Source organism: Dendrobates tinctorius, unplaced genomic scaffold (genome assembly GCF_039654945.1).
Source record: "Dendrobates tinctorius isolate UK_male_01 unplaced genomic scaffold, ASM3965494v1 ptg000056l, whole genome shotgun sequence".
NCBI lineage: Eukaryota > Metazoa > Chordata > Amphibia > Anura > Dendrobatidae > Dendrobates > Dendrobates tinctorius.
The window spans coordinates 10,690,392-11,843,824 of NW_027361724.1; the positions used below are offsets into that span (position 1 = coordinate 10,690,392).

The 1,153,433-nt window shown below is 43.7% G+C and overlaps 3 protein-coding genes across 4 annotated transcripts; 1 reads left to right on the top strand and 2 right to left on the bottom strand.

Moving 5' to 3' along the window:
• Positions 1–383,362: 383,362 nt before the first annotated feature.
• ITGA4 (integrin subunit alpha 4) lies at positions 383,363–622,275 on the top strand. Its single transcript, XM_073577489.1, has 28 exons — positions 383,363–383,680; positions 383,919–384,040; positions 420,798–420,904; positions 437,060–437,186; positions 439,971–440,038; positions 440,517–440,646; positions 444,206–444,291; positions 449,808–449,870; positions 453,947–454,084; positions 496,378–496,486; positions 516,542–516,636; positions 519,089–519,179; positions 525,669–525,714; positions 525,964–526,118; positions 534,653–534,807; positions 537,925–538,077; positions 561,228–561,304; positions 585,801–585,951; positions 592,304–592,399; positions 599,416–599,492; positions 599,819–599,908; positions 604,411–604,498; positions 604,620–604,727; positions 604,859–604,978; positions 607,763–607,882; positions 608,398–608,493; positions 609,759–609,878; positions 616,727–622,275. The coding sequence occupies exons 1-28, from the start codon at positions 383,484–383,486 to the stop codon at positions 616,823–616,825; spliced, it is 3,084 nt and encodes a 1,027-aa protein (XP_073433590.1). The 5' UTR covers positions 383,363–383,483; the 3' UTR covers positions 616,826–622,275.
• CERKL (CERK like autophagy regulator) lies at positions 621,987–907,612 on the bottom strand. Of its 2 annotated transcripts, XM_073577490.1 has the most exons (13): positions 907,049–907,611; positions 775,828–776,067; positions 733,629–733,760; positions 703,289–703,352; positions 682,688–682,830; positions 662,786–662,860; positions 658,314–658,491; positions 656,307–656,369; positions 652,855–652,886; positions 652,523–652,631; positions 624,563–624,659; positions 623,985–624,169; positions 621,987–622,390 (listed from the first exon to the last, which is right to left on the bottom strand). In XM_073577490.1, exons 1-13 carry the CDS (start codon positions 907,419–907,421, stop codon positions 622,309–622,311), a joined length of 1,773 nt encoding a protein of 590 aa, XP_073433591.1. In that variant the 5' UTR covers positions 907,422–907,611; the 3' UTR covers positions 621,987–622,308. The 2 variants fall into 2 exon arrangements, with proteins under 2 accessions (XP_073433591.1, XP_073433592.1); XM_073577491.1 differs by lacking the exon at positions 775,828–776,067 and having other exon boundaries at positions 907,049–907,612.
• Positions 907,613–1,085,585: 177,973 nt separating this feature from the next.
• NEUROD1 (neuronal differentiation 1) lies at positions 1,085,586–1,091,458 on the bottom strand. Its single transcript, XM_073577492.1, has 2 exons — positions 1,091,260–1,091,458; positions 1,085,586–1,087,976 (listed from the first exon to the last, which is right to left on the bottom strand). Exon 2 carries the CDS (start codon positions 1,087,966–1,087,968, stop codon positions 1,086,892–1,086,894), a length of 1,077 nt encoding a protein of 358 aa, XP_073433593.1. The 5' UTR covers positions 1,087,969–1,087,976; positions 1,091,260–1,091,458; the 3' UTR covers positions 1,085,586–1,086,891.
• Positions 1,091,459–1,153,433: the final 61,975 nt, after the last annotated feature.

The window sequence follows — 1,153,433 nt, forward strand, 5'->3', positions numbered from 1 at the left end:
ACACCATGGATTTCAATTCATGAAATACAAATTATTTTGAACCTTTTACAACAAACCGATGTATCAATCTGCACAGCTATTCCTTGTCTTTACCGTGCTGTCCGCAGATCGGACATATATGTAGAACATGACTGGTTCCCTTTAAAGCCTATTCATAAATGGGGTGAGCCTTGTGTAAGTGGGGTGAACCTTAAGAAGCTTTTAAACGGGACGAGAATAATTGAATAAATGTTCACAAGAACACCCTTTCTCGATCAATGCCCGTGTAAACATGATCATGGTCATCTACATAGGCAGATCTGCTGAGCTCAATAATTGACTGCAGCGGTCTCATGCACCAGATAGTCATGTCACCACTGCAGCTTGTCAACAAACATCAAAGCAGAAGCAGAGAGGAGTTGCTGGAGCATGGAAACGTCTGAGTTGATGATTTTCAACTGATGGAAACTATATTACAGGAAAACTCCTTTAACTAGAGAAGAAGTTGGAAAATGTAACTGCAGATTCCACAGAGCATTTTATAGGCTTTGGAAATAAGACTATAATACTATATTACACATATTAATTAATGACAATCAATATAGAGAGCGTGGGTTTTCTTTAATGATAATAATAATAATAATCTTTATTTATATAGCGCCAACATATTCCGCAGCGCTTTACAGTTTAACAGTTTCAAAACACAAGTCATAAGTAACAACTTCAACAATACAATAATTAAAGCAAAATAAGATGACCGTGCTCGTGAGATCTTACAGTACAATCTACAATGAGGTGGGGGAGATACAAAGTACAGGTGTGTATTTACAATGATGCATTTACAATGATGGTCCAGTCATCTTGAGTGAGGGATGGATGTAGATAGTGAATGGGTTACTCATGCACACTTACACATTGAATGATTTTAATTAGTGAACGTGATAGGCCGCTCTGAACAAATATGTTTTGAGGGAGCGCCTGAAACTAGGCAAATTGTGGATAGTCCTAATTTCTTGGGGTAGAGCATTCCAGAGGATTGGCACAGCGCGGGAGAAGTCTTGGAGTCGGGAGTGGGAGATACGGATTAGTGCAGAGGTTAGTCGAAAGTCGTTTGCAGAGCGCAGCGGTCAGTTAGGCCAATAGACAGTAATGAGGGAGGAGATGTAGGGGGGTGCTGCACTGTGGAGAGCTTTGTGGGTGAGAACAAGTACTTTGAATTGGATCCTATAATGAATGGGCAGCCAGTGTAAGGACTGGCGAAGAGCGGACGCGTCCGAGTACCGATTAGCCAGATAGATGACCCTGGCTGCTGCATTAAGAATGGATTGGTGAGGGGATAGTCGATTAACGGGGAGGCCAATTAATAGAGTGTTGCAGTAATCCAGGCGAGAGTGGATCAATGCTACAGTGAGGGTTTTTGTTGTTTCCATGGTAAGAAAAGGGCGGATTCTAGAGATGTTCTTTAGGTGTAAGCGGCAAGAGCGGGCAAGAGATTGTATATGGGATGTGAAGGAGAGATTGGTGTCAAATATAACACCCAGACAGCGCGCCTGCTGCTGGGGTGTTATTATAGTGCCACCCACGGAGAGGGAAATGTCAGATTTAAGGAGGTTAGTAGATGGCGGGAGCAGAAGTTCAGTTTTGGAGAGGTTGAGTTTCAGATAGACAGCGGACATGATGTTGGAGACTGTGGACAGACAGTCACTGGCGTTCTGTACTACAGCGGGGGTAAGGTCGGGGAATGACATGTATAGTTGTATGTCATCAGCATAAAGATGGTACTGAAAGCCAAATCTGCAGATGGTCTGTCCAATTGGGGCTGTCCAATTTGTGCAAACAAAAAGGCACAAATTAAACACTTTTTAGAATCGAGGAATATCAGTTTGGCTTTTGCCCGACGAAGGCTATAGGCAACTATATAAAATGTCTTCATATCATTGGGCTCATTGTGACTTTCTATTCAGCGTTACCTTGCAAAAATATTTATATCATGTGGTATAAGATATATGGCATATGTTGGAGCTTTTTCTCATATACAGGTGTGCTCAAAAGTTTACATACTCTGGAAGAATTTTTGCTTTCTTGGCCTTTTTTCAAAGAATATGAATGATAACACCAAAACGTTTTCTCCACTCATGGTTAGCGGTTGGGTGAAGCCATTTATTGTGAAACTACTGTGTTTTCTCTTTTTAAATCATAATGACAACCCCAAACACCCAAATAACCCTGATCAAAAGTTCACATACCCTGGTGATTTTGGCCTGATAACATGCACAGAAGTTGGCACAAATGGGTTTGAATGGCTACTAAAGGTGACATCCTCACCTGTGACCTGTTTGCATGTACTCAGTATGTGTGCATAAAAGCTAAGTGAGTTTCTGGGATCCAAACAGACTCTTGCATCTTTCATCCAGCCACTGACATTTCTGGAATGTAAGTCATGGGGAAAGCACAAGAAATGTCAATGGATCTACAGGAAAAGGTAGTTGAACTGTATAAAACAGGAAATGGATACAAAAAGATATCCAAGGAATTGATAATGCCAGTCAGCAACATTCAAAAAATGATTAACAAATGAAAAATCAGGGGCTCTGGAAAAACAAAACCACGGTCTGGTACACCACCAAAAATGTTGTCCACAACTGCCAGGAAAATTGTTCGGGATGCAAAGAAAAACCCACAAATAATATCAGCTGGAATACAGGACTAGCAATGTGGCTGTTTCAAGATGCACAATAAGGAGGCACTTGAAGAAAAATGGGCTGCATGATCGAGTTGCCAGAAGAAAGCCATTACTGCCCAAATGCCACAAAGTAGCTCGCCTATAATATGCAAAACAGCACTGAGGCAAGCCTCAAAACTTTTGAAACAAGGCCATTTGGAGTGATGAGACCAAAATTGAACTTTTTGGCCACAACCATAAACGTTACATTTGGAGAGAGAGGTCAACAAGGCCTATGATGAAAGGAACACCATTCCTACTGTAAAGCATGGAGGTGGCCATCTCAGTCTCCTGACCTCAATATCATTGAGCCACTATGGGGAGATCTCAAGCACATAATTCATGCTAGACAGCCCAGGAATTTACAGGATCTGGAGGTTTTTTGCCAAGAAGAGTGGGTAGCTTTACCATCTGAGAAAATAAAGAACCTCATCCACAACTACCGCAAAAAACTTCAAGCTGTCAATGATGTTAGAGGGGGTAATACATGGTATTAAGAAATGGGGTATGTGAACTTTTGATCAGGATCATTTGGATGTTTTGGGTTGTCATTATGATATAAAAAGAAATAACACAGTAGTTTGACAATAAATGGCTTCACCCAACCACTAACCATGAATGGAGAAAAAGTTTTGGTGTTATCACTCGTGTTCTCTGAAAGAAGAACTGTATATCTCCCAACATATAACTCTGAAGACTATTAATTATTCTGTATTTATTGCAAAATAGAGTTATGAATCTATTTTTCACAAAGTAAACACTGAAGGCATTTTGGCCACTAGATGGTGGTAGCGACACACTGTCGGCAAATGTTTGTACAACCCATCAGCCTCCCTGCGTCTGATCTCTGTGCGCTCTCTTGGCATCCATCCTTAATTACAATGATCAGTTGTTACTTATGTTCAGCAAGTTCTCTCATCATTTTTCTTTTTAACGTTTTGTGACAACCTCTTTAAAAGGTTAGTAAAGAAGTTTAGTTATTTGTTTCTGGACTTGTTAAGAGTTTATGCAAATTATGCCACAGTAATAATAATAATTTTTATTTCTGTAGCGGCAACATATTCCTTCCACATCACTTCATAATTCTTGTACAACTTGTACAAACTTGTACAAATAAGATAAGACATGCTACCAGGAGAGAGGGCCCTGCTTGCAAGCTTCAATCTATGACAAAATAGGGAGACACAAAGGGTAAAAATAAAGTGCTTGGTCTGTAAGGTCCAGCCATCAATATAGTAAATATATTAAGTAAATAAAATAAATAAGGACACTCAAATAATTATTTGAGAACCAGTCAGCAGCAAGTACAGATACAAAGTGCTATTGCGTGCATTGAGGAGAGAATAGGAAATAGATAGATTAGTAAAGTGAGGTGATAGGCCAGTCTAAAGAAATTTGTTTTTAAGGCACATTTAAAAGTATGGATACTGGGAATTAACTGGATTGTTTTCCAGGGTAGTGCATTCCATTAAACTGGGGCAGCACAAAGGAAGTCCTGGAGACAGGTGAGAGAGGTTCGGATTATTGAGGATATTAGTCTTATGCCATTAGCAGAACGGGTAAGGACATAGACAGAGATGAAGGTGGAGATGCAGGGTGGTGCAAAACCGTGGAATGCTTTGTGGGTGAGAATGGTAAGTTTATATTGGACTCTGCAGCAGATGGGTAACCAGTGCAATGACTGGCACAGGGTAGAGGCATCAGTACAGCGATTGGACAGAAATATGATTCTGGCTGTTGCATTTAGGACAGATTGGACAGGGAAGAGTTTAGTAAGAGGGAGACCAATTAGACAAAAACTGCAGTAGTCCAGATGAGAATGAGAGCAACAATAAGAGATTTTGCAGAGTCAATGGTAAGAAAATATAAAATTCTATAAATGTCTTACAGGTGCAGATAACATGAGCGGGCAACTGATCAAATATAGGGAATAAAGGAAAGCTGTGAACCAAATATATCCCACAGTCAGTGTGAGTGCTGCTTGGGAGTTATGCTTGAACTACACAAAGAGATGGTAATTTCAGATATAGGTAGCTTAGTAAAATGGAGAAACCCAAAGAGTTACTGTATGTTGATGACAGATTCAGTTTTAGATAGAGGGAGGACATGGACAGCAGATAGACAATCACTGGTATTTTGTTGTAATGTGGGGGCGATGTGAGGAGATGAGGTGTATAATTGGAGATGTACTGAAAACCGAATCTGCTGATGGTTTGTCAAATAGGGGCAATGTAGAGAAGAAGAGGGGATCTGGGACTTAGCCTTGAGGAACCCCAACAGTAAGGGGGAAAGTAGAGGATGAAGAGCCAGCAATTTATACACTGAATGAGCAGTCGAATAGGTAGGAGAACCAAGAGAGAATGGTGTTCTTGATACCGATAGAGTGTAGCATAGTGAGGAGGAGCTGGTGATCCACAGTGTCAAATGTTGCAGAGAGACCCAGGGGAATCAGCAGGGAGCAGAGACCATTAGATTTTGCTCTTACTAGACTTCAGTAAGGGCAGTTTCTGAAGAGTGTAAAATGGAAACTGTATTGTAAAGGGTAAAGAAAAGCGTTATCTGAGAGATAGTGGATCAACTAAGAGTAGACCAAGCGTTGCAGGAATTTATAAATGAAGGGGAGAGTAGAGACACCACTAGAGTAAGTAGCGCAGTTCTGGCTGAGGGATGTTTTATCGAGAGGTGAAGGCTCGAGTTATATATTTTAAACATAAATATGTAAAGGATGAATTCTTTGGCCAAAAAAGAATTTCTCCACAAACTCTCTGCACACCGGGAGCACCGCTGGAGAAAACGTTTGCAGTGTGTGCCAGGGTTGCTGATGTTTGTGTCAAGCTGTTCTGTGTGTAGAGGTTGCAGCTTCATCTAGGCCACTTTTGACAGACTCCTTTTAAAGAAGATGTGTCATCAGGTCAAAAGTGGCAGTTTTTTCTTTTATCTTATTCCTCATACTCCGCTGAGAATTCCATTTCTTTTTTAGTAATCCGCTATATGGTTCCCCAAATGTGGGCATTTAAGTTTTTCACAAAGATGGTGTGGCTCCGGTATGAAAGGGAGGGTGTCCTTAAGCTGATTTGCATTACCACCATTTGATAAACCACACCGCCTTGAACATACAAATTTGAAACCTTGTAAAAAGGCCCAAATCTCCTGAACTGTATGGCAGATTTATAAAAATGAAAAATTCAGGGGAGTAGCGAGAATAATATGAGAGCACAAGCTTGAATGTCCAAGGCCCTTTTAAGCTCAATTCATACTCTCTAATGTTCTGTGTTCTGTTCTTAGGATTGGGATATTTAATTACCTTACACAATACATTTCATTTATTCAATTAGCTTTCATTGTATTCAAGATATGATTGTTGTAATTCATTGCACATAATTTTTTTTAATGCTTGTGATGATAAAATAAAGTCAACAAGTTTCAATTATCTTTCAGCTACTAGAACATCGTAGTAAAGAATGTAAAAACGATAAAATAATTAAAAACGACGGTCACTTATTATCTCAGTGCTGTTCCATGTGCTGCAGGTTTTCATCTCAGATATGGATCCTTTTATCTATGGTTCTGCTAGATTTTTATTATTTCAACCAAAAAGGTGAATTTTTGTAGGATCTGTGTAGTGCTTAAATTCACCTGTTGTAGTGCTGAAGGGAGAGTAACCCCTTACTGCTGTGCTACCCTCCAGATAGTGGCATTGCATCGGGCAGGATAAGTGTTTTGTGCCCCTCATACCAGTTCCCTGTTATCACACCTTATCTCACAAGTACATATGTTATATTTTAATAAACTATTGATTTACTTATAGTTTGCCCTTGGCCCTTTGTTTTTTTTTCTGCTTCTTGTTGAAGTCCAAGCAAACAATTTAAAAATTGAAAAAGTATATCTCGATATATTGTCTTACTTTTTCTTAGACCTAAAGCTTATTAAGGTTTTTTTGTTAAGAAAAAGGCTAAAACACATGAAATTTATTATAATGTTAGTGTTTTTTTTGTGATATATTTTTTTAGAGGGGGCAGTTTTTACAAAATTTTTTTTTGTTAGGAAGTTATAAGGGTTAAAAGTTGACCAGCGATTTCTCATTTTTACAACACCATTTTATTTTTAGGACCACATCACATTTGAAGCCACTTTGAGGGGTCTATATGATAGAAAATACCCAAAAGTGATACCATTCTAAAAACTGCACCCCTTAAGGTGCTCAAAACCACATTCAAGAAGTTTATCAACCCTTTAGGTGCATCACAGGAATTTTTTTGAATATTTAAAAAAAAATGAACATCTAACTTTTTTTCACAAAAAAAATACTTCAGGTTCAATTTTTTTTATTTTACCAAGGGTAACAGGAGAAACTGGACTGCAAAAGTTATTGTGCAATTTGTCTTGAGTACGCTGATACCTGATATGTGGGGGGGACGACTGTTTCGGCGCATGGCAGAGCTCAGAATGGAAGGAGCGCCGTTTGACTTTTTCAATGCAAAATTGGCTGGAATTCAGATCGGACGCCATGTCACGTTTGTAGAGTCCCTAATGTACCTAAACAGTGCAAACCCCCTACAAGTGACCCCATTTTGGAAACTAGGCCCCCCAAGGAACTTATCTAGATATGTGGTGAGAACTTTTAACCCACAAGGGCTTTACAGAAGTTTATAATATCATATTTTTTCCACAAAAATGATCTTTTTCACCCCAATTTTTATTTTCCCAAGGGTAACAGGACCCTAAAAGTTATTGTGCAATTTGTCCTGAGTACGCTGATACCCCACATGTGGGGGTAAACCACTATTTGGGCGCATGGCAGAGCTCGGAAGGGAAGCAGCGCCATTTGACGTTTTTGGCTGGAATTGAGATCGGACATCATGTCGCGATTGGAAAACCCCTGATGTACCAAAACAGTGGAAACCCCCCACAAATGACCCCATTTTGGAAACTAGACCCCCTAAGGAACTTATCTAGATGTGTGGTGAGAACTTTGAACTCCCAAGTGCTTCACAGAAGTTTATAACGCCCAGGCGTGAAAACAAAAAAATATTTTTTTTCCACAAAAATGATATTTTTGCCCCCAAATATTTATTTTCCTAAGGGAAACAGGAGAAATAGGACCCCAAAAGTTGTTTTGCAAATTGTCCTGAGTAGGCTGATACCCCATATGAGGGGGTAAAACACTGTTTGGGTGCATGGCAGAGCTTGGAAGGGAAGGAGCACCATTTGACTTTTTCAACGCAGAATTGGCTGGAATTGAGATCAGACGCCATGTTGCGTTTGGAGAGCACCTGATGTGCGCAAATAGTGGAAACCCCCAATTCTAACCCTAACCCTAGCCCTAACCCTAACCCTAGCCCTAACCCTAGCCCTAACCCAAATGGGAAAATGGAAATAAATACATTTTTTAATTTTATTATTTTTCCCTAACTAAGGGGGTGATAACGGGGGGTTTGATTTACTATTTATGGCGGTTTTTATGTTTGGCGGCTGTCGCACGCTAAAAGACGCTTTTTATTGTAAAAATAGTTTTTGCATCACCACATATTGAGAGCTATAATTTTTCCATATTTGACCCACCGAGTCATGCGAGGTCTTATTTTTTGTGGGACGAGTTGGCACTTTTATTGGTATCATGTTCAGGCATGTGACTTTTTTTATCGCTTTTTATTTCGTTTTTTGGGACGCAGAATTTACAAAAACCAGCGTTTCATGAATTTCTTTTGGGTGGTGCGTTTACGCCGTTGCGGGTGCGGTAAAATTTATAAGGCTGTTTTATTCTTCGGGTCAGTACGGTTACAGCGATACCTCATTTAGGTCATTTTTTTATGTTTTGGCGCTTTTATGCAATGAAAACAATTTTATATAAAAAATAATTATTTTTGCATCACTTTATTCTGCGAGCTATAACTTTTTTATTTTTTTGCTGATGATGCTGTATGGTGGCTCGTTTTTTGCGGGACAAGATGACGTTTTCAGCGGTACCATGGAAATTTATATGCGTCTTTTCGATCGTGCGTTATTGCACTTTTTGTTCGGCGGTATGATAATAAATCATTATTTTTTGCTTCGTTTTTTATTTTTATTTTTTAAGGGGTTCGCTTAAGGGGTTAACTATTGGGACAGTTTTATAGGGCGGGTCGTTACGGACGCGGCTATACCAAATATGTGTACTTTTATTGTGTCTTTTTTTTATTTCCAAAAAATGAATTTATTGGGGAATATTTTTTTTTTTTTAAATTTATTTAGCGATTTTTTTTAAAATTATCTTTACACTTTTTTTTTTTTTACTTTATTACAATGTCCCAGGGGGGACATCACTGTCCTGTGACAGATCGCTGATCTGTCACATCACAGATCACTGTGACAGATCAGCGATCTGTCACAGGCACTGCACAGGCTTCCTCATGCCTGCGCTTTGCAGGCACTGAGGAAGCCAGCTTCCTGCAGGCCCCCGGAGGTCCCCGTCGCCATATTGGATCCGGGGACCTGCAGGAAAGGTGTCCCCCACAGCAGCGCTGCACATTGCGCTGCCGTGGGGGGCTCAGGGAAGCACGGAGGGAGCCCCCTCCCTGCCGATGCTTCCCTTTAACCCCCGGTACACCGCGATCGTGTTTGATCGCGGTGTGCAAGGGGTTAACGTGTCGGGGTGGTCCGTGACCGCCCCTGACACATTGTGCCGGGTGTCAGCTATGATAATTAGCTGACACTCGGCCGCGATCAGCGGCGCTCACCGCGTGGGCGCCGCTGATCGCGGTGACGTAATATTCCGTCCATGGTAATTAGGTCCAGGGTCACATGGACGGAATATTACGTCAATTGTAGGTAAGGGGTTAACAAAATTAGAAGTACAATGCATGGTCTCTGACTATGCAGAGTGTAAAAGTCAAAACAAGTTTAGCATCAGCTGCTGCGCTCTGCATTGGCAGCAATTGAGATGACAAAGCAAACTTCACTATACTAAGAGCATTGTCATCTTGTTTGCTGCCTATCCAGAGCACAGTCATCATGACAAACTCTGCTTAGAAATTGGCTGCAGTGACCAAGATGACAAAGCAGCTACTTGTCCAATCCAGTTTGCTGACTGCAGAGTGGGCACTCATTGTGTCAGTGTTCTACTCCAAGAAGAAACGGTGCTTACCAGCAGCATCTCATCTATATTGGAGGGCCTCCTGGACAATTTGACAGTAGAGTTGAAATAGGCCTAAAATTTTACACCCCCATAAAATTTGCACCTGGAGCAACCACCCGTATGGCTCTCCCCAATCTATGCCAATCCCTCCAGACCAGACCTGATTAGTTGGTGAAGCCAGCTGCAAGATTGTTACCAAATATTGCTTAGGGATGTTTTTAACAAAAATATATTGTCTAATATGTATAAACTCCTCAAATGTCCTTGCCAAAATGTGACATCATTTTTAAAGGATTTAGATTTTTGCTGCCTTTCCTACTAGGCTAATTATTTATGAGGTTGTGGAGAGTTAATTGTCCTATTTTTGTAGGTAATTAAAAAGTAATTTATAGGAAAGGAAGGTGTTAAAGGGAATCTGTCATTTGTTTTGAGACCCTCTAAACAGCTATCAAGGTTTAAATAGATTTATAAAGATGTCCCTTTAGAATTTGTCTATTTTATTCTGTTTATCCTTATATATAATGTGATAAACTTAGAGTTTGTATGTTCTCTCCGTGTTTGTGTGGGTTTCCTCCCACACCCCAAAGACATACTTGTTGTGAGTTCATTTTTCCCTTCACCATTGAGGTCTGATGAACTCCCTCTTCTGGTGAAGGAAGGTAGTGAGGCTGATTACCAAACACCTGGTCTGGTGGATGATGACTGGGTAACAGGAACTTCTGACTGGATATAAGGCAGCCGACGCCCTTCTGAGTCGCTGGTGATTTCTCTGCTGGATTCTTGGAGACCAGGCTGATTCCTGCTTCCCAAAGATAAGTTTTTGCTCTGCTATTGAACTTATTAGTTTTGTTTACCTTGTTTTTTGGAGTTCAGCCATCCCCGGTCGGGGGTGTGCTGAGTTCCATTTTTCTCTCTGATCAGTTTGTCTCTTTGCTCTGTCTTCAGAATTTACCTGAGTGCTGATATAGTCATTTTGAAGTCCTAGCGACTTCAGGGCCTGTTTTTCCTATCAGTCGGTTGGGACATTTTTTGGTAGGGTTTTTTACGGATTGCAGACAGCAGCTTTTCTATACTGTCCTTTTTAGTTAGCTTGGGCCCCATCGTTTGCTCAGCCTATCTTTCTATCTGTGTTAGTGTTTTCATCTTGTTTCACCATCATTATATGTTGGGGGCTGCCTTTTGCTTTGGGGTCTGCTCTGGGGAAGTTTAGATTTCCCCTTTCTTTCTTTAGGCCTATTTAGTTCTCCGGCTGTGATCGAGGGGTCTAGGGCATCGTAGGAACCCCCCACGGCTACTGTTAGTTGTTGTGGATAGGATCAGGGGTCTGCATTCCGATAGCTACCAACCTCTCCTGTTTTCTGGACTTAGCTTGTATTTTTGTTTTTTCCTTCTTCGGTGACTCATTCATAACACATACTGATAGGGAATCTAGATTGTGAGCCCCACTTGGGACAGGGATGGTAATGTCCGTAAAGCACTGTGGAATTAATGGTGCTGTATAAATGAGTAAAATAAATGTTGTATTCAATATATGCTAATTACTGTTGAAGAGTCATTGGGGCATTGCTGTTTGCCCCAAGATTCATGCAGTCTGGTTTTCATACCCTCAAGCTCATTATTTATTGACATCCTGCAAACAGCTCTATGTCACTTCCAACCTCTAATTCTTGGAGACTCATTTCTGCCTTACATTCTCCAGGGGTACACAGTGCATCAAGGTTCACTCTCTCCAGCTTTATTTATGTATTGTGCTTGCACTGTGCACAGATCTGTATTCTGACTGATTTCATTACTTCACTATGCAAGCCTGGGCTATACACTTTGCCTCACTAGGCATGTTGAAGAAGCATTGAAGACTTAGAGAAGGCTAGTAGTGTGATAGCATGGCAAGAAGAATATCAATCAAGTCTGGAAGGGGGGATTAATGTCTGGACTAAGGGACCCTTGTGGGAAATATTACTACCCCAATGACTCTTCAACAGTCATTAGTATGCAACACTCAACAGTACAAGTTAGTTTTATACATAGTACTGAAACAGACAATTTATATATCGGTATTTTATAATTCCATTGTATTCTAGGGATGTCACAACATTTTTTCTTTTATTATCCATAGCATAGGCTGGAAAACAATAGCAGGCAAGTAAACATTGCCTCTGAATCATCAAAGTGATTATACCAGAATTCTGGAATAAATTGCTTTGAAAAGATTCAAAATGTGTGCAACATGGAGTTGTGCAAAAAACTTGCGACTTTGGGGGGTTTACCCCTCTTTCACCCAGCGCCACCAAAATGAATAGGAAGGGGCAGAATAGGGGCGTGATGCCTCAGCTCGTCTAATTCTTGACTAGTTGTCACATTCTTTCCACAAGAAATCTTACTCCTGTCCCTGACTGGATTAAGATTTGTTGCTAGGTGCATTAACAAATCAGAAACATCTTACTCCAGCCAGCTCCCTCATCACAACCTGCGTGAACAACACCGGTTTTGATAAATTGGAGCCATTGGCTATTGATGGTGTTGCCTCTTGGTTAGTAGACTTGTGGGAATGCAGTTTGAACGAAAAAACCTCTACCAAAACGGAACTTTTAGTTTTTTAATGATTGAAAAACTGAAAAGGGATATCTGGGAATTTGTAAAAAAAAAAGAAATGCCTAAGCACTAACAGGTAGGTGGTTGCTACCTACCTGCAGCACCATTCTTTGCCGACACACAGCAGACACAGACCGCTCCTGCCAGCAGCTTCTTTTCCTCTCTGCTCTGTATACCGGGGGGGGGGGGACTGCCAACATCATACTGACTGACATCCGGTTCCTCGACGCCCTACTGAGCTGTAAATCAGCATGACGTTGGCAGTCGCGTCACGTCGACAGAGCAGAGCAGAAAAGGAACCTCTCTGTCAGCGTGATGTCCACAGAAGCAGCTGAATCACTGGCAGGGGCTTTCTGTGACTGCTCTGGGTCGGCAAAGAGTGACAAAGGTGGCAATGTGATAGTGTGGCCAAATCGAATGTATGAAAAACAAGTTAATTCAAAGAAACAATAATTGTAAGAATTCGTAATACAAAGAGTGCACATATAATCCCGTCTATATGTGCTGTTTTAAGGGGACAAATCTACGTGAATATAGAGCGCGATTGTAAAGTATAGGAGCATGCGCAGTTTTGATTGTGCGGACACCTCGGCCATCATGTTGTCTGGCTTCATTCCCGGGCATGCGCAATCGGCCGATTATGTTAACTGCTGACCGGAAATAGCCGAGGCCATCTTTGGGGAAATAGCCGCGGGGACATGAATCCCGGGATGCACATGTGAGTAATATTGAGCGACACCTGTGGGACTAATCTCTTATTCAGTTTCCTGTGATTTGAACGCCTGATTGGGTGGGTGTTACTGATTTGAGTTTTCATCTGGGGCTATATAAGGTCGGCCTCTCTGACCCTCGGTGCCATCTCATCTTGATATCTGCTATGATGGACACCTTATACATCTGCTATGCCTCCTGATGAACCGCTGGTGCGGGGAAGCGCGTTGGGGTGACTCCACGAATGATAAGTGGCTACTATCTTATCTTATGCATCTTTCTTATGTGCCTCACTGTTAGGACATATTTGTTTATTATGTGGACCTTGATATCATGATGTGGTAATGTTTTTGCATAATTGTCTGGGATTTCTGCATTAGCTCTAGGGCATTTTTACTATTCATCTCTGTACTATCGGTCATTGTTTTCACGTGATATCAGGGACCAACAGGGCAGCAAGGGACAGTCCTCGCTGAGTGGGGGTGCCAAAAAATCGGGATCCTTAGGGTGCCAACCTCCACGGATAGGAAGGTATCAGATTAGTATATTCTAGGGCCTTGCAGCATCCCAGCATAGGTCTTTGTATTGTGGCATTAGCCATTTTTTTCACTGGGAATTGGTGGTTTTATATGAAAAACAAGCTAACAAATTGTTGAGTGACTCAAAGTGTTACAAACAATGTCAAATTTGATCCCCAAATTCCACTATGATCTATTGGACAGCCTTTAGAGAGCTTATGAACAAGATATTATCCCCCAAAAATTGGTGGATATGCTAAAGGACTTACACCCACGCATGGCCACCTTTTATCTGATTCCAAAGGTTCACATGAACTTCCTAGATCCAACTGGCAGACCAATAGTGTCAAGTAATGAAGATCTGTGTGAAAGCAATTATGACATTGTTGATCACTTTTTAAAACCCTTGGTAGTGGAATTACCTTCTAATCTCAAATATATGACCACTGCACTTGGTCGATTAGACCATGTTCATTTTAGTGATGACATGGTAATGCTGATGGCTGACATTGAGGCTCTTTATACATTTATAAAACATGGTGATGGCCTTAAAATGGACACATGGTTACTGCATTCCAGCAATATTGGAAAATCGATGGTTGAACTAATCATCATTTTCTTGGAATTCATCTTGACACACAAAGATTTCACATTCAATCTGAAAATATATCTTTAAATGCAGGGGACAGCCATGGGGGCTTCTTGTGCCCCGTATTATGCCAATCTATTCCTTGGTGCATGGGAAAGGGAGATTTTTCAAACCAATATCATTCCAAGTTCTGGGAAAATCCATAATTGGACATGTTACATCAACGACATTTGGTTCATATGGGAGGGATCTGTTGATGAATTACAAACTATGATGAGGACACTAAATTGCAACAATTTGAAGATCAAGCTTACCTTCAAATATGGGAGAAGAGTTGAATTTCTTGATTTGAACATTACTTCAGAATTTGATGGTCATTTATCAACAACTGTTTTCAGAAAAACAACACGTTAGTCATGCTCTAAAGCAGTGTGACTGCCAAAGTGAATGACTCGCTACCTGGAGGAAATGAACTTTATTACTCTTGGCATGCTCTGGGTTTCCATCTTCAATCATAGAGGTGTGTCTTCAGTCATTGCTCCATATGTTGTGCGCAGTGGCGCAGTGACTGTAACCAAGCTCCTGCACGGACTTACAGCCAGCTCAGCAGTTCATCAGTGCTGAACCTGCTGTCAGTCAGTGTTGGGGTGTGGTTACAGCTACTGCTCCGTGAGTGGTGACTGAAGATGAGCCTCTATGACTGAAAGCCAGAAGAAATAAAGTTAATTTCCCCCTTGTAGCCAAACTTTCAGTTCTCTGAGCAAGTGGGTGAAGACTAGCTATTATGTTGTTTCCCATTCACTGCACTCCCAGAACTTAGGGCTAAACTGCACCTTTGTCTCTTAATAGCACATTTCAGAACACAGCAGCAGCAGGGAGAATATCATACAGTACTACTGAGCAGTGTAACTAGGAATCCAGCTCTGGAATGACATAAAACACTTACTATAAAGTTGTAGGTTAATCTTTCTCTTACTCTTCTTCTTCCCTATCCTTAGTCTCCAGTAGGTATCTGTGATCTATTCCCTTAGTGAACTGGCATGTTATCATGTCCAGTTTGTCAGAGTGGATGATGAGATCAGAAGGCAGACGGGGAGAAGCAGTGGGTCATAAGTAAAATATTTCTCGTATTAAATGAGCCTTGACCATCTGGGCTACATGGCATGATTAATGATGAATGGCAGACTAACATAATCCCAATACAGATTCCATTTTAAGATCTGTTCAGCATCACTAATCTAATATAATCAAACATGTAATAATAACTATAATACAAATAAAATAGAAGCTCAGCATTGTTCCCAAGGCATAAAGAGAACCATATGTGTTCCTGCGCAGTGTTAATTCTTTAATAAAACCTGAGCTGGTAAACACATCTTTGAAAAATGGTTAAGTGCTGTGTAATGCTAGAATACCATCTGCCCTTTATGTTTTTTGTTCTCTGACTTTCTTGCAATTGTATCATTTTGATAGTGCAGACCTTATAATTATGTAATGCTAATGTAGTGGATGAAATGGCGAAGCACAAAAGAAAATGATGCCAAGTGCAATATTTTAACATCTGTGGCACAATTCTCTTAATGATAAATGAAGCTCTCTCTTTCATGAGACAGTAAATGAAAGTACCAATTAGCTATTGTTTAAAGAAAACAAAGTGCAAACACACACACATATATATATATATATATACAGCTCTGCTCATCGTTATCACCCGTGAAGTTTAAGTACATAATGTGAAATATATCCTGAAAAAAATGAATCAAGTGAAACAGTTTTTCTGTACAGAGCACTCGTGTTAAATACAAAAGAGCGAATGATAAACAATAATTTTAATACAAAAAACAATGAGAGGGAAAAATAGCAAAACCTGCTGTGACACTGGTATTTGCACCCTTTACATTAAATTAGTATGGAAACACATTTTGACTCGCCTGTGGTAAATCACAAATGGGAATCACCTGGGATTAATTGTTGGTGCCCATGTGACATGAATTAGCTAATGAATGATGACTTCAGTGTTTTAAAAAGCTACACGATAGGCCCGGTTCCTTTGTCACAATGGTGAAGACAAAGGAGCTGTCTGAAGACATCAGAACTGTTACTATTAGCAAACACAAGACTTCCAAATGGTATAAGGCCATCTTCAAAGACCTTGGTTTCCCAGTTCCAACAGTGTGCAATGTTATTAAGAAGTTTGCCAAGCATGTAACTGTCAAGAACCTCCCTGGATCTGGCGCAAAGATGAAAATTGTCAAGAGATGTCTTTGAAGATTAGTGCGAATAGTGGAAAAAACTTCATTTCAAATATCCAAAGACCTGAAGGCCAACTCGGAACAGTCTGGGGTCATGGTTTCAGCAAGTACCATACGCTGCACCCTAAACCAAGCAGAGCTTTATGGGCGAAGGCCAAGGAAGAAACCATTGTTGACAAATAGACATAAAAAGGAATGACTGATCTTTGCCAAACAGTATCTTGACAAACCACAATCCTTCTGGTAAAAAAGTTCTGTGGACAGATGAAACAAAATAGATCTTTTTGGCAAGGCAAATCAACAGTTTGTTTACAGACTGTGCAATGAAGCTTATAAAAAAGGAACACCCTTCCAACAGTTAAGCATCGTGCAGAATCCATAATGCTGTGGCGTTGCTTTACTGTGTCTGGTACTGGAGGCCTTGACCGTATCACAGGAATCATGAAATCAGAGAATTATCAAGATTTTAGGGTGAAATTTCCTACCCAGTGAAAACTTTATTTGAGTCAAAGATCGTGGGTCCTCCAGCAAGTTAAATACCCAAAGCACACATCCAAAAGTACACAGGAATGGTTAAAAAGAAAAAATGGACTATTTTAAAATGTCCAGCAATGAGTCCTGACCTCAATCCCATTGAAAATCTTTGGGGGGAGCTAAAATCTGCAACCCTGCAATCATTCAAGAGCCTGAAGAAACTGTTGGAGAAAATACCATCTGAGAAGTGCAAGAAGCTATAGATGGCTACAAGAAACATTTGGAGGCGGTCATCAATGCCAAAGGGTGCGCAACCAAGTATTAATTAGGGGTGCCTTTATTGATGCACATGCTGATTATTTGGTTTCTTTTTTGAAATTGCAACATGTAAGTTGAAAAACAATTTTTTATTGTTGCATTACTTTGGACCACTAATTAAAAAATCCTGAGGATATAATTTTGATACATTTCCATTTATTTATGAAGATATTGTAAAGTCCATGAAAAATATGAAGGGGTGCCAATAACGATGAGCAGGATTATGTACACTGTTTATGTACAGTTATGGGAAAAATTGGTAGCACCCTTGAAATTGTTCCAGAAAATGTAGTATTTCTCCCAGAAAATTATTGCAATTGCACATGTTTTTTTTCCTTTGTGTGTATTGGAACAATACAAAGAAAACATAAAAAACTGCAAATTTGAAATAATTTCACATAAAAAAATCATGGATGCCTTCAATTTTTTTAACAGACAAGAAAGTGGCGAATCTTTATGAATTGTCCTGGAATTTCTGGATGGTTGGCAATGTGTCAGGCTGCAGTACCACTCATGATCAGGCCACATCGCCACACTTTATTTCTTGCAGGCAACATTTCGACTTTACAAAAGACCACAGTCTCTGTTACTGTCTTACGCCATGCACCCTCTTCATGAGTTGTGCCAGACACAGCTATTCACGTACTCAGGTACATAAGATCACTTTTGGGTGTAGTAACACTGAATCTATGTTTAGGTCAAAGCGTGTCACACTGGGTGAGGGGGAAGTAACTGCACAACAATGGGGAGAGGGAGGGGGAGGACTAAACACTAGGAAAGGGGGAGTGGAGATCCATAGGTAGATCTAAAATCATCCTGTCTGCCCTAACCATCCCTGTATAGGTTCTGCACCTATCACAGAGCAGGAACCTAATCCCTGCCTGATCCAGGCGATGGGCATTACAGTGGGTGGGGGTGGGGTGAGCACTAGTCAGCCCCCACTACAACCCAAGACAAAGAGAGTGGACGAATGAGGGAATACACTTAGCGTGAAAAGACCACTGAGATGTCACGCCAGCAATCCTCCTAGAGTCCTCTGAGAAGACATTAACTGACTGCTAGTGGGTCGCCCTCCCAGGGCTGTGGGGTACTCGGTACCGGGCCTGATGAGCTTCAATAGGAGATGTCACAGCAGCTGTGACCCGGCCCGAGGCCCTGGGCGCCCATTGTAAAAGGGGGGTTGTTTCAGTGTGCTTGTGGTCATGAAAGTTTATAAGTGATTCGTGATGCCACCTGTGGTGTTCGGCAATGAAGATGTAAGCTGACGCTGCAGACAGACCCTCTGGGACAGATGGTGTGGTGCAGCAGTGATGGTATAGCCCTCCACAGGCAGGGCTGTAGTCCCAGGGCAGAGTAGGTGAGGTGACGCGTAGATGGTGTAGTGTCAGGTACAAGGGATGTAGTAGTGCTGGGCAGGTTGGCGCAGGAATAAGTGGAGGACACCAGGGCATGTAGTTACAAAGCTTTACTCACAGTCTGTTGTACAAACAGGTGCCTGCCTCCATGCCGTGTCCTCCGGGTCAGGGACTCAGTCAACCTCCAAGCCAGATTGGTGATTGGTGGGATACCACACCTCAGGAGGAGGTGCAGTACCTCTGTGGCGAATGAGCCTCAGGGGCGCCACACTAGTACTTCCAACAAGACAGAGGCAAATTTGAACTAACACGCACACCATGCTGCAGTAACTGAATATATATAAACCTTCAGCAAAGGTGTGTAATTAGCAGCAGAAGGGGGAGGTAACTGTTGGGTCCTAGAGAGAGAAGGATATCTCTCCATAACAGAGATGCAAAAATCAAGAATGTGCTTGAGCTAATCGCTATGACATTCTGCAGCGGGATCCAGGATGACTGTCTGTCACACCTGACACACTTGTGACAAAGTGTTTCTTCAAATGCTTAAATTTTCTCACAGGTAAAGTTTAGGGAGCAGTCAGTAACCAATCACTTTTCTAGAGCCACCTCCATATCAAACCAAGCCTGCATACCCATCATGGACAAAATAAGTCTAAGTGCCTGGATGTCATTTGTAAAACACCCCAGAAAGAAATGTCACAACATATTTAACATTTGTAGGGCAATTGCTGGCAGGCATTTCATAGGGTGCCTGGAAACATATTGAGACAGTGCCCCCATTATTTTTAAGGGACCAACACTTATAACCAGTGATGATACCTGAAGCAGTATAAGCACAACTATAATACAGATCAGACATAGATCTTCTGAAAAAAATGGGTGCTGCTTATTTTCCTTGGTCACCACTTCCAGGAATATGGCATAGTAAATGTAAAAAAATGTAAAGTTAAAAAATGATATGAGACATGAATGTTTACACCCAAATAAATGTCACTTTCTATACTTTTATAAAGACCAAAAAGCACCAAACATTTAACTTAAATGTCCACACAACATCTTCCATTTTTCTAATAACTGCAAACATTCAGATGTAGGAAGTTATTCAGTTACTAGCAAAGAATGCATTCCGAAATCACAGTTGTGAACTTTCAGTCTATCCTTGTCTCATATTCCACAAGCCAGCCCTGTATACAGAGGGTGCATCTAACTGAATGTATATTGCATTTCAGAGAAATTATTTCACCTAAATACACAAAATAGACTGTGGTTACACAATTTCTTTTCTGTCTGATTGTATATTGTCTGCCAGATACCTAGTTTCATTCTATTACCTTGTCCATGAAAATTGATAACAGCCGCAGAAGGGTTATTTCGTATTGACTTCCATTATAGTAGTCAAGGGTCAAGTGGCAGTTTTGCAGATTTTCTGCCTTGTTTAAAACTAATGAGATTGCTATGTTCTGTCCTAAACTATTTTTTACACATCGCTATAAGGTAATACATGTAGCAATTTTTACAATTAGAGGTCTTTGGAAGCTAAATCCATTGATACTTTTATATCTTCCTTATGCCCCCACATTCCCAGGAAATTGTCTGTGTAACCCATATGTAAATAAGGTGTTAAGTGCTCTGGATATGGCCGAGCACTTAAAGAGCCATTGCCTCGTGAGTTTGTTTATCCAATTAACACCAACATTTTTTAATTTATTAACTGCTCACTGTCTGATTCCTTTTCTTGATGTGACATAGGGAGTCATCTATCAATCAAGCTAAAGAGGTTGGTGCTGGGTGGGGTAACAACCTTTGGAAAAGATATAAAAGGTATCCATGGAGTTAGCTTTCAAAGACCTGAATGTCACTGTATGCAGTTTGTGTAAAAGGTTTTTTTTTTATCTTACTGATAGTTTTCCTTTACATAGGGAACTTTGTGAGTTTTAAGCTTTCTGATATGGAAAGGAAACAGTACATGGCTCTGCCCCTTGCAATTCATTACTGACCTTTAAGAGTCAACTTGTTAGTGATGAATAGTGTTGAGCGATACCGTCCGATACTTAAAAGTATCGGATCGGAATGGATCGGCCGATCTAAAAAAAATATCGGGTATCGCCGATTCCGATACCGGAAGTCCCATTCAAGTCTATGGGACTTCCGGTATCGGAATAAGAAAAACCCTATTTTTGCCTTGTACAGCCTCTCTGGGGTCTGTACGGGCCTTTCGGGGGGCTGTGCCGGCCTGCCGGGGGTCTGTGCGGACTGCCGGGGGTCTGTACCGGCCTGCCGGGGGGCTGTGCCGGCCTGCCGGGGGTCTGTGCCGGCCTGCCGGGGGTCTGTGCCGACTGCCCGGGGGTCTGTGCAGGCTCCGGGGGTCTGTGCCGACTGCCCGGGGGTCTGTGCGGCCTGCCAGGGGTCTGTACCGGCCTGCCGGGGGGCTGTGCCGGCCTGCCGGTGGTCTGTGCAGGCTCCGGGGGTCTGTGCAGGCATCGTCCGATGGGACTACAAGTCCCATCGGGCGATGCCTGCTACCATGACAGTGATTGACACATTAGTCAATAATGGGACAGTAGTAGTCCCATCATCCGGCTAATGTGTTGAATGTAAAAAAGAAAAAAAAATACATGCTACATACATGCTACATACATGCAACATGCATACTACATATATACTACATGTAACATACATACTACATATATACTACATGCAACATACATGCTACATACTACATGCATACTACATACATGCTACATACATGCTACATACATACTACATGCTACATACATGCAACATACATACTACATACATAATACATATATACTACATGCATGCAACATACATACAACATATACACTACATGCATGCAACATGCATACTACATATATACTACATATATACTACATGCTACATACATGCAACATACATGCTACATACTTGCTACATACATACTACATACATGCTACATACATACTACATACAACATATATACTACATGCATGCTACATACATGCAACATACATACTGCATACATGATACATACTACATGCATACTACATACATGCTACATACATACTACATACATACTACATACATACAACATATATACTACATGCATGCAACATACATACAACATATATACTACATGCATGCAACATGCATACTACATATATACTATATATACTACATGTAACATACATACTACATATATACTGCATGCTACATACATGCAACATACATACTACATACTTGCTACATACATACTACATACATGCTACATACTACATGCATACTACATACATACTACATACATACTACATACTACATGCATGCAACATACATACTACATATATACCACATGCATACAACATGCATACTACATATATACTGCATATATACTACATGCATGCAACATACATATATACTACATACAATACATACATATAGACATACAGTACATATAACATAGAGTACATACTCACCATCACTTGTCACTTTGATCCCCGAAGCCATTGTCGCCTGAGGAATAAATATCAAAATAAAAAAACACCAATATACTTACCCCGATCCGCAGAAGTCCACGAGGGTCCCACGTCGATCTTGCGTGGAGAACAGCAGCATCAGCTGATGCTACCATTCTCTACCAGCTCCAGGAATACAATGACGGAAGGTAGGTATCCTTCCGCACTGTATTCCTTCACCACTGTAAAAAAAAAGTCCCTAGTCTCACTTTATGCCATTGCTGCGTGGGAATTTCTTACAGTGGTGGAGGAATACAGTGCGGAAGGATACCTACCTTCCGTCATTGTATTCCTGGAGCTGGTAGAGAACGGTACCATCAGCTGATGCTGCTGTTCTCCATGCAAGATCGACGTGGGACCCTCGTGGACTTCTGTGGATCGGGGTAAGTATATTGGTGTTTTTTTATTTTGATATTTATTCCTCAGGCGACAATGGCTTCGGGGATCAAAGTGACAAGTGACGGTGAGTATGTACTCTATGTTATATGTACTGTATGTCTATATGTATGTATTGTATGTAGTATATATGTATGTTGCATGCATGTAGTATATATGCAGTATATATGTAGTATGCATGTTGCATGCATGTGGTATATATGTAGTATGTATGTTGCATGCATGTAGTATATATGTTGTATGTATGTAGTATGTATGTAGCATGTATGTAGTATGCATGTAGTATGTAGCATGTATGTAGTATGTTGCATGTATGTTGCATGTAGTGTGTATGTTGCATGTATGTAGCATGTAGTATATATGTAGTATGTATGTTACATGTAGTATATATAGTATATATGTAGTATGCATGTTGCATGCATGTAGTATATATGTTGTATGTATGTTGCATGCATGTAGTATATATGTTGTATGTATGTAGTATGTATGTAGCATGTGTGTAGTATGTATGTAGCAAGTATGTAGTATGTATGTTGCATGTATGTAGCATGTAGTATATATGTAGTATGTATGTTACATGTAGTATATATGTAGTATATACAGTATGTAGTATGCATGTTGCATGCATGTAGTATATATGTTGTATGTATGTTGCATGCATGTAGTATATATGTATTATGTATGTAGTATGTATGTAGTATGTATGTAGCATGTAGTATGTATGTAGCATGTATGTAGTATGTAGCATGTATGTAGTATGTAGCATGTATGTAGTATGCATGTAGTATGTAGCATGTATGTATGTATGTTGCATGTAGTATATATGTCGTATGTATGTTACATGTAGTATATATGTATTATGCATGTTGTATGTATGTAGCATGTATGTAGCATGTAAATTTTTTTTTTTTTTTTTTACATTCAACACATTAGCCGGATGATGGGACTACTACTGTCCCATCATTGGTTATTGTGTCAATCACTGTCATGTTAGCAGGCATCGCCCGATGGGACTTGTAGTCCCATCGGACGATGCCTGCACAGACACCCGGAGCCTGCACAGACCACCGGCAGGCCGGCACAGCCCCCCGGCAGGCCGGCACAGACCCCCGGGCAGTCGGCACAGACCCCCAGAGCCTGCACAGACCCCCGGACAGTCAGCACAGACCACCGGCAGGCCGGCACAGCCCCCCGGCAGGCCGGTACAGACCCCTGGACAGTCGGCACAGACCCCCGGAGCCTGCACAGACCACTGGCAGGCCGGCACAGCCCCCCGGCAGGCCGGTACAGACCCCCGGACAGTCTGCACAGACCCCCCGAAGGCCCGAACTGACGGCGCATCATGATGCGCACAGACAGCGCATCATGATGACGTCATTTCGGCAGCCAATCAGAGCCACAAAAGTGGCTCATTGCATTTTGGACTTCCGATTCCGGTATCCGATACGAAAAAAGTATCGGTACTCGGTATCGGAATTCCGATACGGCAAATATCGGCCGATACCCGATACTTGCGGTATCGGAAAGCTCAACACTAGTGATGAATGGAGGTGCTATGGACTGATCTGGATTGGAGTAGTGGTCTTGCAACCATAAAGGGCAGCGCCGGCAGGTAGCGTAGACAGGGATAGCTAGAGGTCAGTACACAGGAGCAGCAGTATAGTTGAAGGATCAGTGGGTTGCATAGTCAGGAATAGCCTGAGGTCGGTACACAGGAACAGCAATATAGCTAAAGGATCAACCCACTGCATAGTCAGGAATAGCCAGGGGTTGGTACACAGTAGCAGCAGTATAATCTTGGATGAAGCAGCAGGTGAAAGGAAAGCTTGACCAAGGCTAGGAACTCAATAATCTCACAAGGAAGAAAATGTAATGTCAAGTTTAAGTAGGGTGTTCAATCAGGAGATTACAGGGTGGAGCCTAACAGGAACTCAGGGTGGAGACAACACAGGTACTAGTATCTGGGTTATCAAGGATCTGTCCAGAGAGTTGAATAGCTCAGAGGGAAGAGCTGTTGCCTGGTGCACAGGAGCTGCTGGGTTTGAGTTCTGACAAGATACTACACTCAATTACTTGAGGGCCTACGTTTTTTGATCAGAAAGCTTTGATCAAGGTGCTAATTTCAGATGTAATTCTCTTTATTGTTCGGGGGTTAATAATTTTAGATATAGTTTGTGTCTGTATAGATTAAAATATTCAAGTTCAACTACGTTGTTAGTTTATTTCTCCATTGTATTTTTAATTTTCAATACCAGCTTTTACTGATATACCGGCTTCTGAACCTGCAAGTTGAGAGCTCAGTGGACATTTAATATATAGTAGATCTTTTTTCTTCTCACACATTGTAATGTGAGTCTCATTCAAGCTCCCATTATTACAGTACAATGGTTGCATACACTGTGATTTATGGAAAAATTACAGCTCAGCGGTCTTTGTTAGGATGTATAAAATTTGTGTAATTAATATTAGACTGCACTCTCCACTCATGTCTCCATGGTGCCCAGGAGGAGGTTGACAAGAAGCAAGGTAGGAATTCATGAGTATATTCTACGATTAAGGGCTACGGACAGAAATGTGTCAGGATGTGGGACAATTTTTAGCCTGTCTGAACAACCAAAAAATCTGTTAATGGAATAAAATAAAAGTTATTTTTACTTATATCCAGCTTTTGGATCCTTTTTCTTTTCTGATCAACCGATGGTTAACGGACTTGGATCCCTGCTGTACCATTTTAAAGCAACCAATTATACATTACACGATGAGGCTTTTTCCATTATTTTGTCTTTCTTTCATAGGAATACATGCTTGCTGTAACATCTAAACTAGCTTCTGCTTTGGCCAATAGATGGTCCCACACCGTTAATGTAATTGACATCATCAGTCATGTTTTATTACTGGGACTTTAGGTGCCACGGGATAAGGGAACTATGGGATTAATTGTCTGGATATGACGGCTCTTTTCTTAGAGCCCTAAGGGTTGGCATGGGGGAGTGGGGTTAGAACAGTTAATAATTTAAGAAAGAATAGAGGTACAGAGAGATACATAAAGTGCATGTATACTAATGCCAGAAGCCTCGCCAACAAAATGGAGGAATTAGAATTAATTTTGTTTAAACATAATCATGACATGGTGGGGATATCTGAGACATGGCTGGACGAGAGCCGTGACTGAGCTGTTAATTTACAGGGCTATAGTCTGCTCAGAAATGACCGTATAAATAAGTGTGTGTGTCTATATGTAAAATCATCCTTAAAACCTATCCTGTATGATAATATATATGAATCTAATGAAAATGTAGAGTCCCTGTGGGTGGAGATAAGGGGAGGGGGAAAAATAATAAATTAATGATAGGGGTTTGTTATAAGTCTCCAAAAATAATGGAAGCAATGATGAATATCCTCATAAAGCAAATAGATGAAGCAGCGACTCAAGGAGAAGTCATTATTATGGGGGACTTCAACTTCACTGAAATACATTGGGGAACTGAAACCTGCAGTTCCAGCAAAGGTAATAGGTTTTGACAACTATGAGAGACAATTACCTTTCACAACTGGTTCAGGACCCAACAAGAGGGGGGGCACTGCTAGACCTAATATTAACCAACAGGCCAGACCGCATATCAAATGTAAGGGTTGGGGGTCACTTGGGTAATAGTGATCACAAAATAATAAGTTTTCATGTATCCTTTAATAAGATGTATAGTAGAGGGGTTACAAGGACACTAAGCTTCAGGAAGGCAAATTTCCACCGGATGAGAGATGATCTTGGTGCAATTAACTGGGACAATATCCTGAGACATAAAAATACACAAAGAAAATGGGAGACGTGTATTAGCATCCTGAATAGGACCTGTGCACAATATATACCGTATGGGAATAAACATGCTAGAAATAGGAGGAAACCACTATGGTTAAATAGAGCTGTAAGCGGCGCAGTAAGTGACAAAAAGAAAGCATTTAGTGAATTAAAGCAAGTAGGTAGTGATGAGGCATTAAATAAATACAGAAGATTAACCCCTTACCTACAATGGACGTAATATTCCGTCCATGTGACCCTGGACCTAATTACCATGGACGGAATATTACGTCCCAGCGATCAGCGGCGCCCACGTGGTGAGCGCCGCTGATCGCGGCCGGGTGTCAGCTGATTATCACAGCTGACACCCGGCACAATGTGTCAGGGGCGGTAACGGACCGCCCCCGACACGTTAACCCCTTGTACACCGCGATCAAACACGATCGCGGTGTACCGGGGGTTAAAGGGAAGCATCGGCAGGGAGGGGGCTCCCTCCGTGCTTCCCTGAGCCCCCCACGGCAGCGCAATGTGCAGCGCTGCTGCGGGGGGCTCTTTCCCTACAGGCCCCCGGATCCAAGATGGCGACGGGGGCCTTCGGGGGCCTGTAGGGAGCTGACTTCCTCACTGCCTGCAAAGCGCAGGCATAAGGAAGTCTGCAGAACTGCCTGTGACAGATTGCTGATCTGTCACAGTGATCTGTGATGTGACAGATCAGCGATCTGTCACAGGACAGTGATGTCCCACCTGGGACAAGGTAATAAAGTAAAAAAAAAAAAAAGTGTTAAAAATAATAAAAAAAAAAAAAAATATTCCCCAATAAATCCATTTTTTCAAAATAAAAACAAAACAAAACAATAAAAGTACACATATTTGGTATCGCCGCGTCCGTAGCGACCCGCCCTATAAAACTGTCCCATTAGTTAACCCCTTTAGCGAACCCCTTAAAAAATAAAAATAAAAAACGAAGCAAAAAATAATGATTTATTATCATACCACCTAACAAAAAGTGTAAACGTCATCTTGTCCCGCAAAAAACGAGCCATGATACAGCATCATCCGCAAAAAATAAAAAAGTTATAGCTCGCAGAATAAAGCGATGCAAAAATAATTATTTTTTATATAAAATTGTTTTCATTGCAAAAAAACGACAAAACATAAAAAAACGACCTAAATGAGGTATCGCTGTAACCGTACTGACCCGAAGAATAAAACCGCTTTATCAATTTTACCGCACGCGGAACGGTGTAAACGCACCCCCCCAAAAGATATTCATGAAACGCTGGTTTTTGTTCATTCTGCATCCCAAAAATCGGAATAAAAAGCGATCAAAAAATGTCACGTGCCCGAAAATGGTACCAATGAAAACGTCAACTCATCCCGCAAAAAATAAGACCTCACATGACTCGGTGGGTCAAAATACGGAAAAATTATAGCTCACAATATGTGGTGATGCAAAAACTATTTTTACAATAAAAAGCGTCTTTTAGCGTGCGACAGCCGCCAAACATAAAAACCGCCATAAATAGTAAATCAAACCCCCCGTTATCACCCCCTTAGTTAGGGAAAAATAATAAAACTAAAAGAAAATGTATTTATTTCCATTTTCCCATTAGGGTTAGGGCTAGGGTTAGGGTTAGGGTTAGGGTTAGGGCTAGGGTTAGGGCTAGGGCTAGGGCTAGGGCTAGGGTTAGGGCTAGGGTTAGGGCTAGGGTTAGGGCTAGGGTTAGGGCTCAGATTAGGGTTAGGGGTGTGTTGGGGTTAGGGTTGGAGTTATAATTGGGGGGTTTCCACTGTTTGGGCACATCAGGGGCTCTCCAAAGGCAACATGGCGTCTGATCTCAATTCCAGCCAATTCTGCGTTGAAAAAGTCAAATGGTGCTCCTTCCCTTCCAAGCTCTGCCATGCGCCCAAACAGTGTTTTACCCCCACATAGGGGGTATCAGCCTACTCAGGACAAATTACAAAACAACTTTTGGGGTCCAATTTCTCCTGTTACCCTTAGGAAAATAAAAAATTGGGGGCAAAAATATCATTTTTGCGGAAAAAAATGATTTTTTTATTTTTACGCCCAGGCGTTATAAACTTCTGTGAAGCACTTGGGGGTTCAAAGTGCTCACCACACATCTAGATAAGTTCCGTGGGGGGTCTAGTTTCCAAAATGGGGTCACTTGTGGGGAGTTTCAATAGTTTAGGTACATCAGGGGCTCTCCAAACGCACATGACACCCACAGACCAATCCATCAAAGTCTGCATTCCAAAACGTCACTACTTCCCTTCCGATCCCCGACGTGTGCCCATACAGTAGTTTTCTCCCACATATGGGGTATCAGTGTACTCAGGACAAATTGGACAACAACTTTTGGGGTCCATTTTCTCCTGTTACCCTTGGGAAAATAAAAAAAATGGGGACTAAAATGTGATGTTTGTTGAAAAAATACGATATTTTTATTTTCACGCCCGGTCGTTATAAACTTCTGTGAAGCACTGGGGGGTTCAAAGTGCTCACCACACATCTAGATAAGTTCATTAGGGGGTCTAGTTTCCAAAATGGGGTCACTTGTGGGGGGTTTCCACTGTTTAGGTACATCAGGGGCTCTCCAAAAGCAACATGACACCTGCAGACCATGCCATCAAAGTCTGCATTCCAAAACGTCACTACTTCCCTTCCGATCCCCGACGTGTGCCCATACAGTAGTTTTCTCCCACATATGGGGTATCAGTGTACTCAGGACAAATTGGACAACAACTTTTGGGGTCCATTTTCTCCTGTTACCCTTGGGAAAATAAAAAAATTGGAGACTAATTGATCATGTTTGTCGAAAAAATACGTTTTTTTTATTTTCATTCCTGGGCATTATAAACTTCTGTGAAGCCTTTGGGGGTTCAAAGTGCTCACCACACATCTAGATAAGTTCCTCAGGGGGTCTAGTTTCCAAAATGGGGTCATTTGTTGGGGGTTTCCACTGTTTAGGTACATTAGGGGCTCTCCAAAGGCAACATGACACCCACAGACCATTCCATCAAAGTCTGCATTCCAAAACGTCACTACTTCCCTTCTGAGCCCCGACGTGTCCCCATACAGTAGTTTTCTCCCACATATGGGGTGTCAGCGTACTCAGGACAAATTGGACAACAACTTTTGGGGTCCTATTTCTCCTGTTACCCTTGGGAAAATAAAAAAATGGGGACTAAAAGATGATGTTTGTGGAAAAAATACGATTTTTTTTATTTTCACGCCCGGGCGTTATAAACTTCTGTGAAGCACTGGGGGGTTCAAAGTGCTCACCACAACTCTAGATAAGTTCCTTAGGGGGTCTAGTTTCCAAAATGGTGTCATTTGTGGGGGGTTTCTACTGTTTTGGTACATCAGGGGCTTTCCAAACGCGACATGGTGTCCGATCTCAATTCCAGCCAAAAACGTTAAATGGTGCTGCTTCCCTTCCGAGCTCTGCCATGCGCCCAAATAGTGGTTTACCCCCACATGTGGGGTATCAGCGTACTCAGGATAAATTGCACAATGTCTTTTAGGGTCCTGTTACTCTTGGAAAAATAAGAATTGAGGGTGAAAAGATCATTTTTGTGGAAAAAAATATTTTTTAATTGTACGGCTGTATGTTATAAACTTCTGTGAAGCCCTTGGGGGTTCAAAGTTCTCACCACACATCTAGATAAGTTCGTTGGGGGGTCTAGATTCCAAAATGGTGTCATTTGTGGGGGGTTTCCACTGTTTTGGTACATCAGGGGTTTTCCAATCGCGACATGGTGTCCGATCTCAATTCTAGCCAAAAACGTCAAATGGCGCTGCTTCCCTTCCGAGCTCTGCTATGTGCCCAAATAGTCATTTACACCCACATGTGGGGTATCAGCGTACTCAGGACAAATTGCACAATAACTTTTAGGGTCCTCTTACCCTTGGAAAAATAAAAATTGGGGGTGAAAAGATCATTTTTGTGGAAAAAATATGATTTTTTAATTGTACCGCTGTACGTTATAAACTTCTGTGAAGCCCTTGTGGGTTCAAAGTTCTCACCACATATCTAGATAAGTTCCTTGGGGGGTCTAGTTTCCAAAATTGGGTCACTTGGGGGGGTTTCCACTGTTTAGGTACATCAGGGGCTCTCCAAACGCGACATGGCGTCCGATCTGAATTCCAGCCAATTTTGCATTGAAAAAGTCAAACGGCGTTCCTTCCCTATTGAGCTCTGCCATGCACCGAAACAGTGGTTCCCCCCCACATTTCAGGTATCAGCGTACTCAGGACAAATTGCACAATAATTTTTGCAGTCCAATTTCTTCTGTTACCCTTGGTAAAATAAAGAAAATTGAACCTGAAGTATTTTTTTTGTGAAAAAAAGTTAAATGTTCATTTTTTTTTTAAATATTCAAAAAATTCCTGTGACGCACCTAAAGGGTTAATAAACTTCTTGAATGTGGTTTTAAGCACCTTAAGGGGTGCAGTTTTTAGAATGGTGTCACTTTTGGATATTTTCTATCATATAGATCCCTCAAAGTGGCTTCAAATGTGATGTGGTCCCTAAAAATAAAATAGTGTTGCAAAAATGAGAAATCGCTGGTCAATTTTTAACCCTTATAACTTCCTAACAAAAAAAAATTTTGGTTCCAAAATTGTGCTGATGTAAAGTAAACATGTGGGAAATGTTATTTATTAAGTTTTTTGTGTGCCGTATCGCTGTGATTTAAGGGAATAAAAATTCAAAGTTGGAAATTGCAAAATTTTTAAAATTTTCGCCAAATTTCCGTTTTTTTCACAAATAAACGCAAGTTATTTGAATGCAATTTTACCACTAACATGAAGTACAATATGTCATGAGAAAACAATGTCAGAATCACAGGGATCCATGGAAGCATTTCAGAGTTATGACCTCATAAAGGGACAGTGGTCAGAATTGTAAAAATTGGCCCGGGAGTTAACGTGCAAACCACCCTTGGTAGTGAAGGGGTTAAATAAATCCTGTAAAAAGCAAATCAAGACAGCAAAGATTGAGAAAGAGAGACTCATTGCCAGAGAAAGTAAAAATAATCCCAAAATATTCTTTAACTACATAAAAAGTAAGAAACTAAAAAATGATAGTGTTGGTCCTCTTAAAAATAGTCTGGGTGAAATGGTGGATGAGGATGAGGAAAAAGCCAATACGCTAAATTACTTTTTTTCAACAGTATTTACACAGGAAAATCCCATGATGGATAACATGATCAGTGATCCATTAAATGTCACCTGCGTAACCCAGCAGGAAGTACGGCGGCGTCTAAAAATCACTAAAATTGGCAAATCCCCGGGCCCGGATGGGATACACCCCCGAGTACTGCAGGAATTAAGTACAGTCATAGATAGACCATTATTTTTAATCTTTAAGATACCATAATAACAGGGTCTGTACCACAGGACTGGCGTATAGCAAATGTGGGGCCAATATTCAAAAAGGGGACAAAAACTGATCTTGGAAATTATAGGCCAGTGAGCTTAACCCCAACTGTGGGTAAAATCCTGGAGGTTTTTCTAAGAGAGACTATACTGGAGTATCTGAAGAAGAATAACCTCATGACCCAATATCAACATGGGTTTATAAGGGATCATTCCTGTCAGACTAATCTGATAAGCTTTTATGAAGAGGTAAGTTCCGGACTGGACCAAGAAAATGCAGTGGACATGGTGTACATGGACTTTTCAAAAGCTTTTGATACAGTGCCACACAAAAGGTTGATATATAAAATGAGAACAATGGGGAAGGGGAAAATATGTGTAAGTGGGTTAAGAGCTGGCTCAGGGATAGGAAACAAAGGGTGGTAATTAATGGAGCACACTCGGACTGGTTCACGGTTAGCAGTGGGGTACCACAAGGATCAGCATTGGGCCCGCTTCTTTTTAACCCCTTCATGACCCAACCTATTTTGACCTTAATGACCTGGCCATTTTTTGCAATTCTGACCAATGTCCCTTTATGAGGTAATAACTCACGAACGCTTCAACGCATCCTAGCAATTCCGAGATTGTTTTTTCGTGACATATTGGGCTTCATGATAGTGGTATATTTAGGTCGATAATTTTTGCGTTTATTTGTGAAAAAAATGGAAATTTGGCGAAAATTTTGAAAATTTTGCAATTTTCAAATTTTGAATTTTTATTCTGTTAAACCAGAGAGTTATGTGACACAAAATAGTTAATAAATAACATTTCCCACATGTCTACTTTACATCAGCACAATTTTGGAAACAACATTTTTTTTCGTTAGGAAGTTATAAGGGTTAAAAGTTGACCAGCAATTTCTCATTTTTACAACAAAATTTACAAAACCATTTTTTTTAGGGACCACCTCACATTTTAAGTCACTTTGAGGGGTCTATATGGCAGAAAATACCCAAAAGTGTCACCATTCTAAAAACTGCACCCCTCAAGCTACTCAAAACTACATTCAAGAAGATTATTAACCCTTCAGGTGCTTCACAGGAACTAAAGCAACATGGAATGAAAAAATGGACATTTTAATTTTTCCAACCAAAATTTTATTTTAGCATCAGTTTTTTCATTTTCACATGGGTAACAGGATAAAATGTATCCTAAAATTTGTTGGGCAATTTCTCCTGAGTACACTGATACCTCATATGTGGTCATAAACCACTGTTTGGGCGCACGGCAGGGCTCAGAAGGCAAGGAGCGCCATTTTACTTTTTGAATGTAAAATATGCTTGAATGTTTAGCGGTTGCCATGTCTTGTTTTAAGAGTACCTGTGTGCCTAAACATTGGAGCTCCCCCACAAGTGAGCCCATTTTGGAAACTAGACCCTCCAAGGAACTTATCTAGATGCATAGTATGCACTTTGAACCCCCAGGTGCTTCACAAATTGATCTGTAAAAAAAAAAGTACTTTTTTTTTTTTCACAAAAATTTTATTTGGCCTCAGTTTTTTCATTTTCACATGGGCAACAGGATAAAATGGATCCTAAAATTTGTTGGGCAATTTCTCCTGAGTACATCAATATCTCATATGTGGTCATAAACCACTGTTTGGGCGCACCGCAAGGCCCGGAAGGGAAGGAGCGCCATGTGACTTTTTGATTGGAAAATTAGCTCCAATCGTTAGCGGACACCATGTCGCATTTGGAGAGCCCCTGTGTGCCTAAACATTGGAGCTCCCCCACAAGTGACCCCATTTTGGAAACTAGACCCCCGAAGGAACTTATCTAGATGTGTGGTGAGCACTTTGAACCCCCAAGTGCTTCACAGAAGTTTATAACGCAGAGCAGTGAAAATAAAAAAATAATTTTTTTTCCTCAAAAATGATTTTTTAGCCCGCTATTTTTTATTTTCCCAAGGGTAACAGGATAAATTGGACCCCAAAAGTTGTTGTCCAGTTTGTCCTGAGTACACTGGTACCCCATATGTGGGGGAAAACCACTGTTTGAGAGCACGGCATGACTCAGAAGGGAAGGAGCGTCATTTGACTTTTTGAATGGAAAATTAGCTCCAATCGTTAGCGGACACCATGTTGTGTTTGCAGAGCCCCTGTGTGCGTAAACTTTGGAGCTCCCCCACAAATGACCCCATTTTGGAAACTAGACCCCCTAAGGAACTTATCTAGATGCATAGTGAGCACTTTGAACCCCCAGGTGCTACACAGAAGTTTATAACGCAGAGCCGTTAAAATAAAAATATTTTTTTTCCCTCAAAAAATAAATTTTTAGCCTGCTATTTTTTATTTTCACAAAGGTAACAGGATAAATTGGACCCCAAAAGTTGTTGTCCAGCTTGTCCTGAGTACGCTGGTACCACATATGTGGGGGGGACCACTGTTTGGGCACACGTTGGGGCTCAGAAGGGAAGTAGTGACGTTTTGAAATGCCGACTTGATGGAATGGTCTGTGGGCGTCATGTTATGTTTGCAGAGCCCCTGATGTACCTAAACAGTGGAAACCCCCCACAAATGACCCCATTTTGGAAACTAGATCACCCAAGAAACTAATATAGATGTGTGGTGAGCACTTTGAACCCCCAAGTGCTTCACAGAAGTTTATAACGCAGAGCCGTGAAAATAAAAAAATATTTTTTTTTCCCTCAAAAAATTATTTTTAGTCCACTATTTTTTATTTTCACAAGGGTAACAGGATAAATTGGACCCCAAAAGTTGTTGTCCAGTTTGTCCTGAGTACGCTGGTACCCCATATATGGGGGGGGACCACTGTTTGGGCACACGTTGGGGCTCGGAAGGGAAGTAGTGACGCTTTGAAATGCCGACTTGATGGAATGGTCTGTGGGCGTCATGTTACGTTTGCAGAGCCCCTGATGTACCTAAACAGTGGTAACCCCCCACAAGTGACCCCATTTTGGAAACTAGACCCCCCAAGGAACTTATCTAGATGTGTGGTGAGCACGTTGAACCCCCAAGTGCTTCACAGAAGTTTATAACGCAGAGCTGTGAAAATAAAAAAATATTTTTTTTCCTCAAAAAGTGATTTTTAGCCCACTATTTTTTATTTTCACAAGGGTAACAGGATAAATTGGACCCCAAAAGTTGTTGTCCAGTTTGTCCTGAGTACGCTGGTACCCCATATATGGGGGGACCACTGTTCGGGGACACGTTGGGGCTCGGAATGGAAGTAGTGACGTTTTGAAATGCCGACTTGATGGAATGGTCTGTGGGCGTCATGTTACGTTTGCAGAGCCCCTGATGTACCTAAACAGTGGAAACCCCCCACAAGTGACACCATTTTGGAAACTAGACCCCCCAAGGAACTTATCTAGATGTGTGGTGAGCACGTTGAACCCCCAAGTGCTTCACAGAAGTTTATAACGCAGAACCGTGAAAATAAAAAATCTTTTTTTTCCACAAAAATAATTATTTTAGCCCCCATTTTTTTATTTTCCCAAGGGTAACAGGAGAAATTAGACCCCCAAAGTTGTTGTGCAATTTTTCCTGAGTACCCTGATACCCCATAAGTGGGGGTACACCACTGTTTGGGCACACGTCGGGGCTCGAAATGGAGGGAGCACCGTTTGACTTTTTGAACGCAAAATTGGCTGGAATAAATGGTGGCTCCATGTCGCGTTTGGAGAGCCCCTGATGTGCCTAAACAGTGGAAACCCCTCAGTTCTATCTCCAACCCTAACGCCAACACACCCCTAACCCTAATCCCAACCCTAATCATAACCCTAACCACAACCCTAATCCCAACACAGCCCTAACGAAATCCCAACTCTAACCCTAACCACAAGCCTAACCGTAATCCCAACCCCAACCCTAATCCCAATTCCAACCCTAACCCTAAATTCAACCCTAACCCTAAATTCAATCCTAACCCTTAGTCCAACCCTAACCCTTAGTCCAACCCTAACCCTTAGTCCAACCCTAACCCCTAGTCCAACCCTAACCCCTAGTCCAACCCTAACCCCTAGTCCAACCCTAACCCTTAGTCCAACCCTAACCCTAGCCCTAACCCTAGCCCTGGACCTAACCCTAATGGAAGAAAAAAAAAAAAAAAAATGTATTATTTGTCCCTACCTATGGGGGTGATAAGGGGGGCGGTGATTTACTTTTTATTTATTTTGATCACTATGAAAGTTTATCATAGTGATCAAAATAAATGAATGAATCTGCAGCATTGCAGATTCGATTCGGCGCACTGCGCATGCGCCCGCCATCTTGCAAGATGGCGGCGCCCATGACGCTGGACGGCAGGACACCGGGACGGATAGCGGGATATCGGAGGCACAAAGGAGGGTGAGGGGGTGATCGGAGGGTGAGAGGGGATGATCGGAGGGCTGGGAGGGCAGAGGGAAGGCGGGGGGGCAGATCATGACGGCGGCTGCCGATCGGTGCCGTCAGAAGGTGGCGGCAGCCGATCGGTGCCGTCAGTCGGTGTGGGGGGGGTCGGGTCTCGGTGTCCAGCCATGGCCGATGCTATTTCAGCATTGGCCATGGCTGGATTGTAATATTTCACCAATTTTCATTGGTGAAATATTACAATCGCTCTGATTGGCAGTTTCACTTTTAACAGCCAATCAGAGCGATCGTAGGCACGTGGGGGCTAAGCCACACCCCCAGGTGTTAACTCTGAAGGGTCCTTTGTGTGCGGGTCGGGTGACCTTTCAGTGACCCCGGTCACCCGACCCGCAGGGGGGCTATTTATAGCATGACGCCTACGTAGGCGTCATAGGTCGTTTGGGCACTGCTTTTCATGACGCCTACGTAGGCGTCATAGGTCGTGAAGGGGTTAACATATTAATTAATTACCTTGTAGGGGCATACGGAGTAGAATTTCAATATTTGCAGATGACACTAAACTCTTCAGGGTAATTAATAAAGAGGAGGACAATTTTATATTACAGGAGGATTTATGTAAATTTGAAGCTTGGGCTGATAAATGGAAACTGAGCTTTAATGGGGATAAATGTAAGGTCATGCAATTGGGTAGAACAAACAAGATGTATAATTATGTGCTTAATTATAAAACACTTGGCAGAACTGTCATTGAAAAAGACCTGGGTGTATGAGTGGACGACAAACGCACATTTAGTGGCCAGTGTCAGGAAGCTGCTGCAAAGGCAAATAAAATAATGGGATGCATTAAAAGAGGCATAGATGCTCATGAGGAGAACATAATTTTACCTCTATATAAGTCACTAGTGTGACCACACTTGGAAAACTGTGTACAGGTCTCCTGTGTATAAGAAAGACATAGCTGAACTGGAGCGAGTGCAGAGAAGAGCGACCAAGGTTATTAGGGAACTGGGAGGTCTGCAATACCAAGACAGGTTATTACACTTTTGGTTATTTAGTTTGGAAAATCGAAGGCTTAGGGGTGATCTTATTGCAATGTATAAATATATGCAGGGACAATACAAAGACCTTTCTAATTATCTTTTTACTCTTAGACCGGTGACGGGGACAAGGGGGCATCCTCTATGTCTGGAGGAAAGAAGATTTAAGCATACTCACAGGTGTGGATTCTTTACTGTAAGAGCAGTGAGACTATGGAACTCTCTGCCATATGATGTTGTAATGAGTGACTCCCTACTAAAATTTAAGAAGGGACTGGATGCCTTTCTTGAAAAGTATAATATTACAGGGTATATACACTAGTTTCCTTAATATTGCGTTGATCCAGGGAGCTAGTCTGATTGCCGTATGTGGAGTCGGGAAGGATTTTTTTTCCCCAATGTGAAGCTTATTGTTTGCCACATGGGTTTTGTTTTGCCTTCCTCTGGATCAACATGTAAGGGCAAGTTAGGATAGGATATGGGTTGAACTAGATGGACTTAAAGTCTTCCTTCACCCTTAATAACTATGATACTATGTTACTATGTAAATCATAAAGACAACTCAAAATATCCAAATGACCCTGATCAAAAGTTTACATACCACATTTCTTAATACCGGGTATTGCCCCCTCTAACATTAATGACAGCTTGAAGTCTTTTGTGGTAGTTGTGGATGAGGTTCTTTATTTTCTCAGATGGTAAAGCTGACCACTCTTCTTGGCAAAAAGCCTCCAGTTCCTGCAAATTCCTGGGCTGTCTAGCATGAACTGCTTGAGATCTCCCCAGAGTGGCTCAATGATATTAAGGTAAGGAAACTCAGATGGCCACTCCAGAACCTTCACTTTGTTCTGCTGTAGGCAATGACAGGTCAACTTGCCTTGTGTTTTGGATCGTTGTCATGTTGGAATGTCCAAGTACGTCCCATGCGCAGATTCCAGGTTGATGATTGCAAATTTACCTCCAGTATTTGCTGATAACGTGCTGCACTCATCTTTTCTTCAACTTTTACCAAGTTTCCTGTGCCTTTGTAGCTCACACATATCCCCAAAACATCAGCAATCCACCTCCGTGCTTTACAGTAGAAAAGGTGTTCCTTTCATCAGATTTCTTGTTGGTCTCTCTCCAAATGTAACGTTTTTGGCTGTGGCCAAAAAGTTCACTTTTGGTCTCATCACTCCAAATTACCTTGTTCCAGAAGTTTAAAGGCTTGTCTCTGTGCTGTTTTGGTATTGTATGTGAGGTACCTTGTGGTACTTATGCAGTAATGGCTTTCTTCTGGTGACTCGACAATGCAGCCCATTTTTCTCCAAATGCCTTCTTATTGTGCATTTTGAAACAGCCACACCGATAGTTTTAAGAGAGTCCAGTATTTCTGCTGATGTTATTTGTGGGTTTTTCTTTGCATCCCGAAAAATTTTCCTGGCAGTTGTGGACAAAATATTTGTTGGTCTACCTGACCGTTGTTTTGTTTTTACAGAGCCCCTGATTTTCCATTTGTTAATCACAGTTTGAACGCTGCTGACTGGCATTATCAATTCCTTGGATATCTTTTTGTATCCCTTTCCTGTTTTATACAGTTCAACCACCTTTTCCCATACATCCATTGACAATTCTTTTGCTTTCCCCATGACTCACAACCCAGAAATGTCAGTGGCTGGATGAAAGATGCAAGAGTCTGTCTGGATCCCAGAAAATCACTCAGCTTTTATGCACACACACTGATTACAAGCAAACAGGTCACAGGCAAGGATGTTACCTTTAGTAATCATTCAAACCCATTTGTGTCAACTTTTGTGCATGTTATCAAGCCACAATCACCAGGGTATGTGAACTTTTGATCATGGTCATTTGGATGTTTTGAGTTGTCATTATGATTTAAAAAGAGAAAACACAGTAGTTTGACAATAAATGGCTTCACCCAACCACTAACCATGAGTGGAGAAAAAGTTTTGGTGTTGTAATTCATAGTCTCTGAAAAAAGGTCAAGAAACCAAAAATTCTGCCAGGGTTTGTAAACTTTTGAGCACAACTGTATGACACTAGAGACCTATAATTTTTAAAAGAGTTAGTTAGATTTTTATTAATGCAGGATAAACTGAGCAATAGATTAAAGGGTTGTGTTGGACTTAGAAGGAAAGTATCATCAGAAAATATCACATGGTTTAAAACAGGCTTTTATGTTAAATTATTTTTTTTTCATAAATATTTGACAATGATTTTTTCACAAACTGTATTAAAAAAATCTAAAAATCTTGCAATTTTCACACTGGGGGCTCTTTTAGGTTCAAATTTTCTGTTTCAGGAAACAATACATGTACATACCCACAATAGTAGCAAGGGGACCAACATAAGCTGTGACCTTGTCTATTGTGAATGGTGGAACTTGTGTTATTAACTGTGTATAGAGCTATTACCTGTCATTATAATGCTGCCTCTGATGATAGAGAACCTTGGTGGAAACTCTTCCTGCAAGGACAGTAAGTATGAGTTTAAAAAAATCCCCAGTGGCCAGTGTGAAATTGGCAAGATTACTAGTTTTGTTTATAATACATATAAAAATAATAAAAAATGCAGATATTAATTTTTATTAAAATATACGCAATACCAAAACCTGTTTTAGCAATAGGTCATTTTCTGATGATAACTTACTTGTAAAAATTGACTTATCCATGGGGGTCCAACATACAACACACCCACTCATCAATTAAAATCTGCTTCATCATCGGCCGGATAAAAGCGATGTAAGGACCAGATAAATCCTGTCTCTTTGTGGCGACTGCCAACTACTGCTATTTGCTTTCCTTTCAATTGATTGGAAGATACAGGGATCATCCATTAAGGAATACTGATATTTAAATAATTTGTAGCAAGCAAATTGTGTAATAACGAAACATAGCAATATGTCTTCTTCAGACATTTAAACACATAGCTTTCCAGAAAAGCACAAAATAGTAACTTCTTTCTCAGGTTCAAACTTAATAACACCTTTGTTTAACACAAGGACTCATCTAACAAATTATCTGCAAGGCTTTCATAAGAGGTGAAAATTGGAATCAATAAAAAGACTTGTTTAAAGTGCAAATGAGCTAAACTGCAATGTAACCTTTTTAAAAAATGATACTATTAACATAGACTTTAATTAAACAAGAAAAATCAACAAGGTTTATCGGAAGTGTGAAGACCTCCTTGTTCCGGAATCTTGGGAACGTGACAAACACCTGAAAGGGTTAGGATCCACAAAGCGCTCTTCCGACTGGAATTCAATAATGACAAGTGGAAGAAGAACAAGCAGATCTTACCCATTAAACAAAGCTCAGAACATTTCCATTTCAAGAAGAATACTTGATGCAGTCATCCTAGGCCATGCACTGTTTCATATTTTCCGTCATTTTTGCATTCAGACTTTGGCTTGTTATTGTAACTATAGACGTAAAGTCTCTTTTGAAGTTGATTTATTTCAGTAAACAATGGGATATTTGGCTGTTCATTCTGGCACTTGCATAGCTTGCTATGTTATTGTAAGTTGTACATAAGGCTTGTAAAGGACAATACTGAAGCATTATGGAGGAGATGAGATGGAAACATAGAGCAAAACCTTAAAGGTGTATTCCCATCTTGGACATTTATGGCATAGCTACCTTTTAACAGGACATAGAAATTATTATTTATTTATTATGCTTTGCTTATATAGCGCCTTCTTAATCCACAGCACTTTAGCATCACTGTCCCCAATGTTGCTCCCAATCTAGATTCCCTATCAGTATGTCTTTGGAATGTGGGAGGAAACCAGAGAACCCGGAGGAAACCCACGCAAACACAGGGAAACATACAAACTCCTTGCAGATGTTGTCCCTTGGTTGGATTTGAACCCAGGACCCCATACCACAAAGTCCATACGACATGCCACCAACATCTAACAAATATGGGTCCCTCCTTTGAAGCAAATATATATCTTTAGAACGAGGGTACTACAACACCTGATGAAGCGGCTGTTTTTACTTTGAGAGGTGGTTGCAGAGATGCAGCTTTTTGAATTTATCCTTAGTTTCTTAATTATTAAGAATGACAAAAAGGAAGTTTAACCTTTAGCCTAACATGTTCATCTAGAGAAAAGCAAAACCTAATGAGTCAGATGTAAATTGCCCAACATTAGCCAATGAATTCCTTCCTGACTCCAGAAATGACAATCAGATTAGTTCCTGGATCAGTGTCCCGTCAAAGAAATCTAGTACTCATAATAATTAGTGAGGTGCGAGTATACTCGTTGCTTGGGTTTTCCGGAGCATGCTCGGGTGACCTCCGAGTATTTTGACGTGCTTGGAGATTTAGTTTGTCTACCCAGCTTGCTGTACAGTAAAGAATCACATTCTGTGATGGTGATACTTCTATACAAATTAAGAAAACAGTCAAGAATACTCTCTTGTAGGTGTGCTATAAATGCAAATAAAACATATAAATGCCCCTTTAATGGGCATTAGGAACAGGGTAACTCTTCTCCATGCTTGTATGCCTTCAAAATATATGCTCAAAATATTGTTTGCCCATCAAACTAAATAGGGTGTTTGGGGAGAGAATAAAGGGAGTACCTATTTTCCAGAAACAGTGCAACTCTTGAATGTGCATTGTCATTTGGACATATAATAGATACATAGGCAATTGGTCACTAATAGCAGATTGTACTTCACAATGCTCGTATACCAGTTAGCACAAGTAACTATGAAAACTTAACCCAATAAATAAACACACACACACATACATACAAACACACACACATGTTTTTCTTATATGTAAATGAGCTGTTAAGAAGTAAGGGTCGCTCACTGATCTGCATGAGAACCTGTCTCTAGGGATTAATATTAGTAAAAGGGGGAGTTACCAGTGTGAGACATATAACTAACACAAAACAGGAAAACTGAATTTTGTCTCCTTACAAGCACATTTGCTGCAGCTCTCACAGCTCTGCTGTTTTGCAACACTGTCTGCCTGTGAGATGGAAACTGAAACTGAGAGGAATCTGCAGATGTGTCAGTTATAACTGCACACAGCTCTGCAGTGTGATCAGGAGAGCAGAGAGCGGCCATCACACATCACACTGGCAATGACCCCTTTTATATAAATAAGCTGGGAAGGCAGATTCACAGGCAGATCATAGATCTTCACAGTTTATTTACATATAAGGAAAATCTAGCAGCGACTCTCATAGAGAACACACGAGCGCTAATAAGCGAAAGTGCTCCTGCGGATGAGTTAGGGTACCGTTACACCTAGGGATGCACCAGCGATCCCGACCAGCAATATGACGCGGTCAGGATCGCTGGTGCATCGCTAGGTGGTCGCTAGTGAGCTGCCACACAGGCAGATCTCACCAGCGACATCGCTGGGGATGGGGGTCGCTACTTACCTGTCAGACTCGGCGATCCTGCATCCTCCCGACCGGCTCCACGCGTCGCTCGTCGGCGCCACAGGAAGCGCCGCAGGAAGTGACCGACGAGGAATGGTCCAGGAGCTTCTCACGCGACCAGCGATAACCAGCGGGGGAGCCGGTCGGAGGTAAGTATCACATGCAGCGATATCGCTAGCAATATCGCTGCAACGTCACAAAATCGGTGACTTTACAGCGATATTGCTAGCGATATCGCAGTGTGTGACGGGGGCTTTAGGCAAGACACCTGCTGGATAAATGATCCGACTATCCATTGTTATGCTGACAGCTATCTAAAGTATATAAGGGGATTTAAGCGTTACAGAAACCATTTGCTATATGAGTGAGGGACTACAAATAGCATTAATACAAGCAGATCTTGCATAAAGTGCTAAATATAAAACTAAATTCCCTTAATGCTTCAGTGAAAACCCGATTTTATGTGATTAAAAAATGCCTGAAGCAATCACAAAATTCAACATTAAGTCAATTAATTCATTAAAAATATTTTGCTTTCACCAAGAAATCTCAGATTCTGCAGTTGATGAAAAACTTACCAGAGAAACAAACAAATACCTAGAAAAATTGTGTTACGTGTGTTTCTGGAAAAATGACATGAATATTCATATAGAATCAGTGATATGCCAGTCCACTATGAATGGAAGAAAGCCATTGTTCTGAACTAGGCCAATTTTAGGTCTATCTTTCATATTTCCATAATTAACTGAATTATACAGGCTCCAAACAAATGCAGACTATCCAGTTTGTATTTCCTGATATAAAAATATGAATTTAGAGTTGAACTATTTTATGAAAATAAAAAGCACCACTTTTATACTGTTTTCATATACACCATGTCCGCCTTAATTAAAAGTGATTCATTAAGTAATTGATTTAATTAAAACTAGATTAGAACTAATTATTTCCTTTGACTAAGTCTAATTAATTAATTACTTTAATTAAATCAAAGGATGGGAACATTTGCCAAGATCCTTTTAAACATACTGTATAGTTCATGATCCAGGCGAAAAATTTCAGGCAATTGTTGTCCAGTCTGTGATAGATATTAAAGAAGCTGTCAACTTTAGCGATTTGTTACAAACGGCTACCGAAAAAGCTGATCACATAGTGGCTCACAGGGCATTTCAGCATGGGGACACTATGAGAGGAGAAACGGGATTGATCATTAATGACCTACCCTTAGGATGAGTGCCGGCTTCAGAGTAGCACACTGCGCATGATTGAAAGGGAAGAAGACTTCCGATAATGCGCAGTGCACCTCTCTGAAGCTGGCGAGCGTACACCCGGCTACAGTGGATCAGTGCAGTGAGGGATAGAAGCCACGTGCATGCGCGAGGTATGTAAAACGCTTGAGATGATGCCGGCGCTTGTAAGTCATGTTATCCCTCCAACAAGGGAGTGGGCCGACTAGTCTGAGGACACCAGCGCCCCATCGACTAGTCAAAAACCTCATTTATGTCAAAGACTGACATCACCTCCTTACTGACGAAAATCCAACAATGTCTGTCTGCTATTTCATCTTTCTTTTCTGCTCGCTTTCTAAAACTGAACATGGACAAAACAGAATTCATCATCTTTCCCCCATCTCACGACTCTACCAATCCCCCAGACCTATCCATCAATATCAATGGCTGCTCACTTTCCCCAGTCCCGCATGCAAGTTTTTTGTTTTCTACATAACTAAGCCTATGGGCAAGAGATACAGTCATGGCCAAAAGTATTGACACCCCTGCAATTCTGTCAGATAATACTCAGTTTCTTCCTGAAAATGATTGCAAACACAAATTCTTTGGTATTATTATCTTCATTTAATTTGTCTTAAATGAAAAAACACAAAAAGAATTGTCCTAAAGCCAAATTGGATATAATTCCACACCAAACATAAAAAAGAGGGTGGACAAAAGTATTGGCACTGTTTGAAAAATCATGTGATGCTTCTCTAATTTATGTAATTAACAGCACCTGTAACTTACCTTTGGCACCTAACAGGTGTTGGCAATAACTAAATCACACTTGCAGCCAGTTAACATGGATTAAAGTTGAATCAACCTCTGTCCTGTGTCCTTGTGTGTACCACATTGAGCAAGGAGAAAAGAAAGAAGACCAAAGAACTGTCTGAGGACTTGAGAAACCAAATTGTGAGGAAGCATGAGCAATCTCAAGGCTACAAGTCCATCTCCAAAGACCTGAATGTTCCTGTGTTTACCGTGCGCAGTGTCATCAAGAAGTTTAAAGCCCATGGCACTGTGGCTAACCTCCCTAGATGTGGCCGGAAAATAAAAATTGACAAGAGATTTCAACGCAAGATTGTGCGGATGTTGGATAAAGAACCTCCACTAACATCCAAACAAGTTCAAGCTGCCCTGCAGTCCGAGGGTACAACGGTGTCAACCCGTACAATCCGTCGGCGTCTGAATGAAAAGGGACTGTATGGTAGGAGACCCAGGAAGACTCCACTTCTTACCCCGAGACATAAAAAAGCCAGGCTGGAGTTTGCCAAAACTTACCTGAAAAAGCCTAAAACATTTTGGAAGAATGTTCTCTGGTCAGATGAGACAAAAGTAGAGCTTTTAGGGCAAAAGCATCAACATAGAGTTTACAGGAGAAAAAAGAGGCATTCAAAGAAAAGTACACGGTCCCTACAGTCAAACATGGCGGAGGTTCCCTGATGTTTTGGGGTTGCTTTGCTGCCTCTGGCACTGGACTGCTTGACCGTGTGCATGGCATTATGAAGTCTGAAGACTACCAACAAATTTTGCAGCATAATGTAGGGTCCAGTGTGAGAAAGCTGGGTCTCCCTCAGAGGTCATGGGTCTTCCAGCAGGACAATGACCCAAAACACACTTCAAAAAGCACTAGAAAATGGTTTGAGAGAAAGCACTGGAGACATCTAAGGTGGCCAGCAATGAGTCCAGACCTGAATTCCATAGAACACCTGTGGAGAGATCTAAAAATGGCAGTTTGGAGAAGGCACCCTTCAAATATCAGGGACCTGGAGTAGTTTGCCAAAGAAGAATGGTCTAAAATTCCAGCAGAGCATTGTAAGAAACTCATTGATGGTTACCGGAAGCGGTTGGTCGCAGTTATTTTGGCTAAAGGTTGTGCAACCAAGTATTAGGCTGAGGGTGCCAATACTTTTGTCCCGCCCATTTTTGGAGTTTTGTGCGAAATGATCAATGTTTTGCTTTTTGCTTCATTCTCTTTTGTGTTTTTGCATTTAAGACAAATTAAATGAAGATAATAATACCAAAGAATTTGTGTTTGCAATCATTTTCAGGAAGAAACTGAATATTATCTGACAGAATTGCAGTGGTGTCAATACTTTTGGCCATGACTGTAGTTGAAAGGGGACAACCACAATAACAATAACATTTGTAGTATTACTGAACCACAGCAGTATGAAATGTCAGTTAGCAATAGCAAGCACTTCTGCAGCATATCAATCACCTAATGGAAGACAGAGTTGAGGTTCATTCAGCCGTCCATTCAAATTGGTCTGAGATTGAACAGCAATGCATGGACTGGCCATGGGTCTCTCAATCTGAGCATGACAGCTTAAATATATAAAGCTGTCACATTCAGGTAGGGAGAGCTGTGTCCAGTCTGTGCATTAAATGTCCATGCTTGGACCGATTGGCATGGAGGTTTGAATGAGCTCTTAGGATGAGAATGGAGCTGGAGGCAGTGGAAGAACTCTGTCCCACCCAGAGCCCTTGCAGACTTGTTTGCATTCAACTTCTAGAATGGATACCACTGCAGCAGAGCATTGCTTTTGTTTATTAATGGTATTGGTTAACAAGTGTTCACATTGGCATGCCTGACTAGGCATGTCACTCTTCACAAAAAGATACATTACCCCTTGGATTCCATTCAGAAGCCTCTCACCTAGCCAAACCACATCTCATACTTTTCACTGATGGGGGCAACACCCTAAAACTCTGTGTCTGCAAATTGAGATTCTGGCCTGGCTTTTATCCTAAGTCTTGGGGCATGGCTCGTTAAAGGTCAATATTAACTTTTAGGATTCCTACTTCCAATAGGTGACACTAAAGTTCTAGTCTTCGTCTTTTCTAAAGAGGCAATTTGTATATTTAATTTCTCAGAAGTGCATTGCAAGGCTTAAGTGTCTTCTCACATTGGCATGCAAGGCATGTCATTCTGCAAAAGGAGAAACGTTACTCCTTGAATCCCTGTCAGAAACCCAGAAGTTTGCTCCAGCACACTATGTGTTGAGAGGGGTTAATCGGCCATTTTAAGGTCTGGGCTTTTGTGGACAACCATAGAGTGGGTAGGAGGTTGCTCACCTTATCTCCACCCTAGGTTGTGGCATGGGGTTTAAATAGTCGGCCTCCTGAGGCATTCAGTGTTCAGTGTGTCTGGAGAGGCTAACTCCAGAGAAGTGTTTGTTTTTGTGCTAACCTGAACGTGTGTTTTTCTAACCCTGAGTGGGCGGACCCCTGCTACTGCAAGGCCTGTGCTTTGTGTTACCAGTTTGCTTTGTTTTCCTGTTTTTGCCCAAAGGACAGGGTTTATTTTTAACTTCACTGTGGTTTATGCTGAAATATATAATAAACCAGGGAAGATCTTAAAGAGAAAGTGTTCCAGTGTCTACCTCCGCATACAGCTGAGTGAGCTGTTCTAACACAGTTCTTAATTTTTAAAGGGGATATGGAAAACACCTCTATTGAAGTTCATCATGCCTGGATTTTGTTCTTCCCAACATCAATGTCACAAGACTTCCATACAATAAACAGAGACGCAACCTGTTTTGTTGCATCAAGGTTTAACCTAACTTTCTCTCTTGAGTAAACACATTTTTACAGTGAAAACACTCAACAGGTCAGCACTGGACTAAAGTCACCTTCCCATACACTTTAGGTAGACCCAGCAGCATTTTAAATGCAAAAAGTTGGTGTTACTAAATTAGTACCCCACCAACGGCATATATCTCAAGCTCCATAAATGAGTATGTAAGTAGGAGAACAATTGGAGTATTGAATGACATAAGTAAAAATATATAAATTTTATCAGAACTCTATCACTTCATAGACAATACAATGACCAGACACTAAATACAAGACAAGTACCCAAAACAGTGGGAGAAATGTGCAACAATATTCACAGTAAATACAGCCCATTGATGAACTGTGATAAACACCAAGGCTAAGTAAAAGGTAAAGAGGTAAACTTAAATAAAGTCAAGTGGCATATACACATAATTGCCCCAAAACAAAGTAGGCAAATAAAAAGACCACTTACCAAATAATTGCACAACCCCCACAGTCAGCTGATAAAAGTCCCGAAGCGCGTTTCGGGTCCACACGGGTCGCTTATTCCCTTGAGAAAGCGATCCATGTGGATGCGAAACACGTTTCGGGACTTTTATCATCCGGCTGTGGGGGCTGTACAATTATTTGGTAAGCGGTCATTTTATTTGCCTACTTTGTTTTGGGACAAATATGTGTATATGCCACTTGGCTTTACTTAAGCTTGCCATTTTACCTTTTACTTAGCCCTGGTGTTTATCACAGTTCATCTTTGGGCTGCATTTACTGTGAATATTGTTGCACATTTCTCCTACTGTTTTGGGTACTTGTCTTGTATTTAGTGTCAGGTCATTGTATTGTCTATGAAGTGATGATGTTCTAATACAATTTATATATTTTTACTTATGTCATTCAATAATCCAATTGTTCTCCTACTTACATTAGGTAGCTGTCCGCTGAATGATGGTTTGTCCGGCCACTATCTCTCCTGACTCCTCCACCCTGAGCACTCCAGTATTCTCTATGAGCAAGTTGCTGCCACACTCCTTTGGAGGCAAATAATCTCAGGGAGAGTCTGGAGAGCTTCATACTGTTGAGCCTCATAGACTGTTGGCCAGTTGGAGACTGTTGGAGAGCCTCATAGACTGTGTTGGCGAATCATGAAGAGATTGGTTGATATTGGCCACTGGCCAAGTGTTGTTCACAGCAGCCAAACAGTACTGTCATCAAGCAATCGGTGATTGATGTATTGTGGTAAATAATACTTATTATAGAAGGATAAAATATCTTTGACGCAAAATATTTTTGAAGGTAAAATCTTGTGTCCATAGAAAATATCACTCATCTTCCTTCGCTCTAGATGATGACAGTATGTTAAAGGGAATCTGTCACCCATTTTTTGTGATATGATGTAAAGATATCATTCAATTTAGTGTCACATAAGCATTATAGCTGTACTTTTGATACCCCCTGACTCCCCACCTTTGATGCATAAATACCGTTTTTAGCTCTCCTGCGGTGTATGTAAATCTCCTCAGTTCAGTGGGCGGGGCTTGTTCTCCTTCTCCCCCCTCCTGTCTTGCTCTACATATTTCTTTCTTGTTATTCCTACGTTCACGTAGAGCAGCTGCGCGTGCGCACTGAAATGGCCTATCGCGCGTGTGCATTATGCTTTGCCCAACTGTGGGCAAAGCATAAAATCAGTATTGCGCATACGCCATTACGTTCTATGGCCCGGAAGTATCGCAACTCTACGGGATCTGTGATATTCACAGATCACAATACGTACAGCAAGCCGGGGGGGAGGAAGGCAAATAAGCTCCGCCCATCGGATCGAACCGAGGAGTTTTTAATACATCATAGGAGAGCTAAAAACAGTATTTATGCATCAAAGGTGGGAAGTCAGAGGGTATCAAAAATACGGCTATAATGCTTATGTTACACTAAATTGAATGATATCTTTACATCATATCACAAAAAATGGGTGACAGATTCCCTTTAATGCTCAGCTAAAACAATTACTAATTGTTAAAATTACATGAATGGCTATAACGATTGAATGTGTTAATTTTCAACATCTTAAATCCAATGTATATGGAGTATGGACATTTTAACTCTCTCTTCAGGGGATATGTAGTCTTACAAGGCATAAAATACATTTTCCTGCTGGGTCTTTCTAACATGATTTTGTCTGCCGTTATTTGGGTTATCAGCAGGCTGGGTTATGAGTTAACAAAAAACATGACCAACTCTCATTAAAACTGTTAATGAAAAGTGTTTGCGTTTGTGTTTCATTTATAGAGTTTATATATATACGGTATAGAAATGTTTAGTATCTTTATCAATTCACTGCATTACCTGTCTTTTACAATACCAAAACTATCTCTACTCATATCTGCTCCATCTATGTCTTCTTCAGTCACTAGAAATGCTATAGCCAGTTTCTCTGAACAGTACAGATGTCAGGGATTAGTCTGGCTGAGATTCGACATTTTGCTCAACCAGGATAAAGGGTGTGTACTATCCAGCAAGTCAAAAAGTGTAAAGGGGGCTTTACACATAGCAATATCGCTAAAGCGTCACCAATTTTGTGACGCAGCAGCGATATCCCTAGCAATATCGCTACATGTGATACTTATCTCCGACCGGCTCCCCCGCTGGCTATCGCTGATCGCGCGAGATCGTCCACGTCCATTTCTCATCGGCTTCCTGCTGGCGCAGACGAGTGGAAGACTGCGGTCATCGCTTCGTTTGAAAGGTAAGTACGACCGCCGAGCATCGCTGCATCGCTGGTGAGATCTGCCTGAGTGGCAGCTCACTAGTGACCATTTAGCGATGCACCAGTGATCCTGACCGGGTCGTATCGTGGTTGGGATTGCTGGTGCATCGCTAAATGTAAAGGGGCCTTAACCCTCTCCCTATTGCGACCACTGGGACAGTACCACACCATATTTAAACTCCCAACTTTCTGATGTAGTTGCCAGATGCTGGGCCTGGAATCACCCTGGAAACTGATGTTTTATGTTCTGAATATTGACATAGACTTTGCTTGTACCCTATTAAAATATAAGAGTATGACATTTTTGAGGAGGTTTAAATTTTTTTTTGTACAATTTTGTCATATGCTTAACCAGAAAGTGCTGACCTGTATATCAAACCTATTAGCATTTACCAGGACCATGTGAAAGTTAGGCTGGAGGTACAATTGTAGTGGAAAACTGCAATTTATGTGACAATACAACCCAACAGATAGTCAGGGTATGTGGGACAATGGACAATGGTACCCCATATTAGCCACATAAGTAGAAAATTCAGAATGGTTGCCATCAAAGCCCAGACCAGATTCACACTAAATATTGTAATTTGCAATATCTGACAACTGGAGGATTTGTGTGACTCCTGAAGGTAACTGTGGAATATGTAAAAAAACACTCATCAACTCTGTATGTTATACCTGAACACTACCAAGAAAACAATTTCATACGTACGGCATAACCAACAGCCATTTTTGTAAGTCCTCAATATATTTGTAAGTACTTTCAGAGGTGGATCAGAACGTTAAGTTTTTATTGTCTTTATAGCTTCCCCTTTTCCGTCTTTTCATTCAATTTATTAGAACAAATCCTTGATGTACTTTCTTTGACTTTGGGAATCTTTCTGCTATAAACTATTTTTTTAAACTGAAGGACTGAAACAAAAAGAAACTGCTTGGAAAGAATGAAAATAGACAGATTGGACAAGTGCAGAGAGTACCTTTGGCAACAGGCACCCTCTTGTCATCCTCGTATCCAGAGCAGCACCTGCGCCTGCCAATTTACTTGCCAATGCTCCTACTGACTGTTTCTACTCACGCAGTTGTATCATTCTATCTACTTACAGATTGCATTAATACATTAATACATCACCACAATTTACAAATCCCTTAAGCAAGACATATAAAGAATTAGTTTTTCTGGCGGCTCCATAGAGTATATTCAGGATATCACTATAAACAAAAATTAGTCACAAATTTACCTCTTGCACTAAGATTTCCACAGTCCCGTCTATACTAACTGGGCTGGATTTATGTCTTGTTTTCTCTACTGATATCAACCCCAGGGCCAGTGTCTAGTAAATGAAGACAGTCAGGGGGCAGTAGAGCCATTCTTGAGGATCTGAAAGGAGATAGTAGAAACATTTGGTAATTTTGGTGATAGGTGGTTTAGTTGGAGACATCAACTATGGAAGACTTTTGTAAAGCTGGATTTGCACAGGCTGATTACCATAAACAAGCGACCAATCAAAAAACTAGGAAAATGCTGCATTTCATACCTTTTCATTTAGCCCCTTCATGACCAAGCCTATTTTGACCTTAATGACCAGGCCGTGTTTTGCAATTCTGATCAGTGTCCCTTTATGAGGTAATAACTCTGGAACGCTTCAACGGATCCTAGAGATTCTGAGAATGTTTTTGCGTGACATATTGGGCTTCGTGTTAGTGGTAAATTTAGGTAGATAGTTTTTGTGTTTATTTGTGAAAAATGAGAAATTTGGTGAAAATCTCACAATTTTCAAATTTTGAATTTTTATTCTGTTAAACCAGAGAGCTATGTGATACAAAATAGTTACTAAATAACATTTCCCACATGTCTACTTTACATCAGCACAATTTTGGAGACAATTTTTTATTGTTAGGAAGTCATAAGGGTTAAAATTTGACCAGTGATTTCTCATTTTTACAACAAAATTTACAAAACCTTTTTTTAGGGACCACCTCACATTTGAATTCACTTTAAGGGGTCTATATGGCAGAAAATACCCAAAAGTGACACCATTCTAAAAACTGCACCCCTCAAGCTACTCAAAACTACATTCAAGAAGATTAATAACCCTTCAGGTGCTTCACAGGAACTAAAGCAACGTGGAAGGAAAAAATGGACATTTTAATTTTTCCCCCCAAAATTTTCTTTTAGCATCAATTATTTCATTTTCACATGGGCAACAGGACAAATTGGATCCTAAAATTTGTTGGGCAATTTCTCCTGAGTACACCGATACCTCATATGTGGTCATAAACCACTGTTTGGGTGCACGGCAGGGCTCAGAAGGGAAGGAGCGCCATTTGACTTTTTGAATGAAAAATACGCTGGAATATTTAGCGGTTGCCAAGTCGCGTTTGGAGAGCCCTTGTGTGCCTAAACATTGGAGCTCCCCCACAAGTGACCCCATTTTGGAAACTAGACCCCCAAGGAACTTATCTAGATGCATAGTGAGCACTTTGAACCCCAAGGTGCTTCACAAATTGATCCGTAAAAAAAAAATTACTTTTTTTTTAAAAAAAAATTCTTTTTGCCCCAGTTTTTTCATTTTAACATCGGCAACAGGATAAAATGAATCATAAAATTTTTTGGACAATTTCTCCTGAGTTCAGCAATACCTCATATGTGGTCATAAACCACTGTTTGGGTGCATGGCAGGGCCTGGAAGGGAAGGAGAGCCATTTGACTTTTTGAATGGAAAATGAGCTCCAATCGTTAGTGGACACCATGTTGAGTTTGGAGAGCCCCTCTGTGCCTAAACAGTGAAAACCCCCCACAAGTGACAACATTTTGGAAACTAGACCCCTTAAGGAACTTTTCTAGATGTGTAATGAGCACTTTGAACCACAAAGTGCTTCACAGAAGTCTATAATGCAGAGCGGTGAAAATAAATCATTTTTTTTCCTCAAAAAAATCATTTTTAGCCCACAATTTTTTCTTCACAAGGGTAACAGGATAAATTGGACCTCAAAGGTTGTTGTTCAGTTTGTCCTGAGTACGCGGGTACCCCATATGTGGAGGGGGAAAACTGTTTGGGCACATGTCGGGGCTGGGAAGGGAAGTAGTGACGTTTTGAAATGCCGACTTGATGGAATGGTCTGCGGGCATCATGTTACGTTTGCAGAGCCCCTGATGTGTCTAAACTGTGGAAGCCCCCCACAAGTGACCCCATTTTGGAACCTAGACCCCATAAGGAACATACCTAGATGTGTGGTGAGCACTTTGAACTCCCAAGTACTTCACAGAAGTTTATAACGCAGAGGCGTGAAAATAAAAAAATCATTTTTTTTCCACAAAGATAATTATTTAGCCCCCAATTTTTTATTTTCCCAAGGGTAACAGGAGAAATTAGACCCCCAAAGTTGTTGTGCAATTATTCTTGAGTATGCTGATACTCCATATGTTGGGGTAAACCACTGTTTGGGCACACGTCTGGGCTTGGAAGGGAGGAAGCACCGTTTGACTTTTTGAATGCAAAATTGGCTGGAATCAATGGTGGCACCATGTCGCGTTTGGAGACCCCCTGATGTGCCTAAACAGTGAAAACCCCTCAATTCTAACTCCAACCCTAACCCCAACATACCCCTAGCCACAACCCTAACCCCAACACATCCCTAACCCTAATCCGATCCCTAACCATAACCCTAACTCCAACACATCCCTAACCCTAATCCCAACCCTAACCATACCCCTAACCACAAGCCTGACCCTAATCCCAACACACCCTTAACCCTAATCTTAACCCTAATTCCTACCCTACCCCTAATTCCAACCCTAAATCTAACCCTAACCCTAATTCTAACCGTAACCCTAATTCTAACCCTAACCCTAATTCCAACCCTAACCCTAATTCCACCCTAACCCTAATTCCAACCCTAACCCTTTTTTTCTAACCCTAACTCTAACCCTAATGGAAAAATAAAAATAAAAATATTTTCTTTATTTTAATATTTGTGTCTACCTATGGGGGTGTTAAGGGGGCAGTGATTTACTATTTTTTTTATTTATTTTGATCACTGTGAGAGTTTATCACAGTGATCAAAATGTATGAATGGAAACTGCTGTTTGGAAGATTCGACGGACGCACTGCGCATGCGCCCGCCATTTTGGAAGATGGTGGTGCCCATGCAGGAGGGAGGAGGGACACCTGGAGCGACACAGGGAGTCAGGAGGTACCGAGGGGGGAGAGACGGTGATCGGAAGGTGGGGGGAGCGGAGGGCAGGGGAGGGGGGCACATCGCCCCAGTTAGACATTGGGGGGGTCGAATCGGTGTCTCCAGCGATGTCCGATGCTACTGCAGCATCGGCCATGGCTGGATTGTAATATTTCATCAAATATCATTGATGAAATATTACTATCGCTCTGATTGGCTGTTTCACTTTTAACAGCCAATCAGAGCGATCGCAGCCACAGGGGGCAAAGACACCCCCCTGGGGTGAAGTACAAAGCCCCCTGTACCTGCGGGTCGGGTGACCTTTCATTGACCCCTGTCACCCGACCCGCAGGGGGGCTTTCAAGTCATGACACAGCATAAGTGTCATTGGTCAGATTGGCACTGACTTTCATGACACATACGCTGTGTCACTGGTCGGGAAGGCGTTAAGAGATGATCACGGTGGTCTTTTTGTAATATGTGAAATGGCACTTGTGAAAAGTAGCCTCGATTCTATGATCTTTGAGATTACTGAGTGGTTGTGCTAGTAAGTAGTGATCCAGTGTAGCCTGGCCCTGGGATATTTGGTTTGATGAAACTAAATAGGGCCTGTTAGACAAATACTATTTAGGGGTAGTTTTTGGCTAGAATGCGATAGTAGAGTTCGGCATGATAGTAGAATTGGGCATGATCCTGTGGTGTGCATGATCCCTTGTTGTTGAGCACCTTCTTCAGGGTACTAAAAAAAAGCCACAGCTTCCTATGTAGCATGAAAAGGCAACTACAAGTGCAACTTATTTATGTAGAAATCAGCATGCTAAATTAGTAGGGCCCTGGGGCCTAGAGTCCTGACATGTGTAGAAGCAAATCTCCCTGCATGCTCATTGTGAGGCCGACTAGGTCAGATAATTGAGTCTCAACGCTTGATAAAAAGGACTAAGAAAAAGCAAAGAAAAATTGTACCTCTTCAGATGTATAATCCCTGTAATTTTAGTGCTGCTTTAAGGGTAACCTTTAAGACTAGAAACGGGTACATCATTAGTATAGTTATAACGCTAATATCTGCTGGAAATGTTAATGGCACTTCTTGAGCTATAAACAAACACTATAAACTCGAACCATAAGTGCAAAGGATTGACTTGAGAAGAGATCCATAATAAAATGATTTTTTATTAAATCACAAATGATTAAAACAAATACAGTAACCAATAATAAGCAGAAATGTCACATAGGGGACGCTGATATGTGTCAAAAATTATTATACAAGGATAAGATGGATGTAATTACAAAATATCTAAAAAGTACTGTGACATCATATATTTCTCTTTATCCTTAGAATACACAAGGTTAAAGGTGAGTGACACAAGCAGAAATGTAGAAAACAGTATGTAATATGTTGGCCTATGGGTGATCCAGGAAAGACCTCCAGGTAATCCTCGAAAAGAAATAAAAAGTAAATAGATCTGGCAAGGGATGATGAATAATAGATATTAGATATTATTTATTGATTCAAAAAATATTTGTGTGGATAATTCCTTTACATTATGTTATGAAAATGTGCAGACCAGTGGAATAAATTTGAATCAATATACATCCCCTCAGTTTTTGGAGATATCTATTCACGAAAAGGGACCATCCAGGCTGTAAGTAAGAAGTTATAAGGATATAATGGTAAGGTGCTATGTGCAATATTACCTTATGACAGGGTTTCAGTAGTATTTCAGATAGGCGTAGTTACCTCAGTATCTCCTCACCCTGACGCGCATTTCGCCGCCAGCATAAGATTTCCATAAGATAATTTACAGGAACTATCCACACAAAATTCATTTGAATCAATATATAATATATATTATTCATTATCCCTTGCCAAATCTCTTTTCTTTTTACTTCTTTTTGAGGATTACCTGGAGGTCTTTCCTTGATCACCCATAGGCCAACATATTACATTCTATTTGGTACATTTCTGTTTGTGTCAATCACCTTTAACCTGGTGTATTCTAAGGATAAAGAGAAATATATGATGTCCCAGCACTATTTAGATATTTTGTAATTACATCCATCTTATCCTTTTATAATAATTTTTGCCACTTATCAGTGTCCCCTATATGACATTTCTGCTTCTTTTTTTGTTTGTTTTAATCATTTGTGATTTAATAAAAAATAATTTTATTATGGATTTCTTCTCAACTCGATCTTTTGTACTTGTTGTTTGAGTTTATAGTGTTTGTTTATATCAATAGTATAAACTGTGCAGATGCACATGGGCCCAAGCTGTAAGGGGCCCCATACCCACCTCTAAAGCAGGTGTAATTGTGCATTATGATGAGCTATTAGACTGCAAAGTGTCCATATATTGTTCTTGTACAGGAGCAGTCTTCTGTCTGTGTCTGAGTAAAAAAAATAGTGAAAAAGGCCATTGTATTTTAAATGGTCTCTATCTGATCCTGTTCTGATTGGGTTTGTCTTGACAGTCTACTACTTAAGGCCCCTTTACATTTAGCGATGCACCAGCGATCCCGACCACAATATGACCCAGTCAGGATTGCTGGTGCATCGCTAAATGGTCGCTAGTGAGCTGCCAAACAGGCAGATCTCACAGCGAAGTAGCGACGCAGCAGCGGTTGTTACTTACCTTTCAGACGCGGCGATCCTGACGTCCTCCCGCCCGCGTCCACACGTCGCTCGTCAGCTCCAGCAGGAAGCGCCTGATGAGAAATAGAGCTGCATGATATCGCGCCATCAGCAGCAGACAGCGGGGGAGCCAGTCGGAGGTAAGTATCACACATAGCGATATCACTAGCAATATCGCCGCTGCGTCACAAAATCGGTGATGCTTTAGCGATATTGCTAGCGATATCGCTATGTGTAAAATGAGGATGAATGAACTCATGGAGATCAACATCCAACACTGCGGAGACACCATCACATGTTTCTCAACGCAGTGATTCTAGAGCAATGCCCCCATCCCTTTTGGGAAATATGCAAAAACATGCAAAACACAAGCCGCGGAGACACCATCACGTTTCTCAATGCAAGCAATGGCTAGCCAGGTCTTATCGCTATGTGTAAAACCCCCTTTAGAATCTTAGCATTTGACACTTTGCATGCATAACCTCAGTGATCAGTACAGTTCCCTGGAGGTTCTTTACATAGCAATAATGATGATGCCTCTGCTCTTACTGGTCTAGTCCATATAATAAAGCTGACATATAATGATGTGGCCTCCTGATGAAACCAAAAGGAAGTGGTGAAACACGCGTCGAGGCTTAAGGGAGCTCCACCTGTCCCCTGCTCTGCGATCACACCGCACCATGTCAGAAGGTAACTAACTTCAGATTTACTTATTGCCATTCTGTGTCCTCATATAGACTAGACTCTTGTCATCATATAGTTTTAATCAGACATGACTAATTGATTGGACACGGACTTTCATTCCTACTTGATTTCAACTCCTGTTAATATTATCAGTAGGTTACTGATGCAATGTTGCCAAACAGTCAGCAAATGTAAACAAGATTAGAAAAAGCAAGGAGTAAAGGGGTCATGCCACTATAAGTCCACCGTGCCGTCAGGTGTAGCAGCCCCAACGCGCGTTTCACATGGGCTTCCTCAGGGGATGACTGTTTGACCATATATTTGCATCGTTCAGCAGAACTATTGTGTAGGATTGTTTATATAAGAAAGTGCACTGGCTACCTTATGCAATAGATACATCGCTGTAACTTATGGTATTTATGGCTGGGAGATATACTAATATAAGTGGGTGTCTTTTCACCAGGTCCGTATAGAGAGTTCCGCTGCCTCATTTTGTACTGTCCATAATTCTTCTACAACTTTTATCTTTGTCTATATGATGGATTTTTTACTTTATAATATTGAAAAATAATAAAAATTATACTTTTATATTATTTATTGTGGTATTATTGCTCCTTTTTCTTGGTGTTTTGAACTGCAGTGTGAGCAGCCTCTTCTTACCTCAGCACCCCTGGTATCTCCAATACTAGATCAGATAGACAGGGTGGACAGCAGTGTGAGCAGCCTCTTCTTACCTCAGCATTCCTGATATCTCCAGCTTTAGATCATAATGACAGGATGGAATGGACAACAGTTCAAGTGGCCTACTCTTAAGGCCCCGTTTCGCTAAGCGAGATCGTTAATGAGATCGCTGAAACGTCACAGATTTTGTGACGCAGCAGCGACCTCGCCAGCGATCTCGCTACGTGTGACACATAGCGGCGACTGGCCCCCTGCTGCGATATCGCTGATTGTGCTCAAATGTCCTAGACAGTTTTTTGATTGTTGGTGTCCCACTGGCCAGCATGCATTGCTGTGTTTGACACCATAAAAACGACGAGCGACCTCGTTGGAGACGCAGAACTCACGCTTATCGAGGTCTGAGTCGTCAGAATAGCTGCTGTGTGACCGCCGAAGTCATTATACGGATCGCAGCATCATTGCTGCATCGTTGAGATCTGCCTGTTTGACAGCTTTCTAGCGACCATATAGGGACTCACCAGCGATCCTTACCAGGTCGTATCATTGTCGGGATCGCTGATTCGTCGCTATGTGTAACGGTACCCTTACTTCATTACCCCTTATATCTTTATTATCAGATCAGAATATTTGCTGTGAGAAGCACATCTTTCTAGATATAAAGGGAGCAGGGCTGAATGTTCTTATTGCACAGTCTCAGAAGCACCTGTTCTATTAATATACTATTCCTAGAGAACACCTTTAATGATTTTGGTAACTTGCAGTGCAGGAAAATGTCATGGCGAGAGTATTTGCAGAATCTCAACATACTGTACTTCCCCTTTCATTGTTTAATCTCTCTAGCTTATTGGCAAATGTGAAGATATCAGCCGGCTGTCATCCATTTCCTCACCACAGTTTATCACAATGCTTTAAACTATTAATTCCTATTTTTGCTATCTACATTTTAATCTCATTTTCATCATCAATATTCCCCATGCCACACTTGCAGAATATTCACAATACTTTGATAATGTTCAATTTAAAACAAATCTTGGGTGCCACCTTAAAGAAGTACTCTCATAAATAATTTTATTTTCATTATTATTTTTATTGGCTAACCCCTGAGATCCTTTTTGTGACTTATTTTCTGACTTTCCAACTCACTCTGGGTTCTATGTGTGAGACAGAAGTCGTTTTTACAATGTACGCCTATGAAGCTTCGTTCTGAAACTCCCTTAACTTAATGTGTAAGGACTCATGAACACGACCGTTATAATTGGCCAAGTGCTATCTGTTGTTTTGACGAACACTCGTCCCCATCTTATTCAATGAGGCAATGCACATAATCAACGTTTTCATCTGACCGATCTGGTACGAGAAAAATATTCACCATGCCCAACTTGCCTGCGATAAAATAATCAGATAGCACTTGGTCACTCATGCCTATGGGTCCATGGAAAACATTGGACCACACTCCGATGTCATCGGAGTGTGGTCTGATTTTCACAAACACACTGCATGTAGAAGGTGCAGAAACATTTTTTTCTCCACATTTGAGAAAATCGGATCACATGCTGATCACACTTCGATCAAACTCTGATCAGAGTTTGATCAGAGTTGGATTTGCATCACTGACCCGATTCGCTTAGAAGACAAAAACTACGATGGGGTGTACCTAACCTAAAAGCAACTTCCGGCTCACAAATATACACCAGTGTGAGTCAGCGAGTTGGAATAGAAGTCATGTGACAGAAGAGAACCAGAGCGGCCACCGAAGATGGATCTCACTGAACATATTAATGCAACTACACTACATATACATTTACTGGTTTAGCCAATAAATAGTTTAAAATGAGTACTTCTTTAATTCATTGCTCATCCAAGCACTGCACTAGTTCCAAGGCACCATTCCAGAGATCTCAGTGCAGGTTGTCCCTGCACTCACGTAACATTTTTATGCCACGTGATTGCTGCAGTGTATTAGTGAGTGCTGATTGACTGCAGTGGTCACTCTTCCCTTGGATGAAACTTGAACATCCAATGGAAGTGTGAGTGAAACTACCCATAAACTGTGGCTGATTGGCTGCAGCACTCACACGGCATAAAAGTGTCATGTGGCTGCTAAAAGACCCCCCCATCGTCAATGTTTTTGCCATGTTGTAAGCTTTTTTAATTTTACACACAGGGGACTACAGCATTTAAGATGGATTGTCCAAGTAGTTCAGTGCCTAGCCTCTCCTCTTTACTCTTAGCAATGGCTACAGGGTCTCCTGGTTGGTTGGAACAGCCATCACTCATAGCAGAGGGAAGAGGCTAGGGAGCGTTCCTCACAGAGAGCTTTCAGTACTGCACATGAAACAGCCTGGACACATGTGAAGGTGGCACCTAAGGCATTAAAGCATAATTTTATGGAGTTGATTACTAGGTTGGGAATTGTGACATGGATATCTGCTGAGGAAAAAGGGCATCTGCCAGTGTGTAAGTGAGCCTTGGCGTGAGATGCCTCATTGAAGCCATTTTCAATGCAGAGCTGAAGTATTGCATGAAGAACATGATCGAAACATATCTATATTTTTTAATTTTATTTTTTTGGTCCTAGCCTTTGAAAGCCTTGCACCGAGCGATGAACTTCCTGTGCTGCTCCTTTCACATTTCTTCAGTGTTCATCACGCGACCTGAATAGATTTTGATCCCTATTGAATAAATGAATGATGTCAAGCAGAGATCTTAAAAACTGACACAGGAAAAACTGTAAGCAATTGGCACAATGTTCGTACAATGGAAAATGCTGCCTACGCATAAAACTGAGACACAAGTTCCTATTTATAATTTCTCGTTTTAGCACTCTTTACACTTCAGGTTTAATTTTGTTGCAAGGTTTAAACTAAGAAAAAAGGATTACCGTATTCCATTTTTGGTGCTCATCTGATGTGCAATTCTGAAGTTCCTTCAAACTAATGTTATGTAGATTCTTAAAGCAAGAATACATGATCTACTAAAGTAAACATATTTTTCTAATTTAACAAAGTGTCAGACAGTGGGACGTCTGACCAGAACACTCCTTGTTCTTGCAGCGATTCTTGTGATCGGTGCTTCACAGTTTCCTTTTTCCCACCACCTGTTCCAACATATGGAGGACATATTCCTTAGGAAAACAACTAAAGGTCTCCGAGACATTGAAGGCAAACAGTCCTCTTTTGAGCCTATTATTAGCATTAAGCATCAGTTGTAGAACAATGGCAATTTGTAGCAATTCCTGCTGACATGAGGTTATTCGGAATATGGATGACCGAAAAATGCTCCATTGGTTTACAGATGATTGCACAACCAGAGATGTTTGTACTGAAGTTCTTCTGTCATTTGGCCCATTGAGGGGTGCTTTTAATAAAAACACATACTTTTATAAAACTAATCAACAATCACATGAAAAGTTAATTACTGTAATACTGGGAAGCTCAGGTAGAATAACTAAGAAATATTAAAGTTTTCATGAGTCCGAGCATTTGAAAAGCACCGTTAAAATATCTGTATTTTTTTACCTTGTTTTTTTACCTTGTGCTGTCTGTGAGCACAACGAAAAGCACAACTGTTAATAGTTTATGTCTTTCCGGGGTAAGTTAGGGTTTTGGAGTACTTTCGATTTGGCGCAAATTGATTTGCCCCAAATTACATATTTTTACAAAATTTGGCGAAGCTGGCAAATTTGGACTTGCTCATGTCTAGTTGAGAGACTTCCTTGCCAAATATTTAGCATCACTGAGATGAGTCAAGTAAGAATCACAAACAAAGAGAGCGTGGGATGTGATGATATCATATAAAAGGGGTCTTCTGTTTCTCATCTGTGTTTCACTATGCTTGTGCAACATGGCACAGCATGGTAGCCGAGGGCAAGGTACTCATCTCAGCAACTTACATTAAAGTGGGAATTCTCGCTGTTGTGTGGTCTTTGTCCATGGGGGCACTACGCCATGGTAAGCCGCATGTTACCCATGACTTTGGTTGGCCAGGACCAGATATTAACAGCAACTTGGTGGGAACTATTTTACAGTAGATAATGGGTGCAATACTCCATGAATGTTTCCTTTAACACACTGAGTATCTTTAACATCTTCGCATACATTCTCCCTGTCCTTTTCAGAATGACTCAGTACTCTCTCACTCTATGTCTTCACCACTACCCAGCAGAGTACTACAGGAATGATATTCCTATTCTCAAGCCACGGTTCCTCATCCTCTCTTTCTCGTAAAGTAACAAGTTTGTCAATATGGACGGTACTTAGCTTCTCTACTTGCTGACGCCTTGGAACTCCCTTCCCTGGAACTCTCTTTTTCTCATGGTTTCTGTTCCATCTAGGCTCGTTACCTTCAATCCCTTCTCTCTCTCTTGCTACTTAGGATCATGCTATCCTCTGACTGGGTCTCCAATCACGTTAGGAACACCCACGTCACATGGCTCTGCAGACTCATCAGACCTTAGGTCTACTTGTATGGCACGTTGCGAAAACCAAAATTTGTGTCAGTCTCAAAACTTTGGCCATTACTATATATTCAGTATATGCAATTACGATATTATAATGCAGAATATAATATATAATTGAGCCTGCAAGGAGTAGAGTTTCTTATTGCATTACTTCTTGGCAGATGAAATTAAGAATGAAGCAAAGAGCAGCCGACAGCACAGCGGAAAAGTAGATGCAGGTTCAAAGGTTCATGGACCCAAATGAACAATAGTCCAAATAAGGAAAAGGAACAGCATCCGGTCCAGGTGAAAAATCGCATGAAAGATTTATTCTGCCAGTATAAAATACAACGCTTTTAGGCCATATTGTGGCCTAAAAGGAAGTTTTGACAAGGTCAATGGTCTTCGTCTGAAGTGATTGACTCTGTCACCTGTAGATGGCACTGTTACTATTGTATCTACAGTAATATCAACTCCTAACAGATTTTTCTTTCTAAAGAAGAAAACATGATATCATTATACATATAGATTTTACTTTTCTTCATACTTTAAAGTAAAGCTGGCCATAGTTCTTTTTTAATGTTTTTTTTCCAGATTCACATTATTTTTCCCAAAGTACAATAAATGCATACTTGTCACTATACAGACTAAGCTCAACATTAAGGTTTTTTCTTGTACCTGTATTTTTCATCACTTTATGCCTCTCTGTGCATCCACTATCACATAGCTGAATGGATGGTGCTATTCTAATCTGCTAAAACTACATTTCTCAGAATTTGCTTCTCCTCAGTGCTGCAGATCCCTCCCTCTCTTGTGTGATCCTCACTAGCCGCACCTCTGCAAATTATTATCACGTGGCTCAAAGTGTAAAACTCAACTTATGATTCTATGCACTTTGTGCTCCTGTACAGTCTCCTGCCTGTCTAATCTCATCTTGCGCCATCTACATCAGTAAAGCATCATTGTTGTTTTACAGCATTGTTAGCTGATTTATAGCAGAGCTCAACTGTCCTGCACACCACGATGGAGCATATAATAACTATGCAGTGCAGTGTTGAGCTATATTTGTTGCCTGCTGCTGACAGATCAGTGATTTGTAACTGCTGATGTTGCTCTTTTGATGCATAAGGCAGAGGATTATTTTTCGCTAACTACATTAGTAGAGCCGCTTGTGAGGTTTAGCATCATTAGCTGGTTATAGCAGAGCTCAACTCCTTGCACTGTTCCAGAAAAACAGTGCAGAATTCTGTTTATTGCCTGATTCTGACAGATCAGTGATGTGAAAATGCTGCTCTGTTGATGCATATGATAAAAAATTATCCTCTGTCACAGGCATCAATAGAGGGGCATTTGATTTTCACACCACTGGTCTCATAGGCAACAATCACAACTTTCAGAGCCGCCTCCTACAGTATATATTTTCTCTCAGATCCATGTATTATTATGGTGGTGCTGGGACTTTGGACGCTAACCAGGTCCCTAGAACTAGGATTGCCCTATTTTGTCCCTTAACGCCAGATTACTCCTGAAAATGGAGACACTGGGTTCTATATTTACCCTAATCTGTCCTCTCCCCAACATAGGGTAGTCGGAAGCTGAAGTGCATAAGAACACACTAACCAGACAATCAAGGGTTGATGGACAGGGATAAATAAAAATATCAACTATACAAAAGCACTCATTAAACAGCAGAGTGGGACACAGGGGAGTTAAAGGAAAGGAGAAACCAAATAGGAGAGGATGAGGATGTGCACACAGACAAAACTCCAAGCAATAATCTATAGAACAATCTCCAAACACTAACTCCAACCATGAACTACACCTCCAACTCCAGAACCAGGCAGTAAGAACTAACACTGGCCATCCTTAAGTGACAGAGGCTAGCATATATAGCAGAGGGGAGTGGTCAACACTGAATAGCTTGGACAATCCAAGCAGGAAAGCTCCAGGTGCTTGACCTGAACAGATTAACACTTGCACTGCAAGCAAGGAAAAACCTGTACTGTTTAATATAGAGATGAAGTGCTGCTAATTAGTGCAGGAGTTCATGAAATCAAACACCGTGGTCTTCTGGCCCCTCTCCGTTGCTGTATCCTCGTGAAATATATATAGCCCAGCTTGCAGTTCATTGTTCCTCTTATTAGCCCCCTTGCACACCACTGCCTTTTTGTATGAGCCCTCCTTTGTGATGAAGGAGACCCTGCTCTTTCTTATCTATAAACAAACTATTAAATGACCACCAAGCACTAAAGATTTACCAAGCAGAGGTCATTCAGTGCCACTGGTCTGTCTGTGTAAACTGACCCTAAGTAAAGTTCAATTATTTTTTTTTACTACTAAGGGAACTTTTAGAAAAAACTTTTCTGAAAGGGACAACTCCTTTAAATGTTGCCAAGCAGCCACAACTATTATACTGAATAGATTGCTATTATAATACATGCGTTTACATGTTTTACAATTGTTATCGCACAGGCAAACCCACCAAATTGTATTTCAAGGGTTCGGACTAAGACTATGGATTTTAATGAATTACAGTCAAAATATTTTGTTTTCCTGCGGATACATCGGAAATGACATTGATGACGCAGCATGATGTTTTGCATAACGTTTCCAATGCTCAGACGTAAATTCACCGACAATGAGAATTGTTTTTAAAGTCACAGTGCAAAGTGATCTAAAAATATCTGTGTTTAATCCTCTGGACATTTCTTTTCCTTTTTTTTTGAACAATGAACTGCAAATAAGACAATTTACTGGGGATGATGACTGCATTAAATGTTGCATGAGAGACTCTGCTGAACAGGATGGCCAACTGTGATCTGTAACCCATGGAGGGAGATGACTCCTAACAGGATGTGTAATGAGATCTCTCTCTGATCTCTAGTTAATTGTCAGTCTGGCGGAGTGAGTGCAGGAATTTCTGAAAATTAGCTCTTCTTCTGTTAATATGCGGCTTTTTATTGATGATCCTCTGTAAAGTAATGAAACAATAAATGTTTTGTTAAACTTTTTCTTATTCCCAAGAAAACGGTTTCCATCATTAGTTTCTTTTTCTATAGGTATCGATGGCATGAGGAGCGGAAATGCAAACACAATGGAAATCTGGAAATAAACATTTTGCTTTACTGTCTATTAATAGGATTACTTCCTTGTCATCTCTATACTAACAGCATTCCGCACTGGGAAAATGGTCATTGACATGTGACAGTAGGTATATCTTTCTATACATGCTGTGCTGTTGCCTCAATTGTTTTTTTTTTTGCATATGAGTATCAGTGTGCTGGATTAAATTTTCGGCCATTTTTGGTCCATGTGTCTGTTTTTACCATGAGCGACATACATTTTTCTAATATTTAAAAATTAAAAGAAATTCAAGTTTCTCCTATCTACTAAAGATAATATGTCACCAGGTTTTACCACCTAATCTAAGAGAAGCGTAATGTAGATACAGAGATCCTGATTTCAGCGATGTGTCACTTACTGGGCTGCTTACTGTAGTTTTGATAAATATCACTGTTTTATAAATAGGTGAGTAGAGGATTAGTAAACTTGCTGCCATGTTGTCCTCCATAGTCATGATTTCTGTATAACCCCATCCCCACTACTGATTGGCAGCTTTCTGGCTATGCACCGTGTACACAGAAGGGTGCCAATCAGTGGTGTGGGCGGAGTTATGCAGAGCTCAGCATTCAGCGCTGCTAGTACTGCAGCAGATAAGGCTACTTTCACACTAGCGCTGTGTGACGTACGTTGCAATGCGTCGTTTTGGAGAAAAAACGCATCCTGCAAAGTTGCCTGCAGGATGCGTTTTTTCTCCATAGACTTGCATTAGCGACGCATTGCGACGTATGGCCACACGTCGCATCCGTCTTGCGACGGATGCGTCGTGTTTTGGCGGCCGCAACGCACAAAAAGGTTACATGTAACTTTTTTTGGTGCGTCGTGTCCGCCATTTTCGACAGTGCATGTGCGGCCGAAACTCCGCCCCCTCCTCCCCGGACATTGCAATGGGGCAGCGGATGCGTCGAAAAACTGCATCCCCCGCCCCCGTTGTGCAAATCTTTCACAACGTGCGTCGGTACGTCGGCCTGACGCATAGCGACGGGCCCGTACCGATGCTAGTGTGAAAGTAGCCTAAAACAGAGATTTTCTAAAAACTGCAGCAAGCAGCCCAGTAGGTGACACATCGCTAGAATCAGGGTCTCTGCCTTTTTATTATGCTGCTTTCAGATGGGGTAGCAAACATCTGGAGGAAGATTCCCTTTAAGGCCTCTTTCACATGTCCGTTTATTTCTGGTACAGGAAAAAATGGTACCAGAGAAATCCATGTCCGTGTGTGTGTGCGATTACTACATGTGGCACACATGTGGCAACCGTGTGCCACCCATGTGCCGCATCAGAACCACACGGACAGCCATGGGGAAGAAGCGCTACAGTAAGCGCTGTGCCCCGGCGGCAGGTGCTGAAGCCGTCTCTAATCATTCTCCCCTACTCTGCCGGGAATCAGAGGAGAATGATGAGAGTTATATTAAAGTCCGAACGACAGCAGATGGGGGCTGAGGAATACCCCGATCATCCGCACCTATTGTCACTGTTATTAGCGGCAGCAGCAGGTGTCAGATGATGGGGGCAAGAGTCCCAAAAAACCCCACCTGCTGTCATTCGGACTTTAATATAATGCTCATCATTCTCCTCTGGTTGCCGACAGAGCAGGGGAGGATGATGAGAGCCGGCTTCAGCACCTGCCGCTTACTGTATCGCTTCTTCCCCAGCGGCCATCCATGTCACATGGAGGACATCAATGTGGGTTCTCCGTGTGCTGGATGTTTTGCCGTCCATGGTGATGGCAAAAAACGGATATGTCAGCGTGTTTTGCCCACGGACACAAGGTCCGTGGAAACACAATGACGTGCACAGACCCATTCATTTGAATGAGTCTACATGAGTACGTGTCTCCAGTACATGTCAAAGCTGTCACCACACGTACCAGAGACACGGACGTGTGAAAGAGGCCTAAACAATGCACTAGTCTGACACACAGACAGCATCTAAAGGGCCTGTCACACTAACCTATATCACTAGCAATATCGCTATAACATCACTGGTTTTTGTGACGCAGTAGCGATATTGCTATCGATATCGCTGTGTCTGATACGTACCACCGACCGCTCCTCCGCTGGTTATCGCTGATCGTGCGAGAACGTCCTGGACTGTTTCTCGTCGTCAGCTTCCTGCGGCGCTTCCTGTGGAGAGACGAGTGTGGAGCCGGGCGGGAGGACGCAGGATCGCCTCGTCTGACAGGTAAGTAGCGACCCCCGACCCCAGCGATGTCGCTGGTGAGATCTGCCTGTGTGGCAGCTCACTAGCGACCACTTAGCGATGCACCAGCGATCCTGACCGCGTCATATCGCTGGTCGGGATCGCTAGTACATCGCTAAGTGTGACAGTACCTTAAGTGTTATCCACATTTGACCAACCCTTTCACCTGAAAGGATGAGGTTAATCCGAAAATCAGATCAAACAGACAAGCCTTTTGTTTTAATAAAGATATTTAGTCTGCAAAAATTAGACATGTAAACATGCGCATAGAATGAAATGGATACGTCTTATACTGTATATGTGAAAAATATAGCTAGAGCGTGCTAGTGAACACAGACTTCTGAATGAGGCTTTATTTACATTTAATGCTGTTCTCTTGCTTTCTCATGAACATAATGCAGTAGTGAAATTGTACTATTACTGCTGTATTATGATGATGCACCACCTACAACTGGGGCATGCGGTAATATAGTCATGGGCATTACGTCTTTTACTGACTACTGTTAATGTGAATGTACATTTATAGGGGTATTCCCAGCTTCAAGATTGTATCCCAATATGTAGTAGGTGTAATAATAACAATATTAGCAAATACCGCCAATTAGAAACATAGTATAGTTCTTCTGATTCACTATGTCGCTTACCCCATGCACAGGCATTGCAGTAACTTAGTTATCCATAGTTAGAACCACTAGCAACTAACTAACTGCCACTCTATGAGTGGTCGAAACCATGAATACCTAAGCTACTGCAATGCCCTGCACATGGGGTAAGTGACACAGCAAATCAGAAGAACTGTACTACAATTGTAATTGGAGGTATTTGATAATAATATTACTATTGCACCTTCCATATATTGGGATAGGATCTTTGAGATTGGAATACCCATTTATGCCTGACATACATTACGCAGCTACAGTGGGGAAAAAAAGTATTTAGTCAGTCAGCAATAGTGCAAGTTCTACCACTTAAAAAGATGAGAGGCGTCTGTAATTTACATCATAGGTAGACCTCAACTATGGGAGACAAATTGAGAAAAAAAAATCCAGAAAATCACATTGTCTGTTTTTTTTTCATTTTATTTGCATATTATGGTGGAAAATAAGTATTTGGTCAGAAACAAGCAATCAAGATTTCTGGCTCTCACAGACCTGTAACTTCTTCTTTAAGAGTCTCCTCTTTCCTCCACTCATTACCTGTAGTAATGGCACCTGTTTAAACTTGTTATCAGTATAAAAAGACACCTGTGCACACCCTCAAACAGTCTGACTCCAAACTCCACTATGGTGAAGACCAAAGAGCTGTCAAAGGACACCAGAAACAAAATTGTAGCCCTGCACCAGGCTGGGAAGACTGAATCTGCAATAGCCAACCAGCTTGGAGTGAAGAAATCAACTGTGGGAGCAATAATTAGAAAATGGAAGACATACAAGACCACTGAATCTCCCTCGATCTGGTGCTCCACGCAAAATCCCACCCCGTGGGGTCAGAATGATCACAAGAACGGTGAGCAAAAATCCCAGAACCACGCGGGGGGACCTAGTGAATGAACTGCAGAGAGCTGGGACCAATGTAACAAGGCCTACCATAAGTAACACACTACGCCACCATGGACTCAGATCCTGCAGTGCCAGATGTGTCCCACTGCTTAAGCCTGTACATGTCCGGGCCCGTCTGAAGTTTGCTAGAGAGCATTTGGATGATCCAGAGGAGTTTTGGGAGAATGTCCTATGGTCTGATGAAACCAAACTGGAACTGTTTTTTAGAAACACAACTTGTCGTGTTTGGAGGAAAAAGAATACTGAGTTGCATCCATCAAACACCATACCTACTGTAAAGCATGGTGGTGGAAACATCATGCTTTGGGGCTGTTTCTCTGCAAAGGGGCCAGGACAACTGATCCGGGTACATGAAAGAATGAATGGGGCCATGTATCGTGAGATTTTGAGTGCAAACCTCCTTCCATCAGCAAGGGCATTGATGATGAAACGTGGCTGGGTCTTTCAACATGACAATGATCCAAAGCACACCGCCAGGGCAACGAAGGAGTGGCTTCGTAAGAAGCATTTCAAGGTCCTGGAGTGGCCTAGCCAGTCTCCAGATCTCAACCCTATAGAAAACCTTTGGAGGGAGTTGAAAGTCCATGTTGCCAAGCGAAAAGCCAAAAACATCACTGCTCTAGAGGAGATCTGCATGGAGGAATGGGCCAACATACCAACAACAGTGTGTGGCAACCTTGTGAAGACTTACAGAAAACGTTTGACCTCTGTCATTGCCAACAAAGGATATATCACAAAGTATTGAGATGACATTTTGTTTCTGACCAAATACTTATTTTCCATCATAATATGCAAATAAAATGAAAAAAAAACAGACAATGTGATTTTCTGGATTTTTTTTTCTCAGTTTGTCTCCCATAGTTGAGGTCTACCTATGATGTAAATTACAGATGCCTCTCATCTTTTTAAGTGGTGGAACTTGCACTATTGCTGACTGACTAAATACTTTTTTTCCCCACTGTATATGGAAAGATTTTGATCAACTAACCGTACAGATGTGCAGATTGCTCTACCAAGCTCACATTCCTGTATTTTGTTGGTTTGTAATCAGAAGCATTTCCTGCTTAATCTTATTAGGCCACATGCACACATGGAGTATTTGGTGAGTTTTTTACACCGGTATTTGTAAGCCAAAACCTGAAGTGGAACAGTCAGAGGAAAAGCACAATAGAAACATTTGCACCACTTCTGCATTTATCACCCACTCATGGTTTTGGCTTACAAATACTGATGTAAAAAGCTGACCAAATACTGAATGTGTGCATGAGCCCTTATACAATATTACAGGGGAGAAAAATGGTATTTATCAGTATCCTGACAGCGCCGGCGTATAGCCTCTGCTGAGCAGGGACTCACCCACACTGTAGGGACCCCTGGGGACAAGAACAGCCAGAAAGTACACATGCACAGGACCTGAAAGCTGAAGTTTAGCAAGCTGGCACAGGACCTACGGTCATGTGACTGCAAGGGGGCAGGGCTTAGCGTCCTGCTTTCAGAGAAAGTAGAAAACTCAGAGTCGGGCAAAACGGAGGTCATACACAGTACGGGCAACGAGGTACAGGAGGGGTAAACAGAGGGGAGGTCAGACGAAGCCAAAGGTCATACACATGAGGGCAGTGCGATACCAAAGGGACGAGAAGAGAGCAGTCGAGTCACAAGCAGAGAGTCATACACGAGAGGTAGCGCAGTACAAGAGGGTCAGGCAGAACTCGTAACAGGGACAGAATCAGATCACAACCGAACAAGCAAGCAAGATATCAGACACAAGGCACGCGTATACAAGAGGTCACTTAACTCAGCCGAGGGCAGGAGTATAACTGACACCGGACCTAGGTCCAGTGAACATTAAATAGCCGCCCTCTGCCAGAGAGAGGCGGAACAATTAACCCCCAGTCTGACCAGGATGGGCCAAAGCGAAACCCAGTCCTGGATCATGACAGTATTCATATGGTCCCCTATGGAGATGGATAATGAAAGTCTATATGGCTTCTGATGAGGTATGCCACAATTTATATTGCTGCAATGGTGCAAAAAGTGCTTAAAACATCTCCTTAAAAATATAGCACAACAGACAGTGGTATAGAAAACTCGGTAGGATAACATTGCTGCCATTTAAGTAGCAATTGACATTATATTGCAGTCTTTATGGCCTTGAAATGAACCCAATGAGCTTTAGCAATCATGCCTAAATCAACTTGTAAATTGCCAGACATGCCGCAAAATAATTTCTGCAGAACCAGATACTATATGTGATTATTATTTCTGTAGGAAGTCCCCATGAGATCATGTTATCATTCAGCTTTGACATTAATCATGTTACTTACCCTGTCTCTGAATTAAGTTCTGCACAGACTTTAGCATTTTCAGAAGGCATTAGCTCAGTGGATTGCTGTCTCTTGGGTTGTGCAATCTCAAGAACATAAAAAAAGCATTCAGTCTAAAGTACAGGCTTATGGTTAAAACTAAACTCAAACAGCTTTATTTTATTCACATGCCGAGAAGCAATTCACATTTCAAAATACAAAGAATATCCCAGGCCATCCGGCCACTAAATACACATTACAGCCTGTTCGTAGGTAATCCACCACGACAGTGCATGTATCCAGGACTCTCCACCAGTGTCCACTGAAAGTACCGTAAATGTTGGACACCAATGTGTAAATGCCTCACTTGCCAAGATTGTGTTTCTGTTTTTTTATGTGTGATGTTCCGTTACCATGTTTTGATGCACAGGATGAGGAATGTTTAAAGATAATGGAGTGGTCTGATACCTAAGATGTCCTTTACATGTATCTAGTTTTACACCCTAAGTAATTTTGTAATTTGCTTTATTATGAAATGCAATAAAGCAAGCTGTCATCAGGAGGCTGGGGCTGCACTCGCTTCTCCACAGTGTCTATCAAACTGCCTGGAACAGTACATCATCAGGGGCTGGCACTACGGTCTCTTACTACAGTTTCTTTCACTGCCGTCCTCTGAAGATGTCCTGATTCCATGGCACTGATAGAAGTGGCAGAAGTAGCCAACACCCCGGCATTCTGCTCCTGTCTCTGCAATCCCTAACCTTTTATTGTGAAAAGTAACGTCATCGGGGGGGGTGGTGATGAAAGCAGTGTGAGTGACACCAGCCTTGTTCCACAAATGTCGTCATTGCCCTCAAGTAAATTTGTGGAGCATCTGTGCTGACAGGCAGAAGTCTTATCACCCCCAAACAGCAAGTGTGACCAGAGACATAGTCTAACTGAAGTCTTCAATGTGTCCAACATTTATGAGTCAATTTACCGTGATGTATTCTAACCACAAAGCATTTGTACTAAGGTCTATAAACTCTAAGCTAATTATGACAGATTGTAATCATTAAGGAAATTGTAAAGGCGGGACGGGGGAAGTGGAAACTTCCAGCACCGTGGAAGGATTGGTGCCCGAAGTTCCCCTTCCGCACTTTCCCTCCTTTACTATTTTGTTGATTGCTCAAGGATTCCAGGCACCGACCATTTTGAAATTATTACATTGCTTACAGTGCAGTGGTATCCTGAATTTTTCCACATTTATTTTTGTAATCATTAATCTTTATGACATTTTTGGAGTAAAGTTACCATTGGTGTGCCCCAGAATGAAATCTACTTGTGTTACTGCACCATTGTCATGTAGGAGCCGAGTAAGAAAGTCCAAAGGCCTAAAATCTGCCCCCTTTCCATTAACCATAATTTTTTGGATATAGGTTTTATATACTACTTACGCTCACAGTTAAGGGGGTTCCTTTGGAGTGAGCATTTTTTCATTAGAAATGGGATAAAAAAGGGGCAATACTCACTTAACCAAATCATCTGCAGTTCCAAGTGCCCTGTCAGTCTCTACTTCTGGCTGCAGTGATGATGTCCCATCCCTGGGCCAAGTGACTGCTGCAGTCAACCACTGCAGCAATTGGTGATTATTACTGATGAGCGAGTATACTCATTACTCAAGATTTCCCAAGCATGCTCGGATGATCTCCGAGTATTTTGGCGTGCTCGGAGATTTAGTTTCTGTCGCCGTAGCTGCATGATTTGCGGCTGCTAGACAGCCTGAATACATGTGGGGATTTCCTAAAACACAGGCAATCCCCACATGTATTCAGGCTGTCTAGCACCTGCAAATCATGCAGCTACGGCGACAGAAACTCGGGAAATCTCGAGTAACGAGTATGCTCGCTCATCACTAGTGATTATTGCTCCTTTTTTCAATCCATTTGCTCCTTAAAAAAACCCTTCCCAGATGTTTCTCACTTAATAAATGTAATTTCCTTGACTCTGGACTTAATTTATGTTGCTTTTTTGAGGTTTAAACCGAGCACATGTCTCCACTGCCTGCTCCCGTGTTGCTCTGTGAATAGTCATCGTGGCATCTTATACAGGAAACACTTGAAATTGGGATTTATCTCTTGGTGGGAACAATTCAGTAAAGAGAAGCTTTTCAGTTCCCAATATGTTCCATATGTCTAATATATTCAGTTCAGCATCACATACACCACAGATGTTTTTCACATTATTCATTATTTGCTGAGATGAGAAAACATTGTTCTTCTATTTCATTATCATTAAGGTTTACACATTGTCATAGATAAGATATAACACAATACATGAAGAATAAGTAAGTACTCGGAGGATCAGAGTTTTGCTGACATTTGTAAATATTCACTTTTCCTAAAGAACCATAGGGGTGTTCTTGTTCCTTACTTGAGTGCATTTTGTATTCTCATCCCTCTTTAAAGGGGTTGTCCGGTCTGTAAAAAGTCTGTCTATATGACTGTAGACATCCTTACAGCGCACCTCATGATGTCAGGATTCTTTGGCGTAGTTGGTGAGAGTGGGTGATCATGTAATCACAAGTAAGTGTTTTGCATACTTTCGGGCACATTCCTACTAGACATGCTTGGCTTCACTTAATTCACTTATATTGAATAAGGCTGACCATGTTTAGTCAGCATGTGACCACATGTATGCAAATCGCATGCTAGCAGTCACCTCCTGCAAACCGGCAATACCAAAGTATTCTGACAGTGTACATTACACACACTGTAAAGATTCAGAAGTCCTGACAAACCCTTTAAGGCACCATCATTGGTGATCTTTCCTTATCTACTAAACAACACTACATAACAATACTATTAAACACTTTGGTAAATTATTAGCGGTAAATATATAATTTATAGTAATTGCCATATAAAACACCTATACTTTATACTGAGGCTGGTCATCCTGAGTGTGGTTTCTGAAACCTATAAAGATAAGGAAAAACATAGTTTTTAATACTGAATATCAAATATGAAAATTCACAGTGTTCATGCGAGACATGGGAGGGCCAAGTTCACAAGCGGAAAGTTGCCATTTGAAAGGGCTCTTGATAATCTGGCTAATAAAAAGTGATTGTAAGCAAGTAAACCACATCAATGGTATTTTAATTAGACAATTTCTTTAAAGAATTTGAAACCAACATAAACAACTGAAAAAAAAACCTTTACACAATAAATTGATTTGATGTTTTTAAAAGTTAAAAAGCACAATGGAGCTATCATGCCTCAGGATTTGAACCCTTGGTTCTATGTTTCATGGTCGATGTCTCTTTCCACTGATCCACAAGAAATATACCTTTTCTTTGGGTGTTTTAGTTCGGTTATCTTTGTTTCTGACAGTTTTGGGTAACAAGTGTTTGTTGTTTACTCTGTTTGTCTGCCCTATCACCTTCTGGGTGCAGCTTTAAATACTGCCCCCTACAGGTGTTTCCAGCTAGTGATAGACTTTGTTGGATTCATTTACTTTGCTGTAGTTTGTGTTGAATGTAGTTGTTTTGTGTGGGATTCCTTTGCTCCTTAGGGAACTGCTACTTTAGTTATCCTATGAGCTGCTAAAGACATTCAAGATCAGCCGCCTTTGAGTGAGGGTGCCATTGTGTTATCTTAGGGTTCTAGCCTCTGCTGTCAAACAGAGACAGACCAGGGGCAAAGAAGGGCTTTTCCTAGTCTGAACAGGGACCTGTCAGATTCAGGTGTTTGTCTCCCTGGTTTCCTGGTTTGTACCTTACCCGTATGAATGCGCCTTGGCAGACATAACAGGAGTCATCTGCTATGAACATTTTCAATTATTGAAAGGTTAGAGTAAGAATATAGATGTAGTATTCATGCACCATTATGATTTAGGCTCTGCCATCATTTATGGCAGACATTGTGCGCAGGCGCAAGCCGGCGATTTTGCCCGGCTATGTGGGTGATGCAGAAGTTGTCATCCACCTCAATTACAGCAGGAGGACGTCTATCAGCAGCAGAGAGGAGTGATAGACAATCCGGAAGAAGTGGCGGAGACAGCAGAAATCACGCCTATAGGACCGGACTGACAAGATTAACATATAGTGCGGGAGTACTTCAAAAGGTTTTTTGGGGAGTATACAGGGGGAGTCAGGGGGTTATATAACCATTAATGGACTGCAGCACATGCAGTTGTTAAGGTCATAGTTTTAGTTGCCAGAGGACAAAACTGATGACACGTTCCCTTTAATCAAACATGAGAATAATTGTTGCAAATGTTGTGGTTTGGATTGAACCATGCATGATCAGCGAATGGATGTGTAATACAATTAATCTGTGGAAAGGGTGCACTGACAGAAGTTGAGTAATGCATCCGTGGTAGTTGAAATTTTTAGTTGCGCCGACTCCACATTACTGTCCGGTAGCTTTCCAGAATGCAGGTATATTACAAAGTAATTAGATTTCAGGTATCATTGCGTTTGAGTTCATTTACGGGAAAAAAAAAAACTCTAGTCAATGGTAATTTCCTATCTTAAGTTTTCAATGGTAGCAAATATTGCTGAACCATTTTCTTAGAAAAACAAAACTACCAGTAACCACCGTATTTATGTATTTATCAAGGATGCGTAAACCAGCTCCAAACCATTTAAATGACTTGAAATGCACAAGAGATGCAAATTAATTTTCTCTTGTTTTTCTTTTTATGCACATGATAAATACCCCCTAAAAACACAACAGCTGTATTTTTTGGAGACATCACTAAAAACTAACTACAGCGTGTTCTTCATGATGATTGTAATGGTAATTTAAGACACGGGTCATTAAGAACAGAAAGTTCTCAGTAGACAGTACTTAATATTTTTCTGCTTGCTTTGTTGTTTTTTCTACAAAGAAAAAAAGACTTTGTTAGAATAAGACTTTTTTTAATTTTAAAGTAAGTTGACTTTAAATTAAATATTGTGCTTTCAATTATTAGCTTTTCCAATCAGTAGTGCAAATAATGATGCTTTAGTCAATTAGACCATTAGGTCAATAGAGATGGTGGTCAATGTACTGCTGAGATGCTTATTCTTTTTCTCTCTGCTTTATACAGTTTCCATGTATAGGAAGGTCAAGTTTACCAAAATGTCATTATTTGTACTATATATATTTGAAAAACTGATTAAAAATTCAATTTGTTCACATATCAAAATTAAGTTTGTCAATGATAACTAACAGGGGAAACATATTCAAAACTATTATCCAAGAGGTAATGTTTCTCCTTGTGAAGAGCTGTGACAGTGTTAGGTAGGTGACAGGGGCGTCACACTGCCCCTGGTACTGGGACCCTAACTATCTCTGTCCCGCAGGTACTCTTGAAAGTAAAGCGGCCCGACTCTTCGACCTCACTATGCTCCTGTTAATCCCTGGTATGTCCCGTCTCCACCCCATTGAGCCTGGGTTTCACAGCTTTAACGAGACAGAGAGAAGCCAGAAGACCACAACATCTGATTTATCCTACTCCTGCACTGTTTAGAAGCACTTCACCTTCATTTTAAACAGTGCAGGTTTCTTTTAGCAGTGCAGGGGTTAATCTGGTTGGTTGAGAGCTCTTGGAAGATTTTCTGCATTAAGACTCTCAGCTGTTCACTGTCAGCCACTCCCCTCTCCTTTGTATTCTGGGCCCTGGCAAGCCCTCATTGCCAGAGCTAGTTTCATGTTGCATTATTAGGGTGGTTTGTTGCTTGAGAAGGCGTTTGGTGCATTTATCTGAGACTGTTGGTAGGTTTTGGTTTTCCTTCCTTCTCCTACTTTGGTTTTACTCCATCCTCCACTCCCCAGTGTTTACCTCTGTTGTTCGTGTGAGTATATTTGTATGAGCTATATTTTCCTTTATCCCTGTTTGTATTACCTTGTGAGTCTTTGTTGGTGTATTACGGTACAATACTACTTCCCTCTTCCCTGGTTGGGGGAAGTCTACTGACTTATGGCGGATTCAGAAGGAAAGGCAAAGTACATGGACCCGTCGTCTTCCCCATCAGAAGTAATCTGGGGATCAGGGAAAGCAAGGGTGCCCCTACCGATAGGGACAGGCGTGACACACTCATGATGAATGCAAAGCCTGGCGTTCTTAAATGTCTCCTCACCTTGGCATGCCAGGTTTGGCTTGTCACTCTCCACAAGGAGAAAGGTTACACCTTGGATACAGTTAGACACCTTTCATCCAAGCCAAACTAGATCTCACACTTTGAACTGACAAGGGGCAGTACCCTGAAACACAGTGTCTGCAAATTGAGATTCTGGTTTGGTTTTTAGTCATGTGATAAGGCTCATTGGAGGGTCGATTGTTATGAATGAGTCATCGGAGGAGGAGAAAACAAAAATACAAGCTAAGTCCAGAAAACCAGAGAGGTTGGTAGCTATCGGATTGCAGACCCCTGATCCTATACACCACAACTAACAGTAGCCGTGGGGGGTTCCTACGGTGCCCTAGACCCCTCGTCACAGCTGGAGAACTACATAAGCCTAAAGAAGGAAAGGGGAAATCTAAACTGCCCCAGAGCAGACCCCAAAGCAATAGACAGCCCCCAACATGTATTGTCAGTGAAAAACAGATGAAAACGCAAACACAGACAGAAAGACAGGCTGAGCAAATGATGGGGCCCAACTAACTAGATAGGACAGGACAGAAAAGATGCTGGCTGCAATCCGCAAAAAACCCTACCAAAAATGTCCCAACCGTCTGATAGGGAAAAAAGGCCCTGAAGTCGCTAGACTTCAAAATCACTATATCAGCACTCAGGTATATCTGAAAACAGAGCAAAGAGATCAACTGATCAGAGACAAAAATGGAATTCAGACAGTCCCAACCAGGACTGGCTGAATACAAACACTAAGGAAACCAGACAAAATCTCATGGAATAATAGCAGGGCAAAAACTTAGCTTTTAGTAGACAGGAACTAAGCTGGATGCAAGAGCTCAGAGCAGAAAGGATCACCAGCAGCCCTGCAGGGCGTCGGCTGCCTTATATCCACTCAGAAATTCCAGATGTCCAATCACACTCCGCCTGTTCAGATGACAGGTTCTTCCCATCCCAATCAATTTCACTATCTCTCTTCACCAGCAGAGGGAGTTCATCAGACATCAAAAGTGAAGGGGAGAATGAACTCACAACAGTACCTCCCCCTTGAGGAGGGGTCACCGAACCCTCATCCACGCCACCAGGGCGATCAGGATGGGCCCGATGAAAAGCACGAACCAATTTTTCGGCATGAATATCGGATGCAGGGACCCAAGAATTATCCTCCTGGCCATAACCCTTCCATTTAACCAAATACTGGAGTCTCCGTCTAGCCAGACGATAATCCAGTATCTTCTCAATCTCATATTCCACATTACCTTCAACCAATACAGGGTCAGGAGGTGCCACCACAAGAACTACTGGCTCAACAAACCTCTTTAACAGAGACTTATGAAACACGTTATGGATCTTGAATGTAGCAGGAAGAGCCAATCGAAAAGAGACCGGATTAAGAATCTCCAAAATCTTGTAAGGTCCAATAAATCTAGGTTTAAACTTTGGAGAAGCCACCTTCATAGAGATATTCTTTCATGACAACCAAACCATATCACCCACCTTAAACCAGGGACCAATGGTCCTATGCCGGTTGGAAAACCGCTGGGCCTTTTCCTGGGAGAGAGACAACTTATCCACCACTTGGTCCCAAATCTGGTGCATTCTCTCCACCACAGTGTCAACACCTGGGCAGGCTGAAGACTCCACCTGCCCTGAAGAGAATCGAGGATGAAACCCAAAGTTACAAAAAAAAGGTGACATCAAAGTGGCAGAACTAGCTCTATTATTTAAAGCAAATTCGGCCAAGGGCAAAAATGAAACCCAATCATCCTGATCAGCAGAAATAAAACATCTCAAATACGACTCCAAAGTCTGGTTTGTTCTCTCTGTCTGCCCATTGGTCTGAGGGTGAAACGCAGAGGAGAAGGACAACTGAATTCCCAGCTTGGAACAGAAAGTCCTCCAAAATCTAGAAACAAACTGAACTCCTCTGTCAGATACAATGTTCTCAGGAATCCCGTGCAAGCGAACCACCTGTTGCAAAAACAAGGGCACCAACTCTGAGGAAGATGGCAACTTAGGGAGTGGTACAAGATGGACCATCTTAGCGAATCTATCACAAATCACCCAAATAACAGTCATTCTCTGAGAGACAGGCATATCAGAGATAAAATCCATTGAAATATGGGTCCATGGCCTCCTGGGCACCGGCAAAGGCATCAACAGCCCACTAGAGCGAGAACAAGGTTTAGACCGGGAGCAAGTCCCACAGGACTGCACAAAATTCCTGACATCACGAGACAAGGCGAGCCACCAAAAAGACCGACTCACCAAATCTCTAGTACCAAAAATACCTGGATGACCAGCCAATGCGGAGCAATGAACCTCAGACATCACTCTCTTCCTCCACTGGTCAGGAACATACAATTTTCCAATGGGAAAACGCTCAGGTATGTCCTCCTGAAACTCTTCTAGAACACGTCTCAAATCGGGCGAGATGGCAGAAAGAACTACCCCCTCACCTAAGATGGTAGCAGGCTTGGTCACAATAGGAGAATCCGCAAAGAAACTCCTAGAGAGGGCGTCTGCCTTGACATTCTTAGTGCCCGGAAGAAAAGAGACCACAAAATCAAAACGTGTGAAAAACAAGGCCCACCTAGCCTGTCTAGGATTCAAGCGTTTGGCCGACTCCAGGTAAATCAAATTCTTGTGGTCAGTAAGGACCACGACTTGATGTTTAGCTCCCTCCAACCAATGTCTCCACTCCTCAAATGCCCATTTCATGGCTAACAGTTCCCGATTCCCCACATCATAGTTACGTTCAGATGGAGAGAACTTTCGGGAAAAGAAAGCACAGGGATTCATTTTAGATGTTACAGGATCTTTTTGGGACAAAACAGCTCCTGCACAAATCTCAGAAGCGTCCACCTCTACCTGAATCGGGAGTGAGACATCAGGTTGCCGCAAAACCGGAGCAGAAGTGAACCTTCGCTTCAGCTCCTGAAATGAAGAAACAGCCTCCGGAGACCAATTCAGCACATCAGCCCCCTTCTTAGTCAAACCAGTCAATGGTTTGGCAATACCAGAAAAATTAGCTATAAATTTACGATAAAAATTAGCAAAACCCAAAAACTTCTGGAGGGCCTTCAAAGAAGTGGGCTGAACCCAATCATAAATGGCCTGTACCTTGGCTGGGTCCATTTCAATAGTTGACGGAGACAAAATAAATCCCAAAAATGAAATCCTCTGTACACCAAAAAGGCATTTCGATCCCTTGACATATAGGGAATTCTCTCTCAAAATCCGGAACACAGTCCGAACATGTTCCACATGAGAGTCCCAATCCTTGGAAAAGATCAAAATATCATCCAGATAGATGGTCAAAAATTTATCCACAAAGACTTGGAAAATATCATTCATGAAGCACTGGAAGACAGCAGGGGCATTAGTGAGCCCAAAAGGCATCACCAGGTACTCAAGATGTCCCTCCGGAGTATTAAACGCCGTCTTCCATTCATCCCCATGCTTAATGCGAATAAGATTATACGCCCCCCTGAGGTCAAGCTTGGTAAACCAGCAAGCACCTTTAACTCTGGAGAATAGATCAGATTTCAGGGGTAACGGATACTGATATTTAACAGTAATTTTTTTGAGGGAATGATAGTCAATACAAGGCCTTAATGAACCATCTTTCTTGGCCACAAAAAAACCCCCAGCACCTAAGGGTGAAGAGTATGGTCTAATATGACCCTTCTCCAACGACTCCTTAATATAGGATCGCATAGCCTCGTGCTCGGGTACAGATAAATTGAAAAGTCGACCCTTGGGAAATTTACACCAAGGGCTCAGCTCAATTGCACAGTCATAACTCCTATGAGGAGGCAAAGACGCAGGCTCATTCTCACTAAATACATCATAAAAATCAGCCAAATAGTCAGGAACATCATGCGACTGGGGAGAGGTGGAGAAAATAGGAGCGTCACTAAGAGCACACCGACAACCCCAACTCACCACAGACACAGATTTCCAATCCAAAACTGGATTATGGATTTGCAACCAGGGAAACCCCAGAACGATGGTATCATGCAAATTATGCAACACCAAAAATCTGTAATTTTTTTGATGGTCTGGGGCGACCCACATTACCACCTGGGTCCAAAACTGAGGTTTATTCTTCGCCAAAGGAGTAGCATCAATACGCCTCAAAGGGATAGGCATCCGCAGAGGTGTCATCGGAAACCCACAACCTTTAGCAAAATCCAAGTCCATCAGGTTCAGAGCTGCTCCCGAATCCACAAAAGCCTTAGCGGAGAATGTGGACAGGCAGCAGATCAGAGTAATTGCCAGAAGAAACATAGGTTGAACACCACCCACAGCAAATGTGTGTGCAAAACGTTTCTCTCGTTTAGGGCACACAGAAATAATATGAGAGGCATCTCCACAGAAAAAACACAGCTTATTACGCCTTCTGAACTCCTGACGTTGCGCCCTAAACAAAACTCTATCACATTGCATAGGTTCAGACATTTGTTCAACAGGTGGCAACACCTCTCGTGCAGTTTTGCGTTCACGCAAACGCCGATCAACCTGAATGGCTAATGACATAGAATCGTCAAGACCAGAGGGAACAGGAAATCCCACCATAGTATCTTTTACGGTTTCTGACAAACCCTTCCGAGAGCTGCCAAGGCACCATCATTCCAGGTAGTAAGGACCGCCCACTTTCGGAATTTTTGACAGTACAACTCTGCAGAATCCTGACCCTGGCTCAATGCCAACAGGGCCTTTTCAGCCTGAGCAATAGCATTAGGTTCATCATACAACAACCCCAAGGCCTGAAAAAATGCGTTCACATCAGTCAGAATAGGATCATCAGGTTTCAAAGAAAACGCCCAATCCTGGGGATCGCCGCGCAGCAAAGAGATGACAATTTTAACCTGCTGCGCGGAGCTCCCCGATGAGTTAGGCTTCAAGGCAAAAAACAATTTATAATTATTCTTAAAATTCATAAATTTAAACCGATCCCCAGAAAACACATCAGGAGTAGGGATCTTTGGTTCAGCAGCATGTGAATGAGCAAGATAGGTGGAAATTCCCCGCACTTCAGCAGTAAGCTGCTCCACATGATCAGACAATTGCTTAATCTCCATTGAGAAAAAATTCCCCCTACTGCCTCAGAGAAATAGAGGAAAAAATATACACAGAAAAAAAAAAAAATACTGATACTTTTTTCTTTTTTTCTTTTTTACAATTCTTTCCTGCTATTGAGCACCCTAGAATCTGCAGTATGGCTGGTGATTCTGTTATGAATGAGTCACCGGAGGAGGAGAAAACAAAAATACAAGCTAAGTCCAGAAAACCGGAGAGGTTGGTAGCTATCGGATTGCAGACCCCTGATCCTATACACCACAACTAACAGTAGCTGTGGGGGGTTCCTACGGTGCCCTAGACCCCTCGTCACAGCTGGAGAACTACATAAGCCTAAAGAACATACAAGAAAAAAACACACGAAAAAAGATCCCATACAACAATTTTTACAAATTACAAAAATAATTTTATTGAAGTATAACAGGAATGTAGGAAAAGGTGGTAAAAAAGTCAATTCTGACCATAATTAACATATGAGTGAAAAAACCCAAGGGTACACCATAGGTAATGGACAGGGGATATAATTCATAGTATCAAACCCTTAATACAAATATAATTATTTGTTATCCCAAGATAATATATAATAGCCAGTCCAAGTATGCATGCTAAAAGACTATTATAACACACACAAATGGCGGAACCTGCCACCAATGAAAGTAAATAACATAGTCACACTAAATGAATTCATTGCTTGATATTACCTCTTAGACTGGTCAAAAGTATAAGTCCGCCTAGGAGTACCCAACCCGACGTACGTTTCGGCTATGTAGCCTTCATCAAGGGGTGAAGAAGAATAGGAAACAGGAAGTATTTAAGATATATGGCCACCAACAAGATTATAAAAATTATGCACATGATCAGGACCAAACCAGGTCATGTGACATATTAAATAGTGTCCCTCCTACAATATGGCGTCCGTCACCATGGAGAATTCAAACAGCAACCCCACATAGTTATGTTAAAATCAAAAGAAAAAAGGAAAAAATGAAAAAATGTGCTCCCTCATTGAATTGTAACACACTGCCCACCGCCATCTCACATACCATTGCCAACATAATCAGCCCAGATCAATTAACTATGGTAACCCACATATAGCAAAAAGGCCTTAAAGTGCTATATATACCAGAATGTATCGCATTAACTATATGTCAGGAGTGTAGTGGCAAATCACCAGTGACGTCACCGTCATATAATAATCTTATCCGGCGCCGCCACATAATGTGGGTCACTAGACGCCCCCATCCAGATGTCATAGGCGGTGCGCCGAGAGTATAAGAACGCGGCATGTCTCCCCTCTCTGACGTGCGCGTCGCCACGGCAACCCAGACACGGGGCGGCGTCGGCGTCACCTGGCCGGTGACATCACAGTCATGTGATCAATCACCAGGCAACAGATAGACGCCAAAAGCAGCCGCGGGTGAGGGGAGCAGCGGCGCACGCGCGTACCGGGTGAACATAAGCCATTCTAAAAAAGCCCCCATCCAGATGTCATAGGCGATGCGCCGGGGGTATAAGAACGCGTCATGTCTCCCCTCTCTGACGCGCGTCGCCACGGCAACCCAGACATGGGGCGGCGTCGGCGTCACGTGACCGGTGACGTCACAATCATGTGATCAATCACCAGGCAACAATAGACGCCGAAGACCGCCGTAGGTGAGGGGAGCAGCGGCGCACGCGTGTACCGGGTGGACATAAGCCATTCTAAATGATTGCCTGCAATAGAGAGAGGCGATGAGCAGGTTGAAAGACAAAATATTAGAGGGGCACATATATATAAAAATCTCACAAAGCAAACGACAAATAAATGAAAAATGAGCACAATAACCATCCAGGGTGAAACAAAGTTGCTGGAATGCAACATAGCAATAGTACAGCCAATGAAACACATAGAGAAAAAACATATATAAAATACGTTAGCAGAGACCTAAAGATGATAATAATATGCTCTATAATAGACACTGGTAACGATTATCAGAAGAGACAGCAAAATAATAAACAAGCCTAACAGAGGAATACATATTTAGCAACAAGAAATGTAATAGTCATCACATCTTATAATAGTACAACACATAGTACACATAATCCGTGGAACATCCACAATTGTAGGGGATATGTAGAACAGATATGATGTATATTCCATCTTCGTCCTCTTGAAAGGTTAAATTATTCATAGCTGAATTTTCATACATCCAAGGTCGTGCTGACGGAGGAACCAAAACCATCAGTGGACAACACACTAAAATAAAATAAAAAACATTAAAACCAACCACATAGGCTAAGAATGATCAGAAGATGTTTAAGGGCCATAGAAAAATCCTTATAGGAATGGAGCAAAGCTGATGGCTTCATTTAATCCTTTTGGTTGTACAGTGTCTAGGGACCAAATCCAACGGGTTTCACATTGTGAGAGTTTCCTAGTCAGATTGCCACCACGAATACCAGGTTTAATAATATCAATACCTCTCACTCGAAGTAATGAACTATCGCAATTGTGTTTTAATTTAAAGTGCCTTGGCAAAGTTCTGAGTGTGGTCAGGTCCTCATGGTCAGCTGCTGTCTGTATCCCCAACACATGTTCACGAACCCGAGTTTTTAATTGTCGGGTCGTCATTCCAATATATATTAGGTTACATGGACATACAGCAAAGTACACCACATAACGTGACGTACAGGTAATGTAATTACTAATGCTATATCTCCTAGTCCCCGATGAATTAAATAATTCATTACTGCGATCAATATTGGGGCATGCGACACAGTGGCCGCAGGGAGCACAACCACACCCAGGACGGCCAGCATCAAGAAAAGTTGTCTTCGGTTCAGATTGATAATGGCTATGAACCAAATGATCGCGAAGGTTTTTTGATCTTCTAATCGAGATACTGGGCACTGGGGTGAGAATCTGACTAAGGACCGGGTCCGTCTGAAGAATCGGCCATGCCCGTTTAAGACAGTCTTTCATACGGGAGAATTGTGCATGATAGTTGGTGATAAATCTTATCTTATTATCGGGTTTCCTCTCCTTATTCTTAAATAGGAGAGACTGGCGAGTAGACTATTTAGCCCTGTTAAGAGCTCTTTTAATTGATCGCCCACTATATCCTCTCTCCCGGAATCTGTCTGAGAGTTCTTTAGCCTGGACCTCAAAATCACGTTCGGTGGAGCAAATCCTGCGAAGACGCAGGAACTGCCCCACTGGAATAGCATTTATCATTGATCATGTACAGCGGTGGATCTTTTTGTCCAGGTAGTAACAAGAGATTTTTTGGATATTCCAAAAGGGTTGGGCAGAGACAATCTCAGCCAGGAGGAGCGTAGGAGGTTGGATGTCCTTAAGGGACTTCCTGGCATTGTTTTAAAGCCAGCAGATAAAGGGGGAAATGTTGTCATATGGCCTAAATCCCTCTATGAACAGGAAGCTTTTAGGCAACTTAACAACAAGACATGTTACAAACGTTTGACTTATAACCCCCTCTTATCGTATATGACACAATTGACAAAAATTCTGAACTTGGCTGTGCAGAATGATGTCATTACAAAGGATTTAGCCTTGGCCCTTCAGGTACAGGAACCAACCATCTCTACGTTTTACCTGTTACCGAAGGTACATAAGAACCTTCAGGCCCCTCCAGGACGTCCAATCATCTCAGGATCTGGCAACTTTTTGGAAAAAGTGAATTGTTGGATAGAGTCCAAATTACATCCTTTAGTTGAGAATCTACCCTCATTCATCTTGGATACAGGGGAGTTCTTAAAACAGGTTGATGGCCTCCATATTGGCCAGGACATGATGCTGGTGACAGGTGATGTTGAATCCCTGTACACCAGCATCAGGCATGCAGATGGTTTGGCGGCCGCTAGATACTTCCTTAGGATGTCAAATTTACCAGGAGAGATCATTTTGCTCATTCTTGAGCTTCTTGAGTTTTCCCTGACACACAATTTTTTCACCTTTATGGGGTCCTTCTACCTGCAGCTCCAGGGTACCGCTATGGGGGCATCTTTTGCCCCTTCATATGCCAACCTGTTCCTGGGGCTGTGGGAGTGGGACCTCACCCTGTCAGATCAATGTCTGTCGATGGACCGCATCCCATTTTGGGTGCAGTACATCGACGACATTTTCATAATCTGGCAGGGGAGTATTTCACAGTTGTGTAAATTTATGTCAGGTGTCAACTCTAATGATAAGAACATCCACATTACATATAGCTATGATGCGAATAAAATTAGCTTTTTGGATGTCACCATATGGAGGGATGGTGATGGTAGCCTTCAAACCAGCATTTTTAGGAAAGAAACATCTTCCAATATGCTTCTGCATGCCACATCGGCTCATCCTAAATCAATGATAAATGCTATTCCAGTGGGGCAGTTCCTGCGTCTTCGCAGGATTTGCTCCACCGAACGTAATTTTGAGGTCCAGGCTAAAGAACTCTCAGACAGATTCCGGGAGAGAGGATATACCGGGCGATCAATTAAAAGAGCTCTTAACAGGGCTAAATGGTCTACTCGCCAGTCTCTCCTATTTAAGAATAAGGAGAGGAAACCCGATAATAAGATAAGATTTATCACCAACTATCATGCACAATTCTCCCGTATGAAAGACTGTCTTAAACGGGCATGGCCGATTCTTCAGACGGACCCGGTCCTTAGTCAGATTCTCACCCCAGTGCCCAGTATCTCGATTAGAAGATCAAAAAACCTTCGCGATCATTTGGTTCATAGCCATTATCAATCTGAACCGAAGACAACTTTTCTTGATGCTGGCCGTCCTGGGTGTGGTTGTGCTCCCTGCGGCCACTGTGTCGCATGCCCCAATATTGATCGCAGTAATGAATTTTTTAATTCATCGGGGACTAGGAGATATAGCATTAGGAATTACATTACCTGTACGTCACGTTATGTGGTGTACTTTGCTGTATGTCCATGTAACCTAATATATATTGGAATGACGACCCGACAATTAAAAACTCGGGTTCGTGAACATGTGTTGGGGATACAGACAGCAGCTGACCATGAGGACCTGACCACACTCAGAACTTTGCCAAGGCACTTTAAATTAAAACACAATTGCGATAGTTCATTACTTCGAGTGAGAGGTATTGATGTTATTAAACCTGGTATTCGTGGTGGCAATCTGACTAGGAAACTCTCACAATGTGAAACCCGTTGGATTTGGTCACTAGACACTGTACAACCAAAAGGATTAAATGAAGCCATCAGCTTTGCTCCATTCCTATAAGGATTTTTCTATGGCCCTTAAACATCTTCTGATCATTCTTAGCCTATGTGGTTGGTTTTAATGTTTTTTATTTTATTTTAGTGTGTTGTCCACTGATGGTTTTGGTTCCTCCGTCAGCACGACCTTGGATGTATGAAAATTCAGCTATGAATAATTTAACCTTTCAAGAGGACGAAGATGGAATATACATCATATCTGTTCTACATATCCCCTACAATTGTGGATGTTCCACGGATTATGTGTACTATGTGTTGTACTATTATAAGATGTGATGACTATTACATTTCTTGTTGCTAAATATGTATTCCTCTGTTAGGCTTGTTTATTATTTTGCTGTCTCTTCTGATAATCGTTACCAGTGTCTATTATAGAGCATATTATTATCATCTTTAGGTCTCTGCTAACGTATTTTATATATGTTTTTTCTCTATGTGTTTCATTGGCTGTACTATTGCTATGTTGCATTCCAGCAACTTTGTTTCACCCTGGATGGTTATTGTGCTCATTTTTCATTTATTTGTCATTTGCTTTGTGAGATTTTTATATATATGTGCCCCTCTAATATTTTGTCTTTCAACCTGCTCATCGCCTCTCTCTATTGCAGGCAATCATTTAGAATGGCTTACGTCCACCCGGTACGCGCGTGCGCCGCTGCTCCCCTCACCTACGGCGGTCTTCGGCGTCTATTGTTGCCTGGTGATTGATCACATGATTGTGACGTCACCGGTCACGTGACGCCGACGCCGCCCCATGTCTGGGTTGCCGTGGTGACGCGCGTCAGAGAGGGGAGACATGACGCGTTCTTATACCCCCGGCGCATTGCCTATGACATCTGGATGGGGGCTTTTTTAGAATGGCTTATGTTCACCCGGTACGCGCGTGCGCCGCTGCTCCCCTCACCCGCGGCTGCTTTTGGCGTCTATCTGTTGCCTGGTGATTGATCACATGACTGTGATGTCACCGGCCAGGTGACGCCGACGCCGCCCCGTGTCTGGGTTGCCGTGGCGACGCGCGCGTCAGAGAGGGGAGACATGACGCGTTCTTATACTCTCGGCGCACCGCCTATGACATCTGGATGGGGGCGTCTAGTGACCCACATTATGTGGCGGCGCCGGATAAGATTATTATATGACGGTGACGTCACTGGTGATTTGCCACTACACTCCTGACATATAGTTAATGCGATACATTCTGGTATATATAGCACTTTAAGGCCTTTTTGCTATATGTGGGTTACCATAGTTAATTGATCTGGGCTGATTATGTTGGCAATGGTATGTGAGATGGCGGTGGGCAGTGTGTTACAATTCAATGAGGGAGCACATTTTTTCATTTTTTCCTTTTTTCTTTTGATTTTAACATAACTATGTGGGGTTGCTGTTTGAATTCTCCATGGTGACGGACGCCATATTGTAGGAGGGACACTATTTAATATGTCACATGACCTGGTTTGGTCCTGATCATGTGCATAATTTTTATAATCTTATTGGTGGCCATATATCTTAAATACTTCCTGTTTCCTATTCTTCTTCACCCCTTGATGAAGGCTACATAGCCGAAACGTACGTCGGGTTGGGTACTCCTAGGCGGACTTATACTTTTGACCAGTCTAAGAGGTAATATCAAGCAATGAATTCATTTAGTGTGACTATGTTATTTACTTTCATTGGTGGCAGGTTCCGCCATTTGTGTGTGTTATAATAGTCTTTTAGCATGCATACTTGGACTGGCTATTATATATTATCTTGGGATAACAAATAATTATATTTGTATTAAGGGTTTGATACTATGAATTATATCCCCTGTCCATTACCTATGGTGTACCCTTGGGTTTTTTCACTCATATGTTAATTATGGTCAGAATTGACTTTTTTACCACCTTTTCCTACATTCCTGTTATACTTCAATAAAATTATTTTTGTAATTTGTAAAAATTGTTGTATGGGATCTTTTTTCGTGTGTTTTTTTCTTGTATGCTATTTGTAATTGTGATTGTCCCATGATGTCCACAATAATACCCATTTATGCAATAATATATTCATATACTCTTATTGAATTATGTTAATGGGGTGTTTTCTTATGAAACTATTATGGGATAAGCCTAAAGAAGGAAAGGGGAAATCTAAACTGCCCCAGAGCAGACCCCAAAGCAATAGACAGCCCCCAACATGTATTGTCAGTGAAAAACAGATGAAAACACAAACAAAGACAGAAAGACAGGCTGAGCAAACGATGGGGCCCAACTATCTAGATAGGACAAGACAGAAAAGATGCTGGCTGCAATCCGCAAAAAACCCTACCAAAAATGTCCCAACCGTCTAAATCACTATATCAGCACTCAGGTATATTCTGAAAACAGAGCAAAGAGATCAACTGATCAGAGACAAAAATGGAATTCAGACAGTCCCAACCAGGACTGGCTGAATACAAACACTAAGGAAACCAGACAAAATCTCATGGAATAATAGCAGGGCAAAAACTTAGCTTTTAGTAGACAGGAACTAAGCTGGATGCAAGAGCTCAGAGCAGAAAGGATCACCAGCAGCCCTGCAGGGCGTCGGCTGCCTTATATCCACTCAGAAATTCCAGATGTCCAATCACACTCTGCCTGTTCAGATGACAGGTTCTTCCCATCCCAATCAATTTCACTACCTCTCTTCACCAGCAGAGGGAGTTCATCAGACATCAAACGTGAAGGGGAGAATGAACTCACAACAGTCGATATTGACTTTTAGGATAGCTACTTCCAATAGGTGGCACTAGAGTTCTAGTCCTCTTCCGCTCTCTACAGACATATCAAAACTATTTTAAAAGAGTTGTTCCAACCAGATCATCCTTTATCAGCATACATAGCAACTGTTCAACCAGAAACTCTTGCTTAAAAATACTGAAACAACCATATCAGAGTTTAAAATTTCTTCCCTTCTGTCTTTATTTTTTTTTCAAGTTTTCATATTTGATTTTTTTATTTTTTCATTTTTCTAATTTCTTAATTTATTCTATTTATTTTTTGGATACCTTACATATTCGAGAATATACTTACCTCTCAGTTTATTCTACAGATATACCATTCCTACTACCCATCACATTCTGACGAGTGATGAGTGAACGTGCTGGGATAAGGCGCTATCCGAACATGCTCGGGTGCTAGCAAAGTGTTTGCTTGCTCGAATAATATGTTAGCATTAGAGTTGAGCATTCCGATACTGCAAGTATCGGGTATCGGCCGATATTCACTGTATCGGAATTCCGATACTGAGTTCCGATACTTTTAGCATATCGAATACCGGAATCGGAAGTTCCCATAATGCTATGAGCCAGTTTGATTTGATTCAGCCAATGACAATGCTCAGAAGTGTGGGCACATCCTGTTAGGCATGTAGGCATGTTAACTAATGGCATGGCTGTGATTGGCTGCTGAAATGATGTCATGATGCACTATAAAAGCCGCCGCCGCCATTTTGTGTTCACTCTGCTGTTAATTCAGTTAGGGACAGGCTGCTGTTCAAGACTGTGAGGGACAGTTAGAGATAGCGATTTTCACAATCATAGTGTGCTTTACCCAGGCTACATAATCCACCACTGTAGCTTTCTTTTGCCTTGCAGCAGTGTTGACAGCTGTCTGCAAGGTCTGTGTGAGTGCAGCTCATGCTGAGTAGTGTGTCCTGCAGCCACATCTGGTAGTAGGCCGCTCAGCGTGTGTCACTGCCTCATACATATTTTTCTTTTTTTGCTGCTCATTTTTCATTCTCCTATTAATGTGCATCCATCCGTATCCATATACGTTGGTTGCAAACACTATAGGAGTAGACAGCGGAGCCTCTCTGCAGCCTTTTAGTGCTAGTGCCCAGTTTGCTGCACTGTTCACGGCTGTCTGAGAGGTCTCTGTGTGTGAGTGCAGCTCATGCTGAGTAATGTGCCCTGCAGCTATGTCTGGTTGTAGGCCGCTCAGCGTGCGTCACTGCCTCACGCATATTTTTCTTTTATTGCAGCTCATTTTTCATTCTCCTATTAATGTGCATCCATCCGTAACCATATACGCTGGTTGCAAACACTATAGGACTAGACAGCGGAGCCTCTCTGCAGCCTTTCAGTGCTAGTGACCAGTTTGCTGCACTGTTCACGGCTGTCTGAGAGGTCTCTGTGTGTGAGTGCAGCTCACGCTGTAGTGTGTCCTACAGCTATGTCTGGTTGTAGGCCGCTCAGCGTGCGTCACTGCCTCACACATATTTTTCTTTTATAGCAGCTCATTTTTCATTCTCCTATTAGTGTGCATCCATCCGTATCCAGCCGTATCTATCTACATTGGTTGGTTGCAAACACTATATAGGAGTAGATAGAGGAGCCTTTTTTCTGGCTTGTGCCCTTCAGCTGCAGCCAGATTAGTATTACCCTATTTTTTGGAGCCTCATCTTTTGCATTGTAGGTTACCTTCCTGCATTGTAATAGCTCCAAAAAGTTTGTGATACTATCGCTTTCAAATCTTTGGTCACATCCTTTTTGTTTTTTTGAAAAAACAAAGCAAAATAAAGTTCACCAAACACTCCATTTGACAGCGTAGGCCACATTAGCTCATATTAAAGTGTAGTCCACACACACACTTCATAAAATTATTGTTTCTTATACCTGTTACCAGCTGTTCAGGAATAAGAAGACTAAGCCCCCCTTTGTACTTTTCTGCCTATCTTTATCAGTCTACCAAGATGAAGAAGACAGGGAGTAAGACACGTTGGCGTGGGCGTGGAGTTTCAGCAGGGAGAGGAAGTGGGGATTCTGCAGGGAGAAGATGTGGGGATTCTGCAGGGAGAGGACGTGGGGATTCTGTGCCTGCTGCGGGCACCAGTGAGTCAGCATCCCCCAGTTTTAGCAGGCAACAGTCCTTTATGCGCAGCTTTGTAGGACCTCGCCGTACCCCACTGCTGCGGGAGGAACAAACTGAAGCCGTTGTCGGATGGATGGCAGCTAACGCATCGACTTCAATGACTTCCACGTCCTCTCAGGGCCAGAGCACTGAAGAGCAACCATCTGTCTCTTCACCACCTGCCAAAGTGCCCAGGCAGTCAGAGAGCCCTGGACAGGAGCCATCACAGTCTCTACTTCTGTTCTCTGAATCTGTTGGCTTGGAAAGAGGGGGCCAGCCAAGCAGCATTCAAGAATGTGAAGAAGAGGGAGTATGCAGTGATGTGCAACTTCTTTGTCCCTCTGAATCTGAAGAGGCAGGTGGGCCAGTGCTTATGGTCAGCACACCTCAGTAGGCATCAGATGATGACGAGACTCAGGTGCCACTTTCTGGGGCGTACGGTGCTGGCGAGACAACCCAGGAGAAGCAGGTGTTTGTAGAGGGGAGTGTAGATGATGAGGTCCTTGACCCATCATGGCGTGAGGAACAGGAAGTTGGTGGGAGCAGCTCTGAGGAAGAGATTACCCGAATGGCCAAAACAGGAGGGAGAGGGAGGGGGCAGACTTGGTTGCCTGTAGCCTCCACTTTGGCACCCGTTAGGAGCATTCCTCTTTCAAAAGCCAAAACGGGCGCTCCCAAGACTTGCAGTGCGTGGTCCTTTTTTGACACAGTTGCAGATGACATTTGGTTTGTCAAATGCAAGCTGTGTCATCAGAAAGTCAAAGGAGGGAAAAATGTCAGCAACCTCAATACCACAAATATGTGGAAACATGTGCGGACCAAGCATGAGCTGGAGTTACACAGACACACGGAAGACTTAGGCCAACGTACAACACCACCTACCACCTCTTCAGCTCGTGTTGGGGCCTCTTCCTACAGCTCACACACAGCTGGTTCGGCTTCCTCACAGGATCGCCAAGGAAGAACCTCTGGCACTGTTGTCCGGAGACCCAGTGACATTCCACCCACAGCACCACGTTCCCAGTCCTCCTCACACTCCCAGGCCACTCTAGCCATCGGTAGCACAGGAATGGGATAAAAGGTGGCCATACTCGGCAAACCATCCCCGAGCACAGGCTCGGAATGTTGGCATTGCCAAACTACTGGCCCTTGAAATGCTCTCATTCAGGCTGGTGGAGACTGACACCTTTCGGAACTTCATGGCATTGGCAGTCCCACAATACACAGTGCCCAGCCGTTTTTATTTCAGCAGGCAAGCCGTCCCTGCCCTGCAAAAGCATGTGGAGGGAAAAATAAAACATGCGCTACTAAACACCGTCAGTAGCAAGGTCCACCTGACCACCGATGCGTGGACCAGTAACCATGGACAGGGACGATACCTTTCCCTCACTGCTCATTGGGTCAATGTTGTGGAGCCGGGTTCAGATCTGGAGAGTGGCGCTGTACGTGTTCTGCCAACTCCACGGATTGCAGGAATCCAGTCTGTACACATTGACTCCTCCTCCTACTCAAGTTCCTCAGAAACAGCGCTGCAGGAGCCTGTTACGACCGATATGAGCACAGCCATGGCCAAACGTCAACAGGCCGTACTGAAATTAATTTCTTTGGGGAATCGAAGCCACACAGTGCAGGAGCTCTGGAATGCCATCAAGCAGGAGAGCGACGTGTGGTTTCTGCCAGTGAATCTTCAGCCAGGCTTGGTAGTGTGTGACAATGGCCGAAATCTGGTGGCAGCTCTGGGCCTAGGCAACCTCACTCACATCCCATGTCTGGCACATGTGCTGAACTTGGCCGTGCACAGCTTTCTGAGGGACTATCCGGATCTTGATGCACTGCTGCACAAGGTCCGCATAGAATGCACTCACTTGCGGCGTTCCAGCACGGCAAGATCGCACCATGCTGCTCTGCAGCGCCGATTACGCCTTCCGGAACATCGCATCATATGTGACCTACCCACCAGGTGGAATTCAACGTTACATATGTTGGAGCGGTTGTGTGAGCAGCAGGCAGCAGTAATGGAGTACCAGCTGCATCAGGCGCAAACAAGTCGCACTGTGCATCGGTCACACTTCAGCACCACTGAGTGGGCCTGTATGAAGGACATCTGCCTCGTTTGGTGTGCCTTCGATGATTCCACACGGATGGCGAGTGCAGATGATGCACTAGTCAGCATGACTGTCTCCCTTATCTGCCTGCTTCAAAAAACCCTGCAAGCACTGAGGGAGGAGGTTTTGGAAGAGGTGGAGGATGAGGAGTCACAAATGCCATCTGCTTCTGGACAGTCTGCGCTACGTGGTTCCTCACAAAGGCCTAGGCAGGGGACACTTTGTGAGGAGGATGAGGAGGAGTCAATGGAGGAGGAAGACATCTCTCCAGAGGAGGGAGGTACTCAATGCTCTAGTCAGTATGTACAGCGAGGGTGGGGTGATGCAGAGTAGGCAGAGATGACGACCCAAGCAGGGGACAGCGTTTCTTCGGCAGTTGGGAGTCTGCAGCACATGGTTGATTTCATGCTGCAGTGCCTGAGAAACGACCGCCGCATCGCCCACATTCTCAACACAGCTGATTATTGGGTGTACACCCTCCTAGATCCTCACTACTGGGACAACTTACAAAACCTCATACCACAGTTGAACCGGGAGCGTAAAATGCGGGAGTACCAAGACACACTGGTGCAGTTCATCATGTTCTCCATTCCACCGGACAGCAGTGCTGCTAGTGCTTTACAAAGCAGCTCTGTGCGTCGAGGCAGTGGAGGAAGCTCTGCACAAAGAGGGAGCAGAGGCAGCGCCTCAGCAGAAGGCAAGACCAGTATGGCCCAAATGTGGCAAAGTTTTGTGTGTCCGCCACAAATGTCTACACCATCACAGACGGCTCCAGTCAGCAGGAGGCAACATTTCCGTCAGATCGTGACAGACTACATGGCTTGCCCTGTCAGTGTACTCCCAGTCGGCTCTTCCCCCTTCAAGTTTTGGGTCTGTAAGCTGGATACATGGCCAAAGCTTAGCCAGTATGCATTGGAGGTGCTGGCTTGCCCAGCTGCCAGTGTATTATCGGAACGCATCATTAGTGCCACAGGTGGTGTACTAACAGACCGTCGCACGCGACTATCCTCCGATAACGTTGACCGGCTTACTTTTCTGAAAATGAACCAGGCCTGTATCTCGCCAGAATTTGCCAGTCCTCTTCCAGAATAAATAATTGGTTGGCAACAGTATCCAGGTCTCCTGTTGTGTTCATGTTTCTACCACCTGAACTGTAATCCCTGGGCTTCAACACAGCCAGTTGTCGTTCAGAAGTGCAGTCTGCACAGAGAAAAACACTAGCTCCTGTGTTCGTGGGGTTCAGTAACGCCAGCTGCTCCCCTGCTGTGTGGACGGCAAAGTCTCCTGCTCCCTCCACAATCAAACTACTACTGATTTTTAACCGTGCTCCACTTAGGCCTCTGGCTCCACTGTCATTAGTATTTCCCCTGGCCTACAACCCCACCAGTTGCTGCTCTGAAGTGGCATCTGCACAATCCACACTTGTTCCTGTGTTACTGGGGCTCAGTAACGTCAGCTGCTCCCCTGCTGTGTGGACGGCAATATCTCCTGCTGCCTCCACATTCAAGCTAGATCATATTTTCAACTTGCTCCAAGTAGACCTCAGCCTGCTGCATGATTGATCCTGGGCTTCAACACAGCCAGTTGTCGCTCGGAAGTGCCGTCCGCACAGAGAAAAACACTAGCTCCTGTGTTATTGGGGTTCAGTAATGTCAGCTGCTCCCCTGCAGTGTGGACGTCAATATCTCCTGCTGCTTCCACATTCAAGCTAGATCATATTTTCAACTTGCTCCAAGTAGGCCTCAGCCTGCTGCATGATTGATCCTTGGCTTCAACACAGCTAGTTGTCGCTTGGAAGTGCTGTCCACACAGAGAAAAACACTAGCTCCTGTGTTAGTGGGGTTCAGTAACGCCGGCTGCTCCCCTGCTGTGTGGACGGCAATATCTCCTGCTGCCTCCACATTCAAACTACATCACCTATAAAACTTGCTGCAATTAGGCCTCAGCCTGCTCCATGACTTGATCATGGGCTTCAACACAGCCAGTTGTTGCTTGGAAGTGCCGTCTGCACAGAGAGAAACACATGCTCCAGTGTTAGTGGGGTTCAGTAATGCCAGCTGCTCCCCTGCTGTGTGGACGGCAAAGTCTCCTGCTCCCTCCACATTGACACAACATCTGATTTTCTACTTGTTTCAAGTAGGCCTCAGCCTGCTGCATGATTGATCCTGGGCTTCAACACAGCCAGTTGTTGTGAGTTCATTTTCCCCTTCATTACTGAGGCCCGAGGAACTCCCTCTTCTGGTAAAGAAAGGTAGTGAGCCTGATTGTCAAACACCTGAGGCTGATGATTGTGACTGGCTGAGTGGAGTTACGGACTGGATATAATGCTGCCGACGCCCTGCGGGTGATTTCTCTGTGGGATCCTTGGAGACCAGTCTGAATTCCTGCTCCTCCAAAGCTAAGTTTGCTGCTCGGCCTTTTGCTTTTGTGCTTTGACTTTGTTTTTGCTTTGTTTTTCTGGATTTCTGCCATTCCCTGCTGGGGTGTGCTGAATTCATTTTGCTCTGTCTTCTGAAAATACCTGAGTGCTGATTCAGTTTTTGAAGCCTAGCTGCTTCAGGGCCTTTTTCATATCAGCTGGTTGGCTTATGTCTTTGATAGGGTTTTGGCAGATTGCAGACAGCAGCCTTCCTTTCCTTTCCTATCTAGGTAGTTTTGGGGCCCCGTCTTTGCTCAGTCTATCTTTCTGTCTGTGTTAGTATTTTCATCTTGCTTCACCGTCATTATATGTTGGGGGCTGCCTATTGCTTTGGGGTCTGCTCTGGGGCAGTTTAGATTTCCCCTTTCTTTCTTTAGGCCTATGTATTTCTCCGGCTGTGATCGAGGGGTCTAGGGCATCGTAGGAAGCCCCCACGGCTACTGCTAGTTGTGTTGATAAGTTCAGGGGTCTGCAATCTGATAGTTGCCAACTTCTCTGGTTTCCTGGACTTAGCTTGTATTTCTGCTTTTGCCTCCTACGGTGACTCATTCATAACAGAATCACCCGCCATACCACAGTTCTAGGGTACTCAATAGCAGGAAAGAATTGTGTAAAAAAAAAAAAAAAAAAAGTGTGTATATTTTTTCCTCTATATCTCTGAGGCCGTAGGGGGAATTTTTTTTTTTTTCTCTCAATGGAGATAAAGCAATTGTCTGATCGTGTGGAGCAGCTCGCTGCGGAAGTGCGGGGAATTTCCGCCTACCTTGCTCATTCACATGATGCTGAACCAAAGATTCCTACACCTGATGTATTTTTTGGGGATCGGTCTAAATTTTTGAATTTCAAAAATAATTGTAAATTATTTTTTGCCTTGAAGCCTAACTTGTCAGGGAGCTCCGCGCAGCAGGTTAAAATTGTCATCTCTTTACTGCGTGGCGATCCCCAGGATTGGGCGTTTTCTTTGAAACCAGATGATCCTATTCTGACTAATGTGAACGCATTCTTTCAAGCTTTGGGGTTGTTGTATGACGAACCTAATGCCATTGATCAGGCTGAAAAGACCCTGCTGGCATTGAGCCAGGGTCGTGATTCTGCAGAATTGTACTGTCAAAAATTCCGAAAGTGGGCAGTACTTACTACCTGGAATGATAATGTCTTGGCTGCTCTCTTTCGGAAGGGGTTGTCAGAAGCCGTAAAAGATACTATGGTGGGATTTCCTGTTCCCTCTGGTCTTGACGATTCTATGTCATTAGCCATTCAGGTTGATCAGCGTTTGCGCGAACGCAAAGCTGCACGAGAGGTGTTGCCACCTGTTGAACAAATGTCTGAACCTATGCAATGTGATAGAGTTTTTTCCAGAGAGCAGCGTCAGGAGTTCAGAAGGCGTAATAAGTTGTGTTTTTTCTGTGGAGATGCCTCGCATATTATTTCTGTCTGTCCCAAACGAGAGAAACGCTTTGCACACACGTTTTCTGTTGGGGGTGTTCAACCTAAGTTTCTTCTGGCTATTACTCTGATCTGCTCCCTGTCCACATTTTCCGCCAAGGCGTTTGTGGATTCGGGAGCAGCCCTAAACCTAATGGACTTGGATTTTGCTAAACGTTGTGGATTTCCGATGACACCTCTGCAGACGCCTATCCCTTTGAGGGGAATTGATGCTACTCCTTTGGCTAAAAATAAACCCCAGTTTTGGACCCAGGTGGTAATGCGGGTCACCCCAGACCATCAAGAAAATTGCAGATTTCTGGTGTTGCATAATCTGCATGATACTGTTGTTCTGGGGTTTCCCTGGTTACAGATTCATAATCCAGTTTTGGATTGGAAATCTGTGTCTGTGGTGAGTTGGGGTTGTCGGTGTGCCTTTAGTGAGGCTCCGGTGTTTTCCACCTCTCCTCAGTCGCATGATGTTCCTGATTATTTGGCGGACTTTTATGATGTATTTAGTGAGAATAAGTCTGCGTCTCTGCCTCATCATAGGAGTTATGACTGTGCAATTGAACTGAGCCCGGGGTGTAAATTTCCCAAGGGTCGGCTCTTCAATTTATCTGTACCCGAGCACGAGGCTATGCGATCCTATATTAAGGAGGCGTTGGAGAAGGGTCATATTAGACCATCCTCGTCACCCTTGGGTGCCGGTTTTTTTTTGTAGCCAAAAAGGATGGATCATTAAGACCTTGTATTGATTATCGTGCCCTCAACAAAATTACTGTTAAATATCAGTATCCGTTACCCCTGATTTCTGATCTATTCTCCAGAGTTAAAGGTGCTTGCTGGTTTACCAAGCTTGACCTCAGGGGGGCGTATAATCTTATTTGCATTAAGCATGGGGATGAATGGAAGACGGCGTTTATTACTCCGGAGGGACATTTTGAGTACCTGGTGATGCCTTTTGGGCTCACTAATGCCCCTTCTGTCTTCCAGTGCTTCATGAACGATATTTTCCGAGATTTTGTCGATAAATTTTTGATTATCTATCTGGATGATATTTTGATCTTCTCCAAGGATTGGGATTCTCATGTGGAACATATTTGGACTGTGTTCCGGATCTTGAGGGAGAATTCCCTGTATGTCAAGGGATCTAAATGCCTTTTTGGAGTACAGAGGATTTCTTTTTTGGGATTTATTTTGTCCCCGTCAACTATTGAAATGGACCCGGCCAAGGTACAGGCCATTCACGATTGGGTTCAGCCCACTTCTTTGAAGGCCCTCCAGAAGTTTTTGGGTTTTGCTAATTTTTATCGGAAATTTATAGCAAAATTTTCTAGTATTGCCAAGCCATTGACTGATTTGACTAAAAAGGGTGCTGATGTGTTAAATTGGTCTCCGGAGGCTGTTTCTTCCTTTCAGGAGTTGAAGCGAAGATTCACCTCCGCCCCGGTTTTGCGGCAACCTGATGTCTCACTTCCATTCCAGGTAGAGGTGGATGCTTCTGAGATTGGTGCAGGAGCTGTTTTGTCCCAAAAGGATCCTGTAACATCTAAAATGAATCCCTGTGCTTTCTTTTCCCGAAAGTTCTCTCCATCTGAACGTAACTATGATGTGGGGAATAGGGAACTGTTGGCCATGAAATGGGCATTTGAGGAGTGGAGACATTGGTTGGAGGGAGCTAAGCATCAAGTCGTGGTCCTCACTAACCACAAGAATTTGATTTACCTAGAGTCGGCTAAGCGCTTGAACCCTAGACAGGCTAGGTGGGCCTTGTTTTTTACACGTTTTGATTTTGTGGTTTCTTTTCTTCCTGGAACAAAGAATGTCAAGGCAGACGCCCTCTCTAGGAGCTTCCTTGCTGATTCTCCTGTGGTGACCAAGCCTGCTACCATCTTAGGCGAAGGGGTAGTTCTTTCTGCCATCTCGCCCGATTTGAGACGTGCTCTGGAAGAGTTCCAGGAGGACAAACCTGAGCGTTGTCCCAGTGGAAAGTTGTATGTTCCTGACCAGTGGAAGAAGAGAGTGATGTCTGAAGTTCATTGCTCTGCTTTGGCTGGTCATCCAGGTATTTTTGGTACTAGAGATCTGGTGAGTCGATTTTTTTGGTGGCCCTGCTTGTCTCGTGATGTCAGGAATTTTGTGCAGTCCTGTGGGACGTGCTCCCGGTCTAAATCGTGTTCTCGCTCTAGTGGGTTGTTGATGCCTTTGCCTGTCCCCAAGAGGCCATGGACCCATATTTCAATGGATTTTATCTCTGATATGCCTGTCTCTCAGAGGATGACTGTTATTTGGGTGATTTGTGATAGGTTCTCTAACATGGTTCATCTTGTACCACTCCCTAAGTTGCCGTCTTCCTCTGAGTTGGTGCCCCTGTTTTTACAACAGGTGGTTCGTTTGCACGGGATTCCTGAGAACATTGTATCTGACAGAGGAGTGCAGTTTGTGTCTAGATTTTGGAGAACTTTCTGTTCCAGGCTGGGAATTCAGTTGTCCTTCTCCTCTGCTTTTCACCCTCAGACCAATGGGCAGACAGAGAGAACAAACCAGACTTTGGAGTCATATTTGAGATGTTTTATTTCTGCTGATCAGGATGATTGGGTTTCATTTTTGCCCTTGGCCGAATTTGCTTTGAATAATAGAGCTAGTTCTGCCACTTTGATGTCACCTTTTTTTTGTAACTTTGGATTTCATCCTCGATTTTCTTCAGGGCAGGTGGAGCCCTCTGCCTGCCCAGGTGTTGACACTGTGGTGGAGAGAATGCACCAGATCTGGGACCAAGTGGTGGATAAGTTATCTCTCTCCCAGGAGAAGGCCCAGCGGTTTTCCAACCGACATAGGACCATTGGTCCCCAGTTTAAGGTTGGTGATATGGTATGGTTATCATCAAAAAATATTGCTATGAAGGTGGCTTCTCCTAAGTTTAAGCCTAGATTTATTGGACCTTACAAGATTGTGGAGATTATTAATCCGGTCTCCTTTTGTTTGGCTCTTCCTGTCACATTTAAAATCCATAATGTGTTCCATAAATCTTTGTTGAAGAGGTTTGTTGAACCTGTTGTTCCGGGGGTGGCACCTCCAGACCCTGAATTGGTTGAAGGTAACATGGAGTATGAGGTAGAGAAAGTACTGGATTCCCGTCTGGCTAGACGGAGACTCCAGTATTTGGTTAAGTGGAAGGGTTATGGTCAGGAGGATAATTCCTGGGTCTCCGCCTCTGATATTCATGCCAAACGATTGGTGCGTGCCTTTCATCGGGCTCACCCTGATCGCCCTGGTGGCATAGTTGAGGGTTCGGTGACCCCTCCTCAAGGGGGAGGTACTGTTGTGAGTTCATTTTCCCCTTCATTACTGAGGCCCGAGGAACTCCCTCTTCTGGTAAAGAAAGGTAGTGAGCCTGATTGTCAAACACCTAGGGCATCGTAGGAACCCCCCACGGCTACTGCTAGTTGTGTTGATAGGTTCAGGGGTCTGCAATCTGATAGTTGCCAACTTGGTTTTCTGGACTTAGCTTGTATTTCTGCTTTTGCCTCCTACAGTGACTCATTCATAACAGCCAGTTGTCGCTCAGAAGTGCCGTCTGCACAGAGAAAAACACTAGCTCCTGTGCTAGTGGGGTTCAGTAATGCCAGCTGCTCCCCTGCTGTGTGGATGGCAATATCTCCTGCTGCCTCCACATTCAAACTACATCACCTATAAAACTTGCTGCAATTAGGCCTCAGCCTGCTCCATGACTGATCCTGGGCTTCAACACAGCCAGTTGTTGCTTGGAAGTGCCATTTGCACAGAGAGAAATGCATGCTCCAGTGTTAGTGGGGTTCAGTAATGCCAGCTGCTCCCATGCTGTGTGGACAGCAATATCTCCTGCTGCCTCCACATTCAAACTACATCACCTATAAAACTTGCTGCAATTAGGCCTCAGCCTGCTCCATGACTGATCCTGGGTTTCAACACAGCCAGTTGTTGCTTGCAAGTGCAGTCTGCACAGAGAGAAACACATGCTCCAGTGTTAGTGGGGTTGAGTAATGCCAGCTGCTCCCCTGCTGTTTAGATGGCAATATCTCCTGCTGCCTCCACATTCACACTACTACTGATTTTAAACATGCTCCAACTATGCCTCTGGCTCCACTCTGTCTCTAGTATTTCCCCTGGCCTCCAACCCCGCCAGTTGCTGATCAGAAGTGGCGTCTGCACAATCCACATTTGTTCCTGTGTTACTGGGGTTCAATAACGTCAGCTGAACCCCAGATGTGTGTCTGGCAATGTCTCCTGCTCTGTCCACATTCCCACTACCAGTCCGAGTTCCAGTAACGTCTGCTGGTTCTTGGTTGTGCTTTGTAGCACAGATACCTCCTGCTTAGAAACCGTGTTCCAGCACGTCAGCTGGTCCACGGTTGTGCCATTGGCTCTTGTTCCTTCTGCTGCCCCTCTGGGTTCCAGCACCGTCAGCTGGTCCTCGCTAGTTCCATTGGCTCTTGCAGCTTCTGCTACCCATCCAGGTTCCAGCACAGTCAGCTGGTTCTCGGCAGTGTCTTTGGCACGGGTACTCCCTCCTGTCCAGCCTGGTTCCAGCACGCCTGCTGTTTCTGGGGAGTGTCAACGTCACTTTGCCACCAATACGTTGTCCTGTCGTGTTGCGGTTGGGTTAGCCGAGTCTATGGTGCCTGCAGTTTAGGTGCTTCCTATGTGGGCTGCGGGTTCTGGTAATAAAGGCTGGTTCCGTAGTGCCAATATAATAATAATAATAATAAATTTTATTTTTATAGCGCCGACATATTCCGCAGAACTTTACATTTCAGAGGGGATTTGTACAGACAATAGACATTACAGCATAACAATAATCACATACAGTAGATTATAACAAATACCAAGAGGAAAGAGGGCCCTGCTCGCAAGCTTACAGTCTATGAGGAAAGAGGTAGGCACGAAAGGTGGGTGGTAACAGTTGCCCTGATTGTATGGACCAGCCATAATGTTAAGTGTGTGACAGTACAGACACAGAGGGCTAATGGATGCATAAAGCATGTGGGAGAATGATGCGGGGAACCTGGTTATGGTAAAACTTTTGGCTCTGCCACACAGGGATAGATTAGGTTAATGTGTTGAGGCGGTAGGCCAGTCTGAATAAATGCGTTTTCAGGTCACACTTAAAATTGTGGGGATTGGGGACTAATCGTATTGACCTGGGAAGTGCATTCCAAAGAATTGGCGCGGCACGTGTAAAGTCTTGGAGACGGGAGTGGGAGGTTCTGACTATTGAGGATGCTAACCTCAGGTCATCAGCAGAACGGAGGGCGCGGGTAGGGTGGTATACTGAAACAAGGGAGGAGATGTAGGGTGGTGCTGAGCCATGGAGGGCTTTGTGAGTGAGGGTAATAAGTTTATACTGAATTCTGGAGTGGATGGGTAGCCAGTGTAATGACTGGCACAAGGTAGAGGCATCGGTGTAACGATTGGTGAGGAATATGATCCTGGCTGCAGCATTCAAGACAGATTGGAGAGGGGAGAGTTTGGTAAGAGGGAGACCGATTAGAAGAGAGTTACAATAGTCGAGACGAGAATGAATAAGAGAAACAGTAAGAGTTTTTGCAGAGTCAAAGGTAAGAAAAGGTCGAATTCTAGAAATGTTTTTGAGGTGCAGATGACAAGAGCGAGCCAGTGATCGAATGTGGGGGGCAAAGGAAAGCTCGGAATCAAGTATGACCCCAAGACAGCGGGCCTGTTGCTGGGGAGTAATAGTGGAACCACACACAGAAATGGCAATGTCGGGTATAGGTACATTAGTAGAGGGAGGAAACACCAGGAGTTCAGTCTTTGACAGGTTCAGTTTCAGATATAGTGAGGACATGATATTAGACACAGCGTTTAGACAATCGCCGGTGTTTTCTAGAAAGGCTGGCGTGATGTCAGGAGAAGAAGCATATAATTGGGTGTCATCAGCATAGAGATGGTACTGGAAACCAAATCTACTGATTGTTTGACCAATAGGGGCAGTGTACAAGGAGAAGAGGAGGGGGCCTAGAACTGATCCTTGGGGGACCCCAACAGTAAGGGGAAGATGAGAGGAGGAGGAACCGGCAAAAGATACAGTAAAGGAGCGGTCGGAGAGATAGGAGGAGAACCAGGAGAGAACGGTATCCTTGAGGCCAATGGAACGGAGCATAGTGAGGAGGAGCTGATGATCCACAGTGTCGAATGCTGCAGAGAGATCCAAGAGAATTAGCATGGAGTAGTGACCATTTGATTTAGCTGTTAGCAGATCATTAGAGACTTTAGTGAGGGCAGTTTCAGTGGAGTGTAAAGAGCGGAAACCGGATTGGAGAGGGTCGAGAAGAGAGTTTTCTGAGAGATAGCGGATAAGACGGGAGTGGACCAGGCGTTCCAGGAGTTTAGAGATGAAGGGAAGATTAGAGACAGGTCTATAGTTAGCGGCACAGTTTTGGTCGAGGGATGGTTTTTTAAGTAGTGGATGTATGATGGCATGCTTAAATGAGGAGGGAAAAATACCAGAAGAGAGAGAGAGGTTAAATATTTTAGTTAGGTGAGGGGTGACAGCAGGGGAAAGGGACTGGAGGAGCTGTGGAGGAAATGGGTCACTGGTGCAAGTAGTTGGGCGAGAAGATGCAAGGAGCCTGCTTACTTCTTCTTCTGTGACTGGTTCAAAATCAGAGAGTGAGTTAGATGCAGTGGGGGAGGGAGGACAGTGCATGGTATGAGGTGATTGGGAGATAATTTCCTGTCGGATCTGGTCAATTTTTTCTTTGAAGTAATTGGCCAGATCGTCAGCTCGGAGCTCCGGGGTTGGGGCCTGTACTCTTGGATTGAGTAGAGAATGAAAAGTGTCAAAGAGACATTTCGGGTTATTGGACAGTGAGGTGATGAGGGTGTTGAAATAGGTTTGTTTGGAGAGATGAAGGGCAGTGTTGTATGTCCTAAGCATAAACTTAAAATGGATGAAATCTTCGGGTAGATTGGATTTTCTCCACAGACGTTCGGCGCACCTGGAGCACCGCTGCAGGAAACGTGTTTGCACCGTGTGCCAGGGTTGTCGCAATAGGATTGTGTGCCAATAGGACAAGCACCCCCTGTAGGACTGTGGGTTTCGGTAACTGCGGCCTGCTCGCGGCCTTGCAACTTTGTTTATCATGGGTACCTTCTGCTACCCATCCAGGTTCCAGCACCATCAGCTGGTTCTCGGCAGTGCCTTTGGCTGAGGTGCCTCCTTCTCGGTATCCGAGTTCCAGCAATGTCTGCTGGTCCTTGGTAGTGCTTTCTAGCACAGGTAACTCCTGCTTAGTAACCATTTTCCAGCACCATCAGCTGGTCCACGGTTGTGCCATTGGCTCTTGTTCCTTCTGCTGCCCCTCCGGGTTCCAGCACCATCAGCTGGTCCTCGCTAGTTCCATTTGCTCTTGCAGCTTCTGCTACCCATCCGGGTGTCAGCACCATCAGCTGGTTCCAGGCAGAGCCTTTGGACTAGGTGCCTCCTTCTCGGTATCCAAGTTCCAGCAACGTCTGCTGGTCCTTGGTAGTGCTTTCTAGCACAGGTACCTCCTGCTTAGTAACCGTGTTCCAGCACCATCAGCTGGTCCACAGTTGTGCCATTGGCTCTTGTTCCTTCTACTGCCCCTCCGGGTTCCAGCAACATCAGCTGGTCCTCGCTAGTTCCATTTGCTCTTGCAGCTTCTGCTACACCTCCGGGTTCCAGCACCGTCAGCTGGTTCCAGGCAGAGCCTTTGGCCTAGATGCCTCCTTCTCGGTATCCGAGTTCCAGCAACGTCTGCTGGTCCTTGGTAGTGCTTTCTAGCACAGGTACCTCCTGCTTAGTAACCATGTTCCAGCACCGTCAGCTGGTCCACAGTTGTGCCATTGGCTCTTGTTCCTTATGCTGCCCCTCTAGGTTCCAGCACCGTCAGCTGGTCCTAGCTAGTTCCATTCGCTCTTTTTCCTTCTGCTAACCATTCAGGTTCCAGTACCGTCAGCTGGTTCTCAGCAGTTCCTCAGCCTTCTTGTACCTTCTGCTACTTGTCCAAGTTCGAGCTTGTGGAAATGGTTTTTTGGTTCTCACTCTGGATCTCCCTGACGACGACCCTGAAGATGATGACCCTGAAGACCACACCGAAGAAGATCAAAAAGATGACCGTGAAGAAGATGACCAAGAGGACAAAGAATATGAAGACAACCACCAAGATGCAGAACAACAAGAGACAGAAGACCAAGAAGCAGAAACACCAAAAGCAGAAGAACATTAAGCATAAGACTAAAAAGCAGAGCAAATGATATTATCTAAATTATAAGCAGAAGAAGACTAAGTAGTGTGTGGGGGTAAGTCCGTTCCTCCTTGTGGTGGAAGAAGAAGAATAGGAAGAAGATGAACAAGTAGAATATGAAGAAGAATAATAGTTGAATAAGAAGAATATGAAGAATGTAAAAAAAAAGAATAGGAAGAAGGTGAAGAAGAAGAAGATGAATAAGGTGAAGAAGAAGTTGATGAAAAAGATGCTGCTGCTGAGGATTATGAAGGAGAAAGTGTGGGAGAAGTAAAAAAGAAGGTGAAGAGCATGGAAGTAGTGAAACATACATATCTGACAAAATATAAAAGAGGTTAACATAGTCAATATCTTTGTAACTCCGAACGTCTTTAAAATAAAAAAATAATTCCTGCTATTCCATTTGATTGGGCTAAACCTCTATGACTTTAATGTCTCCTACACCTCCTACAATACATTCTACATTATTATTAGTTGTTTTTCTTCATGTAGAATTAACCTACAAGGAAAGAAAGGGTTTTTTTTTAATTCCGATATTTCTGTCCCATTGACTTGAATGGGACTTCCGGGATCGGAATCGGCGATACCCGATACTTTTTGGATATCGGCCGATCCAATACAATCCGATATTTTTCAAAATCGGGTGGTATCGCTCAACACTAGTTAGCATTCCTGTGGCTGCATGTTTTGCGGCTGGTAGACAGCTGCAAAATATGCAGGGATTGCTTATCAAGCAGGTAATCCCTGCCTGTGGTGCAGCTGGGTTTTACCATGAGACATACAGCCGCGGGGACTCGAACATATTTTTCAAGCATGCCGAAGACACTCAGTTAGCACACGTGCATGTTCCGATAGCGCCTTATCCCTTGCATGTTCACTCATCACTAATTCTGACCTTTCTGAGTGTCATCAGTCGATAGCTAATATTCATCCACCTATTTAGATACTCTCCGAAACTGCTATACACAATATGTTGTCATTCTACCTACGTAATGTTTGCTTCATATCATTAACATGTCTATAGTTATGATCACTGGCTATTATAAGGATTTTCCCTGATCATATCTTTGTATATATGGAAATAATTTGTATATCATGTTTTTGACAATATGTACACTGTTTTAACACAGATATACCTTGATAAAGGCCACCAGGGCCGAAACATACATAATCTGTACACATTGGTTGGGTATAAATTAAAATATCTCCTTATGCTAGAGCAACTCTTCATTTTATTATTTTGGTGCGAAGTACCTCTTTGAATATTATTGAAATTTTGATCAATATATAGAAAAGTATGGTGGACTTTTCATGCTCCCTCTATTATTGATTTTGTGTCATATAGCACCACCCAACTGCACATGGAGTCACCCGATCTATCAATATAAAAAAGAATTAACCCAATCAATAAATGACGTAATGAGAAAAAAAATTAAAATGCTAGAATTACGTTTTTTTGGTCGCCGCTACACTGCAATAAAATGCAATAACGGGCGATCAAAGGATCGTATCTACACCAAAATAATATCAATAAAAATGTCAGCTCGGTGTGCAAAAAGTAAGTTCTCACCGAGCCCCAAATCATGAAAAATGGAGAGGCTACCGGTCTCGGAAAATGGCGCCATTGTTTCTTTTTTTTTTTACCAGATTTTGGATTTTTTTCACCACTTAAATGAAAAAGAAGCTAGATATGTTTGGCGTCTATGAACTCGTAATGACCTGGAGAATCATAATGGCAGGTCAGTTTTAGCATTTATTGAACATGGTAAAAAAAAAAAAAAAAAGCAGCAACTGTGGAATTGCACTTTTTTGCAATTTCACCGCACTTGGAAATTTTTTCCCATTTTGCAGTATACAATATAGAAAAACAATGAAGTTGTTCAAAAGTACAACTTGTCCCATAAGAAATAAGCCCTCATATGACCATTTTGACCGAAAAAAAAAAAAGTGATGGCTCTGGGAAGACGGGGAGCAAAAAACAAAAACAAAAATACCTCCGGTCATGAAGGGGTTAAAAGACGAAAACGGAGCTGAAAAACACTCAATAAAAGTACAAGTAAAAAAAATCAATGAAAACACTCAAGTAACCTAATTTATCTAATTGGTACAGAAATGCTGCAGAAAATCTGCAACATCAAAAACGCACCAAATACTGATCATGAGAGCGTAGCCTAAAGAAGCTTCAGCAAGGACCTGCTTCTCTGCCTGTGTCAGCGGCTCCCCATAATTAGAATTGAGCGAATATGTTCGGAATCGGTCGCCAAATCTGAATTCGCCATATTCGTTCCATGTTGGTGCCCTATTCATGCCGAATTTATGTTTGATGATCAGTTCTGGACATATTCGTTCATTTCTACTCCCATTGATTCCAATGACGTTCGGCTGTGTTCGGCTGTGTTCGGCTAACATTGCAAAAACAATGTACACCGCCGATCGTAATTGGAACCGAATTTTGAAAAATTTGCTAAACTACCAATAATCCTGCTTCCTCCTCTGCATTCTCTCTCCGTAGAGTTCAATACGCTGCATAGCCTGACACCTCACTGTGCTGGCGGTCCATCTTATGTTTGAGCAAAATAGATTTAAACTGTCTTTTTCAGCTTTTTTCAAGGTAAATGATGAGTTCAAAAGGCAGTGAAAAAGAAGACGTGGCTCAAAGGTGGAGAAAGCAGTATATTTCTCTGGCAATATACATTGCAAAGTTTTTTATATTCGCATTTACTGCTGATTTATGTAAAGTTGTTAAAGGGTCAGTTTTAATTAGACCTACTTGCAATTCAATAAATGAACAAATAAAACCATATTTCTAGTAAAAGATTGGGTGCACTTTTAGTCGCAACTTAGCCAAGCCCGGCTTGCCAAACTGAATGGGAAAAAGAGCGATAACTGACTACTGACTACGTACATGAATTATTCATCCTGCTGATTTTTCACAAGAGCTGTTTTAATGAATAGACCATTTCAAGTTTCAGGAAAAAATATATTATTAGTCATGCATATGGAATTTATAAAGTAGTAACAGCTGTCTTGCTATCATCTTTAGGGTTTGAGAAGAAATATGTAGAGGCATAGGAGTAAGGATGCTTTCACATAGCGTTTGTGGGTCCTGTCAGGCATACATCCGAACACCCTGCAAAATGAGGTCCAGAAGTATGCTCCAGCAGGGCCATAGACTGTAATAATGGCGGCTGAGCGAATGTGCCCTCTGACGTGCGCCATTTTCGGGAGTGTGCGTCAATAGGAGGCGGACACATAGACATAGTACACTGCATCAAATTGTGACAGCACTCATTGCACTTGCTGCATTGATTCCCCAATATTCCTTTTGCTAGTTGGCGATCTTGTGGCTGCATATATGTGCTCTGTATATTTGCGGTCACATGCCGATTAGACTCATCTGGCTTCTTTTAAAGCGAATCTGTCACCTATTTTTTCGACTATCAGCTGCCGCCACCGCCATCAGGGACTTATCTACAGCATTCTGTAATGCTGTAGATAACCCCCGATGTAACCTGAATGATAGGAAAAACAAGTTATATTATACTCACCCAGGGGCAGTCTGGGTCTGGTTTTGGTCCAATGGGTGTCGCGGTCCGGTCCAGCGCCTCCCATCTTCTAACGATGACGTCCTCTTCCCATCATGGCTCCTGTGCAGGCGCACTGCTCTGCCTTGTTGAGGACAGAGCAGAGTAATGCAGTGGGCAGGCGTCGGGAAAGGTCAGAGAGGTCCGGCGCCTGCGCACTGCAGGACTCTGCTCTGTCCTCAACAGGGCAGAGCAGTGCGCCTGCTAAGGAGCCACGTTGGGAAGCAAAAAAGAGAATGTCATCGTTAGAAGATGGGAGGCACCCATCGGACCCGGACTGGACCCGGACAGCACCCCCGTTATTCATCCTTGTTATTGTGTTTCTTATTAGCAGTGCGCCCATCCATTTATTATTGCCATTAGTCCCTTCAAGCACCTTTTTGGGTGCTTTTCTATTGGGTAGCATGCAGCTCATTATAGTGTATTTGTAATATTATTTCTGACTTTGATTTTGATTTTTGCTTGGTTCTGCTAGTGTGACTTGGTCATGGACTGGGACAGTTGGGAAGCGCCCTGGTGAGCCTCTGCCTCAGAAGCTTTTTTGGAGGCCTCGGAATCACGTCCTGAATCAGATTTTACTCGCTTGACTACCAATTTAATTGCAGCACAGAAACATGGCATTAGACTTTTATGGAATATTCGCTGCTTGGAAGAGTACCTCAAACTTAATTTGGTTCCCAGAGGGCTCAGAATTTCTATTTTTCCGGCATGGGAACCTTCTCCCACCTTTCACACTACATGGGAACATGGTTTGCTTCGTTGTTCTCAAATTTTGATTAATTTGCTCATCACACATGACAGAGAGCTCTTAGTTACGGTTAAATCTGATATTAAGGGTTTGGAAGCTAAACTTAATAATTTTGATGAGATATCACAGATTCAACCTTTTAGAGTTAAATTAAAGGACATGCTTGATTAATTTGATAAGGAAATCATGAACAAGAAAAGATCTAAATTTTTGAGGGACCAATTGGACTTTGACCAACAAATAGGTTTTCAGCTGGACACATCAAGGAAACAGATGAAGGGGTCCCACTAACAAACGTGGTCCTACGGGGACTACTAAAGAGACATCGGCAACTGAAGGACTCACTTCAAGTGATTTTTTATCCTCGGCAGAAAGCGAATCAGATCCAGGACCAGGCGAGGGCGTAGGAGGCACAGGACTTTTCACTCGGATTACCAGGAACAAGGGCCACACAACCCCACGTCACAACGAACGGAGGCAGTATCGGAAGTAATGCCATCATTGCCCTTGGGTACTTGTGAATATAATATGCCCAGTGCATCTGATACTCTGCAAATTATCAATCTATCGCAATATTCTTTGTCACCTATTGAAATTTCTGTCCTGAGTAAGGGTCTAACTTTTTCGCCAGTCCAACAGATGAATAAATTTACTTTAATAAAGGACTTGCTTTTGTTCTGCAGGAAAATTATCCTTCAGGTCCTCCATAACAAGCCGCAGATGTCTTCTTTTCTTGACAATACTGATCAAAGGGTTTTCCAGGATTTTATGGCTCTCTTACGTGAGGGTGAAACTGACACAGGTAGGCCTAGGTTTCCACATAGAAATAGGTCCTGTGTCTCCCCACCTTTTTCCATTTTTCCCGCTGTGAGAAATTTTTTTGAAATGGTTAGGAAGGATATTGTAGCATTGTCACCGACTAGTCCTGTTATGCCGAATTTAACTCCATCTGAAAAACGTGTCCTATTCAATTTAAAATCCAACAGCGAGTTTATTATTCGGGAAGCTGACAAGGGGGATAACAAAGTTCTATGGCCCCACATCTTATATCAGGAAGAGGCACACAGGCAATTAGACAATCATAAATTCTACCGCAAGCTCCCTTCTGACCCCACTGGGGTATACTCCATAAAATTGAGGTCCTTAGTTGATAAGGCTTTCGAATTGGGCATCATTATTTCAGGGGAACATTACTTAATTTGGGTAGAACATCCGATTATATCAACTTTTTATATGCTGCCCAAAGTTCATTAGGACCTGCATAAACCACCAGGCAGGCCTATCGTTTCTAGTATTGGCAGCCTTTGTGAAAAGGCATGCATATACATTGGCTTTTTGTTGCAGCCTCTGGTACTTAAATTGCCTTCTTACATCAGAGATTCATCACATTTTATTACATCTTGGTGTTACCTTATCACCTGATGAGATCATGGCCACGTGTGATGTCAAATCTTTGTATTCGAACATCAACCATGATGATGATATGCAGGCGTTGCTCTTCTTTCTAGACCCACAACAGATTTCGGATAGGATATATTAATCTTTCCTCCTGGATTTATTAGATTTTGCCCTAAAGCATAATATCTTTTTGTTCGACAGGACGTTCTTCCTTCAGACTTCTGGTGTGGCAATGGGTGCACGATGTGCCCTGGCTTCTGCAAACTTGTTTTTAGGATGGTGGGAGGTGACAATAGTCTACACCTCAAGATGGTTTCAGGATAAGGCCTGTTTCACACATCCGTTTTTTGGCGTCCGCCAAAGTGTGAAAAACGGATTCGTTTCCATTTTCCCACAAACGGATGCTACCGGATCCGTTTTTTGGACGGATCTGCTTTAGCCACTAATGCAAGTCTCTGGTTAGAAAAACGGATCCGCCCAAAAAAATGGCGTATCCGTTTTTTTTGCGAAACGGCGGATTTTGATGGACGTCTAAAAACGGATGTGTGATCCACCTCTAAGGTACGACATTGGTCGAGATTCATTGACGATATCTTCTTCATCTGGTCTGGCTCCCCTGAGGAATGTTTGTCATTTTTGAATTTTCTAAATGACAACTCCTTTAATATCCATCTGACTCACACCATCTCATCTCTTTCAGTGAACTTTCTGGATCTTAGTATCAGCTGTCAAGATGGTGTGTTGTCTACTTGTCTTTATCGCAAACCAACTGCCACTAATAGCTTGCTTGAATATGGAAGTTTCCATCCATTACACACCAAGAAGGGTGTCCCGTTTGGGCAATTCATGAGGGTCAGGAGGAACTGCACAAATGATTCAGATTTTCGGAGGGAGGCACGTGACCTCACTGAGAGATTTAAGAAGAGGAACTATCCTAACAAATGCATATCTCGGGCGTACCAGAGGGCTAATTTGCAGTCACAAGCTTCATTATTACCTCCAACTAAGAGACCCACAGACATTAATGTTCGTTTCATCACAAGTTTCAATACTCATTGGGCACAGGTAAGAAGGATCTTACAGAAACATTGGATTATTTTGACAACGGACCTGCAGACATCTCAGGTTGTGAGTAAACAGCCACTGATCACTGCCAAATGAGCACCCAATTTAAAAGATTTTCTTACCACCAGTCATTATACTAGACCCACCTACAGATTAAATAGGGGTATTGTCTTGAAGGGCTCTTTCCCCTATGGAGATTGCAGTATCTGTCCTTTTATGCATCCCATTCGGGATGTTTTTTGCAATCCCATTGATCAGGTGCGGCATAAGTTAAAAGCATACATTAATTGCAAAATGGCTAATGTCATCTATGCCATTGTGTGCCCTTGCACACAGATTTACGTGGGTCAGACTTCACAAGAATTGCATCGCAGAATACAAAGGCATTTTTCTACCATCAATACAGCTTCGGTGGATGTCCGGAAAGGTAAGACTTTTACCTCGGTGGATTCCCACTGTTTATCCCATCATGGGGGTAGCTATCGTAACACTATCATTCTGGGACTAGAACATATAAAAACATCTGGTAGGGGTGGGTCCTTGGATAAAAAATTACTACAAGCAGAGTCACGATGGATTTTCTTGTTACATTCCATGGCGCCTTCTGACATTAACGAGTATCTTTTATTCACAGGTTTCCTTGGGCGATTCCCCATATGGATACCATCTTTAATTTTCTTGATGGATATGTTCCTCACTTGACCAATGGATTTGAACGGCCTTTATACTCTCATCGAATTGCCCGATCGCCATATGACCGGACTTGGTGATGCATCACCTGGAAGACTTTCGGACTATTTTTATGGAGATATTTTATATCTATATATCTATTTGCCTTGTGTGAAGAGGACTACAGTTCGCTCTATCTATTCCTATTTATATCCTAATAAAACTTTTTCTTTAAGTTATGTACAGGTTGATTAGGAATATATGTCTACATGGGGTTCTTTTTCTTGTGTTTCAGATACCTGTCTTGTTTGTTCTTCAATTCTAGAACCTTTGGCCATTACATGTCCATTAGCACAATATATATATGGGGACTTTTTATTGGCTTGGGGGCGGGGCCTACCCATGCTTTCAATAACATAATGAGATTGGTCATGGCTTATCTATTCCTATGCTATTTTGCTTTAACTTTGTAAGTGATATTTTGCACTCCCACAATATTTCTTCGTTTATATCGGGACCATATATATTTTTGGTCCAGTGGTATGCATTTTACCCATTTTTTGAGATCCTTAAGTATTGGGAGCACTTTCCAATGCAGAATGGTGTTTACCAGCATCTCATCTATTTTACTATTTTTATTTTTTTCTTTTGTCATAATGAATTAATTTGTTATTGTTTTTTTTCATTTTTCATTTATTTTTATTATTTCATTTGTTTTATTTATACTTTACTGTACTGTCCATTGCATTACATACTATATTTTTTCTTTTTTCCTTTTCTTATTTTAGTTTCGTTATTATTTGTTTTGTTATTTACATATCTCCAATTTATCATCTATATATACTTTTGGTTTGTAAATTACAGTATTACCTTGTTTCATTCATGTAGGCTTATTGTCATATGCATATATTACCCACATGCTCCAACCTTTCCCTGGCTGCTTCACCATTTAATACATATTCTGGCTTTATCTTGTTTATCCTAATCCTTATATTGCATGCCTTCATGACTTCTATTTAGTTTCCACCCCTTATTGCTTTTCTCCAGGCTCCCGGGAGCCGCGCATGCTCTCCACATGTCATTCCTCCTGGTCCCGTGTGTCGCGCTGGTTTCATTTACCAGCCGGTGCGCACTGGACATCTTTGGGCAGAGACGTCTGCCACGCTCTCTCGGCCTCCTGCGTCACTTCCGGTTTCGACCTTGAATGCTACCATACAGGTGGCAGCGCTAAGTACTGAGGATACAGGTATTTAAAGCCACTAAAAGCAACATTATGCACACTTCCCCTGACCTGATCTGGTTTCCTCTTTAGCCCTTGGGCTGCTGGGCATTACTGGTATGTACTGGCTGTGTGCACATTTCCTGTGGCTCTGTGGCATTTCATTCGCCACAACTGTGGTCTGATTTATCAGCAAACTGTTTTGTGCTTTATTCCATTCTAAATACCCCTATGGGGGGGTTTGGGGCACATCTTTGCATAATTGGTGTATGCACTATTGGTAATGAGTCACTTTGATGTTTAGCCCTGATCCTTTTGGGCTATTTTTGACATCATTTATTTGTGTGGGTAGACATGGCAATTTTTGCCAAATTGGATATCTTGATTATTTTCTACTGAGGGCCATATATATACATAGCTTTTACAGCTGGCTATTTTAATGTGATCAAATTGTGGTTGGACGTCATTCAGCATATTATAGCTCTATGATTTATATATTGAATTTGTTTTCACATTGCCGCCAACTTACATGTATGCCATCTATGTTTGTATTTTTCCATGGTGAGGTTTATCTATTTGTACAGATGAAGGGTTAACAGTGGGTTGGATTTTCACTGTTTTTACTTGTTTTTATCATTGTTGTCAATAAAGCTTTTTCCTGCATATTAATTTTGGTTGGTGCGCTTTTCCATAGTGGTCCTTCTTTTTCTTCTTTTTTGGCTAATAACAGACAGTGTGCGCTGTGCACACTGTGATGATTTGCTGTCTGCAGTCACAAAGAGTGACTGTTAACTTTACCAAACCTTGACAACCCCTGTAAGTAAAAAGTTAACATCCTACAACATTTTCTTTTGTTATTACCCTTGCTTTGTCACATTTAAAATTCTTGTATATTTTTCAGGCATGTCGATTTTTGGGAAATTGTTTACCAAAACTAATTTCAAAAGGTTTTAGAAGGCTAAAATTAAGTACTAACTGAATAAAGTACAAAACTAAAATTCGTAATCAGTCATGATTCATTTTTAGAATGAAGATTAATCGTTGTTTTATTTTTTATTTCATAAAAAACTTTGAAACTTTGTATTATATCTTATCAGAGAAATCTGCTTCTTTCTTCTCTTTGACTGATCTTTAATTTTCAAAATTCTCAATTCACTGGTAAAATCTATATTTAGTGAAGAAAGATTATTACATTAAAGAGAGTGGAGATGACAGTTGGTGCTTATAAGGTTTCATGTAAACGGGAGAGGGGAGGAAATGTTCTGCTTCTAGCTCCTCCTTCCTCCTTGGTCTCCCCTCTAGTAGAATTTTATGAGCGCCAACTGCCATCTCCTCTCTCAGTAATGTAGCAACCAGTTTTCACTGAATACAGATTTTAATTGAGAACTGAGAATTTTGAAATTGACTGATCAGTAGAGATGAGTGACTTTGCCTTTTTTCGGGTCGAGTCGGGTTTCATGAAACCCGACTTTCGCAAAAGTCGGGTCGGTCGCAATCAGACGATTATCGTGAAAAGTCGAAGGCCGACTGAAACACGAAACCCAATGCAAGTCAATGGGGAAGAAAAGTTGGCAGTGAGTGGAGGACAGGAAACACACCAACAGTGCCCATTTCAATGCCAAAAACATCAATTCTTATTACTTAAGCTTGTCAACCTTAATTTACTTTATAATAATAGTTAGGCATTGAAAACTGGGGGTTATTTGGCTAAAGTTGTGGGGGGGGAGGGGGCTGGCTCCAGATTTTCGTGGGCCCAGGACCAAAGAGTGTCAATGGGCTCCTTTAACACATGCCACAATTCATGATCCTCTGATACGGGAGAGAAATAGCGGATAGTACAATGAAAAATACTTCACTTCTTACATCTCATGATATCCATTTTAAATTCACCAATAGCTCCAAAAGCGGACAGTATATTACTCCATACAGTATTATGGCCACCGCATAGTGCGCTATACAGAGTAATGAGGCCCATATATTTTTCCATATGGAATCATTAGTCCCATATAATGTTCGATACAGTATATGATGAGCTCCACATAATGCTACAGTATATGTTGGTCCCCATGGATGAAGCTCCACTGTCTTATGGGCCCAAATAATGCTCCATATATAATGGGGCCCATTTCTAATGCTCCAATGTATAATGGGCCCTGTAAATGCTGCTCCAGTGTCTGATGTCCACATTTGGAATGCTCCAGTGTATGGTGGGCCCCATATATAATTCTCCAGAGTATAGTGCTCCCCAATAATTGCTCCCAACCTTTAAAACAATTAAATAAGTCTCCTCGCTGGGGAATCCCTGTACTAGTCTGGACTCCTCATCGTCCCCATCTTCCATCTCTCTGCACTTGGACTGTTTAGGCAGAGGGCGTACAGACGTGATGTCATCGCGCTCTCTGACCAGAATGTCACTGTCATTAAGCGCGGAAGACGTCACGGCGGTGGAGCAGGGAGAGGTAAGTATTTCAACTTTGCAAGTGCTGTGATCCTGAGCAAGCAGGGGGGGCCCACTCGTTGGCGATGGCACTAGCACAAGGCCCCTCATAGTACAGCGGTGTGTCTGACAGCAGGTGGATGGCCCTCCCACCGGCAGAGACACTTTTGCGTACTATGAGGGGCCCTGTGCCAGTGCTGTGTTCCCATGAGTATGCCCCCCCCACCTGCTCAAGGAACCTGCACTTTCATCTGCACCTTCCTCTTTGTCACCGTGTAAAGTGGTATAGTATGCAAGAAGGGGAACCTGAGTTTCATCAGGGTCAGATTCTGGCTGTGTAGAGTGCGAGGGGAATGTAGTGGTCTGGGTCAATGTACCAGCAGAATCATCTAGCAGTGGCTGGGTATGAGTGCACTTGTGGCACCCCCAGGAGTACGGTCGCCACAGTGGCATTACCTTCCTCTTAGGGAGTGTGATATCATGCTTGGGAGCAACAAAGGATCTCTCTAGCAGTTAAACCAACACACAGCACAGTTCCCACTCCAGGCCAGCAGGGAGAGCTCTGAACCTGACTGCTGAGGAGCTGCTCTCTGTGGTCGGGAGGAGGGAAGTTAGAGCAGTCTGTGAAGGGAAGGGGAAGTGTGTGGAAGTGAGAAAGGGAGCTGGAGGATGAGCAGAGTTAAGGCTCACTCCTAGCTGGAACGCATGGTCCAGATTCTGGTCTCCGAGTCTGTAGGGACACTGACGTTTCTGCAGCAGAAACCGGAGGAAGTCGCAGCTATAAATGCTCTGTTCCCAACTAAGGCTCAGAGGCCCCAGCAGCGACTTGTGTGAGCCAGAAGGAAAAGGCTACGGCTGCCTGCCATAAGAGAAAGTTTCAAAAGAGAGTCAACAGGGGGAACTTCAGTGAACTCAGTACTGCGAGTACCTCAGATAAGCGCTAGAACGGAGGCCACACTACCTATCTGCAGAGAGAGAATTCCTAATTTGCTTCCAGGCTGACCAACTCCTCCATCTGTACTCTGGGTCCCGGACAGCACTTACCAAGTACAGGTAAAGGAACTGCACGACTGTGTCTGTCATCTTTCTCCTGCGCCTGGCACATGGCTCTGCTACATCCTGCACTGAACACCATCTACCAACTCTTTCATCTGCCCTGTGACTACGGCCCTACCTGTGCAGGGCTTCTACATCTTAGCTGCGCCACAACATCTGTCCCAGAGAAGTGACACTGCAGCGCTGGTCAATCTGATCAGAAACCACAGGTGGCGTCACGCATCATTCATCTATAAACGTTATTCACCCCTTTGCATGGACGCCCAGGGCAACGGACCAGGTCCCCACCACTGTGACACATCCCTCTGAGACACCGGCCCGGTACCAATTAACCCCACTGCCCCGGCTGGCCACTCACACTCCATGTCAGATTCATCTTTGACTGGGGAATTCACGATTTGACTTGATAACCCAGGCAAGGTATGTGAGAAAGAGCTACATGGACTAATGTGAAGTGTGACCTGCTGCATCATTCACTTTTGGTGGGGGTGAAGGACACAAGGAAAGGGGTTCTTCCTGACCAGGAGCCAGCACTTGACGAATCAGTGCTTGCATTTTTTGAAACTTCAGAAGAGGAGGGCAAATTAGCTGGAGTCTGTTTCGGCAATGTAAGCCAAAACCAGTTCCTGATACTCCGGCTTTAAAAGCGGTTAACCTACTCCCAGAAAAGGTAGCCTTCCAGGCGTTCCGGAGCCAGACCATGACGCAGGCTCAACACCTCCTGCCTTAGCTGCTATTGTGCTTTTGCCACTACCAGCAGATGCACCACCATCAGTACCAGCTGGCCCCCCCACACCCACTTCCACGGCCTCTTCCACCATACTTCCAAATTTTGGAGAAAATGTACCCAAAATAACATCAGATATATGGTACTGTATCAGAAGCGTACAGCTCTATACAGTCAAAGGATAATTGCCAATCTCCCTATATATTTCATGAGTCACACAGAGACGCTCACAGGCTCACTATGGATTAGACAAGAATATAAAAAGTAGAAAAAGGGTACAGTATCATCAGATAGCAGGTATATATAGTATAGTTTAAACATTCTAAATCTCCGTATATATTTCAGGAGGCAGACACAGACGCTCTCAGGCTCAGTATGGATTACAACACAATATAAAAAGCCATAAAACGGTAATGGATCTGAAGCGTACAGCTGTACACAGTGTAGGGGTCATTGTCAATCTCAGTATTTATTTCCACAGTCAGAAACAGACTTTCACTTGTTCAGTTTGGATTAGACCAGAATATAAAAAAGCAGTAAATGGGTAATGTATCACAAGCGTAGAGCTGTATACAGTGTTGGGGTAATTTTTAAATCTACATATAAATTGCAGGAGTAACCCACAGACTCTCACACGCTCAGGATGGATCACACCACAATATAAAAAGAAGATCCGCAAGAAAAAAAATCACACATGTGGGCCAATGTTCCAGGTGTCAATGATACACTTAGAGTGGTGGGTGGAGGAGGACTTCCTGGCAGAAAGGGTACAATATCACCAGATACCAGGTTTATATAGCATAGCTTAAACATTAAAAATGTACGTCTATATATCAGGAGTAGTGTTGAGCCACCCCACTAGTGTTCGAATTCAGTTCGGTTCGTCGAACAGGAGGCAAGTTCATTGAATGTTCGTCAAACACCGTCGAACCCCATTGAAAACAATGGAAGGCAAACACAAACACATACAAACACATAGAAAACAATTACAAAACACCTTAAAAGGTGTCCCAAAGCAGACAAAATGCTCAGAAGACACAAATAACATATGGAAAAAGGCAACTACATATAGAAAAGAGGTGGAGGAGTAAAAGGAGGAGGAGGAGACACAGATATAGGCATGTCATGCCCTTATAAGGTCAAGAAAGGCTGGAATAAAAATCTAAAATAAAAAAAAATCTAAAATTCTAAAATCGAAGACAATCATATACTGTCGGACTTCCCACCATAAATTATGCCAACTGCCAATCGGGCGGCGTTATTCCCACGACCCTCCGAACAGCGTCCATGAAGGCAAAGTGTTTGGTTTCCGGGGGCAGTATGGTTGCAAAGCTGAACCTTAAAGGAATATCCAGAAGGGCACCACCAGGAGTGGAGTCTGCGGCTTAACCGGACTCCACACGGGTAACCTCAACCATGCCAGCCACGGAAAAGATGGACAGATTGCAAGCTTTGTCGATTCTGTGGGTGGTGGTGCATGGCCGTTTTTAGTTGTGCTAGCGATTTGTCAGCTTAATTCCGTTAACGAATGAGACTCCGGCATGCCCCTGCGGTCTGCCTCCAGCTTGCTAGAGGGACATGCGAGGCTCTGGCACACGAGATCGAGCAATAACAGGTCTGTCATGCCCTTACATGTCAGGGGCTGCATGCGTGCTACACTGAAAGGACCAGCATGTGTCTCTTACAGGTGCGGATAACCCGCTGAACCCCGTTAGTGATGGGGATCTGGGATTCCAATTCTTCTCCGTGAACGAGGATTTCCCAGTAAGTGCAGGTCAACCGGAATCCCGGAATTAGGCCTAACAGGCATTCCAGAAAGAATGTGAAAAAATTAAGTGTCCAAACCATAGGTGCTGTAGCTTGCTTAACAGTTGGGCTCCTCTGCTGAGTAGCACGCAGTGCTTACATAAACAGGCGGCATAGCTAGGTTCACGGGTGGGCTCCTCTGCTGAGCAGTAAACACAGGTACTAGGCCCAAAGTATTCACTGGGCTAAATGGAGTTAAAAAATGGTTCTTACATAAACAGGCGGCACAGCTTGGTTCATGGGTGGGCTCCTCTGCTGAGTAGCAGACAGGGTTACTAGGCCCAAAGTATTAACTGGGCTAAAAGCAGTCAAAAAACGGTTCTTTCATAAACAGGCGGCATAGCTAGGTTCACGGGTGTGCTCCTCTGCTGAGTAGCAGACACAGTTACTAGGCCCAAAGTATTAACTGGGCTAAATGCAGTCAAAAACTGGTTCTTTCATAAACAGGCGGCATAGCTAGGTTCAAGGGTGGGCTCCTCTGCTGAGTAGCAGACAGTGCTACAAGGCCCAAAAAGATTTTCTGGACAAGATGCGGTAAAAAAATTATTAGAAACACACACGTGTAGCTCCTTGACAGGTGTACTACACCACTGGCTACCAGACACCGCTACTATGCCATGAAACTGTCTATTAACATTGAAAACCATTATTAATGTGAAAATAAAGTTACGCTTTTGGTGAACGAACCGTTCTCGAACGGAACCTCGAACAGCCGAATTTTAAGCAAAGTGTTTGAGTTCAACGAACAGAACGAACACCGCCCAAAACAGCTCAAATTTGAACTTGGCGAACAGGTCAACTCGAGCACCGCTCATCTCTAATCAGGAGACTCAGACGGTCTCAGGCCCAGTATGGATTCGACAAGATTGTAGAAGTTGAGAAAGGGTACTGTATCACCGGATAACAGGTATATATAGCATAGTTTACGCATTAAAAATCTATGTCTATATATCAGGAGGCAGACTCGAACAGTCTCAGGCCCAGTATGGATTTGACATGATTGAAGAAAGTTGAGAAAGGGTACAGTATCACCAGATAACAGGTATATATAGCATAGTTTACGCATTAAAAATCTGTCTATATATAATGAGGCAGACTCAGATGGTCTCAGGCCCAGTATGGAGTCGACAAGATTGTAGAAAGTTGACAAAGGGTACAGTATCACTGAATACCAGCTATTTATAACATAGTTTAAACATTAAAAATCTCCGTGTATATTTCTGGAGTCCAACAAAGACACTCAAAGCCTCAGTATGGATTAGACAAGAATCTTAAAAGTAGAAAAAGGGTAATGTATTCGAAGCGTACACCAGTATACACTGTTGGGGTATTTTTCAATCTTCATATATATTTCAGTCTCAGTAAGACAGTCCAGACTCTCCGCAAGAGGAAACGAGATGGAAACAAGTACAGATGGAAAGTCGAGTGATTGCAGAAATTTTGGAATTACTAATCATGGGAAAAACTCCCGGGAGAATTCTCAGAGGCGATGCTGACCCTCAATTACTTTGTCTGTGGAGACAGCGAAAACAGTTCTTGTGAAGAAAGGTTTGCTGTATCGCAGTACCGTGGATTCCATCACCGTTACTCATCTCCATCAAATTGTGATCACAGGGAGAGATGTAGACAAGGTCCTCACTGCCTATCATGATCTGTCAGGCAACTTTGGAGTGCAAAAGACAGAAGCCACAGGCCGTAGGCGATTCTATTGGACTGGCATGAGAGGACACATTTAAAAATGTGAGCAGGAATGTCACACATCTGTGAGTAGGAAAACCGTGAAAGCTGATGATAAACCACCACTGCATCTCATTGTGAGTCGATGTCCATAATAAATGGAAGCCATTGATCATCTGAAGATAGAGCCCAGCATAACAGGGCATAGCTACGTCTAAACCATCATCTATCAGATCACCAAATTTGTATTGGCAGTCCCAGTGAAGGATTTAACAGCCCAGACTACACAGCGGTGGAGCAGGGAGAGGTAAGTATTGCAAGTGCTGGGGCCCTGAGCAAGCAGGGAGGGCCCACTCGTGGGCGGCGGTACTGGCACAGGACCCCTCATAGTATGCCGGTGTGTCTGACGGCAGGTGTGCACCCCCACCATCAGAAACACTTGATTGTACTATGAGGGAGCCTGTGCCAGTGCCGTCGCCAAAGAGTGGGCCCACCCTCCTGTCCAGGGCAACGGCACTCGCACGGGTGCGTGTGCCAGGTGGTGACCCCGGCCCAGTTAGGGAGGTTGAAAAAATGGCATATGTTGATGTTGGACATTCAGCAGCTGCAAATGGAGGAATTGGAGAAGTCCGAGGAAGAGGAGGACAAAAGCAAGCCAGTTTTCTGGCAACCTACGTGTCAGCAGGGGAAGGTGGGACAAAATCCTTTGAAACCCATGCATGGTTCATTTTAATGAAGGTTAGATCTTCAACATTTTGAATCAACAGACGGGTCCTTTTTTCTGTCAGGATTGATCCAGCAGCACTGAAGACTCTTTCGGATAGCACACTAGCAGCAGGGCAAGCGAGCTTCTGTAAGGCATATTGTGCCAATTCAGGCCAGGTGTCCAGTTTACAGGCCCAATAGTCAAAGGGGAATGACCTGTGAGAGACAACATTGATATGGGAGAAGAAGTAGTTTGTAACCATAGTTGACAACTGCTATCTCCTGTCACTTTCAATCGATGCAGTATTAGCAGTCGTGTGAGTGGTACTTGAAAAATCAGTCCACAACATGGTCATGAAACCCCTGTGTCCAATGCCACTTCGGCTGTGTGCACCCCGAACACCTGTTCCATGTTGCCCCCTACTGCTCGTGGGAGAACTATCACCGCCGCTGTGTGCTGGGAATGCCTCAAACAAATGGTTTACCAGAGTTGCTTGTTTGTTAGCCAATATTAGCTCTAGGTTCTCCTGTGGTCTGATGTTTTGGAATTTGCCTTTATAGCATGGATCCAGAATGCTGGCCAACCAGTAGTCGTCATCGTTCATCATTTTGGCAATTCAGGGGTCCCTTTTTAGGATCTGCAAGGCATAATCACACATGTGGGCCAATGTTCCAGGTGTCAGTGATGCACTGCGAGTGCTGGGTAGAGGAGCACTTTCTGGCAAATCAACATCCCTCCAGTCACGCACAAACCCTGTACCTGACCTTGCCACGCCAACATTTTCTCTTGCCCCATGAGAAGCATCCTCCTCCCCTAAATAATCATCCCCATCCTCCTCCTCCTCTTCTTCCTACACCTTGTCCAGGAGAGTTCCCTGAACAGACAATGGCTGACTGTCATCAAGGCTTCCCTCCTCTTCTTCCTCCTCGGCTGCAGACGCCTGCTCCTTAATGTGCGTCAAAGTTTGCATGAGCAGACGCATAAGTGGTATGCTCATGCTTATGATGGCGTCGTCTGTGCTTACCAGCCGTGTGCATTCCTCAAAACACGTAAGGACTTTACAAAGGTCTTTCAGCTTCGACCACTGCACACCAGACAACTCCATGTCTGCCCTCAAACTGCCTGCCCGTGTATCCTCCCACAAATGAATTACAGCCTGCCTCTGTTCGCACAGCCTCTGAATCATGTGCAGGGTGGAGTTCCACCTTGTTGCAACGTCGATAATTAGGCGGTACTTGGGAAGGTGGAGCAATCGCTGCAGCTTCTGCATACGACTGGAGTGTACGGGCGACCGGCAGATGTGCGAGCACAGTCTTCGCACCTTATGGAGCAGGGCTGTTAATTCCGGATAATTATTGAGGAAGCACTGCACCACCAGGTTCAAAGTGTGAGCCAGGCAAGGTATGTGTCTGAGTTTTGAAAGGGCTATGGCTGCCACAAAATTCCGGCCGTTATCACTAACTACCTTGCCTGCCTCAAGATGTAGACTGCCCAGCCATGACTCAGTTTGTTGCTGCAAGTAGTCGGCCAGTACCTCTGTGGTGTGTCTGTTGTCGCCAAAACACATCATCTTCAACACAGCATGCTGACGCTTACCACTAGCTGTTCTATAGTGGGACACCTCATGTGCAACACTGGCAGCTGCAGATGGAGTGCTCCTGCAACTGCGCTCTGTGGACGAGCTTTCGCTTCTGGAGGAGGAGGAGGAGGGTCGAACGCCTACAGCCAACTGTTTCCTATACCGTGGGCTAGGCAGCACTGTCCCACCACCGCTGTCCCCTGTGGACCCTGCATCCACCACATTAACCCAGTGCGCAGTGATGGACACGTAACGGCCCTGGCCATGCCTACTGGACCATGCATCTGTTGTGAGGTGCACCTTTCCACTCACTGATTGCTTGAGTGCATGGACAATGCGGTCTTTCACATGCAGGGGGAGGGCTGGGATGGCTTTTCAAGAAAAGAAGTGCTGACTGGGTAGGTCATAGCGTGGTACTGCGTAGGCCATGAGCTCGTGGAAAGCTTCGCGATTAGTTTGGCAATGTGGGCGTTCAAACACTGTGTACGCGGATGAGAGGATGAGTACTTTCTTGCCCTGCTGAGAGTGTCTGGTAGGGTGAGCTGGACTTGAGAGCTGCATATGGTGGAACTAGCGGTGGACATGGCGGACTGAGAGAGGGTTGGTGATGTTGATGGTGTTGGTAGTCTTGCTGATGGCCTAGATTCAGTCTTTTGTAGCAATAACATTGTAATTCCCTGACTGCTTTGGCCTTGCGACAACACCTCAACATTTGCTGCTGGTGGTGTGCTAACCTGTGGGCTTACAGTGGGGGAAGCGATGCAGCATTGCTGACTACCTTCATTCGGAGCAGGTGCACATGTGGTACTTGAGGTTTGGTAGTCCATCCACACTTGCAAGTGCATGGTGGTTAAATGCCTAAGCATGCTACTGGTATTCAAATTTCTCAGATTTTTCCCTCAGCTAAAGGTCTTTGCGCACTTCTTACAGATAACCTTTGCCTGATCATTAGGATTTTGTTCAAAAAAGTGCCACACTGCACTCTTCCTACTATTGAATACATTTTGAGGCCTTGCACGCTGTGCTAATTTGACCATCTGGCCAAGCTGTCCTGGTACTATTTTGGTTTTTGTAAACCATTTTTGGACTGCTACAGGCCAGCCAGATAACAGCTGTTGCGATGTCGATGCCTGCTGCGGATCCTCCTCCGCCTCTTCTGAGCTATTGGCAGCTGCACCCTCTTCCCCCAATGAATGCCAATCTGAGTCACAACTGGGTCATCCATCACCTCCTCTTCAATTTCATGTGCACCTTCCTCTGTGTCACCGTGTAAGGTGGTATAGCATACGGGAAGGGGCACCTGAGTTTCATCAGGGTCAGATTCTGGCTCAGTACACTGCGAGGACAATGTAGTGCTCTGAGTGAATGTACCAACAGAAAAATCTAGCAGTGGCTGTGCATCAGTGCACTCCATATCCGATTCATCTTGGACTGGGGAATTCACGATTTGACTTGATAACCCAGGCATGGTATGTGAAAAGAGCTCCATGGAGTAATCTGTAGTGTGGACTGCCGCATCCTTCACTTTTGGTAGGGGTGAAGGACACAAGGAAAGGTGTTGTTCCTGACCAGGAGCCTCCACTGACGACTCAGTGCTTTTATTTTTTGAAACTTCAGAAGAGGAGGCGATAGAGCTGCAGGCTGTGTCAGCAATGTAAGCCAAAACTTTTTCCGGAAGCTCCGGCTTTAAAAGCGGTTTACCTACTCCCAGAAAAGGGAGCCTTCAAGGCCTTGTGGAGCCAGACGATGACGCAGGCTCAGCACCTCCTGCCTTAGGTGCTATTGTGCTTTTGCCACTACCAGCAGATGCACCACCACCCCCACCACCATCAGTATCAGCTGGCAACCCCCGCCCACTTCCATGGCCTCTTCCACCATACTTTCTCATTTTTGGAAAAATGTATATAAAATACCACCAGCTATATGGTACTGTAAAACAAGGTACAAGGTGTATATAGTATTGGGAAGAATTGGAAGCTCCCAAGAGATTTTAGAAGGCTGAACTATTATCTCAGGTCCACTATAGATTACACCTCAATTTAACAGGCTGAAATTGGCTGGTGTATGACCAGGTACAAGGTTTGTATATAGTATTGGGGATAATTGGAAGCTCCCTAGAGATTTTAGGAAGCTGAACTATTATCTCAGGCCCACTATAGATTACACCTCAATTTAACAGGCTGAAATAGGCAGGTGTATGACCAGGCACAAGGTGTGTATATAGTATTGGGGAGAATTGGAAGCTCCCTAGAGATTTTAGGAGGCTGAACTATTATATCAGGCCCACTATACATTACACCTCAATTTCACAGACTGAAATAGGCAGGTGTATGACCAGGCACAAGGTGTGTACATAGTATTGGAGAGAATTGGAAGCTCCCTAGAGATTTTAGGAGGCTGAACTATTATCTCAGACCCACTATAGATTAATTAGGAGGCTGAACTATTATCTCAGACCCACTATAGATTACACCTCAATTTAACAGGCTGAAATAGGCAGGTGTATGACCAGGCACAAGGTGTATTTAGTATTGGGGAGAATTGGAGGCTCCCTAGAGATTTTAGGAGGCTGAACTATTATCTCAGGCCGACTATAGATTACACCTCATTTTAACAGGCTGAAATAGGCTGGTGTATGACCAGGCACAAGGTGTATTTAGTATTGGGGAGAATTGGAAGCTCCCTAGAGATTTTAAGGAGGCCGAACTATTATTTCAGGCCCACTATAGATTACACCTCAATTTAACAGGCTGAAATAGGCAGGTGTATGCCCAGGTACAAGGTGTGTATATAGTATTGGGGAGAATTGGACGCTCCCTAGAGATTTTAAGGAGGCTGAACTATTATCTCAGGCCCACTATAGATTACACCTCAATTTCACAGGCTGAAATTGGCTGGTGTATGACAAGGTACAAGGTGTATATATTATTGTGGAGAATTGGAATCTCCCTAGAGATTTTAGGAGGCTGACAATGATGCTCTCAGTCCAAGTATGGCAGCAGGCAGCCTAATAAGCAGGACTGCTGCACACAAAAGTGCAAAAATGAACACTTGGTAACTGTGCAGAAAAGTGGAAGAAAAGTATTTTTGCTTTTAAAAAAGCAGTTTGCACAGCAGTGTGCAAACAGCAATGCAGCTATCAGGGAGCCTTATAAGGCAGCCTAATAACCAACAGAGCTGATGCACAAAAATATATCCTCCTCTGTCACTGCACACAAACTGTTGTGTTATACAGTGGAAATCGCTACCAGCAGAAGAAGTTTTTTTTGTTCTTCCCTGCCTAACGCTCTCCCTTATTCAGAATCAGCAGCTGCAACCTCTCCCTAATGCTAAGATCGGCAGAAGAAAGTTGGCGGTCGGCGTGCTCGCCCTTTAATAGCCCCTGTGACGCCACACAAAGCCAGCCAATCACTTTCATGCCCTTCTCAAAGATGGTGGTGACCAATGCCCATATCATCGCGTTGCCCACAGTGTGCGTCCTCCATCATTGGCTAAAAAAGGGCGCTGGAAGCATCATTTGAAACGCGACTTTGGCGCTCTGGTCGCCGACCTCGTGGCCGACCTCAGGCTATGGTCGGGTTTCGTTTCATGAAACCCGACTTCAGCGAAAGTCGGCGACTTATGATTATGACCGACCCGTTTCGCTCAACTCTACTGATCAGTCCTGGAGGAGAAAGAAGCAGATTTCTCTGATAAGATATATTACAAAGTTGCTTATTTGTATGTGTACTATTAATTTTTTAAAATTAAAATTAAAATGATGGTTACTAAATTACTAAATATTAGAATAGCTCATATCCCTTAAATGCTTGTGAAAATAATTTTTAGTCTATAATTTGGCATATGCAAATGAGTAAGGACTAGTCCAGCAAGCTGGCATTTCCCCCAGACTAATCCTGTCTCGGATCCTTAAATCATGCCTTCCATTCATCGTACAAAAATCATGAGCATATGTGACATCTTCTCAGCTGGCTGATCTACCATGTCAATAACATCATGATTGGAAGATCTGGGATAGGACTAGGGAAAGCAATGCCCTGCCAGACTAGTCAGACTCATTTGCATATGCTGCAAAATAAAAATTATTTTTTAAAACATGAAAATGTTATTGAGGCACATAAAAGGCTATTTTTATTGGAATTCCGCATTTGGCATATACTGATACAGTGGTGGTTTCTGATGGTTAGGGGACCTGTCAGGTTTCAGATACAAGCAAAAGAATAATAATTTTTAAAGTGGTGTTCCAAGCTTGGGGCTCAAGTCTACAGTTACTCTATGTAACTTGAGACTTGGGAATCCTCACAGCGCATACTAAGGGCGCTGTCAGGATTCTCCAGTGCTGGTGATGGTAGCGGGTGGGTCCATGACTGCAAGTATGTGATTTGCATACAAGTGGTTACATGCAAACTAGACGTGCACAGCCTCACTCAATACAAGTGAATTGAGCAAGGCCAGACATGTCTAGTGGAATGTGGCCAGAAGTATGAAAATTGCATACTAGTGGTCACGCACTTGCCAGTTACCACTGCTGGTACTTAAGAATCCTGACAACCAGCGCACTGTGCGCTGTGAGGATTCACAAGTCTGCAGTCACATAAAGTGATTGCAGACTTGAGCCAAAATCCTGGACAACCCCTTCAACATAATATACTATTATATATACACTGTATATATACTGCTCAAAAAAAAAAAACGGAACACATCCTTGTACATTATGTTGTTTAAGTGTTCCCTTTATTTTTTTGAGCAGTATATATATATATATATATATATATATATATCCAACAATGTAGACCAGCTCACTCCTGTGAACCACCTGGGACCTCAGCTGACCTGGTTAACTCCATTGTGCCCGGATCTGGATGTAGGAGTCCATCCATACAAATGTGAACAACGACAGAGCAAAGTCCAGCAATAACGTGAGCAATCCAGGATGCTGTTAAAAAATTATTTTCTCTTTCTTTTTATTCATAAATCCATTAAAATACAATGGTCCAAGCAGTTCAAAAAGGAATAACGCAGGAAAGTAGTGCAGATTGTCCTATCCACACTACTTTCCTGCGTTATTGCTGTTTTGAACTGCTTGGACCATTGTATTTTAATGGATTTATCAATAAAAAGAAAGAGAAAATAATTTTTTAACAGCATCCTGGATTGCTCACGTTATTGCTGGACTTTGCTCTGTCGTTGTTCATATATATATATATATATATATATATATATATATATAAAAAACTAATTATTTAATTACTAGCTTGGTCTGTGTGAAATTTTCGCACATTGGTCGTCGGGGACGCAGGCAATTTCAGAAAAGGCAAGCTGGTCAAATGTAAATGTATTTCATGAGCTGATGAGCACAGACAGGTATTTATATATGTAGATTGGTAATCCCAAAAAATTGTTTTCTTAAGTAGAGGCTAGGGATGAGCGAGCATACTCGTGAGGATTCGGTACTCGGCGAGTAATGCGGTACTCGCGGTACTCGAATCCTCGCAAGTATTTCACTACTCGCCTCGCAATATTCGCAACACTCCGCACAGTCCCTACACAGTCCCGCACAGCACAGTCCCCGCACAGTCCCCGCACAGCTCAGCACAGCCCACCACAGTCCCACACAGCCCAGCACAGTCCCACACAGTACCTGCAAAGCCCTGCACAGTCCCGCACAGCACGGCACAGTCCCCGCACAGCCCAGCACGGCCCTCCACAGTCCCACACAGTCCCGCACAGTACCTCCAAAGCCCTGCACGGTCCTGCAGAGCACGGCACAGTCTTCGCACAGGCCAGCACAGTCCCGTGCAGCCTGGCACAGTCCCCGCACAGGCCAGCACAGTCCCGCACAGCCTGGCACAGTCCCCGCACAGGCCAGCACAGTCCCGCATAGCCTGGCACAGTCCCCGCACAGGCCAGCACAGTCCCGCATAGCCTGGCACAGTCTTCGCACAGTCCCCACCCAGTCCATCACAGTCCCCGCCAATTAACCGCATTTCCCAGAGACTTACATTGGACTCGGTACTCGTTACGAGTACCCGAGTATTAGGAGGTACTCGTAACGAGTACAGTGAGTCCGAATACTACAGTACTCGCTCATCCCTAGTAGAGGCCAAAAAATGTCTTCCGGTTGAGGTGCCACCTGCAGGTCATTGTGTCTTTCTGCAGGTTTATGAAAATGAATGTTTAAACTGTATTTAGTGATAAAATTGTAAATGTGTGTTTTGTTTGGCTGTTTTCTTGCAGAAGGAAGCAAGTTTAAGTCCTTTCAAACGGTGTATCATGTGTGGGTGGGGCGAAGTGATCAGTGAAAAAGCAGTGCATGTATACAAATGTGTTGGTAGTGTGCTTTGGAGTACTGTGGTGCCACCTGCAGATCATTTTTCCTTACTGCAGGTTTATGACAATTAGTGTTTAAACTGTATTTTGTGATCAAATCGTGGATGTGTGGTTTGTTTGGCTATTTTCTTGCTGAAGGGAGCAAGTTTACCTTTCAAATGGTGTATCATTTGTGTGTGTGGGTGCAGTATGAACGGGGATACAAAGGAATCACTGAAAAACAGTGCTTAGAAATAATAGAATAGATTTGGCACTTTGATTCAAAGAAACAATGTAAATACATACTTTACAGTGAGAATACAAAATACTACCAAGAGTGTGGCAGCAGGCACAAACATGAACTTTTTGTAAAGCCTGAGAACTTCCTGTGTGAATATTCCGTATGGAATCAATCAGCCATGAATGAACACTGTGGTATGTGAATCTCAATTCACTGATATCCTGAAATATTACAACAGCCTTTATTAATTTTTTATATGACTAATCTCATTACATGGAGGAAAAAATATCTAAAAATAAAGCAGTGACACTTAACACTACAATAGGTTATTATTATATATAAAAAAGGATTTAGCTTTGGGAATGTGAAAATGAGAACTGATCCTATTATGCTCAAAGGGAATTATGCATGTAACCTTTCCATTATGTGGCACTATTTAAGGCCCTGTGCTATTTTATGAGTTGACTTCATGCTTTGGCGGGTAAGGGCAAGCTTCCTATTAATCTTTGTTCAGAATCTCCATGTTTTCAGCAATTATAAATTATATTCTGATAGAACAGTCGTTTTACACATTATGCATTGACATTATTCTAAAATATATTCCACAGTGGCAGACAGAATTATGGCCAATTGTATTTTGCCAATTTTTTGGAGGGTTAGCTTTTCATCTTTAAGGTAAATGCCGCATTACCAAGTAGTGAGAAAAATATTGAGATATTTCATACAGTATTGTCACTGAAACAATTGTTCTACATCTTAGGCGTTAAGTCTTAAGGGGTTAAACACTGTATTTTTAAAGTGTACCTGTCATTTCTCACAAAACCTTTAGAGAAGCATGGTCTTCCATCCCTTACACCCTACAACAAGTTCAAAATGCTTTTCATGCACATCCTAGTCAAGTTTCTGTCCCTATTCTCATGCTTTGTAACTTGTTATTTACTCGTTTTGAGCAGCTTGTTCTTCTTCACTAGCATTCTGCCAGCACTCTAGTAGCTGGAACTTTCTTTTGTAGCATTAGAGTGGAGTAACAAATTTCATAGGACACAGATCCTCCCCAAACCATCACTGATTGTGGATACTTCATACTAGACCTTGGAAATCAAGGTCCCAGAGTCTGGAGGAAGAGTGGAGTAGCATATAATCCAAGATGCTTGAGGTCTAGTGTGAAGTTTCCACAATCAGTGATGGTTTTGGGCGCCATGTCATCTGCTGGTATAGGTCCACTGTGTTTTATCAAGACCAAAGTCAGCGCAGCCATCTACCAGGACATTTTAGAGCACTTCATGCTCCCTCTACTGACAAGCATTTTGGAGATGGAAATTTCATTTTCCAGCAGGACTTGGCACCTGTCCACACTGCCAAAAGTACCAATACCTGGTTTACAAACAACAGTATCACTGTGCTTGATTGGCCAGCAAACTCGCCTGACCTTAACCCCATAGAGAATCTATAGGGTATTGTCAAGAGGAAGCTGAGAGACACCAGACCAAACAATGCAGACGAGCTGAAGGCCGCTATCAAAGCAACCTGGGCTTCCATAACACCTCAGCAGTGCCACAGGCTGATTGCCTCCATGCCACGCCGCATTGATGCAGTAATTGATGCCAAAGGAGCCCCGACCAAGTATTGAGTGCATTTACTGAACATACATTTCAGTAGGCCAACATTTAGGATTTTAAAATCATTTTCCAACCTGGTGTTGTAAAGTATTCTAATTTACTGAGATAATGACTTTTGGGTTTTCATTGGCTGTAAGCCATAATCATCAACATTAACAGAAATAAACACGTGAAATAGATCACTCTGTGTGTAATGACTCAATATATGAGTTTCACTTTTTGTATTGAAGAACTGAAATAAATTCACTTTTTGATGATAATTTTGCGAGCTGCACCTGTATGTTGCTTCATTTTTGTGGTGCAGAAGTATGTCCAATCTATGAAATATAAAATCTGTACTTGAAAATGTATAACCCAGAGGCATTCAACTGGACTTATTGTAAAAAGGTGTATTGCAGGATAAATGCTTTTATACAAAAACATAGAGTTAAATGAAAGGTGCAGTATTAGGTTAGTCAAAACTAAGCCGGAAGAGACTCTTCACCATCACAGACTATGGGTACATCTGATGTGCATAGTATGCCAGAAGCATTTCACACTATATATGCTGAATGCAGAGATCATATATGTGAGTCCTATAATTGTGCAATCATGAAGCTTCTTTTTTTATTATTTGCTATAGTAAAATAGCTACGGTAATTCTAGACAGCCGGATCATTTTCTCTTTTCCACTTCCTTTTTTCTTGTCTTTTTTTGCAATTAAGCTTCTGTTAGTAAATTACATTCTCCTAATATATATTACTCACCATAATGTTTTGCCACAATGTAATTTGCACTATAAACAAAGCATTTATTTTCTGGCCTCTCTATACATTCCTTTCATTAGGCAGGCAATAAGCTGGGTTGTAACATTTCATTATTTATATAAGGAATGCCTTTGTTTCCAGTTCATAGCGTTATGAAACAGCTCCAACAACGCTCGCAAGCTTGAATTATGTTTGGCTTTTTTTCAATAATTTAGTTTGCAAGGTTTCCGTACCATTACGAAATAACCATTCAACAGTGTAATTTTATATTATTTGTTATTACCCAGATTAAACAACATATGATACAGAGTGCTTTAAATGGTGCAAGTTACAAAGAGCAAAATGATATTTGTACTTAAAGGCGTTGTCTCATTTTATAAAATTGGCAAAAATGCAAAGTTCTTGAAAAGGATTCAACTTTGTAATTTCTCTCTTATTAACAACCTTCTTCATTCTCAAGAACAGAGGGATTTTTAATTCTGCAGTTTACATCTCGTTTCCAATGTACAAGAAACAAGGAGCGAGCACTTGAATACTGTTTAGTATCTACAGATGCTTCTCACAAAATTAGAATATCATCAAAGAGTTCATTTATTTCAGTTCTTCATAAAAAAAAGTGAAACTCATATATTATATAGAGTCATTACAAACAGAGTGATCTATATCAAGTGTTTATTTCTGTTGATATTGATGATTATGGCTTACAGCCAATGAAAATCCAAAAGTCATTATCTCAGTAAATTATAAAAATTAAAAAAACACCTGCAAAGGCTTCCTAAGCGTTTAAAAAGGTCCCTTAGTCTGTTTCAGTGGGCTCCACAATCATGGGGAAGACTGCTGACTTGACAGATGTCCAGAAGAAAGTCATTGACATACTCCACAAAGAGGGTGAACCACGAAAGGTCATTGCTAAAGAAGCTGGCTGTTCACAGAGTGCTGTATCCAAGCATATTAATGGAAAGTTGAGTAGAAGGAAAAAGTGTGGTAGAAAAAGGTGCACAAGCAAACGGGATAACCGCAAACATGAAAGCATTGTTAAGAAAAGGGCAATCAAAAATTTGGGGAGATTCACAAGGAGTGGACTGCTGCTGGTGTCATTACTTCAAGAACCACCACACACAGACATATAAAGGACATGGGTTACAAGTGTCTCATTCCTTGTGTCAAGCCACTCATGACAAATAAACAATGCCAGAAGTGTCTTACCTGGGCCAAGGAGAAAAAGAATTGGACTATTGCTCAGTGATCCAAGGTGTTGCTTTCAGATGAAAATAAATTTTGCATTTCATTTGGAAATCAAGGTCCCAGAGTCTGGAGGAAGAGTGGAGGCGCACACAATCCAAGCTGCTTGAGGTCTAGTGTAAAGTTTCCACAATCAGTGATGGTTTGGGGAGCCATGTCTTCTGCTGGTTTAGTTCCAATGTGCTTTATCAAGACCAAAGTCAGTGCAGCCATCTAGCAGGAAATTTTAGAGCACTTCATGCTTCCCTCTGCCGATAAGCTTTTTGGAGATGGAAATTTGATTCTACAGCAGGATTTGGCACCTGTTCACACTGCCAAAAGTACCAATTCCTGGTTTAAAAACAACAGTATCACTGTGCTTGATTGGCCAGCAAACTCACCTAAACTTAACCCGATACAGAATCTATAGGGTATTGTCAAGAAGAAGATGAGAGACACCAGACCCAACAATGCAGACGAGCTGAAGGCTGCTAACAAAGCAACCTGGGCTTCCATAACACCTCAGCAGTGCCACAGGCTGATTGCCTCCATGCCATACCGCTTTGATGCAGTAATTGATGCAAAAGTAGCCCTGACCAAGTATTGAGTGCATTTACTAAACATACATTTCAGTAAGCCAACATTTCGGCTTTTAACCCCTTCCTTACCAATGAAGGAATAGTACGTCATCGTTAAGGATCCTTGCTTTGAGGTGGGCTAAGGTGGTGAGCCCACCTCAAAGCCACGACACGTCAGCTGTTATGAACAGCTGACATGTGCCTGCAATAGGCGCGAGCAGAATCACCATCCACCTGCGTCTATTATCTAGTTAAATCCCGCTGTCAAAGCTAACAGCAGGCATTTAAATAGCACTTCCGACCGCCGGGCCGGAAATGAGCTCATCGCCGACCCCCTTCAAGTGATCGGGGGTCGGCGTCACATTGCCTGGACAACCACAGGTCTCATAGAGACCTCTATGTTTGTTCCAGGCAGATGGCTTTGAGAGCCGCCAGTAAATCTGCTACATATGGGCGGTCTGCTCATCGCCCATATGTAGCAGAGCCGATCGGGTTGTGCATGCTTCTAGCCTCCTAAGGAGGCTATTGAAGCATGCCAAAAAGTAAAAAAATGTTTAAAAATAAAAAAAACATTAAAGTTCAAATCACCCCCCTTTCGCCCCAATCAAAATAAAACAATAAAAAAATCCCACATACACATATTAGGTATCGCCGTGTTCAGAATCGCTTGATCTATCAATAAAAAAAGCATTAACCCGATCGCTAAACAGCGTAGCGAGAAAAAAATTAAAAACGCCAGAATTACGTTTTTTTGGTCTCCGCGACATTGCATTAAAATGCAATAACGTGTGATCAAAAGAACGTACTTTCACAAATGTGGTATCATTGATAACGTCAGCCCAGCATGCAAAAAATAAGCCCTCACCCGACCCCAGATCACGAAAAGTGGAGACGCTACGGGTCTCAGAAAATTGCACATTTTTTTTTAGAAAATTTGGAATTTTTTTCACCTTTTAGATAAAAGAGAACCAAGACATGTTTGGTGTCTATGAACCCGTAATGACCTGGAGAATCATAATGGAAGGTTAGATTTAGCATCTAGTGAACCTAGCAAAAAAGCCAAGCAAAAACGTGGGATTGCACTTTTTTTTGCAATTTCACCGCACTTGGAATTTCTTTCCCGTTTTCGAGCACACGACATGGTAAAACCAATGGTGTCGTTTAAAAGTACAACTCGTTCCACAAAAAGTAAGCCCTCACATGGCCATATTGATGGAAAAATAAAAAAGTTATGGCTCTGGAAAGAAGAGGAGCGAGAAACAAAAATGAAAAATCGAAAAAAGCTCCGGGGGTGAAGAGGTTAAAGTAATTTTTAAAGCTGGTGGTATGAAGTATTCTAATTTACTGAAATAATGACTTTTGAGTTTTCATTGGCTTTAAGCCATAATCATCAACATTAACAGAAACAAACACTTGAAATAGATCATTCTGTTTCTAATAACTCAATGTAATATGAGTTTCACTTTTTGCATCGAAAAACTGAAATAAATTAACTTTAATGTTCTATTGTGAAATTTGATAAATTAAGAATGACCTAATCTGTATTATTTCAGGAACAGAAACACCATCAGCACATGCATAGATAACTATAACCACCATTGGTACGTGAATGTAGCACCAGAAGCAGAACCATCATCAGTACATCAAAACATGCATGCATCACCAAATCATCATTAGTATATGGATACAGTGCAGAATCATCATCAGCACATGAATGCATTACCAGAACCAGCATCAGTACAAGAATATAGCACAAGAACCATCATAATTTCATGAATACATCACCATAGCCACCAAGGACATGAATCAATCACCATAACTACCATCAACACATGATACAGCACCAGAACCATCATCAGTACAGGACTACATCACCAGTACTGATGTACTGTCATTAATTGTAATGTCAGTTCAGCCACCACATATACAATTGTGTTGGTTGAACCTGCAACTCCTAATGTGTCCTTAACAATGGAAAGGATATGATGAAAGTTTTTATTACCAGCCGTCATCAGACTGCAAACCATACAGGAAACATATTACTGTTTAGACACGTTTAAAGACTAAGTTAGCTATTGTGAGATATTTTATATGATTTAGACCTTTTAATTCTGATCATTTTGGTGGGAGTACAGTTCCTGATACCCTCACTGATCACTCAAAATACCCCTTAGAAGTGTGCAGCTCAGGAGACAAGAGTAGTGATGGGCGAACCCGAACAGTAAAGTTTGGGGTCTGTAAGCAACACCTACTGTTTGGGCACAGACTCCAAACACAGACTTCTTCAGAAAGTCTGTGTTACTGTTCAGGTTCGGCACCCCGAACATCGGGTTTCTCCCACACTGTCAGATGACAGCTTGAGCCAGAAGCTGTGACCGGCAAAGAAAAGTTTACCGCCTGTCACAGAGGCATCATCTGATGAGTGTACTATTCCTATCAGCCTATGCCTGCTGTCGCTGATAATAGCAAGAGCAGGCGCAGCTGGTATGAATTTTCATCAGCCGATGTCTGCGCTATAAATACAGTATATACTCGAGTATAAACCGACCTGAGTATAAGCCGAGGCCCCTAATTTTGTCACAAAAAACTGGGAAAACTTATTGACTCGAGTATAAGCCTAGGGTGGGACATGCATCAGCTACTGGTAAATTTCAAAAATAAAAATAGATACCAATAAAAGTAAAATTAATTGAGACATCAATAGGTTAAATGTTTTTGAATATCCATATTGAATCAGGAGCCCCATATAATGCTCCATACAGTTCATGATTGCCCCATAAGATGCTCTGTACAAAATATGCCCCATGTAATGCTCCATAAAGTTCATGATGGGCCCCATAAGATGCTCCTTACAAATATATGCCACATGTAATGCTACGCAAAGGTTAATGATGACCCCATAAGATGCTCCATATTAAAATATGCCCCATATAATTCTGCACAAAGGTTAATGATGGCCCCATAAGATGCTCCATATTAAAATATGCCCTATGCCCTAAAATATGCTGCTGTGATTTAAAAAAATTACATACTCACCTCTCATCGCTGGGGGCCAGGTGCTGGTGTCGCCGCTGGCTCAGGCCCCCAGCACTTGCGATATTCACCTGTCCCCATTCCACCGCCACATGCCGCTGTGTCTTCTGGGTCTCTGCAGTGACTGTTCAGGCAGAGGGTGCACACTAAACACATCATTGCACCCTCTGACCTGAACGTCACAGCCAGAAGACCTGGAAGACACAGCCTGGCGGTGGAACGGGGACAGGTGAATATTGCATGGCTCACCCCCCATCCTACTCACCCTCCTCGCGCTGCTACATCTCAGTCTGGGATGGGCGCCGGCATCTCTCTTCCTGTCTTCCTTCCAGTGCTGAGCGGTCACGTGGTACTGCTCATTAAAGTAATGAATAAGCGCTCCACACCTATGGGAGTGGAGACGCATGCGTATTCATTACTTTAATGAGCGGTACTCCGTGATCGCTCAGCACTGGGAGGAAGACAGGAAGAGAGATGCTGGTGCCCGGACTGAGATGAAAGGAGGGACTGATATGCAGGGATGATGCTAGGAGGGTGAGTATAATGTCTTCTGCTCCCCCACCCCACCCGCTGGCAATGACTCATGTATAAGCCGAGAGGGAAGTTTTCAGCACAAAAAAAGTGCTGACAATCTCAGCTTACACACGAGTATATACGGTAAGTAAATTTAAAAAAAAATTAAGTGTAGTCTGTTCTATTTTTGATAACCAGAACGGAAAAACTGACAGCTGCAAGCTGCAACCCTCAGCTGTCAAGTTTATCATGGCTGGTTATCAAGAATAGAAGTGTCCCCACACCATTTTTTAAAAATATTTAAATAAAAAAATAAAAAAAAATGGTTTGGGTCCCCCTTCATTTTTTACAACCAGCAAAAGATAAATCAGACAGCTGGGGGCTTGTAGTCTCAGGCTGGTAAAGGGCTATGGATATTGCCCCCCAAGCCTTAAAATAGCAGCCTGCAGCCACTATTAGATTCGCCAATTCTAGCACTTTGCCTGGCTCTTCTCACTTGCCTTGTGGCGATGGCAAGTGGTGTAATATTTGTGGGGTTAATGTCACCTTTGTATTGTCAGGTGACATCAAGCCCACAGGTTAGTAATGGAGAAGCGTCTATAAGATGCCTGTCCATTACTAACCCCATAGTCATATTGTAAAGAAAAATCAGCCAGAATAAAGTTCTTTATTTGAAATAAAAATCCACACCCTGTTTTACAAATAAATAAAAAACAAAACAAAGTTATACTCACCTTAAGCCCATTTTATTAAAGCCTTTGTCCTCTGTAAAAAAAACAGAAAATAATAAACAACAAAGAAATTTAAAACATTGCAATAAAAACAAGGGGCGCATACCCAGAATAAATGGACAAATATTGCTGTGATGCTATATAAATATAAATGGGATATTTTAAATTTTTCATTTAGTTGCATAATAACTGCACTCTAAGGCTGGAGTCACATACAAGGTAGAAAAACACGGACCGTATTTTACGTCCGTAATACGCATAAATGGTCCCTAAATAGTGCTCTGTATGTCTTCTGTTGTCAGGGTGTGGCCGCGTATTTTTCTCATGTAAGCATCCGTATGTAATCCGTATGGCATCCGTATAGCGTTTTTTTCTCACAACCTTGCAAAATGGACATTTAACGGTTTTGAGGCCTGCACATAATTTAAATCATCAGCACCAACCCTATTTATTGCCTCAACAACAGGTGGCAGCCTCCAATGTGCCCATTTTGGTGCTGTACTTGTGTTGGTGTCTTGCTGGTTGTTAGCAAACATGTCTGACACACTTCAGTTCACCCCAACTGACCATTTCTCTTCAACTGGGTCTTGTCCAGGCGCTTTGGCCAGCCATACCCAGAGATTGTGGATCCGAGGAGGAGACGCATGTGGGTCCATCCACTTTTGAGGCAACGACTCACAAGAGGTCATTTTCAGCCCCTCTATTCTTATCTGCGGGATCATCCGGAAAAATTTTACAAATACTGTCGCATGAGCCTTGCAACATTTGATCTACTATTGTAGACAGTGCGCCCTGGGATCCTGGGATAACCTTTCAGGACACGAGGATGCGCTGCAGAGGAGCGACTTCTACTCACATTACAGTATGTACTACACAACCACATTCTCTATGTTCATGATGTGTTGCCCAAAGTATGTTTTTTATTTTGTCCTAAGTTTAATGCCCTCATCTTATTCCAGATATATATAAACTTACAGACCAGAATGTTATGTGTAATATGTACTGAATATCACGTAGTCATTGTGCGACCAAATATATGTGTGTTAGTAGATATGAATCACTAACAAGTTTGGTATGTATGTACCTGGTGTTTTGTTAATTTGTGCATTCTAAAATGTTCCATTTCTGTTGTTCTTCAGCTTCCTGTCCACTGGCCTGTCTTATGCCTCCCTCCACCATGAGTTTCTCATTGGAAGATCTACCATTTCTGGCATAGTCAGGTCGACATGTAGTCAAATATGGTCAAGACTACATCAACTCATCATGCCCCAGCCCAGGATGGAAGACTGGTTGAGGATAGCAAGGGACTTTGAGGAGGAATGCCAGTTTCCTAATTGTATTGGGGCCCTTTATGGCAAACATATGCGGGTGCGTAAGCTGCCGAACTCTGGCTCACAATTCTTCAATTATAAACAATACTTTTCGGTTGAATTGTTGGCTCTGGCTGACCCTCAATACAAGTTTATAATTGTTGACATTGGGGCCTATGGAAGGACGGGAGACTCTAGAGTCTTCAATACTTCCATTATGGATTGGCAGCTACGCACCAGCCAGTTGGATCTACCATCACCACGCCAGCTACCAGGATACACGCAAGAATCAGTCCCTTATGTCCTTGTGGCAGATGAGGCGTTTCAGTTAACGCGCAATGTCATAAGGCCATATCCCTGGCGCAACCTGGACCACCGGCGCTGAATTTGTAACTTGTTCCTATCACATGCTCGGCGACTGGTGGAGTGTTCCTTTGGCATTCATTGGGCCAAATGGTGGGTCCTGTAGTCTGCCATTCAGCTGAGTGAACAAAATGTAAATGAAGTAATTAAAGCATGTGGCGTTCGCCATAACTTCACCAGGATACATGATTGTTCCTCCTCTGCTGGTGTTGTGCGTGGGTCAGACAATGTACGTAGCGCGAGACCACCTACTGTATCAACCCTCAACGTAGACCGCTCTCTCGGCTCAAAGTGCGTGATATTTTCACAAATTACTTTATGTCACCTGAGGGGGAAACTTCTTGGCAAGAACATGCTGTGTCTATGTTGTAAATTTTTCTTTTTGGCCTTTGGGAAACTATATATATTACAACTAGAGTTGAGCGATACCGTCCGATACTTCAAAGTATCAGATTGGAATGGATCGGCCGATCTTAAAAAAAAGTATCGGTATCGCCGATTCCGATACCGGAAGTCCCATTCAAGTCTATGGGACTTCCGGTATCGGAATAAGAAAAACCCTGTTTTTGCCTTGTACAGCCTCTCTGGGGTCTGTACGGGCCTTTCGGGGGGCTGTGTCGGCCTGCCGGGGGGTCTGTGCAGGCTCCGGTGGTCTGTGCCGGCCTGCCGGGGGGCTGTGCCGGCCTGCCGGTGGTCTGTGCAGGCTCCGGTGGGCTGTGCCGGCCTGCCGGGGGGCTGTGCCGGCCTGCCGGTGGTCTGTGCAGGCTCCGGGGGGCTGTGCCGGCCTGCCGGTGGCCTGTGCAGGCTCCGGGGGGCTGTGCCGGCCTGCCGGGGGGCTGTGCCGGCCTGCCGGAGGGCTGTGCAGGCTTCGGGGGTCTGTGCAGGCATCGTCCGATGGGACTACAAGTCCCATCGGGCGATGCCTGCTACCATGACAGTGATTGACACATTAGCCAATGATGGGACAGTAGTAGTCCCATCATCCGGCTAATGTGTTGAATGTAAAAAAAAAAAAAAAAATTACATGCTACATACATACTACATACATACTACATATATACTACATGCTACATACATACAACATGCATACTACATATATACTACATGCAACATGCATACTACATACATGCTACATTCATAATACATACTACATACATGCTACATTCATACTACATATATACTACATGCAACATACATACAACATATATACTTCATGCATGCAACATGCATACTACATATATACTACATGTAACATACATACTACATATATACTACATGCATACTACATACATGCTACATTCTACATGCATGCTACATACATACTACATGCATGCTACATACATACTACATACATACTACATGCATGCTACATACATACTACATGCATGCTACATACATACTACATGCTACATACATACTACATATATACTACATGCATGCTACATACATACTACATGCTACATACATACTACATGCATGCTACATACATACTACATGCTACATATATACTACATACATACTACCTGCATGCTACATACATACTACATGCATGCTACATACATACTACATGCATGCTACATACATACTACATATATACTACATGCATGCTACATACATACTACATACATACTACATATATACTACATACATACTACATGCATGCTACATACATACTACATGCATGCTACATACATACTACATGATACATACATACTACATACATACTACATGCATGCTACATACAATACATTCATACAATACATACATATAACATAGAGTAACATACTTACCAATACTTGTCACATTGTTCCCCGAAGCCATTGTCTTTTACGGAATAAATATTAACATAACAAACCACAAAAATACTCACCCATGATCTGAAGCAGTCCACGAGTGTGTCCCACGACGATCTTGGGTAGAGAACTGCAGCATCAGCTGATGCTGCCGTTCTCTACGGGCTGCAGGAATCCAATGACGGAAGGTAGGTATCCTTCCGCACTGTATCTCACTTTATGCCATTGCTGTGTGGGAATTTCCCACGCAGCAATGGCATAAAGTGAGACTAGGGACTTTTTTTTTTTAAGTGGCGGAGGAATACAGTGCGGAAGGATACCTACCTTCCGTCATTGGATTCCTGCAGCCCGTAGAGAACGGCAGCATCAGCTGATGCTGCAGTTCTCTACCCAAGATCGTCATGGGACACACTCGTGGACTGCTTCGGATCATGGGTGAGTATTTTTGTGGTTTGTTATGTTAATATTTATTCCGCAAAAGACAATGGCTTCGGGGAACAATGTGACAAGTATTGGTAAGTATGTTACTCTATGTTATATGTACTGTATGTCTATGTATGTATTGTATGTAGCATGCATGTAGTATGTATGTGGTATGTATGTAGCATGTAGTATGTATGTAGCATGCATGTAGTATGTATGTAGTATATATGTGGTATGTATGTAGCATGTAGTATGTATGTAGCATGCATGTAGTATGTATGTAGTAAATATGTATGTAGCATGTAGCATGTATGTAGCATGCATGTAGTATATATGTGGTATGTATGTAGCATGTAGTATGTATGTAGTATGTATGTGGTATGTATGTAGCATGTAGCATGCATGTAGTATGTATGTAGTATATATGTGGTATGTATGTAGCATGTAGTATGTATGTAGTATGTATGTAGTATGTATGTAGCATGCAGTATGTATGTAGCATGCATGTAGTATATATGTAGTATGTATGTAGCATGTAGTATGTATGTATGTAGCATGCATGTAGTATATATGTAGTATGTATGTAGCATGTAGTATGTATGTAGCATGCATGTAGTATATACTGTATGTAGTATGTATGTAGCATGTAGTATGTATGTAGCATGCATGTAGTATATATGTGGTATGTATGTAGCATGCATGTAGTATGTATGTAGTATGTATGTAGTATATATATATATATATATTTTTTTTAACATTTAACACATTAGCCAGATGATGGGACTACTACTGTCCCATCATTGGCTAATGTGTCAATCACTGTCATGGTAGCAGGCATCGCCTGATGGGACTTGTAGTCCCATCGGACGATGCTTGCACAGACCCCCGGACATCAGCACAGCCCCCCGGCAGGCCGGTACAGACCCCCACAGGGTGCACAGACCACCGGCAGGCCGGCACAGCCCCCCGGCAGGCCGGTACAGACCCCGGGCAGTCCACACAGCCCCCCGGCAGGCCGGCACAGCCCCCCGGCAGGCCGGCAGAGACCCCCGGAAGGCCCGAAATGACGGTGCATCATGATGCGCACACACCGCGCATCATGATGACGTCATTTCGGCTGTCAATCAACTTTGAACTTCCGATTCCGATGCCGACTTCCTATATTGAAAAAATATCGGAAGTCGGTATCGGAATTCCGATACAGCAAGTATCGGCCGATACCCGATACTTGCGGTATCGGAATGCTCAACACTAATTACAACCCCTTATGTCTTTTCTCTGTTTCTAAATCAATGTGTAAGCATATGGCAGCATGTTGTGATGTAAGTGCATCATTGATAAAGACAACAACAATTGAAAGTTAAAACTTTTTAAGTATTCTTTTTTAAAGGCCTTGTGAAGCCATATGTTATTTAGCAAAATGGCCATAATTGGCCTTAGAACCCCAAAAAATTGTTAAAATGCTACAATACAGCATTAACCACAAAAAACACACAAACTTATAAATTGTAATATGTAGGGGGGAGAAGGCGGCAGCCCAGCCTGTGTTGCCTGATGGTTAGTTTGGCCAACTTAGCCCTCGGCCTGTGTGGGGGCATACTCTTGCCCATGATGGAGGTAGTGGGCCGGATCATGGGCTTGAGGTGGATACTGGGCACTATGATATTGGAGACGACTCTCCTGTTGGGGCTGGTAGGGCTGTGAGTCTAAACCACCAAAATGGCCATTTCGTCCCCAACCAGATTGGGACCAGCCTGCAACATTGGTTGGGAACAAGTGGCCATATTGGTGTGCTGGGTTATACCCTGACATTTGGGAATGATTTTGCCATTGTTGGGTAGGGGGGGAAGGGTGTGAGGTGTAGGCCCACGTGTAGGAGGATCCTCAGACCCTGATTGAGCAAGCACTTGGGGGTATGGGTTAAGACGCATGAGATTCCTGGGTGACAGCTGCCACCTCTCCAGAAACTCAAACACCTCATAAGGGGTATTGGGGGGTGTGCTTGCATCAATTAGGATCTGAATGGATCCTTGCACACGTAGCCGCACCTCATGGGGAAGGGAACGAAGATAATGGGCAAGGCTGCGTGAGTACTCCTCCTCCCCATCATCAGTGGCAACTCTGGTAAGAAAATTTTGGTCCCTTTTATCCACATTGGTCCTGGTGTCAGTGGCAGGGATATGGAGCCTTCGTCTACATCACCTGAATGGCACAGCAGGCTGGGGGGAGCCCTCTAGCCGAACAGTTGGGCTGCTGCTGTTGCCCTGTTCATCCTGGATGTCAGGTGGTGATGCAGCTGACGGTCCTTGTAGTGGCTCTTTTCCTGGTGATGGTGTTTCAGGTGGCGGGCCAGGTTCTAGGGCAGGATCAGGTCGAGCAGGAGAAGTCACTTGGGCCTGGCTCCTTGGAAGGTCACAAGATGTGCCAGACACCTCAACCCCTCCACCTACAGGATCGATGATGGCCTCTGAATCAGACCCTGTCTCCCTTTGAGTGATGTTAGACTGAGTTCTGTGATTAAGTATAAAATGTAGAAAAAGGAAATTTTTGATCGGGCCCTATAAAGCATTTGTGTCATGTGGTGTTTTTGGTATACTTGCGGTCTGAGATCCATAATTGGAGCGAGGAACGAGAGGCAGTCAAAATAAACATATTTCCGCTTTGTGTGGGCCGCAGAACCACTTCTTGCCCGCTGCTGGCGCTCACGGCAATACTGGTCACGGATGCTGCGCCAGCATCTCATCACATCTTCGACTGCAATGTGACATAAAAGAATGAAAAATTACAATTTGCCTAAAACAAGTTTTTGAACTAGTATCAAAGTCATGTGGCCTACTAGGGTGTGAGTTCTACCCAGGGTGGCATATAACATTGGTGCAACCAGGCCAGATGCACAGGGTCACAGTAGCTCATGTGGCAATTAGCAACTCTTTAAACTGTTTTTGTTAGGCATTATGAGGAGCTTGGGGACAGGGTAACATTCTCTCAGGGTCAAACAGTGGGTCCAAAAATATTTTACAAGCCACAAGAGCCCAATATCAGAAGCACAGGATGTGGGGGGCCTACTTGTAAAATAATTTTTTGATGGCAGGTAATTTGACATACATAATTTATGTTCACATTCTTATGTGCTGCTGCTCCTCACGTGGCCGATCACCATAATCAGGGAACATTTTGCGACATAAGCGCCTCCATGCAGCCTCCTTTCTTGCCCGATCGGCATAATGTGCATCCCGTTGGTCCCATAATGCCGGGTGATCCTGCACAAGAACAATTAGCAGCTCCACATTCAGATTCTGGTAGGGTGCCATGATGCTGTACTCCGTGGAGGTGTACCTCCTGGATGTCTGGAGCGCGTTTTGAGCTAATTTGCATGTCTAAGCTTCCTGATGATGGATTGGCCCATTTCCTGTCACCAGGAGAAATCTGGCGTATTTCTCGCAAGTCACACTGGTGGTCCATGTGTAATGCTTTTTTTTGCGCACCCATAGACTTGCATTGGCGCACTACGGTCGTAATATACTGACAATTGCAGCATGCTGCGATTGGCACGGACCGTAGAAAATACGTGAGAAAAATACGGCTGATGGGAGCTACCCCATAGAGAATCATTGGACCGTGTGCAACGCTTTTTTTAACGCCTCTCACTCGTCTGTATTCCTCTCTAGTGTGACGCCGGCCTAATAGTCGCCCAGTGATTCTGCCCACATAGGTATTGTTTGAAGAAAGACAAAACCTCACTTTTCTTTTCAAAATTTTCAGGTTTATTAACCTTTTTCATTGACCGACAATGCTGTAGTTGTTAAATAATAAAAATAATCAAAAATACAAATTGCATAATAATTGTGCACACACTATATGACTAGTCATTCTAGTTGCGTGGACCTCGACTGCCGACTCAAAGTATGTATAGCATTTTAAAGTGAAACATTCATAACTGCAATAAAAGAGCCGGTGTCGGATTGATACTGCGTGTCATTCTGGGAACTTGAATCAGCTGACAGGTTACCATTTAGTAAGTTATGTGCAGTGTAGTTAGGTTTTAATGATTTTAGAATTGTTTATGAGCAAAGGAGTTTGTATGTTCTTGCCGTGTTTGTGTGGGTTTCCTCCGGGTTTCTCCAGTTTCCAGCCACACTTTAATGACATACTGATAGGAAATTTAGATTCTGAGCCCCAATAGTGACAGTGATGATATAAAGTGCTGCGGATATTAATGGTGCTATATAAGTTAAATAAGAAATAAATCCTGGATAATGAACATGACATAATTGTAACAGTTTTGAAACTTTAGCTTGGTTTTCTCAGTGTCGCTAAGTCTTGCCGAAGTTTGCTGAAACTCAGATCTAAATTGAGATTAAAGTAAATCATCTCATTCGGATGGAATGTGAACTATCCAACGCTGGATTTAGGAAGAGTAAGTCATTCTTTGTATGACACATAAATCTCTGTTGGACAATGCTGTTCTGTTCTAAAGAGAGGTTTTTTTTTTGCTAATTTAAGGACGCATTGCAGAAATTACATGAAATTAGTTTACATCCATCTATTCATAGAAACTGCACACGACCATGAAGATTTGTGCTCAGAAAGAAATTTGTTATACATGTCAAATTAAATTAGATGAGCCTGTAAATCATAAGAGCAAAAAAGGATTCTCAGAAATGACAATAATTTAACAGTCAGTGATCTTAAATATGCATTTATTTCTGAATATTATGCATTGGGGGTAACATTTTCAAGTGTATATTTGGGAACACAGTAATGGTTTTCTGTAATAAAAATAAAGCACCTTGTCAGTATATTGGGGAAAATAACTAGAGATGAGCGGATCGATCTGCAGCGTAGAATCAAGTCAGAGCTGAATTTCCGAACATTTGCGGTTTCACGCAATTTTGAAAACTTGCCCAGCAACATTTCCCACACTGCTGAAGCTTCAGTGAGTGGGCTCATGTCTTTTTGCCTCTCCAAGCTGGCTTCCCCATAATGTCCAGTTGCTATGACATCTACCACTTCATCATACCTTGTACAGTGTTGGTCGGTACCTGGGGCATCACAGATCAGCAGCTCCTGGTTCCCAGTGGAGCACAGTTTGTATTGCAGAGTTGTTTTCTATCTTCAGAGTCACTGAGTAAATCTCTCTCCTGTAGAGTGTAAGCTATTATGGTCAGCAGGGCTGTCTTTCTTTCCTGTAGAGTCTAAGCTCTTAAGCTTTTATTATCAGCAGGGGACTCTCTTTCACTCTATTGTAGAGTGTCAGATCTTATTGTCAGCAGGGTCCCCTCTCTCTGCCAGAGACTGTAAGCCCTTATGACCATCAGGGTCTTCTCTCTTCTGTAGAGTGTAAACTCTAATGGTCAGCAGGGCTCTGTCTATGCTGGTCTCCTGTAGAGTGCAAGCTCTTAGAGTCAGCATGGTTCTCTCTCCAGTAGAGTGTAACCTCTTATGGTCGGCATGGTCCTCTCTGCTGCAGGGTATAAGCTCTTATGGTCAGTGGGCTCTTCTCCCTTTCTTCTCCCCCATGTGTATCTTCTGAGCAATTGTAAGTAAGAAGACCGGGCTGCGGGTACCTGCGTTATGCCGGGTCCGGAACTGTTGAGGCTGTGTCCAGTGTTGCCGAGGGGAAAGAATAGGGGACCGGACAGGTCCCATGACCCGGGGAGAAGGGGCATGGCTTAGCCGGGCAGTGAGCAGGAAGCGCGGGAAAGAGCTCAGAATTTCCCGCCGGCAATGAGAGCAGAGGCGGGAGTGCAGCGTGCTCCACAGCAAGTGAGTCAGCATGGAGCCATGCCCCAGCAGAACTTGCATGAAAGTTCCGGTGAGACAGTGCGTGCAGGGCGCCATGCGCCCGGCTAAGCAGAGTGCTCTGATCGCATGGAGGAGCGAGGGCCAGGTGCAGGACCCTGAGGTACGTTCCCCATTTTTGATAGAAGCACAACAGCACCCATATTGAACAGAGACTCCTGTAGTGATCCCCACTTCGGCTGCACAGATTTATGGATTGGGGCTCAGTGGGCAAAACCGGTGACCGCCCGTTGCTGCCAGAAGCTGGACGGTGATTTTGTTTGAGATCCATCTGAGGACCCCAGGCTGGCCGTTGCCGGTACTCAAACTCCCATCAGACTGTATGTGGATGAGGTTCAGAGGGGACTATGATAAGTGCCGTTTGAATATTAGACCGTTGTGTTAACTCTTTAACTCCGTTGATTCTTGCTTAGTCTTTATTAACTTCCTGCAAGGAGATCATTTTCATCCTTTTGTTAAAAATTAAATAATACTGTTATACAGCATTGTTCTGCAATCCCTGCGTTATTGCATTTCCGAACCCGCAAACACAATTACAAGCTTTCTAGTATTCAATCAAAAGTATTTGCTGCAACTCAAATTGTAGGAGATAATTCAGCAAAGTTGGGAATTCTGTCAAAATTCCTCCACTCAGTGCAGTGAGTGGCAGCTCAACCATCCAATCTGGGGCAATGGCATGCTTAGCTGTCAGTGGTGTGATAGACAGCTCAGCAGTCCAATCTGAGGTTGGAGTGTTCTGAACTGAAAGTGTTGTGAATGACAATCCAGTTGCCCAATTTGGGATGGGGCCTTCTGGGTTTCCTACAGGTGTCTCCAGTTCTGAGTGATTCTCTAGCTATTTAGCTGTCTGTATGTCTCTGATTACTGCCATTTGTAGCTAAGTTTAGTGGTGCATGTTTGCCATGATCTGTCTCTGATCTATTGCTGCCTGACCTTGGACCTTGCCTTTAACCATTTATTTGCCTAGCCTCTTTGACTTGGTTAGTTACCTTCCTGGAATTCTGATCTGGGACTGTGACCTGACTGTCCGTTTGCCTTACCTATTGGTTTATGACAAGCCCTCTTGGTATCTGACCCCAGACTTCTTAACTACCCAGTATCATGGCTTGTCCATGAGTAGTGTCTGGAGTCACAAATTTGAATTTCTCATTTCTAGAAATAAATATTTTATGCTTGTGATAGATATACTTAAACACACAAATTACAATTTTATATTGATTTAATACTGACAGCTATTTATTAATTTAACTTTTTACCTATTGTTTTTAAACATTTTTCTTTATCTAAATTTCTCTGACCCATATATTACATATATAGTATTACATTGTAAAACCCATCAGGGTTAAAGTAAGTCTGAAGTACTCCTCGATAAAGCACATATTTACCATCTAGATATATGTGTTCTAACAGTGGGGCAGACACATTTATTATCACATTTATTACCCATGGATCTCTTGTCATAGATCATTAGAACTCAGGCTCTTGTAATATTCAGTGTATTTCTAATGTGGACATACATTTTCATTCCTATAAAATATATTGCCGTCTGCTTGACCTTTAAAGAATGAAGGAGGTGACTTTTAGAATAGCAATATAAGTTTATATAGAATTGGTGCATCTGAAACTAATATTTAACTTAAACATTATATGACTCTTTTATCAAGAAAGCGGCAACGTTTATTTTTGCACTTGTTGCCAGCAGGGAAATAATTACATTCCTTACAACTTACATTTAAACATCACATGTAAATGTTAGGCCGGTTTCACATTTGCGCTTTATAGCGCTGCGACGGCCTGCGCACGGCCGCTGCTAAGCCCCGCCCCCTGTCGGCTCCCTGCCCGCCCCATCCGGTCATCGCTGCCTACTAGCGCACATGGGCACTTGCGATCTGCGCACCCTATCTTTAGCATAGGGTGCGCAGATCGTGCGCTGGCCGTGCGCTAGCAGGATTTTGCCGTGCGCTGCGCACTTTTGAAGGTGCACCCGTGTGCGCCGAACGCAGCATGTTGCATTTCAGCGCGCACGGCGCACCTTCAAAAGTGCGCAGCGCACGGCAAAATCCTGCTAGAGCACGGCCAGCGCACGATCTGCCCACCCTATGTTAAAGATAGGGTGCGCAGATCGCAAGCGCCCTTGTGCGCTAGTAGGCGGCGATGACTTGATGGGGCGGGCAGGGATCCGGCGGGGTTTAGCGGCGGCCATGTGCAGGCCGTCGCAGCGCTATAAAGCGCAAATGTGAAACCGGCCTTAGAAAAGTATTTAAATAGCATTCCAAATGGAGTAAGAGAATAACTGCATGGCTGCAAAAGTGCCACCCAGCAAACCTCTATGCAGATATAGGCAGCAAAATCATCTGCCTGATAAGGTCGTAGAAGAAGCCACATGGATAGATGACATGGACATCATCATCTTCAAAGATCTTGACATGGCGCTGCCACAAGCCCATGTCAATATTGCTTATCCAAGGGCAAGATGGGACCTTACCCACAGCTTAGGGCATTGTAGAAATTTGGTTAGAACTGACTAACCCCTTTAGCCCATTAACCTCTTTCTGCCATCGGACGGAATAGTACGTCCAATCACAGCACCCTCGCTTTGATGTGGGCTCCCGCGGTGAGCTCACATCAAAGCCGGGACATGTCAGCTGTTTTGAATTTTTTTCACCACTTAGATAAAAAAGAACCTAGACATGTTTGGTGTCTATGACCTGGAGAATCATAATGGCAGGTCAGTTTTAACATTTAGTGAACCTAGCAAAAAATCCAAACAAAAAACAAGTGTGGGATTGCACTTTTTTTACAATTTCACTGCATTTGGAATTTTTTCCACATTTTCTGTTAAACGACATGGTAAAACCAGTGGTCTTGTTCAAAAGTACAACTCGTCCCACAAAAAATAAGCCCTCATATGGTCATATTGACGGAAAAATAAAAAAGCTATGGCTCTGGGAAGAAGGGGAGCGAAAAACGAAAACGCAAAACCGAAAAAAGCTCTGGTCATTAAGGGGTTAAGGCAGCAGTCAAATTTTCATTTCCGCATTTTCATATTTCTCCCCTTTTTCAAATAGCCATAACTTTTTTATTTTTTTTGCCAACAGAGATATGTGAGGGCTTGTTTTTTGGTGGTTGCAAAAAAATCCAAGTGCAGTGGAATGGTAAAAAAAAGATGCAATTCTGCCATTATTTTGGGGGTTTTATTTTTATGGAGTTAATTGTGAAGTAAATATGACCTGACAATGTAATTATCCAAGTCAGTACAGTTATGGTGGTATTAAACATGTGTTTTTAGTTGTTTTTTTTTTACTATTTTAGTGGCTTAAAAAAATTTTGAACAGTTTAAAAAAAATGGTTTGTGTGATCATTTTTTGAGAACCCATAACTTTTTTTATTTTGCAATGAATGGAGCTGTGTGAGGACTTGTTATTTTATGTGGCTAGCTGGTGTTTTTATTTGTACCATTTTGGAATACATGCTATATTTTCATTGTTTCTTATTGCATTTTTTTATTATGCTAGCGGAAAAAACAATTCTGCTTCTTTGATTTCTTTCCGTTTTATAGCATTTACCATTCAGTTTTATTGTTTTTTATTTTGATAGGGCAGACTTTTATGGATGCAGCAATATCATATAAGTATGTATTTTTTTGCATTTCTTCATTTGTAACTGGAGAAGATGGGAGTGATGCAAATTTTTTTGGTTTTCTTTTATAAACTTTTCTACTTCTCACATTATATTTTAATCTTTTTTATACAGTTGATCCTGTGATTGATTGCTTGTTCTACATACCGCAATTTTATTGCTACTGATGAAATCAGATTCCGGCTATGTAATATAGCCGGCCTCTGCCTGGTGTGGAGCCTACTCCAAACACTCTGACATGCTCATTGACCCAATAGTAAGTCACGGAGCAAGAAAAAGTAAAGGTGCACATAACCTACAAATTACAGTACTGTAACAGTTAGAATTTAATCACAATAACAGTTATAACAGTTATATCATGATGTAGCTGTAACGTGTAATACACTTTTTTAAAAATATTCATGAGGTTTCTTAAAGCTTCCCCCATCATTGGACGTCCCTCCAGTGAATATAGAAAAGCGATTCTGTGATCCCTGTTCCAGTCTATAATGAGAAGTAAATTGAGCCATGGTGTCAAATTCAAAGCCCAGAAAGGTTGGACTTCAATTTAAAAGTGAATCTGTCAGCAGGTTTTTACTGTCTCATCTGAGAGCAGCATGATGTAGGAAAAGAGAAGCTAAATCCAATGATGTATCACTTAGATTAATGGGTGCAGCCATTCTGACACAATCAGAGCCTTAAGATTTAGAATCTGTATATAGAAAGCTGAGTCTATGTATGTGTGCATGTATCAAGCCATGCCCACTCCACATAGCCCCGCTCAATGGCATGTGGAGAGCGGGGTTGTAAAGGGAAAGTGCGGTACGCAGGTGGAGAGCGGAGCTGTGAGGGAGAGAGCGGGACATGGATGAAGAGTGGGTTACGGAGGGATAGAGAAGGACAGCACATGGTGAGTGGAGCTGTGGAGGGAGAGAGCGGGGCTGTGGAGGAAGAGTGGGACACAGTTGGAGAGTGGGGTTGCGGAGGGATAGAATGGGATGGCGCATAGAGAGGGGGACTGCAGAGGGAGAGAGCGGGACGGCGGGTGGAGTGAGGGGCTGCGGAAGGAGAGAGCGTGATGATGGGTGAAGAGCGGGGCTGTTAAAGGAGAGAGCGGGACATGGGTGGAGAGCTGGGCTGCTGAGGGAAAGAGCGAGATGGCCACTGGAGATAGGGGCTGTGGAGGGAGAGAGCAGAATGGCGAGTGGAGAGCGGGGCTGCGGAGGGAGAGAGCGGGATGGCCACTGGAGACAGGGGCTGCTGAGGGAGAGAGCGGGGCTGTTGATGGAGAATGCAGGATTGCGATTGGAGAGTGGGACAACGGAAGGAGAGAGCACGACGGTGGATGGAGAGCTGGGCTGCAGAGGGAGACAGCGGGGCTGTGGAGCGAAAGCAAGGCTGCTGAGGGAGAGAGTGGGATGGCTAGTGGAGACAGGGGCTGTGGAGGGAGAGAGGCAGGACAGTAGATGGAGAGTGGGGATGCTGAGGGAGAATGCGGGACTGTGGGTGGAGAGCTGCGCTTCGGAGAGAGAGAGAGCTGGACGGCGAGTGGAGAACGGGGCTGCAGAAGGAGACAGCGAGAAGGCAGTTAGTTATTATGTCCGGGCAACGCCGGGCTCTTCAGCTAGTGAATAAATGAAAGAGAAACTGGAGAGACAAGAAGCACAAAATAGGGTCTTATCTGGTAACAAAAAAGCATAAAAGGATATGAAATGCGCTCACCTAATGATGTTGTGATAGTCACAACTCCTATAGAAAACATGTGAAAGCTGCTGCAGGATTTCCAATAGGGTCTCATAAAATTGAATAAGGAATGTGGCGAAACAAAATCCGCACTACCAAATATCCAAAGTACGATTATAGACAAAGATGAGGTATCGATGCGGTTTATTTTGTCAATGCATTTCAAGGTTTTCAAAACTCTTTATCAGGACAAAACTACAATCATTGATTATTTAAATGCATTAGATTTAGAATGAAGCAGAGCTAAAAAGTTGCACCCACTCCCACCAGGCTCTCCATGTACAAAGTCCATAGATAGCGAGCTGCTTATCACAGGTGAAAGGGGCGTTGCTGGACTAGTGTAGTCTGACAATGTAAAGCTGTAGAGTTGGGTTAGACAGCTGCTCACCATATCTTCACCCCTGGATGGGGTTCATTTTGTAAAATGAGACCTGTTTGTCTCACACACGGTTGTATATATGGAGGTGTGCAGATCTACTGGATTGAATGTTTTTTGCTAAAGGACTAAGAAGCTGGACTTTAAGCTAGACTGGCTAACCAGCACTATTATATGAACTTTTTGCTTTATGTATTACTTTATGCTGGATGAGGGCTGTATTTGAGTTTCATGTGATGTGGTTTATGAGAACTGAAATAAACCAGCTGGACTATAAATAGAAACGGGTAATGTTATACCTCAGATTGCTTCCAAGTGAGTATTATTGTTACATTTGGTGTTAGAAGTGCTGGCAGCATTCCCAGGGAACACGTGTCACTGCTACAGAAGTGCTGCATGTCATAGGTGAAGGCAGCTATAAGCCAGGGAGCAACGTCAGACAATATGGAGGACCTGATTAAACACCTGGTGCAAGCCCAACATCAAAACCTACAGCAACAACAGCTGGCACAACAGGAGACAAGTAGTGCCTACTACATTATGCCGACCTCGAGCTTCTGGAGACATGCACCCTTAAATTAGGTTGGCTGTCATAAAAACAGAAATGCCAAACTTGTAGAAGATAAATGTGGTTTAGGAATACTGTGAGGCTCAGAAGGGAAGGGGGATTTGGATTTGGGAGTGCAGAATTTACTGGATTTCTTCTGAGATGCGAAGAGCCAAAGCACTTTTCCAGAGCTTTTGTACTACCAGTAACGTGGAAGCAGCAAAAGTAACACCTGGCACAGCAGGAGTTAAATTAGCTGTTTATGCAACCTCTCCAGTAGCAACACCAGCAACAGACCCAACAGCAGTAGCAACATCAGCAACAAGTCCAGCACCGACAACAGCAGCAACATATTGAATTACTCACAGAAGCAATTTGTGGCATGGCAACAGCTCAAACTCCAGGGTCAGCTGTTGATTTTTCTATCAGGAAGGCAGTGAGAAGATCCTTGCAAAAAATGATCATAGGAAACAACATAGAGGCCTTTTTAACAGTTCTTGAGTTGCCCAGGGAGATTAAAGGGGGTGGCAGAGGTCATGCTGAGGGTCTCATTGGGGGATGGTATTTGCTGGAGATGTTAAGGCCCAGGTCATATAGCTGCCTATTGTCCCCTGACCTCTGAGCAAATGGAATGTAACATGGGATGCCGGTGTACATTCCATACATATCCAGCTTGTAGTGTTCACTGTCTACCTGGCGAGGAGCCCCAAGCTTGTCCTGTAAAAGTGAATGTTCTGCAAATGACTGGAGTACTAGACTCAGGATGTTTGGTGTCCCTCATGAGGGCAACTTTCCATCTCCAATTGATGCCTGGAAATAAGGTGGGTCTCCATTGTAGTCTTATGCTAAAGAATATCAGGTGGCGAGACGGGTCATTGAGATGGCCCAAGGTACTGAGTCCCATGAGGTCGGAGTTGCCCAGGATTTATTGCACCTGATAATCATAGGCTGGGGCTTTGTGCTGTTTTAGGACTTGTGGAGGAGAAGCAGAGAACTCGATTGTTCGGGTAAGAGACAGTTGGCTCTAAAAAAGTCTCACCAACCCCAGAGCCCTACTGGTTTCCCTTCTAAGTAATGGTGGGATATAAGGTCTGCCCAACATAGTTACCTAGCTCTAAAAGAAGTGCTCAATAAGATTACTGTTATAAACTGCATAGCATGGGAGCTGGGGGATGACACCTGGTTTCCCTATTTCATGTTGACTGGGGACTTATTATACCGGGTTACTAAGGTGAGGGAGAAGAAAGTGGAACAGTTGTTGGTACCAAGACCCTATAGAGGTAGGGTGTTGAACATGGCACATTCACATGTCTTGGGTGGCCATCTGGGGATTGACAAAACTGGAGAACAGGTCATGCAGAGATTCTATTGGCAGCATGCCACCAGGGATTCCTAATTTATTGCAAGTCCTGTTCCACCTGACAGTTAACCTTTTTCTCCTCTCATTTCTGAAATCCCCTTGTGCTGCTAGGAAGGGACAATAAAGATATCTCAATAGCCCAGACACTGTCAAAGGCCCCAAAAAAAGCAATGTCACTGCAGCAGAACCAAGACCTGTTCTCAGATTTGCCATGGTGGCCACACTCCTAACCAACCTCGTTAAGGGGACAAAATCAATCATGGCCAAATGGATGTCGGAGGCATAGACAGCCTTTCAAGTACTGAAAATAGCTCTGTGTCCTGACTGCTCCCAACTTTAAAAAGAAATTTATTTGTGCTCCAAAAAAAGTGAATACAAATTTGGAATTGATTTAAAGAGGTTGTCCACTACTCATACAATCCCTTCTCAATCAGCAGGTTTTCTCTCCCTTAAAATAACAACACTTATACTCACCTTGGTGGTGGTGCAGCTTCAGTCGTATTGGCATTTGCTCTCTTGGGGTTCACATGACATTATGTCACATGATCCCTGCGCCCAATGAGCACTTACATCACTCTCCCCGCATGCAAACATACCAAACATCATGAAAAAATGAGCGGCCCATATTGGGTGCAGGGATCATGTGACATAAGAATGTTATGTGAGCCCCGAGAGAACGAGTGCCGATACCACTGGAATGATACCAGAACAATTTTATGATAAAAAATTGTGTCATTTAAATCTAGAAGTCACTCTGGAAAAAAGCAAGTCTTCATGTGTCAGCAGAGAAATAAAGTTATGGCTCTTGGGAGAAGAGGAGGAAAAAACAAAAGGACAAAAATTGAAAATTGCTTGGTCCTGAAGTTGTTAATAAGAGAAAATGTGAACTTTAATGTAGACAATAGAGGACTTTATGTGTAGTTGACAAGCTTTCACCAACGCCAGTTACTTACAATTGTGTGAAAAAATGTTTGCCCCTTTCCTCATTTCCTCATTTCCTATTCTTTTGCACGTTTGTCAAACTTAAATGTTTCAGATCACCACCCCAAACAAATTTAAATATTAGACAAAGATAACGCAAGTAAGCACAAAATGCAGTTTTCAAATGAAGGTCTTAATTATTAAGGGAAAAAGAAATCCAAACCTACAGGACCCTGTGTGAAAAAGTAGTTGACTCCCCCCTTAAAACATAACATAACTGTGGTTTATCACAATTTGGAAAGCTGAGTTCAAATTTCTTAACCACACCCATTTGCAATTACTGCCACACTTGTTCTCAATCACTTAAATAGGACCTGCTTTATGAAGTGAAGTAGACCAAAAGACCATAAAGGCTAGACATCATGTTGAAATTCAGAGAAATTCTGGAACAAAGGAGAAACAAAGTAATTGAGGTCTATCAGTCTGGAAAAGGTTATAAAGCCATTTATATAAAGCTTTGGGACTCCAGCAAATCACAGTGAGAGTCATTATCCACAAATGACAAAGACATGGAACAGTGAGCAGAGCACAGGGATGACTCATCCAAGAGGTCACAAAAGACCCCCAAAACAACATCCAAAGAACTGCAGGCCTTATTTGCCTCGGTTAAGGTCAGTGTTCATGACACCACCATAAAAAAGAGACTGGACAAAAATGGTCTGCATGGCAAAGATCCAAGACGAAAACCACTGCTAAGCCATAAGAACATAAGGGCTCATCTCAGTTTTGTCAGAAACAACTGTCACTGGGTTGCCGCAATAGTGTGGAACCAGAAGACTGCAGCGTCTGATTGGTCCTACTGCAGCATTGAAAAGAAGCACTTCTCCGCCATATTAAATGTGTTTATTTCTTCTGGCAGAACAGGGGTTAATCGGCCATATTGGAAATCCCTGTGCTCAGCTGTGCTCAGTTAGCCACTCTTTTTACCTTTATAATTTGGGCTCCATTACTAATCCTCTTCAGAGCTAGCTTTATTGCTGCATGGGCAACAGAGGGAAAGGAGTTGGTATACGAAGGAGGGTTGGAGGCGTTATTAGTGACTGTCACTTGGTTTATACATGTGGTAATTCCTTATTCTTCTCTATTTTGTTTTTATCCCCTTCCTGCACACCCTGGTGGATTCCTCTATTATATGTGAGTGAATATTTTGTAAGTCTGGAGTTTTCTATTAACCCTTGTTTGTGTTGCCCTGTTTGTCGAGTTGGTATACTGTGGTGGACAGAAAAGTAGTGCCCCTTCTTCCCTGGGTAGGGGAAAGGAACAGATGGAGGGCTAACTTAGGAGATAAGGCAAGGTTGGAGGCCCTGACATCTGCACCATCTGAAGTATCTGGGAGCAGGGCAAGCTAGGGTGCCCCTTAGTGGTAGGAACAGGAAAGGAGCCCCTGGTCCCGGGTCACCCGACAGCTGTGTCATGACAACACCTTGATGATCCCCAAGACTTTTGGGAGAATACTCTGTGGACTGACAAAATGAAAGTGGAATTTTTAGGGAAGGTGTATGTCCCATACAACAGTAAAATATAGTGTTGGTAGTGTGATGGTCTGGGGCTGTTTCACTGCCTATTCGATCAGGCGGGCTGCCCAGTGCAGGACAGCGGCTAAGACATCATATCTCCATCATGGGAATCATTAATAGGCTGTTAGCCTGGATGCTGTGCATCACCTGCTTGTGAACAGCGCAGCATACAAGCCTCTATTGTGTATTGATACACCAAGCAACCACCCCCTCCATGGATTGGTAGGCTGAGAATGGTTGTCTCATCTGTATTTTTGCATCTGTGTTACCGTCATCTTAACTACATGGGTCCACTGCATCCTGTGCATTTGTTTGGAGAAAGGGGCAGGTAAACATTGTTGACTTTTTTCTGCAGTTTTTGAATTTTTGGAGGATTTTTAAGTCCTTTTTTTGTGGTTTTGCTGTTTAGTGGTAAAACAGTGTGGCAATACTTTATTGAGCCACATAACAGGCAAACAACACATAGAACAGTCCCAGGAAAATACCCAAGGTAGTTCAAATTACAGTCTCACCCTTCCTCTGGCTCGCAGGGATAAGAGCAACTGTGACTTCAGAGCTTCTAGGGACAATAACCCCAACTGTGGCACACACAAAGAGGAGGTAACGACAAGCTTAGGAAGATGACTGTCTATTGAGGTACAAGGCCAGTTAAACTGGAGGGTCACAACCTGGTTCCTCCGAACATCTCCATGGAGCCAGGTGACCAGTGTGTCCCATTCCTGGCTTTCCCAAATGTATTCATGGGGCTCAGGTGACCGGTGGGTTAAAATCTTGACTACCCCAAATGTATGCATGGTTCAGCAATGGTCAGTTGAACAGATCTGTATTCTTCCAACCGGGGTCGTGGTCCCCTAAGCTGGCATTCTGTAGAATGACAAATTTGTGTCCATGGTGATGGAGTCATGATGTCTTGTCTGCTGTCCTGTAGAGAGTCACTGGTTCTTTGAATGTCTGCATGTATCTTTGTATCTAGAGGTATATCTGTATATGGAGTTATCTATCTTTTTATGGCTAACAAATGTCATTCAAGCCAGCATTCCCAGGTAATTGGGAGGGATGGTGATGAGTAGGGATGATCGAATAGCTTTGAATAAGTGCTTATCCTAATAGCTATAGCACTTCCTGAATAGCTGCATCCTTAACCTGGATACCTGGAGTGCTCTCGATAATCAGCTGTTCTGCACAGCTGCAACAAACAGGCTATCCATGCATGTGCTGTGATAGTGAAAAAGCTGCAACATATGCAGCTACGGCATCGAACAGCTGATTATCGAGAGATTTCCAGGTATTCAGGTTACCAATGCAGCTATTTGGGAAGTGCTATTGCTATTCGGATAAGCACTTATCCAATGCTAACTGATCATCCCTAGTGATGAGACCAATTTGCATTGTTTTGATTTATTTGCATAGTTTTCCTCCTCTTGTTTGGAAGTCAACAAAATAGCTGGCCTGCACAATGTGTAATCAGCATATAAGCAAACATCATTAATCAATGACCCTGCATGACTGTTTTACAAAGATAAAAAAAACACAAAAATTGAGCTTGGTTTGAGTTGGTATACATGCAGCACATAAACGCATATTCATATCGGCCATAAAACATACAAAACCTACAAGAAACAAAATGAGCAAAAACCCTGCTGTAACTAAATAAGTAAAAAGCAAAAGTGCTTCTAAATTACACAGAGTTCTTAGTAATACTGTTTTTGATAAAAAATAGCATAAAAGCCATCCCACCGCCGACAAGGTGACTCTGATCTGGGTGATCCTACACTGTCTAATATTAAAAATCTAACCATGTGTCAAAGTAGACCTCAGTGTGTGAATAAGGGCAGACAAAAGAACTGGGTCCCAAACAGTAGACACTGGTAGGGGGAATGTAAGGCTGCGGTAGCACCGTATGCAGTGAAGAGGCAGTGACTCACAGAGTTCAAACACAAAAGTCCCTTTAACGTGTTTCTTTACAGCATTAAAGTCCAATTTACACAAGTGCATATAACTTCAGTGCATATAATTAGTATCCATTTCACCATTTGCAGAATATATATTATACGGCATACTTCCTTTTACAGACACTAAACACGCCAGTCTTCCTCTGACTAGTTCCCATGCGCCGTATTCAAGACTCTATTCACACAGCATTACATGTTGCAGGCACTACACACGCTAGTCCTCCTCTGACTAGTTCCCGTGGGTGTCTTGCACCGCTGCATCACAGTCTCTTTACTTACACAGCCGTGCATAGTCCATGATGTCCTCCGGATCACAGCACCATATCAACCTGTTTTGCAATCGTTACACACGCCAGTACTCTTTCGGGCACAGGACATCCACCTCCAGCTAACCTCCGGGCACAGGACTGTCCACATCCGAGACCAGTCACCGTGGACAACTTGCATCTCTGTGTACACTGCAGGTTGCCAGGCCTCACTCTGGCACTGACACACCCGAAACTGACTAAGCACCAACTCACTCAGAACTCACTAACCCTTTCCTGCAGGACTTTTATCACAGAAGCCTGTGGCTTTCAGCCACATGGAAAACCTGGGTCCGGAATGGAACAGACTGCATAAACTACTATCATACTGCAATCTGTTTCATACACAACATCCAGAGCAGGTTTTTCCTACCTCTGTCTTGGACACTAACATGTCCAAGACTAACACTTTTATTATCAGTCTGCATTGCAGCCACAGCTATGCCCATGACTGCCATGCACATCTATGGACATCAGAGGCCTCCATGCACATCCTGGGGAGACTGCACAGCAACTTCTACCTGTGACATCTGTCATTGCTTCACCATTGCAATCCCAGCTATGCCTCTGACCGCAATGCATCCTCAGAGCCTCATGTCCAAGACTAATACTTTTATTATCAGTCTGCATTGCAGTCATAGCTATGCCTGTGACTGTCATGCACATCTATGGACTTCATAGGTCTCTGTGCATATCCTGGGGAGAACACACAGCACCCCCTAACTGTAACAGGGGTCACAGCCTCACAGGAAGCTTTTAAATGTAACTTCCAGCTCAGGAAAGGGAGGTCACACCCTGGCTTGCTCAGAATGCAAAAATGCAATGAAGAAACACAAAACTTGAGCTTGGTTTGAGTCGCTATACATGCAGCACATAAACGCATGTTTACATCGGCCATAAAACATACAAAACCTGCAAGAAACAAAATGAGCAAAAATCCTGCTATATATACATAAGTAAAAAGCAAAAGTGCATCTAAATAACAAAGAATTCTTAGTAACAGTGTTTTTGATCAAAAAAAGCATAAAAGCCATCCCTCTGACTCTGATCGGGACGGTCCTACACTGTCTAATATTAAAAACCTTACCTTGTGTAAAAGTTCACCTTAGCTGATATTAGATGCAAACATTAACTATTCAAAAACATCATTTTAAATTACAAAAGACTACATTTCAGACTCTTGACCAACTGAAGAAAAAAAAGCATAAATTAAAAAGTCAACATATATATAACAGTCTATACCTACTGGTTTACTGAAAATAGATGTCAGGTTAATTAAGATAAAATGCTGTGTTGTCACAGCATTGTAAAAGACTCAATGCCAGTTATCACAAATGCTTGATTGCAGTTGTTGCTTCTAAGAATTTCCCAACCAGTTATTAGGTTTAGGGGGCAATCACTTTTTCACACAGGACCCTGTAGGTTTGGATTTCTTTTTACCTTGCATTTTGTGTTTACTTGTGTTATCTTTGTCTAATATATATGTTTGTTTGGTGATCTGAAACATTTAAAGTGAACCTTTCACCAGGTTTGGCTGATAAGTGAACCTTTCAGGGCTGATACACAGCATTCTATAATGCTGTACATCTGCCCCCAACCTGACCTGAAAGAGAAGAAAAATAACTTTTATTATACTCACCTGCAGGGCAGTCCGGTCTGAAGGGTGTCGCTCTTCTTGATCCAGTGCCTCCCATCTTCTTACAATCACTGTCCTCCTGCTTGGTTCATATGGATGACGCGTCCCTTTGTCATCCACACAGTCTCCTTGGCACAGCGCTCCTGAGCAGGTGCACTTCTTTGCCCTCTCAAGGGCTCTTTGACCTTTCTTGGCACCTGCTCACTGCAGTACTTTGTTCTGCCCTAAACAGGCAGAGAAGTACACCTTTGCAGGAACGCGGTGCTGAGGAGATGCGTCATCCACATGAAGCAAGCAGGAGGGCGGCATCGCAAGAAGATGGGAGGCGCCGGACCAAGAAGAGCGACACCCCTCGGACCGGACCAAATCGCAGGTGAGTATAATGAAAGTTATTTTTATTCTCTTACAAGTCGGGTTGTGAGCAGATATACAGCATTATAGAATGCTGTATATAAGCCCTGAAAGGTGATGGCTGTATCTCTTATTGGCCAAACCTGGTGACATGTTCCCTTTAAGTGAATCGAACATGCAAAAGAATAGGAAATCAAGAAGGGGAAATGCTTTTTCACACAACAGGATATATAATAGAAATAAACAAGTACTGTATACTATATCAAATGTGTCATAAATGATAGGTAAATGGAGCCATAAACATAACGTAATAAACTTACAGATGTCTTTTCTGGCAAATATTATTTTAAAAAATCACAGTTACAATCAAAATCTTTACATTTTCATGGACAAAATCATAGCAACTAAAAAAACATCCTTTGTTTCCTAGGCTTACTTCACCCAAAGACCTAGAAAACAATGCAGAATAGAAACATTACGAAATTGTAGAGTTTTACTGAAGACAACTTTATCTGTAATGAGATTTGGAAGTCTCTTATGTTGGACCCACAAACTTTCTACATCATGTTTCAACAACAGTCCAAAAAGAACCCAAGTACTTAATGTTAGAATTCAAAAGGTAAAATGATGTCAGGGGTGTGAGAGACATAAGGGATAGAGGGAATTATACCTTGGAAGAGGAACTGGTCACCATTAATAATGGATAGTTATAGAGATTTGTATTTGGCAGAGCTAGGCTATTATTATAGAAGAAATGTCCGGAGCGTTGCAGGAAATGAAGTAATTGTAAATTCTGGTTTATCCATACTAAATGACATAAAATGAACTGAGTATCCAAACTGCTCACTCAATAGCAATTATACATAGTAATACATAATATTAATAAGTATTAATATTGCATTTTATTTAATCGGAATATACAATTTTTCCCTGCACACAATAATCGGAAGCTTATAGCACTCAATCGAAGCTGTATAAATCAATATGTGGGAAGCTCCACCTATCGTAACCCGGAGACTACTGGTATTATGACTTAACATCTATTTAGTTTTGGTGTTTTGGACACATCATTAAAATAGTTCATGTCACCAGAAAGAGTACATCTATGTTACCAGAAAGAGCACATCCATTACGCTCCTGATTTGTATTAACGGCAAGAATCCGGATACACGACAATCTGGCTTTCTGTTTCTCTTTCTGCATCTTGCTAGGGTTAAATAGGAGCTTAGGGACATCCGTCGGACGAGCGGGGTCACCGCTTCTCGTTTTCTTAGGGTGCCAACCTCCACAAATAGGTCAGCTGCCAGATAGAATTACAGCAAGGGACAGTGCACCTATATCAACACATCGTGCATTTTCAGATGAAAATATGTACAGCACAACTATAGGAATCACTTCTAGCTAGCATACATCCTGTTATAATTCTCAAGGTTATTGTACCTTGGCTAATTTGCCTTTTGTGAGGAGTTGTGCAATTTTTGTGAAGAGTATCTGGAGACATGTTCTTCATAGATTTTTAATAGAAATAAAGCAGGCAGACAGCCGTGAGTCACACATCTTGGATCTGTGAGCAACATGTGGCTCCGAAACCACAAATTTGAGACCCATGTATTAAGTGAAACACAGCAGAACGCACCAATTTAGGTAAGATGGGGGATGATCTAATGTATCTGGAGGCCACTCGAATCTGTCTGATAGCAAATGTTGGATTTTAACATTGCCAATCATTTGCTTTCATGATAGATAAACTACTGCCACTGAAAGTTGGCAGACACATTCCCCCCCCGTATGAAGTTAATATATAGGATTATGAGGGTATCAGGATTAACAGTTATGGAATGTTTAAAGGGCACATTTAGCTCACGAGAAACACAAGATACAACCAAAATCTGAGACAGAACTCTGATGTTTGTTATATAGAACAACTTTGCAGACGTCATTACATATCTTTGAATGCAATTTGCCACCAAAAAAGCAATAGAAATGGTAAAAAAGTTAGGAGTATATTTAGCTCTTGAGACTTCTGTCTAATTTTCTGGCAAATAGGTGATACTGAAAAATAAATAACTGCACTTAATAGAATTCTGTGTAATTTAAACTGTAGTTAGAAAATGATGAAGGCAGCACACTAATAGTAGACTATCCAAGTGCAGTTTATTGGCCCATGTGAGATATTTCGGCCCCAAATGTGGACCTTTCTTCTCAAGCTTGAACAAGGTCCACATTTGGGATTGAAATTTCGCACATGGGCCAATAAACTGCACTTGGATAGTCTACTATTGGTGTGCTGCCTTCATCATTTTCTAACTATATTCAAAGTTTGGTACATGCCTGGAAGGCTTTTTGCATCCTTTTGCTATTTTTTGTGCTACTTTTTGCTTTTTCTTCTTAATTTATACTGTAGGAATTTGTGTGGCCAAGTTTCATTCTACTTTTCTTTCTTTTAGATTCCCTAATTTATTTTGAGGGCTCGTCAAGGATTTTGAATTATGCTAGTCCTCTTACAACATAATGTGGCTTACTGTCAAGGTATGAGTAGGACATTATGGTTGGGTTGAATGTTGTTGGCAGGGTATGCTCCTTATAGAAGGGAGTTAGAAATCTCAGAAGTAAATTATTACAGATATTGGTTTATATCTACTTACCCAAGTCTTCCCTAACACAAACCTACAGCCTTGGAAGGATACCACTCAATGAAAGACCAACAATGAACCATTACCTGAATTCTTTATATGTAATGTACAGAGCTATGATGCATAGACTTATGTTCTGCAAAAAATGTCAGCTGGAACAAAAAACTTAGTTAGAAAAAAAATCTGTGGCTCAGTTTTAACATTTATAAAGGTCAAGAACCAAGTAGTTACAACCTTGAAGGAACTAATGTATCCATGTTACTGAAAGGACACTGTATAAAATAGAAAGTAAGTACATTGGACTAGGTTTATTGTGCTTGTTGCCATTTTGTCATTGTTTTAAGGGCCTATTCACATATCAGTATTTTGCATCAGTGTTTGTATGCCAAAACCAGGAGTAGAATTTACAGAGAAAAATCATAATTGAAAGATTGACACCTGTTCTGTGTTTTGGAGACACTCCTGGTTTTGGCATACAAATGCCGATGAAATACTGATCAAAATTACTGTGGTGTGAATAAAGTCTAAGGGTTCGCTCATATAGAGCATATATCGGATATGTGCAATGCAAGGAAAAATAAAAGGTATTGTACTCCGTATTATTATGTTACTAGTATTATTATTAGTGATGAGCGAGTGTGCTCGTTACTTGAGATTTCCGAGCATGCTCGGGTGTTTTCTGAGTATCTTGGGCGTGCTCATAGATTATGTTTGTATCTCCGCAGCTGCATGATTCGTGGCTGCTAGATAGCCTGGATACATGTGGGGATTTCCTAACAAACAGGCAATCCCTGCATGTGTTCAGGCTGTCTAGCACCTGCAAATCATTCAGCTGTGGAGACACAAACATAATCTACGAGCACACCCAAGATACTCGGAGAACACCCGAGCATGCTCAGAAATCTCGAGTAACGAGCACACTTGCTCATCACTAATTATTATATTAATTATTATTATTTTTATAATTATATAATAATAACTATATATAAATTATATGATAATTAGTATTATAATTATTAGTAATATTATTAGTATGCTATTCAATGAGAAAGTACTGATCTGAGTATATTTTTCTCAGCTTTATTCGGCTTGAGAAAAAAAATGGATGCCATATGGATCATCAGTATGGTATCGGATTTTTACAGATACATTTCAGTTCTGTAGCATAAGAATGTGTAAATGGTTCTGTAAATGATCAATAGCTGCTGAGTAAGAAAATTGATTTCTTAAAAACTCCACGCAGACAGCACATGGATGATAAATGAAAAACATTTTTTTATCACTCTCTTGGATGAGAATAAGACAGATTTTTTTATATGCTAGTGTGGGTGAACCCTAAGGCCACGTTCACACGTTCAGTATTTGGACAGTATTTTACTTGAGTATTTCTAAGCAAAAATCTGTAGTGGAACAATCAGAGGAAAAGTATAATAGAGACACGTCACCACTTCTGGATTTATCACCCACTCCTGGTTTTGGCTTACAAATACTGGGGTAAAATACTGACCAAATACTGAACAGGTGAACGTGACCTAAGGCTGTATACATATTAAATTTTAGGCTAAATTCCCACAATGCGCTTTTGGTGAGTTTTTGATGTTGCTTGAAAAAATGCAAGTAATCCGTCTTATTAATAGGTGCAGAAATGCTGCAGAAAATCTTCAACATCAAAAACTCACCAAAAAGTTCATCATGAGAATGTATCATACCTTGGCCATACTTTCTGTTTTGGGTGGGATCAGCCTACCATGTTGTATATATGGGGACCTCACAATATATACCCAGACAGACAATGTTAGGAGACATAAGGATTGGTCATGTTGATTTTAAATGCCTAATCCTTTCATTTTTTTATACAGATAACAAGCTGCTTTTTTACGGCGTACATTGTGTCGTAAAAGTGATTTTACAATATGATTCTCCTCATCAGTACTATTACATTGATACCAAACATGTCCAATGTCACCATGGTTGTAACGCCATTTTCCAAGATAAGAAACGTTTTCAGTTTTTGATCGGTTGCCGTGTGAGGGCTTATTTTTGCGAGGCGACACAATGTTTTTACTAACAGCATTTTGGGATAGATATGACAATTTGATCGCTTGGTATAGCAGTTGGCGTCATTGCAGCGACATAAAACCCGCCCACAGTTTTGGCATTTAATTTATTTTCGGTGTTTACCAATAGAGTTCATTCTTTTTATGTTTTGATAGATCAGACTTTTCTGAATTTGATGATGCGACATATGCATATTTTTTATATGTTTATTGTCTATATTTTTAATGGGAGAAAAGAGGGATGATGTGAACATTTATTTTGTTATTATTTAAAACATTTTTTACTTTCATTGTATTTTTTAGTCCCCTTAGGGGACTATACCCTACGAATGTCTGATCGCTTGTGCTATATACAGCAATGCCATGCCTCAGTGTTGCTGAACATTGTAAAAATCACAGTCTCTTGAAGCCCCGTCACTGGCTGGAAATCAAAGGAGCTCTGTAAAAGACAAGCACGGAGATCTTAAAAGGGAACCTGTCACCAGGTTTGTCCCATATGAGATAAGAACAACAACGTCTAGCCCTCACATACAGCATTTTAATATCATGTATGTATGCTCCCAATCCAGTCTGCAACAAAAGGAAAATACCTTTTTCTATAATGACCTACGGGATGGTTCGGTGGCTCCCTTCTTGTTGAAATGCCATCCTGCTTGTGTGGTTCATGTAGATGACACATCTTACATCATCCAGATAGTGTCCTAGCATCGTGCTCCTGCGCAGTATCACTTCTCTGCCCTCTCAAGGGCAGAACAAAGTGCTGCAGTGCACATGTGCCGGGAAGGGTCAAAGACACCCAGCAATGAGCACTGGTCAGGGTGTAAGGAGGAAGACCGGGCCGCAGGTGTCTGTTCTGTGCTGGGTCAAAAACTGTTGGGGCTGTCTCCTGTGTTGTCCGGGGGAAAGCATAAGGGACTGGACAAACCATTGCACCCAGAAGTAGGGGGTGTAGCTAAGTTGTAGGAGAGACAGCACATGCGTAAGCAGTCATTCTTGGTGGGAACAGGCAGTGCACAGCAGGGAGAGAAGAGTGTTCCATCCTTGGAGTACCACTACCGCACAGGCCCACGTCCGTGTACCTAAGCTGTCACTAGCAGGGACAGGAGAGAGAGACGTGTAGTGTGTCCGATGGTGACTAGGAAACAAGGTGACATATGCTACGAGGCCGTGAGTACAGCGCACATGATACCTAAGAGAGACCGGGTGCGGGACAGATGTTTGTGCCCTGACTTGCCAATATACATTTGCCGGGCTATGTGGGACCCGGGTAGTGCTGTGGCCTGCCCAATCTCGGGCACATCGATTAATGGACAAGGGGATCAGTGGAAGGTACCGGAGACTGACCACTGCCGCCAGAAGATGGAACATCGTTGCCTACAGGACCTCATCAGACAAGCATTGTGTCAGCCATTCTTGGTGCCATCATCCATTCAGCAACACCCACAGCCTGAGAAACGAATGACAGGATAAGTTAACTTAAACGAATTGCCGTTATTGAAACCATTCTTCTTCAACACTGCATATGCTTTGTCTTTGAACTGTGCATTCTACCATTTAACTGTTTATTTCCCAATTTAACTGTTTACCTCCCTGTATGGAGTATCCCCCTGTTAAAGTAAAGTTGTTAACGCTTTCTCTGCCTTCTGTCTGTCACTGCATCCCAAAACATGCTCTCAAGGGCAGAGAAGTGTGCCTGTGCAGGAGCGCAATGCTGGGAACACTATGTGGACGACATAGATTGGACGTGTCATCCACAAGAAGCACAGAAGGAGAACGGTGAAGAAGGGAGGCTGTTATGATTGAGTCACCATAGGAGGCAAAAACAGAAATGCTAGCTAAGTCCAGAAAACCAGAGAAGTTGGCAGCTACCGGATTGCAGACCCCTGAACCTATCAACACAACTAGCAGTAGCCGTGGGGGGTTCCTACGATGCCCTAGACCCCTCGATCACAGCCGGAGAATTAAATAGGCCTAAAGAAAGAAAGGGGAAATCTAAACTGCCCCAGAGCAGACCCCAAAGCAATAGGCAGCCCCCAACATATAATGACGGTGAAGCAAGATGAAAATACTAACACAGACAGAAAGATAGACTGAGCAAAGAGGGGCCCAAGCTAACTAGATAGAAAAGGACAGGAAGGCTACTGTCTGCAATCCGTAAAAAACCCTATGAAAATAAGAGCCAACAGACTGACAGTGAAAAAGGCCCTGAAGACGCTAGGCTTCAAAAAAGCTATGTCAGTACTCAGGAATATACTGAAGACAGAGCTACAGGCAAAAGGAGATTCAGCTCACCCCAGCAGGGAATGGCAGAATACAGAAAAGCAAGGAAAACAAAAAACAAAACAAAAAGCTAACAGCCAAAACAGAAAACTTAGCTTTAGGGGAGCAGGAATCAGTCTTGTGTCCTAGAAGTCCACAGAGAAATCACCCGCAGGGCAGAAGGGCGTCGGCAGCCTTATATCCAGTCCGTGACTCCACTCAGCCAGTCATCCTCATTAGACTCAGGTGCCTGATAATCAGGCTCATTACCTTCCTTTACCAGAATAGGGAGTTCACCAGACCCCAGTGACGAAGGGGAAAATGAACTCACAACAGGAGGCACTGGAATGAGACCAGTGATGTTCATCAGACCAGACCGCCCCGTAGGTGATGTGGCATGACAACTGGTCATGTGGTTGATGGGCGGTAGGTATCACAGAGGTGAGTGGCCCAGTGATGGAAACCTGGTGTGTTTTGCTCAGCAAATCTACTGCTGAGGGTTTTTGCTATACATTGGGAGGCTTCCAGGTGACTTGAAGAGATGGGAGGGTCTAGGCACATACATACCCACCTAAGGGGGCGTGTCTGAATACCCAAGATGAAGCCTTTTTGTGTTTGAGGACCTGCGGTGATGTCACAATCACCTGACTAGCCATGTGTTTGGTACCTTTGTGTGGTTGGAGCTATGTAATGGAGGTGTGTTTGGCACATGTGAGCGAGTGATGGCTAGTCTGAGCCAGAGGAAGGAGGCCTGTGAGATACCTCTGGAGTGGATGGTCTCCCCTCTCCAATCCGTCTTGAATGCTGCAGCGAGAATCATATTCCTCACCAATCGTTACACCAATGCCTCTACCTTGTGCCAGTCATTACAGTAGCTACCTATCCACTCCAGAATTCAGTATAAACTTATTACCCTCACCCACAAAGCCCTCCATGGCTCAGCACCACCCTACATCTCCTCCCTTGTTTCAGTATACCACCCTACCCGCGCCCTCCGTTCTGCTGATGACCTGAGGTTAGCATCCTCAATAATCAGAACCTCCCACTCCCGTCTACAAGACATTACACGTGCTGCGCCAATTCTTTGGAATGCACTTCCCAGGTCAATACGATTAGTCCCCAATCCCCACAATTTTAAGTGTGCCCTGAAAACGCATTTATTCAGACTGGCCTATCGCCTCAACACATTAACCTAATCTATCCCTGTGTGGCGCAGCCAAAAGTTTTACCATAACCAGGTTCCCAGCATCATGTTCCCACATGCTTTATGCATCCATTAGCCCTCTGTGTCTGTACAGTTACACACTTAACATTATGGCTGGTCCATACAATCAGGGCAATTGTTACCACCCACCTTTCGTGTCTACCTCTTTCCTCATAGACTGTAAGCTTGCGAGCAGGGCCCTCATTCCTCTTGATATTTGTTATAATCTATGTGATTATTGTTATGCTGTAATGTCTATTGTCTGTACAAATCCCCTCCGAAATGTAAAGTGCTGCGGAATATGTCGGCGCTATAGAAATAAAATTTATTATTATTATTCATACTGTTCGGGGTCAGTGAGAGAGGTTTATGGGATATCTCTGAGGATAAGAGGCATCGGTGGAACCTGTGTGGCCAACACCAACAGGTAACGGACAGGAATCCGTGGTATGCTGACCGGGGTCAGAAAGAGGCTGTGTTGATGCTATGTTTGTGGGATACCTCTGAGGATAAGAGGCATCTGGGGACCTGTGTGGCCGACCCCAACAGGTAACGGAAAGGAATCTGTGTTATGCTGACCGGGGTCAGAAAGAGACTGTGTTTTTCCTATAGAGTTAATTGTCTTCATGGACATTGTACGGGAGGCTGCATGTTACTAAGTTTCTGAGGAGCAGTTTATGCTGTTTTTATAATAAACCAAATGGACTTTTTAAACCCTGAGTGTCCCAGCATATGCCTCAGCAACCAGCAAAGCGAGTAATCCCCATCCACAGATAGTGTGGGACGTTACAGTGAGTATAATAAAAGGTCTTTTTCTTTTGCTGCAGGCTGGATTTGAGGCATATATACAGCATATTAGAATGCTGTATGTCACGGCTGAAGGGTAGTGGTCTTATCTCCTGTAGGACAAATCTGGTGACTTGTTCCCTTAAATAGACCCTCGGCTGTCATAGCAACCCATTGGATATCACATCACGGGACCACCGATTGGCACATAGCTGCTGGCACATTGAAAATGCCACTGGCACAGGTTTTTTATTTTATTTTTAATTTCACCTCTCCTTTCTGGAGTTATTAGCAATCAAAGTTTTTGGGTAGGTAAGGGGCCGACCAAGTATCGGTGAGTATAAGAATTTATTATTTTTTAACCCCTTTTCCATCTCTACAAAGAATGCTGGCTGGCTGTTAAGTTCGTGATAAATTTGATTAGTCAGAAATCGTTTCACTCATCTCTTAAAGCAGTTTTTTATGCAAAAATAAATTACCAGTAAATACAAGAAAATAAAAATATATATTTTGTAAGGCTGACAACAATCTGTTTCACAATAAATGTCCTTTTTTCATGCTATGCTAAACTCTGCAAATGATGGTGGCGATGCAATATTGCTTGTTTTACGCCATGTTAATTTTTAGGTCCTTTGTATTAGGATATAGGCTTTAGACACAGCTAACTTTATGAACAGCATTCAATGAGCTCTGCCTAGTGGTGATTCCAGTTGCCAAAATATCTCATTTAGCACTCTCTTTGCAAGGTATTACAAGCTCTTTATTGGAAAACTAAGCTCGAACCTTCCCAAAACACGTCAAGAAATCAACCGGAAAAAAATTTTTGGACATATTTTAGATAAAAAAAAAAACAAAAAAACAATACAGATCATGTAAAACAAGTGTCTTTTTTTCTTAACTATATGAATAAAACACAGAGGTATACCACAGTAAAAACAGATTGAGTCTACACACTGTGCTATATTTCTAAATTTGTAATTAATTTTGATTTTTACATGTATATGTGTCAGAAGCAGAAACACTGTATATTAATCTAATTTTATTTTAACAACAGATTGGGGACATCAATGTCGTTAAATTTAACGTCAAAGCAAATTGCCCACAATGTGCTTCAAATTATTCACATGAGCATTTAGTTTTAAAACGTAATAAGGTATCTTATTAAATGTGAAGTTTATTATCATGCAAATACCATCCACTATGCACATTTGTTAATTGCAGCTCATTTGCATAATTAATGAACTCTCAAATGAATTATGTCTCTGCAGATTTGTGCATCATTGTTGAATAAATCATAAAATGCACATCAAATTTAAAGAGTCTTTTGGAATTAGGCAAAATTCTTTGTGGACTGACAGCAACAAAGTTAAAAAAAAAGCACGCACGCTTTGTATTTTACCTACAATCTTATGGGAAAAGGATCACATATTAAAATGTAACTTTTATTCTGTGTTTTTAAAAAATGTTATGTGCACCAATTAATAAAAAGATTAACCCACCAATACATTATGTAATTAACATACACTTTTAAGTTACTTTTTTGCTTTGTGTGCTGCTGAAGCTAATCTTTTATGATAAGTACAGCCTTTGGACAGGATCAGCCTCCTTCCCCCTCTGGCAACTGACAAAATAGTTATTACATTTGCTAAACATAGAGATCCAAAGAGGCCAAAGGTGGCTTTTTCTGTGTTGCCTAAATATGTTCACCTTTTGTAGCTCCTATGAGCTACAACTTTACTAGGATTTATGCATTGGGCAACACAGGTAGCCTGCCTGGCTATGTGCTCCAATCAAAGTCAATGCAATTTTATTTAAATCTGCTCTGGACATTTTCCCAGTGCCATTTACTTTGGTAAATCTCCATCATTACCATTTGGACTGGGTCACACTTGTGAGTGCAATGCGAGAAACTCGCAAGAGTCTCTCGCCTCAATACCCGGCACTCGGGAACTGAGTGTGTGGCTGCATGTCTTTCTATGCAGTTGAGCGCTCCAGTCCGAACCGCCGGTGGCAGTGCCAGGTATTGATATGAGAGACTCGTGCAAGTTTCTTCTTCAAGTGTGACTCTGGCCTTTTGTTTGACCATTGTCCTATTACTTCCCTGACTCTTCATCACTCTGTGTCTTAACTATTGGTCATCGTCTACCCAGTAATTCTACTTTTTTAGGATTCTGTGCTGTTCTGCCTATTGTTGCCCATACCTGGAATTCTAAATCTGATTTTGCCCTTTTGATTTAGGCCTTTTCTGACTATGAAATTTTTCACTCTCTGTGCTTTGAAAACCTGGATTATTCACCATTTTCATCTTTTTAAATCACTTTTCTTTTTGTCTTGTAGTACAAGCTACTGGTTTTAGCACCAAATTCTTCAAAATGGTGCTGGTGATTCATTAATTTGTCAAAAAATGGTCTTTTTTTTCCTGCCTTGAACTGCTTTTGTGACTTTTTGAGCAAAATGGTGGAAAAATCACGCCAAAATGTTGGCATACTCAAAAACATCACCGTGGAGACTGGAGTGGAGTTGAGCTAAATTTTGCGAATTTTCAAAAGTCACAATTGATAAATGAGGCTAAAATATCTGGAGTCGCTAAACTCCAACCACACAGCAGAAAAGAAAAAAAAAAGAGAGCAGATATTAATTGACTTAAAATAGGGCGCAATAGAATAGTGAGTTGGGTGCAAACTAAAAAAAAGGCACAAAGCACACAAACTAGACAAAAAACAGGCGCCAAAAGTAGAGATGAGCGAATTTGTTCGGATTCGGCTCCAAATACGATCGGACTCGAATATTGTTTTTGCAAGATTCGTCGAACACAGCCAACTGTCATTAGAGTCAATGGGAGTAGAAATTACCGAATATGTTCGGAACCGATCATAAGACATACATTCGGCACGAGTATTGTTTGACTATGGCTTAAATATGTCAAAATGAGATTCGGGGCCAAAATCCTAACAAATTCGCTCATCTCTAGCCAAAAGCAATAATGAATCGGAGCCCAAATGTGATTTTTTTTGTCATGGTTTGTGGCTCTCACAAGCAGCACCATTGCCCAGCTCCCTGTGTGAGCTTTTACTATTGAAAAAGAACCTTTCATCATGTTTTCACCCCATAAAGTAGGGTTGGTGCATTAGGTTAGACAATGGGATCTATGAAGCTGTCAGATATGCTACATAAACCCTCCCTCTTCCATCCATCATACAGGTGCACAAATGTGCCAGTAATAAGCTCATCTCAAATTGACCTGCTATATATTGCTTTACAGTTTAGACTGGAGCCACAAAATCTAAGAACATAAAATGCAGATTTATTAGAAATGAGCAATTTAATTCTCAGTACCCAGGTCAAGAAGTCATGTCAGTAGTCCGCGGCCGTCATTGGGGAGTCCTGTGAACTGCTTCATACCTGCCAGAATCTCTGGTGCCTTTTCCAGTTTATAGGCTCAGTGCGAAACGATGGTTGTGGGGTGACGTAGGCATAACATCATATGAGGTTTAAAGGGAATCTGTCAGCAGGTTTTGCTATGTAATCTAAGAGCAGCATAATATGGGGCATGAGCGCATTATTCCAATGATGTATCACTTGGTGCAATTTTGATAAAGTCACCATACACCTTTATTCCAGCAATGTATCACTTAGTTTACTGGGTGGAGTAGGTGTGATAGTCAGTTTTCTATGCTTTAGATCTAGCGGTGGTTGGAATGCTGAGCGCTGTATAACACCGCCCACATCACCGATTGGCAGATTCCTATGTACATTGTCAGCAAGCTGCCAATCAGTGGGGGGGTGGCAATACACAGAATAACTGGACTGCCTTGCACGTGAGACCTGATCAGCTGTGATAATGATAATATCCTGCTGATAAAGCACTAATTGTATTGAAACTACAGCACACAGCCTAATAATTAGTACATCCTTGGAACCAGGCTCACTAATCTTATTTTATGCTGCTGTCAGATTAAATAGCAAAAACCTTGTAGTAGCTTACCTTTAACCCCTTGCTGACATCGGGCACTATAATACGTCAGTGTCGAGACCCTCCCTTTGATGTGAGCTCCGGTGGTGAGCCCACATCTTTTCCGGCACATATCAGCTGTTTTGAACAACTGACATGTGCAGCTAACAGCCACGGGAGGGATCGAGATCCACCCCTGGCTGTTAACCCATTATATGCCTCTGTCAAACTCTGATATTTAACAAGCGCGCTGGAAATCCCGCCTATCGGCGACCATGTCACTTGGCCGCAGGTCGCCGATGGTTTGGCATGACAACCAAAGGTTTCCAGCAGACCTCTATGGCTGTCTCTGCTGGATTGCTATGAGCCAAAATATTTTTTAAAATATTAAAAAAATTAAAAAATATAAAAGTTCAAATCACCTCCCTTTTGCCCCATTCAAAATAAAACAATATTAAAAAAAAAATCAAACATACATATATTTGGTATTGCCACATTCAGAATCGCCCAATCAATATAAAAAAAAGAATTAACCTGATAGCTAAACGGGAAAAAACTCAAAATGTCAGAATTACTTTTTTTTTTGTCTCCGCAACATTGCATTAAAATGCAGTAATGGGAGATCAAAAGATCATATATGGGCACCAAAATGGTATAATTAAAAACGTCACCACGGATTGCAAAAATAAACCCTCACCCAACCTGAGATCACGAAAAATGGAGATGCTACGGGTCCCAGAGTCTGGGGGAAGAGTGGAGAGGCCACAATCCAAGCTGCTTGAGGTCTAGTGTGAAGTTTCCACAATCAGTGATGGTTTGGGGAGCCATGTCCTCTGCTGGTGTAGGTCCACTGTGTTTTATCAAGACCAAAGTCAGTGCAGCCGTCTACGAGGAAATTTTAAAGCACTTCATGCTCCCTCTGCTGACAAGCATTTTGGAAATGGAAATCTCATTCTCCAGCAGGATTTGGCACTAGAGTTGAGCGACTTTGGTCGGATCGGGTTTCATGAAACAAAATTTGTTTCAGATGAAACTGGTCCGACTAGGGCAACAAAAGTCGGAGTTTCGTCCGAAACCCGACCCCAATGTAAGTCAATGGGGAATAAAAGTTGGCATTGAGTGGATGAATGTCATCCGCTCAATGCCGACTTTTATTCCCCATTGACTTGCATTGGGGTCGGGTTTTGGACGAATCTCCAACTTTTTTTGCCCTAGTCGGACCAGTTTCATCTGAAACCCGATCTGCCCAAAGTCGCTCAACTCTACTTGGCACCTGTCCACACTGCCAAAAGTACCAATACCTGGTTTATAATCAACAGTATCACTGATGCTTGATTGGTCAACAAACTCACCTGACCTTAACCCCATAGAGAATATATGGGGTATTCTCAAGAGGAAGATGAGAGACACCAGACCCAGCAATGCAGATGAGCTGAAGGCTGCTATCAAAGCAACCTGGGCTTCCATAACACCTCAGCAGTGCCACAGACTGATCGCTTCCATGCCACGCCGCACTGATGCAGTAATTGATGCAAAAGGAGCTAGACCAAGTATTGAGTGCATTTACTCAACACACATTTCAGTAGGCCAACATTTTGGATTTTAAACTCATTTTCTAGCTGGTGTTATAAAGTATTCTAATTTACTGAGATAATGACTTTTGGGTTTTCATTGGCTGTAAGCCATAATCATCAACATTAACAGAAATAAACACGTGAAATAGATCACTCTGTGTGTAATGACTCTATATAATATTTCAGTTTCACTTTTTGTATTGAAGAACTGAAATAAATGAACTTTTTGATGATATTCTAATTTTGTGAGAAGCACCTGTAGATCAGGATTGCTCCAGAGGCAGCTCTGCTCCAAACTCTACGTCCAATTTCTAGCACAATACCTAAAAGCTGTGCGGCATTTTCTTTTTAAATGTCAGGATGCGTTTGCCTAGTGAACATCACATCAAGCCTGCAGTGAAGCCAGGATGAATGTAATCTGGCGCTCGTGAGCTATTGTGCAGCTGACACCATATCCTGCAATAAAATATTAATTGTCAAACTTTCACAGATGCCACCGACTGTTGACCAGAGATCTGGGGTTATCGCTTGTCGCTCCATAATGAGCTTGGCTAACCGATACAGATATTATTTTTTCCACCTGTGAAATAATTTATTCCGGCAGTGTTTTCTACTTACTATGTAATTTATGCATGCGATTTGCCAACACTTGACAACTTTTGAAAATTAACATACAGCACACCTGCAAAAGGTAACAGTTTGAGGAGTGTGAATGTCTTTTTTTTCCTTTCCCTGCTACATCCTAATAAACCACAAAATGTATTTTCCCTTACACGAACAGAAAAAATTAGAAATCATTTATCATGTCGAGAGAGACCACTCCATGTAGCTGCACAAGGAGGAAACATATAAAGCTTTTAAAAGGCTTTCATATCAAGATTCCTTGGAGACTCACGGCAATCAGCTACATCGAGAGTTCAAAGCGGCTGTGCTAGAAGCAATAGGATACATCTCTACGAAGAAGAATAGCCCAAATATCTTCCACTTTTTAAAGGGAATCTATTACCAGACTTTTGCTACACTATATAAGAGCAGCATAATGTAGGGGCACAAACCCCAATTCCAGTAATGTGTCAATTACTGGGCTGCTTTCTGCAGGTTCAATAAAATCACAGCTGTATCTGCTGCAGATCTACCAGTTCTCTGAAAGGTGAGCTCTGTATAACTCCACCCACACCACTGACTGGCAGCTTTCTGTGTGCACTCTGCATAGGCAGAAATTTTCCAATGAGTAGTGGGGGTGGGGTTATGCAGCGCTCAAGAATATGGAAGACTGTATGGCACCAGGTTTACTAGTCCTCTAATGATAATATCCTGCTGATAAAATACTGATATTAGCAAAACTACAGCAAGTAGCCCAGTAAGTAATACATCACTGGAATCAGGATATCTGCCCCTACTACTACTACTCAAATTAGGTAGCAAAAACTTGGTGGCAGATTTCATTTAATTCATTGGAACAGATCTTCGGGCAGCAGAACATATATTGATAGATAATTTGAGACTTCCATAACTTGGAGTTAAAAAAATATCATGGAATTGTTCAGGTGCCGAAATTAAAACGCGAACAAATGTTAAATATGCACCATCAAATGCATTTTTTTTACTTAAGCTGGTTTCACATTAGCGCTTTTTAAGCGCACGCACGGCCGGGGGTAGCTCCGCCCCCAAGCCGGCTCTCTGCCCGGCGTGCCCGCCCCTTGCTTGTAGCGCCGCCTCCTAGCGCACAGCGGCGCCTGCGATCGGCGCATCCTATCTTTAGCATAGGGTGCGCAGATCGTGCGCAGGCCGTGCGCTAGTTGCGCTTTGACCTGTGCTGCGCACTTTTGACGGTGCGCTGTGCGCGCCAAAATCAAACTTTTCGGATTTTGGCGCGCACGGCGCACCGTCAAAAGTGCTAAAGATAGGATGCGCCGATCGCAGGCGCCGCTGTGCGCTAGGAGGCGGCGCTACAAGCAAGGGGCAGGCACGCTGGGCAGAGAGCCGGCTCAGGGGCGGAGCTACCCCCGGCCGTGCGTGCGCTTAAAAAGCGCTAATGTGAAACCAGCCTTAAATGCATGTATTTTGAGTTAAAAATTACTTTTGCAGATATTCATTAAAATCTTTCATCAATTAGCTTCTATAGCCTCTGTGTTTCACTGTCTATCACTAGCTGTAGAAAGAGCTAACTGAGGATGTATCAGTGATATTTATATATATATATATACACATACTTATATAGTTACATAGTTGGTAAGGTTGAAAAAAGACAAGGGTCTATCAAGTTCAACCAAGGATAGGTAAGTATAAGGCCAGGCTCACACATGCGAGAAACTCGGATGAGTCTCGCATGTTAATACTCGGCACTGCCGCCGGCACTCAGGAACAGAGCGTGCGGCTGCATAGCAATACATAGAGCCGCACGCTCCTGTACGAGTGCTGGCAGCAGTGCCGGGTATTAACATGCGAGACTCGTCTGAGTTTCCCCGCCTAAAGGGAAAAGGTAAGGATCTGTAATGAGCAGATCACTTTTCTTTCAGTGACGTTTAGGCTACGTTCACACGTAGCGGAACTCTTGCGGAAATTACCGCTAGAATTCCGAATTCCACGGGAAAATCGCATTTTAAATTCCCGCCTTTTTCCCGCGGAAAAACTAGCATTTTGCAAGCATTATTAGCTTGCAGAATTGCTAGCGTTTTCCAAGCGATCTGTAGCATCGCTTGGAGAACTGATTGACAGGTTGGTCACACTCGTCAAACATAGTGTTTGACGAGTGTGACCAACTTTTTACTATTGAGGCTGCCTATGCGGCATCAGTAGTAAAAGATAGGATGTAAAAAATAGTAAAAAAATATATATATATTGTTATTCTTACCTTCCGGCGTACCTTCCCGCCTCTCTCCACGCTCCCGGTCCCAGTAATCCTTTGCAAGAATTACCGCGATGACGTCCGTTCTCGCGGGATCGCGACGTCTCACGGTCATTCGCGATGACGTCGTGCGAATGACGTGAGACTTCGTGATCCCGCGAGAACGGACGTCATCGCTCGCAAAGGATTACTGTGACCGGGATTGTGGAGAGAGGCGGGAAGGCTGTGCGGGACGTCGGAAGGTGAGAATAACAATATTTTTTATTTTAAATTCTATTTTTTACAGGGATATGGTACCCAAAGCCGGGAGGACAGTCTCCTCTCCTCCGGACCGTGGGTACCATCCGCAAATGTTGTGCTTACTTTTCACATGGTGTGCACAGCCACATGCGGAAAGTAAGCAGAACAATGCATTCCTATGGGTGCGGGATCGCTGCGATTCCGCTAAATTAATGAGCATGCTGCGGTTTTTACCGTGAAGCGATTCCGCTGCGGTAAAAACCGCAGCATTAGCAAAGCATTGCGGAATTCCATAGGAATGCATGGGATGCTTATTCACGTTTTCGCGGCAAAATCGCACGGTTAAAACCGCCGCGAAAACGCGAAAAAAAGCCACGTGTGAACATAGCCTTAGTGCAAGCATAACAATTCCCCGTGAAACTGCATGCACAGAAAGATCCTGATGAGGAAAACTGTGACTGACGGGATGTGCAAATCAATACGACCACTGTAAGTTGAAAATGTTGTAACATGAGACCATAACTCTATAGAAAACTGCACAAACCTCAGATATCTATATATCAAACTCATATACAGTCAGGGCTGAAAGTGTTAGCACCCTTGAAATTGCTCTAGAAAATCAAGTATTTCTCCCAGAAAATTATTGCAATTACACATGTTTAGTTACACATATATATATAATTTTGCCACAATGGGCTTATAAATAAACAATTAATTTTTTTGTACACTCTTTCGGTGTGCTGACTCCATTTTTTCTTTTCTTCATCTTTATCGTAACCCTCCCGCTGACTCAGTAGCGCTTGAAATACAGGAAGTAATTTCTTAAACAACGTCCAGGTACTGTAGGTTTTTTCAAACTTCACAAACTGTGCAGTATATAAATCATATGGGCATGAGGAAAACAAAAATGGGTCAAGGAACAATGGCACATATGTTTTGATCCAGCTCAACCAGTCGGCATAAGATCCAGCACAAAAGACTCGAGCTGGAGACTTAGCACAGTCACTTAAAGAGACAACCTTTTTATTTTCGTACCATGCCCTGGAGTGAGGATCTATGAGCAGCCAGTCCCACATATCTCTCTGCTGCTCAGAAACCCAACCCTTGACACACCCTATTTACTCTCTCAGCACTGTACCTGAAGATGGTAGGATTATTAATAGGGGAAAAGGGCATTCGTGACGCCACCTGTGGTATTCGGCCATGCAGGTGTTAAGCCGACGCTGCTCTGCAGAACCTCTGGGACAGTGTTAGGGCAGTGGGGATGGTAAAGCTCTCCACAGGTAGAGCTGTGTCCCAGGGCAGTTGAGCCGGTGACGGGGATGGTGGATGCGGTGTACGACAGGCAAGATGTAAATGACGCAAAGGACACAGGTGCAATTTCTGGGTTTTTACTCACAAGTTTCGTGTACACGTTGGTTCACTTAGTGCTGTGCCCTCCGAGGGAGGGGTCCAGCAAACTCCCAGGCTGATTGGGTACACCTTTCAGGACTCCTCCTTGTGTCTTCTCTCAAGGCCGTGTCTCTGCGCTGAATTCTCCTTACTTTCCCTGCCCTGCGCCTTCACAAGTAGTGCCCCCAGCTGGTAGCCACGGATCTCCTCAGGCGATGTGGGTCAGGCCCTGAGGTCCATTACTCATACCGCTGCCTTTTGGAGGGTGCTTGTGGCTGTGGCACTTAAAGTTACCTCAGCCTCCGGCTTATAAAGCTGAGTCCTATAATCCTCCACTAGATTCAGGGTCCGGCTGACTCGCTCTGGCCTGGTCCTTCCCTTCCAGGATGTGGGCCCCACGGGTGGCCAGGCGTACTACCCGTGCCCCTAGGACCCCTTCTTCCCAGTCCAGGAGCGTGGTTAAGATGTTGCTCTCTTTATCACCCACAGTCCTCTACAGCAATCCTGCTCTCTCGCTGGTCCTGTCACCGACTGACTAGTTTCTGGAAGGATCTCTTTACCTCAGAACTAGCTCCACCCACCAACTGTCACCTTTCTCTCTCTGATTGGATGCCCACAATCACTCCACTACCTAAGCTCCTCCCACTCTACCTACCTTCCACACTAACTCCCCAACACCCTTTCCTAGCCAGTCTGGGATGAGTCCATCCTCCCAAAGGGTACACACAGATGCCCTGACTAAACTAGTGTGTGTTTGGTGCAAGTGATAGGAGTCCTGGGTGGCGATCCCTCCTTTCCTGAGGGTGGGATACCACACCTCTGGATGAGGTGCAGTACCTCTGTGGTGACCGGACCCTCAGGGGCGCCACATGTGCACACGGGGAGGCCTCATAACCCCCCTGAAACAGCACTACTAAATAAACACTAAAAATAATGAACATACGCATCGATATTTAACCACTGTTGCCAGGGGAGGGTTCTTCTGGGGGGAAAGACCTTCACACTGGACAGCAGGGGGCGCAGGGAGTATAAAGAGGACTGAGCACGGGAACAGGGTAGACTTGGCAGGAAAGTGACAGGAGAAGGCTGACTCCCTCTCCGCTGCTCTGACTGCTCGCCACATGCCATCAATTCCCCGGTGTACTTACTCCAAAGTTGACTGTGTCACGACTGAGTTGACTCCTGACTCTGCCTCGTTGAACAGCTTTTCCCCACCTGCAGTTTCAGATAAGCTGACCTGCTCAATTCCTAGAGACTACTCCAGAGAACCGCCTGCTGCCGTGGTCTGTGAGCATGCCCATGGTTCTTGTTTGGCACTATACCTGAGGAATCTACAAAAAGGACTGTTTCCACATTAGAGCGCACCCAAGCCAAGCAGGACAGGATCCATCCACACAATTTTAAGCGTGCCCTGAAAACACATTTATTCAGACTGGCCTACCGCCTCAACACATTAACCTAATCTATCCAACCACAGCCAAAAGTTTTACCATAACCAGATTTCCCGCATCATGTTCCCACATGCTTTATGCATCCATTAGCCCTCTGTGTCTGTACTGTCACACACCTAACATTATGGCTGGTCCATACAATCAGGGCAACTGTTACCACCCACCTTTCGTGTCTCCCTCTTTCCTCATAGACTGTAAGCTTGCGAGCAGGGCCCTCTTTCCTCTTGGTATTTGTTATAATCTACTGCATGTGATTATTGTTATGCTGTAATGTCTATTGTCTGTACAAATCCCCTCTGAAATGTAAAGTGCTGCAGAATATGTCGGCGCTATAGAAATAAAATTTATTATTATTATTATTATTATTATGAGCACAGTCGAGAGACAGTGCTTCTCGTACCTCCGTAACAGAGCTAGAGACTTTGTCCACGATTTGCGACACCATCTGGAGATTTTCCAACCTTTCTTCTGCAAGATTTGCAAGCGATAAGTTACCTTATTTTTGTAAATCTTTCTCTTGTGCATTGTGTTTGTGTGCAATTCCTGTTCTTGCTGTTTCTAGTCTTGCCTCCCTGCATGGAGTATTCCTTGTTTAATTACCTGTTCAATAAATCCTGCTAACCCCTTCTCTGCCTCCGGCTCTTCACTGCATCCAACAAACCTCTCTTCTTTACAATAACATAGTGGCAGTCAAAGAAGTTGGAAAATGTGCTCAGGAAATGACAAGAAAAGATGCTTTAGGATAAAGGACATGTCTTGATACATCTTCCTCCCGAAAAACTTGGGGAGCCACACACCTAAAAGACATTGTGTGCACATGCTTGGAAAGTCCAGTACAGAACTTTTGGGCCCATAATGATGCTTCTCCAGAATATTCTTTAACCTCACATTAGGTTCCTGTATAAACATACAGTGAGTGCAGATATTGGTGCGACCATCAGTGAACGTTAGTGATAACAACATTGTGATACATTTATTTCAGTGCCATGCCTAAGGTGACTTTAGGTGATCCTAGGTGGATTTCTTCCAGATTATAAGTTTTACTTTTCTTTTTTTTAGTCCTGGATACACATTAGAGTCTGCGAATCATTTCTATTAGAAAAGACAAAGGAATTTTTGTAGGATACTGAAGAAAACAATTCATGTTTACCAGCGCATGCAACATATTAGCAGCTCTGAGAATGCCAATGCAGGATACAGCGTGTGTTAATAGGCCAGGACATCTGGTAACCAGCTTTTTTTCTGATTCATTAGCTGACTGCTTCTATGACCAGAGGGGGTGATAAGGGAAGCTGAAAGGCATTTGCTCAGAGAAAAATGGAGCCTTGATTGATGCTTCATTTCCTTGACCCAACAGATCTGCGCCACATTGTACATGCCATCATTTATTATTGTGTGTGGGGCTGAAATTGTACATTGTTGCTTAGAGATGAAACATTGCACACGAAAAAAAAAATCAAAGGCACAATTATAAAATAAACAAAAATGTAACAAAAATAACGAACATGGTGACAAATGAGATATAAATGTTTTGCATGTCCGTAGCCCCTGGTAATATTAGCTTTGGCTTTGTGTTAATAAAATGAAAAAAATAAAAATAAAATATATGAATGAAAAACTAATAAAGTAAAATAGACAACTTCTCAACAATATACAGATAGCACCCAAGCGCCTATTCTACTGAACCACTTCTCCAAAAGTTTAGTTCAGGATGAGTTTTTCAATTGTTATTTATTTTGTTTGTTATAGGCAGTATACAAATCCTCCGAAACAACAAAGTGTTACATTCATTAATTCCCTAAGTTACTACAAGCTCCTTGTTTCAATATCACAGACTACAACAGATAAGAATATAATAACTCTTCTCCATCGTAAACTCCAGGGATATAAGGTATTAATTACAGTTTACGTAAACCATCGGAGTAATGATTGTTAATCTATTCTAGAATATTAGGTAAATTACATATAATTAGTAATTGACTCTATGTAAAAACATGATATAGCACATGTAAAAAGTTGATTAGGAGACTATAATAGGTGGGAATTTGATACTTACCACTATGGTCATCAATAAAAGGAATCCGCCAGCAGGTTTTTTGTATGTCACATGAGAGCGGCACGATGTAGTGGCAGAGACCCTGATTCCAGCGATAAGTCACTTACTAGGCTGTGTTTTTTTTTGTTTCAATAAAATCAGTGTCTCATTAGCAGAATATTACACTAGCTGCCGGAGTTAGAAACTCTCCAGAAATTCTAAGGTAGTCTGTGTAAAAATTGGACACTTTTTTGCCCTGTCTGGAAAAAAAAATAAGGTTTCTGTGATTTATTTTGAAGCTAAAGAGACTTATGCAGATTTTTTTGTAGTTTTTTTTCTGCAATTATCATCATTGTACAGTTTACAGTGAATGCAGCTGATGTCTTCATAACAGAAATATGAGAAGCAGGCACGGATGACTTATAATCTTAAAGATGTATTATGGTTTTCCAATGTGTGCAAAAAAAGTATTGTCTGTCCGTGATTTTTTCATAAGTAGTCCAGAAAAAAAATAAAAAAGTCAGGTTGGCAACCCTTACATCCACTACTTAAAAAACCATCCCTCGACCAAAACTGTGCCGCTAACTATAGACCTGTCTCTAATCTTCCCTTCATCTCTAAACTCCTGGAATGCCTGGTCCACTCCCGTCTGATCCGCTATCTCTCAGAAAACTCTGTTCTCGACCCTCTCCAATCCGGTTTCTGCTCTTTACACTCCACTGAAACTGCCCTCACTAAAGTCTCTAATGATCTGCTAACAGCTAAATCAAATGGTCATTACTCCATGCTAATTCTCTTGGATCTCTCTGCAGCATTCGACACTGTGGATCATCAGCTCCTCCTCACTATGCTCCATTCCATTGGCCTCAAGGACACCGTTCTCTCCTGGTTCTCCTCCTATCTCTCCGACCGCTCCTTTACTGTTTCTTTTGCCGGTTCCTCCTCCTCTCACCTTCCCCTTACTGTTGGGGTTCCTCAAGGATCGGTTCTAGGCCCCCTCCTCTTCTCCTTGTACACTGCCCCTATTGGTCAAACAATCAGTAGATTTGGTTTCCAGTACCATCTCTATGCTGATGACACCCAATTATACGCTTCTTCTCCTGACATCACGCCAGCCTTTCTAGAAAACACTGGCGATTGTCTAAACGCTGTGTCTAATATCATGTCCTCACTATATCTGAAACTGAACCTGTCAAAGACTGAACTCCTTGTGTTTCCTCCCGCTACTAATGTACCTACACCCGACATTGCCATTTCCGTCTGTGGTTCCACTATTACTCCCCAGCAACATGCCCGCTGTCTTGGGGTCATACTTGATTCCGAGCTTTCCTTTGCCCCCCACATTCGATCACTGGCTCGCTCTTGTCATCTGCACCTCAAAAACATTTCTAGAATTCGACCTTTTCTTACTTTTGACTCTGCAAAAACTCTTACTGTTTCTCTTATTCATTCTCGTCTCGACTATTGTAACTCTCTTCTAATCGGTCTCCCTCTTACAAAACTCTCCCCTCTCCAATCTGTCTTGAATGCTGCAGCCAGGATCATATTCCTCACCAATCGTTACACCGATGCCTCTACCTTGTGCCAGTCATTACACTGGCTACCCATCCACTCCAGAATTCAGTATAAACTTATTACCCTCACCCACAAAGCCCTCCATGGCTCAGCACCACCCTACATCTCCTCCCTTGTTTCAGTATACCACCCTACCCGCGCCCTCCGTTCTGCTGATGACCTGAGGTTAGTATCCTCAATAGTCAGAACCTCCCACTCCCGTCTCCAAGACTTTACACGTGCCGCGCCAATTCTTTGGAATGCACTTCCCAGGTCAATACGATTAGTCCCCAATCCCCACAATTTTAAGCGTGCCCTGAAAACGCATTTATTCAGACTGGCCTATCGCCTCAACACATTAACCTAACCTATCCCTGTGTGGCAGAGCCAAAAGTTTTACCATAACCAGGTTCCCAGCATCATGTTCCCACATGCTTTATGCATCCATTAGCCCTCTGTGTCTGTACTGTTACACACTTAACATTATGGCTGGTCCATACAATCAGGGCAACTGTTACCACCCACCTTTCGTGTCTACCTCTTTCCTCATAGACTGTAAGCTTGCGAGCAGGGCCCTCACTCCTCTTGGTATTTGTTATAATCTACTGTATGTGATTATTGTTATGCTGTAATGTCTATTGTCTGTACAAATCCCCTCTGAAATGTAAAGTGCTGCGGAATATGTCGGGGCTATAAAAATAAAATTTATTATTATTATTATTATTAACCCTTCTAGCTCCCTCCTTGTCCAACCCCACACCCAAAACTGATTAGCTGCTTTCTGTCAATATACAATGTACACAGAAAGCTGCCAATCAGTGGTGTGGGCGGGGTTATACAGGGCTCAGCATTATGAGCTCTGCTAGATCTGCAGCAGAAAAAACTGTGACTCTATCACACTTTCTCCACCAAGTAAACTAAGTGATTCATTGATTGAATAAGGGTTTATGTCCCTACATCATTGTACTATCAGATTAGGTAGCAAAAATCTACTGACAGATTCCCTTTAAAAGATAATACTTGTCTTAACCCCTTCCTGACATCCGACTTACTATCCCGTCCATGGGACCCGGGCCCCTATGCCCATGGACGGGATAGTAGATTATCACAGCTGACACCCGGCACAATGTGTCAGGAGCGGTCACGGACCGCCCCCGACACGTTAACCCCTTGCACACCGCGATCAAACATGATCGCGGTGAACCGGGAGTTAAAGGGAAGCATCAGCAGGGAGGGGGCTCCCTCCGTGCTTCCCTGAGCCCCCCACGGCAGCGCAATGTGCAGCGCTGCTGCGGGGGGCTCCTTTCCTCCAGGGGGCCTTCGGGGGCCTGGAGGAAGCTGGCTTCCTCAGTGCCTGCAAAGCGAAGGCAAGAGGAAGCCTTGTGCACTGCCTGTGACAGATTGCTGATCTGTCACAGTGATCTGTGATGTGACAGATCAGCGATCTGTCACAGGACAGTGATGTCCCACCTGGGACTATATAATAAAGTAAAAAAAAATTAAAAAAAAGTGTAAAAATAATTTTTAAAAAATCGCCAAATAAATTAGTAAAAAAAAAAAAAAATATTCCCCAATAAATTCATTTTTTGAAAATAAAAAAAAAACAAAACAATAAAAGTACACATATTAGGTATCGCCGCGTCCATAACGACCCGCCCTATAAAACTGTCCCATTAGTTAACCCCTTTAGCAAACCCCTTAAAAAATAAAAATAAAAAACGAAGCAAAAAATAATGATTTATTATCATACCACCAAATAAAAAGTGTAATAACGCGCGATCAAAAAGACGCATATAAATATACATGGTACCACTGAAAACGTCATCTTGTCCCGCAAAAAACGAGCCACCACACAGCATCATCAGCAAAAAAATAAAAAAGTTATAGCTCGCAGAATAAAGCAATGCAAAAATAATTATTTTTTATATAAAATACTTTTCATTGCATAAAACCGACAAAACATAAAAAAACGACCTAAACGAGGTATCGCTGTAACCGTACTGACCCGAAGAATAAAACCGTCTTATCAATTTTACCGCACGCGGAACGGTGTAAACGCACCCCCCAAAAGAAATTCATGAAACGCTGGTTTTTGTTCATTCTGCGTCCCAAAAATCGGAATAAAAAGCGATCAAAAATGTCACGTGCCCGAAAATGGTACCAATAAAAACGTCAACTCGTCCCGCAAAAAATAAGACCTCACATGACTCGGTGGGTCAAAATACGGAAAAATTATAGCTCTCAATATGTGGTGATGCAAAAACTATTTTTACAATAAAAAGCGTCTTTTAGCGTGCGACAGCTGCAAAAATAAAAACCGCCATAAATAGTAAATCAAACCCCCCGTTATCACCCCCTTAGTTAGGGAAAAATAATAAAATTAAAAAAATGTATTTATTTCCATTTTTCCATTAGGGTTAGGGTTAGGGTTAGGGTTAGGGCTAGGGTTAGGGTTAGGGTTAGGGCTAGGGTTAGGGCTTGGGTTAGGGCTAGGGTTAGGGCTGAGGTTAGGGTTAGGGGTGTGTTGGGGTTCGGGTTGGAGTTAGAATTGGGGGTTTCCACTGTTTGGGCACATCAGGGGCTCTCCAAATGCAACATTGCGTCTGATCTCAATTCCAGCCAATTCTGAGTTGAAAAAGTCATATGGTGCTCCTTCCCTTCCAAGCTCTGCCATGCGCCCAAACAGTGTTTTACCCCCACATGTAGGGTATCAGCCTACTCAGGACAAATTGTAAAACAATTTTTGGGGTCCAATTTCTCCTGTTACCCTTAGGAAAATAAAAAATTGGGGGCAAAAATATCATTTTTGTGGAAAAAAATGATTTTTTTATTTTCACGTCCGAGCGTTATAAACTTCTGTGAAGCACTTGGGGGTTCAAAGTGCTCACCACACATCTAGATAAGTTCCGTGGGGGGTCTAGTGTCCAAAATGGGGTCACTTGTGGGGAGTTTCAATAGTTTAGGTACATCAGGGGCTCTCCAAACGCACATGACTCCCGCAGACCATTCCATCAATGTCTGCATTCCAAAACGTCACTACTTCCCTTCCGAGCCCTGACGTGTGTCCATACAGTAGTTTTCTCCCACATATGGGGTGTCAGCTTACTCAGGACAAATTGGACAACAACTTTTGGGGTTCAATTTCTCCTGTTACCCTTGGGAAAATAAAAAAATTGGGGAATAATTGATCATGTTTGTGGAAAAAATACGACTTTTTTATTTTCATGCCCTGGCATCATAAACTTCTGTGAAGCCCTTGGGGGTTCAAAGTGCTCACCTCACATCTAGATAAGTTCCTTAGGGGGTCTAGTTTTCAAAATGGGGTCATTTGTGGGGGGTTTCCACTGTTTAGGTACATTAGGGGCTCTCCAAAGGCAACATGACACCCGCAGACCATTCCATCAATGTCTGCATTCCAAAACGTCACTACTTCCCTTCCGATCCCCGACGTGTGCCCATACAGTAGTTTTCTCCCACATATGGGGTATCAGCATACTCAGGACAAATTGGACAACAACTTTTGGGGTCCAATTTCTCCTGTTACCCTTGGGAAAATAAAAAAATGGTGACTAAAAGATCATGTTTGTGGAAAAAATACGAATTTTTTATTTTCACGCCCGGGCGTTATAAACTTCTGTGAAGCACTGGGGGGTTCAAAGTGCTCACCACACATCTAGATAAGTTCCTTGGGGGGGTCTAGTTTCCAAAATGGTGTCATTTGTGGGGGGTTTCTACTGTTTAGGTACATCAGGGGTTTTCCAATCGCGACATGGTGTCCGATCTCAATTCCAGCCAAAAACGTCAAATGGCGCTGCTTCTCTTCCGAGCTCTGCCATGTGCCCAAATAGTGGTTTACCCCCACATGTGTGGTATCAGCGTACTCAGGACAAATTGCACAAGAACTTTTAGGGTGCTGTTACCCTTGGAAAAATAAAAATTGAGGGTGAAAAGATCATTTTTGTGGAAAAAATATGATTTTTTAATTGTACGGCTTTATGTTATAAACTTCTGTGAAGCCCTTGGGGGTTCAAAGTTCTCACCACACATCTAGATAAGTTCCTTAGGGGGTCTAGTTTCCAAAATGGTGTCATTTGTGGGGGGTTTCCACTGTTTTGGTACATCAGGGGTTTTCCAATCGCGACATGATGTCCGATCTCAATTCCAGCCAAAAACATCAAATGGCGCTGCTTCCCTTCCGAGCTCTGCCATGCGCCCAAATAGTGGTTTACCCCCACATGTGGGGTATCAGCATACTCAGGACAAATTGCACAATAATTTTTAGGGTCCTGTTACCCTTGGGAAAATAAAAATTGGGGTGAAAAGATCATTTTTGTGGAAAAAATATGATTTTTTAATTGTACCGCTGTACGTTATAAACTTCTGTAGAGCCCTTGTGGGTTCAAAGTTCTCACCACATATCTAGATAAGTTCCTTGGGGGGTCTAGTTTCCAAAATGGGGTCACTTGTAGGGGGTTTCCACTGTTTAGGTACATCAGGGACTCTCCAAACGTGACATGGCGTCCGATCTTGTAGCAACCTTGCTGGCGTCACTGCATGGCCTCCCATCCCCCGCACACCATCTTACTTTCTGCTTCAAGCCATGCTGTGAAATCTGTCTGTTGCCAGCCCTGAGCTCCATGTGCTATGCCTCTTGTTTTCCTGCTTGCTCTCCATGTTTCCTGACTGTGTGTATAGGGGGGCGGCGCCTGAACTCTCTGGTTCTTATGCAGTCTGGGTGCACATGGGTAATCTGTCCCTGACCAATCACCTGGAGCCCTTGACTATTTAGTTTCGCCACTCCCACTGAAACATTGCCTGTGCAATGTCTAAACTCAGTTAGCTCCTTGCTGCTGAACTAGCCAGGCCCTGTTCTGTGTATCTCCTTCTCTGTAGGAATACTCTGTCTCGCTTTGTACCTTGTCCGCCTGCCAGGAGGCAGAATATCCTGGCCCTTGAGTCTTGTTCCCTGTACCTTGTCCATACTCTGTCTGCCTGCCAGGAGGCAGAATATCCTGGTCCTTGTGTCTTTGTCCCTGTGTCTCTGTCTGAACTCAGTCTTACCTCTGTCTGTCAGTCTCCTTGTTTGTGGTTCCTTCCTTGTGTCCTCCCTGTCTGTGCATCTGCACTCTCGCAGCTTTATCTGTGTTCCGCACTACTGCGGCTCTGCCTGCTCCGCACTCCTGCGGCTCTGCCTGTTCCGCACTCCTGCGGCTCTGCCTGTTCCGCACTCCTGCGGCTCTGCCTGTTCCGCACTCCTGCGGCTCTGCCTGTTCCGCACTCCTGCGGCTCTGCCTGCTCCGCACTCCTGCGGCTCTGCCTGCTCCGCACTCCTGCAGCTCTGCCTGCTCCGCACTCCTGCGGACCTGCCTGCTCCGCACTCCTGCGGATCTGCCTACCTGCATCTCCTGTGTGAACAGGTCCAAACCTGTTCTCTCATATACCACTCCTTCCTGCCTATATCCATACCTGCATCTCCTGTGTGAACAGGTCCAAACCTGTTCTCTCATATACCACTCCTTCCTGCCTATATCCATACCTGCATCTCCTGTGTGAACAGGTCCAAACCTGTTCTCTCATATACCACACCTTCCTGCCTATATCCATACCTGCATCTCCTGTGTGAACAGGTCCAAACCTGTTCTCTCATATACCACACCTTCCTGCCTATATCCATACCTGCATCTCCTGTGTGAACAGGTCCAAACCTGTTCTCTCATATACCACTCCTGCTTGCCCTGTGTCTCCAAGCCGTGTCCGCTTGCCCAGTGTCTCCAAGCCGTGTCCAGTGTCTCCAAGCCGTGCCCGCTTGCCCAGTGTCTCCAAGCCGTGTCCGCTTGCCCAGTGTCTCCAAGCCGTGTCCAGTGTCTCCAAGCCGTGCCCACTTGCCCAGTGTCTCCAAGCCGTGCCTCCAAGCCGTGCCTGCCTGCCAGTGTACCAAGCCGTGCCTGCTTGCCCAGTGTCTCAGCCTGCTTGTCACTCGCACCTGTCCAGGTGTCCTGTTCCCGAGTGGGATCAGCAGCCACAGCCAGACACCACCCTGGAGTGGCACCCGGCAGCTACCTGCCGCACAAGCCTGACCTCACCATCAGAGGGTCCAGTGAAGACCAAGGTAGCTGTCGCAGTCACGCCCCTTCCAGGGTAGTCTGGTCTGTGGCACAGTAGGGCCACAACCCCCGGCTCCCCCCATTCAGCCAAGGCGCGAGCGTGACAGTTTGCACAGGCCATGGTCCCCGCTGAGTCCCATGTCCTTCCGCTCGCAGAGCGTCATGAACTCTCTCCCTGCCAGTGTGAGCCACCGGAAGAGTTTGTTCCGCCTTGTGTGGTTCCAATTGTGGAGACTTCTGAACCACTCATAGTCTCCAAGGCCATCTATGAGCAGCTTCTGGCCTACGAAGAGCACGACCCAGCAGATCCGCCTAGGTTCTATGGGGACCCCAAAGAGTGCCAAGGGTTCCTGAAAAAGTGCCTGCACTACATCCTGCAGAATGCAGTTTGTTTCCCCTCTGACCGGGTCAAGGTGGCATATATCATGTCCTACCTAGCTGGTGATGCCTTGATATGGATCTGTCCCCTTTGGGAAGCAGGGGATCCTGTCGTCTTGAGCCTGGGGGCCTTCCTGGTGGCCTTCCGTAAAGTGTTTGACATGCCTCGTCCAGCTGTTCTTGAAAAGTCTTCCCCTCCAAGCTTCCAGAGACAAGAGGAACCTGTGGATGAATCGTCTCAACCACCTATGACAGTCCAGCCATCACCTGTTCCTCAGTTTGCCGATGCGGCCTCCCGTGCAAGATCCAAGAGGTCTAAAAAGAAGAAGCGGGCCAAGTTGCAGCCGGAATCTGGCCTCTGTCCTGTGAAGCCTGTACTCCAGAATCCTGGGCCAGTAGAAGAGGCTGTCCCTGGCGAGAGTACTCCCTTTCCATTAAACTCTTTAACTGTTTCTCTGCCTTCAGGGAGCTTTGGTGTATTTAAGTCGCCAGTCTTACAGAGTCAGTGTGTGGTCTCTGTCATACAGCTCCCGAAGCCGGCGTGGGCGTTGTCTCGAGGTGGCCGAGCCCTATTGGAGATCAGTCTAGTCCTGCAAGGACAACTACAGCTCCAGGTCGGAGCTTTGTATACGAAGAAGTTTGTCTTCCATTTGCTGTCTGGTATGCCCATGGGTCATTCTGAACCAGAGATCCTGATGCCCATTTATGTTTGGAGACCCAGCAAGGCACCACACTTGAAACAACCAAGTGACAAGAGGTGTCTGGTTCCCTTGTGTCGCATTCAGTCAGCAAAGTCGTCTTCTTTGCCTGGTTTGCTAGTCGCCGAGTCAAGGTGTCAGGATGCCTCTGAAGAGGGGGAGGCAGTCTCAGTCTCCTCACACGTCCCCAGCGACTATACCAGTGTCCTGCTCCCAAGAGCACCCCTGCCTCTTGATTGTCTTCCCCAGGATAAAGGGCTGAAGATGGATCCTGAGTGTATGCCTTCAGCTCCCCTGTGGCCCAGGGGTGAAGGTCCCAAGACAGAGCTTTACCCATTATCTAACCAGGAGGATGTGGTCCAGTTTTTTCAGGGTAACAGGCTGAAGTAGCTCCCTGTATGTATGCCTCCAGCTTCCATTTGGCAGGTGTGTGAAGATGTTGGAGCAGTGACCTACCTATCTCCATTTCTCACCAACCGGGAGGAGGAGGTCCAATTTTTCTGGCACATCGGGCGGAAGTCGGACTCGGTGATGGTGTCTTCTGTTTCTAGCTGGCCGGCTGATGTAGGGGTCAAGTCTGAAGCTTCCAGGTCCCTGCCTTCTGCCAATCAGGAGGAAGAAGTCTTTGTACCCTCTGTGTTGGAAACTGACTCCCTTGGGCACCAAGAAACCGGGCAATCTGGGATTCCTGATGGCACACATACTCCACCCTACCTAAAGGATGTCGTGTCAACCTGGACTGTGTGTGGTCCCATACTCCTTCTTCAGGCCATTCTGGCAGGCTTAAGGAAGAGGGGCCATAAAGGGGGGGTACTGTAACAACCTTGCTGGCGTCACTGCATGGCCTCCCATCCCCCGCACACCAACTTACTTTCTGCTTCAAGCCATGCTGTGAAATCTGTCTGTTGCCAGCCCTGAGCTCCATGTGCTATGCCTCTTGTTTTCCTGCTTGCTCTCCATGTTTCCTGACTGTGTGTATAGGGGGGCGGCGCCTGAACTCTCTGGTTCTTATGCAGTCTGGGTGCACATGGGTAATCTGTCCCTGACCAATCACCTGGAGCCCTTGACTATTTAGTTTCGCCACTCCCACTGAAACATTGCCTGTGCAATGTCTAAACTCAGTTAGCTCCTTGCTGCTGAACTAGCCAGGCCCTGTTCTGTGTATCTCCTTCTCTGTAGGAATACTCTGTCTCGCTTTGTACCTTGTCCGCCTGCCAGGAGGCAGAATATCCTGGCCCTTGAGTCTTGTTCCCTGTACCTTGTCCGTACTCTGTCTGCCTGCCAGGAGGCAGAATATCCTGGTCCTTGTGTCTTTGTCCCTGTGTCTCTGTCTGAACTCAGTCTTACCTCTGTCTGTCAGTCTCCTTGTTTGTGGTTCCTTCCTTGCTGTGTTTTTCCTTGTGTCCTCCCTGTCTGTGCATCTGCACTCTCGCAGCTTTATCTGTGTTCCGCACTCCTGCGGCTCTGCCTGTTCCACACTCCCGCGGCTCTGCCTGTTCCGCACTCCTGCGGCTCTGCCTGCTCGGCACTCCTGCGGCTCTGCCTGCTCGGCACTCCTGCGGCTCTGCCTGCTCCGCATTCCTGCGGCTCTGCCTGCTCCGCACTCCTGTGGATCTGCCTACCTGCATCTCCTGTGTGAACAGGTCCAAACCTGTTCTCTCATATACCACTCCTTCCTGCCTATATCCATACCTGCATCTCCTGTGTGAACAGGTCCAAACCTGTTCTCTCATATACCACACCTTCCTGCCTATATCCATACCTGCATCTCCTGTGTGAACAGGTCCAAACCTGTTCTCTCATATACCACACCTTCCTGCCTATATCCATACCTGCATCTCCTGTGTGAACAGGTCCAAACCTGTTCTCTCATATACCACTCCTGCTTGCCCTGTGTCTCCAAGCCGTGTCCGCTTGCCCAGTGTCTCCAAGCCGTGTCCAGTGTCTCCAAGCCGTGCCCGCTTGCCCAGTGTCTCCAAGCCGTGTCCGCTTGCCCATTGTCTCCAAGCCGTGTCCAGTGTCTCCAAGCCGTGCCCACTTGCCCAGTGTCTCCAAGCCGTGCCTCCAAGCCGTGCCTGCCTGCCAGTTTACCAAGCCGTGCCTACTTGCCCAGTGTCTCAGCCTGCTTGTCACTCGCACCTGTCCAGGTGTCCTGTTCCCGAGTGGGATCAGCAGCCACAGCCAGACACCACCCTGGAGTGGCACCCGGCAGCTACCTGCCACACAAGCCTGACCTCACCATCAGAGGCTCCAGTGAAGACGAAGGTAGCTGTCGCAGTCACGCCCCTTCCAGGGTAGTCTGGTCTGTGGCACAGTGGGGCCACAACCCCCGGCTCGCGCCATTCAGCCAAGGCGCGAGCGTGACAGATCTGAATTCCAGCCAATTTTGCATTGAAAAAGTCAAACGGCGCTCCTTCCATTCTGAGCTCTGCCATGCGCCGAAACAGTCGTTCCCCCCCACAAATCAGGTATCAGCGTACTCAGGACAAATTGCACAATAACTTTTGCAGTCCAATTTCTCCTGTTACCCTTGGTAAAATAAAAAAATTGAGCCTGAAGTATTTTTTTTGTGAAAAAAAGTTAGATGTTCATTTTTTTTAAATATTCAAAAAAATTCCTGTGACGCACCTAAAGGGTTAATAAACTTCTTGAATGTGGTTTTGAGCACCTTAAGGGGTTCAGTTTTTAGAATGGTGTCACTTTTGGGTATTTTCTATCATATAGACCCATCAAAGTGGCTTCAAATGTGATGTGGTCCTAAAAATAAAATGGTGTTGTAAAAATTAGAAATCGCTGGTCAACTTTTAACCCTTATAACTTCCTAACAAAAAAAAATTTTGGTTCCAAAATTGTGCTGATGTAAACATGTGGGAAATGTTAGTTATCAAGTTTTTTGTGTGCGGTATCTCTGTGATTTAAGGGCATAAAAATTCAAAGTTGGAAAATTGCGAAATTTTCAAAATTTTTGCCAAATTTCTGTTTTTTTCACAAATAAACGCAAGTTATTTTAATGAAATTTTACCACTAATATGAAGTACAATATGTCACGAGAAAACAATGTCAGAATCACCAGGATCCATAGAAGCGTTCCAGAGTTATGACCTCATAAAGGTACAGTGGTCAGAATTGTAAAAATTGGCCCGGTCATGAACGTGCAAACCACCCTTGGGGGTGAAGGGGTTAATGGATGGGTATCATGCGAAAATACTTGCAAAAGCAATCACTTTTGCTTTTCACTGCTTATTAAAAAATACAGCTAATTTTGGGATATTCACAATTTTTCTTGCGATTAATGCACGTTACCAAGGAAGCTGACCACCACTGCTGTCTAGCTTGTTAGCACTGCACTGAAGCTTGCCGGGATTAGGCGTTGACTGTGCGCTCCAGCGATCCCGGCCAGCTTCAAAATAGTCCTTACAAATGCAATGGAAAAGAGCTTAGAAGAATTGGATGTATGGCCACCACTGCTAGACTGCAGTGGTGATCGGTCTCCTAGGTAATAAGATGTAAACAAAAGAATAGTGTTAATAGCTCAAGAATGGCTGAAAATTTGAATAAATAGAAAATTGGAAAAGTGCTCGTTTTTATAATTAATATTTTACTATAGGAACCAATGAAGATGGGAATACCCTTTAAAATTTGGAATGGCATTAAAATACCTGCTCAGTTCTGTCTTCATTTGGTTTTAGAGAAATATGATTGAAGGGGTTGTCCAGGCTTATGACAGATCATTTAGGATCTGACATCCGATTCCTCACCTGTTAGGTGTTCTCGGCACCAGTGGCGGTCAGGTCTAAACAATGAATGAAGACAGAACAACCCATCGCCATTCACAGTATAAATCTAAAAACTAGGAAAAATGGTTTTAAGAGGGAATAAAAGGTTCTTATTAAAATGAATCTATAAATGAATAAATACATAGACAGGGGAAGGTCTGACTTGTTGAAATAAAATGCCTTTATTTGAAGTATTTGGCAAGAAGAGGCAGTATAAAAAGGTGCACCACACAAAAAGACATAAAAGCAACAGTACAGCACAAAAAATAGGATAAGATGTAACGGGGACCACACAATGTTATTAAATTAATAAAAGAACTAAGGTGCTTAAATATAATAATTCATAAATAAAGGTTATTACCTTAGATCCAAATAAAACACCCTATGCATGCCAAAGTAAATGCCAAAATAATGGTGTCATGATTTACCGATAAAAATGCTAATATGTAAATGCTAAAATAGAGTATATGATGCATATAGCCTAGTGAGCCATGAAACAAAAGGAGATATTATATATATACAGTATATATATATGTGTGTGTGTATCCAAAAAAATGAAGATATATATTTTAATAAATAATGTGACCCAATATATATAAATATTTTACCAATAAATAATCCATATCACAAAATCTCACAACAATGAATATGGCTGCCAGTTATGAACACCAGGATATCCATCAGAATATACAGCATGGAGAGGGTTACCTTAATATATGTGATAGTGGTCCCAGGACAAGTGCGGATCACGCCCCGACGCGCGTTTCGGAAGATCCTTTGTCAGGGCTGTAGAATGTAGAGGCCGCTGCAGAGAGCTGATGCTCATCTTATTAATTCAAGTGGTCATTGCCGAGAATTGCCAGTAGACAGTGAACAGGGCTATTCTATTCTGGCTACATTCACTTTTACATCAGACCGGAGCTGGACCTGAAAACAACTGGTTTGTGGGAGTGCTGGGTGTTAGACCCCCATCCATTTGGTATTGATGACCTATGCTACAGATTTATCATCAATATCATAAGCTTGGACAAGCCCTTTAAAAACTGACGGAGGGATTGAGCATGTCATCATGACCTAGCAGAGAGTATCTTTAACACTCACAGTCATAGTTATTAATTTACATGTTGAAAATTATTACATTTAAAATAATAAACACCGGCGTGCCCCTTTAGTTCAAATTTTATGGATTACATTGTGTAAAAGACATGTTGTAGTATCTATAATATAACCGGCTAAGCGTCACTCTGTCCGAAGCCTTTATAGACTGCGCAAGTGCGACGCGCCTGCGTAGTCTGACTCCAGACAGAATGAGGCAGCCAGCGGTGAGGAGTGTGTATGGCGCCGGAGATGGCGGTACGCATACACACTGCATACCGCTATGTCTGGCGCCATACTTACATACTTACCTGACCGGGAGGAGCGTTGCCGCGGCGCTTCTCTTTGGCCGAAGACCGGGCCAGGAGAGCGACCAGAATCGCGCATGCGCATAACGCGATCCGGCACCATTTTACTGAAGACACATTTGCAGTGTCTTCAGCAATATGGTGCCGAACAGCGCTATGGGCATTCGCATACTCCAGCGCCAGACTCCTCCCCCGGCCTCCAGCAGAACGTGACAGGCAGCGCTAGAGCACAGGGAAGAAGGGTGAGTATAAATGGTTTTTTTTGGTATGTGTGTAATTTAAACCTGTTCTCTCATATACCACTCCTTCCTGCCTATATCCATACCTGCATCTCCTGTGTGAACAGGTCCAAACCTGTTCTCTCATATACCACACCTTCCTGCCTATATCCATACCTGCATCTCCTGTGTGAACAGGTCCAAACCTGTTCTCTCATATACCACACCTTCCTGCCTATATCCATACCTGCATCTCCTGTGTGAACAGGTCCAAACCTGTTCTCTCATATACCACTCCTGCTTGCCCTGTGTCTCCAAGCCGTGTCCGCTTGCCCAGTGTCTCCAAGCCGTGTCCAGTGTCTCCAAGCCGTGCCCGCTTGCCCAGTGTCTCCATGCCGTGTCCGCTTGCCCAGTGTCTCCAAGCCGTGTCCAGTGTCTCCAAGCCGTGCCCACTTGCCCAGTGTCTCCAAGCCGTGCCTCCAAGCCGTGCCTGCCTGCCAGTGTACCAAGCCGTGCCTGCTTGCCCAGTGTCTCAGCCTGCTTGTCACTCGCACCTGTCCAGGTGTCCTGTTCCCGAGTGGGATCAGCAGCCACAGCCAGACACCACCCTGGAGTGGCACCCGGCAGCTACCTGCCGCACAAGCCTGACCTCACCATCAGAGGGTCCAGTGAAGACCAAGGTAGCTGTCGCAGTCACGCCCCTTCCAGGGTAGTCTGGTCTGTGGCACAGTAGGGCCACAACCCCCGGCTCCCCCCATTCAGCCAAGGCGCGAGCGTGACAGTTTGCACAGGCCATGGTCCCCGCTGAGTCCCATGTCCTTCCGCTCGCAGAGCGTCATGAACTCTCTCCCTGCCAGTGTGAGCCACCGGAAGAGTTTGTTCCGCCTTGTGTGGTTCCAATTGTGGAGACTTCTGAACCACTCATAGTCTCCAAGGCCATCTATGAGCAGCTTCTGGCCTACGAAGAGCACGACCCAGCAGATCCGCCTAGGTTCTATGGGGACCCCAAAGAGTGCCAAGGGTTCCTGAAAAAGTGCCTGCACTACATCCTGCAGAATGCAGTTTGTTTCCCCTCTGACCGGGTCAAGGTGGCATATATCATGTCCTACCTAGCTGGTGATGCCTTGATATGGATCTGTCCCCTTTGGGAAGCAGGGGATCCTGTCGTCTTGAGCCTGGGGGCCTTCCTGGTGGCCTTCCGTAAAGTGTTTGACATGCCTCGTCCAGCTGTTCTTGAAAAGTCTTCCCCTCCAAGCTTCCAGAGACAAGAGGAACCTGTGGATGAATCGTCTCAACCACCTATGACAGTCCAGCCATCACCTGTTCCTCAGTTTGCCGATGCGGCCTCCCGTGCAAGATCCAAGAGGTCTAAAAAGAAGAAGCGGGCCAAGTTGCAGCCGGAATCTGGCCTCTGTCCTGTGAAGCCTGTACTCCAGAATCCTGGGCCAGTAGAAGAGGCTGTCCCTGGCGAGAGTACTCCCTTTCCATTAAACTCTTTAACTGTTTCTCTGCCTTCAGGGAGCTTTGGTGTATTTAAGTCGCCAGTCTTACAGAGTCAGTGTGTGGTCTCTGTCATACAGCTCCCGAAGCCGGCGTGGGCGTTGTCTCGAGGTGGCCGAGCCCTATTGGAGATCAGTCTAGTCCTGCAAGGACAACTACAGCTCCAGGTCGGAGCTTTGTATACGAAGAAGTTTGTCTTCCATTTGCTGTCTGGTATGCCCATGGGTCATTCTGAACCAGAGATCCTGATGCCCATTTATGTTTGGAGACCCAGCAAGGCACCACACTTGAAACAACCAAGTGACAAGAGGTGTCTGGTTCCCTTGTGTCGCATTCAGTCAGCAAAGTCGTCTTCTTTGCCTGGTTTGCTAGTCGCCGAGTCAAGGTGTCAGGATGCCTCTGAAGAGGGGGAGGCAGTCTCAGTCTCCTCACACGTCCCCAGCGACTATACCAGTGTCCTGCTCCCAAGAGCACCCCTGCCTCTTGATTGTCTTCCCCAGGATAAAGGGCTGAAGATGGATCCTGAGTGTATGCCTTCAGCTCCCCTGTGGCCCAGGGGTGAAGGTCCCAAGACAGAGCTTTACCCATTATCTAACCAGGAGGATGTGGTCCAGTTTTTTCAGGGTAACAGGCTGAAGTAGCTCCCTGTATGTATGCCTCCAGCTTCCATTTGGCAGGTGTGTGAAGATGTTGGAGCAGTGACCTACCTATCTCCATTTCTCACCAACCGGGAGGAGGAGGTCCAATTTTTCTGGCACATCGGGCGGAAGTCGGACTCGGTGATGGTGTCTTCTGTTTCTAGCTGGCCGGCTGATGTAGGGGTCAAGTCTGAAGCTTCCAGGTCCCTGCCTTCTGCCAATCAGGAGGAAGAAGTCTTTGTACCCTCTGTGTTGGAAACTGACTCCCTTGGGCACCAAGAAACCGGGCAATCTGGGATTCCTGATGGCACACATACTCCACCCTACCTAAAGGATGTCGTGTCAACCTGGACTGTGTGTGGTCCCATACTCCTTCTTCAGGCCATTCTGGCAGGCTTAAGGAAGAGGGGCCATAAAGGGGGGGTACTGTAACAACCTTGCTGGCGTCACTGCATGGCCTCCCATCCCCCGCACACCAACTTACTTTCTGCTTCAAGCCATGCTGTGAAATCTGTCTGTTGCCAGCCCTGAGCTCCATGTGCTATGCCTCTTGTTTTCCTGCTTGCTCTCCATGTTTCCTGACTGTGTGTATAGGGGGGCGGCGCCTGAACTCTCTGGTTCTTATGCAGTCTGGGTGCACATGGGTAATCTGTCCCTGACCAATCACCTGGAGCCCTTGACTATTTAGTTTCGCCACTCCCACTGAAACATTGCCTGTGCAATGTCTAAACTCAGTTAGCTCCTTGCTGCTGAACTAGCCAGGCCCTGTTCTGTGTATCTCCTTCTCTGTAGGAATACTCTGTCTCGCTTTGTACCTTGTCCGCCTGCCAGGAGGCAGAATATCCTGGCCCTTGAGTCTTGTTCCCTGTACCTTGTCCGTACTCTGTCTGCCTGCCAGGAGGCAGAATATCCTGGTCCTTGTGTCTTTGTCCCTGTGTCTCTGTCTGAACTCAGTCTTACCTCTGTCTGTCAGTCTCCTTGTTTGTGGTTCCTTCCTTGCTGTGTTTTTCCTTGTGTCCTCCCTGTCTGTGCATCTGCACTCTCGCAGCTTTATCTGTGTTCCGCACTCCTGCGGCTCTGCCTGTTCCACACTCCCGCGGCTCTGCCTGTTCCGCACTCCTGCGGCTCTGCCTGCTCGGCACTCCTGCGGCTCTGCCTGCTCGGCACTCCTGCGGCTCTGCCTGCTCCGCATTCCTGCGGCTCTGCCTGCTCCGCACTCCTGCGGATCTGCCTACCTGCATCTCCTGTGTGAACAGGTCCAAACCTGTTCTCTCATATACCACTCCTTCCTGCCTATATCCATACCTGCATCTCCTGTGTGAACAGGTCCAAACCTGTTCTCTCATATACCACACCTTCCTGCCTATATCCATACCTGCATCTCCTGTGTGAACAGGTCCAAACCTGTTCTCTCATATACCACACCTTCCTGCCTATATCCATACCTGCATCTCCTGTGTGAACAGGTCCAAACCTGTTCTCTCATATACCACTCCTGCTTGCCCTGTGTCTCCAAGCCGTGTCCGCTTGCCCAGTGTCTCCAAGCCGTGTCCAGTGTCTCCAAGCCGTGCCCGCTTGCCCAGTGTCTCCAAGCCGTGTCCGCTTGCCCATTGTCTCCAAGCCGTGTCCAGTGTCTCCAAGCCGTGCCCACTTGCCCAGTGTCTCCAAGCCGTGCCTCCAAGCCGTGCCTGCCTGCCAGTTTACCAAGCCGTGCCTACTTGCCCAGTGTCTCAGCCTGCTTGTCACTCGCACCTGTCCAGGTGTCCTGTTCCCGAGTGGGATCAGCAGCCACAGCCAGACACCACCCTGGAGTGGCACCCGGCAGCTACCTGCCACACAAGCCTGACCTCACCATCAGAGGCTCCAGTGAAGACGAAGGTAGCTGTCGCAGTCACGCCCCTTCCAGGGTAGTCTGGTCTGTGGCACAGTGGGGCCACAACCCCCGGCTCGCGCCATTCAGCCAAGGCGCGAGCGTGACAGATCTGAATTCCAGCCAATTTTGCATTGAAAAAGTCAAACGGCGCTCCTTCCATTCTGAGCTCTGCCATGCGCCGAAACAGTCGTTCCCCCCCACAAATCAGGTATCAGCGTACTCAGGACAAATTGCACAATAACTTTTGCAGTCCAATTTCTCCTGTTACCCTTGGTAAAATAAAAAAATTGAGCCTGAAGTATTTTTTTTGTGAAAAAAAGTTAGATGTTCATTTTTTTTAAATATTCAAAAAAATTCCTGTGACGCACCTAAAGGGTTAATAAACTTCTTGAATGTGGTTTTGAGCACCTTAAGGGGTGCAGTTTTTAGAATGGTGTCACTTTTGGGTATTTTCTATCATATAGACCCATCAAAGTGGCTTCAAATGTGATGTGGTCCTAAAAATAAAATGGTGTTGTAAAAATTAGAAATCGCTGGTCAACTTTTAACCCTTATAACTTCCTAACAAAAAAAAATTTTGGTTCCAAAATTGTGCTGATGTAAACATGTGGGAAATGTTAGTTATCAAGTTTTTTGTGTGCGGTATCTCTGTGATTTAAGGGCATAAAAATTCAAAGTTGGAAAATTGCAAAATTTTCAAAATTTTTGCCAAATTTCTGTTTTTTTCACAAATAAACGCAAGTTATTTTAATGAAATTTTACCACTAATATGAAGTACAATATGTCACGAGAAAACAATGTCAGAATCACCAGAATCCATAGAAGCGTTCCAGAGTTATGACCTCATAAAGGTACAGTGGTCAGAATTGTAAAAATTGGCCCGGTCATGAACGTGCAAACCACCCTTGGGGGTGAAGGGGTTAATGGATGGGTATCATGCGAAAATACTTGCAAAAGCAATCACTTTTGCTTTTCACTGCTTATTAAAAAATACAGCTAATTTTGGGATATTCACAATTTTTCTTGCGATTAATGCACGTTACCAAGGAAGCTGACCACCACTGCTGTCTAGCTTGTTAGCACTGCACTGAAGCTTGCCGGGATTAGGCGTTGACTGTGCGCTCCAGCGATCCCGGCCAGCTTCAAAATAGTCCTTACAAATGCAATGGAAAAGAGCTTAGAAGAATTGGATGTATGGCCACCACTGCTAGACTGCAGTGGTGATCGGTCTCCTAGGTAATAAGATGTAAACAAAAGAATAGTGTTAATAGCTCAAGAATGGCTGAAAATTTTAATAAATAGAAAATTGGAAAAGTGCTCGTTTTTATAATTAATATTTTACTATAGGAACCAATGAAGATGGGAATACCCTTTAAAATTTGGAATGGCATTAAAATACCTGCTCAGTTCTGTCTTCATTTGGTTTTAGAGAAATATGATTGAAGGGGTTGTCCAGGCTTATGACAGATCATTTAGGATCTGACATCCGATTCCTCACCTGTTAGGTGTTCTCGGCACCAGTGGCGGTCAGGTCTAAACAATGAATGAAGACAGAACAACCCATCGCCATTCACAGTATAAATCTAAAAACTAGGAAAAATGGTTTTAAGAGGGAATAAAAGGTTCTTATTAAAATGAATCTATAAATGAATAAATACATAGACAGGGGAAGGTCTGACTTGTTGAAATAAAATGCCTTTATTTGAAGTATTTGGCAAGAAGAGGCAGTATAAAAAGGTGCACCACACAAAAAGACATAAAAGCAACAGTACAGCACAAAAAATAGGATAAGATGTAACGGGGACCACACAATGTTATTAAATTAATAAAAGAACTAAGGTGCTTAAATATAATAATTCATAAATAAAGGTTATTACCTTAGATCCAAATAAAACACCCTATGCATGCCAAAGTAAATGCCAAAATAATGGTGTCATGATTTACCGATAAAAATGCTAATATGTAAATGCTAAAATAGAGTATATGATGCATATAGCCTAGTGAGCCATGAAACAAAAGGAGATATTATATATATACAGTATATATATATGTGTGTGTGTATCCAAAAAAATGAAGATATATATTTTAATAAATAATGTGACCCAATATATATAAATATTTTACCAATAAATAATCCATATCACAAAATCTCACAACAATGAATATGGCTGCCAGTTATGAACACCAGGATATCCATCAGAATATACAGCATGGAGAGGGTTACCTTAATATATGTGATAGTGGTCCCAGGACAAGTGCGGATCACGCCCCGACGCGCGTTTCGGAAGATCCTTTGTCAGGGCTGTAGAATGTAGAGGCCGCTGCAGAGAGCTGATGCTCATCTTATTAATTCAAGTGGTCATTGCCGAGAATTGCCAGTAGACAGTGAACAGGGCTATTCTATTCTGGCTACATTCACTTTTACATCAGACCGGAGCTGGACCTGAAAACAACTGGTTTGTGGGAGTGCTGGGTGTTAGACCCCCATCCATTTGGTATTGATGACCTATGCTACAGATTTATCATCAATATCAAAAGCTTGGACAAGCCCTTTAAAAACTGACGGAGGGATTGAGCATGTCATCATGACCTAGCAGAGAGTATCTTTAACACTCACAGTCATAGTTATTAATTTACATGTTGAAAATTATTACATTTAAAATAATAAACACCGGCGTGCCCCTTTAGTTCAAATTTTATGGATTACATTGTGTAAAAGACATGTTGTAGTATCTATAATATAACCGGCTAAGCGTCACTCTGTCTGAAGCCTTTATAGACTGCGCAAGTGCGACGCGCCTGCGTAGTCTGACTCCAGACAGAATGAGGCAGCCAGCGGTGAGGAGTGTGTATGGCGCCGGAGATGGCGGTACGCATACACACTGCATACCGCTATGTCTGGCGCCATACTTACATACTTACCTGACCGGGAGGAGCGTTGCCGCGGCGCTTCTCTTTGGCCGAAGACCGGGCCAGGAGAGCGACCAGAATCGCGCATGCGCATAACGCGATCCGGCACCATTTTACTGAAGACACATTTGCAGTGTCTTCAGCAATATGGTGCCGAACAGCGCTATGGGCATTCGCATACTCCAGCGCCAGACTCCTCCCCCGGCCTCCAGCAGAACGTGACAGGCAGCGCTAGAGCACAGGGAAGAAGGGTGAGTATAAATGGTTTTTTTTGGTATGTGTGTAATTTAATAGGGGTGAGGGGGACCATGCATACCAGGAAAGGGGGACAGGGGCCCATGCATACCAGGAAAGGGGGGACAGGGGACCATGCATACCACTAAAGGGGGGTGAGGGGACCATGCATAAAAGGAAAGGGGAGTGAGGGGACCACGCATACCACGAAAGGGGAGAGAGGGGACCACGCATACTAGGATAGGGGGTGAGAGGACCACGCATACCAGGAAAGGGGAGTGAGGGGACCATGCATACCACGAAAGGGGGGTGAGGGGACCATGCATACCAAGAAAGGAGGGTGAGGGGACCATGCATACCACGAAAGGGGAGTGAGGGGACCACGCATACCACGAAAGGGGGGTGAGGGGACCACACATACCACGAAAGGAGGGTGAGGGGACCACACATACCACAAAAGGAGAGTGAGGGGACCACGCATACCACGAAATGGGGTGAGGTGACCACGCATACCACAAAAGGAGGGTGAAAGGACCACGCATGCCACGAAAGGAGGGTGAGGGGACCATGTATATCACGAAAGGGGGGTGAGGGGACCATGCATACCACGAAAGGGGAGTGAGGGGACCACGCATACCATGAAAGGGGGGTGAGGGGACCATGTATACCACAAAAGGGGGGTGAGGGGACCATGCATACCACGAAAGGGGAGTGAGGGGACCATGCATACCACGAAAGGGGAGTGAGGGGACCACGCATACCACGAAAGGGGGGTGAGGGGACCACACATACCACGAAAAGGAGGGTGAGGGGACCACACATACCACGAAAGGAGGGTGAGGTGACCATGTATACCACAAAAGGGGGGGTGAGGGGACCATGCATACCAGGATAGGGGGGTGAGGGGACCACGTTTACCAGGATAGGGGGTGAGGGGATGATGCATACCACGAAAGGAGGGTGAGAGGACCACGCATACCACGAAAGGAGGGTGAGGGGACCACACATACCACGAAAGGGGGGTGAGGGGACCACATGTACCACAAAAGGGAGTGAGGGGACCACGCATACCAGGATAGGGGGTGAGGGGACCATGCATACCATGAAAGGGGAGTGAGGGGACCACGCATACCACAAAAGGGGGGTGAGGGGACCACACATACCACGAAAGGAGGGTGAGGGGACCACACATACCACAAAAGGGGGGTGAGGGGACCACATGTACCACAAAAGGGGAGTGAGGGGACCACGCATACCAGGATAGGGGGTGAGGGGACCATGCATACCAGGAAAGGGGGGTGAGGGGACCAAACATACCAGGATAGGGGGGTGAGAGGACCACGCATACCATGAAAGGGGGGTGAGGGGACCACGCATACCATGAAAAGGGGTGAGGGGACCACGCATACCACGACATGGGGTGAGGGGACCACGCATACCAGGATAGGGGGGTGAAGGGACCAAGCATACCAAGAAAGGGGGGTGAGGGGACCAAGCATACCAGGATAGGGGGGGTGAGAGGACCATGCATACACGAAAGGGGGGGTGAGGGGACCACGCATACCATGAAAGGGAGTGAGGGGACCACACATACCACGACAGGGGGTGAGGGTACCATGCATACCTCAAAAGGAGGGTGAGGGGACCATGCATACCACGAAAGGGGAGTGAGGGGACCATGCATACCACGAAAGGGGAGTGAGGGGACCACGCATACCACGAAAGGGGGGTGAGGGGACCACACATACCACGAAAAGGAGGGTGAGGGGACCACACATACCACGAAAGGAGGGTGAGGTGACCATGTATACCACGAAAGGGGGGGTGAGGGGACCATGCATACTAGGATAGGGGGGTGAGGGGACCACGCATACCATGAAAGGGGAGTGAGGGGACCATGTTTACCAGGATAGGGGGTGAGGGGATGATGCATACCACGAAAGGAGGGTGAGGGGACCACACATACCACGAAAGGGGGGTGAGGGGACCACATGTACCACAAAAGGGGAGTGAGGGGACCACGCATACCAGGATAGGGGGTGAGGGGACCATGCATACCATGAAAGGGGAGTGAGGGGACCACGCATACCACAAAAGGGGGGTGAGGGGACCACACATACCACGAAAGGAGGGTGAGGGGACCACACATACCACGAAAGGGGGGTGAGGGGACCACATGTACCACAAAAGGGGAGTGAGGGGACCACGCATACCAGGATAGGGGGTGAGGGGACCATGCATACCAGGAAAGGGGGGTGAGGGGACCAAACATACCAGGATAGGGGGGTGAGAGGACCACGCATACCATGAAAGGGGGGTGAGGGGACCACGCATACCATGAAAAGGGGTGAGGGGACCACGCATACCACGACATGGGGGTGAGGGGACCACGCATACCAGGATAGGGGGGTGAAGGGACCATGCATACCAGGATAGGGGGGTGAGGGGACCAAGCATACCAAGAAAGGGGGGTGAGGGGACCAAGCATACCAGGATAGGGGGGGTGAGAGGACCATGCATACACGAAAGGGGGGGTGAGGGGACCACGCATACCATGAAAGGGAGTGAGGGGACCACACATACCACGACAGGGGGTGAGGGTACCATGCATACCTCAAAAGGAGGGTGAGGGGACCATGCATAACAGGAAAGTAGGGTGATGGGACCATGCATACCAGGATAGGGGGGTGAGGGGACCACGTATACCACAAAAGGGAGTGAGGGGACCACGCATACTAGGATAGGGGGGTGAGGGGACCACGTATACCACAAAAGGGGAGTGAGGGGACCACGCATACCAGGATAGGGGGGTGAGGGGACCACGCATACCACGAAAGGGGAGTGAGGGGACCACGCATACCAGGATAGGGGGTGAGGGGACCATGCATACCATGAAAGGAGGGTGAGAGGACCATGCATACCAGGAAAGGGGGTGAGGGGACCATGCATACCAGGAAAGGGGGGTCAGGGGACCATGCATACCACGAAAGGGGGGGTGAGGGGACCATTCATACCATGAAAGGGGGGTGAGGGAACCATACATACCACGAAAAGGGGGGGTGAGGGGACCATGCATACCAGGATTGGGGGGTGAGAGGACCATGCATACCAGGATTGGGGGGTGAGGGGTAGCATGCATACCAGGATTGGGGTGTGAGGGGACCATGCATACCAAGATAGGGGGGGTGAGGGGACCATGCATACCAGGATAGGAATGAGGGGGTACCATGCATACCACGATAGGCATGAGGGGGCCATATATACCATTATAGGGATGAGGGAGACCATATATACCAGAATAGAGATGAGGGGTGTCATGCATCACAGGATAAGAGGGGGGCAGCACATACCAGGATGGGAGACCATATACCAATAAAAATGCTCGCCACCCGGGCATTGAACGGGTTCAGAGCTAGTTTTGTTATGAAGAAAGAATAACAGCGCTGGTCACATCTTGTCATTGAATAAGAGACTCACCAGAAAACAGAAGCGTCTGTGATGGTGTCATTATAAGGACATGTCTTTTCTAAGCTTCTCTTTGTACTTTAAGGTCCTTTTCCTGACCTTAGCTGACAGATGACACATGTCACAATTAAATTTAAAAAATGCTTTTGCAGTCTTCAGAAGAAAAGAAAGAGTCTGGTTAGACTGACATCCTGACAGCGCAATAAGGTGACCTCTGACATAACCAAGAAGATCTCTGAGATACATCAAGGAGCCACTCATTGCCTTTAAAGCAAAGGATGCCATCAATAATAGCAGATATTTGCTATGTTTTAAAAGGTATAGATATAACATTTTGTTTCAAGAATTGTATATATATTACTATTTTGTGCTACAAAAATATGGAATCATATATTTCAAATTAATATTCTAATACTAACATTTTATAGACACGTATAGATCAAATGAAAGGAAAGTGCATATAGAGACCAGCTGAGTATGGAGTCTTTCAGGCAATGCTCCATTGGAGAAAGAGATCTAAGGGGTAATATTTCTCCTTGTGGAAAGTGACATGTCTGGCATGCCAGAGTAAAGAGGTTTAACCCCCTTCCCCCCAAGCCTGTTTTCACCTTCCTGACCAGGTCAAACTTTACAATTCTGACCAGTGTCAATTTATGTGGCAATAACTCTGGAACGCTTCAATGGATCCCACTGATTCTAAGAATGTTTTCTCCTGACATATGGCACTTCATGACTGCGGTAAAATTGCTTCAATATGACTTGCGTTTATTTGTGAACAAAAAATGGAAGCTTGGCAAAAATTTAGAAAATTTTGCAATTTTCAAACCACTAATTCCTATGTTCTTAAATCAAAGAAATAAGTTGCACAAAATAGTTAATAAATAACATTTCCCACATGTCTGCTTCACATCAACACCATTTTTAAAACACATTTTTTTATGTTAGAAGGGTTAAAACAGCGAATTCTCGTTTTTCCAACAAAATTTACAAAACCATTTTTTTAGGGACCATCTCACATTTGAAGTGACTTTATGTCAGAAAATACACAAAAATGACCCTATTTTAAAAACTGCACCCATCAAGGTGCTGAAAACCCACATTCAAGAAGTTTAACCCTTCAGGTGCTTCACATTAATTTTTGCAATGTGGAAGGAAAAAATGAACATTTAACTTTTTTTTCACAAAAATTTTACTTTAGACCCAATTTTTTTATTTTCACAATGGTAACAGGAGAAAATAGACCACATAATTTGTTGTGAAATTTCCCATGAGCAAGCTGATACCCCATATGTGGGAGAAAACTACTGTTTGGACGCACAGCAGGGCTCAGAATGAAAGGAGCACCATTTCACTTTTTTAACTCAAAATTGGCTGAAATGGAGAGCAAACGCAATGTTGCATTTGGAGAGCCCCTGATGTGCTTAAACAGTGTAAACCCCCCACAAGTGGCCCCATTTTAGAAACTAAAATCCTCACTGAATGTATCTAAATGTGTGGTGAGCACCTTGAACCCTCAGGTGCTTCACAATTGAGCTGTGAAAATAAAAAAATCTACTTTTTCAAACAAAAATGTTCTTTTAGCCAGAATTTTTTTAATTTTTTCACAAGGGTAACAGGAGAAAATGAAACACAAAATTTGTTGCGTTATCACTCCTGAGTACGCAAATACCCCATATGTGTAGGAAAACTTCTATTTGGGCGCTTGGCTCAAAAAGGAAGAAGTGACATTTTGGAACTCAGACTTTCATGGAATGGTCTGCGGGTGTCATGTCACATTTGGAGAGCCCCTGATGTGCCTAAACAGTGAAAACCCCCACAAGTGACCCCATTTTGGAAACTAGACCCATCAAGGAATTTATCTAGATTTGTGGTGAGCACCTTGAACCTCTCAGGTGCTTCACAGAATTTTACAAAGTTGATCTGTAAAAATGAAAAGAAAAAATAATAATTCCCACAAAAATGTTGTTTTCACCCCATTTTTTAAAGTTTTCTCAAGAATAGCAGAAGATAATGGATTCCAATTTTGTGGTGAAAACTACTTTTGAGGCACAGTGAAAAGCTCAAAAGGGAAGAAGCGCCATATTGAAGTCCAGATTTTGATGGAATGGTTTGAGGGTGCCATGTCACATTTGCAGAGCCACTGAGGTGCCAGAAAAGCAGAACCCCCCATATGTGACCTCATTTTACAAATTACACCCCCAATAAATTCATCTAAATGTGCAGTGATTATATTGACACCATATGTGCCTCAAAGAATTTTATTCCTTTGGTCGATTAAGAAAGAATAATTACATTTTTGCCACTAAAATGCTGTTTTAGCCCCAAGTTTTTAATTTTTACAGGGACTAATAGAAAAAAATGGACTTCTCAGTTTGTTGTAAATTGTCAAACGTTTAATGTGGATAAGACCCTATTGCGCTTTTGCATTTCTTTGCAGTTGAACGTAGTAACAGTTGATCAGTGGGTGTGTCATACCTTCACTAACGTGATATTAATGACATCCAAAGGATAGGTAATCAATTTTACATACCCAGATAACCCCTTTTAGCTCCAATTAGTGGTGGATAAAAGCTATTATGTTACCATTTATCACTATGTCTATGCAGTGAGTGCATTTAAATAGAACTTAATCCAAAATCATTATTTTTCTTATTAAATATAGGAAAAAAATGTTAATATAAAACAATATTAGTAAATGTATTTTATTATATTTAGCAGAAGGTAAAGAAGTCCTTGTATTTCTTACTTTAAGTCTTGCCTCTATTACCATTTTCCTTTATCTTAAATCCATATGATTTAAAAATTATCCATAACCAATTAAAAGGTTATTCCCAATATCACAAGATCGCAATGTTGTCCTATAATAATTTACACCTATATATTTTTTTTATTTCTGCCAACTTAACTAATTTTAAATCTGACCAATTTTCCACATATCACACCCTTAAAAGGGAACCTGTCACCCGCCCCAGGCATTTTTAAGTAAAAGAGCCACCTTGTGCAGCACTAATGCTGCATTCTGTCAAGGTGGTTCTTTTACTTAGCGTCCCTTCCACCGCAGAAATAATCATTTTTAAAGTTGTTAAAAAATACCTGAATTTTGACAGGGGAGCAGGGCTTTCTCCCTCTGACAGACGCCTCGCATCCATCAGTCATTTCTTCAGTATTTGGCGCCGCCTCCTCAGTGTTCTTTTGAAATGCTGGCGTCAGCGCTGTACTATAGTTTTGTGGGCATGCGCAGTTAGTGCTGCCCGATGTGCCCATGCTTCTCAGATCACATTCCGGCCTTCATATCGCGCGACCAGAGATCCCGCCCCGCAGTCGCTTATGATATATTCACACTGCAGGGCTGGGAATCTTGGGCATGTGCAGTAGTTCTCTGTGGCTCTCATGCCCAAGATTCTCAGCCCCGCAGTGTCAATAAATCATAAGCGACAGCGGGGCGGGATCACTGGCCACGCGATATGAAGGCCGGGATTGATCTGAGAACATGGACACGTCAGGCAGCACTAACTGCGCATGCCCACGAAACTATACTACAGCGCAGGCGCCAGCATTTCAAAAGAAAACTGAGGAGGCGGCGCCAAATACTGAAGAAAGAAATGACTGATGGATGTGAGGCATCTGTCAGAGGGGGAAAGACCTGCCCCCCTGTCAAATTTCAGGTATTTTTGAACAATTTTAAAAACGATTATTTCTGTGGTGGAAGGGACGCTAAGTAAAAGAGCCACCTTTACAGAATGCAGCATTAGTGCTGCACAAGGTGGCTCTTTTACTTAAAAACGCCTGGGGGGGTGACAGGTTCCCTTTAAGGATGACCCTGCTGACTATAATTACCCTTCAGCTGCCATTGAAGCTGTCCTGGAGTGGTTCCAACTCATGGTCAATCACGCGCAGTGCAGACGTTCACAGCTGCATTCTACCAGCATTGTTGTGATCTGAAACGTGTCTTGAATGTATTTTCTGTTGTGAGGGATGATGACATAGAACGGGGCATAGGTCTCCTTCAGTACATTGCAGAACTCATACCAATAAACAGCAATGCCTCTGTGCTGGTAACTAAGAACAGCGGTGTACGCCAGTGTCAAGCTGTATATAGAGGGCTGAGAGTTGAAATATACTGCAGAATGGGGCTGTATACAGGGGACTGAAAGCAGAACCATAGTGTAAGATTGGGTTCTGCATAGAGGGGCAAATATAGTTTGATATAGAACAGGTTGGGGCTGAGATGAGTGACAAACTGTAAGAGGGGGCTTTACACAGGGGCTGAGATTGGTTAAGCTGTTTGTTTCCTGCTGCTTAGATAACAATAGGATCACCCAATCAGCTATGATAATCTGGTTGCACAGAAGGGCAGATAGAGATAAAAAAAAAGAGACACAAAGGTACATGGAAAAATCATTATGTTGGGCTTAGTCTGAACATTTATAATAAATATTCACTTATTGTGTTTTGTTCAAAATAATGCAATTCTTGGAACAGTCTTTTAATGAAGATTCCAAGCTTGCATTAAACATGGTTACTTTCTAATTTTAATATTTACTAAAAAAATATGTAAAACATTGAAATATACAAAGTGATAGGAATTATAATATTATAAGCATAACTAAAATTCTGCAAAATAAAGATCATGATGACAGATTGTAAACTGCACCTCGGGATTTGTATGAAATAAAATGAAGTGCATCCAATAAGATTTTACTATGTGTGATAGTCATGTTGCATGCTGGCACACTTCATGTCTTTTGGCACAGCTGTTGGAAGTGAATATATGCTTCGGCATCCGTGTGAAATGCAAAAATGAATTGTATTCCTCAGGAGAGTCTTGCATATGTCAAATATATTGTCCCATTAAACCAATTCATTTATCAACACGCTGAATGCCAATTAAACCATACAGGATGGTGCAAGTGTATGGTGAGCGGATGGTGCCAACCTTCATTACAGCTGAGACTTTCTGCTTCACTTCAGCTTCCGCACAACATAAAAGACATATCAAAGTCAAATAAATTACCATCGATATAATAACCTTAAAGAATAGAAAATATTGTAATACAAGCTAGCTGGGTAACTGACAATATACAGAATTGCTATTAATTTTGCATAATTCCAATGTAGATATCACAAACCAGATTTGTTCCAGTCTGTGGCAAATGTATGTACAGTGTGCAAATCAAATCAACCTGATTTAATCAGAATAATCAGCAGACTCGCCAATAGTTTGAAATTTGACTTTTACTGCCTGATTATTGTACCTCTTTCCGACACAGGAACCATCTTTAATTATTTAGAATTATTTTTTTATGCAATATTTTATACTATCTGAAGAAATATTTCAAAATGTACACAAGAATAAATAGTTTGAGATCAGTGCTTCCATGTATCTTATCCGTCATTGAATTGAGTCCGGCAACAGCACTTGGAGGAGTTTTGAGAGAAAGGATTCAAGTTCAACCAGTGTTACAGATTTGGGTATATCCCATATAAGAGATCTTCCTCCTAGACCTGTTTTCAAGTTTGGAAACTTTACATTAAAACTACTGCCACTGTCTATGTAAATTGATGCCACCCCTTCACTGCCTTCAAATAGTTGAGCCTCAATGACTTCTTACATACTGTGCTTAAAAGAAAAATAATGAATTTTTATTTACCACTCAGGCACTAGGACTAAGGCCAAGAGAACTTTGTTAGGCACCTTTCATGTAAACTGATTGGCACCCCAAGACTGATTCGCATTGTGCTGATAGGCAAACAGAAGGAACCTCCTCCAGATGTCAAAAACTTTAAGTTGCACAATTACTAATATAGATTGTGGATAAATTTGCTGTCATGGCGAACATAAAACAAATTACCTAACTATTAAAGGAGTTGACCAGCCTTAGGCTACAAATCTGCAGTTTCTCTATGTCATGGCTGTATAAAGGCTGGATCACAAGTGCTGCCACCATTCTGCTCTCATAAGTGAGGGACTGATTCTGACTGCTCACTCTTCAAAATGCTGCCTTGCATGCCCTGCAACCCATATGAGTGGGGGCACTGTGCTAAAAGCCGCTGTGTGTACTCTCCAACCCATATCTGTGGGAGTACAGTGCTAAAAGACGCTGTGTGTACTTTAATCCCATACCTGTTGGAGTTATTATCATTATTATGTTTTGCTTGTATAGCTCTATTATATTCTGCAGAGCCTTACATAAATTATCCTGTGCTTAAAGCCGCTGTGTTTACGCTGTGGGAGTACTATGCCTTTTAACTGCTGTGTATACTCTGCACCTCAAATAGCGTATGATGTACCAGCCAAAAAATTCATCAAATGTAGCAAGCCAGTCGAAACTATATCCAAAATTAAAACTAATATACTTTATTCAAAACTAGGTTAAAAAGAAACCATTGGTTCCTAGTAAAAGTGCATGTGGAACAAAAACCAGACAGACAAAAGTTTGTACATAAATAAGTTTCTATGCGATTTCTACAGACACCAAAAAGGGGGGCTTACTCAAATTGACAGTACTTGGAGATATACCTTACAATTATCTCCTACACAGGACTGTCTGAAAAAGCCATTGGTAGCTATAAAAGCATTCACCTCATTGCTGATTCATTAGAGACATTCTCCTTTTTAAATGCTTAGCATAGTCTATGTTATAAAGAAAAATTAATTTCTCAAGGACAACAATTAGGGTCCACCCTGCAGTGACTTCATATACACATTCACAGGTCCCATAGACAATATAGCAGCATATTAATAAATAGAGTAGGCAGCATACAAAGCAAACTGGTGTTCAAATATTGATATATGAGTCATGTATCTCATTTCCCAATATGGGAACATACCATCATTATTCATTCATCACCCCCTCATTCAAGTTTGCATAAAAGAAAATGGCATATATCAAGAAAGGATCTCACCCATTTAAACAACAGCACTGGGTCCCTCCATTCATACACTGCTTCCTTCTCCTGACGCATTTCATTATGTTAAAGTTCATGAGGGGAGTTTTCAGGTGTCAGTTCGTGTCATCATGCGCCAAAATACCCTCAAGGAGGCTGCTCACCTGCCCATCTTTATACCGCGCGTCACCGTCAGTGCTTCCTGTAATCACAGGAGGCCTGGATTAGCAGCGCTGGCAACATCTGGCCCGTGAACCGTACTAGAATGCAGAAACAAACACTGTGCATGCGCGTTCACTCTGTTCTGTCTTCAACATCCGGCCTGTGAACCGTCATCGCAGTTTGCAAATCATTCTGCGCATGCGCGTTAGCATAGATTGATAGGGAGAATTAACCCACAACCATCTAGTCATCTTCTATGCCGTTCCAGGCCCTGTAGACTACAACAGACAGCACTATCTCCTTTCTCCATTATAGAAGCACCCTGTTTAACCCTTTTAACAGGTCACATCAAGCTGTGTACAGATGTTACTGCGGTTTTTCTAAATATTGTATGGAATCTGAGATAAAGAGGAATTCCTACCAAGAACTATCAACGTGAAGAAAAAGAATCACTTCAAATAAGGGGACAAATATAGGAAAGGGATTAAAAATTGTTAGGAAAGAACTCCCCAAAACGGTATACACACCACGTAATTATATTGCAGCCTCCAGAGTAGTCCTGATACCCTTAAACCCCTATACAGGGATTTGGTTTTATACAGGATCCAGTAGATAGCCACCACTTAAAAAGGGGGGGAGTTTGTCCAAACAAACATAGATTGATGGGGGGTTCTTTTTCCTATAAACACTATAAAAATTATAGAACTTAAAGAAAAGGGGGAAATGATATTTGGTCATTTAAACCTGTGGGGTGAATGGTTTTCAATCAAAAAATCCACTTACATTCTCTTTGTAGGATAAGCTTATCCCAATTCCCCCCTCTGATAGGGGGAGGAATCTTATCAATCCCCATGAAACTCTTTTTTTTTGTAATCCCCCTGATGTACGGAATTAATATGATTCGTTATTGCTGTATCTCTACGATTCACTGTATCTCTCAAATGTTCACAGATCCGCCTTCTGAACTCCCTCTTTGTCTTCCCTATGTACTCAAGACCACAATCACATGTCGCCTTATACACTATCCCTGCAGTACTTCAGTTTACCTGTGGGAGTTATTATCATTATTATGTTTTGCTTATATAGAATCTTATCAATCCCCATGAAACTCTTTTTTTTTTTAATCGCCCTGATGTACGGAATTAATATGATTCGTTATTGCTGTATCTCTACGATTCACTGTATCTCTCAAATGTTCACAGATCCGCCTTCTGAACTCCCTCTTTGTCTTCCCTATGTACTCAAGACCACAATCACATGTCACCTTATACACTATCCCTGCAGTACTTCACTTTACCTGTGGGAGTTATTATCATTATTATATTTTGCTTATATAGCTCTATTATATTCTGCAGAGCCTTACATAAATGATCCTGTACTAAAGGCCACTGTGTGTACTCTGTGGGAGCACTATGCCTTTAAACTGCTGTGTATGCTCTGCACCCCCTGCCTGTGGGAGTACTGTGTCTTTAAGCCTCTGTGTGTATGCTGCATCCCCCGCCTGTGGGAGTACTGTTCCTTTAAGCTGCTGTGTGTACCCTGCACCACCACCTGTGGGAGTACTATTCCTTTAAGCCACTTTGTGTACTCTGCACCCTCCGCCTGTGGGTGTACTGTTCCTTTAAGCCACTGTGTGTACTCAGCAACCCTGCCTGTGAGAGTACTGTGCCTTTACGCCGCTGTGTGTACTCTCCTCCCGTGCCTGTGGAAACACTGTGCCAAAAAGCTGCTGTGTGTACTCTGCAGCCTCCGCCTTTGGGAGTACTGTACTTTTAAGCCACTGTGTATTTTCTAGTAATCTGGGAAATAAATAATTGGCATTAGCCATCTCATTTCCATTTATATGGAAAATAAATATTTTTTTAGGACCACAGTGTGTTTTCTAGAAAGAGTTGAAAATAAATTATTGACATCAGCCATTTTATTGCCATTTCTAGGCCAAATAGATATTTTTCCTAAACTGGTCTGTGTTTCTAGTGGTGTGGGAAATAAATAATTGGCATCAGCAATCTTGTGGCCATTTATAGGCCAAAGAATAAAGTTTTCAGGATTGCTGTGTGCTTCTTAGTATTCTAGGAAACAAATAATTGGTATCAGCCTTCTTGTTGCCATTTTTAGGCCAAATATGAACATTTAAATTTTATTAATGATAACTATTAAAAACACACAAGGTAAAAAAAAAACACATGTTATATAAAGCAGTAATACCATAGGGGATGCTGGGCAAAAAAAGGAGCAGTAATTAAAGTATAGTATGTAGAAGTAGAGTTTTTAGAAGGATATCATGGGGACCCAAATAACCAATAAAAACTGAATAATGAAAATATATATTTTTCTATACAGTAGTGTGATAACTCACTTCCTTGCAAAATCTCAGTGCCAACAATGGGCACTTCCGGAAGAAGCTGGTGGTGAAACGTGCATCGGGGTGAGGGGATGCCTGGGCATTCATCACTTGACAGTATCTTTCAGGTAATGATTACTGCTATCTAATATCTCACATGTTTGACTGAAAAAGGATTTAGTTTCGCAGCCATTGCTGCATTTATCTACAAAATAATAAGTCAACATATAGTGAAGATGACCTGTTGCTTTTATTACTTTTACCTGGCCCACCTCTATAGTGATAATTTGGGCACTGAAAATTGTTTATAATGAAGGGAATAACTGTATTATTGCTAATTGTTGGGATATATTACATATTGTTTACATCCCCTTATTGTTGCCCACTGTTGGCATTGAGAATTGTGTTAGAAAGTTACTAGATAAATCACTATTCATATAAAAAAAAGCTGCCATCATTTTCACTAGCGATTAAAAAGACTAATGCAGATATAGTGAAAACTCGGTAGAAAAATGCTGTCAAAACTGCAGTGTTTATCCGCAGACAGAAAAAGCTGTGTGTGCCCTAGCCCTAAGGTTGGGGTCACACTGCGTTATGGCAGTCCGCGGGATAACACGATGTAACGCAGACCGTTAACGCTGCCATACCCTCCCATTATCGGGCGCATCGCTAATGCATGCCATAATCGGCATGCGCTAGCGATGTGCCATCATTCTGTGATGGAGCCTCGGACGTGGGCTGCAGCATCCGAGGCTCCGTCCCCGCTAGCGCAGATGAAGCATCTCCATTAATGGCATAGCATAACTCGATCGCGTTATGCTATAGCATTAATGCAGTCCATCAACATTATGCGTTGAACGGACTGCTTTAACGTAGTGTGACCCTAGCCTAATACTCACTTTATAGTAACACAGTTATATCTCAAGTGTACTGTAAATCTTTAATTTTATTTCCCATCTTCCTTAATAATAACTGTATTTTTCTCACACAGCAATGGCTGCTACTGTTGCAATCCTTGGATGTTTCATATAAATCCATCAATCAATGCAGGCATGAAAATTTGTGACAGTTGTAGAAAGCAACTTGCAAAAGAGAAAAACACTCTGCAGGCAGAAAATTTTGAAGAACCTGTAACTTCCAACACAGAGGATTTTATAAATCCTGATTTAACAATAGAGTATTTGAATAAATCACTTTCTAACATCGAAGAATTGCCCATTACAAAAAAAATCCATTATCCAGGTTATTGCCAAAAAAATTAGAAAAAGTCACAAAAAATCGACCCTTGAGCTGGTAGGTGAAACAGTAGAGCGTGAAGGAAAAAATGACACTGATTCAGAGATCATTGCAGCTTAAAGATAAATTTAAATCCACCCATAGCAGAAGTGGACAGTTCATGATTCTGACTACACTACCGAAGAGGTGGACATGAATAGAAATGGCTAGAAAAGTCAAATCTCTAGCTGAACAAAAAGGTTTCATGTCTTGTCCTGATCCTAAGCCAGGCAAAACATTAGATGAAGCTATAGTGGGTAAAGTGAAAGATTTTTACAATAGTGATGAATAAGCAGAATTATGCTTGGCAATAAAGATTGTTTGTCTATGAAAGTGAACGGTAAGAAAACTCATGTCCAGTAGAGGCTGGTTCTTACCAATTTGAAAGAAACCTATGAACTTTTTAAAGAAAAAAATTCCACTTCTGCCAAAATAAGATTTTCAAAATTTGCTGAACTGCGACCGAATAATTGTGTCCTGGCTGGTGGTAGTGGTACACACTCTATGCGTATGTACAACACACCAGTACACTAAGCACATGATTGAAGGGGGTAAGCTTAAAGATATTCAGATTGGCGAGTCCAACCTTGGCGATTACAAAGTATGTCTGTCTCAAATATTGTGTCCAGAAAAGAGTTGGAGTTGTTACCTCAATATTTGCAAAAAATGTCCTTCAGTAGTAGGCTCTCAAAGAAAAAATATTAAATTATTTTGAAGAGGCTATGTTAGATAATATAACTTATAAACAGTGGATATCTGTTGACAGATGTACTTTTGACACTGTTTGTAAAAGTGCAGAACATTTTATAGAATGTTTTTGTGAACAGCTGCTAGTCCTTAAGATACACTCATTTATAGCTCGCCAACAGTCTGACTACTACAATCACCTCAAAGAAAGCATCAAACAACATGAGGCAGTAATAAGCTTAGACTTCTCAGAGAACTATTCCTTTGTTGTTCAGGATGAAGCACAGTCATTTCACTGGAGCAATGAACAAGCAACTGTGCACCCTTTTGCGATCTATTACAATGAGAATGTAGAAATAAAGTACAAAAGTATAGTTATGATATCTGAGTGTTTACTTCATGATTCAATAGCTGTTCATTTGTTCCAAAAAAAATTGATTTCAGTGATAAAAACGGACATCCTACCAAGTTTGAGCAAGGTCTACTACTTCTCAGATGGCTCTTCTGCACAGTATAAAATCAGGAAAAACTTAAATAAATGTATGCCATCACAAGAAATATTTGGAGAGGGAGCTGAATGGCACTTCTTTGTCACTGCTCATGGCAAAGGTGTATGTGATGGTTTAAGAGGCACCGTGAAACACCTTGCAGCTCGAGCTAGCCTCTAGAGGCCATATTCAGACCAAATCTTAACACCGATGCAACTTTTTAAATGGAGGGAGAAAAATATTCTTAACATCCAGTTCATGTATTGTACAAACCAGGAATACGAAGAGGAGGAGAGTTTGTTAAAACATCGGTTACAGGAAACAGAAATATAAACAAGGATTTTTTCATTCAGCAAAGACAGTAAAGTTCATGAAGTGGTATAAGGCGGCACAAGATTGGCAATGGATGACATAACTGGTTATTGTGACCTGTGAATATGATTGGCGCTGGTGGCTGGCTACTGTACTCTCCAAAGATTGTGAAAATGAAGAAGTAGAAGTGACTTTTTTGCATCCTTCTGGTCCAGCACCATCCTTTGTGTATCCAAGAAAACCAGACTTTTTAAAAGTTGATATTAACTCAGGTGGAGCCGAAAACCTTGACAGGCCGTACATACTCTTTGACACAAATGGAAATGGCCATTGCTAGTAAGCGCTTATGGAGAAGATTACATTTCACCCACTAGAAGGGACAAATTGATGATAACAGGCCAGTTTAAAACGCACTATTAAATGTTTGATTAGTTCATATTTTATTGAATGAGGATTTAACTACTGAACTATTCTTCTTAAACACTTCATAAATGATATGTTTAGTGATATAACAGAAAAAAAATGTTACATGTATAAATAGGTAGTAAAAGATTGGTTCTTTTAATCTTGTTTTTTTAGGATGAGACTGTATTTAGAAAATCACACTTAAGGATATGATCACCTTTTTTCTTTTGGTTTGTTCAATGCATTCAAGTTGAAAATGCTGAGCAAGTTGTGTGATGATTAAGATGTATTTATTTTGGCACTTACGGTGTTTGTTTTTTGTGTTTCTTTGTTGTTGCATATAAATGTTGAATTCAATAAGTTGTAATTTGAAAAGAAAAAGGAAAAAACTCACAAACATAAAATCAGATGATTAAAAGCTTAAAAAAATAATAATTTGATAGGTCCCAAGTTGAATCCCTGTACAAATATAAACAAGAACACAAGTAACACGCATGCATTTTTTCACAGTTTTAAAACATACGTTTTTTTCACAATTGCGCATCAAAATTTTGAAAAAAATTTCTCCAATACAAAATAGAAAGAAACATAGTCTTGTGACATCATATGAAAGCCTGTACCGTTATGAGAAAAATGATGCCTCCTTCACCTCTTTATCTTAATTCTAGCCCGAGATATGATAAAAAATGTAAAGCCATACCAAGCCAAAATTCACGCTTTTTTAAAACTTTAAAAGTCTGTAAAAAATTAACTGATGAAGAAAAAAATTCAAAACTTTTAATTTGTAATTAACTAAAGTTGTACTTCATAAAAAAAATAAAAAAAATCTAAAGACGTCAGGTAAAAAAAAAATCATATTTGGATCACTTGATATGGAATGACCCATTTCTGCATATATATATATATATATATATATATACACATCATATCGTATATAATTTTTCAGGGTCATTGTGTTTCTTAGTATTTTAGGAAACAAATAATTGTCAACAGCTCAACAGCCATCTTGTTGCCATTAATAGGCCAAATAAATATTATTTCAGAACAGATGTGTGTTTTTTAGTCTGGGAAATAAATAGTTGGAATTAACCATCTCATTTTTATTTATAGACCAAATAAATATTTTTTCTGTACCGCTATGTGTTTTTTTATAGTCACAAAAATAACTAATTGGCATCAGTCATCTCATTGAGATTTATAGGCTAAAGAAAATTTTTTTTCTAAACCAGTGTGTGTTATTTAGTAGTCTGGGTAATAAATAATTGACATCAGCCACATTGTTGCCATTTGTAGGCCAAAGAAATAATTTTTCTATTCCGCTATCTTGTCTTGTAGTGTGGCAAAGAAATAATTGGCTTCAGTCATCTCGTTGCCATTTATAGGTCAAATAAATAATTTTTCTAAACTGATGTGTTTTTTAGTAGTCTGGGAAATAAATAATTGATATCAGCCCTCCTGATGCCATTTTTAATCCAAATAAATAATTTTTTGGAATGGCGGTATGTTATGTAGTAGTTTTGCGAATAAATAAATCTACTTTTCTGCCATCTCTTTGCAATTAGTGTTTAGAAAAAACACTTCCAAAAATGAGGAGAGTATCAAATAAGGGACATGGAGTGGTCGTGGTGGTGCTATTATAGCTGCTGATGGTGATAGTGATGTAACTGATACAGGGAGAGAAGGTACCTGCTACGTGCCCAAATGCAACACCTTCCTTTGCTGCACGCAGGTGGCAGGACGTTATGCATCCTTTCATAGGCCTGAATACCACTGCACGAATGGTGAGGCCACAAAATATTGAAAAAGTGTTAGATTGGATGGCTGAGAGTGACTCCAGTTCCTTTGCATCATCTTCCACCTGGTCTACTTCAGAAAGTGCACAATTGATGACGTGGGGATGATAATGTCCTAGGCACCACATGGAGTGGAGGCCATTCTAGTGACATGTGTAGTTCATAAGTAAGACTAGGTGGCCACTCTGCCACAGCAGCACAGAAAAGAGGGGGCAAGGTGCAAAGGCACAGTGGATGGCCACTAGCAAGTATATCAGCTGCTACTTCCCACCATGCCACTGAAGACAGCACACCAAAGTCAGCTCAAAAGAGCTTCCTGGTGTGGCATTTCTTCATGGCACACTCTGCCATCTGACTCCGAAGCAGAGCATTCATATTCTGAACCTAAGCACCACCTGGTGAGGTATCTGAATTCCAAGCACAAAGTGCAGTGGAGTACACACCTTTAAAAGCATGACAGATCTGTGCCTCCTTTTTCTCCCTCATCTCCTCTCGGCCTCTTCCTCCCACTCATGATGAACAGGGCCACCTGCCTTCCCACAAAGAGAGGATGTAACAGTATCACCATCACCACCAGTTTCAGCAAGCATCTCCACACCATCTTAAGGAAGTGTTCAGCTTTCCATCCCCCAAACCCTTAAGAGAAAGAGGAGATACCCTCTATAGCCACCCATGAGCCATGGTCCTGAATGACAGCTGTCATGGTTAATGTGATGGTTTCTCAGGGTTAATTTTGCTGGCCTCCCTTTGGATCTGGGAGGGGTATTTATTCTCACTCCAGACTAGGATTCCCTGTCAGCTATACTGTTATTTTGGCTGTGTGTCTGACCCCTGGTGTGTTTGTATACTGCATTGCTTGTTTGACTCCCGTGTATGACCCGGTCTGTCCCCTCACGCTGTTCTCTGTCTCATGTTTTGGTATTATTGTCTTCTCCGGTTCTCACCTCCTGGCTTGGCTATCGTTCCTCCGTTACCGTTTGCCCGTATTGTACCGTCTATTGCCCATTCTGGTTTTCTGATCTATTGCTACGTCCTGACTATCCACTCTGTCTAACCCTTTGGTACTGTCCTGCTATCTCATGCTTTTACCCTGGCTTGTTCTGGTTTACGTCCCTGTCTATGCCCCTTGGCAACTTATCCTGTAGTTACCTTTCTAGGAGTTTCCCTGCAGCTCCTAGCTCTGTGGAGCTTAGGTCATGCCCCCAGCAGTCACGTGCTTCAGGTCTTGATAGTCTGAAGCACGCATCGTCACCGCTGCTGCCCTGCTCCGCAGGTATCTTTGAGCACTGTTTTTGTATTCAGGACATGCGCACTGGCTCAGTGAGCAAGTGCAGTGCAGTGTTCCTGACATTATAGCTGACCATTTCAGTTTTTTTTCCTCTGAAGGAAAAAAAAAAGTGTGTTATCCTCATGGATCCCATACAAGCTTTGGCTGATCAGATCAAGCACTTGACCCAAATGTTCCATAAACTCAATGTGGAACAGCGCAAGATGGCTCATACCTAGCAACAGTTGGTGGATACTGTTCAGGGGACTGTCGATGCAGGGGCTCATAGTTCTGGGGGTAGAGATGTGTCATTTGCATCCCCCGAATCTCCGGTCAAATTGCCAGACCCTTTCTTAGGGGATAAAAAGGAGTTCAGGTCTTTCAGAGAAGGATGCAAGCTTTTTTTTCTCTAAGGCCCCGCTCCTCCGGGGACGAGTTCCAGAGGGTGGGGGTCATTATTTCCCTACTTCGGGGGGGCGCCGCAAGCATGAGCTTTCTCTCTGTCTTCCTCTGCTCCTGAACGGATGTCAGTGAACTTGTTCTTTGAGACTCTGGGGAACATCTATGATGAGCCTGATAGAGTGCGTATGGCAGAGAATATGGTGATGAGTGTGACACAGGGGAGGCACTCTGCTGAAGGTTCTTCTCAGAGTTTAGACGTTGGACTTCCGAAGTATCCTGGAACGATGACGCCCTGAGGGGGATGTTCCGCAGGGGCCTGTCTGACCGTCTGCAGGACACTCTGGCATTACATCCTCCTCCTGATACCCTGGAGGAAGCCATGATGCAGGCGGTCCGTATGGACCGGAGACTCCGTGCTAGAGGAATGATACAACAAGAGTCTCCCTTGTACCCCAAATTGTGTGACACTGCACCTGTATCTGAGCCAATGGAGCTTGGGTCAGTCTCGGTTAAGGAGAAAGAGAGAAGGCACCGTAGAGACAACCTACTATGCTTTTACTGTGGAGCCTCTGGACATTGGAAAAGGAATTGCCCCTCCTGCCCTTCTTCAGAGAAACCATCAGAGAAACGACTGAGTCTGGGCAACAATCGAGGAGGTTGTCCAGACTCCCAGGTACATTTTTTTTCACGTACAAAGATGGTGCTCCAGGTTGAATTGGAACTTGCTAGCAGTCCTGTTGTGACCACCGCCTTTGTTGACTGTGGTTCCTCCATTAATCTGATTGATGCCCAAGTTGTGACTTTTAATAAGATAGGGACAGTCAGGTTAAAAGACCCTTTTAAAAATTGTGGCTGTGGATTCATCCTCTCTTACCCAGGATGGAATTTGCTTTATGTCTGAAATTTTTTCTATGAAAGTGGGTTCCACTCATGTGGAAAAGTTAAGTTGTTTCATTATGAATAATCTGCCTGCAGGACTGGTATTGGGGATGCCCTGGCTGCAACGCCACAATCCTCTCATTGATTGGGTGAAGGGGGAGATCATCCGATGGGAATGTGATGATAATGGTTTGTGTGGTGACCCGGTTCCTTTGGTCAATCCGATAAAATCTGTATCTGTGTTGTCTGTTGGTCTGGAAGGTATTCCGGAGTACCTGAGAGACTTTGAAGATGTGTTTTCCGAAAGAAAGGCTGAGGTGCTCCCATCACATAGACCATATGATTGTGCTATCGATTTAATACCTGGAGCCAAATTACCCAAGGCTCGTTTGTTTAATTTGTCTGGGCCTGAGCGCCAAGCTATGAAAGAGTACATTAAAGAGAGCCTTCGCAAGGGGCATATTCGGCCCTCGGTCTCACCCGTGGCAGCGGGGTGTTTCTTTGTAAAGAAAAAAGATGGTGGGTTGCGATCGTGCCTCGACTTTCGGGAACTGAACAAAATTACTGCTAATAATAATAAATTTTATTTCTATAGTGCCGACATATTCCACAGCGCTTTACATTTCAGATGGGACTTGTACAGACAATAGACATTACAGCATAACAATAATCACATAGATTATAACAAATACCAAGAGGAATGAGGGACCTGCTCGCAAGCTTACAATCTATGAGGAAAGAGGTAGACAAGAAAGGTGGGTGGTAACGGCTGCCCTGATTGTATGGACCAGCCATAATGTTAAGTGTGTAACAGTACAGACACAGAGGGCTAATAGATGCATAAAGCATGTGGGAACATGATGCGGGGAACCTGGTTATGGTAAAACTTTTGGCTGTGCCACACAGGGATAGATTAGGTTAATGTGTTGAGGCGATTGGCCAGTCTGAATAAATGCGTTTGCACGCTTAAAAGTGTGGGGATTGGGGACTAATCGTATTGACCTGGGAAGTGCATTCCAAAGAATTGGCACATTACATGTAAAGTCTTGGAGATGGGAGTGGGAGGTTCTGATTATTGAGGATGCTAACCTCAGGTCATCAGCAGAAAGGAGGGCGCGGGTAGGGTGGTATACTGAAGCAAGGGAGGAGATGTAGGGTGGTGCTGAGCCATGGAGGGCTTTGTGGGTGAGGGTAATAAGTTTATACTGAATTCTGGAGTGGATGGGTAGCCAGTGTAATGACTGGCACAAGGTAGAGGCATTGGTGTAACGATTGGAGAGGAATATGATCCTGGCTGCAGCATTCAAGACAGATTGGAGAGGGGAGAGTTTGGTAAGAGGGAGACCGATAAAAAGAGAGTTACAATAGTCGAGACGAGAATGAATAAGAGAAACAGTAAGAGTTTTTGCAGAGTCAAAAGTAAGAAAAGGTTGAATTCTAGAAATGTTTTTGAGGTGCAGATGACAAGAGCGAGCCAGTTATCGCATGTGGGGGCAAAGGAAAGCTCAGAGTCAAGTATGACTCCAAGACAGCGGGCATGTTGCTGGGGAGTAATAGTGGAACCACACACAGAAATGGCAATGTCGGGCGGGTATAGGTACATTTGTAGAGGGAGGAAGCACAAGGAATTCAGTCTTTGACAGGTTCAGTTTCAGATATAGTGAGGACATGATGTTAGACACAGTGTTTAGTCAATCGCTGGTGTTTTCTAGAAAGGCTGGTGTGATGTCAGGAGAAGAAGCGTATAATTGGGTGTCGTCAGCATAGAGATGGTACTGGAAACCAAATCTACTGATTGTTTGACCAATAGCGGCAGTGTACAAAGAGAAGAGGAGGGGGCCTAGAACCGATCCTTGAGGAACCCCAACAGTTAGGGGAAGGTGAGAGGAGGAGGAACCGGCAAAAGATACAGTAAAGGAGCGGTCAGAGAGATAGGAGGAGAACCAGGAGAGAACGGTGTCCTTGAGGCCAATGGAACGGAGCATAGTGAGGAGGAGCTGATGATCCACAGTGTCGAATGCTGCAGAGAGATCCAAGAGAATTAGCATGGAGTAATGACCATTTGATTTAGCTGTTAGTAGATCATTAGAGACTTTAGTGAGGGCAGTTTCAGTAGAGTGTAAAGAGCAGAAACCGGATTGGAGAGGGTTGAGAAGAAAGTTATCAAAGAGATAGCGGATAAGACGGGAGTGGACCAGGCATTCCAGGAGTTTAGAGATGAAGGGAAGATTAGAGACAGGTCTATAGTTAGCGGCACAGTTTTGGTCGAGAGATGGTTTTTTAAGTAGTGGATGTATGATGGCATGCTTAAATGAGGAGGAAAAGATACCAGAAGAGAGAGAGAGGTTAAATATTTTAGTTAGGCGATGGGTGACAGCAGGGGAAAGGGCCTGGAGGAGATGTGACGGAAATGGGTCACTGGTGCAAGTGGTTGGGTGAGAAGATGCAAGGAGCCTGCTTACTTCTTCTTCTGTGACTGGTTCAAAATCAGAGAGTGAGCTAGATGCAGTGGGGGAGGGAGGACAGTGCATGGTATGAGGTGATTGGGAGATAATTTCCTGTCGAATGTGGTCAATTTTTTCTTTGAAGTAATTGGCCAGATCGTCAGCTCGGAGCTCCGTGGTTGGGGCCTGCACTCTTGGGTTGAGTAGAGAATGAAAAGTGTCAAAGAGACGTTTCGGGTTATTGGACAGTGAGGTGATGAGGGTGTTGAAATAGGTTTGTTTGGAGAGGTGAAGGGCAGTGTTGTATGTTCTAAGCATAAACTTATAATGGATGAAAATCTTCTTGTAGATTGGATTTTCTCCACAGACGTTCGGCGCACCTGGAGCACTGCTGCAGGAAACATGTTTGCAGGGTGTGCCAGGGTTGTCGCCGTCTGTGTTGTGGTGTTCTATTTATAGGGGATGCAAATTCATCCAGGGCACTTTGAAGTGTTTAATTGTAATGCTTCAATGTGGAATCAGGACATGAGAGGGAGGAGATAGGGGCCAATGAAGACTGCAAGTTCTTCATAAGTTTCTGGGTGTTAGTATGTCTCTATAAATATGGACAGTGGGGGTGACCTGCGCAGCCTGGCAGTTCTTGATAGAGAATGAAAGAAGATTGTGGTCAGAGAGCGGGAGAGGGGAGTTTGCAAAATCATCCACTGTACAAAACTGAGAGAAGACCAAGTCGAGGGAGTTTCCGTCTTCATGAGTTGGAAAATTAGTAAGCTGCGAAAGGCTAAACGAGGAGGTTAGAGATAAAAGGTGATTAGCAGATGGGGAGAGGGGAAGAGCAATGGGGATGTTGAAATCTCCCATGATGAGGGTAGGGATGTCACAGGAGAGAAAATGTGGAAGCCAAGTGGCAAAATGATCCAGAAACTGATGGGAGGGGCCGGGAGGACGATACACCACCGCCACTTGCATGGAGAAGGGGGTGTAGAGTCTGATGGCATGGACCTCAAAAGAAGGGAAGACTAGTGAGGGTAGTTGAGGGATAACCTGAAAGGTACATTTTGGTGATAGGAGCAGACCAACGCCTCCACCTGCTCTTTTGTCTGATCTTGGGGTATGAGAGAAGTGTAGTCCCCAGTATGAAAGAGCAGCAGCAGCGGTAGTAGTGCTGGATCCAGGTTTCAGTAAGAGCCAGGAGGTTAAGAGAATTAGAAAGGAAAAAGTCATGAGTGAAGGAGAGTTTGTTACACACTGAGCGAGAATTCCAAAGTGCACAATTAAGAGAGACAGATGGCATGCAGGGAATATTAATAAGATTAGAGGGGTTTCTGAGTGTAGCAGTTGGGGGGGTTTGACTTTCTATAACATGGGGGACCAGGGTTGGGAGCAATGTCTCCTGTAACTAGGAGAAGGAGGATAGAAAGAGTGAGCAGATGGTTAAGTGATTTGTGAGAGCGTCTCTTATGTTGAATGGTGGGACTGACTGGATCTGTGCAATATAACTTAACTGTTAAGAACACGTATCCTCTCCCGTTGATTCTTGATCTATGCAACCAACTCATGGGGGCCAAATGGTTTTCTAAGCTCGATCTATGAGGGGTTTATAACCTTATAAGGATCCGGGAGGGGGACGAAAGAGAAAAAACAGCGTTCCTGACAACTGAGTGGCTGTTTGAAAACCTGGTTATGCCCTTCGGCCTCACTAATGCTCCTACTGTTTTTCAGAATTTCATTAATGTGTTTTTTTCTGACCTGATTGGGCGTTATGTAGTCATTTACCTGGATGACATCTTGATATACTCTGAGGACAGTCAGTCACACTTACACCATCTACGTACGGTTCTTAAGAGACTCCGGGAGAACCATTTGTATGCTAAGCTGGAGAAGTGCTCATTTTTTATGCCAGAACTACCTTTTCTGGGTGTAATTGTATCCGGGGAGGGATTCCGCATGGATCCAGGGAAGGTTCATTAAAGGGTTCTCGCGGGTGGTGAAACCCTTGACGGACCTCACTCTTAAAGGGGCAGATGTAAAAAATTTGTCCGGGGCAGCAAAAGATTCTTTCCTTACATTAAAGAAGTGTTTTACCACAGCCCCTGTGTTGGTACAACCCGATTCGTCAAGACCTTTTATCGTCGAGGTCGATGCTTCGGAGGTGGGGGTGGAGGCAGTATTGTCACAGGGCCCCTCTACCCTGACTAACCTCAAACCCTGTGCTTTTTTCTCTAAGAATTTCTCTTCGGCCGAGAGAAATTATAATGTTGGTAACAGGGAATTGTTAGCGGTTAAATTGGCCTTTGAAGAATGGAGGCATTTTTTGGAGGGGGCCGCTCATCCCATTACGGTCATCCCTGATCATAAAAACCTGGCCTATATCTAGTCTGCTAAGAAATTGACCCCCAGACAGGCTCGGGGGGCACTTTTTTTCTCGATTTCATTTTACCATCACGTTCTGACCAGGGTCTAAAAATGTAAAGGCGGGTGCCTTATCCAGAAGTTTTGATTCTGTGTCCCCTCCAGAACCTCCTTCCTTCATTCTTCAACCGGGAGTGGTTGTAGCCGAAATCTCCTCTGAGTTACATAGAGAGATTCTGGAAGCACAAGCACAAGCTCCCAGGAATAAACCCCCAGGTAAATTGTTTGTACCCGAACAATTCCGTCTCACACTCCTTCAAGAATTTCATGATTCTGCGCTAAGTGCACAGCCTGGTATTGCAGCTACCCAGGGGCAGTAGCTAGGGGTTTTTGGTGGCCCTCTATGCGTACTGATATAAAAAGGTTTGAAAATACTTGTGGGGTGTGCGCTCGCTCTAAAAGCTCTCAGGTCCGCCCGGCCAGGGAATTGGTGCCTTTGCCAATTCCGGATAAACCACGGACACACCTGTACATGTACTTTATCACCAATCTTCCATCTTCCTAGGGCAACTCAGTGGTATGGGTAGTGGATGATAGATTTTCTAAGCAAGCCCACTTTGTGCCATTACCTGCGTTACCATCTGCTGAAACCTTGGCCCGCTTGTTTATACAGCACTTTGTTTGGTTGCATGGAGTGCCTGTGAACGTGGTGTCGGACAGGGGTGTGCAATTTGTGGACAGGTTTTGGAGAGCGTTTCGTATGAAGTTGGGGGTCACGTTGTCATTCTCTTCTGCCTATCACCCGGAATCCAATGGACAGACTGAACGCACCAACCAGTCATTGGAGCAGATTCTAAGGTGCCTGGCTTTCTCCTGACAGGAAGACTGGTGTGAGGTATTACCCATGGCAGAATTTGCATTTAACTGTCGTATTAATGAGTCTACCGGAAAGTCTCCCTTTCAGGTCAATTATGGGTTTGTTCCGCAGTTTAGGGAATTTTCCCGTATGGATTCGGATTGCCATGGTGCCGAGGGGATGGTACAACAGTTAAAAACCCTCTGGAGGGAGGTGCAGGGGAACATCTCTAAAGCCCAGAAGAGGTACAAACATTTGCAGACAGGAGGAGGGGGTTGGGTCCTGAGTTAACTGTGGGGGAAAAAGTCTGGTTGTCCACCCATAACATCAAACTTAAGATACCCTCTATGAAGTTGGGCCCCAAATTTATTGGTCCATACAAGATTGTAGATGTGATCAACCCGGTGGCATACAGATTACAATTTCCCACCTCCTTCAAAATATCTAACGTCTTCCACAGGTCCCTATTAAAGCCTGTGGGGACAGTTAGAGAAGATCCCTCATCCGTGGCTCCACCAGTATTGGTAGAGGGTCAACTGGAGTATGAGGTAGGGTGCATCATTGATTCACGGTGGGTGCGCCGGAGACTTCAGTACCTTATTCATTGGAAGGGATATTCCGTTAAGGATCGGTCATGGGTTCCGGCCAGTTCGGTGCACGCTGATCGACTGGTGTGGGCTTTTCATGCCAGATACCCTGAGAAACCTGGGGGTCCAGTGGCCCCCCATTAAGAGGGGGGTGCTGTCATGGTTAGTACCTGGTTAATGTCCTGGTTTCTCAGGGTTAATTTTGCTGGCCTCCCTTTGGATCTGGGAGGGGTATTTATATTCACTCCAGACTAGGATTCCCTGTCAGCTATACTGTTATTCTGGCTGTGTGTCTGACCCCTGGTGTGTTTGTATACTGCATTGCTTGTTTGACTCCCATGTATGACCCAGTCTGTCCCCTCACGCTGTTCTCTGTCTCACGTTTTGGTATTATTGTCTTCTCCGGTTCTGACCTCCTGGCTTGGCTATCGTTACTCCGTTACCGTTTGCCCGTATTGTACCGTCTATTGCCCTTTCTGGTTTTCTGATCTACTGCTACGTCCTGACTATCCGCTCTGTCTAACCCTTTGGTACTGTCCTGCTATCTCGTGCTTTGACCCCGGCTTGATCTGGTTTACGTCCCTGTCTATGCCCCTTGGTAACTTGTCCCGTAGTTACCTTTCTAGGAGTTTCCCTGCAGCTCCTAGCTTAGGTCACGCCCCCCAGCAGTCACGTGCTTCAGGTCATGATAGTCTGAAGCACGCATCGTCACTGCTGCTGCCCTGCTCCACAGGTATCTTTGAGTACTGTTTTTGTACTCAGGACACGTGCACTGGCTCAGTGAGAAAGTGCAGTGTGGTGTTCCTGACAACAGCATTTCCAATTTACTGGTCTTTGAAATGCTGCCATTCTGGCTGGTAGAGATGGACAAATTTAAAAAACTGATGGTGGTGGCTGTCCAGCACTACACTACTTTTCTAGGCGGGCCATCACTGCCCTGCACAAACATGCTGCAGATCAAATCAGGTGTGCACCGAACAACACAATCAGTGGTAAGGTACACATAACCACTGATACGTGGACCAATAAGCACAGCCAAGGAAGTTACATCTCCCTAAATGCCCACTGGGTAAATGTAGTGGTGGCTGGGACAGGCTTTGAAGCCCATTTCCTACCACCACTGATGATTTTTGGACATTTTTCTGTTCAGATTGCCAAACAGCAGACAGATGAATCATTGGTGACGGTGAATCTCTTGCCCGGCCTGGTTGTGTGAAAAAACGGGCATAATTGAATCCAAGAACAAGAAAAAGATCACGCCCATAATCAAGGAGCACCTCAAACATGTATAAAAAACATGACACTTTATTAAACAGCTATAATACAACAGCAAAAAAACACATGATATTAAAAACATTTAAAAAAGAGAAATCCTGTTCAAAATCATGCCCTATAATAAAGGCACATCAATGTTGCATGAATTTATAACTAAAACAGTTACAAATAATTGCTGTGTTTCCTTCCCTGAGGAAGCCACAATCTGTGGCGATACGAGTGGGAATTTATCCCCCACCTCTCTCTCTCTCCTCCTTGCCAGGGCCCTGGCTCGCATCTTTGGCTCCACATGTAACTGATGTGTGAACTTTTTTTGCCTTGGGAATAGGTTTGATTATCTATCTCTTGTATTGCAGTTTGCCAGTCTTATTATTTCCTGGCGGTTGTTTAAAAAGTCTGGATTGAGTGTGGCTATTATTGCCTTCTCTCTGGCATACCTTTTCTCCTTGATATTTGGATGCTTGCTTTATTGGACCCATATGGCACTAGTTATAGGCTTCAGCTACATGCACTTTAAAATTATTGTGTATATTATCTAGTTCTTCTAGGGTATTTTTTTGGTATCCATTCTAAGTCCCTTGCTGGGACTTTTATATATTTAATCTACTTTTCATATCTGGGTCTGTATGACAGCAATTATTTGTAACTGTATTAGTTATAAATTCATGCAACATTGATGTGACATAGCAGCTGTTTTTTGATCTCTCGCAGAATTGTCTAATTAGTATCCCAGTGGTGAGTGTTTGACCACCTGTAGCGGTTCCTATATATATACACATATATATCTTTTGTGCTGTTCAGGGGAGATTTTCAGGTGTGGGGTTATCATTGCCTTTATTATAGGGCATGATTTTGAACAGGATTTCTCTTTTTTAAATGTTTTTAATATCATGTGTTTTTTTGCTGTTGTATTATAGCTGTTTAATAAAGAGTCATGCTTTTTATACATGTTTGAGGTGCTCCTTGATTATGGGCGTGATCTTTTTCTTGTTCTTGGATTCCATGTTCTTTACATGACCTTAGTGAGCCCTCCTGTCTTTTTGGAATATATTAAGTGGTGCCTTCCATCCCTTTTGTTTTTAAATAACTGGCAAAATCTCAAAGCAGCTCTGGGATTAGCTGGTTTGTGGCACATCTCTTGCCTGGTGCATGTGCTGAGCTTGGTGGTGCAAAACTTTCTGAAAAACTACCCACATATTGTTAGAACTGCTGCCTTCCCTCTCACCGACTGATATGTGACACACCAACAAGGTGAATCTCCACCTTGCATATACTTGAGAGACTGTGTAAGCAGCAGCAAGCAATAGTGCATTTTCAGCATGCATGGCTGAGTCACTCTGCAGAACAACAACAATTCTACAATGAGTGGGCCTCCATGCGGGACGTGTGTGCCGTATTATGCTGCTTCGAATATTTCACCATTATGGCCAGTGCTCATAACACAATCATCAGCATTACTATATCACTTATATGCCTACTGGAAAAAACAACTCAGGCCATGATGGATGAGGTGGTGGCACTGAAGGAAGAGAAGCAAGGGGAGCAGGGTCAATTCACATTGTTTTTAGGCCTGTCGTCCACACATAGCTAGGAGGGTGGGTTACTGTCCTATTAGTGACCAGCTACCCAACTGTATAGCCAGGGGACAGTTTGGGAAGATGATGATGATGAAGAGAAGGAGGTGCAACTGTGTACAGAGAGGGGTGGCACTCAGATCAGCTCACGGGCATCAGTGGAGCGTGGCTGAGGGGACACAGAGTGCCCAGACAATACACTTCCCACCGAGAACATCTTGTCGTTGCCTCTGGCCAGTTTGGTACCCATCAGCCAACATATGCTGCACTTTCTGCACAACGACTAACAGTTGCCCATATTGTTACCAGTGTGGATTACTGAGTGGCCACCCTGCTGGATCCCCACTACAATGACAACGTACCATCATTACTTATATCACTGGTGCGGGAGTGCCAAATGCATGAATGCAAGCAGACATTGGTAGAGAAGCTACTGATGGCTTTCCCAGTTGACAGCGGGGGCTCAGTGGAAAAACAAGTCAGAGGTGGAAAAGGAAATTGCCAATTATCCGAGTATGAAATTTTTTATCAGCTTCTTTGGGGAAAATGTGAAAACATGTTCTGTGGATGAAAGTTTTAACATGTTTTCTGGGGAAGTATAGAAACATGCGCTGTGGGTGAAATGTGTCATTAGCTTCTGTGGGGGGTACTGTGCCCAAAAGCCTCTGTTTACTCTGCAGCCATGTCTGTACGAGTAGTGTGCCTAAAAAATAATTTTACTCTACCTTTGTGGTTGGGCCTAATGCTCATTAAAGGATTTAACTACTTATTCAAATTACAGAGCCTCTAAATTGTCATGGATGGCTATTCTGTCTGGCTACATCAACTGCTGTGAGAAGTGGTTCATTTGCTTGAATGCTGCCTCACTTGGATATGGTATCAGGCTGCCTCTCTGGATTAGAAGCCTGATTCTCCATTACCCATGTGTACTCTGCAACCCTGCCTGTGGGTGTATTGTGGCAAAAGCCACTGTGTGTACTCTGCAACCCTTCAATGTGGGAGTAATGTGCCCCAGTGTCTGGGTGTGAAATTTTTAATCAGCTTCTGCTCCTGTCGAAGGCGGGGTGGGCATGCACTTCTCTGGGATCCCTGCTGTTCCATGTATAGGTTTGCCTGCACGTGGCTATTATACTTTTGCCTGCATATGACTATATATGTTTCCATACTACTGCTATTTAGCATTTGCCTCCTATGCAGGGATGCAATTGTTATGTTGCCATGTATCATGACATTACTGTTTGTGACTGAGATATATATATATAGACTAGCTGAAGAGCCCGGCATTGCCCAGGTATAGTACCTAACTGTGAGTCCCGCTATCTTCCTTAACATTCCCGCTCTCCACCCGCCATCCCGTTCTATCCCTCCGCAGCCGCACTCTACATCCATGTGCCGGTGTCCCTCCACAGCCCCGCCCTCTTCTTCCACAGCCCTGGTCTCTTTGTCCACAGCCCTGCTCTCCTGCTCTCTCCCTCCACAGCCCCATTCTCTTCCTTCACAGCCCTGCTCTCCACGTCCACAGCCCCATTCTCTTCCTTCACAGCCCTGCTCTCCCGCTCTCTCCCGCTACAGCAGGGGTCTCAAACTCGGCAGAGTAAATGGGCCGCACATAAAATTTTTTAGCTGGGGGCCCCATTCCTTTCAAACTTAATACACCCCTCGCACACCTTGTACACACGTGGCTCTGTTCCGTACACCTCGTACACACAGGGCTCCGCTCCGTACACCTCATACACACAGGGCTCCGCTCCGTATACGTCGATCACACAGGGCTCCACTCCATACACCTCATACACACAGGGCTCCATACACCTCGTACACTCACGGCTCCGCTCCATACACCTTGTACACACAGGGCTCTGCTCCTTACAACTCGTACACATAGGGCTCTGCTTTGTTCACCTTGTAGACACAGGGCTCTGCTCCGTACACCTCATACACACAAGGCTCCGCTCCATACACCTCGTACACACAGGGCTCCCCTCCGTACACCTCAAAAACACAGGGCTCTGCTCCGTACACCTTGTACACACAGGGCTCCGCACACCTCATATACACAGGGCTCCGTACACCTCATACACACATGGCTCCACTCCATACACCTCGTATACACAGGGCTCCGCTCCGTAACCTCATACACACAGGGCTCCATACATCTCGTACACACGGTTCCGCTCCATACACCTTGTACACACAGTGCTCCGCTCCTTACACCTCATACACACAGGGCTCCGCTCCATACACCTTGTGCACACAGGGCTCTGCTCCATACACCTCGTACACACAGGGCTCCGCTTCATACACCTTGAACACACAGGGCTATGCTCCATCCACCCTGTAAACCCCTCCTGACCCCACGCATAAACTTACCTTCATCCAGTACCATGACAACCAGCACACAGACAGCAGCATCCGTCCTGCACACACTGAGGCCCCTGTCATGTGACCCCTGACTCCTCCCCCTCCTGTAACCTCATCACAGGTCCTGTGCAGTGTGTGCACGCAGAACAGCCAATGACATCGCTGCTTCTGAATACGTGCCTTCCCCCTGCCTCAGGGAGTGAGACATGTGGTGCACAGTGGGCCACAGATGCCTGCCTCAGGGGCTGCATGCGGCCTGTGGGCCATGTGTTTGAGACCCCTGCTCTACAGCCCCGCTGTCTTCCTTCCTCCTCAGCCCCGCTCTCCATGCACCACACGCGGTGATGCCGGGACCAAGAGAGCGAGGTGCGCAGATTGTTCGTTTGGCCTAAGTGGGTGGAGCTAGAGCAGAGCTGCAGCACATGTGATTGGGCGGTCTGCTGGGGCGTGGCTTAGCGAGGGCGGCCTGAGTGGGCGGAGTGTGCCAGAGTGGGCGGAGCTAGAGTGGAGCTGCAGCTCGTGTGATTGGGCGGCCTTTGGGGGGCGTGGCCTAGCGCTGTAGTAGGCCGCAGTAGAAGCCGGGGACTAAATTTAGGTCGGGAAGCTGCAGGGGAGGGGGGATAGCGCAGTTGGCAATGGGGAGGTCCGACTGAGCCGGGACAGGGCTGGGAGGGTGCTGGCACTATTCGGCCCCTGTCCTGAAGACTGTCTTCCTCACAGCCCCGCTGTCCACGCACTGTCCTGCTGTATCCGTCCTCAGCCCTGCTCTCCAACCGCGTCCCACTCTGCTGCTTCGTGATTGGTTGGTGTCCCGCTCTGCTGCTTCGGAATTGGTTGGTGATACACACACACACTTTCAGATTTATATATAGAGATTATAATAATCATCAGTTTGGTCATGCTATACATTTGTAAAGGCTCATTCACACGTCAGTATTTGGTCAATGTTTTGCATCAGTGTTTGTATGCCAAAGCCAGGAATGGAACTTACCGAGAAAAAATATAATTGAAAGACTCATGTTCTTTGCTTTGTAGATACTCCTGGTTTTGGCATACAAATACTGATCAAATACTGATCAAAAATACTGCGCCGGTTCATACTCAGAGCGGTGACTGAACTGGCGCTGACCGCGCCTCTATGACTGAATACTGAATGCTGGCAGGGAGAATAAAGATTCTTTTCTCTCCGCTGCATTCAGCTGCGTGCAGGAGCCGGACAGCATCATAACGCTGCTAACCTGCAGATTAACCACATATCTGCAAGTTAACAGTGTTATTTCTCGTGACATGTTCCCTTTAATTAAACAAAATATAAGTATTACCTTATTAATGACTGGCTGATATTTCCATTCTTGCATGTTTGTTTATTTTCCCTCCCATTCTTCCAAGATCCATAACTTTTTTTTTACTGTCCCATTAACATAGCTGTTCATGGGCTTGTATTTGCAGGTGGAGTAGTAGATGTGAATGACACCATTCATGGTACTAAAAAATGTACTGAAAAAATGGGAAAAAATTTAAATTGTAATGAAATCGTAAAAATAAATCTACATTCTGCCATTGTTTTTTGGATTTTGTTTTTTTTTTTGAGTGTTCATTGTGTGGTACAAATGAATCGCCAAATTAATTCTCCAGGTCAGTATGAGTAACCAAACTGTAAAGTTTTTTTAATTATTATTTAAGTGGAGAAAAATGTGCTGAAATTTGTAGATCCCCCCGTCCAAGTTTCTAATAATGGCATATCTTAATTTTTCTGTTGATGGCTCTGTATAAGAGATCGTTTAAGCTGACTCTTTTGCTGGTACTACTTTGGGGTACATATGACACTTTGGTCGCTGCTTATATAATTTTTGAGGGATTTGTGGCTAATGAAAAAATTCAGTTTTGCCGTTTTGATTTTTATTTTTCACTTTAGGTGTATGGGTAAATTAATTTAATATTTTTATAATTTGTTATTTTTAATGTCTTTATTTTTAAAGGAGGGGGGGGCTTGTCCCTAGTCATTTGAACCACTCATGTGGTGTCTCCATCATATTCATCACACATTTGTCTAATCACACACAAAAAATTTGCATTAGTATATATAGAGCTATCACTTTGCTGAACATCTAACAGTAACAGAAAACATAACATAATATAATAAAGCACGTGACATGGCATACAAAAGCTTTTATAAGGCAAATCAATTTCATTTACATATTAATAATATAACTTAGGTAACTAGGAGCTATCTCCATCCAAACAGTATAAACAGTATCCTTTAGCGACCAAAAGCATAAAAAAGACCTATGCGGTACATAATAGTGGGATTCAGACAGCATCAGTACTTTTTTTTATTAGGGTGGCAGGTTTATATTTTAGCACTATTGCTAGGGATGAGAAAATTTGTCTTTCGTATTTTCCAAAGTCCTAATCTAATTATGCTGAAACTATCAAGTTTTCAAAAAGTCGACAAAAACTTTCCTTCTTATTACAAATCACAAGCAATGCGATTCTAAGGCTCGAAACCCCCAAATTTTGAGCTGCTGCATGATAATGTATGCTTTGTAGACCTTTTTTGTATTCATTAGAAAAATCTGAAACTGCATACTGAAGAATTATTTGTGCTAACTGAATTGCCTGGAGTTGTTCTAAGGGCTAATTATGCCATAGCCAGACACAGATGTCAAGACTTAGGAAATTAGACCACAACATCTGGCTACTTGGCAAGATACACACCCAGTTGCACTATCAGCAGTGGATCTGCCTCCAGGTTTCTTACATGGTCAAATTATTGTCATTCTTCCTGGTTGCAAATTAGCTTTTCATGCAAGATCCTTACAGTTTTCTAATTCATAACAAAGTTTTACTCCAATAAAGACAACCACATCTGTAATTATTTTCAGTAGAGTTGAGTGAATCGATTCGATGTGAATCAACTTTGACTTGAATTTTATGAGATCTGCAGGTCCCAGCGAATATGAACAATTGCGATTCGATGAAAAATTTACGACTCAATCAAAGCGAATTTCTAGCAAAATGCCAAGCACATGGTACAGAAAATTGCATCAGCCACAGATCTCAGGCATGACCACTAGGGCTTCTTCATAATATCTTGCAACTATCACATGACATGGTATAACGCAGTCAATCAGAAAGAACTATCTTAGCCTGTATAAAAGTTTAGGCTGGGAATGCAGCAACCATTTTAGGCTGACTTAAAATGAGAAGACTTCAGAGCCCACAGTTCCGCAATCAAGATAGGAAGAGAAAGCCCTAAAACACTGGACAAATACTTCAGACAGTAATGTTTTATACAAGTGCAGCAATGAAGAAGATGAGAGTAGTAGTCAGTGAATAATGTAGATATTCAATTGATAGGGGGAAAAAAGTAGGAGAGGTACCAGCAGCAGTGCAAGACTCGGTGTAATTGATCAGTGATACAACATGACATCTGTCTTGCTACATTTAATTTTTAATTGCAGGTTTTTTTTCCATCCTTAATACACTAATGATGTCATGCTTGCTTGTCACAAATGACTGTGTTATGCTCACAGGGCGTGAGGATGTATAGTGGACTCACTAGACCACTGATGGTGCAGTGGTAGATGTATACCCGATACACAAGAGACAGGAGAATGAGCTTCCAAAAAACAAATATTTTTATTTAAAGGAAGCTTAACAAAAGGGAGAGATGCCTGAGGGGAGAACCCTCTGGACTATGACACTGAACAACGTAGTGGAGCACTGGGCAAGGTATACCCCTATACAGGGATTCTCTCGTTGCAACACCAGGTAGCCTAAATGCCGCAATATCTAGACCAGAAGGATGAACCGTACAGACCATATAAGCAAAACAGTGGATTACTGGCTCAGTATGTGGAGAGAATCCCGGAAGCTCTGTACAATCCTGGAAAGGCTGATCCAGCCGTTAGCAATATCTGGATAGTTCCGTGAGGAGAAGCTTGGTTAGCCTGGAGTGGAAAACAGAGTGTCCAGAAGGATCCAGGATAAGGAACTGACAGCAGAGGATTCTGAGGAGACAGAGGAATTAGTATCGTGCAAGCAACAGACTTCAGTTTGCAGAGCACTGCAGAGTGTGGCCTGAGTAGGAAGCCACGATCCTAAAGAATGAACACATTGCCCAGGCACTTCCCTTAAGGGGAGGATGCTTTTTATGCACAGAGCATCACAGTACAAACAGCCCTAATAGAGAACAGGTGCCCTGCTGCTTTAAGTATGTGCAGGAAGCAAGGCGTGCCTCCTAAAAGCATTTCCAGGAAACCTGCCAAGAGGATGCAGATTTCTAGCAGAGAAAGGAGCCACTGATCGTCTGGTAAGGTGAGCAGTACTAGTGGAGCTGCGAGATAAGCACCGGTCTCCCTGCACAGTGGAGACTGGACCAGCGGCGATGGGCATGACAGACTGTACTGAGCCTTTTGCTTTACTTGTGCAATCCGTTATGACGAGGTAGGAAATATATTGTTTTTTTATTCTAAATATAAATTAGCCAGAATGCAAACATTTAACTACAACTGTGTAAATTACTAAGTGTGCATACCACAAACAACTTTTTTGCACCTGTTTTATTAGTCTAATATTACATTTATACATCCAACACCAATATTGTTGCCTATTGCAGTTGCTGCCCAAAATCTCTTATCACATAATTTTTGAGAAGCAAGTTCAATTTTGCCTATATTTACTGTATATATGTATATGTTATTGAATACCTGTCTGTTTTACTAGTCAAATTTGACAAACATATATCCAACACCACATCTTAAATTGGTCTGTGCACCTACCTACCCGTAGCATTTCTCACAACAATTTTTTTGTGTAAAGGGTTGAAAATTGTTGAAGATTAATGAAGCTTAATAATAGTGTTAAAGAAAAGGTATGTTAAAAGAAAAAGTGGCAATGAACAGTGTAGTGTAAAAGAAAATAAATACCACTGGTAAGAATGTGGGAGCTGCTAACAGAAACACTTCCACCACTAATACTGGCATTAGCTGACCAGGCAGTAGTACTACCAAACACAGTTCACAATTGTTCTATTTGTCTCCATCAAGTGAATTAGTGGGAAGGAAGCAGAGGGCGTTTTGGTACATATGCACTTCACACTTAGTCACTGATGTTATCTCTGACAGTGACACCATCAGTTTGAATCCGTGTTCTGCAAAGAACAGTCTGTCTGATCATAAATGTCTTAGAATATAGATTAGCAAATCATCCGAGATTTAAATTTGTCCAATCATACATATCTTCAGGGAAATTCAATTTGCAGCCAAGTTACTCTCTGTAAATTTAATGCTGCTCATTATGCTCTAGTCTCTCTCCAAAGAATAATAGACCCCAGAGAAAAATAAATATAGGTTACAAAAAGAAAAACATATCAATAATCCCTGTCTTGTCATCCCAGTAGCCCACTATTTGGTCCTTTTAACCCCTTTGTTTCCCCTTCCTTGATCACTTGGACTCTCTTCAGCCCCTTCACTCCAGGCCATGAGGCCAAGTATGATCAGGCCTCAGACATCACTGCATGCATTGCAATTATTCAGGCAGTGCTCATCACTACATTGTGTGCTACACATGCTAGAAGACACCAAAAAGAATCTGCATGATGAGGTAAGGGGAAAAGAATAGGCGCGGCTCACAGGAAAATGGGCTAATAGGACAGCGGGAGAGGAAAGCAATGAACGTGCTTGGATAATGTCTTATGCGAGTATGCTCAGGTATTATTCGAGTATCTTGCAATGTTCATATATTATGTTCACGTCCCTGTGGCTGCATGATTTGCTGCAGTTAAGGGGCCTTTACACATAGCGATATCGCTAGCGATATTGCTAAAGTGTCACCGATTTTGTGATGCAGTAGCTCATTACCTCCGACCGGCTCCCCCCGCTGTCTGTCGCTGATCGCGTGAGTTTGTGCAGCTCCATTTCTCGTCGGGCGCTTCCTGCTGGCGCCGACGAGCGATGCGTGGACGCGGGCGGGAGGATGTCAGGATCGCTGTGTCCGAAAGGTAAGTATCGACCGCTGCTGCATCGCTATATCGCTGTGAGATCTGCCTGTGTGGCAGCTCACTAGCGACCATTTAGCGATGCACCAGTGATCCTGACCGGGTCGTATCGTGGTCGGGATCGCTGGTGCATCACTAAATGTAAAGGGGCCTTTAGACAGCCTCAACACTTGTGGGGATTCCATAACAAACAGGCAATCTCTGCATGTGTTAAGGATGTTTAACAGCCGCAAATCATGCAGTCACAGAGGTGCAAACATAATATGCAAGCACTGCAAGATACTCAGATAACACCCGAGCATGTTCGGATAAGACGTTATCCCTAATCACTAATGGTGAGGTTAAATTGACATTATTTATCCTGTATTTATGTTAAAAAGCTTGAAAAGGTTAGGATACATTCCTAGGAAACCTGAGATTGTTACACACATCCTTTCAAGTTAGTTGGACTCTTTGCATTATTGCAATTCATAGGGAATTGATAAGATGCAAATTGAATTTTGGGGAAAAATGTCTCTACTCTGGTGAATTCCAATTTCAAAAGATTCAATCATCTTTTTACCCAAGATGAAAAACTATATTTTGCATTTTTTACGGAAGCCAGACACAAATCTGTTTTAACCACCAATTTAAATAATTCACTGAACAAAAGGAAATTACCATTTTCCTTTCTTTCCACAGTCTTTTTTTTCTACTTTTTTAAGATCCTTACATTTTCTATTTTCTATCTGAGATTTTTTGCTAGACAACCAATCGTTTTTGAGCCAGTTTTTTACCTTCCTAACCAGCCTAAATTTATGTGGTAATATATCCCAGTGCTGATGGGATTTCTTTTGATGACAATTACAATTTATATGTTGTGGAAAATTTAGATATGAATTGCATTTATTTATGAAAATATTGTAAATTTGCCAAAAAATTTGAAAAAAATTCACAATTTTCAACTTTGACTTTTTTGTCCTTAAACTAGAGAGCCACATTAAATAGTTCATAAATAATATTTACCATATGTCTACTTTAAGCAGCATAACATTTGAAATGTAGCAAAATGTTGACATTTGTTCAATTAATTTTACAAGATCCAATTTTTCAGGCATCACCACGTTTGAAGTGACTTTGGAGGACTTATATATAAAAAATCCCATTTTTAAAACTACATCCTTCAAGGTATTCAAAACTTTGTTCAAGAAGTTTGTTAAACCTTTAGGTGTTGCACGAGAATTAAAGTGCAGTAGAATGAAAAACAATTAAAATATTTTTTTCCTCAAAAATTTTTAATTTAGCTTCAAGCTTTTATTTTTAACAAACGTAGCTGAAAATGGAGCCCAAAATTTGTTAGGCAATTTCTTCTGAGTATGCTAATTTCACATATGTGGTCAGATACTACTGACTGGGCATACAGACATAGCATTATTTGATTTTGACATGCGATTTTGGTTGGCATAGACTACGGACTGTATATTATAGTTTGATGAGCCCCGGAAGAGCAAACACGGCACAAGTGACCCCATTTTCAAAACTATATCCTTCAGAAAATTTATAAAGGTGTGTTGTGAGTTGTTTGAACCCACTGGTGCTTCACAGAAGTGCATAACTTTGAGCAAGAAAAATTCAAAAAGGGTTTTTTCACTAGTAGGTTACTTTAGCCATAGAATTTCCATTTTCACAATGGTAACAGGAGAAAATGGACTCCACAATTTTAATTTCTACTTGGTACACTAATTATGAATATGTGGTCTGAAGCTACTGTTTAGGCACATGGCATGGGATGGAAATTAAGGTGTGCTATTTAAATTTTGAAGTGACAGAAGAACGAAAACCTTGACCTTGACAAGAGATATAATTTTGTAAACTATACCACTCAAGCAATTAATCAAGGGGTGAAGTGAGCAATTTAGACCTAACAATGACTCACAGAATTTCATAACATTTGGCAGTAAAAATGAAAAATATCATCTTTTCCACAAAAATATTGCGATTGCCAAAATTACTTATTTTCACAAGGGTAATGAGAGAATTAATATAATTTCTCTTGAGTACGCCAACACCTTATGTGTGGTCTGAAACCACTATCTGAGCACACTGCAAAGCTTAGAAGGGAATGAGTATCATTTTGGAGTTCAAATTTTGCTGGAATGAATTGGAAATGCCAAATTATATTAGCAGTAGCCCAGACTTGCCAAATCAAATGTACTTGCCCCATAAGTAAACCCACTGAAAAAAATACACCTCCTAGTGATTTCACATAGGGGTACAATGGACATGTTGACACTACAGGTTTTTCCCTGAATTGTATACTGATTGACAATTAACATCAATACAATTACATTTTTACCACTGAAATGTTGATTTAGTCTCAGATGTTTTATTTTTACCAAGGGTAGTGGTGAAAGTGGAACCCATAATCTGTTAAACAATTGCTCCTGAATGCAGACAGAAACTGTTGGTTGGACACATGGGAGGCCTCAGAAGAAAGGAGCCCTGTTTGATTTTTGGCGTATAGAGATTTTCTGGAATAGTTTGTGGGCACCATATGTACAGCCCCTGAAGTGCCAGAGCATCAGAAACCCCCCACAAGTGATCCCACTTTTCATTAATTACAATCCTCTGGGAAGTAATTTATGAACATAGTGGCTATTTTGATTTCACAGGTTTGTTTGAGAAATAAGCACATAGTTGGTGTCGCAGAGTGAAAATTGCAAATATGCCAGTTTATTGGCCAATACATTGTGCCCGGTTTGTGCTTCTGGACACACACACCCCACAAATTGTTAAGTTAGCTCTCCCCACTTTTATAAAAAATTCCATACATGTGGTCACTGGTCACCAATGGAGTTTTAGACACATTGCTAGGCTCAGAAGGAATTGTGGGACATTTGAATTTAGGAGCGCAGATTTCACAGATGTTTTTAGTAGGGGGAGTCATGTCACTTTTCCAGGGCATTTGAGCTACCAGTAAAGTAATTGTTACTATTTTGGGGTTCATAAGATACCTGAAAAGATGATACTCCCCTGGGAAAGAGGCAAGATGGAGTCTATAGTTACTCCGCCTGCCTCATAACAGTGAATGATTCTGTTGAGGTTTCTGTCTGAATCCTATATTTTGGAGATTTTGACAGATACCCCAATGTAAATGCTCATCATAGAAGTGGAATGTGAGCCTAGCGTTAAATATTTGGGAGCCAAAATGAAATGAACAAATAAACAACAGTTCAAGAATTGCTTTATTTTTTTTACACCATTCACTATGCAGGAAAAGTGATAAGACAACTTTATTTTTCTGTGTGTCACTGATGTCAGGTGTGACAGACAGTCATCCTGGATCCGGCTGTAGAACTTCTTTGCATTTAGCTCAAGCACCTTCTTGATTTCTGCATCTCTGTTATGGAGCAATATCCCTCTCCCTCTAGGACCCAACAGTTACCTCCACCTTCTACTGTTAATCACACACCTGTGATAAAGGTTTAAATACATTGAATTGCTGCAGCATGGCGCTGGTGTTAGCTCATACTTGCCTCAGTCTTGTTGGAAGTTCTAGCAGTCGGTTAGTGTCTTCCGTGAGGACCATTGGAGAATTGCTGGCATGACATCTCGGTGTTGTTCTCAAGCTAAGTATTTCCCCCATCCATGCACTCTCTACCTACTGTATGTAGGGCCTGTTGCTAGGGTTGGGCAGGAATTAGGTTCCTGCTCAGCGATGGGTACGGAACCTATATAGGGATGTTTAGGGCAGACAGGGTGATTTTAGATCTGCCTAAGGGTCTCCACTCCCCTGTTCCCTCATGTATGGGCTCCCCGTTCTCTTTTTTACTTTTTGTGCCTTTACTTATCCTTCACCCAGCGTGACACTAGGTCAGTATGATTTCCCTGGTACTAGACTTAGATAGGTTTTCTATGTTTTGCTATTTTTACACACTAAAAAGCACTGCTTTACAAAAAATAATTTTTAGCATCGTCATAACTTTTTAAATTTTTCATCCTATATAGCTGTATTACTTTTTTTTTCGTGGAGTGAGTGCTTTCTATTCTGATTTTTGGGAGGCAGAATGAGCAAAAAATAGTAATTCAAGAACTGTTTTCACTTGAAAATGTTTTGCCTTTCAAAATACTGAGAAAATACCAATAGGAAAAGTGATTCCTGAAGAATCTTCTGCTTGAAAAATTGATGTTTTTGATTGCCAGAAAAAGATGCAGTATGAACAACTTTTAAGAAACAATAATTATATATTTAGCTATAATACAGCCAGAAATTGAACTCCGTACAACTCAAGCTAATTTCCAAGTTAATGATGGTAAATTTGTGGGTTGGCATAGAATCCCAACTTTATGACTAAACCATTCCCAGTGAATGATGTGTAAAATTGCAAATTTTAGCACTGCTACAGAATACACCATCAAAATTCACAATTATTTTTGTGAATACAGACTTTTATACAGTATGTACAATACATACAGACTTTTATAATTTCCCTCATAGTGTTAAAAAGTGAACATTCACTTTAATTGTTTATATGAAATAATATTGCAAAAATGTGATGGTGGACTGAATAGACGTTATGGCTTTTTTCCCATAGTTTGAAGTGAGCATTCTATGAAGGTTAATCATTTTTCACATGGGTTGCATTAATGCTGGCATACGATAGCACGGCACTGAACTGCAGGCTGATGATCTGCACATGTCTGATACACTCTAGATCTGCTTAGCTAAGACATCCTTTATGTAGATCCTAAATCACCTCTTCTATGGACCCCGGCTTTTGTGCGTTGTCATCCAGTTCCTGTGGGCAGTCGAATTATGTTTTACAATAAACATCTGTAAAGGATTTCCCTGTTCATTGTCAGAGGTAATAATCCCGGAGATGACAGAGAAGGCAGATAGTCTTACACAATTACTGTGTGAAGTAATACAATTACTAACCATATATGTTGGTCCCCGAGGACCAAATTATCACAAATTCCTATGACTTCAGCATTATAGTATGGCTTTTCTCACCTCCCACACGTGCATACATCTCAGCATAAAGGAAGGACAAGATAAGACAGAGTCAATATTTAAATACCGTATGTCCATCACTAATTTCCAGAGGTAGGACACCCCTACCAAAGTGATATTTCATCTTTACTCTGCTTTTAAGAAAATGATAATGATACCAAAATATATTTTACGTATTACTTATCAAACTTTATCAGAGCAATACATTCATTTTATATAGTATAATCCCAAAGCAACTGCACACCCTACTCTGTTCTAAAAAATGACTACTTACAGGTCAGGTGTCTGTCATGGAGAAAAAGAGAGAACGAGAGTGAGGGAAGACAGACAAAGTAATAGTAGTAATAAATAAGACAAATATCAGGGGCGCTAAGCACCATTGCACCAGAATCCTGAGCAGCAAATAATGAGACAAAACCATCTAATTTGTCCAATACATGCAAAAATGGAATAAGATAATTGTATTATTTGCACTGAATTGGTGTCCGGAGGAAAAGATTCTATAGTAAAACCTACACAGCAGTGGGGTTTGTTTAAATACACACACAGCAATACCTGCAGCTGTTATAAAATAGCAGTGATTATAGTTAAAAGCCAAGTAGCTACTATAGCCGATCATAGGGAGATCTAAAAGTGCCTTAATCTCAGCATAGCAGTAGGCAGTAGAAAGTTCTTTGCTGTAAAAGTCCAATAAAGAGACGCTGATGTATACTGTAACCCAGATGAGGATATGGATTTTCAGTTGCTTCAAACAAGAAGTGATGTCTTGGGTATTGGACGCTGTCCCGGCCGGTGACAGACGTCCCGTTTGCCGCATGCCAACCGCTACTATGAAGCGGTAAAGACACCGCGTGTAAGCTGTAGCCGGCAAAGTGAAGCAGAGGACCTGCAGGACCTTGCGTGACGTCACGGTCACGTGAGGAGTCACGTGTCTGGCTAAGGAGCGCTGAAAGGACCACACTATTGTCTTACGTGTTTGGGAATATGCGGATTCCTTCGTCAGAGCTTGAGAGGCGCTTATATACCCGCAATCACTTAGTATCTATATTCAGAAATTTAAAGCAAAAAGTTCAATCTCACTATTTAGGCCATTAGGAATCAATGTATTCATTTCGAATATCCATCTACTTTCTTCTCTTGACATCTGATGAATAAAGTTTCCTTTTCTCCAAATTTTTTTAACCACTTTTATACCGATAACTTTAATATCTTTAATAGAACCTCTATGATGTGTGAGAAAGTGATTTGAAAGGGGATGACCTGTAAATTTATTACCAATATTTCGCAGATGTTCTCCTATCCGTATATTCATTGGACGTATAGTACGACCTATGTACAGTTTTCAACAAGGGCATGTAATTCCGTAAATAACCCCTTTGGTGTCGCAGGTCACAATGTCCTTGATTTTTATCTCCACAGATTTATTGGTAATGACCGATTGCTTTTTAATATCTAATTTTTTACAAAGTCCACATTTTCTACATGGAAAAAAGCCTGAGGGTAATTTTTGCAAGTGAAATGTGTCTATCTTTAAAGGCTTAGAAATGGAAGGGGCTATAATGTTACCCGAATTGTTAGCCCTCCTAAAAATAAACCTAGGGTATAATGGTAATAATTCCCCAATGACTTTATCGTTCCTAAGAATGTTCCAATGTTTATTGACAATTTTTTTGAGAATTTTAGTGTTCGCATTATACTGCGTAATAATAGGAATTTCTTCCATGATGGAATAATCGCTTTTTTTCTTGTGTTGTTCAAGTAATTGTTCTCTTGGCATCTTCCCCACTAATTCCTTTGTTTTCTGCAGAGTCAAAATCATAACCTTTATGGCAAAACATCTTCATCATGGTCTCTGCCTCCCTCTGGTTTAGAGCAATTTTGATGAGGTCTAATGAGCTGGCTTTTAGGAACGTTTAGCAGCCAGCTAGGGAGGTGACAGCTATCCAATGAAATAAAATTTTTCGAATCCATAGGCTTGTGATATAGTTGGGTTTCAATAATATTGTTTTCTATAAAAAAATTTAAATCCAAAAAATTAATTTCTTTGGAACTGGTGGTGACAGAGAAATTTAAAAAATAACATTTTTTATTTAATACATTAAAATACAATTTAATACATTAAAAAATTCATTTAATAAAGCAGGACCACCAGATCAAATAAAAATAATGTCATCCATAAAACGATGCCACAACACCAGGTTCGCCCATAGTGTATCGTCAGGGTAGATGGTTTCCTGTTCCCATTTCCCCACATACAGATTGGCATAACTAGGGGCGAACCTGGTGCCCATGGCTGTTCCCCACTGCTGGGAGTAGTGATGCACTGCGTAATGAAAATAATTATGGGTTAAAATAAAATTTATACAGTCCAAAATATAGTCGATTTGGTCACTTGGTAGTGTACCATCCTTAGACAAAAAATATTTTACTGCTTTGCAGCCTTTTTCATGTTGAATGACGGTATACAATGAGGTAATATCGAGTGTACCCATAATATAGTGATCGCGCCATTCTATATTTTTTAAAATTCTTAAAATATGGGTGCTGTCTTTGAGATAAGCCAGGAGTTTAGGGACTAGTTTTTGTAAATGGCAGTCTACAAATTTGGATAGGTTGGATTTAAGGCCACCTATCGCTGATATAATAGGTCTCCCGGGTGGATTGACTGGATCTTTGTGCACTTTAGGCAAATAATAAAAATAAGGGACTCTTGGATGTGGTGTATTAATAAAGTCCATTTCTTGTTTATTTAAAAAACCTTTTTCAAAACCTCTCCTTATCAAATCTTGCATCTCGACTGAGTATTCATTGGAGGGATCATGATTTAATAACTCATAGGTCTGTATGTCAGCCAAAATACAGAGTGCTTCTCTTTCATAGTCTGACGTGTTTAATATGACTATGCCACCTCCTTTATCTGCCGGTCTGATCGTAATTTCTCGGTTCTCCTGAAGTTGTTTGATGGCTTTTTGTTCATTATTTGAGAGATTTTGTTTAAATTTATTACATCTTTTATCTGATATCTTTCTAATGTCATATATGACATTATTTTGAAAGGCTTCAAATGCTTCTGAGTATTCCTGAATTGGATTAAAATTCGATTTCTTCTTTAGGCAATTGTGTTTACATGGATCAAAAATATTTGTAGAGCCATCAGAACTATTGTTAGTGATTTTCTTTTTCATGTAATGTTTTTTTATTGCTAACCTCCTCATGAACATTTTGATATCTAAAAATGCCTGGAATTTATCAAATTTCGCACTAGGGGCATATTTTAGGCCTTTGCTTAATAGACATAGTTCATTTTCTTGTAGGGGATGATGACTAAGATGAAATATTTTTTGCTCTGAAATAATTAATTGATCTTTTTGTTGCTGTGGTTGTTGTTTATTCTTTTTTTGGTAAATTGCCCGCCCCTACAGCCCCTTTGGCGTTTATTTTTTTTCTTTTGGCCTACCAGAAAAAAAGGGAGATGACTCTGTTTGGTTTTAAGTTGTTGTTTTCTCTGCTCCCTTGGGCGAGTTGCAGTAGTTTTGTTCACTGCCGATAGTTGATGAGCATAATTATTCCCAGATGTAGAAGGGATATTCTCTATATTTTCTAAAGCTAAAAATCTATTGTGAGTATCAATAGAAGGTAGTGGAGTAGATATAGCTGGTAACTCTTCAACCTGTGTGACTATGTCATTACCATTATTAGCAGCTTCATTAATCGTAGGATTTTCTATATCAGAAGTGATATGAATGGAAAACCTTTCACTGGAGGTGAGTAAAGAAGTATCTTCTCCTTGTATTTCGTCCAAGGTCAACAATGGACCATATGATTTTGGAGAGTGATGATCTTCATAACGATATGGGGTGTCACATTTTGTGGTTTGATAGTTCTCATGATCTGATAGTGTAGAGGCTAAAGTTTTATTCTCATTAGCAGGAATAAGATCCCTACCAAATTTTTTACGTTTCTTTTCCATAATCTCCTTTTCCTTGATCCGTATTCTCTTTTGAATACTGGCAGAGAGATGTATAATTTCAGGATGAAATTCATAAGGTTTTATTTCTTCAAATAAATGTCTGAATATAGATACTAAGTGATTGCGGGTATATAAGCGCCTCTCAAGCTCTATGGACCATCTCTGACGAAGGAATCCGCGTATTCCAAAATGCGTAAGGCAATAGTGTGGTCTTTTCAGCGCTCCTTAGTCAGTCACGTGACTCCTCACGTGACCGTGACGTCACGCAAGGTCCTGCAGGTCCTCTGCTTCACCTTGCCGGCTACAGCTTACACGCGGTGTCCTTACCGCTTCATAGTAGCAACTGGTACGTGGCAAGCGGGACGTCTGTCACCGGCCGGGACAGCGTCCAATACCCAAGACATCACTTCTTGTTTGAAGCAACTGAAAATCCATATCCTCATCTGGGTTACGGTATACATCGGCGTCTCTTCATTGGACTTTTCAGCAAAGAACTTTCTACTGCCTACTGGTATGCTGAGATTAAGGTACTTTTAGATCTCCCTATGATCTGGCTATAGTAGCTACATGGCTTTTAACTATAATCACTGTTATTTTATAACAGCTGCAGGTATTGCTGTGTGTGTATTTAAACAAACTCCACTGCTGTGTAGGTTTTACTATAGAATTTTTTCCTCCGGACACCAATTCAGCGCAAATAATACAATTATCTTATTCCTTTTTTAATAGTAGTAATAGTTTTTTACAGTTTCTGCCTTCTCATTTTGTATACTCAGCTTCTGAACGAATGCCATGTATCTGTAATGCAGGTGTCTTGATGCAACAAACAGAGGTCACAAGGCAGGAAACAGTCATGGATTGATATATTTCTATCTATATACAGAACCACTTTAAACGATTAGTGTTAGTCTTTCACTCGTTAACGCTAATGCTCTTTTTCACAAAAGGTGATGCACCCAGTTATGACAATCACCACTTAAGTTCTCTCTGAAGCTCTGGCCCTTGGTGTGTGTCATCGGGTTTTCCCGCTAGGCCGCAACTCTCTTTCTGACGTAGTCTATCAAAGCCTTGAGCCTTTCATGCATCAACCAGCACCCTCCCAACCTGACACCCTAATCCTTCTGTTTCTAATCACTGTCGCAGTCTCCTCATGGCTCTTCTCGATTTGACTGTTGGCAGAAGTCTCTTATGCTCTAGGCTTCGGCTCTTGACAGGCGACATCAGGCCTTGGATGCTTCAACAGTGCAGGGTGCAGAATGTGGCTCTGACCAGCATAGGCAATACTTGAAGATCTCCTGAGGGAAATCTGGACCCTGCCACTTGGATGTCACAGACTTCTCGCTGAGGCCTGTTACACTGCTCTCAGCTGTGTCCCTGGAGCACATCTGATACTCTCTCTTCCTTGGCACCAAATCTCATCATGGTTTGGCAGGCAGGGCTTTTATATCAGGGAAGTCCTCCACGTGGGTCACCCGATCCAGTCCAGCAGATGAGGCCACTCCCCCCTGAAAATCTTCCAGCACAATTTTGTTGCTCTTGATTTCGTCAGGCAAGCAGATGGGAGTCTCTCCTCATTAATGGTGCATCCTGCGAGAGTTCTGAAGGGATATCACAGCTTCTTATTACATATACAACAAGTGAAGCAACAGTTCCATTGTCTATGTTGAAATTTTGCCAACTATCATTTTTTGGGACTTTTGGGAAAAAAAGAGGTGGAGTTATCAAAGAACCACCAAAGAGTGGGTATCCAGGTTGGATCAAGGGTGTCCTGGGGTGGCTCTGGTGTTCCTGGGAGGGGCATTGGTTGGAATGTGATTATCGACTGTTTCCTATATGTGTAATTTTTCCCTATAAGGACAGGTGCAGATGACTGTATATTCTCTCATTCGAGAAAGTCATGTTGATTATGCAAATCACACTCTGGTCAAACTCTGATCAGAATTTAATCAGAGTATGGTCATAATGTGGAGAAGATGAGAAAAAAATTTCTCCATCTTCTCCATTCTGTCAGTTCTTGAAAATCAATGAGTCCGTGGAAAACATCGGACTGCACTGAAATGACATCCGAGTGCAGTCAGATATTTTCCATGGACTCTTTGACTTGTATGGCAGGCATGCTGCAGTTTTTTCATCAAACTGTGTCCAAGGAAAAAATTGTATGTGCCCCATAGACGAGTATTGGTCCGACTGTGATCCAATGTTTTATCGGATCACACTCGGACCGAAAATACATTCATGTAGACTCTTTTCTTTGATTTCTTTTTTATGTGCTTCTGATCCCTTCCCTAGGCTTTTACAGAGATCATCATCCCAAAAAGTTAAATAGAAAAATAAAATAAACTACAGCATACATTTTAACCATATAGAAATATGCACAACATATTTACAGTATCTAATACTTTCAATATTTGCTAGGAAACTCCAATAAGAAAAGTCAATCTACATTCAAGAAATTATTATTATTATAAAGCACCATTGGTTCCATGGTGCTGTACATGAGAAGGGGTTATATACAAATTACAGATATCACTTACAGTAAACAAACTAACAATCACAGACTGATATAGAGGGGAGAGGACCCTGCCCTTTTGGGCTTACATGCTACAGGATGGTGGGGAAGGAGACAATAGGTTGGGGGGTTGCAGCAGCTCCAGTGATGGTGAGGCAGTAGCTCCAGTAGTGGTGAGGAGGCAGCAGGGATCATTGCAGGCTGTAGGCTTTCCTGAAGAGGTGGGTTTTCAGGTTCTGTCTGAAGGATCCGAGTGTGGTTGATAGTCGGACGTGTTGAGGCAGGGAATTCCAGAGGATGGGGGCTATTCGGGAGAAGTCTTGGAGCAGTTGGATGAGGAGCAAATAAGTGTGTGTTAGGCGTCGGGTTCCTGCAACTGCACAGCAGGAATCCAGAGCCTTGCATTCAGCAGTCTCCCATTCTCCAACGACCAATCAGGAGCCTGCACAGCAATCCCGGCGTTCAAGAGGCCCTGCTCAGAACAGCTCTGTGGGTCTGGCTGTTGCTGCCACCTCTGGGCCAGCAATAGCAGTGCAGGCTGCTCAGCAGCAAGCTACTTCAGAGGCTAAGTCCTCAACTCGCGCTACTGGGCATGCTCACGAGACGATCTCCAATGGAGTCACATGCTCAGGTACTTCTCGTGATCTGATTGGTCCATCTCCGGGATCTGGAAGCTTACAGAAGGTCCCGGCTATAAAAGGTTTGCATGGCCGCTCAGCCATGCGCTAGTATAGACTCTACTTGCTACATGTGTGAATGATGACGGATGCATGAAAATGAGAATGACTCATTAAGACTCCCCCCTCTCTGATATTACGTGTGTGGATAGGGACTTAGTCATAGAGTTAGCGCTAGTCAGTGGCATGCTACAGGCCACAGTGCATATCATCACCTAACTAGTGTCCGACAGTGCACCCCTCCTGGGTACTGTCGCATAGCGGCTGTGTCAGTTGCCACGCTGCAGTCTGCAGCACCTGTGGGCGTCCGCGGTAGCGACGCCGCACGCACGATAGGTCTAGACAGACTCTGTCCCTCTGCCTTGGGCCCAGCTCCTGTGACCATATACCGTACGTGCATTTCTCTGAGACCTGTGAATCCAACAGGCTCAGTACTTATGTTTATGTCTAAGGCATCTCTGTGAAGTATGCCCAGTGCACACAGGGTTATGCTCAACCCGTGTGCGATATACCGCCATATTGTGCGTCTGCCAGCTGGAGGGCAGGTTGGTGGCTATCGAGAGCTCCACCTCAGCTGTGAATGCTACAGTGGCTGCTGCCCAGGCAGTCGCAGAGGCTGTCTCACGTGTGCCCACACCCACGCCTGTGCCGACATTGTCCCGCCTCCCGTTGCCAGTTAAATTTTCTGGTGACAGTGCCTCCTGCAGGGGTTTCGTGAGCCAGTGCTCTATCCAGCTGGAGCTACTGGCTGCATGATTTCCTACAGAGCGGGCTAAGGTGGGGTTTATCGTCTCCCTCTTGTCGGACAGGGCGTTAGAATGGGCCACGCCGCTGTGGGAGCGTGGTGACCGCGCGGTTCTGAGCGCTGCTCAGTTTTTAACCTCTCTAAAACAGGTCTTTTTGGGACCACGGGTCACTCACGACACCTCTCTCCAGGTATTAGCTTTAACACAGGGCTCTCTCTCGGTCAGCCATTACGCCGTCCGTTTTCGGACCCTGGCTTCCGAGTTGGAGTGGCCTAATAAGGCACTCGTCCCTGTGTTCTGGAGGGGTTTGGCGGAGCATGTCAAAGATGCTTTAGCTACCAGGGAGGTTCCTGTAACTCTGGAGCAGCTGATTGCTATCTCCACCTGCATTCATCTCCGTTATACTGAGCGCGGGTTGGAGTGAGCTCAATCCAGACAGAAGGCTAGGTTGGCTCCAACCTTCTCTGTACCTCTTGTACCCATGGAGGTGTCTCGCACCAGTCCAAAATCGAGTCCGGCGTGAAGCTTCGCAGGCTGTTACCAGCGTCGACAGTTTGGTCACCCGGCTAACCGTTTTTCCGAGCGCTGCGGACACCTAGCACGTACCATGGTAGTAGGTGGGGGTCTACCTGATATGAAACCATTTCCCCCCAAACCAGTATTCCAAGGGACGCTAGATAGCGGTGCTTCCATCTGGGAGGTAGAGGTCACGGTGAATTCCGGGGCAAAAGGAAATTTCATGTCCTCGTCCTTCGCCCAAAAGCACGCTATTTCGCTGGTACTACTGCCCCATCCCATGACTATCAGACTGGTCAATGGTGCACCTTTACCATATCAGGTTACCCACCAGACAGCACCTCTTGGTCTCTCAATCGCACCATCTCACCACGAGACCTTGTCCCTGTTCATTTTACCAGATGGCATCGACCAGGTGCTTCTCGGAGTTCCGTGGCTCTGTTGCCATTCCCCTCATATAGATTGGTCTTCGGGGAGTATACTGGGTTGGAGCAAGGACTGTGAGGGAAGGTGCATGAGGAGCAGTGTTCAAGTAGCCTCCACGGAAGTGCCCGCGGATCTTTCCGTACTTCCTAGACACTACCAGCAGTACGCGGACGTCTTCTCCAAAAAAATCTGCGGAGACGCTTCCGCCGTACCATCCTTACGATTGTCCGATAGACCTATTGCCAGGCGCGGAACCTCCTAGAGGCCACGTGTATCCTCTGTCTCTCCCGGAGACAGAGGCTATGTCAGAATATATTCGGGAGAACCTGGCAAGAGGGTTTATCAGAAAATCGGTGTCGCCGGCTGGTGCAGGGTTCTTCTTTGTGCAGAAGAAGAGTGGAGAGTTGAGCCCCTGCATTGACTACAGAGGTCTCAACGCCATTACAGTGAAAAACAAATACCCTCTCCCTTTGAACTCTGAGTTTTTCGACAGGTTGCGAGGGGCCCAGATCTTTACGAAATTGGATCTACGGGGAGCGTACAGCCTGATCCGCATACGCGAAGGAGACGAGTGGAAGACAGCCTTTAATACCAGGGATGGCCACTATGAGTATCTGGTCATGCCCTTCGGCCTCTGTAATACGCCTGCTGTCTTCCAGGACTTTGTAAATGATGTCTTTCGCAATATGCTCTCTACCTCGGTGGTGGTTTATCTGGATGACATCCTCATCTTTTCTCCAGATTTTACCTCCCACCGGAGAGACGTCTGTAAGATCTTCGACCGTTTGCAGGCGAATTCTCTCTTCGCCAAGCTGGAGAAGTGCCAGTTTAAGCAGGAGACCTTACCGTTCCTTTCCTGGGCTATATCATCTCGGCCCAGGGGTTGGCTATGGATCCTGCCAAATTGCAAGCGGTAATGGACTGGCAGGAGCCCCATTCTCTGAAAGCAGTATAGCGCTTTTTGGGGTTCATTAACTATTACCGCCAATTCACTCCTCACTTCTACACACTGGTAGCTCCTTTGGTTTGCTCTCACCAAGAAAGGAGCCAATCCTAAGGTTTGGTCTGAGCAGGTCTCCATGGCCTTTTTGTCTCTGAAAACCCATGTTGCTGGCGCTCCCATCCTCCACGTCCTGATGTGGATAAACCCTTTATCCTAGAGGTAGATTCCTCGTCCGTCAGTGCAGAAGCAGTCCTTTTCCAGAAGGATGCTCAAGGTCGGAAGCATTCCTGATTTTTCTTCTCAAAGACCTTCTCACCGGAGGAAAGAAACTACTCCATCGGGGACAGGGAGTTGCTGGCCATGAAATTGGCGTTTTCCGAGTGAATGCATCTCCTAGAGGGAGCCCGGTTTCCCTTCCAGGTGTACACTGATCATAAAAACCTGGTCTATTTACAAATGGCCCAGCGCTTGAACTCTCGTCAAGCTAGGTGGTCACTCTTTCTCCCACTTCTGCTTCACCTTGCACTATCTGTCTGGAGAGAAGAACGTCCGTGCAGATGCTCTCTCTAGCTCGGTGGTCTCAGCGGAGGAAGAGGAGTCTGAGCCTCGGCTAATTGTCCCCACTGAGAGCCTGAGGACCGTGGCCCCGGTTGCTCTTGAGGCAGTACCGCCGGGCAAGACCTTTGTCCCTCCTCGCCTGTGACCAGAGGTCCTCGCGTGGGCACACGCGTCCAGGGTGGGTGGTCACTTTGGCAATAAGCATACCACAGAACTCCTGTCAAGGTAATATTGGTGGCCGCACATGGTTCGGGACACTAAAGAGTACATTCAGGCATGTGTCTCTTGTGCTCAGAACAGGTCATCTAGACAGAGGCTGGCTGGGTTACTGTATCCCTTGCCGGTGGCAGACAGACCCTGGGAGATGGTCGGCATGGATTTTGTGGTCGGCCTGCCCAAATCTTGTGTCAGCACGGTCATTTGGGTGGTCACCGATCATTTCTCTAAAATGGTGCATCTGGTGCCTCTCGCGCGGCTGCCTTCCACTCGTGGTCTCGCCGCACTGTTCATAAAGCACGCATTTCGTTTGCACGGTATGCCAGACAAAATAGTCAGTGACCGAGGTCCTCAGTTTACGTCTCGATTTTGGAGGGAGCTCTGCAGTGTACTCAGTATCGAGCTCAATTTGTCCTCCGCATATCATCCCGAGACGAACGGGTTGATTGAGAAAGCCAATCAAACCCTGGTTACGTACCTGCAACATTTTGTCTCTGCCAGGCAGGATGACTGGGCATCCTTACTACTGTGGGCTGAATTTGCCCTAAATAACGCAGTGGCTGATTCCACTCGTCAGACACCGTTCCTTCTTAATTACAGCCAGCATCGGCGCGTCCCCGTCCCGATGCCAGTGTCTTCCACTGATTCCAGGCTGGCAGACTGGGCTGTGGAGGCTTGCGACATGTGGGAACGCACCCAGGATGCCATTCAAGCCTCTAAAGAGAGAATGAGAGCGTCCGCTGACACACATCGGCGCCCCACTCCAACTTTTGCCCCTGGCAATTTGGTGTGGCTCTCTGCCTGAAATATCAGGCTGCGGGCTGAGTCCTCCAAGTTTGCTGCGCGATACATTGGTCCTTTCAAAGTCCTCGAGCGGATCAGCTCAGTGGTCTACCGCCTGGCTCTTCCACCACACTTGGCCATCTCTGATGTCTTCCACATGTCCCTTCTCAAGCCTGTTCACATGGCCCAGTTTTCCAAGTCATCTGCCGGTTCATCAGACTTGTATTCAGACGAGTTTGAGGTCAACGCCATTGTGGGATGCAGGATTGTGCGTGGCAAAAAATTTATTTGGTGGACTGGAAGGGTCATGGTCCAGAGGCCCGGACCTGGGAACCAGTGGAGAACATCCTCGCCCTGCTCCTGATTGCGGCATTTGAGCGTAGCGAGGCTTGGAAGGGAGGGGGCCCTAGGAGGGGGGGTAATGATAGGCGTCGGGTTCCTGCAACTGCACAGCAGGAATCCAGAGCCTTGCATTCAGCGGTCTCCCATTCTCCACCGACCGCTCAGGAGCTTGCACAGCAATCCCAGCATTCCAGCGGCCCTGCTCAGACCAGCTCTGTGGGTCTGGCTGTTGCTGCCACCTCTGGGCCAGCAATAGCAGTGCAGGCTGCTCAGCAGCAAGCTACTTCAGAGGCTAAGTCCTCAACTCCCGCTACTGGGCATGCTCACGAGACGATCTCCCATTGGAGATCGGGAGTCATATGCTCAGGTCCTTCTCATGATCTGATTGGTCCATCTCAGGGATCTTGAAGCTTCCACAAGGTCCCGGCTATAAAAGGTTTGCATGGCCGCTCGGCCATGCGCTAGTATAGACTCTCCTTGCTACATGTGTGAATGATGACGGATGCATGAACCTGACTCATTAAGACTCCCCTCCCTCTGATATTAGGTGTGTGGATAGGGACTTAGTCATAGAGTCAGCGCCTGTAAGTGGCACGCTACAGGCTACAGTGCATATCATCACCTAACTAGCGTCCGACAGTGCGCCTCTCGTGGGTACTGTCACATAGCGGCTGTGTCAGTAGCCGAGCTGCAGTCTGCAGAACCTGTGGACATCTGCGGTAGTGACACCGCATGCACGGTAGGTCTAGATGGACTCTGTCCCTCTACCTTGGGCCCAGCTCCTGTGACCATATACCGTGCGTGCATTTCTCTGAGACCTGTGAGTCCAACAGGCTCAGTACTTATGTTTATGTCTAAGGCATCTCTGTGAAGCTAACAGAGTACTCCCAGTGCACACCGGGTGACGTTCAACCCATGTGTGATATACCGCCATATTGTGCGTCTGCCATTATATAGCAGCAGTTTAACACCTCTGCACAGTGGACCCCGGGCGGCGAACGCACTTTCTATTTTTTTATATTTAGTGCGTTCCGCCATCCCTAACAGTGTGGAGGAAAGAAGGAGGTCTTGGGAGGACCTGAGATTATGTGAGGAAAGGTATCGGGAGATTAATTCAGAGATGTATGGAAGAGACAAGTTGTAGATGGCCTTGTAGGTCAGTATTAGTAATTTGAATTGGATACGCTGAGGGAATGGGAGCCAGTGAAGAGATTTGCAGAGGGGAGAAGCGGAGGAGTAGCGAGGAGAGAGATTAATTAGTCGGGCGGCAGAGTTGAGGATGGACAGGAGAGGTGCAAGGGTGTTAGCAGGGAGGCCACAGAAAAGGATGTTGGAATAGTCTAGGCGGGAGATGATGAGGGCATGCACAAGCAATTTAGTAGGTTGAGGGTTGAGGAAGGGATGGATTCTGGAAATATTTTTGAGCTGGAGGCGACAGGAGGTGGAGAGAGCTTGGATGTGCGGTTTGAAGGACAGGACAGAGTCAAGGGTTACTCCGAGGCAGCGGACCTCTGGTACGGGGGAAAGCATGATGTTGTCAATTGTTATAGAAAGATCGGGTAAGGAAGATCTGTGAGATGGGGGAAAGATGATTAGTTCAGATTTGTCCATATTAACTTTGAGGAAGTGAGAGGAGAAGAAGGAGGATATGGCTGATAGACACTCTGGGATTCTGGAGAGCTGAGAGGTGATGTCTGGGCAAGAGAGGTAGATCTGAGTATCATCGGCATAAAGGTGATACTGGAATCCGTGGAACTTTGAGTTGCCCCAGGCCAAGTGTGTAGATTGAGAAGAGTAGGGGTCCTAGAACAGAGCCTTGGGGGACTCCAAATAGAAAACAAAGTCGCATGAACTCCCAGAAAAAGCATCTCTACAACGCAACTATGAAAATGTGCTATGCATCAATGTATTTTATAATGTAACTGCGCTTTGAAAAGCCTTTTATTTATCATGTGATAACTAGAATGAAGGGGCAGAAGGGTTCAGCTGAGTGCTGTTCTTCTCCAAGCTTGAACGTGGATTTAATCATGCTCACATTTTCAATTTACATTGTGTAAGTAGCCCCAGACTGACAGTCACATGTATTCCCCCCAATTGATTCCTTGAATGTTTTTTTTTAATTCTATGCTTTTAAATATTTATAAAAAGCACCAATTATTTTAAATGCTTTCTCAGCATTTCACAAGAATTTTTATTGTTTATGTGTTTTTAAGACCACCTAAAGACAACGTTTAACTGAAATTTTTTTATATTATTGTTTGGCTTCTCCAATTGCTGCTGCACTAATTCTGAAAAAGTTTTTGCTTTTCTTCTGTGCCCCTCCATTCCACACTCATGCCCTCTGGTAATAAATATTGAAATTTCCCTTTCGACCAATTGGGCAAATACACAGAACTTTTCTGCGATTGTTTGCATTTTATTCTCTGACACTGGCCAATCACAACACGGCCGCACCCATAGAGTCATTCTGTAACACCCAGTTGACCTAAAGGAAAATTTGCTTCTTTTTTACCTAAAGGAATTACTGTAGAATGGAAGGGCGCAGTAGAAAACAAAAAAAGTTTAAGAATCACTGAAGGAGCACAAATTGGAGGACATTTTCAGTTTAAATGAGAAAATCCAGTGAAAGGTCCTCTATATACAGTTTGTTATTATATATACTTTGCTGGCATTTTTTTAAAATATGTAATTCAGAAGCCATTCAGAAAATGCCAGAAAAAAAGCTACATACCTAGAGCATGTTGCATTATGAAATAGTAATAGTAATGCCTGCTCAGGTCTTAAGCTAATTGCTTAATTATTCAATTAGGACAATTTGTACTAGATCCTAGCAGATACTTCATATACAGTATATGCAGATCTGGATAGGGACAGCAAGTGTGCAATATATCTTTTATGCAATATTTTAAAGTGCATCTACAGTTATAAATGGCTGTTGGACAGAGCAGGAGACAGGTAAGCTGCACCAGATATTCAAAAAACATACTTCTTGATCAGTTATACTGCATTATGTATTGGTCATATCACCTGCTTCATATATGTTTTAATTTCTGCTCTCTCACCCTCCTACACATTTTGTGCACTCTCTCCACATCACCCCCTACCTTCTCCCCTCTACCATGTGTAACTCTGTGGCTCTATAGACATTTATCACCAACTCCAAATCATCCACTACCGCTATACAGCACTAAAAATGTTCATACAAATCATTGCACCATCTTCTCTTTCTCCTTCTCCTGGTCAATGGTGACATTTTCCCCAACCTTGGGCCTCTCTCTCTCCACTAGTATACATATCGCTCCCCTGTTCTTAAAAGCGCAGTGCGTGCACTTGACAAAATTCCCCCAGCTGTCAACTGGGATAGCTTTGAGACATCTTATATAAAAGGCACCATCCCCAATTGGGAGGTGCCTGAGCAACCACTATAGTTTAGTGTTAGTGGTGTGCAACTCTATGTTGTCAGGTCCCCCATCCTTAGTCTGTTTGATTTGCTTCTATATCCCATATCCTGTGTTTAGTGATTTAGTAATAAAGCTCTGGCAAAAATTACGAGACCACCAAATCAAAACCCTCTCATGGCCAGCCCAATCTCTAGACCAGAACCCCATTGAAAACCTCTGGAATGTAATCAAGAGGATGATGGATAGCCACAAGCCATCAAACAAAGAAGAACTGCTTAAATTTTTGCTCCAGGAGCAGTGTGAAAGACTGGTGGAAAGTGTGCCAAGACGCATGAAAGCTGGAATTAAAAATCATGGTTATTCCACAAAATATTGATTTCTGAACTCTTCCTGAGTTAAAACATTAGTATTGTTTTTAAATTATTATGAACTTGTTTTCTTTGCATTACTTGAGGTCTGAAAGCACTGCTTTTTTTTATTTAATTTTGACCATTTCTCATTTTTAGAAAAAAATACAAAATTTATTGCTTGGAAATTCGGAGACATGTTGTCAATAGTTTATAGAATAAAAGAACAATTTACATTTTACTAAAAAATATACCTATAAAGAGAAAAATAAGACAAACTAAAAATTTTGCAGTGGTCTCTCAATTTTTGCCAGAGCTGTAGTTAGTCCTTATTCCTGTGACTGCTTTGGTGGTGTCTGTGCCCTGAAACCGTTTTGTCTGTACCTGAACTGTTTCCTTAAACCAGCATGTCTACCCTGCCCCTGTGACCGTCCTGTCGGCACAGGCTGAACCTGTTCCTGTGGCAATTCTGTCCACTAGCCGGAGACTGCACAGTCTAAACCAGTCCCTGTAGCCATCCTGTTGGCATAGTCTGAACCTGTCCCAAGCGGCCATCCTGCCTGCACAATGTGATCTTGTCCCAGTGGATGTCCTGCCCTGTCCAGGAGTAAACAAATTAGACCCTTGAAGTCAGATGCTACTGCCGGACTTTGCCTTGGAGTAGCACCTGGCAGTTACCTGCCGTATAATTCTGACCTCACCACTAGGGTCTCCAGTGAACACTAAGGTAGCTGCTTAGTCACACCCACCAGGGTAGCTCCGGTCCGTGGCACAGTGGGTCCACAAACCATATGTGCCACCTGCGTGTGTAACAAAATAACCCTCAACTGAGACTGCACTGCTAACTATAGACCTGTCTCTAATCTTCCCTTCTTCTCTAAATTCCTGGAACACTTGGTCCACTCTTGTCTAATCCACTATCTCTCAGATCACTCTCTTCTTGACCCTGTACTTTCTGGTTTCCACTCTTTTTACTCCACTGAAACTGCCCTTACTAAAGTATCTAATGATCTATTAAAAGCTGCATCCAAAGATTGCTGCTCCCTGCTGATTCTCCTGGATCTCTCTGCAGCATTCGGCACTGTGGATCACCAGCTCCTCCTTACTATGAACCGCTCAATCAGCCTCAAGAACACTGTTCTTTCCTGGTTCTCCTACTACCTCTCTGTCTGCTCCTTCACTATATCTTTTTTAGGCTCTTATTCCTCTCCTCGCCCCCTTACTATTGGGAATCCTCAAGGCCTAGTCCTAGGCCTCCTCCTCTTTTTTCTGTTTACAGCCTCTATTGAACAAACAGTAAATTTAGGTTCCAGTATCATCTCTATGCTGATGATACCCAATTTTACACTTCTTTTCCTGACATCATCCCCACCCTAATGCAAAATACCAAGGTTTCTTTGTCCGTTCTCTCTAACATCATGTCCTCCCTTTATATGAAGCTGAATCTCTCCAAAACTGAACTTCTTATGTTTCCCCCCTTTACTAACCTAACTATACCTGACATTGAAATTATCTTGGAGGGTTCAACCATAACACCCATGCAGCACGCCCATTGCCTTGGGGTTATATTTTTCACAGTACTTTCCTTTATTCCCTATATCCAATTGCTCATTCTCTCATGTTATCTGCATCTTAAAAACATCTCCAGAATCCGTCCCTTTCTCACCTTTGTAACTGCTAAAACTTTTACTGTAGCCATTATTCATTCCTGTCTGGACTACTGCAACTCTCTATTGATCTGTCTCCCTCTAACCAAAATTTCTCCTTTCCAATATGTCCTGAATGTGGCATCCACGGTCGTATTTCTATCCAGCCGCTTCACCGATGCCTCCACCCTGAGCCAGTCATTGCACTGGTTGCCCATTCACTAGAGAATACAATATAAATTCATATCTCTCACCCACGTGCCCTCCGTTCTGAACCTGACCTAAGACTAACATCCTCCATAATCCGAACCTAGCACATTCGTCTCCAAGGTTTCTCCCGTGCTGCACTAGTTCTCTGAAATTCACTATCCCAGATTATCCGACTGATACCTAGCACCCACGTTTATAAGCATGTTTTAAAAACACATCTCTTTAAACAAGCCTATCACCTCAACTCATTAACCTAACTATCCTGTTCCCTCCTTCTAAATATTATTCAGAATCTGCAAAGCTAAAACATGGTGATTGAGAGAGTTAAATATGCAAATTGCCTCTTCAGAGAGAAAGAGGACTTGAACTCTTTAGTGCCACCTGTTGGAAGTAGCGATCCTACAAGTCACAATCGACCCTTTTAGCGAGTCTTGCAATACGACTTAGGATTAAAGCCAAATCAGATTCTCAATTTGGAGACACAGTGTTTTGGGCTATTGGTGACTAAAGGTACTGTCACACTTAGCGATGCACCAGCGATCCCGACAACGATATGACCCGGTCAGGATCGCTGGTGCATCGCTAAGTGGTCGCTAGTGAGCTGCCAGACAGGCAGATCTGACCAGTGACATAGCAGCGGTCGGCGGTCGCTACTTACCTGTCAGACGAGGCGATGAAGACGTCCTCCCGCCCGCGTCCACGCGTCGCTCGTCACCACAGCAGGAAGCCCATGCCATTCTCGCACGATCAGCGATAACCAGCGGGGGAGCCAGTCGGAGGTAAGTATCACACATAGCGATATCGCTAGCAATATCGCTGCTACGTCACAAAACCAGTCACGTTATAGCGATATTGCTAGCTATATCGCTTAGTGTGATGGGCCCTTAAAACCCTTACCTTGACAAGCCACTGAGAGAGTTAAAGAAACAAGTGATAAGTTTCAGACAACAGAGAACTTATTTAAATAAAGATATTATGGTATATTATTAAATATTAGAACAATACTTGGTGTATAAGCAAACGATGTATAGTACTAATTGTAAATGGGAATAAACAAGATATGCAGGAAACAGACACACAGACAAGAAAAAATGCACAGATACAATAGAGGAGGCAAACCACACATGCTGCTTCATTAACCTACATCCGGAGCTGAAAGTTTCTGGGCTCGACCCTTAATAAACTGTGAGATGATTTTTGTTGTAATTGCAGCACAGGTTTTCCATAATTTGAACCACAAAAATTGTGTGACTTTTTTTGAACAAACAAAAATATTTGATTGATGCAATATTGTAAATCACGCTTGTACAAAATCTTGCAAGAAAGAACATTTTTGAGTCACTTGTAAATTATTTCTAAAACAAACTTTAAATATCAAGTTTAAAACCACACACTGTTCGAAACGCGCCTCGTTATTATGATTGACACACACTGCTCTCCTTAATTTAACTTTTCACTCTTCGCAAAAATGCCTTAAATTTTATTGTACTGCAATTAAAGATTTAACTTTTTGATTGGATCTTGTTCGGAGCTGGATTTTTCTACTTGTATTCCTGAAAACTTTAAATACACCTACTCCGGCTCTCACTCCATCTTATATGCAATCAGTAGTAATATCTCTACAGCGCACATGTTATTTATTGTACATATGGCACAAAAATGTTCCTTCAAGTAACCTTCAAAGAGACACTATTCTGGTTTAAAAATTAGAAAATGCTTCTAGTCATGCCCACTTCATTGTGGAAACAATGCGGACATTGGCAGGTGTTTTATTTTTGGATACCGAAATCCGTTGCAACTGTTGATGATGTAATGCTCCGTGGAAGTCATATGTTGACTGAACAACCTGGCTTAAAGGGGACCTGTCACTCAATTCATTCTACCCAAACCATGAGCAGTATGAATCAGAGACTGGTTTCCTAATTGCAGCCAAAGTGTTTCAGAGAAATCATAGTTTGAAGAGCCAGCATAAGGGTAGACATGACTTGTCTGACACTGCATTTGACTGGCTTCTCCCTTCACCACTCTAGTTAATTCACATGACTTGATGATATCTCTTTTTCAGGTTTTGGCTCTCCAAACTATGGCATTTCAGAGAAAAATATACCTGGCTACAATCATGCAACCAGGCTCCAATTCATGCTTCTTGTGGTCTGGGCAGAATAAGTACAGTGACAAGATCACTTTAAAGTCTATTATCCAGATCTACCTACACGTATTTTGTAGTCTACAAGAGATCAACAAAGTTTTGTCCACCACTATGTTAAGTTTAGAAGGTTGGGAGTAAAATTTTCCCCAAAAATTTGATTCATGGCCAATAAACTTGCATGACTCTAAACACTGAAAAGCTATTAATTGCCCAAAAATTACATGCGGGTATAGGAGAGAGTAACCTTGTAGACCATAGGAACTTACACTCTACAGGAGAAAGAGTGAGGATCCCGCTGACCACAATAGCTTACACTCTTCAGGAGAGAATGAGAGAGGACCCTGTTGACCATAAGAGCTTACAATACTCCATAAGAAAGAGAGACTTAGGCGCAGTCAGACGGCTGTATAACACGGACAAGATTCGCACTGCATTGTTCAGAATAGCAGGCAACTCTTCTGATTCTATCATGCCAATTGTATAAAAATACAAGCTGTTGTGCTCAGATTAGGAGAGACACCGGCCACTCCAAGCATTGCGATGCGATCGTTGTCCGGGTTATACAGCCGTCTGACTGCGCTCTTGCTCTGTGACTCTGGAGATAGATAGTGACTCTGCCGTACAAGCTTTGCTCCTCTGGGAACCCGCTGATCTGTGTTGACCCAACTACAGACCACCACTGTGCAAGTTATGATAATCTGGCCACACAAAATGATGTTAGCCCACACTCTGATATATCCACAGAGGAGGAAATGGTGCCAGGCAAGTTTCTTTTTTGCAAACCCCAAACTGAATCTCACAATGTTAGAATTTGCATGAAATTGGAGATTTCAAGAAATTCAACTTGAATGCAGCCCTCTGCAGATCAAGCTGTTCAACTTTCACTTGAAGCATATCTCATAATTTTTTGATCTACTCTTCTTCTCATTTTTACTTTTTGTCTTCATGTGTCTCTGAGGTTCCATATATATACAGTAGATTAAATCAATCTGTTAGTGCTAATGTTCATTTTCTGGTTTCCACATCAATGTTGGATTTAAAAGCTGCATTCATATCTATTGTACTGTAAATTGCTGCAGATTTTCCATGCGGAATCTGCAGTAAAATGTCACACTATTTCTGTCATGTCTGAACATGGAATAAAGGTCACCCTCAAACCTAGTGCATATGCACATAACTGCACATTTAGAGGCATAGTCATGGCCAGTTGAAAGGTCACACCCTCTCACTTTTAAATTTATCTATGCCTCTTTTACCCTTTTCACCAGCAGTAAAAAATGTTCAGATTTTCAGATATTCTAAAGAAAAGATTTAATAGTTGATCAATAGATAAGCTAACACTTCTAGTAAAGTTGGCAAGAATTGTCATCCCCTGAAACATTCATTTATGACTGAGCTTTTATATGTGAGTCATGTTTTGAAGGATGATGAGCTGCAACATACAGTATATTTCTACATGCCTCTTTAAACTCTGAATGGTATATATATTTTTTTAAAGTGGAATTTCCTTTCAGGGAACACAGAACAAACAGGGAACAATATCCCCAGGCCCAGATTTTGCTATTCTCTTCCCTTTTTCTTTGGAGGAGAGACTGGTGACATGATTATCTGATTTTTTTCCTTTAAGAAGCCCTCCCATCAAAGTTTTTATCTTCTTATTACCGTATATTGCAATCATCATATTATATAGCACTGTGTACTTACAATTGCTCATTTTGCCTTTCTATCCAGCTAATTCTTCTCTTTTCTCTGCTCTATGTAGAAAGTGGAAGTCTCTCTTCCCTGCATTTATCATTGTCCTCTACAACTCCTTATCCAGCTGCTCCATTCTTTCCCCTGCCAGGGACTTTTGCAGTGACTCATGACTTGTGCAGAGAAAATTGAGCTCCTATTTGGAGATGGCGAACCTGAACAGTAAAGTTTGGCGTCCGTACCAAACACCTACTGTTTGGGCACGGTCACTGAACACGGACTTCACCAAGAAGTCCATGTTATTGTTCAGGTTCGACTGCCCAAACATCGGGTGTTTGTCGCCCGGTCATAATACATGGAAGCGCGGCAAACACCACTTCTGATCGGCAGTGAAATCATCCCCGCCGGTCAGAGAGACGCGGTTCCCACACTGTCAAAAGACAGCATGAGCACTCAGCTGTGATCGGAGGTATAAAGTTTACCTTCGGTCACTGGTGTCAGCTGATGGGACTACTGATCCCATCATCCGACACCTGCTGCCACTAATTACAATGAGAGCAGGAGCGGCGGATGGGAGTATTCATCAGCTGCCCCTGCACTGTAAATAAATAATAAAAAAAAGGCGTGGGTTCCCCTGTATTTTTGTCGTCCAGCCAGGCAAAACTCACAGTTGTTGGCTGCAACTCTCAGATGTCATCTTCAGCAAGGCTAGTTATCAAGAATAGAGGGGTCACCACGCTTTTAAATTATTTAAATAAACATTTTTTTAAAAAACTGCATGGGGTCCCCCCATTTTTGAAAACCAGCCTTGCTAAAGCTCACAGCTGGTAAGTGACCATGAATATTAGGCCCCCAGCCTAAAAATAGCAGCCTGCAGCTGCCCTGAATAGGCACATCTATTAGATGTGCCAATTCTGGCACTTTGTCTGGCTCTTCATACTTGCCCTGTAGTGGTGGCAAATGGAGTGATAGTTGGGGGATTGATGTCACCTTTCTATTGTCAGGTGACATCAAGCCCTGAGGTTAGTAATGGAAAGGCATCAATAACACACCTATCCATTACTAATCCTATAGTAACATTGTAAGAAAACACAGATGCTCAGAAAAAAAAGTCCTTTAATTGAAAGAATGACACAGATTCCTTTAATAATCTTAATTAAACCATACTTATGGCCTCGCCTAATTCCACTGAAGCCCTCGATCTCCTGTAATAAAATTAAATAAAAAAACAACAGTATACCATACCTGTCCGTCGTTCTGTCCCACACCAAAAACTCTCACGCTGCTAGTGGGAATCTCACTGAGGTCACTACAGTTAAGTCAGACTGGGTATGGAGTCTCAGTGACCGGACATAACCTTGATGACATCAGCGCTAGTCACTGATGCTGCGCTCGCAGCCACTCAGTCACCAGTGGTTCTCAACCTGGACAGTTGCATCTTAGCACCGTCCTGATTGAAAACCATTTCTCGCCCAGACATGGATTATGGCATGGGACAGAATGATGGACAGGTATATTATATTACTTTTTTTATTTTAGTTTTATTACAGGAGATCGAGGGCTTTGGTGGAGTTAGGCGAGGTCATAAGTATGGTTTAATTAAGATTATTAAAGGAGTCTGTTTCATTCTTTCAATTAAAGGACTTTTCTGGGTGTCTGTGTTTTCTTACAATGTGACTATGGGATTAGTAATGGATAGATGTCTTATTGACTCCTTTCCATTACTAACCTCAGGTCTTGAGGTCACCTGACAATACAAAGGTGACATAAATCCCTGCAACTATCACCCCACTTGCCACTACTAGAGGGCAAGAGGGAAGAGCTGGGAAAAAAGTTCCAGAATTGGCGCATCTAATAGATGTGCCTTTTGTGAGCAGCTGTGGGCTGCTATTTTTAGGCTGGGGGCCAATATCCATGGCCCCTTACCAGCCTGAGAATACCAGCCCCCAGCTGTGAGCTTTAGCAAGGCTGTTTGTCAAAATTGAGGGACCTCATGCCATTTTTTTAAATTATTTATTTGAATAATTAAGAAAAAGTGGTGAGCCATTTATTCTTAATAACTAGCCTTGCTTAAACTGAAAGCTGAGGGTTGCAGCCCCCAAATATGAGTTTTGCTTGGCTGGTTAGCAAAAATACAGGGGAACCCACACCGGATTTTTTTAATTATTTATTTAGATAGGATCAGTAGTCCCATCAGCTGACACCAGTGACCGGAGGTAAACTTTATACCTCCGATCACAGCTGAGCGCTCATGCTGTCTTTTTACAGCGTGAGAACTGCTGCTCTCTAACCGGAGGGGATGATTTCACCGCCGATCAGAAGTGTTGTTTGCCCCGCTGTCATGCACATGACAGCATGGCAAACACTGGATGTTTGGGCCCCCCATTCAAGTGAAAGGGGTCTGGGTTCGGGTTCAGGTCTGGGTACTGTTCTGGTACCTGAACCCAAACTTTTTTAAACTGTTTGGCCGAACCCGACAGACCCAAACATCCTGGGGTCTGCCCATCTCAACTCCTATTTCTACACAGAGCTTAGAAGGATTCAGCTAGTCAGTTTCAATCACGTGATGTCATAGACGAAATGGAAAAGAGAAGAATTAATTAGGTAGAAAGGCAAAATGAGCAATAGTAAGTACACAGTGCTATATAATATGATGACTGCAACATATTAAGAGGATAACAATTTTGATGGGATGGTTTCTTTAACTTGTTTGCGAAGCACTTCATTTTCCTTTTTTTAGTAGCAGTATGAATTGACCATATTATACTAGCTATTGGCCCTGTTCTACGCAAAGGTGGCAAGCATTTTTGTTGGTACATTTTTACAGCACCTTCAATAATATAACACCAGAGATCGCCGTATGCGCACGTACTACAATGTCAACATAGCAGAGAAAACAAAAAGCAAAAAACACAAATATCCTGAACTAAAAGTAAAAAATATACTGCAAATAATGCATAAAGGTAATAATAATAATAATAATAATAATAATAATAAGGGTATTTAGTAAACATAATTTTGATCAAAATAATGTACAAGCCATCCCGCCATGTCACGGCAACCCTTGTGGGACAGTCCCTACTCTAGTATTTAAAACCTTTTCACTTGCCAAGTGGCATGAATGTGAATAAGGGTCGAGCGGCTGAACCACTTCTAACAGCTTAGGCCAGACTGGATGGCTTTCCCAGCTCAGAAAGAGGGCGGTCACACCCATATATGCACTGAATGCACAATGAAATGAATAAAAAACAAATCTGAACTGAGAAAAGTAAGTTAATGTGTATGCACAATGTAAGCGCATATTAACACATGACCATTAACCAGAGAAAACAAAAAGCAAAAAACACAAATATCCTGAACTAAAAGTAAAAAATATACTGCAAATAATGCATAAAGGTAATAATAATAATAATAATAATAATAATAATAATAATAATAATAATAAGGGTATTTAGTAAACATAATTTTGATCAAAATAATGTACAAGCCATCCCGCCACGTCACGGCAACCCTTGTGGGACAGTCCCTACTCTAGTATTTAAAACCTTTTCACTTGCCAAGTGGCATGAATGTGAATAAGGGTCGAGCGGCTGAACCACTTGTAACAGCTTTAAATACTAGAGTAGGGACTGTCCCACAAGGGTTGCCGTGACGTGGCGGGATGGCTTGTACATTATTTTGATCAAAATTATGTTTACTAAATACCCTTATTATTATTATTACCTTTTTTGCATTATTTGCAGTATATTTTTTACTTTTAGTTCAGGATATTTGTGTTTTTTGCTTTTTGTTTTCTCTGGTTAATGGTCATGTGTTAATATGCGCTTACATTGTGCATACACATTAACTTACTTTTCTCAGTTCAGATTTGTTTTTTATTCATTTCATTGTGCATTCAGTGCATATATGGGTGTGACCGCCCTCTTTCTGAGCTGGGAAAGCCATCCAGTCTGGCCTAAGCTGTTACAAGTGGTTCAGCTGCTCGACCCTTATTCACATTCATGCCACTTGGCAAGTGAAAAGGTTTTAAATACTAGAGTAGGGACTGTCCCACAAGGGTTGCCGTGACGTGGCGGGATGGCTTGTACATTATTTTGATCAAAATTATGTTTACTAAATACCCTTATTATTATTATTATTATTATTATTACCTTTATGCATTATTTGCAGTATATTTTTTACTTTTAGTTCAGGATATTTGTGTTTTTTGCTTTTTGTTTTCTCTGGTTAATGGTCATGTGTTAATATGTGCTTACATTGTGCATACACATTAACTTACTTTTCTCAGTTCAGATTTGTTTTTTATTAATGTCAACATAGCAGTGGGCATGCACCGGCAGTCGTCATTATGACTAAGCAATGCGCAGGCATTGAACAATGTTGACCTCTTTTAATTAAGGAAAGCCCTAGTAGCAAAAAAACTAGGGCAAACAGCCTTTTGAACTCTTGTCCTGATCTCTGGAGAAACTTTCTTGTGAAGCCATTAGTAAAAAGTATATTTTCTTCGCCATTTTAACTCTCTGTGTTTCATGTTCGGGCATTGCCATCCAAAATCTTATCATCTTTTGGACATATAAAAGAGCTACATGTGGAAATGTCTTTGGAGTCCTAAACTGGTCCCATCACATAATTTGTTAGAAAACAAGACACACAGGACCCGGAAAGCTTTATTTCCAGCTTTATTCAATTTCCCGACTTGCTTCCTTGGCTTGAAAATTTCAGCTCCTAGAACTGCTGACACTATCAGTAGATGCTGTGCTGTGGTGTTAGTTAATTATTTCCTTTCTCAATAATTTTTAACAGATGGTTCACAATCAGGCTTAGATTGTTGTAAAGGACGGGACTTAAAAAGAGGAAGCATGGAACAATGGAGCTGAAGGATGGCTTTGTATGTTTCATTCATATTCCTAGGTTTATATACCCTGATTACACAGTGTTACTTATAGAATGTTTACATACACTCTACCCCTCTTAATCAAAACTCACAATATAGTTCATGTGCCACAGTTAAATAGAAGCCAAATAAGCTAAGGCTGGTGTATCATATTATCACTATTGCGGCAATTATTGTCCCAGGGTCACCATTAATGCAGTACAGGAAGTATTGCCCTTAGAGCCTCAGCCAAACAAGAGGTCTGTTATATGTAATAACCACAACTAACCCCCACAACTAGACATGAGTAGGTCTGACAAAATCTAAGTTCTCCAAATTGGCTGGATTTTCCCAGGAATTCAATTTGCATTATTCTTTGCAAGTTCAATGTTCCTTATTATGCTGTAGGATCTCTCCAGACCCTAGGGTATAATAAGTGTAAGATGAAAAAAAAGGAAATGACACTATCATACTCACCACTGACCTTTCCTGCCACTCCACTGCTCCCTTCCCACTGTTTGGTTCTCCACACCTTTTTCTTGCCTCATCTCCAGCCTCGTAATCACTGTAGGTGAAGACCTACGGCCATGAGCAGGCCTCAGGCATGTCCAGGCATGTGCAGTAACCCTATGGGACCCGGCCCAGAGTGACCACAGGGCTGGAGATGCAGAGAACTGTACAGTGGACAGGGAACAGTGGAGTTGGTTGGAGAAGGGATAAGTAGCAGAGGCAGTATGTTTTTTTTTTACTTTTAAAAAAATCTCATACTCAACGCTCACTTGTCTAGCTGACCCCACTGTTCCAAGCCAACTGTCCAGTCCTCCATCATGCTGCATCTTTAGTCCAGTGTTCACTCTATGTGGAGACTTCTAGACATTTCCAGGTCCAGAGTTCAATGCAGATGGCACAGGACCTCGCAGGGCCTGATCGTGACCGGAAGTCCCTGCCTAGAGTGAACGTCAAATTGGTTCTTCAGGCTACAAGCCTCAGAAAGCACTGCCTGCTCACAGCTGGAAGTTCCAACAAAGACCAAATATGGTTGGGGGATCAGAAAGTTGAGCGGTAAGATGATTATGTTTTTGTTTTTTGTTTTTAAGTTTTGCTAGCACTCTACTTTTTAACAGACCCTCATTTTGCTGAATTTGAATGGAGTGAACTACAAAAACAATCTGTGTTCCCCAAATTTATTCATGTCAAATTGAATTCTACTCAAATTTTACAAAAACCTGCCTCACATCTCCTCTACCCACAACCCTAGTCATCTTCACCCTTTCAGGTGTAGAAATGATTTAATTTTTACAAAACTGAAAACTGTGAAGTTATTTAAGAGGCAAACACAGTAGTGATTGGAAACACAACTTTCTTACCCTTGCACACCTTTTTTCTAGAGGGAATTGTCTGGCCAGTTTGGTAGTCTCTGCAAGGAGAAACAATAACTCTAAAACTCTAAATTAAACTAAAGTAACACCTGTGAAGCACTATGTCTTCTTGTATGAATGTGCAATAAATATCATCTTCAAAAAGCTACTACAATGAACAAATGAATAGAATATCCTCATTTGACCTAGGAGGATCTCTCTATAACCCTGTCGGGATGAAATCTATTCCTTTGCTTAGCACATATGGAAATCATATGGGTATCACAAAATCCAAACATTCAAAAAGTAGATAAAAAGCGATGTGTATACCATAGAACTCAATAGAAGTTGTGTAGCAGGGGATAAATAATCAGCAATGTAAAATCTAACATCTATAAGTGGGGAAAATAAGTATTTGATACATTGACAATTTTGCAAGTTTTCCCACCTTCAAAGAATTGCGAGGTCTGCAATTTTTATCGTAGGTACACTTCAACTGTGAGAGACAGAATCTAAAAATAAATAAAGCAGAAAATCACATTTTATGATTTTTAAATAATTAAACTTCATTTTATTGCGTGAAAATAATTCTGGCTCTCACAGACCTGTTAGTTTTTCATTAAGAAGCCCTCCTACTCTGCACTCATTAGCCGTATTTATTGCACCTGTTTGAACTCATTACCTGCATAAAAGACAACTGTCCACACACTCAATCACACATAAACCTCTCCACCATGACCAAGACAAAAGAGCTGTCTAAGGACACCAGGGACAACATTGTAGACCTGTACAAGGCTAGGATAGGCTAAAGGACAATAGGTAAGCAGCTTGGTAAGAAGAACGCAACAATTGTTGGCACAATTTTTAGAAAATGGAAGAAACACAAGATGACTGTAAATCTTCCTCGATCTAGGGCTCCATGCAAGATCTCGCTTTGTGGCTAAGGATGAATCTGAGAAATATCAGGAAACAGCCCAGAACTACATGGGAGGATCTGGTCAATGACCTGAAGAGAGCTGGGACCACACAGTCTCAAACATTACTGGTAACACATTTCGCCATCATGAATTAAAATCCTGCAGGGCAAGAAAGGTCATGTCAGCACATGTCCAGGCCTATTTGCTGTTTGCCAATGACCATCTGGAAAATCCAGAGAAGGCATAGAAAAAGGTCATATGGTCTGATGAGACCATAATAGAACTTTTTTAAATCAACTCCACTCGCTGTGCTTGGAGGAAGAAGAAGATGATTACAACCCCAAGAACAATGTCTCAACCGTGAAGCATTGTGGGGGAAACATCATACATTGGGGATGCTTTTCTGCAAAAAGGAAAGGGCAATTGCACCGTATTGAAGGGAGGATGAATGGGGTCATGTATCCCGCTGTTTTGGCTGACTATCTTCTTCCCTCGGTAACAGCATTGAACATGGGTCGTGGCTGGGCCTTCTAGCATGATAATGACCAGAAACACACAGCCAGGTCAACTAAGGAGTGGCTCTGTAAGATACATTATAAGGTCCTGGAGAGGCCTAGACAGTCTCCAGACATGAACCCAATAGAAAATCTTTGGAGGGAGATGAAACTCAACGTTGACCAGACCAGACCTGATAGTAGGTGTGGGAAGATTTCAGGAAATTAGTTCGTAGATAAATATTGGAGATAAATTATGGACCGCCTTACAGGTCAATATTAGCATCTTGTACTGGATGAGTTGGGCAATTGGAACCCAGTGAAGGGATTTGTAGAAGGGAGAAGCAAAGGAGTAGTAAGGAGAGAGGTAGATTAGTCGGGCACCAAGGTTAAAGTGTCTTAATTGTTACAGACCACATGTTGCTTTTCCCATCTTTCCAAAAATCAACATTATTCCTTTTCTACTGATATCATCTTTCTTTATTATTTTGAAACCTTAGTTACAAAGTCCTGGCTATGGATAAATGCTTGAAAACGTTTTTAATTTTTCTATGTTCCAATGAAAGATGATGGATGATTACTACTATGGATATGTGCTTATCGCTCCTCTAGCAGGAATTAGTCCTATACTTGTAAGTAAGCGGTAAATTATATGACAGACCTAAAATAAAGACATTATGTACACTAACTGGACAGTGAATGACAGTTACTCCACATTTTCCCACGCCAGAAATACCAGCTTGTATAAGGTTTGTTTCACATTATTTTGCTAGACTTTGTTTTCCCACAGAAAAAGTGTGACTTTGACCTTTATAAGTGTTGATAGCACAACATCTTCCCATTTATATGACAAGTGACATACTATAGTTTATTTTACAAGCAAAATATTTAATATAGGAATACCGAACTGATCTCTGCTGGCAGCTGCTATAACTACTGGATCTACTGGTTCTCATAAACATTGTATGGTATTTACTAATGTTTTTCTGTTGCTTTGTCTATATTTTTTTCCTATAAACTTGCTGTCCTTTAGGAATCCTTTACAATCAGCACATTGTAGCATTATGCGTCGAGTGTTCTTTTGTCACTTGTGTAGGGATGTGGACTGTGGACTGTCTTACCCTGTTCCTACCCCAGAAGGCAACATCCCCACTGTGTGAATAGTGTCATACGATTTTATATATAATATAAATATAATTATAAGTATAAATATGAAAAAAAGATTGATGGCACTCACCGTCTCTATAATTCAATACTTTATTGAGACATCTTAAAATTGCAGAGGCAGGAGAGATTTTTCTGTGGATATTCTATCAGGACAATGGCCATTTCACGCAAGTGTGCGCTTCTACGGGTCCCTGGGTAAGTGGGAAGTGATGAGGCTCTTATACAAACAAATGCATAGAGACGCCGCAACAGAAAAAACTATCCTGCCTCTGCATTATTAAGATGTCTCAATAAAGGATTGAATTTTAAAGACGCTGAGTGCCATCAATCTTTTTTCATATTTATACATTATAAGCAACTTGGACCCTTCTTGGATGTGCACCCCGTCTTTGAGTGAGGTGTCTATTGAAGCCGTATAATTGTGACCCTTTACACGGTGGTGTAAGTTGGGGCTGTGCCGCATTCTTTCTCTTTGATTGTTTAAATATAATTATATATCACAAAAATGGCCACACACTGGACCTTATCTTCACCCACCTCTGTTCTCTTACTAATCTCACTTACTCACCCCTCCCCCTGTCTGACCACAACCTACAGACATTCTCTTCCCTCTTCTCTCCTAGTCCACAACCCCAACTCCACAAACTCACTCGCCCTTGCAGAAATGTCAAACACCTCAATTTACACTCACTCTCTGAGTCCCTTCTCCCTCTTACAGACCTTCCTTACATGACACAGATGCTGCTGCCACTTTATATAACACCACAATAACAGTCAATCAACAGGCAACCCTGGCTGATCAGCCTGACCAAAGAACTGAGACAGGTTTACAGGATTGCTGAGCGGAGATTGAAGAGATCTCATTCTGCTGAGCACTTTTTCGCATACAAGCAGTCCCTCACCAGCTTCAAGTCCATGCTCACTGCCACAAAACAAACTTCTCATCTCTCATATCCCTGTCTTCCAACCCTAAACAGCTTTTCAACACTTTCAATTCTCTACTCCATCCCCCAGCACCTCCTCCCTCTCCTCTCATTTCTGCTGAAGACTATGCCTCTTTCTTTAAGCAGAAGATCAATAACATCAGAGAAAGCTTTGACCCCCAGCCTTCAATGCCCCTCCTCTTAACTACTCAGGCCTGTTCTTCAAAAGCCAGCTTCTCAACCATGACAGAAGGTCAGCTCTTCACCCTTCTGTCAAGATCACATCTCACTACTTGCACGCTTGACCCGCTCCCATCCCACCTCATCCCTAACCTTGCCACAGTATTCATCCCAACCCTAGCACATCTCTTCAACCTTTCACTTACAAATGGTGTCTTCCCCTCTTCCTTCAAACATGTCTCAGTTACACCCATCCTCAAAAAGCCCTCCCTTGACCCATCCTCTATGTCTAGCTATCACCCAATATCACTTCTCCCTTATGCCTCAAATCTACTGGAACAGCATGCCCACCTTGAACTGTCCTCCCACCTCTCCTCCTGCTCCTTCTTTGACCGGTTACAATCTGGCTTCTAACTGCATCATTCAACTGAAACCTCCCTAACTAAAGTCACCAATGAGCTACTAACCGCCAAAAACAAGCGACACTACTCCGTCCTCCTCCTCCTGGACCTGTCTTCTGCTTTTGACATGGTAGACCATTCCCTCTTGTTACAGATTCACTCATCTCTTGACATCACAGATTTGGTTCTATCCTGAATCTCATCATATCTGACAGACCGGACATTCAGTGTCTCTCTCTCCCTCACAACCTCGCCACCTTGCCCCCTGTCTGTTGTTCTTCCCCAAGTCTCAGTTCAAGGAAACGCATTCAGTTTCTCTGCAACCTTCCCTCCGGTTTTCCGGTTGGGTTTTGTACTATGTGTTTTGTACAAGAAAATAATTTTATGGAAATCTAAATAAACGTCTTGGATTTTATCTTTCTGAGCTGGACTGTTTTCTTCAATCTCCATTCACCGCCTAACAGAACTGTGGTCCGTGCTTGAAAGCAATTTGAGTAAAAAGGGTGAGCTGAACATATTTTTTCTTTTTATATTTCAGTTCAAGGACCCCTACTCTTCTCCATCTACACATTCAGCCTGGGACAGCTCATAGAATCACATGGTTTGTAGTATCATCTCTACACCGATGTCACTCAGATCTACCTATCTGGACTCGACATTACCTCCTTACTGTTGTTCTTTTAAAATACTATTACTATTATATACAGTACTTACATCTAATTCTCAGATACCGTTGTATCCTTTTTAAGAATACGGCACAAACTTACTGAAATATGTCACTAGCACAGCTCTATAAATATGTCTCAACATATACAATGAGGTCATTTCTTTACATATTCATGAAGAACAGCTATATCGGAACTTAAAGGCAATTCAAACACCTAATTAAAGCTCTTCCTCATTGACTTTGATCCTGTAATTATCACTGAATCCTTTGATCATTAATTATTTACTACTGTTTGTAAACATTCCCTTTAATTATTCACAGTAATTCACATACCTCTTGTTGCAAAGCAAAATGTTTGCAGCCTTGCAGACAAACTCTAATATTCCAAATTATTCTTTCACTAAGATTTAAGATTTTATTTAAAATAATACTGTTTTATAGCCAGTGTCGGATTGAGGGCCCACTAGTAAAATTGATGCTCGGACCCCACTCTACAGCAACATTTAAATACTACCTGATCGTTGTTCGCAAATTTCCAGCCAACATATTCTCAGTTTATTTTACAGGAAAGATGGCTTCATTGTGCAAATAGCCTCATCTAATAATAATGATCTTTTATTTATATAGCGCCAACATATTCCGCAGCACTTTACAGTTTGCACACATTATCATCGCTGTCTACGATTGGGCTCACAATCTACATTCCCTATCAGTATCAGTTCCCTACATTCCCTATCTTTGGAATGTGGGAGGAAACCCACGCAAACACGGGGAGAACATAAAAACTCCTTGCAGATGTTGTCCTTGGTGGGATTTGAACCCAGAACTCCAGCGCTGCAAGGCTGCAGTGCTAACCACTGAGCTTCACTGATGTATGTGGAGAATGTAGTGGGGTTAAAATGATCAATTTGACTCCCTTCCACTTGATAATAGGTGGCATTTTTGATGATATACAGCATATCACAAAAGTGAGTACACCCCTCTAATTTTTGTAAATATTTTATTATATCTTTTCAGGCGACAACACTACATTGTGTCAAATCTTCAAAGTAGTCAGTGTACAGCTTGTATAACTGTAAATTTGGTGCGTTTTAAATAGCTCAATACAAAGCCATTTATGTCTAAAAAGCTGGCAACAAAAGTGAGTACACCCCAAAGGGAAAATGGCCAAATTGTCCCCAATTAGCCATTTTCCCTCTTCAGTGTCATGTAACTCATTAGTGTTACAAGGTCTCAGGTGTGAATGGGGAGCAGGTGTGTAAAATTTGGTGTTATCGATCTCAATCTCACACTCTCTCATACTGGTCACTGGAAGGTTCCTCATGACAAACAATAGACTGAAAAAAATAATGCTCTCCATAAAGATGGCTGAGGCTATAAGAAGATTGCCAACACCCTGACACTGATTTGCAGCACGGTGGTCAAGACCATACACAGTTTTTACAATACAGATTCCACTCATAACTGTCCTCACCACGGTCGAACAAAGAAGTTGGGTGCACGTGCTCAGCATCATATCTAGTGGTTGTTTTTTCATAAAAGACTTATGAGTGCTGCCAGCATTTCTGCAGAGTTTAAAGGGGTGAGGACACACTGATCTGTATGGCTGTCGTCCCAGAAGGAAGCCACTCCTAAAGATGATGCACAAGGAAACCTGCAAACACTTTGCTTCAGGCAAGCCGACTAAGGACATGGATTACTGGAACCATGTCCTTTGGTCTGATGAGACCAAGACAAACTTATTTGGTTCAGATGGTGCCAAACATGTGTAGCAGCAATTAGATGACGAGTACAATCACAAGTGTGTCTTGCCTACAGTCAAGTGTGGTGCTAGAAGTGTCATAGTTTGGGGCTGCATGAGTACTGCTGGCTGTGGGGAGCTCCAGTTCATTGAGGGTACCATGAATGCCAACAAGCACTGTGACATACTGAAGCAGAGCATGATCCTCTCCCTTTGGAAACATGGCCGTAAGTCAGTATTCCAACATGATAACGACCCCAAACACACCTCCGAAATGACCACTGCCATGCTAAAGAAACTGTGGGTAAAGATGCTGGGCTGCACAAGAATGTCTCCAGACCTAAACCCTTTTGAGCATCTGTGGGGCATCCTCAAACTGAAACTGGAGGCGGTCAAGGTCTCCAACATCCACCATCTACATGATGCTGGAAGAGGATTCCAACAAAAACCTGTGAAGCTCTAGTGACCTGTATGTCCAATAGAGTTAAGGCAATGTTTGAAAATAATGGTGGTGTACTCACATTTGTTGCCAGCAATTTAGACAATAATGGCTGTGTTCAGATATATAGAGCTGGGTTCCCCAACTCCAGTCCTCAAGGCCCACCAACAGATCATGTTTTCAAGATTTCCTTTGTATTGCACAGGTGAAGCAATTATCACTTGAGCAATACTAAAAAAATCCTGAAAACATGATCTGTTGGTGGGCCTTGAGGACTGGAGTTGGCGAACCCTGATATAGAGGACACCAAATTTATACTGTTATACAAATTGTACAGTACACTGACTGCTTTGCATTTTATCAAAGTGTCAGATCTTCAGTGTTGCCCCATGAAAAGATATAAAACATTTTTTCAACAATCTGAAGGGGTGTACTCACTTTTGTGATATACTGTATGTTCATGCGAGCCTGAATATAATGCACTAAGTGTTCTGTGCCAAACAGTGCTCACGTATTGGATTGTTCCTTTGGGGGCCCTTTCCTAAACAGAGGCCCACCAGGGAATTCAGATATTCCTGCATGGGGCAGTCAGAACCTGTGTAAAGCTCCATACAACCTCTACATTATACAACATAAATACTTCTATGGGTCCCCAGTCTATCTTTGTATGCAGAGGTGTGACTTGAAATTCCTTGGTCTCGAAACAAGCTCTGAAACAGTGATCTTCCCCAACCATGTTTAGTTTTGCATACTACTGTGATATGTGGTAAAGGAGCTTCTGGACTCCTTTCGTTACCAGGGCATGACTGCTGATGAGCAATTAAGCTGCAATATCAATTTAGAAAATTTGCTCAAATTTTACCAGCAAATTCAATTGCATCAAATTCATGCAATGCTAATCATATGTGCCATACTGTGCACTGATGTTTCTCCAGACCGAGAGCATAATAAACAGGTTGGAGAAAATAAATATTACCTACCTCACTTTGGCCCTCACCTGTCCTGTTGTGCAGACACGCTCTTGTTCCCTCTTCAGTCTCAAGTTATCTTCCGACATCTCTGGCACCTTTACCACTGACTAGGCCTCCCATAGAACTTCAAGATGCCATGAGCCCTAGTAAGTGCTGGAGGTGCAGTAGATGCCTGAAGACAGAGTCAGACTAAAGCCAGGACCAGAGTGGGGCTGAGCTGCAGATCAAGGAAAGGGCCAGAGGTGATATGGGCATTATTTTAAGAAAAGAAAACCTTCACGGCAGTATAGAATACAAGAGTCACATACCCGTTTTGCTGGATTCGTGAAAAACATGTTGTAAAAAAATTCAGATTATATCAAATTAAATTTTTTTGAAAAATTGGAAGTGAATTTGATTCACCTTGAAGTAATTCACTCATTTTTAAGTATGACCCTTTATATTTGCATCCCGCTCTCGTATTTCACATAGAGGTATATGCAGGTTTGCACCCTCAAATTCCATATGATTCCAACAGAACAAATGTTAAACTACGAGTCGTATTATGGGGTCTTCAACCCCAAAACCATTACTATGGGAGATAGGCAGTAGCGTGGCATGGATTTATAGCACAAGGGGCAATGCAAGTATTTTGTATCCCGCTAACCTCAGTACCAACCCAGGTCCTGGTTAATGTTAGAAAAGTGTGTAAGACCGTGAAATCAGCTCTGAGCAATGAATGAAGACGGTATTGAATAATGTGCACAGCAAATGATGCCAAGCTGCCATCATTCATTATCTGCTCATCTTCTGTCATCTTGGTTGCTGCTTATGCAGATGCAGAGTGCAGCAGTTGAGATAAATTTGTCGTCGACTGCTGTACTCTGCATGTGAAGCGACCAAGTTGACATTACACTGATGTTTGTCATTTTGATTGCTGCTTATGCAGAGCACAGCAGCCAATTCAAAATTCCTATCACCTGCTGCACTCTGCATAAGCAGCTCTGGGCAAGCACTCACTGTGGACTTCAAAGAAGTGGTGCTTGCAGATGACAATCATTTGTCATTGAGGACAGTGCCGTTGGTGGATAGGGAGCAATGTAGTGCCCTCATAGACTTTGGCACCGTGGGCAACCACGCTAATGCCCTCTCATACACAGTACATCACCGGATTTATAGTTTTCTTCTCAATATGATGCCACATTGGAGCAGCTTACAGCAGTGCACTAAAGTTCTGATTCATCATTTGCATCATTTTCTTTTTTCTCTTGTTGTAGTGCTTGCCATTTTTGGCGATAAATTTATCAAAATGGCACATGAAATTGGCAAAAAGTCAACAATGCTCTTTTTTCCTGTCTTGAACTGTTTTTGCAACTTTTGGGGCCAAACAATGCATTTTGGCGTCAAAAGTCGCAAAAATTGTGCGTACTAAAGAATAGACCAAGGGAAGACTGGAGTGAAGTTGCAGCAAATTTTGAGATTTTTCAAAAAGTCCCAATTGATGAATCAGAAGAAAAGAATGACGACTCCACGCACAAAGCAGATAAAAAATGTAAAAAAACAGGCAAACCCAAAGGCATATCTATAGACTTAAAATATTAGAATAATGAATCGGCGGCAAATAAAAAATGCTCAAAACACACAAAACTAGACAAAAAACAAGCAATAATTAATGTCTTGATACAGCATCCACCTACATGGGATTAAACCAGTTTGATACAAAAAGTATATTCACACAGAGCAGATTATGTTGGCCACATTTTTGCAATAATTTTAAGAAATTGAATGATGCTTACAGAAATCTACGTGCATACTGCCTGCAGCATAATTGTAGAAATTGTTGCCATAAATCTGTCCTGTGTGAATATGCTCTTTACATAAATGTTTTTTTCTATACTCAGTGTTATTAATGGAATATATATATATTTCGTGTATTTTAGAAACCCCTATAGACGCTAGACTGATGTCGATCGAACCCTCCAATATTGATGAATATGGCTGACTGTCCAATGTATATAAGAGCTCCGGACAATGATTTTAGAGGAGCTAAGGACCGGCATGTGCATATTAGGAATGATAACCTTTTTTTTCTCCCTGAGATAATCCATTGTCAGAGGTGTCTGGCAGGGACTTTCTCATAGAAAACTTAGCCAAACAAGCAGTCTTGCATATGGGAGAGCTGGCCGAGATGACTGCTGGCTGAATCATCTGCCGATTCGCCGTTATGCCAATAGCCATACAATTTATATGGCAAGCTTTAGAAATATTTTTAATAATAATAATAATCTTTATATAGCGCTAACATATTCCACAGCGCTTTACAATTTGCGCACATTATCATCACTGTCCCAAATGGGGCTCACAATCTAAATTCCCTATCAGTATGTCTTTGGAATGTGGGAGGTAACCGGAGGAAACCCACACAAACACGGGAAGAACAATCAAACTCCTCACAGATGTTGTCCTCGGTGGGATTCGACCCCAGCGCTGCAAGGCTGCAGCACTAACCACTGAGCCACCGTGCTGCATTCTTTGTATTGTTCCAGATTTATAAAATGATATTATGGGCCTAATAAGTTCGTTCAAAATATGGGATGCGATTTGCAGGATCAGTTTCTTGATTAGTTGAGCATTTCATTTCCATTTTGCCATACTTACTTTATGATTACTGTTTACATTGTAAAGTTGCCTAAAGACATTTGTCAAAACTAATGAAAACACAAAGTAGAGCAGTTTCCCTTCGCAACTAATCGAGTTCTGAAATGGTTCACAACGTTTTCATATTTCAGTGGAATAACCTAACTCTCCTTGGCTCCAATTTAAAATCTGTGTTACATTAAATATTAGTTTCCTCTTACGAGCTAAAGGGACCTTTTGATCTCCCCAGGAACCAAGGTCAACATGTAAGTGTTTTCTTGCCACCTCCCGTAGTTACAGCATTGATGGAGGATGTTTCTAGATGTAAGTTGTCAAAAAGTAATCAACTTTCACAAACTATTACCATATAAATCAAAATGGCTGATACATATAACATGTTTTGAAAATAATTTTATTGTTTGTACTTCACTGGCTTAAAAATTACATATGGACACCATATATGATCAGCGTCGCAGTCTTATAGGGAATCTGTCAGTAGGTTCAGCCCTCCTAAGTCATCTAAATGGGCATGTAGGTCATATGAAGGTGAAGAAAATGAGACCTTGATATTTGTCATCTGATGTCTTGTCACAGAGAAATCCACGTTTTTCTTATATGTTAATAAGCTTTTAAGATCTATGGGCCAGACATAGATCTCCTTCTAAGAGTCTGCCTCCAGAGCTTATTTTAAATCAAAGAGGGTATTACCAGTGCGAGACATGTAGATCAGGAGAGAAGACTGTAAGCTATTACATGTCTCAGACTGGTAACTCTCCCTTTCATTTAAAATAATACCTGGGGGCAAATTCTCTGGGAGATCTAGGTCCCACCCATAGGTCTTAACAGCTCATTTATATATTAAGAAAAATGTGTATTTCTCTGGAATAAGACATTGATTTGCAAATAAAAAAGAAGCACTCCCATTAAACCTTTAACCCTCTCAATATATTTCAGTTATCACTGCAAACTCCCTGGAAGCACAGCTCCATCCCTTCTTCAACTCCTGACCCTTGCTCCACTCCCCCCCCCACAGTGAGGTAGAATTGTAGTTCTGATGATGACTCACAGGGAAGAGACACTTCCTGTTTCTAAACAGAGCTTAGCAGGATTCAGCTAGTCTGTTTTTAATCATGTGATGTCATTGACTTATTGGAAAAGAGAGGAATTAACTGGGTAGAAAGGCAAAATGAGCAATTGTAAGTACACAGTGCTATATAATGTGATGATTGTGGCATATTACTAGAATGAAAACTTTAAAAGGAGTGTTTTTTAAGGTAACATTTTATTCAATTTTCTATGACCTGCATGCCAGTATAGACGGCTTAGGAGGGTAATTTATCCTACTAATATTAATGTTAGCATCTGTAAAATGATACATTATTTAGGACCACCCTTATTACATTGTTATCGTTACCTTGTAGAACTGAGTCAGTGTTCCAATCTCAGAAAACTAGTTTTGCTTTTATGTTTTCTCTCTGGATTCTCTTGTATTTTACAGTACAAAAATCACACCGACTGGCTTTCTATGGAATTGGTTTCTTTGTGTGTAAACAAGATATGGAAATTATTGACATCCTCTGTAAAATATTTTGGTTCTAAATTAGGAACATGACATAAAATAGTAAAAAAAAAAAAAAAAAAGGAATAAAATATCCGACTGTGCGAGTGATTGGTTCCATATGGTGAAATTCCCGTTTAATTATTTTCCACCAGGGTGACAAATATTTGTAAATATCAAGAAAGCTTCAAAGCTTTGGCCCAAAATGTGTAAATTATTGAGATTACGGAACAAGACGTCTCTTTTGAAGCTCTATAAACTTTTTTTCTTTTGTGAGTTGATTGATGTCTACTTTCTTCCACATTTGTACCTGTGCATTTGGAAAGCATTGGGTGACACAAAGGAGGCTGTAAAGCGAGCACGTAAACATAGATCAGCTGTAAAAATAGTTTCAGCGTGTGCCTAACTTCCTGAGCGGGACGTCTGTTTGTGATTACAATACAAATCAACGCAGCGGTTGCATTCCAGGTCGCAAACTACAAAGACCAGTCATTTTATTCTCAAGGTGACTCCTTATTGCCGCGACAAGCACATGTTTACGTGACGCCATTAAAGAACTACCCATTTTTAAAACGAATTTATTCGGCGTATGAAAAAAAAAAGCTAAAATGTGTCGCACTCTAGTAAAGTTTCTTAGCTGGCTTTGCCTAGAGGATCACAGCTGTGGGAGCTATTGAGAACCTTCGGGGAACGCAACATATTGGCATCTGCCATTGCTTCTTCCCTCTCTTTTCTGGTGGAAGAAGTAGGTCTCTCGTTTTGCTGTTAGCATTTTCGACTAGCAATTAATTAGAAAGACGTATTATAAAGCGCATATGCCAGAGAGTTTTGAGATTTCTGGTGCAAAACACATTACTGGCAAAGCAGCATAGATTTACTGCCATGAAGGAATTATACATGCATTTTAAATTGGGAAATTATAAAAGTGTAAGATGCCACTAATTAACAAATGTTGTGCCAAGTCAGATCACTGCATGGTTCAGGATATTGCTCACTGCACTTAGGATTTAGAAAACCATTTGTCCTTTTCACACTGTCTATGTACACGTCGCCTCTCCATTCATGCGTTCATTACGTGGGCAGAGAAATTCTATTAGAAGCTTTATATATGTATAAGCCAATTATGTAGGACAACACTTTCTCTAAGTATTCTGCTCCTGGTTTTTATATTTATTATTTTCTATTGCAGGCACCTTAGCTAAAATAGTTCATATTATGTGCAAGAAAAGGATGGTGATTTCTAACATACATGTAGCTGATGACATGATAAGGAATGAGGGTTTATTTATCAATGGGAGCAAAATATTTAGAGATGAACAGATCAGGCAAAATTCAAATTTATCTGCGTGGATTTTCCAGAGAAAATTTGAAGAGTTGAACTTTCCTTATTATGCTCTGGGGTCTAAACATAAGACTAGTGATGGGCGAGTAGTATTGTTCCTCTGGTCTCCCCTAGCATGCTCGGGTGATCTCCGAGTATTTTGGCGTGCTCGGAGATTTAGTTTTCGTCGTCTCAGCTGCAGGATTTGTGACTTGTAGACAGGCTGAATACATGTGGGAATTCCCTAACAAACAGGCATTCCACACATGTATTCAAGCTGTCTAGCAGTCGCAAATCATGCAGCTGAGAGGACGAAAACTAAATCTCCGAGCATGCAAAAATACTCGGAGACCACCCGAGAATGCTCGGGAGAACCCGACCAACGAGTATACTCGCTCATCACTACAAGATGTAAAAATTTTTAAAAAATCTTATACTCACCTCTCTGCTGCTCCTCTCCTCACCATCACCCATTCGTTCCTAGCCGCATCTTTTGAGCGCCGCTGCTCCAGCTGAAATATAACGACATCACAACGTGTGTCGTGGACTTGTGCAGAATTAGGCCTACTCATAGCAGGAAGTTCTGGTTTATTGTTAGAGGCCCAGAGATTTCAGTGCAAGACGCAGCATTGAGAAGTTTCATCGAGGACTGGACAGGGTGATAGTGAGGCACGGAAGGGGCAGGTAGGTGTGCAGTAAGGTAAGTAAAAGTATGTTTTTATATTTTTTATTATTTTGATTGGCACTTATAGTTTAGAAAAATGATGGACAGCTTCTGCAATCTTGCTGAATCCGAGCAGAAGCATTTTAGCAATCTGCATTTTGGGGAATGTGGATTTTTTAACATTCAAATAGAGTTAAATACCATTTAAATATATTCACTTATCTCTAAAAAATAATAAATATCAACCTATGGAAATTTGTCTTGTTGGAATACTATAAAAACTGGACCCTGCTTGCATTATACAATTTTGTATTTCATAAGTTAAGGCCAGTTTTACATTGCATTAACACAGCCTGTTCAACACATAGCGTTGACGAACTGCGTTAAAGCTATAGCATAACGCAATATGCGCAATGTGGCGCCCCCAGGAGTATGGTCGCCACAGTGGCATTGCCTTCTTCCTAGGGAGTGTGATGTCATGCTTGGAAGCAATAGAGGATTTCTCTGGCAGTTAACCACAGGACATTGACGCTTGGACTAATCGTCATCAGGACTATTTTTGAGCTTTGGTTTTTGTATTTTTCATTTTTTTTGGAAATCTTGTTATATTTATAATTGTTTATATGTTTGCATGTTTTTCTTCAGTCCGGGAGTACTGAATTGTACTAGGGGGAATGTGGCGCCCCCAGGAGTATGGTCACCACAGTGGCATTGCCTTCCTCCTAAGGAGTGTTATGTCATGCTTGGAAGCAATACAGGGTTTCTCTGGCAGTTAACTACAGCACACAACACAGCTCCCACTCCAGGCCAGCAGATGGAGCTCTGAACCCAAAACTGGGGGAAGAGCTGCTCTCTGGGGGCCAGGAAGGGGAAATGAGGAGTTCGTGTGAGGAGGGCAACGTGTGTGGACGTGGAGGAGAAGAGCTGGGAGATTGAGCAGAGAGTTCAAGCTCATTCCCAGCTATAGCGCATGATCTGGAGCCCGGTCTCCAAGGCTGTACGGACACTGATGGTCCTGCAACAGAAACCGGAGGAATAGGAAGCTGTAAATGCTCTATTCCCACATAAGACTCGGAGGCACAACAGCGACGTGTGAGCCAGAAGAAGAAGGCTACAGCTGTCTGCCATACGAGGGAATTCTAAAGAGAATAAGCAAGTGGAACTTCAGTGTAACACAGTACTGCAAGTACCTAAAACTAAGCGCTAGGAAGGAGACTATACAACCCATCTGCCTAGAGAGATTCCTAAGTTGGATTTTAGTAGAGATTCCTAAGATTCCTAAGGAGCTAGCCAGCTCCTGTGCCATCTGTAATCTGGACCCTGGACTGCATTTGCCAAGCAAAGTAAAGGTAAAGAAACTGCACCCTGTTGTGTCCTTGCCTTCTGCCTGCAAACTCTCCAGCACTGCTACATCTCTGTGCCAAACACTACACCCTCTTCCTCAACATCTACCCTCTTCATCTACTCTGCCATGGGACTACAGCCCTGCCTGTGGAGGGCTACACCATCATTGCTGCACCCCACCATCTGTCCCAGAGGATCTGTCTGCAGCGTTGGCTTAACATCCTCAATGCCGAACACCACAGGTGGCGTCACGAATCATTCACTCATAAACTTTATTCCATCACTTAATCCTTTTTACATGGGCTCCCTGGGCCACAGACTGGGTCACCGCTGCTGTGACATTCCCCTCTGAGAGACCGGCCCGGTACCGAGTACCCCACAGCCCTAGGAGGGCGACCCATTTTGGCTTCACGAACAGGATTAACAGTGCCCGGTGTCCCCGGGTCCTGTGTGCCAGAGACTGTGCTGTGTGCTACCGACTGTCGGCGCCATCGCCACCATTACCCTGCTGCTTGGCGTGCGCGGGAAGCAAAAGGGGTGGGCCGTCGTGGGCGGAGCCAGCCAGAGAGCACGAAAAGTGAAGTGCTGCGTGGGAAGAGGCCAGCGCGCGAGAAGTGAGAAGCCGAGGCCTGCAGTCCCGGTGTCCCCTGATCGTCCAGCCGGTGGAGCGGTAACCGGTAAGCCAGCGCAACCCAGGGCCTGGCAAACATTAACTAGGGGGGCGAGAATGTCTGAAGCAAGAGCAGACGCAGCGGTGGATGCCACTGCAAACCCCACAGTGCCACAAGCTGCAGGGCCCAGCGCAGCTGTGGCTCCCATAGCGCCGCTGCATCCAGGAACCATCGCTGCCTCCACAGCACCGCAAGAATCAGCACCCACTGCAGCGGTCCCCATAATGCCGCTGTCCATGCCCTATATACCGGGAGCAGCCTGGTTACCGAAGTACTCAGGGGAGTCGCATACCCTGAGTGAATTTAAAGAGAGACTGTGCAGTTTGTTTGAGGTGTATCCTCTATCTGAAAACCAAAAGGTGAACATCCTTATTGGGCAGCTAACTGGTGCAGCGCAAAGGGAAGTAAAAGCCTGGCAGGACACTGATAAAGAGACTGTTAAAAAAATCCTGGCTAAGCTAAAAAGCACCTTTGACACCCACACTGCAGCTGAAATAAAAATGAGATTCTTTGGGTGTAAGCAGAGAGCACAGGACAGTATACGGGACTATGCTCTTAACCTGCAGGAGGTGCTGTGAGCCATCAAGCAGATTGATCCAGACAGTGTGAAAGATGGAGACAGACTGTTAAAGGAGCAATTTATTGAGGGCCTTCTATCCAGTACCCACAGTGCACAGCTGCGCATCAATGCCATACAAAACCCTGACCTAGACTTTGCAGACTTCAAGGACAGGGATATCCGGGTGCTGCATGAACCAAATGTCAGCCATCCAGCACCCCCTAGGCGCCCAGCGATCATATACCATCAAGAAGCAGCATCTTTCCCTCTCAGCCCTGTGGAGGCTGATGCACAGACTCTGGACAAAGACCCATCTGCCGAACTGTGTCTTCAGGTCTAGGAGCTGACCAAAAATATGGCTGCACTTGCCAAAACTGTGCAGTCCCTGCAGGTGTCATCAAAGGAGAAGATCCAGCTGGCCTCCAGCCCAGAGGATGTCCCATGGCTACGGAAGAAGAGGATCCCGCCACGCCGAGGGAGAGAAAACGATCACTATGATCTGGACGGACGTCCCATCTGTCGTCACTGCCACAAGGCAGGCCACATTGCAAGGTTCTGTTATTTAAACGAGCAACCCCTGGGGCAGAGGGCCAACCCGCAGGAGTAGGACCACAAGGCCCAAAGAACTGGCGAGCCAAGTATGTTGGAGGGCGACCGGTTCTCCCAGTGGTGATTGACAGCATCCCCATGAATGCTTTGCTGGACATTTGCTCTCAGGTGACAACTATGCCATATATCCTTTACAAGCGGTATTGGGCTGACTCTGAACTTACTCGCGGCCCAAGTGATGAACTGACAGTAGTTGCCAGCAATGGTCAGTCTTTGCCGCAAGTAGGATGTAAAGAGGTTACCATTAAAGTGGGGCGAGTAGAGTTAAAATCTCAAGGTCTGATAGTTGTAGACATTGATCGACGAGAATGTAACCCAATGATGACCTTAGGTACTAATGTGATTGAAAATTGTCTTGCCGAGGTTATTGTTTTGTTGCAACAGGTGGCTGAGACTGCTGGTTCCAGTGAACAACGAGTCCTGCAAAAGGAGATCAAGGCCCTGATGCAAAGACAGCAGGTAGAACTGTTTGGCGGAGAAATTGGCAGTGTCAGAGTGAGTGATCCTTTCCCCATTGCATACCCCCCAGATGGGAAATGTTAATTTGGTGTCAGGCAGCCATAGGCCTCAGAGGAAAGGATTACCAATCATTGGTAGAGCCAGTGTACTCTGATAGCCGGCCCACTGTCCTGACAGCCAGAGGGGTAGTTGATGACCGCAAAGGGAGAGTACCAGTACGCCTCTTGAATTGTGGAGAGGAGGAGGCCACAATACCTCGGTATGCCACAGTTGCTAAGCTGCTTACTGTCAGTAACAATGCAATACAGGCAGCAGAGCCCTTGGGTCTCTTCCGACCAGGTGGGGGACAATGGCTCTGTAAAGCAGCTGGAGGAGTGGTGTCAGCAGCTGCAGGTGGGAACTGACTCCACCCCTTCATACCAAAAGAATGGGGTTTACCGGGTGACTCAGGAGTATGAGCGGGTATTCAGTAAACATCCTCTAGACTTTGGGAAGGCAAAAGGGGTTCAACACCATATCCCCACTGGAGATCATCCACCCATTAAAGAAAGGTACCAGCCTATACCCCCAACACAATACCAATGTGCCAAAAGTATGCTGCGGGAAATGAAGGAGGCTGGGGTGACCAGAGACAGTTGTAGCCCCTGGGCAGCCCCAATAGTCTTTGTGAAAAAGAAAGATGGTACCATGAGAATGTGTGTTGATTACAGAAAAATTAACAGCATTACACATAAGGATGCCTACCCATTACCCAGAATTAAAGAGTCATTAGCTGCATTTAAAACTGCTAACTATTTTTCCACCTTAGATCTCACTAGTGGGTATTGGCAGGTTCCCGTGGCAGAGGCAGACAAGGAGAAAACAGCGTTTACTACACCAATGGGTCCCTGCGAGTTCAACTGCATACCATTCGGGCTCTGCACCGCCCCAGGGACATTTCAACGGCTAATGGAGTGCTGTCTTGGACACAAGAACTTCGAGACAGTCCTGTTGTACCTTGATGATGTCATTGTTTTCTCCAAGACTTATGAAGACCATCTGAAGCACCTGGCTGAGGTGTTTGAAACCTTGTCCAACTTTGGTCTGAAAGTGAAGCCATCCAAATGCCACCTCCTGAAGCCCAAGGTACAGTACCTCGGTCATGTAGTGAGTGCAGAAGGTGTGGCACCGGATCCTGACAAAGTCACTGTCATCCGGGACTGGCAGAAGCCCAGCAATCTCCACGAGGTACGTCAATTCCTCGGGTTGGTTGGCAACTACCGAAGGTTCATCAAAGGCTTCACTGGGATAGCCACACCTATGCAAAATCTTCTGGTGGGCCAGCCCAAGAAAGCTAGGGAGAAGAGTCCTACATTTGAATGGAATGAGGACCTGGAGAGGTCCTTCACTTGACTGAAGATGGCTGTCACAGGAGATGAAGTTCTGGCCTACCCAGATTATGACCAACCATTTGTGTTGTATACTGATGCCAGCAACGTTGGACAGGGAGCAGTACTGTCACAGGTACAGAATGGCAAACAAAGAGTGATCTCCTATGCCAGCAGGAAGCTTCGTCCCACTGAAAGGAACCCTGACAACTACAGTTCCTTCAAACTGGAGTTCCTCGCCATAGTCTTGGCTGTGATTGATCCATTCAAGCATTACCTAGCTTCAGCCAAGTTTACTATCTTCACGGACAACAACCCGTTGACTCACTTGGAAACTGCCAAACTAGGTGCACTGGAGCAGCGATGGATGGCCCGGCTGTCTAACTATGAATTTACCATCAAGTACCGAGCGGGGCACAAGAATGCTAATGCTGATGCACTGTCCAGAATGCCCAATCTGCCAGATGCAGGAGAAGACCCTGAGGCACTTGAAGAAATAGAGTTACCTGCCTTCCAGCGGCCAAATGCGGCCCAACGTGCTCAAGGAGTGAGAAACAGACGGTCTATCATGAAAGAGGCCACCCTAAATACATTGCCTCATCATGACTGGACAGAAACGCAGGATAGCGACCCCGCAGTCCGCCTGGTAAAGGAGCTGCTGTCACAAGCTGACTCACGCCCAGATCCCGATGCTCCTGAAGAAACCCAGCAGTTGTGGAAGGAAAGAGGCCAGCTGTTCATCTATGAGGGAAAGCTGTGTTGAAGGAGTATCAATGCCCGCACTCATGAGCTGGTCTGGCAGGTGATAGTCCCAAAGAGGGAGGCATCAATGGTCTTGGAAGCATACCACAATGGAGCTGGACACTTCAGATGGAAGAAGTAGGAGGCCTTGCTCCGGGAGAGATTCTACTGGGCTGGTATGAGGAAAGCCATTGAAAATTGGTGCCGGGAGTGTGGACAGTGCAACCGGTGCAGAAAGGACCGTAACAGCCAGCGAGCTCCTTTGCAGCCAATAATAGCCAAACAACCACTTGAGTTGGTAGCCCTGGACCATGTGAAGCTGATTCCTAGCCGTTCAGGCTGCATTTATGCTCTTACCATCGTTGACCACTACTCGAGATTCCTGGTAGTCGTGCCTGTCAAGGATCAAACAGCCAGGACAGCAGCCAGAGCATTCCAACAGCACTTTTGTCGACCACACGGATATCCCGAGCAAGTGCTTACAGATCAAGGTCCAGCCTTTGAGGCAGAAGTGTTCGAGGAATTCTGTAACATGTACAGTTGCAAGAAGATCAGGACAACACCGAACCATCCACAGACCAATGGCATGTGTGAAAAGATGAATCAGGTGGTGATCGATCTACTGAAGACCTTGCCTTTGGAAGAGAGGAATCTGTGGCCAGAGAAGTTGCCAGATCTGGTCTACCTCTACAATCACATTCCTGTGAATTCCACCAACTGCACTCCAGCCTACCTAATGAGAGCGAGGCCTGGCAAGCTGCTTATTGATTTGGATATGGGAGTCCTGACACCTGAGGTAACATCACCAGATGCTGACTGGGATACAGAACGGCAGCAGCAATACCGAACAGTACAAGAGTGTGTAGAAAAGAGTCTAGCTCAGGCAAGACAAAAACAGGAAAAGAACTACAATCAACATGCACCTGCAGTTCCCTTGTCACCAGGAGAACAAGTCCTAGAGAGGAAAAGAAGGATGCATAAATTGGATGACCAATGGGAAGCTGAACCCTACACCGTCTTACCATCAAACTTTGACAACACCAAGGTGTGCCTTAGCAGAAAGGATGGAGGAGGAACCTCATCAGCAGTATCGAGGGATCATCTGAAATTGTGCCCTGGCCAACTAAAGGACAGAATGGAAGAGCAAAACAACCTTCAGCCCATAGAGGAAGAAGAAAAGGTCAGTACTGTACTGGGAGAGTTCCCTGCAAATTGGACTAGAGCGAATCAAGCCATAGTGGTGCCAGTTTTGATCTTTCCCCAACTGGTAGTGCAAGAAGAAGTGACTCAAGACTACCCTGAAAACCAGCAAGTGCAAGCAGCGGATGCTACACCAGCAGTGGAACAAGAGAATTCTCACCCTGCCAGTGGTGAATCTATCATGCCCACAGTGAGTAGAAGTGGTCCTAGGAAATCTAGCATTCCTGTGCTACGCAGAACCAACAGTAATGTAGCCAGTACAATTCACACTACACCAGTAGTTAACACAAGGCATCCAGTAAGGTCCCCAACAACACCAGTGCTACATAGGTCTGTCCGTAGTACCCAAGGTATTCCACCCTTAAGGTTCCGCATATAGATAAGTTTTGTAATTGTTAATCTGTAAATATGCAACGTTTCAAGTTTTGTACCTACAGAGACTCTGTAAGACTTTTTGGATATTTTATTTTGTTTCAATGGACAGCTGGACCACAGGACTATGTGTGGTCAAAACTATATTGTAAATAGTTCACCAACTTGCTCAGGAATTGGACCATGGACATTGACGCTTGGACTAATCGTCATCACGACTATTTTTGAGCTTTGGTTTTTGTATTTTTCATTTTTTTTGGAAATCTTGTTATATTTATAATTGTTTATATGTTTGCATGTTTTTCTTCAGTCTGGGAGTACTGAATTGTACTAGGGGGGAATGTAGCGCCCCCAGGAGTATGGTCACCACAGTGGCATTGCCTTCCTCTCCCACTCCAGGCCAGCAGAGGGAGCTCTGAACCCAAAACTGGGGGAAGAGCTGCTCTCTGGGGGCAAGGAAGGGGAAATGAGGAGTTCGTGTGAGGAGGACAACGTGTGTGGACGTGGAGGAGAACAGCTGGGAGATTGAGCAGAGAGTTCAGGCTCATTCCCAGCTATAGCGCATGATCTGGAGCCCTGTCTCCAAGGCTGTACGGACACTGATGGTCCTGCAACAGAAACCAGAAGAATAGGAAGCTGAAAATGCTCTATTCCCACATAAGACTCGGAGGCACAACAGCGACGTGTGAGCCAGAAGAAGAAGGCTACAGCTGTCTGCCATACGAGGGAGTTCTAAAGAGAATAAGCAAGTGGAACTTCAGTGGAACACAGTACTGCAAGTACCTAAAATTACGCGCTAGGAAGGAGACTACACAACCCATCTGCCTAGAGAGATTCCTAAATTGCTTCCAGGCTAGCCAGCTCCTGTGCCATCTGTAATCTGGACCCTGGACTGCATTTGCTAAGCAAAGTAAAGGTTAAGAAACTGCACCCTGTTGTGTCCTTGCCTTCTGCCTGCAAACCCTCCAGCACTGCTACATCTCTGTGCCAAACACTACACCCTCTTCCTCAACACCTACCCTCTTCATCTACTCTGCCCTGGAACTACAGCCCTGCCTGTGGAGGGCTACACCATCATTGCTGCACCCCACCATCTGTCCCAGAGGATCTGTCTGCAGCGTCGGCTTAACATCCTCATTGCCGAACACCACAGGTGGCGTCACGAATCATTCACTCATAAACTTTATTCCATCACTTATTCCCTTTTACATGGGTGCCCAGGGCCACGGACCGGGTCACCGCTGCTGTGACATTCCCCTCTGAGAGACCAGCCCGGTACAGAGTACCCCACAGCCCTGGGAGGGCGACCCACTATGCTATACCGCTAGCGCTGATGATTCATCACGCTAGGGGTGACGGAGCCTCAGACGCTGCATCCTGCGTCCGAGGCTCCGTCAGTGAATGACGGCATGCATCGCGATGCGCCACACAATGGGGGTCAATGGCAGCGCTAACGGACTGCGTTACACCGCGTTATACCGCAGTGTAACACAGTCCGTTAAACGGACTGCCATAAAGCAGTGTGACCCCAGCCTAAGTCACAATTCTTCCATGAACTTTTGGTGGCTAACTTGATCTGATCCATGATATTGTGCTGAGAACTAAATCTGGTATATTAAACAACTGTACGATTAACATTTGTTTGGCTGACAGTTGTCTCTCTCAATTCCCCAAGTATAAGAACATTTTGCTTTTTCCTTTGTTCCATATGAAAGAGTCTCTGCTAGGATCACCTGACAGAAACTTCTCTCCCCCTAAAGCCCCCGTCACACATAGCGATCTCGCTAGCGAGATCGCTGCTGAGTCACAAGTTTTGTGATGCAATAGCGATCTCACCAGCGAGATTGCTGTGTGTGACACTGACCAGCGACCGGCCCCCCTGCCCGTTATCGCTGATCATCCTGGAATGGCCAGGACATTTTTTTGATCACTGGTCTCCCGCTGGCCAGCACGGATCGCTGTGTGTGACAGGTGGGAGACCAGTGATCAGCGCGCTGGTAACTAAGGTAAGCGTCAGGTTTCTAAGCGGCGCACAGCGCTTAGAAACCTGATGTGTACCTTAGTTACCAGTGCGCTGGTGTAGGGAGCTGGTAAGCAAGGTACACATCGGGTTTCTAAGTGTCGTGCGCTGCTTAGAAACCCGATGTGTACCTGCACCAGCGCGCTGGTAACTAACGTACACAGTGGGTAACTAAGCGACGTGCGGCGCTTGTTACCCTTCTGTCGCTGGTGCTGATCGCTGGTGAAGCTGCCTGTTTGGCAGCTCACCAGCGATCATGTAGCGACACACCAGCGATCCTGACAAGGTCATATCGTTGTCGGGATCGCTGGTGCGTCGGTATGTGTGAGGGGCTCTAACAAAAGGAACAGACAATTGAATTCCCTTCCCAAGATTCCTATTTCTCCCAACACAAATTATTGGAACTCAGTAGGAAGGCTCCCATACACATTAGATGGTTGTCCCATCTTGGCAAAAAAGTCAATGGATTGCTGCCTTAGTGACAGAAAATAGACTATGTGACATGCGCTTACTCTTGTTCCTCGTTCCCTGTCCCAAATAATTATTCCTTTGTCATCTTTACTTTCCTTTAAATTTATGGATATTAGTATCTCTTTTCCCTTCTAATGTCCCACCTCTATAGGTTTATACTGTACCTTCCTATGTCTTTAATTTCATTCTGTGGTATATTTGTTTGGATACTATATTATCAATATTCTTATCGATGTGTTCTCCTCAGCATGATTGCTTCTAGAGTAGAATAACATCATAATTCAATACGATACAAAAGTACCACATGGACATGTAGCGAGTAATGCTTGATAGTAAGGAGCCATAGTGTCTCAAGTGTTCGAATCCAGCCTCTGACTGTGCTTAGTGCTGATCTCTAATGCCAGATCAACTGAAATTACCTATAATAAATCATTCTCTCAACATCTAAATAGCAACTTAAGTAGAAATATGTCCCCATAAAACCACAAACACTCCTTCGGGATGAAACAATTGTCAGAAAAATCCAATGCAGCCGATTCATCTTTCAGTTCCTAGACACCCTATATCCCACTAAAATTGTATTGTTGAATTTAGTATCAGCAATATTTTTAGGTGTTGCTATAAATGTGTTATATGCAAATTAAGTCTCCAGAGAAAAAGAGGACTTAAACTCTAGAGCCACCTATTGGATGTAGCAATTGTCACGTTCCATTTTTGGATCTGTGTCAGATCTGGATTCTCACATTAAACCTTTTTTCCTTTCAGGCCATCGGGGGTTAATATCAGTTTTTTACCCCGGTGGCAGCTAGGGTAATTGCTAGGTGAGTTTGCTGATGCAGGTGGTGACCACCACCACCTTCCTTTAAAATGTCACCTGATGCATCAGCTGACTGTTGGTTATACAGGTCCTTTTGGAAACCAACCGTGCTGAAGACAGGATCTTTCTGGTGCAGTGGTGCTTCAGTTGAATACTGTGAACTGGTGCCTTACTCTGCTGTGCGATGCGTTGCAGCAAAGAAAACTAAGTGTTGTTTGTCTTACCTCATTTTCTATTTCTTCCCTTGGTGTTGTATTAGTGCAGCGGTGATACCAGTGTCCGCACTTGCCAAATCCCTGCTGAGGGATAGGTGCAGGGCAAGTGAGGGCTAAGGTATCCTGCTCGGCGACGGTTTGAAAGAAGCCTTATAGGGACGTCAGGATAGACCAGGGCACAGCTTCAGGAGAGTGCAGGAGGTGTCCATTTCACCGTTTCCTATCGCAGGGCCCACCGTTGTAATTGTGTCCCCGATGTTCCCCTGTTTGTTTACCATTTAGTGACCGACGGTTTGTTGGGTCATGTCACACAGGGCCAGTCACTTCCTGACAGCAATTTTAAAAGTCAACTGTGAACCTTTTACGACTCTTGCCACATGACTTAGATTAAGTAGCCAAATCACACACTCAATGTGCAGACGTGCTTTGGGGTATTTGACCCTCATTAGTGCAAAGCAGGAATTCTGATTTGGCTATGAGAGGCTTCTAAGTGTATAAATGTGTTATCAGCCTTGAGGATTCCAAGAGGTTGATATGAGAAAGGGTCAAAAGTGCAGCAGTAACCAAAAGTTGACAAAAAAAAGACATATCAGACCTAGGGCTACGTGGTGGCTGGGCCTCACATATTCACTATAGTAATAAAGAAACTTACAACTTGAAAGTTTCCTAAACGCTACCATTTTTACAAGACATATTTGGCTTTTCTCATATAGAGTTGCCATGTTGCCTAAAGCCAAGTTTGTCAGTGTTATGTCCCACTCTCAAGAGCGTATAATGTTTTATCAGATAGCACTTGGCCCAGTGTTATACTATCAGGCAGTGCACATCAGCGATCATTTTCTCATTACAATTCGGCATGAGAAAACAATCGCAGCATGATGAGAATGGGAACGAGACTCGGCCGTACAAGTCTATGGTTGCATGTGAAAATCCTGACTGCACTTGGATGTCATCTCCGACTTTCTCTGTCTCTTCCGCACCTGGGTTGCAAATCTCTCATACAAAAAAATCGGAGCACAGAGCACTGACATTCAGCTCACGCTTGCAGCAGAGCTGGAGTCGAGGGTCATTCGCATCTCGCATCCAATGCTCTTGCATTGGATGCTCTAAGCTTGTGTGATTCCAGCCTAAATTTATGCTTCTTCTTACCAGACATTCACGTTATCTACAGTGCTTTTTACACAGGGCAATAATTTGCTGAATGATCATTTGTAAAAATGTTGTTGTGAGCTCATCTGTTCATTCACCTTTTGTGTCCGAGGATCTCCCTCTTCTGGTGAAGGAAGGTAGTCAGGCTGATTTGGATGAAAGAAACCAAACACCTGATCAGGTGGACTGTGACTGGGTAACAGGAACTTCAGACTTGATATAAGGCAGCCAACGCCCTTCTGAGTGGCTGGTGATTTCTCTGCTGGATTCTTGGAGACCAGTCTGATTCCTGCTTCCCAAAGATAAGTTTTTGCTCTGCTATTGAACTTATTAGTTTTGGTTTTGTTTACCTTGTTTTTTGAGTTCAGCCATTCCCGGCCGGGGGTGTGCTGGATTCTTATTCATTGTTCAGTGTTCTCTTTTGCTCTGCTTTCAGAATATTCTGAGTGCTGATATAGGGTTTGAAGTCTAGTGACTTCAGGGTCCTTTTTACTTATCAGTTGTGTTGGTAATATTTTTAGCAGGGTTTTCTCGGATTGCAGACAGCAGCATTTCTGTCCTGTCCTTTTTAGTTAGCTTGGGCCCCATCGTTTGCTCAACCTATCTTTCTATCTGTGTTAGTGTTTTCATCTTGTTTCACCGTCATTATATGTTGGGGGCTGCCTGTTGATTAGGGGTCTGCAATCCGCTAGTTTCCAACCTCTCTGATTTTCTGGGCTGAGTTTGTGTTTTGTTTTTTTCTCCTCGGTGACTCAATCATAACAAATATTTTTTCATTATCATTGCTACTATATGTGTCAATATGGCAGTGATGACCCAACTAGAAAAACAGTTTATGTGCTGCCAACACTATAAGGAGAGACGTTACCCCTTAGACCCCAGTCACATGCCTCCCATACAGTCAAATCAGATCTCATGCTTTGCACTGAGGAGGGACAATACCCCAAAACACAGTGTCGGCAAATTGACATACTGATTTGGCTTTTATGCCAAGTCATGTGGCAAGACTCATTAAAGGGTTGATATTGATTTTTCAGATTACTACTTCCAATATTAGGCAATTTGCATATTTAATCTCCCAGATGAGCATTGCACTGCACATGTCTGGCATGTCACTTTCCATAAAGAGACAAGTTACTCCTTATACCCCAGTCTGAGACGTCTCATACACCAAATCAGATCTCATGCTTTGTTCTGAGAAGGGGCAACATCCCAAAACACGTGTCTGCAAATTGAGATTCTGGTTTGGCTTTTATCCTAAATCATGAGGCAAGGATCGTTAGAGTTGACATTGACATTTAGGATTTTACTTCCATTATGTGGCACTAAAACTCATCTTCTTCCTCTTATAAAGAGACAAATCGTGTAGCCAATAATATGTAACCGTATTATATCAACCGATCTATAAGGGCACTCACTGAAACAAGCCACAATCAACTTGATAAGTTCATTTAGTGCTTCTTATGCCCAGAAATCTGCCCATGTTAAAGGACCATTAACCTAAAGGGAACTGTTGTGAACTCATTTTCTTGTCTGCCTCTGGTTTTCTGGTGAGGGAACTGTTTGTGCTGACAGAGGAGTCGTGAGTTCTCTTTCTGGGCTCCCTCTGGTGGTGGCAGGAGGTAATGAATCTGATCTAATTAACAGACACCTGCCACCTGATAATGAGGATGACGATTGGACATCAGAAGTCTCAGACTGGATTTGAGACAGACCACTCCCTATTCCAATGCTGGTGATTTTTTCCTGCCTCCTGAGGTCTTGGTTTCCAGCTCAGTTCCTGTCTTCTCAAGCTAAGTTTTCTCTGCTAATGTTCACATTTGATTTGGTTTTGTCTATTCAGTTTTTGTGTGGTCAGCCAGCCCTGGCTGGGGCTGTGCTGAATTTCCACTCTTATGTTACTGTATGTGCCAGTTTGCTTTTTGTCCCTTATTAGACTGGCCTCTTTTTGCTCTGTTCTCAGAATATGCCAGAGTGCTGATATAGTGGGTGAAGTCAAGTGACTTCAGGGTTTTTTTTTGCTATTAGAAGTGTTGGACATTTTTTGCAGGGTTTTTTGGCATGATTGCAGACAGTATCTTTCCTTTCCTGTCCTTTCTAGTTAGTGTGGGCCCCATCATTTGCTCAGCCTATTTTCCTACCTGTGTTTGTGCTTTCATCTTGTTTCACCGTCAATACATGTGTGGGGGCTGTCTATTCCTTTGGGGTCTGCTCTGGGGCAGTTTAGATTTCCCCTTTTCTTGCTTTAGGCTTATTTAGTCCTTCGGCTGTGATGAGGCATCTAGAATCATCGTAGGTACGCTCCACGACTGCTGTTAGTTGTGTGGTTAGGATCAGGGGTCTGCAATCCACGTAGTTACCAACCTCTCTGGTTTTCTGTGACTTAGCTTGGTTTTGTTTTCCTCCTCAGTGACCCAATCATAACAGGAACCTCTTGGCAAGTTTTTAGCTATGGAAATAATGGTATCGCTGCATAGGTGCTTATTATCCCCCAATAAAAAGGATACCTTTTTCATAGAGATCCCATTGGCCAGCCATGAATAATCTAGTGTACCTGTCATATGGAGATTAGGCTGGAAGTGCACTGGGGTATGTAATTGCATGTGGACTGCTTCTTCCAAGTACATCGACATGCCACCAGTGCAGTTCCAGCCTGATTTTTATATGGCTAGTACACTAGATTTCTCATCACTGGAACATTGGATTTCTACAATAAAAGAATCATATTTATTGAGGGAGAAGTGTCTACACAGCCATACCCCTACTTCCAAATGTAAGAACATGCTGTCGGAGTCTCTGTAACAGTGATCAGTACTGTACATGTACAACACATACATAGAGAAGACTGATAAGCTTCCTATTAATCCAATTGGGCTTCTTCTGGTGGACTTATGTCAACTATAAGCCTACTATCCAGAATATATATCCTTTCTTCACTAATTAATTAACAGCAATTATTGGTAGAACCATTTTAATGAAGAACACGACAAACATTGCTTTGTGTCAATAGCGAGGTGGCATTGACAGGGAAACAGATTGACTGCTGGTAAAGACATCTCAGGACAATGACCCATTATGTATCGTTATCCCATAGTGTAGGGGAACCTCATAAAGGAGGATGTAAAGACAATGTATAAGAGAGCACAGGGAGGCAGATAAGGAAAAGGCAGGATAAAGAGATCTACAGTTTATAAGTGGCATGTTCATTACAGTCCGGTGATAAAGACAAAGTTGTGTCTGTTCACTTAGAATAATGATAGATAGGAGCCACCATCAGTGTAACATCTGTGTAATGGGCTGCATGGATGGTATTTATATACATTGTACCAGTGAATTTAATTTTCTTTAATTTGTAAGCAATATAAATGATTGCTGTCTCAGTCTACATTTATTATCATATAGAAAGATGATATGCAAATGGCAATATTATAACACAGCCTATCTCGCGGGGCACAATCTTTTATTTTTGAAAAAATGCAAAAATAAAAAGAAAGCTCAGCTCACCCATATAGCGAAGATCAATGAAGGGAAAACTTGCAGTGCCACAATAATTGGACATAGAAAATATTCCAGTATGTAAATCTTCATAAAATCACTCTTTATTGTAGAAAAAAACTAAAAAAGTCACAAGTCCAAAGCCAAATGTTACAAGCAAATGTGTCAGCTTTTATCAATTGGCTACGAACTTGTGACTTTTTAAATTTTTCTACAATTAAGAATGATTTTATGAAGATTTGCATGCTGGAATATTTCCAGTCTTTTCTTTTCACCAAGTCTCCCCTAAAATTAGCTGAGGAATGAATCCTTTATATCCCATTCCCAATCAAGGAAGGAAAAGTTGGTCTTTGTCAAACATATACTTTTCTTAAAAATTCACAGTTTTGCCTAAAAGTATGATAAATAAAAACTTCTCAGTTTCCCAAGGATGACGTAACAACTCTCTCTGTAAAATTAAAGAAAGTTTATTGTAGTTACAAGAGCTCTGATCATTGACAGAACAGGACTGCCTCCATTATGTTGGGGACAGATTCTTACAGTAAAAATTGAAGAGGTTGTACAAGTTGGAGGGACATTGGGAGATTATACATAGTTATTCTCAACAAATGATTATACAAGATTTTGGTTACATCCTACTATACTATGATAATTAGAAAATGCTTTGTGTTGATCTACAGTCCAAGGATCTACCTGAAGCCACAATGACCCTTAGGTTATAATAACCACGATAATCAGCTTCTGTAAATGTTGTATCTTTACTTAGTAATGAATCATTAATGTTCCCAAAAATCATACTATGGAATAGGTTGTGTTCTATACTGAACTTCTTCTAAGCTATTACTAGGGGAAAGGGGTATTAAAGGGATATGTAGAAGGGGATTTATTATATAGTAATTAATTTCTAATCATTTTTCTCTCTCTGATAATTTATATTATCAGTTACACCTTCACATCAAAGTAGTAGTATTGACGGCCATCTCTAGGCAGCGGGTAAGGAGGAGGCATCAGTGGATTAATAATGTCCCAGTCTTCTGTGGCTGGGAGGATATGTATACAGTTGTGCTCAAAAGTTTATATACCCTGGCAGAATTTTTGCTTTCTTGGCCTTTTTTTCAGAGAATATAAATGATAACAACAAAACTTTTTCTCCACTCATGGTTATTGGTTGGGCGAAGCCATTTATTGTCAAATTACTGTTTTTTCTCTTTTGAAATCATAATGACAACCCAAAACATCCAAATGACTCTGATCAAAAGTTTACATACCCTGGTGATTTTGGCCTGATAACATGCACAAAAGTTGACAAAAAAGTTGACACAAATGGGTTTGAATGGCTACTAAAGGTAACATCCTCACCTGTGACCTTTGACAAATGCCAGGAATATTGTTCAGAATACAAAGAAAAACCCACAAATAACATCAGCTGAAATACTGGACTCTCTGAAAACTAGCGGTGTGGCTGCTACAAGATGCACAATAAGGAGGCACTTGAAGAAAAATGGACTGCATGGTCGAGTCGCCAGAAGAAAGCCAAATGACCCTGATCAAAAGTTCACATACCCTATTTCTTAATACTGTGTATTGCCCCCTCTAATATCAATGACAGCGTGAAGTCTTTTGTGGTAGCTGTGGATGAGATTCTTTATTTTCTCAGATGGTAAAGCTGTCCACTCTTCTTGACAAAAAGCCTCCAGTTCCTGTAAATTCCTGGGCTGTCTAGCATGAACTGCTCAGTTGAGATCTCCCCAGAGTGGCTCAATGATATCAAGGTCAGGAGACTGAGATGGCCACCCCAGAACCTTCACTTTGTTCTGCTGTAGCCAATGACAGGTCGACTTGGCCTTGTGTTTTGGATCATTGTCATGTTGAAACGTCCAAGTACATCCCATGTGCAGCTTCCAGGGTGATGATTGCAAATTTGCCTCCAGTATTTGCTGATAACATGCTGCATTCATCTTTCCTTCTATTTTGACCAAGTCTCCTGCACCTTTGTAGCTCATACATCTTTGGTGCCCCTGAGGGTCCAGTCGCCACAGAGGTACTGCACCTCATTCCAGAGGTGTGGTATCCCACTCTAAGATAAGGGGGAGCACTACCCAGGATTCTAACACTCGCACGCAGCACACATTGGTTCAGTCAGGGCATCTGGGTTTACCCTTAGGGAGGATGGTCTCATCCCAGGCTGTCTAGGAAAGGGTGTTGGGGAATGAGTGGGGAAGGTAGAAAAATGGGAGGAGCTTATGGGAGTGACAGTTGGTGGGAGGAGTTAGTGCTGAGTTAAGAAGATTGTTCTGGAAAGAGTCAGTCAGAGGGGAGTGAGAGAAGGAGTGAGGGCTGACAGAGTCTGAGGAGAATTAGAGAGAACATAAGGAGAAGTGCAGTAGGAAGAGCTGGAGAGAGTTGTGAGGGGAGCCTGAAGGAAGCTCCCGGGAGGACAGAAGGTGTCCTTGGGGCACAGGAAGTGCGTAGGCCACCCGTGGGACCCGTATCCAGAAGTGGTCGCATTGGGGAACTGGGCCCTAAGACTAGTGGAGGACTACAAGACTCAGCTAGCAAGCTGGAGGCTGGGATAGCTGTACATACCTCAGCCACAACCAGATTCATTCACCAAAAAGGCAGCTATATAGGAGCAAGGGGACTCAGAGGACATCACCCGACAAGTTCCTCAGCTGCTGGCTTGGGACACTGTGAAGGTGCTGGGCAGGAGAGCAGAAACCAGTGCAGTGAGATGGCCAGGAGGGAAGCACACAGAAAGGAGTCCTGGAAAGGTGTATCCCAATCTATCTGGGAGTTTGCTGGACCCCTCACCTGGAGGACACGGCACTAAGTGACCATCTGTGCATAAGTGAACTGTGAGTAAAGCATTGGGAAATGCACCCTGTAGTGTCATCTGAGTTATTTACGTTTTACCTGTCCTGCACAGCACTCACCACAACAGCTACTATCATCACTTTTAACATCCTAACTGCCCTGGGACACAGCTCTACCCGTGTAGAGCTTAACCATCTTTGCTGCCCTAACACCATCCCAGAGGATCTGCAATGCAGCGTCAGCTACCCTTGCTGAAAACCACGGGTGGCATGACAAACTATTTCCTCTACAAACTACCCTATCATCATCATCATTTATTAATTTTATTGGACGCCCAGGGCCATGGACCGGGTCACTGCTGCCGTGACATTCCCCTTTAAGAACCGTCTGGCCTGGTACCGAGTACCCCAAGGCCCTGAGAGGCGCTCCACATCCCCAAAACATCAGCGATCCACCTCCGTGCTTTACAGTAAGAATGGTGTTCCTTTCATCATAGGCCTTGTTGACCTCTCTCTAAGTGTAACATTTATGGTTGTAGCCAAAATGTTCAAATTATGTACCTTGTTCCAGAAGTTTTGAGGCTTGTCTCTGTGCTGTTTTGCTTATTGTAGGCAAAATACTTTGTGTCTTTCTTCTGGCGACTCGACCATGCAGCCCATTTTTCTTCAAGTGCCTTCTTATTGTGCATTTTGAAACAGTCACACCGTTAGTTTTCAGAGAGTAATAAACACAATGTCCACAAACATATCAATAGTCAATAGGAAACCTTAAATAAGGAAAAGCACTATTTCCATCATGTTCATAAAAAATGGGTGTGTTATAATTATGGACCTGAAACTATGGATACAGAGTACCCATACACACCACTAGAGGAAGTATACAAATGAATAAAACATAATTTATATTATTAATATTAAAAGTACAATACATCAAATATCAAATACATCAATGAAAAGATATAAAACATCTATGAGGATATAGTCAAAGAAAGGATAGTACTCAAATACACTGAGTGGTAAGGTGGAACGGTAACAGGCTATGTGGTAGCTATAAAATATTACATGCCAAAGTGGAGAAACAAAGGTGTCAGGCTGATAATAAAGTGCATATAGTATAGATCATAGTGGTCACACAATACCAGCCATAGAAACAAACATAGGAAAATAGAATTTATAGCTAACCCATAATATTGGTTAGTAGAGTTGAGCGAAACGGGTCGAAAAAATTCAAAAGTCGCCGACTTTTGGCAAAGTCGGGTTTCATGAAACGAAACCCGACCCTAGGATGAGGTCGGCCACGAGGTCGGCGACTTACGCGCCAAAGTCGCGTTTCAAAAGTTTGTTTTGCGCTCTTTTTCAGCCAATCAGGATCCACGGACACTGTGGGCAACGTGATGACATAGGCACGGGTCACCACCATCTTTCAGAAGGGCATGCAAGTGATTGGCTAGCTTTGGTGGGCGTCACAGGGGGTATAAAAGGGCGTGCACGCCGACCGCCATCTTACTTCTGCCGATCTTAGTATAGGGAGAGGTTGCTGCTGATTCTGTAGGGAGAGCGTTAGGCAGGGAAGAAGACAAAAAAACTGCTTCTGCTGCTAGCGATTTGGCCTGCACAACACACCAGTCACTGTGTGTGCAGTGCAAGGGGAGGCTATATAGTGGTGTATCAGTGGTGTTGGTTGTTGGGCTGCCTTCTAAGGCTTCCTGACATTCCTGCATTGCTGTTTACCCACTGCTCCGCAAACTGCTTTTTTAAAAGCAATCCAATCTCCCTTATCCTCTAGTCACTTTTGTCACAGCTGTGCCATCGAGCCTGTCACATAGCGCTCAGATATCAGTGGGCCTCACACAATCCAAAAGTGTCCAGTGTCCAAAAGTGTGTGCAGAGATTCAAAATCTCCCTTATCCTCTAGTCACTTTTGTCACAGCTGTGCCATCGAGCCTGTCACATAGCGCTCAGATATCAGTGGGCCTCACACAATCCAAAAGTGTCCAGTGTCCAAAAGTGTGTGCAGAGATTCAAAATCTCCCTTATCCTCTAGTCACTTTTGTCACAGCTGTGCCATCGAGCCTGTCACATAGCGCTCAGATATCAGTGGGCCTCACACAATCCAAAAGTGTCCAGTGTCCAAAAGTGTGTGCAGAGATTCAAAATCTCCCTTATCCTCTAGTCACTTTTGTCACAGCTGTGCCAACGAGCCTGTCACATAGCGCTCAGATATTCATTGGGCCTCACACAATCCAAAAGTGTCCAGTGTCCAAAAGTGTGTGCAGAGATTCAAAATCTCCCTTATCCTCTAGTCACTTTTGTCACAGCTGTGCCATCGAGCCTGTCACATAGCGCTCAGATATCAGTGGGCCTCACACAATCCAAAAGTGTCCACTGTCCACAAGTGTGTGCAGAAATTCAAAATCTCCCTTATCCTCTAGTCACTTTTGTCACAGCTGTGCCATCGAGCCTGTCACATAGCGCTCAGATATCAGTGGGCCTCACACAATCCAAAAGTGTCCAGTGTCCAAAAGTGTGTGCAGAGATTCAAAATCTCCCTTATCCTCTAGTCACTTTTGTCACAGCTGTGCCATCGAGCCTGTCACATAGCGCTCAGATATCAGTGGGCCTCACACAATCCAAAAGTGTCCAGTGTCCACAAGTGTCTGCAGAAATTCAAAATCTCCCCTGTCCTATAGACACCTTGTACCTTGTTTTACATTACTATATAGTTTGTCTACATTTCTACCAAAAATGAGGAAGGCTGGTGGAAGAGGCCGTGGAATTGGGCGGGGGTTGGCAGCTGGTAATGATGGTGTTGGTGGTGGATCTGATGGTAGTGGCAAGAGCAAAATAGGACCGAATGCAGGAGGTGCTGACCCTGCATCATCGTCTGGCTACATAAGGCCTCGAACGCTTAGTTTTCTAGGAGTTGGCAAACCGCTTTTAAAGCCAGAGCATCAGGAAAAAGTTTTGTCTTACATTGCTGACTCAGCCTCCAGCTCTATCGCCTCCTCTTCTTCAGTTGTAAAAAGTAAAAGCACTGAGTCGTCATTGGAGGCTCATGTTCATGAACCACACCTTTCCTTGTGTCCTTCACCCCAACCAAGATTGAAGGATGACGCAGGCCATACTACTGATTACTTCATGGAGCTGTTTTCACATACCATGCCTGGATTATCAAGTGAAATGGTGAATTACCCAGGCCAAGATGAATCTGACATGGAGTGCACTGATGCACAGCCGCTGATGGATGATTCTGCTGGTACATTCACTCAGAGCACTACATTGTCCTCGCAGTGTACAGAGCCAGATTCTGACCCTGATGAGACTCAGGTGCCCCTTCCCGCACACTATACCACCATACACGGTGACACAGAGGAAGGTGCACATGACATAGAATAGGAGGTAATGGATGACCCAGTTGTTGACCCAGATTGGCATCCATTGGGGGAAGAGGGTGCTGCTTCCAATAGCTCAGATGAGGAGCATCCACAGCAGACATTGACATCGCAACAGCTGTTATCTGGCAGGCCCGGAGCACTCCAAAGACAGGTTCCAAACATCAAAAGAGTTGCTGGACAGCTTGTCCAGAGGGTCAAAAGATCACAGCGTGCTAGGCCGCAAAATGTCTGCCAAAGTAGGAAGAGTGCAGTGTGGCACTTTTTTGACCAAAATCCTCATGATCAGGCCAAGGTTATCTGTAAGAAGTGCGCAAAGACCTTTAGCCGAGGGAAAAATCTGAAAAATTTGAATACCAGTTGCATGCTTAGACATTTAACCAGCATGCACTTGCAAGCGTGGACACAACACCAAACCTCAAGTGCCACATGTGCAACTGATCACAACGAAGGTAGTCAGCAACGCTACATTGTTTCCCCCACTGTAAGCCCACCGGTTAGCACAGCAGCAAATGTTGAGGTGTCGTTGCAAGACCACAGCAGTCAGGGAATCCCACTGTTATATCAACGAAAGACTGATTCTAGGCCATCAGAAAGAACACCAACTCCATCACCATCATCAACCCTCTCTCAGTCCGCCCTGTCCACCGCTACTTCCACCATATGCAGCTCTCAAGTCCAGCTCACCCTCCCAGACACTATGAGTAGGTCAAGAAAGTACTCAGTCTCTCATCCGCGTACACTGGGTTTGAACGCCCAAATTGCCAAACTAATCTCGTTTGAGATGATGCCCTTTCGGTTGGTGGAAAGCACAGCTTTCCGCGAACTCATGGCCTATGCAGTACCACGCTATGACCTACCCAGTCGCCACTTCTTCTCTCACAAAGCTATCCCAGCCCTCCACCATCATGTGAAAGACCGCATTGTCCATGCACTCAAGCAGTCAGTGAGCGGAAAGGTGCACCTCACAACTGATGCATGGTCCAGTCGGCATGGCCAGGGCCGTTACGTGTCCATCACTGCGCACTGGGTTAAAGTGGTGGATGCAGGGTCCACAGGGGACAGCGGTGGTGGGACAGTGCTGCCTAGCCCACGGTATAGGAAACAGTTGGCTGTAGGCGTTCGACCCTCCTCCTCCTCCTCCAGAAGTGAAAGCTCGTCCACAGAGCGCAGTCGTACGAGCACTCCATCTGCAGCTGCCACTGTTGCACACGATGTGTCCCCCTATCGAGCAGCTAGTGGAAAGCGTCAGCAGGCTGTGTTGCAGATGATGTGTTTGGGCGACAGACACACCGCTGAGGTGCTGGCCGAGTACTTGAAGCGACAAACTGAGTCATGGCTGGGCAGTGTACATCTTGAGGCAGGCAAGGTAGTTAGTGATAACGGCCGTAATTTTGTGGCAGCCATAGCCCTTTCAAAACTCAGCCACATACCTTGCTTGGCTCACACCTTGAACCTGGTGGTGCAGTGCCTCCTCAAAAATTATCCGGAGTTAACAGCCCTGCTCCAGAAGGTGCGAAGACTGTGCGCGCACATCCGCCGGTCGCCTGTACACTCCGTTCATATGCAGAAGCTGCAGCGATTGCTCCACCTTCCCAACCACCGCCTCATTATCGACATTGCAACAAGGTGGAACTCCACCCTGCACATGGTGGAGCGGCTGTGCGAGCAGAGGCAGGCCATAATGCATTTGTGGGAGGATACACGGCCAGGCACTTTGAGAGCAGACATGGAGTTGACAGGTGTGCAGTGGTCGAAGCTGAAAGACCTTTGTAAAGTCCTTCAGTGTTTTGAGGAATGCACACGGCTGGTAAGCGCAGACGACGCCATCCTAAGCATGAGCATCCCACTTATGCGTCTGCTCATGCAAACTTTGACGCACCTTAAGGAGCAGGCGTCTGCAGCCAATGTTGATGAGGAGGAAGAGGAGGAGGGAATCCTTGATGACATTCAGCCATTGTCTGCTCAGGGACCTCTCCTGGACGAGGTGGAGGAAGAAGAGGAGGAGGAGGATGATGATGGGGATGATTACTTAGGGGAGGAGGATGCATCTCGTGGGGCAAGTGAAAATGTTGGCGTGGCAAGGTCTGGTACAGGGTTTGTGCGTGACTGGAGGGATGTGGATTTGCCAGAAAGTGCTCCTCCACCTAGCACTCGCAGTGCATCATTGACACTGGGAACATTGGCCCACATGTCAGATTATGCCTCGCGGATCCTAAAAAGGGACCCCCGCATTGCCAAAATGATGAACGATGACGACTACTGGTTGGCCAGCATCCTGGATCCACGCTATAAAGGCAAATTACAAAACATCATGCCACAGGAGAACCTTGACCTAATATTGGCTAATAAACAAGCAACTCTGGTAAATCGGTTGCTTGAGGCATTCCCAGCACACAGCAGCGGTGATGGTTCTCACACGAGCCGTACGGGCCGGGGGCAGCTTGGCAGAGGTGTTCGTGGTGCACACAGCAGAAGTGGCGTTGGAGACAGGGGTTTCATGACAATGTTGTGGACTGATTTTTCAAATACCGCTCACACAACTGGTAATACTGCATCGATGGAAAATGACAGGAGACAGCAGTTGTCAACTATGGTTACAAACTACTTTTCCTCCCATATCGATGTTCTCCCACACAGGTCATTCCCCTTTGACTATTGGGCCGCTAAACTGGACACCTGGCCTGAATTGGCCCAATATGCCTTACAGGAGCTCGCTTGCCCAGCTGCAAGTGTGCTATCGGAAAGAGTCTTCAGTGCAGCTGGATCAATCCTGACAGAAAAAAGGACCCGTCTGTCAACCCAAAATGTGGATGATCTAACCTTCATTAAATTGAACCACGCATGGGTTTCCAAGGATTTTGTCCCACCTTCCCCTGATGACACATAGGGTGACAGAAAAATGGCTTGCTTTGGTCCACCTTTTCCTGGTACTTCACCTATTTCGCCTTTTGCATCAGCTGAATGTCCAACATCAACATATGCCACTTTCTAAAACTCCCTAACTGTGCTGCCTCCCCCCATGGCCGGGGTCACCACCTACCGCACGACACCGTGCGAGTGCCATTGCCCTGGACAGGTGGGTAGGCCGACTCTTGGGCGTGGGCACTGGCACAGTGTCCCTCATAGTGCAATCAAGTGTCTCTGACGGTGGTGGTGCACACCCGCCATCAGACACACCGCTGTACAATGAGGGGCCCAGTGCCAGTACCGACGCCCACGAGTGGGCCCCCCTTGCTTGGGCAGGGCCCCAGCATTTGCAATCTTTACCTCTCCCTGCTCCTCCGCTGTGTAATCTGGGCCGTCAAATCCATACTGTGCCTGACACCGTCTGAGCCTGCCTCCTGCTGTATAGACATATATTTTGAATGTGTACGCTATCCATACATGTTATCCAGGGATACGGTACCCTTTCTAACCTTTGTGCAATCACGTACAATCCATACTGGGCCTAACACCGTCTGAGCCTGCCTCATGCTGTATAGACATATATTTTGAATGTGTACGCTATCCATACATGTTATCCAGGGATACGGTACCCTTTCTAACCTTTGTGCAATCACGTGCAATCCATACTGGGCCTAACACCGTCTGAGCCTGCCTCCTGAGACATATATTTTGAATGTGTACGCTATCCATACATGTTATCCGGGGATACGGTACCCTTTCTAACCTTTGTGCAATCACGTGCAATCCATACTGGGCCTAACACCGTCTGAGCCTGTCTCATGCTGTATAGACATATATTTTGAAGGTGTACGCTATCCATACATGTTATCCAGGGATACGGTACCCTTTCTAACCTTTGTGCAATCACGTGCAATCCATACTGGGCCTAACACCGTCTGAGCCTGCCTCATGCTGTATAGACATATACTTTGAATGTGTACGCTATCCATACATGTTATCCAGGGATACGGTACCCTTTCTAACCTTTGTGCAATCACATGCAATCCATACTGGGCCTAACACCGTCTGAGCCTGCCTCATGCTGTATAGACATATATTTTGAATGTGTACGCTATCCATACATGTTATCCAGGGATACGGTACCCTTTCTAACCTTTGTGCAATCACGTGCAATCCATACTGGGCCTAACACCGTCTGAGCCTGCCTCATGCTGTATAGACATATATTTTGAATGTGTACGCTATCCATACATGTTATCCAGGGATACGGTACCCTTTCTAACCTTTGTGCAATCACGTGCAATCCATACTGGGCCTAACACCGTCTGAGCCTGCCTCCTGAGACATATATTTTGAATGTGTACGCTATCCATACATGTTATCTGGGGATACGGTACCCTTTCTCACCTTTGTGCAATCACGTGTAATCCATACTGGGCGTGAGAACGGCTGGCGAGCTGTTAAGCAAGCTACAGCACCTGTCCAGACAAGTACAGGGATTCCCTAGCGAGGAGACTTATTTGATTGTTTTCAATGTTGGGACAGCAATTTTTGGGGAGCACTATACTCTGGAGAATGATAGATGGGGCCCACCATACACTGGAACATAACAAAGGTGGACATCAGACACTGGAGCAGCATTTACAGGGCCCATTATACACTAGAGCATTAGAAATGGGGCCCATTATGTTTGGAGCATTATTTGGGCCCATAAGACAGTGGAGCTTCATCCATGGGGACCAACATATACTGTAGCATTATGTGGAGCTCATCATATACTGTTTCAAACATTATATGGGACCAATGATTCTGTATGGAGAAATAGATGGGCCTCGTCATGAGATGTAAAAAGTGAGGTATTTTTCATTGTACTATACCGCTATTTCTCTGCCGTATCGGAGCATGATGAGTTGTGGTATGTGTTAAAGGGGCGCTCTTTCGCCCAGGGCACATGAAAACCTGCAGCCAGCCCTCCCCCCCCACAACTTTAGCCAAATAACCCCCATTTTTCAGTGCGTAACTTGTATTATGAAGTTAATTAAGGTTGACAAGCTTAAGAAAGAAGAATTGATGCTTTTGGCATTCAAAGGGGCACTGTAGGTGTGTTTCCTGTCCTCCTCTCACTGCCGACTTTTATTCACCATTGACTTACATTGGGTTTCGTGTTTCGGGACGACCCCGACTTTTCCCTATAATCGGACGATCTTGCTCGAACCGACTTTTGGAAAAGTCGGGTTTCACGAAACGAAACGCGACCCTAAAAAAACAAAAGTCGCTCAACTCTATTGGTTAGAATACCCGTCCATGGTACCACATGTAGGAATCATTAAATCGTGAGTTTTTAATAATGTCTACACTATATCTGGTACAGAGGAGCCAGAATACATCTGCTTGTGAACTCCTAATTATACAGTAAGGGAATCTTGATCATGAAATTTGGGGTAGGGGGAGAAGTATAGACGTGTGACATATTTTGTTCATCCAAATTCTTCTCGTACTATCTTTAGCAGTCGACAGCCTTTCGGCTTTTATTAGGTCATTATAACTGAGAAATATTTCCATGGTTTTATGCATTATTTTATTCTTTTATGTGAAAAATATTCTCAATATCCCGAGATGTTAAATAGCTCCTGGATTTAAAGGAAGAAAGTCATGAATGCAATCAATGTCCTTTTGACTGTGTCATTGTAACTTGCACATGTGTTTATGTATCCTGTCCAGCTATTTGACCTTTGTTTCCATTATTTAAATAGGTCATGGGAAGCGCTTCACTAGAAAAGACCCGGATGGCTAGGATCTTACTCAGCATCACGTATTATGCAATAATCATTACATTATTCTGCGCGGTATGTGTAATATGCTGGGATAATACATACACGGCTCCATGGTTTTATTTTACTATTTGAACTTTATACCACTTCATACACTTTATGTATATAGTATGTTGCATCACTGCACAGAAACAAGCAGAGAATGTATTATTTCTGGTGCACCATGCGTGCAGTGCCCTAGTATCCCTAGTGCAGCCTCCACCTCAGCCATCAACACTGTGTACCCATTTATGAATTTGGAGCAGGATAAAACAATGCCCAGCTGGATCTGGTGTTTTCTGTTTCTCCTTTGTAAGTAAGATATGAAAAAGGTGGAGAAAAGTTTCAATAAATGTGGAATTGGCTTGAACTCCATAGTTTACTATTTATTTGCACCAGAAATAAAAATCTACTCCTATTCTCACAGTACAACAGTCTCAGAACCCATTGCTAATTTTGACTTTGGGTCCATAATAATGGTAGAACATATTTATTTCTTTAATAATACATTACAATGTTATACATGATAATATGGAGACAATTAAAGGGAATCTGTCAGCAGGATTTTGCTACCTCATCTGAGAGCAGTATAATGTAGGCAAGGAGGAGCTGTATCCAACCATGTATCACTTAGATTACAGGGTGCAGCCGTTCTGACACAATCAGAGCTTTTAGATTTAGAATGAAGCACAGCTCAGAAAGCAAACCCTGCCCACACCACAGCTAACCCCGCCCATACCAGGCTCTCTGTATATGAAGTCCATAGACAGTGATGTGCTTATCACAGGAGGGGGCATTGCCATATGAGTCAAACAATGTTTATCTCTTAGTGATAAATCCTTTACAGTTAGTAAACAGCAGCACTCACTTTGACAAGAGACACATCCCTGAATTCTGTGTTTTAGCCACTATCTCCTGATGTCTTCAGATTACATAGCAGAAGCCTGCTGACAGATTCCTTTTAATGCTAGGTCATCATATTTGGTGCTGGCACAGATCACCAAATGGGCGTGTGCTGGATATGTGGAGGTGGCAGCAGGTGAGTGTGCCTGATTTTATTTGCTTCACCCTATACATGTTCACAGTATTCTTTTTATTAATGGAACTGCACAAAACTTTTACCTGTAAGGCTGTCCAGGCTGAAGGTTTAAGTCTGCAATCACTCTAAGGCTGCAGATTTGTTAAACCTCAAAGCGCAGTGTGACCACTGTCAGGATTCTCTGGAGTCGGGAGAGCCCATGATCACAAGTTTGCAATTTGCATACAAGCAGTCACATGCCGAATAGATGTGAACTGAGTGAGGCGGGACCCGTCTAGTTGGAATGTGGCTGTAAGTTTTCAAATCTCATAATTGTGATCACGTGACCACTTTTTACCGGCACCGGAGAATTCTGACAGTGATCAGTGTGTTCGCTGGGAGAATTCACAAGTCTGCAGTCACACAGAGTGACTGTAGATGTGAGCCCCAACCCTGAACAACCCCTTTAAATCTCAAAACTCTTAGTTGCAACTTCAATAAAAAAGATATTTAGAATTTTCTTTTGTTTTCTCCTAATTTATGTCATGCAAATCTGTTGGTTTTTTTGACTGATATATAGTCCTAGAGTCCTAGACTAATTCAAACAGTATTTGATGATGGAGTTGTGTCTATCAACCTGATAACTGCTAAAGTAATGTCACTCTTCTACAGTATTTCTCATTTTCTTTGAATTTCATATCAACCCTGATTATTGCACAATCGACATGTAAAAACTATTTTCAATTATGAGAGAACGATGGACAGCTCTGGCCACATGCAAGTCAATCGTCTCTCATTTTGAGTATTAGAAAGCTGCTTAGTTTGCGAGGAAGGCTACCCCAAAGGGGGATGGATGGCTCTAGGAGGAGACTATCATTGAGCCTGTAATACTTATATATTAATAAGTGCCAAAAAATTATGTCACTAACGTTTTTGTTAAAAATAATTTGAGAACTCCTTAAAAGCCCCAATTAGTGAAGACCAAAAAATGAAAAAAAGAACACCTGGTAGTATTAGCTAATCAAAATCAGCACCAGGTAATGGTAAGATCTTGGACCAATGAACCTGGACTATTGGCTAAATGTCATTGCCTAGATGTACAGCCAATACTTCAGTCAGTGCTTATGATATTTAGAAATGTAAAGCCTCATTCCAGGGTTCTTTTTATTTCAGTGAAGTGGTGCTACTAACACAAGATCTCTGCACCTAATATATTCACCACCGTGCCGTCTTCAACTCTTCCAGGCGCCCTTCCAGTCCCATGTCGCCATCTGGTGACCGAATCTTCTGACCGGCTGGAAGTCAGAAGGAAGGTCTTAATTCAAGTCTATGAGAGTCAGAATGAGGCAGTCATAGACTTACCTTGATAAGTGACCTCCAGCTCATCCAGCAAACATTGAAGCGGTCCAGCAGGTCACAACTGCTGGAGACCGACTGGAGCGGCGCTGACAAAAGATGAAGACAGCAATAGGTTAGTATAAGACTAGGGACAGGGAACTTAGATTAGTATCAAAAAAGTAAAACAAAAACGCATACACTTTACAACAATAAAAAACACTTGAGTGGTGCTTTAACTACCAATCTTAACGTCACATAGTACTTTAAGGTAATGTTTCCTACTACTATGGCATATATGCAAGCAAGCATAGTTCTTTTTGCTATAACAGAGAAATGACTTAAGCAAATCTATGCATTGAGAAGATGGAAAAAAATGCATAAAGGAAAAGAGCTTGCATTTTTCAGAAATCCAGACTTTACCCAAAACATCTTTAATTCAATCCACAATTATAATCCCCTGGGAAGATTACATCATGTTAGGAATCGGCAGAAGCGTGACGATAGCTCCTTTGCATCTCATACTCTGCTGGAGCCGACTGAACAGAGCGGATCCATAGTGAAAGCATTCTGCGCGTAGCTGTCATCAGCATTACTTTTTGTTACTTGTTTATTGCAATGTTGCTTTATATAACTGTTCTTCATAAATATATAGAAAAACAATTAAAAAAAAATATTGAAACCATGCACACTATTTCACGCAATTCCAGTCTTTAACCGGCTTGCTTGTCTGATCAAATTAAATCCAGTAGAAGCCATACTTAGCTGAAAAAAAAGACTTAAAAATGTGTCTGCATTCCAAAAGGCCCTCTCTAGGCAGTTTAGAGTCTTCCATGCAAAGTCCCATTTACTTCATTAGAGTACTCCAAGCAATAAAATGTAGCAGTTTTTTTCTATTTCTGGTTTTCTAGTGTCTCTTTATTTTCAGAACGAGTGGGCAACGCTTGTGTATGGGCTCCATTTGGTGTTTCAGCTCATCCACATTCACACATCACTGTATTGTTATTCTAAAGCCTCAGTCATTGCTAGAAAGCAGACAAGAAGAATATTATCAGCAAGACTGCGAGTATTCAACATCACCAGTAGAGATGAGCAGATCTTTTGCTGGCTGTGACACATTTTCCCAAATCATTTGATTTGTGTTGAATACATTTGAGCAATGTCAGAACTACAAAGCTAGAGATTGCTCGGAAAATACACTTGATGGAGAGGAGAGAGAGAGAGAGAGGACCCTGATGACCATAAGAGCTTATATTCTGTAGGGGAGAGAGCGAGAACCCCGCTGACCATAAGAGCTTACATACTACAGGAGAGGGAGAGAGAACCCCACTGAGCATAAGAGTTAACACACTACAGGAGAGGGAGAGAGAACCCCGCTGAGCATAAGAGTTAACATACTACAGGAGAGGAAGAGAGAACCCCACTGAGCATAAGAGCTTACACATTACAGGAGAGGGAGAGAGAACCCAGCTGAGCATAAGAGCTTACACGCTACAAGAGAGGGAGAGAGAACCCCGCTGAGCATAAGAGTTAACACACTACAGGAGAGGGAGAGAGAACCCCGCTGAGCATAAGAGCTACACACTACAGGAGAGGGAGAGAGAACCCAGCTGAGCATAAGAGCTTACACGCTACAAGAGAGGGAGAGAGAACCCCGCTGACCATAAGAGCTTACACTCTACAGGAGAGGGAGAGAGAACCCCGCTGACCATAAGAGCTACACACTGCAGGAGAGAGATAGAGACCCGCTGACCATAAGAGCTACACACTACAAGAGAGGGAGAGAGAACCCAGCTGAGCATAAGAGCTTACACACTACAGGAGAGGGAGAGAGAACCCAGCTGAGCATAAGAGCTTACACGCTACAAGAGAGGGAGAGAGAACCCCGCTGACCATAAGAGCTTACACTCTACAGGAGAGGGAGAGAGAACCCCGCTGACCATAAGAGCTACACACTGCAGGAGAGAGATAGAGACCCGCTGACCATAAGAGCTTACACACTACAAGAGAGGGAGAGAGAACCCTGCTGACCATAAGAGCTTACCATCAATAGGAGAGAGAGAACCCCGCTGATCATAAGAACTTACACCCTACAGGATAGAGGAGAACCCCGCTGATCATAATAGCTTAGACACTACAGGAGCGAGAGAGAGAGAACCACGCTGACCATAAGAGCTTACCCTTTATAAGAGAGAGAGAACCACGCTGACCATAAGAGCTAAACACTGCAGAAGAGGGGAGAGACCTCTGCTGACCATAAGAGCTTACCCAATACAAGAGAGGGAGAGAGGACCCTACTGATCATAAGAGCTTACACTCTGTAGGAGAGAGATAGAGAAGTCCTCACTCATCATAACAGCTTAGACACTACAGGAGAGGTAGAGAGGATTTCGCTGACCATAAGAGCTTATACTCTACAGAAAGGAGATAGAGGACCATGCTGAACATAAAAGCTTACACTCTACGGGAGAAGAAAGAAGATCCAGCTGACCATAAGAGTTTAAACTCTACAGACGAGAGCTAGAGAGGACTCCGCTGGTGATAAATGCTTACACACTACAGGAGAAAGGAGAAGATTCTGCTGACCATAAGAGCCACACTCTACAGACAAGAGAAGGAGAGGACCTTGCTGATCATAAGAGCTTACACTCTACAGGAGAAATAGAGAGCGAGAGACCCATGTTGACTGTAAGAGCTTACACTAACAGCAAATATGCCTTATTGATGGTGGGTGTCTGGTTGTTTTATCAGTGTTTTCATCTCTGCTGCCCAGTTATCATGGGACCCTGATGCATCCTGTAGCATATTAATTAGTAAAATTGACTATAACATACCCTTTGATCAAGATAACAATCCTGGAGTTGAATATTCAGTCCCCATAAGAACATACAGTAAAAACTAAAATAATAATCTCTATTGTCTTTGTATATTTGCACTGATATTTCATTTACACTATAAATACAATAGTTAGTCAGTAATTTGCTGTACTGGTCACATGGCCTGGCAAAACATTTTTCAAAGACGCTATCATACTTTAACCTGTTAAACTCCTTTAAAGGGATCCTGTCACCAGGTTTTTCCCATATAATCTATAGCCACCACCTTTCAATGTGATAGCATTCTATAATGTTGTATATGTGAGCAGGTTGCGGGATGCAGTGACAGACAGAGGCAGAGCAAGGGTTAACAATTTTAACAGTTTTAATTAAACAGGAGATTTACTCCTCTCAGGGAGATAAATGGTTAATCATGGGAATAAGCAGTTCAGGTGTAAATAATATGCAAAGATAATGAACAAGGTAATGGCAGTTCTTTTGTACACTTATCGTGTCAGAAGTTTCTCGGATGGTAGATGCTCCTTGAAAGTCAGTAGCACCGACAACAGCTGGCAAGGTGCTTGTCCAAGAAGGTCCTGCTGGTAACGGTGGTCTGTCTTCTGGCGGCAGTGGTCGGTGTCTGGTACCTTTCACTGGGCCCTTAGTCCATATACTGATGTGGTCGGAGGAGCGTGGGTCACGGCACTGTCTGAGCCCGACGTGGCCCTGCAGATATACCATGGTGAATTGGGGCGCAGATGGCAGTCCTGCCCCCGATCTCTCTCTGGCAGCACGCATGCAGTACTCTCTAGCCTGGAATGTTCAACACCTCGCTCTGTGGTGACCAATGGGCACACTGCATGTCTCTCCTCACAGTCTCTGTCAGCGGTGGCCATGGCGGTGTTGGGTGCCAGCCTGCGCTGTACAGATGCTCTTGGGCCAGAGCACTCACTGTTCCTTGCTGCGCACTGTCTGTTCCCGCCAAGTCACACTCTAGGAAACCGGGTCTGTCTGATGCAGTCCGTCACAGCGCTGGCGGGTCGGGTGTGTAGCGCGCTGCCAGCCCTGATGCTTGCATGCGGGATCTCTCTGCCTTTCGCACTTTCTACCTCAGCTTCCAGCCAGGTTCTTGTCACTAAACACGCCCCCAGCTTCTGAGTCAGAGCACCGGTCTGGTCCTTTTTGCCTTTCCCCAGGAAGCAAGAGATGCAGCCTCAAGATATGTCACACAAAATACTAAATAAGTAACATTTCCCACATTTTTACTTTACATCAGCACAATTTTGTAACCAAAATTTTTTTTGTTAGGATGTTGTAACTTATAAGGGTTAAAAGTTGACCAGCGATTTCTCATTTTTACAACACCATTTTTTTTAGGGACCACATCACATTTGAAGCTACTTTGAGGGGTCTATATGATAGAAAATACTGAAAAGTGACACCATTCTAAAAACTGCACCCCTCAAGGTGCTCAAAACCACATTCAAGAAGTTTATTAACCTTTTAGGTGCTTCACAGGAATTTTTGGAATGTTTAAAAAAATTGAATATTTAACTTTTTTTTCACAAAAATGTACTTCAAATCCAATTTTTTTTATTTTACCAAGGGTAACAGGAAAATTTGGACCCCAAAATTTGTTGTGCAATTTGTCCTGAGTATGCTCATCCCCAATATGTGGGGGGGGGCACCACTGTTTGAGCGCATGGCAGAGCTTGGAAGGGAAGGAGCACCGTTTGACTTTTTCAAACTAAAATTGGCTGGAATTGAGATCGGATGCCATGTCGCATTTGGCAAGCCACTAATGTGCCTAAACAGTGGAAACCCCCCACAAGTGCACCATTTTGGAAACTAGACCCCCTAAGGAACTTATTTAAATATGTGGTGAGCACTTTAAACCCCCAAGTGCTTCACAGAAGTTTATAACGTAGAGCCGTAAGAAAAAAAAATATTTTTTTTCACAAAAATGATCTTTTTGCCCTCAATTTTTTATTTTCACAAGGGTAACAGGAGAAATTGGACCCCAAAAGTTGTTGTCCAATTTGTCCCAAGTACACCGATACCCTATATGTGGGGGTAAATCACTGTTTGGGTGCACAGCAGAGCTCGGAAGGGAAGAGCACCGTTTGACTTTTCAACGCAGAATTGGCTGGAATTGAGATCGGAAGCCATGTCGCGTTTGGAGAGCCCCTGATGTGCCTAAACAGTGGAAACCCCCCAATTCTAACTCCAACCCTAACTCCAACACACCCTAACCCTAATCCCAGCCCTAACCATAACCCTAACCACAAACTCCAAGACTTTTCACGTGCTGCACCAATTATTTGGAATGCACTACCCAGGTTGATACGATTAATCCCCAATCCCCACAGTTTTAAGCGTGCCCTAAAAACGCATTTGTTCAGACTGGCCTACCACCTCAACTCATTAACCTAATTATCCCTGTGTGGCTCATTCAAAAATATTTTTTACCATATTCAGGTTCTTTGCATCATGTTCTCACATGCTTTATGCATTTAATTGCCCTCTGTGTCTGTACTGTTATGTACTTAGGCTGTTAACTGGTTCATGTAGCATTACAGAAACACCTGATTCGTACACTATGTCTGGTCCGAACAATGAAAGCAATTGTTACCATCTACCTTTCGTGTCTCCCCTTTTTCCTTATAGATTGTAAGCTTGCGAGCAGGGTCCTCATTCCTCTTGGTATCTGTTTTGATCTGTGTTTATTGTTATGCTGTAATGTCTATTGTTTGTCCAAGTCCCCTCTATAATGTAAAGCATTGCAGAATATGTTGGCGCTATAGAAATAAAATTATTATTATTATTATTATTAATAAACCTAACTCTAACACAATCCTAACCCTAATCCTAACCCTAACCTTAATCCCAAGCATAATCCTAATCCAAACCCTAACCCAATTTTTAAACACAACCCTAACTTTAACTTTAGCCCCAACCCAAACCCTAACTTTAGCCCCAACCCTAACCCTAACTGTAGCCCCAACACTAACCATAACCCTAACTTTAGCCCTAACCCTAACTTTAGCCCCAACCCTAACTTTAGCTCCCACCCTAACACTAACTTTAGCCCCAACCCTAACCCTAACCCTAGCCCTAACGCTAAGCCTAATGGGAAAATGGAAATAAATACATTTTTTTATTTTATTATTTTTTTCCTTAACTAAGGGGGTGATAAAGGGGATTTAGTTTACTATTTATAGTGGGTTTTTAATGTTTGGCAGCTGTCACATGCTAAAAGATGCTTTTTATTGCAAAAAATAGTTTTTGCATACCACATTTTGAGAGCTTTAATTTTTCCACGCTTTGGCCCAGAGAGTCATGTGAGGTCTTGTTTTTTGTGGGATGGGTTTACGTTTTTATTGTTACCAGTTTCGGGCACATGACATTTTTTGATCACTTTTTATTACAATTTTTGGGAGGCAGAATGAACAAAACCAGCAATTCATGAATTTCTTTTGGGTGGGGCATTTATACTGTTCTGCGTGTGGTAAAATTGATAAAGCAGTTTTATTCATTGGGTTAGTATGATTACAGCGATACCTCATTTATATCTTTTTTTATGTTTTGGCGCTTTTATACAATAAAAACTATTTTAGATAAAAAATAATTATTTTTGCAGTGCTTTATTCTGAGAGCTATAAGGTGCTATAGCATTTTGCCACATCTTGGTCTAGTGCCTTTGATCATCTAACCATCCCCTGGTGTGCTGGCCCCAGCTGCCAAATTATACCCAACCATCTCCCACAATCCCTCTCTCCTGACCCTGTAGTGTGGCCTATATATGTAGTAGTTGCTAAGGGGAAGCACGCAGTGTGGGGTACAGCACACAAGCATCCCATAAGCAAAGCATCACAGAAGATAAGCATCCAGCAAAACGGCAGTTATACATGGCAGTTAGTCAGGGCAGGAGTCAGGTAACCCACACTTTGCCTTCCCCTTTAACCATGTGCTTTATTTTTATCCTCCTGTGTTCCCTTGCCATCCACATTCATCACCCTATCCCCCCTCCATCACGACTCATACACATCAGCCCCTCTATACTTCCCTCTCCCATGTACAGCTCCCACACACTCCTCACCTTCCTGAGAAACCTCAGCCCATCTTGCCCAAACACATCGCAGAAAAAAACTACTTACAATTCCAACAACTATTGGCTCTTTATCTTCCTTCTCCTACTGATTTCAGGGGACATCTCCCCCAACCCTGGTCCACCATCCCCCAACCTCGACCCCTACCCTACCTCATATCGAAACCACAATAATCTGATTAACATTACTTGCACTCCCTCATCTCAATCTTTTAATTGTGCCCTCTGGAATCCACGGTCTGCTTGTAACAAGCTTCCTTTCCTACACAACTACTTTCTGAACAACTCTCTTAATCTGTTGGCCCTCACTGAAACCTGGATTCAGGATTCTGACACTGTCTCTCCTGCTGCCATTTCCTACGGTGGCTTACAATTTTCTCACTCCCCGAGACCCACAAACAGACCTGGTGGTGGAGTTGGCATACTCCTGTCCCCACAATGCACTTTCCAGGTCATCCCCCCAGTCCCATCACTCTTATTCCCTTCTTTTGAGGTCCACACCATCAGGCTCTTCCGTCCCCTCTCCCTCAGGGTAGCGGTCATATACCGGCCCCCAGGCTCACCCACCCTCTTCCTTGACCACTTTTCAGCCTGGCTGCCACACTTCATGTCCTCAGAACTACCAACCCTCATCCTGGGAGACTTCAACATCCCCATTAACAGCCCTAATTCCACATCTGCATCCCAGCTTCTATCACTAACCACCTCTCTAGGCCTCTCACAGCTTTCAACCTCTGAGACACATAAGGACGGTAACACCCTTGATCTGGTCTTCTGCCGGCTCTGCTCAATCTCCCACCTAAACAACTCACCGCTTCCACTCTCTGACCACAACATTCTCTCCTTCACGCTCACAAATCCTCGCCCACCCCAGCTCATTCCTACCTACCACACAGTCAGAAATCTACAAGCTATTAACCCTCAGACACTTTCAGATTCCCTACACTCATCTCTGTCCCCAATCTCCTCTCTTTCCTGTCCTAATCTGGCTGTTCATCACTACAATGACACTCTTAGAAGCACCCTTGACCAAGTAGCTCCCCTCACCCTCAGAACCTCCAAACACAGAGTAAAAGAGCCCTGGCTCACATCGCAAACTCAACTTCTCCAGCGATGCTCCAGGAGTGCTGAATGCCTATGGAGAAAAACCCGCACACCAGAAGACTTCATCCACTTCAAATTTATGTTAAGAACCTATAACGCTGCCCTTCACCTTGCCAAACAGACCTACTTCACCACCCTGATCTCCTCACTAGCCAACAACCCCAAGAAACTTTTTGACACTTTTCACTCCCTCCTCAGGCCAAAAGCACAAGCCCCTATCACAGACATTTGTGCTGATGACCTGGCCTCCCACTTTACAGAAAAAATAGATAATATCCGTCAAGAAATCTGCTCCCAACCACCAAGTGCTGTGACTCCCATCCCTTCCTACATCTCCCCTGGCTCACTCTCCACATTTGATCCCATAACAGAAGAAGAAGTCTCCAGACTCCTCTCTTCTTCTCGTCCGACTACATGCACTACCGACCCCATTCCCTCACATCTCCTCCAGTCTCTCTCCAGTCGTCACAACCCACCTAACTACAATCTTTAATCTCTCCCTCTCCTCGGGCATTTTCCCATCCTCCTTCAAACACGCCATCGTTACTCCACTACTAAAGAAACCTGCTCTCGACCCATCCTGCACAAACAACTACAGACCAGTCTCCAATCTCCCCTTCATCTCTAAACTTTTGGAACGCCTAGTTTACTCCCGCCTTACCCGTTACCTCTCCATTCACTCCCTTCTAGACCCTTCACAGTCCGGCTTCCGCCCCCTACATTCGACTGAAACTGCACTCATCAAAGTGACCAATGACCTTCTGACAGCAAAACGTAACGGTGACCACTCTCTGCTCATTCTTCTTGTCCTATCTGCAGCTTTCGATACTGTTGACCACCATCTCCTACTCTCTAGGCTCCAGTCACTAGGCATTAAGGACACTGCACTCTCCTGGTTCTCTTCCTATCTCTCTGACCGCTCCTTCAGTGTTTTGTTCTCTGGCTCCATGTCATCTCCTCTTCCTCTTGCTGTCGGGGTACCTCAGGGCTCAGTCCTTGGCCCCCTTCTTTTCTCTCTCTACACGGCCCCAATTGGACAGACCATCAGCAGATTTGGCTTTCAGTACCATCTTTATGCTGATGACACACAACTATACACGTCTTCTCCCGACCTTACCCCCGCTGTACTACAGAACGCCAGTGACTGTCTGTCCGCAGTCTCCAATATCATGTCCGCTCTCTATCTGAAACTCAACCTCTCCAAAACTGAACTTCTTCTGCTCCCGCCGTCTACTAACCTCCCTAAATCTGACATTTCCTTCTCCGTGGGTGGTACCACAATAACACCCCGGCAGCAGGTGCGCTGTCTGGGTGTTATGTTTGACACCAATCTCTCCTTTACATCCCATATACAATCCCTTGCCCGCTCTTGCCGCTTACACATAAAGAACATCTCTAGAATCCGCCCTTTTCTCACTATGGAAACAACAAAAACCCTCACTGTTGCATTGATCCACTCTCGCCTGGATTACTGCAACGCTCTATTAATTGGCCTCCCCGTCACTCGACTATCCCCTCTCCAGTCCATACTCAATGCAGCAGCCAGGATCGTCCATCTGGGTAATCGGTACTCGGACGCGTCCGCTCTTCGCCAGTCCTTACATTGGCTGCCCATTCATTATAGGATCCAATTCAAAGTACTTGTTCTCACCCACAAAGCTCTCCACAGTGCGGCACCCCCTTACATCTCTTCTCTCATTTCTGTCTATCGGCCTAGCCGATCGCTGCGCTCTGCAAACGACTTTCGACTAACCTATGCACTAATCCGTACCTCCCACTCCCGACTCCAAGACTTCTCCCGTGCTGCTCCTATCCTCTGGAATGCTCTACCCCAAGAAATCAGGACTATCCACAATTTGCATAGTTTTAGGCGCTCCCTCAAAACACACCTGTTCAGAGCGGCCTATCACATTCACTAATCAAAGTCATTCTCTGTGTAAGTGTGCGTGCGTAGCCCATTCACTATCTCCATCCATCCTTCACTCCTGCAAGATGGCTGGACCTTCATTGTAAATACACCATTGTAAATACACACCTGTACTCTGTATCTCCCTCACCTCATTGTAGATTGTACGCTCTCACGAGCAGGGTCGTCTTATTTCGTCTTATTTTGCTTTAATTATTGTATTGTTAGCGTTGTTACTTATGACTTGTGTTTTGAAACTGTTAAACTGTAAAGCGCTGCGGAATATGTTGGCGCTATATAAATAAAGATTATTATTATTATTATTATTATTATTATAACTTTTTTATTTTTTGCTGATGACACTGTATGGAGGCTCATTTTTTGTGGGACAAGATGACGTTTTCAGCAGTACCACGTCTATTTATATCCATTTATTTTGTCTCCTGTTATTAAACTTTTTTTGGCGGTATGATGATAAAGCATTGTTTTTTTGCCTCGTTTTTTTTTTACAGTATTCACTGAAAGGGTTAACTAGTGGGACAGTTTTATAGGTCAGGTTGTTACGGACGTGGCGTTACTAAATATGTGTACTTTTATTGTTTTTTTTTATTTACATAAAGAAATGTATTTATTGGAAAAATATTTTTTTATTTATTTTTTCTTTATTTAGGAATTAAAAAAAAATTTTTTTTTACACATGTTAATTTTTTTTTTTTTTTACTTTTTTTTACTTTGTCCCAGGGTGGGACATCACTATATAGTGTCAGACTGCTGATCTGACACTTTTGTAGAGCACTGTGTCAGATCAGCGATCTGACAGGATGTGCAGGAGGCTTGCAAGCCACTTCTCTGCAGGACCCAGAAGGACCCTGCGGCCATCTTGGATCTGGAGTCCTGCAGGGAGGAGGTCCTCGGAACAGCGCAATCACATTGCGCTGTTCTGAGGGTCTCAGGGAAGCACGCAGGGAGCCCCTCCCTGCGCGATGCTTCCCTATGCCACTGGGATGCTGCTATCATGTTTGATCGCAGTGTGCTGGAAGTTAAAGTGCCGGGAGTAGTCCGGGACCATTTCTTGCACTTAGTGCCGGGTGTCAGCTGTGATAATCAGCTGATACCTGGCTCCGATCAGCCGCGCTCCCCCCGTGAGCGCGGTTGATCGCGTATGACGTACTATCCCGTCCATGGGCATTAAGACTCAGGGCACATGGACAGGATAGTATGTCATATGTCAGAAAGGGGTTAAAAAACATTCATTTGTACATGCATTTTTGATTTGAGGTTTTATTTGCATTTTTTTTCCCTTTAATTAGAATAGGTTAAAAACGCTGCAAAAACACTGAAAAAATTGACATGCTGCAGATGTGAAACTGCTTCAAATCTGTAAGGTAAAAATAAACAACGCGTGAAAGAGATTTCACAAATCCTCATCATTTTGCAGTGACAGTAAAATGTTTCATTTTTCTTAGCAAAAATACACAGAAAAGATGGGAAAAAATGTAACATCTGATATTATATGTTTTAAAAGAGACAGAAAAACTAATTGTATTAGGCCGGCGTCACACTAGAGAGGAATACGGACGAGTGAGAGGCATTAAAAACACGCATTGCACACGGACCGATGATTCTCTATGGGGTAGCTCCCATCAGCCGTATTTTTCGCGCAAATTTTATACGGTCCGTGCCAATCGCAGCATGCTGTGATTGTCAGCGTATTACAACCGTAGTACGCCAATGCAAGTCTATGGGTGCGCAAAAAAATGCATTACACACGGACCACCCGTGTGACTTGCGAGAAATACGCAAGACTTCTCCTGGTGACAGGAAATAGGCCAATCCATCATCAGGAAGCTTATACATGCAAATTAGCTCAAAAAGTGCTCCAGACATCCAGGAAGCACGCCTCCACGGAGTCCTGCAACGTCATGTCTGGCCACATTAATGTGGAGCTCCTAAATGTATTGGTCCAGGAAAGGCCCGAACTTTGGGACCAACGGGATGCCCAGTATTCTGACCGGCGCCACAAAGAGGCGGCATGGAAGCGCATCTGTGTGCACATGTTCCCAGGCTATGCCCAATGGCCACGTGAGGAGCAACAACACATTCGTAAGTAATTGTCATTTTTACCAATCAGCTTAAAGGCCATAAGTGAGCTTTTTTAAATGTAGCCCCTACAATCCTATACTGTGTATATAGGTATCCCTGTTTGCTAAAGAAACATTTATCTAAAAACCACCCCCTACTAGGCCACATGACTATGTGAAATGTTAGGAATATTGCTTGGCACAATTCCCAAAGGTTACAGTCCCTTTTAACTTCACATTGCAGTTGAGGATGTGATGAGATGCTGGCGCAGCATCCGCGACCAGTACCGGCGGGAAAGACAGCAGAGGACCAGGAGTGGGGCAGCAGCACCGAACAAGCTGAAATACATCTATTTTGACCACTTGGCATTTTTGGCACCCAGTATGGATCTCAGACCATAAGTACAGACATCACACCACATGACACATATGCTTTTTAGGGTCAGAGCTACATTTTGCTTTTTGTACATTTCCTAACAGAACTCAGTCCAACCTCACAGAGAGGGAGACAGGGTCGGATACTGAGCCCATTATAGACCCGGACAGGGGATGTGAAGAGGTGGCTGGCCCATCTTCTGACCAGAGCTTTTGCAACCCCCAAGCTCCACCAGCATCAGGACCAGCATCAGGTTCTGGACCTGGTCCTGACCCAACAGAGCCACCAGCAGCCAGCAACTTAGAAGACCCTGGCAACAGCAGCATCCCTACTGGCTGTGTTGAGGGGTCCCCCCAGCCTGCAGCCGTAGGCCGGCGTGGGAGACAGAGAAGGGACAACACTGCCTCTGCTACCCGGAGGCATGTAGACACAGGTGTCCTAAATTACCTGTCCAGGGCTGCCCAGGATGAGGGTGAAGAGGCATATTCCCGAAGCCTGGCCCGGTACCTCCGTCCCCTACCCCGTGAGGTGAGGCTACGTGTGCAAGGTTCCATTCAGATCCAAATTGATGCATGCACACACCCCAATGACCCATATGAGTTGTTTGAGTATCTTGAGAGGTGGCAGCTCTCAACCCGTAACCGTCTCCGCCATGTCCGACAACCAGCTGTGCATGCTCAATTAGGATCTGAGTGTCCGCCTGCACGTGTGCCTACACCTCCACCCATTCCCCCCAAAACCAACCTTGGCAATGTCGTAGCTGCTTTTGTTCTGACCAAGCGTCAGCTGTCCAGATCACCAGTGAGTCCGAATTGTGAGGTTTTTCGCCCTTTCTGTTGCAAGCGCTTGGAGACAAAGAGACTTCAACACACAAGCCGTGGTCAAATCACTTTATCTGACGTAATGAAATATAAGACATGTTTTTATACCATTTACAACAATATGTGACTCTATGGAGCTCATTTGGCCCCCACCATCACCTCAGGGTCGTACGTACCTTGTTTACAATATACCCAGAACACGTTGTTGAGAACAAATATGATAACAAGTATAGTTTCCTTAAAGACAGAGACTACTAGTCTACATAAGAATAATTCTAGCAATAATGAGGCAAAAGGCAATTGAAGTCTTAAAGTCATTTAAAGGGATATAAAAGCAAACCGTTAACTCTTCTATATCAGCAACAACATGGCCAAATGGCAGCCTATAACCAACCTGCCCAATATGGCCACTTGTACAGACCTGGTGTTGGAGGCTGGCCCCAACCTAGGTTTGGACGACATGGTCATATTGGGGGGTATGATGGACGTGGCTACAATCAGCCACAGGATTATAATCGACAGTATCCTTATGGTCTCTTTGGTGCGCAGCTGCAGGAACATGGCCACATATTCCCATAGGACCAAGATCATCCACCCCAACAGGGTGATGTTCAAGCTGGGCACCCCAACCCCCAACAAAGAGATGAAGGCCTCCCACCATCACCTCCGCCAAGCTACCAGCAGTTGTAAAATACATAATTGTTTTATTTTTTGCTTTTGTTAGTATTTATCATTTCTTGTTACCTATTTGTGTATCAAAAAATGCAAATGGTATATACAGAAAAGGCTAAATGGCCTGGGCAATATCTGCCATATGAAAACAATATGGTAAACCGTATTCTAAGCTATATTTTGCATTTATAAAACATTTGAAAATGCATCTTTGGCCTTCTTCATGAATTATTTTAGGCATTCGATTAAGTAAGTTAACTTTATCACATATAAACAGACAACACAAATCATAGAACACCCAAAAAAAAATTATATACACACACATAAGAACATCACAACATAGATACAGCCTGATCTTGCAAGGTAGTAGCACCATGAGGTGAAACAAAATACTGGGTGAACACATCACGTACTTTGAGTCCTGAGAGAGGATGCCGTAAAGGGAGCACATGTGGCCTAGGCCTATCCCCATTGTCCACCATACCTTCAGTCACATCAGATGAGGAGCAATCATGCAGTCTAGTGAAGTTATGGAGGACCACACAAGCTTTGATGACCTCATTGACGTTGGCTTCACTCAGCTGAATGGCAGACTGGAGGACATGCCATTTGGCACAAAGAATGCCGAAGGCGCACTCCACCGGTCTTCGGGCACGTAAAAGGTGCAAATTAAAAATCCTGCGCCGGTGGTCAAGGTTTCTGCGTGGGTATGGCCTCATGACATGCCTGGTCAATTGGAAGGCTTCATCCCCAACTAGGACATAAGGCACCACTTCTTGATTTGAGCCTGGCAGCTGACGTGGTGGTGCTAGGTCCAACAGGTTATTGCGCAGCCGCCGACCCATAATGGAAGAATTGAAGACTCGAGTCTCCAGTTCTTCCATAAGCCCCAATGTCTACAATTTTAAACCTGTAGTTACTGTCAACCAGAGCCAACAAAACTACAGAAAAATATTGTTTATAATTATAGAATTGGGACCCTGAGTTCGGCGGCTTACACACACGGATGTGCTTCCCATCCAGGGCTCCAATACAATTGGGGAATTGGCAGTGCAACTCAAATCCCCGACAATCCTCAACCAGTCTCCCATCTTGGGCTCTGGCATGACCAGATGATGAACTCTGGACCAGATTTCCGAACATGTAGCACGAACGATGCCGGATATTGTCGATCGCCCAATCCAAAACTGCAGATGGAGTGCTGCATAAGAAAGGCCAGTTGAGAGGAACCTACAATTAAACAAATGTAGAAAATATATACATTAAAATACATGCTCAAGGATGCACACATTACATATAGAACACCAGAACAGTGTGTAAGTACGAAGCTAGGCGAACAATACATATACACATGTCCCACGGCTATGTAATGTGGAATAACACATCAAAGTGTTCTAACTTTGAGAGCATATATGTCATGGTCACGCGCGGCTGGACACAGCGCCCCCAGCAGGGCAGATTTAGATGACACACGTGACCCTGGATACACTGCCTCCAGTTGGGCGAATTTAAATAATAACACGTGCAGCTGGATACGCTGCCTCCAACAGGCGAATTTAGGTAATACACGTAACACGTAAATCTGGAAACCCCGCCTCCAGTAAGGCGAATTTAAACAATAAGGGAAAACCTGGGTAACAATAACAATGGTGGCCCTGCGATAGGGAAACGGGGAAGTGGAGACCTCCTGCACTCCCCTGAGTCAGTGTCTCTACACTCCTAATGTTCCCTAGGCCGGTTCCGCACCGGGCGCCGCTCAGGATACCTTTAAACCCTAGCTCGCCCTCCACCTAAACCCTCACTAGTGAAGTGGACGGTGCAGAAACTAATCCCACCACTGCACTAAACACACATAAAGAAAAGAGACAAAACAGGGGAACACCACTTAGCTTTGCTCTGTTGCTTACGCTCCCAGCAATAGAGCCCACCACCTGCGTGCATCTTTTCCTCCGACCGGATCCAACACCATAGTGCAGCCTTGGAGCAAACAGATTCCACCACCTGAGTGCAGCTGTCCAGAAAACAGAGTCCAGCATAAGAGTCCAGCTTTCCGCCAAAGAGTCCAGCATTTTGAGTCCAGCTTTCCAGCAACCGAATACAGCATCCTGAGTGCAGCTCTACACCATAGCTGCCACTCCACCAAGCCATGCAAGAACTCCTTGCTGACACCATAGCTGCAACTCCACCAAACCATGCCAGCCCTCCTCGCAGACACCATAGCTGCCACTCCAGGACTCTCACTGAGCTGCCTGGGACTCTCTTTCAGCTCCATCCTTCTCACAGGCTTGCATTTAACTGAGGACTAATCACCAACAGTGATTGGCACACCTGACACTCTTTTATAGAGCAATCACACTTGTTACATAATCACGTGCACCAACTAAGGTAACCAGAGTGCAATGACCCTAATGGCCATCAGGGGGAAAACTACAACTGAAACCACCACAGTGCAATGACCCTAATGGCCACTGGGGGCAAAACCACCTTTGGCACACAGCCAAAGGAAAAAAAAAGTTACTTTGTGCATTTAATCTGTCAGATCCAACCTAAATCATGACAATATATTTAGTACCAATACCTAATGTTTCTTGGCCAAAAAGGGGTTACTGAGTAAGAGAATTATTTGAGAAAATAATCATCTACATACATTCTGTAGCTGAGAAATACATAGCATAATGGAAGGAGAAGGCGCTCCTCCGCAGAGATACATTTGCGCATCCGGGTGTCCTGGAAGGTGATCCCTGGGCGCACTGTCTCCAACAAAACATCAAAGGTAGAAACGGTCATCCGACAGTAGAGGAGAAACTTGTCAGGATGTGTCCTCAGAGCTGCATAAAGCCTGTGAAAATGGCCTTTATTGAGGTGTTGTCTTAAATGCAGATGCACCCACATTCATCTCCTCCTCCTCGGATCCACAATCACTGGGTATGGCTGGCCAAAGCGCCGGGACAAAACCCAGTTGAACAGAACACAGTCAGTTGGGGTGAACTGAAGTGTGTCAGACATGTTTGCTAACAACCACCAAGACACCAACACAAGCACAGCACCAAAATTGGCAGATTGGAGGCTGCCACCTGATGTTGAGGCAATAAATAGGGTTGGTGCTGATGATTTAAATTATGTGCAGGCCTCAAAACCGTTAAATGTCCATTTTGCAAGGTTGCGAGAAAAAAGCGCTATAGCGATGCCATACGGATTACATACGGATGCTTACATGAGAAAAATACGCGGCCACACCCTGACAACGGATGACATACGGAGCACTACTTAGGGACCATTTATGCGTATTACGGCCCGTATTTTTCTACATTGTGTGTGACTCCAGCCTTAAACTGAGAAAAACAATGCAAGACTGGATGCACTGCAGGTTTTGGTATTACTGAGGAATATGTGTAAAAATCAGACCTTTTTTTGAGCTCAGCTCTATGCCTTGTGTTTACACCTAACAGCAGCAATGTTTTTTCCTGTAAAAGCTGTAACTGTTGTTTCGTGGTCCCTTTTTCTTCTTCTTTCCATCAAAGGTCATTCTTTTCTCATAACTAGTTAGTTATTTTTTTCTCATTACTTTTACCAATGAGGCGTTTCTGTATTGATAGCTCATGATCATATTTTGATTTTCCAACACTGTTTTTCATGGTAAGAAAGAAGTGGTCACAATGGGCAAAACCTCACACTGGTGTTAACCATTCAATAGCCTAAGACAAGTGGAAGGCACTTTAAAGAGTCGATATTGAATTTCAAGATTATTACTCCCAATAGGTAGCACTAGGGTTTCTGTTCTTTTCCTCACAAAAGAGGCTTTTTGCATATTCCAATTCCCAGTAGAGGATAGCATTGCCTCTATGTTTCCCAATGCCATCTTGTCGCTCTCCACGGGGAGAAACTCTGTCCATTTGAACCCATGTCCGAGGCCCCTCACCCAGCCAAACCAGCTTTCCTGCTTTGCACTGATGAGGGGCAAAAAATCCTGAAACACGTATCTGAAAATGGTGAAATTGTCAATATTGACTTTTAGAATATTTATGTCCAAAAAATGACACTTGAGTCTCTAAATAGGCTATTTGCACATGGACAACTAGCTTCATACTATGAGGAATATTCATATTACAAAAGAGTTGTTTGGTTGGCAAGACATTTTGATTTTACTTATCGATTTTTTTGCTAGCTTAGTTGTGATTAGTGGGATCCCAGAAACAGCTTCCTATATCTGTGTTGGTGGATGAATCTTTATTTTTCTTATGCATAGCTCAAATTCAATGATACATTTTAATGGTATCTAAGGGTAAGGTTTCTCCTTGTGGGGAGTGACAAGCAAGGTCTGGCATGTCAGTATACTCCTCTGAGAAATTAAGTATGCAAATCACGTCTTCAGAGAGGAAGAGGACTTGAACTCTTGTGCCACCTATTGGAAGTAGCAATCTTAAAAGTCAATGTCGACCCTCTACAGAGCCTTGCAATAAGACTTAGGAGAATCTCAATTTGCAGACTGAAAATCTACAGCACATTTCAGAAGTAGCAAAGCTGATGACATTTTAAAAAGTAACTGCTGTTTTATCTTTTTTTTTAATAAATCAATAGTACATGTCAAAATAACAAACTATGTCATATATTTTAATAGAGAAATCTGCCACTTCTCCACCTGAACTGATCACTCATGCTCAAAATTCTCAATTCACAGGTAAAATCTGTCTTCAGTGACTATAGATTTTTCCATTACTGAGATAGAAGATGACAGTTGGTGCTCATAAGTTCTAAGAACTGCAGAGTGTGTCTGCCTCCAGCTCCTCCCCTTCCATAGAATTTTAAGAGCACAAACTGTCATCCCATACTTCAGTAATGTCAATATTTATTCATTGCACACAGATTTTACAGATATTACCCATGGACTGAGAGTGAAAGGTTAGTCCAGGAAGGGAAAGAAGCAGATTTCTCTGATAAGATATATTACAAAGTTGCTTATTTTCATGTGTACTATTGATTTATGAAATAAAAATTAAAACAATGGTTAGTCTTTAAAGAGAATATCTGGGACTTTAGAAAGAAAGGTATGTAGTTGCTACCAGAGGCAACTACCTGTCTGTTATACATGTTGACGGTCATTATTAACCGCTCCTGCCAGAGATTCAGCAACTTCTACAGAGCAGCAGTTTTTCTTCCTGTTGACAGAGCGGGACTACTGGTGTCATACTGATTGACAGGAGACTCCTGCTGTCTAATTGAGGGAAGCTGGCTGCAATCAGCATGACACCTTTAGTCCCGCCCTGTTAGCAGGAAGAGAAACTGATGCTCTGTTGACATGGAGTAAGCTGAATCTCCTATAGGAGTGGTTAAGGGCCAGCGCCGGATACAACGGGCAGATAGTTGCCTCTGTTAGCAACTACATGCCTTTTTTTTAAAGTGGCGGATATCCCCTTTAGCAAAAAAAATCATAGTGAATTTGACATGCTATACAGATTTTAAATTTGGGATTAAACCAACTGGCAATGGAAAAATCCACCGTAAATTCGCCCTCTGTGAATATACAATAGTTTTCCCAAAGAAAGATGGGGAATCAGAGCTCCATCCCCTATATAGGGTTATGGTGCAGTCTCTCTAGGTGAAAACCAGTGGGCACCTCAAATGTTATGGGTCCTTAAACCAATACATAATTGTCCAAAAACTTTTTCAGCATATGTTCCCATCAAAGGTAAAAAAAATACTTAAGATTCTGGCTTCAGGGGAGGAAAACCCATCCCACTTTTTGCCACTGAGATATGAGAAATTACATTTCTTTCATGAGCCATACTGTATAAATAGATATTGACAATGGCCTAACCATATTCTGATGGATGAAAAAAGTGGATGCAAAAACTTTTTTAGTAATATCTTTAGCCGGAAATTAGGTATCAGTTCTCCAGGAGCAGATCTTCTGTGCACTTACATTGATGTATCTCTGGGCTTTCATCTTTTTTAGACTGTACCTTTCCGAAAACAGGAAGTTCCTAAAAATACCCCTTCATGTTACAAAAGAAAATAAAGCACAACTGACTCCACACAAAAGATGTTAAAAGACAAAAAAACCCTTTTTTTAAAAAAAAAAAGCTAAGGAAATCATACTAGCTTTTCAATACCAGCTGGCAGCTGTTTCCATATGTCTGTCACTTCACTGAGCTATGTGAGTTGTTATAATATCATAATTCTTCTTCGCAGTGGCATCTAAGATATAAAAAAAATAATGGGTAAATTAAGTCATATGTTATTGTACAAGCAAGTATTAGACTGTGTTCACATCAGCGTTTGAAAATTCCATTTGTCTGTTCCATTTTATGTAATGTAAAGGGAAGCAGAATGGCTCCCTTGAGTGTAATAGGGTTTTTCTGGGTTCCATCATTTAACTTTTTCTAGGTCAGAAGAAAAAGTTCCCCCTAAGGCCGGTTTCACATTTGCGCTTCTGGGCGTAGCGACGGCCTGCGCACGGCCTCCGCTAAGCCCCGCCCCCTGTTGCGCCTCCGCCGGTAGCTCCGCCTACCGGCGCATGACACTGCATGCGTCCTGCGTCCCCTATCCTTATCACTGGGGACGCAGGCCGTGCGCAGTATGCGTTTGGCGGCGCATGCGTCCTTTTGACGGTGCGCCGAGCGAAACCAAATTGCAACAGGTTGCGTTTGGCGCTGGTCGGCGCACCATCAAAAGGACGCATGTGCTACCAAACGCATACTGCGCACAGCCTGCATCCCCAGTGATAAAGATAGGGGACGCAGGAAGCATGCAGCGCCATGCGCCGGTAGGCGGAGCTACCGGCAGAGGCGCTGCAGGGGGCGGGGCTTAGCGGCGGCCATGCACAGGCCGTCGCTGCGCCTGGAAACGCAAATGTGAAACCGGCCTTACGCTTTTTTTTCCTATTCTAAAAATTAAAATGTGAGAGAACCCCATGATAGTCAATGTAGACTTACTGCTTTCGCTTTCATCAGTTACACAATGGCTCCATTTTGGACAATAATTCCATTTGTTAGTACAATGTAAAAGATAAATTGAATTTCTTACTGAAGATGTGAACCCGGCCTAAGATATACAGTAGCAAATGTTGAATGGCATGAAAACCTTATTATTCAGATGGCAGCACATAAGTGAACTACCAATATGGTTTCAATGCTTTTAAGTAACATTTCTATATAAACACTAAACAAGAAGATTCAAATAAACTGCAGGTATCATCGGGGACAGACAAAGACAGAAGAGCGCCCCTGTGAAAGAACAATATATGGGCCCTTTGCAGTCCAATAGCTCATCATAACGCACAATTCCTTTTGTTTCGGAGACGTAGTGGGCCTTCTTACATCTTGGGCCCTTGTGCAGCTGCACAGGTTACACCATTAGTATGTCTGGCCCTTTAATCATCATGTAATCATATATTTTGCTTCTTTAATCAGTCCTCAATGCTTTAGCTCTCTTGTTTTTTTTATGCACCTTTCTAATTTAAGAATTAGATTTTGGATCTAGTTTGGAGGTTTTAGTTCTCAGTTTAGTCTGGTATAGCAGTCCTATTTATGCGCACAGTATAGCATGCTGTTTAAGTGAGCCATTTAGCAGCAATATTTATGTGTTCAATTCAATACTGTTAGGGAATATTGTGGAAAGCTTGGAAAGCTAGCAGCTATAAGACGGGCTTCCGCAAGCAGTATTTGCAGTAGCTACTCAGCTTAGCAGGGAATGTTTCAGTTTTCACACTTTTACCCCTGTATAGGAATCTGGTCTTTACTGTGAAGACTCCTGGTTTGCATCCATGGTCAGTTTCAGGTATTTGAGGCCCTTTGGTGATTGAGTCCCGGTGATCCCATCTTCACTTTTGAAATTTCCTTTTCTTTTTCGCCTTCCAAGAGCTATTATTTTATATTTTTGTTTGGAAGCAGGGCAACACTTTCCGTGGCCAATCCATCAAGCTATTTACATTAAGAGGTTGGTGATTTTACACCAGCTCCAATAAATTTTTGAAATGTGACCATGCTTAGCTGAAATTAGGAATGGCCTCACTAGGCATCAATAGATTCACAATAGCTTAGGCTACAAAGTAGCTTAAACCACAGATCTATAACTATAGTATATATTCTGAAACTGTCACACAAGAAGCTGAAAGATGCAACAAGATAATTAAAATTAAATTAATAATTTTTACATATTTTACTCCAGACTTTGGATTAAGACTGATATATATAGCTCCAGTCTGTCACACCAGTAACTCAGTGCCATCCTGCTCACTATGGTCACTGCCCTGCTTCTCTTCGTGGCAGGCCGTCTCGCTGAGTTACCTCTTGCACAACTCCCAGTACTGCTGAATATTCCTGCTGTCTCCACCTGGGTATAGGGAGGTGTGGTAAGTCTCTGCAGGAATTTAACCCTGCTGTGTCCTGCAGGGATTAGTTTCCCTGACCTATCCCCTGCAAGCAGGGGATATTTTAGGAACTCCTCCCTCCATTCTTTACCTGAGCTTTATTCCAAGTGCAGTTCATCTCCTAATATCCTGTCTAAGTGCATGTTTGCATTGGTTCTCCTGTTGCCTACCTGGCTTGCTTGTCCGTTCTGTCTGACCTCTACACTCCTGATCTCGGCTTTGTATTCTGAACCAAGAGTGGCATCTAGTTGCTAACCTACAGCCTAAGCCTATCCTCACTCTAAGAAGCTCTAGTGATGACCAGGTAGGCACTTTGTCCCTCCCCTCCAAGGTAGTCCCGGCCGGTGACGTAGTGGGTCCAAATCCACCGCCATCACAGTCTTAATAAAATTTGCCCTTAAAAGAGTTGTCCCCTTTCAGACAATGTTCTGCCCTGGCTTCAGCTGGTTATAAAACTATAAACTGCAGTGTACTCCCTTTCCCTGGATCCACCGGCTAGTCTTCACCACTGCTCCTAATGTCTGCCATTGATATTGCCCCGAAAGCATGGCAGTCAATCAGTGAGCTCAGCGGCTCTGAAGAAAGTGTTTCATCTACAGGGACTTAGCCATTGAGCTCACTGAATGGTGAATGGCTACTGTGCTGTTTACGTGACATCAGCATCCCATTCAATGCTAGGCCCTATAACCAGCAGCGGAGACTCATTGGTGAACCAAAGGATGGTTAGTACAGCAAGTTTTATTATTTTTTTCACAAACTGCAGCCGGGGCAGAAAATTCCCTGAAGGGGGACAACCCTTTAATCTTTTTCTGAGGTTACAGAAGTTAAACAACACCAGGAACCGAAACAGAAATACGTGCACGAAAGGAGCAAAGTGCTAATTTCTATCTCTTATAACATTTAGCCGATCATTATGCCTTTTAGCAGTCTTGTCCTATGATTTGTAAAATTATTGTGTCTGCAAACTTGGATTCCTCTTTATCTGAAAAAAAATCTATATTTTCCTATATTTATTTGCACCCTTAGCACTCTGTGACGTTATAAGCTGTAACTGTCTGAAATATCTCATATAGTTGCGGTAATACTTACTTTCACCAAGCAATAACATCTTAATGTTTCAGTTCTCTCTTCCCTTTATTCTATCACTGCGCAATATTGCTTCTGAACTAGTTCCATGTTTCTCACATCTACATCACTTCTCAAATTTTATCTTTACTTCCTAATTGGCTACGTTATTTACTGACTATTTATTATCTTTCATCGTTAGATCAAATTTATGCTAGCTTCAATGACTTTAAGCAGAAGTATACTGTAGCCCTGAATGGCTGGGACTTCTTAAAAAAACGTAGATGTTAAAGTCAACTGCTCTTACTGCACAATGCTTTCATCTAGGGTTATTGCGCCGAAATGAAGGCATCACGCCGATACGTATATTGTTACAGAAGGAGAGGCCTATTATGGGTATGTGTATGTAACCTGTTTCACTTTCACTTGGTTATACTTTATTTTAAAGCGGTTGTCCACTAATTTAACATTCATAACCTATCCTTAGGAAAGGTCATCAATGTCTGACTGTTCGGCGTTCGATGACTGGTAGCCCCGGCGATCAACTGTCATTGGTGTCAGCAGCAGCCAGTCAAACTGGAAAACTGAGCTGACAGTCACTGCACAGAAAGCTCAGCACTGAGGTGTGGAATTATTATAGTACCCCCTCTTCTAGGAGGAGGACCACCAGACCCCCAGGTATCCCAGGAAACTTCCTGACTTAGGCTGCTTTTACACTTGCCGTATTTTTGCGGCCCAATTTTGCTTCACAATAGATTTCTTTGGGGCCGCAAAATCGGCCTGCAAAAATTCCATGGTGTGCCGTGTGCTGTATGGCCGTGAGGGTCATTTTTGCGGCCATGATAAAAGATCGAGCTTGTTCGATCTTTTATATGGTGTATGGACACAACCTCCATTGTAAATCAATAGGGCAGCAAAAACAAACGGAAGTTTGTTTTTGCGGCGCGACGTCACTTCCAGTTTTGCTGAATGCCGCTTTTTTTCCAATACTATTTCCATAGTATTGGAAAAAAAATCAGCGATCCGCAAACATTTTTGCATCCCGTTATTGTGGTACACCACAAACAATGCGGCTATACAGCCTGCAAAAATGGGACGCAATAACAGACCGCAAAAAATGCGGTAAGTGTAAAACCAGCCTAATCGCACAAACTTCACATCTGAAGCTGGGACCAAGGATGTCACCTCAGGTCCATGTTTCCTCCAGTGGATGAAATGTTGGAGGGAATTTCGGACCCTACGAGAGTCCACAACTCTCTGCACCTCATATTTTAGACTGCCATTAACAGCTTCCAGAGAAGGCGGGGACAAGGGCGACACCACCGACTGGACAAATTCCTTCAACAGGGATTTCTGGAAGACATTAGTGCCAAACGCACTGTGTTGCATTTTTGTGCACTCGGCGCAGCTCCAAAAGGGCGGATGCGCCGGCAAAAGTGTGCCAGCGCAGCGCACAGCCAGCATACCCAACGCTAAATATAGGGTATGCTGATCGCATGCAATGTCATGCGATCAGAGGAGTAGCTGACCGGAGGGGGCATGGCAGAGGCAGAGCTTAGCGGCGGCCGTGCGCCGCACCCTGTAACGCTAGTGTGAAACTAGCATTAAAGGCAAACTCAACAATCTATGAAAACAAAGACCACAATGCATCTTAAAATTTCAAAATCCAAAGATTGATTTGTCCTCTCAGTCTGACCGTTGATTTCAGGGTGGTAGGCAGAGGATAATGACAAGTCATTCCCCAATTTACAACAAAAAGCTCTCCAGAATTATTGACAAATTTCACTCCCCTATCAGACACAATGCTAAGAGGAACCCATGTTACAATATAAGAAATAAACAACCTGGAGAATGTCTCTACATTTGGTAATCCTGGCAAAGGAACAAAATGAGCTTGTTTGCTGAGTCAATCAACTACCACCATACAAATAGTAGTTTTCCCACTATAGAGAGGCAAATCAGTGAGGCAATCCATAGCCAGATTCCTGGCTAATGGTGCGTTGTCAATGGCAAAGATTTGAATGAGTCTTTTTAAACTAACTATCCCTAATCCTAACTTTAGTACCAGTCCCGAAGCATTAAAGTTAGCAGCAGACCTGTACTCAATGAATGCCAATGTTGATAACACCTAGTCCTTGAAGGATAACACTGTATTCATCAGTACTTTATCAGAGATAGGAAAAGGTACCTAAGAGTGTGGGTGACCTCCTCGGCCGTCACCCAGACTCAGACATTCTCTCGCTGGTTTGCATGCCTGAGTACTAGTTGGGCAATTCTTGACAAAATTTCCAGTGAGACCACAGTAGAGACAGAGTTCAAGTTCTTGTCTATGTTTTCTCTCCACAACATGAAGACTGGCGACTCTAACCTCCAATAGCTCCATCTCTGGTAAATGGACCTGCTCCAAGGAAACATAACAGGTAGCCCACTGTTTACGACATCTCTCACAGATTCTGCGGTCCATTCAAACAGCCTGGGTCATGGCCTCCAACAAAGAACAAAGGGGCGTTATGAAGAACCAAAGCATCTTTAAGAGTCTCAGAAAGACCTTTGTGGAACTGTCACATGAGAGCTGCATTATTCCACAGAACTTCAGTGGTCCACTTCTGAAACTCAGTGCAGTAGTCCTCAGCAGTGCGGCTCCCCTGTGCCAGGTTCATGATTTTTGCCTTGGTCACCTGGATCCTGTCGGGTTCGTAATAGATCAGACCTAAAGCATCAATTCTGGAGCTTGTGGGGACAAGGAAAATGCCCAAGTCTGAGGAACCCCTTACAGTAGGGACATGATGATTCCCACCCGCAGGAACTCATCCCCTGAAGACTGAGGACACAAAATAAAAAATAATCTATAGCTTTACCTGAAAACACTAAACTGTGTTTTCTTTCATGAAAATATATCAGGGAGGGCCATTACAGGTTCGGGAGAAACCAACTGCACATCAGAGGGTACTGACGCCACAGCCACCCCCGGGAATCTTCAGCACACTAATCATTTGACCCTGCATCTAATATTGCGATGATTCCAGACTCTGAAATTCCTTAGCCACATCCGGCATCATGTGTGTCAAATTTGCCACCTCGTCACAGAGCATATGAACAGGCTTCATACTGGCGAAAAAGAAAAACTTATTGGTCAGCCATAATGTCACACTGCGTCAATTCTAAGTTGATGCTGAGTCAGGATAGTCGAGGAGTTCGAGGTCAATAGCCAGGAGGGTACATAAACAGATGAAAGAGACAAAGTCATAGTCAGGTAACCGTCTGAGGTCAAAATACCAGGAGGAGAGCTGATTAGAACGCAGGGGTTAAACAGACAGATGGTCAGTACAATGTCAGGCAACGATACATCAACAAGCAAAATAAAAAGCATAGAGTGAACCAATCAGACTTGGCTGAAGATAAAGCTGACACCTATCTGAGATTGCCAGCTCAGTTAAATAGCTGAATAATCAAAGGAACCTCAAGCATCTGATGAGAGTTTAGCACCTCCCAGTCTCAGATTGGATAGCCGAGTTGTCAATAAAAACACAGACAGCTCTGACGTCCCTGCACCAGACTAGACAACTGAGCTGTCAATCACTACACAAACAGCTCAGCACGCTCCTGCACCAGACTAGACAACTGAGCTGTCAATCACTGCACACACCGCTCAGCACTGAGAAGTGGAATCGTTACATCATTTTTTTAATAAAAATACAATAATCTTCGTCCAACTGTCAATAAGTTTTCATATTACCTCATTAAAAATATTTTGGGTTTAGCCACGAATGCACTACTGTTTTTACCTCTTCATCAGACATAACGCTACATCTTCGTAGCGCTTCTTTCAGGGGATGATTTGCAACATATTACACCATTACTCATCTATGCAACAAAATCAGTTCTTGTGCATGCTAATTGTTGTCAACATTTGTAGACATGGATGAGCATCTAGCTCCTTCTTCATAGCTGATACTTGTGCAATCTTCCTTGAAATTCTACAGTATGTCCAGTCATAAACATTTATTTGCAACAAAACACCTTCTCCAACCTTTGTACAATGTCTTCCACAAATATTGGCAACAGACCCACCCTCATACCACTAAAAAAATCATATGTAAATTGCTGATAAGACAGTGCTGCCAACAAAAGTTTAAACTTTTTTTTACCCATCCTTATACATTAAAAAGTGTACTGTTCACATTAATATAAGCAACCAAAATTGACCTTTACAGCTATTATGCGACCAAAAGTTCTTCCTCTTTTTCACTTTCAGTTCAGAGGATTCATTCAGACATCTCTTTTTTCACTTTTCCCATCGAAAAGCAACAAAAGTCTTAACATCCTGGTGTTGTGCTATATTTCATGACCTTTATGAAACATTTTTTAATCATTTTGTCATAGTGAATGATTCATTTTAATAAAATTGTAATTTTACATTTATAATTCTAGAATGTAAAATTTGACAGTTAAAAAGTCCTTAAAACTAATAATCTTAAATATCGAATTAACCTTATAATCTATTTTCTTTCTATTATACTTTACTAAAAAAAATTCCTATCATACCCTCATTACACTAACTTATTTGTTTGCTTTCTTAGAACTTCCTGTTTGATGATGCTTGGTTTGAGAAATCCCGGTGCATGCTGGGACACTCAAGCGTGACATCATCATTAGTGACGTCTGTTTCTGGGGATGGGCTACTCCCTTCTCTACTGAGAATGCATTGGTTGTCAATTCAACAGATGTTCAGTAGGATCTTTTCACTGTGCAATATTCTTTTTAATGCACAGTGACAGTGTGCTCAATCGCCGGCTATGATGAGAAGTGACAAGCCTGCAAGAGGGTGCACTGTCAGTGCACATTGAAAGGAGAGCACAAGAGAGCAGGAAAAGCAGAGACCATCACCACCTGCTAAACTGATGTCACTTGCAGGGGATGGGCTAGTCTCTGGTTTTCATCCGTTTCTAGATCCTACTGAGCTTAAGTTGGAATTGACAACCAACTCATGCTCAGAAGAGCAAGGACTAGCCCAGCCCCTGAAATTGACATCACTAATGGCATTTTGTTCCTGAATGGGGGCAGAGGCTGCAGCAGTGACTCCCTTTCAGTATCCCAGCATGCATTGGGGGTTTCTCAAACGAAGTGTCATCATACAAGAAGTAGGTAAAAAAAGTAAAAAAAAAGTTATATAGCGTAGCAAGGGAATGATAGGGTAATTTACTGTAAAGTATTTTAGAAAAGAGATTTGATTATGACATTAAATAGACATTTAGGAATAGTATAAATGTTAGTGTCAATCTCCCTTTTAGCACGACTACCTACTGGTCAACTGAGGTCATTAATTTTGCTTTTACAACTTTTATACACTTTTGTGGTTCCCTGTTTGATTATTGGGTGCTAGCATGTAACAAGAAGGTTGAGGTTGCACACCAGTTGAGACTAACTAAGGAAATGTAACACAATGCTGCCATAACTTGTGCCCAATGTGGAGAACACACAGTATGCCAAATTTATCATGTTTAGACATTTTTTGAACATGGAAAGTTTTGAAAAAGGTCAAAATAAGACTGTGGTTACTAGAAATGCCAAATTTATTAAAAGCACGCATCACAGTGGAAATGAGTAGTACATTTGCTGCAAATTTATTCAGGCTTGTGTCCTGATTTTAAAAATTTGGTATGATATGTATTATTTTTCCCACTTATTCATATATGCATCTTAAATGGAAAAATATTCCACAATCATTTTTGATAGTGCAAGTGAGAAAAAAACCACAAGTAACCTGAATTGATTACTGCAAGATTACAGCAAGAGCTGCCTTTAAGTATGGCTACCTTTTTAACCATGGTTCACAGATAATTTCATTGTCCCACGTTACTCAAAGCTGGAACTGAAAATTCATTGCCAACGGCTTTCATCTATCAAAGGAACAACTCCGCTAGATTGTTGCTGACAATATCACACTGTAGAGAATTTAATAGAGTTATGATAGGTCAGCAGAGTGCATGTATAATTCTTTTGAACTTCATTGCTTTGACGGTTATTATTAGAGACAAATGCTTCATCATAATCTATAAAGCAAAATCCTCCGGAGAGTCAATGTGTCAGTCTTCCTCACCTAAATCATTGTTAGCCAAATGGAAGAGCTCTGATGTAAAATTATATACTTCTCACAAAGGTAAAGTGCAATAAAATTTATAGCACCTCAGCGAAATAGTCATAAAAAGTATGTATGCAGGAAAAGCATTAACTCATGACACGTTGTCATTATATATCACATTTGTAGAAACTTAGGGTGTTGTGAGACTGCACAGAAATCAAGAAAACATTGATTGGTGTCATTAAACATATGATGGTGCTCTCAGATCAGAGGCAAAAATCAATGAAAACCAGATTAATATCTGCATATCATCTTTATTCAAGTTCTGAGTTTGAGGGGTGCTCTAATATGACATCAATCGAGTCTATGTGACTCCATATATCCCCAGTTTTTGCAATGAGAGCAAATTGACTATAATATCGTACTGACACTCAGCTCAAACTCTAATCAGGTTACTGTGACATGATTCTCTTTCATGCAGCTCTAAAATTGGTCACCCCCATCAAACAAATCAAACTCACACAATCAACAAGCAACTCTGGCATACCATCATGACTAAAGAACTAAGGTGGGATTCCAGGGTTGTTGAGCGGAGATGGAAAAGATCCCATTCAAACTAGCACTTCATCACATTCAAACAATCCATCAGTACTTTCAAGTCCACAGTCACAGCAAGAAAACAAAACTACTTCTCATCTCTCATATCCTCCCTGTCTCACATCTTTAATCAGCTAATAAGCACTTTAAATTCTCTCCTCCATCCCCCAGTGCTTTCACCCTCTCCTCTCATCTCAGCTGAAGACTTTGCCTCATTCTTCAAGCAGAACATTGATAACATCAAACAAAGCTTTGTCTGTCCTAAAGTCCCAATAGCACCTCCTCATAAATACTCAGCCCTCCTCCTCCAAAATCAGCTTCTCTGCTGTTACAGAAGATCAACTTTCCTCTCAACTATCTAGATCACATCTCGTTATCTGTGCATTTAACAATCCCTTCCCATCTCATCCCAAACCTCACCAAAGTCTTCATCTGAACCCTAATCCATCTCTTCAACCTGTCACTATCAACTGGCATTTTCCTCTCATGCTTCAAACATGTCTCAATCACACCCATTCTCAAAAAGTCCTCCCTTGACCCATCATCTCTGTCTAGTTATTGCTCCATATCACTTCTCCCCTATGTCTCAAAACTTCTGGAATAACACTTTCATTTTGAACTGTTCTCCCACCTCTTCTCCTGCTCCCTCTTTGACAGCTTACAATCTAGCTTCTGGCTCCATTATTCCACTGAAACTGCCCTGACTAAAGTCACCAATGACCTACTGCTAACTGCCAAATGCCAAGCAACACTACTCTGCCTCCTCTTCCTAGACCTGTCCTCTACCTGCCAGCAAATCCTCGGCTCAGATGAAAGATCAATCCTGATCAGTGGTAGCAATAGCAAAAAGGTATCCAGCCGTTTTTTGATAACAAATTATAAAAAAAATGTATTTGTAGAACTGAATAAAACAGAACATTTTCAGTACTGTAAAAAAAATACACTCATGGAGTAAGGAGTGAGGACTGAGCTTTAGTTCGAAACAAGTGGGAAAAGTTCTCACATTTATTTTTTTATAGTACTGGTAATGTTCTGTTTTATCAATTCTACAAATACATTTTTTGTCAATTTTTTTATCAACAAAATGGCTGGGTATCTGTACCTTTTTCACTTTCAATTTGTAGCAAATAAATTCAATGCAAGTTAAAATTCCTGGCCAAATGCACGTGAATCTGCCAAACTGAATTTCAGCAGATTTGCTCATCTCTAAAAAAAAAATCCATATAGAAATATAATGAAGAATATAAAAGAGTATGGTACAATAATGATTAATGATTAGTGGACATTGAGTACTTTCTGGTAGAGCATAAACTGTTGCTAAGGAAATGAAAACAAAGAGCAAGAAGTTAAAAACCTCATCCAATGCTGCGGTTTCTCTTCCTCTAGCCCTACTTTGCTATGAGGACTTGCAAAAGTAATTTGTCTTGCAGGAGGCAGAGGGGACATTTGCCCCAGACCTACTAACATGGAGAGGTCCACTAGCATATCAGTGAGCTGGAAAATCCTCTAAGCTTTGCTTCTTTCTTAGCAAGCGATGCATTCGCTTCCTTTCCATGGTGAACATAGAACTCAAAATTCACTATCCCGAAGGTGTCCATATCCAATAAAGTATATCTTCACATTGGAGAGAACTGTTCAGTTACTACCTAACACTGCATGAGCACAAAATACAGTGTAGGTAAGGCTGATTTCACATTAGCATTTTTTGTGCAGCGCATCGTGCGCATCGGTGCGCATGCATCATACGTACCTATGTTTAACATGGCGTACGCATAGTCTTGCGTTTGCATGCGTTCATCTGCGTTTTCGTGCACATGCGTTTTTTCGAGTTGTGCGTCTAGACGTGCCAGACGCAACCTGTTGCATTTTGGGGTCTATTCAAAGGTGTCAAAAAAACACATGCGTTCGCTTGTGCATGGAATGCATCATAACATCGCATTATAGTCTATGGGAAGGCAGACGTGCACATGGACAGGCGTATGCCTGCATCTGCATACGCATGCATTTTAAGTGTAAACATGGCTAGAAACTGGTTAAAACGCATGCGCATAAAAATGCAAATGCATGCAAAAACGCATGTGCGTTTTTGCATGCGTTTCTACTTGCACACGATGCGCTGCGCACAAAGACGCAAATGTGAAACTAGTCTTACAGGTATCGGCCATCACGGACTGCCTTTCCAGATATTTGAGGAGGTGGAACAGATGCAATAAACAGTGGGATTAAGCATTTGATAGACTGCTGATTTGGCAAGTTTTCTTCCCTGCAAAAAATGGAGAGGTCTGTAATTTTTATCATAGGTACATTTCACCTGTAAGAGACAGAGACTATAAAAACCCAGAAAATTACATTGAATGATTTTTACATCATTAATTTGCATTTTATTGCATGAAATAAGTATTTAATACAATAGAAAAACAGAACTTAATATTTGGTACAGAAATCTTGGTTTGCAAGTACAGAGGTCAGACATTTCCTGTAGTTCTTGACCAAGTTTGCACACATTGCTGCAGGGATTATAGCCCACTCCTCCATACAGATCTCAGAATCTTTCAGGTTTCGGGGCTGTCACTGGCAGCATTGAGTTTCAGCTCCCTCCAAAGATTTTCTATTGGGTTCGGGTCTAAAGACTGGCTAGGCCACTCCAGGACCTTGAAATGCTTCTGGAAACCTTCTTACAATGCTTAGGGAGACACTCCTTAGCTGCCCTGACTGTGTTTCAGGTCATTGTCATGCTGGAAGATCCAGCCATGACCCATCTTCAATGCTCTTACTGAGGGAACAAAATGTCACTATACATGACCCCATCCATCTTTCCTTCCATATGGTGCATATGTGATGCCCCTGAGGCTCAGTCGCCACAGAGGTACTGCACCTTCTCCTAAGGTGTAGTGCCCCACCATCCTGGTAAGTTGGGAGCTCCTTTCCACACTCCAACACCTGCATCCCACACACAGGATAGTTCAGCACTGATCACATTGCGGCTCATGCTTAGAGGGTAGCAGAGCACCTCTGGTGATTCCTTGCTTCGTAACACGAGATGTGCTGGGAGGTGGGTGGAGTTGAGATTCATATAAAAGAGTGGGATGGTTTAGAATTGGAGTTCAGTCCCTAAGAGGGGTCGGTCCCTTAGGGGGGCCATCTGCCAGAAGGACTGTCAGTCAGGAGAGCCTGAGGACGGGTCCGAGGAGAGAAGGAGTGCTGCAGCTGCCTCAGTGACCTGAGCCAGCTGGCATGGGAAAGAGAAGAGAAGGAGAACGTAGAACTGCAACCTAAGCTTCCATAAGAGAGAGAAGGAGCAGCGCGGAACGAAGGAGAAGGAGAACAGAGAGGAGGAGTGGGTTGGATAGGAACCCTGCATATAGGTTCTCAGTGCAAGGCCGGGGCCCGGTCCCCGAGGTGGTATGGACACTTATGGTTCTGCAGCAGACACCGGTGGAGTAGTTGGCTGTAAATGCACTACTCCCATCCAAGACTTGGGACACAACAGCAAACTGAAAGAGAGCCGGGATCCAGGAGCATCCCTGAGCAGGCTACAGGTGTCTGTCATACAAGTAGAGTTGTTAGGAACATCTGACAGGAGGAACTTCAGAGAACCATGGTACTGGAGCTCTTCACACTAAAAGGCGCAATAGAGGAGTCGTTCAGGAAAGGTACATGTTAGCGGAGGGTTGGAGAGGAGAGCCCTGACTTGCCCGGGAGGTTGATTGAGTCTCTACCCCGGAGGACACGGCACGGAGGCAGGCACCAGTGTGTACCACGAACTGGGAGTAAAGCTTTGAAACTGCAAGCTCTGGTGTCCTCCATTCTTCCGTCGCTAACACCTTCAGCACCGCTACATCTGGGTACTAGCATCCACACCATCCTGCACTTCTCCAGATCCATTGCACCTACACTGCCCTGGGACAACAGCTCCACCTGTGGGGAGCTGCACCATCTTTGCTGCACCACACCATCACTCCCAGCGGATCTGCATGCAGCATTGGCTTAACACCTCCCTTGCCGAATACCACAGGTGGCGTCACAAACTATTCACATAAACTACATCACAAACATCACCCGCCATTGATATTGGGCGCCCAGGGCCACGGACCGGGTCAACGCTGCTGTGACATTCTCCCCCTGACACCGGCCCGTTACCGAGAACCCCACAGCCCTGGGACGGGAGGGCGACCCACAGTCATCCTGTCTCTTTTGCAAAAAAGCACCCCAAAAGTACGATGTTTCCCCCACCATGCTTCACAGTTGGAACAGTGTTCTTGGGGTTGTACTCATCCTTCTTTTTCCTCCAAACACGGTGAGTAGAGTTGATGCTAAAAAGGTATATTTTGGCCTCACATGATCACATGACCTTCACCCATGCCTCCTCTGGATCATCTAGCTGGTCATTGGCAAACTTCAAATGGGCCTGAACATGTGCTGGCATTAGCAGGGGGCCTTGCGTGCCCTGCAGGATTTTAATCCATGACGGTGTAGTACGGTAATGTTTAAGTTTGTGGTCCCAGCTCTCTTTGGGTCATTGACCAGGTCCTTCCATGTAGTACTAGGTTGATACCAGACCTTTCGTAGAATCATTCTCACCCCACGAGGTGAGACCTAGCATGGTGCCTCAGACCGAGGAAGATTGACAGTCATCTTGTGTTTCTTCCATTTTCTAATAATTGTGCCAACAATTGCTGCATTCTCGCCAAGCTGCTTGCCTATTGTCCTGGTGCCAATCCCAGATTTGTACAGGTTTAGAACTTTGTCTGTGGTGTCCTTAAACAGCTCTTTGCTGTTGACAATGGTGGAGAGGTTGGAGTTTGACTGAGTGTGTGGAAAGGTGTCTTTTACACAGGTAACGAGTTTAACCAGATGCAATTAATACAGGTAATGAGTGCAGAGTAGATGGGCTTCTTAAAGAAAAACTAACAGATCTGTGAGAGCCAGAATTCTTGCTGGTTGGTAGGTGATTAAATACTTATTTCATGCAATTTAATTATTTAAAAATTATACAATGTTATTTTCTGGTTTTTATTTTAAGATTATGTCTGTCACTGTTGAAGTGTACCTATGATAAAAATTACAGCCCTCTCCATTCTTTGTAGGTGGGAAAGCTTGCAAAACAGGCAGTGCATCAAATACTTATTTTTCCCACTGTATAACGCTTCGCCCTTTAAAAATCGTTTAAATGGGTTTAAAATATATTCACCTGTAGATCCCCTGCCCCCACCCCATAACACTGCTGCCCGGGTCCCTCGCCAGTTTTCTCGTATCCCAATCTGCAGGTATGATGTGTGACTGACACAACCAAACATGTCACTGCTGCGGCCAGTGATTGGCTACCATGGAAATTAGGGACTCAGTATCAATATGGAAAAGCAGCCACAGACCACTAGGCATTTTTTCTTTTATTACAACAAGCTGTGCCCATGTTTTAATTAAAAAGCCCTTTATGGCTGTGGCTACACAACCTCATTGACCATTACACCATTATTATCCGGCCAAGGTTCGGTGATGCTGCATCACAAGCAACCTGTATAAGGTTGAGTTGTGACTCTCATGTTACTGAGACCATGATACACAAGTGGCCTGAAGTCTAGCAGATTTGGATTTCTTGAGGCTTAAGTATCACAGTCGCACCTATTTGTGTGTCACAACTTGATCACATGCGCTTTAATGATGTTGCCATCTATCATTGCCATATTGAAAACTTCAACCAAGCAATGACTGTCATAGCCATATTCGATGTCTAGACTTAGACTATAAGTGAGTATTTGACTTTTAGCAGCCACAGTTCATTTTTACTTTTACATTTTGAATTTGTAAAACATAAACCAACAATATAAATTGTGCATCACCATAATCAAACTGACCTGCAAAATAAACCACTATTATTAGGATGCCCCTCTGCAGATGTAAACAATGCATTGCCTGGGTTGGGGTCTTTACTTCTCCACTGGGCTAAACCCCTCCATATGCATCTTTATGGTGGTTTACTACAAAGGCTGACATAAACTTGATTCCGATATTTAGTTATTACCACAGGCCAATTGCACAAAGCAGACAATTCCCCAGAGTTCAAAGTCCAAGTTAGAAGAGAGAAAAAAAAATTGGAACATCTTGAACCAATAATTTGAAAAGTTTACTGAAATCAGCAAGTCCAGCTATTCCTGAGGAAGCAATTTGAAGAAACTGGGTAAAAAGCCCTGAACCATAAACCGTCCGTACAGCTTCCGACACAGCTGAACAGGCATCTCCACGAAGACAAACACAACATTGGACATGGTGGAGCCATGGTGTCCATCCTTTATTTTTGTAAAATCTGAGCAGTTATTTGGCCATGTTCTTCAGGTCCAGTGCACATTATTGTACTGCCTTAGAATGGCACAATTGATACATTGCTAGATAATTACATAGAAATACAATTATAATAGTGCTAAGAACAATATCTGCTATACTATTGCTCAATGCTAAAGAACCAATACTTTACACTTTCCATGATCTAGGAATGTTAACTTGGTCTTACATGAATCTGGTACAATACACATGTTGCAAGGACCAGATAAATGGCAAATGGTAGGTAAAGCAGACAGCTGCCTAGTGCCCCACTGGTGCCTGCGATAGCTGAAACATTGGTCCCTATTACAGTATGTGGTGTGGATTAGTGATGAATACAAATATGCTAATTGCTTGAAATTTGAATTCACCAACTCGCCGAATTTTCCCAGAATATGTGTTTTCCAGTGAATGAATTCACATGAATCTTAGGATTGTAAAGCTTGCTCAGAAAATACACATTGGGTAAAGGAGAGAGAGAACCCGGCTGACCATAAGAGCTTACACCCTACAGAAGAGAGAGAGAGAGGACCACACTGACCATAAGAGCTTACACTCTACAGAAGAGAGGACACCATTGACCATAAGAGCTTACACTCTACAGAAGAGAGAGGACCCCACTGACCATAAGAGCTTACAATCTACAGAAAAGAGAGGACCCCACTGATCATAAGAGCTTACACTCTGCAGAACAGAGAGCGAATACCACTGATCAGGGGAGTGAAGTAAAAGAACAGAATAATCCAGCTCACCGCACTGCCTTGCTGGTAGGATCCAAATCCTGCGCACGGATTTGACTAGGCAGTCAATCAATAGTAGAAAAAAGGGAAGAAAGTTCCAGCGCCAGGAATGGAAAATTAAAAATCCATTTTATTGTTCCAATGCATATTAAAATTCCAGCAGGTACAGCATATCAGTCGGATGACTGCAGAACAACGCGTTTCGACGCCTCAGGTCTTAATCATGTTCTGACCTGAGGCGTCGAAACGCGTTGTTCTGCAGTCATCCGACTGATATGCTGTACCTGCTGGAATTTTAATATGCATTGGCACAATAAAATGGATTTTTAATTTTCCATTCCTGGCGCTGTAACTTTCTTCCCTTTTTTCTACTGATCAGGAGAGCTTACACTCTACAGAGGAGTGAGAGAGGACTCCGCTGATCATAAGAGCTTACAATCTATAGAAGAACAGGAGAGGACTCCGCTGACCAAAGGAGCTTACACTCTATAGAAGAATGGGAGAGGACTCTGCTGACCATAAGAGCTTACACTCTACAGGAGAGAGAGGAACCTAGTGACCATAAGAGCTTACAGACTACAGGAGAGAGAGACTTATTCAGTGACTCTGGTGATGGAAGACTGCTCTGCTCCTCTGGGAACCGCTGATCTGTGATTGCCCAGGTACTGAACACCATTGTACAATGTATGATAATACGCTACATGTTATAAGTGCAGAGCATGCAAAGAGACATTAGACAGCTCCCTGATGCTTCAGCAGTGTGGAAAATGATTCCGGGCACATTCTTTTTATGAACCATGAATCAAGTTTCAAAGTGTTTCAATTTATGTGAATCAGCAAATGTCAGGAAATTTGACTCAAACTTGATGTTCTGTAGAGCGATTCACTCATCTCTAGTGATGAAGTAATAGGATTAACAGGAGACACATGAATAATTGCCCATTTGTCTGCCATCATGCTGAACTTAAGAAATAGAGGGTGTCGGTGTTTATTCTAAATAATTTTTTTGGACACTAAAGCCCCCAAAGCACCATATATTTAGAGATGGGTGGACAAATGGATGTTCGGGTCTGTCGGGTTCGGCCGAACAGTTACAAAAAGTTTGGGTTCGGGTCTGGGTACTGTTCTGGTATCCGAACCTGAACTTTTTGTAACTGTTCGGCCGAATGAGGGGCCCAAACATCCAGTGTTTGCCACACTCTTTGGTCTTTTACATGTTATAGAGTTTAGAGTCTGACTGATTAATTGAAGAAAATACCGTATGCACTACTTTGGAAGGTGCACAAGTAGGTCCCCACACCATAGATAAGTAAAAAAGAACTTGGCACTCAACTGCTAGAGAATTTTTTGTAGTTTAATGCAGCCAAAATAATAGACGTTTCGGCCTAATTCGACCTTCAGCTGTAGCTACAAATACAAAAGGTATATACATAAACTTTTTAGCAAAAAAAAAAATTTAAAGCAAAAAATAAAAAATCAGAATAGAGGATAAACCAAATAAAATATATACAATAGTGCAAGTCTAAAGGGTATCTAGAGAGAAGATCATATACTGGTATAAGGATTGGAAAATTGATGTGTGTTCAGTAAAGAACTACCAATATAAAGAACAATCAATATAATGCACTAAACATAAAACTTATAATCACTGACAGGAGGATAAGACATACCAGACTGCATGTAGAATGGTGATCTTGATTCAGAATAGAAGTGTAACACTGTTAACACAGTCTAGTATGGAAGAAATGGATAAAAGATACACAATGGTGATATAAGTGAAATAAAATACAAGTAGGTAGTATACTATGGTGCATACCACTTTAAGTGAGTTGTAACGGTGCACGCAGCTCTGAGCATAAAGCATGTGCTGATTTAATGCCTATAGGGGGTGTGAGGTAGCGCTGTCATTTACTTAGGGGATTCTCGCTTGCAGCGAACAAAAACCAGTTCCGGCACAGATTTTCCATCAAATCATACAGTCCTTGCGGTTTATTCACGCCTCATAAACCACAGCAGCAACAGAAAGTTAACTGAATAGCATTACCAGCATAGCGTCCATTATAATGCTTCACTCTTATTATCAATGTCCAGTACGCAGGCTCACTTAGCCTCACAATTATCTCACCCACGTCAGGGTTCCTCAAGCGGCTTCAGCATTCCGCACACGTTCGTTCCCTCCAGGGAACTCTCAGGCACACATCGCCATTGCTCCCAGCCACTTCACATGTGCTGTCTGGGAGGAAGCTCCATCTCTGCAGGACCTTCCACACTGGACCAACCAGGTCCCAGCATTCACCACATGTGACCTACCCTGGCCACATTATATGGTCTATAGCCACGCCCACCAGGTCACGTGACTATGACCTCATCACAGGTCCTTCACACACTTGCATAGTTTTTTAATACAGGCGTTTTCAGACACACCACTTGGTGGGTTTATAGGTAACTGGCCCGCCCAACTCCCAAGTTACCTGGAGACTTCTCCCTTATACCTTGAAATAACACAGCAGCAATATCATTGCTGATCAATACGCATAACTAAGTCTCCATCTCAAAGCCACCCACTTTGAGATACATAACCATCCTTCCGGATTCTGCCAGACATCCTTTCTCTTGGAACCTCCACACAGCGCCGCCTAGCGGACATAGTGGTTACTACACCACAGGGGAAAAAAACAAGTATGGTAGATCTACGGCATGGTCAAGGTCCAAAAAGGAAAGTTAAGTCCCAAGTAACTGCCCAAAGTAAATATATGCTCACCTATGGGGAAAGAAGTGTCAGCGTGCGGTCAGCAGTGATGTGGTATCCACCGTTCATCAGCTGTAGACCGGCATGTGAGAGCGCTGTATAAGGCAGGAAAGGGTGGAACAACCCCCTGACTAGGTCCAATCAGCGGTGAGCGGAAGTGACGTGTATAGTAATGCGCTCCAGATGCGTTCCAGCGGCCATCTTGGAGCGCATTATAGTATAGAGATGTGCTCATAGAATCCCCGAATGAGGCGTGAGTTTGACTTGCATTCCAGCGGCCATTTTTGAAGTGGAATACACTATTGGATTGTGATCAAGCAGTCCAGAGGAGAGCAAATGGGAATGGTAGATAGAAGATGCTAATAGTAGGGGGTCCTTAGAGGTAGAGAGTCAATGGACAGAGATCCAGAAGGAACATGCAGTCAATATAAACGACTCTGCAGGATGATATGAAATAATTAGTCAATTGCATGCACAGGCTCTTATATATCAAACGGTCACACATATAGAAGAGCAGAACATTATTGAAAAAAACCTACTGCATTGTAACATCAAATAGCGTATAAATGCAGGCAAGAGATACTGCTACAACACCTATGTCAAAGGAATACTAATAAATCATAATCACGATTTAGATGCCTTAGTGCCAGAATGCCAAGGGTATGTATATTATATGCTTTTTGTAATTTAAGAAGTTTAATGCGGTCACCCCCTCTTCTGGGTGGTGGAACCTGCTCAATCACCTGGAATCGAAGTTGGTAAATTTTGTGATTTTGGGTGATTAAATGATGGGGAATAGGTAGTAACAAATTCTTACATCTGATCATGGATTTATGCTTTGATATACGATCTTTCACCGGTTGCGTAGTTTCTCCTATGTACAACAAACCGCATGGGCACTTAATTAGATAAATGACGTAAGATGTATCAAACGTCAAGAAGTCTCTGATTTTGAATGTTTTACCCGAATGCGGGTGATGGATAGTATCTCCTTTGATGACATTGCTGCATTGATTGCTGTGGAGGCATGGAAAGGTACCTGATCTAAGTCTCTGAAGGAATTGTTGGGTAGATGGACCCGGGCTCTTATGCATATCTGCTTTAACCAGTTTATTAACTAGGTTGCCATACATGTCACTTCCGCTCATCGCTGGTTGGTCCTAGTCAGGGGGTTGTCCTGCCCCTTCTTGCCTTAAACACGCTCTCACACACTGGTCTACAGCTGACGAGCGGTGGATACTGCGTCACTGCTGACCGCATGCTGACACTTCTTTCCCCATAGGTGAGCACATATTTACTTTGGGCAGTTACTTGGGACTTAAACTTTCCTTTTTGGACCTTGACCAAGCTGCGGTTCTACCATACTTGTTTTTTCCCCCTATAGGCATTAAATCAGCACAGGCTTTATGCCCAGCGCTGTTTGCACCATTACAACTCACTTAAAGTGATATGCACCATATTATACTACCTATTTTATTTCACTTATATCACCATTGTGTAGATTTTAACCACAGTCTTATCCATTTCTCCCATAATAGACTGTTAGCAGTGTTGCACTTTTATTCTGAATCAAGATCACCATTCTATGTGCAGTCTGGTATGTCTCATCCTCCTGCCTATAGTCAGTGATTATAAGTTTTATGTTTAGTGCATTATATTGATTGTTCTTTTTATTGGTAGTTCTTTACTGAACACACATCTATTTTCCAATCCTTATACCAGTATATGACCTTCTCTCTAGATACCCTCTAGACTTGCACATAAACAATAGCGTCTATTATTTTGTCTGCATTAAACTACAAAAAATTCTCTAGAAGTTGAGTGCCAAGTTCTTTTTGACTGATTAATTGAGTCTGTGGACAGGAGTCTTTTATAAAGGTGACTATGTAAAGCAACTGTCTTTATTGCAGGTAGCGAGTTGATTAGGAGTGTCTAACCGGTCTGTAGGAGCCAGAATTCTTAATGGTTGGTAGGGGATCAAATACCCATTTCTCAATGCAAAATGCAAATAAATATATATAATTTATACAATGTGATTTTCTGGATTTTATTTTTTGATATTCTATCTCTCAATGTTAAAATTAACCTACCCTTAAAATTATAGACTGTTCATGTCTTTGTCAGTGGGCAAACCTACAAATTCAGCAAGAGATCAAATAATTATTTCCTTCACTGTGTATTGATCTTGAAGAGGGCTTGAGAGCTACACAGTTTCTTCTAGAAGCTAGTAATCTTGATCTGGATGTGCGGGGTCTTGTGTTGGAGTTATTGCAATTCATTCTGTGTCACAATTTTCTTACTTTTAAAGATCGTTTCTTTTTGCAGAAGCGTGGAACTGCAATGGGGGCGGCATGTGCTCCGGCTTATGCTAATCTCTTTTTGGAGTTCTGGGAGAGAACCATCTTCCCAGATGATGCACATGCCGCCTCCCAATGGCTGGTTCCACTTTATAGATGATATTCTTTTTATTTGGCAGGGCTCAGTTGAAGATTTACATTTATTTACGGGAGATTTGAATTGCAATGACTCCAATATTAGACTTTCGCATACGTATCACCATCAAGAAATTTCTTTCCTGGACATCAAATTACAGGTTCAAAGTGATGGTTCTATTCACACTGATGTCTTCAGGAAGGAGACCTCAGTAAATGCCCTACTTCATACATCATCAGCACATGTCAGGTCAACTATTAGAGCTATACCAACAGGGCAATTTCTTCATGTTAGAAGAATTTGTACAACCTCAAATGCTTTTGAAAAACAAGCACTGGACCTTAGGGGAAGATTTGTGGAACGTGGGTACAATAAGAGGAGCATTACTCCTCTCTCATGCCATCAATCCAATAGGATGATGAATAAGGGGGATACGCAGACTGCAACAAATTTATCTCGACATACAATCATCAGTGGGAAAACATGGGGTCTATCATATCGAAACACTGGCCAATACTGATGACAAATCCCATTCTTGCAAAGTGTTTACCTGAAAGACCTATGATGACAGCAAGAAGTCTAGAAACTTGCGTGAAATAATGGTTGATAGCCACTATGTTGCAAAACCTACTGATTATTTTGGGGCAGGGACATGTAGACAGGGTTTCTTCCTGTGTGGTGAATGTTTGGCCTGCAAGAATCTTATTAAGGCCACTACATTCACTACAAGTGATGGATCACGTGAATTTAAAATTAGGGATTACATTACATGTAGTTCCACTCATGTAGTGTACTATGCTCAATGTACGTGTTCTCTAATTTATGTCAGATTGACTACACGGGAACTTCGGGTGAGAACACGTGAACATGTAAGAGAAATTATGGCAGCACGTGATGTGGATGATGTTACCACCCTTAAGACCCTCCCTAGACATTTTCTGGAAAAGCATAAGTGTAACCCTGGGGAACTTAAGATATTTGGGATTGGGGGAGGAGATTATAAGCGCTCCCTGAACCAGAGGGGTAAATGTAAATGGATAGCAACCCTGGGGACAATGGTCCCAAATGGTTTGAATGAACAATTAAGCGTTGTCTCATACCTTTAAGCGATAATCTTTGGATTTGTTTTATTTTGTGTGCTTTGTCTTTGTTTTATTTTGTGTTTAACATTTTCTTTTTTAGGTTTTTTTTTATAGTTTTTATATGTTACTTAGTATGTACCCTGATGCTGATATCCTGATATGATGAATGGATATATATGGACATCATATGTCAGAATAAGATTCACTCAAGAACATAATGATGAGATTGGAATAACATCATCACCTTTGGATATGCAAAAACTTCTTTTTGCATATCCAAAGGTGATGATGTTAGTCCAATCTCATCATTATGTTCTTGAGTGAGTCTTATTCTGACATATGATGTCCATATATATCCATTCATCATATCAGGATATCAGCATCAGGGTACCTTCATATCAATTATTGTAATTTTTATCACTTCATTTGTGATTGGTGTTATTGTATTTTATATTTTGCACTGATTTATATAGAATTTTGAGTATATTTTGTACACTTTCACTTTATGGATTATTATATTGATGTTATATATATGATTAATATATTGTTTTCACTTCTGTTACACCAGTTTAGCACTGACACTATATTATATATTTACTTTGTACTTGTCACTTTTGATGCATATTCAGGAATCATCCTGTATGTATGTTGAATGAATCACTGACATTGCTGTTCATTATGCCGTTTCCTTGGGTAGATGCGCATGATCATGGCCTACTTAACTTGGAGCATCACTGCTGGCATCCTAGTGAGGCATGTCGGGTTGTTGTTGCCTGAGTAACAATATACTTCCCGATGTATCGCGGTGGAGGCCTGGGAGCGATGTAATTTCCAGCATGCACGTGATGAACGCATGCGCCGTAATGATATCCAGGAGCTCCTATGATGGTCAAAGTGCGCATGTCCACAGCTCGTGTGTTCTGGAGCATCGCTTCCAGCATCCTTAGAGTGTGGCATGTGGGTCACGGTTGTCATAGTGGCGGCTTGGTGTTCCTGTGCGCTACATTGGAGGCTGGGGAGCGACGTCATCTCCGGAGCAGGCGCCGTTTGTACATGCGCTGAATGTATTGACCTAATTATGGAACAGCTGTTTGGGTGCATATATAAAGTCAAGCACACAGACATTAGCACTGTCCCCTGAGGAAGGCCACGTGAAACACGCTTTGGGGCTGCTTGGTTTTTGGCACACTGGGACCTATATGGGTAAGAGCATTTTTGTAATGGCACTATGGCACTTTACTGATTAAGATTGACTTGTGATGTCCGTTGATAGGATTTTACTAGTGGTAACTTTAAGTTAATGAAATATATTTATTTGAAGGATTTTTTTCCTCATTATTAGTTACCATATGTATATCGGGACGTTTTAGTGCAATATTTATCTATTGATGCCCATCACGGGTTTAAGTTCCCAGTCCTTAAGCGATTTGTGTTTGCCATCTACCTTGTTCTATTTGTGTCTTATAGCTTTTGAACTTTTTTGTCCATCTAAAGAATTTTTTATAATATCATTATATAATTATCTGAATGAATAATAAAAAAAACTTCTTATGATATTTTAAACAGGTTTTTGAACTCTTTTCTTTCTTTGTGTATACTGTATGTGTGTATGATACACAGCAAATATATTATGTAATCATTTTGGCAGTGTATCTTGTAGTATGTTTTGTTCTGTATAGGCCTCATTACTGTAAATGTGGCACTATTTTTACTATACTTTGAAAAAGTTCTAAGATATTTCTTATGGGATAAAGAGTATTCTTTGAAATCTGACCATATTCAGTAAGTATCTCTTCACAATCACCTATGGTAATTTATGAGGCCTGTAGGTCATTGGTGACAGTTTTACTTTGAGGTTGATGAGGTCATATAAAACTTCATATGTGAAAAAATTGTAAGGGAAAAAATTATTTCTTTTTATAGGACATCCTGAAGTACAATGTGTCACCTCAGCCTTCCTTAGGTTACATACCAAGAACAGAGTGCCATGTCTGCCTTTATGAGGTTACATACTAAGGACAGAGTGCCATCTCGGCCTTCCTTAGTTAACATACAGAGGACAGTATGCCATATTGGCCTCTCTTAGTTAACCTACCAAGGACAGAGTGCCCTCTCGGCCTTCCTTAAGTTACATACCAAAACCAGAGTGCCATATCGGCCTTCCTTAGGTGACATACCAAGGACAGACTGTTATCTTAGCCATCCTTAGTTTACATACAGAGGACAATGTGCCATTTTGGCCTGTCTTAGTTAACATGCCAAGGACAGAGTGCCCTCTCGGACTTAAGTTATATGCCAAGAACAGAGTAGCATATCGGCCTTCATTAGGTGATATACCAAGGACAGAGTGCCATGTCGGCCTTTCTGAGGTTACATACCAAGGACAGAGTGACATGTCGGCCTTACTTACATTAAATACCGTGAGCAGAGTTCCATCTTTGCCTTCCTTATGCTACATACCAATGACAGAGTACCATCTCATCCTTTTTTACGTTACATGCCAAGGACAGAGTGACATCTTGGCCTTCCTTAGGTTACTTATTGAGGTCAGTGTGCCATCTTGGCCTTCCTTAGGTTACATAAAGAGGACAGAGAGCCATCTCAGCCTTCTTTAGGTTACATATTGAGGACAGAGTGCCAACTCAGCTTTCCATATATTACGTACTGAGGACAGAGTGCCATGTCAGCCTCCCTTACGTTATATACCGAGAACAGAGAGCCATCTTTGCCTTCCTTATGTTACATGCCAAGCAGAGAGGAGTGATCTGTGCTCATCTTGGTCAGATAATTAAGATTGAGTCAGATTTATATGATCAAGGCAGTGTAAACAAGATCATAAATAGCATTGGGGTAAAGCAGGGGTTAGTCGAAACATAACGAGTGAATGCTAGTAGCAGAGGTGAGAAAAGTCTGCGTGGAAAGCTAAGTAGATATAAAGCGTATCAGAGAGAGATTGTAAGCACTTCATATAGACAGTCAGTTGCCAAGGAAAGGTGAGTAGAAAAGTTGAAGTGTTAAGAATGTGGACATTGTATCTGGTGTTGTTTGTGAAACCCATGGATCTGGAGTCGGAATGGCAGAAGCAGAGGGGACTCCGGCAATTAACGTGAGTGTTCTGTGGCGCATGTTGCACATACAGCAGAAGGGACATTATTCTTCATTTGTGGGGCACCAGCGTGTGGGAACACTACAGCTACTTGCCACGACTATCACCGTGGCTGCCTTACAGGCTCATTACCAGAGCTCCAAACAAATAATGAATGACAGTATGCTCATAATCTACAAATCAAAAGAGCTATTTTAATTTTATTCAGTATATTAAAAGTGGTAACATCCTGATCCTGCAGCATCAGTGCAGAGTTCTATAACTTTCCAGTCCCAGATTTGAAACAATTAAAACAGCTTTTGCCCTATGTTGAATTATTACATAAATGATTCCAGATAATGAACCATAAATGGAACACTGGGAGATACTTTGTCTCCTTTGTCTCTGGTGAGCATTGCACATTATTTATTCTGCCAAGTGAAGTCTGATAAAGAAGATGGCTACTGGTTACGGCACATCTCGGGCAGGCATGCTCAAAATGTTACTTTATAACTGTATAACAATATTAATACTGCTATTTGTAAGCAACAATTTTTTTATTAAATGAAAGATGAGTCTTGGCTAACATGTCAATTGCTGTGCTTAGCATGCCTCTTCTTGCTATTTGCATAGCATGGTAATTCTGAGTCAAACAGTGTAGGCACACTGTGCTATCACTGTAGTGACCCACAGAAATCAAATTGGCTACTGCTTTATCTGTATCCTGGCATGCAATGGGTAAAGCACTTGAGTACTATATTGTAGGAGGATTATCTAAGCACTTGTTGGAGTAACAAATGAGTTTTCAGTTTCAGGCCTGCTAAATCTTACAGGTTAGTGATTGATTTCAGGAGAACAGAGAATTGTTGAAGGGTGTGATTTAGCTGTGTGGGCATCAAGAGTCTTTTATTTGTCATGAAGGATATACTGTAAAATAATTGGACACTCAAGCAAGTCCTGGAGATAATTGGAAATCAGTAGCCTGTGTATTTTTTCTGTTTTCACTGTCTTGAAGACTGAGAGAGAAGGTGGTCACGAGATTGCAATTATGTGATTTGTGTACATGAGATCATGTGCCGACTAGACCAGTTTGGCCTTGCTCAATTCATCTGAACTGAGTGATGAAGCGCCTGCCAGGGCCGTGGGGATACTCAGTGCCAGGCCGGTCCTTAAGGGGATGTGTCACGGCGGTAGAAACCCGGTCCGTGGCCCTGTGCGTCCAATGAAAATGAAGATAAAAGGGGAACAAAGTTTATATGATAGAATTCGTGACGCTACCTGTGGTACTCGGCAAGTGAGGTGTTAGCCGACGCTGCAGATTCAGTCCACTGGGGTAGTTGATGCAGCGAAGTCGGTACAGCTCTCCACAGCTAGAGCTAAACCACAGGGCAGTTATAGTGTGATACAATGGTGATGATGGTGGTTGTAGTGCAGGGCAAGTGAAGCAGTAATAAATTGTAGGGCGCAGCAGTGTACAGTCTTCACAGGTTTTACTCACAGTTCTGATGTTACAATCCCCAGTCGGGGTGCTGTGTCCTTAGGGTCCGTGGTCCAGTCAGCTCCGAGGTAAATTGGGGTTGTATACTGTATCAGAACCCCCTTTCAGATGTTCCTTTCCTGGCATTCTCACTACGTTGGCTACCACCTCTCCTGCCCTGCGTCTTCATGCACAGTGTCCCAAGCCAGCAGACTCATATCTTGTCAGGTGATGTTGGTCAGACCCCTGAATCCTATATGTCTGCCTTTTCAACAAATGTGTATGGATGTGGCTGTAGCACTTCCAATACCTACCGCCTCCGGGTTGCTAGATGAGTCCTTAGTTTCTCCACTAGCTTGGGCCGGTCCCCTAACTGCGACCTGGTCCCTCCACCTGACTACGGTCGGAGTGGATACGGGCCCCACAAATGGACTGCTCACTATCCGTGCCCCTAGGACCTCTTCTTCCTCTAGTTCTGGAGTTTCTGGAGTTTCTCCCTTTCTCTCTCTTCAGTCTGGAGACAAGTGGCACTCCACTTCAATCTCCTCATGCAACTCCTTCTTCACCGACTGTATGTCTCCTTCCTCTCCCTCCAACAGACTGCTCTTTGGACTCTCAGAACACAGCTTACCAAACTCTGACACCTCCCCTTCTAACTTTCTCCACCTACACCTACATTTGTGCTGATGACCTGGCCTCCCACTTTACAGAAAAAATAGATAATATCCGTCAAGAAATCTGCTCCCAACCACCAAGTGCTGTGACTCCCATCCCTTCCTACATCTCCCCTGGCTCACTCCACATTTGATCCCATAACAGAAGAAGAAGTCTCCAGACTCCTCTCTTCTTCTCGTCTGACTACATGCACTACCGACCCCATTCCCTCACATCTCCTCCAGTCTCTCTCTCCAGTCGTCACAACCCACCTAACTACAATCTTTAATCTCTCCCTCTCCTCGGGCATTTTCCCATCCTCCTTCAAACACGCCATCGTTACTCCACTACTAAAGAAACCTGCTCTCGACCCATCCTGCACAAACAACTACAGAACAGTCTCCAATCTCCCCTTCATCTCTAAACTTTTGGAACACCTAGTTTACTCCCGCCTTACCCGTTACCTCTCCATTCACTCCCTTCTAGACCCTTCACAGTCCGGCTTCCGCCCCCTACATTCGACTGAAACTGCACTCATCAAAGTGACCAATGACCTTCTGACAGCAAAACGTAACGGTGACCACTCTCTGCTCATTCTTCTTGACCTATCTGCAGCTTTTGATACTGTTGACCACCATCTCCTACTCTCTAGGCTCCAGTCACTAGGCATTAAGGACACTGCACTCTCCTGTTTCTCTTCCTATCTCTCTGACCGCTCCTTCAGTGTTTTGTTCTCTGGCTCCACGTCATCTCCTCTTCCTCTTGCTGTCGGGGTACCTCAGGGCTCAGTCCTTGGCCCCCTTCTTTTCTCTCTCTACCCGGCCCCAATTGGACAGACCATCAGCAGATTTGGCTTTCAGTACCATCTTTATGCTGATGACACACAACTATATACGTCTTCCCCCGACCTTACCCCCGCTGTACTACAGAACGCCAGTGACTGTCTGTCCGCAGTCTCCAATATCATGTCCGCTCTCTATCTGAAACTCAACCTCTCCAAAACTGAACTTCTTCTGCTCCCGCCGTCTACTAACCTCCCTAAATCTGACATTTCCTTCTCCGTGGGTGGTACCACAATAACACCCCGGCAGCAGGTGCGCTGTCTGGGTGTTATGTTTGACACCAATCTCTCCTTTACATCCCATATACAATCCCTTGCCCGCTCTTGCCGCTTACACATAAAGAACATCTCTAGAATCCGCCCTTTTCTCACTATGGAAACAACAAAAACCCTCACTGTTGCATTGATCCACTCTCGCCTGGATTACTGCAACACTCTATTAATTGGCCTCCCCGTCACTCGACTATCCCCTCTCCAGTCCATACTCAATGCAGCAGCCAGGATCGTCCATCTGGGTAATCGGTACTCGGACGCGTCCGCTCTTCGCCAGTCCTTACATTGGCTGCCCATTCATTATAGGATCCAATTCAAAGTACTTGTTCTCACCCACAAAGCTCTCCACAATGCGGCACCCCCTTACATCTCTTCTCTCATTTCTATCTATCGGCCTAGCCGATCGCTGCGCTCTGCAAACGACTTTCGACTAACCTCTGCACTAATCCGTACCTCCCACTCCCGACTCCAAGACTTCTCCCGTGCTGCTCCTATCCTCTGGAATGCTCTACCCCAAGAAATCAGGACTATCCACAATTTGCATAGTTTTAGGCGCTCCCTCAAAACACACCTGTTCAGAGCGGCCTATCACATTCACTAATCAAAGTCATTCTCTGTGTAAGTGTGCGTGCGTAGCCCATTCACTATCTCCATCCATCCTTCACTCCTGCAAGATGGCTGGACCTTCATTGTAAATACACCATTGTAAATACACACCTGTACTCTGTATCTCCCTCACCTCATTGTAGATTGTACGCTCTCACGAGCAGGGTCGTCTTATTTCGTCTTGTTTTGCTTTAATTATTGTATTGTTAGCGTTGTTACTTATGACTTGTGTTTTGAAACTGTTAAACTGTAAAGCGCTGCGGAATATGTTGGCGCTATATAAATAAAGATTATTATTATTATTATTATTACACCCTCTACACGGCTCTCCCCGTCAACTGAGAGATCTCATGTTGGATGCAAATGTGTGGTTTCTGGGTGATGTCCCCTCCTTACCTGAGAGCGGAGTACCACACCTCTGGGTGAGGTACAGTAACTTTGTGGCGACGGAACCCTCTGGGGCGCCACAAGTGACATGTGCACTTCTAGTAAGAATGTGTCTGGAAGTGGGCAAAGCGCATATTTAGGGTCACATGACATCCCACTCTCGACACTGGTGCTGGGGAGAATCCTGGCTGCATGTGATGAACATGCTTTGAGGATTTAATAATCTGCAGTCAAATAGAGTGACTACAGACTTTGACCCCAAACCTGGGCAATCCCTTTAAGCCATTTCCTTTCCAACTAAATACACGCACCCTTCAAATATATGCTTCTTTTACAATTAAAACACAAGTTGCCACGTGTTGATCTCCCTGCAGAAAACATAAAATATTTCAAGCTTTCAAAAACGAAAGAATTTCCATTAATTTCTATTAAAGCCAGCAATATTCCCAAACAAAACTGTGCAATATGTCATTCTAGATTTAGGATCATAAATTGGCATTGGCCCCGAATGGGAGAAATAGGCAAAAATGGGCAAAAAAAAAGAAATTGTGTATGGTAGACAATAGATTTAAACGTTGAATAACTATAAATCTTGACTTTCATTCAATCATTTCCCTTGGTCTTGGACAGTTCAGATCTAGGTTGTGAACTCTAGGAAGGATTTATCGATTTTCCATGTTTTCAGCATACACTGACTACTGCACTTACTAAGCATGGTGAATCAATATACTGTATACAGTACAAGCACACATTGCCCAAGTTTGTTTCTCGTTTCTATGATACTTCTATGACTAAATAAGTATAAAGGTCATTTGGGTTTTTACTTTATGGGTGTGTGCCATGATTAAATCATATATTACCCGATTTGGAAGAGCTCCTTCTCAGTTTGCATGAAGATGGCCTGTGTGAGACGCAGCTGCAGGCAGAATGTGCTCCCACCCAGGGAGTGGAACTGGATGTGTAATAGATCAATGTATCATGTGCTAAACATTATCACTGAATGGATTGCTTTATAATGATATTAGATTTGGGGAAAGAAATGCGTTATAACCATCCAGTAGTCGTACAATCTGACAATTTTCTGTTGTGTAACATATTATTGCACAAATGCAATATGTTTTTAAGACAGAACAGCACATGCAGGACTCCTGATCCAAGTTGGATTTCAGCTTTTCTTGGATTAAGTCCCAGTGAAGGCAGAGTCACTTCACATCAGTGCTGCCGCCGATATTCACATTATTGGAAATTGCAAACAAGGAAATCAGAGCATCCTCTTCCTGTTTATTTGAGGTCCAGTTCTTATGATGTGGTCAAAGTTATCATTCCTGTAGCACTTAGACATTGCTGAGAGTATATTTGGAAGTGGATAAAAGTTTAAGGAATGCTCCAACTTTACAAGACAGGTTTTCTAAAATCAAAAGGGTTCTCCTGGACTTTGAATACTTACACAGGCAGCACGGTACAAGCCACTGTGCCTAAGGGGAACCTGTCACGTAAAAAAAAATAAATGGTATTAAACTGCAGATATGGGGTGAATCTAGGTTAATAGTCTGCTGAGTGTTATGAATGAGTCACCGAGGAGGAAAAACAAAAACAAGCTAAGCCACAGAAAACCAGAGGGGTTGATAACTAAGCAGATTGCAGACCCCTGATCCTAATCACACTATTAGCAGTAGCCGTGGAATGTACCTACGGTGATCCTAGAGGCCTCGTCACAGCCGGAGAAATAAATAAACCTAAAGCAAGAAAAGGGGAAATCTAAACTGCCCCAGAGCAGACCCCAAAGCAATAGACAGCCCCCAAACATGTATTGTCGGTGAGACAAGATGAAAACACAAACACAGATAGAAAAATAGGCTGAGCAAATGATGGGGCCCACACTAACTAGAAAGGACAGGAAAGGAAAGATGCTGTCTGTAATCACGCACAAAACTCTGCGAAAAATGTCCAACACTTTCTGATAGCAAAAACCCTGAAGTCACTAGACTTCAATTCCCTATATCAGCACTCTGGTATATTCTGAAGACAGAGCAAAAAGAGACCAATCTGATCAGGGACAAAAAGCAAACTGGCATAAACAGAGAGATAAGAATGGAAATTCAGCACAGCCCCAGCAGGGGCTGGCTGACAACAAAAACTGAGAAAACCAGACCAAATCTCATGAGAAAAAATAGCAGAGCACACTTAGCTTGAGAAGGCAGGAACAGAACTGGAAACCAGAACCTCAGGGCAGGAAAATCACCAGCACAGAATTAGGGAGTTGGCTGTCTTAAATCCAATCAGAGACTCCTGATGTCCACTCACAGTCCTCCTCCTCAGGTGGCAGGTCTCTGCCATTTAGATCAGCTTCATTACCTACTGTTACCACTAGAGGGAGCCCGGATGGAGAACTCACAACTCCTCTGTCAACACATCCAGCTCCACCACCCTCACCAGAAGCCAGAGGTAAACCAGAAAATGAGTTCACAACAGTACCCCCCCTTGAGGAGGGGTCACCGAACCCTCATTCATGCCACTGGGCCGATCAGGATGGGCCCGGTGAAAAGCACGGACCAATCTGTCAGCATGAATGTCAGAGGCAGGGACCCAAGAAATGTCCTCCTGGCCATAACCATTCCACTTGACCAAATACTGGAGTCTCCGTCTAGCCAGACAAGAATCCAGTATTTTCTCCACCTCATATTCCACATTACCCTCAACCAACACAAGGTCAGGAGGTGCCACCATAGGAACCACTAGCTCAACAAACCTCTTCAACAGAGACTTATGAAACACGTTATGGATCTTAAATGTAACTGGAAGAGCCAATCGAAAAGAAACCGGGTTAAGAATCTCCAAAATCCTATAAGGTCCAATAAATCTTGGCTTGAACTTTAGAAACGCAACCTTCATAGAGATATTTTTTGATGACAACCAAACCATAACACCCACTTTAAACCGGGGACCAATGGTCCTATGCCGGTTGGAAAACCACTGGGCCTTTTCTTGAGAGAGGGACAACTTATCCACCACTTGGTCCCAAATCTGCTGCATTCTCTCTACCACAGTGTCAACACCTGGGCAGGCTGAAGATTCCACTTGCCCTGAAGAAAATCGAGGATGAAACCCAAAGTTACAGAAAAAGGGTGACATCAATGTGGCAGAACTAGCTCTATTATTTAGGGCGAATTCAGCCAAGGGCAAAAATGAGACCCAATCATCCTGATCAGTAGATATAAAACATCTCAAATAAGACTCTGAAGTCTGGTTTGTTCTCTCAGTCTGCCCATTGGTCTGTGGGTGAAACACAGAGGAGAAGGATAACTGAATTCCCAGCTTGGAACAAAAAGATTTCCAAAATCTGGAGACAAATTGGACTCCTCTGTCCGACACAATGTTCTCAGGAATCCCATGCAACCGAACCACCTGTTGTAAAAACAAGGGCACCAACTCTGAGGAAGATGGCAGCTTTGGGAGTGGTACAAGATGGACCATCTTAGAAAATCTATCACAAATCACCCAGATAACAGTCATTCTCTGAGAGACAGGAAGATCAGAAATAAAATCCATTGAGATATGGGTCCATGGCCTCTTGGACACCGGCAAGGGCATCAACAACCCACTAGAACGAGAACAGGGTTTAGACCGGGAACAAGTCCCCTAAGACTGCACAAAATTCCTGACATCACGAGATAAGGCGGGCCACCAAAAAGACCAACTCACCAAATCTCTGGTACCAAAAATACCTGGATAACCAGCCAATGCGCAGCAATGAACTTCAGACATCATTCTCTTCCTCCACTGGTCAGGAACATACAATTTACCCATAGGACAATGCTCAGGTTTGTCCTCCTGAAATTCTTCCAAGGCACATTTCAAATCGGGCTACATGGCAGAAAGAACTACCCCCTCACCTAGGATGGTAGTAGGTTTGGTCACAATAGGAGAATCAGCAAAGAAACTCCTAGAAAGGGCGTCTGCCTTAACATTCTTAGTGCCCGGAAGAAAGGAGACCACAAAATCAAAACGCGTGAAAAACAAGGCCCACCTAGCCTATCTAGGATTCAAGCGTTTGGCCGACTCCAGGTAAATCAAATTCTTGTGGTTAGTAAGGACCACAACTTGATGTCTAGCTCCCTCCAACCAATGTCTCCACTCCTCGAATGCCCACTTCATGGCCAACAATTCCCGATTCACCACATCATAGTTGCGCTCAGATTGGGAGAACTTTCAGGAAAAGAAGGCACAGGGATTAATTTTAGAAGTCAACGGATCTTTTTGGGACAAAACAGCTCCTGCACCAATCTCCGAAGCATCTACCTCTACCTGAAATGGAAGTGAGACATCAGGTTGCCGTAAAACTGGAGCTGAAGTAAATCTCTGCTTAAGCTCCTGAAATGCTGAGACAGCCTCAGGAGACCAATTCAGCACATCAGCGCCCTTCTTGGTCAGATCAGTCAGAGGTTTTGCAATACCAGAAAAATTTGCTATAAATTTACGATAAAAATTAGCAAAACCCAAAAACTTCTGGAGAGCCTTCAAAGAAGTGGGCTGAACCCAATCATAAATGGCCTGTACCTTAGCCGGGTCCATTTCAATAGTTGATGGAGACAAAATAAATCCCAAAAATGAAATCCTCTGTACACCAAAAAGGCATTTCGATCCCTGAACATACAGGGAATTCTCCCTCAAAATCCGGAACACACTCCGAACATGTTCCACATGAGAATCCCAATCACTGGAAAACATCACAATATCATCCAAATAGATGATCAAAAACTTATCCACAAAGTCCCGGAAAATATAATTCATGAAGGACTGGAAGACAGAAGGGGCATTAGTGAGCCCAAAAGGCATCACCAGGTACTCAAAATGTCCCTCCGGAGTATTAAACACCGTCTTCCATTCATCCCCATGCTTGATGCGAATAAGATTATACGCCCCCCTGAGGTCAAGCTTACCAGCAGGCACCTTTAACTCTGGAGAATAAATCAGAAATCAGGGGTAACGGATTCTGATATTTAACCGTAATCTTGTTAAGGGAACAATAGTCAATACAAGGCCTTAATGAACCATCTTTCTTCGCCATGAAAAAAAAAACAGCACCTAAGGGTGAAGAGGATGGTCTAATATGACCCTTCTCCAACGACTCCTTAATATAAGATCGCAAAACCTCGTGTTCAGGTACAGATAAGTTGAAAAGTCGACCCTTGGGAAATTTACACCCAGGCCTCAACTCAATTGCACAATCATAACTCCTATGAGGAGGCAGGGACGCAGACTTACTCTCACTAAATATATCATAAAAATCAGCCAAATAGTCAGGAACATCATGAGACTAGGGAGCGGTGGAGAAAACAGGAGTGTCACCAACAGCACACCGACAGCCCCAACTCACCACAAACACAGATTTCCAATCCAAAACTGGATTATGGATTTGCAACCAGGGAAAACCCAAAACAATAGTATCATGCAAATTATGCAGCACCAAAAATCTACAATTTTCTTGGTGGTCTGGGGCGACCCGCATTATCACCTGGGTCCAAAACTGAGGTTTATTCTCCGCCAAAGGAGTAGCATCAATACCCCTCAAAGGAATAGGCGTCCGCTGAGGTATCATGGGAAACCCACAACGTTTAGCAAAATCCAAATCCATCAGATTCAAAGCTGCTCCTGAATCCACAAAAGCCTTGGCGGAAAATGTGGATAAGGAGCAGATCAGAGTAATTGCAATCTGCATAGTTACCAACCTCTCTGGTTTTCTGTGACTTAGCTTGTTGTGCTTTTTTCTCCTCGGTGACCCATTCATAACAGAATCACCAGCCATACCGCAGATTCTAGGGTACTCAAAAGCAGGAAAAAGTTGTTAAAAAAGAAAAAAAAAAAAGTGTCAGAATTTTTTTTAAATATTTTTTCCTCTTTTTTTTTCTGGGCCCGAAGGAGGATTTTTTTTCCTAATGGAGATTAAGCAATTGTCTGATTGTGTGGAGCAACTTGCTGCTGAAGTGCAGGGAATTTCCACCTACCTCATTCAGTCACATGCTGCTGAACCTAAGGTCCCTACTCCTGATGTGTTTTCTGGGGATCGGTCTAAATTTCTGAATTTTAAGAATAATTGTAAATTATTTCTTGCCTTGAAGCCTAACTCATTGGGGAGCTCTGTGCAGCAGGTTAAAATTGTCATCTCCTTGCTGCGCGGCGATCCCCAGGATTGGGCTTTTTCTCTGACAACTGAAGATCCTATTCTGACTAATGTGGATGCATTTTTTCAGGCCTTGGGCTTGTTGTATGATGAACCTAATGCTATTGATCAAGCTGAGAAAGCCCTATTGGCATTGAACCAGGGTCAGGATTCTGCAGAGTTATACTGTCAAAAATTTCAAAAGTGGGCGGTCCTTACTACGTGGAATGATGGTGCCTTGGCAGCTCTCTTACGCAAGGGTTTATCAGAAACTGTAAAAGATATTTTGGTGGGATTTCCTGTTCCTTCTGGTCTGGATGATTCTATGTCATTAGCCATTCAAGTTGATCGGCGTTTACGTGAAGATGGAGAAGAAAAATTCTCCATCGTCTCCATTATGTCAGTCCGTGAAAATCGGACTGCACTCAGATAACATCCATGCGTAGTCTGATGGTTTCCACAAACTTTGTGCCTGAGTGCAAGGCGATATTCAGATCCAACTTGGGGATTCAGCGATTCGGACGTGTGCACAGCCCCATAGAATATCATTGTTCGATAGTTTTTCGGATCGTTCTCAGATTGAAAATATGGTCATGTGCACAATCCCTAAAGAAAAACCATTAATAATAAAGATTCTGAAAGCCTTTTAAGGTATTGGAAAATGCCAGTGAAATCAAGCATTTGCATTGCAAAACACTATATACTACATAAGGACTGAGCACAATTGGGAGCAAGCCTAACAAAGTTGGAGGCCATGCTGGATATCCATGCTTCTCATAAAGCAAAACTAGAATCTCCATTTGCATTCAGATATTTTGAGGCAAAAAAACTCTAAAACATCTCTAAGCAAATGAAGGTACTGGTCTGACTTTATATCCTAAGTCATGGGGCAAATAAGATTGCTACTTCCAAAGGAAGGCACTAAAGACCACATACTGGCAGTAGTAATACTGACATATTTTTATCATTGAAATTTGTGCTTCTGCCTGCTGACAGATTCCCTGAGTATAGATGGACTCAGTGTATACATCATACTAAGTTGCTATTGCCAACTTTTCCAAAATGTCTGGGAGAGTTTTAAAAAAGTCAGGATCTCCAGACTACAACAAATCTCAGGGATACTCCTTACCTTCTCACGCCTCCTTGTTACTGCATAGTAGCCTAGCGTCTAGTCTGAAGCCATATTTCTATGTATGGCAGTTCTGCAGCTCCCCAACAGGTTACCTTGATGTGCTCCCTCCTGTTTTTCACCTAGTTCCCAGGTAAGGCTAGGTACACATTTGCGTATGGAGGATCTGCGGCCGTCTGCGGACTTCGTCCGTGAAGCTCTGCCAACTTCCACACCTCCTCCGGTCAGCTCCGCCGACAGCCGCATACTTCTGAATGCGGCCGTCTTACACTATCTTTAACATTGGGTACGCAGGTCGTGCGAATGTATGCGGATGCTTCTGCATGCTTCGTTTTGACAATGCAGCGCCCGCATAAAATTCCAGCATGATGCATTTGATGCGGGTCGCCGCATCTGCATACATCCGCACGACCTGCGTACCCAATGTTAAAGATAGGGTAAGCAGGCCGCATGCAGAAGTATGCGGCTGTAGGCGGAGCTGACCCGAGGAGGTGCGGCCGTGGGTGGAGCTTCACAGAGGAAGTCTGCAGACGGCCGCAGTTCCTCCATACGCAAATGTGAAGCCAGCCTAAGGTTTACTCCTCACATCCAGAAGTGGAAGAGTGGCAAAGGTGGTGCATATACTGATAAGAGGAACCGGTACGATCTCACTTTTTCCTCCCGTCTTTCCACATCAGAGAATGCCGCATGTGCAAAGTAAATGAGGCAGCGGGTACAAAGCTCACTCCCTACAAATAAATATTCTGTATATACTGTGTGATGACTAGCACCTGACATCTTTCAAGGCAAGGGTTGATTTAAAATGGGGTCTGTATCTGAATATATAGTGTGATCTGTATTTTTTTTATAGAGGTCTGGTGGGTGGTCCAAATTTATGTTCATGTGCCAAATGGTGTCAAGTTCTATTTGTGATTTGAGTGATAGACACGTCCCTTAAAAAAAAATAGGCAAATGGAAAAAGTGTGCCCAGCGCACAGCTGTTTCTTTGCAATATCCTTTCTCAAACATATGTTATACCGAGATTTCGATAAGTTGCAAAATTTATCAACTTTTTGGCTTTTATGTCAGTTTTGCCCATCTTTGTCAAAATGTGTGATGGTGAAGAACAGGGCTGGACTGGGGGCATGACGCCGCATGCTATTTTTGTGGCGCGATGCATGAATGAGGGAGCAACTTTTCAGATGTTCCAATTCATTAATCAGGTGCATTTTACTCTAGGACATCCCCTCATTAAGACCGTCATTAAGAACGCCGTCTTGACGAATCGGTGCCATAGCGCTCAGTTATATGAGAAATCTTTGTAAAAAAATGTTGATCCTCTAACTAAATGAGCAATAATACACTCTTAAGGCCCCGTCACACATACAGATGCACCAGCGATCCCGACAATGATACGACCTTGTCAGGATCGCTGGTGCATCACTACATGATCGCTGGTGAGCTGCCAAACAGGCAGCTCTCACCAGCGATCAGCACCAGCGAGGACGCTGGTCTCTAAGGTAAATATCGGGTTACTAAGTGGCGCGCGTCACTTAGTTACCCGATGTGTACCTTAGAAATCTGCATGCTCGTGCCGGGAGCTGCCAGCACGCAGGTTTCTAAGGTACACATCGGGTAACTAAGTGATGTGCGCCGCTTAGTAACCCGATATTTACCTTAGAGACCAGCTCCCAGCGCCTGCTTAGAGCGCTGGGAGCCTCGCTGATCATTGGCTCCCGCTGCCACATGCAGCGATGCGCTCTGGCCAGCGGGAGACCAGCGATCAAAAAATGGCCCAGGCTGATCGAGCACGATCAGCAATACCCGGCGGGGGGGCGGTCGCTGATCCCCGTCACACACAGCGATCTCGCTGGCAAGATCGCTGTGGCGTCACAAAATCAGCGATCTCGCTAGCGAGATCGCTGTGTGTGATGGGGCCTTTATGCCATGTTCACTTTACAGTCCAAGTGCCCTCCGTGAAAAAAGACCGATATTACAAGGACAGCACTAGAACCAATGTTATTCAATTTGACTCTTCAGATGAGTGTTTTGCTTCCACGTATCAAATCCACACATGAGAAAAATGGCAGCATACACTAGTTTCTTCTTCAATATGTCGGATGAGACTCCCTTATTGTAGTCTTTGGGTGCGCTAAAAAAATCATATTCCATATGTATCAACCATATAATGTCTGATTTTTAGAGATACATTATAATTCTTTAACATAGGAACCTGTATTTGGTCTTGCAAATGTTAATAACTGCTGATGTATAAAACGGATGAAATATTGATTGAATACAAACCAACAGAAGGATCAAAAAGGACAATTTTTTTTTTTGAGGAAAATCGGATGTTTTTCTTCTACGCTCTTAGCCTCAGTGTCGTTAAGTAAGGAAGGCTAAGGATCTGCAGTAGTGAACTGGAAATAATGGGTTGTAGTCATCTATTATCCATGTCACAGACAAGCTGTAATTACTGGAGAAGACACACGTCCAAGAATGGTTTCTAATATGCAGTCTCTGTTCTGGAGCCGAAAACTTAAAGAGAGGAGGAGGAGGAGGAGGAAGCAGAACTGATGGGCGGTTACTTAAAAAAAGTTTTCTTCACTTGAAATACAACATGGGCAGCTGGATGCTGGATACAGACAGTTACCCTGCAATCACAAGGCTCCAGAACACACAAAGTATCATTCCATTGCTATGAAGACATCACTTTGGGGAAAGCAGCAAAAACTTCTAAAATGATCATGAAGAGAGGAGAAGGCAACAAACTTTGCAAACTGTCCAACATCTGGAGACTTACACTGATCTGTGCTCTCATTGCTATCCCTGCTGGAACTTACAATATAGATGAGGAGAACCCCTTGGTTTTTAAAGGACCAGATGGATCCCTCTTTGGTTATTCTGTGATTTTCCACAGCTATGGGGATGATAAGTGGTGAGTGTTAACGTGAATTTTTGCAAATGTTTGCCATCATGTAGCTTGTTGCAGCAACCTCTGCATTACATCATAGTAAAGAATGTGAATCTGGTTGCTATCTGCATAATCTGTGAGTAAACTGCATATTCTACTCTTTTTTAAAGGTCAAATATTTATGCCTTTGTGATAAATGTCAGGTTTATTTTGTGTTTTTTTATTTGATGTAATTATTTTTGCTTATTTATTTTTACTCCAGGATTATTGTTGGAGCTCCAAAATCCAATCTGACAACACGAGCAAATATCCGCAACCCTGGAACAATTTTCAAATGCAAAATTGGAGATAATGTTAATGGGCTATGTGAAATAATGGATGTGGGTGAGTGATGAGTGTCAAGGACGTCTGTCATTGATGTTACATGTTGCCATTTTTCTTTGTTTCCTGGTGAAGTATAGCAGTTTTTGTCATCTGATCAACATGTAATAAATGGTCTGGTTATAATTCAGTGCTTAAAGGGGTTGTCCACTACTTGGACAACCCCTTCTCAATCAGTTTTTTGCCCCCAATAAAATAACAACACTTATGTATGCTAAGATCCTGTGCCGGCGCCGCTCCAACACTGTCAACATTGTCTCTCCCAGAGTTCACATAACAGTGTTGCGTCAGGCAAGCCCTGCGGACAATCAGTGATTTCTTAATTCTCCCCGTCTTTAGACAAATCACTTACATCCAGAGGAAGTGAGCGCTGCTGCTCTTTTACCCCTTCCGAATGTATGCCCTATGTCCGAAGGCGGAGAGAGTGATGGTCTCACATGACGTAAAATGTTACGAGAGCTTCGAGAGAGACAGTGCCGAAACCACTGGAACGGCATATGACTTGTTATTTCACTGGGGGTCAGCATATCGATTAAGAAGGGGTTGTCCTAGTGGTGGATACTCTCTTTAATTCAAGTGAAATATAAGACCTTTTTCTGAATAGATATTCACTATCGCAGGAAAAAAACTATATTTTTGTCCCGACATGGTTTTACATTTTGGACACAGGAAAGATATATATCTTTGTACCGTGTTAGCCAGTAGATAGAGATATCAACCACTGAGGACTCTCAATTCTAAATAAATTTTGGACAATCACTTTTTAAGTTAGGGATGCACAAACTTTTTAGATCCTGAGGATCATATTGTCATATCAAAACAACTCCATGGGCTGCATTATTACCTTCTGAGACATTTACTGCATATTGAAAGTATTTGCTAATAGGTGTTGGGTCCATTTTTTGGGCTCCCACCTATCAGTACAGTAGAGGTACCCTTCTCACGGGTTTGCAGTCCAGAAGGAGGAGATCATGCATTTAGTTACTATAGTACATGGTGGGCCATTTATATGGATACACCTAAATATAATGGAAATGGTTGGTGATATCAACTTCCTGTTTGTGGCACATTAGTATATGGGAGGGGGAAAACTTTTCAAGATGGGTGGTGACTAGAGATGAGTGACTTTGCCTTTTTTCGGGTCGTCGAGTTTCATGAATCCCGACTTTCTCAAAAGTCGGGTCGAACGAAATCGGCCGATTATCGTGAAAAGTCGAAGGCCGACTGAAACACGAAACCCAATGCAAGTCAATGGGGAAGAAAAGTCGGCAGTGAGTGGAGGACAGGAAACACACCCACAGTGTCCATTTTAATGCCAAAAACATCAATTCTTATTACTTAAGCTTGTCAACCTTGATTTAGTTTAAAATAATAGTTAGGCATTGAAAACAGGGGGTTATTTGGCTAAAGTTGTGGGGGGGTAGGGCTGGCTCCAGATTTTCGTGGGCCCAGGGCCAAAGTGTGTCAATGGGCTCCTTTAACACATGCCACAATTCATGATCCTCTGATACGGCAGAGAAATAGAGGTAAAGTACAATGAAAAATACTTCACTTCTTACATCTCATGACTGATATCCATTTTAAATTCTCCAATAGCTCCAAAAACGGACAGTATATTACTCCATACAGTATTATGGCCACCGCATAGTGCGCTATTCAGAGTAATGAGGCCCATATATTTCTCCATACAGAATCATTGGTCCCATATAATGTTTGAAACAGTATATGATGAGCTCCACATAATGCTACAGTATATGTTGGTCCCCACTGTGTTATGGGCCTAAATAATGCTCCATATATAATGGGCCCCATTTCTAATGCTCCAGTGCATGATGGGCCCTGTAAATGGTGCTCCAGTGTCTGATGTCCACCTTTGGAATGCTCCAGTGTATGGTGGGACTCATATATCATTCTCAAGAGTATAGTGCTCCCCAAAAATAGCTGTCCCAACATTGAAAACAATTAAATAAGTGTCCTCCTAGGGAATCCTGTACTAGTCTGGACTCCTCGTCGTCCCCATCTTCCATCTCACTGCACTTGGACTGTTTAGGCAGAGGCCGTACAGACGAGCTGTCATCGCGCTCTCTGACCAGAATGTCACTGTCAGGAAACGCGGAAGACGTCAAGGCGGTGGAGCAGGGAGAGGGAAGTATTTCAACTTTGCAAGTGCTGTGATCCTGAGCAAGCAGGGGGGCCCACTCGTTGGCGACGGCACTGGCACAGGGCCCCTCATAGTACGCCGGTGTGTCTGATGGCGGGTGTGCACCCCCACCGTCAGAGACCCTTGATTCTACTATGAGGGACCTTGTGCCAATGCCGTTGCCAAACAGTGTGCCCACCCACCTGTCCAGGGCAACGGCACTCGCATGGGTGCGTGCGCCAGGTGGTAACCCCGGCCCTGTGGGGGGAGGCCCAGTTAGGGAGGTGGAAAAATTGGCATATGTTGATGTTGGACATTCAGCAGCTGCAAATGGAGTAATTGGAGAAGTCCGCAGAAGAGGAGGACAAAAGCAAGCCATTTTTCTGGCAACCTACGTGTCAGCAGGGGAGGGTGGGACAAAATCCTTTGAAACCCATGCATGGTTCATTTTAATGAAGGTTAGATCATCAACATTTTGGGTCGACAAACGGATCCTTTTTTCTGTCAGGATTGTTCCAGCAGCACTGAAGACTCGTTCAGGTAACACATTAGTAGTAGGGCAAGCGAACTCCTGTAAGGCATATTGTGCCAATTCAGGCCAGGTGTCAGGTTTACTGGCCCAATAGTCAAAGGGGAATGACCGGTGAGGGAGAACATTGATATGGGAGGAGTAGTAGTTTGTTACCATAGTTGACAACTGCTGTCTCCTGTCACATTCGATCAATGCAGTATTACCAGTCGTGTGAGCAGTACTTGAAAATTCAGTCCACAACATGGTCATGAAACCCCTGTGTCCAACGCCACTTCGGCTGTGTGCACCACGAACACCTCTTTCATGTTGGCCCCTACGGCTTGTTGGATAAACATCACCGCCGCTGTGTGCTGGGAATGCCTCAAACAAACGGTTTACCAGAGTTGCTTGTTTGTTAGCCAATATTAGCTCTAGGTTCTCCTGTGGCATGATGTTTTGGAATTTGCCTTTATAGCGTGGATCCAGGATGCTGGCCAACCAGTAGTCGTCACCGTTCATCATTTTGGCAATGCGGGGGTCCCTTTTTAGGATCTGCAAGGCATAATCAGACATGTGGGCCAATGTTCCAGGTGTCAATGATGCACTGCGAGTGCTGGGTGGAAGAGCACTTTCTGGCAAATCCACATCCCTCCAGTCACGCACAAACCCTGCACCTGACCTTGCCACGCCAACATTTTTCTTGCCCCCTGAGAAGCATCCTCCTCCCCAAAATAATCATCCCCATCATCCTCCTCCTCCTCCTCTTCCTCTTCTCATCCACCTCGTCCATGAGACTTCCCTGACCAGAAAATGGCTGACTGTCATCAAGGCTTCCCTCCTCCTCTTGATCCTCGGCTGCAGACGCCTGCTCCTTAATGTGCATCAAAGTTTGCATGAGCAGACGCATAAGTGAGATGCTCATGCTTATGATGGCGTCATCTGCGCTTACCAGCCGTGTGCATTCCTCAAAACACTGAAGGACTTTACAGAGGTCTTTCAGCTTCGACCACTGCACACCAGACAACTCCATGTCTGCCTGCAAACTGCCTGCCTGTGTATCCTCCCACAAATGAATTACGGCCTGCCTCTGTTCGCACAGCCTCTGAACCATATGCAGGGTGGAGTTCCACCTTGTTGCAACGTCGATAATTAGGCGGTGCTTGGGAAGGTAGAGCAATCGCTGCAGCTTCTGCATACGACTGGAGTGTACGGGCGACCGGCGGATGTGCGAGCTCAGTCTTCGCACCTTATGGAGCATGGGTGTTAACTCCGGATAATTATTGAGGATGCACTGCACCGCCAGGTTCAAGGTGTGAGCCAGGCAAGGTATGTGTCTGAGTTTTGAAAGGGCTGTGGCTGCCACAAAATTGTGGCCGTTATCACTAACTACCTTGCCTGCCTCAAGATGTAGACTGCCCAGCCATGACTCAGTTTGTCGCTGCAAGTAGTCGGCCAGTACCTCCGCAGTGTGTCTGCTGTCTCCCAAACACATCATCTTCAACACAGCCTGCTGACGCTTACCACTAGCTGTTCGATAGTGGGACACCTCGTGTGCAACACTGGCAGCTGTGGATGGAGTGGTCGTGCGACTGCACTCTGTTGACGAGCTTTCGCTTCTGGAGGAGGAGGGTCAAACGCCTACAGCCAACTGTTTCCTATACCGTGGGCTAGGCAGCACTGTCCCGCCGCTGCTGTTCCCTGTGGACCCTGCATCCACCACATTAACCCAGTGCGCAGTGATGGACACGTAACGGCCCTGGCCATGCCTACTGGACCATGAATCTGTTGTGAGGTGCACCTTTCCACTCACTGATTGCTTGAGTGTATGGACAATGCGGTCTTTCACATGCACGTGGAGAGCTGGGATGGCTTTTCGTGAAAAGAAGTGCCGACTGGGTAGGTCATTGCGTGGTACTGCATAGGCCATGAGCTCGCGGAAAGCTTTGCTTTCAACCAACCAGTAGGGCATCATCTCTAACGAGATTAGTTTGGCAATGTGGGCATTCAAAGCCAGTGTACGTGGATGAGAGGATGAGTACTTTCTTGTCCTACTCAGAGTCTCTGGTAGGGTGAGCTGGACTTGAGAGTTGCATATGGTGGAACTAGCGGTGGACATGGCGGACTGAGAGAGGGTTGGTGATAGTGATGGTGTTGGTTTTGTTGCTGATGGCCTAGATTCAGTATTTCGTAGCAATAACATTGTGATTCCATGACTGCTTTTCCCTTGCGACGACACCTCGACATTTGCTGCTGGTGGTGTGCTAACCGGTGGGCTTACAGTGGGGGAAGCGATGTAGCGTTGCTGACTACCTTCATTCGGAGCAGGTGCACATGTGGTACGTGAGCTTTGGTAGTCCGTCCACGCTTGCAAGTGCATGGTGGTTAAATGTCTAAGCATGCAACTGGTATTCAAATTTCTCAGATTTTTCCCTCGGCTAAAGGTCTTTGCGCACTTCTTACAGATAACCTTTGCCTGATCATTAGGATTTTGTTCAGAAAAGTGCCACACTGCACTCTTCCTACTAAGGAAGACATTTTGAGACCTTGCACACTGTGCTAATTTGACCGTCTGGCCAAGCTGTCCTGCAACTCTTTTGTTTTTTGTAACACGTTTTTGGACTGCTACGGTCCTGCCAGATAACAGCTGTTGCGATGTCGTTGCCTGCTGCAGATCCTCCTCCTCCTCTTCTGAGCTATTGGCAGCGGCACCCTCTTCCCCCAATGGATGCCAATCTGGGTCAACAACTGGGTCATCCATCACCTCCTCTTCAATTTCATGTGCCTCTGTGTCACCGTGTAAGGTGGTATAGTATGTGAGAACGGGCACCTGAGTTTCATCAGGGTCTGATTCTGCCTCAGTACACTGCGAGGACAATGTAGTGCTCTGAGTGAATGTACCAGCAGAAAAATCTAGCAGTGGCTGTGCATCAGTGCACTCCATGTCAGATTCATTTTGGACTGGGGAATTCACGATTTGACTTGATAACCCAGGCATGGTATGTGAAAAAAGCTCCATGGAGTAATCGGTAGTGTGGCCTGCCACATCCTTCACTTTTGGTAGAGGTGAAGGACACAAGGAAAGGTGTTGTTCCTGACCAGGAGCCTCCAATGACGACTCAGTGCTTTTATTTTTTGAAACTTCAGAAGAGGAGGCGAGAGAGCTGGAGGCTGTGTCAGCAATGTAAGCCAAAACTTGTTCCTGAAGCTCCGGCTTTAAAAGTGGTTTACCTACTCCCAGAAAAGAGAGCCTTCGAGGCGTTGTGGAGCCAGACGATGACGCAGGCTCAACACCTCCTGCCTTAGGTGCTATTGTGCTTTTGCCACTACCAACAGATGCAACACCACCACCACCATCGGGACCAGCTGGCAACCCCCGCCCACTTCCATGGCGTCATCCACCATACTTGCTCATTTTTGTGAAAATGTACCCAAAATACCACCAGCTATATGGTACTGTAAGACAAGTTAGAAGGTGTATCTACTATTGGTGAGAATTTGAATCTCAGTAGAGATTTGAGGACGCTGAACTATTGTCTCAGGCCCAGTAGAGATTACACCTCAATGTAACAGGCTGAAATTGGATGGTGTATGACACGGTGGAGGGTGTCTATAGGATTGGTGAGAATTTGAATCTCACTATAGATTTGAGGATGCAGAACTATTGTCTCTGGTCCAGGAGAGATTACACCTCAATGTAACAGACTGAAATTGGATGGTGTATGACAAGGTGTAGGGTGTCTATAGGATTGGTGAGATTTTGAATCTCACTATAGATTTGAGGATGCAGAACTATTGTCTCTGGCCCAGGAGAGATTACACCTCAATATAACAGGCTGAAATTGGATGGTGTATGACAAGGTGGAGGGTGTATATAGGATTGGTGAGAATTTGAATCTCACTATAGATTTGAGGACGCAGAACTATTGTCTATGGCCCAGGAGAGATTACACCTCAATGTAGCAGACTGAAATTGGATGGCGTATGACAAGGTGTAGGGTGTCTATAGGATTGGTGAGATTTTGAATCTCACTATAGATTTGAGGACACAGAACTATTGTCTCTGGCCCAGTAGAGATTACACCTCAATGTAACAGACTGAAATTGGATGGTGTATGACAAGGTGGAGGGTGTCTATAGGATTGGTGAGATTTTGGATCTCACTAGAGATTTGAGGACACTGACAATGATGCTCTCAGTCCAAGTATGGACTCAGGCAGCCTAATAAGCAGGACTGCTGCACACACAAAAGGGTGGAAAAATGAACGCTTGGTAACTGTGCAGAAAAGAGGAAGAAAAGTATTTTTGCTTTTAAAAAAGCAGTTTGCACAGCAGTGTGCTAACAGCAATGCAGCTATCAGGGAGCCTTATAAGGCAGCCTAATAACCAACAGAGCTGATGCACAAAAATAGAGCCTCCCCTGTCACTGCACACAAAGTTTTGTGTTGTAAGTGGAAATCGCTAACAGCAGAAGCAGTTTTTTGGTTCTTCTTCCCTGCCTAACGCTATCCCTACAGAATCAGCAGCAGCAGCTCTCCCTAGTCTAAGATCGGCATAAGTAAGATGGTAGTCAGCGTTCACGCCCTTTTATAGCCCCTGTGACGCCACACAAAGCCAGCCAATCACTTGCATGCCCTTCTCAAAGATGGTGGTGACCGATGCCTATCTCATCGCGTTGCCCACAGTGTGCGTCCTCCATCATTGGCTGAAAAAGGGCGCTGGAAGCATCTTTTGAAACATGACTTTGGCGCTCTCGTCGCTGACCTCGTGGCCGACCTCACGCTATGGTCGGGTTTTGTTTCATGAAACCCGACTTCAGCGAAAGTCGGCAACTTTTGAATATGACCTACCCGTTTCGCTCAACTCTAGTGGTGACCATGGTGGCCATTTTGAAGTTGGCCATTTTGGATCCAACTTTATAAATGGCCCACCCAGGTGTATCCATATAAATGACCCACCTTGTAGATGCCAGATGCTGAAACAGTGGAGTGTTTTCTTTCTCCTATAGGCTACAATGAATATGACAGGGGTCATGCATGGCCAATTCTTCACCTCATCTACTCCTTTCTGTGCTAAAGGAGTCAGTAGTCAGGACTCATTCTGCCAAATGTGGCTGGTGTATAAATGACCACACAGCACATCATTCATAATTATCCGTCCCTATAGTGCTATTCGTAATGTGGCATATGGCCCCAAGACCACTGGCTGTGCACTCGTGATTTAAGCTATCCCTTGTAAGATTAGTTGATCACGGAGATCCCCATAATCAGCTGGTTTAGCTAGGTTAATGGCTAAGCATAGCGTAATTACCATTCTATGTCAGTCATTGGGATGAATGGGAACCATTTCTTACCATCGTGGCTCTACAGAACGTAAAATCACACTTACCACAACTCAAAGGTCAATATATTGAGAATGGCAAATTGTATTTTATCCTTTTAATTTTTACCCTCGAAATTATCTGTGTAACAGAATTCGTGTTTATTTGTCCAGCTGACCATTGTAATGTTAAGTAATCACTGTACCATAACATATCATGAACTTATGATCTACGTTTTCTATGGATTCCATACTTCTCAGTAGCAGCCAGTGTGACAACCCATTACTCAAAGGCTAAAGTATCTAAATTTAGTTTTGATGATGCACATGCCAAAGTAATATGTCACTGTAGATAAACTACTCTGAGTTTATTTTGTATGCTGTTTAATTTTCCAAGGTTTTCGAATATGCTCTTTACATTTAGATTTACATTTAAAGGGGTTTTATGGGACTTTAACATTTGTGGACAATCTTTCAAAGATAGGTCATCAATTTCTGATTGGTGGATGTGTGACACCCGGCACCCCTGACGATCAGCTGTTCCCTGTATCGGTCAAAACTGCTCAGGAACAGAGCTGCACAGCTCCATCAACAAAATAGTGGCCGCGAGCAGGTATTGCACATCCAACACCTATTGATTTGAATAGGGAGTGAATGTGTAGTACTTGGTTGTGGCAACTAAACAGTGGACAGAGTTGTGATGTGTAGCTCCACAGCTGAGCAGTTCCGGCCACTGCTGACACCAGTAACAGCTGATCAGCGGGGGTGCCAGGTGTTACACTCCCACCGATCAGACATTGATGACCTATCCTAAGGATAGGCCATCAATGTCAAAGTCTTGGACAACCCCTTTAATAGACCAATATATTGCATGTCTTAAAGGAATGCTCCTTAAATTTGTAAGTAGGGATAAAAATAACATCTATGCTGTTTCTTGATGATCTTTGTAAGCGCAACTAGTGCTTGACACATAGTTCATACATGCAAGATGAGAAACACCAGATACCTCCTAACATGGTGGTAGACAGATACCGTGCAATGAGCATCATCTAGGAGCTGTTGTTACCCACTAGCTGTCCACAAAGAGCTGTGACGAGAATGGAATGTATATCAGTACTGTACTTTGGATGATTTTCCTTTTATTTTGCTTATTTTGTATCCCCAAATATAGCTGCCTTTGAAGCATATTATTCAATGTTACTATTAGGGAAGAGTAGTGTGCAGTATTTGCATCATATACTGTGTATCAAATCAATTAGTAGCTTGGCCAATCTACTTTTTAATGTTGCATCTAATTCTAGTATTGGGCAATAATGTAATAAATGCTATTTTTGTTATTACTCAAATCCCCAGAAATGGAATGTTACATTACTTTTCATTGCCATTATTATTTTTGTTATTAATTGACATGAATATAAGCTGCAGGCTCCATGGCGGCTCCATGGCTTGGAAAATGATAGAATTGTTCTTGCATTTTTATGTCATCTAGACAATTCTATGCATTATTTTATCTCACAATCAAATGAGACTCAAGGAAGCTCGTTGTAGTGCATGTGAACACCAAGAAGGATGTGTATGTTTTGGAAAGAGCGTGGGGGATGGGAATTTTATCACATCTGCTACATTACATGCCTTGGTGGGATGTTCTGTGCAGGAAACAGAGTTGATCTGAAAAACACAACTTCCTTAAAGTTCTAAAGAAGAGGTTGTTATCCTGTGGTTCCACAGCTGATAGCGAGCCTAACCCTAAATGCTTTGCTTGAGATTACCTCTAGAAAGGTCATTAGCAGAAGTGCTCACCAATGAGCAATGGGGTCATATATATATGTGTATACCTACAGCACACGTGCACATTTTGATAATGTCCGGTCTAAGGTGAGCAGCTTCTGTAGGAATGAATTCTCAGTGAGGAAACCTGAGAATGTAAAGTCATTGCACTGTAGTATACAGTATATATTACCAATTTTGCAGAACTGCAATACAGCAACTATTTAGCACCTAGATGGCCCGTAGTATATGTCAGTATAATTTGTATTTCATACACTATTCAAGAAGAAATAATCACGCCCTGTAAAGAAAGGAACAAACCTCCTTAGTCAAGTCCCATATAAAGACACCTTAAAATGGCACTTTGTGTTCTCATCACATCTCTGATAGGATTTAGGATTGTGCTATCTCCCGGGCTGTTCTGTGCTCATAACACCATCATTTGTACAAAATGTCTTAGCAAGCGTTAATGAACACAGAATAGATGATAATTATCCACAGGAGAGATGATAAATGCCCGATTATATGAACAGCATCCTGATTCCCCCATCATCATCCTCACTTTGTCAGGGCTGAGTTGAGGTTCATGGTCGTTCAAGACCAAGGCTTCATTGAGATTTATAGGACTGACGGAGATCTCTCGGTCATTTGCATAGACATTGAGTAGAGCTGCAATTTACCGACTTATTATTTTCTTTTTGTGACCTACATGAATGAATTATTGGATGAGAGAACAAATAACTAAATAATCCACCAATTAATGAAAGAGTAAACAAATAAGATTAACAACCAAATGCAAGATTTCAATTCACAGCAGTGTTGTTAGATGTGCCATTGCTAACGTTATATAGCCTTGTAAATGATAGTTTACCAAACAATTACTGCTTACAATGCAGAGCCAAATGTGACTTTTGAGAGCTTTTTTGGCCATGGCCCCATATAAGAAAAATGGAAAGAGTTTTGCAAAATGTAAGCATGTGAGCATGTACAAGTGTACGGATGACAGTAACTACAGAGGAGCCAATGTACCAGGAGGGAACAGTCACAGTCTATTGTCATATCTAGGTTGATGATATAGCTGTATATATTATTGATCTCTAAAATTGGCCATACACATTAGATGGCTGGCAAACGAAGGTTGCTTCAGACCATCGTTTGGCCCACAGCCGACTCTTCCATACACAGGAGGGCTCTCTCGGCCGAACGCTCCTGTGTTCTCTATAAGAAAGTGCAGGCTGACACGTCGCCCCATGGTACATCTCCAGAAGAATATTGCCATCAGGAGTCTGAAATCAGACATGCATGATCAACATCTCTCACAACCATGATTCGGCTGGCTCCCCAATACGCTATAGACCGTTGGTCGAATCTGTCATTAGTTGTCATTAGTCTAATATATATGGGGACCTTAAGGGTCGAGTAAGACTGGCCGACCAGGGCCATTAAGCGTCCACAGATCAGCTACATGCAAAATGATCATCAGGCATCTACCGGCCCGTCTACAGTGGCCTACCGTACTTTCGATGTGCACATAATGATTATTTACACACGATGATGTGCTGCCAAGAGCAGTTATTTTCAAGCTTGCTTAATAATCAACTCATCCCATAAACAGAATCAGAAATAAGCAAACTTTATATTGGTAATTAGAGTTGGTGCAAATTGATTCACAGGAACTGGTCCATTGCCCACTAAACTGTAGCACCTGTATGGAAGGCCTGAGATCTGCATCCTTTAGTGGCTTGCAAAAGTATTCACCCTCTTGGCATTTTTTCATGTTTTGATACCTCACGACCTGGAATGTCACTATTTTTTTTAGAGTTTGCATCAGTTCATGTAAAGAACATGCCTACAACTGTGAACTTTTGGTTTTCTTTTTATTATGAAGCAAACAACAATTAGGACAAAATAACTGAAAACTTCAGTGTTCATAACTATTCACCACCCTAAAGTCAGTACTTTGCAGAGCCTCCTTTTGTGGCAACTACAGCTGCAAGTCGCTTTCGATAAGTCTCTATGTGCTTTCCACATCTTGCCACTGGGATTTTTGCCCATTCCTTACGCAAAATTACTCCAGCTCATTCAATTTACATGGTTTGGTGAACAGCGATCTTCAAGCTTGACCACAGATTCTCAGTTGGATTAAGGTCTGGGCTTTTACTAGCCCCCTCAAAAAATATTTATACGTTCTCCTTAAACCACTCAAGTGCTGCTTTAGCAGTATGCTTTGGGTTGTTTTCTTGTTGGAAGGTGAACCTCTGTCCTAGTCTCAAATCACTGACAGACTGAAGCAGCTTTTGCTCAAGAATATCCCTGTATTTTGGACTGTAGATTTTCCCCATGACTAGGACCATTTTCCCTGTCCCTGCAGTCAAAAAACATCTCCTGAGCATGATGCTACCTCCACCACCATGTTTCACTATGCTAATGGTGTTTTTGGGGGTGATGAGCTGTGCTGGTTTGGTGCCAGGCATAGCTTTTACCTTGGAGGCCAAAAAGTTCAATTTTGGTCTCATCCAAAAAGTTCAATTTTGGTCTTATCCAAAAAGTTCAATTTTGGTCTCATCTGACCACAGCACATTCCTCCATACTTTTGAGGAGTCTGCCACATGTCTTTTAGCAAGCTGAAAACGAGACTTACAATTTTTGTGTGTAAGTAAAGGCTTTTTTTCTTCCCAGTCTTCCATAAAGGCCACCTCGATGTGGTAGTATAGACAGATATTCCAGTCTTTTCTTGGGAACTCTGCAGCTCCTTCAGGGTTACCTTTGGTCTGTGTATTGCCTCTCTGATTAGTGCCCTCCTTACCCGGGCTGAGAGTTTTGGTGGCGGCTCTCTCTTGGCAGGTTTGTTGTGGCACCATGTTCTTTCCCTTTGATGGATCATCAGAGATTGGGATTGTTTTTTATATCCCAACCCTGACATGTACTTCTGAAAAACTTTGTCCCTTACTTCTTCGGAGATCCCCTTAGTCTTCATGGTGTTGTTTGGTTAGTGGTGCCTTTTGCTTAATGGTGTGGCAGCATCTGTGGCCACCAGAAAATGTTTGTATATACTGACAGACCATGTGACACTTACATTGCACACAGGGGGATGTCCTGTCACTAAGCATGTGATTTATTAAGTAATTGCTTGCACTTGAAATTTTGATGGGATTCATATGCACATGACAATTTTTATTTATTTGATCCCTTAAATTTAATTTATGTCTATATTTTTCTCACTTCACAAACCAACACTATTTAGTGCTGATGAATTACACACAAATTGGGTTACAAGAATATTTAAACATAGGACATAATGTATCAAAATAGGTAAAAAGTCGAAGGGGGAATACTTTCACAAACCACTTTACATCTTGATTAGCCAAATTGGTACAATGTTATCATTGCTGTGAGATGCATATGTGATGTCACACCACGCCGGCTAACTAAAAGATTAGCCATGGATGCCGTCAGGTAGGGGGCTGTTGTCAAGGACCCCATCCAGTGTCCACAGATTACTGACATGGCTGATAGACTTGGTCATACGACTCAATTCACACCAACTCTAGTTCTGGTACGTTTGATAACCAAAGAAATTTCAGTTGGCAGATTAATTACAAAAATCTGAGCCCTAAATAAAACCTTACTGGTATTATATTTAATTTATTCCATTAGAATTCAAGTTCTGCTCCAAAATTAATAGTATAGTAGTCATGGCTAGTAATGAATGAAAAACATTATGGTAGTGTGAAAAGAGTCTTATAGATGTGGATTTAGAGATGTTCCCTGTTCTTGTCCCCTCAAATGAAGCCACTAAATGAGCATTAGATGCCTTCATCTGGGTTTGTCTTTAAGGTTCTTCCTACCAGTATAATTTACCATTACCACGAATAGTTCATTATAGTTTAATGAAAAGCAAATGGGAATTCTCTGTCATCATTATATGTCCTCAGGGACTACTTTTTTATTCTCCTGGTTTAAAGATAATTAATAATGACTAATCGCATGCATGGTAATGTAATGTCACTGCTGCAGTGTGCCGTCCTCTGAAAACGACAATGAAAATACTGAATTCATGTCTACTAGAGAAACTGTACAAAACCTCGTTATCAATGGATGATTGTTACAGACCTGTGAAATCAGAATAGGACTGGGGGACTAGCACCTCAATTTTGGAAAATAAGGCTCTGTTCACATCTGCATTGTGACTTCCATTCATAACAGAAGCTAGAACACTGTGCTGACTCCATTATACAACAGACCCTAATGGTACCTGACAGACCCTACTAAGTTAAAATAGGGTCTGTCATTGCTGCGGAGAGGTTTCTGTTTTTATTTCTGACAGCAAAAATGCTGTCTGTGCTGTTCTAGTCATCAAATTCATCCCCCATTTACATTGTGAACAGAGCTTTATTGTTCATGCACAAGGGTCTTCTGTTACAGTTCAGGGGTCCCCCCTATTTTTAATGGTGACCGGTCTGCAAACCCTGTCTTATGAGGAAAGGTTGCAGGATTTGGGAATGTTTAGTTTGCAAAAGAGAAGACTGAGAGGAGACTTAATAGCTGTCTACAAATATCTAAAGGGCTGTCACATTGTAGAAGGATCAACTTTATTCTCATTTGCACATTAAAGACTAGAAGCAATGGGATGAAGCTGAATGGGAGGAGACACAGATTAGATATTAGAAAAAACTTTTTGACAGTTAGAGTGATCAATGAATGGAACAAGCTGCCACGAGAAGTGATGAGTTCTCCTTTAATGGATGTCTTCAAACAGAGGCTGGACAGACATCTGACTGGGATGATTTAGCAAATCCTGCTTTGAGCAGGGGGGTTGGACAAGATGGCCCAGGAGGTCCCTTCCAACTCTGCGATTCTATGATTCTATGATAGCCAGCAAAGGCAAAGCAGACAGCTGTGGGCTGATATTAATAGGCCATGAATATTGTATGGCAGTAAGCACTCACGCTGCGAGAGGTGACGTCAGTAAGGTTACCGCAGTTCAACGGCTGTGAACTGCAATGAACTTAATGATGTCACCGCTTGTCACAGCAGCCAAGTTCTTGCGCTGTGCAGCATAAGCCCTGGCACTAGCTGGAGCTTCAGTCTATGGAGCTGCATTCTGTGAACGGGGCTTTATATTATTGACTGAACCAAGAAGCTAGAGATTGTTGTGGGACCTCTGTTTGGATTACGGCAGGCCCTATGTATTATTTATGGTAATAAATGGGTTAAGGAGGGAATTTGTCATGGACTGCTTTTTACAAAAAATAACTTTTGTGTGTGTGTTACTTTTGACTATGGGGCTAAAATGGAGGTATCTGATAGATTCCTGTCCATTACTAACAACTGGACTTGAAGTCAGTAGATATTACATAGCTGACATCAACTCCAATTCCATTACCCCAATTGCCACTGCACCAGGACAATCGAGAAGAGCCAAGGCTAAATCCAGAACCCCACATTATTTTAATTTTTTTATAATCCCCCTTTTTAATAACCAGTAAAAACTAAGTAGACAGCTGGGAGCTGATATTTATAAGCCGGTAAGCTTCATGGTGGTTGGGACATTCTTCAAAGAAGACTAATTCACAGCTGTCTGCTTTCCCTTAGCAGGTTATTAAAAATACATGAGCCACTTGTGTGGGTTGTACAGTCCGTCTCACGTTACCATGAGTTTGAAAGCACAACCAACATTCAAAAGTGACCAAAACATCAGCCAGAAAGCATTGATACTGAGATGTGGTCTGTGGTCCCCACCTACAGAACCACTCCTTTATTGAGGGTGTCTTGATAATTGCCAATAATTTCCATCTGTTGTCTATTCCATTTGCACAACAGCTTGTGAAATTGATTGTCAGTGTTGCTTTCTAAATGGACAGTTTGATTTCACAGAAGTTTGATTTACTTGGAGTTATATTCTGTTGTTTAAGTGTTCCCTTTATTTTTTTGAGCAGTGTAATATGTATGGTTATTAGAGTAGTAGCAGGGATTCATCACTATGGTTGTTTTATTTTTAGAGCCTGGTGCATGTTTTTTATCAATTATTTTAGCGGTGGAAAGTTGGAAACCCCTTTTAATGGCGTTAGTCTAAACTTTTTCATCAATAAAGTTGAAGCTAGAAGATCAAGAAGGCTAAAGATAAATCATATTAGACTTCCTGACTTTTTCATTGACACAACTCTACTTCACTGCTGACCTGGTACTATGTAGAGTTTGGACTTGAATTGGGCAGTTTATACGGTACATCTGTTTCGGAGACAATATTTTTTTCAAGGTATCATTGGTGGTCAAAATAATCCAATCATATGCATACAGTATGTGGTAGGAAAAGCTATATGTATAAGAAATTACAGAATTGTCATACATACTGTACATAACTGATATAGTCTGTGGTTATTCTTGTTGTATAATGAGCAGAATATAGGCACGGTTGGTTGTGGCCCCAATCTGCCATTGAGAAATGTTGTGATGTCACAAATCCAGGAAACCCATCTCCTCATCCCATGCAATGAATAGTGGTGGGTTCTTTAGTACAGGGAGTGGGATTTCATTATGGCTCTTCCATAATTGCTCCCATAATCAGTGTATAAGACAAATGATGAAAATTCAAAGATCCTCTTTTGATGGATGGGATGAATTTATAGTGGGCTACGCATCATGCTCTGTGTAGATGAACCACGTCTTTAGGAAACATCAAGATATTGCAGATAAACTGTGGTAGCCACAGCTCGCTGTCAGATCAAAATGAAGTGATCTAACAATATCCATTTCCTTTTTCCTATTTATCGCATTTATAGGAATTCCTATTTCCTGGACTCACAATAACATCCTATTACTTGACTTATACCCCCCTCTAGCATAAAAAAGACCGAATATCAGAATCCTCTCCAGTAGGATAAGAGTAAATCATTTTATCACTTGATATGATGACTTTTACAGTTTCTATGTGTTTTTCAGTTAGAATTTTGTCTCCCTTACAAAAGGTAGAATAGAAAAGTGGCATCATAGGGGTGTAGAGGTAGAAGTGACTCCTGAATTATAGATCCTGAGGGGACAATAAGGCTCATTCTGCTATATAAAACACCAGTGTTCACACATTCAGTATTTGGTCAGTATTTTACATCAGTATTTATAAGCCAAAACCAAGAGTGGAACACTCAGAGTAAAAGTCTAATAGAAACACGTCACCACTTCCGGATTTATCACCCACACCCTGGTTTTGGCTTACAAATACTGATGTAAAAAACACCAAATACTGTGTAGAAAGGAAGTCACTAGGCTACAACTATGGAACACATCCATGTGAATGTATTCTTTTGTAGTTTATTATATCCTATCATCTTCACCCTTGATCTTCAGTAACATACTCTCTTCTTAATGCCTCATTAAGACATACATTTTTTTTCTCTTATAAGAAAAAAATTGACTGACTTCCATAAGTTGGCTGGATCGGTATTTAATCAGTGCTTCATTTCTTACCATCAGTATTGCTCGTATTAAAAAAAGATCAATTCTTGAGTTTCTTTTTGCATAACGCTAATTCATACATTTGTGAAACATGGTCCGTGTATGGAAAATGACATACGGACAAGCCTCAGGTCTCCCAACACGAACCGAACAACCTCATATGCCTATGAGCAGTGGCGTAACTTTAAGCTTACGGGCCCCAATGCTAATGCTCCAACAGAACACCCAATAATTGCAAGTCTTTAATAGTAATGGTCGTTTCACATGGGCCAAAGGGACCCTTTACACCCCCTAGGCTCCAGAGCCTGGGTGCGATTGCATTCCCTGTACCTATTGTAGCTATACCTCTGCATATGAGGCTTCTGTGTACAGATTAGGAGACACAAAGCTAGTCTGTATGTCATCGTCCATATATCAACCATATTTATGAGGCTGTTAGGTACTGTTGGGAGATCCATGACGAGTCCGAATATCACTTTCTATTCATGGACCATGTTTCACGGATGTCTGAATTCGGTCTTAGACAGTGGAAACCAGACAGCACTAAGATGAAACTAGAATGCCGTCAGTGTGTTGTCCGAGCATTTCACAGACCCATGGATTTGTATTGGAAAGTTTGATTCGGGACACAGATCTAAAATTGCCATTCCCATCTTTTCAGACAATTAAGCGGAAAAACTACAGACTTATGAGCAGCCCCGCTAATTATAGTGGGCACATGACTGAACAGCACGGATAGAACATGTATGTGAAAAACTGACATCGGAATGAGGCCTTAATAACTGTGAAAATTAGCTTAGACTCCATTATTTTACCATTTTTAGATTTCAGGTATTTTCATTGGATAAACATGCAAAAAGAACAGAACAAATTATTGTTATATTTCCTAACGCAGGGGGTCAGATAATTGCTTTATGTACAGTAATCTTACAACATCTTAGGTAGGCATAATAGGCAAATAGAAAGGGGGGAAATAAAGAGGGAGAAGGAAAGGATAAGTAGTACCAAAGTCGTAAGTAATTTAAAGGATGAGTATCTGAAGGAAAGAGTTATACTTTACCAATTTTAAATAAGACTATAGAAATCTGATTGGATAAACAGACTTTTATATTTGTATTCTGCATTTTACTACGGTAATTGAATGTTGGAAGCTAGTGTCACGCCAGAGTATATTCTCTCATCCAAGAGAATCGGTTGATAATGCTAATCACACTGGGATCAGAGTTTGAAAAACCTAAGATAGAGACAAAATTAACATATACCCTGCAGTAAGTAAAAAACAATAGTGCATATGAATAACATAGGGTACTTGAGCGTGCAGTGATTTTTTTTCCCCGGACTGGCCCTCACTATTGCATGGTCTCATAGACTGACATTGGTCCGAGCTCCATCCGATGTTTCGTCACATTGCACTCAGACCGATAATACAGTCGTCTGCACGAGCACTTAGGGTTATTTTTTATTTTCTTTTTATTCATATGAGATAAGCATTTATTATAGTGTCACACATATGAAGCCAAGTTCACACGGCCACATTTTCGGTCCAAGTGCTGTAAGTAAAAGAACTGACCCTCCTTAAGCTTCAGGACCCAGATGTAACTTCAGCCACTATAGTTGTGCCCCTGCCTGCTGCACTGAAAGTAGTAAATTTGCTTTTTTATAAGACAATGAGTGTACTTTATTTTTACCACCCACCTTTCGTGTCTCCCTCTTTCCTCATAGACTGTAAGCTTGCGAGCAGGGCCCTCTTTCCTCTTGGTATGTGTTATAATCTACTGTATGTGATTATTGTTATGCTGTAATGTCTATTGTCTGTACAAATCCCCTCTGAAATGTAAAGTGCTGCGGAATATGTCGGCGCTATAAAAATAAAATTTATTATTATTATTATTATATTATTCTGCACTGGAAATGTCAGCAGCGTGTGGATGAGATTTCTCTTTTATTTGTCTGCTACTGAAATCTGGGATTTTATCTGCACAAATAATGTTATAAGGAACTGGTGATAGATGGAATATGAATATGAAGAATAGCTTGAAACATTGACTTCTATTATTGCTCATTTTTATGGGCGTAAGTAGCATAGTTACCAAGGGGGCAGAGTGTGTGGTTGCCCCGGGCCCTATGCTCAGAGAGTCCCACCCAGAGGTACCACCACCCTTAACTACATCGGCATGCTGTGCGGTAGTGCAATGAGACATGACCCCCCTGCACCACCGCTCTCCATTGGTGACACAGTGGTAGAGGTGCACGCTGAGGACTCTGAAGTTCTGTGTATACATGGGTGCTATGATATCAGCTCGTTGGTCTGCCTGAGCCTTGCCTATGGACTCATCAGGAATCAGGATTAGGTGAGTATATAGTGTATTTTATTTTTATAAAAAACTTGTGGTGTGATTGTGAGGCCATCATAAATAATGGGGGACCCTGAACCAGTGTGTGGGATCCTGAACCAGGGTGTGGGGGCCATTATACAACATGGAAGTCAATGTGGGGGCCATTATACAGTTTGGGTGTTTGTCAGGAACACCGCACTGCACTTGCTCACTGAGCCAGTGCGCATGTCCTGACTACAAACCTGTGCCCAAAGATACCTGTGGAGCGGGGCAGCAGTGGTGACGATGCATGCTCCAGGCACACAGGACCTGTGTCACTGAAGGTAGAAAGCAGTGCAGGACCTACGATCATGTGACTGCAGGGGGCGGGGCTTAGCATCCTGCTGCTGGAGATAAGTGCAGGATTCTACTACAGGGATCCTCAAATCAGACAAACGGGGATCATACACAGAGAGGGCAGCACGGTACCAGAAGGACAAGCAGAGAGTAGTCAGAACGTAAGCAATGAGTCATACACGGAGATAGCAGCAAATTACAAGAGGGGCAATCAGTGACTAGTCAGGACATAGGCAATGAGTCAGAAACCAGAGAAGCAGATAAACAGTACAGAATCAAGAGACAAACTCACAACAGGGGACAGAACCGGGTCAGAACCATATAAGCAAGCTAGAAGACAATCAGAAGGCACAGGCACACAGGGGTCACCACACTCAGCCAAAGGCAAAAGTATAACTGACAGGGATTGGAGTCTCCCAGGACTGTAAGAAGCCCTCCTTGAGCCAAAGAGAGGCTACAATAATTAACCCCCGGTGTGCAGGTCAAGCCTGCACTGAGCCCAAGACATTAACCCCTGACGTGCAGGTCAAAACCTGCACTGGGATCATGACAGTGTTAATACGGGGCAATTATACAGTTTGTAGGCGAATGTAAGGCCATTATATAGTTTGGGGCTAATGTGGGGGCCATTCTATAGTTTGGAGGCTAATGAAGGGCCATTATATAGTTTGGTGGCTAATGTTGGGTATATTATCTTGTTTGGGGCATACTGTTGGCCCAAACTATACTATGTATAGGGAAGCTTTAAGTTCATCAAACTGTGTATAGGTGAACTGTGGGCTATCATACTGTGTACAAGTAAGCTGTGGGGGCATTATATTGTGTATACAGGAGCTGTGGGCGCCTCATAATGTGTATATAGGGATGCTATGAGCCCATCATATTGTATATAGGGGAGCTGTGGGCTCATCATCATGTATATAAGAGGGCTGTGGGAACATCATATAGTGTATAGGGGAGCTGTGGCCCATCATACTGTGTAAAGGGGAGTTGTGGGGACATCATACTGTATATAAGGGAGCTGTGGGCCTATCATGCTATGTATGGGGGAGCTGTTGGCCCAATATGCTGTGTAAGGAGAGCTGTGGGCCCATCACACTGTGTATAGAGGGGCTGTACATGGGGGACATTATTAAATATTTAGTGGGCAGTTAAGAAGCATTATTGCTATAGGAGCAATCAGGGTATTGTGACTGTTAAAGGTGCACAGGGAGTATTAATACTTTGTAGTGGCAAAATCTGGACATTATTTACTAGGGCATTAATATTTTCTAGGGGGCAATGGCAATGTTATCATTTAGAAGACACAAAAGAAAAGTGTACGACTGCATCAGAACAAACATCATTTGTAAGTCACCATCTATATCTTTACTGTAATCATGTGCACACTCTGCAGGGCTGGTATCTACCACTATATGGGCGAGATTTTTCAGTGACAGCACGGTCATCTGCTGAGGTTTCCTCGTAGGTTTACACTGTAGTTGTAATCAGAGATACCTAGTTAGGGGCCCACGCACATATTTCATCACCCTCTCCGAGCTGAACCACTAGCACCAAGCGCCAAACCGTGGCTATGTGTGACTACTGAATAGTGCAGAGATTCAAGACTACAAGGCCCATGCTTACTTAATTAACCTCAATAATGAAGACTATTCTGAGAGGTTTTTTTTGCAATTATGTAGCATGTGTACAGGGGGATTTAGGATGATGGGTGTTTTGCTTATAGTAGAACAGATATAGAATACATTACAGAAAGCTTAAAGGGAATATGTCACATAGTTTTTGCTACCCTATCTGAGAGCAACATTATGTAAGTGTAGAGTTCCTGATTCCAGCGATGTGTCACTTACATTACAGGGTGCTGCAGTTTGGATTAAAACTATTTTCTCTGCTACAGATCTACCAGTTCTCTGAAATCTAAGCTCTGTATAAACCCTCCCACACCACTGATTAGCATATGTGTATACTGTGCATAGGCAGAAAACTGCCAATCAGAGAAGGGGGCATAGTTGGACTATCTGACAGCAGGCCAAGTAGTCATCTAGTGATACTCTCCTGCCGATAAAATAATGGATTTATAAAAACTAAAGCAAGCAGCCCAGTGGGTGACACATTGCTAGAATCAGGGTCTCTGCCTCTACATCACATTAGCTAACAATAGCCTGGCAACAGATTTCCTTTAAATCTAAGGAGAAACTATGTGCTGTAGATAGCAATGCTCCAAAGAGAAGTACGCAAGCAAACTTGTCATGTGTCTGTGACATGAAGGTCATCTGGTAGAGAATGTTTATTTGGCTTTGTCTGCTTGACCCCGATTTATACAATTGTAAAATGCTACTGTAGTTAAATGTCTGACTATTAGCAATGAAGGGAAGTTAAGCTATGCAAAGAGTAAGAAGACAATGTTATATTTATTGTCAAAAGTGAGCGTGACTCCTCTTCTCTGACTGGCACACATCCGGTAACCTTATAAAAAGGTAAAAGAGAAAAAAGAAAAAGCTTTTCATCCAGAAATTGCTAAGAGCAGCTGACTTTCATAGCTCTTTTAACCTTTCGTTTGTTACCCAAATACCAGTCATTGGCTTTCGTTACCACATCTTAGTGAGTTAAGGCTGAAATGAGATGGCACACAAGTATCAAGAATATTGATGTTAATCACATATGAACTTTTCAACTTGGCACATAATTCAGCTAAGCAAAAACTTAAAAAAAACCTATGATGATCCTAGACGCCTCGGCACAACCAGAGAGCTAAATAAGCCTAAAGCAAGAAAGGGGAAATCTAAACTGCCCCGGAGCAGACCCCAAAGGAATAGATAGCTCCCAAACATATATTGTCAGTGAGACAAGATGAAAACACAAATGCAGGAAAATAGACTGAGCAAACGATGGGGCCCACACTAACTAGACAGGACAGGAAAGGAAAGAAACTGTCTGCAATCACGCAAAAAACCCTGCAAAAAATGTCCAACACGTCTGATAGAAAAATACTAAAGTTGCACGACTTCGCCCACTATATCAGCACTCTGGTATATTCTGAAAGCAGAGCAAAAAGAGGCCAATCTAATAAGGGACAAAAACAAACTGGCACAAGCAGTAACATATGGATGGAGATTCAGCACAGCCCCAGTCGGAGCTGGCTGACCACACAAAAAAACTGAAACAGACAAAACCAGATCAAATGTGAACAATAGCAAAAGAACACTTAGCTGAGCATGCAGGGACTGAGCTGGAAACTAAGACCTCAGGAGGCAGGAAAAAATCACCAGCAATGATAGAGGGAGTCGGCTTAAATCCAGTCTGAAACCCCAGATCTCAATCGTCCTCCTCATTATCAGGTGGCAAGCCTCTGTTAATCAGATCAACTCCATTACCTCCAGTAACCACCAGAGGGAGCCCAGAAAGAGAACTCGCGACCCCTCTGCCAATATAACCAGCTCCACTACCTTCACTAGTAACCAGAGGTAGGCCAGAAAGCGAATTCACAACACACGCTGATATAGCTTACATACAAAGAATCTACCGTATGTTATCCTTATGGTCTGAACATGTTATAAATCCAGTATGATAAAATTATATATTCTGCTAAAATCTTAGAGGGTTTGTCTCCTTTTAGTTAACTTTTAGGAATGGGGTGCAGTTTTGTGTAAAATGGGAGGGTGAACACAAACTGTGTGGTATTCACCCTCCCATTGTCCATCAGTGAGTCTCTGACGATGCTCCCAGTTTCTGGCATTGGCTGCAGAGTTAATGTCACATCAACAGTGCCACAGCCAATTATTGAGGTCAGTGGCTCTAAGTGGGACATTCCGTCTATGATGGTACAGCCGGTGAGATCACTTATTGGCTGATGCACAGTCAAAGTGATGTCAGCGCTGCAGCCAAAGGATAAGCGGAGGAGACTCGCCAGTGGACCCGAGGAACATAACCAAAAGGGGAAAACCCCTTCAAGTCCAGAGATAATCTTATTTCTAGTAATTTTAAAAGTTCCCTTGTAGAAATGAGAACCTCCAAGTTTAATAATGAATAAGCATGTTTTCCTGAGTTGGCACATTAACATTTTGGAAACATATGTTCCTTAGATTTACATTTTCCATTAAAACAATGTAAACAGTATATTTAAGGAGTGTTCAAGATAATTGGCTGGGGTGTGCCTCCTGGTATGGCTGACAGTTCGGTAAAGTATGGTCCACTCTTTTTTAGGCTTTAGCCACAGCCCTTGGGTACATACACTAAGTTGGTAAATATGGTTACAGAATTAGTGTGGGGAGTGGATGAGAATGCTACATAGGTACGGCACCGGATCGGACTGAAAAATTGCATGCTATGTTTATGAATTGCCTACTCAAAACAAGTCATTGGAACACCATGAAAGTGCAGAGCTTTTTCATTGCGTTCATAGATATAGCACCAGATGAAGGCCTACAGCTAGGCTTGGACTGGCTCATAGGGTAACAGGTGAATCCCCTGGTGGGCCCCTGTGCAGAAGTTTTTCCCCGACCCTCCCTATATATATATATATATATATATTAACTTTTCTCTATTTTAACCTTTTGTGAGGCTACTAGGAAATCAGGTTTCATGCCATTAACTACAGGCTATGATCAGAACACAGGTGTCAGTCTGTATTCTGCTAATGCTAATTCCTAGTCAACAATTAGGAATTTTTAATTTCCATACATTATCTTGGTCTATTGTCAAAATATATAAATCAGATTTTTTTTAAAAAATGAGCCAGTCCTTTAATAGATTTATATTATAGCACTTTAGGAAACTATGCCTTAGAGAAGACGAATCTGTAAAAACCCTTCACTTTTCTAATGTGGTAGTTGGTAAAGTTTTACAAAGAAGTTATTGCTATATCTCTTGGCTTTGCAAGATGATGTCTTTCAAAATTGATGTTTGTCAGTTTTACTGGTATATCTGATCCTTTCATGGTGCCTGAGTAATTTCTGCAAAACTGCATTTCGTTGCTCTTGCCATGACCTCTCTAAATAAATGTAACGGTAATGATATAACACCAGACCATGTAATTTTAGATAATGAAACTCGCTTTGTAAAAGAGTTTCTAAATTATAACATTGTTCCTTTGTTTCGCTAGAGTTACATATAACAATACAGTGAACATGATATGCTTACATGTGCAGGGGGTTGTACGAAAGTTAAAGAGGTTGATAACTTACTGATTGTGGAGGTCCGACTGCTGGAACCCACATTGGTTAGCATACTGGAGAACTTTTATTTTATTTTAATAAAGGAACTGAAGGTAAACAAATCAAATTAACAGACAATGCAAACCTAGGAGGGATAGCTAACACTAGAGAAGACAGAGAAAGAATTCAGAAGGACCTAGATTAACTTGAACAATGGAGAGTGACTAATAGAATGGTATTTAACATGGAGAAATGCAATATTCTACATCTGGGCAAGAAAAACAAAAATTATATCTATAAAATGGGGGGAATAGAACTAAGCAACAGCACATGTGAAAAATTCTTGGATATTCTAATAGATCACAGTCTTCACAGACTGCACCTGAATCAACAGTGTGATGCAGCAGTAAAAAGGCAAACACAGTTCTAGGATGTATTAATCTGTGACATGCGCAGCACTAGTACAGCTCATGTAGCTTCTCTCCCTTTGATGTGGGCTCTGTCACTTTCCCGGCACATGTCAGCTGTTTTGAACAGCCGCGAGTGGAATCGCGATCCACCCGCGGCTATTAACCCATTAAATGCCACTGTCAAACTCTGACATCAGGCCAGAAATCCACCCATCGGTGACCCCCCGTTACATGATTGCGGGTCATTGATAGGTTGGCATGACAACCAGAGGTCTCCTGGAGACCTTTATGGTTGTCACTGCCAGCTTGCTGTGAGCACCGCCCAGTGGTCGGCGCTCACAGCAAGTGAGGGATTCTGCTACATACAGGTGATTTGATCATTGCCTATTTGTAGCAGAGCCAATCGGGTTATGGCAGCTTCTAGTTTCCCATAGAGACTATTGAATCATGCCGAAAGTTAAAAAAATGTTTTTAAACATATAAAAAAAATAAAAAAATATAAACGTTTAAATCACCCCCATTCAAAATAAAATAATAAAAATAACAAACATACACATATTTGGAATCGCCATGTTCAGAATGACCCAATCTATCAATGAAAAAAAAGATTAACCTGAACGCTAAACGGCGTAGTGAGAAAAAAGTCACTGGTGGCGAGGGCATTGCATTAAAATGCAATAATGGGCGATCAAGAAATCGTATCTGCATCAAAACAGTATGAATAAAAATGTCAGTTTAGATGCTACGAGTCTCAGAAAAGGACACAATTTTTTTTTTTACAAACTTTGGATTTTTTTCACACTTAAATAAAAAAGAACCTAGACATGTTTGGTGTCTATGAACTCATAATGACCTGTAGAATCATCATGCTAGGTCAGTTTTGGCATTTGGTGAACATGGTAAGAAAAATTTAAAAAAATAAAGCTGTGGAATTGCACTTTTTTGCAATTTTATCGCACTTGGATTTTTTTTTCCCATTTTTGAGTACACAATATGGTAAAACCAATGGTGTCATTCAAAAGTACAACTTGTCCTGCAAAAAACAAGCCCTCACTTGGCCATATTGACAGAAAAATACAAAAGTTATGGTTCTGGGAAGAAGGGGAGTGAAAAGCAGAAACGCAAAAACAAAAATGGGCTGCGGCACGAAGGGGTTAAAAGAAGCATAGAGTCTAAATAATGTGAAGTAATTATCCCCATCTACTCCTCCTTGATCAGGTCTCATCTGGAATACTGTGTCCAGTTCCTGGCACCACATTTTAAAAAAAGACATTGAAAAACTGGAGTAAGTTCAGAGAAGAGCTGACAGGATGGTGAGCGGACTGCAAAGTATGTCCTATTGGGAACGATTAAAGAATCTGGGCTTATTTAGCTTGCAAGAAAGAAGACTGAGAGAAGACTTGATAGCTGTCTGGAAATATCTGAAGGGCTGCCACAGTGTAGAGGGATCATCCTTATTCTTATTTGCACATGAAAACATTGGAAGCAATGGACTGAACCTGAAAGGGAGAAGATACAGATTAGAAATTAGAGAAAACTTTTTGACAGTGAGGATGATCAATGAGTGGAACAGGCTGGTACGAGAGGTGGTGAGTTCTCCTGCAATGGAAGTCTTCTAAGAGAGGCTGGACAGATATCTGTCTGAGATGGTTTAGTGAATCCTCCATTGAGCAGGGGGTTGGATACGATGACCCTGAAGGTCCCTTCCAACTCCAACATTCTATGATGTGGTGTTTCTATCCCATTTTAAAATGGATTATCCACTTGGATGAAAGGCCTCTGCTCCAGATGTGGAGGCGGTAGGTTATTGCATTTTTCCTGGAGAAATACAGAATTAGAGCATGCATAACTGTAGGGAAGTCTGAGCATTATTGCACCTTTTCATCATTGCCTTTGCTCCTGTTTTTTGTCTAGTTTTGTACCTTATTTTTGTTTGCACCCAATTCATCCTTCTAGCTGTGCCTTTTCTACATCTATTTTATATGTGCTCCAATGTTTTTTTTTTCTTTTGCTTTCTTCTTTGTGGGAGGAATTTAGTGATTGTAGATGCTTTCACCTGTAGGTTTTTCAAAAAGTTGCAAAATTTGCTGCAACTTCACTCTAGTTGCTACTTGGTGCATTTTCTCAGTACTGCAGCATTTTGCTCCGTTTTACAAAATATGTGATTTTTGGCACAAAAAAAAGTTGCTAAAATAGTAAAAATTATTTTTTTTTACTTTGTGCCAAATTCATGAATCGCGGAGAGGATCTGCAAGGAAGAATGGCAGAGGATCCCCAAATCCAGGTGTGAAACACTTGTTGCATCATTCCCAAGAAGACTCATGGCTGTTCTAGCTCAAAAGGGAGCTACTACTCAATACTGAGCAAAGGGTCTGAATACTTATGACCATGTGATATTTCAGTTTTTCATTTTTCCTATATTTGCAAAAATTTCTACATTTCTGTTTTTTAGTCAAGATGGAGAGCATTAATGTACATTAATGTAAATTAATGAGAAAAAATGAACTTTTTATATATATATATATATATATATATATATATATGTATATATATATACACAAAAGAACATAGTAAGCACTATATAACATTTTTGCATACAAAGGAAAGAATAAAACATAACCGTTGTGGACAGCTTGTAAAAAGCCTCGAGATGCAATAAATTACTTCCTGGAAGAATATTTCACATGGTAAATGTCTCTTTGGTAGCAAGATAAGATGACCCTTGCAAGTCACAGGTTTTTCCTGGTAAAGATGTTTCCTGGCTTGTCGCTTTCTCTTTGAAGAACTTTCAAAACATGCAACTGTCATTTGAAGATCATTTTTCACATCTACACTGAAATACTTCATGTTATAAAATGTAGCAACTAAGAAGAAAGGGTCGCTGCGCAGTAAAAAAAAATTCCATATTCCGCCTTAAACAGAATGAAATCTGGAACAGTAATGTAATGTCCACATTGGATTTTGGTGGGTGCCCTAAGGAGGACACATTGCTCATAATTCTCAATATATTGTGCATTAATAAGACATTATACACAATTATTTCAATATTCAATATATTCAATATAAAGATCATGTGCTGCAGCAGTGTGAGGCATTAGAGCAGTGAGGGCATCCATGGGTACTCGCTTATAAGTAGTATTCTTGACTTCCACTTCTTAAATTTGGATTTGTGCATGGTTACATTAACTTGTAGTGACATTTGATTTACATTCTTTATGTATGTGCTGTATATGTGTACTGTACTGCTTATATGCACAGTATGTGTATATATATATATATATATATATATACATTATATATATATGGTATATACATATATATATGTACGGTATATACACACAGGGTGGGCCATTTATATGGATACACCTAAATAAAATAGGAATGGTTGGTGATATCAACTTCCTGTTTGTGGCACATTAGTATGTGGGAGGTGGTGACCATGGTGGCCATTTTGAAGTCAGTCATTTTGGATCCAACCTTATTTTTCCAATGGAAAGAGGGTCATGTGATACATCAAACTTTTTGAGAATTTCACAAGAAAAACAATGGTGTGCTTGGTTTTAACGTAACTTTATTCTTTCATGAGTTATTTACAAGTTTATGACCACTTATAAAATGTGTTCAACGTGCTGCCCATTTTGTTGGATTGTCAATGCAACCCTCTTCTCCCACTCATGACACACTGATAGCAACACCGCAGAAGAAATGCTAGCACAGGCTATCAGTATCCGTTGTTTCAGATGCTGCACATCTCATATCTTAACAGCATAGTCAATTGCCTTCAGATGACCCCAAAGATAAAAGTCAAAGGGGGTCAGATCGGAAGACCTTAGTGCCATTCAACTAGCCCACGACGACCAATCCACTTTCCAGGAAACTGTTCATGTAGGAATGCTCGAACCTGGCACCCATAATGTGGTGGTGAACCATCTTGCTGGAATAACTCAGGGAATGTGCCATCTTCAGTGCATAAAGAGCACAATTTCCGGGAATGTGGATTTGTCATTGTGGGCCAGTTGAATGCAGACATGTGAATCCTTACAGTGCACGCTGTCAGGATTGTCCAATGCCGGTTCTGGGAGCGATTTGCATACTTCCAGAAACATTCAGACTAGACGTATATGACCTCACTCAATTCTCTTCTATTGAGCAAGACCGCATACGTCTAGTCGGCCCATGACTGCAGGTATGCAAATCACATAGTTGCGATCATGTGCTTACTCACTTCTAGCGCTAGCACCGGAGAATCCTTACAGCATGTACAGTGTGCTATGTGAGGGTTAAAAGTCTGCATTCACATGAAGTAACTTCAGAATTGAATTATAAGTCTTGAAAACCCCTTCTAAACTTTCTGCACTGGTCTCTGGGCCATCAACTGATTGCAGGTTGTCATCTAACTATAAGTGTTAGGGAATTACTATTCACGCTATTTTCTAATACTGGGCTGGACCAATCCCTGGAGTCAGGTAGCTAATACACCCAGAAGATTGCTGTTGGTGACCATACACATTAGATGGTTGTTGGATGAACAATTTTTTGGCTGACAGCTATCTCTCCTAATTTCCACATAACCAGGAGCGCTCACTTGGTCAACAAGCTCCTGTGCTCTCCATGAGAGAGATACCACTACAAACATCTGTTAGTGGCCTATCTCCCCTCAAATAACAGTATCAGACTTTGAGATTTCAACAATCGGATCCTTCTCTTCCCTGATATCGTCTATAAGGTGAGAATCTGAAAAAATCTGAGGCCTCCATACACATTAGGTGGGTGGAAGATCCAGACTATCTCCGAAGACTTATCTATTGTGCATGGGGACTTAACCATTGGGTTGTTAGCCTCTGATTTAACTTCTAACCTATGTTATAAACGACCTTAGATGAGAATTGAAGCTACTGAGATGTTCCATTTGGTTTAAACTTTTTCTGCAAAATATTTATACAGGGCTGGGAAATGAAAAATGTAAAGATAAAGAAACCATACCATGATGTTTTTAGTTTCACTGACGGCTTTTATCTTTACTGAGAATCTTCTTCAGTTGAGTATATAAGGAATAAGTGTAAACCAAGGCCACTAACCAAACCTCAAGCCACTATTTCAACGCTCTTGAAGTTGCCATGGTTGCAAGAAGTCATGTTTTGAAAAACTTTGCGCTGTCATTACCCTTGTGAAAACATCTCAAACATGAAGATTTACTATGTAAAGTGCGAAAAATCGAATTGTAATAGGAATTAGTAACTATTTCATGATCAGGAATGTAGTAGAAGGAGATGGATGGCTTTTCTGTGCTGCTGTCAATATCCCACAAAGGGTAACGGAAAATCAATGAAATAAAAACATTCTCTTATTCTGTGGTGAGGATCTAGGCGTTTCGAGGTACTCCAACCTTGTCCCCAGGAAATAACCACACTTCCTTCATCCTATATACTATATGACATGAGAAAGACTAGGATTGCTGTCTGAAATTTACTAGGTAATAGTTGGAACAATGTGCCCTCTCATGTTTTAATCATGTTATTTTTTACCTCCGCTGGTGGCGCCGGACATCTTTTACTTTTACCATAGGGACTCACATAATTATTATTATTATTCATTTTTATAGCGCCATTTATTCTATGGTGCTTTACATGTGAAAAGGGGCATACAAAGACAAGTACAATAAACATGAGCAATATACGGCACACACAAGTACAAAAAGAGAGAGGACCCTGCCCGCGAGGGCTCACAGTCTATAGGGGATGGGTGATGATACACTAGGAGTGGATAGAGCTGGTTGTGCGGTGGTTCAGTAGACTGAGCATCACTGCAGGTTGTAGGCTTTATGGAAGAGGTGGGTCTTCAGGTTCCTTTTGAAGGTTTCCGTGGTACGCAAAAGTCTGATGTGTTGGGGTAGAGAGCTCCAGAGTATGGGGGAAGGACGGGAGAAGTCTTGTATGTGGTTGCGGGAAGAAGAGATAAGAGAGGAGTAGAGAAGGAGATCTTGAGAGGATCAAAGGTTGCGTGTAGGTAAGTACCGGGAGACCATGTCACAGATATATGGAGGAGACAGGTTGTGGATGGCTTTGTATATGGCTTTGGCGTACATTGTCTCATGCGAGAGAATCAGGCCGATTGTACTGATACTTGGCTCAAACTGTCAGAGTTTGAGCCAAGTGTAATCTGAGTGGGATCCAGGTGTGGTAAAGATGGAGAACTTAATTTCTCCATCTTCTCCATTGTCCCTGTGAGCATACATCGGACTTCACTCAGATGACGTATGAGCACAGTCCAATGTTTCACAAACACCGATAGACCTGTAGGGGTGAGTGGCATCCGATTTGCGAAGTAATTCACAGCATGCTGCAATTGCATTTCCATGTGAAATGGCATGAGAAAAAAGTCGAAGATCTCCACTGCCCCATAGTATAACATTGGTCCAAGTGTTATCTGATAAAACATCAGAAATTTCTTACAATCTAGGCTTTGAAAAGTCTCATTTGTGAGGTTGCACATACAAAAATGACTTTTGGCATGTTCAAGCCATTGTTGCCCCAGCTCTGACAAAGTGGGCCGAGATGGGATGGGACAGGTCAGAACAGGGCAAGCGTGGCGACCCCCAATCATCAAACATATGACAAGAGGCGGTACGCCACAAATCTTACTACAGCAGGGACTGGGAAAAGATTTGTGGCTAGGTGCACATGGCGGCGCACGCCACTACACGCCAAATCTGATTCATTAAGAGGTATGTGCCTCTTAATGAATCAGGAGCATCTGCTCTAAAATGCCTCCTCATCAAGAGAGAATGACCGGGTTTGATGAACCATCCCCCTATTAAATTTATTAAAGCATCTAATGATCATGCGCAAAGATCATTGTGAAGGTTAGAGGAGCAGGGTCAGCAGTGATATCACTTGTTGTGATTGGTGTATAGATATTTTATGTGCGAATCCTGCCTCTGATGATAAGGAAGGAAACTGCTGCAAACTCTTCCTGAGAGGACAGGAAGTAAGTCTAAAAAAATCCCCAGTGGGCAATGTAAAAATTACAAGCATACTAATCTTTTTTTTAAATAAAGATTGTGATTTATAAGAAAAAAAACATTGTCAATTAAAAAAAGTAACAAAAAAACTAATTTAAACAGTAGGTTAATTTCTGATGACACATTCCTTTTAATTGTGACTACTTGTCAAAAAGCGAATTTCATATATAATAATAATTGTTAGTAATTAGTTATAGAGTTTTCTCTCCATCCCTTACTTTTAGTTCACTTTTAATCACTCCTAGATTAGTTGAGGTTTATGGGTCAAGAGGCTATAATGTTTTTGACGACTTAGAGATATGTGAAAACTGAAACCGAATGCGGCTTGTGCAGGAATAAATGGTTTTATTACACAGGGCATCATTTTTCCCTTTCTTTGCAATGAATACATTTATAGAGTGAGCTGAAAGTTTGTGGGATCCTATAAATGGAGGTTCTTCTTAACTGGAGCCAAATACGATTGTGGTTGCTTTTATGTCTGCTATTTTATAATTGCATTGAAGCATGTGGCTTAAATCACATTTTCAATAAATATGACTGCATGAGGTTGCAGAATTAAATTCTTCTGGGGTCGATTTTTCCCGCCTGGGCTGGAAACATGTGCCAAATAGCACAAGAGCACAAACCAACCATGCGGGAGAATAACATATCTTAAAATACAAGGATAGTATTTTACATGTGGCCGTAGATCATACATATATTTGCCTATTGCCCAATCCCTACACACTTCTGCATAGCTTATTATCGGCAGTGATCCACAAGAGTCCAAGTGGTTCCGTACAAATAAATTAAAAAGATCTCTATCCTCTCGATACCTGGATCACAATCATATTATGGTTGGAAATGTTAGTTATTAGGTATATATTAGGTTAGGACATCCATATGCATCATAATGCCATGCTGGATACTTTATAAGAGTAGGTGAAAGTAAAATTTAAACTGATTCCATTGGGTTCCACCATTGGCATATCTAGATTCCTATGGGCCCCAGTGCAAAATTTGGACCTGGGCCTCCTCCAGCACCTTTGTCAGATGCACAAGCACCTGTAATAATGTGTTCCATCCTGTCCCCGTCCCATTTTAATGTTCAATGTCTTGCCCCCCTATCTTGCATTTTTATACTCTGTCCTGATCCCCATCCTGAAATACTGTGCCCCATCCTGGCCCTTTTCTTTAATGACGTCACCCATCCAGTCCCTCATCCTATTATAATGCTCAATATCTCCCCCATCATGTAATAATGGGCCCCAGTGCAAAATTTGGACCGGAGTCTCCTCCAGCATGTTGGTCAGATGTACAAGCTCCTGTAATAATGTCTTCCATCCAGTCTCCCATCCTGTTATAATGTTCAATGTCTTGCCCCCCATTTTATATTAATATACATTGTACTGACCCCTATGCTATAATAATGTCTCCCATCCTGGCCCCATTCTTTAATTAAGTCACCCATCCTGACTTCCATCCTTCAATAATGTCCCTCACCTTGGCTCCTTTCCTTAACAATATTCCGCATGCTGGGCTTTTTCTTTAGTAAAGTTCCCTATTCTGGCCCCTTTTTTAATAATGGCCCCTATCCTGTAACAACATCCCCCATCCTGACCCCAATACTGTAATAACGTCCTCCATCCTGGTGCCCAGAGAAGAGACAAGCTCTGTCTCTAGTTCCTCTTCCCTCCTTCTCTTTCCCTTCTATATAGAATAGAATCTCATCAGTAGCAGCTACCATATAATATCTAGGTAATGGGAGTGAAAGATCAACTCTGTCAGAGAAAAAAGCAGATTGATACGATAAGATATATTACAAAGTGTCTTATTTTCATGTGTACTGCTGATTTGTGAGATAAAAATAATACTTACTCTTTAAAATTACAGTTGCTTAAATAAAGTCAAAGATGGGTTCAGGTTGTCACCTCTCGGAACATATATACTGTGTGTAGATATGCAGTTGGGAAAATAAGTATTTGATACACTGCCGATTTTGCAACTTTTCCCACCTACAAAGAACGGAGATGTCTGTAATTTTTTTCGTAGGTACACTTCACCTGTGAGAGACAGAATCTAAAAATATAATCCAGAAAATCAAATTGTATTGGGGCTTACAATCTAAATTCTCTAGCAGTATGTCTTTATGTCTTTGGAGTATGGGAGGATACTGTAGTACCTGGAGGAAACCCACGCAAACACGGGGAGAACATACAAACTATTTGCAGATGTTGTCCTTGGAGAGATTTGAACCCAGGACCCCAGCGCTGTTTGTTTATTTTTTGGATCAAAATGCCAAAAATGTTTGCAATTGGGTTTCATTAAAAAAATGTGCATTGTTAGCCCATGTGTTCCATTATTGCTGGCTGCAGGATGTTACGCTTTTGCACTCTAGCTGCAGAATGACTTAACTGAGAATCAGTCAGTCCTTTCCTAGGAGAATATCGATGTGTGCAGAATTATTTTACAGCTAAATGAAAAATGTGCATTTTCCCATCACAATTGTTTATTTTCATCTCTGAAAGTGAGAATAATAACCAAACAACCAAAAAAGCACAAAAAAATATTTCTAACATCTAAAAAAAAAATATTGATGGAAAATATAGCCCTCTCTTCTTTGCAAGAATGGCCATAAGCCATCCATCCATGGAGTCTTCAGTTTCTTAATCTGTTGATGATGAACTTTTTGGGCAGCACTAACCACAGCCCCTCAGACATTGATCAGAGAGGTGACTGTTTTCCTTCACTGTAAATCTCCCGCTTAAGAAGGACCCACAAGTTCTCAGTTGGGTTCAGGTCAGGTGAGGAAGGGGCCATGCCATTATTCTTTCATCTTTATGGCCTTTACTGACAGCCAAGCAGTGAAGACTTCCATGCTGCTATGAAGCATTGTCCTGGAAAAACAAATCATGATTTTCTTGAAAGAAGCAAACTTTTTCTTGTACCAATGCTTGAAGAAAGTGTCTTCTAAAAACTGGTAGTAGATTTGGGAGTGGATTTTGAATCGATCTTCAACCTTAAAAAGGTCCAACCAACTAATCTATGATAATAAATACCAGTCTATAGTAGTTCACCACCTCCACTTTGCTGGCATCTGAGTTGAAGTGTAGATTTGTGGCTGCTACTGATCCAGTCATGGACCCATCCATCTGGTCCGTCAACAGTCATTCTCATTTTATCAGTCCAAAAACATTTTAAAAATCTGTCTTCCAATATTTCTTGACCCAGTCTTGACATTTCTACTTCTGCTTCTTGTTCAGTGTTGGTCGGGTTTCAGCCTCCTGACCTGGGCCATGTCTTTGAGCACTGAACACCTTGTACTTCTGGGCTTCCAGGGAGGCTGCAGCTCTGGAATTTGAAAGCACTAGAGGATAATGGGCTCCTGGTTTCTTTATGTCTCAAATCTTTGGCAGTTAGTGTGCATCCTTTTTAATCAATACATTTTTTGCAATTATTTTGATTATTTGCGACAAAACTTTTGATGGTTAATGGTTCTTTGATCGCCCCATAATTTTAGCAATTTCATGAGTGCTGGATTCTTCTGTTAAACTTGTAACAATTTATAGCTTCAGCTACATGGGGGACATAGGAAAGAAAATGTTGAGCTTGGTTGGATGGAGTCTGAGAGCTCCAAGGTGAAATTTGATAGATGATTATGTAATCCTGTAGGTCACTAGAAGGTAGTGACTGGCCTGTCTACACATGACAACATGTGCTGGACCAGGTACAGATTGGGACTGAAATAAAGCCAAGGCATTTGAAGTCACACAGGCCCACGCTGTCCCTGTCCCCAATGACCAGATGGGAATATATTACTAATATTACTCTGGATGGAATAAAGAAAGATTTACTACAAGATCAATATTTTTATTGATACCCATGTCCTGCTGGGGTAAGTGATGGAGCCTGCGACTTTTTACTTCGTCACAACTCTTAGCAGAATGGGTATCTTGAGAACACTGATTCTGTTAACAGCGTAGCAGACAAGGCAGCCCACAACCAGACAGGCCCTTCTGGCATTTGCCAGAATTGCCAAATGGCCAGTCCGGTCCTGTTCTGGACCCATAATGCAGGGTTCAAAATGTATGAATGTCACTGATGTAGGATAATACAAATAACACAGCTAGAATACTGTTGATTAGACAGCATTATATGCCAAAAGTTATTTGCTTGACTGGTACTTTAAAGATGATATTAAGAATAATATTGGAAAGATGATAGAAAAACAATACATTTACCAGAGCAATCTCATATAGTTGTGTGAAACCCAAACAGGTAATAAACCAATGGCCACTTTAGTTATAATTCATATTTTTCCTCTTTATTTTTCTTTTAGGTGAACAAAATGGTAAAAAATGTGGAAAGACGTGTATAGTAGAACAGGATAACCAATGGATGGGGGTCAGCCTCTCAAGACAGCCAACTAAAGATGGAAAGCTCTTGGTTAGTGCAAGTGTTAATTGTGTTGGTAATATTTGAGGATGTTTTCCTCAACTACATGTTTTGCTTCTAACAATATATTTACACATTGCATTGATTTTGTAAAAATCATAGCATAAACTCAACAATACTAAAGCAAGTCAATAAATACTGGGAGGTTTCTGATTCCCAAGTGAAGACTTTTAAATCATAGCTATAATGATGGTGTCTGATCAATACAGTCCTCAAGATCCACTTCCTGAGCTCTACTCTCAGTGTTATTAACAATGCACATTGCAGTGCTAATGCTACAATGGACAGTGACTTGCAAAATTATTTACCCCCATTGACTTTTCAACTATTATATTACATTACATCCTGTGTTTAAATATTTTTGCAATCCAATTTGTGTGTGATGCATCAGAACTAAATAGTCTAGATTGGTGAAGTGAAGTGAGAAAGATATAGGCAAAAATTACATTTATGGGATCATATAACTAAAAATTGGAATGTGCATATGTATTCACCCCTTTTGCAATAAAGCCCATTAAAATTTCTGGTGCAAGCAATTATCTTAATAAGTCACATGCTTAGGCTACAGGAAAGATGTATATCTTTGTACCGTGTTAGCCAGTAGATAGAAAAATATTCAGGATTGAGAGTCCTCAGTGGTTGATACCTTTTAATGGCTAACTGAAAATATGGTAACACATTGCAAGCTTTCGAGACTACTCAGGTCTCTTCATCAGGCTAGACTAATACAAAATCTGAAGAGTCACATATTTATGCACAATACAGCACAGAAAAAATGCAATAGATGAGACAAGTGACATGAAGCAGAAATGATTATGGGAGAGGGAGAAACATAAATATTGGACCAGTTCATAGATAAAGAGTCCGGATGTTTTATTGTCCTCTGATTGGGGTCTCCTAATGTGTTCTGATGCCCCCACAGGGTCTTAGGAGCAAATTCCTTAATTGATGTAAAAAGACATAAATCCATGCGACACATTCATTCCAGCATTGAGAGTGTCAAAGGTCGTCATAAATTTATACTCACAGACTCTTCTCTCTCTCTGAGATGTGGTTACCTTTCAATACCAGTAATTTCATATCCATGGTGTTGTGGTCCATCATACAAAAATGTTTTGCCACAGGTAGATCCATTCTTTTTTCTCTTATTGTGTGACGATGAGCATTCATCCTTGTTCTAAGCTTTTTCCCTGTCTCCCCCACATACAGGCCCCCAGTTGGACATTTAGTACAAATAATTAAATGCTTAGACTAGGTTCACATTAGCGTTTCAGAGCACAACATATCATCTGCATGTGCAAAAGCATGCAAACGCATGTTTACGCAACGTTTTTTATCCGCATCATCTTACACATGATGCAAAAAACCGCTGCGTGTGCATGCGTTTGTATGCATTTATGCATGCGTTTGCGCTGTTTATGCTCATGCGTTCGATATTTCCAATGCTTTTCCAGTAGAGTTTCCTTGACACCAGACACCCAATGGGTGTGTCTCATGGGATTTCTATATATAGACACACTGCACTGATGAAATCCTCGTCTTTTGCGGGGAGAGCTTCATCCTTAATCTTGATTTGTCATTGAAATTGGCTGTTGCCTTTGCTGTGGCATGTGAAGAAGAAAGAAGAAGAGAAAGACGGAGAAGACGTTGTCATCGCTATTGGCAACACCCCATCATTGAAGTCCGAGAGAGCTGTGGAGCCTACCGCTCGTTGTACACAGAACTACGTGAAAACCCTGAGAAGTTTTTCGAGTACACGAGAATGTCAGAACAGAGCTTCCATGACTTGCTGCTACGTGTCCGAGGATCCATCACTAGGCAGGACACACAGCTACGTCGAGAAATTCCTGCTGAGGAACGTCTGTTGGTGACCCTGAGGTACGTAATCTTGAAAAAAGAAACATATGTCATTAATATGATTGTTCTAAATGCTATGTTCTGATTTTTTCCCCCATTTTCTGTTCGGCAGATTCCTGGCTACTGGAGAAACCTTATCATCTCTACATTTTCAATTCCGGATTGGAGTGTCCACGCTTTCTGGGATTGCTGGAGGCACTTGCCGTGCTTTATGTGATGTTCTGCATGAAGAATTCCTCCCCAACCTACAACTGAACTCTTGCTGGAAAGAGCTGCAAAATTCCAGGACATTTGTAATTTTCCAAACTGTTTGGGGGCTGTGGATGGCAAACACATTCAGATTATGAAATCTGCTGGAAGTAGATCGGAGTATTTCAATTACAAAAAATACTTTTTGACTGTTCTCATGGCGATTGCAGATGCTGACTGTCGATTTGTCGCCGTGGACGTTGGCTCATTTGGACTAGGAAATGATTCACAGACTTTCAAAAACTCTAACATGGGCCAACGTTTGTATGGGAATAATTTAAATTTTCCACAGCCACGAACTCTTCCGAACACTGAAGGACCGCCAATACCATTTGTTGTGGTTGGGATGAGGCATTTCAAATGTGTGCCAACCTCATAAAACCGTACTCAAGTCGGGACTTGAATTGCACCAAAAGGACTTACAACTACCTACTAACAAGGGCATGATGAACTGTGGAGTGTGCCTTTGGATTGCTGGTATCTAAATGGCGCATTTTGGGAACAGCCATCAATCTAAAAATTGAGACAATTGATGGGGTTGTGAAAGTGTGTGTTGTTCTGCACAATTATGTCCTGGTGAAAGAGCGACACCAATTAGAACTTGAGTAACCTGTTACTACCACATTGCAGGATTACCAAGGTCACCCTCTAAGGACTACAGTGGAAGTTGCCCAAATGAGGGATAAATTTGCTGCCTACTTTGTTTCGGATATTGGACGTGTGGCATGGCAAGAGGAAATAGTTTAAGCCGCTAATAAGTAAAATGTACCTGTAATGTTTGCTGACTTTAATACTAACACCTTGACTATAACTTTAATACTAAACACCTTGACTGTAACATCCGTAATACTTCACTCAACAATACACCCATGTTTAAATAAAGAGATAAAGAAAACACAGGGATTGTGAAAAAAAAAGAATTTTTATTAGCAAAAATAAATTAAACATTGCTTTTAAAATAAATAAATAAAAAATTTGAGGTTTACTTTCGGGTTCTGCCCGATGGTGTGATATTGTTGACCTGGGGGGTGTCAGGCTGTAATGATTGGCTACGAGTGGTTGGTGAAGGGGTTAAAGGTGAAGTGGCAGTTAAATGGAGGATTGGGTCAGATATATTGGCATTAGATGTAACATTGGGGGAAGGGGACACATTAGGAGTGGAATACAAATTGGAAGGGACTGACACATTGGAAGGGAGAGAACTAGGAGACTTGGAAATGGAGACAAATTGGGAGGACAGGAGACTTGGAAACAGAGACACATTGGGAGGTGAGGGTGGAGGTGGTTGGTAATGTTTCTTGCCAACTTTTCTTTTACTGGCCGCTTTGCTGGTTCTGCGAAGTTTTGTTTTCCCTGTTCCTGGGGTGCTGCACTCGGCTGCGTGGTGGAAGTTGAAGGCTGCATGGCTGCTGCACTTGACTGCATGGTGGAAGTTGAAGTCTGCATGGCTACTGCACTCAACTGCATGGTGTACGTTGAAGGCTGCATGGCTGCTGCACTCAGCTGCACTCCTAATGTCCAGTGGTGTTGGTGGTGAATAGGTCACTTGTGCTGTCATCGGTTGTTGAGCAGACGGATATCCAAGTCCTTGAGATGTTTGGAAAGGTGCTGGAGGATTCTGCCACTGCTGCTGTGCTGGCCCTTGTTGACCTGTAGGAAACAAAGTTTGTGCCTGCTGCTGATATCGGGACTGCTGCAATGCCTGTATCACGTTCAGCTGGAGATCAGGTAGTAGGTTTTCTGAAACGTACAGCTCTATTGATGAAAAAAGTCACGCTGATCTCTGAAGGTCTGCTGCCAGGCGGTCAAGGCATCAGTGGACTTCCTGGAAAAGTGTGTTCACCTGAGTGAACCCACTCTCCAGTCTTTCTAAAATTGCCTTCATCCTATCCCGGAAGATCGAGCCTAAGTGAAGAAACTCAGGCATGACTGGCCTCTCCCAGGCCCTCTGCCACTGATGAGAAGACCCAACAAAACCAGTAGCAGAGGGCTGGGAGAAGGGAAAACCAGATGGGCCAACTGCCTGTTTCCCAGCCTGTGAAGCCTGCCTGGTTGCTCCATCGCTGGTGGATAATTGGGATTGGGCCTGTTCATTGGCTGGTCGATGAGGGGCTGCTCCAACTGAGGACAATCCAGGTTGTGTTGTGCTGCTCCAGGTACTGTGTGGAAAATAAATGAAAAACACTAGTAAAAAAACTATATCTAATATATAAAGCTCAATGTGGGTGTGTATGTATGTGTGTGTGTGTGTGTGTGTGTGTATGTCCGGGATTGGCATCTGCACCGTCGCAGCTACAGCCACAAAATTTGGCACAGTCACACGTCTGGACCCCGAGAGCGTCATAGGCTATGTTGTGAGGCAAAATTTTAACCCTGTGCGTTCCAATTCACCAAACAATTTTGCCCCTATCTACATAATGGGGAAAAAGTGTGTGTATATCAAGCCCCGCCCCTCATTATGATGTCATAATGGTTGCCATGGTGATGATGATGTCATAATGGGTATATGGGCATGGGACTATGGGATGGCGGATATGTATGATGGGTATATGGGCACGGGACTATGGGATGGAGGACATGTATGATGGGTATATGGGCATGGGACTATGAGATGAAGGATGTGTGATGGGTATATGGGCACTCGACTATGGGATGGCGAATATGTATGATGGGTATATGGGCATGGGACTATGGGATGGAGGATATCTATGATGGGTATATGGGCATGGGACTATGGGATGGAGGATGTGTGATGGGTATATGGGCACTCGACTATGGGATGGAGGATATGTATGATGGGTATATGGGCACGGGCCTATGGGATGGTGGATATGTATGATGGGTATATGGGCACGAGACTATGGGATGAAGGATAATTATAATTATTCGGGTTCAAAGTGGTGCTGCTCTAACTCAGAAAATATAAATACCATCATCTACTTTCGTTTCTGAGGCCTGCGGTTGGTCAACGAACGTGAGTATCTTTTGTGTTGTCTTACTATTGTATAAACAACTAGCTGAAGAGCTTGGCGCTGCCCAGGCATAGTAACTAAGCCCGGGCAGTTAGTTACTTCAGCTAGTTGTTTATACAATAGTAAGACAACACAAAAGATACTCACGTTCGTTGACCAACCGCAGGCCTCAGAAACGAAAGTAGATGATGGCACCACTTTGAACCCGAATCTCCTCTCTCATGTCCTTATTGAAGCGATCGTTCACTGAACGCCAATGGACTTTTATTCTCTTCACTGTGAAGGGGTAAAAAAGGAAAACATTAATTGTAAAACAATGCACCTACATTACCAGGTTCACTGCCACATCAGACCACATTGCAATACTTACGAAAATCCTTTCTGGCATGTGGCGTGTCACGGCCCAAATCAGCCAGCAGCGATCTTGCCACTTCTTCCCAGAGTCGTCTAATCAATGCTGAGTCTGAATGATTGCGATCAGGGGGGTCCCACAATGCTGCTTGCTCTTGCACAGATTGAATGATTGGTCGTTATTAGAGTTGAGCGATACCGTCCGATACTTCAAAGTATCGTATCGGATGGTATCGGCCGATCTTTAAAAAAAGTATCGGTATCGCCGATTCCGATACCGGAAGTCCCATTCAAGTCTATGGGACTTCCGGTATCGGAATAAGAAAAACCCTTTCCTGCCCTTGTACAGCCTCTCTGGGGTCTGTATGGGCCTTTCGGGGGGCTGTGCCGGCCTGCCAGGGGGGCTGTGCAGGCTCCGGTGGTCTGTGCCGGCCTGCCGGGGGGCTGTGCCGGCCTGCCGGGGGGCTGTGCAGGCTCCGGGGGGCTGTGCCGGCCTGCCGGGGGGCTGTGCAGGCTCCGGGGGGCTGTGCCGGCCTGCCGGGGGGCTGTGCAGGCTCCGGGGGGCTGTGCCGGCCTGCCGGTGGTCTGTGCAGGCATCGTCCGATGGGACTACAAGTCCCATCGGGCGATGCCTGCTACCATGACAGTGATTGACACATTAGCCAATGATGGGACAGTAGTAGTCCCATCATCCGGCTAATGTGTTAAATGTAAAAAAAAAAAAAAAAAAAAATTACATGCTACATACATACAACATGCATACTACATACATGCTACATTCATACTACATACTACATACATGCTACATTCATACTACATAAATACTACATGCAACATACATACTACATATATACTACATGCATGCTACATACATACTGCATGCTACATACATACCACATATATACTACATACATACTACATGCATGCTACATGCTACATACATAACACATATATACTACATGCATGCTACATACATACTACATGCTACATACTACATATATACTACATGCATGCTACATACATACTACATGCTACATACTACATATATACTACATGCATGCTACATACATACTACATGCTACATACATACTACATATATACTACATGCATGCTACATACATACTACATGCATGCTACATACATACTACATGCATGCTACATACATACCACATACATACTACATATATACTACATGCATGCTACATACATACTGCATGCTACATACATACTACATGCTACATACATACCACATATATACTACATACATACTACATACAATACATTCATACAATACATACATAGACATACAGTACATATAACATAGAGTAACATACTTACCAATACTTGTCACATTGTTCCCCGAAGCCATTGTCTTTTCCGGAATAAATATTAACATAACAAACCACAAAAATACTCACCCACGATCCGAAGCAGTCCACGAGTGTGTCCCACGACGATCTTGGGTAGAGAACTGCAGCATCAGATGATGCTGCCGTTCTCTACTGGCTGCAGGAATCCAATGACGGAAGGTAGGTATCCTTCCGCACTGTATTCCTCCGCCACTTAAAAAAAAAAAAGTCCCTAGTCTCACTTTATGCCATTGCTGCGTGGGAAATTCCCACACAGCAATGGCATAAAGTGAGACTAGGGACTTTTTTTTTTTTTAAGTGGCGGAGGAATACAGTGCGGAAGGATACCTACCTTCCGTCATTGGATTCCTGCAGCCCGTAGAGAACGGCAGCAACAGCTGATGCTGCAGTTCTCTACCCAAGATCGTCGTGGGACACACTCGTGGACTGCTTCGGATCGTGGGTGAGTATTTTTGTGGTTTGTTATGTTAATATTTATTCCAGAAAAGACAATGGCTTCGGGGAACAATGTGACAAGTATTGGTAAGTATGTTACTCTATGTTATATGTACTGTATGTCTATGTATGTATTGTATGAATGTATTGTATGTAGTATGTATGTAGTATATATGTGGTATGTATGTAGCATGTAGTATGTATGTAGCATGTAGTATGTATGTAGTATGTATGTAGCATGTATGTAGTATGTATGTAGCATGTAGTATGTATGTAGCATGCATGTAGTATATATGTAGCATGTATGTAGTATGTATGTGGTATGTATGTAGCATGTAGTATGTATGTAGCATGCATGTAGTATATATGTAGTATGTATGTAGCATGCAGTATGTATGTAGTATGTATGTAGTATGTATGTGGCATGTAGTATGTATGTGGCATGTAGTATGTATGTAGCATGCATGTAGTATGTATGTAGCATGCATGTAGTATGTATGTAGTATGTATGTAGTATGTAGCATGTATGTAGTATGTATGTGGTATGTATGTAGCATGTAGTATATATGTAGTATGTATGTAGTATGTATGTGGTATGTATGTAGCATGCATGTAGCATGCATGTAGCATGTATGTAGCATGTATGTAGTATGTATGTAGCATGCATGTAGCATGTATGTAGTATATATGTAGTATGTATGTAGTATATATGTAGTATGTATGTAGCATGTAGTATGTATGTAGCATGCATGTAGTATGTATGTAGCATGTATGTATGTAGCATGCATGTAGTATGTATGTAGCATGTATGTAGCATGTATGTAGTATGTATGTAGTATGTATGTAGCATGTAGTATGTATGTAGTATATATGTAGTATGTATGTAGTATGTAGTATGTATGTAGCATGCATGTAGTATGTATGTAGTATGTATGTAGCATGCATGTAGTATGTATGTAGCATGTAGTATGTATGTAGTATATATGTAGTATGTATGTAGTATGTAGTATGTATGTAGCATGCATGTAGTATGTATGTAGTATTTTTTTTTTTTTTTTTTTAACATTTAACACATTAGCCGGATGATGGGACTACTACTGTCCCATCATTGGCTAATGTGTCAATCACTGTCATGGTAGCAGGCATCGCCCGATGGGACTTGTAGTCCCATCGGACGATGCTTGCACAGACCCCCGGACATCAGCACAGCCCCCCGGCAGGCCGGCACAGCCCCCCGGCAGGCCGGTACAGACCCCCACAGGGTGCACAGACCACCGGCAGGCCGGCACAGCCCCCCGGCAGGCCGGTACAGACCCCCACAGGGTGCACAGACCACCGGCAGGCCGGCACAGCCCCCCGGCAGGCCGGTACAGACCCCGGGCAGTCCACACAGCCCCCCGGCAGGCCGGCACAGCCCCCCGGCAGGCCGGCAGAGACCCCCGGAAGGCCCGAAATGACGGCGCATCATGATGCGCACACACCGCGCATCATGATGACGTCAGTCTGTCAATCAACTTTGAATTCCGATTCCGATGCCGAATTCCGATATTGAAAAAATATCGGAAGTCGGTATCGGAATTCCGATACAGCAAGTATCGGCCGATACCCGATACTTGCGGTATCGGAATGCTCAACACTAGTCGTTATCAATCTCTGGTTTGCCTTCCTCAAGTTGTGGAACCTATAGATCAAATAAAAAAAAAGAATTTGTAAGTAAAACTGATGTAAATACTTATGTTCCCCCAAAAATTGAGAAAAGTATTCAAGGTGTGATACCTTTGTTGGCTAACCAGAGAAATTATATTTGCAAGCAAGCTTTCAGGGCTCAAAAGGCCCCTACATCAGGCTTGATTACAAGTGAATTACTGAGAAGAGACAGCAACATTTAAATAGGAATTATAACAGGACATGAGGTGATGCTAGCTAGAGACAGGCCAAGGAAATCAAATTAAGGTTTTTGTTACACATGCAGATGAAGACCAAGTGTTCTGTTAGAGATCTGAAGACCTTCTTATGGAGGTGTGAACTGTGTCCATGTAATGAGTCATGAATCCAGGTGTCAAATTCAGTCCTATTGTTAGAGATTGAAACATATTTATAAATTTGAACTCCCAAATTTTTATTTCTCCGTCACTATTAAAATGACCTTTCAATATTAGGACTTTTAGATCTGCCAAGCTGTGTCCAGGTTTAGAGAAGTGTATTCCTACAGGTGTGTCCAGCTCATTTTTTATCGTATGTCTATGCAGATTCATCCTTGTTTGTAGTTTTTGCTTAGTTTCCCCGATGTATGTCCCTGCATTGCACCTTGTACACTGTATCATGTACTCTACATTGGAGGATGTAATTCACTTGTAAATAAGCCTGATGAATGGGCCTTCTGAGCCCTGAAAGCTTGCTTGCAAATATAATTTCTCTGGTTAGCCAATAAAGGTATCACACCTTGAATACTTTTTTCATTTTTTGGGGGGGACATAAGTATTTACATCTATTTTTCTGGCTAACACGGTACCACAATATTATTTTGTATTGTACATCGTAAGTAAAACTGAAAACAAATTCAATTACAGCTCTAATGAAAAGACTACTTACACCCCGTCTTTCCTCCTCAGAAACTTGAGGCTGACGACCCTGGGAATATTTATTTCCACTCGACTACTCCTGCTCTTCCACACTGGAAGGTACCTGTAAAGAAAATGCATGATTTACCACATGCATAGTATTGCCAGTCAATACATACCAATCAGTATATCAAATGTGATTACATAATCAGTGTCATGTCCACTCTGGGAAACTTCACCGGAGGACATGTTGGAATAGCAGGCAGCAGTCAAGTGAAACACTACAGAAAACAGAGAACAAAAAATAAACTTGTTAAGAGTCAAACAAAAAAAAAATGAAAACACAATTGACAACAATATTTACATTACAGGCAGTAGTCCAACAGTGCAACAGTGCAACAGTCAGGCAGCACAGAACATGGATAGCAGCACAGCAAGGGAACAGCAGCACAGCACCGGGACGGAGAAATCCTGGACAGGAGACCTGAAGGGCAAATACCACACCTTGAGGACAGAGAAATCCTGGACAGGAGAACTGAAGGGCCAATACCACACCACCAGGATGGAGAAATCCTGGACAGGAGTACTGGAGGGCCAATACCACACCACCGGGACTGAGAAATCCTGGACAGGAGAACTGAAGGCCCAATACCACACTATCGGGATGGAGAAATCCTGGACAGGAGAACTGAAGGACCAATACCACACCACCGGGACCGAGAAATCCCGGACAGGAGAAGCAAGCCACAACAGTAGTCTGGGACCGGAGCAGCAACCAGCCTACAAGGAACAGAAAATAAATTAGTACAGAGTACAGACTGCACAGACAGACAGACATGTTCAAAGCTTCTATACTTACATAGACAGTCTTGTGCTCACATCCAGAGTCTGGAGAGTAATGACCTTTCAGCGTCCACACTTCCTTTTATACAGCTGGCAATTAGCAGGTGGTGAAATAATTTCCTGGACCTGCTCATTATGAAGTATGCATGCATTTCTAATGCATGCTACGCATGTCCTTGCGAACCAATACGTTACATAGACAATAATGCGCTGCTTTGACGCACTCAGCCGCATGTGCATGACTGCGCATAATTGAAACCTCAAAAAATGCAACATGTTGCGTTCGCCGGACATCGCTGCACACCGCGAAACGATGCATGACGCCTCCACATGTGAACTGATGCAAATGTATGTCCCTGTGTAAACAATGTTAAATATAGGTAAACATAACGCATGCAGATCTATGCGGATCATATGCTGCGCACAATATGCTAATGTGAAACTAGCCTTAGTGAGAGGACGTCCACCTGTGTGCAATCTAAGTGTCACATGTCTGTCAGTATATACACTTTACCTTTTTTGAAAGGCCACAGAGGCTGCAACACCATTAAAAAGAGGCACCACTAACCAAACACCATGAAGACCAAGGAGATCTCCAAACAAGTTAGGGACAAATTGGTTGATAAGTACAAGTCAGGGTTATAAAAAAATATCCCAATATCTGATGATCCCCTGAAGCACCATCACATCCATTATCATCAAATGGAAAGAACATGGTACCACAATAAACCTGCCAAGAGAGAGAAGCTCACCAAAGCTCTCTGCCTGGGCAAATAGGGCATTAATCAGGGAGGCAGCACAGATACCAAAGTTAACCCAGAAGGAGCTGCAGAGTTCCCAAGCAGAGACTGGAGTATCTGTCCATACAACCACAATGAGCTGTACACTCCATCAAGGTGGCTTTTATGGAACAGTGGGCAGTTTTTTCCCTTAGTTACTGACGAAATTGTAAGGCTCATTTTAAGTTTGCCAAAAGACACATGGGAGACTCCCCAAATATAAGGTGGAAGATGATATGATGAAATGAATTCAAATTTCAAAAACTGACCGTCACATCCAAGCATAGTGTGAACAGGTGCTTAACCTAGAGTCACAAACTCACATACATTCAAGCAAAAAAAGAAGCACACTGTAGCGCCATAGCATGCAAATATGAAAAATGAATTGCATTACCGCTTTAGAAATATGAAAAACTGAGAAAGTTTAGCGCATAAAATGGCCAAGTTATGTGTACCTGGAAGCCACGTTAAGGCATTTCTCATTTTCCAGGTCCCTGTCTATGCCAATCCTCACTAAGACTGAAGTCTCCATCTGAATGGGAACCTATGAAAAATCCTCTGCTTAGACTGAAGTCTATATCTCTGTGGAGGGGAAGTGGCCCTGCTTTGATTAAAAACACCTGCGGCTAACAGGTGGAGTGCTCAGTCAGAAAGTAAATGAATACAAATTTCAAAAACTGACCATCACATCCAAGCATAGTGTGAACAGATGCTTAACCTAGAGTCACCAACTCATATACATTCAAGCAAAAAAGGAAGCACACTGTAGCGCCATAACATGCAAATATGAAAAATGAAAAATAAATTGCATTACTGCATTAGAAATATGAAAAATTGAGAAAGTTTAGCGCATAAAATGGCCAAGTTATGTGTACCTGGAAGCCACGTTAAGGCCTTTCTCATTTTACAGGTCCCTGTCTTTGCCAATCCTCACTAAGACTGAAGTCTCCATCTGAATGGGAACCTATGAAACTGACTGAGCACTCCACCTGTTAGTCGCAGGCGTTTTTAATCAAACCAGGGCCACTTCCCCTCCACAGAGATATAGACTTCAGTCTAAACAGAGGATTTTTCATAGGTTCCCATTCAGATGGAGACTTCAGTCTTAGTGAGGATTAGCATAGACAGGGACCTGGAAAATGAGAAATGCCTTAACGTGGCTTCCAGGCACACATAACTTGGCCATTTTATTCGCTAAACTTTCTCAATTTTTCATATTTCTAATGCAGTAATGCAATTCATTTTTTATTTTTCATATTTGCATGTTATGGCGCTACAGTGTGCTTCCTTTTTTGCTTGAATGTATATGAGTTGGTGACTCTAGGTTAAGCACCTGTTCACACTATGCTTGGATGTGACGGTCAGTTTTTGAAATTTGTATTCATTTACTTTATGACTGAGCACTCCACCTGTTAGTCACAGGCGTTTTTAATCAAAGCAGGGCCACATCCCCTCCACAGAGATATAGACTTCAGTCTAAACAGAGGATTTTTCATAGGTTCCCATTCAGATGGAGACTTAAGTCTTTAGTGAGGATTGGCATAGACAGGAACCTGGAAAACGAGAAATGCCTTAACGTGGCTTCCAGGAACACATAACTTGGCCATTTTATGCACTAAACTTTCTCAATTTTTCATATTTCTAATGCAGTAATACAATTCATTTTTCATTTTTCATATTTGCATGTTATGGCGCTACAGTGTGCTTCCTTTTTTGCTTGATATGATGAAATGAGACTAAAATTGAACTTTTTAGACACCAAGGTAAATGCTGTCTGGTGCCAAACCAACAGAGCTGATCATTCCAAGAACATCACAATAAACCATGGGGGTGGCAGAATCAATCTGTGGGGATGTTTATTGGCAGAGTACAGGGAATATGGTCCGAGTTCAGGAGAAAATGGATGGTGTGAAATACAGGAATATTCTTGAGCAAAACTTGTTTCAGTCTGTCAGTGATTCGAGACTAGGATGGAGATTCACCTTTCAACAAGACAATGACCCAAAGCATACTGCTAAAGAAACACTCGAGTGGTTTAAGGGGAAATGTGTAAATGTTTTGGAGTGGCCTAATCAAAGCCCAGAGCTTAATCCAATTGAGAATCTGTGGTCAGACTTGAAGATTGCTGTTTACCAGAGAAAACCATCTAACTTGAAGGAGCTGGAGCACTTTTGCCTTGAGGAATGGGCAGAAATCCCAAATCCCAGTGGCAAGATATGGAAAGCTTATAGAGACTTATCCAATGTGAAAACTTGTATAGCCTTGGTACCGATATGAATCTAGGTATCAAAATTACATAACTGATCTGCAGATATGTGGCAAAAAGGATCCTGCTTATTCTGACTCTTCAAGGCAGTATGAGTCTCTAAATCCTTAGCCATCAATCCTTTAGATAACTGTATGATTGTTGTACTCACATGCGATGCGTCCTCAGACAGTTCCAACTCAGCCACACTGACTTGTAATAAGAGTCCAGGAGAAACAGAGTTGATTTTCTCCAAAATCTTGTATTTAAGCAAAATGCAGCAGGTGGAAAAAGTAATCCAAACAGAGAAGTACAACATGTACATCCAAAAATGGCTACAGCGAACTGATAATGAGAAAGAAGGGAGGAGCCAAGGCTAACATCATCAGCTACAGGAGAAAAGAGGGGACAAACTTCATGGGTCACGGTTTCTGCCTAGCAACAGCAGAATGCAATGCATAACATAGAGTATACAGTACGTAACAAGTTGTTCCCATTCATGGGACACAACACTGCTTCACTTTGAAGGTGAAATGCATTTCTATGCAGTAAAGTTCTTGAACTTAATAGTGGTAGATGATGATCACTAGTTCATAATAGATGGCCAGGAGCACATGTTCAGCTCTCCTTTCGGCATACAATGCCTCCCAGCAAGGGAGGTTTAATGAGTTGCTCTGGTTCTTATCCCACTATTCAGAGATACAAATTGATAAAATTCTGTTTCAGTCAAGACATGAAGCAATCACATAAGAGAGAGTGTGTTGAAGATTAAAAATTAGAAATTAGAATTATAGCCGTAATTTACACCACGCTATCTGTATTAGTAAAAAAGTGCCAAGGGGGTGAATACTCTTGCAAGCCACTGTATGTGTAAAGATGGCAGACTGTGCTGTAGTGGTCCTACCCCTGAAAACACAAATCACGTTATTTGTATTTTGGAATGTGAATAATGTCATGCGTCTTTGTATATATTGTTTCATGTGACTTGTGAGGTAATGTGGCATATGATTTGTTCCTGTGTGATGTTAGTAATGTACAGCATTGGATGCATAGTGTATAGGATAAACAGTATAGGGATTGATAGTTGACTGTAGTTTAGGTAATGACATTAGGGTAAGATAGAGTTAATGTTTTGGAGTAACCCCCTAGTGGGATGGGCTTAGTGTTAGGGCAAGTGACTGCTTCCTATAGATAATTAGTTCGAGTTTAGAGTGTAACATGTGCAGTGCTGCCATTGGGGTGATCTAGAGGAGACTTAAGGACAGAGATAGCAAGATCCTCAAGAAGAAGGGACTGACTAAGCATAGTGGCCTTCCAGAGGAGGCACCCATGGAAAGGACGCCGAGTCAAAAATCCGTGAGTTCATGGGACTCGTGGGGGTCCCCAGTGGTAGATCTAGGGTGCCAATAGTGAAAGAAATATGACGCAGAGCTGTTGAGTGAGTATAGGGAGTCGCAGATCAGGACTGTGGCGACAAGCTATGTTGAGGCCACGTAGTATACAAAACAGTGTGTCTGCAAAGCCCTGTAGTAGAACTCCAGAGAAAGGATACGGTGTGAGGGGAAAATGCTTTATCATTTGTCATAACAATCATAGCACTTTGTTCTCGTTATGCTATCCCTTGTACACACATGGTCAAAATTGTTTCTGAATGATATGTGCAACTGTAGTCACAGGAACATCAAGATACCTGGAGATGGTCTTATAACTTTTACCTTTAACATGTTTGTCCATAATTTCCTTCCTGAGACAACTCTTTCCTTCACTTCCTCTGGTGCATGTTGAGTGTGACACACACCATGTCACCAAACAGCACAGTGAGTATCTGTAGCCTCTATACAGGCCACTCACTGATTCCAAGATTGTGGACACCTGTGATGTTAATTAGTGGTCACACCGCGATTTAACATGTCTCTTTTGTCACGTTATTTTCAGGGGTACCATCATTTCTGTCCAGGCCTATTTCATGAGTTTTATTTTTTTTAAATTCTGTGGAAGCATGGTTGAAAAGCAATGTCTGACTTTCATTTGTTCATTTTCATAGATTTTTTATTTATTATTACTTTTGTCAGATTCAAGTTATTTTTGTCACCATTGTGGGTTTTTCTGTCATTAAATGAGGGGTACCAACAATTTTGACCACATATGTATATAACCTTTGCCAAATCATCAGTTATTCAGCAAAGACTCTGTGCTGAACTGTGGAACCTATGGTCCTGGTCAACCCAAACCACTGGCTACAGATGGCCTGCACTGGCGTGATGACCACATAGCACAAGTCCACACACCCAACCAGGATCCATACTTTCATGTAGCGCACCGGGGTGTAAAAGGAGATGAGTACTTCGCCCGCAACTGCTGCCCCGCAACGCGCTGCATATGAACACTTTATCTACTTCTTCTGCACGAAACGGGAAGCTTTATTGTATGACTTAAACCCCACCACCCGCCTTTGAGTACCTTAAAAGTTTTTTTTTCTTTCAGGTTTGTGGCCATAGATGGAAGAATGTTAATTTTATTAGTGAACACAAGCAGCCACTCGGTGTATGCTACTCAATACCTGCCAATTTAAGCACAGACTTAAGCAGAAAAATATGTCCATGTTATAGAGGTAAATGCTACAGATGGAGTTATTATTTAAAAATGTTTTAATAATTATTCTGGCAAAATGCTGACGAGGAGACACACGGTTATTAGATAACAAGTGGTGCAAGTTGCAGATCCACCTTTACCTGTCTGGGGCCGTAAGATCTTATCAGCATTTTGCCTCCTTTATGATGTGTTGATTTCTAAACTTACATATTTTAAAGGAAACCTGTCAATAAAGTTTTCTCCATATTAAATTCACCACCTTTAAGTCATCTTTACTAGCACTCCATCAACCTGCTCGTAAGTGCCAAGCTCACCCACATATCAAAGAAAATAACTTTTATACTTGTGCCATGACATGCTAAAAGACATACTTTGGTCTGATGGGTGTAGCTGGTGTTTGATCGTAATCACACACAAAAGCTGACCTTTTAAGAGCCTTGATTCATGTGACTGACGTCCTCTACATCACCCGTAGCCTGTCATGCATGCAAAGCTCCTGTTCTCTACTGTGCAGGTGTGAGATTTGAGCAGACTCTTTGGATCATGTAAGAGACGTCAGCCACGTCAATCAAGGCGATTGCGGAGTTAGAGAGGCGCCGTGTACAGACCAGGGACACCCACTGGACTGGACTGCATTGAATGTTAATCGGGAGGAATGTAAAGGTATTTTCTTTGATATGGGTGGCAACTGGGCACTTATATACAGTGTCACACTGGGGTTCCAAGGGCCCACCAGAAACCTATTCCAGGGCCCCCTTTTCAACTACATGCAAATGTGACGTTATCCTCAATCACAGATTTACATAACTACGATCTGGATAGATTTTTAAATGAATATGATGCCGGCTTTGTCTGTACATAGCAATTCAAGTATTTTGTGCCAAGTACTGCTCATATAAGAGGGTGGTGAACCACTGACCGGAGGGGCCCACCAGAGGATTCTCCTGTTCTCCTGTGAGCCAGTCCAAGCTTGCTTATAAACAACTTACTGGAGTGCAAGTAAAGACAATTTGAAGGTGATGGATTTAGTTTTTATGCAGTAAACCTGATTACAGTTTCCCTTTAACATATATAATTAATTGCAATTTATGCTTTAACCCAAATACTGTAAGTTTTTGTGAACTAATAGGAAATACAACCTAGTCGTACATGATTATCTGTAAAGTTAGATCCAAAATTGGTCATTTTCTATATTAAAAATTTAGAGCCCTGAATTTAGATGACTGGAGAACCCATTGTCAACTTGGTAGATCAGTGCAACCCTTACCATCAAGATGGTATTTTGGAAAATGTTATGATCATTTTGATCATCATAGGGAAACATTTGTCATCCTACTATCGCTTGCACGTGTATCTCCTGTCCCTCTCTTGCCCAGTTAATTTCTTGCTCCCTATTCATCATCCAAATTTCCCACTTTCCCAGCAGCAATAACTCAGTGACTGGACAATTTTCCCCCAGCTCTGATACTTATTTATGGATGGAGCCCGATCTCTTTGTTTTTTTAACTCATTGTAGCTGAGATGTACACTATCCTTGTATTGATAATTTGAAGAAACTGGAATAACAAAAAGCGCAATAGGGCTTTACCTGAGTAACACTGGGGAGACCAAAGGCACTGGTACTCACCTGGTGTGGTTGTGCACCAACAACCACTAAAGGGCTGTAAGCTTCTTGAAAAACAGCTAAATGGAATCATATGGTTAATTATGCACTGACGGCATGGAAGGCTAAACAGAAAATTGTCCAGGAATGCGGATTAATAGTCAACGCGTTTCGAAGTTCTAAACGTCTTCATTCGTACAAAAACCACAGTGTAAGGTACAATGAATGGAATCCTTGTAGTTATGACTTAGTAAGATGTACATGAAAATGAAATCTCAATTCTGTACATGAACCCCATTCAACAGCAAAACTGGGCAAACTTGTAAGGTGCTCGAAATGCCAATGTATTGTTGTAGCTGAATGCTCAAGTTATTTCAGCAGAGGAAATAAATGGCTGCTAGATACCTCTGTAGTTGCTTATCACATAGAAAACAAAGGATCAGAAATATCTGTTGGGAAAAACTCCTGTAAATGAATACATACAGGTGTATGTAAAAGAAAAAAAAACATTATGACTTTTTTAAAGTGGTTGTCTACTACTCAAAAAAAAACAGTTCTCAATCACTATATTTTCCCTTACAAAACAACAGCACCTTATGCTCTTCTCTGGTGCTGGCAGTGTCGGCACTGGCTCTCCCGGGGCTTCCGTGACATTATGTCACATGATCTGGCAAGCAATCAGCGCTGGCTTCACTCTCCTCGACTTCAGATAAATCGGACATTTGGAGGAAGTTAAAGCTATGGTTGCTCTCTCAGATGTCAATTAGGTCCATATGAGAGGAGGGAGAGGCTAGTGCTGGTTTGCCACAGGGATAGCATGGCATAGTAATGTTATATAAGCCCCGGGAGAGCCAGGGCCAACACCGCTGGAAAAGTGCTGGCATCGGAGGTGAGTATAGATGCTATTTTACCCAGAGGTAATATAGAGATTGAGAAACGGTTGTCTTAGTAGTGGACAAACATTTTAAGTTGGAGAGAAACAGATCTATCTTGTTGGATTGATTGCAGCTATATTGAAACTCTGGGTTGTCAGGTAGTTGGTAATTTAAGTTATATTTTTAGACATTTTTCCTTTATTTTGTTTACACCTGTCATTTCTTTGGTTAGACTTCATATGTATATATTTCTTTGCTCATTTTTGCTGTGTGTAACAAATCAAGACTTAAACAAATAGGTCAGCATTATTTTTTTCTTTTGTAGATTTTTTTAAGAAGTTTGGTGAACAACATGGCTCATGTCAAGCTGGGATCTCTAGTGTATATTTAGACGTAAGCTGGACTTGTACCCTTTAAATATTATTTGCTTTCAAAAGACATATTTTCTCTAGTTTAGATTGTGTGGTTTTAGTTCTAAGAGTCATACAGAAATGTAAATGGATTTCTCTTTAATGACTTTACTGATATATCACTAGGATATGACATTGACTTACCGATATATAACTTGGATATGGCATTGACACCTGATAAGTAGAGTATTATTTGTTATGACCATGACAATAATTAATTGTAAGAACAAACTTGCACTGGTATTAGAAAAGCCTTGTTATTTCATCCCTGGTGGGCCTTTTAAAACATTGTGTTCTTGATGTCTCGTTCCATTAGCCAGCTCTCTTTCATGGCTTATTCCTGGAAATTCATAAGTTTCTATAAAAATAATAGACATCCTACTGGAAATGAAAAACTAATCTATTTACACTCTAAGTTTCTACAATGGAAATTAAATCATGTATTTCTTGCTTCTTTGCAGGAGTTAATCATCATGGGGGCACCGGGATCGAACTACTGGACCGGATCAATCTTGGTTTACAACACATCAGTCAACATTCCCTACTTTTATAATAATATTAATAACACTGTCAAGTATGGGAGCTACTTAGGTAAAAACATACTGTTGAATATACTTATATTTAGGGCTTACATATGTGAATGGATATTCTGTTATGTCCTGGCCAACATCAGATACATTTTTGTGTCAAATTGAAATAGTTAAAAAATGTGTCACTGTAAGATTATGATAAGGGATTTGCTCATGTTCTTCAGAAGAATCGGTTCCATAATTAAGTCAGTGAAAGGGTAGAATCCAAAAACGTGGAAATTTTATATTGTTTCGAAACAGGAAATTTTCTTGTAAGTCCTACAGATCATCAACCTATTTCATTACGGGTCACTTCCCCAGAAAACCCAAACAATAATCATTTCATAAGGGAAATTACTTTTGGTATTCTGAATAGAAAGTTCAGAGATCTTTCACTACAAGTTTTTTCATACCTCTGCTCCATAAATGAGTTATTTTAGCTGTTCCTTAGCACATATTGTATTTACGTAGCTACATAAATACCGGTATATGATTCCTTATTTCTATATTTGGTCGATCGCCTTACTTGTACTTTAAATCCTGGTTTGTTTTTAGGTCCAGTGCTCACTAGCACAGCATCAAATTTTTTTTGCTCATACATCCTCTGTGAGTTGCCATTTTTATATACAAAGCTGTATGATAGCATAGATATCCAGAAGTACAGTAGACGGTTCACTCACCCCTATGGCAGCCTTATTTTGACCCGTCCTCAATGGAGATGTAATGTGGCAGCGTGTATGAGCCCTTCCACACATCACGAGAACATATGAAAAAGTTCCAGCTACCACAAGCCAGTAAAATTGAAATAGGTTTTTATGAAATAATCCAAGGCAAGACACAAGTATAATAATGCAACGCGTTTTGGATCACTTATAATCCATCTTCATAGCATAAAAAATTAATTGTTATGAAAAAGGATCATAAGTGATCCTGAACGTTTTGCATTTTTATGCCGTGAAGAAGGATCATAAGTGATTTGAAATGCGTTGCATTATTGTAACTATATCTTGCCTGTTGTCCATGGATTATTTAATAAAAGCTGATTTTAATTTTATTGGATCGTGGGAGCTGGAACTTTTTCTTACTTTCTCATTGCTGCACACAGACCGTAGGATCTGTGCACCTTGTAATGACTGAGTTGGATTTTCGTTATACCTTCTACACATCACTATATTTTAACTAATAATGTTAAATATGACAGCTTTTTTATTGTTCAGATAAGAACCCCCGCACCATTTAATGTATGATGGACATATGTTTATTCTGCCCTCTCGGTGCACCCAGTGACAATCTTCTTTATATAGAAGGAGAAAAAAGACCTATCATAGGTCGAAACGTTGTGCTGTGATGACAGAATAAAACATTGCTCTTTGGAATTCATCGACTGGGATTGGACACTGTTTTTTTTTACTTCTGTGTTGCTGATTCTCCAAGTGGGTTCCTTGGAATTTGAACGAGCGTCCAAACTTAGTGAGTGCTGTCAGCCTTCCCTTTTCTTTTCTTTGGAAGCTTCCTTATATGTCAGCATTTCTTGTTCTCTTTCTTGGACTCACATTACGAATGTTTTTCATAGTGTAGCACATTTATATCAACCTTCTCAGTGCATCCAAACAAGGAGAGTTTTTCCAGCGAGCGTTGGAGGAGCAGTAGTAGACGTTTTTTGCAAAAAACTTCTTAATATTTAAAGGGAATCTGTCACCCTTTTTTTCGGCTTGCAGCTGCCGGCATAGACATCGGGGGCTTATCTACAGCATTCTGTAATGCTGTAGATAAGCCTCCGATGTAACCTGAAAGATAAGAAAAACATGTTATATTATACTCACCGAGGTGGGTGGTCCGGTCCAGTGGGCGTTGCGGTCTGGTCCAACGCCTCCCTTCTTCATGCGATGACGTCCTCTTCTCCCATCCTGTAATGGCTGCGGTGCAAGCGCAACAACAGGGCAGAGTAGTGCGCTTGCGCCGCAGCCATTACAGGATGGAAAAAGAGGACGTCATCGCATGAAGAAGGGAGGCGTTGGACCAGACCGCAACGCCCACTGGACCGGACCGCCCACCTCGGTGAGTATAATATAACATGTTTTTCTTATCTTTCAGGTTACATCGGAGGCTTATCTACAGTATTACAGAATGCTGTAGATAAGCCCCCAATGTCTATGCCGGCAGCTGCAAGCCGAAGAAAAGGGTGACAGATTCCCTTTAATGAATGAAAACGTTACGTATAGAGACAAAAATTTCATCCCTCACCCCCCCTAAAACTACGCATTTCGGCGGATGCCTTTATCAAGTTCTCAGTGCTGCCAACTGAGCCAAGCAATTATTGTAGCTGTTCTATGATTCTATGATTCTATGAAGACTGATTAGCGGTGGTCAACAATAATGTAATATGCATGCTATATCTTGGCGCGCCCGTGATCATCCTCCAATACCATGGAACTTTTGTTGGGGCACTGGCATCTGCAAGCTTAGGTTTATTTGCTTCTGTTTGCGCTATTAGATTCTATACATGGTCCGATATTATTTTCATATAATAGCATAATAATCACTCTCATGAAGCCAAAGAGCAGTAGCAAATTTGCAATGGGTATGATTAGCCACTCTTGTCTGTTCTTTTCGTCTACATTAGTCTTCTAGAAAACTTTTTCACTATTCGGATTCCATTTTACTTATATACCACTTATAGGTGTTTGAAAATCTACTATATAAGTTCACATACAGAGTAACCCTAAGGCCTTTAGGCTTTTGCTCAGAGCAATTATTGTAGCTGTTCTGTGCATTGATTCATTTTGCAACTTTAAAGATCCACATCCCGGAAGGTAGATATTGCACTCAGAGATGTATTTCAAGGTTTTCCAATCGTTCCACAAATATTGCCCATTTTGCCAGTCCCTAGAAATGATGATACAGTAAAATCACTAATAAAAATCAATGCGTTATAATGTGTTTTTCCTCTATTTACCTTTCGTGTACGAGACAGGAAGATCTACAGAACCTCACCCAAAAGGGTTTTGCATATGTTTCCATGCTTTTTTTTGCTTAGAAGACAAAGGAAGTGGTTTCTACATATATGTTTTTTATTTGTCAGCTGTTTCTAGTATTCAGTTTGCACCTTTTTTTTATAAACTTGTGAACATTATCCCCTTCATTATAGGAAAAAAAATCCTCTATTGTATCTAAGGCCCAAAAAAAAGCAAACCTTTACTGTAACAGGATTATAGAGATGAGAATAACCTTCTAATGTATTAAACGATTATTATTTTCTTAGAATACAAAACTACCGTATGTTTGGTATCAAATAAAAAAAAATAATTGGTAAAAATTTGTGTTTCGTTTGCGTTGTCTACTGTGACCTAGGTGGGGTTGTATAAAATGCAAATAGTCCGGAATATGACCTTAACATTTGCCAAATGGAAAAAATGTCCCATTCCTTACACACAGACAACCCAACTGCTCTAGTTACTACATCCGGGGAATTGTTACCACTTTGCCAACACAGTTGTGTTGAAAATAAATGAACCTTTTTCCATCAAATATGTATTTTTTTATCATTGACCAAATTAAAAATTGAACATTTTGATTTACAGGTTATTCCGTTGGAGTAGGTCATTTTAGGTCAGCAAATAGCAATGACGTTATAGGAGGAGCGCCGCAACAAGAGCAGATTGGTAAAGTAAGGAAATGTCTAATTCCACTATTGTTATATGTTTTGAATGTTAATTGAAACCTCTCATCTGATTGATGCTGCCCAAGCTGCAGGCAACATGAATCTCAGTTTGCTAGCACAATTGCAGCCAGGTATATTATTCTTTAAAATTCGCTGGCATTTCAGAGAAACTATACTTTGAAGATCAAGCTGGGAAGCAAATTAGTTCGGCGTGGTCCCAGCCGGATTTTCCCAGCACCATTGCAGATCATTGACAATCACCTGGAGCAGCGCTAGGAAGAGCCGGCTGGGGTTTAGTCTTGTCTCCAGCTATGGTCAACAACCAGATCTTAAAAGTATATTTTCTCTGACACACTGAAGCAATATACAGAATAATATACCTGGCTGCAATCGTGCAGCAAGGTTGCGATCCATACTGCCCTCGGTTTGGGCAGCATTCAGCAGGTTCCCTTTAAAGTAAATTCTACTTTTCCTTTTCTTTATATACATGTAAAATTTTAGATACCCCTGGTACTTTTTAAAAATGACAAACAGGTAAATGGGCTGATACAAAAGTTTGGGCAACCTGCATGGTTAGTACCTAATAGCACCCCCTTTTGGAAGAATCACAGCTTTTAACTGCTTTTTGTAGCCAGCCAAAAGTCTTTCAATTTTTGTTTGAGGGATTTACATCCTTTCTTCCTTGGAAAATTCTTCCAGTCTGTGAGATTCCTGGGTCGTCTTGCATGCACTGCTATTTTGAGGTCTAGCCACAGATTTTCAATGATGTTCAGATCAGGGGACTGTGAGGGCCATTGTAAAACCTTCAGCTAAGCCTTTTGAGGTAGTCTATTGTGATTTTGACATGTGGTTAGGCTCATTCCATTTGTAGAAGCCATCTTCTTTTCAATGCAGCAGATTTGTTTAGATGTTTTGCATATTTCTGATGCTGAATTTTATAGTTATGATGCACGAGAGGTTTCTTCTGATGACACTTCCATGAAGATCATATTTGTGCAGATGTCGCTGAACAGTAGAACTATGTATCACAACTCCACAGTTTGCTAAATCTTTCTGAAGGCCTTTTAAAGTCAAGCAGGAGTTCTGATTTGCCTCCTATGAGAAACTATCACTGAAATTCTTCTTGGTCTTCCAGACCTTAACTTGACCTCCACTGTTCCTGGTAACTGCCATTTCTTAATTACATTTCAAACGCTTTGCTGTCTTCTTATAATCGTCTTCTGCTTTGTGGGCCTTCATCATTTTCATTTTCAGAGTGCTAATCAGCTGCTTAGAAGAACCCATCACTGCTGTTATTTGGCACAAGTTTAGAGGATGCTGGGTTCTTATAAAGCCGGGAAATTTACAGCACCTGCCCTTTCCTAACAATGATAGTGAACAAGCCATAACCCTAACAGGCTAATAAAAGTCTGAAACCTTGGTCAAAGTTATCTGTGAGCACATAAATCTCCAAGGATGCCCAAACTTTTGCATCAGTCCATTTTCCTTTTTGTAATTTTTAAAATGTAAAAATTGTCAATTTTTTGCCTAAAACACAAGGGAAATGTGTAATCTTTAACTTTAGGACTTTTAGAGATGATTTCATCTTCAACTTGTTTAACTCTTCACAAAAACTTTTACATACCACTGTAAAACCAATACAGAACAAGCAGTTTACAGCCATCATTTTTGCACATTAGGGCACTTGTTTTTCAAATGAAACTAATCAAGCTGGAAAAATGTGGATGCTATTGTTATTTCTTCCGTGTTATCTGTGCACTTTTTTTTACCTTAAACCTTCAGCTACACAAGCATCTAAAACTATAACAATATCTAACTACAAAATGTAGTTTACCAACATAGTGGTTGTTGCTAAAAATTGGACGACTTTAGGATGTTTTTTTATATACGTCAATATAAAGTAATCATTGTTACTTTAGGATGTTTTTTTATATACGTCAATATAATGTAATCATTGTTTCCTGGTTATAAAACGTGCCAGCCTTGATCTTTACTTTTGTAAATCTTCACCATCTGCATTACATGATCTGAATATGTGAATGAAGCATCGAGGAACTCCTGAACTCGTCTGGTTTGGTTGTGGCTGAAAGAGAAATGTTACCCACAACATTAGGGCATCAGGTCAAACCACTATACCCTGTACTTTCAGGAACTTGCATACACAGATCAAGGTGAACACAGTCAGAATTGGTAATTTCTAGATATTTGTGCCAGTAATATACAGTGAAAAAATTGTGATAATGTTTTGAACTTACTATAATTGTAGCTCAATACAATACTGAATTATTGGATGATGTCCTTTTCCTTTTTGGGGATTTTTTTTATTAAATGCATGTATTTTGAGCTAAAATTAGGTTCCATTTAAAATTTTGCACTCTTTGTCTTTTGTAGACTTTGCATTGCACTGACTATTTGCTTGCTGACAAATTATTATATCAAAAGTTCCCATACCCTGGTGATTTTGGCCTGATAACATGCACAGAATTTGACACAAATGGGTTTGAATGGCTACTAAAGGTAACATGCTCACCTGTGACCTGTGACAAATGCCAGGAAAATTGTTCGAGATGCAAAGAAAAACCTACAAATAACATCAGCTGAAATACTGGACTCTCTGAAAACTAGCGGTGTGACTGTTTCAAGATGCACAATAAGGAGGCACTTGAAGAAAAATGGGCTGCATGGTCGAGTCGCCAGAAGAAAGCCAAATGACCGTGATCAAAATTCACAAACCACATTTCTTAATACCATGTATTGCCCTCTCTAACATTAATGACAGCTTGAAGTCTTTTGTGGTAGTTGTGGTTGAGGTTCTTTATTTTCTCAGATGGTAAAGCTGCCCACTCTTCTTAGCAAAAAGCCTCCAGTTCCTGTAAATTCCTGGGCTGTCTAGCATGAACTGCACGCTTGAGATGTCCCCAGAGTGGCTCAATTATATTGAGGTCAGGAGATTGAGATGGCCACTCCAGAACCTTCACTTTGTTCTGCTGTAGCCAATGACAAGGTCGACTTGGCCTTGTGTTATGGATCGTTGTCATGTTGGAACGTCCAAGTCCCCATGCCCAGCTTTCAGGCTGATGATTGAAAATTTGCCTCCAGTATTTACTGATAATGTGCTGCATTCATCTTTCCTTCAACTTTGATCAAGTTTCCTGTGCCCTTGTAGCTCACACAACCCCAAAACATCAGTGATCCAACTCCGTGCTTTACAGTAGGAATGATGTTCCTTTCATGATAGGTCTTGTTGACCTCGCTCCAAATGTAACATTTATGGTTATGGCCAAAATGTTCAATTTTGGTGTCATCACTCCAAATTACCTTGTTTGAGAAGTTTTGAGGCTTGTCTCTCTGCTGTTTTGCATATTGTAGGTGAGCAACTTAGTGGCATTTGCGTATTAATGGCTTTCTTCTGGTGAATCGACCATGCAGTCCATTTTTCTTCAAGTGCCTTCTTATTGTGCATCTTGAAACAGCCACACTGCTAGTTTTCAGAGAGTCCAGTATCCCAAACAATTTTTCTGGCATTTGTCACAGTTCACAGGTGAGGATGTTACCTTTAGTAGCCAATACCATTCAAACCCATTTGTGTCAAATTCTGTGTATGTTATCAAGCCAGAATCACCAGGGTATGTGAACTTTTGATCAGGGTCATTTGGATGTTTTGAGTTGTCATTATGATTTAAAAAGAGAAAAAAGGCCAAGAAACCAAAAATTCTGCCAGGTTATGAAAACTTTGGAGTACAACTGTATACACAATAGGCACAAAATAAATATGCCAAATAGCACAGAAAAGGGAGAAAACCTACAAAGACTGAATGCAGGGCATCAATGTATTTGATAAAAATTTAATTTTGCTAGACATAATTAAAAAATATTTTAAAAGGATAATTACTAAGACACAGGATATTCAAAGGCTGGAGAGCATGACAGTGAATACTCAACATGATGCATGTGTACAACTGATACAGAATACTAAAAACCATACATGCATATATAGATGTACCGTGATGACTATACAGTAGTAAGCCAGTATGGTAATCAGAATATCAAAAATAGTAGGTGAATAACAATATATGATGACAAATCCACCTGACCCCAATATTATAAACGGATACCAATTGGCATAAGGTAACGGGAATAGATCAAAGTCAGTACAAAAAAAAGTTTCATGGAACTTAATAACATGACTCCCATAGATGACAAAAAACATGAATGTGCATGCAGTGGCAGCGGAGGACTCAGCAGACAATGAAAGAACCACACCCGATGCACGTTTCGCACATAGCTTCGTCAAGTGGTGTATGTCTATATATATACATGTATGGTTTTCGATATTCATCTCGGATGAACACATGAATCATGTTGGGTATTCACTATCAGGTTCTCCAGATATAAAATATCCTGTGTCTTACTATTTCTACTTTTAAAATATTTTTTAACTATGTCTAATAAAAATTTTTTTTATCAAGTATATTGATGCCCTGCACTCGGTCTTTGTAGGATTGCTGCCAAATTAGTTAACTGAGATTCCATCAGTGAGCTTATTCCGATGGGAGTGTTTGTATCACTCTCATGTCTTTTTCTGAGTTATTCACAGATGATTTATGACCACTTGAATTTTCAGCTCTCCGTTGATGTGGTTTTGTGGTCATTAATCAGCACTTACTAGCTCAGTAAGAGACAAATATAAAAATTACAAACTCTTATGTCCGAATGAACTCATTGATTAATTTTTAGTTAATTTATTCTGTGAGTCAGCTATGAGTAGGGAAATAAACAGGCTTATAAGCCAAATTATGCTACATTTTTATTGACCCCTAATTGTTATTATTATTTTAACTCAGATTACATGCATTTAAGTAAAAAGAGAAATGACCCCGAAGCCGTCCATAGCTGTTAAATTCTTAAACAGTATAACATACAGTATAGACTATATACAATCAGTAACCCATGTTAGAAACACATTGTAAGATTATATTATCACTATGTACATGTTTAGACTTTATCTAAATAAAAGTGTTATAAATCCATGTAGACTTGGACTGGCCCATAGGAGAACAGGGGAATCCTCCGGTGGGCCCCTATGCAGGAGTAAGTCACTTACTCCCAATACTTGCAGTAGTTGGCTCAATACATTCAATGTACTATGTGCAGTCGAAATCAGCATCTCATCATTCCTTCAACAAACTACCAAGGTTATTATTATATAGATTCTTTGGTACATTTGTGAATGAGGGTAAAGTTATAGTTGCATGTAGCTTAACAGTGGGCCACCAGCGTCAATCTTAAAGATTCCACTTTGTGGCTTACAAATCATATTCTGATCAGTCTGCCATTCTTTATCATGTTATATCTGTCTCTTATAAAGAGGAAATTGCATCGTTATTTTGCCTGTCAGTTTACAGTATATCTGATCAACAGAAAGATCCTATGACAAAAGTGAAGTAACAACTATTAAAGACTGTACCCTTCATATAGACCTCTGTAGCATGCGCAGTAGTTTTTTTCTTTGTCTTTCTCAGGTCTACATCTTTGCCTTCGAGAGAAATCAGTTTATTTTATTCTATGAGGCGGAAGGCAAAAAGGTTCGTTTTACAACTCTTTTCATTAAATCAGTTCCATGCCACTCTCCATATAATGGAACTTTTAGTGAGAGAATGGGTGATAAATGCATGATTTGTAGAGATACCACCACTGGGACCTTCACCAATCAAACAGGTGTCCTTTGTCTCCGCTATTGCTCCATTCATTGTCTTTAAGACTGATGGAAATAGTCAAAAACAGTGTTTTTCTGTGACTTCTAATCATGACATTGGATGTCCCGTGTTCCCACAGTGGCCAAGTATTTTCTCATTGCCACACCATTAATTGTCTATCGAAATGGTGGAAATATTGAAGTTCTATTTCTTCCAGTGTATATAGCATTGTAGACCGCTACATCATTCAAATGGGGAATAGTGGACCCCTGTTCTCGTCATGAATACTATGACCGGTAATGATCAGATCATAAATTTATCACCTATCCTGTTGATGGATGATTTATAGAGAAGAGCGAGTCACTTCGCGCGACCCTGGTCTAGGTTAGTGTTCTCTGGCTGTGGACAGGAGCTTCACGAATTTCCTCACCCTCCAAGATCCCAAGCTCAGCCCATGATCAGCGAGATATCACCTGTCTGCCGCACGCCGCACAGATGATGTCACAGCAGGCCATCAAATCAAATGTCGGAAACTGAATGCTCAAGAAATTTGAGCAGCTCTTGTCAACGGCCAGAGAGCATTGACGCAGACCAGGGTTGTGCAAAGTGATGTGCTCATCTCCAGTGATAAATTATCTGAGTTAGTACCTTTAAGTTTAGAAAGGAATCCCTATTGATTCATTGAAAGATGTCCTTCTGGGGTACTAAAATATATCCTCTTACTTTGAACAGTTATACATGATGGATCATGATAAAAAATGAATAATAGTTTGTAAATAATCAAAATTATTGATTCCAGGTTGTTTTACAACTCTCTCACCATATATCCAACCACTGTTACCACAATCTTAGTCTGAAAATGTAGATAGGAAGCAAAGTCCCATGGGGAATATTAGGAATTTATTTTTACACAGTGGGAACCATGTTTTATAGGATGCCTGAGGGTAAGAGACATGTTCTTTCTTATATCAAAGAACTGTGTGAGTTTTCTCTGTTAATGTCCCGGAAGTTGGTCTTGACTCTATATTCCTGTGTACTTTTGCCTTCTGAAAAGGGTTTTCCCACAAAGTTATTTGAGGACATAATGGCCTATAAACTAATTGGCTCAACCAATAAACTCCAGTTCTGCCAAGTGAGATGTTCCTGTTTTTTCTTCATTCCACTTGAACAACAAAATTACAGTTAAAAGTTTAACTAAACTGGAACTAGATCCATGCATTTTTTTTTAACTTACAACACATTAAAATAATTATTCATGCTACATGGTATTCCAAAATCAAATGTACGGTAATTGTAAATCAAACTGGACCAATAAGTGAAGCACAAAAGCTGCTTATTTCCAGTACTAGGATTGTGGTAGGAATTACAGTATTTTGATCAAATCAAACATATGGACGGATCTACTAAGTTGGTATACTATTGTGGTGTAGATGTCCCTTTTTTTGGGCGGATGTACGTGTCGAAAATAAAACAAAAACAAAGAGATAGATCCGATTTTTATCCTAGTCGGGGATCAAAGTAACTAATTCAAGTCTATCAAAACAGTAAAAAGCTCGGATGGTACAATGATATCATTTACTCTAGTGATGTCTGGTTTCCATTGACAGTTTGACAGGAAAAGCTTGAGAAACCTTAATCTCTTTTCTTTTTACACTCAACAAAAACCAATGACACACTGATGGTAGAATCGGACCAGATACTGTAGAGTCCTCTTTTCAGTCTAGCCAGTATAGTTTGGGGCGCACCCGGCAAATAGGTGCAATGTCACACTGAGCTAGGGCTGACAAAAGGTTAAAAACTGATAATTCAAAAACAATTGGTAGAAAAGTAAAAATTTACCCACACAAAAAGTAGCACAAAAAAATAACAGTGTAATATTAGTATGAAAGAGATCTACTGCTTTACTTTTCTGCAGACCTAATACAAAACAAGAGTTACGGAAGTCAATTTCTCTTTACACTACATAACCAGTGAATAGTTTTACAGCTAATTTTATAACATTTCAGCAGTTTTAACCCACACATTTTTAGGATGCCGCAGGCATTAAGAACCTCATTCATGACTAAGCTGTAGAAATACCAGATTGTTACTCTGCCAAACCTCTGGTGCCGTATGGTAAGCGATATACAGTGTATCATTGACATGTTCACCTCTATAATTTATATGGATAAGTTAAATTACAGCCATGGTTGCTATTGCTTGCTAGCTACTAGAGAGAATAAAAGAAAAAAATGCAAGTTAGAAGTTTTGCAAATGAACTGATATGCAAAACTACATATGTACAGTTGTGGCCAAAAGTATTGACACCCCTGCAATTCTGTCAGGTAATACTCAGTTTCTTCCTGCAAATGATTGCAAACACAAATTCTTTAGTATTATTATCTTCATTTAATTTGTCTTAAATGAAAAAATACAAAAAGAATTGTCCTAAAGCCAAATTGGATATAATTCCACACCAAACATAAAAAAGAGGGTGGACAAAAGTATTGGCACTGTTCGAAAAATCATGTGATGCTTCTCTAATTTGTGTAAATAACAGCACCTGTAACTTACCTGTGGCACCTAACAGGTGTTGGCAATAACTAAATCACACTTGCAGCCAGTTGACATGGATTAAAGTTGACTCAACCTCTGTCCTGTGTCCCTGTGTGTGCCACATTGAGCATGGAGAAAAGAAAGAAGACCAAAGAACTGTCTGAGGACTTGAGAAACCAAATTGTGAGGAAGCATGAGCAATCCCAAGGCTACAAGTCCATCTCCAAAGACCTGAATGTTCCTGTGTCTACCGTGTGCAGTGTTATCAAGAAGTTTAAAGCCCATGGCACTGTGGCTAACCTCCCTAGATGTGGACGGAAAAGAAAAATTGACAAGAGGTTTCAACGCAAGATTGTGCGGATGTTGGATAAAGAACCTCGACTAACATCCACACAAGTTCAAGCTGCCCTGCAGTCTGAGGGTACAACAGTGTCAACCCATACTATCTGTCAGCGTCTGAATGAAAAGGGACTGTATGGTAGGAAACCCAGGAAGTCCCCACTTCTTACCCCGAGACATAAAAAAGCCAGGCTGGAGTTTGCCAAAACTTACCTGAAAAAGCCTAAAACGTTTTGGAAGAATGTTCTCTGGTCAGATGAGACAAAAGTAGAGCTTTTTGGGCAAAGGCATCAACATAGAGTTTACAGGAGAAAAAAAGAGGCATTCAAAGAAAAGAACACGGTCCCTACAGTAAAACATGGCAGAGGTTCCCTGATGTTTTGGGGTTGCTTTGCAGCCTCTGGCACTGGACTGCTTGACCGTGTGCATGGCATTATGAAGTCAGAAGACTACCAACAAATTTTGTAGGGCCCAGTGTGAGAAAGCTGGGTCTCCCTCAGAGGTCATGGGTCTTCCAGCAGGACAATGACCCAAAACACACTTCAAAAAGCACTAGAAAATGGTTTGAGAGAAAGCACTGGAGACTTCTAAGGTGGCCAGCAATGAGTCCAGACCTGAATCCCATAGAACACCTGTGGAGAGATCTAAAAATGGCAGTTTGGAGAAGGCACCCTTCAAATATCAGGGACCTGGAGCAGTTTGCCAAAGAAGAATGGTCTAAAATTCCAGCAGAGCATTGTAAGAAACTCATTGATGGTTACCGGAAGCAGTTGGTCGCAGTTATTTTGGCTAAAGGTTGTGCAACCAAGTATTAGGCTGAGGGTGCCAATACTTTTGTCTGGCCCATTTTTGGAGTTTTGTGTGAAATGATCAATGTTTTGCTTTTTGCTTCATTCTCTTTTGTGTTTTTTCATTTAAGACAAATTAAATGAAGATAATAATACCAAAGAATTTGTGTTTGCAATCATTTTCTTGAAGAAACTGAGTATTATCTGACAGAATTGCAGGGGTGTCAATACTTTTGGCCACAACTGTATGTGTATATTTATCTCATCCTGATTGACACTTATACTACAGATTTCTTTCCCTAGCTTGGCTCATACTTTGGGGCTTGTGTGTGCGCCGTGGATTTAAATGGTGATGGACTGTCAGACTTGCTGGTCGGAGCACCAATGGAGAGCATGGTGCGAGAGGAAGGGAGAGTCTATGTCTACATGAACAATGGAGGAGTGAGTCATTGATTTTGTCTTTTTTACATATTGTTTATACTGCATGTATTCATAAGATATGATTCTTTTGGTAGTTCATTATTAATGTTTAGAGTATACCTTGCAGGTCAGGAGACCAGATGAGATCCCAGAATATGATTTTATGGATTTTCAGTTTTACAGTTTATTAAAAGGTATCATTACTTTCGAGGTGATGGTTGCTTTTTACACATATTCATTCATATATTCATCCATGAATATCTGTAGTGTCATAGCCAAATGTTTTAAGACTGAACAAATTTTGGTTTACATATAGTTTGCTGCTGCATTATTTTTTGATCTGTTATTAAGACATTTATATGGTTAATGAAGTACAGTTATCAACATTTTATAACTTTTTAAACTTTTAATGACAAACGCAAAATGCTGACCCTTATTTTTCAAGACTTCTGTAATTTTGTCCTGGCATGCTAGATTTCAACTTCATGGCTAAATCCTGGATGGACCAAGATGGAGCACCAGGTCACAAGGCAAAAGTGATTACTAGAGTTGAGCGACTTTTGGTTTTTTAGGGTCGCGTTTCGTTTCGTGAAACCCGACTTTTCCAAAAGTCGGGTCGAGCAAGATCGTCCGATTATAGGGAAAAGTCGGGGTCGTCCCGAAACACGAAACACAATGTAAGTCAATAGGGAATAAAAGTCGGCAGTGAGAGGAGGACAGGAAACACACCTACAGTGCCCATTTGAATGCCAAAAGCATCAATTCTTCTTACTTAAGCTTGTCAACCTTAATTAACTTCATAATACAAGTTACGCACTGAAAAATGGGGGTTATTTGGCTAAAGTTGTGGGGGGGGAGGGCTGGCTGCAGGTTTTCATGTGCCCTGGGCGAAAGAGCGCCCCTTTAACACATACCACAATTCATCCTGCTCCGATACGGCAGAGAAATAGCGGTATAGTACAATGAAAAATACCTCACTTTTTACATCTCATGACGAGGCCCATCTATTTCTCCATACAGAATCATTGGTCCCATATAATGTTTGAAACAGTATATGATGAGCTCCACATAATGCTACAGTATATGTTGGTCCCCATGGATGAAGCTCCACTGTCTTATGGGCCCAAATAATGCTCCAAACATAATGGGCCCCATTTCTAATGCTCTAGTGTATAATGGGCCCTGTAAATGCTGCTCTAGTGTCTGATGTCCACCTTTGGAATGTTCCAGTGTATGGTGGGCCCCAAAAATTGCTGTCCCAACATTGAAAACAATCAAATAAGTCTCCTCGCTAGGGAATCCCTGTACTTGTCTGGACAGGTGCTGTAGCTTGCTTAACAGCTCGACAGCCATTCTCACGCCCAGTATGGATTACACGTGATTGCACAAAGGTTAGAAAGGGTACCGTATCACTGGATAACATGTATGGATAGCGTACACATTCAAAATATATGTCAATACAGCATGAGGCAGGCTCAGACGGTGTTAGGCCCAGTATGGATTGCACGTTATTGCACAAAGGTTAGAAAGGGTACCGTATCCCTGGATAACATGTATGGATAGCGTACATATTCAAAATATATGTCTATACAGCATGAGGCAGGCTCAGACGGTGTTAGGCCCAGTATGGATTGCACGTGATTGCACAAAGGTTAGAAAGGGTACCGTATCCCCGGATAACATGTATGGATAGCGTACACATTCAAAATATATGTCTCAGGAGGCAGGCTCAGACGGTGTTAGGCCCAGTATGGATTGCACGTGATTGCACAAAGGTTAGAAAGGGTACCGTATCCCTGGATAACATGTATGGATAGCGTACACATTCAAAATATATGTCTATACAGCATGAGGCAGGCTCAGACGGTGTTAGGCCCAGTATGGATTGCACATGATTGCACAAAGGTTAGAAAGGGTACCGTATCCCCGGATAACATGTATGGATAGCGTACACATTCAAAATATATGTCTCAGGAGGCAGGCTCAGACGGTGTTAGGCCCAGTATGGATTGCACGTGATTGCACAAAGGTTAGAAAGGGTACCGTATCCCTGGATAACATGTATGGATAGCGTACACATTCAAAATATATGTCTATACAGCATGAGGCAGGCTCAGACGGTGTTAGGCCCAGTATGGATTGCACGTGATTGCACAAAGGTTAGAAAGGGTACCGTATCCCTGGATAACATGTATGGATAGCGTACACATTCAAAATATATGTCTATACAGCAGGAGGCAGGCTCAGACGGTGTCAGGCACAGTATGGATTTGACGGCCCAGATTACACAGCAGAGGAGCAGGGAGAGGTAAAGATTGCAAATGCTGGGGCCCTGCCCAAGCAAGGGGGGCCCACTCGTGGGCGTCGGTACTGGCACTGGGCCCCTCATAGTACAGCGGTGTGTCTGACGGCGGGTGTGCACCACCACCGTCAGAGACACTTGATTGCACTATGAGGGACCCTGTGCCAGTGCCCGCGCCCAAGAGTCGGCCTACCCACCTGTCCAGGGCAACGGCACTCGCACGGTGTCGTGCGGTAGGTGGTGACCCCGGCCATGGGGGGGGAGGCAGCACAGTTAGGGAGTTTTAGAAAGTGGCATATGTTGATGTTGGACATTCAGCTGATGCAAAAGGCGAAATAGGTGAAGTACCAGGAAGAGGTGGACCAAAGCAAGCCATTTTTCTGTCACCCTATGTGTCATCAGGGGAAGGTGGGACAAAATCCTTGGAAACCCATGCGCGGTTCATTTTAATGAAGGTTAGATCATCCACATTTTGGGTTGACAGACGGGTCCTTTTTTCTGTCAGGATTGATCCAGCTGCACTGAAGACTCTTTCCGATAGCACACTTGCAGCTGGGCAAGCGAGCTCCTGTAAGGCATATTGGGCCAATTCAGGCCAGGTGTCCAGTTTAGCGGGCCAATAGTCAAAGGGGAATGACCTGTTTGGGAGAACATCGATATGGGAGGAAAAGTAGTTTGTAACCATAGTTGACAACTGCTGTCTCCTGTCACTTTCCATCGATGCAGTATTACAAGTTGTGTGAGCGGTATTTGAAAAATCAGTCCACAACATTGTCATGAAACCCCTGTCTGCAACGCCACTTCTGCTGTGTGCACCACGAACACCTCTGCCAAGCTGCCCCCGGCCCGTACGGCTTGTGTGAGAACCATCACCGCTGCTATGTGTTGGGAATGCCTCAAGCAACCGATTTACCAGAGTTGCTTGTTTATTAGCCAATATTAGGTCAAGGTTCTCCTGTGGCATGATGTTTTGTAATTTGCCTTTATAGCGTGGATCCAGGATGCTGGCCAACCAGTAGTCGTCATCGTTCATCATTTTGGCAATGCGGGGGTCCCTTTTTAGGATCCGCAAGGCATAATCTGACATGTGGGCCAATGTTCCCGGTGTCAATGATGCACTGCGAGTGCTGGGTGGAGGAGCACTTTTTGGCAAATCCACATCCCTCCAGTCACGCACAAACCCTGTACCAGACCTTGCCACGCCAACATTTTCACTTGCCCCACGAGATGCATCCTCCTCCCCTAAGTAATCATCCCCATCATCATCCTCCTCCTCTTCTTCCTCCACCTCGTCCAGGAGAGGTCACTGAGCAGACAATGGCTGAATGTCATCAAGGATTCCCTCCTCCTCTTCCTCCTCATCAACATTGGCTGCAGATGCCTGCTCCTTAAGGTGCGTCAAAGTTTGCAAGAGCAGACGCATAAGTGGGATGCTCATGCTTAGGATGGCGTCGTCTGCGCTTACCAGCCGTGTGCATTCCTCAAAACACTGAAGGACTTTACAAAGGTCTTTCAGCTTCGACCACTGCACACCTGTCAACTCCATGTCTGCTCTCAAAGTGCCTGGCCGTGTATCCTCCCACAAATGCATTATGGCCTGCCTCTGCTCGCACAGCCGCTCCACCATGTGCAGGGTGGAGTTCCACCTTGTTGCAATGTCGATAATGAGGCGGTGGTTGGGAAGGTGGAGCAATCGCTGCAGCTTCTGCATACGAACGGAGTGTACAGGCGACCGGCGGATGTGCGCGCACAGTCTTCGCACCTTCTGGAGCAGGGCTGTTAACTCCGGATAATTTTTGAGGAAGCACTGCACCACCAGGTTCAAGGTGTGAGCCAAGCAAGGTATGTGGCTGAGTTTTGAAAGGGCTATGGCTGCCACAAAATTACGGCCGTTATCACTAACTACCTTGCCTGCCTCAAGATGTACACTGCCCAGCCATGACTCAGTTTGTCGCTTCAAGTACTCGGCCAGCACCTCGGCGGTGTGTCTGTCGCCCAAACACATCATCTGCAACACAGCCTGCTGATGCTTTCCACTAGCTGCTCGATAGGGGGACACATCGTGTGCAACAGTGGCAGCTGCAGATGGAGTGCTCGTACGACTGCGCTCTGTGGACGAGCTTTCGCTTCTGGAGGAGGAGGAGGAGGAGAGTCGAACGCCTACAGCCAACTGTTTCCTATACGGTGGGCTAGGCAGCACTGTCCCACCACCGCTGTCCCCTGTGGACCCTGCATCCACCACATTAACCCAGTGCGCAGTGATGGACACGTAACGGCCCTGGCCATGCCGACTGGACCATGTATCAGTTGTGAGGTGCACCTTTCCGCTCACTGACTGCTTGAGTGCATGGACAATGCGGTCTTTCACATGATGGTGGAGGGCTGGGATGGCTTTGCGAGAGAAGAAGTGGCGACTGGGTAGGTCATAGCGTGGTACTGCATAGGCCATGAGTTCGCGGAAAGCTGTGCTTTCCACCAACCGAAAGGGCATCATCTCAAACGAGATTAGTTTGGCAATGTGGGCGTTCAAACCCAGTGTACGCGGATGAGAGACTGAGTACTTTCTTGACCTACTCATAGTGTCTGGGAGGGTGAGCTGGACTTGAGAGCTGCATATGGTGGAAGTAGCGGTGGACAGGGCGGACTGAGAGAGGGTTGATGATGGTGATGGAGTTGGTGTTCTTTCTGATGGCCTAATATCAGTCTTTCGTTGATATAACAGTGGGATTCCCTGACTGCTATGGTCTTGCAACGACACCTCAACATTTGCTGCTGTGCTAACCGGTGGGCTTACAGTGGGGGAAACAATGTAGCGTTGCTGACTACCTTCGTTGTGATCAGTTGCACATGTGGCACTTGAGGTTTGGTGTTGTGTCCACGCTTGCAAGTTCATGCTGGTTAAATGTCTAAGCATGCAACTGGTATTCAAATTTTTCAGATTTTTCCCTCGGCTAAAGGTCTTTGCGCACTTCTTACAGATAACCTTGGCCTGATCATGAGGATTTTGGTCAAAAAAGTGCCACACTGCACTCTTCCTACTTTGGCAGACATTTTGCGGCCTAGCACGCTGTGATCTTTTGACCCTCTGGACAAGCTGTCCAGCAACTCTTTTGATGTTTGGAACCTGTCTTTGGAGTGCTCCGGGCCTGCCAGATAACAGCTGTTGCGATGTCGATGTCTGCTGTGGATGCTCCTCATCTGAGCTATTGGAAGCAGCACCCTCTTCCCCCAATGGATGCCAATCTGGGTCAACAACTGGGTCATCCATCACCTCCTCTTCTATGTCATGTGCACCTTCCTCTGTGTCACCGTGTATGGTGGTATAGTGTGCGGGAAGGGGCACCTGAGTCTCATCAGGGTCAGAATCTGGCTCTGTACACTGCGAGGACAATGTAGTGCTCTGAGTGAATGTACCAGCAGAATCATCCATCAGCGGCTGTGCATCAGTGCACTCCATGTCAGATTCATCTTGGCCTGGGTAATTCACCATTTCACTTGATAATACAGGCATGGTATGTGAAAACAGCTCCATGGAGTAATCAGTAGTATGGCCTGCGTCATCCTTCAATCTTGGTTGGGGTGAAGGACACAAGGAAAGGTGTGGTTCATGAACATGAGCCTCCAATGACGACTCAGTGCTTTTACTTTTTACAACTGAAGAAGAGGAGGCGATAGAGCTGGAGGCTGAGTCAGCAATGTAAGACAAAACTTTTTCCTGATGCTCTGGCTTTAAAAGCGGTTTGCCAACTCCTAGAAAACTAAGCGTTCGAGGCCTTATGTAGCCAGACGATGACGCAGGGTCAGCACCTCCTGCATTCGGTCCTATTTTGCTCTTGCCACTACCATCAGATCCACCACCAACACCATCATTACCAGCTGCCAACCCCCACCCAATTCCACGGCCTCTTCCACCAGCCTTCCTCATTTTTGGTAGAAATGTAGACAAAATCCAACAAACTATATAGTAATGTAAAACAAGATACAAGGTGTCTATAGGACAGGGGAGATTTTGAATTTCTGCAGACACTTGTGGACACTGGACACTTTTGGATTGTGTGAGGCCCACTGATATCTGAGCGCTATGTGACAGGCTCGATGGCACAGCTGTGACAAAAGTGACTAGAGGATAAGGGAGATTTTGAATTTCTGCACACACTTGTGGACAGTGGACACTTTTGGATTGTGTGAGGCCCACTGATATCTGAGCGCTATGTGACAGGCTCGATGGCACAGCTGTGACAAAAGTGACTAGAGGATAAGGGAGATTTTGAATCTCTGCACACACTTTTGGACACTGGACACTTTTGGATTGTGTGAGGCCCACTGATATCTGAGCGCTATGTGACAGGCTCGATGGCACAGCTGTGACAAAAGTGACTAGAGGATAAGGGAGATTTTGAATTTCTGCACACACTTGTGGACAGTGGACACTTTTGGATTGTGTGAGGCCCACTGATATCTGAGCGCTATGTGACAGGCTCGATGGCACAGCTGTGACAAAAGTGACTAGAGGATAAGGGAGATTTTGAATCTCTGCACACACTTTTGGACACTGGACACTTTTGGATTGTGTGAGGCCCACTGATATCTGAGCGCTATGTGACAGGCTCGATGGCACAGCTGTGACAAAAGTGACTAGAGGATAAGGGAGATTTTGAATCTCTGCACACACTTTTGGACACTGGACACTTTTGGATTGTGTGAGGCCCACTGATATCTGAGCGCTATGTGACAGGCTCGATGGCACAGCTGTGACAAAAGTGACTAGAGGATAAGGGAGATTTTGAATCTCTGCACACACTTGTGGACAGTGGACACTTTTGGATTGTGTGAGGCCCACTGATATCTGAGCGCTATGTGACAGGCTCGATGGCACAGCTGTGACAAAAGTGACTAGAGGATAAGGGAGATTTTGAATCTCTGCACACACTTTTGGACACTGGACACTTTTGGATTGTGTGAGGCCCACTGATATCTGAGCGCTATGTGACAGGCTCGATGGCACAGCTGTGACAAAAGTGACTAGAGGATAAGGGAGATTTTGAATCTCTGCACACACTTTTGGACACTGGACACTTTTGGATTGTGTGAGGCCCACTGATATCTGAGTGCTATGTGACAGGCTCGATGGCACAGCTGTGACAAAAGTGACTAGAGGATAAGGGAGATTTTGAATCTCTGCACACACTTTTGGACACTGGACACTTTTGGATTGTGTGAGGCCCACTGATATCTGAGCGCTATGTGACAGGCTCGATGGCACAGCTGTGACAAAAGTGACTAGAGGATAAGGGAGATTTTGAATCTCTGCACACACTTTTGGACACTGGACACTTTTGGATTGTGTGAGGCCCACTGATATCTGAGCACTATGTGACAGGCTCGATGGCACAGCTGTGACAAAAGTGACTAGAGGATAAGGGAGATATTGAATCTCTGCACACACTTTTGGACACTGGACACTTTTGGATTGTGTGAGGCCCACTGATATCTGAGCGCTATGTGACAGGCTCGATGGCACAGCTGTGACAAAAGTGACTAGAGGATAAGGGAGATTTTGAATCTCTGCACACACTTTTGGACACTGGACACTTTTGGATTGTGTGAGGCCCACTGATATCTGAGCGCTATGTGACAGGCTCGATGGCACAGCTGTGACAAAAGTGACTAGAGGATAAGGGAGATTTTGAATTTCTGCACACACTTGTGGACAGTGGACACTTTTGGATTGTGTGAGGCCCACTGATATCTGACCGCTATGTGACAGGCTCGATGGCACAGCTGTGACAAAAGTGACTAAAGGATAAGGGAGATTTTGAATCTCTGCACACACTTTTGGACACTGGACACTTTTGGGTTGTGTGAGGCGCAATGAATATCTGAGCGCTATGTGACAGGCTCGATGGCACAGCTGTGACAAAAGTGACTAGAGGATAAGGGAGATTTTGAATCTCTGCACACACTTTTGGACACTGGACACTTTTGGATTGTGTGAGGCCCACTGATATCTGAGCGCTATGTGACAGGCTCGATGGCACAGCTGTGACAAAAGTGACTAGAGGATAAGGGAGATTTTGAATCTCTGCACACACTTTTGGACACTGAACACTTTTGGATTGTGTGAGGCCCACTGATATCTGAGCGCTATGTGACAGGCTCGATGGCACAGCTGTGACAAAAGTGACTAGAGGATAAGTGAGATTGGATTGCTTTTAAAAAAGCAGTTTGCGGAGCAGTGGGTAAACAGCAATGCAGGAATGTCAGGAAGCCTTAGAAGGCAGCCCAACAACCAACACCACTGATACACCACTATATAGCCTCCCCTTGCACTGCACACACAGTGACTGGTGTGTTGTGCAGGCCAAATTGCTAGCAGCAGAAGCAGTTTTTTTTTCTTCTCAGCAGGACAAAAAAAAAAATTGGGATTGCTTTTAAAAAAGCAGTTTGCGGAGCAGTGGGTAAACAGCAATGCAGGAATGTCAGGAAGCCTTAGAAGGCAGCCCAACAACCAACACCACTGATACACCACTATATAGCCTCCCCTTGCACTGCACACACAGTGACTGGTGTGTTGTGCAGACCAAATCGCTAGCAGCAGAAGCAGTTTTTTTGTCTTCTTCCCTGCCTAACGCTCTCCCTACAGAATCAGCAGCAACCTCTCCCTATACTAAGATCGGCAGAAGTAAGATGGCGGTCGGCGTGCACGCCCTTTTATACCCCCTGTGACGCCCACCAAAGCAAGCCAATCACTTGCATGCCCTTCTGAAAGATGGTGGTGACCCGTGCCTATGTCATCACGTTGCCCACAGTGTCCGTGGATCCTGATTGGCTGAAAAAGAGCGCAAAACAAACTTTTGAAACGCGACTTTGGCGCGTAAGTCGCCGACCTCGTGGCCGACCTCATCCTAGGGTCGGGTTTCGTTTCATGAAACCCGACTTTGCTAAAAGTCGGCGACTTTTGAATTTTTTCAACCCGTTTCGCTCAACTCTAGTGATTACTAAGTGACTCTGTGAGCAAAACATTTACATTTTTGGGTCCATGGCCAGGAAACTCCTCAGATGTCAACTTCATTGAAAACCTATGGTCACTCCTCAAAAGTGAGTGGACAAAAACAGAAAAATTGTGATAAATTCCATGCACTGATTAGACAAGAATAGGCAGTCATCAGTCAGGATTTGGCCCAGAAGACGATATCCAGCATGGCAAGAGGAATCATGGAAGTTTTAAATAATAAGGGAAAATTGCAGAAGTTTTGAAACTTCTTACTAAAAACACTGAAGCAGCAAACTTTGTGAAAACAAAAATTGGTGTGAACCTCAAAACGGTTGGCAGTGAGTCTAGATGTATCCTTTACACATGGATGCAAGCTCAGAGCATAAAGTTGTAAAATTATATATGATGATATATTAGCATTTATCTAATTTGCAAGTTTAGAAACTATCTGTCATGAGGGTTGCCACAACAGAGAGGAGCCAGAAGACGGTATCGTCTGATTTCTCCTACTCCTGCACTGACTAGAAGCACTTCACCTTCATATTAAATGGCGCAGTGGATTCTTCTAGCAGTGTAGGAGTTAATCTACTCAGGTGAGAGCTCCTGGAAGCTTACCGGCATTAAGGCTTTCAGCTGTTTACTGTTGGCCACTCCCCTCTTCTATATAAACTGGACTATGGCAATCAGGAAATGCCAGAGTTAGCTTCATTGCTGCACGGTCCATGAGTTGGTGGTGTGGTGTTTGAGAAGGTGTTTGGTGGATTTATCTAAGACTGTTGCTAAGTTTTGGTTGTATGCAAATCCTCTCCTTCTCCTAATTTGTTTTTTTACATTCTTCACTCCCCGGTGTCTCCCTCTGTTGTTTGTTTGTGCATTTTTGTATGATTGGTATTTTTCTTTATCCCTGTTTGTATTACTTTGTTAATCTGGTTGGTGTATAGCAATACACTACTACTCCCCTCTTCCCTGCTTGGGGGAAGGGAACCGACTGAGGCCAGATTCATGAGCTCAGCAAGATACATGGCCCTGGCCTCTTCTCCACTAGTAGTAATCCAGGGAACAGGGATATCTAGGACACACAGCGCTTGGGACAGGGATAGAGGCCCTGGCCCCGGAATCACTGACAGCAGAGTCTTGACACTATTTGGGGGACCATACATTAACACACAAACTCCTTCTTTTTTAACTCATAATACTGTGTGCATTACTGGTTTATAGAACAAAATCCTAAAATAGAAAGTGTATATACATCTGCTGTCCTAGTGTTTACGACATAGGGATAAATGCCCAAGGGCACAGTGCACTGTGAACTAATTGGCGTAACGAATAAACCAGACTTCCCAATGTTTCTGTTGTTTGCCTTTCTTCCACTTAACCAGAAAATATTACAGACAAAAAGGAAGCTGAGCTGTAACTGGAATATATGGTCAAATAAGTGAACTTTTCTATAGATTTTATCTAATCCCTAATATGATGAAACAGAGTATATTCTGACTGCTTCCCGAGGATCATTTCACATGTTGAAAATAGCTGCTAATGAAATTGGCACAGATATATTACACATGGGAATAATTGAGACATGCAACTGTCGAACTAAAAATTGGAAAAAAATTGTGGTAAAATGTTCAGTTTGGTGATGTGCTAAATTTGTTGCAAGTGTGCTGTAAATTTACATAATTTTCCTCACTAAAAATTATTGTGCAACGTAAAAGTAAAAAGCCATACACACAAACTTTCCTTTTAGTTTTATACATATTCATATATATTTAAGACATTGCTTGCTTGTTTTTTTCCATAATTTTCATAAACTGGATGATTGTCCACCACTCTTTTAATTTGTATTATTATTATTATTATTTATTTATATAGTGCCATTAATTCCATGGTGCTGTACATGAGAAGGGGGTTACATACAAAGTTATAGATATTGTTAACAGTAAACAAATTTACAATGACAGACTCGTACAGAGGGGAGAGCACCCTGTCCTTGTGGACTTACATTCGATAGGATACTGGGGAAGAGACAGAAGATCGGGGGTGCAGCAGCTCTGGTGGCTTTGAGGCGGTGGCTCGGGCGGTGGTGAGGCGGCAGAATGGTTATTGCAGGCTGTAAGCTTTCCTGAAAATATGGGTTTTCATGTTCCGTTTGAAGGATCCGAGGGTGGTGGATAATCGGACATGTTGAGGTATGGAATTCCAGAGGATAGGGGATATTCGGGAGAAATCTTGGAGGCGGTTGTGTGAGTAACAAAATAAGTGTGGAGGAGAGTAGGAGGTCTTGGGAGGATCGAAGATTACGTGAGGGAAGATATTGGGAGATTAGCTCAGAGATATAGGGAGGGGATAGGTTGTGGATGACTTTGTAGGTCAGTGTTAGTAGTTTGAATTGGATGCGTTGGTGAATTGGGAGCCAGTGGAGGGATTTGCAGAGGGGAGAGACAGGGGAGTAGCAAGGAGAGAGGTGGATTAGTCGGGCAGCAGAGTTAAGGACAGACTGGAGTGGTGCAAGAGCGTAAGCAGGGTGGCCACAGAGGAGAGTGTTGCAGTAGTCAAGGCGGGAGATAATGAGGGCATGTACAAGAGTTTTAGTAGATTGAGGGCTGAGGAAGGTATGGATTCTGGAAATATTTTTGGGTTGGAGGCGACAGGAGGTGGCAAGAGTTTGGACGTGTGGTTTGAAGGACAGGGCAGAGTCAAGAGTTACTCTGAGACAGGATATTTCAGGTGCGGGAGAGAGCGTAATGCCGTTTACCCTAATAGATAGATCAGGTAGGGAAGATACGTGAGATGGAGGAAAGATAATGAGTTCAGTTTTGTCTACTTTGAGTTTTAGGAAGCGAGAGGTGAAAAAGGAGGCTATGGCTGATAGACACTCCGGGATTCTGGACAGCAGAGAGGTGACATCTGGGCCACAGAGGTAGATCTGAGTGTCGTCTGCATACAGGTGGTACTGGAAGCCATGGGACTTTATGAGTTATCCTAGGCCAAGAGTATAGATGGAAAAAAGTAGGGGCCCCAGGACAGAGCCTTGGGGGACTCCAACAGATAGAGGGCAGGATGAGGAGGTAGTGTGGGAGTGGGAAACGCTGAATGTGCGGTCAGAAAGGAGAAGGAGGAGGATGGAGAACTGTCTGTTAGCTTTGGCTGTGAGTAAGTAATTATTCATTAGTAATTTTGGTCAGGGCAGTTTCAGTGGAATGGTGGGGGGCAGAAGCCAGATTGGAGGATGTCAAGGTGGGAGTTAGATGAGAGGTGGGAGGAAAGTTGAGCATGGACATGCTGTTCAAGGGGTTTGGAAGCAAACGGGAGCAGTGATATGGGGCGATAGCTGGGCATAGCAGCTGGGTCAAGGATTGATTTTTTGAGGATGGGTGTTATGGTGGCATGTTTGAAGGCTGAGGGGAAGGTAACAGAAGATGGGGATAGGTTGAAGCGATGGGTTAGGGCTGGAATGATCATGTTAGTGAGGTTGGGGAGCAGGTGGGAAGGGATGGGGTCAAGTGCACGGTGGTGAGGTGTGATTTGGAAAGGAGATGAGTAAGCTCTCCTTCAGTGATGTTGGAGAGGAAGGTTTTTAGGGAAGGGCAGAGGTCTGGTATGTGGAGTGGTTGGGATGGTGGAACAGTAAAGGTTTGCCTTGTTTGGTTGATGTTGTTTTTGAAGTAGGTGGCAAAGTCCTCAGCAGAGATGAGTGGAGTTGGAGGTGGCAGTGGTGGGCGGAGGAGAGAGTTAAATGTGCTGAACAGTTGTTTTGGGTTGTGGGATAATGAAGATACAAGGTTTGTGAAATAGGTCTGTTTAGCAGAGGTGAGGACTGATTTGAAGGCAAGTGTAGCCTGTTTGAAAGCAGTGACGTCGTCTGGCAGGCGTGTTTTCTTCCACCGCCGCTCCAAGCCACTGGATGCTTGTCGAAGTTTTTTGGTGAGGTTGTTGTGCCAGAGTTGCCTATTGATTTGTCACACTTTGCCATGCATGAGAGGGGCGACTGAGTCTATGGCTGATGTGAGGGTGGCGTTGTAGAAAGAGGTAGCACTGTCAGTGTTGTGGAGTGAAGATATGGAGGACAGAGGTAGAAGAGAGTCTGAGAGTCTGTGAGTGTCTAGGTATGCGAGGTTTCTGCGAGGATGTGCTAGTGGCTGGACATGGGGGGCAGGTGAGAAGGACGAGGATGAGAAGGTGAGTAGGTGGTGGTCAGATAGGGGGAAGGGAGAGGTTGTGAGATTGGGTAGGGAACAGAGGTGGGTGAAGATGAGGTCTAATGTATGTCCATCTGTGTGGGTGGCTGTGAAGGACCACTGAGTAAGTCCTTTGGATAAGGTAAGTGGCAGGAGTTTGGAGGCTGCTGGCTGGTGGGTGTCAATGGGGATGTTGGACTCCCCCATGATTATGGTGGGGATGGCAGCAGAGAGAAAGTGGAGGAGCCAGGTGGAGAATTGGTCGATGAAGGTAGTGGCTGAGCCCGGTGATCGGTATATGACAGCCATTTGGAGATTAGAGGGAGTGTAGATGCGGAGAGAGTGAACCTCGAAAGAAGGGAGGATAAGGAAGGATGGGGGTTGGATAGGGTTGAAGGAGCAGTATTTAGAAAGGCAACTTCTTTGGTGTGAAGTTAGTGAATAGCAATTAGCAGACCTTTGTTCTACCAATATGTAAAGGTTCATGAGTGTAAGAAAATATCCAATTTGAGCAGATATTTATACAAAGTGTTTTTGTTCAGAACCATTCATTTTGGTACTGTTATATTATCTGGACATCAATGGTTTTCCATTAGAGTAGGCCAATTTTCCGTCTCCCGTCTCCCATGTTTTATACAAAAGGTTATATATAAGGGGCTACTTTCCCCAATATTTACATAGAGCATTGTTGCCTGCATCTAGACAGCTAGAAAAGCCCTGGGAGCCAAACCCAAATCTCCCAAACCAGCTATAAAGTCTACTGAAACTAAAAAGACCATGGCTCAGAAATAAACTGCCATACTATCCACTACCAATGGTTCAATGGATATCCCTGTTACTTTGGGATCCTGAGTTTATAGCCAACCAAGGGCAACATCTAAAAGTAATACGTATGTTCTCTCCATGTTTGCATGATTTTTCTCTGGGTAATCCAAAGGAATTTTGTTTGTAAACCCCAATGAGGACAGTGATCATGTCTGTAAAGTGTTGTAGAATATGATGGCGCTATATAAGTAAGTAAAATAAATCAATCTAGGCAGCATTAAAACAGAAAACTGGGTTATATGAGATTACTGATGGCCAAGCATTCATCATCACCTATCTGTCTGATAAATGAACTCAACCGAGCTTTCATGTGTTATCAATGAGTAGAGAGAAGAAAGTAGCCAGAGATATCTTATCTCCCCTGGCCTCCATACATATCGGTTGGTCAGAAAGTGCTGTCAAAATCGATTTGGCTGACTTTCATCTAATATGTAATATGTAAGTAGTTCTTTAGTTTCGAATGCAGGGAAAGCCATTGTTTTAAAAGGCAAGTTATAATTCCTAATGGTCCTGCCTCATTATAACCCACATCCAGATGCAGGCCATAGCATCTCCTTTGAAGTTTCAGTCAATTTTCAATGCAGCCCATTGGACACTGATGATTAAGGATTCATCTAATAATATTAATAATAATTGCTTTTCTATAGTGCCAAGAGACTAGAGATGGATGAACCCGAACAGTAAAGTTCAGAGTCCATACCGAACGCCAAGGGTTTAGTCATAGACCTTGAACATGGACTTCTCCAGGTAGTCCATTTTACTGTGCGTGAGCCAGCAGCTGTGACCGGCAGTAAAATTGTTACCTCTGTTCACAGGTGTCATCTGATGAAAGAGTACTACTCCCATTAGCCTACACCTTCTGTCACTGATAACAGTGATAGCAGGTGCCACTGATGGGAATATTCATCACCCTGCACTTATGGTATAAATAAATAAAATTGCAACAAAATGACGTGGTCTCACTTCTATTTTTGATAGCCAGCACAGGCAAAACTGATAGCTGCAGGCTGCAGCCCTCAGCTATCAGCTTTATCATGGCTGGTTATCAAGAATAAATGGGTTTCACATTTTTTTAAATTATTTAAATTAATAATTTAAAAAAATGACATGGGGTCTCCCCCATTAATGACAACCAGCCTGACAATCAACCTGAAGACCCACCTGTTCCCACAAGCCTACAGTCTGCAATGACCCTCAGTCTACTGAACTACCTCACAACCAGCTCTACCCTCTCCTAGTATATCCTCACTCATCCCTATAGACTGTGAGCCCTTGTGGGCAGGGTCCTCTCTCCTTCTGTACTTATGTGTCCCTTCTCTTATACATGTTTACTGTACTTGTCTATATTTCCCCTTTTCACATGTAAAGTGCCATGGAATAAATGGAGCTTTATAAATGTATAATAATAATAATAATAACCATCCAAGCTAAAGCAAACAGCTGGGGGCTGGTACTCTCACACTGGTGAGGGGCCATGGATATCACCCCAGCCTAAAAATAGCAGCCCGCTGCTGCCCTGCTTTCAGATGCTTTGCCCGGCTCTTCCTACTTGCCCTGGTGCAGTGGCAAGAGGGGTAATAGTTGTGAGGTTGATATCATCTGTTTTATGGCTGCTGACATTAAGCCCATCACCCCCCCCATTACTAACCCCATAGTTAGATTGTAAAGAAGACAAAGCCAGAATAAAATCCTTTAATTGAAGTAATGACGCAGACTCCTTTATTTGAAATAAAAAAGCAAAGTTATACTCACCTTACGCCTAATCCACCGATGCCCATGTCAGCTGGAAAAAATGAAAAATAATAAACGACCATATCCCTCACCAGTCGGATGTGAAGATAATCCATAGTTCAAAGCTGATCTCACCTATGGCACCGTTCACTGCGTGAGAACTTTCAAGTTCAAACTACTAGGTCTCTCGATAGCTCCAGTGCCGGACTGTTGAATGCCAAAGTGCCAACAGCCAGACTCTGGCATTGGCACTTGCAAACTAACAGAAACAGTTGCTATGATATGATCTCAGTGTTCTTGTTAATACATTTTAAAAAAATAAAAAAATCTGAATGGGGTTCAGGTTCGGGTACTCAAACTAAACTTTTTTTTAGATATTTGGCCGAAATCGATGGACCTGAACATCCACGGGTTTGCCCATCACTAGTGCCAACATATTCTGCTGCACTTTACAATTAAGCGGAACATGATCAGATAGAAAAATACATCACACTACATCACAACACTTATTTCAACAGTTACAGGAGGAGTAAAGGTCCTGTTCGCAGCTTTCATTATAACAAAATAGGGGGGACACAATGGGTAGAATGTGCTTGTCATGTATGGTAGAGCCATCATTATAATAAATAGGGTTTATGATACGATATATAGCTGCATGAACCAGTCATCAGCCAATATCTCTCTAACCACAATCATAAAGTGCTATTGGGTGCATGTAGAGTGAAGAGACTGAAGAATAAGAGAGAACAGATTCTGAGTAAAAATTTGTATGAGGGGGATAGAGAAGGGTTAGGTTAGTGAATTGAGGTGATAGGCATGTCTATAGGGATGAGTTTTTACAGCACACTGAAACACATGGGGCTAGGTATTAGTCAGATCTTTCAGGGTAGTCCATTCCAGAAAACTGGCGCAGCTCAGAGATGGAGGTACAAAGTTTGGATTACCGAGGAAGATAGTCTTAGATCACTTGCCAAACGGAGAACACAGGTAGGTTTTAAACTGAGATAAAGAAGGAGATCTATGATGGTACAGTACTGTGGAGAGCTTTGTGGGTGAGAGAGATGAGTTTGTATTGTATTTTGCAGTGAATGGGCAACCAGTGCAATGACTGGCACAGGATGAAAGCATTAATGTAGAAGCTGGACAGAAATATGGCCCTGGCTGCTGCATGCAGAGCAAATTGGAGAGGAGGAAGTTTAGTTAGAGGGAAACTGATTACTAGAGAGTTGCAACACTTCAGACGAGAATGAATAAAAGTGACAGTAAGAGGTTTTGCAGTTTCAAAGATGATAAATGGTTGAATTCTTAAGATTCAGGTGACTTGAGTGAGTGAGTGAGTGATTGTATAAAGGGAATAAAGGAAAGCTACGTGTCAAATTTAACCCCAGGGCAGCAAGCATGCTGCCTAGGAGTAATGTTGAGCCACCCAAGGTAATTGCAATATCAGGTATAGATAGGTTGGTAGAAGTAGGAAACACAAGGAGTTCAGTTTTTCAGGGATTCAGTTTCAGATAGAGGGAGGACATGATGCTAAAGACAGCGAAGAGACAATCTCTGGTATTTTGTATTAAGGTAGGGGTGGTCAGGAGAAGAAGTATATAATTGGATGTCATCAGCATAGAGATGGTACTGGAATCAAACTCTGCTGATGGTTTGTCCAATAGTGGCAGTATATAAGGAAAAGAGGAATGGGGTTTGGACTGAACCTTGAGGAACCCTGATAGTAAGGTTAAGATTAGAGGAAGACAAGCCAGCAAAAGATACAGTGAAGGAATGGTCAAAGAGGTAGGAGGAGAACCAAGAGAGGGTGGTGTCCTTTTGGCCCATACAGTGGAGCATAGTGAGGAAGAGTTCATGATCCACAATGTCAAATGCTCCAGAGAGATCCACAATAAATAACAGGGAGCAGTGACTATTAGTAATGCTGATAGTAGATCATTAGAGATTTTAGTAAGAGCAGTGTCAGTAGAGTGTTAGGGCACCGTCACACATAGCGACTCACCAGCAATCCCGACAATGATATCAACTTGTCAAGATCGCTGGTGAGTTGCTACATGATCGCTAGTGAGCTGCCAAACAGACAGCGTCACCAGCGATCAGCACCAGCGACGACGAGCGCTCGGCATCGCTGTGTACGTTAGTTACCAGCGCACTGATGCAGGGAGCTGGTAACTAAGGTACACATTGGGTTTCTAAGCAGCGTGCGTCACTTAGAAACCCGATATGTACCCTGGTTACCAGCTCCCTGCATCAGCGCGCTGGTAACTAAGGTACACATCGGTTTTCTAAGCACCGCGCGGTGCTTGGAAACCCTGCGTTTACCTTAGTTACCAGCGTGCTGATCGCTGGTCTCCCGCCTGTCACATGCAGCGATGCGTGCTGGCCAGCGGGAGACCAGAGATCAAAAAAATGTCCTGGCCATTCCAGGACGATCAGCGATAACCGGCAGGGGGTCGGTCGCTGGTTAGTGTCACACTCAGCGATCTCGCTGGTGAGATCCCTGTTGCGTCACAAAACTTGTAACTCAGCAGCAATCTCGCTAGTGAGATCACTGTGTGTGATGGGGGCTTAAGGAGCGAAAACCAGATTGTAAAGGGTCAGGATGAGAGTTATCTGAGAGAAAGCAGACTAGATGAGATTTAACCAAACATTCCAGGAGTTTATAGATAAAGGGAAGGTTTAAGACACGTTTGTAGTTAGTAGTACAGTTCTGGTTCAGGGAATTTTTTTTAGTAAAGGGGTTATAACGAAATGTTAGTGGGCAGTGACAACTGAGGAGTGATCTAATGCAGTGGGTATTGTTGAACAAATCCACAGCATTTGGAGTTGTTCAGATGCAATAGCAACACATTTTATTAAAATATTGTAAAATATACGTCTGAGTGCCATTGATTTGTTCAAGACACTATGTTGACTTTGATACTCTCCCACTTGGCACCCCTCTTGGCACCGCGACTACTACATATTGTAATGGAGAGTTGAAAAGTGATTTCTTTTTTTTACATAGTGATAATTGGCTTGTGGTAATAGGTTTAATTACATGTAATACAGAAGCAGTAGAAAACATCTTGATATCACTCCGATCACTACTTAGTAGTGATCCATTCTTACAAACAGTCCATGGCATGAATAGAGGAATATTTGGAATTAATTTTCACAAGTGGATCCTTTTATTAATGTTATTATCGGGTGATAATTTCAGATGATAATCCACATGACATGTCACAAGCAAAAAAAAAACACTTGGGGAAATACAATTGTAGTGCATCGTGATAATATTAGGTCGTAAAAACATTTTACAAGACGTCTTCAAGTATTTACCGCTTCTCAGATTATATTGTTAGATGTTATAGTAGAATTATCTATTCATATGCAATTTGATGAGAAGGTTATTCATTATCTTTCTTCACCTCTTCTTATTCTCATAAATGACTATATATTAGAGGGAGGTGAGATATTTTGGTGTAATTGTCTCTGATATTACTACTGGCCATGAAGACTAGAAATCCATAGCTGAATGCTGATAATATGCACAGTTCTGTCTCTTACATTTTACTGTTCCTTGCCTTGTGATAAAGAAGCATGTGAGATTTAAGTTTGAAGAAGTTGTGAAAACCTTTAGTAATACCACAAGTGGCCCAAGAGAAACGATATATGGCATTCCACTTATACAGTAAGTTAAATAAGTAGTGAACACGCCACCAATTTTCTAAGTAAATATATAGGGTGAGCCAATTATACTTTATGTATACACCTGGGTGGGCCATTTATATGGATACACCAGGGTGGGCCGAATTCAAAATGTCCGCCATGGTCACCACCACTCATCTTGAAAAGTTTCCCCCCTCCCATATACTAATGTGCCACAAACAGGAAGCTGATATCACTAACCATTCCCATCTAATTTAGGTGTATCCTTATAAATGGCCCATCCAGGTTTTTCCATATAAATGGCCCACCTTTGATTTCTCATGGTGCTATTGGCATGAAATTCTCACCAGATATCGGTTACAGCCCATCCGATCCACACAGGCAAAGAAATCAAACCACAGATGTCCATAAATTAAGTTATGTGTAATAGTGAGAAATGACCCAGGAAAAGAGTATTGAACAGAATTCCTGAAATTGAATTAATACTTCGAACAAAAGTCTTTGTTGATGATGAAGCTTGAAGACGCCTCCTATATGGAGAAACTAGTCGCATGCATTGCTCAGGTGTGATTTTGTCCCATTATTCCTAAGGTTTTGGGTGCTCCTTCTATCAACTCTGAGCCTTAGTTCCTTCCATTTATTTTCCATTGGATTCAGGTCCGGTGATTGCTCGGCCATTCTATCAGATTTATTTTATTTCTCTCAAACCAATTAAGAGCTTCCTTGGCTGTGTGTTTTGGATCATTGTCTTGTTAAAATGTCCACCCTCATTTCATCTTCATCATCCTGGTAGATGGCAGGAGAATTTTTTCAAGAATGTCTCTGTACATTTCTCCATTCATCCTTCCTTCAATTATATGAAGTTTGCCAGTGCCGCATGCTGAAAAACATCCCCACATCACTATGCTCCCACCTCCAAACTTCACTATTGCTATGGAGCTTTTGGTGTGATATGCAGTGCTTTTTGCCCTGCAAACATGATGTGTATTATGTCATGCAAATAGTTAAATTTTGGTCTCATCTGACCAGACTATATTCTACCAGTATTTCACAGGCTTGTCTAAATGTTGTTAAGCAAACTGTAAACATGCTTGAACATGCTTTTTGTTCAGTAATGGAGTCTTTTGAAATCTATCAGAGAGCACCTGGTTGTGGCCGGTTGATGAAATGATGCTCTTACCAATTTTGACCCCAACAGTGCTCACTGGAACTTTCAGTAGTTTAGAAATTCTTCTGTAACCAATGTCATCAGTATGTTTTGCAACAATAATGTTGTGAAGGTCTTGAGACAGCTCACTGGTTTTATCCATCATGAGTTGTTTCTTTTGTGGCACCTTGGTAATGAGACTCCTTTTATAGGTCATCATTTGAGCCAGCATGATGGCTCAGTGGTTTGTATGTTCTTCCATGTTTGTGTGGGTTTTGTCCAGCTTCCTTATACATTCCAAAAACAAATACTGATAGAGAATGTAGATTGAGAGTCCCAATGGGGACAGTGCCGATAATGTCTGTAAAGCCCTGTGGAATTATTGGCGCTATATAAGTGAGTAAAATTAAATACATTTTTCACTAAGTGGCAGGATTGCTTTCTAATTACTCATAGATTTAAGCATGTGACATGACTTTCCATGGCTTTTTGCACCTCTTTCTTCATGTGTTCAATACTTATTTCTCCTGCTATACGTCATATGGACAAAAATACTGAATGCCTGAATTACAAGTCTTTCTGGCGCACAGATCACATACAAGTGGCAACACAGTTGCTTCCAGGGCAGATTCCCAGTAGGCTCAAACTAAGTGTACATACTAAATATTGGGCACCATATTAGTAAATTCAGACCTCCTAAACTTACTATTATATAGCACTAGTACTTTAATATAGACTAGATGGTGGCTCGATTCTAATGCATCGGGTATTCTAGACTATGGCCAGCAGGAGACCGATGTTCAAAATAAAAAATAGTGATATACTCACCTTCCGACGGCCCCTGGACTCTTTCCCTCCTGTCACCATGCGCCCAGCATCTTCTGGTCCCAGTAATGCTTTGCGCGAAAGACCGCTGATGATGTCACGCTCTCGTGAGAGTGACGTCATCTCCGGTCCTTCGCGCTAAGCATTAATGGGACCGGAAGATGCCAGGCGCGTGGGGAGAGGAGGGAAAGAGTCCGGGGGCCGTCGGAAGGTGAGTATATCACTATTTTTTTTCAATTCTATTTTTTACAGGTTTATGGTGCCCAGGGCCTGGAGGACAGTCTCCTGTCCTCCGGTACCGGCTAGCGCCGGACATCACCCGGCTGCGTCGCCGCTGACCTCCGTGCGGCAGGAGATGACCCGCGGCAACCGTCAGGAGAGCAGCGGCTAGCGCCGCAGATCTCCCGATGGTAGTGGTGGCGTGCATAGTTCGAATTCCGTGTCAATCCGCAGCCGGACTGCGCCTGCGCTGATTGGTCGCGGCCGGCTGGCTGCGACCAATCAGCGACGCTGGACTTCTGTTACAGACAGACTGACAGAATTAGATGACTATATAGAAGGATTACTGTAAGTATAATTATGTTAATAAATGAGCTGAGTTTAGTGATGAGTGAGTATACTCATTGCTCGGGTTTTTCCGAGCATGCTCGGGTGTCCTCCAAGTATTTTGGCATGCTTGGAGATTTAGTTTTCGTCGTCTCATCTGCATGATTTGTGACTTGTAGACAGGCTGAATACATGTGGGGATTCCCTAAAAAACAGTAATTATTATTATTATTTATTTATATAGCCCCATTGGTTCCATGGTGCTGTACATGGAAAGGGGGTTACATACAAATTACAGATATCACTTACAGTAAACAAACTAACAATCACAGACTGATATAGAGGGGAGAGGACCCTGCCCTTTCAGGCTTACATGCTACAGGATGGTGGGGAAGGAGACAATAGGTTGGGGGGTTGCAGCAGCTCCAGTGATGGTGAGGCGGTAGCTCCAGTTAATTCCACACATGTATTCAGCCTATCCAGCAGTTGCAAATCATGCAGCTGAGACAACGAAATCTAAATCTCAGAGCACGCTAAAATACTTGGAGGACACCCGAGCATGCTCGGAAAACCCGAGCAACGAGTATACTCACTCATCACTAGTTGAGTTCTCATCCTATAAATGTTTGCATGTTATGCACCTTTGTTACCGAGAGCCGAAATATTGCACTGATGCAGATCAATGAAGTCCACTCTTCACTTGTTTTCCTTTTTAGAGTCCTGCCTACTTTATCTTTTTATTTACTAAATGGGCAATTGGCACCCAACTTCTTATGTCTGTATCCCTAGATACAATTCATAGAATCCTAGAATGTTAGAGTTGGAAAGGACCTCAAGGGTCATTGTGTCCAACCCCTTGCTCAAAGCAGGATTCTGTCCAGCCTCTGTTTGAAGACTTCCATTGAAGGAGAACTCACCACCTCTCTAGGCAACCTCGTTGATCACCCTCAATGTCAACATTTTTTTTCTAATATCTAATCTATTCAGTAGATAGTAAAATAAAGCAGGCAGCACTCCTGTTTAAATGTCAGAAAGGGACGAGCCTATAAAATGTGCACACACCGCACACATTTCCTGCTTACATTTTCTCCTCTACGGCTTTGATCATTTATGCAGTGAGAAATGTGAAGACTTAGGTGTGATGTAATTGATGTATTTCCTGTCCTGTAAATCAGCACCTGCTAGAAGAAGGAGAACATGTTTGCTACATCTGTCTTTCTGCATGGCTGCAAATTGTCTGACTGTAGTTTTGCATTGCGTGTTTGCGTAGTGCTTTGTCATGGTTATACCGGTGATGTTTGTATGGTATGTCCCATATAACATAATGCGATACGTAGGACTTAGTCATTAAGCAATGAGGACCAGGAGAAGATTGTTGACCTTATCTGCAGTCGTACATGATGTTATGGTCATGAGGGTACAAAATCTGTCTAGATTACATATTTCTGGACTTTTTATTTGTTTTTGTGTGCTTTTTTTACCCTTAATTTACGGGATCCTGGCAGCAGAATGTGGCCCCTAAAATGTGTTAGTGCTTCTGCCTCAGCCTCCTAATAGATAGCATTTATAATCATGTATTTATTAGAGATAAGTGTTTATGCAGCCGCTGCAAAGCTGAAGTTTAATCCTGGTGCCTGTACTCACTTCATTGGTATAACACCCGGAGCGGCATGAGTGGGGAGGAGAAGAGGAACAACTTGTTCTCCTCACTACAAAATTTCTAAATTTGGTTTGTCGTTCACGTGACTGTGGGTGTGATACCAGCAAAGTCTCAGCACTTTAAGTACAGGAGCGGCGAGATTAAGCTGCAGTTCTGCAGTAACTACATAATCAGTTATTTGTAATAAAGACATCATTAGAAGCGTTGTTATTAGGACTCCCAACACATCATGGGTAGAGTTGAGCGATACCAGCCGATACTTGAAAATATCGGATCGGAATGGATCGGCCGATCTTAAAAAAAAGTATCGGTATCGCCGATTCCGATACCGGGAACCAATGCAAGTCAATGGGGCCAAAATATCGGAATTAAAAAAAACCCTTTCTTTCCTTGTAGGTTAATTCTACATGAAGAAAAACAACTAAGAATAATGTAGAATGTATTGTGGGAGGTGGAGGAGACATTAAAGCCATAGAGGTTTAGCCCAATCAAATAGAATAGCAGGAATTAAACTTTTTTTTTAAAGATGTTAGGAGTTACAAAGATATTGACTATGTTAGCCTCATTTATATTTTGCCAGACATGTATGTCTTCTTCTTCTACTTCCTTTTTTTACATTCTTCTTCTTCTTCTACTTCCTTTTTTTACATTCTTCTTCTTCTTCTTCTTCTACTTCCTTTTTTTACATTCTTCTTCTTCTTCTACTTCCTTTTTTTACATTCTTCTTCTTCTTCCTTTTTTTACATTCTTCTTCTTCTTCTTCTACTTCCTTTTTTTACATTCTTCTTCTTCTTCTTCTTCTTCTTCTTCTTCCTTTTCTTACATTCTTCATATTCTTCTTATTCAACAATTATTATTCTACATATTCAGCTTATTCATCTTCTTCCTATTCTTCTTCATCATATTCTTGTTTGTGTCAGGCATTCCTGTAGTTGTTATCTAGAAAAGTTAGAAGTTTACACCTTCCGTTCTGCCTGTCACAAAAGATTTACAACAGGATTTGTCCGCGTTCAGTTTGGCCAGCAGCAGCAGGCCTTTTCCAGGGGCACCACGAGGAGGAACGGACTCACCCCCATACACTGCTTAGTCTTCTTCTGCTTATAAATAAGATAATATCATTTGCTCAGAGTATTAGTCTTATGCTTAATGTTCTTCTGCTTTGTTTTTTTTATGCTTCTTTGTCTTCTCTCTCTTGTTGTTCTGCATCTTGGTGGTTGTCTTCCTGTTCTTTGTCCTCTTGAACCAGCTGACGGTACTGGCACCCGGAGGGGCAGCAGAAGGAACAAGAGCCAATGGCACTACCGAGGACCAGCTGACGGTGCTGGAACCCGGTTACTAAGCAGGAGGTACCTGTGCTACAAAGCACTACCAAGGACCAGCAGACGTTGCCGGAACTCGGATACCGAGATGGAGGCACCTAGGCCAAAGGCTCTGACGAGAACCAGCTGACGGTGCTGGAACCCGGAGGGGTAGCATAAGCTGCAAGAGCAAATGGAAATAGCGAGTACCAGCTGACAGTGCTGGCACCCGGAGGGGCAGCAGAAGGAATAAGAGCCAATGGCACAACCGAGGACCAGCTGACGGTGCTGGAACCCGGTTACTAAGCAGGAGGTACCTGTGCTACAAAGCACTACCAAGGACCAGCAGACGTTGCCGGAACTCGGATACCGAGATGGAGGCACCTAGGCCAAAGGCTCTGACGAGAACCAGCTGACGGTGCTGGAACCCGGAGGGGTAGCATAAGCTGCAAGAGCAAATGGAAATAGCGAGGACCAGCTGACAGTGCTGGCACCCGGAGGGGCAGCAGAAGGAATAAGAGCCAATGGCACAACCGAGGACCAGCTGACGGTGCTGGAACCCGGTTACTAAGCAGGAGGTACCTGTGCTACAAAGCACTACCAAGGACCAGCAGACGTTGCCGGAACTCGGATACCGAGATGGAGGCACCTAGGCCAATGGCTCTGATGAGAACCAGCTGACGGTGCTGGAACCCGGAGGGGTATCAGAAGTTACCCCTGAAAAGCAAAGTTGGCATGCCGCAAGCTGGCCGCAGTTACCGAATCACACAGTCCTACAGGGGGTGCTTGTCCTACTGGCACTATGGAACAAACCTTTCTTACCAGAACCCGCAGTCCACATAGGAAGCACCTAAACTGCTGGCACCCTAGCCTCGGCTAACCCAACCGCAACACGACATGGCAACTTGGGGTGGCAAACTGACATTGACACTTCCCGGAAACAGCAGGCAGGGCTGGAACCAAGCTGGGCAGGAGGGAGTACCCGTGCCAAAGTCAGTTATGAGCAGCAACTGGCGATGTTGGAGCCCAGGACAAGCACTTAGCAGGCTGAGGCCTGATGTGCTGTCAATTGGGAGGCAGCAGGACAGATTGCCATCAAAACAGCAGGGGAACAGCTGACGTTACTGAACCCCACAAACACAGGAGCTAGTGTTTTACTCTGTGAAGACGGCACTTCCGAGCAACAACTGGCTGTGTTGAAGCCCAGGGACAAGCACGGAGCAGGCTTAGGCTGCATTGAAGAAATTTTAAGATCGGTTGTAGACTACTAATTTGAACCAAGCTCCACTTAGGCCTGTGGCTTCACTGATTTTCGTATTTCCCCTGTCCTCCAACCCCGCCAGTTACAGCTCCGAAGTGGCGTCTGCACAATCCACACTTGTTCCTGTGTTACAGGTGTTCAGTCCGGTCAGTTAATCCCCTGATGTGTGTCCGGCAATGTCGCCTGCTCTGTCCACATTCCCATAATGGGAATGTGGACAGAGCAGGCGACATTGCCGGACACACATCAGGGGATTAACTGACCGGACTGAACACCTGTAACACAGGAACAAGTGTGGATTGTGCAGACGCCACTTCGGAGCTGTAACTGGCAGGGTTGGAGGACAGGGGAAATACGAGAGACAGTGGAGCCACAGGCCTAATTGGAGCACGGTTAAAAATCAGTAGTGGTACGACTGTGTAGGCAGCAGGAGACTTTGCCATCCACACAGCAGGGGATCAGCTGACGTTACTGAACCCCACTGAGACACGGGAGCAAGTATCTCTTTCCGTGTGGACGGCACTTCCGAACTACAACTGGCTGTGTTGAAGCCCAGGAAATAGGAGGGTGTAGGCAGAGGCCTACTGTATTTTGAATGAGTTTACAGCAGGAGAGACTGCCATCCACACAGCAGGGGATCAGCTGACGTTACTGAACCCCACTGAGACACGGGAGCAAGTATCTCTTTCCGTGTGGACGGCACTTCCGAACTACAACTGGCTGTGTTGAAGCCCAGGAAATAGGAGGGTGTAGGCAGAGGCCTACTGTATTTTGAATGAGTTTACAGCAGGAGAGACTGCCATCCACACAGCAGGGGATCAGCTGACGTTACTGAACCCCACTGAGACACGGGAGCAAGTATCTCTTTCCGTGTGGACGGCACTTCCGAACTACAACTGGCTGTGTTGAAGCCCAGGAAATAGGAGGGTGTAGGCAGAGGCCTACTGTATTTTGAATGAGTTTACAGCAGGAGAGACTGCCATCCACACAGCAGGGGATCAGCTGACGTTACTGAACCCCACTGAGACACGGGAGCAAGTATCTCTTTCCGTGTGGACGGCACTTCCGAACTACAACTGGCTGTGTTGAAGCCCAGGAAATAGGAGGGTGTAGGCAGAGGCCTACTGTATTTTGATTGAGGTGACAGCAGGAGAGACTGCCATCCACACAGCAGGGGATCAGCTGACGTTACTGAACCCCACTGAGACACGGGAGCAAGTATCTCTTTCCGTGTGGACGGCACTTCCGAACTACAACTGGCTGTGTTGAAGCCCAGGAAATAGGAGGGTGTAGGCAGAGGCCTACTGTATTTTGAATGAGTTTACAGCAGGAGAGACTGCCATCCACACAGCAGGGGATCAGCTGACGTTACTGAACCCCACTGAGACACGGGAGCAAGTATCTCTTTCCGTGTGGACGGCACTTCCGAACTACAACTGGCTGTGTTGAAGCCCAGGAAATCGGAGGGTGTAGGCAGAGGCCTACTGTCTTTTGATTGAGGTGACAGCAGGAGAGACTGCCATCCACACAGCAGGGGATCAGCTGACGTTACTGAACCCCACTGAGACACGGGAGCAAGTATCTCTTTCCGTGTGGACGGCACTTCCGAACTACAACTGGCTGTGTTGAAGCCCAGGAAATAGGAGGGTGTAGGCAGAGGCCTACTGTCTTTTGATTGAGGTGACAGCAGGAGAGACTGCCATCCACACAGCAGGGGATCAGCTGACGTTACTGAACCCCACTGAGACACGGGAGCAAGTATCTCTTTCCGTGTGGACGGCACTTCCGAACTACAACTGGCTGTGTTGAAGCCCAGGAAATAGGAGGGTGTAGGCAGAGGCCTACTGTCTTTTGATTGAGGTGACAGCAGGAGAGACTGCCATCCACACAGCAGGGGATCAGCTGACGTTACTGAACCCCACTGAGACACGGGAGCAAGTATCTCTTTCCGTGTGGACGGCACTTCCGAACTACAACTGGCTGTGTTGAAGCCCAGGAAATAGGAGGGTGTAGGCAGAGGCCTACTGTCTTTTGATTGAGGTGACAGCAGGAGAGACTGCCATCCACACAGCAGGGGATCAGCTGACGTTACTGAACCCCACTGAGACATGGGAGCAAGTATCTCTTTCCGTGTGGACGGCACTTCCGAACTACAACTGGCTGTGTTGAAGCCCAGGAAATAGGAGGGTGTAGGCAGAGGCCTACTGTCTTTTGATTGAGGTGACAGCAGGAGAGACTGCCATCCACACAGCAGGGGATCAGCTGACGTTACTGAACCCCACTGAGACACGGGAGCAAGTATCTCTTTCCGTGTGGACGGCACTTCCGAACTACAACTGGCTGTGTTGAAGCCCAGGAAATAGGAGGGTGTAGGCAGAGGCCTACTGTCTTTTGATTGAGGTGACAGCAGGAGAGACTGCCATCCACACAGCAGGGGATCAGCTGACGTTACTGAACCCCACTGAGACACGGGAGCAAGTATCTCTTTCCGTGTGGACGGCACTTCCGAACTACAACTGGCTGTGTTGAAGCCCAGGAAATAGGAGGGTGTAGGCAGAGGGCTACTGTCTTTTGATTGAGGTGACAGCAGGAGAGACTGCCATCCACACAGCAGGGGATCAGCTGACGTTACTGAACCCCACTGAGACACGGGAGCAAGTATCTCTTTCCGTGTGGACGGCACTTCCGAACTACAACTGGCTGTGTTGAAGCCCAGGAAATAGGAGGGTGTAGGCAGAGGCCTACTGTATTTTGAATGAGTTTACAGCAGGAGAGACTGCCATCCACACAGCAGGGGATCAGCTGACGTTACTGAACCCCACTGAGACACGGGAGCAAGTATCTCTTTCCGTGTGGACGGCACTTCCGAACTACAACTGGCTGTGTTGAAGCCCAGGAAATAGGAGGGTGTAGGCAGAGGCCTACTGTATTTTGAATGAGTTTACAGCAGGAGAGACTGCCATCCACACAGCAGGGGATCAGCTGACGTTACTGAACCCCACTGAGACACGGGAGCAAGTATCTCTTTCCGTGTGGACGGCACTTCCGAACTACAACTGGCTGTGTTGAAGCCCAGGAAATAGGAGGGTGTAGGCAGAGGCCTACTGTATTTTGAATGAGTTTACAGCAGGAGAGACTGCCATCCACACAGCAGGGGATCAGCTGACGTTACTGAACCCCACTGAGACACGGGAGCAAGTATCTCTTTCCGTGTGGACGGCACTTCCGAACTACAACTGGCTGTGTTGAAGCCCAGGAAATAGGAGGGTGTAGGCAGAGGCCTACTGTATTTTGATTGAGGTGACAGCAGGAGAGACTGCCATCTCCACAGCAGGGGATCAGCTGGCAATGATGAACCCCACTAACACTTGAACGAATGTGTTTGGCTCTGTGGAGACGACACTTCTGAACACCAACTGACGCTGTTGGAGCCCAGGATTAGGCGAGGAGCAGGCTGGGGCCTACTGGATTTTGGCAGGTGAAGGCAGCAGGAGACTTGCCATCTCCACAGCAGGGGAACAGCTGGCAGTGCTGAACCCCACTAACACTCTAACGAAGGTGTTTGGCTCTGTGGAGACGACACTTCTGAACACCAACTGACGCTGTTGGAGCCCAGGATTAGGCGAGGAGCAGGCTGGGGCCTACTGGATTTTGGCAGGTGAAGGCAGCAGGAGACTTGCCATCTCCACAGCAGGGGAACAGCTGGCAGTGCTGAACCCCACTAACACTCTAACGAAGGTGTTTGGCTCTGTGGAGACGACACTTCTGAACACCAACTGACGCTGTTGGAGCCCAGGATTAGGCGAGGAGCAGGCTGTGGCCTACTGGATTTTGGCAGGTGAAGGCAGCAGGAGACTTGCCATCTCCACAGCAGGGGAACAGCTGGCAGTGCTGAACCCCACTAACACTCTAACGAAGGTGTTTGGCTCTGTGGAGACGACACTTCTGAACACCAACTGACGCTGTTGGAGCCCAGGATTAGGCGAGAAGCAGGCTGGGGCCTACTGGATTTTGGCAGGTGAAGGCAGCAGGAGACTTGCCATCTCCACAGCAGGGGAACAGCTGGCAGTGCTGAACCCCACTAACACTCTAACGAAGGTGTTTGGCTCTGTGGAGACGACACTTCTGAACACCAACTGACGCTGTTGGAGCCCAGGATTAGGCGAGGAGCAGGCTGTGGCCTACTGGATTTTGGCAGGTGAAGGCAGCAGGAGACTTGCCATCTCCACAGCAGGGGAACAGCTGGCAGTGCTGAACCCCACTAACACTCTAACGAAGGTGTTTGGCTCTGTGGAGACGACACTTCTGAACACCAACTGACGCTGTTGGAGCCCAGGATTAGGCGAGGAGCAGGCTGGGGCCTACTGGATTTTGGCAGGTGAAGGCAGCAGGAGACTTGCCATCTCCACAGCAGGGGAACAGCTGGCAGTGCTGAACCCCACTAACACTCTAACGAAGGTGTTTGGCTCTGTGGAGACGACACTTCTGAACACCAACTGACGCTGTTGGAGCCCAGGATTAGGCGAGGAGCAGGCTGGGGCCTACTGGATTTTGGCAGGTGAAGGCAGCAGGAGACTTGCCATCTCCACAGCAGGGGAACAGCTGGCAGTGCTGAACCCCACTAACACTCTAACGAAGGTGTTTGGCTCTGTGGAGACGACACTTCTGAACACCAACTGACGCTGTTGGAGCCCAGGATTAGGCGAGGAGCAGGCTGGGGCCTACTGGATTTTGGCAGGTGAAGGCAGCAGGAGACTTGCCATCTCCACAGCAGGGGAACAGCTGGCAGTGCTGAACCCCACTAACACTCTAACGAAGGTGTTTGGCTCTGTGGAGACGACACTTCTGAACACCAACTGACGCTGTTGGAGCCCAGGATTAGGCGAGGAGCAGGCTGGGGCCTACTGGATTTTGGCAGGTGAAGGCAGCAGGAGACTTGCCATCTCCACAGCAGGGGAACAGCTGGCAGTGCTGAACCCCACTAACACTCTAACGAAGGTGTTTGGCTCTGTGGAGACGACACTTCTGAACACCAACTGACGCTGTTGGAGCCCAGGATTAGGCGAGGAGCAGGCTGGGGCCTACTGGATTTTGGCAGGTGAAGGCAGCAGGAGACTTGCCATCTCCACAGCAGGGGAACAGCTGGCAGTGCTGAACCCCACTAACACTCTAACGAAGGTGTTTGGCTCTGTGGAGACGACACTTCTGAACACCAACTGAAGCTGTTGGAGCCCAGGATTACGCATGCCGCATGCAGAGGCCAATGGGCAGCGGTTTTTATGGAGGTTGTGGACTACTACTGATTCTAACCATGCTCCACTTAGGCCTCTGGCTCCACTGTCTCTACTATTTACCCTGGCCTCCAACCCCGCCAGCTACATCTCTGAAGTGGCGTCAGCACAATCTACACTTGTTCCTGTGTTACTGGTGCTCAGTCCCGTCAGTTGATCCCCTGATGTTTGTCCGGCAAGTTCGCCAGCTCTGTCCTCATTCCCACTACTGGTTATGGGAATGTGGACAGAGCAGGAGACCTTGCCGGACACACATCAGGGGATAAACTGATGGGACTGAGCCACAGGAACACAGGAACAAGTGTAGATTGTGCTGACGCCACTTCAGAGATGTAGATGGCGGGGTTGGAGGTCAGGGGAAATAGTAGAGACAGTGGAGCCAGAGACCTAAGTTGGGCACGGTTAAAAATCAGTAGTGGTTTGAATGTTGATGGAGCTGGTGACTTTGCCGTCCACACAGCAGGGGATCAGCTGGCATTACTGAACCCCACTAACACAGGAGCTAGTGTGTTTCTCTGTGCAGACGACACATCTGAGCGACAACTGGCTGTGTTGAAGCAAAGGGATTATAGTTCAGGTGGTAGAAAAATGAACACACCAGCAGACCTGGATAGAGTTGCCAACCACTAATTTAGTCTGTAAGAGGAATGGCAAAGTCTTTGGAGATCCAGGCCTTGTTCATTTTCAGAAAAGTCAGCCGGTCAACATTATCGGAAGATAGTCGCGTGCGACGGTCTGTTAGTACACCACCTGCGGCACTAAAGACACGTTCCGATAATACACTGGCAGCAGGGCAAGCCAGCACCTCCAATGCATACTGGCTAAGCTCTGGCCATGTATCCAGCTTAGAGACCCAAAACTTGAAGGGGGAAGAGCCATCTGGGAGTACAGCGACAGGGCAAGACATGTAGTCTGACACCATCTGACGGAAGCGTTGCCTCCTGCTGACTCGAGGCGTCGCTGATGGTGTAGACAATTGTGGTGGACACACAAAACTTTGCCACATTTGGGCCATAGTGGTCTTGCCTTGTGCTGCGGCGCTGCCTCTGCTCCCTCTTTGTGCAGAGTTTCCTCCACTGCCTCGACGCACAGAGCTGCTTTGTAAAGCACTAGCAACAATGCTGTCGGGTGGAATGGAAAACATTATGGACTGCACCAGTGACTCTTCGTACTCCCGCATTTTACGCTCCCGGTTCAACGTTGGTATGAGCCTTTGTACGCTGTCCCGGTAGCGAGTATCTAGGAGGGTGTACACCCAATAATCAGCCGAGACGAGAATGTGGGCGATGCGGCGGTCATTTCTCAGGCACTGCAGCATGAAATCAACCATGTGCTGCAGACTCCCAACTGCCAAAGAACCGCTGTCCCCTGTTTGAGGCGTGACCTCGGCCTGCTCTGCATCACCCCACCCTCGCTGTACATACTGAGTAGAGGTTTGTGTACCTCCCTCCTCTGGAGAGATGTCTTCCTCCTCCATCGACTCCTCCTCATCCTCCTCACAAAGTGTCCCCTGCCTAGGCCTTTGTGAGGAAACACGTAGCGCAGACTGTCCAGAAGCAGATGGCATTTGGGACTCCTCATCCTCCACCTCTTCTGAAACCTCATCCCTTAGTGCTTGCAGTGTTTGTTGAAGCAGGCAGATAAGGGGGACAGTCATGCTGACTAGTGCATCATCTGCACTCGCCATCCGCGTGGATTCATCGAAGGCACGCAAAACGAGGCAGATGTCCTTCATAGAGGCCCACTCAATGGTGCTGAAGTGTGAACGGCGCACAGTGCGACTTGTTTGCGCCTGATGCAGCTGGTACTCCATGACTGCTGCCTGCTGCTCACACAACCGCTCCAACATACGTAACGTTGAATTCCAACGGGTGGGTAGGTCACATATGATGCGATGTTCCGGAATGCCAAATCGTCGCTGCAGAGCAGCGAGGCGCGATCTTGCCGTGCTGGAACGTCGCAAGTGAGCGCACTCTATGCGGACCTTGTGCAACAGTGCAGCAAGATCCGGATAGTCCCTCAGAAAGCTCTGCACGACCAAGTTAAGAACATGTGCCAGACATGGGATGTGTGTGAGGTTGCCTAGGCCAAGAGCTGCCACCAGATTTCGGCCATTGTCACACACTACCAAGCCCGGCTGGAGATTCGCTGGCCCAAACCACACATCGCTCTCCAGCTTGATAGCATTCCAGAGCTCCTGCGCTGTGTGGCTTCGATTCCCCAAAGAAATTAATTTGAGTACAGCCTGTTGACGTTTGGCCACGGCTGTGCTCATATCGGTCGTAACAGGCTCCTGCTCTGCTGTTTCTGAGGAACTTGAGTAGGAGGAGGAGTCTATGTGTACAGACTGGAGTCCTGCAATCCGTGGCGTTGGAAGAACACGTACAGCTCCACTCTCCAGATCCGTACCCGGCTCCACAACATTGACCCAGTGGGCAGTGAGGGAAAGGTATCGTCCCTGTCCATGGTTACTGGTCCACGCATCGGTGGTCAGGTGGACCTTGCTACTAACGGCGTTTAGTAGCGCATGTTTTATTTTGCCCTCAACATGTTTCTGCAGGGCAGGGACGGCTCGCCTGCTGAAATAAAAGTGGCTGGGCACGTTGTATTGGGGGACTGCCAATGCCATTAAGTCCCGGAAGGTGTCAGTGTCCACCAGCCTGAATGACAGCATTTCAACTGCCAGAAGTTTGGCAATGCCAGCATTCAGAGACTGTGCTCGGGGATGGTTTGCCGAGTAAGGGCGCCTTTTATCCCATGCCTGTGCTACCGATGGCTGTGATGGATGGGAACGTGCTGCTATGGGTGGAATCTGACAGGGTCTCCGGACAACAGTGGCAGAGGTTCTTCCTTGGCGATCCTGTGAGGAAGCCGAACCAGCAGTGTGTGAGCTGGAGGAAGAGGGCCCAACACGAACTGAAGAGGTGGTAGGTGGTGCTGTACGTTGGCCTACGTCTTCAGGGTGTCTCTGCAACTCCAACTCGTGCTTGGTGCGCACATGTTTCCACATATTTGTGGTATTGAGGTTGCTGACATTTCTCCCTCTTTTGACTCTCTGATGACACAGCTTGCATTTGACAAAGCAAATGTCATCTGCAACTGTGTCAAAAAAGGACCACGCACTGCAACTCTTGTGAGCGCCCGGTTTGCCTTTGGAAGGAGGAATGCTCCTAACGGGTGCCGAAGTGGAGGGTACAGGCAACCAAGTCTTCCCCCTCCCTCTGCCTCCTGTTTTGGCCGGTAGGGGAATCTCTTCCTCCGAGCTGCTCCCACCACCTTCCTGTTGCTCACGCCATGATGGGTCAAGGACCTCATCATCTTCCCTCCCCTCTTCAAACAGCTGCTTCTCCGGGGTTGTCTCGCCAGCACCGTACGCACCAGAAAGTGGCAACTGAGTCTCGTCATCATCTGATGCGTACTGAGGTGTGCTGACCATAGGCACTGGCCCACTCGCCTCTTCAGATTCAGAGGGACAAAGAAGTTGCGCATCACTGCATACTCCCTCTTCTTCACATTCAGGAATGCTGCTTGGCTGGCCCCCTCTTTCCAAGCCAACAGATTCCGAGAACAGAAGTAGAGACTGTGATGGCTCCTGTCCATGTCTCTCTGACTGCCTGGGCACTTTGGCAGGTGGTGAAGAGACAGATGGTTGCTCTTCGGTGCTCTGACCCTGAGAGGATGCGGAAGTAATTGAAGTCGATGCGTTAGCTGCCATCCATCCGACAACGGCTTCAATTTGTTCCTCCCGCAGCAGTGGGGTACGTTGAGGTCCTACAAAGCTGCGCATAAAGGACTGTTGCCTGCTAAAACTGGGGGATGCTGATCCACTGGTGCCCGCAGCAGGCCCAGAATCCCCACGTCCTCTACCTGTAGAATCCCCACGTCCTCTCCCTGCAGAATCCCCACGTCCTCTCCCTGCTGAAACTCCACGCCCACGCCCACGCGCCTTACTCCCTGCCTTCTTCATCTTGCAAGACTGCTTAAGATAGGCAAAAAAGTACAAAGGGGGGCCTTAGTGTGCTTATTCCTGAACAGCTGGTTACAGGTACAAGAAACACTAATTTTATGAAGTGTGTGTGTGTGTGGACTAGACTTTAATAGGAGCTGATGTGGCCTACACAAGTTCAAAATGTAGTGTTTGGTGAACTTTTTTTGTGGTTTCTTTGTTGGAAACAAACTCAAAGTATGTGAACAAAGAATTGAAACTGATAGTATCACCAACTTTTTGGAGCTATTACAATGCAGGCAGGTAACCTACAATGCAAAAGATGAGGCTCCAAAAAAATTGGGTAATACTAATCTGGCTGCGCCGGCAGGGCACAAGCCAGAAAAAAAGGCTCCTCTATCTACTCCTATATAGTGTTTGCAACCAACCAATGTTGATGGATACGGATGGATGCACACTAATAGGAGAAGAAAAAATGAGCTGCACTCAAAGACAAATATGTGTGAGGCAGTGACGCACGTTGAGCGTCCTACAACCAGACGTAGCTGCAGGACACTCTACTCAGCGTGAGCTGCACTCACACACAGTCAGAGGCCTCTCAGACAGCCGTCAACAGTGCAGCTAAGTGGGCACTGGCACTGACAGGCTGCAGAAAGGCTCCGCTGTGTACTCCTTTATAGTGTTTGCAACCACCGTAGATGGAGACGGATGGATGCACACTAATAGAAGAAAAAATGAGCTGCACTCAAATAAAAATATGTGTGAGGCACTGACGCACGCTGAGCGTCCTACAGCCAGACGTAGCTGCAGGACACACTACTCAGCGTGAGCTGCACTCACACACAGTCAGAGACCTCTCAGACAGCCGTGAACAGTGCAGCAAAGTGGACACTAGCACTGAGAGGCTGCAGAAAGGCTCCGCTGTCTACTACTAGTGTTTGCAACCAACGTATATGGATACGGATGGAAGCACACTAGATTGAAATTATGTAAAAAATGCAGCTCAAAAAATAAAAGATGTATGAGGCAGCAGTGATCACACTGGGTGGCCTACAGCCTGACGTGGCTGCAGGACCCACTCCACAGCGTGAGCTGCACTCACACAGCCCTTGCAGACAGCTGTGAACACTGCTGCTAGGGCAAAGAAGGCTACAGTGGTGGTTTATGTAGCCTGGGTAAAGCACTAGATGTTTGGTGGAATCGCTATTTCTAACTGTCCCTCACAGTCTTCTACAGCAGCCTGTCCCTAACTGAATTCACAGCAGAGTGACCAGAAATGGCGGCTGCGGTGGCTTTTATAGTGCATCATGACATCATTTCGGCAGCCAATCACAGCCATGCCAATAGTTAACATGCCTACATGCCTAACAGGATGTGCCCACATTTCGGAGGATTCCCATTGGCTTAATCAAAGCAAGCAGGCTCATAGCATGATGGGAACTTCCTATTCCGATTCCGATTCCGGAATCCGATATGAAAAAAGTATCGGAATTAAGTATCGGAATTCCGATACCGCTAATATCGGCCGATACCCGATACTTGCGGTATCGGAATGCTCAACACTAATCATGGGGCAAAATCTTGCTTCCATGTTTAATTGGAAATTGAATTTGTTTTATTTTTTTTTAGCTAATATTTTGTTTCATATTATTTAATTTTTACTTTTCATCAGAAATTAATTGTCCTAACAGGCAATTTAAAATAAACAGCCATATGCTCATTTAATGAAACCTGGGCTGTCTGCCTGCATACGGCACTGCCATGCATGGCATCACAAGGATCAAGCTACGTTCACACGTAGCGGAAATTACCGCCAGAATTCCGAATTCCATTCCGCGGGAAAATCACATTTTAAATTCCCGCGATTTTCCCGCGGAAAAACTAGCATTTTGCAAGCGTTATTAGCTTGCAGAATTGCTAGCGTTTTCCAAGCGATCTGTAGCATCGCTTGGAGAACTGATTGGCAGGTTGGTCACACTCGTCAAACATAGTATTTGACGAGTGTGACCCACTTTTTACTATTGAGGCCGCCTATAGGGCATCAGTAGTAAAAGATAGGATGTAAAAAATAATAAAAATATATATATATTGTTATTCTTACCTTCCGGCGTACCTTCCCGCCTCTCTCCACGCTCCCGGTCCCAGTAATCCTTTGCGAGAATTACCGCGATGACGTCCGTTCTCGCGGGATCGCAAATTCTCGTGGTCATTCACGATGACGTCGTGCGAATGACCACGAGACTTTGCGATCCCGCGAGAATGGACGTCTTCGCTTGCAAAGTATTACTGGGACTGGGAGCATGGAGAGAGGCGGGAAGGCTGCGCGGGACGCCGAAAGGTAAGAATAACAATATTTTTTATTTTGAATTCTATTTTTTACAGGGATATGGTACCCAAAGCCGGGAGGACAGTCTCCTCTCCTCCGGACCGTGGGTACCATCCGCAAATGTTCTGCTTACTTTTCGCATGGTGTGCACAGTCACATGCGAAAAGTAAGCAGAACAATGCATTCCTATGGGTGCGGGATCGCCGCGATTCCGCTAAATTAATGAGCATGCTGCGTTTTTTACCGCGAAGCGATTCCGCCGCGGTAAAAACCGCAGCATTAGCAAAGCATTGCGGAATCCCATAGGAATGCATGGGATGCTTATTTTTCGCATTTTCGCTGCAAAATCGCACGGTTAAAACCACCGCAAAAACGCGTAAAAAAGCCACGTGTGAACACACCCTTACTCAATTTGTCTGTCAACGTTTTCTTTGATCTGCGCTTACTGTGGCTATGTATTGACGTGTTAGGCTATGTCAACGCATTGCGTTTTGCAGCGTTTTTTGCTGCATTTTATTAAATGCAAATGGAAAGCTGCTTTTTACAGTAGCAGCAAAGGCGACCAGACTTCAGAAAACTCATGCATGTACTTGATTTTTTTTTGTTATCCTGACTGAATTTTTAAGATCCGCAGTATGTCAATTCGTTCAACGGTTTTCTTTCCGAGTCCGTCATGACAAAAGATCGGATTGCACTTGGACCAATGTATTCTATGAGGCCGTGCACATATCCGAATTGTTTGTTCCAAGGAAATAATGGCTTCATGCCTGAGTTGGATCTAATTATCAGATCGTACTTGACTATGCAAATCAATGAGTCCTTGGAAAAAAAAAATCGGATTTCAATCGGATGACATCTGAGTGCAGTCCAATTTTCACGGACTGACAGAAAGAAGAAGATGGAGACTTTTTTTTTCATCTTCTCCTCATCTGAGAAAATCAGATCAAACTATGATCAGAGCGTGAGTAGCATAATCTTCTCGATTCTCTCGTGCAGAGCTGGAGTTCTAATAACATACTCATATTTCATCTACTAGTGAGATTAGTATTCACATAAAATCCATTCTGGCCTAAAACATAAAAGAATTGTCTTTGTATCTTCATGTCTACGTTTGGAAATGTCCGTGTTCACCATCTCGGAGTATTTGCTCAGCTTACATAAGACGTTAGCGTTAAATGACAAATACTTCTCATTCCATTTCTACATTCCGAGAACTGAACTCTGATGCAGAACGCCTGTTCCAGTATGAATGTAACTTTGTTACTTTGTTCCAGAAATGATAATGTTACTGCGATACTTATGAATAGAAATATTTTTTTCTGTTGCCCAGAGTGCGTTTCCTTCCTTTCTCGGTGAATATCTTGAAATGTTTGCTATGAGATAAGATAAAGAAACATCAGTATGAAGCCTGATAAAATTCAGCTGCTTGTTGCAAAGTATCAGATAGCAGAGCCTCGTGCCCTGGGCAGCGAATCAAGGAAATGATCAGCCTTATCTAGGGTTTAGATGCAGATAGTGGAAGAGATTTTTGTATTGCGCATTTCCTAATTTTTCCACTCTTAATAAAAGACCATTCTCAATATGTATTTTTTTTTCATTTAAACTGTATATACCACTTAAAGGCTTTTATTTTTTCTCCCAAACATTGTGGAGATATGTGTTTTTTGAAACTTGCATGCAAGTTGCCTCTTAACCTAAGAGGGCATTAAAGCTATGTTCTCACACAATTTTTGCTGCATTTTTTCCTGCTGCCAAAATCTGTTCTCTTGACAGTAAAAACACTGTATGTTGCACCAATTTTGCGGCATTTTTTAATGCTTTTTTTACACCATTTTTGAGTTGCGGATTACGTGTGCTCTGTCAGGTGATTCATGACCTTTAGTTATCTTGTACTCAGAGTCTCCCCCCCCAGAGAAAAAAAATATCTATTCTTCAAAATGTCGCAGAATTTCAGAGCAAAATATACTTATTTCTGATGGAAGAACTGGTCTCTTATTCAGGCAGCTTGTGGTTCTGGCAGCTTGAATCACCTGACAGTTTCCCGTTAGAGGGAATCTGTCACCAGGTTTTTGCTACCCCATCTCAGAGCAGCATGGTGTAGGGACAGAGACCCTGATTCCAGTGATGTGGCACTTAGGCTAGTTTCACATTTGCGCTTTTGAGCGCAGCGATGGCCTGCGCATGGCCGCTGCCAAGCCCCGCCCCCTGCCGCGCCTCCGCCGGTAGCTCCGCCTACCGGCGCATGACGCTGCATGCATCCTGCGTCCCCTATCTTTATCACTGGGGGCACAGGCCGTGCGCAGAATGCGTTTGGCGGCGCATGCGTCCTTTTCACGATGCGCCGAGCGCAACTAAACTGCAGCAGGTTGCGTTTGGCGCTGGTCGGCACACCGTGAAAAGGACGCATGCGCCACCAAACCCATACTGCGCACAGCCTGCGTCCCCAGTGATAAAGATAGGGGACGCAGGATGCATGCAGCTTCATGCGCCGGTAGGCGGAGCTACCGGCAGAGGCGCGGCAGGGGCGGGGCTCAGTGGCTGTGCGCAGGCCGTCGCTGCGCTCAAAAGCGCAGATGTGAAACTAGCCTTACTTGACTACATTTTTTTTTTTTCAATTCCTAGTTTTTGCGGATGCAGATCTAGCAGTTCTCTGAATGCTGAGCTCTGTAAAGCCCACATCACTGATTGGAAGCTTTCTGTGTACACTGTGCATAGGCAGAAAGCTGTCAATCAGTGGTACAGGTGGGTTATACAGAGCTAATGAATGTGGAGGACTACATGGCAGCAGGCTTACTAATCCTTTATTGATAATCTCCTGCTGATAAAAACTACATCTGAATCAGAGACACATCGCTGGAATCAAAGTCTCTGCCCCAACATCATGCAGTTCTCAATAAGTGGCAAAATCCTGGGGACGGATTCCCTTTAAAGCTTAGAACCTTGCGATGTATGTTTACAGTTTTCACAACAAAAGCATACAGCAGCACTCTGTATACGCTAAGATGTATGCAGACGTAGAATATATGAAATACAAGAAATAGAGGGCGCTCCTAGTATAGATCAGACAGTTAATATGGAATATAAGTGTGAGCTGTTACACTCACCTCATCCTACAGTGCAAGGCAGGCACAAAACTGGGGATTGTGTGTAATTACTCCAACTGCTGCAGCTATGTGCACTGATTCCCTGGGCTTCTGAGCATCGGAACGTTGATCTGACAATATGGAGCAAAAATATGTGCTAGATGAATACTGCCAAGCTGAGGATCCAAGAAGGTAAGCATATAAAAGTTTTGCGATGCGCTTTGTGGCTGATCAGACCCCTTCATCAGGAGTAACAAAACAATAAATTGCCCGTGACCTTTATACAGGTCTCAAAGGGACGCCACAGGCTCAATATACACAATGGAAAAAAATATATAAAAGAAATAATCTAAAATACAATATTGCACAACCCTATAGGGTTGTCACAGGCAATTTCCTGTTTTGTAATACCTGATGAATTGGTCTAATGGGCCCCCGAAACGCGCAGTTCAAATACAACTTTTACATACTTATCTTCTTGGATCCTCACCTCCTTGGCAGCGCTCATCTAGCCCGTATTTTTGCTCCATGTCATCAACATATAATATATGAAATATAGATTGCATTGCTTCGATATAGAATATCCATATAAAATGAAGTAGTTAGAGCCCAAATTTGCCAGCTCCTGTGAGCCCACCAGCCAACACAAGACAACCTTTCTCTGATAGAACCCTAGACCTAATATTTATCAGACATGCCTCTACAGGACTAAAAACCTACAAATTGAAAGGATCAAGCACATAAATTTCATACAATCTTTGTAGATATCAGAGTGCCGCTATATTCTGATGTTTGTGTATTATGCAGTCATAGCAGCCTGCACCTGTTCACACTTTTTGTAAGAAGTTTCTGGTCATTTTTTTGTTTTTTTTCCTATGAACAATTTTCACCTTAAATGGGTTAATGTGTGGCTTTTAACATGGGAAAAAATATGTATCAGTTTGTAAAAAAGAGTTAGTGTTTAATAGTTTAACAGATGATTTTTTTTTGGTTCTGACACATGATATCGTGTCACTGTGTCCAACACGAAGGATAGATTATTTCATGCAACTGTGAGGATGTCACGAAAAGAACACCTCAGCCATTGTAATCCCTGAACTATTAAACAGCCATATTGGTCTTTACTGTTCTTTATATCTTATTGTTTCTCATTTATGTAGCACAGATTTCAGACATTGGACAGCAGGCGGTCATGCTATGAAAAGTATAAAAAGTGTAAATTGACATGTAACTTTCATACCTTCCTCTTACAGGCGCAGATGTCAGAACTTGATCATGAACTTTCTGGCAGCGACTTATACGCAGCGAGGTTTGGAGAAGCAATAACCAATCTCGGAGATCTTGACAGTGATGGCTATGAAGGTATTATTATTATTATTATTATTATTTTACCATAAAGTACCAATATATTTTATTATGTGCAGTAGTTAGGACTGTATCCTGCAGGGATCTGTTATGTGATAAATGATTTTGATTTATCATTAAAGGACTAGTATTTTGATGACCTATCTATAGGTTATCTATAACACATTGATGGAGGGTCCGATATTCGGCACACCCACGAACCGCGGTTTCTGCTTTAATGTAAAAAAAATGTATGTAGCCAAAACAGTAAAGCTCCAAGCATTGACTGACGGCCGGCTTCTCCTGGGTGCTGCATCTTACCTCCCATTCACTTGAACATGAGATAAGGTGTAATACCCAGCAGTGACCACTAAACAATAAACGGAGCTGTCCCGTTCGAGCTCAATACATTGTTTACATCCAGACGTTGCTTGAACTGATAACAGCTGATCGGTGGGGATCAATATGCCACTCCCAAACAACCCCTTTAAATGGGTTGTCCGGGACTTTAACATTGATGGCCTATTTTTAGGATAGGTCATCAATGTCTGATCGGTGGATATGCAACACCATGCAACTCTGCCGATGAAATGTTCTATGTGATCAACAGCAGCTGAGACTGCTCAGTTGTGGAACTGCACTGCGCAGCTGTGTTGACGTTATAGTGACCGCGGCCGAGTACTGCACATCCGACACCCCAAATCAATAGGGCAGTGCTCAACCACAGCCAATATTCTACCGACAGAGCTGTGCAGCTCCATAACTGAGCAGTTCTGGCCGCTGTCGACACCAGGAACAGCCGATTGGCTGGGCTGCCGGTTGTTGCACCCCCACCGATCAGACATTGATGACAATCCCTTTAATTATAATTGATCATTTCCGTTTATGATCTGACCTACTTAGTGCTGCACAGATCATCCCAATCTCTGTAATAGAACGGGTTGCTGCATCCAAACTATTTTGAACTCCTACATAGTCTGACGGGTAAACTTCTTCATAGCTTCATGTGAAATTAGAGCCTTGTGAAGGTTCAGTCGTTCCATATTAGAACGCCATACAAATTCTGCAGGACATGATTACTAAATTGTCATAGAAATCCTTTTCATTGTGTAAGAGAGACTGCTTGATTTTTATTATTAAGGTTTAATGGGTGCTATGTAATCATTTAAGGGAATCTGTCACCTATTTTTTCGCATATAAGATGCGGCCACCGCCACCAGGGGCTTATCTACAGCATTCTGTAATGCTGTAGTTAAGCCCCCAATGTAATCTGAAAGATAAGAAAAACGATTTACATTATACTCACCCAGGGGGCGGTCCAGTCCGGGTCCGATGGGTGTCGCGGTCCGGGTCCGGTGCCTCCCATCTTCTAGTGATGACGTCCTTTTCTTTGCTTCCCATCGCGAATCCGGTGCAGGCGTATTGCTCTGCCCTGTTGAGGGCAGAGCAGAGTCCTGCAGTGTGCAGGTGCTGGGAAGGGTCAGAGAGATCCAGCGCCTGTGCACTGCAGTACTCTGCTCTGCCCTCAACAGGGCAGAGCAGTACGCCTGCGCTGGAGCCGCGACGGGAAGCAAAGAAGAGGACGGATGTCATCGCTAGAAGATGGGAGGTGCCAGACCTGGACCGCAATACCCATCGGACCCGGGCCAGACCGCTGCCCTTCCCGGGGAGTATAATCAAACTCGTTTTTCTTATCTTTCAGGTTACATCGGGGGCTTATCTACAGCATTACAGAATGCTGTAGATAAGCCCCTGATGGCGGTGGCCGCATCTCATATATGAAAAATAGCTGACAGATTCCGTTTAAGGGAAGGAATTCAGAAAGAAAAGAAAAAAATACATTGTTTTTTTTTACTACTGAAAACAAAATATCTGGGTAAGAAATCACATTAACCAAAAAATAAAAACCACAAAATAGGCTTACAACTAACGGTATTGAAACTATAGAGGAACAACGTAGCTGAGCTGTCTCTTGTGAGAAATGGGTGAGGTGTGTCTTGTGGGTTTGCACTTCTGACAAACTGCTCTGCTTTTGTTACTTCTGACTCACAGATAGAAAGAGACAGCTAGAAAAAGTTCTACATAGAATTGTTCACATGCCGGCGGATTGACGCTTGTGTTATATTTCACAACCTCACATCTTTTCCATAGATCTCATCATCATGTTAAAAAAAAAAACAACTCCTGATAAAAAAAATTACCAATCGATCCTTAGAAAAAACAACTTATGCTGCGAGAAAGTCAAGACGTAATATTTTATATTCTTATATTTAATTATTAAGCAAAGATTTAGAAAAGGAACAGAATATGTAACATTATCACCTGAAAGTGGAGGGTGCAGATTAGTCCTATCCTTCAGGCTTATATTCCAAATATAAATGGTATTAATGTGATAACTTGCCGGTATCTCCAACATTAACTGTCAGGTATATTTATGGAAACCTGCAGATGCTCTTAAAATGCTGTTACTTTTTTTTTACGATACATTTCTATCTAATATTTGCTATTGGGTCTTAAGAAATAATCAGTAGATGATAGCTTGTTACTTATTTTAATTTGTCCTCTGGATACACATTGCATATGGAAAGGGCGACCCGAAGTGACCCTTGACTAAACCCTTCTAGACCATGAGATATTCTCTTTGGATTTCTGCCGCGTCGTCAGACAGGAGCTGATTGGATAACCATAACCATAGAAGGGATAACAATGGAGGCTTATTATCATGGCTTCAAGCCCATTCCTTTCATTTAGGGCAGTTTCACACGTCCAGATAATTCCGGTACCGGAAAAAACGGTACCGGAGCTATCCGTGTCCGTGTGTCTGTGTGCATACGGAGGTCATCCGTGTGACATCCGTGTGCTGTCCGTGTGCTGTCCGTATGCTGTCCGTGTGTCCGTGTTTTTGAAAAATTATTTTTAATGTTAACCCTTTGACTTTTAAAAGCGCACACGGATCGCACACGGACGGACCCATTGACTTGCATGGGTCCGTGTGATCCGTGCTGTTGCACAAAAATGGACATGTCAGCGTGTTTTGCACACGGACACACGGTCCGTGAAAACACGCTGACATCTGCATAGACACATTCATGAGAATGTGTCTACGTGTGTCAGTGTCTCCGGTACGTGAGAAAACTGTCACTACACGTACCGGAGACACTGACGTGTGAAACTGCCCTTACACGAGTGTCGTTTTTGGGACAAAGCTGATCCCCACCTCAGGGTGTGTGGATGGGAGTTCTTCAACATTTTGACATAAAGCCCAGAGTTTCGAGTGATTCCTTACAGTGAAGTGTGACGTACTCCCGGAAGAATCTTGCAAACTGCTCCAAGATGTTCCAAGTTTACTTGGACCACTAGCCGGTATTCCCCCACTGAGATGCAGTCATTCTCGGAGTTTCCAGATCTTCACATTTAACCCTTAAGGCTTTTACACCATTGAAGGGACAATAAACTTCCATGCATTCACAGGGAATCCTGTAATAATAATATTAATCTTTATTTCTATAGCGCCAACATATTCCGCAGCGCTTTACAATCCAACCGTTCATATACAAGTAATAAGGAACTACCTATCAGTTTTGTCATTAACACTCTCATTTCTGAATATTGCTGCTTTGTGTATATAGACAGTTTGTTTATGTGCTTATACTTTGAATCTTAAATATTCTTATATGTGTGTTTTATTGTAAATAATGGTGGTAAATGAATTAGTTATATAGACACTTTTTTTCTGTCATTTCTTGTCCCTTTTTTGCTAGATATTTGTTTGTCGTCTGAAGTTAAAATGTCTGCACAATGCATACTTTTTGTACTTGATTTTCTTTTTACTATGTTTACTTTTGTTTTTTGTGTGTTGGTCGTGTTTGCCTGTTTTGACTCTTTTCTCGCATAGAAACCCTTCATTTTATTATTCCTCTGTTAAAAGTGTATGTGTTAACAATGTGTATTTCATTTTTGATGGCCTCTTTTGTTGTTGCATCCTTGACCTTACAAATCATGTCATTCTAGACGAAATCTCGGAATCAAGTGATCTATGAATTACTTGGCTTCTAGTATTAAACAGCAACAAAAAATTCAGATATTTACATTATTAAAAAAAAACATTAAAATAACACTGGAATTTAAAAAATAAATAAAATACTGACACATTTATATGTATTTTTGGAGGGAATATATTCTGCTATGTACACTCACTGGCCACTTTATTAGGTACACCATGCTAGTAACGGGTTGGACCCCCTTTTGCCTTCAGAACTGCCTCAATTCTTCGTGGCAGAGATTCAACAAGGTGCTGGAAGCATTCCTCAGAGATTTTGGACCATATTGACATGATGGCATCACACAGTTGGCGCAGATTTGTCGGCTGCACATCCCTGATGCGAATCTCCCGTTCCACCACATCCCAAAGATGCTCTATTGGATTGAGATCTGGTGACTGAGGAGGCCATTTGAGTACAGTAAACTCATTGTCATGTTCAAGAAACCAATCTGAGATGATTCGAGCTTTATGACATGGCGCATTATCCTGCTGAAAGTAGCCATCAGATGTTGGGTACATTGTGGTCATAAAGGGATGGACATGGTCAGCAACAATACTCAGGTAGGCTGTGGCGTTGCAACGATGCTCAATTGGTACCAAGGGGCCCAAAGAGTGCCCAGAAAAAATTCCCCACACCATGACACCACCACCACCAGCCTGAACCGTTGATACAAGGCAGGATGGATCCATGCTTTCATGTTGTTTACGCCAAATTCTGACCCTACCATCCGAATGTCGCAGCAGAAATCGAGACTCATCAGACCAGGCAACGTTTTTCCAATCTTCTACTGTCCAATTTCAATGAGCTTGTGCAAATTGTAGCCTCAGTTTCCTGTTCTTAGCTGAGAGGAGTGGTACCCAGTGTGGTCTTCTGCTGCTGTAGCCCATCTGCCTCAAAGTTCGACGCACTGTGCGTTCAGAGATGCTCTTCTGCCTACCTTGGTTGTAACGGGTGGCAATTTGAGTCACTGTTGCCTTTCTATCAGCTCGAACCAGTCTGCCCATTCTCCTCTGACCTCTGGCATCAACATGGCATTTCCGGCCACAGAACTGCCGCTCACTGGATTTTTTTTATTTTTCGGACCATTCTCTGTAAACCCTAGAGATGGTTGTGCGTGAAAATCCCAGTAGATCAGCAGTTTCTGAAATTCTCAGACCAGCCCTTCTGGCACCAACAATCATGCCACGTTCAAAGGCACTCAAATCACCTTTCTTCCCCATACTGATGCTCGGTTTGAACTGCAGGAGATTGTCTTGACCATGTCTACATGCCTAAATGCACTGAGTTGCCGCCATGTGATTGGCTGATTAGAAATTAAGTCTTAACACACAGTTGGACAGGTGTACCTAATAAAGTGGCCAGTGAGTGTAAATACATAGTTAGCGACAAATTTCAAAAGCCAATAAATGAAATTGCAATTTTCTATTTTATTCTTAGAGCTAGCCATGTGTTTTATTATGGGCTCGTGAGCACAACCGAACAATTGTGTCATACGAGTGCTATCACACTATGCAGTGTTCCCCAACTCCAGTCCTCAAGAGCCACCAACAGGTCATGCTTTTAGGATTTCCTTAGTATTGCCCAGGTGATGGAATTATTGCCTGTGCAGGTACTGCAATTATCACCTGGGCAATAGAGTTGAGCGACTTTGGTTAGATCGGGTTTCATGAAACAAAATTTGTTTCAGATGGAACTGGTCCGACTAGGGCAAAAAAAGTCGAAACCCGACCCCAATGCAAGTCAATGGGGATTAAAAGTTGGCATTGAGCAGATGACATTCATCCGACTTTTATTTCCCATTGACTTGCATTGGGGTCGGATTTCGGACGAAACTCCGACTTTTTTTGCCCTAGTCGGACCAGTTTCATCTGAAACGAATTTTGTTTCATGATACCCGATCCGACCAAAGTCGCTCAACTCTACTGGGCAATACTAAGGATATCCTGGAAACATGAACCATTGGTGGCTCTTGAGGACTGGAGTTGGGGAACACTGCACTATAGCACTCGTATCTTTGATAGTCTATGGGGCTGTCACATCTTTCCGATTTTTTATTTTCTTCCCTTGGACCAGGTGATCCACAAAAAGAAATGGAGATACCATGCATTGGGTCAAAACTGGCAATGCAGCCTAAGGGTATGTGAAAATAATTCAGACCGCACTCAGATGACATCGGAGTGCAGTCTGATTTCTCACAAAATGGAGAAGGTGGAGAAACTTTTTTGTCTGTTTTCTCAACGTGGAGAAAAACTGAGGCCACTCTGATGAAAGTCTGATTGAAATAATAGGACTGTTTTTCTTGGATGTGGAGACATCGGACGCGCGAATCTACTCTATAAGTGAGCAGCACATAATACAAGTCCAGGACTGTAGGAAACTCACATGGGATTCAGTCTGTGTGAACATTTTAAACATCTAGAGATGGAGGACGCTTTTTACATTAATGGTGTAAAGTGTGTGCTGTTTTATTGAATATAATACTTTTGTATCTGAATGATGACACACTGGAATTAGCACTAGTTTTGGCTTTCTGAAAAGTAATTTTGCTGTGGTTTTTTCTGAAGCCTCTAGAGAACTTGAAGCTTCACATATGAAGAGAGCACGGAAAGTTCAGTATCCTCTCTGCACATTTAGGGCGTGTGGAAGATCTTAACCCCATTTTGTGGCCGATGTTTATTTATTTAAAAGCATCAAGAACCCTGGGGGGTAAAACCTACAGCCAGGAGACAAATCGCTCCAAGACATTTCATAGACGGCTTGTCACTTTCTACAGCTGTCATTACAAGTTTACATAAACACACACTCACCATATGTTCTCTCTACCTCTGTGCAAATATCTGAAGGCAAATGGAAGCACGCCTATTGCCACTTTTAATTCCATTATGTTATTTTTAGGTATTTTAAGGCTCTAATTTAATCTAATAAATATTTTATACTATCAATATTGACTCTTAGGCCGGAGTCACACTAGCGATTAAATCGGACGAATGCAGTGCGATAAAAAATCGCATTGCATTCGTCCCAATGTTATTCTATGTTGCTGCTCCCATCATCCGATTTTTTTATCGGATCGTTTCCTCGGACCGAGACAATCGCAGCATGCTGCGATTGTCACCGATTTTCAGATCGGATTCTCCAATGCAAGTCTATGGGTGCCATAAAAAATCGGATGACAAACGGACCACAAGTGTGACTTGCGATAAAATCGCACCCGGTGTCCTCTAACAAAAGCCGGCAATTCATTTAGCAATACAGTAAAATCACACTGACAGGTTAAATAAAGAAACAAAAGAATAGATATATACACATAGAATACATACAGTGGGGAAAAAAAGTATTTAGTCAGTCAGCAATAGTGCAAGTTCCACCACTTAAAAAGATGAGAGGCGTCTGTAATTTACATCATAGGTAGACCTCAACTATGGGAGACAAACTGAGAAAAAAAAATCCAGAAAATCACATTGTCTGTTTTTTTTTTCATTTTATTTGCATATTATGGTGGAAAATAAGTATTTGGTCAGAAACAAGCAATCAAGATTTCTGGCTCTCACAGACCTGTAACTTCTTCTTTAAGAGTCTCCTCTTTCCTCCACTCATTACCTGTAGTAATGGCACCTGTTTAAACTTGTTATCAGTATAAAAAGACACCTGTGCACACCCTCAAACAGTCTGACTCCAAACTCCACTATGGTGAAGACCAAAGAGCTGTCAAAGGACACCAGAAACAAAATTGTAGCCCTGCACCAGGCTGGGAAGACTGAATCTGCAATAGCCAACCAGCTTGGAGTGAAGAAATCAACTGTGGGAGCAATAATTAGAAAATGGAAGACATACAAGGCCACTGATAATCTCCCTCGATCTGGTGCTCCACGCAAAATCCCACCCCGTGGGGTCAGAATGATCACAAGAACGGTGAGCAAAAATCCCAGAACCACGCGGGGGGACCTAGTGAATGAACTGCAGAGAGCTGGGACCAATGTAACAAGGCCTACCATAAGTAACACACTACGCCACCATGGACTCAGATCCTGCAGTGCCAGACGTGTCCCACTGCTTAAGCCTGTACATGTCCGGGCCCGTCTGAAGTTTGCTAGAGAGCATTTGGATGATCCAGAGGAGTTTTGGGTGAATGTCCTATGGTCTGATGAAACCAAACTGGAACTGTTTGGTAGAAACACAACTTGTCGTGTTTGGAGGAAAAAGAATACTGAGTTGCATCCATCAAACACCATACCTACTGTAAAGCATGGTGGTGGAAACATCATGCTTTGGGGCTGTTTCTCTGCAAAGGGGCCAGGACGACTGATCCGGGTACATGAAAGAATGAATGGGGCCATGTATCGTGAGATTTTGAGTGCAAACCTCCTTCCATCAGCAAGGGCATTGAAGATGAAACGTGGCTGGGTCTTTCAACATGACAATGATCCAAAGGACACCGCCAGGGCAACGAAGGAGTGGCTTCGTAAGAAGCATTTCAAGGTCCTGGAGTGGCCTAGCCAGTCTCCAGATCTCAACCCTATAGAAAACCTTTGGAAGGAGTTGAAAGTCCGTGTTGCCAAGCGAAAAGCCAAAAACATCACCGCTCTAGAGGAGATCTGCATGGAGGAATGGGCCAACATACCAACAACAGTGTGTGGCAACCTTGTGAAGACTTACAGAAAACATTTGACCTCTGTCATTGCCAACAAAGGATATATCACAAAGTATTGAGATGAAATTTTGTTTCTGACCAAATACTTATTTTCCACCATAATATGCAAATAAAATGAAAAAAAAACAGACAATGTGATTTTCTGGATTTTTTTTTCTCAGTTTGTCTCCCATAGTTGAGGTCTACCTATGATGTAAATTACAGACGCCTCTCATCTTTTTAAGTGGTGGAACTTGCACTATTGCTGACTGACTAAATACTTTTTTTCCCCACTGTATATATATATATATATGTGTATACACATACATGTCATAGAGACACACACATATATATATATATATATATATACATTTATAATTCATACAGCACTTCATAGCAGAATAGCCGCTGAAACATTTGCCGGCTTTTGTAAAATCATTCCCCAACCCGACATGAAATGACACATGGTTTACATATAGTTAACCATTTCATTTCATGTTTTTTTTATATGTCTATCACTAATAATTAGATGAGGGTTTTTGTGTAAAATTTTGGAGTTGTAGGTGTTAATTTAAGGGGTTAATTTGTTGTAAAAAATTGAGGGGGAAGCCTCAGTGACGTCAGCAGGAGTCCCCGCAATTTTTTACAACGAATTAACCCCTTAATTTAACACCTACAACTCCAAAATTTTACACAAAAACCCTCATCTAATTATTAGTGATAGACATATAAAAAAAACATGAAATGAAATGGTTTACTTTATGTAACCCATGTGTCATTTCATGTCGGGTTGGGGAATGATTTTACAAAAGCCGGCAAACGTTTCAGCGACTATTCTGCTATGAAGTGCTGTATGAATTATAAATGTATATATATATGTGTGTGTCTCTATGACATGTATGTGTGTGTGTGTGTATATATATACTGTATATATACACTCACTGGCCACTTTATTAGGTACACCTGTCCAACTGTGTGTTAAGACTTAATTTCTAATCAGCCAATCACATGGCGGCAACTCAGTGCATTTAGGCATGTAGACATGGTCAAGACAATCTCCTGCAGTTCAAACCGAGCATCAGTATGGGGAAGAAAGGTGATTTGAGTGCCTTTGAACGTGGCATGATTGTTGGTGCCAGAAGGGCTGGTCTGAGAATTTCAGAAACTGCTGATCTACTGGGATTTTCACGCACAACCATCTCTAGGGTTTACAGAGAATGGTCCGAAAAAGAAAAAAAATCCAGTGAGCGGCAGTTCTGTGGCCGGAAATGCCATGTTGATGCCAGAGGTCAGAGGAGAATGGGCAGACTGGTTCGAGCTGATAGAAAGGCAACAGTGACTCAAATTGCCACCCGTTACAACCAAGGTAGGCAGAAGAGCATCTCTGAACGCACAGTGCGTCGAACTTTGAGGCAGATGGGCTACAGCAGCAGAAGACCACACTGGGTACCACTCCTCTCAGCTAAGAACAGGAAACTGAGGCTACAATTTGCACAAGCTCATCGAAATTGGACAGTAGAAGATTGGAAAAACGTTGCCTGGTCTGATGAGTCTCGATTTCTGCTGCTACATTCGGATGGTAGGGTCAGAATTTGGCGTAAACAACATGAAAGCATGGATCCATCCTGCCTTGTATCAACGGTTCAGGCTGGTGGTGGTGGTGTCATGGTGTGGGGAATTTTTTCTGGGCACTCTTTGGGCCCCTTGGTACCAATTGAGCATCGTTGCAACGCCACAGCCTACCTGAGTATTGTTGCTGACCATGTCCATCCCTTTATGACCACAATGTACCCAACATCTGATGGCTACTTTCAGCAGGATAATGCGCCATGTCATAAAGCTCGAATCATCTCAGATTGGTTTCTTGAACATGACAATGAGTTCACTGTACTCAAATGGCCTCCTCAGTCACCAGATCTCAATCCAATAGAGCATCTTTGAGATGTGGTGGAACGGGAGATTCGCATCAGGGATGTGCAGCCGACAAATCTGCGCCAACTGTGTGATGCCATCATGTCAATATGGTCCAAAATCTCTGAGGAATGCTTCCAGCACCTTGTTGAATCTCTGCCACGAAGAATTGAGGCAGTTCTGAAGGCAAAAGGGGTCCAACCCCTTACTAGCATGGTGTACCTAATAAAGTGGCCAGTGAGTGTATATTCTATGTGTATATATCTATTCTTTCCTTTGTGTTTGAAAACCTGTCATTGGGCTCCATTATATGTCCGTTTTGCAAGCCTGCCAGAAAATCTCGGCAGACGGATGTCAAACAGGATGCTTAGATGCGATTAAAATCGCATTATCACAGGAAATTCGGATGACAGACGGATCCATGGTCAAGAAACCTTTGTGCGATTTAGGTCAGTAAAAATCGGACCGATTAGTTAATCGTTGTGTGTGACTCCAGTCTTACATGAATAGTTGAGAAAGTCGAGTGGATAGTATTTTTTCTGTAGTGTTTACAGCAATACCGATGGACGCAGTATTTTAGTGTAATGTGATAATCAGTACTAGTAGTAATAATTGTTATAGGTTTGATCCATCCAACTACTGGTAGATTAGTAGATAGAGAATCATAGGCATAACTAGGAGGTGTCGATGCACATATAAGAAGACAGCAGTATGATAAAGTGCACACTGTAGGCTGGGATCTTCTTACAGATTTGGCGTTGGGTGAAGGAATTATGTCTCTACATAGAATGGTTGCCTGTTTGTTTACAAAGCATAAATCTGTATTTACACCTCCCAAATTATCAAACTACTCTTCCTATTGAGAACTTATGTACATTTCACCATACCCTGCCGGCATCTGTATGAGAGGGTTGGGTGGAATAGTTGTCGGCTGAACGAGCAATCGGCCAACAGCAATTGCAGGTTTATAGACACCTTTCTTCCGACTTTGCTAAGCATCTGCATTTATTGAAAACTTCTGACCCGTGAGAAAAGTCATCATTAATGGATGACCAGGATCTGATCCATTATCAATAGTTGTAATAAAAAACTCAATTGGCCATATTCAATATTCACATCTCAAAAACAAAGCTAAAGTTGTTATCAGGAGGAGGACCCAGCGCATTCTTGCGATCTATCTGCAGGGGGTTTATATAGATACTAGATGGTGGCCCGATTCTATCGCATCGGATATTCTAGAGTCTCTGTTAAAATAAAAAATAGTTATATACTCACCTCCCGACGGCCCCCGGACTCTTTCCCTCCTCTCACCACGCTCCCGGCATCTTCCGGTCCCAGTAATGCTTAGAGCGAAACACCGCTGATGACGTCGTGCTCTCGCGAGAGTGACGTCATCTCCGGCCCTTCTCGCTAAGCATTACTGGGACCGGAAGATGCCGGGCGCGTGGTGAGAGGAGGGAAAGAGTCTGGGGGTCGTCGAAAGGTGAGTATATAACTATTTTTTATTTTAACAGAGACTCTAGAATATATGATGCGATAGAATCGGGCCACCATCTAGTATTATACTCCTGTTACACCTAGAGCTGCTGTCACTGTTCTGCTGTTACCTAATGTATTGTACTCCAGTTACAGCCAGAGCTGCAGTCACTCTTCTGCTGTTACCTAATGTATTGTACTCCAGTTACACCCAGAGCTGCAGTCACTGTTCTGCTTTTACCTAATGTATTGTAGTTCAGTTACACCCAGAGCTGCAGTCACTGTTCTCCTCTTACCTAATGTATTATACTCCTGTTACAGCCAGAGCTGCAGTCACTGTTCAGATCTTACCAAATGTATTGTACTCAAGTTACACCCAGAGCTGCTGTCACTGTTCTGCTGTTATCTAATCTATTGTACTCCAGTTAATCCCAGAGCTGCAGTCACTGTTCTGCTTTTACCTAATGCATTGTAGTCCAGTTACACCCAGAGCTGCAGTCACTGTTCTCCTCTTACCTAATGTATTATACTCCTGTTACAGCCAGAGCTGCAGTCACTGTTCAGATCTTACCAAATGTATTGTACTCAAGTTACACCCAGAGCTGCTGTCACTGTTCTGCTGTTATCTAATCTATTGTACTCCAGTTAATCCCAGAGCTGCAGTCACTGTTCTGCTTTTACCTAATGCATTGTAGTCCAGTTACACCCAGAGCTGCAGTCACTGTTCTGCTGTTACCTAATATACTCCTGTTACACTCAGAGCTGCAGTCACTGTTCTGCTGTTACCTAATGTAGTGTACTCCAGTTACACCCAGATTTGCAGTCACTGTTCTGCTGTTATCTAATGTATTGTACTCCAGTTACTCCCAGAGCTGCAGTCACTGTTCTGCTGTTACCTAATGTACTCCTGTTACACCCAGAGCTGCAGTCACTGTTCTGCTGTTACCTAATGTATTGTACGCAAGTTACACCCAGAGCTGCAGTCACTGTTCTACTGTTACCTAATTACCTAATGTATTGTACTCCAGAATATGTACAGGACTGTGCCTGTGTAATGAGCAATGCAGCAGTGATGCCTTTAACGGCTGTAATGTGCCTGTACAATAAGCAATGCGGCCGTGTTGCCATGACGACTAAGCAACTGTCACTGATTGGTCGCTGCCTAACTGCCACGACCAATCAGTGAGGTGGGATTTCCATTACAGACAGACAGACAGAATTAGACAATTATATAGTAGATATGAAGGAAGGCAGCGTTGACACCACTCGTGACACTGAGTCTCAAGATCTCTTGACACTGCACGATGCACAGTGATAAACAACTGGGTCCATTGCTTAATATATTGTTTACACAGGCAGACTGCACTTCCGATGTGCACTGACAAATCTAATAGATCCATTATGTCTGCGTAAGCTGTCTTTGTTCCATTTACATAGGGTGAAGTGCTGCAGAGGACAGTGATCTTTCGTGAAAACCAAAAAGATATTTTCACCCAATGAACGTTTTGCTCGTTCGTCAAGTGATCGGCAATCTGTTTAGACCGCATCATTATTGTGAATGTGCGTTCCTAGGGATGTTTGCTTACAATTATCGTACAGTATATGTGCACCTTTAGGTGGGGCCTCTTTGTTATGCCCAGTTTATCTAGATACAGGGCTTAGACAGCAAACTGAACCTTTTGTCCCAAACTATGTGTTTGCTTTGACCCTCGCCATTGAGAATTTCTGACATCCCTGGATATTTTTTAGCTTTCCTGTGCTGCTAGTGGATTGCATCTGCATATTAAAGGAATAATTTAATATTGGATGTATATTAGGGAGTAGCCGTATAAGGGCTCGTTCAGACGACCGTAGATTTTCTCATTCGAGAGAATTGTGCCGAATATGCAAATGACACTCTAAACAAACTCTGATCACAGTTGGATGAAAGTGTCAGTATAGTGTGATCCAATTCTCTCGAAAGATGTTGAAAAAATTTTCTCCATCTTTCTCCATTGTGTCAGTGCGCGGAAATCAGTCTACACTCAGATGTCATCCGAGTGCAATCTACCATTATGATCTTGCAGCACGGTGGCTCAGTGGATAGCATTGCAGCACTGGAGTCCTGGGTTCGAATCCTACTAAGGACAACATCTGCAAGGAGTTTGTATGTTCTCCCCTTGTTTGCGTGGGTTTCCTTCGGGTACTCCAGTTTCCTCCCACATTATAAAGACATACTGGTAGGGTATTTAGATTGTGAGGCCCATCGGGGACAGCGATGATATGTTAGCACTGTATAAAGATTATTTTTATGCATACAATGTCATCATTTTCATAGTGTTTTGGACTTTGTCATTAATTGACCTCCAAGTGCAGCCCAATAATGTTAATGAACTCATTGACTTGCATGCAGTCTGAATATTGGGTCTAACATTGGTCCGGTTGGGTTCTGATGTTTTGTCAGATCACACTCAGACCGATAATGTGCTCGTCTGGATCTGCCCTAAGTGTGACAATTAGATGATTAGTCATTGTTGTGAACTGCCGGTCCATCCAACAGCTACCAGACACTTATGCAAGGCATTAGTTGGGGGCAAAGTTAGCTTCACTCCTGATTTAAGTCCCTGACAATCCCACATGTTAGAAAATCATTTGTTTTGACTCTGTCTGAAAGTCTTGATGGTTTTCTCTTGCTTCCATGATACTATTAATAGGAATTACTTTTCTCCACTCTTCGTTCATACGCTTTGTTCTGATTTCAGACTCGTTTCTATGGTGGAAAATACAATGTAATCATATAATTATTTCCTGTGAGTGGTTCTACTTTGGCTTTAAGACTTACCATGTTCATGGGGACTAAAAAGCGCAATTCCTCCATTTGGGTTTTTTCTTTGTTTCAACAAGATGATACAGGTCTGTATGATTACAGAGATACCAAACGTGTCATTTTTTATATTTTAATGGCTAAAAAACCTCAAAACTTTGTTAAAAAAAATGTATTTTTAAGGCTTATAACTTTTTTTTTTTACTTTTTTTTTCTGTTGCTGAGCCTGTATGAGGGCTTGTATTTTCCATGGCAGGCATTTGACTTTGTTGGTAACTTTTGGTAACAAATGGGATGCTTTAATATCTTTTCTTTTTGAGAGGGTAGATGCAGTTTACTGTAGAAATTGATCAATTTTACATTTATATAAAGTGGACAATTATGGATTCAGCAAAATCAATTTTTAAATCATGTCTTTACTTTTAGTTGCACAGAAGGGGATGAGTCAAAATGTTATATTTTGCAGATAGGGTTTAACTAGGAATTCTCTAACAGGGCACATGAGGATGGGAGTTCTGAACTCAACAACCACCTTAACCTGCTTCACTATAAATTTAGGACATTTTATTTTTTCATAACTAATTTTGTGATGTTAAGGATTGTCATCATTTACCGTATTTTGCGGATTATAAGACGCACCCCAACTTTTAATGAGAAAAATAGGAAAAAAGGTTTTTTTTTAAAAAAAAAAAAATGGTGGTGCCTCTTATAATCCATGCGTCTGATTGCTTACCTGGGGTGGTGGCTGCAGTGAAGCGGGTTCCAGGGTCGCTGCTCATGGAGGCAAGAGTGGCACGTAGCTGCAGGCCACAGGCTGGGATGAGGGGGCGTTCCGATGTGCGCCGCTGTGGGTGAAAATGGCTGCGGTAATCCGTGGTGCGAGGGGGGGCTTCACCGGCATTTGGTGAAAACACAGAGCCCCCCGCATATCCATTACTGCAATGTGGTGGCCTCCAGGAAAATGGCCACCGGGGCAGTGCATGCTCAGAGTGAGATCTCGGCAATGAGATCTCATCCCGAGATGTCAGAAGACAAGATCTCGGCACCCGAGATCTCTTTGCCGAGATCTCAATCTGAGCATGTGCCGACCTGGCGGCAATTTTCCCGGGGGCCACCGCATCACAGTAATGGATGTGCGGAGGGCTCCGGGAAAATGGCCACTGGGGGCGGTGCATGCTTAGATTGAGATCTTGGCAACAAGATCTCGGGTGCCATGATCTTGTCTCCCAAGATTTCAATCTGAGCATGCCATTTTCCTGGAGGACACCGCAATGTAGTAATGGATATGTGGGGGGCTCCAGGCTTTCACAAAATGTAGCCCCCCTACACCACAGAGCACCGCAGCCATTTTCACCTGCAGTGGCACACATCAGAACAACCCCTTATCCCAGCCTGCGGCCTGCAGCAATGCGCCACTCTTGCCTCCTCCAGCTGCAACCTCGGGACCCTGCTCCACCGCGGCCAATAAGGCATATCCGCATTATAAGACGCACCCCCATTTCCCCCCCAATTTTGGGGTATAAAAAGTGCGTCTTATAATCCGAAAAATACAGTAATTTTCTCCAGAAATTTCTCACTCAGACCTTTATTTCTTGTTTTAAACATATGTGCAGTTACTTTTTCTCTGAAACAATAATTTTTGAAGTACATCAAGAAGGAAGTGGATGTGAGAAGCTGCTGGAAAACTACACAATTAAATTACAAAACTAAATCCAATGATTTCCCCATAAGTTTTTTTTTTATGAGTTGCAAAATGTTTCCGGAAAGCAAGGGGTTGAAATGTCATAGTAAGCAGAACATTAGCACTATTTATAGTGTGAACCTAAAGGGATTGCAGAGCCGAGGAGCAAGAAGGGTAGGCTAATTGTTATAAGATTGGGCTCACACAGGTGACGTTTTTATCAATAATCTCACATACAATTCCAATAGAAAGAATTTTTTCTATAATATTTCTAAAGCATTTTTGCATGAAGTACTATTGTATTTCATAATTATTTCTCTAGAGTCCCTGTTTTGAAAAAAAGGCTGGTCCTGCAAAAAGTAATGTAAACCATGCACTATCCTAGAGTATCACCATATGTTAACCTTATAATTTAACAACAATATGGGTTCATGAGATATCAATCCTGTCAAACTATTGTCCCATATTGCACCAGGGTAAAACTGTGAAATGTCTATCTGGACTATTCAAAGGCTATTGATATAGTGCCACATAAAAGAATGGTACATAAAATTAGAAAACTATGACTAGGGGAAAAATATGTATAGCTAGACTGACAGCAAGCTAAGTGACAGGAAACAAAGAGTGGCTTATTAATGCAACTCACTCTGATTGGGTCACAGTTAACAGTGGGGAACTACAGGGGTCAGCATTGGGCCATCTTCTTAATATATTTATTACTAACCTAGTTGAGGTCATAGAGAATAGAATTTACAGATGATGATAAACTCTGCAAAGTAATAAATACAGAGGATGACAAATTGAAATTGCAAAGGGATATATGTAAGCTGCAGGCTTGGGTGGAGAAATAGCCATTGAAATTTAATGTGGATAAATGTACGGTGATGCACTTATGTGGAAGAAGTAAAATGTGCTTAATGGTAAAACACCCATTAAATTTGTCACTGAAAAAATCTTTGATGAACAAGTAGATAATAAACTTAATTTTAGTGGCCAGTGTCAGTCAGCTGCTGCCAAGTCAAAATATACATGAGATGCAGTAAAAGAGCCATAGATGTTCAAGACAAAGGGGGTGACAAGGAGGCATCCTCTACATCTAGAGGAAAAAAGGTTTAGTCATAATTTGAGTTGAGCGAAACAGGTCGGTCAGATTCAAAAGTCGCCGACTTTCGCCAAAGTCGGGTTTCATGAAACGAAACCAGACCACAGTGTGAAGTCGTCCATGTGGTCGGCAACCCAAGCATCAAAGTCAGATTTCGCCGAATGCTTGCACGTGACTTTTTTCAGCCAATGAGAGAAGCGGAGCGGAGCTGGAGTGGGAGTGGGAGTGGGAGAGAGAGATTTTGCCGCCTCTGGGGTTAAAATTCATGCCAGGTGTGTTTACAGTCCTCCACTCAGTGCCGACTTTTCTCCCCATTGACTTGCATTGGGTTTCGTGTTTCACGACTTTTCCCTATAGTCGGCCGATTTCGTTCGACTCGACTTTTGAGAAAGTCGGGTTTCATGAAACCCGACTCGACCCTAAAAAAGGCAAAGTCGCTCTTCTCTAGTCATAATCACAGATGCAGATTCTTTACTGTAAGAGCAGTGAGACAAAGGGGCTCTCTGCCACATGATGTTGTAATGATTACTTCACTATAAAAGTACAAGGAGGGCCTGGATGCCTTTACTGAAAAAATGTAATATTACTGGTTATGGGTGCTAGATTCTTTGATGGGATATTGATCGAGGGAACTAGTTTGATTGCTTTGTGTAAAGTCAGGAAGTAAATTTCCCCTAATAAGGGGCAATTGACATTTATTGCATGAGTTTCCTCTTCTTCTAGATTAATGTTAGGTTATAGGTTGAGCTTGATGGATTTTGGACTATGTCCCTTTATTCTAGATTCATTTTCCATCTTATAAAATTACTACAAAAAAAATGAAAAACAATCACAAAAAAGTCATTTTTTAAGTGCTTTATAAAATAGAATAAACCTCACAAATCAGCAAATAACATATATACTTATTTTTCCTGTAATGGTATTAATACAATGATCAGATTATTAATGGTGATCTGTAAATAGTGTAAAAAAATTGTGTGATTGATATTTTTTTTCCCTAATAAACCCATAAAAAATGTAATGTTGAGACCGTGGTCACACGTAGGATAAGTGCAACGTTTTTTTCTGCTGCTTTTTTTCTGTACAACACAATGCAATAGCAATCTTCCCTTATTATTGAGTGTTTGTTGCATTTTTTAATGTATTCCCTTCCCTTTTTCAATGCGTTTTTTATGCAAATTTGAAGCAGTTTTTTATGGTACAGAAAAACATTGGAATGTCTGCATGGATTTTCCTTCTTTCTGTTCTTTAAAAGATGGGAGGTATTACCAAATTACAGCAAACCCAAAGAAATTAATACAAAATTAAGGAGGTATAAAATAGTTGGAGAATGCGAGAGAGATGCAGACACAAACTCACAGAGGCTAATGCTACGTTAAAGTGTTTTATCCAATACCAGGGCTGTATTCACAGATACACTGCTCAGTACTGCATTATAATCTCCACTCTACTGCTATTTTTGAGATTGTGCTGCAGAGAGTTAGGAGAGCAAGTGTCCTCCTCTATGTGTGCAGTCTATACCAAGACATCATAGGAGTTAATATCCACCCCATAGCAGAGGGACAGCTGACAATTTAAGATGGAGTCTTGTGTATGCAAATTGACTGGGGAATACAGGAAAATCGTGACAAAATCACACAGGAGACTTTTCTACTTTGACTGGACAGCCCCTTTTATAAACTACAGCCACTTCTATTTCTTTAAAAAAGCAAGGCTATTTCTTTAAGAACTGTATGAAATAGCAGCAAATACAAACGGAGTTTTTGCTATCAATTTGGAGAGAAAAAACTCTGTCTCATTCATGAATACATACAAGATACATACAAATCTACCAGTAATTGAATGGAGCGTTAACTAGAAAAAGCTGACTTAGGCTATATTTATACCTTAGCATGTGATATTCCATTTACATCAATTCTTCAATCAGTATTCGCAACAGCATAGAATGATTCGTCAGCAGATCCTATAGATTTCTAGGGTATATGCATCATTTAAGAAAATGGGGAAAAAATACCAGTGTGCGGAGCCCAAAACTAAAAGAATTACACAAATTGAGGTACAATGTTATTTTTATATACACAAGATAAATAGGTGATTATAATTTACAAACTTTGAGAAATAGAACAAATACAGTTACAATGAGATTGGTGATATGTAACGCTGCCCTCTAGTGTGGAAATATTTCTTACGTTTCTTATGTGCCCTTGTCTCTTTGAGCATGTGGTAATGATGAGTGATGGAATTGAAAGTGCTTCGCACTATTCATTGCAGCATAATAGTTGTTTTTATAGGTTGCCATCAAAAAGCATGTGCATATCTTATTTACTTAAATGAATTTGTTTTAAAAAATATATATACTGCATATTAATTTAATATGCGTCAGGTCTTTGGATGATTTCATTTATGCATACATATTTCTTGTTACAGATGTGGCAATTGGGGCACCACATGAGGAAAATATGAATGGAGCCATATATATTTATAACGGGCGAGAAAAGGGCATTACACCTTCTTTTACCCAGGTATTTGTATTCTTCATCATTTTTTTAATTCAGGGAGCATTTTTACTGATTTTACCTGAAGATTCCCATCCTCACAAAAGTCCTTTACTCAAACACAAAACAGTATGTATAAAACTTTCATACTGCTTCCATCTTAGGGCACAGGTTCCTAAATATTGCACTTTGAAAAGTGAACCTGGTATCGTGCAAGCTCATTCTGATCTGGGAATTAATATTCTAGCACGATCTGAACTCTAGCTGTAATTCTGTCCATGTCTTTCCAATGTCCTCAGCAGTAGAGATGGTCGAACCCAAACAGTAAAGTTCGGCGTCCATACCGAACACCTACTGTTTGGGCACAGACACCGAGCACGGACTTTTAACCAGGAAGTCCAAGTTACTGGTCTGGTTCGGTCCCCTGAAAACTGGGTGTTTGTCGCACTTTCATGTGCATGACAGCACGGCAAACATCGCTTCTGATCAGCAGTGAAATCATCTCCGCTGGTCAGAGTCGCAGTTCCCATGCTGTGAAAAGACAGCGTGATCGGAAGTATAAAGTCCATCTCCGGTCACTAGTGTCAGCGGATGGGACTACTGCTCCCATCAGCCGACACCTGCTGCCGCTAATAACAGCGAGAGCAGGAGTAGCCGACGGGTGTATTCATCAGCCGACTCCTGCATTGTAAATAAATAATTTTAAAAAACGGCGTGGTTTCAAATGTATTTTTAATATCCAACCAGACAAAACTCACAGCTGGGGTCTGCAACCCTCACCTGTCAGCTTCAGCAAGGCTAGTTATCAAGAATAGAGGGGTCCCCATGCCATATTTTTTATTTATCTAAATAGTTTAAGAAAACGGCGTGGGGTCCCACCCATTTTTTACAACCGACCTTGCAAAAGCAGACAGCTGGGGTCTGATATTCTCAGGCTTGTAAGGGGCCATGGATATTGCCTCCCAGCCTAAAAATATTATTTATTAATATTTTTATTATATTATTAATAATATTATTTAGCTCAAATAAAAGACTTTATTCTGGCTGTGTGTTTATTTACCATACAGCTATAGGATTAGTAATAGATAGGTGTCTTATAGACGCCTCTCCATTTCTAATCCATGGGCTTGAGTCACTGGAAAAGACAAAGGTGACAACAACCCCACAAATATGAACCCCACTTGCCACCACTACAGGGCAAGTGGGAAGAGCCGGTCAAAGCACCAGAATTGACGTATCTTATAGATGCGCCTTTTCTGGATGGTTGCGGGCTGCTATTTTTAGGCTGGAGGGGGCCAATATCCATGGCCCCTTACCAGCCTGAGAATACCAGCCTCCAGCTGTCTGCTTTAGCAAGGCTGGTTGTCAAAAATGAGGGGCACCCCACACCATTTTTTTAATTAAATAATTAAAAAATACGGCATGGGGACCCCTCAATTCTTGATAACCAGCCTTGCTGTAGCTAACAGCTGAGGGTTGCAGCCCCCAGCTGTGAGTTTTGCCTGGCTGGTTCTAAAAATACATTTGAAACCACGCCTTTTTTTAAAATTATTTATTTACAATGAAGGAGTCGGCTGATGAATCCTCTCACCAGTCGATCCTGCTGTCACTGTTATTAGCTGCAGAAGGTGAAATTTATACCTCTGATCACAGCTGCGCTCACGCTGTCTTTTGACAGCGTGGGAACCCCGGCGGGGATGATTTCACCGCCGATCAGAAGCGGTGTTTACCGCGCTGTTATGCACATACTCAGGATGTCTGTGCAGTACATGAACAATTCATTGACTTTAGTGGACACCTTGCAATGTTTCATCCTACTTTGCATATGCTACAAGGTCATGACACAAATTACAGCTGATTGCTTGAGTTCCCAGGACACCCTGTGATCAATCTTCCCTGTTAATATAAAAGTATTGTTAAAACTGGATAACCCATTTAGTCATGACAATTTTTAACTCTTTTTTTTACTCTGTGAAGAGATGAAATTCTAATTCCCATGCGGCTCACATGTCGTAATATATTTCCCTTTAAGAATTAACCTTTGATTGTGTTTTCCTTTTGCGTTTGCTTTAAACATTGACTATGAAAAAAAATTGCAACCGTAAGTTAAACAGTAGTAGTAATTACCATGTGAGGTAGAAATGCCATCAAGAGTTCATGTAACACAACTACGAAACTGAAAAGGGCAAATCTTGTAAATGCCTAATGCAAATCAGAGGCCCCCATTGTTGTACAACCTTTATAATGCCACTGTCATTTTATGTGGCATAGACGTATTTTTCCCTCCACAGTTATTGGGAAGTGACGCAAACTTGATTCCTGTCTATAATCTCATCGCTAGGCAAGAATGGAGCATCGTTTAGTCACAGCACAGAATACCGATCATACATGTATTTTAGTACTTTTATTACCTTTTAGTAATCACAACATCTACTATGATAGGACTGATTGTAATCTGCATGTTATGGTGTTTTTACAGAGAATACGGGGACAGAACTTTGGCTACTCGTTAAGCACATTTGGACAATCTATATCCACTGGATTAGATGCAGATGGAAATGGATATCAAGGTGATTAACATACAGTAAATGTTACAAAGCAAATCGCTAGCTAAATGCATTTATTCTACAATCACTGCTTTAGGTTGTAGCTACTTCATAAGGAAGAGTCAGAGGGCCGTATAGCTTGAACGAGGATCGCAACGCAATGCTCGGACTGGCCGGTGGCACTCCCAACCTGAGCGTTACAGCCTGTATTTCTATCATGCTCGAGTGAGGAGAGCCAGGGGCCAGTCCAAGAATAGAGTGGCGATCCTCATCCTAATTAAACGGCCATCTGACTCTTCCCTAAAAGTAACAGTTTTTCTGCCCTACCCCTAGATCCACAGTAAATACCCTGCCCAAGGAATAGTAGCATGTTGCCCGCTATCCCCTGCAAAGAACATCCATGGGTCTTAAAACAGATAGCTCACTGTGTCCATACCCAACAATGAGCCATGCCCTCCCTGAAATGTCATTATGGGGCATTTGGGAAGTCCTATTGTATCATTGACCATGAGCCCCTCCACTGACTTGAAGATGCAAAGTTTTACAATTCATGGTAAAATGAACCAAAAAGATAGCCTGACTGTGTCCTATAGTATAATTCAGTCCGTCTTGCCATGTAATGGGTCTACAGTCAATAGTCGTGATTTGCGGCTTATCATAGGAAAGAAAATTTGCCGAGATCTCAGTGAACAAGGGCTTTTGCCAGAAACGCGTTGAGATGTATCCCCAACCTGTATGATCTTTTATATAAATTGAAATAAATTGAGTATTTTATTTATTTTGGGACTCGACAAATTTTCTTTCCTTTTACAATTCATCTCTGCATTGTTCCAGCCTTTTTCACTTTTATCTCAGATGGCAACAAAATAGCCCTGCCCCTGAGAAAATAATATAGTAAGATCTGCATTTGTTCTTAAAAGGCTTCTTGGTAAAGATAATAAACAAATTATCAAACATCAACTTTTTACATGTTTTGGACATCAGAGGGTCCGTGGCAAGCTACAGACATGGTTTCGAGCATTGCACACAGGAGCAGTCACCGAAATCTTAGATCCTTCAATCATTGAGACATGTCAGAAGATTTTATGCTGGATTTCCTTTATTAAGCATTATTCCTTGAACGGATCATTAGAGAAAATTCCTGTGTACAGTAAAACAAGCCTCATACATCACTCTGACATTGTGGTAGCAGGAGAAGTACTGTATCCTACCCGGGCAATAACACATAAATAATGTGCCCTTCATTGTTTGTATATTAACACACAAAAGACTTAGGCTATGTGCACACGCTGCGGTTTTTGCTGCGGTTCCGCTGCGGTTTTGGCCCTGCGGAACCGCAGCAGTTCCGCAGACATGGTACTTTACCATGTAACCCTATGGGTTTTCAAAACTGCAGTGCTCACGCTGCGTTTTTTTCCGCGCGGTTTTGCTGCGGTTTTTTTTCCGCAGCATGTCAATTATTTCTGCGGATTCTGCTGCGGTTTCACACCTTTAACATAGTAGAAGTGTGAAACCGCAGGGCAAAACCGCAGGCCAAAACGCAGCAAAACCGCAGGTCACTTTACCTGCGGTTTTACCTGCGTTTCCGCCCGGAAAAAAACGCAGCGGAATCCGCAGCGTGTGCACATAGCCTTAGACTAAACCATTGAGTGGGACAATAAATGATCTGTAAATGTAGCACACAAACTAATAATATTTGTGATGGGCAGGACTGGTCATAAGTCTCCCAAACACATTAAATGACTGTTGGCCGACGGCCATCTCAACTGACTCTCCCATATACAGGAGAGCTTGTTTGTACGAACGCTCTTGTGTTCTCCGTAAGAGAGCCACCGACTAAAACATCAGATGGTGGCTTATCTTTGCAAGGAAAATGTGATCATCATTCCGAAATCAGACATACCTGATTGACATCTCCCCCGACCATGAAATGGCTGATGCCACATACACATTAGACTGCGGTTTAAACCCATCGATATCAGCTATTTTGGCCAATATTTGTCTAATTTGTATAGGGGCCTTTAGGGGTTGTGTGACTTTTGTCACATGTTTTATCACAATCCTATCAATGCTAACTAATGGTTGAAAAAATGAGGATGATTGACCACATGGAGATCAACATCCGACACTGCGGAGACAACATCACGTGTTTCTCAACACAGTGATTCTAGAGCACTGCCCCCATCCCTTATGGAAAATATGTAAAACATGCAAAAAACAGAAGCCGCGGAGACACCATCACATGTTTCTCAACGCAAGCAATGACTAGCCAGGTCTTTCACCGGGAAGGAACAGCCACGGGAAGGGCAGTCTCCAATGAAGGAAACCACCTATGCCAAAACATGGTATCCATCCACAGACAGCTGTTTCGGGGTATTGCCCCTCATCAGTGTGGAGTAGGAAACTGGCTAGTAGGAGCAATGCCTAGTAAAAGACCATGAAAAAATGAGGATGATTGACCTCATGGAGATCAACATCCGACACTGCGGAGACACCATCACGTGTTTCTCAACGCAGTGATTCTAGAGCACTGCCCCCATCCCTTATGGGAAATATGTAAAACATGCAAAAAACAGAAGCCGCAGAGACACCATCACATGTTTCTCAACGCAAGCAATGACTAGCCAGGTCTTTCACCGGGAAGGAACAACCACAGGAAGGGCAGTCTCCAATGAAGGAAACCACCTATGCCAAAACATGGTATCCATCCACAGACAGCTGTTTCGGGGTATTGCCCCTCATCAGTGTGGAGTAGGAAACTGGCTAGTAGGAGCAATGCCTAGTAAAAGACCATGAAAAAATTAGGATGATTAACCTCATGGAGATCAACATCCGACACTGCGGAGACACCATCACGTGTTTCTCAACGCAGTGATTCTAGAGCACTGCCCCCATCCCTTATGGGAAATATGTAACACATGCAAAAAACAGAAGCCGCGGAGACACCATCACATGTTTCTCAACGCAAGCAATGACTAGCCAGGTCTTTCACCGGGAAGGAACAAACACGGGAAGGGCAGTCTCCAATGAAGGAAACCACCTATGCCAAAACATGGTATCCATCCACAGACAGCTGTTTCGGGGTATTGCCCCTCATCAGTGTGGAGTAGGAAACTGGCTAGTAGGAGCAATGCCTAGTAAAAGACCATGAAAAAATGAGGATGATTGACCTCATGGAGATCAACATCCGACACTGCGGAGACACCATCACGTGTTTCTCAACGCAGTGATTCTAGAGCACTGCCCCATCCCTTATGGGAAATATGCAAAACATGCAAAAAACAGAAGCCGCGGAGACACCATCACATGTTTCTCAACGCAAGCAATGACTAGCCAGGTCTTTCACCGGGAAGGAACAACCACGGGAAGGGCAGTCTCCAATGAAGGAAACCACCTATGCCAAAACATGGTATTCATCCACAGACAGCTGTTTCGGGGTATTGCCCCTCATCAGTGTGGAGTAGGAAACTGGCTAGTAGGAGCAATGCCTAGTAAAAGACCATGAAAAAATAAGGATGATTGACCTCATGGAGATCAACATCCGACACTGCGGAGACACCATCACGTGTTTCTCAACGCAGTGATTCTAGAGCACTGCCCCCATCCCTTATGGGAAATATGTAAAACATGCAAAAAACAGAAGCCGCAGAGACACCATCACATGTTTCTCAACGCAAGCAATGACTAGCCAGGTCTTTCACCGGGAAGGAACAGCCACGGGAAGGGCAGTCTCCAATGAAGGAAACCACCTATGCCAAAACATGGTATCCATCCACAGACAGCTGTTTCGGGGTATTGCCCCTCATCAGTGTGGAGTAGGAAACTGGCTAGTAGGAGCAATGCCTAGTAAAAGACCATGAAAAAATGAGGATGATTGACCTCATGGAGATCAACATCCGACACTGCGGAGACACCATCACGTGTTTCTCAATGCAGTGATTCTAGAGCACTGCCCCCATCCCTTATGGGAAATATGTAAAACATGCAAAAAACAGAAGCCGCGGAGACACCATCACATGTTTCTCAACGCAAGCAATGACTAGCCAGGTCTTTCACCGGGAAGGAACAACCACGGGAAGGGCAGTCTCCAATGAAGGAAACCACCTATGCCAAAACATGGTATCCATCCACAGACAGCTGTTTCGGGGTATTGCCCCTCATCAGTGTGGAGTAGGAAACTGGCTAGTAGGAGCAATTCCTAGTAAAAGACCATGAAAAAATGAGGATGATTGACCTCATGGAGATCAACATCCGACACTGCGGAGACACCATCACGTGTTTCTCAACGCAGTGATTCTAGAGCACTGCCCCCATCCCTTATGGGAAATATGCATTGCTTGCGTTGAGAAACATGTGATGGTGTCTCCGCGGCTTCTGTTTTTTGCATGTTTTACATATTTCCCATAAGGGATGGGGGCAGTGCTCTAGAATCACTGCGTTGAGAAACACGTGATGGTGTCTCCGCAGTGTCGGATGTTGATCTCCATGAGGTTAATCATCCTCATTTTTTCATGGTCTTTTACTAGGCATTGCTCCTACTAGCCAGTTTCCTACGCCACACTGATGAGGGGCAATACCCCGAAACAGCTGTCTTTGGATGGATACCATGTTTTGGCATATGTGGTTTTCTTCATTGGAGACTGCCCTTCCCGTGGTTGTTCCTTCCCGGTGAAAGACCTGGCTAGTCATTGCTTGCGTTGAGAAACATGTGATGGTGTCTCCGCGGCTTCTGTTTTTTGCATGCTAACTAATGGTTGTCTGAGCAATGTTCTGTCGTGCTAAATGTACTTGGGCAAATCAGCAAGATCCACTGCTGGCAACTCTCTTGACAATTGCCGATCATTTATGTCTCAGATGTGCAGAGTGAGAGACAAGTCCGGAGATTCTGCAGGCCATGGTAGCACGGTTAGGCCACACAGGCTACTCAGAGGACACGAGCAACATGTGGCCTGGTGTTGTCATGTTGAAAAAGGGTTTTTGTAATACTATGGAAAAATGGCAATAGTACTGGAGCCACAACCAAATCAATGTAACGCACAACTGTTAGTGTACCTGGAATGAAGAATAGGCGGTCCAGCTACCGTATATTATACCACCATTATGCTATCATACATTATTCCTGCACATACGCGATACTGAATAAGTGGAAAATGTTTTTTAAATGTTTTTTCCATTTTTTCACCATTTGCATATCATTATCTATCCATCCGGTGATTTTCACACTTAGGCCACATTCACACGTTCAGTATTTTACACCAGTATTGACATACATATACTGATGTAAAATACTGACCAAATACTGAACGTGCGCATGTGGCCTTACACAACTTTTCATTCTTGTGTTGCAATTTCAATGTTGAGGAGGGTATGAAACTAATATCTACTCATTTTGTTTATGAAGCAGTTACTTAATCACTCTTAGGCTATGTTCACACATTCAGTATTTGGTCAGTATTTTATATCTGTATTTGTAAGCCAGAACCAGGAGTACATACAGAAGTGGTGACAGGTTTTTATTATGCTTTTCCTCTGATTGTTCCACTCCTGGTTTTGGCTCACAAATACTGATGTAAAATTCTGACCAAATACTGAGCGTGGAAAGATGGCCTAAATATGGAGCTGTTATGTGGTTCGGTCACCCAATGTATAGAGCTGTTATTTAGTTACTTCAATTGCTTTACTTGAGCACATTGTGGTGATTTACGAGCGTACATGTACTACTGCTACTTAACCTTACAAAGTATTATTATTTCTGGGACTGTATACACTGTTAGGGCTTGTTCTCACGACCGTACATTCTCTCATCCGAGTGAATCGGGTTGATTATGGAATGACACTCCAATTAAACTCTGATCAGAGTTTTTTTAGCGTGTCAGCATAGTGTGCTCCAATTGTCTCGGATGAGAGAATGGTAACACAGGTGAGGAGAAGATGGAGGACAAGATTTCTCCATCTTCTTCAATCTCGGAGTCCACAGAAATTGGACATCACACCCGAGTGCAGTCCGATGATTTCCCACATACCCATAGACTTAAATGGGAGAGTGCGATCCGATTTGCGGAGCCACTTGCACCATGCTGTGATTTGTTTTCCCATGCCGAATCGGCATGAGAGAAATAACTCTGATCAGCACTGCCCAGTAGTATAACATTGGTCTGAGTACTGTTCGATAAAACCTCGGATAGCACTCGGCCGATGTATACGCTCATGTGAACGAGCCCTTACTTTGCTAACATCTTTGTATTATTTGCTGAATGTATTGCACTGTTATTTGGACACCAGACTAATATAATACTAATATATAAGGTACTGTGTGACATGGATTGTACAATGTGTGACAATACATCATATAAGGGAGTGTTCTCACAGAAGGTATTGCAAAATCTGATTCCTTTTTTTTGACTTTCAGACTTTGAAAAACAAAAGCTGCAATCCTACAATGTATATAGTCTATAACTGTTGACGGCCATCGCTGTATAATTTATTGCCTATTCATATGTATTTCCTCTGCAGATCTTGCAGTTGGTGCTTTTCTCTCTGACTCTGCGGTTCTACTGAGGTGAGGCTTAATTATTTTATTGTAGGCTGATTTCACACAACTGTAACGTGGCTGCACTTTACTGTACATTACATATTACAGTATCAAAGCTATTTCCAGAAACAGTGCCCCTGTTTTCCACTGGTTTTGTTCAGAATTGAATTTGGTGTGGATCTAAACTTTTTTATTATTATTTAATTATTATTATTTTTAATAGACTGAAATTAAATTAATATGATTTCAAATTCACGTTTTTCTTTCTTATCTTAGAACAAGACCAGTTATAACTCTTGATGCCTCCTTAAAGCTGCCAAGTTCTGTGAATCGGACGAGATATGAATGTGTGGAACAAGGGCATCCAGCAGTGTGTATGAATGTTACAATCTGCTTTAGGTATCAAGGAAAGGGAGTGCCTGGTCATATTGGTAAGATACTTTGTCCTTGGACAGTGATCTGAGCTTGAGATTGTGGCTCTGGAACCCTAAGAGCAGAGCTTTGCAGCCCTGTCTTGAATGGAGATGAGTACCTACCTGTCTGTTCTGCCATGCAACATTTTCTCTCGGCTTGGGTAGTACTTCTGGTGCTTCCTTTAACCTCATGTCAGCAAAGCAGCTTCTTCTCTTCCAGTCTTTTTTGCCTTTAGGTTGCAAAGGCTGACATGCAGATTGACAGCTGACTCCCCGCAGTTAGACAGTGTAAGCCAGCTGTCAGTCAGCATGACGTCGGCAGTGACATCACAGGAAGCAGAAGAGTACCCGTCAGGAACCATCCGCGACTGCGCTAAGCCAGAAGAAATCATGGCAGGACAGTAGAAGATGGTAGTTAGCAACTACTTGCTGACAAGTTCTTAGCTCCATAGGCAAAAAACAAAAGGTCCGTGTAACATCTTAGGCGGGGTTTACACTTGCGTTTTGCTGGTCTGCGTATGGCTGCGTACTTCCTCCCTTAAGCTCCGCCTACGCTTCACCAACTTCCGCATGCGTACTGCATTGTCCTGCGTACCTATCTTTAACATTGGGTACGCAGGGACATGCGCTGTATGTGGATGCGTCCTCAGGTGGCGTTTTGTCGTGCCCATCAAACGCAACATGCTGCATTTCTGTGCGTTCGGTGGGCACGTCATAACGCCTCATGAGGACACATCCACACACAACACATGTCTGTTATGAAAGGGAAGGAGGAGAGCAAGCCCAAGCTAAGCCACAGAAAACCAGAGAGGTTGGTAACTAAGCGGATTGCAGACCCCTGATCCTATCAACACAACTAGCAGTAGCCGTGAAGCATACCTACGATGATCCTAGACGCCTCGGCACAGCCGGAGAGCTAACTAAGCCTAAAGCAAGAAAGGGGAAATCTAAACTGCCCCAGAGCAGACCCCAAAGGAATAGATAGCCCCCAAACATATATTGTCGGTGAGACAAAGTGAAAACACAAACGCAGGCAGGAAAATAGACTGAGCAAATGATGGGGCCCACACTAACTAGACAGGACTGGAAAGGAAAGACGCTGTCTACAATCAAGCAAAAAACCCTGCAAAAAGTCCAACACGTCTAATGCAAAAAACACTGAAGTCGCACGACTTCGCCCACTATATTAGCACTCTGGTATATTCTGAAACCAGAGCAAAAAGAGGCCAACCTAATAAGGGACAAAAACAAACTGGCACAAGCAGTAACATATGGACGGTGATTCAGCACAGCCCCAGTCGGAGCTGGCTGACCCACACAAAACTGAAATAGACAAAACCAGATCAAATGCCAACAGAATAGCAAATGAACACTTTGCTGAACATGCAGGGACTGAGCTGAAAACATCAGACCTCAGGAGGCAGAAGAAAATCCCCAGCAGGGATAGAGGGAGTTGGCTGTCTTAAATCCCAATTTGAAACCCCAGATCTCCAATCGTCATCCTCATTATCAGGTGGCAAGCCTCTGTTAATCAGATCAGCTCCATTACCTCCAGTAACCACCAGAGGGAGCCCAGAAAGAGAACTCGCAATCCCTCTGTCAATCTGACCAGTTCCACTACCTTCAGTAATAACCAGAGGGAGGCCAGAAAGCGAATTCACAACACATGTCCCTGCGTACCCAATGTTAAAGATAGGTACACAGGACAACGCAGGACGCATGTGGAAGTATGCGGAGCGTAGGTGGAGATTAAGGGAGAAAGTACGCAGCCATACGCAGACCAGCCAAACGCAAGTGTGAACCCGGCCTTAAAGAGAATCTGTCATCAGAGTCATGCATTTTAAGCTAAAAGTATGACCATCATGGCTCTATTATACTAATTTAATACATACACTACCATTCAAAAGTTTGGGGTCACCCAGACAATTTAGTGCTTTCCATGAAAATTCATACTTTTATTAATCAAATGAGTTGCCAAATGAATTTAAAATCAAGTCCAGACATTGACAAGGTTCGAAAAAAAGATTCTTATTTGAAATAATAATTTTCTCCTTCAAACTTTGCTTTTGTCAAGGAATGCTCCCTTTGCAGCAATTACAGCATTGCAGACCTTTGGCATTCTAGCAGTTTATTTGCTGAGGTAATCTGGAGAAATTTCACCCCTTGCTTCCATAAGCCCCTCCCACAAGTTGGATTGGCTTGGTGGGCTCTTTTTGCGTACCATACGGTCAAGCTGCTCCCACAACAGCTCAATGGGGTTGAGATCTGGTGACTGTGCTGGCAACTCCATTACAGATAGAATACCAACTGCCTGCTTCTTCCCTAAATAGTTCTTGCATAATTTGGAGGTGTGCTTTGGGTCATTGTCCTGTTATAGGATGAAATTTGCTCCAATCAAGCGCTGTCCACAGCGTATGGCATGGCGTTGCAAAATATTCCATATTCAAAATTTTACCTTGTACAAATCTTCCACTTTACCAGCACCAAAGCAACCCCAAACCATCACATTACCTCCACCATGCTTGACAGATGGCGTCAGGCACTCTTCCAGCATCTTTTCAGTTGTTCTGCGTCTCACAAATGTTCTTCTGTGTGATCCAAACACCTCAAACTTGGATTCATCTGTCCATAACACTTTTTCCAATCTTCCTCTGTCCAATACCTGTGTTTTTTTGCCCATATTAATCTTTTCCTTTTATTAGCCAGTCTCAGATATGGCTTTTTCTTTGCCACTCTGCCTTGAAGGCCAGAATCCCGGAGTGGCCTCTTCACTGTGGACATTGACACTGGCGTTTTGCATGTACTCTTTAATGAAGCTACTAGGTTGAGGACCTGTGAGGCGTCGATTTCTCAAACTACAGACTCTAATGTACTTGTCTTGTTGCTCAGTTGTGCAGCAGGGCCTCCCACTTCTCTTTCTACTCTGGTTAGAGCCTGTTTGTGCTCTCCCCTGAAGGGAGTAGTAGAAACAGTTGTAGGAAATCTTCAGTTTCTTGGCAATTTCTAGCATGGAATAGCCTTCATTTCTAAGAACAAGAATAGACTGTTGAGTTTCATATGAAAGTTGTTTTTTCTGGCCATTTTGAGAGTTTACTGGAAGCAACAAATGTAATGCTCCAGATTCTCAACTAGCTCAAAGGAAGGTCAGGTGTTGTGAGTTCATTTTCTGGTCTACCAGTTGTGAGTTCTCCTTCCAGGCTCCCTCTGGTGGTAACAGGAAGTAGTGAGGCTGATTTAATCAGTAGAGATCTGCCACCTGATAATGAGGATGACGATTGGACCTCAGGAATCTCAGATTGGATTTAAGACAGCAGATGCCCTACTCTGGTGCTGGTGATTCCTTCTGCTTGTCAGGTCTTGGTTCTCAGCTCTGTTCCAGTCAGCTCAAACTAAGTTTCTCTGCTAATGTTCACACTTGATTTTGTTGTTCTATTCAGTTTTTTGTGTGGTCAGCCAGCCCCGGCTGGGGCTGTGCTGAATTTCCACTCTTATTTATCTGTATTTGCCAATTTGCTTTTTGTCCCTTATTAGATTGGCCTCTTTTTGCTCTGTCTCACAATATTTCAGAGTGCTGATGTAGTGGGAGAAGTCTAGTGACTTCAGGGTTAATTTTGTTATCAGAAGTGTTGGACATTATTTTGTAGGGTTTTGGGCAGATTGCAGACAGTGTTTTTACTTTCCTCTCCTTTCTAGTTAGTTTGGGCCCCATCGCTTGCTCAGCCTATTTTCCTGCCTGTGTTTGTGTTTTCATCTTGTTTCACTGTCAATACATCTGTGGGGGCTGTCTATTCCTTTGGGGTCTTCTCTGGGGCAGTTAGTTTTCCCCTTTTCTTGCTTTAGGCTTATTTAGTCCTCCGGCCGTGACGAGGCGTCTAGGTTCATCGTAGGTATGCTCCACGGCTGCTGCTAGTTGTGTGGTTAGGATCAGGGATCTGTAATCTGCATAGTTACCAACCTCTCTGGTTTTTCTGGGCTTAGCATGTTTAGGTTTTTTCCTCCTCGGTGACCCATTCATAACAGTCAAGTTTATAGCTTCTCTAATCAGCCAAACTGTTTTCAGCTGTGCTGACATACTTACACAAGGGTTTTCAAGGGTATTCTAACCATCCTTTAGCCTTCTTACACAGTTAGCAATCACAAAGTACCATGAGAACACTGAAGTGATGGTTGCTGGAAATTGGCCTCTATACACCTATGAAGATATTGCATTGCAAACCAGATGTTTGCAGATAGAATAGTCATTTACCACATTAACAATGTATAGAGTGTATTTCTGAATCATTTAATGCTAGCTTCAATGGCAAAAAATTTGCTTTTCTTTCAAAAATAAGGAAATTTCTAAGTGACCCTAAACTTTTGAACGGTAGTGTATATTCAGTGAACAAATCTGCAGCCTGGTTGTTTTAAAATAATCATTTGAAGTTTTGGTCTTCATGCACTGGAGCAGGAAAGTGGTAGGGTCTTCGGCTGTTCCACACCCCTCCACTGCCTCTGGAGTCTTTATCGCCTTCCTTACTTAAATTTTGTAGATTGATCTCAGAGTTGGCTTCAGTAAAATGGTGCCGGTAGTGGTGTATGTACAGTATGACATCTCAGCTCATCATTTAACAGAGATCTTAATCTGTGCATGCACTACCACCGGTTCCATTTATTGTAAACTGACTGGAGATCAAGAAACACAAGTGATGCATGTAGCTAGAATGGCGCAGGGACAAACTTTAAATAAGCAAGAGGATAACTATACCAGAGGCAGTGGAGGGGCCGTGGCAGAGCCAAAGACCCTACCCACAGCCCTGCCTTGATGCACGGAGACCAAACCATCTAGTGATGATTTTAAAACAACCAGGATGAATATTTGGTATTGGGACTGTCGAATACAGAACTCAGATATTTCCATCAGTTCCATAGGCAATCAGTGAAGTAGAGATCGAGCAGGTTCACATTAGCTCCATTTAAGAAAAGGCTGCAATACCCTTCTATCAGGTATCCCAGAAGCTTTATCTAGAGATCACTGGGGGTACCAGTCATCAGACATCCAACATTCAGCAGGTTATACCCTAACTTAGCCAGCTGCCAGCAGTACTGAGCAGTGTAGCAGTGAATACAACTGTAGGATAAGCTACCATCTGCACAACGTAATTCTTTGCCTCTCATTCTGCTTCTCTCACCTCTCCAAAGGGGATATTAGGATGTGTAACCTTACACCTCACTGCGCTGTCAGTTCAATTTTTGTCAAAGATGGGCCTAAGTTATTTTTTTCAGAATGAATATTAACCCCTTTCCTACATTGAAACATGATCGCGGTGTAACAGGGATTAAAGGAAGCATCGGCAGGGAGGGGGCTCCCTCCGTGCTTCCCTGCGACCCCCACAGCAGCGTGATGTGTAGCGCCGCTGCGGGGGTCGCCTTCCCTGCAGGTCCCCGGATCCAATATGGCGACGGGGACCTTCGGGGGCCTGCAGGGAGCTGGCTTCTTCACTGCCCGCAGAGCGCAGGCATGAGGAAGCCTGCAGCAGTGCCTGTGATAGATCGCTGATCTGTCACAGCGATCTGTGATGTGACAGATCAGCGATCTGTCACAGGACAGTGATGTCCCCATGGGACATTATAATAAAGTAAAAAAAGAGTGTAAAAATAATTAAAAAAAAAAAATATTCCCTAATAAATTCATTTTTTTAAAATAAAAAAACAAAAAAACAATAAAAGTACATATATTTGGTATCGCTGCGTCCGTAATGACCCACCCTATAAAACTGTCCCATTAGTTAACCCCTTCAGCGAACCCCTTAAAAATTAAAAATAAAAGCGAAGCAAAAATAATGATTTATTATCATACCGCCAAACAAAAAGTGCAATAACGCACAATCAAAAAGACGCATATAAATATCCATGGTAGCACTGAAAACGACATCTTGTCCCGCAAAAAACGAGCCACAGCACAGCATCATCAGCAAAAGAATAAAAAAGTTACAGCTCACAGAATAAAGCGATGCAAAAATAATAATTTTTTATATAAAAATTGTTTTTATTGCATAAAACTGCCACAACATAAAAAAATGACATAAATGAGGTATCACTGTAACCGAACTGACCCGAAGAATAAAACCGCTATATCAATTTTACCGCACGCGGAACGGTGTAAACGCACCCCCCAAAAGAAATTCATGAAAAACTGTTTTTTGTTCATTCTGTGTCCCAAAAATCGGAATAAAAAGCGATCAAAAATGTCACATGCCCGAAAATGGTACCAATAAAAACGTCATCTCGTCCCGCAAAAAATAAGACCTCACATGACTTGGTGGCTCAAAATATGGAAAAATTACAGCTCTCAATATGTAGTGATGCATAAACTATTTTTACAATAAAAAGCATCTTTTAGCGCATGACAGTTGCCAAAAATAAAAACCCACCATAAATAGTAAATCAAACCCCCCCCCCGTTATCACCCCCTTAGTTAGGGAAAAATTATAAATTAAAATTTTTTTTATTTATTTCCATTTTCCCATTAGGGCTAGGGTTAGGATTAGGGCTAGGGTCAGAGCTAGGTTTAGGGCTAGGGTTAGGGTTAGGGTTAGGTTTGGAGTTAGAATTGGGGGATTTCCACTGTTGTGGCACATCAGGGGCTTTCCAAGCGCGACATGGCGTCCTATCTCAATTCCAGCCAAAAAAGTTAAATGGCGCTGCTTCCCTTCCGAGCTCTGCCATGTGCACAAATAGTGGTTTACCCCCATATATGGGGTATCAGCGTGCTCAGGACAAATTGCACAATAAGTTTTGGGGCTTGTTACTCTTGGGAAAATAAAAGTTGGGGGTGAAAAGATCATTTTTGTGGAAAAAATATGATTTTTTTAATTGTACGGCTGTACGTTATAAACTTCTGTGAAGCCCTTGGGGGTTCAAAGTGCCCACCACATATCTAGATAAGTTCATTGGGGGGTCTAGTTTCCAAAATGGGGTCACTTGTGGGGGGTTTCCACTGTTTAGGCACATCAGGGGCTCTCCAAACGTGGCATGGTGTCCAGTCTGAATTCCAGCCAATTTTGCAGTGAAAAAGTCAAACGGCGCTCCTTCCCTTCCGAGCTCTGCCATGCGCCCAAACAGTGGTTCCCCCAAAATATTAGGTATCAGCGTACTCAGGACAAATTGCACAATAACTTTTGCAGTCCAATTTCTCCTGTTACCCTTGGTAAAATAAATTGAACCTGAAGTAATTTTTTTGTGAAAAAAAGTTAAGTGTTCATTTTTTTTAAACATTCAAAAAATTCCTGTGAAGCATCTGAAGAGTTAATAAACTTCTTGAATGTGGTTTTGAGCACATTGAGGGGTGCAGTTTTTAGAATGGTGTCACTTTTGGGTATTTTCTATCATATAGACCCCTCAAAGTCTCTTCAAATGTGATGTGGTCCCTAAAAATAAAATAGTGTTGTAAAAATGAGAAATCACTGGTCAACTTTTAACCCTTATAACTTCCTAACAAAAAAAATTGTGCTGATGTAAAGTAAACAGGTGGGAAATGTTATCTATTAAGTTTATTGAGTGCCATATCTCTGTGATTTAAGAGCATAAAAATTCAAAGTTGGAAAATTGCGAAATTTTCAAAATTTTCGCCAAATTTCCATTTTTTTCACAAATAAACGCACGTAATATGAATGAAATTTTACCACTAACATGAAGTACAATATGTCTCGAGAAAACATTGTCAGAATCACTGGGATCCATGGAAGCATTCCAGAGTTATTACCTCATAAAGGGACAGTGGTCAGAATTGTAAAAATTGGCCCGGGAGTTAACGTGCAAACCACCCTTGGTGGTGAAGGGGTTAAGTTTAGTAAGCAATGGGATGAACATAAAAGGCTTATAAGAGGACAAAGAAGTAGAATTATCTGATAAGATACAATATACCATTTCTGTTATTCACTTGTACTATTGATTTATGCAATTTTTGTTGAAAATATAGTTTCAACTTAAAGGGGCTGACCACTTTCAGGAAAGTGGGTGCTAAAATTTATGAAGTATTTAAAAATAAGAAACTCAGCTGTTAATCACCCTCGCAGGATCCAGAGCTGTCTCCACTCCGCTGCTCCAATCCCTATGATTTGTCTGCAGCGGTGATATTTGTCACTGAGTTACTGCTTGTGTACAGAGCGTATTGGCTATGTCAGTGTTCATGGTACACGCCGCTGAGTTCAATGCACGACCACTGAGCTAGAGCAGTAACGTGCGCTATTGACATGATGTCACCACTGCAGCCAAAACACCAGGACTGGAGAGCTCTCAGGGATCCTGCGCTGGATCCAGGGAGGGTGAGTACCTGTTGGGTTTAGTATTATTAGTTTAGGTATTTTACAAAATGTAGGTCTCATTTTCCTCAAAATGAACAACCCCTTTAAATGTTAAACTGAGAATAAAAAAAAATCACTGCAGTTTGGCTAACTTAATTTTTTTGACTTGGCTCAAAAGTAAAACATAATTTTTTTTATTGTAATAGATTTATTATATTATATCAGAATTTTTCTAGAATCCAGAATAATCATCTTTTCTTTGGTTTTCAGTCTTGCACTATAATATCAGCTCTGATATTAAAAGAAATAAAGGAACTCCAGCTAGATTCTACTTCTCTTCCAATGGAACAGCAGAGGTTTATTCAGGGAATATTGATCTCCGACAGAAATCGGAAAGCTGTAGAACACACCAAGCGTTCATGAGGGTGAGTTGGTAATGAAATAGAGGGAAATACATCAATTCATATGACCCTAGTCCATGGACAGGTTAGTATTCTGTGGCTGTTAGGACCTGCGAACCACTTCCTACCTGCTAGCAACCCGGCTCCTCTTTTGACTAGCCAACCTAGAACGTCATTATTGAGGTGTGACGCCGGGGTTGTTAGTAGGTACGAGAGGATTCCCAGAACCCCCATGGTGCAGCCACAAAATACATTCTGTGCCTTATAATTAAAAGCTATCAGTGCCTGTTATTATAAATCTGGACCGTCACCCAAATTTCCCACATTTTTAACGTTGACCAGATGAAGTGAACTGTGTCGTCTTCCAATACATTGTTGTAAATTTTGGGGAAATAATTTATCCTTTTTGATGTCCCACAAATCCCATTACCTTTTAATTTCATTGTGCTGATTCCTGAATATATAATTTTTATGGTTTTAGATGATATATTGGCAAATATGTTATTTGACCATAATTACATCAGATTTATATTAGTTGATGTGGAATGCCTTTTCCCACTGAGCATTATTTATTTTATCTATTATACTTTGCTTATATAGCACTATCATATTCCGCAGCGCTTTTCACACATTATCATCACTGTCCCAATGGGGCTCACAATTTAAATTCCTTATCAGTATGTCTTTGAAGTGTTGGAGGAAACCGGAGAACCCAGAGGAAATCCACGCAAACACGGAGAGAACATACAAACTCATTGTAGATGTTATCCTTAGCGGGTTTGAAGCCAGGACCCCAAAATAACAGTGCTAACCACTGATCCTTTGCCCAAGAAAAAAAATAAAAGAGTTTCCCGATCCTGTTCTGCCAAGACTAAGGACGGGTTTCCACCACCCAACTTGCAGTGATAAATGATCACTAATCAGCTAATTGTTTGCTGATGCATGGTCGTTTAATACCCTATTTAGACAGACAGACCACATTTTCCTATGCAAACAGAACAATCATTAATAGATCTTGTGAGCATAAGCTAACTATGGGTCCCGTTACATTTAGCGATGCACCAGCGATCCCGACCACGGTAAGACCAGGTCAGGATCGCTGGTGCATCACTAAATGGTCACTAGTGAGCTGCCAAGCAGGCAGATCTCAGCAGCGACGCAGCAGCTTGTCGGCGCCAGCAGGAAGCTGCCACCGAGAAACAGCCCAGGACGTTCTCCTGCGATCAGCGATAGCCAGCGGGGGAGCCGGTCGGAGGTAAGTATCACATGTAGCGATATCGCTAGCAATATCACTGCTGCGTCACAAAATCGGTGACGCTTTAGCAATAATGCTAGCGATATCGCTATGTGTAAAGCCCCCTTATGTTCTTGGCAGGACATGTCCTGTTTACACAGAGCATTCCCAGTTATGCTCTTACCTGATAATCAAGAAGTGTAAATCCAGCTGAAATAGAGATCGTCCTTTACCCCTGTTCCATCAGAGCCACCCTATCTATATGGGTATTGAATGCATCCACTATATGGATATTGAATACAGCCATTGAACAACTGCAGGTTGTCTACATACAAGCTGATCAGTGGTTGTTTAGACAGGTTGACCAGAATTCTATGTACACAAAAGCATCATTAATAGGATTGTTCTGTGCGCATAGAATATTATCATTAATGGAATGTTTATTGTTTACCCAGAATGACGTGCTTCTGAAAATTCCGATTTTAATTGATCCATGGTAGTTCGTTGAGTGGTTGCCGGCTTGTTTTCACAAACTGATCATGGGCAAATTAATGCTTGGTTCCAGTTATCGGCTCATCTCAATGCGCCTTTACAGAAACAGTTTAAAAAGAAGAACTCCCCATCCAATAGATGAATGTCTTAAAAATAGGATCCACACCTATAAGGCTAATATGACACATCCCACGATGGGACTGCCAATGTAATACAACCCTGTTTGACTCATAATAATATTAATATTTAGTATACCGTTCCAGTCCTTTTTTATGCACTAGAAAACTAGAGACCTCCACTGGATCTGTAAAAATGAAGACTGTGTGTGACTTACATTATTTTTTTACATTTTAAGTGCAAATGTATATGAAATACAGTATGCATGCCCGACTCATTTTCTTGTTTATGATATTATTTTGTTGTTTTTGAAAGAATGGATTTTGTTTTTAATGGAGCCTGGAAATTCTGCATATAAATGTATATTGCTGAATTTCTTAGGTCCAAATTGAATCCATTTTTATTAATATACCGTAGTTTAAAAAAAAAGTCTTTCTTTTAACACAAGACGATCCATTCCTGTAGAAAATTGCCTAAATGCATTGTCATGTTTTCTTGCTCATCGCAATTTATAAATTATCATATAATTATTCTTGCATTGAGAAAACTAAATATTCATGCAGTATATATTATGTTCACCTCTTGGTTTTGCAGCTGAAGCTCAAGCAAAGTAAATTAAAAGTAGATGACTTTTATCACAATTTTTATTCCTTGTAATATATTCCCGTTTCATTAAATCTGAAAGAAGAATAATTAATAGCCAATACATTTTCTTCATGAAATATGAGAAGACATTGACTGTGAATTATATTTCTTGCAGTTCTGGATGAAGATAAGTTGGTTGGGTTGTTAAATTTTTTTTCTTAATAATATGACTTACATTAAGCTCTTATAAAAATTAGGAACCTGCTGCTACATATTAAAAGATCTGGAGACAATTACGCGTATTGTCATATGGTGTCTCCATTGTGCACCCTAGAAAGTAAGTACGCTCCCCAAGGAGCATTGATTAATCTCACGTAGTCATGACATGTGTTTGGCAAAATTATCATGGATGATAATTCATTGGGAGACTCTGTGAAGCCCTTGGTTATGAGTTTTCAGTTTGACAAAATAACATGGTTTTAATCTCTTCTCTTTTAAGGCATGCAATTTTAAATTATAAATATAATAACTTTTTTGGGGAGTTATTTAAAGTTTTTAACAATTTTTTATTTTATCTATGTCCAAGTATGATCCTCAGCAATACTGAACAAACATTAGCAAAATCATGTAACTATTGCGTTTTGAATTATTCCAATAACAATATGGCCTATAATGATTAATATGGTATTTTTTTGTTTGTTTTTTTTCTATAGAAAGATGTAAGAGATATTTTGACCCCGATACATATGGAGTCTCACTATTATCTTGGAAAACATATTGTATACAAAAGAAATGTGGATGAATTCAAGCCCCTACAGCCAATTCTTCAGAAAAAAGATGGCGAAGAGCATATATTAAAAAAAGTGGTAAGAAAAATAGTTTTTTTATACTTAAAATGTGTGTTATTTAAGCTAAACCCACAATAAATTGTATGTCATTGAAATTGAAAAAAAAAAATTGTAGACTATTCAGAGACTAGAGGTGCATGTTGCTTTGAGAAACTTCACCGAAAGTGAATAAAACACTGTCACCGTTCCAAATGAGTACAATGAGAACTAATAATGAACATTTATTCTGGGTCAAGCATTGCCGGATTTATATTTCAGAAGGTTGTAGATGAAAATTGGCTACAGCCTTAGACTGCTCCTATCAAATAGGCCACAACTTCTTGGTCATCAAACACTCCACAGTCAGATTTCATTTCTAAAATATTTCTGCTGTGGCAAGAAGAAGCAGAACATTGCCGTGAAAGTCTCATAACATTCATCACCCTTTAAAACTTTTCCGGTGTTCCTCAATGGTCTCTAGATGTCTACTTAACATAAAAATACACACACTGTAAAAATGAAATACATCTTTTATGCTTGATCATATTTCGTGCCAACCAACGTAAACTCTGGGAGAACATAAAAACTCCTTGCAGATGTGCTCTTGGTGGGATCCAAACCCTGGATCCCAGTGCTGTAAAGCAACAGTGGTGGTAATCATTGAGCCACTGTGCTGCCCATCATAGTCTTTCTTCATCAGCGACTATCCCCCATGGCCAACTTACAAGCACAGGTTTACTTTGCTAAAGTGAAATCCAGTTCAAAGTTTGGGCATTTTATCCTAAGAATTGGATTCGGAATATTATGGGTATGATAGGGTAGTTGCATAGAAGATAAGTGGAAGGGAACATAATCTAGTAAACTCTCACTTTTTTGACCATCTGTCATTAGTGTTATATTTAGCAATAGTTATCCTACCTGATATGATTCATAGAAGAGTTACTATAGCACAAAGTTACCAGAGAACTTAAAGTTGGCTGTAGTGAAAAAAAACACCAGGAGTGATGCATAGAGTTGAGCGAAACGGGTCGAAAAAATTCAAAAGTCGCCGACTTTTGGCAAAGAAAGGTTTCATGAAACGAAACCCGACCCTAGGATGAGGTCGGCCACGAGGTCGGCGACTTACACGCCAAAGTCGCGTTTCAAAAGTTTGTTTTGCGCTCTTTTTCAGCCAATCAGGATCCACGGACACTGTGGGAAACGTGATGACATAGGCAGGGGTCACCACCATCTTTCAGAAGGGCATGCAAGTGATTGGCTTGCTTTGGTGGGCGTCACAGGGGTTATAAAAGGGCGTGCACGCCGACCGCCATCTTACTTCTGCCGATCTTAGCATAGGGAGAGGTTGCTGATTCTGTAGGGAGAGCGTTAGGCAGGGAAGAAGTAAAAAAAAAAAACTGCTTCTGCTGCTAGCGATTTTGCCTGTACAACACACCAGTCACTGTGTGTGCAGTGCAAGGGGAGGCTATATTGTGGTGGATCAGCGGAGTTGGTTGTTAGGCTGCCTTCTAAGGCTTCCTGACAGCTGCATTGCTGTTTCCCCACTGCTCTGCAAACTGCTTTCTTAAAAGCAATCCCAATTTTTTTTTTGTCCTGCTGAGGTACTGAGCGTGCATTTTTTCACACCATACAGCGGAGTACGCGCCTCACACAGTACCGTGTAACGGCTGTTATCACAGCCACAGTGAAGCTATCTGTGTGTCACTGTGGAAGGATAAGTGGAGGACTTGTTCCGTTCTTACAGACCTACACTCTAGGGAGATTCCTATTCTGCCCAATTCTACATACATCTTGTAGTTTGTGATACACTAGCCAATTTCTGCCTGTGACATAGCGCTCTGATATTCATTGGGCCTCACACAATCCAAAAGTGTCCAGTGTCCACAAGTGTCTGCAGAAATTCAAAATCTCCCTTATCCTGTAGTCACTTTTTTCACACCTGTGCCATCGAGCCTGTGACATAGCGCTCTGATATTCAGTGGGCCTCACACAATCCAGTGTCCAGTGTCCACAAGTGTCTGCAGAAATTCAAAATCTCCCTTATCCTGTAGTCACTTTTTTCACACCTGTGCCATCGAGCCTGTGACATAGCGCTCTGATATTCAGTGGGCCTCACACAATCCAAAAGTGTCCAGTGTCCACAAGTGTCTGCAGAAATTCAAAATCTCCCTTATCCTGTAGTCACTTTTTTCACACCTGTTGCATCGAGCCTGTGACATAGCGCTCTGATATTCAGTGGGCCTCACACAATCCAAGTGTCCAGTGTCCACAAGTGTCTGCAGAAATTCAAAATCTCCCTTATCCTGTAGTCACTTTTTTCACACCTGTGCCATCGAGCCTGTGACATAGCGCTCTGATATTCAGTGGGCCTCACACAATCCAAGTGTCCAGTGTCCACAAGTGTCTGCAGAAATTCAAAATCTCCCTTATACTGTAGTCACTTTTTTCACACCTGTGCCATCGAGCTTGTGACATAGCGCTCTGATATTCAGTGGGCCTCACACAATCCAAAAGTGTCCAGTGTCCACAAGTGTCTGCAGAAATTCAAAATCTCCCTTATCCTGTAGTCACTTTTTTCACACCTGTGCCATCGAGCCTGTGACATAGCGCTCTGATATTCAGTGGGCCTCACACAATCCAAGTGTCCAGTGTCCACAAGTGTCTGCAGAAATTCAAAATCTCTCTTATCCTGTAGTCACTTTTTTTCACACCTGTTGCATCGAGCCTGTGACATAGCGCTCTGATATTCAGTGGGCCTCACACAATCCAAAAGTGTCCAGTGTCCACTAGTGTGTGCAGAAAATCTAAATCTCCCCTGTCCTATAGACACCTTGTACCTTGTTTTACATTACTATATAGTTTGTTGGATTTTGTCTACATTTCTACCAAAAATGAGGAAGGCTGGTGGAAGAGGCCGTGGAATTGGGCGGGCGTTGGCAGCTGGTAATGATGGTGTTGGTGGTGGATCTGATGGTAGTGGCAAAAGCAAAATAGGACCGAATGCAGGAGGTGTTGAGCTTGCGTCATCGTCTGGCTCCATAAGGCTTCGAAGGCTTAGTTTTCTAGGAGTTGGCAAACCGCTTTTAAAGCCAGAGCATCAGGAAAAAGTTTTGTCTTACATTGCTGACTCAGCCTCCAGCTCTATCGCCTCCTCTTCTGAAGTTGTAAAAAGTGAAAGCACTGAGTCGTCATTGGAGGCTCATGTTCATGAACCACACCTTTCCTTGTGTCCTTCACCCCAACCAAGATTGAAGGATGACGCAGGCCATACTACTGATTACTCCATGGAGCTGTTTTCACATACCATGTCTGAATTATCAAGTGAAATGGTGAATTACCCAGGCCAAGATGAATCTGACATGGAGTGCACTGATGCACAGCCGCTGATAGATGATTCTGCTGGTACATTCACTCAGAGCACTACATTGTCCTCGCAGTGTACAGAGCCAGATTCTGACCCTGATGAGACTCAGGTGCCCCTTCCCGCACACTATGCCACCATACACGGTGACACAGAGGAAGGTGCACATGACATTGAAGAGGAGGTGATGGATGACCCAGTTGTTGACCCAGATTGGCATCCATTGGGGGAAGAGGGTGCTGCTTCCAATAGCTCAGATGAGGAGCATCCACAGCAGACATCGACATCGCAACAGCTGTTATCTGGCAGGCCCGGAGCACTCCAAAGACAGGTTCCAAAAATCAAAAGAGTTGCTGGACAGCTTGTCCAGAGGGTCAAAACATCACAGCGTGCTAGGCCGCAAAATGTCTGCCAAAGTAGGAAGAGTGCAGTGTGGCACTTTTTTGAACAAAATCCTCATGATCAGGCCAAGTTTATCTGTAAGAAGTGCGCAAAGACCTTTAGCCGAGGGAAAAATCTGAAAAATTTGAATACCAGTTGCATGCTTAGACATTTAACCAGCATGCACTTGCAAGCGTGGACACAACACCAAACCTCAAGTGCCACATGTGCAACTGATCACAAAGAAGGTAGTCAGCAACGCTACATTGTTTCCCCCACTGTAAGCCCACCAGTTAGCACAGCAGCAAATGTTGAGGTGTCGTTGCAAGGCCACAGCAGTCAGGGAATCCCACTGTTATATCAACGAAATACTGAATCTAGGCCATCAGAAAGAACACCAACTCCATCACCATCATCAACCCTCTCTCAGTCCGCCCTGTCCACCGCTACTTCCACCATATGCAGCTCTCAAGTCCAGCTCACCCTCCCAGACACTATGAGTAGGTCAAGAAAGTACTCAGTCTCTCATCCGCTTACACTGGGTTTGAACGCCCACATTGCCAAACTAATCTCGTTTGAGATGATGCCCTATCGGTTGGTGGAAAGCGCAGCTTTCTGCGAACTCATGGCCTATGCAGTACCACGCTATGACCTACCCAGTCGCCACTTCTTCTCTCGCAAAGCCATCCCAGCCCTCCACCATCATGTAAAAGACCGCATTGTCCATGCACTCAAGCAGTCAGTGAGTGGAAAGGTGCACCTCACAACTGATGCGTGGTCCAGTCGGCATGGCCAGGGCTGTTACGTGTCCATCACTGCGCACTGGGTTAATGTGGTGGATGCAGGGTCCACAGGGGACAGCGGTGGTGGGACAGTGCTGCCTAGCCCACGGTATAGGAAACAGTTGGCTGTAGGCGTTCCACCCTCCTCCAGAAGCGAAAGCTCGCCCACAGAGTGCAGTCGTACGAGCACTCCATCTGCAGCTGCCATTGTTGCACACGAGGTGTCCCCCTATCGAGCAGCTAGTGGAAAGCGTCAGCAGGCTGTGTTGCAGATGATGTGTTTGGGCGACAGACACACCGCCGAGGTGCTGGCCGAGTACTTGAAGCGACAAACTGAGTCAAGGCTGGGCAGTGTACATCTTGAGGCAGGCAAGGTAGTTAGTGATAACGGCCGTAATTTTGTGGCAGCCATAGCCCTTTCAAAACTCAGCCACATACCTTGCTTGGCTCACACCTTGAACCTGGTGGTGCAGTGCTTCCTCAAAAATTATCCGGAGTTAACAGCCCTGCTCCAGAAGGTGCGAAGACTGTGCGCGCACATCCGCCGGTCGCCTGTACACTCCATTCGTATAAATGTAAGATAAATCCAATGATCATAGTGGGTATATAATCAATACCAAATACAAAATTACCCAATTTACACACCCACAATTAGTGCAGACAGAAGAGACCAACTGTAATACTAAGATCATAGACAAAAGGCAAACACAGTCATAAGGTCAAAGATAAAACTAGAGTATTTTATTAGTACAAAATTACATACAGACAGACAAATGGAGATGGGGGCTGGAAGATGTAAAGGTCATTCAGACTGCATCGTATGCCCCTTGATAAAGGCACGCCGAAACGCGCGTCGGGGCGGGTGGGACGTGGAGGAAGGCAGCCATTTCATTTGCAGGTATTTGTGCTTCCACTATGTCTTTCTAGGCACAATTATTTGTCACTCATGTGCCTGGCTTATATGGCCATAGCCGGGCCCTATTGACTCTATTCATGGTATGCTTCTTGTTGTGCTATTATGCACATATGGCTGCAGTGCTGGTTATTTGAATTTGACAGTGATGCCAGATACCTGCGGTTTATTTCTTCCTGCCATTGTGCATATATGATTCTTGTTATGATATTATGTCATATCTGCCTTCCCACACACCTACCCTGGGCTTCATATATGCAGTCTGAATGACCTTTACATCTTCCAGCCCCCATCTCCATTTGTCTGTCTGTATGTAATTTTGTACTAATAAAATACTCTAGTTTTATCTTTGACCTTATGACTGTGTTTGCCTTTTGTCTATGACTCCGTTCGTATGCAGAAGCTGCAGCGATTGCTCCACCTTCCCAACCACTGCCTCATTATCGACATTGCAACAAGGTGGAACTCCACCCTGCACATGGTGGAGCTGCTGTGCGAGCAGAGGCAGGCCATAATGCATTTGTGGGAGGATACACGGCCAGGCACTTTGAGAGCAGACATGGAGTTGACAGGTGTGCAGTGGTCGAAGCTGAAAGACCTCTGTAAAGTCCTTCAGTGTTTTGAGGAATGCACACGGCTGGTAAGCGCAGACGACGCCATCCTAAGCATGAGCATCCCACTTATGCGTCTGCTCATGCAAACTTTGACGCACCTTAAGGAGCAGGCGTCTGCAGCCAATGTTGACGAGGAGGAAGAGGTGGAGGGAATCCTTGATGACATTCAGCCATTGTCTGCTCAGGGACCTCTCCTGGACGAGTTGGAGGAAGAAGAGGAGGAGGAGGATGATGATGGGGATGATTACTTAGGGGAGGAGGATGCATCTCGTGGGGCAAGTGAAAATGTTGGCGTGGCAAGGTCTGGTACAGGGTTTGTGCGTGACTGGAGGGATGTGGATTTGCCAGAAAGTGCTCCTCCAACCAGCACTCGCAGTGCATCATTGACACCGGGAACATTGGCCCACATGTCAGATTATGCCTTGCGGATCCTAAAAAGGGACCCCCGCATGGCCAAAATGATGAACGATGACGACTACTGGTTGGCCAGCATCCTGGATCCACGCTATAAAGGCAAATTACAAAACATCATGCCACAGGAGAACCTTGACCTAATATTGGCTAATAAACAAGCAACTCTGGTAAATCGGTTGCTTGAGGCATTCCCAGCACACAGCAGCGGTGATGGTTCTCACACGAGCCGTACGGGCCGGGGGCAGCTTGGCAGAGGTGTTCATGGTGCACACAGCAGAAGTGGTGTTGGAGACAGGGGTTTCATGACAATGTTGTGGACTGATTTTTCAAGTACCGCTCACACAACTGGTAATACAGCATCGATGGAAAGTGACAGGAGACAGCAGTTGTCAACTATGGTTACAAACTACTTTTCCTCCCATATCGATGTTCTCCCACACAGGTCATTCCCCTTTGACTATTGGGCCACTAAACTGGACACCTGGCCTGAATTGGCACAATATGCCTTACAGGAGCTCGCTTGCCCAGCTGCAAGTGTGCTATCGGAAAGAGTCTTCAGTGCAGCTGGATCAATCCTGACAGAAAAAAGGACCCGTCTGTCAACCCAAAATGTGGATGATCTAACCTTCATTAAAATGAACCATGCATGGGGTTCCAAGGATTTTGTCCCACCTTCCCCTGATGACACATAGGGTGACAGAAAAATGGCTTGCTTTGGTCCACCTCTTCCTGGGCCTTGACCTATTTCGCCTTTTGCATCAGCTCAATGTCCAACATCAACATATGCCACTTTCTAAAACTCCCTAACTGTGCTGCCTCCCCCCCACCTAGCGCACGACACCGTGCGAGTGCCGTTGCCCTGGACAGGTGGGTAGGCCGACTCTTGGGCGCGGGCACTGGCACAGGGTCCCTCATAGTGCAATCAAGTGTCTCTGACGGTGGTGGTGCACACCCGCCATCAGACACACCGCCGTACTATGAGGGGCCCAGTGCCAGTACCGACGCCCACGAGTGGGCGCCCCTTGCTTGGGCAGGGCCCCAGCATTTGCAATCTTTACCTCTCCCTGCTCCTCCGCTGTGTAGTCTGGGCCGTCAAATCCATACTGTGCCTGACACCGTGTGAGCCTGCCTCCTGATGTATAGACATATCTTTTGAATGTGTACGCTATCCATACATGTTATCTGGGGATACGGTACCCTTTCTCACCTTTGTGCAATCACGTGCAAGCCATACTGGGCCTAACACCGTCTGAGCCTCCCTCCTGATGTATAGACATATATTTTGAATGTGTACGCTATCCATACATGTTATCTGGGGATACGGTACCCTTTCTCACCTTTGTGCAATCACGTGCAATCCATACTGGGCCTTACACCGTCTGAGCCTGCCTCCTGATGTATAGACATATATTTTGAATGTGTACGCTATCCATACATGTTATCCGGGGATACGGTACCCTTTCTCACCTTTGTGCAATCACGTGTAATCCATACTGGGCGTGAGAACGGCTGGCGAGCTGTTAAGCAAGCTACAGCACCTGTGGTTTGCACACGTAAGTTTTTCATTTTTTCAGGAATGACGGTTAGGCCTAATTCTGGAACTGCGGTTGACCTGCACTTACTGGGAAATCATCGTTCGCGGGTAATAATATCAGTGATCCCCATCACTAACGTTGTTCAGCGGGTTATCTGCACCTGTAAGCGACAAACGCTGGCCTTTTCAGTGTAGCGCACATGCAGCCATGGACATGTAAGGGCATGACACACCAGTTATTGGCCAATCTCATGTGCCAGAGCCTCACGTGTCCCTCTAGTAAGCCGGACTCGGACCGCGGGGCATGACGGAGTCTCGTTCGTTAACGGAATTAAGCTTGCAATGTGTGCATCTGTTCTGTAGCTGGCATGGTTGAGGTTTCCCAGGTGGAGTCGAATTTAACCGTAGGCTCCACTCCTGGTGGTGCCCTTCTGGACATTCCTTTAAGGTTCAGCTTTGCAACCATACTGCCCACGTAAAACAAACACTTTGCCTTCATGAACGCTGTTTGGAGGGTCATGACTCGTGGGAATAACACCGCCCAATCAGTTAACCTGCTAGTGAGATCCTTTGTTGCTCCCAAGCATGACATCACACTCCCTAGGAAGAAGGTAATGCCATTGTGGCGACCGTACTCCTGGGGGCGACACAAGTGCACTGATGCCCAGCCACTGCTCGATGAATCTGCTGGTACATTGACCCAGATCACTACATTCCCCTCGCACGCTACACGGCCTGAATCTGACCCTGATGAAACTCAGGTTACCCTTCCCATATACAGTTACATCTTACACAGTGACAAAGAGGAAGCTGCAGATGAAAGTGCAGGTTCGGCCCACCCGCCATCAGACACACCACCGTACTATCAGGGGCCCTGTGCCAGTGCCGTCGCCAGCGAGTGGGCCCCCCTGCTTGCTCAGGATCACAGCACTTGCAAGGTTGAAATACTGTGCAGTGAGATGGAAGATGGGGACGACGAGGAGTCCAGACTAGTACAGGGATTCCCTAGCGAGGAGACTTATTTGATTGTTTTCAATGTTGGGACAGCAATTTTTGGGGAGCACTATACTCTGGAGAATGATAGATGGGGCCCACCATACACTGGAACATTCCAAAGGTGGACATCAGACACTGGAGCAGCATTTACAGGGCCCATTATACACTAGAGCATTAAAAATGGGGCCCATTATGTTTGGAGCATTATTTGGGCCCATAAGACAGTGGAGCTTCATCCATGGGGACCAACATATACTGTAGCATTATGTGGAGCTCATCATATACTGTTTCAAACATTATATGGGACTAGAGTTGAGCGACTTTGGTCGGATCGGGTTTCGTGAAACCCGAATGAAACAAAATAAGTTTCAGATGAAACTCGTCCGACTAGAGCAAAAAAAGTCGGAGTTTCGTCCGACTTTTATTTCCCATTAACTTGCATTGGGGTCGGGTTTCGGACGAAACTCCGACTTTGTTTTGCTCTAGTCGGACGAGTTTCATCTGAAACTTATTTTGTTTCATTCGGGTTTCACAAAACCCGATCCGACCAAAGTCGCTCAACTCTATATGGGACCAATGATTCTGTATGGAGAAATAGATGGGCCTCGTCATGAGATGTAAAAAGTGAAGTATTTTTCATTGTACAATACCGCTATTTCTCTGCCGTATCGGAGCATGATGAGTTGTGGTATGTGTTAAAGGGGCGCTCTTTCGCCCAGGGCACATGAAAACCTGGAGCCAGCCCTACCCCCCCACAACTTTAGCCAAATAACCCCCATCTTTCAGTGCGTAACTTGTATTATGAAGTTAATTAAGGTTGACAAGCTTAAGTAAGAAGAATTGATGCTTTTGGCATTCAAATGAGCACTGTAGGTGTGTTTCCTGTCCTCCTCTCACTGCCGACTTTTATTCCCCATTGACTTACATTGGGTTTCGTGTTTCGGGACGACCCCGACTTTTCCCTATAATCGGCCGATCTTGCTCGACCCGACTTTTGGAAAAGTTGGGTTTCACGAAACGAAACTCGACCCTAAAAAACCAAAAGTCGCTCAACTCTAGTGATGCATCAAAACTGGCGTTGCTCACACTGGTCTTGAGGGGACATGCTGAAGTCAAACAATCCTGATTCATTAAGACACATATGAGTGTCAGATTCCACCCCCTGTCCCACCTCAGTTCAACCCATTTTACCAGGGCTAGGAGAAACCGGCGTGAAAATGGCAAAAGTAGCAAAATTTAGACCTAAATTTTGTGCTTCTTCTAAGCTTTTGGGAAAGAATTTTGGTGTGATAGCTTTAATGAATCCTGCCCACCATTTGTACAGGAATGCATAGCAACACACCAGTTAGAGTGCCCATACTGACCCATGTCCACTGCGAAACATGCCAAGAATTGCCACTAATAGTCACATTGGCCGGGTGTGTAAAAGATGCCAGCAGGAGGCAGTTTACAAAGAGGCCGTTAAGTGTAGTATGATGATCTGAGAAATTCTTGGTTCATGTAGCATGTAGCACCTACCATGACATTTTGTAGACCAAGTACATCGTTTCATAGCAGCAGTCATTTTTTTTTAATGGAGGTGGCCTCTTTCTGCAGGATACAGCCACACTAAAAAAGTTATTATGGAATGGTTTGAAAAAATGATGAAGAGGTCATGGTGTTTACTTGACTATAGAGATGAACGAGTCTCCAAAATATAATTTTGGGCATATTCGCTTTGATCGACCTGCAGATTTGTTTTGGTCCAAACCAAGTCTACCTCAATGACTTTCATTGTGCTACAAGTTTTTTCAACACCCTCAAGCAAAAAATATTGAGGTCCAGCAAGGGGATAGTTTATAAAACTAGACTCACACCGCTCCTTTCACCCTCTTATATGTGCTGTCACCTTGGCCCCCCACTCTTGATTTTCTGTTCACTCTCTCCAGTCTTTGGATGACTCTTTGGTCCTCTCCTGGTGCTAGATAATCCTCGTAGTTTTTTTTAACCTTTTTCCATCCCTCAGAAACATCCAGCTAAGTGCTGCCTGTCTGTCTGCAATTTTGCTAGATTAGTGCAAACTGAATTGTTGAATCGTTATGAATTAATTTGCTCCTTCTAATCAAGTCCCATACTTCAAAACTCAAGCTTACAATTTGCAGAACTAAAAGGATATGCCTCTAATACATTGATGCCAGATTTTGCAGAACACCTTCAGTAGTTTTCTGGAGTCTGTGCCTTAAGGGGCCGGATTTAGGCTTCATGGATGGACTTATTGGTAGGGTGGTTTTAATGTTATGGCAGATCTGTTTTCTACAGCCTTAATCCATATACTGCAAAATAAAATCAAGTTGATTATATACATTTACATTAAACCCCTATTTTATCACTAAAAATTATTACTGTCATCAAAATAACTTCACCAGATTATACGTCTTCCCTTTCAAGAGCTATGTAAAAAGAACAGTAATTTCTTAACAGTGTTACGATGAGGTTAAAGTAAAGGGAAAGGGATAGATGATCCTCCTGGGACACCAGAGAACTGGTAGACCTTCTGATTTCTTTTGAACTGAGAGAAACATATGGAGAGGGAGTCATAGCTTGTTCCTGGCACTTGCTTCATTGGGTGGTAAGGGATAATATCAAGTCTTGTGCAGCTGTTGCAAAGCTCTACGTGCGGCTTCTAAATGTCATGAAGATATCCCTCCCGGCAGCTTGTGTCTATTACACGGCATACAAAATGGTTTTGCATTGTTATTTTTTGTTGCTATAATGTCTGCGCAAAGCAAAAATGCATATTATTACTGGGTAAATTGGAACAATATGCAGTAATGTGCCGATTTATTAATGTAGCCAAGTGCTACTTACTTGAGCATTATGCTATATGCTTGATGAGTATTTCATCAGTATTTGTATGCCAAAACTAGAAGTGTCTCCAAAACACAACAGGTGTCAATTTGTGATGAGCGAACGTGCTTGCATAGTGTTATCCGAGCATGCTTGGGTGCTAACCAAGAGTCTTCAGTGAGCTTGAAAAATATATTGGAGTCCCCGCTCCCGCATGTCTCGCTGCTGTTTGGTAGCAGAACACATGCAGCGATTACCTAACAAACATGTAATCCCTGCATGCGTTGCGACTGTTGACCAACCTGAGAGACATGCAGCCGCAGACTCAAACCTTCGACCATGCCAAAGACACTTGGTTAGCACACGACCATGCTCAGATAACACCTTATACAAGCACATTCGCTCATCACTAATATTTATTACCATATATTCTCGAGTATAAGTCGACCCGTGTATAAGCCGAGGCACCTAATTTTGCCACGAAAAGCTGGGTAAGCTTATTGACTCGAGTATAAGCCGTCCTGTCCTGGTATGCATGGCTCCCCCGTCCCTGTATGCACGGGCTCCTTATCCCCTATCTTTGTATGCATGGCTCCCCAGTCCCTGTCCTTGTATGCATATTTGAGATATATGAGAATTTTTAAATGAGACTTTAATTTTAATCTATCATTATAGATAGTGTAAAAGTTTGCCTTTCCAATGATTTCCATATCTGACAATTCTCTCATTTTCAAAACTTTCAAAGTCTTTAATAGGTTGTTACTAGAGTTGAGCGACTTTGGTCGGATCGGGTTTTGTGAAACCCGAATGAAACAAAATAAGTTTCAGATGAAACTCGTCCGACTAGAGCAAAACAAAGTCGGAGTTTCGTCCGAAACCCGACCCCAATGCAAGTCAATGGGAAATAAAAGTCGGACGAAACTCCGACTTTTTTTGCTCTAGTCGGACGAGTTTCATCTGAAACTTATTTTGTTTCATTCGGGTTTCACGAAACCCGATCCGTCCAAAGTCGCTCAACTCTAGTTGTTACTATTAAAGTCAAGGTCTTTATAATATGGATGCTTCATAAGGTGTAAAATAAGCTCACTAGGAGACCTCTGTATTTGTCAAAATATGTCAAGAAACCTGTAAGCTTTTTATGAAGTGGTGTACATGATGGATGGCAGATGGCACTTTTGCTGTTGCTTAATTAATAACATTTGACTTGCATGAAAGTCATCATGTATCTTTTAATTTGCTGTCTATACAAGAGAAAGTGTCGAGCGCTCATAGACAAAACTGCTCCAAAATAATTTAATTTACTAATATTCTTCCTACGCATCATTATATTGTGTAAGATTTTGGTAACGCATTTTACAAGAATTATGTACAAGTAGTAGCACGTGCATCCTGATTTATAAACACCTGGCTTTACTTATATGAGTTTCCGCTTTGTAGCATCCTGAAACCAGATGGTTCAATATCACTGGTGACAGATTCAATTTAAATCTTCCTGGAAACTGTGACTTGCCAATCCCGATGTGATGAGTGCTCCGTGGATGATTTAACGGCTACCATTTGTACAAGTCATAATACTATTCCAAATTTACATTTTATTTATTCATAAGTTCTGGTGTTTGATATACTGTATCTCTCTGCTCACTCTATAAAGGGAAGCTATCATCATTAAATTACCTACTGTGTAAATCATTTTTTTTTACAATTTCATAAAAATGTTAACTATGCATTCTTCATATCACTATCTTTATTAAAAAAAATATAATCTTGCAATTTTCACACTGGCCACTGGGGCCTTAAGGTACTGTCACACTTAGCGATGCACCAGCGATCCCGACAATGATATGACCCGGTCAGGATCGCTGGTGCATCACTAAGTGGTCGCTAGTGAGCTGCCACACAGGCAGATCTCACCAGTGACATAGCAGCGGTCGGCGGTCGCTACTTACCTGTCAGATGAGGCGATGAAGACGTCCTCCTACCTGCGTCCACTTATCGCTCGTCGCCACAGCAGGAAGCCCAGCAGGAAGCTGACGACGAGAAACGGCCCATGCCATTCTCTTGCGATCAGCGATAACCAGCGGGGGAGCCGGTCGGAGGTAAGTATCACACATAGCGATATCACTAGCAATATCGCTGCTGCGTCACAAAACCAGTGATGTTATAGCGATATTGCTGGCGATATCGCTTAGTGTGACGGGCCCTTTATAGACTCTTAACTTCCTTTCCTTTTAGGAAGAGTTTACAATAGTTTTCTTATCAGAAGTGATTACAATAATAATTAACATCTAAACACAAAGCTGACATCACAGGATACAACAATCACAATAGGTGATATCACAGCTGACTCTGTTCCCTTCCCTTCATAATGACCTTTGTATTGGAACCTCTAATCAACATGTGCAAGGGATAGGATTGGGGCCTAACATTGTGACTAAGGCACATGTATTGTTTCCTGATTCAAAATTAAATATGAGTCTAAAAAAGCCCCAGTGGCCAGCTGGGAAATTGAAAGGGTTCTATTTTTATTTTTAATATGGATTGTACTATGTAAAATGAAATAAATAAATAGAATTATATAGTAGCACAATACCTGATTTTTATGTCACTTGTCAAAAATTATCTTGAACTTTTCAGATATGTCCAAGATGGGTGGTGGAGGTTTAAGATGCCTTAGCTTTAATTTTGGTCCACTACATAATAACAATGAAATAATCAATATTGCATAAAACTTCTTATAAAAAAGTTGGTTGATTTAAAGGGAACCTGTCTGTAGAGGCATGAGGCTCAGTGGGTGCTCTTGTCCGCTGGCTCAGCTTTAGAAAGATCGCATGGACCAGGGCTCATCCCAAAGAATGCCAGTACTCCTTTTCTGTGGGAAGAATACTAATAAGACAACACAGGGTGAGGGTAAAACAGTGTGGTAGTACTTTATTGAACCACCAACAGACAAGAACACATAGTACAGTCCCAACAATTACATAAGATGGTGCAAGTGGATGGAGTCTCACCCTTCCACTGGCTCGCCGGGATTAGAGCAGGTGCAACTTTGGGGCATCCAGAGCCAACTACCCTAACCAGTGGCACCCTGCTTTGGGCAGGCACCCACAGTGAGGTTACAGTTGCAAAGTTAGGAAGCTGACAGTCCATTGAGGCAAGGTGCCAGGTGACCTGATTGTCCCAACCTGGTTTCTCCAAGCGTCTCTGTGGGTTAAGTGGTGGTTAATGGAGCAGATTTATATTCCTCAAGCTGGAGCCATGATCCCTTAAAATATATGAAAAAAGGGGAATGGGGAACGGGAGAAGTCAGCTCACCATTTGCAATCTCTTATCACGAATAAGTGACACGCACTGAGCCGCTTGGGCTTGGGTGTGCAAGTTCCAAAGAATGAAGAAAAACAAGTACTCCAGCATAGGAAAATATAAAACTTTGTCTTTAATGGAAAAAATTCATAAAAACAGGCACAATGCGGACAACATATAGATCCCAGAGAGCTACCATCCGACGCGTTTCAACACTCCTGTCTTAATCATGGTTAGTCTGCACACGTGGTCAAAATTGTTGGTACCCCTCGTTTAATGACACAAAAACCAACAATGGTCACAGAAATAAATTGAAATCTAACAAAAGTAATAATAAATCAAAAATATATGAAAATGAACAAAATGAAAGTCAGACATTGCTTTTCAACCCTGGTTCCACAGATTTTTTAAAAAATAAAACACATGAAATAGAAAAACAACATAGCCTCGAAAAGGAAGAGTAACTTCCCACATTGACACTAAAATTGTACCAAAATACCAGACCTATAATATTGATCCATCAAGTCATAAATTTGGGTTGCATACCTATGCTCCCATAGAGTATAAATAGTCAGGATCAGAAGAAATAAAATTAATATAATACTTTATTGGGGAAAAAATAACATTTAAATAAACAGTTAAATATATTTGTGAGAGACACTAGACAGACAAATAGAGACAACCAGAGTTAAAGCGGCACTAATTGCTTATATGATCCTTTTTAAAAGGCGGCAATCTCTATATATAAAAGTGAATGTATGTTTGTATGTGTGTGTGTATCACTAACCAATCACGAATCATCTTTCATTTTACCAGAGCTGTTCAAAAGAAGTTGAGCCGTGATTGGTTGCTATGAGCAACAGGTTTCCTTGCAACCAATCACTAAGCATCTCTCATTTTACCAGAGCTGGTTAAAAGTAGCTGAGCTGTGATTGGTTGCTATGAGCAAGTTTTCCCACTTGACAACACCTCAGCAGACACTGACATGGTGGGAGAAATCTAGCATCCCCGGGAACATAAGCTCCCAGCCATTGTCTGCCCCCCAAAAAGGAGCAGAGAGCACATGACAGAAATGAATCCCCCCCTCCCTGCCCTTATCCCCATTACACATCCTCCATCCCGTAGGCACATCTTCCCTCTTAAAGGGATTATTGGTATGGAAGTCAGAGCAAATCCATCCAGGGCTTTGCTTTTTACCCCAGGCCTCTCTTAAAGGGATCCCTGGTATTGAAGTTAGGACCGTTCCACTCTGCTCTGTGGTTCTGACCCCAGGGTCTCTTAAAGGGATCATTGGTATGGAACTTAGGGCAAATCCACTCTGCGCTTTGGTACTGACCCCAGGTCTTTCTTAAAGGGATTTCCGGTATGGAATTTAGGGCAAATCCCTCAATGCTCTGATTCTGACCCCAGGGTTCTATTAAAGGCATCATTGGTATGGAATTTAGGGCAAATCCACACTGCGCTTTGGTACTGACCCCAGGTCTTTCTTAAAGGGATCTCCGGTATGGAAGTCAGGGCAAATCCATCCAGCGCTTTGGTTCTGACCCCAGGCTCTCTTAAAGGGATCTCCTGTATGGAAGTTAGGGCAAATCCCTCAATGCTCTGATTCTTACCCCAGGGTTCTATTAAAGGGATCATTGGTATGCAAGTCACGGCAAATCCACTCAGCGCTCTGGTTCTGATCCCAGGCCTCTCTTAAAGGGATCTCCAGTATGGTAGTTAGGGTAAATCCCTCAGCACTCTGATTCTCACCCCAGGCTTCTATTAAAGGGATCATTGGTATAGAAGTCAGGACAAATCCACTCAGCGCTCTGGTTCTGACCCCAGGCCTCTCTTAAAGGGATCCCCGGTATGGAAGATAGGACCATTCCACTCAGCGCTCTGGTTCTGACCCCAGGCTGATGGGATGATGTGGTATATTAGGGGTAGTAGTCATGTGGCTCTGGCTGACGGAATGATGTGGGGTATTAGTGGTAGTAGTCCGGCGTCTGTGATGGGATGATGTGGGATATTAGTGGTAGTTGTCTGTTGGCCCTGGCTGATGGGATGATGTGGGATATTAGGGGTAGTAGTCCGGTGGATTTGACAGGATGATGTGGGATATTAGGGGTAGTAGTCCGGTAGCTCTGGCTGACGGGATGATGTGGGATATTAGGGATAGTAGTCCGGTGGCTGTGGCTGATGGGATGATGTGGGATATTAGGGGTAATAGTCTGGTTGCTCTGGCTGATGGGACGATGTGGGATATTAGGGGTAGTAGTCCGGTGGCTCTGGCTAACGGGATGATGTGGGATATTATAGTGAATGTGGCTATGCGGAGTGGGCGGGGCTCTACACTCAGCTTTATTTATATAGATATAATCATTATTATTTGTTATAACTAACCGTAGTTAGTTACTATGCCCGTTCAGCGCTAGGCTCTTCAGCTAGTAAAGCAATAAAGTTATTCAAAAAATACCTGTGTATCTATGACTTAGCATCAGATACAGCATTTGACAAATAGAGAGCGGGAAATACCTATCTCTTACTATATAATGTGATCAACCTATGATCAGAAGGAAGGCATAAACTATGCAGGTATCCGATATAGTAGATATCCATTAATGCACCATCTGTGTGATTCCAGCACTATGTGACAGTTATTTAATACAACGTAAATTCATAAACAATGAAATGTCCATATGGTGAACTGGATTGTAAATGATTCACACAGAAAGATAAGTACCTGAAGTCATCGCTGCTGTGTAGAAAGCACAAAAGTATCGCAAATTTGACAAAAATAGCAAATTTGAATGATTATCCCTCTAATACCACACAAAATAGTTAACAAATAAATTTCCCTCATGTCTGCTTTACATCATCACCATCTGTAAAATATTGTTTATCTTGTTAGGATGTTAGAAAATTTAAAATGTAGCAGTAATTTTTCATTTTTTCAAGGAAATTTTCAAAACGTATTTTATAGGGAACTGCGGTATTTAGTTCTGAAGTAACTTTGAGGAACCTAAACATTGGACCCCCCCTGAAAATGATACAATTTTAAAAACAGCGCCCCTCTACATATTCAGAACTGTTTTCAGGTAGTTTGTTAACCCTTCAGGTGCTCTTCAGAAAATGAATGCAAAGTGGCATGACAGGAGTGAAAAATTTCAATTTTATCAGCTTAATGTTGCTCATTTCTGAATGGGTCACTATAGTCGGCAGATTCAAAGGCCATTATTTGGCCATGGCAACCATCATGACTACCCAATCGTGACCTCAGAGTGCCGATGGGTTAAAGAAGAAGCCTCCATGCTCTGTTAACCATCTAGATCACTAGATGATGGCAGCATCTAAGGGGTTTAATGGCCATGGGTTGGATCAACACCAATTGTGCTTGATGCAGCATGGTGTCAGCTATAGTGTCCAGCTGCTGCATTTTCATCTGTTGGGGGATGCTGTTCACTTATATCCCAAGTCAATAAAAAGACATATTGGTGGTCACTATCAGGTTAAGGCTTCCCTACACATTAGATAGCTGTCGTCCTAACTACCGTTTGGCCAACAGGTATCTATCCCGGCTACCACACAAGTGTGAACTGCATCATATAGTGCCAGATATTTTTATGGTATTTCATTCCATCATCCATGTATGCTGTCTGACAAGTGTGAACTGCATCATATAGTGCCAGATATTTTTATGGTATTTCATTCCATCACTCCTGTGGTGGGTCTTTATTTTTTATCTATTTGGTTTCTGCTTTGAAGTGTAGAAAGGTGTTTTTTTTTTTTTTGTTTTTTTTTTTTTCCCTTTCTCTGTTTGATGGCCTTGTCCAGCGTTAGTTATTTACCCTGCATAGTAATGCCTGCTCTGGCCTTGTGCTAATTGGTTAATTACTGATTGTGGCCTTTTGGTGGCTGAAGCTAGCAGACATTTCATTTCATATATATTTAGCTCTGGCTGGGATAGCACGCGTGCGGGCTTACGCGTGCAACAGATGTTAAGTGCAACAGGATCAAGTGTTTTGCAGTTAGACAATGCAGTTGGACAGGGCAGGAGACAGGTAAGGTGCATAAGTTTTTCATGCACGCATGCTTCTTGGTCAGTCGTACTACATATGCATTGATCATATTAACCTGCTGCTTATTTGTCTTCACTTCTGCTTTTTAACAACTCGCCTGCCCTTTTACACATTCTGTGCACTCTCTGCACATCCACCCCTCCCTTTTCCCCTCTCCCATGTTTAACTCTGAGGCTCTATTGACATTTCTTACCCACACCAAACCATCCAAAACCTCCATGCAGCACTCAAAACGTTCATACAAATCATCCCACCACCTGCTTTTTCTGTTTTTTCTCCTTTTAATAGTTGCAGGTGACATCTCCCCCAACCCTGGGCCTCCCTCCACCAGCATACATTACTCTCCTCCAGCTGCATATAGAAACCCTGCTAATCTTATTAACATTCAGTGCATTCCTTCTCCTCTCACTTTCCAATGTGCTCTCTGGAATGCACGGTCTGTGTGTAACAAACTGACTTACATTCACGATCTTTTTCTCTCTAATTCCCTTAACCTTCTGGCTATTACAGAAACCTGGATCCAGCATTCAGACACCACCGCTGCTGCCGCTCTCTCGTTTGGTGGGCTGAAATTTTCACATACCCCCAGACCTGAGAACAGACAGGGTGGAGGTGTTGGTTTGCTCCTTTCATCACAATGTGCTTTCCAGGTCATCCCCCCGGTTCCCTCACTTACATTTCCTTCCTTTGAAGTCCACGCCGTCAGACTCTTTAAGCCCTTCTCCTTACGATTGGCGGTCGTTTATCGCCCTCCAGGCTCCTCCCGCCAGTTTCTAGACCACTTCACCACCTGGCTTACTCACTTTCTGTCCTGTGACATCCCCACCCTCATCATGGGAGACTTTAACATCCCCATCAATGATCCGCTCTCCCAGTCTGACTCTCATCTTCTTTCTCTCAACTTCTTCATTCGGCCTCTCACAGTTTACTAATTCTCCTACACATGAGGACGGGAATACTCTGGACCTGGTTTTCTCCCGTCCCGGCTCGCTGCACGACTTTACTAATTCACCTCTCCCGCTCTCGGACCACAACCTTCTTTCCTTCTCTGTCAAGAATTGTCTCCTCACCCGGGACACCCCCACTTACCACACTTATCGGAATACACGTACCATTAATACCCAACAGCTTAGGGACAATCTCCACACATCTTTAGCCCCCATCTCCACCCTCTCCTGTCCAGACATAGCATTGTCACACTTCAATAATACACTGAAGAATGCCCTAGATGAAGCAGCACCTTCTATACGCAGAAAGACCCGACACAGACAAAGGCAGCCCTGGCACACAACGCAAACATGCTCTCTTCAGCACTGCTCGAGGTGTGCAGAGCGGCAGTGGAGAAAATCTCTCTTAGCAGAAGACTTCATCCACTATAAGTTCATGCTCAAAACCTATAACTCTGCCCTTCATCTGGCCAAACAATCCTACTTCACCACCCTCATCACCTCACTATCCAACAACCCAAGACGACTTTTTGAGACCTTAAACTCCCTCCTGAAACCTAAAGTACAGGCCCCCATCACCAACCTCAGCGGTGAGGATCTGGCCACTTATTTCCTAGAAAAAATCAACCACATCCATCAGGATATCTCAGCCCTATCTCCTCAGTGCCTGGATCCCCTTCCCTGCCGCACCTCAAGCTCACTAGACATCTTTGAGCCTGTTTCAGAAGAAGAAGTTTCCAAGCTCCTCGCTTCTGCTCGGCCTACAACCTGCAACAGTGACCCTATTCCTTCACAGCTCCTGCAGTCTCTCTCACCAGTGGTCACCACTCACCTGACTAAAATATTTAACCTCTCTCTTTCTTCAGGTATATTTCCCTCCTCATTTAAACATGCCATCATAACCCCTTTACTTAAAAAGCCATCCCTGGACCAGAACTGCACTGCTAACTACAGACCTGTCTCTAACCTTCCCTTCATCTCTAAACTCCTGGAACGCCTGGTCCACTCCCATCTAATCCGCTATCTCTCGGATAACTCTCTTCTCGACCCCTTACAATCTGGTTTCCGCTCTTTACACTCTACTGAAACTGCCCTCACTAAAGTCTCTAATGATTTAATAACAGCTAAATCGAAAGGTCATTGCTCCCTGCTGATTCTCCTGGATCTCTCTGCCGCATTTGACACTGTGGATCACCAGCTCCTCCTCACTATGCTCCGCTCTATAGGCATCAAGGACACAGCCCTCTCCTGGTTCTCCTCCTACCTCTCTGACCGCTCCTTCACTGTATCTTTTTCCGGCTCCTCTTCCTCTTCTCGTCCCCTTACTATCGGGGTCCCGCAGGGCTCAGTCCTAGGCCCCCTCCTCTTCTCTTTATACACTGCCCCTATTGGACAAACAATCAGCAGATTTGGGTTCCAGTATCATCTCTATGCTGATGACACCCAATTATACACTTCTTCCCCTGACATCACCCCTACCCTAATTCAAAATACCAAGGATTGTCTGTCTGCTGTCTCTAGCATCATGTCCTCCCTCTATCTGAAACTAAATCTCTCTAAAACTGAACTTCTTGTGTTTCTCCCCTCTACTAACCTCACTCTACCTAACATCGAAATAACCCTGGAGGGTTCAACCATAACTCCCAAGCAGCATGCCCGCTGTCTTGGGGTCATATTCGACACTGAACTTTCCTTTACTCCGTACATCCGATCACTCAGTCGCTCTTGTCACCTGCATCTTAAAAACATCTCCAGAATCCGACCTTTTCTCACCTTTGAAACTGCTAAGACTCTTACTGTCGCTCTTATTCATTCTCGTCTGGACTACTGCAACTCTCTTCTGATCGGTCTCCCTCTTACCAAACTTTCTCCTCTCCAATCCATCTTGAATGCGGCAGCCAGGGTCATATTTCTGTCCAGCCGCTTCACCGATGCCTCCATCTTGTGCCAGTCATTACACTGGCTACCTATTCGCTACAGGGTCCAGTATAAACTCATCTCTCTCACCCACAAAGCTCTCCACTGTTCTGCACCGCCTTATATCTCCTCTCTCATCTCTGTCTATCGCCCTACACGTGCCCTCCGTTCTACAAATGACCTAAGACTAACATCCCCCGTAATCCGAACCTCGCACCTCCGTCTCCAAGACTTCTCTCGTGCTGCTCCAGCTCTCTGGAATGCACTTCCCCAGACGATCAGACTGATACCTAGCCCTGACCTATTCAAGCGCGCTTTGAAAACCCATCTCTTCAAAGAAGCCTATCACATCAACTACTCAGCAAGCTAACTTTGCCCTGTTCCCTCCTTCCAAATATTATTCTGAATCTGCACCCTACTATTCATCTGTCTCCACACCCTTCATGCACATGATAACTGCACTTGATACTTGTCTATTGCACATAAACACACGGGCTGATGACCGGATCATGCAGCTTTATATGAAAATCCCTATTATAATTGCCAGACCTGAATTAACAAGCATTTCTCACCTACTGTGTCCCCCCATTTCCTTGTAGATTGTAAGCTTGCGAGCAGGGACCTCACTCCTAATGTCATTGTTTGAATTGTCTTAACTTGTATTGAATTTATTGTCTGTACATGTCCCCGCTTAATTGTAAAGTGCTGCGGAATATGTTGGCGCTATATAAATAAAAATTATTATTATTATTATTATTATTATATTATTACCACATACATAGGAATGTCCGGCTCATACGAGCACATGTGTGGTCCCTGAAAGCATGAGGACCAGTTGTTGGAATTCTATGAGAGTCATACACATAAAATTATTAGCCAATCCTACCAATATCAGTGGGTTCAGCCAACTTTAGTTTAATGTGTATGGAGGTCTTAATTGTATGTTTTAACCTCAAGATAAAGTGAAGTCAGAGGTGTCTGACAGATGCTTAGTCTTCCATTTCCAAAAAGGATTTGTTCAATTGCAGAATTGATCTGACCTTCTCCTATGTCTATAGTTGTCAGATATATAATGCGTCATAAAGAGCGAAACCTAGAGTTTATTTTGATCAATAAGTAAGTACTGTACGTATCTTTTGTCAGGTTTCTTTTGCAAGATACTGTGCTTTGGCAAACTGCTCTGCTGATTTACAGATCACAGGAAACGTTTCTTTCCCAGGGTGAGTAGATCCGTTTTTATGCTTTTTGGGGGTTTTCTGTTGACTAATGGATTATATTGGACTGTACAATTTTTGAACGTCTGTAAAATAAATCATATTTGTTATTTTTGCTATTTAAAGAAAAAGTTAACAATGAATTGTTTCTGTTATAAAATACAGTAAATGGGTTATAACATTTCTGTCAATAGCTGTGAGAAAGGGAGAGATCTGTTTTTGCCAAATTCAATTTGCAAAGTGTAATTATGACCATGGCAAAGGATGAAGGAGACTCTGCGAGAAATGGCCTTGTTATATTCTAGCTAAGACAGGGACATAGAAAGCACTTATTTAACAATATATCCTAGAAAATATATGTTTGAAAGAATGGAAAACCACATCATGCATACAAAGTATGGTATTCTACATCATGCACACTAAGCTAAGAGAACATTGGCTTATGATAGCGAGGAGGAAATAAGTGACTGCCATTTGTATCTGAGGCCAATGTATCAGCCCCCTCCTTATATGTTCCCTATTTTACCTTGATCCCACACCCTACTCTGTTACATCACATGATTATTTAAATGTGAAGAGCACAATGTAGAAATATGTAGCTGCCTACCCTACCCCGGCACAAGTAGGTGCCCCAAATGGGACAAAGCTACAGCTACCTGCAACCTACGTGAGGCCTTGTAGTAGGCAATGTCGTAACAGATATGGAGGGATAGGATGCTTGGGGCTGTTAGGGGAACATTAATGGGCTACTAATGAGAAGAGGATCAGCTAGGTCATTGCAGGGATAAGTTGTAAGGATTATACTACCAGCACTACCACGTATAGGAGGTAGAATTTTTTGAAATGGAGCTTATAGAAAGCATGGATTTAAAAGTGTCTGATCCGCTGTCAATAAGTGTAGAATTGTGGATTTTCTGGACCACGTAATCAGGGTCAGTTCAAACAGTGGCTGTACTGCTGTACAATATTATATTACACTGTGTGGTTCTTTCCATGTATATGTATGATGAGTCAAGAGTCAAACAAGGTTAATCAGGTCTGGTGAGGCCACATAACTTATTTAGTAAACTGTGGGCTATGCAAAGTTTAGTGAACTGCTGCTCCTTCTCCCTTACCTTTTCAATGCAGGTCATGCTCATTTCCAAAAAAGGCAATGACTTTATCAGTAAGACATCCTTGAATACATACATAAAATATTGTCCTGTCATAGGTATTTTTTTTCCATTGTACAGTATATAAATGTGTGGATATACATTGACAGACCCCACCTGCAGTCAATCATGGCCAAAGTGGCTGGGGTCCATCAGTGGTCTGATGTATATGGTGCCTATCCAATTATCCCATAGCAGATTGGGTTTCAACTTGTCTAGCCATTTGTTCCTCTATACATTATACTGTATGGAGGATTATGTGGAGCCATTACACTGTATGAAAGGCAATGCAGGGCCCATTATACTGTATGGAGGACTATGTAGTGGCCATTATATTGTGTGGAAGGTAATGTAGGGCCGATTATACTGTTTGGAGGAGTATGTGGGGTCCATTATACTGTATGGATGACTGTGTGGGGATCAAAGTTGGGGAATCATACCATGTTTCAGTCACCATGCTTTACTGGGGGATGGGATGTACAGTAGGGTCACGTACCGTGCATGTGGAGGGTACTATGGAGGACCGACCACCTGCAACTCATGTAACTCCATACCCACCGACCTCGGAATATCAGAAGGCCAGGCCCTCTCCATGGTAATTGGCCCAAGCCCTAGACTCCAGATCATCTAGGAATGTCTGTCAGCGATTTGGTCACCACTGCCCTGTTTGGCCCATGCTGCCCCTAGCAAGCCACCATCCCACCTGAACTTGAACTCTCTCCACATTTTACTGGCTGACACTGAAATGTTTCTTACCAGGAAGTGGCTCCCTTCTCATCAGCACTAGTGCCCTACCACTGGGCTAATCCTAACCATAACCATTTCCTATCTACATGCTAACCCATTATCCTTATTCTATATTCACATTATGCATTAAGACTTTATATGCTGTACACTACCATAATACATTATATCACATTACATTAGCCACACATTACCTCACATATAACACCGCACAACAGTATTCACATAGTGTGTCTATTGTCCTGAGGGGCAGGGACAGGGTAAGACAGTCCACATCCCTACACTCCTCCAATATTGCAATCTAAAGAATTCAACAAGTCTTGCATTAATTACCAAGGGGACATCTTGCTTTATTTTTGCCTCCTTTTACTTTGTATAGTAGTTCTTTTTAGCACCCCTCAACCAATATATTTGGGAAATCAGGTTATTTATTAGGTTGCTTTACCCTGACTGGGTGGCTGTGTGCTGCAGCAGAAACCTCCCCTTATATTGGCTAGGGTCACACAACCATTTTTCTCTCATCTGAGAAAATTGGTCTCTTTATGCTAATCACACTCTGATCAAACTCTAATCAGAGTGTGATCAAAGTTGGATCAGTGTGAACTGACTTTCTCAGATGTAGAGGAGAAAAAAATGTGTCCATCTTCTCTATTCTGTCAGATTGTGAAAATTGGACAGCACTCGGATGTTATAGGAGAGCAGCCTGATTTTTTTTCTGCTGACCCATCAACAAGAATGGCCTAGTGCGATCCGTTTATTTATAATAATAAATGCCCTAAGCAGCTTCCGGTTGTAACAACTTCCGTCCAGTTGTAACCGGTGACGTCACCGCACACCTCTTTCCATGTTAACCCTCAACACACCACTCCTCAACACACACTCCTCTCACCTTTCACCATCTCCACTCACGTCCACTCACTCTTTCACTCCACATATGACCCCTTCTCTCACTCCGGCTCACATACTCACGCCGTCATCGCCGCTGATCCACGATCCCCGACATCTTCTTCCGCCGGCGCCATCCTGGATCCAGACGTCCTCCACGCCGGCGACATGTTCTTGCGGCGACGCCATTTTGGATCGGCGAAATCCCGCGATAGTCAAGATGGCATCGCCGCAAGAACATGTCGCCGGCGTGGAGGACGTCGGGATCCAAAATGGCGTCGGCGAAATCTCTCGAGATTTCGCCGACGCCATTTTGGATCCCGACGGCATCCACGCCGGCGACATGTTCCTGCGGCGATGCTATTTTGGATCGCCGAAATCCCGCGATACTCAAGATGGCATCGCCGCAAGAACATGTCGCCGGCGAGGACGACGTCGGGATCCAAAATGGCGTCGGCGAAAACTCGCAAGATTTCGCCGACGCCATTTTGGATCCCGACGTCGTCCACGCCGGCGACATGTTCTTCCGGCGACGCCATCTTGACTATCGCGGGATTTCACGATACTCAAGATGGCGTCGCCGCAAGAACATGTCGCCGGCGTGGACAACGTCTGGATCCAGGATGGCGCCGGCGGAAGATGTCGGGGATCGTGTCGTGGAGCAGCGGCGATGACGGCGTGAGTATGAGAGACGGAGTGAGAGAAGGGGTTGTATGTGGAGTGAAAGAGTGAGTGGAGATGGTAAAAGGTGAGAGGAGTGTGTGTGTGTTGAGGGTTAACATGGCAAGAGGTGTGATGCTATCGCATCCTCCCGATGCGATAGCATCGGGCCATAATCTAGTTATCCAATAATTGGTTAAGAAAAAAAATTGCAGCATGTGTGAGATGCATCAGATTATAATTGGATGCAATTTGTGCCCTGCTCAAAGAAAAAAATCGGACATGTATACAGCCCCATAGAATAACATGGAAATGAGTGCTGTCTGTCAAAACAACGTAGAACTTATCCGATTTTTATGGTCATGTGCATGAGCCCTTTAGCTACGCGGTATTTCTTGATGCCGCTATGAAGATAGACTGGTTGGTGGTCACGTCTTCCTTTGACACTTTTACATTTTGTGACACTTTTAATAGGTGTACAAATAATCAGCCAAAATTTCTGCCTAATTCAGTAATTCCATCTTCTATACATTACTTCTGCATGTGTAGATGAAGATTTCCTAATGTGACATTTACTTTAGATTAGTCTGCTTAATAATGAGGACAAGGTTAAGCTGCTAGATAGAGAGCAATTACATCAATAGCGGTTATTAGACAATTAGCAAGTGCTAACAGGCTGGTATTTCCAGGCCCTGTACAGGAGCGATATGCTATTTATTGGGATCACACATTCGCACTTACACCGTATCACTGTTTTATCAGCAGAACATCGTCCAACTAATGGTGTCCGGTCAGAAGAAGGATTAGACTTAATTGAAAAAGAAATGTTATCCCTGGCTTATCATAAATACAGCTCACGTCCTTTTTTCTTTGTGTTGGGATATAATAAATCCTGGAGTGTAAACTACAAGACTAGAATAAAGCCAAGAGAGATATTGCAATTATATTCACATAAAGAATTAAAAATAGGTAATATCCGTAAGAGCCGATAAGGTGAGGGACAGCACTGAGCCAGCACCCACAGTTTTGTTTTGGAACATGATTATCATCAGATCGTCGAATTGCACAGAAGTGTGGTAAAATTGGAAAATCCCAATTTTGGATTATCTAATCTTCAAGAATTGCTGATCAATAATAGCCTTCTTCCATAATCTGTTACAAGCAAAGGACACTAATATAATCAACTGGTGTTGTGAAATACCTCTTACAAGAGGACAACTCAGGATCTTGCATTTTGCCAAAGCTACACACTTCTATACTGGTAATGCTCTTTCCAATTCAGGGGTGAACATAGAAGTCATGGGGCCCCATAGCAGAAGTATAATGCACTCTCCATAGTCCTCCATATAATATAATACACGCCTCATAGTCCTCCATATAATGTAATGCACCCCTCATAGTCCTCCATATAGTATAATGCATTCCCAATAGTCCTAAAAATAATATATTGTGCCCTCCATAATCCTCCATGCAGTATAATGCACATCCCATAGTCCTCCATACAGTATAATGCACAGCCCATAGTCCTCTAAATAATAAAATGAACAGCCCATCCTGGTATGTCCCTCATCCTTTTATATGACCCTCATCCTAGTATATGGCCCCCATCCTGGTATATATCCCCATCCTGATTCAATACACTGAAAAAAAAAATAATAATTGCACTTCCTACTCACCTTCCCAGCGATCCCACATGACGTGGCGTCCACATCTGGAGCTGGCAGCTGACTTTGGCGTGCAACTGGAGTGTATGACATCACTATCATGCGCCCCCGGTCACATGCAAGCTGACGTCTGCTGCTCAATTTTAATTGGCCGGCAGTGTGTATTGCACCACAGGGACTTGATGGGTCTGTATAAAGCAATACACTTCAGCTGAATGTGCATCCAAGGCACACATCCAGCTGAAGTAGGGGCTGGCACCTGGCGGGCCCAGTTATTATGCCCCCGATTATTGGGCTGCTTGTTACAGGTTTGATAAATATTTAGTTTATCTGTTGGAGATCTACCAGCTCTCTAAATATTGAGCTCTGTATAACCCCACCCATTCCACTAATTGACAACCTTATGCTGCTCTCAAATAAAGTGGCAAAACCTGGTGACTGATTTCCTTTAAAGGAAACCTGTCAACTTTGGAAATGCTATTTATCTTGACCTATAGGGTTATTCTGCATTATAAAGCTGCCTGGCTACCTTACTGAAACTGCAGCTACTGGAAGAAAATAAACTTATTTCCTCCCAGGAGCAGTCGCCTTTCAGTCACCACTCATTATACTGCGAGCAACAGCTCTAAACATGCTCTGGCACTTTAACAGCTTGTTCTGAAACATATTTATACTATTAATCAAATTGACTGATGACTGTAATCGTGTTAGGAACGGTGGAACGCACTAAATAAATAAATAATAAAGTGCGTTCGCTGCTCGGGGTCCACCGTGCAGAAGGTGTTAACACTGCTGCTAATTAATGGCAGACGGGTATATGGCGGTATAATGCACACGGGTTCAACGTCACCCGATGTGCACAGAGCAGACTCTGTTAACTCACAGAGGTGCTGTAACATAAACATAAACACCAAGCCTGTTAGACTCACAGGTCTCAACGAAATTGCACGCACGGTATCAGGTCACAGGACACGGGTCCAAGACAGGAGACGGTGTCCGTCTAGACCTACCGTGCATGCGGCGTCGCTACTGCGGACGCCGGTAAGTGCTGCTGAATACAGCGTGGAGGCAGACACAGCCGCTATGCGATAGTGCCGTGAGAGACGAGGCACCACTGGACGCTAGTGTAGAGGTTCGGTGTGCACAGTGTCCTATGGCTTGCCACTGACTGGCGCTGACTCTTTCTATAGTTCCCTATCCACATGCGTAATATCAGAGGGAGGGGAATCTTATTAAGCCAGTCACCAGAATCATACATCCATCACTATTCACTCATCTAGCAAGAAGAGTCTATACTACCACATGGCCGAGCGGCCATGCGGACCTTTTATAGCCGTTCACTTTGACCTTCCAGATCTCTGAGACAGACCAATCAGATCAGGAGAAGGACCTGAGCACGTGACTCCCGATCTCCAATGGGAGATCGTCTCGTGAGCATGCTCAGTGGAGCGGCAGAGGAACTTAGCCTCAGGAATGAGTTGCTGCAGAGCAGCATGTGAGGCTCTGGATTCCTGTTGTGTAGCTGCAGGAATCCGGTGCCTAACATTACTCCCCCTCCTAGGGCCTCCTCCCTCCTGCGCCTTCCAACCCACCAAGCAAAGTTTTTTGCCACGTACCACCTTGTGTCCCACAGAGACGTAGGCCTCAGGCTCGTCCAAAGACCAGCCTGATGGCCTGGCAGATGACTTGAAAAACCGGGACATGTGAATCGGTTTGAGAAGGGACACGTGGAACGCATCAGGGATGGCTAAGTCGCCAGGAGCCGAAGTTGGAGCGGGGCGCCGAAGTGTGTCGATGGGCGTCTTCATTCTCATTTTAGAGATTTGAGTGACATGCGGGGTGTGACCCAGACTGTCGCGGACCTCCATTGCCCGGTCTGCCACCAGCAAGGGATACAGTAACCCAGCCGGCCTCTGTTTAGAGGAGCTATTCCGAGCGCAAGAGGCGCATGCCTGAATAAATTTTTTAGTGTCCCAAGCCCTGTGCGGCCACCAATTGTCATGATCCCAGTGCAGGTTTTTGACCTGCACATCAGGGGTTAATGTCTTGAGCTCAGTGCAGGCTTTGACCTGCACACCTGGGGTTAATTATTATGGCCTCTCTTTGGTTCAGGGAGAGCTTTTTAAAGCCCTGAGAAACTCCAATCCCTGTCAGTTACACTTTTGCCTTTGGCCGAGTGTTTTGACCCCTGTGTGCCTGTTCGTTGTCTTATACCTTGCTCATATGGTTCTGATCCGGTTCTGTCCCCCGTTGTGAGTTTGCCTGTTGATTCTGTACTGTATATCTGCTTCTCTGGTTTCTGACTTCTTGGCTACGTCTTGACTATCCGTTCTGTCTAGCCCTTTGGTAATTGTCGTGCTATCTCGTGCTTTCACCCCGGCCTGATCTGGTTTATGTCCCTGTTTATGCCAATTAGTAACTTTGTTCCATAGTTACCATTCTAGGAGTTTTCCTGCAGCTCCTAGCTCTCTGGAGTTTAGGCCACACCCCCAGCAGTCACGTGCTTTAGGTCCTGCGGGTCTGAAGCATGCATCTTCTCTGCTGCTGCCCGCTCCACAGGTATCTCTAAGCACAGTTTGTCTTACTCAGGACACGCGCACTGGCTCAGTGAACAAGTGCAGTGTGGTGTTCCTGACACCAAGAAGAGCTAGCCAGGAGTTTAGTGGTCCGCTTGTAACCAAAGTGACCACCCACCCTGGACGCTTGTGCCCACGCGAGAACCTTGGACTGCAGGTGAGGCGGGACAAAGGTCTTGCTTGGCGGCACTGGCTCAGGGACGACTGGAACCATAGACTTCAGATTCCCAGTGAGGGGCGCGGAATGATCCGCGGGCACCTTCGCAGAGGCTACTTGGACACTGCCCCCCATGCACCTTCCCACACAGTCCTTGCTCCAGCCCAGTATACTCCCAGAGGACCACTCTATATGAGGGGAATGGCAACGGAGCCAGGGGAATCCGAGAAGCTCCTGGTCGATACCCTTAGGCACAATGAGCAGGGACAACATCTCATGATGAGACGGGGAGATTGAGAACCCCAGGGGTGCTGTTTGGTGGGTAATCTGAGACGGTAAGGTAGATCCGTTGACAACTCTAACGTTCACGGGGTGAGGAAGTGGCACCAGTGGAATGGCGTGCTTTTGGGCGAAGACTGAAGACATAAAGTTTCCTTCTGCCCCAGAGTCCACTGTGACCTCTACCTCCCAGGTTGAAGTTCCACTATCTAGCGTCCCTCGAAATACCGGTTTGGAGGAGAAAGTTTTCATATTAGGTAGATCTCCACCAACTGCCACTGTAGGTGAATGTTTTTTCGACCGCTGCGGACACCTGTTAGCCAGGTGGCCCGACTGTCGACACAGGGAGCAGCAAGTGGAGCCCTGTGCCGGACGCGATTTCGTCCATGGACACACGTCCATGGGCTCAGGAGTAGTGTTGAGCATTCCGATACTGCAAATATCGGGTATTGGCCGATATTCGCTGTATCGGAATTCCGATACCGAGTACCGATATTTTTTCAATATCGGATATCGGAATCGGAAGTTCCCGTAATGCAATGAGCCACTGTTGTGGCTCTGATTGGCTGCCGAAATGACGTCATCATGATGCGTGGTCTGTGCGCATCATGATGTGCCGTCAGTTCGGGCCTTCCGGGGAGTCTCTGCCGACTGCCCGGGGGTCTGTACCGACTGCCCGGGGGTCTGTGCGGACTGCCGGGGGTCTGTACCGGCCTGCCGGGGGGCTGTGCCGGCCTGCCGGTGGTCTGTGCCGACTGGCCGGGGGTCTGTGCCGACTGCCTGGGGGTCTGTGCGGACTGCCGGGGGTCTGTGCAGGCTGCGGAGGTCTGTGCAGGCATCGTCCGATGGGACTACAAGTCCCATCGGGCGATGCCTGCTACCATGACGGTGATTGACACATTAGCCAATGATGGGACAGTAGTTGTCCCATCATCCGGCTAATGTGTTGAATGTAAAAAAAAAAAAAAAAATACATACTACATATATACTACATGCATGCAACATGCATACTACATATATACTACATGCATGCAACATACATACATACTACATATATACCACATATATACTACATGCATGCGACATACATATATACCACATATATACTACATGCATGCAACATACATATATACTACATGCAACATGCATACTACATATATAACACATGCATGCAACATGCATACTACATATATACCACATATATACTACATGCATACTACATACAGTGGGGCAAAAAAGTATTTAGTCAGTCAGCAATAGTGCAAGTTCCACCACTTAAAAAGATGAGAGGCGTCTGTAATTTACATCATAGGTAGACCTCAACTATGGGAGACAAACTGAGAAAAAAAAATCCAGAAAATCACATTGTCTGTTTTTTTTTCATTTTATTCGCATATTATGGTGGAAAATAAGTATTTGGTCAGAAACAAGCAATCAAGATTTCTGGCTCTCACAGACCTGTAACTTCTTCTTTAAGAGTCTCCTCTTTCCTCCACTCATTACCTGTAGTAATGGCACCTGTTTAAACTTGTTATCAGTATAAAAAGACACCTGTGCACACCCTCAAACAGTCTGACTCCAAACTCCACTATGGTGAAGACCAAAGAGCTGTCAAAGGACACCAGAAACAAAATTGTAGCCCTGCACCAGACTGGGAAGACTGAATCTGCAATAGCCAACCAGCTTGGAGTGAAGAAATCAACTGTGGGAGCAATAATTAGAAAATGGAAGACATACAAGACCACTGATAATCTCCCTCGATCTGGTGCTCCACGCAAAATCCCACCCCGTGGGGTCAGAATGATCACAAGAACGGTGAGCAAAAATCCCAGAACCACGCGGGGGGACCAAGTGAATGAACTGCAGAGAGCTGGGACCAATGTAACAAGGCCTACCATAAGTAACACACTACGCCACCATGGACTCAGATCCTGCAGTGCCAGACGTATCCCACTGCTTAAGCCTGTACATGTCCGGGCCCGTCTGAAGTTTGCTAGAGAGCATTTGGAGGATCCAGAGGAGTTTTGGGAGAATGTCCTATGGTCTGATGAAACCAAACTGGAACTGTTTGGTAGAAACACAACTTGTCGTGTTTGGAGGAAAAAGAATACTGAGTTGCATCCATCAAGCACCATACCTACTGTAAAGCATGGTGGTGGAAATATCATGCTTTGGGGCTGTTTCTCTGCAAAGGGGCCAGGACGACTGATCCGGGTACATGAAAGAATGAATGGGGCCATGTATCGTGAGATTTTGAGTGCAAACCTCCTTCCATCAGCAAGGGCATTGATGATGAAACGTGGCTGGGTCTTTCAACATGACAATGATCCAAAGCACACCGCCAGGGCAACGAAGGAGTGGCTTTTGTTGGCAATGACAGAGGTCAAACATTTTCTGTAAGTCTTCACAAGGTTGCCACACACTGTTGTTGGTATGTTGGCCCATTCCTCCATGCAGATCTCCTCTAGAGCAGTGATGTTTTTGGCTTTTCGCTTGGCAACACGGACTTTCAACTCCCTCCAAAGGTTTTCTATAGGGTTGAGATCTGGAGACTGGCTAGGCCACTCCAGGACCTTGAAATGCTTCTTACGAAGCCACTCCTTCGTTGCCCTGGCGGTGTGCTTTGGATCATTGTCATGTTGAAAGACCCAGCCACGTTTCATCATCAATGCCCTTGCTGATGGAAGGAGGTTTGCACTCAAAATCTCACGATACATGGCCCCATTCATTCTTTCATGTACCCGGATCAGTCGTCCTGGCCCCTTTGCAGAGAAACAGCCCCAAAGCATGATGTTTCCACCACCATGCTTTACAGTAGGTATGGTGTTTGATGGATGAAACGCAGTATTCTTTTTCCTCCAAACACGACAAGTTGTGTTTCTACCAAACAGTTCCAGTTTGGTTTCATCAGATCATAGGACATTCTCACAAAACTCCTCTGGATCATCCAAATGCTCTCTAGCAAACTTCAGACGGGCCCGGACATGTACAGGCTTAAGCAGTGGGATACGTCTGGCACTGCAGGATCTGAGTCCATGGTGGCGTAGTGTGTTACTTATGGTAGGCCTTGTTACATTGGTCCCAGCTCTCTGCAGTTCATTCACTAGGTCCCCCCCGCGTGGTTCTGGGATTTTTGCTCACCGTTCTTGTGACCATTCTGACGCCACGGGGTGGGATTTTGCGTGGAGCACCAGATCGAGGGAGATTATCAGTGGTCTTGTATGTCTTCCATTTTCTAATTATTGCTCCCACAGTTGATTTCTTCACTCCAAGCTGGTTGGCTATTGCAGATTCAGTCTTCCCAGCCTGGTGCAGGGCTACAATTTTGTTTCTGGTGTCCTTTGACAGCTCTTTGGTCTTCACCATAGTGGAGTTTGGAGTCAGACTGTTTGAGGGTGTGCACAGGTGTCTTTTTATACTGATAACAAGTTTAAACAGGTGCCATTACTACAGGTAATGAGTGGAGGAAAGAGGAGACTCTTAAAGAAGAGGTCTGTGAGAGCCAGAAATCTTGATTGCTTGTTTCTGACCAAATACTTATTTTCCACCATAATATGCAAATAAAATGAAAAAAAAACAGACAATGTGATTTTCTGGATTTTTTTTTCTCAGTTTGTCTCCCATAGTTGAGGTCTACCTATGATGTAAATTACAGACACCTCTCATCTTTTTAAGTGGTGGAACTTGCACTATTGCTGACTGACTAAATACTTTTTTGCCCCCACTGTATACTACATTCAACATGCATACTACATATATACTACATGCATGCAACATACATATATACTACATATATACTACATGCAACATACATACTACATATATACTGCATGCATGCAACATACATACTACATACATACTACATGCATACTACATATATACCACATGCATGCAACCTACATACAACATATATACTACATGCAACATGCATACTACATATATACCACATATATACTACATGCATGCAACATACATATATACGACATATATACTACATGCAACATGCATACTACATATATACTACATGCATGCAACATACATACATACTACATATATACCACATGCATGCAACATGCATACCACATATATACTACATGCATGCAACATACATACAACATATATAACACATGCATGCAACATATATACAACATATATACTACATGCATGCAACATACATATATACAACATATATACTACATGCAACATACATACTACATACATACTACATATATACCACACGCATGCAACATGCATACTACATATATACTACATATATACTACATGCATGCAACATACATACATACTACATATATACAACATGCATACTACATATATACTACATATATACCACATGCATGCAACATGCATACTACATATATACCACATATATACTACATGCATGCAACATACATATATACTACATGTAACATGCATACTACATATATGCTACATGCATGCAACATACATACATGCTACATATACCACATGCATGCAACATGCATACTACATATATACCACATATATACTACATGCATGCAACATACATAAATACATCATATATACTACATGCATGCAACATGCATACTACATATATACAACATATATACTACATGCATGCAACATACATATATACTACATGCAACATACATACTACATACATACTACATATATACCACATGCATGCAACATGCATACTACATATATACTACATATATACTACATGCATGCAACATACATATATACTACATGCATGCAACATGCATACTACATATATACCACATGCATGCAACATGCATACTACATATATACTACATGCATGCAACATACATATATACTACATACAATACATTCATACAATACATACATATAGGCATACAGTACATATAACATAGAGTACATACTCACCATCACTTGTCACTTTGATCCCCGAAGCCATTGTCATCTGTGGAATAAATATTAAAATAACAAACACCAATATACTTACCCCTGATCCGCAGAAGTCCACGAGTGTCCCACGACGATCTTGTGTGGAGAACAGCAGCATCAGCTGATGCGACCGTTCTCTACGTGCTCCAGGAATCCAATGACGGGAGGTAGGTATCCGTCTGCACTGTATTCCTCCGCCACTGTAAAAAAAAGTCCCTAGTTTCACTTTATGGCAAATGCTGCATGGGAAATTTCTCACACAGCAATGCCATAAAATGAGACTAGGGACTTTTTTTTACAGTGGCGGAGGAATACAGTGCGGAAGGATACCTACCTCCCGTCATTGGTTTCCTGTAGCCCGTAGAGAACAGTAGCATTAGCTGATGCTGCTGTTCTCCACACAAGATCGTCGTGGGACACTCGTGGACTTCTGCGGATCATGGGTAAGTATATTGGTGGTTTGTTATTTTAATATTTATTCCACAGATGACAATGGCTTTGGGGATCAAAGTGACAAGTGATGGTGAGTATGTACTCTATGTTATATGTACTGTATGTCTATATGTATGTATTGTATGAATGTATTGTATGTAGTATATATGTATGTTGCATGCATGTAGTATATATGTAGTATACATATAGTATGCATGTTGCATGCATGTGGTATATATGTAGTATGTATGTATGTATGTTGCATGCATGTGGTATATATGTAGTATATATGTATGTTGCATGCATGTAGTATATATGTTGTATATATGTATGTTGCATGCATATGGTATATATGTAGTAAGCATGTAGTATATATGTGGTATATACGTAGTATGTATGTATGTTGCATGCATGTAATATATATAATATGCATGTTGCATGCATGTAGTATATATGTAGTATGTATGTTGCATGTGGTATATATGTAGTATATATCTATGTTGCATGCATGTAGTATATATGTGGTATATATGTAGTATGCATGTTGCATGCATGTAGTATGTATGTTGTATATATGTATGTTGCCTGCATGTGGTATATATGTAGTATGCATGTAGTATATATGTGGTATATATGTAGTATGTATGTATGTTGAATGCATGTAGTATATATGTAGTATGCATGTAGTATATATGTAGTATATATGTAGTATGTATGTTGCATGTGGTATATATGTAGTATATATGTATGTTGCATGCATGTAGTATATATGTGGTATATATGTAGTATGCATGTTGCATGCATGTGGTATATATGCAGTATGTATGTATGTTGCATGCATGTAGTATATATGTAGTATGCATGTTGCATGTAGTATATATGTATGTTGCATGCATGTAGTATATATGTGGTATATATGTAGTATGCATGTTGCATGCATGTAGTATATATGTTGTATGTATGTTGCATGCATGTGGTATATATGTAGTATGCATGTTGTATATATGTAGTATATACGTAGTATGTATAAATGTATGTTGCATGCATGTAGTATATATGTAGTATGCATGTTGCATGTGGTATATATGTAGTATATATCTATGTTGCATGCATGTAGTATATATGTGGTATATATGTAGTATGCATGTTGCATGCACGTGGTATATATGTAGTATGCATGTTGCATGTAGTATATATGTAGTATGTATGTTGCATGCATGTAGTATATATGTAGTATGCATGTTGCATGTAGTATATATGTAGTATATATCTATGTTGCATGCATGTAGTATATATGTGGTATATATGTAGTATGCATGTTGCATGCATGTAGTATATATGTTGTATGTATGTATGTTTCATGCATGTAGTATATATGTGGTATATATGTAGTATGCATGTTGCATGCATGTGGTATATATGTAGTATGCATGTTGCATGTAGTATATATGTAGTATATATGTATGTTGCATGCATGTAGTATATATGTTGTATATATGTATGTTGCATGCATGTAGTATATATGTAGTATGTATGTTGCATGTGGTATATATGTAGTATATATCTATGTTGCATGCATGTAGTATATATGTGGTATATATGTAGTATGCATGTTGCATGCACGTGGTATATATGTAGTATGCATGTTGCATGTAGTATATATGTAGTATGTATGTTGCATGCATGTAGTATATATGTAGTATGCATGTTGCATGTAGTATATATGTAGTATATATCTATGTTGCATGCATGTAGTATATATGTGGTATATATGTAGTATGCATGTTGCATGCATGTAGTATATATGTTGTATGTATGTATGTTTCATGCATGTAGTATATATGTGGTATATATGTAGTATGCATGTTGCATGCATGTGGTATATATGTAGTATGCATGTTGCATGTAGTATATATGTAGTATATATGTATGTTGCATGCATGTAGTATATATGTTGTATATATGTATGTTGCATGCATGTAGTATATATGTAGTATGTATGTTGCATGTAGTATATATGTAGTATATATGTATGTTGCATGCATGTAGTATATATGTTGTATGTATGTTGCATGTAGTGTATATGTTGTATATATGCATGTTGCATGTAGTATATATGTAGTATGTATGTAGTATATATGTGGTATATATGTAGTATGCATGTTGCATGCATGTAGTATGTATGTAGCATGTATGTAGTATATATGTAGTATGCATGTTGCATGCATGTAATATATATGTAGTATGTATGTAGCATGTATGTAGTATGTATGTGGTAGTATGTATGTGGTATATATGTAGTATGCATGTTGCATGCATGTAGTATATATGTCGTATGTATGTAGCATGTATGTAGTATGTATGTTGCATGTATGTAGTATGTATGTAGCATGTATGTAGTATGTATGTAGTATGTAGTATGTATTTTTTTGTTTTTTTTTGCACATTCAACACATTAGCCTGATGATGGGACTACTACTGTCCCATCATTGGCTAATGTGTCAATCACCGTCATGGTAGCAGGCATCGCCCAATGGGACTTGTAGTCCCATCGGACGATCCTGCACAGACCCCCGCAGCCTGCACAGCCCCCCGGACAGTCGGTACAGCCCCCCGGACAGTCGGTACAGCCCCCCGGCAAGCCGGTACAGACCCCCGGCAGCCCGCACAGACCCCCGGACAGTCGGCACAGACCACCGGCAGGCCGGCACAGACCTCCGCAGCCTGCACAGACCCCCGGACAGTCGGTACAACCCCCCGGCAGGCCGGTACAGACCCCTGGCAGTCCGCACAGACCCCCGGGCACTCGGCACAGACCCCCGGAAGGTCCGTACACACCCCCGAGAGGCTGTATAAGGGCACAAAAGGGTTTTTCTTATTCCGGTACCGGAAGTCCCATAGACTTGAATGGGACTTCCGGTATCGGAATCGCCGATACCCGATACTTTTTTCGTATCGGGTCGATACCATCCGATCCGACATTTTAGGGTATCGGATGGTATCGCTCAACACTACTCAGGAGGTAAAACTTCCAGATCAGGGGGTTCCAAAAATACAGAGAAGTCGGGAGCCGACCTAAGCTTCTGTCTGAATTGAATACGCTCCAGCCCGCACTCTGTAAACCAGAGGTCAATATGGGTGGAGATCGCTATCAACTCTTCCAGGCTTGTGGGGACCTCCCTGGTGGATAAAGCATCTTTGACATGCTCAGCCAACCCTCTCCAGAATACAGGGATGAGTGCTTTGTCAGGCCACTCGAGCTCGGAAGCCAGTGTCCGGAAACGGACGGCGTATTGACTGACCAACGGGGATCCCTGCGTTAACGCAAGTAACTGGAGAGAGGTATCGTGAGTGATGCGGGGCCCCAAAAAGACCTGCTTTAGTGATTTTAGAAACTGAGCCGCGCTCAGTACCACAGGGTCATCACGCTCCCATAGTGGCGTAGCCCACTCCAACGCCCTGCCCGACAGGAGGGAGACGATAAACCCCACAATAGCCCGCTCTGTAGGGAATCGCGTGGCCAGTAACTCGAGCTGGATAGTACACTGGCTCACGAAACCCCTACAGGTGGCGCTGTCACCAGAAAATTTATCGGGCAACGGGAGGTGGGAAATTGTCAGCATGGGCGTGGACATGGACGCCCAGGAGACAGCTTCTGCAAGTGTCTGAGCAGCGACCGCAGCAGCATCCGCAGCCGAAGTGGAACTCTCGAGGGCTGCCAACCTGCCCTCTAGCTTCCGAATGTACCACTGTAGCTGCTGCTGGTCCACCATTATTAGCCAGACCCTGGCGCTAGTATAATGTTAGGAACGGTGGAACACACTAAATAAATAAATAAATAATAAAGTGCGTTCGCCGCTCGGGGTCCACCGTGCAGAAGGTGTTAACACTGCTGCTAATTAATGGCAGATGCGTTATATGGCGGTATAATGCGCACGGGTTCAACGTCACCCGATGTGCACAGAGCGGACTCTGATAGCTCACAGAGGTGCTGTAACATAAACATAAACACCGAGCCTGTTAGACTCACAGGTCTCAGCGAAATTACACGCACGGTATCAGGTCACAGGACACGGGTCCAAGACAGGGGACGGTGTCTGTCTAGACCTACTGTGCGTGCGGCGTCGCTACTGTGGATGCCGGTAAGTGCTGCTGAATGCAGCGCAGCGGCAGACGCAGCCTCGATGCGATAGTGCCATGAGAGACAAGACACCACTGGACGCTAGTGTAGAGGTGCGGTGTGCACAGTGTCCTATGGCTTGCCACTGACTGGCGCTGTCTCTTTCTATAGTTCCCTATCCACATGTGTAATATCATGGGGAGGGGAATCTTAATAAGTCAGTCACCAGAATCATACATCCATCACCATTCACACATCTAGCAAGAAGAATCTACACTAGTGCCATGCGGACCTTTTATAGCCATGCGCTTCTGGGACCTTCCAGATCTCTGAGATGGACCAATCAAATCAGGAGAAGGACCTGAACATGTGACTCCCAATCTCCAATGGGAGATCATCTCGTGAGCATGCTCAGTGGAGCGGCAGAGGAACTTAGCCTCTGGAATGACCTGCTGCAGAGCAGCATGTGAGGCTCTGGATTCCTGATGTGTAGCTGCAGGAATCCGGCGCCTAACAAATCGTTCCTTGTCCCACCTCTGTAAGGGTGTGAACTGCCATGTCTCTGCCCCTGGAGACAGCTGTAGCATGATAAAAATAGTGTTGTGTGTTTTTACTCCGTTTTATTGTATCATGTGAAGTGTGAACTACATTGTGTTGCTTTTAGGAATGTAATGTAAATAATTTATAGTATTATAGGTACTGATGCTGCTGTGTGGGTACTGCAGAAGTAATGCCAAAGGTGACTCAGATGCTTTCAGCTCAGGTATAGGCAAAGTATAGGGTAAGCACAAGATAACATATAGATTGGGGTTTAGGTTAGAGATCGATAGTAACTTTAGGTGCATAAGGGCAAAATACAGTTAATGTTTGGGACTAACCCAGATTGAGAGTGCAATGAGCAAGAAAAAGGGGAAACTCTTTCTGGTTTAGTTAGTGAAATAGTTTGTTGGTGGACTAACAATGTCAAGTACAAGGAGTAGTGAGCTGACAGTAAGAGGAGTACATTTGGACTTGGGCCATATTTGACATTACAAGATGTTTGTGCAACGTCCAGAGCCTACAGCTCGATACAGGTGGTATGGAGAATATCTTTACCCCTTCTGTATAGAGTAAGATTGATGTGGGAAAAGTTGTAATTCTTGACAATACTTCGGGGCCGGGAGAAAAATCTCTGGGGCTGAAGGAATCAGTAAGCGAAGGGATGGTCCAGGCAGGTCTGAAACAGAAAATGTACTTTGTTAATAAAGCAAGTGGCAAAGGGTACTGTGGCTGATACTGTATGGTAAAGACTGATGTGCTTGAACTGTCCAGTAATGTATCATTTGTTAAAACAAACTGGATGTCCCCTGATGAGTGTGCGGCTGTTCCTGAAACTGAAGATGTGCAGATAGCGGAGGCACAACATATATGGACTGGGACACAATATTTTTGTAGCGTGCCAAGGCATCATGGAGCAGCAGCTCGACCATAGCTACTCCCCTCTTGCACTTACGCCCCTATGACTAGAGGTGGATTATCAGAAGGACTATTTAAATGCTGCATAATAGAAACTGTATTGGATGAGTATTTTCGGTGACATTGCAGCCATATTCAGAACGCAAGCGCAGCTGATGATTACCCCATCATTTCATGTAGGTCACTATAAAAGATATTTGCAAATTTATGTCTTGTGAGGAGTCCATGTGATTTTTACTCGTATAAAAATAAGAACTAGGGATGAGCGAGCACTAAAATGCTTGGATGCTCATTTCTCAAACCAAGCAATTCCTAATGCTCGGGTGCTCATTTCTAGTAACGAGTATTAATGCGTATAATGGGAGTCAATGGGAAATCCAAGCATTTTTCTTGCAGACCCTACAAGGAAGTCTAGTGGCAGTGAAATTGTTGAAATGGATGGAAAAAGTGTTGAATGGAAGCAGAACAGCATGGGGACCACCCCTGGAAGAATTTCTGACTGACAGATCGCTGCTGAGAACAAATGGGGACAATTAACCCCTTCACGAACAGAGGTATTTTCGGTTATGCGTTTTCGTTTTTTGCTCCCTTTCTTCCCAGAGCCATAATGTTTTTAATTTTAGAGCTTATTTTTTGCGGGACAAGTTGTTCTTTTGAAAGACACCATTTGTTTTAACATATATACTGGAAAACAGGAAAAAAAATTCCAACTGTGGTGAAATTGCGAAAAAAGTGCAATTCCACAGTTGTTTCTTTTTTTACCATGTTCACTAAATGCTTAAACTACCCTGCCATTATGATTCTCCAGGTCATTATGAGTTCATAGACACCAAACATGTCTAGGTTCTTTTTTATCTAAGTGGTGAAAAAAAATCCAAAATTTGGTAAAAAAAAGGTACCATTTTCCGAGACCTGTAGCATCTCCATTTTTTGTGATCTTGGGTTGAGTGAGGGCTTATTTTTTGCGTACCAAGCTGACATTTTAATTGATATCACTTTGGTGTAGATACGATCTTCTGATCGCCTGTTATTGCATTTTATTGCACTGTCGCGCTGCCCCCCAAAAAATGTAATTCTGACGTTTTGAATTTTTTCCTTGTTACACCATTTAGCGATCGGGTTAATTCTTTTTCATATTGATAGATCGGGCGATTCTGTGTATATTTGTTTTTTTATTGTTTTATTTTGAATGGGGCAAAAGGGAGGTGATTTGAACTTTTATATATTTTTATTTTTTTTAATATTTTTTAAAACTTTTTTTTACTTTTTGCATGGTTCAATAGTCTCCATGGGAAACTAGAAGCTGCAGTACTTTGATCTTCTCTGCTACACACAGGCGATGCTCAGATCACCTGTGTGTAGCAGAAATGCTCACTTGCTAAGAGCGCCGACCACCGTGCAGCGCTCATAGCAATTTGGCAATGACAACCTGCGGGAGACCTCTGGTTGTCATGCCGACCCATCGGTGACCTGTAGGGAAGTGGACTGACCTATGGACCTGTCTAATGGAGAGGGAAATGCAAAGAGATGATGTATACAATGCTTTATTATGACTTGTATGTAAATGTGTGGGACAACAGAAAAGAAGTAAAGCACAGTGCAAGACAAATTCTCTGACCTCTCATGAAAGCTCCCTAGCCATTCAGTGCTCAGCAACTCAAATAATGTACTTCTAAGTTTAGCTAATAAAGAGAAAAGTCTTACCAATTTGCATTAGATTTACTGACTAGGGTTATAGCCACACATCAAGGTTAGGTGCATCTGTGTGCTGTCCGTTGCATTTTGGTTCTGTTCACTGACGTGTGAGTTTGGCCAATGATCAGGGCCAGACTGGCCATCTGGCAATTCTGGCAAATGCCAGAAGGGCCTGTCTGGTTGTGGGCTACCTTGTCTGCTGCGTTATTAACAGAATCCGTGTTCTCAAGACACCCATACTGTTAAGAGTTGTGACGGAGCACAAAGTCGCTGACTCCGTCATTTACCCCAGCAGGCCACGGGTATCATTAGAAATATTGGTCTTGTAGAAAATCTTCCTTTCCTCCATCCAGGGTAATATTAGTAACATATCCCCATCTGGTGCTCGGGGACGGGGACAGCATGGGCCTGTGTCATTTCAAATGCCAGGACTGAATTTCAGCCCCAGTCCGTACCTGCCCATGATCAAGACCGAACTTGGACACGACGCATTTCTTTTTTTGGAATTACATTTTTGAATACTTTTGCAACGCTCTCTTTCTATATATCTGCGCACTCTAACCCTGGATAATCCCAATTACATACATTTATAGCCAAAAATGCACTGAAAATTTCAAAGAAATCTAACTTTAAAGTAATATGTTCCTGTGGGTAAATGGATCCCATTATTTGGAAAGGTTATTTTCATCCGCTCAGTATGAAGCTTTAATACAATAAATATATATAAATAAGCACCGGAGGAACAAAAAAAATCTGAAATTTAATTGCTACACTGCTAGCAATATGTTTCTCTCTAATTTGCTGTTGTCTTGGAACCTAGCTGTTTATGCAGTGCTTTTACCTTCTGTTGCTTATGTCTGTGCCAGCTTCCGTCCCTAAGGTGTACAATGAGTAATAGCTTGGTTTTGTGCCAGATCATTCTAGAAATGTCATTTTTATTTGCATGATTTTTTATTTAGATTTTTTTACTGTATTAAAATGCATTAAATACATCTGTATCTCACTTTCTTCCAAAACCTGCTGGTATTTAATTCTCTTTGTAGAAGATTTAAAGAGATATTACCCCTATTTCCAGTTTTAGCACATTTATAAATATATGACACACACATATGTACATAGGTGTCTCGGTGGTTAGCACTGTTGCTTTGCAGTGCTGTGGTTCTGGGTAGAGATGAGCGATCCCAACCTGTAAAGTTCAGGGTTCATACTGGACCCCTTATGTCCAGTGCTGAACTCTGAACAGGAACTTCTTTTGGAAGTACACTTTACACTTCAGGGAGTTTAGAGAGTAGAGTGAGATTGATTTTCCAGCTCCAAAGTTTGGGTCCCCATTGATTTCTATGAGATTCGAGTTCAGGTTCAAGTTCGGATACAGTTCTGGTACGTCAACCAAACTTTGGGCTACAGTTCAGTCGAACCAGACGAACCCGAACTTCCACAGGTCACCTCATCCCTACTTCTGGGGTAAAATCCCATCAAGTACAACATCTACAAGCAGTTTGTATGTTCTCCTGGTGTTTCCATGTGTTTCCTCCGGGTTCTCCGGTATCCTCCCACATTCCAAAGGCATACTGATAGGGAATTTAGATTGTGCACCCCAATGGGGATGACAATGACATTGATTACAATATCTGTAAAGTGCTATGGAAATAAATGTCATTATATCAGCTAGTAAAATAAAAAACAAGAAAGTTGTAAAGATCCAAGGCAGTGCACATGTTGTGGATTTTTTGCCTAGTGCCCCAGATCTACTGGTGAGCACCACTTTGAACTGTATTATTATCATTGACATGACGCCAGTACAGTTGGATGCTGTGGCAGAGCTGGGAGCCTTAGGCTTTTTGCCCCAACACTTTTCATCCTGTAGGCTGCGCATAAGAAGATCGTCTGCAAGACATCAGTGTCTCGACAAGGGGGTGAAATAATGTCACTGCATTGAGCTGCCTGTGCCAGCCAACACTGGGCAAAGGTGGCACTATAACTTTTGAATTACTGTAAAATGACCACGGGCAATAATCATGACCGAGCTGCTGCTTCACATTGACCTGGTACTTTACAGAAAACCACGTCCCAGTCTCAATGTGCTGCTCAGTGTGGGGTGGCATCACACTCACGTGTAGGCCACAGACCTCCACTGCTTCTAGACCTCCATCTTCCAGAGCCGGCGCACAGAACTCAGGGGACACCCAGTTCATATTAATCAACAGCAGTTTACTGGTCAGTTCAAGTTCATCAGATTGTAACACGCAATATCAGGCACAACACTTCTTGTTCCTCGTTTCCTTAACGCAGTACGTTTCCAGCATTACTATCCGTTCTTCTTGGACTATCCCTGCTTTGGCTATTCTGGTCTGCCACCAGAATTTCCCGTCCAGTCCCTCAGTACACCTGGGATCTGCTACCTTTCCTTCTCCCAGTTCTGCATCCATCGCCCCCTGTATGCCAGAGGATAAGGCACCTCTCCCAGTACCTGCACCGATCCCTGAGCTCGGACGTTACTGGAATGTTTGCAATGGATTCTAGTAAGGTCTCCCACTGCCATAATCAATAGTTCTTTGCTCTTGCCAGTTGCCCACTGCACTTGAACTTGACCTTGTTTACAGCACTTCCCTTTCTGGCTAAGTAGTCCGCCATATACTATCATTATCCCCACCCTATTGTGGGCTAGTCCAGAACATTAACTGTACCTTATTCTATGTCGTAAATCCTAATCTATATCCTACCCTATGCTTTGCACTACCATATCACAGTCTGTTCACAATATGCATGTTACACTTACATATTACAGTCCCTTACATAACTAGTACATGGTAGCAGCACATATCACATTCTGTACATTATATATGCATGAAAGATGCATAACACAGTTCACACTATAATGCAACATGATTGATGCCTTCAGGGGTCGGAACGCAATAGTACATTCTACCCTTCTTACAGTAATACATCCTAGTGTCTACTTTTTCTGGTACATTTTGTGTTATAAATTATGACCCTGGTTACTGGCGAGTTAATTGATATGGTATAGTGATATCGGTGTCATATTATCATTGACTGCAGAATGTGAACTGCAAGTGAATAGGAGAGAAAACGACATCAGCAGCTATCAAGCAAATGTTCAGGGTAGCTGTGGCAAATAGAGTTGAGCGACTTTGGTCAGATCGGGTTTCATGAAACAAAATTTGTTTCAGATGAAACTGGTCCGACTAGGGCAAAAAAAGTCGGCGTTTCGTCCGAAACCCGGCCCCAATGCAAGTCAATGGGAGATAAAAGTCGGCATTGAGCAGATGACATTCATCCACTCAATGCCGACTTTTATTCACCATTGACTTGCATTGGGGTCGGGTTTCGGACGAAACGCCGACTTTTTTGCCCTAGTCGGACCAGTTTCATCTGAAACAAATTTTGTTTCATGAAACCCGATCTGACCAAAGTCGCTCAACTCTAGTGGCAAATAGTAGCTGATCGTTGGAGGTGCAGGGTGTCAGCACCTCCACCTGTCTTGTGGATAAGTCATCAATAAGTAACAAGCTGTTTAACCTAAAAACTATTGTACTTATTATGGTCATACTGCTGACATCTTTATCTAACTACCTGAGTGTAAAGACGTGTCTGCCCCAGTACCCCTTTCCTTGATGAGTAGGCAGGCCAAATCCTTTGTGTCATGGCCCACCTATCTCACGCAGCCCTGTCTCCCTTATAACTGCGGCCTCACAGTCTTTCTTTGCAGAATTCTGAGTTTTTATGTTTCATTGCAGATCATTAGAAAACAAAACCTATCTTGTCGTTGGAGGCACAAAGACTTTAATGATTGAAACTTCCCTGTACAATGCTGGGGATTATGCCTATCAGTCTGCGCTACACATGAGGCTTCCTAAAGGCATTTACTTCATCAAAGTTCTAGATCAGGTAATATTCTCTGCTGCATTATATCACTGCTGTGTGCTATTAATGACATTTATACTGTCATAGCTGATACCTGACCATGGTCAAGTCTTCACTCAAGAAACCCTCCCATCAAAATTTATATTCTCTTAATATATGGCAGTCATCATATTTTATAGCACTTTGCACTTACAATTGATCATTTTGCCTTTCTACCCAGTTAACTCTTCTCTTTGCCGTTAGGTCTATGACATCACGTAATTAAAACTGACTAGCTGAAACTTTCTAAGTTATATGTGGAATCAGGAAGTCTCATTTCCCTGCATGAGTCATCATCGGAAATACAATTCTCCCTCACTGCAAAGTTCTTGGCAAGGGGAAGGAGTCAAACAGCTGGGTCAGGAGTTGAAGAGGGATGACTCATTCAAGGAAATAAAGACTTTGCACAGTTGTCTACTCATTTCTGCTGGTTTCCACAATCATGCACACTGCATTATATGTCCCCATGACTCAATAAGCAAAGAGAATATAAAGAAACAGATCAGATCCACATGGTAGGTATAGAGGAGTACAGGCCAAGTAATATATCTAGTGTGAAGATAAATAGTTCTCGGATTCACACTAGGTTTATAACTTGGCCTAGATTTGCCTATATGTACCATATGGGTCTGGTCTATTTTCTTATATACTCTTTGCTTATTGAGCCATCAGCACAAACATTGCAGAGCGATTTGCTAAACGTGTTTGTGTGTTTATTTGTGCTTGGGTTTTCATAGAGTTTTATAATAAGTATCTAGTAAAGGATTTTAATTTATCTTTAAATGTAACCTATCACAACCCAAAAAGCTATTTACCTTCAGATATATAGAGGTAATCTGCAAGTAAATAGCATTTAAATCATGTTTGGCTGCCTTACTGGAGTTGCGACTACAGGGAGAAAATGAGGTTATGTTTTCCCTGCAGCCGCTCACTTCCATTCATCAGTGCTGGGTGCGGTTACTGTCACTGCTCACTATAAACTGACTGTGCTGTAATCTATCCCTGACACAGTGACTTACAGCATGCTCTGCAGTGTATGTGTGCAGTGTATATATGCAGATCAAGCCGTCAGTCAATGTGCCGGGTAGTGATTACAAGTGGTTACAGGAAGAAGGTAACTTCCTTTTCTCTCTGTAGCTGCTCCAGTAATCCCGATGAACATGATTCAAATGCTAATTACCTGCAAATTACCATTATATCCAGAGAAAAATAGCATATTTAGAGGTGACAGGTTGCCTTTAACACCAATTAGATTTCTAGTGATTCAAGAACTGGATTAAACCTAAGTGTGGTTAATACTATATTTATTGTGTTTCCCTTCTAAACACAATTTCACACATGAATCAGTTCTTTGAAGCATGTCAAGACTTTGCCAAGTAGCTATCTTTCTTTGCTGTGGCAGGTCATTAATAAGTTTAAGGTCGGCGTCACACTAGCGAGAAATACGGACGAGTGCTATGCACAAAAACAACGCTTTGCACATGGACCACTGTTAATCTATGGGGCAGCTCCCATCACCCAATTTTTTTTTCGGCCGTATTTTATGGGTTCAAACCAAAGAAAACAGACGAATGCATAAAAAAACTGCGCACACTTATATTGAAGTTTGTCAGAAAAATTTATATATAGAAAATACTTTATTGTCACAACTAGACATACAATTAAAAACACATTAAAAACATACAACATGTGAGCCACATCCTATCCCACAAAAATTGTACCACCAAGAAAACACTGCTGTAATATATAACAAAATATATATATATATATGCATAGAATGGATGACAAACAATGACATCAAGGAATAAACATATGCAGCTAGGCAATAATTGGAAAACCAGTGTGCTGAAATCCTAATGGAGGCCAGTTTCACACGTCAGTGTCTCCGGTACGTGTAGTGACAGTTTTCTCACGTACCGGAGACACATTCTCATGAATGTGTCTATGCAGATGTTAGCGTGTTTTCACGGACCGTGTGTCCGTGTGGAAAACACGCTGACATGTCCGTTTTTGTGCAACAGCACGGATCACACGGACCCATACAAGTCAATGGGTCCATGTAAACACGTACCGCACACGGATGCTGTCCGTGTGCTGTCCGTGTGCGATCCGTGTGCGTTTTTAAAAGTCAAAGGCTTAACATTGAAACTAATTTTTCAAAAACACGGACAGCACACGGACAGCACACGGATGGTAATCACAGACATACGGATAGCACATGGATGTCACACGGATGGCCTCCGTATGCACATGAACACGGATAGCTCCGGTACCGGTTTTTCCGGTACCGGAATTATCTGGACGTGTGAAACTGCCCTAAGAGGCAGCATAAAGTGCATAGAAAAAGGCAAATGGGCGTCCCCATTAATGCCTCACTAATCTGAACACTGTGCAATAGAGCACTGGTTGATTAACTCCGAAACACCCATCATCCCTATTATAAAAGCAATCCTAAAAATGCGGTACTAAATAGAATGGCAGGAAGGAAATATCTAGAATTAGACAATATCTATATACTCAGAACGAATTCATAAAAAAGGAATACACAACCATGCCACATGAGAAGCCGCAAATTAGTATAAGGATCGCTGCCAGATGGAACATCCGGGTCCTAGGAGGAAAATAAACTCCCATGAAAGTGACCCATGAAGGGAAGGAACGGGTGGTAAGGAGAGGGGAAGGATGTGGGGAAGAAGCCCCACGCGTATCGCTGCGATGTAGTTTCGTCAGGGGAATGATGGAGGTATGGTAAGTCCAGGTTTTAAGTAACAACATAAATTAATACAAATAGAATACCGGGGTGCTTGAGTCAACCTCTGGGAACCATGGATACAAGAGAAGCATGATAAAGACACTGCTGTGCAAACACCAGGGTCACATGATAATGAACCACTGGTATAAGGCCGGGGTCACACTAACCGACGCAAAATACGGTCAGTATTTTACATGCGTAATACGGATGAATGGCCCCTAAATAGTGCTCCGTATGTCATCCGTAATCAAGGTGTGGTCGCGTATTTTGCGCATCTAAGCATCCGTATGTAATCCGTATGGCAAGATTTTCTGGCAGGCTTGCAAAATGGACATATAATGGAGCCCTATGACAGGGTTTCTAACAGAAACGAAATGATAGATATAGACACATAGAATGCATATATATATATATGTCTATATCTATTCTTTCGTTTCTTTATTAAACCTGTCAGTGTGAGTTTACTGTATAGGCACTGAATTGCCGGCTTTGCTAAAAGACACCGGGTGCGTATTTCTCGCAAGTCACATGTGTGGTCCGTGTGTAATCCGTATTTTTTGCGCACCCATAGACTTGCATTGGCGTACTACGGCCGTAGTACGCTGACAATCGCTGCATGCTGCGATTGCCACGGACTGTAGAATACGGATGAGAAATATACGGCTGGTGCGAGGGACCCCATAGAGAATCATTGGTCCGTGTCTAATGCGTGCTTTTAGCGCCTCTCGGCTGTATTCCTCGCCAGTGTGACCCCGGCCTTATAGCTTGCCAAGGCATAAGAAATGTCATGGTGACAGCGGTGATGAGCGGTGGCTCATGGGTTAATAATAATGGGTTGATGTCACCTTGCTATTTAAAGGTGACATTAAGCCGGGTTAATAATGGAGAGATGTCAATAAAGACACCTATCCATTATTAATCCTATAGTAGTTAAGGGTTAAAAAAAAAAGAGACACACATTAATTAACAAGTCTTTTAATGAAATAATCACACAGTTTTTTGCAGCGGGGGACCCGACCGAACAGCGGAGAGGTATGGATATTTTTGTTTTTTTAGGGATTCTGTTGGATTAGCAGAGTAATAAATTTGGTCAAAAACTTTGTGTGATTATTTCATTAAAAGACTTTTTAATAATGTGTGTGTCTTTTTTAATCCTTAACTACTATAGGATTAATAATGGATAGGTGTCTCTCCATTATTAACCCAGCTTAATGTCACCTTTCAATAGCAAGGTGACATTAACCCTTTCTTATTAACCCATTAGCCACCGCAAAAGGCAATGGGAATAGAGAGGCTAACTGCCAGAAAAGGCGCATCTTATAGATGCACCTTTTCTGGGGTGGCTGGGGGCAGATTTGTTTAGCCGGAGGGGGCAAAAACAATGGTCCCTCTCAAGGCTATTAATATCTGCCCTCACTCACTGGCTTTCAATCTCTGCCGGAGAAATTACTGCGGGAGCCCACGCAATTTTTTTTCAACGAATTTACCCGTTAATTTAACACCTACATATCCAAAATTTTACACACATACTCTAAACTAATTATTAATCAAAGACATATAAAAAACTAAATGAAATGAAATGGCTTACTGTATGTAAACCATGTTTCATTTCATGTTGGGTTTTGTAATGATTTTACAGAAGCCGGCAATTGATTTAGCAGCTATTCTGCTTTGTAGAACTCTATGAAATATAAATCTCTCTCTCTCTCTATATATATATATATACAGTATATGTGTCTCAATGACATGTGTGTATATATATATATATACATATATATGTATTCTATGTGTCTATATCCTTTCGTTTATGTTTTAACCTGTCATTGGCATCCATTATATGTCCACTTTGCAAGCCGGTGAGAAAATCTCGGCACACGGATGCAATACGGATGTCATACAGATGCTTACCTGCGTAAAAAACGCATCCTAGCCTTGCCAACGGATGACATATGGATCACTGTTCAGGGAACATTTCTGTGTATTACGACCGTAACATACGGACCGTATTTATATATGCTGTGTCTGACTCCACCCTAAAAGGTGATTTCTGTGATAGGTCAATATTAAACTTAGGCCTGGTTCAGACAAGCGTATGTAAAGCTGTCAGGCTTTCATCCCTATGATATCCATTTTTATACATCAACCAATTAAGAAATTATTCAAGGCAAGATACAGTGTCCTGTGTTAATAAATGCAATAGATTCGATAAAAACAGATGCCTACAGATGGTGTTCGTATGCCATTACGTTCTTTTTTGTACATACCCCATGAGTTTAATGAATGAGTCTGATCGGAAGACATGGATCAGAGTAGAGCATGCTAAGCTTTCAACTGAACTGCTCTATCCTCTGATATTGATCTATGTTCTGTCCGTGTGCTATCCATTTGGCACACAGATAGTATATGGAAAAAATACACTCATCTGAATGATCTCATAAGTTAGTAAATGATATAAATTAGCGAAAGAATAATTCCTTAGGCCTCTTTCACACTTCAGTTTTTTACAATCAGTCACAATCCGCCAGGTTTTGAAAAAAAACGGATCCGCAATTTTCTTTTGAGGATCCGTTTTTTTTCCCCATTGACTTCCATTATAGGCGGATTGTGACGTTGCATCCGTTTTTTTTGCGGATCCGCCAAAAGTTCCTGTCCGTCACCATCCTGAAAGATTTCAAAACGGAGCTTGCAACGTTTTTTTCTGTGGCGGATCCTCCAAACACACATTTAACCCGAAATTCAAAAAAACGGACGGGTGACTTCCGTTGGCATCAGTACTAAAACGGATCCGCCATCCGTCCTTTTGGCGGATCTTGACTGATGCAAAAAACTGAAGTGTGAAAGAGGCCTTACCAGATCAATTCCCTGTTTCTCCAGCAATGCCTTTTAAGCGCTTCTCGACAGTCTTTGTTTCCTTACATGTAGTGGTCATGTGTTGCTAGCCACATCAACACAGCAGACAAACACAGGAGTGTACTGCATGAGACCGCTGAGGTCAGTCACTGACTGCAGTGGTCACAGGCTAAACCACACTGCTGCAGAATAGTAAACACAGATCAGGGAGGTGCACCAGAGAGGCAGTGATGGAAAATCAGGGGATTTATCAAGTAAGTAATAGTTATTACATTACTTTTAACATTTACTACCTACATGCTAATTTTAACAAATCAAGACTCCAAAAAGTAAAACTTTGTAAGTCTACTTAAAGAGATTGCCCATTATTTTTACATTGATAGCCTATCCTTAGGATAGGTAATCAATGTCTGATCGGCCGGGGTCCGACACCCGGCGCCCCTACTGATCAGCCATTATCAGTGTCTGCATGGCAGCCGGAAGTGCTTGCTTGAAAAAGTTCTCCAGAAATGTGAAGTTTTTAGTCTTCCAACCTAACTGAGGCTGATACTATACCCTATAGATGAACAGAAAAATGTACTACAAGTCTCACTAAGGCTACACTATTTGGGCTGTAGTAATCTAGTCCTATTTAAGATGCCTAAGCACAAGTCTTATGTTCCCAGTAATGCAGATATTTTGCTGAATAATGTTCTTCCAATGTATAAAAATCCTATTGTCTTCCTTCCCTTCCAGCAGGAACAGATAAACTGTGCAGTAACTGATGAAGCGAATCAGTTAACGAGACTGGACTGCAACATAGGTCATCTGTATGTGGACTCGTTTTCAAGAGTAGGTTAACATAAGAACAGTAATTACCGTAACTAATTATGTGTTGTATGGGGTTGAAAAGGTAAAATAACTTTGGATATCCCGATTTCAAGATGATAAACGTGTGATTTTTCTAGGCACTTATGCAGAGGTTGATTGATGGAGAATATGAGGGGTTTTTTTTTTTGCAACGTATGTCATCATAATTCTTCATGATCAGCGTTTTTTAGATGAAGAGATGGCAAATTGCTTTAAAATGGCAACAGCAATGGTGTGTGAATGTGTAAATTGGTCACACACAGCAAAATCACACCCAGGAGTGTCAGGGAGGGAGGAAGAATATTGTCACTCTAATGCACCGGGGAACATGAACTATGTTATATATCACTGGTAATATTTAGGTTGAGGTTATTTGCTGAAAGTCATTATATTTGTGGCAAAGTTTGGTACAATATGGAGCAATAATTTTCAAGGTTGACCTACCTAGACCTGAACAAAAAGAATTCTCAGTTGCTAATACCGTATATACTCGTGTATAAGCCAACTCATGTATAAGACGACCCCCCTAATTTTGTCACAAAAAACTGGGAAAACTTATTGACTCGCGTATAAGCCGAGGGTGCACAGTGAGTGGCCCCAGATAATGCTGCACAGTGAGTGGCCCCCATTAATGCTGCACAGTGAGTGTCCCCAGTTATCTGCACAGTGAGTGGCCCCAGTTATGCTGCACAGTGAGTGGCCCCAGTTATGATGCACAGTGAGTGGCCCCCGTTATTTGCACAGTGAGTGGCCCCAGTTATGCTGCACAATGAGTGGCCCCAGTTATGCTGCACAGTGTGTGGCCCCAATTATCTGCACAGTGAGTGGCCCCAGTTATGCTGCACAATGAGTGGCCCCAGTTATGCTGCACAGTGCGTGGCCCCAGTTATCTGCACAGTGAGTGGCCCCAGTTATCTGCACAGTGTGTGGCCCCAGTTATGCTGCAGTGAGTGGCCCCAGTTATCTGCACAGTGTGTGGCCCCAGTTATCTGCACAGTGTGTGGCCCCAGTTATGCTGCACAGTGTGTGGCCCCAGTTATGCTTCACAGTGTGTGGCCCCAGTTATGCTGCACAGTGTGTGGCCCCAATTATCTGCACAGTGAGTGGCCCCAGTTATGCTGCACAGTGAGTGGCCCCAGTTATCTGCACAGTGAGTGGCCCCAGTTATCTGCATAGTGAGTGGCCCCAGTTATCTGCACAGTGAGTGGCCCCAGTTATCTGCACAGTGAGTGGCCCCAGTTATGCTGCACAGTGAGTGGCACCAGTTATGCTGCACAGTGTGTGGCCCCAGTTATGCTGCACAGTGAGTGTCCCCCGTTAATGCTGCACAGTGAGTGGCCCCCGTTAATGCTGCACAGTGAGTGGCCCCCGTTTTCTGCACAGTGAGTGGCCCCAGTTATGCTGCACAGTGTGTGGCTCCAGTTATGCTGCACAGTGAGTGGCCCCAGATAATGCTGCACAGTGTGTGGCCCCCGTTAATGCTGCACAGTGAGTGGCCCCAGTTATCTGCACAGTGAGTGGCCCCAGTTATCTGCACAGTGTGTGGCCCCAGTTATGCTGCAGTGAGTGGCCCCAGTTATCTGCACAGTGTGTGGCCCCAGTTATCTGCACAGTGTGTGGCCCCAGTTATGCTGCACAGTGTGTGGCCCCAGTTATGCTTCACAGTGTGTGGCCCCAGTTATGCTTCACAGTGTGTGGCCCCAGTTATGCTGCAGTGAGTGGCCCCAGTTATCTGCACAGTGAGTGGCCCCAGTTATCTGCACAGTGTGTGGCCCCAGTTATGCTGCAGTGAGTGGCCCCAGTTATCTGCACAGTGAGTGGCCTCAGTTATGCTGCACATTGAGTGGCCCAGTTATCTGCACAGTGTGTGGCCCCAGTTATGCTGTAGTGAGTGGCCCAGTTATCTGCACAGTGAGTGGCCCCAGATATCTGCACAGTGAGTGGCCCCAGTTATGCTGCAGTGAGTGGCCCCAGTTATCTGCACAGTGTGTGGCCCCAATTATGCTGCACCGTGTGTGGCCCCAGTTATCTGCACAGTGTGTGGCCCCAGTTATCTGCACAGTGAGTGGCCCCAGTTATGCTGCACAGTGAGTGGCCCCAGTTATGCTGCACAGTGAGTGGCCCCAGTTATCTGCACAGTGAGTAGCCCCAGTTATCTGCACAGTGTGTGGCCCCAGTTATTTGCACAGTGAGTGGCCCCAGTAATCTGCACAGTGTGTGGCCCCAGTTATTTGCACAGTGAGTGGCCCCAGTTATGCTGCACAGTGAGTGGCCCCAGTTATCTGCACAGTGAGTGGCCCCAGTTATCTGCACAGTGTGTGGCCCCAGTTATTTGCACAGTGAGTGGCCCCAGTTATGCTGCAGTGAGTGGCCCCAGTTATCTGCACAGTGAGTGGCTCCAACTATGCTGCACTGTGTGTGGCCCCAGTTATCTGCACAGTGAGTGGCCCCAGTTATGCTGCACAGTGAGTGGCCCCAGTTACCTGCACAGTGAGTAGCCCCAGTTATCTGCACAGTGTGTGGCCCCAGTTATTTGCACAGTGAGTGGCCCCAGTTATTTGCACAGTGAGTGGCCCCAGTAATCTGCACAGTGAGTGGCCCCAGTTATCTGCACAGTGTGTGGCCCCAGTTATTTGCACAGTGAGTGGCCCCAGTTATCTGCACAGTGTGTGGCCCCAGTTATCTGCACAGTGAGTGGCCCCAGTTATCTGCACAGTGAGTGGCCAAAGTTATCTGCACAGTGAGTGGCCCCAGTTATTTGCACTGTGAGTGGCCCCAGTTATCTGCACAGTGAGTGGCCCCAGTTATTTGCACAGTGAGTGGCCCCAGTTATCTGCACAGTGTGTGGCCCCAGTTATCTGCACAGTGTGTGGCCCCAGTTATTTGCACAGTGACTGGCCCCTGTAATCTGCACAGTGAGTGGTCCCATTTGTCTGCACAGTGAGTGGCCCCATTTATCTGCACAGTGTGTGGCCCCAGATAATTGCACAGTGAGTGGCCCCAGTAATCTGCACAGTGAGTGGCCCCAGTTATGCTGCAGTGAGTGGCCCTAGTTATGCTGCAGTGAGTGGCCCCAGTAATCTGCACAGTGAGTGGCCCCAGTTATGCTGCAGTGAGTGGCCCCAGTTATGCTGCACAGTGTGTGGCCCCATCATGTTGCTGCTGCTGCCGCTGCCTTCGTTAACAAAAAAAAAACTGTATACTCCCTCCGTCGCTGCCCCCTGCTCATCAGCATTGCGGACTCTGCAGTGACTGTGCAGGCAGAGGGCACGATCATGCCCTCTGACCTGAATGTCACTGCAGAGGACGCAAGACAGCAGAGCGACGCGCAGGGACAGGTGAATATGCCTCCCACCTTCATACTCACCCCCGTCATGGCGCTTGTCTCTGCAGCGCAGCCCTTGCTTCTTCCATGTTCTCGGCGCGCTGCTTTCTTCCTGCTTCAGCGGTCACATGGTACCGCTCATTAAATATATTCATGAGTTTAATGAGCGGTTCCACGTGACAGCAGAAGCAGGAAAGAAGAGCAGTGCCTGCCGAGAACATGGAACAAGCAGGGGAGCTGCAGAGGGTGAGTATGATCTCTGACACCCCCGCTCCTCCTCCCCCGCCGATCCCCCCCAGTATATGACTCGTGTATAAGCTGAGAGGGGGACTTTCAGCCCCAAAAATGGACTGAAAATCTTGGCTTATACACGAGTATATACGGTAAGTTGATTCAATTTTCCTCATTTTTTTGTCCGGCTACAAACAAGTGCAGTACTAGTGCAAACGTTGATTTTTATTTTTAACCAGATGTGTAAAAGGAAACTTGATACCTTTCTATACTCCTTTTTTGATACAATTCCTGGTTGGGGATTAATTATTTGGCTTAAATTAAATATACCCTTTTGCAATTCACATGTACCTGCTTAAGTTTTAAGGATGATAATTTTTAAGCTTGGGCTCGACAGACACTGCTCTTGAGACACTTTTCAAAAAATGGCCGTATCACTGGTTCCATGATTGATCCATTCTGTACTACTAGTGAATTAGGACATCAGATGTCAAGCCTAAGACATCAAAAATTGTCTACACAAACCATCAGAAGGCATTTGCAAAACATTGGGCTACAAGCCAGACATCCAGGTACAGGTGTTCCATTGACTTTATGTCACCGCTCTCAAAGGCTATCATGGTGCAGAGCGAGATGGCAATGGAGGTGTATCCTTTTAAGAAATGAGTCCTGCTTCTGTCGTGTATGCATTGATAGCATGAGATTGGTCTGTAGACCACGAGGGCAACTCCAAGAATAGACCTTCACAAGAGACCATCATGCCAGTCCCACTCCTGTTCTTATTCCCAGTATTATGATGTAGGATGGCATAATGAAAGGTAGTCAGACCTCTCTAATGTTGTGGAACCAATTGTACAGCCATTTCTTCACAGTATACCGGGAGATACATTTTAACATGACAATGCCAGGCCACTACTGTGAGCAGCTTGCATGGCCTAAATGTGTTAACATAGCTTGTATCGTCTCCGGATTTCCATCATGCACATCTGGGACGTCATTGATTGGCAATTGTAAAGGAGCTGCCAGCAGCGGATCTTTATGATTTGCTAAAGGACATTCAGCGTTGCAGAACATTCCTCAGACAACCATTAATAACCTCAATGATAGCAGCCAAGGTGTTACACTCATATTCAATACTGAATATATCAAGACATTTTGAAAAATTTGTTTCCATTTTTTGATCATTTGTATATCATTAAAATGTCTATCCATCCTGTGATTTCCCTAGTTCCATAATTTTTCCTTCTTGGTGTGGCAATTTCAATGTTGCGGAGTGTATTTTTCGGGTCAGCCATTCAACTTTATGGGGCTCAGATAAAAAACACCTTTAGCATTAAATTAATGTGCAGGTGGTACAAGTGCACAAATACAATATGTGGCCAATATACAAACATGAACAAACATGACGCATCAGCACACTGCGATTAATGGATACATGAACTCAACTACTGCTGTAAATGTTAAAAATGTAAGGTATTTGATTAGCGTTTTCTGATCAAGGAGCGCAAAAGCCATCCAACCATCTCAAAGTGTACCTAAATATGTATGGTCCCTATCACTAATGTCCTACCTCTCCATCTGCCAAGCCAGACTTAATCTGAATGGGGAGTGAAAGAAACCAGGTGTAGCTCGCAATTGAAACCTTGTCGGGAAGAATGTGTCGATAATGGTGATAGGGACCATCCATATTTAGGTACATCTTTATGGGGTTGGATGACTTTTGTGCTCTTTCATCCAAAAATGCTGTCTTAGTACCTTAAGTTTTTAACGTTTACAGCAATATTGAAGTTCATGTATTCGTTAATCTCAGTGTGCCGAAGCATCGTGAATGTACAGTATATGTTAGTACACAGAAGCCACCAGTGTACCACTTGTTTCCAATAGATCAATTCATTGTGGATGCAAAATTGGACTTAGTCATGTCAATAATGTCTAGATGGTGTTATCGAAACCTCTTTTACTTGCATCAGAAATTCGTTTATGGCAAAAAATTAATTCTGTGCCACATAAAATAAAATTAAATAGCATGCTACTTACTTTATGGATTCTGCAGAAATCCCTGTATTCAAATTAGCCTTAAGGGATTAATCCCTGTTCATCAAGCTGCACCTCCTTGGCAGACGTCCTAGACTGACACTTGCTATTGGATGACCTTGTAAATACAATATGCATTGGGACACCTGGAAACTTACTAAAGCTCCGGCAGTGGACAGGGCCCTCACTGAGCCTCTTCTGTTATAATTAATAGATTTTTGCAGCCAGTTGATCGCTAAAGTGTCTGGCACAATGTCTGTGCCAAAAAACAAGCTTAGAAAAGAGAAGAACCTTGGCAACGAAACTACATGGCAAAGTAAATAATTATATTTAATCTATAAATGAAGACACAGTTTGACTAAAAAATTAGAAAAATAGGATACTGTCTCTTTTGAAGACGTAGTTCATAGTCAAAGGGTTTTTCGGCCCTAAAGTGATTGCAAACTTGTAGCCAATGTGACTACAGAGTTGTGAATCCTTACAGAACACACTGCACTCTGTGAGGATTCTCTGGTGTCAGTGCAGGGAGCAGCTGGTGCTTGTCCGCAAATATGTGATATTCATACTTCCGGCCACATTCCGACTAGACATGTACAGCCTCACTCAAAACATGTCTAGTTGGATCTAGTTGGAATGTGGCCAAGAGTATGCATATCACATGCTCCTGCTACTGGAACCGGAGAATTTTAACAGCTTGCCCCATGTGTGCTGTGAGGATTCACAAATCTGCAGTGACATAGTGTAACTACAGACTTGTAGCTTAAGGCCGGGGTCACACTTGCAAGTGCAATGCGAGAAACTCACGCGAGTCTCTCACCTCAATACCACCGGCACTCAGGACCGGAGTGTGCGACTGCATGTTTTACTATGCAGCTGAACGCTCAAGTCTGAACCGCCGGCGGCAGTTCCGGGTATTGAGGCGAGAGACTCGCGAGAGTTTCTCGCATTGCACTTGCAAGTGAGACCCCGACCTAAATGTGTTTTCTGGTCTTGAAATACAAGTCTACAGTCATTCTGTGACTGCAGACTTGTGAATCCTCTTATCACGTGCACTGTGCCCTGTAAGAGTTCTCCGGTTGCCAGGCCAGGAGGAAGTGGTCATGTGACTGCTAGCAGGCGATTTTCATACTTCCAGCCATATTTCAACTGGACTATATCTGGCCTCACTCAATACACTTACATTGAGTGAGGCCGTGCCCAATTAGTTGGCACGCAACACAATGTATGCAAATTACATACTTACAGTCTTGTGGGCGCCGCTCCCGGCACTGGAGAAACCTCACAGCATTCATGGGTGACTGCAGACTTGAAGCTTAAGACAAGACTACCCCTTTAATAAGAAGTAGATGTATAGGTATAGATACACGGCTTATAGCTTCTATTGATTACCATTTTTTTTTACCCATAGCAACAATTTTCCTTCTTGTTGGACACGAGCTCTCTTAGTTCGGCAGAAGATGTTATCATCAGTGTAACTGTGAGCTGGTAAGTAGCTTTATATAACGAAAATAAATAATAATAAAATAATTCTATGAACCAATATCTGTATTTTATGATTTGCAAAATATGTCATTGCTGCCACCTCATTGGCGTATGTTATTTCAGTAATGAGGCTAAATGTGAGGATTCCCAATGATTTGAGAGTTAAGCAGTCGGCATCGCTATTCAGAAAGCACAAAGACGTCGTGCCACTAATGCATCGCTATTTATCACACATCACATTAATGAGAAGTAAAATGCTACACACTTTGTACATGGCGCTCATTATTTTAATTACCCAGTATAATGCTTGTTAATTATATTGAATCCAGTCAGAACGAGGTGGATGAAAGCTCTTTATGGAACAATGAAGCTGTTTTCACCATACCAGCAAGATATGAAGTCAATGTCAATGTTGCAGGGTGAGTTACACGTTTCTTCTACTTTTTATCAATGGGCTGAATTACATTGTACGGCACTAAATCATTGATATCGTTCACTCCACTGCAGTGTTTGCGGCATAAGAGGGGCCGTCCCTTTTACAGTGTTATTCTACCATAGGGTTACAGAAGTAAAAAATATAATAAACTACTGTAAGTTGTTACTCACTCTCCCCAGGTTCAGTGGCGTGTCTCTGCCACCGCTTAATTCTTTGTTAATCATTTGAAAAGTGACAAATCGACAGCGCTCGTCACCATACTGTCAATCACTGGACTGAGCAGCTCATACTGCCTAAATGCACAGAGCCCAGTGATTGACTGCAGTGGTTACAAGTGGTGTAAATGTGAAGCCACCCCTGCAACTGATCAACAACGAATGGAGGAGCAGAGGAGAGACAGCGTTGGACCTGGTGAGGGTTAGTAACAGCTTCATTAGTTATTTTATACTAGCTATGAACCCGTTCTACACCCGGGTGGTGAGCATTTTTATTGGTACATGATCTCCTATCCTGGTATGTGCTGCCCCCCCTCCTATCCTGGAATGCATGGTCCCCTCACCCCCCAATCCTGGTATGTATGGTCCCCTCACCCCCCAATCCTGGTATGTATGGTCCCCTCACACCCCAATCCTGGTATGTATGGTCCCCTCACCCCCCTATCATGGTATGCATGGTCCCCTCACCCCCCCTATCCTGGTATGCTTGGCCCCCCTCACCCCCCTATCCTGGTATGCATGGTCACCTCGCCCCCCAATCCTGGTATGCATGGTCCCTTCGCCCCCTTTCCTGGTATGCATGGTCCCCTTGCCCCCCTTTCCTGGTATGCATGGTCCTCTCACCCCCCCATTCTGGTATGCATAGTCCCATCACCACCCTATCCTGGTATGCATGGTCCTTTCAACCCACCATCCTGGTGTGCATGGTCCCCTCACCCCCTTATCCTGGTATGCATGGTCCCCTCACCCCCCCAATCCTTGTATGCATGGTCCTCTCACCCCCCAATCCTGGTATTCATGGTCCCCTCACCCCACTATCCTGAAATGCATGGCCCCCTCACCCCCCATCCTGATATGCATGGTTCCCGAACCCCCCTATCCTGGTATGCATGGTCCTCGAAACCCCCTCTCCTGGTATGCATGGGCCCCCTCGCCCCCAAATCCTGGTATGCATGGTCCCCTCACCCCACAATCCTGGTATGCATGGTCCCATCACCCTCCAATCCTGGTATGCATGGTCCTCTCATCCCCCTATCCTGGTATGTATGGTCCTCTCACCCCCCCATCCTGGTATGCATGGTACCCCTCATCTCCCAATACTGGTATGCATGACCCCCTCACCCATCAATCCTGGTATGCATGGTCCCTTCATCCCCAAATCTTTGTATGCATGGTCCCCTCACCCCCCAATCCTTGCATGCATGGTCCTCTCACCCCCCAATCCTGGTATTTATGGTCCCCTCACCCCACTATCCTGGAATGCATGGCCCTCTCACCCCCCATCCTGATATGCATGGGTCCCTCACCCCCCTATCCTGGTATGCATGGTTCCCGAACCCCCCTATCCTGGTATGCATGGTCCCCGAACCTCCCTATCCTGGTATGCATGGTCCCCTCACCCCCCTATCCTGGAATGCATGGCCCCCTCGCCCCCAAATCCTGGTATGCATGGTCCCCTCACCCCCCAATCCTGGTATGCATGGTCCCCTCACCCTCCAATCCTTGTATGCATGGTCCTCTCGCCCCCAATCCTGGTATGCATGGTCCTTTCGCCCCCCTAGCCTGGTATGTATGGTCCTCTCACCCCCCTATCCTGGTATGCATGGTACTCCTCATCATCCAATACTGGTATGCATGGCCCCCTCACCCCTCAATCCTGGTATGCATGGTCCCTTCATCCCCAAATCTTGGTATGCATGGTCCTCTCACCCCCCCCTTTCCTGGTATGCATGGTCCTCTCACCCCCCCTCTCCTGGTATGCATGGTCCTCTCACCCCCCCCTTTTCTGCTCTGCATGGTCCCCTCACCCCTATTAAACTGCACACATACAAAAAAAAAATTATACCATTCTTCCCTGTGCTCCAGCACTGTCGCATTCTGCTGGAGGCCGAGGGGAGGAGTGCGGCACCAGAGTACGCGCATGCCCATACCGCGCGGTCTGGCACCATATTGCTGAAGACACACTGCAAATGTGTCTTCAGTAAAATGGTGCCGGATAGTGCTATGCGCATGCGCGATACTCACGCTCACTCCGGCCCCGTTCTGCGGCCAAAGAGAAGCGCCGTGGCAACGCTCCTCCCGGTCAGGTAAGTATGCAAGTATGGCGCCGAAAATCGCAGTATGCAGTGTGTACGGTACAGCCATCTCCGGCGCCATACACACTCCTCACCGCTGGATGCCTCATTCTGTCTGGAGCCAGACTGCGCAGGCGCGTCGCGCTTGCGCAGTCTATAAAGGCTTCAGACAGAGTGACCCTCCCATGATTATATTATAGATCTCGCTAATGTTATGGTGCAAGAAAATTTTAAAAGAGACATCCCCTTTACTAATCAGCTAAAAAAGGCTAATTGGTTAGAAAGAGGATCGGGCATGTTGGAATTCAAATATTTACACAAATTAATCCAACTAATAAAGTGGTGTAAAGTTAGATGAGGCAATAGCATGAGGCTTTGTGATGAATTTGGAACCGTGTTGTCTAAGTTTGTATTAAGAAGCTTATCTGCCCCATTATATAGGCTCAGTGTACTTTGTACTCCCATGTGTACAACGTGTAATTATACTGCTTTTATTGGAATTCATCGTTCATGGAGTGATGTTGCTACATTGAAAAGAAGAAATTGAATGCAGACTTTTGGGTCATACTGTCTTGTCTTCATAACATCACACACATTGTGCAGAATCTAGTGCTAACATTTTGCGTAGTTGCAGTCATTCTTAATATAACCATGGATCTATGGGGTAGCGTCTCTTCTTGTGGAGAGTGACATCCCGGCCTCACATGCCAGTGTAAGCAGACTTATATGGCCTATAGTGCTCATCTGCTAAATTAAATATGGAAATTGCCTCTTCAGTGAAAAAGCGGACTTAGGGTACCGTTACACTAAAGGGCCTGTCACACTAAGCGATATCACTAGCAATATCGCTATAACTTGTGACGTTATAGCGATATTGCTAGCGACATCGCTGTGTCTGATACTTACCTACTACCCGCTCCCCCGCTGGTTATCGCTGATCGCGCGAGATCAGGCTGGACTGTTTCTCGTCGTCAGCTTCCTGCGGCGCTTCCTGCTGTGACCACGAGTGATGCGTGAGCCGGGTGGGAGGATGCAGGATCGCCTGGTGTGACAGGTAAGTAGCGACCCCCGTCCCCAGCGATGTCGCTAGTGAGATCTGCCTGTGTGGCAGCTCACTAGCGACCACTTAGCGATGTACCAGCGATCCTGACCGCGTCATATCGCTGGTCGGGATCGCTGGTACATCGCTAAGTGTGACAGGGCCTTAAGCGATGCACCAGCGATCCCGACAACGATATGGATCACTGGTGCATCGCTAAGTGGTCGCTAGTGAGCTGCCACACAGGCAGATCTCACCAGCAACATAGCAGCGGTCGGGGGTCGCTACTTACCTGTCAGACGCGGTGATCCTGACGTCCTCCCGCCCGCGTCCACGCGTCGCTCGTCGGCGCCACAGGAAGCCCAGCAGGAAGCGCCAGAGGAGAAATGGTCCAGGACGTTCTCGCACGATCAGCGATAACCAGCGGGGGAGCCGGTCACAGGTAAGTATCAGACATAGCGATATCGCTAGCAATATCGCTGCTGCGTCACAAAACCTGTGACGTTTCAGCGATATTGCTAGCGATCTCGCTGTGTGTAACGGGGGCTTTAATCTCTAGTGCCACCTATTGGAAGTAACAATCCTAAAAGTCAATCTCTATCCTTTAACAAGCCTCGCCAGAAAATTGAGGATATAAGCCAAACCAGAATCTATATTTGCAGACATGTGTCTCAGGGTGTTGCCCCTCCTCACTGCAAAACAAGACATCTGATTTGGCTTTCTGAGAGGCCTCTGACTGGTGTCTAAGGTGGGGGGTAACGTAACATCTCTCCTTGTCGAGAGTGATAAACCTGTACTGCCAATGTAAGGAGATTTATATATAGGCCACGAATGCTCCTCTGGAAAATTAAAAATGCAAATTTCCTCTTCAGAAGAAGAAGACTTGTACTCTAGTGCCACCTATTGGAAGTGGCAATTTTAAAAGTCAGTATAGACCATTTAACGAGCCTTGATAAGACTATGCAGCAACGCTATCAGGTACTCTCCCTCCAGAGACATATCCTAAAAGTTTCTTCAGAATGTGGAATTCATTTTACTTTTCTGTAACTTTCTTAGGTATTTTTGGTACAGATTAATCTTATCTTTAGTTTAAAAGAAAGTATTCATTTAGTTACAAATGTAAATATAAGTAATCATCTTGTTTTCTTGTCTTTAGTTATGTATCACCAATATCATTAGTGTACGGACCTCCTGAAGACGAGAGGAAGCTTTGCATCCAGGAGACGGTAGAATATACCTTCAATGTAAGGATTTCACATCATATGTCGGAGATAGAAATGAATGAATATTTGATTATATTTTTGTCTTTTCAGGTGACTGAATGTAGTTTCATGCAGTTAATTGTTTTTTTAAATTTTTATCAAGGTGATCAACGCTGGGCCAAGTCTTGTATCTAACACTACATTTCAGATCATGATACCCAACATATTGGCTCCAAGGGATTTCAAACTGTTTCATATTTTGGATGTCAAGGTAAATATCTAAACTGTTCTCCAGTCTTAAATTCTTCTACTGACCTTTCCGTAACAGCTGCAAAATCAAAGCCTGGATTGTAGTGCTCATGTACCTTCATTTAATCCAGCTGTCTGCTATGTTTTTTTCAGACAAATTTAGGAAAATGCCATTACACATCGGACACAGATGTTTGTGACTCACCAGCAAGCACTAAAACATTATTTGGTGATTTAGTGACCTTCTTCTCAAGGTCCGGAACTAGAAAACTGGTAAGTACAGAGATGGTCTTCCGTCTACACTGTGCTTGTCAGTATCATTTATGTCTATTGAGATCATGAATGGTCCATGGCAATGGACCAACACTGTAGACATGTAAGGCTGCAACCATGGGGTCCGTACAGGGAACCTACAAAAGGTTTGTTTCATATTCTAAAATTATCTATTGTTTAGACGAAGTAAACTTCGACCAGACAGTCTTACAATGCACCAAATTTATCACAGTGGCACATTTTGATTGATAATTCTAGTACACCTCTAGCCAGTTTTGGCATCTCTTAGAATATAGGCCTGGCTTCAAGGAGTATCAAGATGGAAGACATAAGAGCAGATTGAAGAACATGATTGACAGTGGCATCTAAATGATTTCTTCATATTTACTGGATGTTGTAGCCATTCATTTTTTGTGTGGAGAAGACCATATTAAACATACACTTCCTTTTCTATATTGTCTTTCTAAACCACACGGCAGAGTGTGTGTGCTTTATGTCAACTGATGGAGAAATATATTATTACAGTTCTTCAGTAAGTGATATTGTACAGTACCCTACGACAGAGGTCTATGTAGTAACGTTTCTCCTTGTCGAAAGTGACATACTTGACATGTCAGTGTAAGGAGACTTATAGGCCATGGCAATGCTCCTCTGGGAAATTTAACATGCAGATTGCCTCTGCAGAGAGGCAGAAGACTAGAATCTAGTGCCACTGTCACCTATTGAAAGTAACAATCCTAAAAATCAGTATCAACCTTTTATTAAGCCTTGCCACATGACTTCAGATAAAAGCCAAACCAGTACCTCAATTTGCAGACACATGTTTCAGGGTGTTGTCGTTCCTCGGTCCAAATTGCTTTCCACTACGGAGAGGCAACAGCCCAAAACACGTCTACAAATTGAAATTCTGGTTTGGCTTTTAACTAACACTTTTTTGTTCCCAGGATCACATTGGCATACTGAACCAATCCCAAGGGCTGCAAAAAAAATGTAAATGAGTATTTACATGAGTATATCACAAGAACCCAGATTTTAAAATTTGATGAGGATTTGGAGATGTTCTGCTAAAAAAAAATCAGTGTGAACACATGCTAAATTTAAACTGAGTTTTTGGAGCAGAAATTTGCCAACTCCTCCTCATAATCTCAAATCTCTATGTCTTGAGGAATTTTAGGCTATAACATTGCCATGAAGTATGTTATAGATTGCTACATGTGAACAAGATCAGAACCACCGTCAGCACATGAGTGCTCCATCAGAACCATCATCAGTACATGAATGCAGTGCCAAAACCACCGTCAATACATGAATGCAGTGCCAAAACCACCGTCAATACATGAATGCAGTGCCAAAAATACCATGCACTAAGCTTAGTACAGCAATCAACTGCAAAGTCTGGTCAGCACCATGTACAATTGTGTCATATAAACCTACAACTCCCAATATGTCCGTAACAATGGTAAGGAGATGATGGAAGTTTCTGTTACCAGTAATCATAAAACTGTTGACTATACAGGAACCACAGTACTGATGAGACGTAGTCTGTATCACAAATATTTACATCTATGTAAGTTATAGGCGATATCTGTTCTGATTGAAGTCAATCTCCTTCTTTTCTTCTCTATTCTGCCTAGACGCTGTGATGAGATTTCATGCCCAAAGCTCATCTTTGCAGACTTCCTTCTTCTCCATCTACAGCAGCACATCCCGACATGGTGCATTCAAAAATAAAAATATTATTATACTGCCCCATAAATCTAAACATCTATGCTGTGCCCCCTTATTAAATAATTGCCCCTAATTGTGCTTCCTGCAAAAAATATCCCCCATACTGCTCCTCTCTACAATATGCCCCACACTGCCCCTCTCCATAATATACCCCTCACACCGCCCCTCTCCATAATATATCCCAACACTGCCCCTCTCCATAATATATCCCAACACTGCCCCTCTCCATAATATACCCCAACAGTGCCCCTCTCCATAATATACCCCAACACTGCCCCTCTCCATAATAAACCTACCACACTTCCCCTCTCCATAATATGCCCCACACTGCCCCTCTCCATAATATGCCCCAACACTGCCCCTCTCCATAATATACCCCAACACTGCCCCTCTCCATAATATACCCCAACACTGCCCCTCTCCATAATATACCCCAACACTGCCCCTCTCCATAATAAACCTACCACACTTCCCCTCTCCACAATATCTCCCCAAACTGCCCCTTTCCATATCTCCCCCACAATGCCTCTTTGCATATTGTCCCCACTGCCCCTCGCTATGCTGTGCCCCCTTTCACAATCATAATGTACGCCATTGCCTCATAATGTACCCCACAATATCTTCCATTGCTTCATAATGTCCTCCATTGCCCCTTTTTCTGCCCTAACAGTAAGCCCAACCTTTCCCTCCTACCAGCCCACTCATTTTCAGCTCTGATGGTCAGCTTATAAAGTATAATATTTCAAGATATTGTGTGTGTATAGTTACAGCAAAAAAGTAAAATAATATATTGAAAAAATATATATATATCTGTCTGTAGTAAGAGCCTCCCATTCATTTGCAGTCAAAATGTTATACAGGGATGAAAATGCGGTAGTTGCTCAAAAGGTTCCTCTGCATCATATTAGGTGACCACGGGTACTATGAATGGCATCTGATAATTGGGGCCCAGTAACAGATTTTGCATGGAGACCTAGGAACTCTCCATTACAGCTCTGTGCACACAGGTGGTATAATGTAGGTATTCTTTCATCACATTTCTTGTCCATTTCCCAGTACTGCTTTGAAGATGATGAAACCTGTCTACATGTGGACTGCACATTTGGAGATATGGAAAGTGATAGCGAAGCAACTGTGGAAGTGAAGCTTGAAACAAACCACGCGCTTCTCGAGCTTGTGAGTAAAGGGTATAGGAGTTAATTACTTAGCTGTCCTCATGTCATATGTGTTTTAGAACCAATATATCCAATCTATGTGGCTTTTTTGCGATAATATATTTTACACTATGTCATTAAAAATCCCCTCCTTATTGTTTTTAGTTATTTATTACAATGCATGTTTTTAAAACAGCTGCTAAATAATCCCGTGGCCAGAAAAAAAAAGTCATGAATTGGCATTAGTACATTTTTCCTGTAATAATTGCTACAGCCAGGAGGTGTCACTGCTGTGTATACTGCAGTTCAAGATGCGCTACTAATCTGACAGCAAGAACAGTGACCTCTAAAGGCTGCAGGCAGTACTGCACTAGATAGAACATTGCAGTTTGATTTTTTTTTATGACGTTTTGTGATATTAGTCGTTATTACATTTGTTCTTCTAAATGTTTCATTACAGAAAACTGGCAGCATGACTGTGTTTATTTAAATAAAAATTGGGTGTCTTTTTTTGTCGTCTGTGCTTTTTATTCTTAGGAAGATGTTTCATCACTACGATTCATAACAACAGCGAAAGTGAGATCTGCAGAAAGTCCCAAAATAATCTATCTCAGCCAGAAACAATTTACACATGTAAGATATATGAAGGCTTATATATGTGGATACATTGAGGGGTGGGGGATAGGGGGATTTACTGTGCAAAACTAAAACAAAATGTATTACAAGGTGTGCGCCAAATTTCTTATGAGTTTTAGATATTACTATTTCTGCTTGAGAACTTTCCAAAAAAGTGTCTATGTAAAGTAGAGTGACTACGGTGCGTGAGTAACCCTTAAAGCACCATTCCAGTGGGGGTTTTTTATTTCAGTGCTGGAGTGGTGCCACTAATCTAAAGTCCCAGCCCCCATTAATATACGTATCAGCCGCCATCTTCAGCTCTTCCCGGCGTCGCTCACATCCCATGGTGCCATCTTGTGTGACGGCAACTTCTGATTGACCGGAAGTCAGAGATAATGGTCATTAGTTCTCAGTGTAAGGGCTCATACTCACTTGCAAGAGACTCACACGATTCTTGTGCGAGTCTCTCGCATGAAAACCCGGCACTGCCATCGGCACTGGTACTGGAGCCTGGGGCTACATGTATTTCTATGCAGCCGCACACTCCGGTCCTAATGCCGGCGACAGTTCCTGGTATTCATGCGAGAGACTCGCACGAGAATCGTGCAAGTCTCTCGCAATTGAGTATGAGCCCAAAGTCTATGAGATCCTCGTTCATGCCTCATTCTGGCCTCATAGACTTATATTGAGTTGTGACCGTAGGCTCACCCATCAAACACTGGAGCCATCAAACACTGGAGACCGACAGGAGCTGGACCGATAAGACGATGTGGCTGGTACCTATAATACTGGGGGCAGGGAACTTGCATTGCAAATTGCTGGAATGATGTTTCAAGCCACAGCTAGAAACCCCTAAATTAGAAACATAAAAGGATTGGGTATATTGTAATCCAACATGCATCACCAATGTGATATGACATTTGTTTATTTTACTCACTTTTATGGTGGTATAATATTCCACAGTGCTTTACAGACATTATCATCGCTGTCCCCATTGGGGCTCACAATCTAGATTCCCATTCAATATATCTTTGGAATGTGGGAGGAAACTGGAGGAAACCCACACAAACACGGGGAGAACATGCAAACTCCTTGCTGATGTTGTCCTTGGTGGGATTTGAACCCAGAACTCCAGTGCTACAATAATACCCACTGAGCCACCGCACCACTCACTTTCTTGAGTGCCCATTCACAACCAATAATCAGAAGTGTAAAGCAAGACGTTAAACTCCTGAGTTGTAGATGTTTCTTCATTGTACGACTTTTTCATTTTTCTGCAGGTTCTTCTAGAAGCAGTTCACAATCAAACCCCAAGAAGACACGTCATATATACAATTATTGGTATAAGTGTATTTCTAGGACTTCTCTTATTTGCACTCATGACTTTTATCTTATGGAAGGTAAGATTCTGCCTTTACCACTACCAAGGGTGGTTTGCACGTTAACTACCGGGCCAATTTTTACAATTCTGACCACTGTCCCTTTATGAGGTCATAACTCTGGAACGCTTCCATGGATCCCGGTGATTCTGACATTGTTTTCTCGTGACATATTGTACTTCATGTTAGTGGTAAAATTGCATTCAAATAACTTGCGTTTATTTGTGAAAAAAACGGAAATTTGGCGAAAATTTCGCAATTTTCCAACTTTGAATTTTTATGCCCTTAAATCACAGCGATACGGCACACAAAAAACTTAATACATAACATTTCCCACATGTTTACTTTACATGAGCACAATTTTGGAACCAAAATTTTTTTTTGTTAGGAAGTTATAAGGGTTAAAAATTGACCAGTGATTTCTCAATTTTGCAACACCATTTTATTTTTAGGGACCACTTCACATTTGAAGCCACTTTGAGGGGTCTATATGATAGAAAATACCCAAAAGTGACACCATTCTAAAAAATGCACCCCTTAAGGTGCTTAAAACCACATTCAAGAAGTTTATTAACCCTTTAGGTGCGTCACAGGAATTTTTTGAATATTAAAAAAAAAATGAACATTTAACTTTTTTTCACAAAAAAAATACTTCAGGTTCAATTTTCTTTATTTTACCAAGGGTAACAGGAGAAATTGGACTGCAAAAGTTATTGTGCAATTTGTCCTGAGTACGCTGATACCTGATATGTGGGGGGGAACCACTGTTTCGGCGCATGGCAGACCTCAGTAGGGAAGGAGCGCCGTTTGACTTTTTCAATGCAAAATTGGCTGGAATTCAGATCGGACGCCATGCCGGGTTTGGAGAGCCCCTGATGTACCTAAACAGTGGAAACCCCCCAAGTGACCCCATTTTGGAAACTAGACCCCCCAAGGAACTTATCTAGATATGTGGTGAGAACTTTGAACCCACAAGGGCTTCACAGAAGTTTATAACGTACAGCGGTACAATTAAAAAATCATATTTTTTCCACAAAAATGATCTTTTCACCCCCAATTTTTATTTTTCCAAGGGTAACAGGACCCTAAAAGTTATTGTGCAATTTGTCCTGAGTACACTAATACCCCATATGTGGGTGTAAATGACTATTTGGGCGCATAGCAGAGCTCGGAAGGGAAGCAGCGCCATTTGACGTTTTTGGCTAGAATTGAGATCGGACACCATGTCGCGATTGGAAAACCCCTGATGTACCAAAACACTAGAAACCCCCCCACAAATGACACCATTTTGGAAACTAGACCCCCCAAGGAACTTATCTAGATGTGTGGTGAGCACTTTGAACCCCCCAGTGCTTCACTGAAGTTTATAACGTACAGCAGTACAATTAAAAAATCATATTTTTTCCACAAAAATGATCTTTTCACCCTCAATTCTTATTTTTCCAAAAGTAACAGGACCCTAAAAGATATTGTGCAATTTATCCTGAGTACGCTGATACCCCACATGTGGGTGTAAACCACTATTTGGGCGCATGGCAGAGCTCGGAAGGGAAGCAGCGCCATTTGACGTTTTTGGCTGGAATTGAGATCGGACACCATGTCGCGTTAGGAAAGCCCCTGATGTACCAAAACAGTAGAAACCCCCCACAAATGACACCATTTTGGAAACTAGACCCCCCAAGGAACTTATCTAGATGTGTGGTGAGCACTTTGAACCCCCCAGTGCTTCACTGAAGTCTATAACGTCCGGGCGTGAAAATAAAAAAATCGTATTTTTTCCACAAACATGATCAATTAGTCCCCAATTTTTTTATTTTCCCAAGGGTAACAGGAGAAATTGGACCCCAAAAGTTGTTTTCCAATTTGTCCTGAGTACGCTGATACCTCATATGTGGGAGAAAACTACTGTATGGGCACACATCAGGGCTCGGAAGGGAAGTAGTGACGTTTTGGAATGCAGACTTTGATGGCATGGTCTGCGGGTGTCATGTTGCTTTTGGAGAGCCCCTGATGTACCTAAACAGTGGAAACTCCCCACAAGTGACCCCATTTTGGAAACTAGACCCCCTAATGAACTTATCTAGATGTGTGGTGAGCACTTTGAACCCCCCAGTGCTTCACAGAAGTTTATAACGACCGGGCGTGAAAATAAAAATATCGTATTTTTTCAACAAACATCATCTTTTAGTCCCCAATTTTTTTATTTTCCCAAGGGTAACAGGAGAAATTGGACCCCAAAAGTTGTTGTCCAATTTGGCCTGAGTACGCTGATACCTCATATGTGGGAGAAAACTACTGTATGGGCACACGTCGGGGCTCGGAAGGGAAGTAGTGACGTTTTGGAATGCAGACTTTGATGGATTGGTCTGCGGGTGTCATGTGCGTTTTGAGAGCCCCTGATGTACCTAAACTATTGAAACTACCCACAAGTGACCCCATTTTGGAAACTAGACCCCCCACAGAGCTTATCTAGATGTGTGGAGAGCACTTTGAACCCCCAAGTGCTTCACAGAAGTTTATAACGCCTGGGCGTGAAAATAAAAAAAACATTTTTTTCCGCAAAATTATATTTTTGCCCCCAATTTTTTATTTTCCTAAGGGTAACAGGAGAAATTGGACCCCAAAAGTTGTTTTGTAATTTGTCCTGAGTAGGCTGATACCCTACATGTGGGGGTAAAACACTGTTTGGGCGCATGGCAGAGCTTGGAAGGGAAGGAGCACCATTTGACTTTTTCAACGCAGAATTGGCTGGAATTGAGATCAGACGCCATGTTGCCTTTGGAGAGCACCTGATGTGCCCAAACAGTGGAAACCCCCCAATTATAACTCCAACCCTAACCTCAACACACCCCTAACCCTAATCTGAGCCCTAGCCCTAACCCTATCCCTAACCCTAGCCCTAGCCCTAACCCTAGCCCCAACCCTAACCCTAACCCTAGCCCTAGCCCTAACCCTAACCCAACCCTACCCTAACCCTAACCCTAGCGGGAAAATGGAAATAAATACATTTTCTTTTAGTTTTATTATTTTTCCCTAACTAAGGGGGTGATAACGGGGGGTTTGATTTACTATTTATGGCGGTTTTTATGTTTGGCGGCTGTCGCACGCTAAAAGACGCTTTTTATTGTAAAAATAGTTTTTGCATCACCACATATTGAGAGCTATAATTTTTCCGTATTTTGACCCACCGAGTTATGTGAGGTCTTATTTTTTGCGGGACGAGTTGACGTTTTTATTGGTACCATTTTCGGGCACGTGACATTTTTTGATCGCTTTTTATTCCGATTTTTGGGACGCAGAATGAACAAAAACCAACATTTCATGAATTTCTTTTGGGGGGGTGCGTTTACACCGTTCCGCGTGCGGTAAGATTGATAAAGCGGTTTTATTCTTCGGGTCAGTACGCTTACAGCGATACCTCATTTAGGTCGTTTTTTTATGTTTTGTCGGTTTTTTGCAATGAAAACAATTTTATATAAAAAATAATTATTTTTGTATCGCTTTATTCTGCGAGCTATAACTTTTTTATTTTTTTGCGGATGACGCTGTATGGCAGCTCATTTTTTGCGGGACAAGATGACGTTTTCAGCGGTACCATGGATATTTATATGTGTCTTTTTGATCGCGCGTTATTGCACTTTTTGTTCGTTGGTATGATAATAAATCATTATTTTTTGCTTCGTTTTTTATTTTTATTTTTTAAGGGGTTCGCTAAAGGGGTTAACTAATGGGACAGTTTTATAGGGCAGGTCATTACGGACGCGGCGATACCAAATATGTGTACTTTTATTGTTTTTGTTTTTTTTTATTTTGAAAAAATGGATTTATTGGGGAATATTTTTTTTTTTTTTTACTAATTTATTTAGCGATTTTTTTTTAATTATTTTTAACACTTTTTTTTTTTTTTTTTTTACTTTATTACCTTGTCCCAGGTGGGACATCACTGTCCTGTGACAGATCGCTGATCTGTCACATCACAGATCACTGTGACAGATCAGCGATCTGTCACAGGCATTGCTGCAGACTTCCTCATGCCTGCGCTTTGCAGGCACTGAGGAAGCCAGCTTCCTCAGGCCCCCGTCGCCATCTTGGATTCGGGGGCCTGGAGGAAAGGAGCCCCCCGCAGCAGCGCTGCACATTGCGCTGCTGTGGGGGGCTCAGGGAAGCACGGAGGGAGCCCCCTCCCTGCCGATGCTTCCCTTTAACCCCCGGTACACCGTGATCGCGTTTGATCGCGGTGTGCAAGGGGTTAACATGTCGGGGGCGGTCCGTGACCGCCCCTGACACATTGTGCCGGGTGTCAGCTATGATAATTAGCTGACACCCGGCCGCGATCAGCGGCGCTCACCACGTGGGCGCCGCTGATCATGGTGACGTAATATTCCGTCCATGGTAATTAGGTCCATGGTCACATGGACGGAATATTACGTCAATTGTAGGTAAGGGGTTAACACTATTTTTTTTTTTATAAATAATGACTTGAAGTCGCTCAATCAAAAGATCACACAATAGTAGCCGTACACTGCATTAACACTTTTAAGACCTCACGATGTTTCAATTTTGCCGTTTTGTTTTTTTCTACTTGTGCCAAGAAAACATCTTTTTTTTCTAGCAAACCCATGTATTTTTTTGCTAGATGAGTTGAAACCTCACCAGGTCAAAACAATCGCTGCCAGTGAAGCTCCTTCAGAAAAAAAATTGTGGCTTTTTTCCTGAAGCTTCTTTGCCTTGGATAGTCTTGGTGGATGCGCCAGGGTGTGTGTACACTGAGGGGGAAGTTAGCAGTTTTTCAAGCAAAAACTGAGCAGAAACTCCCCACACATCCTCTTCAAAAATCTTCTAAAAACTTTTTGGTGAATATTTTTCAGAGAAAAGTAAGCAGAACCTACAAGCTTTTGAGGAATTTAGAATTTAAAAAAAAAAAGAATTTGAAGAGTTTCCTGTCAATTTACTCTCTGCTTGTGTTCCAAAAACGCATTGAAAAACTCTTTGTGTACATAGTCACTTTCTACTCCAAAGTCTCAACAAATAGCCATAGGCTATTGGCAAATGGCATTTTTTAGATGCCAGCAGATGGCAGCTGCCAATATTTCCCAGGCGAAGCGACTTCAGAAAAACGCTGGCTGTGTGCACACAGTTTTTTTGAGTAATTTTTGAAGCAGAAATTGAGTGGAAACTTTGCAAATTCTTCTCCAGATTTTAAATCTGATTCTTCAGATTTTGTATTAGTCAATGCCTATAGAAGAGACCTGAGTAGTCTTTAAAGCTGCAATTTATAACCATCTTTTCAGTTAGCCAATGAAAGGTATCAACCACTGAGGACTCTCAAATCGAAAAATTTTTTATCTACTGAATAACGCCTCTTTCACACGTCAGTGGCTCTGGTATATGTAGTGACCGTTTTCTCACATACTGGAGACACTGACACATATGCATATGTCAGCGTGTTTTAACGGACCGCATGTCTGTGTGCAAAATATGCTGACTTGTCCATTTTAACACACGCGGCCCGCAACAAGTGCTGCACGCGGAGAATAGTTCACACAGTCCTCCGTGCACATGGACGGCCGCCGGGAAGAAGCTGCTACTGTAAGCGCTCTTCCCGGCGGCTGGTGCTGAACGCGGCTGACATTCTTCTCTCCTGCTCTGCCGGCAACAGCAAGAAGGAGAATGAATGAAAACCTGACATGGGGTCCCCCTCTATTTGTGAACCAACCAAGCCCCCAGCTGTAAGTTTTGTCCGGTTGATTCATAAACTGAGGGGGACCCCACATCGGGTTTTCATTCATTCTGCTCTCCTGCTTGCTGTTGCCGGCAGAGCAGGAGAGCAGAATGTCAGTTGTGGTCAGCACCAGCTGCCGGGAACAGCGCTTACTGTAGCGCTACTTCCCGGCGGCTGTCCATGTGGTCCTGATGCGGCTCACATGCGGCACACGGTTGCCATACATGTGCCACATGGAGGTACCACATGTCCACACGGACACGGATAGCTCCGGTACTGTGTTTACCAGTACCGGAATTATCTGGACGTGTGAAACTGGCCTAACACAGTACAAGATATATATCTTCTGAATCCGGATCTCAGAAATTTTAAAACTTGGAGTTTCTGCACAGTTTCTGCTTCAAAAGCTCAGCAAATAGACATAGCGAAAATACAACAATGCCATTTCAACATTGCTGTGCATTACGTTCATTTAACGGTGCACTTTTTTGGATGGATTCCAGACAAAATGCACCTAAAAAAAAAAGATTCCTTGTGCACAAAGCCTTAGACAGGTTTATCAACACCAGTTTTAGATAAGCGCAGATTCACGCCGATAAGCACAGGAAAAAGCCCTGTTATACCTATAGAATTATTTGGTCAAAGACAACCCCTTTGAAAATGTCCTGGCTGGTCAGCTGGTTTCCAAGTTCTAGCACACGACACACCGGATAAATGTGGTATTGAATTGTTTCATGGTAGGAATTCAGATATTCAGATCAATGGCCATCAGTGTAATTCAAGGATGATTTGAATCCACCTGAACCTTATGGCTTTCAGTTGTGGCTGAATAGGAAGGCTGACTAAACAAGTAATAATCTTTGACAATTCCTTTAAATATTTTAATTGAGCAAAATGAAAACTAATTAATAATAAGACTTAGTAAATCTTGATTTTCCTGGCTGTCGTTCAGATGTATTTTAGCACCTTCTCTTCCCTTATGATTTCTTGGTGACACATGTACATAGCAGTGTTCACATATACAGCACTTGATGATTGAAAAATCTAATTTATTAATCATGTCATCCATCATGACAAAGTTTCCAGAATTTTGACGATTTCTATTGATGACCAAACGTTACCAAGTTTTTTTGTTTTTGTTTTGTAGATGGGATTCTTCAAGAGAAAATACAAATCACTGGATTCAGACACAAGTAGAAAAGAAAGTTGGAGCTTCCTTAATGAAGAGGAAAAGGATGAAAAATAAATTTATATTTCTAGACTTATAGATATTTTTAAAACTTCATAAATTATGGGAAAAAAAACCACAAGGAAAAGAAATGAAGTTATTTTTCTTTATAGAAGAGAACTGATTTTTTTCAGGTATTTATCTAGATCTTATCGAGAACTCATGATGCCTTCAAAGGATGTTTATTTCATGAATGGACATGTTCTTCATATGGACATGTTCAATTAAGGATCTCAGGAAAGTGACAATTTTATATTCACAGAAGATATGCAATTAAACCCAAAGTCGGAGGTTGATGTCATTCACCGGTCACAAGAAACCACAAATTATCGAAGAAAGTGATCTCTGGTGGAAGATCTGAGGTCATAGATGTCTCCCAAACATATTGTCTTTCACTTTAGATGAAGAAATTTAGATGAACAACACTACGACTTATAGGATCAACTTGAAGTGTATGTGCATTATTTGGCAATGGCCATCAGAATAGAGACGAAAATTTAGAAAGCACCTACTGAGTGGTGAAGAGTCTTTAGTAGGTCCTCCATCCACGTGGACTGAGGTTTTTTAGTTCAGTTTTCATCTTCTTCTTTGGTTCTTCATCAATAGTGCAGAACCTCTCCAAAATAAATGATGTTCTACCCAAAATGTGGTAGGAATGTGTTTCTTGCATCATTTAGAGGGCTAAATAGAGATTTGGCCTATCAGTGCTATATGAACAGTTAAATGCAAGCTGGTAACCCAACAGGCAGCCCAACATGGAGGACATGACTGAAGTAAGATTTATAAGGTCTAGTATCTGGCTCTGATTGTTTAGCTTTATCCAGTCTGTTTTTTAAAGGGGATGTGCAGGATTATAAAAAAACAGTATCATTCCATCCCAATTCACTTCACTGGAACTATGCTGCAAAACCAGACAAATCTATGGACTGTTGTGATGTGTTTCATACTCTGGTATGGTCCCTTTAATAAAGGGAAATAGTAAGCCAGATATACTGCCAATGACACATATTTAATGATAGAATTTCCATTGTGTAGTAATTCAGAAGGTAAAATGACAGCCAATGATTTGTAAAGCTTAGCGGTATATTTGATCAGGTTCGTACTGGTCCGCAAGGGAGCAGGTGAATCTCCGGGTGGGCCCCTGTTGCAGGAATTGGTCCCTCACCACCTTACATGAGCTATAGTTGGCACAATATACTTGATTAACAAATATAGACAAGGGCAGCCTCTCATCAGTCCATAAACAAAACTATCAAGTGTATTATTATAGAAGCAAAGGTAAATTTGTGAATGAGGGTAATGTAATAATTGCATGGAACTGAGCAGTGGGCTCCCAGAGTAAGTGTTATTGGTGGGCACTTGTCCGACACTGTATTTGATTCCACCAGACACGTTCCTACATGCTGGGCTGCTGTATTGTTTATCATGCAAGAACATTTCACCATGCCAAGTGATCAGGTTATTATCAGTTGAGTAGATTCTCTTATTCTCCCTTGTTGGTTGTCACTTTTGCATTCGCTACCAGCAACTGACAACCAACTGCTTTTTAAGACCATGTACTGTTGAAAAGCTTGTCTGGGTTAGGAAAACCCTTTCAAATACTAATTAGGAAATTCATATTTAAAGTGGTGGCTTTACGTTCTTAAATGGTTGAAATTGCAAGGTGTTTGTAAAAACACGTAACCTTGCAAATTTACCTCTTCATAAAAATCTGCTCCATTCTCAAGAATGGAGTGAATTTTTATTCTATATATATGTATATAGCTTGTTGCCTAGATTACTGGTCACCTGCAGTCTCAGAGTAGCCGGTTATCTAGATAATGAGCATGCTGCACTTCCAAGCTCTATGCTGCAAGTGACACTATGAAGTTAGAGCGCTTCAGTCGCCTGCACTTCTGTGATGCAGAGTCAAAGTTATCTCTGATAGAATCAAGAGAGAGTGTACAGGTCGGACCACTGGCCATGCTGTTGGTCCAAACTGTCAATCTTCAGGAATGTACCGTTCCCAGCAACCTGTAAGCCAGGAGTGCGTTTCTGAACGAAGGAGATGAGAACACTCCTTTAATAGAAGGTTGTACTTAATTTTTTATCAAGTACACAAAAAACTGATGTCTGAATGAGGCCTTACACTTGTCAAAACCATAAGTTCTTCTTACCGTCTTTGGACCCTTCCAACATTAAGGGATTGTCCAAAGTGATGTGAAGGATACACAGGCTCGACTTCTTAGAAGACAGAGTGCTGATGAATACACTGTCATGAGAGGAGCACCCATGTGCCAGGACAGATGTTTTAGTGGGAAAAAAAGCAGTGAATAGATTAAATTTCAGCAAGTAGGAATCTTCAAACAATGAAGAATACAGAAAATACAGTTGTGTGAAAAAGTGTTTGCCCCTTCCTGATTTCCTATTCTTTTGTATGTTGTCACACCTAAATGTTTCAGATCATCAAACAAATGAAAATATTAGACACAGATAACACAAGTAATCACAAAATGCAGTTTTTAAATGAAGGTCTTTATTATTAAGGAAAAAATATATCCAAACCTTCAGGGCCCTGTGTGAAAAGGTGATTGCCCCCCCCTCCTTCCACCCAAAAAAACATATATAAACTGTGCTTTAACACATCTTTGGGATGGTGAGTTCAAATTCTCTAGCCAAACCCAGGCCTGATTACTGCCACACCTGTTCTCAATCAAGAAATCACTTAAATAGGACCTGCCTGGCAAAGTGAAGTAGACCTAAAGTTGCTTAAAAGCTAAAGAATAGGAAATCAGGAATGGTCCGAATACTTTTTCACACAACTTTATATTGAAAAAATGGTCATTTAAGTATAAATAACCTATTTTTGCTAGACCTGAATACCCCATGAGCTTTAGTTCCCACCTGTGAATGAATGGTTAAATGAATTAATGAGTGAAAGCTAATAGACATGTATATTTGCTGCTCTTTTGTATTCTTTGACAAGAAAATAACTATACTGTAACTTGCACAGAAATCACAAGATGCTGAATAACAGGTTTGCAACTTGATGCTAAATGTTTGCTGCCGGAATCCAGGATAGATTTTAGAGCAGAAGGACCACTGGGACCCCCAATGTACACAATGGACCATATGGTGATGCTCTGCTTTTCCATAAATGTTCACTTCCCTTCTACAAATAAGCCTGCAGCGAGTCTCCCCCAGAGCCCTGCTATCAACTATTGGCAAAAGCACTCATAGTCTGATAAAATATCCCACAACAGCCCCTGTCATCCACTTTATACACACATTGTGATAAATCGATACAATATCCGATTTTTTTTCCTGGTTTTGGTTTATGCTTTGTCTATTTTCTATTCAAAAACATAGAAAACTGTTTCTGGCCTGGACCTGTTATTGCTGAACCACATAAATTTAATTACACATAGTAATTGCACATTACATTTAATATAGGACTGCAGAATGTATCATAAGGGCACACAGACTTTTGTGACTAATACACAAGATATTAAATACACCCTGATATTAATTAGATTTTCTGATGAAAACAAATTATTATTAAGTTAATATTTGTTGATTCACTCGACTGCCGTAACATTAATTTCCTATAGGGCTACCAAGTTCTGCACTCATCTTTTTCCGGCAGCCACATAGAGATTGAGTGGAGTTGCAGTCGGCATCCGACCGGCTGCTCCCTTTTATAACTGAGATAAGGGTTCATACACACAATCCTAAAAATCAGATGAGTACTATCCGTCGTTTTGATAGCACTCATCCCCATGTTATTCTATGGGGTCACGCACATGTCCAAACAAATCGCAGCATACACAAGCTGAATCCGATTATCGCATCACACTCGGCCATTCATGGCTATGGGTCTGTTAAAAAAATTGGACTATGCTTGGATGATATCTGAGGGCCGTCTGATTGTCATGTACAAACTGAATGGAGAAGATAGAATTTTTTTAAAATTCTCCTCATCCAAGAATATTGGATCACACTCTGACCAACTCTGATCAGAGTGTGATTAGCATAAGTGAAACGATTTTCTTGGATGAGAGAAGAAAGGCATGTGACCCTAGTCTAAAAATGATCCATTCTGCTGATTTATGCAGATCCCAGCGGTCAGACTCCCACTGATCAGTAAGTAACCACCTATCCTGCGGCTTGGTTATAACTTGTTTTCACTGGACAACCCTTTTAATGACAGTCATTTCTTCTAGTTTTCCATCTGTGTTAGCGTTAGATAACGCTTATTGTACTTGACCAGTCTGACTTAGTAGGAAATTACCATTTCAATCTATTAGTGATGAGCGAATGTACTGGGATAAGGTGTTATCGGAGCATGCTTGTGTGCTAACCGAGTGTCTTCAGCGTGCTCGAAAAATATGTTTGAGTCCCCGCGGGTGCATGTGTTGCAGTTGTTCTATGGCCATGAGACACGCAGCCCCAGGGACTTGAACATATTTTTCGAGCACGCCGAAGACTCTCGTTTTGCACCTGAGCATTCTCCGATAACACCTTATCCCAGCTCATTCGCTCATCATTACAATCTATCGATCATTGTTGAGACAGCCATGACTTAGTCTTCCAGGAGTTCTCTGCTTTTCTTGGACTCAAAGATTGTCCATTGTAGTGAAATGTTTTTAAAATATTTCTCTACTTGAGGCTCTCTTCACACTATGGTCAGAATCTTTGATCAAAGCCTCTGTCAGCAGTCCGATTGGATCTGATGGGAAGAAAAACATTTTGCAGGCAGTGCTAATGTTCTTGGCAAAGTAATGGAGATCACATTAAAAAATGACAGAGCCCAAGTCAGTAGGGAATATTTTCACACTGATGATGACTCCTCTATATAGGACCACAATTGCCAGGGAGTTTCTGGGAAATTTAGTAGGTGTCCTGAGGTAGAACAAAGGCTTGGGTTAAAATCTCCCAACATTTGGAATATAAATCATAAACATTTTGTTGTCACCAATTTATATAAACATCTACAACATTTGCAATAAAAACATGATAGGCACGGTGGCAGACAGATACACTGGGTACATAAATAAGGGCTACATTGGAACGTATGCAAAAGAAGAATTCATGCTTATGTGACTATATCGAGCTTACAGGCTGCTCCTGCTGTGCTCGGGCAGAAAGGCAAATTATATACAAGGAAGTATGTCAATGAAGTCAGCTGAAAAATGGAAAATAGCTTTGCAAAAAATGTTTATTGCACATTGTTTTATAAAAATGCTACTACAGAAACTAGTGCAAGTTTACAAAATCTATTAAAAAAATATATGTATTGTAAGATAGGCTGGTCTGCAATCTTTATGTTGTGTAAACATTTTGTACTATTGTCTAAAGTTTTAATGAGTTGTATATTTCTGGCTGTAATTGTGTTCCTGTGGACGCGATCCCTTTGATTTGATTAAACATTGCCACTGAAATGTCTCTGCTGTCACAAATCAATAAAAATGACATTTTTTTAAAAAAAATCAGGATGTGGGTCATTTACGGCGAGCTTTTTGTTACAAACAGCTGCATTTCACTTTCGCCTCATCCAGTTCATCTATGTTGCTCCCATACAGAGTTATGAGTTCAGGATGCAAGCTGCAAAGAAAAGAAAATGCAATGTAAATTGGCTGTGGTTAAAAAGAATGGAAAGTTTTAATTTCACAAGTATTTTTTTAATTAAAGGGTTTGTCTATTTTAGAAAACCTAATATCAAATGCTCAATGAGAGAAATCTAAGGTAAAGAGTGCCTTTCACCAAATTTCTCATGTTGAACTGGACACAAGATGTAATTGAGCCTAGAGTGGAATAAAACTTTTTTGTTATTTTTTAATTATGCCTCTTTGGTGTGGAGATGTTAGAAATCAAAGGATTTGGCACCTAATGAGATAATTTTGTTAATTCCAAATGGGTGTCATCGGATAGCAACTCAAACAGGGAGAAGAAGAGCAGCCCCCAGTGAAAACTATCTGATAACTCCCACTTGGACTTAACTCATTAGGTGCCAAATACTTTGATTGCAAATATCTCCACAACAGAGAGGCGGAATTAAAAAGTAACAAAAACGTTGTATTCCTCTCTGCAGTCTCTTAATATATACTTTGTCCAGTTCACCATGTAAAATTTGGTGATAAGTCCTCTTTAAGGAGGGGTTTCAGGCTTTGGAGGACTTGTCACAACCATGGATTACATGGGCAGTGCATTGTTTTAAAAAGAAGCAGTGTAGTTCTCCTTTTCCCCTGTGGTGCTTCTGCAGGAAAGTTAGTCACTTGCTGGTGGGTTCTGCCTCAGATAACAGGACAAGGGGTGATGAAAGGGAAACTGAGAGCAGATTCATACTGTCCAAACTACATGCAGCATGAATAAAAGACTTGCTCATTATTTCAGCCATGTATTTTTTGTTGAAAAAAAAAAAACACTTTCAAAAGCCGGCTAAGGACCACGTGTCTCTGATGACTAATCCAAGGTAGGTCCCTGGTGGCTTCTCTCTTCCCTGCTCCCCTAGAATGTCAGGTCTCTCTTTACACACACATGGAGAGTACTCTCAGTCAAGCGGGGCATGGAAAAGCCGCCGGTGACCGTCCTCTTCCATTAAGCATCGGAGACGTATGGCTTTTCAAAGTTTATTTTTTCTGAAAAGCTGAAACTTTTTAGAGTAAAACCTATAAGGATGAACTAGCGCAGTGAAACTCTCATTTTTCCCAGACAAGCAACATGAACCAATCTCCCTTTATATGATATCAAATAAATTGTTAAAAGCAGACAACCATTTTAAGAAAAAAGGACAAGTGTGCTACAGATTTTTTAAAATGGGTATATGTCTATCGATGGAGCAGTGTACAGGCTCGATAGAAAGTCTGACATCACTGGCCCTGGCCGAGTTAATGGCATGAGCTACTCAGAGCCATTAAGATCAAATATTGATGGCAGTGCTGTCTACCTGATGTTAGCGCTGCAGACAATCACAGACACCGGGAGCGGAAGTGGAGACTCAGTGCTGGATTTGGGGAGAGTGAATAAAGCAGTTTGTTTCTTTAAAACAAACTGTACTGGGAAGAGCGGTTTTACGAAACCCATTAACATTTTTTGCTCCTTGTTTTGGGCTAGCACTGTCCAGGATCGAAAGTTTGTTATAAACTAATCTTACATTACGAAAATGCCAATGACAATTACTGGCAACTTTATTACTCACCGGATATGAACTTCAGAGGAGGCTTCCATTAAATCCCCATCAATATTCCATGGATGAATGTCTTCACTTAACCCTGTAGATGCCTCTCTATTGTGTTTGTATGGGCCATTATCACAGTGACTAATGTCCTGAAGGCACAACTTAACTTCTTTAGCCAAGTAAGTTTCAACAAAAGGAAAGTCAAACTAGAAAAAAAAAGTGTTAATTGTACAACTTCAAAAATATTTAAACATTTTTACAGTATATAATATACAGTACATTAGAGGCACTATAAGGTATTGTGGTGTATGTAGCAGATCATCTGATACCAAGGCAAATACATGCTGTAACCTACTTGTATGGTGTACACCCATTTCTCTTAGAAAGTATACGCTGGGCTTCCTGTCTAGCCTCTTCGGCAATGAACTATTCTAAAAGGTATGGGGTGGATTAGAATGGAGTAAGCTGCATTAAACTGATTGGGAACTTACAAATCTGTCACATAATGGCTAATGTACTCTGATGGAGCCCAGGAAGTAAAGACGTCTTAAGAGGTCATCAGTATTAATCTGCTGGGTATTTAACAATTACTTCTGTACCTGATTTTGCAGCGTGGCATAGCGCTTCAAATGCTTCACAAACTCCGGCCGGGAAGTTTCTTGCACAATTATCAGAGCCATTGTGCCATCATTCAACCTAAAAGAGAATAAGAAGATAAAATATGACAATGCTAATACAAGATATTATTAAAAGGAAATCATTTGACCATTAATAATTGTGCAAGTAGAGAGTCACAGAGATCCAAGGTTTTAGCTATCACAGCCTCGTCATGTCACAGTGAACCTGGTAAATTAGAGCCTACAGGGAGCAACAAAGGGTCTTCCGCCACTATGGTATGAAAATTTATCTTTAGGATACGTTAACAATATCATGGCATAGCACCCCCACCATTCAGCCCGGAAGGAAAAGAGTGTCTAAGGGGAAAGGCTTCTCCTTGTTGAGAGTGCCAACCAAGTGTAAGTAGATTTATAAGCAGGGCTGTGGAGTTGGAGTCATGGAGTCAGAGTTGGAGTTCATTTTGGTGGAGTCTGAGTTGGAGTCAGTGTAAAATGGACCGACTCCTAATATATATAATAAATTGCGTACTGTAGTATAATGCAGGATGTGCTGTAAATGTTTTCATAATAATTTGGGAAAGTTATGAAATGACCTATAAATGTCTGTTCTGTTCCTGAGCTAAGGATCTGGGCTTTTAGTTGAGATGAATCTGTGCTGCACTTTATGTACAGTCATGGCCAAAAGTTTTGAGAATTACACAAATATTAATTTTTACAAAGTCTACTGCTTCATTTTTTCTAATGGCAATTTGCATATACTCCAGAATGTCATAAAGAGTGATCAGCTTAACAGCAATTACTTGCAAAGTCAATATTTGCCTAGAAAATGAACTTTATCCCCCAAAACACATTTCAACATCATTGCAGCCCTGCCTTAAAAGGACCAGCTAACATCGTTTCAGTGATTGCTCCATTAACACACGTGTGGGTGTTGATGAGGACAGGGCTGGAGATCAATCTGTCATGATTAAGTAAGAATGACACCACTGGACACTTTAAGGAGGCTGGTGCTTGGCATCATTGTTTCTCTTCTGTTAACCATGGTTATCTCTAAAGAAACATGTGCAGTCATCATTGCACTGCACAAAAATGGCCTAACAGGGAAGAGTATCGCAGCTAGAAAGATTGCACCTCAGTCAACAATCTATCGCATCATCAAGAACTTCAAGGAGAGAGGTTCCCTTGTTGCCAAAAAGGCTCCAGGGTGCCCAAGAAAGACCAGCAAGCGCCAGGACCGTCTCTTAAAAGTGTTTCAGCTGTGGGATCAGGCTACCAGGAGTGCAGAGCTTGCTCAGGAATGGCAGCAGGCAGGTGTGAGTGCATCTGCACGCACTGTGAGGCGGAGACTCTTGGAGCAAGGCCTGGTCTCAAGGAGGGCAGCAAAGAAGCCACTTCTCTCCAGGAAAAACATCATGGACAGACTGATATTCTGCAAGAGGTACAGAGAGTGGACTGCTGAGGACTGGGGTAAAGTCATTTTCTCTGATGAATCCCCGTTTCGATTGTTTGGGACATCTGGAAAACGGCTTATTCGGAGAAGACCAGGCGAGCGCTACCACCAGTCTTGTCTCATGCCAACTGTCAAGCATCCTGAAACCATTCATGTGTGGGGTTGCTTCTCAGCCAAGGGAATGGGCTCTCTCTCAGTCTTGCCTAAAAACACAGCCATGAATAAAGAATGGTACCAGAATGTCCTCCAAGAGCAACTTCTCCCAACCGTCCAAGAGCAGTTTGGCGATCAACAATGCCTTTTTCAACATGATGGAGCACCTTGCCATAAAGCAAAGGTGATAACTAAATGGCTCAGGGAACAAAACATAGAGATTTTGGGACCATGGCCTGGAAACTCCCCAGATCTTAATCCCATTGAGAACTTGTGGTCAATCATCAAGAGATGGGTGGACAAACAAAAACCTTCAAATTCAGACAAAATAAAAGCATTGATTTTGCAAGAATGGACTGCTATCAGTCAGGATTTGATCCAGAAGTTGATTGAGAGCATGCCAGGGAGAATTGCTGAGGTCCTGAAGAAGAAGGGTCAACACTGCAAATATTGACTTGCTGCATTAACTCATTCTGTCAATATAACCTTTTGCTACTCATAATATGATTGCAATTATATTTCTGTATGTGATAAAAACATCTGACAAACACACATAAAAACCAGAGGCCAGCAGATCATGTGAAAATATAATATTAGTGTCATTCTCAAAACTTTTGGCCATGACTGTACATACTCAGTAGTGACCAGTGCTGAGGAGAAGGAGTCTGTGTCGTGGTGTCAGAGTTGGAATAAGAGGCTGAAGTCAGGGAAATTAAGGAGTCGAAGTCAGTGGTTTGGCTAATCAACTCCACAGCCCTGCTTATAGGCCATGAAATGCTTGTTCGGAAAGTTAAATATGCAAATAGCCTCTTTAAACCAGGTTGCCTGCTTTTCACTCATGAAGGGCAAAACCCCCAAAACACATGTCTGCAAATGGAGTAACTGGTTTGACGTCTTATTCTAAATCATGTGGCAAGGTTCAATACATGGTTAATAATGATTTATAAGATTGCTACATCCAGGAAGTGAAGATAAAGTTCAAGTCCTCTTCACTTCTAATGAGGGTATTTGCAGTGCATAGTGTGGAACAGCACAGCTCCATCATATCATCATACTGGCTGCTGCAGATCAGCAACTATTAAAATAATAGGAGCTGATCTGCAGTAATATCAGCTGATCTGCAGCACCTGGCAAAAATAGTTTCTGATCTACAGTACCTTGCAATTATAGGAGTTGATCTCCAGCACCTAGCAAAAATGGAAGCTGATCTGCAGCATCTGGCAATAATAGGAGTTGATCTGCAGCACCTAACATTTCGGGTGCTTTCACACTGCGTTCATCCGAATTCCCAGCAAAATGGGATTCAGGTGTATGCCCCAATGGGGCCGTTGACTATAGAATGGTGCCGAAACAGCAAATGTGTGCTCTGTACTGCATCATTTTTGGACATGTACACCTACTAGTAGTCGACACTCAGATGTAGTAGACTGCATCTGTGTGTCCATCTCCAGTAGACGTACACACCCAAAAATGATACCCGACAGTATTAGGAGCTGGCCTGCAGGATCCGGCAGTAATATGAGCTCATCTGCAGGACTCAGCAGTAATAATAGGAGCTGATCTGCAGTACCTGGTATAGGGCAAGAGACAGTGTGAAGGAGTTGTCCTGTCCTGTTCCATACATTTTATCTGTCTGGGCACTGACAGCAATTTAAACAGCTGATTGGTGAATGTGTTGACCCCTTACCAAGCTGATATTGATGTCTATCCTAAAGATAAGTCATCAATATCAAAGTAGTAGAAAATCCCTTTAAGGCCTCCTTCACATGTTCTGTTGATTCCTGTACAGGAAAAAAACAGTACTGGTGAGGTCCATGGTCCGTGTCCATGTGTGTGTGTAACATGCCTGTTCAACCCGTCTGCTGTCCGTGTGTCCACGTGTTACATCTGTGTGCCATCCGTGTGGCTGTGTAAAATGTACCAGCACAAGGGAAAAAGCGGTACAGCTTGTGCTGTTCCCTGGCATTGGCCGGCAGCTGTCATCATTGTCTTCTGCTCGGGCTGAGATCAGTGTGACCAGAAGACAATGATGGGAGTTGACATCAGCGTGACAAGTACCGACATCAGGGAAGAAGTGACAGCATTGTATTGATATTAAACAGACAGCATTGTATTGATATTAATAGTCTGGGAAAGGGTCAGAGTTGGTGCCCACCCCCTCTAGGCTACCAACATCAACCTTCAGCAGCCCCAGATATGGCGGATCCATAAGATGTGCCAAATATGGCACTTAGCCTTGTTTTTCCAACTTGCCCTGTAGCAGTAGAAAGTGAGGTTAATATTTGGGGGCTGATGTCACCTTTGTATGGTCAAGTGACATCAAGCCCACAGAATAGTAATGAAGAAGCGTCTATAAGACACCCATCCATTACTAATCCAATAGTCATATAGTAAATAAATACACAGCAAAAAGTGTATTTATTTGAAATAATACAAAACTCCCTCTTTAAACATTTTTATTTAAAAATAAAAAACACAGTTATACTCCCCTTATGCCCATTCCATTGAATCACTTGTCTCCTGTAAAAAAAAACATAAAAACAATAAACTACCATATTCCTCACCTGTCTGACATACTGTTCCACGCCGTAATCCATTTCAGCGATAACTGCTTCACAACCTGGACGGTGCCAAGATGCGACCATCCAGGCTAAAGAGTTGCTGTGTGAAGCAACAACAAAAAAAGAGGTCTATAGGAGCGCTAAAGGAGAGGCAGAAACCAGAAAAAGGGTAAAAAACTCAGCTTTAATTCTTCCTCCAATACCCACAATGCGTTTTTACGGTCACAGCCATCTTCCTCAGGTGATTCCACCTGAGGAAGACGGCTGTGAACATAGAAACGCGTTGTGGGTATTGGAGGAAGGATTAAAGCTGAGTTTTTTTTTACCCTTTTTCTGGTTTCTGCATCTCCTTTAGCGCTCCTATAGATCTCTTTTTTTGTTGTTGCTTCACATTGAATTTTCCTCTCTGAGGATCAGCGGCAGGAGCAGCTTGGAGGGCAGTTGCTTGTGGGAGAACCTGCATTTGCTGGGCGGTGCTAGGAAGCTCCGGGATCCTTGGTGTTCACTTACGGCTGGGATCGGTCTCAACTTCACATCCGGAAGCCGGTGAGAGATGGACTGACCAGGAGAGCGGAGGCTGCTGACAGCAACGTACAGTGCCCTTCTGGGTTGCGAGGACACGCTCCCCAATTACCATTCACGTTCACACCGTGGTTGTGCAAGGGTGGCACAACCCTGTAAGGTGAGCACCCTGTCGATTCAGTTAGGGAATTAATTTAACCCCTTTCTGACATCAGACGTACTATCCCGTCCATGGGACCCAGGCCCCTATGCCCATGGATGGGATAGTACGTCTAGCGCGATCAGCGGCGCCCACATGGTGAGCGCCGCTGATCGCGGCCGGGTGTCAGCTGATTATCACAGCTGACACCCGGCACAATGTGTCAGGGGCGGTCACGGACCGCCCCCGACACGTTAACCCCTTGAACACCGCGATCAAACATGATCGCAGTGTACCGGGAGTTAAAGGGAAGCATCGGCAGGGAGGGGGCTCCCTCCGTGCTTCCCTGAGCCCCCTACAGCAGCGCAATGTGCAGCGCTGCTGCGGGGGGCTCTTTACCTGCAGGCCCCCGAATCCAAGATGGCGACGGGGGCCTGCAGGGAGCTGGCTTCCTCAGTGCCTGCAAAGCGCAGGCATGAGGAAGTCTGCAGTAGTGCCTGTGACAGATCGCTGATATGTCACAGTGATCTGTGATGTGACAGATCAGCGATCTGTCACAGGACAGTGATGTCCCACCTGGGACTATGTAATAAAGTTAAAAAAAAATAAAAAAAATTGTTAAAATAATTTTTAAAAAATCGCCAATTAAATTAGAAAAAAAAAAAAAATATTCCCCCAATAAATCCATTTTTTGGAAATAAAAAAAACAATAAAAGTACACATATTAGGTATCGCCACGTCCGTAACGACCCGCCCTATAAAATTGTCCCATTAGTTAACCCCTTTAGTGAACCCCTTAAAAAATAAAATAAAAAACGAAGCAAAAAATAATTATTTATTATCATACCGCCAAACAAAAAGTGTAATAACGCGCGATCAAAAAGACGCATATAAATATCCATGGTACCGCTGAAAACGTCAGCTTGTCCCGCAAAAAACAAGCTGCCATACAGCATCATCAGCAAAAAAATAAAAAAGTTATAGCTCGCAGAATAAAGTGATGCAAAAATAATTTTTTATATAAAATAGTTTTCATTGCATAAAACCACCAAAACATAAAAAAATGACCTAAATGAGGTATCGCTGTAACTGTACTGACCCAAAGAATAAAACCACTTTATCAATTTTACCGCACGCGGAACGGTGTAAACGCACCCCCCCAAAAGAAATTCATGAAACGCTGGTTTTTGTTCATTCTGCGTCCCAAAAATCGGAATAAAAAGCGATCAAAAAATGTCACGTGCCCGAAAATGGTACCAATAAAAACGTCAACTCATCCCACAAAAAATAAGACCTCACGTGACTCGGTGGGTCAAAATACGGAAAAATTACAGCTCTCAATATGTGGTGATGCAAAAACTATTTTTACAATAAAAAGCGTCTTTTAGCGTGCGACAGCTGCCAAACATAAAAACCGCCATAAATAGTAAATCAAACCCCCCGTTATCACCCACTTAGTTAGGGAAAAATAATAAAATAAAAAAAATGTATGTATTTCCATTTTCCCATTAGGGTTAGGGTTAGGGCTAGGGTTAGGTTCAGGGCTAGGGTTAGGGTTAGGGCTAGGGTTAGGGTTAGGGTTGAGATTAGAGTTAGGGGTGTGTTGGGGTTCGGGTTGGAGTTAGAATTGGGGGTTTCCACTGTTTGGGCACATCAGGGGCTCTCCAAATGCAACATGGCGTCTGATCTCAATTCCAGCCAATTCTGAGTTGAAAAAGTCAAATGGTGCTCCTTCCCTTCCAAGCTCTGCCATGCGCCCAAACAGTGCTTTACCCCCACATGTAGGGTATCAGCCTACTCAGGACAAATTGCAAAACAACTTTTGGGGTCCAATTTCTCCTGTTACCCTTAGGAAAACAAAAAATTGGGGGCAAAAATATCATTTTTGTGGAAAAAAATGATTTTTTTCACTTTCACGTCCGAGCGTTATAAACTTCTCTGAAGCACTTGGGGGTTCAAAGTGCTCACCACACATCTAGATAAGTTCCGTGGGTGGTCTACTGTCCAAAATGGGGTCACTTGTGGGGAGTTTCAATAGTTTAGGTACATCAGGGGCTCTCCAAACGCACATGACACCCACAGACCATTCCATCAAAGTCTGCATTCCAAAACGTCACTACTAGAGTTGAGCGACTTTTGGTTTTTTAGGGTCGCGTTTCGTTTCGTGAAACCCGACTTTTCCAAAAGTCGGGTCGAGCAAGATCGTCCGATTATAGGGAAAAGTCGGGGTCATCCCGAAACACGAAACCCAATGTAAGTCAATGGGGAATAAAAGTCGGCAGTGAGAGGAGGACAGGAAACACACCAACAGTGCCCATTTGAATGCCAAAAGCATCAATTCTTCTTACTTAAGCTTGTCAACCTTAATTAACTTCATAATACAAGTTACGCACTGAAAAATGGGGGTTATTTGGCTACAGACTGTGGGGGGGGAGGGCTGGCTCCAGGTTTTCATGTGCCCTGGGCGAAAGAGCGCCCCTTTAACACATACCACAACTCATCATGCTCCGATACGGCAGAGAAATAGCGGTATAGTACAATGAAAAATACCTCACTTTTTACATCTCATGACGAGGCCCATCTATTTCTCCATACAGAATCATTGGTCCCATATAATGTTTGAAACAGTATATGATGAGCTCCACATAATGCTACAGTATATGTTGGTCCCCATGGATGAAGCTCCACTGTCTTATGGGCCCAAATAATGCTCCAAACATAATGGGCCCCATTTCTAATGCTCTAGTGTATAATGGGCCCTGTAAATGCTGCTCCAGTGTCTGATGTCCACCTTTGGAATGTTCCAGTGTATGGTGGGCCCCATCTATCATTCTCCAGAGTATAGTGCTCCCCAAAAATTGCTGTCCCAACATTGAAAACAATCAAATAAGTCTCCTCGCTAGGGAATCCCTGTACTTGTCTGGACTCCTCGTCGTCCCCATCTTCCATCTCACTGCACAGTATTTCAACTTTGCAAGTGCTGTGATCCTGAGCAAGCAGGGGGGGCCCACTCGTTGGCGACGGCACTGGCACAGGGCCCCTGATAGTACGGTGGTGTGTCTGATGGCGGGTGGGCCGAACCTGCACTTTCATCTGCAGCTTCCTCTTTGTCACCGTGTAAGATGGAACTGTAATGGGAAGGGTAACCTGAGTTTCATCAGGGTCAGATTCAGGTCGTGTAGCATGCGAGGGGAATGTAGTGGTCTGGGTCAATGTACCAGCAGATTCATTGAGCAGTGGCTGGGCATCAGTGCACTTGTGTCGCCCCCAGGAGTACGGTCGCCACAGTGGCATTACCTTCTTCCTACGGAGTGTGATGTCATGCTTGGGAGCAACGAAGGATCTCTCTAGCAGGTTAACTGATTGGGCGGCGTTATTCCCACGAGTCATGACCCTCCAAACAGCGTTCATGAAGGCAAAGTGTTTGTTTTACGTGGGCAGTATGGTTGCAAAGCTGAACCTTAAAGGAATGTCCAGAAGGGCACCACCAGGAGTGGAGCCTACGGTTAAATTCGACTCCACCTGGGAAACCTCAACCATGCCAGCTACAGAACAGATGCACACATTGCAAGCTTAATTCCGTTAACGAACGAGACTCCGTCATGCCCCGTGGTCCGAGTCCGGCTTACTAGAGGGACACGTGAGGCTCTGGCACATGAGATTGGCCAATAACTGGTGTGTCATGCCCTTACATGTCCGTGGCTGCATGTGCGCTACACTGAAAAGGCAAGCGTTTGTCGCTTACAGGTGCAGATAACCCGCTGAACAACGTTAGTGATGGGGATCACTGATTACAATTATTACCCGCGAACAATGATTTCTCAGTAAGTGCAGGTCAACCGCAGTTCCGGAATTAGGCCTAACCGTCATTCCTGAAAAAATGAAAAACTTACGTGTGCAAACCACAGGTGCTGTAGCTTGCTTAACAGCTCTCCAGCCGTTCTCACGCCCAGTATGGATTACACGTGATTGCACAAAGGTTAGAAAGGGTACCGTATCCCCGGATAACATGTATGGATAGCGTGCACATTCAAAATATATGTCTCAGGAGGCAGGCTCAGACGGTGTCAGGCCCAGTATGGATTGCACATGATTGCACAAAGGTTAGAAAGGGTACCGTATCCCCAGATAACATGTATGGATAGCGTACACACTCAAAATATATGTCTCAGGAGGCAGGCTCAGACGGTGTTAGGCCCAGTATGGATTGCACGTGATTGCACAAAGTTTAGAAAGGGTACCGTATCCCCAGATAACATGTATGGATAGCGTACACATTCAAAATATATGTCTCAGGAGGCAGGCTCAGACGGTGTCAGGCCCAGTATGGATTGCACGTGATTGCACAAAGGTTAGAAAGGGTACCGTATCCCCAGATAACATGTATGGATAGCGTACACATTCAAAATATATGTCTCAGGAGGCAGGCTCAGACGGTGTTAAGCCCAGTATGGATTGCACGTGATTGCACAAAGGTTAGAAAGGGTACCATATCCCCAGATAACATGTATGGATAGCGTACACATTCAAAATATATGTCTCAGGAGGCAGGCTCAGACGGTGTCAGGCCCAGTATGGATTGCACGTGATTGCACAAAGGTTAGAAAGGGTACCGTATCCCCGGATAACATGTATGGATAGCGTACACATTCAAAATATATGTCTCAGGAGGCAGGCTCAGATGGTGTTAGGCCCAGTATGGATTGCACGTGATTGCACAAAGGTTAGAAAGGGTACCGTATCCCCAGATAACATGTATGGATAGCGTACACATTCAAAATATATGTCTCAGGAGGCAGGCTCAGACGGTGTCAGGCCCAGTATGGATCGCACGTGATTGCACAAAGGTTAGAAAGGGTACCGTATCCCCAGATAACATGTATGGATAGCGTACACATTCAAAATATATGTCTCAGGAGGCAGGCTCAGACGGTGTTAGGCCCAGTATGGATTGCACGTGATTGCACAAAGGTTAGAAAGGGTACCGTATCCCTGGATAACATGTATGGATAGCGTACACATTCAAAATATATGTCTCAGGAGGCAGGCTCAGACGGTGTCAGGCACAGTATGGATTTGACGGCCCAGATTACACAGTGGAGGAGCAGGGAGAGGTAAAGATTGCAAATGCTGGGGCCCTGCCCAAGCAAGGGGGGCCCACTCGTGGGCGTCGGTACTGGCACTGGGCCCCTCATAGTACAGCGGTGTGTCTGACGGCGGGTGTGCACCACCACCGTCAGAGACACTTGATTGCACTATGAGGGACCCTGTGCCAGTGCCCGCGCCCAAGAGTCGGCCTACCCACCTGTCCAGGGCAACGGCACTCGCACGGTGTCGTGCGCTAGGTGGTGACCCCAGCCATGGGGGGGGAGGCAGCACAGTTAGGGAGTTTTAGAAAGTGGCATATGTTGATGTTGGACATTCAGCTGATGCAAAAGGCGAAATAGGTGAAGTACCAGGAAGAGGTGGACCAAAGCAAGCCATTTTTCTGTCACCCTATGTGTCATCAGGGGAAGGTGGGACAAAATCCTTGGAAACCCATGCGTGGTTCATTTTAATGAAGGTTAGATCATCCACATTTTGGGTTGACAGACGGGTCCTTTTTTCTGTCAGGATTGATCCAGCTGCACTGAAGACTCTTTCCGATAGCACACTTGCAGCTGGGCAAGCGAGCTCCTGTAAGGCATATTGGGCCAATTCAGGCCAGGTGTCCAGTTTAGCGGCCCAATAGTCAAAGGGGAATGACCTGTGTGGGAGAACATCGATATGAGAGGAAAAGTAGTTTGTAACCATAGTTGACAACTGCTGTCTCCTGTCACTTTCCATCGATGCAGTATTACCAGTTGTGTGAGCGGTATTTGAAAAATCAGTCCACAACATTGTCATGAAACCCCTGTCTCCAACGCCACTTCTGCTGTGTGCACCACGAACACCTCTGCCAAGCTGCCCCCGGCCCGTACGGCTCGTGTGAGAACCATCACCGCTGCTGTGTGCTGGGAATGCCTCAAGCAACCGATTTACCAGAGTTGCTTGTTTATTAGCCAATATTAGGTCAAGGTTCTCCTGTGGCATGATGTTTTGTAATTTGCCTTTATAGCGTGGATCCAGGATGCTGGCCAACCAGTAGTCGTCATCGTTCATCATTTTGGCAATGCGGGGGTCCCTTTTTAGGATCCGCAAGGCATAATCTGACATGTGGGCCAATGTTCCCGGTGTCAATGATGCACTGCGAGTGCTGGGTGGAGGAGCACTTTCTGGCAAATCCACATCCCTCCAGTCACGCACAAACCCTGTACCAGACCTTTCCACGCCAACATTTTCACTTGCCCCACGAGATGCATCCTCCTCCCCTAAGTAATCATCCCCATCATCATCCTCCTCCTCCTCTTCTTCCTCCACCTCGTCCAGGAGAGGTCCCTGAGCAGACAATGGCTGAATGTCATCAAGGATTCCCTCCTCCTCTTCCTCCTCATCAACATTGGCTGCAGACGCCTGCTCCTTAAGGTGCGTCAAAGTTTGCATGAGCAGACGCATAAGTGGGATGCTCATGCTTAGGATGGCGTCGTCTGCGCTTACCAGCCGTGTGCATTCCTCAAAACACTGAAGGACTTTACAAAGGTCTTTCAGCTTCGACCACTGCACACCTGTCAACTCCATGTCTGCTCTCAAAGTGCCTGGCCATGTATCCTCCCACAAATGCATTATGGCCTGCCTCTGCTCGCACAGCCGCTCCACCATGTGCAGGGTGGAGGTCCACCTTGTTGCAATGTTGATAATGAGGCGGTGGTTGGGAAGGTGGAGCAATCGCTGCAGCTTCTGCATACGAACGGAGTGTACAGGCGACCGGCGGATGTGCGCGCACAGTCTTCGCACCTTCTGGAGCAGGGCTGTTAACTCCGGATAATTTTTGAGGAAGCACTGCACCACCAGGTTCAAGGTGTGAGCCAAGCAAGGTATGTGGCTGAGTTTTGAAAGGGCTATGGCTGCCACAAAATTACGGCCGTTATCACTAACTACCTTGCCTGCCTCAAGATGTACACTGCCCAGCCATGACTCAGTTTGTCGCTTCAAGTACTCGGCCAGCACCTCGGCGGTGTGTCTGTCGCCCAAACACATCATCTGCAACACAGCCTGCTGACGCTTTCCACTAGATGCTCGATAGGGGGACACATCGTGTGCAACAGTGGCAGCTGCAGATGGAGTGCTCGTACGACTGCGCTCTGTGGACGAGCTTTCGCTTCTGGAGGAGGAGGAGGAGGGTCGAACGCCTACAGCCAACTGTTTCCTATACCGTGGGCTAGGCAGCACTGTCCCACCACCGCTGTCCCCTGTGGACCCTGCATCCACCACATTAACCCAGTGCGCAGTGATGGACACGTAACGGCCCTGGCCATGCCGACTGGACCATGCATCAGTTGTGAGGTGCACCTTTCCACTCACTGACTGCTTGAGTGCATGGACAATGCGGTCTTTCACATGATGGTGGAGGGCTGGGATGGCTTTGCGAGAGAAGAAGTGGCGACTGGGTAGGTCATAGCGTGGTGCTGCATAGGCCATGAGTTCGCGGAAAGCTGTGCTTTCCTCCAACCGAAAGGGCATCATCTCAAACGAGATTAGTTTGGCAATGTGGGCGTTCAAACCCAGTGTACGCGGATGAGAGACTGAGTACTTTCTTGACCTACTCATAGTGTCTGGGAGGGTGAGCTGGACTTGAGAGCTGCATATGGTGGAAGTAGCGGTGGACAGGGCGGACTAAGAGAGGGTTGATGATGGTGATTGAGTTGGTGTTCTTTCTGATGGCCTAGAATCAGTCTTTCGTTGATATAACAGTGGGATTCCCTGACTGCTGTGGTCTTGCAACGACACCTCAACATTTGCTGCTGTGCTAACCGGTGGGCTTACAGTGGGGGAAACAATGTAGCGTTGCTGACTACCTTCGTTGTGATCAGTTGCACATGTGGCACTTGAGGTTTGGTGTTGTGTCCACGCTTGCAAGTTCATGCTGGTTAAATGTCTAAGCATGCAACTGGTATTCAAATTTTTAAGATTTTTCCCTCGGCTAAAGGTCTTTGCGCACTTCTTACAGATAACCTTGGCCTGATCATGAGGATTTTGGTCAAAAAAGTGCCACACTGCACTCTTCCTACTTTGGCAGACATTTTGCGGCCTAGCACGCTGTGATCTTTTGACCCTCTGGACAAGCTGTCCAGCAACTCTTTTGATGTTTGGAACCTGTCTTTGGAGTGCTCCGGGCCTGCCAGATAACAGCTGTTGCGATGTCGATGTCTGCTGTGGATGCTCCTCATCTGAGCTATTGGAAGCAGCACCCTCTTCCCCCAATGGATGCCAATCTGGGTCAACAACTGGGTCATCCATCACCTCCTCTTCTATGTCATGTGCACCTTCCTCTGTGTTACCGTGTATGGTGGTATAGTGTGCGGGAAGGGGCACCTGAGTCTCCTCAGGGTCAGAATCTGGCTCTGTACACTGCGAGGACAATGTAGTGCTCTGAGTGAATGTACCAGCAGAATCATCCATCAGCGGCTGTGCATCAGTGCACTCCATGTCAGATTCATCTTGGCCTGGGTAATTCACCATTTGACTTGATAATCCAGGCATGGTATGTGAAAACAGCTCCATGGAGTAATCAGTAGTATGGCCTGCGTCATCCTTCAATCTTGGTTGGGGTGAAGGACACAAGGAAAGGTGTGGTTCATGAACATGAGCCTCCAATGACGACTCAGTGCTTTTACTTTTTACAACTGAAGAAGAGGAGGCGATAGAGCTGGAGGCTGAGTCAGCAATGTAAGACAAAACTTTTTCCTGATGCTCTGGCTTTAAAAGCGGTTTGCCAACTCCTAGAAAACTAAGCGTTCGAGGCCTTATGTAGCCAGACGATGACGCAGGGTCAGCACCTCCTGCATTCGGTCCTATTTTGCTCTTGCCACTACCATCAGATCCACCACCAACACCATCATTACCAGCTGCCAACCCCCGCCCAATTCCACGGCCTCTTCCACCAGCCTTCCTCATTTTTGGTAGAAATGTAGACAAAATCCAACAAACTATATAGTAATGTAAAACAAGGTACAAGGTGTCTATAGGACAGGGGAGATTTTGAATTTCTGCAGACACTTGTGGACACTGGACACTTTTGGATTGTGTGAGGCCCACTGATATCTGAGCGCTATGTGACAGGCTCGATGGCAAAGTGACTAGAGGATAAGGGAGATTTTGAATCTCTGCACACACTTTTGGACACTGGACACTTTTGGATTGTGTGAGGCCCGATGAATATCTGAGCGCTATGTGACAGGCTCGATGGCACAGCTGTGACAAAAGTGACTAGAGGATAAGGGAGATTTTGAATCTCTGCACACACTTTTGGACACTGGATGGACACTTTTGGATTGTGTGAGGCCCACTGATATCTGAGCGCTATGTGACAGGCTCGATGGCACAGCTGTGACCAAAGTGACTAGAGGATAAGGGAGATTTTGAATCTCTGCACACACTTTTGGACACTGGACACTTTTGGATTGTGTGAGGCCCACTGATATCTGAGCGCTATGTGACAGGCTCGATGGCACAGCTGTGACCAAAGTGACTAGAGGATAAGGGAGATTTTGAATCTCTGCACACACTTTTGGACACTGGACACTTTTGGATTGTGTGAGGCCCACTGATATCTGAGCGCTATGTGACAGGCTCGATGGCACAGCTGTGACCAAAGTGACTAGAGGATAAGGGAGATTTTGAATCTCTGCACACACTTTTGGACACTGGATGGACACTTTTGGATTGTGTGAGGCCCACTGATATCTGAGCGCTATGTGACAGGCTCGATGGCACAGCTGTGACCAAAGTGACTAGAGGATAAGGGAGATTTTGAATCTCTGCACACACTTTTGGACACTTTTGGATTGTGTGAGGCCCACTGATATCTGAGCGCTCTGTGACAGGCTCGATGGCACAGCTGTGACCAAAGTGACTAGAGGATAAGGGAGATTTTGAATCTCTGCACACACTTTTGGACACTGGACACTTTTGGATTGTGTGAGGCCCAATGAATATCTGAGCGCTATGTGACAGGCTCGATGGCACAGCTGTGACAAAAGTGACTAGAGGATAAGGGAGATTGGATTGCTTTTAAAAAAGCAGTTTGCGGAGCAGTGGGTAAACAGCAATGCAGGAATGTCAGGAAGCCTTAGAAGGCAGCCCAACAACCAACACCACTGATACACCACTATATAGCCTCCCCTTGCACTGCACACACAGTGACTGGTGTGTTGTGCAGGCCAAATTGCTAGCAGCAGAAGCAGTTTCTTTTTCTTCTCAGCAGGACAAAAAAAAAAATTGGGATTGCTTTTAAAAAAGCAGTTTGCGGAGCAGTGGGTAAACAGCAATGCAGGAATGTCAGGAAGCCTTAGAAGGCAGCCCAACAACCAACACCACTGATACACCACTATATAGCCTCCCCTTGCACTGCACACACATAGAATCATAGAATCATAGAATCATAGAATCGTAGAGTTGGAAGGGACCTCCTGGGCCATCTGGTCCAACCCCCTGCTCAAAGCAGGATTCGCTAAATCATCCCAGTCAGATGTCTGTCCAGCCTCTGTTTGAAGACTTCCATTGAAGGAGAACTCACCACTTCTCGTGGCAGCCTGTTCCACTCATTGATCACTCTAACTGTCAAAAAGTTTTTTCTAATATCTAATCTGTGTCTCCTCCCATTCAGTTTCATCCCATTGCTTCTAGTCTTTCCTTGTGCAAATGAGAATAAAGTTGATCCTTCTACAATGTGACAGCCCTTTAGATATTTGTAGACAGCTATTAAGTCTCCTCTCAGTCTTCTCTTTTGCAAACTAAACATTCCCAAATCCTGCAACCTTTCCTCATAAGACAGGGTTTGCAGACCGGTCACCATTCTGGTCACTCTTTTCTGAACTTGCTCCAGTTTGTTGATGTCTTTTTTAAAATGTGGTGCCCAAAACTGGACACAATATTCCAGATGAGGTCTGACCAAAGAGGAGTAGAGGGAAATAATGACTTCACGTGATCTAGACTGTATGCTTCTGTTAATACATCCTAGAATTGCATTTGCCTTTTTTGCTGCTGCATCACACTGTTGACTCATATTCAGTCTGTGATCTATTAGTATACCCAAGTCTTTTTCACATGTGCTGTCACTTAGCCCTATTCCTCCCATTTTATATCTGCTTTTTTCATTTTTATTGCCCAGATGTAGTACTTTGCATTTCTCCCTGTTAAAAACCATTCTGTTAGTTGCTGCCCACTTCTCCAGTTTATTTAAATCTTTTTGAATCCTCTCTCTCTCTTCTCTAGTATTAGCTATCCCTCCTAGCTTTGTGTCATCAGCAAATTTAATCAGTTTACCCTCAATTCCTTCATCTAAATCGTTGATAAAGATGTTGAACAATACAGGGCCCAGGACAGAGCCCTGTGGTACCCCACTTGAGACATTCTTCCAACTGGATGTGCAGCCATTTACGACCACTCTTTGGGTCCGATCACTAAGCCAGTTATGAATCCACCTAACAGTTGCCTTGTCCATTCCATACTTAGTCATTTTTTCAATAAGGATTGTATGAGAGACTTTGTCAAATGCTTTGCTGAAGTCAAGATATACTATATCTACAGCATTTCCTTGATCCACCCAATCAGTGATACCATCATAGAAGGAAATTAAGTTAGTCTGACATGACTTATTAGTTACAAACCCATGCTGATTCTGTTTAATCACTTCATTCTTATCCAGGTATTGACATACATGTTGTTTAATAATTTGTTCAAAGATCTTTCCTGGTATAGAAGTCAGACTCACCGGCCTATAGTTGCCTGGGTCCACCTTCTTCCCCTTTTTGAAGATAGGAACATTTGCTCTTCTCCAGTCTTCTGGCACTTCTCCTGTTCTCCAAGAATTTTCAAAGATTATGGAGAGGGGTTCAAAAATTTCTTCTGCTATCTCCTTCAGTACTCTGGGGTGTAATTCATCTGGACCTGGAGACTTGAATTCATTTAGGTTAGCTAAGTGTTTCCTCACTATCTTTCTGTTTATAGATATCCTGGATTCTTCCATTCCCTTAATAGGACAGTGAATAACAGTTGATGCTACATTTCCTTTCTGAGAGAAAACAGATGCAAAATAGGAATTTAAAAGTTCAGCCTTCTCAACATCCTGTCTTACCATTTCATCATTTTCATCCTGTAAAAATCCTATAGCATCTTTGACTTTTCTTTTACTTTTGACATAACCCCAAAATCCTTTAATATTGCTTTTGACATCTCTTGCAAGCCTCAATTCATTTTCAGCTTTAGTTAATCTGATTTGTGCCCTGCAGGTTCTGCAGACAGCATTATATTCTTCTTTAGATATGCCTCCCTCTTTCCATTTTATAAACATTTTTTTCTTCCTTTTTAGCATGTGCTTAAGTTCTGTGTTCATCCATCCTGGTTTCCTTAAATGCTTCCTATTCTTCCCTCTTTTCGGAATTGTTAACAACTGTGCTTTGAGAATTTCATTTTTCAAGATTTCCCATCCTTCCTGGACATTTTTGTCTTTAAGGATATCCAGCCATTGGATCCCTCCAATTCTCTTTCTGAATCCCTTAAAATCTGCCTTTCTGAAATCTAACCTTGACGTCTGAGTCTTCACAGGTCTTCCGCCTCTAGTTATCCAAAATTCTAAAATAGCATGGTCGCTACCTCCTAGGGTCCCAGCCACTGTTACCTCCTCAACCATTTCCTCCCTGTTTATAAGGATTAGATCCAAGGTAGCAGTTCCCCTTGTTTTCTCCCTTACCTTTTGGAAGATAAAGTTGTCAGCAAGAGAGGATAAGAATTTCCTTGACCTGTTAGTTTTGCCTGAGAGAGATTCCCAACAAATGTCTGGATAGTTGAAATCTCCCATGACAACTATGTCATATTTTTTGGAGAACTTGGCCATTTGATGCATAAAGAGTTCATCCATATCTTCAGCTTGCACAGGCGGCCTGTAGTAAATGCCTACAATGGTGTCCTTTCCATTGTTCTGTCCTTGTATTCTTACCCAAACAGTTTCCACAGAACTCCCAGTCTCTGAAGCTTCAATCACTGTGCAGATATACGCATTTCTAACATACAATGCGACACCCCCTCCTCGTTTATCAAGTCTGTTTCTTGCAAATAAGTTGTATCCTTCTAGTCTTGTATTCCAATCATGTGTATTGTCCCACCAAGTTTCAGTGATTCCAATGACATCATATTTCTTTTCCTGTGTTAGTAGTTCCAATTCTCCTTGTTTGTTGCCCATGCTTTGTGCATTAGTATAGAAACATTTTAGTTTGTGATTGGTTTCTCTTTCTCCAATATTTTTATTAATTAGATTCTTTCGTCTTTGTTCTTCCTTTCCACTTCTAATAGCAGAGTTCTCAATAGCATTTGTCAGGTGTATGGCTTTTTCTGGTCTTTTGCTTCCCTTCCCATGTTGTTCTAGTTTAAAGCTCTCCTTACAAATGTAGCAAGGCGACTTCCAAATACATGCTTTCCAGTCTTCGTAAGGTGCACCCCATCTCTAGCAAGTAGTCCATCGTATAAGTAGTTCACTCCGTGATCCAGAAATCCAAATCGTTTCTGACGGCACCATCGACGTAGCCAGTTGTTCACCTGCAGAATCTTATTCCACCTCCTTGTTCCATGGCCATCCACTGGGAGGATGGAAGAGAAGACCACCTGCGCTCCCAGTTCTTTCACTTTCTTGCCTAAGTCTTCAAAGTCTCTGCAGATGGTTTCCAGGTCGTTTCATGCGGTGTCATTTGTCCCCACATGTAGTAGCAGGAATGGGTAGTCATCTGTAGGTCTGAAGAGTCCTGATATCCTGTCAGACACATCTTTAATTTTTACACCTGGAAGACAGCACATTTCTCTTGAAGTTATATCCGGTCTGCAGATAGCGGCCTCTGTTCCTCTCAACAGGGAAATCCCCCATGACCACCACTCTCCGTTTCTTCTTTACAACATTTTTCTTTCTCCATCCAGGAGGACTCTGAAGGCGTACAAGGTTGCTGTTTGTTGGCAAAGTCTTATCCTGATGTATTTCTTCATCGTTTTCCTGCGTGAGAGCCTGGTACTGGTTTCTGAGCAGTATGGGTGCTGACTGCCTCCTGATCCTCCTGCTTCTCTGGGTCACATGTCTCCATTCCTCTGTTTCTTCAGGTGCACTTCGAATTTCTTCTCTTTCTGTAACATGAAGAGATAATTCTGCTCTGTCCAAGAACTCTTCACCTTCCTTAATGATCTTCAACGTAGCTAACCTCTCTTCGAGATTTTGCAACTTTTCCTCCAACAGGGACACAAGCTTGCATTTGTGGCATGTGAAGTTTGGCTTTTCCACTGGTAAGTCTGTGAACATGTAGCAAGAAATGCAGCTCACCAAATGGCTCCTGGCCTCTTCCATCTTGAGATTTCTTAAAAACGATGAAAGATGAGCCAAAATTCGCGCGCCAATAGGCGCGCGGGTTTTCCGATTTCCTCTTTTCAGCTGCAACGGCCAAAACCCAGTGATCGTTGAGCTCGCGGAGACTCTTCACTTATCCCAGAAGGCACTGGGAATATGCAAATGATCTCAAGACTCTTCCCCTGGTTTTCCGATTTCCTCTTTTCAGCTGCAACGGCCAAAACCCAGTGATCGTTGAGCTCGCGGAGACTCTTCACTTATCCCAGAAGGCACTGGGAATATGCAAATGATCTCAAGACTCTTCCCCTGGTTTTCCGATTTCCTCTTTTCAGCTGCAACGGCCAAAACCCAGTGATCATTGAGCTCGCGGAGACTCTTCACTTATCCCAGAAGGCACTGGGAATATGCAAATGATCTCAAGACTCTTCCCCTGTGACTGGTGTGTTGTGCAGGCCCAATCGCTAGCAGCAGAAGCAGTTTTTTTGTCTTCTTCCCTGCCTAACGCTCTCCCTACAGAATCAGCAGCAACCTCTCCCTATACTAAGATCGGCAGAAGTAAGATGGCGGTCGGCGTGCACGCCCTTTTATACCCCCTGTGACGCCCACCAAAGCAAGCCAATCACTTGCATGCCCTTCTGAAAGATGGTGGTGACCCGTGCCTATGTCATCACGTTGCCCACAGTGTCCGTGGATCCTGATTGGCTGAAAAAGAGCGCAAAACAAACTTTTGAAACGAGACTTTGGCGCGTAAGTCGCCGACCTCGTGGCCGACCTCATCCTAGGGTCGGGTTTCGTTTCATGAAACCCGACTTTGCCAAAAGTCGGCGACTTTTGAATTTTTTCGACCCGTTTCGCTCAACTCTAGTCACTACTTCCCTTCCGAGCCCCGACGTGTGTCCATACAGTAGTTTTCTCCCACATATGAGGTGTCAGCGTACTCAGGACAAATTGGACAACAACTTTCGGGGTTCAATTTCTCCTGTTACCCTTGGGAAAATAAAAAAATTGGGGACTAATTGATCATGTTTGTGGAAAAATTACAATTTTTTTATTTTCATGCCCGGGCATTATAAACTTCTAAGAAACTGGGTCTGAGCAGAAAAAGTAAATTAATGTGCATGCAAAATGTAATTGCATATGAACACATGACCTTTACACAGAGAAAACCAAAAGCAAAACACAAAACAAATATCCTGGAATAAAAAAGTAAAAAAATATATTGCAAAAATTGCATGAAGGTAGTAATAATAGTAATAATAAGGGTATTTTGTTAACATAATTTTGATCAAAATAATGTAGAAGCCATCCCGCCACATCACGGCAACCCTTGTGGGACAGTCCTAACTCTTGTATTTAAAACCTTTCCACTTGTCAAGTGACGTAAATGTGAACAAGGACAGAGGGACTGAACCACCAGTAATAGTATAGGCCAGACAGGATGGATTTTCCAACTCAGAAACAGGGCGGTCACACCCTTATATGCACAGAATGCACATTGAAACAAATAAGAAGCTGGGTCTGAGCAGAAAAAGTAAATTAATGTGCATGCAAAATGTAATTGCATATGAACACATTTAAATACAAGAGTTAGGACTGTCCCACAAGGGTTGCCGTGACGTGGCGGGATGGCTTCTACATTATTTTGATCAAAATTATAAACTTCTGTGAAGCCCTTGGGGGTTCAAAGTGCTCACCACACATCTAGATAAGTTCCGTGGGGCTCTAGTGTCCAAAATGGGGTCATTTGTGGGGAGTTTCAATAGTTTAGGTACATCAGGGGCTCTCCAAACGCACATGACACCCGCAGACCATTCCCTCAAAGTCTGCATTTCAAAACGTCACTACTTCCCTTCCGAGCCCCGACGTGTGCCCATACAATAGTTTTCTCCCACATGTGGGGTATCAGTGTACTCAGGACAAATTGGACAACAACTTTTGGGGTCCAATTTCTCCTGCTACCCTTGGGAAAATGATAAAATTGGGGACTAATTGATCATGTTTGTGGAAAAAATATGATTTTTTTATTTTCATGCCTGGGCATTATAAACTTCTGTGAAGCCCTTGGGGGTTCAAAGTGCTCACCATACATCTAGATAAGTTCCTTAGGGGGTCTAGTTTCCAAAATGGGGTCATTTGTGGGGGGTTTCCACTGTTTAGGTACATTAGGGGCTCTCCAAAGGCAACATGACACCCACAGAACATTCCCTCAAAGTCTGCATTCCAAAACGTCACTACTTCTCTTCTGAGCCCCGACGTGTGTCCAAACAGTAGTTTTCTCCCACATATGGGGCGTCAGCGTACTCAGGACAAATTGGACAACAACTTTTGGGGTTCAATTTCTCCTGTTACCCTTGGGAAAATAAAAAAATTGGGGACTAATTGATCATGTTTGTGGAAAAAATACGATTTTTTTATTTTCATGCCCGGGTATTATAAACTTCTGTGAAGCCCTTGGGGGTTCAAAGTGCTCACCACACATCTAGATAAGTTCGTTAGGGGGTCTAGTTTCCAAGATGGGGTCATTTGTGGGGGTTTCCACTGTTTAGGTACATTAGGGGCTCTCCAAAGGCAACATGACACCCGCAGATCTCAATTCCAGCCAAAAACGTCAAATGGCGCTGCTTCCCTTCCGAGCTCTGCCATGCGCCCAAATAGTGGTTTAGCCCCACATGTGGGGTATCAGCGTACTCAGGACAAATTGCACAATAACTTTTAGGGTCCTGTTACCCTTGGGAAAAAAAAAATTGGGGTGAAAAGATCATTTTTGTGGAAAAAATATGCTTTTTTAATTGTACCGCTGTACGTTATAAACTTCTGTGAAGCCCTTGTGGGTTCAAAGTTCTCACCCCATATCTAGATAAGTTCCTTGGGGGGTCTAGTTTCCAAAATGGGGTCACTTGTAGGGGGTTTCCACTGTTTAGGTACATCAGGGACTCTCCAAATGTAACATGGCGTCCGATCTGAATTCCAGCCAATTTTGCATTGAAAAATTCAAACGGCGCTCCTTCCATTCTGAGCTCTGCCATGCGCCGAAACAGTCGTTTCCCCCCACATATCAGGTATCAGCGTACTCAGGACAAATTGCACAATAACTTTTGCAGTCCAATTTCTCCTGTTACCCTTGGTAAAATAAAAAAATTGAACCTGAAGTATTTTTTTTGTGAAAAAAAGTTAGATGTTCATTTTTTTTTTTAAATATTCAAAAAAATTCCTGTGACGCACCTAAAGGGTTAATAAACTTCTTGAATGTGGTTTTGAGCACCTTAAGGGGTGCAGTTTTTAGAATGGTGTCACTTTTGGGTATTTTCTATCATATAGACCCCTCAAAGTGGCTTCAAATGTGATGTGGTCCGTAAAAATATAATGGTGTTGCAAAAATGAGAAATCGCTGGTCAATTTTTAACCCTTATAACTTCTTAACAAAAAAAATTTTGGTTCCAAAATTGTGCTGATGTAAAGTAAATATGTGGGAAATGTTAGTTATCAAGTTTTTTGTGTGCCGTATCTCTGTGATTTAAGGGCATAAAAATTCAAAGTTGGAAAATTGCGAAATTTTAAAAATTTTCGCCAAATTTCCATTTTTCTCACATATAAACGCTAGTTATTTGAATGAAATTTTGCCACTATCATGAAGTACAATATGTCACGAGAAAACAATGTCAGAATCACCGGGATCCATGGAAGCGTTCCAGAGTTATGACCTCATAAAGGGACAGTGGTCAGAATTGTAAAAATTGGCCCGGTCATGAACGTGCAAACCACCATTGAGGGTGAAGGGGTTAAACACAGGTACACTCATTGCGCCTCTCTTTGCATTTTATTTTTCAAAGAGTTGCTGTGAGCACAGCTACAGTAACGAGCGGCGATGCCATAGAATTCACCACTGGTCATTGTGAGTTTTCTCACGATGCTCACGGTGATCTCGTTGAGGGAGAAAATGGTTGAGAAAATAAAGGTGGCCGAGAATCTAGGAGACAATGATCATGATATCCTCAAATTTTGGATTACAAGTGGAGGAAGATCTGCGAGGACTCAGACTTTAAGGTTGTACTTCAGAAAGGCAGATTTCAATAGACTCAAAAAGAGGATAGGAAAGATCCAACAGCTGGATGTTCTAAAGGACAAAAATGTCTAAGAAGCATGGGAGATTTTGCCAAATTAAATTCTCACTGCACAATTAGTAACAATCCTGAAAACAAGGAAGAATTGGAAGCATTTAAAGAGACTAGGGTGGATGAACACAGAACTTGATCACTTGTTAAAAATGCAAAAACAAATGTATATTAAATGGAAAGGGGGGCCATATCTAAAGAAGAATATAATGCTGTCTGCACGGAATTCACGGCAAGCATTAGAAGAGAAGAATGAAGAAGGGTAAATGTTGTCCCTATCTTTATTAGGAATCTGTCACCACCTGAATGATTTGGATCTATTACTATGGGCATACAGGTAATAGAATGGTTAAACCAGTCTTACCTGTATGCTTCATAGCTGAGATGTAGATCTTGGGAAATTAATTTATAATTTTATATGCTAATGATTTCTTCCAGGCTCTGGAGCATGCGGTGCCTGGAAGAAATCATTGCCTCCTCACGTCATTATAATGGTGAGGGAACACTTAGCTAATTTAAATTAATTTAAATCTTCTGTTCCAGCTTAATTGCAACCTAGGGTACTGAAGGAGAGAGCAGATGAAATTGCAGAACCACTAGCCAGAATCTTTGAAAATCCTGGAGAACAGGAGAAATCCCAGAAGATTGAAGAAGTGTAAATGTTGTCCCCATGTTTACAGGGAATCTGTCACCACCCGGATGATTTGGATCTAATACTATATGTATTACTATGGGCATACAGGGAATGGAATGGTTAAGCCAGGTTTACCTGAATGCCTCATAGCTGTGGTGTAGATCTTGGGAAATAGATTTATAATGTTATATGCTTTTGATTTCTTCCAGGCTCTGGAGCATGCGGTGCCTGGAAGAAATCACTGCCTCCTCACTTCATTATAATGGTACCCCCCTTCCATCAGTATCACACTGACCTGTTCGGTGCTGTAATCTCACGCATGTGCTATGCACGTGCGCGGTTACTTGAACCCTGTCCGCCCTCCTATGGGCAGTGTCTGCATTGATATTCTGTGCAGGCACGGTGAGTAACTGCACAGTAGCAAGGAGAAAGGAAAGAAGATGGAGCCAGGAAATTAAAGGCCAGTGAGCCTTATTTCTACACCTGGAAAGATCTTGGATCAAATTGTAAAACAGCATGTATGTAAGTACTTTGATAAGAATACAGTAGTTAACCCGAGCGAGCATGGGTTTGTAGCAAATAAGTCATGCCAGAGTAATCTAATTTCCTTGTATAATGGAATCACTGACTGGATGGATCAGGGAAATGTGGTAGATATAGTATATCTCGACTTCAGCAAAGCATTTGATAAAGTATCTCATACCATCTTTATTGAAAAAATTACCAAGTATGGGATTGACAAGGCTACAGTTAGGTGGATTCATAACTGGCTCAGTGATCGTACTCAAAGAGTGGTGATAAATGGTTGCACGTCCAATTGAAAGAGTATTTCAAGTGGAGTACCACAAGGTTCACTCCTGGCCTCAATGTCGTTCATCAATTTTTGTAAATGATCTTGATAAGGGAACTGAAGGTAAACTAATCAAATTTGCAGATGATGTAAAGCTAGAAGGGATAGCTAACACTAGAGAAGATGGATACCTTTTTTTGTTACATATTTATTTTTTCCACAATAATGATATTTGTTATCAATATATTAAAACATCCTGAAATGTTGTACTTTTCACACTGACTGCTGATATATATTTATAATAGACTGACAATTCCTGTTTGGTCCTGTTTTTCAACAGTCATCTAATTATCACAGGCAGAATAAATGTATGTGCACATGCTTACTATTCTGCACCATTTCTTCATCTCTTGGCTGTACAAAACGCAAAGTAAAATACATGCTTCGGGTCATACTTGACTCCGAGCTTTCATTCACCCCCCCCACATCCAATCACTGGCTCGCTCTTGTTATCTGCATCTCAAAAACATTTCTAGAATTCGACCTTTTCTTACCTTTGAATCTGCAAAAACTCTTACTGTTTCTCTTATTCATTCTCGTCTGGACTATTGTAACTCTCTTCTAATCGGTCTCCTTCTTACCAAACTCTCCCCCCTCCAATCTGTCTTGAATGCTGCAGCCAGGATCATATTCCTCGCCAATCGTTACACCGATGCCTCTACCTTGTGCCAGTCCTTACACTGGCTACCCATCCACTCCAGAATCCAGTACAAACTTATTTCCCTCACCCACAAAGCCCTCCATGGCTCAGCACCACCCTACATCTCCTCCCTTGTTTCAGTATACCACCCTATCCATGCCCTCCATTCTGTTGATGACCTGAGGTTAGCATCCTCGATAATCAGAACCTCCCACTCCCGTCTCCAAGACTTTACACGTGCTGCGCCAATTCTTTGGAATGCACTTCCCAGGTCAATACGAGTAGTCCCCAATCCCTACAATTTTAAGCGTGCCCTGAAAACTCATTTATTCAGACTGGCCTACCGCCTCAACACATTAAACTATCTCTGTGTGGCACAGACAAAAGTTTTACCATAACCAGGTTCCCCGTATCATGTTCCCACATGCTTTATGCCTCCATTAGCCCTCTGTGTCTGTACTGTTACACACTTAACATTATGGCTGGTCCAAACAATCAGGGCAATTGTTACCACCCACCTTTTGTGTCTACCTTTTTTCCTCATAGACTGTAAGCTTGCGAGCAGGGCCCTCATTCCTCTTGGTATCTGTTATGATCTATGTGATTATTGTTATGCTGTAATGTCTATCGTCTATACAAGTCCCCTCTGAAATGTAAAGTGCTGCGGAATATGTCGGCGCTATAGAAATAAAATGTATTATTATTATTATTATTACATGCGCTTTTGCTGCAGATTTTTCCCCAATCATTGCTATTAGTGAAATCTGCATCAAAAGCACTGAAAAAATTGACATGTGGCAGATTTAAGGATATGTGCAAATGTTAAGTATTTAATATTAAGTAAATTTCTGCACCACTCCTGCATTTCTTGGCAGGAAAAACACAGCAGCAGAAATGTGCATTTTTTTCTTCCATTTTCGGTGCAGATTTTTCCCTACTTATTAGTATGGGTGAAATCTGCAGCAAAAACCCTGAAAGAATTGACAATGTGCAGATTTAAATCTGCTCCAAATCTGCCAGTCACAAATATGCAACATATGCATGAGACTTCAGGATTCTCATTTACTTTGTTGGCATCAGGAAAGCATTCAGGTTTTATGACAAAACTGCACTGAAAAAAAAAAGTAGGAAAAACAATGTATGCACTCAGCCTAAGGGTATGGTCGCACTAGGCATTTTCTTTTTGCAGCAAAACCTGATCTCTTGGCAGTAGAAGCTGCAGAAAAAAAGCAGGTTTTGCCTGGTTTTTCTTGCATTTTTGCTGTGTTTTTGGCATGCCAGATTTGTCTCTTGTGCATGCTGATAAAACTTAGTGCAAAAATAAAAGTCCAATTCTACAGAATCAGGTTTTGGCACAAAAAAAAAATAGCAAAACCTGATACCTGCGTTTTTCCTGCAGATTTTCAGCGTTTTTTCAGCACCTATTCATGTCAATCAGTGAAAAACGCTGAAAAAGCATGAAAGAAGTGACATGTCTTATTGTGCAAAAAAAACCCACACAAAATACTGATGACAAAAAAAACAAGTTTGGTGCATGAGATTTTTGAAATCTCATAGACATAGCTGGTACTGTAAAACGCAGCTAAAAATTTGCATTAAAAAAACTCTGAAAAAAAAATGCCTAGTGTGAACTAACCCCAAATCTGCAAGAAAAAAAAATAAGCAAAGTGTGCATACATACTAGGAAATCTTTCAGGTTTTGTAAAAAAAAAACTTGTCAGAAAAAATGCAAAAAAAAAATAAAGGCAAAACGAAAACGCAAAAGTGTGCCCAGGCCCTAATAATGAAACGTAACACCTATGGTATAAAACTATAGAAAGATAACTCAGGATCCACCACTTACAATTGGTGATGGTCACAGCTCACCTCCTACCTGTAAGGCTTATGTCTAACCTGCTGTTAACGGAGATGAGCAGAAGTGTCAAAAAGGGTTCTATCTTCTATAAATAACAGAATAAAAGAATATAATCAAGAAATAGAGACAGATTAGAAAAAAATGTCTGGTCCTAACTAGTAAATAAAATTAGGTGACACATTCCCTTTAACTTAACAGAAGTCCTGGTTAATCATCGGTCGGTAATGTTAAGGGATGGGGTAACACTAAAAACTTCTCCCTCCAACCTGAATCCTCAGCTGTTAACACGTGTCGGTAAGGCTACGGCATTACAACTATCAAGAAACAGTTTTTGCCCGTCCTGCTGTCACAGTAATACGATCACAGTAATTATATTTGAAATATTCCAGCTAGACTACTTGACCTAATTTTTGCAGATCCTATAATTGCTCATAATCCTTTAGACTGACGGCAACCTATCTTGGGAGCTGACGAATCCTTGAGCAATCCGCGGAAACGTTTTTTTGAAGGGTTTAATCAATCTGGCGGTGTGGGGAAATGTAATTCTTGTAAAGCCTCTACTGACCTGGTATTAGGTGCCAATCCTCTCGGGGCCATGGAGCAGAGGCCTGGGATTGACATGATGCTGACATTCAGCAGCTGACCATGGATGTGCTGCCACTGATCCTTACTTTCTGAAAGACGTAAACATAATAACATAAATTTATGAATAAAAAATGTTCCAAAGACTAGAATGGGTGTATATTGCCTCCAGCAGCCAATTGGATTATTGTTGCCACCTCCATCTGATTCCAAAGAGTGAAATAATCGCTATTTTGCACAAATTTTCAAAAATATGTCCCAAATTCATCGCTTAGGCGCAGTAAATATTTTTGGCCACCCTGACATCATACTTACCAGATTCAAACATGTTATCCTTATTTTTCTTTCTATGAAAGAAGGAAACTATTATTAGCTGGGCAGCACGGTGGCTCAGTGGTTAGCATTGTTGCTTTGCACCGCTGGGGTCTGGGGTTTAGATCCCACCAAGGACAACATGTGCAAGGAGTTTGTATGTTCTCCCCATGTTTGCATGGGTTTCCTCCGGGTTCTCCGGTTTCCTTCCACACTCCAAAGAAATACTGATAGGGAATTTAGATTGTGAGCCCCATCAGGGACAGTGATGATAATGTCTGGGCATTACTCTGGAAATAATTCTGCTTTATAAGCAAACATAGTACAAAAAGGCTAAGGCCGGAGTCACACTGGCGATTTAAACGGCCGAGTTTCGCATGCTAATACACGGTGCTGCCGCCGGGACTCAGGAGCAGGGCGTGCGGCCGCATAGCAATACATGGAGCTGCACGTCCTGCTCCTGAGTCCCGGCGGCAGCACCGTGTATTACCATGCGAAACTCGGCCGTTTAAATCGCCAGTGTGATCCCGGCCTAAGTTCACACATCGCATTTTTTTTCTGCAGCCAAAACCTACTGCTTTGTTAAAAAGGGCCATTTTTCTGTTTTTTTATCTTGTTTTCTACAATGGTTTTGGGGTACGCATTACATGTGTATTTTCTCTATAACACATGTTTAATAAAGTTAATTTTATTCCCCAAAAAAGTCACAAAAACGCAGAGAAAATGTTTGTTGTGTTTTTGCAGCATTTTGTCACTTTCTCATTGCTTTCCCTGGGTGAAAAAATGCTGCAAAAACACAGAGAATTGACATGCTGCAAATTTAAAAATCACTTCAGTTCACTAATTCAGTCGGAAAAATAAAACAAGCTTGTGCTTGAGGTTCCTAAAATCTCATAACTTTTGATGGCAGTGTAAAAAGCAGCTTTTTAATTACATAAAAAATACTGCAAAACGCCACGTGTGAACGTAGCCAAGGAGTAATTTATGCTAGCTTTCATTCAAAATCAAATGATATTAAACAAGCCTCATAAGCTTTATCTGATATGACCAATAGTTGATCAAATGTGTTTTTTTTATCAAAATTAGTATAACGCAGCGTGATGCCGTACTTTGGTTATCAACACAATCCTGATGGGAAAGAATAGATGCAAAGCTGTTACCATCCATGATATCTGGGAGAATTTGTACAAATTGGGCATTTATTTTTCAGGGTTTGTCAAAATATTTTTTTATATTTTAGGCTGCATTGACAATATAGTAATGTTTTTCATTTATAACAGAAGATATGACATGGTTTCACAGCCAATGTCTGACTAATACAAAGGGTCACCAAAAAAAAGTATGGTAAATTAACTTTAAAGGCAATTTATCATCAGAAAATGACTTATAATTTGAATCAGGTTTATATGCTACATTTTTTTTTTCTTTGTTTTTTTATTCTGTTTTTTTTTTTTATTCATTTTTCATATCACAATCTGTTTGAAAATAAAATAGAAATATTGCCATTTTATCATTGGCCAATGGGATTGTTCTACACTCCTACTTTCTGTTCTTTCAGGAGACCCACTTGTAGATTAGCAGAAACAGACTGCTTTCAAAGTGATTCATAGCAGAATTCTGACGCAATTGCTTTGATGAGTCGGAGAGCCAATGAGTCTAACACAACCACAGTGGTCAATGTGCATATTGCAAGATTTTAATTTTTTTAAAGTAAAGAATGTGGCATGAAAAAAAAACAACACAAAAAAGAAAAACAAATTGAATTCAACTCAAAAAAGTGCTTAAAACAATTAGTAATTTTTATTGTATTTATCCCTGAATCCCTTTAAGGGTATGTGCACACGCTGCCAATTCAGCTGCGCATTTTTCCGCACGGACTTGCAGGTAAAACCGCAGGTAAAGTGACCTGTGGTTTATTTGTGGATTTGCCTGTGGTTTTCCTCTGCGGTTTGACACCTGGACAATGGAACAGGTGTCAAACTGCTTCGGAATCCGCAGAAAGAATTGACATGCTGCGGATTTAAAACCGCAGCAAATCCGCATGGAAAAATCCACAGCATCTGCACTGCGGATTTGAAATCCCATTGGCTAACATGGTACTGTACAATGTCTGCGGAACTGCTGTGGATCCGCAGGGCCAAATCTGCTGCGGATCCGCAGCAGAATCTGCGACGTGTGCACACACCCTAAGGGGCTCTACCGGGTACCTGCATTTCTACATCATGGTTAGTGCCACGTACTGCACTAGTTCTACAGTTAAAAACACTTGTAATGAAAAGAATATGATAGAACTCAGTAACCGGAGCGGGAAGAGAGTTCATCAGTTTCTTCAATACAAGTAGTACATTGGACAATCCACAACACTGTATCTAAGATTTCATTCCCACATCAGTATTTTTGATCAGTATTTCATCAGTATTTGTATGCCGAAACCAGGACTGCGTCCAAAACACAGAACAGGGTCAGTCTTTCAATTACAGTTTTCCTCTGAGGGCGGTTTCACACATCCAGATGATTCCGGTACCGGAAAAACCGGTACCAGAGCTACTTGTGTCCGTGTGGATACGTAGGCCATCCGTGTGTGATCCGTGTGCTATCCGTATGTCCGTGTGTGAGCCGTATGCTGTCCGTGTCCATGTAGTGAAAAAATTGGCTTCAATGTTAACCCTATGACTCCTATAAAAGCACACCGGCAGCACATAGACGCCATCCATGTGCGGTACGTGTTTACACGGACCCATTGACTTGTATGGGTCCGTGTGATCCGTGCTGTTGCACAAAAACGGACATGTCAGCGCATTTTGCACACGGACACACGGTCTGTGAAAACACGCTGACATCTGCATAGACACATTCCTCAGAATGTGTCTACATGTGTCAGTGTCTCCGGTACGTGAAAAAACTGTCACTACACGTACCGGAGCCACTGACTTGTGAAACTAGCCTAAATTCAACTCCTGGTTTTGGAATACAAACACTGATGCAAAATACTGAGCAATTACTAAGGCTACTTTCACACTAGCATCGGTACGGGCCCGTCGCTATGCGTCAGGCCGACGTACCGACGCACGTTGTGAAAACTTTGCACAATGGGGGCGGCGGATGCAGTTTTTCACCGCATCCGCTGCCCCACTGTAATGTCTGGGGACGAGGGGGCGGAGTTTCGGACGCGCATGCGCTGTCGAAAATAGCGGACACGACGCACCAAAAAACGATACATGAAACATTTTTTTGTGCGTCGCGGCCGCCAAAGCACGACGCATCCGTCGCATGACGGATGCGACATGTGGCCATACGTTGCAATGCGTCGCTAATGCAAGTCTATGGAGAAAAAACGCATCCTGCAGGCAACTTTGCTTCCAAAACGACGCATTGCAACGTACGTCACACGACGCTAGTGTGAACGTAGCCTAAGGTGTCAACTAGGCCTAATGCGGGAGTATGCACTTTCTTACTTGCTCTGGGCTGGAAACTGTTGGTTGCTGATAGGTAAAAATGACAAATCACAGCTATCTGGTCTGTAAAAAAACACACAATTAACCCTTACCATCAGTAAAATCTCATCCTATGTAATATCTAATAACTGACAAACATTAGTAACAGAATTTCATCCAATATAAATATCGATCCGGTTTTCTTTATAATTTGTAAAAATTGCCAGGAACATAAAGTTCTATCTACAGATCTATAGGCAGCCACAGGACACAGATAGAGCAGAAAGAGAAAAGACGGGTATATAACTGTGGAAAAGAGATGGGAAAATTGTATAACGAATGTGATTAACTGATTTAAATCCCAGCTCACCCGGGTTTACTAGTCCAGTGGGCAGTCTCACTCCGGGATCGACAGTAGGACCACCTACAGTATTCATATGCTGTTATTTACAGTAAAGGGGTTTTTCCCTTTCATCTTCTTTAACAAAATTGGCATGGTCGTATTAAAAATTAAAAAATTATCTGTTATTTATCCTCCTTTATTCCAGTGCTGGTGTCTCCGCCAATGCGCCAATGATTGTCTACAGGTTGCATCATGTCAACAGCGCCGCAGCCAATCACTGGCCTCAGTGGCTCTATTGATGTAAACAGAAACAGATGCTGAGCTTAGTGATTGGCTGCAGCACTGTAGATGTGACATCACCAGTACAGCATTTACTATGTAAATTAAGTAATTAAGTCAAATCAAATTATTAATTTCCAATAAGTGTATGTTACTCACAACTTTGTACTGGGTACATATATATGCCGACATTTACACAAGGCATTTTTGCACACTTAGCTCTGGGTGGATGGTAATGAACGGCATACATGGAAAACAGATGCTGAGTCCAGGACATACATATTATATATATAAATACAGTATAATCACCACATGACTTATACAGGGGGTTCTCTCCACTCAGTCGGTTGACTCTCATGAGATGCATGTGCTTTTGCCCTTACTCCGTCCAGTATAGAATTCCCATGCCCCATTGATGCGCATGTGCTACTAGGCCGGGCCCCCCACCAGGTCCAAAAATACTACATTTTTTAATTAGTATTATCCTTACCTTTTCCACGGAGTATCGCATCTTGTAAGAAGTCCTAAATAAATATATACATACACGAAATGTATATTTCACGTGCAGACATTCGTCGAAGCGGTAGTACAGACACAGCTCTGGAATTAAGGAAGGGTAGCGACAGATGATTTTATTATCTTTAACAGAACCATGCCGATTCAGTTAAAAAAATCTGAAGACCCCTTTAATAAATACAAGTTAGAATAAATCTATTTCTACAAGATTATTAATCTTATCTCCTCCCATGACTCTATTACACATTGTTTAATTGGTTGGGCTTATTTTAGATGATTAAATATAGGAATAACTAGGTCTGACATCCGTCCCTGGAAGGGGGATTGAGGTTAGGTTGGATGTTCAATTTTTCAATGAGTATTGAAGAACCTGCACAGGAATAAGGTCTGAAGAGATGGGTCAGTAGTAGCAAACTAAAATGTGGAATGGAGGCACCTGCACCTCCTGTTGAGGATACTTAGGCAAAAAGACCCTCATTTTTTTCTATGAGCCCCCTCTCCACTCAGTTCTTCTACTTATCTTTCACATTTTTTATTTCAAATCACTTTTGCATACGTTTTTGTTTTGCATACAGGTCACGGAATAATATGCGCTTAGCAGAAATGTTATTATCGTACTGTCTGAAGTATGTTCAGCACTGCTACTTTTTAGTTTATTCTATACTGTTGATATTACGGTATATTACAAAATAATAGTTTTATGACCATTAAGTTAAATTCTAAAATGTCCCACCTATAAAACAAAATCTATAATAACAATCATTATTATGTGATGTATGGTAGATCATACGAGTTTTACAGAGAGGGGTGTATCTATACACTTTGATAGTTGTCCTCTGTGCTTATTATTAATATTTCTACATCTAAGCAGAAAAAAATAATAAACCAACTTTAGATTTGCAAGTGTTTTAATCACTGCAAAGTCTCTTCTCTGACTAGAGGGCATCCACCGATGCTTTTCTGCAAGGGCGAGAGTCCGTCCTCCAAATCCAAACATGGATGAAAAGCCGAATCGCAGAAGCTTGTCATCGCTGCTGAAAGTACAGGCGTCTACTGGTTGGATGTTCCCTGAAATGTGAAAGCAGATATGATAAAGGGCTAGCTTCAACTTTAACGCAACTTTCCAACTTACAGTTTACTAAAATTTGATACCTTTCCTTCTCTAAATTACAATTTTCTCTTTTTCTGCGTACAGCTCATTGCTTGAAGGACTGGCCACCACTCTGTGCTGTGCTTACAAGCTCTTTTCTACTGCGCTTGTAAGAACTGCATTGAAGCTGGCTGGAATCACTGGGGTGCGATATTAACTCTCGTTCTCGGACAGCTTTGGTGCCATTTGTGTTTCAGAGGCACAGCCAACTCATACAACAGCATCAGCAGTTTGGGCCAGAAACTTGACAATGCTGGTCTAGACTGTCAATCAGAAGCACCAGTCAATCAGAAGCACCATTCCACCAGCAATCATGAAGTTGGGTGGTTGAGGAGAGAGTGCTCTCCTGAAATAAGATGAGAAAACCCCTTTAAACTCTAATTTAAAGGGGTTGTTTACTACTAGGACAACCCCTTCTTAAACTAAATGTTATGCCCCAATAAAATAATAAAGCCTAGACTCACCTGCCGTGCTGGCGCCATACCCGTGGTGTCGGCACTCGCTCTCTCCGGGGCTGTAATGTGGTATTGTAACATGTAAGGACAGCGCCCCCAATCAGTTCTGCCATCACTGTCTCTGCAGGTACGGCGCCGGCACGGGAGGTGAGTACAGGCTTTATTATGTTATTGGGGCATAACATTTAGTTTAAGAATTGGTTGACCTAGTAGTGGACAACCCCTTTTAAAATAAACTTATATGTATAAAATGTTTCCAAGGGCTTATTCATATATCAGTATTAGATCAGTATTTTTCAACAGTGTTTGCCAAAACCAAGAGTGGAACTTATAGAGAAAAACTATAAATGAAAGATTGGGACACCTTTTATATTTTGGAGACACTCCTGGTTTCAGCATGCAAATACTGATGTGTGAATAAAGCCTAGAACAAAGAAGTGTAAAATGTAACCTATTGATAAAAGCATGAAAACTTTGCTTGTGAAGCAAAAAGGCTTGAAGGAAGAAGTTGGTTCACAATCGCTTCATTACATGCCTTAAGAACACATTAGAACAAAGAAATGGACATTATCTGAAAATACCAGAGTAAACTATTACATATGCATCTTCATTTGCCTCCTATACCATGAAAATGCTTGTATCTTTTTTTGGACTGATTGTATTTGAATCCTTATTGGGTGCTATATCTAGAGCGGCCACTAGGATGCAGTATTGGGGAGTTTACTCTTCGGAATCATTGTGCTTGATCCTAATATTACAGCCTGAGTTACGAAAAGGAAATGTGGCGAAGCTGTCCTGCTAAGTTATCTGCTGTCAGCACAATGCACCGTAACTTAAAAGAAGCACCCCCATTTAGAGTATATTAATATACTCCCCTACCGACGCTTTCTCCGGGATCCACCGCGGTTCTGCTCCTCATTGATGTCACCGACGCTCTTTAGAATCTCCAGATTACTCCATGTGTGAGCCGAAAATCTTTCACATCTTTCATCCCCAAAACTCAAATTAAACCACTTTCAAACAGGAAACTGTCATCTCTCTAGTACAGATTTTACTACTTTGTTTTATATGAAAACTATTTTATTACATAATGTACACAAATGAGGGGTCCTTGGTGCCCCCTTTATATGGCAAGGGGCTCAGTGCACCTCTCCACACCCCTCAGTTAGCATCCTCTGCACCTATTAGCTTGATTGACAGTGCTCACTTTATTGACTGAATGGAATCCTGAGCGCACTGACACTGCAGCAGCCGAGAGCGCACTGTCAGTATGGGCATGTTCTCATTCACTTCTGTCAGGATCAGCCGCTTGCTACAGTGGGATTTGGTGTGCTGCAAGCAACCACTGCAGACAGTAGAGAGGGATGAGAGCATGCACACCCTGACACTGTGTATGCACCCAGGGGGATCCTGCAGTGTCAGTGCATGCAGAACTGGGGATTCAATTCAGGCAGTGCTCCAAAGTGAGTGCTGTCAATTAAAGTGAGGGCAAGTGCGGAGGATGCTAATTGAGGACGCAAAAAGATTCACTGAGCCTTTGGCCATACCAAGGGTGCACCAGGGACTCCTCATGTAAATATCCAATAAAGCATCTTACGATCAATGGCTAGATGTGTCTAAAGCGCGTTAGAGAAATTCAAATCTCCTGTTTGTGGAGTCTCCCGGAATACATTTTTTTAGCTTAAATAAATAAATTACAGGTTTTTATAAATTAATTTTGGACCCTGGCTTCTGTTTATCCACCAGTTAGCAAGCAACCATGCGACCAACCAGCGGTAGGTGAGCTGCATATTCCGCTCTCTCTTTAAAAAGAAAAAAAAAAAAGGACACACAGACCTAAAACAGAAGAAAATCCGATCCATCACACTGATAAAAAATGGGCGGGTTTTTGCGGAAAACAAAAGAAAAAAAAGAAACAACAGACATCTGACTGAGGCCTTAAGATCAAGGATGCATGAACTACAGGTAAAGAGGATGCTAGATCTCCCTGCAGAGATTTAGCTGGTTGTGAGTTTTCTCACCAATTGCACACTTCAAAAAGACATGCAAAATACCTTCTCCCCACCCCCCGAACAGAGGAATTTTGTCTCTTGTGCCACCTATAGGCGTCTACTACAAATGAGCAGGTCGAATTCATGATTTGTTTCTAGGAAATCGCTGAACCTGGCGGTTTTGAACAATTTGCAATTTCATTGGTGTGAATCGCCTAAAATGGACGCAGCAATTTTCCACATTGCAAAAGATTACATCAACCAGAAAGGCTATTCTGTGTACAGGTGCAATCAGGCAGGCCTCTTCATAACGCCTTGCAGTTATCACATCGCATGGTATAGCACAGTCAATCAAAAGGGACTATCATAGCTGGTTAAAAGATGCTAAAAGAACCGTAAAGCGCTAATAGGGTCTTATCCAAATTGTGCTGGATAGCTAGCAATGTAGATATGAGATGAGATGCTTAACTTATGGGGTTATGTGTAACACAACTACTGTATGGCATTTATTATCAGCTACTGCAGCATCAGCGGGGATTCAATGTGCCAAGATACCAGGAAATCTGGAGTTGGTCTACGACGATCAGACCAAATCTACCTTGTCTGGTATCATAGCCTGTTTAAAATCAGAGGCAGGGAATGCAGCGGCCATTGTTGTGGTGAATCTGGACAGGGAGAGGACACGAAAGCTCTGAGGTCAGCAATAGATATAGGGAGATAAAACACTGAATAAGCATTACAGATAGTGTGTGACTGCAGAGCTTTGAAGAACAGCTATGTTAAGGTCACTTTGACAATATGAAGGTTGCCCTTGAGTTAAAAGATCTTGAAATGAGTCGTAAACAGTTCTAGGAGACCTTACAGTGTTAGGCTAGTTTCACACTAGCGTTTTGGAGCGCAGCGACGGCCTGCGCACGGCCGCCGCTAAGCCCCGCCCCCTGCCACGCCACGCCGGTAGCTCCGCCCACCGGCGCATGACGCTGCATGCACCCTGCATCCCCTATCTTTACCACAGGGGGCGCAGGCCGTGCGCAGTATGCGTTTGGCGGCGCATGCGCCTTTTTGACGGTGCGCCGACGCAACCAAAATGCAGCAGGTTGCATTTGGCGCAGGTCGGCGCACCGTCAAAAGGACGCATGCGCCGCCAAACGCATACTGCGCACGGCCTGCGCCCCCTGTGATAAAGATAGGGGACGCAGGGCGCATGCAGCGTCATGCGCCGGTGGGCGGAGCTACCGACGGGGCGCGGCAGGGGGCGGTGCTTAGCGGCGGCCGTGCGCAGGCCGTCGCTGCGCTCCAAAACGCTAGTGTGAAACTAGCCTTATATATGTCTTATCAATTAAATGAAAGTACTTGTGATTTGCATGAAAGTCAAATTTTGGGGGAAAAAAAACTCTACAAAGCTGGAGAATTCACATTTCAAAAGATTTGTTCATCTTCTAGTATCTTATTATGAATTGGCAAAGCGACTGTCAGCGTCACCATCTGTCTGCACAGTGTAATTGTCTAATTCTTATTGATGCATCTAATTCAGACATAAAAAATGAACTCGGTTACTCTATCAAAGTGGATGTAACGTGCAGAGAGACTGTATTTCTTTACATGGGGCTGCAACCAGCCATAAACGATAAACAAGAATATTTTTTATACAAAAAAATTAGGCAATAATTTTTTTTTTTAGTAAAATGATAATTATTAAAAAAAACACATAAGCCCAGACAGCCCCATTAATACTTATACTGCTCTGTCCACCCAATGATTCTTACCCATGATGATATGTAATGCAGCAGTTACCGAGTGCCTGATGCCATGAACGGAATAAGCCAAAACATCGGTGGTGCCTAGAAAACAATAAAAGCAAATTATTAATCTAGGGAAAATAAGCATAAGGCTGGAGTCACACTAACCTGCGCAAAATACGCTCCGTATTTTACATGCGTAATACGGATCAATGACCCCTAAACAGTGCTCCGTAGGTCATCCGTAAGCAAGGTGTGGTCGCGTATTTTGCGCATGTGTGCATCCGTATGTAATCCGTGTGGCATCCGTATGCAATCCGTATGGCGAGATTTTCTCGCAGCCTTGCAAAATGGACATTTAATGGTTTTGAGGCCTGCAAACAATTTAAATCATTAGCCTGCACCCTATTTAGACACTCAGAAACAGGTGGCTGCCTACATTCTGTACATTTCTCACCTTGCTTTCACGAGGTGTGTTGGTGTTCTTTGTGCAGCATGGCCGAGGGTCTGACATTCAATACAACTGAGCAGGTTCTCTTTACCTGGCTTTTGTCATGGCGCTTTGGCCAACCATATCCTGTGATAGTGGATCCGCGGAGGAGGAGACGCATGTGGGTACATCCACTTTTGAGGCAACGACTCACAAGAGGTCATTTTCACCGCCTCTATTCGTCTCTGCGGGAGCATCCGGACAAATTTTACCAGTACTGTCGAATGAGCATTTCCACATTTGATCGCCTCTTGGAGACAGTGCGCCCTGGGATCACCTTTCAGGACACTAGGATGCACAAAGCCATATCTGCAGAGGAGCGACTTCTACTCACAATACGGTATGTACTCCACGACCACATTCTCTATGTTCATAATGTGTGTGATAAATTATGTTTTTTGGCCTTCTTGGACAAAGTTTAATACCCTCATCTTACTCAACATATGTTTCACCTGACACAGCAGAATGTAACATCTAATATGTACTGCATATCACTTAGTCATTGTGCCACCAAATATGTGTGTGTTGTTCTCTCTCATTTCCTACCAAGTTTGGTCGGCATGTAACTGATTTTTTTTTACTTTACCCATTCTAACCTGTACTATTTCTGTTGTTCTACAGCTTCCTGTCCACTGGCCTGTCTTATGCCGCCCTCCACCATGAGTTTCTCATTGGAAAGTCAACCATTTCAGGCATAGTGAGGTCTACATGTGCAGAAATCTGGACAAGACTCCATCAGGTGGTCCTACCCGAGCCCAGGATGGAAGACTGGTTAAGGATTTCAAGGGACTTTGAGGAGGACTGCCAGTTTCCAAATTGTATTGGGGCCCTGGATGGCAAACATATCAGGGTGCGTAAGCCGCCGAACTCAGGCTCCCAATTCTTCAATTATAAGCAATACTTTTCTGTTGTATTGTTGGCTCTGGCCGACCCTCAATACAAGTTTATAATTGTTGACATTGGGGCCTATGGAAGGATGGGAGACTCTAGAGTCTTCAATACTTCCATAATGGGTCGGCGGCTACGCACCAACCAGTTGGATCTACCACCACCACGCCAGCTACCAGGCTCCCCCGAACAATCAGTCCCTTATGTCCTTGTGGCAGATGAGGCCTTTCAGTTATCACGTAATGTCATGAGGCCATATCCCCGGCGCAACCTTGACCACAGGCGCAGAATTTTTAACTAGCGCCTATCACGTGCTAGGCGACTGGTGGAGTGTTCCTTTGGGATTCTTTGTGCCAAATGGCGGGTACTCCAGTCTGCCATTCAGTTGAGTGAGCAAAATGTGAATGAAGTTGTCAAAGCCTGTGTTCTTCTGCATAACTTCACCAGGATACATGATTGTTCCTCCTCTGATGGTGTTGTGCGTAGGCCGGACAATGTGCGCAGGGTGAGACCACCTATCATCCCTCAACGTAGACCGCTCTCTGGCCTCAAAGTGCGTGATATATTCACGAATTACTTTATCTCACCTGAGGGGGCAACTTCTTGGCAAGTGAATGCTGTGTCTATGTTATAATTTTTTTTTTTCAAAGTGTGTCTAAATATATATTACTCAAGCCTTTTTATGATTCTATGAGTGTTTATTTGCATTGGTTGGTGTCTGTTAGTATGTTGTGAGGGATAGTGAGAAATCACACAGAGCCGTTAACTAGAGTAGACAAATTTTTAGTTTTGCCTTTTTTTTTTGGGTTTTGCTTAAAGGCAAACATAATTTTGCCAGAACACAAATTTGGCAATGGCCAAAATGACCCTTTGGGCCTTCTTTAACTTGGTGTAACATTAACATTGCAGAAAAAAAATGCAACAAACATTATGCAATAACAACATTGCTGCATGCCTACATTAACCTTGATTAGGCAACAAAGGGTGAGCTCCATCACCTAAATAAAGTCAATAAGATAACACTCACATTTCCTCATAATGTTTTCCAATCATAGAAAGATTCCACCATGACAGGCAAGGCTACCTCACATCTTTCACACAGATATTACCTGTCTGTAGAACAGACAATATTTAAGCATTCTATACTGGAAAGGATGAAAATACAAAACTCACTTGTTAAGACATAGAGAGAGCGTGATATTGTGAATGCTGGTCGCCTCAAATTGGTTTACTAGAGAATGCTAATAACAAAGTTGACTACTTAACTAAAGGCAAGCACGCCTTTCCTATGCATTAGCAAGTGATTAGCTATTTTCATCCTTTCAGGTAACAGTATAGCGCATTTAAATCTTCTCTTTTATACACACATGTAATATCTGTGTGAAAGGCGTGAGGTAGCGTTGCCTGTCATGATGGATTGTTTCATATGTTTGGAAAACATTGTTTAAAAATGTGAGTGTTAAATTATGTTCTAAATGTTGGTGAAGGAGAACACCTGTTTTTTTGTCTAGATTAGAAGCACCAGTTACATGTTACTGGACATCTCCAAACTTTTGATTCATAAATCCTCATATGTAGGGGAAGGGGAACGGGGAGGAACAGCCTGTGGGTGCTGCTGGACATTGTGGCCAACATCGCCCTGTGTAGGGCCATACTGTTGCCCATGATGCTGTTGTTGTCCAGCCTCCTGGGCCTGTTGGTGATACTGGCCAGAGTAATAATGATGATGGTGAGGGGCTTCTTGTTGGCTCTGGTAGGCCCGTGGCTCATACCCACCAAGATAGCCAGATCGTCCCCAACCAGGTTGGGACCAGCCTCCAACACTGGGTGGGTACAAGTGGCCATATTGGTGGGGTTGGCTTGATGAAGACATTTGGGGCTGCGGAATAGAAGGATGGGTAGGGGGAGGAAGGGGTTGAGGTGTTGGCCCACGTATTAGGGGCTGCTCAGACCCTGCTTGAGCAAGCATCTGTGTGGATGGTCTCATGCGCATTAAATTTCTTGGTGAGAGCTGCCACCTCTCCAGAAATTCAAACACCTCATATGGGGTATTGGGGGGGGGGTGCTTGCATCAAGCAGGATCTGAATACACCCCCTAATACGGAGCCTGACCTCACGGGTAAGGGCACGGAGATAAAGGGTGAGGCTACGTGCATAGGCCTCCTCACCATCATCTGTAGTGACTCTGGGACAAGTAATTCAGCACCCCAGTGTCCACATTGGTCCTGCTCTCTTGAATGGTGACCTGGCGCCTTCTTCTTATTCGCCGTGATGCTAGAGCAGCCTGTGGGGAGGGCCTGATCTGGGCAGTTGGGCTGCTGCTCAAGTTGCCCATCTCTTCCAGGATGGGTGAGGTTGCAGCTGCAGACCGTCCTGGTGGTGTGTTGTGTAGGGCAGCCATTGTGTGTTCTGGTGATGCCTCCTCTTCAGCCATCCTTCTTGTAGGGGGAGAAGATGGGCCAGCCACCTCATCCCCTACAGGATCTATAATGGGCTCTGCCTCTGATGCCGTTCCTCGATCCGTAAGGTTGGATTGAGTTCTGTTTTGAAATAGAACAGAGGCAAAAATACATCAATATTTTTGTCCCTGTAAAGTATTTGTGTAATGTTTTTGTGTCATGTGGTGTGAGGTATGTACTTACGGTCTCAGAGCCAGAATTGGGGCGAGGAAGTTCAGCCGGTCATAGTAAATATATTTGCTCTTGACATGGCCAGCATCCCCACTCCTGGACCGCTGCTGGCATTCACGGCGGTACTGGTCCCGGATGCTTCTCCACCGTTTCATCACATCTTCCACTGCAATGTGACAGGAAAGATTGTCAAAATCAGATATTTGAGAGGTCACATTTTCTAACAGTAGTCTAGTCATGGGGCCTTATGGGGTGTGCGTTCTACCCATGGTGGCATATGTAATTGTGCCGATACCCAGGGTCTCATTAGCTCCCCTGAAACTAATTTTAGTGGCTAGGAGGATGAGGAGCTTGTGGCCTAACCCCTAATTATGGCTGTGTGAAGCCACGTGTCACATCCTAATGTAACGGCCTCATGAGGCTAATAAAATTACATGCACAGGAAGGGGGGGGTGCTGATTGTAGATTCATTTTATAGTGCGCGCTAACGTTAATTATATTTTTATGGTTGCACTTACGAATTTTATGCTGCTCATCACGTGGTCTGTCACCAAAGTCATGGTACATCTGGCGACAGATGCGCCTCCATGACGCCTCCTTTCTTGTGCGGTTCGCATAGGTTGCGTCGCGTGGGTCCCATATTTCTGGACGCTCCTGCACCAGCACAACTAGCATCTCTACATTAATATATGTGGACGCCATGCTGCTGCTGTACTCCGTGGAGGCGGACTTCCTGGATGTCTGGAGCGCTTTTTGAGCTCATTTGCATGTCTAGGCTTCCTGATGATGGATTGGCCCATTTCCTGTTCACCAGCCAAAAGACCTGCGTATTGCTCGCAGGTCACACGTGTGTTCCGTGTGTAATGCGTATTTTTTGCGCACCCATAGACTTGCATTGGCGTACTACGGGCGTAGTACGCTGACAATCGCAGCATGCTGCGAGTGGCACGGAGTGTAGGATACGGAGGAGAAATATACGCCTGGTGCGAGTGACCCCATAGAGAATCATTTGTCCGTGTCTAATGCGTGCTTTTAGCGCCTCTCACTCTCCCGTATTCCTCGCCAGTGTGACTCCGGCCTAAGAGTTATGAGCAGGGTTATATTAGTATTTTATGACCAAGTACTAGGAAACGGTATTTTGTTGCCCACTAACAAATTGCATCCGCTACATTTCAGCAAAAAAGCTGTCAGCAGGACAATCATTCAATTAGTTGTCCACCATTCCCCAACAATGCATAGAATATTTTTATAAGTTTTGTTCTAACTCTTACATTTATGCCAGATTAAAAGGGTATTTCGATCTGAAAGATCCTAAGCCAATATTTTTAATAGGTGTAATAATAATATTAGCAGATACCCCCATTTAGAAATGTAGTATAGTTCTTCTGATAGGCTATGTCGTTTACCCATGTGAAGGGCATTGAAGCTTAGGTATCCTTGGATAAGGCCACACACATAGTGACAGTTAGTTAAGTTAGTCTTTAGTGGTTGCAACCATGGATACCTACGCTACTGCAATGCCCTGCACATGAGGTAGGTGACTGCCTCCTTTTCTGACTGAGCACTTCTCCCATCAGCCAAAGGGTGTTTTTACTTAATGCTGGATCCTACCTGTTCTTTACATTTGAAGGCTTATAACCAGGGAGAGGCATGTTTGATAAATGTAAGAAAGCCCACGCGAAACGCACATTGGGGCTGCGTGGTCTGATATGGATTTACATAGGTAAGGACCATTCCTGTACCACTATGCTACTTAATATATACATTTGATGTGTCCCATTATATTTATGTGGATGGCTTATTGGCAGCGGGCCTCTATATACAATCTTGTTTTTTTATTCTCTTGTTTGTATATTATGCAGTCATAGCAGCTTGCACCTGTTCACACTTGCATTATTCTGTTCAGAAGTGCTGATCAGTTCAGTTCAGAGTCTCTCGTATTAATACCCACCACTGCCGCCAGCACTCAGGACCGGAGTGTGCGGCTGCATGCATTTCTATGCAGCCGCACACTCCGGTCCCGAGTGCCAGCGGCAGTGCCGGGTATTGATGCGAGAGACTAGTGTGAGTCTCTCGCATTGCACATGAAAGTGTGACCCCGGCCACACTCTCACATTCTCCAATCAGTGCTTCAGTGTCTGAGTAGGGAGTGTAACATACACCTTTTGACATAGAGAATGGTAACACCTATAAATATTTAGGAAGAATACCGGAATGTCCCAATGCAGCGATACAAGAATATATGTTTTAATATAATGTATGTGTTTAACGAAAAAGATATGTAAAAATCCATACATTATTCCATCCCCTTTAGGGGTCCCTTTCTGGCTGCTTTTTTGCCTTCGTCTTATCTCAAGTCTGGACTATTTTCACACGTTGCGCTTTTCTTTGCATTTTTTTCAACGCGTTTTTTCCGCAAAAAACACACAAAGCATTTTATGGTCCCAGCAAAACGATTGCCATTTCTGAAATGTAAAGCACATGTTGCTTATTTTTCTTCCTTGCCGATTTGAAGCAATTTCAAAAATCGGCAGCATATCACTTTGTTCAGCGTTTTTGCACCATTATTCACCCATAATGAATGGCAAAAAAAAGTGTTTTTTTATGCAGCATTTCTTCTGCTAAGAGACGCGTTTTTGATGCAGAAATGTTGCAGTAAATACTTAATGTAAGCACGACATGCCCTTACAATTTCTGAAATGCAATCTTAATGTTTCCCTACTCAAACCGCTAAACCATTTTACCTTTAAAAAAACAAACAAAAGAAACAAAAGACAATAAAGGAATACCATGATGGAATATAATGATGGTTAAAAAGCTGGGTCTTTTTTGCAATCTTTGCAGAGTGAAATGATTTATCTTTATCTGATACAAATTATTTAGAGAGAACAATGGAACAAAATAAAACAGATTCTGCTCCACAAACGCCGAAAACTATATGGTTTCATACAATATGCATCTAAACATAAATCGTAAAGTGTGTTAGATTGATTCATAAACTGTCTGCCGTCAGACTGCACATGATTCTCTTATTAGATATTTTTCATTTTAGGAAAATAAATTGCTTAGACATGAAGCAAAGATGATGAATCCAACCGAAAATTGCCAGACAGAAATAAAGAATGTCCTTGCATGAGAAAGCACTTTCTGTACAACAATTAAGTTAATTAACCAGAGGACATGAATATTCATAAGGCTGTTAATGTCTCCCACACCACAGAGATAAATGTGATGTAATGAGTTGCCATTCAGGCATGTCTACAATTCTCCTGAAAAGCGAACTAACACTTCTGGATTTATTCCGATATTTTTATAAAAATCTTTTAACATGTTTAAATTAGATATGTTAAAAATGGCAATATACCGAGATATATATGCAACCTGTGTGAAGTTGGCACCCCATGTTCTCAAAAGATGAATAAAAATACACCATTTGTTTGTGCTGCGTTTGTGCTGGTTTGTGCCCCAAAAATAAACGTTTGCGCCGCTTTGGTTCCAGAGATATTGCGCGTTATATTTTTATGAAGCTCCGCCCACTTTCCACCCCATGTTCTTAAAATTTAAAAATGAATACACCATTTGTTTGTGCTGCGTTTGTGCTGGTTTGTGCCGCAAAAATGAACGTTTGCGCCACTTTGGTTCCAGAGATATTGCGCGTTATATTTTTATGAAGCTCCGCCCACTTTCCACCCCATGTTCTTAAATTTTAAAAATGAATACACCATTTGTTTGTGCTGCGTTTGTGCTGGTTTGTGCCGTAAAAATGAACGTTTGCGCCGCTTTGGTTCCAGAGATATTGCGCGTTATATTTTTATGAAGCTCCGCCCACTTTCCACCCCATGTTCTTAAATTTTAAAAATGAATACACCATTTGTTTGTGCTGCGTTTGTGCTGGTTTGTGCCGCAAAAATGAACGTTTGCGCCGCTTTGGTTCCAGAGATATTGCGCGTTATATTTTTATGAAGCTCCGCCCACTTTCCACCCCATGTTCTTAAATTTTAAAAATGAATACACCATTCGTTTGTGCTGCGTTTGTGCTGGTTTGTGCTGCAAAAAAAAACGTTTGTGCCGCTTTGGTTTATTAACGTTTGTGCCGCTTTGGTTTACGAGATATTGTGCGCTCAATTTGCTGTAACTCCACCCACTTTCCACCCCATGTTCTCAAATTTTAAAAATAAATAAATACATCATTCGTTTGTGCTGTATCTCGCACTGAGTTTGTGCCTCAAATCACTGTAACTGATATATGGATAAAGGGAGATAAAAAGAAATGAAAAACACCGGCTAGCCATAGCAATTTTATAATAAAAAAATGTATAAATTGTTCCTTACTAGACCCCATACTTCATTTCGATTTCCTGCTTGTGATGCCCCTCCCCCACACACTGTAACTTGGGGAAAGGCCTAACAATTTGACTACTAGCTGAGAGACTCCCAGGGTAAATCAAGTGTACTTACTTATTTGAACTGAAAATGTGCTAAACTGTCTTGGTAGATTTCTGCAAAGCTATTACCTGAGCAAAGAAACTTTAGTTCAATCATGGAGTTGTACTTTTATCTGTCTACAACAGTGTTTCCCAAGCAGGGTGCCTGCAGGTGTTGCAAAACTACAACTCCCAGCATGACCGGACAGTCTTTCCTTGTGCAAATGAGAATAAAGTTGATCCTTCTACAATGTGACAGCCCTTTAGATATTTGTAGACAGCTATTAAGTCTCCTCTCAGTCTTCTCTTTTGCAAACTAAACATTCCCAAATCCTGCAACCTTTCCTCATAAGACAGGGTTTGCAGACCGGTCACCATTCTGGTCGCTCTTTTCTGAACTTGCTCCAGTTTGTTGATGTCTTTTTTAAAATGTGGTGCCCAAAACTGGACACAATATTCCAGATGAGGTCTGACCAAAGAGGAGTAGAGGGAAATAATGACTTCACGTGATCTAGACTGTATGCTTCTGTTAATACATCCTAGAATTGCATTTGCCTTTTTTGCTGCTGCATCACACTGTTGACTCATATTCAGTCTGTGATCTATTAGTATACCCAAGTCTTTTTCACATGTGCTGTCACTTAGCCCTATTCCTCCCATTCTATATATGCTTTTTCCATTTTTATTGCCCAGATGTAGTACTTTGCATTTCTCCCTGTTAAAAACCATTCTGTTAGTTGCTGCCCACTTCTCCAGTTTATTTAAATCTTTTTGAATCCTCTCTCTCTCTTCTCTAGTATTAGCTATCCCTCCTAGCTTTGTGTCATCAGCAAATTTAATCAGTTTACCCTCAATTCCTTCATCTAAATCGTTGATAAAGATGTTGAACAATACAGGGCCCAGGACAGAGCCCTGTGGTACCCCACTTGAGACATTCTTCCAACTGGATGTGCAGCCATTTACGACCACTCTTTGGGTCCGATCACTAAGCCAGTTATGAATCCACCTAACAGTTGCCTTGTCCATTCCATACTTAATCATTTTTTCAATAAGGATTGTATGCGAGACTTTGTCAAATGCTTTGCTGAAGTCAAGATATACTATATCTACAGCATTTCCTTGATCTACCCAATCAGTGATACCGTCATAGAAGGAAATTAAGTTAGTCTGACATGACTTATTAGTTACAAACCCATGCTGACTCTGTTTAATCACTTCATTCTTATCCAGGTATTGACATACATGTTGTTTAATAATTTGTTCAAAGATCTTTCCTGGTATAGAAGTCAGACTCACCGGCCTATAGTTACCTGGGTCCACCTTCTTCCCCTTTTTGAAGATAGGAACAACATTTGCTCTTCTCCAGTCTTCTGGCACTTCTCCTGTTCTCCAAGAATTTTCAAAGATTATAGAGAGGGGTTCAAAAATTTCTTCTGCTATCTCCTTCAGTACTCTGGGGTGTAATTCATCTGGACCTGGAGACTTGAATTCATTTAGGTTAGCTAAGTGTTTCCTCACTATCTTTCTGTTTATAGATATCCTGGATTCTTCTATTCCCTTAATAGGACAGTGAATAACAGTTGATGTTACATTTCCTTTCTGAGAGAAAACAGATGCAAAATAGGAATTTAAAAGTTCAGCCTTCTCAACATCCTGACTTACTATTTCATCATTTTCATCCTGTAAAAATCCTATAGCATCTTTGACTTTTCTTTTACTTTTGACATATCCCCAAAATCCTTTATTATTGCTTTTGACATCTCTTGCAAGCCTCAATTCATTTTTAGCTTTAGCTAATCTGATTTGTGACCTGCAGGTTCTGCAGACAGCATTATATTCTTCTTTAGATATGCCTCCCTCTTTCCATTTTATAAACATTTTTTTCTTCCTTTTTAGCATGTGCTTAAGTTCTGTGTTCATCCATCCTGGTTTCCTTAACTGCTTCCTATTCTTCCCTCTTCTCGGAATTGTTAACAACTGTGCTTTGAGAATTTCATTTTTCAAGATTTCCCATCCTTCCTGGACATTTTTGTCTTTAAGGATATCCAGCCATTGGATCCCTCCAATTCTCTTTCTGAATCCCTTAAAATCTGCCTTTCTGAAATCTAACCTTGACGTCTGAGTCTTCACAGGTCTTCCGCCTCTAGTGAAAGAACAAGAGGATGAGCCAATTCAACCATGCCAAACAGACCTGAAAATATGGGCAACAGAAATTTGTGAAAGGAGTAAGATGCTTGCAGCAAATCATGGTGACCGAGACAATTTACATTTCCTTCCAGAACTTGTTCCAAATCTTTTAAGAATGGCATGTTACCTTCCACTTTGGACAGCCATAATGGTTCCACACTTTAAAAGTGTGAACATGACAGCAAGTTCTGCAAATGTTGAGGCTGAATTTAAGAACATAAAAAATGGACTCTTTAAACATGAATGTCTCCCTATTAGAACCGACCGATTTGTAATTCGTCACCTTGAATTTATGGAAGGCAAAATGAGACTTTCCTCAGCTCCCATAAAGAAAACCGAAAGCAGTGAAAATATGAGCCAAGAGAATGGGCAAAAAAACAGCAACTGTGAGGAGGATTCACAAGTTCACATAAAATTGGGTGATGAAAGTAGCTTGCAGGAGCAGCCTGTTGAAAATTGGAAAGGTCTCAGTATTCCTCCAAAAAAGAGATTGTCCTACCTAACCCCATGTTCCGAGTTGCTGCACATCGACACAAAATTTAACCGAAAAAAAAAGGTGAGCATTTTGAAAAATGGTAACCATCTAGCTAAAAAACCAATACAAGTAAACAAAAAGCTTATAAGTATCATTAATACCTGTGCATTTGATTCATTTTGCCAGTGTCTTTGTTGTGCATTCTGGGACAGTGGATTATTTTGCAATTATGTCATCAAAGAAAACACCGTTGAAATTTTTGAATTGGTGCAGACAATTGTGACAAAGGGAGTTGGAAAGGAAGTTTATGCAATGAGGGCTAAAATACTGTCAGGAATATTTGAATATGTTCAGCTGAAGTCAGGTGTGAGGCAGGTCAATGCTGAATGTAATGTTGCACACATAATCTCAATGACAATGAGACAGGTACCAAGTGTAATAATTAAAACACAGTGTTCTTCTGTGTACTGCAATAGAAATATAGCTAATTCAAGAGCAATCCCTCTTCTGCCAATCAATATACATATTTTAGAAACTAATGGACTTAGTAAACTTCAGCTAGCATTGGAAGATGGGCTACACCTAAATGTTTCAAAATGTCTAAAGCCATTAAAGTCACCTCAAGAGTGTCCAGATGGCTTGAAAATTCAGGATGCATCTTCATTGAAATTCCTTTGCAGTGGTTCGGTCACGCACAGCTGCACCACTGGACAAGTACTTTGTATTGAAATAAGTGCAGAAACACAGTATACACTGTCCGAAATACCTGTGAACATACATCTGGACAGTCATTCATTTGTGCTACGAGGGGTTGTTGCCTTCATTCCAGGAACTGGCAATATGTCTCTTGGTCATTATGTTGCCTATTGTAGAAGAAAATGTAATGGCTGGGAGAAATATGATGACCTGTGTGACTTTATTACAACAGCCTCTGCAAAGACCAAGATACAACCCCATGTTGTAATATTTACAAAGGAGGAGTGAATATGTGGAGAATCTGTCTCATCATGAGTCCCGTGGCAAGTCACAGGCTCCAAGATTGTTGTGGAAAGTTTAAAAGTATCCTGGCACCAAACAAAGTGTTAGTAATGCTTTCCTCTAAGGTTGTTTTGGTGCTTAAAGTGTATGTTTAAAATAACCTAAAATATGCCTTACCAATATATTTTTATTCTGTTAACATTTTGTTAATGTGGATTTCCCATTATGATTAAACCGTTTCATGGTTCTTTAAACAGTTCTGCTGTCTACAAAGTTTCATCTGTTATTGGTAATTCCATTTTTATCTGTGTTTGATTTGCAAAGATTTATTAAGCTCTGAAGGTCCTGTTTAGTTGGACAGCTATATTAAAATAACAATACTTTTGTTTTGAGCCAGACACAAAATCATGGTCTACCACGGTTTTGAGTCCGGCAAGAAAACCACATATGGAGCAAAAATGAGCCAACTAGGGTCACTTGCGGACCCCAGCCAGATCATAGAAATGAATGGAGCGTATGCCCAGTATGCCCAAATGTAATGTTAACCCAGCCATATTCACACTGCAATCCAAAGCCATCACACACAAAGTGGTGATGTCTACGGTCATTGCATATTTATGCAAAGATTTTCATAGAAGATGACAGTCACTTTACATAAACTGGCCAACGTCAAAAGTAATCACAATCTTTTTTTCCCCTGGAATTCTTTTTATAGTGCAACGTAATTTGGCTAAACAATGTGTTAGGCCTGCTGGGTAATATAAAAAAAAGAAACAAAACCCCTCAGCAGGCCCAGATGGAACTATGGGAGCCACTGGGTCCTAAAACCCTCCCTGCAAGGTGACGTCAGCAGGGAGAGGACAGCCAACACTCACGTGACAAAAATAACCAATAAGACTGCAGCTGAAAAGACAGACACACCTCTGGCTGAGAAACCACAACAGAAAATATATACAATAATTTAATAACGTTGAGACCAGGTGCGGACCACTGGTGCCCCCGCCGATCTAGATTCCCTACGCTGCAACCCTAACTAGACCGTCAGACTTCACACCCGCAAGGGCGATCCACCCGACCACCATCTCCCTAGTCTCACTCCTGTCTCCAACCTGACTAGGGTGGGGGCCCTAGGGTTACAGCTGGTAGTGGCAGAATGTAAATAGGGCACCAGCAGTCCACAGATGTTCTTACCTGGTCCGTAGAAGAAACTGCAGAAGCAAACAATATCTCGGAAACCAAAGCGGTGCAAACGTTCATTTTTGCGGCACAAACCAGCACAAACGCAGCACAAACAAATGGTGTATTCATTTTTAAAATTTAAGAACATGGGGTGGAAAGTGGGCGGAGCTTCATAAAAATATAACGCGCAATATCTCTGGAACCAAAGCGGCGCAAACGTTCATTTTTGCGGCACAAACCAGCACAAACGCAGCACAAACAAATGGTGTATTCATTTTTAAAATTTAAGAACATGGGGTGGAAAGTGGGCGGAGCTTCATAAAAATATAACGCGCAATATCTCTGGAACCAAAGCGGCGCAAACGTTCATTTTTGCAGCACAAACCAGCACAAACGCAGCACAAACGAATGGTGTATTCATTTTTAAAATTTAAGAACATGGGGTGGAAAGTGGGCGGAGCTTCATAAAAATATAACGCGCAATATCTCTGGAACCAAAGCGGCGCAAACGTTCATTTTTGCGGCACAAACCAGCACAAACGCAGCACAAACGAATGGTGTATTCATTTTTAAAATTTAAGAACATGGGGTGGAAAGTGGGTGGAGTTTCAGCAAATTGAGCGCACAATATCTCGGAAACCAAAGCGGCGCAAACGTTCATTTTTGCGGCACAAACCAGCACAAACGCAGCACAAACGAATGGTGTATTCATTTTTAAAATTTAAGAACATGGGGTGGAAAGTGGGTGGAGTTTCAGCAATTTGAGCGCACAATATCTCGGAAACCAAAGCGGTGCAAACGTTCATTTTTGCGGCACAAACCAGCACAAACGCAGCACAAACAAATGGTGTATTCATTTTTAAAATTTAAGAACATGGGGTGGAAAGTGGGCGGAGCTTCATAAAAATATAACAAGCAATATCTCTGGAACCAAAGCGGCGCAAACGTTCATTTTTGCGGCACAAACCAGCACAAACGCAGCACAAACAAATGGTGTATTTTTATTCATCTTTTGAGAACATGGGGTGCCTACTTCACTCAGGTATATATGCAAGATATGTAGAAAGATAGATAGATAGATGGGAGATAGATAAATAGACAGATAGATAGAGAGCGAAAGTATTCACCCCTTTTAATGGCTTTTTATCTATTTTAATACATTATAACCTGTGTTTCAGGCTTTGTGCCCACGTAGCGTTTTTTAAGTGTTTCCGCAGTGCTTTTAGACAAGCGTTTCTGCTGCGGAAATGCTTAAGAAAAAAGCATCCAATTAATTATAATGGAATCCGCACATGTTGTGCTAATGGTGCGTTTTTTTCCGCTGCGGAAATGCTAAGCGGAAAAAAACGCAGCATGTTCTTAATTTTGCGGAAACGCACGCATTTCCACATACATTCAGTTGTATTGCAAAAACGCATAGGAAAACAAATGCAAAAACACTTAACAAAAGCGCTTCATAAAACCCATGCGTTTTCCCGGGAAGAGGGTGTGCGTTTCCGCTCAGGAATATTCTGCATCAAAAACGCTATGTGGGCACATAGCCTCACTATTTTTGTAATCCAATGTGTGTGTGATGCATCAGCACTAAAGAGCCTAAGTTGGTGGAGTGAAATAAGAAAAATCTAGACATAAATTAAATTTATGGGATCAAATAGCTAAAAATTGACACGTACACCGCTTTTGCAATGACGCTCATTAAAATTTCTGGTGCAAGCAATTACCTTCTTTATAAGTCACATGCTTAGTGAGAGGACGTCCTCCTGCGTGCAATCTAAGTGTCACATGTCTGTCAGCATATACACTTTACCTTTTCTGAAAGGCCACAGAGGCTGCAGCACCATTAATAAGATCACTAACCAAACACCATGAAGACTAAGGAGATCTCCAAACAAGTCAGGGACAAAGTTATTGAGAAGTACAAGTCAAGGTTGGGTTATAGAAAAATATCCCAGTCTTTGATGATCTCCCAGAGCACCATCAAATCCATTATCATCAAATAGAAAGAACATGGCACCACAACAAACCTGCCAAGAGAGGGTCGCCCACCACAACTCTCAGTACGGACAAGAAGGGCATTAACCAGAGAGGCAGCACAGAGGCCAAAAGTAACCCTGAAGGAGCTGCAGAGTTCCCAAGCAGAGACTGGAATATCTGTCCATGTGACCACAATAAGCCATGCACTTCATAGAGGTGTCCTTTATGGAAGAGTGAGCACAAAAAAAGCCTTTACTTACACACAAAAATTGTAAGGCTCATTTTGAGTTTGCCAAAAGACATGTGGGAGACTCCCCAAATGTATGGAGCAAAATGCTTTGGTCAGATGAGACCAAAACTGAACTTTTTGGCCACTGAGATAAACGCTGTCTGGCGCCAAACCAACATCTCATCACCCTAAAAACATCATCCCCACAGTGAAAGATAGTGATGACAGCATCATGCTGTGGAGGTGTTTTTCATCAGCAAGGACAGGGAAAATGTTCCAAGTCCAGGAGAAAATGGATGGTGTTAAATACAGGAATATTCTTGAGCAAAACCTGTTTCAGTCTGTCAGTGATTTGAGACTGGGATAGAGGTACACCTTACAACAAGACAACTACCCAAAGCATACTGCTAAAGCAACACTAGAGTAGTTTAAGGGGAAACTTGTAAATGTTTTGGAGTGGCCTAGTCAAAGCCCAGACCTTAATCCAAATGAGAATTTGTGGTCAGACTTGAAGCTTGCTATTCAACAGAGGAAACCATCTAACTTGAAGGAGCTCAAGCAGTTTTGCCATGAGGAATGAGCGAAAATCCCAGTGACAAAAGTGGAAAGCTCATAGAGACTTATTCAAAACAACTTGCGGCTGTAATTGGCATGAAAGGAGACTCTACAAAGCACTGACTTTAGGGGGTCAATAGTTATGCACACCAAAGTTTTCAGTTATTTTATCCTATTTGTTGCTTGTTTCACAATAAAAAGAAAAAAAAATGTTCACAGAAGAGAGAGGTATGTGATAGATAGATTCCACACTTTTTACCTAATGCAGTCTTGCCTTTTCTTATCTTTATATAAGGATTATGGGATTGCTATTCCTGGAGGCTTGCACAGTGAGTTTTTTATGTTTTTTTGCATTGGTACTGCTTCATTTTTCTCTAGATAGATAGATAATTTTTGGTGCCTTACTATTATTTAGCCCATTTGACTACTTATCAATGGATTAAACAGCAACAAATGCCAATGGAAACAGTCAATAGATTGTCTCCAGGTTTTGCCATATGTTCATACCTTAACAATAAGTGACTGCCGCATACTTGCAAAGCCTTGTGACTGAAATATATTTACTTCTGTTTTCTAATAACAAATTAAATCATTATCATTTATTATAAAGAAATGTTCACAAATACATGATATCTGTTTTACTTTATTTCCTCTTATTAGGCCTCCTTCACTAGTCTTGGTGAATCCTGTACAGGAAAAACCAGTACTAGTGAGATGCGTGGTCCTTGACGCCTCCACTACCAACCCCATAGTAAGTTTGTAAATAAATACACAGCAAGAATAAGGTAATTTATTTGAAATAAAATTCAACATCCTTTTTTACACATTTATTTAAAAATAAAAAGTTATATTCACTTTTACACCTAAAATCTATTGAAGCCAATGTCCCCTGTAATAAAACAAAAAGAGTTAACATTCATATCCTTATGTCCAACATGAAGATAATCCATTAGTCTCTTGACAAGTCTAGCTTTGCTACATCTAGATGCTAGACTGAATACTGGCATGATGCCAGCGGTCAGCCTGCCATCCAGCAGAGACACTGAGCTGTGCGTGATAGCGCAGCATCACTGTCTCGCAGTGACGTGAAGAAGGTGAGCGGCGTTCACACCAATGAACTCCAGTCACCTCACTGACGTCACCACTATTGTGAGAACTTTCAGCGGGTGCTGAATACAACTCGATTCATTGTTGCCTGGTCTTCTTCCCAGACACCAGTACATGCTGATGATAACAATCTGACATGTCTGCAAATATTTCACATGGACACACGGTCCGTGTGAAAAACCAGACATGTGCACACACCACTGAATACAATGAGTGTGTGTGTGTCCGTATCTGCGGTCCTTAAAAACAGACCACATACAAACACAAAAAATGAATGTGTGAAGAGGGCTGTATGTTGAGTCAACATTTTCTGCAGCGATGTACAGAGACTACCATCACTGATATCAGTCCCTGTATTCACTGGAGTTGATGATCTATTTTTCCTGTCATGGGCGCGCACCCCAGGGACAATAGCCCTAGAATTTGGTTACTGGAACATGGAATGAATCTGCAAAATCAGGTGAAAATCCATGAAAACACAGAAAAATCACAGACTCACTGCTGAAAGGAAAAGATGCTAAACTCAGAGTAAATTTGTATATAACACAGAACAAATACTTAAAAAAATTAAGGGGAATGTCTGTCTCTGAAATATTTCTTCAATGGGTTGAGCGAATCGATTTAAAGCAAATCAAATTGAAGTGAAATTTTGTGAAATTTGCAGATCCTGGTGAATGTGAACAATTTGTGATTCAATTAGTGCAGGTTACCAAAAAAGATACCTGCTGACACTTCCACATTACAGAAGATTGCATGAGCCTCAAAAGACTGACATGTCCTCAGGGGAGACTGAGTGGGCTTCCTCATGATGTCTTCCAGTTATCACATCATATGATATAGCGCAGCCAATCAGAACGTACTACCATCATATGTAAAAAGGATCATTTTTAGTACTAATTTTTGAACTTCTTTAATTTAAAAAAACATGAAAAGTCTGCCAGTGTAGTGCTATTAAATGGACAGTTGGTTGCCACTGGTTAGAACCCCTTTGTATGATGAGTCTACTTAGACATTACTAAGACTGTATTGGTGATATCTTGAAAGGGTTGGATACAGTCCTTGGAGACCTCAGAGTGTTACATGAATCTTTTCAGTGTAATGGGAGGCCTAGCAGCACTGTAAGGGTGTGTTTCCACGTGGCGTAATATATCAAGATTTGCTGAGGATTGAACGCTGCCTACAGCTGCAGCGTTTAATCCGCAGCATCCAGATGTTACAGCATAGTGGAGGGGATTTTATGAAATCCCGTCTCCACTATGAGTACAAAGATGCGGGTGACACACCCACGAAACCGGACATGTGGCACATCTTTATAGACCACAGCATGTCTATTTATCTTGCGGAGACACTCCGTCTCCGCAAGATAAATAGCCCAGTCTATGGATAGGATGCAGTGATTCCGCATGTGTTCAATGAAATCATGCTTTATCACCACGCATAAAAAAGGGGGCAGCGCTTTTGGTGGAGTGGGCTTTCCGCTGCGTTCAAAGCGCTGCTACTACGCAGCGTGGAAACATACCTTAATTTGCAGTGAACCAATTTGCTGAGAATTAAACTTTTTGGAAAAATTCACCTAAAAAGCTGGCGAATGTCAATTCCAAAGATTTGATCACCTTTATTGTTTAAAAACACTGCAAAAAACACTACCAATCTGTCACCCTTCGATGCACTACTCTATTACAAAATGTCACTGAGCCTAATAATATTAGCAGGTTTGATCATTGCCAGTCTGCTCATAGCCGCCGTTATAAGGATTAGAGGGGTTGTCCAGTGGATTAAAATTAAAAAAAAAATATTTATTTTTGAATGGGCTCAGGATAATTACAGAAAAAATAATTATTCATCCTCACTGATTCACCAGAACTCCATTTCCATCAATTACCCAGTCTCAGCTACTCTCTATTACCTTTACACTATAAATGGCCTTTAAATGCAAACTCAACTGGTTCTTGGCTGTAGCAGTGACCTTGGAATTATTGAAGCTTCTTGGCTTCTTTTTCTGATGGGGGACATCACATTTCATCTGAATGGGAAGGGACTGTCTCTTCTGTCTCAGATGGAATGTGAAGGCTGCAGCTACTCAAGGCAATTGATTGCCTGCAGTGGTCGGCTGGAAGAACAAGTAAGGAGACTACTGGGAGACACAAGCATCAGTACAGTGGAACATCACCAGCTTGGTAGGTGAGAAGATGTGATTTTGTTTTTACACCCACATGGGGCACTTCATAATTGAAAAAAGGACTAGTCAACAAATACAATATTGATTAACAGTTATTAATAGGGAACCTGTCAGATAAGGGTTTCCAAACTGATTACGTTGCTGGGCAAAGTTGGAAAAGACAAGTTCAAACACACCTTCCTGGCATCAAATTGATTTTCCATCGCTGAGAAAATCCAATTTGTATATTTATGTAAATACACCAAAGGTGGGTCCCATGCATTAGATGGAAACCAGCTCATCACCTTGGTGCACTTGCAGTCTGATTCAAAATGTATGTTTTCAGTGACGGAACATCCATTTGCAGCTGGAAAGGAATAATTGAACTTGTTTTTTTTTTAATTGCTCTACTCAATAATGGAAGTAGCTTGATGACCCAATTTGGGTCAATTTGGTAACCCAAAGCTCCTGACACATATTCTTTATGACACAAACTCTGGGAGTGAAAAGGACCTAAATCCATCAGCCATAAAAATGGTTAGGAAAAGGAGCACCACGCCAAATTTTATTGGCGCTATATCCACCAACAGCTATGAAATAAATTGTTATATTATATAGCAGAGCCTAAATATTTTGCATGGAGGGACATCCTTACCTGCTGGTATGATACCAAGTGGCAGGGGAGCTCTGACAGGAGAAATACTACCATTTATAGTCTTCCCAGCATCCATCTGGGCTCTAAGCAGAAGACCATGGACAACTTCACTGACTGTCCCATCACCTCCGACACAAACTATCCTGTAGAAGAAGAGAAAAATACAATTATTTTCTTGTAAAATTTTTCGTAAATAATGATATCTACAGTATATATTCGGATAATCTGCTCGTGAGAGATCCAATCCCTGAGATAATGGGTCTACCAGGGGGATCTAATAATTTTTGGTGGATTTTGGGCAAATTATTTTCTTGTAACACTTTAATGATTGCAGTTTATATTACATACCCAAGTAACCTAAATTATTTAAACATATTCTGCATTGCCATTTTGTATATTACATGTATGGTGAAACTAATTGGTAAAAAAAAGAGCCATAATTGAAGCGCAACATCTCAATCCAGTAATTCTTATACTACATGGTACTTCCGAGCAATCTACACGCTACTTTGTAATCTATCATAATATTATTCTGCCGCTTTTCGGTGAATTATAGAGGCACTGGGAAGCCGTAAACATTTTACATAAATATAGCCATAATTTAAGATATTGTTAATTACTATTAATATGCAAGGGAAGTAATTAACCGCATGCATTTGTAAGGACAATTTTTTTAATTTGCTTCTTTACTACAGTGTTATTTATACTTTATGTGATGATTTAGGCAGCGCAAATTACTTTGTAAGGCTACTTTCACACTTGCGTTTTTTTGCGCTGCGTGCGCAGTGCAAACGCGCATAAAAAACGCATCATGCGTTTTCTTGTTTTTTTGCGCATGTTTTTTGTAAAAAAACGCTTTTTTTTGCGCTGATGTGCGCATAGCCATGCGCACGTCAGCACTCCTATAGACTTGAATGTGTTTTTGGGTGAATTTTGTGCGCATTGCGTGTGCATGCATTTTTTTGTGACAGATCGGACGCACAAAAAATCCAACAGGATGCACTTTGTGCGCCCGGGCGTACACTACAAAAAAACGCATGGGCATACAAACGCGTACAAACACATGCCAATGCGCACCCATGTTAAGTATAGGAAAAAAACGCATGCGCATTTATGCGCAAAAACGCAGAGCAAAAAAACGCAAGTGTGAAACCAGCTTAAGCCATGCTTTTTGAAAACTCACACTTTTATTATTTCCCCGCTCCCCAGCTATAGTCTTCGCTGAATGTTGGGTTTGCTGACTTCATAGTGGGGGAGAAACAATACAGCATTTCTACGTGTTGGGTCTTGTACTGAAGCAAATAATGAAAATTCCGCCACCCCATCTGGCAGATTGCAGAGGAATACGGCCTTCATCCCCCTGTACAGGGGTCTGGTTTTACAATGAGTTCTATTGGATTGTGTCCTAGGAAGACCTGCTGTCCGGAGGAGCAAACCAGAAGTAAGAGAAGGGTCTGGTAGCCAGGTCAAAACCACGAGGTTGGTGTAGGGATGGAAAAAAATGAGATGAGGTCAAAATCAGGAATGTCCACTGGGAATATAGCACGGCACACAAGTTTACGGAAGCAAGTGAGATGATAACTGCTAGTGGGCACCAGGATTTCAGGAGCTAAAATAGCTTTCAGCTCCACCTAAACCACACAGCAAGGGGCAAACACTGATAAAAGTTAACTCTATAGCTCCTAGAGGACACAGATCTAGAACTGTTGCACAGTGTTGCCCGCAACTAGAGCACGGTGCTGCCTGGCAATAAGAGAAGAGACAGGAAGGGCAGGTATCGCTACAGATCCTCTGGATCAACATGTTAGGGCATGTAGGTTAGGATATGGCTTCCTTCAACCTTAATGACTGTTACTATGCTACTATGTAGATGTCACAGAGGTATGGAGAAGCGGATGGATGGATTCGGGGACATCGGGGCAGGTAAATGGTGGGACAGCTGTATGCTGCATTGTGAAAATCCCTTCACATGACTGGAAGGATCCTGGAAGCTAGAGAGGGATCCACATGAGATCTAGTCAGTACTTTTTGGTGGGAATTTTCCCATGCAACTTGACACAGGGGGTTCATTACAAAGAAGCAATGACTGGTTCATCTGTGTGACCCATGATGCTAATGCTATTGAGGGAACATTGTGAGCTTTGCCCAGTGAGAGATGGGTCATTGTAACATTTTTATTCATATGACCAACCTAAATGGTGTATAAACTAAAGGTGCTGTCAACACCATTTAAATAAGGTACTCCTTATTAAATAAAAAACAAACTGACCGCTGATTAGCTGCAGGGCTCACACGCCATAACAATGTCATACAAACTCCGGTAGACCTGGTTCTGACACCTTTGCAACGGTGCCGGTGTGGAAGGTGAGTATATGTTTTCTTTAAATTTTACAAGGAGGACTAATTCATATAAAAAAGAGCTGTCCAGGTTGTGCATAAACCCTTTATCATTGCTGGGATACTAGGGATGCCATCCCTCCTATGTTTTTAACCCTGCTATGTTCCCCATTGTTTAAGTTATTTATGAATTATTATAAATTATGTTTAATAAATGACCCATAGCCCACTACCATTTCACTTACTTAACAATTGTGTTCATATGTTTAATTTTTTTTTTAAGAGAGTTTAAGAAAAGTTTTTTTCATTTCATAAAGTTGTACTCACCTATGAGGTCAAGCACTGTGTCTGTCGCTTCCCTACATTTTTCAGACAGGCTTCAGCAGTTAAGTTACTTCTACAGTGCACGTGACCACTGGGTCCAATTACCGGCTGAGTGGTCCCATTCTGTCTTTCTGGGCATCACTGCTGAGGATACTGATAGGCCACAGTGGTCATGTGCACTGAAGTCATTATGTCACCGCTGCAGCCTGTCAATAAAAACTGGGGTAGCAACAAAGAAGCAGAGCTTGACCGCAGTGGGTAAGTTTTGCTGAATTTGTTATTCTTGATGTCTGGAAGCCTATGGAGTAAAAAACCTTTTTTCCATAAACTGCTTTAGAAGTGCTCTTTTATAGTTTAATTTATGTTTTTTAATTAATTTTATAGCATAATGTATACTTTACTACTCTCACATCTTCAAACGTTTCAAAAAGTCAAAATGGACCCTTCATGGTTCATCACGTGAACGATCCACGGCTTAATGTAGGCTCCAAGACCTAAAATAAACTGGTGGTCTGGCAGAGACCATCAGAGAGGCAGTACAGGAGCGAGTGACAGATTTTGATGATAAGTATGCTTGTTTTTCCTTTTATTAGAATGTTAACTTTAATAAAAAAAAAAGAGTGGAGAAAGAGAAAGATAGCTTTTTTTTATGTGCCAGAATCCTCAACGTGTGCACATACCCTTAAAAACGGAATCTGTCGCCGGATTCTGTCTTTTGACGGACAGAGAGGGATCCTGCAGCCTTAGGCTTCCATTATAGCCAACGACGGACGGCGCTGGATCCATCCGATTTTTCGATGTAGACAAAAAACGTTACTTTGTCCATCGTCTCCAGCCGACGGACAAAGAATTTCCGACGGCTCCGTCGAACAACGGATGAAATGTGTTGCCATCCATCACAATCCGTCGCTAATACAAGTCTATGAGAAAAAACGGATCCAGCAGCATCAGTCGCTGGATCCGTTTTTTTCAAAAACGACCGATTGTGACTGATGGCAAAAAACGTATGCGTGAAAGGGGCCTTATTATTATTGTTACAAAACAGGTACGGCATATTTATTACATAGAAGTCCCAACAAAAAATAAATTGTACACAAGACAAAATTGTTTTAAAAACTTTTCTTTTCAAAGCAAGTTTTCACCTAATTATTCTATTTGGCTTGTTTGTTGGAAGAGGACTGTCAGGTCCTGCAAACAGAGTCAGCAATATGTAAATAGGAAAAAATGGAAAGGACACTATTTTAGCTGAGAGGACAAACAACTTTTGCCAATTCTGCATAAAAGAAAACAATGATTCGCTTTGTTTCTAATAAGGAGTGTAATTATAGGAAAATTACTTGTAAACATATGCTCAGAAATTAGTACATTAACTGTTGTTCTGCTTTTGGGATACTCTGATGTTATTGTAGGATCGCTTTCTGGCTTTATTATATTAGCGGTGAGTTAATAAAAGAATGAGATTACACGGGTGGCAGGATGGAACAATACAGAACACCAATAATTTTGCCAGGCAGTTAATGCACTGGGTAATATATTGTCAGTCACTTGCACTGATATCATGTAGATCACGCCTTCCCTCTCTGGTCTATCGGCCAGAAGGATTAACTGCTTCGGTATAAAATAGGGAAATAGCAGCCGGCTATGGTCACAGGATACAAGAATTCTGTTTTTACAGTTGTTTTACTTGGTTCCTTTCCACTTTATTGTAGATCACATCCCATGAAAAGAAAAATAATATCCATCACCCTACTAAAATGAGATTTATACAATTGTCCAATTTTTGGGCTTGATATTTTCTACTTGTGCTCTAGTCAGCTGTACTCAGCACTAGAGTTGAGCGACTTTGGTCGGATCGGGTTTCGTGAAACCCGACTAAAACAAAATTTGAGTCGGATGAAACTGGTCCGACTAGGGCAAAAAAAAAGTCGGAGTTTCGTCCGAAACCCGACCCCAAAGCAAGTCAATGGGGAATAAAAGTCGCCATTGAGTGGATGAATGTCATCATCATCTGAAGTGGGCAAAATTGCAAAGTGCTTGTAAAAATCAGAACTTTTGCAAATAATTTGTTATTAAAAATACTCTACTTTCTCAACAACATAGACATTTTTAAATGTATAGTCCAACAGCTATTTGTTTTGCATGGATTGGCTAAGCATAATAAACAGAGGCATATTCACCGTTCAGTGCCCCTGCGGATGCAGCACAGGCCGCTCCGGACATCTCCAGCAGTGTCTGCCCCTTTCAGGAGTCACAGCAGCCTTTGGCTGCAGTGGTCACAGGATTAGAAAAGCACATCATTGGATATTTCTCCGATTATGCAGTTGTGGCAACCCTGAGGCTCAGTCGCCACAGAGGTACTGCACCTCCTTCTGAGGTGTGGTATCCCACCATCCAGGTAAGGTGGAGACTCTTGACCACGCTCCAACACCTGCACCCCACACCACAAAGTAGTGTAGCAAAGCACCTTCGGCGGCTCCCTGCTTGGAGTATAGCAAAGCACCCATTGGTGGCTCCCTGCTTGGAACACGAAACGTGCTGGGAGGTGGGTGGAGTTAGATTACATTACAAAGAGCGGGAAGAGTTGAGGATAAGAGGTCAGTTGGTTAGAGAGTTGGAGAGAAGAAGATCCATGGAGAGAGGGATAGATGGATGGAAGTGCTGCAGCAGATGCCAGTGACCTGGGTCTGCTGGCACGGGAAAGGAAGAAAGAGAGAGCAACATAGACTGAAAGCCTGATTCTCCATAGAAAGAAAGATCAGTACGGAACGTGAGGAGTAAAAGGGAATAGAGGACGTGGGTTAGAAGAGAACCCTTCCTAGAAGTTCCAAGCGCAAGGCCGGAGCCCGGTCCCCGAGGTTGTATGGATACTAATGGTCCTGCAGCTGACACCGGAGCAATAGAAGTAGTGACCACTTTATTCCCACACAAGACTTGGGGGCACAACAGCAACTGGATAGTGAGCCGGGACTTAGAAGCAAGAAGTACCCGAAGGAGGCTACAGCTGTCTGCCGTACAATTAGAGTTCATAAGAACATCGGACAGGAGGAACTCCAGTGTAACTCAGTACTAGGAGTACTTCATTTAAAGGCGCTATAAGAGGAGGCGTTCAGAAAGGCACATGTTGTCGGAGTGTTGGAAGAGAGTATTCCATCTGGCCTGGAGGTTGACTGAGTCCCTGACCGGAGGACACGGCACGGAGGCAGGCACCTGTTTGCACAGCAGACTGTGAGTAAAGCTTTGGAACTACATGCCCTGGTGTCCTCCACTTATTCCTGCGCCAACCTGCCCAGCACTGCTACATCCACGGGCCGCGTTCCAGCTACCATGACATCTCCCATTGAGGACCATCGGGCCCGGTACCGAGTAACCCACTGCCCCGGGTGTGAGAGCGACCCACAGTCATCTGACCACTGCAGTCAAATACAAGCTGCATCGGTGCTGTGACTTTCGAACAGGCCAGACATTGTTATGAAGCTGGCGGAGAACTCGTATCCACATGGACAATGGAAGTTGAGCATGCCCCCACTTATTATTTTTAATCAATCAATTTTATATATATTTTGTGACAAAGTGTGGAGACTGGTTAATCGGCCATTTTGAGGGCTGGGTTTTTGTGGACAACCATAGAGCAGATGGGAGATTGTCCACCTTATCTTCACCCCAGGGTGTGGTTTGGGGTTTAAATAGTTGGCCTCCAGAGGCATTCAGTGTTTGTTAGGATTGGAGAGTATTGCAAAAAAAAGGGGGGGAGACAAAAAGCGCAATAGGGTCTTATCCACGTTACAAAGTACAGTATATCTTGAAATATGTTCACCTGGTTAGGATGAGATAAAGGCGTGTAAGTAGCGGCTGCTGCAGGTCCACAGGTCTTCAGTGACCAGAAGAAATCATAAATGATCAGAAGAAATGATTGGAGAGTGGAACTCCAGTGCTTGGTGTCCTAACAAGGAAACTGATCCTGTATATGTTGGTTTTTCCTGAGCGGGCAGATCCCCACAACCACACGTCCAGGAAGGCCTAGTTTTATTTTGATAACTCTGTAACTCTGCACTGGCTTATGAACCACTCCAAATAAACCAGTGAGAGTCTTAAAAGAGACAGTGACGAGGCAAAAGATTATACAGTTGTGCTCAAAAGTTTTCATACCCCGGCATAATTTTTGCTTTCTTTGCCTTTTTTCAGAGAATATGAATGATAACACCAATTTTTTTTCTCCACTCATGGTTAGTGGTTGAGTGAAGCCATTTATTGTCAACCTACTGTGTTTTTCCTTTTTAAATCATAATGCAACCCAAAATATCCAAATGCCCCTGATCAAAAGTTTACATACCCCATTTCTTAATACCGTGTATTGCCCCCTTTAACATCAGTGACAGCTTGAAGTCTTTTGTGGTAGTTGTGGATGAGGTTCTTTATTTTCTCAGATGGTAAAGCTGCCCACTATTCTTGGCAAAAAGCCCCCAGTTCCTGTAAATTCCTGGGCTGCCTAGCATGAACTGAGCGTTTGAGATCTCCCCAGAGTGTCTCAATGATATTGAGGTTAAGAGACTGAGATGGCCACTTCAAAACCTTCACTTTGTTCTGCTGTAGCCAATGACAGATCGATTTGGCCTTGTGTTTTGGATCAGTGTCATGTTGGAATGTCCAAGTACATCCCATGCGCAGCTTCCGGGCTGATGATTGCAAATTTGCCTCCAGTATTTGCAGATAATGTGCTGCATTCATATTTCCTTCAACTTTGACCAAGTTTCCTGCACCTTTACAACTCACAGATCCCCAAAACATCAGCGATCCACCTCCATGCTTTACACTAGGAATTGTGTTCCTTTCATCATAGACCTTGGTGACCTCTCTCCAAATGTAATGTTTACGGTTGTGGCCAAAAGTTCAATTTTGGTCTCATCACTAGTGTTGAGCTTTCCGATACCGCAAGTATCGGGTATCGGCCGATATTTGCCGATTCCGATACCGAGTACCGATACTTTTTTCGTATCGGATACCGGAATCGGAAGTCCAAAATGCAATGAGCCACTTTTGTGGCTCTGATTGGCTGCCGAAATGACGTCATCATGATGCGCTGTCTGTGCGCATCATGATGTGCCGTCAGTTCGGGCCTTCGGGGGGGCTGTGCCGACTGTCCGGGGGTCTGTACCGGCCTGCCGGTGGTCTGTGCAGGCTCCGGGGGTCTGTGCCGGCCTGCCGGGGGGCTGTGCCGGCCTGCCGGTGGTCTGTGCAGGCTCCGGGGGGCTGTGCCGGCCTGCCGGGGGGCTGTGCCGGCCTGCCGGTGGTCTGTGCAGGCTCCGGTGGTCTGTGCCGGCCTGCCAGGGGGCTGTGCCGGCCTGCCGGTGGTCTGTGCAGGCTCCGGTGGTCTGTGCAGGCATCGTCCGATGGGACTACAAGTCCCATCGGGCGATGCCTGCTACCATGACAGTGATTGACACATTAGCCAATGACGGGACAGTAGTAGTCCCATCATCCGGCTAATGTGTTGAATGTAAAAAAAAAAAAATAAAAAAAAAAAAAAATTTACATGCTACATACATACAACATGCATACTACATATATACTACATGCAACATGCATGTGGTCTGTGCAAGCTCCCGGGGTCTGTGCAGGCATCGTCCGATGGGACTACAAGTCCCATCGGGCGATGCCTGCTACCATGACAGTGATTGACACATTAGCCAATGACGGGACAGTAGTAGTCCCATCATCCGGCTAATGTGTTGAATGTAAAAAAAAAAAAAAAAAAAAAAAAAAAAATTACATGCTACATACATACAACATGCATACTGCATATATACTACATGCAACATGCATACTACATACATGCTACATACTACATGCATGCTACATACATACTACATGTAACATACATGCTACATATATACTACATGTAACATACATACTACATACATGCTACATACTACATGCATGCTACATACTACATACATGCTACATACATACTACATACATAATACATATATACTACATGCATGCAACATACATACAACATATATACTACATGCATGCAACATGCATACTACATATATACTATATATACTACATGTAACATACATACTACATACATGCTACATACTACATGCATGCTACATACTACATACATGCTACATACATACTACATACATAGTACATGCATGCAACATACATACAACATATATACTACATGCATGCAACATGCATACTACATATATACTATATATACTACATGTAACATACATACTGCATATATACTACATGCTACATACATGCAACATACACACTACATGCTACATACATGCAACATACATACTACATACATGCTACATACATACACACCACATGCTACATACATGCAACATACATACTACATACATGCTACATACATACACACTACATGCTACATACATGCAACATACATACTACATACATGCTACATACATGCAACATACACACTACATGCTACATACATGCAACATACATACTACATACATGCTACATACATACACACTACATGCTACATACATGCAACATACATACTACATACATGCTACATACATGCAACATACATACTACATACATACTACATACATGCTACATACATGCTACATACATACTACATACATACCACATGCATACTACATATATATTGCATATATACTACATGCATGCAACATACATATATACTACATACAATACATACATATAGACATACAGTACATATAACATAGAGTACATACTTACCGTCACTTGTCACTTTGATCCCCGAAGCCATTGTCACCTGAGGGATAAATATCAAAATAAAAAAACACCAATATACTTAGCCCGATCCGCAGAAGTCCACGAGGGTCCCACGTCCATCTTGCGTGGAGAACAGCAGCATCAGCTGATGCTACCGTTCTCTACCAGCTCCAGGAATACAATGACGGAAGGTAGGTAACCTTCCGCACTGTATTCCTCCACCACTGTAAAAAAAAAAGTCCCTAGTCTCACTTTATGCCATTGCTGCGTGGGAATTTCCCACGCAGCAATGGCATAAAGTGAGACTAGGGACTTTTTTTTTTTTTTTTTTTTTTAAAGTGGTGGAGGAATACAGTGCGGAAGGATACCTACCTTCCGTCATTGCATTCCTGGAGTTGGTAGAGAACGGTAGCATCAGCTGATGCTGCTGTTCTCCACGCAAGATGGACGTGGGACCCTCGTGGACTTCTGCGGATCGGGGTAAGTATATTGGTGTTTTTTTATTTTGATATTTATCCCTCAGGTGACAATGGCTTCGGGGATCAAAGTGACAAGTGACGGTAAGTATGTACTCTATGTTATATGTACTGTATGTCTATATGTATGTATTGTATGTAGTATATATGTATGTTGCATGCATGTAGTATATATGCAGTATATATGTAGTATGCATGTTGCATGCATGTGGTATGTATGTAGTATGTATGTAGCATGTATGTAGCATGTATGTAGCATGTATGTTGCATGCATGTAGTATATATGTAGTATATATGTATTATGTATGTAGCATGTATGTAGCATGTATGTAGCATGCATGTAGTATGTAGCATGTATGTAGTATGTACGTTACATGTAGTATATATGTAGTATGCATGTTGTATGTATGTAGCATGTAAATTTTTTTTTTTTTTTTTACATTCAACACATTAGCCGGATGATGGGACTACTACTGTCACATCATTGGCTAATGTGTCAATCACTGTCATGGTAGCAGGCATCGCCCGATGGGACTTGTAGTCCCATCGGACGATGCCTGCACAGACCCCCGGAGCCTGCACAGACCACCGGCAGGCCGGCACAGCCCCCAGGCTGGCCGGCACAGACCACCGGAGCCTGCACAGACCACCGGCAGGCCGGCACAGACCACCGGCAGGCCGGCACAGCCCCCCGGCAGGCCGGCACAGACTACCGGAGCCTGCACAGACCCCCCGGCAGGCCGGCACAGCCCCCCGAAAGGCCCGTACAGACCCCAGAGAGGCTGTACAAGGCAAAAATAGGGTTTTTCTTATTCCGATACCGGAAGTCCCATAGACTTGAATGGGACTTCCGGTATCGGAATCGGCGATACCCGATATTTTTTTTAGATCGGCCGATACCATCCGATACGATACTTTTAAGTATCGGACGGTATCGCTCAACACTACTCATCACTCCAAATTCCCTTGTTCCAGAAGTTTTGAGGCTTGTCTCTGTGCTGTTTTGCGTATTGTAGGCAAGATACTTTGTGGCATTTGTGCAGTAATGGCTTTCTTCTAGCAACTCGACCATGCAGCCTATTTTTCTTGAAGTGCCTCCCTATTGTGCATCTTGAAACAGCCACACCGCTAGTTTTCAGAGAGTCCAGTATTTCAGCTGAAGTTATTTGTGGGTTTTTCTTTGGATCCCGAACAATTTTCCTTGCAGTAGTGGACAAAATTTTTGTTGGTATACCTGACCATGTTTTTGTTTTTACAGAGCCCCTGATTTTCCATTTGTTAATCACAGTTTGAATGTTGCTGACTGGCATTTTCAATTCCCTAGATATCTTTTTGTATCGCTTTCCCGTTTTATACAGTTCAACTACGTTTTCCGGTAGATCCTATGACAATTCTTTTGTTTTCTCCATGACTCATAATCCAGAAATGTCAGTGGCTGGATGAAAGATACATGAGTCTGTCTGGATCCCAGAAACTCACTCAGCTTTTATGCACACACACTGATTACAAACAAACAGGTCACAGGTGAGGATGTTATCTTTAGTAGCCATTCAAACCCATGTGTGTCAACTTCTGTGCATGTTATATCAGGCCAAAATCACCAGGGTATGTAAACTTTTGATCAGGGTCAATTGAATGTTTTGGGTTTGATTTAAAAAGAGAAAACACAGTAGTTAGACAATAAATGGCTTCACACAACCATTAACCATGAGTGGAGAAAAAGTTTTGGTGAGATCATTCATATTCTCTGAAAAAAGGCCAAGAAAGCAAAACTTCTGCCGCGGTATGTAAACTTTTGAGCACAACTGTAAGCGGGTGCAAAGCCTACTGGGAAAAAACAACCCACAATATATACAAAAAAGATGAAGGCATCACTCCGAAAGTATAAATAAAAGGGTTATTAGACCCAACATGTGAGTGCGAGGTTTCGTTCCAAGTGTGACTTGATAAAGTTCCACACTTGGAACGAAATGTCGCCCTGACATGATGAGTCAATAAACCACTATATTTTGGACTATTGGAGTGTGGCCTTCATCTTTTTTGGATAGATAGTTAGATAGATGTTTTACTGTCAGACTTTTTTTTAACTTTGTGTACTGCTAATTGCTTAGAATAGTGGCCATTGCAGCAGAGTAGTGGCTACTATATATTGAGCTCATTGAGGCCAGCCATGATCTGTAGAGCGCTAGCTCCCGTTGCCCACCACCTCTCTCCTGTACATTAATTTCTATAGACCTGTCTCCTGCCAGCTCATTGCTCAAGCCATCAAGTCTCGTTCAACCCCCTTCCATCACCAACCTCCAATCCAGTCAAATAAGTCTGCTGTGCCCTCATACCTCTTAAACAATATTCTTTTCCAATTGACTCCCTTTCCTGGATTGTAGGTGTCATGATACTTTGAGGAGGACTGTGTGGGATTCGTACTGGGTGCGTGTGGTCGGCAAGAGCTGATGAAGACCTTATACTGCAGGAGTGATGTGGGGACCATGTTATTGTGTTGAGGATTGTAGGAGCCCCATACTGTGTGAGAAGCTGTGAGGTCATTGGGTCGCCCTCCCAGGGCTGTGGGGTACTCGGTACCGGGCCGGTGTCAGTGGGATGTGTCTGTCATGGTACTGGCCCCTGCTCCTGCTTACCTCTCTGCGTGCTCTGTCACAGCACGCAGCCTCCTGGGTAAATATGACATGCTAGCCCCGCCCCCAACATGGCGGCGCCCACCGCTACATATGCCCGGCGCCTGCTCAGGTAAGACGCCTGATTATCTCATGCGGTGACGCTGTCTGCTTCGGTGCTCACTGTGTCCGCAGGCCCCCTCTCATACTCTGTCTGTGCTGAGATCGTGTCTTGGTTCTCCCTTGTCCACTGCCTGGTTGTTCTCAGTCTGCCTCTCCTGTACTCTGCCCTCCCAGTCTCCCTAGGGCTTTCCCTCCTCTGTCCTGCCTCTTGCTCTCCCCTCTCCATCTCGGTTGTCTGCCGTCTTACACTTTGTACATTGTTGTGCTTCTCTGCCTTTACAGCCTCCAGTCCTGTGCTCCCCTGGTCCTCCAGTCCTATACCCCACTGGGTCTCTGCCTTGCCTGGTGCTCCGCTTATCATCCACGTCAGTGCCTTCCTTCTATTTGCCTCAGTCGTCCCTTTGGTTCCGGCAGTTGCGGCTCTATCCCCTGGAGGTCTGTCCCTAACACTCCCTGTATAGGGGGTGGTCCTCACCTGGGCACTCGCCTTCGAGGGCTCTGGAGTCGTGACCCAGAGGGTCCACTTCCAGGTGCATCTTTATTTTCCTCTACACCGTAACAGCATAATCAGGCCATGGACCCCGCTGGAGCCACGGCCGCCCAGAAAGAGTTAGTTTTCCTTTGGGAGAATCAGACGCACATGATGTCCTTCATGAAAACTATGGACTCTCGTCTGTCCGCCCTCCAGTCCTCTGACCCTGGAAACGCCACCCAGTTGGCTGGCTTGCAACAGGAATTGGCGCAGCAGCGAGACACCCAGTTGCATATTCACAGCTACATGGTAGACGGTCGGTTGCTCGCTTTGCACTCGGCCGCATCTGCGCCTCCAGCCGCTGGTTCCCATCCTCCTCCACGGTTGGCCAAACAACCCCGATATAGCGGAAACGCCAAGTTATGCCGGGGTTTTTTAAATCAGTGCCGTCTCCATTTTGAATTGCTGCCCCAGCAGTACCCCACTGACCGAGCCAAAGTGGCCTTCATCATTTCTTATCTTGAGGGGGACGCTTTGGCTTGGGTCAACCCGCTCTGGGAACGTGATGACCCGGTAGTTACTCAGCTTTCCATTTTTCTGGATACGTTTCGTCGAGTTTTCGACGAACCGGGCCGTTTAGCCTCCACCACTGAGGCTTTATTTAACCTATGTCAAGGTTCCTTAACTGTGGGCCAGTATGCTATCCAGTTTAGGACTCTTTCCTCAGACTTAGGTTGGAATAATGAGGCCCTGGTGGGTGCCTTCTGGCGAGGCCTCTCAAGTCGTATAAAGGATGAGCTCGCTGGTCGTGACACCCCAACAGCTCTCGAGGATTTGATCTCGTTAGCTACGCGTATTGACCTCCGCTTTCAAGAACGTGCTAGGGAGAGAAGGGTCTCTCGTCCATTTTCCTCTGTCCGCAGGCCACCCAGTCCTCGACCTAGGAGTCTCCCTTCACCTCCGACACCCGAACCAATGCAGGTGGATCGCCTAAAGCTCTCTGACCAGCGTCGTAGGGAGAGGAGCCTCCACGGTCAGTGTTTCTACTGCGGTAGCGGGTCCGATCTTGTCCGAGCTTGTCCAGAACAGCTGAAAAACTTCTCCTAGGCCAGGTAAGAGAGGCCTCCCTAGGTGTATATGATACCTCTCTCCCTCTCACTTTGTCTGTCCTCTTGCATGTTGGTGGGAAGCGGGCTTCCCTGGTGGCCTATGTGGACTCGGGTGCCGCCGGGAATTTTATCAGGCTAGAGGAGGTTAATACGTTTTCTGTGCCCATGAGGGCCTTCCAAAAATGGCAAGTTCTCGCCTCCGTAGATGGTCGACCACTGCTAGAGACTGTCACTCTAGTTACTCATGAAGTGGAGTTGCAGGTAGAGGCGCTGCACAAGGAGAAGATTACGTTTTATGTCTTAGCAGGCATTTCTCACCCTATCTTGCTTGGTCTTCCCTGGCTGCGGCTCCACGAGCCCATCTTAGATTGGCATAATGGTAACGTTTTGCGCTGGGGGGAGTCTTGTCGGGCTCGGTGTCTGCTGTCAGTGCGTCCCATAGGTGACCCCCATCCTTCCCTTGTCCCCTATGGATTGCCATCGGTGTACCATGATTTTTTTGGATGTTTTTGACAAGAAAGAGGCTGAGACTCTTCCTCCGCACCGTCCCTACGACTGCCCCATCGAGCTTGTTCCCGGTTCCATTCCACCTCGTGGTAGGATTTATCCTCTCTCTCCGGCAGAGACCCAAGCCATGTCTGAATACATCCAGGACAACTTGGCTAGGGGCTTCATTCGGAAGTCCTCGTCCCCTGCAGGAGCAGGCTTCTTTTTCGTAAAAAAAGAAAGATGGGTCCGTGCGCCCGTGCATCGATTATCGTGGCTTGAATCGTATCACGGTGAAGAATAAATATCCACTACCACTCATCTCTGAACTTTTTGATCGCTTGAAGGGGGCGCGTGTATTCACCAAGCTTGATCTCCGAGGGGCCTATAATCTGGTTCGCATATGCTCCAGGGACGAGTGGAAGACTGCGTTTAACACGCGTGATGGACACTACGAGTATTTGGTTATGCCCTTTGGGCTTTGCAACGCACCTGCAGTATTCCAAGAACTCGTTAATGATGTTTTTCGAGATCTTCTCTACTCTTGTGTCGTAGTCTACCTAGACGACATCTTGGTCTTCTCTCCTGACCTGGCCACACATCGCCGAGACATCCTCCAAGTCCTACTACGTCTCAGAGAGAACCATCTTTTTGCCAAGTTAGAGAAATGCCTCTTTGAACAAACTTCATTGCCTTTTCTTGGTTTCATCGTTTCGAACTCAGGACTAGAGATGGATCCTGAGAAGGTCTCGGCAGTTCTCAATTGGCCACGTCCCTCCGGAGTCAAGGCAATTCAGCGGTTTTTGGGTTTTGCCAATTATTATAGGCAATTTATCCCTCATTTCTCTTCTTTGTCTAAACCCATCTCAGCTCTTGTCTGTAAAGGGGCCGATCCCAATCATTGGCCCTTTGAAGCAGAGGCTGCCTTCATGGCCCTGAAGCAAAAATTTGCTAAGTCTCCGGGAGTTCATCGCCCAGATGCCAGCAGGCCATTCATCCTCGAGGTGGACGCATCCTCGGTGGGAGCTGAAGCAGTTCTCCTGCAGAAATCCTCCTCTGGCTGCACTCTTACCTGCGGATTCTTTTCTAAGGCTTTCTCTGCTCCCGAACGTAACTATGCCGTTGGAGACAGAGAACTCCTGGCCATGAAGATGGCTCTTGAGGAATGGCGCCATCTTCTCGAGGGTGCTCTCCATCCGTTCATCATTTTTACGGATCACAAGAATTTGGCCTATCTTCAGTCCGCCCAGAGGCTCAACCCTCGACAGGCCAGATGGTCACTGTTTTTTGAAAGATTTGACTTTGAACTCCACTTCCGAACCGGGGAGAAGAACGTCAAGGCGGATGCACTTTCACGGTCCTTCCTGTCTGTTGACAAAGAGGAGGGTCCAAACCATCTTATTGACCCTGCCAAGATCCTTACCGTGGCTCCAATAAGCCTGGTCTCCCCACCATCTGGTAAGACCTTTGTTCGGAGTGGAGATAGACTAAAAGTTCTACGCTGGAGTCACTCTTCCATATTCTCTGGACATGCTGGAATTAACAAGACTCTCTTGCTTGTCTCCCGCCATTACTGGTGGCCTTCGCTTCACAAGGATGTTCAAGGCTTCATTGTCTCCTGTCCTTCCTGCGCCCGGAACAAAGTTCCTCGGCATGCTCCTGCGGGACTCCTGCATCTGTTACCAGTACCTGCAAACCCATGGACTCATATTACCATGGATTTCGTCACTGACTTGCCTCCTTCGTCTAGATGTACTGTGATACTGGTGGTCGTGGATCGATTTTCCAAAATGGCCCACTTCATCGCTCTGCCTGGTTTACCTACCGCTCCCGAGTTGGCAAAGATCTTTTTGCTTCACATTTTTCGCCTTCATGGTTTTCCTCAACATATTGTCTCGGATCGTGGAGTCCAGTTTACCTCTCGTTTTTGGCGAGCTCTCTGCGGATTACTGAAGATAACATTGGATTTCTCCTCAGCCTATCACCCTCAGTCGAATGGTCAAGTCGAACGAGTCAACCAAGCCTTAACATCTTACCTTCGGCATTTTTCCAGTGCTCATCAAGACGACTGGGTCTCTCTCCTTCCATGGGTGGAATTCGCCTACAACAATCATCCAAGTGAAGCCTCCTCCAAATCTCCCTTTTTTGTGGTTTTTGGTCAACACCCCGGCATTCCTCTTCCCATGTCCCCCACCTCGGGTGTGCCGGCAGCAGATTCCTTGTCCATAGACTTCTCTCAGATTTGGCGGGAGACCAAAGTGGCTCTTGAGAGTGCCAGCCTCAGAATGAAACGGTTTGCCGACAAGAGACGGCAAGACGTTTCCCCGTTTCGCCCTGGGGATAAGGTTTGGTTAGCCTCCCAATATATTAGGTTGAAAATCCCCTCCTACAAATTAGGTCCACGTTACATTGGTCCCTTTGAGGTCTTAAGCCGAATCAACAACGTGGCCTACAAGTTGAGATTACCCGCCTCACTAAAGATTCCCAACACCTTCCATGTGTCTCTCCTTAAAGCGGTCGTGTTTAACCACTTTCATTCTGCACCTTCTCAAACCTCCCAACCTGGTAGCTCAGATAACACCTTTGAGGTGCGGGATATTTTGGCTAGGAAGACTGTTAGAGGAAAAACTCTGTTTTTGGTTGATTGGAAGGGCTTTGGTCCCGAAGAGAGATCATGGGAACCCCAGGAGAATATCGATGCTCCCCGCATCATGAGATGGTTCCTCTCCAACATTAGGAGGAGGGGGCGTAAAGAGGGGGTACTGTCACGATACTGGCCCCTGCTCCTGCTTACCTCTCTGCGCGCTCTGTCCGGCGCGCTCCTGCATCTCAGCGCGTCCCTGCGCCCGGCCTCCGGCTCCCTCGGCGTCGGGTGCGAGCTCACAGTGCGCAGCCTCCTGGGTAAATGTGATGCGCTAGCCCTGCCCCCAACATGGCGGCGCCCACCGCTACATATGCCCGGCGCCTGCTCAGGTAAGACGCCTGATTATCTCATGCGGTGACGCTGTCTGCTTCGGTGCTCACTGTATCCGCAGGCCCCCTCTCATACTCTGTCTGTGCTGAGATCGTGTCTTGGTTCTCCCTTGTCCGCTGCCTGGTTGTTCTCAGTCTGCCTCTCCTGTACTCTGCCCTCCCAGTCTCCCTAGGGCTTTCCCTCCTCTGTCCTGCCTCTTGCTCTCCCCTCTCCATCTCGGTTGTCTGCCGTCTTACACTTTGTACATTGTTGTGCTTCTCTGCCTTTACAGCCTCCAGTCCTGTGCTCCCCTGGTGCTCCGGTCCTATACCCCACTGGGTCTCTGCCTTGCCCGGTGCGCCGCTTATCATCCACATCAGTGCCTTCCTTCTATTTGCCTCAGTCCTCCCTTTGGTTCCGGCAATTGCGGCTCTATCCCCTGGAGGTCTGTCCCTAACACTCCCTGTATAGGGGGTGGTCCTCACCTGGGCACTCGCCTTCGGGGGCTCTGGAGTCATGACCCAGAGGGTCCACTTCCAGGTGCATCTTTATTTTCCTCTACACTGTAACAGTGTCACAGCAGCGGTGACCCGGACCGTGGCATTGGGCGCCCAAGTAATGGGGGAATGTAGTTAATGGAATGGAATAGTTCATGACGCCACCTGTGGTGTTCGGCAAGAGAGGTGTTAAGCCGACGCTGCATGCAGATCCGCTGGGACTGATGCTAGGGTGCAGCAAGGGTGTAAAAGCTGCCCACAGGTGAAGCTATAGTCCCAGGGCAGTGTAGAGGTGGATGGCACGGTGATGTAGCAGTGCCGTAAGGGTAGGAAGCAGACAAGACACAGAGGGGTGCAATTTCTGTACCTTTACTTGATAACTGCAGTCCAGGGTCCTGATTACAGATGGTAACGGAGCAGGCTAGCCTGGAAGCAACTCAGGGATTCTCTCTCAGCAGACGGGCTGTGCAGTCTCCTTCCTAACGCTGGTTTGAATGAAGCACTCCAGTACTAAGTTACGGCAGACAGCTGTAGCCTCACTCGGGGACTCCTCTCTTTCTGAGTCCTGGCTCTCTATCCAAGCTGCTGTTGTGCCTCAAGTCTTAGATGGAAGTAGGGCATTTACAGCCTCCTACTCCTCTGGCATCTGCTGTAGGACCGTTAGTATCCATACAGCCGTGGAGACCAGGCTCCAGTTCGTGCGCTCTCAAGCTGAGGGAGCTCTCCTTCCTAGCTCAACCTCCAGCTTCTCTCTCCACGTCTGCACACTTCACCCTCTGCAGACTAACTAACTCTCCCCTCCTCCTGGCCCTCAGAGGGCACTCCTCCCCTTAATCCTGGTTCAGAGTTCACCCTGCTGGCCCGGAGTGGAACTGTGTTGCATTTATGGATTGACTGCAAGAGAGACCCATCATTGCCTCCAAGCCTGGCATTACCCTCCCCTGGAGGAAGGCAAAGCCACTGTGGCGACCATACTCCTGGGGGCGCCACATCATCATACTGTGTATGTGTGGGGAGGGGGGCTGTGGAGCAATAATACTGTGTGTGGGAAGCTCTGGGACATCATACTGTGAATAGTATGACTGGAGGGCTGTGGGACATCATTCCTCATTTGGAGACCATTATACTGTGTGTGGGGTTGTGGCATCATACTGTGGAGGAGATATACTGTGTGGGGGCTGTTGGGTATCACACTTTGGGGGGAACTGTGGAAGCATTAAATTGTGTGTGGGCGTCATTATACTGTGTTTGGGACTTTTGGGGATATGATACTGGGTGGGGAGTTGTGGGGGATCACACTGTGGGTATGATGACTTTGGGGTATAATTTTGTATGAAGGGGAACTATGGGGACATCATGCTAAGTGGAGGGCAATTTAAAGGAAAATTGCCCCACATACAATCATACTGTGTTATGGGCACTGTGGCAGCATCATAATGTGTTGGGTGTACTGTAGATCATCATACTTTGCAGAGGGTACTGTGGGGTCATCATGCTGGGCATGTAGGGGATACTTTATGGGCAACTTGTGTAAGGAATTCACAGTGGGGAATCATACTGTGTGTTGGGGTGCGGGGCATTTTAAGGGCATCATACTCTATGGAGGCTATGTAAGGTAGATGGTAGTAGCTGAGAACACTAAGGATTTTCAGTAGGGGCAAATTGTTATGCTCATGTCACAATACATGTACCTCTCCCGGTCTTCAAATGTTGGAAGGTATCCCTTTCTGTGATCCCCCTATTCTGCTATTTTTTTTTGTCGTGGAGAGTGTGTGAGGGGGAAGGGGACAGGACAGGACAGGACTTTCATTATGACCCCAATGAGCTTTATATATGCCCCTGGCCTTTGCCAGGTTAATGTAACCCTACAAACATCTTTTGTGTGTAGGCTTAGAGCAGTATTCCCCAACTCAAGTCCTCAAGAGCCACCAACAGGTCATGGTTTCAGGATTTCATTAGTATTGCTCAGGTGATGGAATTATTCCCTGTGTAGGTACTGCAATTATCACCTGGGCCATACTAAGGAAATTCTGAAAACATGAACCGTTGGTGGCTCTCGAGAACTGAAGTTGGGGAACACTGGCTTAGAGCTTACCTGGTTCCTGGTCTACACAATAAACGTAGAGCAAGAGCTGGACAATCATTTATTATTTGCTCCACAATACTGCACAACATTTTAAAAAATGTACACTAATCTCCCAGATCGTCCCCGTTCCTCTGCTTTCAGCCCCATGTCTCCCGCCAGGTGCCTGATATGAACAATCTCAGGTGACTGCTGCCGATGGTCACTGCCTGTTAATCCAGTTCCAAGTATTGACTGAGAGCACCAGTGATATTGTCGCTACTCTTTAGATTTTATACATTTCAGTTTACTTTCTCAAGGTCTGCAAAGCTTACACTGGATACACATATATACTGTACTACCAAACTACAGATTAAATTATGCAAACTTTAGTAGATAAAGAGCATACCCATCAAACTCCCGGAGTTCACATTCTTTAAGCAATGTAAGAGCATGCCCTTTATAGTTAGTTTCTATAAGAAAAAAAGAAAGAAAAAAAAACATTAAAATTTATATGTATACATTCCCAGTGTATGCCATAAGTGGATTATAGGAAAAAATATATATATTTTTTTTATATAGTTATGCAAAATAGGTCAACACCTTAAATCTATTTTAAAATGCATAAAATCTTGTTTCTGGAATAAAAAAAATCTGGACTATATTCCTCCTAGAAATTCATGAATAAATTGGCAACTGGACGTTACCATTTCCCTTATCAAATGGTTGTCTCTCTACAAATCCTTCCAAAATACAATGATAATGCAGGTTCCGTGCCTACCAATATATTTTAAATCTTATACTTGGTGCCTAAACCGGTATGACTGTATTATTCAGGCACTAAAGGGGAAACCATAAGGGGGGATATCAATAGAAGATTCTGCATGGGGCACCGTTTAATCTTAGTCGGCCATATTGATACGGGAAAGAGGAGGACTAAATTCTGAACAGCAATATCTGGCTGCCTCAGAACATGAGGATTGGTAGAATACATTTTAATAGTCAATTGCATATTTTAATGATTAATAAATCTTGAGAAACTGAGCAATTAATTGATTATTAATATCCAGTGTTGTCTAGAAAACCTGGTAAAGAACAAGTACAGAAGAATTTTTAAAAAAGCCAAATACCAGTAACTTTGCAATAAAGCACAAAAAGAAGGGTGGCATAAGAACATACCAGAATCTGTACCCTCCGGAGGAAATGAATCTGTCACTTTACATTGTCATCCGAGCCTCTCGTGATGCCCTGTGTATCATATAAAATGCCAGAGCAAAACGGAAAAGCCAAGCTGCAGATGGCAGAGAGCAGCGCAACCACGTTTAGCATTTTGTAGGGCGGCAATGCCAGAAGAGGCTCCACAGCTGTAACCAACCATCAAAGATTCCTCTTGACTGACATGACACTTACAGATGGATGTTTTGTGTAAGAATGTGCATCGTTATATGCAAGATTACATAAATTTTTCATGCCTGTCTGTTCATGGCTGAGGTCTGGTATAAGAATGAGTTACGGGGCTTTTTGGTATTCTAGACAGGGTAACACAGTAATTTGATTAAAATAAAAAAAAGAATGTATGTATAGTGAAACTGGGACCCACCGTTAAAGGCAATGATACACTCAAATAGGCTCAAATATCAGATGTATTACTATTTATTCATTTATCATTATTATTTTCCACCCTTTGAAAGGGCCATTTTTGCATTATTTTCATTTTTTTTAAATTTTGCCTTAATTTCTTTTTTTGTGTGTGTGTTTGAATTATTTAAAGGGAAGGTGCCATCCAAAAAATTTTTTGTCAGCAATTGAAAAAATGTAATGAATTAATGTTTACATGTTCTTAAAATATATTATCATTTGTTTTTAATTTTGCAAAATGTGAAAAATAATTTTAAAACGTTTGGCATTTCCACTTGTTAACACTAGGGGGTGCAGCTACTGAAATTTGGCACAAAAACCTAGTGTACAACTTGCTCACATTACTGCCCTGCAGTAATTATGGGCGGAATCTTCTGACATGGGTGTGGTGTCACTCCTCTCCTCCCCTTCTGGGTGTTTGCTAAGGGAAAAGAGAGGATGACATCTAGGAACACAGTGAGCAGCCATTTTGATGGGGCCTGCAAAGTTACTGACTGTCTTTGCATGCAAAGTCTGGATCACAACAGGCCATCAATCAGAAGAAATGTTTCCTGGATTTCTGTGGAGCAGACAAGCAGACGGTCCATCCATGTGTATAAAACACAGCGCTCTATGTACAATCCCTGGCACTGAACAGGGTGCCCCCCATAGACCAGCACACTGCTCTCCTGAAATACTCTGTGCTGCTGTCGCCCTGCTCCTTCCACCATACATCAGGCCCCTGTCTCCTCGCTTTCACACATCGCCAGGACAGGATCTGAGGAGAGGAATGGGGTCTTCGGTCACCGAGGATGGCAGGCAGCAAGGATTCTGGGAGCAGGGTGACAGCAGCACAGAGTATTTCAGGAGAGCAGTGTGCTGGTCTATGGGGGGCACAGAGGGAGATATATGGGGGAGGAGCAGGGTGACAGCACCACAGAAATCCAGGAAACATTTCTGCTGATTGATGGCCTGTTCTGATCCAGACTTTGCATGCAAAGACCCCATTCCCCTCCTCAGATCCTGTCCTGGCGATGTGTGAAAGCGAGGCGACAGGCACAGTCCGGGGTGATGCTGGGAAGCAGGCTGGGGGGAAATGGAGACATTCAGTACCGATAAAAATGAGACCCCACTCTTCAGCTGCCTCACCAGCCCTCCCCTGACTGCACCTAACTATTACCCCTGACCCGTGTGCAGGTGCTCAGCCAGAACCACCCTAGAATGGGTCCCCTTTTAGCAGATATTACTGCCATAGTGTTCTCACATAATACCGCCATATACTTCACACGTAATACCGCCATATACTTCACACAATACCACAATGTAGATCACACATAAAACCAGCAGGGTGACAGCAGCACAGAGTATTTTAGGAGAGCAGTATCACACGGGATAGGATTAGATACACGGCTCAGCAGACTGTATCACACAGGATAGGATTAGATACACAGCTCAGCAGTCAGTATCACACAGGATAGGATTAGATACACAGCTCAGCAGACAGTATCACACAGGATAGGATTAGATACACGGCTCAGCAGTCAGTATCACACAGGATAGGATTAGATACACAGCTCAGCAGACTATCACACAGGATAGGATTAGATACACGGCTCAGCTGTCAGTATCACACAGGATAGGATTAGATACATGGCTCAGCAGACTGCATCACACAGGATAGGATTAGATACACAGATAAGCAGACTGTATCACACAGGATAGGATTAGATACACGGCTCAGCAGACAGTATCACACAGGAGAGGATTAGATACATGGCTCAGCTGTCAGTATCACACAGGATAGGATTAGATACACGGCTCAGCAGACTGTATCACACAGGATAGGATTAGATACACAGCTCAGCAGTCAGTATCACACAGGATAGGATTAGATACACAGCTCAGCAGACAGTATCACACAGGATAGGATTAGATACACGGCTCAGCAGTCAGTATCACACAGGATAGGATTAGATACACAGCTCAGCAGACTATCACACAGGATAGGATTAGATACACGGCTCAGCTGTCAGTATCACACAGGATAGGATTAGATACACGGCTCAGCAGACTGCATCACACAGGATAGGATTAGATACACAGATGAGCAGACTGTATCACACAGGATAGGATTAGATACACGGCTCAGCAGACAGTATCACACAGGAGAGGATTAGATACATGGCTCAGCTGTCAGTATCACACAGGATAGGATTAGATACACAGCTCAACAGACAGTATCACATGGGATAGGATTAGATACACGGATCAGCAGACAGTATCACACAGGAGAGGATTAGATACACGGATCAGCAGACTATCATACAGGATAGGATTAGATACACGGATCAGCAGACAGTAACACACAGGAGAGGATTAGAGACACGGATCAGCAGACTATCATACAGGATAGGATTAGATACACGGCTCAGCAGACAGTATCACACAGGATAGGATTAGATACACGGCTCAGCAGACAGTATCACACGGGATAGGATTAGATACACGGATCAGCAGACTGTATCACACGGGATAGGATTAGATACACGGATCAGCAGACTGTATCACACAGGATAGGATTAGATACACGGATCAGTAGACTGTATCACACAGGATAGGATTAGATACATGGCTCAGCAGACAGTATCACACAGGATAGGATTAGATACGCAGCTCAGCAGTCAGTATCACACAGGATAGGATTAGATATACAGCTCAGCAGTCAGTATCACACAGGATAGGATTAGATACACGGCTCAGCAGTCAGTATCACACAGGAGAGGATTAGATGTCCAGCAGATTGCCAAGTGTTTTGAAACAGCAGAGAGCAGCTCCTCCTATGTTTTGCAGGGGCAGCAGCTGGTCGGGTGTTTTGGAAAGAGCAGCTCGGTCTCCAGGAGCTCATCCTGGGTTCTCTCCTGCAGCTGGTATGTGCAGAGTGAACATCCAACCCCTGTTATGCTGGAACAGTACAGCATCAGTGATAACAGTGCTTGCAATAGAGTGTAAATGGAGCTAAAGGAAAGCACTGGGCTCTAATAAGATGGCGCCTGGCCACACCTACAGCTGTGAATTGAGCTGCCCACAGAGGCATGCCCAGTTCACTCCTGATGCTGCTGCAATGATAGAGATAGGGTCGGGAGCCGTCCGTTATGTCTTATGCCCAGGGACTGCCTTTAATGAGCATGGAAAGTGTCGTTCAGCAGCCAGAGAGGTAAGATTGCAGCTCCCAGTGGCTGCATTAATATAGTAAAAAAAAAAAAACCATACACACCACTGAGTCAAGCTTAGGGAACAATATCCTTTTATACTTTTTTCTTTTTTACATTAAATTATGAAAAAACACGGCACCTTCCCTTTAAATGAAAAATATATTTTTTCATAAGACTTATACAGAAACTGTCTGCGATCATTATAGTCATAGAAAGTAAAACATATATAAAATTATATTATTATTATATAGCAGACTTTGGTTCAATTTTGAGCTATGGTGACTTTAAAGGGAAGGTGCCATGTTTTTTCATAATTTAATGTAAAGAAGAAAATAGTATAAAAAGATATTGTCCCCTAAGCTTGACTCAGTGGTGTGTATGGATTTTTTTTTTCTGTAGTAATGCAGCCACTGGGGGCTGCTATCTTACCTTTCTGGCTGCTGAACGACACTTTCCATGCTCATTTACTGCAGTCCCTGGGCATAAGAGACAATAGTCGGCTGCCGACCCTATCTCTTTCATTGCTGCTGCATCAGGAGTGAACTGGCCACGCCTCTGTGGGCAGTTCAATTCACAGTTGTAGGTGTGGCCAGGCACCATCTTATTAGAGCCCAGTGCTTCTTTTTAGCTTCATTTACACTCTATTGCAAGCCCTGGATGCTGTACTGTTCCACCATAACAGGGCTTGGCTGTTCTCTCTGCACATACCAGCTGTAGGAGAGGAACCAGGACGAGCTCCTGGACACCAAGCTGCTCTTTCCAAAACACATGGCCAGCTGCTGCCCCTGCTCTTGCAAAACATAGGAGGAGCTGCTCCCTGCTGTTTCAAAACACTTGGCAATCTGCTGGACATCTGATCCTCTCCTGTGTGATACTGACTGCTGAGCTGTGTATCTAATCCTATCCTGTGTGATACTGACTGCTGAGCCGTGTATCTAATCCTCTCCTGTGTGATACTGACTGCTGAGCCCTCTATCTAATCCTCTCCTGTGTGATACTGGGTGCTGAGCCCTCTATCTAATCCTCTCCTGTGTGATACTGACTGCTGAGCCGTGTATCTAATCCTCTCCTGTGTGATACTGTGTGTTGAGCGTTATATCTAATCCTATCCTGTGTGATACTGCCTGCTGAGCCGTGTACCTAATCCACTCCTGTGTGACACTGTGTGCTGAGCAGTGTATCTAATCCTATCCTGTGTGATACTGACTGCTGAGCTGTGTATCTAATCCTATCCCGTGTGATACTACTCTCCTGAAATACTCTGTGCTGCTGTCACCCTGCTCCTCCACCATATATCTCCCTCTGTGCCCCCCATAGACCAGCACACTGCTCTCCTGAAATACTCTGTGCTGCTGTCACCCTGCTCCTCCACCATATATCTCCCTCTGTGCCCCCCATAGACCAGCACACTGCTCTCCTGAAATACTCTGTGCTGCTGTCACCCTGCTCCCAGAATCCTTGCTGCCTGCCGTCCTCAGTGACCGAAGACCCCATTCCTCTCCTCAGATCCTGTCCTGGTGATGTGTGAAAGCGAGGCGACAGGGGCCTGATATATGGTGGAAGGAGCAGGGTGACAGCAGCACAGAGTATTTCCGGAGAGCAGTGTGCTGGTCTATGGGGGGCACCCTGTTCGGTGCCAGGGATTGTACATTGAGCTCTGTGTTTTATACACATGGATGGACCGTCTGCTTGTCTGCTCCACAGAAATCCAGGAAACATGTCTGCTGATTGATGACCTGTTCTGATCCAGACTTTGCATGCAAAGACAGTCAGTAACTTTGCAGGCACCATCAAAATGGCTGCTCACTGTGTTACTAAATGTCATCCTCTCTTCTCCCTTAGCAAACACCCAGAAGGGGAGGAGAGGAGTGACATCACACCCATGTCAGCAGACTCCGCCCATATTTACTCCAGTGCAGTAATGTGAGCTAGTTGTACACTTGGTTTTTGTGCCAAACTTCAGTAGCTGCTCCCCCTAGTGTTAACAAGTGGAAATGCCAAACTTTTTAAAATAATTTTTCATATTTTACAAAATTAAAAACAAATGATAATATTTTTTAAGAAAATGTAAACATTAATTCTTTACATTTTTTCAATTGCTGAAAAAAATTTTTTTGGATGTCACCTTCCCTTTAAGGATGAACGATCGGTAGGAGGATCGATCTTCTGCAAGTCTAAATGGATCCACCAGGGTCTTCTCCACCATTATCTTTATAGTATCAAGTCATCAGGTTGCTGGTCTTCCTCTTCGCCTTGTTCCTCTGCATTTTATGAAGAAGGATTATCCTGCTTCTGTTTCATGGCAACAATTTGAGAATTTTCTTTTTTTTCTTAATTTAGCTTTATGGCCATGTTAAACCATTCTGTTTCTCAAAAATCAACATAAGGTCACTAATGAAAATTGTTACAAATATGACATCCAGTTGACCCTACTAACTATCATAGGGTCTATTTGGATTCCTTAATGGCATCATTCACTTTTCCATAAAATATAGTTTTGACAATTTTTGATAAATTCTGCCACTGAGGCTCCTAACGGTGCCTCCAATACAGATGTGAACACAGCCTAAAGCAAAGATCTTAATAGTTACTATGGATTGTCCCTTCTATTTATAAATTACTCACAATTGGCCTTATTTATTAAAGAAGCCCAGTCGCTAGGTTAAAAGTGACTCGTTTTTTGCTCATATTGTATTTTTACCGCTCCCATGAGTATTCTTTTTATTTTCTTTAAATCCACCATACAGTTCCAGAAATATGGCTCTCAGGATCCTTGGGGGAGTGTCTTTAGGGTATTCTACATTATTACCCTGTGAGCAACACTCTTTTGGTAAAGAATCGATGGACCAGGTGGGAAGCAGCGTTGGTAAGACAGGTATGTGGAGGTTCGGATAAAAATGTATTATTTATTTAACCTTTTCCCTGCAAATTTGAGTTTCTTCAACTCTATTTAATGTAGATTGAATATTTCCCTTTCAACTTAGTAAATCTGCCCAAATTGAATTTCAAGGGATTTGGACAATATTTTAAACCTACAAATAAAATACATAATACATGATGTTAACTATATAAAAAAATGAAAAAAAATCAGTTCTATAAATTCTAAAAAATATGTATATGTTTTTCTAGATGCTTTATTATGTTTCTTATTCAGGTACCTCTCACTCTGTTATACTTATCTGTGGACACTGAGGCATTTACAGTTGTTGTTTTTTTTACAAGTGATATATAATCAATCGTACAGTGGGTACAGAAAGTATTCAGACCTCTTTACATTTTTCACTATTTGTTTCATTGCAGCCATTTGGTAAATTCAAAAAAGTTCTTTTTTTTTTCTCATTAATGTACACTCTGAAGCTGGTTGTCCGTTTGGGACCCAGAGACTCTGCTACTATTCACACTAGGTAGGTTTTAACCGTTAGTGTAGTTACTGTCTCAAATGGGTACACCTTGCCGTGGTGGGACAGCTTTATACTTTTTTGATCAAAATAGTGTTTACCAAGTACCCTATGTTATTTAATGCACTTGCTTTTTTACTTATTGATTTTCATTAGGGTATATACATACATTGTTTTTCCTTTGGTTTTGCTTGCTCTTATGGCCAGTGTGAACATGCTTTTACATCATGCATGTCATTCAAGTCTACTCCAGTTCAGTTTTTTTGTTTTTTCTTCAGCATTTTTGTATTCAGTACAAATAGGGTGTGGCCTCCTTTCTACTGAGCTGTGTAGTTCACTTATAGTCCCTCTGAAGCTGGGTGTCCGTTTGGGACCCAGAGACTCTGCTACTATTCACACTAGGTAGGTTTTAACCGTTAGTGTAGTTACTGTCTCAAATGGGTACACCTTGCCGTGGTGGGACAGCTTTATACTTTTTTGATCAAAATAGTGTTTACCAAGTACCCTATGTTATTTAATGCACTTGCTTTTTTACTTATTGATTTTCATTAGGGTATATACATACATTGTTTTTCCTTTGGTTTTGCTTGCTCTTATGGCCAGTGTGAACATGCTTTTACATCATGCATGTCATTCAAGTCTACTCCAGTTCAGTTTTTTTGTTTTTTCTTCAGCATTTTTGTATTCAGTACAAATAGGTTGTGGCCTCCTTTCTACTGAGCTGTGTAGTTCACTTATAGTCCCTCTGAAGCTGGGTGTCCGTTTGGGACCCAGAGACTCTGCTACTATTCACACTAGGTAGGTTTTAACCGTTAGTGTAGTTACTGTCTCAAATGGGTACACCTTGCCGTGGTGGGACAGCTTAATACTTTTTTGATCAAAATAGTGTTTACCAAGTACCCTATGTTATTTAATGCACTTGCTTTTTTATTTATTGATTTTCATTAGGGTATATACATACATTGTTTTTCCTTTGGTTTTGCTTGCTCTTATGGCCAGTGTGAACATGCTTTTACATCATGCATGTCATTCAAGTCTACTCCAGTTCAGTTTTTTTGTTTTTTCTTCAGCATTTTTGTATTCAGTACAAATAGGGTGTGGCCTCCTTTCTACTGAGCTGTGTAGTTCACTTATAGTCCCTCTGAAGCTGGGTGTCCGTTTGGGACCCAGAGACTCTGCTACTATTCACACTAGGTAGGTTTTAACCGTTAGTGTAGTTACTGTCTCAAATGGGTACACCTTGCCGTGGTGGGACAGCTTTATACTTTTTTGATCAAAATAGTGTTTACCAAGTACTCTATGTTATTTAATGCACTTGCTTTTTTACTTATTGATTTTCATTAGGGTATATACATACATTGTTTTTCCTTTGGTTTTGCTTGCTCTTATGGCCAGTGTGAACATGCTTTTACATCATGCATGTCATTCAAGTCTACTCCAGTTCAGTTTTTTTGTTTTTTCTTCAGCATTTTTGTATTCAGTACAAATAGGGTGTGGCCTCCTTTCTACTGAGCTGTGTTGTTCACTTATAGTCCCTCTGAAGCTGGGTGTCCGTTTGGGACCCAGAGACTCTGCTACTATTCACACTAGGTAGGTTTTAACCGTTAGTGTAGTTACTGTCTCAAATGGGTACACCTTGCCGTGGTGGGACAGCTTTATACTTTTTTGATCAAAATAGTGCTTACCAAGTACCCTATGTTATTTAATGCACTTGCTTTTTTACTTATTGATTTTCATTAGGGTATATACATACATTGTTTTTCCTTTGGTTTTACATACCAGCTGTAGGAGAGGAACCAGGACGAGCTCCTGGACACCAAGCTGCTCTTTCCAAAACACATGGCCAGCTGCTGCCCCTGCTCTTGCAAAACATAGGAGGAGCTGCTCCCTGCTGTTTCAAAACACTTGGCAATCTGCTGGACATCTGATCCTCTCCTGTGTGATACTGACTGCTGAGCTGTGTATCTAATCCTATCCTGTGTGATACTGACTGCTGAGCCGTGTATCTAATCCTCTCCTGTGTGATACTGACTGCTGAGCCCTCTATCTAATCCTCTCCTGTGTGATACTGTGTGCTGAGCCCTCTATCTAATCCTCTCCTGTGTGATACTGACTGCTGAGCCGTGTATCTAATCCTCTCCTGTGTGATACTGTGTGTTGAGCGTTGTATCTAATCCTATCCTGTGTGATACTGCCTGCTGAGCCGTGTACCTAATCCACTCCTGTGTGACACTGTGTGCTGAGCAGTGTATCTAATCCTATCCTGTGTGATACTGACTGCTGAGCTGTGTATCTAATCCTATCCCGTGTGATACTACTCTCCTGAAATACTCTGTGCTGCTGTCACCCTGCTCCTCCACCATATATCTCCCTCTGTGCCCCCCATAGACCAGCACACTGCTCTCCTGAAATACTCTGTGCTGCTGTCACCCTGCTCCTCCACCATATATCTCCCTCTGTGCCCCCCATAGACCAGCACACTGCTCTCCTGAAATACTCTGTGCTGCTGTCACCCTGCTCCCAGAATCCTTGCTGCCTGCCGTCCTCAGTGACTGAAGACCCCATTCCTCTCCTCAGATCCTGTCCTGGCGATGTGTGAAAGCGAGGCGACAGGGGCCTGATATATGGTGGAAGGAGCAGGGTGACAGCAGCACAGAGTATTTCCGGAGAGCAGTGTGCTGGTCTATGGGGGGCACCCTGTTCGGTGCCAGGGATTGTACATTGAGCTCTGTGTTTTATACACATGGATGGACCGTCTGCTTGTCTGCTCCACAGAAATCCAGGAAACATGTCTGCTGATTGATGACCTGTTCTGATCCAGACTTTGCATGCAAAGACAGTCAGTAACTTTGCAGGCACCATCAAAATGGCTGCTCACTGTGTTACTAAATGTCATCCTCTCTTCTCCCTTAGCAAACACCCAGAAGGGGAGGAGAGGAGTGACATCACACCATGTCAGCAGACTCCACCCATATTTACTCCAGTGCAGTAATGTGAGCTAGTTGTACACTTGGTTTTTGTGCCAAACTTCAGTAGCTGCTCCCCCTAGTGTTAACAAGTGGAAATGCCAAACTTTTTAAAATAATTTTTCATATTTTACAAAATTAAAAACAAATGATAATATTTTTTAAGAAAATGTAAACATTAATTCTTTACATTTTTTCAATTGCTGAAAAAATTTTTTTTGGATGTCACCTTCCCTTTAAGGATGAACGATCGGTAGGAGGATCGATCTTGTGCAAGTCTAAATGGATCCACCAGGGTCTTCTCCACCATTATCTTTATAGTATCAAGTCATCAGGTTGCTGGTCTTCCTCTTCGCCTTGTTCCTCTGCATTTTATGAAGAAGGATTATCCTGCTTCTGTTTCATGGCAACAATTTGAGAATTTTCTTTTTTTTCTTAATTTAGCTTTATGGCCATGTTAAACCATTCTGTTTCTCAAAAATCAACATAAGGTCACTAATGAAAATTGTTACAAATATGACATCCAGTTGACCCTACTAACTATCATAGGGTCTATTTGGATTCCTTAATGGCATCATTCACTTTTCCATAAAATATAGTTTTGACAATTTTTGATAAATTCTGCCACTGAGGCTCCTAACGGTGCCTCCAATACAGATGTGAACACAGCCTAAAGCAAAGATCTTAATAGTTACTATGGATTGTCCCTTCTATTTATAAATTACTCACAATTGGCCTTATTTATTAAAGAAGCCCAGTCGCTAGGTTAAAAGTGACTCGTTTTTTGCTCATATTGTATTTTTACCGCTCCCATGAGTATTCTTTTTATTTTCTTTAAATCCACCATACAGTTCCAGAAATATGGCTCTCAGGATCCTTGGGGGAGTGTCTTTAGGGTATTCTACATTATTACCCTGTGAGCAACACTCTTTTGGTAAAGAATCGATGGACCAGGTGGGAAGCAGCGTTGGTAAGACAGGTATGTGGAGGTTCGGATAAAAATGTATTATTTATTTAACCTTTTCCCTGCAAATTTGAGTTTCTTCAACTCTATTTAATGTAGATTGAATATTTCCCTTTCAACTTAGTAAATCTGCCCAAATTGAATTTCAAGGGATTTGGACAATATTTTAAACCTACAAATAAAATACATAATACATGATGTTAACTATATAAAAAAATGAAAAAAAATCAGTTCTATAAATTCTAAAAAATATGTATATGTTTTTCTAGATGCTTTATTATGTTTCTTATTCAGGTACCTCTCACTCTGTTATACTTATCTGTGGACACTGAGGCATTTACAGTTGTTGTTTTTTTTACAAGTGATATATAATCAATCGTACAGTGGGTACAGAAAGTATTCAGACCTCTTTACATTTTTCACTATTTGTTTCATTGCAGCCATTTGGTAAATTCAAAAAAGTTCTTTTTTTTTCTCATTAATGTACACTCTGCACCCCATCTTGACTGAAAAAAAAACAAATGTAGAAATGTTTGCAAATTTATTAAAAAAAGAATAACTGAAATATCACATGGTCATAAGTATTCAGACCCTTTGCTCAGACACTCATATTTAAGTCTCATGCTGTCCATTTCCTTGTGATCCTTCTTGAGATGTTCTACTCCTTCACTGGAGTCCAGCTGTGTTTAATTAAACTGATAGGACTTGATTTGTAAAGGCACACACCTGTCTGTATAAGACCAAATGAGAATCATGAGGTCAAAGGAACTGGCCAAGAAGCTCAGAGACAGAATTGTGGCAAGGCACAGTTCCGGCCTAGGTTACAAAAGAATTTCTGCAGTACTCAAGGTTCCTAAGAGCACAGTGGCCTCCATAATCCTTAAATGGAAGAAGTTTGGGACCACCAGAAGTCTTCCTAGACCTGGCCGTCCAGCCAAACTGAGCAATCGTGGGAGAAGAGCCTTGGTGACAGGGGTAAAGAAGAACCCCAAGATCACTGTGGCTGAGCTCCACAGAAGCAGTAGGGAGATGGGAGAAAGCTCCACAAAGTCAACTATCACTGCAGCCCTCCACCAGTCGGGCCTTTATGGCAGAGTGGCCCAACAGAAGCCTCTCCTCAGCGCAAGACATATGAAAGCCCGCATAGAGTTTGCTAAAAAACACATGAAGGACTCCCAGACTATGAGAAATAATATTCTCTGGTCTGATGAGACGAAGATAGAACTTTTTGGTGATAATTCTAAGCGGTATGTGTGGAGAAAACTAGGCGCTGCTCATCACCTGCTCAATACAATCCCAAAAGTGAAACATGGTGGTGGCAGCATCATGCTATGGGGGTGTTTTTTAGCTGCAGGGCCAGGCTGACTGGTTGCAATTGAAGGAAAAATGAATGCGGCCAAGTACAGAGATATCCTGGATGAAAACCTCTTCCAGAGTGCTCTGGACCTCAGACTTGGCTGAAGGATCACCTTCCAACAAGACAATGACCCTAAGCCCACAGCTAAAATAACAAAAAAGTGGCTTCAGAACAACTCTGCGACCATTCTTGACTGGCCCAGCCAGAGCCCTGACCTAAACCCGATTGAGCACCTCTGGAGAGACCTGAAAATGGCTGTCCACTAACGTTCACCATCCAACCTGACAGAACTGGAGAGGATCTGCAAATCCAGGTGTGAAAAACTTGTTGCATCATTCCCAAGAAGACTCATGGCTGTACTAGCTCAAAAGGGTGTGTGACACCCCAGAGTCCGGTTGTCACAGTGACATTACCTCCCTCTAATGGGTAAAGTCATGCTTGGAGGCAGAAAGGGACCCCCATGCCAGGCAGCATAGATTATATCACAATTTCCTGCTGCTGGTCAGAAAAGGTAGATGCCTTATAAATTCTGGCCAGCAGAGGGGGTTGGTGAGTCAGCTAGAAATCAGCTGAGGGGGGTAGTCATGGAATCGAAGCAGCTGTGAGGAGAAATAATGACAGTTAAACGTTTCTGGAAGATCCTGTCAGATGAAGACAGGGAGCTGATCTGTGAAGAGGGAAAGGACAAGAGCAGTGACTGAGAGACTCTAGGGAAGCTAAAATACTGCATATAGCAGACCCCTGAGTGAAGCGCTAATAAAGAGAAAAGGGACATCAGAGTCTTAGGCTGAAAGGAGCTGTACGCCCTGATAGCCGAATCTGAAAGTACAGGGGATTGTAAATTCCTGTGCACACCTGAGGGCACGTCAGCGGATAAGGAGTCCGGGGCCGACGGTGAAGAGAACGGTACCCGTGGAATAGGCTCACGCTGACAGCCATACAGGTTAGTGAAACCATCACGAATAGAGGGTCGCAGCATAGTTATATACAGCGGAGACCAACACACAAAGCGCAGAAAGGAAGGTCCGATATCCCCACCTGGCAAGGTGGATCCCCTGAAAGCCTCCAGGCGAGCCGGACTCATTCCATCACCTGTTTGTGGTACTCCGGACTGCAACCTATTACCAGTAAAAAGGTAAAGAAACTGCACCTCTCTGTGTCTTTCATTTATCTGCACCCCAACGTTTACAACGACTTTTACTATTTATTTAACATCTTTGCCCTGGGACTACAGCCCTACCTGTGGAGGGCTACAACATCATAGCTGCGCCCAACATCCATCCCAGAGAAACAACACCGCAGCGCTGGTCACCTCTGACCAGAATACCACAGGTGGCATCACGTATTTCACCATCTAATAACTTTAATCTTCATTTTTACCATATAAATACCACACAACTTTCCCCTATTTTTATTACTGGACGCCTCTGTCTGGGCCATGGACCAGGTCGCCGCCGCCGTGACACCGTCCCCCCATGGAAGTCGACGGGTCCGGTACCGAGTACCCCCAGGCCCCGCGGGGCACTCCAACTGGCGTCACAAACAGGATTTAGCAAGCCTAGCAAAGCTGGGTAAAGGAACCTGACAAAGCTGGGTACTGTGTGCCATAGACTTTATTAAATTGTGTGCTTAAGACTTTAATGAGCTTTCAAATAACCGCCATAACTGCGTCATACAGCACGTGCGAGCAGAGAGGGATGTGCAATTGTGGACAGAGCCAGAAATAAAGCACGACGTGAAGCCCCTGCCCGTGCTCTGACATTAGTGAGCAAGTGAAAAACAGGAAGAAAATGCTCAACACGGGTGAAGATTCAGCAGCGGTCGCAGCCGCAGCCTCCATAATCCCGCTATCAATGCCATATATACCAGGAGCAGCCTGGTTACCACAGTACTCAGGGGAGTCGCACACCCTGAGTGATTTTAATGAAAGACTGTGTAGCTTGTTCAAAGTGTACCCCCTGTCAGAAAGCCAAAAAGTCAGTATCCTCACTGGCCAGTTAACTGGTGCTGCTCAGAGGGAAGTGAAGTCCTGGCCAGACACTGATAAAAGAACTGTCAAACAAGTCTTAGCCAGGCTGAAAGACACTTTTGATACCCACACTGCAACAGTATATGGGACTCAGGGCCGGTTTTAAGCAAAGTGGGGCCCTAGGCAAAGATTAAAATGGGGCCCCAAAAGCTAACATATTGCACATCACACAGAAGCATTTCGGTTGTATTTATATGCGCTGAGTTCAGGCCGCTAAATGAGTGTGATCGACAATATTGAAGTCGTTCAACACTTGTTTCCCGGCCTCTTTCCACCGTCTGAGAAAGAATGATGGGGACAGAACAATCACTAATGGATCACTAACAAATCACCATACAGTATCATGTTATCAGCAGCACATCTACAGTTTACACCCCATAGTCCTCCATATAATATAATGTGCCCCATAGTCCTCCATATAGTATAATAAACTCCTCAGTTCTCCATATTGCATAATTCCCTCCCCATAGTCCTCCATATTTTATAATACACTCCCTATAGTCCTCCATATAATATAATGTACTCCTCAGTCCTCCATATAGTATAATACACTCCTCAGTCCTCCATATAGTATAATACACTCCCCATAGTCCTCAATATAGTATAATAGACTCCCCATAGTCCTCCATATATTAAAATACACTGCTCAGTCCACCATATAGTATAATACACTCCTCATAGTGCTCCTTATAGTATAATGCACCGCCATAGTCATCCATGTAGTACAATTCACTTCCCATAGTATAATGCACACCATAGTTCATCATATAATGTATTCCCCATAGTCCTCAATACAGTATAATGCAGCCCACATAGAGCATAATGCAGCCACCCCACAGATTATAATGCAGCCCCGCCATACAATGTAATGTAATCCCCATAGAATATAATGCAGCCCCCCTCTTATAGTATAATGCAGCCACCCCTTAGAGCATAATGCAGCTACCCCTCAGAGTATAATGCAGCTATTCCACAGAATATAATGTAACCCCCCACAGAATATAATGCAGCCCCTCCATAGAATATATGGCAACCCCCTCATAGAGTATAATGCAGCCCCTTATATAGTATAATGTAGCCCTTCTCATATAGTATAATGCAGCCCCCATAGAATATAATAAAGCCCCCATACAATATAATCTAGCCCCCACAGATAATGCTGCCCCCCCATAGAATACAATGTAGCCTCCTTATATAGTATAATGTAGCCCCCTCAGAGTATGATGCAATCACCGCCCATAGAATATAATAAATATAATACAGCCCCCCATAGAATATAATGTAGCCCCAAATAGAATAAAATACTGCCCACCTCCCCATAGAATATAATGTAAGCCCCGATATTATATAACACAGCCTCCCCCATAGATTATAATGTAAAATGTACCCCCTTGGTATATAACTCAGCTGCATAGTATAAAGCACAGCACCACCATGGTATATAGAACAGCCCACCATGGTATATAGCACAGTACCACATGGTATATAGCACAGCCCACCATGGTATATAGCCCAGCATGGTATGTAGCCCAGCACCACATGGTATATAGCCCATCATGGTATATAGCCCAGCACCACATGGTATATAGCCCAGCACAGTATACAGCCCAGCACAGTATACAGCCCAGCATAGTATACAGCCCAGCACAGTATACAGCCCAGCACAGTATAGAGCCCAGCACAGTATAGAGCCCAGCATAGTATAGAGCCCAGCATAGTATAGAGTCCAGCACAGTATATAGCCCAGCATAGTATACAGCTCAGCATAGTATACAGCTCAGCATAGTATATAGCCCAGCACAGTATACAGCCCAGCACAGTATACAGCCCAGTATAGTATATAGCCCAGCACAGTATACAACCCAGCATGGTATATAGCCCAGCACAGTATACAGCCCAGCATTGTATATAGCCCAGCATAGTATATAGCCCACCATAGTATACAGCCCAGCATGGTATATAGCCCACCATAGTATACAGTCCAGCATGGTATACAGCCCAGCACAGTATACAGCCCAGCATGGTATATAGCCCAGCATAGTATGCAGCCCACCATAGTTTATAGCCCAGCATGGTATATAGCCCACCAATGCCACAATAGTATATAACCCAGCACAGTATACAGCCCAGCATGGTATAAAGCCCACCAATGCCACCATAGTATATAGCCCAGCACAGAGTATAGCCCAGCATAGCATATAGCCGCCCCCCCCCCAGAATGGCCCCACAGTCCAGTACTCACACTGATATATTAAAAAAAAACAAAAAACTATTCTCACCTTCTCCTTGTGCCCGCGCTGCTGGCTGCTCCTGTCTCCTGCTCTGCCGGCACACAGTGAGAGTGCGATGATGTCATCGCGCACCCGCTGTGTCAGTGGCAGAGCGGGGAATGATGGGAGAGGGAGCGTTGCCTGATGCTCTCTCCTCCATTATTGCTTTGAACTGTACTGGCAGTCGCCGGTATAGTTCAATGCGGTGGCGGGGGGAGTCGGCACTGGGGGAAAGCGGGCCCCCTGCTTCAAGGGGCCCTATAGCAGCTGTGTGATGTGCCGCTAGCTGGGGGCCCCTGGGGGAGCGGGGGCCCTAGGCAGCTGCCTGGTCTGCCTGCCCTTAACGCCGGCCCTGATGGGACTATGCCCTTAATCTTCAGGAGGCTCTACAGGCTGTAAAGCAGGTTGATCCTGAGAGCGTGCAAGATGAAGATAGATTATTAACAGAGCAGTTCTTAGAGGGACTCCAGTCTAACAACCAAATGACACAGCTGCGCATAATGGCCTTACAAAATCATGAATTGGACTTTGCACACTTTAAGGATAGAGCCATTAGAGTGCTGCGTGAGCCAAACCCTAGCAGCACAGAGCCCTCTCAGCATCCTGCAATTACATACAAGCAGGGGGCAGCATCCTTTCAAAAGACCCCTATTGAGACTGACAAGCTGTCCCAAGATAAGGATTCTGCTGAAGACTTAAGGTACTGTCACACTTAGCAATGCATCAGCGATCCTGACCAGCGATATGACGCGGTCAGGATCACTGGTGCATCGCTAAGTGGTCGCTAGTGAGCTGCCACACAGGCAGATCTCACCAGCGCCATCGCAGGGGTCGGGGGTCACTACTTACCTGTCAGACGAGGTGATCCTGATGTCCTCCCGCCCGTTTCCATGCGTAGCTCGTCTCCACAGCAGGAAGCCCAGCAGGAAGCTGACGACGAGAAACGGTCCAGGATGTTCTCGCGTGATCAGCGATAACCAGCGGGGGAGCGGTCAGAGGTAAGTATCAGACATAGCGATATCGTTAGCAATATCGCTGCTACGTCACAATAACCAGTGACGCTACAGCGATATTGCTAGCGATATCGCTTAGTGTGACAGGCCCTTTACGTCTCCAAGTCAAGGAACTAACTAAAAGTGTGGCTACACACAAAAACTGTGCAGTCCCTGCAAGTGACTCCAAAGAAGAAGATCCAGATGGCCTCCAGTCCAGATGACGTCCCGTGGCGACAGCCGAAGAGGATCCCACCGACCAGAGGGAGAGACAGCGATCGTTACGAGGACGGACAGCCCATCTGTCGCCGCTGCAACAAGGCAGGACATCTAGCAAGATACTGTCATTTAAACAAGCAACCCTCAGGAGTAAGATGACCAGGCCCACCAAATTGGCGAGACAAGTACGTAGGAGGACGACCAGTCTTGCCTGTCGTGACTGACGGTTTTCCGATGAACGCTTTACTGGACACCGGTTCCCAGGTGACAATGATACCATATGTTCTTTTTAAGCAGTACTGGGCAGATTCAGACATTACTCATAGCCCAGATAAAGATCTTACCATTTTTGCCAGCAATGGTCAGCCTTTGCCTTAGATGGGATATAAAGAGGTGACCATCAAAATTGGCCGAGTAGAATTGCAATTGCAAGGTTTGATAATAGTAGATATTGACAAACGAGAATGTCATCCTATGATCACTTTAGGCATTAATGTAATTGAAAATTGTCTTGGAGAAATTATTGCTTTATTACAACAGGTAGCCGAGACCGCCAGCTCCAGTCAGCAGCGGGTTCTGCAAAAGGGGAAATTGCCATGATGCAGAGACAACAGGTAGAGCTGTCTGGTGGAGAAATCGGCAGTGTCAGAGTAACTGATCCTTTCCCCATTGCAGTACCTCCCAGAAGTGAAATGTTAATTTGGTGTCGGGCAGCAATAGGCCTAAGGGGTCAAGATTACCAAGCCCTGGTAGAACCCATGTACTCTAATAGTAGGCCCACTATCCTGACAGCCAGAGTGGTAGTTGATGTCCGCAAGGGGAGAGTACCAAAACGAATCTTAAATTGTGGGGAGAGAGAGGCCCAGTTACCCCGGTATGCCACCCTTGCTAAATTGTTCACCGTCAGAAACAATGCAATAGAGGCACTAGAACCCTTGCTTCCGTCTGACAAGGTGGAAGAGAATGGCTCTGAAGGGCAACAGGAGGATTGGTGTCAGCAGCTACACGTAGGCACTGAATCCACCCCTTCACACCAAAAGCATGGGGCTTACCTGGTGGCTCGAGAATTTGAATGGGTCTTCAGCAAGCATTCTCTAGATTTTGGGCAGGCAAAAGGGGTTCAACATCATATCCCCACCGGAGATCATTCACCCATTAAAGAGAGACACCGGCCTGTACCCCCAGCACACTACCAATGTGCCAAGAGTATGTTATGAGAGATGAAGGAGACTGGGGTAATCAGAGATAGTTGTAGCCCCTGGGCAGCTCCATTAGTCCTCGTTAAGAAGAAAGACGGTACTATGAGAATGTGTGTAGACTACAGCATTACACATAAAGACGCGTACCCATGGCCTGGAATTGAGGAATCACTAGCTGCACTGAGAACTACTAATTATTTCTCTACCTTAGATCTCACCAGTGGGTATTGCAGGTTCCTGTGGCAGAGGCAGACAAAGAGAAGACAGCGTTTACAACACCAATGGGCCTCTGCGAGTTTAAGTACATGCCGTTCGGGCTCAGCAATGCACCAGGAACATTAATTAATGGAATGCTGCCTTGGACATAAAAACTTTGAAACCGTTCTGCTGTACCTGGATGACATCATCGTCTTCTCCAAAACCTACGAAGACCATTTGAAGCACCTAGCTGAGGTAATCGAAGCCCTGTCAAATTTTGGCCTGAAAATAAAACCATCCAAATGTCACCTTTTGAAACTCAAGGTGCAGTACTTAGGCCATGTGGTGAGCGTGGACGGTGTGGCACCCGATCCTGACAAAGTCACCGTTATCAGGGACTGGAAAAGACCCAGCACTATCCATGAAGTGAGACAATTTCTTGGGTTAGTAAGCTTCTACCGAAGATTTATCAAGGGCTTCACCAAGATAGCAGCACCGCTGCAAGATCTTCTAGTGGACCAATCCAAGAAGGCCAAGAACAAAAATCTTCCGTTCAAGTGGAACAAAAGGATAGAAGATTCCTTCACCAAGTTGAAACTGGCCCTCACAGGAGATGGGGTCCTGGCCTACCCTGACTATGACTAACCGTTTGTACTTTACACTGACGCCAGCAATGTGGGATTGGGAGCAGTGCTGTCAAAAGTGCAGAAAGGCAGAGAGAGAGTGATTGCCTACACCAGCAGGAAGCTTTGTCCCCCTGAGAGGAACCCCGACAACTCCAGTTCCTTTAAACTGGAGTTCCTCGCCATAGTCTGGGCGGTAACAGAGCGCTTCAATCACTACTTGACTTCCGCAAAGTTTACCATCTACACGGACAATAATCCACAAACCCACCTTGAAACAGCAAAGCTCGGGGCACTTAAGCAGCGATGGATGGCCCGGCTGTCCAACTACGAGTTCACCATCAAGTACAGAGCAGGACATAAGAACGCTAATGTGGATGCGTTGTCCAGGATGCCCAATTCACCAGACGGGGGAGAAGATCCAAAAGAACTCGAAAAAATCGAGTTACCAGCCTTCCATCGTCCAATTGCAGCCCAGCGCTCTCAAGGAGTGAAGAATAAGCGCTTTGTCGTACGAGCGGTAACGTTGAACCCATTACCCCATCATGAGTGGGCAGGGACACAAGACAGTGACCCAGCTGTTCTCCTAGTAAAGGAGTGCCTGGCAGAAGCTGATGCACATCCTGGTCCAGATGACCCACAGGAAGCACAGCAGCTATGGAAGGAGAGAGTGCCGAGAATGTGGCCCATGCAACCTGCGCAGAAAAGACCAGAACAGCCAGCGAGCCCCATTACAGCCGATCATCACAAAACAGCCGCTTGAACTGGTAGCCTTGGATTATGTGACTTTAACTCCGAGTAGGAATGGCTACACCTATGCATTGACCATCGTGGACCATTATTCAAGGTTCTTGGTAGTTGTGCCTGTTAAAGACCAAACAGCAAAGACAGCAGCCAAGGCATTTCAGCAGCACTTTTGTCGACCGCACGGATACCCTGAACAAGTGCTCACCAACCAAGGTCCAGCCTTTGAGGCAGAAGTGTTTCAGGAGTTCTGTAACATGTACGGTTGCAAGAAAATCAGAACGACGCTGTACCATCCACAGACAAATGGCATGTGTGAGTAGATGAACCAGGTGGTCATTGACTTATTGAAGACCTTACCTCTGGAAGAACGAAACCAGTGGCCAGAGAAGTTGCCAGATCTGATAGATCTGTATAATCATATACCGGTAAACTCTACAAATTGCACTCCGGCCTACTTGATGAGAGCAAGACCTGGCAAGTTACCCATTGATTTGGACATGGGAGTCTTAACACCTGAGACAACATCACCAGATGCAGACTGGGATACAGAGCGGCAACAACAATGCCGCAAAGTACAAGAATGTGTAGAGAAAAGTTTGTCCCAAGCAAGACAGAGACAGGAAAGAAATTACAACCAACATGACCCTGCAGTTCCCTTGACACCAGGAGAACAAGTACTTAAAAGAAAGAGACGTGTGCACAAACTATATGACCAGTGGGAAGCAGAGCCATACACTGTAATACCTTCAGACTTTAATAAAACAAAGTATGTATCATCAGCAAAGATGGAGGAGAAACCTTCGAAGCATTCTTAAGAGATCATCTAAAGATGTGCCCTGATCAATTGAAGGACAAGAAAGAAGTCCAAGACACTCCATAACCCATAGTAGAGGTGGAAGAAAAGATTCAAACTATACTTGGAGAATTTCCTTGGTCGTGGACACAAGTAAATCAGGCAATAGTAGTACCAGTACTAACCTTTCATCAGCCTACTGCACCAGATGAATAAGAGACTCTAAAGGAAATGGCTCCAGTAACAGACACCACATCTGCAGAAGAATTCGTAAATCTGTCCCTTACTAACAGCGAATCTGACAATCTCATGGTGAGTCTAGGAGTAGAGAGAAGGCAGTCTAGAATACCTCTATTACACAAGTCTACTTATAGCGTAGTGACTAATGCACCAATAGTAGACATCAGAGAACAGGTCTGGTCATCAGAAATACCTATACTGCGTAGATCCACTCGTAGTACTAGAGGTCAGATCCCTGCCCGTTACAGAGATTACATAATGTAAATAAAGTAATAAGAATGTATAGTTGTAACCGTTAAGCATGAGAGCCTACAGAGTCTTACTGAAAGAACCTTTGTAAAGTATTCGCAATAACAAGTTAAAGGACAATTGGGCCACAGGACTATGTGACTTTGAAATTCTGCGGAAGAAAATAAAGGAACGGAACGTACAGGTTGCTTTCTCATCAATCCTCCCAGTCGATGGTCATGGCATCAGAAGATGGAATAGGATACTAGAGGTGAACAACTGGCTACGACAATGGTGCAGGCAGCAAGGATTTGGATTCTTGGACCATGGCGTGAATTACCTCTACGATGGACTTCTCACAAGAGATGGGATACACTTCACAAAACCTGGGAAACACACTTTCGCCAGAAGACTTGCCACACTCATCAGGAGGGCTTTAAACTAGAAGAAGAGGGGATGGGAGGAAAAACAGCAGACAAGAACATGCAGCAGAAGGACAAACTAATCAAGGATACTAGATGTGGTAAAGAGGACCCAAGACAGGGTACTCAGAAGGAAGCTAAGAAAAAGGAAGCAAAACTTCTTTCCTGCATGCTGACCAACGCAAGAAGCCTGACCAATAAGATTGAAGATCTGGAGTTGGTAGTGTAAAATACGACATAGTAGAAATAACTGAGACATGGTTAGATGACAGCTATGACTGGGCGGCTAACTTGCAAGGATACGATTTGTTTAGGATGGATCGTAAAAAAAGGAAAGGGGGTGGAGTCTGTCTATATATAAAGTCCACTTTAAAGCCCACTTTAAAGAGGGAAATGAAAAGGTGGAGTCTCTATGGGTGGAGATACAAGGAGAGAAAAGTAATAAAATCCTCATAGGGGTTTGTTATAAGTCACCAAATATAACAGAAACCACTGAAAATGTATTATTGAAACAAATAGACAAAGCAGCAAATCACAATGAGGTGATTATTATGGGGGACTTCAACTACCCCGACATAGACTGGGAAACTGAAACCTGCGTATCTCAGAAAGGAAACCAATTTCTGTCAGTGACCAAGGATAATTATCTGTCACAACTTGTGCAGGGCCCAACTAGAGGGACAGCCCTTCTGGACTTAATTTTAAGCAACAGGCCAGATAGAATAACAGAAGTACGAGTCGATGGGCACCTAGGGAACAGTGACCACAATATAATACAATTCCACTTGTCCTTCAGTAAGGTGCCCTGGAAGGGGGTTACAAAAACGCTGAATTTCAGGAAAGCAAAGTTTGATCAGCTTAGAGAGCACCTTCGCCGAATTGATTGGGACAATGTCCTCAAAAATAGGAGCACAGAAAATAAATGGGAAATATTTAAATCAGTTTTACACACCCACTGCGAGCTAGCCATACCGTACAGAAATAAAAGGGCTAGGAACAGGAGAACACCAATGTGGCTAAATAAGGATGTAAAAAGGGCAATAAATAACAAGAACAAGGCATTTAAGAAGATAAAACAAGAAGGCAATGAAAAAGCATTAAAAAGTTATAGAGAAAAAAATAAAATGTGTAAAAAACAAATACATTCAGCAAAAGTGGAAACTGAGAGACTCATTGCTAAGGAAAGTAAAACAAACCCCAAACTATTCTTTAATTATATAAACAGTAAAATGATTAAAATTGATAGTGTCGGCCCTTTAAAGAGCAATGAGGGTGAAATCATAGAGAGCGATGTGGGAAAAGCAAATGTTTTAAATACTTTTTTCTCAACAGTGTTCACACAGGAAAAGGATTTGCCAGGGGAAATGCAGAGTGATAATGTAAACTCCCCATTAAGTATTACCTGCCTAACCCAGGAAGAAGTGCAGAACTGCCTTAGTAAGATTAAAATTGACAAATCACCAGGCCCTGATGGCATTCACCCTCGGGTATTAAGGGAGTTAAGTAATGTGATAGACAGGCCTCTATTCCTTATATTCAAAGACTCTATAGAAACAGGGTCTGTTCCTTTTGATTGGCGGCAAGCAAATGTGGTACCAATATTCAAAAAGGGGTGTAAAAGGAACCTGGAAACTATAGGCCGGTAAGCTTAACATCTGTTGTGGGTAAAATTTTTGAAGGGTTTCTAAGGGATACCATTATGGAATATCTCAATGTTAATAAATGTTTAACTCCATATCAACATGGATTTATGAAGGATCGCTCCTGTCAAACTAACCTGATCAGCTTCTATGAGGATGTAAGCTCTCAAATGGACCAAGGAGAATCATTGGATGTCATTTATCTTGACTTCTCTAAAGCATTTGACACTGTCCTACATAAAAGATTGGTAAGTAAGATGAGAAAGATTGGGCTAGGGGAAAATGTGTGTAGATGGGTAGGTAGCTGGCTTAGTGATAGAAAACAAAGAGTGGTTATTAATGGTGCATACTCAGATTGGGCCAGGGTTACTAGTGGGGTACCACAGGGTTCTGTATTGGGCCCCCTACTATTTAATATATTTATTAATGATCTAGTGGATGGCTTACACAGTAAAATATCAGTATTTGCAGATGATACAAAACTATGTAAGGTAGTTAACACAAAGGAGGACAGTTTGCAACTACAGACAGATTTGAGTAAATTGGAGAATTGGGCTGAAAAATGGCAAATGAGGTTTAACACAGATAAGTGCAAGGTTATTCACATGGGAAGGAGAAACAGATGCTACAATTACTTACTGAATGGGAAACTGCTGGGGAAATCAGACATGGAAAAAGACTTAGGTATCTTAGTCAATAAGAAGCTAAATTGGAGTGCCCAGTCTCAGGCAGCTGCCACCAAAGCAAATAGGGTCATGGGATGCATTAGAAGAGGTCTGGGGACACAAGCCGAAAACATAATTCTCCCTCTGTACAAATCACTCGTCAGACCACACTTGGAGTATTGTGTGCAATTTTGGATGCCGGAGCTCAATAAAGACATTACTGAACTTGAAAGGGTTCAAAGGCGGGCTACTAAAATGATAAATGGAGTTGTTCACTACAATACCCAGAAAGGTTATCAAAATTAGGTCTATTTACTCTAGAAAAGAGAATACTTAGGGGAGACTTAATATATATGCACAAGTATATCAGAGGGCAATACAGAGATCTCTCCAATGAACTGTTTGTACCAAGGACTGTGACAAGAACAAGGGGGCATGCTCTTCGTTTGGAGGAAAGACAATTTCTGCACCAGCATAGAACAGGGTTCTTCACGGTAAGAGCAGTGAGATTCTGGAATTCTCTTCCTGAGGAAGTGGTGATGGCCAACTCACTGAATGAATTTAAGAAAGGAATGGATGCTTTTCTTGTGAGTAACAGTATAGAAGGTTACGAATAACATAATATTATAGGTAAATGGTTGACCCAGCTTAGGGGAAGGAATTTTTTTCCCTATGGAGAAAATTGGCTTCTACTCAGTGGGTTTTTTGCCTTCCCCAGGATCAACGATGCAAAACAGCTGCACTAAAAATAGGCTGAACTAGATGGACATAAGGTCTTCCTTCAGCCTTCAAAACTATGTTACTATGTGTGGTCAGAACTGTATTTGTAAATAATTACTCCAAAAAGGCCTTTAAAATAAGCCGCCAACGTGGCCGAAAAACAGGCCCATCTACAGAGTGCCCTGTAGCCACGCCCAGGGACAACACACAAAGTGGGTTAAGGCAGTTCCCACCAACCAAACTCCAGGTACAAGCACAAAGACAATTCCTGGATAGCAGCTTAAGCACTGGTCGCTGCAGTAACTGTGCTATTGTTTTCTTTTTCTTGTCTGGTTTTTGATCATTTTTACAATTTTTAAGAGTTTGTAGATTTTCATTAATTGTTGTTGTTAACAATTCTTGTTATGTTTCCTCAGTCCAGAAGTACTGAACTTAACTGGGGGGGAATGTGACACCCCAGAGTCTGGTTGTCACAGTGATATAACCTCCCTCTAATGGGTAAAGTCATGCTTGGAGGCAGAAAGGGACCCCCATGCCAGGTAGCATAGATTATATCACAATTTCCTGCTGCTGGTCATAAAAGGGAGATGCCTTATAAATTCTGGCCAGCAGAGGGGGTTGGTGAGTCATCTAGAAATCAGCTGAGTGGGTAGTCATGGAAATGAAGCAGCTGTGAGGAGAAATAATGACAGTTAAACGTGAGGACGTGAGGTAAAGAGATCTTTCTGAAAGATGAAGACAGGGAGCTGATCTGTGAAGAGGGAAAGGACAAGAGCAGTGACTGAGAGACTCTAGGGAAGCTAAAATACTGCATATAGCAGACCCCTGAGTGAAGCGCTAATAAAGAGAAAAGGGACATCTGAGTCCTAGGCTGACAGGAGCTGTACGCCTTGATAGCCGAATCTGAAAGTACAGGGGATTGTAAATTCCTGTGCACACCTGAGGGCACGTCAGCGGATAAGGAGCCCGGGGCCAACGGTGAAGAGAACGGTACCCGTGGAATAGGCTCACGCTGACAGGCGTACAGGTTAGTGAAACCATCACGAATAGAGGGTCGCAGCATAGTTATATACAGCGGAGACCCACACACAAAGCACAGAAAGGAAGGTCCTAAATCCCTACCTGGCAAGGTGGATCCCCTGAAAGCCTCCAGGCGAGCCGGACTCATTCCATCACCTGTATGTGGTACTCTGGACTGCAACCTATTACCAGTAAAAAGGTAAAGAAACTGCACCTCTCTGTGTCCTTCTCACTTATCTGCACCCCAGCGTTTACAGCCATTTTTACTATTTATTTAACATCTTTGCCCTGGGACTACAGCCCTACCTGTGGACGGCTACAACATCATGGCTGCGCCCAACATCCATCCCACAGGAACAACACCGCAGCGCTGGTCACCTCTGACCAGAATACCACAGGTGGCGTCACGTATTTCACCATCTAATAACTTTAATCTTCATTTTTACCATATAAATACCACACAACTTACCCTTATTTTTATTACTGGATGGCTCTGGGCCACGGTCCGGGTCGCTGCCGCCGTGACACCATCCCCCCATGGAAGTCGACGGGCCCGGTACCGAGTACCCCCAGGCCCCGCAGGGCACTCCAGGTGCTACTACTCAATACTGAGCAAAGAGTCTGAATACTTATGACCATGTGATATTTCAGTTTTTATTTTTTAATAAATTTGTAAAAATTTCTACATTTCTGTTTTTTTTCAGTCAAGATGGGGTGCAGAGTGTACATTAATGAGAAAAAAAATGAACCTTTTAGAATTTACCAAATGGCTGCAATGAAGCAAAGGGTGAAAAATTTAAAGGGGTCCGAATACTTTCCGCACCCACTGTAAGAGGTAAATGCAAATTTTGCCCTTGATGCCCTGAAAACTTTTGCTGTATGTAAGCACCATGACCTCAAGTAGAAGAGAGCCATCTGATGTGATCTCATCTTTTCAAGGACTTTAGATTCCATCTAAAATGGATTATTTACATATGGCTGCAGTTTTTCCAATTCCGGGACCGAAGGCAAAATTTGTGCATGAAGTTTAATGGTAAGTGCCTCCATTTTCATCAACATCTACAAAGTACACATAAAAAATACTCAGAGAAAAACCCCAATAAGATAAAATCTTGCTAGTTGCAGCACGGCAGGCTTTTTACTGTAGTGTTCATCTCCCTGCTGTGGCCACCAGGTGTCACAGTCATCAAACCCCTTCTGTACCGAGCAGGAGAAAAACGCACAAGCTAGGTTAGAGTAATAGATCAGAATAAAAGTGAGAATGACACTAATATAATCATTATAAATAGATAAATAATAAACTTTTTTGCAACATAAAAACCTATTTCATTCAAAAGGAAATATTTTTTCTTACTCATTACGTGAAATGAATGTGATGAAAATTAGAACTCTAGTGAATTGGGAAATTTGAAGCAAATAGTGCCTTGACCTCTAATGAAAAACACTAAAAAAATAAATAATGTCAGAATGAAAATGCAAACAATTTCTTGTAAAATCACGATCACAACGCAACTGCAGTTATTCTCCAAAGGGTAAAAAGTTGCAGACGACTATGAAAAATGCTTGACACAGTTGCAACGTGTGCAATGTCACTCCCAACGTTTAGGCCACATTTGGCTAATTAAGGCAGGACTTGGGTTCTGGCATTCTTGCGGATGTTATTACGACAAGGCAGTAATAGGCACTCATGGTAGTGGCTTCAACGAGATAATGCACCTGTTGCGTTAGAAAGATTGTTCCGGAATGGTATGAAGAACATGAGAAGTGTTTAAGATGTTGACTTAAATATCTTAAGGGTGAATGCACACAGTGCGGATTCTGCTGCAGATTTTTCGGCGCGAATTTGCAGGTAAATCCGCAGGTAAAATGACCTGCGGTTTACCTGCGGATTTGCCTGCTTTTTTCCCCTGCGGTTTGACACCTGGACAATGGAACAGGTGTCAAACTGCTGCGGAATCCGCAGAAAGAATTGACATGCTGTGGATTTAAAACCGCAGCAAATCCACGTGGAAATATCCGCAGCATGTGCACTGCGATTTCTAAAATCCATTGGCTAACATTGTACTGTACCTTGCTTGCAGATCCGCAGCAAAATCCACACCGTGTGCACACACCCTAAAGATGTTTTCCAGTTTTGAAAACTCCTCTCCCGCAAATTTAGTAGTATTTTTTATTTTAAACTCTGGCCAGTGATGTTTTATTTGCTGGGATGGATGCTGTTATTTAGTGACAATCGCTATTTTCGCTGCTGCAGATCTAGCAGTGCTCAGAATGCTGAGCTGTGTGTAACTCTGCCCACATGACCAGCAGTTTTCTTTGTGCGTTGTAAATTGATAGAAAGTTGCTAATCAGTGATGAGGGGCAGATTTGGACCGGGAGGTACAAGACACTTTGTCCTGTAGTGATAATCTCCTGCATGATAAAGCACTAATTTTATTGAAACAACAGCACACAGCCCAGTAAGTGACACATCGCTGGAATTAGGGTCTCTCCACCACTACATTATACTGCTCTCGGGTTACGCAGCAGAAAAACCTACTGACAGATTCTCTTTAGTCTGATTGATGATCTGTGGGATGAGCTAAAAACCCAAGTCCATGGAGGTTCCAACTCATAATTTACAGTATTCAGAGGACCTCCTGCTAACATTTTGGTGACAGATATCTATCAGAGTCCATGTGTTGTGTTAGAGTTTTTTTTATGGTAGGGGGAACTAGACAATATTAGGATTTAACATGAATGCAGATTGTATGTGTATGTATAGACGTTTGTATGAAGTTTGTATTTTTTTCCTTTGAGTTTTCCTTGGATGCTTGCGTTCCAAAAACAGACTGACAGGTTATCTAAAAAGAAATTGTCGTTGTGAGTCCATGGGGGCAGGTACGCATAAGAGACCTTAGACTCTTTTTACAGATGGGACAAACAATGTTAAATTAAGAAGGTATTTATTTATGCAAATATTTCCTATGTTAGAACATAAACGCATCCAAAATACGGATTCTAATGTAGCGTTTGTTAATAGATTACAGTGACTGCTGATGGGAATACGGCTCTGAATGAAGAAGAGCGGAGATGAGACGATATATTAATAATGGGTATGTAACCTGATTTACTGTATTTATGCTGCCGCTGAAAGCCGGTGGGGATTAGCCGAAAGTTCAGCTTGTCTTGGTTGCTTAGCAATATTTTCTATCTCTATTCAGCCGATTTATTTATTAAAACAAACTTACCTGTAACCTGTGCCTGAATGTCAGCCTGCTTGAAAAGAGGTGCAACGTGCCGGGAATACACATTGGACGCTTCTCCTTTATGGCTGTGAGGGTTAACGATGACTTTAAGGTGTTTTGGTCGACTTGGGAAACCTAAAAGATTAAAAGTACAAGGTTACAATATTATTAAAAGTCAGGAAAGAAAATATAGATTAGGACAACGTAAAGGGGATTGTCCCGGATTAGGCTAGGGTCAAACGACCGCATTTACTGTCATCCGAGAGAATCGGGCCGATCATGCTGATCAGAGTTTGATTGTAGTGTGATACTATTTTCTCAAATGAGGAGAAGATGGGGGAAAAAAATACTCCATCTTCTCCATTCAGTATGTTTGATATAAACTTGTAGAACATTTATTTGGAAAACATAGTACCATGCAAGTGAACAGAATTTCTTTAAAAATCTGTGCCAATTTGGTAGCAATTTCCCATTGTTTTTATTTTTCTCCGAAAATTATGTATCATTGTAAATTTTCAAATGTATGTGTCTTCTTGAATATGCTGGGAAAAAAAAATTAGTATCTACCGGTAAATGGATTCCATTATTACTGTTGCCACCATCATCTATAGGACGTAAGTAAGCGCCAGCAGCTATCATCCGTGGGATTTCTTGTTAAAACACGTTTAACATATGTCATTTTTTTTTCACTGGACTCCACTGGATGGAATAGTACGGTCTACGGTGCCGTTGGATCAGCAGCTTTGAGTGAAGAGGTGCAGAAAAGATTTCCATTTGCTAAAAGGAAGCAGTGTCCTTATACAGGGTGGAAAATTGAAAAACAAAGTATGTGACAAACCATGAACATCTCTAAAAAAAAATATCGATTAAATGACTTTTTTATCTTTGCTTTTTTATTTTCTAAGCAGACCTATTTCATATGGATAGAAATTCCAATCGGCACTCAGAATAAACGATGCTCCTGTCTAGGGTCGGCAATGCAAGCCATTTCAAACAATGATAAAAAGATCGACGCTCGCTTGCAAATTTGCAGAGTTTGTAAATCTTGATTCCACCTTCGTCAGTGCACGTGATATGTTTCGTCTTTCATCTCAAACTGCAGATTAAATAGGAACTCTTCATATGCACTGAAGAGCATGGACTAAAATGTACAAACTCTGAAATTTTACAAGTGAGTGCCGGTCTTTCTATCATTGTAAGGCTATGTTCACACACAGCGTTTTTGCTGCATTTTTTTTTCTGCAAATCGTAAGCTTCGTTTCACAGTACCTGCACATTGCAATTTCAAAAAACTCATGCAAATACGTTGCTTTATTTTCCAGACTGATTTGGAAAATGGCTGCGTTTTTGCAAACTGCAGCATGTCAATTCTTTCAGCATATTTGCAGCGTCTTTTCACCCATAGGAAACAATAGGGAAGAGCAGAAATGCAACTAAAACGCAGGTATCAGTTTTCACTGTGTGGAAGTTAAATCACGTTTTTTAGGAGGGCACAAAACTACCAACAGGCACGAGAGACAAAAAAAAAATGCAGCAAAAAAAAAACGCAGCAAAAAATGCTTTTTTTATGCAAATTCTTTACTGCCAAGAGAGCAGGTTTCGCTTGCGGCCCCCCCCCCAAAAAAAAGCGCAGCTAAAAAGCAATGTGAGAATTTAGCCTTAGACGTATTTCATGGTGTTTTGCGCTATAGACTTGGATAAGGTGGCCAAAAATGTCAATGCAAAAATAATGAAAAATGTAAAAAAAAAAATAAAATAAAAAACAGCTTTTGAAAACTCCAGTTTTACATGCATGTTATACGCAACTGGAAATCATAGTTGCAGCGTGTAAAGAAGAGAAATAGAAAAGTTTCTACATTGTGATACATTAACGTAAACAATTAACAATGAAAAAGTTTTTAAAGTTTCACTATGCAGGAGAACAAAAAGCCGGGATATCCGGTGCACAAATCCTTTGAAAAGGTCGCAGCAGACAAACTTACGGAGCTGTTGTTGCTTATCATAAAGCAATTTAATAAAATTAATGTAGAAGTAAGAGCTAAAATTTGATACCCAAGTAGCCCAAGGCAAGTGAATCGCTGACCTGCTAATGAGGCTATGGGTATGAAGATACTTTTGCAGCTTGTCCGGGACAAGAGGCGCTTCTGCTGCACCTACTGCATGATGTAAGGAAAAAGGTTCAGGTCAGAGTTCAGATCTGCGACAGAGGGTCCGGGAAAGAAAATATCCTGAGGGATTGGATGGGAAACGCCTCTCAGCAGGGATTTGATGATAGTGCTGCTGGCACAGTTGGTGTGGAGATTTGATACTACAATTTTCTGGATTTGTAGACGCTATATCACTTAGGCCACAGCAGGAGCAGGTGCACAGGAAATTCGCTACTACTACCAAGCCTCGTAAACCAAAAGAAAAGAAAATGGCAACGTAATTAATTTTAACAACCCACTGTCATTTGCCCTATTAATTTTAATATATTTCGCTTTGCAAAACAACTTCAATAAAATTAGCATTAAACCCAAACAGTGGCTATGATGTTAATTTTAGGCCTCTAGAGAGGGTGGATAATTAATATCAGGTATTTTTACCAGAGAGCAGTAATTTAGAAGAGGAATTGGAGGGGACAGATCTATTTTTTTTCCAAAGATTTAATTTTTTTTCTTAATTATAATTAGTAAATTTATAATGTAAGTAAAAAAAAAAAAATTAATAATCCTGATACGGTAATTATTAATTCTTTGCACAATTTTCTGTTTCTAAACGTCATTAAACAAATATCACGCTGGTAATCATTCTAAACAGAAAATTATTGCCTACAGTGGCCGAGTAATGGCGTAAATTGAAACTCCAGATGAGATCGTGTTCATTAAGGCTAACGCAACGGAAGCATATATAATGTTTCCACAGCAGCTTTGGGAATGTCCTAATCCGATATAAGAACAAAAAAAAAGCCATCATTAAAGCGTTTTGCATAGGCGTCCAAAAATTAACCCCTCAATATCCGAGCTATTAAAGCGTTTCGTATAGGCGTCCAAAAATGAACCCCTCAATATCCGAGCTTGCAATTAAAAAACTGACAGTTAAAAAGAAATATGGCTACAGGATAGCAACACAGAAGAAATTATAGTCCCAGCTGCGTCCCCAGAGATCGGATGTAAAGGAATTAGTGATATTAGCATAAACAGTGCGTGGAATTGACAGTGGTGCTCGGCTCCATCGCCACCTGGACTCTGATTAAAAGCCACGATACGACCATTGATTTTTTTTCCATGTTACATTGTACGGTCCCAGAATGAAGGCCATTTGGATAAGTTCTTTTCTTTGTAGGTGTTTATTCCTGTAACTGGCAGTAATGAACCGACATCTTAATTGCAAATTCGGGGATTGCTGATGAATGGTAATGGCAGTGACGGAGATTTAGGTGACAGAATGTTTTAGTCAATGAAGAATGATCAGGGGAAGCTCCGGTTACATGTTAGTACCGTAGGGATCTGTACATGGGTCTTCTCCATTCTAACTGTTCATTAGGGACATAAATATGATATAATGACAAAGGTACAATTAGGCTTGTATTCTTCGATGTACATGAGGCCCTGGATTTTGCTGGATAACAGATATTACTCAAACAGACAACTTATATCACAAAATGGTAAAAAAAAAAACCAGTAAAGATAAAGTGAAAAAAAAAAACATTAAAGTGAATCTGTCAGCAGTTTTGGCCGATATAAGATGGGGCCACCACCTTTCAGGGCTTATCTAGGGCATTCTATAATGCTGTAGATAAGCCCCCAATCAGACCTGCAAGATAAGAAAAATAAGTTTTATTATATTGACCCAGGGGTTGGCCTGTCCGATGGGTGTCACAGGTCCGGGTCCAGCGCCTCCCATCTTCTTGCGATGCTGCCCTCCAACTTGCTTCATTGCTCCCTGGCATTGCGCTCCTGTGCAGGTGTACTTATCTGCCCTGTTGAGTGCAGAGCAAAATACTGCAGTGCACAACACCTGGGCCTCTCTGACCTTTCCTGGTGCCTGCCAACTGCAGTACTTTGCTCTGCCCTTAACAGGGCAGAGAAGTACGCCTGCGCAGGAGCGGAGGTTGGCATCCTGATGAAACATAAAGGGCGCCCTTGCTCAACGAGGACTGGCCCTAGGGTCCCTATCAGGTCTTGTGGCCTATATTATGCCTTATTCAGATCCTAATTATAAAATTGAGTAAATTGAGCAAAAAGATTAATGTTAATTGATAAGGGACAGATAAAGACCCCTGACAATTACGATCATATAGTAATGTAGTAAGATTTATAGAGTCGGCGACACTTCTATATCGTCACATTAGTAGTCTAGTCACAATAATAGTGGCCACAATCATAACATGTAGTTTATAACAACACAGCCCAAGTATCTCAGACATAGTTATTAATAATAATAATAATAATAATAATAATGTGTCTAAAGGGAATAGAATCAATAATATAACGTTAATGATATAGCAATAGTAGTGTGCCATAACCTATTGTTACCACTGTCTATTAACAGTTATAGCAGTGGTCTATGTAACTCAGATGCAAACAAATTATAGTGTCTTCAAGAGGTTTATATAAGGGTATTGTCACAACTCTTTTGTCAGGTGTCCCAGGACCAGAGGCTCCTTCCCTGTCCCTAATGCTAGGTGCACCCTAGCTCTCCCTGTTCCCCAGATTACTCCTGATGGTGAAGATGTCAGGGCCACATACTTTGCCTTAGCTCCTGAATCCACTCTCAGTCTGTCCCTTTCCCCCTACCCAGGGAAGAGGGGAGTAGTAGTATATCGTAGTACACCAAGAAGACTAACAAGGCAATACAAAAAGTGATAAAGAAAAATTCCAAACAAACAAATATACTTACAAATATAACAGAGGAATGAACAAGGGAGTGGAAGATGGGGTTAAACCAAAGTAGGAGTAGAAAGGGAATTATCACACACTCAAAACCTAGGAACAGTCACAGATAAACCCGCCAAAAGCCTTCTCCTATAATAACCAACAACAACCTCCAGCCATGCAGCATAAGCTAACTCTGACACTCTGACACTGAGTGCTAGCCAGGACCCAGATTATATAGGAGATGGGAGTGGCTAACAGTGCACAGCTGGGAGCCTTATCTCCAGGAGTTATCAACAGAGCAGATTAACCCCTGCACTGCCTAAATAAATTTACACTGTTTAATAAGAAGGAGAAGTGCTTCTAATCAGTGTAGGAGTAGGAGAAATCAGACGCTGTGGTCGTCTAGCTCATCTCTGTCGCAGTAAACCCATTCCTGCATGTATATACAGTATTTGCACCAATGCATATCAATATTCAATGCATTTCCCATCCAGCGTTAGAGGTTCTTTAGGAGTCAATACAATGTTAGATTTGCAAAAAATAATATAGTCAAAGTACTTGGCTTTCTATATAGGTCAAGTTGTCTCCTGTTTCAGAAGAGGTAAGTTCCACCCTAAATCAAGAATCAAGGTAACCCCATGTGTAGCATGTGCACTGGTTGTAAGGCATCACCATATATCCAGACCCGGATATAACCTCCACATGTGTAGAAACCTCACCCATAAATAACATTTAGGGTAGGTGTGAAATTGAGGTCCTCCTTGCCCGTAGATGAGGAAATAAGACAATGCCAGTTGTTGGCTCTTGAAGGATTATGGTGCTGATCCCAGTTAGACCCATAATAATGGGTTTTCAAAAAATTATTTACTTTATCATTGGTAAATTGCATCACATTACTCCTTTTAGGACTTCAAGAAAAGATAAAGATTAATAGATTTCTTTTCTGCCGCCCATAGAAAAATATTGTATGTGCTACATATATAATTCCCACCTAACCCCTAAACATACCGCAGTCTTTACCAGGACATTTATTAAGTTATTAACTCGCAGGCAATAGAATGATGGCGTAATACAAAGGTATTCTTCCTAACTCTCTTTAGAGTTGCCAGATCATTTATCTGACGGTCCAGAGCGGCTCACAAGGACAAGCATCAGATGACATGTGTTGACTAGGCCTCCTCCATTAGACTGTTCTGAGAAGTTATACCCTCACTGCCAACAGATTCCATCTAGGAGAGGCGATATCCACATATAGTCCTTAATTCTTCATAGAAAGAAGTCTTGGACATGTCGTGCAAACAAGATGCCAATTATTCACCTAGCTCAGGGTGGTGACCATTCACTTATATTCTAGCAGTTCATTGGAGTACATAGATGGCGGAGGGTTAATAGATACCTGTAAAAAGAGCTCACCTAGAAATGTATCCACTCAAAGAAATGTATGAAAAATAAAAAAAAAATGTATAAATAATATAATAACCATAAAAGTAAAATTCAGACAAAGGAACATTAATATCTCTGGACGTAGACTTATAACCTTGAGATTGTTGATATTTTTCAACAAAACTGGTTCTCAAGTCGTCAGACAGTTCTCATCTCCTCTTTTTGTTCTTCAGTACATTTTATAAAATCTCTGATTATGTTCATACAATTGTAGGACTGTACTCGCTTCTCCCCTTAATCCCCCCTTTTGTGGTAAGTAAAATTTGAAAAAAATATCTAAAAAGGCCAAACTGGAATCTAGTAAATTAAATTTTGCAATGAAGAGTTTCATATCGAAAACATATTAACTTGAAAGCACTTTATGTATTTTTAAAATCCACGTCCTACAATACAATCCTCTTCTAATCTGCCGACAAACGGCTCTATTCCATCATCTGAGGTCTGTAAAATAAATTGTACGTAGCTACCGAACCTACTTTGTAAGAGCGCCCAGTATATTGATGTTACATTGTTTGGATTTTCTAAGACCATTATGTCCGATTGAGCGCTAACTGGAGTATAATATTTAAATCCCATTGTAAGATGGCAATTCATATTCTATTACTTTCTCTTCAGCTTTCAGAACTGTAGAGAAGCAGCAGAGGGATAAAGAATGGCCAACTGTTCCTCTCATAGTAACAAACCTACTAATATGTGCTAGTTTAAACTTGATCTATCTGTGAATCAGTGATCCATGAAAAGTGGGGGTTAATCACGGTGTTCACTAAACAAAAGCTGATAGGGTAGCAGAGACGCTACTTGCAGACTCACATCTGTGCAGTTTTAGGGCTCCAATTTATGGTCAATGGGTTCATGCAAAAAAACAAAAAAAATCCAAGTTCTTTGAAATATATTACATTCAAGTACATACATTAATCACTGAAGAAGGAAAAGCAGTTTAATCTAAATGCAACTAATACATTTTAGCTGTCATTTGCCGTTGCTGCTACAGATAAACTGTACACGTTAATCATAAGCCACCATAGTTAATAAGTAACATAAAGAATATCATAAACGGTTATAGCAACGTTCGCGCTTGTGAAGTCAAGAAACAAAATATCAACTCTGTTCTAAAAGCTGAATTTTGATTTGATTTTTTATAGCTTTCACAATAGCTTTTCCATCGTTGAAAAAATCCTGAAATATAAAAATACAAACAACAAAAACAAAGTACAAAACAACAAAAAAAAGTAATAAGAATTTAATAAGAATTAAATATTAATAAGATTTGTACCTAATTTAAATATAAATCTATTTCTTAAAATGGATAAATGAAGGTACCTAGCTATATACACATACACTAAAGGAGATATCTAGATGGGCACTAGCACTATTTTGCTCACTTGAAAAGGTTCCTTACAGAACCGAAATGTTGTGGACGTGGGCTGGGAATGAGTACAAGGCTACACTTTTATTTAAATGGAAATGCTGCCATTCTACATTGTTTCATATACAGTCATTGCCAAAAGCGTTGGCACCCTTGAAATTATTTCAGAAAATGAAGTATTTCTCCGAGAATATTATTGCAATTCCACATGTTTTGTTATGCAAGTTTCCTTTTTGTGTATTGGAACAACACAAAAAAACACAGAGGAAAAAAGGCAAATTGGACATAATTGTTGTCACCTTTCCAAAATTTGTGTCAAGCATGTGATGCTTGATCAAACTCACCTGGTGAAAGCAACAGGTGTGGGCAATATGAAAATCACACCTGAAACCAGATAAAAACGGGAGAAGCTTACTCAACCTTTGCATTGTGTGTCTGCGTGTGCCACACTAAGCATGAAAAACAGAAAGAGGAGATGAGAACTGTCTGAGGACTTGAGAATCAATTTTGCTGAAAAATGTCAACAATCTCAAGGTTATAAGTCTACCTCCAGAGATATTAATGTTCCTTTGACCACAATGTGCAACATAGTCACAAAGTTTACAACCCAAAGCACTGTCGCTAATCTCCCTGGACATGGATGGCTGAGAAAAATTAATAAAGGTTTGAAACTCAAGAAGGTTCGGATGGTGGATAATCAGCCCCAATTAAGCTCCAAAGAAATTTAAACTGTCCTGCAGGCTCAGGGTGCATCAGTGTCAGCATGAAGTTTCCATTAATATTTGAATGAAATGAAACGCTATGGCAGGAGGACTTCAATGCTGGCACAGAGACACAAAAAAGCTAGGCTGCAGTTTGCCAAAAAGTACATGATGTATCAACAAAAAAAGTCCAAAAAATGAATAGGGCACTTCACATAAATGTAACAACTAGTCCCCCATATTCAAATGGAGGACACAAGAAGAGATCTCTTCTTGTGCCCTCCATTTGTATATGGGGGACTAGTTGTTACAAAAAGTGCATGAGTAAGCTAAAATCCTTCAGGGAAAGTGTTTTGTGAGACTAAAATAGAGCTTTTTGGTAAAGCACATTATTCTACTGTTTACTGAAAATGGAATGAGGCTTACAAAGAAAAGAACACAGTACCTACAATCAAATAGTGTGGAGTTTCAAAGATGTTTTGCTGCCTCTTGCACTGGGTGTCTTGACTGTGTGTAAGGCATCATGAAATCTGAAGATTACCAAAAGATTATGGGTCGCAATGTAGTGCCTTGTGTCAGAAAGCTGGATTTGCGTCCTAGGTAGGACAAGGACATATTTCAAGAACCCCCCTTAAATGGATAGAAACAATGCACTTGAGAGTTTTGAAGTGGCCAGCAGTAATTCCTGATCTGAATCCCATTGAACATCTGTGGAGAGATCTTAAAATTGCTGTTGGGAGAAGGCACCCTTCAATTTGAGAGATCTGAAGCAATTTACAAAGAAAAATTCCAGTTGAGAGGTATAAGATGTTTGCTGATGGTTATAGGAAGCAATTGATTGCAATTATTTATTCGAAAGGGTGTGCAACCAAATATTAACATGAGAGCGCCAACATTTTTGTGCGGCCAATTTTTGGGGTTTTGTGTGAAATGATGTCCAAGTTGCCTTGTTTTCCTCAGTTTGTTGGGTTGTTCCAATACACACAAATTAAGTAAAGATGTGTACAACAAGAAGTGTAATTGCAATAATTTTCTGGGAGAAATACTTCATTTTCTGGGTGCCAGGGTGCCAACACTTTTAGCCATGACTATATACAGTCATATGTTAAAGTTTGGGCACCCCCATTAATGTTAACCTTTTTTCTTTATAACAATTTTGGTTTTGCAACAGCTATTTCAGTTTCATATATCTAATAACTGATGGACTCAGTTATATTTCTGGATTCAAATGAGGTTTATTGTACTAACAGAAAATGTGCAATCTGCATTTAAGCAAAATTTGACCGGTGCAAAAGTATGGGCACCTCAACATAAAAGTCACATTAATATTTCGTAGATCCTCCTTTTGCAAAAATAACAGCCTTTAGTCGCTTCCTGTAGCTATTAATGAGTTCCTGGATCCTGGATGAAGGTATTTGTGACCATTCCTGTTTACAAAACAATTCCAGTTCAGTTAAGTTTGATGCTCGCCGAGCATGGACAGCCCGCTTCAAATCATCCCACAGATGTTCAATGATATTCAGGTCTGGGGACTGGGATGGCCATTCCAGAACATTGTAATTGTTCCTCTGCATGAATGCCTGAGTAGATTTGGAGCGGTGTTTTGGATCATTGTCTTGCTGAAATATCCATCCCCTGCGTAACTTCAACTTCGTCACTGATTCTTGCACATTATTGTCCTGAATCTGCTGATACTGAGTTGAATCCATGCGACCCTCAATTTAACAAGATTCCCGGTGCCGGCATTGGCCACACAGCCCCAAAGCATGATGGAACCAAATTTTACTGTGGGTAGCAAGTGTTTTTCTTGGAATGCTGTGTTTTTTAGCCTCCATGCATAACGCCTTTTTGTATGACCAAACAACTCAATCTTTGTTTCATCAGGACCTTCTTCCAAAATGTAATTGGCTTGTCCAAATGTGCTTTTGCATACCTCAGGCGACTCTGTTTGTGGCGTGCTTGCAGAAACGGCTTCTTTCGCATCACTCTCCCATACAGCTTCTCCTTGTGCAAAGTGCGCTGTATTGTTGACCGATGCACAGTGACACCATCTGCAGCAAGATGATGCTGCAGGTCTTTGGAGGTGGTCTGTGGATTGTCCTTGACTGTTCTCACCATTCTTCTTCTCTGCCTTTCTGATATTTTTCTTGGCCTGCCACTTCTGGGCTTAACAAGAACTGTACCTGTGTTCTTCCATTTCCTTACTATGTTCCTCACAGTGGAAACTGACAGGTTAAATCTCTGAGACAACTTTTTGTATCCTTCCCCTGAAAAGCTATGTTGAATAATCTTTGTTTTCAGATCATTTGAGAGCTGTTTTGAGGAGCCCATGATGCCACTCTTCATAGGAGAATCAAATAGGAGAACTACTTGCAAGTGGCCACCTTAAATACCTTTTCTCATGATTTGATACACCTGGCTATGAAGTTCAAAGCTCAATGAGGTTACAAAACCAATTTAGTGCTTCAGGAAGTCAGTAAAAAGTAGTTAGGAGTGTTCAAATCAAGAAAATTATAAGGGTGCACATACTTTTGCACCTGTCAAATTTTGTTTAAATGCAGATTGCACATTTTCTGTTAGTACAATAAACCTCATTTGAATCCAGAAATATAACTGAGTCCATCAGTTATTAGATATATGAAACTGAAATAGCTGTTGGAAAAACCAAAATTGTTATAAAGAAAAAAGGTTAACATTAATAGGGGTGCCCAAACTTTAACATATGACTGTATACACTAACAAGCAAAAGGGTAGCAATGTTTTGAACTTTTGACTTTCAGGTTTCCAATCTCACCTTCCACAACTGCTTTGAATGTGAGACTACCGTCGTTTTATAGACAACAATCTTGTGTACCTCATATGTAAATTTGTAATATATGATTTTTATAATATGATTAATTATGCAGATTATTGTCATGCCACTGCATTGTTACTGTTTTGTTTCTGAAAATCTACATTTTAATTACTGTGTTAGTATTTTGTAAATTCACCTTCGGCTTTCAACACTGCCTGAATCCTTCTGGTCATGCTCTCATTCAGATTCAAGCATGTCTCAATCTAAATCTGATCCCAGGTATCTTCTACACATTCCCAGAGTTGGTGTACACTGGTTAACTCACGTGGGTATGTATTCAGTTTTTTCTTCAACTCTACACGCAAGTATTCAATTGGGTTGAGGTCTGGGGACTGTGGGGCCAATCCAGTGTCACAGTCCAATTCTTGGATCTGCGTCAGGTTCGGAATTCCCTCATTTTATTTTTCCTTTCAGGCCTTTGGGGACCTAATATGGGTTTTTTGCCCCCGGTGGTCACAGGTGTTATTACATGTCTGTTGTTTTCCCTGCTGATGTGACCACTCCTCCTTTGCTATATAAGGTCACCTGGTCTATCAGCTGGGGTTGCTTATAGCAGGTCCTTGGTGGATTCCAACCACGGTGAAGTTAGCAGCTGGCTCTGAGGTGTTTAGCCACTGCTGAAAGCTGATCTGATGATGAACTCTGCTGCCCGATGTTTGCAGCAGAGAAAGATGGTGAAGGTAGCAGCTGGCTCTTAGGTGTCGAGCCACTCCTGAAGATGGTGAAGGTAGCAGCTGGCTCTTAGGTGTTGAGCCACTGCTGAAAGCTAATCCGGTGATGAACTCTGCTGCCCGGTGACTGCAGCAGAGAAAGATAAGTGTTTTGTTGTTTTCCCCCATTTGGTGTATTTTCCTTCGTGTGTATTAGTGCAGCGGTGGGACCAGTGTCCGCACTAACCAGTTCCCTAGTAAGGGATAGGTGCAGGGCTAGTGAGGGATTCAGGTATCCTGGTTGGCAACAAGTGAAGAGCCTGTATAGGGAGCATTAGGAGTGTTCAGGGACACTGCCTCAGGGGAGTGCAGGAGGTCTCCACGTCCTGGTTCCCTATTGCAGGGCCCACCATTGTAACTGTTTCCCCGGTGTTCCCCTTTGGTCTTGTTGTTTCAGTTACCGACCTGTGGGTCGTGTCACACAGGACAGGTATACGTGACAGTCTTGTTGTTTCAGTTACTGACCTGCGGGTCGTGTCACACAGGACAGGTACACGTTACATCCAGCTCCTCTACTTCATTGTCACTGAACCATTTTTCGACAATCTCGATGAATGCTTTGGGTCATAGTTCTCCTGGAACACAATGTCGTCCTTTTCATACCCATAGTACTCAAGTGTAAGAAGTAACTTGTCTTGTAGGATACTCACAAATAGCTCAGCATTGAGACCACCATTGATCCTGGTCAAATATCCAACGCCTTCAATTTTTCGATCTATTAGCCTCTTTTTCTCCATGTTTCTTCCAGACTTATTTGCAGCCATCAGAGCCTAGTCTATTGATTTTCATCTCATCACTCCAAATCACCCATTTCCAATCTTCTACTGTCCACTTTACATACCTTTTTGCAAACTCAAGCCAACGCTTCATATGACAATATTAAGGTTGAGGCATCTTCAACTTTTTTCGGGCTATCATTCCAGACTTGCCTAACATGTGTCGCATGGTGCTTGCATGATTCTCATTCTCTGTGATCTCACTACTACGAAGCATACGAGCCACCTTCACTGCTGTGTTTCTCATGCAAGAACTGATAAACCTTGTGAGGAGCTGACTTGTTGACCACTATATTTTCCCTGGATATCCGCCTCTTGGCTTTTGAATGGATGGACAGACTTAGTTTCATACTCTTCCAACTGTCGTGGCACTTACGTAATGCAGTTTAGCAATTTTCTTGGCCGAGAGAGTGCTATTGATGAGTTGGATAATGCTGTTTCTCTTTTCTTGGGAAATCTTTTTCATGGCTGCTCAATTCCAACCGGTGACCTTTTGGTTGTGAATCAACTTAATACCACTCTGTGCTATTAGGGAATGTGAGAACAGGTTGTAATTTGTAGTATACATGTAGATGCATAATACTATGTGTGGTCATCATAATGTAAGAGACATCACACTTTGTGGTGGACACTATCGGACACCATATAATGTGGGAAGGTACTGTAGACATCTCAGTGTGTGGATTCACTGAGGGGTCATAATTTTGCAGGAGGCCTCATAATGTGTAAGGGAGACATTTTGTGGGAAAGGCACTGTTAGGTTATCACAGTGTGTGGGGGACACTGAGGGGGCATCATACTGTGTAGGTAAGTGGGCGTCAATTTGTGAGGTGGGATTTATAAGGGCGCCATACTACATGGAAATGATAAAAGAGGTATTAAACTGTGTGGGAACACCAAAGAGCTTCACTTCACTACACTTAAAGGACTTGGTGAGGTTAGGAGTGCAAAAAAAATGCAATGAACGATCGCCACTATAATCTGTGTCTCCGCGGACAACACACCCACTGTACCTTGATTGACATCCTCATCAGCACATTTACACTTTGAGGCAGTGTACACAAACTCTGATCATTCCATTTAGTTTTGTCGCAATGTCGGCATGTTTTTCTGTGATTCTCAAAAATGAAGGCAAAAATGTTGCAGTTCTACTGGCAAAAAAAGAAACTCATTGCAGCCACAACATGTGAACACAGTCTAAAAAAAGGAGGCATAATTACAGCCACCCTTAGCACATTACAGAGAGCATTACAGAAACCATTAGGCTAGTTTCACATTTGCGCTTTTGAGCGCAGCGACGGCCTGCGCACGGCCGCCGCTAAGCCCCACCCCCTGCCACGCCTCCGCCTGTAGCTCCGCCTACCGGCGCATGACGCTGCATGCGTCCTGCGTCCCCTATCTTTATCACTGGGGGAGCAGGCCGTGCGCAGTATGCGTTTGGCGGCGCATGCATCTTTTTCACGGTGCGCTGACCAGCGCCAAACGCAACCTGCCCCAGTGATAAAGATAGGGGACGCAAGACGCATGCAGCGTCATGCGCTGGCAGGCAGAGCTACCGGCGGAGGCGCGACAGGGGCGGGGCTTAGCGGCGGCCATGCGCAGGCCGTCTCTGTGCTCAAAAGCGCAAATGTGAAGCTAGCCTTAGCACAGCGGTTACTACTCAGCACTGTGACTCCACTCAGAGGATTGGAGCAGAGCCGCAAAGTGCTGATACAAGTTTATTTTCTAGCTTTGATAAAATAGTTTGATTTCCACAAGAACAAGTTGAAAAAAGATGTTTATAATACACTTTATATCATTAGTTACATAGAAAAATCATTGGTGACAGGTTTCCTTTAAAGACTATTTAATAAATAAATGAATAATCACACTTGTATCCTCTGCAGATGAAGTTTGGGGGATGGAGGTGAGGCAAGTAAAAAATTAACAAAATCTAAGTCATTTATGAAAATAACATTCTCCTCAGCTGTAACTAAAAAAAACGCAGCCCCTGCAACTACATGAGAATAGCTAACATTCCTCAGCGAACATTAACATTCTTGAAAATTACTGCTCAAAGAAATAGAATCTACAACAAAAAGTAATGCAATAATGGTTAAGGCATCTTCTGCTACATCTAACCCTATATGCACATCATGTAGAACTACAATTGAAACCTGCAGTCGCCGTAAGTGCTATAGATTAGGAGGAAACAAGACTAACAATACTCCAATGCTTCTGGTCACGGAGATGTCTGCTGTATCTGATGGCTGCGCTAATATGCAATTTCCAAGCCAAACAGTTGAGGATGGATTGGTGCATAGCATGGTGAGGCTATGTCTGAGAAACCTATGTTCTGGCAGAACCTGGGTCTCCTGATGCCTAAGGGACACTCCAGAAAGCAGTAGATGAGGTGGCCATAAATGAATGTGGCTATCCTCATTACTGTTTATAGGATTAGGCTGGGGTCACACATTGCAAGTACAATGCAAGAAACTCACGCAAGTCTCTTGACTCATTAGCCGGCACTGCCACCAGCGGTTCGGACCGGAGTGTTCAGCTGCATAGAAAGACATGCAGCCACACACTCTGGTCCTGAGTGCCGGCGGCAGTGCTGGGTATTGAGGCGAGAGATTCGTACAAGTTTCTCGAATTGCACTCACAAGTGTGACCTCGCCCTTAGAGAAAGACTGTTTCACCAACTAACATAAACATCAACAGAGAAGATGTCGAAGAAGCATGAGTGATTCCAGGGCCAGTGTCACCACCCTGGACAAACTGGGGGGCACTCACCATCTGGAATACCAGCATGCTATCAGACCCCTCCCCTAAATGCTTATCTCTTCTTTGTTGCTCCAGTCTCTTCAGTGTCTACTGACTCTCTGTGACATCTCCAGGCAGAAGGCACAATGATGTCACTACAGCGTGCCCTCTGCTGAGCAGGGCAGAGAGTCAGAAGACACTGAGGAGATCTGAGCTATGTGAATTGAGGAGAGTTGATTACCGTATTTATTTTTTTAAGTATGTAGCAATTTATGGAGCCATTATACTCTATGGAGCAGTATATGGGGCCATTATACTGTATGGCGCAATATATGAGTCCATTATCCTGTATGGAGCATTATATGGGATAATTATACTGTATGGAACAATATATGGGGCATTATGTATTGCACAAAAGACTATATGGGGTCATTATATACTGTATGGAGCAATATATGGGGACCACTATACTGTATGGAGCACTGTATGGGGCAATTATTCTGTTTGGAGCAATATAAGAGGACCATTATACTGTATGGAGCATTATATGGGGCCATTATACTGTATGGAGCATTATATGGGGCCATTATACACTGTATTGAGCATTATATGGGGCCCTTATACACTGTATGGAACATTATATGGAGCCGACTATACTGTATGGGCCATTAAATGGGTCCATATACTGCATGAAGCATTACATGGGGCCCATCATTCTGTATGGAACATTATATGGGGAACATTATACTGTATGGAGAACTATGTGGTGACCATAATACTGTATGTAGGATTTTGTGGTGCCGATGATGTATGGAAGACTATGTGGTGCCCACAATGCTATATCTAGGACTATGTGGTGCCCATAATATTGTATGGAGCATTATATGGGACCATTATATTGTATGGAGCATTATATGGGGCCTGTTATACTGTATGGAGCATTATATGGAGCCCGTTATACTGTATGGAGCATTATATAGAGCTCATTATACTGTATGGAACATTATATGGGGCCCATTTACTGTATGGAGAATTACATGGGATCCATTATTCTGTATGTAACATTATATGGGATGCATTATACTGTATGGAGGACTATGTGGTGCCGATAATGCTATATGGAAGACTATGTGGTGCCCATAATACTGTATGGAAGACTATATGGTGCCAATAATACTGCATGGAGGACTATACTGTCTGGTCTAAAATGAAAATTCTGCAGTCACTCTGTGTGACTGCAGACTTTTGAATACTCCCAGCACATGGATGCCGACTTTGCCAGCTTCTGAGTTATTGCAGAATTTACAATAGATATCACTCATGTAATGTAAGAAGTAAGTGAAATTTTTGGCATTGTGCTATACTTATATATTTCTTATCTGTGCATCATGAATCATGGTATGTGTTAAAGGGGCCCACTAAGACTCTTGTCCTGGGCCCACAAAAACCTGGAGCCGGCCCTGGGTGATTCCTCCTATTTTTGATTAATAGGCACTAGTTTCAGTTCCACCTAAAAGTTCTACTACAATTTTAAGAAGTTTTATCACCTGAGACATTTATGGCATATTTATGATACGTGCCATAAATTTCTCAGGGGGTAGTACTACTTTACCCCCTTTCCGACATTGGAGCAATAGTACGCCAATGTCAGACACCCTCCCTTTGATGTGGGCTCTGGCGGTGAGCCCACCTCTTCTCCTGGGACATGTCAGCTGTTTTGAACAGCTGACATGTGCCCGGAATAGCCGGGGGTGGAATCGGGATCCACCTGCGGCTATTAATCCGTTAAATTCCACTGTCAAATGCTGACAGCGGCATTTAACATGCGCTTCCGGCAATCGTTCAGGAAATCCGCCCACCGGTGACTTCCATCACGTGATTGTGGGTCACCAATGGGTTGGCATGACAACCAGAGGTCTCCTGGAGACCTCTATGGTTGTCACTGCCGGCTTGCTGTGAGCACGGCCCAGTGGTCGCTGTTCATACGAGTACTGATCAGCGCCTGTATGTAGCTGAGTCGATTGGGTTATAGCAGCTTCCAGTCTCCCATGGAGACTATTGAAGCATGCCAAAAGTGAAAAAAATGTTTTAAAAAATATAAAAGTTCAAATCATCCCCCTTTCGCCCAATTCAAGATAAAACAATAAAAAAACCAAACATACACATATTTGGTATTGCTGCATTCAGAATCGCCTGATTTATCTATAAAAAAAAGATTAAGCTAAAAGGCGTAGCGAGAAAAAAAGTCAAAAAGCAAGAATTAAATTTTTTTGGTTGCCACGACATTGCATTAAAATGCAATAACGGGTGATCAAAAGATTGTATCTGCACCAAAATGGTATCATTAAAAACGTCAGCTCGGCACACAAAAAATAAGCCCTCACCCAACCCGAGATCACGAAAATTGGGGACGCTTCAGGTATCAGAAAATGGCGATTTTTTTTTTTAACAAAGTTATAAAAGAACCTAGACATGTTTGGTGTCTATGAACTTGTAATGACCTGGAGAATCATAATGGCAGGTTAGTTTTAGCATATAGTGAACCTAGTAAAAAAAAGAAAAAACAAGTGTGGGATTGCACACTTGGAATTTATTTCTCGTTTTCTAATACAGGACATGGTAAAACCAATGATGTTGTTCAAAAGTACAACTCGTCCCGCAAAAAATAAGCTCTTACATGGCCATATTGACAGAAAAATAAAAAAGTTATGGCTCTGGGAAGAAGGGGAGCAAAAAACGAAAACGCAAAACCGAAAATACCTCTGGTCATGAAGGGGTTAAGTTTTACTATAACTCTGGGTACCTATCAAGTTGCCAATGTGGCTCTCAGATCAGAATAGATTGTGCACACTGCTATAGATGACAAACCTCTCTATTAGTCGGCCAGAGCTAACATATAATACGAAAATATAGATACATAAGACCCGATTTATCAAAGCTTTTTGCCAGAATTGTGATGTGAAAAGCTTCTAAAAGTCGCCAACGTTTTGTATAACACAAGCATGAGCAAAAAAATGTTGCGGCTTTTCCAATTTTTACCCCATTTTTGCCCAGCTCTGCCACAGTAGGTGTAGCTGGAAAAGTCAGAGTCATGGCGGGATGTGGCGTGGAAACCCCTGCTCATCAAATTCATGACGAGTGGTGGTATCCACTATGAATCAACTCAAACTCCAGTAGGGATCAGAGTCAAATTTGTGGTGAGGCGCACTAGGAAGAGCACAACACTTGACTGAGTCATTTAGAGATGTCCGATTCTTAATGAATCAGGAAACTCTGATTCCACCCAGCCCCCTCATCAAGAACTACATCAATAATGCCAATCTTGATGGATTGGGGCCATATGGATTGAAAATACCTGTGCCCATCAATTTGCTGCAGTGATGTGCTAACATCTATAATACATTGTCACTTATGAAGCAGAGGAGAACAAGACCTGCTCCTGTAGTTGCTTGAACTAAGTTGCTGTTCTATGGGATATTCCTGTTCACACAAAGAGTCTGAAAACCCCTACACATCTAATGTTTTTTCACTTTCTTTGACATGTCAGGCCCTAAAGTATTTTCTTGTGCAAAAATGAAAACGGACAAAACTCAACCCACAGTTTCCTACAAAGGATAGCCGGTCACCAGTTGCTAATTGTTGAGTACACCAACCAACCCAGAGGACAGGACTCAGCAGGGCTCTGCATGTAACAGGATCTGAGCATGTGCACCACTGCGTTATTCAATACGACATCCAGAGAAAGCAGAGTAAAGCATGCGGCAATTAAAAGGGCGATAATGCACATGGTTGACTGATGCTCCATTCAAATGGGGCACCTTAAAAATACATTTTCAGAATTGGTGGGGTCTGAAAGGTGGAACCCTCAGTGATCATCTATTATCTAGTATCCTTTCTACAGGTAACCCCAGCAATCAGTAATTATCTATCCTAAAGGAACTGTCACACTTAGCGATGCACCAGCGATATGACGCGGTCAGGATCGCTGGTGCATCGCTAAGTGGTCGCCACACAGGCAGATCTCACCAGTGACATAGCAGCAGTCGGGGGTCGTTACTTACCTGTCAGACGAGGCGATCCTGACATCCTCCCGCCCGCGTCCACGCGTCGCTCGTCGGCGCCACAGGAAACCCAGCAGGAAGTTGACGACGAGAAACGGCCCAGGACGTTCTTGCGTGATCAGCGATAACCAGCGGGGGAGCGGTCGGAGGTAAGTATCACACATAGCGATATTGCTAGCAACATCATTGCTACGTCACAAAACCAGTGACGTTATAGCGATATTTCTAGCGATATCGCTTAGTGTGACAGGCCCTTTACTTACTACAACCTCTTCACCTTTGTATTGTAAGTCACATGGTTCCTGGGATGCCACATTTCAGACATTATTGGAGCCCTCTCTCGTAGGCAGGGTATTAAATAAAATATCAGACATAGAAACCTTTCCATAGCACAAAATCTACGGCTCACCCCGTTAGGAAGTCATAAAGAGTAATGTTGGTGCCTCTGATCCAGCTCTGATAGCCTCTCGGGACAGTGACTATAACTATAGCTAAGAAGCTTAGAAACAATAACGCTTATCTAACCAAAGAGAAAAAGCATTTTATTTCATATTGTTAGTGCCACAAGGGCATTACATCTGAGCACAAACTATTATTACGCATAGGTTTTTTCTTCTTTTCATTTTTTTTTATGTCTTAAATGATAAAGTACAAAAAAGAGAATGAAAGAGAATATAAACTGTTACAGACAAGAATCTCACTATACAAATGTAGTGAATAAAGCACACAAATGTTAAAGGATAGATAAAACTCAATACAATTCTTCCTTTATAGAGAACAGCATCTCTTCTCATTTCTGGTGACTTTGCAGAATAAGCTGTCATGCTCATGCTTGTACATGAGAAAAAAAACACTATTTATGGATAATTTATGATTTGCATTCTGCATTTTTCACCAGTTTCCTCCTCTGTAGCCTCTATGTATAATTGTTGACTAGCTGCTATGTTTCACATACACTTTGCACAGACAGATGAGGGATGCTATCACATTTTTAGGAGACGCAGTAGCATAAAAGGACATTACACAGGAGAACAGAGCAGTGAAGCTGTGAATCCAGAGCTGGGATGAAATAACCACTTACTAGAAAGCTGCAGCAGGGGTTTGTGTATGTTTGTCCATTTCTCTTGCACTCTGCTTCCTCCCTTATTCATATCCTTTTATTAGTGGCTTTTGGTGGTTTCCTGTTTATGACTTGGCCTGTGAAATGCTAATTAGAGGGTGACTAGTCATGAGGGCAGTGATCTCCCCAGATAGCCATTACTGCTGGTTCTTTGCAAATCTTACAGTCGGCTGTGTCCTACATCTCGGCTGTCTCTATGGGCATGCAAAGTGCGCCAATGAAGCCAGGGTGCGTACACCCAGCTTGCTGTGCATTTTCAAGGAGGCAAAGGTTTCCAAAGAGTCGGCATTGAAGTTATAAAATTATTTTCTGGTGATAGACAAAGCAATAAGACACCAAAATGCGCTGGTTTGAAAGTATATTAAGGGTTGAATAAAGACATGGGGCTGTTTGGGGGTCGGGGATACTGACATGTTGTATTTAAAGAGGCTGAGGTGAGGGGAAGTACCTTAAAAGGGAATAATGCAGCATACTTATCTGATAAGATATACTTATTTAAACATTCATTTTTTATTTATTAATTTTACTCACATAGCGCCATTAATTCAACAAGCGGTTTAGAGACAGTTCATATTATCATACAGGACTATCAGATATTGCCAGATGGGTCTATCAGATATTGTCATACGGGACTATCAGATATTGCCATACAAGACCATTGGATATTGCCATAAGGGACTATTGGATATTACCATATGGGAGTATCAGAAATTGCCATATGTGAGTATCGGATATTGCCATATGGGACTATTAGATATTGCCATAAGGGACTATCGGATAGTGCCATGCAGAACTATTGGATATCGCTATACAGGTCTATCTAATAGTGTCATATGGAACTATTAGATATTGCCAAGTACAATGCTTGGCTTTGTCAATCAGTTCCATAGAGAATGAATTGAATGAATGGTCTTTCAGATATTGCCATATGGGACTACTAGATATTGCCATATGTGACTATCGGATATTGCCATATGGGACAATTGGATATTGCCATACGGGTCTATTGGATATTGCCATATGGGACTATCGGATATTGCCATACGTGTCTTTCGGATAGTGTCATATGGGACTATTGGATATTGCCATGCTGGTTTATTAGATATTGCCATATGGGACAATTGGATATTGCCATATGGGACTATTGGATATTGCCATATGGGAATATCAGTTATTGCCAAGTACAATGCTTAAATCAAGAAAAACACATCCAGCCCATAAGCAGCAGCGCTTCCCAGGACTCACATCCAAAGATGATATTCCATATTTTTTTATTTCATAGGTTAAAAAAGAGATACAACGCGTTTCGGATACAGTGTATATCCTTCATCAGGTATCATAAAAACACAGTACAAATCCTTTTTATGATACCTGATGAAGGATATACACTGTATCCGAAACGCGTTGTATCTCTTTTTTAACCTATGAAATACAAAAATATGGAATATCATCTTTGGATGTGAGTCCTGGGAAGCGCTGCCGCTTATGGGCTGGATGTGTTTTTCTTGATTTACTCATCCTGTGTGAGCCTGAACCTGGCTCTTTCACTTGGATCCACCCGAGGCAAGCTGCAAGCCCTGTCTTCTGAGAAGTATCCCAAAAGGAAGGATTTTTGAGGATACATAATCCAAAGCTATATTAGTCTTCTATCAGGTGAGTGCATAAAATTGTGCACCCTTTAAATATTTTGTTTACGCACTTAGGGCGCCGCGAATTGTCTGTTCTTCTCTCCCAAACAGGGGTTTTTTTGCAAGTACAATGCTTGGTTTTGTCGATCAGTTCCATAGAGAATGAATGGGGCAATTATATTCTGACGGGGACAAAAGGGACGCCGAATGATTCTATCCAATCTCATGGTTAGTGATAACTTCTTGTCACCAGAATATTTGTATACAGTAAAGTAGACCCTGATTAGGGACCTCCCCCCAAGCTTTATCTCGGGACACTCTTAAAAATGATGAGGGATTGTTTTAAGCAAAACATTTTTAAAATTAATGATTTAGAATTTGCTTGGTTATACCTGTGCTTCCTTTTTGCTTTTCATTTTAAGCTGAGTTGCCCCTCACCTCTGCACACCATTACCAATCTAAAGGTTCGTTGACGCATAGGATCACAGAATCTTATGCTCACAGGTGTTTTTGAGTTGATCCTTCATCATCATTCATGAGTTCTTACGATGTCCCATAAAATTTGACCTATCCTGTATTTTTATTAATTAAATCGGTTCCAGTTGTAAGCTAGGGCCTTAGCTAGACTTCCTCCGGGCTCTCGTTCTCCCTTGGTGCCAGATAGTCTGCCGCTCTATTTAAAGTCTATAACACTGACAGAAACCGTCAAACATTTTGGAGATCGGTGTAAGTCCTAGCGATTGAACCCCATTGATCTAGCATTTATTTATATTTTTATTTTTCAAAGTGTACCAAATTTATAAACCATGTGCAACACTTCTGGGGTGCAAAATATAAGGCGGAGTAAGGAACAAAAAGGCTCTAACGTCCAGCAAGTTTCCTGAAGTTGTTGTACCATTTGATAAATATGATACTATCCAATATTATGTAAAAAGTCTTAAAATTTAAAGAAACAAAATAAAATAAATATATACATTATATCCAAGGAGACAGACGAACAAGGCTGAATAATGTATTACTGAAATGTTGGTCATTCCTTTTAGGTTAAAGGACAACCCTAAAAATTTATTGAACACAAGTCCAATTATATTGTCTATTCGTTAATCACTCAAGTAGAAAGTGTTTAAAGGGAGCACATGGAAGACAAAAAGAGCAAATGGCCAAAGACTTCATGTCAGTTATACCAGCTGTGACATCACTGGCCACACTCCCATCAGTAATAAAATAATTCAATTATTTTCTTTGTTAAAAAGGAGGACATGCAAATGAACGAAGCCTAATGACCTGCACATGCCCCATTTTAATCAGCTTGTTGAAAGGCGAATGCATAGATAATCCCATACAGATTTTTAAATGTTATCTTCTTCAGCGAATTGTGCTGGCGGAGTACAGAGCATCACACAAAGGCCAAAGCAGACGACAGAACCTTTCTGTATGTACAACATACACATCTTACTTTTTTTTACTTTGGGAGTTTTCCCGCTGTCTTGTTATATCAATAAGTCATAAAAAATTGATGATTGAGTTCCGAATCCCGGAACTCCACTGATCCTAAGATTATTGTTAGTCCGGGATAAATCACTAAAATTAAAGTCCAGAGGAAACTGAATAAAATGATACCTTAATATTTGAGATCTAATGACTTATTCCAGATGTAAGGTAGCGCTCACTGAGTGCATTGGGGAACGCCCGCTTGGCAGCGCTATAACATACAGGAAGACTCAATTTCCTTAAAAGTTCTCCTGGGTTTATTGCTCCATATCCCCAGCAGCAGAAACGCAGAGTAGTCAGCCTTTAGGTCCGACAACATAAAATAAAAATGTCCATAAACAGGGCTTTGCTCCCTCAGACCCTGTTCACACACAGGCCAGGGCAATGTCCTTTAAACACTCAGTTCCTTAGGACAGTACAGTCTCTTACTGACCGGGGTCAGTGCCACTCACGGTTGTCCGACCGTCCACTCTGGAGGTATCTCACAGACCTCGTTCGTCTGGTTCAGGAAAGCCAGCACTACTTCCCCAGGCTGTGCGATATCCAGCAAGTAGGGTTGGCCAGGAGTCACACACACAGGAGGCCTTCTCCCTCCCAGGACACAGACAACTCTGTAGTGTCCCACCTGGACACATGGAAGTCTGTGCACAATCCAGACTCCCAACACTCTCCCATGTGCTAAACACACCTTCATTATGTAGGCTGTAACCCCACCCCCAGGTGAGGTATGGATCACATGGCTGGTCACCTGGTCATGACCTCACAGCAGGTCCTGAAAATACCTGCAAGTCCCAAAGGAAAACAGGGGTACAGCCAGCACCCTCACCCAAAGGTGAGGTAGTATGAGTAGGCCGACCCTCCCATCTCTCATAGCTACCCGCAACCCGGACCCAGGTGCACTAACTGTTATATTAGTGCTCACGCGCACTAATAACAAAACACTCCGGGTTGCATCTCAGGGAGCATCCATCCCTGTGACATATATCGGCCATTCACAACCCTGTCAGTCACTGTTTCTGCATCACCACAGAGGGAACGTCTTTATGCATGACCTGGGGAGCCCACATAGCGCCCCCTAGCTGTCAGAGGGGTCACTGCATTACACAGAGAAATCTACTTTTTCTTCTTATGTAAACCAGCTGTTAAGATCTTTAGGCGTCATATAGATGTCTGAGAGAATCTGCCTCCACAGCTGAATTTAAAGCACCACTCCAGCATTTTTTTTTATTGCAGTGCTGGAGTGGTGCTGTTAATATAAGGCCACTGCATTTAGTCTTATGCTTACCACCCACCATTTTCTGCTGTTATTCACGCTGCTCCAGTCAGGCTACAGCAGTTTGTGACCTGCCAGATCAATGCAATGTTTGCTGCAGCGAACCAGGGGTCACTTTTCAATTTAAGTCTATGAGAGGCTCGTTCTGGTTCTCTTAGACTTGCATTGTGACCGTTGTCTCTGACTTCCTGTCAGTCATAAGCTGCAATCACAAGATGGTGGCACTGGACCGGAGTGGTGCCAGGAAGGGCTGAAAACAGTAGTTGGGGAGTATAAAATTAGGTGAGGTGATTTTCTTTTTTTGCTTTTTTAAATACAGTGCATTTAATGGTTTGTCCTCTTTCACACGTTTACCTTTTGATAAGGCTCCAGTGTCACTACTAGCAACTTTCAAAATTACTCACATCAGCAGTGGTCCTGTTTTGGCTCTGCAGCCAGTGGTCATGTGATCCCACAGAAACCCTGTCTGTGTACTACTCTGCTCGTGTCCCATTGACAGGTGGTAGAATGTCTTCAATGCACTTTCCAGTTGATATGACATCAGCAAAGACATTCCCCCTCAATGCAGGAGGAAAGACAGGAGAGCTCAGATGAAAGTAGTGAATAGGAAAACCCAGTGTCTGGCAGAGGTGCACCAGGAGGACCCCAGAGACAAAATTATTGACCTGCACAAGGCTGGGATGTGCTACAGCACAATAGGCGAGCAGCTTGGTGAGAAGGCAACATCTGTTGGCTCAATTTTTGAAAATTGAAGAAACACAAGATGACTGTCAATCTTCCTCGCTCTGGTTCTCCAGAAAATCTCGTCTTGTGTGGTAAGGTAAGGATGATTCTGAGAAAGGTCAGGAATAAGCCCAGAACTACATGGGAGGACCTGGTCAATGACCTGAACAGAGTTGGAACCACAGTTTCAAACATTGCCATTAGTAAAACATTACGATGTCACGGATTAAAATCCTGTATGGCACTAAAAGTCCACCTACTCACGTCAGCATATGTCCAAGCCCGTTTAAATTTCATCAATGACCATCTGGATGATCCAGAGGAGGCATGGGAGAAGGTCATGTGGTCAGATGAGACCAAAATAGATCTTTTTGATATCAACTCCACTCGCCGTGATTGGAGGAAGAAAAAGGATGAGTACAACCCCAAGAACACCGTCTCAACCGTGAAACATGGTGGGGGAAACATCATACTTTGGGGGTGTTTTACTGAAAAGGGGTTAGGATGACTGCACCATATTAAAGGGAGCATGGACGGGGTCATGTATTGCAAGATTTTGGCTAACAACCTCCTTCCCTCGGTAAGAGCATTAAAGATGGGTCGTGGCTTAGTCTTCCAGCATGACAATAACAAGAAACAAACAGCCAATCCTAGCCAGTCTCCAGATCTGAACCCAATAGAAAATTTTTGGAGAGAGCAAAAACTATGTTGTCCAGCAACAGCCCCCAAACCGGGAAGATCTGGAGAAGATCTGAATAGAGGAGTGGGCCAAAATCCCTGCTGCAGCATGTGCAATCTTGGTCAAGAATTAAAAGGAAACATCTGACCTCTGTAATTGCAAGCAAAGGTTTCTGTACCAAATATTAAGTTCTGTTTTTGTACTGTATCAAATACTTATTTAATGCAATAAAATGCAAATGAATTATGTAAAATTTATACAATGTGATTTTCTGGATTATTTTTTGAGATTCTATCTCTCACAGTTGAAGTGTACCTATGATACAAATTACAGATATCTCCATTCTTTGTAGGTGAGAAAACTTACAAAATCGACAGTGTATCAAATACTCATTTTCCCCACTATCAGCAGTCACCAGGTCAATAGTGTCCATTTTTTGCTCATATTTTATTCTCATTGTTCACCTGTGTATTCCACTGTTTGTTTGTTTTAAAGTCTGCCATCCGATTCCATAGATATTTTTATTTTGTAGTTATTGTATTGATTTTTACCAAGGGTGCATGGCTCATAGGATTCTATGGGAGATGTGTCATGACTCTGCTGTGGGGCGTCCCAGGACCTGAAGCTCCTTCCCTGTCCCTAACGCTAGGGGTGCCAATGATAGCCCTGTTCCCCGGGTTACTTCTGATAGTGAAGATGGCAGGGCTACATATCTTGCCTTCGCTCCTGAATCCACCCTCAGTCTGTACCCTTCCTCCACCCAGGGAAGAGGAGAGTAGTAGTATACCATAATACACCAACTAGACTGACAAGGTAATACGAATAGGGGTAATGAAAAATACCATTCATACAAATATACACACACATACAACAGAGGAATGCACCGGGGAGTGGAGGATGGGGTTAAACCAAAGTAGGAGAAGAAAGGGAATTATCATACACTCAAAACGTAGCAACAGCCACTGATGGGTCCACCAACCGCCTACTCAAATAACCACCAACAGCAACCTCCGGCCATGCAGCATAAGCTACTCTGACAATGAGTGCTAGCCAGGACCCAGATTATATACGAGATGGGAGTGGGTAACAATGCTCAGCTGAGACCCTTAGCTCCAGGAGCTCTCAACAGAGCAGATTAACCCCTGCACTTCCAAAAGAAATTTACACCATTTAATACAAAGGTGCAGTGCTTCTAACGAGTGCAGGAGTAGGAGAAATCAGACGCTCCTCTGACACGGTAAACACGTGACAAGATGTCTTTAAAAGCTGCTCCATATTCTTACCCTGTAAACTCAAAACCCTTGGTAAAAACCATAAAAATGAGTACTAAATGAAGAATACTAATTATATGTAAAATGTTGGCCCCATTATCTCCACTTAGCAATGGCCACATGATTTTGCCGCTAAAAGTAATTTTACTCGAAAAAACAATGCAGCCTTTAAAAATAACATTAAAAACAGTACAAAATGACCCGCAGCATCGTTTTCATCCGCAAAGAATGTTATATCATTATTGGAGCAATGTCTATCTCTTTACTAATTCATAATGGAGCTACAGGATTTCTTTCAAAAAGTTTCGAGCAAATGACTTTCATTAATATTCTCTCCTTTTACAGATCAAGCAATTTGTATATCAAAAGCATGCCATCAACCAGGCAAAGCAGAACAGATGTGAAATTATAAATTGCCCTGGAGACTACGCAGTAAGTATTTGCTTAGGTAAATCTGACCCCATTATAGACTGACACTGATATTGGTCTGTGGTAACTAAGCAGTGCTATCTAAAGAAGACAAATTATTGCTGCTCCATTTACATGGCTTAGATAGTTCTGTTGCACTATACATATGTTGTTAAGGTTAGGTCAATGTGCAACCTGAACACAGCCACGAAAAACCCAAGGAAACCATGTGAATACTAGGCTCACCAGAGGAAAAAGTATATTTCTTTTATCCGACAAAATATACTCCCCCATTTCAATAAAATGTCCAGCTACATTATACTTGATTGAAAAAAAATACAGCAATGCACCCCAAAAAGCATTAATATGCTATTAAAATTTTTTTACTGTATGCAATTTCTTTTAGTACAATATCAATTACAATTTCATATTTCGTATGTTACCATAGACAGATGAAATGTCCTTAATCCTTGTTTGGCAGTCGTAAACATTGTCTTTTGGCACAAATGCCTCCATTATGAGATCCAGACTCCAAGACAAGTAGCAGAAACGGAATCAGCCATTGTGCTCGATACCTCAGCACAACATAAGAAACCAACATTGACTTGCTGCATCTTGGACACAAGGTTGATGAAAAGCTCCATGATGCCTTCGGTGACCATCTGTTCGCTTCACTGGACACAATTCAATGACTGGCTAAATCACGGTTTTCCATGGTTTGCATTCCACAGACAGCAGCTTTTTGTGACTGTGGTTTAGGGCAATATTTCGCCATGCTACTTAAGGAGGACCTTTCACCAAATTATTCAAGTTGGACTGGATGCAGGATGTAAAAGTGACTGTGCAGCGGAATAAAAAGTTTTCCAGGACATCCTATCCTGACAGCACCATGGGGTTGTCCCTCCTTCATCCTTATTGGGACAGGAAATGCGCGAGAGGTTAAAAGGTCCCCTCCCACTCTCACACTCCAGTGTTTTTCCTGTCCTTGTAAGGACAGGAACGAGAGCGCTGCGGAGGAAGAGAGCTGCGGCATGCAGCAGAAGAAGCTTACCGGAGGGCCAGGGAGATTGGGGTCCAAACACCAAATCCTCCCGTCAGATGGCCTGGGGCGGCACCCCCCCTAAGGGGGGTTCTCCGCCAGGCGTCCTGTGGAGTGCTGCTTCGGGACTCGGAGCCGCTTCCCCTCAGCTGGGCTATCGGCTCCCGCCGTCACATGCCCCATCATCCCCAGGGCCGCATCACTTCCGGGTGCCAGATGACAGCTTCCGGTGGCATCCCAGCATGGGAACGGAGCAACACGGCTGGAGTGGCAGACGGCGTGAGGATCAATCGACCCACTCAAGGCAAGGTAGGACGAAGGGTGGGCCGGCCAGACGGGACATCGCCAGCGATCACCCTGAACCACCAATGTCTGTAAGTTGTGGGCATGATGGTAATGACTTAAGAAAGACAGGAGCTTTAACCAAAAAGCTCCTGTGCTTTATGATGGTAAAAGACAGCACCGACTCCTGCAGCATCAACCTCCAGGAAACCAGGCAGATCTAATAAAATGCCCGTCTGTGCCAGCATGACTGCATTTGTCAGGACGGCTAGCCACCGGCCATTCTAGCTGTCAGTGCATTCGTCAGGTGGCAGCCGCTAAGCAGCTTGAGCCTGGGCCGGGACCAGGACCAGCCTGCAGTCACGGGTCATGCATTTTGCGGCGTCTCTGCTGAGCAGGGATCTCTGGGGCTGCAAAGGAATGGGAGAACGCAGAGGACAGGGATTGAGACTCCCCCTATGCAGTGAGGGAAACTTGACGCCTAATACACCTATCCCACGTGCAGACAAGTCCGCAATCGCAGATCACACGGGTCATACACGTCAGGGGCGAATAGGCCTCTTTCTTTGCTGAGATGCGCAGGGGTCAGAAAGGAGATTCACCCCTCCGTCCCAGGACTGCTACCTTCTCAGTCATCCACCCCACACTAAGAGGTGTTAGGCTAAGCAGATTGCGCTAGTCAGGTGTCAGCCGCTGAACGGCCATGATGAGAGTCCGGTTGGTCATCGGACGAGTATAAATCATTCTAGAGGAATGGGAGGACGCTGAGAAGCGGCTCGTGGTCCCTTGAGACTTCAGGCTCGCCTACCGTCAACCAGGTTAACACTTGGGATGGAGTTCCTAGGATCGACACCCCAAGGTAGGGTGTCAAGGAACACTTCAATTCACTTTGAAGATTCCTCTAGTCCCAAAAGACCCAGGGACAAGAGACCGACAGACTCCTAAAGAGGGCTTGGGTCGGCGGCGGCAAATAGGGAACATCGGTTGCTGGATCCATGTTTATAGGATCGACCAGTTAGAGCACCAAGTTACAGGGAAAAACCTAGAAATGATTTCTTAGAGGACCTTCCCCTGTGAGAGTTGCAGCTAGATTCCTGTTGGACGCTTCACCCGAATCGGTGTGTTTTGCGGCCAGGAATAATTCTTTACCCAAGATGGCTCACCAAGCCTTATGGATGAAAATCTGGTCAGGGGTTACCAGTCGAAAAATAAGTTAGTTGTCATACCTTCTCAGGCAGGAAAGTAGTTGGACCGGTCTTAGATACAACACTGGAGAATGCCACCGACATTAAAAAACAGTCCCGTGGAAAGACAAAATGTTTCCCTTCACACGTCCGCCCTTTCCAAAGGCAGGATTATAGAAAGAGGGGAAATTGGCTCGCTGGGAGCACCAGAAGGGGGGAAGAGTAGGATCCCCCCTTCTCGCTCAGGACAAAGTTCCTGCAACAGGCAATGACGCCATACTGGTTGGAGGTTGCCTCTAAACACTTCTCGGAGCAGGGGGCTCATCCCCCAGAACCATCGGATCCTGACTACAGGTTCCCAGTGCTATACCCTCGAATTTATAACCCCCCCAGCACGGTTTGTAGTTACAAATCCTGACCCAGAACCCTTATAGACCCTATATGGGCAGACGTAAAGGATCTACTAAGATCAGAAGTAATGGTCCTGGCTCTAGGAACAAAGAGAGGTCAGGGCCACTATTCAACTCTCTACGAAGAAAAAAAAAAAACCTCCGGGGGAGAGTCGGACCATTATAAATTTAGAACCACTAAACCTAGGGATCCGACACAAAGTTTCGAATGGAGTCCCAAAAACCACCATTCCCCAGATAGATCAGAACGCCGCAATATGCACAATAGATCCAGGAGTGCATACTATCTCATTCCTATACACCCTTACCCTCAGAGGTTCCTGCAGTTCACACTAGAAATGGGAAGCAGATACTACCATTTTAGTTTCAGGCTCTGCCTTTCGGCCTAGCTTCAGCACCCCGGAGTTTACAAAGCGGGTCGCCAGGATCAGGACACACTTAAGAGGCAGCATAATCATCGTGCCATGCCTGTACGACTTTCTCAGCATCAGAGCTAAGAAGACAACTCGGGGTAATCGCCACACTCAGAAACCTAGGTTGGATCCTGAACAACGCAGCCCGATACCCGGGAAAAATTCCTGGGAGTCACGTTAGATCCCAAAACAAGAATCTTGTTTTACCGGAAGAAGGGAAAGAGACACCAGGAACAGGGTTCGTCAACTATGGCGAGATCGAATATCCAAAAAAGACCACAATAAAGGTCCTAGAGACCCTGACAGCAGGCATACCCTGTGTAAAGTGGAACCAGGCTCACACAGGAAGTCTGCAAGGAAATCCGGTCAAATGGAACAGATGGCAGACCGCTCTGGACAAAAAGACTCAACCGTCCCCAGCCCTAAAATCATCTCAGTGGTGGTGAACCAGTCACAGGATCCATCAGCGTGGTGGGGTATCGGATCTCATCACCATATGGGACTATCGTCACGGACGCCAGCAGGGAAGGATGGGGGGCCCATCTGAAGGGTACCTTCAAGGACATGGCCTGGAAGCATCAGTTCACAGTCCTCAAACTAAAGAGAGCTATGAGCAGTTTGGGAGACTACAGAGAGCTACGAGCAGTTTGGGAGACACTAAAACGAAGCCGGTCGAGTCTACAGGGCCAACTTAGGAAAGCCAGGTCAAACATCGTAACTACAGTGTCTTTCCTATGCCACCAGGGGGAAAGCTTCAGGACCTGGCAGCCTGCATCTTCACCTGGGCAGAGAACAATGTTCGCTCCATATCAGCGATACACCTGCAGGGCCCCAGGAACAACAAAGCCAACTATTTGAACAGACAAGAAGTCCGAGCCACCGAGTGGGAAGTGAAAGAGAAGATATTCATGGACTTGTGCCATCGGTGGGGAACCCCTCAGCTAAACCTCTTCGCAACAAGGAAGAACACCAAGCTACAGAGATTCTTCTCCCTCAATTCAGCAGACCATCCAAAAGTGGTCAACACCTTGGATCGGAGATGGAGTGGGGGACTGCTATACGGTTTTCCACCTATTCCTATAATACCGAGAGGCCTCAGAAAGATCCCGGGAAAAGAGGGGTGATGCTATTGATACCTTTCGGGCCCAGGCGAAGTTGGTTCCACCTCCTGAAGAAGACGGCTCAGGAAGGACCGCTCCATCTACCAATGCCAGAGGATCTACTTTCCCAAGGCCCAGTTCTGCACTCAAATCTGGGGAACCTACAGTTGGCAGCATGGATCCTGAGAGAGTGATCCTAAAATCCAAAGGTCTCTCCGACCATGTGATCTCAACGATGCAGCCCAGCCACAAGCCGTTACGAGTGCAATCTATCGTAAATCTGGGAGAAGTTCTGCTCAGAAGGTGGTAGTATCCCCATAGATCCGTCTCGCCCAGATATCCCTCAAATCCTTGACTTCCCCAGGCAGGATTTAATAAAGGTCTGAGTCCAAGCACATGGGAAGTTCAGCGAGCAGCTTGGAGTACTTTAATTCACCTCTCATCCATGGATGGCTCGTTTTACAAAAGCCATACAGAGATTAAGACCCACGTTAAGAAAGACAGTGCTCTGGGGGACCTAAATCTGGTACTTAACGCTCTATGCAGACCCCCATACAAGCCAATATCAGAGATAAATGTCACAAGACTTACACAAAAAAACGTCCTTTTGGTAGCCATCACCTCAGCCAAGCGGCTGGGTAAAATCCAGGCCCTGTCAGTCCGAACTCCTACATTCAAATATTCGACGATTGCATAATACTAAAACTGAACCCAGGATTCCTCCCTAAGGTAGTATCTCCCCAGAATTTAAGCCAGGAGATAGTCCTACCCTCATTCTGCCCATCCACGGAAAACGAAGTAAGATTCTTTCACTCATTGGACGTCAGACAAGCGGCCACACGCTACTTAAAGGCCACTCAGGAGTGGCGACAGGACACAAAATAGTTTATCCAATATGAGGGTAGAATAAAGATAACGGCGCATCTACGCACACCCTAGCAGGGTGGATAAGTCAAATTATCTCCTCAGCATATGACGCCGAAGGATTACCTATACCAGGGAGCTTAGAGCTCATTCCACTAGGGCGATAGCAACGTCATGGAGAGAGAAGGCGGGAGCCTCAGTACAACAAATATACAGGGCCGCCACTTAGTCTGCACTAGACACTTTCTGTAGACACTATAAATTGGACACACTAGCAGCTAGCCAGACGACCTTCGGTCGTAAGGTGTTACAAGCAGTAGTCCCACCCTAAACGAATTCCTACTTTGGTATTCCCTATGGTGCTGTCAGGATAGGACGTCCTGGAAAATGGAGATTAGACCTACCGGTAATGTTATTTCCAGGAGTCTATCCTGACAGCACTGGTAGTTCCCTCCCGATGATTTGTATTCGTAATAATATGCTTGTACTAAATATAAATAAATAATGATTACATCCATACTGGTGTGGTACTTGAAAAATCACTGGAGTGTGAGAGTGGGAGGGGACCTTTTAACCTCTCGTGCATTTCCTCTCCCTATAAGGATGAAGGTGGAACAACCCCATGGTGCTGTCAGGATGGACTCCTGGAAATAACATTACCGGTAGGTCTAATCTCTGTTTTTTAATCTTGCCTCTCTCCATTATGGAGATTTTAGCAATCAAGTATTTGGCACCTAATGAGTTAATGTTAGTGAAGTAAAAGTGGTTGCTATTAGTACAGATGAGTGAATCAATCCACAGAGGATCACGCTTGCAATGAATTTTCTGAAATTCAGGACGTTATGTTTTGACATTTGATTCGCTTGGGACGGAATGGCTATGTGACGCCACATATCATCTAATTCTTGACGAGTTGCAGCATACCTTACACTAAAAATCTCACTCCAGTCTTTGACTGGAGTAAGATTTGTGATGGGACACACGGACCCACTCTTCTGATGTGCTGGATTCATTAAGACGAATGTGGCACTCCAGAGTCCGGTTGCCACAGTGACATTGCCTCCCTCTAAGGGGTGATGTCATGCCTGGAGGCAGGAGGGGGTCCCCATGCCAGGTAACACAGTGTACATGACAATTCCTGCTGCAGCCCAGAAAGGGGAGCTTCCTTATAAATTCTGGCCAGCAGGTGGGGTTAGTGAGACAGTAAGAAGTCAGGTAAGAGTGTAAACAAGAGAATTGTCATCGAAACGGGAGCAGTTGGAGCTCATGACAAGACAGTTGGAGTTGGTCTGTGGAGAGGGACGGGACAGGAGCAGAGACAAGGGGCTCTGGCGAACTAAAATTGCGTATAGCTGACCCCAGAGCAGAGCGCTGATAAAATGGGATGCCAGAGTCCTTGGCTGAGCAGGAGCTGTGCGCCCTGACAGCCGAATCTGGAGTGCAGGGGACTGCAAGTTCCTTGGCCACACTGAACACGTGAAGTCACGGCAGCATACCAAGAGCCCGGGGCTGAGAGTGAGCAGGACAATGTCCGTGATATAGGCTCACGCTTTCTGCCATAGAGGTTAGCAATCATCACGCAGGAGAGGGCCGCAGCTTAGCTACAAGCAGCAGGGACCAAAAAGAGAGCGCCGAAGGAAGGTCCCCAACCCCACCTGGCAGGGTGGATGCCCTGAATGCCTCCAGATGAGCAGGACTCAATCCGTCATCTGTATGTTGTACCCCAGATTGCATTTACGTTCAAGTAAAAGGTAAAGAAAACTGCACCTCTCTGTGTCCTTCACTTTTCCTCTGCACCCCAACGTTCACCACCATCTGAACAATCAAATATCTTTGCCCTGGGGCCCTGCTCTACCCGTGGGGAGCTGAACCATCTTTAGTGCGTCACCATCAGCCCCAGTGGACCAAAAGCATAGCGTCGGCCACCTATTGCTGAACACCACAGGTGGCGTCACGATTAAACACCACATAACTTTCCTCTATTTTTTTTACTGGACGCCCAGGGCCACGGATGGGGTCACTGCCACTGTGACATTTCCTTTAAAGAACCTAACGGCCCGGTACCCAGTAACCTAAGGCCCTGTGGGGTGCTCCAAATGCACCTTTTAATAAATCAGGCACGTCTGACTCCAGCACACCCTCTCACTAAGACTGGTGTGAACAACCCAGGCTTGATAAATCAGGGGCAACATATTCTAAACTCAGGCAAATCCCACAAGTTTTACACTATGAAAGGTGTCAGGACTGGAGTTTTCCATCTGTCTTTTTGGGATGCTCGTAGACTTCTTTATTTATTTTTTTGCATTTTCCAAGACAAGCCAGCCAACATGGTCTGTTGTGGTGGTGGTGGTGGGGAGAAAAGCTTTTATATTTCCAAGCTGTAAGCTGCCTTCACTGGTATGTGGTCACAACTTATTCCCCTCTCCTCAGAAGACATGCACATTTGATTAAGTGGGCAAATGGGCAAAATAACTGTTGGGCAAACAATGTCCAGCTAACAGCTATGGGATGTGCATGGCCACCTTTAGAATCTTTGTTGCTTTATTTGTAAATGTTTGTTACCCACTTTAATGTACAGTATATGATGAAGAATTAAATGTTATCTGTTACATCCGGTCCCCGTCCTGGCGCTGCGCCCAGGTCTGCCGCTGTTACACCTGGCCCCCATCCTGCCGCTGCATCCAGGCCTGCTGCTGCTCTCCGTTCTGGGCACTCACCTCGAGCCTCTCATGCTGCTGCTCAGCATTCTGTCCTCCCTCCTGCCGTCCTGTGAGGAGATCTGTAACTAAGGCTATTAGGGCACGCCCGCCTGCTCTCTTGCCTTCTTAAAGGGGCGGCGTGCATTATTAAAAAAATACAATCAACCAATGGCAGCACACTGGCTGCTATTCCTGGCCTCTCCTCCATAGGGAGAGCGCCGGAGCAAAGAGTATCTATCATTGCTACATCCGGTTCTCATGCTAACCTGTCTGCACTGCATCTGCAGTCTCTGTGCATTGTCTAATGCTCTCTGTTTCCACAGCATATCAGTATCCTGTGTTACCTGGTTATATCAGCAACCATCTGGGCCTAAGCCTTCCCATTCCACCTACAGCCATCCGAGTCCAAGGACTGTGTGAAGGTCAGTGGAACCGACTCCTTACCAACTAACCGGATCCAGGACCAAGCGCATTACGGACTCTGCTGTAACTTTTGTTATCCCTTTTGGTCCCGCTGGGACAGCTGCTACGTGTTCGAGGTCTAACTGGAGGTAGCACCTGTGTCCTCCGGGTATTCCTTTCTGGCCCTGCCTGAGGGGCTTTACTATGGGTGCCTGGGGCTCACTAGTCACGCCCCCTTTGGAGCCCCCCGGACCGTGGTCCGGATGTTCCACTTAAAAAATAAAAATGAATGTGAACTCTGCCTCCACTTCCTTTCGCTACAGATTGCTCCGGCCATGGAATCCGCTGGACCCCAGAGGCCTCCGACGTTGGAGATGTGCCAAGAGGTGACACGTTTAAGAGATCAACAGGATAAGATCACGACGTATCTACGTAACCTGTCCACCCGCATGGATTCTCTGCAGAACCCGGCTGCTCCTGATTCGCCTAGCAACACCCAGGTACCTGTTGTCATGACAAGCAAAAGCCCCTGCCTGGCAGCTCCTACCCGCTTCCATGGTGATCCCACTCAGTGTCGGGGTTTTCTCAATCAGTGTACCCTACACTTCGAAATATTGGGGCATATGTTTGCTTCTGACCGTGCCAAAGTGGGCTTCATTATGTCACATCTAGCAGGAGAGGCTCTCGCCTGGCTGAATCCGTTATGCGAGAGAGGAGACCCGCTGGTTAATTATCTTCAATCTTTCCTAGAAACATTTCGCAGGACCTTTGATGAACCTGGCCGGGTCACGTCAACCGCTTCTGCCCTGCTTTGCTTACGACAAGGAACCCTCACGGTGGCTCAGTATGCTGTTCAGTTCCGCACCCTCTCGTCTGAGTTATCTTGGAGCAATGAGGCCTTGCTGGCTACCTTCTGGGAGGGCCTATCTGGAAAAATTAAGGATGAGCTGGCAGGACGGGACAGGCCTACCATCTTGGATGACCTGATTTCCTTGGTGACCCGGATTGACCTGCGTTTTCAGGAGCGTTCCATGGAGATTAAGCGTGACAGGAGGTCCTACCACCTGGACTCTAATTCTTCCAAGATGTCTACCTCATCCTCTTCTCCTGAAGCTATGGAGGTAGATCGAGTAAGTCTGGCCAGCCACCGCCAGGAGGCGCGTCGCAAAAACGGAAGCTGTCTGTACTGTGGTAGTTCCGAACACCTGATCCGCTCCTGTCCAAAGAAGTCGGAAAACTCCTGTGCCTAGGCTCGGTAGGAGAGGCCACCCTAGGTAGAGAACTTCCTCTCCTTCGTTGCAGATCTCAGTCTCCGTGACCTGCGGAGCAATAACATTTTCTGGACTCTGTCTGTTGGACTCCGGAGCCGCCGGAAGCTTTATCTAGCAGACGCTTGTGGATCGCTACCACTTACCAGTTCAGGCTCTTCCCAACCCATTGCGGGTAACCGCTGTCGATGGCCAGCCTCTGACCGAACCCGTCCAGTTCCAGACTGAGCCAGTGGAACTCCGGGTAGGTCTTATGCATTCTGAAAGAATCCATTTTTATGTGTACCCTGGTTTGTCTCACCCCTTGCTTCTAGGTTTTCCTTGGTTTCAGAAACATGAACCAGTCCTTAATTGGAGAACAGGCGAAATTCTACGTTGGGGAGATTCCTGCTCGGACCGTTGTTTAACCCGGATTGAACCAGCTTCACCCCCGGTCCAACCTGCTACCCTGCCAGCATTACCATCCGCTTACTGGTCCTTCTCGGATGTCTTCGAGAAAAAGGAGACTGAAAAACTTCCTCCCCACAGGTCATATGACTAACCAATAGACCTTCTTCCTGGAACATCTCCTCCCCGTGGGAGAGTTTACCCTCTTTCCCAGGCAGAGACTCAGGCTATGTCGGACTACATCCAGGAGAACTTGGCCAGAGGGTTTATCTGAAAATCATCGTCACCGGCAGGAGCAGGCTTCTTCGTGAAGAAAAAGGACGGATCCCTGTGACCCTGTATCGACTACCGAGGACTGAACAAGATCACGGTAAAAAACAGGTACCTATTGCCTCTAATTTCAGAACTGTTTGACCATCTCCAAGGGGCCAGGATCTTCACCAAGCTGGATCTCAGAGGGGTTTACAATTTGATCCGAATCAGAGATGGAGACGAATGGAAAACAGCCTTCAACACCCGTGATGGCCACTATGAGTACCTGGTAATGCCGTTTGGTCTAAGCAATGCTCCCGCTGTTTTCCAAGAGTTCATCAATGACATTTTCAGGGATCTGCTTTACACCTGTGTTGTTTTCTACCTAGAGGACATTTTGATTTTTTCTACTGACTTGGGCTCGCATCGCAGACAAGTGCGCCTAGTCTTACAGAGGCTCAGGGGGAACAGACTGTACGCCAAGTTTGAAAAGTGCCTCTTTGAACAATCCTCTTTGCCTTTCCTCAGTTACATTGTTTCCTCCACAGGATTAAAAATGGATCCAGAGAAGTTATCGGCTGTACTCAAGTGGCCTCGTCCGTCTGGGTTGAAGACCATACAGTGATTCCTGGGCTTCGCCAACTACTACAGGCAATTCATTTCTAACTTCTCCACCCGAGTAGCGCCCATCTCAGCTCTAACCCGGAAAGGTACAAATCCAAAGGATTGACCTCCTGAGGCTGAGGCAGCCTTTGCTTCTCTCAAAAAGGCCTTTGCTGTCGCACCTGTTCTTCATCGTCCTAACGCCAATGAACAATTTTTTCTTGAGGTCGATGCCTCTTCAGTAGGTGTGGGAGCTGTACTAACCCAGAAATCGTCCTCCGGGCGAATGCATTCCTGTGGTTTTTTTTCCAAAGTATTTTCTTCCGCAGAGAGGAATTATTCTGCTGGAGATCGGGAATTGTTGCCTATCAAATTGGCTCTGCAGGAGTGGAGGCATCTTCTAGAAGGAGCTCTTCATCAGGTAGTCGTATACACCGATCACAAAAACCTTGCTTACCTCCAAACTGCACAAAGGCTGAATCCTCGTCAAGCCCTCTGGGCTTTGTTTTTTGCTAGTTTTAACTTTGTTCTTCATTTTCGCCCCGGTTGACAAAAATGTCAAAGCAGACACACTTTCCAGAGCCTTTCTACCTCCTGATCAAGAAGAAGAACCGCAGCACATCATTGAACCCTCAAGGTTAGTCGCGGTCGCTTCTACTGATCTTGCCCAGCTGCCTCCCGGGAAGACTTTCGTGTCAGCTTCTGAGCGTACTCGTGTCCTTCGGTGGGGGTCACTCGTCGAAGTTGGCTGGTCACGCCGGCCAGAGAAAGACTCTGCAACTCATCTCCTGGTACTACTGGTGGCCTGCCATGGCTAAGGACATTCTGGAGTACGTCACAGCCTGTCCCTCCTGTGCTCGTAACAAGCCAAGCTTCTACCCGCAGGTAGGCTTCAGCCTCTTCCAATTCCGTCTGCCACCTGGCAGCATATCGCGATGGACTTCATCACTGATCTCCCAATCTCATCTGGCTGTTCTGTGGTGTGGGTAGTGGTGGATCGCTTCTCTAAAATGGCTCACTTCGTTCTACTACCCGGTCTTCCAACTGCTCCTGAGTTGGCGGACCTGTTCATCTGGCACGTCTTCCATCTCCATGGTTTCCCTATCCACATCGTGTCCGACAGAGGAGTCCAGTTCACCTCTAGATTCTGGAGAGCAGTTTGCAAACTGGTAAGAATTGAACTGGATTTTTCCTCAGCGTACCATCCCCAGTCCAATGGACAAGTGGAGAGGACAAATCAAATCCTGGCTGGATTCCTACGTCACTTTGTCAACGCCCATCATGACGACTGGGTAGACTTACTGTCCTGGGCCGAATTTTCTTACAACAATCAAGTAAGTGAATCTTCCGGAAAGTCTCCCTTTCAGATTGTCTTCGGATTGCAACCCGGAATACCTCTTCCCATCTCCAGATCATCTGGCGTTCCAGCTGCCGATACTTTCTCCAAAGATTTTTCTAAGGTCTGGAGGGATACCAAAACTGCTCTGGAGAAAGCCTCCCAACATATGAAAAGGCATGCGGACAAGAGACATTTGGATGCACCTATCTTTTGTCCCGGAGACAAGGTATGGCTCTCTTCTAAGTACATCCGGTTAAAGATGCCATCCTACATATTGGGTCCCCGGTTCATTGGACCATTTGAGATCTTGAGACAGATCAATCCAGTCTCGTACAAGCTGAAGTTGCCCACTTCCCTACGTATGCCTAACTCCTTTCATGTTTCTCTCCTCAAACCAGTAGTTTTGAGTCCCTTCTTTAAGGATCCGGGTACCACTCCTGACCCTGTCTCGGAGGATGATGTTTTTGAGGTAAAACATATCCTGGCCGTAAAAAAGTAAGGGGTAAGACCTACTACCTGGTGGACTGGAAGGGTTTTGGTCCTGAGGAGAGATTTTGGGAGCCTAGGGAGAACATCCAGGCTCCTCTTCTCCTTAAACGGTTCTATGCAGGCTTGAAGAAGAGGGGGTGTAAAGAGGGGGATACTGTTACACCCAGTCCCCATCCTGGTGCTGCGCTCAGGTCTGCCACTGTTACACCTGGCCCCCGTCCTGGCACTGCATCCAGGCCTGCCGCTGCTCTCCGTTCTGGGCACTCACCTTGAGCCTCTCATGATGCTGCTCAGCATTCTGTCCTCCCTCCTGCCTCCTCCTCCTGCCATCCTGTGAGGAGATCTGTAACTAAGGCTATTAGGGCACGCCCGCCTGCTCTCTTGCCTTCTTAAAGGGGCGGCGTGCATTATTAAAAAAATGGAATCAACCAATGGCAGCACACTGGCTGCTATTTCTGGCCTCTCCTCCATAGGGAGAGCGCCGGAGCAAGAAGTATCTATCATTGCTATATCCGGTTCTCATGGTAACCTGTCTGCACTGCATCTGCAGTCTCTGTGCATTGTCTAATGCTCTCTTTCCACAGCATATCAGTATCCTGTGTTACCTGGTTATATCAGCAACCATCTGGGCCTAAGCCTTCCCGTTCCACCTACAGCCATCCGAGTCCAAGGACTGTGTGAAGGTCACTGGAACCGACTCCTTACCAACTAACCGGATGCAGGACCAAGCGCATTACGGACTCTGCTGTAACTTTTGCTATCCCTTTTGGTCCCGCTGGGACAGCTGCCACGTGTTTGGGGTCTAACTGGAGGTAGCACCTGTGTCCTCCGGGTATTCCATTCTGGCCCTGCCTGAGGGGCTTTACTACGGGTGCCCGGGGCTCACTAGTCACGCCCCCTTCAGAGCCCCCCGGACCGTGGTCCCGAGGTTCCACTTAAAAAATAAAAACGAATGTGAACTTCACATCTCTGCCTCCGCTTCCATTCGTTACATTATCACTGTTCAGAGAGCTGTTGGAGTGTCCATTGCAGTGTGCTAAAAACTGGACAGTTTTCTTGAATTGGAGTCCTTTTGCCACCTGTGGCATTTCTCTCCGATCTATTTCACTTTAACAATAATCTGGTTGTCACCATTCTGGAAAACATCTGATGAGAATGTTTTCTACAATATTTTGAGTCTTCACCTGTGAGCATTGTAAAAAGTTTTCCGACAATAATTTTTTGCTTCCATGATGCTCACATCAAGTAGATAAACATTAAGATAACCTCTTTGAAATTGTAATACTATTTCCCTGCCCTAACATACATACAGATATCTGGTATCTACTGACATCTTTCTAATAAAACATATTTACTATTAACTTACCATTTAATATTTCCTTTAATTGACGATACCAAATATCACAGTAATCTTCACTTAAGTTATGAAAATCGATAGCTTTATCTTTTAGCTTGTGTCCCTTTCTAATGCACACAAATATTGTGATGCCCAGCAAGGTGCCACCTTTCTCATGGCCAGCCAGTCTGCGTTTCTTCAATTTCACAGAAAAGATATCCTTCAATTCAATGGACTCTTCTTTAGGTTGGGGTTGAACTTTTGAGCTTCCTGTATAGGAGAAAGCATAAAAGAAATATTTGATAAAACAATTCTCTCAAGTATTGAAAATATGAATGGCCATATGAAAAAATGACAATTGTAAGAACAGATCTGATTTGGTCCTGTGGAGAAAGCAGCTAGCGTTCTCAAGTGACCATACATCTCAGCGCAGCAGGAGCCATGTAGTGACAACTTTGCGCCTGCTGCACTGAGACATCAGACGCCAAGGAAGAGTGATGGAGGAGGAAGAGATAGCAGGCGCTACCTCTTTCATCATTGCTTTCAAATGTATCAGCATCCAGGATTCTGATACAGTTGAACTTTCGATGACAGGCAGGGGGTCAGGTGCCGGAGCTGGCACCGGGTCCCCCGTCTCACAGGCCTCTTAGCTGCAGCATGGCCTGCTGCAATTGTAGGTACACAACTGGTCTGTCTACAGAACATTGTTCCAGAAGTTTTGTGTCTTGCTCATATGCAACTTTGCAAACTTTAGCTGTGCTGCCATGTTCTTTTTATAAATAAGAGGCTTTCTCCGGGTTACCCTTCCGAACTGTAATGTTTTCCACTTATAATTATTTTTTCTCGTTGTAAAATAATCATCTCCAAAGAGTTTGCAAACGACCTTATTAACTATTCTAGATTAATGAGCAGAAACACTTACAGTACTTTCTAAATTGATTGCTGAAGTCTCCTTGTTTTGGCATGTGTGAAAGGGGTTGTCCACCAGTTCTCACTCTGAATATTTGCCCCTGTGAAAATTAAAGCACCTATACTCATCTACCGAGCCGGCAATGTTCCAGGGGTGTTGGCACTCATGCTCACAGGACTCACGCTACGTTGTGCCACGTGAGCCCTGCACTCAATCACCACTGCCGTAATTTCCCCCGCCTTCGGATTTATCAGTAACTCAAGAGAAAGTGAGTGGCCTCTATATTACTAGTAAGTCCGAAGGTGGATACAATGACGCCGGCGGTGATGGGGTGCAGGGCTCTCTTTTTCACAACAAGTTCACATGAGCCCAGGGAATGAGAGTGCCGACACCACTGGAACAGCACCAGCATGAGAGGTGAGTATACTGCAGGTGTTTTTATTTTGCCCTGGAGCAAAAATTCAGTTTGAGAAGGGGCTGTCCTTGTTGTGGACAACAGCTGTAACATACGCCCGAATGCTCCAAAACAGCAAACCGCCCAAACTTCTGCTTTTATAGAGGTGGTCACACTTGTCTCAGAATATCTCTAAAAATGTGCTGGCATTAGCATATATAATTCTCATTGGCTAAACGTAATACTGTCTACACCCAGCAGAAAAGTTTATATGCACCTTTTACACTTTAGTTTCGTTTTTTTCCCATGTTTTCTTCAAGTCCGTTAGGCAAAGACATTCCTAAAATTCCTTATCTCAAAAAAAGCACACAGACTCAAACTCCGTTCCGGAAAGAAGGAAATGCATGTAGATTATCTGAAATGGAGTCAGGATAGATAAATATAAATCCTGCTCTCACACTGCATGAGTGTTGCCAGCAGTGGGGAGCTACAGGTCATCGAGGGAACCATGAATACCAACATGTACTGTGACATACTGGAACAGAGCGTGATTCCCTCCCTTTGGAAACTGGGATGCAGGACACTATGCCAACATGATAACGACCCCAAACACACCTCCAAACGACCACTGCCTTGCCAAAGAAGCTGAGGGTAAAGATGCTGGACTAGCCAAGCATGTCTCCAGACCTACGACGTAATAGCTATCGGAGGGGCATCCTCAAAGGGAAGGTGGAGGAGCACAAAGTCTCTAACATCCGCCAGCTCTGTGATATTGTCATGGAGGAGTGGAAAAGGATTCCAGTGGTAATCTGTGAAGCTCTAGTGAACTCCATGCCCAAGAGAATTAAGGCAGAGCTTGAAAATAATGGCGGCCACAAAAAAAATTGACACTTTGGGCACAATTTGGCAGTTTTCACTTAGGGGTGTACTCACTTTTGCTGCAAGTGGTTTAGACATTAATGGATGTGTACCGAGATATTTTGCGGTGATCCAATTTACACTGTAATACAAGCCGTACACTGACTACTTTACATTTTAACAAAGTGTCAGATCTCCAGGGTTGGCCCATGAAAAGATATAATAATATATTTTCAAAAATGTGAGGTGTGTACTCATTTTTTGATCTATTGTATATCTAAAATTCACATTGAGACAAACTTAGTTTCTTTCATTGCGTGACTAGTGTTGAGCGATACCATCCGATATTCAGAAATATCGGATCGGATTGGATCGGCCCGATACATAAAAAGTATCGGGTATCGTCGATTCCGATACCGGAAGTCCCATTCAAGTCAATGGGACAGAAATATCGGAATTAAAAAACTCCTTTCTTGCCTTGTACATCCTGTTCGGGAGGGAGGAAGAGTGTGGGCGGTGCGTGGGCGAACACTGTGCGAGTCTGTGTGGGCCTCTCGGGGGTCTGTGCCGGCTGCCGGTGGTCTATACGGGCCTCTCGGTGGTCTATGCCGACTGTCGGGGGCCTGTGCCAGCTGCCGGTGGTCTGTACGGGCCTCTCGGGGGTCTGTACAGGCCTGTCGGTGGTCTGCGCCGGCTGCCGGTGGTCTGTACGGGCCTCTCGGGGGCCTGTGCCAGCTGTCGATGGTCTGTGCCGTCTGCCGGGGGCCTGTGCCGGCTGCCGGTGGTCTGTGCGGGCCTGCCGGGGGTCTTGTGTGTGTGCAGGCATCGTCCGATGGGACTACAAGTCCCATCGGGCGATGCCTGCTACAATGACAGTGATTGACACATTAGCCAATGATGGGACAGTAGTAGTCCCATCATCCGGCTAATGTGTTCAATGTAAAAAAAAAAAAAAAATACTACATACATACTACATTCATACAACATACATACTACATACTACATACATGCTACATATATACTACATTCATACAACATACATACTACATATATACTACATTCATACAGCATACATACATACTACATACATGCTACATATATACTACATTCATACAACATACTACATACTACATACATGCTACATATATACTACATTCATACAACATACATACATACTATATACTACATACATGCTACATATATACTACATTCATGCAACATACATGCATACTACATACTACATACATGCTTCATATATACTACATTCATACAACATACATACATAGTACATACATAGTACATACATACATACAACATAATACAGACATACAACATACATACATACATACTACATACTGCATACAATACATTCATACAATACATACATATAGACATACAGTACATATAACATAGAGTACATACTCATCGTCACTTGTCACTTTGATCCCCGCAGCCAGTGTCATCTGTGGAAAAATGTGAAAATAACAAACAAACAATATACTCCATGATCCGCAGAAATCCACGCGTGTCCCACGCCGATCTCCCGTGGAGAACAGCAGCATCAGCTGTTGCTACCGCTCTCTACGGGGCTCCAGGAATCCAGTGACGGAAGATATGTATCCTTCCGCACTGTATTCCTCCGCCACTGTAAAAAAAAATAGTCCCTGGTCTCACTTTATGTCAAAAGCTGAGTGGGAACTTTCTCACACAGCAATGCCAAAAGTGAGACTAGGGACTATTTTTTTACAGTGGCGGAGGAATACAGTGCGGAAGGATACCTACCTCCCGTCATTGGATTATTGAAGCCCCTAGAGAGCGGTCGCATCAAATGATGCTGCTGTTCTCCACGGGAGATCGGCGTGGGATCCTCGTGGATTTCTGCGGATCAGGGAGTATATGGCTTGTTTGTTATTTTCATATTTTTTCATAGATGACACTGGCTTCGGGGATCAAAGTGACAAGTGATGGCGAGTATGTTCTCTATGTTATATGCACTGTATGTATATATTATATGAATGTATTGTATGCAGTATGTATGTAGTATGTATGCAGTATGTAGTATGTATGTATGTAGTATGTCTGTAGCATGTTGTATGTATGTAGTATGTACTATGTATGTATGTTGTATGAATGTAGTATATATGTAGCATGTATGTAGTATGTATGTACTGTATGTTGTATGAATGTAGTATGCATGTAGTATGTATGTAGTATGTATGTACTGTATGTTGTATGAATGTAGTATGTATGTACTGTAGTATGTATGTTGTATGAATGTAGTATATATTGTAGCATGTATGTATGTTGTATGAATGTAGCATATATGTAGTATGTATGTAGTATGTATGTGTGTTGTATGAATGTAGTATATATGTAGCATGTATGTAGTATGTATGTTGTATGAATGTAGTATATATGTAGCATGTATGTAGTATGTATATATGTTGTATGAATGTAGTATATATAGCATGTATGTAGTATGTATGTATGTTGTATGAATGTAGTATATATGTAGCATGTATGTAGTATGTATGTATGTATGTTGTATGAATGTAGTATATATGTAGTATGCATGTAGTATGTATGTATGTTGTATGAATGTAGTATTTATGTAGCATGTATGTAGTATGTAGTATGTATATATGTTGTATGAATGTAGTATATATGTAGCATGTATGTAGTATGTAGTATGTATATATGTTGTATGAATGTAGTATATATGTAGCATGTATGTAGTATGCATGCATGTTGTATGAATGTAGCATATATGTAGCATGTATGTAGCATATATGTATGTTGTATGAATGTAGTATATATGAAGTATGTATGTAGTATGTATGTATGTTGTATGAAGGTAGTATATATGTAGTATGTACGTAGTATTTTTTTTTTTTACATTCAACACATTAGATGGATGATGGGACTACTACTGCATGTAGTGCATGTGAGTGCCTTTGTGTGTATATGTGTGAGTGTTCATGTATGTATTAAAGGTAACCGGTCACTTCATTTCAGGCACACATTTAAGACGCACACAATATTTAGCAATATTTTTGTTGTTAAAAAGTGCGTCATATAGTCTAGAAAATACAGCTAGCTACAGTCACGCTTTATCTAACAAATGCACCTTATTCCCTAACATCTTATGAAGGACTATGTCCGCCATAAGTCGTCTCCCCACCATTCACGCGAATATGAAAGGCCGAACCCCATCTTTAATCAGCAGATGATGGCTGTGTTATTCAGCCATCATATGCCTCTAACAGCAGCGGGTGGAGCGAAGATCCACCCACCGCTGTTAACCTGTTAAATACCGCAGTCAATCTGTGACAGCTGCATTTAATGCTTGCCGGCAGGGGGAGGAACCATTCTATCCCCTCATCCGCGCACCCATGACCTGATCGCTGAGAATCCCTGTGTCTGTCACCACTGTAGTCCTGTGAATGTTGCCTGTGGCTGCTGTTTGTAGGAGACTACGATTTCTGCTATATATAGCAATGCTGTATGTAGGACAAGCAATCAGATGATGGCAGGTTCAAGTCCCCTAAGGGGACTAACAAATGCAGTGAAAAGTTAAAAATGCTTTAAAAAATATGAAAAAAATAAAAGTTCAAATCATCGGTTTCCCCCATTAAAAATTTAGAAATATAAAAAATACACATATGTGATATTGCTGCATTCGTAAAAGTCAGATCTATCAAAATATAACATAAATTAGTCCGATAGGTAAACGGGCCAACTAGAAAAAAAAATAAAATTCCAGAACTACAGTCTTTCCGCCATTGCAACAAAAGAAAAAAATATATAATAACAGGTGATTAAAACATTGTATATATCCCAAAATAGTATAAATATAAACATCGGTTCAGGTGCAAAAAACAAGATCTCACACAGCCCCATTCCTGAAAATTTAAAATGTTATGCCTCTGGGGAAGGAAAAACCGGAAGTGCAAAAACAAAAAAAATTGCTCGGTCTTTAAGTAGTTAAAAGGGTTTTACCGTAATGTGTGATAATAACACATGAAGCTTTCCTACCTCCGACCCCTCCTGTTCTGGCTCTTCACCGCTGCCTCTGATCTTTAGTCACTGGCTTCAGGGATGATATCATGACTGCAGTTCTGGAGCCAATCACTTGGCTCAGTTGCCCATGCCGGTAGAGCTTCTAAGCTCAGTGATTGGCTGCAGCAATTATGTCTCCTGTAGTTGAGCCATCACTGCTGCAACCTGTCAAAATAGACCGCAGGAAGTGCTAAAGATCCAGAGCTGGAGCAGCAGGGAGAAAGTGAAGCTCTGTGTTTTTTTCTACCAATAGTAACCTCTTATACAGTTAAAAAAAAACCTTCCTGTAAAGACAGATAATGATTTATTACCTACCAGCCTTTGTCTCCTTCATCACTCGCCAGCTCTTATACACATTTGGCTGATTTCACCTCTTCATTGGAAGCCCTATTAGGAGCCTCCATCACAGATCTTATCATATAGGACGAGCGCTCAGCCAACAGCTATTTGGCCGCTGTTCACATGACGTAAGCCAAGGTTATATACAGCAATATGCAGCAGGACACGAGATCCAGGGAAATATCCGATCGCCAGCAATGGAGTCAGGAAGGAATTTTTTTTCCCCCTGAAGCAGAACTCTATGGGGGGTTTTCTTTGCCTTCCTCTGGATCTTTAGGTCCCAGGGGCTCTCAGGTGGTCCCCAATGACTGCAGCTCGTTCTGTGGCCTCCATCGGGGCCAATCTGAGAGTCACTGTGACCATAGTTTCATTTCTTAAAGTGCCAGTAATATTATCATTACAATGTTGCTTATTGCTATTCCATTTAAAAAAAAATATTCTAGATAAATATATTGTGTTGACAACGACAAAGCAAAGTCCAGCAATAACGTGAGCAATCCAGGATGCTGTTAAAAAATTTTTTCTTTTTATTCATAAATCCATTAAAATGCAATGGTCCAAGCAGTTCAAAACAGCAATAACGCAGGAAAGTCGTGCAGATAGGACTACGCGTTTCAGCGGTAGAACCCGCCTTCTTCACGGTCCAGAATCAGGGGGTTCTACCGCTGAAATGCGTTGTCCTATCTGCACGACTTTCCTGCGTTATTGCTGTTTTGAACTGCTTGGACCATTGCATTTTAATGGATTTATGAATAAAAAGAAAAAAAATTTTAACAGCATCCTGGATTGCTCACGTTATTGCTGGACTTTGCTTTGTCGTTGTTCACATTTGTATGGATGGACTCCTACATCCAGATCGGGGCACAACGGAGTTAACCAGGTCAGCTGAGGTTCCAGGTGGTTCACAGGAGTGAGCTGGTCTACATTGTTGGAAATATATTGTGTTATGTGGTTTTTTCCTGGATTTCACCTTACACTGTGACAATGATGGGAGTGATTACTACTATCCTGAATATTCCACAACTAGATCTGGAAGTATAGGGGGCTCCATACACAGGGAGCAGATGTCATAATGTCAGCTCCGGTACCCAAAATACATTACAATTGTTTTAGGGCTCAGTCTGTGTTGGGAGCATTAGCACTGTATACAGTACGTCCTACACAACATACTACAGAGAGAACACTGAAGACCGGGACACAGAGACGCAGAATACAGAAAACACAGGGTCTTGTGTAAAAGTAAAAAACAGAGAAAAGATGTTCAACAAGTAGCCGGGGGGCTCCAGGACCAAACCAGGATGGAGGCTTCAGTCATTAGTGGCCACTGTTCCCATGCAATGGCCACATTTACCAACCATTCTGCAGTCACTTGTTTCCCTTTGTCCAACACCTCCGTCAGTCCTTTCAGTTATTAGGTCACTACTGGAATTCTTTCCTGACTACACACAGAAACGTGGGTACAACCCATGTATGCCGCCATCACCGGACACAACCAGAGTCCTGTTCCAGACCAGCAGTCTTTACAATTCAAGTCTAAGTGGGTTTATACAAGGGTCTGTCTTTATAAGAAAACCGTGCTGTAACTTGGCACATCAGTAACACAGTAACACCAGATTAATATTCTTCGGGTACAGAGATGACATGCAGCGAACCTTCTCAGAAACGAGAATCGGACTCGGACATTCCCTAAGCAATAATCACAAACTAAAATGTTTCTATACTAATGCACAAAGCAAGGGCAACAAACAAGGAGAATTGGAACTACTAACACAGGAAAAGAAATATGATGTCATTGGAATCACTGAAACTTGGTGGGATGATACACATGATTGGAATACAAGGCTAGAAGGATACAACTTATTTGCAAGAAACAGACTTGATAAACGAGGAGGAGGTGTCGCATTGTATGTTAGAAACGCGTATATCTGCACAGAGATTGAAGCTTCAGAGACTGGGAGTTCTGTGGAAACTGTTTGGGTAAGAATACAAGGACAGAACAATGGAAAGGACACCATTGTAGGCATTTACTACAGGCCGCCTGTGCAAGCTGAAGATATGGATGGACTCTTTATGCATCAAATGGCCAAGTTCTCCAAAAAATATGACATAGTTGTCATGGGAGATTTCAACTATCCAGACATTTGTTGGGAATCTCTCTCAGGCAAAACTAACAGGTCAAGGAAATTCTTATCCTCTCTTGCTGACAACTTTATCTTCCAAAAGGTAGGGGAGAAAACAAGGGGAACTGCTACCTTGGATCTAATCCTTATAAACAGGGAGGAAATGGTTGAGGAGGTAAAAGTGGCTGGGACCCTAGGAGGTAGCGACCATGCTATTTTAGAATTTTGGATAACTAGAGGAGGAAGACCTGTGAAGACTCAGATGTCAAGGTTAGATTTCAGAAAGGCAGATTTTAAGGGATTCAGAAAGAGAATTGGAGGGATCCAATGGCTGGATATCCTTAAAGACAAAAATGTCCAGGAAGGATGGGAAATCTTGAAAAATTAAATTCTCAAAGCACAAATGTTAACAATTCCGAAAAGAGGGAAGAATAGGAAGCATTTAAGGAAACCTGGATGGATGAACACAGAACTTAAGCACATGCTAAAATGGAAGAAAAAAATGTTTATAAAATGGAAAGAGGGAGGCATATCTAAAGAAGAATATAATGCTGTCTGCAGAACCTGCAGGGCACAAATCAGATTAACTAAAGCTGACAATGAATTGAGGCTTAAGAATCCAGGATATCTATAAACAGAAAGATAGTGAGGAAACACTTAGCTAACCTAAATGAATTCAAGTCTCCAGGTCCAGATGAATTACACCCCAGAGTACTGAAGGAGATAGCAGAAGAAATTTTTGAACCCCTCTCCATAATCTTTGAAAATTCTTGGAGAACAGGAGAAGTCCAAGAAGACTGGAGAAGAGCAAATGTTGTTCCTATCTTCAAAAAGGGGAAGAAGGTGGACCCAGGCAACTATAGGCCGGTGAGTCTGACTTCTATACCAGGAAAGATCTTTGAACAAATTATTAAACAACATGTATGTCAGTACCTGGATAAGAATGAAGTGATTAAACAGAGTCAGCATGGGTTTGTAACTAATAAGTCATGTCAGACTAACTTAATTTCCTTCTATGACGGAATCACTGATTGGGTGGATCAAGGAAATGCTGTAGATATAGTATATCTTGACTTCAGCAAAGCATTTGACAAAGTATCTCATACAATCCTTATTGAAAAAATGACTAAGTATGGAATGGACAAGGCAACTGTTAGGTGGATTCATAACTGGCTTAGTGATCGGACCCAAAGAGTGGTCGTAAATGGCTGCACATCCAGTTGGAAGAATGTCTCAAGTGGGGTACCACAGGGCTCTGTCCTGGGCCCTGTATTGTTCAACATCTTTATCAACGATTTAGATGAAGGAATTGAGGGTAAACTGATTAAATTTGCTGATGACACAAAGCTAGGAGGAATAGCTAATACTAGAGAAGAGAGAGAGAGGATTCAAAAAGATATAAATAAACTGGAGAAGTGGGCAGCAACTAACAGAATGGTTTTTAATAGGGAAAAATGCAAAGTACTACATCTGGGCAATAAAAATTAAAAAAGCATATACATAATGGGAGGAATAGGGCTAAGCAACAGCACATGTGAAAAAGACTTGGGTATACTAATAGATCACAGACTGAATATGAGTCAACAGTGTGATGCAGCAGCAAAAAAGGCAAATGCAATTCTAGGATGTTTTAACAGAAGCATACAGTCTAGATCACGTGAAGTCATTATTTCCCTCTACTCCTCTTTGGTCAGACCTCATCTGGAATATTGTGTCCAGTTTTGGGCACCACATTTTAAAAAAGACATCAACAAACTGCAGCAAGTTCAGAAAAGAGCGACCAGAATGGTGACCGGTCTGCAAACCCTGTCTTATGAGGAAAGGTTGCAGGATTTGGGAATGTTTAGTTTGCAAAAGTGAAGACTGAGAGGAGACTTAATAGCTGTCTACAAATATCTAAAGGGCTGTCACATTGTAGAAGGATCAACTTTATTCTCATTTGCACAAGGAAAGACTAGAAGCAATGAGATGAAACTGAATGGGAGGAGACACAGATTAGATATTAGAAAAAACTTTTTGACAGTTAGAGTGATCAATGAGTGGAACAGGCTGCCACGAGAAGTGGTGAGTTCTCCTTCAATGGAAGTCTTCAAACGGAGGCTGGACAGACATCTGACTGGGATGATTTAGCGAATCCTGCTTTGAGCAGGTGGTTGGACCAGATGGCCCAGGAGGTCCCTTCCAACTCTACGATTCTAAGTACTCACACAATTGGAGGGAGAAATTGCTAGCCCTTGCTGCACCACGATGTATGTCCAGTGGTGGCCACTCTTAAACCCCCCGTCTCACATAGCGAGCTCGCTAGTGAGATCGCTAAAGCGTCACCGATTTTGTGATGCAACAGCGATCTCGCCTGCTATCTCGCTACATGTGACAAGTAGCGACAACTGGCCCCCCTCGCTGGATATTGCTGATCGTGCTTGAATGTCCTGGGCCATTTTTTCATTGTCTGTGTGTGGTAATAGCAGGTACGCAGGATGCAGTGACGAGACGCGAGACAGATAAAACTTTAAAAGGTAACATTTATAGATAAATGCCATTAGGGCTATTTTAAACAACCAACAGAGTAACAGTAGTTGTCCTCGCAGGGAGCAAATACACATAAACAAGGCTTGGGAGGACACAACTACTCCGGCAAAGACCGGTCACTATAGGGCCGCGGAATGGCCGACTACGGGTCCTTAGTTACTACAGTAAGTGTCACATCCGTCCTGACGTCCCTCGGCGTCCTGTTCAACGGTGTGTCGGCGTCGCAGACACTGGGCCCAGCCGCTGAGGATCTAGCGTAGTCTTCGGGCGTTCCGACGTCCGGGCGAAGCAGGGGATCAACAGGCCCGCGGAGAGCTCTTTGGCGGGATGTCCCCCAGCGGAGGCAGCGGCATACCGCCTGGGGGTGGGAGAGTGAAGGTCGCAACTCCCTGACAGGGACTGGCAGCGGCGGTGATAAGTAGCGGTTGATAGGCCACAGGCGCAGTCTGCGGCCGCACTGGAGGATCCGCGGCAGGCGCAGGCCCAGCCCCTACCACGGACTGGAGCAGGGCAGTGGCAGCTGCGGGCGGCAAAGGAGGAGTCAACGCCGTTGTCAGGAGGGAAGCCGCAGTGGCTGCGGACAGCAGCGAGGAGGCCGCAGCCGCAAGCTGGAGTGAGGCGGTGTCGGCCGCAGATGGCTGCGAGTAGGCCGCAGCCAAGAGCTGGAGTGAGGCAGCAGTCTTCTTTTGTCAGTAAGCTCAGCACCATCTCCCTGCGGTTCACTGAGAGTCTCCCTCCTGTCACTGTCCTCTCTGTTCACTGCTCGTGGCTCTCGCTCTCTGGCCCTCACCAAGCCTTCTCCTCCTTCTCTCCCTTTCTGATGACTCACTCAGTCTGGCCCTCTCCATCCCTTTTATCTGGACTCCTCCCCCAACTGCCCTGTCAGTCTCAGTGGTCCATCCCTTAGCTCTGCTCCCTGGAAACAGATACCCCCAGAACCTAGAAGATGTTCCCCTCGGTTTCGGCCCGGGTACTCGGCGGACGCCTCTCCTCCTACACTCCCCCATCCTGTATGCTCACCAGTCCCCAGGCGAGGGTCTTGGTAGGCTCGGGTTGACCTTTTGAGACAAAAGTTCCTGTTGCCATACGAACTGATCCTGTTCGTATCGTTAGGGGGGGTTTGCCAGCTGTTGACCGCTCGGAGCGTCTTCGTTCGACTGTGGTGGAGCTTTCTGGGGTGGTGGCCGGTGGTGGACTGGCCGATTCTGGTGAGCTGGCGTGACTTGCTGAGATATTGTTCCTTGGATGGCCCGCTTGTACCGCTGGGCTATCTTCTTCATCATCTAGGTCCCAGACCATGGGCATTGGTTCGGGGGCCTGAGGAGTGGGTTCGGGTCGCATGGGGTCGTTGGATGTACAGGGCCGCATCATATTATGGTGCACAGTACGAGTGGGAAGTGCACTGTCCCTTTCAGGTCGTATCTCGTACACAGGCCCATCGGGGCTTATTCGGCGCAATACTAGGTAAGGACTCTCTTCCCACCGTGGTTCTAGCTTGTTCTGGGGGCGCTGGTCTAGTAGGAGTACTCGATCCCCAGTCTGGAAGTCGGTGTGTGAAGGTAGAGTCCCCCCTGCATGTTCTAGGTCCTGGAGTTTTGTCTGGACAATGCGGTGAAGGGTCTGTAGCCAGTGTCGGAGGTTTTGGACCCATGATGACACCCCGGACCAGGGATGGGTTTCCTCTGGGTTTAGTTCTACCTCCGTGATCCCTTTGCCTTCTCGCCCGAATAGCAATGAGTAGGGGGTATAGCCGGTAACTCGGTGCTCCCGGTTGTTATAGACCCACACTAGTTCAGGGACATACTCAGGCCAGCGGGCCTTCCGGTCACTCTCCAGGGTATGCAACATTTGAATTAATGTCCGATTAAAGCGTTCGTAGGCCCCGTTTCCCTGTGTGTGGCATGGTGTGGTTCGAGATTTATTGATACCATAGAGACGATGTAGCTCCTCCATGACCTTCCCTAGGAAGCATGCTCCCTGATACAAATGTATCCGTTGAGGGCAGCCGTACACTTGGATAAAGTTCTTGCAGATTGCATAGGCGGCTGACTCCGCAGTTTGATTTTGGGTGGGGGTTACCACAGCAAATTTGGTGAAGTGATCCACCACGACGAGACAATGTTCATACGCCTGGTATGCAGGACCAATAATCACATAGTCTACCGTCAAGAGCTCGAGGGGTGCTGACGTCACTATCGTTTGCACCGGGGCCCGTTGTGCGGGTGGTTTAGCTAGTTCGCATAGGCGGCAGGCCCGGCATGTTTCTTCCACAGCAGTGTGCAAGCATAGATGGTAAACTATCTGCTGCAACCATTGCAAGTAGAGTTGAGCGACTTTTGGTTTTTTAGGGTCGCGTTTCGTTTCGTGAAACCCGACTTTTCCAAAAGTCGGGTCGAGCAAGATCGTCCGATTATAGGGAAAAGTCGGGGTCGTCCCGAAACACGAAACCCAATGTAAGTCAATGGGGAATAAAAGTCGGCAGTGAGAGGAGGACAGGAAACACACCTACAGTGCCCATTTGAATGCCAAAAGCATCAATTCTTCTTTCTTAAGCTTGTCAACCTTAATTAACTTCATAATACAAGTTACGCAATGAAAAATGGGGGTTATTTGGCTACAAACTGTGGGGGGGGAGGGCTGGCTCCAGGTTTTCAAGTGCCCTGGGCGAAAGAGCGCCCCTTTAACACATACCACAACTCATCATGCTCCGATACGGCAGAGAAATAGCGGTATAGTCCAATGAAAAATACCTCACTTTTTACATCTCATGACGAGGCCCATCTATTTCTCCATACAGAATCATTGGTCCCATATAATGTTTGAAACCGTATATGATGAGCTCCACATAATGCTACAGTATATGTTGGTCCCCATGGATGAAGCTCCACTGTCTTATGGGCCCAAATAATGCTCCAAACATAATGGGCCCCATTTCTAATGCTCTAGTGTATAATGGGCCCTGTAAATGCTGCTCCAGTGTCTGATGTCCACCTTTGGAATGTTCCAGTGTATGGTGGGCCCCATCTATCATTCTCCAGAGTATAGTGCTCCCCAAAAATTGCTGTCCCAACATTGAAAACAATCAAATAAGTCTCCTCGCTAGGGAATCCCTGTACTTGTCTGGACAGGTGCTGTAGCTTGCTTAACAGCTCGCCAGCCGTTCTCACGCCCAGTATGGATTACACGTGATTGCACAAAGGTGAGAAAGGGTACCGTATCCCCAGATAACATGTATGGATAGCGTACACATTCAAAATATATGTCTCAGGAGGCAGGCTCAGACGGTGTTAGGCCCAGTATGGATTGCACGTGATTGCACAAAGGTTAGAAAGGGTACCGTATCCCCGGATAACATGTATGAATAGCGTACACATTCAAAATATATGTCTATAGAGCATGAGGCAGGCTCAGACGGTGTTAAGCCAAGTATGGATTGCACGTGATTGCACAAAGGTTAGAAAGGGTACCGTATCACCGGATAACATGTATGGATAGCGTACACATTCAAAATATATGTCTATACAGCATGAGGCAGGCTCAGACGGTGTTAGGCCCAGTATGGATTGCACGTGATTGCACAAAGGTTAGAAAGGGTACCGTATCCCCAGATAACATGTATGGATAGCGTACACATTCAAAATATATGTCTATACAGCATGAGGCAGGCTCAGACGGTGTTAGGCCCAGTATGGATTGCACGTGATTGCACAAAGGTTAGAAAGGGTACCGTATCCCTGGATAACATGTATGGATAGCGTACACATTCAAAATATATGTCTATACAGCATGAGGCAGGCTCAGACGGTGTTAGGCCCAGTATGGATTGCACGTGATTGCACAAAGGTTAGAAAGGGTACCGTATCACCGGATAACATGTATGGATAGCGTACACATTCAAAATATATGTCTATACAGCATGAGGCAGGCTCAGACGGTGTTAGGCCCAGTATGGATTGCACATGATTGCACAAAGGTTAGAAAGGGTACCGTATCCCTGGATAACATGTATGGATATCGTACACATTCAAAATATATGTCTCAGGAGGCAGGCTCAGACGGTGTCAGGCACAGTATCGATTTGACGGCCCAGATTACACAGCGGAGGAGCAGGGAGAGGTAAAGATTGTAAATGCTGGGGCCCTGCCCAAGCAAGGGGGGCCCACTCGTGGGCGTCGGTACTGGCACTGGGCCCCTCATAGTACAGCGGTGTGTCTGATGGCGGGTGTGCACCACCACCGTCAGAGACACTTGATTGCACTATGAGGGACCCTGTGCCAGTGCCCGCGCCCAAGAGTTGGCCTACCCACCTGTTCAGGGCAACGGCACTCGCACGGTGTCGTGCGGTAGGTGGTGACCCCGGCCATGGGAGGGGAGGCAGCACAGTTAAGGAGTTTTAGAAAGTGGCATATGTTGATGTTGGACATTCAGCTGATGCAAAAGGCGAAATAGGTGAAGTACCAGGAAGAGGTGGACCAAAGCAAGCCATTTTTCTGTCACCCTATGTGTCATCAGGGGAAGGTGGGACAAAATCCTTGGAAACCCATGCGTGGTTCATTTTAATGAAGGTTAGATCATCCACATTTTGGGTTGACAGACGGGTCCTTTTTTATGTCAGGATTGATCCAGCTGCACTGAAGACTCTTTCCGATAGCACACTTGCAGCTGGGCAAGCGAGCTCCTGTAAGGCATATTGGGCCAATTCAGGCCAGGTGTCCAGTTTAGCGGCCCAATAGTCAAAGGGGAATGACCTGTGTGGGAGAACATCGATATGGGAGGAAAAGTAGTTTGTAACCATAGTTGACAACTGCTGTCTCCTGTCACTTTCCATCGATGCAGTATTACCAGTTGTGTGAGCGGTATTTGAAAAATCAGTCCACAACATTGTCATGAAACCCCTGTCTCCAACGCCACTTCTGCTGTGTGCTCCACGAACACCTCTGCCAAGCTGCCCCCGGCCCTTACGGCTCGTGTGAGAACCATCACCGCTGCTGTGTGCTGGGAATGCCTCAAGCAACCGATTTATCAGAGTTGCTTGTTTATTAGCCAATATTAGGTCAAGGTTCTCCTGTGGCATGATGTTTTGTAATTTGCCTTTATAGCGTGGATCCAGGATGCTGGCCAACCAGTAGTCGTCATCGTTCATCATTTTGGCAATGCGGGGGTCCCTTTTTAGACGCCTGCTCCTTAAGGTGCGTCAAAGTTTGCATGAGCAGACGCATAAGTGGGATGCTCATGCTTAGGATGGCGTCGTCTGCGCTTACCAGCCGTGTGCATTCCTCAAAACACTGAAGGACTTTACAAAGGTCTTTCAGCTTCGACCACTGCACACCTGTCAACTCCATATCTGCTCTCAAAGTGCCTGGCCGTGTATCCTCCCACAAATGCATTATGGCCTGCCTCTGCTCGCACAGCCGCTCCACCATGTGCAGGGTGGAGTTCCACCTTGTTGCAATGTCGATAATGAGGCGGTGGTTGGGAAGGTGGAGCAATCGCTGCAGCTGCTGCATACGAACGGAGTATACAGGTGACCGGCGGATGTGCGCGCACAGTCTTCGCACCTTCTGGAGCAGGGCTGTTAACTCCGGATAATTTTTGAGGAAGCACTGCACCACCAGGTTCAAGGTGTGAGCCAAGCAAGGTATGTGGCTGAGTTTTGAAAGGGCTATGGCTGCCACAAAATTACGGCCGTTATCACTAACTACCTTGCCTGCCTCAAGATGTACACTGCCCAGCCATGACTCAGTTTGTCGCTTCAAGTACTCGGCCAGCACCTCGGCGGTGTGTGTCGCCCAAACACATCATCTGCAACACAGCCTGCTGACGCTTTCCACTAGCTGCTCGATAGGGGGACACATCGTGTGCAACAGTGGCAGCTGCAGATGGAGTGCTCGTACGACTGCGCTCTGTGGACGAGCTTTCGCTTCTGGAGGAGGAGGAGGAGGAGGGTCGAACTCCTACAGCCAACTGTTTCCTATACCGTGGGCTAGGCAGCACTGTCCCACCACCGCTGTCCCCTGTGGACCCTGCATCCACCACATTAACCCAGTGCGCAGTGATGGACACGTAACGGCCCTGGCCATGCCGACTGGACCATGCATCAGTTGTGAGGTGCACCTTTCCGCTCACTGACTGCTTGAGTGCATGGACAATGCGGTCTTTCACATGATGGTGGAGGGCTGGGATGGCTTTGCGAGAGAAGAAGTGGCGACTGGGTAGGTCATAGCGTGGTACTGCATAGGCCATGAGTTCGCGGAAAGCTGTGCTTTCCACCAACCGAAAGGGCATCATCTCAAACGAGATTAGTTTGGCAATGTGGGCGTTCAAACCCAGTGTACGCGGATGAGAGACTGAGTACTTTCTTGACCTACTCATAGTGTCTGGGAGGGTGAGCTGGACTTGAGAGCTGCATATGGTGGAAGTAGCGGTGGACAGGGTGGACTGAGAGAGGGTTGATGATGGTGATGGAGTTGGTGTTCTTTCTGATGGCCTAGAATCAGTCTTTCGTTGATATAACAGTGGGATTCCCTGACTGCTGTGGTCTTGCAACGACACCTCAACATTTGCTGCTGTGCTAACCGGTGGGCTTACAGTGGGGGAAACAATGTAGCGTTGCTGACTACCTTCGTTGTGATCAGTTGCACATGTGGCACTTGAGGTTTGGTGTTGTGTCCACGCTTGCAAGTGCATGCTGGTTAAATGTCTAAGCATGCAACTGGTATTCAAATTTTTCAGATTTTTCCCTCGGCTAAAGGTCTTTGCGCACTTCTTACAGATAACCTTGGCCTGATCATGAGGATTTTGTTCAAAAAAGTGCCACACTGCACTCTTCTTACTTCGGCAGACATTTTGCGGCCTAGCACGCTGTGATCTTTTGACCCTCTGGACAAGCTGTCCAGCAACTCTTTTGATGTTTGGAACCTGTCTTTGGAGTGCTCCGGGCCTGCCAGATAACAGCTGTTGCGATGTCGATGTCTGCTGTGGATGCTCCTCATCTGAGCTATTGGAAGCAGCACCCTCTTCCCCCAATGGATGCCAATCTGGGTCAACAACTGGGTCATCCATCACCTCCTCTTCTATGTCATGTGCACCTTCCTCTGTGTCACCGTGTATGGTGGTATAGTGTGCGGGAAGGGGCACCTGAGTCTCATCAGGGTCAGAATCTGGCTCTGTACACTGTGAGGACAATGTAGTGCTCTGAGTGAATGTACCAGCAGAATCATCCATCAGCGGCTGTGCATCAGTGCACTCCATGTCAGATTCATCTTGGCCTGGGTAATTCACCATTTGACTTGATAATCCAGGCATGGTATGTGAAAACAGCTCCATGGAGTAATCAGTAGTATGGCCTGCGTCATCCTTCAATCTTGGTTGGGGTGAAGGACACAAGGAAAGGTGTGGTTCATGAACATGAGCCTCCAATGACGACTCAGTGCTTTTACAACTGAAGAAGAGGAGGCGATAGAGCTGGAGGCTGAGTCAGCAATGTAAGACAAAACTTTTTCCTGATGCTCTGGCTTTAAAAGCGGTTTGCCAACTCCTAGAAAACTAAGCGTTCGAGGCCTTATGTAGCCAGACGATGACGCAGGGTCAGCACCTCCTGCATTCGGTCCTATTTTGCTCTTGCCACTACCATCAGATCCACCACCAACACCATCATTACCAGCTGCCAACCCCCGCCCAATTCCACGGCCTCTTCCACCAGCCTTCCTCATTTTTGGTAGAAATGTAGACAAAATCCAACAAACTATATAGTAATGTAAAACAAGGTACAAGGTGTCTATAGGACAGGGGAGATTTTGAATTTCTGCACACACTTTTGGACACTGGACACTTTTGGATTGTGTGAGGCCCACTGATATCTGAGCGCTATGTGACAGGCTCGATGGCACAGCTGTGACCAAAGTGATGAGAGGATAAGGGAGATTTTGAATATCTGCACACACTTTTGGACACTGGACACTTTTGGATTGTGTGAGGCCCACTGATATCTCAGCGCTATGTGACAGGCTCGATGGCACTGCTGTGACAAAAGTGACTAGAGGATAAGGGAGATTTTGAATTTCTGCACACACTTGTGGACAGTGGACACTTTTGGATTGTGTGAGGCCCACTGATATCTGAGCGCTATGTGACAGGCTCGATGGCACTGCTGTGACAAAAGTGACTAGAGGATAAGGGAGATTTTGAATATCTGCACACACTTTTGGACACTGGACACTTTTGGATTGTGTGAGGCCCACTGATATCTGAGCGCTATGTGACAGGCTCGATGGCACTGCTGTGACAAAAGTGACTAGAGGATAAGGGAGATTTTGAATATCTGCACACACTTTTGGACACTGGACACTTTTGGATTGTGTGAGGCCCACTGATATCTCAGCGCTATGTGACAGGCTCGATGGCACTGCTGTGACAAAAGTGACTAGAGGATAAGGGAGATTTTGAATTTCTGCACACACTTGTGGACAGTGGACACTTTTGGATTGTGTGAGGCCCACTGATATCTGAGCGCTATGTGACAGGCTCGATGGCACAGCTGTGACAAAAGTGACTAGAGGATAAGGGAGATTTTGAATCTCTGCACACACTTTTGGACACTGGACACTTTTGGATTGTGTGAGGCCCAATGAATATCTGAGCGCTATGTGACAGGCTCGATGGCACAGCTGTGACAAAAGTGACTAGAGGATAAGGGAGATTGGATTGCTTTTAAAAAAGCAGTTTGCGGAGCAGTGGGTAAACAGCAATGCCAGCCTGTCAGGAAGCCTTAGAAGGCAGCCCAACAACCAACACCACTGATACACCACTATATAGCCTCCCCTTGCACTGCACACACAGTGACTGGTGTGTTGTGCAGGCCAAATTGCTAGCAGCAGAAGCAGTTTTTTTTTCTTCTCAGCAGGACAAAATAAAAAATTGGGATTGCTTTTAAAAAAGCAGTTTGTGGAGCAGTGGGTAAACAAATGCCAGCCTGTCAGGAAGCCTTAAAAGGCAGCCCAACAACCAACACCACTGATACACCACTATATAGCCTCCCCTTGCACTGCACACACAGTGACTGGTGTGTTGTGCAGGCCAAATCGCTAGCAGCAGAAGCAGTTTTTTTGTCTTCTTCCCTGCCTAACGCTCTCCCTACAGAATCAGCAGCAACCTCTCCCTATACTAAGATCGGCAGAAGTAAGATGGCGGTCGGCGTGCACGCCCTTTTATACCCCCTGTGACGCCCACCAAAGCAAGCCAATCACTTGCATGCCCTTCTGAAAGATGGTGGTGACCCGTGCCTATGTCATCACGTTGCCCACAGTGTCCGTGGATCCTGATTGGCTGAAAAAGAGCGCAAAACAAACTTTTGAAACGCGACTTTGGCGCGTAAGTCGCCGACCTCGTGGCCTACCTCATCCTAGGGTCGGGTTTCGTTTCATGAAACCCGACTTTGCCAAAAGTCGGTGACTTTTGAATTTTTTCGACCCGTTTCGCTCAACTCTAATTGCAAGGTCTTCTGGACTCCGAAGTGAGCCCCCTTTTCGTGGGCTTCCCGTGCCAGTTCACTGAGTTGGGCTCTGGGCACGACTACCTGCCAAGTTGTTTCAAATGTCGCCCGTGATACCGCCTTACGATACAACAGTCCTTTTTTGATGACTAGTTTCTCCCATTGGCGTAGCATCAGCAACATATCCTGAGACAAAGTCTGTCTCTGGGCGTCGATGGGTAGTCTGCCGGTGGTCTTGGAAGGCCTCTTCTTGCGGTTGTTGCCACTGGATTCTCCGTCCATTCGCCCCGGCAGGAGCCCCTTTTAGCAGGTCCTGGAGGGCTCGGGCCCGACATGCAAAATTCTTTACGAAACGACGGTGGTATCCGGCCAGCCCCAGGAAGACCCGTACATCTTTTATCATTTCGGGGGTTGGCCATCCCTGGATGGCAGCAACCTTTTCCAGGGACGGTCTAACACCCTCGGCAGAGACGACATGCCCCAGATATTCAATCTGGGTGCGAAACAGGTGTCATTTCTGGGGCTTCACCTTCAATCCATATTTCTGCAGCCGGCCGAGCACCTGCCCCAACCGCAGCAGGTGGTCCTCAAACGTGGCAGCATAGATGATTATGTCGTCCAGATATAGCAGTGTGGCCTCGAAGTTGAGATCCCCCAGACACCGCTCCATCAGCGGCTGAAAGGTCCCCAGGGCATTGGCAAGCCCGAACGGCATTCGATTGACCTCGAATAGCCCCATAGGAAGGATGAATGCCGTCAGCCCTGTCTTCTTCCGACATCGGCACCTGTCAATACCCGCTGACCAGAACTAAAGTTGAAAAGTACTTTGCCTTCCCCTAGGCAGACAGGGATTCTTCTATGCGAGGCAACGGGTACAAGTCTTTGATGGTACAGGCATTCAGCTTTCTATAGTCCACGCCGAACCGCAGGGTGTCATCCTTTTTGCGTACCAACACAATGGGTGCCGCCCAGGGGCTCCGGCTCTCTCATATGTTCCCCTTTCGCAGCATTTGGGCCAGTAAAGTTTTTACCTCCTGGTATAGTTGTGGCAGGATTTGTCTGTATCGCTCCCATATGGGGTCCATTCCTGCCGTGGGAATTCCATGTGTGATGGCTGTGGTGCATCCAAAATCATCCTCGTGGCTAGCGAATACCCCGTGATACTGTCCTAGTAGTGTTTCTACCTGGAGAAGTTGGGTGGGAGCCAGGCCAGAGAGTTCAGCCCGCATTCTTTCCAGGATGCTTCAGATCCATCACCGTGTCCTCCAACAGTGCGGACAGCGGGATCGCCTTGGACTCGGGGATGTCGGCCATGTGAATGGATCATGATATGTCCTGCACCAGGAGGCTCAGGTGAGCATTACAATGGGAGCTGGGCTGCTATAGTATCTTTATAGAATCTTTCTTTCTTTCTCTCTCTCTGTTCTTTCTTTCCCCTCTTTCTTTCTTTCTCTCTCTGTTCTTTCTTTCTCTTTCTTTCACTCTCTGTCTTTTCTTTCCCCTCTTTCTTTCTCTCTCCCTCTCTGTTCTTTCTTTCTTTCCCTTCTTTCTTTCTTTCATTCTTTCTTTTTTCTCTCTGTTCTTTCTTTCCCCTCTTTCTTTCTCTCTTTCTCTCTCTGTTCTTTCTTTCCCCTCTTTCTTTCTCTCCCCCCCTCTGTTCTTTCTTTCCCCTCTTTCTTTCTCTCATCTCTCTCTGTTCTTTCTTTCCGCTCTTTCTTTTTTTCTCTCTCTGTTCTTTTTTCTGTCCCCTTTCTTTCTCTCTGTTCTTTCTCTCTGTTTCTCTCTTTCTTCTTTCTTTCTCTCCTTTCATTCTCTCTCCTTTCTTTCTCTCTCTCTGTTCTTTCTTTCTTTTCCTCCGTACCAGTCAGTGTGCCCACAGTACCAGCCACTGTGCCCACAATGCCAGCCACTGTGCCCATAATGCCAGCCACTGTGCCCTCAGTACCAGTCAGTGTGATCAGCAGTGCTAAATGGGTGTGGTTTGGGCATGGACATGGGTGTGACTAGTTGTGAAAATGGGTGTGGCCGAGGGCCGGTAACCAATCATCATAGTGGAAGTCATCTTTTTCCATCAACTTTGTTATATGTGGGCAGTGGGCACCTCTAGCAAGGTGGGCACGAGATGGCGGGTCTTATCACCTCTGCCTCACACATAACTTACTATGAGGTGTACTTTATTCCTGCCACATTTCTTTCTTGGCCTACTGAGAGAAATGTTTTGACCAGTTGAAAGTTATACAACCTGAGGATTGTGCATGTGTGCGCTGCCCGCATGTAGTAATTTGTGTGTGTGTATATATATTTACTTATTCTGACTCCTGTATAAACCCTGCCCCTCCAACTGCCATCCAGTTTACCATGCTCCTGTTCCAATCCTGGGGTCTTTTTGTCCCTCCTTGGTCCTCCACATGTTGAACATCTGGGACATGACTAACATTGCGCAATGTTCTTCAGGGGAAAAAAAATTCTTTCCTGACCCCATTGCAGGAGGTATGAATGCTCCCCATCATACACCTTGTAAAAGCATGGCTCCGCACACCTCATACACAAACGGTTCCGCTGTGTATGCCTCGTACACACACACGGCTCTGCTCCGTACATCTCGCGCTCACACGGCTCCACTCAGTACACACATGGTTCCACTGCGTAAACCTTGTACATATGTGGCTCTGCTCCGTACACCTTGTACACACGCAGCCATGCTCTGTACACCTTGGACACACATGGCTCCACTCCGTAAACTTTGTACACATGCGGCTTTGCACCATACACCTCGTACACATGCGACTCCGCTCCGTAAACACACGGCTCAGCTCCGTACACTTTGTACACATAGGGCTCCGCTCCGCACACCTCGTTCACACATGCGGCTTCGCTCCATACACCTCGTACACGTGCAGCTCCGCACACCTCATACATGTGCGGCTCCGCTCCGCACACCTCATACACACTCACCTCACACAAGCGTGGCTCCACTCAGCACATCTCGTACACACTCACCTCGCACACATGTGGCTCCGCACACCTCGTACACTCCTCGCTCAACTCGTACACGCTCTGCTCAACTTGCACACGCGCGGCTCCGTACACCTCGCGCACGCACAGCTCCGCTCCGTACATCTCACACACGCACGGCTCCGCTCCGTACACTTCACACACGTGCGGCTCCGAACCGTATACCTCACACACACACATGGCTCCACACCGTACACATCGCGCACACAGCTCTGCTACATCCACCCTGTAAACCCCTCCTGACCCCACACATACTTCCCTCATCCAGCACAATGACAACCTGCACTGTATATGCTTTCATTGAGCTCATGGACACATACACAGTCAGAGGGTACCATATGTGGAGCCCCATGCTTCAGAAGATGTTCTTACATGCCTACCAGTTTAGAACACTCTAAATTAACATTGAGAAGATATCAGATGCTGAGACAAACATTCTAGATTACATTCTCACAAGTCACCAGCTTCATAAATCTTCTGACTTATTCTGCAGTTGACAACATGAACACATCATGGTCAGAACATTCCAAATGTGGAGCCCAATACACCAGAACATGTGCTCATAAGTCTCCGACTTCATGACTCTTCTAATATAATCTCTCATTGCACAGCAGAGTCCTGTATACGATACATTGAAGGCTGTGCACACAGGACCTGTGATGAGGTCACAGGAGGGGAGGAGTCAGGAGTCACATGATCAGGGGACTCGGACTGAAGCCTCTGATCATGTGACCCCTGACTCCTCCCCTCCTGTGACCTCATCACAGGTCCTGTCCTCACAGAGCGGGGATTTATGAGTGAGGGGCAGTGGCGCCGGTGGGCTTGTCTGAGAGGGCAAGGATGGCGTCGGTACATGGGGGGTCGTGGCGCTATTGTGGCGGATTATAATGGGGCAATTTTACCCTGGGCTGGTGGGCCCCCCACACCATTGGACCCTGGTCTACCGCTCAGATTGACCTCATTATAATCCGCCACTGCCTACGATGCCCTAGACGCCTCGTCACAGCCGGAGAACCAACTAAGCTTAAAGCAAGTAAGGTGAAATCTAAACTGCCCCGGAGTAGAACCCCATATAAATAGATAGCCCACAAACATATATTGTTGGTGAGACAAGATGAGGCACAAACGCAGGCAGAAAATAGACTGAGTAAATGATGGGGCCCAAACTGTCTAGACAGGATAGGAAAGGAAAGACACTGTCTGCAATCACGCAAAAACCCTAAAACATCCAATCGTCTTATGTACAAAAAACACTGAGGTCTCACGACCTCTTCCCCACTACACTCCCTGAGAGAAGTTATGTCGCTTATCCATGTTATGTAAATAGAAGCTTATAACCTGACGTTAAATTCATCCATTGGTTGTATAAATTACCGTATATACTCGAGTATAAGCCGACCCGAGTATAAGCCGACCCCCCTAATTTTGCCACAAAAAACTGGGAAAACTTATTGACTCGAGTATAAGCCTAGGGTGGGAAATGCTCCATAGATTATTCCCCCATATGCTGCCCCCATAAGAAGCTCCATAGATTATTCCCCCATATACTGCCCCCATAAGAAGCTCCATAGATTGTTCCCCCATATGCTGACACCATTAGAAACTCCATATTGTTCCCCCATATACTGCCCCCATAAGAAGCTCCATATTGTTCCCCCATATGCTGCCCCCATTAGAAGCTCCATATTGTTCCCCCATATACTGCCCCCATTAGAAGCTCCATATTGTTCCCCCATATGCTGCCCCCACTAGAAGCTCCATAGATTATTCCCCCATGTGCTGCCCCCATTAGAAGCTCCTTAAGATTATTTCCCCATGTGCTGCCGCTGCTGCAGCATGTAAAAATAAAAAAAATGACATACTCACCTCTCCATCGCTGGGTGTCAGATACTCACCTGTCCTGCGTCCATGGCTGCTCAGTGATGTTCAGACTGCAGGGGGCGCGGCGTGCACTAATCACGTCACCGCGCCCTCTGCTGTCTCAAGTCACTGACCGATGACAGACAGCAGCAAGCAGCCATGGACGCAGGACAGGTGAGTATCGCTGTACTTACCCGTCCTGACGCTGTGTCTTGAGCCCCCAGCTTCTCTGCGCTCTCTCTTCCTGCCTTCAGCGGTCATGTGATACCGCTCATTAAAACTCATGAATATGCGCATATTCATGAGTTTTAATGAGCGGCACCACGTGACCGCTGAAGCAGGAAGAGAGAGCACGGGGAGAAGCTGAGGGCTCAAAAGACAGCGTCAGGACGGGTAAGTATGACCTGACACCCCCGCCCCCCCTCTCCCTCTGACCCCCCGGTGTATATGACTCGAATATAAGCCGAGAGGGGGACTTTCAGCCCAAAAAAACGGGCTGAAAATCTCGGCTTATATTCGAGTATATACGGTAGTCTTTTGAAAGCTGAAACCCTCCGAAATGTGGTTTAGGTTAAGAAAATAAATTGGCATCAATGCAGAGACATTGATCATTTAATGGACACAGAATGGTCAAATTTTGGCAAAAAAAAAGTTTTGTTGCCGGGTCATATAATGCACCCAATCCTAGTTTACATCCTCACCTGTGCTCAGTAAATGATTGGTTAATTAGTGGGTGTGTATAAAAAGAAACCCAGCACTCCAGACCTTCACTTGAGCTGCAACTTGAGCTCTGACAACATGCCAAAAATCCACCCTGTGACCAAAGCCTGGATTATCAAGAGGCTGAAGACCAGATCCACTGCAGAGGTGGCTGGCACCTTTAATGTGTCTCAGCGTCAAGTACAAAGAATTAAAAAAAGATTCGAAGAGACTGGTGATGTGTTTGACAAGCCCAGGTCCGGCAGACCCCGCAAGACAACTGCTCAGGAAGAACGCTTGTTGGTTAGAAAATCCAAAACAAGCCCCTCTTCCACTGCAGCAGAGCTCCAACAGACCTGGTCATCTCAAGTCCCTGTGTAAACTAGAACAGTTTGTAGGATTCTGTCTCAAAATGGCCTCCATGGTCGAATCAGTGTCCAGAAGGCAGCACTAAACAAAAGGCAAATAAAAAACTGTGGCATTTGCAAAGTCCCACAGCCTGCTAAACAGATGGACGCTCAAGAAGTGGCAGAAGGTGAATTTCTCTGATGAATCTTCAGTAGAATTACACCACAGCCGCCGCAAATACTGCAGGAGGCCTACTGGAGCCCGTATGGATCCAAAATACACCCAGAAAACAGTTAAATTTGGTGATGGAAAGATCATAGTCTGGGGTTACATTCAGTATGGGGTGTGCAAAACATTTGCAAGGTGGAAGGCAATATCAATAGCCTAAAATATCAAGAAGTATTAGCTAGCTCTATATTCCAAATCATAAAAGGGGTCAAATTCTGCAGCAGGATGGTGCTTCATCCCATACATCCATCTCTACAACAAATTTCTTCCAGGCAAAAAAGATCAAGGTGCTCAAGGACTGGCCAGCCCAGTCACCAGACATGAACATCATTGAGCATGTTTGGGCTAGAATGAAAGAGGAAGCTTGAAAGACAAAACCAAAGAATCTAGATGAACTCTGGGAGGCATGTAAGACTGCATTCTTTGCTATTCCTGATGACTTCATTAATAAATTGTATGAATCATTGTTGAACCGCATGGATGCAGTCCTTCAAGCTCATGGAAGTCACACAAAATATTAAATATGACTCTTATAGCACTACAAATTCATTCACCAATGTTATGCAACATATATTTGTATTTAAGTTAATTATTTGTTTGAATATCACAATACTTTCTGTAGCCGACAAAACTTTTGTCTTGCCAAAATCTGACCATTCTGTGTCCATTAAATGATCAATATTTCTGCATTGATGCCAATTTATTTTCTTAACCTAAACCACATTTCGGAGGGTTTCAGATTTCAAAAGACTAATTTATACAACCAATGGATGAATTTAACATCAGATTATAAGCTTTTATTTACATAACATGGATAAGCAACATAACCTCTGTCAGGGAGTGTATATCAGCATTCTGGTGTGAACTGGCAGCAAAGCAAAACAAACTAACATAACATGGGAATGAACAAACTGACACAAGCTGTAAAATATGGAGCGGGGTCCAGCACAGCCCCAGCAGGGAGCACGCTGAAGCCTAACAGCAAAGCAGAAAGAGGCAAAACCAGATCAGATGCAAAGGATTAGCAAATTAATAACTTAACTGAAAAATGCAGAATCAGGCAGGAGACAGCAGACCACAATATGCACAGGAAGAAGCAATCACCAGCAGCAACTGAGGGAAGCCTGCTCACTTATATCCTCCCAGTCAGTAACCCCTGATTTCCAATCACCGTCGTCAGGTGGCAGACTTCTCTCAACCCGGCCAGCTCCAATACCTACAGTAACCACCAGAATTCACAACAGTACCCCCCCTTGAGGAGGGGTCACCGAACCCTCATCCATGCCACCAGGCCGATCGGATGGGCCCGGTGAAAGGAACGAACCAATCTCTCGGCATGAATATCAGAAGCAGAGATCCAAGAATTATCCTCCTGGCCATAACCTTACCACTTGACCAAGTACCCTCCATCTAGCCAGATGAGAATCCAATATCTTCTCTACCTCATACTCCAAATTACCCTTAACCAATACAGGGTCAGGGGGCACCGCCATGGGAACTACTGGCTCCACAAACCTTTTCAACAAAGATTTATGAAAAACGTTATGAATCTTAATTGTAACTGGAAGAGCCAAACGGAAAGATTCGAAGAGACTGGTGATGTGTTTGACAAGCCCAGGTCCGGTAGACCCCGCAAGACAACTGCTCAGGAAGAACGCTTGTTGGTTAGAAAATCCAAAACAAGCCCCTCTTCCACTGCAGCAGAGCTCCAACAGACCTGGTCATCTCAAGTCCCTGTGTCAACTAGAACAGTTTGTAGGATTCTGTCTCAAAATGGCCTCCATGGTCGAATCAGTGTCCAGAAGGCAGCACTAAACAAAAGGCAAATAAAAAACTGTGGCATTTGCAAAGTCCCACAGCCTGCTAAACAGATGGACGCTCAAGAAGTGGCAGAAGGTGAATTTCTCTGATGAATCTTCAGTAGAATTACACCACAGCCGCCGCAAATACTGCAGGAGGCCTACTGGAGCCCGTATGGATCCAAAATACACCCAGAAAACAGTTAAATTTGGTGATGGAAAGATCATAGTCTGGGGTTACATTCAGTATGGGGTGTGCAAAACATTTGCAAGGTGGAAGGCAATATCAATAGCCTAAAATATCAAGAAGTATTAGCTAGCTCTATATTCCAAATCATAAAAGGGGTCAAATTCTGCAGCAGGATGGTGCTTCATCCCATACATCCATCTCTACAACAAATTTCTTCCAGGCAAAAAAGATCAAGGTGCTCAAGGACTGGCCAGCCCAGTCACCAGACATGAACGTCATTGAGCATGTTTGGGCTAGAATGAAAGAGGAAGCTTGAAAGACAAAACCAAAGAATCTAGATGAACTCTGGGAGGCATGTAAGACTGCATTCTTTGCTATTCCTGATGACTTCATTAATAAATTGTATGAATCATTGTTGAACCGCATGGATGCAGTCCTTCAAGCTCATGGAAGTCACACAAAATATTAAATATGACTCTTATAGCACTACAAATTCATTCACCAATGTTATGTAACATATATTTGTATTTAAGTTAATTATTTGTTTGAATATCACAATACTTTCTGTAGCCGACAAAACTTTTGTCTTGCCAAAATCTGACCATTCTGTGTCCATTAAATGATCAATATTTCTGCATTGATGCCAATTTATTTTCTTAACCTAAACCACATTTCGGAGGGTTTCAGATTTCAAAAGACTAATTTATACAACCAATGGATGAATTTAACATCAGATTATAAGCTTTTATTTACATAACATGGATAAGCAACATAACCTCTGTCAGGGAGTGTATATCAGCATTCTGGTGTGAACTGGCAGCAAAGCAAAACAAACTAACATAACATGGGAATGAACAAACTGACACAAGCTGTAAAATATGGAGCGGGGTCCAGCACAGCCCCAGCAGGGAGCACGCTGAAGCCTAACAGCAAAGCAGAAAGAGGCAAAACCAGATCAGATGCAAAGGATTAGCAAATTAATAACTTAACTGAAAAATGCAGAATCAAGCAGGAGACAGCAGACCACAATATGCACAAGAAGAAACAATCACCAGCAGCAACTGACCACCAGAGGGAGCCCCGACTCAGAAATCAGATCAAGAGAATTCACAACAGGTGAGTATAGCGCAAGCAGCGGCGGACCCAGGGCCGGTGGCGGTGAAAATGGTGCTAACACAATATCACATGATAAGAAAGGTAAAGTGACTTTAAAAAAAAAGATGAATCTATCATGATTCCACCCCTCAGTGTGTCTGGGATGCATTTACTGACAGCTCAGCCATCCAATCTGGTGCAAAAGCTGTCAGTGCTGAAGTTGTCAGTGTTTTGAATGACAACTCAACAGTCCAATCTGAGACTGAGAGGTGCAGAGCTGCCTTCAAGTGTTCCCTGTCTCAGGTGATTACCCAGCTACTTAGCTGGGCACTCAGTCTCAGATATCTGCCAGTCATAGGTTCAGCTTTGTGTAGTTTGTTTCTCTGTGCCTTGTACTTTGCTTGTTGATCTTTTTGCCTCCCGAACTTGGACCTCCGTTCTGACCATCCATTTTTCCCAGTCCCTTTGCTCTGATCTGTTATGTTCCTGGTATTCTGACCTTGGACCATTACCTGACTATGCTTTTATCTATTCCCTCTGTTTATAACGTAGCCTCCTGGCTCTTGACCTTGGACTCCTTGATTATCCCGACTCACGCCTTGACCATGAGTAAAGACTGTAGACAATATTGAATGGGGCAGCGGTCACTATTCTCAGGGCACACTAGCATATGCAGTGGGACTATACTCTTCAGGGAATATATTTAATCTGCACTGAGCATCCCTGTGCATGGCAGCCAATGATTGCTGTGCTCTGTGTAATAAATTAAAAAGGCAATCTTCCAGGAAGGTGGATAACTAAGATGATAAGAAATATGAAAAATACCTCTCCTTTATAAGAAACTGAAAGACACATGTAAAACTGAATAATAAAACAAAACACAAATCAATAAACATAAAATTTTACTCCAAGTCCCCTTTTATTTAAAATAAGCTATGGAGGCAGATTTTCAGGGAGATCTATGTCCAGCCCATAGATCTTAAAAGCTCATTTATATAATAGGAAAATATGGATTTCTCTATTAAAATAATATTGGATTGCAGATACCAAGGTATCGTTTTATCCAACTTTCTTTGAAGTGCATGCACATTTAGATGGATTACGAGGGTTGACCCTACTGACAGATTCCCTATAAGCTAGCTGTGGTTTGCATGATATATCAGAGAGATTTTGGCAGTACCTGGGAGATCTGTGAATCCTCCCATTTTTTCTTTGGGGGGGGGGGGGAGTCTCAAACACATGCCAAACCAACAAGTGAAGCTATAGAGTCATAGCACAAAAGACACTCATGTATGGACAACATACTAAAAAAATGCATTTTCTTCGCTAGATATATATATATATTGCATAATACATATAAAAGTATATAATTATGTATAAGACATATGAAACTAGATAGATAGAGACAGCGGAAGAAATAAAGAGAGAGATAGAGAAGAGATAGAGATACATTAATACGTTATTAATTTCGCTCCCCCACGTAAAGTGTGATTATAATACTACAAGTCAACATGAAAAAATCAGATTGCAGATAATGTATGTAGAAATAATAAAGCATTGTTCTATTAAACAGCATAAAACCCCATGCGGAGTACCACATGGCAAATGACAACATGGGGGGAGGAAATCAGTGACACGGAGTATTGAGCAATTTAGCTGATTCGTATCAATTCAAATTTAATTTCTCGATTAGAGTATACAACCTGCCCCTGAAATGTATATAAATATAAACCGGCATCTGTGATGCTAATGAGACTAATGCATAGCTATGTCTTCACATGCTACTTACTAAGCATAATGTAATATTACAATCATTACTTCTCTGGACCCCGGAGGAGCACAACAAATCAGCGTTGGAAAGAATCTTGCTCCCATCTGGTAGCAATAAACTTTTCTAAAAGACCGAACGGTATTATTTAATCCTGTGACGTCTTACTGTGATCTAAATTAACTTTTGCTACTGTTTTGTCATATCACATTGATATCAAATTAACTTTGACGAGTCTTGTGGTCCCGTTAAGTAAAGATAATAACGGCAGTGAGGAAAAAGAGCTTCTCCGCGTAATGTCGCTTAACTGGTGGTAGCTGAATACAGCCGCCATGATAATGGAGGAAGAGAAGGTCTAGGTTTTATTATTGAAATAGCACCAATTATGGATAGCATGCTGTGCAAAATCTCACTGCAAGATACACAGCGTCTTAAAGCAAATTTTAGTTCATTGTTTCTAATGTTTGTTACCTTGGAGACACAATGACAGCTTTATTAGGTGCTGCCTCCCCGTCATTAGCCTTCTCTTTGTTATCAGAGGAGCAGTCAAGTAGTTTTGTAGAATTAGAGTAGTACGATATATACTTTCTGCGAGATTTAAAAGGACTTCTCAGACGTCCTGACATGTCTGTGTGACGTCATCTCAGGCCCTTCGCGCAAAGCATTACTGGGCCCGGAAGATGCCGGGAGCGCCGCAGAGCAGATCGGGGGCCATCAGAAGGTGAGACTAACAATATTTTTTTTTTTATTATTATTTTAACATCCTGCCTATCACATTCCAAGCGATGCTAATCGTTTGGAATGTGCAAGAATTTCGCAAGTGAAAAACGCTTGCAAAACACTTGTTTTCCGCCGTATAACGCATGTGAATTCGCATGTGTTTTACCTGCGGCGGGAGTGTGGAAATGTTGTGGAAATTTCCACAGCATTTCTGCAGCGTGGGTACATAGCCTTAAAGTTGTCTTTCCAATTTATAATCATTAGTACAGGCTACTCTGGGTTCAATATCCTGAACTAGTAATCACAAATACATGCACTAATATGGCCAGCAGATCATGTAGTTACTACGCACTGGATGCTCATGTCAGATGACGGAAGTTACAGTATATGACGGTAAACATGGATGCATTCATTGGCTACCACAGTGTTCAATAGACATAAGCCTAACAAACCTGACTTTGGTATGAAATTCTGAAAAATGTCAGATTCTGTCAAATCCAAAATTTCAGGAATTAAATTTGTGTACGGCGACGAACATCAATGATGTCAAAATTCTGCATGTTAACTCGCAATGCTAACCACATCGAAAGGGGGAGAGCACAGGAAGTTCTGAAGACTGGAGGCAGAAGAGTGAAGAAACCGATGATTCACGTTCCTCAGAGAGGTGAGTTTATAGTGTTTATCATTATATTTTTAATCCTTTACCTCTTCTACATTTATTTTGCTTATTTTTTGTATTCAAGACCTAATGAGTAAATAGAACAAATTACAAAAGTGGAATGTTTGTGAGTACAGTGCGAATGTGAGTATAAGGGCATTGTCACGGTTCCACCCCTCAGGGTGTGGACAGCTCGGCTGTCCAATCTGGTGCAGGGGTGTGCTTAAGTTGTCAGTACTTTGACAGCATGGCCATCCAATCTGGTTCAGGGGCATGCTGATCTGCCAGTGTGTTTATTGACGGCTCGACTAGATAATTGGTGACTGGTAGGCATCGCAGTCTCCAGATGTTCACTGAGGGCTCAGTGTGTGGACCTGTGCACTGGGGGAGCTATGCCCTTGTAGGTCACATGACACTGATGACTTTGTTTGACCAACACTAGATGTTGAGGACTTCAATTAGAGAGACCACCGGTCGAAAATAACTTTTTACTTAACAATAACTTTATGGGAATTATATACAGTAGGTAGCGGCTACTCAACTTTATTAACATTTCCTTTCACATGCGGTCTCAACACTTTTTTCATTACTCCTTTGTTCTCTGACTCCACTGCTTCACTTTCCTTCACCACAACACAGTTCAGTGCTACAGTCCAGTAAGAAAGAGTCCTATTCTCTCCCCGCGGTTAAGTGTCTTCTTTCCCCTCAAGGGAATTATGTTGCCAGAATGGCCGATACTTATCTTCTCTGCTACTGATGCTTTGAAATTCCCACCCAGGGCACTCTATTCATCTCACATTCGCTGTCCTGAGTCTGAATTATAAACTCGGGGCTGTACTGCTAGACGCCCTATCCCAGAACCCCTCTCCGATTGATCATTCTGTCTTCCCATCAGTTTTCATTTTCTCTCCGGTTCACGCTAACCCCAGTCTCAGTCTTCCCTCACCTTGGAACACCCACATTATGCAGCTCTGCTTAATGTTCAGACTATGGTCTATTTCAGATGCACACTGGGCACTATCTCACGTCCTGACAGGAAACTGTCTGTCAGTTCACCTTATCCTCTCCCACTCTGGGCTACTCCCAAACATTAATTCTAACTCCCCCTATTTAAGACGCACACTGGGCAGTATCTCGCATCCTAACAGGAAACTGTCTCTGTCAATTCATCTTATCCCCTCCCACTCTGAGTTAGTCCCAAACTTTAACTCTAACTCCCCCTACTGTTGGGCAGAACACAATACCGACACTATTAATGAACATCACCGTTCACATTATACAATCCAACAATACATGTGTTCTTCAAGGTATGTCCATCTCCTTACAATAGCTTACAGAACAATACATCCACATGTTACAATCTTTAACATTCCTTGCTTCTTTAGTAACAATTTTCATTTTTTTTCCAGCAAAATAAAGCCCAAAACATTGTTTTCAAAATATGAAAGACCATTTAATACATAACCCTTTAAGAAGAGAAAAAAGGAAACAAAGGCATTAACGTTTTTTTTTTCCAAGTAAAAAATTCAAAATGTGTTGGATATTAAAGAGAACCTGACACTTGATACATGCTGCCCATGTTGCATCATTCCCAAAAAGACTCACGGCTGTACTAGGGTGCTTCTACTCAATACTGAACAAAGGGTCTGAATACTTATGACCATGTGATATTTCTTTTTTAATAAATTTGCAAAAATTTCTACATTTCTGTTTTATTTCAGTCAAGATGGGGTGCAGAGTGTACATTAATGAGAAAAATTTTTTTTTTTTTTAATTTACCAAATGGCTGCAATGAAACAAAGAGTGAAAAATTTAAAGGAGTCTGAATTCTTTCCGTACCCACTGTATATATACCTTCAGCATTAGCATTATTACATTTATCTGCAGAATTAAGTTGTCAATTATACTGAATTGTGAATGGTGTTTTCGAGTTTATGTTTTTTCCTTCATTCCACTTTCCAACAAATATAATATAGAAGTAATCGAAAAAAAACAAATGTATTCCAAAATGGTAACAATGGAAAAGACATTTTGTAATTTTTGAAAAATAATTTGTCATGCAGCACTGCAGATGGAGACATGTAAAAGTTATGGGTCTCAGAACATGACGACGCAAAAAACGAATGATTTTTTTTTTTTAAATGTATTTAGAGCATAAAAATAATAAATGTGAATAAAACTATCTACATTTTGTATCATTTCAATTGTACTAAGAAAAATTAGCCACTTTTTTTGTGCGGCACATGAATACTTTAACGTTTCGAAAGTCAAAAGCAAGAGCAAAATTGCTGCTTTTCCTTTATTTATTACTCCCTTTAAAGAATTAATAAAAGTTAGCTAATAAATTATATGAAACTCAATATAGTGCCATGGACAAATACAACTGGTATAACAAAATACCAGCCTTTATATAGGTACGTTGATGAAAAAATAAAATTATGGCTCCTGAAATGCAACAGTAAAAAAAAACAACAACAACAAAAAAGGCCAAATTAGACTGTAGTAGCCAAATGTAAAATACCAATTGGAAATGGTCATTTATTAGAAAAACTGCACTTAAAAACTGATGAGTTTAAATCTTACATGCAAAAAAAATCCCACAACTTACGCATAAACCAATAGATATAATATAAAAAAATGGATTTAATTAAAAAAGTACTGAAACATATCATTACGTTCTGTGTATTTCCAGTCTATTAAAGCATTCACCCCCCCCAAAAAAAAGAGAGAGATTAAATGTGTACCAGAAACTAACAAATTATGCAAAATAAATATAATTTATTCTATTAGTAAGAAAGCATTGCATTTTCTATTTGCCGGTGTGGGTATTCAGATGTATTGGTTGTGTGCTCCCACAGACTTTCCCCAGTGTGTGGCACATTCAAAGGGAATTTACTATTCTTAATTATTACAAGATTAGATAAGTCATTCTATAGTAAAATGTGCTCGGATCCCCCCACTGCTTCAAAACCAAGTGCGGTATAAATCTCCACATAATATAGGCGGGTGGAGATTTATCCGGGAAGCTTATTTTTTCCTGCGGTATTAAAAAAAAAAGAATAGAATAATAATAAAAGAGGAATGTTTGAAAACTGTGAGCACAATTAGCGTCAAGCAGATAAATCCTGCCCTAATCCTGTTTACGGTCTACATCAGACAGATGTGCCAAGATTGATTCCGACAAGACCTGGGCTTACAGTAACATTTCTTTTTAAGTGCCGAGGACTGGTCTATATTTGTGAAACCTTCGCTAAGTAATGTTGCCACCGGCTGATTTCTGCTACTACTAGCGCTCATTTTTGCACACACAAGTGCTAATTTTTGCACTCCTTTACTGTATGACTATACTGAAAACAGAGATCATCTGCCTGCCGTGCAATTAAATTGTCCCCCCCCAATGATTTGCCAATTTAGTCCAGAATTAAATGGCAATATAGCCGACAGAATACCTAAATCTCCAGAACAGATGGCACCTAGCGCCGTAGTAAGTGTTACGAGATTGTGGCTATTATTGAGTAACAGGATATCACCGCTGATACCTGCGACTTCAATAGAAAAGTAATATAGATATTCGCTCGGCAGATGCTTTCAGGCAGAAACGTAGATAATCAAGGAAAGGTTACAATAATAAAGTCTTACCATTTATTTCTTAGTTGACAGTCGTAACACATTGGCTTTCCAATTAGCGTTCCTACAAAAATTATGTTTTTTGCCGTTGATTGTTTTAATTGTTTTCTTTAACGACCGCCTTCAAGACCAGGCGATTTTCCATTTTTGCGCTTTCATTTCTTCCTTCTCTCCCAAGTCTTATGGTCTATTCGTTAGTCAACGGTCATAATACATAAGCCCTCCTATTAGACCAATTTACATTTTTTGCATCTTGGTTCATTTTCTTCTCCCTCTTCCAAACGCCATAACTTTTTTTTATTTTTCAGTCAGGATAGCCATACGAAGGCATGGTTTGTTTGTTTTTTGTATTTTATTTTTATTTTTGAATGACACATTCCTTTTACCATTCAATGTCCTGGGGCCAAAAGAAAGTTCCAGATGGGATGAAATGGTGAAAAAATGGGATTCCAAGATTGATTTTTGGGGTTTTGTATTTCCAGTATTCATTATGGAGTAAAAATGGCCTGGAAAAATGATTATTCAGGTAAGTATACTTACAGCAATAACAAACTTATAAAGTTTTTTTTTCAAGTGGTGAAAAAAAATCAGAAATTTGCAGAAATTTTTTTTTTAACTTATGTCATTGCTTTCTGAGACCCATAAAGTTTTCATTTATTTTCTATGGCGCTATATGAGGGTTTGGTTTTTTTTTGCGAACTAGCTGAATTTTTTGTTTTTACCATTTCGGGGGTACATGTGACATTTGGTTACTATTATTTATTATTTATTTGGGGAGGCATTGTGTCTGCAATTCTGGCATTTCATTTTTTTTTGCTTTACAGCAATACTGAATATGGTCTCTTTTTTATTAATTTTTTCTTTATTTTTAAAGTGGGATAAGGAGGTGAATTGAATATTATATTTGTTATATTTCAAATTTCTTTCATTTATTTTTTAGTCCTCTCACTGGATCTTGAAACTGCAATACTATAGAGTAACTGATTGTCTGCATTGAAGCCCAGCTTGTGGCTGGTCTTCAAAGTATTACAAATATGGCATGTGGGCCTTCAGAAGTCCGCCAGCTGCAAAAAGAACCCATCGGTTTTCCCACGATGGCATCACTGGGGGGGCAATGTTTTTACAAAATGGAACACCCCCAAAGTCACACAACTTAAATATGCAAAAGCATTTATGGGGTTAGCTATAGTGAACACAGCTAGCTCCGGTAGCTGCTGTTGAGCTCCGGAACCTGCTCCTTAGACTTGCTTCTGACATAAAATGTACCAGTACATCCTACTTTGGGAAAAGGTTAAAAAGGATATCCACTACATTTATTACATTTACATTGATGGCCTATCCTTAGGATAGGCCACTAATGACTGATCTGCCAGAGTCCGACACCTGGCGCTCCCACCGCGGGGTACTGCACATTCGTCTTCTATTGATTGGAGTAGGAGGTGGATGTGTAGTACCCCACATCAGCCACTACAAGTAGATGGCCCAGCTTGGCAAGTAAGTACTTCTGGTCGGTGGCCCCTGCCACTGGCACCAACAGCAGCTGATCGAAGGGGGTGTCAGACCCCAGCTGATCAGACATTAATGGCCTATCCTAAGGATAGGCCATCAATGTAAAAGTTGTAGACATCTACTTTAAAGTAAACCTGTCAGCAGTTTTGGCCGATATAAGATACGGCCACTGCATTATCTACAGCATTCTATAATGCTGTAGATAAGCCCCCAGTCCGACCTGAAAGATAAGAAAAACAAGCTTTATTATACTCACCTGGGGGTGGTCCAGTGCGGTCCAATCCGATGGGTGTAGCAGGTCTGGGTCCGGCGTCTCCCATCTTCTATCTTATGATGGCCGCCCTCCTGTTGCTTCATCGCTCCCTGACATCGTGCTCCTGCGCAGTTGTATTTATCTGCCCTGTTGAGGGCAGAGTAAAGTACTGCAATGCACAGGCACTGGGCATCTCTGATCTTTTTCAGCGCCTGTAAGATAATTAAGCCTGCGCAGGAGTGCAATGGCGGGGAGCAATGAAGCAACAGGAGGGCGGCAATCATAAGATGGGAGGCATCGGACCCGGACCTGTGACACCCATCGGACTGGACCGCACCGCACCGAATGCTGTAGATAAGCCCTGAAAGGCAGTGGTCGTATCTTATATCGGCCAAAACTGCTGACAGGTTCCCTTTAAGATTTTGGAAAAATAAACACTTTGACTACACTTTTAAAATGTATGTTTTTTGTTAAAGCCTTTCTTGCTGTTACAAAAAAAACCGCTATTCTACTTGCTCACAGTTGCCTTCTATGTGTAAACTTCAGGATGAGCCCAACTATTACTATGGGCACCATATTGCAATTCTTTGCCATGGAGATACATAATACAGCTGTGTGTATGAGACCAAAATGCATTTTACTGTAGATGTAAATGACATTTTGATTTCTACATGGATAACACACAGCCAAGGAAAAACATGTTTATTTAGCTATCCGCTGCTAATGCACAATTGACTGAATACATTGTCCCCACCACAACAGGTACTCAGGTTTCAACAAAAAGAACATTCAGTTGCAGTTATTTAATGCTGATGTCAGGGATTTTCTGCCATTTATTTGACAAATGTTTGTTTTTCTAAGAATTGGCTTGTACTTTGAAAAGATTAATTTCTAGGAGACGTGAAATGGTCCGGACTGAAACATCTGCCACTATAAATGTCCCATCTTCTGCATGCAGCCTTACATTGAACCATGTTAAATGGAAATGCATTGTCAGTAATATCTTATACCAAACTCTACATAGGCACTCACATTTTTCGCACTCATGGTGGTTTCCAATCACCAAATGGTAGAGTTATTGAGTTAATATTCCATAACATTAATGAAAGACGCTAAACTTCTACTATGATAAAGGGCTATTAAATTTAGACTATTTTCACAATATATTTGCTTGAAAATTCAGCAACGAGTTGAGTCATTAGGTAGTTTGTGTTCTACCAGTGTAGTTGTGAGGTCCCCTGGTGCGGCCAGTGTCCTTAACCCAAATCCCTAGTCCCGGTGCGGCCAGTGTCATTAACCTGAATCCCTGGTCCCACTGTGGCCAGTGTCCTCAATCCAATCTCCTGGTCCCAGTGTGGCCAGTGTCCTCAATCCAATCTCCTGGTCCCAGTGCGGCCAGTGTCCTGAACCTTGTCCCCTTGTCCTGGTGTGGCCAGTCCTGAATCCAAAGTCCCCTGATCCCAGTGCAGCCAGTGCCTGAGCATTGATCCCAGATCCTGGTGCGGCCAGTCCTGAATCCAAACTTCCCTGAACCTGGTACGGCCAGTTGTGTTCTTGAAGTCCCCTGGTCCCAGTGTGGCCAGTTCCTGAGCACTGTTCCCCGGTCCTGGTGCGGCCAGTCCTGAACCCGAAGTCCCCTGGTCCTGGTGCGGCCAGTCCTGAATCCGAAGTCCCCTGGTCCTGGTGCGGCCAGTTCTGTTCCCAAAGTCCCCTGGTCCCAGTGCGGCCAGTGCCTGATCATTGTTGCACAGTTTGTGTGCAGCCATTACCTGATCCAGTATCTTAGACCGGTGTCTGAACATAGCCCTAATCAGTGTCAGTGAACCTGATTCCTGGCATCAGCAGCTGCAGTACCGGATCTGCCTAGGAGTGGTACCTGGCGGCTACCTTCAGCTCAGTCTGTCTCCACCACCAGAAGCTCCAGTGAACACCTGATAGCCGCTTAGCTATGCCACTTCTTAGGCAGGCACAATGGGTCCACAAATCCACATGTGCCACCATTGGACATAATAGTTACCTTGTCATGGCTGGTGGGCTCTCATGAATTCATCATTTTATGCACTAAATACCTTCATTTTTATAAGTATATTCTATGTAGCAGTAATGCAGTCCTAATGTCATACATTAAATGTTTGCATACATCTTAGCGCTTACAGAGAATGCTGTATTCTCTTATTTGTATATTATGCAGTCATGGCAGATTGTATCTGTTCACATTTGCTTTATTCTATTTGGATGTGCTGGTCAGTTGTTTGTACACATATCCTGTGCTTGACTGCGGCACATTCAATGATGTCCACTTCCAGTTACCTGACCACTGCAGCCAATCACAAGCTTCATCAGTCAGGTGACCCAAAGAAAAGGTCCATTAGTGTTTCCAGTCCAGTCGCGGACCACCAAAGCAGCCTGCACTGCATCTAAGAGGTTTAGAACTGGTAAATAGGTCTAAGTTTATTGTTTTTAAAACATTCGTGCCGTTTCCAATATTTTTTCTTACACGGTGGAAGATGCCGTTTCCTTTTGCTCCTTTCGCGAGGTCACAGTTACCTCGACCCATTAGATCAATTTAAAAAAAAAATAAACTGAAATAGATATTTTTTTCCTATGCTGAATAATTATAGTTGTCTTGTCGCTAATGATCAGCGTAAAGGGAACTTGTTAGGATAATTGAATGTGTGCCCCACAATAAATATGTACAATGGCTTCATGTTCAGTTCATGTGCGCACTTCCCTGCCATTGATTCAGCAATGATTAACGTTTAACATCAATGCTGCGGATCCTGGCAGATCGGGTGTCTCGTGACAAATGCGTGAATCCAGATATTGGCAATGTTTACCAGCAATACCTCGTTATGGACGGGTTCGATGGGAAGCGGCTAGTTTCTCAAACTGCTGGAGGAAAGGAGACAAATCACATGAAACTTCAGATACCTCCACAAAGCCTAACAGATGCTTCAGAGGTCATCTGTGCAAAAACATAAGCATATGTGCAGGAAATGTGACACTATCATGAAATCAGTTGGTGCCTAAAGTAATAGCACTTCCTTATGGCTCTGTGACAATATGTATATCAGATGCACTACACATTCTGTTTCTCTATTATGTGCAGCAAAAGGGACACCGATAATGGGAAATCCAGGAAAACGTGCACAGCAAAGCTCAATTTCCTTAGAATTTAGCTATCATATGCAATAAGACGATGATATATCTCTAACGGGACCTGATATATATACTGCTAGTCCTAGAATGCTGATTTTAGAGACTGCTGCATGGTTGCTTATAGTCAGCACGTTATTTACCGTATATAGAAACCATGTTTCTCGTTCTCATTGCATACATCCCTAAGGACGGTTGCGTAGAGATTGTGTAAAAACAAACATTGCTTGTCTATGAGCCGTCATCCCCAAGATCAAGGACAGAGAACTGTTTGTGCTTATTATACTTTACAGAGACTTTCTGTCTACCACCCTATCCGGGCTCTTCTGCTCTAACAATGATATAAGCTGCATAAACTCATGCTGAAGACTTTACTTGCGCTGCACCCGTTCCCTGGAATGGACTACCACAGACAGATTATTTCTCAATATGCATTGTTTTAAGTCTACCCTAAAATACTAAATTACATTTTTTTTTAAAAAAAAGACAAGGCTATCAAATTTCCTAATTTGCTGTCCATTTCGTCCTTTCTGCATTATTCCACTGAACCTGACCCCCTACATTCAATAGTTGTCCCAACGCTTCATGCACATGAATATACTTTATATCATATCAAAGGTACTTGTTGGCTATTGGCTCAAGCAGATAAAAAGGAATCTGCCAGCAGGGTTTTATTACCCCATCTGAGAGCAGCATAATGTAGGGGCATAGGCTCCAAATGTAGCGATGTATCACTTACTGGGCTGCTTGCTGCAGTTTTGATAAAATCAATGTTTTGTCTGATGCAAATCTATCAGGTCTCTGAATGCTGAGCTCCGTATCACCTCACCCACACCATTGATTGGCAGCTTTCGGTGTACACTGTGCATAGACAGAAAGCTGTCAAATTGTCGTGGGGGCGAGGTTATACAGAACTCATGAATATGGAAGACTACATGGCAGCAGGTTTACTAGTCCTTGGATGATAAATTCCTGACAATAAAATTACAGCAAACAGACCAGTAAAGGACACATCACTGGAATCAGGGTCTCTGTCTCTACATTATGCTGCTTTCAGATTAGGTGGCAAAAAACCTGGTGACAGATTCCCTTTAACCCCTTAACCCCCAAGGGTAGTTTGCACGTTCATGACCGGGCTAATTTTTACAATTTTGACCACTGTCCCTTTATGAGGTAATAACTCTGAAACGTTTCCATGTATCCCAGTGATTCTGACATTGTTTTCTCATGACTAGAGTTGAGCGAAACGGGTCGAAAAAATTCAAAAGTCGCCGACTTTTGGCAAAGTCGGGTTTCATGAAACGAAACCTGACCCTAGGATGAGGTCGGCCACGAGGTCGGCGACTTACGCGCCAAAGTCGCGTTTCAAAAGTTTGTTTTGCGCTCTTTTTCAGTCAATCAGGATCCACGGACACTGTGGGCAACGTGATGACATAGGCACGGGTCACCACCATCTTTCAGAAGGGCATGCAAGTGATTGGCTTGCTTTGGTGGGCGTCACAGGGGGTATAAAAGGGCGTACACGCCGACCGCCATCTTACTTCTGCCGATCTTAGTATAGGGAGAGGTTGCTGCTGATTCTGTAGGGAGAGCGTTAGGCAGGGAAGAAGACAAAAAAACTGCTTCTGCTGCTAGCGATTTGGCCTGCACAACACACCAGTCACTGTGTGTGCAGTGCAAGGGGAGGCTATATAGTGGTGTATCAGTGGTGTTGGTTGTTGGGCTGCCTTCTAAGGCTTCCTGACATTCCTGCATTGCTGTTTACCCACTGCTCCGCAAACTGCTTTTTTAAAAGCAATCCCAATTTTTTTTTTTGTCCTGCTTAGAAGAAAAAAAAACTGCTTCTGCTGCTAGCAATTTGGCCTGCACAACACACCAGTCACTGTGTGTGCAGTGCAAGGGGAGGCTATATAGTGGTGTATCAGTGGTGTTGGTTGTTGGGCTGCCTTCTAAGGCTTCCTGACATTCCTGCATTGCTGTTTACCCACTGCTCCGCAAACTGCTTTTTTAAAAGCAATCCAATCTCCCTTATCCTCTAGTCACTTTTGTCACAGCTGTGCCATCGAGCCTGTCACATAGCGCTCAGATATCAGTGGGCCTCACACAATCCAAAAGTGTCCAGTGTCCAAAAGTGTGTGCAGAGATTCAAAATCTCCCTTATCCTCTAGTCACTTTGGTCACAGCTGTGCCATCGAGCCTGTCACATAGCGCTCAGATATCAGTGGGCCTCACACAATCCAAAAGTGTCCATCCAGTGTCCAAAAGTGTGTGCAGAGATTCAAAATCTCCCTTATCCTCTAGTCACTTTGGTCACAGCTGTGCCATCGAGCCTGTCACATAGCGCTCAGATATCAGTGGGCCTCACACAATCCAAAAGTGTCCAGTGTCCAAAAGTGTGTGCAGAGATTCAAAATCTCCCTTATCCTCTAGTCACTTTGGTCACAGCTGTGCCATCGAGCCTGTCACATAGCGCTCAGATATCAGTGGGCCTCACACAATCCAAAAGTGTCCAGTGTCCAAAAGTGTGTGCAGAGATTCAAAATCTCCCTTATCCTCTAGTCACTTTGGTCACAGCTGTGCCATCGAGCCTGTCACATAGCGCTCAGATATCAGTGGGCCTCACACAATCCAAAAGTGTCCAGTGTCCAAAAGTGTGTGCAGAGATTCAAAATCTCCATTATCCTCTAGTCACTTTGGTCACAGCTGTGCCATCGAGCCTGTCACATAGCGCTCAGATATCAGTGGGCCTCACACAATCCAAAAGTGTCCATCCAGTGTCCAAAAGTGTGTGCAGAGATTCAAAATCTCCCTTATCCTCTAGTCACTTTGGTCACAGCTGTGACATCGAGCCTGTCACATAGCGCTCAGATATCAGTGGGCCTCACACAATCCAAAAGTGTCCAGTGTCCAAAAGTGTGTGCAGAGATTCAAAATCTCCCTTATCCTCTAGTCACTTTGGTCACAGCTGTGCCATCGAGCCTGTCACATAGCGCTCAGATATCAGTGGGCCTCACACAATCCAAAAGTGTCCAGTGTCCAAAAGTGTGTGCAGAGATTCAAAATCTCCCTTATCCTCTAGTCACTTTGGTCACAGCTGTGCCATCGAGCCTGTCACATAGCGCTCAGATATCAGTGGGCCTCACACAATCCAAAAGTGTCCAGTGTCCAAAAGTGTGTGCAGAGATTCAAAATCTCCCTTATCCTCTAGTCACTTTGGTCACAGCTGTGCCATCGAGCCTGTCACATAGCGCTCAGATATCAGTGGGCCTCACACAATCCAAAAGTGTCCAGTGTCCACAAGTGTCTGCAGAAATTCAAAATCTCCCCTGTCCTATAGACACCTTGTACCTTGTTTTACATTACTATATAGTTTGTTGGATTTTGTCTACATTTCTACCAAAAATGAGGAAGGCTGGTGGAAGAGGCCGTGGAATTGGGCGGGGGTTGGCAGCTGGTAATGATGGTGTTGGTGGTGGATCTGATGGTAGTGGCAAGAGCAAAATAGGACCGAATGCAGGAGGTGCTGACCCTGCGTCATCGTCTGGCTACATAAGGCCTCGAACGCTTAGTTTTCTAGGATTTGGCAAACCGCTTTTAAAGCCAGAGCATCAGGAAAAAGTTTTGTCTTACATTGCTGACTCAGCCTCCAGCTCTATCGCCTCCTCTTGTTCAGTTGTAAAAAGTAAAAGCACTGAGTCGTCATTGGAGGCTCATGTTCATGAACCACACCTTTCCTTGTGTCCTTCACCCCAACCAAGATTGAAGGATGACGCAGGCCATACTACTGATTACTCCATGGAGCTGTTTTCACATACCATGCCTGGATTATCAAGTGAAATGGTGAATTACCCAGGCCAAGATGAATCTGACATGGAGTGCACTGATGCACAGCCGCTGATGGATGATTCTGCTGGTACATTCACTCAGAGCACTACATTGTCCTCGCAGTGTACAGAGCCAGATTCTGACCCTGATGAGACTCAGGTGCCCCTTCCCGCACACTATACCACCATACACGGTGACACAGAGGAAGGTGCACATGACATAGAAGAGGAGGTGATGGATGACCCAGTTGTTGACCCAGATTGGCATCCATTGGGGGAAGAGGGTGCTGCTTCCAATAGCACAGATGAGGAGCATCCACAGCAGACATCGACATCGCAACAGTTGTTATCTGGCAGGCCCGGAGCACTCCAAAGACAGGTTCCAAACATCAAAAGAGTTGCTGGACAGCTTGTCCAGAGGGTCAAAAGATCACAGCGTGCTAGGCCGCAAAATGTCTGCCAAAGTAGGAAGAGTGCAGTGTGGCACTTTTTTGAACAAAATCCTCATGATCAGGCCAAGGTTATCTGTAAGAAGTGCGCAAAGACCTTTAGCCGAGGGAAAAATCTGAAAAATTTGAATACCAGTTGCATGCTTAGACATTTAACCAGCATGCACTTGCAAGCGTGGACACAACACCAAACCTCAAGTGCCACATGTGCAACTGATCACAACGAAGGTAGTCAGCAACGCTACATTGTTTCCCCCACTGTAAGCCCACCGGTTAGCACAGCAGCAAATGTTGAGGTGTCGTTGCAAGGCCACAGCAGTCAGGGAATCCCACTGTTATATCAACGAAAGACTGATTCTAGGCCATCAGAAAGAACACCAACTCCATCACCATCATCAACCCTCTCTCAGTCCGCCCTGTCCACCGCTACTTCCACCATATGCAGCTCTCAAGTCCAGCTCACACTCCCAGACACTATGAGTAGGTCAAGAAAGTACTCAGTCTCTCATCCGCGTACACTGGGTTTGAACGCCCACATTGCCAAACTAATCTCGTTTGAGATGATGCCCTTTCGGTTGGTGGAAAGCACAGCTTTCCGCGAACTCATGGCCTATGCAGTACCACGCTGTGACCTACCCAGTCGCCACATCTTCTCTCGCAAAGCCATCCCAGCCCTCCACCATCATGTGAAAGACCGCATTGTCCATGCACTCAAGCAGTCAGTGAGCGGAAAGGTGCACCTCACAACTGATGCATGGTCCAGTCGGCATGGCCAGGGCCGTTACGTGTCCATCACTGCGCACTGGGTTAATGTGGTGGATGCAGGGTCCACAGGGGACAGCGGTGGTGGGACAGTGCTGCCTAGCCCACGGTATAGGAAACAGTTGGCTGTAGGCGTTCGACCCTCCTCCTCCTCCTCCTCCTCCTCCAGAAGCGAAAGCTCGTCCACAGAGCGCAGTCGTACAAGCACTCCATCTGCAGCTGCCACTGTTGCACACGATGTGTCCCCCTATCGAGCAGCTAGTGGAAAGCGTCAGCAGGCTGTGTTGCAGATGATGTGTTTGGGCGACAGACACACCGCCGAGGTGCTGGCCGAGTACTTGAAGCGACAAACTGGGTCATGGCTGGGCAGTGTACATCTTGAGGCAGGCAAGGTAGTTAGTGATAACGGCCGTAATTTTGTGGCAGCCATAGCCCTTTCAAAACTCAGCCACATACCTTGCTTGGCTCACACCTTGAACCTGGTGGTGCAGTGCTTCCTCAAAAATTATCCGGAGTTAACAGCCCTGCTCCAGAAGGTGCGAAGACTGTGCGCGCACATCCGCCGGTCACCTGTACACTCCGTTCGTATGCAGAAGCTGCAGCGATTGCTCCACCTTCCCAACCACCGCCTCATTATCGACATTGCAACAAGGTGGAACTCCACCCTGCACATGGTGGAGCGGCTGTGCGAGCAGAGGCAGGCCATAATGCATTTGTGGGAGGATACACGGCCAGGCACTTTGAGAGCAGACATGGAGTTGACAGGTGTGCAGTGGTCGAAGCTGAAAGACCTTTGTAAAGTCCTTCAGTGCTTTGAGGAATGCACACGGCTGGTAAGCGCAGACGACGCCATCCTAAGCATGAGCATCCCACTTATGCGTCTGCTCATGCAAACTTTGACGCACCTTAAGGAGCAGGCGTCTGCAGCCAATGTTGATGAGGAGGAAGAGGAGGAGGGAATCCTTGATGACATTCAGCCATTGTCTGCTCAGGGACCTCTCCTGGACGAGGTGGAGGAAGAAGAGGAGGAGGAGGATGATGATGGGGATGATTACTTAGGGGAGGAGGATGCATCTCGTGGGGCAAGTGAAAATGTTGGCGTGGCAAGGTCTGGTACAGGGTTTGTGCGTGACTGGAGGGATGTGGATTTGCCAGAAAGTGCTCCTCCACCCAGCACTCGCAGTGCATCATTGACACCGGGAACATTGGCCCACATGTCAGATTATGCCTTGCGGATCCTAAAAAGGGACCCCCGCATTGCCAAAATGATGAATGATGACGACTACTGGTTGGCCAGCATCCTGGATCCACGCTATAAAGGCAAATTACAAAACATCATGCCACAGGAGAACCTTGACCTAATATTGGCTAATAAACAAGCAACTCTGGTAAATCGGTTGCTTGAGGCATTCCCAGCACACAGCAGCGGTGATGGTTCTCACACGAGCCGTACGGGCCGGGGGCAGCTTGGCAGAGGTGTTCGTGGTGCACACAGCAGAAGTGGCGTTGGAGACAGGGGTTTCATGACAATGTTGTGGACTGATTTTTCAAATACCGCTCACACAACTGGTAATACTGCATCGATGGAAAGTGACAGGAGACAGCAGTTGTCAACTATGGTTACAAACTACTTTTCCTCCCATATCGATGTTCTCCCACACAGGTCATTCCCCTTTGACTATTGGGCCGCTAAACTGGACACCTGGCCTGAATTGGCCCAATATGCCTTACAGGAGCTCGCTTGCCCAGCTGCAAGTGTGCTATCGGAAAGAGTCTTCAGTGCAGCTGGATCAATCCTGACATAAAAAAGGACCCGTCTGTCAACCCAAAATGTGGATGATCTAACCTTCATTAAAATGAACCACGCATGGGTTTCCAAGGATTTTGTCCCACCTTCCCCTGATGACACATAGGGTGACAGAAAAATGGCTTGCTTTGGTCCACCTCTTCCTGGTACTTCACCTATTTCGCCTTTTGCATCAGCTGAATGTCCAACATCAACATATGCCACTTTCTAAAACTCCCTAACTGTGCTGCCTCCCCCCCCATGGCCGGGGTCACCACCTAGCGCATGACACCGTGCGAGTGCCGTTGCCCTGGACAGGTGGGTAGGCCGACTCTTGGGCGTGGGCACTGGCACAGGGTCCCTCATAGTGCAATCAAGTGTCTCTGACGGTGGTGGTGCACACCCGCCGTCAGACACACCGCTGTACTATGAGGGGCCCAGTGCCAGTACCGACGCCCACGAGTGGGCCCCCCTTGCTTGGGCAGGGCCCCAGCATTTGCAATCTTTACCTCTCCCTGCTCCTCCGCTGTGTAATCTGGGCCATCAAATCCATACTGTGCCTGACACCGTCTGAGCCTGCCTCCTGATGTATAGACATATATTTTGAATGTGTACGCTATCCATACATGTTATCCGGGGATACGGTACCCTTTCTAACCTTTGTGCAATCACGTGCAATCCATACTGGGCCTAACACCGTCTGAGCCTGCCTCCTGAGACATATATTTTGAATGTGTACGCTATCCATACATGTTATCTGGGGATACGGTACCCTTTCTAACCTTTGTGCAATCACGTGCAATCCATACTGGGCCTAACACCGTCTGAGCCTGCCTCCTGAGACATATATTTTGAATGTGTACGCTATCCACACATGTTATCTGGGGATACGGTACCCTTTCTAACCTTTGTGCAATCACGTGCAATCCATAATGGGCCTAACACCGTCTGAGCCTGCCTCCTGAGACATATATTTTGAATGTGTACGCTATCCATACATGTTATCTGGGGATACGGTACCCTTTCTAACCTTTGTGCAATCACGTGCAATCCATACTGGGCCTAACACCATCTGAGCCTGCCTCCTGAGACATATATTTTGAATGTGTACGCTATCCATACATGTTATCTGGGGATACGGTACCCTTTCTAACCTTTGTGCAATCACGTGCAATCCATACTGGGCCTAACACCGTCTGAGCCTGCCTCCTGAGACATATATTTTGAATGTGTACGCTATCCATACATGTTATCCGGGGATACGGTACCCTTTCTAACCTTTGTGCAATCACGTGCAATCCATACTGGGCCTAACACCGTCTGAGCCTGCCTCCTGAGACATATATTTTGAATGTGTACGCTATCCATACATGTTATCCGGGGATACGGTACCCTTTCTAACCTTTGTGCAATCACGTGCAATCCATACTGGGCCTAACACCGTCTGAGCCTGCCTCCTGAGACATATATTTTGAATGTGTACGCTATCCATACATGTTATCTGGGGATACGGTACCCTTTCTAACCTTTGTGCAATCACGTGCAATCCATACTGGGCCTAACACCGTCTGAGCCTGCCTCCTGAGACATATATTTTGAATGCGTACGCTATCCATACATGTTATCTGGGGATACGGTACCCTTTCTAACCTTTGTGCAATCACGTGCAATCCATACTGGGCCTAACACCGTCTGAGCCTGCCTCCTGAGATATATATTTTGAATGTGTACGCTATCCATACATGTTATCTGGGGATACGGTACTCTTTCTAACCTTTGTGCAATCACGTGCAATCCATACTGGGCCTAACACCGTCTGAGCCTGCCTCCTGAGACATATATTTTGAATGTGTACGCTATCCATACATGTTATCCGGGGATACGGTACCCTTTCTAACCTTTGTGCAATCACGTGCAATCCATACTGGGCCTAACACCGTCTGAGCCTGCCTCCTGAGACATATATTTTGAATGTGTACGCTATCCATACATGTTATCCGGGGATACGGTACCCTTTCTAACCTTTGTGCAATCACGTGCAATCCATACTGGGCCTAACACCGTCTGAGCCTGCCTCCTGAGACATATATTTTGAATGTGTACGCTATCCATACATGTTATCTGGGGATACGGTACCCTTTCTAACCTTTGTGCAATCACGTGCAATCCATACTGGGCCTAACACCGTCTGAGCCTGCCTCCTGAGACATATATTTTGAATGCGTACGCTATCCATACATGTTATCTGGGGATACGGTACCCTTTCTAACCTTTGTGCAATCACGTGCAATCCATACTGGGCCTAACACCGTCTGAGCCTGCCTCCTGAGATATATATTTTGAATGTGTACGCTATCCATACATGTTATCTGGGGATACGGTACTCTTTCTAACCTTTGTGCAATCACGTGCAATCCATACTGGGCCTAACACCGTCTGAGCCTGCCTCCTGAGACATATATTTTGAATGTGTACGCTATCCATACATGTTATCCGGGGATACGGTACCCTTTCTAACCTTTGTGCAATCACGTGCAATCCATACTGGGCCTAACACCGTCTGAGCCTGCCTCCTGAGACATATATTTTGAATGTGTACGCTATCCATACATGTTATCTGGGGATACGGTACCCTTTCTAACCTTTGTGCAATCACGTGCAATCCATACTGGGCCTAACACCGTCTGAGCCTGCCTCCTGAGACATATATTTTGAATGTGTACGCTATCCATACATGTTATCTGGGGATACGGTACCCTTTCTAACCTTTGTGCAATCACGTGCAATCCATACTGGGCCTAACACCGTCTGAGCCTGCCTCCTGAGACATATATTTTGAATGTGTACGCTATCCATACATGTTATCTGGGGATACGGTACCCTTTCTAACCTTTGTGCAATCACGTGCAATCCATACTGGGCCTAACACCGTCTGAGCCTGCCTCCTGAGACATATATTTTGAATGTGTACGCTATCCATACATGTTATCTGGGGATACGGTACCCTTTCTAACCTTTGTGCAATCACGTGCAATCCATACTGGGCCTAACACCGTCTGAGCCTGCCTCCTTATGTATAGACATATATTTTGAATGTGTACACTATCCATACATGTTATCTGGGGATACAGTACCCTTTCTCACCTTTGTGCAATCACGTGCAATCCATACTGGGCCTAACACCATCTGAGAATGATAGATGGGGCCCACCATACACTGGAACATTCCAAAGGTGGACATCAGACACTGGAGCACCATTTACAGGGCCCATTATACACTAGAGCATTAGAAATGGGGCCCATTATGTTTGGAGCATTATTTGGGCCCATAAGACAGTAGAGCTTCATCCATGGGGACCAACATATACTGTAGCATTATGTGGAGCTCATCATATACTGTTTCAAACATTATATGGGACCAATGATTCTGTATGGAGAAATAGATGGGCCTCGTCATGAGATGTAAAAAGTGAGGTATTTTTCATTGTACTATACCGCTATTTCTCTGCCGTATCGGAGCATGATGAGTTGTGGTATGTGTTAAAGGGGCGCTATTTTGCCCAGGGCACATGAAAACCTGGAGCCAGCCCTCCCCCCCCACAGTCTGTAGCCAAATAACCCCCATTTTTCAGTGCGTAACTTGTATTATGAAGTTAATTAAGGTTGACAAGCTTAAGTAAGAAGAATTGATGCTTTTGGCATTCAAATGGGCACTGTAGGTGTGTTTCCTGTCCTCCTCTCACTGCCGACTTTTATTCCCCATTGACTTACATTGGGTTTCGTGTTTCGGGACGACCCCGACTTTTCCCTATAATCGGACGATCTTGCTCGACCCGACTTTTGGAAAAGTCGGGTTTCACGAAACGAAACGTGACCCTAAAAAACCAAAAGTCGCTCAACTCTACTCATGACATATTGTACTTCATGCTAGTGGTAAAACTTCATTCATATAACTTGCATTTATTTGTGAAAAAATGGAAATTTGGCGAAAATTTTGCAATATTCCAACTTTGAATTTTTATGTCCTTAAATCACAGAGATATGACACACAAAAAAGTTAATAAGTAACATTTCACATATGTTTACTTTACATCAGCACAATTTTGGAACCAAAATTTTTTTTGTTAGGAAGTTATAAGGGTTAAAAGTTGACCAGCGATTTCTCATTTTTGCAGCACCATTTTATTTTTACGGACCACACATTTGAAGTAACTTTGAGGGGTCTATATGATAGAAAATACCAAAAAGTGACACCATTCTAAAATTCTAAGGGTAATGGGACCTAAAAGTTATTGTGCAATTTGTCCTGAGTACGCTGATACCCCATATGTGGGTGTAAACGACTATTTGGGCGCATGGCAGAGCTCGGAAGGGAAGCAGCGCCATTTGACTTTTATGGCTGGAATTGAGATCGGATGCCATGTCGTGTTTGGAAAGCCCCTGATGTGCCAAAACAGTGGAAAACCCTCACAAATGACACCATTTTCGAAACAAGACCCCCCAAGGAACTTATCTAGATGTGTGGTGAGAACTTTGAACCTCCCAGGGCTTCACAGAAGTTTATAACGTACAGCCATAAAATTAAAAAATCACATTTTTAAAAAAAAAAATGATCTTTTCACCCCCAATTTTTATTTTCCCAAGGATAACAGGACCCTAAAAGGTATTGTGCAATTTGTTCTGAGCATGCTGATACCCCACATGTGGGGGTAAGCCACTATTTGGGCGCATGGCAGAACTCGGAAGGGAAGCAGCGCCATTTGACGTTTTTGGCTGGAATTGGGATCGGACGCCATGCCGCATTTGGAAAGCCCCTGATGTGCCTAAACTGTGGAAACCCCACACAAATGACACCATTTTGGAAACTAGACCCCCTAAGGAACTTATCTAGATGTGTTGTGAGCACTTTGAACCCCCAAGGGCTTTCACAGAAGTTTATAACGCCCGGGTGTGAAAATAAAAAAAATCATATTTTTTCCACAAACATGATATTTTAGTCCCCAATTTTTTTATTTTCCCAAGGGTAACAGAGAAATTGGACCCCAAAAGTTGTCCAATTTGTCCTGAGAATGCTGATACCCCATATGTGGGAGAAAACTACTGTATGGGCACACGTCGGGGCACGGAAGGGAAGTAGTGATGTTTTGGAATGCAGACTTTGATGGAATGGTCTGCGGGTGCAATGTTGCCTTTGGAGAGCCCATGATGTACCTAAATAGTGGAAACCCCCCACAAGTGACTCCATTTTGGAAACTAGACTCCCTAAGGAACTTATCTAGATGTGTGGTGAGCACTTTGAACCCCCAAGGGCTTCACAGAAGTTTATAACGCCCGGGCGTGAAAATAAAAAAATCATATTTTTTCCACAAACAAGATCTTTTAGTCCCCAATTTTTTATTTTCCCAAGGGTAACAGAAGAAATTGGACCCCAAAAGTTGTTGTCCAATTTGTCCTGAGTACTCTGATTCCCCATATGTGGGAGAAAACTACTGTATGGGCACACATCGGGGCTCGGAAGGGAAGTAGTGACGTTTTGGAATTCAGACTTTGATCGAATGGTCTGCGGGTGTCATGTCGCGTTTGGAGACCCTCTGATGTGCCTAAACTGGTGAAACTCCCCACAAGTGACCCCAGTTTGGAAACTAGACCCCCCCCACGGAACTTATCTAGATGTGTGGTGAGCACATTGAACCCCCAAGTGCTTCACAGGAGTTTGTAACGCCCAGACTTGAAAATAAAAAAATCATATTTTTTTCCACAAAAATGATATTTTTGCCCCCAATTTTTTATTTTGCTAAGGGTAACAGGAGAAATTGGACCCCAAAATTTGTTTTGCAATTTGTCCTGAGTAGGCTGATACCCCATATGTGAGGGTAAAACACTGTTTGGGGGCATGGCAGAGCTTGGAAGGGAAGGAGCACCATTTGACTTTTTCAACGCAGAATTGGCTGGAATTGAGATCAGACGCCATGTTGCATTTGGAGAGCACCTGATGTGCCCAAACAGTGGAAACCCCCCAATTCTAACTCCAACCCTAACCGCAACACACCCCTAACCCTAATCTCAGCCCAACCCTAGCCCTAACCCTAGCCCTAACCCTAGCCCTATTGGGAAAATGGAAATAAATACATTTTTTTTTTATTTTATTATTTTTCCCTATCTAAGGGGGTGATAACGGGGGGTTTGATTTACTATATATGGTGGGTTTTTCTGTTTGGCAGCTGTCACACACTAAAAGACGCTTTTCATTGTAAAAATAGTTTTTGCATCACCACATTTTGAGAGCTATAATTTTTCCATATTTTGACCAACCGAGTCATGTGAGGTCTTATTTTTTGTGGGACGAGTTGATGTTTTTATTGGTACCATTTTCGGGCACGTGAAATTTTTTGATCGCTTTTTATTCAGATTTTTGGGATGCAGAATGAACAAAGACCAGCATTTCAAGAATTTCTTTTGGGGGGGTGCGTTTACACTGTTCTGCGTGCGGTAAAATTGATAAAGCTGTTTTATTCTTCAGGTCAGTACGGTTACAGCGATACCTCATTTATGTCTTTTTTTATGTTTTGGCACTTTTATGCAATGAAAACAATTTTATATAAAAAATAATTATTTTTGCATCGCTTTATTCTGCGAGCTATAACTTTTTTATTTTTTTGCTGATGATGCTGTGTGGTGGCTCGTGTTTTGCGGGACAAGATGACATTTTCAGCGGTACCATGGTTATTTATATCCGTCTTTTTGATCGCGCGTTATTGCACTTTTTGTTCGGCGGTATGATAGTAAAGCATTATTTTTTGCTTTGCTTTTTATTTTTTTAAGGGGTTCGCTAAAGAGGTTAACTAATGGGACAGATTTATAGGGCGGGTCGTTACGGACGTGGTGATACTAAAGTAAATACGTGTACTTTTATTGTTTGGGGTTTTTTTATTTCCAAAAAATGAACTTATTAGGGAATATTTTTTTTTTAATTTATTTAGTGATTTTTTTATAAATTATTTTTACACTTTTTTTTTTTTTTAACTTTATTACTTTGTCCCAGAGGGGACATAACTGTCATGTGTGAGATCGCTGATCTGACACATCACAGATCGCTGTGACAGATCAGCGATCTCACACAGGCACTGCACAAGGCTTCCTCATGCCTGCGCTGTGCAGGCAGTGAGGAAGCCGGTTCCCTGTAGGCCCCCGAAGGTCCATAGTGGATCCGGGGACCTGCAAGGAAGGAGACCCCCGCAGCAGTGCTGAGCATCGCGCTGCTGCAGGGGTCTCAGGGAAGCACGGGGGGAGCCCACTCCCTGCCGATGCTTCCCTAAACCCCTGATACACTGCGATCGTGTTTGATCGCAGTGTGCCAGGTTAACGTGCCGGGGGCGGTCTGTGACCGCCTCTGACACATAGTGCTGGGTGTCATCTGTGATAATCAGCTGACACTTGGCCACGATCAGCAGCGCTCACCCCATGAGCGCAGCTGATCGCTATGACGTACTATCCCGTCCTTGAGAATTAAGTCCCAGGGCACATGGATGGGATAGTACGTCATATGTCAGAAAGGGGTTAATGTGTCATACCTTAGAAAAGATTGCTGGTCCATTGTACAAAGCAATCAGTAAAACCTTTTTTGTTCGCCCATTTCTAATCTTATAAAACCTTCTTAAAAGGTCTGCCTCTTCAGATATAAGCACGGAAATGTGCATCTGCCACATTACATATTGGCCTTACAGGTGAATGGCTATTCTCTGATTCCTGTTGCCTGTGGTTCGGTGATCATGAATTATCTGACATGTTCTCTGTGAATATTCTAATTCTGCTGAAATTTGCTGATACTAAGGGTACGTGCACACGCTGCGGATTCTGCTGCAGTTCCGCAGCGTTTTTGGCCCTGCGGATCCGCAGCAGTTCTGAAGACATGGTACAGTACCATGTTATCCTATGGGTTTTCAAAAACACTGTGCACATGCTGCGTCTTTTTTCCGCGCAGTTTTGCTGCGGTTTACAAAGCGCAGCATGTCAATTCTTTCTGCGGATTCCACAGCGGTTTGGCACCTGTTCCATTGTCCAGGTGTCAAACCGCAGGGGAAAACCACAGGGAAACCGCAGGTCACTTTACCTGCGGTTTTACCTGCGGATCCGCGCAGAAAAACCTGCAGGTGAATCCGCAGCATGTGCACATAGCCTAAGACTCTTCATATTCAATATTTTCTATGCTTGCTAAACAATATTGTGAATAAACATAATAACAGCAACAGATGTCTGCAGAACTTGGTGCACTTTAGATAACTATATACAGAGTGGGTAGGAACATAATGGTCAAACATGACAATAAATATAACAGATATTTGACACACAGATTATTTGAATTTAATATATCTCTTTAGACCATGACCAGTGACCTATAGCCACTATGTGAAGACTATATGCAGTATATGTATAGATTATAAATGGATGGAGGCTTTAGAAATGTCCACTTATTCTGTAACTGTCAAGCACAGTGTGAGAAAGACTAACTGCAACACAAAGAGATGAGGGGAAGAGAGCCCAAAACTAGGGAGGAGGGGAACGGAGACCCCTAGGCAGATCTGAAGTCACCCTATCTGCCCTAAACGTTGCTATATAGGTTCTGCACCTATCGCCGAGCTTGAATCTAATCCCTGCCTGACCCTGGAAATAAGCCCTGCTTAGGGAAGGACGGGTGAGCCCTAGTGAATCCCCACTACAACTGAAGACAGAAGGAAAAGACAAACGAGGGGAACACAGACGTCCTCCAACAGCACCAAATATGAAGATAGTCGACTGCGGTAGCTCTAAGCCTCAATAGGGGAAAATGGAAATATCATCAGCGATTCCCAGAAGTAGCCAGGAAGTCTATAAACACCCAGGTCCAGGTGTGTCAATTAGAGCTGTGGGGAGGTTGCCACTGGGTCCAAGAGTCAGAAGGACTAGGAAAGCATCTGCAAAACTAACTGCAGAGACCTTCAGCAGCCAAATGCTGTGCAACTGTCTGCAGCCTCTGACACACCCGTGACAGTAACTGATCAAAATTACCCTTACAAAAAGCTTTTCAATTTATTTTATTTAAAAACTTCATTGGTGAAATTGACTGTAAAAGCTGACAGGCTGATCAAATACTGATGAAACTTGAGTCCAAAACACTGATGAAAATCAGATCCAAAACACTGGATCGCTGACAAAACAATGAGCCCATAGGAGCTGATTCATCAAAACTGGAGTGGCGCACAATCACACTACACCAGTCTTGCTGAAATAGAAAGGGTCGAATTCATTAAGAGGCACCTCTTCTAAGTAGCCTGCAAAATGTTCTCTCATTTGGTCAAGCCTGAAATCTCCTTTCATATGGATTATCCTGTAAACTGCACCACCACGCAGCAAATTCACAACATCTGAGGATAGCTTTATGGTCAATTCTTTCCAAAAGCTAACTCAATTAGGATCCTATCATGCAGAGACCTTCCCACCCTCAAAGATGCTCTGAATGATGTCACAATCCACCAGTCTCATGTATAAATATCCTATATCTTGCACCTTTAAAGATCTAGCACAGAGGTATACTGTATACCCTCCACCACATTGAAAATGCAATACAGACAAGGAAAAGTCCTAGAATCAGGGAAATCACAAATTTGATAAACAAGTTAATGATATGCAAATGATGAAAAGGAAACTGTTCAAAACATCTCAAGATCCTCTGCTGGCAGCTCCCTTTACAAATGCTGGCCATAAAGTCCCAGATATGCTCAATGAGAGTCAATTTCAGTGATCCAGACATGTTGCAGGTTATGGTAGTACACAATACCAAATGTGCTACCATGGCCTGCAGCATCTCTGGACTTATCTCCTATCAAGCCCCTCTGGAACATCACTGTTAGGCAATTGCAAAGGGAGCTTGTCACGCCGTGCTCACCTGGGGGCGGGACCTCGGTCCCGACGTCATCTCTTCCGGAGCTGCGGTCACTCCGGGGGTCCCGTAGGGTGCGCACGCGCAGCTCTCGTCCCCGGGCCTCCTCCTACATGTCACGTTTGCGCTTGCGCGCTCCTGTCAGTGCTGTATAGGGCTCGGTCCTCTCTATGGTAATGGAGGACCTGACCCGGAACCTGTAGTGGTCATGTGCTTTCTGGCTAGTTCCTGACCCGGAACCAGTAGTAGTCATGTGCTATATCAGACGACCTCCCCCTAGGGGAGGTGCCTGATTATTGTTGTGCTTCCTGGCTTGGTCTGCCGTGTCCCTGCCTGGCTGTGCGCTGTACTCAGGTCCTCTGCCTTGCACTCTGTTGTGCCTCTTGGCACACGCTCTGAATCTGCACTCTGCTTTGTACTTGGTTGTGCCTCCTGGCACACGATCTGACCCTGTGTTCTGTCTCGTACACGGTTGTGCCTCCTGGCACATGCTCTGACACTGTACTCTGTCTCATACTCGGTTGTGCCTCCTGGCACACGCTCTTACCCTGTACTCTGTCTTATACTCAGTCGTGCCTCCTGGCACACACTCTGATTCCGTGCTCTGTCTTATACTCAGTTGTGCCTCCGGGCACACACTCTGATCCTGTACTCAGTCTCTTACTCTGTTACACCTCCTGGCACACCTGCTGCCTGACTCAGTGCTCTGACGTGCTCCTTGCACACTTCCTGCTTCACTCACACCCGGACGAACGAAGTCTCTGTATACCACGTGTTCCTGTGTCCACACTTTACACGTTCCTGCAGACACTCTCACCCACTCGTGTCTCCTGTGAGCCGGCCGCCTGGTGTCAGCAGTCGTGGTGCCTCACCCCCTGGGGCTTGCCCCTGACACTCCCTGTATAGGGGGTGGTCTTCACTAGGTCAGCTCGCCCTGGGAGGGTTGGTGTCACGACCCAGAGGGTCCACTCCAGGAGTCGTCACAGTATAATCAGGCCATGGACCCCGCTGGTGCCACCACCTCCATCCAAAAGGAACTGGTGTTCCTACGGGAGAGTCAGACCAGGATTATGGTCTTTTTGAAATCCATGGAGTCTCGTTTGTCGGCCATACAATCCGTTTCTGCCCAGTCCTCGGCCCCGCACCCGATGCCGCGCCTCGGCAAGCCACCCCGATATAGCGGGGACCCTAAGTTTTGTCGAGGATTTCTGAACCAATGCCGGTTACATTTTGAGCTTTTGCCGCAGCACTATCCCACTGAGCGCGCCCAAATTGCCTTTATTGTTTCACACTTAGAGGGGGAGGCATTAGCATGGGTGAACCCCCTCTGGGAGCGCAATGACCCACTCGTCTCTCGGCTTTCCACCTTTTTGGACACCTTCCGCAAGGTGTTCGACGAGCCGGGTCGGCTGGCCTCTATCACCGAGTCCCTCTTTAACCTCCATCAGGGTACGCTACCGGTAGGACAGTATGCCATCCGTTTTCGTACCTTGGCCTCCGAACTCGGTTGGAACAACGAGGCTCTCGTAGGGATCTTTTGGCGTGGCCTGTCCAGTCGGATCAAAGACGTACTGGCAGGTCGAGATACTCCCACCTCTTTAGAGGATCTGATCTCACTGGCGACACGCATCGACCTGCGGTTTCAGGAACGTGCCCGTGAATTAGCCAGAGAGAGGAGCTCCTCTCACCTCCTCCGTTCCTGCTCCAAGAAGCCGGGAAACTTCTCCGCCTAGGGTTGATAGGAGAGGCCTCCCTAGGTGTACGTGATTCCTCTCCTCCCCTGCTCGTGTCCGTATTATTGAATCTCGGTGCCAAGCGTTATTCTGAGGAGGCTTTCCTGGATTCTGGCACGGAGGGGAATTTTATCACACTCGAGGCGGTTAAAAAATACCGGATTCCTGTCAGATCCCTGGAGACTCCTCGGTCGATTGTTTCGGTCAATGGTAAGTCCGTGCTGGAGTCCGTTACCCAGGCCACCGAAGAGTTCGAGCTGCAGATCGGAACCCTGCACCTGGAGAAGATCTCCTTCCTCGTCTTGTCCACCATGTCTCACGCACTTCTTCTAGGCCTCCCTTGGCTACGGACTCATGAGCCAACCCTGGACTGGCGGTCGGGCGAGATACTCCGGTGGGGACCGTTCTGTCAGGAGAAGTGCCTGTTGCCCGTCCATCTGATGTAGGTGCCGGGGATGGACCGGCAGAGTTCAGGTCTGCCGTTGGCTTACTGGTCCTTTGCAGATGTTTTCGACAAGAAGGAGGCCGAGACTCTGCCCCCCCATCGGCCATATGACTGTCCGATTGACCTCATTCCTGGTTCTACGCCACCCAGGGGTAGGATATACCCGCTATCCCCTGCTGAGACCCAAGCTATGTCTGACTATATCCAGGAGAACCTTGCTAGAGGTTTCATCCGTAAGTCCTCCTCGCCCGCGGGAGCGGGATTTTTCTTTGTAAAAAAGAAGGACGGCTCCCTCCGTCCTTGCATAGACTACCGAGGCCTGAACAATATCACGGTCAAGAACAAGTACCCATTGCCATTGATCCCGGAGCTCTTTGACCGACTTAGAGGAGCTCGAATTTTCACCAAACTGGATCTTCGTGGGGCCTACAACTTGATCCGCATTCGTTCCGGGGATGAGTGGAAGACCGCCTTTAACACCAGAGACGGTCACTACGAGTACTTGGTCATGCCCTTCGGCCTCTGCAATGCCCCAACGGTTTTCCAGGAGTTCGTGAATGACGTCTTCCGGGATATGCTGTACTCCTGCGTGGTAGTCTATCTGGATGACATCCTCGTTTTTTCTCCAGACCTCTCCGCCCACAGAAAGAACGTGCGTCAAGTCCTCCAGCGCCTGAGGGAGAACCGCCTTTATGCCAAGCTCGAGAAATGTGCCTTCGAGCAAACGTCCCTGCCATTCTTGGGGTACATTATCTCAGAATCAGGTCTATGCATGGATCCGGCAAAAGTGTCCGCCGTCCTCGATTGGCCACAGCCCCATGGGGTGAAGGCAATCCAACGCTTCCTTGGTTTTGCGAACTACTACCGACAGTTCGTTCCTCATTTTTCCTCGTTGGTTCGCCCCATCTCGTCCCTTATCTGCAAGGGAGCTAACCCAAAGGCTTGGCCCTCTGAGGCTGAAGAGGCCTTCCAGTCGTTGAAACAAGCCTTCGCCGCTGCTCCGGCGCTTCACCGACCTGAGGTTAGTAGACCTTTCACTCTCGAGGTAGACGCATCCTCTACTGGGGCTGGCGCAGTCCTTCTGCAGAAATCCTCTTCTGGACGTTTTGTCACCTGTGGCTTCTTTTCTAAAGTATTTTCCTCCACTGAGCAGAACTACTCCATTGGCGACAAAGAGCTATTGGCCATTAAGTTGGCCTTGGAGGAGTGGAGGTACTTACTGGAGGGTGCCATACATCCATTCAAGATCTTCACAGACCATAAGAACCTGGCGTACATCCAGTCCGCACAGAGGCTCAATCCTCGGCAAGCCAGGTGGTCCCTATTCTTCGCCCGCTTTGACTTTGAGCTACATTTTCGGCCCGGCGATAAGAACTTTAGAGCGGATGCGTTGTCAAGATCATTCCTGTCGTCTGATGCAGAGGAAGAACCCTCTCATATCATTGATTTATCCAAAGTAATTACTGTGGCTCCTGTCAAGTTAACCACGTTACCTCCGGGAAGAACCTTTGTGGCTGAGAATAACCGAAAACGAGTGCTAAATTGGGGACATTCGTCCAAGATTGCCGGCCACGTTGGTGTCAAAAAGACTTTGGACTTAATCTCTCGCCATTATTGGTGGCCTTCACTCTCCCAGGATGTTAAAGACTTTGTAGCATCTTGCCCGTCCTGTGCCCAGAACAAGATACCCAGACAACCACCCTCCGGTCTTCTGTTCCCGCTTCCCATTCCGTCGGCTCCATGGCAGCACATAGCCATGGATTTCATTACTGATCTGCCTTGTTCTTCTGGTTGTACTGTGGTCTTGGTGGTTGTAGACCGATTTTCAAAGATGGCTCACTTCATTCCTCTTCCCGGACTACCCTCTGCTCCTGACTTGGCGAAGATCTTCATTTCCCATATCTTCAGGATTCACGGCTTCCCCCAGCACATTTTGTCGGATAGAGGGGTCCAATTCACCTCCCGGTTCTGGAGAGCTCTATGCGGACTCATGAAAGTGTCATTGGATTTCTCTTCCGCCTATCACCCCCAAACCAATGGGCAGGTGGAACGTACCAACCAGATCCTTACATCCTATCTCCGGCATTTTTCTAATGCTCATCAGAATGACTGGGTCGGTCTACTTCCTTGGGCTGAGTTCGCCTACAATAATCACTCCAGTGAATCGTCTACCAAGTCTCCTTTCTTCATCGTCTTTGGACAGCATCTCAATGTGCCTCTACCGGTACTTCCTGTCTCGGGGGTACCTGCTGCTGATTCTCAGTCTGTGGAGTTCTCCAGGGTATGGCAGGAGACCAAAACCGCTCTCGAGAAAGCACGGGACAGAATGAAATTACACGCTGACAAGAGGCGCCTGGACGTTCCTCCATTTCTCCCTGGTGACAAGGTGTGGCTCTCCACCAAATACGTCCGCCTTAAGGTACCATCTTACAAACTGGGTCCCCGTTACATTGGTCCTTTTGAGGTCCTCAGGCGGATTAATGATGTTGCTTACAAATTGAAGCTGCCTCCTTCACTCCGTATTCCCAATTCCTTCCATGTGTCTCTCCTAAAACCTGTGGTTCTTAACCGATTTCATCCTTCTCCAGGCCTCACACCCCAGCCTGTTGGCTTGGGGGATGAGTTTGAGGTGAATGACATTTTGGCCATGAAGAAGGTAAGAGGGAGAACCATGTTCCTGGTCGATTGGAAGGGTTTTGGCCCCGAGGAGAGGTCATGGGAACCCAGGGAGAATATCCACGCACCCCAGATTTTGTCTAAGTTCCTCTCCAGTTTTAGAAAGAGAGGGCGTAAAGGGGGGGGTACTGTCACGCCGTGCTCACCTGGGGGCGGGACCTCGGTCCCGACGTCATCTCTTCCGGAGCTGCGGTCACTCCGGGGGTCCCGTAGGGTGCGCACGCGCAGCTCTCGTCCCCGGGCCTCCTCCTACATGTCACGTTTGCGCTTGCGCGCTCCTGTCAGTGCTGTATAGGGCTCGGTCCTCTCTATGGTAATGGAGGACCTGACCCGGAACCTGTAGTGGTCATGTGCTTTCTGGCTAGTTCCTGACCCGGAACCAGTAGTAGTCATGTGCTATATCAGACGACCTCCCCCTAGGGGAGGTGCCTGATTATTGTTGTGCTTCCTGGCTTGGTCTGCCGTGTCCCTGCCTGGCTGTGCGCTGTACTCAGGTCCTCTGCCTTGCACTCTGTTGTGCCTCTTGGCACACGCTCTGAATCTGCACTCTGCTTTGTACTTGGTTGTGCCTCCTGGCACACGCTCTGACCCTGTGTTCTGTCTCGTACTCGGTTGTGCCTCCTGGCACATGCTCTGACACTGTACTCTGTCTCATACTCGGTTGTGCCTCCTGGCACACGCTCTTACCCTGTACTCTGTCTTATACTCAGTCGTGCCTCCTGGCACACACTCTGATTCCGTGCTCTGTCTTATACTCAGTTGTGCCTCCGGGCACACACTCTGATCCTGTACTCAGTCTCTTACTCTGTTACACCTCCTGGCACACCTGCTGCCTGACTCAGTGCTCTGACGTGCTCCTTGCACGCTTCCTGCTTCACTCACACCCGGACGAACGAAGTCTCTGTATACCACGTGTTCCCGTGTCCACACTTTACACGTTCCTGCAGACACTCTCACCCACTCGTGTCTCCTGTGAGCCGGCCGCCTGGTGCCAGCAGTCATGGTGCCTCACCCCCTGGGGCTTGCCCCTGACACTCCCTGTATAGGGGGTGGTCTTCACTAGGTCAGCTCGCCCTGGGAGGGTTGGTGTCACGACCCAGAGGGTCCACTCCAGGAGTCGTCACAGAGCTGCAAGCAGCGGATCTTGATGATTTGCCCAAGTGCATTCAGCGTGACAGAACATTCTTCGTTCACTAATAAACTCATTGGTAGCAGCCAAGGCTTGTAAGTGTGGGGATTTCTGAACATAGCGCTCATACTCAATTCTGAATCATTAAGAGCCACTGCTTGCAGCTCCCTTTGGAAATGCCGACCAATGAAGTCCCAGATGTGCTCAATAAGAAACAAGTTCAGAGTGCATGCTACCAAACGCACTACCATGGCCTGCAGGATCTCCAGACTTGTCTCTTATCAAAGACACAGAAAGAAAAAACAAAACACAGTATGACAAACCTGCATAAATACTCTGTTGTAAAATATATTTAACAGTAAGCAGCAAGTGCTAGTAAAAGATGTTAACAAAACCAGGGTATTTAGTTGATAGATACTTTTTTTTGCAGAACAATGTACGCTAAGCCACTCCACCACGTCACGGTATACCCTTCTCGGAGCAGTCCTATCTAATATATTTAAAACCTGATCATGTGAACAATACCTTCATGAGCAGGGTTCAGAAAGGTGCTGCCCGGTATGGGCTCGCTGGGCAAAATGGCTTTTTATGTGCATGTCCCAAAAGAGAGAGGCGGGGTTCACATGATCAGGTTTTAAATATATTAGATAGGACTGCTCCGAGAAGGGTATACCGTGACATGGTGGAGCGGCTTAGCGTACATTTTTTTGCAAAAAAAAGTATCAACTAAATACCCTGGTTTTGTTGACATCTTTTACTAGCACTTGCTGCTTACTGTTAAATATATTTTACAGCAGAGTATTTATGCACGTTTGTCATACTGTGTGTTTTTTTTTCTGTGTCTTAGTTCTTGGGTGGTATGACCAGGGTCTTGCTGACCTGTTCATTTTTTGTGCATGTGTCATGTGTTCTGAATCTATTGTCTCCTATCAAGCACATTTGATTCATCATTGGTTGACAATTTCAAAAGCAGCTGTCAGCAGCGGTGACAGAACATTCTTCAGACAACCATTAATAACGTCATTGACAGCAGCTAAGGTGTGTAAGTGTATGTACTTATGCATACACGCGCTCATGCTCAATACTGAATGAAGAGAGATGTTTTGAAAATGTGGTTTCCATTTTTTCATTTTTTATATATCATTAACCCCTTTACCCTCAAGGGTGGTTTGCACGTTCATGACCGGGCCAATTTTTACAATTCTGACCACTGTCCCTTTATGAGGTAATAACTCTGAAACGCTTCCATGGATCCCAGTGATTCTGACAATGTTTTCTTATGAAATATTGTACTTCATGTTAGTGGTAAAATTTCATTGGTATAATTTGCGTTTATTTGTGAAAAAAAATGGAAATTTGGCAAAAATTTTGAAAATTTTGCAATTTTCCAAATTTGAAATTTTATGCCCTTAAATCACAGAGATATGGCACACAAAAACTTAATAAGTAACATTTCACATATGTTTACTTTACATCAGCACAATTTTGGAACAAATTTTTTTTGTTTGGAAGTTATAAGGGTTAAAAGTTGACCAGCGATTTCTCATTTTTACACCATTTTATTTTTACCGACCACATCACATATGAATACACTTTGAGGGGTCTATATGATAGAAAATACCCAAAATTGACACCATTCTAAAAACTGCACCCCTCAAGGTGCTCAAAACCACATTCAAGAAGTTCATTAACCCTTAAGGTGCTTCACAGGAATTTTTTGAATGTTTAAAAAAAATGAACATTTAACTTTTTTTCACAAAAAAATTACTTCAGGTCCAATTTTTTTCATTTTACCAAGGGTAAAAGGAGAAATTGGACTCAAAAGTTATTGTGCAATTTATACTGAGTACGCTGATACCTGATATGTGGGTGGGGACCACTGTTTCGGCGCATGGCAGAGCTCAGAAGGGAAGGAGCGCCGTTTGACTAATTCAATGCGAAATTGGCTGGAATTCAGATCGGACGCCACGTCACGTTTGGAGAGCCCCTGATGTGCCTAAACAGTGGAAACCACCCACAATTGACCCCATTTTGGAAACTAGACCCCCCAAGGAACTTATCTAGATGTGTGGTGAGAACATTGAACCCACAATTAAAAAATCATATTTTTCCACAAAAATGATCCTTTCACCCCCAATTTTTATTTTCCCAATGGTAACAGGACCCTAAGCGTTATTGTGCAAATTGTCCTGAGTATGCTGATACCCCATATGTGGGTGTAAACGACTATTTGGGCGCACGGCAGAGCTCGGAAGGGAAGCAGCGCCATTTGACTTTTTTGGCTGAAATTGAGATCGGACACCATGTCACGTTTGGAAAGCCCCTGATGTGCCAAAACAGTGGAAACCCCCCACAAATGACACCATTTTGGAAACTAGACCCCCCCAAGGAACTTATCTAGATGTGTGGTGAGAACTTTGAACCCTCAAGGGCTTCACAGAAGTTTATAACGTACAGCCGTACAATTAAAAAATCATATTTTTTCCAAAAAAATAATCTTTTCACCCTCAATTTTTATTTTTCCATGGGTAGCAGGATGCCAAAAGTTAATGTGCAATTTGTGCTGAGTATGCTGATACCCAATATGTGGGGGTAAACCACTATTTGGGCGCATGGCAGAGCTCGGAAGGGAAGCAGCGCCATTTGACTTTTATGGCTGGAATTGAGATAGGACGCCATGTCGCGTTTGGAATGCCCCTGATGTGCCTAAACAGTGGAAACCCCCCACAAATGACACCAATTTAGAAACTAGACCCCTCATGGAACTTATCTAGATGTGTGGTAAGAACTTTGAACCTCCCAGGGCTTCACAGACGTTTATAACGTACAGTTGCAAAATTAAAAAATTACATTTTTTCCACAAAAATGATCTTTTCACCCAAATTTTTTATTTTCCCAAGGGTAACAGGACCCTAAACGTTATTGTTCAATTTGTCCTGAGTACGCTGATACCCCACATGTGGGGGTAACCCACTATTTGGGCGCATGGCAGAACTCGGAAGGAAAGCAGCGCCATTTGACCTTTTTTGCTGGAATTGGGATTGGACGCCATGCCGCGTTTGGAAAGCCCTTGATGTGCCTAAACAGTGGAAACCCCCCACAAATGACACCATTTTGGAAACTAGACCCCCTAAGGAACTTATCTAGATGTGTGGTGAGCACTTTGAACCCCCAAGAGCTTCACAGAAGCTTATAACGCCCCGGCGTGAAAATAAGAAAATCATATTTCCAGGACGTCCACCTGACAGCACTATGGAGGACGTCCTCCTCCTCCTTACAGGGACAGGAAAGCACACGAGAGGTTAAAAGGCCATGTCCCACCCCCTTTCCCTCAGTGTTTTTCCTGTCCCTGCACGGAGGGACACGCGAGAGCTTACCGGAGGGACCCAGGGGATCGTGCGGCCGGTCCAATCCTTCCCCTGTCAAGAGGTCCCGGAGCCGAAACTTCCCGGTGGGGAGTCCCTCGGTTCCAAAGGCCAGGAGCAGGACGGCGCTCCTGGAGGGAGCCGTTCCTCCCGGTGGGGGGGCTCTCGGCTCCAGGACAGGTCGGCTCCCCGCAGGCGGCTGGCCATGCGGGCACCGACAGAAGCGGGGCGGCGGGCCGAGCCAGCAGAACGACGCTGACGCTGGGCAGTGGAAGCCGGAGGGCTCGCGCCGAGCGCGGTCGCGCACAGATGCCCGGCAGGAAGTGGAGGCGCGGCTTACCAGCGTCACATCCGGTGACGTCAGACGCCGGTTTCAAATCCAGGGCGCGCGCGCTCCTGGTCCAAAGCCTTCTCCAGAGTCGGCTCAGGCGGTTCCAGGCTGTGTGACTGCATCGGACGCCAGGGGATGGAAGGCAACACTGCATCTGGTGGAGGGGTAAGTGCGCATAGCGCAGACCACCCTCCCCACTCGTCCCCACAGCCCAGATCTGATGAGGTGCCCCTTATATTATTAGGAAAAGGGAACCCCGGCTGAGTCCCCCTCGGGAAAGGACCCGGCGAAAGCTACCGCCAAATCAGTCAGATGTCCGGTGTGCAGAGTAAAGCTGCCAGACACCTATAGCAAGACCCTATGCGGTCCCTGTACCTCCAGGGTCATAGGCGAGGAACAGCCATCTCTGCTTTCCGAAATGAGGTCGCTGATAAGGGAAGAGATTCAGGCCTCTACGTCCCGGCGTCGATCCCCCAGCCCTGGGCCAGGTCGCAAGCGTCCGAGGTGGGAACCAGTCCCAGTATCAGAGGCGAGCCCTAGCGAGGAATCCGATTTCCGGAACTCAGATCAGGAGGAAGAAGGCGAGATCCTGGGGGATAGTCAGGAACAGAACAGAAAGTACCTGTTCAGACTGGAGGATACGGACGAGCTGGTACACGCGGTCAGAAATACCATGCAGATGGAAGAAGTCCCTAAGCCACAGTCCAGACAGGACTTAATGTTTGGAGGACTGGTGTCCCGCAAACAGGTGGTGTTCCCTGTGAGCGAGCACATCAAAGCAATGATCCAGGAGGAGTGGAAGGAAGCAGAGTGTCGCTTGACACTCTCCCGAAACTTTAAAAATAGACTGCCCTTCGATCCCGAGGAAACTCGGGCGTGGGAAGAGGTCCCTAAGATCGACGTCCCGGTTGCCAAGGTTACGAAGAAATCGGCTATCCCAGCCGAGGACTCGTCCGGTCTTCGAGACCCAATGGATAGAAAGGCGGACGTCTTGTTAAAAAGAACATGGGAGACGTCGGCGGCCCTGATTAGAGCCAACATAGCAGCCACCTCGGTGGCCAGGTCTATGTTCCTGTGGTTGGGGCAGTTGGAGGAAAACCTAACCAACAAGACCCCGAGGTCAGAGATTCTAGCATCTCTTCCTCTTTTGAAATCAGCCACGGCGTTCCTGTCGGATACGTCGGCGGAATCAGTTAGGTTCGCGGCCAGAAACAGCTCCCTCTCTAATGCGGCCCGGCGAGCAGTCTGGCTTAGATCCTGGTTGGGAGATAACCCTTCTAAGGCCAAGTTATGTGCCATCCCTTTCTCGGGTCTGAGGGTGTTTGGTCCAGCCCTGGATAATATCCTTGAGCTGGTGTCTGATAAGAATAAGGGATTCCCGGAAGAAAAGCCCAGACGGTCCCAGTCCTTTCGGAGAGGCTCCTTCTTCAGAGGACAGTCAGAGTTTAGGGGCCGGGCGAGGTCTAATAGAAGCTCCTACAGAGGCTCCTTCAGCCAAAGTGGGAAGAGCAGAGATCCCCCATTTGCATCGACATCTAGGTCGAGGAGACAATGACGCCATAGGCATTGGGGGGAGACTTCGCCACTTTGCAGCAAACTGGTCGCGAGTCACCAACAATCAGTGGGTTCTCAGAACCATCAGAGAGGGTTACAGGATAGAGCTCTATTCTCCTCCCCCCGACAGATATATTGCCCCCACTGTCGTCCAGGAGGACTCCGCAATGTGGTCGGATCTTCAGGACATGCTAGACTCAGGGGTCATAATACCAGTTTCACCATCAGAAAGAGGGAAAGGTCACTACTCTTCCCTGTTTGTAATTACAAAAAAATCCGGAGAGGCCCGCACCATCATAAACCTGAAGCCACTAAATGCTTGGGTCAGATACAGGAGGTTCCGGATGGAGTCAATCCGATCCGCAATTCCTCTGATAGACAGGGACGCAGTTATGTGCACCCTAGACCTAAAAAAGGCATATTATCAGGTTCCTATTCATCCCTCATCCCAAAGCCTACTAAGGTTTGCGATCAGTTCACCAGCCCGGACCTGCCATTTTCAGTTTCAGGGTCTTCCATTCGGGCTGGCCTCAGCTCCCAGGATCTTTACAAAGCTGGTGGTAGAGGTGGTGGCCTACCTGAGAGATCAGGGTATTGTGATTGTGCCGTACCTGGACGACTTCTTACTGGTGGCAAGATCCAAGGAAGCGCTCATCCGAGACAGGATCCGAACAACTACTGTGTTGGAGTTCCTGGGCTGGGTGATCAACTGGGAGAAGTTGGACCTCACTCCAAACACCAGAAAGGTATTCCTGGGAGTCCTCCTAGACTCAGCCGACAGAATATCCTGGCTACCCGAGCAGAAGCAGAAGTCCATTCAGGCCAGAACCAGAGGTCTGTTGAAGCGTCAATGCTCCATAAGGGAAGCAATGGAGGTCCTGGGCCTTATGACAGCCTGCATCCAGTGTGTCCGTTGGGCCCAATTCCACTCGCGGTTGTTACAAAGAGAAATTCTCGCGAGGTGGGACAGGAGTCAGGCGTCGCTAGACAACCCCTAAGACTCTCAGGATGAGTAAAGGAGTCCCTTCGCTGGTGGTTACAGGCCAGGAATCTTCAGGTGGGCGTGCATTGGACAACCTCTCCATACGTGGTAGTCACCACAGACGCAAGTGCGTGGGGATGGGGAGCCCACATAGAAGGGAAGATCTTCCAGGGGAAGTGGCCAGCAAGCATCAAGGCCAGATCCTCCAATTTCAAGGAACTCTTCGCGGTCTGGGAAGCGTTGCGGAGAAACCGGTCGGTACTAAAGAGTCGTCATGTCCGCATTTTATCCGACAATACGACGACAGTGGCATTCCTGAAACACCAAGGAGGAACCAGACATCAACCACTTCAGGCACTGGCGGAAAAGATATTCACGTGGGCAGAACGGACAGTTCGATCCGTGACCGCGGTACATCTAGAAGGTTCCCAAAACGAAGTGGCGGACTACCTGAGCAGACAACAGATCCACCCGACAGAGTGGGAACTGAACATAGAGATCTTCAACCACCTTTGTCAGCGCTGGGGGAACCCCAGTATAGATCTCTTCGCAAGCCGCAAGAACGCGAAGGTTCCCAGATTCTACTCCTTAAATCCGATGGACCATCCAGAGGGCGTAGACGCCCTGAGTCAGACTTGGGGAGAATCCCTCTCTTATGCGTTCCCACCACTGGCCCTCATACCGGCAATGCTCAGAAAGATACGCGAGGACCACGCAAGAGTGATATTGATAGTGCCATACTGGCCGAGGAGAAGCTGGTTTTCCCTTCTGGGAGCCATGGCAGTAGAAGATCCAGTCGAGCTGCCCTTGTGGAAGAACATCATCCACCAGGGCCCGATCCACCACCCGGACCCAGCAAGACTCCATCTATCGGCTTGGATCCTGAGAGGGACATCCTGAAGGCAAAAGGATTGTCGGAGCAGGTCATATCCACCCTACAGGCCAGCAGGAAGCCGGTGACGTCGGCAATCTATCGGAAGATATGGAGGAGATTCTGTCTGGAGGGTGGCAGGTCCGAGCTCGTGGCAGGTACCCCGGATCTCCCTAACATACTAGGGTTCCTGCAGGCAGGCTTTAATAAAGGCCTCAATCCCAGCACTCTAAAAGTCCAGGTTTCAGCTTTGAGCGCCTTCTTTGATTATCAGTTAGCTGCACATCCCTGGGTGATAAGGTTTATAAAAGCCACACAACGCCTGCGTCCCACGATTAGGCAGCTCACCCCACCATGGGACCTGGGCCTGGTACTTCGGTTCCTCTGCTCGGACACTTTCGCCCTTAGTGAGAAGATACCCATCCGTGCTCTCACTCGTAAAACGGCCTTTCTAGTAGCCATTACCACGGCCAAAAGAATAGGGGAGATCCAGGCCCTATCCACTAAGGATCCATACCTCCAGATAAGAGAGGATAGTATAATCCTTAGGTTAGACCCGGCATTTACCCCGAAGGTAGCCTCCACAAGAAACCTGAACCAGGAGGTAGTGTTACCCTCTTTCTGTGATAATCCCCGAAATGAGAAGGAGCGGCGGCTCCACTCGTTAGACGTGAGGCGCGCAGTTATAGAATACCTAGAGGCCACCAATAGTTGGCGTATCGACCCGAACCTGTTCGTTCTCTTTGGTGGTAGGAATAAAGGGAAGAAGGCCTCTAAGGCGTCCATAGCGCGTTGGATTACCTCAGTAATCTCGGACGCCTACCAGGCTGAAGGCGCCAGCCCGCCTGATTCCTTAAAAGCCCACTCTACAAGGGCGGTATCGGCCTCATGGGCCGAGCGGGCAGGGGCGTCAGTTGATCAAATTTGTCGAGCGGCAACCTGGGCTAGTCTTAATACATTCTGCAAACACTACAAACTAGATGTGTTAGCTGGCCAACAAACCGCATTCGGGAGAAAAGTTCTCCAAGCAGTAATCCCACCCTGAGGAGGTGCTTTGGTACTCTCCATAGTGCTGTCAGGTGGACGTCCTGGAAAATAGGTATTAGACCTACCGGTAATGATGTTTCCAGGAGTCCATCCTGACAGCACGGGTAGTTCCCTCCCTGTTATGTTATACTATGTTGTATTATGTTATGTCATATGCTGTAATATGACTGTTTCATTAAACCGTTACTAGCACCATCCACCTTGTGGTACTTGTCAAATCACTGAGGGAAAGGGGGTGGGACATGGCCTTTTAACCTCTCGTGTGCTTTCCTGTCCCTGTAAGGAGGAGGAGGACGTCCTCCATAGTGCTGTCAGGATGGACTCCTGGAAACATCATTACCGGTAGGTCTAATACCTATTTTTTTCCACAAACATGATCTTTTAGTCCCCAATTTTTTTATTTTCCCAAGGGTAACAGGAGAAATTGGACCCCTAAAGTTGTTTTCCAATTTGTCCTGAGTACGCTGATACCCCATATGTAGGAGAAAACTACCGTATGGGCACACGTCGGGGCTCGGAAGGGAAGTAGTGACGCTTTGGAATGCAGACTTTGATGGAACACGTGCACTGAGGCGTGTGACTGTTTTTTCGCCGCTCTATTCTTCCGCCATTACCTAGCAGCAGTGTACCACCTCTGCACGGTGGACCCCGGGCTGCGAACGTACCTACTATTATTTTATAATTTGGTGCGTTCCGCCAGCCCTAAGATACTGTTTAGGTACATAGCAGAGCTGGGAAGGGAAGGAGCACCGTTTGACTTTTTCAGCCCAGAATTGGCTGGAATTGAGATCAGACGCAATGTTGCATTTGGAGAGCCCCTGATGTGCCCAAACAGTGGAAACCCCCCAATTCTAACTCCAACCCTAACCCCAACACACCCCTAACCCTAATCTCAGCCCTAACCCTAGCCCTAACCCTAACCCTAGCCCTAACCCTAATGGGAAAATGGAAATAAATACATTTTTTTAATTTTAGCATTTTTCCCTAACTAAGGGGGTGATAACGGGGGGTTTGATTTACTATTTATGGCGGTTTTTATGTTTGGCAGCTGTCATACGCTAAAAGACGCTTTTTATAGTAAAAATAGTTTTTGCATCACCACATTTTGAGAGCTATAATTTTTCCATATTTTGACCCACCGAGTTATGTTAGGTCTTATTTTTGCGGGACGAGTTGACGTTTTTATTGGTACCATTTTCGGTCACGTGATATTTTTTGATCGCTTTTTATTCTGATTTTTGGGACGCAGAATGAACAAAAACCAGCATTTCAAGAATTTCTTTTGGGGGGGGAGCGTTTACACCGCTCCGCGTGCGGTAAAATTGATAAGGCGGTTTTATTTTTTGGGTCTGTAGTCCGGTTACAGCGATACCTCATATATGTCTTATTTTATGTTTTGCGCTTTTATGCAATAAAAACAATTTTATATAAAAAATAATTATTTTTGCATAGCTTTATTCTGTGAGCTATAACTTTTTTTATTTTTTCACTCATTACGCTTTATGGCGTCTCGTTTTTTGCAGGACAAGATGACGTTTTCAGCTGTACCATGGTTATTTATATCCGTCTTTTTAATTGCGCGTTATTGCACTTTTTGTTCGGCGGTATGATAATAAAGCATTATTTTTTGCTTTGTTTTTTATTTTTATTTTTTAAGGGGTTCGCTATAGGGGTTAACTATTGGGACTGTTTTATAGGGTGGGTCGTTACGGACGCGGCAATACTAAATACTAATACTAATATTTCCAAAAAAATGAATTTATTAGGGAATATTTTTTTTAAATTTATTTAGCAATTTTTTATAAATTATTTTTACACTTTTTTTTAACTTTATTACAATGTCCCAGGAGGGACATAACTGTCATGTGACAGATCGCTGATCTGTCACATCACAGATCGCTGTAACATATCAGCGATATCAAAGGCAGTGCTGCAGGCTTCCTCATGCCGGCGCTTTGCAGGCATGAGGAAGCCGCCTCCCTGCAGGCCCCCGAAGGTCCCCGCTGCCATTTTGGATCCTGGGACCTGAAGGGAAAGAGCCCCCCGCAGCAGCGCTGCACATTGTGCTGCTGCGGGGGTCTCAGGGAAGCACGGAGGGAGCATATCCATCCTGTGATTTTCATAATTCCACGACTTTGCCGTCTTACTATTGTAATTTCAATGTTGAGAAATATGTATATATATATATAGATGAAGGGCCAGTTAGTAATGAGGGTGCTCTGCTGGAAGAATACCAGGCGACCCTTTCATGCGCCTGAAATGTTTTGTTGTTTTTTATTGGAGTTACATATCTTCGCTAACATTTTCTACACCTCTATGAGCTTTGAAGAACTTTCAGAAAAATTAATCCATTACAAAAAGATTGAGTAACTTGCCGGAGGCCTTTAGATTGCAGATTTACAAAATGCGGGCCACCCATTTCTAAATTACGTTTCAATCTACGTTTTACAATGGATTCCCAAATCACTATATACAGTACATACTGTATATCTGATGATAAGCAGAGGAAAGCACAGAGAAACATCCATCAGCTTTATGAATCCTATTCCTTTACAAGGCACAGCTTCATAAACTGACAGATGCTACTTTAGGTATCCAAAACAGACTAAGAGTATCCATTTCAATCACATCTGTTCACAAAGAGCCTCGGCAGATGAGGATATACACTCAGAATTAATTATGTTTCAGGTCTGTGTTACTGTGTTATAGCAATATTCGCTGGTTTGACGTGGGAAAAAAAGACATTTATTTTGCTGACTGCATTGAATGAAGATTGATTTGTATAATACAGTGCTCCATTATTATCACATTGCCCAGTTTTCCATGTTTCCAGGGTCTGCATTTAAAGGGTTTAACCATAGTAAATGTCTTGGGTGCTTATTATTATCTTTCTGCATGGCGCTCCTTGAAAACGTATTTCGTGCAAAATAAGGAGGAAAAAAAAAGAAACGACTCCTTAGTGACAGCTATAATGACTATTATACGACGAGAAAAAGTTTTAAGTGTATTGTTCTGAACTGTAGTGATAGTTCTCTATGGTTTCTACAAGTGTTTCTAGGCACTAGTGGTATAAATAGGACAAGGAAATTGGTAAAGATGTGCAGAGATAAAATTGGCCTGAAAATTTTACTAATCTGTTCCATAACGAATTAATAACTAAGATTAATGGAGGAGATTTATCAGGCTAAATGAATCAGAATTCTCGCGTTATCCAAAAACCGCTCTGCACTTTGCCCTAAAAGTGGCGTGGCCAAAGTGGAAAAAGCCATATTGTAACATACAAGATTTGGGCACAACTCAATCAATAGAGCATTTTAAGACTGAGTAGTCCAAGTTTGCACTAAAAATTAGATAGTATTAATAAAATTATGTGTTAGGCCTGGATCACACATGCGAGAAACTCGGACGAGTCTCGCATATTAATACCCGGCACTGCCGCCGGCACTCGGGAGCGGAATATGCGCCTGCATAGAAAGACATGCAGCCGCACCCTCCGCTCCCGAGTGCCGGCGGCAGTGCCGGGTATTGAGATGCGAGACTCGCCCGAGTTTCTCGCATGTGTGATCCCGGCCTTAAAATGAAACATGGATCCCCTAGTGCAGAAAGCTTTAACCCCTTAGTGATGACTTATATGCATTAAACAGTACCTGAAGGTACCTATTCCATGATCGGGAATTTCACTGTAGAACCCCCCAGAGTCAGAAAATCTCCGGGGTTTCGGCTACCGGGGGTAGCTGAGACCTTGTAAAACATGATCAGGGCCGGATTTTCTGGTTCCCGATCACGTGATCGTCGTTATTCAGTGAATAATGGCAATCACAAAAGAAAAGTGTGGTGTACCAGTTGTTTCAATGATTTCTCTCTTTACTGACATGATATACATATCAGAGGAGAGAGAAATGAAGCCACCAGGGGACTGGTCTCTGTTCACCAGGTTTTCTCCTTACAATGTGTATGGACAGTGCTCTCTCTTGCTGGCTCATCACATCTCATCAGAGTTCAAGAGGAAGCGCATTGTCACTGTGCATTACAAAGAATATTGCACAGTGACAAGATCCTACTGAACATACATCAGAATTGACAACCGACGCATAATCAGTAGAGCAGGGACTAGCCCAACACCTGAAACCGACGTCACTGATGATGCTTCATTTCAGGGTGGAAACAGAGGTGGTGGCATTGACCACAGCCTCTACCCCCTAATGATGATTCATTTGAGTATCCCAGCATGCACTGGGGATTCTCAAACAAGGCGTCATCAAAAAGGAAGTCGTTAAAAAGAAAATAAAGTAATATATAGGGTAATGAGGGGACAATGAGTAATTCGCAAGTAAAGTATATTAGAAAAGAGGTTTGATGATGACATTAGATAGAGATTTAGGACTAAAATAAATATTAGCTTCAGATAGAGTTGAGCGACTTTGGTCGGATCGGGTTTCATGAAACAAAATTTGTTTCAGATGAAACTGGTCCGACTAGAGCAAAAAAAGTTGGCGTTTCGTCCAAAACCCAACCCCAATGCAAATCAATGGGAAATAAAAGTCGGCATTGAATTGGATGAATTTTGTTTCATGAAACCCGATCCGACCAAAGTCGCTCAACTCTAGTTTCATACAACCCCTTTAACCCTTTACCTTCGATTGTTCAGCCTTCTTTTAGATAACAATAGGTCTATTAATACCTCTGCTATAGTACGTAGATATTATATATAATTTTGCTGTATATATGCATTATTGAAATGTATAATGATATATATTATATTTGATAATTACTAAGTACAATTTATAACTAATAATAAATATATTATGTTAAAAAAAGTAATGTACGAGCAGTTTTATATGTCTGTGTGTTAGTTCCTTGCAGGGCCGGACTGGCCATCTGGTATTTCTGGCAAATGCCAGAAGGACCTGTCTGGTTGTGGGCTGCCTTGTCTGCTAGGTTGTTAACAGAATCAGTGTTTTCAAGCACCCATATTGTTAAGAGTTGTGATGGAGCACAAAGTCACTGACTCCGTCACTTACCACAGTAGGCCACGGGCATCATTAGAAATATTGGTCTTGTAGTAAATCTTGTTTTCCCCATCCAGGGTAATATTAGTAATATATCCAATCTAGTGCATGGAGACAGGGACAGCATGGGCCTGTGTGATTTCAAATGCCAGGGCTGAATTTCAGCCCCAGTCCGTACCTGGTTCATTGCTATGTGCGTTTGACCTCCAGTTACTAAACTGCCGAATGTGTTCATGTGGGGAGGAGGACTCCCATGCAGTGACCGGGCAGGGACCCAGGGGACCGCCATTAGGGTTCCTGAGGGAACGATACTGGGAGAACAGTAAAGGGAGAGACTAGACTGAAGTTGTCAGGGAAACAGGGGGCGGGGCAAGGGTAAAAGGAGCAGGGGGCGCGCTGAAGTGGCAGTTGACAGAGAGCAGGACAACAGACAGGAAGCGGTGTGAGACAGAGAGGACCGAGGGAGCGGATGGTGTGTTGTGGAGAGACCGACAGGGCCCTGTGAAAGGAAAGCTATGGACTTATCGACTAGTGACACGTGAGAGCCTTGCACTGGTGGCCGCTCCCCTCATACGCTCACATACAGCCGCCCCCGCTGTTTCCCATCCTGCTGTGACAGGTCCACGACCTCCACTGAACGCTGCGACTAGAGACTATTCCTTTACAGCGATCAGGACACTGCGTCCCTGCCTTCTCCCATAGCTGCGGACCTGTCATCACCGGCCCCAGGGGGCACCACCTCACTACAGGCGGCAGTAGAGGCCCCCGTCCGGTTTGCTGAGGGACTCTGGGCAGAGACTGGTGAACGGTTACATTTAGAGACTGCTATATGTAAGAACTTGGCACACACCAAGAGCTCTGATGCAGAAAGGTGATTTTTAATAGATAACAGTACATACATACACAGACGTTTCGGTCTAGGACCTTCATCAATGTACGATATAATGCACTGTGAGATTCTTAGTGACTGGGCTCTGTGAAATGGATCAGTCCTATGAGGAGGCACATGTAGCCGTCCCACGTGGTAATATGCAGAGCGTGGACGCGGTATTCGCCGCGATTTATAAAAGTTGTTTCCACAAACCACACTCAGTCTCGTGCCTCGTCACTGCATCCTGCGAGCCTGCTGAACCCTACACTTGGCATAGTCGGCAGGATGCAGTCTCCGAGCACAAACAGTGGTGCCCCAGATCAGGGTAGAGCTGTAAACTCTACAAATGATGAGGGTCCCCGTACCAGCATATCATTGGGGGCCATGCTGAACAACCTGCCTAGATTTTCCGGTTCCAATACTATGTTATGGAGCTGGACAGAGCGGATGCGGGGGCTCTTCCGGATGCACCCAATGACCCCTGATCTGGAAGCCGAGGTGGCACTCATGGCACTGGATGGGGAGGCGCGGAGGTCAGTGATGTTGAAACCTGTGGGGCACCGCAACACTTTTGAAAAAGTGTTACAGATAGTGGAACAGACCCATGGGGACCCTACTAATGTGGGAGAGTTAAGAACCCGTTTGTTTAGTCGGATGCAGGTAGAGGGGGAGATGATCACAGAGTATATGAATGTCCTCCAGGAATTGCATACGGCTATAGAAAGGACAGGGTAGGGGCAGGACCTGTTGACATTACCCTACGTGACCTACTGGTGACTGGTTTGCGGGCTCCATTAGTCAAACAGGCACTGCGGATACAGATCAGAATGAATCCCCGAATAGATTTTTCAGAAGTGGGGAGTCAGGCACGTGCTCGAGAGCAGGAGCAGGGGATGGCGGTCCCCGTGGGGAAAGTCCGAGGTGTGGAGGCCTCCGCGAATGTAGTCAAGGAGCCTCAGTGGGTGGAAGAGATGAAGCAAGAGCTGAAAAGTATTAAGGGCGAGTTGGCCGAAGTAAAGAGAAGAACCGAGACCGGGACTGGATGACCTAGCTTTAACCCCGGCTTCTGGGGATCACGCTCCCCACGGGGTGGTCAACCCACACAGGCCCGGTGTTTTGAGTGTGGAGAACCAGGCCACTTTGCCCGAGAGTGTCTGCGGTGTGGGACATACCCACCCCGGCCGAAATTAAACTAAAGGGCTCCGGGCTGGGGGGACGCCGCTCGGAGCCGAAAACCACAACTTGGGGTGGTGGAAGTCCAGAAGATTTGGTAGCAAAATGCCCAGTGGTTTGGGCAGAAGTGGAGGGCCGGGCCGTCCAGTGCCTATGGACACGGGGTCACACTAACCACTATGCCCGCAACATATTTTCAACAGAACTTCCCGGAAGCAGCAAGGCCTCAGTGGGGGCCCGTGATCAGACTAGTAGCTGCCAACCAACTGCCGGTCCCAGTTGCTGGGGTGGTGCGGGTGCAAGTGACGCTGTTCGGTAAATCCCTTGGTCACAGAGGGGTGGTACTGACTCAAGGAGAAGCTGATAAGCAACACCCCATCACCCTAGGCATGAATGTTCTACGAGAGTTCGGCACCCTACTGCTCAATGACCCTACACAGAGGATTCTGAAGCAGTGGGGTTCTCGCACAGCCCAGGGACAGGTATTCCAGCAGCTGGTGCGGGGAGCATGGGTACATTAGGACCGCCAGGAAGGCGAGGCTCTGGGTAAGGTCATCACACCAGCGACTCCCCTGCTTGTGTTACCTACTGGAGAGACTGTGGTGGCCCTGCCCATTCGAGCCCCGATACCCTTGGAGAGCGTGCAGGTGCAGGTGGAGCCGTGTCACTCGGAGCGCTGACCTCATGGCATACTGGTGGCCCATTCCCTGGCTACCGTGCAAAGAGGAGTCGTCCTGGTGCGCTGCGTTAACCTTGAAGACCAAGACACTGTTCTGAAAGCACGGACTGTGCTGGCCAAACTAGTAAGGCCTTTAGAAGAACTGCTGCCAGCTCCTGCGGTTCAATTACGAGTACACCCCGAGGATCCTTGGGAAGTAACAATACGAACCTTACAGGCCCACGAAGTCTCGGCACAAGAGAAGGGCCGAAATATTTTGGAGCAGATGCAGGCTGTGCTTTCTGGATTAACTGCAGCCCAACTCTCACAGAAAAAAACATTGCTGGGACAGTACCATGAAGTATTTGCTAGTCATGAGGACGATTTTGGGTGTACCACTGCCATCACTCATGAAATCCCCACAGCAGGAGCGGCCCCTATCCGGGAACGATATCGACAGATTCCGCCACAACTCTATCAAGAGGTGAAAACTTTGCTGGTCCAAATGCTGCGAAAAGGGGTGATACGGGAAAGTCAAAGCCCCTGGGCAGCCCCAATCGTGTTGGTCCGGAAGAAAGATGGTACACTTCGATTCTGTGTGGATTATCGTAAACTGAATGCTCGCACTATTAAAGACTCATATCCACTGCCCCGCATAGAAGAATCCCTGTCAGCCTTGGGAAAAGCAACATATTTTTCAACCCTGGACTTGGCCAGTGGGTACTGGCAGGTGCCCATGTCAGAAGAAGATAGAGCAAAGATGGCGTTCATATTGCCCATGGGACTGTTTGAGTTTAATCGGATGCCGTTCGGGCTGGCCAACGCCCCTGGAACCTTTCAGCAATTGATGGAGCGGTGTCTGGGACATCTCAATTTTGAGGCTACATTGATCTATCTAGATGACATCATCGTCTATGCCGCCACCTTTGAGGACCACCTGCAGCGGTTGGGACAGGTACTCAGCCGGTTGCAAAAGTATGGGTTGAAGGTGAAGCCTCAGAAATGCCACCTATTTTGCTCTCAGATTGAGTATCTGGGTCATGTCGTTTCGGCAGAGGGTGTGAGGCCATCCCGGGAGAAGGTGGCTTGTTATGAATGAGTCACCGGAGGAGGAAAAAACAAAAACACAAGCTAAGTCCAGAAAACCGGAGAGGTTGGTAGCTAGCGGATTGCAGACCCCTGATCCTATTCACCACAACTAACAGTAGCCATGGGGGGTTCCTACGGTGCCCTAGACCCCTCGTCACAGCCGGAGAGCTAAATAAGCCTAAAGAAAGAAAGGGGAAATCTAAACTGCCCCAGAGCAGACCCCAAAGCAATAGACAGCCCCCAACATGTATTGTCGGTGAAAAACAGATGAAAACACAAACACAGACAGAAAGACAGGCTGAGCAAATGATGGGGCCCAACTAACTAGATAGGAAAGGACAGAAACGATGCTGGCTGCAATCACGCAAAAAACCCTGCCAAAAATAATGTCCAACACGTCTGATAGAAAAGGCCCTGAAGTCACTAGACTTCAAAATCACTATATCAGCACTCAGGTATATTCTGAAGACAGAGCAAAGAGATCAACTGATCAGAGACAAAAATGGAGTTCAGCCCTTCCCAACCAGGGCAGGCTGAACACAAACACTAAGTAAACAGACAATATCTCATGGAAAAATAGCAGAGCAAAAACTTATCTTTTAGTAGACAGGAACTAAACTGAATGCCAGAGCTCAGAGCAGAAAGGATCACCAGCAACCCCGCAGGGCGTCGGCTGCCTTATATCCACTCAGAAATTCCGGATGTCCAATCACACTCCACCTGTTCAGATGACAGGTTCTTCCCATCCAGATCAATTTCACTACCTCCTTTCACCAGTAAGAGGGAGTTCATCAGACATCAGAGGTGAAGGAGAAAATGAACTCATAACAGTACCTCCCCCTTGAGGAGGGGTCACCAAACCCTCATCCACTCCACCAGGGTGATCAGGATGGGCCCGATGAAAAGCACGAATCAATCTTTCGGCATGAATATCGGATGCAGAGACCCAAGAATTATCCTCCTGGCCATAACCCTTCCATTTAACCAAATACTGGAGTCTCTGTCTAGCCAGACGAGAGTCCAGTATCTTCTCAACCTCATATTCCACATTACCTTCAACCAATACAGGGTCAGGAGGTGCCACCACAGGAACTACTGGCTCAACAAACCTCTTTAACAGAGACTTATGAAACACGTTATGGATCTTGAATGTAACAGGAAGAGCCAATCGAAACGAGACTGGATTAAGAATCTCCAAAATCTTGTAAGGTCCAATAAATCTAGGTTTAAACTTTGGAGAAGCCACCTTCATAGAGATATTCTTTGATGACAACCAAACCATATCACCCACCTTAAACCGGGGACCAATGGTCCTATGCCGGTTGGAAAACCGCTGGGCCTTTTCCTGGGAGAGAGACAACTTATCCACCACTTGGTCCCAGATCTGGTGCATTCTCTCCACCACAGTGTCAACACCTGGGCAAGCAGAAGACTCCACCTGCCCTGAAGAGAATCGAGGATGAAACCCAAAGTTACAAAAAAAAGGTGACATCAAAGTGGCAGAACTAGCTCTATTATTTAAAGCAAATTCGGCCAAGGGCAAAAATGAAACCCAATCATCCTGATCAGCAGAAATAAAACATCTCAAATACGACTCCAAAGTCTGGTTTGTTCTCTCCGTCTGCCCATTGGTCTGAGGGTGAAACGCAGAGAAGGACAACTGAATTCCCAGCTTGGAACAGAAAGTCCTCCAAAATCTAGAAACAAACTGAACTCCTCTGTCAGATACAATGTTCTCAGGAATCCCGTGCAAGCGAACCACCTGTTGCAAAAACAAGGGCACCAACTCTGAGGAAGATGGCAACTTAGGGAGTGGTACAAGATGGACCATCTTAGAGAATCTATCACAAATCACCCAAATAACAGTCTTTTTCTGAGAGACAGGCATATCAGAGATAAAATCCATTAAAATATGGGTCCATGGCCTCCTGGGCACCGGCAAAGGCATCAACAACCCACTAGAGCGAGAACAAGGTTTAGACCGGGAGCAAGTCCCACAGGACTGCACAAAATTCCTGACATCACGAGACAAAGCGGGCCACCAAAAAGACTGACTCACCAAATCTCTAGTACCAAAAATACCTGGATGACCTGCCAATGCGGAGCAATGAACGTCAGACATTACTCTCTTCCTCCACTGGTCAGGAACATACAATTTTCCAATAGGACAACGCTCAGGTTTGTCCTCCTGAAACTCTTCCAGAGCATGTCTCAAATCGGGCGAGATGGCAGAAAGAACTACCCCCTCACCTAAGATGGTAGCAGGCTTGGTCACAATAGGAGAATCAGCAAAGAAACTCCTAGAGAGGGCGTCTGCCTTGACATTCTTAGTGCCCGGAAGAAAAGAGACCACAAAATCAAAACGTATGAAAAACAAGGCCCACCTAGCCTGTCTACGATTCAAGCGTTTGGCCGACTCCAGGTTAATCAAATTCTTGTGGTCAGTAAGGACCACGACTTGATGTTTAGCTCCCTCCAACTAATGTCTCCACTCCTCAAATGCCCATTTCATGGCTAACAGTTCCCGGTTCCCCATATCATAGTTACGTTCGGATGGGGAGAACTTTCGGGAAAAGAAAGCACAGGGATTCATTTTAGATATTACAGGATCTTTTGGGGAAAAAACAGCTCCTGCACCAATCTCAGAAGCGTCCACCTCTACCTGAAACGGGAGTGAGACATCAGGTTGCTGCAAGACCGGAGCAGAAGTGAACCCTCGCTTCAGCTCCTGAATGGAAGAAACAGCCTCCGGAGACCAATTTAGCACATCAGCACCCTTCTTAGTCAAATCAGTCAATGGTTTGGCAATACCAGAAAAATTAGCAATAAATTTATGATAAAAATTAGCAAAACCCAAAAACTTCTGGAGGGCCTTCAAAGAAGTGGGCTGAACCCAATCATAAATGGCCTGTACCTTGGCCGGGTCCATTTCAATAGTTGATAGTTGACGGAGACAAAATAAATCCCAAAAATGAAATCCTCTGTACCCCAAAAAGGCATTTCGATCCCTTGACATACAGGGAATTGTCCCTCAAAATCCAGAACACAGTCCGAACATGTTCCACATGAGAGTCCCAATCCCTGGAAAAGATCAAAATATCATCCAGATAGATGATCAAAAATTAATCCACAAAGTCTCGGAAAATATCATTCATGAAGCACTGGAAGACAGAAGGGGCATTAGTGAGCCCAAAAGGCATCACCAGGTACTCAAAATGTCCCTCCGGAGTATTAAACGCCATCTGTTATTCATCCCCATGCTTAATGCGAATAAGATTATACGCCCCCCTGAGGTCAAGCTTGGTAAACCAGCAAGCACCTTTAACTCTGGAGAATAGATCAGAAATCAGGGGTAACGGATACTGATATTTAACAGTAATTTTGTTGAGGGAACGATAGTCAATACAAGGCCTTAATGAACCATCTTTCTTGACCACGAAAAAAAAAAACAGCACCTAAGGGTGAAGAGGATGGTCTAATATGACCCTTCTCCAACGACTCCTTAATATAGCATCGCATAGCCTCGTGCTTGGGTACAGATAAATTGAAAAGTCGACCCTTGGGAAATTTACACCCAGGGCTCAGCTCAATTGCACAGTCATAACTCCTATGAGGAGGCAAAGACGCAGACTCATTCTCACTAAATACATCATAAAAATCAGCCAAATAGTCAGAAACATCATGCGACTGGGGAGAGGAGGAGAAAACAGGAGCGTCACTAAGGGCACACCGACAACCCCAACTCACCACAGACAAAGATTTCCAATCCAAAACTGGATTATGGATTTGCAACCAAAGAAACCCCAGAACAATGGTATCATGCAAATTATGCTACACCAAAAATCTGCAATTTTCTTGATGGTCTGGGGCGACCCGCATTACCACCTGGGTCCAAAACTAAGGTTTATTCTTCGCCAAAGGAGTAGCATCAATACCCCTCAAAGGGATAGGCGTCCGCAGAGGTGTCATAGGAAACCCACAACGTTGAGCAAAATCCAAGTCCATCAGGTTCACAGCTGCTCCCGAATCCACAAAAGCCTTAGCGGAAAATGTGGACAGGGAGCAGATCAGAGTAATTGCCAGAAGAAACTTAGGTTGAACACCACCCACAGCAAATATGTGTGCAAAACGTTTCTCTCGTTTAGGACAGAGAAATAATATGAGAGGCATCTCCACAAAAAAAACACAGCTTAATACGCCTTCTGAACTCCTAATGTTGCACCCTAGACAAAACTATCACATTGCATAGGTTCAGACATTTGTTCAACAGGTGGCAACACCTCTCGTGCAGTTTTGCGTTCACGCTAACGCCGATCAACCTGAATGGCTAATGACATAGAATCGTCAAGACCAGAGGGAACAGGAAATCCCACCATAGTATCTTATATGGTTTCTGACAAACCCTTCCGAAAGAGAGCTGCCAAGGCACCATCATTCCAGGTAGTAAGGACTGCCCACTTTCGGAATTTTTGACAGTATAACTCTGCAGAATCCTGACCCTGGCTCAATGCCAACAGGGCCTTTTCAGCCTGATCAATAGCATTAGGTTCATCATACAACAACCCCAAGGCTTGAAAGATTGCGTTCACATTAGTTAGAATAGGATCATAAGGTTTTAAAGAAAACGCCCAATCCTGGGGATCGCCGCGCAGCAAAGAGATGAAAATTTTAACCTGCTGCACGGAGCTCCCCGATGAGTTAGGCTTCAAGGCAAAAAATAATTTACAATTATTATTAAAATTCAAAAATTTAGACCGATCCCCAAAAAACACATCAGGAGTAGGGATCTTTGGTTCAGCAGCATGTGAATGAGCAAGATAGGCGGAAATTCCCCACACTTCAGCAGTGAGCTGCTCCACACGATCAGACAATTGCTTAATTTCCATTGAGAAAAAATTCCCCCTACGGCCTCAGAGAAATAGAGGAAAAAATATACACAAAAAGAAAAATTCTGACACTTTTTTTTTCTCATTACAATTCTTTCCTGCTATTGAGTACCCTAGAACCTGCTGTATGGCTGGTGATTCTGTTATGAATGAGTCACCGGAGGAGGAAAAAACAAAAACACAAGCTAAGTCCAGAAAACCGGAGAGGTTGGTAGCTAGCGGATTGCAGACCCCTGATCCTATTCACCACAACTAACAGTAGCCGTGGGGGGTTCCTACGGTGCCCTAGACCCTTCGTCACAGCCGGAGAGCTAAATAAGCCTAAAGAAAGAAAGGGGAAATCTAAACTGCCCCAGAGCAGACCCCAAAGCAATAGACAGCCCCCAACATGTATTGTCGGTGAAAAAAAGATGAAAACACAAACACAGACAGAAAGACAGGCTGAGCAAATGATGGGGCCCAACTAACTAGATAGGAAAGGACAGAAAAGATGCTGGCTGCAATCACGCAAAAAACCCTGCCAAAAATAATGTCCAACACGTCTGATAGAAAAGGCCCTGAAGTCACTAGACTTCAAAATCACTATATCAGCACTCAGGTATATTCTGAAGACAGAGCAAAGAGATCAACTGATCAGAGACAAAAATGGAGTTCAGCCCGTCCCAAGGCTGAACACAAACACTAAGTAAGCAGACAATATCTCATGGAAAAATAGCAGAGCAAAAACTTAGCTTTTAGTAGACAGGAACTAAACTGGATGCCAGAGCTCAGAGCAGAAAGGATCACCAGCAACCCTGCAGGGCGTCGGCTGCCTTATATCCACTCAGAAATTCCGGATGTCCAATCACACTCCACCTGTTCAGATGACAGGTTCTTCCCATCCAGATCAATTTCACTACCTCCTTTCACCAGCAAGAGGGAGTTCATCAGACATCAGAGGTGAAGGAGAAAATGAACTCATAACAGTGGCTGCTATCCAGGAATGGCCTACCTCCGAGACGGTGAAAGATGTGCGGGCTTTTCTGGGGTTAGCCGGATATTACCATCGCTTCGTAAAGAATTTTACATGTCGATCTCGAGCCCTGCACGACCTGCTGAAGGGGGCTCCCGCTGGGGCCAATGGGCGAAAAATCCTGTGGCAACACCCTCAGGAAGAGGCCTTCCGAGACCTCAAGGCTGCGCTCTCGGATGCCCCAGTGTTGGCTTACGCAGATTTCTCTCAACCGTTCATCTTGCACACTGACGGGAGTCTTCACGGGCTGGAGGCTGTGTTGTCACAGGTTCAGGATGGCCGGGAGAGGGTGATCGCATATGGAAGTCGCTCACTCCATGACTCCGAGCGTAACCCTGATAATTACAGCTCCTTTAAGCTCGAGCTCCTTGCAGTGGTGTGGGCTATGACGGAGAGATTCGCAGAGTACCTAGCGGGCTCCGAGGTGGTAGTGCGAACTGACAACAACCCGCTGGCTCATTTGGAGAATGCCAAATCGGGGGCTCTGGAACAGCGATGGGTGGCCCGGATGGCGAAGTACAATTATAAGATTATCTACAAAAGAGGGGCCAAGAATGTCCATGCAGACGCCCTCTCCAGGAATCGACATACAACTCCAGGACAGCGTCGAGACGAAGAATTAGAAGAAGAGGAAATACTGTTTGCTCTCACAGCTGCCGTGCTTACAACTGACAATAAAAAAATATCTTCCTCTGAAATCCCAAGGGGCATATTGGAATAATCCCGGGATAAGTGGATACAACAGCAACAAGAAGACGAAGAGGTTGGCCTTCTCATGACATGGGTCGCCGCTGGGCAATTACCCACTGACTCTCAAGGGCAAAATTTGACTCAAGACCTGTTGCTTATGCTGCGACAATGGGAGAGGTTGGTTATCCGAAAGGGATTATTGTACCGTAAAGTAACATCGCAAACAACCTCAATGACGGTTTGGCAAGTGGTTACGCCCGGAGCTCAACCACACAAACTGGCTGAAGAGGCTCATGAAAAAGGGGCCCACTTTGGAGTTAAAAAGACTTTGCAATGGTTGCAACAGAAAGCTTATCACCCACGCTTGCCGGCTGTTGTGGACAAAGTTTGCCGGACGTGCCGCTTATGTGAATTGGCCAAACCGCCCGCTCAGCGAGGCGCAACACAGACAATTGTGACTTCAGCACCCCTTGAGCTCCTGACGGTGGATTACCTGACCATTGGTCCCGTATTCCAGGGATACGAACACTGCCTCGTCATGGTGGATCATTTCACCAAGTTCGCTGTGGTCACCCCCACTCGGGATGAGACCGCAGAATCAACTGCCTCCGCAATTTGTAGAAACTTTATACAAGTATACGGCTGTCCTCAACGAATACATTCTGATCAGGGAGCATGTTTTTTTGGGGAAAGTCATGGAAGAACTACATCACATCTATGGAATTGACAAATCCCAGACCACACCACATCATCCGCAAGGGAATGGGGCTTGTGAACGATTTAATCGGACATTGATTCAGATGTTGCGCACTCTGGAGAGTGACAAGAAGGCCCGTTGGCCCGAATATGTTTCTGAATTAGTTTGGGTCTATAACAATAGGGTACTTCGAGTGACTGGCTATACCCCCTATTCCCTGTTGTTCGGACGAGAAGGTAAAGGGATCGCGGAGGTGGAGTTAGACCCCGAAGAGCCTCAGCCCTGGACTGGAGTGTCGTCTTGGGTCTGAAATCATCGTCACCGCCTGCAAACTCTTCACCGAATTGTACACACCAAGCTCCGAGACTGGGAGCACGCAGGGAAGAATGCAACCCCACCTCCTCACCTCCAAAGCGGTGACCGGGTGCTTGTACTAGATCAACGCCCCCAGAACAAACTGGAGCCGCGTTGGGAAGAAAGCCCTTATCGGGTCTTACGCCGTATCCATCCAGACGGACCGGTGTACGAGATACGACCTGAGAAGGATGAAACATTGCCCACTCGTATTGTGCATCGTAATATGTTACGCCCATGTACTTCCTCCGACCTGAAGAAACCGGAGCCTACCCCGTCGACATCCGTGCTGTCTTCCATATGTTGGGACCCGGACGACGACGAAGATTGTCTCCCAGGACACAGAGGCCCTCCACTCAGTAATGAATCATCTGACACGTTTAGTCCACCCGCACCAATCAGCCCACCGATGTCCACCACCCCAGACGACTCTACCCCAGTTGAACTTAGACACTCCGAGTGGTCAACAGCCGACAAACCCCCTGAACGATATCAGCAAGATCAATTCATATGGCAACAAACATTGAAACCCCTACAGACCGATCTCAATAGATTAAGGCCCTCGCCCGAGGACTGGCGAGCTTACAGGGTGGAGGAGTGTGGGGAGGAGGACTCCCATACAGTGACCGGGCAGGTACCCAGGGGACCGCCATCAGGGTTTCTGAGGGAACGATACTGGGAGAACAGTAAAGGGAGAGACTTGACTGAAGTTGTCAGGGAAACAGGGGGCGGGGCAAGGGTAAAAGGAGCAGGGGGCGCGCTGAAGTGGCAGTTGACAGAGAGCAGGGCAACAGACAGGAAGCCGTGTGAGACAGAGAGGACCGAGGGAGCAGATGGTGTGTTGTGGAGAGACCGACAGGGCCCTGTGAAAGGAAAGCTATGGACTTACCGACTAGTGACACGTGAGAGCCTTGCACTGGCGGCCGCTCCCCTCATACGGTCACATACAGCCGCCCCATGTTTCCCATCCTGGTGTGACAGGTCCACGACCTCCACTGAACGCTGCGACTAGAGACTATTCCTTTACAGCGGTCAGTACACTGCCCCCCTGCCTTCTCCCACAGCTGCGGCCCTGTCATCACCGGCCCCAGGGGGAGCCACCTCGCTACAGGCGGCAGTAGAGGCCCCCTACGGGTTTGCTGAGGGACTCTGGGCAGAGACTGGTGAACGGTTACATTTAGAGACTGCGTCATCACCGCACCCACCGGCATTGTTCTTTCAGGGCCTGTTGCGCCCCATCAGCACCGTTTCTTCAGGGCCTGTTGCGCCCCATCGTCATCATTTCTTCAGGGCCTGTTGCGCCCCACCGTCACCGTTTCTTCAGGGCCTGTTGCGCCCCACCGGCATCGTTTCTTCAGGGCCTGTTGCGCCCCACCGGCATCGTTTCTTCTGGGCCTGTTGCGCCCCACCGGCATCGTTTCTTCAGGGCCTGTTGCACCTCACCGTCATCGTTTCTTCAGGGCCTGTTGCGCCCCACCGTCAACGTTTCTTCAGGGCCTGTTGTGCCCAGTTTCATCCTGGAGTATCGAGGCGTCAAGGCAGCCGCATCAGCGACCTCTACGCGGCCACGCCTGTGAACCTGACAGACCCCTGGAAGGATAAGTTTATTATAGTAGATAAGGACCCCCAGTTTGGTCATATGTGGCCTATAGCACCCCAGGCAAACCGGGTTAGTCGCATCCATAAGAAAGTGCTGTTAGGTTTGTTGAGTCCCTGCGTGGACTGGTCATGTTTAACCCCTTTTGTTTGCTTAATATAGCCCCAGCGGCTACAGTTTATAAAAGTTGTTTCCACAAACCACACTCAGTCTCGTGCCTCGTCACTGCATCCTGCCAACCTGCTGAACCCTACATTCTCATGCAGTAGAAAGTAGATGAAAAATCAAGGAACCACTGGGCGCTGCTAGAAAGATGACAGCTCATAGGTAGGTGCACAGTCTCTTTACTAGCGCCCCATGTTATGGCACAGAACAGGTGTGCTAATCATTGTAAGCAGGGAATAGGGGAGAAGAGGAAGCAGAATGGCGCCTGCACATGGGAGGGCTGTTAAAGGGCTGTCACCACCGGAGCACAGCCAGCAGGAGTCAGAGATGACAGGCACCTGTATCCACCAATAGGAGAGCAGAAAAAGTGGCGCTGTCAGAGGCAAGAACAGAGGGAAGGAGAGAAGAGTAACAGAGAGCAAGATCAGAGCAATCAGAGAGAGAAAAGAGTCGTAGCACGGAGATGGGGTGATGGAAAGGTGGAAATATGGCAACTATGAGTAGATATGAGAATGAATGCAGGTACTGGTCTGATTATTGTTAAAAAATGGCAAATCGGGGTCTTCTATGAAGAATGAAGTATTGCAAGTTACTGTCTCATAGGAGAATAATTCATGGTCTCCTATAAAGTCTAGCCTGAGGGGCACAAACATAGCCAGTGCCTTCAGTACTCTGTTCTCTCCAAGCTGTGAACTCTAGAAATGATCGGGCTAAAGAATACCCAACTCTGCAGGGAGGTACTGTACATGTAGCTGACCTTGTTAACATCATTAATAGGCTGCTTTCATCCTTCCCTTTCCTGATAGCTCATCTGAAAAGAAATACTACTTCAGTAGGCCCCTGGTTACAGTGGCAACCAATCTGAGAGCAGAATGTAGGGGCAGAGACTCTGATTCCAGCAATGTATCACTTATTGGTTTGCTTGCTGTCATTTTGATAAAATCATTCTTTTATCTTCTACAGATCTAGCAGTTATCTGAATGCTGAGCTCTGTATCACACCACTGATTGGCATCTTTCTGTGTACACTGTGCATAGGCAGAAAGCTGCCAATCAGTGGTGAGGATGGGGTTATACAGAGCTCATGAATATAGAGGAATAAATGACAGCAAGTTTGCTTGTCCTCCTGTGATAACATCATGATGATAAAGCCATGGTTTTATCAAAACTACACCAATCAGCCCAATAAGTGACACATCACTGGAATCAGGGTCCATATCTCTACAGGTGTGAAAACCTGGTGACAGATTCCCCTTAAATCCCGCTGTCAAAGTTTGACAGACCCCTTGGTTAAAGAGCAGCAATTAGAGCCAACCCCAGTCACTGCTGTTAGCTGCTGGCTGTAAAAAACGGTTGGCACCTGCCTTACGTGGAGTGGGCTCAGCACAGGTGGTCGCTTCATACACTCTCATCTGACGCGTGATGTATATAGAATTTGCGTGTCGGAAAGGGTTAATATAGACGGATGTGGAATCACATTCATTAAATATCAGTATAATGGACGAAGATTAAAGATACGTATACCACTACAAGGGATGATGCACACATTGCCACACTTTCACCTTTCCATCTCTTTTGTATCTCCCATCACTCTGATCTTGCTCTCTGTCTCTCTTCTCTCCTTCCCTCTCTTTCTTAGGCCACGTTCACACGTTCAGTACAGTCATATGTTAAAGTTTGGGCACCCCTATTAATGTTAACCTTTTTTCTTTATAACAATTTTGGTTTTTGCAACAGCTATTTCAGTTTCATATATCTAATAACTGATGGACTCAGTTATATTTCTGGATTCAAATGAGGTTTATTGTACTAACAGAAAATGTGCAATCTGCATTTAAACAAAATTTGACTGGTGCAAAAGTATGGGCACCCTTATCATTTTCTTGATTTGAACACTCCTAACTACTTTTTACTGACTTCCTGAAGCACTAAATTGGTTTTGTAACCTCAATGAGCTTTGAACTTCATAGCCAGGTGTATCAAATCATGAGAAAAGGTATTTAAGGTGGCCACTTGCAAGTAGTTCTCCTACTTGATTCTCCTATGAAGAGTGGCATCATGGGCTCCTCAAAACAACTCTCAAATGATCTGAAAACAAAGATTATTCAGCATAGCTTTTCAGGGGAAGGATACAAAAAGTTGTCTCAGAGATTTAACCTGTCAGTTTCCACTGTGAGGAACATAGTAAGGAAATGGAAGAACACAGGTACAGTTCTTGTTAAGCCCAGAAGTGGCAGGCCAAGAAAAATATCAGAAAGGCAGAGAAGAAGAATGGTGAGAACAGTCAAGGACAATCCACAGACCACCTCCAAAGACCTGCAGCATCATCTTGCTGCAGATGGTGTCACTGTGCATCGGTCAACAATACAGCGCACTTTGCACAAGGAGAAGCTGTATGGGAGAGTGATGCGAAAGAAGCCGTTTCTGCAAGCACGCCACAAACAGAGTCGCCTGAGGTATGCAAAAGCACATTTGGACAAGCCAGTTACATTTTGGAAGAAGTTCCTGTGGACTGATGAAACAAAGATTGAGTTGTTTGGTCATACAAAAAGGCGTTATGCATGGAGGCTAAAAAACACAGCATTCCAAGAAAAACACTTGCTACTCACAGTAAAATTTGGTGGAGGTTCCATCATGCTTTGGGGCTATGTGGCCAATGCCGGCACCGGGAATCTTGTTAAAGTTGAGGGTCATATGGATTCAACTCAGTATCAGCAGATTCTTGACAATAATGTGCAAGAATCAGTGACGAAGTTGAAGTTACGCAGGAGATGGATATTTCAGCAAGACAATGATCCAAAACACCGCTCCAAATCTACTCAGGCATTCATGCAGAGGAACAATTACAATGTTCTGGAATGGCCATCCCAGTCCCCAGACCTGAATATCATTGAACATCTGTGGGATGATTTGAAGCGGGCTGTCCATGCTCGGCGACCATCAAACTTAACTGAACTGGAATTGTTTTGTAAACAGGAATGGTCACAAATACCTTCATCCAGGATCCAGGAACTCATTAATAGCTACAGGAAGCGACTAGAGGCTGCTATTTTTGCAAAACCAGGATCTACGAAATATTAATGGCACTTTTATGTTGAGGTGCCCATACTTTTGCATCGGTCAAATTTTGTTTAAATGCAGATTGCACATTTTCTGTTAGTACAATAAACCTCATTTGAATCCAGAAATATAACTGAGTCCATCAGTTATTAGATATATGAAACTGAAATAGCTGTTGCAAAAACCAAAATTGTTATAAAGAAAAAAGGTTAACATTAATGGGGTGCCCAAACTTTAACATATGACTGTATTTGGTCAGTATTTTACCTCAGTATCTGAAAGCCAAAACCAGGAGTGGGTGATAAATCCAGAAGTGGTGAGGGGTCTCTATTATACTTTTCCTCTGATTTTTCCACTCCTGGTTTTGTCTTTCAAATACTGAGGTAAAAAAGTCACCAAATACTGAATGTGTGAACGTGACCTTACATGGAGACACTTCCACCTCGGACACTGACCCTCATCTCTGACTCCCGCTGGCTGTGCTCCAGCGGTGTCATCACCATAGCAATCCTTCCATGTGAGGACGCCGTCTAGTTTCCTCTTTCTGTGGCTTGTGCTGGCTGCGCTCCAGCGTCCTCATCACCATAGCAGCCCTCCATTGTGCAGTTTTGTTTCCTGGTTTTTGTTCTTTGCACACACTGGTCAGCAATCAGCTCCTTCACAACATTCCCGCACTTGTTTGTCAGCCTTTCTTCTCTCTAGGGCTGGCCATACACTTTATGTCTCCCAGTTCCTCCATACAGTGGAGTGCTGGACTGTACCATAATGTTTTACAAAATATTCAAAGCATGGAAATGTTCTGGTCCCAGCAAAGTGAATGAGATCCCTGAAGTCTTGTGCACGTGTTCTTCACTTTTTCCTTGCAGATTTGCAGCAGATTCACACCTGCAGCGTGTCACTTCTTTCAGCGTTTTTGCCTCAGATTTCACTCATACTAACAAATGGGGAAAAATTCCCAACAAAATTTAATGTAAAAAACACATATTTTATGCAGCATTTTTCCTGCCAAGAGATACAGAAATGGTGCACAAATTTCTGCTGCAAATATACTGTATAATGTGTGTATACCACTATATGTATGTGTGTATGTGTTGAACCACACAAAAAGTGAAACTCATATATTATATAGTCATTACACACAGAGTGATCTATTTCACGTGTTTATTTCTGTTAATGTTGATGATTATGGCTTACAGCCAATGAAAACCCAAAAGTCATTATCTCAGCAAATTAGAATACTTTATAACACCAGCTTGATAAATTATTTTAAAATTTGAAATGGGGGTGCATTATACTATGGGGGTGCATAATACCCCTATGGGGGTGCATTATACTAAGGGGGTGTTTTATACTATGCAGCCACATTATACTATGGGGGTACATTATGCTGCTATGGGGCTGTATTATACTATGGGGTGCATTATACTGTTATAGGGCTGCATTATACTGCTATGGGACTGCATTATACTATGGGGTGCATTATACTGTTATGGGGCTGCATTATACTGCTATTGGACTGCATTATACTATGGGACTGCATTATACTGTTATGGGGCTGCATTATACTACTAGGGGGCTGCATTATACTGTTATGGGACTGCATTATACTATGGGGTGCATTATACTGTTATGGGGCTGCATTATACTGCTATGGGACTGCATTATACTATGGGACTGCATTATACTGTTATGGGGCTGCATTATACTGCTATGGGACTGCATTATACTATGGGACTGCATTATACTGTTATGGGGCTGCATTATACTACTAGGGGGCTGCATTATACTGTTATGGGGCTGCATTATACTGCTATGGGACTGCATTATACTATGGGACTGCATTATACTGCTATGGGGCTGCATTGTACTGCTATGAGATGCATTATACCCCTATGGGGGTGCATTATACCACTATGGGCTGCATCATACTACTATGTTGCTGCATTACATTACGATATATGACTATGGGATGCATTATACTATTATGGATTACTACGGGGCAATATGGAGAGACATGGGAGCAATATTGAGAGACATGAGGCAGAATGGGTGGACATGTAGAGTCCAGAAAGGGAGGACACAAGGGGTCCAGAATGTGGGATATTATTACAGTAGTGGCTAATTAAAGGATATTATTTTTGAGGGTACTGTTTTCAACGTACGGGAAAGGTCCTGTTACCATGCAGGGTGACATGGTCACTTTTTTCTTCATCTGGCGTGGTATAGAGGTTAGGGAAAAATTGGGGAATGTGCTCTAGATAACTGTTTTTTCTGCAGAGACGAGTGCTGGCTGGAAGAAGTGATGAGGTGAAGTGAACCGGATGAAGAAGAAAATTGTAGATGAAGGACTTCAACTAGAGACAGTGAGTCAGTGTGTTACACTATATACTGTATACCATATACAGAGCTCCTGTGTATCATGTGGGTCGCCCTCCCAGGGCTGTGTGGTACTCGGTACCGGGCCGGTGTCGGCGGGATGTGTCACAGCAGCGGTGACCCGGTCTGTGGCCCTGGGCGCCCAATTAATAGGGGAAGTTTGAATGGTGGAATGTAGTTAATGGAATAGTTTGTGAAGCCACCTGTGGTGTTCGGCAAGTGAGATGTTAAGCCGACGCTGCATGCAGATCCACTGAGACTGATGGTATGGTGCAGCAAAGATGAAAAAGCTCCCCACAGGTGAAGCTGTAGTCCAAGGGCAGTGTAGATGTGGTTGGCATGGGGGTGTAGCAGTGCCGGAAGGGTAGGAAGAAGACAAGACACAGCGGGGTGCAATTTCTGTACCTTTACTTGATAAATGCAGTCCAGGTTCCTGATTACAGATGGTACTGGAGCAGGCTAGCCTGGAAGCAGCTCAGGGATTCTCTCTCAGCAGATGGGCTGTGCAGTCTCCTTCTTAGCGCTTATTTGAGTGAAGTACTTCCAGTACTGAGTTACACTGAAGTTCCTCCTAATTCTCTTCTACTAGCACTCCTCGTATGGCAGACAGCTGTAGCCGCTATTCCTCTCTTGGCTCACTCCATGCTTTTGTGCCTCCGAGTCTTAGATGGGGGTAGGGCATTTACAGCCTCCTACTCCTCTGGTGTCTGTTGCAGGACCATTAGTATCCATACAACTGTGGAGACCAGGCTCCAGTCCATGGGCTCTCGCTGTGAGGGAGCTCTCTTTCCTCAGCTCAACCTCCAGCTTCTCTTCACACGTCTGCACACTTCACCCTCCTCACACTAACTGACCACTCCTTCCTCTTGGCCCTCAGAGAGCACGCCTCCCTTCAATTCCGGTTCAGAGTCCCCCCTGCTGGCCTGGAGTGGAACTGTGTTGCATGTATAGGTTAACTGTGAGAGAGACCCTTCACTGCTTCCAAGCCTGGCATTACCCTCCCTGGAGGAAGGCTAAGCCACTGTGGCGGCCATACTCCTGGGGGCACCACACATGTCACTAGTGATCACTGTATTACCTGTATACTGATAGTATATACAGAGCTCCTGTGTATAATGTCACTGTTGATCACTGTATTACCTTTACACTATATACAGCGTTTGTGTGTATGTCACTAGTGATCCCTGTTTTACCTGTACACTGACCCTATATACAGAGCTCCTATGTATAATGTCACCAGTGATCACTTTATTACCTGTACACTGATACTATATACAGAGCTCCTGCCTTTAATGTCACTGGTGAACCTTGTATTACCTGTACACTGACACTACATACAAAGCTCCTGTGCATAATGTCAACAGTGTTCACTGTATTACCTATACACTATATACAGAGCTCCTGTGTATAATGTCACTGGTGATCACTGTATTTCCTGTACACTGACACTATATACAGTGCAATTGTGTATAATGTCACTGGTGATCACTGTATTACCTGTACACTGACACTACATACAGAGCTCCAGTGTATAATGTCACCGGTGATCACTGTATTAGCTGTACACAGACACTATGCTAAGTACAGATCTCCTGTGTATAATGGCATTAGTATTGTGTTTTTTTTATTAATGATCAGTATTCTAGTATGCTGTCACTATGTGGTAGTGTGGAGGTATTTCTTCCTTGTTTATAATATTATTCGGTCACTATGTGGTGGTAATATGTGGTCTGATCATGGTGTGTGGGTATTTGTTCCTTGAATGTGGTTTTATTGGTCACCATGTGGTGGTAATATGTGATTTGGTCATGGTGCGGTGGTATTTGTCCATTGTATGTGATATTATTGGCCATTTAAAAAATTGAAAAATAAATAAAAATATAACTAAAATTGTATTGGATATTTTAACAAATGTTTAATAAGTTACAGTAGAGTAGAGCCCTGCCAAAAGAGTCTACCTTGTCGTAGTGGTGGATTAAAAAAATGTTTTGGCCAAACCAAAAGCTGCTGGCTATATATGTGATCTGGTAATGGGAACTGTTAATCGGTCTCCCTCTTACCAAACTTTTCCCCCTCCTGTCTGTCTTGAATGCTTCAGCCAGGATCATATTCCTCGCCATTCGTTACACTGGTGCCTCTACCTTGTGTCAGTCCTTACACTGGCTACCCATCTACTCCAGAATCCAGTACAAACTTATTACCCTCACCCACAAAGCACTCCATGGCTCAGCACCACCCTACATCTCCTCCCTCGTTTCAGTCTACCACCCTACCCGTGCCCTCCGTTCTGCTGATGACCTGAGGTTAGCATCCTCAATAATCAGAACCTCCCACTCCCGTCTCCAAGACTTTACACATGCTGTGTCAATTCTTTGGAATGCACTTCCCAGGTCAAAACGATTAGTCCCCAATCCCTACAATCTTGTCGGATATAAAAAGGACGCCGTTTGTGACTGGGGTTCACCTCCATTTCCCCTGAGGAAGCCACGCTGAGGGTGGCGATACGCGTGGGGTTTTCCCCCCTCCTCCTGTTATACCATGCGGGTATCTGGCTTTATTTTAGGACCTCTGCAGGACTCTCTTTTATGGGTCTGCAATCTATAGGCATTTTTTGCACATTTATGTCTCTTATTGTAGAGACATTTAAGCCTCTTTTCAAGAGGCATCAGTGACTTATATATACCTTTAATTTGTATATAATTGTTTACATTTGGAGGCTTCATCATTACTCCAGAGGCACCATAGTATATGGATTATTTTGACAGCCTATATTGGGAACTGCAGGCTATTTATTGGGTTACATACTATTTTGTTTGACTTATTACTCCAATAACAAAGTTCTGTGTATTTATGGTCACTTGAAATTAAGTTCACTTGATTGGTCTTTATGATATGTAAATTATTTGCTTTCTGTATTTAATGCCTTGTCATGTTACATTATTATGTCTATTACATGGTATATATAGGTCTAATGTTATGCATATATTTGCATCTTTATGCATTACTATATTGTATGCCTTTGCCCCAGCATATTAGAGGGGGTGAGCATTAGGTTCTTATCTTAGAACCTTTTTCTGGAGTGTCATTTATGGCTAATTTGTTTTGGCCTTTTTAATTGTTTTTAACTGAATTCTTGTCACTTGTGTGTTTCTTTTTTGTCATATATTATGTTATATTTCTGATTCTGGGGTTGATCGCGTCCACTATACACACTTCTTTCTCTCCAGTTTTGTGTTCTGTGTCTGTACTGTTACACACTTAACATTATGGCTGATCCAAACAATCAGGGAAATTGTTACCACCCACCTTTCGTGTCTCTCCTTTTTTCCTTGTAGATTGTAAGCTTGCGAGCAGGGCCCTCATTCCTCTTGGTATCTGTTATGATCTATGTGATTATTGTTATGCTGTAATGTATATTGTCTGTACATGTCCCCTCTGAAATGTAAAGTGCTGCGGAATATGTCGGCGCTATAGAAATAAAATTATTATTATTATTAACTGTTATTGTGTGATTGGTGAGGATATGGTGCAGAAGTGAAGTTTTTCCAAGAGAGGGTGGTGGGACTGTGGAAAGTTTGAGAAGTGGAGACGCGGCTAGGGTGGAGACTGGGTGGAATTTCAAGGGGGCCCCCAAAATTTTGCCAGTTTGGGGCCCCAAAATTCCTAGTGGCAGCCCTGCGCAGAGCTGGAGCCAAGTGTAATTAGCATATCGCATCCGATGCAATACGCTAATGGGAAGCCGGCCTTACTGTTAACAATGGAGCACTGATTTTTCATCTTTTTCCTTTAGATGCATTTGTTCAGATGGCTTACCCTAGTCACTTCAGGCTGTGCTTTAGTTGTTATAGGTCTGAACTATAAAGCCAGCGTTGGAGCTTCTAATAAAAGGCATCATTGTCTTCTAGGAAGCCTGAGAAATTCTTCTTTCTCCATTTCAATAGATACCTGATATCCCTAAAGCTGTACACACAGCATAGTGGCTATCAATACAGCTACAGCCCTATATTGTGTTCACGAGAGATCCACCTCTCTGACCTGCATCAGTAATGTTGTGACCAGCGACATATAGGACAATTGTCTTCCTTGTTAGCTCAAGTGTCCTAACAGAAAGAAACTTAACTTTGTCTGGCACCAATCCTGGTCATAGATGTTCCAATCCACAGAGACAAGAACAATCCTGAAGTCACCATTATAAATGCTCATTAGGGATGAGCGAGCACTAAAATGCTTGAATGTTTGTTACTTGAACCAAGCAATTCCTAATGCTTGGATGCTCATTTCGAGTAACGAGTATAATGGGAACCAATGGGAAATCAGAGCATTTTTCCAGCAGACCCTACAAAAAAGAGGTCTGGGGGGCTGTAAAAATTTGGAAATCAATGGAAGAAGTGCAAAGCCTGCCAAAAATTACAAGCTGGGTCATCCATACACCATTCAAGGAAATAACTTTAGTACCACATTCAAACATTCTGAGCAAAGTGTAGCTTTGGTATTTATTATTATTATTTATTTATATACAGTAGCACCATTGATTCCATGGTGTTGGAAATGAGAAGGAGTTAAGTACTAAATACAGATATTGCTTACAGTAAACAAACTAACAATGATAGACTGGTACAGAGGGAAGAGGAGCTTGCCCTTGTGAGTTTACATTCTACAGTATGATGGGGAAGGACACAATAGCATGTGGGGTTGCAGTAGCTCCAGTGGTGTTGAGGTGGCAGCGTGGTCATTGCAGGCTGTAAGCTTTCTTGAAGAGATGGGGTTTCAGGTTCCGTCTGAAGGATCACAATATGGTGCATAATCAGACACATTTGTGCACAGTATTTCAGATGATGGGGACATTTGGGAGAAGCCTTGGAGGCGATTGGGTAAGGAACGAATAAGTGTGCAGGATAGAAGGAGGTCTTGGTAGGACCGGAGATTACATGAGGGAAGAAATCCGGAGATTGGTTCGGAGACAGATTATGGATGGCTTTGTTGATCAGTCTCAGTAGTTTGAACTGTATAGGTTGGGGAATTGGGAGCCAATGAAGGGATTTGCAAAGGTGAGAAGCAAAGAAGTAGGAAGAAGGAGAAAGATAGATTAGTCAGACAGCAGATTTAAGAAGATGTAGAGAGTATTAGGAGGTAGGTCACAGAAGTGGATGTTGCAGTAGTCAAGACGGGAAATAATGAGGGCATTCACAAGTATTTTAGTAGATTGAGGGTTGAGGAAAGGATGGATTCTGGAAATATTTTTGAGCTGAAGGTGACAGGAAGTGGTAAGAGCTTGGATGCGCAGTTTGAACGACAGGGCAGAGTCAGGGGTTACTCCGAGGCAGCGGATTTCCGGTACAGGGGAAAGCGTAATGTCATTTATTGTCATAGATAGATCAGGTAGGGAGGATACGTGAGATGAAGGAAAGATAATGAGTTCAGATTTGTCCACATTGAGCTTGAGGAAGTGAGAGGAGAAAAAGGAGGATATGGCTGATAGACACTCTGGGATTCTGGACAGCAGAGAGGTTAAGTCTCGGCCAGGGAGGTAGATCTGAGTGTCATCAGCATATAGGTGGTACTGGAAGCAATGGAGCTTTATAAGTTGTCCCAGGTCAACAGTATAGATGGAGAAGCGGAGGGATTCTATGACAGAGCTTTGAGGGACAACAACAGAGAAGGCGGAATGAGGATATAGTATGGGAGTGGAAGACATTAAATGTGCAGTTGGAAAGGTATGAGAAGATCCAGAATAGAGCAAAGTCTTTGATGCCAAAGGAAGAGAAGATCTGTAGTAGGAGGCAGTGGTCAGGAGTCTCATTTGTACTCCTACACTCATAAAAGTTATGCAAACAGTCCAAAGCCTGCCAAAAATTACATGTAGGGTCATTTACACCTTTGAAGGCACCAATTGGAGTGCCTCATTCAAATATTAAGAAAGTGTAGTTGTGGTAATTCTACACTCATGAAGGCTCTGCACACAGTGCAAAGCCAGACAAAAAAAAAAAGGAGGGTAAGCCATACACCCTTGAAGGCACCAACTGGATTGCCTCTTTAAAATATTAATAAAGTCTATTTATGGTACTTCTGCACTCATGAAGACTCTGTACACATTGAAAAGCCTGAAAAAAATTATAAGGAGGGTCATCCATACAACCTTGAAAGCAACTGTCATGGCTCCAGGCTCTGCTTTTTCCCCTGCGCGCTCTAGTTGGCACGCTCCTGCTTTTCGGCGCATCCCCACGCCCGGCCTCCGGCTCCCCCGGCGTCAGGCACCCAGCGCGCAGCCTCCTGGGTAGTCTGACGTACTGGCCCCGCCCCCAACATGGCAGCGCCCACCGTTATTTATGCTCAGCGTCTCCTCAGGTAAGACGCCTGGTTATCGTATGCGGTGACGCCTGTCTTGTGCAGCGATCACTGTGTCCTCAGGCCCCTTCTCATTATCTCTGTCTGCACTGCCCTTTTTACCTGTTTGCTCCTCGCCCTGGTCCTCTGCCTTCTGCCTCGGTACTCTGCCCTCCGTGCTTCCCTGAGTTTTCCTGCCTCGCTACCCTGTCCCTGCCACCTTCTCTCCCACTCCGTTCCCTTCCTGCCGTTTGTCTTCCCTTTTTGCCGTGTACTTCATTATACTTCTTTTTATTGCAGCCTCCAGTCCTTGTCTTCTCCCTGGCTCTTCAGTCCGGTGTCTTGTTAGGTCTCCGTGTGTCTCGGTGTCCAACTAGTCTGATACACCTGTGCCTCCTCACCTGTCTACTACCCCCTGTCGCCCCTTTGGTTCCGGCTGTCGCGGTTCTACCCCCTGGTGGTCTGTCCCTAACGCTCCCTGTATAGGGGGCGGTCCTCACCTGGGCACTCGCCCTCGGGGGCTCTGGTGCCGTGACCCAGAGGGTCCACTCTCGGGTAAATCTGTATTTCCTCTTTTGCACAAGTAACATCGCAACAACATCGCAACAGCAACAACTGGAGGGCCTCATTCAAATATTGAAGATTAAAAACACTTTATGTGCTGCTGCCATCTGTTGGTGAGAAAAAATAGGGGCTAATACAGGCTTTGTTAATTTTTATCAGAGTGAGTCTGTTGACATTTTCTGTTGACGAGTGAAAGCGTCTGTCTGTTATGACCTCCCAGGTGGCACTAAAACACCCGCTCAAATAAGATGCTAGCAGTACAACACCTCCAAGGCATAGAGGGACCGCTCATGCCAGGTGTCCAGCTTTGAGATCCAATATTTGACGGTCGCAGAGGAATTAGGCAGTACACTGGTTTTGTCAGCCAGGTATTGCTTGACCATCTTTAAAAACTTTTCCCTCTTTGTCAAAAATAACCCGTCAGCAAGATCTGGATGCTGGGAGGATGTCATGAAATTGGCCCAGACCTTTGACAGAGTACCCATGCCTCTGCTGTACCTTGTTTGTGTCTCCGTCATCTCTTCTTCTTGGTTGGGCAAGGAAGCTTGCCTCCTGCCGCTAGCGTTGTCCGGTGGGAATTTTTTCAACATATTTTCCACAATGGCCTTCTGGTATAGCAACATTTAATTCGACCTCTCCATCTCAGGAAGGAGAGATGCAAGGTTCTATCCTCAGCCCATCTACATAGATGAGATGGAACTAAACCTGTGTGAGTACTATCCTCTGTTGTGCTAGCAACCAGCTCCTGTTCTTCTTCCTCCTCAGCCTCCACCTCCACATTATTACCCAATCCGTGCTCATCAATTGAGATGAGGCTTGGCTTGGTAATATCTCCTTGTCTCATACCTTCCTCCATCTCCACCTGGTCCGCCTGCAAAGCTTCAGCTTTAATTGTGAGGAGCGACTGTTTAAGTAGGCACAGAAGTGGGATTGTTGCACAGATGATGACCTCATCAACGCTCACCATCTTTGTGGAGCCCTCAAATTCTTGGAGAACCAAACAAATGTCAGGCATCCATGCCCACTCTTCAGATGTTATGTGCAGAGTCTGACCAGAATACCAACAGGCGTGTTAAAGCTGGTATTCAACAACTGGTGTCTGCTGCTCACAATGCCTTTCCAGCATATGCAGTGTGACGTTCAAGCTCATGGCCATGTTGAAAACCATTCAGTGAGCTGATGCTAGCATGCACTGCTGCAGTACTGACAGAGCAGAGGCAACTGTAACTGATTTGCAGAAATTGTCACTGACGCAGCGTACCTTGTCTAGAAGCTCTGGTAAATCTGGATGGGTTTTCAGAAACTGCTGAACAACCAAGTTGAGCATGCAGGCCAAGAATGATACATGTGTGAGCTTCCCAAGCTTCACAACCACCATAAGATTATGGCCATTATTATACACGATCATGCCTAGCTGGAGGTTCACCGGCAAGAGCCAAAGATCTGTCTGGTCTCTTATTCCTTTTCTTATTCCTGTGCTTTGTGGCCCAGTTGCTTGCCTTCTCCCTCTGGTCACTCCACTGCCTCTTCATACCTGTTTCAATGCTGCCGATCCCTCCTGCTCAGTGCTGGTGGCCTCGCTCTCCATGCCAGATTCACAGGTTGGGTATCTTCACCATCAACCACCTCACCTTCCACCGCCACACCCTGGTCCTCTTGAATTAGTGACTTAACAAGAACCTGACCTATCTGTAACTGTGTCTCATCATCATCTTCCAAAATTTGCCGTTTCCCACCGTCATCTTTTTGTTGTTGTGTCTGTTCTAAGTTTTGTGCATCACTAAACAGCACCTCCTCCTGTCCCTCTTGGAACATGCAGGGTGAGAGGCCACAATCAAGAAGCTATGTTGTAAAGAGCTCCTAGAAGTGCCTTAGTGTGGAATTAGATATTAGAAAAAACTTTTTGACAGTTAGAGTGATCAATGAGTGGAACAGGCTGCCACAAGAGGTGGTGAGTTCTCCTTCAATAGAAGTCTTCAAACAGAGGCTGGACAGACATCTGTCTGGGATGATTTAGCGAATCCTGCTTTTTTTTTTTTATCAATTAGTGTTTATTAAAGATTTTCAAAACAATACAGTGCCATCAAACAGTAATAACAGTAACAGTAACAGAGGTTAACTAAAAATGACCAGAAATAAGTAAGGAAAAGAAAAAGAAGTAGGGGAGAGAAGCGGGAGGAGGGGGTAGGAACGGTAAGGGGAATAGGGGGAAGAGGAAAGGAGTATAGGCAATCACAAGGCACTGTCTAGCAGTTCAGTTATAGACAAGGGTTCCTGGCAAACTATGGCAAAATGAGAATATTATGTCAATGATGCTTACTTATTCCCACTCAAGTAAACGGTCAAACAAGGTGGAGCGGGTTAATAGAGGAATGACCACTATGTAACCAGGGGTGCCAAATATTCTGTCTTTTGGTTTTGGCAGTCATGGAGTGAGCCAAGGCGAGTTCATATTGGCAGTGGACATTAAGTTTATCAATTAATTCACTAATATTGGGAGAATTAGTGTCTTTCCATCTTGAGGCGACTAATAACCTGGCAGCTATTAGAATATGTGATAGTGTACCTCGAAGTATGTGTGGAATTTCCTCCAGGCCAATGTGAAGAATGGCCTGCCTAGGTGACAGATTCAGCTGGATCCCTAAGACCTGTGCAATTAAAAGGTCCATATCTCTCCACCAGGGCCGAAGAATTGGACACGACCACCAGGCGTGTTCCAGAGTTCCCCTGTGACCGCAACCCCTCCAACATTTGTCCGACCCGGCAGGGTCATAGTGAGCCACCTGAACCGGATATTGATACCATCTAAGGTGTACTTTTTTTAATTGTTCGAGATGATTGACGCAGGCAGATACCCGTAACACCTCACCCAGCCCCCCCTCCCAGTCTATCGGGTCAGATAGGAAGTTCAAATCCTGTTCCCACTTGATCATATATGGCAGTTTAACATCTTCTGCTGGGTCGTTTAAGGCTTTATATAATATTGAAATTCCCTTCGGGCCAGAGTCAGGCAACAAGAAATAACCATTAACCCTGTTATTTAAATGTGAGTTGAGAAAAGGCGAGTTTGGGGAATTATGAAGTAGATGATGTATTTGCAAGTATTGATAGAAATATCTTCGGATATTCGGGAAGTTAGAGGCCAAGTGGTCAAAGGGGACAAGGCCAGTGGCACCCAATATCTGCCCTAATGTTACGATTCCAGCATCAACCCAAGGCTGGAGATTAAGAAATGGGATGTGTGTCTCAAGGGCTTTTAGGGATAGGGAATCATGAGATAATTTAATCAGGGAAGGGACCAGTGCCCTCCAGTAGTGGAGCGCGGTTTTCATGGTTGGTAAGGTAGGGGAATAATCAGTGATTGCAATTGATTCAGCCTCAAGAATTGTGCGGGTAGATCTAGTTTTGGCATAGTAGTTCTCTATTTGGAGCCATCTATGGTCTTTGTCCGCCTGCCACCAATCTCTGAGTCCAGTTAGTATGGCCGCTCTATGGTACAGCAGGAGGTTCGGCATTCCCAGCCCTCCCCGTTTGAACGGATAGTACATCAAGGTCCTAGAGATTCTAGATTTTTTGTGTGACCAAATAAAATTGTATGACATAGTTTGTAATTTCAAAATCAAACGTTTGGGGATTTTTAATGGGATACACCTAAGGAGATACAGTATTTTAGGCAGGATCATCATTTTGAAAACATTAATCCTTGCAATCCAGGACGTCATAACCATGTGAAAATGGTCAAGTTGTGACTTAACCTGTGTGATCAACTTAGAGAAATTCTTCTCGACAATCTGTTCAGAACCCGTCAATATAACTCCCAAGTACGGGATACCCTCTGTCATCCATGTAAATGGAAATTCTGCTTCCATTTTTGACTTGGCCGCGCATGGAACCGCCACCGGAAACAACAAGGACTTCGTGGGATTCAACCTGTAATATGACACATTACTGAATTCCCCGAGTTCCAAGATAATAGCTGTCAAGGATGTCTCCAAGTTGACACAGGACAGGACAACATCATCAGCATATAGGCCAATTCTGTGCTCCATCTGTCCAACCCTGATTCCGGTGATATTAATAGAAGTTCTTATGCGCTCAGCAAGCGGCTCCATGCACAGTGCAAAGATAATAGGAGAGAGTGGGCAACCTTGACGAGTGCCATTCGTGATCTGAAACGAACCAGATAAAAAACCGGATGTCAAGACCCTGGCACAAGGAGTCGTGTACATAGCACAGATTGCTGAGAATATGGGGCCTGACAGTCCAAACTTCTCCAATACTGCCCAAAGGTACCCCCAGTGTACCCTGTCAAAAGCCTTCTCAGCATCAAGTGACAGGAATGCACTGGGCAGGCCAGACAGCTCGGCTATTTTAATCAGATTCAGCATGCGCCGCACCCCATCTTTCGTCTCACGTCCAGCCACAAAACCCACTTGGTCCGGCGAAATTATAGTTGGAATGATAAGCTTTAGTCTGGATGCTCTAATTTTAGTGAATATTTTGACATCCGAATTGAGCAGAGCAATGGGTCTAAAGTCACTAGGGCGTGTGAGGGGTTTCCCAGGCTTGGGTATGGTAGATATGGTAGCCTCCAAACCAGGAGCCGTAACAGTACCCGAGTCTCTCCACACCGAGAATAATCTCTGCAAATATGGAGTCAACAGCAGATGAAAGGATTTATAATAATCATTCGTCAACCCGTCTGGACCTGGGGCCTTATGAGATTTAGTTTGTTTAATCGTCGAGTTAATTTCTAAATCAGTGAAGGGAGAATTAAGGTAGTTTAGCTGCTCAGATGTGATACGGGGTAATTTTATAGAGTCTAGATATTTATAGATAGATTGGTGATCCGGTTGGGGGGTAAAAGGGTCATCTTTTAAATTATACAAGCCGGTATAATATTCTGCAAAGGCCTGGACTATGTCCTGAGGGTTTCTGAGGGCCTTCCCATTTCTATCTAAGATATGGTCCACTCTTGATTTAGCTTCCCTCTTGCGTACTCTGCGTGCCAGGAGTGCACCGGCCCTATCACCTGCAGCATATAGATTAGTCTTGAATTTCTTCATGTTATGTGCATATCTAGCCAAGAGATTTTCTCTCAATTTAAACCTAGTTTGATAGATCTCCTCAGAGATGGAAGGCGTGGGAGCAGACTTGTTAATAGTGTCTAAATATTGCAGGCGGGAGAGTAATACCTCTCTGCCACTCTCCCTCCTCCGTTTCAGGTAGGAAGCTTGTTGGAGGAGCACACCTCTAATCATTACTTTATGTGCCGACCATAAGGTCTCATCAGAAACCTCTCCATTATCATTTATCTGAAAGTAATGTTCCAACTCCGAGGAGATTCTACCCAACACCTCCCTATTCAGCAGCAATGCGTCGTTTAATCGCCACCTAAAGGCTGTGTTAGCTTGGTGTGCCAAAGTAAGACTCAGAGTGATGGGAGCGTGATCAGACCATGTTATTAAGCCTATAGTTGCGGATCTACATCTGGACAGAGTTGCACTGTCTGTTAGAAAATAATCAATACGAGAGTATGTGGAATGCCTGGAAGAGTAAAAGGTATAATCCCTCTCAGATGCATGTGAATATCTCCAATAATCATGCAAGTGGAATTCGCCTGTGAGGAGAGTCAAGTCCCCTCTAGGTCGTCTGCTACCAGAAGAGCAATCAAGGTCCACATGCATGGGGAGATTGAAGTCACCACATATTATATTACTACCCTTCACATTCGTAGAGACTTCATGAAGGGTTGTTCTCAGGAATTTATGTTGTCCCTCATTGGGAGCGTAAAGATTTGTCAACGTGTGTAACTCACCATTCAGTAGGCACGTAATAGTTAAGCATCTACCCGTGGGGTCATTATTTTGCGCTATCAATTTAAAAGCGATTGTATTTTTCACCATGGTGCACACACCAGCCTTTTTGGTTGGGCCATTAGCAAATAGAATGTGCGGGAAGAGGTGATGACGAAGCCTGAAATTATCCTCGGCCAACAAATGGGTTTCCTGCAAGCAGATAATATCTGCTTTTGACCGCTTCACCTCCCTCCACATCATAGATCTCTTCTCAGGGGAGTTTAAACCCCTGACATTCAAAGAAAGAATTTGTAAACTCATGGTACCATTATACTAAAGTCTATACTGCCAGTATTATCCAGTGACCCCACCAATGGTGTGCCGAAACTTACATACAAATAACTGCCAGTTCCATAATAGCAATCAAAAATCAATATAGACAGAGAATGCCCGGGGATTTGGAGAGAAAAAACCTGGAGGGAAGAAAGGGGAAGGGCAAGTATGTAGTCACATCGGGGGGAGACTCTTAATGTATGCTGAACAGAGTAAAAAGAACCAAAAAATAAAAAGGAGTAAAAACAAAGGAAAAGAAAAAGAAAAAAACAAAAAAAACAAAACATAGATAATCCTTGTAGGAACGTCGGGAACAGTCCAGACAATCCGCAGAACAAAATCTGCGTGGAGGGGTGGAAGAGAGAGGTTCACAATCCAAAGGCCCACTAAGGGGTGCAGTAGGAGAGCTCAGCAGTCCAGACACTGTCCATGTGACACTGTCAATCCGTTGACCAGTCCGAAGCTATTTTCCTTCCTGTATCCGCAGGTCTGGGAGCAAAGGCTATTTTCCAGGCCGTAAGCTTCTCCTCTGCCTGTTTGGGTGAGGAGAAGACGACTGTGCGTCCTTCGTATGTGATAATCAAACGCACAGGATTAAACCCCCATCGGTAACGTATGTTGGTGTCCCTCAGAGCTTTACAGACACGGGCATATTCTCTCCTTTTGGCCAGGGTAGCAGCTGACAAATCCGGGAAGACCTGGAGATCCCGGAATTCAGGGGGTAGATCGGGGGGGCTCCTTATCTGCCGCAGGAATGTCTCTTTAGTAGTGTACAGATGAATCCGTGCAAGGATATCTCTAGGAAGAGATGGATCTAGATGCTTGGGCTTGGGTGTTCTATGTACCCTATCCGTCAGTAGTAGTGTTGAGCATTCCGATACCGCAAGTATCGGGTATCGGCCGATACTTGCTGTATCGGAATTCCGATACCGACTTCCGATATTTTTTCAATATCGGAAGTCGGCATCGGAATCGGAAGTTCAAAGTTGATTGACAGCCTGACGTCATCATGATGCGCGGTGTGTGCGCATCATGATGCGCCGTCATTTCGGGCCTTCCGGGGGTCTCTGCCGGCCTGCCGGGGGGCTGTGCCGGCCTGCCGGGGGGCTGTGTGGACTGCCCGGGGTCTGTACCGGCCTGCCGGGGGGCTGTGCCGGCCTGCCGGTGGTCTGTGCACCCTGTGGGGGTCTGTACCGGCCTGCCGGGGGGCTGTGCCGGCCTGCCGGTGGTCTGTGCACCCTGTGGGGGTCTGTGCCGGCCTGCCGGGGGTCTGTGCCGGCCTGCCGGGGGGCTGTGCTGATGTCCGGGGGTCTGTGCAAGCATCGTCCGATGGGACTACAAGTCCCATCTGGCGATGCCTGCTACCATGACAGTGATTGACACATTAGCCAATGATGGGACAGTAGTAGTCCCATCATCCGGCTAATGTGTTAAATGTAAAAAAAAAAAAATACTACATACATACTACATGCATGCTACATACATACTACATGCTACATACATACTACATACATACTACATACATACTACATACATACCACATATACAGTGCCTACAAGTAGTATTCAACCCCCTGCAGATTTAGCAGGTTTACACATTTGGAATTAACTTGGCATTGTGACATTTGGACTGTAGATCAGCCTGGAAGTGTGAAATGCACTGCAGCAAAAAAGAATGTTATTTCTTTGTGTAATTTTTTTTTAAATTGTGAAAAGTTTATTCAGAGGGTCATTTATTATTCAACCCCTCAAACCACCAGAATTCTGTTTGGTTCCCCTAAAGTATTAAGAAGTATTTCAGGCACAAAGAACAATGAGCTTCACGTTTGGATTAATTATCTCTTTTTCCAGCCTTTTCTGACTATTTAAGACCCTCCCCAAACTTGTGAACAGCACTCATACATGGTCAACATGGGAAAGACAAAGGAGCATTCCAAGGCCATCAGAGACAAGATCGTGGAGGGTCACAAGGCTGGCAAGGGGTACAAAACCCTTTCCAAGGAGTTGGGCCTACCTGTCTCCACTGTTGGGAGCATCATCCGGAAGTGGAAGGCTTATGGAACTACTGTTAGCCTTCCACGGCCTGGACAGCCTTTGAAAGTTTCCTCCCGTGCCGAGGCCAGGCTTGTCCGAAGAGTCAAGGCTAACCCAAGGACAACAAGGAAGGAGCTCCGGGAAGATCTCGTGGCAGTGGGGACATTGGTTTCAGTCAATACCATAAGTAACGTACTCCACCGCAATGGTCTCCGTTCCAGACGAGCCCGTAAGGTACCTTTACTTTCAAAGCGTCATGTCAAGGCTCGTCTACAGTTTGCTCATGATCACTTGGAGGACTCTGAGACAGACTGGTTCAAGGTTCTCTGGTCTGATGAGACCAAGATCGAGATCTTTGGTGCCAACCACACACGTGACGTTTGGAGACTGGATGGCACTGCATACGACCCCAAGAATACCATCCCTACAGTCAAGCATGGTGGTGGCAGCATCATGCTGTGGGGCTGTTTCTCAGCCAAGGGGCCTGGCCATCTGGTCCGCATCCATGGGAAGATGGATAGCACGGTCTACCTGGAGATTTTGGCCAAGAACCTCCGCTCCTCCATCAAGGATCTTAAGATGGGTAGTCATTTCATCTTCCAACAAGACAACGACCCAAAGCACACAGCCAAGAAAACCAAGGCCTGGTTCAAGAGGGAAAAAATCAAGGTGTTGGAGTGGCCTAGTCAGTCTCCTGACCTTAACCTAATTGAAAACTTGTGGAAGGAGCTCAAGATTAAAGTCCACATGAGACACCCAAAGAACCTAGATAACTTGGAGAAGATCTGCATGGAGGAGTGGGCCAAGATAACTCCAGAGACCTGTGCCGGCCTGATCAGGTCTTATAAAAGACGATTATTAGCTGTAATTGCAAACAAGGGTTATTCCACAAAATATTAAACCTAGGGGTTGAATAATAATTGACCCACACTTTTATGTTTAAAATTTATTAAAATTTAACTGAGCAACATAACTTTTTGGTTTGTAAGATTTATGCATCTGTTAATAAATCCTGCTCTTGTGTGAAGTTTGAAGGCTCTAACTTATTTGCATCTTATCAAACCTGCTAAATCTGCAGGGGGTTGAATACTACTTGTAGGCACTGTATACTACATACATACTACATACATACTACATACATAACACATATATACTACATACATACTACATACATACTACATACATACTACATATATACTACATGCATGCTACATACATACTACATACATACTACATGCTACATATATACTACATACATACTACATACATACTACATGCATGCTACATACATACTACATGCTACATACATACTACATATATACTACATGCATGCTACATACATACTGCATGCTACATACATACTACATACATACTACATGCATGCTACATACATACTACATGCTACATACATATTACATACATACTACATACATACCACATATATACTACATACATACTACATACATACTACATACATAACACATATATACTACATACATACTACATACATACTACATACATACTACATATATACTACATATATACTACATGCATACTACATACATACTACATACATACTACATGCATGCTACATACATACTACATGCTACATACATACTACATATATACTACATGCATGCTACATACATACTGCATGCTACATGCATGCTACATACATACTACATACATACTACATGCTACATACATACCACATATATACTACATACATACTACATACAATACATTCATACAATACATACATAGACATACAGTACATATAACATAGAGTAACATACTTACCAATACTTGTCACATTGTTCCCCGAAGCCATTGTCTTTTACGGAATAAATATTAACATAACAAACCACAAAAATACTCACCCACGATCCGAAGCAGTCCACGAGTGTGTCCCACGACGATCTTGGGTAGAGAACTGCAGCATCAGCTGTTGCTGCCGTTCTCTACGGGCTGCAGGAATCCAATGACGGAAGGTAGGTATCCTTCCGCACTGTATTCCTCCGCCACTTAAAAAAAAAAAAAGTCCCTAGTCTCACTTTATGCCATTGCTGCGTGGGAGCAATGGCATAAAGTGAGAATAGGGACTTTTTTTTTTTTTAAGCGGCGGAGGAATACAGTGCGGAAGGATACCTACCTTCCGTCATTGGATTCCTGCAGCCCGTAGAGAACGGCAGCAACAGCTGATGCTGCAGTTCTCTACCCAAGATCGTCGTGGGACACACTCGTGGACTGCTTCGGATCGTGGGTGAGTATTTTTGTGGTTTGTTATGTTAATATTTATTCCGTAAAAGACAATGGCTTCGGGGAACAATGTGACAAGTATTGGTAAGTATGTTACTCTATGTTATATGTACTGTATGTCTATGTATGTATTGTATGAATGTATTGTATGTAGTATGTATGTAGTATATATGTGGTATGTATGTAGCATGTAGTATGTATGTAGTATGTATGTAGCATGCATGTAGCATGCAGTATGTATGTAGCATGCATGTAGTATATATGTAGTATGTATGTAGCATGTAGTATGTATGTAGTATGTATGTAGTATGTATGTAGTATGTATGTAGTATGTATGTGGTATGTATGTAGCATGTAGCATGCATGTAGTATGTATGTAGTATATATGTGGTATGTATGTAGCATGTAGTATGTATGTAGCATACATGTAGTATATATGTAGTATGTATGTAGCATATATGTAGTATGTATGTAGCATGTAGTATGTATGTAGTATGTATGTAGCATGCATGTAGCATGTAGTATGTATGTAGCATGCATGTAGTATATATGTAGTATGTATGTAGCATGCAGTATGTATGTAGCATGCATGTAGTATATATGTAGTATGTATGTAGCATATATGTAGTATGTATGTAGTATGTATGTAGCATGCATGTAGTATATATGTAGTATGTATGTAGCATATATGTAGTATGTATGTAGCATGTAGTATATATGTAGTATGCATGTTGCATGCATGTAGTATATATGTAGTATGTATGTTGCATGTAGTATATATGTAGTATGTATGTTGCATGTAGTATATATGTAGTATGAATGTAGCATGTATGTAGTATGTAGTATGAATGTAGCATGTATGTAGTATGCATGTTGTATGTATGTAGCATGTAATTTTTTTTTTTTTTGTACATTCAACACATTAGCCGGATGATGGGACTACTACTGTCCCATCATTGGCTAATGTGTCAATCACTGTCATGGTAGCAGGCATCGCCCGATGGGACTTGTAGTCCCATCGGACGATGCCTGCACAGACCCCCGAAGCCTGCACAGCCCCCCGGCAGGCCGGCACAGCCCCCCGGCAGGCCGGCACAGCCCACCGGAGCCTGCACAGCCCCCCTGGCAGGCCGGCACAGCCCCCCGGCAGGCCGGCACAGCCCACCGGAGCCTGCACAGCCCCCCTGGCAGGCCGGCACAGCCCCCCGGCAGGCCGGCACAGACCACCGGAGCCTGCACAGACCCCCTGGCAGGCCGGCACAGCCCCCCGAAAGGCCCGTACAGACCCCAGAGAGGCTGTACAAGGGAAAAACAGGATTTTTCTTATTCCGATACCGGAAGTCCCATAGACTTGAATGGGACTTCCGGTATCGGAATCGGCGATACCGATACTTTTTTTTAATATCGGCCGATCCATTCCGATCCGATACTTTGAAGTATCGGACGGTATCGCTCAACTCTAGTCAGTAGATCTCTAGAGGAAAGTGAGGGCAGGACAGCCTGCATAAAATTCTGGAGGAAAGCAGCTAAATCTTTATCTGCAACATCTTCAGGGATTCCTCTCACACGTATATTGTTCCTCCTGGATCTGTCCTCTAAGTCGTGCAGTTTATCAAACGCCCCTTCTAACTTGCCCTTTATAGCTTGGTTTTCATCCACCAGAGCGTTAATTACAGAGACATATTCGGACATTTTGTTTTCCAAATGATCCGTGCGGGCCCCTAAAGCGTTAATGTCTCCTCTTATCTCCTTCAACATATCCTGCATATCCTCTTTTAATGAGGCGCGTATAGATGTGAGGAATTCCTTCATATCCCCCCTGGTCATAGGTGCGGAGCTGCTATATTGTGCTCCTGCTGAGGCCTCACCTCTTTCTGAGTCACGGGAACCACGGGAGGAGTGTGATGATCTGGAGGGAGAAGCCGCCGCCATTTTCCCTGCAGCATGTGCGGTCTGTGACCGCGGGAAGAAATCTGGCAGGCGAGGAGGAGAGGCCTTCTTTTGAGATCTACCTCGGGTCATCATGTGCGCAGTCGTGCTACGATGCCAGCAGTAAGCGCCTCAGCGGTCAGGAGAGTCAGTGAAAGCCGATATGAGCCGCTTTATGTCTGGTGGTGCCGGAGCTCGTCACCTCATTTTAGGTCCAGCATAACAAGGTTAGGTGTGGGACAAGCCCAGAACAGTGCACCCGAGAGTACAACCCAGTGATGATGTTGCAAAAGCAGGAACACAGTCAGGGCTGTGATATTAGTAGAGAGGAGAAACATGCAAAAAAGACGCTGTCTCTGATAAATGTCTTATTGTTCTACTGTGTGCTGTTACTAGAGAAAGGATGGGATTCTAAAGAAGTAGTTTATCTTCTTTTATGGAGGAGGGTGACAGTAGCACACACTCAGCTGTGCCCGCTCAGAGAAGAAAGATCTGTCCCAGCCCCCACACTGTGAGAACAGGTCTATTGTTGCAAGCGTGTGCAGGTAGTAATCACCACTCTGCTCAGGGGGAATCTCCTTAATCTGGCTGTGAGCAGGAAAGGATTAGGGAAACTTCTGGGAGATGATAAAAGCGCTGGCCTTTCTGCTGTTAGGTATTTGGGAAGCAAGGAGTGCAGGGAGCAAATCACAGGCCCCCGCTCTCAGGGGAAGCACAGGCCTGTCACACTCACCAGGCCTCCAGGCCCAGGTTCCAGAGATCCCTTCACAGTCTGTAAAATCTATTTTCTTGTGGTCCACCAGGCGCAGCACACTGTCATGGAGGCTTAGACGTTAAGACAAGATGATTTACAGCAACAGTGTGGCCGATGGATGTTGATTTCCAGGCTTGAGGTCAGGAGCCCCTGGAAGAAGCTTCCTCTCTTGATGGTGCCTAGGCCACACCCCACGAATCCTGCTTTGAGCAGGGGGTTGGACCAGATGGCCCAGGAGGTCCCTTCCAACTCTACGATTCTATGATTCTAATAGTCTCCTGGGACTTTAGATGGTGGGAGGAAGTTGGATCAGGGTGAGGATTAAGTGATCCAGACTGTTAACCGGTGAAAATGCACCGTGTGTAAGGCTGGATGGTGCTGCCAATCATGCTGGAAGCATTATTTACTATCCAGCAGACCACCTGTTTGCCTGTTTGCACTGCTCTTGCTTCAAAATTAGTGTACCGTGCCTCCCTGCAAAGTGGGTCAGGAGCCTATGTGTCATGGATGGATGTGTTCCTTGTGCTCCAGCAACAGGCGTAGTCGCACCTTCCCCACACCTGCGACGTCTGCGTGCGCCATCATCAGCACTTCCACTTCCATCCCTTACCGCATGCCTTACGCAAAGAAAAACTAGCTCTATCTCTGCTTGTAATTGACTTAGAGCTACATAAATAGTTCACTCTGTACAACCTGCCATATCCTATGACTAAGGGCACTTGGACGCCAGAACCGCAACACATATTTATATACTCTTTGGTTTCCATATTTTAATGAATCGTTAATAAAGCATGAACTAATTTTTATACATTGTTGGATGGATGTGCCGCTAATTTCCCTATCCTAGATTCTTTGGCTGAGCTTCACAAGCAGAACCTGCAACCGACACACAGATTTCAACTGTCATGATCCCAGTGCAGGTTTTTGAGCTGCTCACCGGGGGTTAATGTCTGGAGCTCTGTGCAGGTTTTGACCTGCACACTTGGGGTTAATGATTGTGGCCTCTTTCTGGTTCTGGGAGAGCTTCATAAACCTCTGGGTTGCTTCAATCCCTGCCAGTTATACTTTTGCCTTTGGCCTAGTGTGCTGACCCCCGTGTGCTTGTTTGTTGCTATAGCTTGTTTATATGGTTCTGACCCGATTCTGTTTCCCGTTGTGAGTTTGCCTGTTGATTTTGTACTGCGTTATTATCTGTGTATGACTCATTGCCTGTGACCTGACAACTCTCTGCTCGCCCCTCTTGTACCTTGCAGCTATCTGTGTATGACTCATTGCCAGTGACCTGACAACTCTCTGCTCGCCCCTCTGGTACCTTGCAGCTATCTCTGTGTGTGACTCATTGGCTACGTCCTGACTATTCTCCCTGTCTATGCCCCTTGGTAACTTTGTCTCGCAGTTACTCTGCTAGGAATTGTCTTGCAGCTCCTAGCTCTGTGGAGTTTAGGCCACGCCTCTAGCAGTCACGTGCTTCAGGCCCTGCTGCTCTGAAGTACGCATCTATTCGGTTGCTGCCCGCTCCACAGGTAGCTTTGAGCACGCTTTCGCTTTACTCAGGGCACGCGCACTGGCTCAGTGAGCAAGTTCAGTGCGGTGTCTCTGACATCAACCTTCAATATCAGACAGCATGGCGTGGTGAGCTCATAAATCCCCTCTCTCTCCAAGTCTTTTTCCTATGTGTAATGCAGTGTGTATGTGTAATGTACAGTAATATTCAGTGGAAATGTAATGTACAGTGGAAATGTAGTATACAACAATATAATGCTTCTACCTCCATGCTTGACAGTGGGGACAGTGTTCTTTGGGTCATAGGCAGCATTTCTCTTCCTCCAAACACGGCGAGTTGAGTTAGTACCAAAGAGCTCAATTTTTGTCTCATTTGACCACAGCACCTTCTCCCAATCACTCACAGAATCATCCAGGTGTTCATTGGCGAACTTCAGATGGGCCTGCACATGTGCCTTCTTTTGCAGAGGGACCGTGCGGGCACTGGAGGATTTTAAAGCCTTTACGGTGTAATGTGTTATCAATGGTTTTCTTGGTGACTGTGGTCCCAGGTGCCTTGAGATCATTAACAAGTTCCCCCGTGTAGTTTTAGGCTGATCTCTCACCTTCCTCATGACCAATGATACCCCACGAGGTGAGGTTTTGCATTGTGCCCCAGATTGATGTTGATTGACAGTCATTTGGTATTTCTTCTATTTTCTTACTATTGCACCAACAGTTGTCTCCTTCTCACCCAGGTTCTTACTTATGGTTTTGTAGCCAATTCCAGCTTTGTGCAGGTCTATGATCTTGTCCCTGACATCTTTAAAAAAAAAGCTTTTTGGTCTTCCCCATGTTGTAGAAGTTATAGTCTGACGGATTAATTGAGTCTGTGGAAGTAAACATAGACTTGGAGAGAGGGGGGATTTATTGTATTGTAAAAGTGTACATTACATGTCATGTACATTACATTTCCACTGAATACAATAAGCAGTAAAGGTGTAGTAATAAAGTCAAGAAAACATCAAAAACAACGCTTTTTTTCAGTATTATAAACCACAGAAATGTACCGCAAAGCCTGTAATACTGTATTGATGAATAATTAAATCTCAAAAAATGTTTCAACTTTTTTTGGAATGTTACATACCACCAAAAGTACCACAGTGCACTTAATACTATATCGATGAGTAATTGTACCTGGAAAAAAAATGTTTCAACAATTTCTTGAAGTTTAAAGTTAGATATCACAGAAATGTACCACAAATCATGTAATGCATAACAATATAGTCAATTTTTTCAACCCCACCAAAAATGTGGCCACATGCAGATATATATTTAGCAACTGACTGCAAAGCCCTAAGCCCTGCCTAGAGACTGTATTCTGCCACTTTTCCTACTCCTGCAACTGTCCCTCCCTGGGCTAAGTAAATTCAGAATGTATCTGATACAAACAGCAAAGCATATACTGTTAGTATGATGGTTCAGAATCGGCACCAGTTTCAACATTAGAGGGACTCTGATTTGTTCAACTGTGCACACACAGCCCCGGACAAGTGCTCTCTCCGTCCAATCAGAACTGTAACTGAACTGTGCAATGGCATCAGTGTGCCGACCTTGGTGGCGCCTGTCCTTTTATAACCCCTGATGATGTCAAATGGCTAGCCAATCACAGTAGTGCCACTACCAAAAATCCTACTGTATTGTGATTTGCAGCCAATCCCTGCATGCTTATTGGCTGGGGGTTTCAAATTCGAGCACCAGCTAATGCTCGCCGAGAGCCGAGCACATGCGAGCACCCAGATACTCGAGTGATATCCCAGTAGCACCGGGCACATTCTCTCATTTCTAATTGTCTTCTCATCAGTAAGGACTTGGCCCAGAAGCTGATATTCAGTATATCAGGGAGAAAGGCAGAAGCCTTGAAAAATAAGGGTCAACACTGTAAATATTGAGTCTTTGATTAAACCTGATGTATTTGTCAAAAAAGTTTTGAAACTCACGCAGTGTTATGCCGGTTTCACATTTGCGCTTCAGGGTGCAGCGACGGCCCCCTGCCGCGCCTCCGCCGGTAGCTCCGCCTCCGGGCGCATGACGCTGCATGCGTCATGCGTCCCCTATCTTTATCACTGAGGACGCAGGCCGTGCGCAGTATGCGTTTGGCGGCACCTGCATCCTCTTGACGGTGCGCCGACCAGTGCCAAACGCAACCTGTTGCAATTTGGTTGCGCTCGGCGCACCGTCAAAAGGACGCAGGCACCGCCAAACGCATACTGCGCACGGCCTGCGTCCTCAGTGATAAAGATAGGGGACGCATGACACATGCAGCTTCATGCGCCCGGAGGCGGAGCTACCGGCGGAGGCACGGCAGGGGCAGGGCTTAGCGGCGGCCGTGCGCAGGCCGTCGCTGCGCCCTGAAGCGCAAATGTGAAACCGGCCTTAATAATTGTACTTCAGTAACCATAGAAGCATACAACTAAGGCTGGTTTCACATTTGCGTTTTTTTGCGCTGGAAAAAAAACGCATACCTGCGCATGCGTTTTTTCCCCTATATTTAACATGGGTGCGCATACCTGCGCGCTGGCATGCGCACGTATGCGATTTTCATGCGCTGCGTTTTTTTGGGGTGTGCGTTTGTATTTTCCAGACGCAGCATGTTGCATTTTTTGGCCCTGCAAAAAAGCGCATGCGCACATATGCGCACGTTTTGCACTAAAAATGGCCATTATAGCCTATGGATGCGCATACGTGCTCATTGGCATGCTTATGTATGCGTTTTTTTGCACATGTGTTTTTTTTTTTAACATTAGTTTAGACAATGGAATTTAGGGGTTTGGGTTAGAGTTAGGGTTAGTTAAGGGGTTTAGGGTTAGGGTTAGGGTTAGTGTCAGGGTCAGGGTTAGGGTTAGGATCAGGGTATGGTTTGGTTAAGGGTTAGGGTTAGGGTCAGGGTCAGGGTTAGGGTTAGGATCAGGGTATGGTTTGGTTAAGGGTTAGGGTTAGGGTCAGGGTTAGGGTTAGGGTCAGGGTCAGGGTTAGGGTTAGGGTATGGTTTGGTTAAGGGTTAGGGTTAGGGTTAGGGTCAGGGTTAGGGTATGGTTTGGTTAAGGGTTAGGGTTAGGGTTAGGGTATGGTTTGGTTAAGGGTTAGGGTTAGGGTTAGGGTCAGGGTTAGGGTTAGGGTCAGGGTTAGGGTATGGTTTGGTTAAGGGTTAGGGTTAGGGTTAGGGTCAGGGTTAGGGTTAGGGTTAGGGTATGGTTTGGTTAAGGGTTAGGGTTAGGGTCAGGGTTAGGGTTAGGGTTAGGGTATGGTTTGGTTAAGGGTTAGGGTTAGGGTTAGGGTCAGGGTTAGGGTTAGGGTCAGGGTTAGGGTATGGTTTGGTTAAGGGTTAGGGTTAGGGTTAGGGTCAGGGTTAGGGTTAGGGTTAGGGTATGGTTTGGTTAAGGGTTAGGGTTAGGGTTAGGGTATGGTTTGGTTAAGGGTTAGGGTTAGTAAAGTCATGGTTTGGGTTAGTGTGAGGGGCCACCTAATGTTTGGAAAAAACGCAAACGCGGTAAAAACGCACTAAAAACGCTTACAAACGCATAAAAACGCTGCGTTTTTTTCATGCATGCTCATAAAAATGCTTGAAAAAAACGCAGCAGTTGTATGCTTTTGTATACGTTTTTTCAATGCGTTTTTTTGCGGGAAAAACGCGCTGCAAAAAAAAGCAAGTGTGAAACTAGCCTAAAAGGTCTAAAAACACTGAAGTAGAAAACTGTGAAAAATAAAATTTTGTGCCAGTCTGAAAACTTTTGGCCCCGACTGTATAATGGGATTCTAAAGATCAACTAGTTTAACCAGTTAAACTACTTCAACTCCTTCTCACATTCTTACTTCTATGCCTTTATGGGAAAGCTGAATGCCAGCCTGTGGTGCCACACTACAGCTCCCAGACTCCTGCACGGGTCATTAGTCAGTGATACATTGCTGCCTTTTACACCAATACATGACTAGAAGAATTTGATAAGATTTTAAGAATTCTTTACAATACATTTGGCTGTCAGTCAGCTCTTCCCAACAGCAAGAAATGGGAAAAAAAAAAGCCGAAAACATTTTGGACAATTGGCGTATGCTTTTTCATGTTGGAGGTACCATGGTTATCAGAGGGCTACATGCTAGCATAGTTGTGGACAAATACACTCTTAAAGGGGTTTCTCCAGTACTGGACAACCCTTTATTAATCATCTCACTTGAACCGCTGCAGCTTGCACCATTAATTCCAGATTGAAGAACAATGTCTCTTCCACTTGGATGTAATTGTGAAGGCTGCAATCAATCAGCAACAACCGATTGGCTGCAGCTGTCACATGACATTGCTTATGTTGAGCGAAACGGGTCGGTCAATTTCAAAAGTCGCCGACTTTTGGCAAAGTCGGGTTTCATGAAACGAAACCCGACCCTAGGATGAGGTCGGCCACGAGGTCGGCGACTTACGCGCCAAAGTCGCGTTTCAAAAGTTTGTTTTGCGCTCTTTTTCAGCCAATCAGGATCCACGGACACTGTGGGCAACGTGATGACATAGGCACGGGTCACCACCATCTTTCAGAAGGGCATGCAAGTGATTGGCTTGCTTTGGTGGGCGTCACAGGGGGTATAAAAGGGCGTGCACGCCGACCGCCATCTTACTTCTGCCGATCTTAGCATAGGGAGAGGTTGCTGCTGATTCTGTAGGGAGAGCGTTAGGCAGAGAAGAAGAAAAAAAAACTGCTTCTGCTGCTAGCGATTGTGCCTGTACAACACACCAGTCACTGTGTGTGCAGTGCAAGGGGAGGCTATATTGTGGTGTATCAGTGGTGTTGGTTGTTGGGCTGCCTTCTAAGGCTTCCTGACAGCTGCATTGCTGTTTACCCACTGCTCTGCAAACTGCTTTTTTAAAAGCAATCACAATTTTTTTTTTTTGTCCTGCTGAGGTACTGAGCGTGCATTTTTTCACACCATACAGCGGTGTACGCTCCTCACATAGTACCGTGTAACGGCTGTTATCACAGCCACAGTGAAGCTATCTGTGTCACTCTGTGAGAATAAGTCGAGGACATGTTCCGTTCTTACAGACCTGCACTCTAGGGAGATTCCTATTCTGCCCAATTCTACATACACCTTGTAGTTTGTGATACACTAGCCAATTTCTGCCTGTGACATAGCGCTCAGATATTCAGTGGGCCTCACACAATCCAAAAGTGTCCAGTGTCCACAAGTGTCTGCAGAAATTCAAAATCTCACTTATCCTGTAGTCACTTTGGTCACAGCTGTGCCATCGAGCCTGTGACATAGCGCTCAGATATTCAGTGGGCCTCACACAATCCAAAAGTGTCCAGTGTCTGCAGAAATTCAAAATCTCACTTATCCTCTAGTCATTTTGGTCACAGCTGTGCCATCGAGCCTGTGACATAGCGCTCAAATATTCAGTGGGCCTCACACAATCCAAAAGTGTTCAGTGTCCACAAGTGTCTGCAGAAATTCAAAATCTCACTTATCCTGTAGTCACTTTGGTCACAGCTGTGCCATCGAGCCTGTGACATAGCGCTGAGATATTCAGTGGGCCTCACACAATCCAAAAGTGTCCAGTGTCTGCAGAAATTCAAAATCTCACTTATCCTCTAGTCACTTTGGTCACAGCTGTGCCATCGAGCCTGTGACATAGCGCTCAGATATTCAGTGGGCCTCACACAATCCAAAAGTGTCCAGTGTCCACAAGTGTCTGCAGAAATTCAAAATCTCACTTATCCTGTAGTCACTTTGGACACAGCTGTGCCATCGAGCCTGTGACATAGCGCTCAGATATTCAGTGGGCCTCACACAATCCAAAAGTGTCCAGTGTCTGCAGAAATTCAAAATCTCACTTATCCTGTAGTCACTTTGGTCACAGCTGTGCCATCGAGCCTGTGACATAGCGCTCAGATATTCAGTGGGCCTCACACAATCCAAAAGTGTCCAGTGTCCACAAGTGTCTGCAGAAATTCAAAATCTCACTTATCCTCTAGTCACTTTGGTCACAGCTGTGCCATCGAGTCTGTGACATAGCGCTCAGATATTCAGTGGGCCTCACACAATCCAAAAGTGTCCAGTGTCCACAAGTGTCTGCAGAAATTCAAAATCTCACTTATCCTCTAGTCACTTTGGTCACAACTGTGCCATCGAGCCTGTGACATAGCGCTCAGATATTCAGTGGGCCTCACACAATCCAAAAGTGTCCAGTGTCCACTAGTGTGAGCAGAAATTCAAAATCTCACTTATCCTCTAGTCACTTTGGTCACAGCTGTGCCATCGAGCCTGTGACATAGCGCTCAGATATTCAGTGGGCCTCACACAATCCAAAAGTGTCCACAAGTGTCTGCAGAAATTCAAAATCTCACCTATCCTCTAGTCACTTTAGTCACAGCTGTGCCATCGAGCCTGTGACATAGCGCTCAGACATTCAGTGGGCCGCACACAATCCAAAAGTGTCCAGTGTCCAGTAGTGTGAGCAGAAATTCAAAATCTCCCCTGTCCTATAGACACCTTGTACCTTGTTTTACATTACTAAATAGTTTGTTGGATTTTGTCTACATTTCTACCAAAAATGAGGAAGGCTGGTGGAAGAGGCCGTGGAATTGGGCGGGGGTTGACAGCTGGTAATGATGGTGTTGGTGGTGGATCTGATGGTAGTGGCAAGAGCAAAATAGGACCGAATGCAGGAAGTGTTGAGCCTGCATCATCGTCTGGCTCCATAAGGCTTCGAAGGCTTAGTTTTCTAGGAGTTGGCAAACCGCTTTTAAAGCCAGAGCATCAGGAAAAAGTTTTGTCTTACATTGCTGACTCAGCCTCCAGCTCTATCGCCTCCTCTTCTTCAGTTGTAAAAAGTAAAAGCACTGAGTCGTCATTGGAGGCTCATTTTCATGAACCACACCTTTCCTTGTGTCCTTCACCCCAACCAAGATTGAAGGATGACGCAGGCCATACTACTGATTACTCCATGGAGCTGTTTTCACATACCATGCCTGGATTATCAAGTCAAATGGTGAATTACCCAGGCCAAGATGAATCTGACATGGAGTGCACTGATGCACAGCCGCTGATGGATGATTCTGCTGGTACATTCACTCAGAGCACTACATTGTCCTCGCAGTGTACAGAGCCAGATTCTGACCCTGATGAGACTCAGGTGCCCCTTCCCGCACACTATACCACCATACACGGTGACACAGAGGAAGGTGCACATGACATTGAAGAGGAGGTGATGGATGACCCAGTTGTTGACCCAGATTGGCATCCATTGGGGGAAGAGGGTGCTGCTTCCAATAGCTCAGATGAGGAGCATCCACAGCAGACATCGACATTGCAACAGCTGTTATCTGGCAGGCCCGGAGCACTCCAAAGACAGGTTCCAAAAATCAAAAGAGTTGCTGGACAGCTTGTCCAGAGGGTCAAAACATCACAGCGTGCTAGGCCGCAAAATGTCTGCCAAAGTAGGAAGAGTGCAGTGTGGCACTTTTTTGAACAAAATCCTCATGATCAGGCAAAGGTTATCTGTAAGAAGTGCGCAAAGACCTTTAGCCGAGGGAAAAATCTGAAAAATTTGAATACCAGTTGCATGCTTAGACATTTAACCACCATGCACTTGCAAGCGTGGACACAACACCAAACCTCAAGTGCCACATGTGCAACTGATCAAAACGAAGGTAGTCAGCAACGCTACATTGTTTCCCCCACTGTAAGCCCACCGGTTAGCACAGCAGCAAATGTTGAGGTGTCGTTGCAAGACCACAGCAGTCAGGGAATCCCACTGTTATATCAACGAAAGACTGATTCTAGGCCATCAGAAAGAACACCAACTCCATCACCATCATCAACCCTCTCTCAGTCCGCCCTGTCCACCGCTACTTCCACCATATGCAGCTCTCAAGTCCAGCTCACCCTCCCAGACACTATGAGTAGGTCAAGAAAGTACTCAGTCTCTCATCCGCGTACACTGGGTTTGAACGCCCACATTGCCAAACTAATCTCATTTGAGATGATGCCCTTTCGGTTGGTGGAAAGCGCAGCTTTCCGGGAACTCATGGCCTATGCAGTACCACGCTATGACCTACCCAGTCGCCACTTCTTCTCTCGCAAAGCCATCCCAGCCCTCCACCATCATGTGAAAGACCGCATTGTCCATGCACTCAAGCAGTCAGTGAGCGGAAAGGTGCACCTCACAACTGATGCATGGTCCAGTCGACATGGCCAGGGCTTTTACGTGTCCATCACTGCGCACTGGGTTAATGTGGTGGATGCAGGGTCCACAGGGGACAGCGGTGGTGGGAAAGTGCTGCCTAGCCCACGGTATAGAAAACAGTTGGCTGTAGGCGTTCGACCCTCCTCCTCCTCCTCCTCCAGAAGCGAAAGCTCGTCCACAGAGCGCAGTCGTACGAGCACTCCATCTGCAGCTGCCACTGTTGCACACGAGGTGTCCCCCTATCGAGCAGCTAGTGGAAAGCGTCAGCAGGCTGTGTTGCAGATGATGTGTTTGGGCGACAGACACACCGCCGAGGTGCTGGCCGAGTACTTGAAGCGACAAACTGAATCATGGCTAGGCAGTGTTCATCTTGAGGCAGGCAAGGTAGTTAGTGATAACGGACGTAATTTTGTGGCAGCCATAGCCCTTTCAAAACTCAGCCACATACCTTGCTTGGCTCACACCTTGAACCTGGTGGTGCAGTGCTTCCTCAAAAATTATCCGGAGTTAACAGCCCTGCTCCAGAAGGTGCGAAGACTGTGCGCGCACATCTGCCGGTCGCCTGTACACTCCGTTCGTATGCAGAAGCTGCAGCGATTGCTCCACCTTCCCAACCACCGCCTCATTATCGACATTGCAACAAGGTGGAACTCCACCCTGCACATGGTGGAGCGGCTGTGCGAGCAGAGGCAGGCCATAATGCATTTGTGGGAGGATACACGGCCAGGCACTTTGAGAGCAGACATGGAGTTGACAGGCGTGCAGTGGTCGAAGCTGAAAGACCTTTGTAAAGTCCTTCAGTGTTTTGAGGAATGCACACGGCTGGTAAGCGCAGACGACGCCATCCTAAGCATGAGCATCCCACTTATGCGTCTGCTCATGCAAACTTTGACGCACCTTAAGGAGCAGGCTTCTGCAGCCAATGTTGATGAGGAGGAAGAGGAGGAGGGAATCCTTGATGACATTCAGCCATTGTCTGCTCAGGGACCTCTCCTGGACGAGGTGGAGGAAGAAGAGGAGGAGGAGGAGGAGGATGATGGGGATGATTACTTAGGGGAGGAGGATGCATCTCGTGGGGCAAGTGAAAATGTTGGCGTGGCAAGGTCTGGTACAGGGTTTGTGCGTGACTGGAGGGATGTGGATTTGCCAGAAAGTGCTCCTCCAACCAGCACTCGCAGTGCATCATTGACACCGGGAACATTGGCCCACATGTCTGATTATGCCTTGCAGATCCTAAAAAGGGACCCCCGCATTGCCAAAATGATGAACGATGATGACTACTGGTTGGCCAGCATCCTGGATCCACGCTATAAAGGCAAATTACAAAACATCATGCCACAGGAGAACCTTGACCTAATATTGGCTAATAAACAAGCAACTCTGGTAAATCGGTTGCTTGAGGCATTCCCAGCACACAGCAGCGGTGATGGTTCTCACACGAGCCGTACGGGCCGGGGGCAGCTTGGCAGAGGTGTTCGTGGTGCACACAGCAGAAGTGGCGTTGGAGACAGGGGTTTCATGACAATGTTGTGGACTGATTTTTCAAGTACCGCTCACACAACTGGTAATACTGCATCGATGGAAAGTGACAGGAGACAGCAGTTCTCAACTATGGTTACAAACTACTTTTCCTCCCATATCGATGTTCTCCCACACAGGTTATTCCCCTTTGACTATTGGGCCGCTAAACTGGACACCTGGCCTGAATTGGCACAATATGCCTTACAGGAGCTCGCTTGCCCAGCTGCAAGTGTGCTATCGGAAAGAGTCTTCAGTGCAGCTGGATCAATCCTGACAGAAAAAAGGACCCGTCTGTGAACCCAAAATGTGGATGATCTAACCTTCATTAAAATGAACCATGCATGGGTTTCCAAGGATTTTGTCCCACCTTCCCCTGATGACACATAGGGTGACAGAAAAATGGCTTGCTTTGGTCCACCTCTTCCTGGGACTTGACCTATTTCGCCTTTTGCATCAGCTGAATGTCCAACATCAACATATGCCACTTTCAAAAACTCCCTAACTGTGCTGCCTCCCCCCATGGCCGGGGTCACCACCTAGCGCACGACACCGTGCGATTGCCGTTGCCCTGGACAGGTGGGTAGGCCGACTCTTGGGCGCGGGCACTGGCACAGGGTCCCTCATAGTGCAATCAAGTGTCTCTGACGGTGGTGGTGCACACCCGCCGTCAGACACACCGCCGTACTATGAGGGGCCCAGTGCCAGTACCGACGCCCACGAGTGGGCCCCCCTTGCTTGGGCAGGGCCCCAGCATTTGCAATCTTTACCTCTCCCTGCTCCTCCGCTGTGTAGTCTGGGTCGTCAAATCCATCCTGTGCCTGACACCATTTGAGCCTGCCTCCTGATGTATAGACATATATTTTGAATGTGTACGCTATCCATACATGTTATCTGGGGATACGGTACCCTTTCTAACCTTTGTGCAATCACGTGCAATCCATACTGGGCCTAACACCGTCTGAGCCTGCCTCCTGATGTATAGACATATATTTTGAATGTGTACGCTATCCATACATGTTATCTGGGGATACGGTACCCTTTCTAACCTTTGTGCAAACACGTGCAATCCATACTGGGCCTAACACCATCTGAGCCTGCCTCCTGATGTATAGACATATATTTTGAATGTGTACGCTATCCATACATGTTATCTGGGGATACGGTACCCTTTCTCACCTTTGTGCGATCACGTGTAATCCATACTGGGCGTGAGAACGGCTGGCGAGCTGTTAAGCAAGCTACAGCACCTGTGGTTTGCACACGTAAGTTTTTCATTTTTTCAGGAATGACGGTTAGGCCTAATTCCGGAACTGCGGTTGACCTGCACTTACTGGGAAATCATTGTTCGCGGGTAATAATTGTAATCAGTGATCCCCATCACTAACGTTGTTCAGCGGGTTATCTGCACCTGTAAGCGACAAAAGCTGGCCTTTTCAGTGTAGCGCACATGCAGCCACGGACATGTAAGGGCATGACACACCAGTTATTGGCCAATCTCATGTGCCAGAGCCTCACGTGTCCCTCTAGTAAGCCGGACTCGGACCGCGGGGCATGACGGAGTCTCGTTCGTTAACGGAATTAAGCTTGCAATGTGTGCATCTGTTCTGTAGCTGGCAAGGTTGAGGTTTCCCAGGTGGAGTCGAATTTAACCGTAGGCTCCACTCCTGGTGGTGCCCTTCTGGACATTCCTTTAAGGTTCAGCTTTGCAACCATACTGCCCACGTAAAACAAACACTTTGCCTTCATGAACGCTGTTTGGAGGGTCATGACTCGTGGGAATAACGCCGCCCAATCAGTTAACCTGCTAGAGAGATCGTTCGTTGCTCCCAAGCATGACATCACACTCCCTAGGAAGAAGGTAATGCCACTGTGGCGACCGTACTCCTGGGGGCGACACAAGTGCACTGATGCCCAGCCACTGCTCGATGAATCTGCTGGTACATTGACCCAGACCACTACATTCCCCTCGCACGCTACACGGCCTGAATCTGACCCTGATGAAACTCAGGTTACCCTTCCCATATACAGTTCCATCTTACACGGTGACAAAGAGGAAGCTGCAGATGAAAGTGCAGGTTCGGCCCACCCGCCATCAGACACACCACCGTACTATCAGGGGCCCTGTGCCAGTGCCGTCGCCAACGAGTGGGCCCCCCCTGCTTGCTCAGGATCACAGCACTTGCAAAGTTGAAATACTGTGCAGTGAGATGGAAGATGGGGACGACGAGGAGTCCAGACAAGTACAGGGATTCCCTAACGAGGAGACTTATTTGATTGTTTTCAATGTTGGGACAGCAATTTTTGGGGAGCACTATACTCTGGAGAATGATAGATGGGGCCCACCATACACTGGAACATTCCAAAGGTGGACATCAGACACTGGAGCAGCATTTACAGGGCCCATTATACACTAGAGCATTAGAAATGGGGCCCATTATGTTTGGAGCATTATTTGGGCCCATAAGACAGTGGAGCTTCATCCATGGGGACCAACATATACTGTAGCATTATGTGGAGCTCATCATATACTGTTTCAAACATTATATGGGACCAATGATTCTGTATGGAGAAATAGATGGGCCTCGTCATGAGATGTAAAAAGTGAAGTATTTTTCATTGTACTATACCACTATTTCTCTGCCGTATCGGAGCATGATGAGTTGTGGTATGTGTTAAAGGGGCGCTCTTTCGCCCAGGGCACATGAAAACCTGGAGCCAGCCCCCCCCCCACAACTGTAGCCAAATAACCCCCATTTTTCAGTGCGTAACTTGTATTATGAAGTTAATTAAGGTTGACAAGCTTAAGTAAGAAGAATTGATGCTTTTGGCATTCAAATGGGCACTGTTGGTGTGTTTCCTGTCCTCCTCTCACTGCCGACTTTTATTCCCCATTGACTTACATTGGGTTTCGTGTTTCGGGACGACCCCGACTTTTCCCTATAATCGGACGATCTTGCTCGACCCAACTTTTGGAAAAGTCGGGTTTCACGAAACGAAACGCGACCCTAAAAAACCAAAAGTCACTCAACTCTATATATATATATTATATATATATATATATATATATATATATATATACATACACAGCACAGTGGGACAATTAATAAAGGTTTGACCAATAGTGGACAACCCAATTAAATTATATGTGGCTATACTAAACTCCGAGCATGCTATCACAACATGCAGTAGTTGGGACATGCTGGGAGTTAAAGCGGTATTCCCATCTCCAAGATTCTATCCCAATATGTAGTAGGTGTAATAATAATACTATTAGCAAATACCTCCACTTAGAAATGTAGTATAGTTCTTTAGATTTTCTATGTCTCTTACCCCATGTGCAGGGCATTGCAGTAGCTTAGGTATCCATGGTTACAAGCGACTAAAAACTATCTGTCATTATATGAATGGTGGTAACCACTGATATCTAAGCTACTGCACTGCGACTTAGCTTATCAGGAGAACTTTACTACTTTACTACGGTGGCTCAGTGGATAGCACTGCAGCCTTGCAGTGCTGCGGTCCTGGGTTCAAATCCCACCAAGGACAACAGCTGCAAGGAGTTTTTATGTTCTCCCTGTGTTTGTGTGGGTTTCCTCTGGGTACTCCGGTTTCCTCCCACACTCCAAAAACATACTGATAGGGAATCTAGATTGTGAGCCCGATCAGGGACAGTGATGATAATCTGTAAAGCGCTGCGGAATATGTTAGCGCTATATAAAAATAAAGATTATTATTACTACTACATTTCTAATAGGAGGGACTTGCTAACATTATTATTATTATTACACCTACTACATAGTTAGATAGGATCTTGGACATAGAAATACCCCTTTAAAGTTCCACCAGGTTACAGGAAACTGCCCTGGTCGGGCACGCACATGTGACTACTCACCAGGGTTCTCCGGAAGGATGGGACACCAGAGGAGGTGTCTTGAAGTCAGAGAGACGTCACAGCTTGTCTTCTCAATCTCAAATATACCGCGTAGAAGAGGAGCTTGGCGCCCGCTATCCCGGGATAACCGGGCGCTGTACTCTCCCAGGGATCGCTCCTCCGAGTCACCTCGGGCTCCGGATCGGTCACTGCCAGAACTCCACTCATCACAGCGGTCACTTTGCTGCCAGGGCACGGAGGCAGGGCGCTTCCAGACTGCGTTCTCCTCGCCGTTATCGCTCCAAGCGCTGACTCGCCGGTAGAGACCGGGAAGGCGCAGGTTCTCCCCCATCCTGTCACTTGTGGAGCTGCAGAATTGGGGTGACAGGTGCATGTACAGGTGAGCAGGTGCACCTTACAGCCCAACGTTTATGCGGAATCCATAAAAAGTGACATCACTGTTGTTTTAGCACAAAATATCTACGTGTTTCAAATGCTCATGGCGTCCTTAATCATGATGTACAGATTGTAACTCCACAAAGGCAGGTGGCCCTCACATGACCTCCCTGGGAGGAGTGATAGAATTAACATTTAGCGTGCCTCAGTGCAGCAATGCTGCCGGCTTACCAATTAACACTTAAAGCGCCTCTGTGCAGCAAAGTTACCTGCTGTCTGATTAACTCTTCATGTGCCTGCTCAATAACACTCGATGTGCCTCAGTGCAGCTATGCTGCCAGATGATAATAACAACAACAGAGGTTCCATCACCGTCATCTACGTGCGGCTGGCAGCATTGCTGCACCGAAGAACATTAAGACTCACGATTCATCAAGATTGACATCTTATACGGCAGTCTTGATGAAGGTTGCGTAGGAGTAAGATGTGCCAATTTCTACAAAATGTGTGTGCCTCTAAATGAATGTTCTCAGTGGGAGAAACAAGATAATCTTGTAGTTATGATACCTTTTAATAGCTAACAAAAATGCAAAAAAATACAATAAATGATGACACAGAGTAAGCTTTCAAGACTTCTTAGGTCCCTTCCTCAGGCATGGCACATGACAAAGTTTCTGAAGAAAAACAAATATATGCACACAGATTAATAATAAATTGATAAAACAAGCAACAACAAAAGAGAAACAAAAACAGTAATAGTAAATGGCTATTTAAATAAACAAACAAGCTGAGCTCAGAGAATAAGAACTCAATGAATTTGATGGATCTTTTAGGTGTCATGTGGCCAGGCATAGACTGGAGTACAATCCTGTCCTAATTCACGCCGCTTATGTGCTGATGAATTGGTTGGAGGCACTCGGCATTGCCCTCCTGTCCAATCAGATCTGCCCACTTTTTAGAAAATTGTCAGAGCTGTTCAGGGCTGGTGTAAAAACGACAAAAGTCGCAAGGATCTTGGAAACTCATAGTACATGTACAAACGCTCATTTGCAGTTTAGGTATTTTTTAGATAGTGATGCTACACACACAACATGCTACACAGACACTATATGTCACGTACAAGCTGAATGGTAAACATAGAAAAACTACATGTTAAACACATACAAACATACATACACACACTTCGTGTTACACACATAGCATCTAACACACACACAGCATTTTCCAAACACACTGTATATTACTCACACACACTGCATGTCTCACATACAAATTGAACGCCACACATGCGCACTATGTGTCACACACACACACACTACATGTTACGTGGTACAATGTTATACACACACACAATGCATATTTTATATACACACACACTTACTGTAGAGGACATACCAGGTTTTCTATTCGCTTTCTCTGTACTCCCACATAAAGAAGGACTTTGGCCAGATGACCTTGATGTTACCAAAGGTCTAATATCTACTAGTGCAATTTCTGACTTGGAAAATTGATGGAAATCCCTTGTGGAAAGGAGAAAAATGTAACGCTATCTATGCGTAGTGGGTGAATGGGCCAGCCTGGCGTAGTGGGCCAACCTGGTGTGCTGCAGGAAGTTCCTCCAGTGGAGTTCCAACCATGCATGATGGCAGTAGGTGGTCCAGGTGAGTGGCGCTCCCACAGCGGGAAGGTAAAAAATGGAGTATAGACAATTTATCTAAAATTAAAAGTTTTTTTATTTAAAAACAGATAAAATCACGATACGTTTCAGCTGCTAACGGCCGTCCTCAGGTGTCTACAGATGAAATGAAGAGCTAGACCCTCTTATACATCCCAACTGGAAGGGGTGACGTTAATGATTAGCAAAAATCACCAGTATTAGGTACAATTATTCTCAGTAATAATGCATCTTAAACACATAAATCAAATCGAAAGGGTTTTTCAGACATGGACCCATAAAGAAACAAAAAACACTGAAATAACCAAAGAATGTCTAAAAAATGTCCAATAAAACATATAGACGTTTGCACTGAAAAAAAAAATAAACTAAAACAATTGTAATATCACCTATCAGCTCAAGGTCCAAATAACAGCAACATGTGTCCCAAGCGAAAAAGTAGCCCAACAAGATTGAGAAAAGCGACTAACATTGAAAAATTTGTTATGGAAGTTTAATAGATGGCACCTCCCTAATATCTTGATTTACAGTAATTATTATGGGCATCCAAACAGTAACCTGCAGTAAAGTCAATTGATAACTGCAAATCTGACAATACCGGGGAGTGGGGACAAATTTCTATAATTACATTATAATTATAAGACAACTACAATTCATGAATTGCCGTTTACATGTTAAATATTGTTGTCGATAACTCAGTTCAATACAGAGGCATCTTACAAAAATGTGTATCGGATCCCTGGATCCACTGGTTCTTCTTTACGATCTGTGCATCCAATCCTCCTTTATATTCATTGTCATCTTGAACGCTATGCCGCTATTCATTCACAGCAATTTAGATATTATCGGGTGATGGACTTTCTGAGCCTCGTCAAGCGTCTACGGCCAGTGGAGCCCTCTGAGAGTGACAGGTGTCTCCTCAATGTCATAGCTCACGGCAGCCTATTGTCTTCTAGCTTTTCGCAGGCTGCACATACCGGCTGCCATCAATTGCTTTTCCCAAGTTTCAGGGGAAAGAGACCAGATGACAGTGGCCACAAGGATGACCAGCTCATCAGTGATTGGTCCAGTGTTTAGCTGAAGTGGTAATGTGTCATCCCTGCCAAAAAGAGTAAGCAAGGAGATTGGTCAGAATCCCAGGCAGTAGTATAGAAGAGCAGCGGGGGATAAGAAGGTTTTTATTTTTACACCATGCTTGGCCCATTTTTAAAGTTGACTTTGACATTGAGATAATGTGGCCAATGAAGGCAGTACGGTGATAACACATCATAATATAGCAACTTTATTAAACAAATTACAGAGCAGGCATCAACATTATACGAGATCAGTTATGTAAAAGTGAGTTTTTGTCCTCTTTCTATCACTTCTATAATTTTAGTTTATTGCTCGTTGAGAAGGGTCTGTCTATGTGCCACTGATCTAACAATCAACACCTATCCAGTGGACACACGATCATTTTCATAATCCGGAATCCCTTTTTAAATTCTCTGTGTAGCCAAAGCCTAAATCTGAATACACTATTTTTTTTAAGTAGTAAAACAGATTGAAGCTAAATAAATTGGGCATTACTTTAATTATACGAACAAGCAAAATAAATCACTATAGTTAAGATGTGCCACTACAGTTGAAACCATGAGTTGATCGGGTTTGGGGCACACTCAGAGATGCTTTGCCCACCTTGTGCTGGACGCCTAGCTATACCTCTACTATGCGATTAACCATTATTGCCAAGTTCAGCTATTTTCCTCAGTCTTATAAACAAAGACCCTCATATACTTGAGACATGGAAAACAAAGGATCGCATAACCAACTAAGCGCTCCTGTGTATGGGACAGCCAGTTGAGATATAGCTTCCAGCCCAAGCAATCAACCAAACCACCGTTTGGCCAACAGCCATCTAAGGTGTATGGGTTTTTTTTTATAGAATGGAACCACAGGGTGTATGCACAACCCACAGCTCCATTTAAAACCCTGTTGCATCCAGTGGAAAAGTAGGGGACAGGACCAAAGAGAAAGATGCTGGATAAGAGTCTTTAGAGATGTCTTTGATTGTCATGGCATATTATAAGGAAAAATTGTAGTATTGTTCTGAACTTTTTTTTAACTATAGCAACACTGTCTACACAACTCTATTCCTAGTCGACAGTGTTTTAAACAGGAACGAGGAAGTTATTCAAGCTGACAGAATTTGCATGAACTTCTCAATACTCGTTTTCATAAAGAAGCTATAACTAAGCTTGATGTATGTTAACACGAATGATTGATCCCATACCAAATGGGTTAGATTGTCTCGATTTGAATTTTGTCCCAACTAAAGGAGTATTCCTGTCTATATCCAGTCTAGTGTACTCCCACCAAGTGCAAAATCAATGATCTTGTGTCCCCCAATTTTTTTTTTTTCTTTTATTACCCTAAAGACTGGGTCATGAGGCAATGTCTGGAACAGCAGGTCATGCATGCTTCCTGACCCTCAACTCAAAGAGCTTGACACTCAACAGAAGAAAAGGAGTTCTAGTGCCGGTTAAAATGAAAAACTTTTTTGTAAGAATTAAAAATTGTATTCCATATTGCTCCCAGAAAAAAACAGTACTCATCAGTGGGGCCCACTCTGATCTAACAATTGACGCCTTTCTCATCTATACTTGATCATTTTTGCAGCCTGGAATATCAACAAATGAAAATCCTGCAGCATATATATGAATTCATTCAAGACTAATAGAAATGAATGATAAAAATGAAACAAATATTTTACTTGTGGATAAATATTACCAAAAGTGAAAAAAAAGGCAAAAAAATATATGTAACTGAACATGAGGTTCTCAGTGGAGGGCTTGAGGAAAGTGAGTTTCAATGCTCCTTTCATTTTGTGACGTGGCGGTGGGCGTCATACAGTCTGATCAGAATGTTAAACTAGGAACCTCATGTTCAGTTATATATATTTTTTTTGCCTGGCGGCTTTAGATCAGTGTATGATTTTTGGAGGTACTGTCCATTCTATTTTTCAGCATATTGTGTGGTCTTTATTTACAATAGCATGTGGTGGGTATAGGTCCTCTTGCACTTAGGCTATTAACTGAGAGTGTTATAGCAGGGTTTTTACCTCTCATTTGAGGTCTGTCTATTCCTGATGAAGATGTACGTGAAACGCGCGCCGGAGTGCTGAGCAGTGTGGTCTTAATTTACAATGGCAAGTGTTGGGTATAGGTCCTCTTTCAATTATGCTGCCTACTGAGAGTGCTAATGCAGGTTTTTTTTTACCTCTTAATTGAATTCTGCCTTCATTCATTATATATGGCAGGTTTATTCATTGCCTTAGAGCTCTGTGTTGTTCAGGGAGAGCTTTTACAATTTCCATGTCTCTGTCATTTTCGTCAAGTCACGTGGTATTTTTTGTACCCACACCATTTGGATGTACTGATTGATTTACATTTGTCTTTATGATATTTGTAATTGACCAAACTGCCTATTCTTTTTATTTGGGTTTTATGAGGTGTTTGTAATTATTTTTATCTCTACTGTTTGTGTAATTATCAAATAGAATTTGGATATATTTTTTAAATCTTTTTTGGACATTTGATTGATTTCTTGGGGTGAGGTAATTATACAGGGTGGACCATTTATATGGATACACCAAAATAAAATGGGAATGGTGATATCAACTTCTTGTTTGTGGCACATTAGTATAAGGGAGGGGGAAACTTTTCAAGACAGGTAGTGACCATGGCAGCCATTTTGAAGTCAGCCCACGACAACCATTCCACTTTCCAGGAAACTGTTCATGTAGGAATGCTTGGACCTGAGACCCATAATTGATGGTATGGTGTGGTATATGGGGTACAAAGATAGTGGGGCCATTCTTCAACAATGGAAACCTCAATGCCACTGGATATCTGAAATTGCTACATGATGATGTGCTGCCCTCTTTATGCACTGAAGATGGCACGTTCCCTAAGCTTTTCCAGCAAGATGGTGCACCACCACATTATGGGTGTCAGGTCCAAGCATGGCCCTCCAAAGAAATGCCACCCCACACCATTACTGACCCACTGCCAAACCGTTCATGCTGAAGGATGTGGCAGCCAGCAGATCGCTCTCCACGGTGTCTCCAGACTCTGTCACGTCTGTCACATGTGCTCAGTGTGAACCTGCTTTCATCTCTGAAGAGCACAGGGCGCCAGTGGTGAATTTGCCAATCCTGGTGTTCTGTGGCAAATGCCAAGCGTCCTACATGGTGTTGGGCTGTAAGCACAATCCCCATCTGTGGACGTCGGGCACTCAGACCATCCTCATGGAGTCAGTTTCTAACCGTTTGTGCAGACACATGCACATTTGTGGCCTGCTGGAGGTCATTTTGCAGGGCTCTGGCAGTGCTCCTCCTGTTCCTCCTTGCACAAAGGCTGAAGTAGCGGTCCTGCTGCTGGCTTGTTGCCCTCCTACGGCCCCTCCACATCTTCTTGTGTACTGGCCTGTCTCCTGGTAGCACCTCCAGCCTCTGGACACTGTGCTGATAGACACAGCAAATCTTCTTGCCACAGCTCACATTGATGTGCCATCCTGGATGAGATGCACTACCTGAGCCACTTATGTGGGTTGTAGAGTCCATCTCATGCTACCATGAGTGTAAAAGCACAACCAACATTCAAAAGTGACCAAAACATCAGCCAGAAAGCATTGGTACTGAGATGTGGTCTGTGGTCCCCACCTGCAGAACCACTCCTTTATCGAAGGTGTCTTGATAATTGCCAATAATTTCCATCTGTTGTCTATTCCATTTGCACAACAGCATGTGAAATTGATTGTCAATCAGTGTTGCTTCCTAAGTGGACAGTTTGATTTCACAGAAGTTTGATTTACTTGGAGTTATATTCTGTTGTTTAAGTGTTCCCTTTACTTTTTTGAGCAGCGTAATTGTAGCTTGCTCACAGTCATCTGAAAGCGGGCTTGTGTTGATGAGATATCAGAGTGATATGTAAGGGAATCATCCTTGTCTTATACTTGTGCTAAAATCTGCTACTGTGGATGTCACACTTTGGATTTGGGAAATTATGACTTTTTTAGAGCATGACAGTAACGCTACCACTAAGGAGATTGTTGAGATTTCACTGGACTTGTTCCAAACAGTTAGTCCCTGCTCAACACATACCTTAAGTCATTTTTGAGCAGATGGCATGAGCTTAGCACATGCAAAACACCTAAATTTTGTGCTTGGCAGCTAATACTGAGTAATAGGCATGTCATGTCCAGAATGAAGTTGTAGATGCTTCACAGAGAGGAGGAGGAAAATTATTAACTATGGCATTAATAAGATAGTTTTCACATGTATTGGCCTGAAATCCATCTAGTAGATTTTAGTCTCATCTTTTCCACTGATTTTCCCCTTTAACCATTTAACCCCTGGGCCATTTTCAATTTTTTGCGTTTTCATTTTTTGCTCCCCTTCTTCCCAGAGCCATAACTTTTTTATTTTTCGATCAAAATAACCATGTGAGGGCTTGTTTCTTGCGGGACGAGTTTTACTTTTGAACGACATAATTGGTTTTACCATATCGTGCACTGGAAAACAGGAAAAAAAATTCCAAGTGCAGTGAAATTGCAAAAAAATTGCAATTCCACATTTCTTTTTTTTTTTTTTGTTTTTACCATGTTCAATAAATGCTAAAACTGACCTGCCTTTATGATTCTCCGGGTCATTATGAGTTCATATGTGAAAAATGAGGATGAATGAACTCTTGGAGATCAACATCCAACACTGCAGAGACACCATCACATGTTTCTCAACGCAGTGATTCTAGAGCAATGCCCCCATCCCTTATGGGAAATATGCAAAAACATGCAAAACACAAGCCTCGGAGACACCATCACATGTTTCTCAACGCAAGCAAGTCTTTTACTAGGCATTGCTCCTACTAGCCAGTTTCCTACTCCACACTGATGAGGGGCAATACCCCGAAACAGCTGTCTGTGGATGGATACCATGTTTTGGCATAGGTGATTTCCTTCATTGGAGACTGCCCTTCCCGTGGTTGTTCCTTCCCGGGGAAAGACCTGGCTAGTCATTGCTTGCGTTGAGAAACATGTGATGGTGTCTCCGCGGCTTGTGTTTTGCATCATTATGAGTTCATAGACACCAAACATGTCTAGGTTCTTTTTTAAGTAGAGAAAAAAATTCCAAACTTTGGTTAAAAAAAATGGCGCCATTTTCTGATACCCATAGTATCTCCATTTTTCATGAACTGGAGCTGGGTGAGGGATTTTCTTGCGCACCGAGCTGACATTTTTATTGATACCATTTTGGTGTATATACAATCTTTTTAGCGCCTGTTATTGCATTTTATTGCAATGTTTCGGCAACCAAAAAACATAATTCTGTAATTTTTAATTTATTTCTCATTATGTCGTTTACCAATCTGTTTAATTCTTTTTTCATATTGATAGATTGGGCAATTCTGAATGCGGCAATATCAAATATGTGTATGCTTGATTTTTTTTATTGTTTTATTTTGAATGGGGCAAAAGGGGTAATTAGAACTTTTTTATTTATTTTTAATTTTTTTAATATTTTTAAAAACATTTTTTTTTTTTTTACTTTTTGCATTCCATGGGAGACTAGATGCTGAAGTTGTCCGATCGCCAGCCTGAATACATGTGGGGATTGCCTGTTTGTTAGGAAATCCCCACATGTATTCAGGCTGTCTAGCAGCCACAAATCATGCAACTACGGCGACAGAGACTAAATCTCTGAGCACATCCAAATACTCGGAGATCACCCGAGCATGCTCAGGAAATCTCGAGTAACGAGTATACTCGCTCATCACTAGTTAACAGCGATCGCAATTCCACGCACGGCTGTTAGAGGCACATGTCAGCTGTTCAATACAGCTGACATGTGCTGGGAAAGATGCAGACTAAGCATCGGAGCACACAGGGAGGGAAATCGACGTGGGCGTTCTATTATGCCCAACGTTGGAAAGGGATTAAAGAAAATCTATTACCATGGTTTTGCTACCCCATCTTAGAGCAACATAATGTAGGGGCAGAGACCCTGATTACAGTGATGTATTACTTACTGGGCTGCTTGCTATCATGTTTCTAAAATCACTGTTTTGTCTGCTGCAGTTAAACCAGCTATTACAATACTGAGCTCTGCATAATCCCGACCACACCAAGGGGTTGGCAGCTTTCTGACCATGAACAGTGTACACAGAGAGCTGTCAATCAGTGTTGTTGTTGGGGTTATACAAAGTTCATGAATATACCTGCCTACCTAGTAACAGGTTTACTAGTACTCTAGTCATAATTTCCTACTGATAAAACTACATGCAGTCACCTGTAAGTGATAAATGATTGTAATCGGGGTCTCTGCTTCTGCATCATACAGCTGTCAAGTAAGGTGGCAAAAACCTGGTGACAGATTCTATTTAAATGGATCCTGTGAGTATGTTTTTACGTATTGAAATGGTCTCCTGACAGCTCCAAAATGGCTACCATAGACAGACTTAGCGCCAGCGACTCCACTTACCAGATCCAAGGGGTTGCCATGGCCTTCACCCCATAACCCCTGTACAGGGATATGGACTTCAACAGGAGCATATGGGCTGGGTTCATAGAATAAGCTGTTGTATGGGGGTGCAGGATGGCAGGAGTGGTCAGGTAGCCTGGTCAGAGCCAAGAGGGCACAAAAAATACAAAATCAGAATAAGTCATAATAGTCAGAAAAACAAGCTAAGGGCAAAATAAGTAACAATGATACAACAAGGAGATGAACAGACATGACTAAACCAGAGGAGCACAAGCCCATATCTGGCAGCATCCAGCAGTAAGCTGGAAGCTTAAGTAGGGTGTGGTAGTCTCCAATTGGCTAGAGGAAGGAGCTAATAACTCAAGCTGGACAGCAGGAACACCCATACTGCCAGACTGCATGGTACTGTACTCTGCGCCATCCAGAGGTTCTGGTTCCAACATCTCTTCTATCATCAGCGCTGCCTGCAGACATTGCAGGAGCAGGTCCTGGTGGAGGTGTGACAGGAAGTAGTAGCATAGTGGTATGGCTGATTAGTTTCACGTTCCCCAAGACAAATGGCTCACATTTGTGCCAGGCATAAGAAATCTAGTGTAGCAGCCATAAGCAAATCAGGCTGGAAGAGAACTGCTTCTTCCAAGTGCATTGATAGACCCCTTTGCAATTCCAGCCTGATTTGAATATAATAATAATCTTTATTTTTATATAAGATATTCCGCAGCGCTTTACAGTTTGCACACATTATCATTGGATTCTAAGCTACATTTCTTGTGCCTGGCACATTGCATTTCTACAAAAAGATGTATTTTGCAGATATGAGCGTATTGCTCCACGGAGGATCTAGAGTGAGTCAAATTTCCAGAATTTTTCGGTTTTACACGAATTTGAACACTTTGAGGTTTGTTTCACGGTTTGCAAAAAAAAAAAACTTGCCTGACATATTTTCCCACTGCTGAAGCATCAAACAGGCTCATTTCTTTTTGCACTGTTGTGTTGAACTCCTTGTAATGTTATAAAGCTATGACATCCAGCGGATTATCATATCTTATGAAAACCTAAAGAAAACCCAGCTCACCTGCAGCGGCATGTGGCGTGCAGAAGCATGGAACTCATGTAGTCCCACGTGGAAACAATGAAGAAAAAAAAACTACTACAACTACTTAGTTGTAGTCATGTATACTGCGGTACACAGAGATCAAATTAATTCTATTTTAGAAGACAATACCACATATAAAAAATTGACTTGTGATCTTACATGCCATTTTCAAACAAAAACCTTCAATCTGATAGATGAGGGCTTTGCATTGGGGGTTCTCACTAAAACTCAGGCAGAATTCCTTAAAGTGAACCATCCAGTACTACCGATAATGCATGTTCTGCATGCTCTGCCACCCGCCTATGTGGCCAATAATATCTGCCATTGGTTCCATCACAGAACATCTAAGTCAATAGTTGGATTCCCTTCTGCAACCTTTATGTAAACGCACTCCTGCATTTCTTAGAGATTCCAAAGATGTATTGGATCAATTTTCTGACATAATCTGGATGGACAATTTTTCGAGGATCAGCTGTTATGTTACTACTTTGTATACTTCGATCCCACAGGACTTGATAATGGTAGCCTTAAGTTCAGCCTTAATAAATTCAGTGACTATACAGCTGATTTATGTATATTTGTGATCCAAGTTACGCATTTTTTAATGGGTCATAATTATTTTTGTTTTGATCAGAATCATTATATCCAGAGCAAAGGTGTGTCGATGGATGGTAAGCATGCACCATCTCTTAGAGAAGTTGTTTCTGTATTCTGGGGATAATTCTTTTCTACCCTGCATCTTCTGGTATGGCAGATACATCGATGATACACTCCTCATCTGGAGAGGAGATGTATCTGCCATACTGAAATTTGTAGGGTATCTAAATTCTAATCAATTTAATCTTTATTTCTCTTAAGTCACTGATCCTTTTTCTATATCATTTTTAGATTTACCGTTGAAGGGCGTTGTACATAAATCTATAATTACATCTACCTTCTCAGGTAACACCATTCTTCATGCCACTAGCAGTCACCCTCAGCATACGATTAAATTGCTACCAGTCGGTGAACTTACATGTAGTATTAGAAATTGTAGCGACACCACTATCTTGAATCAAGAGTGTTACAACAAATTAAAAAGAAGAGGTTATCTCCAATGGACTCTTGAGAGAGCATCTAAAGTTGTGCAAAACAAAAAAAAGTCGAGATTTTGTTGAGCCAAAATCAATTCCTAATATTTCTTTGGAGACCAAACCAATTTTGTCTATTCAATTTAGTCCTCAGTTTAGTAAAATTAAATCTATAATTCAGAGACACATCCCCATTTTATGTGAGGATGACATTCTATTTTCTTTATTAGCACCTGGATGTCATATCATCATAGCCAAAAAAGCTGTTACTTTGGGTTGCATAGTCTCCCCGAGTTTTTTCAATCCCATTAAAAGACATCATATTTGGTTAAATCATCCCGGTTTCTTCAAATGCGGTAGTCCACAATGTAGAACCTGTGCATACTCCACAATAACATACACATTTTCTGATAGCGATAATATTAAACAACATAAAATACAGCAATATTTTAATTGCAATTCAAAAACTGTAATATATATAATCAGTTGTGTTGAATCAAAATTTGAGTTACGTGTGGTGTACAACACACAATTTAAAAATCAGAATTTCAGAGCATATACCCGACATTGTCACTCTTTCTAGCTCTAATCATACGATTATGCTACGTCTTTTGCTTCCAAACATTTTGTTACCACCAGAGGTGTAGTGCTTCGTCGAAAGTTACTGATATCGAAAAAATTGACAAAATCACCAAGAGGCTAAGACATCAAAAGAATGCTGATGACAAGGGAGGCATTCTGGATTTTTTGCCAAGGAAATTGCCACCCTACGGGTCTCAACACCTGCAGGGGAATTATGTTTCATTATTAATGTTCCGATACTGGAAGTGTATTATTTTGTATGTTTGTCTTTACAACATTTGGGTTAAAGTTTTTTCTTTTCCTCTTTTGTGGTTTCTTGTTTTCATTTCAATTTTAATTGTTGTACACAGTCTTAATTAATTATACCCGGTCATGTGATTATAATTGATCCTTTTCATTGGCCATGCTCTGTGTAAAACTCCCATGATACTCTTTGTATGAAGCTTTGAGAAAGAACACCTTTGAGTGTTCGAAACGCGTTGCCGCATATGTCTGTGTGAACTGAATCTCGCCATGATCTTTTTAATATTTGAATAAATTTTGGACTTTAATCAACTCTTAAACAGAGGTGGTCAGTACCTGGATTCCAGCGCAGCTTGTATGGCAGAGTCGTTTTCCATGTATAGAGTTACTGAGTAAGTCTATTTCTCTTCTGTAGAGTGCAAGCTCTTATGGTCAGTACCATTGTAAGGGGGTACAGAGGCTAGTTCATGCCCCACACTCCTTGGTTGCATCCCTGGGAAGCTGGTATATTCCATACGTCTTATAATATTGCATATTGCAATATTGTGTGTGTGTGTGTGTGTGTGTGTATATATATATACAGTGGGGCAAAAAAGTATTTAGTCGGTCAGCAATAGTGCAAGTTCCACCACTTAAAAAGATGAGAGGCGTCTATAATTTACATCATAGGTAGACCTCAACTATGGGAGACAAACTGAGAAAAAAAAATCCAGAAAATCACATTGTCTGTTTTTTTTTCATTTTATTTGCATATTATGGTGGAAAATAAGTATTTGGTCAGAAACAAAATTTCATCTCAATACTTTGTGATATATCCTTTGTTGGCAATGACAGAGGTCAAACATTTTCTGTAAGTCTTCCCAAGGTTGCCACACACTGTTGTTGGTATGTTGGCCCATTCCTCCATGCAGATCTCCTCTAGAGCAGTGATGTTTTTGGCTTTTCGCTTGGCAACACGGACTTTCAACTCCCTCCAAAGGTTTTCTATAGGGTTGAGATCTGGAGACTGGCTAGGCCACTCCAGGACCTTGAAATGCTTCTTACGAAGCCACTCCTTCGTTGCCCTGGCGGTGTGCTTTGGATCATTGTCATGTTGAAAGACCCAGCCACATTTCATCTTCAATGCCCTTGCTGATGGAAGGAGGTTTGCACTCAAAATCTCACGATACATGGCCCCATTCATTCTTTCATGTACCCGGATCAGTCGTCCTGGCCCCTTTGCAGAGAAACAGCCCCAAAGCATGATGTTTCCACCACCATGCTTTACAGTAGGTATGGTGTTTGATGGATGCAACTCAGTATTCTTTTTCCTCCAAACACGACAAGTTGTGTTTCTACCAAACAGTTCCAGTTTGGTTTCATCAGACCATAGGACATTCTCCCAAAACTCCTCTGGATCATCCAAATGCTCTCTGGCAAACTTCAGACGGGCCCGGACATGTACAGGCTTAAGCAGTGGGACACGTCTGGCACTGCAGGATCTGAGTCCATGGTGGCGTAGTGTGTTACTTATGGTAAGCCTTGTTACATTGGTCCCAGCTCTCTGCAGTTCATTCACTAGGTCCCCCCGCGTGGTTCTGGGATTTTTGCTCACCGTTCTTGTGATCATTCTGACCCCACGGGGTGGGATTTTGCGTGGAGCACCAGATCGAGGGAGATTATCAGTGGTCTTGTATGTCTTCCATTTTCTAATTATTGCTCCCACAGTTGATTTCTTCACTCCAAGCTGGTTGGCTATTGCAGATTCAGTCTTCCCAGCCTGGTGCAGGGCTACAATTTTGTTTCTGGTGTCCTTTGACAGCTCTTTGGTCTTCACCATAGTGGAGTTTGGAGTCAGACTGTTTGAGGGTGTGCACAGGTGTCTTTTTATATTGATAACAAGTTTAAACAGGTGCCATTACTACAGGTAATGAGTGGAGGAAAGAGGAGACTCTTAAAGAAGAAGTTACAGGTCTGTGAGAGCCAGAAATCTTGATTGCTTGTTTCTGACCAAATACTTATTTTCCACCATAATATGCAAATAAAATGAAAAAAAAACAGACAATGTGATTTTCTGGATTTTTTTTTCTCAGTTTGTCTCCCATAGTTGAGGTCTACCTATGATGTAAATTACAGACGCCTCTCATCTTCTTAAGTGGTGGAACTTGCACTATTGCTGACTGACTAAATACTTTTTTGCCCCACTGTATATATTTATATTCTTGTGTTAAATAGATATAGGGAAAGTATAGAATTTAGATTTAGCCCACTAGGGGGAGCACAATAGAGTAAGATAGGAGTAGGCTAGACCAATAGGGCAGCTTGGTGGCTCAATGGATAGCACTGCAAGGCTGGGGTCCTGGGTTCGAATCCCACCAAGGACAACATCTGCAAGGAGTTTGTATGTTCTCCCTGTGTTTGCGTGGGTTTCCTCCGGGTACACTAGTTTCCTCCCACATTCCAAAGACATACTGATAGGGAATTTAGATTGTGAGCCCCATCGGGGACATTGATGATAATGTGTGCAAAACTGTAAAGTGCTGCAGAATATGTTAACGCTAATATTATTATTAATAGGATTTAGTTAGTTAGGAGGGGACAACTGAGAGTAAGTTAGAGCCTTCCAGGGCCTGGGGCCGACAGTCACACGGTAGTGGAGGAATACAGGGCAACATCAAAATGGTAGCAGCTAACTTCATGAGAACAACCCTAAACATCCGAGGTCTACGACCTGGCAAAGAATGGAAGAGCCTTCCATCAACTTCACCTTCAGAGAGGTGATACCTGCTGTTTACATTGGAAACCAGCTTGCTCTCTGGTCCTGATCGCTGGAGAGGCTGTCTATGTGACAGCTCACCAGCAATCAGCTAACTATGTCCCAGCGATCCCATCCACGTCGGATTGTTGGTGGGATCGCTGGGGCATTGATACGTATAACGGGGCCCTTAGAGTGGAGTTCGGTGATGGCAGACTTAATTTTTTAGAGCAGATCTTCCATATATACAGTCATATGTTAAAGTTTGGGCACCCCTATTAATGTTAACCTTTTTTCTTTATAACAATTTTGGTTTTTCCAACAGCTATTTCAGTTTCATATATCTAATAACTGATGGACTCAGTTATATTTCTGGATTCAAATGAGGTTTATTGTACTAACAGAAAATATGCAATCTGCATTTAAACAAAATTTGACCGGTGCAAAAGTATGGGCACCCTTATAATTTTCTTGATTTGAACACTCCTAACTAGAGTTGAGCGATACCGTCCGATACTTCAAAGTATCGTATCGGATGGTATCGGCCGATCTTTAAAAAAAGTATCGGTATCGCCGATTCCGATACCGGAAGTCCCATTCAAGTCTATGGGACTTCCGGTATCGGAATAAGAAAAACCCTTTCCTGCCCTTGTACAGCCTCTCTGGGGTCTGTACGGGCCTTTCGGGGGGCTGTGCCGGCCTGCCAGGGGGTCTGTGCAGGCTCCGGTGGTCTGTGCCGGCCTGCCGGGGGGCTGTGCCGGCCTGCCGGTGGTCTGTGCAGGCTCCGGTGGGCTGTGCCGGCCTGCCGGGGGGCTGTGCAGGCTCCGGGGGGCTGTGCCGGCCTGCCGGGGGGCTGTGCCGGCCTGCCGGTGGTCTGTGCAGGCTTCGGGGGTCTGTGCAGGCATCGTCCGATGGGACTACAAGTCCCATCGGGCGATGCCTGCTACCATGACAGTGATTGACACATTAGCCAATGATGGGACAGTAATAGTCCTATCATCCGGCTAATGTGTTGAATGTAAAAAAAAAAAAAAAAAAAATTACATGCTACATACATACAACATGCATACTACATACATGCTACATTCATACTACATAAATACTACATGCAACATACATACTACATATATACTACATACATACTACATATATACTACATGCATGCTACATACATACTGCATGCTACATACATACTACATGCTACATACATACTACATGCTACATACATACCACATATATACTACATACATACTACATACATACTACATGCATGCTACATGCATGCTACATGCTACATACATAACACATATATACTACATGCATGCTACATACATAGTACATGCTACATGCATGCTACATACATACTACATGCTACATACTACATATATACTACATGCATGCTACATACATACTACATGCTACATACTACATATATACTACATGCATGCTACATACATACTACATGCTACATACATACTACATATATACTACATGCATGCTACATACATACTACATGCTACATACATACTACATATATACTACATGCATGCTACATACATACTACATGCTACATACATACTACATATATACTACATGCATGCTACATACATACTACATGCTACATACATACTACGTATATACTACATGCATGCTACATACATACTACATGCTACATACATACCACATACATACTACATACATGCTACATATATACTACATATATACTACATGCATGCTACATACATACTACATGCTACATACATACTACATATATACTACATACATACTACATACATACTACATGCTACATACATACTACATATATACTACATGCATGCTACATACATACTACATGCTACATACATACCACATACATACTACATACATGCTACATGCTACATATATACTACATATATACTACATGCATGCTACATACATACTACATGCTACATACATACTACATATATACTACATACATACTACATACATACTACATGCATACTACATACATACGACATGCTACATACATACCACATACATACTACATACATACTACATGCTACATACATTCATACATATATACTACATGCATGCTACATACATACTACATATATACTACATGCATGCTACATACATACTGCATGCTACATGCATGCTACATACATACTACATACATACTACATGCTACATATATACCACATATATACTACATACATACAATACATTCATACAATACATACATAGACATACAGTACATATAACATAGAGTAACATACTTACCAATACTTGTCACATTGTTCCCCGAAGCCATTGTCTTTTACGGAATAAATATTAACATAACAAACCACAAAAATACTCACCCACGATCCGAAGCAGTCCACGAGTGTGTCCCACGACGATCTTGGGTAGAGAACTGCAGCATCAGCTGATGCTGCCGTTCTCTACGGGCTGCAGGAATCCAATGACGGAAGGTAGGTATCCTTCCGCACTGTATTCCTCCGCCACTTAAAAAAAAAAAAAATCCCTAGTCTCACTTTATGCCATTGCTGTGTGGGAACACAGCAATGGCATAAAGTGAGACTAGGGACTTTTTTTTTTTTAAGTGGCGGAGGAATACAGTGCGGAAGGATACCTACCTTCCGTCATTGGATTCCTGCAGCCCGTAGAGAACGGCAGCATCATCTGATGCTGCAGTTCTCTACCCAAGATCGTCGTGGGACACACTCGTGGACTGCTTCGGATCGTGGGTGAGTATTTTTGTGGTTTGTTATGTTAATATTTATTCCGGAAAAGACAATGGCTTCGGGGAACAATGTGACAAGTATTGGTAAGTATGTTACTCTATGTTATATGTACTGTATGTCTATGTATGTATTGTATGAATGTATTGTATGTATGTAGTATATATGTGGTATGTATGTAGCATGTAGTATGTATGTAGTATGTATGTAGCATGCATGTAGCATGCAGTATGTATGTAGCATGCATGTAGTATATATGTAGCATGTATGTAGCATGTATGTAGTATGTATGTAGTATATATGTAGTATGTATGTAGTATGTATGTGGTATGTATGTAGCATGTAGTATGTATGTAGCATGCATGTAGTATATATGTAGTATGTATGTAGCATGTAGTATGTATGTAGTATGTATGTAGTATGTATGTGGTATGTATGTAGTATGTATGTAGCATGCATGTAGTATGTATGTAGCATGCATGTAGTATGCATGTAGTATGTATGTAGCATGTATGTGGTATGTATGTGGTATGTATGTAGCATGTAGTATGTATGTAGCATGCATGTAGTATATATGTAGTATGTATGTAGCATGTAGTATGTATGTAGTATGTATGTAGTATGTATGTGGTATGTATGTAGCATGTAGTATGTATGTAGCATGCATGTAGTATGTATGTAGTATGTATGTAGTATATATGTAGTATGTATGTAGCATGTATGTGGTATGTATGTAGCATGTAGTATGTATGTAGCATGTAGTATGTATGAAGCATGCATGTAGTATATATGTAGTATGTAGTATGTATGTAGTATGTATGTGGTATGTATGTAGCATGTAGTATGTATGTAGCATGCATGTAGTATGTATGTAGCATGCATGTAGTATGTATGTAGTATGCATGTAGTATGCATGTAGTATGTATGTAGTATGTATGTAGTATATATGTAGTATGTATGTAGCATGTATGTGGTATGTATGTAGCATGTAGTATGTATGTAGCATGCATGTAGTATATATGTAGTATGTAGTATGTATGTAGTATGTATGTGGTATGTATGTAGCATGTAGTATGTATGTAGCATGCATGTAGTATGTATGTAGCATGCATGTATGTATGTAGCATGCATGTAGCATGCATGTAGTATGTATGTAGTATGTATGTAGTATGTATGTAGCATGCAGCATGTATGTAGCATGTATGTAGCATGTATGTAGTATGTATGTAGTATATATGTAGTATGTATGTAGCATGTAGTATGTATGTAGCATGTAGTATGTATGTAGTATTTTTTTTTTTTAACATTTAACACATTAGCCGGATGATGGGACTACTACTGTCCCATCATTGGCTAATGTGTCAATCACTGTCATGGTAGCAGGCATCGCCAGATGGGACTTGTAGTCCCATCGGACGATGCTTGCACAGACCCCCGGACATCAGCACAGCCCCCCGGCAGGCCGGCACAGCCCCCCGGCAGGCCGGTACAGACCCCCACAGGGTGCACAGACCACCGGCAGGCCGGCACAGCCCCCCGGCAGGCCGGTACAGACCCCCACAGGGTGCACAGACCACCGGCAGGCCGGCACAGCCCCCCGGCAGGCCGGTACAGACCCCGGGCAGTCCACACAGCCCCCCGGCAGGCCGGCACAGCCCCCCGGCAGGCCGGCAGAGACCCCCGGAAGGCCCGAAATGACGGCGCATCATGATGCGCACACACCGCGCATCATGATGACGTCAGGCTGTCAATCAACTGAACTTCCGATTCCGATGCTGAATTCCGATATTGAAAAAATATCGGAAGTCGGTATCGGAATTCCGATACAGCAAGTATCGGCCGATACCCGATACTTGCGGTATCGGAATGCTCAACACTACTCCTAACTACTTTTTACTGACTTCCTGAAGCACTAAATTGGTTTTGTAACCTCATTGAGCTTTGAACTTCATAGCCAGGTGTATCAAATCATGAGAAAAGGTATTTAAGGTGGCCACTTGCAAGTAGTTCTCCTATTTGATTCTCCTATGAAGAGTGGCATCATGGGCTCCTCAAAACAACTCTCAAATGATCTGAAAACAAAGATTATTCAACATAGCTTTTCAGGGGAAGGATACAAAAAGTTGTGTCAGAGATTTAACCTGTCAGTTTCCACTGTGAGGAACATAGTAAGGAAATGGAAGAACACAGGTACAGTTCTTGTTAAGCCCAGAAGTGGCAGGCCAAGAAAAATATCAGAAAGGCAGAGAAGAAGAATGGTGAGAACAGTCAAGGACAATCCACAGACCACCTCCAAAGACCTGCAGCATCATCTTGCTGCAGATGGTGTCACTGTGCATCGGTCAACAATACAGCGCACTTTGCACAAGGAGAAGCTGTATGGGAGAGTGATGCGAAAGAAGCCGTTTCTGCAAGCACGCCACAAACAGAGTCACCTGAGGTATGCAAAAGCACATTTGGACAAGCCAGTCACATTTTGGAAGAAGGTCCTGTGGACTGATGAAACAAAGATTGAGTTGTTTGGTCATACAAAAAGGCGTTATGCATGGAGGCTAAAAAACACAGCATTCCAAGAAAAACACTTGCTACCCACAGTAAAATTTGGTTCCATCATGCTTTGGGGCTGTGTGGCCAATGCCGGCACCGGGAATCTTGTTAAAGTTGAGGGTCGCATGGATTCAACTCAGTATCAGCAGATTCAGGACAATAATGTGCAAGAATCAGTGACGAAGTTGAAGTTACGCAGGGGATGGATATTTCAGCAAGACAATGATCCAAAACACCGCTCCAAATCTACTCAGGCATTCATGCCGAGGAACAATTACAATGTTCTGGAATGGCCATCCCAGTCCCCAGACCTGAATATCATTGAACATCTGTGGGATGATTTGAAACGGGCTGTCCATGCTCAGCGAGCATCAAACTTAACTGAACTGGAATTGTTTTGTAAACAGGAATGGTCACAAATACCTTCATCCAGGATCCAGGAACTCATTAATAGCTACAGGAAGCGACTAGAGGCTGTTATTTTTGCAAAAGGAGGATCTACGAAATATTAATGTGACTTTTATGTTGAGGTGCCCATACTTTTGCACCGGTCAAATTTTGTTAAAATGCAGATTGCACATTTTCTGTTAGTACCCTAAACCTCATTTGAATCCAGAAATATAACTGAGTCCATCAGTTATTAGATATATGAAACTGAAATAGCTGTTTCAAAACCAAAATTGTTATAAAGAAAAAAGGTTAACATTAATGGGGGTGCCCAAACTTTAACATATGACTGTATCTAGTGTGCACCATTGGACTTAATAGGTCTATTGATGGGGGGAAATGGAAGCTGCATTCCAGATTAGGGAATTGGGGTGAGCTGGGGTTAACCATGTTTTCAAGCTCCATCCATTTCGTATAGGCAGGTTTAGAAGACCACGAAGGGATTGTGCGTCGGTGTGATGCCCAATAATAATGAACAAAGTTAGGAGCCGCTAGGCCTCCCATCTTTTTACCAGCCATCAAAACCAACTTTGGAATTCTATGACATTTTCCTGCTAAGCTGTGCAATTTAAAAGATAAAATCCCTCCCTATAAGAGAATTACAACAGACAGAAAAAGCAACTCACAGCAAGATTGCTTATTTTAAAGCTGTCTAACTAATTAAAGAAGTTTAAGAACTTGAGGATACCCCTTTAAAGCACAACTCCAGGGTATTTTTTTACTTCACCACTGGATCGGTATCAATAATGCATGTTCCCAGTGTGTAGAAAAATACTTACTGAACGGCCTCTTCTGCCTTTCCCAGTGCTGATTCGGCCCTCTTCTGTATTGTGACTGGCCGGATCACTGCAGTGTTTACTGTGCTGACTGGAAATCAATTTTCAATGTAACTCTATGAGACTCAGAACAAGGCTCTCATAGACTTAAATCATGGGAGATGGTAACCGATAGCAGTGACTATTCTAGAACCAGTAGAAGATGGAAAATATTTTACTATATTTTTTATTTGTTTTACTCATTTATATAGCGCCATTAATTCCATAGCGTTTTACAGACATTATTGGCACTGTCCCCGATGGAGCTCACATCTAGAATCCCTATCAGTACATCTTTAGAATGTGGGAGTAAACCTACACCAAGATGGGGAGAACATACAAACTCCTTGCAGATGTTGTTCTTGGTGGGATTTGATCCCAGGACCCCAGTGCTGCAAGGCTGCAGTGCTAACCACTGAGCCACCGGGCTGCCCAAACACAGGGAACATACATTACAGATACCTATCAGGTAGTTAAATCAAAAAACAACCCAGAGTTGTACTTTCAAGAATTCTGTGAATTGGATGACTCAGTACTCCAATGTTTTTAAATTCAGGTTGCAAAGAGTATCCATACCATAAGGTTATTGATGGGGAACTGTTACTCAGGAGACAAATATCATACCCTCATAACTTCCCAGCTGGACCAGTTAGTGTCTTTATTTAGGAGTCTAGAAAAAAATCAAAACATCATCTTTAGTTACTCCCAAACGCCTTGGCTAGGTGAATATCCAGTCAACCTCAACTTTCTCGAAAAACAACAACCCTCCGCACACCCATGAAAGAGAGAATAGCTTTCAAAATTTGCCTGATGTCCTTGGAAGCCATGAACAATAGGCCCCAGCTACTTAAATGATCTGCTGAAGCTCTCCACTCTTTGCCAACTGCTCAGTTCAGCAGGCAGGAGTAATCTGTCCCCACCCAGGATTCAGCTAAAATAGGTGGAAGAAGAGGCTTTTGCTATGCAGCCCCGACTCTCTGAGACTCATTACCTGGATTAATAAGGGAGATAAAGTCTCTGGACACATTTACGGCACAACTCAAGATGCACCTGTTCAGTTTGGCATTTAAGTACACGTAACCTCTACACTGGACATAAGACCAATTTACTGACTTACTCTTCAAATGTGCTTTGAGTCCATTGTGAGAAAAGCGCAATACAAATGTTTGTTGTTGTTGTTAAAACGCTAAGAGAAAGTTTGAGAAGAACTGAGCAGGGGGAGAAGTGCCTACTGTCATGATCCAAGGTGGATCTGACAGTTTAAATGCACAAAGTGAACTTTTTTTTTCCTTTGGCTAGATGCCAAAGTGATGTGATTGCCCCCGGTGGCCATTAGAATTATTACACGTGGTGTCGTTCATTCTAAGTTGCCCCGGTGGTGGTGAGCGGTAGTGCACTTTAGTTTCTTTGGTTTAATGTGCACTTAATTGCAAATCAGGTGTTAGGCTCAATAAAAGGGAGCCAGGTGGGTTCAATCACTGTTGGTGATTTTGTGTTCGTCATTTGGGAAGCAAGCCTGGGTGAGGAAGGAGCTGAACATGAGTCCTGCGCAGCCCAGCCAGAGGGGACGAGTGGCAGCTAGGTGGTCTGCAAGAAGGGCTGGCATGACGTGGTGGAGTCACAGTTTATGGTGTCGGCAGGAAGTGCTTGCATGGCTTGGTGGAGTGACGACTATGGAGAGTTGCACTCAGCATGCGGGACTTGGTTGCTGAGCGCTGGACTCAAGCATGCTTGACTTTTTGGGCAGGAGCTGAACTCATCTTTGGGACTCTGTTACTGGACTTCTGCAATTGGTGGTGGACTCTGCTCCAAGGCTGCACTATGGTGAAGGATCCAGTTATGGTGATGGATCCGGGTGGAGGAGAAGATGCACACAGGTGGTGGGCTCTGTTGCTAGGAGCGTACGCAACAGAGCAAAGCTAAGTGGTGTTTCCCGTGTTGTCATTTTTCCTCATGTGTGTTTTAGTGCAGTGGTGGGATTAGTTTCCGCACCGACCAATTCCCTAGTGAGGGTTTAGGTTCAGGGCAAGCTAGGGTTTTTAGGTTCCTGTGCGTCGCCCGGTGCAGAACCGGCATAAGGAATGTTAGGAGTGCAGGGACACTGGCTCAGGGGAGCTCAGGAGGTCTCCCCTTCCCTATTCCCTATTGCAGGGCCCACCATTGTTAATGTTTCCCAGGTTTCCCTTATTGTTTAAATTCGCCTTACTGGAGGCGGGGTTTCCAGACTTGTATATACGTGTAATGTCTAAATTCGCCAGTTGGAGGTGGTGTATCCAGCTGCACGTCCTATTATTTAAATTTGCCCCACTGGAGGCGGTGTATCCAGGGTCACGTGTGTCATATGGGTTCGCCTTGCGGTACTCGCTGCGTCCAGACACACGTGACCGTGACACCTACTAGGAAGTTCCTCTCCGGTTTCTCCCTGCTCAGCTCTACTTGATTGACAGGTTTCACTCTACACAAATTGGGAGAAACTTGTCATTCAAATCAAGAGAAATGTTCTGTAGTTCCATGCACAGTCGAGGGGCTGGGAATGTCACTGTGTGATATACTAAAGAAAGAGGGAGACACCAAGCGCAATGAGGTCTTAGCACTGCGTCCCCTTCATTCTTTGGATTGGTGGAGATCCCAGAGTCTGGAAACCCATTAATGGTATAAAAATAAGTCAGCATTAAAATGTTTGGTCTAAAACCAGTTAGTGTTAAAAGTTGGATATCTTCATCCCATTGGAGTAGAATGGACCAGTGACAAAGGCAGAGGTGCTGTCTCCGTTCCTAAGAATAAGAAAAGGCAGAGTCACACAGAGGATCCCACGTCTCTGCAACAGCGATTTTATATCTTAAGAACATGGGGCACCAATATCAGAGAAATGAGGAGAGTGGAAGCTATTAGTTATAGTGATGGGACATTACAAATGTACGCTAACATTTTACATGGCAGTTAGAGGGTCACTTTAAGACTTTGTACATTAGTGTAACCAGATGTTATGAAATACAGTCATGGCCAAAAGTATTGACACCCCTGCAATTCTGTCAGATAATACTCAGTTTCTTCCTGAAAATGATTGCAAACACAAATTCTTTGGTATTATTATCTTCATTTAATTTGTCTTAAATGAAAAAACACAAAAAGAATTGTCCTAAAGCCAAATTGGATATAATTCCACACCAAACATAACAAAGAGGGTGGACAAAAGTATTGGCACTGTTCGAAAAATCATGTGATGCTTCTCTAATTTGTGTAATTAACAGCACCTGTAACTTACCTGTGGCACCTAACAGGTGTTTGCAATAACTAAATCACACTTGCAGCCAGTTGACATGGATTAAAGTTGACTCAACCTCTGTCCTGTGTCCTTGTGTGTACCACATTGAGCATGGAGAAAAGAAAGAAGACCAAAGAACTGTCTGAGGACTTGAGAAACCAAATTGTGAGGAAGCATGAGCAATATCAAGGCTACAAGTCCATCTCCAAAGACCTGAATGTTCCTGTGTCTACCGTGCACAGTGTCATCAAGAAGTTTAAAGCCCATGGCACTGTGGCTAACCTCTCTAGATGTGGCCAGAAAAGAAAAAATTGACAAGAGATTTCAATGCAAGATTGTGCGGATGTTGGATAAAGAACCTCCACTAACATCCAAACAAGTTCAAGCTGCCCTGCAGTCCGAGGGTACAACGGTGTCAACCCGTACAATCCGGCGGCATCTGAATGAAAAGGGACTGTATGGTAGGAGACCCAGGAAGACTCAACTTCTTACCCCGAGACATAAAAAAGCCAGGCTGGAGTTTGCCAAAACTTACCTGAAAAAGCCTAAAACATTTTGGAAGAATGTTCTCTGGTCAGATGAGACAAAAGTAGAGCTTTTAGGGCAAAAGCATCAACAATAGAGTTTACAGGAGAAAAAAGAGGCATTCAAAGAAAAGTACACGGTCCCTACAGTCAAACATGGCGGAGGTTCCCTGATGTTTTGGGGTTGCTTTGCTGCCTCTGGCACTGGACTGCTTGACCGTGTGCATGGCTTTATGAAGTCAGAAGACTACCAACAAATTTTGCAGCATAATTTAGGGCCCAGTGTGAGAAAGCTGGGTCTACCTCAGAGATCATGGGTCTTCCAGCAGGACAATAACCCAAAACACACTTCAAAAAGCACTAGAAAATGGTTTGAGAGAAAGCACTGGAGACTTCTAAGGTGGCCAGCAATGAGACCAGACCTGAATCCCATAGTACACCTGTGGAGAGATCTAAAAATGGCAGTTTGGAGAAGGCACCCTTCAAATATCAGGGACCTGGAGTAGTTTGCCAAAGAAGAATGGTCTAAAATTCCAGCAGAGCATTGTAAGAAACTCATTGATGGTTACCGGAAGCAGATGGTCACAGTTATTTTGGCTAAAGGTTGTGCAACCAAGTATTAGGCTGAGGGTGCCAATACTTTTGTCTGGCCTATTTTTGGAGTTTTGTGTGAAATGATCAATGTTTTGCTTTTTGCTTCATTCTCTTTTGTGTTTTTTCATTTAAGACAAATTAAATGAAGATAATAATACCAAAGAATTTGTGTTTGCAATCATTTTCAGGAAGAAACTGAATATTATCTGACAGAATTGCAGGGGTGTCAATACTTTTGGCCATGACTGTATGATGTTTTAACACTGCCCTCCAAGGGACCAATTCATCAAGACTGGCGTAGCGCATAGGCCCACTACTCCAATGTTTATAGAGTATAATTCATTAAGAGACACATGCCACTAAATGAATTTGGGACATCTTATAAATGTTGTGTGACTTCATGCGCCATGCCAGGAATGTTACTCAAGTCAGGAACATCTGTGTTTTTGATCAGAGTTTCATCAGATTTTCATAAGTGTGATCAGTTTCAGGAATTTTTTTTCTAATGAAAAATAAATAAATACATGTTTCTCCAGGTTTCCTGTCTAACAAACAGCACTCACATGGCATTGGATTAACATCAGACAAGTCTCTGTGATTTTTCATTGAACACTCGGTCCTCAAAAAATCACGGCTATGTCAACAGCCCCATAGACTATAATGAAAAAGACAGATAGTATTGGTACGCAATAATCTCTCTTGTGAATGAGCACTTACACAGTTTGGACTAGCACAGCAGCCTTACCGCTGGTCCAAACTGTCCATCATTCAGGAGCACCCTGCCCACCACCTGGCATGCCGGAAGCCTGGCAGCATGATAGTGGTACGCTCCTGAAGATCAATGGTGAGAATAATCCTTTAAAACAGTTTCTCAACCTGATAAATGATTAAAATTGCAAAGTGCTAGCAAAAACAAGCAGGTTTGCAATTGACTTGTTATTAAAAGTTTTCTGTTCTGTTCTTTCTGTGCAATGTCATGTTTAATGTTTTTGTCTACTGCCTCATTGCGTAGGATATCGGCCAGCTTTGCAGTTTCTCAGCATTATCTGGTCTCCTGGTCAGGGTTTGCTCACTCTCCCGTTTAACATGGCCAAATGCTGTGCAATGTTTTATCGGATAACACTCAACCCAATGTTACAAGTCTATGGGTGCGTGTGAAGCATTGGACTGCACTCGTATGTCATCACAGTGCAGTCTGATGTACGTGCAATAGAGAAGATGGAGAAATTTAATTTTTCCGACTTTTCCGCACTTGTCCTGCAAATCTCTCATAAAAGATACTCAGATCAAACTCTAAAAGACTTTGAGATGAGTGTCATTAGCATAATCGGCCCGATTCCCTCGCATGAGAGAAAATACGCCAGTGTTAGCGAGCCCTTCGGACCTGACCGCCCCGTAGATGAATGTAACTATTTTTTCTTTCATGGAGAGCGCATTGAGGACATACAGACAGCATTCTAGAATACTGTATATAAGGATATCCAGGTGCTGACCCTACTATATATGGGAAAAACCTGGTGACAGGTTCCCTTTAAAGGGGTTGTCCATGTTTGAGGTCCAAGTCTGTTATCACTCTATGTGCCTGCAGGCTTATGAATCCTCACAGCATGTACTGTGAGTACTTTCAGGATTCTACAGTGCAGTATGAGGCGACTAGACATGTGTGGCCTCACTCAATATAAGTGAATAATGTGAGGCCAAATATGTCTAGTCTGAATGTGACCGGAAGTGCGCAAATCATATATTTGCGGTCACATGACCACTAGCTCCCGACATCAAAGAATCTTGACAGCGTACACTGTGAGGAATCACAAGTCTGCGGTTACATGGATTGACAGCATACTTGAGCCCCAAGCCTGGACAACCACAGCACTTCCAAGCTCCTTGCTGTAGAAGCTGCCACATGGCTGGATCTAGACAGCTTTAATGTATTTATTCAAGAGACGGGCGAGAAAGTGGTGCACTACTTAAAATCAAAGAAGAGGATAACCCTTTAATTACATAAAAAAAAGGTCAATTAACTTTTTTATTAAAGGGGTCCTCTTTTAGCCAAACCCCTTCCTAAATTTCCTAAATTGCATAAGGAGGTAAGAGGAGAGTCCCCTGCTCAGGAGCCCCTTCTGCTACCCAGAATTGAGAACCAATGCTAACAGTTGCTCCTATAGATAATGATTGTGCTGCTCCATGCAAATGGGGGGACACAGAACCCCCATTCTATGAGTATGTATGCCTATTGTGTGCACAGGAATGGGAAGATTCCTGCATTGTGGGATAATTTGGGGAATAATACTGGTATTTAACACATTGATTTGGATGTGTCCCTGGTGGGAAGAGCTCCCTGACCTGACCCAAGCTCATCCAGATATAAACTGATGGATCCGGCAGTGTAATATGTTACAGTGGGAGACATTTGTTACCATTCACACTCATAATAGAAAACTCCTGGTTTTATCCTAATGAGATAACGGGAGAACATTAACAGGATCGTATGAGGCGAATCTCTCCTTCTGTCATCTAGATGGGGCCGTGTGGGATGAAAAGCGTGGCCAACAATTACATAGGAAAGTTGCAAACTTTTTACAGTTCATTGAGATTTTAATCATATATTATAAAGTAGCGGGATCAAAGCCACAGAAAGAAAAGGAGGTTACTGCATAGAAAACAAGACATTACAATTGAAAGAATAAGTCGGGGGCATGGGATAGTTATGAGGGTGGAATTGATGGTCCCTGGGGGGAGGAAAGGTAGAAAGACAGGAGGAGGTGGGGTGGGAATGGCCAATGTGTGATCAAGAAGGCTTGAGAGACATTTCCCCGGGGACGAGCGGCAGAAGAGAGATGCTGGGACGCTTTGCAACTATATCGTAGTTATGGAATTGGAGAGGAATACTGTCCGGCTTCTGATAATATTTCCCTGTTTAGAAAACCCTTTTAGCTTTTTGCAAATCCCTAAATACACTGTGAACTTAATTATTTTATGTACCTGTGTAGGAAGAAGAAATATATATCTATGTGTAATTGGAAATGTCAGGCATTAGAAGAGCAGGCTTTCGATTGCTAGTATTAAACAGGGACCCAGCTGGTGATGTGTGGTTCCACACTGCAGTTAATCCAGGCTTTGTCTGGGTAGACAGCCAGCCTCCATAACCAGAATCTACAGGAACATCGCCAGGGTTAAACCGTACTTAATCCAGTGGAAATTTGCTTGAAGGGGATTATTTCTTTATTTATTTATTTTCTCTTTCTCTCTTTGAAAAGACAACAACATTTTATCTCCGGTAATGGACGGTTCTTTAACTGATTATAAAAGGGGCTTTTATATTATTTTATAATATTTTCATCGGAGGATACAATCATTTTAGGGTCATTTTATTTCCAGCAATAGAAGCATACCATAGATCATTGGTAGAGATGGCTAGATAGATAGATAGATAGATACATAGATAGATAGATAGATAAGAAAGAAAGGGGGGAAAAGATGATAGATAGATAGATAGATAGATAGATAGATAGATAGATAGATAGATAGATAGATAAGAAAGGGGAAAAGACGATAGATAGATAGATAGATAGATAGATAGATAGATAGATAGATAGATAAGAAAGAAAATGGAAAAGAAGATAGATAGATAGATAGATAGATAGATAGATAGATAGATAAGAAACAAAGGGGAAAAGATGATAGATAGATAGATAGATAGATAGATAGATAGATACATAGATAGATAAGAAAGGGGAAAAAGATGATAGATAAGAAAGAAAGGGGAAAAGGTAGATAGATAGATAGATAGATAGATAGATAGATAGATAGATAGATAGATAGGCAAAATGATTGATAGATAGATAAGAAAGAAAGGGGAAACGAAAATAGATAGATAGATAGATAGATAGATAGATAGATAGATAGATAGATAGAGGGAAAAGATGATAGATAGATAGAGAGAGAGAGAGATAGAGAGATAGATAGATAGATAGATAGATAGATAAAGAAAGGAAAAAGATGATAGATAGATAGATAGATAGATAGATAGATAGATAGATAGATAGATATGAAAGAAAGGGGAAAAGATGATAGATGATAGATAGATAGATAGATAGATAGATAGATAGATAGATAGATAGATAGATCGACAGACAGGAAAGGGGAAAAGATGATAGATAAGAAAGAAAAGGGAAAAATGATAGATAGATAGATAGATAGATAGATACGAAAGAAAGGGGAAAAGAAGATAGATAGATAGATAGATAGATAGATAGATAGATAGATAGATAGATATATGAGAAAGGGGAAAAGATGATAGATAGATAGATAGATAGATAGATAGATAGATAGATAGATAGATAGCTAAGGGGAAAAGATGGTAGATAGATAGATAGATAGATAGATAGATAGATAGATAGATAGATAGATAGATAGATAGATAGATAGATAGATAGATAGATAGGAAAAATAGATAGATAGATAGATAGATAGATAGATAGATACGAAAGAAAGGGGAAAATAAGATAGATAGATAGATAAGAAAGGGGAAAAGATGATAGATAGATAGATAGATAAGAAAGGGGAAAAGATGATAGATAGATAAAGAAGAAATAAAAAAGAACAAAACAAAGATATGAGATTGGGTCGCCCTCCCAGGGCTGTGGGGTACTCGGTACCGGGCCGGTGTCAGGGGGATGTGTCACAGCAGCGGTGACCCGGTCCGTGGCCCTGGGTGCCCAAGCAATGGGGAGATGTAGTTAATGGTAGGATAGTTTATATGACTAGTTCGTGACGCCACCCATGGTGTTTGGCCAGTAAGATGTTACGCTGCATGCAGATCCGCTGGGACTGATGGTGTGGTGCAGCAAAGATGGTATAGCTCCCCACAGGTGGAGCTGTAGTCCCAGGGCAGTGTAGGTGCAATGGATGAGGAGAGGCGCAGAATGGTATGGAGGCTGGTACCCAGGTGTAGCGGTGCTGGAATAACTGGAGGACACCAGAGTTTGCGGTTCCAAAGCTTTACTCACTGTTTGCAGTTCACACAACTGCCTGACTCCGTACTGTGTTCTCCAGGTCAGGGCTTCAGCCAACCTCCAGGCAGGATAGGATTCTCCCTTCCACACTCCGCCAACATGTACCTTACTGAACGACTCCTCCAATGCGCCTTTAGGTGCGAAGAACTCCAGTACTTAGTTACCCTGGAATGCCTCTCTCTAGGTGTTCCTAGTCTTTACTTGTATGACAGACAGCTGTAGCCTGCTTCGGGGACTCCACTCTGCGTCCCGGCTCTCTATTCAGTTGCTGTTGTGTCCCAAGTCTGTGATGGGAGCAAGGCGTTAGCGGCTCACTACTCCTCCGGTGTCTGTTGCCGGACATAAAGTTCCAATCAACCTCAGGGACCGGGCCCCGGCCTTTGCGCTCTCTGGACTGAAAGGGTTCTCTCTCTTTCTTAACCTGCTTCCCACCGTCCTTCTATTCTCCTTCGTTCCGATCTGTTCTCTCTCTCTTATGGAAGGTTAGGTTATCAATCTTATCAGTCTCTCTCTCTGGTCTTTCTCGTGCCAGCAGCCCAGATCACTGGCACCTGCTGCAGCACGTTCCTTAGACACCCATCTTCTCTCTTTTCTCTCCTCCAACCAACTCCTACTAACTTTCACTCTTCCCACTCTTTTGTATCATCTCTCTCCACCCGCCTCCCAGCACATCTCGTGTTACGAAGCAGGGTTCCACGAGGGGTGCTCTGCTAACCCCCAGCATGAAGCTGTTAGGTGGACCCACTGAACTATCTTGTGTGTGAAATGCAGGTGTGGAGCGTGGTGAGGAGATTATTGAGCCTTGGTGACAGGGCCAAGTTTCGTTCCAAGCATGGAACTTTCTAAAGCTCCAACACTTTCCACAATACAAAACACTTGGAACAAAACATTGCCTTGTCACCATGGGTCAATAAATAACTGAAAAAATGGACTTTGGAGTGCTGCCCCTCATCTTTTTGAAAATATGTAGAGGTTTTGCATTGCCTGGGGGGCTCTGCATCCACTGTGCTCCTGCACTCCCCTGAGTCAGTGTCTCTACACTCCTAGCGTTTCCTAGGCCGGTTCCGCACCAGGCGACGATCAGGAACCTCAAAACCCTGACTCGCCCTGCACCTAAACCCTCACTAGGGAATTGGTCGGTGCGGAAACTAATCCCACCACTGCACTAAACACACATAAGGAAAAGTGACAAAACAGGGGAACACCACTTAGCTTTGCTCTGTTGCTTATGCTCCCAGCAACAGAGCCCACCACCTGCGTGCATCTTTTCCTCCGCCGTGTCCGACATCTGGGTGCGCTGTCCAGAAACGGACCTTCTCAGCATCATAGTGCAGCCTTGAAGTAAACAGAGTCCACACCTGCATGCAGCTGTCCAGAAACAGAGTCCCGCAAATGAGTCCAGCTTTTCTACCAAAAAGTCCAGCATGCTTGAGTCCAGCTCTCATCAGCCAAGTCCAGAATTTTGAGTGCAGCTCTACACCGCAGCTGCCACTCCACCAATCCATGCAAAAACTCCTTGCTGACACCATAACTGCGACTCCACCACGCCTTGCCAGCACTCCTTGCAGACACCATAGCTGACACTCCAGGAATCTCACTGAGCTGCCCGTGACTCTCCTTTAGCTCCATCCTTCACCCAGGCTTGCTTGCAAATGAGGAACTTTTTCACCAACAGTGATTAACACACCTGATACTCTCTTATACAGCTACCACACCTGATAACTAATTACGTGCACAAACTAAGGTAACCAAAGTGCAATGACCATAATGGCCACTGGGGGAAAACCACAACTGAAATCACCACAGTGCAATGACCCTAATGGCCACCGGGGGCAAAACCACCTTTGGCACACAGCCAAGGGAAAAAAAAGGTTACTTTGTGCATTTACTAGGTCAGATCCAACCTGGATCGTGACAGTACCCTCCCCTTAATGAGGGGCCTCTGGACCCTCAAGATCACTCCTCATCAGGGCACCACCTACAGCAGAGATGCCCAGATCCAGAGTTCACCCCAACCACCACCCGCACATCAGGTCTATGACAAACGCACCGCTGGTATTGGCAAAGTATGCTCTGGATGCACCACTCATCTCCAAAGCGTCGACCTGGGGAACGAGCCATGCATGAGTATGTGTATGTTTGGTATGAGCTGGTAAGAATCCGCAACACACTTCCAAGATGTTTTTTGGTGGCCACCCATACACACTCGTTCACACACAGGTCCGGACCTGAACGTTTATTGCCACACACTCGTTTGTCATATTTCGGTGAACTCATTTAGGATCGACAACAGAGGCGTCCCCCTGTGTCACCACACTCACACCCCCGCTATTCCACCAAGGGGTACACCACCCCCCAACCCTTTACACCACGAGGTCTGCGCCTCCAGGGTTGGCTAATGGCGAGGGTAGAGATTTGCCCCTACTCCCCCGCAGCACACCTGCTGCTCACACCGGAGAGGGAGGGGCCTGGGAAATGGAGGAAAAATACACTCCCTGGTCGCCTTCCTCCGAACGACCAGGAGGGGCGGCTACTTCGGTGGTAAGGAAGATTTGGCGTAAACCCCACGGACTATCACACCAGTCTGCTAGCTACTGGGATGCACCCCTTCACCTCGAGGAACCCCAGACAGCACCATGGGGACCAACTCCACCCACCTGTCTGGGTACGTCCGCCTGTAAAAGCAAGTCCCGCTCCCCAGCAGCGACTCTAGGGGCTTCATTGCCAGCCGCTATTTGATTTCCTGGATGAGCCAAATGGGAGGCCCCAGACCCTGATAATTGCTGCTGAACTGCTTCACACCATGCAGCTCCTCACTCTCCTCAGTGAGGCCCAGCAGCCAATACTCACAGGTCTGAACATGGCCTGAGGCTAACCAGAAAAAAAGTAAGGATGGTGATAATGTCACGTGCCCCGTCATGAATGACATGGCCAGCAGGCCGGTAACTGATACAACAGGAAGCGGCATGTGTAATTGTCCTATGTGACGCGGCCCGCAGGCTGGTAACTAATACAATAAGACAAAGGGAATAGGGAAAACCTGGGTAACAATAACAATGGTGGCCTTGCGATAGGGAAACAGGGAAGTGGAGACATCCTGCACTCCCCTGAGTCAGCGTCTGTACACTCCTAACGTTCCCTAGGCCGGTTCCACACCGGGCGACGATCAGGAACCTCAAAACCCTGACTCGCCCTGCACCTAAACCCTCACTAGGGAAATGGTCGGTGCGGAAACTAACCCCACCACTGCACTAAACACACACAAGGAAAAGTGACAAAACAGGGGAACACCACTTACAGTAGCTTTGCTCTGTTGCTTATGCTCCCAGCAACAGAGCCCACCACCTGCGTGCATCTTTTCCTCCGCCGTGTCCGACATCTGGGTGCGCTGTCCAGAAACGGACTTTCTCAGCATCATAGTGCAGCCTTGGAGCAAACAGAGTCCACACCTGCATGCAGCTGTCCAGAAACAGAGTCCCGCAAATGAGTCCAGCTTTTCTGCCAAAAAGTCCAGCATGCTTGAGTCCAGCTCTCAGCAACCAAGTCCAGCATTTTGAGTGCAGCTCTACACCGCAGCTGCCACTCCACCAATCCATGCAAAAACTCCTTGCTGACACCATAACTGCGACTCCACCACGCCATGCCAGCACTCCTTGCAGACACCATAGCTGACACTCCAGGAATCTCACTGAGCTGCCCGTGACTCTCCTTTAGCTCCATCCTTCACCCAGGCTTGCTTGCAAATGAGGAACTTTATCACCAACAGTGATTAACACACCTGATACTCTCTTATACAGCTACCACACCTGATAACTAATTACGTGCGCAAACTAAGGTAACCAAAGTGCAATGACCCTAATGGCCACTGGGGGAAAACCACAACTGAAATCACCACAGTGCAATGACCCTAATGGCCACCAGGGGCAAAACCACCTTTGGCACACAGCCAAGGGGAAAAAAAAGGTTACTTTGTGCATTTACTCTGTCAGATCCAACCTGGATTGTGACAAGGATCTCAGGTTGCGCATCCACGCAGGCGCGAGAAGGAAGACACCATGTGATGTCAGTGGACGGGCAGCGCTAACTGCGCATGCCCAAGAAAAAAGATTACAGCGCAGGTGCCGGGTAAATAACTGAACGCTGAGGAGGCGGCGCCCAGAAGAATGGAGGAAATGACATGGCTGTGAGGCGTCTGTGTCCAGGGTGAAAGACCTGCCCCCCAGACAAACTAGAGGTATGAGTGACAAATTATAAAAATGATTCTTTCAGCGGTGGAAGGAACCCCAACTAAAAGAGCCACCTTGACAGAATGCAGCAATAGTGCTGCACAAGGTGGCTCTTTTAGTTAAAAATGCCTGGGGAGTGACAGGTTCCCTTTCAAAACAGCTTTCAAGCATCTTGGCATGCTTTCCACTAATCTTTCACACTGCTTCTGGCGCAAAAGTTTAAGCAGTTCTTCTTTGTTTGGTGGCTTGTGACTATCCATCATCCTCTTTATTATATTCCAGAGGTTTTCAATTGGGTTCAGGTCTGGAGAATGGGCTGCCCATGACAGGCTTTTGATGTGGTAGACTCTTAATTTTTGCCAGAGCTGTAGATAGATCGAGAGAGAGATGGCTAGCTATCCTGAGCGCATGAGACAATACAGCTGTCCATACACATTAGGCCGGGATCTCGCATGCAAGAAACTCGCACGAGTCTTGCATGTTAATACTTAGCACTGCTGCCGGCACTCAAGAGCAAAGTGTGCAGCTGCATGTATTGTTATTCGGCTGCACGCTCTGATCCGAGTGCCGGCAGCATTGCTGGGTATTAACATGCAAGACTCGTCCAAGCTTCTCGCATATGTGATCCTGGCCTTAGAATAAGTGTTCGACTGACAGCTATCTCTCCTTCCTACCCTATACCCAGGAACATTTGGCATTGTTTTGTGAATTGTAAAGTTACTGACATTGGCATTTCGGAAGAAGGCACTTTGCCGAAACGCGTATTGGGGCAGCGGCACCGCAACCCTCAGGTAACACCAGGCATCCATTTACACATTTTACTCCTTTTGCTCAGCGCGCTTTCCTAACTCTGCATACAGCTTTGTTAGATTCTATCACCATCTATGTACGCCTAGTCTCTGTATACAATTACTTACACCATGTTTATGTTAATGCCAATTTGCACATGCACTTTTGAGCAACTCACAGTCTGCTAATTTTGCCTGTTTGTTACCTGTTTTAGTTGTAGTTCCACATCTTCATTTGTCACTGTCATTACCCTACCTCCTTAGCTATATATGTTTTTATATGCTGTTCTAATAAAGCTTTAATCTTTTAATATTGGTTCTTCGGTGCAGTTTTTGTTCTTGATATGATTTTCATGGTTTCTGCACTGAACCTATCACATTAATCCTCTCACCCCTATATATTGATCACTAGACAGTATATTCACCATGGATGATTGCCTATATAGGATGTGTATAAGGCCCCGTTCACATTTTTAGTATTTGGTCAGTTTTCTACATCAGTATTTTTTGTAAGCCAAAACCAGGAGTGGGTGATAAATCCAGAAGTGGTGACGGGTTTCTATTAGACTTTTCCTCTGATTGTTCCACTCCTGGTTTTGGTTGACAAATACTGATGTAGCATACTGGGCACACACTGAGCCTGTGAACTTGGGGTTAGAATCAGAGTCTTTTTCCCCTAAGTTACATTTTTCTCAGACATGGCAGCAAAACCTAGTAATAGATTATCTTTAAAAAAAAGGAACAATGCAAAGATCTAATAGAGATAAGATAGAAACCAAATAAAGGATAAATCCATTTATTATCACCAAGGGACAGAGATTAACTAAAAAGATTAATTCTAAACCCATTTTACTAATTAATGGTCATTTTTATATGTTTTGTATTTATCTGATATTTCATGGCTTCATGACACTGGAAACCAAATGTCATTATATTAATATTGCCAGCTCGCTATTGTGGATATGTTTTAGCTGTTATTGACATCAATGCTACGTATAATGGTTGTGACACTGTATTCAGTGACCTTTCTGACCGGTTTATATGAGGGCCTTTGGGGATATTAGTGCAGAAGGAAGCCATCTGTATGCTATATATTCACTAATGTACCTTAGCCAAAATGTTGTCTGTGCCAGTTCTGCTTGTGAATCCTTCACCCCTGAGTTCAGGCTGAATTTGCATGTTGTCTGCCAGTTTTCTATGTTACATTTTTATTTTTTAGAACTGTAATATCTCAGATGCTGATATTGAGAATGTATAATATATTAGCATTATATTCTCTTTGCTATTTTACTTCTTTTTTGACAAATTAAGGGGAAAGTGCGCTTTAAGGTTCGATTGTTTATTTAATTTCACAATATGGTTAGTAATTATTTGTTGGGCTTTTTAAGACATCAATAATCTGATGAGACTATTTTTGTGACTGGGGCAATTATTAGATCCTGGTTCTGTTTGGTCATCTATTGTTCTTAGATGTGATTAATGGATTATATGTAAGTTTTTACCAGTCTCTTATCACATTGTGTTTGCCATATGCACCAGATATAGATGTACAGTTGTGGCCAAAAGTATTGACACCCCTGCAATTCTGTCAGATAATACTCAGTTTCTTCCTGAAAATGATTGCAAACACAAATTCTTTGGTATTATTATCTTCATTTAATTTGTCTTAAATGAAAAAACACAAAAGAGAATGAAGCAAAAAGCAAAACATTGATCATTTCACACAAAACTCCAAAAATGGGCCAGACAAAAGTATTGGCACCCTCCGCCTAATACTTGGTTGCACAACCTTTAGCCAAAATAACTGCGACCAACCGCTTCCGGTAACCATCAATGAGTTTCTTACAATGCTCTGCTGGAATTTTAGACCATTCTTCTTTGGCAAACTGCTCCAGGTCCCTGATATTAGAAGGGTGCCTTCTCCAAACTGCCATTTTTAGATCTCTCCACAGGTGTTCTAAGGCATTCAGGTCTGGACTCATTGCTGGTCACCTTAGAAGTCTCCAGTGCTTTCTCTCAAACCATTTTCTAGTGCTTTTTGAAGTGTGTTTTGGGTCATTGTCCTGCTGGAAGACCCATGACCTCTGTGAGAGACCCAGCTTTCTCACACTGGGCCCTACATTATGCTGCAAAATTTGTTGGTAGTCTTCAGACTTCATAATGCCATGCACACGGTCAAGCAGTCCAGTGCCAGAGGCAGCAAAGCAACCCCAAAACATCAGGGAACCTCTGCCATGTTTGACTGTAGGGACCATGTTCTTTTCTTTGAATGCCTCTTTTTTTCTCCTGTAAACTCTATGTTTATGCCTTTGCCCAAAAAGCTCTACTTTTGTCTCATCTGACCAGAGAACATTCTTCCAAAACGTTTTAGGCTTTTTCAGGTAAGTTTTAGCAAACTCCAGCCTGGTTTCTTTATGTCATGGGGTAAGAAGTGGGTTCTTCCTGGGTCTCCTACCATACAGTCCCTTTCCATTCAAACACTGACGGATAGTACGGGTTGACACTGTTGTACCCTCGGACTGCAGGGCAGCTTGAACTTGTTTGGATGTTAGTTGAGGTTCTATATCCAACATCCGCACAATCTTGCATTGAAATCTCTTGTCAATTTTTCTTTTCCGTCCACATCTAGGGAGGTTAGCCACAGTGCCATGGGCTTTAAACTTCTTGATGACACTGCGCACGGTAGACACAGGAACATTCAGGTCTTTGGAGATGGACTTGTAGCCTTGAGATTGCTCATGTTTCCTCACAATTTGGTTTCTCAAGTCCTCAGACAGTTCTTTGGTCTTCTTTCTTTTCTCCATGCTCAATGTGGTACACACAAGGACACAGGACAGAGGTTGAGTCAACTTTAATCCATGTCAACTGGCTGCAAGTGTGATTTAGTTATTGCCAACACCTGTTAGGTGCCACAGGTAATTACAGGTGCTGTTAATTACACAAATTAGAGAAGCATCACATGATTTTTCGAACAGTGCCAATACTTTTGTCCACCCTCTTTTTTATGTTTAGTGTGGAATTATATCCAATTTGGCTTTAGGACAATTCTTTTTGTGTTTTTTCATTTAAGACAAATTAAATGAAGATAATAATACCAAAGAATTTGTGTTTGCAATCATTTTCAGGAAGAAACTGAGTATTTTCTGACAGAATTGCAGGGGTGTCAATACTTTTGGCCACAACTGTATGTATTTTTTACTCATTTATATATTTCCACAGCGCTTTACAGATATCATCATTGCTGTCCCCATTGAGACTCACAATCTAAATTCCCTATCAGTATGTCTTTGGAGTTTGGAAGGAAACTGGATAACCCAGAGAAAACCCACACAAACGTGGTGAGAACATGCAAGCTCCTTGAAGATGTTGTCCTTGGTGGAACTTGAACCCAGGACCCCAGAGCTGCAAGGCTGTAGTTATAACCACTAAGCCCCTGAAGCATGGCTCATGCAGTGACCAGGTATAGTGTATGTTTTCGCAAATGATTCTCAAAAGATCTTCCATACTAGCCTTAAACTAAGCAGGTTCTGGGGCCATGTTGTAACAAGGGCGACCAGAGGGGTATTTATGGCCGAGGTACTTAAAGGCAGGGTACACAGACAGAGTCCACTGAGCAAACGGTCAGCGAGCACCCCCGTCCCCTTGTACATAAAATGACGGGACCGACACAGCTTTTCCCATTCTTTCTGTTCTTCTGGTCACTGTAGTTGAGGCAATGAGAGTTCAAGGCTGCAGCTGTTTTCCAACAGGGAAATCACTTTTAATGAACGAGAATGAAAGGTAGGCAAAAAGACAATTTGATCACTGGCTTCCTGCCCTCTCCTTGACACTTGCTACAGTCATACCTACAATGGCCTCAGTAGCCGAAGTTCACAGACGTCCACTCGTTGGGATCTGGGCACTTAAAACCCCTTCAGTGGTGGCCCTTCCAGAGTCCTGGGGCCTATGTTGTGGTCCTTCAGTCCTGTTAAGTCCTTGAGTCCTTCTTTAGTTCCTGGAGTCCTTCTGAGCCTGGAGCAACAGATCTCTCCCATCCGTGAGTCTGTCAGTGCCCCGTCTCTTACTGCACGTCTGCTCAGGGCTAATGTACCGGAGCTTCTGACTGGGGACAGCAGCTTCCTCCTGTTTTTCTGCTGCTGACCCAGCCCACCAACTAAACTAATTACTTTCCCTAACTCTATACACATGACAATACATCTAGGAACATTACCATAGGGTACATTAGGACTGGGTAAACACAGCACAATCAAGGCAGAAAACACATATGTCACATTACAGTATAAAACACATATGACATACAGGCACATAACATATGTACTTACAAGTGGCTGCTGGTAAGTATTTGGCTTTGTGATCTTTTTTGTTTCTTTGGTAATGAATGTTACATCACATGAAAGCCTTATGTGTCTAATATATGTTTTCAAAATTTTGTGTTTTTAGCTTATGGCAACAGTGTTCTACGCACGTGGGAAAACAAAATTGCGGAGTCTAATGCAATAGTCACAGCAAATGAGAGCAGGGGAGTGATAAAATTCTTGTTTCTGCAAGGAAGGTCCACGAAGGATATTCATGGCGATATGTCGCAGACATTGGGGGATCAATGCGCTTCATATTCTACAGTTAAGAACTGGGTTGCCAAATTCAAAACAGGCCACTTCAGCACCTACGATGAGTAACGTCCTGGATGACCGAGAGTGGTTGTTGTTCCGGAGATCGTCGATGCTGTGCACAACCTTGTACTGGAGAATTGGAAAATTTCAGCTAAAGCAATAGCAGACATCATGAAGATTTCCCGTGAACGTGTTTGTGTAATTATCCATGAACATTTGGACTTGAAGTAGCTATCTGCAAAGTGGGTACTCAAATGTATCCAAATGTATGACAACAGATCAGAAAAGCATGGGAGTGAAAACTTCCCCGTCCATTTGTCAGCATTTCCAGACTGATAGGAAGTTCTTATCGTCTATGGACTAGACCTGGATTTATTTGTATGACCCTGAAACCAAGGAGCAGTCAAAAGAGTGGAGGCACAGTGGTTCTCCTCATCCAAAGAAGTTCAGGGTGCAGAAATCAGCCACTAAGGTGATAGCGTCTGTGTTCTGAGATAAGGAGGGCGTGCTGCTAGTGGATTACCTTCAAATGGGTTCCACTATCAATGCAAGGTATTACATTGAACTTTTGAACCTATTGAAGGCAGCTCTGAAGGCCAAAAGGCGCAACAAGCTGTCCACAGGAATTTTGTTCCTGCAAGACAACGCCTACATTCATACTGCACAAGTGACCAAGGCAACACAGGCGGAGCTGGGCTTCCAGCTGGTTGACCACCTACCTTATTCATCAGATCTAGCTCCCTCCGACTATCATCTTGTAAGGGAGGGCCAGGACCGTAGTTGTGACCTGTACTCTGGTGGCAGCTTCGCCCAGCCATTCCCCTACATGAAACAATACTATGATCCTTGGCGTACCTGAATCTCCAGATACATCTTCACCCAGGCACTTCCCAGGCTATAACGGTCCCTCTTGGTGACTCACATCAATGGAGACACATTCCGAGACAACTTTATCACTTTCTTTACTTAGGATTTCGCACGTTACATCCACAGTTGGTACATCATCACATTCTCTTGCTTTCTGATCTTTCCCTTGCTTGCTGTCACTTCTGTGCAGTACACGCCTGGACAAGACCATACTAGACTGCTTCCCAGTTCCTTCCTGGTCTGATCTCACTACAATCCAAAGAATTGTAATGACGGTCACAGGGGAGCACCAGCCGTGCATTCAGAGGGAAGTCAATGCAGCTCCAGCCGGGTGCCTCAAAAGAGGATGTGAGTTGCAGTGCTGGTGGAGCCTGGTCCTCTGACCGGGCTCCACCAGCACTGTGACCTAACTACAATGACATTTCCTTCAGCCTGTTTCGCCCCAGACATGAATTCATCAAGCGCTACATTTGGTTACCCCCGGTGAAGCATCCAGCCCATCTGTACCAATCTCGTCAAAGTGCCAACTCCTTTCATCTCCTTAGTGAAGGCCAACTTCTGCCCTAAAAGCATTGGGCCAGGCGATAAGGCACCACATATTACTTTTCCTGTTCTGACCCACTTCTAAGACCTGCAGTGGCCGTGGGTAATGTGGGCAATAACGACTTAATGTTACATGACTGCCAAGCTGTCTGGGCCTATAGCCCATGTGGACTCTTGGACACCCTGACCCCGTCCTTACTCTCAGCAGCCCCTCCTACAATTAACCCTCCATGAACCTACTATCAGGCCCCAATAGTGTACCCCCACCTAGTGGCCCGCAACATAATTACAACTACCCAACTTATGGGGGAAACTATATACTAAGAGTTCCCTCCTCTAATGTCCCAATAAAGGATGCAGTAACTTTCTCTAACCGTTCATACACAAATGGCACACAATATACATGCAATATTATCTTACAAAAGCATGAGGGAATATATACAATTATCTATACAATGGTAACACATTCAAGTAGAAATACAATAAGTAACGAGCGGTAATATATCGTTATACATGTAGCAGTACCGCAGACAATCATAAAAACACGACTGTAAACATTAGCAACTGGAAGACGGTAAGAGGGAAGAGAAGCATAAGAGACATCATATCTTACCACCCTTACATTACTCCTTTCCTTAAACTTGTTCGTCCCCGACCAAGGCATGGACTCAAAAACCTTCAATAAAAACCGCAATAAAACATAAAAAAAACCGCAAGTCATTTGGCTTAACGTAAGCCGTGTCCAGTACGCACTGCAGTCCATGGTGCACAAATAACATTCCATGTTCCTAGTCTTTCAGGGTTTCAAAGATAAGCAGTACTAGGAGAGATGTTCCCCCTTTCCTTGAGGGGAGTACAGACTTTCCAGCAGCCTCTAATTGAAGAGACAGTCTCTCCTGTTTCCAGCAGAAGGAGCACAACAGGCGCAACAAAAGCAAAAAGTCCATAGGCTCCAGGTATAATGTCTAGCTCACAGTCCTCTAGGCCATAACTATGTACCGCTGACAACGTTTACCTTCAGCGCTGGTAAGGGCCGCGATGGCCATGTGGCTCTTCGCTCCAGAGAGCATGACAGGATTTCCTTTCCCTATAGGGATGCAGAACAGTCCCGCCGTGAAAGAGGTTGCAACGTGCACAACTTTTTTTTTAACTTTTCAGCACAATAAACAACATTCAATGGCAGGAACCATGTACCGCTTCGTCAGTCAGCATCTCTGCAGCCGCAGAGGATGTAGATGGTGCCACCGCAGCATCACCAGGTCTCCGGGTACCGACCAATGTTGAGGTCTATACCCATTCCGGGAAGAGACCCATGTCATCCTTATCATAGTGGGTAACCACTCCTGCGTAGTACCCACGTGGACAATCCTCTTTAAAGAAAGAGACCCGGTCTCCCATTCTCAACAGCCTCCCGAACTTTACAGATGTAACAATCACATAAACCTTGGCGTCCATCCAATCTTCTCTATTAAAACCGTAGCCCCGGTCAGCATCTGTGTACACTAGTCGGACGCTGGTGCGCTGTCCTGCCAGAGTGCCTCCACCCGGCTGTCATCGCTCCCTCCAAACCTCCCTTTCCTGTTGCTTTTTGTTAAGGATCACCCCTTCCACCCAGGCAGCCTGCTTGGGTGTGGGAAAGGGACCCTCTGTGACTGGTTGAGTAAGGGTAGCCCCAAGAGCTGTGGCTGAATAGGAGGCTGACGAGACCTCCGACGGCTGGGGTGAAGGAGTGGATTCTCCCATAGGAACACGGGGGTGGACGATGGCCTCAGGGATGGAGCTATACGAGGAGGACCTCCCCTCCAGGGTAGACGACAAGAGTGCACTCACATGTTCCACTGATGTAAAGGCGGTTGCAGCCTCCAAGCCATTGCTTCCCCCCGTTGGATCGCTTACCCGTGTGATAGTCGACTGGCGTACCGGTTTGGATGCCATTTCTGGCCGCGGTGCTTCCTGAGCAGCTTTGAGCTCCAGTCCTCGCTGAGTTAACAGGGGGACTCCGGTGCGCCTGATCTTCGGGCCCGAGACTGCTCTGCAAGCTCCACACCACCAGTACTCTGCTCCCAGAAGGATGGTGTCTCCATCAGGTGTACGCTCTGGGGTCGGGGCAATCCTAAGGTCGGACAGGCGAGAGTCTCCATTGACTCCTCGCTAACTACTGGAGGTTGGACGCGCACTTTCACCTGCCGCCACCTCCACTCAATTCGGCCCACGCCTTGGCAGCTACGCACACATGATTGCTGCATCGTGGCTGGTTGATGGGTACTAGATGGCGCTGCATAGCGTCTTCCAGCCTTCTCTTCAGGGTCCCGCTCATCACCGTGGGGAACTGCCTCTTCTCTCCATCACAGTTCAGTAGCAAGGGGTGAGGTCTCCTTCTCTTCAGTCACTCCCACCAGAGGCGGACCCGGCCACATTGACAGGCACGGTTTGGCATCAAAGAGTGATGGCAACGCCCACGAAGGATGCGGTTCTCCTTGTTTACTTCTTCCCTATCTTTTCCCGCCATTCTCACCGCCGCCATCTTAGTTACCGTGAAAGTTAGTTTTTCTTTTCCAATCAGTCAAATCCAATGCAATGGTCAAGTCTGGTATGGTCAAACAATTAACAGTAGACAATTTCAGCATTTCTTCATCATCAGCAATTTTTAGCTTTGGCTCCTTCTGCTGGTCATCTTTCAGGTAGGTAGCCATCTCAAATACTTTTTTATCATCTTTTTCAGCAAATTCTTCACATGGCAAGGCAACTGCATCCTGCCAAACTTCATCTTTTTCAAGCTCATCACTTGCAGCACTTCCTTGCTGCACGTTGTCGACATCCTGCCGACTACACCAAATGTAAGGGAGGGCCAGGACCGTAGTCATGACCTGTATTCTGGTGGCAGCTGCACACAGCCCTTCCCCTACATGAAACAATACTATGCTTCTCGGCATACCTGCATCTCCAGATACATCTTCACCCGGGCACTTCCCAGGCCATAACGGTCCGTCTTCTAGGTGACTCACATCAATGGAGACACAGTCCAAGACAACTTCAACACTTTCTTTACTTAGGATTTCGCACGTTACATCCACAGTTGGTACATCATCACATTCACTTGCTTTCTGATCTTTCCCTTGCTTGCTGTTACTTCTGTGCAGTACACGCCTGGACTGGACGTACTAGACTGCTTCCCAGTTCCTTCCACGTCTGACCTCACTACAATGACATTTCCTTCAGCCAGTTTTTCACCAGACATTAATTTATCAATCACTATGTTTGGTGACTCCCGGTGAAGCATCCGGCCCGTCTGTACCGATCTCGTCGAAGTGCCAACTCCTTTCATCTCCTTAGTCCAGCCAACTTCTGACCTAAAAGCATTGGGCCAGGCGGTAAGACGCCACATCTTCCTTTTCCTGTTCTGACCAACTGCTAAGACCTGCAGAGGCCGTGGGAAACGTGGGCAATAACAACTTAACGTTACATGACTGCCAAGCTGTCCGGGCCTATATCCCATGTGGACTCTTGGGCACCCTGGCCCCATCTGACTAAACCACCCTTCCTCACTAACCTTACTCTCAGCAGCCCCACCTACAATTAACCCTCTATAAACCTACTATCAGGCCCCACTAGTATACCCCCACCTAGTGGCCTGCAACATAATTACAACTACCCAACTTATGGGGGAAACTATACACTAAGAGTACCCTCCTCTAATGTCCCAATAAAGGATGCACTAACTTTCCCTAACCGTTCATACACAAATGGCACACAATATACATGCAATATTATCTTACAAAAACACAAGGGAAAATATACAATTATCTATACAATGGTAACACAATCAAGTGACAATACCATTAGTAATGATTGGTAAAACATCGTTATACATATAGCAGTACTGCAGGCAATAATTATAAAAACACGTCTGTAAACATTAGAAACTGGAATACAGTAAGAGGGAAGGGATGCATAAGAGACATTATATCTTACCCCCCTTACAATCTGTTTCCAAACCTGAAGAAACACCTCAAGGGTACCAAATTTCACACCATTTCTGATGCCATGGCTGTTACAGATGCCTGGTTTGAGGCACAACCAAAATCCTTTGTTTTGCAAGGCTTACAGAACTTGGAATACTGATGTAAGAAGTGTGTTGACATCAGTGGAGAGTATGTGGAATTAATGTAAAGTTTCATCTTCCTATCTCGTTTCTTTCTGGGTAAAGCTAAAGACTTATCAGCAGCTCCTCGTAAAAGTGCACAGAGGAGTCACACGGAAAGAGGAGGGGGAGCAACTGAGGGTGCCTGCCACCTCCTTACAATGTGTTCTAGAGATTTGCAAAACTTATTTGGATTTGTTATAAAGACTACACATTGGGTTTGCTTCACTTTAAACCTTCAAGACTATCGTACTCTCCTGAAATAAAGCTCAAATCTATAACATCTGTGTTATCAGAAAAGTATCATGCCCCTCAACTCTATGGTCAAACTTGAATAACTGAAACCTATTATAATTCTGTATATGTTTATATATAGAGTATATTTATATAATTTTTTTTTAATTTAATATGCACACAATCTGATTTAGTTTTTAACACTCCTTACTTCCAAACCTCCCTTCCTTGTCATTCCAACCACACTTTAACTGTTTATAGGCCACAGTCAGCCTCTGTTAGGAATATTCCCATCTTTAAAAGTTATCAACTATCCAAATTATAGATGATCATTTACAGATAGGGATGAGCGAGTAGTGAAGTATTCGGACTCGCTGTACTCGTTACGAGTACCTCCTAATACTGGGGTACTTGTAACGAGTAGCAAGTCCAGTGTAAGTCTATGGGAAATGCGATTAAAGGGCTGTGTGTGTGCTGGGCTGGGCAGGGACTGTGCAAAAACTGTGCCGGGCTGTGTGGGACTGTGCTGGCCTGTGCGAAGACTGTGCCGGCCTGTGTGAAGACTGTGCCGGGCTGTGCGGGACTGTGCTGGCCTGTGTAAAGACTGTGCCGGGATGTGCGAAGACTGTGCTGGGCTGTGCGGGACTCTGCTGGCCTGTGCTGGACTGTGCCGGGCTATGCAGGTTGTGCTGGGCTTTGAAGGTAGTGTGCGAGGACTATGCCGGGCTGTGTGGGACTGTGCGGGACTATGCTGGGCTGTGCGGGACTGTGCTGGGCTTTGCAGGTACTGTGCGGGGACTATGCTGGACTGTGTGGGACTGTGCTGGGCTGTGTGGGACTGTGCGGGACTGTGCTGGGCTTTGCAGGTACTGTGCAGGGACTATGCCGGGCTGTGTGGGAATGTGCTGGGCTGTGTGGGACTGTGTGGGACTGTGCTGGCCTGTGCGGGACTGTGCTGGGCTGTGTGGGACTGTGCGGGACTGTGCTGGGCTTTGCAGGTACTGTGCGGGGACTGTGCCGGGCTGTGCGGGACTGTGCTGTCCTGTGCGGGACTGTGCCGGGCTGTGCGGGACTGTGCTGGGCTTTGCAGGTATTGTTCAGGGACTATGCTGGGCTGTGTGGGACTGGGCTGGGCTGTGTGGGACTGTGCTGGCCTGTGCGGGACTGTGCCGCCTGTGCGGGACTGTGCCGGGCTGTGCGGGACTGTGCTGGGCTTTGCAGGTATTGTTCAGGGACTAAGCTGGGCTGTGTGGAACTGTGCTGGGCTGTGTGGGACTGTGCTGGCCTGTGCGGGACTGTGCTGGCCTGTGCTGGCCTGTGCAGGTACTGAGCGGGGACTGTGCTGGCCTGTGCGGGACTGTGCTGGCCTTTGCGGGACTATGCTGGGCTGTGTGGGAACTATGCAGGGACTGTGCTGGCCTGTGCGGGACTGTGCTGGCCTGTGCAGGTACTGAGCGGGGACTGTGCTGGCCTGTGCGGGACTGTGCTGGCCTTTGCGGGACTGTGCTGGGCTGTGTGGGGACTATGCCGGACTGTGCTGGGCTTTGCAGGTACTGTGCAGGGACTATGCCGGGCTGTGTGGGACTATGCCGGGCTGTGGGGGACTGTGCTAGCCTGTGCGGGACTGTGCCGGGCTGTGCGGGACTGTGCTGGGCTTTGTAGGTACTGTGCGGGGACTATGCCAGGCTGTGTGGGACTGTGCTGGGCTGTGTGGGACTGTTCTGGCCTATGTGGGACTGTGCTGGGCTTTTCAGTACTGTGCGGGGACTATGCCGGGCTGTGTGGGACTGTGCTGGGCTGTGTGGGACTGTGCTGGCCTTTGCGGGACTGTGCTGGGCTGTGCGGGGACTATGCGGGGACTGTGCTGGGCTTTGCAGGTACTGTGCAGGGACTATGCCGGGCTGTGTGGAACTGTGCTGGCCTGTGCGGGACTGTGTGGTACTGTGCTGGGCTTTGCAGGTACTATGCAGGGACTATGCCGGGCTGTGTGGGACTATGCCGGGCTGTGTGGGACTTTGCCGGGCTGTGTGGGACTGTGCTGGACTGTGCGGGACTGTGCCGACCTGTGCGGGACTGTGCTGGGCTTTGCAGGTAATGTGCGGGGACTATACTGGGCTGTGTGGGACTGTGCTGGGCTGTGTGTGACTGTGCTGGCCTGTGCGGGATTGTGCTGGGCTGTGCATGACTGTGCTGGGCTGTGCAGGTACTGTGCGGGGACTGTGCCGGGCTGTGCGGGGACTGTGCTGGGCTGTGCGGGGACTGTGCTGGGCTGTGCAGGGACTGTGCGGGACTGTGCTGGGCTGTGCAGGGACTGTGCTGGGCTGTGCGGGGACTGTGCTGGGCTGTGTGGGGACTGTGCTGGGCTGTGCTGAATATTGCGAGGCAAGTAGTGAAATACTCGCCAGGATTCGAGTACCGCGAGTACCGCATTACTCGCCGAGTACCGAATCCTAACGAGTATACTCGCTCATCCCTATTTACAGATTGGTGAAGCCTGAATTCTGGACCCTCACCGATCTCCAGATTTTCTGGTCAGAATTAATTCATCCTTTATCCATATTGGACTGTAAAAATAAAAAGCAGAGAACTGAGGATGGTTTTCTCTAACAGTACCACAGTGAATGAATTGAGCTGTGGCACATGTGGGCCGCTACTGCTCCAAGGGGCATTCCAGAGCCTCTTTCTTAGGATTGCTGAATATTATATAGGTGATAGCTTTTATCAAAGGAATAACTAGAAATTAGCAAATCTGGTGAAATTCAAATTAAGTAGATTTGTTCAAATTCAGCTAAGAAATTCAATTTGCATCAAATTTATTCAAAGTGAATTGAATGGGCCTCATTAGGCTCTAGGGTGTCTCTAGTCTCCAGAACATAACATAGGGTAGAATAAATTGAAAAAGGACGTTCAGTTCTCCCTGGCATTAACTTGTCTCTCACTCAAGTCAGACTGCTGCCTTTTTGCAGGATGCACATGAACATAGCTGTAAAAATGATTTTTTGAAATGCAAGGCAAATTTGATTCTCCTCAAATTCCCTGATTTCTAGAAATAACCCAACGTAGTGTTCCAGTTTTCAGCTTACCAGTGGGTAAGCAGGAGGTTGCGCTCCTGGTTGATTGACAGTTCGCACACTTGAACTGTGCATTCTTCAATGTTGCTAGCGGAAGGAGCTTTGTCTCTACAGCATCAGACGAGAAGTTCAATAGCAAATGGCTTGCATTTGATGTGCTACTACTGAAGAGACTCACCACCACTGATCGACTACAGAGGTGGCTGGTAACCTAGGTAAAGAATAGTAAGCTATACAGGTAAAATCTCTCCAATCTTGAGAAGAGCAGAGATGATTTTTCTTTAGACGTACGTAATGCAGGAGACCGAATGCAACACACAGAACACACAAAGCGGTGAACGATATAACTTTGTTGAAATAGGGAGTACTCAAATCCAAAATTATGTATAAAAATATCAAATTTTATTAATGCCAAAATACAGAAAAAATACATACAGTAATCATAGCATAATTGCATGTAAAGTATGACACCAAGAGCCAGGGAAGGAGAAGTATGGAAATCAAATTGAGGTCCTGTGTTAGTAATGGCTATATCTCCTTGAGAAAGCGCTACCTGTAAGCGCGAAACGCGCGACGGAGATGTTACCACAGTCTGGGGTACCTGAGCACCATTAGGTAAGCGTCCTTACTACTAGATTTCCCATTTGCTATTATTGTATCGTTGGCGGTTTTTGGGACCGTTATTGTTTACTCTTTTTCGTTATGCCTCACATGCCTTGGCTGTGTGATATTTATTGTGTTCACATGTAGGCAGCAGTTGTTGGTCTATACTCTGGCAGGGCTTACCTATTGTAGGGGGCCCTCGTGCAACAACGCCCTATATGCGATTTCCTAATGGAAATTTTCACACAGCTTGGGGTATTTGAACGCTTCAATTAACCGTTCCCACTGTTATCCAATATGGAACCGCTAATCCTTTTGGGACCATTATCATCTAATTTTTCCCCTTGTTATGCTCAGTTTGCCCCTACCTTTTTGACATTCATTATGGTCATGACCTCCACATGTTTCTGCATGCTGGTAGTGGCATCCTGTTTGCATTTTTCTTAGGGTTCATCTATGGGTGTCTCTTGCGTTATGGTGCTCAATTTGATTTCCATACTTCTCCTTCCCTGGCTCTTGGTGTCATACTTTACATGCAATTATGCTATGATTACTGTATGTATTTTTTCTGTATTTTGGCATTAATAAAATTTGATATTTTTATACATAATTTTGGATTTGAGTACTCCGTCTCTCCTGGTTTGTATGGTTATTTATGGAGTAGAACCACTCATGAGTATGGCAGGTCCTAATGTGAGACTACTGCCATTCGTTTTGTATAAAGTATTGGGCTATTTTGTGGTACTAATTGTCTTCTCTGTGTTAACAGAAATCTTCAGCCCTACTATGGATTTTCGTGCGCGCGACCACACCTGGCGTGCGCAGCTCAATGACGCCTTCCAGGAGGGTGATAGTGTGGACAGTGGTGGATGTGGCAGTAATGTGCAGGAGGCTATGGCAAAGTTCAGGGACCTTTTGAGAAAACGCACGCGAGTGTGGTGGAATTGTGAATTTTTGGGAAAATATGTTCAAAGAAATCTGATTCCCAGGGGGCTCCGCATTCAAGTCTTCCCGTCCTTCCCTATCCAGGATAATGAGTTTAAAGATAAATGGGAGGGTTTGGTCAACAATTGCTCTAAGGGCTTTTTGGACCTATTGAGAGAATACGATTTAAAAACGTTGAATTCCCTTGAGAATGAGATTGAAACGTTACAAGTGCAACTACAAAAGGACCTTACCAGTGATGGGTTAAAGAAGTTTAATGATGAACTGGATATCGACCTCCAGAAATGGGTGTCGGACATCCAGACACAAAAAACCAAGAAATTAAAAAGAGATATTCAGGACAAAACGACTTCTAAAGTATATAGATGGCGAAATCCGGCTGAACGCTCTCGCTATCCGTATAGGAACTCATCACGTTCAAGGTCAAGGTCAGCATCAATGAGATCTAATATCTCCGTAGAGGATGATTCTGTACCACAGACCTCTAACTTTAGTGGTAATCCAACACGTGACCTCACCTCAAGGCGTGTAATGACTCGCCAATCGGCCAAAAATAAAAACGACACGGTGCGTGCCAATGAGGGCCGTACTAACAATCTTCAGGTGATTAACCTCTCATCATATGTTCTCACCCAGTCACACCTTGATGTTTTGAGTAAGGGTTTGACCTTTTCCCCAACTAACTCTTTTAACTTTTTTCTAGCATTAAAAGACTTACATCTGTTTTCGCGGAAACTGTTATTGAAAAAATTACACTATAAGAACGAGTGCAGAGAGACGATAAGTGAGAATGAGAGGGAGGCACTCCACGCCCTTGAGGATCTCCTCAGGGAACAAGAGCGACCGACTCGGGGTAAGTTTCCTCCAGCCATATTACCGAGATCGACGAGGTTCCCACCCTTGTCATTATGCCCCGCCATTGACATCTTTACTAAATTAGTAACTGAGGATTTCAAAAAGTTATCCTCCCGGCGGAGGCATGATAACCTGACCCATAAACAGCGACGGGCTATCATAGAACTGCAGTCAATCCCGGGGGTACTGTTTAAACCTGCTGATAAGGGTGGGAACATCGTGGTTTGGCCTATTGATCTATATGAGCGTGAGGTGTTTAGACAATTAAGAGATCCTCGTACATACGAGAAATTGTCATTTAATCCTACGACTTCCTTCTCACTCTCACTCCAGCGTATTCTGGCTCAAGCCTTGGACCAGAACATCATTACTAAAACAGTTTTTGAGGGGTTGCTGGTCAAATATCCCAGGACACCAACTTTCTACCTTTTACCCAAGATCCACAAGAACGCCCTCGACCCCCCTGGACGTCCGATCGTGTCTGGCATGGAGGGTCTCTGTGACCCAGTATGTAAATTTCTGGACTACTATTTAAAACCTTTGGTGGAATCTTTACCCTCCTATGTCAAGGACACGACGGACGTCCTCACGCGGGTCGATGGCGTTCTTGTGGATACTCATACGCTCCTTGTCACGGCTGACGTCGAATCCCTATACACCTGTATTCATCACACTTTGGGTGTGGATGCGGTCCGCCTCTTCTTGGGGATGTCTGACCTGGATGGCCCACTGTGCGAGTTGATCCTGGAGCTGCTGCGTTTTGTCCTGACTCATAATTTTTTTGTTTTTAAGGACCATTTTTATCTCCAGCGGTGTGGCACAGCCATGGGTGCGGCCTGTGCGCCTTCGTACGCTAATCTTTTCCTTGGATCATGGGAAAGATTCATTTTTGGCGACGGAGGAGCACCGGCCGCTTCTCATGTGCTGTGCTGGCACCGCTATATTGATGATGTGTTATTTTTTTGGGATGGGACGGCGCAGCAGCTCAGGGACTTTATGGCATGGCTGAATGTGAATGAATTTAACATCAAACTCACCTATAAATACGATCCAAGGTCTATTGACTTTCTGGATGTATCTTTGGAGGTGGACGATGAACGTTGCATTCAGACCGACGTATACAGAAAACCAACTTCAGTAAACGCTTTGTTACATGCCACCTCTGCACACAATTCTTCCACCATCAGGGCCGTTCCGGTCGGGCAGTTCCTACGTATGAGGCGGATCTGCTCGACCGAAGCCAAATTTGAAAAACAGGCCCGCGACCTGAGAACTCGCTTCCAGGATCGTGGGTATAGTAACAGGTGTATCGGGAGGGGCTACGATCAGGCAAGGAGCGTAGCACGGAGGGATTTACTGTACCCCCGTGCACCTATTGATAGAGAGGGTTCGTGTAGGAATGGTACTCCTCGATATCCGGGTTCTCTCCGGTTTATTTCAGCTCATAATCATGAGTGGGATCGTATGCGAGACATTCTTTCCAAACACTGGGCAATTCTGAGATCTGAACCCTCATTAAATCAGACAATTGGAGAAATCCCTTTGATGACCCCAAGAAGGTCCAAGAATTTAAAGGACCTCCTCGTTAGGAGTCATTATGTCCCTGCCCTAACTAATCCATTTGGTACTAAGGGTCCTATAGTTGGCTCATTCCCGTGCGGCCACTGTCTTGCCTGCTGGAATGTCTCGCGATGTACTATGTTCCATAACTCTGACGGTACAAGAGATTTCCGAATTACCGAACGCATATCATGTGGTAGCACCAATGTGGTGTATTTTGCTATCTGTGGATGTTCCCTTGTATACGTCGGGTTAACCTCTAGAGAACTTCGTGTGAGAGTACGCGAACATGTGCGTGACATTTTGGCGGCCAAGATGGTGACCGACCCTTCGATTTTAAAGACGATCCCTCATCACTTTAAATTGGTGCACGATTGTGACCCACAGACATTTATGGTGAGGGGGATAGATCGTGTACACTTAGGGATTAGAGCCGGTAACTATAAAAAAAATCTTAGCACAAAAAGAAACCAAGTGGATTGTGTTGTTAGATACGATAGCCCCGAAGGGCCTCAATGAGTCTCTTAGCTTTGCCTCCTTCCTTTAGTTGCTAATTTTTACTTTGGTCACGTCCACCACTGTTGTCCATTCCTCATGTCTGTGTTTTATTTGTTTTTAAGTAACCTATTCTCTTTTTAATTTCAGTTATTGCCTTTTGCTTGCTGTTCTGGACATATGGACTTATTATCGTCTTTCTATTATGGCTCCAATCCTTATGCTACCGTTGATCTTCTGGTGATCGGATATTATACCTGGATCTCTTGCTCCCCTTGTATCTTACATATATGCGTCTTTGTTTTGTGCTCTTTTTATTTTTCTATTTGATTAAAATGATAATTAATGATGGTGGAAGATATCTTGGAGAGATAGATTCTTATGTCCTTTAAGGATATAGATGTTTGGTGCTCTATATATATTTATTCTGCTTTTTGAATTTAATTTGGTTTTTTACATACTTAGTAAATGGATCACAGCCCGCTCTTGCTAGTATTTTGTGGCTGTGCGCATGCGGTCTGTGCCCTCCACATACCTCCCCATGGGGGCTGCGCCCTTTATGCATGCGGTGTGGGCGCTGGGGACTACTGTCCCGAGGCGTACGCCTATTGCTGGACGCTGGTCCCCATGTTGGAGGCCTGGATGATGTCACGACGCATGCGCCGTTGCGGCCACCAGTGATTGGTTCATTCAAGTCACATGGGCGGGCATGTGACCGCTATCATAGATATAAAAGGTCCTGTGTTAGTAATGGCTATATCTCCTTGAGAAAGCGCTACCTGTAAGCGCGAAACGCGCGTCGGAGATGTTACCACAGTCTGGGGTACCTGAGCACCATTAGGTAAGCGTCCTTACTACTAGATTTCCCATTTGCTACTATTGTATCGTTGGCGGTTTTTGGGACCGTTATTGTTTACTCTTTTTCGTTATGCCTCACATGCCTTGGCTGTGTGATATTTATTGTGTTCACATGTAGGCAGCAGTTGTTGGTCTATACTCTGGCAGGGCTTACCTATTGTAGGGGGCCCTCGTGCAACAACGCCCTATATGCGATTTCCTAATGGAAATTTTCACACAGCTTGGGGTATTTGAACGCTTCAATTAACCGTTCCCACTGTTATTCAATATGGAACCGCTAATCCTTTTGGGACCATTATCATCTAATTTTTCCCCTTGTTATGCTCAGTTTGCCCCTACCTTTTTGACATTCATTATGGTCATGATCTCCACATGTTTCTGCATGCTGGTAGTGGCATCCTGTTTGCAATTTTCTTAGGGTCCATCTATGGGTGTCTCTTGCGTTATGGTGCTCAATTTGATACTTCTCCTTCCCTGGCTCTTGGTGTCATACTTTACATGCAATTATGCTATGATTACTGTATGTATTTTTTCTGTATTTTGGCATTAATAAAATTTGATATTTTTATACATAATTTTGGATTTGAGTACTCCGTCTCTCCTGGTTTGTATGGTTATTTATGGAGTAGAACCACTCATGAGTATGGCAGGTCCTAATGTGAGACTACTGCCATTCGTTTTGTATAAAGTATTGGGCTATTTTGTGGTACTAACTTTGTTGAAATGCAACAACAATTTACAGCAATTCTGGACAGTAAGTGATAGTAACAAGATAAACCAGAGAGTGTTATGAGTCAATTAATAATGAACTTTCTTCACTATGCAGTACTGAAGTACTCTGCACGAAGGTGATTTACCCCATCATGGGCGTTATCTTGTAGGTCCTCTGGCTCTATTTCCAGAATTCTGGCCCTAGCAGTGGTCACTGGGTTTTCCGCTAGGCCACAAGTCTCTCTGACATAGCCTATTAACACGTACTGAGCTTCCCACACCCCAAGCGGCCCCCTCCCAACCTAGGCCCTAGCCCCGGCGCCAACCCTAGTACCGTATGTCAAGGCTGGAAGGGAAAGCCCTGCTCTCTCGCACAGCCTTACTGTGGTTATAGCTGTGCCTCTTGTAGCGACGCCTCTTTATCGATCTTCGTGGCCTGGCTGTTGGCGGGTTTCTGCCGGGCCCAGAGAAGAGGGGACAGGGACTTGCCTCTTGACTGGCGAAGTCTGTCCACCAGGTCTCCTCAGATGTGGCCTGACCTTTAACAGGTGGTGTCCAACAGTCCGCTGGAGTAGGCTTTCCTCTGTAGCCTATCATGATGGCCTCTGCGCCATTATGGTTCTGAGCCCTCTATTCTCCTGCTCTTGGCACCAAAATTCACCCAAGGTTTGGCTAGCAAGGTTTTTTTCATATCCCAGGGCTCTACCCTGTGAGTCACCTGATCAGGATCAGTACATAAAGCTGCCCCCTTGAAACGCTGCAGGTACATGATGGTTCCACCTGCCTGCACCAGTCTAGTAGATGGCGATCATATCTCTCTACGATAATTTCTCAAGGGGATCACCGTTTCCTCTTACTCGGAAATTGCAAAATTACTTTCTTTTGCTAGGACTTTGCAATTTTACCCATTTCGTAGGTTGAGAAAATCTCTTAAAAGTAATAACTTCATTATTGTTGTCTCAATTTATTTGGCTTGACCATAATTGTGTGGTGGCACCAATGAATCTATATGCTGCATTGTTTACATTTTCATCCATGAATTTTGTTGTTCTTATATTGCCGTTTGCAATATTTTTATATTCCCAGGTTTAAATATTTCAATAAAAATCATTCACAAAATAATCGCAAATCCCTACATCTATAAAATGTATCAACCCATTTACCGCTGTATTTATAGATACCGTAAAATACAATGTAACTGAAAATTGATTTTATTTTTTTCAACTCACATCATACAAAAAAAAAATAGGTTCACGCCACATTAGGCTTATATTTTGGTGTATGCACATAAAATAGACTATGTACTTGGCTGGCTATAGCTCAGACATTAACAATACTGTTATATGTCTTTTACTGGTCAATGTGGTGCAATTTGTGCGAAAAAAAAGAGAACAAATATTTTTAGCTGGTTCTGTTGGTAATTTCATGGCCTGAGATGCTAATTAAGAAGCAGTGCAAATGAATTTCCTAGCTCCCTCAAGATTGTTAATTTTTACATAGCAGCTGTGGACTTAATTATATTATAAAAGTATACATTCCTTAGAACATCCTGTCTAATTAATAGTGTAGTGCTGTCAGCCAAAACAAATGGGAAATAATGGCAGAATTTAGTTTTTTTTCCTTAATTTCAGTGATCACATTTACATATTACATGAATTATTTTACAAATAAATCACTTTTTAGGGATCATTTTTATCAAGACTGGTAATTTGTATCTTAGATTTCTTCAATGTGTTGGCAGTCAATAATATATACAAACCTCTTGTTATTTTAAGATGAAGGTATTTTGCTTAAAGTAATTATGCAATGAAAAGTTCTGCAACTTTTTAATATAAATTCTGTAGGAATGATTGACTTTTTCAAGATCACTGCTTTGTCAGTGAATGTAAAACATTATTTCACATATCTAAAGGCGGCTGTAAATCTTTCTGGCATGAATTTGCTATAATTGTATTTAAAAAAAAAGAATCTGTCTTGTCCCCAAATCCTATTAACCTGTACATAGATATAGATTAATCCAAAATGCTGTCTGATGGCCTTACTGAAAGCACAGCTACCAGAGAAAATGAACTTTAGTTCTCCTGGGACCAGCCGGCTTTCAGTCATAGAGGCATGCTTGGACTGGCTATATTCATTGCAATGTGATCATCGGCTGTAAGCACACCTCAACACTTTGATTGACAGCATGCTCTGCTCAGATGCTCTGCAGAGTGAGCTGTCAATCAGAATCCCGGGGCATGATGAAAGCCGCGGCTCGCTATGTACTGAGTGGTGACTGAAGCCGTCTGGCTTCCCTTCTATGACTGAAAGCTGGCGATTTCTAGGAGGAACAATGTTTATTTTCTCCCAGTAGCCACACTTTCAGTAGGCAGCTTGTCAGCATTGAAGCACTATTAATTTGCAGATTAACCCTATATCTACAGATTAATAGCATTTGGGGATGTGTCAGGATCCTTTAAATGTTTCTATGGTACTGAAAGTTTACTACAATGTATCAGAGTTTGGGGAATATTTTAGCTTGAAGTCCAGACATTTTAGCTCATAAAAGATAAACAGCCAAACTATTTCAAAACTATTAAAATACATTTGCAGCAAATTCTCAAGCTCCGATTCATCAACACTGGAGATTTTCTCACCAGTCTTGATGAGGGAGCTTGTAGGATTCAGACTCTCCCCATTCATTAAGAGACATACATCAGGAACATTTGACAAGTGGTGGGCACCTCCGTGCACCACACCAGAAATCTTCATCCAGTCTTTGGTAGGAGTAGGATTATCGGGAGTAAGTAATGTGGGGAGGAGGAATCCCAGACAGTGACTGGGCCGGAACCCAGGGGACCGCCATCAGAGTTCCTGAAAGAACAACACTGGGGGGGACAACAAGGGGAGACACATGGCTGAAGGTGTCAGAGCAACAGGGGGCGGGGCGAGGACAAAGGGAGGAGGGGGCGTGCTCAGGTGGCAGTTGGCAGAGAGTGTGACAGGAGGAGAGAAGCCGAGTGACTTAGAGAGAGGCGGGGTGACGAGCGGTGTGTGTAAGGGACACCGTCAGGAGTCTGTGAGGAGAAAGCTACGCACTCACCGACAAGAGAAACGTGAGAGACTTTTACCGGAGGCCGCTCCCCGCCCACGGTCGCACACAGCCACCCCCACGGTCCCCCGCCCTTTTGAGACAGGTCCGTTACCTCAAGTCGCCGCTACGATGACACGTAAAATGGCTGCAGCGGCCTGGACACTGCCCCCTGTCTCCTTCCACAGCTGCGGCCCTGTCATCACCGGCCTCAGTGAACGCCACCTCACCATAGGCGGCAATAGAGGCCCACGTCTCATCTACAAGGGGACCCTGAGCAGAGGCCGGCCGAACGTCATTTAGGGAACTGCGTCATCAATGCACTGTGAGACGAGAGCCGGTAAAAGATGTCCTGAAAGACCCACCAGCACAGATTCTTCAGGGCCTGTTGTGCCCCACCAGCACAGATTCGTCAGGGCCTGTTGTGCCCCACCAGCACAGAGTCTTCAGGGCCTGTTGTGCCCCATCAGCATAGATCCTTCAGGGCCTGTTGTGCCCCATCAGCACAGTTTCTTCAGGGCCTGTCAAGCTCAAATCATCCTGGGACAACGAGGCGTCAAGGCATCCGCATTCAGCGACCGCTAAGCGGCCGCACCTGTGAACCCGAGCGACGTCTGGAAGGATAAGTGAACTATAGGAAATAAGGACCCATAGTTTGTGCCATGCGTGGCCTTCGACGCCCGGACTAGCCGGGTTAGTCGCATTGAATATAAGAAAAGTATTGTTTATTCTGTTGAGTCCCTGCGAGGACAGATTGTTGTTACCCCTGTTACTTGTTTAGCATAGCCCCAGCGGCTCCAAGTTATAAAAGTTGATTTCACAAGTCATACCTTGTCTCGTGTCTCGTCACTGCATCCTGAGAACCTGTTGAACCCTACAGTAACACCACAGCTCACTATGAATTGGAGGAATTATGGCAACATGTCCTTGCGCCCCCCCACATCCCTCTAAAATGGATGGAGCTGGGAGAAACTGGCATGAGAATCATTAAAAGTCTCAAAACTTTTAAGAGTTGCTTAAAAGTCTTGTGACTTTTCAGAACAATTTACACCAGAATTCTATCAAAGCTGGTTTGATGAATCAGGGCCCAAGTCGTTAAAAGATTTCAGTCATTGTATTAAAGAAAAGTGCCCACTATCTGCAAGCAGAGATGATAAAAATTGTAACACAAACATACAAAGATCAGCCATAATAATATAATCACCAACCTAACAAGGTGTAAGCCCTCCTTGTTCATCCAAAACAACTTTGATTCCTAGAGGAATGGACTCTTGAAAACCCCTGAATATGTCCCTGTGGTATATGACACGAAGGTGGCAGCGGCATCTTTTAAGTCATGCAAATGGTGCCTATTGTGGCACTATCAGTGGTAGACAGCGGTCATTCTGGTCACTGATTGGTATAGGTCCTGGCCCAACGATATCCAAGTTAACATGCACTGAAATACTAGGTTTCATTTTGATAATTGCCAGTATAACTTTTTCAGAAATTTGCTACATTTCACTGCCCAATGGTTTAGTGGTTAATTGGTTATCCTTTCTGTGGCCCTTTTTGTAGCAACTAACACATTGTTGCCAGTAGACAATCCAGTGTTGAGCTACCCAGAGTAATGTTCATAATATGGATATATACGTAGGAACCGTGTGTACCACTGTACAGTATAAGTATGCATACAAGGCTGCCACCAGGAATTTCAGCGCCCCCTACTTGCAAAATTTTCAGGCTCCCTTGAGACTCTGCCCAGGCTCCATCACATCTCAGCCTCCACCTCCACCCTTCAAAACTTCCACAGTCCCACTGCCCACTCTTGGAAAAACTCCACTTCTGCACCTTGTCCTCACCAATCAAAAGTAGCAATTCCAATCAAACACCATATCACATAAATAGCCATCAGCTTTTGTTTTGGCCAAAAGATTTTTTAAGCCTGCCACCACGAAAAGGTAGACTCTTTTGGCAGTTCCCTACCATTTTCTAACCTATAAAAAATTGTTAAAATACCCAATACTTTTTGAGTTTTTAATATGTCATTTACAGTACATTTTTAAAAATGATCAATATTACCACATACAAGAAAGAAATACCCCCACACCATGACCAGATCATATATTAACACCACATAGTGACCGAATAATACCACATACAACAAATACCACCACACCATGACCAGATCACATATTACTACCACATATTGACTGAATACTACAATACTGATCATCAATAAAAAAAACACAATACTAATATTACCATAAGTGTCATTATGGATATGAACTCTGTACAAAGTATACAGTGTATAGTGTAAGTGTACAGGTAATACAGTGACTCACCAGTGAAATTATACACAGGAGCTCTGTATATACTGTTAGTGTACAGGTAATATAGTGATCACTGTGACATTATACACAGGAGCTCAAGTCCATCATATTATAGCAAGGAGGCTGACACACTTATTAATAAATTTATAAATAAAGGCTATGAACAGGATTATCTATTGGAAATTAAAAATAGGGTTAAAAATATCCCCAGAGAAGAACTACTGCATAACACCAGAGAAAGGATGGGAAGTCAATCAAAAAATCCAAAAAATTTAGATGTTATATCCATTCCAATAATTACACAATACAATTCAAATACTCAACTACTCAAAAAATTATTAAAAATCACTGGGAACTCCTGAAGGAGGACAAGATAATTGGAGACAAAATTACTCAACATCCAAAATTTATCTTTCGTAAAGCTAATAAATTGGGCAATCACCCTCCACAGTATGAAATCCTAAGCATTGAAATAATTGAATCGGTCCATTTAAAACACAGATGAAAGGCTTTTTTCTTGCCATAAGTGTAAAATGTGCAGAACAATACACCCTACAAAACAGAAATTTGTCACTTCTCAATGTGGAATACAGTTTGAAATTCAGGATTTTATTACCTGCAGCACCACAGGAGTAATACTGTATATGTAATTGAGTGTCCTTGCCATAAAATGTATGTAGGACGAGCTATACGTCCCCTTTGTTAAAGGATTGGGGAACATCTCAGGAATATTAGAAACTAGCTGCTGGCCCGATTCTAAAGCATCGGGTACTCTAGAATATGGCCAGCGGCAGATTAAAATAAAAAATGTGATATACTTACCATCCGACGGCCTCCGGAATCTGTCCCTCCTCTCCACACTGCCGGCATCTTCCGTTCCCAGTACTGTTTTGCGCCAAAGACCGCTGCTGACATCCTCTCGCGAGAGCGCGACGTCATCAGCGGTATTTCGCGCAAAGCAGTACTGGGAACGGAAGATGCCGGCAGCGTGGAGAGGAGGGACAGATTCCGGGGGCCGTCGGAAGGTGAGTAGATCACTATTTTTTATTTTAATTCTATTTTTTACACATTTATGGTACCGAAGGTCCGAAGGAGTTTCTTCTCCTCCGGACCCTGGGTACCGGCTAGCACCGGGCATCTCCGGCTGTGTCGCCACTCACGCCCATGCGCCCAGAGATGACCCGTGGCAACCGGGCACGGCACGGTAGTGGTGGCGTGCGTCCTGCTAATTGCGGACTGTGCCTGCGCACTGTGCCTGTTGCTGATTGGTTGCGGCATGATGGGGGCCTGGCGGCCGCGACCAGTCAGCACAGCGGGATTTCGGTTACAGACAGACATGATAAGGCGTTTATATATATAGATAATGCGGACAATCAGTCCTTATCTAGATATTTTAAAACATTCCACAAGGGGTCCGTTAATGGCACAAAAATTATGGGCATCAAAATAGTTAACAAAGACTGGCGCAAAGGTAACTTTATTAACCAGATGTCAAGAGAAGAGACCTGCTGGATTTTTGAACTAAATACCCTGAAACCAAAGGGACTGAACAATGAAATCGAATTGTTTGCATTTGACTAATTAAGGGTTAATGAGCCAATGATATATACAGCTGTAAGGCTGGAGTCACACATAGCGACTAGCCAGCGATCCTGACAATGATATCAATGTGTCAGGATCGCTGGTGAATCGCTATGTGATCACTGGTGAGCTGTCAAACAGACAGCTTCACCAGCGATCAGCACAGCGACGCCCAGCGCCCGGCGTCGCTGTGCACGTTAACCAGTGCGCTGATGCAGGAAGCTGGTAACTAACGTACACATCGGGTATCTAAGGGACACACGTCCCTTGTATACCCGATGTGTACATTAGTTACCAGCAGATTGCTGGTCTCCCGCGTGTCACACGCAGCGATGCATGGTGGCCAGCGGGAGACCAGCAACCAAAAAAAAGTCCTGGCCTTTCCTGCAGCGATCAGCGATACCGGCAGAGGGGCCGGTCGCTGATCGCTGTCACACACAGCGATCTCGCTGGTGAGATCGCTGTTGCGTCACAAAAATTGTGACTCAGCAGTGATCTCGCTAGTGAGATCGCTATGTGTGACGGGGCCTTAAAAGCAGGAGAAGCCAACCCTGAGGAAGGAATCCGCAATAATTCCGAAACGCGTAGGACTATTGGCTCCCCCTGCACACCGTTACTTTCTGCTGGGCACCACGTGACTCTGCCAGTCACGTGAACCGAATTACGTCACACAGGTCCTGTGTTCAAGCAGGCTCTGCTAAGCCCTGCCAGCGTTCAACGCGGCTCTCTGCGCTCCAGCAAAGCACATCCAGGGACAACGGGACAATGCTCCAGGACTCACCGCTATTTTAGAAGGCTTTTAAACCGAAGCACAAGTTAAGTACAATCTAATCTACTGGTGGATACTTACAATTTTCAAGAGCGCAGGTACCTGGCATTGTTTTGCCCTATAGTGTGGGTTTCTGAGCACTCCCAGTACACATATGGGATAATCCCCCCCGGTCACACTGAACACCTTGGTATCCCTTTAACGCTACTGCCTTTAACAGCATGTGGTTCTTTGCTGCAGGTCCTCTCTCTGCACCTACTAGTGCTTTTGTTAGTATATATTTTTTACCTTTGCATATTTGCACAATTCATAGGGCACTGCGATCACTGCCTCCATTGCGATCACTGCCTCTATTGCTATCATACTCCTTTGCATATTTGCACAAATCAAGGGGCACTATTTCCACTGCCATTATTGTGACATGTGCATAAATATTCATAAATATTTATTATAATTTTATGAGTACAAAATAATATAAAAACATTTTTTACCTACCTCCTAAATACCTGTTTTTTACCTTTTAGCATACCGTATTGAATTTTTTGGAAAATACTTCATTTCGTCCAAACTTACAAGGTTTCTTCAGAATTATTACAGGTATTTGTCATATTTACAAATGATCAGTAATGTTTTTGGTGTCTGACTTGTAGAGCGAGTACTCTTTTGTTTGATTCGAATTTATTATTAATAACTCCATTGTGGTAGGGGTCTTGTGGTACTTGCAGCCCACATATACTAGTGCCGCTATTATAAATAAATATTTTTTCTGTCTTCATTTATATGGATACATATAAATGGGAATGGTTGATATCAACTTCCTGTTCGTGGCACATTAGTATATGGGAGGGGGAAACGTTTCAAGATGGGTGGTGACCATGGTGGCCATTTTGAAGTCGGCCATTTTGGATCCAGCTTTAATTTTTTAAATGGGAAGAGAATCATGTGACACATCAAACGTATTTAGAATTTCAGAAGAAAACCAATGGTGTGCTTGGTTTTAACGTAACTATTCTTTCACGAGTTATTTACAAGTTTATGACCATTTATAAAATGTGTTCAAAGTGCTGCCCATTGTGTTGGATTGTCAATGCAACACTCTTCTCCCACTCTTGACACACTGATAGCAACACTACAGAAGAAATGCTAGCAAAGGCTTCCAGTATCCGTTGTTTCAGATGCTGCACATCTCGTATCTTCACAGCATAGACAATTGCCTTCAAATGACCCCAAAGATAAAAGTCTAAGGGGGTCAGATCGAGAGAACTTGGTGGCCATTCAACTGGCCCACAACGACCAATCCACTTTCCAGGAAACTGTTCATGTAGGATTGGACCTGACACCATATGGTGTGGTATATGGGGTAAAAAGATAGTGGGGCCATTCTTCATCAATGGAAACCTCAATGCCACTGGATATCTGAAATTGCTACATGATGATGCGTTGCCCTCTTTATGCACTGAAGATGGCATGTTCCCTGAGTTTTTCCAGCAAGATAGTGCACCACTACATTATGGGTGTCAGGTCCAAGCATTCCTACAAGGAATCTGACCCCCTTAGACTAGCATTTCTTTTGTGGTGTTGCTATCAGAGTGTCAAGAGTGGGAGAAGAGGGTTGCATTGACAATCCAACCCAATGGGCAGCACTTTGAACACATTTTATAAGTTGTCATAAACTTGTAAATATCTCATGAAAGAATAAAGTTAGATTAAAACCAACCACACCATTGTTTTTCTTATGAAATTCTCAATAAGTTGAATGTGTCACATGACCCTCTTCCCATTGGAAAAAATAAAGTTGGATCCAAAATGGCCAAATTCAAAATGGACACCATGGTCACCACCCATCTTGAAATGTTTCCCCCCTTCCATATACTAGTGTGCCACAAACAGGAAGTTGATATCACCAACCATTACCATTTTATTTAGGTGTATCCATATAAATGGCCCACCCTGTAGTGTCAGTGTACCGGTAATACAGTGCTCACCAGCACCATTATACACTGGAGCTCTGTATATCATGTATAGAGTACAGGTAATGCAGTGATCACCATTGATATTATACCCAGGAGCTCTGTATATAATATACAGTGTATAGTGTAAGTGTACAGGTAACACACTGACTCACCGGTGATGTCAATTCATCATTTGCTCTCCCCCACCCCAATTCATCATTATTTGATCCACCCACACCCTTTTAATTCATTTTATTAAAAAAAAAGTTTTTTCATACTTACCTCTCATACGATCCCCTGCAGCTCCACTTCTGGTATCCAGTGCACATACGTTCCGACGGCATGATGACGTCATCGCATAAGGCACCGTCACCACCATAGCACATCATAGAAGAGGCGGAGGCAGCTCTGAGCTGTGCTTGCTGCCGTTCTGTTGATGGCCAAGGAGCTCCAGGAAAGCTCCCTTTGCCAACAAGATGTGCTCTGCAACCCACCCCTGCCCCTGGGGCCAAATGAGCAGAAGCAAAATAGGAGAGGTGCCAGACTGAGTCTGGGACCCCATCTTTGCTTCTGCTCACTGGACCCCATACACCAGTAAGGGCAGTAATGCTCTGATGGCAGCCCTGTATACATATATTGAGGCAATAAAGATGAATATGTAAAGTGACTGAGAGTGGTAGTCCTGACTGAGTTGCTGTCCTCTTACACTCTGACACTTTATAGGAAAACTGTATGCCAATTTGCTGTCAGGTTTGGGATGCATCACACTCACTTGTATGTCACAGGTCTCCGCTATCTCCTGGCCTCCATCTTTAGGATCCACCACACACAACTCAGAGGACTTTGTGAAGTAAAGACCCCAGCAGTGACCAGGTGATTGAATGAGGATATCTATTGTGCATGTGTAAGGAGGTGGCAGGGACCCTCATGTGCTTCCTCTCTCCTGAACACCGAGCACATGTCACGTGCGGCACCCTGTTGCTTTACTAATGTTATGTGCGGTTTACTAAGGTTATTATACTGTAATGTGATGCACTTGTTATGTATTGTGTGTAAGCTTAGGGACAGTATAGGATCGTAGGGGGATTAGAAGGGGACATCATAGAGATAGGATAGCATAGAATAGATAGAAGTGTTAGTTAGATACAGGTAGCATAGGGGTTAAGCAGATGGAAGGAGTCACAGATCACAGCAGCACACAACAAGGGGGTATAGGACAGATACTTTCTGGTTCTGTCAGACACCTGGGCACCTTGCCCAAGGGCAGGACATGTGCAGAGTATTACAGGCCATGGGGATAAAGCTGTTTCAGTAAGGGGCCCCGGGCTGAGAATTGTGCAGGTGGGCACCAGCTTATACAGAACCGTTCCAAGGAAGGATCCAAAGCTAGAAGCTGGGATTAAGAGGCAGTTGAGTCAGCGAGCCCGTTACCCTATAACTCACAGCCGGACCAGGGAAACGGCAGGATGCTGGTGAGCCTGGAGCACGAGTGGGACAGAGATTGTCCAGACGAGGGACAGGGATTGTCCAATAGTGGGTCAGAGATTGACCAAGGATATAGACAGAGGCTGCAAAGATATAAAGAGAGTTGACAGGAAGAACCGAGTCTGCTCGGACGGCAGGGGACGATAAGAAGATGTCTCTATGTTTGAACTGTGCTGTCTGTGAGATGAATATGCTGTTGTTTGTTAGCGCGGGTGGTCTGGAGCGGGAAACTCCGAGAGTGGACCCTCTGGACCGTGGCACCGAGGGGCCCCGGGCAAGCTGCCAGGTGGAACTGACCCCTATACAGGGACCGTTAGGAGCAGGCCCAGGGGTTCGAGTACCACGGTAGCCGGTACCGAGAGGGGCGGCTCAGGATGGACCGGAGTAAGACTGAGACTGGAGTAGGACGGCAGGAGCACTGAAGGCAGGACTGGAGTAGGACGACAGGAACACTGAAGGCAGGACTGGAGTAGGACGGCAGGAACACTGAAGGCAGGACTGGAGTAGGACGACAGGAACACTGAAGGCAGGACTGGAGTAGGACGGCAGGAACACTGAAGGCAGGACTGGAGTAGGTAACAAGGAACACGGGTAGCAGGACTGAGAAGCTGCTGTGAGGAGCAGCCGAGACTGGAACTGCAGGAGCAGAGTGTGCACGATGGAGCAAGGCCAGAGTGTCAGGAAACACAACGATCAGGCGCCTCTCTCAGGGGGAAGCGGCCTGATATGGCCCCGTCTGGTCAGCCATTGGTCCAAAGGTGCTTCCGGGTCAGGGCACAGCCGGAGCATAAGAAGCAGGAAGGAGGCGCGGCCGCGGCCTATGGCGCATGCGCATAGCATGCAGGGAAGGCATCGGTCGCGGACCTGTCTCAGGTGACCGCCGCGGCCGTCGGGTGGAGAGAGGCTGCGGCGTGGGAGCGGAGGACGACTGCGGCGTGGGAGCGGAGGCCGGGTGAGTATGGCGGAGCGGTGTAACAGTGTTTAGTAAAGTTTAACCATTGGAACAAAGACTGTGACTCTGTAGTGTTTCATGGGACTAGGATTCCAGCCGACACATTAAGTACTCATCTCTTCATGTGCAAGGTGCCAGGGTGCTCACTGACTATTGCTTAGTGAATTTGCCCACAACTACTACCCTGTGCCGCCTTGTTAGACATGGACAAAAAGTTACAGATTGGACAATTAGTAAAGACAGGAAAAGGATTTTTAAGTTTTGAGAGGATTAAAGTGAATATCTTACATCCTTTAAAGATAGCTTATGTTGTTCTCAGATGTACATTCCTTTCATCCAAACATCTTTGCCAGACAAGTATGAATATTGGCACTTGTATAAATCCGATAGTGATGGGACATACATTTTTGACTTCAGGGTTAATCGGGGAAGAATATGAATATTTTCTCTTAACTATAACCCCTGCCTATAAGCCCCAAATCCAGAATGGCAAGATTACTGACAACAGCCATGTCTGATCTTTGGGGAAAGGTAAAATATAGATGAAAAATATGGCAGCGATCTCGAAACTCTGCAATCATCAGGAATTAAGTTATCGCATAAGTTGGGAATTTTAAAAAATCCTGAGGGCAGAGGAGATCACACAAGCTGGCCCAAATTAGGTCATCATGGAGTGTGCATGTAAGGCTGGGATCACACTACTGTGTGTGATGCGAGAAACTCGCACGAGTCTCTGTTGCCGGCACTCAGGACCGGAGCTGCGGCTGCATGTATTTCTATACAGCCGCAGCTCCGGTTCTGAGTGCCGGTGGTAGCACCTGGTGTTGATGCGAGAGACTCATGCGAGTTTCTCGCATCACACACGGTAATATGATCCCGGCCTAACTCAAGTACTGATAAAAGGTGAAGACAAATTATGATCTGTGCTCAATGCTGAAGAAGATACATGTCAAAGTAGGCTTGATCTCGTTAAGCAGACATTTTCAATCGGATTGCTTCCATCTGCTAGCTCAATCATCTCTGTGATCGGTGTAGTAAGTCATTTGCTATTCTTTTTTTATTTTCTGCAATTGAATGTCTTATTGTTTCATCCCCTTTGTAACATCTTTTGTATATTTTTTTATAAACACTGCCTAACGTTCGGATTAAATATAGCATTTAATAGTTCTGCTTCTTTTGTTCTATAAACCGCACCTCAAAGCCACATGCTACCTACCAGGTTTCCAGTCGGCCTGAATATAAAAAAAAAAGACTGGTGGTGGCAACCAAGAATCTTTCTTGGGTTATTGTGGAGTTGGCAATGACTGTATCAGAGGTATATACATATATTCCATGTGTTGGAATCAGAGGTGTAAATACCATATGATCACTGTTAGTTCCCCAATAACCATATAATTGTCCAGACAATAGGGTGCAGCAGAGGGCTGTTCGACACAAAGATCACAGCGGGTGCTTCTGCATGACCTTCTTGGGCTGCAATATTTTATGCTTAAAGGGGTTACACTATAAGAAGAGAGGAGCAAATCTCCAAAAATTTAATTCTAGCACACTCGCTCAAATGAATCAGCAGAGTTTTTTCTTCTGAATAACGATCACTACGAATCAAAAGTGCCCCAAAAGTTGTTTATTATGCTCTGATGTCTCTTCAGATTGCAAAAAATAATTAACAGAGGGACGGGAAGAGGTTAAAAAATAATAAAATGCTATACTCACCTGTCCCAGGCTCACCCCTCACCTGTCCTTCCACTTCAACACCCCACCTGGTCATCTAATCTTCATTCTTTGGATCTTCCGCCGCTGATGCTGTGTTGACCTCACAAGGCAGTCATATGGGGAGTGATGCACATAAATTACATGAGATCCATGCAGTAATATAACGCATGACACACATTATTCTCATAGTACATTTGACCACATCAGGCTTAATCACTATCGGGAGATTTAAAGTACGAAGACAGGAGGGAGCGAGCAGGCAATAGGGCATGGAGCTGCGTTGGCAGGACAGGCGAGAGGAAGGTCTATATGACAGGTAGCTTTTTATTATTCCTCAGCCACGTTTCAACCATATGAAGAATCCATCAAAATGGAGAACAGCTGACTACCATCTTACTGGATTCATTACGAATTGAATCTTGAAAATTTGGGATTCTAGTAAATTGCAAATTTGGGGTAAATTCTTAATGAGTTTGATTTGTTAAAATTTGATTTGCTCATCTCTAATCACAAGAGCTTTTTTAAAATTGGGCTAAGACCAGAGAATGAAATTTAATGAAAAAAAAAAAATAGTCTCTTATTCCATCCTATATACAATGCACATATTCGACCATGGCATCTGTACTGGATCTGTAAAAGATCATATTCTCCATTATATATTCACGGACTTAATGGGCAAGTGTCTGAAAAGTCAGGTTTGAGTCCGGCTGCTCTGCCTCCATCCATATTGCGGTCCGTTGACCCATTTCGAGGTGAAATACTAGAGATAGGACCATTTTAAATGTGTGCTCCTTTTCTTGGTGTGATGGCTTTTACACTTTTTTTATCAAAATACTGTTAACTAAGGCTGGTTTCACATTTGCGTTTTTTAGCGCTGGAAAAAAACGCTAACCTGCGCATGCGTTTTTTCCCCTATATTTAACATGGGTGCGCATACCTGCGCACTTGTAAGCGCATGTATGCGATTTTCATGCGCTGCGTTTTTTTGGGGTGTGCGATTGGATTTTCCAGACGCAGCATGTTGCATTTTTTGGCCCTGCAAAAAAGCGCATGCGCACATATGCGCACGTTTTGCGCTAAAAATGGCCATTATAGCCTATGGATGCGCATATGTGCGCACTGGCATGCTCATGTAAGCGTTTTTTTGCATATGCGTTTTTTTTTTTTAACCATGGAATTTAGGGGTTTGGGTTAGAGTTAGGCTTAGTTAAGGGGGTTTAGGGTTAGGGTTAGGGTCAGGGTCAGGGTTAGGGTTGGGTTTTGGGTCAGGGTTAGGGTTAAGTATGGTTTGGTTAAGGGTTAGGGTCAGGGTTAGGGTCAGGATTAGGGTTAAGTATGGTTTTGTTAAGGGTTAGGGTCAGGGTTAGGGTTAGGGTTAGGGTCAGGGTTAGGGTTAGGGTCAGGGTTAGGGTTAAGTATGGTTTTGTTAAGGATTAGGGTCAGGGTTAGGGTCAGGATTAGGGTTAAGTATGGTTTGGTTAAGGGTTAGGGTCAGGGTTAGGGTTAGGGTTAGGGTTAGGGTCAGGGTTAGGGTTAGGGTTAGGGTCAGGGTTAGGGTTAGGGTCAGGGTTAGGGTTAAGTATGGTTTTGTTAAGGGTTAGGGTCAGGGTTAGGGTCAGGATTAGGGTTAAGTATGGTTTTGTTAAGGGTTAGGGTCAGGGTTAGGGTTAGGGTTAGGGTTAGGGTCAGGGTTAGGGTCAGGATTAGGGTTAAGTATGGTTTGGTTAAGGGTTAGGGTCAGGGTTAGGGTTAGGGTTAGGGTTAGGGTCAGGGTTAGGGTTAAGTATGGTTTTGTTAAGGGTTAGGGTCAGGGTTAGGGTTAGGGTTAGGGTCAGGGTTAGGGTTAGGGTTAGGGTTAGGGTTAGGGTCAGGGTTAGGGTTAGGGTTAGGGTCAGGGTTAGGGTTAGGGTTAGGGTTAGTTAGGGTTTAGGGTTTGGGTTAGGGTTAAGTATGATTTGGTTAAGGGTTAGGGTCAGGGTTAGGGTTAGGGTTAGGGTCAGGATTAGGGTTAGAGTTAGGGTCAGGGTTAGGGTTAGTAAAGTCATGGTTTGGGTAGTGTGAGGGGCCACCTAAAAATGTTGGAAAAAAACGCAAACGCGGTAAAAACGCACTAAAAACGCATACAAACGCTTAAAAACGCTGCGTTTTTTTCATGCATGCTCATAAAAATGCTTGAAAATAACGCAGCAGTTGTATGCTTTTGTATGCGTTTTTTCAATGCGTTTTTTTGCGGGAAAAACGCGCTGCAAAAAAAAGCAAGTGTGAAACTAGCCTAAGTTCTCTATGATATTTTCATGTACTATTACTATTTACTTATTACAGGATTTTTGCTCAGTTTGTTTTTATCTTAGGTTTTATTCATGGAGTAAAGCCAAAGACTTGGACTATATCATACACAGCTCTTTCTATATACACACAGCTACTATAATGAATTGTGAGTGTGAGAAAGGGAAAGTGCCTGTGAGAGCGAGGTATGAATGAGGAGGTATTCATGTTTCTCAAACCTCTCCATCTGTTCACAAAGCTTTTAATGATGACCTGGGATTAGCACAGGTCACCACAGTAAATTGTGGCTGCTCCGTGTCCTTAGATCTCCCCCACAAACACCTTTTAGTGTTGGCTGAGACATGAGCATCTACTGAGCACATTGTTGGGTGCTGGAGTGTTTGGTAAACAGCGCTCTACGTGTTGTCAGTGAAGTCACATATGTTCATTGCCGGTGGCTACCAGTATTCATAATGGATCCATTGGCGTTATGCTATCACTTCAGTCAGTAGCTATAGACAAATCAGATTGTCTCTCACATAAGTGTAAAATGAGTAGCAGATATCAATGGGAAGCAGCAAAATGTAGCATTTATATCTAAATAGTCTGATAATGCTGGAGCCTCCAACACCACACAATGTTATCCTGCCATCCTGACATCTTCTACAACCACCCAATCTGCCTGGAAGGCTGTGACACACATTTTCTTTGAGAGAAATTTGATGGCCATGTTTGGGTTTCCATAGCCCGTAATTTTGCATTTGCCCTGAAATAAACATCTCCTGGGGGTCCTGATAATTTCTTTCCATGACCATACTGATTAACATGGTGAAATCAGGGATGACGGAGGGGTTGCCAACCATCCAGAAATTCCAGGAGAGTCAGTAAAAATAAGGCACTATTTTTACGTGTCCGTAAAAAAAAAAAATTAAGGCATCTGTGATTTTTTTGAAGCTGAAAAACTCATACAGATTGTTTTGACGGTAATTGTCATCATCATTTACAGTTTACAGTGAATGTAGCTGATGTCTTCGTATCAGATTTATAGGCTGTAGACATGGATTGCTTATCATCACAATGATTTATTACGGTTTTCCATTGTGTCTGTAAATAATATTGTCTGTCCTTGATTTTTTGATAAGCCATTCAGAATAAAATAAAATGTCAAGTTGGCGACCCTGATGATGGATGTGTAAAACCTGTAGGTGGTAATCATCACTCTTGTCTATTTAAAGGGAACCTGTCATATGAAAAAACCCTATTAACCAGCAGATATGGGGTTAATCTGCAGGTTAATAGCGTTCTGAAGCTGCCCGACGCCCGCACTGAGAGCCCAGCTGCCGGGAGGAAATTAACTTTATACCACCCGGCAGCCTTGGTCTTTCAGTTATAAGGTTGAGTCAGCACGGTAACAGTCACTGCTCAGTACTTATCTGAGCCACAGTCAGTCAGTGCTGGGGGAACGGGTACAGCCGCCGCTCACTTTACACAGAGCGGTGACTGAACCCCATGACTGAAACAGGAACGCTACTGGGAGGAATAAAGTTCATCTCCTCCCTGCAGCAGGGCTGTCAGTGCCTGTGCCAGGCAGCTTTAAAACGCTATTAACCTGCAGATTAATGCCGTATGCGCAGGTTAATAACACTTTTACATGGCAGGTCCTTTTAAAATAAATTGTCCACCTCTATTTTTTTTAACGCTTGAAAATAAAAAAAAATACATATACTGTACACATTCTTGCCTTACCTTATCTTCCAGCACTGCCCAGGTTGCTCATGTTGGGCATATCACCGCTGCAGCCAATCATTGGTTGCATTGATTGGCTGAAGAAGTTTCATATCTGTATAACTGTGAGGATGTCCTGAGACAGAGGAGAATCAGAAACATGAGTATACGTTATATTTTTAGAGGGAAACTGTCACTAGATTTATGCTGCCCAAACCACGTGCAGCATGAATCAGAGCCTGGATACACAATTGCATCCAGGTACGTGTTACTCTGAGATGCCACGGTCTTTCAGAGAAAACATAGTTTCAAAAGGTCAGCCAAAGATTATAGGGAGAGACCTAATAAGTCCAATGGCATTCCCACCCGCTTCTTCCTACTGTGCACCAAGTGATTGATAGGTCTCCCCCAGGTGCGTACATAGGGGCCAGTAGCTTCTCTGGACTAGTCATATCTCTCTACTTAGTCTGATGGCATTCCCACCCCGCTTCTTCCTACTATGCACCAAGCAATTGATAGGTCACTCCCAGATGCGTACATAGGGGCCAGCAGCTTCTCTGAACTAGTCATATCTCTCCACTTAGTCTGATGGCATTCCCACCCCGCTTCTTCCTACCCTACACCAAGTGATTGGTAGGTCACACCCAGGTGAGTACATAGGAGCCAGTAGTTGCTCTGGACTAGTCATATCTCTCTACTTAGTCTGATGGCATTCCCACCCCGCTTCTTCCTACTATGCACCAAGCAATTGATAGGTCACTCCCAGATGCGTACATAGGGGCCAGCAGCTTCTCTGAACTAGTCATATCTCTCCACTTAGTCTGATGGCAGTCTCACCCCGCTTCTTCCTACCCTACACCAAGTGATTGGTAGGTCACACCCAGGTTATTACATAGGAGCCAGTAGTTGCTCTGGACTAGTCATATCTCTCTACTTAGTCTGATGGCATTCCCACCCTGCTTCTTCCTACTATGCACAAAGCAATTGATAGGTCACTCCCAGGTGCATACATAGGGGCCAGCAGCTTCTCTGAACTAGTCATATCTCTCTACTTAGTCTGATGGCATTCCCACCCCGCTTCTTCCTACTATGCACCAAGCAATTGATAGGTCACTCCCAGATGCGTACATAGGGGCCAGCAGCTTCTCTGAACTAGTCATATCTCTCCACTTAGTCTGATGGCATTCCCACCCCGCTTCTTCCTACCCTACACCAAGTGATTGGTAGGTCACACCCAGGTGAGTACATAGGGGACAGCAGCTTCTCTGGACTAGTCATATCTCTCTACTTTGTCTGATGGCATTCCCACCCCGCTTCTTCCTACTATGCACAAAGCAATTGATAGGTCACTCCCAGGTGCGTACATAGGGGTCAGCAACTTCTCTGAACTAATCATATCTCTCCACTTAGTCTGATGGCATTCCCACCCCGCTTCTTCCTACCCTACACCAAATGATTGGTAGGTCACACCCAGGTGAGTACATAGGAGCCAGTAGTTGCTCTGGACTAGTCATGTATCTCTCCTTAGCCAATGGCAGTCTCACCCCGCTTCTTCCTACTATGCACCAAGTGATTGGTAGGTCACACCCAGGTGAGTACATAGGAGCCAGTAGCTGCTCTGGACTAGTCATGTCTCTCTCCTTAGTCCAATGGCATTCCCTCCTCGCTTCTTCCTTCCATGCACCAAGTGATTGGTAGGTCACACCCAGGTGAGTACATAGGAGCCAGTAACTGCTCTGCACTAGTCATGTCTCTCTCCTTAGTCCAATGGCATTCCCACCCCGCTTCTTCCTACCATGCACCAACTGATTGGTAGGTTTCTCTGAAGTGCGTAGATAGGGGTCAGTGGCCGTTCTGCACTAGTCACGTCTCTCTGCTTTGTCCAATGGTATTCCCATCCCGCTTCTTCCTACCGCGCAGCAAGTGATTGGTAGATTTCTCCGAGGTGCGTACATAGGGGCCAGCGGCCGCTCTGCACTAGTCACGTCTCTTTCCTTAGTCCAGTGGCATTCCCACCCCGCTTCTTCCCACCGTGCACCAAGTGATTAGTAGGTATTTCCCAGGTGTGCACATAGGGGTCAGCGGCCGCTCTGCCCTAGTCACGTCTCTTTCCTTATGCTTCCCGACTTACTTTCTCAAACTATGTTTTCTATGAAATGCCAAGATGTTTTAGGAAAAACCATACCTGACTCCTATCGTACAGCTCGGATCTGATTATCGCTGCCTATGATTCAGGCAGCATAAATCTTGGGACAGCTTTCCTTTACGCACATATTATAGACATTTTCTAAAAGAAAATTCAAGGGTGGAAACGCTTTTAATTTTTTTATCATTTGGCCCATGTTGGACTCACTTTTTTCTATTATTCTCTAATTCTTTGTTTTTGAACACACATACTTCTATCTATACTTTGATTTATATAATAATAATAATAATAATAATTATAATAATGACCTTGCTATGGTGGCATTACTTCACTAATACCACTTTTAACATTTTGTTCAATGCACTAACATTTCTTTACTCTTCTTTGCCCATCTGACACCCTACATATAGAATAGGTTTTCTTGGCACATAGGATCATTTTCAAAGGGTATAAGGCTTACATTTGCATTCTTTAATTATGGTAATTAGTTAGTGATTTACTTTAAACTCTCCCTTGAGCTTATGTGTTTCTGAATGCATATGAAACATACTTTCTACTTGATACATCATCATCTTCTTCACCATCTTTATGTAAATTTACATATAGAGTAGTTATACCGTACAGAAACTAGGATTATTCTCATTACAATTTATGTTTTATTTTTCAACCATGCAGGAGCACTTCCGGAGCATAGACCGCGTTGAAAAATACCGGCGCATGCGCAGTACCGATTATATGCTTTACCCACAGTTGGGCAAAGCATACTGCACAAAAAGAATGTCTAGTTTAACAACCGTTATTCAGTTTAGTTTTTGTACCCCTTTTCCCCTGCTATCTCTGTGCGAGGAGTTTATTGCTGTTGGATAATTAAATATAGTTAATCCCTGCTCTGCAGCATTTGTGTTACTGCATCCCAGTACTTGCTTATTACATTTGCAGAAGGTGAAACTGTGACCGGGACCATGCAGGAAGGGGGGTGCCGACACCAGCACCAGTTTCACCTGGATATGCATCCTCTGGCGCACATTTAGCTTAAATGATTTGTGGCTCAGAGACACGCTGACTTCAAGCAATTACATGCTGCTGGTTAATCAGAGGTCGGCAGCAGACTTCAGCTTGCCCGTAACAGGAGGCGCATGACAGTGACATCATGCACTGCTCGTGCTGGCACACCGAAGTAAGCTGCCAGCTTCTGCACCAGATATAGAGGATGACGCAGTTTGTCGTGGGAATGGGGGAAAGTACAAACAATCATTTGTTTATTTATAAAATGTGCTGGAGAAGAACAGAAGGGGCCCAGGATGGAGGGCATTATACTTGGAAGGGGTCCAAGATGGGGTACATTATACCAAGCAGGGGCCAAGGATGTGGGACATTGCTATAGGATGGGGGCATTATTACGGGGAAGGGCTAGGTTGAGACATTATTATTAGAATTTGCCCAGGATGGAGGAGATTATTATAGGAAAGGGTCCTGAATGAGGGACTTTATTACGCGATGGGGAACATTATACCTGGAAGGCACCCAGGATTTGGGACATTGTTACAGCATTGGGCCCAGGATGGGGGCATTATTACTGAAAGAGGTCAGGATGGGGACATTGTTCCTGGAAAGGGCCCAAGATGGGAAACGTTATTCCTGAAAGGGGCCAGGATGGGAGACATTATTACAAGAAGTTGTCAGGATGGAGGAGATTAATACAGGAAAAAGCCAAGATGGGCAACATTATTACTACACTAGGAAGTTGCTCTGGATGGCGGACATTGTTATAGCATGAGGCCCAGGATGTGCAGCATTAATACTAAAAGGGGCCAGGATGGGGGACATTATTACCGGATAGAGCCAGGACAGGGAACATTATTACATGGGGTGAATACGCATGTTTTTATAGGATCTAGAATTCTACAAGGGCCATACATCTGACCAACATACAGGTGGGGCCCAGGTCAAAATTTGGCATTGAGGTTTATTGGACTCTAGTTATGCCACTGGACAAATAGATTTGTTTCAGAGGCATAAAGGTCAACAAACTGAATTTTTTAACAAACAAAATGAAAGCCTTGCTAAAGGCCCTCCTCATACATATTAAATCAAAGATGGTGAAACTCACCAATATAAGCCAGCTCAGAGGACAATCTAATGTGTGTTGTGCTTCCCAACTCTTCTTTGACATCATTTGTAGCTTGATTTTAAATGCAGTTTTTTTTCTCTGGGTGAAAAGCCACCTCCAATGCATTCTATCTGTGTATTTCTCCATTCTTTCTCTTGAAAACACATGCATGAGCAGGTTGCGGGATGCAGTGACAGATGGGAGACAGATCAAGGGTTAATGTATAAATGGATCGCCCGCCAGGGCAGTGGGGTACTCGGTACCGGGCCGGTATTTCACAGGGAAGTGTCACAGTAGCGGTGACCCAGTTCGTGGCCCTGGGCATCCATGTAAGGGAGTGAAGTGATGGAATAAAGTTTATGAATAGATGATTCGTGACGCCACCTGTGGTGTTCGGCAAATGTTAAGCCGATGATGCAGACAGATCCTCTGGGACAGATGGTGTAGTGCAGCAATGATGTTATAGCCCTCCACAGGCAGGGCTGTAGTTCCAGGGCAGTGTAGATGGGTGTTAGGAAGGAAGGTGCAGTGTCAGGCACAGAGATGTAGCAGTGCCGGGGAGGTTGCAGCAAGAAGGCAAGGACACAATAGGTTGCAGTTTCTTTACCTTTACTTGGCAAATGCAGCCCAGGGTCCTGAGTACAGATGGCACAGGAGCTGGTTAGCCTGGAAGCAAATCAGGAATCACTCTGGCAGATGGGTTGTGCAGTCTCCTTACTAGCGCTCTCTATGAAGTACTCCCAGTACTGAGTTACACTGGAGTTCCTCCTTTCTGATGTTATCCACACTCCACTCGCATGGCAGACAGCCGTAGCCTTCTATCTCTCTTGGCTCACCCGTCGCTGTTGTGCCTCTGAGGATTATGTGGGAATAGAGCATTTATAGCTTCCTATTCCTCTGGTTTCTGGTGCAGGACCGTTAGTATCCATACACCCTTGCAGACCAGGCTCCAGATCATGCGCTGTCTCTGGGACTGAGCCCTCCACTTTCCTCAGTCTCCCCAGCTCTTCTCCTCCATGTCTGCACACGACGCCCTCCTCACACTAACTGACTAATTTCCCTTCCTGGCCCTCAGAGAGCACTCCTCCCCAATTCTGGTTCAGAGCTCCCTCTGCTGGCCCGGAGTGGGAACCGTGTTGCATGTTATGGTTAACTGCCAGAGAGACCCTTCATTGCTTCCAAGCCTGACATCACCCTCCCTGGAGGAAGGCAATGCCACTGTGGCAACCATACTCCTGGGGGCGCCACATTCCCCACTAGTGCAATTCAGCACTCCTGGGCTGAAGAAAAACACGTAAACAACATAAACAAATAAACAATTATAGGTGTACCAGATTCAAAAAGGAAAAATTTACAAAAACCAAATGCTCGAAAAGAGTCCTATGACGATAAGTCCATGCGCCAATGTCCATGGTCCCATTCCTGGGCAATTGGTGAACTATATACAGGTTCTTACAGAGTCTCTGTAGGCACAAAACTTGAGAAAGGTTACATATTTACATTTTTATTTAACCATTCACTATTACTATAGAACATTAGACACTATTATTATTTACTTTATCTTATTTATATGCGAAATCGGATGGGCGGTATATCTTGAGTACCACGGGTAGACCTACATAGCTCTTGTGTGGGTAAACTTGGGAGTAGCCGTCTGCGAACTCTAAGACTCACTGTGGGCATGACAGATTCACCACTGGCAGGGCGAGGATTTTTTGGCTCCACTGCTGGTGTGAATCCGCTGCCTGAATTTCCTGATTTTCAATGTTGTCTTGAGCCTCTGCTACTTCAGTTGCAGTAGGCTGGGGAAAGGTTAGGACAGGAACTACAATGGTGGGACCCATTCTTGTCCAGTTTGCAGGGAATTCACCAAGTACAGTGCTGACCTTTTCTTCCTCTTCTTCAATGGGCTGAAGATTGTTTTGTTCTTCCACCCTTTCTTTTAACTGGTCATTGCACAGTTTCAGATGATCCCTTGATACTGCTGCTGAGGTTTCACCCCCATCCTTACTGATAAGGCACACCTTGGTGTTATCGAAGTTTGATGGTAAGATGGTGTAGGTTTCAGCTTCCCATTGGTCATCCGATTTATGCAGCCTTCTTTTCCTCTTGAGGACTTGTTCTCCTGGTGACAAGGGAACTGCAGGTGCATTTTGGTTGTAGTTCTTCTCTTGTTTTTGTCTTGCCTGAGCTAGACTCATTTCCACACACTCTTGTACCCTTTGATATTGCTGTTGCCTTTCTGCATCCCAGTCAGCATCTGGGGATGTTACTTCAGGGGTAAGGACTCCCATATCCAAATCAATAGGCAACTTGCCAGGCCTTGCTCTCATTAGGCAGGCTGGAGTGCAGTTGGTGGAATTAACAGGAATGTGATTGTAGAGGTCTACAAAATCTGGCAACTTTTCTGGCCACAGATTCCTCTCGTCCAAAGGCAAGGTCTTCAGTAGGTCAATCACTACCTGGTTCATCTTTTCACACATGCTATTGGTCTGTAGATGGTACAGGGTTGTCCTGATCTTCTTGCAACTATACAAGTTGCAGAATTCCTGGAACACTTCTGCCTCGAAAGCTGGACCTTGATCTGTAAGCACTCTCTCAGGGTTACCGTGTGGTCGGCAAAAGTGCTGTTGGAATGCTCTGGCTGCTGTCCTGGCTGTTTGATCATTGACAGGCACAACTACCAGGAATCTCGAGTAGTGGTCAACGATGGTAAGAGCATAAATGTAGCCGGAACGGCTTGGGACCAGCTTCACATGGTCCAGGGCAACCAACTCAAGTGGTTGCTTGGTTATTATTGGCTGCAAAGGAGCTCGCTGGCTGTTACAATCCTTTCTGCGCAGGTTACATTGTCCAGAGTCTGTGCATCAGCCTCCACACTGTTGAGGGGGAAAGATGTTGTTTCCTGGTGGTAGATTATCGCTGGGCGCCTAGGGGGCGCTGGACGGCCGACAGTTGGTTCATACAGAACCTGGATAGCCCTATCCTTGAAGTCTGCAAAATCCAGGTCAGGGTTCTGCAGGGCTATAATGCGCAGCTGTGTTCTGTGGGTACTGGATAGGAGTCCTTCAATAAACTGCTCCTTTAACAGTCTGTCTCCGTCCTGCACACTGTCTGGATCCATCTGCTTTATGGCTCGCAGTGCCTCCTGCAGGTTAAGAGCATAGTCCCGTATACTGTCCTGCGCTCTCTGCTTATATCCAAAGAATCTCATCTTTACTTCAGCTGCAGTGCGAGTGTCAAAGGTGCTTCTGAGCTTAGCCAGAATCTTTTTAACAGTCTCTTTATCAGTGTCCTGCCAGGCTTTTACTTCTCTCTGCGCTGCACCTGTTAGCTGCCCAATAAGAATGTTCACTTTCTGACTTTCAGACAGGGGATACACTTCGAACAAGCTGCACAGTCTCTCTTTGAATTCACTCAGGGTATGTGACTCACCCGAGAACTGCGGTAGCCAGGCTGCTCCCGGTATATAGGGCATGGACAGCGGCATTATGGGGACCGTTGCGGTGGGCGCTTATTCTTGCAGTGCCCTGGAGGCAGCTCTGGCTGCCGGATTCAGTGGCGCTGTTGGAGCCGCAGCTGCGCTGGACCCTGCATCTGGCGGCGCTGGGAGGTTAGCGGGAGCATCCACCGCTGCATTGGCGTTGTCCTCAGACATTTTCTATCCCCCCCTAGTTAACGTGGGCCAGGCCGCAGGGTTGCTCTGGCTTACCGGATGCCGCTCCTCGGCTGGATCAGGGGGCGCCGGAACTGCAGGTCTCAGCTTCTCACTTCCCACGCACTCTTCTCCTTTCGCGCTTCTTGGCTGCCTCCGCCCATGAAGGTCTGCCCCCTTTTCTTCCTGCATGCGCCAATCAGCGGGATAATGGCGGCAATGGCGCCAATTACGCACACAGTCTATAGCACCAATCACAGTCTCTGGCACACAGGACCCGGGGATGCCGGGCTCCGTTAATCTTGTTCGTGACACCAAAATGGATCGCCCGCCAGGGCAGTGGGGTACTCGGTACCGGGCCGGTATTTCACAGGGAAGTGTCACAGTAGCGGTGACCCAGTCTGTGGCCCTGAGCGTCCATGTAAGGGAGTGAAGTGATGGAATAAAGTTTATGAATAGATGATTCGTGACGCCACCTGCGGTGTTCGACAAATGTTAAGCCGACGCTGCAGACAGATCCTCTGGGACAGATGGTGTAGTGCAGCAATGATGTTATAGCCCTCCACAGGCAGGGCTGTAGTCCCAGGGCAGTGTAGATGGGTGTTGGGAAGGAAGGTGCAGTGTCAGGCACAGAGATGTAGCAGTGTCGGGGAGGTTGCAGCAAGAAGGCAAGGACACAATAGGTTGCAGTTTCTTTACCTTTACTTGGCAAATGCAGCTCAGGGTTCTGAGTATAGATGGCACAGGAGCTGGTTAGCCTGGAAGCAAATCAGGAATCACTCTGGCAGATGGGTTGTGCAGTCTCCTTACTAGCACTCTCTATGAAGTACTCCCAGTACTGAGTTACACTAGAGTTCCTCCTTTCTGATGTTATCCACACTCCACTCGCATGGCAGACAGCCGTAGCCTTCTATCTCTGTTGGCTCACCCGTCGCTGTTGTGCCTCTGAGGATTATGTGGGAATAGAGCATTTACAGCTTCCTATTCCTCTGGTTTCTGGTGCAGGACCGTTAGTATCCATACACCCTTGGAGACCAGGCTCCAGATCATGCGCTATCACTGGGACTGAGCTCTCCTTAGTCTCCGCAGCTCTTCTCCTCCACGTCTGCACACGACGCCCACCTCACACTAACTGACTAATTTCCTTTCCTGGCCCTCAGAGAGCACTCCTCCCCCAATTCTGGTTCAGAGCTCCCTCTGCTGGCCCAGAGTGGGAACCGTGTTGCATGTTATGGTTAACTGCCAGAGAGACCCTTCATTGCTTCCTAGCCTGACATCACCCTCCCTCGAGGAAGGCAATGCCACTGTGGCAACCATTCTCCTGGGGGCGCCACATTTACTTGAACAGGGATATACTCCACGCATAGAGTTAAGCAGTTTTTGCAGGGTTATAGCACTAATGGGGGAAAACAACAAGGAAATAAGGTGACTGGAGCAACACCGGTGATCAGGTAGATACGATTTCTTAAAGGGTAACTTATTCGGTCGGTCGACTTCCAGGTGCTTGGTTCAATGATGTGGAGCAATGACGCCGACAGCCGTCAGTCAGTGAAGGCTTGTTCCGGTGGAGTCCTGAGGTAAATGAGGATTCGGTGGCGTCTGGACAGCGACAGTTCATCTCTGATACCCTATGCAGGATTCTGGATCTGGGGTTTGTGGTTGCGGGTAAAGTGTGGGCCGCAACACAGTTCAGACCCATCATGGCTCGGCACATATGGACAGGAGAGAAAGATCACAGTTCACGGTCACATTCCCGGTCTTTCTCTGAAGCAGTATGAGCGCAGCACAAGCAAGAACACTGTGTCCGGCACTATAGTTTGGGAGTCACAGCGGACGCACTCCAAGTCTCTGCCCACAGTCTCTGTGGGTGGCCAAAGGGATTCTCAGGCGTGGGCCTGCACTGCTCCGGCGCAGCAAGGACGGAGCACTTCTCCCGGCCGCGCTGTCTGCTCTCGCCAGGACTGCTCGCTCTCCCTGAGCTAACACCACGCCCCCGCTGCTGAGTGCAAAGGTCGGTCCGGTTTCTTAAGTTTTCCCCTGGACAATAGAGGTGATAGCCTCGACAGTTCCGGACCCAGCGCAAGAATGGTACCCCCAGCCCGGTCCTTCTGCTTACACATGTTCGGCTGAGGATAGTCAGGTGAAATGGATGGAAAATTAGGTAAATACAAAGATTATTTAGCTCATTTTCTATCTAACTATCTAATATCTATTAAGTAAGCACTCAGAATGGTTGTCCCTGTGCAGCAGCTACTATACCACATTTATTACTTATAGTGTTTAGCTAAGCTTACTTTCATAGCATTCTTAAATTGGTTTCCACACTTAAGGCCCTTTTACATTTAGCGGTGCACCAGCGATCCGACCAGCGATCCGACCCGGTCAGGATCGCTGGTGCATCGCTAAGGCTAAGTGCACACGTACCGGAACTCTCGCGGAAATTACCGCGAGAATTCCGGAATTCCAGTCCGCGGGAAAATCACATTTTAAATTCCCACGATTTTCCCGCGGAAAAACTAGCATTTTGCAAGCGTAAATTAGCTTGCAAAATGCTAGCGTTTTCCAAGAGATCTGGAGCATCGCTTGGAGAACTGATTGACAGGTTGGTCACACTCGTCAAACATAGTGTTTGACGAGTGTGACCAACTTTTTACTACTGAGGTCGCCTATGCAGCATCAGTAGTAAAAGATAGAATGTAAAAAAAATAAAAAATAGTGTTATTCTCACCCTCCGACGTCCCGCGCATCAGTTCCCAGTAATCCTTTGCGAAAATGCCCGCGATGACGTCAGTTCTCGCGGTAATTCGCGATGACGTCGCGCGAATGACCGCGAGACTTCGCGATCCCACGAGAAGGGACGTCATCGCGAGCATTTTCGCAAAGGACTACTGGGAACGGGAGCGTGGAGAGAAGCGGGAATGCTGCGCGGGACGCCAGAGGGTGAGAATAACAATATTTTTTATTTTTAAATTCTATTTTTTACAGGGATATGGTACCCAAAGCCCGGAGGACAGTCTCCTCTCCTCCGGACTATGGGTACCATCCGCAATTGTTCTGCTTACTTTCCGCATGGTGTGCACAGCCACATGCGGGAAATAAGCGGAACAATGCATTCCTATGGGTGCGGGATCGCCGCGATTCCGCAAATTAATGAGCATGCTGCGGTTTTTACCGCGAAGCGATTCCGCCGCGGTAAAAACCGCTGCATTAGCACAGTGTGCGGAATCCCATAGGAATGCATGGGATGCTTATTTTTCGCGTTTTCGCGGCAAAATCGCGCGGTTAAAACCGCCGCGGAAACGCAAAAAAAACGCCACGTGTGAACTCAGCCTAAATGATCGCTAGTGAGCTTTCACACAGAAAGATCTCACAGCGATGCAGCAGCGACGCAGCGCATGATACTCACCATTCACACACAGCGATCCTGACGTCCTCCCGCCCGCCTTCACGCGTCGCTCGTCTCACACAGCAGGAAGCCCAGCAGGAAGCAGACGACGGGAAATGGAGCCGCCCGATCTCGCGCGATCAGCGATGGACAGCGGGTGAGCCGGTCGGAGGTAAGTAAAGACATAGCGATATCGCTAGCAATATCGCTATAACGTCACAAAATCAGTGACGTTTTAGCGATATTGCTAGCGATATCGCTATGTGTTAAACCCCCTTTAAAGAGAACCAGTCATGTTCAAAATGGTATCTGATCTGCTAGTAAGATATTATACAGCAGGAGGAAATAATGTGATTGATGTATATTTTTGCAGGAAACGTTTCAGTAAAACGTGATTTTTTTTTTCATTGACATGCCTGGTGTTTGTATGCATGAGTCCATTGGGCAGAACCACTCACTGGACCTTCCAGTTTGTCCAGTGGGAGGTTCTACTAGTGATGGACAGCTGTCTCTGCATGTAAAGTCATGCAGGAAGGACTGTCAATCACTGAATAGGGCCATGTGCATGCAGGTGTACTGAATCTTTCTCAGCAAATATATCATATGCTTAGCTTTTTATCTATACCATGATGTCTACAGATCAGACCACATGTACAACGAGACAGGTTTTCTATAATATATCTATCACCAACTCTCAATGTGATGCCAAACATTCCCAAGAACAGGGGTCTCAAAGTTCCCACTGTGATAGTAATTATGAGCATTTAGTAACAGGCGATAGATAGATAGATAGATAGATAGATAGATAGATAGATAGATAGATAGATAGATAGATAGATAGATAGATAGATAGATAGATAGAGATATCTAGTAATATTAGTCATCTAGGAATGCCATGACAACCTTCGTTGTTTACCACTGTGAGCAATTAAATCCGCTATAATAGCTTCCTTAGGATAGTCACATGGGATATCCTTTCCCCAAGCTGGAATTTAATCACATGCATTAGCAATAAAAGCCTTTATAAAACAAGTCACATAACACAAATGATCTACAATGTGATGATATACGCCAGAAATAAAGAGTGAAATCAGTTTAGTCTACACATTTTCTCTGGAGAACAAAACTGAGTAATAGAAAATTGTTTCCCTGGAAATATTAGATGGAAATTATGTCTGGGATTCCCCTCTATTTACCATGGTGCAAAACCTCAAATCCCAAAGAAGAAAAGGTGACTCAGCTTTATAGATCTTACTCTCTCTAAATGTGAATTGTGCAGAGAGAACAAATAATCATCTGTTAATGATCTCTATAACAATTGTGTGGATTCGTTCAATAGACTTCCTTTAAGGGGTCATACCCATTTGCGAGAAAAATAACGGTCTGATTTCCGGACGTGAGAGTGATTTTTTTTTTCCCACGGAACATCCGTATGACATGCGTATGCAATCCATATGACATGCGATTTTAACATGAGCTTTTACATACAGCAGTTCTCTCTATGTTAAATCTCATGTTAAAATAGCATTGTAAAAAAAACTGTACACATCGTTTTAAAAAAAAATAATCTTCAAAACATACATATAGATATAGGTATATAGATAGATATACAGATAGATATAGTAAAAGCCAGCAGATGCCGCATACAGTAAAGAGTAGAATAAGTTTGAATAGAATAGATAGACAATATAAACACATAGTATAGGTGTATATATATATATATATATATGTCACATACACACACACATATACATATATATATATATATTTGAGATAGATAGCAGAATAGCCGTTAATTCATCTGTCGGCTTTTGTAAAATAATTGCAGAAGCCGACAGGATAGGAGACATGGATTATATATAGTAAACCATTGCATAGCAAATCAGCAAATAACATGGACATATTTGGTGTCCTTGTAATCGTAATGACCGGCAAAACACAGCGATCAGATTTATGGGGATCAGTAAATGGCATGATTGATATTTTTTTCTATTGAACCCATAAAAAATGTATTAAAAATATAATGCTGAGTCCGTGTTTACATGCAGCACCAATGCCGCATTTCTCTGCTTTTTTCAAGCACGTTTTCTGCATGTGTCTGCACCACACCAGGTAAAACAAAGTTTTCTGAATATTGTATGTTCGCTATGTTTCTTTTATGCGTATTTCACCATATTTAATGCGATTTTGTTGATTTTTTTTTCAAAAAAGCCTATAAGGAAAAATACTCCAAAACCACAGTGTTCAGCAGTGTGTTTAGCTGCACAGAGGGCGGAGATTTTATGCCATCATACCCACTTTGCTTGGATATTTAGACTGTGTTCACATATAGAGTAAATGCTGCATATTTTCTGCTGCTTTTTTTTTGTACAGAAATTCTGCTGCGTTTAACTGTCCAAGCAAAGTGGATGTGATTTCATGTGAACTGCGCCCCCTGTGGTCTAAACACGCTGCTGAACTGTGCGGTCTTGGTGCTTTTTTTCTCTGGAGGCTTCTATGTGGAGCAGAGGCATAGCTAGGGGTTTAGCTCAGGGGTGCGAAACATCTGAGTGGGCCCCTAACCAGATGACCCTGATTACAACTATAGTGGTGCACCCTAATTGTGGGCATAGAGAAATCTCAGCTGATGACCATGGTATTACTGAAAATAAATCTCTACAAAAAAACAACACTGTTATTACCGCCATATGGTGCTAGATCCCACTACTGCAGAACATATAGGAGATTACAGTACAGCTATGAATAGTGACTTACAGCTGATGTTCTTTCTGATGGAATCGTTCACTTTTCCCGTCTTTTCCATCTGGCCCAGACCAACACGACAACTTCTCCAGCCAGGACTCAGCTGCAGACATTACAGCAAAGACACATATGATTTCTCACTTTTCCAGCACCGTTCCCATGTTTTCCCTGCCTGCACAAACTCCTCATCCTAATGATACCCCAATACTGAACCACGTCTGCCTTATGTGTCCCTATTAATGCACTTGCTGTACAAAAACAGGTCTCCTCTTGCTGCTTCACATAGTAATGCCACCACTGTGCCCCTGTGTTACTGTGAAAACTGTTTCCACATTGTGCTCTAAAAAGAAAATACCATCTTTGTCAATAACAATAATGATTCTTAAGTGCCCCCTTAACTTTTAATTTTGTCCCCTGAGTCCCCCCATGTACAGCTCCCCTATCAAATAAGGTACATTTTGCTCAGCTCACTCCTTATCCATCCCAGTGGAACTCGAAGATTGAAGCAACGGCTCCCCTATACACAGTATGAGGGACCCACTGCTCCACTATACACAGTATATTTCCACTACAGCTCCCCAATACACATTATGAGGTGCCCACAGCTTCCATATATACAGTATGATGGGTCCACAGCTCCTCTTTACACAGTATGAAGGGCCCAAAGCTGCCCTATACACAGTATGAGGGACCCACTGCTCCACTATACACAGTATATTTCCACTACAGCTCCCCAATACACATTATGAGGTGCCCACAGCTTCCATATATACAGTATGATGGGTCCACAGCTCCTCTTTACACAGTATGAAGGGCCCAAAGCTGCCCTATACACAGTATGATGGGCCCACAGCTCGCCTATAAATAGTATGATGGGTCCACAGCTCCCAAATATACAGTATGATGGGTCCACAGCTTCCCTATGCACAGTATGATGGGCCCTCAGCACCTCCATGCACAGTATGAGGGGCCCGCAGATGCACTATACACAGTATGATGGGTCCACATCCACAACGCCTCTATACACTGTATTATGGGCCCACAGCTTCTCTATGCATGGTATGATGGGCCCACAGCTTCCCTATACACAGTATGATGGGTCCACAGCACCTCTATGCACAGTATGAGGGGCCCACAGATGCACTATACACAGTAGGATGGGCCCATTGCTCCCTCAAACACAATACATTGAAACCACACAGTAACAACCACACTATATAATGGCCTCCAACACTTTCTGATAGCTCCCTCAGTAGCCCCAACACTATATATTGGCAATCACGCTTTATACTAGCCTCTACAGTTGTCTCCACACTGTATGATGGCCCCTAAACTATAGAATGGCAGCCATATTAGCTCTCACACTGCATAATGGCACCACAGTAGTCCCCACACTTTATATTGGCTCAAACACTGTATGAGGGCCTCTCACAGTAGTCCACTTATTAGCCCCAAGCTTCATAATGGTCCTCACACTGTATAATGCACCCACATTAGCTCCCACGCTGTGTAATGGCCCCCACACTATATGAGGGCCCCCTGAAATTTTATTCACATTGGACTCATTTGGTTGTGCATATAATGTAATACTTGTTGCATACCTCTCTTGAGTGCTGAGTTCTACTTACATTAACATTTAATAATGTCCCCTGAGTCCCTCGAATATACAGTAATAATGGCCCCAGTATCGGTGATGTGAGCAGGCTGTCATGTGACTGCAGGTATACAACTTGCAGTCATGTGTCAACTACACTCTTGCAGTTTCTCTTAATTTTTTTTTATTGAAAGACGATCTAAGGTATCTAGTTGGCATGTTCAAATAGCAAACATACGCTTGCATGACCTCCTGATCGCATATGATCGGACTCATGGCAGCATGCTCACTGCACATTGTCATGATATGGCAGTCTGCAGTCACATGTTGTGTACGGGGCGTGTGGAGCAGGCTTGAGCACATTCCATACCAGGCAGACGCTGGCTGTGTTACACAGCCGGTATCTGCCTATTACAGCAGTGACCAGAGCTTAGAAGTTTGGCATCACTGTAACAGTCTTGAACTGTAGAATCATATTGTTGGGCCAATTTATTAAACCCCTTCTATAGCATTTACACAAGAAAATCGAATGACTAATGTTAAAGATACCATACGTTTTCCATTAAATGTCACCTGTTTAACATAGAAAGTAGTGTGATGCCACCTGCAAAACACAAAAATACAAAAATGATTTCTCAGGATAGACCTCTTTCTTCCATTGCTTCTGATACTTTCATGAGCAGTAGTCACTATTGACAGAGAACGGGGTCAGTCTTGGTCTGTGGCTAGTCAGCATGATGTGATAAATCAGTGATAACATAATGACTCCAACTTTGGAAATAAAACATACAATAGTAGTAACTTAATCAATATTAGAGCCTTGTAATAACAAAATGCCTCATATTCTTTGGGGTAACATTTTTCCTTGAGAAGAGTCACATGTCTGACAAGCCTGATATGCCAAGGTAAGGAGACTTATAGGCCATGTAATATTCCAGCAATGTTCTAGCATTGCATTGCCTATAAGTCTCCTTTCACTGAAATGTCACTCTCCACAATGAGAAATATTACACTTTATACACCAGTCAGAGTCCTCTCATACAGCCAAATCGGAGCACATGCTTTGCAGTGACGAGGAGCAACACCCCAAAACACGTGTCTGCAAATTTGAGGTTTAGCTTTTATCCTAAGTCATGCGAAAAGGCTCATTAGAGTGTCAATATTGACTTTTAGGATTGCTTCTTCCAATAGATTGACTTGCTCTAGGCTTCAACTCATCTTCCTCTCTGCAGAGGCAATTGGCACTCTTGAAATACACAGAAGTATATCCGACAGGAATCTGTCCAAAGTCTATATATGCGAATACTTGTATGTGTCCATCTACAATTGCGTGACGAACTGGCACAATGACAGTTAAGAATGAGACCTAAGGAGATTTGCAGAGTGAATTATTACAGTCTAAGGGATAAATTGTCAGTCTGCTATAAGCTGCTTCCCCATTGACGTCTGCCAGGCACAGGGAACATTTTATCTAATTTCCATGGGATGAATAAGCAAGATACATCATTGATGCCACGTTGCCATCCTGCATAAACTGTTAAAAATGTGTGGCCTTAAAACTTGTGTTGTTCTATTAAACTTAATTATCTTAATGTTTTATTAGAGATTCAATATATTCATCTGTCATGAGCATTCTAAGACCTCCTGTTTGTGGATATCTCATCTATCCCGCTGCATATCAATGTGACACCACTGTGGCATGGTCACCGCAAACTAGAATCCCCGTAAGTACATCCGGTTGGGTCACAAGAGTGAGTGCCTGTGCTGTGGTTTGACCTCGAAAGATATTATACAGCAGTGAGATCTTCAGTGTTAGCAGTGTTAGCAAATGACCATAACATTGTTATTGCATGCTTTACATTTTTAAAAACATACAAGTTTTTTTGCTCTTTTTATGAAGCGCTTCTATTTGTGGCTAAATAAGTGACTTAGGACTAGAAACATGCATTTTTTTATGCATTTTTTTTTCTTGTATTGAGGGCCAGAACCAACAGAAAGAAGAATCAAAAGCTTTGAAGTCCTGGCTTGCCTTTTAACCTGTGCACAACAAACTGCACCAAAACTGTATGTGCGATTCTAGCCTAAACGATGATGGCTGCTTAAAATTTATGAGTGATGGGGAAAAGATATGATGTAAAGGAGTTGTCTATGTTCTATAAAATACAGGTTTAATAACTGTAGTTAAAAGCACAGGGCCGATATCCAAAGCTTGTATGGCACATTAAAAGTATTTGTCATAAAGTTTGATTCATGGAAGACATTTTGTAAAATGCCTCCAACAGGTTATTGAACAAGGGGGCTTTGCCCCTGTACTAGGCAGAATATTGGTTATGCATTCAAGGTCAGTCTTCACTCTAGTCTGATATTCATAAACAGCTTCTTTTCTCTCGCCTAGCAAGATGGATTCACTAAGCCGCAGGTCAGAGTGAACACCACGACCAATGGCACAGCAGTGAGTCCGAGACCAGGACAACAGGCTGTGCTGGATTGCAAGCAAGCAAGTGGAGTAGGACACACCAGAAGCCACAGGAGATTGCAGAGATTGTAATAGGGTAACAGTTTGGAATTGTAACCGGTTTGCTTACAGCAAATGACCAGTTAGCCAGCAGGTCTGAGGCGAAGCAGATGAATGTTGTAAAAATCACAGGAGTTTGAAAATATGACTGCAGCTGAAGGAACTGGATAATTGGAAACTTCAAGACTGACAAAGAGTGAAAACAACACTATTGGAATACTCAGGCACCTCATGTGTGTCTAAATGGACGTTAAAAGGCCTTGGGTGAAGATGTCAGGGGGGCACGCCAAGCAACTTGTAAAATCCAGCATGGAGTACAACACGGGTTGGTGGCCAAAGTGGAAAGACGTGGAGCCAAGACAGGGGCATAACACAGCCAAGGATTTATGAGATTGTGAGAACCTTGGTGATGGGAGTCTCACATATTATACTTTTTTTCATACCAAGTGGATTTTATATTTTATAACAAATTTTGAGAGGTCTGCTGGTCTCAGTAAAGGAAGTATCGAGCATCTCCTCCTATTTCAGAAAAACTCAATATAACATGTAGCCTAGGAAATAACATGAACAATATGATGGCTATCAAATTAAGTGTCTACATTGTCCACTACATGTAGACTACATTTCTAAAACATCCTTTGTGTGTTATATACTTCTAAAAAAATAAAGGGAACACTAAACAATACATTCTTTCTATTTTGTTGAGCAGTATGTTTTTATTCTACTTAATACTGAGACCCTGGAGACATAAGACACCACCGATGTTGATTCCATTCCATTTGATATAAGGAGTTCCTGCAGTGAATTCCCAAGTCACAATAACAAGAGTAATCTCTGTTAGTAAAGGTTGACACATAGAAAGACAGAGGTACCAAAGCAGTTTATTCCAGCAGGTCCTGTTCTGTCAGATTTAGTGAACAGAGGAATGTGCATTCAGAATGCCGCTCTCACCCTAGTTCTGTCTCGAGCAGACATCTTTACTAGGTATGAACAAGCACTAAAATACTCATTACTCAAGCCAAGCAATTCCTAATGCTCAGATGCTTGTTTCGAGTAATGAGCAGTGTTGAGCATTCCGATACTGCAAATATCGGGTATCGGCCGATATTCGCGGTATCGGAATTCCGATACTAAGTTCCGATACTTTTAGCATATCGAATACTGGAATCAGAAGTTCCCATAATGCTATGAGCCTGTTTGATTTGATTCAGCCAATGAGGAATCCAAAGAAGTGTGGGCACATTCTGTTAGGCATGTAGGCATGTTAACTAATGGCATGGCTGTGATTGGCTGCTGAAATGATGTCATGATGCACTATAAAAGCCGCCGCCGCCATTTTGGGTTCACTCTGCTGTGAATTCAGTTAGGGACAGGATGCTGCTCTTCTGACTCTGAGGGACAGTTAGAGATAGCTATTTGCTATATTGTGCTTTACCCAGGCTACTTTAGCAACCCCTGTGTGAAGCTTTCTTTTGCCTTGCAGCGCTGTTCACAGCTGTCTGCAAGGTCTGTGTGTGTGAATGCCGCTCACGGTGTAGTGTGTTCTGCAGCCACCTCTGGTTGTAGGCCGCTCAGCGTGCGTCACTGCCTCATACATATTTTTTTTTTATTGCTGCTCATTTTTACTGATTTCTCCTATTAGTGTGCATCCATCCGTATCCATCTACATTGGTTGCAAACACTATATAGGAGTAGATAGCGGAGCCTTTCTGCAGCCTTTCAGTGCTAGTGCACAGTTCTCTGCACTGTTCATGGCTGTCTGTGAGGTCTCTGTGTGTGAGTGCAGCTCACGCTGTAGTGTGTTCTGCAGCCACCTCTGGTTGTAGTCTGCTCAGCGTGTGTCACTGCCTCATACATTGTCCATTTTTGCTGTAGTGCTGCTTATTTTTCCTGAATTTCTCCTATTAGTGTGCTTCCATCCGTATCCAGCTAGATTGGTTGCAAACACTATATAGGAGTAGATAGAGGAGCCTTTTTGCTGGCTTGTGCCCTTCAGCCCCAGCCAGATTAGTATTAGCCTATTTTTTGGAGCCTCATCTATTGCATTGTAGGTTACCTTCCTGCATTGTAATAGCTCCAAAAAGTTTGTGATACTATTGCTTTTACATCTTTGGTCACATCCTTTTTGTTTTTATTAAAAAAACCACGTAATTAAAGTTCACCAAACACTCCACTTTACAGTTGTGTAGGCCACATTAGCTCATATTAAAGTGTAGTCCACACACTTTATAAAATTAGTGTTTCTTATACCTGTTAGCAGCTGTTCAGGAATAAGCACACTAAGCCCTTAGTACTTTTCTGCCTATCTTTATCAGTCTACCAAGATGAAGAAGGCAGAGAGTAAGGCACGTGGGCGTGGAGTTTCAGCAGGGAGAGGACGTGGGGATTCCGTACGTGCCTGCTGCGGGCATCAGTGACTCAGCATCCCCCAGTTTTAACAGGGAACAGTCCTTTATGCGCAGCTTTGTAGGAGCTCGCCGTACCCCACTGCTGCAGGAGGAACAAATTTAAGCTGTTGTCGGATGGATGACAGCTAACGCATTGACTTCAATTACTTCCACATCCTCTCAGGTCCAGACCACTGAAGAGCAACCATCTGTCTCTTCACCACCTGTCAAATTGCCCAGGCAGTCAGAGAGCCCTGGACAGGAGCCATCTCATTCTCTACTTCTGTTCTCTGAATCTCTTGGCTTGGAAAGAGGGGGCCAGTCAAGCTGCATTCTAGAATGTGAAGAAGAGGGAGTATGCAGTGATGCGCAACAGCTTTGTCTCTCTGAATCTGAAGAGGTGGGTGGGCCAGTGCCTATGGTCAGCACACCTCAGTACGCATCTGATGATGAGACTCAGGTGAATCTTTCTGGTGCGTACTGTGCTGGCGAGACTACCCAGGAGAAGCAGGTGTTTGAAGAGTGTAGTGTAGATGATGAGGTCCTTGACCCATCATGGCGTGAGGAACAGGAAGGTGGTGGGAGCAGCTCTGAGGAAGAGATTCCTCAAACGGCCTAGACAGGAGGGAGAGGGAGGGGGCAGACTTGGTTGCCTGTAGCCTCCACTTTGGCACCTGTTAGGAGCATTCCTCTTCCAAAACCCAAAACGGGCGCTCCCAGAACTTGCAGTGCATGGTCCTTTTTTGACACAGTTGCAGATGACATTTGCTTTGTCAAATGCAAGCTGTGTAATCAGAAAGTCAAAAGAGAGAAAAGTGTCAGCAACCTCAATACTACAAATATGTGGAAACATGTGCGGACCAAGCACGTGGTGGAGTTACAAAGACACACTGAAGATGTAGGCCAACCTACCACCTCTTCAGCTCATGTTGTAGCCTCTTCCTCCAGCTCACACACAGCTGGTTCAGCTTCCTCACAGGATCGCCATGGAAGAACCTCTGGCACTGTTGTACAGAGACCCAGTGTAATTATACCCACAGCACCACGTTCCCTGTCATCCTCACACTCCCAGGCCACTCTACAGCCATCGGTAGCACAGGCATGGGAGAAAAGGCGGCCATACTCGGCATACCATCCCCGAGCACAGGCTCTGAATGCTGGCATTGCAAAACTATTGGCCCTTGTAATGCTCTGTGACGAACGGGGGTCCCACTGCCACCAAAATGCGACAGACAGCGGACCCTGTGTCACCAATATGTCACAATCCCACCACTGACACGGGTGTATCAGCGGACGAAGGGATGCGACACACTGCCGGCACACGGCTATCACAGGCACAGTGGGGGCTTATCTTAGTTATCCCACCACTGGCATCATGTGACAAAAATGCAGCAAGCTAACCTTGCTCTAACAATTTACCGCAGGGGGGGTTATTTTGGATGCCCCACCACTGCTAACCTAGGATAATTAGTCGCCGGATGGGCTGCTTGTGTGCACGGGCAATTAGGCTATCGCAGTAAGGGAATTATCAATGCTGTGGCCGCAGCCCCCCTTTAGCAATATAAGACCCTTCTGTCCTGCCAACTAGCCTAATCAATTGCACACACCACGCTGCCACTATCCACGCTTTTCTTAATTCACAGAGTTAAATTAAGAGGGTCCGTGGCAAACCCCTGAAATCAGTAGCGATTATCTAAAAGAGGCGCATAGTTCGTTTCTTAGAGCATGGAGACAAACTGATCATTTTACGATTTATTCCCAAAAGGGCAGTGATTATACAGATAAAAGTTGCTACAAAGTTGAGACATTACATATGTACAAATACAAATATAAAACAAAGTGGATGAAAGAACAGAAAGTAACACTCACATGTGTTCAGTCGGTATCAGGCGGACCATGCGACTTGGGGGATGGGCAGCAGCCAAACGTCCCAAGACACGGGGTAGGTCTGTTCAGCCTCAGAACTCCAGCTTAACTGGCTCATTGTCCCCTCGCATCCCTTATGGTCTGTGCTGTGTGACCTCAGCAAAAGGGGCCGGCTGGGGAGGTTCCACCCCCCTTCCTCTAAGTTATGATTTGGCTACAAAACTTAGAATAGCTATATCTAAACGAGAAAAACCCATACCAACACACATAGGGCATCATCGTTTGTGATTTACCGAATAGAATCCGAAGACTCCAAGCATGCTATACTTAGGACCCTCCATTTGGGAGCAATCCATATATCAGTTTCTGGAGAGGTTATAACTGTGAAAATTAGGAATTAATAAGCTGGCTTCGTGCCCTTCGCAGAAATGTGGGTTTTATATCTCTGCTGCGTATGGTTTTTACAATATGACTTGTTTTAATACTTCCCATATACTGGCATACAGCCTGTGTTTTCAACAAAGACACCTTTTCCCCCTAGCTGTTCTTCAAGAGGAAATGGACGGTTTCAGGTTACCAGCAAGCACAGAGCTGATAAGGACCAAAAGGAAGGGGCTGTAAGGGAGGGGGGATTGCAACTACATGACAGGCTTGTCTCCTTGATGTGTAGCAATGGGAAATTCTAGAAAGTTCTAGAAACATCATACTTTAACATACAGACCTTACAGACATTTTACATTACATGCTCTCATTCAGGCTGGTGGAGACTGACACCTTCCGTAACTTCATGACATTGGCAGTCCCACAATACAATGTGCCCAGCTTCTTTTATTTCAGCAGGCAAGCCGTCCCTGCCCTGCAAAAGCATGTGGAGGGAAAAATTAAACATGTGCTACTAAATGCCATCAGTAGCAAGGTCCACCTGACCACCGATGCATGGACCAGTAACCATGAACAGGGACTATACCTTTCCCTCACTGCCCATTGGGTAAATGTTGTGGAGCCAGGTACAGATCTTGAGAGTGGCGCTGTACATGTTCTGCCAACTCCAAGGATTGCAGGAATCCAGTCTGTACACATTGACTCCTTCTCATACTCCAGTTCCTCAGAATCAGCACTGCAGGAGCCGTCACGGTCTACCTCCACATGGACCCGTGAACCTGTTACGACCGATATGAGCACAGCTGTGGCCAAACGTTAACAGGTCATACTGAAATTAATTTCTTTGGGGAATCGAAGCCACACAGTGCAGGAGCTCTGGAATGCCATCAAGCAGGAGAGCGACGTGTGGTTTGTGCTAGCGAATCTCCAGCCAGGCTTGGTAGTGTGTGACAATGGTCGAAATCTGGTGGCAGCTCTGGGCCTAGGCAACCTCACTCACATCCCATGTCTGGCACATGTGCTCAACTTGGTCATGCAGAGTTTTTTGAGGGACTATCCAGATCTTGATGCACTGCTGCACAAGGTCCGCATAGAGTGCACTCACTTGCGGCGTTCCAGCATGGCAAGATCGCGCATTGCAGCTCTGCAGTGCCGATTCTGCTTTCCGGAACATCGCATCATATGTGACCTACCCACCAGGTGGAATTCAACGTTACATATGTTGGAGCGGTTGTGTGAGCATCAGGCAGCAGTAATGGAGTACCAGCTGCATCAGGTGCAAACAAGTCACACTGCTCGCCGTTCACACTTCACCACCACTGAGTGAGCCTCTATGAAGGACATCTGCCACGTTTTGCGTGTCTTCGATGATTCCACATGGATAGCGAGTGCAGATGATTCCCTAGTCAGGATGACTGTCCCCCTTATCTGCCTGCTTCAAAAAACACTGCAAGCACTAAGGGAGGAGGTTTTGGAAGAGGTGGAGGATGAGGAGTCACAAATGCCATCTGCCTCTGGACAGTCTGCGTGACGTGGTTCCTCACAAAGGCCTAGGCAGGGGACACTTTGTGAGGAGGATGAGGAGGAGTCAACGGAGGAGGAAGACAACTCTCCAGAGGAGGGAGGTACACAATGCTCTAGTAGTCAGTATGTAGAGCGAGGGTGGGGTGATGCAGAGCAGGCAGAGATGACGCCTCAAGCAGGGGACAGCGTTTCTTGGCCAGTTGGGAGTCTGCATCACATGGTTGATTTCATGCTGCAGTGCCTGAGAAACGACCGCCGCATCGCCCACATTCTCTGATTATTGGATGTACACCCTCCTAGATCCTTGCTACCGGGACAACTTACAAAGCCTCATAACACTGTTGAACCAGGAGTGTAAAATGCGGGAGTACCAAGACACACTGGTGCATTCCATCATGTTCTCCATTCCACCCGAGAGCAGTGCTGCTAGTGCTTTACAAAGCAGCTCTGTTCGTCGAGGCAGTGGAGGAAGCTCTGCACAAAGATGGAGCAGAGGCAGCGCCTCAGCACAAGGCAAGACCAGTATGGCCCAAATGTGGCAAAGTTTTGTGTGGCCGCCACAAATGTCTACACCATCACAGACGGCTCCAGTCAGCAGGAGGCAACGTTTCCGTCAAATGGTGACAGACTACATGTCTTGCCCACTCAGTGTACTCCCAGACGGCTCTTCCCCCTTCAAGTTTTAGGTCTCTAAGCTGGATACATGGCCAGAGCTTAGCCAGTATGCATTGGAGGTGCTGGCTTGCCCTGCTGCTAGTGTATTATCGGAACGCGTCTTTAGTGCCGCAGGTGGTGTACTAACAGACCGTCGCATGCGACTATCCTCCGATAACGTTGACCGGCTTACTTTTCTAAAAATGAACAAGGCCTGGATCTCGCCGGAATTTGCCAGTCCTCTTCCAGATTAAATAATTGGTTGGCAACAGTATCCAGTATCTCCTGTTGTGTTCATGTTTCTACCACCTGAACTGTAATCCTTGGGCTCCAACACCGCCAGTTGCTGCTCAGAAGTGCCGTCTGCACAGAGAAAAGCACTACTAGCTCCTGTGTTAGTGGGGTTCAGTAACGCCAGCTGCTCCCCTGCTGTGTGTCCGGCAATATCTCCTGCTCCCTCCACATTCATCCCAATATCACATATTAAACTTGCTCCAATTAGGCCTTAGCCTACTCCATGATTGACCCTGGGCTCCAACACCCCAAGTTGCTGCTCAGAAGTGCCATCTGTCCTCGGTAGTGCCATTGTCTCTTGTTCCTTCTGCTGACCCTCCGGGTTCCAGCTTCGTCAGCTGGTCCTCGGTAGTGCCATTGGCTCTTGTTCCTTCTGCTGCCCCTCCGGGTTCCAGCACCATCAGCTTGTTCTCGGCAGTGCCTTTGGCTTAGGTGCCTCCTTCTCGGTATCCGAGTTCCAGCAACGTCTGCTGGTCCTTGGTAGTGCTTTCTAGCACAGGTATCTCCTGCTTAGTAACCGTGTTCCAGTACTGTTAGCTGGTCCTCGGTAGTGCCATTGGCTCTTGTTCCTTCTGCTGCCCCTCCGGGTTCCAGCACCGTCAGCTGGTCCTCGGTTGTTCCATTGGCTCTTGTTCCTTCTGCTGCCCCTCCGGGTTCCAGCACCTTTAGCTGGTTCTCGGCAGTGCCTTTGGCTTTGGTGCCTCCTTCTTGGTATCCGAGTTCCAGCAACGTCTGCTGGTCCTTGGTAGTGTTTTCTAGCACAGGTACCTCCTGCTTAGTAACCAGGTTCCAGTACCATCAGCTGGTCCTCGGTAGTGCCATTGTCTCTTGTTCCTTCTGCTGACCCTCCGGGTTCCAGCATCGTCAGCTGGTCCTCGGTAGTGCCATTGGCTCTTGTTCCTTCTGCTGCCCCTCCGGGTTCCAGCACCATCAGCTTGTTCTCGGCAGTGCCTTTGGCTTAGGTGCCTCCTTCTCGGTATCCGATTTCCAGCAACGTCTGCTGGTCCTTGGTAGTGCTTTCTAGCACAGGTACCTCCTGCTTAGTAACCGTGTTCCAGTACTGTTAGCTGGTCCTCGGTAGTGCCATTGGCTCTTGTTCCTTCTGCTGCCCCTCCGGGTTCCAGCACCGTCAGCTGGTCCTCGGTTGTTCCATTGGCTTTTGTTCCTTCTGCTGCCCCTCCGGGTTCCAACACCTTTAGCTGGTTCTCGGCAGTGCCTTTGGCTTTGGAGCCTCCTTCTTGGTATCCGAGTTCCAGCAACGTCTGCTGGTCCTTGGTAGTGTTTTCTAGCACAGGTACCTCCTGCTTAGTAACTGGGTTCCAGTACCGTCAGCTGGTCCTCGGTAGTGCCATTGGCTCTTGTAGCTTCTGCTACCCCTCCAGTTTCCTGCACCGCCAGCTGCTTCTCGGCAGTGTCTTTGGCATGGGTATTCCCTCCTGCCCAGCCTGGTTCCAGCACGCCAGCTGTTTCCGGGAACTGTCAACGTCACTTTGGCACCAATACCATGTCCTGTCGTGTTGCGGTCGGGTGAGCCGACTCTATGGTGCCTGCAGTTTAGGTGCTTCCTATGTGGGCTGCGGGATCTGGCAATAAAGGTTGGTTCCGTAGTGCCAATAGGACAAGCACCCCCTGTAGGACTGTGGGTTTCGGTAACTGCGGCCGGCTCGCGGCCTTGCAACGTTGTTTTTCAGGGGTACTTTCTGCTGCCCCTCCGGGTTCCAGTTTCATCAGCTGGTCCTCGGTAGTGCCATTGGCTCTTGTAGCTTCTGCTACCCCTCCAGTTTCCTGCACCGCCAGCTGCTTCTCGGCAGTGTCTTTGGCATGGGTATTCCCTCCTGCCCAGCCTGGTTCCAGCACGCCAGCTGTTTCCGGGAACTGTCAACGTCACTTTGGCACCAATACCATGTCCTGTCGTGTTGCGGTCGGGTGAGCCGACTCTATGGTGCCTGCAGTTTAGGTGCTTCCTATGTGGGCTGCGGGATCTGGCAATAAAGGTTGGTTCCGTAGTGCCAATAGGACAAGCACCCCCTGTAGGACTGTGGGTTTCGGTAACTGCGGCCGGCTCGCGGCCTTGCAACGTTGTTTTTCAGGGGTACTTTCTGCTGCCCCTCCGGGTTCCAGTTTCATCAGCTGGTTCTCGGCAGTGCCTTTGGCTTAGGAGCCTCCATCTCAGTATCCGAGTTCCAGCAACATCTGCTGGTCCTTGGTAGTGCTTTCTAGCACAGGTACCTCCTGCTTAGTAACCGTGTTCCAGTACCGTCAGCTGGTCCTCGGTAGTGCCATTGGCTCTTGTAGCTTCTGCTACCCCTCTGGTTTCCAACACCGTCAGCTGGTTCTCGGCAGTGTCTTTGGCACGGGTATTCCCTCCTGCCCAGCCTGGTTCCAGCATGCCAACTGTTTCCGGGAAGTGTCAACGTCACTTTGGCACCAATACATTGTCCTGTCGTGTTGCGGTCGGGTTAGCCGACTCACTGGTGCCTGCAGTTTAGGTGCTTCCTATGTGGGCTGCGGGATCTGGCAATAAAGGCTGGTTCCGTAGTGCCATTAGGACAAGCACCCCTTGTAGGACTGTGGGTTTCGGTAACAGCGGCCGGCTCGCGGCCTTGCACCGTTGTTTTTCAGGGGTACTTTCTGCTACCCATCCAGGTTCCAGTACCGTCAGCTGGTTCTCGGCAGTGCCTTTGGTTTAGGTGCCTCCATTTCGGTATCCGAGTTCCAGCAACGTCTGCTGGTCCTTGGTAGTGCTTTCTAGCACAGGTACCTCCTGCTTAGTAACCGTGTTCCAGTACTGTCAGCTGGTCCTCGGTAGTGCCATTGGCTCTTGCTCCTTCTGCTGCCCCTCTGGGTTCCAGCACCATCAGCTGGTTCTCGGCAGTGCCTTTGGCTTTGGTGCCTCGATCTCAGTATCCGAGTTCCAGCAATGTCTGCTGGTCCTTGGTAGTGTTTTCTAGCACAGGTACCTCCTGCTTAGTAACCTGGTTTCAGTACCATCAGCTGGTCCTCGGTAGTGCCATTGACTCTTGTAGCTTCTGCTACCCCTCCGGTTTCCAGCACCGTCAGCTGGTTCTCGGCAGTGTCTTTGGCATGGGTATTCCCTCCTGCCCAACCTGGTTCCAGCACGCCAACTGTTTCCGGGAAGTGTCAACGTCACTTTGGCACCAATACATTGTCCTGTCGTGTTGCGGTCGGGTTAGCCAACTCACTGGTGCCTGCAGTTTAGGTGCTTCCTATGTGGGCTGCGGGATCTGGCAATAAAGGCTGGTTCCGTAGTGCCAATAGGACAAGCACCCCTTGTAGGACTGTGGGTTTCGGTAACTGCGGCCGGCTCACGGCCTTGCACCGTTGTTTTTCAGGGGTACTTTCTGCTAACCATCCAGGTTCCAGTACCGTCAGCTGGTTCTTGGCAGTGCCTTTGGCTTAGGTGCCTCCATTTCGGTATCCGAGTTCCAGCAACGTCTGCTGGTCCTTGGTAGTGCTTTCTAGCACAGGTACCTCCTGCTTAGTAACCGTGTTCCAGTACTGTCAGCTGGTCCTCGGTAGTGCCATTGGCTCTTGCTCCTTCTGCTGCCCCTCCGGGTTCCAGCACCGTCAGCTGGTTCTCTGCAGTGCCTTTGGCTTAGGTGCCTCCATCTCGGTATCTGAGTTCCAGCAACGTCTGCTAGTCCTTGGTAGTGCTTTCTAGCACAGGTACCTCCTGCTTAGTAACTGGGTTCCAGTACCATCAGCTGGTCCTCGGTAGTGCCATTGGCTCTTATTCCTTCTGCTACCCATCCGGGTTCCAGTACCGTCAGCTGGTTCTCGGCAGTTCCTCAGTCTTCTTGTACCTTCTGCTACATTTCCAAGTTCAAGCTTTTTGAAATGGTTTTTGGTAGTCACTCTGGATCTCCCTGACGACGACCCTGAAGACCACCCCAAAGAAGACCAAAAAGATGACCCTGAAGAAGATGGCCAAGAGGACAAAGAACATGAAGACAACCACCAATATACAGAACAACAAGAGACAGAAGACCAAGAAGCAGAAGAACATTAAGCATAAGACTAAAAATCAGAGCAAAAGATATTATCTAAATTATAAGCAGAAGAAGACTAAGCAGTGTATGGGGGTGAGTCCGTTCCTCCTCGTGGTGCCCCTGGAAAATGCCTGCTGCTGCAGGCCAAACTGAACGCGGATAAATCCTGTTGTAAATCTTTTGTGACAGGCAGATCGGAAGGTGTAATCTTCAAACTTTTATAGATAACAACTACAGGAATGCCTGTCACAAATAGGAATATGATGAAGAAGAAGAATAGGAAGAAGATGAAGAAGTAGAATATGAAGAAGAATAATAGTTGAATAATAAGAATATGAAGAATGTAAAAAAAAAGAATAATAGGAAGAAGGTGAAGAAGAAGAAGATGAATAAGGTGAAGAAGAAGTTGATGAAAACGATGCTGCTGCTGCTGCTGCTGCTGAGGATCATGAAGGAGAAAGTGTGGGAGAGTAAAAAAGAAGGTGAAGAGCATGGAAGTAGTGAAACATACATATCTGACAAAATATAACAAAGGTTAACATAGTCAATATCTTTGTAACTCCGAACGTCTTAAAAAAAAAATTATTCCTGCTATTCCATTTGATTGGGCTAAACCTCTATGCCTTTAATGTCTCCTCCACCTCCCCCAATACATTGTACTTTATTCTTAGTTGTTTTTCTTCATGTAGAATTAACCTACAAGGAAAAAAAGGGTTTATTTTAATTCCGATATTTCTGTCCCATTGACTTGCATTGGTTTCCTGTATCGGAATAGGCAATATCCGATACTTTTTGGGTATTGGTCCGATCCAATCCGATCCGATATTTCACGATATCGGAAGGTATCGCTTAACACTAGTAATGAGTATAAAAGTAGTCAATGGGAAAGCCAAGCTTTTTTCTGGCAGACCCTACAAGGAGGTCAGGGGGGCAGTGAAAATGTTGAAATAGAGGGAAAAAATGCTGAATGGAAGAAGAACGGCATGAGGAAGACCCCTGGAAGCATCTCTGACTCCCAGGTTGCTGCTGAGAACAATGGTATCACACTTTTACTTTACTTTAAGGACTGACAATAAAACATTCAAAATTGAAGAGAACTTGGAGATTACATTTAAAAAATGTTAAGAAACAAAGAAACTTTTTTTTACTGTATAATGACTTGTGTATAAGGCAATATTTAAAAATCATTTTTAAAAAAAATAATAATTTAAGTAAACCGAAATTTAATTTTTTTTATTAAAAAAAATTGGAAATTTCAGTGTAAGTTATGAAGGAAGCAAGAACTGCCAAAAATTAGGGACTCCGAAGGACTCAGATACACCCGGTATTAGACATAAAGGCTGACTTATTGCTTCAACATACTTATCTAACTATCCATTTTTTGTCTATACAAATTTTTCTTCAAAACCAGAACCCTCATATCATCTGTTCACACATCCTACATGCACTTAATAGCCCTCTGTGTCCATACACATACAGTGCCTTGCGAAAGTACTCGACCCCCTGGAACTTTTTAACCTTTTCCCACATATCATGCTTCAAACATAAAGATACCAAATGTAAATTTTTGGTGAAGAATCAACAACAAGTGGAACACAATTGTGAAGTTGAACAAAATTTATTGGTTATTTTAAATTTTTGTGGAAATTCAAAAACTGAAAAGTGGGGCGTGCAATATTATTCAACCCCATTAACTTAAAACTTTGTTGCACCACTTTTTGCTGCGATTACAGCAGCTAGTCGCTTTGGGTATGTCTCTATCAGTTTTGTACATCGAGAGACTGAAATTCTTGCCCATTCTTCCTTGGCAAACAGCTCGAGCTCAGTGAGGTTTAATGGAGATCGTTTGTGAACAGCAGTTTTCAGCTCTTTCCACAGATTCTCGATTGGATTCAGGTCTGGACTTTGACTTGGCCATTCTAACACCTGGATATGTTTATTTGTGAACCATTCTATTGTAGATTTAGCTTTATGTTTGAGATCATTGTCTAGTTGGAAGACAAATTTCCGTCACAGTCTCAGGTCTTTTCAGACTCCAGCAGGTTTTCTTCCAGAATGGTCCTGTATTTGGCTCCATCCATCTTCCCATCAATTTTAACCATCTTCCCTGTCCCTGCTGAAGAAAAGCTGGCCCAAACCATGATGCTGCCACCACCATGTTTGACAGTGGGGATGGTGTGTTCAGGGTGATGAGCTGTGTTGCCTTTACGCCAAACATATTGTTTGGCATTGTTGGCAAAAAGTTTGATTTTAGTTTCATCTGACCAGAGCACCTTCTTCCACATGTTTGGTGTGTCTCCCAGGTGGCTTGTTGCAAACTTTAAATGACACTTTTATGGATATTTTTGTGAAATGGCTTTCTTCTTGCCACTCTTCCATAAAGGACAGATTTGTGCAGTGTATGACTGATTGTTGTCCTATGGACAGACTGTCCCACCTCAGCTGTAGATCTCTGCAGTTCATCCAGAGTGGCCATGGACATCTTGGCTGCATCTCTGATCAGTCTTCTCCTTATTTGAGATGAAAGTTTAGAGGGATGGCCGGGTCTTGGTAGATTTGCAGTGGTATAATACTCCTTCCATTTGAATATGATTGCTTGCACAGTGCTCCTTGGGATGTTTAAAGTTTTGGAAATCATTTTGTATCCAAATCCGGCTTTAAACTTCTCCACAACAGTATCACGGACCTGCCTGTTGTGTTCCTTGGTCTTCATAATGCTCTTTGTGCATCAAACAGAACCCTGAGACTATCACAGAGCAGGTGCATTTATACGGAGTCTTTGATTACACATAGGTGGATTATATATATCATCATTAGTCATTTAGGACAACATTGGATCATTCAGAGATCCACAATGAACTTCTGGAGTGAGTTTGCTGCACTGAAAGTAAAGGGGCCTAATAATATTGCACGCCCCACTTTTCAGTTTTTGAATTTCCACAAAAATTTAAAATAACCAATAAATTTCGTTCAACTTCACAATTGTGTCCCACTTGTTGTTGATTCTTCACTAAAACTTTACATTTGGTTTTTTTATGTTTGAAGCATGATATGTGGGAAAAGGTTGAAAAGTTCCAGGGGGCTGAATACTTTCACAAGGCACTGTACTGGTTGGACCAGTTCATGCAATGTTACGTGAACACCCTATTTATTATATTGATGGCTGGACCGTACATTACAAGCAATTGCTACCATCCACCTTTCGTGTCTCCCCTATTTCCTCATAGATTGTAAGCTTGCAAGCAGGGCCCTCACTCCTCTTGGAATCTGTTGACTTATGTGATTATTGTTATTTTGTAATGTCTTTTATTGCCTGTACAAGTCCCCTATAAAATATAAAGTGCTGCAGAATATGTTGGAGCTATTGAAATAAAATTATTATTATTATAAAGGAGGACCTCATATATATTCTGCTCAAATTGTCATGTAGTGGTACTCCTAGACTCACTGTCCAAGTTGCTTACAACGCCTTGCCAGCATGTGCAGTGTGGAGTTCCAGTGTGTGGTGATAGAGCACACCAGTCAGTGAGCTGGCACTTGCATCCGCTGCTGCAACACTGCCAGAGCGGCGGCAGCTCTAGATGACTTTTGGAATTAGGCTCTGTTGCGGCTTACCTTGACCAGAAGCTCTGGCAAATCTGGGTAGGCTTTCAGAAACCGCTTATTTACCAAGTTAAACAGATGGGAAAAGCACGGTATGTGTGTGAGCTTGCCAAACTTCGCAGCTGTCACAAGGTTACGACCATTATCACACACAACCATGCCTGGTTGTAGGTTTAGCGGCAAGAGCCACAGATCTGTCCTTTCTGTTATTCCTTTCAGTAATTCTGCAAAGTTGTGCAGTTTGACAAATTAGCTTTAGTAGAGCCTGTTGCCCCTTTGCAGAGGCTTTGCTGCAGTGCTTCCAGCTTTCGGCTGATGTGAACAACATGCTCTGAGATAGCACATCGGAGATGGAGAATGATGAGCAGCAGGAGGGTGTGCAGGAATTGGTGAAGGAGGCTGAGGAAACCCTGGTAGAAGTAGGGCCAGCAATCCTTGGGGTCGGTAGCACATGTGCCGTGGCAGTGTGTGCCTCAGCGCCGGCCTCCACAATGTTCACCCAGTGTGCTGTCAGGGAAATAAAGCATCCCTAGTCACAAGCACTTGTCCATGTGTCAGTCATTAAGTGGACAATCCCAGTAACCATGCTGGTAAGGGCATAGGCGATGTTCCTGAATATGTGCTGGTATAAGGCAGTGATGCCACACGAGGAGAAATAGTGGTGGCCTAGGACTAAGTTTGTACACCTGTAGCTGGTCAATTTTTGTTTTTATTTCAAACCAACAAAATTTCACACAAACCATATTTTATAGTATATATGACAATAGTCTGTTTTTGATTAACCACATTTGTGTACACCTGTAGCAGGCCAATTTTGGATTTTATTTCAAACCAATGACATTTCGCACAAATTAAGTTCTACAGTGCATATGATATGACAATAGTCAATTTTTGAACAACCAAATTTGTACATCGCAGACCAGTTTTTTGTTTTTATTTCAAGCCAACTAAATTTCACACAAACTACCGTAAGTTCTTCAGAATATATGTCAATAGTTATTTTTTCAACAATTAAATTTGTACACATGTAGCAAGCCAATTTTGATTTTATTTCAAACCAATGACATTTCACACAAACCAAGTTCTACAGTATATATTACAATAGTCAATTTTCTATCAAAAAAATTTGTACACCATCGACAATTTTTTTTTTTTAAACTAACGAAATTTCACACAAACCAAAATTATACAATATACAGTATATGACAGTAATCAATTTTTGAACAACCAAATTTGTACACCTGTAGCAGGCCAGTTTTCTTTTTTATTTCAAACCAATGAAATTTCACACAAAGCAGGGTATAAAGTAGGTATGACAATAGTCAATTTTTGGAACAAAAATAGTTTGTGAATGGTACCAGACCAAGCGTTTTTTAAAACTTTTAAACCACTGTAATTTTATAGAAATTACATTAAAATGTATCTGTGTCTAATTGAATCCAGGAAAAAAATAGCTGGTGTCATTCAAATATCTTGAAAGTGTAGTTGATGTACTCCACCACTCAGCAAGTACAAAGCCAGGAAAAAATTATAAGGAGGGTAATACAGTAATCCTTTTCAGGTGTCAGTTTCTTCTTCTCCTTCGTCAGGAGGCTGGGTGGACTGCCTCCACCCGCTTCCTGAAACCTAATTTCCAGGTGCCTTGGTTGTAAGTGATCTGGGTTCAGGTAGTGCTTCCAACATGTAGAAATGTGCGACAGCACATGTCACTTGCGCCATTGCCTGCTCCCACATAGGAGGTGGGGAACCCTAAGGACAGTCCGATCTCTCTGGGGTGGTAGCCCCATTTTGAGTCATCTCGACGATCCTCTCCCAGGCTCATTCATTTCGCAAAAAGGGTTCATCTTGCTGCTTTCCTTCTTGGATCACACCCACTGCATGACAGCGATGTTGTCCCTCCATTTTGAGGAACATTACCCTGGTTCCAGCTTTCAACTTTTGCAGCATTCTAGGAAAGTGTTCTATCTCTACTGCCAGCTGGTTGACCGAGATGGGATGACAGGTCCCAAACTCTTCTATGGACCCCAATCTCTGCTACTGGTCATACTTATCAACCTTCCCCTGGATTCCAACTCTTGGGACCTTGAGGCTAGCGGGCCTGGTAGCATGTCTCCAACCCTGGTCCTGGCTCAACTCCTACTGTCTTCCAACCAACCTAGGTCCAGTAGTCCGCTAACTAGTTGCTGGATCCAAGCTCTCCCATCTGCAGTCCATAAGAACCCCTTTGTTGAAGGCTGCGGCCTGGGTTAGGGCCTTGGTGGTTTCAAGAAATTGGCCAGTTCTGGACAACAGGCACCTGCCACCTCCACTGTCATGCCAGCTTGGTCTGGCTCTGATATTTCTCCAGTCACGCTATTAGGAACCTCATGGGTGTCTGCCATATTTGTTGTTTTGTTGCCCACTAAGCACATAACACTGTATGGATTACTAATTCAATCCATGAAAATTTTTGAACTCTCTTTTGGAGTGTTATATACCACCGAAATGTAACACAAAGCACATAATACTCTATGGATGACTAATTGAATCCAGAAGAATACATTGAATGCTTTTTTGGAGTGGTATATACCACCAAAATGAAAAGCAAAGCACGTAATATTCTATGGATGACTAATTGAATTCATAAAATTTTTGAATGCTTTTTTGCAGTGTTATATATCATCTAAATGTAAAGCAAAGCATGTTATACTCTATGGATGACAAATTCAATCCTGAAAAATTTTACAACACTTTTTTGAAGCATTATATATCACTGAAATGTAAAGCAAAGTACACAGTACTCTATGGATGATTAATTGAAAACAGGTAAATTTATGAACACTTTTTTGGAGTGTTATGTACCATTGAAATTTAAAACAAAGTACGCAATACTCTATGGATGACTAATTGGACCCAGAAACATTTTTCAATGCTTTTTTGGAGTGTTATTTACAACCAAAATGTAAAATAAAGCACGTACCATATATACTCAAGTATAAGCCGACCCGAGCATAAGTCGACCCCCCCTAATTTTGCCACAAAAACTGGGAAAACTTATTGACTCGCGTATAAGCCTAGGGTGGAAAATGCAGCAGCTACTGGTAAATTTCAAAAATAAAAATAGATACCAATAAAAGTAAAATTAATTGAGACATCTATAGGTTAATTGTTTTTGAATATCCATATTGAATCAAGGAGCCCCGTATAATGCTCCATGCAGTTCATGATGGCCCCATAAGATGCTCCATACAAAATATACCCCATACAATGCTGCACTAAGGTTAATTATGGCCCCATAATATGCTCCATAGAATATGCCCCATATGCTGCTCCATAAAGGTTATGGCCCCATAAAATGCTCCATAGATTATGCCCCATATGCTGCCCCATAAAATGCTCCATAGACTATGCCCCATATGCTGCTCCATAAGATGCTCCATACATTATACCCCATATGCTGCCCCATAAGATGCCCCATATGCTGCCCCTAAGATGCTACATATGCTGCCCCATAAGATGTTCCATATGCTGCCCCATAAGATGCTCCATAGATTATGCCCCATAAGCTACTCCATACGATGCCCCATAGATTATGCCCCATATGTTGCCCCATAAGATGCCCCATATGCTGCCCCATAAGATGCTCCATAGATTAAGCCCCATATGCTGCTGCAAATAAAAAAAGACATACTCACCTCTCGTCACTGGGGGCCAGGTGCTGGTGTCCTGAGCAGGCAGGAACACCGGCGCACTCTGGGGGACAGGTGCTGGAGTCGCCGCTGGCTCAGGACCCCGGCACCTGCGATATTCACCCATCCCCGTTCCACCGCCATGCGCTGCTCTGTCTTACGAGTCCTCTGTCAGTGACTGTTCAGGCAGAGGGCACGCATTAACCACGTCATCGTGCCCTCTGACCTGACCATCACTGACAGAGGACGCGGAGGACATAGCGACATGCGGCAGTAGAACGGGGACAGGTGAATATCGCATATACTGTACTTACCACCTCCTGGCACGATCTTTGCAGCCCCTACTTCTCCCATGGTCTCTGGCAGCTCTTCCTTCCTTCAGCGGTCATGTGGTACCGCTCATTAAAGTCATGAATATGCACATATTCATGACGTTAATGAGTAGTACCACGTGACCGCTAAACACAGGCGCTGGAGACCTTGGGAGAAGCAGGGGCCAGGAGGGTGTAAGTATGATCTGACACCCCCATTCCCCCTCCCCTGCCGACCCCCTGGCGTATATGACTCGAGTATAAGCCAAGAGGGGGACTTTCAGCCTTAAAAAATGGGCTAAAAATATCCGGCTTACATTCGAGTATATACAGTAATACTCTATAGTTGACTAACTGAATCTAGAAAAAAAATGGAACTTTTTTGGAGTGTTATATACCAAAGAAATGTAACACAAAGCATGTAATACTCCATGGATGACAATATAGTCAATTTTTTCACCCCCAAAAAAAGAATGTGGTCACGTGAAGCAGCTATATATTTAACAACTGACTGCAAAGGCCTAAGCCCTGCCTAAACTCTGTATTCTGCCATTCTCCCTTCTCCTGCAACTGTCCCTAGGCTAAATGCAGAATGTGTAGTAAACAAGCAGAAAAGCACAATATTAGCCCTTAGAAAGACTGTTAATATGATGGTTCAGCATCTGCACCAGTATCAACACTAGTACACGCTGATTTGTTAAGCTATGCACACACAGGCCTGGATAACTGCTCTCCCTCCAGTAAGAACTGTCCCTGAGCTGTGCAATGGTGTCAGTGAGCCAAGCGTGGTGGCGCCAGTCCTCTTCCCCTGATGAAGCTGCGTTCCACAGCGATACGCGTGGGGTTTCCCACACCACGCTGTCCCGGGACTATTACTATCCTGACTCTGACTCCTGATGCCCTACCATGGATTACAGTATATGGTGATACACCCTCCCATTCAATCTTTTCACTTTAACTCCTCGATATCTGCTTCCCTCCCCGCTACCTTATATGGCAGCTCTTTTTTTAACATATTGCCCACAAGGGACTATGCTCTATTCAGGTGCCTGTGTAGGTTTCTTTACAGTATCTAACAGGCTTGCTGTGGCCTCTTGGGAGATGGGGTCTCTTGCTAACTGATTTTCTGGGGACGCCCAGATTAGGGTTTTGCTCAATTTTTGTGTAATTATTGTATTGTATATACGGGGTGTTGCGCCAGGTACCACATTTCTGTCACTTGAACCTGATACTGTATTGTGTACCAAAAGAGAAAAACGAAGGAACAAGATCCCAAAATATAACAAATTTTATTACATCATAGATAAAAAGTATATATCATACAACACCATATCTTAATATATACAATACAGAGTATAGAAAGGGGGAGGAAATTATCTCACCCTAATACCAATCACCTGGGCGGCAGCATGACTACAGGTACACTGATAATTTTTATATGGTGATTCTTTCTGTGTACCTCCTGCTAAGGTAATTTGTTGCACCTTGCTGGTTACCTTTAGGGTGCACATCTAGTGCAGTAATATTAAATAGATCTGTGCTGCGCCTTATTTAGGTGTAGGGAACCTTTATACAGTTCGTTTCCAATCCACAAAGTATGAGTTGATTGGTATTAGGGTGAGATAATTTCCTCCCCCTTTCTATACTCTGTATTGTATTTATTAAGATATGGTGTTGTATGATATATACTTTTTATCTATGGTGTAATAAAATTTGTTATATTTTGGGATCTTGTTCCTTCGTTTTTTTCTCTTTTGGTACATTGTTCTATATGTGAAGGGATCAATATTGAATATGATTTGAGGTTTATATTTGTTTGGAGTCTTGCTGATACTGTATTGTGTTATACTGCTGTGTAAATGGACCACTTGTGATGTTTTCTGTTTTTAATTGTTTTTATTGACATGTGGTTTGTTGTCTATTAATAAATTTTGCATATTTTTTCACTACATATATTTTTTTGGGTGTGCGTCTATAGTTGCATAGCCTTTTTTATCTTTTTACTTATTGCTTTTTTCTATGCATTGGGCAGCACCCATATTTCTAATTACCATGCCGGCTAGTGGTGCTCCCTGTCCTCCTCATATTTGCGCCAGTCCTTTTATAGCTTCTGATGAGGTAATGAGGACAGCCAATCACAGTAATGCCACTACCAAGATGGCTACAGCATTACAGTAACTGGTAGGCAATCCCTGCATGATTATTGGCTATGTAACAGGCACCAAACATGCGGGGCAGAGACTCAAGCTTCAAATTCGAACACCAGCCAATGTTCATCCGAGCACCCAGATACTTGAGTGATATCCGTTTATCACCGAGCACGTTAGCTCATCCTTAATCTTTACACAATCTGTACCTATATGTGTCAGCTGTGATGGCTGGAAAGATGCTATAGATGGCAGCTAACATTTAAAATTCTGACAATGCACTATCTAAAACTTTTCTTTTTGCAATTTTTTCCTAAATAAAGGTATTTAGTAAAATGTTTAATATTTACTTGTATTTTATTTATTTATTTTGTTAAATTTCTCGTAGAACCCTTTTAAACTGTAATTTACTCAATCGTCTCTCATAAATCCAATTCTCTTTACTTATCACTTTTGAAAACTGACAGAGAAATTGAAAGGTAGCATTTTTTTAAGCAAACATGGTGTGTAGCAAAATTTGGAATGTTTTAACTCTAAAAAGTGGTGTACAGTCTATAATAAATTTCACCCATTAGAATCATATTTGGACTTCTTATTATAAAAAAGGATACTTTTTAATGGGCTTTATTTCCTCCACCTTGGAAGACGATTTGTGACACCTAAGATAACTTGTGCCCGTAACATGCTGGGAATCTAATACCATTCACTGATCCTCATATTGGAAGCATAGACTGGACAGATGGCATGTATATTTTTTTTTTTAGGTTTGGCAACATAAGTAATTATTTTCCAATAGAATTGGTAATCCAACAGAGTCATCCTACATGAAGAAAGTGACACATTTCTACAATAATCACTTTTACACATCGGAGACAGATGGCATTTATGACGGTCACCCACATAGACAAGACAGTAGATATTTGACTTACAATATTGGTTATACAAATGGAAGCAGATTTGACATTCTCTGTAAGGCTGTCTAGCATATCAAAAAGTTATACATTTGTATAGATATTTATACCGTATTTTTCAGACTATAAGACGCACCTAGGTTTTAGAGGAGGAAAATGGAAAAAAAATGAAGTAAAAATGTGGTCAATTCTGTATTAATATCCCCTATCCTAGTATATGTGTGTCCAACATCCTGGTATGCATGGTGACCCCCTCATTATCATTCTGGTACATGCCTTCATCCCCATCCTGTTATACATTGTCCCTTCATCCCCATCCTGGTATGCATGAGACCCTCATCCCCTTTCTGGTATATATGGTTCCCTCATCCTTATCCTGTTATGCATGGCCCCCTCATCCCTATCGTGGTATGCATGGTCCCCTCATCCCTATTGTGGTATGCATGGTCCCCTCATCCCTATCCTGGTATGCATGGTCCCCTCATCCCTATCCTGGTATGCATGGGCCCCATTCCCATCCTGGTATGTATGGCCCACATCAAAAATACATAAAAAGAAACATAAACTATTCTACTTACCTACCCTGTGCTCCCTCACAGTGACCTGTTCTGATGCCAGCAGCTGATTTCAGCTTGTATGCAGTGCATGACAGTAATGTCATGTGCTGCTTACAAGCCAAGGACAGCTGAAGGAATACTCACTGCTCCCCATGCTCAGGACTATAGGAGTGGAGAGCAGTGAGTATTCATTTCACTTTAATAGTGGGCACAGTAGCAGCAGCCGACGAATTACTGTTGCTAGGCAATCACATGTGCCCACTACTAAAGAGAATGAATATTCATTATTCTCCACTCCCATGGGTGTGGAGACCAGTGAATATTCATTCTCTTTAATAGCGGGTACATGTGATCGCCCAGCTTATGCAGGTACCGACAGCTGCTGCTGACACTGTCTGCTATTAAAAAGAATTAATATTCACTGCTCTCTATGTCTTTGGGAGTGGAGAGCAGTGAATATTCATTCTCTTTTAGTAGGGGGGAAACGTGATCTCCCAGTGGCAGGAAGCTGGCAGCTGAGGCGACTGTGCCCGCAATTTGAGAAATGAATTTTCACTTCTCCCCATGCCCATAGTCCCTCCCACCTCTCAGCACTGGCTTCATTCCATAGAGGTGGGAGGGACTATGGGCATGAGGAGCAGTGAATATTCATTTCTCTTCAGCAGCGGCACAGATGTTAGCCGCATCAGTCAAGTCCTGCCTCTGTAACCCGCTGCTTAGCTCCTGCTGATCCCCCACCTCCCCATCCACATCAGGTACTTCCAGAATATAAGACGCACCACCCATTTTCCTCCAAATTTTGGGAGGAAAAAAGTGCATCTTATAGTCCAAAAAATATGGTAACAATGAGAAAAATTAAGTGCACCCTCTTTGAATAATTTAGTTCTAAAAATGAGCAGTTACAAATATTGTCCAGGACTTTTTTTACTATGATACTTAAAATTAACAGAGAGCTAGTTGCTAACTACCTGCCTGTTCTATCCAGTGCCGATGCAGAGCTATCCCTAGAGGTGGGGTATGTGAGCAATCAGATCTGCCCATCTCTAAGACTGCCCTTTAAAACTGACCCAGATGCACCAAACAAGCCTCTTAGTACTATGTGCACTTGAGAAATACTCCATGTTTACATCACAGAAGGCAATCATCTCTATGATGCATACCTCCTATCAACCTAGCCACCCTACAGTACAATATAAATATAAAAAAAAATGGTAATGACGTGCCCCAGAGGCCGTGGGATACTCAGCGCCGGTCCCGTTACCTTCAATGGGAAATGTCACAGTGGCAGTGAACCGGTCCGTGGCCTCAGGCGGTCATGCAATAGGGGTAGAATTGAATGGGAATAAAGTTTATGTAGTGATTCCTTAATATTAAAGAAAGAACCTGGCACTCAGTGCCAGGTTCTTTCTTTAATATTATCATGGTTTGGGAACCTACCTAGGCAGCACTCTCTAGCTATGCACACTTTTTTGCTATAATATGTAGTGATTCATGACGCCAGTTGGAGTGTTCGACTATAGTATAGCCGGCACTGCAGATGATCCCTTGGGGAGTAGATGGTGATGGCAGTGCAGATGTTAAACCCTCTCCAACCAGGGCAGACCCCCCAGAGATTGTGATGAAAGTAGAAAGCAAGGAGTAATAAAGCAGGAGACAAGGAAAGTCACTTTATCATTTACTGTAGTTCAGGTGCAGTTCAGAGGAGATATTACAACTCTCACCAGGTTACCGTCTGCTCTGGAGAATGGGAGTTATCTTTCCCTCTCTGCTGGGACTCAGTGTAAGCTTCCTGCTATTCTAATCCCTTCTGGGACCAAGGCTTCCCGGAGTTTAGAACTTCCAATATTGCCTATACTCACTGTGTATTTCTCCTTCAGCAACTTGCAACTTGAATCCTTTGTGAAGCAGCTCAAGTTCCCACTTGCACTATCCTTCACTGATCCTAGGTTGTTGCAGTATTTCTGAGGGAAAACACTTTACTGCTGGTTGTATAATCCCACACATTCTGTCAGCTTACTACCCTACTCTGAAAGCATGGATGGTCTAGGGGCTGGTTCCCTGATGTTTCTTTAGCTGTACTCCAGGATAGAGCACATGTCTTATCATGGCTTCCAAGAGCATTTTTCCTCCTTCTTCACATTGAGAGCAACAAGTCTGCTCCTCCCCCTCCCAGTTAGGGTATGTCTGCAAAGCTCTAAGCTTCAGATAAGTAAGGGAGGGAGGTGTATTGTGTGTGTGTGTGTTGTGGTCCCTAGCAGAGAAAGCATAACTCCCATTGCTCACAAAACACATACAAAACAGTACATATTTAACCCTTTTGTGGCGGTAAAGACGTAGTGCACCACATTCCCCCATAGTTAAAGGTAGCACGTCCTCGGGCTACACACGGAACATAAGCATACAACAAAATGACACAACATTTAACCTGAGTATGGGTGAACAGTCACATTAACTGAGTTGAGTTGTGGATTACAGCCCAAAACCACTTCTGATTGGTTGGATCGTCCCTGAGTGCAGCTGCAGGGCACACACCATATTAGAAAATTCACTGCACTAGCTGTTTTAGATGGCTTCCTGCCAAGGCACGATGAACAGTTTTTCTTCTCAAGATTAAGAGTCTTTACAAGAGTTCTTGTAGTAGAAAAGTCATAGTAACTACAAAAATCTCACATTAGTCCATGTGGACACAATTTCTTTAACATTTTTAGTAACGCTACCTAAGACAAAGATCAATAATAGTACAACTCAAAACTAAATTATTAATCTTAGACTATTTTCCAAATCATTTCTATAGTGAGAAGGGGTTTGGCCCTGTGTGCTATGCTGTGATCTGCGCAAGATAGGAATACTAGGCAGCTTCCTATGAATCTTTGAACCTACCATGGGTACAACAGGTTCACTGCTCACTGTGGGCAAGTTTTCTGATTCCTCCACATGCAAAGTGTCAGTGGTTGGAATTAGTGATTAGTTGCTTCCAGAACAATTTGGTGTCTCTGGTAAGGACCTTTGTGGGAACACCATCACTGGAACTACCACTGCGTTGTTATCTTGTAGCCAAGAACTAGGGCTACACACAGAACATAAGCATACAACAAAATGACACAACATTTAACTGAGTATGGGTGAACAGTCACATTAACTGTGTTGAGTCGTGGATTACAGCCCAAAACCACTTCTGATTGGTTGGATCGTCCCTGAGTGCAGCTGCAGGGCACACAGACCATATTAGAAAATTCACTGCACTGGCTGTTTTAGATGGCTTCCTGCCAAGGCACGATGAACAGTTTTTCTTCTCAAGATTAAGAGTCTTTACAAGAGTTCTTGTAGTAGAAAAGCCATTGTAACTACTAAAATCTCACATTAGTCCATGTGGGCACAATTTCTTTAACATTTTTAGTAACGTTACCTAAGGCAAAGTTCAATAATAGTACTACTCAAAACTAGAGTTGAGCGACTTTGGTCGGATCGGGTTTCATGAATCAAAATTTGAGTCGGATGAAACTGGTCCGACTAGGGCAAAAAAAAGTCAGAGTTTCGTCCGAAACTCGACCCCAATGCAAGTCAATGGGAAATGAAAGTCAGCATTGAGTGAATGACATCCATCCACTCAATGCCGACTTTTATTTCCCATTGACTTGCATTGGGGTCGGGTTTCGGACGAAACTCCGACTTTTTTTTGCCCTAGTCGGACGAGAGAGAGAGAGAGAGAGAGAGAGAGAGAGAGATTTTTTTTTTTTTGTCCGGCACCCAGAAAGAATTTCGGGTTAAATGAGTGTCTGGAGGATCCGCCAGAGAAAAAAAACGTTACAAGCTCCGTTTTGAAATCTTTGAGGATGGTGACGGACAGCAACTTTTGGCGGATCCTCAAAAAAAAGGATGCAACGGACAGCAATCCGTCACAATCCGCCATTAATGCAAGTCTATGGGGAAAAAAACGGATCCTCAAAAAAAAATTGAGGATCCGTTTTTTTTCAAAACCTGGCGGATTGTGACTGATTGTAAAAAACTGAAGTGTGAAAGAGGCCTTAGCATACCTTTTGCACACTGATAATGAGCTGGAGGTACAGGAGGATACCTTTCTTTGATAGGTGGGTGATCTCCTGTGGGGATGTTATGTTGAAACCCTTTTACCTGGCCAAAATCCAAGGGATGCTTACAGCGTCGGACTGGAGCACCTTGGGCCCACCAGAGAAAATCATTTTTGGGGCCCACTATGTAGCTACATAGAAATAAATACAAGACAACCAATTGTGTGGTAAAACACGCTAATATCAGGGTATAATATAAGGTAGTACACGTCTTAATTATGTAGCAGGGATTGGGGTAGAATCATAGAGGGGTAGCCCCCTCATAGAATGTAATGTAGCCTCTCTCATAGATTATAATGTAGCCTCCCTCATAAAATATAATGCAGCCCACCTCACAGGGTAAAATGCAGCACCCCACAAAATATAATGCAACCCCCTCATAAGGTATAACACAGTCCCCACCATAGAATATAATGTAGCACCCTCATAGGATATAATGCAGCCCCCTCATATAGTATAATGCAGCACCAACACAAAATATAATGCAGCCTCCCCATAGAGTATACTGTAGCCCCCTAATAGGGAATAATGCTGCCCCCTCATACAGTATGATGTAGCCCCCCCAGAATATAATGTAGTCCCCTGAGAGAATAATGCAGCCCCACCACAGAATATAATGCAGCCCCCCATAGAGTATACTGTAGCCCCCTCAAATAGTATGATGTAGCCCCCCCAGAATATAATGTAGTCCCCTGAGAATAATGCAGTCCCCATCAGAATATAATGTAGCCCCCTTATAAAGTATAATGCAGCCCCTCTCCACCCCATCATTGTCCTCATCACCACCTCCATCATTGCCTTCTCCCCCACCACCCCTATCATTCTCCCCCACCACCCCATCACTGCCCATTCCATCACCTCAATCATTGCCTCCTCCCCACCATCATTGTCCATTTCATCACCTCCATCATTGCCTTCCCCACCACCATCATTGCCTCCCCACTGCCATCATTGCCCATCACCTTCATTATTGCCTCTCCCCACCACCATCATTGCCCATCACCTCCATTATTGCCTCCCCCACCTCCATCATTGCCTCCCCACCTCCATCATTGTCCATCGCCTCCATCATTGCCTCCCCACCAATCATTGCCCATCACCTCCATCATTGTCTCCCCCACCATCATTGTCCATCACCTCATCATTGCCTCCCCCACCATCATTGCCCATCACCTCCATCATTGCCTCCCCCACCATCATTGCCCATCACCTCCATCATTGCCTCCCCCACCATCATTGCCCATCACCTCCATCATTGCCTCCTCCACCGCCATCATTGCCCATTACCTCCATCATTGCCTCCCCCACTGCCATCTTTGCCCATCACCTCCATTATTGCCTCCCCCACCACCATCATTGGCCATCACCTCCATTATTGCCTCCCCCCACCAATATCATTGCCCATCACCTCCATCATTGTCTCCTCCACTGCCATCATTGCCTCCCCCACCAATGTCATTGCCCATCACCTCCATCATTGCTTCGCCCACCAATATCATTGCCCATCACCTCCATCATTGTCTCCCCCACTGCCATCATTGCCCATCACCTCCATCATTGTCTCCCTCACTGCCATCATTGCTCATCACCTCCATCATTGCTTCCCTCACCAATATCATTGCCCATCACCTCCATCATTGCCTCCCCCACTGCCATCACTGCTCATCACCTCCATCATTGCCTCCCACCGCCAATATCATTGTCCTTCTCCACCACCCCTCTCACACTCACACACACAGCATCGGTCCGCATCACTCACTCACATAGCAACTCATCACACACACACCGCATCACGTCTCTCACACTCACACACACATCACCGTATCACTCTCACACAGCACCACATACACACGCAGACACACAGCACAACTCACCTCCCCGCAGCCGCAGCGCATTATTATTATTATTATTATTATTATTATTATTTATTTATATAGCACCATTGGTTCCATGGTGCTGTACATGAGAAGGGGTTACATACAGATTACAGATATCACTTACAGCAAACAAACTAACAATCACAGACTGATATAGAGGGGAGAGAGGACCCTGCCTTTTCGGGCTTACATGCTACTGGATGGTGGGCAAGGAGACAGTAGGTTGGGGGGTTGCAGCAGCTCCAGTGATGTTGAGGCGGTAGCTCCAGTAGTGGTGAGGAGGCAGCGGGGATCATTGAAGGCTGTAGGCTTTCCTGAAGAGGTGGGTTTTCAGGTTCCGTCTGAAGGATCCGAGTGTGGTTGAAAGCCGGACGTGTTGGGGCAGGGAATTCCAGAGGATGGGGGCTATTCGGGAGAAGTCTTGGAGGCGGTTGGGTGAGGAGACAATAAGTGTGGAGGAGAGAAGGAGGTCTTGGGAGGACCGGAGATTACATGAGGGAAGGTATCTGGAGATTTGTTCAGAGATGTATGGAGGAGACAGGTTGTAGATGGCCTTGTAGGTCAGTATTAGTAATTTGAACGGGATACGCTGAGGGAATGGGAGCCAGGGAAGAGATTTGCAGAGGGGAGAAGTGGAGGAGTAGCGAGGAGAGAGATGAATTAGTCGGGCGGCAGAGTTGAGGATGGACTGGAGAGGTGCAAGGGTGTTAGCAGGGAGGCCACAGACAAGGATGTTGCAATAGTCGAGGCGGGAGATGATGAGGGCATGCACAAGCATTTTAGTAGATTGAGGGTTGAGTAAGGGATGGATTCTGGAGATATTTTTGAGCTGGAGGCAACATGAGGTGGAGAGAGCTTGGATGTGTGGTTTTAAGGACAGAGCAAAGTCAAGGGTTACTCCGAGGCAGCAGACCTCCGCATCCCGGAAGCCTCTTTCTCTCCTGCAGCTTTCTCTCTGATACTGTTAGGCATCTGGTTTCTGCGTCTGCTCTGCAGGAATCCAGAGCTTCACATCCTGCGGTCTCCTGCTGTCTATCTACTGCAGAGAAGATTACTATGCAGCAGACCGCTCCAGAGACTAAGTTCCTCTGTGCTCCTACTGGGCATGCTCACGAGGCGACCGCCCATTGGAGATCGGGAGTCATGTGCCCAGGTCCTGCTCCAGATCTCTTTGGTCCATCTCGGAGATTTGGAAGGTCCCGCACAGCTATAAAAAATGTGCATGACCATTCGGCCATGCGCTAGTGTAGACTTTTCAAGCTAAATGTGTGAATGGTGACGGATGTATGACTCTGGTGACTGACTCATTTGAAACCCATTCCCTCTGATATTACGCATGTGGATAGGGAATTAGTGCAGCAGTCAGCGCCAGTCAGTGGCAAGCCTTAGGCCACTGTGCACACCGCACCTCTGCTCTAGCGTCCGACATTGCACCTGCTTCCTAGCCTTGTCGACTAGCGGCCGTGCCCTACACCGTGCTGCAGTTGCAGCCCTCCTTGGCGTCCGCAGTAGCAACGTCGCACACACGGTAGGTCTAGACGGACGCAGCTCCTCTGCCTTGGGTCCTGTTCCTGTGACCAGATACCGTGTGTGCATTTCCCTGTGGTCTGTGACACTAACAGGCTCAGCGTTTTCGTATGTTTATGTTGCGGCACCTCTGTGTGTGAACAGAGCCCGCTTTGCGCACTTCGGGTGAAGTCTAACCCGTGCGCATTATACCGCCATATTGCTCGTCTGTCATTACCTAGCAGCGGTGTAACACCTACTGCACGGTGGTCCCCGAGCGGTGAACGCACTTTATTATTTATTTTTATTTAGTGCGTTCTTCCGTTCCTAACAGATACAGCACGCTGGATGATGACATCATCCAGCTGGGCTGTCACAGACAGGAAACACCAAGAAAGCAGGAAGCTGGGATGTGCTGCGTCTGCGGGGAGGTGAGTTGTGCTTTATATCTGCTTGTGTATGTGGTGCTGTGTGAGAGTGATGCGGTGCTGTGTGTGTGTGTGTGTGTGTGTGTGTGTGTGTGTGTGTGTGTGTGTGTGAGAGAGAGACGTGATGTGGTGCTGTGTGTGTGTGGTGCGGTGCTGGGGATGGGCTGCCCGCTATTAAAAAGGAATGGTATTCACGCCTCTCCACGCCCATAGGGGCGTGGAGAAGTGTGAATATTCATTTCGCTTTAGCAGAGGGGACAGGAACTTGTCTCCCGCTGCTGCTAGCTGGCACAGGGCGGGCCCCCTTGACTCAGAGGCCCCATACCCACTGACTTGAGGGTCCCTCGAGCAGTGGGGGCCCTTGGAGCAGTGGGGGCCATAGGCACTGCCTGGCCAGTATGCCAGCAGGTGTCAGTGCCTGGGCACACCGGAGAATCCTCCGGTTCTCCAGTAGGCCAGTCCGAGCCTGGATTCTTACTGAAAACCCTCTCGTATTCTTGTACCACTTACTGCACTCCATTTTTCTGATGTACAGGAGTGGAGTTGGTGCCAACATGTATCTTTTGGAACTATTCCTCTGTCTGAACAGAAGAGCCATTGCCATCTGTCGCTTCAGACAGAGTCAAGGGTTTACAGCCTGAATATCGTTGTTGCTGACTGTGAATAGTTTGGCTACAGTTCCATAACGGGGCAAGAAAGCTTCCTCCTCTCCACAGTTCAGAACACATACTGGAACCCTGCCCCTTTTAACATCAACAATTCCCCTGGCCGTCAGCACAGTAGGTCTGCTATCTGAATAGACTAGTTCAAGGAGAGCTTGTTAGTCCCGTCCTCTGATGCCTATGGCTGCTCTGCACCAGATGAGGGTCTCACTCCTAGGGGGAAGCATAATGGAGTAGGGATCACTCACCCTTACGCTATCAATCTCGCCACCACTTAACACCACCTGCTCTTGCTGCACAAGGGCCTTGATATCTCTATTGAGGGCATGCTGTTCTTTGTACAGGGCCGACTCGGCTATGTCTTTCAAAATGGTGATGACCTCACTTAAACAATTTTCAATCACATTTGTGCCCAATGTTATGATAGGTGGACACTCTCCTCTTTCCACATCTACCACCACAAGACCTTGAGCTTTGAACTCCACCTTCCCAACTTTAATGACAACCTCTTTGTACCCCACCTATATCAGAGATTGACCATTACTTGCTATTAAAGACAAGTTACCATGAGGAAGTTGGGTGAAATCAGCATCAGTCAAATATCTTTGGTACAGTGTGTGAGACATTTTGGTTACCTGCGATCCAGTGTCCACGAGGGTGGTGAAGGGGATACCATCCACTACCACGGGTATAAGTGGACGTCCTCCAACATACCTGTTTCTCCAGTTAGTTGGACCAGATTGTCTTACTCCTGGGGGGTGGTCCTCGGCCCCTGGGGTCGCCCATATAAAGGACATTCCCTTTTAATATGATCAACCTTATGGCACCGTCTGCAGATGGGTCTCCCAGAAGGGTCAAATCGGTCCGTTGTTCTCCTGCCGGTGTCAGTCAGTCGTCGCTGATGTTGCGGCATCCTCTTTGGCTGTTGCCATGGGAGATCATCTGGGCTTGATGCTAGCTGGATCCTCTCTGTGGGGGAGCAAGTCTGGAGAGTCTGGATAGTTTTACATAGACGAGCCATATTTTTAGTCAGTTCCTGTACTTGCAGCTGTAAATCTGCAATAGAATCATCAACTGGAGTCTGCACATGCTGTTCTGCAGGCACCTGGGGTGAGGATACTGCCCCCTGGTGGTATTTAACTGCTGGATGTTTAACTGGCTCAGTGCAGACATAGGTAGATTCTCTTAAGATATGGATGGATCTGTCCTTAAACTGAACAAAGTCCATGTCAGGGTCCTTTTTTCAGCATTTTGATCTCCTCTCTTACAGTGTCTGGATCAATTTGTTTAATGGCCTGCAGCGCCTCCTGCAGGTTTAAGGATTAGTCTCTAACAGTGTCCTGTGATTTCTGTCTCCAGCTGAAAAATCGCATCTTTATTTCTGAAGCAGTACGGGTGTCAAAAGTATCCTTTAATTTAGCAAAAATGTCTTTTACAGTCTTTTTATCAGTCACTGGCCAAGATTTAATTTTTTTCTGAGCAGTGCCACTGAGCTGACTTGTAAGTATGCTGACTTTCTGCTCCTCTGACATAGGGTAAATTTCAAACATGCTGCGCAGATCCCCTTTAAAGTCACTTAAGGTGTGCGATTCACCATTGTACTGTGGCAGCCATGTCGCACCAGGTATATAAGGCATGGTGAGAGGCAATATGGGAGCTGCAGCTGCTTCACCCTGAGCGTCGCTGGGATTAGACATCTTCCCCCCTAGTTAACCCTTTCAGGGGTGCGATTCACTGCTTCAGTTGCTGCAGGTCGTTGCTCCTGTAGGACTTTAGGCATGCATGGAATCCTGTCTGTATCCTGTTCGTGATGCCAAAAATGACGCGCCCCAGAGGCCATAGGATACTCGGCGCCGGGCCTGTTAACTTCAATGGGAAATGTCACAGTGGCAGTGACCCGGTCCGTGGCCTCAGGCGGTCATGTAATAGGGGTAGAATTGAATGGGAATAACGTTTATGTAGTGATTCGTGATGCCAGTTGGAGTGTTTGACTGTAGTATAGCTGGCACTACAGATGATCCCTGGGGGAGTAGATGGTGATGGCAGTGCAGATGTTAAACCCTCTCCAACCAGGGCAGACCCCCAGAGTTTTGTGATGAAAGTAGAAGGCAATGAGCAATAAACAGGAGACAAGGAAAGTCTCTTTATCATTTACTGTAGTTCAGGTTCAGTTCAAAGGAGATATTACAACTCTCACCAGGTTACCGTCTGCTCTGGAGAATGGGAGTTATCTTTCCCTCTCTGCTGGGACTCAGTGTAAGCTTCCTGCTATTCTAATCCCTTCTGGGACCAAGGCTTCCCAGAGTTTAGAACTTCCAATATTGCCTCTACTCACTGTGTATTTCTCCTTCAGCAACTTGCAACTTGAATCCTGTGTGAAGCAGCTCAAGTTCCCACTTGCACTATCCTTCACTGATCCTAGGTTGTTGCAGTATCTCCGAGGGAAAACACTTTACTGCTGGTTGTATAATCCCACACAGTCTGTCAACTTACAACCCTGCTCTGAAAGCATGGATGGTCTAGGGGCTGGTTCCCTGATGCTTCTTTAGCTATACTCCTGGATAGAGCACATGTCTTATCATGGCTTCCAAGAGCGTTTTTCCTCCTTTTTCACATTGAGAACAACAAGTCTGCTTCTCCCCCTCCCAGTTAGGGTGTGTCTGCAAAGCTCTAAGCTTCAGACGAGTAAGGGAGGGAGGCGAATTCTGTGTGTGTTGTGATCCCTAGCAGAGAAAACATAACTCCCATTGCTCACAAAACACATACAAAACAGTACATATTTAAACTTTTGTGGCGGTAAAGACGTAGGGCGCCACAGTAAAGGTAAAGATGGCACATGTCCTTTGTATTTTGGCAAAGAAACAATTATATTTTCATCTTTTACATTTTAAAAATTACAAAAAGGAAAATGAGCCAGTGAAAAAGTTTGGACACGCTGCATCGTTAGTACCTAGTAGCACCTCATTTTGAAAGTTCCACAGATTGTAAATACTTAAACACTTTTTGTAGCCAGAGATGAGTTTCTCAATTCAAGCTTGAGGGATTTTCATCTCTGCTTACTTGGAAAATTCTTCCAGTTCTGTGAGATTCCTGGGTTGTCTTCCATGCACTGCTATTTAGAGGTCTGGCCATAGATTTTCAATGATGTTCAGATCAGGGGATTGTGAGGGCCATTGTAAAACCTTCAGCTTACACCTTTTTCGGTGGTCTATTGTGGATTTTGAAGCATATTTACTATCAATTTCCATTTGTAGAAGCCATCCTCTTTTCAACTTCACCTTTTTTACAGATGGTGTTATGTTTGCATCAGGAATTTGTTGAAATTTCATTGAATTCATTCTTTCCTCTACCCGTGAAATGGTCCCTGTGCCATTGACTGCAACACAACCCCAAAGCATGATTGATCCAACCCCATGCTTAATGTTGAGATGTTCTTTTTCTGAAATTCTATGCCCTTTTTTTCCTCACATATCTTTGATCATTGTGGCCAGAGAGTTCTATTTTAACCTCATCGGTCCACAGGACTTGTTTTCAAAATTCATGAGGCTTGTTTAGATTGTCTTTTGCATACTTCTGATGCTGAGTTTTATGGTCAGAATGCATGCGAGGTTTTCTTCTGATGACTCGTCAATGAAGGCCATATTTGTGCAATTGTCTCTGAACAGTAGAACAATGTACCACAACTCCAGAGTCTGCTCAGATACTGAAAAAGCTTTGCTATCTTTTTATAGCCTTATCCTGCTTTGTGGCCTTTTACCATTCTCATTTTCAAAGTGCTAAGCAGCTGATTAGAAGGACCCAGGGCTGCTGTTTTGGTACAAGGTTAGAGGAGGCTGGGTTTTTATAAAGCTGGGAAATTTCCATCACCTGGCCTTTCCTAACGATGATAGTGAACAATCCATAACTCTACAGGTCTGAAACTTGGTTAAAGTTATCTGAGCGCCCAAATCTCCACGGGTACCAAGAGTTTTGCACTGGCCCAGTTTATTTTTTTATAATTTTTAAAATGTAAAACATGACAATATTTTTTTGGGCCTAAAATACAGAGGATTGTGATACCTAAAATTTTGTTTCATCAAAGTTAAGAAAACAGTTTTTTTAAGCTATCATTTTATTAAAAGCAAGATATGAATGTAAACTTGAGTAGACATCTTTATGAAATGAAATAGAAACAAACCACTATGTATGGACCATCAAAGATAGAAAAACAATGGGACTGGAATATATATTAAAACAAAATATTTTTATTCTTTAATTAATTCAATACAGGCAATCATAGATAGTGTAAAAGCAAGTGCCGAGGGCAAACCTAAAAAAATATATATAATTACTCTATACAAATGTATGATCATTCATACGGACTGTCTGATAAAAGGTATCATAACATGATATAGTATATCTCCATACCACACAAAGATGTCAATAAAGAATTCAATATATATAAAATGTAAACAATATATAAACTAGAGAATATATCAAATTACCACATACCACAGCAGAATAATTCTGTCCACAGTATATAAATCCATTTTAATCATATGTCATAGTAGTGAATAGACCTATAACACAGTGTGTGACCATGGAATGATGCTCACACTATGTGAGCCAATATACATGTAACATACCCGTAATATGGAGACAGCCACAAGGTACTGCCCGGCACTCCCCGACGCGCGTTTCGGAACCAGCGTCCTTCGTCAGGGGGGTGACGTATTGCTTAATGCCCCAGTTTAAATAAGGAAATACCAGGTGGATGGTTGATGACCGAACGCCGCTGGCGCATGCGCGGCAGGAGCAACCCGGAAGACATGCACAGAAGGGCGTCATGTGATCAGGCGCGTCAGGGAAACCCGGCGCGTCATACACATAAAGACGCCCACTGTCATGGCGCCGGGGACACATGCAGCGCATGCGCACACGTCCGACCACACAAGCATCCACAATGATCACTCCATAACCAAGTATCGATACCGAATTGCACTGGAAACTTGACAATTTAGTGTAAGTGAAATACATAAAGAATGTGATGACAAAATTATGTGTAAAAAATGACACCAAAATATAAAGGTGTCATTTTTTACACATAATTTTGTCATCACATTCTTTATGTATTTCACTTACACTAAATTGTCAAGTTTCCAGTGCAATTCGGTATCGATACTTGGTTATGGAGTGATCATTGTGGATGCTTGTGTGGTCGGACATGTGCGCATGCGCTGCATGTGTCCCCGGCGCCATGACAGTGGGCGTCTTTATGTGTATGACGCGCCGGGTTTCCCTGACGCGCCTGATCACATGACGCCCTTCTGTGCATGTCTTCCGGGTTGCTCCTGCCGCGCATGCGCCAGCGGCGTTCGGTCATCAACCATCCACCTGGTATTTCCTTATTTAAACTTGGGCATTAAGCAATACGTCACCCCCCTGACGAAGGACGCTGGTTCCGAAACGCGCGTCGGGGAGTGCCGGGCAGTACCTTGTGGCTGTCTCCATATTATGGGTATGTTACATGTATATTGGCTCACATAGTGTGAGCATCATTCCATGGTCACACACTGTGTTATAGGTCTATTCACTACTATGACATATGATTAAAATGGATTTATATACTGTGGACAGAATTATTCTGCTGTGGTATGTGGTAATTTGATATATTCTCTAGTTTATATATTGTTTACATTTTATATATATTGAATTCTTTATTGACATCTTTGTGTGGTATGGAGATATACTATATCATGTTATGATACCTTTTATCAGACAGTCCGTATGAATGATCATACATTTGTATAGAGTAATTATATATATTTTTTTAGGTTTGCCCTCGGCACTTGCTTTTACACTATCTATGATTGCCTGTATTGAATTAATTAAAGAATAAAAATATTTTGTTTTAATATATATTCCAGTCCCATTGTTTTTCTATCTTTGATGGTCCATACATAGTGGTTTGTTTCTATTACAGTATTGAATGGTTTCCATTCAAATTTATGACACACAAGGAATAATTTAATATGTACATTATTTTGATTTCATTATTGTTATTATAGGTAGATTGATACAATATTTTATTATTTTCCTATTGTGGTGTCTATTTTGTCACTAATCTTTATGAAATGAGCAGTGGAACATCTTTTATGACTAATAAAGACACTTTAGGCACTAATAATTCCTTTATGGAATGACTATCCTGGATTTTCAGAATGACTATTCTTGAGCTATTTTTCTCTTATTGCTGAATATACCTGCACATCACATAATTGTGGCAGATGCATATTATTTTATTGTCTATTAATTAGGTTAATCTGTCAACGTCACTCTGAGTAATAACTCCAGATCTCTACAACAGCTGGATCTGAATGGAGCGCTTGCCAAATTCTCATCGACTGTTTTGATGGTGCTTAGAAGCATGTTTTTTTATCCACCGCATTATTCAACTGCCGAGTGACCTGGGACCAGGGGCACCTTTCCTGGCCCTAACACTAGGGGGCATCCTAGCTGGCCCTGTTCCCTGGGATACTTCAGATGGCAAATTTCCAAAATGGTCGATTAACCCCTGTTCTGCTGGAAGAAATAAACAAGCTTAATACACTGGAGAAGTGCTTCTTCTTAGTGGCGGAGTAGAAGCCACCAGACGCTGCGGTCTTCTGGCTCTGCTCTGTTGCAGTAACCCCGTGATAATTTGGCTGGTAACCTCCCTGGCTATTGGGCTTTTGCCAGTCTAAAAATACAAGCCTGCAGCTGAAGTGGCGCATCACAATCCTGGGCTTCCATATTGCTTTTCCTGATTGCCCTGGTTCGTTAGAAATCGGCGTAATGGTGCTTGGGGTTGATGTCAGCTGTGAATTGCCCAAAAATACAGCTGACATCAAATCCTGGAGTTAGTAATGGAGAGGTGTCTATAAGAAAGAAAAACCCACATACACAAAAAAAAATACTTTAATGAAATAAACACTCCCCCACACTTTCCCTCGTTCATCACTTTATTAAAAAAAAAAAGTTCCCGCGCAGGTCCGCCATAGTTCAGTGGGAGGCATCACCCAGCGGCAATGTAGAGCGGTGATGTCAGTAACCTCAGTAACATCACTGCTCTTCAGACGTTCCTGGTCACCTCGCACCCTGAACTACGTCGGATTCGGTGGACAACAGCTGACCTGCGTGGGAACTTTTCTTTCTAAGAAATTAGTGAACGAGGGACAATGCCTTGTGTTTATTCCTCTTTGTTTATGTTTTTCAGGTTTCCATTTGTGGACTGTCATTTTTTTTCATTTATTTAATCATAAAAAGCTGTCCAATAAGCTCCACCGGGTGCAATTTTATAATACACTGCTCAAAAAAATAAAGGGAACACTTAAACAACAGAATATAACTCCAAATAAATCAAACTTCTTTGAAATCAAACTGTCCACTTAGGAAGCAACACTGATTGACAATCAATTTCACATGTTGTTGTGCAAATGGAATAGACAACAGATGTAAATTATTGGCAATTTTCAAGACACACTCAATAAAGGAGTGGTTCTTCAAGTGGGGACCACAGACCACATCTCAGTACAAATGGTTTCTGGCTGATGTTTTGGTCACTTTTGAATGTTAGCATGAGACGGACTCTACAGCCCACACAAGTGGCTCAGGTAGTGCGGCTCATCCAGGATGGCACATCAATGCGACCTGTGGCAAGAAGGTTTGCTGTGTCTGTCAGCATAGTGTCCAGAGGCTGGTGCTCTTCACAGATGAAAGCAGGTTCATACTGAGCACATGTGACAGACGTGACAGAGTCTGGAGACGCCATGGCTTGTGATCTGTTGCCTGCAACATCCTTCAGCATGACCGGTTTAGCAGTGGCTCAGTAATGGTGTGGGGTGGCATTTCTTTGGAGGGCCGCACAGCCCGCCATGTGCTCGCCAGAGGTAGACTGACTGCCATTAGGTACCGAGATGAGATCCTCAGACCCCTTGTGAGACCTTATGCTGGTGCAGTTGGCCCTGGGTTCCTCCTAATGCAGGACAATGCCAGACCTCATGTGGCTGAAGTGTGTCAGAAGTTCCTGCAAGACGAAGGCTTTGAAGCTATGGACTGGCCCGCCCGTTTCCCAGACCTGAATCCGATTGAGCACATCTGTGACATCATGTCTCGCTCCATCCACCAATGTCACGTTGTACCACAGACTGTCCAGGAGTTGACGGATGCTTTAGTCCAGGTCTGGGAGGAGACCCCTCAGGAGACCATCCACCGCCTCATCAGGAGCATGCCCAGGCATTGTAGGGGGTCATACAGGCACAGGGAGGTCATACAGGCACGTGAAGGCCACACACACTATTGAGCATCATTTTGACTTGTTTTAAAGACATTACATTCCACTTTAATTTTGTGTGTGACTCCAAATCCTGGCCTCCATTGGTTAATAAATTTGATTTCCATTGATGATTTTTGTGTAATTTTGTTGTCAGCACATTCAACGTTGTACAGAACAAAGTATTCAATGAGAATATTTCATTCATTCAGATCTAGGGTGTGTTATTTGAGTGTTCTCTTTATTTTTTTGAGCAGTGTATATAGGGGGTTAGTACAATTATATGTCACCGCTATTCTCGCACATGCCTAGTAACAATGCAGCTGTTACTGCGCTTGCGCGTGAATAGTGGTGATGTGTATGTCACCTGCTGTTCGTGGCCGCAAGGAACAGCCACTGCGCCTGCGTGGGGATTACCTCAGGCAGATTTGTTGGAAAGCGCAAAGGGTGTGAGACATGTCCGCTGCTCCTGTCAACACTAGGGTTGAGCGAAACGGGTCGAAAAAATTCAAAAGTCGCCGACTTTTGGCAAAGTCGGGTTTCATGAAACGAAACCCGACCCTAGGATGAGGTCGGCCACGAGGTCGGCGACTTACGCGCCAAAGTCGCGTTTCAAAAGTTTGTTTTGCGCTCTTTTTCAGCCAATCAGGATCCACGGACACTGTGGGCAACGTGATGACATAGGCACGGGTCACCACCATCTTTCAGAAGGGCATGCAAGTGATTGGCTTGCTTTGGTGGGCGTCACAGGGGGTATAAAAGGGCGTGCACGCCGACCGCCATCTTACTTCTGCCGATCTTAGTATAGGGAGAGGTTGCTGCTGATTCTGTAGGGAGAGCGTTAGGCAGGGAAGAAGACAAAAAAACTGCTTCTGCTGCTAGCGATTTGGCCTGCACAACACACAAGTCACTGTGTGTGCAGTGCAAGGGGAGGCTATATTGTGGTGTATCAGTGGTGTTGGTTGTTGGGCTGCCTTTTAAGGCTTCCTGACACGCTGGCATTGCTGTTTACCCTCTGCTTCGCAAACTGCTTTTTTAAAAGCAATCCAATCTCCCTTATCCTCTCGTCACTTTGGTCACAGGCAGCTGTGCCATCGAGCGTGTCACATAGCGCTCAGATATCAGTGGGCCTCACACCATCCACAAGTGTCCAGTGTCCAAAAGTGTACGCAGAGATTCAAAATCTCCATTATCCTCTCGTCACTTTGGTCACAGGCAGCTGTGCCATCGAGCGTGTCACATAGCGCTCAGATATCAGTGGGCCTCACACCATCCACAAGTGTCCAGTGTCCAAAAGTGTACGCAGAGATTCAAAATCTCCATTATCCTCTCGTCACTTTGGTCACAGGCAGCTGTGCCATCGAGCGTGTCACATAGCGCTCAGATATCAGTGGGCCTCACACCATCCACAAGTGTCCAGTGTCCAAAAGTGTACGCAGAGATTCAAAATCTCCATTATCCTCTCGTCATTCTGGTCACAGGCAGCTGTGCCATCGAGCGTGTCACATAGCGCTCAGATATCAGTGGGCCTCACACCATTCACAAGTGTCCAGTGTCCAAAAGTGTACGCAGAGATTCAAAATCTCCATTATCCTCTCGTCACTTTGGTCACAGGCAGCTGTGCCATCGAGCGTGTCACATAGCGCTCAGATATCAGTGGGCCTCACACCATCCACAAGTGTCCAGTGTCCAAAAGTGTACGCAGAGATTCAAAATCTCCATTATCCTCTCGTCACTTTGGTCACAGGCAGCTGTGCCATCGAGCGTGTCACATAGCGCTCAGATATCAGTGGGCCTCACACCATCCACAAGTGTCCAGTGTCCAAAAGTGTACGCAGAGATTCAAAATCTCCATTATCCTCTCGTCACTTTGGTCACAGGCAGCTGTGCCATCGAGCGTGTCACATAGCGCTCAGATATCAGTGGGCCTCACACCATCCACAAGTGTCCAGTGTCCAAAAGTGTACGCAGAGATTCAAAATCTCCATTATCCTCTCGTCACTTTGGTCACAGGCAGCTGTGCCATCGAGCGTGTCACATAGCGCTCAGATATCAGTGGGCCTCACACCATCCACAAGTGTCCAGTGTCCAAAAGTGTATGCAGAGATTCAAAATCTCCATTATCCTCTCGTCACTTTGGTCACAGGCAGCTGTGCCATCGAGCGTGTCACATAGCGCTCAGATATCAGTGGGCCTCACACCATCCACAAGTGTCCAGTGTCCAAAAGTGTACGCAGAGATTCAAAATCTCCATTATCCTCTCGTCACTTTGGTCACAGGCAGCTGTGCCATCGAGCATGTCACATAGCGCTCAGATATCAGTGGGCCTCACACCATCCACAAGTGTCCAGTGTCCAAAAGTGTACGCAGAGATTCAAAATCTCCATTATCCTCTCGTCACTTTGGTCACAGGCAGCTGTGCCATCGAGCGTGTCACATAGCGCTCAGATATCAGTGGGCCTCACACCATCCACAAGTGTCCAGTGTCCAAAAGTTTACGCAGAGATTCAAAATCTCCATTATCCTCTCGTCACTTTGGTCACAGGCAGCTGTGCCATCGAGCATGTCACATAGCGCTCAGATATCAGTGGGCCTCACACCATCCACAAGTGTCCAGTGTCCAAAAGTGTACGCAGAGATTCAAAATCTCCATTATCCTCTCGTCACTTTGGTCACAGGCAGCTGTGCCATCGAGCGTGTCACATAGCGCTCAGATATCAGTGGGCCTCACACCATCCACAAGTGTCCAGTGTCCAAAAGTGTACGCAGAGATTCAAAATCTCCATTATCCTCTCGTCACTTTGGTCACAGGCAGCTGTGCCATCGAGCGTGTCACATAGCGCTCAGATATCAGTGGGCCTCACACCATCCACAAGTGTCCAGTGTCCAAAAGTGTACGCAGAGATTCAAAATCTCTATTATCCTCTCGTCACTTTGGTCACAGGCAGCTGTGCCATCGAGCGTGTCACATAGCGCTCAGATATCAGTGGGCCTCACACCATTCACAAGTGTCCAGTGTCCAAAAGTGTACGCAGAGATTCAAAATCTCCATTATCCTCTCGTCACTTTGGTCACAGGCAGCTGTGCCATCGAGCGTTTCACATAGCGCTCAGATATCAGTGGGCCTCACACAATCCACAAGTGTCCAGTGTCCAAAAGTTTACGCAGAGATTCAAAATCTCCATTATCCTCTCGTCACTTTGGTCACAGGCAGCTGTGCCATCGAGCGTGTCACATAGCACTCAGATATCAGTGGGCCTCACACCATCCACAAGTGTCCAGTGTCCAAAAGTGTACGCAGAGATTCAAAATCTCCATTATCCTCTCGTCACTTTGGTCACAGGCAGCTGTGCCATCGAGCGTGTCACATAGCGCTCAGATATCAGTGGGCCTCACACAATCCACAAGTGTCCAGTGTCCAAAAGTGTACGCAGAGATTCAAAATCTCCATTATCATCTCGTCACTTTGGTCACAGGCAGCTGTGCCATCGAGCGTGTCACATAGAGCTCAGATATCAGTGGGCCTCACACAATCCACAAGTGTCCACTGTCCACAAGTGTGTGCAGAAATTCTAAAACTCCCCTGTCCTATAGACACCTTGTACCTTGTTTTACATTACTATATAGTTTGTTGGATTTTGTCTACATTTCTACCAAAAATGAGGAAGGCTGGTGGAAGAGGCCGTGGAATTGGGCGGGGGTTGGCAGCTGGTAATGATGGTGTTGGTGGTGGATCTGATGGTAGTGGCAAGAGCAAAATAGGACCGAATGCAGGAGGTGCTGACCCTGCATCATCGTCTGGCTACATAAGGCCTCGAACGCTTAGTTTTCTAGGAGTTGGCAAACCGCTTTTAAAGGCAGAGCATCAGGAAAAAGTTTTGTCTTACATTGCTGACTCAGCCTCCAGCTCTATCGCCTCCTCTTCTTCAGTTGTAAAAAGTAAAAGCACTGAGTCGTCATTGGAGGCTCATGTTCATGAACCACACCTTTCCTTGTGTCCTTCACCCCAACCAAGATTGAAGGATGACGCAGGCCATACTACTGATTACTCCATGGAGCTGTTTTCACATACCATGCCTGGATTATCAAGTGAAATGGTGAATTACCCAGGCCAAGATGAATCTGACATGGAGTGCACTGATGCACAGCCGCTGATGGATGATTCTGCTGGTACATTCACTCAGAGCACTACATTGTCCTCGCAGTGTACAGAGCCAGATTCTGACCCTGATGAGACTCAGGTGCCCCTTCCCGCACACTATACCACCATACACGGTGACACAGAGGAAGGTGCACATGACATAGAAGAGGAGGTGATGGATGACCCAGTTGTTGACCCAGATTGGCATCCATTGGGGGAAGAGGGTACTGCTTCCAATAGCTCAGATGAGGAGCATCCACAGCAGACATCGACATCGCAACAGCTGTTATCTGGCAGGCCCGGAGCACTCCAAAGACAGGTTCCAAACATCAAAAGAGTTGCTGGACAGCTTGTCCAGAGGGTCAAAAGATCACAGCGTGCTAGGCCGCAAAATGTCTGCCAAAGTAGGAAGAGTGCAGTGTGGCACTTTTTTTAACAAAATCCTCATGATCAGGCCAAGGTTATCTGTAAGAAGTGCGCAAAGACCTTTAGCCGAGGGAAAAATCTGAAAAATTTGAATACCAGTTGCATGCTTAGACATTTAACCAGCATGCACTTGCAAGCGTGGACACAACACCAAACCTCAAGTGCCACATGTGCAACTGATCACAACGAAGGTAGTCAGCAACGCTACATTGTTTCCCCCACTGTAAGCCCACCGGTTAGCACAGCAGCAAATGTTGAGGTGTCGTTGCAAGGCCACAGCAGTCAGGGAATCCCACTGTTATATCAACGAAAGACTGATTCTAGGCCATCAGAAAGAACACCAACTCCATCACCATCATCAACCCTCTCTCAGTCCGCCCTGTCCACCGCTACTTCCACCATATGCAGCTCTCAAGTCCAGCTCACCCTCCCAGACACTATGAGTAGGTCAAGAAAGTACTCAGTCTCTCATCCGCGTACACTGGGTTTGAACGCCCACATTGCCAAACTAATCTCGTTTGAGATGATACACTTTCGGTTGGTGGAAAGCACAGCTTTCCGTGAACTCATGGCCTATGCAGTACCACGCTATGACCTACCCAGTCGCCACTTCTTCTCTTGCAAAGCCATCCCAGCCCTCCACCATCATGTGAAAGACCGCATTGTCCATGCACTCAAGCAGTCAGTGAGCTAAAGGTGCACCTCACAACTGATGCATGGTCCAGTCGGCATGGCCAGGGCCGTTACGTGTCCATCACTGCGCACTGGGTTAATGTGGTGGATGCAGGGTCCACAGGGGACATCGGTGGTGGGACAGTGCTGCCTAGCCCACGGTATAGGAAACAGTTGGCTGTAGGCGTTCGACCCTCCTCCTCCTCCTCCAGAAGCGAAAGCTCGTCCACAGAGCGCAGTCGTACGAGCACTCCATCTGCAGCTGCCACTGTTGCACACGATGTGTCCCCCTATCGAGCAGCTAGTGGAAAGCGTCAGCAGGCTGTGTTGCAGATGATGTGTTTGGGCGACAGACACACCGCCGAGGTGCTGGCCGAGTACTTGAAGCGACAAACTGAGTCATGGCTGGGCAGTGTACATCTTGAGGCAGGCAAGGTAGTTAGTGATAACGGCCGTAATTTTGTGGCAGCCATAGCCCTTTCAAAACTCAGCCACATACCTTACTTGGCTCACACCTTGAACCTGGTGGTGCAGTGCTTCCTCAAAAATTATCCGGAGTTAACAGCCCTGCTCCAGAAGGTGCGAAGACTGTGCGCGCACATCCGCCGGTCGCCTGTACACTCCGTTCGTATGCAGAAGCTGCAGCGATTGCTCCACCTTCCCAACCACCGCCTCATTATCGACATTGCAACAAGGTGGAACTCCACCCTGCACATGGTGGAGCGGCTGTGCGAGCAGAGGCAGGCCATAATGCATTTGTGGGAGGATACACGGCCAGGCACTTTGAGAGCAGACATGGAGTTGACAGGCGTGCAGTGGTCGAAGCTGAAAGACCTTTGTAAAGTCCTTCAGTGTTTTGAGGAATGCACACGGCTGGTAAGCGCAGACGACGCCATCCTAAGCATGAGCATCCCACTTATGCGTCTGCTCATGCAAACTTTGATGCACCTTAAGGAGCAGGCGTCTGCAGCCAATGTTGATGAGGAGGAAGAGGAGGAGGGAATCCTTGATGACATTCAGCCATTGTCTGCTCAGGGACCTCTCCTGGACGAGGTGGAGGAAGAAGAGGAGGAGGAGGAGGAGGATGATGGGGATGATTACTTAGGGGAGGAGGATGCATCTCGTGGGGCAAGTGAAAATGTTGGCGTGGCAAGGTCTGGTACAGGGTTTGTGCGTGACTGGAGGGATGTGGATTTGCCAGAAAGTGCTCCTCCACCCAGCACTCGCAGTGCATCATTGACACCGGGAACATTGGCCCACATGTCAGATTATGCCTTGCGGATCCTAAAAAGGGACCCCCGCATTGCCAAAATGATGAACGATGACGACTACTGGTTGGCCAGCATCCTGGATCCACGCTATAAAGGCAAATTACAAAACATCATGCCACAGGAGAACCTTGACCTAATATTGGCTAATAAACAAGCAACTCTGGTAAATCGGTTGCTTGAGGCATTCCCAGCACAGAGCAGCGGTGATGGTTCTCACAAGAGCCGTACGGGCCGGGGGCAGCTTGGCAGAGGTGTTCGTGGTGCACACAGCAGAAGTGGCGTTGGAGACAGGGGTTTCATGACAATGTTGTGGACTGATTTTTCAAATACCGCTCACACAACTGGTAATACTGCATCGATGGAAAGTGACAGGAGACAGCAGTTGTCAACTATGGTTACAAACTACTTTTCCTCCCATATCGATGTTCTCCCACACAGGTCATTCCCCTTTGACTATTGGGCCGCTAAACTGGACACCTGGCCTGAATTGGCCCAATATGCCTTACAGGAGCTCGCTTGCCCAGCTGCAAGTGTGCTATCGGAAAGAGTCTTCAGTGCAGCTGGATCAGTCCTGACAGAAAAAAGGACCCATCTGTCAACCCAAAATGTGGATGATCTAACCTTCATTAAAATGAACCACGCATGGGTTTCCAAGGATTTTGTCCCACCTTCCCCTGATGACACATAGGGTGACAGAAAAATGGCTTGCTTTGGTCCACCTCTTCCTGGTACTTCACCTATTTCGCCTTTTGCATCAGCTGAATGTCCAACATCAACATATGCCACTTTCTAAAACTCCATAACTGTGCTGCCTCTCCCCCCATGGCCGGGATCACCACCTACCGCACGACACCGTGCGAGTGCCGTTGCCCTGGACAGGTGGGTAGGCCGACTCTTGGGCGCGGGCACTGGCACAGGGTCCCTCATAGTGCAATCAAGTGTCTCTGACGGTGGTGGTGCACACCCGCCGTCAGACACACCGCTGTACTATGAGGGGCCCAGTGCCAGTACCGACGCCCACGAGTGGGCCCCCCTTGCTTGGGCAGGGCCCCAGCATTTGCAATCTTTACCTCTCCCTGCTCCTCTGCTGTGTAATCTGGGCCGTCAAATCCATACTGTGCCTGACACCGTCTGAGCCTGCCTCCTGAGACATATATTTTGAATGTGTACGCTATCCATACATGTTATCCAGGGATACGGTACCCTTTCTAACCTTTGTGCAATGACGTGCAATCCATACTGGGCCTAACACCGTCTGAGCCTGCCTCATGCTGTATAGACATATATTTTGAATGTGTACGCTATCCATACATGTTATCCGGGGATACGGTACCCTTTCTAACCTTTGTGCAATGACGTGCAATCCATACTGGGCCTAACACCGTCTGAGCCTGCCTCATGCTGTATAGACATAAATTTTGAATGTGTACGCTATCCATACATGTTATCCGGGGATACGGTACCCTTTCTAACCTTTGTGCAATGACGTGCAATCCATACTGGGCCTAACACCGTCTGAGCCTGCCTCATGCTGTATAGACATATATTTTGAATGTGTACGCTATCCATACATGTTATCCGAGGATACGGTACCCCTTCTAACCTTTGTGCAATGACGTGCAATCCATACTGGGCCTAACACCGTCTGAGCCTGCCTCATGCTGTATAGACATATATTTTGAATGTGTACGCTATCCATACATGTTATCCGGGGATACGGTACCCTTTCTAACCTTTGTGCAATGACGTGCAATCCATACTGGGCCTAACACCGTCTGAGCCTGCCTCATGCTGTATAGACATATATTTTGAATGTGTACGCTATCCATACATGTTATCCGGGGATACGGTACCCTTTCTAACCTTTGTGCAATGACGTGCAATCCATACTGGGCCTAACACCGTCTGAGCCTGCCTCATGCTGTATAGACATATATTTTGAATGTGTACGCTATCCATACATGTTATCCGGGGATACGGTACCCTTTCTAACCTTTGTGCAATGACGTGCAATCCATACTGGGCCTAACACCGTCTGAGCCTGCCTCATGCTGTATAGACATATATTTTGAATGTGTACGCTATCCATACATGTTATCCGGGGATACGGTACCCTTTCTAACCTTTGTGCAATGACGTGCAATCCATACTGGGCCTAACACCGTCTGAGCCTGCCTCATGCTGTATAGACATATATTTTGAATGTGTACGCTATCCATACATGTTATCCAGGGATACGGTACCCTTTCTAACCTTTGTGCAATCACGTGCAATCCATACTGGGCGTGAGAACGGCTGGCGAGCTGTTAAGCAAGCTACAGCACCTGTCCAGACAAGTACAGGGATTCCCTAGCGAGGAGACTTATTTGATTGTTTTCAATGTTGGGACAGCAATTTTTGGGGAGCACTATACTCTGGAGAATGATAGATGGGGCCCACCATACACTGGAACATTCCAAAGGTGGACATCAGACACTGGAGCAGCATTTACAGGGCCCATTATACACTAGAGCATTAGAAATGGGGCCCATTATGTGTGGAGCATTATTTGGGCCCATAAGACAGTGGAGCTTCATCCATGGGGACCAACATATACTGTAGCATTATGTGGAGCTCATCATATACTGTTTCAAACATTATATGGGACCAATGATTTTGTATGGAGAAATAGATGGGCCTCGTCATGAGATGTAAAAAGTGAGGTATTTTTCATTGTACTATACCGCTATTTCTCTGCCGTATCGGAGCATGATGAGTTGTGGTATGTGTTAAAGGAGCGCGCTTTCGCCCAGGGCACATGAAAACCTGCAGCCAGCCCTCCCCCCCCCACAAATTTAGCCAAATAACCCCCATTTTTCAGTGCGTAACTTGTATTATGAAGTTAATTAAGGTTGACAAGCTTAAGTAAGAAGAATTGATGCTTTTGGCATTCAAATGGGCACTGTAGGTGTGTTTCCTGTCCTCCTCTCACTGCCGACTTTTATTCCCCATTGACTTACATTGGGTTTCGTGTTTCGGGACGACCCCGACTTTTCCCTATAATCGGACGATCTTGCTCGACCCGACTTTTGGAAAAGTCGGGTTTCACGAAACGAAACGCAACCCTAAAAAACCAAAAGTCGCTCAACTCTAGTCAACACCACTAAGCATACACAGATGTTAATTTCACCGCACTCCGGATGCGATAGCATCGGGTCTTTTTCTAGTATATATATATATATCTGTCTTGCTATATCTATTATCTCTCTCTATTATCTATCGCAATAGCATTCACTGCTGTCTAAAAACGCCTGCAAAAAACGCTGCAAATACACAGCAAATCCGAATCCTTTTTTACACTTGCGTTTTTTGTAGCATATTTAACTCACTTCATTGAAGTCAATTAGTGAAAGAAATGCTAGAAAAACACTGAAGGAATTGACACTCTGCGGACAGAATCTCCACCAAATCTGCAAGTCATAAATAAGACATCAGGATTCTCATTCACTTTGCTGGCATCCGGGATCCCTTCAGGTTTTGTGACAAAAACGCTGAAAAAACACAATGTATGCACAAAGCCTTACGTGCACACGGTCAGGAGTCGGCAGCCCTTTGAACTCAGCATATGTCCGCTGTGTCCAAAGAGCTGCCATCTATTGAACGCAGGTGAGTCCACATATGTTCACTGAACCATGTGTATTCACCGCGTCCAATACATTGTACGGGTGAAATTTATATTGCGGAAACGCAAGTTTCCACAAGATGAATAGATATGCTGCTGTCTGGAAAGATGCGCCGCATGTCCGTCTCCGAGGGTGAGCCGTGGGCGTCGGTACACGCATAGTGGACATCTATACTTGTGAAGTACAGTATTCAGTTGTACAGGACATCTTGTTCTCCAGGATCAATTTTTGTGCTTGCGACGTCAATTTGTTGTTTACAAGATAAATTTTGTAATTAGGTGAAAGTTCGCAGCTGTTATGAAACTAGACTGTTCCAGCTTGAACAAGGTATAAGATATGAAATCCTGAAGAATGTGCTATTGTTCTATTCTCTACGTCACGTAACTAGGGACATATTCCGATTTTCCGGCAATACTATTGGCCCATAAAGTGAATGTATTATGACAATGCTATTGGTAGCTGAGTACTTTGCATAATTAAGCAAAATACTATAAAAAGGTGACATAATAAAGGGGGTTAGTGATCTGCCTTGATCCTCCCGTGCAGAGACCCCCGTCTCCGTGTGTACATTCCAAGTTGCTAGCAATGCCCTATGAACTAATTTGGAAGTCACTGGATCAACCGTGAAGGGTTAATTTAGCCCTCCCTCAACAGCTTGGCGCCCAACGTGGGGCCCCCGAACAGGGACGCCTCTGCCTCCGGAGGACAAAAAGACAAAGGACCCTTGGAGCGGACACAGGTGCTGGAAAATTGGGACTGATCATCCCCCACAACAACCAAGGTAAGTTGGCAGTTATACTGTTCAGACTGGCCGTTGGTGTGGTTTTCCTGTGCTTGCTGCTGCAAAGAGGATCTGAGGTTTGTCCCCGTGGTGGGGTGATTCATGGGTGGAATCATATAGAGGTGCAGTCCCGTTGGGGGCCCAGTGCTCGAACCGTGCCTCATAAGGGACGGACACCCTGGATTGACCAGTGATTGTGACTCTCTTTATAGTCAAAATATCCTGAAGTCCTGATCATTGTTAGATTGGACGTGGTAAGGTGATCGAAGACTGGGTAGGATACGTAACTCAGGTATATATAGATATATATATATATATATATATAACCAGAGGTGTCCGGAGGGATAGTCTGAGGTGTCCTCCTCCTTTCACTGAGTAGCACAAATTTTTGGCTTCCCAGTGGGGGATTATTGACCCTGTGGAACAGACTGAAATGGCCGCTCCAAATCTGTGCACAACTGAAGTAAGGATATTTAGCTCTAAATGAGAGAATCCGTGGAAGGAAAAGAAGAATTTTGTGGCTTGGCATATGAATTGTGTGATGAAGGTGTTAAGAAGAACAGAGAAAGTGAATTCTGATTGTTTCTGTTACTGCTATGTTGAAGAAGAAAAATTGTCTATTATGACAGGGACTGGATGGTTTGTGGTTCAAGGAAGTGACTGTGGTGTGAGGAAGTGATTGATTAAGAAGGAACTAAGATTGATACTAATGAGTCAGGCAGACAAATAGTTAAAAGTGATGATTTGAAAACAGAGGTCTCCCTGCTAGATGATAAGGTGCCTCCCCAGGAAATATCATCCGCCGCTAGCCTCAGTCCCCGTTATGCTTAATATTGCTAGTGGTTATGAGTATCCACCCCCTCCTATTTTAGTTACCTGATCCAGAGAAAGAAAAAAAAAATTTTTCAGAAGAATTTAACCCGTCTGTTCAGTAGAGAGAGGAAAAAAAAAACTAGTAGCTGCTCCAGCCCCCACCATCGCGATCAGCGCGGCTGCGAGCACACAGTTTATCCCTTATCAGTGTGCCCTTCAGCCCATACAGCAAACTTTGGCCCCCCTCAGACTTCAGCTCCTAATCCTATGACTAGGAACCTTTCTCCCCAGCCCCTCCCTGCCAATGCAGGCGCTGTGCCCGACTCGGACACTTTCAGAGAGATTGTCATTCCTCTGCTGTTTTAATCGGAGTAGATGGCAGACCCAACTAATATACTTTTAAAAAACCCCATCCCTGTGGGACCCTTCCCCGAGGTTACTGCTCAGTTCGTAATCTCTCCCACATGTCCAGTAAATTTATTAGGGGCAGATTTATTATCATAGTTCCGCTCCAGAATACAATTCCAAGATGATGGTCAGATGGTTGTTACGTTACATAATCCCTACGCAGATGAAGACAGTGAGGAAATCTGTATTTTGCATGCCTTTCCACAGTTATGCCACAAGGGGCCCAAAACAGTCCCAACCAGTTTGCAAAAAAAACATGAGCGAGTGTCTTTTGCCATTTCTGCCACTGTTAGCCTCCTCAAGCATCTGGCAGCACTGAACTGTCGGGTTTCGGCCTCGAGACTTCAATTCTGCCTTGGTCAAGTGATATTCTTGGGTCACTGTCTCTTTCAGGGTGCCAGACACCTCGCAGAAGAAAGAAAAATAGCTGTCAGCTCCCTTCCTTTCCCCAAAGATGAAACTGAACTCCAGCGTTTGATTGGACTATGCACTTATTTTTGTCAGTGGATACCAGATGCATCCCGCATAATGCAACCCCTTTACAATGCCTTGAAAGTTGGTATAATGAATTATAAGGAAAGATGGCAGTGATGAGGATTACCTCCAATATGATTGTTCCCAACTTCTGATAGAAAAAACAACTACTCCACCAAATGTCAGTAGTGAGAATTCACTCCCCAATCCCGATCTGGTGTTATACATGGATGGTTCAAGATATGCTGATGAGTTTGGTAGATTCCACACGGGATATGCTGTTACCACAAAGGACACTGTAGTGCACGCAGCTGCGCTCCCGCCCTCACAGTCAGCACAAGAAGCAGAATTCCAGGCTCTGTCTACTGCATGTACTTTGGCCAAGAACAGACGGGCTAATATATACATGGCCTCACGGTATGCATTTGGTATTGCTCACGATTTTGGGGCTCTATGGGCCAATCGAGGGTTTATTACTACTGCCGGAACCCCAGTGAAAAATGCTGAAGCTGATAAAACCCTCATGGACTCGATCAAATTACCTACTCAGGTGGCTATTATCAAAGTTAAGGTGCACGGTCCTAGGAACAGTCCACAGACTGTTGGCAATGCATTTGCGGATATGCAAGCAAAAGCCGCCGCTCTCTTACCCGTTGAACCAACCATACCAACTATGGTGACCACACGCTCTCAGCGTGAACAGTTGCAAGAAGCTTTGACCCTACAAGAACCTGATGATCTACAACAGACTGAAGTTTTCTGTCGGACCCTGCGAGACCGCTTAATGACGATGCAGAGAATGTCTCCAAAGGAAGAAGTGAAGCAATGGAAGACTGATGGGGCACGTATGGATAATGGTCTCTGGAGAAAGGACCAATTCGTGTGTCTCCCTAAGCGGATGTACCCTGCTATTGCCATATGGGCACATGGACCTATATATCAAGGAAAGAATCAGGCCCTCGCACTGGTGCAAAAATTCTACTGGGCCCCGGTTCTCCAGTTGGCCGGAAGCATTTCCTGTTGCCAACATGACTGCAAAAACCACAGCGAAGAAACTGGTGGTGGAAGTCATATGCAGATATGGGGTTCCAGAAGTTGTTGAAAGTGATCAAGGCCCGGCCTTTTCTTCTCATGTGTACCAAGAAGTTCTGACAATGCTTGGATTCACTGTAGCCCTCCATACTCCGTACCACCCACAATCCAGTGGGAAAGTTGAGAGGTTGAACAGCTCACTGAAGAGACAATTGACCAAAACGATGCAGGAGACTATGGCTCCATGGCCAGAGCTCTTACCCATTGTACTATACCACATTCGTACTACCCCTATTGCAAAACATGGCCTGTCCCCATATGAGATATTGTTTGGTACTAGGCCCCCCGTTGCAAATTTCCAGCCTTAGCAGTTATCAGAAGAAACTGACCGTGCTGTCCAATATGTTATTCAGCTTAGCAAGATTGTTACTAACACCCATGCTCTAGTTTCCTTTTCTTTTCCAGATTCAGCAGAAACCGACACCTGTCATAACCTGAAGCCTGGTGATTTGGTAGTCGTGAAAAGGCATGTCAGGAAGCACAGACTAGAACTCTTGTATAACGGTCCCTATCAAGACCTCCTCATCACCCAACAAGCCAATAGCAAATAAAGGGGCATAATGTTTTGGTTTTCCACATTTTCCATATTATTATTGGTAGAAGTTAAAAGTTAAAGTTAGAAGATATTCAAAGACTCAGAGATCAATACGATAAAGATAATGATCGTAATAAGGACAGTTGGTGGACAGACACCTTCTCCTTTCTCAATCCAGCCAATTGATTTAAGGGAATTGGGGGCTGGATAGCTGGGATCTTACAAAGCTTGATACACATTGCTGCCTGTATCCTTGTTGTATATGTGATACTAAAACTTGTTTTTTGGTGTATTTCTGTATGTATTAGGAAATTCTGCACTAAGACAACAGCTAATGATGATACCAAAGGTGTCGTTGCCCCTACTCTTCTCTGCACCGATCTCAAAAGGCTATTTGATGAAGATGTTGAAGCCAAGCACATGGCTACCTACAAAAGATCTCCACCACCGTCATCAAAAATTGTTATTCGTAAATTGTAGTATACAGGGGGATGGGTGCGCCACGACAGCCATGACTGATAACACGGCATCAGCCATGTGAAGACCAGTACCCTCCGAGCTTATGGCTTGGGATAGCACCTCTGATGCTGCATAATAGTTAACAAAATTTATCTAGGGGGGACTGTGAAGTACAGTATTCAGTTGTACAGAACATCTTGTTCTCCAGGAACCATTTTTGTGCTTGCGACGCCATTTTGTTGTTTACAAGATAAATTTTGTAATTAGGTGAAAGTTCGCAGCTGTTATGAAACTAGACTGTTCCAGCTTGAACAAGGTATAAGATACGAAATCCTGAAGAATGTGCTATTGTTCTATTCTCTACGTCACGTAACTAGGGACATATTCCGATTTTCTTGCAATGCTATTGGCCTATAAAGTGAATGTATTACGACGATCCTATTGGTAGCTGAGTACTTTGCATAATTATGCAAAATACTATAAAAAGGTGACATAATAAAGGGGGTTAGTGATCTGCCTTGATCCTCCCGTACAGAGCCCCCCGTCTCCGTGTGGTCATTCCCAGTTGCTAGCAACGCCCTATGAACTAATTTGGAAATCACTGGATCAACCGTGAAGGGTTAATTTAGCCCTCCCTCAACATACTGTAACATCTAACTCCAATAGTCTTCAACACAATGGAAAAGATGACAAACACCAGTCACGTGACCACTAAGGGCACAGATTGGCTGCAGGGTGAAATGACTGGCGGTCATATCATATTTCTGGCCCAGCCGAGAAGGTCAGCGTGGCTGCACTAACAACTCATGCAGGGAAAAGAGACTTCCTGTTTCTACACAGAGCTTAAAAGTAATCAGCTAGTCAGTTTTTAATCAGATGATTTCATAGACCTAATGGAAAAGAGAAGAATTATCTGGGTAGAAAGGCAAAATGAGCAATTGTAAGTGCACAGTGCTATATGATATGATGATTGCAACATATTAATAAGCATGAAAATTTTTGATGGGATGACGTCGTTAAAAAATGATAAAATAATATACTCAGCTTGCCCCTCCCCTGTCCTGCCACGGCAGCTCCCCACACAGTCCTCTGCTTTCTCCCTCCAATCTTCCCGCACTGATTTCTTGGCCCCCGACATGTCCCAAGCTGTCTAGCCCACACTCAGATAATTGATGTCTATTATGTGTGTCGCACCCCAAGGTGAGTGCAATATTTTTTAAAAAACTGTTCCCGGCCCTTAAGAAAAAGACCAGAAAAATGTCAGATGGATGGCAGCAATTTTGCTGATTTAGAACAAATAAAATTGAATTCTGGTGATTGAGAATTTGTTGTGCATATGTAGAAATTTCCTAGAGATTGGTCTTTAAGGACAACTTTCATTCTTGTATCTCCAGTAAATTCAAAAATTTTAATATGTTACTGTAACTTACTATCGATTATCACATATCATATGTAGTATTTTTCGTTAATGACATAATTTAACAATTAATGAATATTTTGGTTTTATTTGCAGTAATTTCTATCCCATAATTCCAGAGAAATGTCTCCTACATACAGATGATGGAAGCACATTCCTGCTTTATGTTGGTGTATTTGAAGCTACAGTAGTGTTTTCCGAGTCTCCTATTTTTAGACGGGCATTAACAATGCTTTCACGGATACATCTTAACTATGAAGCATGAAGGATCTGCCAGTCAATCTGCTTAAAGGTGATAGAGATTAACATTGCATTAGACTGGGAAGCTTCTCTGACTGGCAAAAGGTGCTGAGGATGGGTAATGGAAAATTAACAAATGAGAAAAGGGGAAAGAAGCTCAGTAGGAGCAAAGGTGATAATTATTCTGTGAGAAATGGTTAATTGGGATGTGAATTTAAAAATGTGAAATAAGTCATTTACTTTTTTTTATTTAACTCTTGAAATACTGCATCTTGTATTACCATAATTCAGTAAACCGCGCACATGAGGTGCAAACTCACACTCACTTTCACCAAGAGCTAAGCATCAGAGATGAGCAACTTTGCCTTTTTTAGGGTCGAGTCGAGTTTCATGAAACCCGACTTTCTCAAAAGTCAAGTCAAACGAAATCGTCTGACTATCGGGAAAAGTCAAAGGTCCAACTGAAACACGAAACCCAATGCAAGTCAATGAGGAAGAAAAGTCGGCAGGGAGTGGAGGACAGGAAACACACCTACAAACCGGACCACTTTTTTAAAGGGCACAAAAACTCTCTCTCTCTCTTTCTCTCTCTCTCTGTCTCTCTCTCCCCGGACGCTGCACATGTCATCTCGTTGCCCACAGTGTACGTCCTTGCTCAGTGGCTGAAAAAAGTCACATGCAAGCATTCTGGGAAATCCAACTTTGGCACTCGTTTTGCCGACTGCATGGCCGACTTTACGCTGTGGTTGGGTTTCGGTCGGCGAAACCCGACTTTGCCATAAGTCGGCGACTTATGAATCTTGCCGACCTGTTTCGCTCAACTCTACTAAGCATGTATTTCACGTTATTGTTAGTAAAATCACACTACTCAGCCCTTTTCCACACTTCTTACACTAAGTTACGGCACCTTGATTCCTTTTTTTTTTTAGCTATAATGGGTCATTTACTCATAGATATTGGATAACTGCCAGCCAAAAGTTGTTAATCTTAAATGGGTTGTTCTAGACTCAGACAACCTGTTCTAAGTCCCTATTTTTGCCCCCATGAAAATAATAACACGTATACTCACCTCCGGCGCCATCCCCATTCCAGCAGTGTCGGCTCTGGTTCTCTGGAGATCTTGCGGCAAAATAAATCACAGGAAGTGAGGGAGTGCGGTCTGCTGCTCTCTCACTTCCTCCGTATATATGTGATTCACCCAAAGGCAGAAAGAAGCCAGCACTGATTGGCAGCAGTGTTTACATGACATAACAATGTAATGCAATCCCTGGGAGAGGCAGGTGAGTATAGGTGTTATTGGGGGCAAAAATAGGGATTGAAAAGGGTTTCTCCGATTAGTGGACAGGCTCAGACATGGGGTAGCAGGGGAATCCACCAGTTGGCCCCTGTGCAGATCTGGGCCACCAACCCCACTGTATGGGCAGTACTTGGCATAATTCACTTGATTCACTCTGTACAGAAAAAAGCAGCATCTCCTCATTTATTAACCAAACTACCCAGTTTTTTTATTATATAGAGATATAGGTAAATTTGTGAATGAGGGTAGTGTAATATTTGCATGCAGGTGAAAAGTGCCCCCCCCCCAAGTCAATGCTACTGGTGGGCACTTGGCACCACAGTCCAACACTATTAGTGGAGAACCCTTCTAAGACCCCTACACATTTGATTAATGTCCTCTAAACCTGCCGACACCTGCAAGTTTGCCTGACAGTGGTATGAAGAAGATGTTGTGAGGGACAGAAGGATCTGGAATGTCTGATTTTTGTCTGCCGATTCTTTTGTTGTCTAAAATTAAAACCGCTGCTAGAAGGGTTTGGCAGCGGCTCGCTTTTAATAAACACAGGAGCTCCCAGCCAGCTGTATGAGCGCTTCTGTGTATGGGAGAGTCAAGAGAGAAAGCTGCCTGCCAAACAATCGACCAAGCCATCATTCAGCTGACAGCTATGGGGAGATTTACCATATCGCTTTTAACTTTCCAAAAACCTAAAATGTTATGCTAGGCCTATTGAAATGGTGGTGCCTGCCAGCCAATCTCTAAACACATTCAGCTTTCTTCCAAGAAAGCTTTAGATGAAGCCAAGATAAATCTGTAGTTAATTTAACTCCTAGTTAGGGAAAGGTTCCATCCATTTTAGGGAGAGACTAGGTAATTATCGAGTAGTTACATCCATTTTCAAGATTACCGATACAAGACTTAACATTCCCACACTTGTAGGGCTGACAACTATCTCTTTTGACTTCTCCATATATAGGAATGCTCAAGCTTAAGACCAAAGTACAACATGTATATAGATAGTTAAATAGATAATCAAAAAAATGAAGAAGAAAAAAACAGCTACTTTGTGTAGGGTCAACAATGATTCATTGTCTATAAAGAAATGCGTTTCGAGGAAAACAACATCTTTTATATAGTATCCAGAAGAGGAGCCAATAGTATGTGGGAGGGAAGTAGAAGGGGTTACAATTGGAATCCAAATTATTAAAGAACATATAAAAAATTAATAATTTACAAAAATTTAAAACATTATTTTTTCAATGGGTAAATTGCTACTTAATATTGGATACACTAATATCGCTTAAACGCAATGAGCAGTATGATTGAGCTCCTGGACAGCTCAAGACTAGTGGCGTAGCGTCTATTGCAATTGGACACAGCGTGAATATCTTTCTGGTCTCTTCAATGGTTTAATAGCCTGCTGCTCAGAAGGACCAGAAGATGGAATCATTTCTAACCCTTCCTAATCAATGCCCACATATTGTTGGCACATCTTCTGTAAAATATTTATGTTTTTACATAGCATTCTATGTACAGTATGCCTGTCTTGCTTGTATTTTTTTATTTTTCTCATTTATATAGTGCCATTAATTCCACAACGCTTTACAGACACTATTGGCACTGTCCCCGATGGGGCTCACAATCTAGAATCCCTATCAGTATGACTTTGGAATGTGGGGGGAAACCAGAGAACCCGGAGGAAACCCACGCAAGCATGAGGAGAACATACAAACTCCTTGCAGATCTTGTCCTTGGTGGGATTTGAACCCAGAACCTCAGCGCTGCAAATGAAGAAGAGGGTATTTTACAGATAAAAATTATTACTGACCCTAAGTGCAGGAGCCTTGGTGTTTTTAACATTTTTGTGTCAACTTTATAACCACATACAGTGGGGAAAATAAGTATTTTAAACCCTGCCAATTTTGAAAGTTTTCCATGCCTACAGAGAGTGGAGAGATCTGTAATTTTTATCGTAGGTACACTTCAGCTGTGAGAGACTGAATCTAAGAATAAAAATCATACAATCACATTGTATGATTTTTAAATAATTAATTTGCATTGTGTTGCATGAAATAAGTGTTGATCACCTACCAACCAGCAAGAATTCTGGCTCTCACATGCTTGTTAGTTTTTCTTTAAGAAGCCCTCACCCCTCCTACTCTGTACTCATTATCTGTATTAATTGCATCTGTTTGAATGTGTTACCTCTATAAAAAAAAACACCTGTCCACACATTCAGTCAATCAACACCCAACTTCTCCACCATGGCCAAGACCAAAGAGCTGTCTAAGGACACCAAGGACAAAATTGTAGACCTGCACAAGGATGGTTTGGGCTACAGGACAATAGGCAAGCAGCTTAATGAGAGGGCAACAATTGTTACCACAATTATTAGAAAATGGAAAAAACACAAGATGACAGTCAATCTTTCTTGGTCTGCGGCTCCATGCAAGAACTCGCCTTGTGGGGTAAGCATGATTCTGAGAAAAGTCAGCAATCAGCCCAGAACTACATGGGAGAACCTGGTCAATGACTTGAAGAGAGCTGGTGCCACAGTCTCAAACATTACCATTAGTAACACATTACACAGGCATTGACTAAAATCATCCGGGGCATGCAAGGTCCCCCTGCTCATGCCAGCACATGTCCAGGCCAGTTTGAATTTACCTAATGATCATCCACATGATCCAGAAGAGACAAGTAGTGGCTCCGTAAGAAGCTTTTCAAGGTCCTGGAGTGGCCTAGCTATTCTCCAGACCTGAACCCAATAGAAAATGTTTGGAGGGAGCTGAAACTTAAGGTTACCCAGCTACAACCCCGAACTTGAAAGAACTGAATGGGTGAGTGAGCCAAAATCCCTGCTGCAGTGTGTGCAAACATGGTCAAGAACTACAATAAATGTCTGACCTCTGTAATTGCAAACAAAGGTTTCTGCACCAAACATTAAGTTCTGTTTTTCCATTGTATGAAATATTTATTTTATGCAATAAAATGCAAATTAATTATGTAAAAATAATATCATAGAGTATTGCGTGCTTTGTGTTACATTTCGGTGGTATATGAACCTCAAAAAAAAGTTCAACATTTGATTGAATTAGTAATCCATACAGTGTAATGTGACTAGTGGGCGACAAGGTGACAAAGATGGCAGAATCCCGCAAGACTCCCAAGGGAGCGGCCAGAAGGATATCGGAACCAGACATAGCTGGTGCAGCAGCAAAGGTGGCAGGAGCCTTTGGTCCGGAACCAGCCGCTTTCCAAGGACCACTAAGGCCCAAACCCAGGCCGCAACCTTCATTGCTGGGGTTCTTGCAGACTGTAGATGGGAGAGCTAGAATTCAGCAATTGGTGAGCGGACAGCAGGGCCTAGGCAGGCCGGAAGAGAGCCAGGACCAGGATTGGAGACCCGTTAGCAGGCCCATAAGCCGCAAGGGACTGAGAGATAACATCCCGAGGAAAGGTTGTTATGTACGACCGGCAGCAGAGATGGGGGTCCATAGAAGAGTTTGGGACTCGTCATCACATCTCGTTCAACCAGTGGGAAGTAGAGACAGAACACTTGACTTGAAGGTTGCAAGAGCTGATGGCTAGAACCAGGGTCATGTTCCTCAAAATGTAGGGGCAACATCGTTGGTATGCGTAGAGTGTAATCCTTGAGGTGGAGCAGCCACCCCTTTGCGATCATACTGTCCTTGGAGTACCCCACCTCCTATGCGGGAGCAGACGATGGTGCGAGGGACACAAGGGGCTGTCGCCCATTTCTACATGTCGGAGACTGTGGCAATACCCGAAGGTGAGGCACTTACATCCCATGCACCTGAGAATCAGACTCCAGGGAGAAGGTGGCAGCAGTCCCCCAGCCTCCCTAAGAAAGAGAATATGCGGACCTCTGAACAGGATTAGTATATGGCCCACCTTAAAATTTTTCCTGACTTTGTACTCTGTGCAAAGCCTTTATAAGTGTAGGAGTACATCAACTACACTTTTAAAATATTTAAATGAGGCCAGAAAGTTGTTGCCTTCAAAGGTCTATGGATGACAGAATGACCCTCTTTATAATTTATTTTTATGCAAAGCCTTTATTAGCGTAAGATCCAATAATAATAATTTCAAAATAAATGATGAGGCCACCAGTTGTTTTCTTCAAGGGTCTATGGATGACTGTATTACCTTCCTTATCATTTTTTCCTGGCTTTGCACTTTGTGCAAAGCCTTTATGAGTGTAGGAGTACACCAACTACACGTTCAAAATATTTGTCCGTTGTTGCCATGAAGGGTCTATGAATGTCTGGATGACCCTCCTTATTATTTTTTTTACATGCAAAACCTTTATGATTGTAAATGTGCCAGAGCTACACTTTCTTTTTTTTTTTTGAGGAACTCCATTTGGTGCCTTCAAACGTGTGTGGCTGATGCTCTTTAAAATTTATTTCTGGCTTTGCACTGTGTACAGAGCCTTTATCAGTGTAAGAGTACCACAACTACACTTTGTACACAATATTTGAATGAAGTACTACAGTGCCTTCAAGGGTGTATGGATAACCCTGCTTGTAATTTTTGGCAGCCTTTGCACTTAGTGCCTAACCTTTATGAGTCTAAGTGTACCTATACATGAGAATTTGAATATAATGTGCATGAGGCCCTCCTTTATGTCTAATACAAAGTGTATCTGAGTCCTTCTTCCATCCAATTATTGGCAGCTCTTGCTTCCTTCATAAATTACACTGACATTTCACATTTTTTAGTAAAAAATTGATGAAAATGTAATGCAAATTAATAAAAAAATCAATTTGGTTAACTAAAATTATTATTTTTTTAAATCCTTTTTAAATTTTGATTTATATACAAGTTATTAAACAGGAAAGCAGGAAAGAAAGTTGCTTAACTTTTTTTTCCTGTAAACTCCAATTTTTCATCAATTTTGAATGTTTTATTGTCGGTGACGCAAGTGGAATAAAAATCTCACACCACTGTTCTTAGCAGTGATCAGGGAGTCGGAAATGCTTCCAAGGGTCTTCCCCATGCAGTTCTCCTTCAAGTCAGCACTTTTTCCATCCATTTTAACATTTTCATTTACCCCTGACCTCCTTGTAGGATATGCCAGAATGCCATTATACTCATTACTCGAAACGAGAATCTGAGCATTAGGAATTGCGGCATTGATTGGTTTGAGTAACAAGTATCCGAGCATTATAGTGCTTGCTCATCCCTAGTGTTTTCCTATATTAATGTCAAGGTTAAAGAAAAACAGGTAAGTCTACTCTGGTACAGGTGTAATGTTATTGATATCAACTTGATCTAAGTCATGATACTTATCCTGTAAAACGTTCCTCTGCCTCCGTGCTGGTCTCTGTTGATCCAGGATGCTCATTCACATCAATATTTCACCTATGTTTGGTCTCATTACATAACTGCATATTCCAAGATCAGCAATTGAACATCCCTAAGTATGAAAATATCATTGACTAGAACACAATCCATTGGTGTTACATGGATTTCATCACTGCAGAGACTCAGTGGTGCAACCAAGTCCAGTCGCTCTGGAATGAGGAAGATTTCAGAAGGTAGGTATATTGGAGGGTTTATTTTTAGTTTTAACAAACTTTGCCAACTTTTTCCAACCAGATAGCTCTTTTAAGCCCCAGATTATTTTATGATGAGTTTATAAATCATTAAGGTACGTTCGGTTGTTTTATGACTGAACTGGACTCATCTGATGCAAAGTTGTGCATTTTGTCCACTTGTCCAGGATCCATAACAGGATCAAGAGATGTTGAATGCAATGATTTTTGATCCGGCTCTAGATCCAATCTGGCGCAACAGCAAATAGGACAAATTATTTAGAATGAGCTCTTAAGAGTCTAATGGGATTAGTTTTGGCATCTGCTTCCCTCCACTGTTTCGGGATTACGCTGTATGGAAAAAAGAAATTATTGACCTGATGAATGGAAACAAGGTCTAAGTCGGTGCATGCTATTTTTTGAAGGGTACACTGAATTTAAGATTTATGCAGCTTTGATTTGCATAGAAAAGTATGTAAAACAGTCAGTACACATTGTCAGAATACCCGGTGTACAGAGGCCTGCGTCACCCCCCAAGTGTGGCGCTGGTCATAGCACGCCTGGTTTTGCACAGCGCGAGGGACTAGTCCAGCCCCAGACATAAAGGTCACTGATGACTCTCTGCACCCTAAAGACACGTAGGGGACAAAAATAAAAGCAGTTGGATGGTGTAGTTAGTGAAGGATAGGGAATTTTTAAGTCAAGTACATTAGAAAATAGTTTAGATTATGGCACTAAATAGATAGGGATTTAGACTGAAAATGAATTTGTATGTTGGACCAGCCATTTAAATGAATTGGCCTATTTTGCAACATCAAAAGGGAGACAAAAGGGAGACCCTTTAAAAGGGAACCCAGATTCGGGCGCCTACTGATCTAATTTTTTGGCTCATGTAATTTTCTTTGTTCAGTTCCCTGTTTCTCGATTAGTAAAAATTAAGATTATTTTTCTATTTTATGATGAAAACAGTGCTGGAATATCAGAAATTTGCAGATTGCTGGATAAAGGATGAAACACATTGCAATGTATTGTTTGTATAGTCTGTAAATGAATGCTCAGTAATAAAAACTCAATCCAGTTCTACAGGCCAGAGAATAAATGGCAGTATATTGAGTTCTGACTTCATTACGAACATTAGCATCTATTGAATTACTATAGACTGTAATAACATTCATACATTCAGAGGGAAAATCCTACAAAGCTGTGTGCATCCTGCTAAAAATTGAGATATCTCTCACACTGCCCTTCTTAACAACATTTACGGATAGTTGCTTTAATGATGCCTGGGGGACACCATTAGTAAAGTTGATGATTTTCCATCACATAATTCTTCCCTCATTAGTATAAACCAGTGTTTAACATGTGATGTGTTATTGACAAACGTGTCTAATATCATTCAGATATGACAAATAACCAGGAAAAAAGAAAAAACCCAACTAAATAGAAATTGATATGGTATGATCCAACATGAAGATGTTCTGGAATACAACTGGTTTAAGGAAAAGAATAGCTTTAGTTTGCAAATTCTCAAGCTAGTTTTGGAGAAAACCTTCTTTAGGTTCATATAGAAATGAGAAGCTCGGAGCCCCATACGCAGGATTTGTGTGGTCCGATGCCTCCTCTCTCTGACAGTTTCGCCTGTTAAGATTGTGCTTATGTAACAGAGGTGGGAGCTGGTAGATTGCTCCCTGACACTCAAGCGTTAAATGTATTTGATCCCCATGTATGTGGTAAAGGTATTATTGTCCCACTGGGGCTGCAATTAGCTGGGACAGGGTTAACTGTAATGGCCAACCCAGTTTGGGAGGAGGAACTGAGAGTTAGTGGCAAGTGCAGGAAGTGACAGTCTATCTGTGTGAGGGCAGAATTGAGTAACGCAGCAGGTCTGAGGCTGCTAGGTACAGCGTGACCCTAAGGCCGGAGTCACACTAGCAAAAAATATGGACGAGTGCTATGCGCAAAAAAACGCATTGCACTCGTTCCAATGATAATTTATGGGGCAGCTCCCATCAGCCGATTTTTTTCTTGGCCGTATTATACGGGCTGAGAAAATCATAGCATGCTGTGATTGTCACTGTATTTCGCCCATAAAACACTAATGCAAGTCTATGAGGGCGAGAAAAAACGGATTACACATGGACCACACGTGTGACTTGTGAGAAATACGCCAGACTTCTCCAGGTGACAGGAAATGGAATCATCCATTATCAGGAAGCTTTGACATGCTAATTAGCTTAGAAAGCGCTCCAGACATCCCGGAAGAACGCCTCTATGGAGTCCACCATCATGTCTACCTACATAAACGTTGAAATGCTGATCGTTCTGGTCCAAGAAAGGCCAGAACTGTGGGATCAGAGGGACGCCCATTATGCAGACCGGGCCAGAAAAGAGGCGGCATGGAGGAGGATATGTGTCCAGATGTTTCATGACTATGAGGACAGACCATGTGAGTCAGCATACAAATTAGTAAGTTATATCCTTTACTAAGTCATATTAATGAGCAAAATAACACATTTTCCCATTAATACCATAAAATAATCTGTGTTGGTTTTGGCCCATTCTGTGTAATATATCTGATGCTAAAATTATACCCTACTAGGCCACATGACACTGTAAAATATATGTTAAAGTGTTCAGAAATTTGTGCAATGTCCTAATTAATTATTGTGTGATGTTGCAGTGGAAGATGTCATGAGACACTGGCGCAGCATCCGAGACCAATACAGGCGGGAATGTCAGCAGCAGGCCAGGAATGGGGATGCAGCACCGACAAAGCGGAAATATATTTATTATGACCACCTGTCATTTCTGGCTCCCATTCTGGATCTCAGACCGTACGTACATACATCACACCACATTTCACATATGCTGTTTAAGTTCATATCTACAATTTTTTCTATTTTTCCCATAACAAACAGAACTCAGTCCAACCTCACTGAGAAGGAAAAAGAAAAAAGGTCCAGCTTTGCAAATTCAAGTCCAATTTATTGTTAAAAACAAGTCCAAAACAGAGCAAAAAATGATGTGTTCACATGAGTAACAAGTGAGCTGGCTTTTTTTCTCCTTTTCACTGAGAAGGAGACAGGCTCTGATTCAGAGGCCATTACTGACCCAGACGGGGGAGGTGAAGAGGTGGCTGGACCATCTTCTGATCCTTCCAGCTGCATCCCACCATCACCAGCCCCAGGACCAGCAGTGGCATCATGCAGCCTGGAGGAACAGCACCAGGAGGACCAGGGCAACAGCACAAGACCTACTGTGTCTCTTGAGACCTCACCCCAGCCTGCTGTCATACCCCACCGTGGCTGATGAAGAAGAGACATCCCTGCTTTTGATACAAGGAGGCATGTTGATACAGGGGTGTTAAATTATTTGTCCAGGGCTGCCCACAATGATGGTGAGGAAGCCTATGCCCGCAGCCTGGCCCAGTACCTCCATCCACTACCCCTGGAGGTGAGACTGCGTGTGCGAGGATCGATTCATATCCTGATTGTTGCCTGCATACCCCCCAATAACCCATATCAGGTCTTTGAGTATTTGGACCGCTGGCAGCTGTCACCCAATAGCCAGCTCAGAATGGCCCCAATACCAGAAGTGCAGGCGCAATCAGGATCTGAACCTCCTCCACGGGTGCCTACAACACATCTCAATCCACCACCAACCCAACATTGGCCTACACAGGCCCAAATGGCAGCCTACAATCCACCTACACAATATGGCCACTTGATCAGACCCAGTGTTAGAGGCTGGTCCCACTCTGGGTTTGGTCAACATAACCATATTGGGGGGTATGAGCCACGTGGATATCCAAATCCACAGGAGTATCCATTCCAATATCCCTCATCCCACTTCCATCCTCAGCAACAGGATCCTGACCACATCACCCATCCTGGGTCAGATATGTCCCCACACAGGGTGAGGTCCAAGTTGTGCCTCAAACCCAGCATCCATCTCCAGCTGGACTCCCGCCATCCCCACCACCAACATACCAGAATTTATAATGTTATTTTGTTGGTATTTTGCTAATGCAAAACTCTGTATTTGTTATTAATTTTGTTTTTCAAAATTTGAGAAATATTTCTTGCCCAAATTTGGTAAGGCCACAAAAGCCATATGACAAAATATGGTATATTTTTTTTTAAAAGTTATATTTTGGCATTAAAGAAAGTTCAAACCATATTATTTTTGTGTGTTTTTTAATGACGATATTGGTCATCTTAATATTTACACATTTGCCACAATGTAAGGGAAACCCCACACAAACTTCAAGAGCAAACAGGCTTTTTAATGAACAAAATAAATGATAACTACAACATAGATATAGCATTCTCTTGCCATAGAGTAGCTCCCTGAGGAGAAACAAAATAATTAGTGAACACATCACGTACTTTGAGTCCAGAAGGCGGACGACGGGGAGGTCTCACATGTGGAATAGGCATCCCCACATGTCCCAACACAACTTCAGCACCATCAGATGAGGAGCAATCATGTATTCAAGTGAAGTTATGTAGGATCACACATGCTTTAATGACATCATTAATGTTATCTTCACTCAGCTGAATGGCTGTCTGGAGGACGCGCCATTTGGCACAAACAAGGCCAAAGGTGCACTCCACCAGTCATCGTGCGCGGGATAGATGCAAGTTAAAGATTCTGCACCGGTGGTCCAGGTTTCTATGGGGATATGGCCTCATTACATGATGGGTCAATTGAAAGGCCTCATCTGCAACAAGGACATAAAGCACAGGTTCAATATTGGAGCCTGGAGGCTGACGTGGTGGTGATTGGTCCAACTGATTATTGCGAAGCCGCCGACTCATAATGGAAGAATTGAAGACTCTAAAGCAGGGGTATCAAACTCACGACCCGTGGGCCAACTGTGGCCCTTGGGACAATAGTTTGCGGCCCTCACCTCATGGGCCCTCGGGACAATAGTTTGCGGCCCTCACCTCGGCCGGGATCACACATGAAAGAAACACTGCCGAGTCTCGCATGTGAAATCCCAGTCACACGTAGTACCACTCATTAAGGTCATGAATAAGGATGCCACTCCACTCTCATAGGCGTGGCGCCCATATTCATGAGCTTAATGAACGGTACCACGTGACGTGTGACCGCGCGCTCATACAGGAAGAAGATGTCGGAGCTGAACCATCGGAGCTGCAGCAGGAGGAGGTGCGTATGATGATGGCTAGACAGTCACAGCAGCCTGCTGTCAGCAGGCAAGGCGTATGAGTCACCCTCACAACACATGCAGCAGGAGCAGCCGAGCAGGGACCGGACCGCGCCACAGACTCAGGTGCGCCGGGTTCAGAATGGGAGGTGGGGGGTGCGGTATATTGCTCTCGGAGGCGGGACATCAGCCGGCCTTATTGTGAACTTGCTCCATTACCCCGGGCTCAGAAGCGGAGGCGGCCGCGTAAATTGCTGCTCAGCGGGACAGAAAAAAAGCAGAAAAGATGAATTGGCTAACACTAGTGTTGAGCGATACCGTCCGATACTTAAAAGTATCGGATCGGAATGGATCGGCCGATCTAAAAAAAATATCGGGTATCGCCGATTCCGATACCGGAAGTCCCATTCAAGTCTATGGGACTTCCGGTATCGGAATAAGAAAAACCCTATTTTTGCCTTGTACAGCCTCTCTGGGGTCTGTACGGGCCTTTCGGGGGGCTGTGCCGGCCTGCCGGGGGTCTGTGCCGACTGCCCGGGGGTCTGTGCAGGCTCCGGGGGTCTGTGCCGACTGCCCGGGGGTCTGTACCGGCCTGCCGGGGGGCTGTGCCGGCCTGCCGGTGGTCTGTGCAGGCTCCGGGGGTCTGTGCAGGCATCGTCTGATGGGACTACAAGTCCCATCAGGCGATGCCTGCTACCATGACAGTGATTGACACATTAGTCAATAATGGGACAGTAGTAGTCCCATCATCCGGCTAATGTGTTGAATGTAAAAAAAAAAAAATATATACATGCTACATACATGCTACATACATGCAACATGCATACTACATATATACTACATGTAACATACTTACTACATATATACTACATGCAACATACATGCTACATACTACATGCATACTACATACATGCTACATACTACATACATGCTACATACATACTACATGCTACATACATGCAACATACATACTACATACTTGCTACATACATACTACATACATGCTACATACTACATGCATACTACATACATACTACATACATGCTACATACATACTACATACTACATGCATGCAACATACATACTACATATATACCACATGCATGCAACATGCATACTACATATATACTGCATATATACTACATGCATGTAACATACATATATACTACCTACAATACATACATATAGACATACAGTACATATAACATAGAGTACATACTCACCGTCACTTGTCACTTTGATCCCCGAAGCCATTGTCGCCTGAGGAATAAATATCAAAATAAAAAACCACCAATATACTTACCCCGATCCACAGAAGTCCACGAGGGTCCCATGTCGATCTTGCGTGGAGAACAGCAGCATCAGCTGATGCTACCATTCTCTACCAGCTCCAGGAATACAATGACGGAAGGTAGGTATCCTTCCGCACTGTATTCCTCCACCACTGTAACAAAAAAAAAGTCCCTAGTCTCACTTTATGCCATTGCTGCGTGGGAATTTCCCACGCAGCAATGGCATAAAGTGAGACTAGGGACTTTTTTTTTACAGTGGTGGAGGAATACAGTGCGGAAGGATACCTACCTTCCGTCATTGTATTCCTGGAGCTGGTAGAGAATGGTAGCATCAGCTGATGCTGCTGTTCTCCACGCAAGATCGACGTGGGACCCTCGTGGACTTCTGCGGATCTGGGTAAGTATATTGGTGGTTTTTTATTTTGATATTTATTCCTCAGGCGACAATGGCTTCGGGGATCAAAGTGACAAGTGACGGTGAGTATGTACTCTATGTTATATGTACTGTATGTCTATATGTATGTATTGTATGTAGTATATATGTATGTTGCATGCATGTAGTATATATGCAGTATATATGTAGTATGCATGTTGCATGCATGTGGTATATATGTAGTATGTAGGTTGCATGCATGTAGTATATATGTTGTATGTATGTAGTATGTATGTAGTATGCATGTAGTATGTAGCATGTATGTAGTATGTATGTTGCATGTAAGTAGCATGTAGTGTGTATATTGCATGTATGTAGCATGTAGTATATATGTAGTATGTATGTTACATGTAGTATATATAGTATATATGTAGTATGCATGTTGCATGCATGTAGTATATATGTTGTATGTATGTTGCATGCATGTAGTATATATGTTGTATGTATGTAGTATGTATGTAGTATGTATGTAGCATGTATGTAGTATGTATGTAGCAAGTATGTAGTATGTATGTTGCATGTATGTATCATGTAGTATATATGTAGTATGTATGTTACATGTAGTATATATGTAGTATATATGAAGTATGCATGTTGCATGCATGTAGTATATATGTTGTATGTATGTTGCATGCATGTAGTATATATGTATTATGTATGTAGTATGTATGTTGCATGTATGTAGCATGTATGTAGCATGTATGTAGTATGTAGCATGTATGTAGTATGCATGTAGTATGTAGCATGTATGTAGTATGTATGTTGCATGTAGTATATATGTAGTATGTATGATACATGTAGTATATATGTAGTATGCATGTTGTATGTATGTAGCATGTATGTAGCATGTATGTAGCATGTAATTTTTATTTTTTTTTTACATTCAACACATTAGCCGGATGATGGGACTACTACTGTCCCATCATTGGCTAATGTGTCAATCACTGTCATGGTAGCAGGCATCGCCCGATGGGACTTGTAGTCCCATCAGACGATGCCTGCACAGACCCCCGGAGCCTGCACAGACCACCGGCAGGCCGGCACAGCCCCCGGCAGGCCGGTACAGACCCCCGGCAGGCCTCACAGACCCCCGGGCAGTCGGCACAGACCCCCGGAGCCTGCACAGACCCCCGGACAGTCGGCACAGACCACCGGCAGGCCGGCACAGCCCCCCGGCAGGCCGGTACAGACCCCCGGACAGTCGGCACAGACCCCCGGAGCCTGCACAGACCCCCGTACAGTCGGCACAGACCACCGGCAGGCCGGCACAGCCCCCCGGCAGGCCGGTACAGACCCCCGGACAGTCGGCACAGACCCCCCGAAGGCCCGAACTGATGGCGCATCATGATGCGCACAGACAGCGCATCATGATGACGTCATTTCGGCAGCCAATCAGAGCCACAAAAGTGGCTCATTGCATTTTGGACTTCCGATTCCGGTATCCGATACGAAAAAAGTATCGGTACTCGGTATCGGAATTCCGATACGGCAAATATCGGCCGATACCCGATACTTGCGATATCGGAAAGCTCAACACTAGCTAGCACTGAAACAGTGACACCAAGTGGAATTATCTATTACACAGCCCCAAACATGTCTTTTTCAAAGCCTGCAGTGAAGAGAAAGGTTGGTGATGCGTACAGACAATTTCAGTAAAAGTGGGAAGTGCAATATTTCTTTGTTGAGCACAGGGGCATCCCGGCGTGTCTTATTTGCACAGAGAAAGTTGCAGTGCACAAAGAATACAATTTGAAACATCATTACATAACTAGACATGTTGAGGAGTATGCAAAATACCAGGAAGATGAAAGAGCCAACCGGGTTAAAATCTTAAAAGATATCTACTGATGCAACAAGATTTCTTTAAGAAAGCAACCAAAGAGAATGATGCAGCAGTCGAAGCTAACTACATGGTTAGCGAGATGATTGCTAAAGCAGGAAAGCCATTCAAAGAAGGTGAATTTGTAAAAATTTGTAAAAAAGTGCATATTGCAGGCTGCAAGTATTGTCTGTCCAGAAAAGAAAGGTCAGTTTAGCAACATCAGCCTTTCTGCCAACACCGTAGCAGAGCGCATTTCTGACCTGTCCAGTGACATTTATGATCAACTGTGTGAGAAAGCAAAATGTTTTAGTGTATACTGAGTCGCTCTTGATGAGACCACAGACATCACCGACACTGCCCAGCTCGCAATCTATGTCTGTGGTGTTGATGACAATTTTGAAATCATAGAGGAGTTGCTCACAGTGATTCCAATGCATGGCCAGACCACTGCTCAGGAGATATTTCACCAGCTGTGTGATGCCATGGAGAATGCCGGTTTACATTGGAGGAGGTTTGTTGGAATAACAGCTGATGGAGCACCATCAATGACAGGGAGGAAAAATGGACTGGTGGCACTCGTTAAAAAAAACTGGAAGTGGAAGGTGTGGAGGAGGTCATTGCTCTGCACTGCATTATCCATCAGCAGGCCCTTTGCAGCAAATGCCTGAAGTTTGACAATGTGATGTCTTTCCTTGTGAAATGCATCAACCAAATCAGATCCAGGGGCTTAAACCACAGAAGGTTTTGTGGTTTTTTAGAGGAAATGGAGTCAGAATATGGGGATGTGCTCTACTTCACTGAGGTACGTTGGCTCAGCAGGGGAAACATATTGAAGAGATTTTGTGAGTTGAGAGCGGAAGTGAAAGCCTTCATGGAGAAAGATGGGGCTGCTGTTCCTGTGCTAAGTGATCCAAAATGGCTATTGGACTTAGCTTTTTTGTTGATATCACACATGAGCTTAATGCACTGAACAAGAAGTTACAAGGCCAGGGGCAACTTGTCAGTGCTGCCTATGACACCATGAGAGCATTCTCCACAAAACGTATGTTATGGAAAGCCCAGCTTTCTCAGATAAACCTTTGCCATTTCCCATCATGCAAGGCACTCATGGAAGCAGGCACACCATTGAGTGGTGAGGAGTACATGGATGTCATTTTGAAGCTACAGGAGGAATTTGATCAAAATTTGCAGACTTCAAGACGCACAGAGCTACATTTCAAATTTTTGCGGACCCCTTCTCCTTTGATGTGCAAGATGTCCCTCCTGTGCTTCAAATGGAGCTCATTGACCTGCAGTGCAACTCTGAACTCAAAGCCAAGTTCAGGGAGGTGAGTGGAAAAGCAGACAAGCGCTGGCAATTTTTGAGAGAATTTCCCCCCAGCTTCCCTGAGCTTTCCCGAATGTTCAAGCAGACCATGTGTCTTTTTGGGAGCACATACTTGTGCGAAAAGCTCTTCTCTACCTTGAACTTCAATAAGTCCAAGTACAGGTCCAGACTTACTGATGAGCATCTTCAAGCCCTACTGAGGGTTTCAACTGCTTCCTCCCTTAAGCCAAATGTGGCTCGGCTATGCGAGAGTAAGAGCTGCCAGATCTCTAGCAGCAAGAAGTAGGCAGAAGAAGCCATGTTCAAAACAGTTTATGTTCAATGTTCCATTCATGTTCAGAAAGTTAAATGTTAAAGAACTGTTAATACAGACATCTGAATCTGAATAATAATAATTACATTTCTCTAGTCAGCAACTATATGTGGTTTCTTCAGTCTTCTATATCTGCTGTATAATTATCATTTTCATTTTATTTATTACTGATTGATTGATTTTTTTCTTATGATTTTGTTAATTTATTTTTATTTTTTAACACAAAATAAGATGAAAAAATAAAGACATTTGATAACATTGGAATGTTTTGTAAGAGCTTTTCTTGTGGAAAACCTGATGCAGCCCAGCCTCACCCAGATTCTACCTCCAGCGGCCCCCGGGTAAATTGAGTTTGAGACCCCTGCTCTAGAGTCTCCAGTTCTTACATAGGCCCCAATACCTACAATTATAAACCTGTAGTGACTGTCGACCAGGGCCAACAAAACTACAGAAAAATATTATTTATAATTGTAGAATATGGACCCTGAGTTTGGTGGCTTACTGTCAGGACTCTGGACACTTTTGCTATGTTCTGGAATTTTGCCCTTCTCCAAGATGGTGGTCGGGCCTTCATGTGTTCCTGTCTGCTGCCTTTAAGACTCCACCCCAGTCATTAATCAATGCTGGAGTATTCTGCCTGTGTTCCTCTGAGTACTGGGTTGTCCTGGCTTCACAGCTGCTGTAGCCTGCTGAGGTTGTTCCATTCGTGGTTGCTTCAAGAGACTATACTGCACACCTCTGCTGCTGCCCGCTCCACAGCCGCTGGCTGTCTCCGCTGCTCTGCTATCTCGTTACCCGCTGCCACCTGATCGGTGAGACTTACTGTTTGCTCCGTCCTAAAGAATCTACCGTGTGCTTGCTACTTGTGGTTCTGCGATTCCGGCTGACTCAGCGGCCGTGCCGTGCCCTAACCGGACCAGGGTTAGGGTACCCACTGGATAGACTTTCTGAGAACTATACCGTACTGATAACGGCATCTGTTTCCATAGTGGCTGGTTATAACATTCTGGACTTTGTTTCTAAACTATGCTCCAAGCATTCGATACTTTGAAAAGCGTATACCCTGCAACTGGCCGCTGACCCCTAGCGGCAGTTTATTGACTTTTGTGTTTGCCTTGTTCACACTGTGCACGCATGGTTTTGCTGTGTTCTTATAAACTTGATTCACTTAACTCTGGACTCTGCTGTGATTGTGCTTCTTGCCAAGAGACCCCTGTAGTATCCACTATAGTTGTTACACTTACGCACACGGATGTGCTTCCCATCCAGGGCTCCAATACAAGTTGGAAACTGGCAGGTCTAATCAAATCCCCTGGAAATCTGCAACCAGTCTCCCTTCTTTGGCTCAGGCATGACCACTTGATGAAGTCGTGACCAGATTTCGGAACAGGTAGAGCGGACTATGCCTGATATTGTGGATTTCCCGATTAAAAATTCATGGTTCCAGTGCCGCATATGAAAGACTAGTTGTGAAGAAGCTAAAAGAAAAGAAAAATAAAGAACAAAATTAGATAACATTTTCAAGGTTAAAACAAAATCACATTAATCAAAGTTACAGTGTCTAACTAACAAGCTATGCAATAACAACATTAAAAGAGTTCCGCTGGCTATGTGATTTTAACCTCTTTCTGCCATCTGACGTACAGTCATGGCCAAAAGTTTTGAGAATGACACAAATATTATATTTTCACATGATCTGCTGGCCTCTGGTTTTTATGTGTTTGTCAGATGTTTTTATCACATACAGAAATATAATTGCAATCATATTATGAGTAGCAAAAGGTTATATTGACAGTTAGAATGAGTTAATGCAGCAAGTCAATATTTGCAGTGTTGACCCTTCTTCTTCAGGACCTCAGCAATTCTCCCTGGCACGCTCTCAATCAACTTCTGGATCAAATCCTGACTGATAGCAGTCCATTCTTGCAAAATCAATGCTTTTATTTTGTCTGAATTTGAAGGTTTTTGTTTGTCCACCCGTCTCTTGATGATTCTCAATGGGATTAAGATCTGGGGAGTTTCCAGGCCATGGTCCTAAAGTCTCTATGTTTTGTTCCCTGAGCCATTTAGCTATCACCTTTGCTTTATAGCAAGGTGCTCCATCATGTTGAAAAAGGCATTGTTGATCGCCAAACTGATCTTGGACGGTTGGGAGAAGTTGCTCTTGGAGGACATTCTGGTACCATTCTTTATTCATGGCTGTGTTTTTAGGCAAGACTGAGAGAGAGCCCATTCCCTTGGCTGAGAAGCAACCCCATACATGAATGGTTTCAGGATGCTTGACAGTTGGCATGAGACAAGACTGGTGGTAGCGCTCACCTGGTCTTCTCCGAATAAGCCGTTTTCCAGATGTCCCAAACAATCGAAAAGGGGATTCATCAGAGAAAATGACTTTACCCCAGTCCTCAGCAGTCCACTCTCTGTACCTCTTGCAGAATATCAGTCTGTCCATGATGTTTTTCCTGGAGAGAAGTGGCTTCTTTGCTACCCTCCGTGTGACCAGGCCTTGCTCCTAGAGTCTCCACCTCACAGTGCGTGCAGATGCACTCACACCTGCCTGCTGCCATTCCTGAGCAAGCTCTGCATTGCTGGTAGCCCGATCCCGTGTTTCTTTAGAGATAACCATGGTTAACAGAAGAGAAACAATGATGCCAAGCACCAGCCTCCTTAAAGTGTCCAGTGGTGTCATTCTTACTTAATCATGACAGATTGATCTCCAGCCCTGTCCTCATCAACACCCACACCTGTGTTAATGGAGCAATCACTGAAACGATGTTAGCTGGTCCTTTTAAGGCAGGGCTGCAATGATGTTGAAATGTGTTTTGGGGGATAAAGTTCATTTTCTAGGCAAATATTGACTTTGCAAGTAATTGCTGTTAAGCTGATCACTCTTTATAACATTCTGAAGTATATGAAAATTGCCATTAGAAAAAAAGAAGCAGTAGACTTTGTAAAAATTAATATTTGTGTCATTCTCAAAACTTTTGGCCATGACTGTACTATCCCGTCCATGAGACCTGGGCCCCTATGCTCATGGATGGGATAGTACGTCATAGCGATCAGCGGCACTCACGGGGGGAGCGCCGCTGATCGCGGTCGGGTGTCAGCTGATTATCACAGCTGAAACCCGGCACTATGTGTCAGGGGCGGTCACGGACCACCCCCGACATGTTAACCCCTGGCACACTGCGATCAAACACGATCACAGTGTACCGGAGGTTTAGGGAAGCATCGGCAGGGAGGGGGCTCCCTCCGTGCTTCCTTGATCCCCCCGGAGAAGCGCGATGTGCTGCGCTGCTCCGGAGGCCTCCTTCCCTGCAGGTCCTCGGATCCAAAATGGCGGCGGGGACCTTCGGGGGCCTGCAGGGAGCCGGCTTCCTCATGACTGCAAAGTGCTGGCATGAGGAAGCCTCCAGCACTGCCTGTGGCAGATCGCTGATCTGTCACAGCGATCTGTGATGTGACAGATAAGCGATTTGTCACACGACAGTTATGTCCCCCCTGGGACAGTATAATAAAGTTTAAAAAAAGTGTAAAAATAATTTATAAAGAATCGTTAAATAAATTTAAAAAAAAAAAATATTCCCTAATAAATTCATTTTTTGGAAATAAAAAAACAAAACAATAAAAGTACACATATTTAGTATCGCCGCGTCCTTAACGACCCGCCCTATAAAACTGTCCCATTAGTTAACCGCTTTTAGCACACCCCTTAAAAAATAAAAATAAAAAAGCAAAAAATAATGATTTATTATCATACCGCCGAACAAAAAGTGCAATAACGTTCAATCAAAACGACGGATATAAATAAGCATGGTACCATTGAAAACGTCATCTTGTCCCGCAAAAAAACGAGCTGCCACACAGCATCATCAGTGAAAAAATATAAAAGTAATAGCTCGCAGAATAAAGCGATTCAAAAATAATTATTTTTTTATCTAAAATTGTTTTCATTGCATAAAAGCTCCAAAACATAAAAAACGACATAAATGAGGTATCGCTGTAATCGTACTGACCCGAAGAATAAAAGGGCTTTATCAATTTTACCGCACGCGGAACAGTGTAAACGCACCCCCCAAAAGAATTTCTTGAAATGCTGGTTTTTGTTCATTCTGCGTCCCAAAAATCGGAATAAAAGGCAATCAAAAAATGTCACATGCCCGAAAATGGTACCAATAAAAACGTCAACTCTTCCCGCAAAAAATAAGACCTCACAGGACTCAGCGGGTCAAAATATGGAAAAATTATAGCTCTCAAAATGTGGTCATGCAAAAACTATTTTTACACTAAAAAGCATCTTTTAGCATATGACAGCTGCCAAACATAAAAACCCACTATAAATAGTAAATCAAACCCCCCTATATCACCCCCTTAGTTATGGAAAAATAATAAAATTAAAAAATGTATTTATTTCCATTTTCCCATTAGGGTTAGGGCTAGGGTTAAGGTTAGGGCTAGGGTTAGGGCTGAGATTAGGGTTAGGGGTGTGATGGGGTTAGGGTTGGAGTTAGAATTGGGGGGTTTCCACTGTTTGGGCACATCAGGTGCTCTCCAAACGCAACATGGCGTCTGATCTCAATTCCAGCCAATTCTGCATTGAAAAAGTCAAACGGTGCTCCTTCCCTTCCAAGCTCCGCCATGCGCCCAAGCAGTGTTTTACCCCCACATATGGGGTATCAGCCTACTCAGGACAAATTGCAAAACAACTTTTGGGGTCCAATTTCTCCTGTTACCCTTAGGAAAATAAAAAATTGGGGACAAAAATATCATTTTTGTGGGAAAAAATATGATTTTTTTATTTTCTCGCCCGGGCGTTATAAACTTGTGAAGCACTTGGGGGTTCAAAGTGCTCACCACACATCTAGATAAGTTCCGTGGGGGGTCTAGTTTCCAAAATGATGTCATTTGTGGGGGGTTTCCACTGTTTAGGCACATCAGGGACTTTCCAAACGCGGCATGGCGTCCAATCCCAATTCCAGCCAAAAAAGTCAAATGGCGCTGCTTCCCTTCCGAGCTCTGCCATGCACCCAAATAGTGGTTTACCCCCACATGTTGGGTATCAGCGTACTCAGGACAAATTGCACAATAACTTTTAAGGTCCTGTTACCCTTGGGAAAATAAAAATTTGGGGTAAAAAGATCATTTTTGTGGAAAAAATGTGATTTTTTACTTTTACGACTGTACGTTATAAACTTCTGTGAAGCCCTGGGAGGTTCAAAGTTCTCACCACACATCTAGATAAGTTCCTTGGGGGGTCTAGTTTCCAAATTCGTGTCATTTGTGGGGGGTTTCCACTGTTTTGGCACATCAGGGGCTTTCCAAACGCGACATGGTGTCCGATCTCAATTCCAACCAAAAATTCAAATGGCGCTGCTTCCCTTCCGAAGTCTGCCATGCGCCCAAATAGTCGTTTTCACCCACATATGGGGTATCAGCGTACTCAGGACAAATTGCACAATAATGTTTAGCATCCTGTTACCCTTGGGAAAATAAAAATTGGGGGTGAAAAGATCACTTTTGTGGAAAAAATATGATTTTTTAATTGTACGGCTGTACGTTATAAACTTCTGTGAAGCCCTTGTGGGTTCAAAGTTCTCACCACATATCTAGATAAGTTCCTTTGGGGGTCTAGTTTCCAAAATGGGGTTACTTATAGGGGGTTTCCACTGTTTAGGCACATCAGGGGCTCTCCAAACGTGACATGGCGTCCGATCTGAATTCCAGCCAATTTTACATTGAAAAAGTCAAACGGCGCTCCTTCCCTTCTGATCTCTGCCATGCACTGAAACAGTGGTTCCCCCACATATCAGGTATCAGCGTACTCATGACAAATTGCACAATAACTTTTTCAGTCCAATTTCTCCTGTTACCCTTGGTAAAATAAAAAAAATTGAACCTGAAGTAATTTTTTTGTGAAAAAAGTTAAATGTTCATTTTTTTTTTAAACATTCAAAAAATTCCTGTGAAGCACCTGAAGGGTTAATAAACTTCTTGAATCTGGTTTTGAGCTCCTTGAGGGGTGCAGTTTTTAGAATGGTGTCACTTTTGGGTATTTTCTATTATATACACCCCTCAAAGTGACTTCAAATGTGATGTGGTCCGTAAAAATAAAATGGTGTTGTAAAAATGAGAAATGGCTGGTCAACATTTAACCCTTATAACTTACTAACAAAAAATTGTTGGTTCCCAAATTGTGCTGATGTAAATTAAACATATGTGAAATGTTACTTATTAAGTTTTTTGTGTGCCGTATCTCTGTGATTTAAGGGCATAAAAATTCAAAGTTGGAAAATTGCAAAATTTTCAAAATTTTTGCCAAATTTCCGTATTTTTCACAAATAAACGCAAGTTATTTGAATGAAATTTTACCACTAACATGAAGTACAATATGTCATGAGAAAATATTGTCAGAATCAGTGGGATCCATGGAAGCGTCTCAGAGTTATTAACTCATAAAGGGACAGTGGTCAGAATTGTAAAAATTGGCCCGGTCATGAACGTGCAAACCACCCTTGGGGGTAAAGGTGTTAAAAAAAATTAATATTATTAATAATGAGAGTTTAGAATTTTTAATTAAATATCAACAAAATACACCAAAATTTGGGACCTAAATATATACTGCATTTAGAAACATCATCAACATAGAGTAGGAGGAGGAGGAATACATACCCCGGAAGAAGGCTGAACGCCAAAACGTGCGTTGGGGCTGGCACCATCACCCACAGGAGGTAAATTGTATTCTTGCACTTATCTGATCATTCATATATGATTATTTAGTACTAGCTATGAACCCGTTCTACGCCCGAGTGGTGAGCATTTTAATTGGTATATGGTCTCCCATCCTGGTATGTGCTGCCACCCTTCTATCCTGGTACGCATGGCACCCCTCATTCCTATCCTGGTATGCATGGTACCCTCGCCCCCCCAATCCTGGTATGCATGGCACCCCATTCTTCATCCTGGTATGCATGGTCCCCTCACCCCTCAATCCTGGTATGCATGGTACTTCCTCATCCCTATCCTGGTATGCATGGTCCCCTCACCCCCTATCCTGGTATGCATGGTACCCCTCATCCCTCAATCCTGGTATGCATGGTACTCCCTCATCCCTATCCTGGTATGTATGGTCCCCTCACCCCCAATCCTGGCATGCATGGTACCCCTCATCCCCCAATCCTGGTATGCATGGTACCCTTCATCCCCCAATCCTGGTAAGCATGGTCCTCTCACCCCCCCAATCCTGGTATGCATGGGACCCCATTATTCATCCTGGTATGCATGGTCCCCTCACCCCCCTTTTCGTGGTATGCATGGTCCCCTCACTCCCCTTTCATGGTATGCATAGTCCCCTCACCCCCCTATCCTGGTATGCAAGGCCCCCTCACCCCCCAATCCTGGTATGCATGGTCCTCTCACCCCCCTATCCTGGTATGCATGGTCCTCTGTCCTCTCACCCCCCCCTATCCTGGTATGCATGGTCCTCTCACCCCTCCCTATCCTGGTATGCATGGTCCTCTCACCCCCCTATCCTGGTATGCATGGTCCCCTCACCCTCTATCCGGGTATACTGTACATGTTCCTCTCACCACCCAATCCTGGTATGCATGGTCCCCTCACCCCTATCATGGTATGCATGGTACCCCTTATCCCCCAATCCTGGTATGCATGGTACTCACTCATCCCTATCCTGGTATGTATGGTCCCCTCACCCCCTATCCTGGTATGCATTGTACCCCTCATCCCCCCATCCTGGTATGCATGGTACCCCTCATCCCCAATCCTGGTATGCATAGTCCTCTCACCCCCCTATCCTGGTATGCATGGTCCCCTCACCCCCTATCCTGGTATGCATGTTACCCTTCATCCCCGAATCCTGGTATGCATAATACGTACCCCTCATCCCCCAATCCTGGTATGCATGGTACCCCTCATCCCCCAATCCTGGTATGCATGGTACCCCTCATCCCCCAATGCTGGTATGCATGGTACCCCTCATCCCCCAATCCTGGTAAGCATGGTCCTCTCACCTCCCCTATCCTGGTATGTATCGTCCTCTCACCTCCCCTATCCTGGTATGCATGGTCCCCTCACTCCTATTAAAACTACACACATACAAAAAAAAACATTTATACTCACCCTTCCTTCCTGTGCTCCAGCACTGTCACCACTTTCTGCTGGAGGCCGGGGGAGGAGTCTGGCGCCGGAGTACGCGCATGCCCATAGCGCTGTCCGGCGCCATATTGCTGAAGACACACTGCAAGTGTGTCTTCAGTAAAATGGCGCCGGATCGCGCTATGCGCCTGTGCGATTTCGGCCGCACTCCCGCTCCGATCTCCGGCCGAAGAGAAGCGCCGCGGCAACGCTCCTCCCAGTCAGGTAAGTATGTAAGCATGGCATCAGAGATGGTAGTATGCAGTGTGTACGGTACCACCATCTCCGGCGCCATACACACTCCTCACTACTGGCTGCCTCATTCTGTCTGGAGCCAGACTGCGCAGGCGCGTCGCGCTTGCGCAGTCTATAAAGGCTTCGGACAGAGTGACGCTTACAGCGTTATATTATAGATTGGGCAGCACGGTGGCTCAGTGGTTAGCGGGTCCTGGGTTCGAATCCCACCAAGGACAACATCTGCAAGGAGTTTGTATGTTCTCCCTGTGTTTGCGTGGGTTTCCTCCGGGCACTCCGGTTTCCTCCCACACTCCAAAGACATACTGATAGGGAATTCAGATTGTGAGCCCCATCGGGGACAGTGATGAAATGTGTGCAAACTGTAAAGCGCTGCGGAATATGTTAGTGCTATATAAAAATAAAGATTATTATTATTATTATAGATTATCTTGTGGATAAAGTATGCCCATATGGGGCTTTTTTCTTTTCAGCTACCTTGCTGTATAGGAGCATAATCATTGTAATCAGTGTATTATTCTCTGGTCATTTTCCCCTTCAATTTCTCCTCTTTTATTTCTTCACCAGCAGCTATAACCCAGGATAGTGTTGGTTTATTTAGTATTCAGCTCCAGAATCACTGTAGATTAGTTCCAGTTTTCCAAGGACAAACTCAATTTTGGCTACTGGTATTCTCATATTCAGCAATCCAAATAAACTATTATTCCAGAATGCCCAATGGCCAACAGCCACAGATGGAGCATTGTTTACTGATGAAAACCCCAATTAAAAAATATATATATATTCATCATAACTCTAGACATTTTCTAGGAGTCTGGGTTTTTATTTATTTTCATCTGACCCCTACAAATCTAACATCTAAAAATTAAAAGATTCCTTTTTGGGCTGGACCTACAGTAGAATTCTGCAGAACAGAATACTGGTGATGATGTACATTAAAAAATAGTCCGTTGAGTCCAATAATTTGGAAGGAGCTGTTGACTGTTTTATTTGAATCAGTTCCTCCTGACCATAATTTCATAGCTCTCAGAGAAGATAAGGTGTCTCTGGCAGCAGCTAGCCACCTCTCCAAAAGTGTCGGATCAGTGAGTGGCTTGCAAGGAAATTAACCATTAAAATTAAACTTTTAATATATTTTAAAACTTATATAAACATAAAATTAGAAAACAAAATTGAGTTTGTCAGATTCACACAGGATCTTAACATAAACGATATTGGCTTAAAATTTACATCAGAAGATAATCAATGAAAACTTATTTTAATATGCTTAAATGCCTTCAAGGAAGACACAACATGTCCTAGCAATCTAAAATGTAGGCACCGGGGTTTGGGTGCTTATAGTGAAATACATGTATCATCAGTAACTGTATAGATGTTTTCTGTAACTGAAAAAGTCCTAGTTGGACATTTCTTTATTAGTGGGAATTTGGTATATTTTAAGTTATATCGAACAGGGTAAAAAAAACTGCGTCACTAGTTTTGATGAAGATGCTTGCGCTAGTTTCATCTTGGGTCTGCAGCAGAGGGTGTCTGCACGGCTCACATAAGGATTGCGTCATCGGGGGAAGTGATGACGCATGCACAGTTGCACTCTGGACTTCACAACATCGTGCGTCCGAGCGGTTCGCGTTAATGGAAAATGCAAACGCATGCGCAGACTCGCTCTGGACTTCACAGCAGCGGGTGCTTGCGTGCCCAAGTCATTACATTGCATGACGTGGACCGCAAGGACTGGTGACATATAGACAATTCGCCTTCACAGACTTCTAGTGCCTGTAGGCAAATATGACATGCATAACGAGGACGCTGGAGACATACTATCTAAGGCTGGTTTCACACTTGCGGTTTTTGCGCTGTTTTTTAGCGCAAAAAAAAGCATACGTTTTTTCCCATATCTTTTACATGAGTGCGCATAGGTACGCATACACATGCGTTTGTATGCACATGCGGTTTTTTGTAGTGTGCGTTCGGGCGCACAAAATGCATCCTGTTGCATTTTTTGTGCGTCCGACTTGCCCCAAAAAACGCATGTGCATGCAATGTGTTTTTAACAGCAAAACACCCATTAAAGTCTATAGGTGCGCATACGTGCGCATTGTAATGCGCACGGATGCACAAGAAAGCATGCGTTTTTTTAAAAAACGCACCAAAACCTGGAAAAAACGCACACAAACACGTGATGCGGTTTTTTTCATGCTTTTTTTTCATGCGTTTGTGTGTGCAAAAAACGCACAGCAAAAAAACGCAAGTGTGAAAGTAGCCTAATAAGGTCTCTTGCCCTCTAAGCTTGCTTATAGTAGTCAATTACCACTGGGGAGGGATCTTTAAATGGGTTTTAGCATGACACTTGTAGACCGGCAACTAGGCCTCAGCGCATCATGGATGTCAACGTGTTGATAACAATTTTTCCCGGAACCTCCTGAGGAACCATATGACGGAGGTGAAACGCATCAAGGCTATATTCACGGCAGGGGTGCAGACAAGAGCAACTCAAATCTGGATGCCTTGTCTTTGGTTTTTGCATTTATGCCCCCTTTGTTTGATTACATATAGCAGGTGATACAAATGATTGTAGAAGGAGGAGGGAATGGCTGTCGGCCAAATAAGCAACTGGAAAAAAGCTATGAAAAGTGTATGGGCACCTTTTGGCCACGTTCAGTATTTGGTCAATATTTCTAAGCCAAATTCCGGAGTGGAACAACCAGAGGGAAAGTATAATAGAAACACGTCACCACTTCTGTATTTATCACCCACTCCTGGTTTTAGCTTACATAAATACTAATGTAAAATACTGAACATGTGAACGTGGCCTTAATTTGCATTTTGATAGCTGTGATGTAAATCTATATGGGTGCCAAATATCGGCTCCAGTAAGAAGAAAGGCCGGATACCATTGATGACTAATGGTTTTCTGTCCTGCATTGGTTGAGGTCGAACGGGACAATTGATCTCACAGAAAGAAAACTGGGCCCATAGGAACAGTTTGTCATCAATTTGAATTTTGTACTTTTTTCACTGTACTCAATGGAATAATGACGGGAGAGCCAGACCTATGGGACCGAGGTCTATGACAAAGGATTTGACACTTTATAATGCAAAGTTTAAATATGAAAAAGTGATCCGCACGAAGGCAGATAGTGCATTGAACTATGCAGCTTTATGTACTGAGTTTTTTAATATATATGTTTTAAAAAATTAAAGCGCTAATTTATTTATACATTTCCGCAACTTTATAATGCAGTTACTGGAACGATAATAATATATTGTACAGTGGATAATTAGTGATTAGCAAGAAAACAGACGTATGAGAGGGAAAGTAAAAGTCAGCTCAACACATTAAGTTGCCCTTTAGTTGGATGTAAATCCTCACACGGAGCCGTCCTAGTGTGGGGTGTGAAAATTCAACATGCAGAAAAAAAAGAGATTGTCCTCCTGCCATGATTAGTTCAGTTTAAAAAGTAAAAAAAAAACCTTTATTTTATTTTATAAGAAATGAAAAAGTACACTGGTCAACACAGAAATCCAAAGTACATAACCGACGCGTTTCAGCTACAAGCCTTAATCGGGGACCATAATTAAGGCTTGTAGCTGAAACGCGTCGGTTATGTACCGGTACTTCGAATTTCTATGGTAACCAGTGTATTTTTTTCATTTCATAGAAATTAAAATAAAGATTTTTTTTTAACTTTTTTAACTGAACTAACCATGGCTGGAGGACAATCTCTTTTCATCTGCATGATTAGTGATTGGTTCCAATAAATGAAGTATAAAGCCCTTTATGTGCAGAATATATAATTTTGTCTGTGTAGATGTCATTTGATTTTTTGATACCTGCCATGTACAAAAAAAATACCTATTACCATGCACATAAAAACTTGCACCCCTGCCATCATCTTCATAAAATCAGCTCTCACTGGTTGTCTCCTACCAGTAAGGTAAGTCAGGGAAGCAGTGCTCTCCTGAGAGCTTGTGTGGATCTCTCTGGGAGCAGCCTGTGTTTTGCAGTGCAGCCATGCATAAACAATATCATTTTCATAAATTAAATCCTCCCCTGCAGAAGGAACATCTGTGCCTGCCCCACTCTGAATACAAGACAGTGGCATGACGGATACCCCCTTCCCTGACACCCCACAACTTGGAGGGGATGTAGTTTTGTCTTAGTACAAATGGCACCTGCAGGAATAAATGTGCATGGTCAAAATAATGTGTATTCCTATAGTCACCATCCCATATGTCACAAATCTGGGGTTGAGGAAAGGGTTAATAATTACCAGTGCACAAAACTCTGCAATTATAATGTGTCTCCAGAGAGGACAGGCGGAGGGGAACACCAGGCTTCCAGGGATCAGATCTCACGTGTAGTTAGTAAAATTAGTTATATGAGCTACTGGAATGATTAATTATTCTCAGTGATATTACTGCTATTATTTGTATTCATTATTATTTGACATCTGTGATTGTCAGCAATACCTTTCACTTCTGCACGAAATTACTGTTGACTAGGGACATTTCCCAGCATTATTGCCACTTGTTAACTAATCCACGGTCAATATTAATCGTTAATATAAATTGCATATAGTATATAAGTGTGTATGCTAATCATCAAACAAATGCAGAACAGTTTCAGGAAACAAGTAAATGAATAGAACATTTCATGTGCGAAATGTAGCTAAAATGTGAATCAAACAGCAAATAAGGTAAGGCCGACAATAAAAACTGCCACACTGACTATTGTTCTATCCAACAATCATTTTTATTACTCTGGTTCATAGGTTTTTTTATTAGTATGGCACAGAAGAATAAACTATAGATAAATTAATAGATAGACAGATAGATAAGATAAGATAGATAGATAGATAGATAGATAGATAGATAGATAGATAGATAGATAGATAGATATGGGATAGATAAAGAGATCGATAAGAGATAGATATGTGATAGATAGATAATAGATAGACAGGTACATAATAGATGATAGATAGATAGATAGATAGATAGATAGATAGATAGATAGATAGATATGGAATAGATAAAGAGATCGAAAAGAGATAGATATGTTATAGATAGATAATAGATAGACAGATACATAATAGATAATAGATAGATAGATAGACAGATACATAATAGATAAATAGATGATAGAGAGATAGAAAGATATAGATATGAGATAGATAGATAGATAGATAGATATGGGATAGATAAAGAGATCGATAATAGATAGATATGTGATAGATAGATAATAGATAGATACATAATAGATGATAGATAAATAGATAGATAGATAGATAGATATGAGATAGATAGATAGATAGATAGATAAGATAAATAGAAAGACAGAAATATAATAGATAGATAGATAGATAGATAGATAGAAAGATAGACAGATATGGGATAGATAGATAGATAGATAGATAGATATGGGATAGATAAAGAGAACGATAAGAGATAGATATGTGATAGATAATAGATAGACAGATACAGAATAGATGATAGATAGATAGATAGATAGATAGATAGACAGACAGATGGATAGAAAATTAATTTAAAAGACCTTTCTTGCCTGAAAAGCAAACCTCTTTATAAATGTAATTGATTAATAGATCAGACAGACATAATCCAGTAGGAATTCCAGACAGAATAATAAATCACCATCAGACTGAAGTGTTGAATACTATTTTATATAGAATAATGGGTTTGCATGGATCTGTGCGGTACATCATTGTATACAGGGTAACAAACAGGATAACAGCACAAATTATTCCCAAATTGAACCAGCAATAAATACACTTCAGACAGCAATGATTGGTACCGTATCATCATCATCATCATCATCATCATTAACATCATGCGGCAGCTAATAGTCTAATTACAGATTAAGAAATGGTGTTGGATTGATTTCACCTACTGCAATAAGTTACATTCATAGACACTGTATTCATCGCTGCTCTACAGAACTGCACGAACCCTGTGTATGGAAAGCACTGTATACTACTCCATGTCTGATAGTCAAGCAGCTTGTATCTAGATAAATGAGACTGGCATGAAGACTTGTGCAGTGCAATGATAATGGTAAGGTTACTGCTATTAAGGTCCCAAATGATTCCTTTGCATCCTGTGTTCCATCTAACACTGGAGATTAAAGAGTTAAAAGAGAATGATTAAGGACTGATAATAATGAAAAAAAATGCAGGGCTTGGAGCCCCACACTCGTGATCTCCACATTTAACCCTTAAACATGTGCATTGTGTTAAAAGGACCTACAGCATGCGATTCCCTCCTAGGTAGCAAAACCTTGTGTGCTGTAGTTTTTCATAACGGATCTGGGTGATCAAACTTCTAAGGCAACACAACTTTCTAAGCACTTTGCTGCTGGTTTAAATTAGTTTTTTTTTTCTAAATCAATCTTTTGCTTTATTTTTTTTTTCTATAAATTAGATATAATTCTACTTCCTCATCTTATAAAAAAAGATCGATGGAGCTGCATGGTTTAAAATAGGAAATTCACATTATAAAAAAGTCATTTAAAAATTCTGTACAAAAAAAAAATCAGCAATGGGTTTAACAACAACTAGTAGTAAAAGGTTGATTGAAAAATAGAATTTCTATATATTTCATTTATTGGCCAACTATTCGTTTAAAAATTGCATAGATCCTAATTATTGCTTCATGATTATTCTTAATTTCTCCCCCTGCCCAAGGATTTTAGCTGGATACAAATAAAATAATTACACAATATTGACACAGTTCAAATTCAGTAATTCATGAATTTAGGGTAGAGTATGTACAGAATAATACAGCAGGTCAGTAGGGATATCCAATCCTAGGGTCTACAGGCAGTAAAGATCAAACCTTATTTATTAAATTGATGGAACACCTTGCACTTTCCAGCCATTGGACCTATAGTTTGTAAACAGGACAGTGCCATCTCATTACCCCCCAGTGTCACTCATTTGATCTCTCAGCAATTAATCATGAAAGATGGCATTAAGCTGGGAACTCAGCACTCTTTCGTGGTGTGTTTGCCCGTCATAGGACATAATGCTGTCTATAGGGATCTCACAACGTGGTCCAGCGTTGGAGAACAGAGCCCCATGGCTTTGAGCTATGGTAGCAGGGTAGTGCATGGTGAAGGCATAGTTCTTCTCAAACTCTCCTGAAGGTTCGTGCTTAAAAGAAAAGTTCCCATTTACACTCAGAGGGGGGCTGAGAGGACCATCAAACGAGGGGCTGGTGCAGTCAGTGACTGTGCTTTCAAAGAAGGGCTCCAGAGCAACACCATACGAATGGGGCTTGGCTTGAAAGATGTGAGAGCTGTCCATGGTACCATAAGGAGGACTAGGAAGACCAGGAGACTGATATGGATAAGGGTGCAGGGGAAAGGAAGCACTGGCAGCTTGCATATGTGGTGGCATATCCTGGTTCTGTTCTGGAAGAAAAGTTCTAGGGTTTAACTGAAGGCAGCCAGCTACTAGGTTAGTGGTAGGTTGGGACAAGCCTTTGCAAAGAGTCTGCACGAAAGACACTAGATCTGGACTCTTCCCAGATCTTAGGATCTCAGAAAGTGCCCAGATGTAATTCTTGGCCAGGCGCAAGGTCTCGATCTTGGACAACTTTTGCGTCTTGGAGTAACAGGGGACAACCTTGCGTAGACTGTCCAGGGCAGCATTCAGACCATGCATGCGATTTCTCTCCCTGGCATTGGCTTTCATACGCCTCATTTTAAAGCGCTCGATCCTGGCTTTAGTCATTTTCTTCTTCTTAGGTCCTCTTCTCTTAGGTTTCTGGTCATCATCATCTTCATCATCATCACCATCATCGTCGTCGTCGTCATTGTCATCTTCATCATCTTCCTCTTCGTCAATCTCCTCTCCATTGTGATGCTTTAGAGAATCTTCGTCTTCATCTTTAAGCATTCCATCCAAGTCATCGTCCTTCTTCTCCAGGTCGTGCTCATCTTGAGAACTTAGACATTCATCCACCCAACCTCTGGAAACTTGGCTCTCGCTCATAATCAAGCCATTATCGCGATAGGACTTTGTCATCTTTAAATCTGGAGGAAAAATGGACATTGGAGTAAAAGGACAACATGATAAAGTGTGATGATGATAGATCGTACAATAAGTCCTCCTGAACATTGTAATGGGGGATCCTTCTCCCCAAATTCTCAACTCTAACCTGATGGGTGTTACACAGACCTCAACGTGTTAGGACAATTTGACTTTACTAACTGCAACTAAAACTCAATAATGATCAAAAAGGGAACATGTGGAATTTACTGTAAAAAATGATGCATTTTCTTTCAAACACCAAATTGTAATTAAAAAAAAATCAATGCACAATTAGACAAAGACCAGAATTAGAGTAGAGGGATCAGGTGCATCTCAGACCCTTATTAGGGACAGCCACCATCTGCAGGTTACTGAATGGGATGAGTGCTGTGGTGTGTGCATCACAAAGGGAAAATAAAGTATATTGGGTAGATGCATGACAGAATCTGCATGAATCTGATGTAGTGCAATGGGGGAGACGAGGGATATATACAGAGCACAAACAGGCAGGTATAATAAAAGCTTCATAGATAGTAATGTCCCTTATAGAAACAGGCAGCAGATGGCAGATTAACCATATGGGACAGATACAGAAAGGCAGGCATCTATAGGGGAAAGTTTCCACGTGTGTGTGTATAATACATATATACTCAAATACACTATCTATGTACCCATATCTCATATATAAATATATATATATACATATATTCATATTCTTAAGAATTGCTTATTTAAATATATAATATAAGCAATATAAATAAGCAATTCGTAAGAATATGAATATATGTATAAATATATATATATGTGTGTGTGTGAGATATGGGTACATATATAGTGTATTTGAGTGTATATATATATGTGTGTGTGTGTGTGAGATGTGGGTACATATATAGTGTATTTGAGTGTATATATATATATATATGTGTGTGTGTGTGTGAGATGTGGGTACATATATAGTGTATTTGAGTGTATATATATATATGTGTGTGTGTGTGAGATGTGGGTACATATATAGTGTATTTGAGTATATATATATATATGTGTGTGTGTGTGAGATGTGGATACATATATAGTGTATTTGAGTGTGTATATATATATATGTGTGTGTGTGTGAGATGTGGGTACATATATAGTGTATTTGAGTGTATATATATATATGTGTGTGTGTGTGAGATGTGGGTACATATATAGTGTATTTGAGTGTATATATATATGTGTGTGTGTGTGTGTGTGTGTGAGATGTGGGTACATATATAGTGTATTTGAGTGTGTGTATATATATATATATGTGTGTGTGTGTGTGAGATGTGGGTACATATATAGTGTATTTGAGTGTATATATATATATGTGTGTGTGTGTGTGAGATGTGGGTACATATATAGTGTATTTGAGTGTGTGTATATATATATATATATGTGTGTGAGATGTGGGTACATATATAGTGTATTTGAGTGTATATATATATATATATGTGTGTGTGTGTGTGTGTGTGAGATGTGGGTACATATATAGTGTATTTGAGTGTATATATATATATGTGTGTGTGTGTGAGATGTGGGTACATATATAGTGTATTTGAGTGTATATATATATATATATATGTGTGTGTGTGTGTGTGAGATATGGGTACATATATAGTGTATTTGAGTGTGTGTATATATATGTGTGTGTGTGTGAGATATGGGTACATATATAGTGTATTTGAGTGTATATATATATATATGTGTGTGTGTGAGATGTGGGTACATATATAGTGTATTTGAGTGTATATATATATATATATATATGTGTGTGTGTGTGAGATGTGGGTACATATATAGTGTATTTGAGTGTATATATATATATATATATATATATGTGTGTGTGTGAGATATGGGTACATATATAGTGTATTTGAGTGTATATATATATATATGTGTGTGTGTGTGAGATGTGGGTACATATATAGTGTATTTGAGTGTATATATATATATATGTGTGTGTGTGAGATGTGGGTACATATATAGTGTATTTGAGTGTATATATATATATATGTGTGTGTGTGAGATGTGGGTACATATATAGTGTATTTGAGTGTATATATATATATATGTGTGTGTGTGAGATGTGGGTACATATATAGTGTATTTGAGTGTGTATATATATATATATATATATGTGTGTGTGTGAGATGTGGGTACATATATAGTGTATTTGAGTGTATATATATATATGTGTGTGTGTGAGATGTGGGTACATATATAGTGTATTTGAGTGTATATATATATATATATGTGTGTGTGTGAGATGTGGGTACATATATAGTGTATTTGAGTGTATATATATATATATATATGTGTGTGTGTGAGATGTGGGTACATATATAGTGTATTTGAGTGTATATATATATATATATATGTGTGTGTGTGAGATATGGGTACATATATAGTGTATTTGAGTGTATATATATATATATGTGTGTGTGTGTGAGATGTGGGTACATATATAGTGTATTTGAGTGTATATATATATATGTGTGTGTGTGAGATGTGGGTACATATATAGTGTATTTGAGTGTATATATATATATATATATATGTGTGTGTGTGAGATGTGGGTACATATATAGTGTATTTGAGTGTATATATATATATGTGTGTGTGTGAGATGTGGGTACATATATAGTGTATTTGAGTGTATATATATATATATATGTGTGTGTGTGAGATGTGGGTACATATATAGTGTATTTGAGTGTATATATATATATATGTGTGTGTGTGTGAGATATGGGTACATATATAGTGTATTTGAGTGTATATATATATATATGTGTGTGTGTGTGAGATGTGGGTACATATATAGTGTATTTGAGTGTATATATATATATGTGTGTGTGTGAGATGTGGGTACATATATAGTGTATTTGAGTGTATATATATATATGTGTGTGTGTGTGAGATGTGGGTACATATATAGTGTATTTGAGTGTATATATATATATGTGTGTGTGTGTGAGATGTGGGTACATATATAGTGTATTTGAGTGTATATATATATATATATGTGTGTGTGTGAGATGTGGGTACATATATAGTGTATTTGAGTATATATATAGTCAAGTATTAAGTTCTCCCTATTCCGGGAGCAGCTATAAGTGCACACAGGGATCAGTCGCAGCGATTATGGAGATGTTTTAGATGCTATTTTATTATAGTCCCTGTATATAATTTTAGCTTAAAGGGAATAAGTCACACTCATGAGCGGAGTGACTGGGGCTGTGCAGTGATGGCGCTGCTTCTTACCTTTATTCTAGCGTCTCCTTGGCAGTGACAGTCTCATAACCTCTCCAGTGGGCACAAAGCAAAGTTGCAGGTGCTGAGGTGATTTTTCCCCTTAATTCTGGGCTTGTGCTGAGGCTCGGGGGGTTATATAGCGGCTCCAGTGACGCTGATAAGAGACAAGTGATGAGGAGGAGGAGGAGGATAGGTGAGGGGACAGCAGTCACACAGATTATTCCTGTGCGCAGGCGCAGGATGGGGCCTCAGGCTCCGCCCGGTGACTTTTCCCCGGCACGCGCCATATGGCCAGGCAAGCGGCCCGCGGCGTCACGTGACGCGCTGGTTGGTATAGCGCCGCGCTGCGCCCTCTCTCCCCGCGCTCGGCGCTCTGGGTCCCGGCCCTTTGTGGCCATCTGTCGCCTGTTACACATTCTGCGGACCTGCTTGTTGTCCCCGCAGGACGAGGGTTAACCCCTTCCTCTCCCCGGGCATTGTGTTCACTAGCGGTGACAGAAGGAGGCAGGGGGGAGGCGGCGGGCAGTGCCCTCACACTGGCGACCCAGAGTCCGCTCCGGAGCGCGGATTCCGACACTTCAGACCTGCTGTTAAACGGAGAGCTCCTCTTTTCATGTCTCTTCCTTTTTATACTTCATTCATTTCCTTTTCATTTGGAGGGCACTCTTCCTTCTCTTCTTCCTTCTCTTCTTCCTTCTCTTCTTCCTTCTCTTCTTCCTTCTCTTCTTCCTTCTCTTCTTTCTTCTCTTCTTCCTTCTCTTCTTCCTTCTCTTCTTCCTTCTCTTCTTCCTTCTCTTCTTCCTTCTCTTCTTTCTTCTCTTCTTTCTTCTCTTCTTCCTTCTCTTCTTCCTTCTCTTCTTCCTTCTCTTCTTTCTTCTCTTCTTCCTTCTCTTCTTCCTTCTCTTCTTCCTTCTCTTCTTCCTTCTCTTCTTCCTTCTCTTCTTTCTTCTCTTCTTCCTTCTCTTCTTTCTTCTCTTCTTCCTTCTCTTCTTCCTTCTCGTCTTCCTTCTCTTCTTCCTTCTCGTCTTCCTTCTCTTCTTCCTTCTCTTCTTCCTTCTCTTCTTCCTTCTCTTCTTCCTTCTCTTCTTCCTTCTCTTCTTCCTTCTCTTCTTTCTTCTCTTCTTCCTTCTCTTCTTCCTTCTCTTCTTCCTTCTCTTCTTCCTTCTCTTCTTCCTTCTCTTCTTTCTTCTCTTCTTTCTTCTCTTCTTCCTTCTCTTCTTCCTTCTCTTCTTCCTTCTCTTCTTTCTTCTCTTCTTCCTTCTCTTCTTCCTTCTCTTCTTCCTTCTCTTCTTCCTTCTCTTCTTTCTTCTCTTCTTCCTTCTCTTCTTCCTTCTCTTCTTCCTTCTCTTCTTCCTTCTCTTCTTCCTTCTCTTCTTCCTTCTCTTCTTCCTTCTCTTCTTCCTTCTCTTCTTCCTTCTCTTCTTCCTTCTCTTCTTTCTTCTCTTCTTCCTTCTCTTCTTCCTTCTCGTCTTCCTTCTCTTCTTCCTTCTCGTCTTCCTTCTCTTCTTCCTTCTCTTCTTCCTTCTCTTCTTTCTTCTCTTCTTCCTTCTCTTCTTCCTTCTCTTCTTCCTTCTCTTCTTCCTTCTCTTCTTCCTTCTCTTCTTCCTTCTCTTCTTCCTTCTCTTCTTCCTTCTCTTCTTCCTTCTCTTCTTCCTTCTCGTCTTCCTTCTCTTCTTCCTTCTCTTCTTCCTTCTCTTCTTCCTTCTCTTCTTCCTTCTCTTCTTTCTTCTCTTCTTCCTTCTCTTCTTCCTTCTCGTCTTCCTTCTCTTCTTCCTTCTCTTCTTCCTTCTCTTCTTCCTTCTCTTCTTCCTTCTCTTCTTTCTTCTCTTCTTCCTTCTCTTCTTCCTTCTCGTCTTCCTTCTCTTCTTCCTTCTCGTCTTCCTTCTCTTCTTCCTTCTATTCTTCCTTCTCTTCTTCCTTCTCTTCTTCCTTCTCTTCTTTCTTCTCTTCTTCCTTCTCTTCTTCCTTCTCGTCTTCCTTCTCTTCTTCCTTCTCCTCTTCCTTCTCTTCTTCCTTCTCTTCTTCCTTCTCTTCTTTCTTCTCTTCTTCCTTCTCTTCTTGCTCCTTTTCAGTTTCTCCATTTCTCCTCTTCCCTCTAATGTGTCCTGCTTTCCATCATTCCTTCCTTCTCTCTCTTTCTTTCTTCCCTTCTTCCTTCCATTTCCTCACCTTCCTTCCTTCTAATTCTTTTCCGATTTCTGGCCTCTGGCTGGATCTTTCCTTTTACCTTTACTTCTATTCCTTCTCGTTCTTCCTTTCCTCTTTAATTTGATTCTTAATTAATATTAATTATTTTTTCCTAACCCCTTCCTTTTCCTGTTTCCTTACTTTTGTTTTTCTTCCCATCTTTCTATTTCTTTCCTTTAAAATTTCCTCCTCTTTTTTTTCTTCCATTCTTTCCTGATTTCCCTAATTTAATTGTCTTCCCTTTACTTCATTCTCTTTACACTTCATTTATTCCTAACATTGGTTTAATTCCCAACATCATATCTCCATCATTTTCTTATTTTTTAATCCTTTTTTTCCTTCTTTCTTTTTTCATTTTACTTCTTTCCTTAATATCAATTATTCCCTTTCCTTCTGTTCTCATCTCAGTCATTTTTCCTGTTCCTTCTACTTCCTTCCTTTTCCTTTTTTTTTTAGAAACTTAAATCTCCCATTATTTGCTGTGGACCATCTTGTTCTATATCTTTCTTATCTCTGAGTATTACTCCAGTTTATTCTCATTTTTCCATTGCGCTTGCACCTTTATTTAGTATTTTATTGAGTTTATTTAGCCTTGCAAAAGTTTCCAGCCCCCCTTTGTAATAACCATGTAATAACGCACTGTGCCAATATTACTGCTCATATTATCATCAGAGGCAGAACATGATACTGTAGGACACTCTATATATGTGCCAGAAAATGGACATATCCTGACTCAGTAGATCCTCACCCACAGTGTTTCTGTCTGTCCAGATCAGTCCAATCTCACTGTCCCAGGTGATCGCATCACTTCCCACCATCTCCTGGATTTAGAAGGCGCCTATCTGTGTCTGTATAGCTTCCTGGGAAACTAATTATGTTATTTGACGCAGTCACAGGTAATTAATCACCAGACACTGGAGAATAACACTGCACCAACACTGGAGTCAGGATCCCCAATATGAACGAATATATGTATATACACACACGTGTGCCAATATTCACTGGCAGCTACTTTATATATATGTGTGTGTGTATATATATATATATATAATTATATATACACATATGTGCCAATATTTACTGGCAGCTACTTTATATATATGTGTGGGTGTATATATATATATATATATATATATATATATATATACACATATGTGCCAATATTTACTGGCAGCTACTTTATATATATGTGTGGGTGTATATATATATATATATATATAATTATATATACACATATGTGCCAATATTTACTGGCAGCTACTTTATATATATGTGTGGGTGTGTGTGTGTATATATATATGTATATATATATATATATATATATATACACACACGTGCCAACCAATATTTACTGGCAGCTACCATATATATATATATTGCAATGGCTGCAAATTTCCACATGTACATATACAATATACATATATCTATATCTATATATAGACAGTCAGCAGTAAATGTCCCCCCCATAGAGCAGTTCTCCTCCTCGTACTTGCTCTGAGTGCTTCTCAGATTTGAGCATCCTCCAGCTCATCATCCTGCCCACTGATCTCTTCTGCCTGGTGATACTGTACATTACAGTTTCCCTGTCATTAAGAAATTCACTGGATATTATGACCTTTATTGCTCATATTCATTAGGGTTGGACAAAGCTGAGTTTGTGATTTGGTACAGTCATTACCATGGCACAATATTTTTACATAGGACTGCAGGTAAACTGATTGCTGCAGGTAAATCCTGCTCACCTACATGTGAGCTAGTAAGGAGCTTTGCATACCAGTTGTTGCCTCTTTATATAATGGGGTCTTTTTGCTTATTATTGATTTCATACACACTGGTTTCCTTCCAGCCTAAGCTGCACTTAGAGACAAACCTTTTTAGGGGGATTACACAGAACAATGCCTTATTCCAGAGCATTAAACTGCAAATGCCTCACCTAAATATGGGGGAATGTTCTGCTCTATTTGTGGCATAAGAAGATTACAGGGATGGCTCCAGGTCTCCATCAATCCACTCCAGGCCAATGCTGAGCAGGAGGAAAGGTAGGGCCATCATTAACCCTGCCTGAGCCCCACTGCATGCCATCCATTCTACCTCCTGGGTTAGGGCCCAGCTCCCTGTGACTGATCACTGAGAGATCACTTGTATCTCCTCCTCCTCCTCCTCCTCCTCCAGTGTCTGCTGCCTGACAGACGTCTGAGAGCGACAGATGGGCAGAACAGGTAGCGGGTGCCGCATGGTGTGTATGGAGCCGGGAGGAGGGAGGGATGGAAGAAATCTGTGCAGATGAGTCATCAACACAACAAGTCTAGGTCAGAGGCTACTCGCCCGTGTTTTCGGGGCTTAACCCGCTCACTGCCAGCACCATATGTTCTGGGACTAATCCTCAACACCAGGAACTTTTGCAAGAAACTGTCTAAAATAATAATTTAAAAAAAGTTCAAGTTTATACTGATTGAATCGCACCACGGAGGACCACAAAACTCATTGGAGAGTTCATCGCGTGCATCGATGTTCTCTCGCTGATACTTGTAGTTCTCCAGAGAACTCTACATTGTGTCTTAAACTCTGGTGCGAAACAGAGAATACTTTATGCGAACAATCCAATGCTGCCTGACGGCGGCGGAGCGGCGGGCTCCATCCGATCGTGTTAGATCCGTCTTCTTTTTGGGTGGTGATAATGAGAGCTCTCTTTTCCCTATGGAATCGTTTCCGATGTGATATTGAAAAGCTTGAACAGGATTTGTGATCGCAGTTAGATATCCATTGGATTGCTGCTTTTATCCTTTTTTTTTTTAGACATTTGGAGGTTTTTTTGGGTTGGTTGCCTGTGGAAGTATTAGACCTATGTATATCCAGACCGGTATACCAGTCTCGGTTACAGTATATAACATTCTCCATATGATAGGCGGTGGACTTCATTCACCAAGAAACAAGAGACGATTTAGCACCTCATTTGTTGCATTGCTGCTTCCATTTTTCTCTCCCCCTGTATATATATATATATATATATATATATATACATATTGCCCCAGATGTAATACCGAAAATTGTCAATTTTGACCCATATAACAAGCCTAAAATCATCACCTCACTCACTATATATATATAGTATATATATAGTATATGTACAGTATATATATGAAATTGTCTGACACCTGCGCTGCACCCGAAGCCTCTGACTCTCTTTACATTTTGTAAATTATAAAAATCAGAGATCTCCAGATTATACTGAATTCGACACTACTGGATAAACCTGTTCTTCTTTGGGGAGATATTATTATTACCTATTGTAACCTTCCCAAGTGATTGGACGATATCATGTCCCTGCAATCTCAGGGTAAGATCTGCCTCCCAGCTCTGGGACAGGTGACACTACAAACATTGGGGGAAGCAGGGGGCTGAAAAAAGGATGAGATCCCTGGGTCTATCATATGTAGGGAAGTACAGGATGTCACAAATCAGACACTAATATATTATCATCATTTTGCAAGCAGTCTATTGCTGTAGAACTACAAGTGCCAGCATACATTAATGATAAGTATAAGCGCCACATCCAGAAGTGACAGGTTGCAGTCTTCTATGGATGTATATGCAGCATCTCCTACTACATGTCCAGCTTGATTATTTCCTAAGTGTCCCAGCAGCCACCTGCTCTCTACTGTCACTGCTGACATACAGGTGACATGTGAGCTAGGAATGCTGAAACTTGTGGTTCCACAGCAGCTGCTCATCCACAGGTTTCATAAGCCTGCAGACTGCTGCTCCCCCCAGCCACTATTTATAGACCAATCTGCCATTATTTATTGGATTAATACTGATCCATCCCACGCACCCCCCTGGAGTCACAGTCAGCGCCACTCGGAGCCTCTCCAGGCGGACTGCTGGCCGCAGAGACACGCGAGCCGCACACGCTCCCAACAAAAGCCTCTTTCATGCCTGGGTGAGCCCCCCAGGAGGCAGCCTGGCTGTGGGCTTCTGTCCAACCGACCCCCTCCAAATCCCAACTGACTACTGCAGGCAACCTGCCACCTATTCATCCCCTGGTCTAACTGATTGTGAAAGCCCCCGTCATTTATGCATCATCCATGCCCAAGTGTGCAGTAAGCCTGGGCAGCCATCTAACCCAGTACCATGTCTGCATCACTCCACAATGGAGCCAGGTCCAATTAACTCTCATCCTTATTAACCCCTTATTGATCAGGGACCTTTTAAGCTCTGCCTCCAAAAAAACAAAAATACAATATGCCAATACAATAGATTTCAGGTCGGGCTGCGGTTTACCACTTATTGACACAACATTATTACCGCATCAAACTGCATTTCCAGTAGATAAATTATTTTATATTTCCTCCAATATATGCATTGATATGCTAACTTACAACATAAAATACTGAAGCGCCATTCACTACAGTGAACTGTAAAAAAACCTAAAACACACACATGTATATATATATTTATATATAGTTAAATATATATATATACTGTAGATCTGTATATATAGTTAAATAAATACATATATATACACTGTAGATCTGTATATATATACATATTATATATAGTTAAATAAATACATATATATACTGTAGATTCGTATATAGTTAAATAAATATAAATTTATATATACTGTAGATCTATATATATATTGTTAAATAAATATATATAATGTAGCTCTGTATATATAGTTAAATAAACAAATATATATACTGTAGATCTGTGCATATATATATATATATATATATATATATATTTATGCATCCAGCTTCCTTTTAACTACTGAGGTTAGCCATATATTACACATTCAGATCTACAGTCATCGCTCACCCTTTATTGAAGTGAATGTAGTGCATGTAAATCTCTGGGGTATATGCAGAATTATTTTAATTAAGCTAATTGATTCAGATTGCACCTGCGAGAGAAAGAAAAAATAGATTTCACCCCCAAATCGCTTGAAGGTATTGTGCTGTGAATCCTCCCTGGTCAATGATTCACGTTACAAGCTCATTGTCCCTCTGGGTGACACATGTTGTTTAACCCCCATAAACACAGGAGCCGAATGGGTAAATCTGGGGACAGGGCACGAGGATGAAGTGAGGCTGTGAAGCCCTGTACACACACATTAATCAGCAGGGTGATGGGACTGTGCCTTTTCCCCTCCTGCCTGCTCTACTTGCACTGTAATAAATGACCCCAGAGTGTTCTCTTCTGGTCGTGTATGGGGTGCAGAGGTTTAACCCTATAATTTCAGGGCAGACTTGCACAGTTGTAGCTGATATATAATGTGGTCCTGTGTGCAGAGCTGCAGTGCACACAGTGTTTATTCAGGGATCAGGCCTGACATCTGCTCCCAGCACAATCTCAGGGACAGATTTACAAGGATCCCAGTGAAGTCAGGAGCCAGGTAACAGGGAAGTGGCCATTTCCTGCCGGCAGGTGATAATCACCGCTGAGCCCGGGCTGCGACTGCTGCAAAGTCTGAAAACACATTGATGAGTTTTCTACATTCAGAGTTCTGCTTTTTATAACATTGTAAGTAACTGGGAAGTCGGGCGGAGCTGCAGCAAATAGACAGCACTTAAGGCCTTAAAGGATTCCGACTTCAGCACTAGAGAAGGGACAGCTCATTCCCAGCAGGATTCATTCAGCTGTCACCTTGTAATAAAGAACCGAAACAAGGTCAGAGCTTAGAGAGCAAAAGAGGGATCTAGACATCTATCCTCTATCTATCTATCATCTATCTATCTATCTATCTATCTATCTATCTATCTATCTATCTATCTATCTATCGGTACTGTCACGCTTAGCGATGCACCAGCGACATAGCAGGGTTCAGGGGTCGCTACTTACCTGTCACACTAGGCGATCCTGACATCCTCTCGCCCGTGTCCACGCGTCGCTCGTCAGCGCCACAGGAAGCCCAGCAGGAAGCGCCCGACGAGAAACGGCCCAGGACGTTCTCGCGCGATCAGCGATAACCAGCGGGGGAGCGGTCGGAGGTAAGTATCACACATAGCGATATCGCTAGCAATATCACTGCTACGTCACAAAACCAGTGACGTTATAGTGATATTGCTAGAGATATCGCTTAGTGTGACAGGCCCTTAACTATCTATCTATCTATCTATCTATCTATCTATCTATCTATCTATCTATCTATCTATTTATCATTCTGTCTAGAAAAAAACAAAAGCTGAGGCAGCACAAGCAAAGACAAAATGCAGCTTGACAAAGGCTGGTTGCAGCCGACACAGCTTTTTTGCTCAGATGGCAAATTAAAAGTTTGTTCACTTTTATATATTCACTATCTATCTATCTATCTATCTATCTATCTATCTATCTATCTATCTATCTATCTATCTATCATCTGTCTATCTATCTATCTATCTATCTATCTATCTATCTATCTATCGGTACTGTCACGCTTAGCGATGCACCAGCGACATAGCAGGGTTCAGGGGTCGCTACTTACCTGTCACACTAGGCGATCCTGACATCCTCTCGCCCGTGTCCACGCGTCGCTCGTCAGCGCCACAGGAAGCCCAGCAGGAAGCGCCCGACGAGAAACGGCCCAGGACATTCTCGCGCGATCAGCGATAACCAGCGGGGGAGCGGTCGGAGGTAAGTATCACGCATAGCGATATCGCTAGCAATATCACTGCTACGTCACAAAACCAGTGACGTTATAGTGATATTGCTAGAGATATCGCTTAGTGTGACAGGCCCTTAACTATCTATCTATCTATCTATCTATCTATCTATCTATCTATCTATCTATTTATCATTCTGTCTAGAAAAAAACAAAAGCTGAGGCAGCACAAGCAAAGACAAAATGCAGCTTGACAAAGGCTGGTTGCAGCCGACACAGCTTTTTTGCTCAGATGGCAAATTAAAAGTTTGTTCACTTTTATATATTCACTATCTATCTATCTATCTATCTATCTATCTATCTATCTATCTATCTATCTATCTATCTATCTATCTCAGAAGGTGTCATGTACAGTAGAATAGAGAAAGGATATGATAGGACCCATCACAGAAGTGTCACCCTGCCGTGGTTGATGGGCACACACGAATTGGCCAATTTATGCGCTAAGAACCTCCACTTTTTTGTAAATACATCTTGCTGAGGGACAATGCAGTTGGAATTTGATAATTCCATTGACGCTATATGTCTTGGCATTCACAGAGTGCTGCTGTGCTTTTTTATACATATTTTACATTCACTCCACCTTGTACCTATTCACACTTGGGAGGTGCTGGTCAGGTTTTTTTTTGTCTAATCAATGGCAATCATATATTTGAAACATTTATTTATCAATATTTTGAAATTTAAACAGAAATTCATGGTAAAGCATACAAATAATATTTGTTCCAGTTGTCAGTGTATTTATCAGATCGGTGTATATGACATTGTATCCAACATTACCATTTATTGTTTTTCTAGAATGATTGCTAAGTTAGAATGTTTATGTTAAAATGATTGTCTCTTAACACAGATTCACTTTTTAATCGAAGTCTGAAATTCTGTATATACACTGCTGAAAAAATTAGAGAACACTAAAATACCACATGTTAGATATCACTGAATGAAATATTCTAGTTACAAACTTTTCTTCATTGCATAGTGGAATGTGTTCAGAACAACAAAATATAACAATGATCAATATAAATCAACATGAATATCCCATGGAGGTCTGGATTTGGAATGATGCTCAAAATCAAAGTGGAAAATCAAGGTACAGGCTGATCCAACTTCACTGGAAATGCCTCAAGACGAGGAAATGATGCTCAGTAATGTTTGTTCCATGTGCCTGTATGACCTCCCTATAACACCAGGGCATGCTCCTGATGAGGCAGCGAATGTTCTCCTGAGGGATTTCATCCCAGACCTGGATTAAAGCATCAGTCAACTCCTGGAGAGTCTGTGGTGAATGGAACAAGACATGAACGGGCAGACCAGTCCATAGCATCAATGCCTTCATCATGCAGGAACTGCTGACACACAACAGCCACATAAAGTCTGGCATTGTCATGCATCAGATTGAACCCCGGACCCACTGCACTTGCATATGGTCTCACAATGCAACTGAGGATTTCATCTTTGGACCTAATGACAGTCAGGGTACCTCTGGTTAGCCCATGGAAAGCTGTGCGGCCCTCCAAAGAAATGCCTCCCCACACCATTACTGACCCACTGCCAAACCAGTCATGCTGGAGGAAGTTGCAGGCAGCAGAACTTGCTCCACAGCATCTCTAGACTCTGTCACATCTGTCACATGTACTCAGTGTGAACCTGCTCTAATCTGTGAAAAGCACAGGGCACCAAAGTGGAACCTGTCAATCTAAGTGTTCTCTGACAAGTACCAATTGCCCTGCAAGATGTTGGGCTGTAAGCACAACCCCCATTTGTGGATGTCAGGTACTCATACCACCCTCATGGAGTTTGTTTCTGACAGTTTGAGCAGACACATGGATGTTAGTGGCCTGCTGGAGGTAATTTTGCAGGGCTCTGGCACTGCTTGTTAGGGCTGGCGGAACGTAACAAGTTATAAAATAATAGTAGGTGCGTCCGCAGCCCGGGGTCCACCGTGCAGAGGTGGTACACTGCTGCTAGGTAATGGCGGAAGAATAGAGCGGCGTAAAAACAGTCACACGTGGGTTACATCACCCAGTGTGAACAGGAGCGGACTGTTAATTCACAGAGCTGCACAGCCACTGAACGTGGATGCCAGAGCCAGTTTAACTCACAGAGCCCGGCCAAAGAGCGCACAGCAAGCGGCCACAGAACTCTACCCCAAGGACATGGGGTTAGAGTCCTTCTAGGCCCACTGAGCACGCAGCGTCTCTACCACAAGCACCGCTATAGACGCTGGCTATGGAGTGTGGAGCACGGGGCACGGAGGCGTGCCGAGTCACTGATTATGGCTAATGCCTGACTCAAACTCTGACCTACCTACTCCTAAGCCCAGGCGCTAGCAGGCTAGGCTGCACAACACATGCGTACCAAGGGTAGGGGTTTCATAATGAATCAGTCACCAGAGACATTCATACGTGCATACACCACTCACTCCTCATAGTCTGAAAATACAGTCTATCCTAGCGCATAGCCGAGCGGCCATGCGAACCTTTTATAGCCGCGAGCGTCCGGGACCTTCCTGGCTTCTCGGATGGGCCAATCCGAACAGGAGCATGACCTGAGCATGTGACCTTCAATCTCCAATGGGAGATCACTCCACGGGCATGCTCAGTGACCTGACATGAGGACTTAGTCCCTGGAGAATCTCGCTGCTGAGCAGCCTGCATTGCCAAAGCTGTGCCAGAGGTGGCAGCAGCAAGCAAACCCACGGAGCTGGTCTGGGCAGAGCGCTGGGACCTACGAGTTTGCTGAGCAACCTCCTCTGCGGCTGGAGAGGAATGGGAGACTGCTGGAAGCAAGGCTCGGGATTCCCGCTGTGCAGTGACAGGAACCCGATGCCTAACACTGCTCCTCCTGATCCTCGTTGCAAAAAGGAAAAGGTAGCAGTCCTGCTGCTGGGTTGTTGCCCTCCTACGGCCCCCTCACTGTTTCCTTGTTTACTGGCCTGTCTGCTGTTATCTGCTCTGCTCTCAACACTGTGCTGACAGACACAGCTAAAATTCTTACCATAGCTCGCATTGATGTGCCATCCTGGATGAGCTGCACTACCTGAGAAACTTTTGTGAGTTGTAGACACCACCTCATGCTACAGTACAGTACTACTAGGAGTGAAAGCAAGAGAAAATGCAAAAGTGACCAAAACAACAGCCAAAAAGGATGAGAACAGAGAATTGGTCTGTGGTCACACCTTGCAGAAGCCCTCCTTTATAAGGGTTGTCTTGTTAATTGGCTATCATTCTACTTGTCTGTTCCATTTGCAAAACAGCAGGAGAAATTGATTTACAATCACTGTTGCTTCATAGCTAGACAGGTTAACAGAAGTTACATTGTGTTCCCTTTATTTTTGAGCAGTACATTTTATACAGTAGATGCTTGAATCCCATTTTTCTAATACTACTTTACATTGCCCTGAAGCACTTGCATTACTATACAGGAAATAATACAATTCTGCATTAGTGCAGCCACCATTATTTATCAGTTTATACAGTTTTTATTTAGCTTGACACATTTTCAAATAGAACATATATGGATAGAAATGTAATTAACTGAAGACCCAAAGTGCTCAAAAGGCTAAGTGTATAAACAGCAAAGTGGTTTTACAATAGAAATACATCGGAAGAGTCTTTCAAGAGTTTTTGAAGTTATTGTTTAGATGCTTTTTTTAAGCAGACTCTTAAATAAAACTCCTAAAAAACTTTTTATATACATACTCTAAGGAACATGTAAAGGGAGTCTGTCACCCCCCCCTGAAAAAAAACCACAATTTAAACTAAGTACAAAGTCATAAAAATCATACTTATAGTGACAATTTTCACTGTTATTGCATATAAAAACAATATTTTTATGTGCATATAGAAAAAAGATCTATATTCTATATGCAAATTAGTGCACTCAGTGTACCCTTGGGTCAAAGAGTCTTAGTGGGCCCCTTTTACATCTACCACAATTCATGATGCACATCCTTCACATATATCACCTCCACAGGGCCCTTACTGACCCATCATTCTTCATATTTATAGCAGTCCCCCAGGGCACAGTCTCCCCTTCATCCTTCACATATGTCACCCTCCCAGGGCCTAGACTATCTCCTCATTCTTCACATATAGCAGCCCCCCAGGACCCTGCCTGTCCCCTCATCTTTCACATTCATCACCCCTCAGAGCCTAGCCTGACCCCTTCTTCACATATATCCACCCCCCCACTTCAACCTTTTGCTTACAGCCAGAAAAGGTGGGAGCACTGGGAGAGGATCTTATAGCCACCATTAGCCCAGTATGACACCACATTACTGCCTAAGGTGAAAAGTGAGGGTGTTCTCCTTGCCACTTCCTTGTTGGAATCTCACGGCATGGGACCCTCCCCCTGCTGCTGCGACACATCTGTAAGGAGGAAGTGACTGCCGGCAGCAGCAGGATGGGTCTGCACCCCAAGAGCAGAACTGGAACGAATGCCGACACACGGCGACCGGCAAGTGGCACAGATGGTGTCCCCGACGGTGAGTCGGCTCCTCTCATTTGTCCAGGGCCCCGGCACTTGCCCGGGCACGCAGGGTGGTGACACCGGCCCTGGGATGAGCATTTAGTGCCCTGGTCTGTACACGCAGTGTGACTGGAGAGATGACATCTTGTCTTTTCTCTGCTGTGACTGCTCACTATACAGTGGGGAAAATAAGTATTTGATCCCTTGTTGATTTTGCAAGTTTGTCCACCAACAAAGACATGAACGGTATATAATTTTAACGGTAGGTAATTCTAACATTGAGAGATAGAATTTCAAAAATAAAATCCAGAAATCACATTGTATAAGTTATATACATTTATTTGCATTTTGCAGTGGGAAATAAGTATTTGATCCCCTACCAACCATTAAGAGTTCTGGCTCCTACAGACCAGTTAGACGCTCCTAATCAACTCGTTACATGCATTAAAGACAACTGTCTTACATAGTCACCTTTATAAAAGACTCCTGTCCACAGACTCAATTAATCAGTCAGACTCTCTCTAACCTCTACAACATGGGCAAAACCAAAGAACTTTATAAGGATGTCAGGGACAGGATCATAGACCTGCATAAAGCTGGAATGGGCTACAAAACCATAAGTAAGATGCTGGGTGAGAAGGAGACAACTGTTGGTGAAATAGTATGAAAATGGAAGAAATGCAAGATGACTGTCAATCGATATCGATCTGGGACACCATGCAAAATCTCACCTCGTGGGGTATCCTTGATCATGAGGAAGGTGAGAGATAAGCCTGAAACTACACAAGGGGAACTTGTTAATGATCTCAAGGCAGCTGGGATGACAGTCATCAAGAAAACCATTGCTAACACATTACCCAATAAAGGTTTAAAATCCTGAAGTGCCCGCAAGGTCCCCCTGAGCAAGAAGGCACATGCGCAGGCCCGTCTGAAGTTTGCCAATAAACACCTGGATGATTCTGTGAGTGATTGGTAGAAGGTACTGTGGACAAATGAGACAAAAAATGAGCTGTTTGGCATTAATTCAACTCGCCATGCTTGGAGGAAGAGAACTGCTGCCTATGACCCAAAGAACACCATCCCCTCTGTCAAGCATGGAGGTGGAAACATTATGTTTTGGGAGTGTTTCTCTGCTAAGTGCACAGGACTACTTCACTGCATCAGTGGGAGAATGGATGGAGCCATGTACCATAAAATCCTGAGCGACAACCTCCTTCCCTTGCCAGGACATGAAAAATGTATCGTGGCTGGGAATTCCAGTAAGACAATGACCCAAAACATACAGCCAAGGCAACAAAGGAATGGCTCAAAAAGAGTAACCTAGCCAGTCTACAGACCTTAATCCCATAGAAACTTATGGAGGGAGTAGGGGCGTAACTAGAACTGATTGGGCCCCATAGCAAATTTTTAAACGGGGCCCCCTCAAAGACACACCCCCTCAAAGACACACCCCTCCAGGAACTACATTTCCCAGAGGTCCATGCGGCAGGCAGTTCTGCAGAGAGCTAATAGACCGCGAGGGCTCAGGGAAGGGGCGGGACTGAACTAGTCTGAAGCAATACACTCTGTGACTGGCTGCAGGCAGGGAGGCGGGCCCAATATGTGCTTCGCTCTGCACAGCAGGCATAGAAATGCAGCGTAGGCTGCGAAATCATAGTGTACATTTTTTTCCGCCGGGGCCCCGGATCCCCTACACCAGTAGTCCCCAACCTTTTTTGCACCAGGGACCGGCTTCAAGCAAGACCATTCTTCCATGGCCCGGCAGGGCGGGGATGGAGGTGTGACAGGGGTGGGGCTTTGGTCATAAGGGGGTGGGGCTATGGACGCAGTTGTAGTTTAGCAGTGCATACTTATCTTTTAATTATAACATTTATAATGTGACTCAACTCACCATAGGTTTTGAATGAGTGGGAGCACCTGGCTTGTTTGTGTCTCTGTTTCAGTGGGAGCACTGGCCTACTTCTACTGATGACCGTCACTGCTAATGATGATTGGAACCTACAAGGAAATGGAGCATTGAGCACTTAAGAAAAATTGTACTGGAGTACTGTAATGCTGATTATTTTCTAATCATCAGAAAATGTATGTGTAGTTCCTCCCGTCCTGTCCAGCTCTGTGTGGCTTCCCCTGTTGTATGCATGGCTCCCCTGTCCCATCCTTGTATACATGTCTCTGCTCCCACTCTCCCATCCTGTATACATGGCTCTGCTCCCATCCTGTATACAAGGCTCCGCTCCCACCCTCCCATCCTCTATACATGGCTCTGCTCCCACTCTCCCATCCTATATACATGTCTCTGCTCCCATCCTCCCATCCTTGTATACATGGCTCTGCTCCCACCCTCCCATCCTGTATACATGGCTCCGCTCCCACTCTCCCATCCTGTATACATGGCTCTGCTCCCACTCTCTCATCCTGTATACATGGCTCTGCTCCCACTCTCCCATCCTGTATACATGGCTCTGCTCCCACTCTCCCATCCTGTATGCATGGCTCTGCTCCCACTCTCCCATCCTGTATACATGGCTCTGCTCCTACTCTCCCATCCTGTATACATGGCTCTGCTCCCATCCTTATATACATGGCTCCGCTCCCACCCTCCCATCCTGTATACATGGCTCTGCTCCCACTCTCCCATCCTGTATGCATGGCTCTGCTCCCACTCTTCCATCCTGTATACATGGCTCTGCTCCCACTCTCCCATCCTGTATGCATGGCTCTGCTCCCACTCTCCCATCCTGTATACATGGCTCTGCTCCTACTCTCCCATCCTGTATACATGGCTCTGCTCCCAACCTCCCATCCTGTATACATGGCTCTGCTCCCACCCTCCCATCCTGTATACATGGCTCCCCTGTCCCATCCTGTATGCATGGCTCCGCTCCCACCCTCCCTCCCTTGTATATATGGCTCTGCTTCCACTCTCCCTCCCTTGTATATATGGCTCTGCTTCCACTCTCCCTCCCTTGTATATATGGCTCTGCTCCCACTCTCCCTCCCTTGTATATATGGCTCTGCTTCCACTCTCCCTCCCTTGTCTATATGGCTCCGCTCCCACTCTCCCTCCCTTGTCTATATGGCTCTGCTTCCACTCTCCCTCCCTTGTATATATGACTCTGTTCCCACTCTCCCTCCCTTGTATATATGGCTCTGCTTCCACTCTCCCTCCCTTGTAAATATGGCTCCGCTCCCACTCTCCCTCCCTTGTATATATGGCTCTGCTTCCACTCTCCCGGCTTCCCTTGTATATATGGCTCCGCTCCCACTCTCCCTCCCTTGTATATATGGCTCCGCTCGGCTCCCCCATCCTCCCCCATCATACTTACCCTCACGTCGCTGAACTTCCCTCCCGTTGCTGAACTTCCCTCCCTGCATCTCGCGGCGCTTCAGCTTCTTCCTGTGCCGAGCGGTCACGTGCTACCGCTCATTAAGGTGCATGAATATGGACGCCACGCCTATGGGAGAGGAGTGGCGTCCATAGTCATGACCTTAAATAAGCGGTACACTTGACAGCTCAGCGCTGGATGAAGCCGCCGCGCCAACAGGGACCGCTATGCAGGGTGAGTATCAGCTGCTACACAGCCGCCGGCTCCCCTTGTGTCCGCGGACCGGCAAGAGCACTGTAACGGCCCAGTGCTGGGCCGCGGACCGGTGGTTGGGGTAATTAAATTGCACTACCGGGTAGCGCCGATCGGAGCCGGGGACCCGGGCCCCTATATGGGCCGGGCCCCAAAGCAACCGCTTCGGCTGCTACCCAAGTAGTTACTCCCCTGGGAGGGAGTTGTCAAGCGACAGCCTCTAAATCTTAATAATTTAGAGATGATCTTAAAAGTGGAGTGGACCAAAATTCCTCCTGACATGTGCACAAACCTCACCATCAACTACCAAAAACATCTGACTGCTGTGCTTGCCAACAATGGTTTTGCCACCAAGTTATAAGTCTTGTTTGCCAGAGGGATCATTCTTATTGCAAAATGCAAATAAATTTATATCATACAATGTGATTTTCTGAATTTTATTTTTGATATTCTGTCTCTCAATGTTAAAATTAACCTACCCTTAAAATGATAGGCTGTTCATGTCTTTGTCAGTGTCCACATTTACAAATTCAGCAAGGGATCAAACACTTATTCCCCCACTGTACTTATACACGAAATAGTATAGCAATGGCCACAGAAGAGAGTAGAGAGGACGTGTGCGCATGTTCGCACCTGCAGTCACACTGTGTGAGCTCTGGAGGTTTCTGTTCAGGCAACGCTCTCTCTGGTCGTACACCAACCACCCTAAATTGCATATAAAGGAGTAAACGTCACTACAGGTATGATTTTTATAGGGACTAAATTGTGTTTTTGAGATATAAACGTCTGCACAGCCGTAGAAAGGTGCCAGAGTAGGTTGCCACGCCGTAATATATATCAAAAACTCGGCACTCAACTTAGCGTGATCAAGAAAATTTTAATGATATCCACAAAGTAGTAACAAACAGAAAAGTTTCGGTTCTGATAGCGGACCTTCATCAAGGTGTGGCCAAATTCACATTTGGGAAAGACCAGGCTTATTTGACAGGCTGTTGTCTGTGCTAGCAGGTCAGGTATGCAGAAAAGGGGGTGGCAGATCGGACCATATGTCAGATTACTGCCTGTTATTTGATGAGGTTATGCCCGAATCAGAACTGGCAAGTCTAGGAGGAGCCGGGTGCTGTGTATCGTGCCGGGGCAGCGTGGGGATGTGGTATCCACCGCTCGTCCATGCCCCAGCACGATACACAGTACCTGGCTCCTCCAAGACTTGCCGGCTCTGATTCGGGCATAACCTATAAAATAGGGCGGCATCCTGATTACCCTGATTAGGTCTCGATATGAAGTGATCTCATGGGTCCACCCACAATCCTGCGTAAACTTTAACTGTGACTGATGAAGGTCCGCTATCAGGACCGAAATGTTTCCGTTTGTTACTACTTTGTGGATACCATTAAAATGTTCTTGATGACGTTGCGTTGAGTGCTGAGTTTTCGATATAAATTGTGTTTTTGACTTGACAGACTCCTTTAAAGCAAATAAATTCACATTACATGGTAAAAGAGCAGAGTGAGGTCAAAGAATGTAATGTCTTAATGAAGGTCGAAGGTCATTCAGAAAGGTCAAATATAACAGGAGATGTTAACAGAATTATGATGCTATAGCTTACATCTTGCTTGTGCCCGAGATGAGGTTTTAGAGACTTAGTTTGCTATGCCAGGGTCATATAATTTGCATGGGCCACTTGGTATACGTACCCATTGCATCATCTAAGGCTTCAGCAAACACCTTCCAGGGCCATAAATCATCACTGAACGACAGTTGGATGTCTTATTACAAGAGTCGCTCATTATCATGTGAGGAACACTGCACCTGAGAATGTCACATATATGAAGTCAGAATTATAGCTTAATGAAAAAGAAAACCATCAAATGAAAATCAATAATTCTTTATTCAGAAACTTTTTAAAACATCATTTAAAAATGCACAGAGTGTCCAGTTAAAGGGGGGACACCACAAAATAGAGAAAGGTGAGTGATCAGTCACTGCATAGAAGAAAAAGTAAGACCTTGGATACTTCTGTCCCAAATCTTACTTTTTTTTAACGAGTTTCTAAATAAAGAATTATTGATTTTTATCTGATGGTTTTCTTCTTCGCTCTGTATGATAATTTTATTCTGGAGTATGTGTTTAATGTTCTATTCGAAGTGCCATTAACTCTAGTGTTTTGGATACATTTTGGATAATTAACCACTAAATGATGTAGTCACAGATAGTTTTACCTCCTTGTCTTTCTCTTTTACGTTATTCTGCAGCTCCTCTTTTTCATTCTGACATCATTAAAGAAATGAAACCGCTATTGCCTTAATAATCAGTTAGTGGCTGCATTGAAACAAGCAGATGCAACTACACTCTCAGCACGCTAATGTACATGCAAACATAGGATACATGCATTATCAGTTGTATTACTGCTATATGGACCATACTTATACATTTTAAGTTCTAAATGCATATTTTGATCAAATTGTCTGGGCCCGTCTGCCAACCTCTTCAGATGGGAATCTACACTAATAGGCGCATTCCTCCTAGGCTGAAATATAAAGGTCTTTCAAGGGACAAGATATTAACTACCCTTTTAGGTAAACAGGAAGTGGAGCAATACATCAGGAACACCACACGGTTCTATATGTTTATATTAAAAAAGAAAATATATACAGTATATCTATAGTGAATAGCCGCATCGCTCTGAAGAAAAGTGGAAACCACTCTGAGAAAGAAACCTATCGAAGAACCCAGAACTATGGAAAGCCAAGAACCATACAGACAAGAGATGTATAATAAAAAGATATATCTTTATTCAGTAAAGTTACAAAAAAGTGGTGCTATAAAACAAATGTGCACGTATCAGGACCAATTTATCTAATTGAACATTAAGAGGATAAAAGAAAATTTACATATATAAAAAAAACAATATTACACTAGCGGACTAAAAGGTAAAAAATAATGTGATGTAATCAAACAAACCCAAATTTTTTTAAATGAGGTCATATATGTTGGTACCCCAAGAGCATTGAAATCAGCACCAATAACTTTGTGAAAAAAGTATATAATTATTTATAAATACAAAAATTGTAAACATTAAATTATTCAATTCGTGAGTGTATACATATAAGTAAATGACAAGAAAAAATAAATAAAATATAAGTGAATAATTAACAAGAGGAATCCCTCAAGTGCAGGCAACAATTGCAGTGCATAAGTGTCAGAATGAATAGCACACCTCAATAACACATAAAAATTCCATAGTGCTAAAGTGACTTGTGAAAATTAAAAAGTGGATATACCTTTAAGTACCACCATGTCTTGATACCGCGCACCCTGACGCACGTTTCGTAAGCAAGTTCCCTCCTGACTGGCTGCGGTGGTGAAATCACAGCTATAGTGCACGACGTCATTGCAGCAGCCACACAATGGACTCATCTGCTTAATATTTGTGTTGGGGAAGCCGATGAGTGAGGAGTTTGTTATTCCCCGAACACTCCTCTATTGGTGTCACTTAGTTACAGTTTATTTGTATTAATTTCTAGGAGGAAACATAGGTGTTGCAGAAAAAAATGCTAGAGAATTGTTACATTATAGGGAATACAATTATTTACCAAATATGACATGTCAAGAGAACTAAAGCACCCAAGTTAAAATGTATTTTATGCTGTATCTATGTCTATTTAATGTCAAAATCCAATCTCTTTTCTAATATATTTTAATGAAATATATTAAATACACTGCTGCAGTTTCTGCCCTCTCCCTGAAATTAAGCATCTTCATTGATGTCCGTTGCAGGTTCTGGGCTAGTCCCTGCTTTACTGAGCATGTGTCGATTGTCAATTTCCAATGTACACGCAGTCTATTCTTGTTAATCTTCAATATGCACAGTGACAGTGCGCTTCATCGCAAGCTCTAATAATAAGTGATGAGTTGGCAAGAGTGTGCATTGTCAGTGCGTATTGCAAGAAAAATACCCGTTGTTCAGGAAAAGAAGAGATCAGTGCCGCCCTCGCATGTGACATCACTTGCAGGGGTGGTGCTGGTCTCTGCTTTTCCTCCACGCAGGACATTCTTCTTACAAGGCACATTTAGGCCACGTGCATATGTTTTGTATTTGGTGAGTTTTTTACCTCAGTATTTTTAAGCCAAAATCAGGAGTGGGTAAAAAATACAGAAGTGGTGACTTGTTTCTATTATAATTTTCCTCTGATTTTTCCACTCCTGATTTTGTCTTACAAATACTGAGGTAAAAAACTGACAAAATAGTAAATGTGTGAACTTGGCCTTACAGTTCACTCTCTCGCCAGCTCTTTTCTTCTGATCAGAGCCAACAAGGGAGTGCACTGTCACTATACATATTGAACGGTGACAAGAATCTAATGAGGATACGTTAGAATTCACAACCAACACATACTCAGAAGAGCAGGGACTAGCCCGGCCTTTGAAATGGGCATTACCTATAATGCTTTGTTTCAAGGAGGGGGCAAAGGTTGTGGCAGCCCCTGCCCCTGATGACCACTCATTTGACTATCCCAACATGCAATAGGATTCTCAAATGAAGAGTTATAACAGGGGAAGTGGTAACAAAACAAAAGCAGTTAGATAGAGTGGTGAGGGAACGATGGGGACTTTTTAGTTAACTTACATTAAAAAAATTTGGATTAAGATATTAAATAGATAGGCACTGAGGATTAAAATAAATTTTAGTTTCGGACCATCCCTTTGAAGGCACACTATTAAATTCTCTTATGAATAGATGACAATAACACAAACAATGTAAACTATTAACGGCGCAAAAAAACAAATATGAATTGGGATCATGATTTAATAATGTGTTATTTGCCACGAATGCTGTTATGTAATTTATTCGCCGTATGGTTGTTGTCGTCGAATTGGCCGTTTTTAACACGCAGACCCCTGTTGTCAGCCTAGTACATAAAAAAAACATTTGCTTTCCTCCTTGACAAATGAATTTACATTTGAATTAAATATTGATAATTTGACCTTTCATTCCCTTTAACTAATCAAAAAGGAAGAATATCCAGGCGTGGATTCAGTTCTCTGCCCTGGTGGATTTTTCCGCTTGAATAGCTAGTGAGATTAAATGAATAAAACTTCCTCTTTCATTGCACTCTCCTTGTCCTAATTGCTTATGCAAAATGCAGATTTTTATTAATTAGTTACTCTACTGATTAATTCTTCGCCTCTTTCCCATTGCACACACTGCTGTAAAAATGATTTTGGCATGGCAAATCACACAGCCCGAGTTCGGCAGTCAATACGTTTAGCATGTTTCTGAGATCACCATCTAAATCTACTTTTTTTTTTTCGGTGACGGTATAAGGCACCTGCTGCCTTGCACCTGCTTGTAAAGTCTTCTTTGTAAACACTTAGAGGTACACTTCACAATGTCTCCCTAACACACCCAGAGACACTCTCTTGTTACACAGACACTAATGTATACACATGCACATCCTGATGAATACATGCATCGGATTTACTAGTCATTTATGTGCCGCTTATCTAGGGCAAAATTTGCATTTATTGCTCACCTAGGCTCTAATTCTGCTCAGTCCGCCTTGTATTTGTTCCTTTCTTTTAATCCCTTCTTTGTCACATCTCCATAAACTTATAGATAGTTAAATAGATTATAAAAAATATAATCAATTTCTTTTTTTATACGTGGCAACACACTTTCCTTATTTCAAGTAGATATGCATGTAAAATACATCACATCACATAATTAGGTAAAAAGAAAAAGTAACTTGCAAATGATGACTCATGTACACAGTAGTATGGTGTGCAGAGATCTGTCCAACAGACCAGTAGGCGTTCTCTGTGCCCCCATTATGGTACCTCCACGGGGCACCGGATACTTCTGCAGATAAAATATTTCTTGCCTAGAAAACCCAACTACTGTAATGTGGAATGAGAAAGAAAACATTTTTAGCGCCTCCGATTTAAATCGTAGGCCAACAGAGGTATGACATGAACACTTTTCTATGGATGCCATAATAAGGATCTGTATTCAAGTATGCGTGAAGGCTTAGAAAAAAAAATCTCATTTCTAATGGTAAAATAGACACTAAGTCAAAGCAGCAAAGAAAGAGATAAAGAAAAGAGCTAAAATATAAAAAAGAGTAAATAATATATTACACAGTATTGTATTCATGGCCTCTAATCACCACCCATATTGTATGCATGGCCCCACAGTAGCCCTCCCACATTATATGGATGGCTCCCAGTATTCCAGTAGCCCCCCCCACACTCTATGCATGGCCTCCTGCAGCATTCACATTGTAGGTGTGACCCCACAGTAGCCCTCTCACTTTGTATGCATGACCTCCAGTAGCCCCTTCACATTACATGCTTGGCCCTAAAATAGCCCTCCCACACTGTATGCATGGCCCCCAGTATTCTAGTAGCCCCCCTCACTGTATGCATGTCCCCACAGTAGCCCCCCACATTGTATGCATGGCCCCACAGTAGCATTCCTATATTGGCCTCCAGTAACCCTCCAACATTGCATGCATGGCCCTTAGTACCCCTGCGGCATTGCATTCATGGTTTCCAGTAGCCCCCCAAATTGTATGCTTGGGCCCTAGTAGCCCCCCACATTGTTCAAATGTCCCCAGTAGCCCCCCACATTGTATGCATTGCCCCAGTAGTTCCCACACCATATGCATGACCCCCCAGTAGCCCCCATTGTATGCATGTCCCCTGTAGCCCCTACATTATATGCATAGACCCAGTAGCCCCCCACATTGTATGCATGGCCACCAGTAGACCCCTCACATTGTATGCATGAGCCCATAGTAGCCCCCCACACTGTATACATGGCCCCTAGTATTCCAGTATCCACCCACACTGTATGCATGGCCCCAGTAGCGCCCACTCACTGTATGCAGGGCACCCAGTAGTCCACATATGAACAAAAAACAACATATACTAACCTAACCATGGATCTTGAGGAGTCTGCCAGAAGACAGGACTAAGGTGTTGGCGGAGCAAGAGTGGATGTCGTAATACCATCCCGCTCTTTCTTCATCTATGTATCTCCTTGCTTGTCTGTAGACCACAGGCTTAAATCGACCTACGGTCCACAGAACCTGGAGGCTGAGCGGTCTACCGAACAGTTTAACTATATCAGAGTGCTGTGCATGCCGATACAGTTTAGAGTGGGCTACAGAGCTCTAACCAGGTCCCTGTGAGCAAGGGCTGGGGTGACCTGCCCACCCATGAAAACCTCAAAAAGAGGAAAAAAATCCTCCAAAAAATTCAGTTACAAACCAGACAGGCCTAAATGCATCTACACTAATCCAGGGTGCAGCGGACCCAAGTAAAATGGCAGCTGCACAGGTGCATAAATACCAAATGAAACAGCCAGCCTACAATCAGGGATTGGCCGTGTGGTACACCAGTGCAGAAAAAATAATCCGCATGGGGCAGAGTTCACACAGGGAATGCAGGGCTTCTGGCTCACAACCTCTTAGTAACACCATATAGGGGGGCTGCCCAGTGCCAACTAGAATGCATCCCGTGTGAACACCAGTACACCAGTGCAGTTACTTGGGTCCGCTGCACCCTGGATTAGTGCAGATGCATTTGGGCCTGTCTGGTTTGTAACTGAATTTTTTGGAGGATTTTTTTCCTCTTTATGAGGTTTTCATGTTAGAGTAGGACTGACAAGTGTAAGGAACTTTGACGCAGTTTGCCAGCTTCCGTATTAAGGCCTTAATATCAACCAATACCTTACATATATTGATATGCTTTTTGTGCACTTTTTATATTTCTTTCAGGGTGCAGTTGGGCCCAAATGGTTCTGTAAACTGTGGTCTCACGGGATGCATTCTAGTTGGCACTGGGTAGCCCCCTATATGGTGTTACTAAGAGGTTGTGAGCCAGAAGCCCTGCATTCCCTGTGTGAACATTGCCACATGCGGATTATTTTTCTGCACTGGTGTACCACACGGCCAATCCCTGATTGTAGGCAGGCTGTTTCATTTGGTATTTATGCACCTGTGCAGCTGCCATTTTACTTGGGTCCGCTGCACCCTGGATTGGTGACCTGCCCACCCCCCAGGTAGCTATGCTACTAATCATCATGTAAAATGACAATGATAAGAACCACATCAAACAACTTTTAAAGATACAGAAGGGATATCTATAAAAGAGCATAAGTAATAGTGTGGTCCACAGTTATAGATACCCTCAGGATATAGACTGTGATGATGCAACTACTGGACCCCATAGTGTTTGTCTTCATCCATATTCTCAAACAGATAGGGATGACCGAACGAGCATGGTGATACATGGATATTACTCGAGGATCTGGGTGCTCGGATGTGCTCGGCACTTGACGAGCATTGGCTGGTGCTATGATTTGAAGCTCGAATCCTCGCCCTGCATGTTTGGTGCCTATTACACCACCAAGATTGCCTGCCATTCACTATAATGCCGCATCCATCTTGGTAGTGGCATTACTGTGATTGGCTGGCAGCATTACCTCATCAAAGGTTATAAAAGGACACGCGCCACAATGCTTGGGTCACTGACACCATTGCAAAGCTCAGGGACAGATCTGATTGGAGGGAGAGAGCAGTTATCCAGGTCTGTGTGTGCACAGTTTAACTAATCAGAGTCCTCTAGTGTTGATACTGGTGCAGATGCTGAACCATCATACTAACAGTCCTTCTAAGGGCTAATCTTATGCTTTTCTGTTTGTAACAGGTACAGTTGTGCTCAAAAGTTAACATACCCCATCAGAATTTTTGCTCTCTTGGCCTTTTTTTCAGAGAATATGAATGATAACACCAAACCCTTTTCTCCACTCATGTTTAGTGGTTGGGTGAAGCCATTTATTGTCAGACTACTGTGTTTTCTCTTTTTAAGTCATAACAACAACCAAAAACATCCAAATGACCCTGATCAAAAGTTCCCATACCCTGGTGATTATGGACTGATAACATGCACAGAAGTTGACACAAATGGGTTTGAATGGCTACTAAAGGTAACATCCTCACCTGTGACCTGTTTGCTTGTAATCAGTGTGTGTGCATATCATTCATATTCTCTGGAGAAAGGCCAAGAAAACAAAAATTCTGCCAGGGTATGTAAACTTTTGGGCACAACTGTACATTCTGCATTTAGCCTAGGGACAGAAACAGGAGCAGGGAGAGTGGCAGAATACAGCCTCAAGGCAGAACTTAGGGCTTTGCAGTCTGTTACTAAAGTGAGTGGCCCCAGATAATGCTGCACAGTGTGTGGCTCCAGATAATGCTGCACAGTATGTGGCCCCAGATAATGAGGACAGTGAGTGTCCCATGATATTGCTGCACAGTGAGTGGCCCCAAATAATGCTGCACAGTGTGTGGCCCCAGATAATGCTGCACAGTGTGTGGCCCCAGATAATGAGGACAGTGAGTGTCCCATGATATTGCTGCACAGTGAGTGGCCCCAGATAATGCTGCACAGTGAGTGGCCCCAGATAATGCTGCACAGTGTGTGGCCCCAGATAATGAGGACAGTGAGTGTCCCATGATATTGCTGCACAGTGAGTGGCCTCAGATAATGCTGCACAGTGTGTGGCCCCAGATAATGCTGCACAGTGTGTGGCCCCAGATAATGCTGCACAGTGAGTGGCCCCAGATAATGCTGCACAGTGAGTGGCCCAAGATAATGCTGCACAGTGAGTGGCCCCAGATAATGCTGCAGTGTGTGGCCCCAGATAATGCTGCACAGTGTGTGGCCCCAGATAATGCTGCACAGTGTGTGGCCCCAGATAATGCTGCACAGTGAGTGGCCCCAGATAATGCTGCACAGTGTGTAGCCCCAGATAATGCTGTACAGTGTGTGGCCCCACATAATGCTGCACAGTGTGTGGCCCCAGATAATGCTGCACAGTGAGTGGCCCCAAATAATGCTGCACAGTGTGTGGACCCAGATAATGCTGCACATTGTGTGGCCCCAGATAATGCTGCACAGTGTGTGGCCCCAGATAAAGCTACACAGTGAGTGGCCCAAGATAATGCTGCACAGTGAGTGGCCCCAGATAATGCTGCACAGTGTGTGGCCCCAGATAATGCTGCACAGTGTGTGGCCCCAGATACTGCTGCACAGTGAGTGGCCCCAGATAATGCTGCACAGTGAGTTGCCCCAGATAATGCTGCACAGTGTGTGGCCCCAGATAATGCTGCACAGTGTGTGGCCCCAGATACTGCTGCACAGTGAGTGGCCCCAGATAATGCTGCACAGTGAGTTGCCCCAGATAATGCTGCACAGTGTGTGGCCCCAGATAATGCTGCACAGTGTGTGGCCCCAGATAATGCCGCACAGTGTGTGGCCTCAGATAATGCTTGACAGTGTGTGGCCCCAGATAAAGCTGCACAGTGAATGGCCCCAGATAATGCTGCACAGTGAGTGGCCCCAGATAATGCTGCACAGTGAGTGGCCCCAGATAATGCTGCACAGTGAGTGGCCCCAGATAATGCTGCACAGTGAGTGGCCCCAGATAATGCTGCACAGTGTGTGGCCCCAGATAATGCTGCACAGTGTGTGGCCCCAGATAATGCTGCACAGTGTGTGGCCCCAGATAATGCTGCACAGTGTGTGGCCCCAGATAATGAGGACAGTGAGTGGCCCCAGTTTTGCTGCACAGTGTGTGGCCCCAGATAATGATGACAGTGAGTGGCCCCATCATGTTGCTGCTGCTGCCGCTGCCTCCGTTACAAAAAAAACTGTATACTCACCTCCTGCTGCCCGCTGCTCATCAGCGTTGCTGGCTCTGGAACGGGGACAGGTGAATATGGCTCCCCCGTTCATACTCACCCCCTCCTGGCACGTCTCTGCAGCCCCATGCTTGTTCCATGTTCTCAGCGATGCTGCTCTTCCTGCTTCAGCGGTCACGTGGTACTGCTCATTAAAGTCATAAATATGCGCATATTCATGAGTTTAATGAGCGGTACCACGTGACCGCTGAAGCAGGAAGAGCAGGGGGCAGAGAACATGGAACGAGCAGGGGGGGCTGCAGAGACGAGCTAGGAGGGGGTGAGTATGATCTCTGACACCCCCGCTCCCCCTCCACTGCCGACCCCCCTGGTATATGACTCGTGTATAAGCCGAGAGGGGGACTTTCAGCCCAAAAAAATGGGCTGAAAATCTTGGCTTATACACGAGTATATACGGTAGTTCATGTATGGCAATATCTTATGTGTATGAGTGCAATAAAGTGCCTCAATTATATTACTGGCTGTGATAGGTCTCCATAGAGGTAAAGATAGGGTAGGTATACTACCCACTACTAGACAGCGGGATTATTTATCCGTATATAGATATTAATAAGCGTGGATAAAAATGACCTTTTATTAAATTTTTAGTTAAAAAAGTAAACAACACCCATGTGAATGGACTCAAAAAAACAAAACCAAAACCACAAGAACATGAAGACTCACAAATAAAAATACTTGCAGTATTTATCTGCCTACAAAAATGAGTTTGAGGCCTCCTTATTGGATGAATAGTTTCCTATGGTAAGCTAAAGCTGTAGTGGTAACTTTATGGCCACTAATGATACAGCTATTTATTAAATTTAGGAGATAATTATAATCTCAAAACCAATTGTAACACTAGCAATATTCAAATGAGCAAATTCACAAGCTTGAATCATTCCCTCATACTTACTGTAGAAAGCGTACCATGATAAACATGAGGCCCAATAAATATTTCATACAGTGCAGCTATAAACAAGGCAGGTCTACAGACAAAAAATTGCATAGCAATCACCCTTTTCGGGAACCATGCTGCCTCACTAATATGTGAGCATTCCAAGTGATCGTAGACAGTTCACAAAGCAAAAATGCCGCGTTATCACATACTATGGCTGCTCTAAATGTTCAGATCTCACCCAATGCCGAGGAGTTCTGTCCAAAAGTCTTTACCATACTGTACTGTGAACCATGTTGAGCGATATTGAAAGTTGCCTGCCTTGAAGGTTGCGTCTCCCAAAGACGAAGTGTCCATGTGATGATTACTAGAACCTGCAGAGCTGAATCCTGACATTGCAGCTTCTGAATTCTCACAATGAATGCACTGCACACTTTTAGGATTCTCCCTTGCCGATGTACAGTCATGTCAGCACAAGTATGTGATTTATATACCTCTGGCCACACTCCGACTAGACGTGCCCGGCCTCACTCCGTTCACTTTCATTGAGTGAGGCCACACATGTCTAGTCAGCATGTGACCGTATGTATGTAAATTACAGGCACGAGAGAATCCTGACAGCGTTCAGTGAGCACTGTGAGAATTCAGAAGTCTGCAGTCACATAGAATGACTGCAGACTCAGCACAAACCTGGACAAACCCTTTAATGCTCCTAACAAATAAAAACATGAGAATTAGTCAGTATCACAAATATTTACATCCAGGTACCTTATAGATGACGTCGTCTCTGCAGTTGGTCTCCTTTTCTTCTTCTTGTCCAGACCCCATGATGAGTTTTCTCATCCACAGCCGTCTCTGCAGACTTCCATCTTCTCCGGTCTTCTGCAGCAAATCCCCACACGATGCCCTTAAAGATAGAAGTGTCATTATAATGCTCCCAAATAAAAATATCTGCAATATACTGTCGCCTCACACTATTCCCCTCCCACCTCTAACATCCCTCTGTTCACCATACTGTCTCATCATATATTTACCCCCTCACTCTCTATACTGTCTGCTCACACATATCCCCGACTCCCCATACTGTGTCCACATGCATTCACCCGTTCGCACCCCTTACTGTCTGCACCTATCCCCCATACTGTTTCCTCATACATACTCTTCATTTTGTGTCCTCAAATCTCCCCACACACATTAAATTCCATCCCCACTCCAAATCCCCCCCTTCCCCAATCCCCCACACACATTAAGTACCCCACATCCCCACTCAATAACCCCTCGTCCCTACTCCCAAATCCCCCCACACATTATGTACCCCCACTCCAAATCCCCCCACACATTATGTACCCCCACTCCAAATCCCCCATCCCCAATCCCCCACACACATTAAGTACCCCCATCCCCACTCATTAACCCCTCCACACATTAACCCCCATTTCCACTCATTAATCCCCCATCTCCACTCATTAACCCCCATCTCCACTCCTTAACCCCCACACTCATTAACCCCAATCCCCACATTAACCCCCATACTCATTAACCCCAATCCCCACATTAACCCCCACACATTAACCCCCATCTCCACTCATTAACCCCCCACTCATTAACCCCCATCCCCACATTAATCCCATCTCCACTCATTAACCCCCACACATTAACCCCCATCTCCACACATTAACCCCCCACTCATTAACCCCCATCCCCACATTAATCCCATCTCCACTCATTAACCCCCATCTCCACTCATTAACCCCCACACATTAACCCCCATCTCCACACATTAACCCCCACTCATTAACCCCCATCCCTACATTAACCCCCACACATTAACCCCCATCTCCACTCATTAACCCCCATCTCCACTCATTAACCCCCACACATTAACCCCCATCCCCATACATTAACCCCCATCCCCACTCATTAACCCCCATCTCCACATTAACCCCATCTCCACATTAACCCCCATCCCCACATTAAGCCCCATCTCCGCTCATTAACCCCCATCCCCACATTAACCCCCATCTCCACTCATGAACACCCCCCCATCTCCCATCTTCGGTGGTTCTTCAGCTCCACAGTGGAGCACACTTACCACCAGCGTTCGCTCTGGGCGCCGGGAGTGACGTCAGCAGCGTGATCACATGACCTGATCACGCTGCTGACGTCGCTCTGACCCGGCGGTCAGAGCTTCAATTGTACTGGCGTCTGTATAGACGCCAGTACAATTGCTGCCTGGGAGTCGGCGCGGCCTCCTTCTCTGCGTCGGCTGTCAGCTTGACAGCCGACACAGAGAACCGCCGACTCCCAGGACTGGTAGTGGCTGAACACACCCGCCGGGGGGGGAGACACTGCGGACCGCTGCATTAGGCGGCCGGGCGACCCGACTGCGCCCCCCTGCTCCCTGCGCCCGGGGCAACTGCCCCGTCTTCCCCCCCTGGATACGCCTCTGGGTGACAAGGTGACATAGATGGCAAAATCCCGTGAGATTCCAGAAGTAGCGACCGGAGAAATATCAGAGCCATACCAAGCTGGTGCGACACAGAGGTGGTAGGAGCCTGTGGTCCGGAACCGGCTGCTTTCCTGGAACCAATACCCAAACACAGACCACAGTCTTCACCACTGGTGTTCTAGCGGACTTCGGATGGTACAGTCAGTATATCAGTATATAACTGGTGAGTGGACAGCAAGGCCTAGGCTGCTTGATGCAAGGTACCGCGAGAGTTGGCATCCTGGGGGGAGGTTGTTATATATGATCGTCAGCTGAGATGGGGGTCCATAAAAAAGTTTGGGACCCATCATCACATTTTGTTCAACCAGCTGACAATAGAGACAGTACACATCCTGCAGGCTGGAACCAGGGTCACATTCCTCAAAATAGAGGGGCAACATTGCTGGTATGTGGTGGGTGTGATCCGAGAAGGAAGAGAGAAGGATGAATCCTTCTTTCAAAATGAACGGATCTAGGAGGGGCTCCTTGAAGCAGCTTGAAATGGGGTTACAACTCCTAAGAGATCGGATTGTCCTTGGGTTCCTCACCTCCTATGTGGGAGCAGACAATAGTACAGGTGACACATGGGGCTGCCGCCCATTTCTACATGTTGGGGGGGATCTGGCAGTACATGAAGCTGGGTCACCTACAACCCAGGCACCTAGAAGTCAGACTCCAGGAATAGGTGGAGGCAGTCCTCCCATCCTCCTGTTGAAGAAGAAGTGGAAAGCTGAAGAGAATTACTGTATTTCCCTCCTACTCATTTTCTCCTGGTTTTGCACTTTGTGCAAAACCTTTATGAGCCTAGGAGTACCATTACATGACAATTTGAGCATAATATGTTTGAGGCCCTCCTTTATGTCTTTTACAGAGTGTATCTGAGTCCCTCTTCCATCTAATTTGGTAGTTCTTGTTTCCTTCATAAATTACGCTGAAATTTCCAATTTTTTAACAAAAAAAAAAGATTTAATAAAAATTCATAAAAATTTCAATTTTGGCCTGGTTTACTTAACTTATTATTTTTTTAAAATCCTTTTTAAATGTTGCCTTATATACCAGTCATTATACAGGACATAATGTTTCTTAACATTTTTTTCCTGTAAAATTTCTTGTTTTATTGTCAGCCCTTAAAGTGGAGTAAAAGTGCGTCCCTATTGTTCTCAGCAGTGATCTTTCAGGGGTCTTCCCCTTGCTGTTATTCTTCAATTCAGCACTTTTTCCATTCCTTTCAACATTTTCATTGCCCGCGAGACCTCCATGTAGGGTTTGCCAGAAAAATGCTCGGATTTCTCATCGACTCACTTTGTACTCGTTACTCGAAACGAGCATCCAAGCATGTTAGTGCGCGCTCATCCCTACTTAAAGTGAACCTGTCAGCAGGATTTTGCTAAGTAAACTACAGACACTGTCAGGTTGGCTTCCTTATACTGATTATATAATGATACCTTGGTTGATGAAATCTGTATTGTGGTTGTTATTTAATCTGTATTTGCAGTTTTCAGTTAATGAGACTCTTGTACTTTGGGGCGGGTCTGTGGGTGGGGCTTTATGTGGTGTTCTGATTACATATTGAGTCTGGGCTTATGACAGCTCACTGATCCTTCAGTGACCTACCTCCTCTTTTACATACTGCATATATGTGTGATGGCTTTGAAAAAAATGTAAGTACAGCAAAATGGCACTGGTGGTGCCGCATGCACATTAGCAACTATCGCTTGACAATACATGCTACTGTGCAGGTGTCGACGCCGGCGCCATTTTTCTGCAGTCAAATTTTTTTCCTCCTGCAAAATGGCGCAGGCGGCAGTGCATGCATAGTACCATCTGTTGCTTGCCAGTGGCAGCGCATGCACAGTAGCATCTATTGCTTGCCGATAGATGCTACTGCGCATATACAGCCTATGGCACCATTTTGCTGTAGGCAAAAAAAAATTGACTGCAGCAAAATTTCGCCATCGGCAGTGCTTGTGGGTCGCCCTCCCAGGGCTGTGGGGTAGTCGGTACCAGGCCGGCATCAGCGGGACGTGTCACAGCAGCGGTGACCCGGACCGTGACCCTGGGTGCCCAATTAATAGGGGGATGTTGTGAATGGTGAAATGTAGTTAGATGAGTTGTTCGTGATGCCACCTGTGGTGCTCGGCAAGGGAGGTGTTAAGCCGACGCTGCATACAGATCCTCTGGGACAGATGGTGTGGTGCAGCAATGATGTTATAGCCCTCCACAGGCAGGGCTGTTGTCCCAGGGCAGGATAGGTGAAGAGACACTTAGATGGTGTAATGTCCGGCGCAGGGGATGTAGCAGTGCCAGGTGGACAGACGCAGGAAGGAATGGAGGACACCAGGGCATGTAGTTCCAAAGCTTTACTCACAGTCTGTAGTGCCCACTTCTGTGCCGTATCCTCCGGGTCAGAGACTCAGTCAACCTCCAGGCAAGATGGAATGCTCCCTTCCACGCTCCGCCAACTTATGTGCCTTTTCTGAATGTCTCCTCTATAGCGCCTTTAAGTGTGAAGATCTAGTACTGAGTTACACTGGAGTTCCTCCTGACAGATGTTCCCAAGAACTCTACTTGCACGGCAGACAGCTGTAGCCTGCTTTGTGGACTCTCTACTCCTAAGTCCCGGCTCTCTATCCGTGTTGCTGTTGTGCCCTCAAGTCTTAGACGGGAGTAGTGCATTTACAGCCCACTACTCCACCGGTGTCTGCTGCAGAACCATTAGTGTCCATACAACCTCGGGGACCGGGCCCCGGCCTTGCGCTTAGAACTTCTAGGCAGGGTTCTTCCTCTAACCCACGACCTCTGTGTTCCCTTTTACTCCTACGTTCCGTACTTGTCTTTCTCTCCTATGGAAGCTCAGGCTTCAGTTCAATGTCTTTCTCCTTCTTTCCTTTCCCATGCCAGCTGGCTCAGATCACTGAGGCAGCTGCAGCACTCCTTCGTCCATCTCTCTTCCAGGGATCCCCACTCCTCTCCGAGTGGCTTCCTCTCTCAGCCTCACTCACTGACTGACTGACCAACTGACCTGTAATCCTAAACCATCCCGCTCTTTTATGTATTCTAAACTCCACCCACCTCCCAGCACGTTTAGTGTTCCAAGCAGGGAACCACCAAAGGTGCTCTGCCTCTCTTTAGGCAAGGAGCCGCAATGTGGTTTTGCTGAACTACTCTATTGTGTGGGGTGTGAGTGTTGGAGCATGGCCAGGAGCCCCCAACTTACCTGGATGGTGGGGCACCACACCTTAGGAGAAGGTGCAGTACCTCTGTGGCGACGACAGAGCCTCAGGGGCACCACACTTATGCAATAGTATCTATTTGGGTGTTCTTCTATTGAACCACCACCAACTACTAGAACGAGAGTCCGGAGCTCTCGTTCCTTGCGGAGTGTGAATGTAGCAGTGACCATGCATGTGCGTCAGAGGTCCATCCAGTGTTTATGGGACTGACAGAGAGGGCAGATCACAGGACTTGGCTATCTTCAACAGTCACATAGTCATGACTAGAGTAGTAACAGGCATGCATGAGCATGCTGCTCTTTTTAAACCAATGTCGTAAGGAAAAAAGTGGATCATGGTTTTTGAACAGTTTTGGTCCTCGAGAAATACCAATGATCATCAATCAACAGGGTCGGCCATTTATATGGATACAACTAAATAAAATGTGAATGGTTAATGACCCAAATTGGCACACTGAATTTGCAGAATGGGCAAAACAAAAATTGAAACAGGACCCTCAGTTTACACAGGCCATTATGTTCAGTGATGAGTGGGACATTTATATGGATTCACCTAAATAAAATGGGAATGGTGACAGTTTTCTTGTGTAGGGTGTCTTGCATTGTAATCTGTTGCAATGACCTAGGTACTGGGTTCACCAGACATCAACACAGTTTCTATCTGCTCCTCTAGTGTTATCCTATGCGACGTCAGTGGCTGTAAACAAAGAGAAACTTGTAAATAAAGTTACATTTAAACCAAGCACACCATTGTTTTTGTTGTGAAATTCTGAATAAGTTTGATGTGTCACATGACCCTCTTCCAGTTGGAAAAAATAAAGTTAGATCCAAAATGACCGACTTCAAAATGGCCGACATGGTCACCACCCATCTTGAAAAGTTTTCCCCCTCCCATATACTAATGTGCCACAAACAGGAAGTTGATATCACCAACCATTCCCATTTTACTTAGGTGTATCCATATAATGGCCCACCCTCTACATTTGTTTGTATGGTGGCTGCTACTGTTGTCTTGCAGCATTGGGGTCTTGGGTTTACATCAGACCAATGGAGTTTTTATGTTCTTCCCATATACAGTATACTGACTTTCTAAATTTCTGTGTATTTGAAATAGAAAAATTATAAATTATATTATGTTTTTTATAGGAGGCATTACAATCCAAGTAGAATATGTTGCACTGTACAAGCAATTAATACATCACATCACATTATCACTGTAAGGCCAGGATCACACATGCAAGAAACTTGAACGAGTATCACACGTGAATACCCGGCACTGCCGCCGGCACTCAGGACCGGAGTGTGTGGCTGCATAGAAATACATGCAGCTGCACGCTCCGCTCCCGAGTGCCGGCGGCAGTGCCGGGTATTGAAGTGCGAGACTCGTCCGAGTTTCTCGCAAGTCTGACTCCAGCCGAAGACAGACGCAACATACGTAAAATATGAACTTAATGCTAGGATATTGCCTTAAATGCAACAGTAATGATCAGTCCTCTCCTTCCTGTGTAAGGACATGTAATTTGGCGGTGTCGCACACAGCCTAGAGAGTATCCCACATAAAGTTAATTAAAACATAACCTTTAATGAACCATTAAAAGGACATAACACACAAAAACATTACAAACAAGTGCTCATGTGAACCAGTGCTCAATAAGAAATGGTTTGGTCTCACCATTGGTATTAGATATAGCATTCCAGCATCAGGGCGTATCCTGCTGGAGAGACGATCCACTCATGGGGAGCTGAGACATGGGAAAACCAGTGTTAATGTAAAGTATTCCCCTACACTCCCTGTCGTGCCCTAGAGTTACTCCTGTCCTAACAAGGACAGGCCCCAAGTGGATCCTGTAGTGGACACCCCCAATGGTGGGGATTCATCAGGGGAGTCAAATAGATATAAAGCAGTAGGAAAGGATATATAGAATTAGTGTTATCCGTTAAGTCCACAGGCCCTGCAGTGGCGCGGTGCCTAACAAACTAGTGTGACTGTCCCTGTCACTACCAAGTGGAGATATAATTCTATATATCCTTTCCTACTGCTTTATATCTATTTGACTCCCCTGATGAATCCCCACCATTGGGGAAGAAACGTGTAGGGAGCTTCTGTCTATTTTTCCCCTTATCAGTGGGGGTGTCCACTACAGGATCCACTTGGGACCTGTCCTTGTTATTTTAGGACAGAAGTAACACTGGGGCACGACAGGGAGTGTAGGGGAACACTTTACATTAACACTGGTTTTCCAATGTCTCAGCTCCCCATGAGTGGATCGCCTCTCCAGCAGGATACGCCCTGATGCTGGAATGCTATATCTAATACCAATGGTGAGACCAAACCATTTCTTATTGAGCACTGGTTCACATAAGCACTTTTTTGTAATGTTTTTGTGTGTTATGTCCTTTTAATGGTTCATTAAAGGTTGTGTTTTAATTGACTTTATGTGGGATACTCTCTAGGCTGTGTGCAACATTTGACCCCTGAGGTTTTTTTTGGAATAGTGTCAAAAAGCTCACACTATAGCTGAGTGCACAACTTGGCGGTGTCCAAGCGTTTACATTAGGATGGTCTTGTTTATGTCATATTTCCCTTTTGGATGATTATTATCTATAGATATTGGCGATGATGGTGACAAAACCTTTGAAGGCAGCATCTGCTCTAGGTTGAATCCAGCTTTAGACTTCACCTCTAGATGCCCCTTCTCTACAAAGTTAGTGTGCTCACCTTATTTTCCAGACCATGGAGATCAACGGCACAATGAAGAAACTCTTCAGATTGCAAGATCAGCAAACTAAACCATTGATCACCGCTTCTGCATCAGATGCAGTATATAGCCCATTCTTGGGTCTGGTGTAGATCTCATTAGTTGATCCTCCACTGATCAACAAGTTATCACTAACCTAGAACTTCTATACGATAAATAAAAAAATTCTAGGAAAAACTAATAGAAAATTTACTATACAGTATGTATGACACAGAGATGATTTCCTTTTTGTTATCATTTACTTTGCTTTTTTGCTTAGTTTTCGCTGCGTTTTTGTCAGGGTACAACTGTCTCTTGTGCGTGCTGATAAAGTTTAGTGCATAAAAAAAATGTGATTCAACTTCATCAGGTTTTGGCACCAAAAACGCAGTAGAACCTGATACCTTGTTTGAAGCATTTTTGCAGCGCTTTTTTGCACTGCCCATTGCTTTCAATGGGTGAAAAACGGTACAAAAACGCTAAAGATGCAGCTCTTTGACAAAACAGTCAGGAGAAATAAAAGGCGTGTGCATGAGATTTCTGATATCTCGTAGACTTTGCTGGCACTGTGAAACAAAGCTGAATATTTGCATTAAAAAAACGCACCAACAAAAAATGCTGCAAAAACGCAACATGTGAACATAGCCTAATAGTTGCCCAATAATTATACAGACTGATATTCTCCTAATAAAGACAAAACTTCACTTTTACTTTGTAAAATGTTATATTTGTTCATTAATAAAATGAATCATCAAAATGACCTTTCATTTTTTTTTCTTTGAGGAAAATGATTATTGAATCACATGACTGTAGGAGGCAAAAGTACTGTATGTCAACCTTTATTTTCAGTATTTGGTATAACTCGTTTGCAAATAACAACGCTCATATATTTATGCGAGCGGAAAAGAAGAAAGTTATGGCTCTTGAAAGAAAGTGAAAAAAAAAATGAGCAGAAAAGTAATAAATTCCCTGATCCTTATAGGGTTAATATTTAACATGTGCATGACCACAAATTTTATGCCCATGTCTGAATAAAGTTTTCTTTCTTGTATGATATCAACTGGCGTATTGTGAGTTTCTACTATTATATTTGAGTACCAGTGATGGGTACAAAGACGGGTTATGATCCAAATATGTTTAGTATATGTATGTTAGTTCTGTGTAACTTCTGTGTTGTATGAAGTCATAATATATGAATCGATTCAATGCAAATCAAATTTGTGTTTGATATTTTTAGGAATTCAGGAATTCACTGAACAAGATGAATTACGATCTGATTTGTACAAATCATCAAAAATGGCTGCGCATTGAGGAAGATTACATCTGCCATAGAAGGCTCACAGGGTGGACTTTCCCATAATGTCTTTCACCTACCAGATCATATGGTATAGCACAGACAATCATGAGGGATTATCATAGGGTGTGTAAAAGCATAGGCAGGGAATGCAGCAGCCATTTTGGGTTGAATGTTTGTAGTGAGAGAACGTCACAACTCACAGCTTAGGAATAGGGAGAGAAAGCTATAAAATACTGAATAAGGTTGTGGTGCAGTGACTACTGTGTCCGCTAGGGGGAGCTGTGTGGGTGCCTCAGGACAGGCATACAGGCATGTCCATTGTGGTAATGGAAATAGGATGAACGGCAGGATGGTAAATGACCATTATGTATCCCAGGGTGGGTGGCCCTGGGATGGAAGCTTGAATGTGTGTTAATCAGCAGAGGTACTGCTGAGGTTTTTCTTACAGTGTATCAGGGAAGCTTCCAGGTGGCTGGTGAGACGGGTGGGACCAGTCACCCACAAACCCAACCAGGGGCGTGTGTCTGAAGTAAAGCCTATGTGTGTGTTTGTGAATCTGAAGGACCTGCAATGAGGTCAAAGATATGTGATGCTGTGGGTGTGGTTACGGACCATATAAGGTTATCAGGGTAGGTCACATGAGTAACCCCTAAAATTTAGCTTTTAATTCAATGACTAAAAACATTAGTGAAAATGACTAAAAGAAGGAGTAGTAGAGGACAACAAATGAAGGGAGAAAAAATACTGTTTTTAGTTCTCTTCAGTATTCAAATAATGGGCCAATGGCTAAATAACCCTAGTCAGCCCTAGTTTCTCCCTTCCTAGCCGCGGAGGTTGGCACCCTAGTTGTAGACGATATGGCGCCCCCGCTCAACGTCGGTATCCCTAATGACCCCTACGTCTCCCTGCATATACAAAAAGGGACACAAAAAAGAAACACACACACACTTATAATACCGAAAAAATAAAGAGACAGAAATAGTCTCATAGATAATACTAAATTGCTATGAACTTATCTCGTAGTATTTCTAATAGTATAAGAACCCCAAAAAGACTTATCTCGGAGTCAAAAAATAATATAATGGGGTTAATATCCGGCAGCTTAGAGAAGGACTTATCTCGTAGTCACAAAAATGCTAATAAGCTGCAAATGGCAGACCCAATTACCAAATAGCAGAATTAAAAAAACGGCTACAAGAAAAAGCACATCACATTGAATAAATATTGCACACTAGAGGCAGTGGAAAAAAAAAAAAAAAAAGCCTATATAGCACTTGCGGCAGCCATTATCTTGTAAATAAGGGTAGAATCACCCTAATTCACAAAAATGCAATAAAAAATAATAAGGCTACCATATTCATCTCTGATTATACAGCGTGGTACACCAATCTTCAAATGGCAATGCATCCAAAGTCACATAGCATAATTGCTCAGTAGATTAAATCTAAATAGATAGCACCACCGCAAGATCTGCCAAAAATAATGTACAACATTATACTTATCAGCCACTTGATGCATATGGAAACCCGACGCGTTTTAAAGCCGCACACTGTATTGTTCTCTCGGCCAGGGGTAATGAGACCCCACTGTTTGACCCCTGATGAACCCTCAGCGGACTAAGAGGGGGAAACGCGTCGGGTTTCCATATGCATCAAGTGGCTGATAAGTATAATGTTGTACATTATTTTTGGCTGCCGCAAGTGCTATATAGGCTTTTTTTTTTTTTTTTTTCACTGCCTCTAGTGTGCAATATTTATTCAATGTGATGTGCTTTTTCTTGTAGCCGTTTTTTTAATTCTGCTATTTGGTAATTGGGTCTGCCATTTGCAGCTTATTAGCATTTTTGTGACTACGAGATAAGTCCTTCTCTAAGCTGCCGGATATTAACCCCATTATATTATTTTTTGACTCCGAGATAAGTCTCGCATCGGATGCCATACGCTAGTCTGACCCCGGCCTAAGTCTCTCTCTCCCCTCTTCCATGTGTATTTCCCTAGCAATTACAGGCTTTCCAACATTTAGAATCCCGCAAATTTATTAGTCGCAAATAAAAATTTTTAGAAAAATTTGACTAGGTCAGCGAATTTTAATTTCAAAAGATCTGCTCATCTCTAATTGCCATATGTATTAAGGTCACGTTAACATTACTAAAGCAGTGTTTACATTGAAGAGCTTGAAAGGGGAACTTAAGGTGTCATGAACATCTTTTTCTGGCAATTAGTGCCATTGGCAATCATGAGGTTAATCTGCAGGTTAATAGCATTCTGAACCTGCCAGGCATGTACACTTGGAGCCCCACTGCAGGGAGAAAATTAACTTTATTCCTCCCGGCAGAATTCTGGCTTCAGCTACAGGGGTGGCGCCGATGCAGGTTCAGTCATCTCTATGAGATTGGAGAGCAGAGTCTGTAACCACACCCTGAGCACTGACTGACAGCAGAATCAGCATTAGGGCTGACTGTCATTCAGTGCTGGGGGCACAGTTACAGCCACAGCTCTCTATACACAGAGCGGTGTCTGAACTCGTGCTGGCCAAACCCCTATGACTGAATGCTGAATTCTAAAAAACAAGGTGTATACCATGCACCATTCCATATCCCTTGGAGACTTAGTACAGACCCTCCACTAGGTTAAAAATTATACGTACTCCAAGAATCCAAGGCAACGGGTATCTTTTATTCTTGACTTGACCAAGGCACTGCATGGCCGAAACTTTGCTAACTTTCATGTGTGAACACTGGTGTCAATAAAAATAATTTTGTGGAAGGAAGATACCCGATGCCTTGGATTCTTAGTGAACGTCGGATGCTGCCAGCGTGTCACAGGGAAACCATGATGGAAGGTGCTCAGAAGATTCTGGCATTTGGCTACACGTGCACCTGCAGTGTTTGAATCTGCTTTTCCTTAAAGTTAGCTGTGCAGATTTCTCTTGCTCTGTTGTTGCAAAGGTTAAACAGTTCTGTTTGTCTCCTGGAACCCTCCATCCTGAGTTATCTCAGCAGCTGTTCTGATTCCTCCACTCCCCTCTGGTATAAATACTTACCTCTTAGCTTGAGTAGTTGCCAGTGATAGTTTGCTATAGCCTGGTTTGAAGCTGGAGATGTGAGCTGTGTAAACAGAGATCATCTAGAAGTTATCTCTGCAGATATCTGTTTGGAAGTTTGTTTGCGTAGCTTCCTTTACATTATCTCCTGTTTGGTTGGCCTCACTGTCATGCTGCAGCTCTGCAAGTAAATGCACAATCCAGCAGAGTGAAGTGAGGGCTACAATACAGCACAGAGCAGAGTGCTGCAGTGAAGCTACCACCTAGTTGCAGCAGTATAGTCAAACAAGCTGGATCAATACCAGAGAGTAACTGAGTATCAAGGGAAGTAACAAACACTGGGTCAGAGCTGCATTAGAGGGTCAATGCCGGTCAGAAGCTGAAGCTGAAGTACCAAAAGCAAGAGACAGAATCAGGTCAGAGCAAATGCCGAGTCAAATACTGGGAAATCCAAACACTGAGGGAAACACTGAGTCGGGGCGGGAGAGAGGAAGGAACAGACATGAGCAAAGACAGCTAAACTCAGCAGGACAAATCAGGGTATCACCAGAGTCTGCTACTCACGCCGTAGGCAGAAAATATAACTGACACCGCCTGCACGATGCAGTGGAGAGAAATAGCAGACATGACACCAGAATAAAGCAGAGAAAAGTTAACCCCTGACATGACCAGACTGGGAAAGAGGGAGACAGGACTCACAACCCGGCCTGGATCATGACACTCATCTTTTCCTTACCTTTCTTCTTTCTGTAGTCTGGGAGTGTGTTCTGCGACTGCTGTTTCTTTTATCCTTTTCTGTTTCCCTTTTGTGTCTTTGTGTTAGAGGCAGACTAGTGTTCCTGCTGTCCTACACAATAGTCAGGGTCATTCTCAGGGTAAGACAGGGATAGGAACATTATCACCACACAGGGTGAAAGAACCCATGGGGTGCAAGGGAGCTCAGAGTTACGCATGTCAAAGTGTCAGGGGTGCCCCCCTTTAATCTTTCCCTAGTGTCAGACATCCTTTCCTTTCTGTCTCGCCATGCACAGTCTTGCTTCTGGCAGAAAAGTGACACAAGGAAATAAAGTTAATTTCCTCTCAGCAGCGGGGCTCTAAGTGCAGGTGCAGGGCAAGTTCAGTACGCTACTGACCTCCAGATCAGCTGCATATCTGCAGCTTAATAGCGTTTTTTCATGTAAAAAGGTTCTTTTTGTCAGGAGAAACCGCCAGGTGGGCACTTACCAGCGGTTTCAGCAGCCCTGACAGTGAGAGCCTGGAGCCTCTGACGGTTGTACTTACAGCGTCCAGGAGCTAGGCAAGATGACAGCAATACAGAAGGGCTGGAATGAGCAGAATGCCTGGTGGTAAGTGTACTAACAGGACCGGCAGCACGTGACCACAGGGGGCGGGGCTTAGCGTCCTGCTACTAAGATGAGTGCAGGATGCTACAGGGACCCTAGAGCAGAGGAGAGGGGAAAGGGGGCCACCGGACACCAGGGAAAGGACGGGGCACCAGAGGGAGATGAAATCCAAGACAAGTCGAGGTCAGTAAATGAGAGAGGCAACGCGGTACACAGGGAGCAGGCTAATCAGGAATAGTGAAGGACGTAGCAGGAGTCAGAAAACAGATACACAGTACAGAATCAAAAGGCAAACTCACAATGGAGGACAGAACCGGGTCAGAACCATACAAGCAAGCTAGAAGACAATGAACAGGCACAGGCACACAGGGGTCACCACACTCAGCCAAGGGCAACAGTATAATTGACAGGGATTGGAGCTTCCCAGGGCTATAAGAAGCTCTCCCCGAACCAAAGAGAGGCCACAATATTTAACCCCAGGTGTGTAGGTCAAAGCCTGCACTGGGCTCAAGACATTAACCCCTGGCATGCAGGTCAAAAACATGCACTGGGATCATGACACTTTTGAATTTCACTAGATTTGCTCATCTCTAAACAGTATGGGACCAATTCTTTAAGTCTGGCATTGTGCACTAGAGTAGCATTTTTAACTTACAAAAGACCATCACTTTTAATGAATTTGGTGGGCAGGTGTAGCCATGCCCTGTCCTGGCTCCACCACAGCTCCACCAAACTGCTTCAAACTGGTGTGAAAATGCCAAAAGTTGCAAAAAAATGTGAACAATTCTGCATAGCTAAAAAAAATGTGCGACCTTACAAAATGTTTTTCACCTGTTTTCTGGCCAAAAAAACTGATGAATTGCTCCCTCTGTCTTCTATTGCTGGCATAAATGAATGACTTTATACTTTTTTCTCTTAGGTTCCATAAAAAAGTTGTGCATTTGGTATTATGCATTAATTATTGTGAAGAATACCTATAGAAAGCGGAGCTGTAAGCAGCATACTGCAGTACAGCTTTGATGTGTGCATGAGCCTCTGCGGATATCTGGCTCTTCCACAACTTTTATACATCCGACAGATACCGATATACACTGTGACACCTTTTTTTTTTCTTCAGTAGAAAACCACAGACAGCAGCAAAGGATCCACTAAACATCTTCAGACAGCATTTTCCAAAAAGCAACAAGTGTTCAAACACATAAGGGTGCCATACACGCATTGTCCAGAATGCTTTAGCACAGTCAATCATTTCTCCCGAATAAAAATATTATCTTTTCCTGGACTTATTGCATGGATTGGATTTCACACTTTCTAAATTAGAACATTTTAGTTTGTTTTTATTCTAACGATACATAAAAAATAATCTACGAGAAGTTAGTAATATGTAATAAAGCAGTGTCCCCTAGTGGTCACATAAGAAATGAACCAAATAGTTTTATCTTAATAATCGGTTAGACAAGATGTGGATAATGTCATAAAATGAAATCAGACCATTTTTACATGATTTCGAATGTTTTTAAATTAGTCATTAGTGTCAATTTAATGTGCCTCTTAACATATAATTTGCACCAGTTACTCATGATTTTAATTTAACAATTAAAAGTTATGTTTTATTTCCATTGATTAAAATGGGATTTTTTGACCTTATCTATTGGATTTAAAATATTAGTTAATCCCTACCAATACTATTGAGCAATTTTTTGTGGCTATGAATGGAGACTAGTGATGAGCGAACGTGCTGGGATAAAGTGTTAACCACCATGCTCAGGTGCTAACCAAGTGTCTTCAGCGTGCTCGAAAGATATGTTTGAGTCCACGCGGCTGCATGTCTCGTGGCTGTTCGACATCTGGAACATATCATAGAATCATAGAATCGTAGAGTTGGAAGGGACCTCCTGGGCCATCTGGTCCAACCCCCTGCTCAAAGCAGGATTCGCTAAATCATCCCAGTCAGATGTCTGTCCAGCCTCTGTTTGAAGATTTCCATTGAAGGAGAACTCACCACCTCTCGTGGCAGCCTGTTCCACTCATTGATAACTCTAACTGTCAAAAAGTTTTTGCTAATATCTAATCTGTGTCTCCTCCCATTCAGTTTCATCCCATTGCTTCTAGTCTTTCCTTGTGCAAATGAGAATAAAGATGATCCTTCTACAATGTGACAGCCCTTTAGATATTTGTAGACAGCTATTAAGTCTCCTCTCATTTTTCTCTTTTGCAAACTAAACATTCCCAAATCCTGCAACCTTTCCTCATAAGACAGGGTTTGCAGACCGGTCACCATTCTGGTCGCTCTTTTCTGAACTTGCTCCAGTTTGTTGATGTCTTTTTTAAAATGTGGTGCCCAAAACTAGACACAATATTTCAGATGAGGTCTGACCAAAGAGGAGTAGAGGGAAATAATGACTTAACGTGATCTAGACTGTATGCTTCTGTTAATACATCCTAGAATTGCATTTGCCTTTTTTGCTGCTGCATCACACTGTTGACTCATATTCAGTCTGCGATCTATTAGTATACCCAAGTCTTTTTCACATGTGCTGTTGCTTAGCCCTATTCCTCCCATTCTGTATATGCTTTTTTCATTTTTATTGCCCAGATGTAGTACTTTGCATTTTTCCCTGTTAAAAACCATTCTGTTAGTTGCTGCCCACTGCTCCAGTTTATTTATATCTTTTTAAATCCTCTCTCTCTCTTCTCTAGTATTAGCTATCCCTCCTAGCTTTGTGTCATCAGCAAATTTAATCAGTTTACCCTCAATTCCTTCATCTAAATCATTGATAAAGATGTTGAGCAATAAATACAGGGCCCAGGACAGAGCCCTGTGGTACCCCACTAGAGACATTCTTCCAACTGGATGTGCAGCCATTTACGACCACTCTTTGGGTCCGATCACTAAGCCAGTTATGAATCCACCTAAAAGTTGCCTTGTCCATTCCATACTTAGTCATTTTTTCAACAAGGATTGTATGAGATACTTTGTCAAATGCTTTGCTGAAGTCAAGATATACTATATCTACAGCATTTCCTTGATCCACCCAATCAGTGATTCCGTCATAGAAGGAAATTAAGTTAGTCTGACATGACTTATTAGTTACAAACCCATGCTGACTCTGTTTAATCACTTCATTCTACTTCATACATGTTGTTTAATAATTTGTTCAAAGATCTTTCCTGGTATAGAAGTCAGACTCACCGGCTTATAGTTGCCTGGGTCCACCTTCTTCCCCTTTTTGAAGATAGGAACAACATTTGCTCTTCTCCAGTCTTCTGGGACTTCTCTTGTTCGCCAAGAATTTTCAAAGATTATGGAGAGGGGTTCAAAAATTTCTTCTGCTATCTCCTTCAGTACTCTGGGGTGTAATTCATCTGGACCTGGAGACTTGAATTCATTTAGGTTAGCTAAGTGTTTCCTCACTATCTTTCTGCTTATAGATATCGTGGATTCTTCTATTTCCTTAATAGGACAGTGAAGAACAGTTGATGTTACATTTCCTTTCTGAGAGAAAACAGATGCAAAATAGGAATTTAAAAGTTCGGCCTTCTCAACATCCTGTCTTATCATTTCATAATTTTCATCCTGTAAAAATCTTATAGCATCTTTGACTTTTCTTTTACTTTTGACATATCCCCAAAATCCTTTATTATTGCTTTTGACATCTCTTGCAAGCCTCAATTCATTGTCAGCTTTAGATAATCTGATTTGTGCCCTGCAGGTTCTGCAGACAGCATTATATTCTTCTTTAGATATGCCTCCCTCTTTCCATTTTATAAACATTTTTTTCTTCCTTTTAAGCATGTGCTTAAGTTCTGTGTTCATCCGTTCTGGTTTCCTTAAATGCTTCCTAGTCTTCCCTCTTTTCGGAATTGTTAACAATTGTGCTTTGAGAATTTCATTTTTCAAGATTTCCCATCCTCCCTGGACATTTTTGTCTTTAAGGATATCCAGCCATTGGATCCCTCCAATTCTCTTTCTGAATCCCTTAAAATCTGCCTTTCTGAAATCTAACCTTGATGTCTGAGTCTTCACAGGTCTTCCTCCTCTAGTTATCCAAAATTCTAAAATAGCATGGTCGCTACCTCCTAGGGTCCCAGCCACTTTTACCTCTTCAACCATTTCCTCCCTGTTTATAAGGATTAGATCCAAGGTAGCAGTTCCCCTTGTTTTCTCCCCTACCGTTTGGAAGATAAAGTTGTCAGCAAGAGAGGATAAGAATTTCCTTGACCTGTTAGTTTTGCCTGAGAGAGATTCCCAACAAATGTCTGGATAGTTGAAATCTCCCATGACAACTCTGTCATATTTTTTGGAGAACTTGGCCATTTGATGCATAAAGAGTTCATCCATATCTTCAGCTTGCACAGGCGGCCTGTAATAAATGCCTACAATGGTGTCCTTTCCATTGTTCTGTCCTTGTATTCTTACCCAAACAGTTTACACAGAACTCCCAGTCTCTGAAGCTTCAATCTCTGTGCAGATATACGCGTTTCTAACATACAATGCGACACCTCCTCCTCGTTTATCAAGTCTGTTTCTTGCAAATAAGTTGTATCCTTCTAGTCTTGTATTCCAATCATGTGTATTGTCCCACCAAGTTTCAGTGATTCCAATGACATCATATTTCTTTTCTTGTGTTAGTAGTTCCAATTCTCCTTGTTTGTTGCCCATGCTTTGTGCATTAGTATAGAAACATTTTAGTTTGTGATTGGTTTCTCTTTCTCCAATATTTGTATTAATTAGATTCTTTTGTCTTTGTTCTTCCTTTCCACTTCTAATAGCAGAGTTCTCAATAGCATTTGTCAGGTGTATGGCTTTTTCTGGTCTTTTGCTTCCTTTCCCGTGTTGTTCTAGTTTAAAGCTCTCCTTACAAGTGTAGCAAGGCGACTTCCAAATGCATGTTTTCCAGTCTTCGTAAGGTGCACCCCATCTCTAGCAAGTAGTCCATCGTATAGGTAATTCACTCCGTAATCCAGAAATCCAAATTGTTGCTGACGGCACCATCGACGTAGCCAGTTGTTCACCTGCAGAATCTTATTCCACCTCCTAGTTCCATGGCCATCCACTGGGAGGATGGATGAGAAGACCACCTGCGCTCCCAGTTCTTTCACTTTCTTACCTGTTTTCAAAGTCACTGCGGATGGTTCCCAGGTCCTTTCTTGCAGTGTCATTTGTCCCCACATGTATTAGCAGGAATGGGTGGTCGTCTGTAGGTCTGAAGAGTCCTGATAATCTTTCAGACACCTGGAAGACAGCACATTTCTCTTGAGGTTATATCCGGTCTCCAGATAGTGGCCTCTTTTCCTCTCAACAGGGAATCCCCCATGACCACAACTCTTCGTTTCTTCTTCACAACATTTTTCATTCTCCATCCAGGAGGACTCTGAGGGTGTACAAGGTTGTTCTTTGTGGACAAAGTCTTATCTTGATGTATTTCTTTATTGTTCTCCTGCGTGAGAGCCTGGTACTGGTTCCTGAGCAGTATGGGTGCTGACTACCTCCCGATCCTCCTGCTTCTTTGGGTCACATGCTTCCATTCCACTGTTTCTTCAGGTGCACTTCGAATTTCTTCTTTTTCTGTAACATGAAGAGATAATTCTGCTCTAAGACCTCTTCACCTTCCTTAATGATTTTCAGTGTAGCTAACTCTTCTGTCTCCGATATTTAATTCAGAATCCTGATTATCTGCTTGTTAATGTTTTCAGTCTTTCTGGCTACATCTAGTGAGCAGAGTCATAATTGCAGTGTTATTGTGTGTTTTACTTTCACTTCTATTTTCCCTCTGCTGCAGTGCACCCAGATAAACTTTGCAAAGGATTATGGTTAGTCCAGCCCCCATTTTTCCCTCCTGTTCTCCATTTTCCCTCAGCCTGCACCCTGGAAGCATCTCATTTCTCTTCTCCCCTTGTAACAGCATCGCTGGTATGTAATCATCCTTCCTATATCTAATTTCTGTCCCATATTAGCCTGCCCTAGATAGTTTGCTAGTAGTTGGTCAGCTAGTAGTGCAGATGTTGATTCATAATGTATTATGTATGATATGTATCCCTGATGTACCCTGTATAGACTCAGTGTATATATATATATATGTTTTACTTGTAGTTTCACAGCACCAATATACCATCACGTTCAATAAAACAAAGATTCAACCTACAGTCTTCATATTGGACCCTGGTATAGCGGTTTAGCTGCCTGTATAAGCTACCTGAAGTCTGCTTCATTTAGTGATGACAGAACAGTGAAACAGCAGCTCTCCAGCTAGTGGGAATTCAGGGACGAGACAGTCTTCCATCTTGCAGGACCGCAGTGAAACAGTGGCTATCCAGCTAGAAGGAATTCAGAGAAATTAGAGTCTTCCATCCTGCAGAGGCCAGTTACACAGCGCCATCCAGCTAGTGCAATTCAGGAAAAAGACAGCCCTTCATCCAGCTTGCAGGAACTAGTGAAACTGCACTCACCCACCTAGTGAGATTCAAGTCACCGGCTACTCAGAGACTAATACAGCTACAGCAATCTCTGCACAGCCAAGCATTCCTCCAAGACACCATGTCCCACAAATCACACAGGACAAAATCTGCTACATCCATCTCCTCAAAGACTGTATCCATCAGCAGCGCGGTCGCCATTGCCCGTGCAAATGCTGAAGCCACCAAAATGCAAGCAAGCTACGCTGAAGAAGAGATGTAACTTAAATTAGAGAACGCATGCCTAGAAGACCAAGAGAGAAGGTCACTCATACAGTTACGCTTAGAAAGAGATGAGCAAGAGAGAAAGAAGCAGTTAGAGAAAGCACGTGTGGATGCCGCATTAGAGAGCATAGCAGTAAAAAGAGAAGCCGCCGCAGCACTAGCCGAAGCACAATCACTAGAAGCCGCGCACAACCCTGAGCTGCATAGCTGAAGCAGTATGTCAAGTCTGAAGTTGCCACTGCAAGATTCACCACAATGCACATCTCAGTATGTTAATGAACTTCCTGATCCAATCTATAACCAAGAACACGACACATCAAGTGAAGCGAGTGAGAGTAATCATGAGGCTCAGCTCCAGGAAAACGTGGAGCAAAAAAATTCTGCTAATGACTATCTTGCCCCTGGCCAAGTAACCAACGTGAATCACCTTGCTGACACACCGCATGTCAGACCAAAGCAATATGACACCGGCTGGTGCCACCCTGAGGATACTAACATGTATGAACACACCTCACATCACTACCAGGGTGACCCATCACCAGTATACTCTGCTGACAACAGGTTCACAACAGGATTTGCTAAGTTCTTCACACGACGGGATCTGGTTGCCAAGGGACTCATGAAATTCACTGACCACGCTGACGGTTACAGAGGTTGGAAAGCTTCCTTCCAAAATGTCACTAGAGACTTCGGGCTACAACACAGGGAAGAGATAGACCTCTTAGTCAAATACCTGGGAGAAGAGTCAGTTAAACACGCAGTAAGGATCAGAGACATTAATATAAACCACCCTCAAATTGGTCACAAAGAGATCTCGAATAGGCTGGATGAGTGTTATGGCTCAGCAGAGGTAATAGAGAGAGCCTTGTTCAAAAGAATCAATGACTTTCCTAAAATATCTAACAAAGGTCTCCAGAAACTTAGAGAACTAGGTGACCTGCTAAAGGAAGTCCAAGTTGCCAAATGTGAAGGTGACCTACAAGGACTTGCATTCCTTGACACAGCCAAAGGTGTTAACCCTATAGTCCAAAAGTTTCCCTACAATCTACAGGAGAGGTGGCTCACATGTGGTTCCACGTCCAAATACAAAAACAGTGTTCCATTCCCTCCCTTCTCCGTTTTTGTAGACTTTAAACATGAACAAACGACAATCATAAATGATCCCAGCTTTGACTTTGCAACGTCATATGCCACACCTTCACCAGCTGCAAACCCACGCAGAACATCTGTGGCAGTGCACAAGACTTATGTTTCTTCTCTAAGTTCCAATTACAGGTCTGCTGGCTGCTCTCAATCAGAGACAAAGGTACAGGACCAAGACAAGCAGTGCCCGCTGCATCAGAAGCCTCATCCTCTCCTGAAATGCACAGCCTTCAGGGGAAAATCTATGCCAGATCGCAGAAGCTTCCTGTCACGATGACCCATCCGGTGTGACGCGACCCGCAGGCCGGTAACTAAAACAACAAGACGCGGCACGTGATACTGTCTTGTGTGACACGGCCCGCAGGCCGGTAACTAAAACAACAAGACACGGGGAAAGGGGAAACAGTTACAACGGTGGGCCTTGCGATAGGGAAAGGGGACGTGGAGACCTCCTGCACTTCCCTGAGTCAGTGTCCCTAATGCTCCTAACGTTCCCTATGCCGGTTCTGCACTGGGCGCCGATCAGGAACCTGTCACCCTAGCACACCCTACACCTATCCCTTGCTAGGGAGCTGGGTGGCGCAGGCACTGGCCCCACCACTGTAGTAATACACACTAAGGAAAAACACAAATAGGGAAACACCACTTAGCTTTACTCTGTTGCACTTGCTCCTGGCAACAGAGTCCACCACCAGAATGCACTTCTCCTCCTGATTCGCTGCCAACAAGCTCTGTCAGAGCTACAAGCAAATCCCCTATGACTCCTTCCACACCAGGGCTAAGACAGTGCTGCAAGGAACGCTCTCCAGCTCCTTCCTCCACCAAGGATGGTTGAAATGAACACTATCACCAACACTGATTGCAACACCTGTGACTCTTTTATAGCAGAGCCCCAGCAATCACACCTGCATTACAATCATGTGCACTTAACTAAAGAAACAAGAGTGCAATGTCGCTCACCACCACCAGGGGAAAACTTAGAACAAACGACATCACAGTGCAATAATCCTAATGGCCACCAGGGGCAAAAACCAAGCTTAAGCACAGCTTAAGAAAAAAAAAAGGTTACCTGTGCTTTTTATCAGTCCTAATCCAGCATGGATCATGACACTTCCTGAAAGAGAATGGTTTATGCTACAAGTGCTGCTCATAAACAATTAATCTCATTAAGGATTGTAAGGTCAGTGTAAAATGCACAGAATGTGGCACCACAGATCATAACACCGTCCAACACCCTGGCCCAGCTCCATGGAGTGCGCAAAACACGCCAGCTATCAGTGAGCATGGCAGGGAGGAAAGGAGCACTGATGCAGCTACACCAGAGATCACTTCATAATGTACTGAAGTCTGTAAAGGGACAATAGACAGTAGGTCCTATTAAAAATATGCCTCGTCAGAGTGTACCCAAAGGGTCATAGAGACAAAGCTGTGAGACTGTATGCTATCTTGGATGATCAAAGTAATCGATCCTTCGCTTGATTCAACATCAAAGGGCCAAGCACCCCCTACTTATTAAAGACATGGGCAGGTACTGTGACAACAGCAGGTAGAAAAGCCACTGACTACCAAATTAAGTCCTTAGATGGATAATTCTGCCTACCACTACCTACAATTATCGAGTGTAACCAGATCCCAGACAACAGATCTGAAATACCTACGCCAGATGTGGCAATCCATCACGCTCACTTGAAACGCATAGCACACCTTATACCGGAACTTAACCATCAGGCAAAGATAATACTGCTGTTGGGAAGAGATATCCTACAGGTTCATAAAGTGAGAAGTCATATCAATGAACTCCATACTGCTCCATATGCCCAAAGGCTAGACCTAGGATGGGTCATAATAGGAAATGTATGCTTGGGACATATGCACACCCCATCTTTTCAGACAAGCATGTTAACAAATACATTAGAGAAAGGACGCCCATCCCTGTTTCAACCTTGCAACACTGAGTTCCATGTCAAGGAACTACCACACAGCATCCAACTGCCCAATCATTTAATAGACTTTACTCATGACAGCAGTATGGTGTCAGGAAGGTATGCGGATCAGTTGGGGTGCACAGTCTTCCAGAGAACTAAGCAAGACAACCAAGTAGCAATGTCAGTAGAGGACAAGTTGTTCTTAGAGGTAATGGACAAGGGACTTGTAAAGGATGAGACCAACAGCTGAGTCGCACCTCTTCCATTCAGAACGAACAAGCCATGTCTACCGAACAACAGAAACCAAGCATTAAAACGTTGCTCCTCTCTCAAACATAATCTACAAAAGAAACCAGAGATGAAAGATCACTTTTTCTCCTTCATGTCAAAGATATTTGAGAATCGTCATGCAGAACTAGCTCCCCCTCTCAAAGACTTTGAAGAATGCTGGTTCCTATGCATGTTTGGAGTATACCACCCTAAAAAACTGGGCCACATTAGAGTGGTGTTTGACTCCAGTACTAAGTTTGATGATGTCTCCCTGAATGATGTTCTTCTGACAAGACCAGACCTCAATAACAAACTGCTGGGAGTACTTATGCGTTTCCGTAAGGATTCCATTGCCTTCATCGCTGACATCCAGCAAATGTTCCATTGTTTCCTTGTGAGAGAGAGAGAGACAGGAACTTCCTGAGATTCTTCTGGTACAGAGACAATGATCCTACTAAAGAGGTCACAGAGTATCGCATGAGAGTGCACATCTTTGGCAATAGTCCTTCACCTACAGTTGCCATTTATGGGCTCAAAAGGTAAGCTCAAGAAGGAGAAATAGAATACGGATCAGATGTCAGACAATTCATAGAAAAAGACTTCTATGTTGATGACTGTCTGAAAGCCATGCCTTCAAATGAGACCGCCATCAGACTTCTCAGGAGAGCCCAAGAGATGCTTGCTTGCTCTAACCTCAGGCTTCACAAAATAGCCTCAAATAGCCAAGAACTCATGGAAGTGTTCCCTTCACAAGACTTATGTAACAGTCTCAGAGACTTAGACCTGGGGTCAGACCCCACACCAATGCAGTGCAGCCTTGGCCTTCTCTGGAATCTACAGTCAGACACATTTACCTTTCAAGACAGCAAGGAATAAAAGCCTTTCACACGCAGAGGTGTCCTGTCTACCATCAACAGCCTGTACGATCCCTTGGGTTTTGCAGCTCCTGTTACTATACAAGGCAAAAGCTTACTACGAGACTTAACTTAGGAAACATCTGACTGGGATGCACCTCTTCCACCTGATAAGAGAATCCAGTGGTAAATATGGAAGAACCCTTTAGCAGCCCTCTCCAACCTGAATGTTCCAAGACCATACACCCCTGTGCCATCTACAGAAATACAAAGCCAAAGACTGTATGTATTTGCTGATGCTTCTGTCAAAGCAAATGCTGCAGTTGCCTATCTCAAAACTGTAGACTCCAAATGTCAGAGCCACATTGGCTTAATTATGGGGAAGGCCAAACTTGCTCCACAGCCAGAGCACACCATTCCAAGGTTAGAGCTTTGTGCTGCAGTTTTAGCCGTTGAATTAGCAGAGTTCATCGCATCCAAGATGGATATCGACCTGACACAAGCCAAGTTCTACTCAGACAGCAAAGTAGTCCTGGGATACATCCACAATGAAACTAGCTGATTCTATATTTATGTCAACAACAGAGTGCTATGAATTAGGAGATCAGTTCATCAAAAACAGTGGCATTACATTCCCACGGTTCAAAATCCTGCAGATCACGCAACAAGAGCAGTTGACGCAAGTCGACTAGGAAGCACAACATGGCTCTCAGGACCAAAACTATTGTACACTGAGGAACGTTTTCTAGACACCTTTGAACTAGTGAGAGAGGACACACATGCTGAAATCTGCCCTCAGATGTCTACACTTCATACAATGACGCCAGCTACTCTCTTCACCCAGAAAACAGGACTATCCAGAGCCTCTCCAGGAGGATTCAACGTTAAGGACCTCTACAAGCGGCAATGGAGACAGGTACAAAGTCTTGCAAACACATTCAGGGACAGGCACAAACAGTACTTGTCTACCCTGCAGCCATGGATGAAGTGGCAATCTATTCGGACTAATCTAGGCATTGGTGACCTCGTCCTTGTGAAAGACTGTCAGGCCCATCGGAACCAGTGGCAACTTGGTCTAGTGACTGCAACATTCCCGAGTAAGGATGGCAACGTCCGCAAAGTTGAACTGAGGATGGCCAAAGGGAATGAACTTAAGACATTCTGCAGACCAGTAACTGAGCTGGTTCTATTGTTGTCTTCGGAGAAAAGAATAGTGACATCCGTTTGAAGCCAGATGGGGAGTGTTCTGTCTCTGACATTTAATTCAGAATCCTGATTATCTGCTTGTTAATGTTTTCAGTCTTTCTGACTCCATCTAGTGACCAGAGTCATAATTGCGGTGTTATTGTGTGTTTTACTTTCACTTCTATTTTCTCTCCGCTGCAATGCACCCTGGTAAGCTTTGCAATGGATTATGGTTAGTCCAGCCCCCATTTTTCCCTCCAGTTCTCCCTCAGTCTGCATCCTGGAAGCATCTCATTTCTCTTCTCCCCTTGTGACAGCATCGCTGGTATGTAATCAACCTTCCTGTAACTAATTTCTATCCCATATTAGCCTGTCCTAGTTAGTTTTCCCTGCTCAGCTAGTAGTGCAGATGTTGATTCATAATGTATTATGTATGATATGTATCCCTGATGTACATTGTATAGACTCAGTGTATATATATATATATATATGTTTTACTTGTAGTTTCACCGCGCCAATATACCATCACGTTCAATAAAACACATATTCAACCTACAGTCTCTTTATTGGACCCCGGTATAGCAGTTTAGCTGCCTGTATAAGCTACCTGAAGTCTGCTTCATTTAGTGAGGACAGAACACTAACCTCTCTTCTAGATTTTGCAACTTTTCCTCAAACAGGGACACAAGCTTGCATTTCTGGCATGTGAAGTTTGGCTTTTCCACTGGTAAGTCTGTATGTAGCAAGAAGTCCAATCATTTATTATTATTATTATTAATAATAATAATAAATATAATTTTTTTTTTTACTCCCATATACTAAGTATAAAGATGTCAGTCCTGTGGGCTTGTATTAGAAGTTCCATTGACACCAACAATTTTTTAATTTAGTCTTTTCCTCTTTGCCTTCCAAAAGATATAACTTTTTTTATCTATCCTGCCAACGTGAAATGTTGAAGGTCATCATTCGTTTTACTACATAATTATTGAATAACAGGGAAAAAAAATCCAATTTGGATGGAATTGAAAAAAACCAGCATTTTTTATGTTCTTATATTTTACTGATAAAAAAACATACAAGGGAGTATTTGTGTGACCATTTTCTAAACGACTTAACTTTTCCAGCCCATAGATTTGTGTGCGCTGTTGTTTTCTGCAGTCTCAGCTGTAGTTTTCATTGATACCGCTTTGAAGTTCATGCAGCTTTATGATCTTTTTATAACATTGTTTTAATGGAGGAAAAAAGACAAAAAATTTATAAGCGATTCTGGAATTGTTTTTCAGCATTCACCTTATGGGATGAATATTATTATTTATTATTAGTTCAGACAACCATGCACAAGGTGATACCAAATATGTTTTTTTATTTTTAGTTTTTAGATTTGGGGGATTATTTTTGAAGTTTTATATTTTTATGTTTTCTACATTATTTATTAGTTCCTTTAGGGAACTGAACCTGCAATTGCTTGTACAATATCTATTATAAAGTTACTGAGTACAAACATGGCAGACGGGGACGTTCAGTGATTGTGGCAGTTAGATTTAGGGTCTGGCTGTATGACTAAGCAGCCACCTGTGCTGTAAAGAGTGGGTGACAGCTCCTGAGCCCACTCCATGCAGGCAACGTGCATATCAGCCATACGCATGGTGGATGTTGGCAATGGAAATCTTGGCTGAGAGGGCCGTCAGGGGCAGTTTGCTTCAATACTTGACCATGTTTGCCTAGCGCTAATGCATACTGACTCTCAGCAAATGGACATGCTTTATGTGCATCCTAACTTTTATACTGTATGAGTCCAGCAGGCAAAAGTCATTAGGTAGTGGGATACCTTCAATCAGTGAGACCTCTATGAACGGCTGCTAGCAGGCAGCCCCAGAAAAATAAGCCTCCTGACTTGACGATAAACCGGGGAACCCAGAGGAAACCCACGCAAACACAGGTAGAACATACAAACTCTGTGCAGATATTGTTCTTGGTGGGATTTGAACTCAGGACCCCAGCGCAAAGCAACAAGACTAACCACTGAGACATTTTGGTGCCCATGACGCCTTAAGTCATGCACCTATAGAATTCTGCATTTTACAGCCAACCCATTTGCAGGATTTCTCTTATTCCACACCTCATGTGTATGATTAAAGGGAATCTGTCACCTACCCTTTGGCGGGCGATGAAAACGAGGTCGTCCGGTCCGATTGGCGGTGTTCCCGATGTGTGCCGCCTCCCCATCCTTGCCCGCCGTCCGCAGGTTATTGCTGAATTGGAGTAGGTGTACGCCATTTTTTGCGCGTGCGCTAAGCATTCATAGCTAGTGCACGCGCAGTATGCTTTGCCCAACTGCGGGCAAAGCCGAAAAGCCGGACTAAGCCCCGGAAGTATTTTGCTGTGTTCCGGGGCTTAGTTAACCGGCGCATGCGCAGTCCGGCCTACTCAAATTCAGCAATAACCTGCGGATGGCGGGCAAGGATGGGGAAGCGGCACACATCGGGAACACCGCCCATTGGACCTGACTGACCTCGTTTTCATCGCCCGCCAAAGGGTAGGTGACAGATTCCCTTTAAAGGGAAGCTGTTACCATAGAAATGCTGTGCAATCTGCAGGCACCATGTTATTGAGCAGGGGGAGCTGAGCAGATTGATCTATAGTTTAGAAAGAAAAGATTCAAAATAATCTAGGATTTTTGGTCCAGTATAGGTGATTGACAGCTATGCCTTTATGCACACACAGAGACCTGTCAATCACTGATAGGACCACCCACAGGACAGAAAGAGCAGAAGTTTAAATGATTAAAGCACAGGATATACTGAGCATTGTCTCCCAAAACAGTCTGTTCAGCTCCTCTTGCTCTAAAACACGGTGCCTGCAGATCAGGCTGCATTTTCATGGTGACAGGATCCCTTTAAAATGTATCTTTCACCAGTTTTTACAATTCAAACAGTGCATATTATGAAATAAATCTTGTTGACCTGATGAGGCTGGTGTACTGACTTTTAAAACTCAATGAAAGAAAAGCCGTATAAACCTGATCTGAGGATGAGTATTTTAGGAGTCCATCTTGAACTTTTCCTATTGTTCTAAGATAGGAAAACATAAAAAAAAAGGATTCCGAGGCTGTTTGTATTGTGAAATCTGGTGACAGATCCCCTTTTAGCCCCCAGTTTTTCATGCGAATATTAAGACATAATTTACTCAGCATCAGACTCTTAAGGCCCTTTTACATTTAGCGATGCACCAGCGATCCCGACCACGATACGACCCGGTCAGGATCGCTGGTGCATCGCTAAATGATCGCTAGTGAGCTGCCACACAGGCAGATCTCACAGCGATGCACCAGTGATACAGCGGACGATACTTACCTTTCAGACGCGGCGATCCTGATGTCCTCCCGCCCGCCTCCACACGTCGCTCGTCGGCGCCACAGGAAGCCCAGCAGGAAGCGCCCGACGAGAAATGGAGATGCGCAATCTCGCGCGATCAGCGACAGACAGCGAGGGAGCCGGTCGGAGGTAAGTATCACACATAGCGATATCGCTGCTGCGTCACCAAATCGGTGATACTTTAGTGATATTGCTAGCGATATCGCTATGTGTAAAACCCCCTTTAGACTAATAACATTACATTTTGGTAAGTTAAGCTTTAGCAGTAAACATCTGTGCAGGAAGGCACCAGAATTATTTTTAGTGCATTTAACGAATCCCATCATCCACCTGTCATAGTAATATGAATTAATAAATTCTATAAACTTCCCGCTACTTGTAAGCCCAACTAGAAATTAATTACCCAGCCTTCTAGATATAATAGCTACTTGTTATACAAAATACAGTTTTATAGGAATTGAGAAGCAAAAAAGCTAAAAGATTAATTACCCCAAAGACTAAATTAATTTATGGCTTCACTTTTATTTAATGCAGGAAATAAAATATCCTCTGAAGTGAGCAATTAGGAAAACCCACCTTAGAGTGCAATCATTTTAGGACTTCAGTGAAGACTGTATAAGAAGCGATTACTCCTCTGTGACTTGTAGTGTTACTAATATGTACAGTGGGGGATAGATTTCTGGATTTTTTTGCCGTCTCTTAATGGTCTACAGTTAACGAGTAGAATAAATATAGGAATTATTGGACTGCTTATGTAATTTTGAGACCCATTCAAATTGGAGTGTTGTGCTTAAGTATATAATCTGTTTTGGATTTAAAGCATAATATTTTGCCCAACAGCTGCCTACTGATGGAGCATGAAAGTTTAATACATAGCGACTTATTATAATGTTTAATGTATTAAAGTATGCAGACAGCTCTTGTACTCCCTCTAGTGGTGGCTCCAAAAGTCAGAATAAGACCTCATCGACAAGACCATATATAAACACGTACAGTTGTGGCCAAAAGTATTGACACCCCTGCAATTCTGTCAGATAATATTCAGTTTGTTCCTGAAAATGATTGCAAACATAAATACACAAAATCTTTGTTATTATTATCTTCATGTAATTTGTCTTAAATGAAAAAATACAAAAAGAATTGCCCTAAAGCCAAATTGGATATAATTCCACACCAAACATAAAAAAGAGGGTGGACAATAGTATTGGCACTGTTCGAAAAATCATGTGATGCTTCTCTAATTTGTGTAATTAACAGCACCAGTAACTTACCTGTGGCACCTAACAGGTGTTGGCAATAACTAAATCACACTTGCAGCCAGTTGACATGGATTAAAGTTGACTCAACCTCTGTCCTGTGTCCTTGTGTGTACCACATTGAGCAAGGAGAAAAGAAAGAAGACCAAAGAACTGTCTGAGGACTTGAGAAACCAAATTGTGAGGAAGCATGAGCAATCTCAATTCTACAAGTCCATCTCCAAAGACCTGAATGTTCCTGTGTCTACCGTGCGCAGCGTCATCAAGAAGTTTAAAGCCCATTGCACTGTGGCTAACCCCCCTAGATGTGGACGGAAAAGAAAAATTGACAAGAGATTTCAACGCAAGATTGTGCGGATGTTGGATAAAGAACCTCGACTAACATCCAAACAAGTTCAAGCTGCCCTGCAGTCCGAGGGTACAACAGTGTCAACCCGTACTATCTGTCGGTGTCTGAATGAAAAGGGACTGTATGGTAGGAGACCCAGGAAGACCCCACTTCTTACCCCGAGACATAAAAAAGCCAGGCTGGAGTTTGCCAAAACTTACCTGAAAAAACCTAAAACGTTTTGGAAGAATGTTCTCTGGTCAGATGAGTCAAAAGTAGAGCTTTTTGGGCAAAGGCATCAACATAGAGTTTACAGGAGAAAAAAAAGAGGCATTCAAAGAAAAAAACACGGTCCCTACAGTCAAACATGGCCGAGGTTCCCTGATGTTTTGGGGTTGCTTTGCTGCCTCTGGCACTGGACTGCTTGACAGTGTGCATGGCATTATGAAGTCTGAAGACTACCAACAAATTTTGCAACATAATGTAGGGCCCAGTGTGAGAAAGCTGGGTCTCCCTCAGAGGTCATGGGTCTTCCAGAAGGACAATGACCCAAAACACACTTCAAAAAGCACTAGAAAATGGTTTGAGAGAAATCACTGGAGACTTCTAAGGTGGCCAGCAATGAGTCCAGACCTGAATTCCATAGAACACCTGTGGAGAGATCTAAAAATTGCAGTTTGGAGAAGGCAGACACAGGAACATTCAGATCTTTGGAGATGGACTTGTAGCCTTGAGATTGCTCATGCTTCCTCACAATTTGGTTTCTCAAGTCCTCAGACAGTTCTTTGGTCTTCTGCCACAGGTAAGTTACAGGTGCTGTTAATTACACAAATTAGAGAAGCATCACATGATTTTTTGAACATTGCCAATACTTTTGTCCACCCTCTTTTTTTTGTTTGGTGTGTAATTATATCCAATTTGGCTTTAGGACAATTCTTTTTGTGTTTTTTCATTTAAGACAAATTAAATGAAGATAATAATACCAAAGAATTTGTGTTTGCAATCATTTTCAGGAATAAACAGAGTATTATCTGTCAAAATTGCAGGGGTGTCAATACTTTTGGCCACAACTGTACATGTGACTAGCACCATAGATTATTATGGTTAGGTGTATCCGTGAATAAAATGGATAGAACATGTATGTACAACATGGATATTGAATGTGGCCTTAGAACTGGTGCAAATCGATACCCAGGACCCGGTCCATCAGTCGTGTAAGTAATCCATGTCTGCTGAATGAGAGTCCTGAAAATCTGATAGCACCAGTGACTTTTTTCTTTTGATTAGCTGGCCTGCAGTGACATTACATGTGTGTCACATTGCACTGATGAAGTTGCGCTATACCATCTAATCAAAACTCTGATCCATTAGGCAGATGGTTGTTCTCAGGCTCCATACAACGTCTCTGCTGATGGATAAAGCCTATAAATGGAATCACCTCAACTTGAATCAGAATGATTAAGACTAGAGTTGAGCGACTTTTGTTTTTTTAGGGTCGCGTTTCGTTTCGTGAAACCCGACTTTTCCAAAAGTCGGGTCGAGCAAGATCGTCCGATTATAGGGAAAAGTCGAGGTCGTCCCGAAACACGAAACCCAATGTAAGTCAATGGGGAATAAAAGTCGGCAGTGAGAGGAGGACAGGAAACACACCTACAGTGCCCATTTGAATGCCAAAAGCATCAATTCTTCTTACTTAAGCTTGTCAACCTTAATTAACTTCATAATACAAGTTACGCACTGAAAAATGGGGGTTATTTGGCTAAAGTTGTGGGGGGGTAGGGCTGGCTCCAGGTTTTCATGTGCCCTGGGCGAAAGAGCGCCCCTTTAACACATACCACAACTCATCATGCTCCGATACGGCAGAGAAATAGCGGTATAGTACAATGAAAAATACTTCACTTTTTACATCTCATGACGAGGCCCATCTATTTCTCCATACAGAATCATTGGTCCCATATAATGTTTGAAACAGTATATGATGAGCTCCACATAATGCTACAGTATATGTTGGTCCCCATGGATGAAGCTCCACTGTCTTATGGGCCCAAATAATGCTCCAAACATAATGGGCCCCATTTCTACTGCTCTAGTGTATAATGGGCCCTGTAAATGCTGCTCCAGTGTCTGATGTCCACCTTTGGAATGTTCCAGTGTATGGTGGGCACCATCTATCATTCTCCAGGGTATAGTGCTCCCCAAAAATTGCTGTCCCAACATTGAAAACAATCAAATAAGTCTCCTCGCTAGGGAATCCCTGTACTTGTCTGGACTCCTCGTCGTCCCCATCTTCCATCTCACTGCACAGTATTTCAACTTTGCAAGTGCTGTGATCCTGAGCAAGCAGGGGGGGGCCCACTCGTTGGCGACGGCACTGGCACAGGGCCCCTGATAGTACGGTGGTGTGTCTGATGGCGGGTGGGCCGAACCTGCTCTTTCATCTGCAGCTTCCTCTTTGTCACCGTGTAAGATGGAACTGTATATGGGAAGGGTAACCTGAGTTTCA

Excerpts from the sequence above, each read along its gene's own strand:
- CERKL (XM_073577490.1), bottom strand. The coding sequence starts at position 907,421 with ATGCACCTGTCACCCCAATTCTGCAGCTCCACAAGTGACAGGATGGGG. Across the intron at positions 776,068-907,048 it reads CATCCTTCCGGAGAACCCTG|GAAGCTCAAAAGTTCAACCC; the intron begins GTGAGTAGTCAC and ends TCTCCTATACAG. Across the intron at positions 624,170-624,562 it reads ATGCCACGCTGCAAAATCAG|TTTGACTTTCCTTTTGTTGA; the intron begins GTACAGAAGTAA and ends TTTTTTTTCTAG.
- ITGA4 (XM_073577489.1), top strand. The coding sequence starts at position 383,484 with ATGATCATGAAGAGAGGAGAAGGCAACAAACTTTGCAAACTGTCCAAC. Across the intron at positions 534,808-537,924 it reads CACACCAAGCGTTCATGAGG|AAAGATGTAAGAGATATTTT; the intron begins GTGAGTTGGTAA and ends TTTTTTCTATAG. Across the intron at positions 585,952-592,303 it reads TCATCAAAGTTCTAGATCAG|CAGGAACAGATAAACTGTGC; the intron begins GTAATATTCTCT and ends CTTCCCTTCCAG.
- NEUROD1 (XM_073577492.1), bottom strand. The coding sequence starts at position 1,087,968 with ATGACAAAGTCCTATCGCGATAATGGCTTGATTATGAGCGAGAGCCAA.